General features: G+C 50.5%; 2 protein-coding genes across 2 annotated transcripts; both read right to left on the bottom strand.

Annotated features, from left to right (window-relative positions):
- Nucleotides 1-429,159: 429,159 nt before the first annotated feature.
- On the bottom strand, nucleotides 429,160-429,618 carry LOC143350696 (uncharacterized). The gene has a single exon (XM_076782723.1). It carries the CDS (start codon nucleotides 429,616-429,618, stop codon nucleotides 429,160-429,162), a length of 459 nt encoding a protein of 152 aa, XP_076638838.1.
- Nucleotides 429,619-512,260: 82,642 nt separating this feature from the next.
- LOC143350695 (uncharacterized) lies at nucleotides 512,261-512,719 on the bottom strand. The gene has a single exon (XM_076782722.1). It carries the CDS (start codon nucleotides 512,717-512,719, stop codon nucleotides 512,261-512,263), a length of 459 nt encoding a protein of 152 aa, XP_076638837.1.
- Between the last annotated feature and the right edge of the window lie 640,714 nt (nucleotides 512,720-1,153,433).

Below are 1,153,433 nucleotides of genomic sequence, written 5' to 3'. Positions count from 1 at the left end.
GAAGATAACACCGGTTAGGTCGGGGTTAGGTCTGGTATTTGCCATCATCTGGCTCATTCTATCGGATTTTTCGCATACTTGTTGGCCAGATCCTGGGCTTTTTCTGGTTTGTATCACGTAGTAATGTGGGACCACAAAGAAACAGGCAATTATACCTGGTTCCGATTAATACTTTAGAGGATAACCCCGGTTAAGTCTGAGTTAGGTCTGGGATTTACCCTCATATCGCACATACTTTCGTTTCTATCGCATACTTGTTGGCCAGGTGCTGGGCTTTTTCTGGGTTGGATCACGTAGTAGTGTGGTACCACACTGAGACAGTGAGTTAAACCTTGATTCAATCTATATATTATAGGACAACCCCGGTTAAGTCTGAGTTAGGTCTGGGATTTTCCCACATATCGCACATACTTTCCCTTTTTTCGCCTACCTGTTGGCCAGATCCTGGGCGTTTTCTGGTTGGGATCCCGTAGTAATGTGGTACCACACTGAAACAGTGAGTTAAACCTGGATTCAATCTATATTTTAGAGGATAACACCGGTTAGGTCAGGGTTAGGCCTGGTATTTGCCATCATCTGCCTCATACTTTCGCATTTTTCGCATACTTGTGGGCAAGATTTTGGGCGTTTTCAGGTTTGGATCAAGTAGTAATGTTGTACCACACAGAACAGTGAGTTAAACCTGGATTCAATCTATGTTTTAGAGGATAACACCGGTTAGGTCTGGGTTAGGTCTAGTATTTGCCATCATCTGGCTCATACTTTCGCATTTATCGCATACTAGTTGGCCTGATCCTGGGCGCTTTCTGGTTTGGAGCACGTAGTAATATTGTACCACACTGCAACAGTGAGTAAAACCTGGATTCAATATATATTTTAGAGGATAACACCGGTTAGGTCAGGGTTAGGTCTGGGATTTGCCATCATCTGGCTCATACTTTCGCGTTCTTCGCATACTTGTTTGACAGATTCTGGGCTTTTTCTGGTTTGTATCACGTAGTAATGTGGGACCACAAAGAAACAGGCAATTATACCTGGTTCCGATTAATACTTTAGAGGATAACCCCGGTTAAGTCTGAGTTAGGTCTGGGATTTACCCTCATATCGCACATACTTTCGTTTCTTTCGCATACTTGTTGGCCAGATGCTGGGCTCTTTCTGGGTTGGATCACGTAGTAGTGTGGTACCACACTGAAACAGTGAGTTCAACCTGGATTCAATCTATATATTAGAGGATAACCCCGGTTAAGTCTGAGTTAGGTCTGGGATTTTCCCACATATCGCACATACTTTTCCTTTTTCCGCCTACTTGTTGGCCAGATCCTGGGCGTTTTCTGGTTTGGATCACGTAGTAATGTGGTACCACACTGCGACAGTGATTTAAACCTAGATTCAGTTTATATTTTAGAGGATAACACCGGTTAGGTCAGGGTTGGGTCTGGTATTTGCCATCATCTGGCTCATACTTTCGCATTTTTCGCATACTTGTTGGCCAGATCCTGGGAGTTTTCTGGTTTGGATCACGTAGTATTGTGGTAGCACACTGAAACAGTGAGTTAAACATGGATTCAATCTATATTTTAGAGGATAACACCGGTTAGGTCAGGGATAGGTCAGGTATTTGCCATCATCTGGCTGACACTTTCGCATTTTTCGCATACTTGTTGGCCAGATTCTGGGCTTTTTCTGGTTTGCATCACGTAGTAATGTTGAACCACACTGCAACAGTGAGTTAAACCTGGATTCAATCTATATTTTAGAGGATAACACCTGTTAGGTCAGGGTTAACTCTGGTATTTGCCATCATCTGGCTCATACTTTCGCGTTTTTCGCATACTTGTTTGCCAGATTCTGGGCTTTTTCTGGTTTGGATCACGTAGTAATGTGGTACCACACCGAAACAGGCAATTAAACCTGGTTCCGATTAATACTTTAGAGGATAACCCCGGTTAAGTCTGAGTTAGGTCTGGGATTTTCCCTCATATCGCACATACCTTCGTTTCTTTCGCATACTTGTTTGGCAGATGCTGGGCTTTTTCTGGGTTGGATCACGTAGTAGTGTGTTACCACATAGAAACAGTGAGTTTAACCTGGATTCAATCTATATATTAGAGGATAACCCCGGTTAAGTCCGAGTTAGGTCTGGGATTTTCCCCCATATCGCACATACTTTCGCTATTTTCGCCTACTTGTTGGCCAGATCCTGGGCGTTTTCTGGTTTGGATCACGTAGTGATATGGTACCACATTGAAACGGTTAGTTAAGCCTGGTTTCAATCTATATTTTAGAGGATAACACCGGTTAGGTCAGGGTTAGGTCTGGTATTTGCCATCATCTGGCTCATCCTTTCGCATTTTTCGCCTACTTGTTGGCCAGATCCTGGGCGTTTTCTGGTTTGTATCACGTAGTAATGTTGTACCACACGCAACAGTGAGTTAAACCTGAATTCAATCTACATTTTAGAGGATAACACCGGTTAGGTCTGGGTTAGGTCTGGTATTTGCCATCATCTGACTCATACTTTCGCATTTTTCGCCTACTTGTTGGCCATAACCTGGGCGTTTTCTGGTTTGGATCACGAAGTAATATTGTACCACACTGCAGCAGTGAGTTAAACCTAGATTCAATCTATATTTTCGAGGATAACACCGGTTAAATCAGGGTTAGGTCTGGTATTTGCCATCATCTGCCTCATACTTTCGCATTTTTCGCATACTTGTTGGCCACATCCTGGGAGTTTTCTGGTTTGGATCACGTACTATTGTGGTACCACACTGAAACAGTGAGTTAAACATGGATTCAATCTATATTTTACAGGATAACACCGGTTAGGTCAGGGATAGGTCAGGTATTTGCCATCATATGGTTCATACTTTCGCATTTTTCGCATACTTCTGGGCCTGATACTGGGCGTTTTCTGGTTTGGATCACGTAGTAATGTGGTACCACACTGAAATAGTGAGTTAACCCTGGATTCAATCTATATTTTAGAGGATGGCACCGGTTAGGTGAGGGTTAGGTCTGCTATTCGCCATCATCTGGTTCATACTTTCACATTTTTCACCTACTTGTTGGCCAGATCCTGGGCGTTTTCTAGGTTGGATCACGTAGTAATGTTGTACCACACTGAAACAGTGAGTTAAGCCTGGGTACGATAAATATTTTAGACGATAACACCGATTAGGTCTGGGATAGTTCTCGTATTTGCCATCATCTGGCTCATACTTTCACATTTTTCGCATACTGGATTGCAAGGTCCTGAGCTTTGTCTGTTTTGGATCACGTAGTAATGTGGTACCACACTGAAACAGTGAGTTAAACCCGGCACCTATCAATATTTTAGAGGATAACACCGGTTAGGTCAGGGTTAGGTCTCGTATTTGCCATCTTCTGGCTCATATTTTCGCTTTTTTCACCTACTTGTTGGCCAGATCCCGTGTTTTTTCTGGGTTGGATCACGTAGTAGTGTGGTACCACACTGCGCCAGTGAGTTAAACCTAGATTCAGTCTATATTTTAGAGGATAACACCGGTTAGGTCAGGGTTGGGTCTGGTATCATCTGGCTCATACTTTTTTTTTTTTTTTTTTTTTTTTTTTTTTTTTTTTTTTTTTTTTTTTGTCGTGGGGAAAATCTTCGAAAGACTCCCTCCCACCTCCTTGGGGAGAGGTGGGAGGGGTGTGTGGGATTCCCCGCGCCCGTACAACGACAGGCGCGGGACCTACCCACTAAAAACCCCACGGTGACCCTTCGGCACGCTTTGGGAGGATACCGGGAATCGCTCGAAGCATTCTTCCGGTATCCTCCCCGTGCCCGCGCTTTCGCGCCCATCCCCCGGGGGGACAATCGGTCCCCCCAGTAGACACACTGCCTCATAGCGGCGGGACGGGGCCACTCCATCCCGCCGCTATCCGTCCCGGGGCCGCGTTTAGTGGCGGCTGCGAGCCCCAACTCGCAACCGCCCGCGACCCCGTTTCCACCCCTCGGCGGCCGGGCGTTCATGGCCGCACCAGACCGCCGAGGGTGCCTCCCCTTGCGTCGGACCGGTAGGGGGAGGCACTCCTACCCCCAACCGGTCCGACCCGGCGCCGCCTGGCGGGAGGAGGGTCCCCTCAGGACCCCCCTCCCAGCCTAGGTCATCCGCCACGCCGAGGCGGCCGCCCGCGACGCCTCGCGACCGGGCGACGACCTCGGGCCACCGCACGAGCGCGAGCTTCAGCCCGCCGCTGAAGCTCGCGCTCCCTCCCCGCGGCCTCCTTCTGCAACATTACGTTCTCGCAGAAGGAGGCCACGGCCCTCCACTTCTCCTCGCTGCCGAGCATGGCGCGCACCACGCCCGGCAGCGAGACATCCCGCCCGACGACGCCGACCAGGACACGGCGCTCCCCCTCCCACGCGGGGCATACCTCCAGGGTATGATCCGCCGTGTCCTGCTCAGCGTCGCAGTGGCAGCAACGCGCCGTCGGCTCCTTCCCTATCCGGCACAGGTATCTTCCGAAGCTGCCATGCCCGGAAAATACCTGTGCCATCCGGTAGGTGAGGCTGCCATGGCCTCTGTCCAGCCACTCCTTCAGGAGTGGCCGAACCGCCCCGACAGTCCGGTGCCCCGCGGTTGGCAGAGCCAACCGCTCCTGCCACGCGAGCAACACGGACTGCCGGGCCTGGCGCTTCAAATCGCCCCAAGCAGGTTCCTGCCCGCCCGGGACCGCCCCCACCCCCGCGCGACGGTCGACGCGGTGCCGGTACATCACCGCGTGCGACCGCGCGAGCAGGTCCATGGGCGGCATCCCCGCTAGAACCGTCGCCGCCTCATGTGACATGGTCCGATACCCGCGGACGACCCTGAGCGCCATGCGCCTCTGCACCCGACGCAGCATAGTCATGCCGCGCCGGGAGGCAGCCAGGTCGTCCGCCCAGACGGGGGCCCCGTATAGGGCCACCGACTGGACCATTGCCACATAGAGGCGACGAACTCGGCCCGCCGGGCCCCCCAGGTTGGGCAGGATCCGGCCCAGAGCCGCAACCATCCTTTCCAACCGGGGGACCAGGCAGCGGAAATGCTCCTCGAAACGCCAGTGGCTATCGAGGATCAGCCCTAGATACCTGATCTGGGGCTTCACCTCGATGTCAGCCCCACCCACCCGGATCAGAGGGGGTGGCGGATCCTGCCGAGGTGAATGAAACGCAATCACCTCGGTCTTATGGACCGCCACCGTCATCCCCATCCCCCTGATCCGGTCGACGACGCGTTGCGACCCCTCCTCCGCGCGACGCATGGCCCTCCCCCAGTGCGCCCCGACGGCCAGCACCAGTGTGTCATCCGCATAACACACCGTGCTGACGCCGTCGGGGAGGCCGGCCCGCAACACCGAGTCGTACGCGATGTTCCACAGGAGTGGCCCGAGGACCGACCCCTGCGGAACACCGCAGTACACCTCCCTCCGCATATCACCATCCCGGCCCGGATACTCGATCCACCTGCCGCGGAGATAATCCCCGACGACCGCCCTGAGACAAGGGGGGACCCGATGATATTCGAGTCCCCTCCTTATCTCTTCCCAGGGGAGGGTGTTAAAGGCATTGGCAATATCCAAGGATATTGCCAATGCCACCCCTCCCCGGGAGACGGCCGCCCCCGAGAGGGCCCTCACACGACCTATCGCGTCGATAGTCGATCGGCCCCCCCGGAAACCGAACTGGCAGTCGGCCAGACCGGGATCACCCCGCGACAGGTGCTCGACGAGGCGGGCAGCAATCACACGCTCGAAGAGCTTGCCCACCTCGTCGAGGAGACAAATGGGCCGGTATGCGGAGGGAGACTCCGCGGGCCGACCCTCCTTCCGGAGGAGGACCATCCTCGCCACCTTCCAACTGGGGGGGAATCGCCCGTCCCTCAGGCAGCGGTCGAACAACCGCCTGAGGTCGGCCCCAAGGACGCCCTGGGTCAAGACCCAAACCCGGCCGGGCACACCATCCGGACCCGGGGCCGTGTTACGAACCCCGAGCCGTCTGATGGCCGCTGCCAGCTCCTCCTGCGTGACCCCCAGTTCGGCCGTCCACTCCACTGGGACAGCCGCCGCCGCCGGAGGACGCGGTCCCCTCTCCCCAATTGGGAAGAGTGTATTGACCACGTCCTCCAGCAGCCGGGGGTCAAGACCCTCGGTGACGGGGGGCGCCCACGGGCGGAGCTTATTCAGCACCACCTTATATGGGCGCCCCCATGGATCGTCATCAAGGGTCTGGAGGAGCTCCTTCCATGCCCGGGTCTTGGCCCGTTTGATGGCGACCTGCAGAGCAACCCGCGCCACGCGGTATGCTCCATACAGGTCATCAGCTGCCCTCGCTCGCGCCACGCCGTCGCCTGTACGTTGACGACGGCGCGCGCGGGTGTACTGGCGTCGGGCGCGGACAGTCGCGACTCGCAACTCCGCGATCGCGTCCGACCACCAGTACACCGCCCGGCGAGGAGAAGCCCGCCCGACCCGAGGCATCGCCGCGTCGCAAATACCCGCGACCAATGCTCCGAGCCGGGCGACCTCCTCCTCTATGCTCGGCAACTCGGCCGCTCCCTGCGGCCAAGTTGCAGCGAGGGCAGCTGCCATCAGGGCGTCCTTGTCGAGGCGCCGAAGCGCCCAGCGGCGTGGTGGGGTGCCACGCAGGCGGCCGTGTCGGGATGCACTCGCGGCGGCAGAGACCTCCATCCGGATGTACCGGTGATCGGAGAGTGTCTCTGCCCCCGCGACCACGTGCCAACCCGACACCATGCGCACGGCGTTGGGGGTCGCGAATCCAACATCCACGATGGACCCCCCATATCGCCGCACGCATGTGTGCTCCGACCCCCGGTTCAATACCCGGAGGTCGAGCCCCGCCGCCCAATCGCCCAGGATCCCGCCGCGAACGGAGGTCCTGGGGGATCCCCAAGCCACCGACTTGGCATTAAAATCCCCCAGGACCAGCACCGGCCGGGCCGCGCAGCGCTGCACGCATGCCGCGACCTCGGCCAAGTACAGCTCGAACGCAGCGTGACCGCTACGGGGCGAAATGTAGCACCCCACCACAGCGACTCCCCCCCAGTCCACGGCGACGAATCCCCGACCGCGCTCCAACAAGGAGAACGGTGGGGACCCGTCGCCCCCTCCCCATACCGTCGCCACCAAGCCGTCCGCGTCGCCCACCCAATGAGGGTGATCAGGGACGCGGTACGGCTCGGCGGCGACCGCCAGGCCAACCCCCCACTCCGCGAGGACTTGGGACATCAAGTCCTGTGCCGCGCGGCAGTGGTTGAGGTTGGCCTGGAGGAGGAGGCGGGGCGGCATTAATTAATGGCCGCGCCAGCCTCCTCCCGGCCGTCCGTCCCCGTAGCACCGTCCACCTCCATCGAGGACGATGCCACCGCCCTCGGCACCGGAGCCGGTGCAGCCCGCCTCTTCCTCTCCTTCCGGGAGGGGGGGGAGCACTTCTTGCTCCCCACCCTGTGATCGGCTGGCCTCCCCATGTCCGCACACAACGGGCAGTGGGGGGCCGCCGAGCACTGGCTCGCACGGTGCTCTTTGGCACCGCAGCGGTAACACTGACCGCTGCGGTCCACCGGCGAGGTGCACCACTGCCTCACGTGCCCCAATTCGAGGCAGCGGTGACACTGGAGCGGGCGCGGCGCGAGGATTTCCACTCGCGCCGAAACCCACCCCACCAACACCCTCCCGGATTCCGCCACCTTACGGGCGGCGGAGAGGGGGCACCGGGCCCACACCGACCCGAGGCCGGAGGGCGACCTGCGGATCTCTCCGACCCGCAGATCCTCCACAGGACAGTCCCCCGCCCTCGCAAGGGCACGGGACACATCCTGTGCGCTGACCGAGTCGTCCAGCCCACAAACGCGCATCTCCGTGCGCTTCGTGGGCCGGGCGACCCGGACACCTCGCTCGCCCAGCTGCTCCCGGAGCCTCTGGGCGAGACGATCCGCCTTCGCGCCGCCTTCTGCACCGGGGATCTCCAGCAAGAGACCCCCGGTCACGGCCCTCTTCGCCCTCACGGAGGCGATGCCCAGCTCTTCCAGGGAGATATTCTCCCTGGCGAGCCGCATCGCCTCCGCGAGGGTCAGGTCGCCCCCCTGCGCAACGGTCAGCGTCACCGCTGCCGTTTTTGGGGGACGACCTGGTCGTGCCTTCCCGACCTTCGCGGCCTTTACCTTGGCCGCCGGCGGCGGAGGCGGAGGCTGCGGTTGCGAGGCCTTCCTCGCCGCCCGCTTCGCCTTCCGCCCCACCACCTCACTCCACGCCACCCCCCCTTGGGAGGGTGCTGTGGAGGACGCGACCACCGCGACCACGGGTACACCACCCCCCTTGGGGGTCGCGACCCGGGGCCCTGGTGCCGCAACGCTGGGCGGAGCCTTCACTCCGCCCTTCTTTGCCTTCCCCGACTGTACTGGAACAGGTCGGGGAGGCACCGCCTTCCTGCTGACCGCTCTTCCGGCGAGGAGCTCCTCCCGGAAGGCGGCCAGCTTGCCATCAATCATGTCCCCAATCCTCCTCAGAAGATCGTCTTCTGAGGAGGACGGGGACTTCTTCACGGGCGGAGTGCGGGTGGAGGGGCCCGCGGTGCCCCGCACCACTGCCGCCGCACTCCGCTTATTTACCTCCGCCGAGGGACGCGGCGGTGGAGGAGGAGGGAGGATGGGAGGAAGGGCCGCGCTGTTCCACAGCGCCTCTGCCCTCCTCCTCCCCTGTCGCTCCTCCTCCAACAGGAGCTGCAGACGGGCGTTCCGACCTCTGAGCTCCCGCGCCGCCTCCCTCATTTCCTCCGCCGCGGCCTTCAGGGCCTCCGCGCCACCGCTTTTCTGCCCCTTAAAGGCGCAGGCAGCGGCGACTTTCTCCACCCGCCTCAGGGACGAGGAGATCCTCTCCGATATCTCCTCGGTCACCTCGTCCCTGAGGCAACTCAGCCTCACCGACGGGCTCATCGCCCCGCCCACCTCGACGACGGCCTGCCCCGTCCTCTTCCTCTTAGAGCCTATGTGGCTCGTGCTGGAGGAGAAGGACGAGACCGACGCCGTCTCGTCGTCCTCCTCCACCCTCCACGAAGCCGGACCTGGCGCTGAGTGGGGCGCGAGCGCCGCCACCCTAACCCCAACCCCGTCTCCGTCCTCCCCAACCGACAAAACCCGCCCCATCCCCATTTTATTTTCTGAGTCCATAAAAAATCCCACGAGATGGTCGGAAATAAAGGTCCACCCGGGCAGAGCCGCCTTACCCGGGTAAGCCTAATACTCCGGGGGTTCGGCAGGTTCCCCGGAGGTGGTCGCTTGGGATTGGGCCTCCTCCCCCAACCATGCATCCCATCGCCGCGCACCATAGCTTAGGATTGGAGGGCGATTTTATAGAGTCGCCATACTCGTGGCCCAGGCGGTTAAGCCAAGACCCCCGTTCCTCCTGCCGTCACGTACCATTCACAAAACCAATAGGGAATTGTGAATGGGTCGTTGTGACGACCAACAGGAGGCTTACGGTGTGTGTATGACTCGGGTACCCCGGGTTCGTTAAGCCCGTACTGCAGCTGAAAGGCTGGCAGCCCCTGAGGGAATCTGGCTCATACTTTCGCATTTTTCGCCTACTTGTTGGCCATATCCTGGGAGTTTTCTGGTTTGGATCACGAAGTAATATTGTACCACACTGCAGCAGTGAGTTGAACCTAGATTCAATCTATATTTTAGAGGATAACACCGGTTAAATCAGGGTTAGGTCTGGTATTTGCCATCATCTGGCTCATACTTTCGCGTTTTTCGCATACTTGTTGGCCATATCCTTGGCGTTTTCTGGTTTGGATCACGTAGTGATATGGTACCACACTGAAACAGTGAGTTAATCCTGGATTCGATCTATATTTTAGAGGATAACACCGGTTAGGTTTGGGTTAGGTCTGGTATTTCCCATCATCTGGCTCATACTTTCGCATTTTTCGCATACTTGTTGGCCAGATGCTGGGCTTCTTCTGGGTTGGATCACGTAGTGATATGGTACCACACGCAACAGTGAGTTAAACCTGAATTCAATCTACATTTTAGAGGATAACACCGGTTAGGTCTGGGTTAGGTCTGGTATTTGCCATCATCTGACTCATACTTTCGCATTTTTCGCCTACTTGTTGGCCATATCCTGGGCGTTTTCTGGTTTGGATCAGGAAGTAATATTGTACCACACTGCAGCAGTGAGTTAAACCTAGATTCAATCTATATTTTAGAGGATAACACCGGTTAAATCAGGGTTAGGTCTGGTATTTGCCATCATCTGCCTCATACTTTCGCATTTTTCGCCTACTTGTTGGCCATATCCTGGGCTTCTTCTGGGTTGGATCACGTAGTGATATGGTACCACACTGCAGCAGTGAGCTAAACCTAGATTCAATCTATATTTTAGAGGATAACACCGGTTAAATCAGGGTTAGGTCTGGTATTTGCCATCATCTGACTCATACTTTCGCATTTTTCGCCTACTTGTTGGCAATATCCTGGGCGTTTTCTGGTTTGGATCACGTAGTGATATGGTACCACACTGAAACAGTGAGTTAATCCTGGATTCGATCTATATTTTAGAGGATAACACCGGTTAGGTTTGGGTTAGGTCTGGTATTTCCCATCACCTGGCTCATACTTTCGCATCTTTCTCCTACCTGTTGGCCAGATCCTGGGCGTTTGCTGGGTTGGATCACGTAGTAATGTGGTACCACACTGCAGCAGTGAGTTAAACCTTGATTCAATCTATATTTTAGAGGATAACACCGGTTAAATCAAGGTTAGGTCTGGTATTTGCCATCATCTGCCTCATACTTTCGCATTTTTCGCATACTTGTTGGCCTGATCCCGGGCATTTCTGGTTTGGATCACGAAGTCATATTGTACCACACTGCAGCAGTGAGTTAAACCTAGATTCAATCTATATTTTAGAGGATAACACCGGTTAAATCAGGGTTAGGTCTGGTATTTGCCACCATCTGCCTCATACTTTCGCATTTTTCGCATACTTGTTGGCCTGATCCCGGGCATTTCTGTTTTGGTTCACGTGGTAATGTGGGACCACAAAGAAACAGGCAATCATACCTGGTTCCGATTAATACTTTAGAGGATAACCCCAGTTAAGTCTGAGTTAGGTCTGGGATTTTCCCTCATATCGCACATACCTTCGTTTCTTTCGCATACTTGTTGGCCAGATGCTGGGCTTTTTCTGGGTTGGATCACGTAGTAGTGTGGTACCACACTGAGACAGTGAGTTAAACCTTGATTCAATCTATATATTATAGGACAACCCCGGTTAAGTCTGAGTTAGGTCTGGGATTTTCCCACATATCGCACATACTTTCCCTTTTTTCGCCTACCTGTTGGCCAGATCCTGGGCGTTTTCTGGTTGGGATCCCGTAGTAATGTGGTACCACACTGAAACAGTGAGTTAAACCTGGATTCAATCTATATTTTAGAGGATAACACCGGTTAGGTCAGGGTTAGGCCTGGTATTTGCCATCATCTGCCTCATACTTTCGCATTTTTCGCATACTTGTGCGCAAGATTTTGGGCGTTTTCAGGTTTGGATCAAGTAGTAATGTTGTACCACACAGAACAGTGAGTTAAACCTGGATTCAATCTATGTTTTAGAGGATAACACCGGTTAGGTCTGGGTTAGGTCTAGTATTTGCCATCATCTGGCTCATACTTTCGCATTTATCGCATACTAGTTGGCCTGATCCTGGGCGCTTTCTGGTTTGGAGCACGTAGTAATATTGTACCACACTGCAACAGTGAGTAAAACCTGGATTCAATATATATTTTAGAGGATAACACCGGTTAGGTCAGGGTTAGGTCTGGGATTTGCCATCATCTGGCTCATACTTTCGCGTTCTTCGCATACTTGTTTGACAGATTCTGGGCTTTTTCTGGTTTGTATCACGTAGTAATGTGGGACCACAAAGAAACAGGCAATTATACCTGGTTCCGATTAATACTTTAGAGGATAACCCCGGTTAAGTCTGAGTTAGGTCTGGGATTTACCCTCATATCGCACATACTTTCGTTTCTTTCGCATACTTGTTGGCCAGATGCTGGGCTCTTTCTGGGTTGGATCACGTAGTAGTGTGGTACCACACTGAAACAGTGAGTTCAACCTGGATTCAATCTATATATTAGAGGATAACCCCGGTTAAGTCTGAGTTAGGTCTGGGATTTTCCCACATATCGCACATACTTTTCCTTTTTCCGCCTACTTGTTGGCCAGATCCTGGGCGTTTTCTGGTTTGGATCACGTAGTAATGTGGTACCACACTGCGACAGTGATTTAAACCTAGATTCAGTTTATATTTTAGAGGATAACACCGGTTAGGTCAGGGTTGGGTCTGGTATTTGCCATCATCTGGCTCATACTTTCGCATTTTTCGCATACTTGTTGGCCAGATCCTGGGAGTTTTCTGGTTTGGATCACGTAGTATTGTGGTAGCACACTGAAACAGTGAGTTAAACATGGATTCAATCTATATTTTAGAGGATAACACCGGTTAGGTCAGGGATAGGTCAGGTATTTGCCATCATCTGGCTGACACTTTCGCATTTTTCGCATACTTGTTGGCCAGATTCTGGGCTTTTTCTGGTTTGCATCACGTAGTAATGTTGAACCACACTGCAACAGTGAGTTAAACCTGGATTCAATCTATATTTTAGAGGATAACACCTGTTAGGTCAGGGTTAAGTCTGGTATTTGCCATCATCTGGCTCATACTTTCGCGTTTTTCGCATACTTGATTGCCAGATGCTGGGCTTTTTCTGGGTTGGATCACGTAGTAGTGTGTTACCACATAGAAACAGTGAGTTTAACCTGGATTCAATCTATATATTAGAGGATAACCCCGGTTAAGTCCGAGTTAGGTGTGGGATTTTCCCCCATATCGCACATACTTTCGCTATTTTCGCCTACTTGTTGGCCAGATCCTGGGCGTTTTCTGGTTTGGATCACGTAGTGATATGGTACCACATTGAAACGGTTAGTTAAGCCTGGTTTCAATCTATATTTTAGAGGATAACACCGGTTAGGTCAGGGTTAGGTCTGGTATTTGCCATCATCTGGCTCATCCTTTCGCATTTTTCGCCTACTTGTTGGCCAGATCCTGGGCGTTTTCTGGTTTGTATCACGTAGTAATGTTGTACCACACGCAACAGTGAGTTAAACCTGAATTCAATCTACATTTTAGAGGATAACACCGGTTAGGTCTGGGTTAGGTCTGGTATTTGCCATCATCTGACTCATACTTTCGCATTTTTCGCCTACTTGTTGGCCATAACTTGGGCGTTTTCTGGTTTGGATCACGAAGTAATATTGTACCACACTGCAGCAGTGAGTTAAACCTAGATTCAATCTATATTTTCGAGGATAACACCGGTTAAATCAGGGTTAGGTCTGGTATTTGCCATCATCTGCCTCATACTTTCGCATTTTTCGCATACTTGTTGGCCACATCCTGGGAGTTTTCTGGTTTGGATCACGTACTATTGTGGTACCACACTGAAACAGTGAGTTAAACATGGATTCAATCTATATTTTACAGGATAACACCGGTTAGGTCAGGGATAGGTCAGGTATTTGCCATCATATGGTTCATACTTTCGCATTTTTCGCATACTTCTGGGCCTGATACTGGGCGTTTTCTGGTTTGGATCACGTAGTAATGTGGTACCACACTGAAATAGTGAGTTAACCCTGGATTCAATCTATATTTTAGAGGATGGCACCGGTTAGGTGAGGGTTAGGTCTGCTATTCGCCATCATCTGGTTCATACTTTCACATTTTTCACCTACTTGTTGGCCAGATCCTGGGCGTTTTCTAGGTTGGATCACGTAGTAATGTTGTACCACACTGAAACAGTGAGTTAAGCCTGGGTACGATAAATATTTTAGACGATAACACCGATTAGGTCTGGGATAGTTCTCGTATTTGCCATCATCTGGCTCATACTTTCACATTTTTCGCATACTGGATTGCAAGGTCCTGAGCTTTGTCTGTTTTGGATCACGTAGTAATGTGGTACCACACTGAAACAGTGAGTTAAACCCGGCACCTATCAATATTTTAGAGGATAACACCGGTTAGGTCAGGGTTAGGTCTCGTATTTGCCATCTTCTGGCTCATATTTTCGCTTTTTTCACCTACTTGTTGGCCAGATCCCGTGTTTTTTCTGGGTTGGATCACGTAGTAGTGTGGTACCACACTCAAACAGTGAGTTATACCTGGATTCAATCTATATTTTAGAGGATAACACCGGTTAGGTCTGGGTTAGGTCTGGTATTTGCCATCATCGGGCTCATATTTTCGCATTTTTCGCCTACTTGTTGGCCAGATCCTGGGCGTTTTCTTGGTTGGATCACGTAGTAATGTGATACCACACTGAAACAGTCAGTTAAACCTGGATTCAATCTATATTTTAGAGGATAACACCAGTAAGGTCAAGGTTAGGTCTGGTGTTTGATATTATCTGGCTCTTACTTTCGCATTTTTCACCTACTTGTTGGCCAGATCCTGGGCGTTTTCTGGTTTGGATCACGTAGTAATGTGGTACCACACTGAAATAGTGAGTTAAAGCTGGATTCAATCTATATTTTAGAGGATAGCACCGGTTAGGTCAGGGTTAGGTCCGGTATTTGATATTATCTGGCTCATACTTTCGCATATTTCGTATACATGTTGGCCAGATCCTGGGCTTTTGCTGGTATGGGTCACGTAGTATTGTGGTGCCACACTGAAACAGCGGGTTAAACCGGGATCCGATCAATATTGTAGAGGGTAACACCGGTTAAGTCAGGGTTAGATCTCGTATTTGCCATCTTCTGGATCATATTTTCGCATTTTTCGCCTACTTGTTGGCCAGATCCTGGGCGTTTTCTAGGTTGGATCACGTAGTAATGTGGTGCCACACTGAAACAGTGAGTTAAACCTGGATTCAATCTATATTTTAGAGGATAACATCGGTTAGGTCAGGGTTAGGTCTGGTATTTGCCATCATCTGGCTCATACTTTCGCGTTTTTCGCATACTTGTTTGCCAGATTCTGGGCTTTTTCTGGTTTGGATCACGTAGTAATGTGGTACCACACCGAAACAGGCAATTAAACCTGGTTCCGATTAATACTTTAGAGGATAACCCCGGTTAAGTCTGAGTTAGGTCTGGGATTTTCCCTCATATCGCACATATCTTCGTTTCTTTCGCATACTTGTTGGCCAGATGCTGGGCTTTTTCTGGGTTGGATCACGTAGTAGTGTGTTTCCACATAGAAACAGTGAGTTTAACCTGGATTCAATCTATATATTAGAGGATAACCCCGGTTAAGTCCGAGTTAGGTCTGGGATTTTCCCCCATATCGCACATACTTTCGCTATTTTCGCCTACTGGTTGGCCAGATCCTGGGCGTTTTCTAGTTTGGATCACGTATTATTGTGGTACCACACTGAAACAGTGAGTTAAACATGGATTCAATCTATATTTTAGAGGATAACACCGGTTAGGTCAGGGATAGGTCAGGTATTTGCCATCATCTGGCTCATACTTTCGCATTTATCGCATACTTGTTGGCCAGATTCTGGGCTTTTTCTGGTTTGCATCACGTAGTAATGTTGAACCACACTGCAACAGTGAGTCAAACCTGGATTCAATCTATATTTTAGAGGATAACACCGGTTAGGTCAGGGTTAGGTCTGGTATTTGCCATCATCTGGCTCATACTTTCGCATTTTTCGCATACTTGTTGGTCAGATCCTGGGCGTTTTCTGGTTTGGATCACGTAGTAATGTGGTACCGCACTGCAACAGTGAGTTAAACCTGGTTCCGATTAATACTTTAGAGGATAACCCCGGTTAAGTCTGAGTTAGGTCTGGGATTTTCCCTCATATCGCACATACTTTCGTTTCTTTCGCATACTTGTTGGCCAGATGCTGGGCTTTTTCTGGGTTGGATCACGTAGTAGTGTGGTACCACACTGAAACAGTGAGTTTAACCTGGATTCAATCTATATTTTAGAGGATAACACCGGTTAGGTCAGGGTTGGGTCTGGTATTTGCCATCATCTGGCTCATACTTTCGCATTTTTCGCATACTTGTTGGCCAGATTCTGGGCTTTTTCTGGTTTCGATCACGTAGTAATGTGGTACCGCACTGCAACAGTGAGTTAAACTTGGTTCCGATTAATACTTTAGAGGATAACCCCGGTTAAGTCTGAGTTAGGTCTGGGATTTTCCCTCATATCGCACATACTTTCGTTTCTTTCGCATACGTGTTGGCCAGATCCTGGGTGTTTTCTGGTTTGGATCACGTAGTAATGTGGTACCACACTGCGACAGTGATTTAAACCTAGATTCAGTCTATATTCTAGAGGATAACACCGGTTAGGTCAGGGTTGGGTCTGGTATTTGCCATTATCTGGCTCATACTTTCGCATTTTTCGCATACTTGTTGGCCAGATGCTGGGCTTCTTCTGGGTTGGATCACGTAGTGATATGGTACCACACTGAAACAGTGAGTTAATCCTGGATTCGATCTAAATTTTAGAAGATAACACAGGTTTGGTATGGGTTAGGTCTGGTATTTCCCATCATCTGGCTCATACTTTCGCATTTTTCGCATACTTGCTGGCCAGATGCTGGGCTTCTTCTGGGTTGGATCACGTAGTAGTGTGGTACCACACTGAAACAGTGTGTTAATCCTGGATTCGATCTATATTTTAGAAGATAACACCGGTTAGGTTTGGGTTAGGTCTGGTATTTCCCATCATCTGGCTCATACTTTCGCATTTTTCGCCTACTTGTTGGCCTTATCCTGGGCGTTTTCTGGTTTGGATCACGAAGTAATATTGTACCACACTGCAGCAGTGAGTTAAACCTAGACTCAATCTATATTTTAGAGGATAACACCGGTTAAATCAGGGTTAGGTCTGGTATTTGCCATCATCCTGCTCATACTTTCGCGTTTTTCGCATACTTGTTGGCCAGGTGCTGGGCTTCTTCTGGGTTGGATCACGTAGTGATATGGTACCACACTGAAACAGTGAGTTAATCCTGGATTCGATCTAAATTTTAGAAGATAACACCGGTTAGGTCAGGGTTAGGTCTTGTATTTGCCATCATCTGGCTCATACTTTCGCATTTTTCGCATACTTGTTGTCCAGATCCTGCGAGTTTTCTGGTTTGGATCACGTAGTAATGTTGTACCACACGCAACAGTGAGTTAAACCTGAATTCAATCTATATTTTAGAGGATAACACCGGTTAGGTCTGGGTTAGGTCTGGTATTTGCCATCATCTGACACATACTTTCGCATTTTTCGCCTACTTGTTGGCCTTATCCTGGGCGTTTTCTGGTTTGGATCACGTAGTAATGTTGTACCACACGCAACAGTGAGTTAAACCTGTATTCAATCTATATTTTAGAGGATAACACCGGTTAGGTCTGGGTTAGGTCTGGTATTTGCCATCATCTGACTCAGACTTTCGCATTTTTCGCCTACTTGTTGGCCATATCCTGGGCGTTTTCTGGTTTGGATCACGAAGTAATATTGTACCACACTGCAGCAGTGAGTTAAACCTAGACTCAGTCTATATTTTAGAGGATAACACCGGTTAGGTCTGGGTTAGGTCTGGTATTTGCCATCATCTGGCTCATACTTTCGCATTTTTGGCCTACTTGTTGGCCATATCCAGGGCGTTTTCTGGTTTGGATCACGTAGTAATGTGGTACCACACTGAAACAGTGAGTCAAACCCGGCTGCGATAAATATTCTAGAGGATAACACCGGTTAGGTCAGGGTTAGGACTCGTATTTGCCATCTTCTGGACCATACTTTCGCATTTTTCGCATACTTGTTGGCCAGATCCTGGGCGTTTTTAGGTTTGGATCACGTAGTAATGTGGTACCACACTGAAACAGTGAGTTAAACCCAGCTGCGATCAATACTCTAGGGGATAACACCGGTTGGGTCAGGGTTAGGTCTCGTATTTGCCATCTTCTGGATCATACTTTCGCATTTTTCGCATACTATTTGGCCAGATCCTAGGCATTTTTTGGTTTGGATCACGTAGTATTGTGGTACCACACTGAAACAGTGAGTTAAACCTGGATTCAATCTATATTTTAGAGGATAACACCGGTTAGATCAGGGTTAGGCCAGGTATTTGCCATCATCTGGCTCATCCTTTTGCATTTATCGCATACTTGCTGGCCAGATCCTGGGCGTTTTCTGGTTTGGATCACGTACTAATGTGGTACCACACTGCAACAGTGTGTTAAACCTGGTTCCGATTAATACTTTAGAGGATAACCCAGGTTAAGTCTGAGTTAGGTCTGGGATTTTCCCTCATATCGCACATACTTTCGTATCTTTCGCATACTTGTTGGCCAGAGGCTGGGCTTTCTCTGGGTTGGATCACGTAGTAGTGTGGTACGACACTGAAACAGTGAGTTTAACCTGGATTCAATCTATATATTGGAGGATAACCCCGGTTAAGTCTGAGTTAGGTCTGGGATTTTCCCACATATCGCACATACTTTCCCTTTTTTCGCCTACTTGTTGGCCAGATGCTGGGCTGCTTCTAGGTTGGATCACGTAGTGATATGGTACCACACTGCGACAGTGAGTTAAACCTAGATTCAGTCTATATTTTAGAGGATAACACCGTTTAGGTCAGGGTTGCGTCTGGTATTTGCGATCATCTGGCTCATACTTTCGCATTTTTCGCCTACTTGTTGGACAGATCCTGGGAGTTTTCTGGTTTGGATCACGTAGTAATGTTGTACCACACGCAACAGTGAGTTAAACCTGAATTCAATCTATATTTTAGAGGATAACACCGGCTAGCTCTGGGTTAGGTCTGGGATTTGCCATCATCTGACTCATACTTTCGCATTTTTCGCCTACTTGTTGGCCATATCCTGGGCGTTTTCTGGTTTGGATCACGAAGTAATATTGTACCACACTGCAGCAGTGAGTTAAACCTAGATTCAATCTATATTTTAGAGGATAACATCGGTTAGGTCAGGGTTAGGTCTGGTATTTGCCATCATCTGCCTCATACTTTCGCATTTTTCGCATACTTGTTGGCCTGATCCCGGGCATTTCTGGTTTGGATCACGAAGTAATATTGTACCACACTGCAGCAGTGAGTTAAACCTAGATTCAATCTATATTTTAGAGGATAACACCGGTTAAATCAGGGTTAGGTCTGGTATTTGCCATCATTTGCCTCATACTTTCGCATTTTTCGCATACTTGTTGGCCTGATCCCGGGCATTTCTGGTTTGGTTCACGTGGTAATGTGGGACCACAAAGAAACAGGCAATTATACCTGGTTCCGATTAATACTTTAGAGGATAACCCCGGTTAAGTCTGAGTTAGGTCTGGGATTTACCCTCATATCGCACATACTTTCGTTTCTATCGCATACTTGTTGGCCAGGTGCTGGGCTTTTTCTGGGTTGGAACACGTAGTAATGTTGTACCACACGCAACAGTGAGTTAATCCTGAATTCAATCTATATTTTAGAGGATATCACCGGTTAGGTCAGGGTTAGGTCTGGTATTTCCCATCATGTGGCTCATACTTTCGCATTTTTCGCATACTTGTTGGCCAGATCCTGGGCGTTTTCTAGGTTGGATCACGAAGTAATATTGTACCACACTGCAGCAGTGAGTTAAAGCTAGATTCAATCTATATTTTAGAGGATAACACCGGTTAAATCAGGGTTAGGTCTGGTATTTGCCATCATCTGGCTCATACTTTCGCATTTTTCGCCTACTTGTTGGCCAGATCCTGGGCGTTTTCTAGGTTGGATCACGTAGTAATGTTGTACCACACGCAACAGTGAGATAAACCTGAATTCAATCTATATATTAGAGGATAACACCGGTTAAATCAGGGTTAGGTCTGGTATTTCCCATCATCTGGCTCATACTTTCGCATTTTTCGCCTACTTGTTGGCCTTATCGTGGGCGTTTTCTGGTTTGGATCACGAAGTAATATTGTACCACACTGCAGCAGTGAGTTAAACCTAGACTCAATCTATATTTTAGAGGATAACACCGGTTAAATCAGGGTTAGGTCTGGTATTTGCCATAATCCTGCTCATACTTTCGCATTTATCGCATACTTGTTGGCCAGATTCTGGGCTTTTTCTGGTTTGCATCACGTAGTAATGTTGAACCACACTGCAACAGTGAGTCAAACCTGGATTCAATCTATATTTTAGAGGATAACCCCGGTTAAGTCCGAGTTAGGTCTGGGATTTTCCCCCATATCGCACATACTTTCGCTATTTTCGCCTACTGGTTGGCCAGATCCTGGGCGTTTTCTAGTTTGGATCACGTATTATTGTGGTACCACACTGAAACAGTGAGTTAAACATGGATTCAATCTATATTTTAGAGGATAACACCGGTTAGGTCAGGGATAGGTCAGGTATTTGCCATCATCTGGCTCATACTTTCGCATTTATCGCATACTTGTTGGCCAGATTCTGGGCTTTTTCTGGTTTGCATCACGTAGTAATGTTGAACCACACTGCAACAGTGAGTCAAACCTGGATTCAATCTATATTTTAGAGGATAACACCGGTTAGGTCAGGGTTAGGTCTGGTATTTGCCATCATCTGGCTCATACTTTCGCATTTTTCGCATACTTGTTGGTCAGATCCTGGGCGTTTTCTGGTTTGGATCACGTAGTAATGTGGTACCGCACTGCAACAGTGAGTTAAACCTGGTTCCGATTAATACTTTAGAGGATAACCCCGGTTAAGTCTGAGTTAGGTCTGGGATTTTCCCTCATATCGCACATACTTTCGTTTCTTTCGCATACTTGTTGGCCAGATGCTGGGCTTTTTCTGGGTTGGATCACGTAGTAGTGTGGTACCACACTGAAACAGTGAGTTTAACCTGGATTCAATCTATATTTTAGAGGATAACACCGGTTAGGTCAGGGTTGGGTCTGGTATTTGCCATCATCTGGCTCATACTTTCGCATTTTTCGCATACTTGTTGGCCAGATTCTGGGCTTTTTCTGGTTTCGATCACGTAGTAATGTGGTACCGCACTGCAACAGTGAGTTAAACTTGGTTCCGATTAATACTTTAGAGGATAACCCCGGTTAAGTCTGAGTTAGGTCTGGGATTTTCCCTCATATCGCACATACTTTCGTTTCTTTCGCATACGTGTTGGCCAGATCCTGGGTGTTTTCTGGTTTGGATCACGTAGTAATGTGGTACCACACTGCGACAGTGATTTAAACCTAGATTCAGTCTATATTCTAGAGGATAACACCGGTTAGGTCAGGGTTGGGTCTGGTATTTGCCATTATCTGGCTCATACTTTCGCATTTTTCGCATACTTGTTGGCCAGATGCTGGGCTTCTTCTGGGTTGGATCACGTAGTGATATGGTACCACACTGAAACAGTGAGTTAATCCTGGATTCGATCTAAATTTTAGAAGATAACACAGGTTTGGTATGGGTTAGGTCTGGTATTTCCCATCATCTGGCTCATACTTTCGCATTTTTCGCATACTTGCTGGCCAGATGCTGGGCTTCTTCTGGGTTGGATCACGTAGTAGTGTGGTACCACACTGAAACAGTGTGTTAATCCTGGATTCGATCTATATTTTAGAAGATAACACCGGTTAGGTTTGGGTTAGGTCTGGTATTTCCCATCATCTGGCTCATACTTTCGCATTTTTCGCCTACTTGTTGGCCTTATCCTGGGCGTTTTCTGGTTTGGATCACGAAGTAATATTGTACCACACTGCAGCAGTGAGTTAAACCTAGACTCAATCTATATTTTAGAGGATAACACCGGTTAAATCAGGGTTAGGTCTGGTATTTGCCATCATCCTGCTCATACTTTCGCGTTTTTCGCATACTTGTTGGCCAGGTGCTGGGCTTCTTCTGGGTTGGATCACGTAGTGATATGGTACCACACTGAAACAGTGAGTTAATCCTGGATTCGATCTAAATTTTAGAAGATAACACCGGTTAGGTCAGGGTTAGGTCTTGTATTTGCCATCATCTGGCTCATACTTTCGCATTTTTCGCATACTTGTTGTCCAGATCCTGCGAGTTTTCTGGTTTGGATCACGTAGTAATGTTGTACCACACGCAACAGTGAGTTAAACCTGAATTCAATCTATATTTTAGAGGATAACACCGGTTAGGTCTGGGTTAGGTCTGGTATTTGCCATCATCTGACACATACTTTCGCATTTTTCGCCTACTTGTTGGCCTTATCCTGGGCGTTTTCTGGTTTGGATCACGTAGTAATGTTGTACCACACGCAACAGTGAGTTAAACCTGTATTCAATCTATATTTTAGAGGATAACACCGGTTAGGTCTGGGTTAGGTCTGGTATTTGCCATCATCTGACTCAGACTTTCGCATTTTTCGCCTACTTGTTGGCCATATCCTGGGCGTTTTCTGGTTTGGATCACGAAGTAATATTGTACCACACTGCAGCAGTGAGTTAAACCTAGACTCAGTCTATATTTTAGAGGATAACACCGGTTAGGTCTGGGTTAGGTCTGGTATTTGCCATCATCTGGCTCATACTTTCGCATTTTTGGCCTACTTGTTGGCCATATCCAGGGCGTTTTCTGGTTTGGATCACGTAGTAATGTGGTACCACACTGAAACAGTGAGTCAAACCCGGCTGCGATAAATATTCTAGAGGATAACACCGGTTAGGTCAGGGTTAGGACTCGTATTTGCCATCTTCTGGACCATACTTTCGCATTTTTCGCATACTTGTTGGCCAGATCCTGGGCGTTTTTAGGTTTGGATCACGTAGTAATGTGGTACCACACTGAAACAGTGAGTTAAACCCAGCTGCGATCAATACTCTAGGGGATAACACCGGTTGGGTCAGGGTTAGGTCTCGTATTTGCCATCTTCTGGATCATACTTTCGCATTTTTCGCATACTATTTGGCCAGATCCTAGGCATTTTTTGGTTTGGATCACGTAGTATTGTGGTACCACACTGAAACAGTGAGTTAAACCTGGATTCAATCTATATTTTAGAGGATAACACCGGTTAGATCAGGGTTAGGCCAGGTATTTGCCATCATCTGGCTCATCCTTTTGCATTTATCGCATACTTGCTGGCCAGATCCTGGGCGTTTTCTGGTTTGGATCACGTACTAATGTGGTACCACACTGCAACAGTGTGTTAAACCTGGTTCCGATTAATACTTTAGAGGATAACCCAGGTTAAGTCTGAGTTAGGTCTGGGATTTTCCCTCATATCGCACATACTTTCGTATCTTTCGCATACTTGTTGGCCAGAGGCTGGGCTTTCTCTGGGTTGGATCACGTAGTAGTGTGGTACGACACTGAAACAGTGAGTTTAACCTGGATTCAATCTATATATTGGAGGATAACCCCGGTTAAGTCTGAGTTAGGTCTGGGATTTTCCCACATATCGCACATACTTTCCCTTTTTTCGCCTACTTGTTGGCCAGATGCTGGGCTGCTTCTAGGTTGGATCACGTAGTGATATGGTACCACACTGCGACAGTGAGTTAAACCTAGATTCAGTCTATATTTTAGAGGATAACACCGTTTAGGTCAGGGTTGCGTCTGGTATTTGCGATCATCTGGCTCATACTTTCGCATTTTTCGCCTACTTGTTGGACAGATCCTGGGAGTTTTCTGGTTTGGATCACGTAGTAATGTTGTACCACACGCAACAGTGAGTTAAACCTGAATTCAATCTATATTTTAGAGGATAACACCGGCTAGCTCTGGGTTAGGTCTGGGATTTGCCATCATCTGACTCATACTTTCGCATTTTTCGCCTACTTGTTGGCCATATCCTGGGCGTTTTCTGGTTTGGATCACGAAGTAATATTGTACCACACTGCAGCAGTGAGTTAAACCTAGATTCAATCTATATTTTAGAGGATAACATCGGTTAGGTCAGGGTTAGGTCTGGTATTTGCCATCATCTGCCTCATACTTTCGCATTTTTCGCATACTTGTTGGCCTGATCCCGGGCATTTCTGGTTTGGATCACGAAGTAATATTGTACCACACTGCAGCAGTGAGTTAAACCTAGATTCAATCTATATTTTAGAGGATAACACCGGTTAAATCAGGGTTAGGTCTGGTATTTGCCATCATTTGCCTCATACTTTCGCATTTTTCGCATACTTGTTGGCCTGATCCCGGGCATTTCTGGTTTGGTTCACGTGGTAATGTGGGACCACAAAGAAACAGGCAATTATACCTGGTTCCGATTAATACTTTAGAGGATAACCCCGGTTAAGTCTGAGTTAGGTCTGGGATTTACCCTCATATCGCACATACTTTCGTTTCTATCGCATACTTGTTGGCCAGGTGCTGGGCTTTTTCTGGGTTGGAACACGTAGTAATGTTGTACCACACGCAACAGTGAGTTAATCCTGAATTCAATCTATATTTTAGAGGATATCACCGGTTAGGTCAGGGTTAGGTCTGGTATTTCCCATCATGTGGCTCATACTTTCGCATTTTTCGCATACTTGTTGGCCAGATCCTGGGCGTTTTCTAGGTTGGATCACGAAGTAATATTGTACCACACTGCAGCAGTGAGTTAAAGCTAGATTCAATCTATATTTTAGAGGATAACACCGGTTAAATCAGGGTTAGGTCTGGTATTTGCCATCATCTGGCTCATACTTTCGCATTTTTCGCCTACTTGTTGGCCAGATCCTGGGCGTTTTCTAGGTTGGATCACGTAGTAATGTTGTACCACACGCAACAGTGAGATAAACCTGAATTCAATCTATATATTAGAGGATAACACCGGTTAAATCAGGGTTAGGTCTGGTATTTCCCATCATCTGGCTCATACTTTCGCATTTTTCGCCTACTTGTTGGCCTTATCGTGGGCGTTTTCTGGTTTGGATCACGAAGTAATATTGTACCACACTGCAGCAGTGAGTTAAACCTAGACTCAATCTATATTTTAGAGGATAACACCGGTTAAATCAGGGTTAGGTCTGGTATTTGCCATAATCCTGCTCATACTTTCGCATTTATCGCATACTTGTTGGCCAGATTCTGGGCTTTTTCTGGTTTGCATCACGTAGTAATGTTGAACCACACTGCAACAGTGAGTCAAACCTGGATTCAATCTATATTTTAGAGGATAACACCGGTTAGGTCAGGGTTAGGTCTGGTATTTGCCATCATCTGGCTCATACTTTCGCATTTTTCGCCTACTTGTTGGCCATATCCTGGGCGTTTTCTGGTTTGGATCACGAAGTAATATTGTACCACACTGCAGCAGTGAGTTAAACCTAGATTCAATCTATATTTTCGAGGATAACACCGGTTAAATCAGGGTTAGGTCTGGTATTTGCCATCATCTGCCTCATACTTTCGCGTTTTTCACATACTTGTTGGCCAGATCCTGGGCGCTTTCTGGTTTGGATCACGTAGTGATATGGTACCACATTGAAACAGTGAGTTAATCCTGGATTCGATCTATATTTTAGAGGATAACACCGGTTAGGTTTGGGTTAGGTCTGGTATTTCCCATCATCTGGCTCATACTTTCGCATTTTTCTCCTACCTGTTGGCCAGATCCTGGCCGTTTTCTGGTTGGGATCACGTAGTAATGTGGTACCACACGGAAGCAGTGATTTAAACCTAGATTCAGTTTATATTTTAGAGGATAACACCGGTTAGGTCAGGGTTGGGTCTGGTATTTGCCATCATCTGGCTCATACTTTCGCATTTTTCGCATACTTGTTGGCCACATCCTGGGAGTTTTCTGGTTTGGATCACGTACTATTGTGGTACCACACTGAAACAGTGAGTTAAACATGGATTCAATCTATATTTTACAGGATAACACCGGTTAGGTCAGGGATAGGTCAGGTATTTGCCATCATATGGTTCATACTTTCGCATTTTTCGCATACTTCTGGGCCTGATACTGGGCGTTTTCTGGTTTGGATCACGTAGTAATGTGGTACCACACTGAAATAGTGAGTTAACCCTGGATTCAATCTATATTTTAGAGGATGGCACCGGTTAGGTGAGGGTTAGGTCTGCTATTCGCCATCATCTGGTTCATACTTTCACATTTTTCACCTACTTGTTGGCCAGATCCTGGGCGTTTTCTAGGTTGGATCACGTAGTAATGTTGTACCACACTGAAACAGTGAGTTAAGCCTGGGTACGATAAATATTTTAGACGATAACACCGATTAGGTCTGGGATAGTTCTCGTATTTGCCATCATCTGGCTCATACTTTCACATTTTTCGCATACTGGATTGCAAGGTCCTGAGCTTTGTCTGTTTTGGATCACGTAGTAATGTGGTACCACACTGAAACAGTGAGTTAAACCCGGCACCTATCAATATTTTAGAGGATAACACCGGTTAGGTCAGGGTTAGGTCTCGTATTTGCCATCTTCTGGCTCATATTTTCGCTTTTTTCACCTACTTGTTGGCCAGATCCCGTGTTTTTTCTGGGTTGGATCACGTAGTAGTGTGGTACCACACTCAAACAGTGAGTTATACCTGGATTCAATCTATATTTTAGAGGATAACACCGGTTAGGTCTGGGTTAGGTCTGGTATTTGCCATCATCGGGCTCATATTTTCGCATTTTTCGCCTACTTGTTGGCCAGATCCTGGGCGTTTTCTTGGTTGAATCACGTAGTAATGTGGTACCACACTGAAACAGTCAGTTAAACCTGGATTCAATCTATATTTTAGAGGATAACACCAGTAAGGTCAAGGTTAGGTCTGGTGTTTGATATTATCTGGCTCTTACTTTCGCATTTTTCACCTACTTGTTGGCCAGATCCTGGGCGTTTTCTGGTTTGGATCACGTAGTAATGTGGTACCACACTGAAATAGTGAGTTAAAGCTGGATTCAATCTATATTTTAGAGGATAGCACCGGTTAGGTCAGGGTTAGGTCCGGTATTTGATATTATCTGGCTCATACTTTCGCTTATTTCGTATACATGTTGGCCAGATCCTGGGCTTTTGCTGGTATGGGTCACGTAGTATTGTGGTGCCACACTGAAACAGCGGGTTAAACCGGGATCCGATCAATATTGTAGAGGGTAACACCGGTTAAGTCAGGGTTAGATCTCGTATTTGCCATCTTCTGGATCATATTTTCGCATTTTTCGCCTACTTGTTGGCCAGATCCTGGGCGTTTTCTAGGTTGGATCACGTAGTAATGTGGTGCCACACTGAAACAGTGAGTTAAACCTGGATTCAATCTATATTTTAGAGGATAACATCGGTTAGGTCAGGGTTAGGTCTGGTATTTGCCATCATCTGGCTCATACTTTCGCGTTTTTCGCATACTTGTTTGCCAGATTCTGGGCTTTTTCTGGTTTGGATCACGTAGTAATGTGGTACCACACCGAAACAGGCAATTAAACCTGGTTCCGATTAATACTTTAGAGGATAACCCCGGTTAAGTCTGAGTTAGGTCTGGGATTTTCCCTCATATCGCACATATCTTCGTTTCTTTCGCATACTTGTTGGCCAGATGCTGGGCTTTTTCTGGGTTGGATCACGTAGTAGTGTGTTTCCACATAGAAACAGTGAGTTTAACCTGGATTCAATCTATATATTAGAGGATAACCCCGGTTAAGTCCGAGTTAGGTCTGGGATTTTCCCCCATATCGCACATACTTTCGCTATTTTCGCCTACTGGTTGGCCAGATCCTGGGCGTTTTCTAGTTTGGATCACGTATTATTGTGGTACCACACTGAAACAGTGAGTTAAACATGGATTCAATCTATATTTTAGAGGATAACACCGGTTAGGTCAGGGTTAGGTCTGGTATTTGCCATCATCTGGCTCATACTTTCGCATTTTTCGCATACTTGTTGGTCAGATCCTGGGCGTTTTCTGGTTTGGATCACGTAGTAATGTGGTACCGCACTGCAACAGTGAGTTAAACCTGGTTCCGATTAATACTTTAGAGGATAACCCCGGTTAAGTCTGAGTTAGGTCTGGGATTTTCCCTCATATCGCACATACTTTCGTTTCTTTCGCATACTTGTTGGCCAGATGCTGGGCTTTTTCTGGGTTGGATCACGTAGTAGTGTGGTACCACACTGCGACAGTGATTTAAACCTAGATTCAGTCTATATTCTAGAGGATAACACCGGTTAGGTCAGGGTTGGGTCTGGTATTTGCCATTATCTGGCTCATACTTTCGCATTTTTCGCATACTTGTTGGCCAGATGCTGGGCTTCTTCTGGGTTGGATCACGTAGTGATATGGTACCACACTGAAACAGTGAGTTAATCCTGGATTCGATCTAAATTTTAGAAGATAACACAGGTTTGGTATGGGTTAGGTCTGGTATTTCCCATCATCTGGCTCATACTTTCGCATTTTTCGCATACTTGCTGGCCAGATGCTGGGCTTCTTCTGGGTTGGATCACGTAGTAGTGTGGTACCACACTGAAACAGTGTGTTAATCCTGGATTCGATCTATATTTTGGAAGATAACACCGGTTAGGTTTGGGTTAGGTCTGGTATTTCCCATCATCTGGCTCATACTTTCGCATTTTTCGCCTACTTGTTGGCCTTATCGTGGGCGTTTTCTGGTTTGGATCACGAAGTAATATTGTACCACACTGCAGCAGTGAGTTAAACCTAGACTCAATCTATATTTTAGAGGATAACACCGGTTAAATCAGGGTTAGGTCTGGTATTTGCCATAATCCTGCTCATACTTTCGCGTTTTTCGCATACTTGTTGGCCAGATGCTGGGCTTCTTCTGGGTTGGATCACGTAGTAGTGTGGTACCACACTGAAACAGTGTGTTAATCCTGGATTCGATCTATATTTTAGAAGATAACACCGGTTAGGTTTGGGTTAGGTCTGGTATTTCCCATCATCTGGCTCATTCTTTCGCATTTTTCACCTACTTGTTGGCCTTATCCTGGGCGTTTTCTGGTTTGGATCACGTAGTAATGTTGTACCACACGCAACAGTGAGTTAAACCTGAATTCAATCTATATTTTAGAGGATAACACCGGTTAGGTCTGGGTTAGGTCTGGTATTTGCCATCATCTGACTCATACTTTCGCATTTTTCGCCTACTTGTTGGCCTTATCCTGGGCGTTTTCTGGTTTGGATCACGAAGTAATATTGTACCACACTGCGACAGTGATTTAAACCTAGATTCAGTCTATATTTTAGAGGATAACACCGGTTAGGTCAGGGTTGCGTCTGGTATTTGCCATTATCTGGCTCATACTTTCGCATTTTTCGCATACTTGTTGGCCAGATGCTGGGCTTCTTCTGGGTTGGATCACGTAGTGATATGGTACCACACTGAAACAGTGAGTTAATCCTGGATTCGATCTAAATTTTAGAAGATAACACAGGTTTGGTATGGGTTAGGTCTGGTATTTCCCATCATCTGGCTCATACTTTCGCATTTTTCGCATACTTGCTGGCCAGATGCTGGGCTTCTTCTGGGTTGGATCACGTAGTAGTGTGGTACCACACTGAAACAGTGTGTTAATCCTGGATTCGATCTATATTTTAGAAGATAACACCGGTTAGGTTTGGGTTAGGTCTGGTATTTCCCATCATCTGGCTCATACTTTCGCATTTTTCGCCTACTTGTTGGCCTTATCCTGGGCGTTTTCTGGTTTGGATCACGAAGTAATATTGTACCACACTGCAGCTGTGAGTTAAACCTAGACTCAATCTATATTTTAGAGGATAACACCGGTTAAATCAGGGTTAGGTCTGGTATTTGCCATCATCCTGCTCATACTTTCGCGTTTTTCGCATACTTGTTGGCCAGGTGCTGGGCTTCTTCTGGGTTGGATCACGTAGTGATATGGTACCACACTGAAACAGTGAGTTAATCCTGGATTCGATCTAAATTTTAGAAGATAACACCGGTTAGGTCAGGGTTAGGTCTTGTATTTGCCATCATCTGGCTCATACTTTCGCATTTTTCGCATACTTGTTGTCCAGATCCTGCGAGTTTTCTGGTTTGGATCACGTAGTAATGTTGTACCACACGCAACAGTGAGTTAAACCTGAATTCAATCTATATTTTAGAGGATAACACCGGTTAGGTCTGGGTTAGGTCTGGTATTTGCCATCATCTGACTCATACTTTCGCATTTTTCGCCTACTTGTTGGCCTTATCCTGGGCGTTTTCTGGTTTGGATCACGTAGTAATGTTGTACCACACGCAACAGTGAGTTAAACCTGTATTCAATCTATATTTTAGAGGATAACACCGGTTAGGTCTGGGTTAGGTCTGGTATTTGCCATCATCTGACTCAGACTTTCGCATTTTTCGCCTACTTGTTGGCCATATCCTGGGCGTTTTCTGGTTTGGATCACGAAGTAATATTGTACCACACTGCAGCAGTGAGTTAAACCTAGACTCAGTCTATATTTTAGAGGATAACACCGGTTAGGTCTGGGTTAGGTCTGGTATTTGCCATCATCTGGCTCATACTTTCGCATTTTTGGCCTACTTGTTGGCCATATCCAGGGCGTTTTCTGGTTTGGATCACGTAGTAATGTGGTACCACACTGAAACAGTGAGTCAAACCCGGCTGCGATAAATATTCTAGAGGATAACACCGGTTAGGTCAGGGTTAGGACTCGTATTTGCCATCTTCTGGACCATACTTTCGCATTTTTCGCATACTTGTTGGCCAGATCCTGGGCGTTTTTAGGTTTGGATCACGTAGTAATGTGGTACCACACTGAAACAGTGAGTTAAACCCAGCTGCGATCAATACTCTAGGGGATAACACCGGTTGGGTCAGGGTTAGGTCTCGTATTTGCCATCTTCTGGATCATACTTTCGCATTTTTCGCATACTATTTGGCCAGATCCTAGGCATTTTCTGGTTTGGATCACGTAGTATTGTGGTACCACACTGAAACAGTGAGTTAAACCTGGATTCAATCTATATTTTAGAGGATAACACCGGTTAGATCAGGGTTAGGCCAGGTATTTGCCATCATCTGGCTCATCCTTTTGCATTTATCGCATACTTGCTGGCCAGATCCTGGGCGTTTTCTGGTTTGGATCACGTACTAATGTGGTACCACACTGCAACAGTGTGTTAAACCTGGTTCCGATTAATACTTTAGAGGATAACCCAGGTTAAGTCTGAGTTAGGTCTGGGATTTTCCCTCATATCGCACATACTTTCGTATCTTTCGCATACTTGTTGGCCAGAGGCTGGGCTTTCTCTGGGTTGGATCACGTAGTAGTGTGGTACGACACTGAAACAGTGAGTTTAACCTGGATTCAATCTATATATTGGAGGATAACCCCGGTTAAGTCTGAGTTAGGTCTGGGATTTTCCCACATATCGCACATACTTTCCCTTTTTTCGCCTACTTGTTGGCCAGATGCTGGGCTTCTTCTAGGTTGGATCACGTAGTGATATGGTACCACACTGCGACAGTGAGTTAAACCTAGATTCAGTCTATATTTTAGAGGATAACACCGTTTAGGTCAGGGTTGCGTCTGGTATTTGCGATCATCTGGCTCATACTTTCGCATTTTTCGCCTACTTGTTGGACAGATCCTGGGAGTTTTCTGGTTTGGATCACGTAGTAATGTTGTACCACACGCAACAGTGAGTTAAACCTGAATTCAATCTATATTTTAGAGGATAACACCGGCTAGCTCTGGGTTACGTCTGGGATTTGCCATCATCTGACTCATACTTTTGCATTTTTCGCCTACTTGTTGGCCATATCCTGGGCGTTTTCTGGTTTGGATCACGAAGTAATATTGTACCACACTGCAGCAGTGAGTTAAACCTAGATTCAATCTATATTTTAGAGGATAACACCGGTTAAATCAGGGTTAGGTCTGGTATTTGCCATCATCTGCCTCATACTTTCGCATTTTTCGCATACTTGTTGGCCTGATCCCGGGCATTTCTGGTTTGGATCACGAAGTAATATTGTACCACACTGCAGCAGTGAGTTAAACCTAGATTCAATCTATATTTTAGATGATAACACCGGTTAAATCAGGGTTAGGTCTGGTATTTGCCATCATTTGCCTCATACTTTCGCATTTTTCGCATACTTGTTGGCCTGATCCCGGGCATTTCTGGTTTGGTTCACGTGGTAATGTGGGACCACAAAGAAACAGGCAATTATACCTGGTTCCGATTAATACTTTAGAGGATAACCCCGGTTAAGTCTGAGTTAGGTCTGGGATTTACCCTCATATCGCACATACTTTCGTTTCTATCGCATACTTGTTGGCCAGGTGCTGGGCTTTTTCTGGGTTGGAACACGTAGTAATGTTGTACCACACGCAACAGTGAGTTAATCCTGAATTCAATCTATATTTTAGAGGATATCACCGGTTAGGTCAGGGTTAGGTCTGGTATTTCCCATCATGTGGCTCATACTTTCGCATTTTTCGCATACTTGTTGGCCAGATCCTGGGCGTTTTCTAGGTTGGATCACGAAGTAATATTGTACCACACTGCAGCAGTGAGTTAAAGCTAGATTCAATCTATATTTTAGAGGATAACACCGGTTAAATCAGGGTTAGGTCTGGTATTTGCCATCATCTGGCTCATACTTTCGCATTTTTCGCCTACTTGTTGGCCAGATCCTGGGCGTTTTCTAGGTTGGATCACGTAGTAATGTTGTACCACACGCAACAGTGAGATAAACCTGAATTCAATCTATATATTAGAGGATAACACCGGTTAAATCAGGGTTAGGTCTGGTATTTGCCATCATCTGGCTCATACTTTCGGATTTTTCGCATACTTGTTGGCCAGATCCTGGGCTTTTTCTGGTTTGTATCACGTAGTAATGTGGGACCACAAAGAAACAGGCAATTATACCTGGTTCCGATTAATACTTTAGAGGATAACCCCGGTTAAGTCTGGGATTTACCCTCATATCGCACATACTTTCGTTTCTATCGCATACTTGTTGGCCAGGTGCTGGGCTTTTTCTGGGTTGGATCACGTAGTAGTGTGGTACCACACTGAGACAGTGAGTTAAACCTTGATTCAATCTATATATTATAGGACAACCCCGGTTAAGTCTGAGTCAGGTCTGGGATTTTCCCACATATCGCACATACTTTCCCTTTTTTCGCCTACTTGTTGCCCAGATCCTGGGCGTTTTCTGGTTTGGATCACGTAGTAATGTGGTACCACACTGCGCCAGTGAGTTAAACCTAGATTCAGTCTATATTTTAGAGGATAACACCGGTTAGGTCAGGGTTGGGTCTGGTATCATCTGGCTCATACTTTCGCATTTTTCGCCTACTTGTTGGCCATATCCTGGGAGTTTTCTGGTTTGGATCACGAAGTAATATTGTACCACACTGCAGCAGTGAGTTGAACCTAGATTCAATCTATATTTTAGAGGATAACACCGGTTAAATCAGGGTTAGGTCTGGTATTTGCCATCATCTGGCTCATACTTTCGCGTTTTTCGCATACTTGTTGGCCATATCCTTGGCGTTTTCTGGTTTGGATCACGTAGTGATATGGTACCACACGCAACAGTGAGTTAAACCTGAATTCAATCTATATTTTAGAGGATAACACCGGCTAGCTCTGGGTTAGGTCTGGGATTTGCCATCATCTGACTCATACTTTCGCATTTTTCGCCTACTTGTTGGCCATATCCTGGGCGTTTTCTGGTTTGGATCACGAAGTAATATTGTACCACACTGCAGCAGTGAGTTAAACCTAGATTCAATCTATATTTTAGAGGATAACACCGGTTAAATCAGGGTTAGGTCTGGTATTTGCCATCATCTGCCTCATACTTTCGCATTTTTCGCATACTTGTTGGCCTGATCCCGGGCATTTCTGGTTTGGATCACGAAGTAATATTGTACCACACTGCAGCAGTGAGTTAAACCTAGATTCAATCTATATTTTAGAGGATAACACCGGTTAAATCAGGGTTAGGTCTGGTATTTGCCATCATTTGCCTCATACTTTCGCATTTTTCGCATACTTGTTGGCCTGATCCCGGGCATTTCTGGTTTGGTTCACGTGGTAATGTGGGACCACAAAGAAACAGGCAATTATACCTGGTTCCGATTAATACTTTAGAGGATAACCCCGGTTAAGTCTGAGTTAGGTCTGGGATTTACCCTCATATCGCACATACTTTCGTTTCTATCGCATACTTGTTGGCCAGGTGCTGGGCTTTTTCTGGGTTGGAACACGTAGTAATGTTGTACCACACGCAACAGTGAGTTAATCCTGAATTCAATCTATATTTTAGAGGATATCACCGGTTAGGTCAGGGTTAGGTCTGGTATTTGCCATCATGTGGCTCATACTTTCGCATTTTTCGCATACTTGTTGGCCAGATCCTGGGCGTTTTCTAGGTTGGATCACGTAGTAATGTTGTACCACACGCAACAGTGAGATAAACCTGAATTCAATCTATATATTAGAGGATAACACCGGTTAAATCAGGGTTAGGTCTGGTATTTGCCATCATCTGGCTCATACTTTCGGATTTTTCGCATACTTGTTGGCCAGATCCTGGGCTTTTTCTGGTTTGTATCACGTAGTAATGTGGGACCACAAAGAAACAGGCAATTATACCTGGTTCCGATTAATACTTTAGAGGATAACCCCGGTTAAGTCTGGGATTTTCCCACATATCGCACATACTTTCCCTTTTTTCGCCTACTTGTTGCCCAGATCCTGGGCGTTTTCTGGTTTGGATCACGTAGTAATGTGGTACCACACTGCGCCAGTGAGTTAAACCTAGATTCAGTCTATATTTTAGAGGATAACACCGGTTAGGTCAGGGTTGGGTCTGGTATCATCTGGCTCATACTTTCGCATTTTTCGCCTACTTGTTGGCCATATCCTGGGAGTTTTCTGGTTTGGATCACGAAGTAATATTGTACCACACTGCAGCAGTGAGTTGAACCTAGATTCAATCTATATTTTAGAGGATAACACCGGTTAAATCAGGGTTAGGTCTGGTATTTGCCATCATCTGGCTCATACTTTCGCGTTTTTCGCATACTTGTTGGCCATATCCTTGGCGTTTTCTGGTTTGGATCACGTAGTGATATGGTACCACACTGAAACAGTGAGTTAATCCTGGATTCGATCTATATTTTAGAGGATAACACCGGTTAGGTTTGGGTTAGGTCTGGTATCATCTGGCTCATACTTTCGCATTTTTCGCCTACTTGTTGGCCATATCCTGGGAGTTTTCTGGTTTGGATCACGAAGTAATATTGTACCACACTGCAGCAGTGAGTTGAACCTAGATTCAATCTATATTTTAGAGGATAACACCGGTTAAATCAGGGTTAGGTCTGGTATTTGCCATCATCTGCCTCATACTTTCCCTTTTTTCGCCTACTTGTTGCCCAGATCCTGGGCGTTTTCTGGTTTGGATCACGTAGTAATGTGGTACCACACTGCGCCAGTGAGTTAAACCTAGATTCAGTCTATATTTTAGAGGATAACACCGGTTAGGTCAGGGTTGGGTCTGGTATCATCTGGCTCATACTTTCGCATTTTTCGCCTACTTGTTGGCCATATCCTGGGAGTTTTCTGGTTTGGATCACGAAGTAATATTGTACCACACTGCAGCAGTGAGTTGAACCTAGATTCAATCTACATTTTAGAGGATAACACCGGTTAGGTCTGGGTTAGGTCTGGTATTTGCCATCATCTGACTCATACTTTCGCATTTTTCGCCTACTTGTTGGCCATATCCTGGGCGTTTTCTGGTTTGGATCACGAAGTAATATTGTACCACACTGCAGCAGTGAGTTAAACCTAGATTCAATCTATATTTTAGAGGATAACACCGGTTAAATCAGGGTTAGGTCTGGTATTTGCCATCATCTGCCTCATACTTTCGCATTTTTCGCATACTTGTTGGCCTGATCCCGGGCATTTCTGGTTTGGATCACGAAGTAATATTGTACCACACTGCAGCAGTGAGTTAAACCTAGATTCAATCTATATTTTAGAGGATAACACCGGTTAAATCAGGGTTAGGTCTGGTATTTGCCATCATTTGCCTCATACTTTCGCATTTTTCGCATACTTGTTGGCCTGATCCCGGGCATTTCTGGTTTGGTTCACGTGGTAATGTGGGACCACAAAGAAACAGGCAATTATACCTGGTTCCGATTAATACTTTAGAGGATAACCCCGGTTAAGTCTGAGTTAGGTCTGGGATTTACCCTCATATCGCACATACTTTCGTTTCTATCGCATACTTGTTGGCCAGGTGCTGGGCTTTTTCTGGGTTGGAACACGTAGTAATGTTGTACCACACGCAACAGTGAGTTAATCCTGAATTCAATCTATATTTTAGAGGATATCACCGGTTAGGTCAGGGTTAGGTCTGGTATTTCCCATCATGTGGCTCATACTTTCGCATTTTTCGCATACTTGTTGGCCAGATCCTGGGCGTTTTCTAGGTTGGATCACGAAGTAATATTGTACCACACTGCAGCAGTGAGTTAAAGCTAGATTCAATCTATATTTTGGAGGATAACACCGGTTAAATCAGGGTTAGGTCTGGTATTTGCCATCATCTGGCTCATACTTTCGCATTTTTCGCCTACTTGTTGGCCAGATCCTGGGCGTTTTCTAGGTTGGATCACGTAGTAATGTTGTACCACACGCAACAGTGAGATAAACCTGAATTCAATCTATATATTAGAGGATAACACCGGTTAAATCAGGGTTAGGTCTGGTATTTGCCATCATCTGGCTCATACTTTCGGATTTTTCGCATACTTGTTGGCCAGATCCTGGGCATTTCTGTTTTGGTTCACGTGGTAATGTGGGACCACAAAGAAACAGGCAATCATACCTGGTTCCGATTAATACTTTAGAGGATAACCCTAGTTAAGTCTGAGTTAGGTCTGGGATTTTCCCTCATATCGCACATACCTTCGTTTCTTTCGCATACTTGTTGGCCAGATGCTGGGCTTTTTCTGGGTTGGAACACGTAGTAGTGTTTTACCACATAGAGACAGTGAGTTTAACCTGGATTCAATCTATATATTACAGGATAACCCCGGTTAAGTCTGAGTTAGGTCTGGGATTTTCCCACATATCGCACATACTTTTCCTTTTTCCGCCTACTTGTTGGCCAGATCCTGGGCGTTTTCTGGTTTGGATCACGTAGTAATGTGGTACCACACTGCGACAGTGATTTAAACCTAGATTCAGTTTATATTTTAGAGGATAACACCGGTTAGGTCAGGGTTGGGTCTGGTATTTGCCATCATCTGGCTCATACTTTCGCATTTTTCGCATACTTGTTGGCCAGATCCTGGGAGTTTTCTGGTTTGGATCTCGTAGTATTGTGGTACCACACTGAAACAGTGAGTTAAACATGGATTCAATCTATATTTTAGAGGATAACACCGGTTAGGTCAGGGATAGGTCAGGTATTTGCCATCATCTGGCTGATACTTTCGCATTTTTCGCATACTTGTTGGCCAGATTCTGGGCTTTTTCTGGTTTGCATCACGTAGTAATGTTGAACCACACTGCAACAGTGAGTTAAACCTGGATTCAATCTATATTTTAGAGGATAACACCGGTTAGGTCTGGGTTAGGTCTGGTATTTGCCATCATCTGGCTCATACTTTCGCATTTTTCGCCTACTTGTTGGCCATATCCAGGGCGTTTTCTGGTTTGGATCACGTAGTAATGTGGTACCACACTGAAATAGTGAGTTAACCCTGGATTCAATCTATATTTTAGAGGATGGCACCGGTTAGGTGAGGGTTAGGTCTGCTATTCGCCATCATCTGGTTCATACTTTCACATTTTTCACCTACTTGTTGGCCAGATCCTGGGCGTTTTCTAGGTTGGATCACGTAGTAATGTTGTACCACACTGAAACAGTGAGTTAAGCCTGGGTACGATAAATATTTTAGACGATAACACCGATTAGGTCTGGGATAGTTCTCGTATTTGCCATCATCTGGCTCATACTTTCACATTTTTCGCATACTGGATTGCAAGGTCCTGAGCTTTGTCTGTTTTGGATCACGTAGTAATGTGGTACCACACTGAAACAGTGAGTTAAACCCGGCACCTATCAATATTTTAGAGGATAACACCGGTTAGGTCAGGGTTAGGTCTCGTATTTGCCATCTTCTGGCTCATATTTTCGCTTTTTTCACCTACTTGTTGGCCAGATCCCGTGTTTTTTCTGGGTTGGATCACGTAGTAGTGTGGTACCACACTCAAACAGTGAGTTATACCTGGATTCAATCTATATTTTAGAGAATAACACCGGTTAGGTCTGGGTTAGGTCTGGTATTTGCCATCATCGGGCTCAAATTTTCGCATTTTTCGCCTACTTGTTGGCCAGATCCTGGGCGTTTTCTTGGTTGGATCACGTAGTAATGTGGTACCACACTGAAACAGTCAGTTAAACCTGGATTCAATCTATATTTTAGAGGAAAACACCAGTAAGGTCAAGGTTAGGTCTGGTGTTTGATATTATCTGGCTCTTACTTTCGCATTTTTCACCTACTTGTTGGCCAGATCCTGGGCGTTTTCTGGTTTGGATCACGTAGTAATGTGGTACCACACTGAAATAGTGAGTTAAAGCTGGATTCAATCTATATTTTAGAGGATAGCACCGGTTAGGTCAGGGTTAGGTCCGGTATTTGATATTATCTGGCTCATACTTTCGCATATTTCGTATACATGTTGGCCAGATCCTGGGCTTTTGCTGGTATGGGTCACGTAGTATTGTGGTGCCACACTGAAACAGCGGGTTAAACCGGGATCCGATCAATATTGTAGAGGGTAACACCGGTTAAGTCAGGGTTAGATCTCGTATTTGCCATCTTCTGGATCATATTTTCGCATTTTTCGCCTACTTGTTGGCCAGATCCTGGGCGTTTTCTAGGTTGGATCACGTAGTAATGTGGTGCCACACTGAAACAGTGAGTTAAACCTGGATTCAATCTATATTTTAGAGGATAACATCGGTTAGGTCAGGGTTAGGTCTGGTATTTGCCATCATCTGGCTCATACTTTCGCGTTTTTCGCATACTTGTTTGCCAGATTCTGGGCTTTTTCTGGTTTGGATCACGTAGTAATGTGGTACCACACCGAAACAGGCAATTAAACCTGGTTCCGATTAATACTTTAGAGGATAACCCCGGTTAAGTCTGAGTTAGGTCTGGGATTTTCCCTCATATCGCACATATCTTCGTTTCTTTCGCATACTTGTTGGCCAGATGCTGGGCTTTTTCTGGGTTGGATCACGTAGTAGTGTGTTTCCACATAGAAACAGTGAGTTTAACCTGGATTCAATCTATATATTAGAGGATAACCCCGGTTAAGTCCGAGTTAGGTCTGGGATTTTCCCCCATATCGCACATACTTTCGCTATTTTCGCCTACTGGTTGGCCAGATCCTGGGCGTTTTCTAGTTTGGATCACGTATTATTGTGGTACCACACTGAAACAGTGAGTTAAACATGGATTCAATCTATATTTTAGAGGATAACACCGGTTAGGTCTGGGATAGGTCAGGTATTTGCCATCATCTGGCTCATACTTTCGCATTTATCGCATACTTGTTGGCCAGATTCTGGGCTTTTTCTGGTTTGCATCACGTAGTAATGTTGAACCACACTGCAACAGTGAGTCAAACCTGGATTCAATCTATATTTTAGAGGATAACACCGGTTAGGTCAGGGTTAGGTCTGGTATTTGCCATCATCTGGCTCATACTTTCGCATTTTTCGCATACTTGTTGGTCAGATCCTGGGCGTTTTCTGGTTTGGATCACGTAGTAATGTGGTACCGCACTGCAACAGTGAGTTAAACCTGGTTCCGATTAATACTTTAGAGGATAACCCCGGTTAAGTCTGAGTTAGGTCTGGGATTTTCCCTCATATCGCACATACTTTCGTTTCTTTCGCATACTTGTTGGCCAGATGCTGGGCTTTTTCTGGGTTGGATCACGTAGTAGTGTGGTACCACACTGAAACAGTGAGTTTAACCTGGATTCAATCTATATTTTAGAGGATAACACCGGTTAGGTCAGGGTTGGGTCTGGTATTTGCCATCATCTGGCTCATACTTTCGCATTTTTCGCATACTTGTTGGCCAGATTCTGGGCTTTTTCTGGTTTGGATCACGTAGTAATGTGGTACCGCACTGCAACAGTGAGTTAAACTTGGTTCCGATTAATACTTTAGAGGATAACCCCGGTTAAGTCTGAGTTAGGTCTGGGATTTTCCCTCATATCGCACATACTTTCGTTTCTTTCGCATACGTGTTGGCCAGATCCTGGGTGTTTTCTGGTTTGGATCACGTAGTAATGTGGTACCACACTGCGACAGTGATTTAAACCTAGATTCAGTCTATATTCTAGAGGATAACACCGGTTAGGTCAGGGTTGGGTCTGGTATTTGCCATTATCTGGCTCATACTTTCGCATTTTTCGCATACTTGTTGGCCAGATGCTGGGCTTCTTCTGGGTTGGATCACGTAGTGATATGGTACCACACTGAAACAGTGAGTTAATCCTGGATTCGATCTAAATTTTAGAAGATAACACAGGTTTGGTATGGGTTAGGTCTGGTATTTCCCATCATCTGGCTCATACTTTCGCATTTTTCGCCTACTTGTTGGCCTTATCCTGGGCGTTTTCTGGTTTGGATCACGAAGTAATATTGTACCACACTGCAGCAGTGAGTTAAACCTAGACTCAATCTATATTTTAGAGGATAACACCGGTTAAATCAGGGTTAGGTCTGGTATTTGCCATCATCCTGCTCATACTTTCGCGTTTTTCGCATACTTGTTGGCCAGATGCTGGGCTTCTTCTGGGTTGGATCACGTAGTGATATGGTACCACACTGAAACAGTGAGTTAATCCTGGATTCGATCTAAATTTTAGAAGATAACACCGGTTAGGTCAGGGTTAGGTCTTGTATTTGCCATCATCTGGCTCATACTTTCGCATTTTTCGCATACTTGTTGTCCAGATCCTGCGAGTTTTCTGGTTTGGATCACGTAGTAATGTTGTACCACACGCAACAGTGAGTTAAACCTGAATTCAATCTATATTTTAGAGGATAACACCGGTTAGGTCTGGGTTAGGTCTGGTATTTGCCATCATCTGACTCATACTTTCGCATTTTTCGCCTACTTGTTGGCCTTATCCTGGGCGTTTTCTGGTTTGGATCACGTAGTAATGTTGTACCACACGCAACAGTGAGTTAAACCTGTATTCAATCTATATTTTAGAGGATAACACCGGTTAGGTCTGGGTTAGGTCTGGTATTTGCCATCATCTGACTCAGACTTTCGCATTTTTCGCCTACTTGTTGGCCATATCCTGGGCGTTTTCTGGTTTGGATCACGAAGTAATATTGTACCACACTGCAGCAGTGAGTTAAACCTAGACTCAGTCTATATTTTAGAGGATAACACCGGTTAGGTCAGGGTTGGGTCTGGTATTTCCCATCATCTGGCTCATACTTTCGCATTTTTCGCATACTTGCTGGCCAGATGCTGGGCTTCTTCTGGGTTGGATCACGTAGTAGTGTGGTACCACACTGAAACAGTGTGTTAATCCTGGATTCGATCTATATTTTAGAAGATAACACCGGTTAGGTTTGGGTTAGGTCTGGTATTTCCCATCATCTGGCTCATACTTTCGCATTTTTCGCCTACTTGTTGGCCTTATCCTGGGCGTTTTCTGGTTTGGATCACGAAGTAATATTGTACCACACTGCAGCAGTGAGTTAAACCTAGACTCAATCTATATTTTAGAGGATAACACCGGTTAAATCAGGGTTAGGTCTGGTATTTGCCATCATCCTGCTCATACTTTCGCGTTTTTCGCATACTTGTTGGCGAGATGCTGGGCTTCTTCTGGGTTGGATCACGTAGTGATATGGTACCACACTGAAACAGTGAGTTAATCCTGGATTCGATCTAAATTTTAGAAGATAACACCGGTTAGGTCAGGGTTAGGTCTTGTATTTGCCATCATCTGGCTCATACTTTCGCATTTTTCGCATACTTGTTGTCCAGATCCTGCGAGTTTTCTGGTTTGGATCACGTAGTAATGTTGTACCACACGCAACAGTGAGTTAAACCTGAATTCAATCTATATTTTAGAGGATAACACCGGTTAGGTCTGGGTTAGGTCTGGTATTTGCCATCATCTGACTCATACTTTCGCATTTTTCGCCTACTTGTTGGCCTTATCCTGGGCGTTTTCTGGTTTGGATCACGTAGTAATGTTGTGCCACACGCAACAGTGAGTTAAACCTGTATTCAATCTATATTTTAGAGGATAACACCGGTTAGGTCTGGGTTAGGTCTGGTATTTGCCATCATCTGACTCAGACTTTCGCATTTTTCGCCTACTTGTTGGCCATATCCTGGGCGTTTTCTGGTTTGGATCACGAAGTAATATTGTACCACACTGGAGCAGTGAGTTAAACCTAGACTCAGTCTATATTTTAGAGGATAACACCGGTTAGGTCAGGGTTGGGTCTGGTATTTGCCATTATCTGGCTCATACTTTCGCATTTTTCGCATACTTGTTGACAAGATGCTGGGCTTCTTCTGTGTTGGATCACGTAGTGATATGGTACCACACTGAAACAGTGAGTTAATCCTGGATTCGATCTAAATTTTAGAAGATAACACAGGTTAGGTATGGGTTAGGTCTGGTATTTCCCATCATCTGGCTCATACTTTCGCATTTTTCGCATACTTGCTGGCCAGATGCTGGGCTTCTTCTGGGTTGGATCACGTAGTAGTGTGGTACCACACTGAAACAGTGTGTTAATCCTGGATTCGATCTATATTTTAGAAGATAACACCGGTTAGGTTTGGGTTAGGTCTGGTATTTCCCATCATCTGGCTCATTCTTTCGCATTTTACGCATGCTTGTTGGCCAGATCCTGGGCGTTTTCTGGTTTGGATCACGTAGTAGTGTGGTACCACACTGAAACAGTGAGTTAAACCTGGATTCAATCTATATTTTAGAGGATAACACCGGTTAGGTCAGGGTTAGGTCTGGTATTTGCCATCATCTGGCTCAAACATTCGCATTTTTCGCCTACTTGTTGGCCAGATCCTGTGCGTTTTCTGGTTTGGATCACGTAGTAATGTGGTACCACACTGCAAAAGCGAGTTAAACCTGGATTCAATCTATATTTTAGAAGATAACACCGGTTAGGACTGGGTTAGGTCTGGTATTTGTCATCATCTGGCTCAGACTTTCGCATTTATCGCATACTAGTTGGCCTGATCGTGGGCGCTTTCTGGTTTGGAGCACGAAGTAATATTGTACCACACTGCAACAGTGAGTAAAACCTGGATTCAATCTATATATTAGAGGATAACCCCGGTTAAGTCTGAGTTAGGTCTGGGATTTACCCTCATATCGCAAATACTTTCGTTTCTATCGCATACTTGTTGGCCAGGTGCTGGGCTTTTTCTGGGTTGGATCACGTAGTAGTGTGGTACCACACTGAAACAATGAGTTAAACCTTGATTCAATCTATATATTATAGGATAGCCCCGATTAAGTCTGAGTTAGGTCTGGGATTTTCCCACATATCGCACATACTTTCCCTTTTTTCGCCTACTTTTTGGCCAGATCCTGGGCGTTTTCTGGTTGGGATCACGTAGTAATGTGGTAGCACACTGAAACAGTGAGTTAAACCTGGATTCAATCTATATTTTAGAGGATAACACCGGTTAGGTCAGGGTTAGGTCTGGAATTTACCATCATCTGGCTCATACTTTCGCATTTTTCGCATACTTGTTGGCCAGATCCTGGGAGTTTTCTGGTTTGGAGCACGTAGTAATGTTGTACCACACGCAACGGTGAGTTAAACCTGAATTCAATCTATATTTCAGTGGATAACACCGGTTAGGTCTGGGTTAGGTCTGGTATTTGCCATCATCTGACTCATACTTTCGCATTTTTCACCTACTTGTTGGCCATATCCTGGGCGTTTTCTGGTTTGGATCACGAAGTAATATTGTACCACACTGCAGCAGTGAGTTAAACCTAGATTCAATCTATATTTTAGAGGATAACACCGGTTAAATCAGTGTTTGGTCTGGTATTTGCCATCATCTGGCTCATACTTTCGCGTTTTTCGCATACTTGTTGGCCAGATCCTGGGCGTTTTCTGGTTTGGATCACGTAGTGATATGCTACCACACTGAAACAGTGAGTTAATCCTGGATTCGATCTATATTTTAGAAGATAACACCGGTTAGGTTTGGGTTAGGTCTGGTATTTGCCATCATCCTGCTCATACTTTCGCGTTTTTCGCATACTTGTTGGCCAGATGCTGCGCTTCTTCTGGGTTGGATCACGTAGTGATATGGTACCACACTGAAACAGTGAGTTAATCCTGGATTCGATCTAAATTTTAGAAGATAACACCGGTTAGGTTTGGGTTAGGTCTGGTATTTCCCATCATCTGGCTCGTACTTTCGCATTTTTCGCATACTTGTTGGCCAGATGCTGGGCTTCTTCTGGGTTAGATCACGTAGTAGTGTGGTACCACACTGAAACAATGTGTCAATCCTGGATTCGATCTATATTTTAGAAGATAACACCGGTTAGGTTTGGGTTAGGTCTGGTATTTCCCATCATCTGGCTCATTCTTTCGCATTTTTCGCATATTTGTTGGCAATGATCCTGGGCGTTTTTAGGTTTGGATCACGTAGTAATGTGGTACCACACTGAAACAGTGAGTTAAATCTGGATTCAATCTATATTTTAGAGGATAACATCGGCTAGGTCAAGGTTAGGTCTGGAGTTTCATATTACCTGGCTCATACTGTCGCATTTTTCGAATTCTTGTTGGCCAGATCCTGGGCGTATTCTGGTTGGGATCACGTAGTAATGTGGTACCACACTGAAACAGTGAGTTAAACCTGGATTCAATCTATATTTTAGAGGATAACACAGGTTAGGTCAGAGTTAGGCCTGGTATTTGCCATCATCTGCCTCATACTTTCGCATTTTTCGCATACTTGTGGGCAAGATCCTGGGCGTTTTCTGGTTTGGATCAAGTTGTAATGTTGTACCACACGGAACAGTGAGTGAAACTTGGATTCAATCTATATTTTAGAGGATAACACCGGTTAGGTCTGGGTTAGGTCTGGTATTTGCCATCATATCGCACATACCTTCGTTTCCTTCGCATACTAGTTGGCCAGATCCTGGGAGTTTTCTGGTTTGGATCACGTAGTAATGTTGTACCACACGCAACAGTGAGTTAAACCTGAATTCAATCTATATTTTAGAGGATAACACCGGTTAAAGCAGGGTTTGGTCTGGTATTTCCCGTCATCTGGCTCATACTTTCGCATTTTACGCATGCTTGTTGGCCAGATCCTGGGCGTTTTCTGGTTTGGATCACGTAGTAGTGTGGTACCACACTGAAACAGTGAGTTAAACCTGGATTCAATCTATATTTTAGAGGATAACACCGGTTAGGTCAGGATTAGGTCTGGTATTTGCCATCATCTGGCTCATACTTTCGCATTTTTCGCATACTTGTTTGCCAGATTCTGGGCTTTTTCTGGTTTGGATCAAGTAGTAATGTTGTACCACACGCAACAGTGAGTTAAACCTGAATTCAATCTATATTTTAGAGGATAACACCGGTTAAATCAGGGTTTAGTCTGGTATTTGCCATCATCTGGCTCATACATTCGCGTTTTTCGCATACTTGTTGGCCAGATCCTGGGCGTTTTCTGGTTTGGATCACGTAGTAGTGTGGTACCACACTGAAACAGTGAGTTAAACCTGGATTCAATCTATAGTTTAGAGGATAACACCGGTTAGGTTTGGGTTTGTCTGGTATTTCCCATCATCTGGCTCATACTTTCGCGTTTTTCGCCTACTTGTTGGCCAGATCCTGGGCGTTTTCTGGTTGGGATCACGTAGTAATGTGGTACCACGCTGAAACAGTGAGTTAAACCTGGATTCAATCTATATTTTAGAGGATAACACCGGTTAGGTCAGGGTTGGGTCTGGTATTTGCCTTCATCTGGCTCATACATTCGCATTTTTCGCATACTTGTTGGCCAGATCCTGGGAGTTTTCTGGTTTGGATCACGTAGCAATGTTGTACCACACGCAACAGTGAGTTAACCCTGAATTCAATCTATATTTTACAGGATAACACCGGTTAGGTCAGGGTTAGGTCTGGTATTTGCCATCATCCGGCTCATACATTCGCATTTTTTGCATACTTGTTGGCCAGATCCTGGGCGTTTTCTGGTTTGGATCACGTAGTAGTGTGGTACCACACTGAAACAGTGAGTTAAACCTGGATTCAATCTATATTTTAGAGGATAACACAGGTTAGGTCAGAGTTAGGCCTGGTATTTGCCATCATATCGCACATACCTTCGTTTCCTTCGCATACTAGTTGGCCAGATCCTGGGAGTTTTCTGGTTTGGATCACGTAGTAATGTTGTACCACACGCAACAGTGAGTTAAACCTGAATTCAATCTATATTTTAGAGGATAACACCGGTTAGGTCAGGGTTTGGTCTGGTATTTGCCATCATCTGGCTCATACTTTCGCGTTTTTCGCATACTTGTTGGCCAGATCCTGGGCGTTTTCTGGTTTGGATCACGTAGCAATGTTGTACCACACGCAACAGTGAGTTAACCCTGAATTCAATCTATATTTTACAGGATAACACCGGTTAGGTTTGGGTTTGTCTGGTATTTTCCATCATCTGGCTCATACTTTCGCGTTTTTCGCCTACTTGTTGGCCAGATCCTGGGCGTTTTCTGGTTGGGATCACGTAGTAATGTGGTACCACGCTGAAACAGTGAGTTAAACCTGGATTCAATCTATATTTTAGAGGATAACACCGGTTAGGTCAGGGTTGGGTCTGGTATTTGCCTTCATCTGGCTCATACATTCGCATTTTTCGCATACTTGTTGGCCAGATCCTGGGAGTTTTCTGGTTTGGATCACGCAGCAATGTTGTACCACACGCAACAGTGAGTTAACCCTGAATTCAATCTATATTTTACAGGATAACACCGGTTAGGTCAGGGTTAGGTCTGGTATTTGCCATCATCCGGCTCATACATTCGCATTTTTTGCATACTTGTTGGCCAGATCCTGGGCGTTTTCTGGTTTGGATCACGTAGTAGTGTGGTACCACACTGAAACAGTGAGTTAAACCTGGATTCAATCTATATTTTAGAGGATAACACAGGTTAGGTCAGAGTTAGGCCTGGTATTTGCCATCATATCGCACATACCTTCGTTTCCTTCGCATACTAGTTGGCCAGATCCTGGGAGTTTTCTGGTTTGGATCACGTAGTAATGTTGTACCACACGCAACAGTGAGTTAAACCTGAATTCAATCTATATTTTAGAGGATAACACCGGTTAGGTCAGGGTTTGGTCTGGTATTTGCCATCATCTGGCTCATACTTTCGCGTTTTTCGCATACTTGTTGGCCAGATCCTGGGCGTTTTCTGGTTTGGATCACGTAGTAATGTGGTACCACACGCAACAGTGAGTTAAACCTGAATTCATTCGATATTTTAGAGGATAACACCGGTTAGGTCTGGGTTAGGTCTGGTATTTGCTATCATCTGACTCATACTTTCGCATTTTTCACCTACTTGTTGGCCATATCCTGGGCGTTTTCTGGTTTGGATCACGTAGTAATGTGGTACCCCACTGAAGCAGTGAGTTAGACCTTGGTCCGATCTATATTTTAGAGGATAACACCGGTTAAATCATGGTTTGGTCTGGTATTTGCCATCATCTGGCTCATACTTTCGCGTTTTTCGCATACTTGTTGGCCAGATTCTGGGCGTTTTCTGGTTTGGATCACGTAGTGATATGGTACCACACTGAAACAGTGAGTAAATCCTGGATTCGATCTATATTTTAGAAGATAACACCGGTTAGGTTTGGGTTAGGTCTGGTATATCCCATCATCTGGCTCATACTTTCGTATTTTTCGCATACTTGTTGGCCAGATGCTGGGCTTCTTCTGTGTTGGTACACGTAGTATTGTGGTACCACACTGAAACAGTGAGTTAAACATGGATTCTATCTATATTTTAGAGGATAACACCGGTTAGGTCAGGGATAGGTCAGGTATTTGCCATCATCTGGCTCATACTTTCGCATTTTTCGCATACTTGTTGGCCAGATTCTGGGCTTTTTCTGGTTTGCATCACGTAGTAATGTTGAACCACACTGCAACAGTGAGTTAAACCTGGATTCAATCTATATTTTAGAGGATAACACCGGTTAGGTCAGGGTTAGGACAGGTATTTGCCATCATCTGGCTCATACTTTCGCGTTTTTCGCATACTTGTTTGCCAGATTCTGGGCTTTTTCTGGTTTGGATCACGTAGTAATGTGGTACCACACTGAAACAGTGAGTTAAACCTGGATTCAATCTATATTTTAGAGGATAACACCGGTTTGGTCAGGGTTGGGTCTGGTATTTGCCATCATCTGGCTCATACTTTCGCATTTTTCGCATACTTGTTGGCCAGATCCTGGGAGTTTTCTGGTTTGGATCACGTAGTAATGTTGTACCACACGCAACAGTGAGTTAAACCTGAATTCAATCTATATTTTAGAGGATAACACCGGTTAGTTCTGGGTTAGGTCTGGTATTTGCCATCATCTGACTCATACTTTCGCATTTTTCGCCTACTTGTTGGCCATATCCTGGGCGTTTTCTGGTTTGGATCACGAAGGAATATTGTACCACACTGCAGCAGTGAGTTAAACCTAGACTCAGTCTCTATTTTAGAGGATAACACCGGTTAAATCAGGGTTAGGTCTGGTATTTGCCATCATCCTGCTCATACTTTCGCGTTTTTCGCATACTTGTTGGCCAGATGCTGGGCTTCTTCTGGGTTGGATCACGTAGTGATATGGTACCACACTGAAACAGTGAGTTAATCCTGGATTCGATCTAAATTTTAGAAGATAACACCGGTTAGGTTTGGGTTAGGTCTGGTATTTCCCATCATCTGGCTCATACTTTCGCATTTTTCGCATACTTGTCGGCCAGATGCTGGGCTTCTTCTGGGTTGGATCACGTAGTAGTGTGGTACCACACTGAAACAGTGAGTCAATCCTGGATTCGATCTATATTTTAGAAGATAACACCGGTTAGGTTTGGGTTAGGTCTGGTAGTTCCCATCATCTGGCTCATACTTTCGCATTTTACGCATGCTTGTTGGCCAGATCCTGGGCGTTTTCTGGTTTGGATCACGTAGTAGTGTGGTACCACACTGAAACAGTGAGTTAAAGCTGGATTCAATCTATATTTTAGAGGATAACACCGGTTAGGTCAGGGTTAGGTCTGGTATTTGCTATCATCTGACTCATACTTTCGCATTTTTCACCTACTTGTTGGCCATATCCTGGGCGTTTTCTGGTTTGGATCACGAAGTAATATTGTACCACACTGCAGCAGTGAGTTAAACCTAGATTCAATCTATATTTTAGAGGATAACACCGGTTAAATCAGGGTTAGGTCTGGTATTTGCCATCATCTGGCTCATACTTTCGCGTTTTTCGAATTCTTGTTGGCCAGATCCTGGGCGTTTTCTGGTTGGGATCACGTAGTAATGTGGTACCACACTGAAACAGTGAGTTAAACCTGGATTCAATCTATATTTTAGAGGATAACACAGGTTAGGTCAGGGTTAGGCCTGGTATTTGCCATCATCTGCCTCATACTTTCGCATTTTTCGCATACTTGTGGGCAAGATCCTGAGCGTTTTCTGGTTTGGATCACGTAGTAATGTGGTACCACACCGAAACAGGCAATTAAACCTGGTTCCGATTAATACTTTATAGGATAACCCCGGTTAAGTCTGAGTTAGGTCTGGGATTTTCCCTCATATCGCATATACCTTCGTTTCTTTCGCATACTTGTTGGCCAGATGCTCGGCTTTTTCTGGGTTGGATCACGTAGTAGTGTGTTACCAGATAGAAACAGTGAGTTAAACCTGGATCCGATCAATATTTTAGAGAACACCGGTTAGGTCAGGGTTAGGCCTGGTATTTGCCATCATCTGCCTCATACTTTCGCATTTTTCGCATACTTGTTGGCCTGATCCCGGGCATTTCTGGTTTGGTTCACGTGGTAATGTTGCACGACACTGCAGCAGTGAGTTAAACCTGGATTCAATCTATATTTTAGAAGATAACACCGGTTAGGTCAGGGTTGGGTCTGGTATTTCCCATCATCTGGCTCATACCTTCGCATTTTTCGCATACTTGTTTGCCAGATTCTGGGCTTTTTCTGGTTTGGATCACGTAGTAATGTGGTACCACACCGAAACAGGCAATTAAACCTGGTTCCGATTAATACTTTAGAGGATAACCCCGGTTAAGTCTGAGTTAGGTCTGGGATTTTCCCTCATATCGCATATACCTTCGTTTCTTTCGCATACTTGTTGGCCAGATGCTGGGCTTTTTCTGGGTTGGATCACGTACTAGTGTGTTACCACATAGAAACAGTGAGTTCAACCTGGATCCGATCAATATTTTAGTGGACAACACCGGTTAGATCAGGTTTAGGCCTGGTATTTGCCATCATCTGCCTCATACTTTCGCATTTTTCGCCTACTTGTTGGCCAGATCCTGGGCGTTTTCTAGGTTGGATCACGTAGTATTGTGGTGCCACACTGAAACAGTGAGTTAAACCTGGATTCAATCTTGATTTTAGAGGATAACACAGGTTAGGCCTGGTATTTGCCATCATCTGCCTCATACTTTCGCATTTTTCGCATACTTGTGGGCAAGATCCTGTGCGTTTTCTGGTTTGGATCACGTAGTAATGTGGTACCACACCGAAACAGGCAATTAAACCTGGTTCCGATTAATACATTAGAGGATAACCACGGTTAAGTCTGAGTTAGGTCTGGGATTTGCCCTCATCTCGCACATACTTTCGCTTCTTTCGCATACTTGTTGGCCAGATCCTGGGCGTTTTCTGATTGGGATCACGTAGTAATGTTCCACCACACTGGAACAGTGAGTTAGACCAGGATTCAATCTATATTTTAGAGGATAAGACCGGTTAGGTCTGGGTTAGGTCTGGTATTTGCCATCATCTGGCTCATACTTTCGCATTTTTCGCATACTTGTTGGCATGACCCTGGGCGTTTTCTGGTTTGGATCACGAAGTAATATTGTACCACACTGCAGCAGTGAGTTAAACCTAGATTCAATCTATATTTTAGAGCATAACACCGGTTAAATCAGAATTAGGTCTGGGATTTGCCCTCATCTCGCACATACTTTCGCTTCTTTCGCATACTTGTTGGCCAGATCCTGGGCGTTTTCTGATTGGGATCACGTAGTAATGTTCCACCACACAGGAACAGTGAGTTAGACCAGGATTCAATCTATATTTTAGAGGATAAGACCGGTTAGGTCTGGGTTAGGTCTGGTATTTGCCATCATCTGGCTCATACTTTCGCATTTTTCGCATACTTGTTGGCATGACCCTGGGCGTTTTCTGGTTTGGATCACGAAGTAATATTGTACCACACTGCAGCAGTGAGTTAAACCTAGATTCAATCTATATTTTAGAGGATAACACCGGTTAAATCAGGGTTAGGTCTGGTATTTGCCATCATCTGGCTCATACTTTCGCGTTTTTCGAATTCTTGTTGGCCAGATCCTGGGAGCTTTCTGGTTTGGATCATGTAGTAATGTGGTACCACACTGAAACAGTGAGTTAAACCTGCATTCAATCTATATATTAGAGGATATCCCCGGTTAAGTCTGAGTTAGGTCTGTGAATTTCCCACATATCGCACATACTTTCGCTTTTTTCGTCTACCTGTTGGCCAGATCCTGTGCGTTTTCTGGTTTGGATCACGTAGTAATGTGGTACCACACCGAAACAGGCAATTAAACCTGGTTCCGATTAATACATTAGAGGATAACCCCGGTTAAGTCTGAGTTAGGTCTGGGATTTGCCCTCATCTCGCACATACTTTCGCTTCTTTCGCATACTTGTTGGCCAGATCCTGGGCGTTTTCTGGTTGGGATCACGTACTAATGTTCCACCACACTGGAACAGCGAGTTAGACCAGGATTCAATCTATATTTTAGAGGATAAGACCGGTTAGGTCTGGGTTAGGTCTGGTATTTGCCATCATCTGGCTCATACTTTCGCATTTTTCGCATACTTGTTGGCGTGACGCTGGGCGTTTTCTGGTTTGGATCGCGAAGTAATGTGGTCCCACTCTGCAACAGTGAGTTAAACCTGGTTCCGATTAATACTTTAGAGGATAACCCCGGTTAAGTCCGAGTTAGGTCTGGGATTTTCCCTCATATCGCACATACTTTCGTATCTCCGCGTACTTGTTGGCCAGATCCTGGGTTTTTTCTGGGTTGGATCACGTAGTAATGTGGTACCACACTCAAACAGTGAGCTAAACCTGGATTCAATCTATATTTTAGAGGATAACACCGGTTAGTTCATGGTTAGGTCCGGTATTTGCCATCATCTGGCTCATACTTTCGCGTATTTCGAATTCTTGTTGGCCAGCTCCTGGGCGTTTTCTGGTTGGGATCACGTAGTAATGTGGTACCACACTGAAACAGTGAGTTAAACCTGGATTCAATCTATATTTTGGAGGATAACACAGGTTAGGTCAGGGTTAGGCCTGGTATTTGCCATCATCTGCCTCATACTTTCGCATTTTTCGCATACTTGTGGGCAAGATCCTGGGCGTTTTCTGGTTTGGATCAAGTAGTAATGTTGTACCACACGGAACAGTGAGTTAAACCTGGATTCAATCTATATTTTAGAGGATAACACCGGTTAGGTCAGGGTTAGGTCTGGTATTTGCCATCATCTGGCTCATACTTTCGCATTTTTCGCATACTTGTTTGCCAGATTCTGGGCTTTTTCTGGGTTGGATCACGTAGTAATTTGGTACCACACTGAAACAGTGAGTTAAACCTGTACTCAATCTATATTTTATAGGATAACACCGGTTAGGTCTGAGTTAGGTCTGGTATTTGGCTTCATCTGGCTCATGCTTTCGCATTATTCGCCTACTTGTTGGCCAGATCCTGGGCGTTTTCTAGGTTGGATCACGTAGTAATGTGGTACCACACTGAAACAGTGAGTTAAACCTGGATTCAATCTATATTTTAGAGGATAACACCTGTTAAATCAGGGTTAGGTCTGGTATTTGCCATCATCTGGCTCATACTTTCGCGTTTTTCGAATTCTTGTTGGCCAGATCCTGGGCGTTTTCTAGGTTGGATCACGTAGTAATGTGGGAGCACACTGAAACAGTGAGTTAAACCTGTACTCAAGCTATATTTTAGAGGATAACCCCGGCTAAGTCTCAGTTAGGTCTGGGATTTTCCCTCATATCGCATATACCTTCGTTTCTTTCGCATACTTGTTGGCCAGATGCTGGGCTTTTTCTGAGTTGGATCACGCAGTAGTGTGTTACCACATAGAAACAGTGAGTTAAACCTGGATCCGATCAATATTTTAGAGGACAACACCGGTTACGTCAGGGTTAGGCCTGGTATTTGCCATCATCTGGCTCATACTTTCGCATGTTTCGCATTCTTGTTGGCATGATCCTGGGCGTTCTCTGGTTTGGATCACGAAGTAATATTGTACCACACTGCAACAGTGAGTTAAACCTGAATTCAATCTATATTTTAGAGGATAACACCGGTTAGGTCTGGGTTAGGTCTGGTATTTGCCATCATCTGGCTCATACTTTCGCATGTTTCGCATTCTTGTTGGCATGATCCTGGGCGTTCTCTGGTTTGGATCACGAAGTAATATTGTACCACACTCCAACAGTGAGTTAAACCTGGATTCAATCTATATTTTAGAGGATAACACCGGTTGGGTCAGGGTTAGGTCTGGTATTTGCCACCATCTGGCTCATATTTTCGCATTTTTCACCTACTTGTTGGCCAGATTCTGGGCTTTTTCTGGGTTGGATCAAGTAGTAATGTGGTACCACACTGAAACAGTGGGTTAAACCTGTCCTCAATCTATATTTTATAAGATAACACCGGTTAGGTCTGAGTTAGGTCTGGTATTTGGCATCATCTGGCTCATACTTTCGCATTTTTCGCCTACTTGTTGGCCAGATCCTGGGCGTTTTCTAGGTTGGATCACGTAGTAATGTGGTACCACTCTGAAACAGTGAGGTAAGCCAGGGTACGATCAATATTTTAGACGATAACATCGGTTAGGTCAGGGCTAGGTCTGGTATATGCCATCATCTGGCTCATACTTTCGCATTTTTCGCATACTTGTTTGCCAGATTCTGGGCTTTTTCTGGGTTGGATCACGTAGTAATTTGGTACCACACTGCAACAGTGAGATAAACCTGGATTCAATCTATATTTTAGAGGATAACACCGGTTAGGTCTGGCTTAGGTCTGGTATTTGCCATCATCTGGTTCATACTTTCGCGTTTTTCGCATACTTGTTTGCCAGATCCTGGGCGTTTTCTGGTTGGGATCATGTAGTAATGTGGTACCACACTGCAACAGTGAGATAAACCTGGATTCAATCTATATTTTAGAGGATAACACCGGTTAGGTCTGGGTTAGGTCTGGTATTTGCCATCATCTGGCTCATACTTTCGCGTTTTTCGCATACTTGTTGGCCAGATCCTGGGCGTTTTCTGGTTTGGATCACGTAGTGATATGGTACCACACTGAAACAGTGAGTTAATCCTGGATTCGATCTATATTTTAGAGGATAACACCGGTTAGGTCAGGGTTAGGTCTGGTATTTGCCACCATCTGGCTCATACTTTTGCATTTTTCGCCTACTTATTGGACAGATGCTGGGCTTTTTCTGGGTTGGATCACGTAGTAGTGTGTTACCACATAGAAACAGTGAGTTAAACCTGGACCCGATAAATATTTTAGAGGACAACACCGATTAGGTCAGGGTTAGGCCTGGTATTTGCCATCATCTGCCTCATACTTTCGCATTTTTCGCCTACTTGTTGGCCAGATCCTGGGCGTTTTCTAGGCTGGATCACGCAGTATTGTGGTGCCACACTGAAACAGTGAGTTAAACCTGGATTCAATCTATATTTTAGGGGACAACACCGGTTAGGTCAGGGTTAGGTCTGGTGTTTGATATTATCTGGCTCATACTTCGCATTTTTCGCCTACGTGTTGGCCAGATCCTGGGCGTTTTCTAGGATGGATCACGTAGTAATGTGGTACCACACTGCAACAGTGAGATAAACCTGGATTCAATCTATATTTTAGAGGATAACACAGGTTAGGTCTGGGTTAGGTCTGGTATTTGCCATCATCTGGCTCATACTTTCGCGTTTTTCGCATACTTGTTGGCCAGATCCTGGGCGTTTTCTGGTTTGGATCACGTAGTGATATGGTACCACGCTGGAACAGTGAGTTACTCCTGGATTCGATCTATATTTTAGAGGATAACACCGGTTAGGTCAGGGTTAGGTCTGGTATTTGCCATCATCTGGCTCATACTTTCGCGTTTTTCGCATACTTTTTGGCCAGATCCTGGGCGTTTTCTGGTTTGGATCACGTAGTGATATGGTACCACACTGAAACAGTGAGTTAATCCTGGATTCGATCTATATTTTAGAGGATAACACCGGTTAGGTCAGGGTTAGGTCTGGTATTTGCCATCATCTGGTTCATACTCTCGCATTTTTCGTATACTTGTTGGCCAGATCCTGGGCGTTTTCTGGTTGGGATCACGTAGTAATGTTGCACCACACTGGAACAGTGAGTTAAACCTAGATTTAGTCTATATTTTAGAGGATAACTCCGGTTAGGTCAGGGTTGGGTCTGGTATTTGCCATCATCTGGCTCATACTTTTGCCTTTTTCGCATACTTGTTGGCCAGATCCTGGGTGTTTTCTGGTTTGGATCATGTAGTAATGTGGTACCACACTGCAACAGTGAGATAAACCTGGATTCAATCTATATTTTAGCGGATAACACCGGTTAGGTCTGGCTTAGGTCTGGTATTTGCCATCATCTGGCTCATACTTTCGCGTTTTTCGCATACTTGTTTGCCAGATCCTGAGAGTTTTCTGGTTTGGATCACGTAGTAATGTGGTACCACACTGAAACAGTGAGTTAAACCTGGATTCAATCTATATTTTAGGGGATAACAACGGTTAGGTCATGGATAGGTCAGGTATTTTCCACATCTGGCTCATACTTTCGTATTTTTCGCATACTTGTTGGCCAGATCCTGGGCGTTTTCTGGTTTGGATCACGTAGTAATGTGGTACTACACTGCAACAGTGAGTTAAACCTGGACTCAATCTATATTTTAGAGGATAACACCGGTTAGGTCAGGGTCAGGTCCGGTATTTGCCATCATCTGGCTCATACTTTCGCATGTTTCGCATTCTTGTTGGCATGATCCTGGGCGTTCTCTGGTTTGGATCACGAAGTAATATTGTACCACACTGCAACAGTGAGTTAAACCTGAATTCAATCTATATTTTAGAGGATAACCCAGGTTAAGTCTGAGTTAGGTCTGGGATTTTCCCACATATCGCACATACTTTCGCTTTTTTCGTCTACCTGTTGGCCAGATCCTGGGCGTTTTCTGGTTTGGATCACGTAGTAATGTGGTACCACACCGAAACAGGCAATTAAACCTTGTTCCGATTAATACATTAGAGGATAACCCCGGTTAAGTCTGAGTTAGGACTGGGATTTGCCCTCATCTCGCACATACTTTCGCTTCTTTCGCGTACTTGTTGGCCAGATCCTGGGCGTTTTCTGGTTGGGATCACGTAGTAATGTTCCACCACACTGGAACAGTGAGTTAGACCAGGATTCATTCTATATTTTAGAGGATAAGACCGGTTATGTCAGGGATAGGTCAGGTATTTGCCATCATCTGGCTCATACTTTCGCATTTTTCGCATACTTATTTGCCAGATCCTGGGAGTTTTCTGATTTGGATCATGTAGTAATGTGGTACCACACTGCAACAGTGAGTTAAACCTGGATTCAATCTATATTTTAGGGGATAACACCGGTTAGGTCATGGATAGGTCAGGTATTTTCCATCATCTGGCTCATACTTTCGCATTTTTCGCATACTTGTTGGACAGATCCTGGGCGTTTTCTGGTTTGGATCACGTAGTGATATGGTACCACTCTGAAACAGTGAGTTAATCCTGGATTCGATCTATATTTTAGAGGATAACACCGGTTAGGTCAGGGTTAGGTCTGGTATTTGCCATCATCTGGCTCATACTTTCGCATTTTTCGCATACTTGTTGGCATGATCCTGGGCGTTTTCTGGTTTGGATCACGAAGTAATATTGTACCACACTGCAGCAGTGAGTTAAACCTAGATTCAATCTATATTTTAGAGGATAACACCGGTTAAATCTGGGTTAGGTCTGGTATTTGCCATCATCTGGCTCATACTTTCGCATTTTTCGCATACTTGTTGGCCAGATCCTGGAAGTTTTCTGGTTTGGATCATGTTGTAATGCGGTACCACACTGAAACAGTGAGTTAAACCTGGATTCAATCTATATTTTAGAGGAGAACCCCGGTTAAGTCTGAGTTTGGCCTGGGATTTTCCCTCATATCGCACATACCTTCGTCTCTTTCGCATACTTCTTGGCCAGATGCTGGGCTTTTTCTGGGTTGGATCACGTAGTAGTGTGGTACCACACTACATCAGTGAGTTAAACCTGGATTCAATCTATATTTTAGTGGATAACACCTGTAAGGTCTGGGATAGGTCAGGTATTTTCCATCATCTGGCTCATACTTTCGCATGTTTCGCGTACTTGTTGGCCAGAGCCTGGGCTTTTCCTGGATTGGATCACATAGTAATGTGGTACCACACCGGAACAGGCAATTAAACCTGGTTACGATTACTACTTTGGAGGATAACCCCGGTTAAGTCTGAGTTAGGTCTGGGATTTTCCCATATATCGCACATACTTTCCATTTTTCGCCTACTTGTTGGCCAGATCCTGGGCATCTTCTGGTTGGGATCACGTAGTAATGTGGTACCGCACTGCAACGGTGAGTTGAACCTGGTTCCGATTAATACTTTAGAGGATAAACCCGGTAAAGTCTGAGTTAGGTCTGGGATTTTCCCTCATATCGCACATACTTTCGTTTCTTTCGCATACTTGTTGGCGAGATGCTGGGCTTTTTCTGGGTTGGATCACATAGTAGTGTGGTACCACACTGAAACAGTGAGTTAAACCTGGATTCAATCTATATTTAAGAGGATAACACCGGTTAGGTCAAGGTTAGGTCTGGTATTTGCCATCATCTGGCTCATACTTTCGCATTCTTCGCATACTTGTTGGCCAGATCCTGGGCTTTTTTTGGTTTGGATCACATACTAATGTTGTACCACACTGCAACAGTGAATTAAACCTGGATTCAATCTATATTTTAGAGGATAACACCGGTTACGTCAGCGTTATGTCTGGTATTTTCCATCATCTGCCTCATACTTTCGCATTTTTCGCATACTTGTGGGCAAGATCCTGGGCGTTTTCTGGCTTGGATCAAGTAGTAATGTTGTACCACACGGAACAGTGAGTTAAACCTGGATTCAATCTATATTTTAGAGGATAACACCGGTTAGGTCAGGGTTAGGTCTGGTATTTGCCATCATCTGGCTCATACTTTCGCATTTTTCGCATACTTGATGGTCAGATCCTGGGCGTTTTCTGGTTTGGATCACGTAGTAATGTAGTACCACACTGAAACAGTGAGTTAAACCTGGATTCAATCTATATTTTAGAGGATAACACCGGTTTGGTCAGGGTTGGGTCTGGTATTTGCCATCATCTGGCTCATACTTTCGCATTCTTCGCATACTTGTTGGCCAGATCCTGGGCTTTTTTTGGTTTGGATCACATACTAATGTTGTACCACACTGCAACAGTGAGTTAAACCTGTACTGAATCTATATTTTATAGGATAACACCGGTTAGGTCTGAGCTAGGTCTGGTATTTGGCATCATCTGGCTCATACTTTCGCATTTTTCGCCTACTTGTTGGCCAGATCCTGGGCGTTTTCTAGGTTGGATCACGTAGTAATGTGGTACCACACTGAAACAGTGAGTTAAACCTGGATTCAATCTATGTTTTAGAGGATAACACCGGTTAGGTCAGGGTTAGGTCTGGTATTTGCCACCATCTGGCTCATATTTTCGCATTTTTCACCTACTTGTTGGCCAGATCCTGGGCGTTTTCTAGGTTGGATCACGTAGTAATGTGGTACCACACTGAAACAGTGAGTTAAGCCAGGGTACGATCAATATTTTAGACGATAACACCGGTTAGGTCAGGGTTAGGTCTGGTATTTGCCACCATCTGGCTCATACTTTTGCATTTTTCGCCTACTTATTGGACAGATGCTGGGCTTTTTCTGGGTTGGATCACGTAGTAGTGTGTTACCACATAGAAACAGTGAGTTAAACCTGGACCCGATCAATATTTTAGAGGACAACACCGACTAGGTCAGGGTTAGGCCTGGTATTTGCCATCATCTGCCTCATACTTTCGCATTTTTCGCCTACTTGTTGGCCAGATCCTGGGCGTTTTCTAGGTTGGATCACGCAGTATTGTGGTGCCACACTGAAACAGTGAGTTAAACCTGGATTCAATCTATATTTTAGGGGACAACACCGGTTAGGTCAGGGTTAGGTCTGGTGTTTGATATTATCTGGCTCATACTTCGCATTTTTCGCCTACGTGTTGGCCAGATCCTGGGCGTTTTCTAGGTTGGATCACGTAGTATTGTGGTACAACACTGAAACAGTGAGTTAAACCTGCATTCAATCTATATATTAGAGGATAACCCCGGTTAAGTCTGAATTAGGTCTGGGATTTTCCCACATATCGCACATACTTTCGCATTTTTCGCATACTTGGTGGCCAGATCCTGGGAGTTTTCTGGTTTGGATCATGTAGTAATGTGGTACCACACTGCAACAGTGAGATAAACCTGGATTCAATCTATATTTTAGAGGATAACACCGGTTAGGTCTGGGTTAGGTCTGGTATTTGCCATCATCTGGCTCATACTTTCGCGTTTTTCGCATACTTGTTGGCCAGATCCTGGGCGTTTTCTGGTTTGGATCACGTAGTGATACGGTACCACGCTGGAACAGTGAGTTACTCCTGGATTCGATCTATATTTTAGAGGATAACACCGGTTAGGTCAGGGTTAGGTCTGGTATTTGCCATCATCTGGCTCATACTTTCGCGTTTTTCGCATACTTTTTGGCCAGATCCTGGGCGTTTTCTGGTTTGGATCACGTAGTAATATGGTACCACACTGAAACAGTGAGTTAATCCTGGATTCGGTCTATATTTTAGAGGATAACACCGGTTAGGTCAGGGTTAGGTCTGGTATTTGCCATCATCTGGTTCATACTTTCGCATTTTTCGTATACTTGTTGGCCAGATCCTGGGCGTTTTCTGGTTGGGATCACGTAGTAATGTTGCACCACACTGGAACAGTGAGTTAAACCTAGATTCAGTCTATATTTTAGAGGATAACACCGGTTAGGTCAGGGTTGGGCCTGGTATTTGCCATCATCTGGCTCATACTTTTGCATTTTTCGCATACTTGTTGGCCAGATCCTGGGAGTTTTCTGGTTTGGATCATGTAGTAATGTGGTACCACACTGCAACAGTGAGATAAACCTGGATTCAATCTATATTTTAGAGGATAGCACCGGTTAGGTCTGGGTTAGGTCCGGTATTTGCCACCATCTGGCTCATACTTTCGCGTTTTTCGCATACTTGTTTGCCAGATCCTGAGAGTTTTCTGGTTTGGATCATGTAGTAATGTGGTACCACACTGAAACAGTGAGTTAAACCTGGATTCAATCTATATTTTAGGGGATAACAACGGTCAGGTCATGGATAGGTCAGGTATTTTCCATCATCTGGCTCATACTTTCGTATTTTTCGCATACTTGTTGGCCAGATCCTGGGCGTCTTCTGGTTTGGATCACGTAGTAATGTGGTACTACACTGCAACAGTGAGTTAAACCTGGACTCCATCTATATTCTAGAGGATAACACCGATTAGGTCAGGGTTAGGCCTGGTATTTGCCATCATCTGCCTCATACTTTCGCGTTTTTCGCATACTTGTTGGCCAGATCCTGGGCGTTTTCTGGTTTGGATCACGTAGTGATAGGGTACCACGCTGGAACAGTGAGTTACTCCTGGATTCGATCTATATTTTAGAGGATAACACCGGTTAGGTCAGGGTTAGGTCTGGTATTTGCCATGATCTGGCTCATACTTTCGCGTTTTTCGCATACTTGTTGGCCAGATCCTGGGCGTTTTCTGGTTTGGATCACGTAGTGATATGGTACCACACTGAAACAGAGAGTTAATCCTGGATTCGATCTATATTTTAGAGGATAACACCGGTTAGGTCAGGGTTAGGTCTGGTATTTGCCATCATCTGGCTCATACTTTCGCATTTTTCGTATACTTGTTGGCCAGATCCTGGGCGTTTTCTGGTTGGGATCACGTAGTAATGTTGCACCACACTGGAACAGTGAGTTAAACCTAGATTCAGTCTATATTTTAGAGGATAACACCGGTTAGGTCAGGGTTGGGTCTGGTATTTGCCATCATCTGGCTCATACTTTTGCATTTTTCGCATACTTGTTGGCCAGTTCCTGGGAGTTCTCTGGTTTGGATCATGTAGTAATGTGGTACCACACTGCAACATTGAGATAAACCTGGATTGAATCTATATTTTGGAGGATAACACCGGTTAGGTCTGGGTTAGGTCTGGTATTTGCCATCATCTGGCTCATACTTTCGCGTTTTTCGCATACTTCTTTGCCAGATCCTGAGAGTTTTCTGGTTCGGATCATGTAGTAATGTGGTACCGCACTGAAACAGTGAGTTAAACCTGGATTCAATCTATATTTTAGGGGATAACAACGGTTAGGTCATGGATAGGTCAGGTATTTTCCATCATCTGGCTCATACTTTCGTATTTTTTGCATACTTGTTGGCCAGATCCTGGGCGTTTTCTGGGTTGGATCATGTAGTAATGTGGTACCACACTGAAACAGTGAGTTAAACCTGGATTCAATCTATACTTTAGGGGATAACAACGGTCAGGTCATGGATAGGTCAGGTATTTTCCATCATCTGGCTCATACTTTCGCATGTTTCGCATTCTTGTTGGCATGATCCTGGGCGTTCTCTCGTTAGGATCACGAAGTAATATTGTACCACACTGCAACAGTGAGTTAAACCTGAATTCAATCTATATTTTAGAGGATAACACCGGTTAGGTCTGGGTTAGGTCTTGTATTTGCCATCATCTGGGTCATACTTTCGTATTTTTCGCATACTTGTTGGCCAGATCCTGGGCGTTTTCTGGTTTGGATCACGTAGTAATGTGGTACCACGCTGGAACAGTGAGTTACTCCTGGACTCAATTTATATTTTAGAGGATAACACCGGTTAGGTCAGGGTCAGGTCCAGTATTTGCCATGATCTGGCTCATACTTTCGCATGTTTCGCATTCTTGTTGGCATGATCCTGGGCGTTCTCTGGTTTGGATCACGAAGTAATATTGTACCACACTGCAACAGTGAGTTAAACCTGAATTCAATCTATATTTTAGAGGATAACACCGGTTAGGTCTGGGTTAGGTCTGGTATTTGCCATCATCTGGCTCATACTTTCGCATTTTTCGCATACTTGTTGGCGTGACCCTGGGCGTTTTCTGGTTTGGATCACGTAGTGATATGGTACCACGCTGGAACAGTGAGTTACTCCTGGATTCGATCTATATTTTAGAGGATAACACCGGTTAGGTCAGGGTTAGGTCTGGTATTTGCCATCATCTGGCTCATACTTTCGCGTTTTTCGCATACTTGTTGGCCTGATCCTGGGCGTTTTCTGGTTTGGATCGCGTAGTGATATGGTACCACACTGAAACAGTGAGTTAATCCTGGATTCGATCTATATTTTAGAGGATAACACCGGTTAGGTCAGGGTTAGGTTTGGTATTTGCCATCATCTGGCTCATACTTTCGCGTTTTTCGCATACTTGTTTGCCAGATCCTGAGAGTTTTCTGGTTTGGATCATGTAGTAATGTGGTACCACACTGAAACAGTGAGTTAAACCTGGATTCAATCTATACTTTAGGGGATAACAACGGTCAGGTCATGGATAGGTCAGGTATTTTCCATCATCTGGCTCATACTTTCGCATGTTTCGCATTCTTGTTGGCATGATCCTGGGCGTTCTCTCGTTAGGATCACGAAGTAATATTGTACCACACTGCAACAGTGAGTTAAACCTGAATTCAATCTATATTTTAGAGGATAACACCGGTTAGGTCTGGGTTAGGTCTTGTATTTGCCATCATCTGGCTCATACTTTCGCGTTTTTCGCATACTTGTTGGCCAGATCCTGGGCGTTTTCTGGTTTGGATCACGTAGTGATATGGTACCACGCTGGAACAGTGAGTTACTCCTGGATTCGATCTATATTTTAGAGGATAACACCGGTTAGGTCAGGGTTAGGTCTGGTATTTGCCATCATCTGGCTCATACTTTCGCATTTTTCGTATACTTGTTGGCCAGATCCTGGGCGTTTTCTGGTTGGGATCACGTAGTAATGTTGCACCACACTGGAACAGTGAGTTAAACCTAGATTCTGTCTATATTTTAGAGGATAACACCGGTTAGGTCAGGGTTGGGTCTGGCATTTGCCATCATCTGGCTCATACTTTTGCATTTTTCGCATACTTGTTGGCCAGTTCCTGGGAGTTCTCTGGTTTGGATCATGTAGTAATGTGGTACCACACTGCAACAGTGAGATAAACCTGGATTGAATCTATATTTTGGAGGATAACACCGGTTAGGTCTGGGTTAGGTCTGGTATTTGCCATCATCTGGCTCATACTTTCGCGTTTTTCGCATACTTCTTTGCCAGATCCTGAGAATTTTCTGGTTCGGATCATGTAGTAATGTGGTACCGCACTGAAACAGTGAGTTAAACCTGGATTCAATCTATATTTTAGGGGATAACAACGGTTAGGTCATGGATAGGTCAGGTATTTTCCATCATCTGGCTCATACTTTCGTATTTTTTGCATACTTGTTGGCCAGATCCTGGGCGTTTTCTGGTTTGGATCACGTAGTAATGTGGTACTACACTGCAACAGTGAGTTAAACCTGGACTCAATCTATATTTTAGAAGATAACACCGGTTAGGGCAGGGTTAGGTCTGGTATTTGCCATCATCTGGCTCATACTTTCGCATTTTTCGTATACTTGTTGGCCAGATCCTGGGCGTTTTCTGGTTGGGATCACGTAGTAATGTTGCACCACACTGGAACAGTGAGTTAAACCTAGATTCAGTCTATATTTTAGAGGATAACACCGGTTAGGTCAGGGTTGGGTCTGGTATTTGCCATCATCTGGCTCATACTTTTGCATTTTTCGCATACTTGTTGGCCAGATCCTGGGCGTTTTCTGGTTGGGATCACGTAGTAATGTTGCACCACACTGAAACAGTGAGTTAAACCTGGATTCAATGTATATTCTAGGGGATAACAACGGTTAGGTCATGGATAGGTCAGGTATTTTCCATCATCTGGCTCATACTTTCGTATTTTTCGCATACTTGTTGGCCAGATCCTGGGCGTTTTCTGGTTTGGATCACGTAGTAATATTGTACCACACTGCAACAGTGAGTTAAACCTGAATTCAATCTATATTTTAGAGGATAACACCGGTTAGGTCTGGGTTAGGTCTGGTATTTGCCATCATCTGGCTCATACTTTCGCATTTTTCGCATACTTGTTGGCGTGACCCTGGGCGTTTTCTGGTTTGGATCACGTAGTGATATGGTACCACGCTGGAACAGTGAGTTACTCCTGGATTCGATCTATATTTTAGAGGATAACACCGGTTAGGTCAGGGTCAGGTCCAGTATTTGCCATGATCTGGCTCATACTTTCGCATGTTTCGCATTCTTGTTGGCATGATCCTGGGCGTTCTCTGGTTTGGATCACGAAGTAATATTGTACCACACTGCAACAGTGAGTTAAACCTGAATTCAATCTATATTTTAGAGGATAACACCGGTTAGGTCTGGGTTAGGTCTGGTATTTGCCATCATCTGGCTCATACTTTCGCATTTTTCGCATACTTGTTGGCGTGACCCTGGGCGTTTTCTGGTTTGGATCACGTAGTGATATGGTACCACGCTGGAACAGTGAGTTACTCCTGGATTCGATCTATATTTTAGAGGATAACACCGGTTAGGTCAGGGTTAGGTCTGGTATTTGCCATCATCTGGCTCATACTTTCGCGTTTTTCGCATACTTGTTGGCCTGATCCTGGGCGTTTTCTGGTTTGGATCGCGTAGTGATATGGTACCACACTGAAACAGTGAGTTAATCCTGGATTCGATCTATATTTTAGAGGATAACACCGGTTAGGTCAGGGTTAGGTTTGGTATTTGCCATCATCTGGCTCATACTTTCGCGTTTTTCGCATACTTGTTTGCCAGATCCTGAGAGTTTTCTGGTTTGGATCATGTAGTAATGTGGTACCACACTGAAACAGTGAGTTAAACCTGGATTCAATCTATACTTTAGGGGATAACAACGGTCAGGTCATGGATAGGTCAGGTATTTTCCATCATCTGGCTCATACTTTCGCATGTTTCGCATTCTTGTTGGCATGATCCTGGGCGTTCTCTCGTTAGGATCACGAAGTAATATTGTACCACACTGCAACAGTGAGTTAAACCTGAATTCAATCTATATTTTAGAGGATAACACCGGTTAGGTCTGGGTTAGGTCTTGTATTTGCCATCATCTGGCTCATACTTTCGCGTTTTTCGCATACTTGTTTGCCAGATCCTGAGAGTTTTCTGGTTTGGATCATGTAGTAATGTGGTACCACACTGAAACAGTGAGTTAAACCTGGATTCAATCTATACTTTAGGGGATAACAACGGTCAGGTCATGGATAGGTCAGGTATTTTCCATCATCTGGCTCATACTTTCGCATGTTTCGCATTCTTGTTGGCATGATCCTGGGCGTTCTCTCGTTAGGATCACGTAGTGATATGGTACCACGCTGGAACAGTGAGTTACTCCTGGATTCGATCTATATTTTAGAGGATAACACCGGTTAGGTCAGGGTTAGGTCTGGTATTTGCCATCATCTGGCTCATACTTTCGCGTTTTTCGTATACTTGTTGGCCAGATCCTGGGCGTTTTCTGGTTGGGATCACGTAGTAATGTTGCACCACACTGAAACAGTGAGTTAAACCTGGATTCAATGTATATTTTAGGGGATAACAACGGTTAGGTCATGGATAGGTCAGGTATTTTCCATCATCTGGCTCATACTTTCGTATTTTTCGCATACTTGTTGGCCAGATCCTGGGCGTTTTCTGGTTTGGATCACGTAGTAATGTGGTACTACACTGCAACAGTGAGTTAAACCTGGACTCAATCTATATTTTAGAGGATAACACCGGTTAGGTCAGGGTCAGGTCCGGTATTTGCCATGATCTGGCTCATACTTTCGCATGTTTCGCATTCTTGTTGGCATGATCCTGGGCGTTCTCTGGTTTGGATCACGAAGTAATATTGTACCACACTGCAACAGTGAGTTAAACCTGAATTCAATCTATATTTTAGAGGATAACGCCGGTTAGGTCAGGGTTAGGTCTGGTATTTGCCATCATCTGGCTCATACTTTCGCATTTTTCGCATACTTGTTGGCGTGACCCTGGGCGTTTCCTGGTTTGGATCACGAAGTAATATTGTACCACACTGCAGCAGTTAGTTAAACCTAGATTCAATCTATATTTTAGAGGATAACACCGGTGAAATCAGGGTTAGGTCTGGTATTTGCAATCATCTGGCTCATACTTTCGCGTTTTTCGAATTCTTGTTGGCCAGATCCTGGGAGCTTTCTGGTTTGGATCATGTAGTAATGTGGTACCACACTGAAACAGTGAGATAAACCTAGATTCAGTCTATATTTTAGAGGATAACACCGGTTAGGTCAGGGTTGGGTCTGGTATTTGCCATCATCTGGCTCATACTTTTGCATTTTTCGCATACTTGTTGGCCAGATCCTGGGAGTTTTCTGGTTTGGATCATGTAGTAATGTGGTACCACACTGAAACAGTGAGGTAAACCTGGATTCAATCTATATTTTAGGGGATAACAACGGTTAGGTCATGGATAGGTCAGGTATTTTCCATCATCTGGCTCATACTTTCGTATTTTTCGCATACTTGTTGGCCAGATCCTGGGCGTTTTCTGGTTTGGATCACGTAGTAATGTGGTACTACACTGCAACAGTGAGTTAAACCTGGACTCAATCTATATTTTAGAGGATAACACCGGTTAGGTCAGGGTCAGGTCTGGTATTTGCCACCATCTGGCTCATATTTTCGCATTTTTCACCTACTTCTTGGCCAGATCCTGGGCGTTTTCTAGGTTGGATCACGTAGTAATGTGGTACCACACTGAAACAGTGAGTTAAGCCAGGGTACGATCAATATTTTAGACGATAACACCGGTTAGGTCAGGGTTAGGTCTGGTATTTGCCACCATCTGGCTCATACTTTTGCATTTTTCGCCTACTTATTGGACAGATGCTGGGCTTTTTCTGGGTTGGATCACGTAGTAGTGTGTTACCACATAGAAACAGTGAGTTAAACCTGGACCCGATCAATATTTTAGAGGACAACACCGATTAGGTCAGGGTTAGGCCTGGTATTTGCCATCATCTGGCTCATACTTTCGCGTTTTTCGCATACTTGTTGGCCAGATCCTGGGCGTTTTCTGGTTTGGATCACGTAGTGATATGGTACTACACTGAAACAGTGAGTTAATCCTGGATTCGATCTATATTTTAGAGGATAACACCGGTTAGGTCAGTGTTAGGTCTGGTATTTGCCATCATCTGGCTCATACTTTCGCATTTTTCGTATACTTGTTGGCCAGATCCTGGGCGTTTTCAGGTTGGGATCACGTAGTAATGTTGCACCACACTGGAACAGTGAGTTAAACCTGGATTCAATCTATATTTTAGGGGACAACACCGGTTAGGTCAGGGTTAGGTCTGGTGTTTGATATTATCTGGCTCATACTTCGCATTTTTCGCCTACGTGTTGGCCAGATCCTGGGCGTTTTCTAGGTTGGATCACGTAGTATTGTGGTACAACAATGAAACAGTGTGTTAAACCTGCATTCAATCTATATATTAGAGGATAACCCCGGTTAAGTCTGAATTAGGTCTGGGATTTTCCCACATATCGCACATACTTTCGCATTTTTCGCATACTTGGTGGCCAGATCCTGGGAGTTTTCTGGTTTGGATCATGTAGTAATGTGGTACCACACTGCAACAGTGAGATAAACCTGGAGTCAATCTATATTTTAGAGGATAACACCGGTTAGGTCTGGGTTAGGTCTGGTATTTGCCATCATCTGGCTCATACTTTCGCGTTTTTCGCATACTTGTTGGCCAGATCCTGGGCGTTTTCTGGTTTGGATCACGTAGTGATATGGTACCACGCTGGAACAGTGAGTTACTCCTGGATTCGATCTATATTTTAGAGGATAACACCGGTTAGGTCAGGGTTAGGTCTGGTATTTGCCATCATCTGGCTCATACTTTCGCGTTTTTCGCATACTTGTTGGCCAGATCCTGGGCGCTTTCTGGTTTGGATCACGTAGTGATATGGTACCACACTGAAACAGTGAGTTAATCCTGGATTCGATCTATATTTTAGAGGATAACACCGGTTAGGTCAGTGTTAGGTCTGGTATTTGCCATCATCTGGCTCATACTTTCGCATTTTTCGTATACTTGTTGGCCAGATCCTGGGCGTTTTCTGGTTGGGATCACGTAGTAATGTTGCACCACACTGGAACAGTGAGTTAAACCTAGATTCAGTCTATATTTTAGAGGATAACACCGGTTAGGTCAGGGTTGGGTCTGGTATTTGCCATCATCTGGCTCATACTTTTGCATTTTTCGCATACTTGTTGGCCAGATCCTGGGAGTTTTCTGGTTTGGATCATGTAGTAATGTGGTACCACACTGCCACAGTGAGATAAACCTGGATTGAATCTATATTTTAGAGGATAACACCGGTTAGGTCTGGGTTAGGTCTGGTATTTGCCATCATCTGGCTCATACTTTCGTATTTTTCGCATACCTGTTGGCCAGATCCTGGGCGTTTTCTGGTTTGGATCACGTAGTAATGTGGTACTACACTGCAACAGTGAGTTAAACCTGGACTCAATCTATATTTTAGAGGATAACACCGGTTAGGTCAGGGTCAGGTCCGGTATTTGCCATGATCTGGCTCATACTTTCGCATGTTTCGCATTCTTGTTGGCATGATCCTGGGCGTTCTCTGGTTTGGATCACGAAGTAATATTGTACCACACTGCAACAGTGAGTTAAACCTGAATTCAATCTATATTTTAGAGGATAACACCGCTTAGGTCTGGGTTCGGTCTGGTATTTGCCATCATCTGGCTCATACTTTCGCATTTTTCGCATACTTGTTGGCGTGACCCTGGGCGTTTTCTGGTTTGGATCACGAAGTAATATTGTACCACACTGCAGCAGTGAGTTAAACCTAGATTCAATCTATATTTTAGAGGATAACACCGGTTAAATCAGGGTTAGGTCTGGTATTTGCAATCATCTGGCTCATACTTTCGCATTTTTCGCATACTTGTTGGCGTGACCCTGGGCGTTTCCTGGTTTGGATCACGAAGTAATATTGTACCACACTGCAGCAGTTAGTTAAACCTAGATTCAATCTATATTTTAGAGGATAACACCGGTGAAATCAGGGTTAGGTCTGGGATTTTCCCACATATCGCACATACTTTCGCTTTTTTCGTCTACCTGTTGGCCAGATCCTGGGCGTTTTCTGGTTTGGATCACGTAGTAATGTGGTACCACACCGAAACAGGCAATTAAACCTGGTTCCGATTAATACATTAGAGGATAACCCCGGTTAAGTCTGAGTTAGGTCTGGGATTTGCCCTCATCTCGCACATACTTTCGCTTCTTTCGCGTACTTGTTGGCCAGATCCTGGGCGTTTTCTGGTTGGGATCACGTAGTAATGTTCCACCACACTGGAACAGTGAGTTAGACCAGGATTCATTCTATATTTTAGAGGATAAGACCGGTTATGTCAGGGATAGGTCAGGTATTTGCCATCATCTGGCTCATACTTTCGCATTTTTCGCATTCTTATTTGCCAGATCCTGGGAGTTTTCTGGTTTGGATCATGTAGTAATGTGGTACCACACTGCAACAGTGAGTTAAACCTGGATTCAATCTATATTTTAGGGGATAACACCGGTTAGGTCATGGATAGGTCTGGTATTTGCCATCATCTGGCTCATACTTTCGCATTTTTCGCATACTTGTTGGCATGATCCTGGGCGTTTTCTGGTTTGGATCACGAAGTAATATTGTACCACACTGCAGCAGTGAGTTAAACCTAGATTCAATCTATATTTTAGAGGATAACACCGGTTAAATCTGGGTTAGGTCTGGTATTTGCCATCATCTGGCTCATACTTTCGCATTTTTCGCATATTTGTTGGCCAGATCCTGGAAGTTTTCTGGTTTGGATCATGTAGTAATGCGGTACCACACTGAAACAGTGAGTTAAACCTGGATTCATTCTATATTTTAGAGGAGAACCCCGGTTAAGTCTGAGTTTGGTCTGGGATTTTCCCTCATATCGCACATACCTTCGTCTCCTTCGCATACTTCTTGGCCAGATGCTGGGCTTTTTCTGGGTTGGATCACGTAGTAGTGTGGTACCACACTACATCAGTGAGTTAAACCTGGATTCAATCTATATTTTAGTGGATAACACCTGTAAGGTCTGGGATAGGTCAGGTATTTTCCATCATCTGGCTCATACTTTCGCATTTTTCGCATTCTTGTTGGCCAGATCCTGGGCGTCTTCTGGTTTGGATCACGTAGTAATGTGGTACCGCACTGCAACGGTGAGTTGAACCTGGTTCCGATTAATACTTTAGAGGATAAACCCGGTAAAGTCTGAGTTACGTCTGGGATTTTCCCTCATATCGCACATACTTCCGTTTCCTTCGCATACTTGTTGGCGAGATGCAGGGCTTTTTCTGGGTTGGATCACATAGTAGTGTGGTACCACACTGAAACAGTGAGTTAAACCTGGATTCAATCTATATTTAAGAGGATAACACCGGTTAGGTCAAGGTTAGGTCTGGTATTTGCCATCATCTGGCTCATACTTTCGTTTCTTTCGCATACTTGTTGGCCAGATCCTGGGCGCCTTCTGGTTCGGATCACGTAGTAATGTGGTACCGCACTGCAACAGTGAGTTAAACCTGGATTCAATCTATATTTTAGAGGATAACACCGGTTAGGTCAGGGTTAGGTCTGGTATTTTCCATCATCTGGCTCATACTTTCGCATTTTTCGCATACTTGTTTGCCAGATTCTGGGCTTTTTCTGGGTTGCATCACGTAGTAATGTGGTACCACACTGAAACAGTGAGTTAAACCTGTACTCAATCTATATTTTATAGGATAACACCGGTTAGGTCTGAGTTAGGTCTGGTATTTGGCATCATCTGGCTCATACTTTCGCATTTTTCGCCTACTTGTTGGCCAGATCCTGGGCGTTTTCTAGGTTGGATCACGTAGTAATGTGGTACCACACTGAAACAGGGAGTTAAACCTGGATTCAATCTATATTTTAGAGGATAACACCGGTTAGGTCAGGGTTAGGTCTGGTATTTGCCACCATCTGGCTCATACTTTTGCATTTTTCGCCTACTTGTTGGACAGATGCTGGGCTTTTTCTGGGTTGGATCACGTAGTAGTGTGTTACCACATAGAAACAGTGAGTTAAACCTGGATCCGATCAATATTTTAGAGGACAACACCGATTAGGTCAGGGTTAGGCCTGCTATTTGCCATCATCTGCTTCATACTTTCGCATTTTTCGCCTACTTGTTGGCCAGATCCTGGGCGTTTTCTGGTTTGGATCACGTAGTGATATGGTACCACGCTGGAACAGTGGGTTACTCCTGGATTCGATCTATATTTTAGAGGATAACACCGGTTAGGTCAGGGTTAGGTCTGGTATTTGCCATCATCTGGCTCATACTTTCGCATTTTTCGTATACTTGTTGGCCAGATCCTGGGCGTTTTCTGGTTTGGATCACGTAGTAATGTGGTACTACACTGCAACAGTGAGTTAAACCTGGACTCAATCTATATTTTAGAGGATAACACCGGTTAGGTCAGGGTCAGGTCCGGTATTTGCCATCATCTGGCTCATACTTTCGCATGTTTCGCATTCTTGTTGGCATGATCCTGGGCGTTCTCTGGTTTGGATCACGAAGTAATATTGTACCACACTGCAACAGTGAGTTAAACCTGAATTCAATCTATATTTTAGAGGATAACACCGGTTAGGTCTGGGTTAGGTCTGGTATTTGCCATCATCTGGCTCATACTTTCGCATTTTTCGCATACTTGTTGGCGTGACCCTGGGCGTTTTCTGGTTTGGATCACGAAGTAATATTGTACCACACTGCAGCAGTGAGTTAAACCTAGATTCAATCTATATTTTAGAGGATAACACCGGTTAAATCAGGGTTAGGTCTGGTATTTGCAATCATCTGGCTCATACTTTCGCGTTTTTCGAATTCTTGTTGGCCAGATCCTGGGAGCTTTCTGGTTTGGATCATGTAGTAATGTGGTACCTCACTGAAACAGTGAGTTAAACCTGCATTCAATCTATATATTAGAGGATAACCCCGGTTAAGTCTGAGTTAGGTCTGGGATTTTCCCACATATCGCACATACTTTCGCTTTTTTCGTCTACCTGTTGGCCAGATCCTGGGCGTTTTCTGGTTTGGATCACGTAGTAATGTGGTACCACACCGAAACAGGCAATTAAACCTGGTTCCGATTAATACATTAGAGGATAACTCCGGTTAAGTCTGAGTTAGGTCTGGGATTTGCCCTCATCTCGCACATACTTTCGCTTCTTTCGCGTACTTGTTGGCCAGATCCTGGGCGTTTTCTGGTTGGGATCACGTAGTAATATTCCACCACACTGGAACAGTGAGTTAGACCAGGATTCATTCTATATTTTAGAGGATAAGACCGGTTATGTCAGGGATAGGTCAGGTATTTGCCATCATCTGGCTCATACTTTCGCATTTTTCGCATCCTTATTTGCCAGATCCTGGGAGTTTTCTGGTTTGGATCATGTAGTAATGTGGTACCACACTGCAACAGTGAGTTAAACCTGGATTCAATCTATATTTTAGGGGATAACACCGGTTAGGTCAGGGTTAGGTCTGGTATTTGCCATCATCTGGCTCATACTTTCGCATTTTTCGCATACTTGTTGGCCAGATCCTGGAAGTTTTCTGGTTTGGATCATGTAGTAATGCGGTACCACACTGAAACAGTGAGTTAAACCTGGATTCATTCTATATTTTAGAGGAGAACCCCGGTTAAGTCTGAGTTTGGTCTGGGATTTTCCCTCATATCGCACATACCTTCGTCTCCTTCGCATACTTCTTGGCCAGATGCTGGGCTTTTTCTGGGTTGGATCACGTAGTAGTGTGGTACCACACTACATCAGTGAGTTAAACCTGGATTCAATCTATATTTTAGTGGATAACACCTTTAAGGTCTGGGATAGGTCAGGTATTTTCCATCATCTGGCTCATACTTTCGCATTTTTCGCATACTTGTTGGCCAGATCCTGGGCGTCTTCTGGTTTGGATCACGTAGTAATGTGGTACCGCACTGCAACGGTGAGTTGAACCTGGTTCCGATTAATACTTTAGAGGATAAACCCGGTAAAGTCTGAGTTAGGTCTGGGATTTTCCCTCATATCGCACATACTTCCGTTTCCTTCGCATACTTGTTGGCGAGATGCAGGGCTTTTTCTGGGTTGGATCACATAGTAGTGTGGTACCACACTGAAACAGTGAGTTAAACCTGGATTCAATCTATATTTAAGAGGATAACACCGGTTAGGTCAAGGTTAGGTCCGGTATTTGCCATCATCTGGCTCATACTTTCGTTTCTTTCGCATACTTGTTGGCCAGATCCTGGGCGCCTTCTGGTTCGGATCACGTAGTAATGTGGTACCGCACTGCAACAGTGAGTTAAACCTGGATTCAATCTATATTTTAGAGGATAACACCGGTTAGGTCTGGGTTAGGTCTGGTATTTTCCATCATCTGGCTCATATTTTCGCATTTTTCACCTACTTGTTGGCCAGATCCTGGGCTTTTTCTGGGTTGGATCACGTAGTAATGTGGTACCACACTGAAACAGTGAGTTAAACCTGTACTCAATCTATATTTTATAGGATAACACCGGTTAGGTCTGAGTTAGGTCTGGTATTTGGCATCATCTGGCTCATACTTTCGTATTTTTCGCCTACTTGTTGGCCAGATCCTGGGCGTTTTCTGGTTTGGATCACGTAGTAATGTGGTACCACACTGAAACAGTGAGTTAAACCTGGATTCAATCTATATTTTAGAGGATAACACCGGTTAGGTCAGGGTTAGGTCTGGTATTTGCCACCATCTGGCTCATATTTTCGCATTTTTCACCTACTTGTTGGCCAGATCCTGGGCGTTTTCTAGGTTGGATCACGTAGTAATGTGGTACCACACTGAAACAGTCAGTTAAGCCAGGGTACGATCAATATTTTAGAGGATAACACCGGTTAGGTCAGGGTTAGGTCTGGTATTTGCCACCATCTGGCTCATACTTTTGCATTTTTCGCCTCCTTGTTGGACAGATGCTGGGCTTTTTCTGGGTTGGATCACGTAGTGGTGTGTTACCACATAGAAACAGTGAGTTAAACCTGGATCCGATCAATATTTTAGAGGACAACACCGATTAGGTCAGGGTTAGGCCTGCTATTTGCCATCATCTGCCTCATACTTTCGCATTATTCGCCTACTTGTTGGCCAGATCCTGGGCGTTTTCTGGTTTGGATCACGTAGTGATATGGTACCACGCTGGAACAGTGGGTTACTCCTGGATTCGATCTATATTTTAGAGTATAACACCGGTTAGGTCAGGGTTAGGTCTGGTATTTGCCATCATCTGGCTGATACTTTTGCATTTTTCGCATACTTATTGGCCAGATCCTGGGAGTTTTCTGGTTTGGATCATGTAGTAATGTGGTACCACACTGAAACAGTGAGTTAAACCTGGATTCAATCTATATTTTAGGGGATAACAACGGTTAGGTCATGGATAGGTCAGGTATTTTCCATCATCTGGCTCATACTTTCGTATTTTTCGCATACTTGTTGGCCAGATCCTGGGCGTTTTCTGGTTTGGATCACGTAGTAATGTGGTACTACACTGCAACAGTGAGTTAAACCTGGACTCAATCTATATTTTAGAGGATAACACCGGTTAGGTCAGGGTCAGGTCCGGTATTTGCCATGATCTGGCTCATACTTTCGCATGTTTCGCATTCTTGTTGGCATGATCCTAGGCGTTCTCTGGTTTGGATCACGAAGTAATATTGTACCACACTGCAACAGTGAGTTAAACCTGAATTCAATCTATATTTTAGAGGATAACACCGGTTAGGTCTGGGTTAGGTCTGGTATTTGCCATCATCTGGCTCATACTTTCGCATTTTTCGCATACTTGCTGGCGTGACCCTGGGCGTTTTCTGGTTTGGATCACGAAGTAATATTGTACCACACTGCAGCAGTGAGTTAAACCTAGATTCAATCTATATTTTAGAGGATAACACCGGTTAAATCAGGGTTAGGTCTGGTATTTGCAATCATCTGGCTCATACTTTCGCGTTTTTCGAATTCTTATTTGCCAGATCCTGGGAGTTTTCTGGTTTGGATCATGTAGTAATGTGGTACCACACTGCAACAGTGAGTTAAACCTGGATTCAATCTATATTTTAGGGGATAACACCGGTTAGGTAATGGATAGGTCAGGTATTTTCCATCATCTGGCTCATACTCTCGCATTTTTCGCATACTTGTTGGCCAGATCCTGGGCGTTTTCTGGTTTGGATCACGTAGTGATACGGTACCACACAGAAACAGTGAGTTAATCCTGGATTCGATCTATATTTTAGAGGATAACACCGGTTAGGTCAGGGTTAGGTCTGGTATTTGCCATCATCTGGCTCATACTTTCGCATTTTTCGCATACTTGTTGGCATGATCCTGGGCGTTTTCTGGTTTGGATCACGAAGTAATATTGTACCACACTGCAGCAGTGAGTTAAACCTAGATTCAATCTATATTTTAGAGGATAACACCGGTTAAATCTGGGTTAGGTCTGGTATTTGCCATCATCTGTCTCATACTTTCGCATTTTTCGCATACTTGTTGGCCAGATCCTGGAAGTTTTCTGGTTTGGATCATGTAGTAATGCGGTACCACACTGAAACAGTGAGTTAAACCTAGATTGAGTCTATATTTTAGCGGATAACACCGGTTAGGTCAGGGTTGGGTCTGGTATTTGCCATCATCTGGCTCATACTTTTGCATTTTTCGCATACTTGTTGGCCAGATCCTGGGAGTTTTCTGGTTTGGATCATGTAGTAATGTGCTACCACACTGCAACAGTGAGATAAACCTGGATTCAATCTATATTTTAGAGGATAACACCGGTTAGGTCTGGGTTAGGTTTGGTATTTGCCATCATCTGGCTCATACTTTCGCGTTTTTCGCATACTTGTTTGCCAGATCCTGAGAGTTTTCTGGTTTGGATCATGTAGTAATGTGGTACCACACTGAAACAGTGAGTTAAACCTGTATTCAATCTATATTTTAGGGGATAACAACGGTCAGGTCATGGATAGGTCAGGTATTTTCCATCATCTGGCTCATACTTTCGTATTTTTCGCATACTTGTTGGCCAGATCCTGGGCGTTTTCTGGTTTGGATCATGTAGTAATGTGGTACCACACTGAAACAGTGAGTTAAACCTGGATTCAATCTATATTTTAGGGGATAACAACGGTTAGGTCATGGATAGGTCGGGTATTTTCCATCATCTGGCTCATACTTTCGTATTTTTCGCATACTTGTTGGCCAGATCCTGGGCGTTTTCTGGTTTGGATCACGTAGTAATGTGGTACTACACTGCAACAGTGAGTTAAACCTGGACTCAATCTATATTTTAGAGGATAACACCGGTTAGGTCAGGGTCAGGTCCGGTATTTGCCATCATCTGGCTCATACTTTCGCATGTTTCGCATTCTTGTTGGCATGATCCTGGGCGTTCTCTGGTTTGGATCACGAAGTAATATTGTACCACACTGCAACAGTGAGTTAAACCTGAATTCAATCTATATTTTAGAGGATAACACCGGTTAGGTCTGGGTTAGGTCTGGTATTTGCCATCATCTGGCTCATACTTTCGCATTTTTCGCATACTTGTTGGCGTGACCCTGGGCGTTTTCTGGTTTGGATCACGAAGTAATATTGTACCACACTGCAGCAGTGAGTTAAACCTAGATTCAATCTATATTTTAGAGGATAACACCGGTTAAATCAGGGTTAGGTCTGGTATTTGCAATCATCTGGCTCATACTTTCGCGTTTTTCGAATTCTTGTTGGCCAGATCCTGGGAGCTTTCTGGTTTGGATCATGTAGTAATGTGGTACCTCACTGAAACAGTGAGTTAAACCTGCATTCAATCTATATATTAGAGGATAACCCCGGTTAAGTCTGAGTTAGGTCTGGGATTTTCCCACATATCGCACATACTTTCGCTTTTTTCGTCTACCTGTTGGCCAGATCCTGGGCGTTTTCTGGTTTGGATCACGTAGTAATGTGGTACCACACCGAAACAGGCAATTAAACCTGGTTCCGATTAATACATTAGAGGATAACCCCGGTTAAGTCTGAGTTAGGTCTGGGATTTGCCCTCATCTCGCACATACTTTCGCTTCTTTCGCGTACTTGTTGGCCAGATCCTGGGCGTTTTCTGGTTGGGATCACGTAGTAATATTCCACCACACTGGAACAGTGAGTTAGAACAGGATTCATTCTATATTTAAGAGGATAAGACCGGTTATGTCAGGGATAGGTCAGGTATTTGCCATCATCTGGCTCATACTTTCGCATTTTTCGCATTCTTATTTGCCAGTTCCTGGGAGTTTTCTGGTTTGGATCATGTAGTAATGTGGTACCACACTGCAACAGTGAGTTAAACCTGGATTCAATCTATATTTTAGGGGATAACACCGGTTAGGTTATGGATAGGTCAGGTATTTTCCATCATCTGGCTCATACTTTCGCATTTTTCGCATACTTGTTGGCCAGATTCTGGGCGTTTTCTGGTTTGGATCACGTAGTGATATGGTACCACACTGAAACAGTGAGTTAATCCTGGATTCGATCTATATTTTAGAGGATAACACCGGTTAGGTCAGGGTTAGGTCTGGTATTTGCCATCATCTGGCCCATACTTTCGCATTTTTCGCATACTTCTTGGCCAGATCCTGGGCTTTTGCTGGTTTGGATCACGTAGTAATATGGTACCACACCGAAACAGGCAATTAAACCTGGTTCCGATTAATACTTTAGATGATAACCCCGGTTAAGTCTGAGTTAGGTCTGGGATTTTCCCTTATATCGCACATACTTTCGTTTCTTTCGTATACTTGTTGGCCAGATGCTGGGCTTTCTCTGGTTGGGATCACGTAGTAATGTTGTTCCAGACTGCAACAGTGAGTTAGACCTGGATTCAATCTATACTTTATAGGATAACACCGGTTAGGTCATTGATAGGTCTGGTAAATGCCATCATCTGGCTCATACTTTCGCATTTTTCGCATACTTGCTGGCCAGATCCTGGGCGTTTTCTGGTTTGGATCATGTAGTAATGTGGTACCACACTGCAGCAGTGAGGTAAACCTGGATTCAATATATATTTTAGAAGATAACACCGGTTAGGTCAGTGTTAGGTCAGGTATTTGCCACCATCTGGCTCATACTTTCGCATTTTTCGCATACTTGTTGGCCAGATCCTGGGCTTTTTCTGGTTTAGATCACGTAGTAATGTGGTACCACACAGAAACAGGCAATTAAACCTGGTTCCGATCAATGTTTTAGAGGATGACACCGGTTAGGTCAGGGTTAGGTCTGTTATTTTCCATCATATGGCTCATACTTTCGCATTCTTCGCCTTCTTGTTGGCCACATCCTGGGCGTTTTCTAGGTTGGATCACGTAGTATTGTGGTACCACACTGAAACAGGCAATTAAACCTGGTTCCGATCAATGTTTTAGAGGATGACACCGGTTAGGTCAGGGTTACGTCTGTTATTTTCCATCATATGGCTCATACTTTCGCATTCTTCGCCTTCTTGTTGGCCACATCCTGGGCGTTTTCTAGGTTGGATCACGTAGTATTGTGGTACCACACTGAAACAGTGAGTTAAACCTGGATTCAATCTATATTTTAGAGGATAACACCGGTTAGGTCAGGGTTAGGTCTGGTATTTGCCATCATTTGGCACATTCTTTCGCATTTTTCGCCTACTTCTTGCCCAGATCCTGGGCGTTTTCTAGGTTGGAACACGTAGTAATGTGGTACCAAACTGAAACAGTGAGTTAAACCTGGATTCAATCCATATTTAAGAGGATAACACCGGTTAGGTCAGGGATAGGTCTCGTATTTGCCATGATCTGGCCCATATTTTCGCAATTTTCGCCTACTTGTTGGCCAGATCCTGGGCGTTTTCTAGGTTGGATCACGTAGTATGGTGGTACCACACTGAAACAGTGAGTTAAACCTGGATTCAATCTATATTTTAGAGGATAACACCGGTTAGGTCAGTGTTAGGTCAGGTATTTGCCATCATCTGGCTCATACTTTCGCATTTTTCGCATACTTCTTGGCCAGATCCTGGGCTTTTGCTGGTTTGGATCATGTAGTAATATGGTACCACACCGAAACAGGCAATTAAACCTGGTTCCGATTAATATTTTAGATGATAACCCCGGTTAAGTCTGAGTTAGGTCCGGGATTTTCCCTTATATCGCACATACTTTCGTTTCTTTCGCATACTTGTTGGCTAGATGCTGGGCTTTTTCTGGTTGGGATCACGTAGTAATGGTGTTCCAGACTGCAACAGTGAGTTAGACCTGGATTCAATCTATACTTTATAGGATAACACCGGTTAGGTCAGTGATAGGTCTGGTATATGCCATCATCTGGCTCATACTTTCGCATTTTTCGCATACTGGTTGGCCAGATCCTGGGCTTCTTCTGGTTCTTAACACGTAGTAATGTGGTACCACACTGATACAGTCAATTGAACCTGGTTTCGATCAATGTTTAAGAGGATGACACCGGTTAGGTCAGGGTTAGGTCTGGTATTTGCCATCATTTGGCTCATACTTTCGCATTTTTCGCCTACTTCTTGCCCAGATCCTGGGCGTTTTCTAGGTTGGAACACGTAGTAATGTGGTACCAAACTGAAACAGTGAGTTAAACCTGGATCCAATCTATGTTTAAGAGGATAACACCGGTTAGGTCAGGGTTAGGTCTGGTATTTGCCATCATCTGGCTCATACTTTCGCATTTTTCGCACACTTGTTGGCCAGATCCTGGGCTTTTGCTGGTTTGGATCACGTAGTAATATGGTACCACACCGAAACAGGCAATTAAACCTGGTTCCGATTAATACTTTAGATGATAACACCGGTTATGTCTGAGTTAGGTCTGGGATTTACCCTTATATCGCACATACTTTCGTTTCTTTCGTATACTTGTTGGCCAGATGCTGGGATTTTTCTGGTTGGGATCACGTAGTAATGTGGTACCAAACTGAAACAGTGAGTTAAACCTGGATCCAATCTATGTTTAAGAGGATAACACCGGTTAGGTCAGGATTAGGTCTGGTGTTTGACATCATCTGGCTCATACTTCCGCATTTTTCGCATACTTGTTGGCCAGATCCTGGGCGTTTTCTGGGTTGGATCACGTAGTATTGTGGTACCACACTGCAGCAGTGAGGTAAACCTGGATTCAATATATATTTTAGAAGATAACACCGGTTAGGTCAGTGTTAGGTCAGGTATTTGCCACCATCTGGCTCATACTTTCGCATTTATCGCATACTTGTTGGCCAGATCCTGGGCTTTTTCTGGTTTGGATCACGTAGTAATGTGGTACCACACCGAAACAGGCAATTAAACCTGGTTCCGATCAATGTTTTAGAGGATGACACCGGTTAGGTCAGGGTTAGGTCTGTTATTTTCCATCATATGGCTCATACTTTCGCATTCTTCGCCTTCTTGTTGGCCAGATCCTGGGCGTTTTCTAGGTTGGATCACGTAGTATTGTGGTACCACACTGAAACAGTGAGTTAAACCTGGATTCAATGTATATTTTAGAGGATAACACCGGTTAGGTCAGTGTTAGGTCAGATATTTGCCATCATCTGGCTCATACTTTCGCATTTTTCGCATACTTGTTGGCCAGATCCTGGGCTTTTGCTGGTTTGGATCACGTAGTAATATGGTACCACACCGAAACAGGCAATTAAACATGGTTCCGATTAATACTTTAGATGATAACCCCGGTTAAGTCTGAGTTAGGTCTGGGATTTTCCCTTACATCGCACATACTTTCGTTTCTTTCGTATTCTTGTTGGCCAGATGCTGGGCTTTTTCTGGTTGGGATCACGTAGTAATGTTGTTCCAGACTGCAACAGTGAGTTAGACCTGGATTCAATCAATACTTTATAGGATAACAACGGTTAGGTCAGTGATAGGTCTGGTATATGCCATCATCTGGCTCATACTTACGCATTTTTCGCATACTTGTTGGCCAGATCCTGGGCGTTTTCTGGGTTGGATCACGTAGCAATGTGGTACCACACTGAAACAGTGAGTTACACCTGGGTTCAATCTATGTTTTAGAGGATAACACCGGTTAGGTCAGTGTTAGGTCTGGTATTTGCCATCATCTGGCTCATACTTTCGCATTTTTCGCATGCTTGTTGGCCAGATCCTGGGCGTTTTCTGGTTGGGAACACGTAGCAAAGTGGTACCACACTGAAACAGTGAGTTAAACCTGGGTTCAATCTATATTTTAGAGGATAACACCGGTTAGGTCAGTGTTAGGTCAGGTATTTGCCATCACCTGGCTCATACTTTCGCATTTTTCGCATACTTGTTGGCCAGATCCTGGGCTTTTGCTGGTTTGGATCACGTAGTAATATGGTACCACACCGAAACAGGCAATTAAACCTGGTTCCGATTAATACTTTAGATGATAACCCCGGTTAAGTCGGAGTTAGGTCTGGGATTTTCCCTTACATCGCACATACTTTCGTCTATTTCGTATACTTGTTGGCCAGATGCTGGGCTTTTTCTGGTTGGGATCGCGTAGTAATGTTGTTCCAGACTGCAACAGTGAGTTAGACCTGGATTCAATCCATATTTAAGAGGATAACACCGGTTAGATCAGGGATAGGTCTCGTATTTGCCATTATCTGGCCCATATTTTCGCAATTTTCGCCTACTTGTTGGCCAGATCCTGGGCGTTTTCTAGGTTGGATCACGTCGTATTGTGGTACCACACTGAAACAGTGAGTTAAACCTGGATTCAATCTATATTTTAGAGGATAACACCGGTTAGGTCAGTGTTAGGTCAGGTATTTGCCATCACCTGGCTCATACTTTCGCATTTTTCGCATACTTGTTGGCCAGATCCTGGGCTTTTGCTGGTTTGGATCACGTAGTAATATGGTACCACACCGAAACAGGCAATTAAACCTGGTTCCGATTAATACTTTAGATGATAACCCCGGTTAAGTCTGAGTTAGGCCTGGGATTTTCCCTTATATCGCACATACTTTCGTTTCTTTCGTATCCGTGTTTGCCAGATGCTGGGCTTTTTCTGGTTGGGATCACGTAGTAATGTTGTTCCAGACTGCAACAGTGAGTTAGACCTGGATTCAATCTATACTTTATAGGATAACACCGGTTAAGTCTGAGTTACGTCTGGGATTTTCCCACATATCGCACATACTTTCGCTTTTTTCGCATACTTGTTGGCCAGATCCTGGGCGTTTTCTGGTTTGAATCACGCAGTAATGTGGTACCACACTGCAGCAGTGAGTTAAACCTGGATTCAATCTATATTTTAGAAGATAACACCGGTTAGGTCAATGTTAGGTCAGGTATTTGCCACCATCTGGCTCATACTTTCGCATTTTTCGCATACTTGTTGGCCAGATCCTGGGCGTTTTCTGGTTTGCAACACGTAGTAATGTGGTACCACACCGAAACAGTGAGTTAAGCCTGGATTCAATCTATATTTTTGAGGATAACACCGGTTAGGTCAGGGTTAGGTCTGGTATTTGCCATCATCTGGCTCATACTTTCGCATTTTTCGCATACTTGTTAGCCAGATACTGGGCTATTTCTGGTTTGGATCACGTAGTAATGTAGGACCACACCGAAACAGGCAATTAAACCTGGTTCCGATTAATACTTTAGATGATAACCCCGGTTAAGTCTGAGTTAGGTCTGGGATTTTCCCTTATATCGCGCATACTTTCGTTTCTTTCGTATACTTGATGGCCAGATGCTGGGCTTTTTCAGGGTTGGATCACGTAGTAGTGTGGTACCACACTGAATCAGTGAGTGAAACCTGGATTGAATCTATATATTAGAGGATAACCCCGGTTAAGTCTGAGTTAGGTCTGGGATTTGCCCTCATCTCGCACATACTTTCGCTTCTTTCGCATACTTGTTGGCCAGATCCTGGGCGTTTTCTGGTTTGAATCACGCAGTAATGTGGTACCACACTGCAACAGTGAGTTTAACCTGGATTCAATCTATATTTTTGAGGATAACACCGGTTAGGTCAGGGATAGGTCTCGTATTTGCCATGATCTGGCCCATATTTTCGCAATTTTCGCCTACTTGTTGGCCAGATATTGGGCGTTTTCTAGGTTGGATCACGTAGTATTGTGGTACCACACTGAAACAGTGAGTTAAACCTGGATTCAATCTATATTTTTGAGGATAACACCGGTTAGGTCAGGGTTAGGTCTGGTATTTGCCATCATCTGGCTCATACCTTCGCATTTTTCGCCTACTTCTTGGCCAGATCCTGGGCGTTTTCTAGGTTGGAACACGTAGTAATGTGGTACCAAACTGAAACAGTGAGTTAAACCTGGATTCAATCTATGTTTTAGAGGATAACACCGGTTAGGTCAGGGTTAGGTCTGGTATTTGCCATCATCTGGCTCATACTTACGCATTTTTCGCCTACTTCTTGGCCAGATCCTGGGCGTTTTCTAGGTTGGAAAACGTAGTAATGTGGTACCAAACTGAAGCAGTGAGTTAAACCTGGATTCAATCTATATTTTAGAGGATAACACCGGTTAGGTCAGTCTTAGGTCAGGTATTTGGCATCATCTGGCTCATACTTTCGCATTTTTCGCATACTTGTTGGCCAGATCCTGGGCGTTTTCTGGTTTGCAACACGTAGTAATGTGGTACCACACCGAAACAGTGAGTTAAGCCTGGATTCAATCTATATTTTAGAGGATAACACCGGTTAGGTCAGTCTTAGGTCAGGTATTTGCCATCATCTGGCTTATACTTTCGCATTTTTCGCATACTTGTTGGCATGATACTGGGCGTTTTCTGGTTTGGATCACGTAGTAATGTTGTTCCACACTGCAACAGTGAGTTAGACCTGGATTCAATCTATACTTTATAGGATAACACCGGTTAGGTCAGTGATAGGTCAGGTATTTTCCATCATCTGGCTCTTACTTTCGCATTTTTCGCATACTTGCTGGCCAGATCCTGGGCGTTTTCTGGTTTGGATCATGTAGTAATGTGGTACCACACTGCAGCAGTGAGTTAAACCTGGATTCAATCTATATTTTAGAAGATAACACCGGTTAGGTCAATGTTAGGTCAGGTATTTGCCACCATCTGGCTCATACTTTCGCATTTTTCGCATACTTGTTGGCCAGATCCTGGGCGTTTTCTGGTTTGCAACACGTAGTAATGTGGTACCACACCGAAACAGTGAGTTAAGCCTGGATTCAATCTATATTTTAGAGGATAACACCGGTTAGGTCAGTCTTAGGTCAGGTATTTGGCATCATCTGGCTCATACTTTCGCATTTTTCGCATACTTGTTGGCCAGATACTAGCCTATTTCTGGTTTGGATCGCGTAGTAATGAGATACCTCACCGAAACAGGCAATTAAACCTGGTTCCGGTTAATACTTTAGAGGATAACACCGGTTAGGTCAGTGTTAGGTCAGGTATTTGCCATCATCTGGCTCATACTTTCGCATTTTTCGCATACTTGTTGGCCAGATCCTGGGCTTTTGCTAGTTTGGACCACGTAGTAATATGGTACCACACCGAAACAGGCAATTAAACCTGGTTCCGATTAATACTTTAGATGATAACCCCGGTTAAATCTGAGTTAGGTCTGGGATTTTCCCTTATATCGCACATACTTTCGCTTCTTTCGTATACTTGTTGGCCAGATGCTGGCCTTTTTCTGGTTGGGATCACGTAGTAATGTTGTTCCAGACTGTAACAGTGAGTTAGACCTGGATTGAATCTATATTTTTGAGGATAACACCGGTTAGGTCTGGGTAAGGTCTGGTATTTGCCATCATCTGCTCCATACTTCCGCATATTTCGCATACTTGTTGGCCAGATCCTGGGCGTTTTCTGGTTTGAATCACGCAGTAATGTGGTACCACACTGCAACAGTGAGTTTAACCTGTATTCAATCTATATTTTTGAGGATAACACCGGTTAGGTCAGGGTTAGGTCTGGTATTTGCCATCATCTGGCTCATACCTTCGCATTTTTCGCCTACTTCTTGGCCAGATCCTGGGCGTTTTCTAGGTTGGAACACGTAGTAATGTGGTACCAAACTGAAACAGTGAGTTAAACCTGGATTCAATCTATGTTTTAGAGGATAACACCGGTTAGGTCAGGGTTAGGTCTGGTATTTGCCATCATCTGGCTCATACTTTCGTTTCTTTCGCATACTTGTTGACCAGATGCTGGGCTTTTTCTGGGTTGGATCACGTAGTAGTGTGGTACCACAATGAAACTGTGAGTTAAACCTGGATTCAATTTATATATTAGACGATAACCCCGGTTAAGTCTGAGTTAGGTCACGGACTTTCCCTTATATGGCACATACTTTCGTTTCTTTCGTATACTTGTTGGCCAGATGCTGGGCTTTTTCTGGTTGGGATCACGTAGTAATGTTGTTCCACACTGCAACAGTGAGTTAGACCTGGATTCAATCTATACTTTATAGGATAACACCGGTTAGGTCAGTGATAGGTCAGGTATTTTCCATCATCTGGCTCTTACTTTCGCATTTTTCGCATACTTGCTGGCCAGATCCTGGGCGTTTTCTGGTTTGGATCATGTAGTAATGTGGTACCACACTGCAGCAGTGAGTTAAACCTGGATTCAATCTATATTTTAGAAGATAACACCGGTTAGGTCAATGTTAGGTCAGGTATTTGCCACCATCTGGCTCATACTTTCGCATTTTTCGCATACTTGTTGGCCAGATCCTGGGCGTTTTCTGGTTTGCAACACGTAGTAATGTGGTACCACACCGAAACAGTGAGTTAAGCCTGGATTCAATCTATATTTTAGAGGATAACACCGGTTAGGTCAGTCTTAGGTCAGGTATTTGCCATCATCTGGCTTATACTTTCGCATTTTTCGCATACTTGTTGGCATGATACTGGGCGTTTTCTGGTTTGGATCACGAAGTAATATTGTACCACACTGCAGCAGTGAGTTAAACCTAGATTCAATCTATATTTTAGAGGATAACACCGGTTAGGTCAGGATTAGGTCTGGTATTTGCCATCATCTGGCTCATACTTTCGCATTTTTCGCATACTTGTTGGCCAGATCCTGGGCGTTTTCTGGTTTGGATCACGTAGCAATGTGGTACCACACTGAAACAGTGAGTTAAACCTGGATTCAATCTATGTTTTAGAGGATAACACCGGTTAGGTCAGGGTTAGGTCTGGTATTTGCCATCATCTGGCTCATACTTACGCATTTTTCGCCTACTTCTTGGCCAGATCCTGGGCGTTTTCTAGGTTGGAAAACGTAGTAATGTGGTACCAAACTGAAGCAGTGAGTTAAACCTGGATTCAATCTATATTTTAGAGGATAACACCGGTTAGGTCAGTCTTAGGTCAGGTATTTGGCATCATCTGGCTCATACTTTCGCATTTTTCGCATACTTGTTAGCCAGATACTGGGCTATTTCTGGTTTGGATCACGTAGTAATGTAGGACCACACCGAAACAGGCAATTAAACCTGGTTCCGATTAATACTTTAGATGATAACCCCGGTTAAGTCTGAGTTAGGTCTGGGATTTTCCCTTATATCGCGCATACTTTCGTTTCTTTCGTATACTTGATGGCCAGATGCTGGGCTTTTTCAGGGTTGGATCACGTAGTAGTGTGGTACCACACTGAATCAGTGAGTGAAACCTGGATTGAATCTATATATTAGAGGATAACCCCGGTTAAGTCTGAGTTAGGTCTGGGATTTGCCCTCATCTCGCACATACTTTCGCTTCTTTCGCATACTTGTTGGCCAGATGCTGGGCTTTTTCTGGGTTGGATCACTTAGTAATGTGGTACCACACTGAAACAGTGAGTTAAACCTGGATTCAAACTATATATTAGAAGATAGCCCCGGTTAAGTCTGAGTTAGGTCTGGGATTTTCCCACATATCGCACATACTTTCGCTTTTTTCGCCTACTTGTTGGCCAGATCCTGGGCGTTTTCTGGATGGGATCACGTAGTAATGTGGTACCACACCGAAACAGTGAGCTAAACCTGGATGCAATCTATATTTTAGAGGATACCACCGGTTAGGTCAGGGTTGGGCCTGGTATTTGCCATCATCTGCTTCATACTTCCGCATATTTCGCATACTTGTTGGCCAGATCCTGGGCGTTTTCTGGTTTGAATCACGCAGTAATGTGGTACCACACTGCAACAGTGAGTTTAACCTGGATTCAATCTATATTTTTGAGGATAACACCGGTTAGGTCAGGGATAGGTCTCGTATTTGCCATGATCTGGCCCATATTTTCGCAATTTTCGCCTACTTGTTGGCCAGATATTGGGCGTTTTCTAGGTTGGATCACGTAGTATTGTGGTACCACACTGAAACAGTGAGTTAAACCTGGATTCAATCTATATTTTTGAGGATAACACCGGTTAGGTCAGGGTTAGGTCTGGTATTTGCCATCATCTGGCTCATACCTTCGCATTTTTCGCCTACTTCTTGGCCAGATCCTGGGCGTTTTCTAGGTTGGAACACGTAGTAATGTGGTACCAAACTGAAACAGTGAGTTAAACCTGGATTCAATCTATGTTTTAGAGGATAACACCGGTTAGGTCAGGGTTAGGTCTGGTATTTGCCATCATCTGGCTCATACTTTCGTTTCTTTCGCATACTTGTTGACCAGATGCTGGGCTTTTTCTGGGTTGGATCACGTAGTAGTGTGGTACCACAATGAAACTGTGAGTTAAACCTGGATTCAATTTATATATTAGACGATAACCCCGGTTAAGTCTGAGTTAGGTCACGGACTTTCCCTTATATGGCACATACTTTCGTTTCTTTCGTATACTTGTTGGCCAGATGCTGGGCTTTTTCTGGTTGGGATCACGTAGTAATGTTGTTCCACACTGCAACAGTGAGTTAGACCTGGATTCAATCTATACTTTATAGGATAACACCGGTTAGGTCAGTGATAGGTCAGGTATTTTCCATCATCTGGCTCTTACTTTCGCATTTTTCGCATACTTGCTGGCCAGATCCTGGGCGTTTTCTGGTTTGGATCATGTAGTAATGTGGTACCACACTGCAGCAGTGAGTTAAACCTGGATTCAATCTATATTTTAGAAGATAACACCGGTTAGGTCAATGTTAGGTCAGGTATTTGCCATCATCTGGCTCATACTTTCGCATTTTTCGCATACTTGTTGGCCAGATCCTGGGCGTTTTCTGGTTTGCAACACGTAGTAATGTGGTACCACACCGAAACAGTGAGTTAAGCCTGGATTCAATCTATATTTTAGAGGATAACACCGGTTAGGTCAGTCTTAGGTCAGGTATTTGCCATCATCTGGCTTATACTTTCGCATTTTTCGCATACTTGTTGGCATGATACTGGGCGTTTTCTGGTTTGGATCACGAAGTAATATTGTACCACACTGCAGCAGTGAGTTAAACCTAGATTCAATCTATATTTTAGAGGATAACACCGGTTAGGTCAGGATTAGGTCTGGTATTTGCCATCATCTGGCTCATACTTTCGCATTTTTCGCATACTTGTTGGCCAGATCCTGGGCGTTTTCTGGTTTGGATCACGTAGCAATGTGGTACCACACTGAAACAGTGAGTTAAACCTGGATTCAATCTATATTTTAGAGGATAACACCGGTTAGGTCAGTCTTAGGTCAGGTATTTGGCATCATCTGGCTCATACTTTCGCATTTTTCGCATACTTGTTAGCCAGATACTGGGCTATTTCTGGTTTGGATCACGTAGTAATGTAGGACCACACCGAAACAGGCAATTAAACCTGGTTCCGATTAATACTTTAGATGATAACCCCGGTTAAGTCTGAGTTAGGTCTGGGATTTTCCCTTATATCGCGCATACTTTCGTTTCTTTCGTATACTTGATGGCCAGATGCTGGGCTTTTTCAGGGTTGGATCACGTAGTAGTGTGGTACCACACTGAATCAGTGAGTGAAACCTGGATTGAATCTATATATTAGAGGATAACCCCGGTTAAGTCTGAGTTAGGTCTGGGATTTGCCCTCATCTCGCACATACTTTCGCTTCTTTCGCATACTTGTTGGCCAGATGCTGGGCTTTTTCTGGGTTGGATCACTTAGTAATGTGGTACCACACTGAAACAGTGAGTTAAACCTGGATTCAAACTATATATTAGAAGATAGCCCCGGTTAAGTCTGAGTTAGGTCTGGGATTTTCCCACATATCGCACATACTTTCGCTTTTTTCGCCTACTTGTTGGCCAGATCCTGGGCGTTTTCTGGATGGGATCACGTAGTAATGTGGTACCACACCGAAACAGTGAGCTAAACCTGGATGCAATCTATATTTTAGAGGATACCACCGGTTAGGTCAGGGTTGGGCCTGGTATTTGCCATCATCTGCTTCATACTTCCGCATATTTCGCATACTTGTTGGCCAGATCCTGGGCGTTTTCTGGTTTGAATCACGCAGTAATGTGGTACCACACTGCAACAGTGAGTTTAACCTGGATTCAATCTATATTTTTGAGGATAACACCGGTTAGGTCAGGGATAGGTCTCGTATTTGCCATCATCTGGCCCATATTTTCGCAATTTTCGCCTACTTGTTGGCCAGATCTTGGGCGTTTTCTAGGTTGGATCACGTAGTATTGTGGTACCACACTGAAACAGTGAGTTAAACCTGGATTCAATCTATATTTTAGAGGATAACACCGGTTAGGTCAGTGTTAGGTCAGGTATTTGCCATCATCTGGCTCATACTTTCGCATTTTTCGCATACTTGTTGGCATGATACTGGGCGTTTTCTGGTTTGGATCACGAAGTAATATTGTACCACACTGAAACAGTGAGTTATACCTGGATTCAAACTATATATTAGAAGATAGCCCCGGTTAAGTCTGAGTTAGGTCTGGGATTTTCCCACATATCGCACATACTTTCGCTTTTTTGGCCTACTTGTTGGCCAGATCCTGGGCGTTTTCTGGATGGGATCACGTAGTAATGTGGTACCACACCGAAACAGTGAGTTTAACCTGGATTCAATCTATATTTTTGAGGATAACACCGGTTAGGTCAGGATTAGGTCTGGTATTTGCCATCATCTGGCTCATACTTTCGCATTTTTCGCATACTTGTTGGCCAGATACTAGCCTATTTCTGGTTTGGATCGCGTAGTAATGAGATACCACACCGAAACAGGCAATTAAACCTGGTTCCGGTTAATACTTTAGAGGATAACACCGGTTAGGTCAGTGTTAGGTCAGGTATTTGCCATCATCTGGCTCATACTTTCGCATTTTTCGCATACTTGTTGGCCAGATCCTGGGCTTTTGCTAGTTTGGATCACGTAGTAATATGGTACCACACCGAAACAGGCAATTAAACCTGGTTCCGATTAATACTTTAGATGATAACCCCGGTTAAATCTGAGTTAGGTCTGGGATTTTCCCTTATATCGCACATACTTTCGCTGCTTTCGTATACTTGTTGGCCAGATGCTGGGCTTTTTCTGGTAAGGATCACGTAGTAATGTTGTTCCAGACTGTAACAGTGAGTTAGACCTGGATTGAATCTATATTTTTGAGGATAACACCGGTTAGGTCTGGGTAAGGTCTGGTATTTGCCATCATCTGCTCCATACTTCCGCATATTTCGCATACTTGTTGGCCAGATCCTGGGCGTTTTCTGGTTTGAATCACGCAGTAATGTGGTACCACACTGCAACAGTGAGTTTAACCTGGATTCAATCTATATTTTTGAGGATAACACCGGTTAGGTCAGGGTTAGGTCTGGTATTTGCCATCATCTGGCTCATACTTTCGCATTTTTCGCCTACTTCTTGGCCAGATCCTGGGCGTTTTCTAGGTTGGAACACGTAGTAATGTGGTACCAAACTGAAACAGTGAGTTAAACCTGGATTCAATCTATGTTTTAGAGGATAACACCGGTTAGGTCAGGGTTAGGTCTGGTATTTGCCATCATCTGGCTCATACTTTCGTTTCTTTCGCATACTTGTTGACCAGATGCTGGGCTTTTTCTGGGTTGGATCACGTAGTAGTGTGGTACCACAATGAAACTGTGAGTTAAACCTGGATTCAATTTATATATTAGACGATAACCCCGGTTAAGTCTGAGTTAGGTCACGGACTTTCCCTTATATGGCACATACTTTCGTTTCTTTCGTATACTTGTTGGCCAGATGCTGGGCTTTTTCTGGTTGGGATCACGTAGTAATGTTGTTCCACACTGCAACAGTGAGTTAGACCTGGATTCAATCTATACTTTATAGGATAACACCGGTTAGGTCAGTGATAGGTCAGGTATTTTCCATCATCTGGCTCATACTTTCGCATTTTTCACATACTTGCTGGCCAGATCCTGGGCGTTTTCTGGTTTGGATCATGTAGTAATGTGGTACCACACTGCAGCAGTGAGTTAAACCTGGATTCAATCTATATTTTAGAAGATAACACCGGTTAGGTCAATGTTAGGTCAGGTATTTGCCACCATCTGGCTCATACTTTCGCATTTTTCGCATACTTGTTGGCCAGATCCTGGGCGTTTTCTGGTTTGCAACACGTAGTAATGTGGTACCACACCGAAACAGTGAGTTAAGCCTGGATTCAATCTATATTTTAGAGGATAACACCGGTTAGGTCAGTCTTAGGTCAGGTATTTGCCATCATCTGGCTTATACTTTCGCATTTTTCGCATACTTGTTGGCATGATACTGGGCGTTTTCTGGTTTGGATCACGAAGTAATATTGTACCACACTGCAGCAGTGAGTTAAACCTAGATTCAATCTATATTTTAGAGGATAACACCGGTTAGGTCAGGAATAGGTCTGGTATTTGCCATCATCTGGCTCATACTTTCGCATTTTTCGCATACTTGTTGGCCAGATCCTGGGCGTTTTCTGGTTTGGATCACGTAGCAATGTGGTACCACACTGAAACAGTGACTTAAACCTGGATTCAATCTATGTTTTAGAGGATAACACCGGTTAGGTCAGGGTTAGGTCTGGTATTTGCCATCATCTGGCTCATACTTACGCATTTTTCGCCTACTTCTTGGCCAGATCCTGGGCGTTTTCTAGGTTGGAAAACGTAGTAATGTGGTACCAAACTGAAGCAGTGAGTTAAACCTGGATTCAATCTATATTTTAGAGGATAACACCGGTTAGGTCAGTCTTAGGTCAGGTATTTGGCATCATCTGGCTCATACTTTCGCATTTTTCGCATACTTGTTAGCCAGATACTGGGCTATTTCTGGTTTGGATCACGTAGTAATGTAGGACCACACCGAAACAGGCAATTAAACCTGGTTCCGATTAATACTTTAGATGATAACCCCGGTTAAGTTTGAGTTAGGTCTGGGATTTTCCCTTATATCGCGCATACTTTCGTTTCTTTCGTATACTTGATGGCCAGATGCTGGGCTTTTTCAGGGTTGGATCACGTAGTAGTGTGGTACCACACTGAATCAGTGAGTGAAACCTGGATTGAATCTATATATTAGAGGATAACCCCGGTTAAGTCTGAGTTAGGTCTGGGATTTGCCCTCATCTCGCACATACTTTCGCTTCTTTCGCATACTTGTTGGCCAGATGCTGGGCTTTTTCTGGGTTGGATCACTTAGTAATGTGGTACCACACTGAAACAGTGAGTTAAACCTGGATTCAAACTATATATTAGAAGATAGCCCCGGTTAAGTCTGAGTTAGGTCTGGGATTTTCCCACATATCGCACATACTTTCGCTTTTTTCGCCTACTTGTTGGCCAGATCCTGGGCGTTTTCTGGATGGGATCACGTAGTAATGTGGTACCACACCGAAACAGTGAGCTAAACCTGGATGCAATCTATATTTTAGAGGATAACACCGGTTAGGTCAGGGTTGGGCCTGGTGTTTGCCATCATCTGCTTCATACTTCCGCATATTTCGCATACTTGTTGGCCAGATCCTGGGCGTTTTCTGGTTTGAATCACGCAGTAATGTGGTACCACACTGCAACAGTGAGTTTAACCTGGATTCAATCTATATTTTTGAGGATAACACCGGTTAGGTCAGGGATAGGTCTCGTATTTGCCATGATCTGGCCCATATTTTCGCAATTTTCGCCTACTTGTTGGCCAGATCTTGGGCGTTTTCTAGGTTGGATCACGTAGTATTGTGGTACCACACTGAAACAGTGAGTTAAACCTGGATTCAATCTATATTTTAGAGGATAACACCGGTTAGGTCAGTGTTAGGTCAGGTATTTGCCATCATCTGGCTCATACTTTCGCATTTTTCGCATACTTGTTGGCATGATACTGGGCGTTTTCTGGTTTGGATCACGAAGTAATATTGTACCACACTGCAGCAGTGAGTTAAACCTAGATTCAATCTATATTTTAGAGGATAACACCGGTTAGGTCAGGATTAGGTCTGGTATTTGCCATCATCTGGCTCATACTTTCGCATTTTTCGCATACTTGTTGGCCAGATCCTGGGCGTTTTCTAGGTTGGAACACGTAGTAATGTTGTACCACACTGATACAGTCAATTGAACCTGGTTTCGATCAATGTTTTAGAGGATGACACCGGTTAGGGCAGGGTTAGCTCTGTTATTTTCCCTCATCTGGCTCATACTTTCACATTCTTCGCATACATGTTGGCCAGATCCTGGGCTTTTTCTGGTTTGGATCACGTAGTAATGTAGGACCACACCGAAACAGGCAATTAAACGTGGTTCCGATTAATACATTACAGGATAACCCCGGTTAAGTCTGAGTTAGGTCTGGGATTTGCCCTCATCTCGCACATACTTTCGCTTCCTTCGCATACTTGTTGGCCAGATGCTGGGCTTTTTCTGGGTGGGATCACTTAGTAGTGTGGTACCACACTGAAACAGTGAGTTATACCTGGATTCAAACTATATATTAGAAGATAGCCCCGGTTAAGTCTGAGTTAGGTCTGGGATTTTCCCACATATCGCACATACTTTCGCTTTTTTGGCCTACTTGTTGGCCAGATCCTGGGCGTTTTCTGGATGGGATCACGTAGTAATGTGGTACCACACCGAAACAGTGAGTTAAACCTGGATGCAATCTATATTTTAGAGGATAACACCGGTTAGGTCAGGGTTGGGCCTGGTATTTGCCATCATCTGCTCCATACTTCCGCATATTTCGCATACTTGTTGGCCAGATCCTGGGCGTTTTCTGGTTTGAATCACGCAGTAATGTGGTACCACACTGCAACAGTGAGTTTAACCTGGATTCAATCTATATTTTTGAGGATAACACCGGTTAGGTCAGGATTAGGTCTGGTATTTGCCATCATCTGGCTCATACTTTCGCATTTTTCGCATACTTGTTGGCCAGATCCTGGGCGTTTTCTGGTTTGGATCACGTAGCAATGTGGTACCACACTGAAACAGTGAGTTAAACCTGGATTCAGTCAATGTTTTAGAGGATAACACCGGTTAGGTCAGGGTTAGGTCTGGTATTTGCCATCATCTGGCTGATACTTTCGCATTTTTCGCCTACTTCTTGGCCAGATCCTGGGCGTTTCCTGGTTTGAATCACGCAGTAATGTGGTACCACACTGCAACAGTGAGTTTAACCTGGATTCAATCTATATTTTTGAGGATAACACCGGTTAGGTCAGGGTTAGGTCTGGTATTTGCCATCATCTGGCTGATACTTTCGCATTTTTCGCCTACTTCTTGGCCAGATCCTGGGCGTTTCCTGGTTTGAATCACGCAGTAATGTGGTACCACACTGCAACAGTGAGTTTAACCTGGATTCAATCTATATTTTTGAGGATAACACCGGTTAGGTCAGGGTTAGGTCTGGTATTTGCCATCATCTGGCTCATACTTTCGCATTTTTCGCCTACTTCTTGGCCAGATCCTGGGCGTTTTCTAGGTTGGAACACGTAGTAATGTGGTACCAAACTGAAACAGTGAGTTAAACCTGGATTCAATCTATGTTTTAGAGGATAACACCGGTTAGGTCAGGGTTAGGTCTGGTATTTGCCATCATCTGGCTCATACTTTCGTTTCTTTCGCATACTTGTTGACCAGATGCTGGGCTTTTTCTGGGTTGGATCACGTAGTAGTGTGGTACCACAATGAAACTGTGAGTTAAACCTGGATTCAATTTATATATTAGACGATAACCCCGGTTAAGTCTGAGTTAGGTCACGGACTTTCCCTTATATGGCACATACTTTCGTTTCTTTCGTATACTTGTTGGCCAGATGCTGGGCTTTTTCTGGTTGGGATCACGTAGTAATGTTGTTCCACACTGCAACAGTGAGTTAGACCTGGATTCAATCTATACTTTATAGGATAACACCGGTTAGGTCAGTGATAGGTCAGGTATTTTCCATCATCTGGCTCATACTTTCGCATTTTTCGCATACTTGCTGGCCAGATCCTGGGCGTTTTCTGGTTTGGATCATGTAGTAATGTGGTACCACACTGCAGCAGTGAGTTAAACCTGGATTCAATCTATATTTTAGAAGATAACACCGGTTAGGTCAATGTTAGGTCAGGTATTTGCCACCATCTGGCTCATACTTTCGCATTTTTCGCATACTTGTTGGCCAGATCCTGGGCGTTTTCTGGTTTGCAACACGTAGTAATGTGGTACCACACCGAAACAGTGAGTTAAGCCTGGATTCAATCTATATTTTAGAGGATAACACCGGTTAGGTCAGTCTTAGGTCAGGTATTTGCCATCATCTGGCTTATACTTTCGCATTTTTCGCATACTTGTTGGCATGATACTGGGCGTTTTCTGGTTTGGATCACGAAGTAATATTGTACCACACTGCAGCAGTGAGTTAAACCTAGATTCAATCTATATTTTAGAGGATAACACCGGTTAGGTCAAGAATAGGTCTGGTATTTGCCATCATCTGGCTCATACTTTCGCATTTTTCGCATACTTGTTGGCCAGATCCTGGGCGTTTTCTGGTTTGGATCACGTAGCAATGTGGTACCAAACTGAAGCAGTGAGTTAAACCTGGATTTAATCTATATTTTAGAGGATAACACCGGTTAGGTCAGTCTTAGGTCAGGTATTTGGCATCATCTGGCTCATACTTTCGCATTTTTCGCATACTTGTTAGCCAGATACTGGGCTATTTCTGGTTTGGATCACGTAGTAATGTAGGACCACACCGAAACAGGCAATTAAACCTGGTTCCGATTAATACTTTAGATGATAACCCCGGTTAAGCTTGAGTTAGGTCTGGGATTTTCCCTTATATCGCGCATACTTTCGTTTCTTTCGTATACTTGATGGCCAGATGCTGGGCTTTTTCAGGGTTGGATCACGTAGTAGTGTGGTACCACACTGAATCAGTGAGTGAAACCTGGATTGAATCTATATATTAGAGGATAACCCCGGTTAAGTCTGAGTTAGGTCTGGGATTTGCCCTCATCTCGCACATACTTTCGCTTCTTTCGCATACTTGTTGGCCAGATCCTGGGCGTTTTCTAGGTTGGAAAACGTAGTAATGTGGTACCAAACTGAAGCAGTGAGTTAAACCTGGATTTAATCTATATTTTAGAGGATAACACCGGTTAGGTCAGTGTTAGGTCAGGTATTTGGCATCATCTGGCTCATACTTTCGCATTTTTCGCATACTTGTTGGCCAGATCCTGAGCTTTTGCTAGTTTGGATCACGTAGTAATATGGTACCACACCGAAACATTCAATTAAACCTGGTTCCGATTAATACTTTAGATGATAACCCCGGTTAAGTCTGAGTTAGGTCTGGGATTTTCCCACATATCGCACATACTTTCGCTTTTTTCGCCTACTTGTTGGCCAGATCCTGGGCGTTTTCTGGATGGGATCACGTAGTAATGTGGTACCACACCGAAACAGTGAGCTAAACCTGGATGCAATCTATATTTTAGAGGATAACACCGGTTAGGTCAGGGTTGGGCCTGGTGTTTGCCATCATCTGCTTCATACTTCCGCATATTTCGCATACTTGTTGGCCAGATCCTGGGCGTTTTCTGGTTTGAATCACGCAGTAATGTGGTACCACACTGCAACAGTGAGTTTAACCTGGATTCAATCTATATTTTTGAGGATAACACCGGTTAGGTCAGGGATAGGTCTCGTATTTGCCATGATCTGGCCCATATTTTCGCAATTTTCGCCTACTTGTTGGCCAGATCTTGGGCGTTTTCTAGGTTGGATCACGTAGTATTGTGGTACCACACTGAAACAGTGAGTTAAACCTGGATTCAATCTATATTTTAGAGGATAACACCGGTTAGGTCAGTGTTAGGTCAGGTATTTGCCATCATCTGGCTCATACTTTCGCATTTTTCGCATACTTGTTGGCATGATACTGGGCGTTTTCTGGTTTGGATCACGAAGTAATATTGTACCACACTGCAGCAGTGAGTTAAACCTAGATTCAATCTATATTTTAGAGGATAACACCGGTTAGGTCAGGATTAGGTCTGGCATTTGCCATCATCTGGCTCATACTTTCGCATTTTTCGCATACTTGTTGGCCAGATCCTGGGCGTTTTCTAGGTTGGAACACGTAGTAATGTGGTACCACACTGATACAGTCAATTGAACCTGGTTTCGATCAATGTTTTAGAGGATGACACCGGTTAGGGCAGGGTTAGCTCTGTTATTTTCCCTCATCTGGCTCATACTTTCACATTCTTCGCATACATGTTGGCCAGATCCTGGGCTTTTTCTGGTTTGGATCACGTAGTAATGTAGGACCACACCGAAACAGGCAATTAAACGTGGTTCCGATTAATACATTACAGGATAACCCCGGTTAAGTCTGAGTTAGGTCTGGGATTTGCCCTCATCTCGCACATACTTTCGCTTCCTTCGCATACTTGTTGGCCAGATGCTGGGCTTTTTCTGGGTTGGATCACTTAGTAGTGTGGTACCACACTGAAACAGTGAGTTATACCTGGATTCAAACTATATATTAGAAGATAGCCCCGGTTAAGTCTGAGTTAGGTCTGGGATTTTCCCACATATCGCACATACTTTCGCTTTTTTGGCCTACTTGTTGGCCAGATCCTGGGCGTTTTCTGGATGGGATCACGTAGTAATGTGGTACCACACCGAAACAGTGAGTTAAACCTGGATGCAATCTATATTTTAGAGGATAACACCGGTTAGGTCAGGGTTGGGCCTGGTATTTGCCATCATCTGCTCCATACTTCCGCATATTTCGCATACTTGTTGGCCAGATCCTGGGCGTTTTCTGGTTTGAATCACGCAGTAATGTGGTACCACACTGCAACAGTGAGTTTAACCTGGATTCAATCTATATTTTTGGGGATAACACCGGTTAGGTCAGGATTAGGTCTGGTATTTGCCATCATCTGGCTCATACTTTCGCATTTTTCGCATACTTGTTGGCCAGATCCTGGGCGTTTTCTGGTTTGGATCACGTAGCAATGTGGTACCACACTGAAACAGTGAGTTAAACCTGGATTCAGTCAATGTTTTAGAGGATAACACCGGTTAGGTCAGGGTTAGGTCTGGTATTTGCCATCATCTGGCTGATACTTTCGCATTTTTCGCCTACTTCTTGGCCAGATCCTGGGCGTTTCCTGGTTTGAATCACGCAGTAATGTGGTACCACACTGCAACAGTGAGTTTAACCTGGATTCAATCTATATTTTTGAGGATAACACCGGTTAGGTCAGGGTTAGGTCTGGTATTTGGCATCATCTGGCTCATACTTTCGTTTCTTTCGCATACTTGTTGGCCAGATGCTGGGCTTTTTCTGGGTTGGATCACGTAGTAGTGTGGTACCACAATGAAGCTGCGAGTTAAACCTGGATTCAATTTATATATTAGACGATAACCCCGGTTAAGTCTGAGTTAGGTCACGGACTTTCCCTTATATGGCACATACTTTCGTTTCTTTCGTATACTTGTTGGCCAGATGCTGGGCTTTTTCTGGTTGGGATCACGTAGTAATGTTGTTCCACACTGCAACAGTGAGTTAGACCTGGATTCAATCTATACTTTATAGGATAACACCGGTTAGGTCAGTGATAGGTCAGGTATTTTCCATCATCTGGCTCTTACTTTCGCATTTTTCGCATACTTCCTGGCCAGATCCTGGGCGTTTTCTGTTTTGGATCATGTAGTAATGTGGTACCACACTGCAGCAGTGAGTTAAACCTGGATTCAATCTATATTTTAGAAGATAACACCGGTTAGGTCAATGTTAGGTCAGGTATTTGCCACCATCTGGCTCATACTTTCGCATTTTTCGCATACTTGTTGGCCAGATCCTGGGCGTTTTCTGGTTTGCAACACGTAGTAATGTGGTACCACACCGAAACAGTGAGTTGAGCCTGGATTCAATCTATGTTTTAGAGGATAACATCGGTTAGGTCAGGGTTAGGTCTGGTATTTGCCATCATCTGGCTCATACTTACGCATTTTTCGCCTACTTCTTGGCCAGATCCTGGGCGTTTTCTAGGTTGGAAAACGTAGTAATGTGGTACCAAACTGAAGCAGTGAGTTAAACCTGGATTCAATCTATATTTTAGAGGATAACACCGGTTAGGTCAGTCTTAGGTCAGGTATTTGGCATCATCTGGCTCATACTTTCGCATTTTTCGCATACTTGTTAGCCAGATACTGGGCTATTTCTGGTTTGGATCACGTAGTAATGTAGGACCACACCGAAACAGGCAATTAAACCTGGTTCCGATTAATACTTTAGATGATAACCCCGGTTAAGTCTGAGTTAGGTCTGGGATTTTCCCTTATATCGCGCATACTTTCGTTTCTTTCGTATACTTGATGGCCAGATGCTGGGCTTTTTCAGGGTTGGATCACGTAGTAGTGTGGTACCACACTGAATCAGTGAGTGAAACCTGGATTGAATCTATATATTAGAGGATAACCCCGGTTAAGTCTGAGTTAGGTCTGGGATTTGCCCTCATCTCGCACATACTTTCGCTTCTTTCGCATACTTGTTGGCCAGATGCTGGGCTTTTTCTGGGTTGGATCACTTAGTAATGTGGTACCACACTGAAACAGTGAGTTAAACCTGTATTCAAACTATATATTAGAAGATAGCCCCGGTTAAGTCTGAGTTAGGTCTGGGATTTTCCCACATATCGCACATACTTTCGCTTTTTTCGCCTACTTGTTGGCCAGATCCTGGGCGTTTTCTGGATGGGATCACGTAGTAATGTGGTACCACACCGAAACAGTGAGCTAAACCTGGATGCAATCTATATTTTAGAGGATAACACCGGTTAGGTCAGGGTTGGGCCTGGTATTTGCCATCATCTGCTCCATACTTCCGCATATTTCGCATACTTGTTGGCCAGATCCTGGGCGTTTTCTGGTTTGAATCACGCAGTAATGTGGTACCACACTGCAACAGTGAGTTTAACCTGGATTCAATCTATATTTTTGAGGATAACACCGGTTAGGTCAGGATTAGGTCTGGTATTTGCCATCATCTGGCTCATACTTTCGCATTTTTCGCATACTTGTTGGCCAGATCCTGGGCGTTTTCTGGTTTGGATCACGTAGCAATGTGATACCACACTGAAACAGTGAGTTAAACCTGGATTCAATCAATGTTTTAGAGGATAACACCGGTTAGGTCAGGGTTAGGTCAGGTATTTGCCATCATCTGGCTCATACTTTCGCATTTTTCGCATACTTGTTGGCATGATACTGGGCGTTTTCTGGTTTGGATCACGAAGTAATATTGTACCACACTGCAGCAGTGAGTTAAACCTAGATTCAATCTATATTTTAGAGGATAACACCGGTTAGGTCAGGATTAGGTCTGGTATTTGCCATCATCTGGCTCATACTTTCGCATTTTTCGCATACTTGTTGGCCAGATCCTGGGCGTTTTCTAGGTTGGAACACGTAGTAATGTGGTACCACACTGATACAGTCAATTGAACCTGGTTTCGATCAATGTTTTAGAGGATGACACCGGTTAGGGCAGGGTTAGCTCTGTTATTTTCCCTCATCTGGCTCATACTTTCACATTCTTCGCATACATGTTGGCCAGATCCTGGGCTTTTTCTGGTTTGGATCACGTAGTAATGTAGGACCACACCGAAACAGGCAATTAAACCTGGTTCCGATTAATACATTAGAGGATAACCCCGGTTAAGTCTGAGTTAGGTCTGGGATTTGCCCTCATCTCGCACATACTTTCGCTTCCTTCGCATACTTGTTGGCCAGATGCTGGGCTTTTTCTGGGTTGGATCACTTAGTAGTGTGGTACCACACTGAAACAGTGAGTTATACCTGGATTCAAACTATATATTAGAAGATAGCCCCGGTTAAGTCTGAGTTAGGTCTGGGATTTTCCCACATATCGCACATACTTTCGCTTTTTTGGCCTACTTGTTGGCCAGATCCTGGGCGTTTTCTGGATGGGATCACGTACTAATGTGGTACCACACCGAAACAGTGAGTTAAACCTGGATGCAATCTATATTTTAGAGGATAACACCGGTTAGGTCAGGGTTGGGCCTGGTATTTGCCATCATCTGCTCCATACTTCCGCATATTTCGCATACTTGTTGGCCAGATCCTGGGCGTTTTCTGGTTTGAATCACGCAGTAATGTGGTACCACACTGCAACAGTGAGTTTAACCTGGATTCAATCTATATTTTTGAGGATAACACCGGTTAGGTCAGGATTAGGTCTGGTATTTGCCATCATCTGGCTCATACTTTCGCATTTTTCGCATACTTGTTGGCCAGATCCTGGGCGTTTTCTGGTTTGGATCACGTAGCAATGTGATACCACACTGAAACAGTGAGTTAAACCTGGATTCAATCAATGTTTTAGAGGATAACACCGGTTAGGTCAGGGTTAGGTCTGGTATTTGCCATCATCTGGCTGATACTTTCGCATTTTTCGCCTACTTCTTGGCCAGATCCTGGGCGTTTTCTAGGTTGGAACACGTAGTAATGTGGTACCAAACTGAAACAGTGAGTTAAACCTGGATTCGATCTATATTTAAGAGGATAACACCGGTTAGGTCAGGGATAGGTCTCGTATTTGCCATGATCTGGCCCATATTTTCGCAATTTTCGCCTACTTGTTGGCCAGATCCTGGGCGTTTTCTAGGTTGGATCACGTAGTATTGTGGTACCACACTGAAACAGTGAGTTAAACCTGGATTCAATCTATATATTAGAGGATAACCCCGGTTAAGTCTGAGTTAGGTCTGGGATTTTCCCACATATCGCACATACTTTCGCTTTTTTCTCCTACTTGTTGGCCAGATCCTGGGCGTTTTCTGGTTGGGATCACGTAGTAATGTTGTTCCACACTGCAACAGTGAGTTAGACCTGGATACAATCTATACTTTAGAGGATAACACCGGTTAGGTCAGTGTTAGGTCAGGTATTTGCCATCAACTGGCTCATACTTTCGCATTTTTCGCATACTTGTTGGCCAGATCCTGGGCTTTTGCTAGTTTGGATCACGTAGTAATATGGTACCACACCGAAACAGGCAATTAAACCTGGTTCCGATTAATACTTTAGATGATAACCCCGGTTAAATCTGAGTTAGGTCTGGGATTTTCCCTTATATCGCACATACTTTCGCTTCTTTCGTATACTTGTTGGCCAGATGCTGGGCTTTTTCTGGTTGGGATCACGTAGTAATGTTGTTCCAGACTGCAACAGTGAGTTAGACCTGGATTGAATCTATATTTTTGAGGATAACACCGGTTAGGTCTGGGTAAGGTCTGGTATTTGCCATCATCTGCTCCATACTTCCGCATATTTCGCATACTTGTTGGCCAGATCCTGGGCGTTTTCTGGTTTGAATCACGCAGTAATGTGGTACCACACTGCAACAGTGAGTTTAACCTGGATTCAATCTATATTTTTGAGGATAACACCGGTTAGGTCAGGGTTAGGTCTGGTATTTGCCATCATCTGGCTCATACTTTCGCATTTTTCGCCTACTTCTTGGCCAGATCCTGGGCGTTTTCTAGGTTGGAACACGTAGTAATGTGGTACCAAACTGAAACAGTGAGTTAAACCTGGATTCAATCTATGTTTTAGAGGATAACACCGGTTAGGTCAGGGTTAGGTCTGGTATTTGCCATCATCTGGCTCATACTTTCGTTTCTTTCGCATACTTGTTGGCCAGATGCTGGACTTTTTCTGGGTTGGATCACGTAGTAGTGTGGTACCACAATGAAACTGCGAGTTAAACCTGGATTCAATTTATATATTAGACGATAACCCCGGTTAAGTCTGAGTTAGGTCACGGACTTTCCCTTATATGGCACATACTTTCGTTTCTTTCGTATACTTGTTGGCCAGATGCTGGGCTTTTTCTGGTTGGGATCACGTAGTAATGTTGTTCCACACTGCAACAGTGAGTTAGACCTGGATTGAATCTATATTTTTGAGGATAACACCGGTTAGGTCTGGGTAAGGTCTGGTATTTGCCATCATCTGCTCCATACTTCCGCATATTTCGCATACTTGTTGGCCAGATCCTGGGCGTTTTCTGGTTTGAATCACGCAGTAATGTGGTTCCACACTGCAACAGTGAGTTAAACCTGGATTCAATCTATACTTTATAGGATAACACCGGTTAGGTCAGTGATAGGTCTGGTATTTTCCATCATCTGGCTCTTACTTTCGCATTTTTCGCATACTTGCTGGCCAGATCCTGGGCGTTTTCTGGTTTGGATCATGTAGTAATGTGGTACCACACTGCAGCAGTGAGTTAAACCTGGATTCAATCTATATTTTAGAAGATAACACCGGTTAGGTCAATGTTAGGTCAGGTATTTGCCACCATCTGGCTCATACTTTCGCATTTTTCGCATACTTGTTGGCCAGATCCTGGGCGTTTTCTGGTTTGCAACACGTAGTAATGTGGTACCACACCGAAACAGTCAATTGAACCTGGTTTCGATCAATGTTTTAGAGGATGACACCGGTTAGGTCAGGTTTAGGTCTGTTATTTTCCATCATCTGGCTCATACTTTCGCATTCTTCGCTTTCTTGTTGGCCAGATCCTGGGCGTTTTCTAGGTTGGATTACGTAGTATTGTGGTACCAGACTGAAACAGTGAGTTAAACCTGGATTCAATCTATATTTTAGAGGACAACACCGGTTAGGTCAGGATTAGGTCTGGTATTTGATATTATCTGGCTCATACTTTCGCATTTTTCGCATACTTGTTGGCCAGATCCTGGGCGTTTTCAGGTTTGGATCACGTAGTAATGTTGTACCACACAGCATCAGTGAGTTAAACCTGGATTCAATCTATATATTAGAGGATAACACTGGTTAGGTCAGGGTTAGGTCTGGTATTTGCCATCATCTGGCTCATACTTTCGCATTTTTCGCATACTTGTTGGCCAGATCCTGGGCGTTTTCTGGTTTGGATCACGTAGCAATGTGGTACCATACTGAAACAGTGAGTTAAACCTGGATTCAATCGATATTTTAGAGGATAACACCGGTTAGGTCAGGGTTAGGTCTGGTATTTGCCATCATCTGGCTCATACTTTCGCATTTTTCGCCTACTTCTTGGCCAGATCCTGGGCGTTTTCTAGGTTGGAACACGTAGTAATGTGATACCAAACTGAAACTGTGAGTTAAACCTGGATTCAATCTATATTTAAGAGGATAACACCTGTTAGGTCAGGGATAGGTCTCGTATTTGCCATGATCTGGCCCATATTTTCGCAATTTTCGCCTACTTGTTGGCCAGATCCTGGGCGTTTTCTAGGTTGGATCACGTAGTATTGTGGTACCACACTGAAACAGTGAGTTAAACCGGGATTCAATCTATATTTTAGAGGATAACACCGGTTAGGTCAGTCTTAGGTCAGGTATTTGGCATCATCTGGCTCATACTTTCGCATTTTTCGCATACTTGTTGGCCTGATACTGGGCTATTTCCGGTTTGGATCACGTAGTAGTGTAGGACCACACCGAAACAGGCAATTAAACCTGGTTCCGATTAATACTTTAGATGATAATCCCGGTTAAGTCTGAGTTAGGTCTGGGATTTTCCCTTATATTGCACATACTTTCGCATTTTTCGCATACTTGTTGGCCAGATGCTGGGCTTTTTCTGGGTTGGATCACGTAGTAGTGTGGTACCACAGTGAAACAGAGAGTTCAACCTGGATTCAATCTATATTTTAGAGGATAACACCGTTTAGGTCAGGGTTAGGTCTGGTATTTGCCGTCATCTGGCTCATACTTTCGCATTTTTCGCCTAGTTGTTGGCCAGATCCTGGGCGTTTTCTAGGTTGGATCACGTAGTAATGTGGTACCAAACTGAAACAGTGAGTTAAACCTGGATTCAATCTATATTAAAGCGGATAACACCGGTTAGGTCAGGGTTAGGTCTGGTATTTGATATTATCTGGCTCATAATATCGCATTTTTCTCATACTTGTTGGCCAGATCCTAGGTGTTTTCTAGGTTGGATCACGTAGTTATGTGGTACCACACTGTAACAGTGAGGTAAGCCTGGGAACGATCAATATTTTAGACGATAACACCGGTTAGGTCAGGGTTAGGTCTGGTATTTGCCATCATCTTGCTCATACTTTCGCATTTTTCGCATACTTGTTGGCCAGATCCTGGGCGCTTTCTAGGTTGGATCACGTAGTAATGTGGTACCAAACTGAAACAGTGAGTTAAACCTGGATTCAATCTATATTAAAGAGGATAACACCGGTTAGGTCAAGGTTAGGTCTGGTATTTGCCATCATCTGGCTCATACTTTCGCATTTTTCGCCTAGTTGTTGGCCAGATCCTGGGCGTTTTCTAGGTTGGATCACGTAGTAATGTTGTACCACACTGCAACAGTGAGTTAAACTTGGATTCAATCTATATTTTAGAGGATAACACCGGTTAGGTCAGGGTTAGGTCTGGTATTTGATATTATCTGGCTCATACTATCGCATTTTTCTCATACTTGTTGGCCAGATCCTGGGCGTCTTCTGGTTTGGATCACGTAGTAATGTTTTACCACACTGCATCAGTGAGTTCAACCTGGATTCAATCTATATTTTAGAGGATAACACCGGTTAGGTGAGGGTTGGGCCTGGTATTTGCCATCATCTGCTCCATACTTCCGCATATTTCGCATACTTGTTGGCCAGATCCTGGGCGTTTTCTGGTTTGAATCACGCAGTAATGTGGTACCACACTGCAACAGTGAGTTTAACCTGGATTCAATCTATATTTTTGAGGATAACACCGGTTAGGTCAGGATTAGGTCTGGTATTTGCCATCATCTGGCTCATACTTTCGCTTTTTTCGCATACTTGTTGGCCAGATCCTGGGCGTTTTCTGGTTGGGATCACGTAGTAATGTTGTTCCACACTGCAACAGTGAGTTAGACCTGGATACAATCTATACTTTAGAGGATAACACCGGTTAGGTCAGTGTTAGGTCTGGTATTTGCCATCATCTGGCTCATACATTCGCATTTTTCGCATACTTGTTGGCCAGATCCTGGGCTTTTGCTAGTTTGGATCACGTAGTAATATGGTACCAAACTGAAACAGTGAGTTAAATCTGGATTCAATCCATATTTAAGAGGATAACACCGGTTAGGTCAGGGATAGGTCTCGTATTTGCCATGATCTGGCCCATATTTTCGCAATTTTCGCCTACTTGTTGGCGAGATCCTGGGCGTTTTCTAGGTTGGATCACGTAGTATTGTGGTACCACACTGAAACAGTGAGTTAAACCTGGATTCAATCTATACTTTAGAGGATAACACCGGTTAGGTCAGTGTTAGGTCAGGTATTTGGCATCATCTGGCTCATACTTTCGCATTTTTCGCATACTTGTTGGCCAGATCCTGAGCTTTTGCTAGTTTGGATCACGTAGTAATATGGTACCACACCGAAACATTCAATTAAACCTGGTTCCGATTAATACTTTAGATGATAACCCCGGTTAAATCTGAGTTAGGTCTGGGATTTTCCCTTATATCGCACATACTTACGCTTCTTTCGTATACTTGTTGGCCAGATGCTGGGCTTTTTCTGGTTGGGATCACGTAGTAATGTTGTTCCAGACTGCAACAGTGAGTTAGACCTGGATTGAATCTATATTTTTGAGGATAACACCGGTTAGGTCTGGGTAAGGTCTGGTATTTGCCATCATCTGCTCCATACTTCCGCATATTTCGCATACTTGTTGGCCAGATCCTGGGCGTTTTCTGGTTTGAATCACGCAGTAATGTGGTACCACACTGCAACAGTGAGTTTAACCTGGATTCAATCTATATTTTTGAGGATAACACCGGTTAGGTCAGGGTTAGGTCTGGTATTTGCCATCATCTGGCTCATACTTTCGCATTTTTCGCCTACTTCTTGGCCAGATCCTGGGCGTTTTCTAGGTTGGAACACGTAGTAATGTGGTATCAAACTGAAACAGTGAGTTAAACCTGGATTCAATCTATGTTTTAGAGGATAACACCGGTTAGGTCAGGGTTAGGTCTGGTATTTGCCATCATCTGGCTCATACTTTCGCATTTTTCGCCTACTTCCTGGCCAGATCCTGGGCGTTTTCTAGGTTGGAACACGTAGTAATGTGGTACCAAACTGAAACAGTGAGTTAAACCTGGATTCAATCTATGTTTTAGAGGATAACACCGGTTAGGTCAGGGTTAGGTCAGGTATTTTCCATCATCTGGCTCTTACTTTCGCATTTTTCGCATACTTGCTGGCCAGATCCTGGGCGTTTTCTGGTTTGGATCATGTAGTAATGTGGTACCACACTGAAACAGTGAGTTAAACCTGGACTCAATCTATATATTGGAGGATAACACCGGTTAGGTCAAGGTTAGGTCTGATATTTGCCATCATCTGGCTTATACTTTCGCATTTTTCGCATACTTGTTGGCCAGATCCTGGGCTTCTTCTGGTTCGGATCACGTAGTAATGTGGTACCACACTGATACAGTCAATTGAACCTGGTTTCGATCAATGTTTTAGAGGATGACACCGGTTAGGTCAGGGTTAGGTCTGTTATTTTCCATCATCTGGCTCATACTTTCGCATTCTTCGCTTTCTTGTTGGCCAGATCCTGGGCGTTTTCTAGGTTGGATCACGTAGTATTGTGGTAACACACTGAAACAGTGAGTTAAACCTGGATTCAATCTATATTTTAGAGGATAACACCGGTTAGGTCAGGATTAGGTCTGGTATTTGATATTATCTGGCTCATACTTTCGCATTTTTCGCATACTTGTTGGCCAGATCCTGGGCGTTTTCTGGTTTGGATCACGTAGTAATGTTGTACCACACTGCATCAGTGAGTTAAACCTGGATTCAATCTATATATTAGAGGATAACACCGGTTAGGTCAGGGTTAGGTCTGGTATTTGCCATCATCTGGCTCATACTTTCGCATTTTTCGCATACTTGTTGGCCTGATCCTGGGTGTTTTCTAGGTTGGATCACGTAGCAATGTGGTACCACACTGTAACAGTGAGGTAACCCTGGGGACGATCAATATTTTAGACGATAACACCGGTTAGGTCAGGGTTAGGTCTGGTATTTGCCATCATCTGGCTCATACTTTCGCATTTTTCGCATACTTTTTGGCCAGATCCTGGGCGTTTTCTGGTTTGGATCACGTAGCAATGTGGTACCACACTGAAACAGTGAGTTAAACCTGGATTCAATCGATATTTTAGAGGATAACACCGGTTAGGTCAGGGATAGGTCTGGTATTTGCCATCATCTGGCTCATACATTCGCATTTTTCGCCTACTTCTTGGCCAGATCCTGGGCGTTTTCTAGGTTGGAACACGTAGTAATGTGATACCAAACTGAAACTGTGAGTTAAACCTGGATTCAATCTATATTTAAGAGGATAACACCTGTTAGGTCAGGGTTAGGTCTGGTATTTGCCATGATCTGGCCCATATTTTCGCAATTTTCGCCTACTTGTTGGCCAGATCCTGGGCGTTTTCTAGGTTGGATCACGTAGTATTGTGGTACCACACTGAAACAGTGAGTTAAACCTGGACTCAATCTATATTTCAGAGGATAACACCGGTTAGGTCAGGGTTAGGTCTGGTATTTGCCATCATCTGGCTCATACATTCGCATTTTTCGCCTACTTCTTGGCCAGATCCTGGGCGTTTTCTAGGTTGGAACACGTAGTAATGTGATACCAAACTGAAACTGTGAGTTAAACCTGGATTCAATCTATATTTAAGAGGATAACACCTGTTAGGTCAGGGTTAGGTCTGGTATTTGCCATGATCTGGCCCATATTTTCGCAATTTTCGCCTACTTGTTGGCCAGATCCTGGGCGTTTTCTAGGTTGGATCACGTAGTAATGTTGTACCACACTGCATCAGTGAGTTAAACCTGGATTCAATCTATATATTAGAGGATAACACCGGTTAGGTCAGGGTTAGGTCTGGTATTTGCCATCATCTGGCTCATACTTTCGCATTTTTCGCATACTTGTTGGCCTGATCCTGGGTGTTTTCTAGGTTGGATCACGTAGCAATGTGGTACCACACTGTAACAGTGAGGTAACCCTGGGGACGATCAATATTTTAGACGATAACACCGGTTAGGTCAGGGTTAGGTCTGGTATTTGCCATCATCTGGCTCATACTTTCGCATTTTTCGCATACTTGTTGGCCAGATCCTGGGCGTTTTCTGGTTTGGATCACGTAGCAATGTGGTACCACACTGAAACAGTGAGTTAAACCTGGATTCAATCGATATTTTAGAGGATAACACCGGTTAGGTCAGGGTTAGGTCTGGTATTTGCCATCATCTGGCTCATACTTTCGCATTTTTCGCCTACTTCTTGGCCAGATCCTGGGAGTTTTCTAGGTTGGAACACGTAGTAATGTGATACCAAACTGAAACTGTGAGTTAAACCTGGATTCAATCTATATTTAAGAGGATAACACCTGTTAGGTCAGGGTTAGGTCTGGTATTTGCCATGATCTGGCCCATATTTTCGCAATTTTCGCCTACTTGTTGGCCAGATCCTGGGCGTTTTCTAGGTTGGATCACGTAGTATTGTGGTACCACACTGAAACAGTGAGTTAAACCGGGATTCAATCTATATTTTAGAGGATAACACCGGTTAGGTCAGTCTTAGGTCAGGTATATGGCATCATCTGGCTCTTACTTTCGCATTTTTCGCATACTTGTTGGCCTGATACTGGGCTATTTCCGGTTTGGATCACGTAGTAATGTAGGACCACACCAAAACAGGCAATTAAACCTGGTTCCGATCTATATTTTAGAGGATAACACCGGTTGGGTCAGGGTTAGGTCTGGTGTTTGCCATCATCTGGCTCATACTTTCGCTTTTTCCGCCTACATGTTGGCCATATCCCGGGCTTTTGCTGGTATGGATCTCGTAGTATTGTGGTACCACACTGAAACAGCGGGTTCAACCGGGATCCGATCAATACTTTAGAGGATAACACCGGTTAGGTCTGGGATTTGCCCTCATCTCGCTCATGCCTTCGCTTTTTTAGCATAATTGTTAGCCAAATCCTGGGCTCTTTCTGGGTTGGATCACGTAGTAATGTGGTACCACATTGAAACAGAGAGTTAAACCTGGACACAATCTATATTTCAGAGGATAACACCGGTTAGGTCAGGGTTAGGTCTCGTATATGCCATGATCTGGCCCATATTTTCGCAATTTTCGCCTACTTGTTGGCCAGATCCTGGGCGTTTTCTAGGTTGGATCACGTCGTATTGTGGTACCACACTGAAACAGTGAGTTAAACCTGGATTCAATCTATATTTTAGAGGATAACACCGGTTATGTCAGTGTTAGGTCAGGTATTTGCCATCATCTGGGTCATACTTTCGCATTTTTCGCATACTTGTTGGCCAGATCCTGGGCTTTTGCTGGTTTGGATCACGTAGTAATATGGTACCACACCGAAACAGGCAATTATACCTGGTTCCGATTAATACTTTAGATGATAACCCCGGTTAAGTCTGAGTTAGGCCTGGGATTTTCCCTTATATCGCACATACTTTCGATCCTTTCGTATCCGTGTTTGCCAGATGCTGGGCTTTTTCTGGTTGGGATCACGTAGTAATGTTGTTCCAGACTGCAACAGTGAGTTAGACCTGGATTCAATCTATACTTTACAGGATAACACCGGTTAAGTCTGAGTTACGTCTGGGATTTTCCCACATATCGCACATACTTTCGCTTTTTTCGCATACTTGTTGGCCAGATCCTGGGCGTTTTCTGGTTTGAATCACGCAGTAATGTGGTACCACACTGCAACAGTGAGTTAAACCTGGATTCAATCTATAGTTTAGAGGATAACACCGGTTAGGTCAGGGTTAGGTCTGGTATTTGCCATCATCTGGCTCATACTTTCGCATTTTTCGCATACTTGTTGGCCAGATCCTAGGTGTTTTCTAGGTTGGATCACGTAGTAATGTTGTACCACAATGCAACAGTGAGTTAAACTTGGATTCAATCTATATTTTAGAGGATAATACCGGTTAGGTCAGGGTTAGGTCTGGTATTTGATATTATCTGGCTCATACTTTCGCATTTTTCGCATACTTGTTGGCCAGATCCTGGGCGTTTTCTGGTTTGGATCACGTAGTAATGTTGTACCACACTGCTTCAGTGAGTTAAACCTGCATTCAGTCTATATATTAGAGGATAACACCGGTTAGGTCAGGGTTAGGTCTGGTGTTTGCCATCATCTGGCTCATACTTTCGCATTTTTCGCCTACTTGTTGGCCAGATCCTAGGTGTTTTCTAGGTTGGATCACGTAGTAATGTTGTACCACAATGCAACAGTGAGTTAAACTTGGATTCAATCTATATTTTAGAGGATAATACCGGTTAGGTCAGGGTTAGGTCTGGTATTTGATATTATCTGGCTCATACTTTCGCATTTTTCGCATACTTGTTGGCCAGATCCTGGGCGTTTTCTGGTTTGGATCACGTAGTAATGTTGTACCACACTGCTTCAGTGAGTTAAACCTGCATTCAGTCTATATATTAGAGGATAACACCGGTTAGGTCAGGGTTAGGTCTGGTATTTGCCATCATCTGGCTCATTCTTTCGCATTTTTCGCATACTTGTTGGCCAGATCCTGGGCGTTTTCTGGTTTGGATCACGTAGCAATGTGGTACCACATTGAAGCAGTGAGTTAAATCTGGATTCAATCTATATTTTAGAGGATAACACCGATTAGGTCTGGGATTTGCCCTCATCTCGCTCATGCTTTTGCTATTTTAGCATAATTGTTAGCCAGATCCTAGGTGTTTTCTAGGTTGGATCACGTAGTAACGTTCTACCACACTGCAACAGTGAGTTAAACTTGGATTCAATCTATATTTTAGAGGATAACACCGGTTAGGTCAGGGTTAGGTGTGGTATTTGCCATCATCAGGCTCATACTTTCGCATTTTTCGCCTACTTGTTGGCCAGATCCTGGGCATTTTTTGGTTTGGATCACGTAGTAACGTTGTACCACACTACAACAGTGAGTTAAACCTGGAATCAATCTATAGTTTAGAGGATAACACCGGTTAGGTCAGGGTTAGGTCTGGTATTTGATATTATCTGGCTCATACTTTTTTTTTTTTTTTTTTTTTGTCGTGGGGAAAATCTTCGAAAGACTCCCTCCCACCTCCTTGGGGAGAGGTGGGAGGCGTGTGTGGGATTCCCCGCGCCCGTACAACGACAGGCGCGGGACCTACCCACTAAAAACCCCACGGTGACCCTTCGGCACGCTTTGGGAGGATACCGGGAATCGCTCGAAGCATTCTTCCAGTATCCTCCCCGTGCCCGCGCTTTCGCGCCCATCCCCCGGGGGGACAATCGGTCCCCCCAGTAGACACACTGCCTCATAGCGGCGGGACGGGGCCACTCCATCCCGCCGCTATCCGTCCCGGGGCCGCGTTTAGTGGCGGCTGCGAGCCCCAACTCGCAACCGCCCGCGACCCCGTTTCCATCCCTCGGCGGCCGGGCGTTCATGGCCGCACCAGACCGCCGAGGGTGCCTCCCCTTGCGTCGGACCGGTAGGGGAAGGCACTCCTACCCCCAACCGGTCCGACCCGGCGCCGCCTGGCGGGAGGAGGGTCCCCTCAGGACCCCCCTCCCAGCCTAGGTCATCCGCCACGCCGAGGCGGCCGCCCGCGACGCCTCGCGACCGGGCGACGACCTCGGGCCACCGCACGAGCGCGCGCTTCAGCGCGCCGCTGAAGCTCGCGCTCCCTCCCCGCGGCCTCCTTCTGCAACATTACGTTCTCGCAGAAGGAGGCCACGGCCCTCCACTTCTCCTCGCTGCCGAGCATGGCGCGCACCACGCCCGGCAGCGAGACATCCCGCCCGACGACGCCGACCAGGACACGGCGCTCCCCCTCCCACGCGGGGCATACCTCCAGGGTATGATCCGCCGTGTCCTGCTCAGCGTCGCAGTGGCAGCAACGCGCCGTCGGCTCCTTCCCTATCCGGCACAGGTATCTTCCGAAGCTGCCATGCCCGGAAAATACCTGTGCCAGCCGGTAGGTGAGGCTGCCATGGCCTCTGTCCAGCCACTCCTTCAGGAGTGGCCGAACAGCCCCGACAGTCCGGTGCCCCGCGGTTGGCAGAGCCAGCCGCTCCTGCCACGCGAGCAACACGGACTGCCGGGCCTGGCGCTTCAAATCGCCCCAAGCAGGTTCCTGCCCGCCCGGGACCGCCCCAACCCCCGCGCGACGGTCGACGCGGTGCCGGTACATCACCGCGTGCGACCGCGCGAGCAGGTCCATGGGCGGCATCCCCGCTAGAACCGTCGCCGCCTCATGTGACATGGTCCGATACCCGCGGACGACCCTGAGCGCCATGCGCCTCTGCACCCGACGCAGCATAGTCATGCTGCGCCGGGAGGCAGCCAGGTCGTCCGCCCAGACGGGGGCCCCGTATAGGGCCACCGACTGGACCATTGCCACATAGAGGCGACGAACTCGGCCCGCCGGGCCCCCCAGGTTGGGCAGGATCCGGCCCAGAGCCGCAACCATCCTTTCCAACCGGGGGACCAGGCAGCGGAAATGCTTCTCGAAACGCCAGTGGCTATCGAGGATCAGCCCTAGATACCTGATCTGGGGCTTCACCTCGATGTCAGCCCCACCCACCCGAATCAGAGGGGGTGGCGGATCCTGCCGAGGTGAATGAAACGCAATCACCTCGGTCTTATGGACCGCCACCGTCATCCCCATCCCCCTGATCCGGTCGACGACGCGTTGCGACCCCTCCTCCGCGCGACGCATGGCCCTCCCCCAGTGCGCCCCGACGGCCAGCACCAGTGTGTCATCCGCATAACACACCGTGCTGACGCCGTCGGGGAGGCCGGCCCGCAACACCGAGTCGTACGCGATGTTCCACAGGAGTGGCCCGAGGACCGACCCCTGCGGAACACCGCAGTACACCTCCCTCCGCATATCACCATCCCGGCCCGGATACTCGATCCACCTGCCGCGGAGATAATCCCCGACGACCGCCCTGAGACAAGGCTCCTTATCTCTTCCCAGGGGAGGGTGTTAAAGGCATTGGCAATATCCAAGGATATTGCCAATGCCACCCCTCCCCGGGAGACGGCCGCCTCCGAGAGGGCCCTCACACGACCTATCGCGTCGATAGTCGATCGGCCCCCCCCGGAAACCGAACTGGCAGTCGGCCAGACCGGGATCACCCCGCGACAGGTGCTCGACGAGGCGGGCAGCAATCACACGCTCGAAGAGCTTGCCCACCTCGTCGAGGAGACAAATGGGCCGGTATGCGGAGGGAGACTCCGCGGGCCGACCCTCCTTCCGGAGGAGGACCATCCTCGCCACCTTCCAACTGGGGGGGAATCGCCCGTCCCTCAGGCAGCGGTCGAACAACCGCCTGAGGTCGGCCCCAAGGACGCCCTGGGTCAAGACCCAAACCCGGCCGGGCACACCATCCGGACCCGGGGCCGTGTTACGAACCCCGAGCCGTCTGATGGCCGCTGCCAGCTCCTCCTGCGTGACCCCCAGCTCGGCCGTCCACTCCACTGGGACAGCCGCCGCCGCCGGAGGACGCGGTCCCCTCTCCCCAATTGGGAAGAGTGTATTGACCACGTCCTCCAGCAGCCGGGGGTCAAGACCCTCGGTGACGGGTGGCGCCCACGGGCGGAGCTTATTCAGCACCACCTTATATGGGCGCCCCCATGGATCGTCATCAAGGGTCTGGAGGAGCTCCTTCCATGCCTGGGTCTTGGCCCGTTTGATGGCGACCTGCAGAGCAACCCGCGCCACGCGGTATGCTCCATACAGGTCATCAGCTGCCCTCGCTCGCGCCACGCCGTCGCCTGTACGTTGACGACGGCGCGCGCGGGTGTACTGGCGTCGGGCGCGGACAGTCGCGACTCGCAACTCCGCGATCGCGTCCGACCACCAGTACACCGCCCGGCGAGGAGAAGCCCGCCCGACCCGAGGCATCGCCGCGTCGCAAATACCCGCGACCAATGCTCCGAGCCGGGCGACCTCCTCCTCTATGCTCGGCAACTCGGCCGCTCCCTGCGGCCAAGTTGCAGCGAGGGCAGCTGCCATCAGGGCGTCCTTGTCCAGGCGCCGAAGCGCCCAGCGGCGTGGTGGGGTGCCACGCAGGCGGCCGTGTCGGGATGCACTCGCGGCGGCAGAGACCTCCATCCGGATGTACCGGTGATCGGAGAGTGTCTCTGCCCCCGCGACCACGTGCCAACCCGACACCATGCGCACGGCGTTGGGGGTCGCGAATCCAACATCCACGATGGACCCCCCATATCGCCGCACGCATGTGTGCTCCGACCCCCGGTTCAATACCCGGAGGTCGAGCCCCGCCGCCCAATCGCCCAGGATCCCGCCGCGAACGGAGGTCCTGGGGGATCCCCAAGCCACCGACTTGGCATTAAAATCCCCCAGGACCAGCACCGGCCGGGCCGCGTAGCGCTGCACGCATGCCGCGACCTCGGCCAGGTACAGCTCGATCGCAGCGTGACCGCTACGGGGCGAAATGTAGCACCCCACCACAGCGACTCCCCCCCAGTCCACGGCGACGAATCCCCGACCGCGCTCCAACAAGGAGAACGGTGGGGACCCGTCGCCCCCTCCCCATACCGTCGCCACCAAGCCGTCCGCGTCGCCCACCCAATGAGGGTGATCAGGGACGCGGTACGGCTCGGCGGCGACCGCCAGGCCAACCCCCCACTCCGCGAGGACTTGGGACATCAAGTCCTGTGCCGCGCGGCAGTGGTTGAGGTTGGCCTGGAGGAGGAGGCGGGGCGGCATTAATTAATGGCCGCGCCAGCCTCCTCCCGGCCGTCCGTCCCCGTAGCACCGTCCACCTCCATGGAGGACGATGCCACCGCCCTCGGCACCGGAGCCGGTGCAGCCCACCTCTTCCTCTCCTTCCGGGAGGGGGGGGAGCACTTCTTGCTCCCCACCCTGTGATCGGCTGGCCTCCCCATGTCCGCACACAGCGGGCAGTGGGGGGCCGCCGAGCACTGGCTCGCACGGTGCTCTTTGGCACCGCAGCGGTAACACTGACCGCTGCGGTCCACCGGCGAGGTGCACCACTGCCTCACGTGCCCCAATTCGAGGCAGCGGTGACACTGGAGCGGGCGCGGCGCGAGGATTTCCACTCGCGCCGAAACCCACCCCACCAACACCCTCCCGGATTCCGCCACCTTACGGGCGGCGGAGAGGGGGCACCGGGCCCACACCGACCCGAGGCCGGAGGGCGACCTGCGGATCTCTCCGATCCGCAGGTCCTCCACAGGACAGTCCCCCGCCCTCGCAAGGGCACGGGACACATCCTGTGCGCTGACCGAGTCGTCCAGCCCACAAACGCGCATCTCCGTGCGCTTCGTGGGCCGGGCTACCCGGACACCTCGCTCGCCCAGCTGCTCCCGGAGCCTCTGGGCGAGACGGTCCGCCTTCGCGCCGCCTTCTGCACCGGGGATCTCCAGCAAGAGACCCCCGGTCACGGCCCTCTTCGCCCTCACGGAGGCGACGCCCAGCTCTTCCAGGGAGATATTCTCCCTGGCGAGCCGCATCGCCTCCGCGAGGGTCAGGTCGCCCCCCTGCGCAACGGTCAGCGTCACCGCTGCCGTTTTTGGGGGACGACCTGGTCGTGCCTTCCCGACCTTCGCGGCCTTTACCTTGGCCGCCGGCGGCGGAGGCGGAGGCTGCGGTTGCGAGGCCTTCCTCGCCGCCCGCTTCGCCTTCCGCCCCACCACCTCACTCCACGCCACCCCCCCTTGGGAGGGTGCTGTGGAGGACGCGACCACCGCGACCACGGGTACACCACCCCCCTTGGGGGTCGCGACCCGGGGCCCTGGTGCCGCAACGCTGGGCGGAGCCTTCACTCCGCCCTTCTTTGCCTTCCCCGACTGTACCGGAACAGGTCGGGGAGGCACCGCCTTCCTGCTGACCGCTCTTCCGGCGAGGAGCTCCTCCCGGAAGGCGGCCAGCTTGCCATCAATCATGTCCCCAATCCTCCTCAGAAGATCGTCTTCTGAGGAGGACGGGGACTTCTTCACGGGCGGAGTGCGGGTGGAGGGGCCCGCGGTGCCCCGCACCACTGCCGCCGCACTCCGCTTATTTACCTCCGCCGAGGGACGCGGCGGTGGAGGAGGAGGGAGGATGGGAGGGAGGGCCGCGCTGTTCCACAGCGCCTCTGCCCTCCTCCTCCCCTGTCGCTCCTCCTCCAACAGGAGCTGCAGACGGGCGTTCCGCCCTCTGAGCTCCCGCGCCGCCTCCCTCATTTCCTCCGCCGCGGCCTTCAGGGCCTCCGCGCCACCGCTTTTCTGCCCCTTAAAGGCGCAGGCAGCGGCGACTTTCTCCACCCGCCTCAGGGACGAGGAGATCCTCTCCGATATCTCCTCGGTCACCTCGTCCCTGAGGCAACTCAGCCTCACCGACGGGCTCATCGCCCCGCCCACCTCGACGACGGCCTGCCCCGTCCTCTTCCTCTTAGAGCCTATGTGGCTCGTGCTGGAGGAGAAGGACGAGACCGACGCCGTCTCGTCGACCTCCTCCACCCTCCACGAAGCCGGACCTGGCGCTGAGTGGGGCGCGAGCGCCGCCACCCTAACCCCAACCCCGTCTCCGTCCTTCCCAACCGACAAAACCCGCCCCATCCCCATTTTATTTTCTGTGTCCATAAAAATCCCACGAGATGGTCGGAAATAAAGGTCCACCCGGGCAGAGCCGCCTTACCCGGGTAAGCCTAATACTCCGGGGGTTCGGCAGGTTCCCCGGAGGTGGTCGCTTGGGATTGGGCCTTCTCCCCCAACCATGCATCCCATCGCCGCGCACCATAGCTTAGGATTGGAGGGCGATTTTATAGAGTCGCCATACTCGTGGCCCAGGCGGTTAAGCCAAGACCCCCGTTCCTCCTGCCGTCACGTACCATTCACAAAACCAATAGGGAATTGTGAATGGGTCGTTGTGACGACCAACAGGAGGCTTACGGTGTGTGTATGACTCGGGTACCCCGGGTTCGTTAAGCCCGTACTGCAGCTGAAAGGCTGGCAGCCCCTGAGGGAATCTGGCTCATACTTTCGCATTTTTCGCCTAGTGGTTGGCCAGATCCTGGGCGTTTTCTAGGTTGGATCACGTAGCAATGTGGTACCACACTGAAACAGTGAGTTAAACCTGGATTCAATCTATAGTTTAGAGGATAACACCGGTTAGGTCAGGGTTGGGTCTGGTATTTTCCATCATCTGTCTTATACTTTCGCATTTTTCGTGTACATGTTGGCCATATCCCGGGCTTTTGCTGGTATGGATCACGTAGGATTGTGGTACCACACTGAAACAGCGGGTTCAACCGGGATCCAATCAATACTTTAGAGGATAACAACGGTTAGGTCTGGGATTTGCCCTCATCTCGCTCATGCTTTTGCTTTTTCCGCCTACATGTTGGCCAGATCCTGGGCGTTTTCTGGTAAGGATCACGTAGTAATGTGGAACCACGCCGAAACAGGCAATTAAACCTGGTTCCGATTAATACTTTAGATGATAACCCCGGTTAAGTCTGAGTTAGGTCTGGGATTTTCCCTTACATCGCACATACTTTCGTTTCTTTCGTATACTTGTTGGCCAGATGCTGGGCTTTTTCTGGGTTGGATCACGTAGTAGTGTGGTACCACACTGAAACAGTGAGTTAAACCTGGATTGAATCTATATATTAGAGGATAACCCCGGTTAAGTCTGAGTTAGGTCTGGGATTTTCCCACAGATCGCACATACTTTCGCTTTTTTCGCCTACTTGTTGGCCAGATCCTGGGCGTTTTCTGGTTCGGCACACGTAGTAATGTGGAACCACACCGAAACAGGCAATTAAACCTCGTTCCGATTAATACTTTAGAGGATAAACCCGGTTATGTCTGAGTTAGGTCTGGGATTTGCTCTCATCTCGCACATACTTTCGCTTCTTTCGCATACTTGTTGGCCAGATGCTGGGCTTTTTCTGGGTTGGATCACTTAGTAGTGTGGTACCACACTGAAACAGCGAGTTAAACCTGGATTCAATCTATATATTAGAAGATAACCCCGGTTAAGTCTGAGTTACGTCTGGGATTTTCCCACATATCGCACATACTTTCGCTTTTTTCGCCTACTTGTTGGCGAGATCCTGGCCGTTTTCTGGATGGGATCACGTAGTAATGTGGTACCACACCGAAACAGTGAGTTAAACCTGGATGCAATCTATATTTTAGAGGATAACACCGGTTAGGTCAGGGTTAGGCCTGGTATTTGCCATCATCTGCTTCATACTTCCGCATTTTTCGCATACTTGTTGGCCAGATCCTGGGCGTTTTCTGGTTTGAATCACGTAGTATTGTGGTACCACACTGAAACAGTGAGTTAAACCTGGATTCAATCTATATTTTAGAGGATAACACCGGTCAGGTCAGTGTTAGGTCTGTTATTTTCCATCATCTGGCTCATACTTTCGCATTTTTCGCATACTTGTTGGCCAGATCCTGGGCGTTTTCTAGGTTGGATCACGTAGTATTGTGGTACCACACTGAAACAGTGAGTTAAACCTGGATTCAATCTATATTTTAGAGGATAACACCGGTTAGGTCAGTCTTAGGTCAGGTATTTGGCATCATCTGGTTCATACTTTCGCATTTTTCGCATACTTGTTGGCCAGATACTGGGCGTTTTCTAGGTTGGAACACGTAGTAATGTGGTACCAAACTGAAACAGTGAGTTAAACCTGGATTCAATCTATATTTAAGAGGATAACACCGGTTAGGTCAGGGATAGGTCTCGTATTTGCCATGATGTGGCCCATATTTTCGCAATTTTCGCCTACTTGTTGGCCAGATCCTGGGCGTTTTCTAGGTTGGATCACGTAGTATTGTGGTACCACACTGAAACAGTGAGTTAAACCTGGATTCAATCTATATTTTAGAGGATAACACCGGTTAGGTCAGTCTTAGGTCAGGTATTTGGCATCATCTGGTTCATACTTTCGCATTTTTCGCATACTTGTTGGCCAGATGCTGGGCTTTTTGTGGGTTGGATCACGTACTAATGTGGTACCTCACTCAAACAGTGAGTTAAACCTGGATTCATTCTACATTTTAGAGGTTAACACCTGTTAGGAAAGGATTAGGTCTGGTGTTTGATATTATCTGGCTCATACTTTCGCATTTTTCGCATACTTGTTGGCATGATCCTGGGCGTTTTCTGGTTTGGATCACGAAGTAATATTGTACCACACTGCAGCAGTGAGTTAAACCTAGATTCAATCTATATTTAAGAGGATAACACCGGCTAGGTCAGGGATAGGTCTCGTATTTGCCATGATCTGGCCCATATTTTCGCAATTTTCGCCTACTTGTTGGCCAGATCTTGGGCGTGTTCTAGGTTCGATCACGTAGTATTGTGGTACCACACTGAAACAGTGAGTTAAACCTGGATTCAATCTATATTTTAGAGGATAACACCGGTTAGGTCAGTGTTAGGTCTGTTATTTTCCATCATCTGGCTCATACTTTCGCATTTTTCGCATACTTGTTGGCCAGATCCTGGGCTTTTTCCGGTTCGGAACACGTAGTAATGTGGTACCACACTGATACAGTCAATTGAACCTGGTTTCGATCAATGTTTTAGAGGATGACACCGGTTAGGTCAGGGTTAGGTCTGTTATTTTCCATCATCTGGCTCATACTTTCGCATTCTTCGCATACTTGTTGGCCAGATCCAGGGCTTTTTCTGGTTTGGATCACGTAGTAATGTAGGACCACACCGAAACAGGCAATTAAACCTGGTTCCGATTAATACATTAGAGGATAACCCCGGTTCAGTCTGAGTTAGGTCTGGGATTTGCCTTCATCTCGCACATACTTTCGCTTCTTTCGCATACTTGTTGGCCAGATCCTGGGCGTTTTCTGGTTTGAATCACGCTGTAATGTGGTACCACACTGCAACAGTGAGTTAAACCTGGATTCAATCTATATTTTACAGGATAACACCGGTTAGGTCAGGGATAGGTCTCGTATTTGCCATGATGTGGCCCATATTTTCGCAATTTTCGCCTACTTGTTGGCCAGATCCTGGGCGTTTTCTAGGTTGGATCACGTAGTATTGTGGTACCACACTGAAACAGTGAGTTAAACCTGGATTCAATCTATATTTTAGAGGATAACACCGGTTAGGTCAGTCTTAGGTCAGGTATTTGGCATCATCTGGTTCATACTTTCGCATTTTTCGCATACTTGTTGGCCAGATGCTGGGCTTTTTGTGGGTTGGGTCACGTACTAATGTGGTACCACACTCAAACAGTGAGTTAAACCTGGATTCATTCTACATTTTAGAGGTTAACACCTGTTAGGAAAGGATTAGGTCTGGTGTTTGATATTATCTGGCTCATACTTTCGCATTTTTCGCATACTTGTTGGCATGATCCTGGGCGTTTTCTGGTTTGGATCACGAAGTAATATTGTACCACACTGCAGCAGTGAGTTAAACCTAGATTCAATCTATATTTAAGAGGATAACACCGGCTAGGTCAGGGATAGGTCTCGTATTTGCCATGATCTGGCCCATATTTTCGCAATTTTCGCCTACTTGTTGGCCAGATCTTGGGCGTTTTCTAGGTTCGATCACGTAGTATTGTGGTACCACACTGAAACAGTGAGTTAAATCTGGATTCAATCTATATTTTAGAGGATAACACCGGTTAGGTCAGTGTTAAGTCAGGTATTTGCCATCATCTGGCTCATACTTTCGCATTTTTCGCATACTTGTTTGCCAGATCCTGGGCTTTTTCTAGGTTGGAACACGTAGTAATGTTGTACCACACTGATAGAGTCAATTGAACCTGGTTTCAATCAATGTTTTAGAGGATGACACCGGTTAGGTCAGGGTTAGGTCTGTTATTTTCCATCATCTGGCTCATACTTTCGCATTTTTCGCCTACTTCTTGGCCAGATCCTGGGCGTTTTCTAGGTTGGAACACGTAGTAATGTGGTACCAAACTGAAACAGTGAGTTAAACCTGGATTCAATCTATATTTTAGAGGATAACACCGGTTAGGTCAGGGATAGGTCTCGTATTTGCCATGATCTGGCCCATATTTTCGCAATTTTCGCCTACTTGTTGGCCAGATCCTGGGCGTTTTCTAGGTTGGATCACGTAGTAATGTAGTACCACACCGAAACAGGCAATTAAACCTGGTTCCGATTAATACATTAGAGGATAACCCCGGTTCAGTCTGAGTTAGGTCTGGGATTTGCCTTCATCTCGCACATACTTTCGCTTCTTTCGCATACTTGTTGGCCAGATCCTGGGCGTTTTCTGGTTTGAATCACGCAGTAATGTGGTACCACACTGCAACAGTGTGTTAAACCTGGATTCAATCTATATTTTACAGGATAACACCGGTTAGGTCAGGGATAGGTCTCGTATTTGCCATGATCTGGCCCATATTTTCGCAATTTTCGCCTACTTGTTGGCCAGATCCTGGGCGTTTTCTAGGTTGGATCACGTAGCATTGTGGTACCACACTGAAACAGTGAGTTAAACCTGGATTCAATCTATATTTTAGAGGATAACACCGGTCAGGTCAGTGTTAGGTCAGGTATTTGCCATCATCTGGCTCATACTTTCGCATTTTTCGCATACTTGTTGGCCAGATCCTGGGCGTTTTCTAGGTTGGAACACGTAGTAATGTGGTACCAAACTGAAACAGTGAGTTAAACCTGGATTCAATCTATATTTAAGAGGATAACACCGGTTAGGTCAGGGATAGGTCTCGTATTTGCCATGATCTGGGCCATATTTTCGCAATTTTCGCCTACTTGTTGGCCAGATCCTGGGCGTTTTCTGGTTTGAATCACGCAGTAATGTGGTACCGCACTGCAACAGTGAGTTAAACCTGGATTCAATCTATATTTTAGAGGATAACACCGGTTAGGTCAGGGATAGGTCTCGTATTTGCCATGATCTGGCCCATATTTTCGCAATTTTCGCCTACTTGTTGGCCAGATCCTGGGCGTTTTCTAGGTTGGATCACGTAGTATTGTGGTACCACACTGAAACAGTGAGTTAAACCTGGATTCAATCTATATTTTAGAGGATAACACAGGTCAGGTCAGTGTTAGGTCAGGTATTTGCCATCATCTGGCTCATTCTTTCGCATTTTTCGCCTACTTCTTGGCCAGATCCTGGGCGTTTTCTAGGTTTGAACACGTAGTAATGTGGTACCAAACTGAAACAGTGAGTTAAACCTGGATTCAATCTATATTTAAGAGGATAACACCGGTTAGGTCAGGGATAGGTCTCGTATTTACCATGATCTGGCCCATATTTTCGCAATTTTCGCCTACTTGTTGGCCAGATCCTGGGCGTTTTCAAGGTTGGATCACGTAGTATTGTGGTACCACACTGAAACAGTGACTTAGACCTGGATTCAATCTATATTTTAGAGGATAACACCGGTTAGGTCTGGGTAAGGTCTGGTATTTTCCATCATCTGGCTCATACTTTCGTTTCTTTCGCATACTTGTTGGCCAGATGCTGGGCTTTTTCTGGGTTGGATCACGTAGTAATGTGGTACCACACAGAAACAGGCAATTAAACCTGGTTCCGATTAATACATTAGAGGATAACCCCGGTTAAGTCTGAGTTAGGTCTGGGATTTGCCCTCATCTCGCACATACTCTCGCTTTTTTCGCCTACTTGTTGGCCAGATCCTGGGCGTTTTCTGGTTTGGATCACGTAGTAATGTGGTACTACACCGAAACAGGCAATTAAACCTGGTTCCGATTAATACATTAGAGGATAACCCCGGTTAAGTCTGAGTTAGGTCTGGGATTTGCCCTCATCTCGCACATACTCTCGCTTTTTTCGCCTACTTGTTGGCCAGATCCTGGGCTTTTTCTGGTTCGGAACACGTAGTAATGTGGTACCACACTGATACAGTCAATTGAACCTGGTTTCGATCAATGTATTAGAGGATGACACCGGTTAGGTCAGGGATAGACCTCGTATTTGCCATGATCTGGCTCATACTTTCGCATTCTTCGCCTTCTTGTTGGCCAGATCCTGGGCGTTTTCTCGGTTGGATCACGTAGTATTGTGGTACCACACTGAAACAGTGAGTTAAACCTGGATTCAATCTATATTTTAGAGGATAACACCGGTTAGGTCAGGATTAGGTCTGGTATTTGCCATCATCTGGCTCATACCTTCACATTTTTCGCATACTTGTTGGCCAGATCCTGGGCGTTTTCTGGGTTGGATCACGTAGTAATGTGGTACCACACTCAAACAGTGAGTTAAACCTGGATTCAATCTACATTTTAGAGGATAACACCTGTTAGGACAGGATTAGGTCTGGTGATTGATATTATCAGGCTCATACTTTCGCATTTTTCGCATACTTGTTGGCATGATCCTGGGCGTTTTCTGGTTTGGATCACGAAGTAATATTGTACCACACTGCAGCAGTGAGTTACACCTAGATACAATCTATATTTTAGAGGATAACACCGTTTAGGTCAGGATTAGGTCTGGTATTTGCCATCATCTGGCTCATACTTTCACATTTTTCGCATACTTGTTGGCCAGATCCTGGGCGTTTTCTGGTTTGGATCACGTAGCAATGTGGTACCACACTGAAACAGTGAGTTAAACCTGGATTCAATGTGTGTTTTGGAGGATAACACCGGTTAGGTCAGGGTTAGGTCTGGTATTTGCCATCATCTGGCTCATACTTTCGCATTTTTCGGCTACTTCTTGCCCAGATCCTGGGCGTTTTCTAGGTTGGAACACGTAGTAATGTGGTACCAAACTGAAACAGTGAGTTAAACCTGGATTCAATCCATATTTAAGAGGATAACACAGGTTAGGTCGGGGATAGGTCTCGTATTTGCCATGATCTGGCCCATATTTTCGCAATTTTCGCCTACTTGTTGGCCAGATCCTGGGCGTTTTCTAGGTTGGATCACGTAGTATTGTGGTACCACACTGAAACAGTGAGTTAAACCTGGATTCAATCTATATTTTAGAGGATAACACCGGTTAGGTCAGTGATAGGTCTGGTATATGCCATCATCTGGCTCATATTTTCGCATTTTTCGCATACTTGCTGGCCAGATCCTGGGCTTTTGCTGGTTTGGATCACGTAGTAATGTGGTACCACACCGAAACAGGCAATCAAACCTGATTCCGATTAATAATTTAGAGGATAACCCCGGGTAAGTCTGAGTTAGGTCTGGTATTTTCCCTTATATCGCATATACTTTCGTTTCTTTCGTATACTTGTTGGCCAGATCCTGGGCGTTTTCTGGTTTGGATCACGTAGTAATGTGGTACTACACCGAAACAGGCAATTAAACCTGGTTCCGATTAATACATTAGAGGATAACCCCGGTTAAGTCTGAGTTAGGTCTGGGATTTGCCCTCATCTCGCACATACTCTCGCTTTTTTCGCCTACTTGTTGGCCAGATCCTGGGCTTTTTCTGGTTCGGAACACGTAGTAATGTGGTACCACACTGATACAGTCAATTGAACCTGGTTTCGATCAATGTATTAGAGGATGACACCGGTTAGGTCAGGGATAGACCTCGTATTTGCCATGATCTGGCTCATACTTTCGCATTCTTCGCCTTCTTGTTGGCCAGATCCTGGGCGTTTTCTCGGTTGGATCACGTAGTATTGTGGTACCACACTGAAACAGTGAGTTAAACCTGGATTCAATCTATATTTTAGAGGATAACACCGGTTAGGTCAGGATTAGGTCTGGTATTTGCCATCATCTGGCTCATACCTTCACATTTTTCGCATACTTGTTGGCCAGATCCTGGGCGTTTTCTGGGTTGGATCACGTAGTAATGTGGTACCACACTCAAACAGTGAGTTAAACCTGGATTCAATCTACATTTTAGAGGATAACACCTGTTAGGACAGGATTAGGTCTGGTGATTGATATTATCAGGCTCATACTTTCGCATTTTTCGCATACTTGTTGGCATGATCCTGGGCGTTTTCTGGTTTGGATCACGAAGTAATATTGTACCACACTGCAGCAGTGAGTTACACCTAGATACAATCTATATTTTAGAGGATAACACCGTTTAGGTCAGGATTAGGTCTGGTATTTGCCATCATCTGGCTCATACTTTCACATTTTTCGCATACTTGTTGGCCAGATCCTGGGCGTTTTCTGGTTTGGATCACGTAGCAATGTGGTACCACACTGAAACAGTGAGTTAAACCTGGATTCAATGTGTGTTTTGGAGGATAACACCGGTTAGGTCGGGGTTAGGTCTGGTATTTGCCATCATCTGGCTCATACTTTCGCATTTTTCGGCTACTTCTTGCCCAGATCCTGGGCGTTTTCTAGGTTGGAACACGTAGTAATGTGGTACCAAACTGAAACAGTGAGTTAAACCTGGATTCAATCCATATTTAAGAGGATAACACAGGTTAGGTCGGGGATAGGTCTCGTATTTGCCATGATCTGGCCCATATTTTCGCAATTTTCGCCTACTTGTTGGCCAGATCCTGGGCGTTTTCAAGGTTGGATCACGTAGTATTGTGGTACCACACTGAAACAGTGACTTAGACCTGGATTCAATCTATATTTTAGAGGATAACACCGGTTAGGTCTGGGTAAGGTCTGGTATTTTCCATCATCTGGCTCATACTTTCGTTTCTTTCGCATACTTGTTGGCCAGATGCTGGGCTTTTTCTGGGTTGGATCACGTAGTAATGTGGTACCACACAGAAACAGGCAATTAAACCTGGTTCCGATTAATACATTAGAGGATAACCCCGGTTAAGTCTGAGTTAGGTCTGGGATTTGCCCTCATCTCGCACATACTCTCGCTTTTTTCGCCTACTTGTTGGCCAGATCCTGGGCGTTTTCTGGTTTGGATCACGTAGTAATGTGGTACTACACCGAAACAGGCAATTAAACCTGGTTCCGATTAATACATTAGAGGATAACCCCGGTTAAGTCTGAGTTAGGTCTGGGATTTGCCCTCATCTCGCACATACTCTCGCTTTTTTCGCCTACTTGTTGGCCAGATCCTGGGCTTTTTCTGGTTCGGAACACGTAGTAATGTGGTACCACACTGATACAGTCAATTGAACCTGGTTTCGATCAATGTATTAGAGGATGACACCGGTTAGGTCAGGGATAGACCTCGTATTTGCCATGATCTGGCTCATACTTTCGCATTCTTCGCCTTCTTGTTGGCCAGATCCTGGGCGTTTTCTCGGTTGGATCACGTAGTATTGTGGTACCACACTGAAACAGTGAGTTAAACCTGGATTCAATCTATATTTTAGAGGATAACACCGGTTAGGTCAGGATTAGGTCTGGTATTTGCCATCATCTGGCTCATACCTTCACATTTTTCGCATACTTGTTGGCCAGATCCTGGGCGTTTTCTGGGTTGGATCACGTAGTAATGTGGTACCACACTCAAACAGTGAGTTAAACCTGGATTCAATCTACATTTTAGAGGATAACACCTGTTAGGACAGGATTAGGTCTGGTGATTGATATTATCAGGCTCATACTTTCGCATTTTTCGCATACTTGTTGGCATGATCCTGGGCGTTTTCTGGTTTGGATCACGAAGTAATATTGTACCACACTGCAGCAGTGAGTTACACCTAGATACAATCTATATTTTAGAGGATAACACCGTTTAGGTCAGGATTAGGTCTGGTATTTGCCATCATCTGGCTCATACTTTCACATTTTTCGCATACTTGTTGGCCAGATCCTGGGCGTTTTCTGGTTTGGATCACGTAGCAATGTGGTACCACACTGAAACAGTGAGTTAAACCTGGATTCAATGTGTGTTTTGGAGGATAACACCGGTTAGGTCAGGGTTAGGTCTGGTATTTGCCATCATCTGGCTCATACTTTCGCATTTTTCGGCTACTTCTTGCCCAGATCCTGGGCGTTTTCTAGGTTGGAACACGTAGTAATGTGGTACCAAACTGAAACAGTGAGTTAAACCTGGATTCAATCCATATTTAAGAGGATAACACAGGTTAGGTCAGGGATAGGTCTCGTATTTGCCATGATCTGGCCCATATTTTCGCAATTTTCGCCTACTTGTTGGCCAGATCCTGGGCGTTTTCTAGGTTGGATCACGTAGTATTGTGGTACCACACTGAAACAGTGAGTTAAACCTGGATTCAATCTATATTTTAGAGGATAACACCGGTTAGGTCAGTGATAGGTCTGGTATATGCCATCATCTGGCTCATATTTTCGCATTTTTCGCATACTTGCTGGCCAGATCCTGGGCTTTTGCTGGTTTGGATCACGTAGTAATGTGGTACCACACCGAAACAGGCAATCAAACCTGATTCCGATTAATAATTTAGAGGATAACCCCGGGTAAGTCTGAGTTAGGTCTGGGATTTTCCCTTATATCGCATATACTTTCGTTTCTTTCGTATACTTGTTGGCCAGATGCTGGGCTTTTTCCGGGCTGGGTCACGTAGTAGTGAGGTACCACACTGAAACAGTGAGTTAAACCTGGACTCAATTTATATATTAGAGGATAACCCCGGTTAAGTCTGAGTTAGGTCAGGGATTTTCCCACATATCGCACATATATTCGCTTTTTTCGCCTACTTGTTGCCAGATCCTGGGCGTTTTCTGGTTGGGATCACGTAGTAATGTTGTTCCACACTGCAACAGAGAGTTAGACCTGGATTCAATCTATACTTTAGAGGATAACACCGGTTAGGTCAGGGATAGGTCAGGTATTATCCATCATCTGGCTCATAGTTTCGCATTTTTCGCATACTTGTTGGCCAGATGCTTGGCTTTTTCTGGTTTGGATCATGTAGTAATGTGGTACCACACTGCAGCAGTGAGTTAAACCTGGATTCAATCTATATTTTAGATGATAACACCGGTTAGGTCAGTGTTAGGTCAGGTATTTGCCACCATCTGGCTCATACTTTCGCATTTTTCGCATACTTGTTGGCCAGATCCTGGGCTTTTTCTGGTTTGGATCACGTAGTAATGTGGTACCACACCAAAACAGGCAATTAAACCTGGTTCCGATTAATAATTTAGAGGATAACCCCGGTTAAGTCTGAGTTAGGTCTGGGATTTTCCCTTATATCGCATATACTTTCGTTTCTTTCGCCTACTTGTTGGTCAGATCCTGGGCGTTTTCTGGTTGGGATAACGTAGTAATGTTGTTCCACACTGCAACAGTGAGTTAGACCTGGATTCAATCTATACTTTAGAGGATAACACCGGTTAGGTCAGTGTTAGGTCAGGTATTTGCCACCATCTGGCTCATACCTTCGCATTTTTCGCATACTTGTTTGCCAGATCCTGGGCTTTTTCTGGTTTGGATCACGTAGTAATGTGGTACCACACCGAAACAGGCAATTAAACCTGGTTCCGATTAATAATTTAGAGGATAACCCCGGTTAAGTCTGAGTTAGGTCTGGGATTTTCCCTTATATCGCATATACTTTCGCTTTTTCCGCCTACTTGTTGGCCAGATCCTGGGCGTTTTCTGGTTGGGATCACGTAGTAATGTTGTTCCACACTGCTACAGTGAGTTAGACCTGGATTCAATCTATACTTTAGAGGATAACACCGGTTAGGTCTGGGATAGGACAGGTATTATCCATCATCTGGCTCATAGTTTCGCAATTTTCGCCTACTTGTTAGCCAGATCCTGGGCGTTTTCTAGGTTGGATCACGTAGTATTGTGGTACCACACTGAAACAGTGAGTTAAACCTGGATTCAATCTATACTTTAGAGGATAACACCGGTTAGGTCAGGGATAGGTCAGGTATTATCCATCATCTGGCTCATAGTTTCGCAATTTTCGCCCACTTGTTGGCCAGATCCTGGGCGTTTTCTAGGTTGGATCACGTAGTATTGTGGTACCACACTGAAACAGTGAGTTAAACCTGGATTCAATCTATATTTTAGAGGATAACACCTGTTACGTCAGGATTAGGTCAGGTATTTGCCATCATCTGGCTCATACTTTCGCATTCTTCGCATACTTGTTGGCATGATCCTGGGCGTTTTCTGGTTTGGATCACGAAGTAGTATTGTACTACACTGCAGCAGTGAGTTAAACCTAGATTCAATCTATATTTTAGAGGATAACACCGGTTAGGTCAGGATTAGGTCTGATATTTGCCATCATCTGGCTCATACTTTCGCATTTTTCGTATACTTGTTGGCCAGATCCTGGACGTTTTCTGGTTTGGATCACGTTGCAATGTGATACCACACTGAAACAGTGAGTTAAACCTGGATTCAATCTATGTTTCAGAGGATAACACCGGTTAGGTCAGGGTTAGGTCTGGTATATGCCATCATCTGGCTCATACTTTCGCATTTTTCGCCTACTTCTTGGCCAGATCCTGGGCGTTTTCTAGGTTGGAACACGTAGCAATGTGGTACCAAACTGAAACAGTGAGTTAAACCTGGATTCAATCTATATATTAGAGGATAACCCCGGTTAAATCTGAGTTAGGTCTGGGATTTTCCCTTATATCGCACATACTTTCGTTTCTTTCGTATACTTGTTGGCCAGATGCTGGGCTTTTTCTGGTTGGGATCACGTAGTAATGTGGTACCAAACTGAAACAGTGAGTTAAACCTGGATTCAATCTATATTTAAGAGGATAACACCGGTTAGGTCAGGGATAGGTCTCGTATTTGCCATGATGTGGCCCATATTTTCGCAATTTTCGCCTACTTGTTGGCCAGATCCTGGGCGTTTTCTAGGTTGGATCACGTAGTATTGTGGTACCACACTGAAACAGTGAGTTAAACCTGGATTCAATCTATATTTTAGAGGATAACACCGGTTAGGTCAGTCTTAGGTCAGGTATTTGGCATCATCTGGTTCATACTTTCGCATTTTTCGCATACTTGTTGGCCAGATGCTGGGCTTTTTGTGGGTTGGATCACGTACTAATGTGGTACCTCACTCAAACAGTGAGTTAAACCTGGATTCATTCTACATTTTAGAGGTTAACACCTGTTAGGAAAGGATTAGGTCTGGTGTTTGATATTATCTGGCTCATACTTTCGCATTTTTCGCATACTTGTTGGCATGATCCTGGGCGTTTTCTGGTTTGGATCACGAAGTAATATTGTACCACACTGCAGCAGTGAGTTAAACCTAGATTCAATCTATATTTAAGAGGATAACACCGGCTAGGTCAGGGATAGGTCTCGTATTTGCCATGATCTGGCCCATATTTTCGCAATTTTCGCCTACTTGTTGGCCAGATCTTGGGCGTGTTCTAGGTTCGATCACGTAGTATTGTGGTACCACACTGAAACAGTGAGTTAAACCTGGATTCAATCTATATTTTAGAGGATAACACCGGTTAGGTCAGTGTTAGGTCTGTTATTTTCCATCATCTGGCTCATACTTTCGCATTTTTCGCATACTTGTTGGCCAGATCCTGGGCTTTTTCCGGTTCGGAACACGTAGTAATGTGGTACCACACTGATACAGTCAATTGAACCTGGTTTCGATCAATGTTTTAGAGGATGACACCGGTTAGGTCAGGGTTAGGTCTGTTATTTTCCATCATCTGGCTCATACTTTCGCATTCTTCGCATACTTGTTGGCCAGATCCAGGGCTTTTTCTGGTTTGGATCACGTAGTAATGTAGGACCACACCGAAACAGGCAATTAAACCTGGTTCCGATTAATACATTAGAGGATAACCCCGGTTCAGTCTGAGTTAGGTCTGGGATTTGCCTTCATCTCGCACATACTTTCGCTTCTTTCGCATACTTGTTGGCCAGATCCTGGGCGTTTTCTGGTTTGAATCACGCTGTAATGTGGTACCACACTGCAACAGTGAGTTAAACCTGGATTCAATCTATATTTTACAGGATAACACCGGTTAGGTCAGGGATAGGTCTCGTATTTGCCATGATGTGGCCCATATTTTCGCAATTTTCGCCTACTTGTTGGCCAGATCCTGGGCGTTTTCTAGGTTGGATCACGTAGTATTGTGGTACCACACTGAAACAGTGAGTTAAACCTGGATTCAATCTATATTTTAGAGGATAACACCGGTTAGGTCAGTCTTAGGTCAGGTATTTGGCATCATCTGGTTCATACTTTCGCATTTTTCGCATACTTGTTGGCCAGATGCTGGGCTTTTTGTGGGTTGGATCACGTACTAATGTGGTACCACACTCAAACAGTGAGTTAAACCTGGATTCATTCTACATTTTAGAGGTTAACACCTGTTAGGAAAGGATTAGGTCTGGTGTTTGATATTATCTGGCTCATACTTTCGCATTTTTCGCATACTTGTTGGCATGATCCTGGGCGTTTTCTGGTTTGGATCACGAAGTAATATTGTACCACACTGCAGCAGTGAGTTAAACCTAGATTCAATCTATATTTAAGAGGATAACACCGGCTAGGTCAGGGATAGGTCTCGTATTTGCCATGATCTGGCCCATATTTTCGCAATTTTCGCCTACTTGTTGGCCAGATCTTGGGCGTTTTCTAGGTTCGATCACGTAGTATTGTGGTACCACACTGAAACAGTGAGTTAAATCTGGATTCAATCTATATTTTAGAGGATAACACCGGTTAGGTCAGTGTTAAGTCAGGTATTTGCCATCATCTGGCTCATACTTTCGCATTTTTCGCATACTTGTTGGCCAGATCCTGGGCTTTTTCTAGGTTGGAACACGTAGTAATGTTGTACCACACTGATAGAGTCAATTGAACCTGGTTTCAATCAATGTTTTAGAGGATGACACCGGTTAGGTCAGGGTTAGGTCTGTTATTTTCCATCATCTGGCTCATACTTTCGCATTTTTCGCCTACTTCTTGGCCAGATCCTGGGCGTTTTCTAGGTTGGAACACGTAGTAATGTGGTACCAAACTGAAACAGTGAGTTAAACCTGGATTCAATCTATATTTTAGAGGATAACACCGGTTAGGTCAGGGATAGGTCTCGTATTTGCCATGATCTGGCCCATATTTTCGCAATTTTCGCCTACTTGTTGGCCAGATCCTGGGCGTTTTCTAGGTTGGATCACGTAGTAATGTAGTACCACACCGAAACAGGCAATTAAACCTGGTTCCGATTAATACATTAGAGGATAACCCCGGTTCAGTCTGAGTTAGGTCTGGGATTTGCCTTCATCTCGCACATACTTTCGCTTCTTTCGCATACTTGTTGGCCAGATCCTGGGCGTTTTCTGGTTTGAATCACGCAGTAATGTGGTACCACACTGCAACAGTGTGTTAAACCTGGATTCAATCTATATTTTACAGGATAACGCCGGTTAGGTCAGGGATAGGTCTCGTATTTGCCATGATCTGGCCCATATTTTCGCAATTTTCGCCTACTTGTTCGCCAGATCCTGGGCGTTTTCTAGGTTGGATCACGTAGTATTGTGGTACCTCACTGAAACAGTGAGTTAAACCTGGATTCAATCTATATTTCAGAGGATAACACAGGTCAGGTCAGTGTTAGGTCAGGTATTTGCCATCATCTGGCTCATTCTTTCGCATTTTTCGCCTACTTCTTGGCCAGATCCTGGGCGTTTTCTGGTTTGGATCACGTAGCAATGTGGTACCACACTGAAACAGTGAGTTAAACCTGGATCCAATCTATGTTTTAGAGGATAACACCGGTTAGGTCAGGGTTAGGTCTGGTATTTGCCATCATCTGGCTCATACTTTCGCATTTTTCGCCTACTTCTTGGCCAGATCCTGGGCGTTTTCTAGGTTGGAACACGTAGTAATGTGGTACCAAACTGAAACAGTGAGTTAAACCTGGATTCAATCTATATTTAAGAGGATAACACCGGTTAGGTCAGGGATAGGTCTCGTATTTGCCATGATCTGGGCCATATTTTCGCAATTTTCGCCTACTTGTTGGCCAGATCCTGGGCGTTTTCTGTTTTGAATCACGCAGTAATGTGGTACCGCACTGCAACAGTGAGTTAAACCTGGATTCAATCTATATTTTAGAGGATAACACCGGTTAGGTCAGGGATAGGTCTCGTATTTGCCATGATCTGGCCCATATTTTCGCAATTTTCGCCTACTTGTTCGCCAGATCCTGGGCGTTTTCTAGGTTGGATCACGTAGTATTGTGGTACCTCACTGAAACAGTGAGTTAAACCTGGATTCAATCTATATTTCAGAGGATAACACAGGTCAGGTCAGTGTTAGGTCAGGTATTTGCCATCATCTGGCTCATTCTTTCGCATTTTTCGCCTACTTCTTGGCCAGATCCTGGGCGTTTTCTAGGTTTGAACACGTAGTATTGTGGTACCAAACTGAAACAGTGAGTTAAACCTGGATTCAATCTATATTTAAGAGGATAACACCGGTTAGGTCAGGGATAGGTCTCGTATTTACCATGATCTGGCCCATATTTTCGCAATTTTCGCCTACTTGTTGGCCAGATCCTGGGCGTTTTCAAGGTTGGATCACGTAGTATTGTGGTACCACACTGAAACAGTGACTTAGACCTGGATTCAATCTATATTTTAGAGGATAACACCGGTTAGGTCTGGGTAAGGTCTGGTATTTTCCATCATCTGGCTCATACTTTCGTTTCTTTCGCATACTTGTTGGCCAGATGCTGGGCTTTTTCTGGGTTGGATCACGTAGTAGTGTGGTACCACACTGAAACAGTGAGTTAAACCTGGATTCAATCTATATTTTAGAGGATAACACCGGTCTGGTCAGTGTTAGGTCTGGTATTTGCCATCATCTGGCTCATACTTTCGCAATTTTCGCCTACTTGTTGGCCAGAACCTGGGCGTTTTCTAGGTTGGATCACGTAGTAATGTGGTACCACACAGAAACAGGCAATTAAACCTGGTTCCGATTAATACATTAGAGGATAACCCCGGTTAAGTCTGAGTTAGGTCTGGGATTTGCCCTCATCTCGCACATACTCTCGCTTTTTTCGCCTACTTGTTGGCCAGATCCTGGGCGTTTTCTGGTTTGGATCACGTAGTAATGTGGTACTACACCGAAACAGGCAATTAAACCTGGTTCCGATTAATACATTAGAGGATAACCCCGGTTAAGTCTGAGTTAGGTCTGGGATTTGCCCTCATCTCGCACATACTCTCGCTTTTTTCGCCTACTTGTTGGCCAGATCCTGGGCTTTTTCTGGTTCGGAACACGTAGTAATGTGGTACCACACTGATACAGTCAATTGAACCTGGTTTCGATCAATGTATTAGAGGATGACACCGGTTAGGTCAGGGATAGACCTCGTATTTGCCATGATCTGGCTCATACTTTCGCATTCTTCGCCTTCTTGTTGGCCAGATCCTGGGCGTTTTCTCGGTTGGATCACGTAGTATTGTGGTACCACACTGAAACAGTGAGTTAAACCTGGATTCAATCTATATTTTAGAGGATAACACCGGTTAGGTCAGGATTAGGTCTGGTATTTGCCATCATCTGGCTCATACCTTCACATTTTTCGCATACTTGTTGGCCAGATCCTGGGCGTTTTCTGGGTTGGATCACGTAGTAATGTGGTACCACACTCAAACAGTGAGTTAAACCTGGATTCAATCTACATTTTAGAGGATAACACCGGTTAGGTCAGGGATAGGTCTCGTATTTACCATGATCTGGCCCATATTTTCGCAATTTTCGCCTACTTGTTGGCCAGATCCTGGGCGTTTTCAAGGTTGGATCACGTAGTATTGTGGTACCACACTGAAACAGTGACTTAGACCTGGATTCAATCTATATTTTAGAGGATAACACCGGTTAGGTCTGGGTAAGGTCTGGTATTTTCCATCATCTGGCTCATACTTTCGTTTCTTTCGCATACTTGTTGGCCAGATGCTGGGCTTTTTCTGGGTTGGATCACGTAGTAGTGTGGTACCACACTGAAACAGTGAGTTAAACCTGGATTCAATCTATATTTTAGAGGATAACACCGGTCTGGTCAGTGTTAGGTCTGGTATTTGCCATCATCTGGCTCATACTTTCGCAATTTTCGCCTACTTGTTGGCCAGATCCTGGGCGTTTTCTAGGTTGGAACACGTAGTAATGTGGTACCAAACTGAAACAGTGAGTTAAACCTGGATTCAATCCATATTTAAGAGGATAACACAGGTTAGGTCGGGGATAGGTCTCGTATTTGCCATGATCTGGCCCATATTTTCGCAATTTTCGCCTACTTGTTGGCCAGATCCTGGGCGTTTTCTAGGTTGGATCACGTAGTATTGTGGTACCACACTGAAACAGTGAGTTAAACCTGGATTCAATCTATATTTTAGAGGATAACACCGGTTAGGTCAGTGATAGGTCTGGTATATGCCATCATCTGGCTCATATTTTCGCATTTTTCGCATACTTGCTGGCCAGATCCTGGGCTTTTGCTGGTTTGGATCACGTAGTAATGTGGTACCACACCGAAACAGGCAATCAAACCTGATTCCGATTAATAATTTAGAGGATAACCCCGGGTAAGTCTGAGTTAGGTCTGGGATTTTCCCTTATATCGCATATACTTTCGTTTCTTTCGTATACTTGTTGGCCAGATGCTGGGCTTTTTCCGGGCTGGGTCACGTAGTAGTGAGGTACCACACTGAAACAGTGAGTTAAACCTGGACTCAATTTATATATTAGACGATAACCCCGGTTAAGTCTGAGTTAGGTCAGGGATTTTCCCACATATCGCACATATATTCGCTTTTTTCGCCTACTTGTTGCCAGATCCTGGGCGTTTTCTGGTTGGGATCACGTAGTAATGTTGTTCCACACTGCAACAGAGAGTTAGACCTGGATTCAATCTATACTTTAGAGGATAACACCGGTTAGGTCAGGGATAGGTCAGGTATTATCCATCATCTGGCTCATAGTTTCGCATTTTTCGCATACTTGTTGGCCAGATGCTTGGCTTTTTCTGGTTTGGATCATGTAGTAATGTGGTACCACACTGCAGCAGTGAGTTAAACCTGGATTCAATCTATATTTTAGAAGATAACACCGGTTAGGTCAGTGTTAGGTCAGGTATTTGCCACCATCTGGCTCATACTTTCGCATTTTTCGCATACTTGTTGGCCAGATCCTGGGCTTTTTCTGGTTTGGATCACGTAGTAATGTGGTACCACACCAAAACAGGCAATTAAACCTGGTTCCGATTAATAATTTAGAGGATAACCCCGGTTAAGTCTGAGTTAGGTCTGGGATTTTCCCTTATATCGCATATACTTTCGTTTCTTTCGCCTACTTGTTGGTCAGATCCTGGGCGTTTTCTGGTTGGGATCACGTAGTAATGTTGTTCCACACTGCAACAGTGAGTTAGACCTGGATTCAATCTATACTTTAGAGGATAACACCGGTTAGGTCAGTGTTAGGTCAGGTATTTGCCACCATCTGGCTCATACCTTCGCATTTTTCGCATACTTGTTTGCCAGATCCTGGGCTTTTTCTGGTTTGGATCACGTAGTAATGTGGTACCACACCGAAACAGGCAATTAAACCTGGTTCCGATTAATAATTTAGAGGATAACCCCGGTTAAGTCTGAGTTAGGTCTGGGATTTTCCCACATATCGCACATATTTTCGCTTTTTTCGCCTACTTGTTGGCCAGATCCTGGGCGTTTTCTGGTTGGGATCACGTAGTAATGTTGTTCCACACTGCTACAGTGAGTTAGACCTGGATTCAATCTATACTTTAGAGGATAACACCGGTTAGGTCAGGGATAGGTCAGGTATTATCCATCATCTGGCTCATAGTTTCGCAATTTTCGCCTACTTGTTGGCCAGATCCTGGGCGTTTTCTAGGTTGGATCACGTAGTATTGTGGTACCACACTGAAACAGTGAGTTAAACCTGGATTCAATCTATACTTTAGAGGATAACACCGGTTAGGTCAGGGATAGGTCAGGTATTATCCATCATCTGGCTCATAGTTTCGCAATTTTCGCCCACTTGTTGGCCAGATCCTGGGCGTTTTCTAGGTTGGATCACGTAGTATTGTGGTACCACACTGAAACAGTGAGTTAAACCTGGATTCAATCTATATTTTAGAGGATAGCACCTGTTACGTCAGGATTAGGTCAGGTATTTGCCATCATCTGGCTCATACTTTCGCATTTTTCGCATACTTGTTGGCATGATCCTGGGCGTTTTCTGGTTTGGATCACGAAGTAATATTGTACTACACTGCAGCAGTGAGTTAAACCTAGATTCAATCTATATTTTAGAGGATAACACCGGTTAGGTCAGGATTAGGTCTGATATTTGCCATCATCTGGCTCATACTTTCGCATTTTTCGTATACTTGTTGGCCAGATCCTGGACGTTTTCTGGTTTGGATCACGTTGCAATGTGATACCACACTGAAACAGTGAGTTAAACCTGGATTCAATCTATGTTTCAGAGGATAACACCGGTTAGGTCAGGGTTAGGTCTGGTATATGCCATCATCTGGCTCATACTTTCGCATTTTTCGCCTACTTCTTGGCCAGATCCTGGGCATTTTCTAGGTTGGAACACGTAGCAATGTGGTACCAAACTGAAACAGTGAGTTAAACCTGGATTCAATCTATATATTAGAGGATAACCCCGGTTAAATCTGAGTTAGGTCTGGGATTTTCCCTTATATCGCACATACTTTCGTTTCTTTCGTATACTTGTTGGCCAGATGCTGGGCTTTTTCTGGTTGGGATCACGTAGTAATGTTGTTCCACACTGCAACAGTGAGTTAGACCTGGATTCAATCTATACTTTAGAGGATAACACCGGTTAGGTCAGGGATAGGTCAGGTATTATCCATCATCTGGCTCATAGTTTCGCAATTTTCGCCCACTTGTTGGCCAGATCCTGGGCGTTTTCTAGGTTGGATCACGTAGTAATATAGGACCACACCGAAACAGGCAATTAAACCTGGTTCCGATTAATACATTAGAGGATAACCCCGGTTAGGTCTGGGTAAGGTCTGGTATATGCCATCATCTGGCTCATACTTTCGCATTTTTCGCCTACTTCTTGGCCAGATCCTGGGCGTTTTCTAGGTTGGAACACGTAGCAATGTGGTACCAAACTGAAACAGTGAGTTAAACCTGGATTCAATCTATATATTAGAGGATAACCCCGGTTAAATCTGAGTTAGGTCTGGGATTTTCCCTTATATCGCACATACTTTCGTTTCTTTCGTATACTTGTTGGCCAGATGCTGGGCTTTTTCTGGTTGGGATCACGTAGTAATGTTGTTCCACACTGCAACAGTGAGTTAGACCTGGATTCAATCTATACTTTAGAGGATAACACCGGTTAGGTCAGGGATAGGTCAGGTATTATCCATCATCTGGCTCATAGTTTCGCAATTTTCGCCCACTTGTTGGCCAGATCCTGGGCGTTTTCTAGGTTGGATCACGTAGTAATATAGGACCACACCGAAACAGGCAATTAAACCTGGTTCCAATTAATACATTAGAGGATAACCCCGGTTAGGTCTGGGTAAGGTCAGGTATTTTCCATCATCTGGCTCATACTTTCGTTTCTTTCGCATACTTGTTGGCCAGATGCTGTGCTTTTTCTGGGTTGGATCACGTAGTAGTGTGGTACCACACTGAAACAGTGAGTTAAACCTGGATTCAATCTATATATTAGAGGATAACCCCGGTTAAGTCTGAGTTAGGTCTGGGATTTTCCCTTATATCGCACATACTTTCGTTTCTTTCGTATACTTGTTGGCCAGATGCTGGGCTTTTTCTGGTTGGGATCACGTAGTAATGTTGTTCCACACTGCAACAGTGAGTTAGACCTGGATTCAATCTATACTTTATAGGATAACACCGGTCAGGTCAGTGATAGGTCAGGTATTTGCCACCACTTGGCTCATACTTCCGCATTTTCGCATACATGTTGGCCAGATCCTGGGCGTTTTCTGGCTTGGATCACGTAGTAATGTGGTACCACACCGAAACAGGCAATTAAGCCTGGTTCCGATTAATACATTAGGGGATAACCCCGGTTAAGTCTGAGTTAGGTCTGGGATTTTCCCTTCTGTCGCATATACTTTCGTTTCTCTCGTATACTTGTTGGCCAGATGCTGGCCTTTTTCCGGGTTGGGTCACGTAGTAGTGTGGTACCACACTGAAACAGTGAGTTAAACCTGGATTCAATCTATATATTGGAGGATACCACCGGTTAGGTCAGGGATAGGTCAGGTATTATCCATCATCTGGCTCATAGTTTCGCAATTTTCGCCCACTTGTTGGCCAGATCCTGGGCGTTTTCTAGGTTGGATCACGTAGTAATATAGGACCACACCGAAACAGGCAATTAAACCTGGTTCCGATTAATACATTAGAGGATAACCCCGGTTAGGTCTGGGTAAGGTCAGGTATTTTCCATCATCTGGCTCATACTTTCGTTTCTTTCGCATACTTGTTGGCCAGATGCTGTGCTTTTTCTGGGTTGGATCACGTAGTAGTGTGGTACCACACTGAAACAGTGAGTTAAACCTGGATTCAATCTATATATTAGAGGATAACCCCGGTTAAGTCTGAGTTAGGTCTGGGATTTTCCCTTATATCGCACATACTTTCGTTTCTTTCGTATACTTGTTGGCCAGATGCTGGGCGTTTTCTGGTTTGGATCACGAAGTAATATTGTACCACACTGCAGCAGTGAGTTAAACCTAGACTCAATCTATATTTTAGAGGATAACACCGGTTCGGTCAGGGTTAGGTCTGGTATTTGCCATCATCTGGCTCATACTTTCGCATTTTTCGCCTACATCGTGGCTTGATCCTGGGCGTTTTCTAGGTTGGATCACGTAGTAATGTGGTACCACACCGAAACAGGCAATTAAGCCTGGTTCCGATTAATACATTAGGGGATAACCCCGGTTTAGTCTGAGTTAGGTCTGGGTTTTGCCCTCATCTCGCACATACTTTCGCTTCTTGCGCATACTTGTTGGCCAGATGCTGGGCTTTTTCTGGTTTGGATCATTTAGTAGTGTAGTACCACACTGAAACAGTGAATTAAACATGGATTCAATCTACATTTTAGAGGATAACACCTGTTAGGTCAGGATTAGGTCTGGTGTTTGATATTATCTGGCTCATACTTTCGCATTTTTCGCATACTTGTTGGCATGATCCTGGGCGTTTTCTGGTTTGGGTCACGAAGTAATGTTGTACCACACTGCAGCAGTGAGTAAAACCTAGATTCAATCTATATTTTAGAGGATAACACCGGTTAGGTCAGGATTAGGTCTGGTATTTGCCATCATCTGGCTCATACTTTCGCATTTTTCACATACTTGTTGGCCAGATCCTGGGCGTTTGCTGGTTTGGATCACGTAGCAATGTGGTACCACACTGAAACAATGAGTTAAACCTGGATTCAATCTATGTTTTAGAGAATAACACCGGTTAGGTCAGGCTTAGGTCTGGTATTTGCCATCATCTGGCTCATACCTTTGCATTTTTCGCCTACTTCTTGGCCAGATCCTGGGCGTTTTCTGGTTTGGATCACGTAGTAATGTGGTAACACACCGAAACAGGCAATTAAATCTGGTTCCGATTAATACATTAGAGGCTAACCCCGGTTAAGTCTGAGTTATGTCTGGGATTTGCCCTCATGTCGCACATACTCTCGCTTTTTTCGCCTACTTGTTGGCCAGATCATGGGCGTTTTCTGGTTTGGATCATGTAGTAATATGGTACCACACCGAAACAGGCAATTAATCCTGGTTCCGATTAATACTTTAGAGGATAACCCCGGTTAAGTCTGAGTTAGGTCTGGGATTTTCCCTCATATCGCACATACTCTCGCTTCTATCGCATACTTGTTGGTGTGATGCTGGGCTTTTTCTGGGTTGTATCACGTAGTAGTGTGGTACCACACTGAAACAGTGAGTTAAACCTGGATTCAATCTATATATTGGAGGATAACACCGGTTAGGTCAGGGATAGGTCAGGTATTTTCCATCATCTGGCTCATAGTTTCGCATTTTTCGCATACTTGTTAGCCAGATGCTGGGCTTTTTCTAGGTTGGATCACGTAGTAATGTGGTACCACACTCAAACAGTGACTTAAACCTGGATTCAATCTACATTTTAGAGGATAACACCTGTTAGGTCAGGATTAGGTCTGGTATTTGCCATCATCTGGCTCATACTTTCGCATTTTTCGCATACTTGTTGGCCAGATCCTGGGCGTTTGCTGGTTTGGATCACGTAGCAATGTGGTACCACACTGAAACAATGAGTTAAACCTGGATTCAATCTATGTTTTAGAGGATAACACCGGTTAGGTCAGGCTTAGGTCTGGTATTTGCCATCATCTGGCTCATACCTTTGCATTTTTCGCCTACTTCTTGGCCAGATCCTGGGCGTTTTCTAGGTTGGATCACGTAGTAATGTGGTACCAAACTGAAACAGTGAGTTAAACCTGGATTCAATCTATATTTAAGAGGATAACACAGGTTAGGTCAAGGTTAGGTATGGTATTTTCCATCATCTGGCACATACTTTCGCTGTTTTCGCCTACTTGTTGGCCAGATCCTGGGCGTTTTCTGGTTTGGATCACGTAGTAATGTGGTAACACACCGAAACAGGCAATTAAATCTGGTTCCGATTAATACATTAGAGGCTAACCCCGGTTAAGTCTGAGTTAGGTCTGGGATTTGCCCTCATGTCGCACATACTCTCGCTTTTTTCGCCTACTTGTTGGCCAGATCATGGGCGTTTTCTGGTTTGGATCATGTAGTAATATGGTACCACACCGAAACAGGCAATTAATCCTGGTTCCGATTAATACTTTAGAGGATAACCCCGGTTAAGTCTGAGTTAGGTCTGGGATTTTCCCTCATATCGCACATACTCTCGCTTCTATCGCATACTTGTTGGTGTGATGCTGGGCTTTTTCTGGGTTGTATCACGTAGTAGTGTGGTACCACACTGAAACAGTGAGTTAAACCTGGATTCAATCTATATATTGGAGGATAACACCGGTTAGGTCAGGGATAGGTCAGGTATTTTCCATCATCTGGCTCATAGTTTCGCATTTTTCGCATACTTGTTAGCCAGATGCTGGGCTTTTTCTAGGTTGGATCACGTAGTAATGTGGTACCACACTCAAACAGTGACTTAAACCTGGATTCAATCTACATTTTAGAGGATAACACCTGTTAGGTCAGGATTAGGTCTGGTGTTTGATATTATCTGGCTCATACTTTCGCATTTTTCGCATACTTGTTGGCATGATCCTGGGCGTTTTCTGGTTTGGATCACGAAGCAATATTGTACCACACTGCAGCAGTGAGTTAAACCTAGATTCAATCTATATTTTAGAGGATAACACCGGTTAGGTCATGATTAGGTCTGGTATTTGCCATCATCTGGCTCATACTTTCGCATTTTTCGCATACTTGTTGGCCAGATCCTGGGCGCTTTCTGGTTTGGATCACGTAGCAATGTGGTACCACACTGAAACAGTGAGTTAAACCTAGATTAGATCTATGTTTTAGAGGATAACACCGGTTAGGTCAGGGTTAGGTCAGGTATTTTCCATCATCTGGCACATACTCTCGCTTTTTCGCCTACTTGTTGGCCAGATCATGGGCGTTTTCTGGTTTGGATCACGTAGTAATGTGGTACCACACCGTAACAGGCAATTAAACCTGGTTCCGATTAATACTTTAGAGGATAACCCCGGTTAAGTCTGAGTTAGATCTGGGATTTTCCCTCATATCGCACATACTTTCGCTTCTTTCGCATACTTGTTGGTGAGAGGCTGGGCTTTTTCTGGGTTGTATCACGTAGTAGTGTGGTACCACACTGAAACAGTGAGTTAAACCTGGATTCAATCTATATATTGGAGGATAACACCGGTTAGGTCAGGGATAGGTCAGGTATTTTCCATCATCTGGCTCATAGTTTCGCATTTTTCGCATACTTGTTAGCCAGATGCTGGGCTTTTTCTAGGTTGGATCACGTAGTAATGTGGTACCACACTCAAACAGTGACTTAAACCTGGATTCAATCTACATTTTAGAGGATAACACCTGTTAGGTCAGGATTAGGTCTGGTGTTTGATATTATCTGGCTCATACTTTCGCATTTTTCGCATACTTGTTGGCATGATCCTGGGCGTTTTCTGGTTTGGATCACGAAGCAATATTGTACCACACTGCAGCAGTGAGTTAAACCTAGATTCAATCTATATTTTAGAGGATAACACCGGTTAGGTCATGATTAGGTCTGGTATTTGCCATCATCTGGCTCATACTTTCGCATTTTTCGCATACTTGTTGGCCAGATCCTGGGCGCTTTCTGGTTTGGATCACGTAGCAATGTGGTACCACACTGAAACAGTGAGTTAAACCTAGATTAGATCTATGTTTTAGAGGATAACACCGGTTAGGTCAGGGTTAGGTCAGGTATTTTCCATCATCTGGCACATACTCTCGCTTTTTCGCCTACTTGTTGGCCAGATCATGGGCGTTTTCTGGTTTGGATCACGTAGTAATGTGGTACCACACCGTAACAGGCAATTAAACCTGGTTCCGATTAATACTTTAGAGGATAACCCCGGTTAAGTCTGAGTTAGATCTGGGATTTTCCCTCATATCGCACATACTTTCGCTTCTTTCGCATACTTGTTGGTGAGAGGCTGGGCTTTTTCTGGGTTGTATCACGTAGTAGTGTGGTACCACACTGAAACAGTGAGTTAAACCTGGATTCAATCTATATATTGGAGGATAACACCGGTTAGGTCAGGGTTAGGTCTGATATTTGCCATAATCTGGCTCACACTTTCGCATTTTTCGCATACTTGTTGGCCAGATCCTGGGCTTTTTCTGGTTCGGAACACGTAGTAATGTGGTACCACACTGATACAGTCAATTGAACCTGGTTTCGATCAATGTTTTAGAGGATGACACTGGTTAGGTCAGGGTTAGGTCTGTTATTTTCCATCATCTGGATCATACTTTCGCATTCTTCACCTTCTTGTTGGCCAGATCCTGGGCGTTTTCTGGTTTCGATCACGTAGCACTGTGGTGCCACACTGAAGCAGTGAGTTAAACCTAGATTCAATCTATATTTTAGAGGATACCACCGGTTAGGTCATGATTAGGTCTGGTATTTGCCATCATCTGGCTCATACTTTCGCATTTTTCGCATACTTGTTGGCCAGATCCTGGGCGTTTTCTGGTTTCGATCACGTAGCACTGTGGTGCCACACTGAAACAGTGAGTTAAACCTGGATTCAATCTATAGTTTAGAGGATAACACCGGTTAGGTCAGGGTTAGGTCTGGTATTTGCCATCATCTGGCTCATACTTTCGCATTTTTCGCCTTCTTGTTGGCCAGATCCTGGGCGTTTTCGAGGTTGGATCACGTAGTATTGTGGGACCACACTGAAACAGTGAGTTAAACCTGGATGCAATCTATATTTTAGAGGATAACACCGGTTAGGTCATGGTTAGGTCTGGTATTTTCCATCATCTGTCACATACTTTCGCATTTTTCGTATACATGTTGGCCATATCCCGGGCATTTGCTGGTATGGATCACGTATTATTGTGCTACCACACCGAAACAGGCAATTAAACCTGGTTCCGATTAATTCATTAGAGGATAACCCCGGTTCAGTCTGAGTTAGGTCTGGGATTTGCCCTCATCTCGCACATACTTTCGCTTCTTTCGCATACTTGTTGGTCATATCCTGGGCTTTTTTTGGTTTGGTTCTCGTAGTAATGTTATACCACACTGCAACAGTGTGTTAAACTTGGATTCAATCTATATTTTAGAGGATAACAACAGTTAGGTCAGGGTTAGGTCTGGTATTTGCCATCATCTGGCTCATGCTTTCGCATTTTTCGCATACTTGTTGGCCAGATCCTGGGCGTTTTCTGGTTTGGAACACGAAGCAATATTGTACCACACTGCAGCAGTGAGTTAAACCTAGATTCAATCTATATTTTAGAGGATAACACCGGTTAGGTCATGATTAGGTCTGGTATTTGCCATCATCTGGCTCATACTTTCGCATTTTTCGCATACTTGTTGGCCAGATCATGGGCGTTTTCTGGTTTGGATCACGTAGCAATGTGGTACCACACTGAAACAGTGAGTTAAACCTGGATTCAATCTATGTTTTAGAGGATAACACCGGTTAGGTCAGGGTTAGGTCTGGTATTTGTCATCATCTGGCTCATACTTTCGCAGTTTTCGCCTACTTCTTGGCCAGATCCTGGGCGTTTTCTAGGTTGGATTACGTAGTAATGTGGTACCAAACTGAAACAGTGAGTTAAACCTGGATTCAATCTATATTTAAGAGGATAACACCGGTTAGGTCAAGGTTAGGTCTGGTATTTTCCATCATCTGACACATACTTTCGCATTTTTCGCCTACTTGTTGGCCAGATCCTGGGCGTTTTCTGGTTTCGATCACGTAGTAATGTGGTACCACACCGAAACAGGCAATTAAACCTGGTTCCGATTAATACATTAGAGGATAACCCCGGTTAAGTCTGAGTTAGGTCTGGGATTTGCCCTCATCTCGCACATACTCTCGCATTTTTCGCCTACTTGTTGGCCAGATCCTGGGCGTTTTCTGGTTTGGATCACGTAGTAATGTGGTACCACACTGATACAGTCAATTGAACCTGGTTGCGATGAATGTCTTAGAGGATGACACCGGTTAGGTCTGGGTTAGGTCTGTTATTTTCCATGATCTGGCTCATACTTTCGCATTTTTCGCATACTTGTTGGCCAGATCCTGGGCGTTTTCTGGTTTCGATCACGTAGTAATGTGGTACCACACCGAAACAGGCAATTAAACCTGGTTCCGATTAATACTTTAGAGGATAACCCCGGTTAAGTCTGAGTTAGGTCTGGGATTTTCCCTCATATCGCACATACTCTCGCTTCTATCGCATACTTGTTGGTGTGATGCTGGGCTTTTTCTGGGTTGTATCACGTAGTAGTGTGGTACCACACTGAAACAGTGAGTTAAACCTGGATTCAGTCTATAGTTTAGAGGATAACACCGGTTAGGTCAGGATTAGGTCAGGTATTTTCCATCATCTGGCTCATAGTTTCGCATTTTTCGCATACTTGTTAGCCAGATGCTGGGCTTTTTCTGGATTGGATCACGTAGTAATGTGGTACCACACTGCAACAGTGAGTTAAACCTGGACTCAATCTACATTTTAGAGGATAACACCGGTTAGGTCAGGGATAGGTCTCGTATTTGCCATGATCTGGCCCATATTTTCGCAATTTTCGCCTACTTGTTTGCCAGATCCTGGGCGTTTTCTAGGTTGGATCTTTAGTATTGTGGTACCACCCTGAAACAGTGAGTTAAACCTGGATTCAATCTATAGTTTAGAGTATAACACCGGTTAGGTCAGGGTTAGGTCTGGTATTTGCCATCATCTGGCTCATACTTTCGCATTTTTCGCCTACTTGTTGGCCAGATCCTGGGCGTTTTCGAGGTTGGATCACGTAGTATTGTGGGACCACAATGAAACAGTGAGTTAAACCTGGATGCAATCTATATTTTAGAGGATAACACCGGTTAGGTCATGGTTAGGTCTGGTGTTTGATATTATCTGGCTCATACTTTCGCATTTTTCGCCTACTTGTTGGCCAGATCCAGGGCGTTTTCGAGGTTGGATCACGTAGCAATGTGGTACCACACTGAAACAGTGAGTTAAACTTGCATTCAATCTATACTTTAGAGGATAACACCGGTTAGGTCAGGATTAGGTCTGGTATTTGCCATCATCTGGCTCATACTTTCACATTTTTCGCATACTTGTTGGCCAGATCCTGGGCGTTTTCTGGGTTGGATCACGTAGTAATGTGGTACCACACTCAAACAGTGAGTTAAACATGGATTCAATCCACATTTTAGAGGATAACACCTGTTAGGTCAGGATTAGGTCTGGTGTTTGATATTATCTGGCTCATACTTTCGCATTTTTCGCATACTTGTTGGCATGATCCTGGGCGTTTTCTGGTTTGGATCACGAAGTAATATTGTACCACACTGCAGCAGTGAGTAAAACCTAGATTCAATCTATATTTTAGAGGATAACACCGGTTAGGTCAGGATTAGGTCTGGTATTTGCCATCATCTGGCTCATACTTTCGCATTTTTCGCATACTTGTTGGCCAGATCCTGGGCGTTTTCTAGGTTGGATCACGTAGTAATGTGGTACCACACTGAAACAGTGAGTTAAACCTGGAGTCAATCTACACTTTAGAGGATAACACCGGTTAGGTCAGGATTAGGTCTGGTATTTGCCATCATCTGGCTCATACCTTCGCGTTTTTCGCCTACTTCTTGGCCAGATCCTGGGCGTTTTCTGGTTTGGATCACGTAGTAATGTGGTAACAAACCGAAACAGGCAATTAAATCTGGTTCCGATTAATACATTAGAGGATAACCCCGGTTAAGTCTGAGTTAGGTCTGGGATTTGCCCTCATCTCGCACATACTCTCGCATTTTTCGCCTACTTGTTGGCCAGATCATGGGCGTTTTCTGGTTTGTATCACGTAGTAATGTGGTACCACACTGATACAGTCAATTGAACCTGGTTTCGATGAATGTCTTAGAGGATGACACCGGTTAGGTCTGGGTTAGGTCTGTTACTTTCCATCATCTGGCTCATACTTTCGCATTTTTCGCATACTTGTTGGCCAGATCCTGGGCGTTTTCTGGTTTCGATCACGTAGTAATGTGGTACCACACCGAAACAGGCAATTAAACCTGGTTCCGATTGATACTCTAGAGGATAACCCCGGTTCAGTCTGAGTTAGGTCTGGTATTTTCCCTCATATCGCACATACTCTCGCTTCTATCGCATACTTGTTGGTGTGATGCTGGGCTTTTTCTGGGTTGTATCACGTAGTAGTGTGGTACCACACTGAGACAGTGAGTTAAACCTGGATTCAGTCTATAGTTTAGAGGATAACACCTGTTAGGTCAGGATTAGGTCTGGTGTTTGATATTATCTGGCTCATACTTTCGCATTTTTCGCATACTTGTTGGCATGATCCTGGGCGTTTTCTGGTTTGGATCACGAAGCAATATTGTACCACACTGCAGCAGTGAGTTAAACGTAGATTCAATCTATATTTTAGAGGATAACACCGGTTAGGTCATGATTAGGTCTGGTATTTGCCATCATCTGGCTCATACTTTCGCATTTTTCGCATACTTGTTGGCCAGATCCTGGGCGTTTTCTGGGTTGGATCACGTAGTAATGTGGTACCACACTCAAACAGTGAGTTAAACATGGATTCAATCTACATTTTAGAGGATAACACCTGTTAGGTCAGGTTTGGGTCTGTTATTTTCCATCATCTGGCTCATACTTTCGCATTCTTCACCTTCTTGTTGGCCAGATCCTGGGCGTTTTCTGGTTTGGATCACGTAGTAATGTGGTACCACACCAAAACAGGCAATTAAACCTGGTTCCGATTAATAATTTAGAGGATAACCCCGGTTAAGTCTGAGTTAGGTCTGGGATTTTCCCTTATATCGCATATACTTTCGTTTCTTTCGCCTACTTGTTGGTCAGATCCTGGGCGTTTTCTGGTTGGGATCACGTAGTAATGTTGTTCCACACTGCAACAGTGAGTTAGACCTGGATTCAATCTATATATTAGAGGATAACCCCGGTTAAGTCTGAGTTAGGTCTGGGATTTTCCCACATATCGCACATATTTTCGCTTTTTTCGCCTACTTGTTGGCCAGATCCTGGGCGTTTTCTGGTTGGGATCACGTAGTAATGTTGTTCCACACTGCTACAGTGAGTTAGACCTGGATTCAATCTATACTTTAGAGGATAACACCGGTTAGGTCAGGGATAGGTCAGGTATTATCCATCTTCTGGCTCATAGTTTCGCAATTTTCGCCTACTTGTTGGCCAGATCCTGGGCGTTTTCTAGGTTGGATCACGTAGTATTGTGGTACCACACTGAAACAGTGAGTTAAACCTGGATTCAATCTATACTTTAGAGGATAACACCGGTTAGGTCAGGGATAGGTCAGGTATTATCCATCATCTGGCTCATAGTTTCGCAATTTTCGCCCACTTGTTGGCCAGATCCTGGGCGTTTTCTAGGTTGGATCACGTAGTATTGTGGTACCACACTGAAACAGTGAGTTAAACCTGGATTCAATCTTTATTTTAGAGGATAACACCTGTTACGTCAGGATTAGGTCAGGTATTTGCCATCATCTGGCTCATACTTTCGCATTTTTCGCATGCTTGTTGGCATGATCCTGGGCGTTTTCTGGTTTGGATCACGAAGTAATATTGTACTACACTGCAGCAGTGAGTTAAACCTAGATTCAATCTATATTTTAGAGGATAACACCGGTTAGGTCAGGATTAGGTCTGATATTTGCCATCATCTGGCTCATACTTTCGCATTTTTCGTATACTTGTTGGCCAGATCCTGGACGTTTTCTGGTTTGGATCACGTTGCAATGTGATACCACACTGAAACAGTGAGTTAAACCTGGATTCAATCTATGTTTCAGAGGATAACACCGGTTAGGTCAGGGTTAGGTCTGGTATATGCCATCATCTGGCTCATACTTTCGCATTTTTCGCCTACTTCTTGGCCAGATCCTGGGCATTTTCTAGGTTGGAACACGTAGCAATGTGGTACCAAACTGAAACAGTGAGTTAAACCTGGATTCAATCTATATATTAGAGGATAACCCCGGTTAAATCTGAGTTAGGTCTGGGATTTTCCCTTATATCGCACATACTTTCGTTTCTTTCGTATACTTGTTGGCCAGATGCTGGGCTTTTTCTGGTTGGGATCACGCAGTAATGTTGTTCCACACTGCAACAGTGAGTTAGACCTGGATTCAATCTATACTTTAGAGGATAACACCGGTTAGGTCAGGGATAGGTCAGGTATTATCCATCATCTGGCTCATAGTTTCGCAATTTTCGCCCACTTGTTGGCCAGATCCTGGGCGTTTTCTAGGTTGGATCACGTAGTAATATAGGACCACACCGAAACAGGCAATTAAACCTGGTTCCGATTAATACATTAGAGGATAACCCCGGTTAGGTCTGGGTAAGGTCTGGTATATGCCATCATCTGGCTCATACTTTCGCATTTTTCGCCTACTTCTTGGCCAGATCCTGGGCGTTTTCTAGGTTGGAACACGTAGCAATGTGGTACCAAACTGAAACAGTGAGTTAAACCTGGATTCAATCTATATATTAGAGGATAACCCCGGTTAAATCTGAGTTAGGTCTGGGATTTTCCCTTATATCGCACATACTTTCGTTTCTTTCGTATACTTGTTGGCCAGATGCTGGGCTTTTTCTGGTTGGGATCACGTAGTAATGTTGTTCCACACTGCAACAGTGAGTTAGACCTGGATTCAATCTATACTTTAGAGGATAACACCGGTTAGGTCAGGGATAGGTCAGGTATTATCCATCATCTGGCTCATAGTTTCGCAATTTTCGCCCACTTGTTGGCCAGATCCTGGGCGTTTTCTAGGTTGGATCACGTAGTAATATAGGACCACACCGAAACAGGCAATTAAACCTGGTTCCGATTAATACATTAGAGGATAACCCCGGTTAGGTCTGGGTAAGGTCAGGTATTTTCCATCATCTGGCTCATACTTTCGTTTCTTTTGCATACTTGTTGGCCAGATGCTGTGCTTTTTCTGGGTTGGATCACGTAGTAGTGTGGTACCACACTGAAACAGTGAGTTAAACCTGGATTCAATCTATATATTAGAGGATAACCCCGGTTAAGTCTGAGTTAGGTCTGGGATTTTCCCTTATATCGCACATACCTTCGTTTCTTTCGTATACTTGTTGGCCAGATGCTGGGCTTTTTCTGGTTGGGATCACGTAGTAATGTTGTTCCACACTGCAACAGTGAGTTAGACCTGGATTCAATCTATACTTTATAGGATAACACCGGTCAGGTCAGTGATAGGTCAGGTATTTGCCACCACTTGGCTCATACTTCCGCATTTTCGCATACATGTTGGCCAGATCCTGGGCGTTTTCTGGCTTGGATCACGTAGTAATGTGGTACCACACCGAAACAGGCAATTAAGCCTGGTTCCGATTAATACATTAGGGGATAACCCCGGTTAAGTCTGAGTTTGGTCTGGGATTTTCCCTTCTGTCGCATATACTTTCGTTTCTCTCGTATACTTGTTGGCCAGATGCTGGCCTTTTTCCGGGTTGGGTCACGTAGTAGTGTGGTACCACACTGAAACAGTGAGTTAAACCTGGATTCAATCTATATATTGGAGGATACCACCGGTTAGGTCAGGGATAGGTCAGGTATTATCCATCATCTGGCTCATAGTTTCGCAATTTTCGCCCACTTGTTGGCCAGATCCTGGGCGTTTTCTAGGTTGGATCACGTAGTAATATAGGACCACACCGAAACAGGCAATTAAACCTGGTTCCGATTAATACATTAGAGGATAACCCCGGTTAGGTCTGGGTAAGGTCAGGTATTTTCCATCATCTGGCTCATACTTTCGTTTCTTTCGCATACTTGTTGGCCAGATGCTGTGCTTTTTCTGGGTTGGATCACGTAGTAGTGTGGTACCACACTGAAACAGTGAGTTAAACCTGGATTCAATCTATATATTAGAGGATAACCCCGGTTAAGTCTGAGTTAGGTCTGGGATTTTCCCTTATATCGCACATACTTTCGTTTCTTTCGTATACTTGTTGGCCAGATGCTGGGCGTTTTCTGGTTTGGATCACGAAGTAATATTGTACCACACTGCAGCAGTGAGTTAAACCTAGACTCAATCTATATTTTAGAGGATAACACCGGTTCGGTCAGGGTTAGGTCTGGTATTTGCCATCATCTGGCTCATACTTTCGCATTTTTCGCCTACATCGTGGCTTGATCCTGGGCGTTTTCTAGGTTGGATCACGTAGTAATGTGGTACCACACCGAAACAGGCAATTAAGCCTGGTTCCGATTAATACATTAGGGGATAACCCCGGTTTAGTCTGAGTTAGGTCTGGGTTTTGCCCTCATCTCGCACATACTTTCGCTTCTTGCGCATACTTGTTGGCCAGATGCTGGGCTTTTTCTGGTTTGGATCATTTAGTAGTGTAGTACCACACTGAAACAGTGAATTAAACATGGATTCAATCTACATTTTAGAGGATAACACCTGTTAGGTCAGGATTAGGTCTGGTGTTTGATATTATCTGGCTCATACTTTCGCATTTTTCGCATACTTGTTGGCATGATCCTGGGCGTTTTCTGGTTTGGGTCACGAAGTAATGTTGTACCACACTGCAGCAGTGAGTAAAACCTAGATTCAATCTATATTTTAGAGGATAACACCGGTTAGGTCAGGATTAGGTCTGGTATTTGCCATCATCTGGCTCATACTTTCGCATTTTTCACATACTTGTTGGCCAGATCCTGGGAGTTTGCTGGTTTGGATCACGTAGCAATGTGGTACCACACTGAAACAATGAGTTAAACCTGGATTCAATCTATGTTTTAGAGAATAACACCGGTTAGGTCAGGCTTAGGTCTGGTATTTGCCATCATCTGGCTCATACCTTTGCATTTTTCGCCTACTTCTTGGCCAGATCCTGGGCGTTTTCTGGTTTGGATCACGTAGTAATGTGGTAACACACCGATACAGGCAATTAAATCTGGTTCCGATTAATACATTAGAGGCTAACCCCGGTTAAGTCTGAGTTAGGTCTGGGATTTGCCCTCATGTCGCACATACTCTCGCTTTTTTCGCCTACTTGTTGGCCAGATCATGGGCGTTTTCTGGTTTGGATCATGTAGTAATATGGTACCACACCGAAACAGGCAATTAATCCTGGTTCCGATTAATACTTTAGAGGATAACCCCGGTTAAGTCTGAGTTAGGTCTGGGATTTTCCCTCATATCGCACATACTCTCGCTTCTATCGCATACTTGTTGGTGTGATGCTGGGCCTTTTCTGGGTTGTATCACGTAGTAGTGTGGTACCACACTGAAACAGTGAGTTAAACCTGGATTCAATCTATATATTGGAGGATAACACCGGTTAGGTCAGGGATAGGTCAGGTATTTTCCATCATCTGGCTCATAGTTTCGCATTTTTCGCATACTTGTTAGCCAGATGCTGGGCTTTTTCTAGGTTGGATCACGTAGTAATGTGGTACCACACTCAAACAGTGACTTAAACCTGGATTCAATCTACATTTTAAAGGATAACACCTGTTAGGTCAGGATTAGGTCTGGTATTTGCCATCATCTGGCTCATACTTTCGCATTTTTCGCATACTTGTTGGCCAGATCCTGGGCGTTTGCTGGTTTGGATCACGTAGCAATGTGGTACCACACTGAAACAATGAGTTAAACCTGGATTCAATCTATGTTTTAGAGGATAACACCGGTTAGGTCAGGCTTAGGTCTGGTATTTGCCATCATCTGGCTCATACCTTTGCATTTTTCGCCTACTTCTTGGCCAGATCCTGGGCGTTTTCTAGGTTAGATCACGTAGTAATGTGGTACCAAACTGAAACAGTGAGTTAAACCTGGATTCAATCTATATTTAAGAGGATAACACAGGTTAGGTCAAGGTTAGGTATGGTATTTTCCATCATCTGGCACATACTTTCGCTGTTTTCGCCTACTTGTTGGCCAGATCCTGGGCGTTTTCTGGTTTGGATCACGTAGTAATGTGGTAACACACCGAAACAGGCAATTAAATCTGGTTCCGATTAATACATTAGAGGCTAACCCCGGTTAAGTCTGAGTTAGGTCTGGGATTTGCCCTCATGTCGCACATACTCTCGCTTTTTTCGCCTACTTGTTGGCCAGATCATGGGCGTTTTCTGGTTTGGATCATGTAGTAATATGGTACCACACCGAAACAGGCAATTAATCCTGGTTCCGATTAATACTTTAGAGGATAACCCCGGTTAAGTCTGAGTTAGGTCTGGGATTTTCCCTCATATCGCACATACTCTCGCTTCTATCGCATACTTGTTGGTGTGATGCTGGGCTTTTTCTGGGTTGTATCACGTAGTAGTGTGGTACCACACTGAAACAGTGAGTTAAACCTGGATTCAATCTATATATTGGAGGATAACACCGGTTAGGTCAGGGATAGGTCAGGTATTTTCCATCATCTGGCTCATAGTTTCGCATTTTTCGCATACTTGTTAGCCAGATGCTGGGCTTTTTCTACGTTGGATCACGTAGTAATGTGGTACCACACTCAAACAGTGACTTAAACCTGGATTCAATCTACATTTTAGAGGATAACACCTGTTAGGTCAGGATTAGGTCTGGTGTTTGATATTATCTGGCTCATACTTTCGCATTTTTCGCATACTTGTTGGCATGATCCTGGGCGTTTTCTGGTTTGGATCACGAAGCAATATTGTACCACACTGCAGCAGTGAGTTAAACCTAGATTCAATCTATATTTTAGAGGATAACACCGGTTAGGTCATGATTAGGTCTGGTATTTGCCATCATCTGGCTCATACTTTCGCATTTTTCGCATACTTGTTGGCCAGATCCTGGGCGCTTTCTGGTTTGGATCACGTAGCAATGTGGTACCACACTGAAACAGTGAGTTAAACCTAGATTAAATCTATGTTTTAGAGGATAACACCGGTTAGGTCAGGGTTAGGTCAGGTATTTTCCATCATCTGGCACATACTCTCGCTTTTTCGCCTACTTGTTGGCCAGATCATGGGCGTTTTCTGGTTTGGATCACGTAGTAATGTGGTACCACACCGTAACAGGCAATTAAACCTGGTTCCGATTAATACTTTAGAGGATAACCCCGGTTAAGTCTGAGTTAGGTCTGGGATTTTCCCTCATATCGCACATACTCTCGCTTCTATCGCATACTTGTTGGTGTGATGCTGGGCTTTTTCTGGGTTGTATCACGTAGTAGTGTGGTACCACACTGAAACAGTGAGTTAAACCTGGATTCAATCTATATATTGGAGGATAACACCGGTTAGGTCAGGGTTAGGTCTGATATTTGCCATAATCTGGCTCACACTTTCGCATTTTTCGCATACTTGTTGGCCAGATCCTGGGCTTTTTCTGGTTCGGAACACGTAGTAATGTGGTACCACACTGATACAGTCAATTGAACCTGGTTTCGATCAATGTTTTAGAGGATGACACAGGTTAGGTCAGGGTTAGGTCTGTTATTTTCCATCATCTGGATCATACTTTCGCATTCTTCACCTTCTTGTTGGCCAGATCCTGGGCGTTTTCTGGTTTCGATCACGTAGCACTGTGGTGCCACACTGAAGCAGTGAGTTAAACCTAGATTCAATCTATATTTTAGAGGATACCACCGGTTAGGTCATGATTAGGTCTGGTATTTGCCATCATCTGGCTCATACTTTCGCATTTTTCGCATACTTGTTGGCCAGATCCTGGGCGTTTTCTGGTTTCGATCACGTAGCACTGTGGTGCCACACTGAAGCAGTGAGTTAAACCTGGATTCAATCTATATTTTAGAAGATAACACCGGTTGGGTACGGGTTAGGTCTGGTATTTGCCATCATCTGCCTCATGCTTTCGCATTTTTCGCATACTTGTTGGGCTGCTCCTGGGCGTTTTCCAGGTTGGATCACGTAGTAATGTGGTACCACACTGAAACAGTGAGTTAAACCTAGATTCAATCTATAGTTTAGAGGATAACACCGGTTAGGTCAGGGTTAGGTCTGGTATATGCCCTCATCTCGCACATACTTTCGCTTCTTTCGCATACTTGTTGGCCAGATGCTGGGCTTTTTCTGGGTTGTATCACTTAGTAGTGTAGTACCACACTGAAACAGTGAGTGAAACCTGGATTCAATCTATATATTAGAGGATAACCCCGGTTAAGTCTGAGTTAGGTCTGGGATTTTCCCACATATCGCACATACTTTCGCTTTTTTCGCCTACTTGTTGGCCAGATCCTGGGCGTTTTCTGGTTTGGATCACGTAGTAATGTGGTACCACACTGCAACAGTGAGTTAGACCTGGATACAGTCTATATTATAGAGAATAACACCGGTTAGGTCAGGGATAGGTCAGGTATTTTCCATCATCTGGCTCATACTTTCGCATTTTTCGCCTACATCGTGGCTTGATCCTGGGCGTTTTCTAGGTTGGATCACGTAGTAATGTGGTACCACACCGAAACAGGCAATTAAGCCTGGTTCCGATTAATACATTAGAGGATAACCCCGGTTAGGTCTGGGTAAGGTCAGGTATTTTCCATCATCTGGCTCATACTTTCGTTTCTTTCGCATACTTGTTGGCCAGATGCTGTGCTTTTTCTGGGTTGGATCACGTAGTAGTGTGGTACCACACTGAAACAGTGAGTTAAACCTGGATTCAATCTATATATTAGAGGATAACCCCGGTTAAGTCTGAGTTAGGTCTGGGATTTTCCCTTATATCGCACATACTTTCGTTTCTTTCGTATACTTGTTGGCCAGATGCTGGGCGTTTTCTGGTTTGGATCACGAAGTAATATTGTACCACACTGCAGCAGTGAGTTAAACCTAGACTCAATCTATATTTTAGAGGATAACACCGGTTCGGTCAGGGTTAGGTCTGGTATTTGCCATCATCTGGCTCATACTTTCGCATTTTTCGCCTACATCGTGGCTTGATCCTGGGCGTTTTCTAGGTTGGATCACGTAGTAATGTGGTACCACACCGAAACAGGCAATTAAGCCTGGTTCCGATTAATACATTAGGGGATAACCCCGGTTTAGTCTGAGTTAGGTCTGGGTTTTGCCCTCATCTCGCACATACTTTCGCTTCTTGCGCATACTTGTTGGCCAGATGCTGGGCTTTTTCTGGTTTGGATCATTTAGTAGTGTAGTACCACACTGAAACAGTGAATTAAACATGGATTCAATCTACATTTTAGAGGATAACACCTGTTAGGTCAGGATTAGGTCTGGTGTTTGATATTATCTGGCTCATACTTTCGCATTTTTCGCATACTTGTTGGCATGATCCTGGGCGTTTTCTGGTTTGGGTCACGAAGTAATGTTGTACCACACTGCAGCAGTGAGTAAAACCTAGATTCAATCTATATTTTAGAGGATAACACCGGTTAGGTCAGGATTAGGTCTGGTATTTGCCATCATCTGGCTCATACTTTCGCATTTTTCACATACTTGTTGGCCAGATCCTGGGCGTTTGCTGGTTTGGATCACGTAGCAATGTGGTACCACACTGAAACAATGAGTTAAACCTGGATTCAATCTATGTTTTAGAGAATAACACCGGTTAGGTCAGGCTTAGGTCTGGTATTTGCCATCATCTGGCTCATACCTTTGCATTTTTCGCCTACTTCTTGGCCAGATCCTGGGCGTTTTCTGGTTTGGATCACGTAGTAATGTGGTAACACACCGAAACAGGCAATTAAATCTGGTTCCGATTAATACATTAGAGGCTAACCCCGGTTAAGTCTGAGTTAGGTCTGGGATTTGCCCTCATGTCGCACATACTCTCGCTTTTTTCGCCTACTTGTTGGCCAGATCATGGGCGTTTTCTGGTTTGGATCATGTAGTAATATGGTACCACACCGAAACAGGCAATTAATCCTGGTTCCGATTAATACTTTAGAGGATAACCCCGGTTAAGTCTGAGTTAGGTCTGGGATTTTCCCTCATATCGCACATACTCTCGCTTCTATCGCATACTTGTTGGTGTGATGCTGGGCTTTTTCTGGGTTGTATCACGTAGTAGTGTGGTACCACACTGAAACAGTGAGTTAAACCTGGATTCAATCTATATATTGGAGGATAACACCGGTTAGGTCAGGGATAGGTCAGGTATTTTCCATCATCTGGCTCATAGTTTCGCATTTTTCGCATACTTGTTAGCCAGATGCTGGGCTTTTTCTAGGTTGGATCACGTAGTAATGTGGTACCACACTCAAACAGTGACTTAAACCTGGATTCAATCTACATTTTAGAGGATAACACCTGTTAGGTCAGGATTAGGTCTGGTGTTTGATATTATCTGGCTCATACTTTCGCATTTTTCGCATACTTGTTGGCATGATCCTGGGCGTTTTCTGGTTTGGATCACGAAGCAATATTGTACCACACTGCAGCAGTGAGTTAAACCTAGATTCAATCTATATTTTAGAGGATAACACCGGTTAGGTCATGATTAGGTCTGGTATTTGCCATCATCTGGCTCATACTTTCGCATTTTTCGCATACTTGTTGGCCAGATCCTGGGCGCTTTCTGGTTTGGATCACGTAGCAATGTGGTACCACACTGAAACAGTGAGTTAAACCTAGATTAAATCTATGTTTTAGAGGATAACACCGGTTAGGTCAGGGTTAGGTCAGGTATTTTCCATCATCTGGCACATACTCTCGCTTTTTCGCCTACTTGTTGGCCAGATCATGGGCGTTTTCTGGTTTGGATCACGTAGTAATGTGGTACCACACCGTAACAGGCAATTAAACCTGGTTCCGATTAATACTTTAGAGGATAACCCCGGTTAAGTCTGAGTTAGATCTGGGATTTTCCCTCATATCGCACATACTTTCGCTTCTTTCGCATACTTGTTGGTGAGAGGCTGGGCTTTTTCTGGGTTGTATCACGTAGTAGTGTGGTACCACACTGAAACAGTGAGTTAAACCTGGATTCAATCTATATATTGGAGGATAACACCGGTTAGGTCAGGGTTAGGTCTGATATTTGCCATAATCTGGCTCACACTTTCGCATTTTTCGCATACTTGTTGGCCAGATCCTGGGCTTTTTCTGGTTCGGAACACGTAGTAATGTGGTACCACACTGATACAGTCAATTGAACCTGGTTTCGATCAATGTTTTAGAGGATGACACAGGTTAGGTCAGGGTTAGGTCTGTTATTTTCCATCATCTGGATCATACTTTCGCATTCTTCACCTTCTTGTTGGCCAGATCCTGGGCGTTTTCTGGTTTCGATCACGTAGCACTGTGGTGCCACACTGAAGCAGTGAGTTAAACCTAGATTCAATCTATATTTTAGAGGATACCACCGGTTAGGTCATGATTAGGTCTGGTATTTGCCATCATCTGGCTCATACTTTCGCATTTTTCGCATACTTGTTGGCCAGATCCTGGGCGTTTTCTGGTTTCGATCACGTAGCACTGTGGTGCCACACTGAAGCAGTGAGTTAAACCTGGATTCAATCTATATTTTAGAAGATAACACCGGTTGGGTACGGGTTAGGTCTGGTATTTGCCATCATCTGCCTCATGCTTTCGCATTTTTCGCATACTTGTTGGGCTGCTCCTGGGCGTTTTCCAGGTTGGATCACGTAGTAATGTGGTACCACACTGAAACAGTGAGTTAAACCTAGATTCAATCTATAGTTTAGAGGATAACACCGGTTAGGTCAGGGTTAGGTCTGGTATATGCCCTCATCTCGCACATACTTTCGCTTCTTTCGCATACTTGTTGGCCAGATGCTGGGCTTTTTCTGGGTTGTATCACTTAGTAGTGTAGTACCACACTGAAACAGTGAGTGAAACCTGGATTCAATCTATATATTAGAGGATAACCCCGGTTAAGTCTGAGTTAGGTCTGGGATTTTCCCACATATCGCACATACTTTCGCTTTTTTCGCCTACTTGTTGGCCAGATCCTGGGCGTTTTCTGGTTTGGATCACGTAGTAATGTGGTACCACACTGCAACAGTGAGTTAGACCTGGATACAGTCTATATTATAGAGAATAACACCGGTTAGGTCAGGGATAGGTCAGGTATTTTCCATCATCTGACTCATACTTTCGCATTTATCGCATACTTGTTGGCCAGATCCTGGTCGTTTTCTGGTTACAATCACGCAGTAATGTGGTACCACACTGAAACAGTGAGTTAAACCTGGATTCAATCTATAGTTTAGAGGATAACACCGGTTAGGTCAGGGTTAGGTCTGGTATTTGCCATCATCTGGCTCATACTTTCGCATTTTTCGCCTTCTTGTTGGCCAGATCCTGGGCGTTTTCGAGGTTGGATCACGTAGTATTGTGGGACCACACTGAAACAGTGAGTTAAACCTGGATGCAATCTATATTTTAGAGGATAACACCGGTTAGGTCATGGTTAGGTCTGGTATTTTCCATCATCTGTCACATACTTTCGCATTTTTCGTATACATGTTGGCCATATCCCGGGCATTTGCTGGTATGGATCACGTATTATTGTGCTACCACACCGAAACAGGCAATTAAACCTGGTTCCGATTAATTCATTAGAGGATAACCCCGGTTCAGTCTGAGTTAGGTCTGGGATTTGCCCTCATCTCGCACATACTTTCGCTTCTTTCGCATACTTGTTGGTCATATCCTGGGCTTTTTTTGGTTTGGTTCTCGTAGTAATGTTATACCACACTGCAACAGTGTGTTAAACTTGGATTCAATCTATATTTTAGAGGATAACAACAGTTAGGTCAGGGTTAGGTCTGGTATTTGCCATCATCTGGCTCATGCTTTCGCATTTTTCGCATACTTGTTGGCCAGATCCTGGGCGTTTTCTGGTTTGGAACACGAAGCAATATTGTACCACACTGCAGCAGTGAGTTAAACCTAGATTCAATCTATATTTTAGAGGATAACACCGGTTAGGTCATGATTAGGTCTGGTATTTGCCATCATCTGGCTCATACTTTCGCATTTTTCGCATACTTGTTGGCCAGATCCTGGGCGCTTTCTGGTTTGGATCACGTAGCAATGTGGTACCACACTGAAACAGTGAGTTAAACCTGGATTCAATCTATGTTTTAGAGGATAACACCGGTTAGGTCAGGGTTAGGTCTGGTATTTGTCATCATCTGGCTCATACTTTCGCAGTTTTCGCCTACTTCTTGGCCAGATCCTGGGCGTTTTCTAGGTTGGATTACGTAGTAATGTGGTACCAAACTGAAACAGTGAGTTAAACCTGGATTCAATCTATATTTAAGAGGATAACACCGGTTAGGTCAAGGTTAGGTCTGGTATTTTCCATCATCTGACACATACTTTCGCATTTTTCGCCTACTTGTTGGCCAGATCCTGGGCGTTTTCTGGTTTCGATCACGTAGTAATGTGGTACCACACCGAAACAGGCAATTAAACCTGGTTCCGATTAATACATTAGAGGATAACCCCGGTTAAGTCTGAGTTAGGTCTGGGATTTGCCCTCATCTCGCACATACTCTCGCATTTTTCGCCTACTTGTTGGCCAGATCCTGGGCGTTTTCTGGTTTGGATCACGTAGTAATGTGGTACCACACTGATACAGTCAATTGAACCTGGTTGCGATGAATGTCTTAGAGGATGACACCGGTTAGGTCTGGGTTAGGTCTGTTATTTTCCATGATCTGGCTCATACTTTCGCATTTTTCGCATACTTGTTGGCCAGATCCTGGGCGTTTTCTGGTTTCGATCACGTAGTAATGTGGTACCACACCGAAACAGGCAATTAAACCTGGTTCCGATTAATACTTTAGAGGATAACCCCGGTTAAGTCTGAGTTAGGTCTGGGATTTTCCCTCATATCGCACATACTCTCGCTTCTATCGCATACTTGTTGGTGTGATGCTGGGCTTTTTCTGGGTTGTATCACGTAGTAGTGTGGTACCACACTGAAACAGTGAGTTAAACCTGGATTCAGTCTATAGTTTAGAGGATAACACCGGTTAGGTCAGGATTAGGTCAGGTATTTTCCATCATCTGGCTCATAGTTTCGCATTTTTCGCATACTTGTTCGCCAGATGCTGGGCTTTTTCTGGATTGGATCACGTAGTAATGTGGTACCACACTGCAACAGTGAGTTAAACCTGGACTCAATCTACATTTTAGAGGATAACACCGGTTAGGTCAGGGATAGGTCTCGTATTTGCCATGATCTGGCCCATATTTTCGCAATTTTCGCCTACTTGTTTGCCAGATCCTGGGCGTTTTCTAGGTTGGATCTTTAGTATTGTGGTACCACCCTGAAACAGTGAGTTAAACCTGGATTCAATCTATAGTTTAGAGTATAACACCGGTTAGGTCAGGGTTAGGTCTGGTATTTGCCATCATCTGGCTCATACTTTCGCATTTTTCGCCTACTTGTTGGCCAGATCCTGGGCGTTTTCGAGGTTGGATCACGTAGTATTGTGGGACCACAATGAAACAGTGAGTTAAACCTGGATGCAATCTATATTTTAGAGGATAACACCGGTTAGGTCATGGTTAGGTCTGGTGTTTGATATTATCTGGCTCATACTTTCGCATTTTTCGCCTACTTGTTGGCCAGATCCAGGGCGTTTTCGAGGTTGGATCACGTAGCAATGTGGTACCACACTGAAACAGTGAGTTAAACTTGCATTCAATCTATACTTTAGAGGATAACACCGGTTAGGTCAGGATTAGGTCTGGTATTTGCCATCATCTGGCTCATACTTTCACATTTTTCGCATACTTGTTGGCCAGATCCTGGGCGTTTTCTGGGTTGGATCACGTAGTAATGTGGTACCACACTCAAACAGTGAGTTAAACATGGATTCAATCCACATTTTAGAGGATAACACCTGTTAGGTCAGGATTAGGTCTGGTGTTTGATATTATCTGGCTCATACTTTCGCATTTTTCGCATACTTGTTGGCATGATCCTGGGCGTTTTCTGGTTTGGATCACGAAGTAATATTGTACCACACTGCAGCAGTGAGTAAAACCTAGATTCAATCTATATTTTAGAGGATAACACCGGTTAGGTCAGGATTAGGTCTGGTATTTGCCATCATCTGGCTCATACTTTCGCATTTTTCGCATACTTGTTGGCCAGATCCTGGGCGTTTTCTAGGTTGGATCACGTAGTAATGTGGTACCACACTGAAACAGTGAGTTAAACCTGGAGTCAATCTACACTTTAGAGGAAAACACCGGTTAGGTCAGGATTAGGTCTGGTATTTGCCATCATCTGGCTCATACCTTCGCATTTTTCGCCTACTTCTTGGCCAGATCCTGGGCGTTTTCTGGTTTGGATCACGTAGTAATGTGGTAACAAACCGAAACAGGCAATTAAATCTGGTTCCGATTAATACATTAGAGGATAACCCCGGTTAAGTCTGAGTTAGGTCTGGGATTTGCCCTCATCTCGCACATACTCTCGCATTTTTCGCCTACTTGTTGGCCAGATCATGGGCGTTTTCTGGTTTGGATCACGTAGTAATGTGGTACCACACTGATACAGTCAATTGAACCTGGTTTCGATGAATGTCTTAGAGGATGACACCGGTTAGGTCTGGGTTAGGTCTGTTATTTTCCATCATCTGGCTCATACTTTCGCATTTTTCGCATACTTGTTGGCCAGATCCTGGGCGTTTTCTGGTTTCGATCACGTAGTAATGTGGTACCACACCGAAACAGGCAATTAAACCTGGTTCCGATTGATACTTTAGAGGATAACCCCGGTTCAGTCTGAGTTAGGTCTGGTATTTTCCCTCATATCGCACATACTCTCGCTTCTATCGCATACTTGTTGGTGTGATGCTGGGCTTTTTCTGGGTTGTATCACGTAGTAGTGTGGTACCACACTGAGACAGTGAGTTAAACCTGGATTCAGTCTATAGTTTAGAGGATAACACCTGTTAGGTCAGGATTAGGTCTGGTGTTTGATATTATCTGGCTCATACTTTCGCATTTTTCGCATACTTGTTGGCATGATCCTGGGCGTTTTCTGGTTTGGATCACGAAGCAATATTGTACCACACTGCAGCAGTGAGTTAAACGTAGATTCAATCTATATTTTAGAGGATAACACCGGTTAGGTCATGATTAGGTCTGGTATTTGCCATCATCTGGCTCATACTTTCGCATTTTTCGCATACTTGTTGGCCAGATCCTGGGCGTTTTCTGGGTTGGATCACGTAGTAATGTGGTACCACACTCAAACAGTGAGTTAAACATGGATTCAATCTACATTTTAGAGGATAACACCTGTTAGGTCAGGTTTGGGTCTGTTATTTTCCATCATCTGGCTCATACTTTCGCATTCTTCACCTTCTTGTTGGCCAGATCCTGGGCGTTTTCTAGGTTGGATCACGCAGTATTGTGGTACCACACTGAAACAGTGAGTTAAACCTGGATTCAATCTACATTTTAGAGGATAACACCTGTTAGGTCAGGATTAGGTCTGGTTTTTGATATTATCTGGCTCATACTTTCGCATTTTTCGCATACTTGTTGGCCACTGGGCGCTTCGGCGCCTGGACGAAGACGCCCTGATGGCAGCTGCCCTCGCTGCAACTTGGCCGCAGGGAGCGGCCGAGTTGCCGAGCATAGAGGAGGAGGTCGCCCGGCTCGGAGCATTGGTCGCGGGTATTTGCGACGCGGCGATGCCTCGGGTCGGGCGGGCTTCTCCTCGCTGGGCGGTGTACTGGTGGTCGGACGCGATCGCGGAGTTGCGAGTCGCGACTGTCCGCGCCCGACGCCAGTGCACCCGCGCGCGCCGTCGTCAACGTACAGGCGACGGCTTGGCGCGAGCGAGGGCAGCTGATGACCTGTATGGAGCATACCGCGTGGCGCGGGTTGCTCTGCAGGTCGCCATCAAACGGGCCAAGACCCAGGCATGGAAGGAGCTCCTCCAGACCCTTGATGACGATCCATGGGGGCGCCCATATAAGGTGGTGCTGAATAAGCTCCGCCCGTGGGCGCCCCCCGTCACCGAGGGTCTTGACCCCCGGCTGCTGGAGGACGTGGTCAATACACTCTTCCCAATTGGGGAGAGGGGACCGCGTCCTCCGGCGGCGGCGGCTATCCCAGTGGAGTGGACGGCCGAGCTGGGGGTCACGCAGGAGGAGCTGGCAGCGGCCATCAGACGGCTCGGGGTTCGTAACACGGCCCCGGGTCCGGATGGTGTGCCCGGCCGGGTTTGGGTCTTGACCCAGGGCGTCCTTGGGGCCGACCTCAGGCGGTTGTTCGACCGCTGCCTGAGGGACGGGCGATTCCCCCCCAGTTGGAAGGTGGCGAGGATGGTCCTCCTCCGGAAGGAGGGTCGGCCCGCGGAGTCTCCCTCCGCATACCGGCCCATTTGTCTCCTCGACGAGGTGGGCAAGCTCTTCGAGCGTGTGATTGCTGCCCGCCTCGTCGAGCACCTGTCGCGGGGTGATCCCGGTCTGGCCGACTGCCAGTTCGGTTTCCGGGGGGGCCGATCGACTATCGACGCGATAGGTCGTGTGAGGGCCCTCTCGGAGGCGGCCGTCTCCCGGGGAGGGGTGGCATTGGCAATATCCTTGGATATTGCCAATGCCTTTAACACCCTCCCCTGGGAAGAGATAAGGAGGGGACTCGAATATCATCGAGTCCCCCCTTGTCTCAGGGCGGTCGTCGGGGATTATCTCCGCGGCAGGTGGATCGAGTATCCGGGCCGGGATGGTGATATGCGGAGGGAGGTGTACTGCGGTGTTCCGCAGGGGTCGGTCCTCGGGCCACTCCTGTGGAACATCGCGTACGACTCGGTGTTGCGGGCCGGCCTCCCCGACGGCGTCAGCACGGTGTGTTATGCGGATGACACACTGGTGCTGGCCGTCGGGGCGCACTGGGGGAGGGCCATGCGTCGCGCGGAGGCGGGGTCGCAACGCGTCGTCGACCAGATCAGGGGGATGGGGATGACGGTGGCGGTCCATAAGACCGAGGTGATTGCGTTTCATTCACCTCGGCAGGATCCGCCACCCCCTCTGATTCGGGTGGGTGGGGCTGACATCGAGGTGAAGCCCCAGATCAGGTATCTGGGGCTGATCCTCGATAGCCACTGGCGTTTCGAGAAGCATTTCCGCTGCCTGGTCCCCCGGTTGGAAAGGATGGTTGCGGCTCTGGGCCGGATCCTGCCCAACTTGGGGGGCCCGGCGGGCCGAGTTCGTCGCCTCTATGTGGCAATGGTCCAGTCGGTGGCCCTATACGGGGCCCCCGTCTGGGCGGACGACCTGGCTGCCTCCCGGCGCAGCATGACTATGCTGCGTCGGGTGCAGAGGCGCATGGCGCTCAGGGTCGTCCGCGGGTATCGGACCATGTCACATGAGGCGGCGACGGTTCTAGCGGGGATGCCGCCCATGGACCTGCTCGCGCGGTCGCACGCGGTGATGTACCGGCACCGCGTCGACCGTCGCGCGGGGGTGGGGGCGGTCCCGGGCGGACAGGAACCTGCTTGGGGCGATTTGAAGCGCCAGGCCCGGCAGTCCGTGTTGCTCGCGTGGCAGGAGCGGCTGGCTCTGCCAACCGCGGGGCACCGGACTGTCGGGGCTGTTCGGCCACTCATGAAGGAATGGCTGGACAGAGGCCATGGCAGCCTCACCTACCGGCTGGCACAGATATTTTCCGGGCATGGCAGCTTCGGAAGATACCTGTGCCGGATAGGGAAGGAGCCGACGGCGCGTTGCTGCCACTGCGACGCTAAGCAGGACACGGCGGATCATACCCTGGAGGTATGCCCCGCGTGGGAGGGGGAGCGCCGTGTCCTGGTCGGCGTCGTCGGGCGGGATGTCTCGCTGCCGGGCGTGGTGCGCGCCATGCTCGGCAGCGAGGAGAAGTGGAGGGCCGTGGCCTCCTTCTGCGAGAACGTAATGTTGCAGAAGGAGGCCGCGGGGAGGGAGCGCGAGCTTCAGCGGCGCGCTGAAGCGCGCGCTCGTGCGGTGGCCCGAGGTCGTCGCCCGGTCACGAGGCGTCGCGGATGACCTAGGCTGGGAGGAGGGTCCTGAGGGGACCCTCCTCCCGCCAGGCGGCGCCGGGTCGGACCGGTTGGGGGTAGGAGTGCCTCCCCCTACCGGGCCGACGCAAGGGGAGGCACCCTCGGCGGTCTGGTGCGGCCATGAACGCCCGGCCGCCGAGGGGTGGAAACGGGGTCGCGGGCGGTTGCGAGTTGGGGCTCGCAGCCGCCACTAAACGCGGCCCCGGGACGGATAGCGGCGGGATGGAGTGGCCCCGTCCCGCCGCTATGAGGCAGTGTGTCTACTGGGGGGACCGATTGTCCCTCCGGGGGATGGGCGCGAAAGCGCGGGCACGGGGAGGATACCGGAAGAATGCTTCGAGCGATTCCCGGTATCCTCCCAAAGCGTGCCGAAGGGTCACCGTGGGGTTTTTAGTGGGTAGGTCCCGCGCCTGTCGTTGTACGGGCGCGGGGAATCCCACACACCCCTCCCACCTCTCCCCAAGGAGGTGGGAGGGAGTCTTTCGAAGATTTTCCCCACGACAAAAAAAAAAAAAAAAAAAAAAAAAATACTTGTTGGCCAGATCCTGGGCGTTTTCTAGGTTGGATCACGCAGTATTGTGGTACCACACTGAAACAGTGAGTTAAACCTGGATTCAATCTACATTTTAGAGGATAACACCTGTTAGGTCAGGATTAGGTCTGGTTTTTGATATTATCTGGCTCATACTTTCGCATTTTTCGCATACTTGTTGGCATGATCCTGGGCGTTTTCTGGTTTGGATCACGAAGTAATATTGTACCACACTGCAGCAGTGAGTAAAACCTAGATTCAATCTATATTTTAGAGGATAACACCGGTTAGGTCAGGATTAGGTCTGGTATTTGCCATCATCTGGCTCATACTTTCGTATTTTTCCCATTCTTGTTGGCCAGATCCTGGGCGTTTTCTGGTTTGGATCACGTAGCAATGTTGTACCACACTGAAACAGTGAGTTAAACCTGGATTCAATCTATGTTTTAGAGGATAACACCGGTTAGGTCAGGCTTATGTCTGGTATTTGCCATCATCTGGCTCATACCCGCGCATTTTTCGCCTACTTCCTGGCCAGATCCTGGGCGTTTTCTAGGTTGGATCACGTAGTATTGTGGTACCAAACTGAAACAGTGAGTTGAACCTGGATTCAATCTATATTTAAGAGGATAACACCGGTTAGGTCAAGGTTAGGTCTGGTATTTTCCATCATCTGGCACATACTTTCGCTTTTTTCGCCTACTTGTTGGCCAGATCCTGGGCGTTTTCTGGTTTGGATCACGTAGTAATGTGGTAACACACCGAAACAGGCAACTAAATCTGGTTCCGATTAATACATTAGAGGATCACCCCGGTTAAGTCTGAGTTAGGTCTGGGATTTTCCCTCATATCGCACATACTTTCGCTTCTTTCGCATACTTGTTGGTGAGATGCTGGGCTTTTTCTGGGATGTATCACGTAGTAGTGTGGTACCACACTGAAACAGTGAGTTAAACCTGGATTCAATCTATATATTGGAGGATAACACCGGTTAGGTCAGGGTTATGTCTGATATTTGCCATCGTCTGGCTCATACTTTCGCATTCTTCGGCTTTTTGTTGGCCAGATCCTGGGCGTTTTCTAGGTTGGATCACGTAGTATTGTGGTACCACACTGAAACAGTGAGTTAAACCTGGATTCAATCTATGTTTTAGAGGATAACACCGGTTAGGTCAGGCTTAGGTCTGTTATTTTCCACCATCTGGCTCATACTTTCGCATTCTTCGGCTTTTTGTTGGCCAGATCCTGGGCGTTTTCTAGGTTGGATCACGTAGTATTGTGGTACCACACTGAAACAGTGAGTTAAACCTGGATTCAATCTATGTTTTAGAGGATAACACCGGTTAGGTCAGGCTTAGGTCTGGTATTTGCCATCATCTGGCTCATACCTTCGCATTTTTCGCCTACTTTTTGGCCAGATCCTGGGCGTTTTCTAGGTTGGATCACGTAGTAATGTGGTACCACACCGAAACAGGCAATTAAGCCTGGTTCCGATTAATACATTACGGGATAACCCCGGTCAAGTCTGAGTTAGGTCTGGGATTTGCCCTCATCTCGCACATACTCTCGCTTTTTTCGCCTACTTGTTGGCCAGATCCTGGGCGTTTTCTGGTTTGGATCACGTAGTAATGTGGTACCACACCGAAACAGGGGGTTAAACCTGGTTCCGATTAATACATTAGAGGATAACCCCGGTTAAGTCTGAGTTAGGTCTGGGATCAGCCCTCATCTCGCACATACTCTTGCTTTTACCGCCTACTTGTTGGCCAGATCATGGGCGTTTTCTGGTTTGGATCACGTAGTAATGTGGTACCACACCGAAACAGGCAATTAAACCTGGTTCCGATTAATACTCTAGAGGATAACCCCGGTTAAGTCTGAGTTAGGTCTGCGATTTTCCCTCATATCGCACATACTCTCGCTTCTATCGCATACTTGTTGGTGTGATGCTGGGCTTTTTCTGGGATGTATCACGTAGTAGTGTGGTACCACACTGAAACAGTTGGTTAAACCTGGATTCAATCTATAGTTTAGAGGATAACACTGGTTAGGTCAGGATTAGGTCAGGTATTTTCCATCATCTGGCTCATAGTTTCGCATTTTTCGCATACTTGTTAGCCAGATGCTGGGCTTTTTCTGGGTTGGATCACGTAGTAATGTGGAACCACACTCAAACAGTGAGTTAAACATGGATTCAATCTACATTTTAGAGGATAACACCGGTTAGGTCAGGGTTAGGTCTGGTATTTGTCATCATCTGGCTCATACTTTCGCAGTTTTCGCCTACTTCTTGGCCAGATCCTGGGCGTTTTCTAGGTTGGATTACGTAGTAATGTGGTACCAAACTGAAACAGTGAGTTAAACCTGGATTCAATCTATATTTAAGAGGATAACACCGGTTAGGTCAAGGTTAGGTCTGGTATTTTCCATCATCTGGCACATACTTTCGCTTTTTTCGCCTACTTGTTGGCCAGATCCTGGGCGTTTTCTGGTTCGGATCACGTAGTAATGTGGTACCACACCTAAACAGGTAATTAATACTGGTTCCGATTAATACATTAGAGGATATCCCCGGTTAAGTCCGAGTTAGGTCTGGGATTTGCCCTCATCTCGCACATACTCTCGCTTTTTCGCCTACTTGTTGGCCAGATCATGGGCGTTTTCTGGTTTGGATCAGGTAGTAATGTGGTACCACACCGAAACAGGCAATTAAACCTGGTTCCGATTAATACTTTAGAGGATAACCCCGGTTAAGTCTGAGTTAGGTCTGGGATTTTCCCTCATATCACACATACTTTCGCTTCTTTCGCATACTTGTTGGTCATATTCTGGGCTTTTTATGGTTTGGTTCTCGTAGTAATGTTGTACCACACTGCGACAGTGTGTTAAACTTGGATTCAATCTATATTTTAGAGGATAACAACGGTTAGGTCAGGGTTAGGTCTGGTATTTGCCATCATCTGGCTCATGCTTTCGCATTTTTCGCATACTTGTTGGGCTGATCCTGGTCGTTTTCCAGGTTGGATCACGTAGTAATTTGGTACCACACTGAAACAGTGAGGTAAACCTGGATTCAATCTATAGTTTAGAGGATAACACTGGTTAGGTCAGGATTAGGTCAGGTATTTTCCATCATCTGGCTCATAGTTTCGCATTTTTCGCATACTTGTTAGCCAGATGCTGGGCTTTTTCTGGTTCGGAACACGTAGTAATGTGGTACCACACTGATACAGTCAATTAAACCTGGTTCCGATTAATACTTTAGAGGATAATCCCGGTTAAGTCTGAGTTAGGTCTGGGATTTTCCCTCATATCGCACATACTTTCGCTTCTTTCGCATACTTGTTGGTGAGATGCTGGGCTTTTTCTGGGTTGTATCACGTAGTAGTGTGGTACCACACTGAAACAGTGAGATAAACTTGGATTCAATCTATATATTGGAGGATAACACCGGTTAGGTCAGGGTTAGGTCTGTTATTTTCCATCATCTGGCTCATACTTTCGCATTCTTCACCTTCTTGTTGGCCAGATCCTGGGCGTTTTCTAGGTTGGATCACGCAGTATTGTGGAACCACACTGAAACAGTGAGTTAAATCTGGATTCAATCTATATTTTAGAGGATAACAACGGTTAGGTCAGGGTTAGGTCTGGTATTTGCCATCATCTGGCTCATGCTTTCGCATTTTTCGCATACTTGTTGGGCTGATCCTGGTCGTTTTCCAGGTTGGATCACGTAGTAATTTGGTACCACACTGAAACAGTGAGTTAAACCTAGATTCAATCTATATTTTAGAGGATAACACCGGTTAGGTCAGGATTAGGTCTGGTATTTGCCATCATCTGGCTCATACTTTCGTATTTTTCCCATTCTTGTTGGCCAGATCCTGGGCGTTTTCTGGTTTGGATCACGTAGCAATGTTGTACCACACTGAAACAGTGAGTTAAACCTGGATTCAATCTATGTTTTAGAGGATAACACCGGTTAGGTCAGGCTTATGTCTGGTATTTGCCATCATCTGGCTCATACCTTCGCATTTTTCGCCTACTTCCTGGCCAGATCCTGGGCGTTTTCTAGGTTGGATCATGTAGTAATGTGGTACCAAACTGAAACAGAGAGTTGAACCTGGATTCAATCTATATTTAAGAGGATAACACCGGTTAGGTCAAGGTTAGGTCTGGTATTTTCCATCATCTGGCACATACTTTCGCTTTTTTCGCATACTTGTTGGCCAGATCCTGGGCGTTTTCTGGTTTGGATCACGTAGTAATGTGGTACCACACTGAAACAGTGAGTTAAACCTGGTTTCGATCAATGTTTTAGAGGATGACACCGGTTAGGTCAGGGTTAGGTCTGTTATTTTCCACCATCTGGCTCATACTTTCGCATTCTTCGGCTTTTTGTTGGCCAGATCCTGGGCGTTTTCTAGGTTGGATTACGTAGTAATGTGGTACCAAACTGAAACAGTGAGTTAAACCTGGATTCAATCTATATATTGGAGGATAACACCGGTTAGGTCAGGGTTATGTCTGGGATTTTCCCTCATATCGCACATACTTTCGCTTCTTTCGCATACTTGTTGGCCAGATCCTGGGCTTTTTCTGGGATGTATCACGTAGTAGTGTGGTACCACACTGAAACAGTGAGTTAAACCTGGATTCAATCTATATATTGGAGGATAACACCTGTTAGGTCAGGATTAGGTCTGGTATTTGCCATCATCTGGCTCATACTTTCGTATTTTTCCCATTCTTGTTGGCCAGATCCTGGGCGTTTTCTAGTTTGGATCACGTAGCAATGTTGTACCACACTGAAACAGTGAGTTAAACCTGGTTTCGATCAATGTTTTAGAGGATGACACCGGTTAGGTCAGGGTTAGGTCTGTTATTTTCCACCATCTGGCTCATACTTTCGCATTCTTCGGCTTTTTGTTGGCCAGATCCTGGGCGTTTTCTAGGTTGGATTACGTAGTAATGTGGTACCAAACTGAAACAGTGAGTTAAACCTGGATTCAATCTATATATTGGAGGATAACACCGGTTAGGTCAGGGTTATGTCTGGGATTTTCCCTCATATCGCACATACTTTCGCTTCTTTCGCATACTTGTTGGTGTGATGCTGGGCTTTTTCTGGGATGTATCACGTAGTAGTGTGGTACCACACTGAAACAGTTGGTTAAACCTGGATTCAATCTATAGTTTAGAGGATAACACTGGTTAGGTCAGGATTAGGTCAGGTATTTTCCATCGTCTGGCTCATAGTTTCGCATTTTTCGCATACTTGTTAGCCAGATGCTGGGCTTTTTCTGGGTTGGATCACGTAGTAATGTGGTACCACACTCAAACAGTGAGTTAAACATGGATTCAATCTACATTTTAGAGGATAACACCGGTAAGGTCAGGGTTAGGTCTGGTATTTGTCATCATCTGGCTTATACTTTCGCAGTTTTCGCCTACTTCTTGGCCAGATCCTGGGCGTTTTCTAGGTTGGATTACGTAGTAATGTGGTACCAAACTGAAACAGTGAGTTAAACCTGGATTCAATCTATATATTGGAGGATAACACCGGTTAGGTCAGGGTTATGTCTGATATTTGCCATCGTCTGGCTCATACTTTCGCATTTTTCGCATACTTGTTGGCCAGATCCTGGGCGCTTTCTGGTTTGGATCACGTAGCAATGTGGTACCACACTGAAACAGTGAGTTAAACCTAGATTAAATCTATGTTTTAGAGGATAACACCGGTTAGGTCAGGGTTAGGTCAGGTATTTTCCATCATCTGGCACATACTCTCGCTTTTTCGCCTACTTGTTGGCCAGATCATGGGCGTTTTCTGGTTTGGATCACGTAGTAATGTGGTACCACACCGTAACAGGCAATTAAACCTGGTTCCGATTAATACTTTAGAGGATAACCCCGGTTAAGTCTGAGTTAGGTCTGGGATTTTCCCTCATATCGCACATACTCTCGCTTCTATCGCATACTTGTTGGTGTGATGCTGGGCTTTTTCTGGGTTGTATCACGTAGTAGTGTGGTACCACACTGAAACAGTGAGTTAAACCTGGATTCAATCTATATATTGGAGGATAACACCGGTTAGGTCAGGCTTAGGTCTGGTATTTGCCATCATCTGGCTCATACCTTCGCATTTTTCGCCTACTTCTTGGCCAGATCCTGGGCGTTTTCTAGGTTGGATCACGTAGTAATGTGGTACCACACCGAAACAGGCAATTAAGCCTGGTTCCGATTAATACATTACGGGATAACCCCGGTCAAGTCTGAGTTAGGTCTGGGATTTGCCCTCATCTCGCACATACTCTCGTTTTTTTCGCCTACTTGTTGGCCAGATCCTGGGCGTTTTCTGGTTTCGATCACGTAGTAATGTGGTACCACACCGAAACAGGGGGTTAAACCTGGTTCCGATTAATACATTAGAGGATAACCCCGGTTAAGTCTGAGTTAGGTCTGGGATCTGCCCTCATCTCGCACATACTCTCGCTTTTACCGCCTACTTGTTGGCCAGATCATGGGCGTTTTCTGGTTTGGATCACGTAGTAATGTGGTACCACACCGAAACAGGCAATTAAACCTGGTTCCGATTAATACTTTAGAGGATAACCCCGGTTAAGTCTGAGTTAGGTCTGCGATTTTCCCTCATATCGCACATACTCTCGCTTCTATCGCATACTTGTTGGTGTGATGCTGGGCTTTTTCTGGGATGTATCACGTAGTAGTGTGGTACCACACTGAAACAGTTGGTTAAACCTGGATTCAATCTATAGTTTAGAGGATAACACTGGTTAGGTCAGGATTAGGTCAGGTATTTTCCATCATCTCGCTCATAGTTTCGCATTTTTCGCATACTTGTTAGCCAGATGCTGGGCTTTTTCTGGGTTGGATCACGTAGTAATGTGGTACCACACTCAAACAGTGAGTAAAACATGGATTCAATCTACATTTTAGAGGATAACACCGGTTAGGTCAGGGTTAGGTCTGGTATTTGTCATCATCTGGCTCATACTTTCGCAGTTTTCGCCTACTTCTTGGCCAGATCCTGGGCGTTTTCTAGGTTGGATTACGTAGTAATGTGGTACCAAACTGAAACAGTGAGTTAAACCTGGATTCAATCTATATTTAAGAGGATAACACCGGTTAGGTCAAGGTTAGGTCTGGTATTTTCCATCATCTGGCACATACTTTCGCTTTTTTCGCCTACTTGTTGGCCAGATCCTGGGCGTTTTCTGGTTTGGATCACGTAGTAATGTGGTACCACACCGAAACAGGCAATTAAAACTGGTTCCGATTAATACATTAGAGGATATCCCCGATTAAGTCTGAGTTAGGTCTGGGATTTGCCCTCATCTCGCACATACTCTCGCTTTTTCGCCTACTTGTTGGCCAGATCATGGGCGTTTTCTGGTTTGGATCAGGTAGTAATGTGTTACCACACCGAAACAGGCAATTAAACCTGGTTCCGATTAATACTTTAGAGGATAACCCCGGTTAAGTCTGAGTTAGGTCTGGGATTTTCCCTCATATCACACATACTTTCGCTTCTTTCGCATACTTGTTGGTCATATTCTGGGCTTTTTATGGTTTGGTTCTCGTAGTAATGTTGTACCACACTGCGACAGTGTGTTAAACTTGGATTCAATCTATATTTTAGAGGATAACAACGGTTAGGTCAGGGTTAGGTCTGGTATTTGCCATCATCTGGCTCATGCTTTCGCATTTTTCGCATACTTGTTGGGCTGATCCTGGTCGTTTTCCAGGTTGGATCACGTAGTAATTTGGTACCACACTGAAACAGTGAGTTAAACCTGGATTCTATCTATAGTTTAGAGGATAACACTGGTTAGGTCAGGATTAGGTCAGGTATTTTCCATCATCTGGCTCATAGTTTCGCATTTTTCGCATACTTGTTAGCCAGATGCTGGGCTTTTTCTGGTTCGGAACACGTAGTAATGTGGTACCACACTGATACAGTCAATTAAACCTGGTTCCGATTAATACTTTAGAGGATAATCCCGGTTAAGTCTGAGTTAGGTCTGGGATTTTCCCTCATATCGCACATGCTTTCGCTTCTTTCGCATACTTGTTGGTGTGATGCTGGGCTTTTTCTGGGTTGTATCACGTAGTAGTGTGGTACCACACTGAAACAGTGAGTTAAATCTGGATTCAATCTATAGTTTAGAGGATAACACCGGTTAGGTCAGGGTTAGGTCTGGTATTTGCCATCATCTGGCTCATACTTTCGCATTTTTCGCCTACTTGTTGGCCAGATCCTGGGCGTTTTCGAGGTTGGATCACGTAGTATTGTGGGACCACACTGAAACAGTGAGTTAAACCTGGATGCAATCCATGTTTTAGAGGATAACACCGGTTAGGTCAGGCTTAGGTCTGGTGTTTGCCATCATCTGGCTCATACCTTCGCATTTTTCGCCTACTTCCTGGCCAGATCCTGGGCGTTTTCAAGGTTGGATCACGTAGTAATGTGGTACCAAACTGAAACAGTGAGTTAAACCTGGATTCAATCTATATTTAAGAGGATAACACCGGTTAGGTCAAGGTTAGGTCTGGTATTTTCCATCATCTGGCACATACTTTCGCTTTTTTCGCCTACTTGTTGGCCAGATCCTGGGCGTTTTCTGGTTTGGATTACGCAGTATTGTGGTACCACACTGAAACAGTGAGTTAAATCTGGATTCAATCTATATTTTAGAGAATAACACCGGTTAGGTCAGGGTTATGTCTGGTATTTGCCATCATCTGGCTCATACTTTCGTATTTTTCCCATTCTTGTTGGGCTGATCCTGGTCGTTTTCCAGGTTGGATCACGTAGTAATTTGGTACCACACTGAAACAGTGAGTTAAACCTGGATTCAATCTATATATTGGAGGATAACACCGGTTAGGTCAGGGTTATGTCTGGTATTTGCCATCATCTGGCTCATACTTTCGTATTTTTCCCATTCTTGTTGGCCAGATCCTGGGCGTTTTCTGGTTTGGATCACGTAGCAATGTTGTACCACACTGAAACAGTGAGTTAAACCTGGTTTCGATCAATGTTTTAGAGGATGACACCGGTTAGGTCAGGGTTAGGTCTGTTATTTTCCACCATCTGGCTCATACTTTCGCATTCTTCGGCTTTTTGTTGGCCAGATCCTGGGCGTTTTCTAGGTTGGATCACGTAGTATTGTGGTACCACACTGAAACAGTGAGTTAAACCTGGATTCAATCTATGTTTTAGAGGATAACACCGGTTAGGTCAGGCTTAGGTCTGGTATTTGCCATCATCTGGCTCATACCTTCGCATTTTTCGCCTACTTCTTGGCCAGATCCTGGGCGTTTTCTAGGTTGGATCACGTAGTAATGTGGTACCACACCGAAACAGGCAATTAAGCCTGGTTCCGATTAATACATTACGGGATAACCCCGGTCAAGTCTGAGTTAGGTCTGGGATTTGCCCTCATCTCGCACATACTCTCGCTTTTTTCGCCTACTTGTTGGCCAGATCCTGGGCGTTTTCTGGTTTGGATCACGTAGTAATGTGGTACCACACCGAAACAGGGGGTTAAACCTGGTTCCGATTAATACATTAGAGGATAACCCCGGTTAAGTCTGAGTAAGGTCTGGGATCTGCCCTCATCTCGCACATACTCTCGCTTTTACCGCCTACTTGTTGGCCAGATCATGGGCGTTTTCTGGTTTGTATCACGTAGTAATGTGGTACCACACCGAAACAGGCAATTAAACCTGGTTCCGATTAATACTTTAGAGGATAACCCCGGTTAAGTCTGAGTTAGGTCTGCGATTTTCCCTCATATCGCACATACTCTCGCTTCTATCGCATACTTGTTGGTGTGATGCTGGGCTTTTTCTGGGATGTATCACGTAGTAGTGTGGTACCACACTGAAACAGTTGGTTAAACCTGGATTCAATCTATAGTTTAGAGGATAACACTGGTTAGGTCAGGATTAGGTCAGGTATTTTCCATCATCTGGCTCATAGTTTCGCATTTTTCGCATACTTGTTAGCCAGATGCTGGGCTTTTTCTGGGTTGGATCACGTAGTAATGTGGAACCACACTCAAACAGTGAGTTAAACATGGATTCAATCTACATTTTAGAGGATAACACCGGTTAGGTCAGGGTTAGGTCTGGTATTTGTCATCATCTGGCTCATACTTTCGCAGTTTTCGCCTACTTCTTGGCCAGATCCTGGGCGTTTTCTAGGTTGGATTACGTAGTAATGTGGTACCAAACTGAAACAGTGAGTTAAACCTGGATTCAATCTATATTTAAGAGGATAACACCGGTTAGGTCAAGGTTAGGTCTGGTATTTTCCATCATCTGGCACATACTTTCGCTTTTTTCGCCTACTTGTTGGCCAGATCCTGGGCGTTTTCTGGTTTGGATCACGTAGTAATGTGGTACCACACCTAAACAGGTAATTAATACTGGTTCCGATTAATACATTAGAGGATATCCCCGGTTAAGTCCGAGTTAGGTCTGGGATTTGCCCTCATCTCGCACATACTCTCGCTTTTTCGCCTACTTGTTGGCCAGATCATGGGCGTTTTCTGGTTTGGATCAGGTAGTAATGTGGTACCACACCGAAACAGGCAATTAAACCTGGTTCCGATTAATACTTTAGAGGATAACCCCGGTTAAGTCTGAGTTGGGTCTGGGATTTTCCCTCATATCACACATACTTTCGCTTCTTTCGCATACTTGTTGGTCATATTCTGGGCTTTTTATGGTTTGGTTCTCGTAGTAATGTTGTACCACACTGCGACAGTGTGTTAAACTTGGATTCAATCTATATTTTAGAGGATAACAACGGTTAGGTCAGGGTTAGGTCTGGTATTTGCCATCATCTGGCTCATGCTTTCGCATTTTTCGCATACTTGTTGGGCTGATCCTGGTCGTTTTCCAGGTTGGATCACGTAGTAATTTGGTACCACACTGAAACAGTGAGGTAAACCTGGATTCAATCTATAGTTTAGAGGATAACACTGGTTAGGTCAGGATTAGGTCAGGTATTTTCCATCATCTGGCTCATAGTTTCGCATTTTTCGCATACTTGTTAGCCAGATGCTGGGCTTTTTCTGGTTCGGAACACGTAGTAATGTGGTACCACACTGATACAGTCAATTAAACCTGGTTCCGATTAATACTTTAGAGGATAATCCCGGTTAAGTCTGAGTTAGGTCTGGGATTTTCCCTCATATCGCACATACTTTCGCTTCTTTCGCATACTTGTTGGTGAGATGCTGGGCTTTTTCTGGGTTGTATCACGTAGTAGTGTGGTACCACACTGAAACAGTGAGATAAACTTGGATTCAATCTATATATTGGAGGATAACACCGGTTAGGTCAGGGTTAGGTCTGTTATTTTCCATCATCTGGCTCATACTTTCGCATTCTTCACCTTCTTGTTGGCCAGATCCTGGGCGTTTTCTAGGTTGGATCACGCAGTATTGTGGAACCACACTGAAACAGTGAGTTAAATCTGGATTCAATCTATATTTTAGAGAATAACACCGGTTAGCTCAGGATTAGGTCTGGTATTTGCCATCATCTGGCTCATACTTTCGCATTTTTCGCATACTTTTTGGCCAGATCCTGGGCGTTTTCTGGTTTCGATCACGTAGCAATGTGGTGCCACACTGAAGCTGTGAGTTAAACCTGGATTCAATCTATATTTTAGAGGATAACACCGGTTGGGTACGGGTTAGGTCTGGTATTTGCCATCATCTGGCTAATGCTTTCGCATTTTTCGCATACTTGTTGGGCTGATCCTGGGCGTTTTCGAGGTTGGATCACGTAGTATTGTGGGACCACACCGAAACAGTGAGTTAAACCTGGATGCAATCTATATTTTAGTAGATAACACCGGTTAGGTCATGGTTAGGTCTGGTATTTTCCATCATCTGTCTCATACTTTCGCATTTTTCGTATACATGTTGGTGATATCCCGGGCTTTTGCTGGTATGGATCACGTATTATTGTGGTACCACCCCGAAACAGGCAATTAAACCTGGTTCCGATTAATTCATTAGAGGATAACCCCGGTTCAGTCTGAGTTAGGTCTGGGATTTGCCCTCATCTCGCACATACTTTCGCTTCTTTCGCATACTTGTTGGTCATATTCTGGGCTTTTTTTGGTTTGGTTCTCGTAGTAATGTTGTACCACACTGCGACAGTGTGTTAAACTTGGATTCAATCTATATTTTAGAGGATAACAACGGTTAGGTCAGGGTTAGGTCTGGTATTTGCCATCATCTGGCTCATGCTTTCGCATTTTTCGCATACTTGTTGGGCTGATCCTGGTCGTTTTCCAGGTTGGATCACGTAGTAATTTGGTACCACACTGAAACAGTGAGTTAAACCTAGATTCAATCTATATTTTAGAGGATAACACCGGTTAGGTCAGGATTAGGTCTGGTATTTGCCATCATCTGGCTCATACTTTCGTATTTTTCCCATTCTTGTTGGCCAGATCCTGGGCGTTTTCTGGTTTGGATCACGTAGCAATGTTGTACCACACTGAAACAGTGAGTTAAACCTGGATTCAATCTATGTTTTAGAGGATAACACCGGTTAGGTCAGGCTTATGTCTGGTATTTGCCATCATCTGGCTCATACCTTCGCATTTTTCGCCTACTTCCTGGCCAGATCCTGGGCGTTTTCTAGGTTGGATCATGTAGTAATGTGGTACCAAACTGAAACAGAGAGTTGAACCTGGATTCAATCTATATTTAAGAGGATAACACCGGTTAGGTCAAGGTTAGGTCTGGTATTTTCCATCATCTGGCACATACTTTCGCTTTTTTCGCATACTTGTTGGCCAGATCCTGGGCGTTTTCTGGTTTGGATCACGTAGTAATGTGGTACCACACCGAAACAGGGGGTTAAACCTGGTTCCAATTAATACATTAGAGGATAACCCCGGTTAAGTCTGAGTTAGGTCTGGGATCTGCCCTCTTCTCGCACATACTCTTGCTTTTACCGCCTACTTGTTGGCCAGATCATGGGCGTTTTCTGGTTTGGATCACGTAGTAATGTGGTACCACACCGAAACAGGCAATTAAACCTGGTTCCGATTAATACTCTAGAGGATAACCCCGGTTAAGTCTGAGTTAGGTCTGCGATTTTCCCTCATATCGCACATACTCTCGCTTCTATCGCATACTTGTTGGTGTGATGCTGGGCTTTTTCTGGGATGTATCACGTAGTAGTGTGGTACCACACTGAAACAGTTGGTTAAACCTGGATTCAATCTATAGTTTAGAGGATAACACTGGTTAGGTCAGGATTAGGTCAGGTATTTTCCATCATCTGGCTCATAGTTTCGCATTTTTCGCATACTTGTTAGCCAGATGCTGGGCTTTTTCTGGGTTGGATCACGTAGTAATGTGGAACCACACTCAAACAGTGAGTTAAACATGGATTCAATCTACATTTTAGAGGATAACACCGGTTAGGTCAGGGTTAGGTCTGGTATTTGTCATCATCTGGCTCATACTTTCGCAGTTTTCGCCTACTTCTTGGCCAGATCCTGGGCGTTTTCTAGGTTGGATTACGTAGTAATGTGGTACCAAACTGAAACAGTGAGTTCAACCTGGATTCAATCTATATTTAAGAGGATAACACCGGTTAGGTCAAGGTTAGGTCTGGTATTTTCCATCATCTGGCACATACTTTCGCTTTTTTCGCCTACTTGTTGGCCAGATCCTGGGCGTTTTCTGGTTCGGATCACGTAGTAATGTGGTACCACACCTAAACAGGTAATTAATACTGGTTCCGATTAATACATTAGAGGATATCCCCGGTTAAGTCCGAGTTAGGTCTGGGATTTGCCCTCATCTCGCACATACTCTCGCTTTTTCGCCTACTTGTTGGCCAGATCATGGGCGTTTTCTGGTTTGGATCAGGTAGTAATGTGGTACCACACCGAAACAGGCAATTAAACCTGGTTCCGATTAATACTTTAGAGGATAACCCCGGTTAAGTCTGAGTTAGGTCTGGGATTTTCCCTCATATCACACATACTTTCGCTTCTTTCGCATACTTGTTGGTCATATTCTGGGCTTTTTATGGTTTGGTTCTCGTAGTAATGTTGTACCACACTGCGACAGTGTGTTAAACTTGGATTCAATCTATATTTTAGAGGATAACAACGGTTAGGTCAGGGTTAGGTCTGGTATTTGCCATCATCTGGCTCATGCTTTCGCATTTTTCGCATACTTGTTGGGCTGATCCTGGTCGTTTTCCAGGTTGGATCACGTAGTAATTTGGTACCACACTGAAACAGTGAGGTAAACCTGGATTCAATCTATAGTTTAGAGGATAACACTGGTTAGGTCAGGATTAGGTCAGGTATTTTCCATCATCTGGCTCATAGTTTCGCATTTTTCGCATACTTGTTAGCCAGATGCTGGGCTTTTTCTGGTTCGGAACACGTAGTAATGTGGTACCACACTGATACAGTCAATTAAACCTGGTTCCGATTAATACTTTAGAGGATAATCCCGGTTAAGTCTGAGTTAGGTCTGGGATTTTCCCTCATATCGCACATACTTTCGCTTCTTTCGCATACTTGTTGGTGAGATGCTGGGCTTTTTCTGGGTTGTATCACGTAGTAGTGTGGTACCACACTGAAACAGTGAGATAAACTTGGATTCAATCTATATATTGGAGGATAACACCGGTTAGGTCAGGGTTAGGTCTGTTATTTTCCATCATCTGGCTCATACTTTCGCATTCTTCACCTTCTTGTTGGCCAGATCCTGGGCGTTTTCTAGGTTGGATCACGCAGTATTGTGGAACCACACTGAAACAGTGAGTTAAATCTGGATTCAATCTATATTTTAGAGGATAACAACGGTTAGGTCAGGGTTAGGTCTGGTATTTGCCATCATCTGGCTCATGCTTTCGCATTTTTCGCATACTTGTTGGGCTGATCCTGGTCGTTTTCCAGGTTGGATCACGTAGTAATTTGGTACCACACTGAAACAGTGAGTTAAACCTAGATTCAATCTATATTTTAGAGGATAACACCGGTTAGGTCAGGATTAGGTCTGGTATTTGCCATCATCTGGCTCATACTTTCGTATTTTTCCCATTCTTGTTGGCCAGATCCTGGGCGTTTTCTGGTTTGGATCACGTAGCAATGTTGTACCACACTGAAACAGTGAGTTAAACCTGGATTCAATCTATGTTTTAGAGGATAACACCGGTTAGGTCAGGCTTATGTCTGGTATTTGCCATCATCTGGCTCATACCTTCGCATTTTTCGCCTACTTCCTGGCCAGATCCTGGGCGTTTTCTAGGTTGGATCATGTAGTAATGTGGTACCAAACTGAAACAGAGAGTTGAACCTGGATTCAATCTATATTTAAGAGGATAACACCGGTTAGGTCAAGGTTAGGTCTGGTATTTTCCATCATCTGGCACATACTTTCGCTTTTTTCGCATACTTGTTGGCCAGATCCTGGGCGTTTTCTGGTTTGGATCACGTAGTAATGTGGTAACACACCGAAACAGGCAACTAAATCTGGTTCCGATTAATACATTAGAGGATAACCCCGGTTAAGTCTGAGTTAGGTCTGGGATTTTCCCTCATATCGCACATACTTTCGCTTCTTTCGCATACTTGTTGGTGAGATGCTGGGCTTTTTCTGGGATGTATCACGTAGTAGTGTGGTACCACACTGAAACAGTGAGTTAAACCTGGATTCAATCTATATATTGGAGGATAACACCTGTTAGGTCAGGATTAGGTCTGGTATTTGCCATCATCTGGCTCATACTTTCGTATTTTTCCCATTCTTGTTGGCCAGATCCTGGGCGTTTTCTAGTTTGGATCACGTAGCAATGTTGTACCACACTGAAACAGTGAGTTAAACCTGGTTTCGATCAATGTTTTAGAGGATGACACCGGTTAGGTCAGGGTTAGGTCTGTTATTTTCCACCATCTGGCTCATACTTTCGCATTCTTCGGCTTTTTGTTGGCCAGATCCTGGGCGTTTTCTAGGTTGGATTACGTAGTAATGTGGTACCAAACTGAAACAGTGAGTTAAACCTGGATTCAATCTATATATTGGAGGATAACACCGGTTAGGTCAGGGTTATGTCTGGGATTTTCCCTCATACCGCACATACTTTCGCTTCTTTCGCATACTTGTTGGTGTGATGCTGGGCTTTTTCTGGGATGTATCACGTAGTAGTGTGGTACCACACTGAAACAGTTGGTTAAACCTGGATTCAATCTATAGTTTAGAGGATAACACTGGTTAGGTCAGGATTAGGTCAGGTATTTTCCATTGTCTGGCTCATAGTTTCGCATTTTTCGCATACTTGTTAGCCAGATGCTGGGCTTTTTCTGGGTTGGATCACGTAGTAATGTGGTACCACACTCAAACAGTGAGTTAAACATGGATTCAATCTACATTTTAGAGGATAACACCGGTAAGGTCAGGGTTAGGTCTGGTATTTGTCATCATCTGGCTTATACTTTCGCAGTTTTCGCCTACTTCTTGGCCAGATCCTGGGCGTTTTCTAGGTTGGATTACGTAGTAATGTGGTACCAAACTGAAACAGTGAGTTAAACCTGGATTCAATCTATATATTGGAGGATAACACCGGTTAGGTCAGGGTTATGTCTGATATTTGCCATCGTCTGGCTCATACTTTCGCATTTTTCGCATACTTGTTGGCCAGATCCTGGGCTTTTTCTGGTTCGGAACACATAGTAATGTGGTACCACACTCAAACAGTGAGTTAAACCTGGATTCAATCTACATTTTAGAGGATAACACCTGTTAGGACAGGATTAGGTCTGGTATTTGCCATCATCTGGCTCATACTTTCGTATTTTTCCCATTCTTGTTGGCCAGATCCTGGGCGTTTTCTGGTTTGGATCACGTAGCAATGTTGTACCACACTGAAACAGTGAGTTAAACCTGGTTTCGATCAATGTTTTAGAGGATGACACCGGTTAGGTCAGGGTTAGGTCTGTTATTTTCCACCATCTGGCTCATACTTTCGCATTCTTCGGCTTTTTGTTGGCCAGATCCTGGGCGTTTTCTAGGTTGGATCACGTAGTATTGTGGTACCACACTGAAACAGTGAGTTAAACCTGGATTCAATCTATGTTTTAGAGGATAACACCGGTTAGGTCAGGCTTAGGTCTGGTATTTGCCATCATCTGGCTCATACCTTCGCATTTTTCGCCTACTTCTTGGCCAGATCCTGGGCGTTTTCTAGGTTGGATCACGTAGTAATGTGGTACCACACCGAAACAGGCAATTAAGCCTGGTTCCGATTAATACATTACGGGATAACCCCGGTCAAGTCTGAGTTAGGTCTGGGATTTGCCCTCATCTCGCACATACTCTCGTTTTTTTCGCCTACTTGTTGGCCAGATCCTGGGCGTTTTCTGGTTTCGATCACGTAGTAATGTGGTACCACACCGAAACAGGGGGTTAAACCTGGTTCCGATTAATACATTAGAGGATAACCCCGGTTAAGTCTGAGTTAGGTCTGGGATCTGCCCTCATCTCGCACATACTCTCGCTTTTACCGCCTACTTGTTGGCCAGATCATGGGCGTTTTCTGGTTTGGATCACGTAGTAATGTGGTACCACACCGAAACAGGCAATTAAACCTGGTTCCGATTAATACTTTAGAGGATAACCCCGGTTAAGTCTGAGTTAGGTCTGCGATTTTCCCTCATATCGCACATACTCTCGCTTCTATCGCATACTTGTTGGTGTGATGCTGGGCTTTTTCTGGGATGTATCACGTAGTAGTGTGGTACCACACTGAAACAGTTGGTTAAACCTGGATTCAATCTATAGTTTAGAGGATAACACTGGTTAGGTCAGGATTAGGTCAGGTATTTTCCATCATCTCGCTCATAGTTTCGCATTTTTCGCATACTTGTTAGCCAGATGCTGGGCTTTTTCTGGGTTGGATCACGTAGTAATGTGGTACCACACTCAAACAGTGAGTTAAACATGGATTCAATCTACATTTTAGAGGATAACACCGGTTAGGTCAGGGTTAGGTCTGGTATTTGTCATCATCTGGCTCATACTTTCGCAGTTTTCGCCTACTTCTTGGCCAGATCCTGGGCGTTTTCTAGGTTGGATTACGTAGTAATGTGGTACCAAACTGAAACAGTGAGTTAAACCTGGATTCAATCTATATTTAAGAGGATAACACCGGTTAGGTCAAGGTTAGGTCTGGTATTTTCCATCATCTGGCACATACTTTCGCTTTTTTCGCCTACTTGTTGGCCAGATCCTGGGCGTTTTCTGGTTTGGATCACGTAGTAATGTGGTACCACACCGAAACAGGCAATTAAAACTGGTTCCGATTAATACATTAGAGGATATCCCCGATTAAGTCTGAGTTAGGTCTGGGATTTGCCCTCATCTCGCACATACTCTCGCTTTTTCGCCTACTTGTTGGCCAGATCATGGGCGTTTTCTGGTTTGGATCAGGTAGTAATGTGTTACCACACCGAAACAGGCAATTAAACCTGGTTCCGATTAATACTTTAGAGGATAACCCCGGTTAAGTCTGAGTTAGGTCTGGGATTTTCCCTCATATCACACATACTTTCGCTTCTTTCGCATACTTGTTGGTCATATTCTGGGCTTTTTATGGTTTGGTTCTCGTAGTAATGTTGTACCACACTGCGACAGTGTGTTAAACTTGGATTCAATCTATATTTTAGAGGATAACAACGGTTAGGTCAGGGTTAGGTCTGGTATTTGCCATCATCTGGCTCATGCTTTCGCATTTTTCGCATACTTGTTGGGCTGATCCTGGTCGTTTTCCAGGATGGATCACGTAGTAATTTGGTACCACACTGAAACAGTGAGTTAAACCTGGATTCTATCTATAGTTTAGAGGATAACACTGGTTAGGTCAGGATTAGGTCAGGTATTTTCCATCATCTGGCTCATAGTTTCGCATTTTTCGCATACTTGTTAGCCAGATGCTGGGCTTTTTCTGGTTCGGAACACGTAGTAATGTGGTACCACACTGATACAGTCAATTAAACCTGGTTCCGATTAATACTTTAGAGGATAATCCCGGTTAAGTCTGAGTTAGGTCTGGGATTTTCCCTCATATCGCACATACTTTCGCTTCTTTCGCATACTTGTTGGTGTGATGCTGGGCTTTTTCTGGGTTGTATCACGTAGTAGTGTGGTACCACACTGAAACAGTGAGTTAAATCTGGATTCAATCTATAGTTTAGAGGATAACACCGGTTAGGTCAGGGTTAGGTCTGGTATTTGCCATCATCTGGCTCATACTTTCGCATTTTTCGCCTACTTGTTGGCCAGATCCTGGGCGTTTTCGAGGTTGGATCACGTAGTATTGTGGGACCACACTGAAACAGTGAGTTAAACCTGGATGCAATCCATGTTTTAGAGGATAACACCGGTTAGGTCAGGCTTAGGTCTGGTGTTTGCCATCATCTGGCTCATACCTTCGCATTTTTCGCCTACTTCCTGGCCAGATCCTGGGCGTTTTCAAGGTTGGATCACGTAGTAATGTGGTACCAAACTGAAACAGTGAGTTAAACCTGGATTCAATCTATATTTAAGAGGATAACACCGGTTAGGTCAAGGTTAGGTCTGGTATTTTCCATCATCTGGCACATACTTTCGCTTTTTTCGCCTACTTGTTGGCCAGATCCTGGGCGTTTTCTGGTTTGGATTACGCAGTATTGTGGTACCACACTGAAACAGTGAGTTAAATCTGGATTCAATCTATATTTTAGAGAATAACACCGGTTAGCTCAGGATTAGGTCTGGTATTTGCCATCATTTGGTTCATACTTTCGCTTCTTTCGCATACTTGTTGGTCATATTCTGGGCTTTTTTTGGTTTGGTTCTCGTAGTAATGTTGTACCACACTGCGACAGTGTGTTAAACTTGGATTCAATCTATATTTTAGAGGATAGCAACGGTTAGGTCAGGGTTAGGTCTGGTATTTGCCATCATCTGGCTCATGCTTTCGCATTTTTCGCATACTTGTTGGGCTGATCCTGGTCGTTTTCCAGGTTGGATCACGTAGTAATTTGGTACCACACTGAAACAGTGAGTTAAACCTGGATTCAATCTATATATTGGAGGATAACACCGGTTAGGTCAGGGTTATGTCTGGTATTTGCCATCATCTGGCTCATACTTTCGTATTTTTCCCATTCTTCTTGGCCAGATCCTGGGCGTTTTCTGGTTTGGATCACGTAGCAATGTTGTACCACACTGAAACAGTGAGTTAAACCTGGTTTCGATCAATGTTTTAGAGGATGACACCGGTTAGGTCAGGGTTAGGTCTGTTATTTTCCACCATCTGGCTCATACTTTCGCATTCTTCGGCTTTTTGTTGGCCAGATCCTGGGCGTTTTCTAGGTTGGATCACGTAGTATTGTGGTACCACACTGAAACAGTGAGTTAAACCTGGATTCAATCTATGTTTTAGAGGATAACACCGGTTAGGTCAGGCTTAGGTCTGGTATTTGCCATCATCTGGCTCATACCTTCGCATTTTTCGCCTACTTCTTGGCCAGATCCTGGGCGTTTTCTAGGTTGGATCACGTAGTAATGTGGTACCACACCGAAACAGGCAATTAAGCCTGGTTCCGATTAATACATTACGGGATAACCCCGGTCAAGTCTGAGTTAGGTCTGGGATTTGCCCTCATCTCGCACATACTCTCGCTTTTTTCGCCTACTTGTTGGCCAGATCCTGGGCGTTTTCTGGTTTGGATCACGTAGTAATGTGGTACCACACCGAAACAGGGGGTTAAACCTGGTTCCGATTAATACATTAGAGGATAACCCCGGTTAAGTCTGAGTAAGGTCTGGGATCTGCCCTCATCTCGCACATACTCTCGCTTTTACCGCCTACTTGTTGGCCAGATCATGGGCGTTTTCTGGTTTGGATCACGTAGTAATGTGGTACCACACCGAAACAGGCAATTAAACCTGGTTCCGATTAATACTTTAGAGGATAACCCCGGTTAAGTCTGAGTTAGGTCTGCGATTTTCCCTCATATCGCACATACTCTCGCTTCTATCGCATACTTGTTGGTGTGATGCTGGGCTTTTTCTGGGATGTATCACGTAGTAGTGTGGTACCACACTGAAACAGTTGGTTAAACCTGGATTCAATCTACATTTTAGAGGATAACACCGGTTAGGTCAGGGTTAGGTCTGGTATTTGTCATCATCTGGCTCATACTTTCGCAGTTTTCGCCTACTTGTTGGCCAGATCCTGGGCGTTTTCTGGTTTGGATCACGTAGTAATGTGGTACCACACCGAAACAGGCAATTAAAACTGGTTCCGATTAATACATTAGAGGATATCCCCGGTTAAGTCTGAGTTAGGTCTGGGATTTGCCCTCATCTCGCACATACTCTCGCTTTTTCGCCTACTTGTTGGCCAGATCATGGGCGTTTTCTGGTTTGGATCAGGTAGTAATGTGGTACCACACCGAAACAGGCAATTAAACCTGGTTCCGATTAATACTTTAGAGGATAACCCCGGTTAAGTCTGAGTTAGGTCTGGGATTTTCCCTCATATCACACATACTTTCGCTTCTTTCGCATACTTGTTGGTCATATTCTGGGCTTTTTATGGTTTGGTTCTCGTAGTAATGATGTACCACACTGCGACAGTGTGTTAAACTTGGATTCAATCTATATTTTAGAGGATAACAACGGTTAGGTCAGGGTTAGGTCTGGTATCTGCCATCATCTGGCTCATGCTTTCGCATTTTTCGCATACTTGTTGGGCTGATCCTGGTCGCTTTCCAGGTTGGATCACGCAGTAATTTGGTACCACACTGAAACAGTGAGTTAAACCTGGATTCTATCTATAGTTTAGAGGATAACACTGGTTAGGTCAGGATTAGGTCAGGTATTTTCCATCATCTGGCTCATAGTTTCGCATTTTTCGCATACTTGTTAGCCAGATGCTGGGCTTTTTCTGGTTCGGAACACGTAGTAATGTGGTACCACACTGATACAGTCAATTAAACCTGGTTCCGATTAATACTTTAGAGGATAATCCCGGTTAAGTCTGAGTTAGGTCTGGGATTTTCCCTCATATCGCACATACTTTCGCTTCTTTCGCATACTTGTTGGTGTGATGCTGGGCTTTTTCTGGGTTGTATCACGTAGTAGTGTGGTACCACACTGAAACAGTGAGATAAACTTGGATTCAATCTATATATTGGAGGATAACACCGGTTAGGTCAGGGTTAGGTCTGTTATTTTCCATCATCTGACTCATACTTTCGCATTCTTCACCTTCTTGTTGGCCAGATCCTGGGCGTTTTCTAGGTTGGATCACGCAGTATTGTGGTACCACACTGAAACAGTGAGTTAAATCTGGATTCAATCTATATTTTAGAGAATAACACCGGTTAGCTCAGGATTAGGTCTGGTATTTGCCATCATCTGGCTCATACTTTCGCATTTTTCGCATACTTTTTGGCCAGATCCTGGGCGTTTTCTGGTTTCGATCACGTAGCAATGTGGTGCCACACTGAAGCAGTGAGTTAAACCTGGATTCAATCTATATTTTAGAGGATAACACCGGTTGGGTACGGGTTAGGTCTGGTATTTGCCATCATCTGGCTCATGCTTTCGCATTTTTCGCATACTTGTTGGGCTGATCCTGGGCGTTTTCGAGGTTGGATCACATAGTATTGTGGGACCACACCGAAACAGTGAGTTAAACCTGGATGCAATCTATATTTTAGTAGATAACACCGGTTAGGTCATGGTTAGGTCTGGTATTTTCCATCATCTGTCTCATACTTTCGCATTTTTCGTATACATGTTGGCGATATCCCGGGCTTTTGCTGGTATGGATCACGTATTATTGTGGTACCACCCCGAAACAGGCAATTAAACCTGGTTCCGATTAATTCATTAGAGGATAACCCCGGTTCAGTCTGAGTTAGGTCTGGGATTTGCCCTCATCTCGCACATACTTTCGCTTCTTTCGCATACTTGTTGGTCATATTCTGGGCTTTTTTTGGTTTGGTTCTCGTAGTAATGTTGTACCACACTGCAACAGTGTGTTAAACTTGAATTCAATCTATATTTTAGAGGATAACAACGGTTAGGTCAGGGTTAGGTCTGGTATTTGTCATCATCTGGCTCATACTTTCGCAGTTTTCGCCTACTTCTTGGCCAGATCCTGGGCGTTTTCTAGGTTGGATTACGTAGTAATGTGGTACCAAACTGAAACAGTGAGTTAAACCTGGATTCAATCTATATTTAAGAGGATAACACCGGTTAGGTCAAGGTTAGGTCTGGTATTTTCCATCATCTGGCACATACTTTCGCTTTTTTCGCCTACTTGTTGGCCAGATCCTGGGCGTTTTCTGGTTTGGATCACGTAGTAATGTGGTACCACACCGAAACAGGCAATTAAAACTGGTTCCGATTAATACATTAGAGTATATCCCCGGTTAAGTCTGAGTTAGGTCTGGGATTTGCCCTCATCTCGCACATACTCTCGCTTTTTCGCCTACTTGTTGGCCAGATCATGGGCGTTTTCTGGTTTGGATCAGGTAGTAATGTGGTACCACACCGAAACAGGCAATTAAACCTGGTTCCGATTAATACTTTAGAGGATAACCCCGGTTAAGTCTGAGTTAGGTCTGGGATTTTCCCTCATATCACACATACTTTCGCTTCTTTCGCATACTTGTTGGTCATATTCTGGGCTTTTTATGGTTTGGTTCTCGTAGTAATGTTGTACCACACTGCGACAGTGTGTTAAACTTGGATTCAATCTATATTTTAGAGGATAACAACGGTTAGGTCAGGGTTAGGTCTGGTATTTGCCATCATCTGGCTCATGCTTTCGCATTTTTCGCATACTTGTTGGGCTGATCCTGGTCGTTTTCCAGGTTGGATCACGTAGTAATTTGGTACCACACTGAAACAGTGAGTTAAACCTGGATTCAATCTATAGTTTAGAGGATAACACTGGTTAGGTCAGGATTAGGTCAGGTATTTTCCATCATCTGGCTCATAGTTTCGCATTTTTCGCATACTTGTTAGCCAGATGCTGGGCTTTTTCTGGTTCGGAACACGTAGTAATGTGGTACCACACTGATACAGTCAATTAAACCTGGTTCCGATTAATACTTTAGAGGATAATCCCGGTTAAGTCTGAGTTAGGTCTGGGATTTTCCCTCATATCGCACATACTTTCGCTTCTTTCGCATACTTGTTGGTGAGATGCTGGGCTTTTTCTGGGTTGTATCACGTAGTAGTGTGGTACCACACTGAAACAGTGAGATAAACTTGGATTCAATCTATATATTGGTGGATAACACCGGTTAGGTCAGGGTTAGGTCTGTTATTTTCCATCATCTGGCTCATACTTTCGCATTCTTCACCTTCTTGTTGGCCAGATCCTGGGCGTTTTCTAGGTTGGATCACGCAGTATTGTGGTACCACACTGAAACAGTGAGTTAAATCTGGATTCAATCTATATTTTAGAGAATAACACCGGTTAGCTCAGGATTAGGTCTGGTATTTGCCATCATCTGGCTCATACTTTCGCATTTTTCGCATACTTTTTGGCCAGATCCTGGGCGTTTTCTGGTTTCGATCACGTAGCAATGTGGTGCCACACTGAAGCAGTGAGTTAAACCTGGATTCAATCTATATTTTAGAGGATAACACTGGTTGGGTACGGGTTAGGTCTGGTATTTGCCATCATCTGGCTCATGCTTTCGCATTTTTCGCATACTTGTTGGGCTGATCCTGGGCGTTTTCGAGGTTGGATCACGTAGTATTGTGGGACCACACCGAAACAGTGAGTTAAACCTGGATGCAATCTATATTTTAGTAGATAACACCGGTTAGGTCATGGTTAGGTCTGGTATTTTCCATCATCTGTCTCATACTTTCGCATTTTTCGTATACATGTTGGCGATATCCCGGGCTTTTGCTGGTATGGATCACGTATTATTGTGGTACCACCCCGAAACAGGCAATTAATCCTGGTTCCGATTAATTCATTAGAGGATAACCCCGGTTCAGTCTGAGTTAGGTCTGGGATTTGCCCTCATCTCGCACATACTTTCGCTTCTTTCGCATACTTGTTGGTCATATTCTGGGCTTTTTTTGGTTTGGTTCTCGTAGTAATGTTGTACCACACTGCGACAGCGTGTTAAACTTGGATTCAATCTATATTTTAGAGGATAACAACGGTTAGGTCAGGGTTAGGTCTGGTATTTGCCATCATCTGGCTCATGCTTTCGCATTTTTCGCATACTTGTTGGGCTGATCCTGGTCGTTTTCCAGGTTGGATCACGTAGTAATTTGGTACCACACTGAAACAGTGAGTTAAACCTGGATTCAATCTATAGTTTAGAGGATAACACCGGTTAGGTCAGGGTTAGGTCTGGTATTTGCCATCATCTGGCTCATACTTTCGCATTTTTCGCCTACTTGTTGGCCAGATCCTGGGCGTTTTCGAGGTTGGATCACGTAGTATTGTGGGACCACACTGAAACAGTGAGTTAAACCTGGATGCAATCCATGTTTTAGAGGATAACACCGGTTAGGTCAGGCTTAGGTCTGGTGTTTGCCATCATCTGGCTCATACCTTCGCATTTTTCGCCTACTTCCTGGCCAGATCCTGGGCGTTTTCAAGGTTGGATCACGTAGTAATGTGGTACCAAACTGAAACAGTGAGTTAAACCTGGATTCAATCAATATTTAAGAGGATAACACCGGTTAGGTCAAGGTTAGGTCTGGTATTTTCCATCATCTGGCACATACTTTCGCTTTTTTCGCCTACTTGTTGGCCAGATCCTGGGCGTTTTCTGGTTTGGATCACGTAGTAATGTGGTAACACACCGAAACAGTGAGTTAAACCTGGATGCAATCTATATTTTAGTAGATAACACCGGTTAGGTCATGGTTAGGTCTGGTATTTTCCATCATCTGTCTCATACTTTCGCATTTTTCGTATACATGTTGGCGATATCCCGGGCTTTTGCTGGTATGGATCACGTATTATTGTGGTACCACCCCGAAACAGGCAATTAAACCTGGTTCCGATTAATTCATTAGAGGATAACCCCGGTTCAGTCTGAGTTAGGTCTGGGATTTGCCCTCTTCTCGCACATACTTTCGCTTCTTTCGCATACTTGTTGGTCATATTCTGGGCTTTTTTTGGTTTGGTTCTCGTAGTAATGTTGTACCACACTGCGACAGTGTGTTAAACTTGGATTCAATCTATATTTTAGAGGATAACAACGGTTAGGTCAGGGTTAGGTCTGGTATTTGCCACCATCTGGCTCATGCTTTCGCATTTTTCGCATACTTGTTGGGCTGATCCTGGTCGTTTTCCAGGTTGGATCACGTAGTAATTTGGTACCACACTGAAACAGTTGGTTAAACCTGGATTCAATCTATAGTTTAGAGGATAACACTGGTTAGGTCAGGATTAGGTCAGGTATTTTCCATCATCTGGCTCATAGTTTCGCATTTTTCGCATACTTGTTAGCCAGATGCTGGGCTTTTTCTGGGTTGGATCACGTAGTAATGTGGAACCACACTCAAACAGTGAGTTAAACATGGATTCAATCTACATTTTAGAGGATAACACCGGTTAGGTCAGGGTTAGGTCTGGTATTTGTCATCATCTGGCTCATACTTTCGCAGTTTTCGCCTACTTCTTGGCCAGATCCTGGGCGTTTTCTAGGTTGGATTACGTAGTAATGTGGTACCAAACTGAAACAGTGAGTTCAACCTGGATTCAATCTATATTTAAGAGGATAACACCGGTTAGGTCAAGGTTAGGTCCGGTATTTTCCATCATCTGGCACATACTTTCGCTTTTTTCGCCTACTTGTTGGCCAGATCCTGGGCGTTTTCTGGTTTGGATCACGTAGTAATGTGGTACCACACCTAAACAGGTAATTAATACTGGTTCCGATTAATACATTAGAGGATATCCCCGGTTAAGTCCGAGTTAGGTCTGGGATTTGCCCTCATCTCGCACATACTCTCGCTTTTTCGCCTACTTGTTGGCCAGATCATGGGCGTTTTCTGGTTTGGATCAGGTAGTAATGTGGTACCACACCGAAACAGGCAATTAAACCTGGTTCCGATTAATACTTTAGAGGATAACCCCGGTTAAGTCTGAGTTAGGTCTGGGATTTTCCCTCATATCACACATACTTTCGCTTCTTTCGCATACTTGTTGGTCATATTCTGGGCTTTTTATGGTTTGGTTCTCGTAGTAATGTTGTACCACACTGCGACAGTGTGTTAAACTTGGATTCAATCTATATTTTAGAGGATAACAACGGTTAGGTCAGGGTTAGGTCTGGTATTTGCCATCATCTGGCTCATGCTTTCGCATTTTTCGCATACTTGTTGGGCTAATCCTGGTCGTTTTCCAGGTTGGATCACGTAGTAATTTGGTACCACACTGAAACAGTGAGGTAAACCTGGATTCAATCTATAGTTTAGAGGATAACACTGGTTAGGTCAGGATTAGGTCAGGTATTTTCCATCATCTGGCTCATAGTTTCGCATTTTTCGCATACTTGTTAGCCAGATGCTGGGCTTTTTCTGGTTCGGAACACGTAGTAATGTGGTACCACACTGATACAGTCAATTAAACCTGGTTCCGATTAATACTTTAGAGGATAATCCCGGTTAAGTCTGAGTTAGGTCTGGGATTTTCCCTCATATCGCACATACTTTCGCTTCTTTCGCATACTTGTTGGTGAGATGCTGGGCTTTTTCTGGGTTGTATCACGTAGTAGTGTGGTACCACACTGAAACAGTGAGATAAACTTGGATTCAATCTATATATTGGAGGATAACACCGGTTAGGTCAGGGTTAGGTCTGTTATTTTCCATCATCTGGCTCATACTTTCGCATTCTTCACCTTCTTGTTGGCCAGATCCTGGGCGTTTTCTAGGTTGGATCACGCAGTATTGTGGAACCACACTGAAACAGTGAGTTAAATCTGGATTCAATCTATATTTTAGAGGATAACAACGGTTAGGTCAGGGTTAGGTCTGGTATTTGCCATCATCTGGCTCATGCTTTCGCATTTTTCGCATACTTGTTGGGCTGATCCTGGTCGTTTTCCAGGTTGGATCACGTAGTAATTTGGTACCACACTGAAACAGTGAGTTAAACCTAGATTCAATCTATATTTTAGAGGATAACACCGGTTAGGTCAGGATTAGGTCTGGTATTTGCCATCATCTGGCTCATACTTTCGTATTTTTCCCATTCTTGTTGGCCAGATCCTGGGCGTTTTCTGGTTTGGATCACGTAGCAATGTTGTACCACACTGAAACAGTGAGTTAAACCTGGATTCAATCTATGTTTTAGAGGATAACACCGGTTAGGTCAGGCTTATGTCTGGTATTTGCCATCATCTGGCTCATACCTTCGCATTTTTCGCCTACTTCCTGGCCAGATCCTGGGCGTTTTCTAGGTTGGATCATGTAGTAATGTGGTACCAAACTGAAACAGAGAGTTGAACCTGGATTCAATCTATATTTAAGAGGATAACACCGGTTAGGTCAAGGTTAGGTCTGGTATTTTCCATCATCTGGCACATACTTTCGCTTTTTTCGCATACTTGTTGGCCAGATCTTGGGCGTTTTCTGGTTTGGATCACGTAGTAATGTGGTAACACACCGAAACAGGCAACTAAATCTGGTTCCGATTAATACATTAGAGGATAACCCCGGTTAAGTCTGAGTTAGGTCTGGGATTTTCCCTCATATCGCACATACTTTCGCTTCTTTCGCATACTTGTTGGTGAGATGCTGGGCTTTTTCTGGGATGTATCACGTAGTAGTGTGGTACCACACTGAAACAGTGAGTTAAACCTGGATTCAATCTATATTTTAGAGGATAACAACGGTTAGGTCAGGATTAGGTCTGGTATTTGCCATCATCTGGCTCATACTTTCGTATTTTTCCCATTCTTGTTGGCCAGATCCTGGGCGTTTTCTGGTTTGGATCACGTAGCAATGTTGTACCACACTGAAACAGTGAGTTAAACCTGGATTCAATCTATGTTTTAGAGGATAACACCGGTTAGGTCAGGGTTATGTCTGATATTTGCCATCGTCTGGCTCATACTTTCGCATTTTTCGCATACTTGTTGGCCAGATCCTGGGCTTTTTCTGGTTCGGAACACATAGTAATGTGGTACCACACTCAAACAGTGAGTTAAACCTGGATTCAATCTACATTTTAGAGGATAACACCTGTTAGGACAGGATTAGGTCTGGTATTTGCCATCATCTGGCTCATACTTTCGTATTTTTCCCATTCTTGTTGGCCAGATCCTGGGCGTTTTCTGGTTTGGATCACGTAGCAATGTTGTACCACACTGAAACAGTGAGTTAAACCTGGTTTCGATCAATGTTTTAGAGGATGACACCGGTTAGGTCAGGGTTAGGTCTGTTATTTTCCACCATCTGGCTCATACTTTCGCATTCTTCGGCTTTTTGTTGGCCAGATCCTGGGCGTTTTCTGGTTTGGATCACGTAGCAATGTTGTACCACACTGAAACAGTGAGTTAAACCTGGATTCAATCTATGTTTTAGAGGATAACACCGGTTAGGTCAGGGTTATGTCTGATATTTGCCATCGTCTGGCTCTTACTTTCGCATTTTTCGCATACTTGTTGGCCAGATCCTGGGCTTTTTCTGGTTCGGAACACATAGTAATGTGGTACCACACTCAAACAGTGAGTTAAACCTGGATTCAATCTACATTTTAGAGGATAACACCTGTTAGGACAGGATTAGGTCTGGTATTTGCCATCATCTGGCTCATACTTTCGTATTTTTCCCATTCTTGTTGGCCAGATCATGGGCGTTTTCTGGTTTGGATCAGGTAGTAATGTGGTACCACACCGAAACAGGCAATTAAACCTGGTTCCGATTAATACTTTAGAGGATAACCCCGGTTAAGTCTGAGTTAGGTCTGGGATTTTCCCTCATATCACACATACTTTCGCTTCTTGTTGGTGTGATGCTGGGCTTTTTCTGGGTTGTATCACGTAGTAGTGTGGTACCACACTGAAACAGTGAGATAAACTTGGATTCAATCTATATATTGGAGGATAACACCGGTTAGGTCAGGGTTAGGTCTGTTATTTTCCATCATCTGACTCATACTTTCGCATTCTTCACCTTCTTGTTGGCCAGATCCTGGGCGTTTTCTAGGTTGGATCACGCAGTATTGTGGTACCACACTGAAACAGTGAGTTAAATCTGGATTCAATCTATATTTTAGAGAATAACACCGGTTAGCTCAGGATTAGGTCTGGTATTTGCCATCATCTGGCTCATACTTTCGCATTTTTCGCATACTTTTTGGCCAGATCCTGGGCGTTTTCTGGTTTCGATCACGTAGCAATGTGGTGCCACACTGAAGCAGTGAGTTAAACCTGGATTCAATCTATATTTTAGAGGATAACACCGGTTGGGTACGGGTTAGGTCTGGTATTTGCCATCATCTGGCTCATGCTTTCGCATTTTTCGCATACTTGTTGGGCTGATCCTGGGCGTTTTCGAGGTTGGATCACATAGTATTGTGGGACCACACCGAAACAGTGAGTTAAACCTGGATGCAATCTATATTTTAGTAGATAACACCGGTTAGGTCATGGTTAGGTCTGGTATTTTCCATCATCTGTCTCATACTTTCGCATTTTTCGTATACATGTTGGCGATATCCCGGGCTTTTGCTGGTATGGATCACGTATTATTGTGGTACCACCCCGAAACAGGCAATTAAACCTGGTTCCGATTAATTCATTAGAGGATAACCCCGGTTCAGTCTGAGTTAGGTCTGGGATTTGCCCTCATCTCGCACATACTTTCGCTTCTTTCGCATACTTGTTGGTCATATTCTGGGCTTTTTTTGGTTTGGTTCTCGTAGTAATGTTGTACCACACTGCAACAGTGTGTTAAACTTGAATTCAATCTATATTTTAGAGGATAACAACGGTTAGGTCAGGGTTAGGTCTGGTATTTGTCATCATCTGGCTCATACTTTCGCAGTTTTCGCCTACTTCTTGGCCAGATCCTGGGCGTTTTCTAGGTTGGATTACGTAGTAATGTGGTACCAAACTGAAACAGTGAGTTAAACCTGGATTCAATCTATATTTAAGAGGATAACACCGGTTAGGTCAAGGTTAGGTCTGGTATTTTCCATCATCTGGCACATACTTTCGCTTTTTTCGCCTACTTGTTGGCCAGATCCTGGGCGTTTTCTGGTTTGGATCACGTAGTAATGTGGTACCACACCGAAACAGGCAATTAAAACTGGTTCCGATTAATACATTAGAGTATATCCCCGGTTAAGTCTGAGTTAGGTCTGGGATTTGCCCTCATCTCGCACATACTCTCGCTTTTTCGCCTACTTGTTGGCCAGATCATGGGCGTTTTCTGGTTTGGATCAGGTAGTAATGTGGTACCACACCGAAACAGGCAATTAAACCTGGTTCCGATTAATACTTTAGAGGATAACCCCGGTTAAGTCTGAGTTAGGTCTGGGATTTTCCCTCATATCACACATACTTTCGCTTCTTTCGCATACTTGTTGGTCATATTCTGGGCTTTTTATGGTTTGGTTCTCGTAGTAATGTTGTACCACACTGCGACAGTGTGTTAAACTTGGATTCAATCTATATTTTAGAGGATAACAACGGTTAGGTCAGGGTTAGGTCTGGTATTTGCCATCATCTGGCTCATGCTTTCGCATTTTTCGCATACTTGTTGGGCTGATCCTGGTCGTTTTCCAGGTTGGATCACGTAGTAATTTGGTACCACACTGAAACAGTGAGTTAAACCTGGATTCAATCTATAGTTTAGAGGATAACACTGGTTAGGTCAGGATTAGGTCAGGTATTTTCCATCATCTGGCTCATAGTTTCGCATTTTTCGCATACTTGTTAGCCAGATGCTGGGCTTTTTCTGGTTCGGAACACGTAGTAATGTGGTACCACACTGATACAGTCAATTAAACCTGGTTCCGATTAATACTTTAGAGGATAATCCCGGTTAAGTCTGAGTTAGGTCTGGGATTTTCCCTCATATCGCACATACTTTCGCTTCTTTCGCATACTTGTTGGTGAGATGCTGGGCTTTTTCTGGGTTGTATCACGTAGTAGTGTGGTACCACACTGAAACAGTGAGATAAACTTGGATTCAATCTATATATTGGTGGATAACACCGGTTAGGTCAGGGTTAGGTCTGTTATTTTCCATCATCTGGCTCATACTTTCGCATTCTTCACCTTCTTGTTGGCCAGATCCTGGGCGTTTTCTAGGTTGGATCACGCAGTATTGTGGTACCACACTGAAACAGTGAGTTAAATCTGGATTCAATCTATATTTTAGAGAATAACACCGGTTAGCTCAGGATTAGGTCTGGTATTTGCCATCATCTGGCTCATACTTTCGCATTTTTCGCATACTTTTTGGCCAGATCCTGGGCGTTTTCTGGTTTCGATCACGTAGCAATGTGGTGCCACACTGAAGCAGTGAGTTAAACCTGGATTCAATCTATATTTTAGAGGATAACACTGGTTGGGTACGGGTTAGGTCTGGTATTTGCCATCATCTGGCTCATGCTTTCGCATTTTTCGCATACTTGTTGGGCTGATCCTGGGCGTTTTCGAGGTTGGATCACGTAGTATTGTGGGACCACACCGAAACAGTGAGTTAAACCTGGATGCAATCTATATTTTAGTAGATAACACCGGTTAGGTCATGGTTAGGTCTGGTATTTTCCATCATCTGTCTCATACTTTCGCATTTTTCGTATACATGTTGGCGATATCCCGGGCTTTTGCTGGTATGGATCACGTATTATTGTGGTACCACCCCGAAACAGGCAATTAATCCTGGTTCCGATTAATTCATTAGAGGATAACCCCGGTTCAGTCTGAGTTAGGTCTGGGATTTGCCCTCATCTCGCACATACTTTCGCTTCTTTCGCATACTTGTTGGTCATATTCTGGGCTTTTTTTGGTTTGGTTCTCGTAGTAATGTTGTACCACACTGCGACAGCGTGTTAAACTTGGATTCAATCTATATTTTAGAGGATAACAACGGTTAGGTCAGGGTTAGGTCTGGTATTTGCCATCATCTGGCTCATGCTTTCGCATTTTTCGCATACTTGTTGGGCTGATCCTGGTCGTTTTCCAGGTTGGATCACGTAGTAATTTGGTACCACACTGAAACAGTGAGTTAAACCTGGATTCAATCTATAGTTTAGAGGATAACACCGGTTAGGTCAGGGTTAGGTCTGGTATTTGCCATCATCTGGCTCATACTTTCGCATTTTTCGCCTACTTGTTGGCCAGATCCTGGGCGTTTTCGTGGTTGGATCACGTAGTATTGTGGGACCACACTGAAACAGTGAGTTAAACCTGGATGCAATCCATGTTTTAGAGGATAACACCGGTTAGGTCAGGCTTAGGTCTGGTGTTTGCCATCATCTGGCTCATACCTTCGCATTTTTCGCCTACTTCCTGGCCAGATCCTGGGCGTTTTCAAGGTTGGATCACGTAGTAATGTGGTACCAAACTGAAACAGTGAGTTAAACCTGGATTCAATCAATATTTAAGAGGATAACACCGGTTAGGTCAAGGTTAGGTCTGGGATTTGCCCTCTTCTCGCACATACTTTCGCTTCTTTCGCATACTTGTTGGTCATATTCTGGGCTTTTTTTGGTTTGGTTCTCGTAGTAATGTTGTACCACACTGCGACAGTGTGTTAAACTTGGATTCAATCTATATTTTAGAGGATAACAACGGTTAGGTCAGGGTTAGGTCTGGTATTTGCCACCATCTGGCTCATGCTTTCGCATTTTTCGCATACTTGTTGGGCTGATCCTGGTCGTTTTCCAGGTTGGATCACGTAGTAATTTGGTACCACACTGAAACAGTTGGTTAAACCTGGATTCAATCTATAGTTTAGAGGATAACACTGGTTAGGTCAGGATTAGGTCAGGTATTTTCCATCATCTGGCTCATAGTTTCGCATTTTTCGCATACTTGTTAGCCAGATGCTGGGCTTTTTCTGGGTTGGATCACGTAGTAATGTGGAACCACACTCAAACAGTGAGTTAAACATGGATTCAATCTACATTTTAGAGGATAACACCGGTTAGGTCAGGGTTAGGTCTGGTATTTGTCATCATCTGGCTCATACTTTCGCAGTTTTCGCCTACTTCTTGGCCAGATCCTGGGCGTTTTCTAGGTTGGATTACGTAGTAATGTGGTACCAAACTGAAACAGTGAGTTCAACCTGGATTCAATCTATATTTAAGAGGATAACACCGGTTAGGTCAAGGTTAGGTCCGGTATTTTCCATCATCTGGCACATACTTTCGCTTTTTTCGCCTACTTGTTGGCCAGATCCTGGGCGTTTTCTGGTTTGGATCACGTAGTAATGTGGTACCACACCTAAACAGGTAATTAATACTGGTTCCGATTAATACATTAGAGGATATCCCCGGTTAAGTCCGAGTTAGGTCTGGGATTTGCCCTCATCTCGCACATACTCTCGCTTTTTCGCCTACTTGTTGGCCAGATCATGGGCGTTTTCTGGTTTGGATCAGGTAGTAATGTGGTACCACACCGAAACAGGCAATTAAACCTGGTTCCGATTAATACTTTAGAGGATAACCCCGGTTAAGTCTGAGTTAGGTCTGGGATTTTCCCTCATATCACACATACTTTCGCTTCTTTCGCATACTTGTTGGTCATATTCTGGGCTTTTTATGGTTTGGTTCTCGTAGTAATGTTGTACCACACTGCGACAGTGTGTTAAACTTGGATTCAATCTATATTTTAGAGGATAACAACGGTTAGGTCAGGGTTAGGTCTGGTATTTGCCATCATCTGGCTCATGCTTTCGCATTTTTCGCATACTTGTTGGGCTAATCCTGGTCGTTTTCCAGGTTGGATCACGTAGTAATTTGGTACCACACTGAAACAGTGAGGTAAACCTGGATTCAATCTATAGTTTAGAGGATAACACTGGTTAGGTCAGGATTAGGTCAGGTATTTTCCATCATCTGGCTCATAGTTTCGCATTTTTCGCATACTTGTTAGCCAGATGCTGGGCTTTTTCTGGTTCGGAACACGTAGTAATGTGGTACCACACTGATACAGTCAATTAAACCTGGTTCCGATTAATACTTTAGAGGATAATCCCGGTTAAGTCTGAGTTAGGTCTGGGATTTTCCCTCATATCGCACATACTTTCGCTTCTTTCGCATACTTGTTGGTGAGATGCTGGGCTTTTTCTGGGTTGTATCACGTAGTAGTGTGGTACCACACTGAAACAGTGAGATAAACTTGGATTCAATCTATATATTGGAGGATAACACCGGTTAGGTCAGGGTTAGGTCTGTTATTTTCCATCATCTGGCTCATACTTTCGCATTCTTCACCTTCTTGTTGGCCAGATCCTGGGCGTTTTCTAGGTTGGATCACGCAGTATTGTGGAACCACACTGAAACAGTGAGTTAAATCTGGATTCAATCTATATTTTAGAGGATAACAACGGTTAGGTCAGGGTTAGGTCTGGTATTTGCCATCATCTGGCTCATGCTTTCGCATTTTTCGCATACTTGTTGGGCTGATCCTGGTCGTTTTCCAGGTTGGATCACGTAGTAATTTGGTACCACACTGAAACAGTGAGTTAAACCTAGATTCAATCTATATTTTAGAGGATAACACCGGTTAGGTCAGGATTAGGTCTGGTATTTGCCATCATCTGGCTCATACTTTCGTATTTTTCCCATTCTTGTTGGCCAGATCCTGGGCGTTTTCTGGTTTGGATCACGTAGCAATGTTGTACCACACTGAAACAGTGAGTTAAACCTGGATTCAATCTATGTTTTAGAGGATAACACCGGTTAGGTCAGGCTTATGTCTGGTATTTGCCATCATCTGGCTCATACCTTCGCATTTTTCGCCTACTTCCTGGCCAGATCCTGGGCGTTTTCTAGGTTGGATCATGTAGTAATGTGGTACCAAACTGAAACAGAGAGTTGAACCTGGATTCAATCTATATTTAAGAGGATAACACCGGTTAGGTCAAGGTTAGGTCTGGTATTTTCCATCATCTGGCACATACTTTCGCTTTTTTCGCATACTTGTTGGCCAGATCTTGGGCGTTTTCTGGTTTGGATCACGTAGTAATGTGGTAACACACCGAAACAGGCAACTAAATCTGGTTCCGATTAATACATTAGAGGATAACCCCGGTTAAGTCTGAGTTAGGTCTGGGATTTTCCCTCATATCGCACATACTTTCGCTTCTTTCGCATACTTGTTGGTGAGATGCTGGGCTTTTTCTGGGATGTATCACGTAGTAGTGTGGTACCACACTGAAACAGTGAGTTAAACCTGGATTCAATCTATATTTTAGAGGATAACAACGGTTAGGTCAGGGTTATGTCTGATATTTGCCATCGTCTGGCTCATACTTTCGCATTTTTCGCATACTTGTTGGCCAGATCCTGGGCTTTTTCTGGTTCGGAACACATAGTAATGTGGTACCACACTCAAACAGTGAGTTAAACCTGGATTCAATCTACATTTTAGAGGATAACACCTGTTAGGACAGGATTAGGTCTGGTATTTGCCATCATCTGGCTCATACTTTCGTATTTTTCCCATTCTTGTTGGCCAGATCCTGGGCGTTTTCTGGTTTGGATCACGTAGCAATGTTGTACCACACTGAAACAGTGAGTTAAACCTGGTTTCGATCAATGTTTTAGAGGATGACACCGGTTAGGTCAGGGTTAGGTCTGTTATTTTCCACCATCTGGCTCATACTTTCGCATTCTTCGGCTTTTTGTTGGCCAGATCCTGGGCGTTTTCTGGTTTGGATCACGTAGCAATGTTGTACCACACTGAAACAGTGAGTTAAACCTGGATTCAATCTATGTTTTAGAGGATAACACCGGTTAGGTCAGGGTTATGTCTGATATTTGCCATCGTCTGGCTCTTACTTTCGCATTTTTCGCATACTTGTTGGCCAGATCCTGGGCTTTTTCTGGTTCGGAACACATAGTAATGTGGTACCACACTCAAACAGTGAGTTAAACCTGGATTCAATCTACATTTTAGAGGATAACACCTGTTAGGACAGGATTAGGTCTGGTATTTGCCATCATCTGGCTCATACTTTCGTATTTTTCCCATTCTTGTTGGCCAGATCATGGGCGTTTTCTGGTTTGGATCAGGTAGTAATGTGGTACCACACCGAAACAGGCAATTAAACCTGGTTCCGATTAATACTTTAGAGGATAACCCCGGTTAAGTCTGAGTTAGGTCTGGGATTTTCCCTCATATCACACATACTTTCGCTTCTTGTTGGTGTGATGCTGGGCTTTTTCTGGGTTGTATCACGTAGTAGTGTGGTACCACACTGAAACAGTGAGATAAACTTGGATTCAATCTATATATTGGAGGATAACACCGGTTAGGTCAGGGTTAGGTCTGTTATTTTCCATCATCTGACTCATACTTTCGCATTCTTCACCTTCTTGTTGGCCAGATCCTGGGCGTTTTCTAGGTTGGATCACGCAGTATTGTGGTACCACACTGAAACAGTGAGTTAAATCTGGATTCAATCTATATTTTAGAGAATAACACCGGTTAGCTCAGGATTAGGTCTGGTATTTGCCATCATCTGGCTCATACTTTCGCATTTTTCGCATACTTTTTGGCCAGATCCTGGGCGTTTTCTGGTTTCGATCACGTAGCAATGTGGTGCCACACTGAAGCAGTGAGTTAAACCTGGATTCAATCTATATTTTAGAGGATAACACCGGTTGGGTACGGGTTAGGTCTGGTATTTGCCATCATCTGGCTCATGCTTTCGCATTTTTCGCATACTTGTTGGGCTGATCCTGGGCGTTTTCGAGGTTGGATCACATAGTATTGTGGGACCACACCGAAACAGTGAGTTAAACCTGGATGCAATCTATATTTTAGTAGATAACACCGGTTAGGTCATGGTTAGGTCTGGTATTTTCCATCATCTGTCTCATACTTTCGCATTTTTCGTATACATGTTGGCGATATCCCGGGCTTTTGCTGGTATGGATCACGTATTATTGTGGTACCACCCCGAAACAGGCAATTAAACCTGGTTCCGATTAATTCATTAGAGGATAACCCCGGTTCAGTCTGAGTTAGGTCTGGGATTTGCCCTCATCTCGCACATACTTTCGCTTCTTTCGCATACTTGTTGGTCATATTCTGGGCTTTTTTTGGTTTGGTTCTCGTAGTAATGTTGTACCACACTGCAACAGTGTGTTAAACTTGAATTCAATCTATATTTTAGAGGATAACAACGGTTAGGTCAGGGTTAGGTCTGGTATTTGTCATCATCTGGCTCATACTTTCGCAGTTTTCGCCTACTTCTTGGCCAGATCCTGGGCGTTTTCTAGGTTGGATTACGTAGTAATGTGGTACCAAACTGAAACAGTGAGTTAAACCTGGATTCAATCTATATTTAAGAGGATAACACCGGTTAGGTCAAGGTTAGGTCTGGTATTTTCCATCATCTGGCACATACTTTCGCTTTTTTCGCCTACTTGTTGGCCAGATCCTGGGCGTTTTCTGGTTTGGATCACGTAGTAATGTGGTACCACACCGAAACAGGCAATTAAAACTGGTTCCGATTAATACATTAGAGGATATCCCCGGTTAAGTCTGAGTTAGGTCTGGGATTTGCCCTCATCTCGCACATACTCTCGCTTTTTCGCCTACTTGTTGGCCAGATCATGGGCGTTTTCTGGTTTGGATCAGGTAGTAATGTGGTACCACACCGAAACAGGCAATTAAACCTGGTTCCGATTAATACTTTAGAGGATAACCCCGGTTAAGTCTGAGTTAGGTCTGGGATTTTCCCTCATATCACACATACTTTCGCTTCTTTCGCATACTTGTTGGTCATATTCTGGGCTTTTTATGGTTTGGTTCTCGTAGTAATGTTGTACCACACTGCGACAGTGTGTTAAAATTGGATTCAATCTATATTTTAGAGGATAACAACGGTTAGGTCAGGGTTAGGTCTGGTATTTGCCATCATCTGGCTCATGCTTTCGCATTTTTCGCATACTTGTTGGGCTGATCCTGGTCGTTTTCCAGGTTGGATCACGTAGTAATTTGGTACCACACTGAAACAGTGAGTTAAACCTGGATTCAATCTATAGTTTAGAGGATAACACTGGTTAGGTCAGGATTAGGTCAGGTATTTTCCATCATCTGGCTCATAGTTTCGCATTTTTCGCATACTTGTTAGCCAGATGCTGGGCTTTTTCTGGTTCGGAACACGTAGTAATGTGGTACCACACTGATACAGTCAATTAAACCTGGTTCCGATTAATACTTTAGAGGATAATCCCGGTTAAGTCTGAGTTAGGTCTGGGATTTTCCCTCATATCGCACATACTTTCGCTTCTTTCGCATACTTGTTGGTGAGATGCTGGGCTTTTTCTGGGTTGTATCACGTAGTAGTGTGGTACCACACTGAAACAGTGAGATAAACTTGGATTCAATCTATATATTGGTGGATAACACCGGTTAGGTCAGGGTTAGGTCTGTTATTTTCCATCATCTGGCTCATACTTTCGCATTCTTCACCTTCTTGTTGGCCAGATCCTGGGCGTTTTCTAGGTTGGATCACGCAGTATTGTGGTACCACACTGAAACAGTGAGTTAAATCTGGATTCAATCTATATTTTAGAGAATAACACCGGTTAGCTCAGGATTAGGTCTGGTATTTGCCATCATCTGGCTCATACTTTCGCATTTTTCGCATACTTTTTGGCCAGATCCTGGGCGTTTTCTGGTTTCGATCACGTAGCAATGTGGTGCCACACTGAAGCAGTGAGTTAAACCTGGATTCAATCTATATTTTAGAGGATAACACTGGTTGGGTACGGGTTAGGTCTGGTATTTGCCATCATCTGGCTCATGCTTTCGCATTTTTCGCATACTTGTTGGGCTGATCCTGGGCGTTTTCGAGGTTGGATCACGTAGTATTGTGGGACCACACCGAAACAGTGAGTTAAACCTGGATGCAATCTATATTTTAGTAGATAACACCGGTTAGGTCATGGTTAGGTCTGGTATTTTCCATCATCTGTCTCATACTTTCGCATTTTTCGTATACATGTTGGCGATATCCCGGGCTTTTGCTGGTATGGATCACGTATTATTGTGGTACCACCCCGAAACAGGCAATTAATCCTGGTTCCGATTAATTCATTAGAGGATAACCCCGGTTCAGTCTGAGTTAGGTCTGGGATTTGCCCTCATCTCGCACATACTTTCGCTTCTTTCGCATACTTGTTGGTCATATTCTGGGCTTTTTTTGGTTTGGTTCTCGTAGTAATGTTGTACCACACTGCGACAGTGTGTTAAACTTGGATTCAATCTATATTTTAGAGGATAACAACGGTTAGGTCAGGGTTAGGTCTGGTATTTGCCATCATCTGGCTCATGCTTTCGCATTTTTCGCATACTTGTTGGGCTGATCCTGGTCGTTTTCCAGGTTGGATCACGTAGTAATTTGGTACCACACTGAAACAGTGAGTTAAACCTGGATTCAATCTATAGTTTAGAGGATAACACCGGTTAGGTCAGGGTTAGGTCTGGTATTTGCCATCATCTGGCTCATACTTTCGCATTTTTCGCCTACTTGTTGGCCAGATCCTGGGCGTTTTCGAGGTTGGATCACGTAGTATTGTGGGACCACACTGAAACAGTGAGTTAAACCTGGATGCAATCCATGTTTTAGAGGATAACACCGGTTAGGTCAGGCTTAGGTCTGGTGTTTGCCATCATCTGGCTCATACCTTCGCATTTTTCGCCTACTTCCTGGCCAGATCCTGGGCGTTTTCAAGGTTGGATCACGTAGTAATGTGGTACCAAACTGAAACAGTGAGTTAAACCTGGATTCAATCAATATTTAAGAGGATAACACCGGTTAGGTCAAGGTTAGGTCTGGTATTTTCCATCATCTGGCACATACTTTCGCTTTTTTCGCCTACTTGTTGGCCAGATCCTGGGCGTTTTCTGGTTTGGATCACGTAGTAATGTGGTAACACACCGAAACAGTGAGTTAAACCTGGATGCAATCTATATTTTAGTAGATAACACCGGTTAGGTCATGGTTAGGTCTGGTATTTTCCATCATCTGTCTCATACTTTCGCATTTTTCGTATACATGTTGGCGATATCCCGGGCTTTTGCTGGTATGGATCACGTATTATTGTGGTACCACCCCGAAACAGGCAATTAAACCTGGTTCCGATTAATTCATTAGAGGATAACCCCGGTTCAGTCTGAGTTAGGTCTGGGATTTGCCCTCTTCTCGCACATACTTTCGCTTCTTTCGCATACTTGTTGGTCATATTCTGGGCTTTTTTTGGTTTGGTTCTCGTAGTAATGTTGTACCACACTGCGACAGTGTGTTAAACTTGGATTCAATCTATATTTTAGAGGATAACAACGGTTAGGTCAGGGTTAGGTCTGGTATTTGCCACCATCTGGCTCATGCTTTCGCATTTTTCGCATACTTGTTGGGCTGATCCTGGTCGTTTTCCAGGTTGGATCACGTAGTAATTTGGTACCACACTGAAACAGTTGGTTAAACCTGGATTCAATCTATAGTTTAGAGGATAACACTGGTTAGGTCAGGATTAGGTCAGGTATTTTCCATCATCTGGCTCATAGTTTCGCATTTTTCGCATACTTGTTAGCCAGATGCTGGGCTTTTTCTGGGTTGGATCACGTAGTAATGTGGAACCACACTCAAACAGTGAGTTAAACATGGATTCAATCTACATTTTAGAGGATAACACCGGTTAGGTCAGGGTTAGGTCTGGTATTTGTCATCATCTGGCTCATACTTTCGCAGTTTTCGCCTACTTCTTGGCCAGATCCTGGGCGTTTTCTAGGTTGGATTACGTAGTAATGTGGTACCAAACTGAAACAGTGAGTTCAACCTGGATTCAATCTATAGTTTAGAGGATAACACTGGTTAGGTCAGGATTAGGTCAGGTATTTTCCATCATCTGGCTCATAGTTTCGCATTTTTCGCATACTTGTTAGCCAGATGCTGGGCTTTTTCTGGGTTGGATCACGTAGCAATGTTGTACCACACTGAAACAGTGAGTTAAACCTGGATTCAATCTATGTTTTAGAGGATAACACCGGTTAGGTCAGGCTTATGTCTGGTATTTGCCATCATCTGGCTCATACCTTCGCATTTTTCGCCTACTTCCTGGCCAGATCCTGGGCGTTTTCTAGGTTGGATCATGTAGTAATGTGGTACCAAACTGAAACAGAGAGTTGAACCTGGATTCAATCTATATTTAAGAGGATAACACCGGTTAGGTCAAGGTTAGGTCTGGTATTTTCCATCATCTGGCACATACTTTCGCTTTTTTCGCATACTTGTTGGCCAGATCCTGGGCGTTTTCTGGTTTGGATCACGTAGTAATGTGGTAACACACCGAAACAGGCAACTAAATCTGGTTCCGATTAATACATTAGAGGATAACCCCGGTTAAGTCTGAGTTAGGTCTGGGATTTTCCCTCATATCGCACATACTTTCGCTTCTTTCGCATACTTGTTGGTGAGATGCTGGGCTTTTTCTGGGATGTATCACGTAGTAGTGTGGTACCACACTGAAACAGTGAGTTAAACCTGGATTCAATCTATATATTGGAGGATAACACCTGTTAGGTCAGGATTAGGTCTGGTATTTGCCATCATCTGGCTCATACTTTCGTATTTTTCCCATTCTTGTTGGCCAGATCCTGGGCGTTTTCTGGTTTGGATCACGTAGCAATGTTGTACCACACTGAAACAGTGAGTTAAACCTGGATTCAATCTATGTCTTAGAGGATAACACCGGTTAGGTCAGGGTTATGTCTGATATTTGCCATCGTCTGGCTCATACTTTCGCATTTTTCGCATACTTGTTGGCCAGATCCTGGGCTTTTTCTGGTTCGGAACACATAGTAATGTGGTACCACACTCAAACAGTGAGTTAAACCTGGATTCAATCTACATTTTAGAGGATAACACCTGTTAGGACAGGATTAGGTCTGGTATTTGCCATCATCTGGCTCATACTTTCGTATTTTTCCCATTCTTGTTGGCCAGATCCTGGGCGTTTTCTGGTTTGGATCACGTAGCAATGTTGTACCACACTGAAACAGTGAGTTAAACCTGGTTTCGATCAATGTTTTAGAGGATGACACCGGTTAGGTCAGGGTGAGGTCTGTTATTTTCCACCATCTGGCTCATACTTTCGCATTCTTCGGCTTTTTGTTGGCCAGATCCTGGGCGTTTTCTGGTTTGGATCACGTAGCAATGTTGTACCACACTGAAACAGTGAGTTAAACCTGGATTCAATCTATGTTTTAGAGGATAACACCGGTTAGGTCAGGGTTATGTCTGATATTTGCCATCGTCTGGCTCTTACTTTCGCATTTTTCGCATACTTGTTGGCCAGATCCTGGGCTTTTTCTGGTTCGGAACACATAGTAATGTGGTACCACACTCAAACAGTGAGTTAAACCTGGATTCAATCTACATTTTAGAGGATAACACCTGTTAGGACAGGATTAGGTCTGGTATTTGCCATCATCTGGCTCATACTTTCGTATTTTTCGCATACTTGTTAGCCAGATGCTGGGCTTTTTCTGGTTCGGAACACGTAGTAATGTGGTACCACACTGATACAGTCAATTAAACCTGGTTCCGATTAATACTTTAGAGGATAATCCCGGTTAAGTCTGAGTTAGGTCTGGGATTTTCCCTCATATCGCACATACTTTCGCTTCTTTCGCATACTTGTTGGTGTGATGCTGGGCTTTTTCTGGGTTGTATCACGTAGTAGTGTGGTACCACACTGAAACAGTGAGATAAACTTGGATTCAATCTATATATTGGAGGATAACACCGGTTAGGTCAGGGTTAGGTCTGTTATTTTCCATCATCTGACTCATACTTTCGCATTCTTCACCTTCTTGTTGGCCAGATCCTGGGCGTTTTCTAGGTTGGATCACGCAGTATTGTGGTACCACACTGAAACAGTGAGTTAAATCTGGATTCAATCTATATTTTAGAGAATAACACCGGTTAGCTCAGGATTAGGTCTGGTATTTGCCATCATCTGGCTCATACTTTCGCATTTTTCGCATACTTTTTGGCCAGATCCTGGGCGTTTTCTGGTTTCGATCACGTAGCAATGTGGTGCCACACTGAAGCAGTGAGTTAAACCTGGATTCAATCTATATTTTAGAGGATAACACCGGTTGGGTACGGGTTAGGTCTGGTATTTGCCATCATCTGGCTCATGCTTTCGCATTTTTCGCATACTTGTTGGGCTGATCCTGGGCGTTTTCGAGGTTGGATCACATAGTATTGTGGGACCACACCGAAACAGTGAGTTAAACCTGGATGCAATCTATATTTTAGTAGATAACACCGGTTAGGTCATGGTTAGGTCTGGTATTTTCCATCATCTGTCTCATACTTTCGCATTTTTCGTATACATGTTGGCGATATCCCGGGCTTTTGCTGGTATGGATCACGTATTATTGTGGTACCACCCCGAAACAGGCAATTAAACCTGGTTCCGATTAATTCATTAGAGGATAACCCCGGTTCAGTCTGAGTTAGGTCTGGGATTTGCCCTCATCTCGCACATACTTTCGCTTCTTTCGCATACTTGTTGGTCATATTCTGGGCTTTTTATGGTTTGGTTCTCGTAGTAATGTTGTACCACACTGCGACAGTGTGTTAAACTTGGATTCAATCTATATTTTAGAGGATAACAACGGTTAGGTCAGGGTTAGGTCTGGTATTTTCCATCATCTGTCTCATACTTTCGCATTTTTCGTATACATGTTGGCGATATCCCGGGCTTTTGCTGGTATGGATCACGTATTATTGTGGTACCACCCCGAAACAGGCAATTAAACCTGGTTCCGATTAATTCATTAGAGGATAACCCCGGTTCAGTCTGAGTTAGGTCTGGGATTTGCCCTCATCTCGCACATACTTTCGCTTCTTTCGCATACTTGTTGGTCATATTCTGGGCTTTTTTTGGTTTGGTTCTCGTAGTAATGTTGTACCACACTGCGACAGTGTGTTAAACTTGGATTCAATCTATATTTTAGAGGATAACACCGGTTAGGTCAGGGTTAGGTCTGGTATTTGCCATCATCTGGCTCATACTTTCGCATTTTTCGCCTACTTGTTGGCCAGATCCTGGGCGTTTTCGAGGTTGGATCACGTAGTATTGTGGGACCACACTGAAACAGTGAGTTAAACCTGGATGCAATCCATGTTTTAGAGGATAACACCGGTTAGGTCAGGCTTAGGTCTGGTGTTTGCCATCATCTGGCTCATACCTTCGCATTTTTCGCCTACTTCCTGGCCAGATCCTGGGCGTTTTCAAGGTTGGATCACGTAGTAATGTGGTACCAAACTGAAACAGTGAGTTAAACCTGGATTCAATCAATATTTAAGAGGATAACACCGGTTAGGTCAAGGTTAGGTCTGGTATTTTCCATCATCTGGCACATACTTTCGCTTTTTTCGCCTACTTGTTGGCCAGATCCTGGGCGTTTTCTGGTTTGGATCACGTAGTAATGTGGTAACACACCGAAACAGTGAGTTAAACCTGGATGCAATCTATATTTTAGTGGATAACACCGGTTAGGTCATGGTTAGGTCTGGTATTTTCCATCATCTGTCTCATACTTTCGCATTTTTCGTATACATGTTGGCGATATCCCGGGCTTTTGCTGGTATGGATCACGTATTATTGTGGTACCACCCCGAAACAGGCAATTAAACCTGGTTCCGATTAATTCATTAGAGGATAACCCCGGTTCAGTCTGAGTTAGGTCTGGGATTTGCCCTCATCTCGCACATACTTTCGCTTCTTTCGCATACTTGTTGGTCATATTCTGGGCTTTTTTTGGTTTGGTTCTCGTAGTAATGTTGTACCACACTGCGACAGTGTGTTAAACTTGGATTCAATCTATATTTTAGAGGATAACAACGGTTAGGTCAGGGTTAGGTCTGGTATTTGCCACCATCTGGCTCATGCGTTCGCATTTTTCGCATACTTGTTGGGCTGATCCTGGTCGTTTTCCAGGTTGGATCACGTAGTAATTTGGTACCACACTGAAACAGTGAGTTAAACCTGGATTCAATCTATAGTTTAGAGGATAACACCGGTTAGGTCAGGGTTAGGTCTGGTATTTGCCATCATCTGGCTCATACTTTCGCATTTTTCGCCTACTTGTTGGCCAGATCCTGGGCGTTTTCGAGGTTGGATCACGTAGTATTGTGGGACCACACTGAAACAGTGAGTTAAACCTGGATGCAATCCATGTTTTAGAGGATAACACCGGCTAGGTCAGGCTTAGGTCTGGTGTTTGCCATCATCTGGCTCATACCTTCGCATTTTTCGCCTACTTCCTGGCCAGATCCTGGGCGTTTTCAAGGTTGGATCACGTAGTAATGTGGTACCAAACTGAAACAGTGAGTTAAACCTGGATTCAATCTATATTTAAGAGGATAACACCGGTTAGGTCAGGGTTAGGTCTGGTATTTGCCATAATCTGGCTCATACTTTCGCATTTTTCGCCTACTTGTTGGCCAGATCCTGGGCGTTTTCGAGGTTGGATCACGTGGCAATGTGGTACCACACTGAAACTGTGAGTTAAACCTGCATTCAATCTATATTTTAGAGGATAACAACGGTTAGGTCAGGGTTAGGTCTGGTATTTGTCATCATCTGGCTCATACTTTCGCAGTTTTAGCCTACTTCTTGGCTAGATCCTGGGCGTTTTCTAGGTTGGATTACGTAGTAATGTGGTACCAAACTGAAACAGTGAGTTAAACCTGGATTCAATCTATATTTAAGAGGATAACACCGGTTAGGTCAAGGTTAGGTCTGGTATTTTCCATCATCTGGCACATACTTTCGCTTTTTTCGCCTACTTGTTGGCCAGATCCTGGGCGTTTTCTGGTTTGGATCACGTAGTAATGTGGTACCACACCGAAACAGGCAATTAAAACTGGTTCCGATTAATACATTAGAGGATATCCCCGGTTAAGTCTGAGTTAGGTCTGGGATTTGCCCTCATCTCGCACATACTCTCGCTTTTTCGCCTACTTGTTGGCCAGATCATGGGCGTTTTCTGGTTTGGATCAGGTAGTAATGTGGTACCACACCGAAACAGGCAATTAAACCTGGTTCCGATTAATACTTTAGAGGATAACCCCGGTTAAGTCTGAGTTAGGTCTGGGATTTTCCCTCATATCACACATACTTCCGCTTCTTTCGCATACTTGTTGGTCATATTCTGGGCTTTTTATGGTTTGGTTCTCGTAGTAATGTTGTACCACACTGCGACAGTGTGTTAAACTTGGATTCAATCTATATTTTAGAGGATAACAACGGTTAGGTCAGGGTTAGGTCTGGTATTTGCCATCATCTGGCTCATGCTTTCGCATTTTTCGCATACTTGTTGGGCTGATCCTGGTCGTTTTCCAGGTTGGATCACGTAGTAATTTGGTACCACACTGAAACAGTGAGTTAAACCTGGATTCAATCTATAGTTTAGAGGATAACACTGGTTAGGTCAGGATTAGGTCAGGTATTTTCCATCATCTGGCTCATAGTTTCGCATTTTTCGCATACTTGTTAGCCAGATGCTGGGCTTTTTCTGGTTCGGAACACGTAGTAATGTGGTACCACACTGATACAGTCAATTAAACCTGGTTCCGATTAATACTTTAGAGGATAATCCCGGTTAAGTCTGAGTTAGGTCTGGGATTTTCCCTCATATCGCACATACTTTCGCTTCTTTCGCATACTTGTTGGTGAGATGCTGGGCTTTTTCTGGGTTGTATCACGTAGTGGTGTGGTACCACACTGAAACAGTGAGATAAACTTGGATTCAATCTATATATTGGAGGATAACACCGGTTAGGTCAGGGTTAGGTCTGTTATTTTCCATCATCTGGCTCATACTTTCGCATTCTTCACCTTCTTGTTGGCCAGATCCTGGGCGTTTTCTAGGTTGGATCACGCAGTATTGTGGTACCACACTGAAACAGTGAGTTAAATCTGGATTCAATCTATATTTTAGAGAATAACACCGGTTAGCTCAGGATTAGGTCTGGTATTTGCCATCATCTGGCTCATACTTTCGCATTTTTCGCATACTTTTTGGCCAGATCCTGGGCGTTTTCGAGGTTGGATCACGTAGTATTGTGGGACCACACCGAAACAGTGAGTTAAACCTGGATGCAATCTATATTTTAGTAGATAACACCGGTTAGGTCATGGTTAGGTCTGGTATTTTCCATCATCTGTCTCATACTTTCGCATTTTTCGTATACATGTTGGCGATATCCCGGGCTTTTGCTGGTATGGATCACGTATTATTGTGGTACCACCCCGAAACAGGCAATTAAACCTGGTTCCGATTAATTCATTAGAGGATAACCCCGGTTCAGTCTGAGTTAGGTCTGGGATTTGCCCTCATCTCGCACATACTTTCGCTTCTTTCGCATACTTGTTGGTCATATTCTGGGCTTTTTTTGGTTTGGTTCTCGTAGTAATGTTGTACCACACTGCGACAGTGTGTTAAACTTGGATTCAATCTATATTTTAGAGGATAACACCGGTTAGGTCAGGGTTAGGTCTGGTATTTGCCATCATCTGGCTCATACTTTCGCATTTTTCGCCTACTTGTTGGCCAGATCCTGGGCGTTTTCGAGGTTGGATCACGTAGTATTGTGGGACCACACTGAAACAGTGAGTTAAACCTGGATGCAATCCATGTTTTAGAGGATAACACCGGTTAGGTCAGGCTTAGGTCTGGTGTTTGCCATCATCTGGCTCATACCTTCGCATTTTTCGCCTACTTCCTGGCCAGATCCTGGGCGTTTTCAAGGTTGGATCACGTAGTAATGTGGTACCAAACTGAAACAGTGAGTTAAACCTGGATTCAATCAATATTTAAGAGGATAACACCGGTTAGGTCAAGGTTAGGTCTGGTATTTTCCATCATCTGGCACATACTTTCGCTTTTTTCGCCTACTTGTTGGCCAGATCCTGGGCGTTTTCTGGTTTGGATCACGTAGTAATGTGGTAACACACCGAAACAGTGAGTTAAACCTGGATGCAATCTATATTTTAGTAGATAACACCGGTTAGGTCATGGTTAGGTCTGGTATTTTCCATCATCTGTCTCATACTTTCGCATTTTTCGTATACATGTTGGCGATATCCCGGGCTTTTGCTGGTATGGATCACGTATTATTGTGGTACCACCCCGAAACAGGCAATTAAACCTGGTTCCGATTAATTCATTAGAGGATAACCCCGGTTCAGTCTGAGTTAGGTCTGGGATTTGCCCTCATCTCGTACATACTTTCGCTTCTTTCGCATACTTGTTGGTCATATTCTGGGCTTTTTTTGGTTTGGTTCTCGTAGTAATGTTGTACCACACTGCGACAGTGTGTTAAACTTGGATTCAATCTATATTTTAGAGGATAACAACGGTTAGGTCAGGGTTAGGTCTGGTATTTGCCACCATCTGGCTCATGCTTTCGCATTTTTGCATACTTGTTGGGCTGATCCTGGTCGTTTTCCAGGTTGGATCACGTAGTAATTTGGTACCACACTGAAACAGTGAGTTAAACCTGGATTCAATCTATAGTTTAGAGGATAACACCGGTTAGGTCAGGGTTAGGTCTGGTATTTGCCATCATCTGGCTCATACTTTCGCATTTTTCGCCTACTTGTTGGCCAGATCCTGGGCGTTTTCGAGGTTGGATCACGTAGTATTGTGGGACCACACTGAAACAGTGAGTTAAACCTGGATGCAATCCATGTTTTAGAGGATAACACCGGCTAGGTCAGGCTTAGGTCTGGTGTTTGCCATCATCTGGCTCATACCTTCGCATTTTTCGCCTACTTCCTGGCCAGATCCTGGGCGTTTTCAAGGTTGGATCACGTAGTAATGTGGTACCAAACTGAAACAGTGAGTTAAACCTGGATTCAATCTATATTTAAGAGGATAACACCGGTTAGGTCAGGGTTAGGTCTGGTATTTGCCATAATCTGGCTCATACTTTCGCATTTTTCGCCTACTTGTTGGCCAGATCCTGGGCGTTTTCGAGGTTGGATCACGTGGCAATGTGGTACCACACTGAAACTGTGAGTTAAACCTGCATTCAATCTATACTTTAGAGGATAACACCGGTTAGGTCAGGATTAGGTCTGGTATTTGCCATCATCTGGCTCATACTTTCGCATTTTTCGCATACTTGTTGGCCAGATCCTGGGCGTTTTCTGGGTTGGATCACGTAGTAATGTGGTACCACACTCAAACAGTGAGTTAAACATGGATTCAATCTTCATTTTAGAGGATAACACCTGTTAGGTCAGGATTAGGTCTGGTGTTTGATATTATCTGGCTCATACTTTCGCATTTTTCGCATACTTGTTGGCATGATCCTGGGCGTTTTCTGGTTTGGATCACGAAGTAATATTGTACCACACTGCAGCAGTGAGTAAAACCTAGATTCAATCTATATTTTAGAGGATAACACCGGTTAGGTCAGGATTAGGTCTGGTATTTGCCATCATCTGGCTCATACCTTCGCATTTTTCGCCTACTTCTTGGCCAGATCCTGGGCGTTTTCTAGGTTGGATCACGTAGTAATGTGGTACCAAACTGAAACAGTGAATTAAACCTGGATTCAATCTATATTTAAGAGGATAACACCGGTTAGGTCATGGTTAGGTCTGGTATTTTCCATCATCTGGCACATACTTTCGCTTTTTTCGCCTACTTGTTGGCCAGATCCTGGGCGTTTTCTGGTTTGGATCACGTAGTAACGTGGTAACAAACCGAAACAGGCAATTAAATCTGGTTCCGATTAATACATTAGAGGATAACCCCGGTTAAGTCTGAGTTAGGTCTGGGATTTGCCCTCATCTCGCACATACTCTCGCATTTTTCGCCTACTTGTTGGCCAGATCCTGGGCGTTTTCTGGTTTGGATCAGGTAGTAATGTGGTACCACACCGAAACAGGCAATTAAACCTGGTTCCGATTAATACTTTAGAGGATAACCCCGGTTAAGTCTGAGTTAGGTCTGGGATTTTCCCTCATATCACACATACTTTCGCTTCTTTCGCATACTTGTTGGCCAGATCATGGGCGTTTTCTGGTTTGGATCACGTCGCAATGTGGTACCACACTGAAACAGTGAGTTAAACCTGGATTCAATCTATGTTTTAGAGGATAACACCGGTTAGGTCAGGGTTAGGTCTGGTATTTGTCATCATCTGGCTCATACTTTCGCATTTTTCGCATACTTGTTGGCCAGATCCTGGGCGCTTTCTGGTTGGGATCACGTCGCAATGTGGTACCACACTGAAACAGTGAGTTAAACCTGCATTCAATCTATACTTTAGAGGATAACACCGGTTAGGTCAGGATTAGGTCTGGTATTTGCCATCATCTGGCTCATACTTTCGTATTTTTCCCATTCTTGTTGGCCAGATCCTGGGCGTTTTCTGGTTTGGATCACGTAGCAATGTTGTACCACACTGAAACAGTGAGTTAAACCTGGATTCAATCTATGTTTTAGAGGATAACACCGGTTAGGTCAGGCTTATGTCTGGTATTTGCCATCATCTGGCTCATACCTTCGCATTTTTCGCCTACTTCCTGGCCTGATCCTGGGCGTTTTCTAGGTTGGATCACGTAGTAATGTGGTACCAAACTGAAACAGTGAGTTAAACCTGGATTCAATCTATATTTAAGAGGATAACACCGGTTAGGTCAAGGTTAGGTCTGGTATTTTCCATTATCTGGCACATACTTTCGCTTTTTTCGCCTACTTGTTGGCCAGATCCTGGGCGTTTTCTGGTTTGGATCACGTAGTAATGTGGTACCACACCGAAACAGGCAATTAAAACTGGTTCCGATTAATACACTAGAGGATATCCCCGGTTAAGTCTGAGTTAGGTCTGGGATTTGCCCTCATCTCGCACATACTCTCGCTTTTTCGCCTACTTGTTGGCCAGATCATGGGCGTTTTCTGGTTTGGATCACGTAGTAATGTGGTACCACACCGAAACAGGCAACTAAACCTGGTTCCGATTAATACTTTAGAGGATATCCCCGGTTAAGTCTGAGTTAGGTCTGGGATTTTCCCTCATATCGCACATACTTTCGCTTCTTTCGCATACCTGTTGGTGAGATGCTGGGCTTTTTCTGGTTCGGAACACGTAGTAATGTGGTACCACACTGATACAGTCAATTGAATCTGGTTTCGATCAATGTTTTAGAGGATGACACCGGTTAGGTCAGGTTTAGGTCTGTTATTTTCCATCATCTGGCTCATACTTTCGCATTCTTCACCTTCTTGTTGGCCAGATCCTGGGCGTTTTCTAGGTTGGATCACGTAGCAATGTGGTACCACACTGAAACAGTGAGTTAAACCTGCATTCAATCTATACTTTAGAGGATAACACCGGTTAGGTCAGGATTAGGTCTGGTATTTGCCATCATCTGGCTCATACTTTCGCATTTTTCGCATACTTGTTGGCCAGATCCTGGGCGTTTTCTGGGTTGGAACACGTAGTAATGTGGTACCACACTCAAACAGTGAGTTAAACATGGATTCAATCTACATTTTAGAGGATAACACCTGTTAGGTCAGGATTGGGTCTGTTATTTTCCATCATCTGGCTCATACTTTCGCATTCTTCACCTTCTTGTTGGCCAGATCCTGGGCGTTTTCTAGGTTGGATCACGCAGTATTGTGGTACCACACTGAAACAGTGAGTTAAACCTGGATTCAATCTACATTTTAGAGGATAACACCTGTTAGGTCAGGATTAGGTCTGGTTTTTGATATTATCTGGCTCATACTTTCGCATTTTTCGCATACTTGTTGGCATGATCCTGGGCGTTTTCTGGTTTGGATCACGAAGTAATATTGTACCACACTGCAGCAGTGAGTAAAACCTAGATTCAATCTATATTTTAGAGGATAACACCGGTTAGGTCAGGATTAGGTCTGGTATTTGCCATCATCTGGCTCATACCTTCGCATTTTTCGCCTACTTCCTGGCCAGATCCTGGGCGTTTTCTAGGTTGGATCACGTAGTAATGTGGTACCAAACTGAAACAGTGAGTTAAACCTGGATTCAATCTATATTTAAGAGGATAACACCGGTTAGGTCAAGGTTAGGTCTGGTATTTTCCATCATCTGGCACATACTTTCGCTTTTTTCGCCTACTTGTTGGCCAGATCCTGGGCGTTTTCTGGTTTGGATCACGTAGTAATGTGGTAACACACCGAAACAGGCAACTAAATCTGGTTCCGATTAATACATTAGAGGATAACCCCGGTTAAGTCTGAGTTAGGTCTGGGATTTTCCCTCATATCGCACATACTTTCGCTTCTTTCGCATACTTGTTGGTGAGATGCTGGGCTTTTTCTGGGATGTATCACGTAGTAGTGTGGTACCACACTGAAACAGTGAGTTAAACCTGGATTCAATCTATATATTGGAGGATAACACCGGTTAGGTCAGGGTTAGGTCTGGTGTTTGCCATCATCCGGCTCATAGTTTCGCATTTTTCGCGTACTGGTTGGCCAGATGCTGGGCTTTTTCTGGGTTGGATCACGTAGTAATGTGGTACCACACTCAAACAGTGAGTTAGACCTAGATTCAATCTACATTTTAGAGGATAACACCTGTTAGGTCAGGATTAGGTCTGGTGTTTGATATTATCTGGCTCATACTTTCGCATTTTTCGCATACTTGTTGGCCAAATCCTGGGCTTTTTTTGGTTTGGTTCACGTAGTAATGTTGTACCACACTGCAACAGTGAGTTAAACCTGGATTCAATCTATATTTTAGAGAATAACACCGGTTAGGTCAGGGATAGGTCACGTATTTGCCATGATCTGGCCCATATTTTCGCAAATTTTCGCCTACTTGTTGGCCAGATCCAGGGCGTTTTCTGGGTTGGATCACGTAGTAATGTTGTACCACACTGCAACAGTGTGTTAAACTTGGATTCAATCTATATTTTAGAGGATAACACCGGTTAGGACAGGGATAGGTCTGGTATTTGCCATCATCCGGCTCATAGTTTCGCATTTTTCGCGCACTTGTTGGCCAGATGCTGGGCTTTTTCTGGGTTGGATCACGTAGTAATGTGGTACCACACTCAAACAGTGAGTTAGACCTAGATTCAATCTACATTTTAGAGGATAACACCTGTTAGGTCAGGATTAGGTCTGGTATTTGATATTATCTGGCTCATACTTCCGCATTTTTCGCATACTCGTTGGCCAGATCCTGGGCGTTTTCTGGTTTGGATCACGTAGTAGTGTGGTACCACACTGAAACAGTGAATTAATCCTGGAGTCGATCTATATTTTAGAGGATAACACCGGTTAGGTCAGGGTTAGGTCTGGTATTTGCCATCATCCGGCTCATAGTTTCGCATTTTTCGCATACTTGTTGGCCAGATGCTGGGCTTTTTCTGGGTTGGATCACGTAGTAATGTTGTACCACACTGAAACAGTGAATTAATCCTGGAGTCGATCTATATTTTAGAGGACAACACCGGTTAGGTCAGGGTTAGGTCTGGTGTTTGCCATCATCCGGCTCATAGTTTCGCATTTTTCGCGTACTTGTTGGCCAGATGCTGGGCTTTTTCTGGGTTGGATCACGTAGTAATGTGGTACCACACTCAAACAGTGAGTTAGACCTGGATTCAATCTACATTTTAGAGGATAACACCGGTTAGGTCAGGGTTAGGTCTGGTATTTGCCATCATCCGGCTCATAGTTTCGCATTTTTCGCATAGTTGTTGGCCAGGTGCTGGGCTTTTTCTGGGTTGGATCACGTAGTAATGTTGTACCACACTGAAACAGTGAGTTAAGCCTGGATGCAATCTATATTTTAGAGGATAACACCGGTTAGGACAGGGATAGGTCAGGTATTTTCCATCATCCGGCTCATAGTTTCGCATTTTTCGCATACTTGTTGGCCAGATGCTGGGCTTTTCTGGGTTGGATCACGTCGTATTGAGGTACCACACTGACACAGTGAGTTAAACCTGGATTCAACATATATTTTAGAAAATAACACCGGTTAGGTCAGGATTAGGTCCGGTGTTTGATATTATCTGGCTCATACTTTCGCATTTTTCGCATACTTGTTTGCCAGATCCTGGGCGTTTTCTGGTTTGGATCACGTAGCAATGTGGTACCACACTGAAACAGTGAGTTAAACCTGGATTCAATCTATGTTTTAGAGGATAACACCGGTTAGGTCAGGGTTAGGTCTGGTATTTGCCATCATCTGGCTCATACTTTCGCATTTTTCGCCTACTTCTTGGCCAGATCCTGAGCGTTTTCTAGGTTGGATCACGTAGTAATGTGGTACCAAACTGAAACAGTGAGTTAAACCTGGATTCAATCTATATTTAAGAGGATAACACCGGTTAGGTCAAGGTTAGGTCTGGTATTTTCCATCATCTGGCACATACTTTCGCTTTTTTCGCCTACTTGATGGCTAGATCCTGGGCGTATTCTGGTTTGGATCACGTAGTAATGTGGTACCACACCGAAACAGGCAATGAAACCTGGTTCCGATTAATACATTAGAGGATTACCCCGGTTAAGTCTGAGTTAGGTTTGGGATTTGCCCTCATCTCGCACATACTCTCGCTTCTTTCGCCTACTTGTTGGACAGATCCTAGGCGTTTTCTAGGTTGGATCTCGTAGTATTGTGGTACCACACTGAAACAGTGAGTTAAACCTGGATTCAATCTATAGTTTAGAGGATAACACCGGTTAGGTCAGGGTTAGGTCTGGTATTTGCCATCATCTGGCTCATACTTTCACATTTTTCGCCTACTTGTTGGACAGATCCTGGGAGTTTTCGAGGTTGGATCACGTAGTATTGTGGGACCACACTGAAACAGTGAGTTAAACCTGGATTCAATCTATATTTTAGAGGATAACACCGGTTAGGTCAGGGATAGGTCTCGTATTTGCCATGATCTGGCCCATATTTTAGCAATTTTCGCCTACTTCTTGGCCAGATCCTGGGCGTTTTCTAGGTTGGATCACGTAGTATTGTGGTACCACACTGACACAGTGAGTTAAACCTGGATTCAATCTATATTTTAGAGGATAACACCGGTTAGGTCAGGGTTAGGTCTGGTATTTGCCATCATCTGTCTCATACTTTCGCATTTTTCGTATACATGTTGGCCATATGCCGGGCTTTTGCTTGTATGGACACGTAGTATTGTGGTACCACACTGATACAGTCAATTGAACCTGGTTTCGATCAATGTTTTAGAGGATACCACCGGTTAGGTCAGGGTTAGGTCTGGTATTTGCCATCATCCGGCTCATACTTTCGCATTCTTCGCATACTTGTTGGCCAGATCCAGGGCTTTATCTGATTTGGATCTCGTAGTAATATAGGACCACACCGAAACAGGCAATTAAACCTGGCTCCGATTAATACATTAGAGGATAACCCCGGTTAAGTCTGAGTTAGGTCTGGGATTTGCCCTGATCTCCCACATACTTTCGCTTCTTTCGCATACTTGTTGGTCAGATGCTGGGCTTTTTCTGGGTTGTATCACTTAGTAGTGTGGTACCACACTGAAACAGTGAATTAATCCTGGAGTCGATCTACATTTTAGAGGATAACACCGGTTAGGTCAGGGTTAGGTCTGGTATTTGCCATCATCCGGCTCATACTTTCGAATTCTTCGCATACTTGTTGGTCATATCCTGGGCTTTTTGTGGTTTGGATCATGTAGTAATGTGGTACCACACTCAAACAGTGAGTTAGACCTGGATTCAATCTACATTTTAGAGGACAACACCTGTTAGGTCAGGATTAGGTCTGGTGTTTGATATTATCTGGCTCATACTTTCGCATTTGACGCATACTTGTTGGCATGATCCTGGGCGTTTTCTGGTTTGGATCACGAAGTAATATTGTACCACACTGCAACAGTGAGTTAAACCTGGATTCAATCTATATTTTAGAGGATAACACTGGTTAGGTCTGGGATAGGTCTGGGATTTGCCCTCATCTCGCACATACTCTCGCTTCTTTCGCCTACTTGTTGGCCAGATCCTGGGCGTTTTCTGGTTGCGATCACGTAGTAATGTTGTACCACACTGCAACAGTGAGTTAAACCTGGATTCAATCTATATTTTAGAGGATAACACTGGTTAGGTCAGGGTTAGGTCTGGTATTTGCCATCATCTGGCTCATGCTTTCGCATTTTTCGCATACTTGTTGGCCTGATCCTGGGCGTTTTGTAGGTTGGATCATGTAGTAATGTGGTACCACACTCAAACAGTGAGTTAGACCTGGATTCAATCTACATTTTAGAGGACAATACCTGTTAGGTCAGGATTAGGTCTGGTGTTTGATATTATCTGGCTCATACTTTCGCATTTGACGCATACTTGTTGGCATGATCCTGGGCGTTTTCTGGTTTGGATCACGAAGTAATATTGTACCACACTGCAACAGTGAGTTAAACCTGGATTCAATCTATATTTTAGAGGATAACACTGGTTAGGTCTGGGATAGGTCTGGGATTTGCCCTCATCTCGCACATACTCTCGCTTCTTTCGCCTACTTGTTGGCCAGATCCTGGGCGTTTTCTGGTTGCGATCACGTAGTAATGTTGTTCCACACTGCAACAGTGAGTTAGACCTGGATTCAATCTATACTTTAGAGGATAACACCGGTTAGATCAGGGATAGGTCAGGTATTTTCCATCATGTGGATCATGCTTTCGCATTTTTCGCATACTTGTTGGCCTGATCCTGGGCGTTTTCTAGGTTGGATCACGTAGTAATGTGGTACCACACTGAAACAGTGAGGTAAGCCTGGGTACGATCAATATTTTAGACGATAACACCGGTTAGGTCACGGTTAGTTCTGGTATTTGCTAGCATCTGGCTCATACTTTCGCATTCTTCGCATAGTTGTTGGTCAAATCCTGGGCTTTTTTTGGTTTGGTTCACGTAGTAATGTTGTACCACACTGCAACAGTGAGTTAAACTTGGATTCAATCTATATTTTAGAGGATAACACCCGTTAGGTCAGGGTTAGGTCTGGTATTTGATATTATCTGGCTCATACTTTCGCATTTTTCGCATAGTTGTTGGCCAGATGCTGGGCTTTTTCTGGGTTGGATCACGTAGTAGTGTGGTACCACACTGAAACAGTGAATTAATCCTGGATTGGATCTATATTTTAGAGGATAACACCTGTTAGGTCAGGGTTAGGTCTGGTATTTGATATTATCTGGCTCATGCTTTCGCATTTTTCGCATAGTTGTTGGTCAAATCCTGGGCTTTTTTTGGTTTGGTTCACGCAGTAATGTTGTACCACACTGCAACAGTGAGTTAAACTTGGATTCAATCTATATTTTAGAGGATAAGACCGGTTAGGTCAGGGTTAGGTCTGGTATTTGATATTATCTGGCTCATACTTTCGCATTTTTCGCCTACTTGTTGGACAGATCCTGGGAGTTTTCGAGGTTGGATCACGTAGTATTGTGGGACCACACTGAAACAGTGAGTTAAACCTGGATTCAATCTATATTTTAGAGGATAACACCGGTTAGGTCATGGTTAGGTCTGGTATTTTCCATCATCTGTCTCATACTTACGCATTTTTCGTATACATGTTGGCCGTATCCCGGGCTTTTTCTGGGTTGGATCACGTAGTAGTGTGGTACCACAATGAAACAGTGAATTAATCCTGGATTGGATCTATATTTTAGAGGATAACACCCGTTAGGTCAGGGTTAGGTCTGGTATTTGATATTATCTGGCTCATACTTTCGCATTTTTCGCATACTTTTTGGCCAGATCCTGGGCGTTTTCTGGGTTGGATCACGTAGTAGTGTGGTACCACACTGAAACAGTGAATTAATCCTGGATTGGATCTATATTTTAGAGGATAACACCGGTTAGGTCAGGGTTAGGTCTGGTATTTGCCATCATCCGGCTCATACTTTCGCATTCTTCGCATACTTGATGGTCATATCCTGGGCTTTTTTTGGTTTGGTTCACGTAGTAATGTTGTACCACACTGCAACAGTGAGTTAATCTTGGATTCAATCTATATTTTAGAGGATAACACCGGTTAGGTCAGGGTTAGGTCTGGTATTTGCTATCATCTGGCTCATACTTTCGCATTCTTCGCATACTTGTTGGTCAAATCCTGGGCTTTTTTTGGTTTGGTTCACGTAGTAATGTTGTACCACACTGCAACAGTGAGTTAATCTTGGATTCAATCTATATTTTAGAGGATAACACCGGTTAGGTCAGGGTTAGGTCTGGTATTTGTTATTATCTGGCTCATACTTTCGCATTTTTCGCATACTTGTTGGCCAGATCCTGGGCGTTTTCTGGTTTGGATCACGTAGTAATGTTGTACCACACTGCAACAGTGAGTTAAACCTGGATTCAATCTATATTTTCGAGGATAACACCGGTTAGGTCAGCGTTAGGTTTGGTATTTGCCATCATCTGTCTCAAACTTTCGCATTTTTCGCATACTTGTTGGTCTGATCCTGGGCGTTTTCTAGGTTGGATAATGTAGTAATGCAGTTCCACACTGAAACGGTAAGTTAAACCTGGATACAATCTACATTTTAGAGGATAACACCGGTTAGGTCAGGGTTATGTCTGGGATTTGTCCTCATCTCGCACATACTTTCGCTTCTTTCGTATACTTGTTGGTCATATGCTCGGCTTTTTCTGGGTTGTATCACGTAGTAGTGTGGTACCACACTGAAACAGTGAGTTAAACCTGGATTCAATCTATATATTGGAGGATAACACCGGTTAGGTCAGGGTTATGTCTGATATTTGCCATCGTCTGGCTCATACTTTCGCATTCTTCGGCTTTTTGTTGGCCAGATCCTGGGCGTTTTCTAGGTTGGATCACGTAGTAATGTGGTACCAAACTGAAACAGTGAGTTAAACCTGGATTCAATCTATATTTAAGAGGATAACACCGGTTAGGTCAAGGTTAGGTCTGGTATTTTCCATCATCTGGCTCATGCTTTCGCATTTTTCGCATACTTGTTGGCCAGATCCTGGACGTTTGCTGGTTAGAATCACGCAGTCATGTGGTACCACACCGAAACAGGCAACTAAATCTGGTTCCGATTAATACATTAGAGGATAACCCCGGTTAAGTCTGAGTTAGGTCTGGGATTTTCCCTCATATCGCACATACTTTCGCTTCTTTCGCATACTTGTTGGTGAGATGCTGGGCTTTTTCTGGGATGTATCACGTAGTAGTGTGGTACCACACTGAAACAGTGAGTTAAACCTGGATTCAATCTATATATTGGAGGATAACACCGGTTAGGTCAGGGTTATGTCTGATATTTGCCATCGTCTGGCTCATACTTTCGCATTCTTCGGCTTTTTGTTGGCCAGATCCTGGGCGTTTTCTAGGTTGGATCACGTAGTATTGTGGTACCACACTGAAACAGTGAGTTAAACCTGGATTCAATCTATGTTTTAGAGGATAACACCGGTTAGGTCAGGCTTAGGTCTGGTATTTGCCATCATCTGGCTCATGCTTTCGCATTTTTCGCATACTTGTTGGCCAGATCCTGGACGTTTGCTGGTTAGAATCACGCAGTCATGTGGTACCACACTGCAACAGTGAGTTAAACCTGGATTCAATCTACATTTTAGAGGATAACACCGGTTAGGTCAGGGATAGGTCTCGTATTTGCCATGATCTGGCCCATATTTTCGCAATTTTCGCCTACTTGTTTGCCAGATCCTGGGCGTTTTCTAGGTTGGATCACGTAGTATTGTGGTACCACCCTGAAACAGTGAGTTAAACCTGGATTCAATCTATAGTTTAGAGTATAACACCGGTTAGGTCAGGGTTAGGTCTGGCATTTGCCATCATCTGGCTCATACTTTCGCATTTTTCGCCTACTTGTTGGCCAGATCCTGGTCGTTTTCGAGGTTGGATCACGTAGTATTGTGGGACCACAATGAAACAGTGAGTTAAACCTGGATGCAATCTATATTTTAGAGGATAACACCGGTTAGGTCATGGTTAGGTCTGGTATTTTCCATCATCTGTCTCATACTTTCGTTTTTTTCGTATACATGCTGGCCATATCCCGGGCTTTTGCTGGTATGGATCACGTATTATTGTGGTACCACACTGATGCAGTCAATTGAACCTGGTTTCGATCAATGTTTTAGAGGATGACACCGGTTAGGTCAGTGTTAGGTCTGGTATTTGCCATCATCCGGCTCATACTTTCGCATTCTACGCATACTTGTTGGCCAGATCCAGGGCTTTATCTGGTTTGGATCACGTAGTAATATAGGACCACACCGAAACAGGCAATTAAACCTGGTTCCGATTAATACATTAGAGGATAACCCCGGTTAAGTCTGAGTCAGGTCTGGGATTTGCCCTGATCTCGCACATACTTTCGCTCCTTTCACATACTTGTTGGTCAGATGCTGGGCTTTTTCTGGGTTGTATCACGTAGTAGTGTGGTACCACACTGAAACAGTGAATTAATCCTGGAGTCGATCTATATTTTCGAGGATAACACCGGTTAGGTCAGGGTTGGGTCTGGTGTTTGCCATCATCCGGCTCATAGTTTCGCATTTTTCGGATACTTGTTGGCCAGATGCTGGGCTTTTTCTGGGTTGGATCACGTAGTAATGTGGTACCACACTCAAACAGTGAGTTAAACATGGATTCAATCTACATTTTAGAGGATAACACCTGTTAGGTCAGGATTAGGTCTGGTGTTTGATATTATCTGGCTCATACTTTCGCATTTTTCGCATACTTGTTGGCATGATCGTGTGCGTTTTCTGGTTTGGATCACGAAGTAATATTGTGCCACACTGCAGCAGTGAGTAAAACCTAGATTCAATCTATATTTTAGAGGATAACACCGGTTTGGTCAGGATTAGGTCTGGTATTTGCCATCATCTGGCTCATACTTTCGCATTTTTCGCATACTTGTTGGCCAGATCCTGGGCGTTTTCTGGTTTGGATCACGTAGCAATGTGGTACCACACTGAAACAGTGAGTTAAACCTGGATTCAATCTATGTTTTAGAGGATAACACCGGTTAGGTCAGGCTTAGGTCTGGTATTTGCCATCATCTGGCTCATACCTTCGCATTTTTCGCCTACTTCTTGGCCAGATCCTGGGCGTTTTCTAGGTTGGATCACGTAGTAATGTGGTACCACACTGAAACAGTGAGTTAAACCTGGATTCAATCTATGTTTTAGAGGATAACACCGGTTAGGTCAGGCTTAGGTCTGGTATTTGCCATCATCTGGCTCATACTTTCGCATTTTTCGCATACTTGTTGGCCAGATCCTGGGCGTTTTCTGGTTAGAATCACGCAGTAATGTGGTACCACACTGCATCAGTGAGTTAAACCTGGATTCAATCTATAGTTTAGAGGATAACTCCGGTAAGGTCAGGGTTAGGTCTGGTATTTGCCATCATCTGGCTCATACTTTCGCATTTTTCGCCTTCTTGTTGGCCAGATCCTGGGCGTTTTCGAGGTTGGATCACGTAGTATTGTGGGACCACACTGAAACAGTGAGTTAAACCTGGATGCAATCTATATTTTAGAGGATAACACCGGTTAGGTCATGGTTAGGTCTGGTATTTTCCATCATCTGTCACATACTTTCGCATTTTTCGTATACATGTTGGCCATATCCCGGGCTTTTGCTGGTATGGATCACGTATTATTGTGCTACCACACCGAAACAGACAATTAAACCTGGTTCCGATTAATTCATTAGAGGATAACCCCAGTTCAGTCTGAGTTAGGTCTGGGATTTGCCCTCATCTCGCACATACTTTCGCTTCTTTCGCATACTTGTTGGTCATATCCTGGGCTTTTTTTGGTTTGGTTCTCGTAGTAATGTTATACCACACTGCAACAGTGTGTTAAACTTGGATTCAATCTATATTTTAGAGGATAACAACGGTTAGGTCAGGGTTAGGTCTGGTATTTGCCATCATCTGGCTCATGCTTTCGCATTTTTCGCATACTTGTTGGGCTGATCCTGGTCATTTTCCAGGTTGGATCACGTAGTAATGTGGTACCACACTGAAACAGTGAGTTAAACCTGGATTCATTCTATAGTTTAGAGGATAACACCGGTTAGGTCAGGATTAGGTCTGGTATTTGCCATCATCTGGCTCATACTTTCGCATTTTTCGCTTACTTGTTGGCCAGATCCTGGGCGTTTTCTAGGTTGGATCACGTAGTGTTGTGGTACCACACTGAAACAGTGAGTTAAACCTGGATTCAATCCATAGTTTAGAGGATAACACCGGTTAGGTCAGGGTTAGGTCTGGTATTTGCCATAATCTGGCTCATACTTTCGCATTTTTCGCCTACTTGTTGGCCAGATCCTGGGCGTTTTCGAGGTTGGATCACGTGGCAATGTGGTACCACACTGAAACTGTGAGTTAAACCTGCATTAAATCTATACTTTAGAGGATAACACCGGTTAGGTCAGGATTAGGTCTGGTATTTGCCATCATCTGGCTCATACTTTCGCATTTTTCGCATACTTGTTGGCCAGATCCTGGGCGTTTTCTGGGTTGGATCACGTAGTAATGTGGTACCACACTCAAACAGTGAGTTAAACATGGATTCAATCTACATTTTAGAGGATAACACCTGTTAGGTCAGGATTAGGTCTGGTGTTTGATATTATCTGGCTCATACTTTCGCATTTTTCGCATACTTGTTGGCATGATCCTGGGCTTTTTCTGGGTTGGATCACGTAGTAGTGTGGTACCACACTGAAACAGTGAATTAATCCTGGATTGGATCTATATTTTAGAGGATAACACCGGTTAGGTCAGGGTTAGGTCTGGTATTTGCCATCATCCGGCTCATACTTTCGCATTCTTCGCATACTTGATGGTCATATCCTGGGCTTTTTTTGGTTTGGTTCACGTAGTAATGTTGTACCACACTGCAACAGTGAGTTAATCTTGGATTCAATCTATATTTTAGAGGATAACACCGGTTAGGTCAGGGTTAGGTCTGGTATTTGCTATCATCTGGCTCATACTTTCGCATTCTTCGCATACTTGTTGGTCAAATCCTGGGCTTTTTTTGGTTTGGTTCACGTAGTAATGTTGTACCACACTGCAACAGTGAGTTAATCTTGGATTCAATCTATATTTTAGAGGATAACACCGGTTAGGTCAGGGTTAGGTCTGGTATTTGTTATTATCTGGCTCATACTTTCGCATTTTTCGCATACTTGTTGGCCAGATCCTGGGCGTTTTCTGGTTTGGATCACGTAGTAATGTTGTACCACCCTGAAACAGTGAGTTAAACCTGGATTCAATCTATAGTTTAGAGGATAACTCCGGTAAGGTCAGGGTTAGGTCTGGTATTTGCCACCATCTGGCTCATACTTTCGCATTTTTCGCCTTCTTGTTGGCCAGATCCTGGGCGTTTTCGAGGTTGGATCACGTAGTATTGTGGGACCACACTGAAACAGTGAGTTAAACCTGGATGCAATCTATATTTTAGAGGATAACACCGGTTAGGTCATGGTTAGGTCTGGTATTTTCCATCATCTGTCACATACTTTCGCATTTTTCGTATACATGTTGGCCATATCCCGGGCTTTTGCTGGTATGGATCACGTATTATTGTGCTACCACACCGAAACAGACAATTAAACCTGGTTCCGATTAATTCATTAGAGGATAACCCCAGTTCAGTCTGAGTTAGGTCTGGGATTTGCCCTCATCTCGCACATACTTTCGCTTCTTTCGCATACTTGTTGGTCATATTCTGGGCTTTTTTTGGTTTGGTTCTCGTAGTAATGTTATACCACACTGCAACAGTGTGTTAAACTTGGATTCAATCTATATTTTAGAGGATAACAACGGTTAGGTCAGGGTTAGGTCTGGTATTTGCCATCATCTGGCTCATGCTTTCGCATTTTTCGCATACTTGTTGGGCTGATCCTGGTCATTTTCCAGGTTGGATCACGTAGTAATGTGGTACCACACTGAAACAGTGAGATAAACCTGGATTCATTCTATAGTTTAGAGGATAACACCGGTTAGGTCAGGATTAGGTCTGGTATTTGCCATCATCTGGCTCATACTTTCGCATTTTTCGCTTACTTGTTGGCCAGATCCTGGGCGTTTTCTAGGTTGGATCACGTAGTGTTGTGGTACCACACTGAAACAGTGAGTTAAACCTGGATTCAATCCATAGTTTAGAGGATAACACCGGTTAGGTCAGGGTTAGGTCTGGTATTTGCCATAATCTGGCTCATACTTTCGCATTTTTCGCCTACTTGTTGGCCAGATCCTGGGCGTTTTCGAGGTTGGATCACGTGGCAATGTGGTACCACACTGAAACTGTGAGTTAAACCTGCATTAAATCTATACTTTAGAGGATAACACCGGTTAGGTCAGGATTAGGTCTGGTATTTGCCATCATCTGGCTCATACTTTCGCATTTTTCGCATACTTGTTGGCCAGATCCTGGGCGTTTTCTGGGTTGGATCACGTAGTAATGTGGTACCACACTCAAACAGTGAGTTAAACATGGATTCAATCTACATTTTAGAGGATAACACCTGTTAGGTCAGGATTAGGTCTGGTGTTTGATATTATCTGGCTCATACTTTCGCATTTTTCGCATACTTGTTGGCATGATCCTGGGCTTTTTCTGGGTTGGATCACGTAGTAGTGTGGTACCACACTGAAACAGTGAATTAATCCTGGATTGGATCTATATTTTAGAGGATAACACCGGTTAGGTCAGGGTTAGGTCTGGTATTTGCCATCATCCGGCTCATACTTTCGCATTCTTCGCATACTTGATGGTCATATCCTGGGCTTTTTTTGGTTTGGTTCGCGTAGTAATGTTGTACCACACTGCAACAGTGAGTTAATCTTGGATTCAATCTATATTTTAGAGGATAACACCGGTTAGGTCAGGGTTAGGTCTGGTATTTGCTATCATCTGGCTCATACTTTCGCATTCTTCGCATACTTGTTGGTCAAATCCTGGGCTTTTTTTGGTTTGGTTCACGTAGTAATGTTGTACCACACTGCAACAGTGAGTTAATCTTGGATTCAATCTATATTTTAGAGGATAACACCGGTTAGGTCAGGGTTAGGTCTGGTATTTGTTATTATCTGGCTCATACTTTCGCATTTTTCGCATACTTGTTGGCCAGATCCTGGGCGTTTTCTGGTTTGGATCACGTAGTAATGTTGTACCACACTGCAACAGTGAGTTAAACCTGGATTCAATCTATATTTTCGAGGATAACACCGGTTAGGTCAGCGTTAGGTTTGGTATTTGCCATCATCTGTCTCAAACTTTCGCATTTTTCGCATACTTGTTGGCCTGATCCTGGGCGTTTTCTAGGTTGGATAATGTAGTAATGCAGTTCCACACTGAAACGGTAAGTTAAACCTGGATACAATCTACATTTTAGAGGATAACACCGGTTAGGTCAGGGTTATGTCTGGGATATGTCCTCATCTCGCACATACTTTCGCTTCTTTCGTATACTTGTTGGTCATATGCTCGGCTTTTTCTGGGTTGTATCACGTAGTAGTGTGGTACCACACTGAAACAGTGAGTTAAACCTGGATTCAATCTATGTTTTAGAGGATAACACCGGTTAGGTCAGGCTTAGGTCTGGTATTTGCCATCATCTGGCTCATGCTTTCGCATTTTTCGCATACTTGTTGGCCAGATCCTGGACGTTTGCTGGTTAGAATCACGCAGTCATGTGGTACCACACTGCAACAGTGAGTTAAACCTGGATTCAATCTACATTTTAGAGGATAACACCGGTTAGGTCAGGGATAGGTCTCGTATTTGCCATGATCTGGCCCATATTTTCGCAATTTTCGCCTACTTGTTTGCCAGATCCTGGGCGTTTTCTAGGTTGGATCACGTAGTATTGTGGTACCACCCTGAAACAGTGAGTTAAACCTGGATTCAATCTATAGTTTAGAGTATAACACCGGTTAGGTCAGGGTTAGGTCTGGCATTTGCCATCATCTGGCTCATACTTTCGCATTTTTCGCCTACTTGTTGGCCAGATCCTGGTCGTTTTCGAGGTTGGATCACGTAGTATTGTGGGACCACAATGAAACAGTGAGTTAAACCTGGATGCAATCTATATTTTAGAGGATAACACCGGTTAGGTCATGGTTAGGTCTGGTATTTTCCATCATCTGTCTCATACTTTCGCATTTTTCGTATACATGCTGGCCATATCCCGGGCTTTTGCTGGTATGGATCACGTATTATTGTGGTACCACACTGATGCAGTCAATTGAACCTGGTTTCGATCAATGTTTTAGAGGATGACACCGGTTAGGTCAGTGTTAGGTCTGGTATTTGCCATCATCCGGCTCATACTTTCGCATTCTACGCATACTTGTTGGCCAGATCCAGGGCTTTATCTGGTTTGGATCACGTAGTAATATAGGACCACACCGAAACAGGCAATTAAACCTGGTTCCGATTAATACATTAGAGGATAACCCCGGTTAAGTCTGAGTCAGGTCTGGGATTTGCCCTGATCTCGCACATACTTTCGCTCCTTTCACATACTTGTTGGTCAGATGCTGGGCTTTTTCTGGGTTGTATCACGTAGTAGTGTGGTACCACACTGAAACAGTGAATTAATCCTGGAGTCGATCTATATTTTCGAGGATAACACCGGTTATGTCAGGGTTAGGTCTGGTGTTTGCCATCATCCGGCTCATAGTTTCGCATTTTTCGGATACTTGTTGGCCAGATGCTGGGCTTTTTCTGGGTTGGATCACGTAGTAATGTGGTACCACACTCAAACAGTGAGTTAAACATGGATTCAATCTACATTTTAGAGGATAACACCTGTTAGGTCAGGATTAGGTCTGGTGTTTGATATTATCTGGCTCATACTTTCGCATTTTTCGCATACTTGTTGGCATGATCGTGTGCGTTTTCTGGTTTGGATCACGAAGTAATATTGTGCCACACTGCAGCAGTGAGTAAAACCTAGATTCAATCTATATTTTAGAGGATAACACCGGTTAGGTCAGGATTAGGTCTGGTATTTGCCATCATCTGGCTCATACTTTCGCATTTTTCGCATACTTGTTGGCCAGATCCTGGGCGTTTTCTGGTTTGGATCACGTAGCAATGTGGTACCACACTGAAACAGTGAGTTAAACCAGGATTCAATCTATGTTTTAGAGGATAACACCGGTTAGGTCAGGCTTAGGTCTGGTATTTGCCATCATCTGGCTCATACCTTCGCATTTTTCGCCTACTTCTTGGCCAGATCCTGGGCGTTTTCTAGGTTGGATCACGTAGTAATGTGGTACCACACTGAAACAGTGAGTTAAACCTGGATTCAATCTATGTTTTAGAGGATAACACCGGTTAGGTCAGGCTTAGGTCTGGTATTTGCCATCATCTGGCTCATACTTTCGCATTTTTCGCATACTTGTTGGCCAGATCCTGGGCGTTTTCTGGTTAGAATCACGCAGTAATGTGGTACGACACTGCAACAGTGAGTTAAACCTGGATTCAATCTATAGTTTAGAGGATAACTCCGGTAAGGTCAGGGTTAGGTCTGGTATTTGCCATCATCTGGCTCATACTTTCGCATTTTTCGCCTTCTTGTTGGCCAGATCCTGGGCGTTTTCGAGGTTGGCACACGTAGTATTGTGGGACCACACTGAAACAGTGAGTTAAACCTGGATGCAATCTATATTTTAGAGGATAACACCGGTTAGGTCATGGTTAGGTCTGGTATTTTCCATCATCTGTCACATACTTTCGCATTTTTCGTATACATGTTGGCCATATCCCGGGCTTTTGCTGGTATGGATCACGTATTATTGTGCTACCACACCGAAACAGGCAATTAAACCTGGTTCCGATTAATTCATTAGAGGATAACCCCGGTTCAGTCTGAGTTAGGTCTGGGATTTGCCCTCATCTCGCACATACTTTCGCTTCTTTCGCATACTTGTTGGTCATATCCTGGGCTTTTTTTGGTTTGGTTCTCGTAGTAATGTTATACCACACTGCAACAGTGTGTTAAACTTGGATTCAATCTATATTTTAGAGGATAACAACGGTTAGGTCAGGGTTAGGTCTGGTATTTGCCATCATCTGGCTCATGCTTTCGCATTTTTCGCATACTTGTTGGGCTGATCCTGGTCGTTTTCCAGGTTGGATCACGTAGTAATGTGGTACCACACTGAAACAGTGAGTTAAACCTGGATTCATTCTATAGTTTAGAGGATAACACCGGTTAGGTCAGGATTAGGTCTGGTATTTGCCATCATCTGGCTCATACTTTCGCATTTTTCGCTTACTTGTTGGCCAGATCCTGGGCGTTTTCTAGGTTGGATCACGTAGTGTTGTGGTACCACACTGAAACAGTGAGTTAAACCTGGATTCAATCCATAGTTTAGAGGATAACACCGGTTAGGTCAGGGTTAGGTCTGGTATTTGCCATAAGCTGGCTCATACTTTCGCATTTTTCGCCTACTTGTTGGCCAGATCCTGGGCGTTTTCGAGGTTGGATCACGTGGCAATGTGGTACCACACTGAAACTGTGAGTTAAACCTGCATTCAATCTATACTTTAGAGGATAACACCGGTTAGGTCAGGATTAGGTCTGGTATTTGCCATCATCTGGCTCATACTTTCGCATTTTTCGCATACTTGTTGGCCAGATCCTGGGCGTTTTCTGGGTTGGATCACGTAGTAATGTGGTACCACACTCAAACAGTGAGTTAAACATGGATTCAATCTACATTTTAGAGGATAACACCTGTTAGGTCAGGATTAGGTCTGGTGTTTGATATTATCTGGCTCATACTTTCGCATTTTTCGCATACTTGTTGGCATGATCCTGGGCGTTTTCTGGTTTGGATCATGAAGTAATATTGTACCACACTGCAGCACTGAGTAAAACCTAGATTCAATCTATATTTTAGAGGATAACACCGGTTAGGTCAGGATTAGGTCTGGTATTTGCCATCATCTGGCTCATACTTTCGCATTTTTCGCATACTAGTTGGCCAGATCCTGGGCGTTTTCTAGGTTGGATCACGTAGTAATGTGGTACCACACTGAAACAGTGAGTTAAACCTGGATTCAATCTATGTTTTAGAGGATAACACCGGTTAGGTCAGGCTTAGGTCTGGTATTTGCCATCATCTGGCTCATACTTTCGCATTTTTCGCATACTTGTTGGCCAGATCCTGGGCGTTTTCTGGTTAGAATCACGCAGTAATGTGGTACGACACTGCAACAGTGAGTTAAACCTGGATTCAATCTATAGTTTAGAGGATAACTCCGGTAAGGTCAGGGTTAGGTCTGGTATTTGCCATCATCTGGCTCATACTTTCGCATTTTTCGCCTTCTTGTTGGCCAGATCCTGGGCGTTTTCGAGGTTGGCACACGTAGTATTGTGGGACCACACTGAAACAGTGAGTTAAACCTGGATGCAATCTATATTTTAGAGGATAACACCGGTTAGGTCATGGTTAGGTCTGGTATTTTCCATCATCTGTCACATACTTTCGCATTTTTCGTATACATGTTGGCCATATCCCGGGCTTTTGCTGGTATGGATCACGTATTATTGTGCTACCACACCGAAACAGGCAATTAAACCTGGTTCCGATTAATTCATTAGAGGATAACCCCGGTTCAGTCTGAGTTAGGTCTGGGATTTGCCCTCATCTCGCACATACTTTCGCTTCTTTCGCATACTTGTTGGTCATATCCTGGGCTTTTTTTGGTTTGGTTCTCGTAGTAATGTTATACCACACTGCAACAGTGTGTTAAACTTGGATTCAATCTATATTTTAGAGGATAACAACGGTTAGGTCAGGGTTAGGTCTGGTATTTGCCATCATCTGGCTCATGCTTTCGCATTTTTCGCATACTTGTTGGGCTGATCCTGGTCGTTTTCCAGGTTGGATCACGTAGTAATGTGGTACCACACTGAAACAGTGAGTTAAACCTGGATTCATTCTATAGTTTAGAGGATAACACCGGTTAGGTCAGGATTAGGTCTGGTATTTGCCATCATCTGGCTCATACTTTCGCATTTTTCGCTTACTTGTTGGCCAGATCCTGGGCGTTTTCTAGGTTGGATCACGTAGTGTTGTGGTACCACACTGAAACAGTGAGTTAAACCTGGATTCAATCCATAGTTTAGAGGATAACACCGGTTAGGTCAGGGTTAGGTCTGGTATTTGCCATAAGCTGGCTCATACTTTCGCATTTTTCGCCTACTTGTTGGCCAGATCCTGGGCGTTTTCGAGGTTGGATCACGTGGCAATGTGGTACCACACTGAAACTGTGAGTTAAACCTGCATTCAATCTATACTTTAGAGGATAACACCGGTTAGGTCAGGATTAGGTCTGGTATTTGCCATCATCTGGCTCATACTTTCGCATTTTTCGCATACTTGTTGGCCAGATCCTGGGCGTTTTCTGGGTTGGATCACGTAGTAATGTGGTACCACACTCAAACAGTGAGTTAAACATGGATTCAATCTACATTTTAGAGGATAACACCTGTTAGGTCAGGATTAGGTCTGGTGTTTGATATTATCTGGCTCATACTTTCGCATTTTTCGCATACTTGTTGGCATGATCCTGGGCGTTTTCTGGTTTGGATCATGAAGTAATATTGTACCACACTGCAGCACTGAGTAAAACCTAGATTCAATCTATATTTTAGAGGATAACACCGGTTAGGTCAGGATTAGGTCTGGTATTTGCCATCATCTGGCTCATACTTTCGCATTTTTCGCATACTAGTTGGCCAGATCCTGGGCGTTTTCTAGGTTGGATCACGTAGTAATGTGGTACCACACTGAAACAGTGAGTTAAACCTGGATTCAATCTACACTTTGGAGGATAACACCGGTTAGGTCAGGATTAGGTCTGGTATTTGCCATCATCTGGCTCATACCTTCGCATTTTTCGCCTACTTCTTGGCCAGATCCTGGGCGTTTTCTAGGTTGGATCACGTAGTAATGTGGTACCAAACTGAAACAGTGAGTTAAACCTGGATTCAATCTATATTTAAGAGGATAACACCGGTTAGGTCATGGTTAGGTCTGGTATTTTCCATCATCTGGCACATACTTTCGCTTTTTTCGCCTACTTGTTGGCCAGATCCTGGGCGTTTTCTGGTTTGGATCACGTAGTAACGTGGTAACAAACCGAAACAGGCAATTAAATCTGGTTCCGATTAATACATTAGAGGATAACCCCGGTTAAGTCTGAGTTAGGTCTGGGATTTGCCCTCATCTCGCACATACTCTCGCATTTTTCGCCTACTTGTTGGCCAGATCCTGGGCGTTTTCTGGTTTGGATCAGGTAGTAATGTGGTACCACACCGAAACAGGCAATTAAACCTGGTTCCGATTAATACTTTAGAGGATAACCCCGGTTAAGTCTGAGTTAGGTCTGGGATTTTCCCTCATATCACACATACTTTCGCTTCTTTCGCATACTTGTTGGCCAGATCATGGGCGTTTTCTGGTTTGGATCACGTCGCAATGTGGTACCACACTGAAACAGTGAGTTAAACCTGGATTCAATCTATGTTTTAGAGGATAACACCGGTTAGGTCAGGGTTAGGTCTGGTATTTGTCATCATCTGGCTCATACTTTCGCATTCTTCGCATACTTGTTGGCCAGATCCTGGGCGCTTTCTGGTTGGGATCACGTCGCAATGTGGTACCACACTGAAACAGTGAGTTAAACCTGCATTCAATCTATACTTTAGAGGATAACACCGGTTAGGTCAGGATTAGGTCTGGTATTTGCCATCATCTGGCTCATACTTTCGCATTTTTCGCATACTTGTTGGCCAGATCCTGGGCGTTTTCTGGGTTGGATCACGTAGTAATGTGGTACCACACTCAAACAGTGAGTTAAACATGGATTCAATCTACATTTTAGAGGATAACACCTGTTAGGTCAGGATTGGGTCTGTTATTTTCCATCATCTGGCTCATACTTTCGCATTCTTCACCTTCTTGTTGGCCAGATCCTGGGCGTTTTCTAGGTTGGATCACGCAGTATTGTGGTACCACACTGAAACAGTGAGTTAAACCTGGATTCAATCTACATTTTAGAGGATAACACCTGTTAGGTCAGGATTAGGTCTGGTTTTTGATAATATCTGGCTCATACTTTCGCATTTTTCGCATACTTGTTGGCCAGATCCTGGGCGTTTTCTAGGTTGGATCACGCAGTATTGTGGTACCACACTGAAACAGTGAGTTAAACCTGGATTCAATCTACATTTTAGAGGATAACACCGGTTAGGTCAGGATTAGGTCTGGTATTTGACATCATCTGGCTCATACTTTCGTATTTTTCCCATTCTTGTTGGCCAGATCCTGGGCGTTTTCTGGTTTGGATCACGTAGCAATGTTGTACCACACTGAAACAGTGAGTTAAACCTGGATTCAATCTATGTTTTAGAGGATAACACCTGTTAGGTCAGGATTAGGTCTGGTTTTTGATATTATCTGGCACATACTTTCGCTTTTTTCGCCTACTTGTTGGCCAGATCCTGGGCGTTTTCTGGTTTGGATCACGTAGTAATGTGGTACCACACCGAAACAGGCAATTAAACCTGGTTCCGATTAATACTTTAGAGGATATCCCCGGTTAAGTCTGAGTTAGGTCTGGGATTTTCCCTCATCTCGCACATACTTTCGCTTCTTTCGCATACTTGTTGGTCATATCCTGGGCTTTTTTTGGTGTGGTTCTCGTAGTAATGTTATACCACACTGCAACAGTGTGTTAAACTTGGATTCAATCTATATTTTAGAGGATAACAACGGTTAGGTCAGGGTTAGGTCTGGTATTTGCCATCATCTGGCTCATGCTTTCGCATTTTTCGCATACTTGTTGGGCTGATCCTGGTCGTTTTCCAGGTTGGATCACGTAGTAATGTGGTACCACACTGAAACAGTGAGTTAAACCTGGATTCATTCTATAGTTTAGAGGATAACACCGGTTAGGTCAGGATTAGGTCTGGTATTTGCCATCATCTGGCTCATACTTTCGCATTTTTCGCTTACTTGTTGGCCAGATCCTGGGCGTTTTCTAGGTTGGATCACGTAGTGTTGTGGTACCACACTGAAACAGTGAGTTAAACCTGGATTCAATCCATAGTTTAGAGGATAACACCGGTTAGGTCAGGGTTAGGTCTGGTATTTGCCATAAGCTGGCTCATACTTTCGCATTTTTCGCCTACTTGTTGGCCAGATCCTGGGCGTTTTCGAGGTTGGATCACGTGGCAATGTGGTACCACACTGAAACTGTGAGTTAAACCTGCATTCAATCTATACTTTAGAGGATAACACCGGTTAGGTCAGGATTAGGTCTGGTATTTGCCATCATCTGGCTCATACTTTCGCATTTTTCGCATACTTGTTGGCCAGATCCTGGGCGTTTTCTGGGTTGGATCACGTAGTAATGTGGTACCACACTCAAACAGTGAGTTAAACATGGATTCAATCTACATTTTAGAGGATAACACCTGTTAGGTCAGGATTAGGTCTGGTGTTTGATATTATCTGGCTCATACTTTCGCATTTTTCGCATACTTGTTGGCATGATCCTGGGCGTTTTCTGGTTTGGATCATGAAGTAATATTGTACCACACTGCAGCAGTGAGTAAAACCTAGATTCAATCTATATTTTAGAGGATAACACCGGTTAGGTCAGGATTAGGTCTGGTATTTGCCATCATCTGGCTCATACTTTCGCATTTTTCGCATACTAGTTGGCCAGATCCTGGGCGTTTTCTAGGTTGGATCACGTAGTAATGTGGTACCACACTGAAACAGTGAGTTAAACCTGGATTCAATCTACACTTTGGAGGATAACACCGGTTAGGTCAGGATTAGGTCTGGTATTTGCCATCATCTGGCTCATACCTTCGCATTTTTCGCCTACTTCTTGGCCAGATCCTGGGCGTTTTCTAGGTTGGATCACGTAGTAATGTGGTACCAAACTGAAACAGTGAGTTAAACCTGGATTCAATCTATATTTAAGAGGATAACACCGGTTAGGTCATGGTTAGGTCTGGTATTTTCCATCATCTGGCACATACTTTCGCTTTTTTCGCCTACTTGTTGGCCAGATCCTGGGCGTTTTCTGGTTTGGATCACGTAGTAACGTGGTAACAAACCGAAACAGGCAATTAAATCTGGTTCCGATTAATACATTAGAGGATAACCCCGGTTAAGTCTGAGTTAGGTCTGGGATTTGCCCTCATCTCGCACATACTCTCGCATTTTTCGCCTACTTGTTGGCCAGATCCTGGGCGTTTTCTGGTTTGGATCAGGTAGTAATGTGGTACCACACCGAAACAGGCAATTAAACCTGGTTCCGATTAATACTTTAGAGGATAACCCCGGTTAAGTCTGAGTTAGGTCTGGGATTTTCCCTCATATCACACATACTTTCGCTTCTTTCGCATACTTGTTGGCCAGATCATGGGCGTTTTCTGGTTTGGATCACGTCGCAATGTGGTACCACACTGAAACAGTGAGTTAAACCTGGATTCAATCTATGTTTTAGAGGATAACACCGGTTAGGTCAGGGTTAGGTCTGGTATTTGTCATCATCTGGCTCATACTTTCGCATTCTTCGCATACTTGTTGGCCAGATCCTGGGCGCTTTCTGGTTGGGATCACGTCGCAATGTGGTACCACACTGAAACAGTGAGTTAAACCTGCATTCAATCTATACTTTAGAGGATAACACCGGTTAGGTCAGGATTAGGTCTGGTATTTGCCATCATCTGGCTCATACTTTCGCATTTTTCGCATACTTGTTGGCCAGATCCTGGGCGTTTTCTGGGTTGGATCACGTAGTAATGTGGTACCACACTCAAACAGTGAGTTAAACATGGATTCAATCTACATTTTAGAGGATAACACCTGTTAGGTCAGGATTGGGTCTGTTATTTTCCATCATCTGGCTCATACTTTCGCATTCTTCACCTTCTTGTTGGCCAGATCCTGGGCGTTTTCTAGGTTGGATCACGCAGTATTGTGGTACCACACTGAAACAGTGAGTTAAACCTGGATTCAATCTACATTTTAGAGGATAACACCTGTTAGGTCAGGATTAGGTCTGGTTTTTGATAATATCTGGCTCATACTTTCGCATTTTTCGCATACTTGTTGGCCAGATCCTGGGCGTTTTCTAGGTTGGATCACGCAGTATTGTGGTACCACACTGAAACAGTGAGTTAAACCTGGATTCAATCTACATTTTAGAGGATAACACCGGTTAGGTCAGGATTAGGTCTGGTATTTGACATCATCTGGCTCATACTTTCGTATTTTTCCCATTCTTGTTGGCCAGATCCTGGGCGTTTTCTGGTTTGGATCACGTAGCAATGTTGTACCACACTGAAACAGTGAGTTAAACCTGGATTCAATCTATGTTTTAGAGGATAACACCTGTTAGGTCAGGATTAGGTCTGGTTTTTGATATTATCTGGCACATACTTTCGCTTTTTTCGCCTACTTGTTGGCCAGATCCTGGGCGTTTTCTGGTTTGGATCACGTAGTAATGTGGTACCACACCGAAACAGGCAATTAAACCTGGTTCCGATTAATACTTTAGAGGATATCCCCGGTTAAGTCTGAGTTAGGTCTGGGATTTTCCCTCATATCGCACATACTTTCGCTTCTTTCGCATACCTGTTGGTGAGATGCTGGGCTTTTTCTGGTTCGGAACACGTAGTAATGTGGTACCACACTGATACAGTCAATTGAATCTGGTTTCGATCAATGTTTTAGAGGATGACACCGGTTAGGTCAGGTTTAGATCTGTTATTTTCCATCATCTGGCTCATACTTTCGCATTCTTCACCTTCTTGTTGGCCAGATCCTGGGCGTTTTCTAGGTTGGATCACGTAGCAATGTGGTACCACACTGAAACAGTGAGTTAAACCTGCATTCAATCTATACTTTAGAGGATAACACCGGTTAAGTCAGGATTAGGTCTGGTATTTGCCATCATCTGGCTCATACTTTCGCATTTTTCGCATACTTGTTGGCCAGATCCTGGGCGTTTTCTGGGTTGGAACACGTAGTAATGTGGTACCACACTCAAACAGTGAGTTAAACATGGATTCAATCTACATTTTAGAGGATAACACCTGTTAGGTCAGGATTGGGTCTGTTATTTTCCATCATCTGGCTCATACTTTCGCATTCTTCACCTTCTTGTTGGCCAGATCCTGGGCGTTTTCTAGGTTGGATCACGCAGTATTGTGGTACCACACTGAAACAGTGAGTTAAACCTGGATTCAATCTACATTTTAGAGGATAACACCTGTTAGGTCAGGATTAGGTCTGGTTTTTGATATTATCTGGCTCATACTTTCGCATTTTTCGCATACTTGTTGGCATGATCCTGGGCGTTTTCTAGGTTGGATCACGCAGTATTGTGGTACCACACTGAAACAGTGAGTTAAACCTGGATTCAATCTACATTTTAGAGGATAACACCTGTTAGGTCAGGATTAGGTCTGGTTTTTGATATTATCTGGCTCATACTGTCGCATTTTTCGCATACTTGTTGGCATGATCCTGGGCGTTTTCTGGTTTGGATCACGAAGTAATATTGTACCACACTGCAGCAGTGAGTAAAACCTAGATTCAATCTATATTTTAGAGGATAACACCGGTTAGGTCAGGATTAGGTCTGGTATTTGCCATCATCTGGCTCATACCTTCGCATTTTTCGCCTACTTCCTGGCCAGATCCTGGGCGTTTTCTAGGTTGGATCACGTAGTAATGTGGTACCAAACTGAAACAGTGAGTTAAACCTGGATTCAATCTATATTTAAGAGGATAACACCGGTTAGGTCAAGGTTAGGTCTGGTATTTTCCATCATCTGGCACATACTTTCGCTTTTTTCGCCTACTTGTTGGCCAGATCCTGGGCGTTTTCTGGTTTGGATCACGTAGTAATGTGGTAACACACCGAAACAGGCAACTAAATCTGGTTCCGATTAATACATTAGAGGATAACCCCGGTTAAGTCTGAGTTAGGTCTGGGATTTTCCCTCATATCGCACATACTTTCGCTTCTTTCGCATACTTGTTGGTGAGATGCTGGGCTTTTTCTGGGATGTATCACGTAGTAGTGTGGTACCACACTGAAACAGTGAGTTAAACCTGGATTCAATCTATATATTGGAGGATAACACCGGTTAGGTCAGGGTTAGGTCTGGTGTTTGCCATCATCCGGCTCATAGTTTCGCACTTTTCGCGTACTGGTTGGCCAGATGCTGGGCTTTTTCTGGGTTGGATCACGTAGTAATGTGGTACCACACTCAAACAGTGAGCTAGACCTAGATTCAATCTACATTTTAGAGGATAACACCTGTTAGGTCAGGATTAGGTCTGGTGTTTGATATTATCTGGCTCATACTTTCGCATTTTTCGCATACTTGTTGGCCAAATCCTGGGCTTTTTTTGGTTTGGTTCACGTAGTAATGTTGTACCACACTGCAACAGTGAGTTAAACCTGGATTCAATCTATATTTTAGAGAATAACACCGGTTAGGTCAGGGATAGGTCACGTATTTGCCATGATCTGGCCCATATTTTCGCAAATTTTCGCCTACTTGTTGGCCAGATCCAGGGCGTTTTCTGGGTTGGATCACGTAGTAATGTTGTACCACACTGCAACAGTGTGTTAAACTTGGATTCAATCTATATTTTAGAGGATAACACCGGTTAGGACAGGGATAGGTCTGGTATTTGCCATCATCCGGCTCATAGTTTCGCATTTTTCGCGTACTTGTTGGCCAGATGCTGGGCTTTTTCTGGGTTGGATCACGTAGTAATGTGGTACCACACTCAAACAGTGAGTTAGACCTAGATTCAATCTACATTTTCGAGGATAACACCTGTTAGGTCAGGATTAGGTCTGGTATTTGATATTATCTGGCTCATACTTCCGCATTTTTCGCATACTCGTTGGCCAGATCCTGGGCGTTTTCTGGTTTGGATCACGTAGTAGTGTGGTACCACACTGAAACAGTGAATTAATCCTGGAGTCGATCTATATTTTAGAGGATAACACCGGTTAGGTCAGGGTTAGGTCTGGTATTTGCCATCATCCGGCTCATAGTTTCGCATTTTTCGCATACTTGTTGGCCAGATGCTGGGCTTTTTCTGGGTTGGATCACGTAGTAATGTTGTACCACACTGAAACAGTGAATTAATCCTGGAGTCGATCTATATTTTAGAGGACAACACCGGTTAGGTCAGGGTTAGGTCTGGTGTTTGCCATCATCCGGCTCATAGTTTCGCATTTTTCGCGTACTTGTTGGCCAGATGCTGGGCTTTTTCTGGGTTGGATCACGTAGTAATGTGGTACCACACTCAAACAGTGAGTTAGACCTGGATTCAATCTACATTTTAGAGGATAACACCGGTTAGGTCAGGGTTAGGTCTGGTATTTGCCATCATCCGGCTCATAGTTTCGCATTTTTCGCATAGTTGTTGGCCAGATGCTGGGCTTTTTCTGGGTTGGATCACGTAGTAATGTAGTACCACACTGAAACAGTGAGTTAAGCCTGGATGCAATCTATATTTTAGAGGATAACACCGGTTAGGACAGGGATAGGTCAGGTATTTTCCATCATCCGGCTCATAGTTTCGCATTTTTCGCATACTTGTTGGCCAGATGCTGGGCTTTTCTGGGTTGGATCACGTCGTATTGAGGTACCACACTGACACAGTGAGTTAAACCTGGATTCAACATATATTTTAGAAAATAACACCGGTTAGGTCAGGATTAGGTCTGGTGTTTGATATTATCTGGCTCATACTTTCGCATTTTTCGCATACTTGTTTGCCAGATCCTGGGCGTTTTCTGGTTTGGATCACGTAGCCATGTGGTACCACACTGAAACAGTGAGTTAAACCTGGATTCAATCTATGTTTTAGAGGATAACACCGGTTAGGTCAGGGTTAGGTCTGGTATTTGCCATCATCTGGCTCATACTTTCGCATTTTTCGCCTACTTCTTGGCCAGATCCTGGGCGTTTTCTGGTTGCGATCACGTAGTAATGTTGTTCCACACTGCAACAGTGAGTTAGACCTGGATTCAATCTATACTTTAGAGGATATCACCGGTTAGATCAGGGATAGGTCAGGTATTTTCCATCATGTGGATCATGCTTTCGCATTTTTCGCATACTTGTTGGCCTGATCCTGGGCGTTTTCTAGGTTGGATCACGTAGTAATGTGGTACCACACTGAAACTGTAAGGTAAGCCTGGGTACGATCAATATTTTAGACGATAACACCGGTTAGGTTAGGGTTAGTTCTGGTATTTGCTAGCATCTGGCTCATACTTTCGCATTCTTCGCATAGTTGTTGGTCAAATCCTGGGCTTTTTTTGGTTTGGTTCACGTAGTAATGTTGTACCACACTGCAACAGTGAGTTAAACTTGGATTCAATCTATATTTTAGAGGATAACACCCGTTAGGTCAGGGTTAGGTCTGGTATTTGATATTATCTGGCTCATACTTTCGCATTTTTCGCATAGTTGTTGGCCAGATGCTGGGCTTTTTCTGGGTTGGATCACGTAGTAGTGTGGTACCACACTGAAACAGTGAATTAATCCTGGATTGGATCTATATTTTAGAGGATAACACCGGTTAGGTCAGGGTTAGGTCTGGTATTTGATATTATCTGGCTCATGCTTTCGCATTTTTCGCATAGTTGTTGGTCAAATCCTGGGCTTTTTTTGGTTTGGTTCACGCAGTAATGTTGTACCACACTGCAACAGTGAGTTAAACTTGGATTCAATCTATATTTTAGAGGATAACACCGGTTAGGTCAGGGTTAGGTCTGGTATTTGATATTATCTGGCTCATACTTTCGCATTTTTCGCCTACTTGTTGGACAGATCCTGGGAGTTTTCGAGGTTGGATCACGTAGTATTGTGGGACCACACTGAAACAGTGAGTTAAACCTGGATTCAATCTATATTTTAGAGGATAACACCGGTTAGGTCATGGTTAGGTCTGGTATTTTCCATCATCTGTCTCATACTTTCGCATTTTTCGTATACATGTTGGCCGTATCCCGGGCTTTTTCTGGGTTGGATCACGTAGTAGTGTGGTACCACACTGAAACAGTGAATTAATCCTGGATTGGATCTATATTTTAGAGGATAACACCCGTTAGGTCAGGGTTAGGTCTGGTATTTGCTATCATCTGGCTCATACTTTCGCATTCTTCGCATACTTGTTGGTCAAATCCTGGGCTTTTTTTGGTTTGGTTCACGTAGTAATGTTGTACCACACTGCAACAGTGAGTTAATCTTGGATTTAATCTATATTTTAGAGGATAACACCGGTTAGGTCAGGGTTAGGTCTGGTATTTGTTATTATCTGGCTCATACTTTCGCATTTTTCGCATACTTGTTGGCCAGATCCTGGGCGTTTTCTGGTTTGGATCACGTAGTAATGTTGTACCACACTGCAACAGTGAGTTAAACCTGGATTCAATCTATATTTTCGAGGATAACACCGGTTAGGTCAGCGTTAGGTTTGGTATTTGCCATCATCTGTCTCAAACTTTCGCATTTTTCGCATACTTGTTGGCCTGATCCTGGGCGTTTTCTAGGTTGGATAATGTAGTAATGCAGTTCCACACTGAAACGGTAAGTTAAACCTGGATACAATCTACATTTTAGAGGATAACACCGGTTAGGTCAGGGTTATGTCTGGGATTTGTCCTCATCTCGCACATACTTTCGCTTCTTTCGTATACTTGTTGGTCATATGCTCGGCTTTTTCTGGGTTGTATCACGTAGTAGTGTGGTACCACACTGAAACAGTGAGTTAAACTTGGATTCAATCTATATTTTAGACGATAACACCGGTTAGGTCAGGATTAGGTCTGGTATTTGATATTATCTGGCTCATACTTTCGCATTTTTCGCATACTTGTTGGCCAGATCCTGGGCATTTTCTGGTTTGGGTCACGTAGTAATGTTTTACCACACTGCAACAGTGAGTTAAACCTGGATCCAATCTATATTTTAGAGGATATCACCGGTTAGGTCAGAGTTAGGTCTGGTATTTGCCATCATCTGGCTCATACTTTCGCATTTTTCCCATACTTTTTGGCCTGATCCTGGACGTTTTCTGGTTTGGATCACGTAGTAATATTGTACCACACTGCAACAGTGAGCTACACCTGGATACAATCTATATTTTAGAGGATAGCACCGGTTAGGTCAGAGTTAGGTCTGGTATTTGCCATCATCTGGCTCATACTTTCGCATTTTTCGCATACTTTTTGGCCTGATCCTGGACGTTTTCTGGTTTGGATCACGTAGTAATATTGTACCACACTGCAGCAGGGAGCTACACCTGGATTCAATCTATATTTTAGAGGATAACACCGGTTAGGTCAGGGTTAGGTCTGGTATTAGCCATCATCTGGCTCATACTTTCGCATTTTTCGCCTACTTGTTGGCCAGATCCTGGGCATTTTCTAGGTTGGATCACGTAGTAATGTTGTACCACACTGCAACAGTGAGTGAAACCTGGATTCAATCTATATTTTAGAGGATAACACCGGTTTGTTCAGGGTTAGGTCTGATATTTGCCATCATCTGTCTCATACTTTCGCATTTTTCACATACTTGTTGGCCTGATCCTGGGCGTTTTCTAGGTTGGATTACGTAGTAATGTGGTCCCACACTGAAACAGTTAGGTAAGCCTGGGTTCGATCAATATTTTAGACGATAACACCGGTTACGACAGGGTTAGTTCTGGTACATGCCATCGTCTGGCTCATACTTTCACATTTTTCGCATGTTTGATTGCAAAATCCTGGGCTTTGTCTGGTTTGGATCACGTAGTAATGTAGGACCACACCGAAACAGGCAATTGAACCTGGTTCCGATTAATACATTAGAGGATAACCCTGGTTAAGTCTGCGTTAGGTCTGGGATTTGCCCTCATCTCGCACATACTTTCGCATTTTTCGCCTACTTGTTGGCCAGATGCTGGGCGTTTTCTGGTTTGGATCACGTAGTAATGTGGTACCACACCGAAACAGGCAATTTAACCTGGTTCCGATTAATACTTTAGAGGATAACCCCGGTTAAGTCTGAGTTAGGTCTGGGATTTGACCTCATCTCGCACATACTTTCGCTTTTTTCGCATACTTGTTGGTCAGATGGTGGGCGTTTTCTAGGTTGGATCACGTAGTAATGTGGTACCACACTGAAACAGTGAGATAAGCCTGGGTACGATCAATATTTTAGACGATAGCACCGGTTAGGTCAGGGTTAGTTCTGGTATTTGCTATCATCTGGCTCATACTTTCGCATTTTTCGCATACTTGTTGGCCAGATGCTGGGCATTTTATGGTTTGGATAACGTAGTAATGTTGTACCACACTGCAGCAGTGAGTTAAGCTTGGATTCAATCTATTTTTAGAGGATAACACCGGTTAGGTCAGGGTTAGGTCTGGTATTTGCCATCATCTGGCTGATACTTTCGCATTTTTCGCCTACTTGTTGGCGAGATCCTGGGCGTTTTCTAGGTTGGATCACGTAGTATTGTGGTACCACACTGAAACAGTGAGTTAAACCTGGATTCAATCTATATTTTAGAGGATAACACCGGTTAGGTCAGGGTTAGGTCTGGTATTTTCCATCATCTGCCTCATACTTTCGCATTTTTCGCCTACTTGTTGGCGAGATCCTGGGCGTTTTCTAGGTTGGGTCAGGTAGTATTGTGGTACCACACTGAAACAGTGAGTTAAACTTGGATTCAATGTATTTATTAGAGGATAACACCGGTCAGGTCAGGGTTAGGTCTGGTATTTGATATTATCTGGCTCATACTCTCGCATTTTTCGCCTACTTGTTGGCCAGATGCTGGGCGTTTTCTGGTTTGGATCACGTAGTAATGTGGTACCACACCGAAACAGGCAATTTAACCTGGTTCCGATTAATACTTTAGAGGATAACCCGGTTAAGTCTGAGTTAGGTCTGGGATTTGACCTCATCTCGCACATACTTTCGCTTTTTTCGCATACTTGTTGGTCAGATGGTGGGCGTTTTCTAGGTTGGATCACGTAGTAATGTGGTACCACACTGAAACAGTGAGATAAGCCTGGGTACGATCAATATTTTAGACGATAGCACCGGTTAGGTCAGGGTTAGGTCTGGTATTTGCCATCATCTGGCTGATACTTTCGCATTTTTCGCCTACTTGTTGGCGAGATCCTGGGCGTTTTCTAGGTTGGATCACGTAGTATTGTGGTACCACACTGAAACAGTGAGTTAAACCTGGATTCAATCTATAGTTTAGAGGATAACAACGGTTAGGTCAGGATTACGTCTGGTATTTGCCATCATCTGGCTGATACTTTCGCATTTTTCGCCTACTTGTTGGCGAGATCCTGGGCTTTTTCTAGGTTGGATCACGTAGTATTGTGGTACCACACTGAAACAGTGAGTTAAACCTGGATTCAATCTATATTTTAGAGGATAACACCGGTTTGGTCAGGGTTAGGTCTGGTATTTGCCATCATCTGGCTCATACTTTCGCATTATTCGCATACTTGCTGGCCTGATCCTGGGCGTTTTCTAGGTTGGATCACGTAGTATTGTGGTACCACACTGAAACAGTGAGTTGAACCTGGATTCAATCTATATTTTAGAGGATAACACCGGTTAGGTCAGGGTTAGGTCTGGTATTTGCCATCATCTGGCTCATACTTCCACATTTTTCGCATACTTGATTGCAAGATCATGGGCTTTCTCTGGTTTGGATTTCGTAGTAATGTAGGACCACACCGAAACAGGCAATTAAACGTGGTTCCGATTAATCATTAGAGGATAACCCCGGTTAAGTCTGAGTTAGGTCTGGGATTTGCCATCATCTGGCTCATACTTTCGCATTTTTCGCATACTTGTTGGCCTGAACCTGGGCGTTTTCTGGTTTGGATCACGTAGTAATGTGGTACCACACTGAAACAGTGAGGTAAGCCTGGGTACGATCAATATTTTAGACGATAACACCGGTTAGGTCAGGGTTAGGTCTGGGGTTTGCCCTCATCTCGCATATACTTTCGCTTCTTTCGCATACTTGTTGGCCAGATGATGGGCTTTTTCGGGGTTGGATCACTTAGTAGTGTGGTACCACACTGAAACAGTGAGTTAAACATGGATTCAATCTATATATTAGAGGATAACACCGGTTAGGTCAGGGTTAGGTCTGATATTTGCCATCATCTGGCTCATACTTACGCATTCTTCGCATACTTGTTGGTCAGATCCTGGGCATTTTCTGGTTTGGATAACGTAATAATGTGGTACCACACTGAAACTGTGAGGTAAGCCTGGATCCATCAATATTTTAGACGACAACACCGGTTAGGTCAGGGTTAGTTCTGGTATTTGCTCTCATCTGTCTCATACTTTCGCATTTTTCGCATACTTGTTGGCCAGATGCTGGGCTTTTTCTGGGTTGGATCACGTAGTAGTGTGGTACCACACTGCAGCAGTGAGTTAAACTTGGATTCAATCTATTTTCTAGAGGATAACACCGGTTAGGTCAGGGTTAGATCTGGTATTTGCTATCATCTGGCTCATACTTTCGCATTTTTCGCATACTTGTTGGCCAGATGCTGGGCTTTTTCTGGGTTGGATCACGTAGTAGTGTGGTACCACACTGCAGCAGTGAGTTAAACTTGGATTCAATCTATTTTCTAGAGGATAACACCGGTTAGGTCAGGGTTAGGTCTGGTATTTGATATTATCTGGCTCATACTTTCGCATTTTTCGCATACTTGTTGGCCAGATCCTGGGCATCTTCTGGTTTAGGTCACGTAGTAATGTTGTACCACACTGCAACAGTGACTTAAACCTGGATTCAATCTATATATTAGAGGATAAGACCGGTTTGGTCAGGGTTAGGTCTGGTATTTGCTATCATCTGGCTCATACTTTCGCATTTTTCGCATACTTGTTGGCCAGATGCTGGGCTTTTTCTGGGTTGGATCACGTAGTAGTGTGGTACCACACTGCAGCAGTGAGTTAAACTTGGATTCAATCTATTTTTTAGAGGATAACACCAGTTAGGTCAGGGTTAGGTCTGGTATTCGATATTATCTGGCTCATACTTTCGCATTTTTCGCATACTTGTTGGCCAGATCCTGGCCATTTTCTGGTTTGGGTCACGTAGTAATGTTGTACCACACTGCAACAGTGACTTAAACCTGGATTCAATCTATATATTAGAGGATAAGACCGGTTTGGTCAGGGTTAGGTCTGGTATTTGCTATCATCTGGCTCATACTTTCGCATTTTTCGCATACTTGTTGGCCAGATGCTGGGCTTTTTCTGGGTTGGATCACGTAGTAGTGTGGTACCACACTGCAGCAGTGAGTTAAACTTGGATTCAATCTATTTTTTAGAGGATAACACCAGTTAGGTCAGGGTTAGGTCTGGTATTCGATATTATCTGGCTCATACTTTCGCATTTTTCGCATACTTGTTGGCCAGATCCTGGCCATTTTCTGGTTTGGGTCACGTAGTAATGTTGTACCACACTGCAACAGTGAGTTAAACCTGGACTCAATCTATATATTAGAGGATAACACCGGTTTGGTCAGGTTTAGGTCTGGTATTTGCCATCATCTGGCTCATACTTTCGCATTTTTCTCATACTTGTTGGCCTGATCCTGGGCGTTTTCTAGGTTGGATCACGTAGTAATGTGGTACCACACTGAAACAGTGAGGAAAGCCTGGGTACGGTCAATATTTTAGACGATAACACCGGTTAGGACAGGGTTAGTTCTGGTACATGCCATCATCTGGCTCATACTTACACATTTTTCGCATGCTTGATTGCAAGATCCTGGGCTTTGTCTGGTTTGGATCACGTAGTAATGTAGGGCCACACCGAAACAGGCAGTTGAACCTGGTTCCGATTAATACATTAGAGGATAACCCCGGTTATGTCTGCATTAGGTCTGGGATTTGCCCTCATCTCGCACATACTTTCGCATTTTTCGCCTACTTGTTGGTCAGATGCTGGGCGTTTTTTAGGTTGGATCACGTAGTAATGTGGTACCCCACTGAAACAGTGAGATAAGCCTGGGTACGATCAATATTTTAGACGATAACACCGGTTAGGTCAGGGTTAGTTCTGGTGTTTGCTATCATCTGGTCCATACTTTCGCATTTTTCGCATACTTGTTGGCCAGATGCTGGGCTTTTTCTGGGTTGTATCACGTAGTATTATAGTACCACACTGAAACAGTGAGTGAAACCTGGATTCAATCTATATTTTAGAGGATAACACCGGTTAGGACATGGTTAGGTCTGGTATTTTCCATCATCTGTCTCATACTTTCGCATTTCTCGTATACATGTTGGCCATATCCCGGGCTTTTGCTGGTATGGATCACGTAGTATTGTGGTACCACACTGAAACAGCGGGATCAACCGGGATCCGATCAATACTTTAGAGGATAACACCAGGTGGGTCTGGGATTTCCCCTCATCTCGCTCATGCTTTTGCTTTTTTAGCATAATTTTTGGCCAAATGCTGGGCTTTTTCTGGGTTGGATCACGTAGTAATGTGGTACCACACTGAAACAGTGAGTTCAACCTGGACTCAATCTATATTTTAGGGGATAACACCGGTTAGGTCAGGGTTAGGTCTGGTATTTGCCATCATCTTGCTCATACTTCCGCACTTATCGCATACTTGTTGGACAGATCCTGGGCTTTTTCTGGTTCGGAACACGTAGTAATGTGGTACCACACTGATACAGTCAACTGAACCTGGTTTCAATCAATGTTTTAGAGGATGACACCGGTTAGGTCAGGGTTAGATCTAGTATTTGCTATCATCTGGCTCATACTTTCGCATTTGTCGCATACTTGTTGGCCAGATGCTGGGCTTTTTCTGGGTTGGATCACGTAGTAGTGTGGTACCACACTGCAGCAGTGAGTTAAACTTGGATTCAATCTATTTTTTAGAGGATAACACCAGTTAGATCAGGGTTAGGTCTGGTATTCGATATTATCTGGCTCATACTTTCGCATTTTTCGCATACATGTGGGCCAGATCCTGGGCATCTTCTGGTTTGGGTCACGTAGTAATGTTGTACCACACTGCAACAGTGAGTTAAACCTGGATTCAATCTATATATTAGAGGATAACACCGGTTTGGTCAGGGTTAGGTCTGGTATTTGCTATCATCTGGCTCATACTTTCGCATTTTTCGCATACTTGTTGGCCAGATGCTGGGCTTTTTCTGGGTTGGATCACGTAGTAGTATGGTACCACACTGCAGCAGTGAGTTAAACTTGGATTCAATCTATTTTTTAGAGGATAACACCAGTTAGGTCAGGGTTAGGTCTGGTATTCGATATTATCTGGCTCATACTTTCGCATTTTTCGCATACTTGTTGGCCAGATCCTGGGCTTTGTCTGGTTTGGATCACGTAGTAATGTAGGGCCACTCCGAAACAGGCAATTAAACCTGGTTCCGATTAATACTTTAGAGGATAACCCCGGTTAAGTCTGAGTTAGGTCTGGGATTTGACCTCATCTCGCACATACTATCGCTTCTTTCGCATACTTGTTGGTCAGATGCTGGGCTTTTTCTCGGTTGTATCATGTAGTAGTGAGGTACCACACTGAAACAGTGAGTGAAACCTGGGTACGATCAATATTTTAGACGATAACACCGGTTAGGTCAGGGTTAGGTCTGGTATTTGCCATCATCTGGCTCATACTTTCGCATTTTTCGCATACTTGTTCGCCTGATCCTGGGCGTTTTCTAAGTTGGATCACGTAGTAATGTGGTACCACAATGTAACAGTGAGGTAAGCCTGGGTACGATCAATATTTTAGACGATAACACCGGTTAGGTCAGGGTTAGTTCTGGTATTTGCTATCATCTGGCTCATACTTTCGCATTTTTCGGATACTTGTTGGACAGATGCTGGGCTTTTTCTGGGTTGGAACACGTAGTAGTGTTGTACCACACTGAAACAGTGAATTAATCCTGGATTCGATCTATATTTTAGAGAATAACACCGGTTAGGTCAGGGTTAGGTCTGGGATTTGCCCTCATCTCGCACATACTTTCGCATTCTTCGCATACTTGTTGGTCAGATCCTGGGCTTTTTTTGGTTTGGATCACGGAGTAATGTTCTACCACACTGCAACAGTGAGTTAAACTTGGATTCAATCTATATTTTAGAGGATAACACCAGTTAGGTCAGGGTTAGGTCTGGTATTCGATATTATCTGGCTCATACTTTCGCATTTTTCGCATACTTGTTGGCCAGATCCTGGGCTTTGTCTGGTTTGGATCACGTAGTAATGTAAGACCACACCGAAACAGGCAATTAAACGTGGTTCCGATTAATACATTGGAGGATAACCCCGGTTAAGTCTGAGTTAGGTCTGGGATTTGCCCTCATCTCGCACATACTTTCGCGTCTTTCGCATACTTTTTGGCCAGATCCTGGGCTTTTTCTGGTTCGGAACACGTAGTAATGTGGTACCACACTGAAACAGTGTGGTAAGCCTGGGTACAATCAATATTTTAGACGATAACACCGGTTAGGTCAGGGTTAGTTCTGGTACATGCCATCATCTGGCTCATACTTTCGCACTTCTCGCAATAGTTGTTGGCTTGATCCTGGGCATTTTCTGCTTTGGAGCACGTTGTTATGTGGTACCACACTGAAACTGCGAATTAAACCTGGATACGATCTATATTTTAGAGGATATCTCCGGCTGGGTCAGGGTTAGGTTTGGTATTTGCCATCATCTGGCTCATACCTTCGCATTTTTCGCATACTTGTTGGCCAGATCCTGGGCGTTTTCTGGTTTGGATCACGTAGTAATGCCGTACCACACTGAGGCAGTGAGTTAAACCTGGATTCAATCTATATTTTAGAGGATAACACCGGTTAGGTCAGGGTTAGGTCTGGTATTTGCCATCATCTGGCTCATACTTTCGCATTTTTCGCATACTTGTTGGCCTGATCCTGGGCGTTTTCTAAGTTGGATCACGTAGTAATGTGGTACCACACTGTAATAGTGAGGTAAGCCTGGGTACGATCAGTACTTTAGACGATAACACCGGTTAGGTCTGGGTTAGGTCTGGTATATGCCATCATTTGGCTCATACATTCGCATTCTTCGCATACTTCTTAGCCAGATCCTGTGCGTTTTATGGGTTGGATCACGTTGTAGTGTGGAACCACACTGAAGCAGTGAATTAATACTGGATTCGATCAATATTTTATAGGAAAACGCCGGTTGGTTAGGTCTGGGTTAGGTCTCGTATTTGCCATCATCTGGCTCATACTTTCGCATTCTTCGCATACTTGTTGGCCAGGCCCTGGGATTTATCTGGTTTGGATCAGGTACTAATGTGGTACCACACAGAAGCAGACAATTAAACCTGGATTCGACCTATATTATAGAGGATACCACCGGTTAGGTCTTGGTTCCGTCAGGTAACGGCCATTATCTAGCTCATACTTTCGCATTTTTCGAATACTTGGCCAGATCCCGGACGTTTTCAGGTTTGGATCACGTTGTAATGTGGTACCACACAGGAACAGTGAATTAAACCTCGATCCGATCGATATTTTATAGGATAACTCCGGTTAGGTCAGGGTTAGGTCTGGTATTTGCCATCATCTGGCACATACCTTCGCATTTTTCGAATACTTGGCCAGATCCCGGACGTTTTCAGGTTTGGATTACGTTGTAATGTGGTACCACACAGGAACAGTGAATTAAACCTCGATCCGATCGATATTTTACAGGATAACACCGGTTAGGTCAGGGCTAGGTCTGGTATTTGCCATCATCTGGCTCATACTTTCGCATTCTTCGCATACTTGTTGGTCAGATCCTGGGCTTTGGATCACGTAGTAATGGTGTACCACACTGCAACAGTGATGTAAACTTGGATTCAATCTATATTTTAGAGGATAACACCGTTTGGGTCAGGGTTAGGTCTGGTATTTGATATTATCTGGCTCATACTTTCGCTTTTTTCGCATACTTGTTGGCCAGATCCTGGGCGTTTTCTAGGTTGGATCACGTAGTAATGTGGTACCACACTGAAACAGTGAGTTAAACCTGGATTCAATCTATATTTTAGAGGATAACACCGGTTAGGTCAGGGTTAATTCTGGTATTTGCTATCATCTGGCTCATACTTTCGCACTTCTCGCAATAGTTGTTGGCTTGATCCTGGGCATTTTCTAGGTTGTATCACGTAGTATTGTGGTACCACACTGAAACAGTGAGTGAAACCTGGATTCAATCTATATTTTAGAGGATAACACCGGTTAGGTCATGGTTAGGTCTGGTATTTTCCATCATCTGTCTCATACTTTCGCATTTCTCGTATACATGTTGGCCATATCCCGGGCTTTTGCTGGTATGGATCACGTAGTATTGTGGTACCACACAGAAACAGCGGGTTCAACCGGGATCCGATCAATACTTTAGAGGATAACACCAGGTGGGTCTGGGATTTGCCCTCATCTCGCTCATGCTTTTGCTTTTTTAGCATAATTTTTGGCCAAATGCTGGGCTTTTTCTGGGTTGGATCTCGTAGTAATGTGGTACCACACTGAAACAGTGAGTTCAACCCGGACTCAATCTATATTTTAGGGGATAACACCGGTTAGGTCAGGGTTAGGTCTGGTATTTGCCATCATCTTGCTCATACTTCCGCATTTATCGCATACTTGTTGGCCAGATCCTGGGCTTTTTCTGGTTCGGAACACGTAGTAATGTGGTACCACACTGATACAGTCAATTGAACCTGGTTTCAATCAATGTTTTAGAGGATGACACCGGTTAGGTCAGGGATAGGTCTCAATATTTGCCATCGTCTGGCTCATACTTTCGCATTCTTCGCATACTTGTTGGTCAGATCCTGGGCTTTTTCTAGTTTGGATCACGTAGAAATGTAGGACCACACCGAAACAGGCAATTAAACCTGGTTCCGATTAATACATTGGAGGATAACCCCGGTTAAGTCTGAGTTAGGTCTGGGATTTGCCCTCATCTCGCACATACTTTCGCTTCTTTCGCATACATGTTGGCCAGATCCTGGGCTTTTTCTGGTTCGGAACACGTAGTAATGTGGTACCACACTGATACAGTCAATAGAACCTGGTTTCAATCAATGTTTTAGAGGATGACACCGGTTAGGTCAGGGTTAGGTCTGATATTTGCCATCATCTGGCTCATACTTTCGCATTCTTTGCATACTTGTTGGTCAGATCCTGGGCTTTTTTTGGTTTGGATCACGTAGTAATGCCGTACCACACTGCAGCAGTGAGTTAAACCTGGATTCAAACTATATTTTGGAGGATAACACCGGTTAGGTCAGGGTTAGGTCTGGTATTTGCCATCATCTCGCACATACTTTCGCTTCTTTCGCATACTTGTTGGCCAGATCCTGGCCTTTTTCTGGGTTGGATCACGTAGTAGTGTGGTACCACACTGAAACAGTGAATTAATCCTGGATTCGAGCTATATTTTAGAAGATAACACCGGTTAGGTCAGGGTTATGTCTGGTATTTGCCATCATCTGGCTCATACTTTCGCATTTTTCGCATACTTGTTGGCCTGATCCTGGGCGTTTTCTGGTTTGGATCACGTAGTAATGTTGTACCACACTGCCACGGTGAGTTAAACCTGGATTCAGTCTATATTTTAGGGGATAACACCGGTTAGGTCAGGGTTAGGTCTGGTATTTGCCATCATCTGGCTCATACTTTCGCATTTTTCGCCTACTTGTTGGCCAGATCCTGGGCGTTTTCTAGGTTGGATCACGTAGTAATGTTGTACCACACTGCAACAGTGAGTTAAACTTGGATTCAATCGATATTTTAGAGGATAACACCGGTTAGGTCTGGGTTAGGTCTGGTATTTGATATTATCTGGCTCATACATTCGCATATTTCGCATACTTGTTAGCCATATCCTGGGCGTTTTCTGGTTTGTATCACGTAGTAATGTGGTACCACACTGAATTAGTGAGTTAAACCTGGATTCAATCTATATTATCGAGGATAACACCAGTTAGGTCAGGGTTAGGTCTGGTATTTTCCATCATCTGCCTCATACTTTCGCATTTTTCGCCTACTTGTTGGCCAGATCCTGGGCGTTTTCTAGGTTGTATCACGTAGTATTGTGGTACCACACTGAAACAGTGAGTTAAACCTGGATTCAATCTATATTTTAGAGGATAACACCGGTTAGGTCATGGTTAGGTCTGGTATTTTCCATCATCTGTCTCATACTTTCGCATTTCTCGTATACATGTTGGCCATATCCCGGGCTTTTGCTGGTATGGATCACGTAGTATTGTGGTACCACACTGAAACAGCGGGTTCAACCGGGATCCGATCAATACTTTAGAGCATAACACCGGGTGGGTCTGGGATTTGCCCTCATCTCGCTCATGCTTTTGCTTTTTTAGCATAATTGTTGGCCACATGCTGGGCTTTTTCTGGGTTGGATCACGTAGTAATGTGGTACCACACTGAAACAGTGAGTTCAACCTGAATTCAATCTATGTTTTAGAGGATAACACCGGTTAGGTCAGGGTTAGGTCTGGTATTTGCCATCATCTGGCTCATACTTTCGCATTCTTCGCATACATGTTGGCCAGATCCTGGGCTTTTTATGGTTTGGATCACGTAGAAAAGGAGGTCCACACCGAAACAGGCAATTAAACCTGGTTCCGATTAATACATTGGAGGATAACCCCGGTTAAGTCTGAGTTAGGTCTGGGATTTGCCCTCATCTCGCACATACTTTCGCTTCTTTCGCGTACTTGTTGGCCAGATCCTGGGCTTTTTCTGGTTCGGAACACGTCGTAATGTGGTACCACACTGATACAGTCAATTGAACCTGGTTTCAATCAATGTTTTAGAGGATGACACCGGTTAGGTCAGGGTGAGGTCTGATATTTGCCATCATCTGGCTCATACTTTCGCATTCTTTGCATACTTGTTGGCCAGATCCTGGGCTTTTTCTGGTTCGGAACACGTAGTAATGTGGTACCACACTGATACAGTCAATTGAACCTGGATTCAATCTATATATTAGAGGATAACACCAGTTAGGTCAGGGATAGGTCTGATATTTGCCATCATCTGGCTCATACTTTCGCATTCTTCGCATACTTCTTGGTCAGATACTGGGCTTTTTCTGGGTTGGATCACGTAGTAGTGTGGTACCACACTGAAACAGTGAATTAATCCTGGATTCGAGCTATATTTTAGAGGATAACACCGGTTAGGTCAGGGTTAGGTCTGGTATTTGCCATCATCTGGCTCATACTTTCGCATTCTTTGCATACTTGTTGGCCAGATCCTGGGCTTTTTCTGGTTCGGAACACGTAGTAATGTGGTACCACACTGATACAGTCAATTGAACCGGGTTTCAATCAATGTTTTAGAGGATGACACCGGTTAGGTCAGGGTGAGGTCTGGTATTTGCCATCATCTGACTCATACTTTCGCATTTTTCGCATACTTGTTGGCCTGATCCTGGGCGTTTTCTGGTTTGAATCACGTAGTAATGTTGTACCACACTGCCACAGTGAGTTAAACCTGGATTCAGTCTATATTTTAGGGGATAACACCGGTTAGGTCAGGGTTAGGTCTGGTATTTGCCATCATCTGGCTCATACTTTCGCATTCTTCGCAGACTTGTTGGTCAGATCCTGGGCTTTTTTTGGTTTGGATCACGGAGTAATGTTGTACCACACTGCAACAGTGAGTTAAACTTGGATTCAATCTATATTTTAGAGGATAACACCGGTTTGGTCAAGGTTAGGTCTGGTATTTGATATTATCTGGCTCATACATTCGCATATTTCGCATACTTGATAGCCATATCCTGGGCGTTTTCTGGTTTGGATCACGTAGTAATGTTGTACCACACTGCAACAGTGAGTTAAACCTGGATTCAATCTATATTTTAGAGGATAACACCGGTTAGGTCAGAGTTAGGTCTGGTATTTGCCATCATCTGGCTCATACTTTCGCATTCTTTGCATACTTGTTGGCCAGATCCTGGGCTTTTTCTGGTTCGGAACACGTAGTAATGTGGTACCACACTGATACAGTCAATTGAACCGGGTTTCAATCAATGTTTTAGAGGATGACACCGGTTAGGTCAGGGTTAGGTCTGGTATTTGCCATCATCTGGCTCATACTTTCGCATTTTTCGCCTACTTGTTGGCGAGATCCTGGGCGTTTTCTAGGTTGGATCACGTAGTATTGTGGTACCACACTGAAACAGTGAGTTAAACCTGGATACAATCTATATTTTAGAGGATAACACCGGTTAGGTCAGGGTTAGGTCTGGTATTTTCCATCATCTGCCTCATACTTTCGCATTTTTCGCCTACTTGTTGGCGAGATCCTGGGCGTTTTCTAGGTTGGGTCACGTAGTACTGTGCTACCACACTGAAACAGTGAGTTAAACTTGGATTCAATGTATTTATTAGAGGATAACACCGGTTAGGTCAGGGTTAAGTGTGGTATTTGCCATCATCTGGCTCATACTTTCGCATTTTTCGCATACTTTTTAGCCTGATCCTGGACGTTTTCTGGTTTGGATCACGTAGTAATATTGTACCACACTGCAACAGTGAGCTACACCTGGATTCAATCTATATTTTAGGGGATACCACCGGTTAGGTCAGAGTAAGGTCTGGTATTTGCCATCATCTGGCTCATACTTTCGCATTTTTCGCATACTTGTTGGCCTGAACCTGGGCGTTTTCTGGTTTGGATCACGTAGTAATGTGGCACCACACTGAAACAGTGGGGTAAGCCTGGGTACGATCAATATTTTAGACGATAACACCGGTTAGGTCAGGGTTAGGTCTGGGGTTTGCCCTCATCTCGCACATACTTTCGCTTCTTTCGCATACTTGTTGGCCAGATGCTGGGCTTTTTCTGGGTTGGATCACTTAGTAGTGTGGTACCACACTGAAACAGTGAGTTAAACCTGGATTCAATCTATATATTAGAGGATAACGCCGGTTAGGTCAGGGTAGGTCTGATATTTGCCATCATCTGGCTCATACTTACGCATTCTTCGCATACTTGTTGGTCAGATCCTGGGCATTTTATGGTTTGGATAACGTAGTAATGTTGTACCACACTGCAGCAGTGAGTTAAGCTTGGATTCAATCTATTTTTAGAGGATAACACCGGTCAGGTCAGGGTTAGGTCTGGTATTTGATATTATCTGGCTCATACTTTCGCATTGTTCGCATACTTGTTGGCCTGTTCCTGGGCGTTTTCTAGGTTGGATCACGTAGTAATGTGGTACCACACTGAAACTGTGAGGTAAGCCTGGGTTCGATCAATATTTTAGACGATAACACCGGTTAGGTCAGGGTTAGATCTGGTATTTGCTATCATCTGGCTCATACTTTCGCATTTTTCGCATACTTGTTGGCCAGATGCTGGGCTTTTTCTGGGTTGGATCACGTAGTAGTGTGGTACCACACTGCAGCAGTGAGTTAAACTTGGATTCAATCTATTTTCTAGAGGATAACACCGGTTAGGTCAGGGTTAGGTCTGGTATTTGATATTATCTGGCTCATACTTTCGCATTTTTCGCATACTTGTTGGCCAGATCCTGGGCATCTTCTGGTTTAGGTCACGTAGTAATGTTGTACCACACTGCAACAGTGACTTAAACCTGGATTCAATCTATATATTAGAGGATAAGACCGGTTTGGTCAGGGTTAGGTCTGGTATTTGCTATCATCTGGCTCATACTTTCGCATTTTTCGCATACTTGTTGGCCAGATGCTGGGCTTTTTCTGGGTTGGATCACGTAGTAGTGTGGTACCACACTGCAGCAGTGAGTTAAACTTGGATTCAATCTATTTTTTAGAGGATAACACCAGTTAGGTCAGGGTTAGGTCTGGTATTCGATATTATCTGGCTCATACTTTCGCATTTTTCGCATACTTGTTGCCCAGATCCTGGCCATTTTCTGGTTTGGGTCACGTAGTAATGTTGTACCACACTGCAACAGTGAGTTAAACCTGGACTCAATCTATATATTAGAGGATAACACCGGTTTGGTCAGGTTTAGGTCTGGTATTTGCCATCATCTGGCTCATACTTTCGCATTTTTCACATACTTGTTGGCCTGATCCTGGGCGTTTTCTAGGTTGGATCACGTAGTAATGTGGTACCACACTGAAACAGTGAGGTAAGCCTGGGTACAATCAATATTTTAGACGATAACACCGGTTAGGTCAGGGTTAGTTCTGGTATTTGCTATCATCTGGCTCATACTTTCGCACTTCTCGCAATAGTTGTTGGCTTGATCCTGGGCGTTTTCTGCTTTGGAGCTCGTTGTAATGTGGTACCACACTGAAACTGCGAATTAAACCTGGATACGATCTATATTTTAGAGGATATCTCCGGCTGGGACAGGGTTAAGTTTGGTATTTGCCATCATCTGGCCCATACCTTCGCATTTTTCGCACACTTGTTGGCCAGATCCTGGGCGTTTTCTGGTTTGGATCACGTAGTAATGCCGTACCACACTGAAGCAGTGAGTTAAACCTGGATTCAATCTATATTTTAGAGGATAACACCGGTTAGGTCAGGTTTAGGTCTGGTATTTGCCATCATCTGGCTCATACTTTCGCATTTTTCACATACTTGTTGGCCTGATCCTGGGCGTTTTCTAGGTTGGATCGCGTAGTAATGTGGTACCACACTGTAACAGTGAGGTAAGCCTGGGTACGATCAATATTTTAGACGATAACACCGGTTAGGTCTGGGTTAGGTCTGGTATATGCCATCATTTGGCTCATACATTCGCATTCTTCGCATACTTCTTAGCCAGATCCTGGGCGTTTTATGGGTTGGATCACGTTGTAGTGTGGTACCACACTGAAACAGTGAGTTAAACCTGGATTCAATCTATATTTTAGAGGATAACACCGGTTAGGTCAGGGTTAGGTCTGGTATTTGATATTATCTGGCTCATACTTTCGCATTGTTCGCATACTTGTTGGCCTGATCCTGGGCGTTTTCTAGGTTGGACCACGTAGTAATGTGGTACCACACTGAAACTGTGAGGTAAGCCTGGGTTCGATCAATATTTTAGACGATAACACCGGTTAGGTCAGGGTTAGATCTGGTATTTGCTATCATCTGGCTCATACTTTCGCATTTGTCGCATACTTGTTGGCCAGATGCTGGGCTTTTTCTGGGTTGGATCACGTAGTAGTGTGGTACCACACTGCAGCAGTGAGTTAAACTTGGATTCAATCTATTTTCTAGAGGATAACACCGGTTAGGTCAGGGTTAGGTCTGGTATTTGATATTATCTGGCTCATACTTTCGCATTTTTCGCATACTTGTGGGCCAGATCCTGGGCATCTTCTGGTTTGGGTCACGTAGTAATGTTGTACCACACTGCAACAGTGAGTTAAACCTGGATTCGATCTATATTTTAGAGAATAACACCGGTTAGGTCAGGGTTAGGTCTGGGATTTGCCCTCATCTCGCACATACTTTCGCATTCTTCGCATACTTGTTGGTCAGATCCTGGGCTTTTTTTGGTTTGGATCACGGAGTAATGTTGTACCACACTGCAACAGTGAGTTAAACTTGGATTCAATCTATATTTTAGAGGATAACACCAGTTAGGTCAGGGTTAGGTCTGGTATTCGATATTATCTGGCTCATACTTTCGCATTTTTCGCATACTTGTTGGCCAGATCCTGGGCTTTGTCTGGTTTGGATCACGTAGTAATGTAAGACCACACCGAAACAGGCAATTAAACCTGGTTCCGATTAATACATTGGAGGATAACCCCGGTTAAGTCTGAGTTAGGTCTGGGATTTGCCCTCATCTCGCACATACTTTCGCGTCTTTCGCATACTTTTTGGCCAGATCCTGGGCTTTTTCTGGTTCGGAACACGTAGTAATGTGGTACCACACTGAAACAGTGTGGTAAGCCTGGGTACAATCAATATTTTAGACGATAACACCGGTTAGGTCAGGGTTAGTTCTGGTATTTGCTATCATCTGGCTCATACTTTCGCACTTCTCGCAATAGTTGTTGGCTTGATCCTGGGCATTTTCTGCTTTGGAGCACATTGTTATGTGGTACCACACTGAAACTGCGAATTAAACATGGATACGATCTATATTTTAGAGGATATCTCCGGCTGGGTCAGGGTTAGGTTTGGTATTTGCCATCATCTGGCTCATACCTTCGCATTTTTCGCATACTTGTTGGCCAGATCCTGGGCGTTTTCTGGTTTGGATCACGTAGTAATGCCGTACCACACTGAAGCAGTGAGTTAAACCTGGATTCAATCTATATTTTAGAGGATAACACCGGTTAGGTCAGGGTTAGGTCTGGTATTTGCCATCATCTGGCTCATACTTTCGCATTTTTCGCATACTTGTTGGCCTGATCCTGGGCGTTTTCTAAGTTGGATCATGTAGTAATGTGGTACCACACTGTAATAGTGAGGTAAGCCTGGGTACGATCAATATTTTATAGGAAAACGCCGGTTGGTTAGGTCTGGGTTAGGTCTCGTATTTGCCATCATCTGGCTCATACTTTCGCATTCTTCGCATACTTGTTGGCCAGGCCCTGGGATTTATCTGGTTTGGATCAGGTACTAATGTGGTACCACACAGAAGCAGACAATTAAACCTGGATTCGATCTATATTATAGAGGATACCACCGGTTAGGTCTTGGTTCCGTCAGGTAACGGCCATCATCTAGCTCATACTTTCGCATTTTTCGAATACTTGGCCAGATCCCGGACGTTTTCAGGTTTGGATCACGTTGTAATGTGGTACCACACAGGAACAGTGAATTAAACCTCGATCCGATCGATATTTTATAGGATAACTCCGGTTAGGTCAGGGTTAGGTCTGGTATTTGCCATCATCTGGCACATACCTTCGCATTTTTCGAATACTTGGCCAGATCCCGGACGTTTTCAGGTTTGGATTACGTTGTAATGTGGTACCACACAGGAACAGTGAATTAAACCTCGATCCGATCGATATTTTACAGGATAACACCGGTTAGGTCAGGGCTAGGTCTGGTATTTGCCATCATCTGGCTCATACTTTCGCATTCTTCGCATACTTGTTGGTCAGATCCTGGGCTTTGGTTCACGTAGTAATAGTGTACCACACTGCAACAGTGATGTAAACTTGGATTCAATCTATATTTTAGAGGATAACACCGTTTGGGTCAGGGTTAGGTCTGGTATTTGATATTATCTGGCTCATACTTTCGCATTTTTCGCATACTTGTTGGCCAGATCCTGGGCGTTTTCTAGGTTGGATCACGTAGTAATGTGGTACCACACTGAAACAGTGAGTTAAACCTGGATTCAATCTATATTTTAGAGGATAACACCGGTTAGGTCAGGGTTAATTCTGGTATTTGCTATCATCTGGCTCATACTTTCGCACTTCTCGCAATAGTTGTTGGCTTGATCCTGGGCATTTTCTAGGTTGTATCACGTAGTATTGTGGTACCACACTGAAACAGTGAGTGAAACCTGGATTCAATCTATATTTTAGAGGATAACACCGGTTAGGTCATGGTTAGGTCTGGTATTTTCCATCATCTGTCTCATACTTTCGCATTTCTCGTATACATGTTGGCCATATCCCGGGCTTTTGCTGGTATGGATCACGTAGTATTGTGGTACCACACAGAAACAGCGGGTTCAACCGGGATCCGATCAATACTTTAGAGGATAACACCAGGTGGGTCTGGGATTTGCCCTCATCTCGCTCATGCTTTTGCTTTTTTAGCATAATTTTTGGCCAAATGCTGGGCTTTTTCTGGGTTGGATCACTTAGTAGTGTGGTACCACACTGAAACAGTGAGTTAAACCTGGATTCAATCTATATATTAGAGGATAACGCCGGTTAGGTCAGGGTAGGTCTGATATTTGCCATCATCTGGCTCATACTTACGCATTCTTCGCATACTTGTTGGTCAGATGCTGGGCATTTTATGGTTTGGATAACGTAGTAATGTTGTACCACACTGCAGCAGTGAGTTAAGCTTGGATTCAATCTATTTTTAGAGGATAACACCGGTCAGGTCAGGGTTAGGTCTGGTATTTGATATTATCTGGCTCATACTTTCGCATTGTTCGCATACTTGTTGGCCTGTTCCTGGGCGTTTTCTAGGTTGGATCACGTAGTAATGTGGTACCACACTGAAACTGTGAGGTAAGCCTGGGTTCGATCAATATTTTAGACGATAACACCGGTTAGGTCAGGGTTAGATCTGGTATTTGCTATCATCTGGCTCATACTTTCGCATTTTTCGCATACTTGTTGGCCAGATGCTGGGCTTTTTCTGGGTTGGATCACGTAGTAGTGTGGTACCACACTGCAGCAGTGAGTTAAACTTGGATTCAATCTATTTTCTAGAGGATAACACCGGTTAGGTCAGGGTTAGGTCTGGTATTTGATATTATCTGGCTCATACTTTCGCATTTTTCGCATACTTGTTGGCCAGATCCTGGGCATCTTCTGGTTTAGGTCACGTAGTAATGTTGTACCACACTGCAACAGTGACTTAAACCTGGATTCAATCTATATATTAGAGGATAAGACCGGTTTGGTCAGGGTTAGGTCTGGTATTTGCTATCATCTGGCTCATACTTTCGCATTTTTCGCATACTTGTTGGCCAGATGCTGGGCTTTTTCTGGGTTGGATCACGTAGTAGTGTGGTACCACACTGCAGCAGTGAGTTAAACTTGGATTCAATCTATTTTTTAGAGGATAACACCAGTTAGGTCAGGGTTAGGTCTGGTATTCGATATTATCTGGCTCATACTTTCGCATTTTTCGCATACTTGTTGGCCAGATCCTGGCCATTTTCTGGTTTGGGTCACGTAGTAATGTTGTACCACACTGCAACAGTGAGTTAAACCTGGACTCAATCTATATATTAGAGGATAACACCGGTTTGGTCAGGTTTAGGTCTGGTATTTGCCATCATCTGGCTCATACTTTCGCATTTTTCACATACTTGTTGGCCTGATCCTGGGCGTTTTCTAGGTTGGATCACGTAGTAATGTGGTACCACACTGAAACAGTGAGGTAAGCCTGGGTACAATCAATATTTTAGACGATAACACCGGTTAGGTCAGGGTTAGTTCTGGTATTTGCTATCATCTGGCTCATACTTTCGCACTTCTCGCAATAGTTGTTGGCTTGATCCTGGGCGTTTTCTGCTTTGGAGCTCGTTGTAATGTGGTACCACACTGAAACTGCGAATTAAACCTGGATACGATCTATATTTTAGAGGATATCTCCGGCTGGGACAGGGTTAAGTTTGGTATTTGCCATCATCTGGCCCATACCTTCGCATTTTTCGCACACTTGTTGGCCAGATCCTGGGCGTTTTCTGGTTTGGATCACGTAGTAATGCCGTACCACACTGAAGCAGTGAGTTAAACCTGGATTCAATCTATATTTTAGAGGATAACACCGGTTAGGTCAGGGTTAGGTCTGGTATTTGCCATCATCTGGCTCATACTTTCGCATTTTTCGCATACTTTTTGGCCTGATCCTGGGCGTTTTCTAAGTTGGATCGCGTAGTAATGTGGTACCACACTGTAACAGTGAGGTAAGCCTGGGTACGATCAATATTTTAGACGATAACACCGGTTAGGTCTGGGTTAGGTCTGGTATATGCCATCATTTGGCTCATACATTCGCATTCTTCGCATACTTCTTAGCCAGATCCTGGGCGTTTTATGGGTTGGATCACGTTGTAGTGTGGTATCACACTGAAACAGTGAGTTAAACCTGGATTCAATCTATATTTTAGAGGATAACACCGGTTAGGTCAGGGTTAGGTCTGGTATTTGATATTATCTGGCTCATACTTTCGCATTGTTCGCATACTTGTTGGCCTGATCCTGGGCGTTTTCTAGGTTGGACCACGTAGTAATGTGGTACCACACTGAAACTGTGAGGTAAGCCTGGGTTCGATCAATATTTTAGACGATAACACCGGTTAGGTCAGGGTTAGATCTGGTATTTGCTATCATCTGGCTCATACTTTCGCATTTGTCGCATACTTGTTGGCCAGATGCTGGGCTTTTTCTGGGTTGGATCACGTAGTAGTGTGGTACCACACTGCAGCAGTGAGTTAAACTTGGATTCAATCTATTTTCTAGAGGATAACACCGGTTAGGTCAGGGTTAGGTCTGGTATTTGATATTATCTGGCTCATACTTTCGCATTTTTCGCATACTTGTGGGCCAGATCCTGGGCATCTTCTGGTTTGGGTCACGTAGTAATGTTGTACCACACTGCAACAGTGAGTTAAACCTGGATTCGATCTATATTTTAGAGAATAACACCGGTTAGGTCAGGGTTAGGTCTGGGATTTGCCCTCATCTCGCACATACTTTCGCATTCTTCGCATACTTGTTGGTCAGATCCTGGGCTTTTTTTGGTTTGGATCACGGAGTAATGTTGTACCACACTGCAACAGTGAGTTAAACTTGGATTCAATCTATATTTTAGAGGATAACACCAGTTAGGTCAGGGTTAGGTCTGGTATTCGATATTATCTGGCTCATACTTTCGCATTTTTCGCATACTTGTTGGCCAGATCCTGGGCTTTGTCTGGTTTGGATCACGTAGTAATGTAAGACCACACCGAAACAGGCAATTAAACCTGGTTCCGATTAATACATTGGAGGATAACCCCGGTTAAGTCTGAGTTAGGTCTGGGATTTGCCCTCATCTCGCACATACTTTCGCGTCTTTCGCATACTTTTTGGCCAGATCCTGGGCTTTTTCTGGTTCGGAACACGTAGTAATGTGGTACCACACTGAAACAGTGTGGTAAGCCTGGGTACAATCAATATTTTAGACGATAACACCGGTTAGGTCAGGGTTAGTTCTGGTATTTGCTATCATCTGGCTCATACTTTCGCACTTCTCGCAATAGTTGTTGGCTTGATCCTGGGCATTTTCTGCTTTGGAGCACATTGTTATGTGGTACCACACTGAAACTGCGAATTAAAAATGGATACGATCTATATTTTAGAGGATATCTCCGGCTGGGTCAGGGTTAGGTTTGGTATTTGCCATCATCTGGCTCATACCTTCGCATTTTTCGCATACTTGTTGGCCAGATCCTGGGCGTTTTCTGGTTTGGATCACGTAGTAATGCCGTACCACACTGAAGCAGTGAGTTAAACCTGGATTCAATCTATATTTTAGAGGATAACACCGGTTAGGTCAGGGTTAGGTCTGGTATTTGCCATCATCTGGCTCATACTTTCGCATTTTTCGCATACTTGTTGGCCTGATCCTGGGCGTTTTCTAAGTTGGATCACGTAGTAATGTGGTACCACACTGTAATAATGAGGTAAGCCTGGGTACGATCAATATTTTATAGGAAAACGCCGGTTGGTTAGGTCTGGGTTAGGTCTCGTATTTGCCATCATCTGGCTCATACTTTCGCATTCTTCGCATACTTGTTGGCCAGGCCCTGGGATTTATCTGGTTTGGATCAGGTACTAATGTGGTACCACACAGAAGCAGACAATTAAACCTGGATTCGATCTATATTATAGAGGATACCACCGGTTAGGTCTTGGTTCCGTCAGGTAACGGCCATCATCTAGCTCATACTTTCGCATTTTTCGAATACTTGGCCAGATCCCGGACGTTTTCAGGTTTGGATCACGTTGTAATGTGGTACCACACAGGAACAGTGAATTAAACCTCGATCCGACCGATATTTTATAGGATAACTCCGGTTAGGTCAGGGTTAGGTCTGGTATTTGCCATCATCTGGCACATACCTTCGCATTTTTCGAATACTTGGCCAGATCCCGGACGTTTTCAGGTTTGGATTACGTTGTAATGTGGTACCACACAGGAACAGTGAATTAAACCTCGATCCGATCGATATTTTACAGGATAACACCGGTTAGGCCAGGGCTAGGTCTGGTATTTGCCATCATCTGGCTCATACTTTCGCATTCTTCGCATACTTGTTGGTCAGATCCTGGGCTTTGGATCACGTAGTAATAGTGTACCACACTGCAACAGTGATGTAAACTTGGATTCAATCTATATTTTAGAGGATAACACCGTTTGGGTCAGGGTTAGGTCTGGTATTTGATATTATCTGGCTCATACTTTCGCATTTTTCGCATACTTGTTGGCCAGATCCTGGGCGTTTTCTAGGTTGGATCACGTAGTAATGTGGTACCACACTGAAACAGTGAGTTAAACCTGGATTCAATCTATATTTTAGAGGATAACACCGGTTAGGTCAGGGTTAATTCTGGTATTTGCTATCATCTGGCTCATACTTTCGCACTTCTCGCAATAGTTGTTGGCTTGATCCTGGGCATTTTCTAGGTTGTATCACGTAGTATTGTGGTACCACACTGAAACAGTGAGTGAAACCTGGATTCAATCTATATTTTAGAGGATAACACCGGTTAGGTCATGGTTAGGTCTGGTATTTTCCATCATCTGTCTCATACTTTCGCATTTCTCGTATACATGTTGGCCATATCCCGGGCTTTTGCTGGTATGGATCACGTAGTATTGTGGTACCACACAGAAACAGCGGGTTCAACCGGGATCCGATCAATACTTTAGAGGATAACACCAGGTGGGTCTGGGATTTGCCCTCATCTCGCTCATGCTTTTGCTTTTTTAGCATAATTTTTGGCCAAATGCTGGGCTTTTTCTGGGTTGGATCTCGTAGTAATGTGGTACCACACTGAAACAGTGAGTTCAACCCGGACTCAATCTATATTTTAGGGGATAACACCGGTTAGGTCAGGGTTAGGTCTGGTATTTGCCATCATCTTGCTCATACTTCCGCATTTATCGCATACTTGTTGGCCAGATCCTGGGCTTTTTCTGGTTCGGAACACGTAGTAATGTGGTACCACACTGATACAGTCAATTGAACCTGGTTTCAATCAATGTTTTAGAGGATGACACCGGTTAGGTCAGGGATAGGTCTCAATATTTGCCATCGTCTGGCTCATACTTTCGCATTCTTCGCATACTTGTTGGTCAGATCCTGGGCTTTTTCTAGTTTGGATCACGTAGAAATGTAGGACCACACCGAAACAGGCAATTAAACCTGGTTCCGATTAATACATTGGAGGATAACCCCGGTTAAGTCTGAGTTAGGTCTGGGATTTGCCCTCATCTCGCACATACTTTCGCTTCTTTCGCATACATGTTGGCCAGATCCTGGGCTTTTTCTGGTTCGGAACACGTAGTAATGTGGTACCACACTGATACAGTCAATAGAACCTGGTTTCAATCAATGTTTTAGAGGATGACACCGGTTAGGTCAGGGTTAGGTCTGATATTTGCCATCATCTGGCTCATACTTTCGCATTCTTTGCATACTTGTTGGTCAGATCCTGGGCTTTTTTTGGTTTGGATCACGTAGTAATGCCGTACCACACTGCAGCAGTGAGTTAAACCTGGATTCAAACTATATTTTGGAGGATAACACCGGTTAGGTCAGGGTTAGGTCTGGTATTTGCCATCATCTCGCACATACTTTCGCTTCTTTCGCATACTTGTTGGCCAGATCCTGGGCTTTTTCTGGGTTGGATTACGTAGTAGTGTGGTACCACACTGAAACAGTGAATTAATCCTGGATTCGAGCTATATTTTAGAAGATAACACCGGTTAGGTCAGGGTTATGTCTGGTATTTGCCATCATCTGGCTCATACTTTCGCATTTTTCGCATACTTGTTGGCCTGATCCTGGGCGTTTTCTGGTTTGGATCACGTAGTAATGTTGTACCACACTGCCACAGTGAGTTAAACCTGGATTCAGTCTATATTTTAGGGGATAACACCGGTTAGGTCAGGGTTAGGTCTGGTATTTGCCATCATCTGGCTCATACTTTCGCATTTTTCGCCTACTTGTTGGCCAGATCCTGTGCGTTTTCTAGGTTGGATCACGTAGAAATGTAGGACCACACCGAAACAGGCAATTAAACCTGGTTCCGATTAATACATTGGAGGATAACCCCGGTTAAGTCTGAGTTAGGTCTGGGATTTGCCCTCATCTCGCACATACTTTCGTTTCTTTCGCATACATGTTGGCCAGATCCTGGGCTTTTTCTGGTTCGGAACACGTAGTAATGTGGTACCACACTGATACAGTCAATAGAACCTTGTTTCAATCAATGTTTTAGAGGATGACACCGGTTAGGTCATGGTTAGGTCTGATATTTGCCATCATCTGGCTCATACTTTCGCATTCTTTGCATACTTGTTGGTCAGATCCTGGGCTTTTTCTGGGTTGGATCACGTAGTAGTGTGGTACCACACTGAAACAGTGAATTAATCCTGGATTCGAGCTATATTTTAGAAGATAACACCGGTTAGGTCAGGGTTATGTCTGGTATTAGCCATCATCTGGCTCATACTTACGCATTTTTCGCATACTTGTTGGCCTGATCCTGGGCGTTTTCTGGTTTGGATCACGTAGTAATGTTGTACCACACTGCCACAGTGAGTTAAACCTGGATTCAGTCTATATTTTAGGGGATAACACCGGTTAGGTCAGGGTTAGGTCTGGTATTTGCCATTATCTGGCTCATACTTTCGCATTTTTCGCCTACTTGTTGGCCAGATCCTGTGCGTTTTCTAGGTTGGATCACGTAGTAATGTTGTACCACACTGCAACATTGAGTTAAACTTGGATTCAATCGATATTTTAGAGGATAACACCGGTTAGGTCTGGGTTAGGTCTGGTATTTGATATTATCTGGCTCATACATTCGCATATTTCGCATACTTGTTAGCCATATCCTGGGCGTTTTCTGGTTTGGATCACGTAGTAATGTGGTACGACACTGAAATAGTGAGTTAAACCTGGATTCAATCTATATTATCGAGGATAACACCAGTTAGGTCAGGATTAGGTCTGGTATTTTCCATCATCTGCCTCATACTTTCGCATTTTTCGCCTACTTGTTGGCCAGATCCTGGGCGTTTTCTAGGTTGTATCACGTAGTATTGTGGTACCACACTGAAATAGTAAGTTAAACCTGGATTCAATCTATATTTTAGAGGATAACACCGGTTAGGTCATGGTTAGGTCTGGTATTTTCCATCATCTGTCTCATACTTTCGCATTTCTCGTATACATCTTGGCCATATCCCGGGCTTTTGCTGGTATGGATCACGTAGTATTGTGGTACCACACTGAAACAGCGGGTTCAACCGGGATCCGATCAATACTTTAGAGCATAACACCGCGTGGGTCTGGGATTTGCCCTCATCTCGCTCATGCTTTTGCTTTTTTAGCATAATTGTTGGCCACATGCTGGGCTTTTTCTGGGTTGGATCACGTAGTAATGTGGTACCACACTGAAACAGTGAGTTCAACCTGAATTCAATCTATGTTTTAGAGGATAACACCGGTTAGGTCAGGGTTAGGTCTGGTATTTGCCATCATCTGGCTCATACTTTCGCATTCTTCGCATACATGTTGGCCAGATCCTGGGCTTTTTATGGTTTGGATCACGTATAAAAGTAGGTCCACACCGAAACAGGCAATTAAACCTGGTTCCGATTAATACATTGGAGGATAACCCCGGTTAAGTCTGAGTTAGGTCTGGGATTTGCCCTCATCTCGCACATACTTTCGCTTCTTTCGCATACTTGTTGGCCAGATCCTGGGCTTTTTCTGGTTCGGAACACGTCGTAATGTGGTACCACACTGATACAGTCAATTGAACCTGGTTTCAATCAATGTTTTAGAGGATGACACCGGTTAGGTCAGGGTGAGGTCTGATATTTGCCATCATCTGGCTCATACTTTCGCATTCTTTGCATACTTGTTGGCCAGATCCTGGGCTTTTTCTGGTTCGGAACACGTAGTAATGTGGTACCACACTGATACAGTCAATTGAACCTGGATTCAATCTATATATTAGAGGATAACACCGGTTAGGCCAGGGATAGGTCTGATATTTGCCATCATCTGGCTCATACTTTCGCATCTTCGCATACTTCTTGGTCAGATACTGGGCTTTTTCTGGGTTGGATCACGTAGTAGTGTGGTACCATACTGAAACAGTGAATTAATCCTGGATTCGAGCTATATTTTAGAGGATAACACCGGTTAGGTCAGGGTTAGGTCTGGTATTTGCCATCATCTGGCTCATACTTTCGCATTTTTCGCATACTTGTTGGCCAGATGCTGGGCTTTTTCTGGGTTGGAACACGTAGTAGTGTTGTACCACTCTGAAACAGTGGGTTAAACCTGGATTCAATCTATATTTTAGAGGATAACACCGGTTAGGTCAGGGTTAATTCTGGTATTTGCTATCATCTGGCTCATACTTTCGCACTTCTCGCAATAGTTGTTGGCTTGATCCTGGGCATTTTCTAGGTTGTATCACGTAGTATTGTGGTACCACACTGAAACAGTGAGTGAAACCTGGATTCAATCTATATTTTAGAGGATAACACCGGTTAGGTTTGGGTTAAGTCTGGTATTTGCCATCACCTGGCTCATACTGTCGCATTTCTCGCATACTTGTTGGCCAGATCCTGGGCGTTTTCTGGTTTGGATCACGTTGTAATGTGGTACGACACAGGAACAGTGAATTAAACCTCGATCCGATCGATATTTTACAGGATAACACCGGTTAGGTCAGGGTTAGGTCTGGTATTAGCCATCATCTGGCTCATACTTTCGCATTCTTCGCATACTTGTTGGTCAGATCCTGGGCTTTTTTTGGTTTGGATCACGTAGTAATGGTGTACCACACGGCAACAGTGATGTAAACTTGGATTCAATCTATATTTTAGAGGATAACGCCGTTTAGGTCAGGGTTAGGTCTGGTATTTGATATTATCTGGCTCATACTTTCGCATTTTTCGCATACTTGTTGGCCAGATCCTGGGCGTTTTCTGGTTCGGGTCACGTAGTGATGTTGTACCACACTGCACACACCTGGATTCAATTTATATTTTAGAGGATAACACCGGTTAGATCAGGGTTAGGTCTGGTATTTGCCATCATCTGGCTCATACATTCGCATTTTTCGCATACTTGTTGGCCAGATCCTGGGCGTTTTCTAGGTTGGATCACGTAGTAATGTGGTACCACACTGAAACAGTGAGGTAAGCCTGGGTACAATCAATATTTTAGACGATAACACCGGTTAGGTCAGGGTTAGTTCTGGTATTTGCTATCATCTGGCTCATACTTTCGCACTTCTCGCAATAGTTGTTGGCTTAATCCTGGGCATTTTCTGCCTTGGAGCACGTTGTAATGTGGTACCACACTGAAACTGCGAATTAAACCTGGATACGATCTATATTTTAGAGAATATCTCCGGCTGGGTCAGGGTCAAGTTTGGTATTTGCCATCATCTGGCTCATACCTTCGCGTTTTTCGCATACTTGTTGGCCAGATCCTGGGCGTTTTCTGGTTTGCATCACGTAGTAATGTGGTACCACACTGAAACAGTTTGTTAAACCTGGATTCAATCTATATTTTTGAGGATAACACCCGGTGGGTCTGGGATTTGCCCTCATCTCGCACATACTTTCGCGTCTTTCGCATACTTGTTGGCCAGATCCTGGGCTTTTTCTGGTTCGGAACACGTAGTAATGTGGTACCACACTGATACAGTCAATAGAGCCTGGTTTCAATCAATGTTTTAGAGGATGACACCGGTTAGGTCAGGGTTAGGTCTGGTATTTGCTATCATCTGGCTCATACTTTCGCACTTCTCGCAATAGTTGTTGGCTTGATCCTGGGCATTTTCTGCTTTGGAGCACGTTGTAATGTGGTACCACACTGAAACTGCGAATTAAACCTGGATACGATCTATATTTTAGAGGATCTCTCCGGCTGGGTCAGGGTTAGGTTTGGTATTTGCCATCATCTGGCTCATACCTTCGCATTTTTCGCATACTTGTTGGCCAGATCCTGGGCGTTTTCTGGTTTGCATCACGTAGTAATGTGGTACCACACTGAAACAGTTTGTTAAACCTGGATTCAATCTATATTTTAGAGGATAACACCGGTTAGGTCAGGGTTGGGTCTGGTATTTGCCATCATCTGGCTCATACTTTCACATTTTTCGCATACTTGTTGGTCAGATCCTGGGCTTTTTCTGGTTTGGATCACGTAGTAATGTTGTACCACACTGCAACAGTGAGTTAAACCTGGATTCAATCTATATTTTAGAGGATAACACCGGTTAGGTCAGAGTTAGTTCTGGTATTTGCTATGATCTGGCTCATACTTTCGCATTTTTCGCATACTTGTTGGCCTGATCCTGGGCGTTTTCTAAGTTGGATCACGTAGTAATGTGGTACCACAATGTAACAGTGAGGTAAGCCTGGGTACGATCAATATTTTAGACGATAACACCGGTTAGGTCAGGGTTAGTTCTGGTATTTGCTATCATCTGGCTCATACTTTCGCATTTCTCGCCTACTTGTTGGTCAGATGCTGGGCGTTTTTTAGGTTGGATCACGTAGTAATGTGGTACCACACTGAAACAGTGAGATAAGCCTGGGTACGATCAATATTTTAGACGATAACACCGGTTAGGTCAGGGTTAGGTCTGGTATTTGCCATCATCTGGCTCATACTTTCGCATTCTTCGCATACTTGTTGGTCAGATCCTGGGCTTTTTTTGGTTTGGATCACGTAGTAATGGTGTACCACACTGCAACAGTGATGTAAACTTGGATTCAAGCTATATTTTAGAGGATAACACCGTTTAGGTCAGGGTTAGGTCTGGTATTTGATATTATCTGGCTCATACTTTCGCATTTTTCGCATACTTGTTGGCCAGATCCTGGGCTTTTTCTGGGTTGGATCGCGTAGTAGTGTGGTACCACACTGAAACAGTGAATTAATCCTGGATTCGAGCTATATTTTAGAAGATAACACCGGTTAGGTCAGGGTTATGTCTGGTATTTGCCATCATCTGGCTCATACTTTCGCATTTTTCGCATACTTGTTGGCCTGATCCTGGGCGTTTTCTGGTTTGGATCACGTAGTAATGTTGTACCACACTGCCACAGTGAGTTAAACCTGGATTCAGTCTATATTTTAGGGGATAACACCGGTTAGGTCACGGTTAGGTCTGGTATTTGCCATCATCTGGCTCATATTTTCGCATTTTTCGCCTACTTGTTGGCCAGATCCTGGGCGTTTTCTAGGTTGGATCACGTAGTAATGTTGTACCACACTGCAACAGTGAGCTAAACTTGGATTCAATCGATATTTTAGAGGATAACACCGGTTAGGTCTGGGTTAGGTCTGGTATTTGATATTATCTGGCTCATACATTCGCATATTTCGCATACTTGTTAGCCATATCCTGGGCGTTTTCTGGTTTGGATCACGTAGTAATGTGGTGCCACACTGAATTAGTGAGTTAAACCTGGATTCAATCTATATTATCGAGGATAACACCAGTTAGGTCAGGGTTAGGTCTGGTATTTTCCATCATCTGCCTCATACTTTCGCATTTTTCGCCTACTTGTTGGCCAGATCCTGGGCGTTTTCTAGGTTGTATCACGTAGTATTGTGGTACCACACTGAAACAGTGAGTTAAACCTGGATTCAATCTATATTTTAGAGGATAACACCGGTTAGGTCATGGTTAGGTCTGGTATTTTCCATCATCTGTCTCATACTTTCGCATTTCTCGTATACATGTTGGCCATATCCCGGGCTTTTGCTGGCATGGATCACGTAGTATTGTGGTACCACACTGAAACAGCGGGTTCAACCGGGATCCGATCAATACTTTAGAGCATAACACCGGGTGGGTCTGGGATTTGCCCTCATCTCGCTCATGCTTTTGCTTTTTTAGCATAATTGTTGGCCACATGCTGGGCTTTTTCTGGGTTGGATCACGTAGTAATGTGGTACCACACTGAAACAGTGAGTTCAACCTGAATTCAATCTATGTTTTAGAGGATAACACCGGTTAGGTCAGGGTTAGGTCTGGTATTTGCCATCATCTGGCTCATACTTTCGCATTCTTCGCATACATGTTGGCCAGATCCTGGGCTTTTTATGGTTTGGATCACGTAGAAAAGTAGGTCCACACCGAAACAGGCAATTAAACCTGGTTCCGATTAATACATTGGAGGATAACCCCGGTTAAGTCTGAGTTAGGTCTGGGATTTGCCCTCATCTCGCACATACTTTCGCTTCTTTCGCGTACTTGTTGGCCAGATCCTGGGCTTTTTCTGGTTCGGAACACGTCGTAATGTGGTACCACACTGATACAGTCAATTGAACCTGGTTTCAATCAATGTTTTAGAGGATGACACCGGTTAGGTCAGGGTGAGGTCTGATATTTGCCATCATCTGGCTCATACTTTCGCATTCTTTGCATACTTGTTGGCCAGATCCTGGGCTTTTTCTGGTTCGGAACACGTAGTAATGTGGTACCACACTGATACAGTCAATTGAACCTGGATTCAATCTATATATTAGAGGATAACACCGGTTAGGTCAGGGATAGGTCTGATATTTGCCATCATCTGGCTCATACTTTCGCATTCTTCGCATACTTCTTGGTCAGATACTGGGCTTTTTCTGGGTTGGATCACGTAGTAGTGTGGTACCACTCTGAAACAGTGAATTAATCCTGGATTCGAGCTATATTTTAGAGGATAACACCGGTTAGGTCAGGGTTAGGTCTGGTATTTGCCATCATCTGGCTCATACTTTCGCATTCTTTGCATACTTGTTGGCCAGATCCTGGGCTTTTTCTGGTTCGGAACACGTAGTAATGTGGTACCACACTGATACAGTCAATTGAACCGGGTTTCAATCAATGTTTTAGAGGATGACACCGGTTAGGTCAGGGTGAGGTCTGGTATTTGCCATCATCTGGCTCATACTTTCGCATTTTTCGCATACTTGTTGGCCTGATCCTGGGCGTTTTCTGGTTTGGATCACGTAGTAATGTTGTACCACACTGCCACAGTGAGTTAAACCTGGATTCAGTCTATATTTTAGGGGATAACACCGGTTAGGTCAGGGTTAGGTCTGGTATTTGCCATCATCTGGCTCATACTTTCGCATTCTTCGCATACTTGTTGGTCAGATCCTGGGCTTTTTTTGGTTTGGATCACGGAGTAATGTTGTACCACACTGCAACAGTGAGTTAAACTTGGATTCAATCTATATTTTAGAGGATAACACCGGTTTGGTCAAGGTTAGGTCTGGTATTTGATATTATCTGGCTCATACATTCGCATATTTCGCATACTTGATAGCCATATCCTGGGCGTTTTCTGGTTTGGATCACGTAGTAATGTTGTACCACACTGCAACAGTGAGTTAAACCTGGATTCAATCTATATTTTAGAGGATAACACCGGTTTGGTCAGAGTTAGTTCTGGTATTTGCTATCATCTGGCTCATACTTTCGCACTTCTCGCAATAGTTGTTGGCTTGATCCTGGGCATTTTCTGCTTTGGAGCACGTTGTAATGTGGTACCACACTGAAACTGCGAATTAAACCTGGATACGATCTATATTTTAGAGGATAACACCGGTTAGGTCTGGGTTAGGTCTGGTATATGCCATCATTCGGCTCATACTTTCGCATTCTTCGCATACTTCTTGGCCAGATCCTGGGCCTTTTATGGGTTGGATCACGTTGTAGTGTGGTACCACACTGAAGCAGTGAATTAATACTGGATTCGATCAATATTTTATAGGAAAACGCCGGTTGGTTAGGTCTGGGTTAGGTCTCGTATTTGCCATCATCTGGCTCATACTTTCGCATTCTTCGCATACTTGTTGGCCAGGCCCTGGGATTTATCTGGTTTGGATCAGGTACTAATGTGGTACCACACAGAAGCAGACAATTAAACCTGGATTCGATCTATATTATAGAGGATACCACCAGTTAGGTCTTGGTTCCGTCAGGTAATGGCCATCATCTAGCTCATACTTTCGCATTTTTCGAATACTTGGCCAGATCCCGGACGTTTTCAGGTTTGGATCACGTTGTAATGTGGTACCACACAGGAACAGTGAATTAAACCTCGATCCGATCGATATTTTACAGGATAACACCGGTTAGGTCAGGGTTAGGTCTGGTATTTGCCATCATCTGGCACATACCTTCGCATTTTTCGAATACTTGGCCAGATCCCGGACGTTTTCAGGTTTGGATCACGTTGTAATGTGGTACCACACAGGAACAGTGAATTAAACCTCGACCCGATCGATATTTTACAGGATAACACCGGTTAGGTCAGGGTTAGGTCTGGTATTAGCCATCATCTGGCTCATACTTTCGCATTCTTCGCATACTTGTTGGTCAGATCCTGGGCTTTTTTTGGTTTGGATCACGTAGTAATGGTGCACCACACTGCAACAGTGATGTAAACTTGGATTCAATCTATATTTTAGAGGATAACGCCGTTTAGGTCAGGGTTAGGTCTGGTATTTGATATTATCTGGCTCATACTTTCGCATTTTTCGCAAACTTGTTGGCCAGATCCTGGGCGTTTTCTGGTTCGGGTCACGTAGTGATGTTGTACCACACTGCAACAGTAAGTTAAACCTGGATTCAATTTATATTTTAGAGGATCACACCGGTTAGATCAGGGTTAGGTCTGGTATTTGCCATCATCTGGCTCATACATTCGCATTTTTCGCATACTTGTTGGCCAGATCCTGGGCGTTTTCTAGGTTGGATCACGTAGTAATGTGGTACCACACTGAAACAGTGAGGTAAGCCTGGGTACAATCAATATTTTAGACGATAACACCGGTTAGGTCAGGGTTAGTTCTGGTATTTGCTATCATCTGGCTCATACTTTCGCACTTCTCGCAATAGTTGTTGGCTTAATCCTGGGCATTTTCTGCCTTGGAGCACGTTGTAATGTGGTACCACACTGAAACTGCGAATTAAACCTGGATACGATCTATATTTTAGAGAATATCTCCGGCTGGGTCAGGGTCAAGTTTGGTATTTGCCATCATCTGGCTCATACCTTCGCGTTTTTCGCATACTTGTTGGCCAGATCCTGGGCGTTTTCTGGATTGCATCACGTAGTAATGTGGTACCACACTGAAACAGTTTGTTAAACCTGGATTCAATCTATATTTTAGAGGATAACACCGGGTGGGTCTGGGATTTGCCGTCATCTCGCTCATGCTTTTGCTTTTTTAGCATAATTGTTGGCCAAATGCTGGGCTTTTTCTGGGTTGGATCACGTAGTAATGTGGTACCACACTGCAACAGGGAATTAGACCTGGATTCAATCTATATTTTAGAGGATAACACCGGTTAGGTCTGGGTAAGGTCTGGTATTTTCCATCATCTGGCTCATACTTTCTCATTTTTCGCATACTTGTTGGCCAGATCCTGGGCGTTTTCTGGTTTGGATCACGTAGCAATGTGGCACCACACTGAAATAGTGAGTTAAACCTGGATTCAATCTATATTTTAGAGGATAACACCGGTTAGGTCAGAGTTAGGTCTGGTATTTGCCATCATCTGGCTGATACTTTCGCATTTTTCGGCTAGTTGTTGGCCAGATCCTGGGCGTTTTCTAGGTTGGATCACGTTGTAATGTGGTACCACACAGGAACAGTGAAATAATCCTGGATTCGATCAATATTTTAGAGGATAACACCGGTTAGGTTTGGGTTAAGTCTGGTATTTGCCATCATCTGGCTCATACTGTCGCATTTCTCGCATACTTGTTGGCCAGATCCTGGGCGTTTTCTGGTTTGGGTCACGTAGTAATGTGGTACCACACAGAAACAGGCAATTCAACCTGGTTCCGATTAATACTTTAGAGGATGGCGCCGGTTATGTCTGGGTGAGGTCTGGGATTTGCCCTCATCTCGCAACATACTTTCGCTTCTTTCGCATACTTATTGGCCAGATCCTGGGCGTTTTCTGGGTTGGATCACGTAGTAATGTGGTAGCACTCTGAATCAGTGAGCTAATCCTGGGTCCGATCTATATTTTAGAGGATAACGCCGGTTAGGTCTGGGTTAGGTCTGGTATTACCCATCATCTTGCTCATACTTTCGCATCTTTCGCATACCTGTTGGCCGGATCCAGGGCTCTTTCTGGTTCGGGTCACGTAGTAATGTGGTGCCACCCGGAAATGGTGAGTTAAACCTGGATTCGATCAATATTTTAGAGGACAACACCGGTTAGGCCAGGGTTAGGTCTGGTATTTGCCATCATCTGGCTCATACTTTCGCATTTGTCATATACTTGTTTGACAGATCCTGGGCTTTTTCTGGTTTCGATCACGTAGTATTGTGGTACGACACAGAAACAGTGAATTAATCCTGGATTCTATCAATATATTGGAGGATAACACCGGTTAGGTCTGGTATTTGCCATCATCTGGCTCATACTTTCGCATTTGTCATATACTTGTTTGACAGATCCTGGGCGTTTTCTGGGTTGCATCAAGTAGTAATGTGGTACTACACTGAAACAGTGTGTTAAACCTGGATTCAATCTATATTTTAGAGGATAACACCGGTTAGGTCAGGGTTAGGTCTGGTATTTGCCATCATCGGGCTCATACTTTCGCATTTTTCGCATACTTGTTGGCCAGATGCTTGCCGTTTTCTGGTTTGGATCATGTAATATTGTGGTACCACACAGAAACAGTGAATTAAACCTGGATTCGATCTATATTTTAGAGGATATCACCGGTTACGTCAGGGTTAGGTCTGGTATATGCCATCATCTGGCTCATACCTTCGATTCTTTCGCATACTTGTTGGCCAGATCCTGGGCGTTTTCTGGGTTGGATCACGTAGTAATGTGGTTCTACACTGAAACAGACAAATAAACCTGGTTTCGATCAATATCTTACAGGATAACTCCGGTTAGGTCAAGGTGAGGTCTGGTATTTGCCATGATTTGGCTCATACTTTCGCAATTGTCATATACTTGTTTGACAGATCCTGGGCTCTTTCTGGTTTGGATCACGTAGTATTGTGGTACCACACAGAAACAGTGAGTTAAACCTGGATTCGATCAATATTTTGGAGTATAACACCAGTTAGGTCAGGGTTAGGTCTGGTGTTTGGCATCATCTGGCTCATGCTTTCGCATTTTTCGCATACTTGTTGGACAGATCCAGGGCTCTTTCTGTTTCGGATCACGTATTAATGTGGTGCCACCCGGAAATGGTGAGTTAAACCTGGTTTCGATCAATATTTTAGAGGATAACACCGGTTAGGTCAAGGTGAGGTCTGGTATTTGCCATCATCTGGCTCATTCTTTCGCAAATGTCATATACTTGTTGGTCAGATCCTGGGCTTTTTTTGGTTTGGATCACGGAGTAATGTTGTACCACACTGCAACAGTGAGTTAAACTTGGATTCAATCTATATTTTAGAGGATAACACCGGTTTGGTCAAGGTTAGGTCTGGTATTTGATATTATCTGGCTCATACATTCGCATATTTCGCATACTTGATAGCCATATCCTGGGCGTTTTCTGGTTTGGATCACGTAGTAATGTTGTACCACACTGCAACAGTGAGTTAAACCTGGATTCAATCTATATTTTAGAGGATAACACCGGTTTGGTCAGAGTTAGTTCTGGTATTTGCTATCATCTGGCTCATACTTTCGCACTTCTCGCAATAGTTGTTGGCTTGATCCTGGGCATTTTCTGCTTTGGAGCACGTTGTAATGTGGTACCACACTGAAACTGCGAATTAAACCTGGATACGATCTATATTTTAGAGGATATCTCCGGCTGGGTCAGGGTTAGGTTTGGTATTTGCCATCATCTGGCTCATACCTTCGCATTTTTCGCATACTTGTTGGCCAGATCCTGGGCGTTTTCTGGTTTGCATCACGTAGTAATGTGGTACCACACTGAAACAGTTTGTTAAACCTGGATTCAATCTATATTTTAGAGGATAACACCGGTTAGGTCAGGGTTAGGTCTGGTATTTGCCATCATCTGGCTCATACTTTCACATTTTTCGCCTACTTGTTGGCCAGATGCTGGGCGTTTCCTAGGTTGGATCACGCAGTAATGTGGTACCAAACTGAAACAGTGAGTTAAACATGGATTCAATGTATATTTTAGGGGATAACACCGCTTAGGTCAAGGTTAGGTCTGGTATTTGCCATCATCTGGCTCATACTTTCGCATTTTTCGCATACTTGTTGGCCAGATCCTGGGCGTTTTCTGGTTTGCATCACGTAGTAATGTGGTACCACACTGAAACAGTTTGTTAAACCTGGATTCAATCTATATTTTAGAGGATAACACCGGTTAGGTCAGGGTTAGGTCTGGTATTTGCCATCATCTGGCTCATACTTTCACATTTTTCGCCTACTTGTTGGCCAGATCCTGGGCGTTTTCTAGGTTGGATCACGTAGTAATGCGGTGCCACACTGAAACAGTGAGGTAAGCCTGAGTACGATCAATATTTTAGACGATAACACCGGTTAGGTCTGGGTTAGGTCTGGTATATGCCATCATTCGGCTCATACTTTCGCATTCTTCGCATACTTCTTGGCCAGATCCTGGGCCTTTTATGGGTTGGATTACGTTGTAGTGTGGTACCACACTGAAGCAGTGAATTAATACTGGATTCCATCAATATTTTATAGGAAAACGCCGGTTGGTTAGGTCTGGGTTAGGTCTCGTATTTGCCATCATCTGGCTCATACTTTCGCATTCTTCGCATACTTGTTGGCCAGGCCCTGGGATTTATCTGGTTTGGATCAGGTACTAATGTGGTACCACACAGAAGCAGACAATTAAACCTGGATTCGATCTATATTATAGAGGATACCACCAGTTAGGTCTTGGTTCCGTCAGGTAATGGCCATCATCTAGCTCATACTTTCGCATTTTTCGAATACTTGGCCAGATCCCGGACGTTTTCAGGTTTGGATCACGTTGTAATGTGGTACCACACAGGAACAGTGAATTAAACCTCGATCCGATCGATATTTTACAGGATAACACCGGTTAGGTCAGGGTTAGGTCTGGTATTTGCCATCATCTGGCACATACCTTCGCATTTTTCGAATACTTGGCCAGATCCCGGACGTTTTCAGGTTTGGATCACGTTGTAATGTGGTACCACACAGGAACAGTGAATTAAACCTCGACCCGATCGATATTTTACAGGATAACACCGGTTAGGTCAGGGTTAGGTCTGGTATTAGCCATCATCTGGCTCATACTTTCGCATTCTTCGCATACTTGTTGGTCAGATCCTGGGCTTTTTTTGGTTTGGATCACGTAGTAATGGTGCACCACACTGCAACAGTGATGTAAACTTGGATTCAATCTATATTTTAGAGGATAACGCCGTTTAGGTCAGGGTTAGGTCTGGTATTTGATATTATCTGGCTCATACTTTCGCATTTTTCGCAAACTTGTTGGCCAGATCCTGGGCGTTTTCTGGTTCGGGTCACGTAGTGATGTTGTACCACACTGCAACAGTAAGTTAAACCTGGATTCAATTTATATTTTAGAGGATCACACCGGTTAGATCAGGGTTAGGTCTGGTATTTGCCATCATCTGGCTCATACATTCGCATTTTTCGCATACTTGTTGGCCAGATCCTGGGCGTTTTCTAGGTTGGATCACGTAGTAATGTGGTACCACACTGAAACAGTGAGGTAAGCCTGGGTACAATCAATATTTTAGACGATAACACCGGTTAGGTCAGGGTTAGTTCTGGTATTTGCTATCATCTGGCTCATACTTTCGCACTTCTCGCAATAGTTGTTGGCTTAATCCTGGGCATTTTCTGCCTTGGAGCACGTTGTAATGTGGTACCACACTGAAACTGCGAATTAAACCTGGATACGATCTATATTTTAGAGAATATCTCCGGCTGGGTCAGGGTCAAGTTTGGTATTTGCCATCATCTGGCTCATACCTTCGCGTTTTTCGCATACTTGTTGGCCAGATCCTGGGCGTTTTCTGGATTGCATCACGTAGTAATGTGGTACCACACTGAAACAGTTTGTTAAACCTGGATTCAATCTATATTTTAGAGGATAACACCGGGTGGGTCTGGGATTTGCCGTCATCTCGCTCATGCTTTTGCTTTTTTAGCATAATTGTTGGCCAAATGCTGGGCTTTTTCTGGGTTGGATCACGTAGTAATGTGGTACCACACTGCAACAGGGAATTAGACCTGGATTCAATCTATATTTTAGAGGATAACACCGGTTAGGTCTGGGTAAGGTCTGGTATTTTCCATCATCTGGCTCATACTTTCTCATTTTTCGCATACTTGTTGGCCAGATCCTGGGCGTTTTCTGGTTTGGATCACGTAGCAATGTGGCACCACACTGAAATAGTGAGTTAAACCTGGATTCAATCTATATTTTAGAGGATAACACCGGTTAGGTCAGGGTTAGGTCTGGTATTTGCCATCATCTGGCTGATACTTTCGCATTTTTCGGCTAGTTGTTGGCCAGATCCTGGGCGTTTTCTAGGTTGGATCACGTTGTAATGTGGTACCACACAGGAACAGTGAAATAATCCTGGATTCGATCAATATTTTAGAGGATAACACCGGTTAGGTTTGGGTTAAGTCTGGTATTTGCCATCATCTGGCTCATACTGTCGCATTTCTCGCATACTTGTTGGCCAGATCCTGGGCGTTTTCTGGTTTGGGTCACGTAGTAATGTGGTACCACACAGAAACAGGCAATTCAACCTGGTTCCGATTAATACTTTAGAGGATGGCGCCGGTTATGTCTGGGTGAGGTCTGGGATTTGCCCTCATCTCGCAACATACTTTCGCTTCTTTCGCATACTTATTGGCCAGATCCTGGGCGTTTTCTGGGTTGGATCACGTAGTAATGTGGTAGCACTCTGAATCAGTGAGCTAATCCTGGGTCCGATCTATATTTTAGAGGATAACGCCGGTTAGGTCTGGGTTAGGTCTGGTATTACCCATCATCTTGCTCATACTTTCGCATCTTTCGCATACCTGTTGGCCGGATCCAGGGCTCTTTCTGGTTCGGGTCACGTAGTAATGTGGTGCCACCCGGAAATGGTGAGTTAAACCTGGATTCGATCAATATTTTAGAGGACAACACCGGTTAGGCCAGGGTTAGGTCTGGTATTTGCCATCATCTGGCTCATACTTTCGCATTTGTCATATACTTGTTTGACAGATCCTGGGCGTTTTCTGGGTTGCATCAAGTAGTAATGTGGTACTACACTGAAACAGTGTGTTAAACCTGGATTCAATCTATATTTTAGAGGATAACACCGGTTAGGTCAGGGTTAGGTCTGGTATTTGCCATCATCGGGCTCATACTTTCGCATTTTTCGCATACTTGTTGGCCAGATGCTTGCCGTTTTCTGGTTTGGATCATGTAATATTGTGGTACCACACAGAAACAGTGAATTAAACCTGGATTCGATCTATATTTTAGAGGATATCACCGGTTACGTCAGGGTTAGGTCTGGTATATGCCATCATCTGGCTCATACCTTCGATTCTTTCGCATACTTGTTGGCCAGATCCTGGGCGTTTTCTGGGTTGGATCACGTAGTAATGTGGTTCTACACTGAAACAGACAAATAAACCTGGTTTCGATCAATATCTTACAGGATAACTCCGGTTAGGTCAAGGTGAGGTCTGGTATTTGCCATGATTTGGCTCATACTTTCGCAATTGTCATATACTTGTTTGACAGATCCTGGGCTCTTTCTGGTTTGGATCGCGTAGTATTGTGGTACCACACAGAAACAGTGAGTTAAACCTGGATTCGATCAATATTTTGGAGTATAACACCAGTTAGGTCAGGGTTAGGTCTGGTATTTGGCATCATCTGGCTCATGCTTTCGCATTTTTCGCATACTTGTTGGACAGATCCAGGGCTCTTTCTGTTTCGGATCACGTATTAATGTGGTGCCACCCGGAAATGGTGAGTTAAACCTGGTTTCGATCAATATTTTAGAGGATAACACCGGTTAGGTCAAGGTGAGGTCTGGTATTTGCCATCATCTGGCTCATTCTTTCGCAAATGTCATATACTTGTTTGACAGATCCTGGGCTTTTTCTGGTTTGGATCACGTAGTATTGTGGTACCACACAGAAACAGTGGGTTAAACCTGGATCCGATCGATATTTTAGAGGATAACACCGGTTAGGTCTGGGTTAGGTCTGGCATTTGCCATCATCTGGCTCATACTTTCGCATTCTTCGCATACTTTTTGGTCAGATCCTGTACTTTCTCTGGTTTGGATCACGTAGTAATGTGGTTCCACACAGAAACAGTCAAATAAACCTGGTTCCGATGAATATTTTAGAGGATAACACCGGTTAGGTCAGGGTTAGGTCTGGTATTTGCCATCATCTGGCTCATACTTTCGCATTTTTCGCCTACTTGTTGGCCAGATCCTGGGCGTTTTCTAGGTTGGATCACGTAGTAATGTTGTACCATTCTGCAACAGTGAGTTAAACCTGGATTCAATCTATATTATCGAGGATAACACCAGTTAGGTCAGGGTTAGGTCTGGTATTTTCCATCATCTGCCTCATACTTTCGCATTTTTCGCCTACTTGTTGGCCAGATCCTGGGCGTTTTCTAGGTTGTATCACGTTGTAATGTGGTACCACACTGAAGCAGTGAATTAAACCTCGATCCGATCGATATTTTGGAGGATAACACCGGTTAGGTCTGGGTTAGGTCTGGCATTTGCCATCATCTGGCTCATACTTTCGCATTCTTCGCATACTTTTTGGTCAGATCCTGTACTTTTTCTGGTTTGGATCACGTAGTAATGTGGTTCCACACAGAAACAGTCAAATAAACCTGGTTTCGATGAATATTTTAGAGGATATCACCGGTTAGGTCTGGGTTAGGTCTCGTATTTGCCATCATCTGGCTCATACTTTCGCATTCTTCGCCTACTTGTTGGCCAGATCCTGGGCGTTTTCTAGGTTGGATCACGTAGTAATGTTGTACCACACTTTTTTTTTTTTTTTTTTTTTTTTTGTCGTGGGGAAAATCTTCGAAAGACTCCCTCCCACCTCCTTGGGGAGAGGTGGGAGGGGTGTGTGGGATTCCCCGCGCCCGTACAACGACAGGCGCGGGACCTACCCACTAAAAACCCCATGGTGACCCTTCGGCACGCTTTGGGAGGATACCGGGAATCGCTCGAAGCATTCTTCCGGTATCCTCCCCGTGCCCGCGCTTTCGCGCCCATCCCCCGGGGGGACAATCGGTCCCCCCAGTAGACACACTGCCTCATAGCGGCGGGACGGGGCCACTCCATCCCGCCGCTATCCGTCCCGGGGCCGCGTTTAGTGGCGGCTGCGAGCCCCAACTCGCAACCGCCCGCGACCCCGTTTCCACCCCTCGGCGGCCGGGCGTTCATGGCCGCACCAGACCGCCGAGGGTGCCTCCCCTTGCGTCGGACCGGTAGGGGGAGGCACTCCTAACCCCAACCGGTCCGACCCGGCGCCGCCTGGCGGGAGGAGGGTCCCCTCAGGACCCCCCTCCCAGCCTAGGTCATCCGCCACGCCGAGGCGGCCGCCCGTGACGCCTCGCGACCGGGCGACGACCTCGGGCCACCGCACGAGCGCGAGCTTCAGCGCGCCGCTGAAGCTCGCGCTCCCTCCCCGCGGCCTCCTTCTGCAACATTACGTTCTCGCAGAAGGAGGCCACGGCCCTCCACTTCTCCTCGCTGCCGAGCATGGCGCGCACCACGCCCGGCAGCGAGACATCCCGCCCGACGACGCCGACCAGGACACGGCGCTCCCCCTCCCACGCGGGGCATACCTCCAGGGTATGATCCGCCGTGTCCTGCTCAGCGTCGCAGTGGCAGCAACGCGCCGTCGGCTCCTTCCCTATCCGGCACAGGTATCTTCCGAAGCTGCCATGCCCGGAAAATACCTGTGCCATCCGGTAGGTGAGGCTGCCATGGCCTCTGTCCAGCCACTCCTTCAGGAGTGGCCGAACCGCCCCGACAGTCCGGTGCCCCGCGGTTGGCAGAGCCAGCCGCTCCTGCCACGCGAGCAACACGGACTGCCGGGCCTGGCGCTTCAAATCGCCCCAAGCAGGTTCCTGCCCGCCCGGGACCGCCCCCACCCCCGCGCGACGGTCGACGCAGTGCCGGTACATCACCGCGTGCGACCGCGCGAGCAGGTCCATGGGCGGCATCCCCGCTAGAACCGTCGCCGCCTCATGTGACATGGTCCGATACCCGCGGACGACCCTGAGCGCCATGCGCCTCTGCACCCGACGCAGCATAGTCATGCTGCGCCGGGAGGCAGCCAGGTCGTCCGCCCAGACGGGGGCCCCGTATAGGGCCACCGACTGGACCATTGCCACATAGAGCCGACGAACTCGGCCCGTCGGGCCCCCCAGGTTGGGCAGGATCCGGCCCAGAGCCGCAACCATCCTTTCCAACCGGGGGACCAGGCAGCGGAAATGCTTCTCGAAACGCCAGTGGCTATCGAGGATCAGCCCCAGATACCTGATCTGGGGCTTCACCTCGATGTCAGCCCCACCCACCCGAATCAGAGGGGGTGGCGGATCCTGCCGAGGTGAATGAAACGCAATCACCTCGGTCTTATGGACCGCCACCGTCATCCCCATCCCCCTGATCCGGTCGACGACGCGTTGCGACCCCTCCTCCGCGCGACGCATGGCCCTCCCCCAGTGCGCCCCGACGGCCAGCACCAGTGTGTCATCCGCATAACACACCGTGCTGACGCCGTCGGGGAGGCCGGCCCGCAACACCGAGTCGTACGCGATGTTCCACAGGAGTGGCCCGAGGACCGACCCCTGCGGAACACCGCAGTACACCTCCCTCAGCATATCACCATCCCGGCCCGGATACTCGATCCACCTGCCGCGGAGATAATCCCCGACGACCGCCCTGAGACAAGGGGGGACTCGATGATATTCGAGTCCCCTCCTTATCTCTTCCCAGGGGAGGGTGTTAAAGGCATTGGCAATATCCAAGGATATTGCCAATGCCACCCCTCCCCGGGAGACGGCCGCCTCCGAGAGGGCCCTCACACGACCTATCGCGTCGATAGTCGATCGGCCCCCCCGGAAACCGAACTGGCAGTCGGCCAGACCGGGATCACCCCGCGACAGGTGCTCGACGAGGCGGGCAGCAATCACACGCTCGAAGAGCTTGCCCACCTCGTCGAGGAGACAAATGGGCCGGTATGCGGAGGGAGACTCCGCGGGCCGACCCTCCTTCCGGAGGAGGACCATCCTCGCCACCTTCCAACTGGGGGGAATCGCCCGTCCCTCAGGCAACGGTCGAGCAACCGCCTGAGGTCGGCCCCAAGGACGCCCTGGGTCAAGACCCAAACCCGGCCGGGCACACCATCCGGACCCGGGGCCGTGTTACGAACCCCGAGCCGTCTGATGGCCGCTGCCAGCTCCTCCTGCGTGACCCCCAGCTCGGCCGTCCACTCCACTGGGACAGCCGCCGCCGCCGGAGGACGCGGTCCCCTCTCCCCAATTGGGAAGAGTGTATTGACCACGTCCTCCAGCAGCCGGGGGTCAAGACCCTCGGTGACGGGGGGCGCCCACGGGTGGAGCTTATTCAGCACCACCTTATATGGGCGCCCCCATGGATCGTCATCAAGGGTCTGGAGGAGCTCCTTCCATGCCTGGGTCTTGGCCCGTTTGATGGCGACCTGCAGAGCAACCCGCGCCACGCGGTATGCTCCATACAGGTCATCAGCTGCCCTCGCTCGCGCCACGCCGTCGCCTGTACGTTGACGACGGCGCGCGCGGGTGTACTGGCGTCGGGCGCGGACAGTCGCGACTCGCAACTCCGCGATCGCGTCCGACCACCAGTACACCGCCCGGCGAGGAGAAGCCCGCCCGACCCGAGGCATCGCCGCGTCGCAAATACCCGCGACCAATGCTCCGAGCCGGGCGACCTCCTCCTCTATGCTCGGCAACTCGGCCTCTCCCTGCGGCCAAGTTGCAGCGAGGGCAGCTGCCATCAGGGCGTCCTTGTCCAGGCGCCGAAGCGCCCAGCGGCGTGGTGGGGTGCCACGCAGGCGGCCGTGTCGGGATGCACTCGCGGCGGCAGAGACCTCCATCCGGATGTACCGGTGATCGGAGAGTCTCTCTGCCCCCGCGACCACGTGCCAACCCGACACCATGCGCACGGCGTTGGGGGTCGCGAATCCAACATCCACGATGGACCCCCCATATCGCCGCACGCATGTGTGCTCCGACCCCCGGTTCAATACCCGGAGGTCGAGCCCCGCCGCCCAATCGCCCAGGAACCCGCCGCGAACGGAGGTCCTGGGGGATCCCCAAGCCACCGACTTGGCATTAAAATCCCCCAGGACCAGCACCGGCCGGGCCGCGTAGCGCTGCACGCATGCCGCGACCTCGGCCAAGTACAGCTCGAACGCAGCGTGACCGCTACGGGGCGAAATGTAGCACCCCACCACAGCGACTCCCCCCCAGTCCACGGCGACGAATCCCCGACCGCGCTCCAACAAGGAGAACGGTGGGGACCCGTCGCCCCCTCCCCATACCGTCGCCACCAAGCCGTCCGCGTCGCCCACCCAATGAGGGTGATCAGGGACGCGGTACGGCTCGGCGGCGACCGCCAGGCCAACCCCCCACTCCGCGAGGACTTGGGACATCAAGTCCTGTGCCGCGCGGCAGTGGTTGAGGTTGGCCTGGAGGAGGAGGCGGGGCGGCATTAATTAATGGCCGCGCCAGCCTCCTCCCGGCCGTCCGTCCCCGTAGCACCGTCCACCTCCATGGAGGACGATGCCACCGCCCTCGGCACCGGAGCCGGTGCAGCCCGCCTCTTCCTCTCCTTCCGGGAGGGGGGGGAGCACTTCTTGCTCCCCACCCTGTGATCGGCTGGCTTCCCCATGTCCGCACACAGCGGGCAGTGGGGGGCCGCCGAGCACTGGCTCGCACGGTGCTCTTTGGCACCGCAGCGGTAACACTGACCGCTGCGGTCCACCGGCGAGGTGCACCACTGCCTCACGTGCCCCAATTCGAGGCAGCGGTGACACTGGAGCGGGCGCGGCGCGAGGATTTCCACTCGCGCCGAAACCCACCCCACCAACACCCTCCCGGATTCCGCCACCTTACGGGCGGCGGAGAGGGGGCACCGGGCCCACACCGACCCGAGGCCGGAGGGCGACCTGCGGATCTCTCCGATCCGCAGGTCCTCCACAGGACAGTCCCCCGCCCTCGCAAGGGCACGGGACACATCCTGTGCGCTGACCGAGTCGTCCAGCCCACGAACGCGCATCTCCGTGCGCTTCGTGGGCCGGGCGACCCGGACACCTCGCTCACCCAGCTGCTCCCGGAGCCTCTGGGCGAGACGATCCGCCTTCGCGCCGCCTTCTGCACCGGGGATCTCCAGCAAGAGACTTGCTGCCCAGCTCTTCCAGGGAGATATTCTCCCTGGCGAGCCGCATCGCCTCCGCGAGGGTCAGGTCGCCCCCCTGCGCAACGGTCAGCGTCACCGCTGCCGTTTTTGGGGGACGACCTGGTCGTGCCTTCCCGACCTTCGCGGCCTTTACCTTGGCCGCCGGCGGCGGAGGCGGAGGCTGCGGTTGCGAGGCCTTCCTCGCCGCCCGCTTCGCCTTCCGCCCCACCACCTCACTCCACGCCACCCCCCCTTGGGAGGGTGCTGTGGAGGACGCGACCACCGCGACCACGGGTACACCACCCCCCTTGGGGGTCGCGACCCGGGGCCCTGGTGCCGCAACGCTGGGCGGAGCCTTCACTCCGCCCTTCTTTGCCTTCCCCGACTGTACCGGAACAGGTCGGGGAGGCACCGCCTTCCTGCTGACCGTTCTTCCGGCGAGGAGCTCCTCCCGGAAGGCGGCCAGCTTGCCATCAATCATGTCCCCAATCCTCCTCAGAAGATCGTCTTCTGAGGAGGACGGGGACTTCTTCACGGGCGGAGTGCGGGTGGAGGGGCCCGCGGTGCCCCGCACCACTGCCGCCGCACCCCGTTTATTTACCTCCGCCGAGGGACGCGGCGGTGGAGGAGGAGGGAGGATGGGAGGGAGGGCCGCGCTGTTCCACAGCGCCTCTGCCCTCCTCCACCCCTGTCGCTCCTCCTCCAACAGGAGCTGCAGACGGGCGTTCCGCCCTCTGAGCTCCCGCGCCGCCTCCCTCATTTCCTCCGCCGCGGCCTTCAGGGCCTCCGCGCCACCGCTTTTCTGCCCCTTAAAGGTGCAGGCAGCGGCGACTTTCTCCACCCGCCTCAGGGACGAGGAGATCCTCTCCGATATCTCCTCGGTCACCTCGTCCCTGAGGCAACTCAGCCTCACCGACGGGCTCATCGCCCCGCCCACCTCGACGACGGCCTGCCCCGTCCTCTTCCTCTTAGAGCCTATGTGGCTCGTGCTGGAGGAGAAGGACGAGACCGACGCCGTCTCGTCGTCCTCCTCCACCCTCCACGAAGCCGGACCTGGCGCTGAGTGGGGCGCGAGCGCCGCCACCCTAACCCCAACCCCGTCTCCGTCCTCCCCAACCGACAAAACCCGCCCCATCCCCATTTTATTTTCTGTGTCCATAATAATCCCACGAGATGGTCGGAAATAAAGGTCCACCCGGGCAGAGCCGCCTTACCCGGGTAAGCCTAATACTCCGGGGGTTCGGCAGGTTCCCCGGAGGTGGTCGCTTGGGATTGGGCCTTCTCCCCCAACCATGCATCCCATCGCCGCGCACCATAGCTTAGGATTGGAGGGCGATTTTATAGAGTCGCCATACTCGTGGCCCAGGCGGTTAAGCCAAGACCCCCGTTCCTCCTGCCGTCACGTACCATTCACAAAACCAATAGGGAATTGTGAATGGGTCGTTGTGACGACCAACAGGAGGCTTACGGTGTGTGTATGACTCGGGTACCCCGGGTTCGTTAAGCCCGTACTGCAGCTGAAAGGCTGGCAGCCCCTGAGGGAATCTTGCTCATACTTCCGCAATTTTCGCATAATTGTTGGCCAGATCTTGGGCTCTTTCTGGTTGGGACCACGTAGTAATGTGGTACCACACTGATACAGTCAATTAAACCTGGTCTCGATCAATGTTTTAGAGGATGACAACGGTTAGGTCAGGGTTAGGTCTGGTATTTGCCATCATCTGGCTCATACTTTCGCATTCTTCGCATACATGTTGGCCAGATCCTGGGCTTTTTCTGGCTTGGATCACGTAGAAATGTAGGACCACACCGGAACAGGCAATTAAACCTGGTTCCGATTAATACATTGGAGGATAACCCCGGTTAAGTCTGAGTTAGGCCTGGGATTTGCCCTCATCTCGCACATACTTTCGCTTCTTTCGCATACTTGTTGGCCAGATCCTGGGCTTTTTCTGGTTCGGAACACGTAGTAATGTGGTACCACACTGAAACAGTCAATTGAACTTGGATTCGATCAATGTTTTGGAGGATGACACCGGTTAGGTCAGGGTTAGGTCTGATATTTGCCATCATCTGGCTCATACTTTCGCATTCTTTGCATACTGGTTGGTCAGATCCTGGGCTTTTTTTGGTTTGGATCACGTAGTAATGCCGTACCACACCGTAACAGGCAATTAAACCTGGTTCAGATTAATACTTTAGAGGGTAGCGTCGATTAAGTCTGGGTGAGGTCTGGGATTTGCCATCATCTGGTTCATACTTTCGCATTTTTCGCACACTTGTCGGCAATATCCTGGGCTTTTTCTTGTTTGGATCCCGTAGTACTGTGGTACCACGCAGAAACAGTGGGTTAAACCTGGATTCGATCAATATTTTAGAGGATAACACCGGTTAGGTCTGGGTTAGGTCTGGTATTTGCCATCTTCTGGCTTATACTTACGCATTTTTCGCATACCTGTTGGGCCGATCCTGGGCGTTTTCAGGGTTGCATCACGTAGTAGTGTGGTACCACACAGAAACAGTGAACTAATCCTGGATTCCATCAATATTCTCGAGTATAACACCGGCTAAGTCTGAGTTAGGTCTGGGATTTACCCTCATCTCGTACATACTTTCGCATTTTTTGCATACTTGTTGGCCCGATCCTGGGCGTTTTCTGGGTTGGATCAGGTAGTAATGTGGTACCACACTGAAACAGTGAGTTAAACCTCGATACAATCTATATTTTAGAGGATAACACCGGTTAGGTCAGAGTTAGGTCTGGTATTTGCCATCATCTAGCTCATACTATCCCATATTTCGCATACCTCTTGGCCAGATCCTGGGCGTTTTCTGGTTTGGATCACGTAGTAATGTGGTACCGCACTGAAACAGTGACTTAAACCTGGATTCAATCTATATTTTAGAGGATAACACCGGTTAGGTCAGGGTTAGGTCTGGCATTTGCCATCATCTGGCTCATACTTTCGCATTCTTCGCATACTTGTTCACCAGATCCTGGGCTTTTTCTGGTTTGGATCAGGAACTAATGTGGTACCACACAGAAGCAGGCAATTAAGCCTGGATTCGATCTATATTATAGAGGATACCACCAGTTAGGTCTGGGTTCGGTCAGGTATGTGTCATCATCTAGCTCATACTTTCGCATTTTTCGCATACTTGCTGGCTTGGTCCTGGACTTTTTCTGGTTTGGATCACGTTGTAATGTGGTACCACACAGAAACAGTGAGTTAAACCTCGATACAATCTATATTTTAGAGGATAACACCGGTTAGGTCAGAGTTAGGTCTGGTATTTGCCATCATCTAGCTCATACTATCCCATATTTCGCATACCTCTTGGCCAGATCCTGGGCGTTTTCTGGTTTGGATCACGTAGTAATGTGGTACCGCACTGAAACAGTGACTTAAACCTGGATTCCATCTACATTTTAGAGGTTAACACTGTTAGGTTTGGGTTAGGTCTGGTATTTGCCATCATCTGGCTCATACTTTCGCATTTTTCGCATACTTCTTGGCCAGCTCCTGGGCGTTTTCTGGTTTGGATCACGTAGTAATGTGGTACCACACTGAAACAGTGAGTTCAACCTGGATTCAATCTATATTCTCGAGGATAACACCGGTTAGGTCAGGGTTAGGTGTGATATTTGCCATCTTCTGGCTTATACTTTCGCATTTTTCGCATACTTCTTGGCCCGATCCTGGGCGTTTTCTGGGTTGGATCACGTAGTAATTTGGTACCACACTGAAACAGTGCGTTAAACCTGGATTCAATCTATATTTTCGAGTATACCACCGGCTAGGTCAGGGTTAGGTCTGGTATTTGCCATCTTCTGGCTTATACTTTCGCATTTTTCGCATAGTTGTTGGTCCGATCCTGGGCATTTTCTGGGTTGCATCACATAGTAATGTGGTACCACACTGGAACAGTGAGTTAAACCTGGATTCAATCTATATTCTAGAGGATAACACCGGTTAGGTTTGGGTTAGGTCTGGTATTTGCCATCATTCGACTCATACTTTCCAATTTTTCGCATACTTCTTGGCAGGGTCCTGAGCGTATTCTGGGTTGGATCACGTAGTAATGTGGTACCACACTGAAACAGACAAATAAACCTGGTTTCGATCAATATTTTCGAGTATAACACCGGTTAGGTCAGGGTTAGGTCTGGTATTTGCCATCTTCTGGCTTATTCTTTCGCATTTTACGCATAGTTGTTGGTCCGATGCTGGGCATCTTCTGGGTTGCATCACATAGTAATGTGGTACCGCACTGAAACAGTGAGTTAAACCTGGGTTCACTCTATATTTTAGAGGATAACACCAGTTAGGTCAGGGTTAGGTCTCTTATTTGCCATCATCTGGCTCATACTTTCGCATTCTTCGCATACTTGTGAGCCAGGTCCTGGGATTTTTCTGGTTTGGATCAGGAACTAATGTGGTACCACACAGAAGCAGGCAATTAATCCTGGATTCCATCAATATTCTCGAGTATAACACCGGTTAAGTCTGAGTTAGGTCTGGGATTTGCCTTCATCTCGTACATACTTTCGCATTTTTTGGATACTTGTTGGCCCGATCCTGGGCGTTTTCTGGGTTGGATCAGGTAGTAATGTGGTACCACACTGAAACAGTGAGTTAAACCTCGATACAATCTATATTTTAGAGGATAACACCGGTTAGGTCAGAGTTAGGTCTGGTATTTGCCAACATCTAGCTCATACTATCCCATATTTCGCATACTTCTTGGCCAGATCCTGGGCGTTTTCTGGTTTGGATCACGTAGTAATGTGGTACCACACTGAAACAGTGAGTTAAACCTAGATCCGATCTATATTTTAGAGGATAACACCGGTTAGGTCTCGGTTAGGTCTCGTATTTGCCATCATCTGCCTCATACTTTCGCATTTTTCGCATATTCGTCGGCCAGATCCTGGGCGGTTTCTGGGTTGGATCACGTAGTAATGTGATACCGCACTGAAGCTGTGAATTAAACCTGGGTGCAATTTATATTTTCGAGTATAACACCGGTTAGGTTAGGGTTAGGTCTGGTATTTGCCATCTTCTGGCTTATACTTATGCATTTTTCGCATACTTGTTGGACAGATCAGGTGCCTTTTCTGGTTTGGATCACGTACTAATGTGGTACCACACTAAAACAGTGAATTGAACCTGGATTCGATATATATTTTAGAGGATAACACCGGTTAGATCAGGGTTAGTCCTGGTAATTGCCATAATCTGGCACATACTTGCGCATTCTTCGCATACTCTTTGGCCAGATCCTGGGCTTTTTCTGGTTTGGATCACGTACAAATCAGGTACCACACAGAGACAGGCCATTAAACCTGGATCCGATATATATTATAGAGGATAACACCGGTTAGGTCTGGGTTCGGTCAGGTATTTGCCATCATCTAGCTCATATTTTCGCATTTTTCGCATACTCGTCGGCCAGATCCTGGGCGGTTTCTGAGTTGGATCACGTAGTAATGTGGTGCCACACTGAAGCAGTGAGTTAAACCTGGGTGCAATCTATATTTTAATGGATAACACCGGTTAGATCAGGGTTAGGTCTGGTATTTGCCATCTTCTGGCTTATACTTACGCATTTTTCGCATACTTGTTGGCCAGATCCTGGGCGTTTACTGGTTTGGATCACGTAGGAGTGTGGTGCCACGCTGAAGCTGTGAGTTAAACCTGGATTCATTCTATATTTTAGAGGATAACACCGGTTAGGTCAGGGTTAGGTCTCGTATTTGCCATCACCTGGCTCATACTTGTGCATTTTTCGCATACTTGTTGGCCAGATCCAGGGCTCTTTCTGGTTTTGATCGCGTAGCAATGTGGTACCACACTGAAACAGTGAGTTAAACCTAGGTCCAATCTATATTTTAGAGGAGATCACCGGTTAGGTCTGGGTTAGGTCACGTATTTGCCATCATCTGCCTCATACTTTCGCATTTTTCGCATACTCGTCGGCCTGATCCTGGGCGTTTACTGGTTTGGATCATGTAATATTGTGGTACCACACTGAAACAGAGAAATAAACCTGGATTCGATCTATATTTTAGATGTTAACACCGGTTACATCAGGCTTAGGTCTGGTATTTGCCATTAGCTGGCTCATACCTTCGCTTGTTTCGCATACTTGGTGACCAGATACTGGGCGTTTTCTGGGTTGGATCACGTAGTAATGTGGTACCACACTGAAGCAGTGAGTTAAAACTGGATTCAATCTATAGTTTAGAGGATAACACCGGTTAGGTCTGTGTTAGGTCACGCATTTGCCATAATCTGCCTCATACATTCGCATTTTTCGCATACTCGTCGGCCATATCCTGGGCGTTTACTGGTTTGTATCATGTAATATTGTGGTACCACACTGAAACAGTGAGTTAAACCTGGATTCGATCTAAATTTTAGAGGATAACACCGGTTAGGTCTGGGTTAGGACTCGTATTTGCCATAATCTGGCTCATACTTTCCCATTCTTCGCATACTTCTTGGCCAGATCCTGGGCTTTTTCTGGGTTGCATCACGTAGTAGTGTGGTACCACACAGAGACAGTGAATTAATCCTGGATTCGATCTGTATTTTAGAGGATAACACCGGTTAGATCAGGGTGAGGTCTGGTATTTGCCATCATCTGGCTCATACTTTCTCATTTTTCGCATACTTCTTGGCCAGATCCAGGGCGTTCTCTGGGTTGGATCACGTAGTAATGTAGTACCACACTGAAACAGTGAATTAATCCTGGATTCGATAAATATTCTAGAGGATAACACCGGTTAGGTCTGGGTTAGGTCACGTATTTGCCATAATCAGGTTCATACTTTCCCATTTTTCGCATACTTGTTGGCCAGATCCTGGGCGTTTTCTGGCTTGGATCACGTAGTAATGTGGTACCACACTAAACCAGTGAATTAAACCTGGGTTCAATCTATATTTTAGAGGATAACACCGGTTAGGTCAGGGTTAGGTCTGGTACTTGCTATTATCTGACTCATACCTTCGATTCTTTCGCATACTTGTTGGCCAGTTCGTCGGCGTTTTCTGGGTTGGATCACGTAGCAATTTGGTACCACACTGAAGCAGTGAGTTAAACTTGGATTCGACCTATACTTTAGAGGATAACACCGGTTAGGATTGTTTAGGTCTGGTATTTGCCATCATCTGGCTCATACTTTCGCATTTTTCGCATACTTGTTGGCCAGATCCTGGGCGTTTTCTGGCTTGGATCACGTAGTAATGTGGTACCACACTAAAACAGTGAATTAAACCTGGGTTCAATCTATATTTTCGAGGATAACACCGGTTAGGTCAGTGTTAGTTGTGGTATTTGCCATCCTCTGGCTTATACTTTCTCATTTTTCGCGTACTTGTTGGCTTGATCCTGGGTTTCTTCTGGTTTAGATCACGTAGTAATGTGGACACACAGAAACAGTGAGTTAAACCTGGTTCCGATTAATACTTTAGAGGATAGCGCCGGTTACGTCTGGGTGAGGTCTGGAATTTGCCCTCATCTCGCACATACATTCTCTTGTTTCACATACTTGTTGGCCAGATGCTGGGCTTTTTCTGGGTTGGATCACGTAGTAGTGTGGTACCGCACCGAAACGAGCGAATTAATCCTGGATTCGATCTATATTTTAGAGGAAAGCGCCGGTTACGTCTGGGTGCGGTCTGGGATTTGCCCTTATCTCGCACATACTTTCGCTTCTTTCGCAAACTTGTTGGCCATATGATGCGCTTTTTCTGGGTTGGATCACGTAGTAGTGTGGTACCACACTGAAATAGTGAATTAATCCTGCGTTCAATCTATATTTTAGAGGATAACAACGGTTAGGTCGGGGGTAGGTCTGGTATTTGTCATCATCTGGCTCATACTGTCGCATTTCTCGCAATAGTTGTTGGCTTGATCCTGGGCATTTTCTGCTTTGGAGCACGTTGTAATGTGGTACCACACTGAAACTGCGAATTAATCCTGGATACGATCTATATTTTAGAGGATATCTCCGGCGATGTCAGGGTTAGGTTTGGTATTTGCCATCATCTGGCTCATAGATTCGCATTTTTCGGATACTTGTTGGCCAGATCCTGGGCCTTTTCTGGTTGCGATCACCTAGTAATGTGGTACCACACTGAAACAGTGAGTTAAACCTGGATTTGATCTATATTACAGACGATAACAACGGTTAGGTCAAGGTTAGGTCTGGTATTTGCCATCATCTGGCTCATACTGTCACATTTCTCGCAATAGTTGTTGGCTTGATCCTGGGCATTTTCTGCTTTGGAGCACGTTGTAATGTGGTACCACACTCAAACTGCGAATTAAACCTGGATACGATCTATATTTTAGAGGATATCTCCGGCGATGTCAGGGTTAGGTTTGGTATTTGCCATTATCTGGCTCATACTTTCCAATTCTTCGCATACTTCTTGGCCAGATCCTGGGCGGTTTCTGGGTTGGATCACGTAGTAATGTGGTATCACACTAAAACAGTCAATTAAACCTGGATTCGATCTATAATTTAGAGGATAACACCGGTTAGGTCTGGGTTAGGTCTGGTATTTGCCATCGTCTGGCTCATACTTTCGCAATTTTCACATACATGTTAGCAAGATCCTGTGCTTCTTCTGGCTTGGGTCACGTTGTACTGTGTTACCACACTGAAACAGTCAATTAATCCGGGATTCGATGTATATTTTAGAGGATAACACGGGTTAGGTCTGGGTTGGGTCTATTATTTGCCATCACCTGGCTCATACTTTCGCATTTTTCGCATACCTGTTGGCCAGATCCTGGGCGTTTTCTGGTTTGGATCACGTTGTAATGTGTTACCACACTGAAACAGTTAACTAATCCGGGATTCGATGTATATTTTAGAGGATAACACGGGTTAGGTCTGGGTTAGGTCTATTATTTGCCATCACCTGGCTCATACTTTCGCCTCCTTCGCATAATTGTTGGCCAGATCCTTGGCGTTTTCTAGGTTGGATCACGTAGTAATGTGGTACCACACTGAAACAGTGAGTTAAGCCTGGGTCCGATCAATGTTTTAGAGGATAAAACAGGTTAGGTCAGGGTTAGCTCTGGTATTTGCCATCATCTGGCTCATACTTTCACATTTTTCGCATACATGTTGCTCAGATCCTGGTCGTTTTCTGGTTTGCATCACGTAGTATTGTGGTACCACACTGAAACAGTGAGTTAATCCTGGGTGCGATGAGTATTTTAGAGGATAACACTGGTTATGTCAGGATTAGGTCTGGTGTTCGATATTATCTGGCTCAGACTTTCGCATTTTTTGCATACTTGTTGGACAGATCCTGGTCGTTTTCTGGTTTGGATCACGTAGTAATGTGGTACCACACTGCACCAGAGAGTTCAACCTGGATTCAATCTATATTTTAGAGGATAACACCGGTTAGGTCAGGGTTAGGTCTGGTATTGGCCATCATCTAGCTCATACTTTCGCATTTTTCGCATAGTTTTTGGCTTGACTCTGGGCTTCTTCTGCTTTTGATCACGTTGTAATGTGGTACTACACTGAAACAGTGAACTAAACCTCGATCCGACCGATATTTTAGAGGATAACACCAGTTAGGTCAGGGTTAGGTCTGGTATTTGCCATCATCTAGCTCATACTTTGGCATTTTTCGCATACTTGTTGGCTTGATCCTGGGCGTTTTCTGGTTTGGATCACGTAGTAATATTGTACCACACTGCAACAGTCAGTCAAACCTGGATTCAATCTATATTTTAGAGGTTAACACCGGTTAGGTCAGGGTTGGGTCTGGTATTTCCCATCATCTGGCTCATACTTCCGCAATTTTCACATACATGTTAGCAAGATCCTTGGCTTTTTCGGGCTTGGGTCACGTTGTAATGTGTTACCACACTGAAACAGTGAATTAATCCTGGATTCGATGTTTATTTTAGAGGATAACACGGGTTAGGTCTGGGTTAGGTCTGGTATTTTCCATCATCTGGCACATACTCTCGCATTTTTCGCATACTTGTTAGCCTGATCCTGTGCTTTTTCTGGCTTGGGTCACGTTGTAATGTGGTACCACACTGAAACAGTGAGTTAAACCTGGATTCAATCTATATTTTAGAGGATAACACCCGTTAGGTCAGGGTTAGGTGTTGTATTTTCCATCATCTGGCTCATTCTTTCGCATTTTTCGCATACTTGTTGGCCAGATCCTGGGCGTTTTCTGGTTTGGATCACGTAGTGATGTTGTACCACACTGCAACAGTAAGTTAAACCTGGATTCAATCGATATTTTAGAGGAAAATGGCGGTTAGGTCAGGGTTAGGTCTGGTATTTTCCATCATCTGGCTCATACTTTCGCTTTTTTCGCATACTTTTTGGCCAGATTATGGGCGTTTTCCGGTTTGGATCACGTAGTAATGTGGTGCCACACTGCAACAGTGTGTTAAACCTGGGTTCTATCTATATATTAGAGGATAACACCGGTTAGGTCAGGGTTAGGTCTGGTATTTGCCATCATCTGGCTCATACTTTCGCATTCTTCGCATACTTGTTGGCCAGATCCAGGGCTTCATCTGGTTTGGATCACGTAGTAATGTGGTACCACACTGCAACAGTGAGTTAAACCTGGGTTCAATCTATATTTTAGAGGATAACACGGGTTAGGTCAGGGTTAGGTCTGGTATTTTCCATCATCTGGCTCGTACTTTCGCATTTTTCGCCTACTTGTTGGCCAGATCCTGCGCGTTTTCTAGGTTGGATCACGTAGTAATGTGGTACCACACTGCAACAGTGTGCTAAACATGGATTCAATCTATATATTAGAGGATAACACCGGTTAGGTCACGGTTAGATCTGGTATTTGCCTTCATCTGGCTCATACTTTCGCATTTCTCGCATACTTTTTGGCCAGATTATGGGCGTTTTCCGGTTTGGTTACGTAGTAATATGGTGCCTCACTGCAACCGTGAGTTAAACCTGGATTCAATCGATATTTTAGAGGAAAGCACCGGTTAGGTCAGGGTTAGGTCTGGAATATGATATTATCTGGCTCATACTTTCGCATATTTCGTATACATGTTGGCCAGATCCTGGGCGTTTTCTGGGTTGGATCAGGTAGTAATGTGGTACCACACTGAAACAGCGGGTTAAGCCGGGGTCCGATCAATATTTTAGGGAACAACACCGGTTAGGTCAGGGTTAGGTGTTGTATTTTCCATCATCTGGCTCATACTTTTGCATTTTTCGCATACTTTTTGGACAGATTATGGGCGTTTTCCGGTTTGGATCACGTAGTAATGTGGTACCACACTGCAACACTGTGTTAAACCTGGATTCAATCTATATTTTAGAGGAAAACACCGGTTAGGTCAGGGTTATGTCTGGTGTTTCATATTATCTGGCTCATACTTTCGCATATTTCGTAGACATGTTGGCCAGATCCTGGGCTTTTGCTGGTATGGATCACGTAGTAATGTGGTACCACACTGAAACAGTGAGTTATGCCTGGATCCGATCAATATTTTAGAGGACAGCACCGGTTAGGTCAGGTTTAGGTGTTGTATTTTCCATCATCTGGCTCATACTTTCGCATCTTTCGCATACTTTTTGATCAGAATATGGGCGTTTTCCGGTTTGGATCACGTAGTAATGTGGTGCCACACTGCAACCGTGAGTTAAACCTGGATTCAATCTATATTTTAGAGGGTAACACCGGTTAGGTCAGGGTTAGGTCTGGTATTTTCCATCATCTGGCTCATACTTTCGCATTCTTCGCATACTTGTTGGCCAGATCCAGGGCTTCATCTGGTTTGGATCACGTAGTAATGTGGTACCACACTGCAACAGTGAGTTAAACCTGGGTTCAATCTATATTTTAGAGGATAACACGGGTTAGGTCAGGGTTAGGTCTGGTATTTTCCATCATCTGGCTCGTACTTTCGCATTTTTCGCCTACTTGTTGGCCAGATCCTGCGCGTTTTCTAGGTTGGATCACGTAGTAATGTGGTACCACACTGCAACAGTGTGCTAAACATGGATTCAATCTATATATTAGAGGATAACACCGGTTAGGTCACGGTTAGATCTGGTATTTGCCTTCATCTGGCTCATACTTTCGCATTTCTCGCATACTTTTTGGCCAGATTATGGGCGTTTTCCGGTTTGGTTACGTAGTAATATGGTGCCTCACTGCAACCGTGAGTTAAACCTGGATTCAATCGATATTTTAGAGGAAAGCACCGGTTAGGTCAGGGTTAGGTCTGGAATATGATATTATCTGGCTCATACTTTCGCATATTTCGTATACATGTTGGCCAGATCCTGGGCGTTTTCTGGGTTGGATCAGGTAGTAATGTGGTACCACACTGAAACAGCGGGTTAAGCCGGGGTCCGATCAATATTTTAGGGAACAACACCGGTTAGGTCAGGGTTAGGTGTTGTATTTTCCATCATCTGGCTCATACTTTTGCATTTTTCGCATACTTTTTGGACAGATTATGGGCGTTTTCCGGTTTGGATCACGTAGTAATGTGGTACCACACTGCAACACTGTGTTAAACCTGGATTCAATCTATATTTTAGAGGAAAACACCGGTTAGGTCAGGGTTATGTCTGGTGTTTCATATTATCTGGCTCATACTTTCGCATATTTCGTAGACATGTTGGCCAGATCCTGGGCTTTTGCTGGTATGGATCACGTAGTAATGTGGTACCACACTGAAACAGTGAGTTATGCCTGGATCCGATCAATATTTTAGAGGACAGCACCGGTTAGGTCAGGTTTAGGTGTTGTATTTTCCATCATCTGGCTCATACTTTCGCATCTTTCGCATACTTTTTGATCAGAATATGGGCGTTTTCCGGTTTGGATCACGTAGTAATGTGGTGCCACACTGCAACCGTGAGTTAAACCTGGATTCAATCTATATTTTAGAGGGTAACACCGGTTAGGTCAGGGTTAGGTCTGGTATTTTCCATCATCTGGCTCATACTTTCGCATTTTTCGCATACTTTTTGGCCAGATTATGGGCGTTTTCCGGTTTGGATCACGTAGTAATGTGGTACCACACTGCAACAGTGAGTTAAACCTGGGTTCAATCTATATTTTAGAGGATAACACGGGTTAGGTCAGGGTTAGGTCTGGTATTTTCCATCATCTGGCTCGTACTTTCGCATTTTTCGCCTACTTGTTGGCCAGATCCTGCGCGTTTTCTAGGTTGGATCACGTAGTAATGTGGTACCACACTAAAACAGCGGGTTAAACCGTGGTCCGATCTTATATTTTAGAGGATAACACCGGTTAGGTCAGGCTTAGGTCTGGTATTTTCCATCATCCCGCACATACTTTCGCATTTTTAGCATGCTTGTTGGCCAGATCCTGGGCGTTTTCTGGTTTGGATCACGTAGTAATGTGGTACCACACTGCAACAGTGTGCTAAACATGGATTCAATCTATATATTAGAGGATAACACCGGTTAGGTCACGGTTAGATCTGGTATTTGCCTTCATCTGGCTCATACTTTCGCATTTCTCGCATACTTTTTGGCCAGATTATGGGCGTTTTCCGGTTTGGTTACGTAGTAATATGGTGCCTCACTGCAACCGTGAGTTAAACCTGGATTCAATCGATATTTTAGAGGAAAGCACCGGTTAGGTCAGGGTTAGGTCTGGAATATGATATTATCTGGCTCATACTTTCGCATATTTCGTATACATGTTGGCCAGGTCCTGGGCTTCATCTGGTTTGGATCACGTAGTAATGTGGTACCACACTGCAACAGTGAGTTAAACCTGGGTTCAATCTATATTTTACCCGGTCCGACCCATCGCCGCCTGGCGGGAGGACGCTCCCCTCAGGGCCCCCCTCCCAGCCAGGGTCATCCGCCGCGCAAAGGCCGCCGCCCGCGACGCCTGGCGCCCGGGCGTCGCCCTCGCGCCACCATACGAGCGCGAGCCTCAGCGCGCCGCTGAAGCTCGCGCTCCCTTCCCGCGGCCTCCTTTTGCAGCATTACGGTCTCGCAGAAGGAGGCCACGATACCAGCATACTGCTTCCTTACTAGCTTCCTCCTCGCTTACTAGCTCACTGCGTGCTTACTAGCCTACATCTAGCATATTCGCTTACTGCTTGCTTACTAGCTTTTTGCTTGCGACCTAGCTTCCTGCTTCCTTACTAGCAGACTGCTTCTTTACTAGCTTCCTCCGTGCTAACATGCTCACTGCTTGCTCACTAGATTACTGCTTGCTTACTAGCATACTGCTTCCTTACTAGCTTGCTGCTCGCATACTAGCTCACTGCGTGCTTACTAGCTTACAGCTTGCCTGCTAGCTTCCTGCTCTCTTACTAGCCGAATGCATCCTTACTAGCATCCTGCTTGCTTACTTGCTTACTGGTTTGTTAGTAACTAACTGCTTTATTACTAGCTTACTGATTGCATACTGGCTTACTGCTTGCTTACTAGCTTATTGCATGCTTACTGGCTTGTTGCTTGCTTTCTAGCTTACTGTTTCCTTACTAGCATATTGCTTTCCTACTAGCTAACTGCATTCTGACTAGCCCGATGCTTGTTTACTAGCTTACTGCTTGCTTACCAGCTTACTGCTTCCTTACTAGCTTCCTCCTAGAATGTTAGCTCACTGCTTGCTTACTAGCTCACTGGATGCTTACTTGCTTACTGCTTGCTTACTAGCATACAGCTTTTTTACTAGTTAACTGTTTCTGAATAGCCAGCTGCTTCCTCACAAGCTGACTGCTTGCTTACTAGCTTACTGGTTACTTACTTGCTTACTGATTACTTAGTGCCTAACAGCTTCCTTACTACATTCCAGCTTTCTTCGTAAGTTGGTGCTTTCCTACTACCTTACTGCTCTTTTACTATCCGAATACTACCCTACTCGTTTCCTGCTTGCTTACTATCTAACTGCTTTGTTAGTAACTTACTGCCTTGTTACTAGCTTACTGCTTGCTTTCTAGCTCACTGCTTGCTTACTAGCTTACTACTTCCTTACTTGCTTCTTCCGCGCTTACTAACTCACTGCTTGCTTACTAGCTTACTGCATGCTTACTAGCATACTGCTTCCATACTAGCTTCCCCCTCGCTTACTAGCTCACTGCTTGTTTACTAGCTTACTGCATGTTTTCTAGCTCACTGCGTGCTTAATAGCTAACTGCTTTCTTACTAGCCTGCTGCTTGCTTTCTAGCTTATTGCTCGCTTACTAGCTTGCTGCTTGCTTTCTATCTTACTGGTTGCGTACTAGCTGTTGAGAATAGATATATTTTGTATTTCCGAATCTTCGCAATTTTTCTCTGTTCCACGTCGGCTCAGGTCATGTCATAAAACCAATAGGTCTGCTGACCATTCGACGACGCATATATAGCCGGGATTTTAACCAATGTGAAGGAAGTCGTGCGACAACCCAGACCGCGGAGAAAAGTCTTCCACATATTTTGTCGACTCCGTGTCTTACACATTATACCGTTTCAACAAGTTATTCCTTCTTCTTTCTGCGGTAAGCGATTGGGGAAATCTATCACAAAGATCCTCAATACTAGCATACTACATTCTTACTAGCTAAGTGCATTCTTACTAACCTGTTGCTTCCTTACAAGCTTGCTGGTTGCTTACTAGCTTACTGCTAGCTTACTAGCATACTGCTCCCCTACTAGCTACCCCCACGCTTACTAGCTCTCTGCATGCGTACTAACTTAATGGATGTTTCCTAGCTTACAGCAAGCTTACTCGCTAACTGCTTGCTTACTAGCTTCCTCCTCGCTAATTAGCTCACCGTTTGCATATTACCCTACAGCTTCCTTACTAGCTAATTGATTCCTACCAGCTCCCTGCTCGCTTACTAGCTCACTGCTTGCTTACTAGACTACTGCTTGCTTACAATATTACTGCTTGCTTACAATATTACTGCTTGCTTACTAGCTTACAGCTTGCTTACTAGCTTACTGCTTGCTTACTAGCTAATTGCTTCCATACTAACATGCTGCTTGCTGAGAAGCCTACTTGTCCTTACTAGCATACAGCTTTCTTACAAGTTAACTGCTTTCTGACTAGCCTGCTGCTTGCTTACTAGCTTCCTCCTCGCTTACTAGCCTACTGTTTGCTTACTAGCATACTGCTTCCTTACTAGCATCCTGCTCGCTTGCTAGTTTACTGCTTGCTCAATAGCTAACTGCATTCTTACTAGCCAGCTGCTCGCTTTCTAGCTTAGTGCTTCCTTACTAGCATGCAGCTTGGTTACTAGATAACTGCTTTCTTACAATCCTGCTCCTTGCTTTCTAGCTCACTGCATGCTTACTAGCTTACTGCATGCTTACTAGTTTGCTGCTTGCACAATTGCCTACTGCTTTCATACTACCTAACTGCTTCCTTAATAGCCTACTGCTTGCTTACTTGCATACTGCTACCATACTAGCTACCTGCTCGCTTACTAGCTTTCTGGTTGCTTACCACCTTATTGCTTCCTTACTAGCATGCAGCTTGGTTACTAGATAACTGCTTTCTTACAATCCTGCTCCTTGCTTTCTAGCTCACTGCATGCTTACTAGCTTACTGCATGCTTACTAGTTTGCTGCTTGCACAATTGCCTACTGCTTTCATACTAGCTAACTGCTTGCTGACTTGCATACTGCTACCATACTAGCTTCCTGCTCGCTTACTAGCTTTCTGGTTGCTTACCACCTTATTGCTTCCTTACTAGCCAGCTGCTTGCTTACTTGCTTACTTGTTGCTTACGAGCTTACTGATTGCTTACTAGCTTACTGCTAGCTTGCTCTCTTACTGCATGCTCACGAGCCTGCTGCTTGCTTTCTAGCCTTCAGCTTGCATACTAGCCTGCTGCTTGCTTCCTAGCTTACAGCTTGCTTACTAGCATACGGCTTTCTTAGTAGCTAGCAGCTTTCTTACTAGCCTGCTGCTTGCTTACTAGCTTACTGCTTGCTGACTAATCAACTGCAATATTAATACACTGCTGCATTCTCCATAACTTACTGCTTTTTTACTAGCTTACAGAGTGCTTACTACCATACTGCTTCCTTAGTAGCTTCCTGCTCGCTTACTAGCTTACTGCTTGCTTACTAGCCCGCTGCTTGCTTTCTAGCATACTGCTTCCTTACTAGCATCCTGCTCGCTTGCTAGTTTACTGCTTGCTCAATAGCTAACTGCATTCTTACTAGCCAGCTGCTCGCTTTCTAGCTTAGTGCTTCCTTACTAGCATGCAGCTTGGTTACTAGATAACTGCTTTCTTACAATCCTGCTCCTTGCTTTCTAGCTCACTGCATGCTTACTAGCTTACTGCATGCTTACTAGTTTGCTGCTTGCACAATTGCCTACTGCTTTCATACTACCTAACTGCTTCCTTAATAGCCTACTGCTTGCTTACTTGCATACTGCTACCATACTAGCTACCTGCTCGCTTACTAGCTTTCTGGTTGCTTACCACCTTATTGCTTCCTTACTAGCATGCAGCTTGGTTACTAGATAACTGCTTTCTTACAATCCTGCTCCTTGCTTTCTAGCTCACTGCATGCTTACTAGCTTACTGCATGCTTACTAGTTTGCTGCTTGCACAATTGCCTACTGCTTTCATACTAGCTAACTGCTTGCTGACTTGCATACTGCTACCATACTAGCTTCCTGCTCGCTTACTAGCTTTCTGGTTGCTTACCACCTTATTGCTTCCTTACTAGCCAGCTGCTTGCTTACTTGCTTACTTGTTGCTTACGAGCTTACTGATTGCTTACTAGCTTACTGCTAGCTTGCTCTCTTACTGCATGCTCACGAGCCTGCTGCTTGCTTTCTAGCCTTCAGCTTGCATACTAGCCTGCTGCTTGCTTCCTAGCTTACAGCTTGCTTACTAGCATACGGCTTTCTTACTAGCTAGCAGCTTTCTTACTAGCCTGCTGCTTGCTTACTAGCTTACTGCTTGCTGACTAATCAACTGCAATATTAATACACTGCTGCATTCTCCATAACTTACTGCTTTTTTACTAGCTTACAGAGTGCTTACTACCATACTGCTTCCTTAGTAGCTTCCTGCTCGCTTACTAGCTTACTGCTTGCTTACTAGCCCGCTGCTTGCTTTCTAGCATACTGCTTCCTTACTAGCTTCCTGCTTGCTTACTAGCTCACTGCTTGCTTAATAGCTTGCTGGTCGCTTACTAGATAACTGCTTTCCTACTAGCCTGCTCTTTGCTTTTTAGCTTACTGCTTGATTACAAGCTTGCTGCTTGATTACTAACTTACTGCTGGCTTACTAGCGTACTGGTTGCTTACTAGAATATTGCTTCCTCACTACCTTCCTGCACGCTTACTATCTCACTGCATGTATACTAGCTTACTACTTGCCTGTTACCTTACTGCTTGCTTACCTCATTACTGCGTGCTTTCTAGATTGCTGCTTTGTTACTTACTATATGCATTCTCTCTAGCTGGTTCCTTACTAACTTACTGCTTGCTTACTAGCATACTGCTTCCTTACTAGCATCCTGCTCTCGTACTGGCTTACTGCTAGCTTACTCGTTTACTGCTTGCTTACTAGCTTACTGCTTGCTTACTCGCTTACTGCTTGCTTACTCGCTTGCTGCTTTCCTACCAGCTTAATGCTTGCTTACAAGTTTACTGGCTGCTTACCAGTTTACTGCTTGCTCACTAGCTAACTGCTTCCTTACTAGCTTCCTCCTCGCATACTGGCTCATTGCTTGCCCACTAGCTCACTGCATGCTTACTAGCTAACTGCGTTCCTACAAGCTTGCTGCTTGCTTACTGGCTTATTAGTTGGTTACTAGCATTCATGTTGCTTACTATCAACCTGCTTCCTTACCAGCTTCCTCCTCGCTTACTAGCTCACTGCATGCTTACTAGCTTACTGCTTGCTTACTAGCCTGCTGCTCGCTTACAGTCTAATTGCATCCTTACTAGCCTGGTGCTTGCTCACTAGCTTACTTGTTGCTTACTAGGTTACCGCTTGCTTATTAGCACACCGCTTGCTTACTTGCTTCCTGCTCGCTTACTAGCTAGTTGCTCTCATACTAGCATGCTGCTTGCTTACTAGCATACTTGTTTAAATATGTTAAAAACTATTTAGTATCGCGTTCGTCCGAAATATAAATTTCTGGGCCGCGATCCCCGTATCCGTTTGTGTATGTGACACTGCGGAAGGTTAAGCGTTCGTCAAGTTCGTTGAACTTGCGGACAATTTAAAACCGCGGCCGTTTACGTGTGTTTGTACGCAGCCCTCACGCGAAGGTTCGCTTCGCACCGGTTTAAGCGGTGTCGTGACGTCAGTGTCGAGAGAGAGAACCGTATGATATATTGAAAAGAGATCGACAACTGAATTCGGCAGCGCCGCGTCGCAACAACAAGGCGCGACCGAGTCGTCGTCTGTTGATCCGCGACGATTTTCGTAATTATCCACGTGCCGACTGCGAACGGGAGCGGATCCCTGAAGATCTCGCTCCTCAAGTACGGACTCGCACAATTACCATTGGACTTGCTTTTAAAGAATTCTCACCGTTGCTGCGGTTAGAGTTTTCCTATAACAATCTACCTGCCACAAAAGGGAGGTCGTAATACACGCTGCGCGTGGCACGACCGCCTTCGCTAGGAAGGATTGTACGTTGCAGTCGTTGCCGCGACCGCGACGTAAGGGACTCAGGGTGCACCCAACCAGAATCCTTTTAAAGCTATACGGCTTCGGAGCCTCCCAAAGGACATACCGTTGAATCGGTACCGCCTCGTAGAGTGCTCTTCGCGCAAAGATCGCTGAAAAACCCTCTCCAGAAACCCGTCGGTGTACGAGTCGACCCGCGAGGGATTTTTTGCAAAGGACACTTTACTGTCACGGTCCCCGGTAGAAACGGTCGCCGTGCAGTAATTTTACAGTGTCGCAAGAAATCACCTCGCACGACGTTTCTACGTCACCCGCACGGAGAGCGTGCTCACGGGATCCACCCATTTGGAGCTTTACGACCTCCATTTGGTGACCCGTCCGTGGCAAAGTCGCCCCCGACAGATACGAGTGAATTCTCTTCTGTTCAGGGTGAAAGTCTCGCTGATAATTTCAATAAACAATTATCAACGAGCAAGTACAAATTTACAGTCCACTGATCCACGTTAAACGACAGCTGATCTCCCCCTCCCAGCGCACCGATTGGTGCAAGGAGATCGAGGCGAACAGCTGATGCGTGTGTTTACGATACGTGTACGCACGCATTTACTTTGAACGAACCATTGCTACAGCAACCAAGGCCCATCCCACCAGGGGCCACAACGATGCAGCCACAACGGCCATACAAAAAAATATAATTATTCCTTTTTTTTCTAATTTTATATTTTCTTACGTTTTTTATTTTTTGTTAAATTCATTTCATAATAAAAGGCTTGTCGCAGAGCGACAAGCGAAAAATACAAATAATAAAAACTTATCATTCACTTACCCTAGTATTTCCCTAGTCCGGACCCCGGTTAGAACCCTTAGCTTCTAACAATACTGCTTCCTTACTAGCTTCCTGCTCGCTTACCAGCTAACTGCTAGGTTACTAGCTCACTGCTTGCTTACTAGCTTACTGCTAACTCACACGCTTACTGCATGCATACTAGCCTGCTGCTTGCTTTCTATCTAGCTGCCTCCTTAACAGCTTGCAGCTAGCTTTCTAGCTTACTGTTTGCTTTCTAGCTTACTGCTTGCTTGCTAGCTTACTGCATGCTTACTAGCTTGTTCCTTGCATACTAGCTTCTTGCTTGCTTACTAGCTTACTGCTTGCTTATTAGCTTTCTTCCTGCTTACTAGCTTACTGCTAGATTAATCACTTACTGCTTGCTTCTTAGCTCACTAGCTCACTGCTAGGTAACCAGCTTACTGCTCGCGTACTAGCTCAATGCTTGCCTACTAGGTTACTGCTTGTATACAAGATTCCTGCTTCCTTACTAGTCTGCTGCTTCCTTTCTAACCTACTGGTCGCTTACTAGCTAACTGCTTCCATTTCTTTCCAGTAAGCTTGCAGATTGCGTCCTAGCTTACTGCTTGCTTACTAGCATTTTGCTTTGTTACTAGCTGATTGCTTTCTTAGAAGCCTGCTGCTTGGTTACTAGCTTAGCTGTTGCTTACTAGCATACTGCTTCCCTTCTAGCCCACTGCTTGCTTACTAGCTCACTGCTTGCTTACTAGATTACTGCTTGCTTATTAGCTTGCAGATTGCGTCCTATCTTACTTCTCGCATACTAGCGTTTTGCATTCTTACAAGTTGATTGCTTCCTTAGAAGCCTGCTGCTTGGTTACAAGCTTAGCTGCTGCTTACTAGCATACTGCTTCCCTTCTGGACCGCTGCTTGCTTACTAGCTCACTGCTGCCTTACTAGATTACTGGATTGCTTACTAGCTTACTGCTAGCTTACTCGCTTAATGCTTACCTACTATCATGCTGCTTGCGTCCAAGCTTACTGCTTCCTTACTAGCTTCCAACCTGTTTACTAGCTCCTTGCTTGCTTACTGGCATACTGCTTGCTTACAAGCATACTGCATCTTTACTAGGTTCCAGCTCGCACACTAGCACACTGCTTGCTCACAAGCTTACTGCTAGCTTCCACGCTTACCACTTGCATGCTAGCTTGCAGCTTACTTTCTAGCTTACTACTTACCTACAAGCTTCCTGCTTCCTTACTAGCTCACTGCTTGCTTACAAGCGTACTCCTAGCTTACTCACTTCCTGATTGCCAGCTAGCTTGATGCTTGCGTTCTAGCTTACTGCTTGCAAACTAGCATACTACTTTCTTACTAGCTAACTGCTTTGTTGCTAGCTTACTGCTTGCTTACAAGCTTACAGCTTCCTTGCTAGTATCCTGCTCGCTTGCAAGCTCAATGCTTGCTTACAACCTTGCTGCTAGCTTATTTGCTTACTGCTAACCTGCACGCTTAACGCTTGCATGCTACCTTGATGCTTGCGTCCTAGCTTACTGCTTCCTCACTAGCTTCCTGGTTGCTTACTACCTTACTGCTTGTTTACTAGCTCATCGCTTGCTTAATAGCTAATTACTTTCATACTTGCCTGCTGCTTACTTACTAGCTTGCTGCTCGCTTACTGGCTCACTGCAAGCTTACTAGCTTACAGCTTTCTTACCAGCTTACTGCTTGCTTACAAGCTTACTGGTTGCTTACTGGCTTACTGCTTGCTTACTACCTTAATGCTTGCTTACTAGCTACCTGCTTTCTTGCTATCCTGCTGCTTGCTGACTAGCTTACGGCTCCCTTACTAGCACCTTGAACGCTTACTATCTCACTGCTTCCTTACTGGCTTACTGTTTGCTTACTACCATACCGCTTCCCGACCAGCTTCCTGCTCGCCAACGATCTCACAGCTTGCATACTAATTTTATGCTTGCTTACTAGCATACTGCTTCCTTACTAGCTAATTGCTTTCTTACCAGTTTACTGGTTCCTTACTAGCTTACTGCTTGCTTACTAGCTAACTGCTTTCTTTGCAGCATATAACTTGCTTACTAGCATACGGCTTCCTTACTAGCTAACTGCTTTCTTACCAGCTTGCTGGTTGCTTTCTAGCTTACGACTTCCTTGCTATCTTAGAGGTTGCTTAATAGCTAACTTGTTTTTTACTAGGATGACGCTTGCCTTCTAGCGTAGTGCTTACTTACTAGCTTGCTGCTTGCTTTCTAGCTCACTCCTTGCTTACTAGCTCACTGGATGCTTACTAGCTTGCTGCTGGCTTACTCGCTTACTGCTTGCTTTCTAGCATACTGCTTCCATACTAGCTTCCTGCTCACTTAGAGGCTCACTACATGCTTACTGCATGCTTACCAGCTTGCTGCTTTGTTACTATCTTAATGCTTCTTTAATAGCTCACTGCTTGCTCACTTGCCTACTGCATGCTTACAAGCTCTGTGCTTGCTTACTAGTCTACTCGTTGCTTACTAGCTTACAGCTTCCTACCTAACTGCTTTCTTTCAACATTTCTGCTTTCTTACTATCTTACTGCTAGCTTGCTCGCTTACTGCATGCTTACTAGCACGCTGCTTCCTTACTAGCTTACTGCTTGCTTACTAGCTTGTTGCTTCGTTACTACCTTCCTGCTCGCTTACTGGCTCACTGCAAGCTTACTATCATACTGATTGCTTACTATCTTGCTGCTTGCTTACTAGCTAACTGCTTACTTATTAGTCTGGTCCTTGCTTTCCATCTTACTGCTTGCTTACTAGCTTGCTGCTTGCTTACAAGCTTACTGCTTCCTTACTAGCTTCCTCCTCGGTTACAAGCTAACTGCGTGCTTACAAGCTAATTGCTATCTATCTAACTCACTGCTTGCTTACAAGCTTACTACTTGCTCACTTGTTAACTGCTTTCGTACCAGCTTAAAGCTTGTTTACTAACATACTGCTTCCTTAATAGCTTCCTGGTCGCTTACTAGCTCACTCATTGCTTACAAGCTTACTGCTGGCATACACACTTGCTGCTTGCTTACTAGCCCGTTGCTAGCTTTCTAGCTCACTATATGCTTGCTAGATTACTGCTTGCTTACTAGGTTACTGGAAGCTTACTCGCTTACTGCTTGCTTACTAGTTTACTGCTTGCTTACTAGTTTACTGCTTGCTTACTACCAATAATGCTTGCTAAGTGGGTAACTGCTTTCTTACTTCCCAGCTGCTTGGATTCCACATTACCGCTTGTTTACAATCTGGCTGGTTGCTTCTAGCTCACTGCTTGATAAACTAGCTAACAGCACTCTTACCAGCTCACTGCTTGCTTTCTAGCTTATTGCGTGCGTACTTTCATACTTATTGATTGCTTCCCTACAAGCCTGCTGCTTGCTTACTAGCTTCCTGCTTTTTTACTAGTATACCGCCCTACTATATAACTTATACTAGCTAACTTGTTGCTTACTAGCTTACTGATAGCCTACTCGCTAACTGCTTGCTTACTAACCTGCTGCTAGCTTACTCTCTTACTGGTTGCTTACTAGCTTACTTCTTGCTTACTAGTATACTGCTTTCTTACATGCGAACCGATCCGGTCGACGCATGGCCCTCCCCCACTGAGCCCCGACGGCCAGCACCAGTGTGTCATCCGCATAACACACCGTGCTGACGCCGTCGGGGAGGCGGGCCCGCAACACCGAGTCGTACGCGATGTTCCACAGGAGTGGCCCGAGGACCGACCCCTGCGGAACACCGCAGTACACCTCCTTCCACATATCACCATCCCGGCCCGGATACTCGATCCACCTGCCGCGGAGATAATCCCCGACGACCGCCCTGAGACAAGGGGGGACTCGATGATATTCGAGTCCCCTCCTTATCTCTTCCCAGGGGAGGGTGTTAAAGGCATTGGCAATATCCAAGGATATTGCCAATGCCACCCCTCCCCGGGAGACGGCCGCCTCCGAGAGGGCCCTCACACGACCTATCGCGTCGATAGTCGATCGGCCCCCCCGGAAACCGAACTGGCAGTCGGCCAGACCGGGATCACCCCGCGACAGGTGCTCGACGAGGCGGGCAGCAATCACTCGCTCGAAGAGCTTGCCCACCTCGTCGAGGAGACAGATGGGCCGGTATGCGGATGGAGACTCCGCGGGCCGACCCTCCTTCCGGAGGAGGACCATCCTCGCCACCTTCCAACTGGGGGGGAATCGCCCGTCCCTCAGGCATCGGTTAAACAACCGCCTGAGGTCGGCCCCAAGGACGCCGTGGGTCAAGACCCAAACCCGGCCAGGCACACCATCCGGACCCGGGGCCGTGTTACGCGCCCCGAGCCGTCTGATTGCTGCGGCCAGCTCCCCCTGCGTAATCCCCGGCTCGGCCACCCACTCCAACGGGGCCGTCGCCTCTGCCCGAGGACGTGGTCCCATCTCCCCAATTGGGAAGAGAGTATTGACCACGCCCTCCGGCAGCCGGGGGTCAAGACCCTCGGTGACGGGGGGCGCCCACGGGCGGAGCTTGTTCAGCACCACCTTATAAGGGCGCCCCCAGGGGTCGTCATTAAGGGTCTCGAAGAGCTCCTTCCATGCCCCGGTCTTGGCCCGTTTGATGGCGACCTGCAGAGCCATCCGCGACATGCGGTATGCCTCATACAGGTCATCTGCCCTCGCTCGCGCCACGCTATCGTCTCTCCGTAGACGACGGCGCGCGCGGGTGTACTGGCGTCGGGCGCGGACACTCGCGTCTCGCATTTCCGCAATCGCGGCCGACCACCAGTACACCGCCCGGCGAGGTGAAGCCCGCCCGACCCGTGGCATCGCCGCGTCACATATGTTCGCGACCATCCCCCCGAGCCGGGCGACCTCCTCCTCTATACTCGGCAACTCGGCCGCCCTCTGCGGCCAAGTTGCAGCGAGGGTAGCTGCCATCAGGACATCCTTGTCCAGGCGCCGAAGCGCCCAGCGGCGCGGCGGGTTACCACCCGGACGATGGTGTCGGGATGCATCCCCCGCGGCGGCAGAGACCTCCATCCGGATATACCGGTGATCCGAGAGTGTCTCTGCCCCCGCGACCACGTGCCATCCCGACACCATGCGCATGGCGTTGGGGGTCGCGAATCCAACATCCATGATAGACCCCCCATATCGCCGCACACACGTGTGCTCCGACCCCCGGTTCAGTAACCGAAGGTCGAGCCCAGCCGCCCGGTCGCTCAGGATCCCGCCGCGAACGGAAGTCCTGGGGGACCCCCACGCCACCGACTTGGCGTTGAAGTCTCCCAGGACCAGCACCGACCGGGCCGCGCAGCGCTGCACGCATGCCGCGACCTCGGCTAGGTACTTTTTTTTTTTTTTTTTTTTTGTCGTGGGGAAAATCTTCGAAAGACTCCCTCCCACCTCCTTGGGGAGAGGTGGGAGGGGTGTGTGGGATTCCCCGCGCCCGTACAACGACAGGCGCGGGACCTACCCACTAAAAACCCCACGGTGACCCTTCGGCACGCTTTGGGAGGATACCGGGAATCGCTCGAAGCATTCTTCCGGTATCCTCCCCGTGCCCGCGCTTTCGCGCCCATCCCCCGGGGGGACCGGTCCCCCCAGTAGACACACTGCCTCATAGCGGCGGGACGGGGCCACTCCATCCCGCCGCTATCCGTCCCGGGGTCGCGTTTAGTGGCGGCTGCGAGCCCCAACTCGCAACCGCCCGCGACCCCGTTTCCACCCCTCGGCGGCCGGGCGTTCATGGCCGCACCAGACCGCCGAGGGTGCCTCCCCTTGCGTCGGACCGGTAGGGGGAGGCACTCCTACCCCCAACCGGTCCGACCCGGCGCCGCCTGGCGGGAGGAGGGTCCCCTCAGGACCCCCCTCCCAGCCTAGGTCATCCGCCACGCCGAGGCGGCCGCCCGCGACGCCTCGCGACCGGGCGACGACCTCGGGCCACCGCACGAGCGCGCGCTTCAGCACGCCGCTGAAGCTCGCGCTCCCTCCCCGCGGCCTCCTTCTGCAACATTACGTTCTCGCAGAAGGAGGCCACGGCCCTCCACTTCTCCTCGCTGCCGAGCATGGCGCGCACCACGCCCGGCAGCGAGACATCCCGCCCGACGACGCCGACCAGGACACGGCGCTCCCCCTCCCACGCGGGGCATACCTCCAGGGTATGATCCGCCGTGTCCTGCTCAGCGTCGCAGTGGCAGCAACGCGCCGTCGGCTCCTTCCCTATCCGGCACAGGTATCTTCCGAAGCTGCCATGCCCGGAAAATACCTGTGCCAGCCGGTAGGTGAGGCTGCCATGGCCTCTGTCCAGCCACTCCTTCAGGAGTGGCCGAACAGCCCCGACAGTCCGGTGCCCCGCGGTTGGCAGAGCCAGCCGCTCCTGCCACGCGAGCAACACGGACTGCCGGGCCTGGCGCTTCAAATCGCCCCAAGCAGGTTCCTGCCCGCCCGGGACCGCCCCCACCCCCGCGCGACGGTCGACGCGGTGCCGGTACATCACCGCGTGCGACCGCGCGAGCAGGTCCATGGGCGGCATCCCCGCTAGAACCGTCGCCGCCTCATGTGACATGGTCCGATACCCGCGGACGACCCTGAGCGCCATGCGCCTCTGCACCCGACGCAGCATAGTCATGCTGCGCCGGGAGGCAGCCAGGTCGTCCGCCCAGACGGGGGCCCCGTATAGGGCCACCGACTGGACCATTGCCACATAGAGGCGACGAACTCGGCCCGCCGGGCCCCCCAGGTTGGGCAGGATCCGGCCCAGAGCCGCAACCATCCTTTCCAACCGGGGGACCAGGCAGCGGAAATGCTTCTCGAAACGCCAGTGGCTATCGAGGATCAGCCCCAGATACCTGATCTGGGGCTTCACCTCGATGTCAGCCCCACCCACCCGAATCAGAGGGGGAGGCGGATCCTGCCGAGGTGAATGAAACGCAATCACCTCGGTCTTATGGACCGCCACCGTCATCCCCATCCCCCTGATCCGGTCGACGACGCGTTGCGACCCCTCCTCCGCGCGACGCATGGCCCTCCCCCAGTGCGCCCCGACGGCCAGCACCAGTGTGTCATCCGCATAACACACCGTGCTGACGCCGTCGGGGAGGCCGGCCCGCAACACCGAGTCGTACGCGATGTTCCACAGGAGTGGCCCGAGGACCGACCCCTGCGGAACACCGCAGTACACCTCCCTCCGCATATCACCATCCCGGCCCGGATACTCGATCCACCTGCCGCGGAGATAATCCCCGACGACCGCCCTGAGACAAGGGGGGACTCGATGATATTCGAGTCCCCTCCTTATCTCTTCCCAGGGGAGGGTGTTAAAAGCATTGGCAATATCCAAGGATATTGCCAATGCCACCCCTCCCCGGGAGACGGCCGCCCCCGAGAGGGCCCTCACACGACCTATCGCGTCGATAGTCGATCGACCCTCCCGGAAACCGTACTTGTAGTCGGCCAGGCCGGGAGCACCCCGCGTCAGGTGCTCGACGAGGCGGGCAGCAATCACGCGCTCGAAGAGCTTGCCCATCTTGTCGAAGAGATAGATGGGCCGGTATGCGGAGGGAGACTCTGCGGGCCAACCCGCCTTCCGGAGGAGGAACATCCTCGCCACTTACCAACTAGGGGGGAATCGCCCGTCCCTTAGGCATCGGTCAAACAACCGCCAGAGGTCGGCCCCAAGGACGCACAGGGTCAAAAGCCAAACCCGGCCGGGCACACCATCCGGCCCCGGGGCCGTCTTACGCGCCCCGTGCCGTTTGATGGCCGTGGCCAGCTCCCACTGCGTGACCCCCAGCTCGGCTACCCACTCAATTTGGACGCCGACGCCGCGGGAGGACGTGATCCTCCCTCCCCAATTGGAAAGAGAATATTGACCACGTCCTCCAGCAGCCGGGGATCAAGACCCTCGGTGACGGGCGGCACCCACGGGCGGAGCTTATTTAGCACCACCTTATACGGGCGCCCCCACGGATCGTCATCGAGGACCTGGAGGGGCTCCTTCCATGCCCGACGTGCAGAGCAACACGACCCGTACGGTATGACTCATACAGGTCATCTGCCCTCGCTCGCGCCACGCTATCGTCTCTTCGTAGACGACGGCGTGCGCGTGTGTACTGGCGTCGGGCGCGCACACACGCGAAGCGCAATTCTGCGATCGCGGCCGACCACCAGTACACCGCCCGGCGAGGAGAAGCCCGCACGGTGGCCTCCTTCTGCGAGAACGTAATGTTGCAGAAGGAGGCCGCGGGGAGGGAGCGCGAGCTTCAGCGGCGCGCTGAAGCTCGCGCTCGTGCGGTGGCCCATGGTCGTCGCCCGGTCGCGGGGCGTCGCGGGCGGCCGCCTCGGCGTGGCGGATGACCTAGGCTGGGAGGGGGGTCCTGAGGGGACCCTCCTCCCGCCAGGCGGCGCCGGGTTGGACCGGTTGAGGGTAGGAGTGCCTCCCCCTACCGGTCCGACGCAAGGGGAGGCACCCTCGGCGGTCTGGTGCGGCCATGAACGCCCGGCCGCCGAGGGGTGGAAACGGGGTCGCGGGCGGTTGCGAGTTGGGGCTCGCAGCCGCCACTAAACGCGGCCCCGGGACGGATAGCGGCGGGATGGAGTGGCCCCGTCCCGCCGCTATGAGGCAGTGTGTCTACTGGGGGGACCGATTGTCCCCCCGGGGGATGGGCGCGAAAGCGCGGGCACGGGGAGGATACCGGAAGAATGCTTCGAGCGATTCCCGGTATCCTACCCAAAGCGTGCCGAAGGGTCACCGTGGGGTTTTTAGTGGGTAGGTCCCGCGCCTGTCGTTGTACGGGCGCGGGGAATCCCTCACACCCCTCCCACCTCTCCCCAAGGAGGTGGGAGGGAGTCTTTCGAAGATTTTCCCCACGACAAAAAAAAAAAAAAAAAAAAAAAAGAAAGCCCGCACGGCTCGGAGCATCGTTGCGTCGCAAATATTTGCGACTAGTCCCCCTGCGGCCAAGTTGCAGCAAGAGCAGCTGCCATCATAGCGTCCTTGCTCAGACGCCGAAGCGCCCAGCGGCGCGGTGGGGCGCCAACCAGCCGGTGGTGTCGGGATGTACATCCGGGGGCAGAGACATCCATCCGAATATACCGGTGGTCCGAGAGTGTCTCTACCCCCCCCCCCCCCCCCAACCACCTGTCATCCCGGCACCATGAGCATGGCGTTGGGGGTCCCGAATCCAACAACCACGATGGACCCCACATATCGGCGCACGCACGTGTGCTCCGACTCCCGGTTCAGTAACCGAAGGTCGAGCCCGGCCGCCCAGTCGCCCAGGATCCCGCCGCGATCAGAGGCTCTGGGGAATCCCCACGCCACCAACTTGGCGTTAAAATCCCCCAGGACCATCACCGGCCGGGCCGCGCAGCGCTGTGCGTATGCCGCGACCTCGGCCAGGTACTACTCGAACGCGGCGTGACCGCTGCGGGGCGAGATGTAGCACCCCACCACGGCGACTCTCCCTCAGTCCACGGCGACGAATCCCCGACCGTGCTCCAGGATGGAGTGTGGCGGGGTCCCGTCGCCTCCTACCCATACCGCTGCCACCAAGCCATCCGCGTCCCCCACCCAATGAGGGTGCTCAAAGACGCGGTGCAGCTCGGCGGCGACCGCCAGGCCAACTCCCCACTTCGCGAGGACTTGGGACATCATGTCCTATGCCGCGCGGCAGTGGTTGAGGTTGGCCTGGAGGAGGAGACGGGGCAACATTACTTAGCGGCCGCCACAGCCTCCTCCGGGCTGTCCGTCCTCGTGGCAACGTCCACCTCCATTGAGGACGATGCCACCGACCGCGGTGCCTGAACCGGAGAGGGCCGATTCCCCCTCTTCTTCCGGGAGGGGGGAGAGCACTTTTTTCTCCCCACCCTGTGATCGTCCGGCCTCCCCAAGTCCGCACATAGCGGGCATTGGGGGGCCGCCGAGCACTGGCTGGTCCGGTGGTCTTTCGCCCCGCAGCGGGTAACATTGACACCTGCGGCCCACTGGCGAGATGCACCACTACCTCATGTGCCCCAGCTCGAGGCAGCGGTGACACTGGAGTGGGCGCGGCCAAAGTATCTCCACTCGCGCCGAAACCCAGCCCACCAACACCCTCCCGGATTCCGCCACCTAGCGGGCAGCGAAGAGAGGGCGCCGGGCCCACATAGACCCCAGGTTGGAAGGAGACCTGTGGATCTGCACGCCCCGCATGTCTCCTTCGGGGCAGTCCCCCGCCCTCGCTAGGGCACGAGACACATCCTGCGATGTGACCGAATCGTCCAGCCCACAAACGCGCATCTCCGTGCGCTTTGTGGGCCTGGCGACCCGGACAACCCGCTCGCACAGCTGCTTTCGGAGGCTGAGGGCGAGTCGGTCCGCCTTCTCCCCGCCCTCCGGCCCGGACATCTCCAGCAGGAGGAACCCGGTCGCGGCCCTCTTCTTCCTTACTGGCCTGCTGCTTGCTTTCTAGCCCACTGCTAGCTAACTCGTTTCCTGCTTTCTTACTAGCTCACTACTTGCCTACTAGCTTACTGCTTGCTTACTAGCTCCCTGCTCGCATACTAGCTCACTGCTTGCTTACCAGCTTACTGCTTGCTTACTAGCTTCCTCCTCACTTACTAGCTCACTGCTAGCATCCTAGATTACTGCTTGCTTGCAAGCTAATTGCTTTCTTGCCAGCTTACTGCTTGCTTGCTAGCATACTGCTCTCTTACAAGCCCACTGCTTGCTTACTAGCTTACTGCTTGCCTACTAGCAGTATGCTTTCTTACTAGCACACTGCTTGCTTACTATGTTACTGCATGGTTACTGGCATACTGCTTGCTTACTAGCATGCTGCTTGCATTCCAGCTTACTGCATGCTTACTAGCATACTGCTTTCTTGCTAGATCACTGCTTGCCTACAAGCTTACTGCTAGCTTACTAGCTTAGTACTTTTTTTTTTTTTTTTTTTTTTTTTTTTTTTTTTGTCGTGGGGAAAATCTTCGAAAGACTCCCTCCCACCTCCTTGGGGAGAGGTGGGAGGGGTGTGTGGGATTCCCCGCGCCCGTACAACGACAGGCGCGGGACCTACCCACTAAAAACCCCACGGTGACCCTTCGGCACGCTTTGGGGGGATACCGGGAATCGCACGAAGCATTCTTCCGGTATCCTCCCCGTGCCCGCGCTTTCGCGCCCATCCCCCGGGGGGACAATCGGTCCCCCCAGTAGACACACTGCCTCATAGCGGCGGGACGGGGCCACTCCATCCCGCCGCTATCCGTCCCGGGGCCGCGTTTAGTGGCGGCTGCGAGCCCCAACTCGCAACCGTCCGCGACCCCGTTTCCACCCCTCGGCGGCCGGGCGTTCATGGCCGCACCAGACCGCCGAGGGTGCCTCCCCTTGCGTCGGACCGGTAGGGGGAGGCACTCCTACCCCCAACCGGTCCGACCCGGCGCCGCCTGGCGGGAGGAGGGTCCCCTCAGGACCCCCCTCCCAGCCTAGGTCATCCGCCACGCCGAGGCGGCCGCCCGCGACGCCTCGCGACCGGGCGACGACCTCGGGCCACCGCACGAGCGCGAGCTTCAGCGCGCCGCTGAAGCTCGCGCTCCCTCCCCGCGACCTCCTTCTGCAACATTACGTTCTCACAGAAGGAGGCCACGGCCCTCCACTTCTCCTCGCTGCCGAGCATGGCGCGCACCACGCCCGGCAGCGAGACATCCCGCCCGACGACGCCGACCAGGACACGGCGCTCCCCCTCCCACGCGGGGCATACCTCCAGGGTATGATCCGCCGTGTCCTGCTCAGCGTCGCAGTGGCAGCAACGCGCCGTCGGCTCCTTCCCTATCCGGCACAGGTATCTTCCGAAGCTGCCATGCCCGGAAAACACCTGTGCCATCCGGTAGGTGAGGCTGCCATGGCCTCTGTCCAGCCACTCCTTCAGGAGTGGCCGAACCGCCCCGACAGTCCGGTGCCCCGCGGTTGGCAGAGCCAGCCGCTCCTGCCACGCGAGCAACACGGACTGCCGGGCCTGGCGCTTCAAATCGCCCCAAGCAGGTTCCTGCCCGCCCGGGACCGCTTCCACCCCCGCGCGACGGTCGACGCGGTGCCGGTACATCACCGCGTGCGACCGCGCGAGCAGGTCCATGGGCGGCATCCCCGCTAGAACCGTCGCCGCCTCATGTGACATGGTCCGATACCCGCGGACGACCCTGGGCGCCATGCGCCTCTGCACCCGACGCAGCATAGTCATGCTGCGCCGGGAGGCAGCCAGGTCGTCCGCCCAGACGGGGGCCCCGTATAGGGCCACCGACTGGACCATTGCCACATAGAGGCGACGAACTCGGCCCGCCGGGCCCCCCAGGTTGGGCAGGATCCGGCCCAGAGCCGCAACCATCCTTTCCAACCGGTGGACCAGGCAGCGGAAATGCTCCTCGAAACGCCAGTGGCTATCGAGGATCAGCCCTAGATACCTGATCCGGGGCTTCACCTCGATGTCAGCCCCACCCACCCGGATCAGAGGGGGTGGCGGATCCTGCCGAGGTGAATGAAACGCAATCACCTCGGTCTTATGGACCGCCACCGTCATCCCCATCCCCCTGATCCGGTCGACGACGCGTTGCGACCCCTCCTCCGCGCAACGCATGGCCCTCCCCCAGTGCGCCCCGACGGCCAGCACCAGTGTGTCATCCGCATATCATACCGTGCTGACGCCGTCGGGGAGGCCGGCCCGCAACACCGAGTCGTACGCGATGTTCCACAGGAGTGGCCCGAGGACCGACCCCTGCGGAACACCGCAGTACACCTCCCTCCGCATATCACCATCCCGGCCCGGATACTCGATCCACCTGCCGCGGAGATAATCCCCGACGACCGCCCTGAGACAAGGGGGGACCCGATGATATTCGAGTCCCCTCCTTATCTCTTCCCAGGGGAGGGTGTTAAAGGCATTGGCAATATCCTTGGATATTGCCAATGCCACCCCTCCCCGGGAGACGGCCGCCCCCGAGAGGGCCCTCACACGACCTATCGCGTCGATAGTCGATCGGCCCCCCCGGAAACCGAACTGGCAGTCGGCCAGACCGGGATCACCCCGCGACAGGTGCTCGACGAGGCGGGCAGCAATCACCCGCTCGAAGAGCTTGCCCACCTCGTCGAGGAGACAAATGGGCCGGTATGCGGAGGGAGACTCCGCGGGCCGACCCTCCTTCCGGAGGAGGACCATCCTCGCCACCTTCCAACTGGGGGGGAATCGCCCGTCCCTCAGGCAGCGGTCGAACAACCGCCTGAGGTCGGCCCCAAGGACGCCCTGGGTCAAGACCCAAACCCGGCCGGGCACACCATCCAGACCCGGGGCCGTGTTACGAACCCCGAGCCGTCTGATGGCCGCTGCCAGCTCCTCCTGCGTAACCCCCAGCTCGGCCGTCCACTCCACTGGGACAGCCGCCGCCGCCGGAGGACGCGGTCCCCTCTCCCCAATTGGGAAGAGTGTATTGACCACGTCCTCCAGCAGCCGGGGGTCAAGACCCTCGGTGACGGGGGGCGCCCACGGGCGGAGCTTATTCAGCACCACCTTATATGGGCGCCCCCATGGATCGTCATCAAGGGTCTGGAGGAGCTCCTTCCATGCCCGGGTCTTGGCCCGTTTGATGGCGACCTGCAGAGCAACCCGCGCCACGCGGTATGCTCCATACAGGTCATCAGCTGCCCTCGCTCGCGCCACGCCGTCGCCTGTACGTTGACGACGGCGCGCGCGGGTGTACTGGCGTCGGGCGCGGGCAGTCGCGACTCGCAACTCCGCGATCGCGTCCGACCACCAGTACACCGCCCGGCGAGGAGAAGCCCGCCCGACCCGAGGCATCGCCGCGTCGCAAATACCCGCGACCAATGCTCCGAGCCGGGCGACCTCCTCCTCTATGCTCGGCAACTCGGCCGCTCCCTGCGGCCAAGTTGCAGCGAGGGCAGCTGCCATCAGGGCGTCCTTGTCCAGGCGCCGAAGCGCCCAGCGGCGTGGTGGGGTGCCACGCAGGCGGCCGTGTCGGGATGCACTCGCGGCGGCAGAGACCTCCATCCGGATGTACCGGTGATCGGAGAGTGTCTCTGCCCCCGCGACCACGTGCCAACCCGACACCATGCGCACGGCGTTGGGGGTCGCGAATCCAACATCCACGATGGACCCCCCATATCGCCGCACGCATGTGTGCTCCGACCCCCGGTTCAATACCCGGAGGTCGAGCCCCGCCGCCCAATCGCCCAGGATCCCGCCGCGAACGGAGGTCCTGGGGGATCCCCAAGCCACCGACTTGGCATTAAAATCCCCCAGGACCAGCACCGGCCGGGCCGCGTAGCGCTGCACGCATGCCGCGACCTCGGCCAAGTACAGCTCGAACGCAGCGTGACCGCTACGGGGCGAAATGTAGCACCCCACCACAGCGACTCCCCCCCAGTCCACGGCGACGAATCCCCGACCGCGCTCCAACAAGGAGAACGGTGGGGACCCGTCGCCCCCTCCCCATACCGTCGCCACCAAGCCGTCCGCGTCGCCCACCCAATGAGGGTGATCAGGGACGCGGTACGGCTCGGCGGCGACCGCCAGGCCAACCCCCCACTCCGCGAGGACTTGGGACATCAAGTCCTGTGCCGCGCGGCAGTGGTTGAGGTTGGCCTGGAGGAGGAGGCGGGGCGGCATTAATTAATGGCCGCGCCAGCCTCCTCCCGGCCGTCCGTCCCCGTAGCACCGTCCACCTCCATGGAGGACGATGCCACCGCCCTCGGCACCGGAGCCGGTGCAGCCCGCCTCTTCCTCTCCTTCCGGGAGGGGGGGGAGCACTTCTTGCTCCCCACCCTGTGATCGGCTTGCTTCCCCATGTCCGCACACAGCGGGCAGTGGGGGGCCGCCGAGCACTGGCTCGCACGGTGCTCTTTGGCACCGCAGCGGTAACACTGACCGCTGCGGTCCACCGGCGAGGTGCACCACTGCCTCACGTGCCCCAATTCGAGGCAGCGGTGACACTGGAGCGGGCGCGGCGCGAGGATTTCCACTCGCGCCGAAACCCACCCCACCAACACCCTCCCGGATTCCGCCACCTTACGGGCGGCGGAGAGGGGGCACCGGGCCCACACCGACCCGAGGCCGGAGGGCGACCTGCGGATCTCTCCGATCCGCAGGTCCTCCACAGGACAGTCCCCCGCCCTCGCAAGGGCACGGGACACATCCTGTGCGCTGACCGAGTCGTCCAGCCCACGAACGCGCATCTCCGTGCGCTTCGTGGGCCGGGCGACCCGGACACCTCGCTCACCCAGCTGCTCCCGGAGCCTCTGGGCGAGACGATCCGCCTTCGCGCCGCCTTCTGCACCGGGGATCTCCAGCAAGAGATCCCCGGTCACGGCCCTCTTTGCCCTCACGGAGGCGATGGCCAGCTCTTCCAGGGAGATATTCTCCCTGGCGAGCCGCATCGCCTCCGCGAGGGTCAGGTCGCCCCCCTGCGCAACGTTCAGCGTCACCGCTGCCGTTTTTGGGGGACGACCTGGTCGTGCCTTCCCGACCTTCGCGGCCTTTACCTTGGGCGCCGGCGGCGGAGGCGGAGGCTGCGGTTGCGAGGCCTTCCTCGCCGCCCGCTTCGCCTTCCGCCCCACCACCTCACTCCACGCCACCCCCCCTTGGGAGGGTGCTGTGGAGGACGCGACCACCGCGACCACGGGTACACCACCCCCCTTGGGGGTCGCGACCCGGGGCCCTGGTGCCGCAACGCTGGGCGGAGCCTTCACTCCGCCCTTCTTTGCCTTCCCCGACTGTACCGGAACAGGTCGGGGAGGCACCGCCTTCCTGCTGACCGCTCTTCCGGCGAGGAGCTCCTCCCGGAAGGCGGCCAGCTTGCCATCAATCATGTCCCCAATCCTCCTCAGGAGATCGTCTTCTGAGGAGGACGGGGACTTCTTCACGGGCGGAGTGCGGCTGGAGGGGCCCGCGGTGCCCCGCACCACTGCCGCCGCACTCCGCTTATTTACCTCCGCCGAGGGACGCGGCGGTGGAGGAGGAGGGAGGATGGGAGGGAGGGCCGCGCTGTTCCACAGCGCCTCTGCCCTCCTCCTCCCCTGTCGCTCCTCCTCCAACAGGAGCTGCAGACGGGCGTTCCGCCCTCTGAGCTCCCGCGCCGCCTCCCTCATTTCCTCCGCCGCGGCCTTCAGGGCCTCCGCGCCACCGCTTTTCTGCCCCTTAAAGGCGCAGGCAGCGGCGACTTTCTCCACCCGCCTCAGGGACGAGGAGATCCTCTCCGATATCTCCTCGGTCACCTCGTCCCTGAGGCAACTCAGCCTCACCGACGGGCTCATCGCCCCGCCCACCTCGACGACGGCCTGCCCCGTCCTCTTCCTCTTAGAGCCTATGTGGCTCGTGCTGGAGGAGAAGGACGAGACCGACGCCGTCTCGTCGTCCTCCTCCTCCCTCCACGAAGCCGGACCTGGCGCTGAGTGGGGCGCGAGCGCCGCCACCCTAACCCCAACCCCGTCTCCGTCCTCCCCAACCGACAAAACCCGCCCCATCCCCATTGTTTAAATATCGCGTTAATTCGACGTATTTTCGAGTAAAATATAATTCGTCACCCGGTATTGTTTTTCGGCGTACGTAAGACCAGAGGTACCTCGGTCGTCGTGTCCGCTACGCGAAAACAGTACGGGATAGAAAAACAGCCGCTCTCGGGTTTTTTTCGAGACCTCACGCGATCGATCACGTAACGCTCAATTTCGAAACGAAAGTTTCGACGCGCGTGTCTAGAGAAGGTACGACAATTTTGTATTAGACAAAGACGGACTCAAAAAACGTTCACAGCGCCGCTCTACGGAGGTTTCACCCTTCGAGCGAACATTTTGACTGTCCGTGCTCGTCCGTCACTCTTAATCTGGAACCGGCAGGGAGCACATGGGCATACGACCCCGCTCCTCGGGAATTCCATAGTTCTCGAATAGTTACGAGTCACTCGAACTTTTCGAATAAATTCTGAACGTGGAAAAGGAAGGACTCCATACGAGAACGGATTGTAAAAACAATCCTTTACCGTGACTCCTTCCGTAACCCGTTCACAATTTAAATTAAAAAATCGTAAACGAGGAAAGGAATCGAATACGAGGACGGATTGTGAATCAATCTCTTCCCGTGATTCCTTTCGCAACTCGTTGTAATTCGATAAAGATCAGGTCGGGTTTCGACCAGATCAAAGCGACTGTAGAATTTCGTGAATTATAATCCGAAATTCCCATTCAGCGGTGGCTATAGTCCACATCAGTCTGACATCAGACACGTATCGCTGCAATCAGAGGTCGTGTCCGAGGTTTCGAATTTGAATCTCGAACCTCTCGACTGTCGAACGGTGCAAACCCACCCTTAGGGGCCTTCGTGGCGTGCATACCCTGGGTGGTATTACCGTCCTCCAGTCGGTGTTCGGGACAATACTTGAGTTCCGGCATCCGGCGACCAGCTAGAGCGCTGTTCAATCATCGCCAGTGTGTACGGACCCTGTGCGTAGAACCGCTCAGTATAGCGCCGTGGTGTACGCACTATAATTATAAGTCGCTGCATGCGCTGTAAAGGTGCTGCACCACACAGTGCCCGTACGCATTACGAGGACGATAAACGGCCGAGGAGCAGGTAAATAGTTGGAGCCTTACAACCTCCCTCTGTTAACCTCTCCGGCGACAGTCGAAATTAGCAGTCGGGAAAAATCGAGATCGATTCTCGTCTCCCAAATCTGCAATCAAACGTTTCCTGGTTTAAAGGGAACGTTCACACATACAGTCCACTAGCTTAGCTGCGTAACGCGGCGGCCGAGTTCCCCGCTCGCAAGTGCGACAAGCACAACCAAGAGCGCGTGAACCTTAGAACGAGACGGACAACGTGACTCACGTTACTCGATATTTACGCATAGTCTCGTCTCTTTTGTTTCAGGATAGAGCAACGCGAACCGCCGGAAAGGAGACGGCCCATCGGCGGGGTTTTTTCTGGCCAGACGCCGGCCAGACGTCTAGGCGGTTAGATTTAAGAGTTTGTGTTTGTGTTCGTCCTGAAAAGAAAACCTGTAAAATAAATAAACGGCTTCGTCGAATTTTCGACGAAGCGAAAATAAAACTAACGTGCAATTAATACTGTTCCAACGTCCTTTCCCTCGTGATCCGGACCTCCGTTAGACGAGGCGTTCAATTAAAATATTTGAAACCTCCCTATTCTAACATAAGGTCCTTCGAGCCGGATCTAAACGAGGTTTATTGGACCAGGAAAAGGTGCACGATTGTACACGTGTGGAATTACCCACGTAAGAGGTTATTTCGAGCGGTTTTATCCTCGAAAATCCAACTATGGCGGTAGCTAAACAAGCCACGTGGTCGGAGCTCGATGATCACATCGATGCCTTGACCGAGGGTGCATACCGACTCAATAAGTTGGGCATTAACCTCAAGAAGAAGGGAAAAGCGAGCTACTCGGTACGAGGCCTTGAGGAAAAGCTCGAGTTTGCCAAAAACTTATGGAGGGAACTCACAGATCGGTACTCGGCTGTACGGAAATTAGTACAGCCAGCGCAAAGGCAGGAATACGAATTCTTTAAACAGAACGGTATGGCCACTGCCGAAAACGACTATCACGATTTCGTGGAATTCGTAAGCGCTGAGATAGAACGACTCGCCGGGGATCCAAAACCGGCGGCGTCGGAAGCTCAATGCAGTATACCGATCGAGCTCCCAAAACAAAGATTACCAAAATTCGGAGGGGATCCTCGAGAGTGGGAACACTTCGAGGATCTGTTCACCTCCGGGGTGATCAATAATGCATGGTTGTCCGATGTACAAAAACTGCATCATTTAAACGCATGCTTAGAAGGACCGGCTCTGGCGACGATTTCGTCTATAGAAATCGTCGGTCGCAATTTCCCGGAAGCGTGGAAAAAGCTCAAGAGCAAATTCGGTCTCCCACGTCTAGTAACGGGAAAACTACTAGACAAACTTCTGTACATGAACCCCATCGATCTAAATGATCTAGCTAGTATGCAGCAGATCACGGTGGATTGCACAGAAGCCCTCGCTGCCCTCCGGAAAAAGGGAACCCCAGAACAGCTGGTAGAATGGCTACTAGCGCACTGGGCGAAGCAACATTTCACCCCTGAAATGGAGTTGAAATGGCAGAGGACACTAGGCAGCTCGCCCGACTATCCTACGTTCGAGGACGTAAGGAGGTTCGTGGAACGAGAATCGTGCGCTCTGCTTTCCATGACCGAGGAGCGGCGGAATGCAGCCTTAGGGCTTTCAACCAAAAATGCACGAAATACGAAGGCCACTCGGGTTTCCGGTGACGCCTCCAAACACGTGCGCAGCCATAATGCTGTCCTAGACCACATCCGGGCGGAAAAACCCCGGGAAACGAGTCACGACAACAGGCAGGTTGGAACTACGTCAACAAAGTCGTGTGGATTCTGTACAGGGCCGCACAAGTTGACGAATTGCGACAACTTCATGCGATTGACTGCAAAAATGCGCAGTCAATACGTAAAACGTAGTCGGTGGTGCATACAATGCTTGGGCACCACCCATACGGTAATGAAGTGCAAAAGCCCCACGGCGTGCACGAGGTGCAGCGGAAAACACCATACCCTGCTGCACTTCGAAATATCACGGGAGCCTCAGAATAATCAGCCGGTATCGGAAACCGAGTACGGCGATAAAGAGGAAAGGCGGTCAGAAGCCCCACCCCGGCGGCCTGGAAAATTCAGGCCAAAAGGAAAAACCTCGCCGAGCGCCAACACACCGAAAGCCACGACGTCGCACTGTACGACATTCGGTACACATGTACCGAGGCCCGTGTTGTTGGCTACGGCTCGAGTGCGAGTGTATGGAAAACACGGTGCGTCGCGAATCGCGCGCGCACTGCTCGATCAAGGTTCGGAAACTTCCTTCATTTCCGCGAGTTTGGTGAATGACCTCAAACTCGCACGAAGGAAAACTCCAGCCACGGTAACGGGCTTGGGAGGAAAACGAACAGACGCGATCAAATATAGCGTCGGAATGAACCTCAGCGCGAAGGAAGATAGGAAACCGACATGTACGGTCGACGCGTACGTCGTGCCTCGAATCACGACCTACGCAACGTCGTCCAAAAAAACGCTCGGCTACGAAGCGTTTCGGGACCTACCTCTCGCCGATTCCGACGTCACAGCTGATCAAAACATTGAGATTTTGATCGGCGCCGACTTATACGCGCAGATTCTGCGTCCGGGATTCCGCCGCGTAACAGCGGAAGGTCCGATAGCCCAAGAGACTGCGTTCGGCTGGGTAATCTCCGGGCCGATAAGTGCAGCGGGCGCAACCCCGAATACAGTACGGACGTTGCATTGCACCGTACTCGAATCGCTGGATCAAGCGATTCGGAAATTCTGGGAATCGGAAGAAATTCCCGCGACGCCACTGCGTACAAAGGCAGAGGAAGAGTGCGAAGCATTCTTCCGAAAAACCGTCGTCCGTAACGAGACTGGGAGGTTTCTAGTACGACTCCCCTTCAATTGCCCGAGACCGGAAGAAGCGTTGGGAAATTCATTCCATATCGCGCTCTCCGCTCTCGCAAGGCTGCGAAGGAAACTAGAAACAAATCCGACCCTGGGTCAAGAATACTCGGAGTTTTTAACCGAGTACGAGTCCCTTGGTCATATGGCTCGTATCGAGCCCATCGACCGAACTAGACTCTACATACCCCATAGAGCGGTCGTCCGTACGGACAGTACGACCACGAAACTACGGGTCGTATTCAATGCGACCAGTAGGACGACTGGAGGTCGCTCCCTAAACGACATCCTACACGTAGGTCCGAAATTACAAAACGATATCACCTCGGTATTAACGAGGTGGCGTGTGTACGAATACGTGTTAGTGGCCGACATTGAGAAAATGTTTCGACAGATTCTCGTCGCCTCACAGGATCGTCGATTCCAATGCATCGTGTGGTGTGCACCCGAAACCGAACAGCTGCAAGCGTTCGAACTAAATACCGTCACATACGGAACGGCGTGCGCCCCATACTTATCGATGCGTACCCTTCTCGAATTAAAGGAGCAGGATGGGAGAAAATTTCCCTTAGCCGCCCCGATTCTCGAGAAGGACATTTACGTCGATGATGTATTCATGGGAGCACCGGACAAACCCTTGCTGGAGGAAATCCGCACGCAAGTGTGTGACCTTCTGCAAGGAGGTGGGTTTCAGCTGAGAAAGTGGGCTGGAAATTCGCCACAGTTACTGCGAAACATCCCCCACAGCGCTCACTCCCACGCCGTGGACCTCACCCTGTTCGAGGATTCCGAACTAAAAGTGCTCGGTCTACGATGGATTCCGTCTGGAGATTATTTCTATTTCAATCTCCAACGGTTTCAACCGTCGGCATCACCGATGACAAAGAGAAATTTGTTTTCGGAAATTGCCAAACTCTTCGATCCGCTCGGCTGGTTATCACCCGTCGTAATTCGCGCAAAGATTTTAATGCAGTCCCAGTGGCTGGAGAAAATCCAGTGGGACGACCAAATCTCCGCGAATACGCAGAAAACGTGGAATACGTTCTGCACGGATTGGAGTAGTTTAAAGGAACTAAAAATTCCAAGATGGATACGTTATGGAGCAGATACCGCGACCGTGGAGTTGCACGGATTCTGCGATGCCTCCCTCGCAGCCTACTCTGCCGTCACGTATTTACGCGTGACGACAACGAGCAATGAAGTCTTTTCGACATTGATAATGGCAAAAACGCGAGTGGCTCCAATTAAAACGCAGTCCATCCCCGTCCTGGAATTAAACGGGGCTGTACTCCTCTCCGAGCTTGTGATGCACGTAAAGCGGTCCCTTCCGATGAAGCTGGACCGCATAATCTGCTGGACAGATTCTACGATTGCACTCGCTTGGTTGAGAAAGCATGCATCGACATGGAAGGTTTTAATCGCCAACCGTGTCTCCAAAATCCAAACTATGCTCCCAAACGCTGAATGGTATCACGTTCCCACACGCTCAAATCCCGCAGATTTAAATTCGCGTGGAGTAGAAGCTGCGGAACTTATTCAGTCGGAGCTATGGATTTCAGGGCCGACGTGGCTTCGACTGGCGGAAGAAAGTTGGCCGAAAATGCCCGCTTCAATCGAGACCGAGGAGGGTAAACGCGTATCGCATACCCTCGTAGCAACTCCGGAAAAGGAATGGGATTTTGTATTCCGATTTTCTGAATGGAGTAAACTACTACGCGTCACCGCCTACTGCCTTCGGTTCCGAAGGGAGTGGGACGGGGAACGCCGGTCATTCGACGCCAAAATTATCGAAGCCTCGGAAATACGGCGTGCAACGGAAAGGATTGCACGCTACTTGCAACGCACGCACTTTGCAGACGAATACCAATGCTTAAAAAAGCAACGGGAAATCCCTGCAAAATCTCCATTAAAAAGCCTAAACCCCTTCCTCGACGACCGAGATGTCTTAAGAGTGGGTGGAAGGTTGGAGAATGCGGCACTCGCATGGGAGACCAAACACCCAATAATTCTGCCGAAACATCATGTTTCAAACATGATAATCAGGCAATGTCACGTGAATACGTTGCACGGGGGTCTGCAATTAACCATGTACACGGTGAGACAGAAATTCTGGATCATCGGCGCTCGTAATGCGGCGCGGACGGTTATCCACAAATGCATGCGATGCGTGAGATGGAAAGCAACCACCTCCACGCAAATAATGCAGGATTTAATACCAGAACGCAGCCGCCCTGCACGACCTTTCTCGAACTGCGGAGTAGATTACGCTGGACCGTACAAGGTCCGCGATTCCGCCGGTCGAGGGAAAACGGCTCACAAAGCTTACATAGCAGTTTTTATCTGTTTCGCTACAAGAGCCGTGCATATCGAACTCGTTCACGATTATTCAACGAGTGCGTTCTTGGCCGCCTTAGAACGATTCATCGCCCGTCGAGGAGTTCCGTCCTGCATATGCAGTGACAACGGGACAAATTTCGTCGGAGCGGATCGAGAATTGAGAGAGCATTTCAACCTCGTGTATAATACACAGGAAATGCGAAATACGTGCGGCCAGAAAGGCATTCGGTGGAAATTTAATCCACCTAGTGCACCACACTTCGGCGGTATGCAAGAAGCCGGTGTGAAATCGGTGAAACATCACCTGAAACGCATACTCGGTAATTTCGCGCCAACAAGCGAAGAAATGCAGACATTGCTCTGCAAGATCGAAGCGAGCCTAAATTCTCGACCGATCGCCGCTTTAAGCGATAACCCGGAGGATTATGCACCTCTCACACCGGGCCACTTTTTAATCGGAAGTCCGGTAAACGCACTTCCGGTCGAGACCGTGGAAAATGAAAACCTCTCGCGGCTGACGCGATGGAGGGTGATTCAAAAATTCCACGAGCAACTCTGGAGGCATTGGACGCGTGATTATCTCACGCACCTCCAGAACCGCTTTAAGTGGCGTACCGCCCAATTGCAGCTACAACCAAACGATTTGGTATTAGTGCAAAACCCCCTCTTACCCCCCAATCAATGGGAAATGGGAAGAATAGAGGAAACATTCCCGGGTAAGGATAGGCACGTACGGGTTGTAAAAGTACGCACAGCTACTTCCACCTACACACGACCAATCACACGTCTGTGTAAATTGCCCGTGGAACAGTCGACGCCGTCAATAAACGAAGACGACGCTACCGGGACATAAGAAATCCCGAATTCCGCGGTACAAAGAAACAAGAATGTGGTAACCGCTGGTGGTAATAACAACGGTGTTGATTACCACGTGTCCTGCGTATGTGGTGACAAAACGAGGATAGGGGAATCTATTCCCTACCATCCCGTTAACAATTAAGGAAGGGAGCAATTCGCGAGAGTCCCAGGCTTTAAAAGCAGGACCCGTAGGCCGAATTCGCTCAGTTCCAAGTCATACGCGGAAGAAAAATCAAAAAACAATGGCGTCAAGCAGCTCCTCGGACGAAAGTGCCAAAACCGTCGTGGGGCCTCAACGAGACCCGGAAATCGACAAACAGTTCGACCAGCTGCTGAAACTGGTCGACACCTCCCGTCCGCTAACGGACGCACCAGAAACAATGGAGGCAGCGCCGACCACGACACCCACGCCAACGGAGACACCAGGTCCGTCCCAAGACTTCCTGCTAAATTTGGGGCAGGACGTCCTCCGGGTACCGGCGCACGTACCGTGGACGTCCCGGCGCCTTAAATGCAAGGTGCCCGGAGGGCACTTTCGCCTAAAATGGGCCAGGGGAGGACGTTTGATCGCCTGCAACTACCGAGCTGCAGTCGACCCGACCACAGCGCGGCCGGTCTCCACTCCGGCACTACCACCCGGAGGTCAACCATCGTTGCCCGTATCGAGCTCGAGGGGACAAAACCCGACAAGCCCCGCACGAGGACGAGCCAGGGAGGGTGGGGTCAGCCGCCCCCGAGACCGCCAGCACCGGCGACACAGGCCCACAGCCAGGGAAGGCTTGGATAGGAGCATGCTCCAGGAGGCGGTGCTTACCACCCTTCAAATTTTGGAGGGCAGACGGGCCTTAGCTCGGCGTTAAGTAAGTACTTTGATTTATATAATTATGTGTACAACGACCTTCTCTACGGTAGATTGCATGTGACCGCGAATTACCGCTCCTCCGGATTATTGCACGGACCGTGCAAGGGGGGCGGTATGTTTAAATATCGCGTTAATTCGACGTATTTTCGAGTAAAATATAATTCGTCACCCGGTATTGTTTTTCGGCGTACGTAAGACCAGAGGTACCTCGGTCGTCGTGTCCGCTACGCGAAAACAGTACGGGATAGAAAAACAGCCGCTCTCGGGTTTTTTTCGAGACCTCACGCGATCGATCACGTAACGCTCAATTTCGAAACGAAAGTTTCGACGCGCGTGTCTAGAGAAGGTACGACAATTTTGTATTAGACAAAGACGGACTCAAAAAACGTTCACAGCGCCGCTCTACGGAGGTTTCACCCTTCGAGCGAACATTTTGACTGTCCGTGCTCGTCCGTCACTCTTAATCTGGAACCGGCAGGGAGCACATGGGCATACGACCCCGCTCCTCGGGAATTCCATAGTTCTCGAATAGTTACGAGTCACTCGAACTTTTCGAATAAATTCTGAACGTGGAAAAGGAAGGACTCCATACGAGAACGGATTGTAAAAACAATCCTTTACCGTGACTCCTTCCGTAACCCGTTCACAATTTAAATTAAAAAATCGTAAACGAGGAAAGGAATCGAATACGAGGACGGATTGTGAATCAATCTCTTCCCGTGATTCCTTTCGCAACTCGTTGTAATTCGATAAAGATCAGGTCGGGTTTCGACCAGATCAAAGCGACTGTAGAATTTCGTGAATTATAATCCGAAATTCCCATTCAGCGGTGGCTATAGTCCACATCAGTCTGACATCAGACACGTATCGCTGCAATCAGAGGTCGTGTCCGAGGTTTCGAATTTGAATCTCGAACCTCTCGACTGTCGAACGGTGCAAACCCACCCTTAGGGGCCTTCGTGGCGTGCATACCCTGGGTGGTATTACCGTCCTCCAGTCGGTGTTCGGGACAATACTTGAGTTCCGGCATCCGGCGACCAGCTAGAGCGCTGTTCAATCATCGCCAGTGTGTACGGACCCTGTGCGTAGAACCGCTCAGTATAGCGCCGTGGTGTACGCACTATAATTATAAGTCGCTGCATGCGCTGTAAAGGTGCTGCACCACACAGTGCCCGTACGCATTACGAGGACGATAAACGGCCGAGGAGCAGGTAAATAGTTGGAGCCTTACAACCTCCCTCTGTTAACCTCTCCGGCGACAGTCGAAATTAGCAGTCGGGAAAAATCGAGATCGATTCTCGTCTCCCAAATCTGCAATCAAACGTTTCCTGGTTTAAAGGGAACGTTCACACATACAGTCCACTAGCTTAGCTGCGTAACGCGGCGGCCGAGTTCCCCGCTCGCAAGTGCGACAAGCACAACCAAGAGCGCGTGAACCTTAGAACGAGACGGACAACGTGACTCACGTTACTCGATATTTACGCATAGTCTCGTCTCTTTTGTTTCAGGATAGAGCAACGCGAACCGCCGGAAAGGAGACGGCCCATCGGCGGGGTTTTTTCTGGCCAGACGCCGGCCAGACGTCTAGGCGGTTAGATTTAAGAGTTTGTGTTTGTGTTCGTCCTGAAAAGAAAACCTGTAAAATAAATAAACGGCTTCGTCGAATTTTCGACGAAGCGAAAATAAAACTAACGTGCAATTAATACTGTTCCAACGTCCTTTCCCTCGTGATCCGGACCTCCGTTAGACGAGGCGTTCAATTAAAATATTTGAAACCTCCCTATTCTAACATAAGGTCCTTCGAGCCGGATCTAAACGAGGTTTATTGGACCAGGAAAAGGTGCACGATTGTACACGTGTGGAATTACCCACGTAAGAGGTTATTTCGAGCGGTTTTATCCTCGAAAATCCAACTATGGCGGTAGCTAAACAAGCCACGTGGTCGGAGCTCGATGATCACATCGATGCCTTGACCGAGGGTGCATACCGACTCAATAAGTTGGGCATTAACCTCAAGAAGAAGGGAAAAGCGAGCTACTCGGTACGAGGCCTTGAGGAAAAGCTCGAGTTTGCCAAAAACTTATGGAGGGAACTCACAGATCGGTACTCGGCTGTACGGAAATTAGTACAGCCAGCGCAAAGGCAGGAATACGAATTCTTTAAACAGAACGGTATGGCCACTGCCGAAAACGACTATCACGATTTCGTGGAATTCGTAAGCGCTGAGATAGAACGACTCGCCGGGGATCCAAAACCGGCGGCGTCGGAAGCTCAATGCAGTATACCGATCGAGCTCCCAAAACAAAGATTACCAAAATTCGGAGGGGATCCTCGAGAGTGGGAACACTTCGAGGATCTGTTCACCTCCGGGGTGATCAATAATGCATGGTTGTCCGATGTACAAAAACTGCATCATTTAAACGCATGCTTAGAAGGACCGGCTCTGGCGACGATTTCGTCTATAGAAATCGTCGGTCGCAATTTCCCGGAAGCGTGGAAAAAGCTCAAGAGCAAATTCGGTCTCCCACGTCTAGTAACGGGAAAACTACTAGACAAACTTCTGTACATGAACCCCATCGATCTAAATGATCTAGCTAGTATGCAGCAGATCACGGTGGATTGCACAGAAGCCCTCGCTGCCCTCCGGAAAAAGGGAACCCCAGAACAGCTGGTAGAATGGCTACTAGCGCACTGGGCGAAGCAACATTTCACCCCTGAAATGGAGTTGAAATGGCAGAGGACACTAGGCAGCTCGCCCGACTATCCTACGTTCGAGGACGTAAGGAGGTTCGTGGAACGAGAATCGTGCGCTCTGCTTTCCATGACCGAGGAGCGGCGGAATGCAGCCTTAGGGCTTTCAACCAAAAATGCACGAAATACGAAGGCCACTCGGGTTTCCGGTGACGCCTCCAAACACGTGCGCAGCCATAATGCTGTCCTAGACCACATCCGGGCGGAAAAACCCCGGGAAACGAGTCACGACAACAGGCAGGTTGGAACTACGTCAACAAAGTCGTGTGGATTCTGTACAGGGCCGCACAAGTTGACGAATTGCGACAACTTCATGCGATTGACTGCAAAAATGCGCAGTCAATACGTAAAACGTAGTCGGTGGTGCATACAATGCTTGGGCACCACCCATACGGTAATGAAGTGCAAAAGCCCCACGGCGTGCACGAGGTGCAGCGGAAAACACCATACCCTGCTGCACTTCGAAATATCACGGGAGCCTCAGAATAATCAGCCGGTATCGGAAACCGAGTACGGCGATAAAGAGGAAAGGCGGTCAGAAGCCCCACCCCGGCGGCCTGGAAAATTCAGGCCAAAAGGAAAAACCTCGCCGAGCGCCAACACACCGAAAGCCACGACGTCGCACTGTACGACATTCGGTACACATGTACCGAGGCCCGTGTTGTTGGCTACGGCTCGAGTGCGAGTGTATGGAAAACACGGTGCGTCGCGAATCGCGCGCGCACTGCTCGATCAAGGTTCGGAAACTTCCTTCATTTCCGCGAGTTTGGTGAATGACCTCAAACTCGCACGAAGGAAAACTCCAGCCACGGTAACGGGCTTGGGAGGAAAACGAACAGACGCGATCAAATATAGCGTCGGAATGAACCTCAGCGCGAAGGAAGATAGGAAACCGACATGTACGGTCGACGCGTACGTCGTGCCTCGAATCACGACCTACGCAACGTCGTCCAAAAAAACGCTCGGCTACGAAGCGTTTCGGGACCTACCTCTCGCCGATTCCGACGTCACAGCTGATCAAAACATTGAGATTTTGATCGGCGCCGACTTATACGCGCAGATTCTGCGTCCGGGATTCCGCCGCGTAACAGCGGAAGGTCCGATAGCCCAAGAGACTGCGTTCGGCTGGGTAATCTCCGGGCCGATAAGTGCAGCGGGCGCAACCCCGAATACAGTACGGACGTTGCATTGCACCGTACTCGAATCGCTGGATCAAGCGATTCGGAAATTCTGGGAATCGGAAGAAATTCCCGCGACGCCACTGCGTACAAAGGCAGAGGAAGAGTGCGAAGCATTCTTCCGAAAAACCGTCGTCCGTAACGAGACTGGGAGGTTTCTAGTACGACTCCCCTTCAATTGCCCGAGACCGGAAGAAGCGTTGGGAAATTCATTCCATATCGCGCTCTCCGCTCTCGCAAGGCTGCGAAGGAAACTAGAAACAAATCCGACCCTGGGTCAAGAATACTCGGAGTTTTTAACCGAGTACGAGTCCCTTGGTCATATGGCTCGTATCGAGCCCATCGACCGAACTAGACTCTACATACCCCATAGAGCGGTCGTCCGTACGGACAGTACGACCACGAAACTACGGGTCGTATTCAATGCGACCAGTAGGACGACTGGAGGTCGCTCCCTAAACGACATCCTACACGTAGGTCCGAAATTACAAAACGATATCACCTCGGTATTAACGAGGTGGCGTGTGTACGAATACGTGTTAGTGGCCGACATTGAGAAAATGTTTCGACAGATTCTCGTCGCCTCACAGGATCGTCGATTCCAATGCATCGTGTGGTGTGCACCCGAAACCGAACAGCTGCAAGCGTTCGAACTAAATACCGTCACATACGGAACGGCGTGCGCCCCATACTTATCGATGCGTACCCTTCTCGAATTAAAGGAGCAGGATGGGAGAAAATTTCCCTTAGCCGCCCCGATTCTCGAGAAGGACATTTACGTCGATGATGTATTCATGGGAGCACCGGACAAACCCTTGCTGGAGGAAATCCGCACGCAAGTGTGTGACCTTCTGCAAGGAGGTGGGTTTCAGCTGAGAAAGTGGGCTGGAAATTCGCCACAGTTACTGCGAAACATCCCCCACAGCGCTCACTCCCACGCCGTGGACCTCACCCTGTTCGAGGATTCCGAACTAAAAGTGCTCGGTCTACGATGGATTCCGTCTGGAGATTATTTCTATTTCAATCTCCAACGGTTTCAACCGTCGGCATCACCGATGACAAAGAGAAATTTGTTTTCGGAAATTGCCAAACTCTTCGATCCGCTCGGCTGGTTATCACCCGTCGTAATTCGCGCAAAGATTTTAATGCAGTCCCAGTGGCTGGAGAAAATCCAGTGGGACGACCAAATCTCCGCGAATACGCAGAAAACGTGGAATACGTTCTGCACGGATTGGAGTAGTTTAAAGGAACTAAAAATTCCAAGATGGATACGTTATGGAGCAGATACCGCGACCGTGGAGTTGCACGGATTCTGCGATGCCTCCCTCGCAGCCTACTCTGCCGTCACGTATTTACGCGTGACGACAACGAGCAATGAAGTCTTTTCGACATTGATAATGGCAAAAACGCGAGTGGCTCCAATTAAAACGCAGTCCATCCCCGTCCTGGAATTAAACGGGGCTGTACTCCTCTCCGAGCTTGTGATGCACGTAAAGCGGTCCCTTCCGATGAAGCTGGACCGCATAATCTGCTGGACAGATTCTACGATTGCACTCGCTTGGTTGAGAAAGCATGCATCGACATGGAAGGTTTTAATCGCCAACCGTGTCTCCAAAATCCAAACTATGCTCCCAAACGCTGAATGGTATCACGTTCCCACACGCTCAAATCCCGCAGATTTAAATTCGCGTGGAGTAGAAGCTGCGGAACTTATTCAGTCGGAGCTATGGATTTCAGGGCCGACGTGGCTTCGACTGGCGGAAGAAAGTTGGCCGAAAATGCCCGCTTCAATCGAGACCGAGGAGGGTAAACGCGTATCGCATACCCTCGTAGCAACTCCGGAAAAGGAATGGGATTTTGTATTCCGATTTTCTGAATGGAGTAAACTACTACGCGTCACCGCCTACTGCCTTCGGTTCCGAAGGGAGTGGGACGGGGAACGCCGGTCATTCGACGCCAAAATTATCGAAGCCTCGGAAATACGGCGTGCAACGGAAAGGATTGCACGCTACTTGCAACGCACGCACTTTGCAGACGAATACCAATGCTTAAAAAAGCAACGGGAAATCCCTGCAAAATCTCCATTAAAAAGCCTAAACCCCTTCCTCGACGACCGAGATGTCTTAAGAGTGGGTGGAAGGTTGGAGAATGCGGCACTCGCATGGGAGACCAAACACCCAATAATTCTGCCGAAACATCATGTTTCAAACATGATAATCAGGCAATGTCACGTGAATACGTTGCACGGGGGTCTGCAATTAACCATGTACACGGTGAGACAGAAATTCTGGATCATCGGCGCTCGTAATGCGGCGCGGACGGTTATCCACAAATGCATGCGATGCGTGAGATGGAAAGCAACCACCTCCACGCAAATAATGCAGGATTTAATACCAGAACGCAGCCGCCCTGCACGACCTTTCTCGAACTGCGGAGTAGATTACGCTGGACCGTACAAGGTCCGCGATTCCGCCGGTCGAGGGAAAACGGCTCACAAAGCTTACATAGCAGTTTTTATCTGTTTCGCTACAAGAGCCGTGCATATCGAACTCGTTCACGATTATTCAACGAGCGCGTTCTTGGCCGCCTTAGAACGATTCATCGCCCGTCGAGGAGTTCCGTCCTGCATATGCAGTGACAACGGGACAAATTTCGTCGGAGCGGATCGAGAATTGAGAGAGCATTTCAACCTCGTGTATAATACACAGGAAATGCGAAATACGTGCGGCCAGAAAGGCATTCGGTGGAAATTTAATCCACCTAGTGCACCACACTTCGGCGGTATGCAAGAAGCCGGTGTGAAATCGGTGAAACATCACCTGAAACGCATACTCGGTAATTTCGCGCCAACAAGCGAAGAAATGCAGACATTGCTCTGCAAGATCGAAGCGAGCCTAAATTCTCGACCGATCGCCGCTTTAAGCGATAACCCGGAGGATTATGCACCTCTCACACCGGGCCACTTTTTAATCGGAAGTCCGGTAAACGCACTTCCGGTCGAGACCGTGGAAAATGAAAACCTCTCGCGGCTGACGCGATGGAGGGTGATTCAAAAATTCCACGAGCAACTCTGGAGGCATTGGACGCGTGATTATCTCACGCACCTCCAGAACCGCTTTAAGTGGCGTACCGCCCAATTGCAGCTACAACCAAACGATTTGGTATTAGTGCAAAACCCCCTCTTACCCCCCAATCAATGGGAAATGGGAAGAATAGAGGAAACATTCCCGGGTAAGGATAGGCACGTACGGGTTGTAAAAGTACGCACAGCTACTTCCACCTACACACGACCAATCACACGTCTGTGTAAATTGCCCGTGGAACAGTCGACGCCGTCAATAAACGAAGACGACGCTACCGGGACATAAGAAATCCCGAATTCCGCGGTACAAAGAAACAAGAATGTGGTAACCGCTGGTGGTAATAACAACGGTGTTGATTACCACGTGTCCTGCGTATGTGGTGACAAAACGAGGATAGGGGAATCTATTCCCTACCATCCCGTTAACAATTAAGGAAGGGAGCAATTCGCGAGAGTCCCAGGCTTTAAAAGCAGGACCCGTAGGCCGAATTCGCTCAGTTCCAAGTCATACGCGGAAGAAAAATCAAAAAACAATGGCGTCAAGCAGCTCCTCGGACGAAAGTGCCAAAACCGTCGTGGGGCCTCAACGAGACCCGGAAATCGACAAACAGTTCGACCAGCTGCTGAAACTGGTCGACACCTCCCGTCCGCTAACGGACGCACCAGAAACAATGGAGGCAGCGCCGACCACGACACCCACGCCAACGGAGACACCAGGTCCGTCCCAAGACTTCCTGCTAAATTTGGGGCAGGACGTCCTCCGGGTACCGGCGCACGTACCGTGGACGTCCCGGCGCCTTAAATGCAAGGTGCCCGGAGGGCACTTTCGCCTAAAATGGGCCAGGGGAGGACGTTTGATCGCCTGCAACTACCGAGCTGCAGTCGACCCGACCACAGCGCGGCCGGTCTCCACTCCGGCACTACCACCCGGAGGTCAACCATCGTTGCCCGTATCGAGCTCGAGGGGACAAAACCCGACAAGCCCCGCACGAGGACGAGCCAGGGAGGGTGGGGTCAGCCGCCCCCGAGACCGCCAGCACCGGCGACACAGGCCCACAGCCAGGGAAGGCTTGGATAGGAGCATGCTCCAGGAGGCGGTGCTTACCACCCTTCAAATTTTGGAGGGCAGACGGGCCTTAGCTCGGCGTTAAGTAAGTACTTTGATTTATATAATTATGTGTACAACGACCTTCTCTACGGTAGATTGCATGTGACCGCGAATTACCGCTCCTCCGGATTATTGCACGGACCGTGCAAGGGGGGCGGTATGTTTAAATATCGCGTTAATTCGACGTATTTTCGAGTAAAATATAATTCGTCACCCGGTATTGTTTTTCGGCGTACGTAAGACCAGAGGTACCTCGGTCGTCGTGTCCGCTACGCGAAAACAGTACGGGATAGAAAAACAGCCGCTCTCGGGTTTTTTTCGAGACCTCACGCGATCGATCACGTAACGCTCAATTTCGAAACGAAAGTTTCGACGCGCGTGTCTAGAGAAGGTACGACAATTTTGTATTAGACAAAGACGGACTCAAAAAACGTTCACAGCGCCGCTCTACGGAGGTTTCACCCTTCGAGCGAACATTTTGACTGTCCGTGCTCGTCCGTCACTCTTAATCTGGAACCGGCAGGGAGCACATGGGCATACGACCCCGCTCCTCGGGAATTCCATAGTTCTCGAATAGTTACGAGTCACTCGAACTTTTCGAATAAATTCTGAACGTGGAAAAGGAAGGACTCCATACGAGAACGGATTGTAAAAACAATCCTTTACCGTGACTCCTTCCGTAACCCGTTCACAATTTAAATTAAAAAATCGTAAACGAGGAAAGGAATCGAATACGAGGACGGATTGTGAATCAATCTCTTCCCGTGATTCCTTTCGCAACTCGTTGTAATTCGATAAAGATCAGGTCGGGTTTCGACCAGATCAAAGCGACTGTAGAATTTCGTGAATTATAATCCGAAATTCCCATTCAGCGGTGGCTATAGTCCACATCAGTCTGACATCAGACACGTATCGCTGCAATCAGAGGTCGTGTCCGAGGTTTCGAATTTGAATCTCGAACCTCTCGACTGTCGAACGGTGCAAACCCACCCTTAGGGGCCTTCGTGGCGTGCATACCCTGGGTGGTATTACCGTCCTCCAGTCGGTGTTCGGGACAATACTTGAGTTCCGGCATCCGGCGACCAGCTAGAGCGCTGTTCAATCATCGCCAGTGTGTACGGACCCTGTGCGTAGAACCGCTCAGTATAGCGCCGTGGTGTACGCACTATAATTATAAGTCGCTGCATGCGCTGTAAAGGTGCTGCACCACACAGTGCCCGTACGCATTACGAGGACGATAAACGGCCGAGGAGCAGGTAAATAGTTGGAGCCTTACAACCTCCCTCTGTTAACCTCTCCGGCGACAGTCGAAATTAGCAGTCGGGAAAAATCGAGATCGATTCTCGTCTCCCAAATCTGCAATCAAACGTTTCCTGGTTTAAAGGGAACGTTCACACATACAGTCCACTAGCTTAGCTGCGTAACGCGGCGGCCGAGTTCCCCGCTCGCAAGTGCGACAAGCACAACCAAGAGCGCGTGAACCTTAGAACGAGACGGACAACGTGACTCACGTTACTCGATATTTACGCATAGTCTCGTCTCTTTTGTTTCAGGATAGAGCAACGCGAACCGCCGGAAAGGAGACGGCCCATCGGCGGGGTTTTTTCTGGCCAGACGCCGGCCAGACGTCTAGGCGGTTAGATTTAAGAGTTTGTGTTTGTGTTCGTCCTGAAAAGAAAACCTGTAAAATAAATAAACGGCTTCGTCGAATTTTCGACGAAGCGAAAATAAAACTAACGTGCAATTAATACTGTTCCAACGTCCTTTCCCTCGTGATCCGGACCTCCGTTAGACGAGGCGTTCAATTAAAATATTTGAAACCTCCCTATTCTAACACCCATTTTATTATCTGTGTCCATAATAATCCCACGAGATGGTCGGAAATAAAGGTCCACCCGTGCAGAGCCGCCTTACCCGGGTAAGCCTAATACTCCGGGGGTTCGGCAGGTTCCCCGGAGGTGGTCGCTTGGGATTGGGCCTTCTCCCCCAACCATGCATCCCATCGCCGCGCACCATAGCTTAGGATTGGAGGGCGATTTTATAGAGTCGCCATACTCGTGGCCCAGGCGGTTAAGCCAAGACCCCCGTTCCTCCTGCCGTCACGTACCATTCACAAAACCAATAGGGAATTGTGAATGGGTCGTTGTGACGACCAACAGGAGGCTTACGGTGTGTGTATGACTCGGGTACCCCGGGTTCGTTAAGCCCGTACTGCAGCTGAAAGGCTGGCAGCCCCTGAGGGGATGAATTTTTTGTACTTGAAAACTTCAAGGTACTTACTCAGCGGCGAGATAGGGCCCGTCTGCCCTCCAGAAACTGGAGGGTGGTGAGGACCGTTTCCGCTATAGCCGCCCTGTCCGGTGCGTAGTGGTGTCCGTGGCGTCTATGGCGGGGGCGCTGGATGACCGCGTTCACGGGTTCCCGTGTGCGGCTACCAGTGGTCTCCCTGGCTGGCCCGCGGTTCCGTCGCCTTCTAGGGTTGTTCCGCCTGGGCGGTGCGGGGGTGGCGGCTGGTTGAGGGGGTCCTCCGGCCGGTTGTCTTTCTGCAGCGGCGGGCGGCACGGTCGTGACCGCCTGTGCCGGCTGCGTCCTCGGGGTGGCGGCAGCGGGCCGGAACATCAGCTCGATCAGCCGCCCCCCCCCCCCTAGCCCACTTCAATTTGAAATGGCCTCCTTGCATCTCAGCAAAGTAAAAGGTGTCCAAAGTTTCTTGGGATTATCTGGTTATTTTCGAAAATTTATTATGAATTATTCACTAATAGCAAGGCCATTAAGTGATTTGTTACGAAAAGACAGGACATTTCAATTTACTGATAATGAAAGAAAGGCTGTTAAAATAGGTGCGAGTCGGTCTATGGGGGGTTTTCTCCCCTGACCTGATCTCTCACCCTTTAACGGGGAGTCCGAATTTCGAGGGATTGGAATTGTGTGGGAAAGTGAATTGTACATTTAAAAATTTCCTTGGCTGGTCCATCGGACACAGGCCGTTTATTTAAACAAAAATAAAATTTAAAATAAACAAAAAGGAAGGAAATTAAAAAAAACGAGAAATTAAAATGATAAATTTTGTATTAAAATGCAGGAAAAACCCGAGCTGAAGGCTCGGAAAAAAACCTGCGCCGCCATCGGCCCCTACGGCTCTCGTCTCGGTCTTCTGTAATCAAAAAGAAATACCGAAATCCGGCTGTTAATACCTGACAACGCTCGGTGCGTTGTCTGACTCGCTCTAATCCATACGCTCCTTCTTCCGTTTACGGTAAACAGGAGCGGGATTCTTACACAGCGTTCCACAACTGTGTTAGCGGACTGTATTATTACTTCAACGTTTCAGATTTTGGAAACGTTGAATTGCAGATGGGGAAGACGAGATTCTAATCTCGATCTTCCCACTGCTGCAGGCTTGGTTTTTGCAGGAGAGGACAACAAGTGGTGGTTGTAAGGCTCCAAGGGTTGTCAACTCCGCGGTCCCTCGCCGTTCCCTGGTCCGTACGGGACCGGTGTGATGCAGAGCCTTAACTGCGCAGAAGCGACTGATTATTAAGGTTCTAACACCACGGTGCCCTTTGAACGTAGTTCTACGTCGAGTGTCCGTACCCACTGACGATCTGGAACCCATGCTCGAGCTGGTCGAAACCAGCCGAGATATTTACCCAGCGAATGCTAATAAGGCCCCTATCGGGTGTTATCCCAAACTTTTGTTTCGGCCCTGGAAAACGACGAACCCAACCCAGGGAGTATGCAACAAAGTTGCCCTATAGGTTGGGATTTTGAACCGTGCAATAGCCAAACAGTGAATTAAGAAATTCTCTCGGTTCTCGAACACGACCACTGATTACAGCAATCCGTGTTCTTCGTCGCAACGGTAGCGATAATCAAGCACTATTTAAGTGTAAATTTGATTATGTTCAGCCACCGATGGCGGGTTAAATCTTTGAAAAGATAATCACGCTGATTTTTATTCATTTCCACTTCTACACGTCCACTGATTACAGCAATACGTGTTTATTCAGCACCGATGGCGGTAACCAATCACTATAAGAGTGTAAATTTGGTACTTTAGAAAGAAAATCAGTTGGATTTTGTTTCTTTCCAATATGGTTCGTTCGTCGCGGTGACCGATTTCTGCATGTGAACGTATGGCCGGAATATTTCGACTCAAGGGCAGGATTATTTAAATCCGCTGCAGTCTCAATTCCGAGCAATTTTGTTCACATGATTCTACGACAAGTTAGACAAAACTAACTTGTCGAGAATCGGTCTCCGACTTCAGACGAGGTCGACGATGAGGTCCGTTCTCGTCGAGAACCAAAAGGCGAGTCTACCTGAGACATACCTTTTTTTTTTTTTTTTTTTTTTTGTCAAGTAGAAAGATTAAATAGAACAATTATTTCGATTTTGACAAAGCTTTCAATTAATAATCCTACGAAATGGTATAAGCATATAGATAAATTACAACGCGTGCTAAATTCAAGTTTTCAGAGAAGTATCAATATGACACCGTTTGAATTATTACTTGGGGTAAAAATGTATGATGAAACTGATATTAAACTAAAAGACCTTGTCGAACAGGAATTTTTATCCCAATTTAATGAAAACAGAAACAAGTTACGTGAAAGAGCTAAAGAACAACTTTTTAAAGTGCAGGAAGAAAATCGTCAAACATATAATCGAAAGAGGAAAAAAGCCGTTAGGTATGAAGTAGATAACCTTGTAGCTATCAAGCGTACACAATTAGGTCCAGGACGAAAATTACGAGCAAAGTATCTAGGTCCATATCGCATTACAAAAGTTAAATGTAACGACACGTATGATGTAGAAAAAGTAGGTTTCCATGAAGGTCCATCGGCAACATCAACATGTGGAGAATACATGAAACCATGGCTTATTTTGTAAACCTAATCCGGGTCGGATGAATGTCAAATGGCCGGGAAGGATTAAATCCTAAATATAAGATATATTCATCCGAGGCGGATGAAGGTCAGTATGCCCGAATGTAGGAGATTTGTATTGAATATTTGTGCCACGCTGTAGTTTTGTTAAATGTTAATTTATGTGCAAGAGGTTTGGGAGTGTTTTGTTCCAGAAAGAATGAGTAACTAGGGACAGTGAGAAAATGAGGAGTTGGAAACAAGTGATCGTGAAAGAGCGACGTGATTATAAGTTATGTTGCCAATTGATGTGATTTGAATTTGTGTTGTTAATTGTTAATTGCTAATTAGTGTGTTCCTAATTCGTTTATTAAAATTATATTCTTTGTATATTTGTTCCTCAAATATATTCTCTTCGTTAAATCCTACACTAACTTACTGCTTGCTTACAAGCTAATTGCTTTCATACCAGATTACTGCTTGCTTACTAGCTTACTGCTTGCTTACTAGCTAACTGGTTTCTTACTAACCTGCTCCTTGCTTTCTAGCTTACTGTGTGCTTACTAGTTTGCTGCTTGCTTTCTAGCTTACTGCTTGCTTACTAGCTTACTGCAAGCTTACTCGCTCACTGCTAGCTTACTAGCTTCCTCCTCGCTTACTAGCTCACTGCTTTCTTACCACATTCCTGCTTTCTTCCTAACTTACTGGTTTCTTAGAAGCTAACAGTTTTCTAACTAACCTGCTGCATGCTTACTACCTTACTTGTTGCTTACAAGCTCAATGCATGCTTTCTAGCCTAGTGTTTGCTTACTAGCTTACAGCTAGCTTGTTCGCATGCTGCTTCCTTACTTGCTTCCTCCTCGCTTACTAGTTCACTGCTTGCTTTCTAGTTAAGTGCTTTATTTCCAGCTTACTGCTTGCATACTATCATACTGCTTTGTTACTACGTTACTCCTTTCTTACTGGCTCACAGCATGTTTACTAGCATACTGCTTTCTTACCAGCTCACTGCTTGCTTACTAGATCACTGCCTGCTTACTAGATCACTGCCTGCTTAGTAGCTTAAGACTTGCTTACTAGCTAACTGCTCTCTTACCAGCATACTGCTACCTTAGTCGCTTACTTCTTGCTTACTAGCCCGCTGCTTGCTTACTAGCATACTGCTACCTTACTACCTTTCTGCTTGCTTACTATCATACTGGTTGCTTGCTAGCCTGCTGCCTGCTTACTAGCATTGCGCACCCTTACTAGCTCCGTGCTCGCTTACTAGCTTACTGCTTGCTTACCAACATACTGCTTGCTTACTAGCCCGCAGCTTGCTTTCCAGCATACTGTTCCCTTACTAGCTTCCTGCTTGCTTACTAGCTTACTGCTTGCTTACTAGCTTGCTGCTTGCTTTCTAGCTTACTGCTTGCCTACTAGCTTACTGAGACACGACGACAGCGCCGCGTTGCGAAGGATGCCCCCTCTAACGCGTAACTTTTGGCAGCTCGTGCTCGTCCGTCACTCTTAATCAGGATCCTGCCGGGAGCACATTGGTATACGATCACGCTCCGCAGAATTCCCAAAATCTCCGAATCGCTTCGAGTTATTCGAGCCTTCGTTGACGAAACATCTTGTGACATATCGGCTGATTCTATCGCAGATTCGAATAGTTCCAGTTATTCGAACTTTCGTTAAGCGGACAAGCGATGTATAGCCGTAGCTTTACTGGTTAGATTGCGTAAGCAAATTCATACCAGTAACCTACGTGTAATTCCATTTGTCGAATCAGCTAGTTAATCGATTCGGTCGTGAGTACGACCCGGTTAAAAGACTGCGGAATCTCGTTGGTATCACCGAGATTTCCCGTCAACAGTGAACTTCGGTTCATGCCAGCCTGACATTTTCCTCGTATTGCAGCAAACAGCGGTCGTGTGAGAGGCATCGAGATTAGGACTCGATCCTCCCTTGATTTTCGAACGGTCTTTCTCCCACCTATAGTGGACTTCGTGGCGTGTATACCCTGGGTGGACTTGTCGTCTTCCAGTCGGTGTGTGGGACGAATTATTTCAAGCCCAGCTTCCGGCGGCCTGCTATAGCACTGTTCACTGTCCGCCAGTCCTGTACGGCTACTGTGCGTAGAATGCGACTCATAAAGCGCCGTAGTGTGATAGTCCCAACGTAAGTCGTCAAATACGCCGTTAAAGGACTGCACCACACTGTGTTACGTACGCACATACGAAGACGGTAAGGAACCGCGGACCGGGTGCCGGTTGGAGCCTTACAACCACTCTCTATTCACTCTCGCCTGCGTCAATCAAGAGTTGCAGTCGTGAAAGAAACGAGATTAAATCTCACTAGAACAACGGGACGATTTTAAGTCTGGCCGCCTCTCAATTACACGAAACCGGAGAAAACTCTCCGCTCTCTTAAGACAGCGTAGGAAGCTGGTTACGAACCCCGATCACACAATAATAACAGAGCGATTCCCGATTTAAAAGGAACGCACACATATACAGTCCACTAGCTTAGCTGCGTATCGCGGCGGCTGAGATTTCCGCACCTGGATTGTGCTTGTCGCACTCGATTCCCGCTCCTGAGTGCGACAAGCACAGACCAGGAGCGAGCGGAAAAGAGCAAGACACACAACGTGACTAACGTTCTCAGGTATTTAACGCCTAAACTCGTCTTTCTCTTTCTATCCCATAACAGCGCGACGCAAGCCATCAGCCCGATCGACGCGAGGGTTTTTCTAGACGTTAGCCAGACGTCTGAGTTTTTTCCCCAATTTCCTCTATCGCTTGTATTTAAGAGCCAGATATAACGAAATAAACGGCTCAGTAGCATAAGGCGATAAAGCGAAAATAAAATTATAATTGTACCGCTTATTTCCCCTCAGTTCCTACCCTCGAGATCCGGCCCCCGTTATGCGAGGAATTTTCAAACCCCCTCCCCCTAACAGCTTGCTTACTAGCTAATTGCCGCATACTAGCTAACTGCTTGCTTACTAGCTTACTGCCAATCTACTCGCTTACTGCTTGCTTACCAGCCCGCTAATTGCTTTCTAGCATACTGCTTCCTTACTAGCTTCCTGCTCGCTTACTAGCTTACGGCTTGCTTACTAGCTTACTGCTAACCTACTCGCTTACTTCTTGCTTACCAGCCCGCTGCTTCCTTTCTAACATACTGCTTCCTTACTAGCTCCCTGCTTGCTTACTAGCATACTGGTTGCTTGCTAGCCTACGGCTTGCTTACTAGCATTCTGCCCCCCTTACTATATCCCTGTTCGCTTACTAGCTTACTGCTTGCTTACTAGCTTGCTGCTTGCTTTCTAGCTTACTGCTCGCTTACTACCACACTTCTTCCATTCTAGCTTACTGCGTTCTTACTAGATAACTACTATCTTACTAGCATGATGCTTGCTTACTATTTTACTGCTTTCTTACTAGCATACTGCTTTCTTACTAGCTAGCAGCTTCCTGACTAGCTTGCTTACAATGTTACTGTCTGCTTAGTCTGTTACAGCTTGCCTACTAGCTTACTTCTTGGTTACTAGCTTATAGCTAGCTGCAAGCTTACTGCTTGCTTACTAGCTTACTGCTTGCTCACTAGCATACTGCTTTCCTACTAGCTTACTCCATGCTTACTAGCTCCCTGCTTGCTTACTAGCATACTGGTTGCTTACAAGCCTACTGCATGCTTACTAGCATACTACTTCCTTACTAGCTGCCTGCTCGCTTACCAACTCACTGCTTGCTGGCATGCTTACTGCTTGCATACTAGTTTACTGCTTGCTGACTAGCTTACTGCTTCCATACTAGCATACTGCATAGTTACTAACTTCCTGCACGCATACTGGCCCACTGCTTGTTAACTAGCTTACTGCTTGCTTACTAGCATTCCGCTTTCCTATTAGCTAACTGCTTCCTGACTAGCCTGATGCATGCTTGCTAGCTTACTGGCTGCTTATTAGCTTACTGCTTACTTTCTAGCTTACAGTTTGCTTTCTACCTTAATGCATGTTTACTAGCTTGCTGCATGCTTTCCAGCTGACAGATTGCTTTCTAGCTTAATGCTTGTTTACTAGCTTACTGCCTGCTTTCTAGCTTACTGCTAGCTTACCTCGCTTTCTGCTTGCTTACTGGCTCACCACATGTTTACCAGATTACTGCCTGCATACTAGCTTACTGCTAGCTTACTCAATTACCGCTTGCATTCTAACTAGCTCCTACCTAAGTACCTCCCTGCTCGCTTACTAGATTACTGCCAGCTTACTAGCATGCTGCTTGTCTTCTAGCTTGCTGCATAGCGTACTATCTTACTGCTTGCTTACTATCATACTGCTTCCTTAGTTGCTTCATGCTTGATTACTAGCTTGCTGCTTGCGTACTAGCTTACTGGTTGCCTACTGGCGTACTGCTTCCTTTCTAGCTTCCTGCTTGTTTACTAGCACACTGCTTGCTCACTAGATCACTGCTTGCTACTACCTTACTGCTAGCTTACTCGCTTACTGCTTGCATTGTAGCTTGCTGCTTGCATCCTAAGTTACAGCTTGCTTTCTAGCATACGGCTTCCTTACTATCTCCCACCTCGCTCATTAGCTCACTGCTTGCTTACTAGCTTACTGGTTGCTTGCTAGCTAACTGCATTCTTACTAGCATGCTGATTGCTTATAAGCTTAGTCGTTGCTTACTTGCTTGCTGCTTGCGTTCTAGCTTACTGCATGCTTACTAGCTCACAGCTTGTTTGCTACCTTACTGCTTACTTCCTAGCTTACTACTTGCTTACTAGCGAACTGCTTTCTTGCTAGATAATTGCTTTCTTACTAGCATGATGCTTGCTTAGTAGCTTACTGGTTGCTTATTAGCATACTGCTTGCTTACTAGCATACTGCATCCTTACTATCTTCCTGCTTCCTTCCTAACGCACTGCTTGCATCCTAGCTTACTGCTTGCTTACTAGCTTACTGCTATCTAACTGCTTTCTTACTAGCTAATCTTACCAAACTACTCCTTGCTTTCTAGCACACTGCTTGCTTACTAGATTACTTCTAGCGTAACCGCTTACTGGCTGCTTGTTAGCTTAATGCTTGCTTTCTAGCTTACTTCTAGCTTACTAGCATACTGCTTTCTTACTAGCTACTTGCTTTCTTTCTAGCGTGCTGCTTGCTTCCTGGCTCACTTGTTGCCTACTTGCTTACTGCTTGCTTACTTGCTAACCGCTTCCTTACCGGCTTACTGCTTTCTTACTAGCTTACTGCTTGCTTACTAGCTAACTGCATGCGAACTAGCTTACTGCTTGCCTGCTAGCTAACTGCTTGCTTTCTAGCGTACTGCTTCCATACTAGCTTCCTGCTCGCTTGCTGTGTCACTGCTTGGTTACTAGCTCACTGCACGCTTACTAGCTTAGTGCTTGCTTACTAACTAACTGCTTTCTTACCAATTTACTGCTTGCTTACTAGCTTACTAGTTGCTTACTAGCCTACTGCTTGCTTACTAGCATAATGCTGCCTTACTGGCTCCCTGTTAGCTTACTAGCTCACTGCTTGTTTACTAGCTTACTGCCTGCTTACTAGCTTACTGGTTGCTCAATAGCAAACTGCTTTCTTAATCGACTGCTGCTTGTTTTCTAGCCTTCTGCTTGCTAACTATCATACTGCTTGCTGTCTAGCTTACTGCTTGCTTACTAGCTTACTGCTCGCTTGCTAGCTTACTGCTGGCTTACTAGCTGTTAAAGTATTAAGGGACTTTAACGTGGAGAAGATCGTTCAGTGAACTACCGCTCATAGTTCGGCGGGTTGCATTGAAAACGACTCCCAAACGAATCGTTGCACTTTCATCTCGTATGACCGCTCGATGCGGAATGTAGAGCCTGGTTGTGTCAATGGTCTCGATTCGAGTCATATGACCCAGGTCTTCATATTCCGCGAGAAACTCACTGTATTCTCGCACGAGATTCTTGTCAACCTCCAATTTTTTTCTCAGCCTCGTGAGAGCGGAGAGAGCTATACGGAAGGAATCTCCCAGTACTGCATCCGGTCTCGGGTGGGCGAGAGGTAATCGGACAACGAATCGTCCTGTCGCATCTCGTTCGACGGTGTTTCGGAAGTACGCTTCGCACTCCTCTTCTGCCTGGGTGCGTACCGAGGCCGAAGAGATTTCTTCGACTTCCTAAAACCTTCGACTCGCAGTATCCAGCGATTCGAGAATGCTGCGGTGCAACGTCCTTACGGTTTTGCCCATTTTGCCCGCTGTATTTATCGGACCGGACACGATCCAGCCGAATGCGGTTTCCTAGTCAATTGGACCCATACGGCTTACTCGACGAAAACCTGGTCGAATAACTTGAGCGTACAAGTCTGCTCCGATCAGCACCTCAATCGCTTGACCGATAGCAGGGTCGGGGTCTGCGAGCGGCAGGTGACCCAGCGCGTCGTATTCGTGCGCGCTTGTCAACGGCGAGGCGTAATTCGTGATCATATGCACGACATACACTCTCGTCTGCATCGTCGGTTCGTCACCTCGCACCGCTCCCAGACGCAATTCGACACTATGTTTTATCTTTTGGGTAGTGCCGTCCCCCAAGCCAGTTACAGTGGCTGGAGTTTTTCTCCGCTTGAATTTGAGATCATTCGTCAAATTGGCGGAGACAAAAGATGACTCTGACCCTTGGTCCAACAGTGCGCGTACGATACGCGACGCACCGTTGACCCCATACACACGCACTTTCGCCGTTGCGAGCAGCACAGACCACGGCGTGTCGGTACCGGTCGCGGTACAGTGCGACGTACCGGCCTGAGGTGTTGGAGCGGGTGGCGGCGCGTTGCTTTTCGTACGCTCGGCTTGGTTTGGCCGGCGCGTTGGGCCTGCAGGCCGCTTTTGATCACGTCTTTCTCTCGAAATCGCTGTCGTCGGTTTTCGACTTTCGATTTCGCGTCCCGACGTCTCCAAATGCAACAGGGTATGGTGTTTACCCTTGCATTTATAGCATACCTGCCCGGACGGACAACGCCCAGCCTCATGGCCGGACGAGATGCAATTCACGCACCACCTGTTATCTTTTACCTATTGCAAGCGGTGGTAAGGCGCCAAGCGCTGGAAAGCACGACAGTGTGCTATTCCGTGCTTGTGCTCGCAAAACTTGCAATTCTTGCCTGAATCTTGATGACTTTCCATCACGACGTTGTGATTCCGCACCTTGGATTTTGGTGGGATATTTGTCGCAGATTTACTCTGTTCTTCGTTCACCATGGTGATGGCCCGAGCATGCACCTCCTGAAATTCCACTAACTCGTTAAACGAAGGGAATTTTGTGGTGAGCTTCTGGGACATTTCCCACACTAATTTGAGAGACCCTTCAAGCTTGCTTTTGATCGCATGGGCCAGCAGCCAATCTCGCTGCTCTCGGTAAGTGCCCTGTCTTTCAAAAGCAGCGAAAGCCTGTTTGAAGACAATGGTGACCTGTTGTAAGCTCGTCAGGTCATCCTTCTTAATCGTCTTCATCTTGGTCAACTGATCAATTAGTTTGGCGATCACAATACGTGGCTGCCCGAATTGCTCTTTCAGGGTTCGCCACGCTACCTCGAAATTACCCTCGGTAATTTCCAGGTGTGCGATCGCCGCCAGTGCCTGATCTTCCACACAGGCGTTCAGATACTGCAGTCGATGCACATCTGAAAGCCTCGGGTTTTCTATTACACTAGCGGTGAACAGATCGTCAAAATGGTTCCATTTACGAGGATCCCCACCAAATTCATGGTGACGTTGCTTTGGGAGTTCAATGGCAACATCGTGCGGGCTGACGGACGACGCTGAGGTTTTCTGATCCTCGGCGAGTTTGGTCAGCTCCGCGGCAACGTACGCCTGGAACTCCATGAACATCGTCTCCCATGCTTCGAGTCCACCCTTTATCACGAAGTTGCTTAATTCACACTTCGCACTCTGTTCGGATACAGAGTCGAGCTTCGACTTGAGAAGTATCTCATCGTACTGAGCTCGACCGCGTTTCTTTGAATTAGCAATCGACCGGGACATCGCTTCAAATCGGGAGGTCAGGTCATGGAAATCGATTTCGATCTCGCTACGACCAGCTTCTCTGGACAATGCCATGGTGATTTTGTTGTTCGAGGATTGAAAATCGACTCGAAATTCGTCCCGTAAGTTACAACTTACGTGAACGTACTTGTAACTCTCTACTGTCTTTTCTACCTCGAATCCGGCTTGAAGGACCAAATGTTAAAGTACTAAGGGACTTTAACGCGGGTCCGGATGAGGGAACAGACAGGTAGAGAAACAGTTACAACTTTTACAAAAATTAAATTTGTTATTAGAAAATATGATGAATTACAAAAGTTGAATAAGGTAAAAATAAACAAAACGGAAAACAAAAATTGCGGAAAGCGCGGCTCGCTTTTCCGGCCGGTCTCCCCTTTTCTTTCTCCTATTGCTTTACCTTGGTGGAGGCCTTCTGTAACACAATTGTACAGCAAAGTATGAATAGTTTGCGGACAGCTTACCCGTTAACGCGCGCGTCAGCAGCTTATCTCGCGCTCCAGCAACAGTCTGGTGTGTTTGGAGGGGAGAGCTGGCTGGCTATTTAGCGCTCTAACCAGAGGACTGTAATTTCTTTCTGGTCGATGAGATTCGTTTCCTACGATCTCACCGACGTGCACAACCGGGTAGATGAAGTTTTCCTCTGATCTACCGGGTTCGCTCTCGCAATGCCACGGACGGGAAACCAAATGGAGGTTGCAAGTCTCCAAGAGGCTATATCCCGCGAGCACGCTCACCGTGCGAATGGCGTCTGGACACCACCAACGCAAGAGGACTTCCTGTCCTGGTTCGACTTCCTCGTCGGCCGCTCCTAAGGAACGACCTGCGGCCTGCCTACGCAGCTGCCTAGCCAGCGATTCCTTTCAACCAGAAATGCCCGACAGCCAGCCGTAGCGACCTCGACGGCGGCTCCTATAGTCCGAGGAACTGGCCTGCGGCATGCCCGATTAGGACGAATTCCCCTGCTAACCTAACCACCCTACTTTTACAGCCCAGTGTGGTCGACTCACAGCTGGTAGTAGGTGTAGAGGTGGGAGGAAGGCTCTTCGAACCCTTTGCTCCACCGTACGCTTAGGCTCTACTTATTGTCCCATCACGACGGTATATTGGAACGGGTTCTCAGGAGCCCGATGCACGGAGAGCACCACGAGGTGATATCCTTCCTGAATATCTACCTTCCGGTTGCTCCTACGCCGTATAGCTCCAGACTGGTCGTTGGAACTTTCCACCCCACCGGTCGGTGTACTCTCTCCGGTATACAGGACGGGTGGTTCCAGTGGGTTTCGTACGACTTCTACAAACGTTGAACTACCACCAGGCGATACTAGTATGTCAGTATCAGCCTTCCAGTAGCTCTAACCGGATAATTGGAAGAAGACACAAGGCGATCCACACCGAGTCTCCAACGTCGCAGTCGCATCCACGACCGGCAACGTTCAATCTCAATCCTGCGTCTACGATCGCTTCACACCCGGCGTGCCGTGCGATCGCTACAACGTCAGGCAGATTGTCTTATCTCTGGGAAAATCTCAAGTCACGATGACGAGATTTTCCAATAAATTGTTATCGCTGTACACTTGCTTTGTATACTAAGAGCGAGCTTAGCTCACACTCTTCTGAGCTTTGATTGAAAAAAGGAGCGAGATCGTGAATAGGTATGCTCTGGATCACCGACGGCTCAGTACTGAACCGAGATGATCTGCAAGCAGCCACGGCCCCGGCTGGCTCCGTCGCGCAGCGCAGAACTGGTTAGCGACGCATCGCGCCGCTGGGCTCCGGGCAGCTCCTCGCTGCGTGACCACGGCGAGGCGCTGCCGCGTTTCGTCTATCGATCTTTTTTCACAATTCCTAGAATTTCTCTCAAAACTCGAGAATTCCCGTGAAGCTAACTTGAAAAAACACGTAAATGGCCGCGGTATACGAATCTGAACGATGGAAAATTTCCACGTCAGCACAACCATCCAGAATTACGCGAATCCAATATAGATACGGGCATCGCGGCCGAGTATCTACGTCTCGGACTCACGCGATATTTAAACACTAGCATAATGCTTGCTTGCTAGCTTCCTGCTCGCATACTAGCTCACTGCTTGCCTACTAGCTTACTGCTTCCTTACTATCTGGCTGCTCGCTTACTGGCTCACTGCATGCTTACTAGCTTGCTGCTTACACACCAGCTTCGTGCTTGCTCACTAGCCTACTGCTTTCTTACTAGCTACCTGCTTTCTTACAAGCCTGCTGCTTTCTTTCTAGCTTACTGCTTTCTTACTAGCTTGCTGCTTGCTTTCTAGCATACTGCTTCGTTACTAGCATACTGCTTTCTTACTAGATTACTGCTTCCTGACAAGCTTCTTGCCAGCTTATAGGCTAACTGCTTGCTCACAATATTACCGCTTGCTTACTAGTTCACTGCTTCCTTACTAGCTTGCTGCCAGCTTACAGGCTAACTGCTTGCTCACTATATTACCGCTTGCTTACTAGTTTACTGCTTCCAAACTAGCTTTCTGCTTGCTTTCCAGCATACTGCTTTCTTACTAGCATACTGCTTTCGTACTAGTTAAATACTTCCTGACTAACCTGCTGCCTGCTTGCAGGCTTACTACTTGCTTACTATTTTACCGCTTGCTGTCTAGCTCACTGGTAGCTTACTAGCTTACTGCTTGCTTACTAGCTTACTACTTGCTTACTTGCTAACTGCTGTCCTACCAGCTTACTGCTTGCTAACGTTATGTTTACTGGTTCCTTACTTGTTTACTGCTAGCTCACTAGCTAACCTCTCTCTTGGTAGCCTGCTGCTTGCTTACCAGATTACTGCTAGCTTACACGCTTAGTGCTTGCTTACTACCTTGTTGACTGCTTACCAGCGTGCTGCATGCACACCAGTCACCTGCTCCCCAACCAGCTAACTGCTTTCATACTAGCCTGCTGCTTCCTTACCTGCTAGTTGCTTCCTTACTAGCATGCTGCATGATTTCTATCTTACTGCATGCTCACTAGCTTGCTTCTTGCTTACTTGCTTACTGCTAGCTCACTCTCTTACTGCTTGCTTACTAGCTTGCTGCTTGCTTACCAACTTACTGCTTGCTTACAAGCTTACTGCTAGCTTACTAGCTTAATGCTCGCTTACTAGCTTACTGCATACTTTCCAGCTTCCTGCTAGCTTACTAACTTACAGCTTGCTTGCTACCGTGCTGCTTGCTTTCGGGCTTACTGCTTGCCTAGTAGCCAGCAGCTTGCTTTCTTGCGTACTGCTTGCTTACTAGCATACTGATTTCTAACTTACTAACTGCTTTGTCACTAGCTTACTGCTTCGTTGCTAGCTTACTGCTTGCTTACTAGCCTGCAGCTTGCTTTCTATATTACAGCTTGCTTACTAGCTTGCTTCATGCTTACTAGCCTGCTGCTCGCTTACTCGCTTATTGCATGCATACTATCTTGCTGCTTGCTTACCAACTTGCTGCTTGCTCACTAGCCTAGTACTTCCTTACTTGCTAACTGCTTTCTTACTTGCTCACTGGTTGCTTACTAGCTTACTCGTTGCTTACTAGCATGCTGCTTCCTTACTATCTTCAAGCTCGCTTGCCAGCTGACTGCATGCTTACTAGCTTACTACTTCCTTACTAGATAACTGCTTTCCTACTATCTTACTGATTGCTTACTGGCTCACTGCTTGCCTACTAGCTCACTGCTTGCTTACTGGCTCACTGCTTGCTTACTATGTTACTGCTTGCTTCCGAGCTTACTGCTTGCTTACGAGCATGCAGCTTCCTTGCTAGTATCTTGCTCGCTTGCAAGCTCAATGCTTGCTTACAACCTTACTGCTAGCTTACTTGCTTACTGCTTGCATATTAGCATACTGCTTCCCTATCAGCTTCCTCCTCGCTCACTGGCTCACTGCATGCTTACCAGCTTACTGCTAGATTGCTCGCTTCCTGCTTGCATTCTAGTTTGCTGCATGCTTACTAGCTTCCTGCTTGCTCACTAGCTCGCCGCTTGCTTACTAGATTACTGCTTGCTTACTAGCTACCTACTTTCTTGCTATCCTGCTGCTTCCTGACTAGCTTACGGCTTCCTTACTAGTACCTTGAACGATTACCAGCTCACTGCTTCCTTACTAGCTTACTGTTTGCTTACTATCATACCGCTTCCCGACCAGCTTCCTGCTCGCTTACTATCTCACAGCTTGCATACTAATTTTATGTTTCCTTACTAGCTCCCCGCTCGCTTATTACCTCACAGCTTGCTTACTAGCTTACTTGTTGCCTACCAGCTTACTGCTTGTTTACTATCTCATCGCTTGCTTAATAGCTAACTGCTTGCATACTAGGTTACTGCTTGCTTACTAGCTGATTGCTTTCTTACTAGTTTACTGCTTGTTTACTAACATACTGCTTCCCTTCTAGTTTCATACTTGCTTACTAGCTCACTGCTTGCTTAGTAGTTTACTGCTAGCATACTTGTCTACTGCTTGCTTCCTAGCTAACTGTTTTCTTATCAGCATACTGCTTGCATGCTAGATTACTGTTTTCTTGCTAGCTGCCTGCTCGCTTACCAGCTCACTGCTTGCTTGCTTGCTTACTGCTAGCTTACTCGCTTACTGCTTGCGTACTAGCATACTGCTTCCATACTAGCTTCCTGATCTCTTACTAGCTCACTGCTTCCTAACTAGCTTCCTGCTCCCTTACTAGCTTCCTGCTCCCTTACTAGCTCACATCTTGGTTATTAGCTTGCTGCTTGCTTACTAGCTTACTGCTAGCTTACTCGCTTCCTGCTTGCTTACTAGCTCACAGCCAGCTATCCAGCTTATTGCTTGCTTACTAGATCCCTGCTCGCGTTTTAGCTCATTGCTTGCTTGCTAGCTTAGTGTTTGGTTACTAGCTCACTACTTGCCTACTAGTTAACAGCTTTCTTCACAGATTACTGCTAGCTTACAAGCATACGGGTTACCTACTACCTTTCTGCTTTCTTACTAGCATACTGCTTCCTTACTAGATTCCTGCTCGCTTACTCGCGCACTGCGTGGTTACTACCTTAGTACCTGCTTACCAGCTTACTACTTGCTTACTAGCTTACTGGTTGCTAACAAGCTTACTGCATGCTTACTAGCATACTGCTTCCTCTCTTGCTCCCTGCTAGCTTACTACCACACTGCTTGCTTACTAGCATACTACCTCCTTACTAGCAACCTGCTTTCTTACTACCTTACGGCTTGCTTACTTGCTTACTTGTTGCTTTCTAGCTTACTGGTTGCTTACTAACATGCTGCTAGCATACTCGCTTACAGCATGCATACTAGCTCCCTGCTCGCTACTAGCGCAATGTTTGCCTTCTGTCATGCTGCTTCCTTACTAACTTACTGCACGCTTACTGGCTCACTGCTTGCTTTCTAGCTTACTGCTTGCTTACTAGATAACTGCTATCTTACCAGCTTACTGCTTGGTTTGTAGCATACTGAATCCTTACTAGCTGCCTATTCGCTTACTAATTTACTGCTTCCTTCATAGCTTACTGCTTGCTTGCTAGCTTACTGCTTGCTCGCTAGCTTACTGCTAGCTTACTAGCTTACTCCTTGCTTACTAGCTTAGTGCTTTGTTACTAACTTACTGCTTTCATACTAGCTCGATGCATGCTTACTACCTTACTGCTTGCATACAAGCTTGCTACTTGCTTTCTAGCTTACTGCTTGCTTACTAGCTTACTGCTTTGTTACTATCTTACAGCTTGCATACTAGCACATTGCTTGCTTACTAGCTTACTGCTTGCTTAAAACCTTACTGCCTGCTTACAAGCATGCACCTTGCATACTAGCTTTCTGCTTGCTTACTAGCTTGTTGCTTGCTTTCTAGCTTACTGCTTGCTCACTAGCTTACTCCTTGTTTACTAGTTTCCTACTCGCTTACTACTAGCTCACTAGCATGCTGCTTGCTGACTAGCTTGCTGCTTGGCTCCTTGCCTACGACTTCCTTACTAGCAAACAGCTTCCTTATGAGCCTCCTGCTCGCTTACTATCTCACTGCATGGTTACAAGCGTACTACTTGCTTACTAGCTAACTTCTCTCTTGCCAGCATACTGCATGCATACTAGCTTACAGCTTGCTTTCTAGCTGACTGGTTGCATACAAGCTTACAGCTTGCTTACTATCAATCTGCTTCCTTACTATCTTCCACCTCGCTTACTAGCACACTGCATGCTAACCAGCTAACTGCTTGCCTGCTAGCTATCTGCTTGCTTTCTAGCATACTGCTTCCTTACTAGCTTCCTGCTTGCTTTCTAGCTCACTGCTTGCTTACTGGGTTACTGCTTGCTTACTAGCTTACTGCTAGCGTAACCGCTTACTGTCTGCTTGCTAGCTTACTTCTTGTTTTGTAGCTTACTACTTGCTTACGAGCATACTGCTTTCTTACCAGCTGCTCGCTTTCTTTCTAGCGTGCTGCTTGCTTCATAGCTTACTTGTTGCCTACTTTTTTTTTTTTTTTTTTTTTTTTTTTTTTTGTCGTGAGGAAAATCTTCGAAAGACTCCCTCCCACCTCCTTGGGGAGAGGTGGGAGGGGTGTGTGGGATTCCCCGCGCCCGTACAACGACAGGCGCGGGACCTACCCACTAAAAACCCCACGGTGACCCTTCGGCACGCTTTGGGGGGATACCGGGAATCGCTCGAAGCATTCTTCCGGTATCCTCCCCGTGCCCGCGCTTTCGCGCCCATCCCCCGGGGGGACAATCGGTCCCCCCAGTAGACACACTGCCTCATAGCGGCGGGACGGGCCACTCCATCCCGCCGCTATCCGTCCCGGGGCCGCGTTTAGTGGCGGCTGCGAGCCCCAACTCGCAACCGCCCGCGACCCCGTTTCCACCACTCGGCGGCCGGATATTGCACGCGGTGATGTGATCCAAGGATATTGCCAATGCCACCCCTCCCCGGGAGACGGCCGCCTCCGAGAGGGCCCTCACACGACCTATCGCGTCGATAGTCGATCGGCCCCCCCGGAAACCGAACTGGCAGTCGGCCAGACCGGGATCACCCCGCGACAGGTGCTCGACGAGGCGGGCAGCAATCACACGCTCGAAGAGCTTGCCCACCTCGTCGAGGAGACAAATGGGCCGGTATGCGGAGGGAGACTCCGCGGGCCGACCCTCCTTCCGGAGGAGGACCATCCTCGCCACCTTCCAACTGGGGGGGAATCGCCCGTCCCTCAGGCAGCGGTCGAACAACCGCCTGAGGTCGGCCCCAAGGACGCCCTGGGTCAAGACCCAAACCCGGCCGGGCACACCATCCGGACCCGGGGCCGTGTTACGAACCCCGAGCCGTCTGATGGCCGCTGCCAGCTCTGCCTGCGTGACCCCCAGCTCGGCCGTCCACTCCACTGGGACAGCCGCCGCCGCCGGAGGACGCGGTCCCCTCTCCCCAATTGGGAAGAGTGTATTGACCACGTCCTCCAGCAGCCGGGGGTCAAGACCCTCGGTGACGGGGGGCGCCCACGGGCGGAGCTTATTCAGCACCACCTTATATGGGCGCCCCCATGGATCGTCATCAAGGGTCTGAAGGAGCTCCTTCCATGCCTGGGTCTTGGCCCGTTTGATGGCGACCTGCAGAGCAACCCGCGCCACGCGGTATGCTCCATACAGGTCATCAGCTGCCCTCGCTCGCGCCACGCCGTCGCCTGTACGTTGACGACGGCGCGCGCGGGTGTACTGGCGTCGGGCGCGGACAGTCGCGACTCGCAACTCCGCGATCGCTTCCGACCACCAGTACACCGCCCGGCGAGGAGAAGCCCGCCCGACCCGAGGCATCGCCGCGTCGCAAATACCCGCGACCAATGCTCCGAGCCGGGCGACCTCCTCCTCTATGCTCGGCAACTCGGCCGCTCCCTGCGGCCAAGTTGCAGCGAGGGCAGCTGCCATCAGGGCGTCCTTGTCCAGGCGCCGAAGCGCCCAGCGGCGTGGTGGGGTGCCACGCAGGCGGCCGTGTCGGGATGCACTCGCGGCGGCAGAGACCTCCATCCGGATGTACCGGTGATCGGAGAGTGTCTCTGCCCCCGCGACCACGTGCCAACCCGACACCATGCGCACGGCGTTGGGGGTCGCGAATCCAACATCCACGATGGATCCCCCATATCGTCGCACGCATGTGTGCTCCGACCCCCGGTTCAATACCCGGAGGTCGAGCCCCGCCGCCCAATCGCTCAGGATCCCGCCGCGAACGGAGGTCCTGGGGGATCCCCACGCCACCGACATGGCATTAAAATCCCCCAGGACCAGCACCGGCGGGGCCGCGTAGCGCTGCACGCATGCCGCGACCTCGGCCAAGTACAGCTCGAACGCAGCGTGACCGCTACGGGGCGAAATATAGCACCCCACCACAGCGACTCCCCCCCAGTCCACGGCGACGAATCCCCGACCGCGCTCCAACAAGGAGAACGGTGGGGACCCGTCGCCCCCTCCCCATACCGTCGCCACCAAGCCGTCCGCGTCGCCCACCCAATGAGGGTGATCAGGGACGCGGTACGGCTCGGCGGCGACCGCCAGGCCAACCCCCCACTCCGCGAGGTCTTGGGACATCAAGTCCTGTGCCGCGCGGCAGTGGTTGAGGTTGGCCTGGAGGACGAGGCGGGGCGGCATTAATTAATGGCCGCGCCAGCCTCCTCCCGGCCGTCCGTCCCCGTAGCACCGTCCACCTCCATGGAGGACGATGCCACCGCCCTCGGCACCGGAGCCGGTGCAGCCCGCCTCTTCCTCTCCTTCCGGGAGGGGGGGGGGGGAGCACTTCTTGCTCCCCACCCTGTGATCGGCTGGCCTGCCCATGTCCGCACACAGCGGGCAGTGGGGGGCCGCCGAGCACTGGCTTGCACGGTGCTCTTTGGCACCGCAGCGGTAACACTGACCGCTGCGGTCCACCGGCGAGGTGCACCACTGCCTCACGTGCCCCAATTCGAGGCAGCGGTGACACTGGAGCGGGCGCGGCGCGAGGATTTCCACTCGCGCCGAAACCCACCCCACCAACACCCTCCCGGATTCCGCCACCTTACGGGCGGCGGAGAGGGGGCACCGGGCCCACACCGATCCGAGGCTGGAGGGCGACCTGCGGATCTCTCCGATCCGCAGGTCCTCCACAGGACAGTCCCCCGCCCTCGCAAGGGCACGGGACACATCGTGTGCGCTGACCGAGTCGTCCAGCCCACGAACGCGCATCTCCGTGCGCTGTTCCCGGAGCCTCTGGGCGAGACGATCCGCCTTCGCGCCGCCTTCTGCACCGGGGATCTCCAGCAAGAGATCCCCGGTCACGGCCCTCTTCGCCCTCACGGAGGCGATGCCCAGCTCTTCCAGGGAGATATTCTCCCTGGCGATCCGCATCGCCTCCGCGAGGGTCAGGTCGCCCCCCTGCGCAACGGTCAGCGTCACCGCTGCCGTTTTTGGGGGACGACCTGGTCGTGCCTTCCCGACCTTCGCGGCCTTTACCTTGGCCGCCGGCGGCGGAGGCGGAGGCTGCGGTTGCGAGGCCTTCCTCGCCGCCCGCTTCGCCTTCCGCCCCACCACCTCACTCCACGCCACCCCCCCTTGGGAGGGTGCTGTGGAGGACGCGACCACCGCGACCACGGGTACACCACCCCCCTTGGGGGTCGCGACCCGGGGCCCTGGTGCCGCAACGCTGGGCGGAGCCTTCACTCCGCCCTTCTTTGCCTTCCCCGACTGTACCGGAACAGGTCGGGGAGGCACCGCCTTCCTGCTGACCGCTCTTCCGGCGAGGAGCTCCTCCCGGAAGGCGGCCAGCTTGCCATCAATCATGTCCCCAATCCTCCTCAGGAGATCGTCTTCTGAGGAGGACGGGGACTTCTTCACGGGCGGAGTGCGGGTGTAGGGGCCAGCGGTGCCCCGCGCCACTGCCGCCGCACTCCGCTTATTTACCTCCGCCGAGGGACGCGGCGGTGGAGGAGGAGGGAGGATGGGAGGGAGGGCCGCGCTGTTCCACAGCGCCTCTGCCCTCCTCCTCCCCTGTCGCTCCTCCTCCAACAGGAGCTGCAGACGGGCGTTCCGCCCTCTGAGCTCCCGCTCCGCCTCCCTCATTTCCTCCGCCGCGGCCTTCAGGGCCTCCGCGCCACCGCTTTTCTGCCCCTTAAAGGCGCAGGCAGCGGCGACTTTCTCCACCCGCCTCAGGGACGAGGTGATCCTCTCCGATATCTCCTCGGTCACGTCGTCCCTGAGGCAACTCAGCCTCACCGACGGGCTCATCGCCCCGCCCACCTCGACGACGGCCTGCCCCGTCCTCTTCCTCTTAGAGCCTATGTGGCTCGTGCTGGAGGAGAAGGACGAGACCGACGCCGTCTCGTCGTCCTCCTCCACCCTCCACGAAGCCGGACCTGGCGCTGAGTGGGGCGCGAGCGCCGCCACCCTAACCCCAACCCCGTCTCCGTCCTCCCCAACCGACAAAACCCGCCCCATCCCCATTTTATTTTCTGTGTCCATAAAAAATCCCACGAGATGGTCGGAAATAAAGGTCCACCCGGGCAGAGCCGCCTTACCCGGGTAAGCCTAATACTCCGAGGGTTCGGCAGGTTCCCCGGAGGTGGTCGCTTGGGATTGGGCCTTCTCCCCCAACCATGCATCCCATCGCCGCGCACCATAGCTTAGGATTGGAGGGCGATTTTATAGAGTCGCCATACTCGTGGCCCAGGCGGTTAAGCCAAGACCCCCGTTCCTCCTGCCGTCACGTACCATTCACAAAACCAATAGGGAATTGTGAATGGGTCGTTGTGACGACCAACAGGAGGCTTACGGTGTGTGTATGACTCGGGTACCCCGGGTTCGTTAAGCCCGTACTGCAGCTGAAAGGCTGGCAGCCCCTGAGGGAACGCCCTGATGGCAGCTGCCCTCGCTGCAACTTGGCCGCAGGGAGCGGCCGAGTTGCCGAGCATAGAGGAGGAGGTCGCCCGGCTCGGAGCGTTGGTCGCGGGTATTTGCGACGCGGCGATGCCTCGGGTCGGGCGGGCTTCTCCTCGCCGGGCGGTGTACTGGTGGTCGGACGCGATCGCGGAGTTACGAGTCGCGACTGTCCGCGCCCGACGCCAGTACACCCGCGCGCGCCGTCGTCAACGTACAGGCGACGGCGTGGCGCGAGCGAGGGCAGCTGATGACCTGTATGGAGCATACCGCGTGGCGCGGGTTGCTCTGCAGGTCGCCATCAAACGGGCCAAGACCCGGGCATGGAAGGAGCTCCTCCAGACCCTTGATGACGATCCATGGGGGCGCCCATATAAGGTGGTGCTGAATAAGCTCCGCCCGTGGGCGCCCCCCGTCACCGAGGGTCTTGACCCCCGGCTGCTGGAGGACGTGGTCAATACACTCTTCCCAATTGGGGAGAGGGGACCGCGTCCTCCGGCGGCGGCGGCTGTCCCAGTGGAGTGGACGGCCGAGCTGGGGGTCACGCAGGAGGAGCTGGCAGCGGCCATCAGACGGCTCGGGGTTCGTAACACGGCCCCGGGTCCGGATGGTGTGCCCGGCCGGGTTTGGGTCTTGACCCAGGGCGTCCTAGGGGCCGACCTCAGGCGGTTGTTCGACCGCTGCCTGAGGGACGGGCGATTCCCCCCCAGTTGGAAGGTGGCGAGGATGGTCCTCCTCCGGAAGGAGGGTCGGCCCGCGGAGTCTCCCTCCGCATACCGGCCCATTTGTCTCCTCGACGAGGTGGGCAAGCTCTTCGAGCGTGTGATTGCTGCCCGCCTCGTCGAGCACCTGTCGCGGGGTGATCCCGGTCTGGCCGACTGCCAGTTTGGTTTCCGGGGGGGCCGATCGACTATCGACGCGATAGGTCGTATGAGGGCCCTCTCGGAGGCGGTCGTCTCCCGGGGAGGGGTGGCATTGGCAATATCCTTGGATATTGCCAATGCCTTTAACACCCTCCCCTGGGAAGAGATAAGGAGGGGACTCGAATATCATCGAGTCCCCCCTTGTCTCAGGGCGGTCGTCGGGGATTATCTCCGCGGCAGGTGGATCGAGTATCCGGGCCGGGATGGTGATATGCGGAGGGAGGTGTACTGCGGTGTTCCGCAGGGGTCGGTCCTCGGGCCACTCCTGTGGAACATCGCGTACGACTCGGTGTTGCGGGCCGGCCTCCCCGACGGCGTCAGCACGGTGTGTTATGCGGATGACACACTGGTGCTGGCCGTCGGGGCGCACTGGGGGAGGGCCATGCGTCGCGCGGAGGAGGGGTCGCAACGCGTCGTCGACCGGATCAGGGGGATGGGGATGACGGTGGCGGTCCATAAGACCGAGGTGATTGCGTTTCATTCACCTCGGCAGGATCCGCCACCCCCTGTGATCCGGGTGGGTGGGGCTGACATCGAGGTGAAGCCCCAGATCAGGTATCTAGGGCTGATCCTCGATAGCCACTGGCGTTTCGAGGAGCATTTCCGCTGCCTGGTCCCCCGGTTGGAAAGGATGGTTGCGGCTCTGGGCAGGATCCTGCCCAACCTGGGGGGCTCGGCGGGCCGAGTTCGTCGCCTATATGTGGCAATGGTCCAGTCGGTGGCCCTATACGGGGCCCCCGTCTGGGCGGACGACCTGGCTGCCTCCCGGCGCAGCATGACTATGCTGCGTCGGGTGCAGAGGCGCATGGCGCGCAGGGTCGTCCGCGGGTATCGGACCATGTCACATGAGGCGGCGACGGTTCTAGCGGGGATGCCGCCCATGGACCTGCTCGCGCGGTCGCACGCGGTGATGTACCGGCACCGCGTCGACCGTCGCGCGGGGGTGGGGGCGGTCCCGGGCGGGCAGGAACCTGCTTGGGGCGATTTGAAGCGCCAGGCCCCGCAGTCCGTGTTGCTCGCGTGGCAGGAGCGGCTGGCTCTGCCAACCGCGGGGCACCGGACTGTCGGGGCTGTTCGGCCACTCCTGAAGGAGTGGCTGGACAGAGGCCATGGCAGCCTCACCTACCGGCTGGCACAGGTATTTTCCGGGCATGGCAGCTTCGGAAGATACCTGTGCCGGATAGGGAAGGAGCCGACGGCGCGTTGCTGCCACTGCGACGCTGAGCAGGACACGGCGGATCATACCCTGGAGGTATGCCCCGCGTGGGAGGCGGAGCGCCGTGTCCTGGTCGGCGTCGTCGGGCGGGATGTCTCGCTGCCCGGCGTGGTGCGCGCCATGCTCGGCAGCGAGGAGAAGTGGAGGGCCGTGGCCTCCTTCTGCGAGAACGTAATGTTGCAGAAGGAGGCCGCGGGGAGGGAGCGCGAGCTTCAGCGGCGCGCTGAAGCTCGCGCTCGTGCAGTGGCCCGAGGTCGTCGCCCGGTCGCGAGGCGTCGCGGGCGGCCGCCTCGGCGTTGCGGATGACCTAGGCTGGGAGGGGGGTCCTGAGGGGACCCTTCTCCCGCCAGGCGGCGCCGGGTCGGAACGGTTGGGGGTAGGAGTGCCTCCCGCTACCGGTCCGACGCAAGGGGAGGCACCCTCGCGCGGTCTGGTGCGGCCATGAACACCCGGCCGCCGAGGGGTGGAAACGGGGTCGCGGGCGGTTGCGAGTTGGGGCTCGCAGCCGCCACTAAACGCGGCCCCGGGACGGATAGCGGCGGGATGGAGTGGCCCCGTCCCGCCGCTATGAGGCAGTGTGTCTACTGGGAGGACCGATTGTCCCCCCGGTGGATGGGCGCGAAAGCGCGGGCACGGGGAGGATACCGGAAGAATGCTTCGAGCGATTCCCGGTATCCTCCCAAAGCGTGCCGGAGGGTCACCGTGGGGTTTTTAGTGGGTAGGTCCCGCGCCTGTCGTTGTACGGGCGCGGGGAATCCCACACACCCCTCCCACCTCTCCCCAAGGAGGTGGGAGGGAGTCTTTCGAAGATTTTCCCCACGACAAAAAAAAAAAAAAAAAAAAAAAAAAGTACGTGTACATTACAATCTAACTTAAATCTATATAGCCTTACATCTAAAGTACAGAACCATGACGCTTAATTTAGAGTCGTTTCGTTCGTCTTGTCCGCGTGAATCGAAACGGGAAGAAAGCACACTTTCGCGAGTGGTCGTTTATACGTGGATTGTGCGGTTTTAATAGAGACGGCGCGGACGAGACCGTCGCTTCCCGGATGGCAGTCGACGATGCGACCGAGTTCCCATTTACACGGCGGGAGGTTCGAATTGCGGAGCAGGACAACTTGGCCCTTTTTGGCGAGGTTTTGGACTGTGCGCGATTTCGGGCGCTGGGAAAGCGTGAGTAAGTAGTCCTGCTGCCACGATTTCCACAATTTTTCCGTGAGTCTCTGTAGAAGTTGCCAGCGTGATAGTCGGTTTTCTTGTTGTTAAGGACGCTGGGCTCAGGTGGAGCCACGAGAGGGGACCCGATCAGGAAATGGCCCGGTGTTAAGACCGAGTACTCCTCGAGGCTGTCCGACGTGCTTCCAAGAGGCCTGGAGTTATGACACGCTTCGACCCGACAGAGCAGCGTTGCTTGTTCCTCGAAGGTTAGAGTGTGGGACCCGATAGTACGTTTCAGGTGATATTTGAGGCTTTTCACAGCAGCTTCCCAGGGTCCTCCAAAGTGCGGTGCGTTGGGAGGTAAGAAATGCCATGAAATTCCTTTTGACGCTAGGAAATTGTTAAAATTTGTTTCTCTCGTGACGGATTGGTGGGATAAAGCTAATTCGCGATTAGCGCCATGAAATGTAATGCCGTTATCGGAGTACATAGCGGTTGGGAGGCCGCGTCGAGATACAAACCGATGGAAAGCTGCTATGAAGGCCTGTGAACTATAATCACTTACGAGCTCAATATAGACCGCCTTAATTGTCAAGCAAACAAAGATCGCAATGTATGCTTTGGCAGACTTATGACCCCGGCCTGGTGTTGTCCGGGCTTGAATCGGCCCTGCATAGTCGACCCCGGTGTGAGTGAATCGCCGTTCTACTTGTTCGACCCGCGGAGCCGCAAGGACCCCATGAGCTCCTGCGGAATGGCAGCCCTTTCACGAGTGCATGCTACACACCGATAAAGGACAGCTCGGATGGTCGTTCGCGCTCGGATGATCCACTAATGGTTCCGAAGGTAGGCGAGAGTGAGTTGGAGGCCGGCGTGAAGGAGTTGACGATGAGTGCTTGTAATTAGGAGTGTTAAGAGTGGATGAGCTTTTAAAATAATCGGCGTCTTGGCTTTTACAAATAATCGTGCGTTTGACAGGCGGCCTCTTGCGCGAATCAAGCCGTCCGAATCGAGGAAGGGGTTCAAGGATTTGAGAGGTTTCGATTTCGACACCAGGTGAGTTTTGCGGAGAGCATTCATTTCTACCGGGAATACCTTCGATTGGATGCGCCGCACCCAAAACATTTCGGCCCAGTGAATCTCATTGGGACTTAAAATTGAGAGAGACGCCTTGGGTGACGGAATGGATTGGGTGAGTGGATCCCTTTGTCTCGCTTGCGTTCGGAGATTGTCGATGAAACGCTTAACATATACGATGACTCGGTAATGTTTTGGCCACGAGGAGTATCGTTGTTCTAATTCCCAGGGAGCTGCGGTAGCGGTCAGGATTTTGATGGTTTGGCCCCTTTCCTCCTCGGAAGCATCCGGAGCAGTGACGTAACGTCAATGGGGCCACTCCTTTCGAAGCCACTGTGGTCCTGACCACCATAATCGGTGAGATTTTAACTCGTGTAACGCGCATATCCGACACGGGACCGCGAACCGAGCACCGTCGCGGCCGAGTCCCCGCGACCGGTTGTTTCCCGCGCGGCCGCTAGGCGTCCGCGACTTCTCGCCGCTAATTACGCGCCGCGCGAGTATTAACCTCTTAGGCACTATGCGCCACTATAGTGGCTTTCGCGGATGTCATCTTTCTGTACGACGCGCCACTATAGTGGCTTTCGCGGATGCCATCTCTCTGAACGACGCGCTACCATAATGGCGCACTACTGGCACGCTCGCTCACCGTTTGAATAAAGTAATCGTTTTCACATATTGTTTCACATTTGTTTTGCATTCATATCGATTGTTAATTGTTTTCACAATATACAGCCAGAATATACAGCCTGTTCTTTATCTACCCGTGTCAGGTATGAATTGTTGCTTTTTATTTAAATGAATATACCATTTTTTTTTTTTTATATTTATTTGATTTTATTGTGATGTTGGTCTTTGTGTTGTATCGTCTTTTAAGACGTACCATACCGAATTGTATTATTAATTATTAGAATAAATTATTTAAGTTAAAATGCGTGTATCATATCTTTAAGAAAAATTATAATTTAATCATCAAACACTTCATTCCAATGTACTCGTGTAAAGAACAGCATTATCCGTCACACATTGCAATGCCGTATCATTTACACGTAATTCGCGTTGAACTCTGCCGTACAGAGAAACAGCCCCGCACAAAATTCAGCCGTGCCTAAGAGGTTAATACCGGGCCACCGGCCGGATTCGGCGGACTCGTGTCTTGCTCGTCGAAGCCTGCTCAAGTGGCGAGAGATACGTACGAACCATACGGGTCTACACGAGCTCCGACTTTTTGCAAACACGAGAGTGCGAGGGGCACTCTCGCGACCAATCCGCCGAACCTCCCGTAACCCTGGATACTGGGTCGAACCGCTCCTTCTTTCCTACCCTGGCCCTACCGACATCGCGGCCTCGTAGCAGCGTAGGTAGGGTACTGTATGCCCTCTCCCCTCCGCTGAGCGCCTGAACGCTCTTTGCGCCGCTCTCTTCGAGCGACCGACCACTCACCGCGCCGTCCTCCGTAGCCCTAAGTGTACATAGACTGTGTTGTAAGATTAAGGTAGAAATAAATACGCCTGAAACAGTAACGAGGCCTTCGTCACTCACCGCAGCGAACCCTCGACCGCCGACTGAGACAGCACCGCCAACCTTCCTCCGCGTCCCCCTCGAATCGGACCGTCCAAGGGGGAACGGTCACAAGTAGATTAAGGTAGAAATAAATAAGCCTGAAACAGCAACCCGGCCTTCGTCACTTACCGCAGCGAACCCTCGACCGCCGACTGAGTCGGCACTGCCCACCTTCCTCCGCGTCCCCCTCGAATCGGACCGTCCACGGGGGAACGGTCACACACGGATAATGAGATTCCACGGGAAGCACAGTCCGCTGGATTGTCATATATCGGGACGTGATGCCAGCTTGATTGGAGCACAAGTGTTTGAATCTTGGCAACGCGGTTCGCCACAAACGTTTTCCACCGCGAAGGTGATTGATCCACCCACGTTAACGTGATTTGAGAATCCGTCCAACAGTGACAATCCATTGGCCTGTTCATCAGGGACGTCTGAATGAACTTGATCGATCGAGCAAGGAGTAGGGCAGCGCATAGCTCCAATCGAGGGACGCTGACCGTTTTTACTGGAGCAACGCGAGTTTTCGCCATTAGAAGGGCCGAACTGACTGTCCCATCCTCGAGAACACTTCGGAGATAGACCACCGCAGCATATGCCTTTGTTGAAGCGTCCGAAAAGCCGTGAAGGCTTTGAGTGGTGAAGACTCTTGGCGCGGTTTTCCGAGGAGTGGTGAGTGAATGGAACTCGGCAAATTCCGAACAAAATAAGCGTCATTCTTGAAGATAGTCTGGCGGAACTGTATCATCCCAGTCGCACTTCAAGGACCGGAGTTGTTGGAGGAGAATTTTGGCTAGTACGACAAATGGAGCGACCCAGCCCATAGGATAAAATAATTTGGCGATTGAAGAAAGCATTTCGCGCTTGGTGGTAATTTGATTGCGTGAAGTCAGTGCATGGAACTAAAACTGATCTGTGACAGAGTTCCACCTTAGGCCCAGCACTGAAATATTTTCGTCGACTTGAAGGAATGCACTGACGGCTAAACCGTGATTGGCCTCGTCGATGTCGGACAACAGCCGGCTGTCGTTGCTCGCCCATTTGCGTAACGAAAAGCCTCCCTTTTGAACCAATAGGATCGTCTGGTTGCGGATCAGGCGCAGTGACGTGAGGTCGTCACTTCCGAAGAGGAAGTCGTCAACGTACGCTTGGTAGCTTAAAACTTGCACTGCGTCCGGGTAGGAGGAACCTTCGTCCTCGATTAATTGTCTCAACACTCTGAGAGCGAGATATGGCGCTGGAGTTGTGCCATATGTTACCGTGAGCAGCTGGTATTCGTCAATCGGAGCAGAAGGAGACTCGCGCCAAAGGATGCGCTGAAAATCGACGTCGTGAGGGTGAACGAGGATCTGCCGATACATTTTTTCGATGTCGGCCGCGTAGACATATTGGAATTGACGACAGCGAATCAGGATTGCGATCAGGTTCTGTTGGAGTTTTGGCCCACTGTGCAAATGTTGATTAAGGGATTTGCCATTTGAAGTGCGACTGGAAGCGTTGAAAACAATGCGAAGACGCGTCGTTTGACTAGTTTGGCGAATAACAGGATGGTGCGGAATGTAATAAGCATTTGGAGGTGCTATGGGCGACGGTGGATCCACCTTTCGTATATGCCCAAGAAACTGGTATCCCGAAAGAAATTCCTGATATTCGCGTTGGGAATTGGGGTCTCGTTTTAGGCGATTCTCTTGAGATCGCAAACTGCTAAGCGCTCTCGATCTGGAATCTCCGAGGTGAATCGGTTGGTCGTTTCGAAACGGCAATCGGACAATGTAAGGGCCCTCTGAGGTTCGCGAATGTGTTTCAGCGAAATGACGTTCGCAATTTTGTTCGTCAGGTGTCAAAATCGCGGGAGTTGGGAGCTCCTCGACTTCCCAGAAGCAGCGCAGATTGTGGTCAAGGTGTTCGAGGACGGACAAATGGTGGATGTGGACGTCATCGGGGCCGGGAGTTTGGATGGGACCGGACAGGATCCAGCCCAAGGCCGTGCTTTGCGTGGTCGGGACAAACCCTGAGCCTCGAATGACGCCTTGGAGTAATAGCTGCCCGTATAAATCCGCCCCAATAATAATGTCAATAGGGTCGGAGCTCATAGGATCCTTGTCCGCCAGATTTAGCCCTGCAAGGTAAGGCCATGTAACGTTTTGTTTCTGGCGAGATGGGACATACTTTTTTTTTTTTTTTTTTTTTTTTTTTTTTTTTGTCGTGGGGAAAATCTTCGAAAGACTCCCTCCCACCTCCTTGGGGAGAGGTGGGAGGGGTGTGTGGGATTCCCCGCGCCCGTACAACGACAGGCGCGGGACCTACCCACTAAAAACCCCACGGTGACCCTTCGGCACGCTTTGGGAGGATACCGGGAATCGCTCGAAGCATTCTTCCGGTATCCTCCCCGTGCCCGCGCTTTCGCGCCCATCCCCCGGGGGGACAATCGGTCCCCCCAGTAGACACACTGCCTCATAGCGGCGGGACGGGGCCACTCCATCCCGCCGCTATCCGTCCCGGGGCCGCGTTTAGTGGCGGCTGCGAGCCCCAACTCGCAACCGCCCGCGACCCCGTTTCCACCCCTCGGCGGCCGGGCGTTCATGGCCGCACCAGACCGCCGAGGGTGCCTCCCCTTGCGTCGGACTGGTAGGGGGAGGCACTCCTACCCCCAACCGGTCCGACCCGGCGCCGCCTGGCGGGAGGAGGGTCCCCTCAGGACCCCCCTCCCAGCCTAGGTCATCCGCCACGCCGAGGCGGCCGCCCGCGACGCCTCGCGACCGGGCGACGACCTCGGGCCACCGCACGAGCGCGAGCTTCAGCGCGCCGCTGAAGCTCGCGCTCCCTCCCCGCGGCCTCCTTCTGCAACATTACGTTCTCGCAGAAGGAGGCCAAGATGGGACATACTTGGTCAATGTTTGCATTATAATCGTGGTCGTCGAATATGCAGGCTCGTTCTGGTCCGCAGGTGTAATTGATATAGACGCTACTTGATGTGCGAAAGAGTGTTTCTCGCCAATTCCACTAATTCGCGTGTATTGCGATGTTCGTTTTAAGCGGAGCAGTTGCGCTAAATTTTCGGTAATGAGGGTCGCTGCTGACCCTTGGTCGTGAAGGGCTCTTGCAGTAACGCACCTGCCTTGAGGAGAATGCACCTGAACCCGTGCTGTTGAAAGGAGAACAGTTATCTTCAACGGTAAATTCGACGCTAAATTTGAACTAATTTCGATTTGGTCGTTAGATATCGAAGAACCAGCCCTTGACGCTGTGACCGAGGAATTTTTGTTTACCGGGAAATGCAACAACGTGTGATGCCTTTGATGGTACTCCTTACAACAGTACGGATTCTTACACAGTGCAGTGGAATGGCCGACGGAAAAGCAATTGACGCACCGGTTTTGCTGCTTGATTAATTGATAGCGCTCGAAAGGGGATTTTCCCAAAAACTCGGAACATTGATAAATGGGATGATTTTGTTTACACAATGCGCACGAAATTCTGCTAGTAGCGGTTGAATGCGCGTGTAAGGTTTTCGGCAAAATCGATTTTGGTTTCTCTGGTTCGCTCGGTTTGTCGCGTTTAGTGACCGGCGTCGCTTCTAATACGCGAATTCTTTTCTCTAAAAACGCGTCGAATTCGCGGTACGTGCGAAACACGGTCCTGTCACCCAGATTAAACTCCCACGCCTTCCGCGTCGCGCGATCTAGCTTTTGTGTACCGAGAAAAACGAAAATGTCGCTCCAATGGTCGACTGGCCTGTCAAGGTTTCGTAGCATTTCGATCGACATATTAAGTTTGTCACGCAACGCCCGCAGTTCAAATTGAGTCTCGAACACAACGGTCGGTAATGTAAACAACACATTCAAATGGGTGGATATAAGTCGGTGTTTGTTTTCGTAACGAGACGTTATTATTTTCCACGCGACATCAAAATTATGGTCTGCGACCGGTAGGTGACTCACCGCGAGGCTCGCTTCGCCCTTCAACGACGCGTGCAAGAAATGGAGGCGTTCCACGTTGGACAAGGACTGGTTGTCGATGATCATGGAGGTGAAGCGGTCACGAAAACTTTCCCAATGTTCAAATGCGCCCTCGAACGTGGGATAGTTAATCCTGGGTAGATGGGCCGTCGGATGTTGCGGAGCGACGTTCAAATTCTGACCGCTGGCCGCTGCTGGATCCGGTGGAAGAGACACCCCCATGAGGACTTCCGCCGTGAAGTCCAATGCCTCCTGATATTTCTCTTCGCATGTGGCCAATGGGTCTTCCACGAAGTAGGTGTAGGTGGCCTTTATTTTATGGTCGGCCATGGCTGAGATTTTTACGTTCAAATCCTGGCATTGTGCGAAGGTTTCCTTGGTCATCGCCGTGCGGTTTTGCGTAACGGCGACCGTCATTTTTGCCTGCCCCAGTTTTTTTAAATTGGTAAGAGCGCGTTCGATCGAACGCATCCCTTGCGATTGCTTGTGCAGCAATTCTTCAATTGAGTTCATTTTCGTTTTAGATCGGCTTCTTCCTCGACTCCAATCCGGCTCGAAGGACCAAAATGTTCTGTTTGGAATGAGAGCTGATTCGCCCCTTTTTCTTAAGGACTGGACGGCAAGGTTTGGAGAATGAAGAATGAACTCTTAACAAATTGTGACTTTATAAAGCACAAAACATCACCAGATTAACAGAAACAATAAATTGAGGCGTAAATGGTTATAGTTGATAAATCCCGTAACAAAGAACTGTGAGAGTTCGGTAAAACAAGCGGTTTGAAATTAATTTGGAAGGTCACACCGCTCGCACTTAATTGTTTGGTATTGGTATTGAATCTGAACGGCGATCGCGTACCGCGATCCGGCTCGGTCAAGCCTGACCCGAAAATTTCCAAATTTTGCCGAATCGCGAGCACGATCGCCCGTGAACTCGCGCGCATGCTCGCTACCGTCAATGGAACTTTCAGACCGACGAAACGGAACAATACTGCTTCCTTACTAGCGTCCTCCTCGTTTACTAGCTCACTGCTTGCACACTAGCTTAATGCTTTCTTACTACATAATTGCTTTCTTACCAGCTCAATGCTTGCTTAGTAGCTTACTGGTTACTTACTAGCTTTCTGCTTGCTTACTAGCATACTGCTTCCTTACTAGCAAACTGCTTCCTTACTAGCTCCCTGCTGGCTTATTAGCTCACTGCTTGCTAACTAGCTTATTGATTGCTTAGAAGTTTACTACTTGCTTACTAGTTTAGAGATTGCATACTAGCTTACTGCTTGCTTACTAGATAACTGCACTCTTACTAGCGCCCTCCTCGCTTACTAGCTTACTGCTTGCTTGCTTTCTTGCTAGCTTACTGCTTGCTTGCTCTCTTGCTAGCATACTCCATCCTTGCTAGCTTTCTCCTCGCTCAATAGCATGCTGCTTGTTTACTAGCTTACTGCTTGCATACCTGCTTACTGCTTGCTTACTAGCTTGCCGCTTTGTTACGACCTTTTGGCTTCCTTACTAGCTTCCTACACGCTTACTAGCTCACTGCTTGCTTACCAGCTTGCTGCTTGCATAACAGCCCGTTGCATGTTTTCCAGCCTACCGCTTGCTTACTAGCATCCTGATTTCATACTAGCTCACTACTTGCCTAGTAGCTTACTGGTTGCTTACACGGTTACTTCATGCTTACTAGCGCGATGGTCGCTTTCTAACATACGTTTTTTTTTTTTTTTTTTTTTTTTTTTTTTGTCGTGGGGAAAATCTTCGAAAGACTCCCTCCCACCTCCTTGGGGAGAGGTGGGAGGGGTGTGTGGGATTCCCCGCGCCCGTACAACGACAGGCGCGGGACCTACCCACTAAAAACCCCACGGTGACCCTTCGGCACGCTTTGGGAGGATACCGGGAATCGCTCGAAGCATTCTTCCGGTATCCTCCCCGTGCCCGCGCTTTCGCGCCCATCCCCCCAGTAGACACACTGCCTCATAGCGGCGGGACGGGGCCACTCCATCCCGCCGCTATCCGTCCCGGGGCCGCGTTTAGTGGCGGCTGCGAGCCCCAACTCGCAACCGCCCGCGAACCTGTTTCCACCCCTCGGCGGCCGGGCGTTCATGGCCGCACCAGACCGCCGAGGGTGCCTCCCCTTGCGTCGGACCGGTAGGGGGAGGCACTCCTACCCCCAACCGGTCCGACCCAGCGCCGCCTGGCGGGAGGAGGGTCCCCTCAGGACCCCCCTCCCAGCCTAGGTCATCCGCCACGCCGAGGCGGCCGCCCGCGACGCCTCGCGACCGGGCGACGACCTCGGGCCACCGCACGAGCGCGAGCTTCAGCGCGCCGCTGAAGCTCGCGCTCCCTCCCCGCGGCCTCCTACTGCAACATTACGTTCTCGCAGAAGGAGGCCACGGCCCTCCACTTCTCCTCGCTGCCGAGCATGGCGCGCACCACGCCCGGCAGCGAGACATCCCGCCCGACGACGCCGACCAGGACACGGCGCTCCCCCTCCCACGCGGGGCATACCTCCAGGGTATGATCCGCCGTGTCCTGCTCAGCGTCGCAGTGGCAGCAACGCGCCGTCGGCTCCTTCCCTATCCGGCACAGGTATCTTCCGAAGCTGCCATGCCCGGAAAATACCTGTGCCAGCCGGTAGGTGAGGCTGCCATGGCCTCTGTCCAGCCACTCCTTCAGGAGTGGCCGAACAGCCCCGACAGTCCGGTGCCCCGCGGTTGGCAGAGCCAGCCGCTCCTGCCACGCGAACAACACGGACTGCCGGGCCTGGCGCTTCAAATCGCCCCAAGCAGGTTCCTGCCCGCCCGGGACCGCCCCCACCCCCGCGCGACGGTCGACGCGGTGCCGGTACATCACCGCGTGCGACCGCGCGAGCAGGTCCATGGGCGGCATCCCCGCTAGAACCGTCGCCGCCTCATGTGACATGGTCCGATACCCGCGGACGACCCTGAGCGCCATGCGCCTCTGCACCCGACGCAGCATAGTCATGCTGCGCCGGGAGGCAGCCAGGTCGTCCGCCCAGACGGGGGCCCCGTATAGGGCCACCGACTGGACCATTGCCACATAGAGGCGACGAACTCGGCCCGCCGGGCCCCCCAGGTTGGGCAGGATCCGGCCCAGAGCCGCAACCATCCTTTCCAACCGGGGGACCAGGCAGCGGAAATGCTCCTCGAAACGCCAGTGGCTATCGAGGATCAGCCCTAGATACCTGATCTGGGGCTTCACCTCGATGTCAGCCCCACCCACCCGAATCAGAGGGGGTGGCGGATCCTGCCGAGGTGAATGAAACGCAATCACCTCGGTCTTATGGACCGCCACCGTCATCCCCATCCCCCTGATCCGGTCGACGACGCGTTGCGACCCCTCCTCCGCGCGACGCATGGCCCTCCCCCAGTGCGCCCCGACGGCCAGCACCAGTGTGTCATCCGCATAACACACCGTGCTGACGCCGTCGGGGAGGCCGGCCCGCAACACCGAGTCGTACGCGATGTTCCACAGGAGTGGCCCGAGGACCGACCCCTGCGGAACACCGCAGTACACCTCCCTCCGCATATCACCATCCCGGCCCGGATACTCGATCCACCTGCCGCGGAGATAATCCCCGACGACCGCCCTGAGACAAGGGGGGACTCGATGATATTCGAGTCCCCTCCTTATCTCTTCCCAGGGGAGGGTGTTAAAGGCATTGGCAATATCCAAGGATATTGCCAATGCCACCCCTCCCCGGGAGACGGCCGCCTCCGAGAGGGCCCTCACACGACCTATCGCGTCGATAGTCGATCGGCCCCCCCGGAAACCGAACTGGCAGTCGGCCAGACCGGGATCACCCCGCGACAGGTGCTCGACGAGGCGGGCAGCAATCACACGCTCGAAGAGCTTGCCCACCTCGTCGAGGAGACAAATGGGCCGGTATGCGGAGGGAGACTCCGCGGGCCGACCCTCCTTCCGGAGGAGGACCATCCTCGCCACCTTCCAACTGGGGGGGAATCGCCCGTCCCTCAGGCAGCGGTCGAACAACCGCCTGAGGTCGGCCCCAAGGACGCCCTGGGTCAAGACCCAAACCCGGCCGGGCACACCATCCGGACCCGGGGCCGTGTTACGAACCCCGAGCCGTCTGATGGCCGCTGCCAGCTCCTCCTGCGTGACCCCCAGCTCGGCCGTCCACTCCACTGGGACAGCCGCCGCCGCCGGAGGACGCGGTCCCCTCTCCCCAATTGGGAAGAGTGTATTGACCACGTCCTCCAGCAGCCGGGGGTCAAGACCCTCGGTGACGGGGGGCGCCCACGGGCGGAGCTTATTCAGCACCACCTTATATGGGCGCCCCCATGGATCGTCATCAAGGGTCTGGAGGAGCTCCTTCCATGCCTGGGTCTTGGCCCGTTTGATGGCGACCTGCAGAGCAACCCGCGCCACGCGGTATGCTCCATACAGGTCATCAGCTGCCCTCGCTCGCGCCACGCCGTCGCCTGTACGTTGACGACGGCGCGCGCGGGTGTACTGGCGTCGGGCGCGGACAGTCGCGACTCGCAACTCCGCGATCGCGTCCGACCACCAGTACACCGCCCGGCGAGGAGAAGCCCGCCCGACCCGAGGCATCGCCGCGTCGCAAATACCCGCGACCAATGCTCCGAGCCGGGCGACCTCCCCCTCTATGCTCGGCAACTCGGCCGCTCCCTGCGGCCAAGTCGTGCCTTCCCGACCTTCGCGGCCTTTACCTTGGCCGCCGGCGGCGGAGGCGGAGGCTGCGGTTGCGAGGCCTTCCTCGCCGCCCGCTTCGCCTTCCGCCCCACCACCTCACTCCACGCCACCCCCCCTTGGGAGGGTGCTGTGGAGGACGCGACCACCGCGACCACGGGTACACCACCCCCCTTGGGGGTCGCGACCCGGGGCCCTGGTGCCGCAACGCTGGGCGGAGCCTTCACTCCGCCCTTCTTTGCCTTCCCCGACTGTACCGGAACAGGTCGGGGAGGCACCGCCTTCCTGCTGACCGTTCTTCCGGCGAGGAGCTCCTCCCGGAAGGCGGCCAGCTTGCCATCAATCATGTCCCCAATCCTCCTCAGAAGATCGTCTTCTGAGGAGGACGGGGACTTCTTCACGGGCGGAGTGCGGGTGGAGGGGCCCGCGGTGCCCCGCACCACTGCCGCCGCACCCCGTTTATTTACCTCCGCCGAGGGACGCGGCGGTGGAGGAGGAGGGAGGATGGGAGGGAGGGCCGCGCTGTTCCACAGCGCCTCTGCCCTCCTCCTCCCCTGTCGCTCCTCCTCCAACAGGAGCTGCAGACGGGCGTTCCGCCCTCTGAGCTCCCGCGCCGCCTCCCTCATTTCCTCCGCCGCGGCCTTCAGGGCCTCCGCGCCACCGCTTTTCTGCCCCTTAAAGGCGCAGGCAGCGGCGACTTTCTCCACCCGCCTCAGGGACGAGGAGATCCTCTCCGATATCTCCTCGGTCACCTCGTCCCTGAGGCAACTCAGCCTCACCGACGGGCTCATCGCCCCGCCCACCTCGACGACGGCCTGCCCCGTCCTCTTCCTCTTAGAGCCTATGTGGCTCGTGCTGGAGGAGAAGGACGAGACCGACGCCGTCTCGTCGTCCTCCTCCACCCTCCACGAAGCCGGACCTGGCGCTGAGTGGGGCGCGAGCGCCGCCACCCTAACCCCAACCCCGTCTCCGTCCTCCCCAACCGACAAAACCCGCCCCATCCCCATTTTATTTTCTGTGTCCATAATAGTCCCACGAGATGGTCGGAAATAAAGGTCCACCCGGGCAGAGCCGCCTTACCCGGGTAAGCCTAATACTCCGGGGGTTCGGCAGGTTCCCCGGAGGTGGTCGCTTGGGATTGGGCCTTCTCCCCCAACCATGCATCCCATCGCCGCGCACCATAGCTTAGGATTGGAGGGCGATTTTATAGAGTCGCCATACTCGTGGCCCAGGCGGTTAAGCCAAGACCCCCCTTCCTCCTGCCGTCACGTACCATTCACAAAACCAATAGGGAATTGTGAATGGGTCGTTGTGACGACCAACAGGAGGCTTACGGTGTGTGTATGACTCGGGTACCCCGGGTTCGTTAAGCCCGTACTGCAGCTGAAAGGCTGGCAGCCCCTGAGGGGTCGCGGCCTTTACCTTGGCCGCCGGCGGCGGAGGCGGAGGCTGCGGTTGCGAGGCCTTCCTCGCCGCCCGCTTCGCCCCCCGCCCCACCACCTCACTCCACGCCACCCCCCCTTGGGAGGGTGCTGTGGAGGACGCGACCACCGCGACCACGGGTACACCACCCCCCTTGGGGGTCGCGACCCGGGGCCCTGGTGCCGCAACGCTGGGCGGAGCCTTCACTCCGCCCTTCTTTGCCTTCCCCGACTGTACCGGAACAGGTCGGGGAGGCACCGCCTTCCTGCTGACCGCTCTTCCGGCGAGGAGCTCCTCCCGGAAGGCGGCCAGCTTGCCATCAATCATGTCCCCAATCCTCCTCAGGAGATCGTCTTCTGAGGAGGACGGGGACTTCTTCACGGGCGGAGTGCGGGTGGAGGGGCCCGCGGTGCCCCGCACCACTGCCGCCGCACTCCGCTTATTTACCTCCGCCGAGGGACGCGGCGGTGGAGGAGGAGGGAGGATGGGAGGGAGGGCCGCGCTGTTCCACGGCGCCTCTGCCCTCCTCCTCCCCTGTCGCTCCTCCTCCAACAGGAGCTGCAGACGGGCGTTCCGCCCTCTGAGCTCCCGCGCCGCCTCCCTCATTTCCTCCGCCGCGGCCTTCAGGGCCTCCGCGCCACCGCTTTTCTGCCCCTTAAAGGCGCAGGCAGCGGCGACTTTCTCCACCCGCCTCAGGGACGAGGAGATCCTCTCCGATATCTCCTCGGTCACCTCGTCCCTGAGGCAACTCAGCCTCACCGACGGGCTCATCGCCCCGCCCACCTCGACGACGGCCTGCCCCGTCCTCTTCCTCTTAGAGCCTATGTGGCTCGTGCTGGAGGAGAAGGACGAGACCGACGCCGTCTCGTCGTCCTCCTCCACCCTCCACGAGGCCGGACCTGGCGCTGAGTCTGGCGCGAGCGCCGCCACCCTAACCCCAACCCCGTCTCCGTGCTTTCTTACTAGCTTACTGCTTCCTTACTTGCTTCCCCCGCGCTTACTAGCTCACTGGTTGATTACTAGCATACTGGTAGCCTACTAGCTTACTGCTTGCTTTCTAGCATACTGCGTCCCTTACTAGCAAACTGCCCCCTTACTAGGTCATTGCTTTGATACTAGCCTGCTGCTTGCTTACTAGGATACATGTTGCTTACTAGCTTACTGCTTGCTTACTAGCATACTCGTTTCCTACTAGCATACTTGTTAGATTAGGGAGGTTTCAAATATTTTAATTGAACGCCTCGTCTAACGGAGGTCCGGATCACGAGGGAAAGGACGTTGGAACAGTATTAATTGCACGTTAGTTTTATTTTTCGCTTCGTCGAAAATTCGACGAAGCCGTTTATTTATTGCACAGTTTTTCTTTTCAGGACGAACACAAACACAAACTCTTAATTCTAACTTGAACCGCCTGGACGTCTGGCCGGCGTCTGGCCAGAAAAAAACCCCGCCGATGGGCCGTCTCCGTTCGGCGGTTCGCGTTGCTCTATCCTGAAACAAAGGGACGAGACTATGCGTAAATATCGAGTAACGTGAGTCACGTTGTCCGTCTCGTTCTAAGGTTCACGCGCTCTTGGTTGTGCTTGTCGCACTTGCGAGCGGGGAACTCGGCCGCCGCGTTACGCAGCTAAGCTAGTGGACTGTATGTGTGAACGTTCCCTTTAAACCAGGAAACGTTTGATTGCAGATTTGGGAGACGAGAATCGATCACGATTTTTCCCGACTGCTAATTTCGACTGTCGCCGGAGAGGTTAACAGAGGGAGGTTGTAAGGCTCCAACTATATACCTGCTCCTCGGCCGTTTATCGTCCTCGTAATGCGTACGGGCACTGTGTGGTGCAGCACCTTTACAGCGCATGCAGCGACTTATAATTATAGTGCGTACACCACGGCGCTATACTGAGCGGTTCTACGCACAGGGTCCGTACACACTGGCGATGATTGAACAGCGCTCTAGCTGGTCGCCGGATGCCGGAACTCAAGTATTGTCCCGAACACCGACTGGAGGACGGTAATACCACCCAGGGTTGGTGCGCCACGAAGGCCCCTAAGGGTGGGTTTGCACCGTTCGACAGTCGAGAGGTTCGAGATTCCAATTCGAAACCTCGGACACGACCTCTGATTGCAGCGATACATGTCTGATGTCAGACTGATGTGGACTATAGCCACCGCTGAATGGGAATTTCGGATTATAATTCACGAAATTCTACAGTCGCTTTGATCTGGTCGAAACCCGACCTGATCTTTATCGAATTACAACGAGTTGCGAAAGGAATCACGGGAAGAGATTGATTCACAATCCGTCCTCGTATTCCCCGACGGCGTCAGCACGGTGTGTTATGCGGATGACACACTGGTGCTGGCCGTCGGGGCGCACTGGGGGAGGGTCATGCGTCGCGCGGAGGAGGGGTCGCAACGCGTCGTCGACCGGATCAGGGGGATGGGGATGACGGTGGCGGTCCATAAGACCGAGGTGATTGCGTTTCATTCACCTCGGCAGGATCCGCCACCCCCTCTGATCCGGGTGGGTGGGGCTGACATCGAGGTGAAGCCCCAGATCAGGTATCTAGGGCTGATCCTCGATAGCCACTGGCGTTTCGAGGAGCATTTCCGCTGCCTGGTCCCCCGGTTGGAAAGGATGGTTGCGGCTCTGGGCCGGATCCTGCCCAACCTGGGGGGCCCGGCGGGCCGAGTTCGTCGCCTCTATGTGGCAATGGTCCAGTCGGTGGCCCTATACGGGGCCCCCGTCTGGGCGGACGACCTGGCTGCCTCCCGGCGCAGTATGACTATGCTGCGTCGGGTGCAGAGGCGCATGGCGCTCAGGGTCGTCCGCGGGTATCGGACCATGTCACATGAGGCGGCGACGGTTCTAGCGGGGATGCCGCCCATGGACCTGCTCGCGCGGTCGCACGCGGTGATGTACCGGCACCGCGTCGACCGACGCGCGGGGGTCGGGGCGGTCCCGGGCGGGCAGGCACCTGCTTGGGGCGATTTGAAGCGCCAGGCCCGGCAGTCCGTGTTCCTCGTGTGGCAGGAGCGGCTGGCTCTGCCAACCGCGGGGCACCGGACTGTCGGGGCGGTTCGGCCACTCCTGAAGGAGTGGCTGGACAGAGGCCATGGCAGCCTCACCTACCGGATGGCACAGGTATTTTCCGGGCATGGCAGCTTCGGAAGATACCTGTGCCGGATAGGGAAGGAGCCGACGGCGCGTTGCTGCCACTGCGACGCTGAGCAGGACACGGCGGATCATACCCTGGAGGTATGCCCCGCGTGGGAGGGGGAGCGCCGTGTCCTGGTCGGCGTCGTCGGGCGGGATGTCTCGCTGCCGGGCGTGGTGCGCGCCATGCTCGGCAGCGAGGAGAAGTGGAGGGCCGTGGCCTCCTTCTGCGAGAACGTAATGTTGCAGAAGGAGGCCGCGGGGAGGGAGCGCGAGCTTCAGCGGCGCGCTGAAGCTCGCGCTCGTGCGGTGGCCCGAGGTCGTCGCCCGGTCGCGAGGCGTCGCGGGCGGCCGCCTCGGCGTGGCGGATGACCTAGGCTGGGAGGGGTGTCCTGAGGGGACCCTCCTCCCGCCAGGCGGCGCCGGGTCGGACCGGTTGGGGGTAGAAGTGCCTCCCCCTACCGGTCCGACGCAAGGGGAGGCACCCTCGGCGGTCTGGTGCGGCCATGAACGCCCGGCCGCCGAGGGGTGGAAACGGGGTCGCGGGCGGTTGCGAGTTGGGGCTCGCAGCCGCCACTAAACGCGGCCCCGGGACGGATAGCGGCGGGATGGAGTGGCCCCGTCCCGCCGCTATGAGGCAGTGTGTCTACTGGGGGGACCGATTGTCCCCCCGGGGGATGGGCGCGAAAGCGCGGGCACGGGGAGGATACCGGAAGAATGCTTCGAGCGATTCCCGGTATCCTCCCAAAGCGTGCCGAATGGTCACCGTGGGGTTTTTAGTGGGTAGGTCCCGCGCCTGTCGTTGTACGGGCGCGGGGAATCCCACACACCCCTCTCACCTCTCCCCAAGGAGGTGGGAGGGAGTCTTTCGAAGATTTTCCCCACGACAAAAAAAAAAAAAAAAAAAAAAAAAAAAAAAAAAAAAAAAAAATCCGTCCTCGTATTCGATTCCTTTCCTCGTTTACGATTTTTTAATTTAAATGGTGAACGGGTTACGGAAGGAGTCACGGTAAAGGATTGTTTTTACAATCCGTTCTCGTATGGAGTCCTTCCTTTTCCACGTTCAGAATTTATTCGAAAAGTTCGAGTGACTCGTAACTATTCGAGAACTATGGAATTCCCGAGGAGCGGGGTCGTATGCCCATGTGCTCCCTGCCGGTTCCAGATTAAGAGTGACGGACGAGCACGGACAGTCAAAATGTTCGCTCGAAGGGTGAAACCTCCGTAGAGCGGCGCTGTGAACGTTTTTTGAGTCCGTCTTTGTCTAATACAAAATTGTCGTACCTTCTCTAGACACGCGCGTCGAAACTTTCGTTTCGAAATTGAGCGTTACGTGATCGATCGCGTGTGGTCTCGAAAAAAACCCGAGAGCGACTGTTTTTCTATCCCGTACTGTTTTCGCGTAGCGGACACGACGACCGAGGTACCTCTGGTCTTACGTACACCGAAAAACAATACCGGGTGACGAATTATATTTTACTCGAAAATACGTCGAATTAACGCGATATTTAAACATACCGCCCCCCTTGCACGGTCCGTGCAATAATCCGGAGGAGCGGTAATTCGCGGTCACATGCAATCTACCGTAGAGAAGGTCGTTGTACACATAATTATATAAATCAAAGTACTTACTTAACGCCGAGCTAAGGCCCGTCTGCCCTCCAAAATTTGGAGGGTGGTGAGGACAGCCTCTTCTAGCGCGGCCTGATCAAGGCTGCCCCGGTTGGAGGGCCGTTGGCGTCCCGGCCGGCGGGTGGTCGGCTGCCGGTCCCTGGGGCGACCTCTCCCAGCCACCCTGGCCTGTCCTCGGTCCCCTCTGGTCCGGTCCTCCCTCGGAGGTGGTACCGGCGGGGTGCTGCTGCCTCCCGGTAGGAGGTTCGACTGGGTCGCGTCCGGTCGCTGTGATGTGGGGGCGACGGTCGCTCTAAAATTGCACCCCACCAGGCGCCCCCCTCTCGCCCACTTCAACCTGAAGTGGCCTCCAGGCGCTTTACATTTCAGCCGCCTGGTCGTCCAGGGCACGTGCGCCGGTATCCGGAGGACGTCCTGGCCCAGGTTTAGGAGGAACTCCTGAGCCGGTCCGGGCGTCTCCGTCGGAGCCGGTGTCTCCTCCGCTTGTGCCTCTTGCGGGGGAGTGGTCGGCAGCGGTCGTGAGGTATCGACCAGTTTTAGCAGCCGGTCAAACTGTTGATCTATTTCGGGGTCTCGTACCGCCCCGACGACCGTCTCAACACTCTCCTCGGAACTGCTTGACGCCATGTTGGTTTTTTTTTCAATTTTTCTTCCGCGTATGACTTGGAACTGAGCGAATTCGGCCTACGGGTCCTGCTTTTAAAGCCTGGGACTCTCGCGAATTGCTCCCTTCCTTAATTGTTAACGGGATGGTAGGGAATAGATTCCCCTATCCTCGTTTTGTCACCACATACGCAGGACACGTGGTAATCAACACCGTTGTTATTACCACCAGCGGTTACCACATTCTTGTTTCTTTGTACCGCGGAATTCGGGATTTCTTATGTCCCGGTAGCGTCGTCTTCGTTTATTGACGGCGTCGACTGTTCCACGGGCAATTTACACAGACGTGTGATTGGTCGTGTGTAGGTGGAAGTAGCTGTACGTACTTTTACAACCCGTACGTGCCTATCCTTACCCGGGAATGTTTCCTCTATTCTTCCCATTTCCCATTGATTGGGGGGTAAGAGGGGGTTTTGCACTAATACCAAATCGTTTGGTTGTAGCTGCAATTGGTCGGTACGCCACTTAAAGCGGTTCTGGAGGTGCGTGAGATAATCACGCGTCCAATGCCTCCAGAGTTGCTCGTGGAATTTTTGAATCGCCCTCCATCGCGTCAGCCGCGAGAGGTTTTCATTTTCCACGGTCTCGACCGGAAGTGCGTTTACCGGACTTCCGATTAAAAAGTGGCCCGGTGTGAGAGGTGCATAATCCTCCGGGTTATCGCTTAAAGCGGCGATCGGTCGAGAATTTAGGCTCGCTTCGATCTTGCAGAGCAGTGTCTGCATTTCTTCGCTTGTTGGCGCGAAATTACCGAGTATGCGTTTCAGGTGATGTTTCACCGATTTCACACCGGCTTCTTGCATACCGCCGAAGTGTGGTGCACTAGGTGGATTAAATTTCCACCGAATGCCTTTCTGGCCGCACGTATTTCGCATTTCCTGTGTATTATACACGAGGTTGAAATGCTCTCTCAATTCTCGATCCGCTCCGACGAAATTGGTCCCGTTGTCACTGCATATGCAGGACGGAACTCCTCGACGGGCGATGAATCGTTCTAAGGCGGCCAAGAACGCACTCGTTGAATAATCGTGAACGAGTTCGATATGCACGGCTCTTGTAGCGAAACAGATAAAAACTGCTATGTAAGCTTTGTGAGCCGTTTTCCCTCGACCGGCGGAATCGCGGACCTTGTACGGTCCAGCGTAATCTACTCCGCAGTTCGAGAAAGGTCGTGCAGGGCGGCTGCGTTCTGGTATTAAATCCTGCATTATTTGCGTGGAGGTGGTTGCTTTCCATCTCACGCATCGCATGCATTTGTGGATAACCGTCCGCGCCGCATTACGAGCGCCGATGATCCAGAATTTCTGTCTCACCGTGTACATGGTTAATTGCAGACCCCCGTGCAACGTATTCACGTGACATTGCCTGATTATCATGTTTGAAACATGATGTTTCGGCAGAATTATTGGGTGTTTGGTCTCCCATGCGAGTGCCGCATTCTCCAACCTTCCACCCACTCTTAAGACATCTCGGTCGTCGAGGAAGGGGTTTAGGCTTTTTAATGGAGATTTTGCAGGGATTTCCCGTTGCTTTTTTAAGCATTGGTATTCGTCTGCAAAGTGCGTGCATTGCAAGTAGCGTGCAATCCTTTCCGTTGCACGCCGTATTTCCGAGGCTTCGATAATTTTGGCGTCGAATGACCGGCGTTCCCCGTCCCACTCCCTTCGGAACCGAAGGCAATAGGCGGTGACGCGTAGTAGTTTACTCCATTCAGAAAATCGGAATACAAAATCCCATTCCTTTTCCGGAGTTGCTACGAGGGTATGCGATACGCGTTTTCCCTCCTCGGTCTCGATTGAAGCGGGCATTTTCGGCCAACTTTCTTCCGCCAGTCGAAGCCACGTCGGCCCTGAAATCCATAGCTCCGACTGAATAAGTTCCGCAGCTTCTACTCCACGCGAATTTAAATCTGCGGGATTTGAGCGTGTGGGAACGTGATACCATTCAGCGTTTGGGAGCATAGTTTGGATTTTGGAGACACGGTTGGCGATTAAAACCTTCCATGTCGATGCATGCTTTCTCAGCCAAGCGAGTGCAATCGTAGAATCTGTCCAGCAGATTATGCGGTCCAGCTTCATCGGAAGGGACCGCTTTACGTGCATCACAAGCTCGGAGAGGAGTACAGCCCCGTTTAATTCCAGGACGGGGATGGACTGCGTTTTAATTGGAGCCACTCGCGTTTTTGCCATTATCAATGTCGAAAAGACTTCATTGCTCGTTGTCGTCACGCGTAAATACGTGACGGCAGAGTAGGCTGCGAGGGAGGCATCGCAGAATCCGTGCAACTCCACGGTCGCGGTATCTGCTCCATAACGTATCCATCTTGGAATTTTTAGTTCCTTTAAACTACTCCAATCCGTGCAGAACGTATTCCACGTTTTCTGCGTATTCGCGGAGATTTGGTCGTCCCACTGGATTTTCTCCAGCCACTGGGACTGCATTAAAATCTTTGCGCGTATTACGACGGGTGATAACCAGCCGAGCGGATCGAAGAGTTTGGCAATTTCCGAAAACAAATTTCTCTTTGTCATCGGTGATGCCGACGGTTGAAACCGTTGGAGATTGAAATAGAAATAATCTCCAGACGGAATCCATCGTAGACCGAGCACTTTTAGTTCGGAATCCTCGAACAGGGTGAGGTCCACGGCGTGGGAGTGAGCGCTGTGGGGGATGTTTCGCAGCAACTGTGGCGAATTTCCAGCCCACTTTCTCAGCTGAAACCCACCTCCTTGCAGAAGGTCACACACTTGCGTGCGGATTTCCTCCAGCAAGGGTTTGTCCGGTGCTCCCATGAATACATCATCGACGTAAATGTCCTTCTCGAGAATCGGGGCGGCTAAGGGAAATTTTCTCCCATCCTGCTCCTTTAATTCGAGAAGGGTACGCATCGATAAGTATGGGGCGCACGCCGTTCCGTATGTGACGGTATTTAGTTCGAACGCTTGCAGCTGTTCGGTTTCGGGTGCACACCACACGATGCATTGGAATCGACGATCCTGTGGGGCGACGAGAATCTGTCGAAACATTTTCTCAATGTCGGCCACTAACACGTATTCGTACACACGCCACCTCGTTAATACCGAGGTGATATCGTTTTGTAATTTCGGACCTACGTGTAGGATGTCGTTTAGGGAGCGACCTCCAGTCGTCCTACTGGTCGCATTGAATACGACCCGTAGTTTCGTGGTCGTACTGTCCGTACGGACGACCGCTCTATGGGGTATGTAGAGTCTAGTTCGGTCGATGGGCTCGATACGAGCCATATGACCAAGGGACTCGTACTCGGTTAAAAACTCCGAGTATTCTTGACCCAGGGTCGGATTTGTTTCTAGTTTCCTTCGCAGCCTTGCGAGAGCGGAGAGCGCGATATGGAATGAATTTCCCAACGCTTCTTCCGGTCTCGGGCAATTGAAGGGGAGTCGTACTAGAAACCTCCCAGTCTCGTTACGGACGACGGTTTTTCGGAAGAATGCTTCGCACTCTTCCTCTGCCTTTGTACGCAGTGGCGTCGCGGGAATTTCTTCCGATTCCCAGAATTTCCGAATCGCTTGATCCAGCGATTCGAGTACGGTGCAATGCAACGTCCGTACTGTATTCGGGGTTGCGCCCGCTGCACTTATCGGCCCGGAGATTACCCAGCCGAACGCAGTCTCTTGGGCTATCGGACCTTCCGCTGTTACGCGGCGGAATCCCGGACGCAGAATCTGCGCGTATAAGTCGGCGCCGATCAAAATCTCAATGTTTTGATCAGCTGTGACGTCGGAATCGGCGAGAGGTAGGTCCCGAAACGCTTCGTAGCCGAGCGTTTTTTTGGACGACGTTGCGTAGGTCGTGATTCGAGGCACGACGTACGCGTCGACCGTACATGTCGGTTTCCTATCTTCCTTCGCGCTGAGGTTCATTCCGACGCTATATTTGATCGCGTCTGTTCGTTTTCCTCCCAAGCCCGTTACCGTGGCTGGAGTTTTCCTTCGTGCGAGTTTGAGGTCATTCACCAAACTCGCGGAAATGAAGGAAGTTTCCGAACCTTGATCGAGCAGTGCGCGCGCGATTCGCGACGCACCGTGTTTTCCATACACTCGCACTCGAGCCGTAGCCAACAACACGGGCCTCGGTACATGTGTACCGAATGTCGTACAGTGCGACGTCGTGGCTTTCGGTGTGTTGGCGCTCGGCGAGGTTTTTCCTTTTGGCCTGGATTTTCCAGGCCGCCGGGGTGGGGCTTCTGACCGCCTTTCCTCTTTATCGCCGTACTCGGTTTCCGATACCGGCTGATTATTCTGAGGCTCCCGTGATATTTCGAAGTGCAGCAGGGTATGGTGTTTTCCGCTGCACCTCGTGCACGCCGTGGGGCTTTTGCACTTCATTACCGTATGGGTGGTGCCCAAGCATTGTATGCACCACCGACTACGTTTTACGTATTGACTGCGCATTTTTGCAGTCAATCGCATGAAGTTGTCGCAATTCGTCAACTTGTGCGGCCCTGTACAGAATCCACACGACTTTGTTGACGTAGTTCCAACCTGCCTGTTGTCGTGACTCGTTTCCCGGGGTTTTTCCGCCCGGATGTGGTCTAGGACAGCATTATGGCTGCGCACGTGTTTGGAGGCGTCACCGGAAACCCGAGTGGCCTTCGTATTTCGTGCATTTTTGGTTGAAAGCCCTAAGGCTGCATTCCGCCGCTCCTCGGTCATGGAAAGCAGAGCGCACGATTCTCGTTCCACGAACCTCCTTACGTCCTCGAACGTAGGATAGTCGGGCGAGCTGCCTAGTGTCCTCTGCCATTTCAACTCCATTTCAGGGGTGAAATGTTGCTTCGCCCAGTGCGCTAGTAGCCATTCTACCAGCTGTTCTGGGGTTCCCTTTTTCCGGAGGGCAGCGAGGGCTTCTGTGCAATCCACCGTGATCTGCTGCATACTAGCTAGATCATTTAGATCGATGGGGTTCATGTACAGAAGTTTGTCTAGTAGTTTTCCCGTTACTAGACGTGGGAGACCGAATTTGCTCTTGAGCTTTTTCCACGCTTCCGGGAAATTGCGACCGACGATTTCTATAGACGAAATCGTCGCCAGAGCCGGTCCTTCTAAGCATGCGTTTAAATGATGCAGTTTTTGTACATCGGACAACCATGCATTATTGATCACCCCGGAGGTGAACAGATCCTCGAAGTGTTCCCACTCTCGAGGATCCCCTCCGAATTTTGGTAATCTTTGTTTTGGGAGCTCGATCGGTATACTGCATTGAGCTTCCGACGCCGCCGGTTTTGGATCCCCGGCGAGTCGTTCTATCTCAGCGCTTACGAATTCCACGAAATCGTGATAGTCGTTTTCGGCAGTGGCCATACCGTTCTGTTTAAAGAATTCGTATTCCTGCCTTTGCGCTGGCTGTACTAATTTCCGTACAGCCGAGTACCGATCTGTGAGTTCCCTCCATAAGTTTTTGGCAAACTCGAGCTTTTCCTCAAGGCCTCGTACCGAGTAGCTCGCTTTTCCCTTCTTCTTGAGGTTAATGCCCAACTTATTGAGTCGGTATGCACCCTCGGTCAAGGCATCGATGTGATCATCGAGCTCCGACCACGTGGCTTGTTTAGCTACCGCCATAGTTGGATTTTCGAGGATAAAACCGCTCGAAATAACCTCTTACGTGGGTAATTCCACACGTGTACAATCGTGCACCTTTTCCTGGTCCAATAAACCTCGTTTAGATCCGGCTCGAAGGACCTTATGTTAGATTAGGGAGGTTTCAAATATTTTAATTGAACGCCTCGTCTAACGGAGGTCCGGATCACGAGGGAAAGGACGTTGGAACAGTATTAATTGCACGTTAGTTTTATTTTTCGCTTCGTCGAAAATTCGACGAAGCCGTTTATTTATTGCACAGTTTTTCTTTTCAGGACGAACACAAACACAAACTCTTAATTCTAACTTGAACCGCCTGGACGTCTGGCCGGCGTCTGGCCAGAAAAAAACCCCGCCGATGGGCCGTCTCCGTTCGGCGGTTCGCGTTGCTCTATCCTGAAACAAAGGGACGAGACTATGCGTAAATATCGAGTAACGTGAGTCACGTTGTCCGTCTCGTTCTAAGGTTCACGCGCTCTTGGTTGTGCTTGTCGCACTTGCGAGCGGGGAACTCGGCCGCCGCGTTACGCAGCTAAGCTAGTGGACTGTATGTGTGAACGTTCCCTTTAAACCAGGAAACGTTTGATTGCAGATTTGGGAGACGAGAATCGATCACGATTTTTCCCGACTGCTAATTTCGACTGTCGCCGGAGAGGTTAACAGAGGGAGGTTGTAAGGCTCCAACTATTTACCTGCTCCTCGGCCGTTTATCGTCCTCGTAATGCGTACGGGCACTGTGTGGTGCAGCACCTTTACAGCGCATGCAGCGACTTATAATTATAGTGCGTACACCACGGCGCTATACTGAGCGGTTCTACGCACAGGGTCCGTACACACTGGCGATGATTGAACAGCGCTCTAGCTGGTCGCCGGATGCCGGAACTCAAGTATTGTCCCGAACACCGACTGGAGGACGGTAATACCACCCAGGGTTGGTGCGCCACGAAGGCCCCTAAGGGTGGGTTTGCACCGTTCGACAGTCGAGAGGTTCGAGATTCAAATTCGAAACCTCGGACACGACCTCTGATTGCAGCGATACGTGTCCGATGTCAGACTGATGTGGACTATAGCCACCGCTGAATGGGAATTTCGGATTATAATTCACGAAATTGAATTAACCTGGTCCCCCGGTTGGAAAGGATGGTTGCGGCTCTGGGCCGGATCCTGCCCAACCTGGGGGGCCCGGCGGGCCGAGTTCGTCGCCTCTATGTGGCAATGGTCCAGTCGGTGGCCCTATACGGGGCCCCCGTCTGGGCGGACGACCTGGCTGCCTCCCGGCGCAGTATGACTATGCTGCGTCGGGTGCAGAGGCGCATGGCGCTCAGGGTCGTCCGCGGGTATCGGACCATGTCACATGAGGCGGCGACGGTTCTAGCGGGGATGCCGCCCATGGACCTGCTCGCGCGGTCGCACGCGGTGATGTACCGGCACCGCGTCGACCGTCGCGCGGGGGTCGGGGCGGTCCCGGGCGGGCAGGCACCTGCTTGGGGCGATTTGAAGCGCCAGGCCCGGCAGTCCGTGTTCCTCGCGTGGCAGGAGCGGCTGGCTCTGCCAACCGCGGGGCACCGGACTGTCGGGGCGGTTCGGCCACTCCTGAAGGAGTGGCTGGACAGAGGCCATGGCAGCCTCACCTACCGGATGGCACAGGTATTTTCCGGGCATGGCAGCTTCGGAAGATACCTGTGCCGGATAGGGAAGGAGCCGACGGCGCGTTGCTGCCACTGCGACGCTGAGCAGGACACGGCGGATCATACCCTGGAGGTATGCCCCGCGTGGGAGGGGGAGCGCCGTGTCCTGGTCGGCGTCGTCGGGCGGGATGTCTCGCTGCCGGGCGTGGTGCGCGCCATGCTCGGCAGCGAGGAGAAGTGGAGGGCCGTGGCCTCCTTCTGCGAGAACGTAATGTTGCAGAAGGAGGCCGCGGGGAGGGAGCGCGAGCTTCAGCGGCGCGCTGAAGCTCGCGCTCGTGCGGTGGCCCGAGGTCGTCGCCCGGTCGCGAGGCGTCGCGGGCGGCCGCCTCGGCGTGGCGGATGACCTAGGCTGGGAGGGGTGTCCTGAGGGGACCCTCCTCCCGCCAGGCGGCGCCGGGTCGGACCGGTTGGGGGTAGAAGTGCCTCCCCCTACCGGTCCGACGCAAGGGGAGGCACCCTCGGCGGTCTGGTGCGGCCATGAACGCCCGGCCGCCGAGGGGTGGAAACGGGGTCGCGGGCGGTTGCGAGTTGGGGCTCGCAGCCGCCACTAAACGCGGCCCCGGGACGGATAGCGGCGGGATGGAGTGGCCCCGTCCCGCCGCTATGAGGCAGTGTGTCTACTGGGGGGACCGATTGTCCCCCCGGGGGATGGGCGCGAAAGCGCGGGCACGGGGAGGATACCGGAAGAATGCTTCGAGCGATTCCCGGTATCCTCCCAAAGCGTGCCGAATGGTCACCGTGGGGTTTTTAGTGGGTAGGTCCCGCGCCTGTCGTTGTACGGGCGCGGGGAATCCCACACACCCCTCTCACCTCTCCCCAAGGAGGTGGGAGGGAGTCTTTCGAAGATTTTCCCCACGACAAAAAAAAAAAAAAAAAAAAAAAAAAAAAAAAAAAAAAAAAAATCCGTCCTCGTATTCGATTCCTTTCCTCGTTTACGATTTTTTAATTTAAATGGTGAACGGGTTACGGAAGGAGTCACGGTAAAGGATTGTTTTTACAATCCGTTCTCGTATGGAGTCCTTCCTTTTCCACGTTCAGAATTTATTCGAAAAGTTCGAGTGACTCGTAACTATTCGAGAACTATGGAATTCCCGAGGAGCGGGGTCGTATGCCCATGTGCTCCCTGCCGGTTCCAGATTAAGAGTGACGGACGAGCACGGACAGTCAAAATGTTCGCTCGAAGGGTGAAACCTCCGTAGAGCGGCGCTGTGAACGTTTTTTGAGTCCGTCTTTGTCTAATACAAAATTGTCGTACCTTCTCTAGACACGCGCGTCGAAACTTTCGTTTCGAAATTGAGCGTTACGTGATCGATCGCGTGTGGTCTCGAAAAAAACCCGAGAGCGACTGTTTTTCTATCCCGTACTGTTTTCGCGTAGCGGACACGACGACCGAGGTACCTCTGGTCTTACGTACACCGAAAAACAATACCGGGTGACGAATTATATTTTACTCGAAAATACGTCGAATTAACGCGATATTTAAACAATACTGCTTGCTTACTAACTGACAGCAAGCTTACTCGCTCACTGATTGCTTACTGGCATACAGCTTTCTTACTAGTTAATTGCATCCGTACTAGCCTGCTGCTTGCTTACTACCTTACTGTTTGCTCACTAGCTTACTGCTAGCTTACTATCATACTGCTTCCTTACTAGCTTCGTCCTCGCATTCTAGCTCACTGCTTGCTTACTAGCGCACTGCCTGCTTACTAGCTTACTGCTTGCATACTGGCTCACTGCTTGCTCATTAGATTACTGCTTGCTTACTAGCTAACTGCTAACTAACTAGCCTGCCCCTTGCTTTCTAGCTTACTGCTTGCTTACTAGCCTACTGCTTTCCTACTAACTATCCGCTTTTTTCCTAGCACGCTGCTTGCATACTAGCTAAATCCTTGCTTACTACCTTACGGCTTGCTTACTAGTTTACTACTTCCTTACTAGCTTCCTTCTCGCTAACTAGCTCTCTGCTAGCTTACTAACTTACCGCTTGCTTACTAACTCACTGCCTGCTTCCACGCTTACTGCTTGCATACTGGCTCACTGCTTGCTTATTAGATTACTGCTTGCTTACTAGCTAACTGCTTTCTTACTTGCCTGCTACTTGCTTTCTAGCTTACTGCTTGCTTACTAGCTTGATGCTTGCTTAATAGCAGACAGCTTTCTTACTTGCCTGCTGCTTCCTTTCTAGCTGACAGCTTTCATACTAGCTTGCTGCATGCTTTCAAGCATACTGCTTGCTTACTATCATACAGCTTTCTTACTACCCTGCTGCTTGCTTTCCATTCTAGTGCTTGTTTACTAGCTTACTGCTGGCTTACTGGCTTACTGGTTGCTTACAAGCTTATTGCTTGCTTACTCGCCTGCTGCTTGCTTACTAGCCAGCTGCTTGCTTTCTAGCTTAGTGCTTCCTTACTAGCTTCATGCTTGCTTACTAGCTTGCTGCTAGCTTACGAGATAACTGCTTTCCTACTAGCCTGCTCCTTGTATTCTAGTTTACTGCTTGATTACTAGCCTGCTGCTAGCTTACTAGCTTACTGCTAGTTTACTACCTTACAGCTTATTTACAAGCTACCTGCTTTCGTGCTACCCTGCTTGCTTTGTAGCCCGCTGCTTGCTTTATAGCTTAGTGCTTCCTTACTAGCTTCCTGCTTGCTTACTAGGTCACTGCTTGCTTAATAGCTTGCTGGTCGCTTACTAGATAACTGCTTTCCTACTAGCCTGCTCCTTGCTTTTTAGCTTACTGCTTGATTACAAGCTTGCTGCTTGATTACTATCTTACTGCTGGCTTACTAGCGTACTGGTTGCTTACTAGAATATTGCTTCCTCACTACCTTCCTGCACGCTTACTATCTCACTGCATGTATACTAGCTTACTACTTGCTTGTTACCTTACTGCTTGCTTACCTCATTACTGCGTGCTTTCTAGATTGCTGCTTTGTTACTTACTATATGCATTCTCTCTAGCTGGTTCCTTACTAGCTTACTGCTTGCTTACTAGCATACTGCTTCCTTACTAGCTTCCTGCTCGCTTACTGGCTTACTGCTAGCTTACTCGCTTACTGCTTGCTTACTAGCTTACTGCTAGCTTACTCGCTTACTGCTTGCCTACTATCATAATGTTTTCTTACAAGATAGTTGCCTTCTTATTAGCCTGCTGCTTTCTTACCAGCTTGCTGCTTGCTTACTAGCTTACTGCTTGCTTACATCATTACTGCGTGCTTTCTAGATTGCTGCTTTGTTACTTACTATATGCATTCTCTCTAGCTGGTTCCTTACTAGCTCACTGCTTGCTTACTAGCATACTGTTTCCTTACTAGCTTCCTGCTCGCTTACTGGCTTACCGCTAGCTTACTCGTTTACTGCTTGCTTACTAGCTTACTGCTTGCTTACTCGCTTGCTGCTTTCCTACCAGTTTAATGCTTGCTTACAAGTTTACTGGCTCCTTACCAGTTTACTGCTTCCTTACTAGCTTCCTCCTCGCATACTGGCTCATTGCTTGCCCACTAGCTCACTGCATGCTTACTAGCTAACTGCGTTCTTACCAGCTTGCTGCTTGCTTACTGGCTTATTAGTTGGTTACTAGCATTCATCTTGCTTACTATCAACCTGCTTCCTTACCAGCTTCCTCCTCGCTTACTAGCTCACTGCATGCTTACTAGCTTACTGCTTGCTTACTAGCCTGCTGCTTGCCTACTAGCTTACTTGTTGCTTAATAGCTTACAGCTTGATTACTAGCATGCTGCTTCCTTACTTGCTTCCTGCTCGCCTACTAGCACGCTGCTTCCTTACTAGCTTGCTGCTCGCTTACTATCTAATTGCATCCTTACTAGCCTGCTGCTTGCTCACTAGCTTACTTGTTGCTTACTAGGTTACCGCTTGCTTATTAGCACACCGCTTCCTTACTTGCTTCCTGCTCGCTTACTAGCTAGTTGCTCTCATACTAGCATGCTGCTTGCTTACTAGCATACTTGTTTAAATATGTTAAAAACTATTTAGTATCGCGTTCGTCCGAAATATTAATTTCTGGGCCGCGATTCCCGTATCCGTTTGTGTATGTGACACTGCGGAAGGTTAAGCGTTCGTCAAGTTCGTTGAACTTGCGGTCAATTTAAAATCGCGGCCGTTTACGTGTTTTTGTACGCAGCCCTCACGCGAAGGTACGCTTCGCACCGGTTTAAGCGGTATCGTGACGTCAGTGTCGAGAGAGAGAACCGTATGATATATTGAAAAGAGATCGACAGCTGAATTCGGCAGCGCCGCTTCGCAACAACAAGGCGCGACCGAGTCGTCGTCTGTTGATCCGCGACGATTTTCGTAATTATCCACGTGCCGACTGCGAACGGGAGAGGATCCCTGAAGATCTCGCTCCTCAAGTACGGACTCGCACAATTACCATTGGACTTGCTTTTAAGGAATTCTCACCGTTGCTGCGGTTAGAGTTTTCCTATAACAATCTACCTGCCACAAAAGGGAGGTCGTAATACACGCTGCGCGTGGCACGACCGCCTTCGCTAGGAAGGATTGTACGTTGCAGTCGTTGCCGCGACCGCGACGTAAGGGACTCAGGGTGCACCCAACCAGAATCCTTTTAAAGCTATACGGCTTCGGAGCCTCCCAAAGGACATACCGTTGAATCGGTACCGCCTCGTAGAGTGCTCTTCGCGCAAAGATCGCTGAAAAACCCTCTCCAGAAACCCGTCGGTGTACGAGTCGACCCGCGAGGGATTTTTTGCAAAGGACACTTTACTGTCACGGTCCCCGGTAGAAACGGTCGCCGTGCAGTAATTTTACAGTGTCGCAAGAAATCACCTCGCACGACGTTTCTACGTCACCCGCACGGAGAGCGTGCTCACGGGATCCACCCATTTGGAGCTTTACGACCTCCATTTGGTGACCCGTCCGTGGCAAAGTCGCCCCCGACAGATACGAGTGAATTCTCTTCTGTTCAGGGTGAAAGTCTCGCTGATAATTTCAATAAACAATTATCAACGAGCAAGTACAAATTTACAGTCCACTGATCCACGTTAAACGACAGCTGATCTCCCCCTCCCAGCGCACCGATAGTCGCAAGGAGATCGAGGCGAACAGCTGACGAGCGTGTGTTTACGATACGTGTACGCACGTATTTAATTTGAACGAACCATTGCTACAGCAACCAAGGTCCATCCCACCAGGGGCCACAACGGTGCAGCCACAACGGCCATACAAAAAAATATAATTATTCCTTTTTTTTCTAATTTTATATTTTCTTACGTTTTTATTTTTTGTTAAATTCATTTCATAATAAAAGGCTTGTCGCGGAACGACAAGCGAAAAATACAAATAATAAAAACTTATCATTCACTTACCCTAGTATTTCCCTAGTCCGGACCCCGGTTAGAACCCTTAGCTTCTAACAATACTGCTTCCTTACTAGCTTCCGGCTCGCTTACCAGCTAACTGCTAGGTTACTAGCTCACTGCTTGCTTACTAGCTTACTGCTTGCTTGCTATCATACTGCTAACTCACACGCTTACTGCATGCTTTCTAGCCTGCTGCTTGCTTTCTATCTAGCTGCCTCCTTAACAGCTTGCTGCTTGCTTTCTAGCTTACTGCTTGCTTTCTAGCTTACTGCTTGCTTGCTAGCTTACTGCATGCTTACTAGCTTGTTCCTTGCTTACTAGCTTCTTGCTTGCTTACTAGCTTACTGCTTGCTTAATAGCTTTCTTCCTGCTTACTAGCTTACTGCTAGATTAATCACATACTGCTTGCTTCTTAGCTCACTAGCTCACTGCTAGGTTACCAGCTTACTGCTCGCGTACTAGCTCAATGCTTGCCTACTAGGTTACTGCTAGCTTACTCTTTTACTGTTTGCTTTCTAGCCAGCAGCTTGCTTTCTAGCACATTGCTTCCATACTAGGTTCCTGCTGGCTTACTAGCTACTGGTTCCTTAATAGCTTACAGCTGGCATACAAGTATTCTGCTCCGCTTATAGGTCCCTGCACGCTCACTAGGTTACTGCTTGCTTACAAGCATAATGCTTCCTTACTAGGTCCCTGCTCGCATACTAGCTTACTGCTTGCATACTAGCCCGCTGCTTGCTTTCTAGCATACTGCTTTCTTACTAGCTTCCTACTCCCTTACTAGCTTACTGGTTGCTAACTAGGTTACTGCATGCTTACTAGCATTCTGCTCCCTTAAGGGGTCCCTGCTCGCTTGCTAGCATACTGCTAGCTTACTCGCTTGCTACTTGCATTCTAGCTTACTGCTTGCTTACTAGCATACTGCTATCTTACTAGCTAACCGCTTTCTTACTAGCCTGCTGCTTGCTTACTAGATTACTGCTTGCTTACTAGTTTACTGATAGCCTACTCGCTTACTGCTTGCTTACTAGCTTGCTGCTTGCTTTCTGGCTTTCTGCTTCCTTACTAGCTTCCTGCTTACTAACTTAGAGCTAACTTACTCGCTTCCTGCTTGCTTACTAGCTTACTGGTATCACACTTGTTTAAATATCGCGTGAGTCCGAGACGGAGAAACTCGGCCGCGATGCCCGTATCTATATTGTATTCGCGTAATTCTTGATGGTTGTGCTGACGTGGAAATTTTCCATCGTTCATATTCATATACCGCGGCTATTTACGTGTTTCTCCAAAGTTTCAACGACTAGACTGGACCTATACGGCGTAGGAGCAATCGGAAATTAGATATTCAGGAAGGATATCACCTCGTGGTGCTCTCCGTGCATCGGGCTTCTGAGAACCCGTTCCAATATACCGTCGTGAGGGGATAATAAGTAGAGCCTAAGCGTACGGTGGAACAAAGGGTTCGTAGAACCTTGCTCCCACCTCTACACCTACTACCAGCTGTGAGTCGACCACACTGGGCTGTAAAAGTAGGGTGGATAGGTTAGCAGGGGAATTCGTCCTAATCCGGCGAGCCGCAGGCCAGTTCCTCGGACTATAGAAGCCGCCGTCGAGGTCGTTACGGCTGGCTGTCGGACATTCCTAATTGAAAGGAATCGCTGGCTAGGCAGCTGCGTAGGCAGGCCGCATGTCGCTCCTGAGGAGCAGCTGACGAGGGAGCCGAACCAGGACAGGAAGTCCTCTTGCGTTGGTGGTGTCCAGACGCCACTCGCACGGTGAGCGTGCTCGCGGGATATAGCCTCTTGGAGCCTTACAACCTCCATTTGGTTTCCCGTCCGTGGCATTGCGAGAGCGAACCCGGTAGATCGGAGGAGATCTTCATCTACCCGGTTGTGCACGTTGGTGAGATCGTAGGAAACGAATCTTATCGACCAGAAAGAATATACAGTCCACTGGTCAGAGCGCTAAATTGCCAGCCAGGTTTCCCCTCCAAACACACTAGACTGTCGCTGGAGCGCGAGATAAGCAGCTGACGTGCGCGTTAACGTGTAAGCTGTCCGCAAAATATTCATACTTTGCTGTACAATTGTGTTACAGAAGGCCTCCACCAAGGTAAAGCAACTGGGAGAGAAAAGAGGAAACCGGTCGAAAAAGCCGAGGCGGGCATTCCATAATTTTCCTCTTCCATTATATTTATGTTCCACATTTTTAATTTTTAAACAGATTATATTTTGTAAAAATAAATTTAATATTTTCTAAAAGTTCTAACTGTTCTTCTACCTGTCTGTTCCCTCATCCGGACCCACGTTAAAGTCCCTTAGTACTTTAACAATACTCGCTTACTGCTTCCTTACTAGCATGCTGCTTGCTTTCTAGCTTACAGCGTGCTCACTAGCATACTACTTTCTTACTAGCTAACTGCTTTCTTGCTTGCTTGCTTACTGCTTGCTTACAAGCATACATTGTCCTTACTAGGTTCCTGCACGCTTACAAGCTCACTGCTTGCTTTCTAGCTCACCGCTTGCTTACTAGCATACTGCCAGCTTATTCGTTTAATGCTTGTTTAGTAGCCTGCAGCTTGCTTTCTAGCATACTGCTTCCTTACTAGCTTCCGGCTTGCTTACTAGCATACTGGTTCCCTAATAGCTTCCTCCTCGCTTAATAGCTCACTGCCTGCATCCTAGCTTACTGCTTGCATACAAGCTAATCGCTTTCTTGCCAGCTCACTGCTCTCTTGCAAGCCTGGTGCTTCCTTACTAGCATACTGCTATCTTGCTAGCTCTCTTCTTGCCTAATAGCTTACTGCTTGCTTACTAGCTTTCTCATCGCTTACTCGCTCACTGCTTGATTACCGGCTTACTGCTTGCCTACTAGCTTCCTGCTCGCTTAATCGCTCACTGCTTGCTTACTAACTTTCTGCTTGCATACTGACTTACTACTTCCTTCCAATGTCCCTGCTCGCATACTAGCTTACTGCTTGCTTACTAGCTTGCTGCTTCCTTACTAGCTACCTCCTCGCTTACTAGCTCACAGCTTTGTTACTAACTGAGAGCAAGCTTACTCGCTTCCTGTTTGCTTACTAGCCTGCTGCATGCTTTCTAACTTACTGAATGCTTACTAGCATATACCTTTCTTACTAGTTAATTGCATCCTTACTAGCCTGTTGCCTACTTACTAGCTTACTTGCTTCCTACTAGCATACTGCTTGCTTACTAGCATACTGCTTGCAGAATAGCTCGCTGCTTTCTTGCCGGCTTGCTGCTTGCTTACCAGCCTGCTGCTTGATTTCTAGCTTTGTTATTCCATACTAGCTACCTGCTCGCTAACACGCTTACTGCTTGCTCACGAGCACCCACCTTTCTTTCTAGCTTGCTGCTTCCTTACTAGCTTCCTGCTGGCTTACTAGCTTACTGGTTGCTTTCAAGCTTACTGCTTGCTCACTAGCCCCCTGCTAGATTTCCATCTTACAGCTTGCTTATTAGCATACTGCTTGCTTACTAGCTAATTTCTTTCTTACAAGGTCAATGCTTGTTTACTAGCTTACTGCTAGCTTACTGGATAACTGCTTTCTTACTAGCCTGCTACATGCATTCTGGTTTACTGCTTGATTACTAGCTTGCTGCTTGCTTACAAGCTTACTGCTTGTTTACTATCTTACAGCGTGTTTACAAGCTACCTGCTTTCGTGCTACCCTGCTGCTTGCTTTCTATCATAGTGCTTCCTTACTAGCTTCCTGCTTGCTTGCTAGCTCACTGCTTGCTTAATAGCTTACTGCTAGCTTACTAGCTTCCTGCTTTCATGATACCCTGCTGCTTGATTTCCACCTTACTGCTTGTTTACTAGCTTACTGCTTGCTTACTATCTCGCTGCTTGTTTACTAGCTTTGCTGCATGCTTTTAATCTTACTGTCTGCTTACTAGCTTACTACTTGTTTGCAAGATTACTGTATGCTTAGTAGCTTACTGCTTGCTTACTAGCTTGCTGCTTCCTTACTAGCTTCCTGCTTGCTTAATAGCTTACTGCTAGCTTACTAGCTTCCTGCTTTCATGATACCCTGCTGCTTGATTTCCACCTTACTGCTTGCTTTCTAGCTTACTGCATGCTTACTAGCACACTGCTCTCTAGCTAGCTAACTGCTTGCTTACTAGCAGACTGCTTTCTTACTTGCTAAATGCTTTCTTGCCAGCTTACTGCATGCTTACTAGCTTACAGCCTGCTTACTAGCTTGCAGCTTGCTTAATAGCTTACTGCTTCGTTACTAACTTATTGCTTTGTTACTGGCTTACTGCTAGCTAAGTAGCTTACCGCTTGCTTACTAGCTAACTGCTTTCTTACTCGCTTACTGCATGCTTACTAGCATACTGCTTTCTAGCTAGCTCACTGCTCGCTTACTAGCATACTGCTTTCTTACTTGCTAACTGCTTTCTTGCCAGCTTACTGCTTGCTTACGAACTTACTGCTAGCTTACTCGCATACTGCATGCTTACTAGCCTGCTGCTTGCTTTCTAGCATAATGCTTCCTTACTAGCATCTTGCTTGCTTACTAGCTTACTGGTTGCATACAAGCTTACTGCTTGCTTACTAGCACACAGCTGCCTTACTAGTTCCCTGCTCGCTTTCTAGCTAACTGTCTGCTTGCTAGCATTCAGCTGCCTTACTTGTTCCCTGCTCGGTTTCTAGCTTACTGCTTACTTACTAGCTTACTGCTCGCTTACTAGCTTGTTGCTTGCTTACTAGCTTGCTGCTCGCTTCCCAGCTTACAGCCTGCTTACTAGCTTGCAGCTTGCTTAATATCTTACTGCTTCGTTACTAACTTATTGCTTTGTTACTGGCTTACTGCTAGCTAAGTAGCTTACCGCTTGCTTACTAGCTAATTACTTTCTTACTCGCTTACTGCTTGCTTACTAGCTTAATGCTAGCTTACTCGCTTACTGCTAGCATACTAGCCAGCTGCTTGCTTTCTAGCTTACTGCTACCTTACTACCTTGCTGCTTGCATATTAGGTAACTGCTTTCTTACTTGTCTGCTCCTTGCTTTCTAGCTTAATGCACGCCTACTTCTTATGCTGCTTGTTTTCAAGCTTACTACTTGCTTACTAGCTTACTACTGACTTACTAGCCACCTGGTTTCTTACCAGCATACTGCGTGCTTACCAGCTTACTGCTAGTTTACGCGTCTACTGCATGCTTACTAGCCTCCTGCTTGCATTCTAGCTAAGTGCTCCCTTTCTAGCTTCCTGCTTGCTCACGTGCATACTGCTTTGCTACAGCTTCCTTACTAACTAACTGCATTTCTACTAGCCAGCTGCTTGCTTACTAGCATACAGCTTTGTTACTAATTTACTGCTTGCTTACTAGCTTACTGCTTGCTTACTAGCTCCCTGCTCGATTACTAGGTCACTGCTTGTTTCCTAGCATACTACTTCCTTACTAGATTCCTGCTTGCTTACTAGCTCACTGCGTGCTTACTAGTTTACTGCTTGCCTAATAGCTAACTGCTTTCTTTCTAGTCTGTTATTGCATTGTAGCTTACAGCTTGTTAATTAGCTTGTTGCTTGCTTTCCTGCTTACTGCTTGCTTACTAGCATACTGCTTCCTTTCCAGGTCCCTGCTCGATTACTAGCTCAGTGCTTGCTTACTAGCATACTACTTCCTTACCAGCTTACTGCTTGCTTACAACCATACTACTACCTTACTGGCTAACTGCTTTGTTACCATCGTACAGTTTGCTTACTAGCATTCTGCTCCCTTACTAGCACCAAGCTTGCTTACCAGCATACTGCTTGCTTACTACCTAACTGCATTGTAACTATATTTCTGCTTTCTTCCTAGCTTACTGCTTTCTTACTAGCCAGCTGCTGGCTTACTAGCTTACTGCTCCCATACTGGCACCCTGCTCGCTTACTAGCATACTGCTTGCTTAGTAGCTTGATGCTTGCTTTCTAGCTCACCGGTTGCTTACTAGCATACTGCTTTCTTACTAGCTAACAGCTTTCTTAATAGATTACCGCTTTCATACTAGCATTCTGCTCCCTTACGAGCTCCGTACTCGCTTACTATCTTACTGGCTGCTTTCTAGCTTACTGCTTGCCTACTTGCACACTGATTTCTTGCTAGCTAACTGCTATCCGACAAGCCTTCTGTTTGCTTACAAGCTTACTACTTGCCTAGTAGCATCCCGCTTGCTTAGTAGCTTACTGCTTGCATACTAGCATACAGCTTGCTTACTAGCATACTGATTCCATACTAGCTTTCTCCTCGCTTACTAGCTCACTGCTTGCATACTAGCCTACTGCTTGCTTACAAGCTAATTTCTTCCATGCCAGCCTACTGCTTGCTTACTAGGTTACTGGTTGCTTCCTACCTTACTGCTAGTTTACTAGCTTGCTGCTTGCTTACTAGCCTGCTGCATACTTTCAAGCTTAGTGCTAGCTTACTCGCTTACTGCTTGGTTACTAGCCTGCTGCTTGCCTTCTAGCTTGGTGCTTCCTTACTTGCTTTCTGTTTCCTTACTAGCTCACTGCTTGCTTACTACCTTACTGCTTGCTTACTAGCTTACTGCAAGCTTACTCGCTTACTGCTTGCTTACTAGTTTGCCGATTCCTTAATAGATCCCTGCTCGCTTTCTAGCTCACTGCGTGCATGCTAGCTTACAACTTGCTTATTAGCTAATAGCTTTCTTACCTGCATATCGCTTGCTTACTAGCTCACTGGCTGCTAACAAGCTTACTGCTTGCTAACTTGCTTCCTGCTTTCTTAAAACCTTAATGCTTGCTTACGAGCTACCTGCTTTCTTTGCATCTTACTGCTCGCTTACAAACTTGCTGCTTGCTTCTGGCTTACGGCTTGCTTACTAGCATACTGCTTGCTCACTAGTTTACAGCTAGCTGACTCGCCTACAGCCTCCTTACCAACCTGCTGCTCGTTTTCTAGCTTACAGCTTGCTTGCTAGCATACTGCATTCTTGCTATCAAAATGTTTCCTTACTGGCTTCCTCCTCGCTTGCTAGCTCTCTGCATCCTTACTAGCTCACTGCATGCTTACTGTCTTACTGGCATCTTACTGGGTTACTGCTTGCTTACCAGCACACTGCTTCCTTACTAGCTTCCGGCTCGCTTACTAGCTTACTGCACGCTTACAAGCTCACTGCTTCGTTACTAGCTTACTGCTAGCTTACGCGCCTATGGCTTGCTTACTAGATTCTTCCTCGCTTACTAGCTCACTGCTTGCTTACTAGCTTACTGCTACCATACTCTCTCACTGCATGCTTACAAGCCTGCTGCTTGCGTTCAAGCTTACTGCTTACTTACTAGCTTCCTGCTTGCTTACTAGCACACTGGTTCCATTCTAGATAATTGCTTCCTTACTAGCCTGCTGCTTGCATACTAGTTTACTTGTTGTGTACTAGCTTACTTGTTGCTTACTACCATACTGCATCCTTACTTGCATTCTGCTCGCTTACTGGCCCAATGCGTGCTTACTAGTATACTGCCTGGTTACTAGCTTACTGCTTCCGTAGTAGCATACTGGCCTGCTTACAAACATACTGCTTTTTTACTACTTAACCGCTTCCTAACTAGGCAGTTGATCGCTTACTGGCTCACTGCATGCTTACTAGCATACAGCTTGTTTACTATCTTACAGGTAGCATACTAGCTTTATGCCAGCTTACTAGCATACTGCTTCCTTACTAGCACACTGGCCTCTTACTAGCTCACTGCTTGCTTACTAACTTACTGCTTGCTTACTAGCATACTGCCTCCTTACAATTTAACAGTTTTCTGTGTAGGCAGTTTCTTGTTTACAAGCTGACTGCTTGCTAACCAGCACATTCCTTCCTTACTAGCATACTCCTTCCTTACTGGGCACACTGCTCTCTTACTAGCTAGATGCTTTCTTACCAGCCAGCTGCTTGCTAACTAGCTTGCATGTTGCATATTAGCTTCATGCTCGCTAACTAACTCTCTACGTGCTTACCAGCTTACTGCTTGCTTACTTGCTTACAGCTTGCCTTCTAGCTAACTGCTTTCTTACCAACTTACAGCAAGCTTAGTAGCTTACTGCTTGCATACTAGCAGACTGCTTCCTTCCTCACTGCATGCTTACTATCTTACTGCTTGCTTACTGGCTTACTGCTTGCTCAATAGCTAACTACTTTCTTGCTAGCCTGTTGCTTGCTTTCCAGCTTACTGCTAGATTAATAGCTTGCTGCTTGCTTACTAGCTCACCGGTTTGTTAGTAACTTACTCCTTCTTTACTAGCTTACTGCTTTGTTACAAACTTATTGCTTTGCTACTAACATACAGCTTTGTTACGAGCATACTACTTGCTTTCTAGCATACTGCTTGCTTACTAGCATACTGCTCGCTCACTAGCTTACTCCTTGCTTACTACCGAACTGCTTTCTTACTACATTCCTGCTTCCTTCCTAACTTACTGCCCTCTTACTAGCCGAACGCTTCCTTAGTAGCTTCCTGTTTGCTTACTAGCTCACTGCTATGTTAGTAACTTACTCTTTGTTACTAGCTTACTGCTTGCTTAGTAGCACACTTTCTGCACATTAGCTAGCTACTTTCCTGTCAGCTTGCTGTTTGCTTTCTAGCATACTGCACGCTTACTAGCTCACTGCTTGCTTAGTAGCTTACCGCTTGCTTACTAGCTTACTGCGTGCTTACTAGCATACTGCTTTGTTACTAGCTTACTGCTTGCTCACAAGCTAATAGCTTTCATTCCAGTTTACTTCTTGCATACTAGCTTACTGCTTTGTTACTAACATACTGCTTCCTTGCTAGCTTCGTGTTAGCTTACTAGCTCACTGCTTGTGTACTAGCTTACTGCTGGCTTACAAGCTAATTTCTTTCATGCCAGCTCACTGCTTGCTTATTAGCATACAGCTTCCTTACTAGCATCCTCCTCGCTTACTAGCTCACTGCATGCTTACTAACTTACTGCATGCTTACCAGCTTGCTACTTGCCTACTAGCTAACTGCTTTCCTACCAGCTTACTCCTTGCTTACTAGCTTCCTGCTTGCTTACTAGCTAACTGGTTGCTCACTAGCTAACTGCATGCTTACTAGCATACTGCTTCCTTACTAGCTTCCTGCTCGCTTACTAGCTTACTGGATGCTTACTAGCTTACTGCTTGCTTGCTAGCTTGATGCTTGGTTTCTGGCATACTGCTTCCTTACTAGCTCCCAGCTCGCTTACTAGCTCACTGCAATGCTTACTAGCTTACTACTTGCTTTCTAGCTTAATTCTTGCTTACTAGTTCACTGCTCGCTTACTAGCACACAGCCTGCTATCTAGCTTACAGCTTGCTTGCTAACATACTGATTGCATAATAGCTAACTGCTTTCTTACTAGCCTGCTGCTTGCTTTCTAGCATAGTGCTTGCTTTCTAGCTTGTTACTTGCTTACATGCTAATTGCTTTCATTCCAGCTTACTGCTTGCTTACTAGCTAACTGTTTCCTTCTTAACTTACTGGTTTCTTACTAGCTAACAGTTTTCTTACTAGCGTGCTGCTTGCATACTATCTTACTTGTTGCTTACTAGCTTACTGCTTGCTTTCCAGCATAATGCTTCCTTGGTAGCTCCCAGCTCCCTTATTAGCTTCCTCCTCGCTTACTTGCTCTCTGCTAGCATACTAGCTTACTTCTTGCTTATAAGCTAATTGCTTTCATGCCTGCTTGCTCCCTGCTTACTAGCATACTGGTTGCTTACTGGCTTACTGCATGCTTACTAACTTACTGCTTCCTTACTAGCTTCCTCCTCGCTGACTAGCTCAACGCTTGCTTACTATCTTACTGCTTCCTTACTAGCTTACTACTTGCTTAGTAACTAACTGCTTTCTTACCAACTTACTGCTTGCTTACTGGCTTACTGGTTGCTTGCTATCTTATTGCTTACTTTCTAGCATAATGCTTCCTTGGTAGCTCCCAGCTCCCTTATTAACTCTCTGCTTGCTTACTAGCTTACTATTTCCTTACTAGCTACGTGCTTTCTTACCAGCTTTCTGCATTATTACTAGCTAATTGCTTTTTTACTAGCCTGCTCCTTGCTTACTAGCTTGCTTTTATCTTACTAGCATACTGCTTCTTTACTAGCCTTTTTTTTCGTAGGAAAAATGTTCGTAAGGCTCCCTCCCATCTCTTTGGGGGGCGGCAGGTGTGTGTGTGGGATTCGCCCCGTCCGTGGAATGACGGGCGCGTGACCTACCCACTAAAAACCCCACGGAGAGCCTTCCGCACGATTTGGGAGGATACCGGGAATCGCTCGATGCATACTTCCGGTATCCTCCCCGTACCTGTGCTGTGCACCCATCCACGGTGAGACAAATGGTTCCCCCCGGCAGTCACACTATCGCATGGCGGCAGGACGAGACCACTCCGTCCCGCCGCCATCCATCTCGGGGCCGCGGCCAGTGGCGGCGGCGAGCCCCAACTCGGAACCGCACGCAACTCCATTTGTACCTCTCGGCGGCTTGTGGCTCGTGGCCGCACCATGCCACCGAGGGTGCCTCCTGATGAGATGGTCTGGAATTGGGGTAACACTTCCACCCCCATCCGGTCCGGCTCTGCGCCTCGTGCCTGGAGGAGGCTCCCTTCTGGAACCGCCTCCCAGCCAGGTTTATCCGCCACGCGGCGGGGGCCGCCCACGATTCCCGGCGCCTGGACGACGCCCTCTCGGCGCCACACGTGCGCGAGCCTCACCACGCCGCTGAAGCTCGCGTTCCCTGCTGGCGGCCTCCTTCTGCAACATTACGCTCTCGCAGAAGGAGGCCACGGCCCTCCACTTCCCCTCGCTGCCGAGCGTGGCGCGCACCATGCCCGGCAGCGAGACATCCCGCCCGATGACGCTGACCAGGACACGGCGCTCCCCCTCCCACGCAGGGCACACCTCGAGGTTATTGTTATGTTCAGCCGTGTCCTGCTCAGCGTCACAATGGCAGCAGCGCGCCGTCGGCTCCTGCCACGCGAGCAGCACGAACTGCCGGGCCTGGCGCTTCAAATCGTCCCAAGCAGATTCCTGCACTCCCGGGACTGCCCCCACCCCCGCGCGACGGTCGACGCGGTGACGATACAGCACCGCGTGCGACCGCACGAGGAGGTCCATGGCCGGCAGCCCCGCAAGAACCGTCGCCGCCTCATGCGACACGGTGCGGTACCCACGGACGTCCCCCAGCGCCATCCGTCTCTGCACCCGACGCAGCATCGTCATGCTGCGCCATGAGGCCGCCAGGTCGTCCGCCCAGACGGGGGCCCCGTAAAGGTCTACCGACTGCACCACTGCCACATAGAGCCGGCGAACTCGGCCCGCCGGGCCCCCCAGATTGGGTAGGATTTGGCCTAAAGCCGCGACCATCCTCTCCAACCGGGGGGCCAGGCAGCGAAAATGCTCCTCGAAGCGCTAGTGGCTATCGAGGATTAACCACAGATACCTCATGTGGGACTTCACCTCGATATCAGCCACACCCACCTGCATAAGGGGGTGGGGGTGGCAGATCCTGCCGAGGTAAACGGAACGCTGTCACCTCGGTCTTATGGACCGCCACCTTCATCCCCATCTCCCTGATCCGGCCGACGACGCGCTGCGCCCTCAGCTCCGCGAGGCGCTTGGCCCTCCCTCAGTGCGCCCCGACGGCCAGCACCAGTGTGTCATCTGCATAACACACGGCGCTGACGCCTTCAGGGAGTTCGGCCCGCAACACCTTATCGTACGCGACGTGCCACAGGAGTGGCCCGAGGACCGACCCCTGGGGAACACCGCAGTACACCTCCCTCCGCATATCTCCATCCCGGCCCGGATACTCGATTCACCTCCAGCGGAGATAATCCCCGACGACTGCCCTGAGATAAGGTGGGACCCGATGATATTCGAGACCCCTCCTTATCTCTTCCCAGGGAAGGGTGTTAAAGGCGTTGGCAATATCCAAGGATACTGCCAAAGCCACCCCTCCCCGGGAGACGGCCGACTCCGAGAGGGCCCTGACGCGACCTATCGCGTCGATCGTCGATCGACCCTCCCGGAAATCGTACTGGCAGTCGGCCAGGCCGGGGGCACCCCGCGACTGGTGCTCGACGAGGCGGGCAGCAATCAGGCGCTCGAAGAGCTTGCCCATCTCGTCGAAGAGATAGATGGGCCGGTATGCGGAGGGAGACTCTGTGGGCCAACCCGCCTTCCGGAGGAGGAACATCCTCGCCACTTTCCAACTAGAGGGGAATCGCCCGTCCCTCAGGCATCGGTCAATCAACCGCCAGAGGTCGGCCCCAAGTACGCACAGGGTCAAAACCCAAACCCGGCCGGGCACACCATCCGGCCCCGGGGCCGTCTTACGCGCCCCGAGCCGTTTGATGGCCGTGGCCAGCTCCCACTGCGTGACCCCCAGCTCGGCTACCCACTCAATTTGGACGCCGACGCCGCGGGAGGACGTGATCCTCCCTCCCCAATTGGAAAGAGAGTATTGACCACGTCCTCCAGCAGCCGGGGTTCAATACCCTCTGTGACGGGGGGCGCCATCGGGCGGAGCTTATTTAGCACCACCTTATACGGGCGCCCCTAAGGATCGTCATCGAGGGTCTGGAGGAGCTCCTTCGATGCCCGGGTTTTGGCCCGTTTGGTGGCGACCTGCAGAGAAACCCGAGCCGTACAGTATGACTCATACAGGTCATCTGCCCTCGCTCGCACCACGCCATCGTCTCTTCGTAGACGACGCGGCCGACCACCAGTACACCGCCCGGCGAGGAGAAGCCCGCCCGACCTGGGGCATCGCCGGGTCGCAAATATTTGCGACTAATCTCCCGAGACGGGCGACCTCCTCCTCTATACTCGGCAACTCGGCCGCCCCCTGCGAGATCACCTGCCATCATAGCGTCCTTGCCCAGGCGCCGGAGAGCCCAGCGGCGCGGTGGGGCGCCATCCGGGCGGTGGTGTCGGGATGTACATTCGGGGGCGGACCTCCATCCGAATATACCGGTGGTCCGAGAGTGTCTCTGCTCCCCCCCCCCCCAACCACCTGCCTTCCCGACACCATGCGCACGGCGTTGGGGGTCGCGAATCCAACATCCACGATGGACCCCCCATATCGCCGCACGCACGTGTGCTCCGATACCCGGTTCAGTAGCCGTAGGTCGAGCCTGGCCGCCCAGTCGCCCAGGATCCAACCGCGAACGGAGGTCCTGGGGGATCCCCATGCCACCGACTTGGCGTTAAAGTCCCCCAAGACCAGCACCGGCCTGGCCGCGCAACGATGCACGCATGCCGCGACCTCGGTCAGGTACTGCTCGAACGCGGCGTGGCCGCTGCGGGGCGAGATGTAGCACCCCACCACGAAGACTCCCCCTCAGTCCACGGCGACGACATCCCGACCGTGCTCCAGGATGGAGAAAGGCGCGGACCCGTCGCCTCCTACCCATTCCGCCGCCACCAAGCTGTCCGCGTCCGCCACCCAATGAGGGTGATCAAGGACAGGTACGGCTCGGCGGCGACCGTCAGGCCAACTCCCCATTCCGCGAAGACTTGGGACATCATGTCCTGTGCCGCGCGGCAGTGGTTGAGGTTGCCCTGGAGGAGGAGACGGGGCGGCATTACTTAGTGGCCGCCCCAGCCTCCTCCCGGCAGTCCGTCCCCGGGGCACCGTCCATCTCCATTGTGGACGATGCCACCAACCGAGGAGCCTGAACCGGAGAGGGCCGATTCCCCTTTTTCTTCCGGGAGGGGGGAGAGCACTTTTTGCTCCCCACCCTGTGATCTGCCGGCCTCCCCATGTCCGCACATAGCGGGCAGCGGGGGGGCCGCCGAGCACTGGCTCGCGCGGTGGTCTTTCGCTCCGCAGCGGAAACACTGACCGCTGCTGTCCACCGGCGAGGTGCACCACTGCTTCACGTGCTCCAACTCGAGGCAGCGGTGACACTGGAGTGGGCGCGACGCGAGTATCTCCACTCGCGCCGAAACCCATCCTACTAAAAACCCTCCCGGATTCCGCCACTATGCAGACAGCGGTGAGGGGCACCGGGCCCACACCGACCCCAGGCAGGATCTCTCCGACCCGCACGTCTCCTTCGGGACTGTCCCCCGCCCTCGCTAGTGCATGAGACACCTCCTGCGCTGTGACCGAGTCTTCCAGCCCACAAACGCGCATCTCCGTGCGCTTCGTGGAACTGGCGAACCGGACACCTCGCTCGCCCAGCTGCTCCCGGAGCCTCTGTGCGAGTCTGTCCGCCATTTCCCCGCCCTCCGGTCCGGGGATCTCCAGCAGGTGACCCCCGGTCACCGCCCTCTTCGCCCTCACGGAAGCGATGCCAAGCTCCTCCAGGAAGATGTTCTCCCTGGCGAGCTGCATCGCCGCCGCGAGGGTCAGGTCGCCACTCTGCGCGACGGTCAGCGCCACCGCTGCCGTTTTGGGGGGGGGCGCCCAGGTCGCGTCTTCGCGGCCTTTACTTTGGCCGCGTGCGGCGATGGCGGAGGTTGAGGCTGCGAGGCCTTCCTCGCCGCTCTCCTCGCCTTCCGCCCAACCACCTCGCTCCAGGACACCCCCCCCCCCTTGGGACGGTGCCATGGATGGCGTCTGATCCAGGACCGCGGGAAGTCTGGCCCCCTTGGAGACCGCGACCCAAGGCCCCGGAACGACCACGGTGGGCGAAGCATTCGCTCCCCCCACCTGCGCCCTCCCCGATTGTACCGGTATTGGTCGGGGGGCACCGCCTTCCTGCTGATCGCTCTACCGGGGAGGAACACATCCCGGAAGGCGACCAGCTCCGGTCAATCATTTCCCCAATCTTCCTCTGAAGTTCGTCCTCTGAGGAGAACGGGGAACTCTGCGCGGACGGAGTGCGGGCGGAAGAGCCTCTAGAGCCTCGCACCACCGCCGCCGTAGCCCGCTTATTTGCCATCACCGGGGCACGCGGCGGATGAGGCGGGAGGATTGGAGGGAGGGCCGCGCCTTCCCAGCACGCCTCTGCTGTCCTCCTCCCCCGTCTCTCCTCCTTCAACAGGAGCTGCTGACGGGCGTTCCGTCCGCTCAGCTCCTGCGCCGCCTCTCTCATCTTTTGGACAGCCTCTCTCAGGGCCTCTGCGCCGCCCCTCTTCTGCCCCTTAAAGGAACAGGATGCGGCCACCTTCTCCACGCGCCTCAGAGACGAGGATATCCTCTCGAAAATCTCCTCGGTTACCTCGTCCCTGAGGCAACTCACCATTACCACCGGGCTCATTGCCCTACCCACTCCGAAAACGGCCTGCCCCGTCCGCTCCCTCTTGGAGCCTATGTGGCTCCTGGCGGAGGAGAAGGATGAGACTGACGCAGTCTCGTTGTCCTCCTCCGCCCTGCACGAAGCCGGGCTAGGCGCTCAGTGAGGCGCGAGCGCCGTCACCCTAGCCCCAACGCCGTCTTCGACCTCCCTCCACGCAATCACCCGCCCCAACGCCGATTTGTTATGATAATCCATTTACTTCTCACGCGTAGGTCGGAAAAAAGGTCCACTCGGGCAGAGCCGTCTTACCCGGGGAAGCCTAATACTCCGGGGGTTCGGCAGGTGCCCCCGGAGGTGGTCGGTTGTGAATGGGACTTCTCCCCCAACCATGCATCCCATCGCCGCGCACCATAGCTTAGGATTCGAGGGCGATTTTATAGAGTCGCCATACTCGCGGCCCGGGCGACTAAGCCAAGGCCCTTGCTTAAGAGCAGGCTGCTTCCTTACTAGATTCCTGCTAGCTTACTAGCTCGCTGCTTGCTTACTAACTTACTGCTTGTTCACTAGCTTACTGCTTGCTACTAGCTTCTGCTCACTTACTAGCCTCCTCCTTGCATTCTAACTTATTGTATGCTTACTAGATTGCTGCTTGCTTTCTATCATACTTGTTCTGTTTGGAATGAGAGCTGATTCGCCCATTTTTGTTAAGGACTGGACGGCGAGGTTTGGAGTATGAAGAATAAACTCATAAAAAGTTGTAACTTTATAAAGCACGGAACTTCACCGGATTAACAGAAACAATATATTGAGGCGTAAATGGTTTTAGTTGATAAATCCCGCCACAAAGAACTGTGAGAGTTCGGTAAAACAAGCGATTTGAAATTAATTTTGAAGTTCACACCGTTCGCACTTAATTGGTTGCTATTGGTTTTGTATCTGAACGGCGATCGCGCACCGCGATCCGGCTCGGTCGAGCGTGACCCGAAAATTTCCGACTTTTGCCGAATCGCGAGCACGATCGCCCATGAGCTCGCGTGCATGCTCGCTACCGTCAGTGGAACTTTCCGTTCGTTGAAACGGAGCACACCGCCCCCCTGTTGAATGAACTAATTTAACAATCGTAGTGTGCAGTAAGATCGTTGTGAGTGACAACATGTACTGGTGTGGACATGAGTGTGCACATGACGACGCAGTAAGTACGTGTACATTACAATCTAACTTAAATCTATATAGCCTTACATCTAAAGTACAGAACCATTACGCTTAATTTAGAGCCGTTTCGTTCGTCTTGTCCGCGTGAATCGGAACGGGAAGAAAGCACACTTTCGCGAGTGGTCGTTTATACGTGGATTGTGCGGTTTTAATAGAGACGACGCGGACGAGACCGTCGCTTCCCGGATGGCAGTCGACGATGCGACCGAGTTCCCATTTACACGGCGGGAGGTTCGAATTGCGGAGCCGGACAAGCTGGCCCTTTTTGGCGAGGTTTTGGACTGTGCGCGATTTCGGGCGCTGGGAATGCGTGAGTAAGTAGTCCTGCTGCCACGATTTCCACAACTTTTCCGTGAGTCTCTGTAGAAGTTGCCAGCGAGATAATCGGTTTTCTTGTATGTTAAGGACGCTGGGCTCAGGTGGAGCCACGAGAGGGGACCCGATCAGGAAATGGCCCGGTATTAAGACCGAGTACTCCTCGAGGCTGTCCGACGTGCTTCCAAGAGGCTTGGAGTTATGACGCGCTTCGACCCGACAGAGCAGCGTTGCTAGTTCCTCGAAGGTTAAAGTGTCGGACCCGATAGTACGTTTCAGGTGATATTTGAGGCTTTTCACAGCAGCTTCCCAGGGTCCTCCAAAGTGCGGTGCATTGGGAGGTAAGAAATGCCATGAAATTCCTTTTGACGCTAGGAAATTGTTAAAATTTGGTTCTCTCGTGACGGATTGGTGGGATAAAGCTAATTCGCTGTTCGCGCCATGAAATGTAGTGCCGTTATCGGAGTACATAGCGGTTGGGAGGCCGCGTCGAGATGCAAACCGATGGAAAGCTGCTATGAAGGCCTGTGAACTATAATCACTTACGAGCTCAATATAGACCGCCTTAATTGTCAAGCAAACAAAGATCGCAATGTATGCTTTGGCAGACTTATGACCCCGGCCTGGTGTTGTCCGGGCTTGAATCGGCCCTGCATAGTCGACCCCGGTGTGAGTGAATGGCCGTTCTACTTGTTCGACCCGCGGAGCCGGCAAGGACCCCATGAGCTCCTGCGGAATGGCAGCCCTTTCACGAGTGCATGCTACACACCGATAAAGGACAGCTCGGATGGTCGTTCGCGCTCGGATGATCCAGTAATGGTTCCGGAGGTAGGCGAGAGTGAGTTGGAGGCCGGCGTGAAGGAGTTGACGATGAGTGCCTGTAATTAGGAGTGTTAAGAGTGGATGAGCTTTTAAAATAATCGGTGTCTTGGCTTTTACAAATAATCGTGCCTTTGACAGGCGGCCTCTTGCGCGAATCAAGCCGTCCGAATCGAGGAAGGGGTTCAAGGATTTGAGTGGGCTCGATTTCGACACCAGGTGAGTTTTGCGGAGAGCATTCATTTCTACCGGAAATACCTTCGATTGGATGTGCCGCACCCAAAACATTTCGGCCCAGTGAATCTCATTGGGACTCAAAATTGAGAGAGACGCCTTGGGTGACGGAATGGGTTGGGTGAGTGGATCCCTTTGTCTCGCTTGCGTTAGGAGATTGTCGATGAAACGCTTAACATATGCGATGACTCGGTGAAGTTTTGGCCGCGAGGAATATCGTTGTTCTAATTCCCAGGGAGCTGCGGTAGCGGTCAGGATTTTGATGGTTTGGCCCCTTTCCTCCTCGGAAGCATCCGGAGCAGTGACGTAACCTGAATGGAGCCGCTCCTGGGGATTCTTTCGAAGCCACTGTGGTCCTGACCACCATAATCGGTGAGATTTTAACTTGTGTAACGCGCATATCCGACACGGGACCGCGAACCAAGCACCGTCGCGGCCGAGTTCCCGCGCTCGGTGGTTTCCCACGCGGCCGCTAGGCGTCCGCGACTTCTCGCCGCTAATTACGCGCCGCGCGAGTATTAATACCGGGCCACCGGCCGGATTCGGCGGACTCGTGTCTTGCTCGTCGATGCCTGTTCAAGTGACGAGAGAATACGTACGCACCATACGGGTCTACACGAGCTCCGACTTTTTGCAAACACGAGAGTGCGAGGAGCTCTCTCGCGACCAATCCGCCGAACCAACCGTAACCCTGGATACTGGGTCGAACCGCTCCTTCTTTCCTACCCTGGCCCTACAGATATCGCGGCCTCGTAGCAGCGTAGGTAGGGTACTGTATGCCCTCTCCCCTCCGCCGAGCGCCTGAACGCTCTTTGCGGCGCTCTCTTCGAGCGACCGACCGTTCACCGCGCCGTCCTCCGTAGCCCTAAGTGTACATAGACTAAGTGTTGTAAGATTAAGGTAGAAATAAATACGCCTGAAACAGTAACCCGGCCTTCGTCACTCACCGCAGCGAACCCTCGACCACCGACTGAGTCGGCACCGTCAGCCTTTCTCCGCGTCCCCCTCGAATCGGGCCGTCCACGGGGGAACGGTCACACTCGGATAATGAGATTCCACGGGAAGCACAGTCCGCTGGATTGCCATCTGTCGGGACGTGATGCCAGCTTGATTGGGGCACAAGTGTTTGAATCTTGGCAACGCGGTTCGCCAGAAACGTTTTCCACCGCGAAGGTGATTGATTCACCCACGTTAACGTGATTTGAGAATCCGTCCAACAGTGACAATCCATTGGTCTGTTCATCAGGGACGTCTGAATGAACTTGATCAATCGAGCAAGGAGTAGGGCAGCGCATAACTCCAATCGAGGGACGCTGACCATTTTTACCGGAGCAACGCGAGTTTTCGCCATTAGAAGGGCCGAACTGACTGTCCCATCCTCGAGAACACTTCGGAGATAGACCACCGCAGCATATGCCTTTGTTGAAGCGTCCGAAAAGCCGTGAAGGCTTTGAGTGGTGAAGACTCTTGGCGCGGTTTTCCGAGGAGTGGTGAGTGAATGGAACTCGGCAAATTCCGAACAAAATAAGCGTCATTCTTGAAGATAGTCTGGCGGAACTGTATCATCCCAGTCGCACTTCAAGGACCAGAGTTGTTGGAGGAGAATTTTGGCTAGTACGACAAATGGAGCGACCCAGCCCATAGAATCAAATAATTTGGCAATTGAAGAAAGCATTTCGCGCTTGGTGGTAATTTGATTGCGTGAAGTCAATGCATGGAACTAAAACTGGTCTGTGACAGAGTTCCACGTTAGGCCCAGCACTGAAATATTTTCGTCGACTTGGAGGAATGTACTGACGGCTAAACCGTGATTAGCCTCGTCGATGTCGAACAACAGCCGGCTGTCGTTGCTCGCCCATTTGCGTAACGAAAAGCCTCCCTTTTGAACCAATAGGATCGTCTGGTTGCGGATCAGGCGCAGTGACGTGAGGTCGTCACTTCCGAAGAGGAAGTCGTCAACGTACGCTTGGTAGCTTAAAACTTGCACTGCGTCCGGGTAGGAGGTACCTTCGTCCTCGATTAATTGTCTCAACACTCTGAGAGCGAGATATGGCGCTGGAGTTGTGCCATATGTTACCGTGAGCAGCTGGTATTCGTCAAGCGGAGCAGAAGGAGACTCGCGCCAAAGGATGCGCTGAAAATCGACCTCATGAGGGTGAACGAGGATCTGCCGATACATTTTTTCGATGTCGGCCGCGTAGACATATTGGAATTGACGACAGCGAATCAGGATTGCGATCAGGTCCTGTTGGAGTTTTGGACCACTGTGCAAATGTTGATTAAGGGATTAGCCATTTGAAGTGCGACTGGAAGCGTTGAAAACAACGCGAAGACGCGTCGTTTGACTAGTTTAGCGAATAACAGGATGGTGTGGAATGTAATAAGCATTTGGAGGTGCTATGGGCGACGGTGGATCCACCTTTCGCATAAGCCCAAGAAACTGGTATTCGAAAGAAATTCCTGATATTCGCGTTGGGAATTGGGGTCTCGTTTTAGGCGATTCTCTTGAGATCGCAAACTGTTAAGCTCTCTCGATCTGGAATCTCCGAGGTGAATCGGTTGGTCGTCTCGAAACGGCAATCGGACAATGTAAGGGCCTTCTGAGGTTTGCGAATGTGTTTCAGCGAAATGACGTTCGCAATTTTGTTCGTCAGGTGTCAAAATCGCGGGAGTTGGGAGCTCCTCGACTTCCCAGAAGCGGCGCAGATTGTGGTCAAGGTGTTCGAGGACGGACAAGTGCTGGATGTGGACGTCATCGGGGCCGGGAGTTTGGATGGGACCGGATAGGATCCAGCCCAAGGCCGTGCTTTGCGCGGTCGGGACACACCCTGAGCCTCGAATGACGCCTTGGAGTAATAGCTGCCCGTATAAATCCGCTCCAATAATAATGTCAATAGGGTCGGAGCTCATAGGATCCCTGTCCGCCAGATTTAGCGCTGCAAGGTAAGGCCATGTAACGTTTTGTTTCTGGCGAGATGGGACATACCTGGTCAATGTTTGCATTATAATCGCGGTCGTCGAATATGCAGGCTCGTTCTGGTCCGCAGGTGTAATTGATATAGACGCTACTTGATGTACGAAAGAGTGTTTCTCGCCAATTCCACTAATTCGCGTGTAGTGCGATGTTCGTTTTAAGCGGAGCAGTTGCGCTAAATTTTCGGTAATGAGGGTCGCTGCTGACCCTTGGTCGAGAAGGGCTCTTGCAGTAACGCACCTGCCTTGAGGAGAATGCACCTGAACCCGCACTGTTGAAAGGAGAACAGTTATCTTCAACGGTAAATTCGACGCTAAATATGAACTAATTTCGATTTGGTCGTTAGATATCGAAGAACCAGCCCTTGACGCTGTGACCGAGGAATTTTTGTTTACCGGGAAATGCAACAACGTGTGATGCCTTTGATGGTACTCCTTACGACAGTATGGATTCTTACACAGTGCAGTGGAATGGTCGACGGAAAAGCAATTGACGCACCGGTTTTGCTGCTTGATTAATTGATAGCGCTTGGAAGGGGATTTTCCCAAAAACTCGGAACATTGATAAATGGGATGATTTTGTTTACACAATGCGCACGAAAGTTTGCTAGTAGCTGTTGAATGCGCGTGGAAGGTTTTCGGCAAAATCGATTTTGGTTTCTCTGGTTCGTTCGGTTTGTCGCGTTTAGTGACCGGCATCGCTTCTAATGCGCGAATTCTTTTTTCTAAAAACGCGTCGAATTCGCGGTACGTGCGAAACACGGTCGTGTCACCCAGATTAAACTCCCACGCCTTCCGCGTCGCGCGATCTAGCTTTTGTGTACCGAGAAAAACGAAAATGTCGCTCCAATGGTCGACTGGCCTGTCAAGGTATCGTAGCATTTCGATCGACATATTAAGTTTGTCACGCAACGCCCGCAATTCAAATTGAGTCTCGGACACAACGGTCGGTAATGTAAACAACACATTCAAATGAGTGGATATAAGTCGGTGCTTGTTTTTGTAACGAGACGTTATTATTTTCTACGTGACTTCAAAATTATGGACTGTGACCGGTAGGTGACTCACCGCGAGGCTCGCTTCGCCCTTCAACGACGCGTGCAAGAAATGGAGGCGTTCCACGTTGGACAAGGACTGGCTGTCGATGACCATGGAGGTGAAGCTGTCACGAAAAATTTCCCAATGTTCAAATGCGCCCTCGAACGTGGGATGGTTAATCCTGGGTAGATGGGCCGTCGGATGTTGCGGAGCGACGTTCAAATTCTGACCGTTGGCCGCTGCTGGATCCGGTAGAGGAGACACCCCCATGAGGACTTCCGCCATGAAGTCTAATGCCTCGTGATATTTCTCTTCGCATGTGGCCAATGGGGCTTCCACGAAGTAGGTGTAGGTGGCCTCTATTTTATGGTCGGCCATGGCTGAGATTTTCGCGTCCAAATCCTGGCATTGTGCGAAGGTTTCCTTGGTCATCGCCATGCGGTTTTGCGTAACGGCGACCGTCATTTTTGCCTGCCCCAGTATTTTTAAATTGGTAAGAGCGCGTTCGATCGAACGCATCCCTTGCGATTGCTTGTGCAGCAATTCTTCAATTGAGTTTATTTTCGTTTTAGATCGGCTTCTTCCTCGACTCCAATCCGGCTCGAAGGACCAAAATGTTCTGTTTGGAATGAGAGCTGATTCGCCCCTTTTTCTTAAGGACTGGACGGCGAGGTTTGGAGAATGAAGAATGAACTCTTAACAAGTTGTAACGTTATAAAGCACAAAACATCACCGGATTAACAGAAACAATAAATTGAGGCGTAAATGGTATTAGTTGATAAATCCCGTAACAAAGAACTGTGAGAGTTCGGTAAAACAAGCGATTTGAAATTAATTTGGAAGGTCACACCGCTCGCACTTAATTGTTTGGGATTGGTATTGAATCTGAACGGCGATCGCGTACCGCGATCCGGCTCGGTCAAGCCTGACCCGAAAATTTCCGAATTTTGCCGAATCGCGAGCACGATCGCCCGTGAACTCGCGCTAATGCTCGCTACCGTCAATGGAACTTTCCGACCGTCGAAACGGAACAATACTGCTTCCTTACTAGCTTCCTCCTCGCTTACTAGCTCACTGCTTGCACACTAGCATACTGCTTTCTTACTACCTAATTGCTTGCTTACCAGCTCACTGGTTGCTTACCAGCTCTCTGATTGCTTGCCAGTCTACTGCTTGCTTACTCGCTTAATACTTGCTTACTAGCCTACTGCTATTTTACCGGCTAAATGCTTCCTTACTAGCCTGCTACATGCTTACTAGCTTACCTGTTGCTTACTAGCATACTGCTTCGTTACTAGCTCCCGGCTCGCTTGCTAGCTCACTGCTTTCTTACTACCTTCCTGCTAGCTTACTAGCTCCCTGCTCGCTTACTATCTCACTGCTTGCTTACTAGATTACCGCTTCCTTACTAGCTTACAGATTGCGTAACTTCTAACTGCGTGTTTACTTGCCTGCAGCTTGCTTTGTATCTTACTGCTAGCTTACTGGCTAACAGCATTCTTACAAGCAGACTGCTTCCTCACTAGCATCCTGCTTCCTTACTAGCTTCCTCTACCCTTACTTGCTCACAGCTTGCTTACTAACTTACTGCTTGCTCACTAGCTTACTCCTTGTTTACTAGTTTCCTACTCGCTTACTGCCAGCTCACTAGCTTTTTTTTTTTTTTTTTTTTTTTTTTTGTCGTGGGGAAAATCTTCGAAAGACTCCCTCCCACCTCTTTGGGGAGAGGCGGGAGGGTTGTGTGGGATTCCCCGCGCCCATAGAATGACGGGCGCGGGACCTACCCACTAAAAACCCCACGGTGACCCTTCTGCACGATTTGGGAGGATACCGGGAATCGCTCGAAGCATTCTTCCGGTATCCTCCCCGCGCCCGCGCTTTGCGCCCATCCCTGGGGGGGACAAACGGTCCCCCCGGTAGACACACTGTCTCATAGCGGCAGGACGGGGCCACTCCATCCCGCCGCCATCCGTCCCGGAGCCGCATTTAGTGGCGGGCTGCGAGCCCCAACTCGCAACCGCCTGCGACCCCGTTTCTACCCCTCGGCGGCCGGGAGCTGATGGCCGCTCCAGGCCACCGAGGGTGCCTCACCATGGGCCGGACCCACCGGGTTCGACCCATCGCCGCGTGGCGGGAGGAGGGTCCCCTCAGGGCCCCCCTCCCAGCCAGGTTCATCCGCCGCGCAAAGGCCGCCGCCCGCGACGCCCTCGCGCCACCATACGAGCGCGAGCCTCAGCGCGCCGCTGAAGCTCGCGCTCCCTTCCCGCGGCCTCCTTTTGCAGCATTACGGTCTCGCAGAAGGAGGCCACGGCCCTCCACTTCCTCTCGCTGCCGAGCATGGCACGCACCACACCCGGCAGCGAGACATCCCGCACTATGACGCCGAGCAGGACACGTCGCTCCCCCTCCCAAGCTGGGCATACCTGGAGGGTATGATCAGCCGTGTCCTGCTCGGCGTCACAATGGCAGCAACGCGCCGTCGGCTCCTTCCCCATCCGGCACAGGTATCTTCCGAAGCTACCATGCCCGGAAAATACCTGTGCCATCCGGTAAGAAAGGCTTCCATGGCCTCTGTCCAGCCACCCACACAGGAGTGGCCGAACAGCCCCGACTGTCCGGTGCCCCGCACTTGGCAGGGCCAACCGCTCCTGCCACGCGAGCACCACGAACTGCCGGGCCTGGCGCTTCAATTCGCCCCAAGCAGGTTCCTGCTCTCCCGGGACCGCCCCCACTCCCGCGCGACACGATGACGATACATCATCGCGTGCGATCGCGCGAGGAGATCCATGGGCGGCATCCCCGCAAGAACCGTCGCCGCCTCATGCGACACGGTCCGGTAGCCGCGGACGACCCTCAGCGCCATCCGCCTCTGCACCCGACGCAGCATCGTCATGCTGCGCCGGGAGGCCGTAGCTCACTAGCTTGCTGCTTGCCGACGAGCTTGCTGCTTGGCTCCTAGCCTACTGCTTGCTTACTAGCATACAGCTTCCTTACTAGCTTGCTCCACGGTTACTAGCTCACAGCATGCATACCAGCTTAGTGCTTGCTTACCAGCTTGCTGCTTGCTTAGTAGCATTCTGCTTTCATACTAGCTCGCTGCTCGCCTCCAGGGTCACTGCGTGTTTTCTCGCTTACTGCTTGCTTACTAGCTTGCTGCTTGCTTTCTAGCTTACTGGTTGCTTATTAGATTGCTGCTTGCTTACTAGCTTACTGCCTGCTTACTAGCTGACTGGTTGCATACAAGCTTACAGCTTGCTTACTATCAAACTGCTTCCTTACTATCTTCCACCTCGCTTACTAGCTGACTGCATGCTAACTAGCTTACTGCTTGCCTGCTAGCTATCTGCTTGCTTTCGATGCGGAATGTAGAGCCTGGTTGTTTCAATGGTCTCGATTCGAGTCATATGACCCAGGTCTTCATATTCCGCGAGAAACTCACTGTATTCTCACACGAGGTTCTGGTCAACATCTAATTTTTTTGTCAGCCTCGTGAGAGCGGAGAGAGCTATACGGAAGGAATCTCCCAGTATTGCATCCGGTCTCGGGTGGGCGATAGGTAATCGGACAACGAATCGTCCTGTTGCATCTCGTGCCGAGGCCGAAGAGATTTCTTCGACTTCCCAAAACCTTCGAATCGCTGTATCCAGCGATTCGAGGATGCTGCGGTGCAACGTCCTTACGGTTTTGCCCATTTTGCCCGCTGTATTTATCGGACCGGACACGATCCAGCCGAATGCGGTTTCCTAGTCAATTGAACCCGTACGGCTTACTCGACGAAAACCTGGTCGAATAACTTGAGCGTACAAGTCTGCTCCGATCAGCGCCTCAATCGCTTGACCGATAGAAGGTTCGGGGTCTGCGAGCGGCAGGTGACCCAGCGCGTCGTATTCGTGCGCGCTTGTCAACGGCGAGGCGTAATTCGTGATCATATGCACGACATACACTCTCGTCTGCATCGTCGGTTCGTCACCTCGCACCGCTCCCAGACGCAATTCGACACTATGTTTTATCTTTTGGGTAGTGCCGCCCCCCAAGCCAGTTACAGAGGCTGGAGTTTTTCTCCGCTTGAATTTGAGATCATTCGTCAAATTGGCGGAGACAAAAGATGACTCTGACCCTTGGTCCAACAGTGCGCGTACGATACGCGACGCACCGTTGACCCCATACACACGCACTTTCGCCGTTGCGAGCAGCACAGACTTCGGCGTGTCGGTACCGGTCGCGGTACAGTGCGACGTACCGGCCTGAGGTGTTGCAGCGGGTGGCGGCGCGTTGTTTTTCGTACGCTCGGCTTGGTGTGGCCGGCGCGCTGGGCCTGCAGGCCGCTTTTGATCACGTCTTTCTCTCGAAATCGCTGTCGTCGGTTTTCGACTTTCGATTTCGCGTCCCGACGTCTCCAAATGCAACAGGGTATGTTGTCTACCCGTGCATTTATAGCATACCTGCTCGGACGGACAACGCCCAGCCTCATGGCCGGACGAGATGCAATTCACGCACTACCTGTTATCTTTTACATATTGCAAGCGGTGGTAAGGCGCCTAGCGCTGGAAAGCACGACAGTGTGCTATTCCGTGCTTGAGCTCGCGAAACTTGCAATTCTCGCCTGAATCTTGATGGCTTTCCATCACGGCGTTGTGACTCCGCACCTTGGATTTTCGTGGGATATTTGTCGCAGATTTGCTCTGTCCTTCGTTCACCATGGTGATGGCTCGAGCATGCACCTCCAGAAATTCCACTAACTCGTTAAACAAAGGGAATTTTGTGGAGAGCTTCTGGGACATTTCCCACTCTAATTTGAGAGATCCTTCAAGCTTGCTTTTGATCGCATGGGCCAGCAGCCAATCTCGCTGCTCTCGGTAAGTGCCCTGTCTTTCAAAAGCAGCGAAAGCCTGTTTGAAGGCTATGGTGACCTGATGTAAGCTAGTCAGGTCATCCTTCTTAATCGTCTTCATTTTGGTCAACTGTTCAATTAGTTTGGCGATCACAATACGTGGCAGCCCGAATTGCTCTTTCAGGGTTCGCCACGCTACCTCGAAATTACCCTCGGTAATTTCCAGGAGTGCGATCGCCGCCAGTGCCTGATCTTCCACACAGGCGTTCAGATACTGCACGCGATGCACATCTGAAAGCCTCGGGTTTTCTATTACACTAGCGGTGGACAGATCCTCAAAATGGTTCCATTTACGAGGATCCCCGCCAAATTTATGGTGACGTTGCTTTGGGAGTTCAATGGCAACATCGTGCGGGCTGACGGACGACGCCGAGGTTTTCTGATCCTTGGCGAGTTTGGTCAGATCCGCGGCAACGTACGCCTGGAACTCCATGAACATCGTCTCCCATGCTTCGAGTCCACCCTTTATCACGGAGTTGCTTAATTCGCAATTCGCAGGTGGATGTTTCCTCCGAACAGCCAAATACTGATCAACAGCTTCCTTGTACTGTTCGGATACAGAGTCGAGCTTCGACTTGAGAAGTATCTCATCGTACTGAGCTCGAACGGGATTCTTTAAAATAGCAATCGACCGTGACATCGCTTCAAATCGGGAGGTCAGGTCATCGAAATCGATTTCGATCTCGCTACGACCAGCCTCTCTGGACAATGCTATGGTGATTTTGTTGTTCGAGGATTGAAAATCGACTCGAAATTCGTCCCGTAAGTAAAAACTTAGGTGAACGTACTTGTAACTCTCTACTGTCTTTTCTACCTCGAATCCGGCTCAAAGGACCAAATGTTACAGTACTAAGGGACTTTAACGTGGGTCCGGATGAGGGAACAGACAGGTAGAGAAACAGTTACAACTTTTACAAAAATTAAATTTGTTATTAGAAAATATGATGAATTACAAAAGTTGAATAAGGTAAAAATAAACAAAACGGAAAACAAAAATTGCGGAAAGCGCGGCTCGCTTTTCCGGCCGGTCCCCCCTTTTCTTTCTCCTATTGCTTTACCTTGGTGGAGGCCTTCTGTAACACAATTGTACAGCAAAGTATGAATATTTTGCGGACAGCTTACACGTTAACGCGCGCGTCAGCTGCTTATCTCGCGCTCCAGCAACAGTCTGGTGTGTTTGGAGGGGAGAGCTGGCTGGCTATTTAGCGCTCTAACCAGTGGACTGTAATTTCTTTCTGGTCGATGAGATTCGTTTCCTACGATCTCACCGACGCGCACAACCGAGTATATGAAGTTTTCCTCCGATCTACCGGATTCACTCTCGCAATGCCACGGACGGGAAACCAAACGGAGGTTGTAAGTCTCCAAGAAGTTATATCCCGCGAGCACGCTTACCGTGCGATTGGCATCTGGACTCCACCAACGCAAGAGGACTTCCTGTCCTGGTTCGACTTCCTCGTCGGCTGCTCCTCAGGAGCGACCTGCGGCCTGCCTACGCAGCTGCCTAGCCAGCGATTCCTTTCAATTAGGAATGTCCGACAGCCAGCCGTAGCGACCTCGACGGCGGCTTCTATAGTCCGCGGAACTGGCCTGCGGCTCGCCGGATTAGGACGAATTCGCCTGCTAACCTAACCACCCTACTTTTAGAGCACAGTGTGGTCGACTCACATCTGATAGTAGGTGTAGAGGTGGGAGGAAGGCTCTTCGAACCCTTTGCTCCACCGTACGCTTAGGCTCTACTTATTGTCCCATCACGACGGTATATTGGAACGGGTTCTCAGGAGCCCGATGCACGGAGAGCACCACGAGGTGATATCCTTCCTGAATATCTACCTTCCGGTTGCTCCTACGCCGTACAGCTCCAGACTGGTCGTTGAAACTTTTCACCCCACCGATCGGTGTACTCTCTACGGTACACAGGACGGGTGGTTCCAGTGGGTTTCGTACGACTTCTACAAACGTTGAACTACCATCAGGCGATACTAGTATGTCAGTATCAGCCTTCCAGTAGCTCTTACCGGATAATTGGAAGAAGACTCAAGGCGATCCACACCGAGTCTCCAACGTCCCAGTCGCATCCACGACCGGCAACGTTCAATCACAATCCTGCGTCTACGATCGCTTCACACCCGGCGTGGCGTGCGATCGCTACAACGTCAGGCAGATTGTCCTATCTCTGGGAAAATCTCAAGTCACGATGACGAAATTTTCCAATAAATTGTTATCGCTGTACACTTGCTTTGTATACTAAGAGCGAGCTTAGCTCACACTCTCCTGAGCTTTGATTGAAAACCGGAGCGAGATCGTGAATAGGTATGCTCTGGATCACCGACGGCTCAGTACTGAACCGTGACGATCTGCAAGCAGCCACGGCCCCGGCTGGCTCCGTCGCGCAGGCGCAGAACTGATAAGCGACGCATCGCGCCGCTGGGCCCCGGGCAGCTCCTCGCTGCGTGACCACGGCGCGGTGCTGCCGCGTTTCGTCTATCGATCTTTTTCCGATAGATCTCGTTTCTCTCTCTTTCTCGTCGATAGCAACACAATTCCTAGAAATTCTCTCAAAACTCGAGAATTCCCGTGAAGCTAACTTGAAAAAACACGTAAATAGCCGCGGTATACGAATCTGAACGATGGAAAATTTCCACGTCAGCACAACCATCCAGAATTACGCGAATTCAATATAGATACGGGCATCGCTGCCGAGTATCTACGTCTCGGACTCACGCGATATTTAAACACTAGCATAATGCTTCCTTGCTAGCTCCCTGCTCGCATACTAGCTCACTGCTTGCCTACTAGCTTACTGCTTCCTTACTATCTGGCTGCTCGCTTACTGGCTCACTGCATGCTTACTAGCTTACTGCATGCTTACTAGCTTACTCCTTGCTCAACAGCTACCTGCTTCCTCAATAGCCTGCTGTTTGTTTTCAAGCTTACTGCTTGCTTACTAGCTTGCTTCTTGGTTACTAGCTTACTGCTAGATTACTCGCTTACTGCCTGCTTACTAGCCTGCTGCTTGCTCACTAGCTTACTTGTTGCTTACTGGGTTACTGCTAGCTTACTAGCGTACTGCTTCCTTACTAGCTTCCTCCTCGCTGACTAGCTCACCGCTTGCTTATTAGCTTACTGCTTGCTTACTAGCTTACTACTTGCTTAGTAACTAACTGCTTTCTTACCAGCCTACTGCTTGCTTACTGGCTTACTGGTTGCTTACTATCTTACTCCTTACTTTCTAGCATAATGCTTCCTTGGTAGCTCCCAGCTCCCTTATTAGCTCTCTGCTTGCTTACTAGCTTACTGCTTGCCTACTGGCTTACTTCTTGCTCAATTGCTAACTGCTTCCTTAATAGCCTGCTGCTTGCTTACTACCCTACTGCCTGCTCAATAGCTAACTGCTTTCTTTGTAGCCTGCTGGTTGCTTTCTAGCTTACTGCTTCCTTACTTGCTTACTGCTTGCTTACTAGCATACTGCTTTGTTACTAGCTCACTGCTTGCTTACTAGCATACTGCTTTCTTACTAGCCCACTGCTTGCTTACTAGCTTCATACTCGCTTACTAGCTCACTGCTTGCTTGCCAGCTTACTGCTTGCTTGCTAGCATACTGCTTCCATAGTAGCTGATTGCTTGCTTAGTAGCTTGCTGCTTGCTTACTATCTTATTTGTCTCTTGGTAGCTTACTGTTTGCTTTCTATCATACTGCTTCCTTACTAGCTTCCTGCTCGCTTACTAGCTCACTGCTTGCTTACTAACTTACTGCTTGCTTACTAGCTTACTACTTCCTTACTAGCTACGTGCTTTCTTACCAGCTTTCTGCATTGTTACGAGCTAATTGCTTTTGTACTAGCCTGCTCCTTGCTTAATAGCTTGCTTGTATCTTACTAGCATAGTGCTTCTTTACTAGCCTTTTTTTTCGTAGGGAAAATCTTTGTAAGACTCCCTCCCACCTCTTTGGGGGGCGGCTGGTGTGTGTGTGGGATTCCCCGCGCCCGTGGAATGACGGGCGCGTTACCTACCCACTAAAAATCCCACGGTGAGCCTTCCGCACAATTTGGGAGGACACCGGGAATCGCTCGATGCATACTTCCGGTATCCTCCCCGTACCTGTGCTGTGCACACATCCACGGTGAGACAAATGGTTCCCCCCGGCAGTCACACTATCGCATGGCGGCAGGACGAGACCACTCCGTCCCGCCGCCATCCATCTGGGGGCCGCGGTCAGTGGCGGCAGCGAGCCCCAACTCGGAACCGCACGCAACTCCATTTGTACCCCTCGGCGGCTTGAGGCTCGTGGCCGCACCATGCCACCGAGGGTGCCTCCTGATGAGGTGGTCCGGAATTGGGGTGACACTTCCACCCCCATTCGGTCCGGCTCTGCGCCTCGTGCCTGGAGGAGGCTCCCTTCTGGAACCGCCTCCCAGCCAGGTTTATCCGCCACGCGGCGGGGGCCGCCCACGATTCCCGGCGCCTGGACGACGCCCTCCCGGCACCACACGTGCGCGAGCCTCAGCACGCCGCTGAAGCTCGCGTTCCCTGCTGGCGGCCTCTTTCTGCAACATTACGCTCTCGCAGAAGGAGGCCACGGCCCTCCACTTCCCCTCGCTGCCGAGCATGGCGCGCACCATGCCCGGCAGCGAGACATCCCGCCCTATGACCCCGAGCAGGACACGTCGCTCCCCCTCCCAAGCTGGGCATACCTGGAGGGTATGATCAGCCGTGTCCTGCTCGGCGTCACAATGGCAGCAACGCGCCGTCGGCTCCTTCCCTATACGACACAGGTATCTCCTGAAGCTGCCATGTCCGGAGAACACCTGTGCCATCCGTTAAGTGAGGCTTCCATAGCCTCTGTCCAGCCATTCACTCAGGAGTGGCCGAACTGCCCTGTCTATCCGGTGCCCCACGGTTGGCAGAGCCAACCGCTCCTGCCACGCGAGCATCACGAACTGCCGGGCCTGGCGCTTCAAATCGCCCCAAGCAGATTCCTGCACTCCCGGGACCGCCCCCACCCCCGCACGACGGTTGACGCGGTGACGATACAGCACCGCAAGCAACCGCACGGGGAGGTCCATGGGCGGCATCCCCGCAAGAACCGTCGCCGCCTCATGCGACACGGTGCGGTACCCACGGACGTCCCCCAGCGCCATCCGCCTCTGCACCAGACGCAGCATCGTCATGCTGCGCCATGAGGCCGCCAGGTCGTCTGCCCAGACGGGGGACCCGTAAAGGTCTACCGACTGCACCATTGCCACATAGAGCCGGCGAACTCGGCCCGCCGGGCCCCCCAGATTGGGTAGGATTTGGCCTAAAGTCGCGACCGTCCTCTCCAACCGGGGGGCCAGGCAGCGAAAATGCTCCTCGAAGCGCTAGTGGCTATCGAGGATCAACCACAGATACCTCATGTGGGGCTTCACCTCGATATCAGCCTCACCCACCTGCATAAGGAGGGGGGGGGGGTAGAACCTTCCGAGGTAAATGGAACGCTATCACCTCGGTCTTATGGACCGCCACCTTCATCCCCATCTCCCTGATCCGGCCGACGACGCGCTGCGCCCTCACCTTCGCGAGGCGCTTGGCCCTCCCTCAGTGCGCCCCGACGGCCAGCACCAGTGTGTCATCTGCATAACACACGGCGCTGACGCCGTCAGGGAGTTCGGCCCGCAACACCTTATCGTACGCGACGTACCAGTGGAGTGGCCCGAGGACCGACCCCTGCGGAACACCGCAGTACACATCCCTCCGCATACCTCCATCCCGGCCCGGATACTCGATCCTCCTGCCGCAGAGATAATCCGGCGGGAAGGGTGTTAAAGGCGTTGGCAATATCCAAGGATACTGCCAAAGCCACCCCTCCCCGGGAGACGGCCGACTCCGAGAGGGCCCTGACGCGACCTATCGCGTCGATCGTCGATCGACCCTCCCGGAAACCGTACTGGTAGTCGGCCAGGCCGGGGGCACCCCGCGACAGGTGCTCAACGAGGCGGGCAGCAATCACGCGCTCGTAGAGCTTGCCCATCTCGTCGAGGAGACAAATGGGCCGGTATGCGGAGGGAGACTCCGCGGGCCGACCCTCCTTCCGGAGGAGGACCATCCTCGCCACCTTCCAACTGGGGGGGAATCGCCCGTCCCTCAGGCAGCGGTCGAACAACCGCCTGAGGTCGGCCCCAAGGACGCCCTGGGTCAAGACCCAAACCCGGCCGGGCACACCATCCGGACCCGGGGCCGTGTTACGAACCCCGAGCCGTCTGATGGCCGCTGCCAGCTCCTCCTGCGTGACCCCCAGCTCGGCCGTCCACTCCACTGGGACAGCCGCCGCCGCCGGAGGACGCGGTCCCCTCTCCCCAATTGGGAAGAGTGTATTGACCACGTCCTCCAGCAGCCGGGGGTCAAGACCCTCGGTGACGGGGGGCGCCCACGGGCGGAGCTTATTCAGCACCACCTTATATGGGCGCCCCCATGGATCGTCATCAAGGGTCTGGAGGAGCTCCTTCCATGCCTGGGTCTTGGCCCGTTTGATGGCGACCTGCAGAGCAACCCGCGCCACGCGGTATGCTCCATACAGGTCATCAGCTGCCCTCGCTCGCGCCATGCCGTCGCCTGTACGTTGACGACGGCCCGCGCGGGTGTACTGGCGTCGGGCGCGGACAGTCGCGACTCGCAACTCCGCGATCGCGTCCGACCACCAGTACACCGCCCGGCGAGGAGAAACCCGCCCGACCCGAGGCATCCCCGCGTCGCAAATACCCGCGACCAATGCTCCGAGCCGGGCGACCTCCTCCTCTATGCTGGGCAACTCGGCCGCTCCCTGCGGCCAAGTTGCAGCGAGGGCAGCTGCCATCAGGGCGTCCTTGTCCAGGCGCCGAAGCGCCCAGCGGCGTGGTGGGGTGCCACGCAGGCGGCCGTGTCGGGATGCACTCGCGGCGGCAGAGACCTCCATCCGGATGTACCGGTGATCGGAGAGTGTCTCTGCCCCCGCGACCACGTGCCAACCCGACACTATGCGCACGGCGTTGGGGGTCGCGAATCCAACATCCACGATGGACCCCCCATATCGCCGCACACATGTGTGCTCCGACCCCCGGTTCAATACCCGGAGGTCGAGCCCCGCCGCCCAATCGCCCAGGATCCCGCCGCGAACGGAGGTCCTGGGGGATCCCCAAGCCACCGACTTGGCATTACAATCCCCCAGGACCAGCACCGGCCGGGCCGCGTAGCGCTGCACGCATGCCGCGACCTCGGCCAAGTACAGCTCGAACGCAGCGTGACCGCTACGGGGCGAAATGTAGCACCCCACCACAGCGACTCCCCCCCAGTCCACGGCGACGAATCCCCGACCGCGCTCCAACAAGGAGAACGGTGGGGACCCGTCGCCCCCTCCCCATACCGTCGCCACCAAGCCGTCCGCGTCGCCCACCCAATGAGGGTGATCAGGGACGCGGTACGGCTCGGCGGCGACCGCCAGGCCAACCCCCCACTCCGCGAGGACTTGGGCCATCAAGTCCTGTGCCGCGCGGCAGTGGTTGAGGTTGGCCTGGAGGAGGAGGCGGGGCGGCATTAATTAATGGCCGCGCCAGCCTCCTCCCGGCCGTCCGTCCCCGTCGCACCGTCCACCTCCATGGAGGACGATGCCACCGCCCTCGGCACCGGAGCCGGTGCAGCCCGCCTCTTCCTCTCCTTCCGGGAGGGGGGGGAGCACTTCTTGCTCCCCACCCTGTGATCGGCTGGCCTCCCCATGTCCGCACACAGCGGGCAGTGGGGGGCCGCCGAGCACTGGCTCGCACGGTGCTCTTTGGCACCGCAGCGGTAACACTGACCGCTGCGGTCCACCGGCGAGGTGCACCACTGCCTCACGTGCCCCAATTCGAGGCAGCGGTGACACTGGAGCGGGCGCGGCGCAAGGATTTCCACTCGCGCCGAAACCCACCCCACCAACACCCTCCCGGATTCCGCCACCCTACGGGCGGCGGAGAGGGGGCACCGGGCCCACACCGACCCGAGGCCGGAGGGCGACCTGCGGATCTCTCCGATCCGCAGGTCCTCCACAGGACAGTCCCCCGCCCTCGCAAGGGCACGGGACACATCCTGTGCGCTGACCGAGTCGTCCAGCCCACAAACGCGCATCTCCGTGCGCTTCGTGGGCCGGGCGACCCGGACACCTCGCTCGCCCAGCTGCTCCCGGAGCCTCTGGGCGAGACGATCCGCCTTCGCGCCGCCTTCTGCACCGGGGATCTCCAGCAAGAGACCCCCGGTCACGGCCCTCTTCGCCCTCACGGAGGCGATGCCCAGCTCTTCCAGGCAGATATTCTCCCTGGCGAGCCGCATCGCCTCCGCGAGGGTCAGGTCGCCCCCCTGCGCAACGGTCAGCGTCACCGCTGCCGTTTTTGGGGGACGACCTGGTCGTGCCTTCCCGACATTCGCGGCCTTTACCTTGGCCGCCGGCGGCGGAGGCGGAGGCTGCGGTTGCGAGGCCTTCCTCGCCGCCCGCTTCGCCTTCCGCCCCACCACCTCACTCCACGCCACCCCCCCTTGGGAGGGTGCTGTGGAGGACGCGACCACCGCGACCACGGGTACACCACCCCCCTTGGGGGTCGCGACCCGGGGCCCTGGTGCCGCAACGCTGGGCGGAGCCTTCACTCCGCCCTTCTTTGCCTTCCCCGACTGTACCGGAACAGGTCGGGGAGGCACCGCCTTCCTGCTGACCGCTCTTCCGGCGAGGAGCTCCTCCCGGAAAGCGGCCAGCTTGCCATCAATCATGTCCCCAATCCTCCTCAGAAGATCGTCTTCTGAGGAGGACGAGGACTTCTTCACGGGCGGAGTGCGGGTGTAGGGGCCCGCGGTGCCCCGCACCACTGCCGCCGCACTCCGCTTATTTACGTCCGCCGAGGGACGCGGCGGTGGAGGAGGAGGGAGGATGGGAGGGAGGGCCGCGCTGTTCCACAGCGCCTCTGCCCTCCTCCTCCCCTGTCGCTCCTCCTCCAACAGGAGCTGCAGACGGGCGTTCCGCCCTCTGAGCTCCCGCGCCGCCTCCCTCATTTCCTCCGCCGCGGCCTTCAGGGCCTCCGCGCCACCGCTTTTCTGCCCCTTAAAGGCGCAGGCAGCGGCGACTTTCTCCACCCGCCTCAGGGACGAGGAGATCCTCTCCGATATCTCCTCGGTCACCTCGTCCCTGAGGCAACTCAGCCTCACCGACGGGCTCATCGCCCCGCCCACCTCGACGACGGCCTGCCCCGTCCTCTTCCTCTTAGAGCCTATGTGGCTCGTGCTGGAGGAGAAGGACGAGACCGACGCCGTCTCGTCGTCCTCCTCCACCCTCCACGAAGCCGGACCTGGCGCTGAGTGGGGCGCGAGCGCCGCCACCCTAACCCCAACCCCGTCTCCGTCCTCCCCAACCGACAAAACCCGCCCCATCCCCATTTTATTTTCTGTGTCCATAATAATCCCACGAGATGGTCGGAAATAAAGGTCCACCCGGGCAGAGCCGCCTTACCCGGGTAAGCCTAATACTCCGGGGGTTCGGCAGGTTCCCCGGAGGTGGTCGCTTGGGATTGGGCCTTCTCCCCCAACCATGCATCCCATCGCCGCGCACCATAGCTTAGGATTGGAGGGCGATTTTATAGAGTCGCCATACTCGTGGCCCAGGCGGTTAAGCCAAGACCCCCGTTCCTCCTGCCGTCACGTACCATTCACAAAACCAATAGGGAATTGTGAATGGGTCGTTGTGACGACCAACAGGAGGCTTACGGTGTGTGTATGACTCGGGTACCCCGGGTTCGTTGAGCCCGTACTGCAGCTGAAAGGCTGGCAGCCCCTGAGGGATTGCTTACTAGCTTACTGCTTGCTCACTAACATACAACTTGCTTACTAACAAACTGCTTCCTTACCATCATACTGCATGCTTACTAGCTTACTTGTTGCTTACTAGCTTACTACTTGCTTACTATCATGCAGCTTCCTTACTAGCTTCCTTCTCGCTTACTAGCTCACTGCTTTCTTACTAGCTAACTGCTTGCTTACTAGCTTACTGCTAGCAGATTCGCCTCCTGCTTGCTTTCTAGCTTCATGCTCCCATACTAGCTTCCTGCTTGCTTTCAAGCTCACAGCTAGCATACTAGATTATTGCTTGCTCACTAGATTACTGCTAGCTTACTGGCTCACTGCATGCTTACTAGCTTACTGCTTGCTTATTGGCATACTGCTTTCTTACTAGCTAACTGCTTTCTTACTAGCTTGCAGCTTGCCTTCTAGCTTACTGCTTGCTTACTAGCTTATTGCATGCTTACTGGCTTGTTGCTTGCTTTCTAGCTTACTGTTTCCTTACTAGCATATTGCTTTCCTACTAGCTAACTGCATTCTGACTAGCCCGATGCTTGTTTACTAGCTCACTGCGTGCTTACTAGCTTACAGCTTGCCTGCTAGCTTCCTGCTCTCTTACTAGCCGAATGCATCCTTACTAGCATCCTGCTTGCTTACTTGCTTACTGGTTTGTTAGTAACTAACTGCTTTATTACTAGCTTACTGATTGCATACTGGCTTACTGCTTGCTTACTAGCTTATTGCATGCTTACTGGCTTGTTGCTTGCTTTTTAGCTTACTGTTTCCTTACTAGCATATTGCTTTCCTACTAGCTAACTGCATTCTGACTAGCCCGATGCTTGTTTACTAGCTTACTGCTTGCTTACCAGCTTACTGCTTCCTTACTAGCTTCCCCCTAGAATGTCAGCTCACTGCTTGCTTACTAGCTCACTGGATGCTTACGAGCTTACTGCTTGCTTACTAGCTAACTCCTATCTAACTAGCTCATTGCTTTCTTACTGGCTTGCTGCTTGCTTAGTAGCCTACTTGTTACTTCGTAGCTTGCTGCTTGCTTTCTAGATCCCTGCACGCTTTCTTGCGTACTGCCTTCTTACAAGCTAATTGCTTTCTTCCTGGCCAGCTGCTTGCTTACATGCTTTCTGCTTGCTTTCTAGCATAGTGCCTCCTTACTAGCACCCTGCACGCTCACTAACTCACTCCATGCGTACTAGCTTACTGCTTGGTAACTAGCTTACTGCTTGCTCAATAACTATCAGCTTTCTTGCTAGCCTGCTGCTTGCACTCCAGCTTTCTGCCTGCTTACTGACTTACTGGTTGCTTACAAGCTAACTGCATGCTTACGAGCATACTACACACTCACCAGCTTCCTGCATGCGTACTAGCATACTGCATGCTTAATAGATCACTTCTTGCTTACTAACATACTGCCTCCTTAATAGCCCACTTCATGCCTACTAGCTTACTGCTTGTTTACTAGCTTACTGCTAGCTTCCGCGCCTTCTGCTTGCTTACCAACCTGCAGCTTGCTTTCTACCTTTGTGCTTCCTTATTAGCATCCTGTTTCCATACTAGCCCACTACTTGCTTACTATCATACTGCATGCTTACTAGCTTAGTGCTAGCTCACTCTCTTACTGCTTGCTTACTAGATTACCGATTCCTTACTAGCTCCCTGCTCACATACTAGCTCATTGCTTGCTCACTAGCTTGCTGCTTGCTGACTAGCATACGGGTTCAAAACTAGCTCCTTGCTCGCTTACTAGCTCACTGCTTGCTTACTAACTAACTGCTTCCTTACCAGATTACTGCTTGCTAACTAGCTTACTGGTTACATACAAGCTTTCTGCTTGCTATCTAGCTGCTGCTCCCTAGCTTACTGCTTGCCTCCTAACTTAACGCTTGCTTACTAGCATACTGCTTCCTTACTAGCTTCCTGCATGCTATCTTCCTCACTGCTTGCTTACTAGCCTACATCTTTCGTACTAACAAAATGCTTTCTTACTACCCTGCTGCTTCCCTTCCAGCTTACTTCTTGCTTACTATCTTACAGCTTGATTGGAAGCATGCTGCTTCCTTACTGGCTTACTGGTTGCTTACTAGCAGGCTGCTTCCTTACTAGCTCCCTGCTTGCTTTCTAGCTCACTGCTTGCTTACTAACTTACTACTTCCTTACTTCCTTCTTCCGCGCTTACTAACTCACTGCTTGCTTACTAGCTTACTGCATGCTTACTAGCATACTGCTTCCATACTAGCTTCCCCCTCGCTTACTAGCTCACTGCTTGTTTACTAGCTTACTGCATGTTTTCTAGCTCACTGCGTGCTGAATAGCTAACTGCTTTCTTACTAGCCTGCTGCTTGCTTTCTAGCTTATTGCTCGCTTACTAGCTTGCTGCTTGCTTTCTATCTTACTGGTTGCGTACTAGCTGTTGAGAATAGATATATTTTGTATTTCCGAATCTTCGCGATTTTTCTCTGTTCCACGTCGGCTCAGGTCATGTCATAAAACCAATAGGTCTGCCGACCATTCGACGACGCATATATAGCCGGGATATTAACCAATGTGAAGGAAGTCGTGCGAAAACCCAGACCGCGGAGAAAAGTCTTCCACATATTTTGTCGACTCCGTGTCTTACACATTATACCGTTTCAACAAATTATTCCTTCTTCTTTCTGCGGCAAGCGATTGGGGAAATCTATCACAAAGATCCTCAGTACTAGCATACTACTTTCTTACTAGCTAAGTGCTTTCTTACTAACCTGTTGCTTCCTTACAAGTTTGCTGGTTGCTTACTAGCTTACTGCTAGCTTACTAGCATACTGCTTCCCTACTAGCTACCCCCACGCTTACTAGCTCTCTGCATGCGTACTAACTTAATGCATGTTTCCTAGCTTACAGCAAGCTTACTCGCTAACTGCTGGCTTACTAGCTTCCTCCTCGCTAATTAGCTCACCGTTTGCATGTTACCCTACAGCTTCCTTACTAGCTAATTGATTCCAACCAGCTCCCTGCTCGCTTACTAGCTCACTGCTTGCTTACTAGACTACTGCTTGCTTACAATATTACTGCTTGCTTACAATATTACTGCTTGCTTACTAGCTTACAGCTTGCTTACTAGCTTACTGCTCGCTTACTAGCGAATTGCTTCCATACTAACATGCTGCTTGCTGAGAACCCTACTTGTCCTTACTAGCTTACAGCTTTCTTACAAGTTAACTGCTTTCTGACTAGCCTGCTGCTTGCTTACTAGCTTCCTCCTCGCTTACAAGCCTACTGTTTGCTTACTAGCATACTGCTTCCTTACTAGCTTCCTGCTCGCTTGCTAGTTTACTGCTTGCTCAATAGCTAACTGCATTCTTACTAGCCAGCTGCTTGCTTTCTAGCTTAGTGCTTCCTTACTAGCATGCAGCTTGGTTACTAGATAACTGCTTTCTTACAATCCTGCTCCTTGCTTTCTAGCTCACTGCATGCTTACTAGCTTACTGCATGCTTACTAGCTTACTGCTAGCTTGCTCTCTTACTGCATGCTCACGAGCCTGCTGCTTGCTTTCTAGCCTTCAGCTTGCATACTAGCTTGCTGCTTGCTTCCTAGCTTACAGCTTGCTTACTAGCATACGGCTTTCTTACTAGCTAGCAGCTTTCTTACTAGCCTGCTGCTTGCTTACTAGCTTACTGCTTGCTGACTAATCAACTGCAATATTAATACACTGCTGCATTCTCCATAACTTACTGCTTTTTTACTAGCTTACAGAGTGCTTACTACCATACTGCTTCCTTAGTAGCTTCCTGCTCGCTTACTAGCTTACTGCTTGCTTACTAGCCCGCTGCTTGTTTTCTAGCATACTGCTTCCTTATTAGCTTCCTGCTTGCTTGCTAGCTTACTGGTTGCTTGCTAGCCTACTGCTTCCTTGCTAGCATTCTGCCCCATTACTAGATCTCTGCTCGCTTACTAGCTTACTGCTGGCTTACTGGAATACTGCTTTCTTACTAGCTCACTGCTAGCATACCTGATTACTGCATGCTTACTAGCCTGCTGCATCCTTTCTAGCTTAGTGCTTCCTTACTAGCATTCAGCTTGCTTACTAGTTTACTGGTTACTTACTAGCTCACGGCAAGCTTACTATCTTACTGATTGCTCGCTATCATGCTGCTTTCTTACTAGCTTCCTCCTCGCATACTAGATCACTGCTTGCTTACTTGTTTACTGCTACTATGCTGGCTCACTGCATGCTAACTATCCTGCTGCTTGCTTTCTAGCTTACTGCTTGCTCACTAGCTTGCTGCTTGCTTACTAGCTAACTACTTTCTTACCAGTATACCGCTTGCTTACTAGATTACTGCTTCGTTACTAGCCCGCTGCTTGCTCAGCAGCGTACTTGTTTCTTACTAGATTACTGCTTGCTTAGTAGCTTACTGCTTCCTTACTAGCCCGTTGCTTGGTTACGAGCTTGCTGCTTGCTAACTAGATTTCTGCTTGCATACTAGCATACTGCTTGCTTACTATCTTGCTGCTTGCTCACTAGCTTCCTGCTTGCTTACTAGATGACTGCTTGCTTACTAGCATACCGCTTCCTTACTGGCTAACTCCCCGCTTGCTAGCTAACAGCTTGCACACTAAGTTACTGGTTGCTTACTAGCTGATTGCTTTCTTACTTGCTCACTGCTCGTTTACTATCTAATTGCTATCTCACTAGCTCACTGCTTGTTTGTTTGCTTACTGCTCACTTACTAGGTTGCTTACTAGCCCGCTGCATGCTTTTTAGCATAGTGCTTCCTTACAAAGCTTACTGCTTGCATACTAGATAACTGCTTTCTTACAGGCCTGCTCCTTGTATTCTAGCTTACTGCATGCTTACTAGCTAACTGCATACTTTCCAGTGACCTCCTTGCTTTCTCGCTTACTGCTTACTTTCTAGCTTAGTGCTCGCTTAATAACTTACTGGCTGTTTTCTAGCTTACAGCTTGCCCACTATCACACAGACTTCTTACTAGCTAACTGCTATCTGACTAGCCAGCTGCTTGCTTACAAGCTTGCTGCATGCATACTAGGTTATTGCTTGCATTCTAGCTTAGTACTTGCTTACTAGCTTACTGGTTGTTTACTTGCTTACTGCTAGCTTACTCGCTTACTCCCTGTTTACTAGCTCACTGTTTGCTTACTAGATTACTGGTTGCCTACTAGCTTACTGCTGGCTTACTTGCTTCCCGCATGCTTGCTAGCTTGCTGCTTGCTTTCGAGCTTACCGCTGGCTTACTATCATACTGCTTTCATACTAGCTAAAAGCTTTGTTACTATCCAGCTGCTTCCTTAGTAGCTTACTGCTAGGTTACTCGCTTCCTGCTAGCTCACTAGCCTGCTGCTTGCTTTCTAGCATAGTGCTTCCTTACTTGCTTTCCGCTTGCTTACTAGTAAACTGCTTTCTTACTAGCCTGCTCCTTGCTTTCTAGCTTACTGCTTGCTTAGAAGCTAATAGCTCTCTTACCAGCTTACTGCTTGCTTGCGAGCTTACTGCTAGATTACTCGCATACTGCTTGCTTACTAGATTACTTCTTCTTACTAGCTCCCTGCCTGCTTACTAGCTCACTGCTTGTTTACTAGCTTGCTGCTAGCATACTCGCTTACTGCTTTCTTACTAGCTAACCGCTTTCTTACTAGCCTGCTGCTTGCTTACACTCTTACTGGTTGCTTACTACCGTACTGCATGCTTGCTAGCATACTGCTTCCTTACTAGCATCCTGCTTGCTTAGTGTCATACTACTTCCTTACTAGCTTCCTCCTTGCGTACTAGCTCGAAGCTTTCTTACCAGCTAACTGCTTTCTTACTAGCCAGCTGCTAGCTTACACTCATACTGGTTGCTTACTACCTTACTGCTACCTTACTCGCTTACTGCTAACTGACTAGCCTGCAGCTTCCTTTCTAGCTTACTTGTAGCTTACTAGCCCACTGCTTGCATCCTAGCTTACTGCTTGCGTACAAGCTAATTGCTTTCTTGCCAGCTTACTGCTTGCTTACTAGCTTACTTGTTCCTTACTAGATTATTGCATGCTTACTGGCATACTGCTCTCATACTAGGACCATGCTTGCATACTAGCTTGGTGCTTGCTTACTAGCAGAATGATTCCTTACTAGCTCCCTGCTCGCTTACTTGCGCATTGCTTGCTTACTAGCTTACAGCTTGCTTTCTAGCTTACTGCTTGCTTACCAGCATACTGCTCTCTTACTAGCCTCCTGCTTACTTTCTAGCATACTGCTTCCTTACTAGCTCCCTGCTTGCTTACTAGCATACTGGATCATTAATAGCTTACTGCTAGCTTACTAGCATTCTGCTCTCATACTAGGACCATGCTCGCATACTAGCTTGCTGCTTGCTTTCTAGCTTACTGCATGCTTACTAGCATACTGCTTTCTTACTAGCTCACTGCTTGCCTACTAGCTTGCGGCTTGCTTACTAGCATGCTGCTTGCTTTCTACCTTACTGCTTGCTTACAAGCCTGCTGCTTGCTTTCTAGCACACTGCTTGCTTACTAGATTACTGCTTGCTTACTAGCTTCCTGCTCGCTCACTAGGTCACTGCTTGCGTACTAGCTTACTGCTTGCTTACAAGCAAATTCCTTTCAAGCCAGTTTACTGCTTGCTTACAAGCGTACATGTTACTTACCAGCTTACAGCTAGCTTACTCGCCTCCGGCTTGCTTATCAGCTTACTGCTGGCTTATTAGCTTACTACTTGCTTACTGGCATACTACTTGCTCACTAGCTTGCAGCTCGTTTTCTACCTCACTGCTTGCCTGCTAGCTTACTGCTTGCTTCCCAGCTTACTGCTAGCTTACTCGCTTACTACTTGCTTACTAGCATACTGCCTGCTTGCGAGCTTGCTACTTTCTCACTAGCCTACTGCTTGCTTACTAGCTTACGGGTTGCTTACTAGCTTACTGCTTGCTTACTAGCATACTGCTTCCTTACTAGCTCCAAGCACGCTTACTAGCCCATTGCTTGTTTACAAGATAACTGCTTGCTTGCTAGTTTGCTGCTTGCAAATTAGCTATCTCTTCCTTACTAGTCTGCTGATGGCTTACTTGCTTACTGCATGCTTTCTAGCTTCCCCCTTGCTTACTAGCTCCCTTCTCGCTTACTATCTCATTGCCTGCTTACTAGCTTACTGCTTGCTTAATAGCTTACTGCTTGTTTACTAGCATACTGCTTCGTTACTAGCTCCCTGCTCGCTTACTAGCTCACTTCATGCTTACTAGCTTTCTGCTAGCTTACTCGCTTAATCTGGGCTTACTAGCCTGCTGCATGTTTACTAGCATACTGCTTTCTTACTAGCTAACTGTATTCGTTATAGCTTAATGCTTGCGTACTAGCATAATGCTCCCCTAGTAGGGTCCTGTTCGCGTACTAGCTCGCTGCTTGTCTTGTAGCTTACTGCTTGCTCTCTAGCATACTTGTTTAACTATCGCGTTTGTCCGAGGGGAAAAAACTCGGTCGCGATTCCTAATGCTAGTTCTGCGTACGCATTGTCTAGAAGGTCGGGCTGACGCCGAATTCCTTCGGTCTACAGACAATCAAAATCGCGGCTGTTTACGGGTTTTTGCTAGCTATCTTCGTTCACACATTACATTCGAACACCTGTTTCCAAAGGTATTGTGTCATTAGCACCGAGAGAGAGAGAAACGACCTATTAATTGAAGAGAGAGATCTATATCCGAAATCGTAACCGCACCGCGCCTGCGCGGCGCGGCCCGGTCTTCGCCTGTCGATCCTCGCTGATTTTCACACGGCTTTAGGGAGCTGACTGCGATCGAGAGCAGATCCTTTATCGATCCTCTCCGTCACAAGTACGCGCTCCAAAGAACTTGTATTACGCACGTTCTATGAAAGATTTTAGGACAATTTGAAATTAGGAAATCTTGTCTCACGACAACAGATATTTCCGAGAAAATCTGCCTGACGTTGTAGCATTTCGTTTGATTTAACGTTGCAGACGTTGCCGCGACCGCTACGTTAGGGACTCAGTTCTGAGTACATTGAGACCCTTAAAGCTAATGGTTGAAGTCACTGGGGAGTAGATACCGATATACCGGTATCGCCTAGTGGTGAGCTCACCGAGCTAAACGGGATCAGAGAACCCACTCCGAAACCCGTCGGTTGTACCAGTGTAGTGTGCACCGATCGGTGGAGTTAAGGTTTCGACGACCCACCCTTTGCTATAGGCGACGGAGCAACCGGAAGGTAGATTCCGATATACTGGTATCGCCTCGTGGTGCTCGCCGTGCAACGGACTCCAGGGAACCCCCTCCAGGGACCCGACGCTTGTGCCAGTGTAGAGTACAGTGTACGGTGGAGTAAAGGGTTCGAAGGGCCTACCTTCCACCTCTCCACCCACTACCCGTAACTGTGTAGTGTCCGAAGGGTGGTTGGAGTTGCTTGAAGCGCCCCCCCCCCACCCTATTCTGGCAGGCCGCAGGCTGCTCCTGTGGAGCCGCCGTCGAGGTAGCCGCACTAGGCAGGGTGTTTTCTTGCGTCGGCGTCCCACGCCACCCGCACGGTGAGCGTGCTCACGGGAAATAGTCCTCTTGGAGCCTTACAACCTCCATTTGGGGCCTGTCCGTTGCAACGCTTAGCTAACTCGACAGAAACGAGGAAAACTTCGTCTGTCCGGTTGCACACGTCGGTGATATCATTTAATTCAAATATCACCGACCAAAAAACAAATTAATACAGTCCATTAATTACTACGCGAATCAGCAGTTAGCTTCTCCATCCAAGCACAACATATTGTCGCTTGGAACGCGAGGTAAGCAGCTGATAAGCGTCTAAACGTGACAACGTGTCCGAATTTAAGATATTTACACTTTCCGTAAACTTTTGTTACAGAAAGCGACAACAGTAACGCCAAAGGGGACGTGACACGGCTGAAACGAGTCGACGTCAAAACTGCGTTTAATTTCCTTATTTTGTTTTCCATAAAATTATATTTTTTAGTTTTGATACGTTTCAGTTTGTAATAAAAATAAGAAAACCTAATTGATACCTGTAACTATATCTCTACCAGTCTATTCCTTCGTCCGGACCCACGTTAGAACACTTAGTATTCTAACAATACTACTTTCTTAATAGCTATCTGAATTCCTACTAGCTTACTGCTTGCTTACTAGCATACTGCTTCGTTACTAGCTAATTGCTCACTTACTAGCCACCTGCATGCTTACTAGCCAACTGCTTGCTTACTAGCTTACTTCTTGCTTACTAGTTTAGTCCACGTTTCCTAGCTCTCTGATTGCTTACTAACTTACAGCTTGCTTACTAGCTTGCTGCTTGCTTACTAGCTTACTTGTTGCTTACTAGCTTACTTCTTGCTTACTACCACACTGCTTCCTTACTAGCTTGCTCCTCGCTTACTGGCTCACTGTCTGCTTACTAGCTTCCTGCCCGCTTACTAGCTCACTGCATGCATACTAGCTAACTGCTTCCTTACCAGCTTACTGCTTGCTTACTAGGTTACTGCTTGCGTAACAATTTATTTCATGCTCAATGGCAAGCAACTTTGTTACTATCCTGCATCTTACTTTCTAACTTACAGCTTGATTACAGGCTTGCTGCCTGCTTCTGGCTTACTGCTTGCATACTAAAATACAGCTTCCTTACTAGTTTCCTACTCGCTTTCTCGCTCACTGCCTGCTTACTAACTTACAGCATGCTTACTCGCTTACTACATACTTACTAGCCTGCTGGTTGCTTGCTAGCTTACTGCTTCCTTAATATCTAACTGCTTTCATTCAAGCCTGCTGCTTGGTTTCTATCATATTGCTTCCTTACTAGCTTCGTGCTCGCTTACTAACTCACTGCTTTCTTACTAGCCTGCTGCTTGCTTTCTAGTTTGCAGCTTGCATACTAGCAAACCGTTTTCTTACTAGCTAAATGCTTGCTTACTAGCATACTGCTTCCTAACTAGACTCCTGCTCGCTTACTAGCTCGCAGCTCGCGAACTAGCTTACGGCTAGCTTACACGCTTACAGCTTGCATACTAGCCTACTGCTTCCTTGCTAGCTTCCCGCTTGCTTACTAGCTTACCGCTAGCTTACTAGCTTGTTGCTTGCAATCTAGCTTACTGCTTGCTTGCCTGCTTTCTGCTTGCTTACCTGTTTACTGCTTGCTTACTAGCTTGTTGCTTTGGCATTACCTTAATGCTTTCGAGCCAGCTCACTGCCTGCCTACTACCTCACAGCTTCCTTACAATCTCACTGCTTGCTCCCTAGCTTACTGCTTGCTTATTAGTATACTGCTATCTTTCTAGCTCACTGCTTGCTTACTAGCTCACTGATTGCTTACTAGCTTACTGCTTGCTTTCTAGCATACTGCTTCCTTACTAGCCTCTTGCTTGCTTACTAGCTTGCTGGTTCCATAATAGCTTACTGCAAGTTTACTACCATTCTGCTCTCTTACTAGGTCCATGCTCGCTTACTAGCTTACTACTTGCCTACTAACTTGCTGCTTGCTTTCTAGCTTACTGCTTGCTTACAAGCATACTGCTTCCTTACTAGCTCCCAGCTCGCTTATTTGCTCAATGCTTGCTTACTAGCTTACTGCTTGATTACAAGCTTGTTGCCTGCTTACTAGCTTACTACTTGCTTACAAGCTTACTGGTTGCATACTAGTTTATTGCTTGCTTACTAGCTTACTCGTTCCTTAATAGCTTACTTCTTGCTTACTAGCTAACTGCTTTCCTACAAGCCTACAGCTTGCTTACTAGCTTACAGCTTCCTTACCAGCATACTTCGAGCTTAAAAGCTTCCTGGTTGTTTTCTAGCTCACTGCTTGCATACTAGCTCACTGATTGCTTACTAGCTCCCAGCTCGCTTATTTGCTCAATGCTTGCTTACTGGCTTACTGCTTGATTACATGCTTGTTGCCTGCTTTCTAGCTCACTACTTGCTTACAAGCTTACTGGTTGCATACTAGTTTATTGCTTGCTTACTAGCTTACTCGTTCCTTAATAGCTTACTTCTTGCTTACTAGCTAACTGCTTTCCTACAAGACTACAGCTTGCTTACTAGCTTACAGCTGGCATACAAGCTTCCTTCTTGCTTACTAGCTACCTGCTTTCTTGCTACCCTGCTGGTTGCTTACAAGCATACCGGCTGCTTACCAGCTTCCTGCGTGCTGACTAGCTTACAGTTTCCTTACTTGCTCCCAGAACGCTTATTAGCTCACTGCGTCCGTACTAGCTTACTGCTTGCTTACTACCTTGCTGCTAGCTTACTCGCTTACTGCTTGCTTACTAGCAATCTGCTTGCTCACTAGCTAACTGGTTTCATAGTAGCCTGCTCCTTGCTTTCTACCTTACTGCTTGCATACTTGTTTACTGCATGCTCAATAGCTACCTGCTTTCTTACCAGCTTCCTGCTTGCTTACAAGGGCACTGCTTGCATACTAGCTTACTGCTTGCTTACTATCTTACTGCTAGCTTGCTCGCGTAATGCTTGCTTTGTAGCTTACTGCTTGCTGACTAGCTTACTGTTTCCTTACTAGCTCCCAGAACGCTTACTTGCTCACTGCTTCCATACTAACTTAGTGCTTGCTTTCTAACTCTCTACTTCCTTCCTAGCCTACAGCTTTCTTACTAGCTAGCAGCTTTCTGACTAGCCTGCTGCTTGCTTACAAGCTTACTGCTTGCTTATCATCATGCTGCTTCCTTACAAGATTCTTCCTCTCTTACTAGCTCACTGCTTGCTCCCTAGCTTACTGCTAGCACACTCGCTTACTGCATGCTTACAAGCCTGCTGCTTGCTTACCAGCTTACTGCTTTGCTACAAACTTACTGCTTCCCTACTAGATAACTGCATCCATACTAGCCTGCTGCTTGCTTACCAGCACACTGCTTGCTTACTATCTTACTGCTAGCTTACTCGCTTACTGCTTGCTTACTGGCTAGCTGCCTACCTACCAGGTTACTGCTTGCCAGCTAGCTTGTAGCTTGCTTAGAATCATGCTGCTTCCATACTTGATTCTTCTTCGCTTACTAGCTCACTGCTTGTTTACTAGCTTACTACTATCATTCTCGCTTACTGCAAGTTTACAAGCCTGCTGCATGCGTTCTAGCTTACTGCTTGCTTGCTAGCTTACTACTTGCTTACTAACTTACTGCATGCATACTCGCTTACTGCATGCTTACTAGCCTGCTGCTTGCTTTCTAGCTTACTGCTTGCTTGCTAGCTTGCTGCTTGCCTTCTAGCTTACCGCTTGGTAATTAGCCTGCTGCTTCCTTACTAGATTACTGCATGCTTACAACCTTATTGCTAGCTTACTCGCTAACTGTATGCTTACCATCCCACTGCTTGCTTACTAGCTAACTGCTTCCTTACCAGCTTACTGCTTGCTTACTAGCTTACTTTTTGCTCACTAGCCTATTACATGCTTGCTATCATAATGCTTCCTTTCTAGCTACGTCCTCGCTCACTGGCTCTCTGCTTGTTTACTAGCTTACTGTTTGCTTACTAGCAAAGTGCTTCCTTACTAGCTTCCTGCGAGCTTACTGGCTCACAGCATACTTACTAGCTTACTGGTAGCTTACTAGCTTACTGCTTGCTTACTAGCATGCTGCTTCCTTACTAGCTTCCCCTTAGCTTATTTGCTCACTGCATGCTTACTAGCTTACTGGTAGCTTACTAGCTTACTGCTTGCTTACTAGCATACTGCTTCCTTACTAGCTTCGTGCTGTCTTACTGGCACACTTCATGCTTACTAGCTTACTGCTCGCTTACTAGCTTGCTGCTTGCTTTCTAGCACGCTGCCTTCTTACTAGGTAATTGCTGTCTTACTGTCCTGCTGCTTGTTTACTAGCTCTCTGCTTGCTTACCAGCTTACTGCTTCCTTACTAGCTTCCTGCTCGCTTAATAGCTCACTGATTTATTACCAGCTTACTGCTTGCAAACTAGCTTACTGCATGCTCAATAGCGAAATGCTTTCTTGCTTGCCTGCTGCTTGCATTCCAGCTTCCTGCCAGCTTTCTAGCTTACCGCTTGCTTACTAGCATACTGCTGCCTTGCTAGCTTCCTGCACGCTTGCTAGCTCACAGCTTGCTTACTAGCCTACTGCTTCTTACTAGCTAATTCCTTCCTTACTAGCCTGCTTCTTGCCTTCCACCTTACTTATTGCTTACTATCTTACTGCTTGATTGCATGCATACTGCTTCCTTACTAGCTAACTGCTTGCTTACTAGCTCCTTCTCGCGTACTATCTCACAGCTTGCTTACTAGCTATCTACTTGCCTACTATCTTGCTGCTTGATTTCTACTTCCCTGCTTGCTTCCTAAATTGATGCTTCCTTACTAGCCGAATGATTCCTCACTAGCTTCCTGCTTGGTTACTAGCTTACAGCTTGCTAACTGGCTAATTGCTTTCTTTCTAGCCGGGTGCTTGCTTACTTGCTTGCTGGTTGCTTACTAGCTTCCTGCTTGCTTACTAGCTAACTGCTTGCGTACTGGCATACCGTATTGTTTCTAGCTTACCGTTTGCATACTAGCTTACTGCATGCTTGCTTGCTTACTACTAGCTTGCTAACTAACTTCTTTCTCACCAGCATACTGCATGCTTACTAGCTTACTGGGTGCTTACTAGCTTACTGGTTGCTTACTACTGTTGCGACGGTATGAGGATGCCGCGCAATACCGCGAAATTGCATCGTCGCAATGGTGTGAAGAGGCTTCGCTATGTGGTGAAGCTGCCACACAAAACGAGTGGATGCGAGATCCCGTGCCTTCCGGTTGCTGAGAAAGCGAATACGATTTGAAGAAGAGAACTACGATAGATCTCGTGACGAACGGACGTATTAGAAGCATCCTTGTCAATAAAGTTCTTAGTTTGCGTTACAGTTGTGTTATGTTGTGCTATTTTTGTTGTGTTAATTTTTCCGTATTATAATATGCGGCGTTCGACGAGTAATACTCCCCGGCGCAGCAGTGGTGTCAAGAGTGGGATGTCGACCCGATCTGCCGCCGGGGAGGGAGAGGCCGTTCCTTCCTTGGATCTGTTGTTCGAGGACTTGCAGAGGAGCCTCGCGGCGCAGTTCCGGGAACAGCAGAGAACTTTAGAGTCCAGGTGGGAAGAGGATCGGAAGCGTACCGAAGAGAGGCAGGTCGCGAAGGAGGCTGCCGCTTCGGCGAAGGAGGCTGCTGTGGAAGGCAGGATAAGGGCCATTGAAGACCGTTATCAGGTGCTGTCGGAGAATTGTATGAGTGTGATCGATAACCTGTCGGCTGCGGCGTTCCGTAGCGAGGATCGCGAGTCCAGCCGTGTTAATAATGTTGTTAGGGATAATCCTGTTGTTGCTGGACTCGCGATGCCTTCCACTTCGCAGTCGGCTCCTCCGTTGGAAGCGACTGGTGGATTTCTGGGGTACGTCCTGAAACCACCAGCGTTTGATGGGAGAGCTTGTTGGGAGGTGTACCCGGTGCAATTCGAGGTGATTGCGAAGGCGAATGGATGGGATGCACCAAGGAAGGCTTTGGCCTTGGTCGCATGTCTGGAGGGGCCCGCTCGGGGTGTTTGACTACCCTTTCCGAGGAGTTGCGTTGTGATTTTGGTGTCTTAGTTTCCGCTTTGGAGTTCCGTTTCGGAACCAAGAACTTTGCTAATCTAAATTACGTGAAGTTCCAAAATTGTACTCAACGGAAGGGGGAGTCGATTTCTGATTTGGCTTCGGAGATTGAGAGGTTGGCGCAGGCTTCCTTTTGTGATTGCCCGATGGAAGTCAGGGATAAACTGGCCGCCTCTCAGTTCGTCTCCGCCCTGGCCAATGAGGAAATGAGGAGGACGCTGAGGCTGGGCGGTTTCACTACTCTTAGGGCGGCTGTGATCAGAGCTCTGGAGATTGAGGCCGTCGAGTCTGTGGCCCCTGGTCCTTGCCTTGTTAAGGACTGTATTCAGGGTGTCACTTGTTTTCCCGAGGGAAAGTTGAAGAAGAGGACTGCTGAGAAGCCGGTCTTGGAGTGCTGGAACTGCGGGCAGAAGGGACATTTGCAGCGGAACTGCCCCAAAAAAAACCAGAAGAAGGCGGCATAGAAGGAGAACTGTTCAGCGTTGAAGGAATCGCCAAGATGATCTGGAAAATGAATCGTCGTCATGGTTGGCTGTCTGCGATGGAAGGACATTTTAAGAAGGGAAGAGGAGCACCCTTTGGAGGGATAGGGCTCGCCAGAGCACCTTCTGGAGGGATAGCGCTCGTCGGGGCATCTTTCGGAAGGATAGGGCTTATGGGAGCACCTTCTGAAGGGAAAGCGCTATATGTTATGGGTTCCCTGCCAAGGTCTGTGCTGAAGGTGACGACAAGAAGGCGATGTGAAGAATCGGCTGGATGAGTTGGGTTTCCGTATAGTCCGCCTCCAGAAGTCCAAACCAAGGGTTGTGCATGTGAATCGACTGGCTCGGTACGATTCACGAGAGGCCGCCTGCGAAGATATTGCGAGGTGAGGATCGGGGAAGATGGCCGACATCTTCGCCAAAGAAGAGGACGTTTCAACGCAGAAGGCGAGGATCGAGTTTTCTTACCGGCCGCGAAGGACTCTCCATTTCCACAGGTCAGAACGGCCGGGGAAGTGCGATTCTCCCCGCGGAGGGTCGCCACCCTGTCATGCTCGACTCTAATAGCGGAGTGTGGCACAGACGGTTGTACGGCGGAATTGTGGTATGTTCCACAACCGATCTTCGAGGAAATTCTCCTTGGAGATTGGGGAACATCCCATGGGAAGTTCTCTCGTGAGGCTGGGGGGAATCCGCATCCGGGAAGCCCTCAAGAAAGAAGCGCGCACGCCGCAAAAGTCAAGGGGAAGGGCGAGGAGCAGTCGGGATTTCCTCATCCTCGAAGAAGTCTGAGTTCAGACGAAGTATTCCGAAGGTTACACCGGCGCCTTGCTCCAGGTTTTTGAGTGGTTTTCCTTGGGACGAAGGACGAATGTCAAGGCGCTGACTGTCTGATAAAGGCCACTCAGGTAAATGTTCGACCTATAAGTTTATCTATTTTACAGACAGAGGTGTACAGGTTCGACGCGGCTTCGCGACAACACGGAAGTTAGGAGACTACGGGTGAAGTTGGCTGTTCGAACGAAATTTGCAGCGGTCGGAACGACCGCTCTGAAGGAAGAGGGAGCAGTGTTGCGACGGTATGAAGATGCCGCGCAATACCGCGAAATTACACTGTCGCAATGGTGTGAAGAGGCTTCGCGATGAGGTGAAGCTGCCACACAAAACGAGCGGATGCGAGATCCCGTGCCTTCTGATTGCCGAGAAACCAGAAACGATTTGAAGAAGAGAACTACGATACATCTCCTGACGAACGGACGTATTAAAAGCATCCTCGAAAATAAAGTTCTTAGTTTGCGTTACAGTTGTGTTACGTTGTGCTATTTCTGTTGTGTTAATTTTCACGTATTATAATATGCGGCGTTCGACAAGTAATACTCCCCGGCGTAACACTACCTTACTGCTTTCTTACTACTCTGCTGCTTGCTTACTAGTTTAAAGCTGTCTTACTCGCTTATTGCTTGCTTACTAAGTTGCTGCTTGTGTTCTAGCTTACTGCTTGCATACTAGTTGACTAGCTCCATACAAGCTTACAGCTTGCTTACAATCAAACAGCTTCCTTACTACCTTCCATCTCGCTTACTAGCTCACTGCATACTTACTAGCTAACAGGTATCTTACCAGCTTACTGCTTGCTTACTACCATACTGCTTTCTTACTAGCCCGCTGCCTGCTCACTATCTTACTGCTTAGTTACTAGCACACGGCATACTTACTGGCTAATTTCTTTCTCACTAGCCTGCTGCTTGCTTTCTAGCTTACTTGTTGCTTACTAGCATACTGGCTGCTTACAAGCATACCGCTTCCTTACTACCTTCTTTCTCGCTCCCTAGCTCACGGCCTGCTTACTCGAATACTGTTTACTTACAAGCCTACTGCTAGCTTACTCGCTTACTGCACGCTTACTAGCTTACTGCATGCTTACTAGCTTGCTGCATGCTTACTAGCTAGCTGCGTGCGCACTAGCCTACAATATCTTTCTAGCTAACTGCTCTCCTACTAGCCTGCTGCATGCTTACAAGCTTACTGGGTGCTTACTAGCTTACTGGTTGCTTACTACCTTACTGCTTTCTTACTACTCTGCTGCTTGCTTACTAGCTTACTGCTTGCGTACTAGTTTACAGCTGTCTTACTCGCTTACTGCTTGCTTACTACCATACAGCTTTAGCTTGCTGCATACTTTCTAGCTTACTGCTTGCTTACTTCCACAATGCTTCCTTACTAGCTAATTGCCTACTTACTGGCCTGCTGCTTGCTTCCTGGCTTACTTGATGCTTACTGGCATACTGCTTGCTTACTAACATACTGCTTCCTTACTTGCTTCCTGCTCGCTTACTAGTTCACTGCCTACTTACTGGCTTACTGCTTGCTTACAATCTTACTGCCTGCTTACTAGCTTACTGCTTGCTTACTAGCTTCCTGCTCGCTTACTAGCTTGCTGCTTGCCTTCTAGCTTACTGCTTGGTTACTAGCATACTTCCTTCTTGCAAGCGAACTTCTTCCTTACTAGCATGCTGCTTCCTCTCTAGCTTACAGCTTCCTTACTATCAAACTGCCTCCTTACTACCTTCCACCTCGCTTACTAACTCACTGCATACTTACGAGCTCACTGCTTCCTTGCTAGTTAACTGCTTGCCTCCTAGCATACTGCTTCCTTACTAGCTTCCTGCTCGCTTACTTGCTTACTGCTTGCTTACTAGCTAACAGCTGTCTTACCAGATTACTGCTTGCAAACTAGCTTTCTGGTTGCTTACTAGCATACTGCTACCTTACTAGCCTGCAGCTTGCTCCCTCTCTTACTGCTAAGTCACGAGCATACTACTTGCTTACTAGCTAACTGCTTCCTTACTAGCCTATTCCTAGCTTTCTAGCTTACTGCTTGCATACTAGCTTACTGCTTGCATACTAGCTCACTGCTTGCATAAAATCTAATTGCCTTCATTCCAGCTCTCTGCTTGCTTACTAGCTCACTGTTTGCTTTCCAACTTACTGCATGCTTACAAGCTTACAACTTGCTTACTAGCTTTCTGCTTGCTTACTATCTTACTGCCTGCTTACTGGCACACTGCTTCCTCACTAGCCAGCTGCTTGCTTACTGGCGTACTGCTTGCTTTCTAACTTACAGCTAGCTTACTCGCTTACAGTTTGCTTACGAGCATCCTCCTCGCTTACGAGCTCACTGATTGCTTACGATCTTACTGCTTCCTTACTACCACACTGGTGGCTTACTAGCTTCCTGCTCGCTTACTAGCTCTCTGCTTTCTGACTAACTCTCTGCTTTCTAACTAGCTTACAGCACTCTTACAAGCTCACTGCTTGATTACAAGCTTACTGCTTGCTTTCTAGCTTACAGTTTGCATACTAGCTCATTGCTTGATTACCAGCTAACTGCTTTCTTACTAGCCTGCTGCTTTCTTTCTAGCCTACAGTTTGGTTACTAGCCTCCTGCATGCTCTCCAGCTTAAGGCTGGCTCGCAATATTGCAACTTGCTTTCTTGCTTACAGCTTGCTTACTAGCTCACTACTTGCTTACCAGCTCACTGCTTGCTTTCTAGCTTACTGCTTGCCTTCAGCTTACTGCATGCTTACTAGCATAACTCTTTCTTACAATCGAACTGCTTCCTTACTAGCTTGCTGCTTGCTTTCTAGCTTACTGCATGCTTGCTACCATACTGCTTTCTTACTAGGTACATGCTTACTTTCTAGCGTGCTGCTTGCCTCCTAGCCTACTTGTTGCTTACTTGCTTACTGCTTGCTTCCTAGCATACTGCTGCCTTGCTGGCTACCTGCTCGCTTACTAGCTCACTGCTTGCTTAGTAGCACACTGCTTCCTTTCTAGCTAATTGCATTCTTACTAGCCAGCTGCTTACTCACTAGTTTACTTTTTGCTTACTCGCTTACTGCTTGGTTGCTAGCATGCTACTTGCGTTCTAGCTTACTGCATGCTTGCAAGCAAACAGCTTCCTTACTAGGTTCCTGCTCGCTGCTAGCTTACTAGATTACTTCTTGCTTACTTGCTTTCTGCTAGCCTACTCGCTTACCGCTTAATGCTGGCTTGCTGCTTGCTTTCTAGTATACAGCTTCCATACTAGCATCCTGCTTGCTTACTAACTCACTGATTGCATGCTAGATTACTGCTTGCTTAGTAGCTTAATGCATGCGTTCTGTCTTACTGCTTGCATACTAACACACTGATTTCTTTCTAGCTAACCGCTTTCATACTAGCCAGCTGCTTGCTTACTAGCTTGCTGCTTGCTCTCTAGCTCCCTGCACGCTTTCTAATACACTGCCTTCTTTCTAGCTAGTTGACTTCTTACTGGCCTGCCGCTTGCTTACTAGCTTTCTTGTTGCTAACTAGCTTACAGCTAGCTTACTACCTAACTGCTTTCTTACCAGCTTACTGCTTGCTTACTTGCCCACTGCTTGCTTACTAGCTAACTGCTTTCTTCCTAGCCTGCTGCATGCTTTCTAGCTTACTGCTTGCATATTAGCTTGTTGCTTGTTTTCCAGCTTTCTGGTCGCTTTCGAGCACTCTGCGTGCTTACTAGATTACTCCTTGCATACAAGCTTTCTGCTTGCGTACTAGATAACCGCCCTCTTAAAATCTCACAGCTTGCTTACTAGCATACTGCTTTGTTAGTACCTAGCTGCTTTGTTACTAACTCACTGCTTGCTAACTAGCTTACTGCTTGCTTACTTGCTTACAGCTTGCCCTCTAGCTAACTGCTGCCTTACCAACATACAGCCAGGTTACTAGCTTACTGCTAGCTTACAAGCAGACTGCTTCCTTACTAGCGCCCTGCTCGCTTGCTACATCACTGCTTGCTTACTAGCTTACTGCTTGCTTACTAGCTAACTGCTTGCCCAGTATCTTACTGCTTGCTTACTAGCCTGCTGCATGCTTTCTAGCTTAGTGCTTGCTTACTTGCTTGCTGCTTGCTTTCTAGCTAACTGATTGCTTACTAGCTTACTGGTTCCTTAGTAGCTTACTGCTAAATTTCTAGCGTTCTGCTCTCTTACTACGTCCATGCTCGTTTACTAGCTTACTGCTTGCTTACAAGCATAATGCTACCATACTAGCACCTTGCTCGCATAGCAGCTCACGGCTTGCTTAGCAGCTTACTGCTTGCTTAGTAGCTTACTGCTTGCTTTCTAGTTTAGCGCTTGCTTCTTAGATTGCTGCTTGCTTTCTAGCTTACTGCTTTCTTACTAGCCTGCTCCCTGCTTACTAGCTCTCTGCTTGCTTACTAGCGAATTGCTTTCCTACTAGCTTACTACTTTCCTACTAGCATACTGCATACTTACTAGCTTCCTGCTCGCTTACTAGCATACTGCTCGCTTACTAGCTCTATGCGTGCATACTAGCTCACTGCTTGCTTACCAGATTGCTGCTTGCTTACGGGCATACTGCATTCTTACTAGCCAGCTGCTTGCTTACTGGCTTATTGCTTGCTTACAACCTAACTGCTTTCTTACCACCTTACAGCTTACTTGCTAGCTTACTGCTTGCTTACTAGCATACTGCTTCCTTACTAGCGCCTTGCTCGCTTACTAGCTCACTGCTTGCTTACTAGCTTACTGCTAGCTTACTAACTTACTGCTTGCTTACTTGCATGCTGCCTGCAGTCTAACATACAGCTTGCTTACTAGCATACTGCTTTCTTTCTAGTTAACTGCTCTGTGACAAGGCTGCTGCTTGCTTACTAGCTCACGGCTTGCTTTCCAGCTTACTACTTGCTAACTGGCGTACTGCATCCTCTTACTGCTCTCTTACTAGCTAATTGCGTTCACACTAGCCTGATGCTTGCTAACTAGCTTACTGGTTGCCTACTAGCGTACTGCTTGCACACTAGCATATTGCTTCCTTGCTAGCTACCTGCTCGCTTACTAGCATGCTGCTTGCTTTCTATCTTTCTCGTTGCTTACTAGCTGTTGAGAACAGATATATTTTGTATTTCCGTATCTTCGCGATTTTTCTGTGTTCCACGTCGGCCCAGATCATGTCATATAACCAATAGGTCTGCCGACCATTTGGCGACGCATATATAGCCGGGATTTTTCTTTGTTTGAAGTTAGTTGTGCAATAACCCTGACCGTGGGGAAAAGTCTTCCATGTATTTTGTCGCCTCCGCGTCTTACACCTTATACCGTTTTAACAAAATATTTTTCTTCTTTCTGCTGTAAGCGATTGGGGAAGTCTATTTCAAAGATAGATCCTTACTAGTTTATGGGCCCAGCACGCTTCCACTGCGCCTGCTAGAAAGAATTTGTTTGTTGATAAGCCACGCTGGCTTGGTGAATAAATGTGTTTTTTACTGGGTACCAATTGTGTAAGTGATTTCGTCGCAATGTGTGACATAGAATTTGGAATGGAAATCGTGAAACTGGACGGCACTAACTACTCCATGTGGAAATCTGGAGTAGTGATTGCACTAGAAGCTAAAGGTTTGCTTGGTTTCGTAGATGGTACAATAGTAAAACCTGCTGAAGACAAGGCAACAGAGCTCAAAGTGCACGGTCAAAAATCAGCGCAGGTAAAAATGATTATACTGAGAACAATCGCCCCAAATCTTCGCCGCAATTTGTACAACTGCTCTACTGCAAAAGAAATTTGGAACCAGCTGAGGGACCTATACGGAGATGCAAGTGAAGACGCTGCACAAACTGCCTGGGAGCAGTTTTATAATTTTCGCGTTAAGGAAGAGGAGCCCATTGCAGATCATTTGGAGATCCTGGAGAGCATCTGCAGACGCCTGCAGGATGCGGGTGAGGAACCGTCGGACAAAGCTGTCATGGCAAAACTGCTGCGCAGTTTACCCGCGAAGTTCTCCATTTTTCGTCACACATGGGAATGCACTCCTGCTACGGAAAAAACGAAAACGAACTTGATCAGCAGACTGATCAAGGAAGACAGGCGTTTTGCTGAGGATGAAGTGTCGACGCTCGCACTTCGTGTTCAAAAGACGTCCCTGAACGACGCAAAGAAAAAGAAACGCTCCAAGAAGGATATCGAGGAGCTGAAAAAACGAACGAGGTGTGGAGTCTGCAATGAAAAAGGCCACTGGGCACGTGAATGTCCAGAAAATCAAGCTGGAAAATCATCGGACAGTTCAGCGAGAAATGCGCTAGCGTTGGTGTGTAACATTGTTGCAACATATAAATGCACCAGTGAAAGTGACAGTGACGTGTGGATTGCGGATTCGGGTGCCGGAATGCATATGACTTTCCGCAAAGACTATTCTTCGGCATTGCAGCCGAATTCAAATGGTCATGCGGTTAAAGTAGCGGATGATTGCATCATCTTAGCGGCTGGCATCGGAACAATTAAAATCCAAGAAGTGCTTGAGGGTGTGCTATACAAACGCGAATTACAAGATGTGCTCTATGTACCTGAACTAAAGTGTAGTTTGTTTTCTATAGGCTCAGTGAACAAAAAACGGTACTCTTTTCATTCGTTTGAAAACAAATGTGAAGTTCGCGATAGTAAAGGAAAACTCGCCGCACGTGGAATACCGCACGGAAAACTGTTTAAAATGTGTTTCAAAGAGAAAGTGCCCATTGACTGTAAAGCGCTGAAATTAGCAGATGGCCAGGAAAAATTAACACTTTTGCATGAGCGAATGGGACACGTAAATGAACGCACAAAAAAACACACGTGTGAACAACTCGGCATCCATGGAATTGAAAAGGACAATTTGACAAAGTTTTTTTGTGAAGGATGCATTATGGGCAAGCAGTCCCGAAGGCCGCATCCAAGCACCGGGATTGAAGACAATTACGAGCCAGGGGGAGAAAATTCATATCGATATCTGTGGCCCTGTAAACATAAACTCACCGAGCAACACGCGGTTCTTTTTACTGTTCAAGGACGAGAGTACCAGCTATAGGAAGGTATACTTCATGAGCCATAAATCAAAAGTATTCAGCAAATTTAAGGAGTTCGAGGCATTCGTATCGACGCAGACAGGAACGAAAATCAAAGTCCTGCGCTCGGACAATGGGACAGAGTACACCTGCAGCCAGCTCCAGACCTTTTTGGAGGAAAAAGGTATAATCCACGGATGCTCGTCACCACGCATTCATGAGCAGAATGGTGGCGCTGAACGCGAAATTCGTATGCTCATTGAAAGTGCACGTTCTATGATTCACGCAAAGAACATGGCTCAAAAATTATGGGCAGAAGCAGTAAACACCGCGTGCTACCTTTTTTTTTTTTTTTTTTTGTCGTGGGGAAAATCTTCGAAAGACTTCCTCCCACCTCCGTGGGGAGAGCTGGGAGGGGTGTGTGGGATTCCCCGCGCCCGTACAACGACAGGCGCGGGACCTACCCACTAAAAACCCCACGGTGACCCTTCGGCACGCTTTGGGAGGATACCGGGAATCGCTCGAAGCATTCTTCAGGTATCCTCCCCGTGCCCGCGCTTTCGCGCCCATCCCCCGGGAGGACAATCGGTCCCCCCAGTAGACACACTGCCTCATAGCGGCGGGACGGGGCCACTCCATCCCGCCGCTATCCGTCCCGGGGCCGCGTTTAGTGGCGGCTGCGAGCCCCAACTCGCAACCGCCCGCGACCCCGTTTCCACCCCTCGGCGGCCGGGCGTTCATGGCCGCACCAGACCGCCGAGGGTGCCTCCCCTTGCGTCGGACCGGGTAGGGGGAGGCACTCCTACCCCCAACCGGTCCGACCCGGCGCCGCCTGGCGGGAGGAGGGTACCCTCAGGACCCCCCTCCCAGCCTAGGTCATCCGCCACGCCGAGGCGGCCGCCCGCGACGCCTCGCGACCGGGCGACGACCTCGGGCCACCGCACGAACGCGAGCTTCAACGCGCCGCTGAAGCTCGCGCTCCCTCCCCGCGGCCTCCTTCTGCAACATTACGTTCTCGCAGAAGGAGGCCACGGCCCTCCACTTCTCCTCGCTGCCGAGCATGGCGCGCACCACGCCCGGCAGCGAGACATCCCGCCCGACGACGCCGACCAGGACACGGCGCTCCCCCTCCCACGCGGGGCATACCTCCAGGGTATGATCCGCCGTGTCCTGCTCAGCGTCGCAGTGGCAGCAACGCGCCGTCGGCTCCTTCCCTATCCGGCACAGGTATCTTCCGAAGCTGCCATGCCCGGAAAATACCTGTGCCAGCCGGTAGGTGAGGCTGCCATGGCCTCTGTCCAGCCACTCCTTCAGGAGTGGCCGAACAGCCCCGACAGTCCGGTGCCCCGCGGTTGGCAGAGCCAGCCGCTCCTGCCACGCGAGCAACACGGACTGCCGGGCCTGGCGCTTCAAATCGCCCCAAGCAGGTTCCTGCCCGCCCGGGACCGCCCCCACCCCCGCGCGACGGTCGACGCGGTGCCGGTACATCACCGCGTGCGACCGCGCGAGCAGGTCCATGGGCGGCATCCCCGCTAGAACCGTCGTCGCCTCATGTGACATGGTCCGATACCCGCGGACGACCCTGAGCGCCATGCGCCTCTGCACCCGACGCAGCATAGTCATGCTGCGCCGGGAGGCAGCCAGGTCGTCCGCCCAGACGGGGGCCCCGTATAGGGCCACCGACTGGACCATTGCCACATAGAGGCGACGAACTCGGCCCGCCGGGCCCCCCAGGTTGGGCAGGATCCGGCCCAGAGCCGCAACCATCCTTTCCAACCGGGGGACCAGGCAGCGGAAATGCTTCTCGAAACGCCAGTGGCTATCGAGGATCAGCCCCAGATACCTGATCTGGGGCTTCACCTCGATGTCAGCCCCACCCACCCGAATCAGAGGGGGTGGCGGATCCTGCCGAGGTGAATGAAACGCAATCACCTCGGTCTTATGGACCGCCACCGTCATCCCCATCCCCCTGATCCGGTCGACGACGCGTTGCGACCCCTCCTCCGCGCGACGCATGGCCCTCCCCCAGTGCGCCCCGACGGCCAGCACCAGTGTGTCATCCGCATAACACACCGTGCTGACGCCGTCGGGGAGGCCGGCCCGCAACACCGAGTCGTACGCGATGTTCCACAGGAGTGGCCCGAGGACCGACCCCTGCGGAACACCGCAGTACACCTCCCTCCGCATATCACCATCCCGGCCCGGATACTCGATCCACCTGCCGCGGAGATAATCCCCGACGACCGCCCTGAGGCAAGGGGGGACTCGATGATATTCGAGCCCCCTCCTTATCTCTTCCCAGGGGAGGGTGTTAAAGGCATTGGCAATATCCAAGGATATTGCCAATGCCACCCCTCCCCGTGAGACCGCCGCCTCCGAGAGGGCCCTCACACGACCTATCGCGTCGATAGTCGATCGGCCCCCCCGGAAACCGAACTGGCAGTCGGCCAGACCGGGATCACCCCGCGACAGGTGCTCGACGAGGCGGGCAGCAATCACACGCTCGAAGAGCTTGCCCACCTCGTCGAGGAGACAAATGGGCCGGTATGCGGAGGGAGACTCCGCGGGCCGACCCTCCTTCCGGAGGAGGACCATCCTCGCCACCTTCCAACTGGGGGGGAATCGCCCGTCCCTCAGGCAGCGGTCGAACAACCGCCTGAGGTCGGCCCCAAGGACGCCCTGGGTCAAGACCCAAACCCGGCCGGGCACACCATCCGGACCCGGAGCCGCGTTACGAACCCCGAGCCGTCTGATGGCCGCTGCCAGCTCCTCCTGCGTGACCCCCAGCTCGGCCGTCCACTCCACTGGGACAGCCGCCGCCGCCGGAGGACGCGGTCCCCTCTCCCCAATTGGGAAGAGTGTATTGACCACGTCCTCCAGCAGCCGGGGTTCAAGACCCTCGGTGACGGGGGGCGCCCACGGGCGGAGCTTATTCAGCACCACCTTATATGGGCGCTCCCATGGATCGTCATCAAGGGTCTGGAGGAGCTCTTTCCATGCCTGGGTCTTGGCCCGTTTGATGGCGACCTGCAGAGCAACCCGCGCCACGCGGTATGCTCCATACAGGTCATCAGCTGCCCTCGCTCGCGCCACGCCGTCGCCTGTACGTTGACGACGGCGCGCGCGGGTGTACTGGCGTCGGGCGCGGACAGTCGCGACTCGCAACTCCGCGATCGCGTCCGACCACCAGTACACCGCCCGGTGAGGAGAAGCCCGCCCGACCCGAGGCATCGCCGCGTCGCAAATACCCGCGACCAATGCTCCGAGCCGGGCGACCTCCTCCTCTATGCTCGGCAACTCGGCCGCTCCCTGCGGCCAAGTTGCAGCGAGGGCAGCTGCCATCAGGGCGTCCTTGTCCAGGCGCCGAAGCGCCCAGCGGCGTGGTGGGGCGCCACGCAGGCGGCCGTGTCGGGATGCACTCGCGGCGGCAGAGACCTCCATCCGGATGTACCGGTGATCGGAGAGTGTCTCTGCCCCCGCGACCACGTGCCAACCCGACACCATGCGCACGGCGTTGGGGGTCGCGAATCCAACATCCACGATGGACCCCCCATATCGCCGCACGCATGTGTGTTCCGACCCCCGGTTCAATACCCGGAGGTCGAGCCCCGCCGCCTAATCGCCCAGGATCCCGCCGCGAACGGAGGTCCTGGGGGATCCCCAAGCCACCGACTTGGCATTAAAATCCCCCAGGATCAGCACCGGCCGGGCCGCGTAGCGCTGCACGCATGCCGCGACCTCGGCCAAGTACAGCTCGAACGCAGCGTGACCGCTACGGGGCGAAATGTAGCACCCCACCACAGCGACTCCCCCCCAGTCCACGGCGACGAATCCCCGACCGCGCTCCAACAAGGAGAACGGTGGGGACCCGTCGCCCCCTCCCCATACCGTCGCCACCAAGCCGTCCGCGTCGCCCACACAATGAGGGTGATCAGGGACGCGGTACGGCTCGGCGGCGACCGCCAGGCCAACCCCCCACTCCGCGAGGACTTGGGACATCAAGTCCTGTGCCGCGCGGCAGTGGTTGAGGTTGGCCTGGAGGAGGAGGCGGGGCGGCATTAATTAATGGCCGCGCCAGCCTCCTCCCGGCCGTCCGTCCCCGTAGCACCGTCCACCTCCATGGAGGACGATGCCACCGCCCTCGGCACCGGAGCCGGTGCAGCCCGCCTCTTCCTCTCCTTCCGGGAGGGGGGGGAGCACTTCTTGCTCCCCACCCTGTGATCGGCTGGCCTCCCCATGTCCGCACACAGCGGGCAGTGGGGGGCCGCCGAGCACTGGCTCGCACGGTGCTCTTTGGCACCGCAGCGGTAACACTGACCGCTGCGGTCCACCGGCGAGGTGCACCACTGCCTCACGTGCCCCAATTCGAGGCAGCGGTGACACTGGAGCGGGCGCGGCGCGAGGATTTCCACTCGCGCCGAAACCCACCCCACCAACACCCTCCCGGATTCCGCCACCTTACGGGCGGCGGAGAGGGGGCACCGGGCCCACACCGACCCGAGGCCGGAGGGCGACCTGCGGATCTCTCCGATCCGCAGGTCCTCCACAGGACAGTCCCCCGCCCTCGCAAGGGCACGGGACACATCCTGTGCGCTGACCGAGTCGTCCAGCCCACAAACGCGCATCTCCGTGCGCTTCGTGGGCCGGGCGACCCGGACACCTCGCTCGCCCAGCTGCTCCCGGAGCCTCTGGGCGAGACGATCCGCCTTCGCGCCGCCTTCTGCACCGGGGATCTCCAGCAAGAGACCCCCGGTCACGGCCCTCTTCGCCCTCACGGAGGCGATGCCCAGCTCTTCCAGGGAGATATTCTCCCTGGCGAGCCGCATCGCCTCCGCGAGGGTCATGTCGCCCCCCTGCGCAACGGTCAGCGTCACGGCTGCCGTTTTTGGGGGACGACCTGGTCGTGCCTTCCCGACCTTCGCGGCCTTTACCTTGGCCGCCGGTGGCGGAGGCGGAGGCTGCGGTTGCGAGGCCTTCCTCGCCGCCCGCTTCGCCTTCCGCCCCACCACCTCACTCCACGCCACCCCCCCTTGGGAGGGTGATGTGGAGGACGCGACCACCGCGACCGCGGGTACACCACCCCCCTTGGGGGTCGCGACCCGGGGCCCTGGTGCCGCAACGCTGGGCGGAGCCTTCACTCCGCCCTTCTTTGCCTTCCCCGACTGTACCGGAACAGGTCGGGGAGGCACCGCCTTCCTGCTGACCGCTCTTCCGGCGAGGAGCTCCTCCCGGAAGGCGGCCAGCTTGCCATCAATCATGTCCCCAATCCTCCTCAGAAGATCGTCTTCTGAGGAGGACGGGGACTTCTTCACGGGCGGAGTGCGGGTGGAGGGGCCCGCGGTGCCCCGCACCACTGCCGCCGCACTCCGCTTATTTACCTCCGCCGAGGGACGCGGCGGTGGAGGAGGAGGGAGAATGGGAGGGAGGGCCGCGCTGTTCCACAGCGCCTCTGCCCTCCTCCTCCCCTGTCGCTCCTCCTCCAACAGGAGCTGCAGACGGGCGTTCCGCCCCCTGAAGCTCCCGCGCCGCCTCCCTCATTTCCTCCGCCGCGGCCTTCAGGGCCTCCGCGCCACCGCTTTTCTGCCCCTTAAAGGCGCAGGCAGCGGCGACTTTCTCCACCCGCCTCAGGGACGAGGAGATCCTCTCCGATATCTCCTCGGTCACCTCGTCCCTGAGGCAACTCAGCCTCACCGACGGGCTCATCGCCCCGCCCACCTCGACGACGGCCTGCCCCGTCCTCTTCCTCTTAGAGCCTATGTGGCTCGTGCTGGAGGAGAAGGACGAGACCGACGCCGTCTCGTCGTCCTCCTCCACCCTCCACGAAGCCGGACCTGGCGCTGAGTGGGGCGCGAGCGCCGCCACCCTAACCCCAACCCCGTCTCCGTCCTCCCCAACCGACAAAACCCGCCCCATCCCCATTTTATTTTCTGTGTCCATAAGAATCCCACGAGATGGTCGGAAATAAAGGTCCACCCGGGCAGAGCCGCCTTACCCGGGTAAGCCTAATACTCCGGGGGTTCGGCAGGTTCCCCGGAGGTGGTCGCTTGGGATTGGGCCTTCTCCCCCAACCATGCATCCCATCGCCGCGCACCATAGCTTAGGATTGGAGGGCGATTTTATAGAGTCGCCATACTCGTGGCCCAGGCGGTTAAGCCAAGACCCCCGTTCCTCCTGCCGTCACGTACCATTCACAAAACCAATAGGGAATTGCGAATGGGTCGTTGTGACGACCAACAGGAGGCTTACGGTGTGTGTATGACTCGGGTACCCCGGGTTCGTTAAGCCCGTACTGCAGCTGAAAGGCTGGCAGCCCCTGAGGGATTCTATAATACTGCTTCCTTACTAGCTTCCTCCTCGCTTACTAGCTCACTGCTTGCTTACTAACTTACTGCTTGCTTACTAGCTTACTACTTCCTTACTAGCTACGTGCTTTCTTACCAGCTTTCTGCATTGTTACAAGCTAATTGCTTTTTTACTAGCCTGCTCCTTGCTTACTAGCTTGCTTGTATCTTACTAGCATAGTGCTTCTTTACTAGCCGTTTTTTTCGTAGGGAAAATCTTCGTAAGACTCCCTCCCACCTCTTTGGGGGGCGGATGGAGTGTGTGTGGGATTCCCCGCGCCCGTGGAATGACGGGCGCGTGACCTACCCACTAAAAACCCCACGGTGAGCCTTCCGCACAATTTGGGAGGATACCGGGAATCGCTCGATGCATACTTCCGGTACCCTCCCCGTACCTGTGCTGTGCACCCATCCACGGTGAGACAAATGGTTCCCCCCGGCAGTCACACCATCGCATGGCGGCAGGACGAGATCACTCCGTCCCGCCGTGATCCATCTCGGGGCCGCGGTCACTGGCGGCGGCGAGCCCCAACTCGAAACCGCACGCAACTCCATTTGTACCCCTCGGCGGCTTGTAGCTCGTGGCCGCACCATGCCACCGTGGGTGCCTCCTGATGAGGTGGTCCGGAATTGGGGTGACACATCGACCCCCATCCGGTCTGGCTCTGCGTCTCGTGCCTGGTGGAGGCTCCCTTCTGGAACCGCCTCCCAGCCAGGTTTATCCGCCACGCGGCGGGGGCCGCCCACGATTCCCGGCGCCTGGACGACGCCCTCCCGGCACCACACGTGCGCGAGCCTCAGCACGCCGCTGAAGCTCGCGTTCCCTGCTGGCGGCCTCCTTCTGCAACATTACGCTCTCGCAGAAGGAGGCCACGGCCCTCCACTTCCCCTCGCTGCCGAGCGTGGCGCGCACCATGCCCGGCAGCGAGACATCCCGCCCGACGACGCCGACCAGGACACGGCGCTCCCACTCCCACGCGGGGCATACCTGGAGGGTATGATCAGCCGTGTCCTGCTCGGCGTCACAATGGCAGCAACGCGCCGTCGGCTCCTTCCCTATCCGGCACAGGTACCTTCCGAAGCTACCATGCCCGGAAAATACCTGTGCCAGCCGGTAGGTGAGGCTGCCATGGCCTCTGTCCAGCCACTCCTTCAGGAGTGGCCGAACAGCCCCGACAGTCCGGTGCCCCGCGGTTGGCAGAGCCAGCCGCTCCTGCCACGCGAGCAACACGGACTGCCGGGCCTGGCGCTTCAAATCGCCCCAAGCAGGTTCCTGCCCGCCCGGGACCGCCCCCACCCCCGCGCGACGGTCGACGCGGTGCCGGTACATCACCGCGTGCGACCGCGCGAGCAGGTCCATGGGCGGCATCCCCGCTAGAACCGTCGCCGCCTCATGTGACATTGTCCGATACCCGCGGACAACCCTGAGCGCCATGCGCCTCTGCACCCGACGCAGCATAGTCATGCTGCGCCGGGAGGCAGCCAGGTCGTCCGCCCAGACGGGGGCCCCGTATAGGGCCACCGACTGGACCATTGCCACATAGAGGCGACGAACTCGGCCCGCCGGGCCCCCCAGGTTGGGCAGGATCCGGCCCAGAGCCGCAACCATCCTTTCCAACCGGGGGACCAGGCAGCGGAAATGCTCCTCGAAACGCCAGTGGCTGTCGAGGATCAGCCCCAGATACCTGATCTGGGGCTTCACCTCGATGTCAGCCCCACCCACCCGGATCAGAGGGGGTGGCGGATCCTGCCGAGGTGAATGAAACGCAATCACCTCGGTCTTATGGACCGCCACCGTCATCCCCATCCCCCTGATCCGGTCGACGACGCGTTGCGACCCCTCCTCCGCGCGACGCATGGCCCTCCCCCAGTGCGCCCCGACGGCCAGCACCAGTGTGTCATCCGCATAACACACCGTGCTGACGCCGTCGGGGAGGCCGGCCCGCAACACCGAGTCGTACGCGATGTTCCACAGGAGTGGCCCGAGGACCGACCCCTGCGGAACACCGCAGTACACCTCCCTCCGCATATCACCATCCCGGCCCGGATACTCGATCCACCTGCCGCGGAGATAATCCCCGACGACCGCCCTGAGACAAGGGGGGACTCGATGATCTTCGAGCCCCCTCCTTATCTCTTCCCAGGGAAGGGTGTTAAAGGCGTTGGCAATATCCAAGGATATTGCCAATGCCACCCCTCCCCGGGAGACGGCCGATTCCGAGAGGGCCCTGACGCGACCTATCCTCCCATCCTCCCTCCTCCTCCACCGCCGCGTCCCTCGGCGGAGGTAAATAAGCGGAGTGCGGCGGCAGTGGTGCGGGGCACCGCGGGCCCCTCCACCCGCACTCCGCCCGTGAAGAAGTCCCCGTCCTCCTCAGAAGACGATCTTCTGAGGAGGATTGGGGACATGATTGATGGCAAGCTGGCCGCCTTCCGGGAGGAGCTCCTCGCCGGAAGAGCGGTCAGCAGGAAGGCGGTGCCTCCCCGACCTGTTCCGGTACAGTCGGGGAAGGCAAAGAAGGGCCGGGAGGAGGCTGGCGCGGCCATTAATTAATGCCGCCCCGCCTCCTCCTCCAGGCCAACCTCAACCACTGCCGCGCGGCACAGGACTTGATGTCCCAAGTCCTCGCGGAGTGGGGGGTTGGCCTGGCGGTCGCCGCCGAGCCGTACCGCGTCCCTGATCACCCTCATTGTGTGGGCGACGCGGACGGCTTGGTGGCGACGGTATGGGGAGGGGGCGACGGGTCCCCACCGTTCTCCTTGTTGGAGCGCGGTCGGGGATTCGTCGCCGTGGACTGGGGGGGAGTCGCTGTGGTGGGGTGCTACATTTCGCCCCGTAGCGGTCACGCTGCGTTCGAGCTGTACTTGGCCGAGGTCGCGGCATGCGTGCAGCGCTACGCGGCCCGGCCGGTGCTGGTCCTGGGGGATTTTAATGCCAAGTCGGTGGCTTGGGGATCCCCCAGGACCTCCGTTCGCGGCGGGATCCTGGGCGATTGGGCGGCGGGGCTCGACCTCCGGGTATTGAACCGGGGGTCGGAGCACACATGCGTGCGGCGATATGGGGGGTCCATCGTGGATGTTGGATTCGCGACCCCCAACGCCGTGCGCATGGTGTCGGGTTGGCACGTGGTCGCGGGGGCAGAGACACTCTCCGATCACCGGTACATCCGGATGGAGGTCTCTGCCGCCGCGAGTGCATCCCGACACGGCCGCCTGCGTGGCACCCCACCACGCCGCTGGGCGCTTCGGCGCCTGGACAAGGACGCCCTGATGGCAGCTGCCCTCGCTGCAACTTGGCCGCAGGGAGCGGCCGAGTTGCCGAGCATAGAGGAGGAGGTCGCCCGGCTCGGAGCATTGGTCGCGGGTATTTGCGACGCGGCGATGCCTCGGGTCGGGCGGGCTTCTCCTCGCCGGGCGGTATACTGGTGGTCGGACGCGATCGCGGAGTTGCGAGTCGCGACTGTCCGCGCCCGACGCCAGTACACCCGCGCGCGCCGTCGTCAACGTACAGGCGACGGCGTGGCGCGAGCGAGGGCAGCTGATGACCTGTATGGAGCATACCGCGTGGCGCGGGTTGCTCTGCAGGTTGCCATCAAACGGGCCAAGACCCAGGCATGGAAGGAGCTCCTCCAGACCCTTGATGACGATCCATGGGGGCGCCCATATAAGGTGGTGCTGAATAAGCTCCGCCCGTGGGCGCCCCCCGTCACCGAGGGTCTTGACCCCCGGCTGCTGGAGGACGTGGTCAATACACTCTTCCCAATTGGGGAGAGGGGACCGCGTCCTCCGGCGGCGGCGGCTGTCCCAGTGGAGTGGACGGCCGAGCTGGGGGTCACGCAGGAGGAGCTGGCAGCGGCCATCAGACGGCTCGGGGTTCGTAACACGGCCCCGGGTCCGGATGGGGTGCCCGGCCGGATTTGGGTCTTGACCCAGGGCGTCCTTGGGGCCGACCTCAGGCGGTTGTTCGACCGCTGCCTGAGGGACGGGCGATTCCCCCCCAGTTGGAAGGTGGCGAGGATGGTCCTCCTCCGGAAGGAGGGTCGGCCCGCGGAGTCTCCCTCCGCATACCGGCCCATTTGTCTCCTCGACGAGGTGGGCAAGCTCTTCGAGCGTGTGATTGCTGCCCGCCTCGTCGAGCACCTGTCGCGGGGTGATCCCGGTCTGGCCGACTGCCAGTTCGGTTTCCGGGGGGGCCGATCGACTATCGACGCGATAGGTCGTGTGAGGGCCTCTCGGAGGCGGCCGTCTCCCGGGGAGGGGTGGCATTGGCAATATCCTTGGATATTGCCAATGCCTTTAACACCCTCCCCTGGGAAGAGATAAGGAGGGGACTCGAATATCATCGAGTCCCCCCTTGTCTCAGGGCGGTCGTCGGGGATTATCTCCGCGGCAGGTGGATCGAGTATCCGGGCCGGGATGGTGATATGCGGAGGGAGGTGTACTGCGGTGTTCCGCAGGGGTCGGTCCTCGGGCCACTCCTGTGGAACATCGCGTACGACTCGGTGTTGCGGGCCGGCCTCCCCGACGGCGTCAGCACGGTGTGTTATGCGGATGACACACTGGTGCTGGCCGTCGGGGCGCACTGGGGGAGGGCCATGCGTCGCGCGGAGGAGGGGTCGCAACGCGTCGTCGACCGGATCAGGGGAATGGGGATGACGGTGGCGGTCCATAAGACCGAGGTGATTGCGTTTCATTCACCTCGGCAGGATCCGCCACCCCCTCTGATCCGGGTGGGTGGGGCTGACATCGAGGTGAAGCCCCAGGTCAGGTATCTGGGGCTGATCCTCGATAGCCACTGGCGTTTCGTGGAGCATTTCCGCTGCCTGGTCCCCCGGTTGGAAAGGATGGTTGCGGCTCTGGGCCGGATCCTGCCCAACCTGGGGGGCCCGGCGGGCCGAGTTCGTCGCCTCTATGTGGCAATGGTCCAGTCGGTGGCCCTATACGGGGCCCCCGTCTGGGCGGACGACCTGGCTGCCTCCCGGCGCAGCATGACTATGCTGCGTCGGGTGCAGAGGCGCATGGCGCTCAGGGTCGTCCGCGGGTATCGGACCATGTCACATGAGGCGGCGACGGTTCTAGCGGGGATGCCGCCCATGGACCTGCTCGCGCGGTCGCACGCGGTGATGTACCGGCACCGCGTCGACCGTCGCGCGGGGGTGGGGGCGGTCCCGGGCGGGCAGGAACCTGCTTGGGGCGATTTGAAGCGCCAGGCCCGGCAGTCCGTGTTGCTCGCGTGGCAGGAGCGGCTGGCTCTGCCAACCGCGGGGCACCGGACTGTCGGGGCGGTTCGGCCACTCCTGAAGGAGTGGCTGGACAGAGGCCATGGCGGCCTCACCTACCGGATGGCACAGGTATTTTCCGGCCATGGCAGCTTCGGAAGATACCTGTGCCGGATAGGGAAGGAGCCGACGGCGCGTTGCTGCCACTGCGACGCTGAGCAGGACACGGCGGATCATACCCTGGAGGTATGCCCCGCGTGGGAGGGGGAGCGCCGTGTCCTGGTCGGCGTCGTCGGGCGGGATGTCTCGCTGCCGGGCGTGGTGCGCGCCATGCTCGGCAGCGAGGAGAAGTGGAGGGCCGTGGCCTCCTTCTGCGAGAACGTAATGCTGCAGAAGGAGGCCGCGGGGAGGGAACGCGAGCTTCAGCGGCGCGCTGAAGCTCGCGCTCGTGCGGTGGCCCGAGGTCGTCGCCCGGTCGCGAGGCGTCGCGGGCGGCCGCCACGGCGTGGCGGATGACCTAGGCTGGGAGGGGGGTCCTGAGGGGACCCTCCTCCCGCCAGGCGGCGCCGGGTCGGACCGGTTGGGGGTAGGAGTGCCTCCCCCTACCGGTCCGACGCAAGGAGAGGCACCTTCGGCGGTCTGGTGCGGCCGTGAACGCCCGGCCGCCGAGGGGTGGAAACGGGGTCGCGGGCGGTTGCGAGTTGGGGCTCGCAGCCGCCACTAAACGCGGCCCCGGGACGGATAGCGGCGGGATGGAGTGGCCCCGTCCCGCCGCTATGAGGCAGTGTGTCTACTGGGGGGACCGATTGTCCCCCCGGGGGATGGGCGCGAAAGCGCGGGCACGGGGAGGATACCGGAAGAATGCTTCGAGCGATTCCCGGTATCCTCCCAAAGCGTGCCGAAGGGTCACCGTGGGGTTTTTAGTGGGTAGGTCCCGCGCCTGTCGTTGTACGGGCGCGGGGAATCCCACACACCCCTCCCACCTCTCCCCAAGGAGGTGGGAGGGAGTCTTTCGAAGATTTTCCCCACGACAAAAAAAAAAAAAAAAAAAAAAAAAAAAAAGGCAAAGAAGGGCGGAGTGAAGGCTCCGCCCAGCGTTGCGGCACCAGGGCCCCGGGGCGCGACCCCCAAGGGGGGTGGTGTACCCGTGGTCGCGGTGGTCGCGTCATCCACAGCACCCTCCCAAGGGGGGGTGGCGTGGAGTGAGGTGGTGGGGCGGAAGGCGAAGCGGGCGGCGAGGAAGGCCTCGCAACCGCAGCCTCCGCCTCCGCCGCCGGCGGCCAAGGTAAAGGCCGCGAAGGTCGGGAAGGCACGACCAGGTCGTCCCCCAAAAACGGCAGCGGTGACGCTGACCGTTGCGCAGGGGGGCGACCTGACCCTCGCGGAGGCGATGCGGCTCGCCAGGGAGAATATCTCCCTGGAAGAGCTGGGCATCGCCTCCGTGAGGGCGAAGAGGGCCGTGACCGGGGGTCTCTTGCTGGAGATCCCCGGTGCAGAAGGCGGCGCGAAGGCGGATCGTCTCGCCCAGAGGCTCCGGGAGCAGCTGGGCGAGCGAGGTGTCCGGGTCGCCCGGCCCACGAAGCGCACGGAGATGCGCGTTTGTGGGCTGGACGACTCGGTCAGCACACAGGATGTGTCCCGTGCCCTTGCGAGGGCGGGGGACTGTCCTGTGGAGGACCTGCGGATCGGAGAGATCCGCAGGTCGCCCTCCGGCCTCGGGTCGGTGTGGGCCCGGTGCCCCCTCTCCGCCGCCCGTAAGGTGGCGGAATCTGGAATGGTGTTGGTGGGGTGGGTTTCGGCGCGAGTGGAAATCCTCGCGCCGCGCCCGCTCCAGTGTCACCGCTGCCTCGAATTGGGGCACGTGAGGCGGTCTGGTTACGTCGTATGTTAAAAGAATTGGATGTTGTGTACAATATCGTCCCTGCTTTTGTTGATAACCAAGCGGCCATAAAAATTGCTAATAATTCCGACCATAAGTGCTCGAAACACATCGGTATAAAGTACTATTTTACTCGTGATGTCGTTAATCGCTGAGAAGTAGAAATTAGATATGTTCAATCGAAAGAACAATTGGCTGATATCTCTGCTAAGACTTTGCAAAAGCAGCGGTTTTGCTATCCGAGAGAAAAATTAAATATTAGCGGACATTCAAAACAAGTGGGACTGGTGAGAATAGATATGTCGGAATACCTGAAAAAGTTTTTGTTTTATTGTTCTTAAATTGTATATTACTTCACGTTGTGCAAATAAAGTTATATTGGCTCTAATCGATATTTAAATGTAATCGATGCAAAGAATGTCACCGGAAACGCAAACGTGCGTCTGGTTGGCGTCGATGTTTGGATGTGGCCTTTGAAGGTAGTCGAGTTGGTTGTCTACTTACCGAAACGTTTGAAAGAAGAAGGATTCGAAAAAGAAACGAACAGATTTGAAAAGGTTTCCAGACTGTAAAGACGTGCGGGAAAAGAAAAATTAGTTAAAGAATCCCTGCAAAGGACTCATCAGTTATCGTTGCACATTCTTTCGTATTGTTTAAGTGTTTGTGTTTGTGTTATAGTTATCAATTACAAAAATTTATTTAGCTAAAAAAGAGTTTTTAAAAAAAATAAGATATGCATAGAGCGACGAGACAAAGGCTTGGTCGCCCGAGAGGACCTAATGCTAGTCGCACTAGGGAGATTGTGAACGATAATGTTTCTCCGACAGATATATTTTGTATTTCCGAATCTTTGCGATTTTTCTCTGTTCCACGTCGGCTCAGGTCATGTCATAAAACCAATAGGTCTGCCGACCATTCGACGACGCATATATAGCCGGGATTTTAACCAATTTGAAGGAAGTCATGCGACAACCCAGATCGCGGAGAAAAGTCTTCCATAAATTTTGTCGCCTCCGTGTCTAACACATTATACCGTCTCAACAAATTATTCCTTCTCCTTTCTGCGGTAAGCGATTGGGGAAATCTATCACAAAGATCCTCAATACTAGCTTACTACTTTCTTAGTAGCTAAGAGCTTTCTTACTAACCTGTTGCTTCCTTACAAGCTTACTGGTTACTTACTGTCTTACTGCTAGCGTACTCGCTTACAGCTTGCTTACTGGCCAGCAGCTTGCTTTCTAGCTTAGTGCTTCCTTACTAGCATGCAGCTTGGTTACTAGATAACTGCTTCCTTACAATACTGCTCCTTGCCTTCTAGCTCACTGCATGCTTACTAGCTTACTGCATGCTTACTAGTTTGCTGCTTGCACAATTGCCTACTGCTTTCTTACTAGCTAACTGCTTCCCTAATAGCCTACTGCTTGCTTACTTGCATACTGCTACCATACTAGCTTCCTGCTCGCTTACTAGCCAGCTGCTTGCTTACTTGCTTACTTGTTGCTTACGAGCTTACCGCTTGCTTACTGGCTCACTGCATATTTACTAGCTTACTGCTTGCTTACAAGCTGATTGCATGCTTACTAGCTTACTGGTAGCTTACAAGCTTACTGATTGCTTACTAGCTTACTGCTTGCTTACTAGCCCGCTACTTGCTTTCTAGCATACTGCTTCCTTACTAGCATCCTGCTTGCTTACTAGCTTACTGGTTGCTTGCTAGCCTACTGCTTGCTTGCTAGCATTCTGCCCCCTTACTAGATCTCTGCTCGCTTACTAGCTTACTGCTGGCTTACTAGCTTGCTGCTTGCATTCGAGCTTACTGCTTGCTTACTGGAATACTGCTTTCTTACTAGCTCACTGCTAGCATACCCGCTTACTGCATGCTTACTAGCCTGCTGCTTGCTTTCTAGCACACTGCTTGCTTACTAGCTTACAGCTTGCTTACTAGCCCACTGCTTGCTTTTTAGCATAGTGCTTCCTTACAAAGCTTACTGCTGGCATACCAGATAACTGCTTTCTTACAGGCCCGCTCCTTGCATTCTAGCTTACTGCATGTTTACTAGCTAACTGCATACTTTCCAGTGACCTCCTTGCTTTCTCGCTTACTGCTTGCTTTCTAGCTTAGTGCTCGCTTAATAACTTACTGGCTGTTTTCTAGCTTACTGCTTGCCCACTATCACACAGATTTCTTACTAGCTAACTGCTATCTGACTAGCCAGCTGCTTGCTTACAAGCTTGCTGCATGCATACTAGCTTATTGCTTGCATTCTAGCTTAGTGCTAGCTTACTGGCGTACTGGGTTGTTTACCTGCTTACTGCTAGCTTACTCGTTTACTCCCTGCTTACTAGCTCACTGTTTGCTTACTAAATTACTGGTTGCCTACTATCTTACTGCTGGCTTACTTGCTTCCCGCATGCTTGCTAGCTTGCAGCTTGCTTTCGAGCTTACCGCTGGCATACTATCATACTGCTTTCATACTAGCTAATAGCTTTGTTACTATCCAGCTGCTTCCTTAGTAGCTTACTGCTAGGTTACTCGCTTTCTGCTAGCTTACTAGCCTGCTGCTTGCTTTCTAGCTTAGTGCTTGCCTACCAGCTAATAGCTCTCTTACCAGCTTACTGCTTGCTTGCGAGCTTACTGCTAGATTACTCGCATACTGCTTGCTTACTAGATTACTTCTTCTTACAAGCTCCCTGCCTGCTTACTAGCTCACTGCTTGTTTACTAGCATGCTGCTAGCATACTCGCTTACTGCTTTCTTACTAGCTAACCGCTTTCTTACTAGCCTGCTGCTTGCTTACTCTCTTACTGGTTGCTTACTACCTTACTGCTACCTTACTCGCTTACTGCTACCTGACTAGCCTGCAGCTTGCTTTCTAGCTTACTTGTAGCTTACTAGCTCACTGCATGCATCCAAGCTTACTGCTTGCGTACAAGCTAATTGCTTTCTTGCCAGCGTACTGCTTGCTTACTAGCTTACTTGTTGCTTACTAGATTATTGCTTGCTTACTGGCATACTGCTCTCATACTAGGACCATGCTTGCATACTAGCTTGCTGCATGCTTACTAGCAAAATGCTTCCTTACTAGCTCCCTGCTTGTTTACTAGCTTACTGGATCATTAATAGCTTACTGCTAGCTTACTAGCATTCTGCTCTCACACTATTACCATGTTCGCTTACTAGCTTGCTTCTTGCTTAGCTTCATAATGCTTCCTTACTAGCTCCCTGCTCGCTTACTTGCTCATTGCTTGCCTACTAGCTTACAGCTTGCTTACGAGCTTGCTGCTTGCTTTCTACCTTACTTCTTGCTCACTAGCTTGCAGCTCGTTTTCTACCTTACTGCTTGCTTACGAGCTTACGTCTAGCTTTCTCCTTGCCTGCTCCTTTCTTTCTAGCTTAAAGCTAGCTTTCTCGCTCCCTGCTTGCTTCCTAGCTTGCAACTTGCTTCCGAGCTTACTACTGTTATACTGGCTTACTGCTTGCTTACTAGGATACTGCTTTCTTGCTACCTCACTGCTTGCCTACTAGCTTACTGCTTGCTTACAAGCCTACAGCTAGCTTACTCGTTTACTGCTTCCTTACGAGCTTCCTCCTCGCTTACTAGGACACTGGTTGCTTTCTACCTTACTGCCTGCTTACTGGCCCGCTGGTTGCTTCCTTGCTTACTGCTTGCTTACTAGCATACTGCTTTCTTACTACCTAAATTCTTTCTTTCTAGCTTGCTGCTTGCTTACTAGATTACTTGTTCCTTACTAGATTACTACTTGCTTGCTAGCAGACTGCTTCCTTACTACGTTCCCGCTCGCTTACTAGCTCACTGCTTTCCTACTAGCTAATTTCTTTCTTACTAGACTGCTGCTTGCTTACTAGCTCGTTTGTTGCTTACTAGCTTGCTGCTTGCATTCTAGCTTACTACGTGCTTGCTAGCATTCAGCCCCCTTACTAGGTTCCTGCTCGCTTACTTGCTCACTGCTTTCTTGCTAGCTTGCTGCTTGCCTTCCAGCTTACTTGTTGCTTACTATCATACTACTTCGTTACTTTCATAACGCTTTCTTACTAGCTAGTATGTTTCTTACCAGCTTACAGCTAGTTCACACTAGCTTACTGCTTACTTACTACCGAACTGCTTTCTAACTACGCTCCCGCATTCTTCCTATCTAACTGCTTTCTAAGTAACTTACTGCTCCCTTACGAGGCGAATGCTTCTTTACTAGATACCTGCTTGCTTACTGGCTTACTGCGTTGTTAGTATCTTACTCCTTTGTTACTAGCTTACCGCTTGCTTACTAGCTGACTGCTAGATTACTTGCTTACAGCTTGCTTACTAGCTTGCTGCATGCAGCCTAGCTTTACGCGTGCTTACAAGCATACTGCTTCCTTTCTAGCTTCGTGCCTGCTTACTAGCTGACACATAGCTTACTAGGTTACAGCTTTCTTACAAGCATGCTCCTAGCATTCTAGCTTGCACGTTGCTTACTAGCTTGCTGCTTCTTTTCTAGCTTACTGCTTGCTTTTTAGCTTAATACTTCCTTACTAGCTAACTGCTTCCTTGCTAGCCTCCTGCTTGCATACTAGCTCGCTTCTTGCTTACTAGCTTCTTGCTTGCATACTAGCTTACAGCTAGCTAACTGGCTTCCTCCTCGCTTACTAGCTAACTGCTTGCACTCTAGGTTGCTGCTTGCTTATTAGCATACTGCTTTCCTGCAAGCCCACTGCTTGCCTACTAGCTTACTGCTTGCTTACTAGCCTGCTGCTTGCTTTCTAGCTTAGTGCTTGCTTACTAGCTTGCTGCTTGCTTTCTAGCTCCATGCTTGCTTACTAGCACCCTGGTTGCTTACTAGCTCACTGCTTGCCTACTAGCTTACTGCTTGCTCACTAGCATGCTGCTTGCTTTCTACCTTACTGCTTGGTTACTAGCATCCTGCTTTCTTTCTAGCTTACTGTGTGCATACTAGCATACAGCGTCCGTCCTACCTTCCTCCTCGCTCACCTCTTGCTTACTAGGATACTGCTTCCTTCCTAGCTCCCTTCTGACTTACTAGCTCGACGCTTGCTTACTAACTTATTGATTGCTTACTAGCTCACTGCTTGCTTACTAGCTTACTGCTTGCACACTAGCTAACTGGTTCCATACTAGCCTGCTCCCTGCTTTCTAGCATACAGCTTCATTACTAGCTCGCTGCTTGCTTTGTTGCTTACTGCATGCATACTAGCATACTGCGTCCTTACTAGCTTCTTCCTCACTTACCAGTTCACCACTTGCTTACCAGCATACTGCTTCCAAACTAGCTCCCAGCTGACTTACTATCTCACTGCTTGCTTACTTGCTTATTGATAGCTTCCTAGCTTACTGCGTGCTTTCTAGCTTACTGTTTGGTAACTTGCTAATTACTTACTTACCATCATACTGGATGCATACTAGCTTACTAGTTGCTAACTTGCTAACTGCTTTCTCACCAGCACACTGGTTGCATACTAGCATAGCGGTTGCTAACTATCTTACCGCTTGCTTACCAGCATACTGCTTCCCTACTAGCTCCCTGCTTACTTACTAGATTACTGCTTGCTTACTAGCTAACTGCTTTCTGACTCGCCTCACAGCTTGCTGTCTAGCTTACTGGTTGCTTACCAAGTTATTGGCTGCTTACTATCTTACTGCTTCCTTACTAGCTTACAGCTCCCTTACTAGCTTACTGCTATCCCACTAGGTATCTGCTCGCGTACTACATTACTGTTGCCTTACTAGCTTACTGCTATCTTAATGGCAAACTGCAAGCTTACTTGCGTGCAGCATTGAAACTACCTTATTGTGTGCTCGCTAGCTTAATGCTTGCGTCCTATATTACTGCTTGTTTTCTATATATACTGCTTTGTTAATATCATACTGCTATCTTACAAGCTTACAGCACTCTTACTACCAGACTGCGCTTTTACTAGCTTACTCCTTCCTCCCTAGCTTACTGCTTTCTTTCTTGCTCAGTGATTGCTTGCAACCTTACTGCTCTCTTACTAGCTGACTGCGTACTGCTAGCTTATTGCTCGCTTACTAACATGCAGCTTGCATACTATCTAACTGCTTTCTTACTATCTGACTGCATCCTTAAAAGCTTACTGCTTGTTTACGAGCCTAAGGCCTGCATACTAGCTTCCTGCTTGCTGACTGCCTTATTGCTTCCTTCCTAGCTTGCTGCTTTTTTTACCATCTTACTGCTTGATTACTAGCCTAGTGCTTGCTTTCTAGGTGGGTGGTTGCTTACTGGCTAACTTCTGTCTTACTAGCTAACCCCTTTCTTACAGGCTTACTGCTTGCTTACTAGCCTAGTGCTTGCATACTAGCCTACTGGTTGGTTACTAACCTACTGTTTCCTTCCTAGCCTACTGCTTCCATACCAGCTTTCTGCTTGCTTACTAGTTAACTGCTTCCTTACCATATTACGTCTTGCTTACTAGCTAAGTGCATGGTTTCTAGCTTACTGCTTGCTTAAGATCTAACTTCTTTCCCACTGGCTAACTGCTTTTTTACTGGTATACAGCTTGCCTACGAGCATACAGCTTACTTGCTAACTTAGTGCTTTCTTACTAGCTAAAGGCTTTTGTTCTAGCTCACTACATCCTCACTAGCTTATTGTTTGCTTATCAGTTTGCTGATTGCTTAGTAGCTTATTGCTTCCTTACCGGCTAATTGCTTTCAAACTAGCCTTCTGCTTGCTTAATACATTACTGCTCCCTTGCTAGCTTCGAAACCCCATACCAGTATTCAACTTTCTTACTAGCTTGCTGCTTGCTTACTAGCATCTCGGTTTGTTAATAGCTACCTGCTTTCCTACTAGCTTACTGCCTCTTAACTAGCTTACTGTTTCCATGCAAGCATGCTTCTTCCTAATTAGCTTACCGCTTGCCTGCTAGCTTACAGCTTGCCTACTAGATTACGTCTTTCGCACTAGCTAACAGCTTCCTTACTAGCTTCCGGCTTGCATACTAGCATACTGCTTAGATACTAGCCTAATTCGTTCTTACGTGCTCACCGTTTGCTTGCTAGCATACTGCTTGCTGACTACCTTTCCACTTGCCTGCCAGCATAATGCTTGCTTTCTAGCCTACCGCTTTGTTACTAGCTAACTGCCTTCTTACTAGCTTTCTGCTTTCATACTAGCTCACAGCGATCTTACTATCTTACTGCTTGCTTATTATCTAACTGCTCTCTAACTTGCTTAATACTTTCTTATTAGCACACTGCTTTCTTACTGGCTAACTGGTTTCTTACAAGATTAATACTTCCTTGCTACCTTCCTGCTATTCTAGCTAGATGGAGATATGCGGAGAGAGGTGTACTGCGGCGTTCCGCAGGTGTCGGTCCTCGGGGCACTCCTGTGGAATGTCGCATACAATAAGGTTTTGCGGGCCGACCTCCCTGACGGCGTCAGCGCCGTGTGCTATGCGGATGACACACTGGTGATGGCCGTTGGGGCGCACTGGGGGAGGGCCAAGCGCCTCACGGAGGTGGGGGCGCAGCGCGTCGTCGGCATTACCTTAGTGCTTTCTTACTAGCTTACTACCTACAACCCTTACTACTTTACTGCATTCTTACTGGCTAGCTGCTTTCTTACTAGCTTATTGCGTTGTTACTAACTGACTGCTTGCTTACTAACATACTGCTCCCTTACTAGATTACTGCCTGCTTGCTAGATTATTGCTTTCTTACCAGCTTACTGCTTGCATACTAGCCTCCTGCTCTATTAGTAACATACTGCTTCCTTACTAGCTTAGTGCTTTCTTACTAGCTTAATGCTCCCTTACTTGATTACTGCTTGCTTACAAACTTACTGCTTTCTTATCAGCTCACTGCTCCCTTTCTAGCTCAATGCTTTCATACTAGCTTACTGCTTGCATACTAGCTTGCAGAATGCTTCCTAGCTAATTGCTTTCATACAGGCTAACTGCTTGCTTACTACATTACTTCACACTTACAGGCTTACTGCTATGTTACTAGCTTACTGCCTGCTTAATAGCATACTGCTTCCCTACTAACGTCCTCCTCGCCTACTAGCTAACTGATTACACACTAGGTTACAGCATGCATAATAGCTACTTCCTTCCTTACAGATCCCTACCCGCTTACTAGCTCACTGCTTGCTTACTACCTTACTGCTTGCTCTCTAGCTTACTGCTTCCTACTAGCTTCTGCTTCCGTACTACCCTTCTGTTTGCATTCTAGCTTACTGCTTGCTTTATCTCTTACTGCTTGCTTACTAGATTCCTGCTCGCTTACTACCTCACTGCTTGCTTACTAGCATACTACCTCCTTACCAGCAACCTGCTTTCTTACTAGCTTACGGCTTGCTTACTAGCTTACTGCTTGCTTACTAGCTTACAGCCTGCTTAATAGCATACTTCTTCCTTACTAGCTTCCTCCTCCCTTACTAGCTCACTGCCTGCATTCTAGCGTACTGCATGCTTACAATCAAATTTCTTTCATACAAGCTTACTACTAGCTTACTAGCTTACTGCTTGCTTACTCGCTTACTAGCTCACTGCTTGCTCACTAGCTTACTACCTCCTTACTAGCAACCTGCTTCCATAGCAGCTTACTACTAGCTTACTAGCTTACTGCTTGGTTACTAGCTTACTGATTTCTTACTAGCTAATTGTTTTCTTACTAGCCTGATGCTTGCTTACTAGCATACTGCTTTCATACCAGCTTACTGCTTGCTTACTAGCTTACTAGTTGCTTACTAGCTTACTGCATGCTTACAATCTACTTGCCTTCATACCAGCTTACTGCTCGCATACTATCCTACTGCTTGCTTACTAGCTTGATTCTTGCCTTCTAGCTTACTGCTTCCTCACTAGCTTCCTGCTTGCTTACTAGCTGGCACTTTCATTCTAGCTTGCTGCTTGCATTCTAGCTTACTGCTTGCTTACCAGCATACTGCTATCTTACTAGCTACCTGCTTTCATACTAGCTTGCCACTTGCTTACTAGCTTACATGATGCTTACTACCTTACCGCTTGCTTACCATCATGCTGCTTCCTTACCAGCTTCCTCCTCGCTTGCTAGCTCACTGCTTGCATGCTAGCTTACTGCTTGCTTACTACATAACTGCTTTCATACTGGCCTGCTCCTCGCTTACTAGCTCACTGCTTGCTTACCAGCCTACTGCTTGCATACAAGCTACTGCTTGCTTAAAAGCTACCTGCACGCTAACTAGCTAACTGCTTTCTGACTAGCCTGCTGCTTGCTTACTAGCTTACTCCTTGCTTACTAAATTACTGTTTCGTTACTAGCTCCCTGCTCGCATACTAGCTCACAGCATGCTTACTAGCTTGCTAATTGCTTACTAGCTTACTACTTGCTCACTTGCTCACTGCTTGATTACCTGCTTACTGCTTGCTTACTAACATACAGCGTTCTTACTAGCTAACTGCTTTCTGACTAGCCTGCTGCTTGGTTAGCACTGGCTTACTGCTTGCTTACCCGCAGACCGCTTCCTTACTAGCTCCCTGCGTGCTTACTAGCTTACTGCACGCTGACTAGCTCACAGCTTGTATACTAGCTTACTGCTTGCTTATTATATTCCTGCTTTCTTCCTAACTTACTGCACCCTTACCAGCCGATTGATTCCTTACAACCTTCCACCTTGCTTACGGGCTTACGCCTTTGCTACAAACTTTCTGTTTTGTTACTAGCTTTCTGCTTGCTTACTAGTTCACTGCTTACTTACTAGCTTACTGCTTGCTTACAAGCTCACTTCTTGCTTACTAGCTAATTGCTATCTTACCACCTCACTGCTTGGGTACTAGCATACTGCATCCTTACTAGCAGCCTGCTCGCTTACTAACTTACTGCTTCCTTCCTAGCTTACTGCTTGCTTACTAGCTTACTCCTTGCTTACCAGCTAAGTGCTTTGTTACTAACTTACTGCTTTCTTACTAGCTCAATGCGTGCCTACTAGCTTACTGCTTGCTTACCAGCTTACAGGTAGCTTACTAGCTTCTTGCTCGCATACTAGCTTACTGCTAGCTTTATAACTTACTGCCTGCTAGCTAGCTTGGTGCTTGCATTCTAGATTACAGTTTGCTTACTAGCATTCTGCTCCCTTACTTGGTCCCTGCTCGCTTACTAGCTTACTGCTTGCTTAGTAGTTTGCTGCTTGCTTTTGTAGCTTGCTGCTTGCTTTGTAGCTTACTGATTGCTTGCTAGCTCACTTCTTTCTTCTTAGCTTACTGGTTACATGCTAGCTTACTGCTTTCCTACTGGCTAACTGCTTTTTTACTAGTTTACTGCTTGCTTACTAGCATACTGCTTCCTTATTAGCTAATTGCTTTCTTACTAGCCAGCTGCTTGCTTACCAGCTTTCTTGTTGATTACTAGCTTACTTTATGCTTACTAACGGGCTGCTTCCTTACTAGCTCCCTGCTCCCTTACTAGCTGACTGCGTGCTTACTAGCATGCTGCTTGCTTTCGAGCTTACTGCTTGCTTACTAGCATACTGCTTTCTTACTAGGTAATTGCTTGCTTACTAGCCTGCTGCTTGCTCAGTAGCTTACCTGTTTCTTACGAGCTTAAGGCTTGCTTAAGAGCAGGCTGCTTTCTTACTAGATTCCTGCTAGCTTACTAGCTCGCTGCTTGCTTACTAACTTACTGCTTGTTCACTAGCTTACTGCTTGCTACTAGCTTCTGCTCACTTACTAGCCTTCTCCTTGCATTCTAGCTTATTGTATGCTTACTAGATTGCTGCTTGCTTTCTAGTATACTTGTTCTGTTTGGAATGGGACCTGATTCGCCCTTTTTTGTTAAGGACTGGATGGCGAGGTTTGGAGAATGAAGAATGAACTCATAACAAGTTGTAACTTTATAAAGCATGGAACTTCACCGGATTAACAGAAACAATATATTGAGGCGTAAATGGTTTTAGTTGATAAATCCCGCCACAAAGAACTGTGAGAGTACCGTAAAACAAGCGATTTGAAATTAATTTTGAAGTTCACACCGTTCGCACTTAATTGTTTGCTATTGGTATCTCAACGGCGATCGCGCACCGCGATCCGGCTCGGTCGAGCGTGACCCGAAAATTTCCGACTTTTGCCGAATCGCGAGCACGATCGCCCGTGAGCTCGCGCGTATGCTCGCTACCGTCAGTGGATCTTTCCGTTGAAACGGAACACACCGCCCCCCTGTTGAATGAACTAATTTAACAATCGTAGGGTGCAGTAAGATCGTAGTGAGTGACAACATGTACTGGTGTGAACATGAGTGTGCACATGACGACGCAATAAGTACGTGTACATTACAATCTAACTTAAATCTATATAGCCTTACATCTAAAGTACAGAACCATTACGCTTAATTTAGAGTCGTTTCGTTCGTCTTGTCCGCGTGAATCGAAACGGGAAGAAAGCACACTTTCGCGAGTGGTCGTTTATACGTGGATTGTGCGGTTTTAATAGAGACGGCGCGGACGAGACCGTCGCTTCCCGGATGGCAGTCGACGATGCGACCGAGTTCCCATTTACACGGCGGGAGGTTCGAATTGCGGAGCAGGACAAGCTGGCCCTTTTTGGCGAGGTTTTGGACTGTGCGCGATTTCGGGCGCTGGGAAAGCGTGAGTAAGTAGTCCTGCTGCCACGATTTCCACAATTTTTCCGTGAGTCTCTGTAGAAGTTGCCAGCGAGATAGTCGGTTTTCTTGTATGTTAAGGACGCTGGGCTCAGGTGGAGCCACGAGAGGGGACCCGATCAGGAAATGGCCCGGTGTTAAGACCGAGTACTCCTCGAGGCTGTCCGACGTGCTTCCAAGAGGCCTGGAGTTATGACACGCTTCGACCCGACAGAGCAGCGTTGCTAGTTCCTCGAAGGTTAGAGTGTGGGACCCGATAGTACGTTTCAGGTGATATTTGAGGCTTTTCACAGCAGCTTCCCAGGGTCCTCCAAAGTGCGGTGCATTGGGAGGTAAGAAATGCCATGAAATTCCTTTTGACGCTAGGAAATTGTTAAAATTTGGTTCTCTCGTGACGGATTGGTGGGCTAAAGCTAATTCGCGGTTCGCGCTATGAAATGTAGTGCCGTTATCGGAGTACATAGCGGTTGGGAGGCCGCGTCGAGATACAAACCGATGGAAAGCTGCTATGAAGGCCTGTGAACTATAATTACTTACGAGCTCAATATAGACCGCCTTAATTGTCAAGCAAACAAAGATCGCAATGTATGCTTTGGCAGACTTATGACCCCGGCCTGGTGTTGTCCGGGCTTGAATCGGCCCTGCATAGTCGACACCGGTGTGAGTGAATGGCCGTTCTACTTGTTCGACCCGCGGAGCCGCAAGGACCCCATGAGCTCCTGCGGAATGGCAGCCCTTTCACGAGTGCATGCTACACACCGATAAAGGACAGCTCGGATGGTCGTTCGCGCTCGGATGATCCACTAATGGTTCCGAAGGTAAGCGAGAGTGAGTTGGAGGCCGGCGTGAAGGAGTTGACGATGAGTGCTTGTAATTAGGAGTGTTAAGAGTGGATGAGCTTTTAAAATAAACGGTGTCTTGGCTTTTACAAATAATCGTGCGTTTGACAGGCGGCCTCTTGCGCGAATCAAGCCGTCCGAATCGAGGAAGGGGTTCAAGGATTTGAGAGGTTTCGATTTCGACACCAGGTAAGTTTTGCGGAGAGCATTCATTTCTACCGGGAATACCTTCGATTGGATGCGCCGCACCCAAAACATTTCGGCCCAGTGAATCTCATTGGGACTCAAAATTGAGAGAGACGCCTTGGGTGACGGAATGGGTTGGGTGAGTGGATCCCTTTGTCTCGCTTGCGTTCGGAGATTGTCGATGAAACGCTTAACATATGCGATGACTCGGTAAAGTTTTGGCCACGAGGAATATCGTTGTTCTAATTCCCAGGGAGCTGCGGTAGCGGTCAGGATTTTGATGGTTTGGCCCCTTTCCTCCTCGGAAGCATCCGGAGCAGTGACGTAACGTGAATGGGGCCACTCCTGGGGATTCTTTCGAAGCCACTGTGGTCCTGACCACCATAATCGGTGAGATTTTAACTCGTGTAACGCGCATATCCGACACGGGACCGCGAACCGAGCACCGTCGCGGCCGAGTCCCCGCGACCGGTGGTTTCCCGCGCGGCCGCTAGGCGTTCGCGACTTCTCGCCGCTAATTACGCGCCGCGCGAGTATTAATACCGGGCCACCGGCCGGATTCGGCGGACTCGTTTCTTGCTCGTCGAAGCCTGTTCAAGTGGCGAGAGATACGTACGAACCATAGGGGTCTACACGAGCTCCGACTTTTTGCAAACACGAGAGTGCGAGGGGCACTCTCGCGACCAATCCGCCGAACCTCCCGTAACCCTGGATACTGGGTCGAACCGCTCCTTCTTTCCTACCCTGGCCCTACCGACATCGCGGCCTCGTAGCAGCGTAGATAGGGTACTGTATGCCCTCTCCCCTCCGCTGAGCGCCTGAACGCTCTTTGCGCCGCTCTCTTCGAGCGACCGACCACTCACCGCGCCGTCCTCCGTAGCCCTAAGTGTACATAGACTAAGTGTTGTAAGATTAAGGTAGAAATAAATACGCCTGAAACAGTAACCAGGCCTTCGTCACTCACCGCAGCGAATCCTCGACCGCCGACTGAGTCAGCACCGCCAACCTTCCTCCGCGTCCCCCTCGAATCGGACCGTCCAAGGGGGAACGGTCACAAGTAGATTAAGGTAGAAATAAATAAGCCTGAAACAGCAACCCGGCCTTCGTCACTTACCGCAGCGAACCCTCGACCGCCGACTGAGTCGGCACCGCCCACCTTCCTCCGCGTCCCCCTCGAATCGGACCGTCCACGGGGGAACGGTCACACACGGTTAATGAGATTCCACGGGAAGCACAGTCCGCTGGATTGTCATCTATCGGGACGTGATGCCAGCTTGATTGGGGCACAAGTGTTTGAATCTTGGCAACGCGGTTCGCCACAAACGTTTTCCACCGCGAAGGTGATTGTTTCACCCACGTTAACGTGATTTGAGAATCCGTCCAACAGTGACAATCCATTGGCCTGTTCATCAGGGACGTCTGAATGAACTTGATCAATCGAGTAAGGAGTAGGGCAGCGCATAGCTCCAATCGAGGGACGCTGACCGTTTTTACTGGAGCAACGCGAGTTTTCGCCATTAGAAGGGCCGAACTGACTGTCCCATCCTCGAGAACACTTCGGAGATAGACCACCGCAGCATATGCCTTTGTTGAAGCATCCGAAAAGCCGTGAAGGCTTTGAATGGTGAAGACTCTTGGCGAGGTTTTCCGAGGAATCGTGAGTAAATGGAACTCGGCAAATTCGGAACAAAATAAGCGCCATTCTTGAAGATAGTCAGGCGGAACTGTATCATCCCAGTCGCACTTCAAGGACCGGAGTTGTTGGAGGAGAATTTTGGCTAGTACGACAAATGGAGCGACCCAGCCCATAGGATAAAATAATTTGGCGATTGAAGAAAGCATTTCGCGCTTGGTGGTAATTTGATTGCGTGAAGTCAATGCATGGAATTAAAACTGATCTGTGACAGAGTTCCACCTTAGGCCCAGCACTGAAATATTTTCGTCGACTTGAAGGAATGCACTGACGGCTAAACCGTGATTGGCCTCGTCGATATCGGACAACAGCCGGCTGTCGTTGCTCGCCCATTTGCGTAACGAAAAGCCTCCCTTTTGAACCAATAGGGTCGTCTGGTTGCGGATCAGGCGCAGTGACGTGAGGTCGTCACTTCCGAAGAGGAAGTCGTCAACGTACGCTTGGTAGTTTAAAACTTGCACTACGTCCGGGTAGGAGGAACCTTCGTCCTCGATTAATTGTCTCAACACTCTGAGAGCGAGATATGGCGCTGGAGTTGTGCCATATGTTACCGTGAGCAGCTGGTATTCGTCAATCGGAGCAGAAGGAGACTCGCGCCAAAGGATGCGCTGAAAATCGACATCATGAGGGTGAACGAGGATCTGCCGATACATTTTTTCGATGTCGGCCGCGTAGACATATTGGAATTGACGACAGCGAATCAGGATTGCGATCAGGTTCTGTTGGAGTTTTGGCCCACTGTGCAAATGTTGATTAAGGGATTTGCCATTTGAAGTGCGACTGGAAGCGTTGAAAACAATGCGAAGACGCGTCGTTTGACTAGTTTGGCGAATAACAGGATGGTGCGGAATGTAATAAGCATTTGGAGGTGCTATGGGCGACGGTGGATCCACCTTTTGCATATGCCCAAGAAACTGGTATCCCGAAAGAAATTCCTGATATTCGCGTTGGGAATTGGGGTCTCGTTTTAGGCGATTCTCTTGAGATCGCAAACTGCTAAGCGCTCTCGATCTGGAATCTCCGAGGTGAATCGGTAGGTCTACCGTGAATAGGTACGCCTACTTCTTATGCTGCTTGTTTTCAAGCTTACTACTTGCTTACTAGCTTACTACTGACTTACTAGCCACCTGGTTTCTTACCAGCATACTGCGTGCTTACCAGCTTACTGCTAGTTTACGCGTCTACTGCATGCTTACTAGCCTCCTGCTTGCATTCTAGCTAAGTGCTTCCTTTCTAGCTTCCTGCTTGCTCACGTGCATACTGCTTTGCTACAGCTTCCTTACTAACTAACTGCATTTCTACTAGCCAGCTGCTTGCTTACTAGCATACAGCTTTGTTACTAATTTACTGCTTGCTTACTAGCTTACTTCTTGCTTACTAGCTCCCTGCTCGATTACTAGGTCACTGCTTGTTTCCTAGCATACTACTTCCTTACTAGATTCCTGCTTGCTTACTAGCTCACTGCGTGCTTACTAGTTTACTGCTTGCCTAATAGCTAACTGCTTTCTTTCTAGTCTGTTATTGCATTGTAGCTTACAGCTTGTTAATTAGCTTGTTGCTTGCTTTCCTGCTTACTGCTTGCTTACTAGCATACTGCTTCCTTTCCAGGTCCCTGCTCGATTACTAGCTCAGTGCTTGCTTACTAGCATTCTGCTCCCTTACTAGCACCAAGCTTGCTTACCAGCATACTGCTTGCTTACTACCTAACTGCATTGTAACTATATTTCTGCTTTCTTCCTAGCTTACTGCTTTCTTACTAGCCAGCTGCTGGCTTACTAGCTTACTGCTCCCATACTGGCACCCTGCTCGCTTACTAGCATACTGCTTGCTTAGTAGCTTGATGCTTGCTTTCTAGCTCACCGGTTGCTTACTAGCATACTGCTTTCTTACTAGCTAACAGCTTTCTTAATAGATTACCGCTTTCATACTAGCATTCTGCTCCCTTACGAGCTCCGTACTCGCTTACTATCTTACTGGCTGCTTTCTAGCTTACTGCTTGCCTACTTGCACACTGATTTCTTGCTAGCTAACTGCTATCCGACAAGCCTTCTGCTTGCTTACAAGCTTACTACTTGCCTAGTAGCATCCCGCTTGCTTAGTAGCTTACTGCTTGCATACTAGCATACAGCTTGCTTACTAGCATACTGATTCCATACTAGCTTTCTCCTCGCTTACTAGCTCACTGCTTGCATACTAGCCTACTGCTTGCTTACAAGCTAATTTCTTCCATGCCAGCCTACTGCTTGCTTACTAGGTTACTGGTTGCTTCCTACCTTACTGCTAGTTTACTAGCTTGCTGCTTGCTTACTAGCCTGCTGCATACTTTCAAGCTTAGTGCTAGCTTACTCGCTTACTGCTTGGTTACTAGCCTGCTGCTTGCCTTCTAGCTTGGTGCTTCCTTACTTGCTTTCTGTTTCCTTACTAGCTCACTGCTTGCTTACTACCTTACTGCTTGCTTACTAGCTTACTGCAAGCTTACTCGCTTACTGCTTGCTTACTAGTTTGCCGATTCCTTAATAGATCCCTGCTCGCTTTCTAGCTCACTGCGTGCATGCTAGCTTACAACTTGCTTATTAGCTAATAGCTTTCTTACCTGCATATCGCTTGCTTACTAGCTCACTGGCTGCTAACAAGCTTACTGCTTGCTAACTTGCTTCCTGCTTTCTTAAAACCTTAATGCTTGCTTACGAGCTACCTGCTTTCTTTGCATCTTACTGCTCGCTTACAAACTTGCTGCTTGCTTCTGGCTTACGGCTTGCTTACTAGCATACTGCTTGCTCACTAGTTTACAGCTAGCTGACTCGCCTACAGCCTCCTTACCAACCTGCTGCTCGTTTTCTAGCTTACAGCTTGCTTGCTAGCATACTGCATTCTTGCTATCAAAATGTTTCCTTACTGGCTTCCTCCTCGCTTGCTAGCTCTCTGCATCCTTACTAGCTCACTGCATGCTTACTGTCTTACTGGCATTTTACTGGGTTACTGCTTGCTTACCAGCACACTGCTTCCTTACTAGCTTCCGGCTCGCTTACTAGCTTACTGCACGCTTACAAGCTCACTGCTTCGTTACTAGCTTACTGCTAGCTTACGCGCCTATGGCTTGCTTACTAGATTCTTCCTCGCTTACTAGCTCACTGCTTGCTTACTAGCTTACTGCTACCATACTCTCTTACTGCATGCTTACAAGCCTGCTGCTTGCGTTCAAGCTTACTGCTTACTTACTAGCTTCCTGCTTGCTTACTAGCACACTGGTTCCATTCTAGATAATTGCTTCCTTACTAGCCTGCTGCTTGCATACTAGTTTACTTGTTGTGTACTAGCTTACTTGTTGCTTACTACCATACTGCATCCTTACTTGCATTCTGCTCGCTTACTGGCCCAATGCGTGCTTACTAGTATACTGCCTGGTTACTAGCTTACTGCTTCCGTAGTAGCATACTGGCCTGCTTACAAACATACTGCTTTTTTACTACTTAACCGCTTCCTAACTAGGCAGTTGATCGCTTACTGGCTCACTGCATGCTTACTAGCATACAGCTTGTTTACTATCTTACAGGTAGCATACTAGCTTTATGCCAGCTTACTAGCATACTGCTTCCTTACTAGCACACTGGCCTCTTACTAGCTCACTGCTTGCTTACTAACTTACTGCTTGCTTACTAGCATACTGCCTCCTTACAATTTAACAGTTTTCTGTGTAGGCAGTTTCTTGTTTACAAGCTGACTGCTTGCTAACCAGCACATTCCTTCCTTACTAGCATACTCCTTCCTTACTGGGCACACTGCTCTCTTACTAGCTAGATGCTTTCTTACCAGCCAGCTGCTTGCTAACTAGCTTGCATGTTGCATATTAGCTTCATGCTCGCTAACTAACTCTCTACGTGCTTACCAGCTTACTGCTTGCTTACTTGCTTACAGCTTGCCTTCTAGCTAACTGCTTTCTTACCAACTTACAGCAAGCTTAGTAGCTTACTGCTTGCATACTAGCAGACTGCTTCCTTCCTCACTGCATGCTTACTATCTTACTGCTTGCTTACTGGCTTACTGCTTGCTCAATAGCTAACTACTTTCTTGCTAGCCTGTTGCTTGCTTTCCAGCTTACTGCTAGATTAATAGCTTGCTGCTTGCTTACTAGCTCACCGGTTTGTTAGTAACTTACTCCTTCTTTACTAGCTTACTGCTTTGTTACAAACTTATTGCTTTGCTATTAACATACAGCTTTGTTACGAGCATACTACTTGCTTTCTAGCATACTGCTTGCTTACTAGCATACTGCTCGCTCACTAGCTTACTCCTTGCTTACTACCGAACTGCTTTCTTACTACATTCCTGCTTCCTTCCTAACTTACTGCCCTCTTACTAGCCGAACGCTTCCTTAGTAGCTTCCTGTTTGCTTACTAGCTCACTGCTATGTTAGTAACTTACTCTTTGTTACTAGCTTACTGCTTGCTTAGTAGCACACTTTCTGCACATTAGCTAGCTACTTTCCTGTCAGCTTGCTGTTTGCTTTCTAGCATACTGCACGCTTACTAGCTCACTGCTTGCTTAGTAGCTTACCGCTTGCTTACTAGCTTACTGCGTGCTTACTAGCATACTGCTTTGTTACTAGCTTACTGCTTGCTCACAAGCTAATAGCTTTCATTCCAGTTTACTTCTTGCATACTAGCTTACTGCTTTGTTACTAACATACTGCTTCCTTGCTAGCTTCGTGTTAGCTTACTAGCTCACTGCTTGTGTACTAGCTTACTGCTGGCTTACAAGCTAATTTCTTTCATGCCAGCTCACTGCTTGCTTATTAGCATACAGCTTCCTTACTAGCATCCTCCTCGCTTACTAGCTCACTGCATGCTTACTAACTTACTGCATGCTTACCAGCTTGCTACTTGCCTACTAGCTAACTGCTTTCCTACCAGCTTACTCCTTGCTTACTAGCTTCCTGCTTGCTTACTAGCTAACTGGTTGCTCACTAGCTAACTGCATGCTCACTAGCATACTGCTTCCTTACTAGCTTCCTGCTCGCTTACTAGCTTACTGGATGCTTACTAGCTTACTGCTTGCTTGCTAGCTTGATGCTTGGTTTCTGGCATACTGCTTCCTTACTAGCTCCCAGCTCGCTTACTAGCTCACTGCAATGCTTACTAGCTTACTACTTGCTTTCTAGCTTAATTCTTGCTTACTAGTTCACTGCTCGCTTACTAACACACAGCCTGCTATCTAGCTTACAGCTTGCTTGCTAACATACTGATTGCATAATAGCTAACTGCTTTCTTACTAGCCTGCTGCTTGCTTTCTAGCATAGTGCTTGCTTTCTAGCTTGTTACTTGCTTACATGCTAATTGCTTTCATTCCAGCTTACTGCTTGCTTACTAGCTAACTGTTTCCTTCTTAACTTACTGGTTTCTTACTAGCTAACAGTTTTCTTACTAGCGTGCTGCTTGCATACTATCTTACTTGTTGCTTACTAGCTTACTGCTTGCTTTCCAGCATAATGCTTCCTTGGTAGCTCCCAGCTCCCTTATTAGCTTCCTCCTCGCTTACTTGCTCTCTGCTAGCATACTAGCTTACTTCTTGCTTATAAGCTAATTGCTTTCATGCCTGCTTGCTCCCTGCTTACTAGCATACTGGTTGCTTACTGGCTTACTGCATGCTTACTAACTTACTGCTTCCTTACTAGCTTCCTCCTCGCTGACTAGCTCAACGCTTGCTTACTATCTTACTGCTTCCTTACTAGCTTACTACTTGCTTAGTAACTAACTGCTTTCTTACCAACTTACTGCTTGCTTACTGGCTTACTGGTTGCTTGCTATCTTATTGCTTACTTTCTAGCATAATGCTTCCTTGGTAGCTCCCAGCTCCCTTATTAACTCTCTGCTTGCTTACTAGCTTACTATTTCCTTACTAGCTACGTGCTTTCTTACCAGCTTTCTGCATTATTACTAGCTAATTGCTTTTTTACTAGCCTGCTCCTTGCTTACTAGCTTGCTTTTATCTTACTAGCATACTGCTTCTTTACTAGCCTTTTTTTTCGTAGGAAAAATGTTCGTAAGGCTCCCTCCCATCTCTTTGGGGGGCGGCAGGTGTGTGTGTGGGATTCGCCCCGTCCGTGGAATGACGGGCGCGTGACCTACCCACTAAAAACCCCACGGAGAGCCTTCCGCACGATTTGGGAGGATACCGGGAATCGCTCGATGCATACTTCCGGTATCCTCCCCGTACCTGTGCTGTGCACCCATCCACGGTGAGACAAATGGTTCCCCCCGGCAGTCACACTATCGCATGGCGGCAGGACGAGACCACTCCGTCCCGCCGCCATCCATCTCGGGGCCGCGGTCAGTGGCGGCGGCGAGCCCCAACTCGGAACCGCACGCAACTCCATTTGTACCTCTCGGCGGCTTGTGGCTCGTGGCCGCACCATGCCACCGAGGGTGCCTCCTGATGAGATGGTCCGGAATTGGGGTAACACTTCCACCCCCATCCGGTCCGGCTCTGCGCCTCGTGCCTGGCGGAGGCTCCCTTCTGGAACCGCCTCCCAGCCAGGTTTATCCGCCACGCGGCGGGGGCCGCCCACGATTCCCGGCGCCTGGACGACGCCCTCTCGGCGCCACACGTGCGCGAGCCTCACCACGCCGCTGAAGCTCGCGTTCCCTGCTGGCGGCCTCCTTCTGCAACATTACGCTCTCGCAGAAGGAGGCCACGGCCCTTCACTTCCCCTCGCTGCCGAGCGTGGCGCGCACCATGCCCGGCAGCGAGACATCCCGCCCGATGACGCTGACCAGGACACGGCGCTCCCCCTCCCACGCAGGGCACACCTCGAGGTTATTGTTATGTTCAGCCGTGTCCTGCTCAGCGTCACAATGGCAGCAGCGCGCCGTCGGCTCCTGCCACGCGAGCAGCACGAACTGCCGGGCCTGGCGCTTCAAATCGTCCCAAGCAGATTCCTGCACTCCCGGGACTGCCCCCACCCCCGCGCGACGGTCGACGCGGTGACGATACAGCACCGCGTGCGACCGCACGAGGAGGTCCATGGCCGGCAGCCCCGCAAGAACCGTCGCCGCCTCATGCGACACGGTGCGGTACCCACGGACGTCCCCCAGCGCCATCCGTCTCTGCACCCGACGCAGCATCGTCATGCTGCGCCATGAGGCCGCCAGGTCGTCCGCCCAGACGGGGGCCCCGTAAAGGTCTACCGACTGCACCACTGCCACATAGAGCCGGCGAACTCGGCCCGCCGGGCCCCCCAGATTGGGTAGGATTTGGCCTAAAGCCGCGACCATCCTCTCCAACCGGGGGGCCAGGCAGCGAAAATGCTCCTCGAAGCGCTAGTGGCTATCGAGGAGTAACCACAGATACCTCATGTGGGACTTCACCTCGATATCAGCCACACCCACCTGCATAAGGGGGTGGGGGTGGCAGATCCTGCCGAGGTAAACGGAACGCTGTCACCTCGGTCTTATGGACCGCCACCTTCATCCCCATCTCCCTGATCCGGCCGACGACGCGCTGCGCCCTCAGCTCCGCGAGGCGCTTGGCCCTCCCTCAGTGCGCCCCGACGGCCAGCACCAGTGTGTCATCTGCATAACACACGGCGCTGACGCCTTCAGGGAGTTCGGCCCGCAACACCTTATCGTACGCGACGTGCCACAGGAGTGGCCCGAGGACCGACCCCTGGGGAACACCGCAGTACACCTCCCTCCGCATATCTCCATCCCGGCCCGGATACTCGATTCACCTCCAGCGGAGATAATCCCCGACGACTGCCCTGAGATAAGGTGGGACCCGATGATATTCGAGACCCCTCCTTATCTCTTCCCAGGGAAGGGTGTTAAAGGCGTTGGCAATATCCAAGGATACTGCCAAAGCCACCCCTCCCCGGGAGACGGCCGACTCCGAGAGGGCCCTGACGCGACCTATCGCGTCGATCGTCGATCGACCCTCCCGGAAATCGTACTGGCAGTCGGCCAGGCCGGGGGCACCCCGCGACTGGTGCTCGACGAGGCGGGCAGCAATCAGGCGCTCGAAGTGCTTGCCCATCTCGTCGAAGAGATAGATGGGCCGGTATGCGGAGGGAGACTCTGTGGGCCAACCCGCCTTCCGGAGGAGGAACATCCTCGCCACTTTCCAACTAGAGGGGAATCGCCCGTCCCTCAGGCATCGGTCAATCAACCGCCAGAGGTCGGCCCCAAGTACGCACAGGGTCAAAACCCAAACCCGGCCGGGCACACCATCCGGCCCCGGGGCCGTCTTACGCGCCCCGTGCCGTTTGATGGCCGTGGCCAGCTCCCACTGCGTGACCCCCAGCTCGGCTACCCACTCAATTTGGACGCCGACGCCGCGGGAGGACGTGATCCTCCCTCCCCAATTGGAAAGAGAGTATTGACCACGTCCTCCAGCAGCCGGGGTTCAATACCCTCTGTGACGGGGGGCGCCATCGGGCGGAGCTTATTTAGCACCACCTTATACGGGCGCCCCTAAGGATCGTCATCGAGGGTCTGGAGGAGCTCCTTCGATGCCCGGGTTTTGGCCCGTTTGGTGGCGACCTGCAGAGAAACCCGAGCCGTACAGTATGACTCATACAGGTCATCTGCCCTCGCTCGCACCACGCCATCGTCTCTTCGTAGACGACGCGGCCGACCACCAGTACACCGCCCGGCGAGGAGAAGCCCGCCCGACCTGGGGCATCGCCGGGTCGCAAATATTTGCGACTAATCTCCCGAGACGGGCGACCTCCTCCTCTATACTCGGCAACTCGGCCGCCCCCTGCGAGATCACCTGCCATCATAGCGTCCTTGCCCAGGCGCCGGAGAGCCCAGCGGCGCGGTGGGGCGCCATCCGGGCGGTGGTGTCGGGATGTACATTCGGGGGCGGACCTCCATCCGAATATACCGGTGGTCCGAGAGTGTCTCTGCTCCCCCCCCCCCCCCAACCACCTGCCTTCCCGACACCATGCGCACGGCGTTGGGGGTCGCGAATCCAACATCCACGATGGACCCCCCATATCGCCGCACGCACGTGTGCTCCGATACCCGGTTCAGTAGCCGTAGGTCGAGCCTGGCCGCCCAGTCGCCCAGGATCCAACCGCGAACGGAGGTCCTGGGGGATCCCCATGCCACCGACTTGGCGTTAAAGTCCCCCAAGACCAGCACCGGCCTGGCCGCGCAACGATGCACGCATGCCGCGACCTCGGTCAGGTACTGCTCGAACGCGGCGTGGCCGCTGCGGGGCGAGATGTAGCACCCCACCACGAAGACTCCCCCTCAGTCCACGGCGACGACATCCCGACCGTGCTCCAGGATGGAGAAAGGCGCGGAGCCGTCGCCTCCTACCCATTCCGCCGCCACCAAGCTGTCCGCGTCCGCCACCCAATGAGGGTGATCAAGGACAGGTACGGCTCGGCGGCGACCGTCAGGCCAACTCCCCATTCCGCGAAGACTTGGGACATCATGTCCTGTGCCGCGCGGCAGTGGTTGAGGTTGCCCTGGAGGAGGAGACGGGGCGGCATTACTTAGTGGCCGCCCCAGCCTCCTCCCGGCAGTCCGTCCCCGGGGCACCGTCCATCTCCATTGTGGACGATGCCACCAACCGAGGAGCCTGAACCGGAGAGGGCCGATTCCCCTTTTTCTTCCGGGAGGGGGGAGAGCACTTTTTGCTCCCCACCCTGTGATCTGCCGGCCTCCCCATGTCCGCACATAGCGGGCAGCGGGGGGGCCGCCGAGCACTGGCTCGCGCGGTGGTCTTTCGCTCCGCAGCGGAAACACTGACCGCTGCTGTCCACCGGCGAGGTGCACCACTGCTTCACGTGCTCCAACTCGAGGCAGCGGTGACACTGGAGTGGGCGCGACGCGAGTATCTCCACTCGCGCCGAAACCCATCCTACTAAAAACCCTCCCGGATTCCGCCACTATGCAGACAGCGGTGAGGGGCACCGGGCCCACACCGACCCCAGGCAGGATCTCTCCGACCCGCACGTCTCCTTCGGGACTGTCCCCCGCCCTCGCTAGTGCATGAGACACCTCCTGCGCTGTGACCGAGTCTTCCAGCCCACAAACGCGCATCTCCGTGCGCTTCGTGGAACTGGCGAACCGGACACCTCGCTCGCCCAGCTGCTCCCGGAGCCTCTGTGCGAGTCTGTCCGCCATCTCCCCGCCCTCCGGTCCGGGGATCTCCAGCAGGTGACCCCCGGTCACCGCCCTCTTCGCCCTCACGGAAGCGATGCCAAGCTCCTCCAGGAAGATGTTCTCCCTGGCGAGCTGCATCGCCGCCGCGAGGGTCAGGTCGCCACTCTGCGCGACGGTCAGCGCCACCGCTGCCGTTTTGGGGGGGGGGCGCCCAGGTCGCGTCTTCGCGGCCTTTACTTTGGCCGCGTGCGGCGATGGCGGAGGTTGAGGCTGCGAGGCCTTCCTCGCCGCTCTCCTCGCCTTCCGCCCAACCACCTCGCTCCAGGACACCCCCCCCCCCTTGGGACGGTGCCATGGATGGCGTCTGATCCAGGACCGCGGGAAGTCTGGCCCCCTTGGAGACCGCGACCCAAGGCCCCGGAACGACCACGGTGGGCGAAGCATTCGCTCCCCCCACCTGCGCCCTCCCCGATTGTACCGGTATTGGTCGGGGGGCACCGCCTTCCTGCTGATCGCTCTACCGGGGAGGAACACATCCCGGAAGGCGACCAGCTCCGGTCAATCATTTCCCCAATCTTCCTCTGAAGTTCGTCCTCTGAGGAGAACGGGGAACTCTGCGCGGACGGAGTGCGGGCGGAAGAGCCTCTAGAGCCTCGCACCACCGCCGCCGTAGCCCGCTTATTTGCCATCACCGGGGCACGCGGCGGAGGAGGCGGGAGGATTGGAGGGAGGGCCGCGCCTTCCCAGCACGCCTCTGCTGTCCTTCTCCCCCGTCTCTCCTCCTCCAACAGGAGCTGCTGACGGGCGTTCCGTCCGCTCAGCTCCTGCGCCGCCTCTCTCATCTTTTGGACAGCCTCTCTCAGGGCCTCTGCGCCGCCCCTCTTCTGCCCCTTAAAGGAACAGGATGCGGCCACCTTCTCCACGCGCCTCAGAGACGAGGATATCCTCTCGAAAATCTCCTCGGTTACCTCGTCCCTGAGGCAACTCACCATTACCACCGGGCTCATTGCCCTACCCACTCCGAAAACGGCCTGCCCCGTCCGCTCCCTCTTGGAGCCTATGTGGCTCCTGGCGGAGGAGAAGGATGAGACTGACGCAGTCTCGTTGTCCTCCTCCGCCCTGCACGAAGCCGGGCTAGGCGCTCAGTGAGGCGCGAGCGCCGTCACCCTAGCCCCAACGCCGTCTTCGACCTCCCTCCACGCAATCACCCGCCCCAACGCCGATTTGTTATGATAATCCATTTACTTCTCACGCGTAGGTCGGAAAAAAGGTCCACTCGGGCAGAGCCGTCTTACCCGGGGAAGCCTAATACTCCGGGGGTTCGGCAGGTGCCCCCGGAGGTGGTCGGTTGTGAATGGGACTTCTCCCCCAACCATGCATCCCATCGCCGCGCACCATAGCTTAGGATTCGAGGGCGATTTTATAGAGTCGCCATACTCGCGGCCCGGGCGACTAAGCCAAGGCCCTTGCTTAATAGCAGGCTGCTTCCTTACTAGATTCCTGCTAGCTTACTAGCTCGCTGCTTGCTTACTAACTTACTGCTTGTTCACTAGCTTACTGCTTGCTACTAGCTTCTGCTCACTTACTAGCCTCCTCCTTGCATTCTAACTTATTGTATGCTTACTAGATTGCTGCTTGCTTTCTATCATACTTGTTCTGTTTGGAATGAGAGCTGATTCGCCCATTTTTGTTAAGGACTGGACGGCGAGGTTTGGAGTATGAAGAATAAACTCATAAAAAGTTGTAACTTTATAAAGCACGGAACTTCACCGGATTAACAGAAACAATATATTGAGGCGTAAATGGTTTTAGTTGATAAATCCCGCCACAAAGAACTGTGAGAGTTCGGTAAAACAAGCGATTTGAAATTAATTTTGAAGTTCACACCGTTCGCACTTAATTGGTTGCTATTGGTTTTGTATCTGAACGGCGATCGCGCACCGCGATCCGGCTCGGTCGAGCGTGACCCGAAAATTCCCGACTTTTGCCGAATCGCGAGCACGATCGCCCATGAGCTCGCGTGCATGCTCGCTACCGTCAGTGGAACTTTCCGTTCGTTGAAACGGAGCACACCGCCCCCCTGTTGAATGAACTAATTTAACAATCGTAGTGTGCAGTAAGATCGTTGTGAGTGACAACATGTACTGGTGTGGACATGAGTGTGCACATGACGACGCAGTAAGTACGTGTACATTACAATCTAACTTAAATCTATATAGCCTTACATCTAAAGTACAGAACCATTACGCTTAATTTAGAGCCGTTTCGTTCGTCTTGTCCGCGTGAATCGGAACGGGAAGAAAGCACACTTTCGCGAGTGGTCGTTTATACGTGGATTGTGCGGTTTTAATAGAGACGACGCGGACGAGACCGTCGCTTCCCGGATGGCAGTCGACGATGCGACCGAGTTCCCATTTACACGGCGGGAGGTTCGAATTGCGGAGCCGGACAAGCTGGCCCTTTTTGGCGAGGTTTTGGACTGTGCGCGATTTCGGGCGCTGGGAATGCGTGAGTAAGTAGTCCTGCTGCCACGATTTCCACAACTTTTCCGTGAGTCTCTGTAGAAGTTGCCAGCGAGATAATCGGTTTTCTTGTATGTTAAGGACGCTGGGCTCAGGTGGAGCCACGAGAGGGGACCCGATCAGGAAATGGCCCGGTATTAAGACCGAGTACTCCTCGAGGCTGTCCGACGTGCTTCCAAGAGGCTTGGAGTTATGACGCGCTTCGACCCGACAGAGCAGCGTTGCTAGTTCCTCGAAGGTTAAAGTGTCGGACCCGATAGTACGTTTCAGGTGATATTTGAGGCTTTTCACAGCAGCTTCCCAGGGTCCTCCAAAGTGCGGTGCATTGGGAGGTAAGAAATGCCATGAAATTCCTTTTGACGCTAGGAAATTGTTAAAATTTGGTTCTCTCGTGACGGATTGGTGGGATAAAGCTAATTCGCTGTTCGCGCCATGAAATGTAGTGCCGTTATCGGAGTACATAGCGGTTGGGAGGCCGCGTCGAGATGCAAACCGATGGAAAGCTGCTATGAAGGCCTGTGAACTATAATCACTTACGAGCTCAATATAGACCGCCTTAATTGTCAAGCAAACAAAGATCGCAATGTATGCTTTGGCAGACTTATGACCCCGGCCTGGTGTTGTCCGGGCTTGAATCGGCCCTGCATAGTCGACCCCGGTGTGAGTGAATGGCCGTTCTACTTGTTCGACCCGCGGAGCCGGCAAGGACCCCATGAGCTCCTGCGGAATGGCAGCCCTTTCACGAGTGCATGCTACACACCGATAAAGGACAGCTCGGATGGTCGTTCGCGCTCGGATGATCCAGTAATGGTTCCGGAGGTAGGCGAGAGTGAGTTGGAGGCCGGCGTGAAGGAGTTGACGATGAGTGCCTGTAATTAGGAGTGTTAAGAGTGGATGAGCTTTTAAAATAATCGGTGTCTTGGCTTTTACAAATAATCGTGCCTTTGACAGGCGGCCTCTTGCGCGAATCAAGCCGTCCGAATCGAGGAAGGGGTTCAAGGATTTGAGTGGGCTCGATTTCGACACCAGGTGAGTTTTGCGGAGAGCATTCATTTCTACCGGAAATACCTTCGATTGGATGTGCCGCACCCAAAACATTTCGGCCCAGTGAATCTCATTGGGACTCAAAATTGAGAGAGACGCCTTGGGTGACGGAATGGGTTGGGTGAGTGGATCCCTTTGTCTCGCTTGCGTTAGGAGATTGTCGATGAAACGCTTAACATATGCGATGACTCGGTGAAGTTTTGGCCGCGAGGAATATCGTTGTTCTAATTCCCAGGGAGCTGCGGTAGCGGTCAGGATTTTGATGGTTTGGCCCCTTTCCTCCTCGGAAGCATCCGGAGCAGTGACGTAACCTGAATGGAGCCGCTCCTGGGGATTCTTTCGAAGCCACTGTGGTCCTGACCACCATAATCGGTGAGATTTTAACTTGTGTAACGCGCATATCCGACACGGGACCGCGAACCAAGCACCGTCGCGGCCGAGTTCCCGCGCTCGGTGGTTTCCCACGCGGCCGCTAGGCGTCCGCGACTTCTCGCCGCTAATTACGCGCCGCGCGAGTATTAATACCGGGCCACCGGCCGGATTCGGCGGACTCGTGTCTTGCTCGTCGATGCCTGTTCAAGTGACGAGAGAATACGTACGCACCATACGGGTCTACACGAGCTCCGACTTTTTGCAAACACGAGAGTGCGAGGAGCTCTCTCGCGACCAATCCGCCGAACCAACCGTAACCCTGGATACTGGGTCGAACCGCTCCTTCTTTCCTACCCTGGCCCTACAGATATCGCGGCCTCGTAGCAGCGTAGGTAGGGTACTGTATGCCCTCTTCCCTCCGCCGAGCGCCTGAACGCTCTTTGCGGCGCTCTCTTCGAGCGACCGACCGTTCACCGCGCCGTCCTCCGTAGCCCTAAGTGTACATAGACTAAGTGTTGTAAGATTAAGGTAGAAATAAATACGCCTGAAACAGTAACCCGGCCTTCGTCACTCACCGCAGCGAACCCTCGACCACCGACTGAGTCGGCACCGTCAGCCTTTCTCCGCGTCCCCCTCGAATCGGGCCGTCCACGGGGGAACGGTCACACTCGGATAATGAGATTCCACGGGAAGCACAGTCCGCTGGATTGCCATCTGTCGGGACGTGATGCCAGCTTGATTGGGGCACAAGTGTTTGAATCTTGGCAACGCGGTTCGCCAGAAACGTTTTCCACCGCGAAGGTGATTGATTCACCCACGTTAACGTGATTTGAGAATCCGTCCAACAGTGACAATCCATTGGTCTGTTCATCAGGGACGTCTGAATGAACTTGATCAATCGAGCAAGGAGTAGGGCAGCGCATAACTCCAATCGAGGGACGCTGACCATTTTTACCGGAGCAACGCGAGTTTTCGCCATTAGAAGGGCCGAACTGACTGTCCCATCCTCGAGAACACTTCGGAGATAGACCACCGCAGCATATGCCTTTGTTGAAGCGTCCGAAAAGCCGTGAAGGCTTTGAGTGGTGAAGACTCTTGGCGCGGTTTTCCGAGGAGTGGTGAGTGAATGGAACTCGGCAAATTCCGAACAAAATAAGCGTCATTCTTGAAGATAGTCTGGCGGAACTGTATCATCCCAGTCGCACTTCAAGGACCAGAGTTGTTGGAGGAGAATTTTGGCTAGTACGACAAATGGAGCGACCCAGCCCATAGAATCAAATAATTTGGCAATTGAAGAAAGCATTTCGCGCTTGGTGGTAATTTGATTGCGTGAAGTCAATGCATGGAACTAAAACTGGTCTGTGACAGAGTTCCACGTTAGGCCCAGCACTGAAATATTTTCGTCGACTTGGAGGAATGTACTGACGGCTAAACCGTGATTAGCCTCGTCGATGTCGAACAACAGCCGGCTGTCGTTGCTCGCCCATTTGCGTAACGAAAAGCCTCCCTTTTGAACCAATAGGATCGTCTGGTTGCGGATCAGGCGCAGTGACGTGAGGTCGTCACTTCCGAAGAGGAAGTCGTCAACGTACGCTTGGTAGCTTAAAACTTGCACTGCGTCCGGGTAGGAGGTACCTTCGTCCTCGATTAATTGTCTCAACACTCTGAGAGCGAGATATGGCGCTGGAGTTGTGCCATATGTTACCGTGAGCAGCTGGTATTCGTCAAGCGGAGCAGAAGGAGACTCGCGCCAAAGGATGCGCTGAAAATCGACCTCATGAGGGTGAACGAGGATCTGCCGATACATTTTTTCGATGTCGGCCGCGTAGACATATTGGAATTGACGACAGCGAATCAGGATTGCGATCAGGTCCTGTTGGAGTTTTGGACCACTGTGCAAATGTTGATTAAGGGATTAGCCATTTGAAGTGCGACTGGAAGCGTTGAAAACAACGCGAAGACGCGTCGTTTGACTAGTTTAGCGAATAACAGGATGGTGTGGAATGTAATAAGCATTTGGAGGTGCTATGGGCGACGGTGGATCCACCTTTCGCATAAGCCCAAGAAACTGGTATTCGAAAGAAATTCCTGATATTCGCGTTGGGAATTGGGGTCTCGTTTTAGGCGATTCTCTTGAGATCGCAAACTGTTAAGCTCTCTCGATCTGGAATCTCCGAGGTGAATCGGTTGGTCGTCTCGAAACGGCAATCGGACAATGTAAGGGCCTTCTGAGGTTTGCGAATGTGTTTCAGCGAAATGACGTTCGCAATTTTGTTCGTCAGGAGTCAAAATCGCGGGAGTTGGGAGCTCCTCGACTTCCCAGAAGCGGCGCAGATTGTGGTCAAGGTGTTCGAGGACGGACAAGTGCTGGATGTGGACGTCATCGGGGCCGGGAGTTTGGATGGGACCGGACAGGATCCAGCCCAAGGCCGTGCTTTGCGCGGTCGGGACACACCCTGAGCCTCGAATGACGCCTTGGAGTAATAGCTGCCCGTATAAATCCGCTCCAATAATAATGTCAATAGGGTCGGAGCTCATAGGATCCCTGTCCGCCAGATTTAGCGCTGCAAGGTAAGGCCATGTAACGTTTTGTTTCTGGCGAGATGGGACATACCTGGTCAATGTTTGCATTATAATCGCGGTCGTCGAATATGCAGGCTCGTTCTGGTCCGCAGGTGTAATTGATATAGACGCTACTTGATGTACGAAAGAGTGTTTCTCGCCAATTCCACTAATTCGCGTGTAGTGCGATGTTCGTTTTAAGCGGAGCAGTTGCGCTAAATTTTCGGTAATGAGGGTCGCTGCTGACCCTTGGTCGAGAAGGGCTCTTGCAGTAACGCACCTGCCTTGAGGAGAATGCACCTGAACCCGCACTGTTGAAAGGAGAACAGTTATCTTCAACGGTAAATTCGACGCTAAATATGAACTAATTTCGATTTGGTCGTTAGATATCGAAGAACCAGCCCTTGACGCTGTGACCGAGGAATTTTTGTTTACCGGGAAATGCAACAACGTGTGATGCCTTTGATGGTACTCCTTACGACAGTATGGATTCTTACACAGTGCAGTGGAATGGTCGACGGAAAAGCAATTGACGCACCGGTTTTGCTGCTTGATTAATTGATAGCGCTTGGAAGGGGATTTTCCCAAAAACTCGGAACATTGATAAATGGGATGATTTTGTTTACACAATGCGCACGAAAGTTTGCTAGTAGCTGTTCAATGCGCGTGGAAGGTTTTCGGCAAAATCGATTTTGGTTTCTCTGGTTCGTTCGGTTTGTCGCGTTTAGTGACCGGCATCGCTTCTAATGCGCGAATTCTTTTTTCTAAAAACGCGTCGAATTCGCGGTACGTGCGAAACACGGTCGTGTCACCCAGATTAAACTCCCACGCCTTCCGCGTCGCGCGATCTAGCTTTTGTGTACCAAGAAAAACGAAAATGTCGCTCCAATGGTCGACTGGCCTGTCAAGGTATCGTAGCATTTCGATCGACATATTAAGTTTGTCACGCAACGCCCGCAATTCAAATTGAGTCTCGGACACAACGGTCGGTAATGTAAACAACACATTCAAATGAGTGGATATAAGTCGGTGCTTGTTTTTGTAACGAGACGTTATTATTTTCTACGTGACTTCAAAATTATGAACTGTGACCGGTAGGTGACTCACCGCGAGGCTCGCTTCGCCCTTCAACGACGCGTGCAAGAAATGGAGGCGTTCCACGTTGGACAAGGACTGGCTGTCGATGACCATGGAGGTGAAGCTGTCACGAAAAATTTCCCAATGTTCAAATGCGCCCTCGAACGTGGGATGGTTAAACCTGGGTAGATGGGCCGTCGGATGTTGCGGAGCGACGTTCAAATTCTGACCGTTGGCCGCTGCTGGATCCGGTAGAGGAGACACCCCCATGAGGACTTCCGCCATGAAGTCTAATGCCTCGTGATATTTCTCTTCGCATGTGGCCAATGGGGCTTCCACGAAGTAGGTGTAGGTGGCCTCTATTTTATGGTCGGCCATGGCTGAGATTTTCGCGTCCAAATCCTGGCATTGTGCGAAGGTTTCCTTGGTCATCGCCATGCGGTTTTGCGTAACGGCGACCGTCATTTTTGCCTGCCCCAGTATTTTTAAATTGGTAAGAGCGCGTTCGATCGAACGCATCCCTTGCGATTGCTTGTGCAGCAATTCTTCAATTGAGTTCATTTTCGTTTTAGATCGGCTTCTTCCTCGACTCCAATCCGGCTCGAAGGACCAAAATGTTCTGTTTGGAATGAGAGCTGATTCGCCCCTTTTTCTTAAGGACTGGACGGCGAGGTTTGGAGAATGAAGAATGAACTCTTAACAAGTTGTAACGTTATAAAGCACAAAACATCACCGGATTAACAGAAACAATAAATTGAGGCGTAAATGGTATTAGTTGATAAATCCCGTAACAAAGAACTGTGAGAGTTCGGTAAAACAAGCGATTTGAAATTAATTTGGAAGGTCACACCGCTCGCACTTAATTGTTTGGGATTGGTATTGAATCTGAACGGCGATCGCGTACCGCGATCCGGCTCGGTCAAGCCTGACCCGAAAATTTCCGAATTTTGCCGAATCGCGAGCACGATCGCCCGTGAACTCGCGCTAATGCTCGCTACCGTCAATGGAACTTTCCGACCGTCGAAACGGAACAATACTGCTTCCTTACTAGCTTCCTCCTCGCTTACTAGCTCACTGCTTGCACACTAGCATACTGCTTTCTTACTACCTAATTGCTTGCTTACCAGCTCACTGGTTGCTTACCAGCTCTCTGATTGCTTGCCAGTCTACTGCTTGCTTACTCGCTTAATACTTGCTTACTAGCCTACTGCTATTTTACCGGCTAAATGCTTCCTTACTAGCCTGCTACATGCTTACTAGCTTACCTGTTGCTTACTAGCATACTGCTTCGTTACTAGCTCCCGGCTCGCTTGCTAGCTCACTGCTTTCTTACTACCTTCCTGCTAGCTTACTAGCTCCCTGCTCGCTTACTATCTCACTGCTTGCTTACTAGATTACCGCTTCCTTACTAGCTTACAGATTGCGTAACTTCTAACTGCGTGTTTACTTGCCTGCAGCTTGCTTTGTATCTTACTGCTAGCTTACTGGCTAACAGCATTCTTACAAGCAGACTGCTTCCTCACTAGCATCCTGCTTCCTTACTAGCTTCCTCTACCCTTACTTGCTCACAGCTTGCTTACTAACTTACTGCTTGCTCACTAGCTTACTCCTTGTTTACTAGTTTCCTACTCGCTTACTGCCAGCTCACTAGCTTTTTTTTTTTTTTTTTTTTTTTTTTTTGTCGTGGGGAAAATCTTCGAAAGACTCCCTCCCACCTCTTTGGGGAGAGGCGGGAGGGTTGTGTGGGATTCCCCGCGCCCATAGAATGACGGGCGCGGGACCTACCCACTAAAAACCCCACGGTGACCCTTCTGCACGATTTGGGAGGATACCGGGAATCGCTCGAAGCATTCTTCCGGTATCCTCCCCGCGCCCGCGCTTTGCGCCCATCCCTGGGGGGGACAAACGGTCCCCCCGGTAGACACACTGTCTCATAGCGGCAGGACGGGGCCACTCCATCCCGCCGCCATCCGTCCCGGAGCCGCATTTAGTGGCGGGCTGCGAGCCCCAACTCGCAACCGCCTGCGACCCCGTTTCTACCCCTCGGCGGCCGGGAGCTGATGGCCGCTCCAGGCCACCGAGGGTGCCTCACCATGGGCCGGACCCACCGGGTTCGACCCATCGCCGCGTGGCGGGAGGAGGGTCCCCTCAGGGCCCCCCTCCCAGCCAGGTTCATCCGCCGCGCAAAGGCCGCCGCCCGCGACGCCCTCGCGCCACCATACGAGCGCGAGCCTCAGCGCGCCGCTGAAGCTCGCGCTCCCTTCCCGCGGCCTCCTTTTGCAGCATTACGGTCTCGCAGAAGGAGGCCACGGCCCTCCACTTCCTCTCGCTGCCGAGCATGGCACGCACCACACCCGGCAGCGAGACATCCCGCACTATGACGCCGAGCAGGACACGTCGCTCCCCCTCCCAAGCTGGGCATACCTGGAGGGTATGATCAGCCGTGTCCTGCTCGGCGTCACAATGGCAGCAACGCGCCGTCGGCTCCTTCCCCATCCGGCACAGGTATCTTCCGAAGCTACCATGCCCGGAAAATACCTGTGCCATCCGGTAAGAAAGGCTTCCATGGCCTCTGTCCAGCCACCCACACAGGAGTGGCCGAACAGCCCCGACTGTCCGGTGCCCCGCACTTGGCAGGGCCAACCGCTCCTGCCACGCGAGCACCACGAACTGCCGGGCCTGGCGCTTCAATTCGCCCCAAGCAGGTTCCTGCTCTCCCGGGACCGCCCCCACTCCCGCGCGACACGATGACGATACATCATCGCGTGCGATCGCGCGAGGAGATCCATGGGCGGCATCCCCGCAAGAACCGTCGCCGCCTCATGCGACACGGTCCAGTAGCCGCGGACGACCCTCAGCGCCATCCGCCTCTGCACCCGACGCAGCATCGTCATGCTGCGCCGGGAGGCCGTAGCTCACTAGCTTGCTGCTTGCCGACGAGCTTGCTGCTTGGCTCCTAGCCTACTGCTTGCTTACTAGCATACAGCTTCCTTACTAGCTTGCTCCACGGTTACTAGCTCACAGCATGCATACCAGCTTAGTGCTTGCTTACCAGCTTGCTGCTTGCTTAGTAGCATTCTGCTTTCATACTAGCTCGCTGCTCGCCTCCAGGGTCACTGCGTGTTTTCTCGCTTACTGCTTGCTTACTAGCTTGCTGCTTGCTTTCTAGCTTACTGGTTGCTTATTAGATTGCTGCTTGCTTACTAGCTTACTGCCTGCTTACTAGCTGACTGGTTGCATACAAGCTTACAGCTTGCTTACTATCAAACTGCTTCCTTACTATCTTCCACCTCGCTTACTAGCTGACTGCATGCTAACTAGCTTACTGCTTGCCTGCTAGCTATCTGCTTGCTTTCGATGCGGAATGTAGAGCCTGGTTGTTTCAATGGTCTCGATTCGAGTCATATGACCCAGGTCTTCATATTCCGCGAGAAACTCACTGTATTCTCACACGAGGTTCTGGTCAACATCTAATTTTTTTGTCAGCCTCGTGAGAGCGGAGAGAGCTATACGGAAGGAATCTCCCAGTATTGCATCCGGTCTCGGGTGGGCGATAGGTAATCGGACAACGAATCGTCCTGTCGCATCTCGTGCCGAGGCCGAAGAGATTTCTTCGACTTCCCAAAACCTTCGAATCGCTGTATCCAGCGATTCGAGGATGCTGCGGTGCAACGTCCTTACGGTTTTGCCCATTTTGCCCGCTGTATTTATCGGACCGGACACGATCCAGCCGAATGCGGTTTCCTAGTCAATTGAACCCGTACGGCTTACTCGACGAAAACCTGGTCGAATAACTTGAGCGTACAAGTCTGCTCCGATCAGCGCCTCAATCGCTTGACCGATAGAAGGTTCGGGGTCTGCGAGCGGCAGGTGACCCAGCGCGTCGTATTCGTGCGCGCTTGTCAACGGCGAGGCGTAATTCGTGATCATATGCACGACATACACTCTCGTCTGCATCGTCGGTTCGTCACCTCGCACCGCTCCCAGACGCAATTCGACACTATGTTTTATCTTTTGGGTAGTGCCGCCCCCCAAGCCAGTTACAGAGGCTGGAGTTTTTCTCCGCTTGAATTTGAGATCATTCGTCAAATTGGCGGAGACAAAAGATGACTCTGACCCTTGGTCCAACAGTGCGCGTACGATACGCGACGCACCGTTGACCCCATACACACGCACTTTCGCCGTTGCGAGCAGCACAGACTTCGGCGTGTCGGTACCGGTCGCGGTACAGTGCGACGTACCGGCCTGAGGTGTTGCAGCGGGTGGCGGCGCGTTGTTTTTCGTACGCTCGGCTTGGTGTGGCCGGCGCGCTGGGCCTGCAGGCCGCTTTTGATCACGTCTTTCTCTCGAAATCGCTGTCGTCGGTTTTCGACTTTCGATTTCGCGTCCCGACGTCTCCAAATGCAACAGGGTATGTTGTCTACCCGTGCATTTATAGCATACCTGCTCGGACGGACAACGCCCAGCCTCATGGCCGGACGAGATGCAATTCACGCACTACCTGTTATCTTTTACATATTGCAAGCGGTGGTAAGGCGCCTAGCGCTGGAAAGCACGACAGTGTGCTATTCCGTGCTTGAGCTCGCGAAACTTGCAATTCTCGCCTGAATCTTGATGGCTTTCCATCACGGCGTTGTGACTCCGCACCTTGGATTTTCGTGGGATATTTGTCGCAGATTTGCTCTGTCCTTCGTTCACCATGGTGATGGCTCGAGCATGCACCTCCAGAAATTCCACTAACTCGTTAAACAAAGGGAATTTTGTGGAGAGCTTCTGGGACATTTCCCACTCTAATTTGAGAGATCCTTCAAGCTTGCTTTTGATCGCATGGGCCAGCAGCCAATCTCGCTGCTCTCGGTAAGTGCCCTGTCTTTCAAAAGCAGCGAAAGCCTGTTTGAAGGCTATGGTGACCTGATGTAAGCTAGTCAGGTCATCCTTCTTAATCGTCTTCATTTTGGTCAACTGTTCAATTAGTTTGGCGATCACAATACGTGGCAGCCCGAATTGCTCTTTCAGGGTTCGCCACGCTACCTCGAAATTACCCTCGGTAATTTCCAGGAGTGCGATCGTCGCCAGTGCCTGATCTTCCACACAGGCGTTCAGATACTGCACGCGATGCACATCTGAAAGCCTCGGGTTTTCTATTACACTAGCGGTGGACAGATCCTCAAAATGGTTCCATTTACGAGGATCCCCGCCAAATTTATGGTGACGTTGCTTTGGGAGTTCAATGGCAACATCGTGCGGGCTGACGGACGACGCCGAGGTTTTCTGATCCTTGGCGAGTTTGGTCAGATCCGCGGCAACGTACGCCTGGAACTCCATGAACATCGTCTCCCATGCTTCGAGTCCACCCTTTATCACGGAGTTGCTTAATTCGCAATTCGCAGGTGGATGTTTCCTCCGAACAGCCAAATACTGATCAACAGCTTCCTTGTACTGTTCGGATACAGAGTCGAGCTTCGACTTGAGAAGTATCTCATCGTACTGAGCTCGACCGGGATTCTTTAAAATAGCAATCGACCGTGACATCGCTTCAAATCGGGAGGTCAGGTCATCGAAATCGATTTCGATCTCGCTACGACCAGCCTCTCTGGACAATGCTATGGTGATTTTGTTGTTCGAGGATTGAAAATCGACTCGAAATTCGTCCCGTAAGTAAAAACTTAGGTGAACGTACTTGTAACTCTCTACTGTCTTTTCTACCTCGAATCCGGCTCAAAGGACCAAATGTTACAGTACTAAGGGACTTTAACGTGGGTCCGGATGAGGGAACAGACAGGTAGAGAAACAGTTACAACTTTTACAAAAATTAAATTTGTTATTAGAAAATATGATGAATTACAAAAGTTGAATAAGGTAAAAATAAACAAAACGGAAAACAAAAATTGCGGAAAGCGCGGCTCGCTTTTCCGGCCGGTCCCCCCTTTTCTTTCTCCTATTGCTTTACCTTGGTGGAGGCCTTCTGTAACACAATTGTACAGCAAAGTATGAATATTTTGCGGACAGCTTACACGTTAACGCGCGCGTCAGCTGCTTATCTCGCGCTCCAGCAACAGTCTGGTGTGTTTGGAGGGGAGAGCTGGCTGGCTATTTAGCGCTCTAACCAGTGGACTGTAATTTCTTTCTGGTCGATGAGATTCGTTTCCTACGATCTCACCGACGCGCACAACCGAGTAAATGAAGTTTTCCTCCGATCTACCGGATTCACTCTCGCAATGCCACGGACGGGAAACCAAACGGAGGTTGTAAGTCTCCAAGAAGTTATATCCCGCGAGCACGCTTACCGTGCGATTGGCATCTGGACTCCACCAACGCAAGAGGACTTCCTGTCCTGGTTCGACTTCCTCGTCGGCTGCTCCTCAGGAGCGACCTGCGGCCTGCCTACGCAGCTGCCTAGCCAGCGATTCCTTTCAATTAGGAATGTCCGACAGCCAGCCGTAGCGACCTCGACGGCGGCTTCTATAGTCCGCGGAACTGGCCTGCGGCTCGCCGGATTAGGACGAATTCGCCTGCTAACCTAACCACCCTACTTTTAGAGCACAGTGTGGTCGACTCACATCTGATAGTAGGTGTAGAGGTGGGAGGAAGGCTCTTCGAACCCTTTGCTCCACCGTACGCTTAGGCTCTACTTATTGTCCCATCACGACGGTATATTGGAACGGGTTCTCAGGAGCCCGATGCACGGAGAGCACCACGAGGTGATATCCTTCCTGAATATCTACCTTCCGGTTGCTCCTACGCCGAACAGCTCCAGACTGGTCGTTGAAACTTTTCACCCCACCGATCGGTGTACTCTCTACGGTACACAGGACGGGTGGTTCCAGTGGGTTTCGTACGACTTCTACAAACGTTGAACTACCATCAGGCGACACTAGTATGTCAGTATCAGCCTTCCAGTAGCTCTTACCGGATAATTGGAAGAAGACTCAAGGCGATCCACACCGAGTCTCCAACGTCCCAGTCGCATCCACGACCGGCAACGTTCAATCACAATCCTGCGTCTACGATCGCTTCACACCCGGCGTGGCGTGCGATCGCTACAACGTCAGGCAGATTGTCCTATCTCTGGGAAAATCTCAAGTCACGATGACGAAATTTTCCAATAAATTGTTATCGCTGTACACTTGCTTTGTATACTAAGAGCGAGCTTAGCTCACACTCTCCTGAGCTTTGATTGAAAACCGGAGCGAGATCGTGAATAGGTATGCTCTGGATCACCGACGGCTCAGTACTGAACCGTGACGATCTGCAAGCAGCCACGGCCCCGGCTGGCTCCGTCGCGCAGGCGCAGAACTGATAAGCGACGCATCGCGCCGCTGGGCCCCGGGCAGCTCCTCGCTGCGTGACCACGGCGCGGTGCTGCCGCGTTTCGTCTATCGATCTTTTTTCGATAGATCTCGTTTCTCTCTCTTTCTCGTCGATAGCAACACAATTCCTAGAAATTCTCTCAAAACTCGAGAATTCCCGTGAAGCTAACTTGAAAAAACACGTAAATAGCCGCGGTATACGAATCTGAACGATGGAAAATTTCCACGTCAGCACAACCATCCAGAATTACGCGAATTCAATATAGATACGGGCATCGCTGCCGAGTATCTACGTCTCGGACTCACGCGATATTTAAACACTAGCATAATGCTTCCTTGCTAGCTCCCTGCTCGCATACTAGCTCACTGCTTGCCTACTAGCTTACTGCTTCCTTACTATCTGGCTGCTCGCTTACTGGCTCACTGCATGCTTACTAGCTTACTGCATGCTTACTAGCTTACTCCTTGCTCAACAGCTACCTGCTTCCTCAATAGCCTGCTGTTTGTTTTCAAGCTTACTGCTTGCTTACTAGCTTGCTTCTTGGTTACTAGCTTACTGCTAGATTACTCGCTTACTGCCTGCTTACTAGCCTGCTGCTTGCTCACTAGCTTACTTGTTGCTTACTGGGTTACTGCTAGCTTACTAGCGTACTGCTTCCTTACTAGCTTCCTCCTCGCTGACTAGCTCACCGCTTGCTTATTAGCTTACTGCTTGCTTACTAGCTTACTACTTGCTTAGTAACTAACTGCTTTCTTACCAGCCTACTGCTTGCTTACTGGCTTACTGGTTGCTTACTATCTTACTCCTTACTTTCTAGCATAATGCTTCCTTGGTAGCTCCCAGCTCCCTTATTAGCTCTCTGCTTGCTTACTAGCTTACTGCTTGCCTACTGGCTTACTTCTTGCTCAATTGCTAACTGCTTCCTTAATAGCCTGCTGCTTGCTTACTACCCTACTGCCTGCTCAATAGCTAACTGCTTTCTTTGTAGCCTGCTGGTTGCTTTCTAGCTTACTGCTTCCTTACTTGCTTACTGCTTGCTTACTAGCATACTGCTTTGTTACTAGCTCACTGCTTGCTTACTAGCATACTGCTTTCTTACTAGCCCACTGCTTGCTTACTAGCTTCATACTCGCTTACTAGCTCACTGCTTGCTTGCCAGCTTACTGCTTGCTTGCTAGCATACTGCTTCCATAGTAGCTGATTGCTTGCTTAGTAGCTTGCTGCTTGCTTACTATCTTATTTGTCTCTTGGTAGCTTACTTTTTGCTTTCTATCATACTGCTTCCTTACTAGCTTCCTGCTCGCTTACTAGCTCACTGCTTGCTTACTAACTTACTGCTTGCTTACTAGCTTACTACTTCCTTACTAGCTACGTGCTTTCTTACCAGCTTTCTGCATTGTTACGAGCTAATTGCTTTTGTACTAGCCTGCTCCTTGCTTAATAGCTTGCTTGTATCTTACTAGCATAGTGCTTCTTTACTAGCCTTTTTTTTCGTAGGGAAAATCTTTGTAAGACTCCCTCCCACCTCTTTGGGGGGCGGCTGGTGTGTGTGTGTGGGATTCCCCGCGCCCGTGGAATGACGGGCGCGTTACCTACCCACTAAAAATCCCACGGTGAGCCTTCCGCACAATTTGGGAGGACACCGGGAATCGCTCGATGCATACTTCCGGTATCCTCCCCGTACCTGTGCTGTGCACCCATCCACGGTGAGACAAATGGTTCCCCCCGGCAGTCACACTATCGCATGGCGGCAGGACGAGACCACTCCGTCCCGCCGCCATCCATCTGGGGGCCGCGGTCAGTGGCGGCAGCGAGCCCCAACTCGGAACCGCACGCAACTCCATTTGTACCCCTCGGCGGCTTGAGGCTCGTGGCCGCACCATGCCACCGAGGGTGCCTCCTGATGAGGTGGTCCGGAATTGGGGTGACACTTCCACCCCCATTCGGTCCGGCTCTGCGCCTCGTGCCTGGAGGAGGCTCCCTTCTGGAACCGCCTCCCAGCCAGGTTTATCCGCCACGCGGCGGGGGCCGCCCACGATTCCCGGCGCCTGGACGACGCCCTCCCGGCACCACACGTGCGCGAGCCTCAGCACGCCGCTGAAGCTCGCGTTCCCTGCTGGCGGCCTCTTTCTGCAACATTACGCTCTCGCAGAAGGAGGCCACGGCCCTCCACTTCCCCTCGCTGCCGAGCATGGCGCGCACCATGCCCGGCAGCGAGACATCCCGCCCTATGACCCCGAGCAGGACACGTCGCTCCCCCTCCCAAGCTGGGCATACCTGGAGGGTATGATCAGCCGTGTCCTGCTCGGCGTCACAATGGCAGCAACGCGCCGTCGGCTCCTTCCCTATACGACACAGGTATCTCCTGAAGCTGCCATGTCCGGAGAACACCTGTGCCATCCGTTAAGTGAGGCTTCCATAGCCTCTGTCCAGCCATTCACTCAGGAGTGGCCGAACTGCCCTGTCTATCCGGTGCCCCACGGTTGGCAGAGCCAACCGCTCCTGCCACGCGAGCATCACGAACTGCCGGGCCTGGCGCTTCAAATCGCCCCAAGCAGATTCCTGCACTCCCGGGACCGCCCCCACCCCCGCACGACGGTCGACGCGGTGACGATACAGCACCGCGTGCAACCGCACGGGGAGGTCCATGGGCGGCATCCCCGCAAGAACCGTCGCCGCCTCATGCGACACGGTGCGGTACCCACGGACGTCCCCCAGCGCCATCCGCCTCTGCACCCGACGCAGCATCGTCATGCTGCGCCATGAGGCCGCCAGGTCGTCTGCCCAGACGGGGGACCCGTAAAGGTCTACCGACTGCACCATTGCCACATAGAGCCGGCGAACTCGGCCCGCCGGGCCCCCCAGATTGGGTAGGATTTGGCCTAAAGTCGCGACCGTCCTCTCCAACCGGGGGGCCAGGCAGCGAAAATGCTCCTCGAAGCGCTAGTGGCTATCGAGGATCAACCACAGATACCTCATGTGGGGCTTCACCTCGATATCAGCCTCACCCACCTGCATAAGGAGGGGGGGGGGGGGTAGAACCTTCCGAGGTAAATGGAACGCTATCACCTCGGTCTTATGGACCGCCACCTTCATCCCCATCTCCCTGATCCGGTCGACGACGCGCTGCGCCCTCACCTTCGCGAGGCGCTTGGCCCTCCCTCAGTGCGCCCCGACGGCCAGCACCAGTGTGTCATCTGCATAACACACGGCGCTGACGCCGTCAGGGAGTTCGGCCCGCAACACCTTATCGTACGCGACGTACCAGTGGAGTGGCCCGAGGACCGACCCCTGCGGAACACCGCAGTACACATCCCTCCGCATACCTCCATCCCGGCCCGGATACTCGATCCTCCTGCCGCAGAGATAATCCGGCGGGAAGGGTGTTAAAGGCGTTGGCAATATCCAAGGATACTGCCAAAGCCACCCCTCCCCGGGAGACGGCCGACTCCGAGAGGGCCCTGACGCGACCTATCGCGTCGATCGTCGATCGACCCTCCCGGAAACCGTACTGGCAGTCGGCCAGGCCGGGGGCACCCCGCGACAGGTGCTCAACGAGGCGGGCAGCAATCACGCGCTCGTAGAGCTTGCCCATCTCGTCGAAGAGACAGATTTTCTGCGATCGCGGACGACCACCAGTACACCGCCCGGCGAGGAGAAGCCCGCCCGACTCGGAGCATCGTTGCGTCGCAAATATTTGCGACTAATCCCCCTGCGGCCAAGTTGCAGCAAGAGCAGCTGCCATCATAGCGTCCTTGTTCAGGCGCCGAAGCGCCCAGCGGCGCGGTGGGGCGCCAACCAGCCGGTGGTGTCGGGATGTACATCCGGGGGCAGAGACATCCATCCGAATATACCGGTGGTCCGAGAGTGTCTCTACCTAGCCCCCCCCCCCAACCACCTGTCATCCCGACACCATGAGCACGGCGTTGGGGGTCCCGAATCCAACAACCACGATGGACCCGCCATATCGCCGCACGCACGTGTGCTCCGACCCCCGGTTCAGTAACCGAAGGTCGAGCCCGGCCGCCCAGTCGCCCAGGATCCCGCCGCGATCAGAGGTTCTGGGGAATCCCCACGCCACCGACATGGCGTTAAAATTCCCCAGGACCATCACGGTCCGGGCCGCGCTGCGCTGTACTCATGCCGCGACCTCGGCCAGGTACTGCTCGAACGCGGCGTGACAGCTGCGGGGCGAGATGTAGCACCCCACCACGGCGACTCCCCCTCAGTCCACGGCGACGAATCCCCGACCGTGCTCCAGGATGGAGAAAGGCGGGGTCCCGTCGCCTCCTACCCATACCGCCGCCACCAAGCCGTCCGCGTCCCCCGCCCAATGAGGGTGTTCAAAGACGCGGTGCAGCTCGGCGGCGACCGCCAGGCCATCTCCCCAATCCGCGAGGACTTGGGACATCATGTCCTGTGCCGCGCGGCAGTGGTTGAGGTTGGTCTGGAGGAGGAGACGGGGCAACATTACTTAGCGGCCGCCACAGCCACCTCCGGGCTGTCCGTTCCCGAGGCAACGTCCACCTCCATTGTGGACGATGCCACCGACCGCGGTGCCTGAACCGGAAAGGGCCGATTCCCCCTCTTCTGCCGGGAGGGGGGAGAGCACTTTTTTCTCCCCACCCTGTGATCGGCCGGCCTCCCCAAGTCCGCACATAGCGGGCATTGGGGGGCCGCCGAGCACTGGCTGGTCCGGTGGTCTTTCGCCCCGCAGCGGGTAACATTGACAGCTGCGGCCCACTGGCGAGATGCACCACTACCTCACGTGCCCCAGTTCGAGGCAGCGGTGACACTGGAGTGGGCGCGACCCGAGTATCTCCACTCGCGCCGAAACCCACCCCACCAACACCCTCCCGGATTCTGCCACCTAGCGGGCAGCGAAGAGAGGGCGCCGAGCCCACACAGATCCCAGGTTGGAAGGAGACCTGCGGATCTGCACGACCCGCATGTCTCCTTCGGGGCAGTCTCCCGCCCTCGCTAGGGCACGAGACACATCCTGCGCTGTGACCGAATCGTCCAGCCCACAAACGCGCATCTCCGTGCGCTTCGTGGGCCCGGCGACCCGGACAACCCGCTCGCACAGCTGCTCTCGGAGGCTGTGGGCGAGTCGGTCCGCCTCCTTCGCGCCCTCCGGCCCGGGAATCTCCAGCAGGAGGACCCCGGACGCGGCCCTCTTCTTCCTTACTAGCATGCTGCTTGCTTACTAGCTTTTTTTTTTTTTTTTTTTTTTTGTCGTGGGGAAAATCTTCGAAAGACTCCCTCCCACCTCCTTGGGGAGAGGTGGGAGGGGTGTGTGGGATTCCCCGCGCCCGTACAACGACAGGCGCGGGACCTACCCACTAAAAACCCCACGGTGACCCTTCGGCACGCTTTGGGAGGATACCGGGAATCGCTCGAAGCATTCTTCCGGTATCCTCCCCGTGCCCGCGCTTTCGCGCCCATCCCCCGGGGGGACAATCGGTGCCCCCAATAGACACACTGCCTCATAGCGGCGGGACGGGGCCACTCCATCCCGCCGCTATCCGTCCCGGGGCCGCGTTTAGTGGCGGCTGCGAGCCCCAACTCGCAACCGCCCGCGACCCCGTTTCCACCCCTCGGCGGCCGGGCGTCCATGGCCGCACCAGACCGCCGAGGTTGCCTCCCCTTGCGTCGGACCGGTAGGGGGAGACACTCCTACCCCCAACCGGTCCGTCCCGGCGCCGGCTGGCGGGAGGAGGGTCCCCTCAGGACCCCCCTCCCAGCCTAGGTCATCCGCCACGCCGAGGCGGCCGCCCGCGACGCCTCGCGACTGGGCGACGACTTCGGGCCACCGCACGAGCGCGAGCTTCAGCGCGCCGCTGAAGCTCGCGCTCCCTCCCCGCGACCTCCTTCTGCAACATTACGTTCTCGCAGAAGGAGGCCACGGCCCTCCACTTCTCCTCGCTGCCGAGCATGGCGCGCACCACGCCCGGCAGCGAGACATCCCGCCCGACGACGCCGACCAGGACACGGCGCTCCCCCTCCCACGCGGGGCATACCTCCAGGGTATGATCCGCCGTGTCCTGCTCAGCGTCGCAGTGGCAGCAACCCGCCGTCGGCTCCTTCCCTATCCGGCACAGGTATCTTCCGAAGCTGCCATGCCCGGAAAATACCTGTGCCAGCCGGTAGGTGAGGCTGCCATGGCCTCTGTCCAGCCACTCCTTCAGGAGTGGCCGAACAGCCCCGACAGTCCGGTGCCCCGCGGTTGGCAGAGCCAGCCACTCCTGGCACGCGAGCAACACGGACTGCCGGGCCTGGCGCTTCAAATCGCCCCAAGCAGGTTCCTGCCCGCCCGGGACCGACCCCACCTCCGCGCGACGGTCGACGCGGTGCCGGTACATCACCGCGTGCGACCGCGCGAGCAGGTCCATGGGCGGCATCCCCGCTAGAACCGTCGCCGCCTCATGTGACACGGTCCGATACCCGCGGACGACCCTGGCGCCATGCGCCTCTGCACCCGACGCAGCATAGTCATGCTGCGCCGGGAGGCAGCCAGGTCGTCCGCACAGACGGGGGCCCCGTATAGGGCCACCGACTGGACCATTGCCACATAGAGGCGACGAACTCGGCCCGCCGGGCCCCCCAGGTTGGGCAGGATCCGGCCCAGAGCCGCAACCATCCTTTCCAACCGGGGGACCAGGCAGCGGAAATGCTCCTCGAAACGCCAGTGGCTATCGAGGATCAGCCCTAGATACCTGATCTGGGGCTTCACCTCGATGTCAGCCCCACCCACCCGGATCAGAGGGGGTGGCGGATCCTGCCGAGGTGAATGAAACGCAATCACCTCGGTCTTATGGACCGCCACCGTCATCTCCATCCCCCTGATCCGGTCGACGACGCGTTGCGACCCCTCCTCCGCGCGACGCATGGCCCTCCCCCAGTGCGCCCCGACGGCCAGCACCAGTGTGTCATCCGCATAACACACCGTGCTGACGCCGTCGGGGAGGCCGGCCCGCAACACCGAGTCGTACGCGATGTTCCACAGGAGTGGCCCGAGGACCGACCCCTGCGGAACACCGCAGTACACCTCCCTCCGCATATCACCATCCCGGCCCGGATACTCGATCCACCTGCCGCGGAGATAATCCCCGACGACCGCCCTGAGACAAGGGGGGACTCGATGATATTTGAGTCCCCTCCTTATCTCTTCCCAGGGGAGGGTGTTAAAGGCATTGGCAATATCCAAGGATATTGCCAATGCCACCCCTCCCCGGGAGACGGCCGCCTCCGAGAGGGCCCTCACACGACCTATCGCGTCGATAGTCGATCGGCCCCCCCGGAAACCGAACTGGCAGTCGGCCAGACCGGGATCACCCCGCGACAGGTGCTCGACGAGGCGGGCAGCAATCACCCGCTCGAAGAGCTTGCCCACCTCGTCGAGGAGACAAATGGGCCGGTATGCGGAGGGAGACTCCGCGGGCCGACCCTCCTTCCGGAGGAGGACCATCCTCGCCACCTTCCAACTGGGGGGGAATCGCCCGTCCCTCAGGCAGCGGTCGAACAACCGCCTGAGGTCGGCCCCAAGGACGCCCTGGGTCAAGACCCAAACCCGGCCGGGCACACCATCCGGACCCGGGGCCGTGTTACGAACCCCGAGCCGTCTGATGGCCGCTGCCAGCTCCTCCTGCGTGACCCCCAGCTCGGCCGTCCACTCCACTGGGACAGCCGCCGCCGCCGGAGGACGCGGTCCCCTCTCCCCAATTGGGAAGAGTGTATTGACCACGTCCTCCAGCAGCCGGGGGTCAAGACCCTCGGTGACGGGGGGCGCCCACGGGCGGAGCTTATTCAGCACCACCTTATATGGGCGCCCCCATGGATCGTCATCAAGGGTCTGGAGGAGCTCCTTCCATGCCTGGGTCTTGGCCCGTTTGATGGCGACCTGCAGAGCAACCCGCGCCACGCGGTATGCTCCATACAGGTCATCAGCTGCCCTCGCTCGCGCCATGCCGTCGCCTGTACGTTGACGACGGCGCGCGCGGGTGTACTGGCGTCGGGCGCGGACAGTCGCGACTCGCAACTCCGCGATCGTGTCCGACCACCAGTACACCGCCCGGCGAGGAGAAGCCCGCCCGACCCGAGGCATCCCCGCGTCGCAAATACCCGCGACCAATGCTCCGAGCCGGGCGACCTCCTCCTCTATGCTGGGCAACTCGGCCGCTCCCTGCGGCCAAGTTGCAGCGAGGGCAGCTGCCATCAGGGCGTCCTTGTCCAGGCGCCGAAGCGCCCAGCGGCGTGGTGGGGTGCCACGCAGGCGGCCGTGTCGGGATGCACTCGCGGCGGCAGAGACCTCCATCCGGATGTACCGGTGATCGGAGAGTGTCTCTGCCCCCGCGACCACGTGCCAACCCGACACTATGCGCACGGCGTTGGGGGTCGCGAATCCAACATCCACGATGGACCCCCCATATCGCCGCACACATGTGTGCTCCGACCCCCGGTTCAATACCCGGAGGTCGAGCCCCGCCGCCCAATCGCCCAGGATCCCGCCGCGAACGGAGGTCCTGGGGGATCCCCAAGCCACCGACTTGGCATTACAATCCCCCAGGACCAGCACCGGCCGGGCCGCGTAGCGCTGCACGCATGCCGCGACCTCGGCCAAGTACAGCTCGAACGCAGCGTGACCGCTACGGGGCGAAATGTAGCACCCCACCACAGCGACTCCCCCCCAGTCCACGGCGACGAATCCCCGACCGCGCTCCAACAAGGAGAACGGTGGGGACCCGTCGCCCCCTCCCCATACCGTCGCCACCAAGCCGTCCGCGTCGCCCACCCAATGAGGGTGATCAGGGACGCGGTACGGCTCGGCGGCGACCGCCAGGCCAACCCCCCACTCCGCGAGGACTTGGGACATCAAGTCCTGTGCCGCGCGGCAGTGGTTGAGGTTGGCCTGGAGGAGGAGGCGGGGCGGCATTAATTAATGGCCGCGGCAGCCTCCTCCCGGCCGTCCGTCCCCGTCGCACCGTCCACCTCCATGGAGGACGATGCCACCGCCCTCGGCACCGGAGCCGGTGCAGCCCGCCTCTTCCTCTCCTTCCGGGAGGGGGGGGAGCACTTCTTGCTCCCCACCCTGTGATCGGCTGGCCTCCCCATGTCCGCACACAGCGGGCAGTGGGGGGCCGCCGAGCACTGGCTCGCACGGTGCTCTTTGGCACCGCAGCGGTAACACTGACCGCTGCGGTCCACCGGCGAGGTGCACCACTGCCTCACGTGCCCCAATTCGAGGCAGCGGTGACACTGGAGCGGGCGCGGCGCAAGGATTTCCACTCGCGCCGAAACCCACCCCACCAACACCCACCCGGATTCCGCCACCCTACGGGCGGCGGAGAGGGGGCACCGGGCCCACACCGACCCGAGGCCGGAGGGCGACCTGCGGATCTCTCCGATCCGCAGGTCCTCCACAGGACAGTCCCCCGCCCTCGCAAGGGCACGGGACACATCCTGTGCGCTGACCGAGTCGTCCAGCCCACAAACGCGCATCTCCGTGCGCTTCGTGGGCCGGGCAACCCGGACACCTCGCTCGCCCAGCTGCTCCCGGAGCCTCTGGGCGAGACGATCCGCCTTCGCGCCGCCTTCTGCACCGGGGATCTCCAGCAAGAGACCCCCGGTCACGGCCCTCTTCGCCCTCACGGAGGCGATGCCCAGCTCTTCCAGGCAGATATTCTCCCTGGCGATCCGCATCGCCTCCGCGAGGGTCAGGTCGCCCCCCTGCGCAACGGTCAGCGTCACCGCTGCCGTTTTTGGGGGACGACCTGGTCGTGCCTTCCCGACATTCGCGGCCTTTACCTTGGCCGCCGGCGGCGGAGGCGGAGGCTGCGGTTGCGAGGCCTTCCTCGCCGCCCGCTTCGCCTTCCGCCCCACCACCTCACTCCACGCCACCCCCCCTTGGGAGGGTGCTGTGGAGGACGCGACCACCGCGACCACGGGTACACCACCCCCCTTGGGGGTCGCGACCCGGGGCCCTGGTGCCGCAACGCTGGGCGGAGCCTTCACTCCGCCCTTCTTTGCCTTCCCCGACTGTACCGGAACAGGTCGGGGAGGCACCGCCTTCCTGCTGACCGCTCTTCCAACGAGGAGCTCCTCCCGGAAAGCGGCCAGCTTGCCATCAATCATGTCCCCAATCCTCCTCAGAAGATCGTCTTCTGAGGAGGACGAGGACTTCTTCACGGGCGGAGTGCGGGTGTAGGGGCCCGCGGTGCCCCGCACCACTGCCGCCGCACTCCGCTTATTTACCTCCGCCGAGGGACGCGGCGGTGGAGGAGGAGGGAGGATGGGAGGGAGGGCCGCGCTGTTCCACAGCGCCTCTGCCCTCCTCCTCCCCTGTCGCTCCTCCTCCAACAGGAGCTGCAGACGGGCGTTCCGCCCTCTGAGCTCCCGCGCCGCCTCCCTCATTTCCTCCGCCGCGGCCTTCAGGGCCTCCGCGCCACCGCTTTTCTGCCCCTTAAAGGCGCAGGCAGCGGCGACTTTCTCCACCCGCCTCAGGGACGAGGAGATCCTCTCCGATATCTCCTCGGTCACCTCGTCCCTGAGGCAACTCAGCCTCACCGACGGGCTCATCGCCCCGCCCACCTCGACGACGGCCTGCCCCGTCCTCTTCCTCTTAGAGCCTATGTGGCTCGTGCTGGAGGAGAAGGACGAGACCGACGCCGTCTCGTCGTCCTCCTCCACCCTCCACGAAGCCGGACCTGGCGCTGAGTGGGGCGCGAGCGCCGCCACCCTAACCCCAACCCCGTCTCCGTCCTCCCCAACCGACAAAACCCGCCCCATCCCCATTTTATTTTCTGTGTCCATAATAATCCCACGAGATGGTCGGAAATAAAGGTCCACCCGGGCAGAGCCGCCTTACCCGGGTAAGCCTAATACTCCGGGGGTTCGGCAGGTTCCCCGGAGGTGGTCGCTTGGGATTGGGCCTTCTCCCCCAACCATGCATCCCATCGCCGCGCACCATAGCTTAGGATTGGAGGGCGATTTTATAGAGTCGCCATACTCGTGGCCCAGGCGGTTAAGCCAAGACCCCCGTTCCTCCTGCCGTCACGTACCATTCACAAAACCAATAGGGAATTGTGAATGGGTCGTTGTGACGACCAACAGGAGGCTTACGGTGTGTGTATGACTCGGGTACCCCGGGTTCGTTAAGCCCGTACTGCAGCTGAAAGGCTGGCAGCCCCTGAGGGATTGCTTACTAGCTTACTGCTGGCTCACTAACATGCAACTTGCTTACTAACAAACTGCTTCCTTACCATCATACTGCATGCTTACTAGCTTACTTGTTGCTTACTAGCTTACTACTTGCTTACTATCATGCAGCTTCCTTACTAGCTTCCTTCTCGCTTACTAGCTCACTGCTTTCTTACTAGCTAACTGCTTGCTTACTAGCTTACTGCTGGAAGATTCGCCTCCTGCTTGCTTTCTAGCTTCATGCTCCCATACTAGCTTCCTGCTTGCTTTCAAGCTCACAGCTAGCATACTAGATTATTGCTTGCTCACTAGATTACTGCTAGCTTACTGGCTCACTGCATGCTTCCTAGCTTACTGCTTGCTTATTGGCATACTGCTTTCTTACTAGCTAACTGCTTTCTTACTAGCTTGCAGCTTGCCTTCTAGCTTACTGCTTGCTTACTAGCTTATTGCATGCTTACTGGCTTGTTGCTTGCTTTCTAGCTTACTGTTTCCTTACTAGCATATTGCTTTCCTACTAGCTAACTGCATTCTGACTAGCCCGATGCTTGTTTACTAGCTCACTGCGTGCTTACTAGCTTACAGCTTGCCTGCTAGCTTCCTGCTCTCTTACTAGCCGAATGCATCCTTACTAGCATCCTGCTTGCTTACTTGCTTACTGGTTTGTTAGTAACTAACTGCTTTATTACTAGCTTACTGATTGCATACTGGCTTACTGCTTGCTTACTAGCTTATTGCATGCTTACTGGCTTGTTGCTTGCTTTTTAGCTTACTGTTTCCTTACTAGCATATTGCTTTCCTACTAGCTAACTGCATTCTGACTAGCCCGATGCTTGTTTACTAGCTTACTGCTTGCTTACCAGCTTACTGCTTCCTTACTAGCTTCCTCCTAGAATGTCAGCTCACTGCTTGCTTACTAGCTCACTGGATGCTTACGAGCTTACTGCTTGCTTACTAGCTAACTCCTATCTAACTAGCTCATTGCTTTCTTACTGGCTTGCTGCTTGCTTAGTAGCCTACTTGTTACTTCGTAGCTTGCTGCTTGCTTTCTAGATCCCTGCACGCTTTCTTGCGTACTGCCTTCTTACAAGCTAATTGCTTTCTTCCTGGCCAGCTGCTTGCTTACATGCTTTCTGCTTGCTTTCTAGCATAGTGCCTCCTTACTAGCACCCTGCACGCTCACTAGCTCACTCCATGCGTACTAGCTTACTGCTTGGTAACTAGCTTACTGCTTGCTCAATAACTATCAGCTTTCTTGCTAGCCTGCTGCTTGCACTCCAGCTTTCTGCCTGCTTACTGACTTACTGGTTGCTTACAAGCTAACTGCATGCTTACGAGCATACTACACACTCACCAGCTTCCTGCATGCGTACTAGCATACTGCATGCTTAATAGATCACTTCTTGCTTACTAACATACTGCCTCCTTAATAGCCCACTTCATGCCTACTAGCTTACTGCTTGTTTACTAGCTTACTGCTAGCTTCCGCGCCTTCTGCTTGCTTACCAGCCTGCAGCTTGCTTTCTACCTTTGTGCTTCCTTATTAGCATCCTGTTTCCATACTAGCCCACTACTTGCTTACTATCATACTGCATGCTTACTAGCTTAGTGCTAGCTCACTCTCTTACTGCTTGCTTACTAGATTACCGATTCCTTACTAGCTCCCTGCTCACATACTAGCTCATTGCTTGCTCACTAGCTTGCTGCTTGCTGACTAGCATACTGGTTCAAAACTAGCTCCTTGCTCGCTTACTAGCTCACTGCTTGCTTACTAACTAACTGCTTCCTTACCAGATTACTGCTTGCTAACTAGCTTACTGGTTACATACAAGCTTTCTGCTTGCTATCTAGCTGCTGCTCCCTAGCTTACTGCTTGCCTCCTAACTTAACGCTTGCTTACTAGCATACTGCTTCCTTACTAGCTTCCTGCATGCTAGCTTCCTCACTGCTTGCTTACTAGCCTACATCTTTCGTACTAACAAAATGCTTTCTTACTACCCTGCTGCTTCCCTTCCAGCTTACTTCTTGCTTACTATCTTACAGCTTGATTGGAAGCATGCTGCTTCCTTACTGGCTTACTGGTTGCTTACTAGCAGGCTGCTTCCTTACTAGCTCCCTGCTTGCTTTCTAGCTCACTGCTTGCTTACTAACTTACTACTTCCTTACTTCCTTCTTCCGCGCTTACTAACTCACTGCTTGCTTACTAGCTTACTGCATGCTTACTAGCATACTGCTTCCATACTAGCTTCCCCCTCGCTTACTAGCTCACTGCTTGTTTACTAGCTTACTGCATGTTTTCTAGCTCACTGCGTGCTGAATAGCTAACTGCTTTCTTACTAGCCTGCTGCTTGCTTTCTAGCTTATTGCTCGCTTACTAGCTTGCTGCTTGCTTTCTATCTTACTGGTTGCGTACTAGCTGTTGAGAATAGATATATTTTGTATTTCCGAATCTTCGCGATTTTTCTCTGTTCCACGTCGGCTCAGGTCATGTCATAAAACCAATAGGTCTGCCGACCATTCGACGACGCATATATAGCCGGGATATTAACCAATGTGAAGGAAGTCGTGCGAAAACCCAGACCGCGGAGAAAAGTCTTCCACATATTTTGTCGACTCCGTGTCTTACACATTATACCGTTTCAACAAATTATTCCTTCTTCTTTCTGCGGCAAGCGATTGGGGAAATCTATCACAAAGATCCTCAGTACTAGCATACTACTTTCTTACTAGCTAAGTGCTTTCTTACTAACCTGTTGCTTCCTTACAAGTTTGCTGGTTGCTTACTAGCTTACTGCTAGCTTACTAGCATACTGCTTCCCTACTAGCTACCCCCACGCTTACTAGCTCTCTGCATGCGTACTAACTTAATGCATGTTTCCTAGCTTACAGCAAGCTTACTCGCTAACTGCTGGCTTACTAGCTTCCTCCTCGCTAATTAGCTCACCGTTTGCATGTTACCCTACAGCTTCCTTACTAGCTAATTGATTCCAACCAGCTCCCTGCTCGCTTACTAGCTCACTGCTTGCTTACTAGACTACTGCTTGCTTACAATATTACTGCTTGCTTACAATATTACTGCTTGCTTACTAGCTTACAGCTTGCTTACTAGCTTACTGCTCGCTTACTAGCGAATTGCTTCCATACTAACATGCTGCTTGCTGAGAACCCTACTTGTCCTTACTAGCTTACAGCTTTCTTACAAGTTAACTGCTTTCTGACTAGCCTGCTGCTTGCTTACTAGCTTCCTCCTCGCTTACTAGCCTACTGTTTGCTTACTAGCATACTGCTTCCTTACTAGCTTCCTGCTCGCTTGCTAGTTTACTGCTTGCTCAATAGCTAACTGCATTCTTACTAGCCAGCTGCTTGCTTTCTAGCTTAGTGCTTCCTTACTAGCATGCAGCTTGGTTACTAGATAACTGCTTTCTTACAATCCTGCTCCTTGCTTTCTAGCTCACTGCATGCTTACTAGCTTACTGCATGCTTACTAGCTTACTGCTAGCTTGCTCTCTTACTGCATGCTCACGAGCCTGCTGCTTGCTTTCTAGCCTTCAGCTTGCATACTAGCTTGCTGCTTGCTTCCTAGCTTACAGCTTGCTTACTAGCATACGGCTTTCTTACTAGCTAGCAGCTTTCTTACTAGCCTGCTGCTTGCTTACTAGCTTACTGCTTGCTGACTAATCAACTGCAATATTAATACACTGCTGCATTCTCCATAACTTACTGCTTTTTTACTAGCTTACAGAGTGCTTACTACCATACTGCTTCCTTAGTAGCTTCCTGCTCGCTTACTAGCTTACTGCTTGCTTACTAGCCCGCTGCTTGTTTTCTAGCATACTGCTTCCTTATTAGCTTCCTGCTTGCTTGCTAGCTTACTGGTTGCTTGCTAGCCTACTGCTTCCTTGCTAGCATTCTGCCCCATTACTAGATCTCTGCTCGCTTACTAGCTTACTGCTGGCTTACTAGCTTGCTGCTTGCATTCTAGCTTACTGCTTGCTTACTGGAATACTGCTTTCTTACTTGCTCACTGCTCGTTTACTATCTAATTGCTATCTCACTAGCTCACTGCTTGTTTGTTTGCTTACTGCTCACTTACTAGGTTGCTTACTAGCCCGCTGCATGCTTTTTAGCATAGTGCTTCCTTACAAAGCTTACTGCTTGCATACTAGATAACTGCTTTCTTACAGGCCTGCTCCTTGTATTCTAGCTTACTGCATGCTTACTAGCTAACTGCATACTTTCCAGTGACCTCCTTGCTTTCTCGCTTACTGCTTACTTTCTAGCTTAGTGCTCGCTTAATAACTTACTGGCTGTTTTCTAGCTTACAGCTTGCCCACTATCACACAGACTTCTTACTAGCTAACTGCTATCTGACTAGCCAGCTGCTTGCTTACAAGCTTGCTGCATGCATACTAGGTTATTGCTTGCATTCTAGCTTAGTACTTGCTTACTAGCTTACTGGTTGTTTACTTGCTTACTGCTAGCTTACTCGCTTACTCCCTGTTTACTAGCTCACTGTTTGCTTACTAGATTACTGGTTGCCTACTAGCTTACTGCTGGCTTACTTGCTTCCCGCATGCTTGCTAGCTTGCTGCTTGCTTTCGAGCTTACCGCTGGCTTACTATCATACTGCTTTCATACTAGCTAAAAGCTTTGTTACTATCCAGCTGCTTCCTTAGTAGCTTACTGCTAGGTTACTCGCTTCCTGCTAGCTCACTAGCCTGCTGCTTGCTTTCTAGCATAGTGCTTCCTTACTTGCTTTCCGCTTGCTTACTAGTAAACTGCTTTCTTACTAGCCTGCTCCTTGCTTTCTAGCTTACTGCTTGCTTAGAAGCTAATAGCTCTCTTACCAGCTTACTGCTTGCTTGCGAGCTTACTGCTAGATTACTCGCATACTGCTTGCTTACTAGATTACTTCTTCTTACTAGCTCCCTGCCTGCTTACTAGCTCACTGCTTGTTTACTAGCTTGCTGCTAGCATACTCGCTTACTGCTTTCTTACTAGCTAACCGCTTTCTTACTAGCCTGCTGCTTGCTTACACTCTTACTGGTTGCTTACTACCGTACTGCATGCTTGCTAGCATACTGCTTCCTTACTAGCATCCTGCTTGCTTAGTGTCATACTACTTCCTTACTAGCTTCCTCCTTGCGTACTAGCTCGAAGCTTTCTTACCAGCTAACTGCTTTCTTACTAGCCAGCTGCTAGCTTACACTCATACTGGTTGCTTACTACCTTACTGCTACCTTACTCGCTTACTGCTACCTGACTAGCCTGCAGCTTCCTTTCTAGCTTACTTGTAGCTTACTAGCCCACTGCTTGCATCCTAGCTTACTGCTTGCGTACAAGCTAATTGCTTTCTTGCCAGCTTACTGCTTGCTTACTAGCTTACTTGTTCCTTACTAGATTATTGCATGCTTACTGGCATACTGCTCTCATACTAGGACCATGCTTGCATACTAGCTTGGTGCTTGCTTACTAGCAGAATGATTCCTTACTAGCTCCCTGCTCGCTTACTTGCGCATTGCTTGCTTACTAGCTTACAGCTTGCTTTCTAGCTTACTGCTTGCTTACCAGCATACTACTCTCTTACTAGCCTCCTGCTTACTTTCTAGCATACTGCTTCCTTACTAGCTCCCTGCTTGCTTACTAGCATACTGGATCATTAATAGCTTACTGCTAGCTTACTAGCATTCTGCTCTCATACTAGGACCATGCTCGCATACTAGCTTGCTGCTTGCTTTCTAGCTTACTGCATGCTTACTAGCATACTGCTTTCTTACTAGCTCACTGCTTGCCTACTAGCTTGCGGCTTGCTTACTAGCATGCTGCTTGCTTTCTACCTTACTGCTTGCTTACAAGCCTGCTGCTTGTTTTCTAGCACACTGCTTGCTTACTAGATTACTGCTTGCTTACTAGCTTCCTGCTCGCTTACTAGGTCACTGCTTGCGTACTAGCTTACTGCTTGCTTACAAGCAAATTCCTTTCAAGCCAGTTTACTGCTTGCTTACAAGCGTACATGTTACTTACCAGCTTACAGCTAGCTTACTCGCCTCCGGCTTGCTTATCAGCTTACTGCTGGCTTATTAGCTTACTACTTGCTTACTGGCATACTACTTGCTCACTAGCTTGCAGCTCGTTTTCTACCTCACTGCTTGCCTGCTAGCTTACTGCTTGCTTCCCAGCTTACTGCTAGCTTACTCGCTTACTACTTGCTTACTAGCATACTGCCTGCTTGCAAGCTTGCTACTTTCTCACTAGCCTACTGCTTGCTTACTAGCTTACGGGTTGCTTACTAGCTTACTGCTTGCTTACTAGCATACTGCTTCTTTACTAGCTCCAAGCACGCTTACTAGCCCATTGCTTGTTTACAAGATAACTGCTTGCTTGCTAGTTTGCTGCTTGCAAATTAGCTATCTCTTCCTTACTAGTCTGCTGATGGCTTACTTGCTTACTGCATGCTTTCTAGCTTCCCCCTTGCTTACTAGCTCCCTTCTCGCTTACTATCTCATTGCCTGCTTACTAGCTTACTGCTTGCTTAATAGCTTACTGCTTGTTTACTAGCATACTGCTTCGTTACTAGCTCCCTGCTCGCTTACTAGCTCACTTCATGCTTACTAGCTTTCTGCTAGCTTACTCGCTTAATCTGGGCTTACTAGCCTGCTGCATGTTTACTAGCATACTGCTTTCTTACTAGCTAACTGTATTCGTTATAGCTTAATGCTTGCGTACTAGCATAATGCTCCCCTAGTAGGGTCCTGTTCGCGTACTAGCTCGCTGCTTGTCTTGTAGCTTACTGCTTGCTCTCTAGCATACTTGTTTAACTATCGCGTTTGTCCGAGGGGAAAAAACTCGGTCGCGATTCCTAATGCTAGTTCTGCGTACGCATTGTCTAGAAGGTCGGGCTGACGCCGAATTCCTTCGGTCTACAGACAATCAAAATCGCGGCTGTTTACGGGTTTTTGCTAGCTATCTTCGTTCACACATTACATTCGAACACCTGTTTCCAAAGGTATTGTGTCATTAGCACCGAGAGAGAGAGAAACGACCTATTAATTGAAGAGAGAGATCTATATCCGAAATCGTAACCGCACCGCGCCTGCGCGGCGCGGCCCGGTCTTCGCCTGTCGATCCTCGCTGATTTTCACACGGCTTTAGGGAGCTGACTGCGATCGAGAGCAGATCCTTTATCGATCCTCTCCGTCACAAGTACGCGCTCCAAAGAACTTGTATTACGCACGTTCTATGAAAGATTTTAGGACAATTTGAAATTAGGAAATCTTGTCTCACGACAACAGATATTTCCGAGAAAATCTGCCTGACGTTGTAGCATTTCGTTTGATTTAACGTTGCAGACGTTGCCGCGACCGCTACGTTAGGGACTCAGTTCTGAGTACATTGAGACCCTTAAAGCTAATGGTTGAAGTCACTGGGGAGTAGATACCGATATACCGGTATCGCCTAGTGGTGAGCTCACCGAGCTAAACGGGATCAGAGAACCCACTCCGAAACCCGTCGGTTGTACCAGTGTAGTGTGCACCGATCGGTGGAGTTAAGGTTTCGACGACCCACCCTTTGCTATAGGCGACGGAGCAACCGGAAGGTAGATTCCGATATACTGGTATCGCCTCGTGGTGCTCGCCGTGCAACGGACTCCAGGGAACCCCCTCCAGGGACCCGACGCTTGTGCCAGTGTAGAGTACAGTGTACGGTGGAGTAAAGGGTTCGAAGGGCCTACCTTCCACCTCTCCACCCACTACCCGTAACTGTGTAGTGTCCGAAGGGTGGTTGGAGTTGCTTGAAGCGCCCCCCCCCCCCCCCCACCCAATTCTGGCAGGCCGCAGGCTGCTCCTGTGGAGCCGCCGTCGAGGTAGCCGCACTAGGCAGGGTGTTTTCTTGCGTCGGCGTCCCACGCCACCCGCACGGTGAGCGTGCTCACGGGAAATAGTCCTCTTGGAGCCTTACAACCTCCATTTGGGGCCTGTCCGTTGCAACGCTTAGCTAACTCGACAGAAACGAGGAAAACTTCGTCTGTCCGGTTGCACACGTCGGTGATATCATTTAATTCAAATATCACCGACCAAAAAACAAATTAATACAGTCCATTAATTACTACGCGAATCAGCAGTTAGCTTCTCCATCCAAGCACAACATATTGTCGCTTGGAACGCGAGGTAAGCAGCTGATAAGCGTCTAAACGTGACAACGTGTCCGAATTTAAGATATTTACACTTTCCGTAAACTTTTGTTACAGAAAGCGACAACAGTAACGCCAAAGGGGACGTGACACGGCTGAAACGAGTCGACGTCAAAACTGCGTTTAATTTCCTTATTTTGTTTTCCATAAAATTGTATTTTTTAGTTTTGATACGTTTCAGTTTGTAATAAAAATAAGAAAACCTAATTGATACCTGTAACTATATCTCTACCAGTCTATTCCTTCGTCCGGACCCACGTTAGAACACTTAGTATTCTAACAATACTACTTTCTTAATAGCTATCTGAATTCCTACTAGCTTACTGCTTGCTTACTAGCATACTGCTTCGTTACTAGCTAATTGCTCACTTACTAGCCACCTGCATGCTTACTAGCCAACTGCTTGCTTACTAGCTTACTTCTTGCTTACTAGTTTAGTCCACGTTTCCTAGCTCTCTGATTGCTTACTAACTTACAGCTTGCTTACTAGCTTGCTGCTTGCTTACTAGCTTACTTCTTGCTTACTACCACACTGCTTCCTTACTAGCTTGCTCCTCGCTTACTGGCTCACTGTCTGCTTACTAGCTTCCTGCCCGCTTACTAGCTCACTGCATGCATACTAGCTAACTGCTTCCTTACCAGCTTACTGCTTGCTTACTAGGTTACTGCTTGGGTAACAATTTATTTCATGCTCAATGGCAAGCAACTTTGTTACTATCCTGCATCTTACTTTCTAACTTACAGCTTGATTACAGGCTTGCTGCCTGCTTCTGGCTTACTGCTTGCATACTAAAATACAGCTTCCTTACTAGTTTCCTACTCGCTTTCTCGCTCACTGCCTGCTTACTAACTTACAGCATGCTTACTCGCTTACTACATACTTACTAGCCTGCTGGTTGCTTGCTAGCTTACTGCTTCCTTAATATCTAACTGCTTTCATTCAAGCCTGCTGCTTGGTTTCTATCATATTGTTTCCTTACTAGCTTCGTGCTCGCTTACTAACTCACTGCTTTCTTACTAGCCTGCTGCTTGCTTTCTAGTTTGCAGCTTGCATACTAGCAAACCGTTTTCTTACTAGCTAAATGCTTGCTTACTAGCATACTGCTTCCTAACTAGACTCCTGCTCGCTTACTAGCTCGCAGCTCGCGAACTAGCTTACGGCTAGCTTACACGCTTACAGCTTGCATACTAGCCTACTGCTTCCTTGCTAGCTTCCCGCTTGCTTACTAGCTTACCGCTAGCTTACTAGCTTGTTGCTTGCAATCTAGCTTACTGCTTGCTTGCCTGCTTTCTGCTTGCTTACCTGTTTACTGCTTGCTTACTAGCTTGTTGCTTTGGCATTACCTTAATGCTTTCGAGCCAGCTCACTGCCTGCCTACTACCTCACAGCTTCCTTACAAGCTCACTGCTTGCTCCCTAGCTTACTGCTTGCTTATTAGTATACTGCTATCTTTCTAGCTCACTGCTTGCTTACTAGCTCACTGATTGCTTACTAGCTTACTGCTTGCTTTCTAGCATACTGCTTCCTTACTAGCCTCTTGCTTGCTTACTAGCTTGCTGGTTCCATAATAGCTTACTGCAAGTTTACTACCATTCTGCTCTCTTACTAGGTCCATGCTCGCTTACTAGCTTACTACTTGCCTACTAACTTGCTGCTTGCTTTCTAGCTTACTGCTTGCTTACAAGCATACTGCTTCCTTACTAGCTCCCAGCTCGCTTATTTGCTCAATGCTTGCTTACTAGCTTACTGCTTGATTACAAGCTTGTTGCCTGCTTACTAGCTTACTACTTGCTTACAAGCTTACTGGTTGCATACTAGTTTATTGCTTGCTTACTAGCTTACTCGTTCCTTAATAGCTTACTTCTTGCTTACTAGCCTGCTGCTTGCTTTCTAGCTTACTGCTTGCTTGCTAGCTTGCTGCTTGCCTTCTAGCTTACCGCTTGGTAATTAGCCTGCTGCTTCCTTACTAGATTACTGCATGCTTACAACCTTATTGCTAGCTTACTCGCTAACTGTATGCTTACCATCCCACTGCTTGCTTACTAGCTAACTGCTTCCTTACCAGCTTACTGCTTGCTTACTAGCTTACTTTTTGCTCACTAGCCTATTACATGCTTGCTATCATAATGCTTCCTTTCTAGCTACGTCCTCGCTCACTGGCTCTCTGCTTGTTTACTAGCTTACTGTTTGCTTACTAGCAAACTGCTTCCTTACTAGCTTCCTGCGAGCTTACTGGCTCACAGCATACTTACTAGCTTACTGGTAGCTTACTAGCTTACTGCTTGCTTACTAGCATGCTGCTTCCTTACTAGCTTCCCCCTAGCTTATTTGCTCACTGCATGCTTACTAGCTTACTGGTAGCTTACTAGCTTACTGCTTGCTTACTAGCATACTGCTTCCTTACTAGCTTCGTGCTGTCTTACTGGCACACTTCATGCTTACTAGCTTACTGCTCGCTTACTAGCTTGCTGCTTGCTTTCTAGCACGCTGCCTTCTTACTAGGTAATTGCTGTCTTACTGTCCTGCTGCTTGTTTACTAGCTCTCTGCTTGCTTACCAGCTTACTGCTTCCTTACTAGCTTCCTGCTCGCTTAATAGCTCACTGATTTATTACCAGCTTACTGCTTGCAAACTAGCTTACTGCATGCTCAATAGCGAAATGCTTTCTTGCTTGCCTGCTGCTTGCATTCCAGCTTCCTGCCAGCTTTCTAGCTTACCGCTTGCTTACTAGCATACTGCTGCCTTGCTAGCTTCCTGCACGCTTGCTAGCTCACAGCTTGCTTACTAGCCTACTGCTTCTTACTAGCTAATTCCTTCCTTACTAGCCTGCTTCTTGCCTTCCACCTTACTTATTGCTTACTATCTTACTGCTTGATTGCATGCATACTGCTTCCTTACTAGCTAACTGCTTGCTTACTAGCTCCTTCTCGCGTACTATCTCACAGCTTGCTTACTAGCTATCTACTTGCCTACTATCTTGCTGCTTGATTTCTACTTCCCTGCTTGCTTCCTAAATTGATGCTTCCTTACTAGCCGAATGATTCCTCACTAGCTTCCTGCTTGGTTACTAGCTTACAGCTTGCTAACTGGCTAATTGCTTTCTTTCTAGCCTGGTGCTTGCTTACTTGCTTGCTGGTTGCTTACTAGCTTCCTGCTTGCTTACTAGCTAACTGCTTGCGTACTGGCATACCGTATTGTTTCTAGCTTACCGTTTGCATACTAGCTTACTGCATGCTTGCTTGCTTACTACTAGCTTGCTAACTAACTTCTTTCTCACCAGCATACTGCATGCTTACTAGCTTACTGGGTGCTTACTAGCTTACTGGTTGCTTACTACTGTTGCGACGGTATGAGGATGCCGCGCAATACCGCGAAATTGCATCGTCGCAATGGTGTGAAGAGGCTTCGCTATGTGGTGAAGCTGCCACACAAAACGAGTGGATGCGAGATCCCGTGCCTTCCGGTTGCTGAGAAAGCGAATACGATTTGAAGAAGAGAACTACGATAGATCTCGTGACGAACGGACGTATTAGAAGCATCCTTGTCAATAAAGTTCTTAGTTTGCGTTACAGTTGTGTTATGTTGTGCTATTTTTGTTGTGTTAATTTTTCCGTATTATAATATGCGGCGTTCGACGAGTAATACTCCCCGGCGCAGCAGTGGTGTCAAGAGTGGGATGTCGACCCGATCTGCCGCCGGGGAGGGAGAGGCCGTTCCTTCCTTGGATCTGTTGTTCGAGGACTTGCAGAGGAGCCTCGCGGCGCAGTTCCGGGAACAGCAGAGAACTTTAGAGTCCAGGTGGGAAGAGGATCGGAAGCGTACCGAAGAGAGGCAGGTCGCGAAGGAGGCTGCCGCTTCGGCGAAGGAGGCTGCTGTGGAAGGCAGGATAAGGGCCATTGAAGACCGTTATCAGGTGCTGTCGGAGAATTGTATGAGTGTGATCGATAACCTGTCGGCTGCGGCGTTCCGTAGCGAGGATCGCGAGTCCAGCCGTGTTAATAATGTTGTTAGGGATAATCCTGTTGTTGCTGGACTCGCGATGCCTTCCACTTCGCAGTCGGCTCCTCCGTTGGAAGCGACTGGTGGATTTCTGGGGTACGTCCTGAAACCACTAGCGTTTGATGGGAGAGCTTGTTGGGAGGTGTACCGGGTGCAATTCGAGGTGATTGCGAAGGCGAATGGATGGGATGCACCAAGGAAGGCTTTGGCCTTGGTCGCATGTCTGGAGGGGCCCGCTCGGGGTGTTTGACTACCCTTTCCGAGGAGTTGCGTTGTGATTTTGGTGTCTTAGTTTCCGCTTTGGAGTTCCGTTTCGGAACCAAGAACTTTGCTAATCTAAATTACGTGAAGTTCCAAAATTGTACTCAACGGAAGGGGGAGTCGATTTCTGATTTGGCTTCGGAGATTGAGAGGTTGGCGCAGGCTTCCTTTTGTGATTGCCCGATGGAAGTCAGGGATAAACTGGCCGCCTCTCAGTTCGTCTCCGCCCTGGCCAATGAGGAAATGAGGAGGACGCTGAGGCTGGGCGGTTTCACTACTCTTAGGGCGGCTGTGATCAGAGCTCTGGAGATTGAGGCCGTCGAGTCTGTGGCCCCTGGTCCTTGCCTTGTTAAGGACTGTATTCAGGGTGTCACTTGTTTTCCCGAGGGAAAGTTGAAGAAGAGGACTGCTGAGAAGCCGGTCTTGGAGTGCTGGAACTGCGGGCAGAAGGGACATTTGCAGCGGAACTGCCCCAAAAAAAACCAGAAGAAGGCGGCATAGAAGGAGAACTGTTCAGCGTTGAAGGAATCGCCAAGATGATCTGGAAAATGAATCGTCGTCATGGTTGGCTGTCTGCGATGGAAGGACATTTTAAGAAGGGAAGAGGAGCACCCTTTGGAGGGATAGGGCTCGCCAGAGCACCTTCTGGAGGGATAGCGCTCGTCGGGGCATCTTTCGGAAGGATAGGGCTTATGGGAGCACCTTCTGAAGGGAAAGCGCTATATGTTATGGGTTCCCTGCCAAGGTCTGTGCTGAAGGTGACGACAAGAAGGCGATGTGAAGAATCGGCTGGATGAGTTGGGTTTCCGTATAGTCCGCCTCCAGAAGTCCAAACCAAGGGTTGTGCATGTGAATCGACTGGCTCGGTACGATTCACGAGAGGCCGCCTGCGAAGATATTGCGAGGTGAGGATCGGGGAAGATGGCCGACATCTTCGCCAAAGAAGAGGACGTTTCAACGCAGAAGGCGAGGATCGAGTTTTCTTACCGGCCGCGAAGGACTCTCCATTTCCACAGGTCAGAACGGCCGGGGAAGTGCGATTCTCCCCGCGGAGGGTCGCCACCCTGTCATGCTCGACTCTAATAGCGGAGTGTGGCACAGACGGTTGTACGGCGGAATTGTGGTATGTTCCACAACCGATCTTCGAGGAAATTCTCCTTGGAGATTGGGGAACATCCCATGGGAAGTTCTCTCGTGAGGCTGGGGGGAATCCGCATCCGGGAAGCCCTCAAGAAAGAAGCGCGCACGCCGCAAAAGTCAAGGGGAAGGGCGAGGAGCAGTCGGGATTTCCTCATCCTCGAAGAAGTCTGAGTTCAGACGAAGTATTCCGAAGGTTACACCGGCGCCTTGCTCCAGGTTTTTGAGTGGTTTTCCTTGGGACGAAGGACGAATGTCAAGGCGCTGACTGTCTGATAAAGGCCACTCAGGTAAATGTTCGACCTATAAGTTTATCTATTTTACAGACAGAGGTGTACAGGTTCGACGCGGCTTCGCGACAACACGGAAGTTAGGAGACTACGGGTGAAGTTGGCTGTTCGAACGAAATTTGCAGCGGTCGGAACGACCGCTCTGAAGGAAGAGGGAGCAGTGTTGCGACGGTATGAAGATGCCGCGCAATACCGCGAAATTACACTGTCGCAATGGTGTGAAGAGGCTTCGCGATGAGGTGAAGCTGCCACACAAAACGAGCGGATGCGAGATCCCGTGCCTTCTGATTGCCGAGAAACCAGAAACGATTTGAAGAAGAGAACTACGATACATCTCCTGACGAACGGACGTATTAAAAGCATCCTCGTAAATAAAGTTCTTAGTTTGCGTTACAGTTGTGTTACGTTGTGCTATTTCTGTTGTGTTAATTTTCACATATTATAATATGCGGCGTTCGACAAGTAATACTCCCCGGCGTAACACTACCTTACTGCTTTCTTACTACTCTGCTGCTTGCTTACTAGTTTAAAGCTGTCTTACTCGCTTATTGCTTGCTTACTAAGTTGCTGCTTGTGTTCTAGCTTACTGCTTGCATACTAGTTGACTAGCTCCATACAAGCTTACAGCTTGCTTACAATCAAACAGCTTCCTTACTACCTTCCATCTCGCTTACTAGCTCACTGCATACTTACTAGCTAACAGGTATCTTACCAGCTTACTGCTTGCTTACTACCATACTGCTTTCTTACTAGCCCGCTGCCTGCTCACTATCTTACTGCTTAGTTACTAGCACACGGCATACTTACTGGCTAATTTCTTTCTCACTAGCCTGCTGCTTGCTTTCTAGCTTACTTGTTGCTTACTAGCATACTGGCTGCTTACAAGCATACCGCTTCCTTACTACCTTCTTTCTCGCTCCCTAGCTCACGGCCTGCTTACTCGAATACTGTTTACTTACAAGCCTACTGCTAGCTTACTCGCTTACTGCACGCTTACTAGCTTACTGCATGCTTACTAGCTTGCTGCATGCTTACTAGCTAGCTGCGTGCGCACTAGCCTACAATATCTTTCTAGCTAACTGCTCTCCTACTAGCCTGCTGCATGCTTACAAGCTTACTGGGTGCTTACTAGCTTACTGGTTGCTTACTACCTTACTGCTTTCTTACTACTCTGCTGCTTGCTTACTAGCTTACTGCTTGCGTACTAGTTTACAGCTGTCTTACTCGCTTACTGCTTGCTTACTACCATACAGCTTTAGCTTGCTGCATACTTTCTAGCTTACTGCTTGCTTACTTCCACAATGCTTCCTTACTAGCTAATTGCCTACTTACTGGCCTGCTGCTTGCTTCCTGGCTTACTTGATGCTTACTGGCATACTGCTTGCTTACTAACATACTGCTTCCTTACTTGCTTCCTGCTCGCTTACTAGTTCACTGCCTACTTACTGGCTTACTGCTTGCTTACAATCTTACTGCCTGCTTACTAGCTTACTGCTTGCTTACTAGCTTCCTGCTCGCTTACTAGCTTGCTGCTTGCCTTCTAGCTTACTGCTTGGTTACTAGCATACTTCCTTCTTGCAAGCGAACTTCTTCCTTACTAGCATGCTGCTTCCTCTCTAGCTTACAGCTTCCTTACTATCAAACTGCCTCCTTACTACCTTCCACCTCGCTTACTAACTCACTGCATACTTACGAGCTCACTGCTTCCTTGCTAGTTAACTGCTTGCCTCCTAGCATACTGCTTCCTTACTAGCTTCCTGCTCGCTTACTTGCTTACTGCTTGCTTACTAGCTAACAGCTGTCTTACCAGATTACTGCTTGCAAACTAGCTTTCTGGTTGCTTACTAGCATACTGCTACCTTACTAGCCTGCAGCTTGCTCCCTCTCTTACTGCTAAGTCACGAGCATACTACTTGCTTACTAGCTAACTGCTTCCTTACTAGCCTATTCCTAGCTTTCTAGCTTACTGCTTGCTTACTAGCTTACTGCTTGCATACTAGCTCACTGCTTGCATAAAATCTAATTGCCTTCATTCCAGCTCTCTGCTTGCTTACTAGCTCACTGTTTGCTTTCCAACTTACTGCATGCTTACAAGCTTACAACTTGCTTACTAGCTTTCTGCTTGCTTACTATCTTACTGCCTGCTTACTGGCACACTGCTTCCTCACTAGCCAGCTGCTTGCTTACTGGCGTACTGCTTGCTTTCTAACTTACAGCTAGCTTACTCGCTTACAGTTTGCTTACGAGCATCCTCCTCGCTTACGAGCTCACTGATTGCTTACGATCTTACTGCTTCCTTACTACCACACTGGTGGCTTACTAGCTTCCTGCTCGCTTACTAGCTCTCTGCTTTCTGACTAACTCTCTGCTTTCTAACTAGCTTACAGCACTCTTACAAGCTCACTGCTTGATTACAAGCTTACTGCTTGCTTTCTAGCTTACAGTTTGCATACTAGCTCATTGCTTGATTACCAGCTAACTGCTTTCTTACTAGCCTGCTGCTTTCTTTCTAGCCTACAGTTTGGTTACTAGCCTCCTGCATGCTCTCCAGCTTAAGGCTGGCTCGCAATATTGCAACTTGCTTTCTTGCTTACAGCTTGCTTACTAGCTCACTACTTGCTTACCAGCTCACTGCTTGCTTTCTAGCTTACTGCTTGCCTTCAGCTTACTGCATGCTTACTAGCATAACTCTTTCTTACAATCGAACTGCTTCCTTACTAGCTTGCTGCTTGCTTTCTAGCTTACTGCATGCTTGCTACCATACTGCTTTCTTACTAGGTACATGCTTACTTTCTAGCGTGCTGCTTGCCTCCTAGCCTACTTGTTGCTTACTTGCTTACTGCTTGCTTCCTAGCATACTGCTGCCTTGCTGGCTACCTGCTTGCTTACTAGCTCACTGCTTGCTTAGTAGCACACTGCTTCCTTTCTAGCTAATTGCATTCTTACTAGCCAGCTGCTTACTCACTAGTTTACTTTTTGCTTACTCGCTTACTGCTTGGTTGCTAGCATGCTACTTGCGTTCTAGCTTACTGCATGCTTGCAAGCAAACAGCTTCCTTACTAGGTTCCTGCTCGCTGCTAGCTTACTAGATTACTTCTTGCTTACTTGCTTTCTGCTAGCCTACTCGCTTACCGCTTAATGCTGGCTTGCTGCTTGCTTTCTAGTATACAGCTTCCATACTAGCATCCTGCTTGCTTACTAACTCACTGATTGCATGCTAGATTACTGCTTGCTTAGTAGCTTAATGCATGCGTTCTGTCTTACTGCTTGCATACTAACACACTGATTTCTTTCTAGCTAACCGCTTTCATACTAGCCAGCTGCTTGCTTACTAGCTTGCTGCTTGCTCTCTAGCTCCCTGCACGCTTTCTAATACACTGCCTTCTTTCTAGCTAGTTGACTTCTTACTGGCCTGCCGCTTGCTTACTAGCTTTCTTGTTGCTAACTAGCTTACAGCTAGCTTACTACCTAACTGCTTTCTTACCAGCTTACTGCTTGCTTACTTGCCCACTGCTTGCTTACTAGCTAACTGCTTTCTTCCTAGCCTGCTGCATGCTTTCTAGCTTACTGCTTGCATATTAGCTTGTTGCTTGTTTTCCAGCTTTCTGGTCGCTTTCGAGCACTCTGCGTGCTTACTAGATTACTCCTTGCATACAAGCTTTCTGCTTGCGTACTAGATAACCGCCCTCTTAAAATCTCACAGCTTGCTTACTAGCATACTGCTTTGTTAGTACCTAGCTGCTTTGTTACTAACTCACTGCTTGCTAACTAGCTTACTGCTTGCTTACTTGCTTACAGCTTGCCCTCTAGCTAACTGCTGCCTTACCAACATACAGCCAGGTTACTAGCTTACTGCTAGCTTACAAGCAGACTGCTTCCTTACTAGCGCCCTGCTCGCTTGCTACATCACTGCTTGCTTACTAGCTTACTGCTTGCTTACTAGCTAACTGCTTGCCCAGTATCTTACTGCTTGCTTACTAGCCTGCTGCATGCTTTCTAGCTTAGTGCTTGCTTACTTGCTTGCTGCTTGCTTTCTAGCTAACTGATTGCTTACTAGCTTACTGGTTCCTTAGTAGCTTACTGCTAAATTTCTAGCGTTCTGCTCTCTTACTACGTCCATGCTCGTTTACTAGCTTACTGCTTGCTTACAAGCATAATGCTACCATACTAGCACCTTGCTCGCATAGCAGCTCACGGCTTGCTTAGCAGCTTACTGCTTGCTTAGTAGCTTACTGCTTGCTTTCTAGTTTAGCGCTTGCTTCTTAGATTGCTGCTTGCTTTCTAGCTTACTGCTTTCTTACTAGCCTGCTCCCTGCTTACTAGCTCTCTGCTTGCTTACTAGCTCTCTGCTTGCTTACTAGCGAATTGCTTTCCTACTAGCTTACTACTTTCCTACTAGCATACTGCATACTTACTAGCTTCCTGCTCGCTTACTAGCATACTGCTCGCTTACTAGCTCTATGCGTGCATACTAGCTCACTGCTTGCTTACCAGATTGCTGCTTGCTTACGGGCATACTGCATTCTTACTAGCCAGCTGCTTGCTTACTGGCTTATTGCTTGCTTACAACCTAACTGCTTTCTTACCACCTTACAGCTTACTTGCTAGCTTACTGCTTGCTTACTAGCATACTGCTTCCTTACTAGCGCCTTGCTCGCTTACTAGCTCACTGCTTGCTTACTAGCTTACTGCTAGCTTACTAACTTACTGCTTGCTTACTTGCATGCTGCCTGCAGTCTAACATACAGCTTGCTTACTAGCATACTGCTTTCTTTCTAGTTAACTGCTCTGTGACAAGGCTGCTGCTTGCTTACTAGCTCACGGCTTGCTTTCCAGCTTACTACTTGCTAACTGGCGTACTGCATCCTCGTACTGCTCTCTTACTAGCTAATTGCGTTCACACTAGCCTGATGCTTGCTAACTAGCTTACTGGTTGCCTACTAGCGTACTGCTTGCACACTAGCATATTGCTTCCTTGCTAGCTACCTGCTCGCTTACTAGCATGCTGCTTGCTTTCTATCTTTCTCGTTGCTTACTAGCTGTTGAGAACAGATATATTTTGTATTTCCGTATCTTCGCGATTTTTCTGTGTTCCACGTCGGCCCAGATCATGTCATATAACCAATAGGTCTGCCGACCATTTGGCGACGCATATATAGCCGGGATTTTTCTTTGTTTGAAGTTAGTTGTGCAATAACCCTGACCGTGGGGAAAAGTCTTCCATGTATTTTGTCGCCTCCGCGTCTTACACCTTATACCGTTTTAACAAAATATTTTTCTTCTTTCTGCTGTAAGCGATTGGGGAAGTCTATTTCAAAGATAGATCCTTACTAGTTTATGGGCCCAGCACGCTTCCACTGCGCCTGCTAGAAAGAATTTATTTGTTGATAAGCCACGCTGGCTTGGTGAATAAATGTGTTTTTTACTGGGTACCAATTGTGTAAGTGATTTCGTCGCAATGTGTGACATAGAATTTGGAATGGAAATCGTGAAACTGGACGGCACTAACTACTCCATGTGGAAATCTGGAGTAGTGATTGCACTAGAAGCTAAAGGTTTGCTTGGTTTCGTAGATGGTACAATAGTAAAACCTGCTGAAGACAAGGCAACAGAGCTCAAAGTGCACGGTCAAAAATCAGCGCAGGTAAAAATGATTATACTGAGAACAATCGCCCCAAATCTTCGCCGCAATTTGTACAACTGCTCTACTGCAAAAGAAATTTGGAACCAGCTGAGGGACCTATACGGAGATGCAAGTGAAGACGCTGCACAAACTGCCTGGGAGCAGTTTTATAATTTTCGCGTTAAGGAAGAGGAGCCCATTGCAGATCATTTGGAGATCCTGGAGAGCATCTGCAGACGCCTGCAGGATGCGGGTGAGGAACCGTCGGACAAAGCTGTCATGGCAAAACTGCTGCGCAGTTTACCCGCGAAGTTCTCCATTTTTCGTCACACATGGGAATGCACTCCTGCTACGGAAAAAACGAAAACGAACTTGATCAGCAGACTGATCAAGGAAGACAGGCGTTTTGCTGAGGATGAAGTGTCGACGCTCGCACTTCGTGTTCAAAAGACGTCCCTGAACGACGCAAAGAAAAAGAAACGCTCCAAGAAGGATATCGAGGAGCTGAAAAAACGAACGAGGTGTGGAGTCTGCAAAGAAAAAGGCCACTGGGCACGTGAATGTCCAGAAAATCAAGCTGGAAAATCATCGGACAGTTCAGCGAGAAATGCGCTAGCGTTGGTGTGTAACATTGTTGCAACATATAAATGCACCAGTGAAAGTGACAGTGACGTGTGGATTGCGGATTCGGGTGCCGGAATGCATATGACTTTCCGCAAAGACTATTCTTCGGCATTGCAGCCGAATTCAAATGGTCATGCGGTTAAAGTAGCGGATGATTGCATCATCTTAGCGGCTGGCATCGGAACAATTAAAATCCAAGAAGTGCTTGAGGGTGTGCTATACAAACGCGAATTACAAGATGTGCTCTATGTACCTGAACTAAAGTGTAGTTTGTTTTCTATAGGCTCAGTGAACAAAAAACGGTACTCTTTTCATTCGTTTGAAAACAAATGTGAAGTTCGCGATAGTAAAGGAAAACTCGCCGCACGTGGAATACCGCACGGAAAACTGTTTAAAATGTGTTTCAAAGAGAAAGTGCCCATTGACTGTAAAGCGCTGAAATTAGCAGATGGCCAGGAAAAATTAACACTTTTGCATGAGCGAATGGGACACGTAAATGAACGCACAAAAAAACACACGTGTGAACAACTCGGCATCCATGGAATTGAAAAGGACAATTTGACAAAGTTTTTTTGTGAAGGATGCATTATGGGCAAGCAGTCCCGAAGGCCGCATCCAAGCATCGGGATTGAAGACAATTACGAGCCAGGGGGAGAAAATTCATATCGATATCTGTGGCCCTGTAAACATAAACTCACCGAGCAACACGCGGTTCTTTTTACTGTTTAAGGACGAGAGTACCAGCTATAGGAAGGTATACTTCATGAGCCATAAATCAAAAGTATTCAGCAAATTTAAGGAGTTCGAGGCATTCGTATCGACGCAGACAGGAACGAAAATCAAAGTCCTGCGCTCGGACAATGGGACAGAGTACACCTGCAGCCAGCTCCAGACCTTTTTGGAGGAAAAAGGTATAATCCACGGATGCTCGTCACCACGCATTCATGAGCAGAATGGTGGCGCTGAACGCGAAATTCGTATGCTCATTGAAAGTGCACGTTCTATGATTCACGCAAAGAACATGGCTCAAAAATTATGGGCAGAAGCAGTAAACACCGCGTGCTACCTTTTTTTTTTTTTTTTTTTGTCGTGGGGAAAATCTTCGAAAGACTTCCTCCCACCTCCGTGGGGAGAGCTGGGAGGGGTGTGTGGGATTCCCCGCGCCCGTACAACGACAGGCGCGGGACCTACCCACTAAAAACCCCACGGTGACCCTTCGGCACGCTTTGGGAGGATACCGGGAATCGCTCGAAGCATTCTTCCGGTATCCTCCCCGTGCCCGCGCTTTCGCGCCCATCCCCCGGGGGGACAATCGGTCCCCCCAGTAGACACACTGCCTCATAGCGGCGGGACGGGGCCACTCCATCCCGCCGCTATCCGTCCCGGGGCCGCGTTTAGTGGCGGCTGCGAGCCCCAACTCGCAACCGCCCGCGACCCCGTTTCCACCCCTCGGCGGCCGGGCGTTCATGGCCGCACCAGACCGCCGAGGGTGCCTCCCCTTGCGTCGGACCGGTAGGGGGAGGCACTCCTACCCCCAACCGGTCCGACCCGGCGCCGCCTGGCGGGAGGAGGGTACCCTCAGGACCCCCCTCCCAGCCTAGGTCATCCGCCACGCCGAGGCGGCCGCCCGCGACGCCTCGCGACCGGGCGACGACCTCGGGCCACCGCACGAACGCGAGCTTCAACGCGCCGCTGAAGCTCGCGCTCCCTCCCCGCGGCCTCCTTCTGCAACATTACGTTCTCGCAGAAGGAGGCCACGGCCCTCCACTTCTCCTCGCTGCCGAGCATGGCGCGCACCACGCCCGGCAGCGAGACATCCCGCCCGACGACGCCGACCAGGACACGGCGCTCCCCCTCCCACGCGGGGCATACCTCCAGGGTATGATCCGCCGTGTCCTGCTCAGCGTCGCAGTGGCAGCAACGCGCCGTCGGCTCCTTCCCTATCCGGCACAGGTATCTTCCGAAGCTGCCATGCCCGGAAAATACCTGTGCCAGCCGGTAGGTGAGGCTGCCATGGCCTCTGTCCAGCCACTCCTTCAGGAGTGGCCGAACAGCCCCGACAGTCCGGTGCCCCGCGGTTGGCAGAGCCAGCCGCTCCTGCCACGCGAGCAACACGGACTGCCGGGCCTGGCGCTTCAAATCGCCCCAAGCAGGTTCCTGCCCGCCCGGGACCGCCCCCACCCCCGCGCGACGGTCGACGCGGTGCCGGTACATCACCGCGTGCGACCGCGCGAGCAGGTCCATGGGCGGCATCCCCGCTAGAACCGTCGCCGCCTCATGTGACATGGTCCGATACCCGCGGACGGCCCTGAGCGCCATGCGCCTCTGCACCCGACGCAGCATAGTCATGCTGCGCCGGGAGGCAGCCAGGTCGTCCGCCCAGACGGGGGCCCCGTATAGGGCCACCGACTGGACCATTGCCACATAGAGGCGACGAACTCGGCCCGCCGGGCCCCCCAGGTTGGGCAGGATCCGGCCCAGAGCCGCAACCATCCTTTCCAACCGGGGGACCAGGCAGCGGAAATGCTCCTCGAAACGCCAGTGGCTATCGAGGATCAGCCCTAGATACCTGATCTGGGGCTTCACCTCGATGTCAGCCCCACCCACCCGGATCAGAGGGGGTGGCGGATCCTGCCGAGGTGAATGAAACGCAATCACCTCGGTCTTATGGACCGCCACCGTCATCCCCATCCCCCTGATCCGGTCGACGACGCGTTGCGACCCCTCCTCCGCGCGACGCATGGCCCTCCCCCAGTGCGCCCCGACGGCCAGCACCAGTGTGTCATCCGCATAACACACCGTGCTGACGCCGTCGGGGAGGCCGGCCCGCAACACCGAGTCGTACGCGATGTTCCACAGGAGTGGCCCGAGGACCGACCCCTGCGGAACACCGCAGTACACCCCCCTCCGCATATCACCATCCCGGCCTGGATACTCGATCCACCTGCCGCGGAGATAATCCCCGACGACCGCCCTGAGACAAGGGGGGACTCGATGATATTCGAGTCCCCTCCTTATCTCTTCCCAGGGGAGGGTGTTAAAGGCATTGGCAATATCCAAGGATATTGCCAATGCCACCCCTCCCCGGGAGACGGCCGCCCCCGAGAGGGCCCTCACACGACCTATCGCGTCGATAGTCGATCGGCCCCCCCGGAAACCGAACTGGCAGTCGGCCAGACCGGGATCACCCCGCGACAGGTGCTCGACGAGGCGGGCAGCAATCACCCGCTCGAAGAGCTTGCCCACCTCGTCGAGGAGACAAATGGGCCGGTATGCGGAGGGAGACTCCGCGGGCCGACCCTCCTTCCGGAGGAGGACCATCCTCGCCACCTTCCAACTGGGGGGGAATCGCCCGTCCCTCAGGCAGCGGTCGAACAACCGCCTGAGGTCGGCCCCAAGGACGCCCTGGGTCAAGACCCAAACCCGGCCGGGCACACCATCCGGACCCGGGGCCGTGTTACGAACCCCGAGCCGTCTGATGGCCGCTGCCAGCTCCTCCTGCGTGACCCCCAGCTCGGCCGTCCACTCCACTGGGACAGCCGCCGCCGCCGGAGGACGCGGTCCCCTCTCCCCAATTGGGAAGAGTGTATTCACCACGTCCTCCAGCAGCCGGGGGTCAAGACCCTCGGTGACGGGGGGCGCCCACGGGCGGAGCTTATTCAGCACCACCTTATATGGGCGCCCCCATGGATCGTCATCAAGGGTCTGGAGGAGCTCCTTCCATGCCCGGGTCTTGGCCCGTTTGATGGCGACCTGCAGAGCAACCCGCGCCACGCGGTATGCTCCATACAGGTCATCAGCTGCCCTCGCTCGCGCCACGCCGTCGCCTGTACGTTGACGACGGCGCGCGCGGGTGTACTGGCGTCGGGCGCGGACAGTCGCGACTCGCAACTCCGCGATCGCGTCCGACCACCAGTACACCGCCCGGCGAGGAGAAGCCCGCCCGACCCGAGGCATCGCCGCGTCGCAAATACCCGCGACCAATGCTCCGAGCCGGGCGACCTCCTCCTCTATGCTCGGCAACTCGGCCGCTCCCTGCGGCCAAGTTGCAGCGAGGGCAGCTGCCATCAGGGCGTCCTTGTCCAGGCGCCGAAGCGCCCAGCGGCGTGGTGGGGTGCCACGCAGGCGGCCGTGTCGGGATGCACTCGCGGCGGCAGAGACCTCCATCCGGATGTACCGGTGATCGGAGAGTGTCTCTGCCCCCGCGACCACGTGCCAACCCGACACCATGCGCACGGCGTTGGGGGTCGCGAATCCAACATCCACGATGGACCCCCCATATCGCCGCACGCATGTGTGCTCCGACCCCCGGTTCAATACCCGGAGGTCGAGCCCCGCCGCCCAATCGCCCAGGATCCCGCCGCGAACGGAGGTCCTGGGGGATCCCCAAGCTACCGACTTGGCATTAAAATCCCCCAGGACCAGCACCGGCCGGGCCGCGTAGCGCTGCACGCATGCCGCGACCTCGGCCAACTACAGCTCGAACACAGCGTGACCGCTACGGGGCGAAATGTAGCACCCCACCACAGCGACTCCCCCCCAGTCCACGGCGACGAATCCCCGACCGCGCTCCAACAAGGAGAACGGTGGGGACCCGTCGCCCCCTCCCCATACCGTCGCCACCAAGCCGTCCGCGTCGCCCACCCAATGAGGGTGATCAGGGACGCGGTAGGGCTCGGCGGCGACCGCCAGGCCAACCCCCCACTCCGCGAGGACTTGGGACATCAAGTCCTGTGCCGCGCGGCAGTGGTTGAGGTTGGCCTGGAGGAGGAGGCGGGGCGGCATTAATTAATGGCCGCGCCAGCCTCCTCCCGGCCGTCCGTCCCCGTAGCACCGTCCACATCCATGGAGGACGATGCCACCGCCCTCGGCACCGGAGCCGGTGCAGCCCGCCTCTTCCTCTCCTTCCGGGAGGGGGGGAGCACTTCTTGCTCCCCACCCTGTGATCGGCTGGCCTCCCCATGTCCGCACACAGCGGGCAGTGGGGGGCCGCCGAGCACTGGCTCGCACGGTGCTCTTTGGCACCGCAGCGGTAACACTGACCCCTGCGGTCCACCGGCGAGGTGCACCACTGCCTCACGTGCCCCAATTCGAGGCAGCGGTGACACTGGAGCGGGCGCGGCGCGAGGATTTCCACTCGCGCCGAAACCCACCCCACCAACACCTTCCCGGATTCCGCCACCTTACGGGCGGCGGAGAGGGGGCACCGGGCCCACACCGACCCGAGGCCGGAGGGCGACCTGCGGATCTCTCCGATCCGCAGGTCCTCCACAGGACAGTCCCCCGCCCTCGCAAGGGCACGGGACACATCCTGTGCGCTGACCGAGTCGTCCAGCCCACAAACGCGCATCTCCGTGCGCTTCGTGGGCCGGGCGACCCGGACACCTCGCTCGCCCAGCTGCTCCCGGAGCCTCTGGGCGAGACGATCCGCCTTCGCGCCGCCTTCTGCACCGGGGATCTCCAGCAAGAGACCCCCGGTCACGGCCCTCTTCGCCCTCACGGAGGCGATGCCCAGCTCTTCCAGGGAGATATTCTCCCTGGCGAGCCGCATCGCCTCCGCGAGGGTCAGGTCGCCCCCCTGCGCAACGGTCAGCGTCACCGCTGCCGTTTTTGGGGGACGACCTGGTCGTGCCTTCCCGACCTTCGCGGCCTTTACCTTGGCCGCCGGCGGCGGAGGCGGAGGCTGCGGTTGCGAGGCCTTCCTCGCCGCCCGCTTCGCCTTCCGCCCCACCACCTCACTCCACGCCACCCCCCCTTGGGAGGGTGCTGTGGAGGACGCGACCACCGCGACCACGGGTACACCACCCCCCTTGGGGGTCTCGACCCGGGGCCCTGGTGCCGCAACGCTGGGCGGAGCCTTCACTCCGCCCTTCTTTGCCTTCCCCGACTGCACCGGAACAGGTCGGGGAGGCACCGCCTTCCTGCTGACCGCTCTTCCGGCGAGGAGCTCCTCCCGGAAGGCGGCCAGCTTGCCATCAATCATGTCCCCAATCCTCCTCAGAAGATCGTCTTCTGAGGAGGACGGGGACTTCTTCACGGGCGGAGTGCGGGTGGAGGGGCCCGCGGTGCCCCGCACCACTGCCGCCGCACTCCGCTTATTTACCTCCGCCGAGGGACGCGGCGGTGGAGGAGGAGGAAGGATGGGAGGGAGGGCCGCGCTGTTCCACAGCGCCTCTGCCCTCCTCCCCCCCTGTCGCTCCTCCTCCAACAGGAGCTGCAGACGGGCGTTCCGCCCTCTGAGCTCCCGCGCCGCCTCCCTCATTTCCTCCGCCGCGGCCTTCAGGGCCTCCGCGCCACCGCTTTTCTGTCCCTTAAAGGCGCAGGCAGCGGCGACTTTCTCCACCCGCCTCAGGGACGAGGAGATCCTCTCCGATATCTCCTCGGTCACCTCGTCCCTGAGGCAACTCAGCCTCACCGACGGGCTCATCGCCCCGCCCACCTCGACGACGGCCTGCCCCGTCCTCTTCCTCTTAGAGCCTATGAGGCTCCTGGTGGAGGAGAAGGACGAGACTGACGCAGTCTCGTCGTCCTCCTCCACCTTCCACGAAGCCGGGCCAGGCGCTGGAGGCGGCGCGAGCGCCGTCACTCCAGTCCCAACACCGCCTTCGTCCTCCCCCTCTGACTTACCTCGTCCCATCCCCGTTTTAATATTGAACTCCATAATATTCCCACGAGCAGGTCGGAAGAAAAGGTCCGCCCGGGCAGAGCCGCCTTACCCGGGTAAGCCTATATACTCCGGGGGTTCGGCAGGTTCCCCGGAGGTGGTCGCTTGGGATTGGGCCTTCTCCCCCAACCATGCATCCCATCGCCGCGCACCATAGCTTAGGATTGGAGGGCGATTTTATAGAGTCGCCATACTCGTGGCCCAGGCGGTTAAGACAAGACCCCCGTTCCTCCTGCCGTCACGTACCATTCACAAAACCAATAGGGAATTGTGAATGGGTCGTTGTGACGACCAACAGGAGGCTTACGGTGTGTGTATGACTCGGGTACCCCGGGTTCGTTAAGCCCGTACTGCAGCTGAAAGGCTGGCAGCCCCTGAGGGAACCGCGTGCTACCTGCTGAATCGGACCATCCTAGAGCCAGGGGAGACGATTACTCCGTTCGAGAAGTGGTTTAAACGGAAACTTGATATAAAACATTTAAAGGTGTTTGGATCCGTAGCTTACCTGAACGTGCCGAAGGAAAGACGGCAAAAATTCGACCAAAAAAGCAGACAGGTCATATTCGTCGGTTACGATGGGGAGTCTACTAATTATAGACTCTGGGATAATAAATTGAAGAAAATTTCAATAAGCAGAGACGTAACCTTCAACGAAAATGCCCTGCCGAGTGCCGAAACGTGTGCCGAAACCGATACAATAATCAAGTTCGTAATTGAAGACGAAAGAGAGACGATTCCTACTCCTGAAGGTGCAGCGGAACACCAAGTTCCTGTTGTGGAAGATGTCGCCGAAACACGAGAACTGGAAAACAATGGAAATGAAGAAAACGCAGCTTTGCCAGAGATAGAGCAGGTAGCCGCCAATGAAAATGCTCGGGAAGGAAGACAACTGCGCAATAGAAGAACATTACAAGCACCTGACCGATACGGCGTACCTATTGCTTTTTTGGCTGATACGGTGCCTATGACCTACACTGAGGCAATATCCAGTGACGACACCAGAAAATGGAAGAAAGCCATGGACGAAGAGATGCTGGCGCTTGAAAAAAATCGCACATGGACCATATGTGCACTGCCGCAAGGAAAACGTGCAATCGGTTGCAAATGGGTTTTCTCAATCAAAAATAATGCAGCTGGAAATCTGAAAAGATACAAGGCGAGACTCGTAGCGAAAGGATTCCGACAACCAGAAGGAATCGATTATTTTGACACATTCGCACCTGTCGTTCACTACGGGTCCATTAGAACTCTTCTTGCAATAGCTGCGAAAGGTGATTATGAAATAATGAAGTTCGACGTGAAAACCGCTTTTCTATATGGCGATCTTCAAGAAGAAATTTATTTGGAGCAGCCTCCAGAATACACAATTTAGAGCCAACCGGATGCAGTCTTCCCGCTACATCGCAGCCTGTATGGATTGAAGCAGTCACCCAAATGCTGGAACGAGAAGTTCACGAGGTTTCTGAACGGATTTAATCTCGTGAACATCGCAAGTGATAAGTGCGTGCTTGTCGGTGTAGTGGAAAGTTCAAAAGTGTATTTAGCCCTGTATGTGGATGATGGTTTGATTATGAGCAAAAGCGAGAATGCAATTAAGAGTGTCTTAGATTATTTAGAAGGTAATTTTAAAATCTCGGTAGATCGGGCCGATGAATTTCTCGGTTTCGAGATTAAACGCGATCGCGAACGACGACTCTTAAAAATTTCTCAACCGGGCTATATTAAGGAAATATTAAAGACCTTCAATATGCTTGAAGCAAATCCGTCAAGTGTACCTGCGGAGCCAGGTATGCCCATGCAAAAACAAACACCTGCGACTGACAGTAAAATGCCGTTTCGTGAGGCAATAGGCTCTTTATTATTCGCTGCACGAGTTTGTCGCCCGGATATCGAATTTGCGGTCAATTACGCAAGTCAATTTTTGAGTTCTTACGACGACACTCATTGGCAATCGGTAAAGAAAATAATGCGTTATTTAAATGGAACACGTGATCACGGAATAGTTTACGGAAATAGTGGGAGTTCGCTTGATATTTCGGGATTCACGGATGCTCATTATGCCGGATGCTCAGAGACTCGAAGATCTAGGAGTGGATTTGTCAATATTTTGAATAGCGGACCAATTTCGTGGTCCAGTCAATTGCAAAAGGTCGTTGCCCTTTCGACCGCTGAGTCGGAATATATCGCGTTAGCCCACGGCGTGAAAGAAGCGGTTTGGTTACGTCGTATGTTGAAAGAATTGGATGTTGTGTGCAATATCGTCCCTGCTTTTGTTGATAACCAAGCGGCCATAAAAATTGCTAATAGTTCCGACCATAAGCGCTCCAAACACATCGGTATAAAGTACCATTTTACTCGTGATGTCGCTAATCGCGGAGAAGTAGAAATTAGATATGTTCAATCGAAAGAACAATTGGCTGATATCTCTGCTAAGCCTTTGCAAAAGCAGCCGTTTTGCTATCCGAGAGAAAAATTAAATATTTGCGGATATTCAAAACAAGTGGGACTGTTGAGAATAGATATACTTTGTATTTCCGAATCTTCGCGATTTTTCTCTGTTCCACGTCGGCTCAGGTCATGTCATAAAACCAATAGGTCTGCCGACTATTCGACGACGCATATATAGCCGGGATTTTAACCAATTTGAAGGAAGTCGTGCGACAACCCAGACCGCGGAGAAAAGTCTTCCACATATTTTGTCGCCTCCGTGTCTTACACATTATACCGTTTCAACAAATTATTCCTTCTTCTTTCTGCGGTAAGCGATTGGGGAAATCAATCACAAAGATCCTCAATACTAGCATACTGCTTTCTTACTAGCTAAGTGCTTTCTTACTAACCTGTTGCTTCCTTACAAGCTTGCTGGTTGCTTACTAGCTTACTGCTAGCTTACTAGCATACTGCTTCCCTACTAGCTACCCCCACGCTTACTAGCTCTCTGCATGCGTACTAACTTAATGCATGTTTCCTAGCTTACAGTTAGCTTACTCGCTAACTGCTTGCTTACTAGCTTCCTCCTCGCTAATTAGCTCACCGTTTGCATATTACCCTACAGCTTCCTTACTAGCTAATTGATTCCTACCAGCTCCCTGCTTGTTTACTAGCTCACTGCTTGCTTACTAGACTACTGCTTGCTTGCAATATTACTGCTTGCTTACTAGCTTACAGCTTGGTTACTAGCTTACTGCTTGCTTACTAGCTAATTGCTTCCATACTAACATGCTGCTTGCTGAGAAGCCTACTTGTCCTTACTAGCTTACAGCTTTCTTACAAGTTAACTGCTTTCTGACTAGCCTGCTGCTTGCTTACTAGCTTCCTCCTCGCTTACTAGCCTGCTGCTTGCTTACTAGCTTCCTCCTCGCTTACTAGCCTACTGTTTGCTTACTAGCATACTGCTTCCTTACCAGCTTCCTGCTCGCTTGCTAGTTTACTGCTTGCTCAATAGCTAACTGCATTCTTACTAGCCTGCTGCTTGCTTTATAGCTCACTGCACGCTTACTAGTTTGCTGCTTGTTTTCAAGCTTACTGCTTGCGTACTAGCATACTGCTTCCTTAATGGCTTCCACCTCGCTTACTAGCTCACTCCTTGCCTACTAGCTTACTGCTTGCTTACTAGCATACTGCATCCTTACTTGTTTAAAGATCGAGTTAATTCGATTTATTTAAACCCATAATTAGCCGTTAATCCGCTTTATTTTCAATATACGCGACAGACCAGAATATTCTAGGTCGACGCATCCGCGATTCGAAACAGAAGGCAGCAGAAAAACTCTCGCTCCTTGAGTTTTTCTGGAAGTCACGCGAGCATTACAGTAACGTTCGATTTCGAATTTTTCAGTTAAACGCTCGACCATAGAGAAGGTGCGACAATTACATATTAGATAAAGACGGACGAGAGCCACGGCGACAGCGCCGCGCGTCGGAGGATTCCCCCTCTCTCACACGTACTTTTCTGCAGCTCGTGCTCGTCCGTCACTTGAAAACGAGAGCCTGCCAAGCGCGGATCGATAAACCGAATTTATGATATATTCCGAATTGCTTCGAGTTATTCGAGCATTCGTTGAGAATCAAAAGGCCCTCGCATTATTCGAATTGCTTCGAGTTATTCGAGCATTCGGAAAGTTTAAGAAAAGTAAAAAAAAAGAAAAATTCTCGGGTTGTAGCGGTTGATTCCCACGCAACGTAGAAAGTTCGCGTTATTCGAACTTTCACAACGCGGGCACCCGACGTATAGCCGCAGCTTTACGGGATTAGCTTGCGTAAGCAAACTGCCCCCAGTAAACTACGTGTACCTCCGGTTGTCGAATCAAACCAGTTAATCGATTCGGTCGTGAGTACGACCCGGTTAAAAGACTGCGGGTAACTCTTTGGTATCATCGAGTTCCCGAATTTTCCGCGTATTGCTACAAACAGCGGTCGTGTGAGAGGTATCGAGGTTAAGACTCGATCCTCCCTTGATTTAATCGAACGGCCTTACACCCACCTAAAGGGGACTCATTGGCACGTATACCCTGGGTGGACTTGCCGCCTTCTAGTCGGAGCGTGGGACGAGCTACTCTAAGCCCAGCTTCCGGCGAATGCCAGAGCGTTGTTCTTTGATCGCGAGTCTTGTACGGTCACTGCGCGTAGAACGCGACTCACAAGGCGTCGGGGTGCCAGTCTCAATAGTAAGACGACCTGTACGCCATTGAAAGACTGCACCACATCGTGTTCCGTACACACGCATACGAAGACGGTAAGGGGCCGAGGACCGGGTGACGATTGGAGCCTTATAACCTCCCTCTAGGCACCCCCTCCTGCGACAATCAAGTGTTGCAGTCTAACAGAAAAAACCGAGACGAATTTCCATAATTGGAAGAAAGTGAGCGATTCCCGGTTTAAAGGCAACGCTCACACACACATACAGTCCACTAGCTTAGCTGCGTATCGCGGCGGCAGAGATTCCCGCTCCTAGGTGCGACAAGCACACACCAGGAGCGTACGGAAATGAGAAAGACAAGCGACGTGACTTACGTCGATAGGTATTTAACGCCTAGTCGTGTCTCTTTCTGTTTCAGGGTAACAAAGCAGGCCGCACAACAACATCGTCTGGCAGACGTCGGCCGGCTATTACCCAAAGCCTGTAAAAGCTATAAGAAAAGAAACCAAATAAAAGGCTTATCCGTGCATTCGGATAAGCGAAAATAAAAATTATAATTGTACTGCTTATTTTCCGTCTGTTCCTTCCCTCGAGATCCGGGCCACCGTTAGGCGAAGCATTTCCAAACCTCCTCCCCCTAACATTACTAGCTTCCTGCTTTTTTTTTTTTTTTTTTTTTTTTTTTTGTCGTGGGGAAAATCTTCGAAAGACTCCCTCCCACCTCCTTGGGGAGAGGTGGGAGGGGTGTGTGGGATTCCCCGCGCCCGTACAACGACAGGCGCGGGACCTACCCACTAAAAACCCCACGGTGACCCTTCGGCACGCTTTGGGAGGATACCGGGAATCGCTCGAAGCATTCTTCCGGTATCCTCCCCGTGCCCGCGCTTTCGCGCCCATCCCCCGGGGGGACAATCGGTCCCCCCAGTAGACACACTGCCTCATAGCGGCGGAACGGGGCCACTCCATCCCGCCGCTATCCGTCCCGGGGCCGCGTTTAGTGGCGGCTGCGAGCCCCAACTCGCAACCGCCCGCGACTCCGTTTCCACCCCTCGGCGGCCGGGCGTTCATGGCCGCACCAGACCGCCGAGGGTGCCTCCCCTTGCGACGGACCGGTAGGGGGAGGCACTCCTACCCCCAACCGGTCCGACCCGGCGCCGCCTGGCGGGAGGAGGGTCCCCTCAGGACCCCCCTCCCAGCCTAGGTCATCCGCCACGCCGAGGCGGCCGCCCGCGACGCCTCGCGACCGGGCGACGACCTCGGGCCACCGCACGAGCGCGAGCTTCAGCGCGCCGCTGAAGCTCGCGCTCCCTCCCCGCGGCCTCCTTCTGCAACATTACGTTCTCGCAGAAGGAGGCCACGGCCCTCCACTTCTCCTCGCTGCCGAGCATGGCGCGCACCACGCCCGGCAGCGAGACATCCCGCCCGACGACGCCGACCAGGACACGGCGCTCCCCCTCCCACGCGGGGCATACCTCCAGGGTATGATCCGCCGTGTCCTGCTCAGCGTCGCAGTGGCAGCAACGCGCCGTCGGCTCCTTCCCTATCCGGCACAGGTATCTTCCGAAGCTGCCATGCCCGGAAAATACCTGTGCCAGCCGGTAGGTGAGGCTGCCATGGCCTCTGTCCAGCCACTCCTTCAGGAGTGGCCGAACAGCCCCGACAGTCCGGTGCCCCGCGGTTGGCAGAGCCAGCCGCTCCTGCCACGCGAGCAACACGGACTGCCGGGCCCGGCGCTTCAAATCGCCCCAAGCAGGTTCCTGCCCGCCCGGGACCGCCCCCACCCCCGCGCGACGGTCGACGCGGTGCCGGTACATCACCGCGTGCGACCGCGCGAGCAGGTCCATGGGCGGCATCCCCGCTAGAACCGTCGCCGCCTCATGTGACATGGTCCGATACCCGCGGACGGCCCTGAGCGCCATGCGCCTCTGCACCCGACGCAGCATAGTCATGCTGCGCCGGGAGGCAGCCAGGTCGTCCGCCCAGACGGGGGCCCCGTATAGGGCCACCGACTGGACCATTGCCACATAGAGGCGACGAACTCGGCCCGCCGGGTCCCCCAGGTTGGGCAGGATCCGGCCCAGAGCCGCAACCATCCTTTCCAACCGGGGGGCCAGGCAGCGGAAATGCTCCGCGAAACGCCAGTGGCTATCGAGGATCAGCCCTAGATACCTGATCTGGGGCTTCACCTCGATGTCAGCCCCACCCACCCGGATCAGAGGGGGTGGCGGATCCTGCCGAGGTGAAAGAAACGCAATCACCTCGGTCTTATGGACCGCCACAGTCATCCCCATCCCCCTGATCCGGTCGACGACGCGTTGCGACCCCTCCTCCGCGCGACGCATGGCCCTCCCCCAGTGCGCCCCGACGGCCAGCACCAGTGTGTCATCCGCATAACACACCGTGCTGACGCCGTCGGGGATTTCTAGAATACTGCTCGCTGACTGGCTTTCCGCTTTCTTACTAGCTAACTGGTTTCTTACTAGCTTACCGCTTGCTTACTAGAATACTGCTTCCTTACAAGATTCCAGCTTTCTTACTAACTTACTACCTCCTTACTAGCTACATACTTTCTTACCACCTCACTTCTTGCTTAAAAGCTTACTGCTTGCTAACTAGCTTACTGCTTACTTACTAGCTAACTGAATGCTTAGTAGCTGACTGCTTTCTTACTGGCCTGCTCCTTGCTTCCTAGCTTACTGCTTGCTTACTAGCTTGGGGTAAAAATGTATGATGAAACTGATATTAAACTAACAGACCTTGTCGAACAGGAATTTTTATCCCAATTTAATGAAAACAGAAACAAGTTACGTGAAAGAGCTAAAGAACAACTTTTTAAAGTGCAGGAAGAAAATCGTCAAACATATAATCGAAAGAGGAAAAAAGCCGTTAGGTATGAAGTAGATAACCTTGTAGCTATCAAGCGTACACAATTAGGTCCAGGACGAAAATTACGAGCAAAGTATCTAGGTCCATATCGCATTACAAAAGTTAAATGTAACGACACGTATAATGTAGAAAAAGTAGGTTTCCATGAAGGTCCATCGGCAACATCAACATGTGGAGAATACATGAAACCATGGCTTATTTTCTAAACCTAATCCGGGTCGGATGAATGCCAAATGGCCGGGACGGATTAAATCCTAAATATAAGATATATTCATCCGAGGCGGATGAAGGTCAGTATGCCCGAATGTAGGAGATTTGTATTGAATATTTGTGCCACGCTGTAGTTTTGTTAAATGTTAATTTATGTGCAAAAGGTTGGGGAGTGTTTTGTTCGAGAAAGAATGAGTAACTAGGGACAGTGACAAAATGAGGAGTTGGAAACAAGTGATCGTGAAAGAGAGACGTGATTATCAGTCATGTTGCCAATTGATGTGATTTGAATTTGTGTTGTTAATTGTTAATTGCTAATTAGTGTGTTCCTAATTCCTTTATTAAAATTATATTCTTTGTATATTTGTTCCTCAAATATATTCTCTCCGTTAAATCCTACACTAACTTACTGCTTGCTTACAAGCTAATTGCTTTCATACCAGATTACTGCTTGCTTACTAGCTTACTGCTTGCTTACTAGCATAATGCTTCCTTACTAGCTCCCTTCTCGCTTCCAAGCCCACTGCTTGCTTACCAGCTTACTGTTTGCTCACAAGCTTACTGCATGCTTTCTAGCTTACTGGTTGCTTACTACCTTACAGCTTGCTTACTAGCTAACTGGCTTCTTACTAACCTGCTCCTTGCTTTCTAGCTTACTGTGTGCTTACTAGTTTGCTGCTTGCTTTCTAGCTTACTGCTTGCTTACTAGCTTACTTCAGGCTTACTCGCACACTGCTAGCTTACTAGCTTCCTCCTCGCTTACTAGCTCACTGCTTGCTTACTACATTATTGATTGCTTACAAGCTCACTGCTTGCTTTCTAGTTAAGTGCTTTATTTCCAGCTTACTGCTTGCATACTATCATACTGCTTTGTTACTACGTTACTCCTTTCTTATTGACTCACAGCATGCTTACTAGCATACTGCTTTCTTACCAGCTCACTGCTTGCTTACTAGATCACTGCCTGCTTAGTAGCTTACGACTTGCTTACTAGCTAACTGCTCTCTTACCAGCATACTGCTACCTTAGTCGCTTACTTCTTGCTTACTAGCCCGCTGCTTGCATTCTAGCATACTGCTACCTTACTAGCTTTCTGCTTGCTTACTATCATACTGGTTGCTTGCTAGCCTGCTGCCTGCTTACTAGCATTGTGCACCCTTACTAGCTCCGTGCTTGCTTACTAGCTTACTGCTTGCTTGCCAACTTACTGCTTGCTTACTAGCCCGCAGCTTGCTTTCCAGCATACTGTTCTCTTACTAGCTTCCTGCTTGCTTACTAGCTTACTGCTTGCTTACTAGCTTGCTGCTTGCTTTCTAGCTTACTGCTTGCCTACTATCTTACTACTTCCTTACTAGGTCTCTGCTCGCTTACTAGCTTACTGGTTGCTTACTAGCTTGCTGCTTACATACCAGCTTCGTGCTTGCTCACTAGCCTACTGTTTTCTTACTAGCTACCTGCTTTCTTACAAGCCTGCTGCTTTCTTTCTAGCTTACTGCTTTCTTACTAGCTTGCTGCTTGCTTTCTAACATACTGCTTCCTTACTAGCATACTGCTTCCTTACTAGCATACTGCTTCCTTACTAGATTACTGCTTCCTGACTAGCTTCTTGCCAGCTTACAGGCTAACTGCTTGCTCACAATATTACCGCTTGCTTACTAGTTCACTGCCTCCTTACTAGCTTGCTGCTTGCTTTCTAGCATACTGCTTGCTTACTAGCATACTGCTTTCTTACTAGTTAAATACGTCCGGACTAACCTGCCGCCTGCACACAGGCTTACTACTTGCTTACTATTTTACCGCTTGCTTACTAGCTCACTGCCTGCTTACTAGCTTACTGCTTGCATACTGGCTCACTGCTTGCTTATTAGCTTACTGCTGGCTTACTAGCTAACTGCATTGTCACTAGCCTGCTCCTTGCATGCTAGCTTACTGCATGCGTACTAGGTAATTTGTTGTACTGGTTGTTTATTAGCATACTGCTTTCGTACTAGCTAACTGCTTTCCTATCTGCTTACTGCCTGCTTATTAGCTTCCTGCTTGATTACTAGCTAACTGGTTGCTTACTAGCTAACTGCATGGTCACTAGGATCCTGCTCCCTTTTTAGGTCCCTGCTCGCGAACTAGCTCACTGCTTGTCTACCAGTTTTCTGCTTGCTTACTTGCTTACCGATCGATTACTAGCCTACTGCTTGCTTATAAACTTACTGTTTGCTTACTGGCATACTGCATTCTTACTAGCCATCTGCTTGCTTTCCAGTTTTCTGCTTGCTTACCAGCATACTGCTTTCTTACTAGATCACTGATTGCCTACTAGCTAACTGCTTGCTTTCTAGCTGGCTGCTTGCTTTCTAGCTTAATGCTTGCTTACCAGCTTGCTGCCTGCGTACTAGATTACTACTTGCTCGCAAGCTTACAGATTGCTTACTAGCTAACAGCATGCTTACTAGCATTCTGCTCCCATACTATGTCCCTGCTCGCTCACTAGCTTACTGCTTGCTTACTGGCTTGCTGCTTGCTTTCTAGCTTAGTGGTTGCTTACTAGCATGCTGCTTTCTTACCATCTCACTACTTGCCTACTGGCTTACTGCTTGCTTTCCAGCTTACTGCTTGCTTGCTAGCATACTGCTTTCTTACTAGCTCACTGCTTGCCTACTAGCTTACTGCTTGCTTACTAGCTAACTGCATGCTTACTAGCATTCTGCTCTCTTACTAGGTCCATGCTCGTTTATTTGCTCAATGCTTGCTTACTAGCTTACTGCTTGCTTATAAGCTAACTGCTTGTTTACTGGCATGCTGCTTGCTTACTAGCTTTTTTTTTTTTTTTTTGTCGTGGGGAAAATCTTCGAAAGACACCCTCCCACCTCTTTGGGAAGAGGCGGGAGGGGTGTGTGGGACTCCCCGCGCCCGTAGAATGACGGGCACGGGACCTACCCGCTAAAAACCCCACTGTGACCCTTACGCACGATTTGGGAGGATACCGGGAATCGCACGAAGCATTCTTCCGGTATCCTCCGCGTGCCCGCGCTTTGCGCCCATCCCCGGGGGGGGGGGGGACAAACGGTCCCCCCGGTAGACTCTCGGTCTCATAGCGGCAGAACGGGGCCACACTATCCCGCCGCCATACGTCCCGGGGCCGCATTTAGTGCCGGGCTGCGAGCCCCAACTCGCAACCGCCTGCGACCCCGTTTCTACCCCTCGGTGGCCGGGAGCTCATCGCCGCTCCAGGCAACCGAGGGTGCCTCTCCGAGAGCCGGACCCACCCGGTCCGACCCATCGCCGCCTGGCGGGAGGAGGCTCCCCTCAGGGCCCCCCTCCCAGCCAGGGTCATCCGCCGCGCAAAGGCTGCCGCCCGCGACGCCCTCGCGCCACCTTACGAGCGCGAGCCTCGGCGCGCCGCTTAAGCTCGCGCTCCCTTCCCGCGGCCTCCTTCTGCAGCATTACGGTCTCGCAGAAGGAGGCCACGGCCATCCACTTCCTCTCGCTGCCGAGCATGGCGCGCACCACACCCGGCAGCGAGACTTCCCGTCCTATGACGCCGACCAGGACACGGCGCTCCCCCTCCCACGCTGGGCATACCTGGAGGGTATGATCAGCCGTGTCCTGCTCGGCGTCACAATGGCAGCAACACGCCGTCGGCTCCTTCCCTATCCGGCACAGGTATCTTCCGAAGCTACCATGCAGCCACTCACTCAGGAGTGGCCGAACAGCCCCGACTGTCCGGTGCCCCGCGGTTGGCAGGGCCAATCGCTCCTGCCACGCGAGCACCACGAACTGCCGGGCCTGGCCATTCAAATCGCCCCAAGCAGGATCCTGCTCTCCCGGAACCGCCCCCACTCCCGCGCGACGGTCGACACGATGACGATACATCATCGCGTGCGACCGCGCGAGGAGATCCATGGGCGGCATCCCCGCAAGAACCGTCGCCGCCTCATGCGACACGGTCCGGTAGCCGCGGACGACCCTCAGCGCCATCCCCCGCTGCACCCGACGCAGCATCGTCATACTGCGCCGGGAGGCCGCCAGGTCGTCCGCCCAGACGGGGGCCCTGTATAGGGCCATCGACTGAACCATTGCCACATAGAGGCGGCTAACTCGTCCTGCCGGGCCCCCCAGGTTGGGGAGGATTCGGCCTAATGCCGAGACCATCCTCTCCAACCGGGGAACCAGGCAGCGGAAATGCTCCTCGAAGCGCCAGTGGCTATCGAGGATCAGCCCCAGATACCTCATCCGGGGCATCACCTCGATATCAGCCCCACCCACCCGGATCAAAGGGGGTGGCGGATCACCTCGGTCTTATGGACCGCCACCTTCATCCCCATCCCCCTGATCCGGTCGATGACGCGTTACGCCCCCTCCTCTGCTCTCTTACTAGCACACTGCTTGCCTACAAGGTGACTGCTTGCTTACTAGCTTGCTGACTGCTTTCTAGCTTACTGCTTTCTTACCAGCTTACTGCATGCTTACATGCTTACAGCTTGGTTACTGGCTTACTGCTTTCTGACTGGCCCGAAGCTCGCTTACTAGCTTACTGCCTGCTTACTAGCTTGCTGCTTGCTTACTAGCTTACTGCATGCTTACTCGCTTACTGCTTGCGTACTAGCTTGCTGCTTGCTTACCAAGTTACTGCTTGCTTACAAGCTTACTGCTTGCTTACTAGCTAACTACTTTCGTACTAGCCTGCTCCTTGCTTTCTGGCTTACGGCTTGCTTACTAGCTTGCGACCCACATTCTAGCTTACTGCTTGCATTCTAGCATACTGCTTTCTTACTAGGAAACTGCTTTCTTACTAGCTTGCTGCTTGCTTTCTAGCTTATTGCGAGTTTACTGGCTCATTGCTTGCCACTAGCTTACTGCATGCTTACTAGCTCACTGCTCGCTTAATATCTAACAGATTTCTTACTAGGCTGCTGCTTGCTATCTAGCTGACTACTTGCATACTAACTCATTGCTTGCTTACTCCTTCCATACTAGCATACTGCCTTCATACTAGCTAATAGCTTTCTTACTAGCCTGCTGTTTGCCTACTAGTTTACTGCTTGCTTACTGGCATACTGCTTTCATACAAGCTACTTGCTTTCTTACTAGCCAGCAGCTTGCTTACTAGCTCACTTGTTGCTTATTAGCTTACTGCTTCCTTACTAGATTCCGCCTCGCTTACTACCTTACTGCTTGCTTACTAGCTTACTGCTAGCGTACTCGCTTGCAGCTTTCTTACTAGCCTGCAGCATGCTTTCTAGCTTACTGCGTGGTTACTAGCTTGCTGCTTTCTTTCTAGTTTACTGTTTGCATACTAGCATACACCGTCTGTCCTAGCTTCCGCCTCGCTCACCTCTTGCTTACTAGGATACTGCTTTCTTGCTAGCTCCCTTCTGACTTACTAGCTCAGTGCCAGCTAACTAGCTTATTGATTGCTTACTATCTCGCTGCTTGATTTCTAGCTTACTGCTTGGTCTCTAGCTTACTGCATACGTTCTAGCCTACTGCTTGTATATTAGCATACTGCGTCCTTACTAGCTTCCTCCTCGCTTACCAGCTCACGACTTGCTTACCAGCATACTGCTTCCAAACTAGCTCCCTGCTGACTTACTATCTCACTGCTTGCTTACTTGCTTATTGATAGCTTCCTAGGTTACTGCGTGCCTTCTAGCTTACTGCTTGCATACTAGCTTACTGCTTTCTTACTCTCTTACTGCAATGTTACTAACTTACTGCTTTCTAACTAGCGCAGTGCTTGCTTACTAGCTTAAGGCTTGCTTGCTAGCTTACTGCTTGCATACAAGCTTACTGCTTGCTTGCTAGCTTACTGTTGGCTTGCTAGCATCCTGCTTGTTTACTAGCTTACCGCTAGGTTACTAGCTTCCTGCAAGCTTACAATCTTGCTGCTCCCTTACTAGCTGAATGCTTTCTTACTAGCTTACAGCTCCCTTGCTAGCTTACTGTTTTCATACTAGCTTACTGGCTGCTTAGTAGCTTACTGCTTTGTTACAAACTTACTGCATTCTTACTAGCTAACTGCTTTAGGCCAACCTCACCCACTGCCGCGCGGAACAGAACATGATGTCCCATGTCCTCGTGGAGTGGGGGGTTGGCTGGCGGACGCCGCCGAGCTGTACCGCGTTCTTGGTCACCGTCATTGTGTGGGGCACGCGTACGGCTTGGTGGCGGCGATATGGGTAGGAGGCGATGGGTCCCCGCCTTTCTCCATTCTGGAGCTCAGTCGTGGATGCGTCGCCGTGGTGGTGTGCTACATCTCGCTCCGCAGCGGTCACGCCGCGTTCGAGCAGTACCTGGCCGAGGTTGCGGCACGCGTCCAGCGCTGGGCGGCCCGGCCGGTGCTGGTTCTGGAGGACTTTAACGCCATGTTGGTGGCGTGGGTATCCCCCAGGACCTCCGTTCGCGGCGGGATCCTGGCCGACTGGGTGGCTGGGCTCGACCTTCGGTTACTGAACCGGGGGTCGGAGCACACGTGCGTGCGGCGATGTGGGGGGTTCATCGTGGATGTTGGATTCGCAACCACCAACGCCGTACACATGATGTCGGGATAGCAGGTGGTTCGGGAGACAGAGATACTCTCAGACCACAGGTATATCCGAATGCAGGTCTCTGCCTCCGGATATACATCCCGACACCACCGCCCGGGAGACGCCCCACCGCGCCGCTGGGCGCTTTGGCGCCTGGACAAGGACGCTATGATGGCAGCTGCTTTCGCTGCAACTTGGCCGCAGGGGGCGGCTGCGATCGTAGAATTGCGTGTGGCGAGTGCGCGCCCGACGACAGTACAGCCGCGCGCGCCGTCGTCTACGAAGAGGCGATGGTGTGGCGCGGGCGAGGGCAGATGACCTGAATGAGTCATACCGTACGGCCCGGGTTGCTCTGCAGGTCGCCATCAAACGGGCCAAAACCCGGGCATGGAAGGAGCTCCTCCAGGAGGGTCTTGAACCCCGGCTGCTGGAGGACGTGGTCAATACTCTCTTCTCAATTGGGGAGGGAGGGCCATGCCCTCCGGCGTCGTCGGCTGTCCCAATTGAGTTGGTTGCCGAGCTGGGGGTCACGCAGTGGGAGGTGGCCACGGCCATCAAACGGCTCAGGGAGCGTAACACGGGCACGGGGGCCGGATGGTGTGCCTGGCCGGGTTTGGGTTTTGAACCAGGGCGTCCTTGGGGCCGACCTCAGGCGGTTGTTTGACCGGTGCCTGAGGGACGGGCGATTCCCCCCTAGTTGGTAAGTGGCGAGGATGGTCCTCCTCCGGAAGGCGGGTCGGCCCGCAGAGTCTCCCTCCGCATACTGGCCAATCTGTCTCCTCGACGAGATGGGCATGCTCTTCGAGCGCGTGATTGCTGCCCGTCTCGACGAGCACCTGTCGCGTTGTGCCCCCGGCCTGGCCGACTGCCAGTACGGTTTCCGGCAGGGTCGATCGACGATCGACGCGATAGGTCGCGTCAGGACCCTCTCGGAGTCGGCCGTCTCCCGGGGAGGAGTGGCTTTGGCAGTATCCTTGGATATTGCCAACGCCTTTAACACCCTTCCCTGGGAAGAGATAAGGAGGGGGCTCGAAGATCATCGGGTCCCCCCTTATCTCAGGGCACTCGTCTGGGATTATCTCCGCGGGAGGTGGATCGAGTATCCGGGCCGCGATGGAGATATGCGGAGAGAGGTTTACTGCGGCGTTCCGCAGGTGTCGGTCCTCGGGGCACTCCTGTGGAATGTCGCGTACAATAAGGTGTTGCGGGCCGACCTCCCTGACGGCGTCAGCGCCGTGTGCTATGCAGATGACACACTGCTGCTGGCCGTTGCGGCGCACTGGGGGAGGGCCAAGCGACTCACGGAGGTGGGGGCGCAGCGCGTCGTCGGCATTACCATAGTGCTTTCATACTAGCTTACTAACTAGCAACCCTTACTACTTTACTGCATTCTTACTGGCTAGCTGCTTTCTTACTAGCTTATTGCGTTGTTACTAACTGACTGCTTGCTTGCTAGCATACTGCTCCATTACTAGATTACTGCTTGCTTGCCAGATTATTGCTTTCTTACCAGCTTACTGCTTGCATACTAGCCTCCTGCTCTATTAGTAACATACTGCTTCCTTACTAGCTTAGTGCTTTCTTACTAGCTTAATGCTCCCTTACTCGATTACTGTTTGCTTACTAACTTACTGCTTTCTTATCAGCTTACTGCTCCCTTTCTAGATCAGTGCTTTCATACTAGCTTACTGCTTGCATACTAGCTTGCAGAGTGCTTCCTAGCTAACTGCTTTCATATTGGCTAACTGCTTTCTTACTAGCTCTCTGCTTGCTTACTACATTACTGCACACTTACAAGCTTACTGCTATGTTACTAGCTTACTGCAAGCTTACTAGCTAGCTGCCTTGATACTACCCTACCGCTTGTTTGCTAGCTGAATGCCTGCTTCCTATCTTACTGCTTGCTTTCATGTATACTGCATTGTTTATATCTAACTGCTTTCTTACTAGCATATTGCTTTGTTACTAGTACACTGCATGCTTACTAGCATCCTGTTTCCTTATTACCTTCCTGCCTCCTTTTTAGCTAACTGCATGCATACCAGCATACCGCTTCGTTACAAGCTTACTTCTGTCGTACTTGCTAACTGTAACATAATAGTTTCCTGCTTGCTTGTGAGCTTGCAGCTTTCCTACTAGCTTACTTCTTTCTTACTAGCTTACTTTTTTTTTTTTTTTTTTTTTTTTTTTTGTCGTGGGGAAAATCTTCGAAAGACTCCCTCCCACTTCCTTGGGGAGAGGTGGGAGGGGTGTGTGGGATTCCCCGCGCCCGTACAACGACAGGCGCGGGACCTACCCACTAAAAACCCCACGGTGGCCCTTCGGCACGCTTTGGAAGGATACCGGGAATCGCTCGAAGCATTCTTCCGGTATCCTCCCCGTGCCCACGCTTTCGCGCCCATCCCCCGGGGGGACAATCGGTCCCCCCAGTAGACACACTGCCTCATAGACACACTGCCTCATTTACTAGCTTACTGCTCCACCCTTGCTTACTGCTCTCCTACATACCTACTGCTTGGTTGCAACATTACTGCTCCCTAACTAGCCTACTGCTTCCTTACTAGCTTCGTGTTAGCTTACTAGCTCACTGCTTGTGTACTAGCCTACTGCTTGCTTACAAGCTAATTTCTTTCATGCCAGCTCACTGCTTGCTTACTAACATACAGCTTCCTTACTAGCATCCTTCTCGCATACGAGCTCACTGCGTACTTACTAGCTTACTGCATGCTTACCAGCTTGCTACTTGCCTACTAGCTAACTGCTTTGCTACCAGCTTACTGCTTGCTTACTAGCTTCCTGCTTGCTTACTAGCTAACTGGTTACTCACTAGCTAACTGCATGCTTACTAGCATACTGCTTCCTTACTAGCTTCCTGCTCGCTTACTAGCATACTGCATGCTTACTAGCTTACTGCTAGCTTGCTAGCTTGATGCCTGGTTTCTGGCATACTGCTTCCTTACTAGCTCCGACCTCGCTTACTAGCTCACGGCAATGCTTACTAGCTTACTACTTGCTTTCTAGCTTAATTCTTGCTTACTAGCTCACTGCTCGCTTACTAGCACACAGCTTGCTATCTAGCTTACACCTTGCTTGCTAGCATACTGATTACATAATAGCTAACTGCTTTCGTACTAGCCTGCTGCTTGCTTTCTAGCTTAGTGCTTGCTTGCTAGCTTGCTACTTGCTTACATGCTAATTGCTTTCATTCCAGCTTACTGCTTGCTTGCTTGCTAACTGTTTCCTTCTTAACTTACTGGTTTCTTACTAGCTAACAGTTTTCTTACTAGCCTGCTGCTTGCATAATATCTTACTTGTTGCTTACTAGCTTACTGCTTGCTTTCTAGCATAATGCTTCCTTGGTAGCTCCAAGCTCCCTTATGAGCTTCCTCCTCGCTTACTTGCTCTCTCCTAGCATACTAGCTTACTTCTAGCTTACAAGCTAATTACTTTCATGCCTGCTTGCTCCCTGCTTACTGGCATGGTGGTTGGTTACTGGCTTACTGCATGCTTACTAGCATACTGCTTCCTTACTAGCTTCCTCCTCGCTGACTAGCTCACCGCTTGCTTATTAGCTTACTGCTTGCTTACTAGCTTACTACTTGTTTAGTAGCTAACTGCTTTCTTACCAGCTTACTGCTTGCTTACTGGCTTACGGGTTGCTTACTATCTTACTGCTTACTTTCTAGCATAATGCTTCCTTGGTAGCTCCCAGCTCCCTTATTAGCTCTCTGCTTGCTTACTAGCTTACTGCTTGCCTACTGGCTTACTTCTTGCTCAATTGCTAACTGCTTCCTTAATAGCCTGCTGCTTGCTTACTACCCTACTGCCTGCTCAATAGCTAACTGCTTTCTTTGTAGCCTGCTGGTTGCTTTCTAGCTTACTGCTTGCTTTCTAGCATACTGCTTTGTTACTAGCTTACTGCTTGCTTACTTGCTTCATACACGCTTACTAGCTCACTGCTTGCTTGCCAGCTTACTGCTTCCTTAGTAGCTGATTGCTTGCTTAGTAGCTTGCTGCTTGCTTACTATCTTATTTGTCTCTTAGTAGCGTACTTTTTGCTTTCTATAATACTGCTTCCTTACTAGCTTCCTCCTCGCTTACTAGCTCACTGCTTGCTTACTAACTTACTGCTTGCTTACTAGCTTACTACTTCCTTACTAGCTACGTGCTTTCTTACCAGCTTTCTGCATTGTTACAAGCTAATTGCTTTTTTACTAGCCTGCTCCTTGCTTACTAGCTTGCTTGTATCTTACTAGCATAGTGCTTCTTTACTAGCCGTTTTTTTCGTAGGGAAAATCTTCGTAAGACTCCCTCCCACCTCTTTGGGGGGCGGATGGTGTGTGTGTGGGATTCCCCGCGCCCGTGGAATGACGGGCGCGTGACCTACCCACTAAAAACCCCACGGTGAGCCTTCCGCACAATTTGGGAGGATACCGGGAATCGCTCGATGCATACTTCCGGTACCCTCCCCGTACCTGTGCTGTGCACCCATCCACGGTGAGACAAATGGTTCCCCCCGGCAGTCACACCATCGCATGGCGGCAGGACGAGATCACTCCGTCCCGCCGTCATCCATCTCGGGGCCGCGGTCACTGGCGGCGGCGAGCCCCAACTCGAAACCGCACGCAACTCCATTTGTACCCCTCGGCGGCTTGTAGCTCGTGGCCGCACCATGCCACCGAGGGTGCCTCCTGATGAGGTGGTCCGGAATTGGGGTGACACATCGACCCCCATCCGGTCTGGCTCTGCGTCTCGTGCCTGGTGGAGGCTCCCTTCTGGAACCGCCTCCCAGCCAGGTTTATCCGCCACGCGGCGGGGGCCGCCCACGATTCCCGGCGCCTGGACGACGCCCTCCCGGCACCACACGTGCGCGAGCCTCAGCACGCCGCTGAAGCTCGCGTGCCCTGCTGGCGGCCTCCTTCTGCAACATTACGCTCTCGCAGAAGGAGGCCACGGCCCTCCACTTCCCCTCGCTGCCGAGCGTGGCGCGCACCATGCCCGGCAGCGAGACATCCCGCCCGACGACGCCGACCAGGACACGGCGCTCCCCCTCCCACGCGGGGCATACCTGGAGGGTATGATCAGCCGTGTCCTGCTCGGCGTCACAATGGCAGCAACGCGCCGTCGGCTCCTTCCCTATCCGGCACAGGTACCTTCCGAAGCTACCATGCCCGGAAAATACCTGTGCCAGCCGGTAGGTGAGGCTGCCATGGCCTCTGTCCAGCCACTCCTTCAGGAGTGGCCGAACAGCCCCGACAGTCCGGTGCCCCGCGGTTGGCAGAGCCAGCCGCTCCTGCCACGCGAGCAACACGGACTGCCGGGCCTGGCGCTTCAAATCGCCCCAAGCAGGTTCCTGCCCGCCCGGGACCGCCCCCACCCCCGCGCGACGGTCGACGCGGTGCCGGTACATCACCTCGTGCGACCGCGCGAGCAGGTCCATGGGCGGCATCCCCGCTAGAACCGTCGCCGCCTCATGTGACATTGTCCGATACCCGCGGACAACCCTGAGCGCCATGCGCCTCTGCACCCGACGCAGCATAGTCATGCTGCGCCGGGAGGCAGCCAGGTCGTCCGCCCAGACGGGGGCCCCGTATAGGGCCACCGACTGGACCATTGCCACATAGAGGCGACGAACTCGGCCCGCTGGGTCCCCCAGGTTGGGCAGGATCCGGCCCAGAGCCGCAACCATCCTTTCCAACCGGGGGACCAGGCAGCGGAAATGCTCCTCGAAACGCCAGTGGCTGTCGAGGATCAGCCCCAGATACCTGATCTGGGGCTTCACCTCGATGTCAGCCCCACCCACCCGGATCAGAGGGGGTGGCGGATCCTGCCGAGGTGAATGAAACGCAATCACCTCGGTCTTATGGACCGCCACCGTCATCCCCATCCCCCTGATCCGGTCGACGACGCGTTGCGACCCCTCCTCCGCGCGACGCATGGCCCTCCCCCAGTGCGCCCCGACGGCCAGCACCAGTGTGTCATCCGCATAACACACCGTGCTGACGCCGTCGGGGAGGCCGGCCCGCAACACCGAGTCGTACGCGATGTTCCACAGGAGTGGCCCGAGGACCGACCCCTGCGGAACACCGCAGTACACCTCCCTCCGCATATCACCATCCCGGCCCGGATACTCGATCCACCTGCCGCGGAGATAATCCCCGACGACCGCCCTGAGACAAGGGGGGACTCGATGATCTTCGAGCCCCCTCCTTATCTCTTCCCAGGGAAGGGTGTTAAAGGCGTTGGCAATATCCAAGGATATTGCCAATGCCACCCCTCCCCGGGAGACGGCCGATTCCGAGAGGGCCCTGACGCGACCTATCCTCCCATCCTCCCTCCTCCTCCACCGCCGCGTCCCTCGGCGGAGGTAAATAAGCGGAGTGCGGCGGCAGTGGTGCGGGGCACCGCGGGCCCCTCCACCCGCACTCCGCCCGTGAAGAAGTCCCCGTCCTCCTCAGAAGACGATCTTCTGAGGAGGATTGGGGACATGATTGATGGCAAGCTGGCCGCCTTCCGGGAGGAGCTCCTCGCCGGAAGAGCGGTCAGCAGGAAGGCGGTGCCTCCCCGACCTGTTCCGGTACAGTCGGGGAAGGCAAAGAAGGGCGGAGTGAAGGCTCCGCCCAGCGTTGCGGCACCAGGGCCCCGGGGCGCGACCCCCAAGGGGGGTGGTGTACCCGTGGTCGCGGTGGTCGCGTCATCCACAGCACCCTCCCAAGGGGGGGTGGCGTGGAGTGAGGTGGTGGGGCGGAAGGCGAAGCAGGCGGCGAGGAAGGCCTCGCAACCGCAGCCTCCGCCTCCGCCGCCGGCGGCCAAGGTAAAGGCCGCGAAGGTCGGGAAGGCACGACCAGGTCGTCCCCCAAAAACGGCAGCGGTGACGCTGACCGTTGCGCAGGGGGGCGACCTGACCCTCGCGGAGGCGATGCGGCGCGCCAGGGAGAATATCTCCCTGGAAGAGCTGGGCATCGCCTCCGTGAGGGCGAAGAGGGCCGTGACCGGGGGTCTCTTGCTGGAGATCCCCGGTGCAGAAGGCGGCGCGAAGGCGGATCGTCTCGCCCAGAGGCTCCGGGAGCAGCTGGGCGAGCGAGGTGTCCGGGTCGCCCGGCCCACGAAGCGCACGGAGATGCGCGTTTGTGGGCTGGACGACTCGGTCAGCGCACAGGATGTGTCCCGTGCCCTTGCGAGGGCGGGGGACTGTCCTGTGGAGGACCTGCGGATCGGAGAGATCCGCAGGTCGCCCTCCGGCCTCGGGTCGGTGTGGGCCCGGTGCCCCCTCTCCGCCGCCCGTAAGGTGGCGGAATCCGGGAAGGTGTTGGTGGGGTGGGTTTCGGCGCGAGTGGAAATCCTCGCGCCGCGCCCGCTCCAGTGTCACCGCTGCCTCGAATTGGGGCACGTGAGGCGGTCTGGTTACGTCGTATGTTAAAAGAATTGGATGTTGTGTACAATATCGTCCCTGCTTTTGTTGATAACCAAGCGGCCATAAAAATTGCTAATAATTCCGACCATAAGTGCTCGAAACACATCGGTATAAAGTACCATTTTACTCGTGATGTCGTTAATCGCTGAGAAGTAGAAATTAGATATGTTCAATCGAAAGAACAATTGGCTGATATCTCTGCTAAGACTTTGCAAAAGCAGCGGTTTTGCTATCCGAGAGAAAAATTAAATATTAGCGGACATTCAAAACAAGTGGGACTGGTGAGAATAGATATGTCGGAATACCTGAAAAAGTTTTTGTTTTATTGTTCTTAAATTGTATATTACTTCACGTTGTGCAAATAAAGTTATATTGGCTCTAATCGATATTTAAATGTAATCGATGCAAAGAATGTCACCGGAAACGCAAACGTGCGTCTGGTTGGCGTCGATGTTTGGATGTGGCCTTTGAAGGTAGTCGAGTTGGTTGTCTACTTACCGAAACGTTTGAAAGAAGAAGGATTCGAAAAAGAAACGAACAGATTTGAAAAGGTTTCCAGACTGTAAAGACGTGCGGGAAAAGAAAAATTAGTTAAAGAATCCCTGCAAAGGACTCATCAGTTATCGTTGCACATTCTTTCGTATTGTTTAAGTGTTTGTGTTTGTGTTATAGTTATCAATTACAAAAATTTATTTAGCTAAAAAAGAGTTTTTAAAAAAAATAAGATATGCATAGAGCGACGAGACAAAGGCTTGGTCGCCCGAGAGGACCTAATGCTAGTCGCACTAGGGAGATTGTGAACGATAATGTTTCTCCGACAGATATATTTTGTATTTCCGAATCTTTGCGATTTTTCTCTGTTCCACGTCGGCTCAGGTCATGTCATAAAACCAATAGGTCTGCCGACCATTCGACGACGCATATATAGCCGGGATTTTAACCAATTTGAAGGAAGTCATGCGACAACCCAGATCGCGGAGAAAAGTCTTCCATAAATTTTGTCGCCTCCGTGTCTAACACATTATACCGTTTCAACAAATTATTCCTTCTCCTTTCTGCGGTAAGCGATTGGGGAAATCTATCACAAAGATCCTCAATACTAGCTTACTACTTTCTTAGTAGCTAAGAGCTTTCTTACTAACCTGTTGCTTCCTTACAAGCTTACTGGTTACTTACTGTCTTACTGCTAGCGTACTCGCTTACAGCTTGCTTACTGGCCAGCAGCTTGCTTTCTAGCTTAGTGCTTCCTTACTAGCATGCAGCTTGGTTACTAGATAACTGCTTCCTTACAATACTGCTCCTTGCCTTCTAGCTCACTGCATGCTTACTAGCTTACTGCATGCTTACTAGTTTGCTGCTTGCACAATTGCCTACTGCTTTCTTACTAGCTAACTGCTTCCATAATAGCCTACTGCTTGCTTACTTGCATACTGCTACCATACTAGCTTCCTGCTCGCTTACTAGCCAGCTGCTTGCTTACTTGCTTACTTGTTGCTTACGAGCTTACCGCTTGCTTACTGGCTCACTGCATATTTACTAGCTTACTGCTTGCTTACAAGCTGATTGCATGCTTACTAGCTTACTGGTAGCTTACAAGCTTACTGATTGCTTACTAGCTTACTGCTTGCTTACTAGCCCGCTACTTGCTTTCTAGCATACTGCTTCCTTACTAGCATCCTGCTTGCTTACTAGCTTACTGGTTGCTTGCTAGCCTACTGCTTGCTTGCTAGCATTCTGCCCCCTTACTAGATCTCTGCTCGCTTACTAGCTTACTGCTGGCTTACTAGCTTGCTGCTTGCATTCGAGCTTACTGCTTGCTTACTGGAATACTGCTTTCTTACTAGCTCACTGCTAGCATACCCGCTTACTGCATGCTTACTAGCCTGCTGCTTGCTTTCTAGCACACTGCTTGCTTACTAGCTTACAGCTTGCTTACTAGCCCACTGCTTGCTTTTTAGCATAGTGCTTCCTTACAAAGCTTACTGCTTGCATACCAGATAACTGCTTTCTTACAGGCCCGCTCCTTGCATTCTAGCTTACTGCATGTTTACTAGCTAACTGCATACTTTCCAGTGACCTCCTTGCTTTCTCGCTTACTGCTTGCTTTCTAGCTTAGTGCTCGCTTAATAACTTACTGGCTGTTTTCTAGCTTACTGCTTGCCCACTATCACACAGATTTCTTACTAGCTAACTGCTATCTGACTAGCCAGCTGCTTGCTTACAAGCTTGCTGCATGCATACTAGCTTATTGCTTGCATTCTAGCTTAGTGCTAGCTTACTGGCGTACTGGGTTGTTTACCTGCTTACTGCTAGCTTACTCGCTTACTCCCTGCTTACTAGCTCACTGTTTGCTTACTAAATTACTGGTTGCCTACTATCTTACTGCTGGCTTACTTGCTTCCCGCATGCTTGCTAGCTTGCAGCTTGCTTTCGAGCTTACCGCTGGCATACTATCATACTGCTTTCATACTAGCTAATAGCTTTGTTACTATCCAGCTGCTTCCTTAGTAGCTTACTGCTAGGTTACTCGCTTTCTGCTAGCTTACTAGCCTGCTGCTTGCTTTCTAGCTTAGTGCTTGCCTACCAGCTAATAGCTCTCTTACCAGCTTACTGCTTGCTTGCGAGCTTACTGCTAGATTACTCGCATACTGCTTGCTTACTAGATTACTTCTTCTTACAAGCTCCCTGCCTGCTTACTAGCTCACTGCTTGTTTACTAGCATGCTGCTAGCATACTCGCTTACTGCTTTCTTACTAGCTAACCGCTTTCTTACTAGCCTGCTGCTTGCTTACTCTCTTACTGGTTGCTTACTACCTTACTGCTACCTTACTCGCTTACTGCTACCTGACTAGCCTGCAGCTTGCTTTCTAGCTTACTTGTAGCTTACTAGCTCACTGCATGCATCCAAGCTTACTGCTTGCGTACAAGCTAATTGCTTTCTTGCCAGCGTACTGCATGCTTACTAGCTTACTTGTTGCTTACTAGATTATTGCTTGCTTACTGGCATACTGCTCTCATACTAGGACCATGCTTGCATACTAGCTTGCTGCATGCTTACTAGCAAAATGCTTCCTTACTAGCTCCCTGCTTGTTTACTAGCTTACTGGATCATTAATAGCTTACTGCTAGCTTACTAGCATTCTGCTCTCACACTATTACCATGTTCGCTTACTAGCTTGCTTCTTGCTTAGCTTCATAATGCTTCCTTACTAGCTCCCTGCTCGCTTACTTGCTCATTGCTTGCCTACTAGCTTACAGCTTGCTTACGAGCTTGCTGCTTGCTTTCTACCTTACTTCTTGCTCACTAGCTTGCAGCTCGTTTTCTACCTTACTGCTTGCTTACGAGCTTACGTCTAGCTTTCTCCTTGCCTGCTCCTTTCTTTCTAGCTTAAAGCTAGCTTTCTCGCTCCCTGCTTGCTTCCTAGCTTGCAACTTGCTTCCGAGCTTACTACTGTTATACTGGCTTACTGCTTGCTTACTAGGATACTGCTTTCTTGCTACCTCACTGCTTGCCTACTAGCTTACTGCTTGCTTACAAGCCTACAGCTAGCTTACTCGTTTACTGCTTCCTTACGAGCTTCCTCCTCGCTTACTAGGACACTGGTTGCTTTCTACCTTACTGCCTGCTTACTGGCCCGCTGGTTGCTTCCTTGCTTACTGCTTGCTTACTAGCATACTGCTTTCTTACTACCTAAATTCTTTCTTTCTAGCTTGCTGCTTGCTTACTAGATTACTTGTTCCTTACTAGATTACTACTTGCTTGCTAGCAGACTGCTTCCTTACTACGTTCCCGCTCGCTTACTAGCTCACTGCTTTCCTACTAGCTAATTTCTTTCTTACTAGACTGCTGCTTGCTTACTAGCTCGTTTGTTGCTTACTAGCTTGCTGCTTGCATTCTAGCTTACTACGTGCTTGCTAGCATTCAGCCCCCTTACTAGGTTCCTGCTCGCTTACTTGCTCACTGCTTTCTTGCTAGCTTGCTGCTTGCCTTCCAGCTTACTTGTTGCTTACTATCATACTACTTCGTTACTTTCATAACGCTTTCTTACTAGCTAGTATGTTTCTTACCAGCTTACAGCTAGTTCACACTAGCTTACTGCTTACTTACTACCGAACTGCTTTCTAACTACGCTCCCGCATTCTTCCTATCTAACTGCTTTCTAAGTAACTTACTGCTCCCTTACGAGGCGAATGCTTCTTTACTAGATACCTGCTTGCTTACTGGCTTACTGCGTTGTTAGTATCTTACTCCTTTGTTACTAGCTTACCGCTTGCTTACTAGCTGACTGCTAGATTACTTGCTTACAGCTTGCTTACTAGCTTGCTGCATGCAGCCTAGCTTTACGCGTGCTTACAAGCATACTGCTTCCTTTCTAGCTTCGTGCCTGCTTACTAGCTGACACATAGCTTACTAGGTTACAGCTTTCTTACAAGCATGCTCCTAGCATTCTAGCTTGCACGTTGCTTACTAGCTTGCTGCTTCTTTTCTAGCTTACTGCTTGCTTTTTAGCTTAATACTTCCTTACTAGCTAACTGCTTCCTTGCTAGCCTCCTGCTTGCATACTAGCTCGCTTCTTGCTTACTAGCTTCTTGCTTGCATACTAGCTTACAGCTAGCTAACTGGCTTCCTCCTCGCTTACTAGCTAACTGCTTGCACTCTAGGTTGCTGCTTGCTTATTAGCATACTGCTTTCCTGCAAGCCCACTGCTTGCCTACTAGCTTACTGCTTGCTTACTAGCCTGCTGCTTGCTTTCTAGCTTAGTGCTTGCTTACTAGCTTGCTGCTTGCTTTCTAGCTCCATGCTTGCTTACTAGCACCCTGGTTGCTTACTAGCTCACTGCTTGCCTACTAGCTTACTGCTTGCTCACTAGCATGCTGCTTGCTTTCTACCTTACTGCTTGGTTACTAGCATCCTGCTTTCTTTCTAGCTTACTGTGTGCATACTAGCATACAGCGTCCGTCCTACCTTCCTCCTCGCTCACCTCTTGCTTACTAGGATACTGCTTCCTTCCTAGCTCCCTTCTGACTTACTAGCTCGACGCTTGCTTACTAACTTATTGATTGCTTACTAGCTCACTGCTTGCTTACTAGCTTACTGCTTGCACACTAGCTAACTGGTTCCATACTAGCCTGCTCCCTGCTTTCTAGCATACAGCTTCATTACTAGCTCGCTGCTTGCTTTGTTGCTTACTGCATGCATACTAGCATACTGCGTCCTTACTAGCTTCTTCCTCACTTACCAGTTCACCACTTGCTTACCAGCATACTGCTTCCAAACTAGCTCCCAGCTGACTTACTATCTCACTGCTTGCTTACTTGCTTATTGATAGCTTCCTAGCTTACTGCGTGCTTTCTAGCTTACTGTTTGGTAACTTGCTAATTACTTACTTACCATCATACTGGATGCATACTAGCTTACTAGTTGCTAACTTGCTAACTGCTTTCTCACCAGCACACTGGTTGCATACTAGCATAGCGGTTGCTAACTATCTTACCGCTTGCTTACCAGCATACTGCTTCCCTACTAGCTCCCTGCTTACTTACTAGATTACTGCTTGCTTACTAGCTAACTGCTTTCTGACTCGCCTCACAGCTTGCTGTCTAGCTTACTGGTTGCTTACCAAGTTATTGGCTGCTTACTATCTTACTGCTTCCTTACTAGCTTACAGCTCCCTTACTAGCTTACTGCTATCCCACTAGGTATCTGCTCGCGTACTACATTACTGTTGCCTTACTAGCTTACTGCTATCTTAATGGCAAACTGCAAGCTTACTTGCGTGCAGCATTGAAACTACCTTATTGTGTGCTCGCTAGCTTAATGCTTGCGTCCTATATTACTGCTTGTTTTCTATATATACTGCTTTGTTAATATCATACTGCTATCTTACAAGCTTACAGCACTCTTACTACCAGACTGCGCTTTTACTAGCTTACTCCTTCCTCCCTAGCTTACTGCTTTCTTTCTTGCTCAGTGATTGCTTGCAACCTTACTGCTCTCTTACTAGCTGACTGCGTACTGCTAGCTTATTGCTCGCTTACTAACATGCAGCTTGCATACTATCTAACTGCTTTCTTACTATCTGACTGCATCCTTAAAAGCTTACTGCTTGTTTACGAGCCTAAGGCCTGCATACTAGCTTCCTGCTTGCTGACTGCCTTATTGCTTCCTTCCTAGCTTGCTGCTTTTTTTACCATCTTACTGCTTGATTACTAGCCTAGTGCTTGCTTTCTAGGTGGGTGGTTGCTTACTGGCTAACTTCTGTCTTACTAGCTAACCCCTTTCTTACAGGCTTACTGCTTGCTTACTAGCCTAGTGCTTGCATACTAGCCTACTGGTTGGTTACTAACCTACTGTTTCCTTCCTAGCCTACTGCTTCCATACCAGCTTTCTGCTTGCTTACTAGTTAACTGCTTCCTTACCATATTACGTCTTGCTTACTAGCTAAGTGCATGGTTTCTAGCTTACTGCTTGCTTAAGATCTAACTTCTTTCCCACTGGCTAACTGCTTTTTTACTGGTATACAGCTTGCCTACGAGCATACAGCTTACCTGCTAACTTAGTGCTTTCTTACTAGCTAAAGGCTTTTGTTCTAGCTCACTACATCCTCACTAGCTTATTGTTTGCTTATCAGTTTGCTGATTGCTTAGTAGCTTATTGCTTCCTTACCGGCTAATTGCTTTCAAACTAGCCTTCTGCTTGCTTAATACATTACTGCTCCCTTGCTAGCTTCGAAACCCCATACCAGTATTCAACTTTCTTACTAGCTTGCTGCTTGCTTACTAGCATCTCGGTTTGTTAATAGCTACCTGCTTTCCTACTAGCTTACTGCCTCTTAACTAGCTTACTGTTTCCATGCAAGCATGCTTCTTCCTAATTAGCTTACCGCTTGCCTGCTAGCTTACAGCTTGCCTACTAGATTACGTCTTTCGCACTAGCTAACAGCTTCCTTACTAGCTTCCGGCTTGCATACTAGCATACTGCTTAGATACTAGCCTAATTCGTTCTTACGTGCTCACCGTTTGCTTGCTAGCATACTGCTTGCTGACTACCTTTCCACTTGCCTGCCAGCATAATGCTTGCTTTCTAGCCTACCGCTTTGTTACTAGCTAACTGCCTTCTTACTAGCTTTCTGCTTTCATACTAGCTCACAGCGATCTTACTATCTTACTGCTTGCTTATTATCTAACTGCTCTCTAACTTGCTTAATACTTTCTTATTAGCACACTGCTTTCTTACTGGCTAACTGGTTTCTTACAAGATTAATACTTCCTTGCTACCTTCCTGCTATTCTAGCTAGATGGAGATATGCGGAGAGAGGTGTACTGCGGCGTTCCGCAGGTGTCGGTCCTCGGGGCACTCCTGTGGAATGTCGCATACAATAAGGTTTTGCGGGCCGACCTCCCTGACGGCGTCAGCGCCGTGTGCTATGCGGATGACACACTGGTGATGGCCGTTGGGGCGCACTGGGGGAGGGCCAAGCGCCTCACGGAGGTGGGGGCGCAGCGCGTCGTCGGCATTACCTTAGTGCTTTCTTACTAGCTTACTACCTACAACCCTTACTACTTTACTGCATTCTTACTGGCTAGCTGCTTTCTTACTAGCTTATTGCGTTGTTACTAACTGACTGCTTGCTTACTAACATACTGCTCCCTTACTAGATTACTGCCTGCTTGCTAGATTATTGCTTTCTTACCAGCTTACTGCTTGCATACTAGCCTCCTGCTCTATTAGTAACATACTGCTTCCTTACTAGCTTAGTGCTTTCTTACTAGCTTAATGCTCCCTTACTTGATTACTGCTTGCTTACAAACTTACTGCTTTCTTATCAGCTCACTGCTCCCTTTCTAGCTCAATGCTTTCATACTAGCTTACTGCTTGCATACTAGCTTGCAGAATGCTTCCTAGCTAATTGCTTTCATACAGGCTAACTGCTTGCTTACTACATTACTTCACACTTACAGGCTTACTGCTATGTTACTAGCTTACTGCCTGCTTAATAGCATACTGCTTCCCTACTAACGTCCTCCTCGCCTACTAGCTAACTGATTACACACTAGGTTACAGCATGCATAATAGCTACTTCCTTCCTTACAGATCCCTACCCGCTTACTAGCTCACTGCTTGCTTACTACCTTACTGCTTGCTCTCTAGCTTACTGCTTCCTACTAGCTTCTGCTTCCGTACTACCCTTCTGTTTGCATTCTAGCTTACTGCTTGCTTTATCTCTTACTGCTTGCTTACTAGATTCCTGCTCGCTTACTACCTCACTGCTTGCTTACTAGCATACTACCTCCTTACCAGCAACCTGCTTTCTTACTAGCTTACGGCTTGCTTACTAGCTTACTGCTTGCTTACTAGCTTACAGCCTGCTTAATAGCATACTTCTTCCTTACTAGCTTCCTCCTCCCTTACTAGCTCACTGCCTGCATTCTAGCGTACTGCATGCTTACAATCAAATTTCTTTCATACAAGCTTACTACTAGCTTACTAGCTTACTGCTTGCTTACTCGCTTACTAGCTCACTGCTTGCTCACTAGCTTACTACCTCCTTACTAGCAACCTGCTTCCATAGCAGCTTACTACTAGCTTACTAGCTTACTGCTTGGTTACTAGCTTACTGATTTCTTACTAGCTAATTGTTTTCTTACTAGCCTGATGCTTGCTTACTAGCATACTGCTTTCATACCAGCTTACTGCTTGCTTACTAGCTTACTAGTTGCTTACTAGCTTACTGCATGCTTACAATCTACTTGCCTTCATACCAGCTTACTGCTCGCATACTATCCTACTGCTTGCTTACTAGCTTGATTCTTGCCTTCTAGCTTACTGCTTCCTCACTAGCTTCCTGCTTGCTTACTAGCTGGCAATTTCATTCTAGCTTGCTGCTTGCATTCTAGCTTACTGCTTGCTTACCAGCATACTGCTATCTTACTAGCTACCTGCTTTCATACTAGCTTGCCACTTGCTTACTAGCTTACATGATGCTTACTACCTTACCGCTTGCTTACCATCATGCTGCTTCCTTACCAGCTTCCTCCTCGCTTGCTAGCTCACTGCTTGCATGCTAGCTTACTGCTTGCTTACTACATAACTGCTTTCATACTGGCCTGCTCCTCGCTTACTAGCTCACTGCTTGCTTACCAGCCTACTGCTTGCATACAAGCTACTGCTTGCTTAAAAGCTACCTGCACGCTAACTAGCTAACTGCTTTCTGACTAGCCTGCTGCTTGCTTACTAGCTTACTCCTTGCTTACTAAATTACTGTTTCGTTACTAGCTCCCTGCTCGCATACTAGCTCACAGCATGCTTACTAGCTTGCTAATTGCTTACTAGCTTACTACTTGCTCACTTGCTCACTGCTTGATTACCTGCTTACTGCTTGCTTACTAACATACAGCGTTCTTACTAGCTAACTGCTTTCTGACTAGCCTGCTGCTTGGTTAGCACTGGCTTACTGCTTGCTTACCCGCAGACCGCTTCCTTACTAGCTCCCTGCGTGCTTACTAGCTTACTGCACGCTGACTAGCTCACAGCTTGTATACTAGCTTACTGCTTGCTTATTATATTCCTGCTTTCTTCCTAACTTACTGCACCCTTACCAGCCGATTGATTCCTTACAACCTTCCACCTTGCTTACGGGCTTACGCCTTTGCTACAAACTTTCTGTTTTGTTACTAGCTTTCTGCTTGCTTACTAGTTCACTGCTTACTTACTAGCTTACTGCTTGCTTACAAGCTCACTTCTTGCTTACTAGCTAATTGCTATCTTACCACCTCACTGCTTGGGTACTAGCATACTGCATCCTTACTAGCAGCCTGCTCGCTTACTAACTTACTGCTTCCTTCCTAGCTTACTGCTTGCTTACTAGCTTACTCCTTGCTTACCAGCTAAGTGCTTTGTTACTAACTTACTGCTTTCTTACTAGCTCAATGCGTGCCTACTAGCTTACTGCTTGCTTACCAGCTTACAGGTAGCTTACTAGCTTCCTGCTCGCATACTAGCTTACTGCTAGCTTTATAACTTACTGCCTGCTAGCTAGCTTGGTGCTTGCATTCTAGATTACAGTTTGCTTACTAGCATTCTGCTCCCTTACTTGGTCCCTGCTCGCTTACTAGCTTACTGCTTGCTTAGTAGTTTGCTGCTTGCTTTTGTAGCTTGCTGCTTGCTTTGTAGCTTACTGATTGCTTGCTAGCTCACTTCTTTCTTCTTAGCTTACTGGTTACATGCTAGCTTACTGCTTTCCTACTGGCTAACTGCTTTTTTACTAGTTTACTGCTTGCTTACTAGCATACTGCTTCCTTATTAGCTAATTGCTTGCTTACTAGCCTGCTGCTTGCTCAGTAGCTTACCTGTTTCTTACGAGCTTAAGGCTTGCTTAAGAGCAGGCTGCTTTCTTACTAGATTCCTGCTAGCTTACTAGCTCGCTGCTTGCTTACTAACTTACTGCTTGTTCACTAGCTTACTGCTTGCTACTAGCTTCTGCTCACTTACTAGCCTTCTCCTTGCATTCTAGCTTATTGTATGCTTACTAGATTGCTGCTTGCTTTCTAGTATACTTGTTCTGTTTGGAATGGGACCTGATTCGCCCTTTTTTGTTAAGGACTGGATGGCGAGGTTTGGAGAATGAAGAATGAACTCATAACAAGTTGTAACTTTATAAAGCATGGAACTTCACCGGTTTAACAGAAACAATATATTGAGGCGTAAATGGTTTTAGTTGATAAATCCCGCCACAAAGAACTGTGAGGGTACCGTAAAACAAGCGATTTGAAATTAATTTTGAAGTTCACACCGTTCGCACTTAATTGTTTGCTATTGGTATCTCAACGGCGATCGCGCACCGCGATCCGGCTCGGTCGAGCGTGACCCGAAAATTTCCGACTTTTGCCGAATCGCGAGCACGATCGCCCGTGAGCTCGCGCGTATGCTCGCTACCGTCAGTGGATCTTTCCGTTGAAACGGAACACACCGCCCCCCTGTTGAATGAATTAATTTAACAATCGTAGGGTGCAGTAAGATCGTAGTGAGTGACAACATGTACTGGTGTGAACATGAGTGTGCACATGACGACGCAATAAGTACGTGTACATTACAATCTAACTTAAATCTATATAGCCTTACATCTAAAGTACAGAACCATTACGCTTAATTTAGAGTCGTTTCGTTCGTCTTGTCCGCGTGAATCGAAACGGGAAGAAAGCACACTTTCGCGAGTGGTCGTTTATACGTGGATTGTGCGGTTTTAATAGAGACGGCGCGGACGAGACCGTCGCTTCCCGGATGGCAGTCGACGATGCGACCGAGTTCCCATTTACACGGCGGGAGGTTCGAATTGCGGAGCAGGACAAGCTGGCCCTTTTTGGCGAGGTTTTGGACTGTGCGCGATTTCGGGCGCTGGGAAAGCGTGAGTAAGTAGTCCTGCTGCCACGATTTCCACAATTTTTCCGTGAGTCTCTGTAGAAGTTGCCAGCGAGATAGTCGGTTTTCTTGTATGTTAAGGACGCTGGGCTCAGGTGGAGCCACGAGAGGGGACCCGATCAGGAAATGGCCCGGTGTTAAGACCGAGTACTCCTCGAGGCTGTCCGACGTGCTTCCAAGAGGCCTGGAGTTATGACACGCTTCGACCCGACAGAGCAGCGTTGCTAGTTCCTCGAAGGTTAGAGTGTGGGACCCGATAGTACGTTTCAGGTGATATTTGAGGCTTTTCACAGCAGCTTCCCAGGGTCCTCCAAAGTGCGGTGCATTGGGAGGTAAGAAATGCCATGAAATTCCTTTTGACGCTAGGAAATTGTTAAAATTTGGTTCTCTCGTGACGGATTGGTGGGCTAAAGCTAATTCGCGGTTCGCGCTATGAAATGTAGTGCCGTTATCGGAGTACATAGCGGTTGGGAGGCCGCGTCGAGATACAAACCGATGGAAAGCTGCTATGAAGGCCTGTGAACTATAATTACTTACGAGCTCAATATAGACCGCCTTAATTGTCAAGCAAACAAAGATCGCAATGTATGCTTTGGCAGACTTATGACCCCGGCCTGGTGTTGTCCGGGCTTGAATCGGCCCTGCATAGTCGACACCGGTGTGAGTGAATGGCCGTTCTACTTGTTCGACCCGCGGAGCCGCAAGGACCCCATGAGCTCCTGCGGAATGGCAGCCCTTTCACGAGTGCATGCTACACACCGATAAAGGACAGCTCGGATGGTCGTTCGCGCTCGGATGATCCACTAATGGTTCCGAAGGTAGGCGAGAGTGAGTTGGAGGCCGGCGTGAAGGAGTTGACGATGAGTGCTTGTAATTAGGAGTGTTAAGAGTGGATGAGCTTTTAAAATAAACGGTGTCTTGGCTTTTACAAATAATCGTGCGTTTGACAGGCGGCCTCTTGCGCGAATCAAGCCGTCCGAATCGAGGAAGGGGTTCAAGGATTTGAGAGGTTTCGATTTCGACACCAGGTAAGTTTTGCGGAGAGCATTCATTTCTACCGGGAATACCTTCGATTGGATGCGCCGCACCCAAAACATTTCGGCCCAGTGAATCTCATTGGGACTCAAAATTGAGAGAGACGCCTTGGGTGACGGAATGGGTTGGGTGAGTGGATCCCTTTGTCTCGCTTGCGTTCGGAGATTGTCGATGAAACGCTTAACATATGCGATGACTCGGTAAAGTTTTGGCCACGAGGAATATCGTTGTTCTAATTCCCAGGGAGCTGCGGTAGCGGTCAGGATTTTGATGGTTTGGCCCCTTTCCTCCTCGGAAGCATCCGGAGCAGTGACGTAACGTGAATGGGGCCACTCCTGGGGATTCTTTCGAAGCCACTGTGGTCCTGACCACCATAATCGGTGAGATTTTAACTCGTGTAACGCGCATATCCGACACGGGACCGCGAACCGAGCACCGTCGCGGCCGAGTCCCCGCGACCGGTGGTTTCCCGCGCGGCCGCTAGGCGTTCGCGACTTCTCGCCGCTAATTACGCGCCGCGCGAGTATTAATACCGGGCCACCGGCCGGATTCGGCGGACTCGTTTCTTGCTCGTCGAAGCCTGTTCAAGTGGCTAGAGATACGTACGAACCATACGGGTCTACACGAGCTCCGACTTTTTGCAAACACGAGAATGCGAGGGGCACTCTCGCGACCAATCCGCCGAACCTCCCGTAACCCTGGATACTGGGTCGAACCGCTCCTTCTTTCCTACCCTGGCCCTACCGACATCGCGGCCTCGTAGCAGCGTAGATAGGGTACTGTATGCCCTCTCCCCTCCGCTGAGCGCCTGAACGCTCTTTGCGCCGCTCTCTTCGAGCGACCGACCACTCACCGCGCCGTCCTCCGTAGCCCTAAGTGTACATAGACTAAGTGTTGTAAGATTAAGGTAGAAATAAATACGCCTGAAACAGTAACCAGGCCTTCGTCACTCACCGCAGCGAATCCTCGACCGCCGACTGAGTCAGCACCGCCAACCTTCCTCCGCGTCCCCCTCGAATCGGACCGTCCAAGGGGGAACGGTCACAAGTAGATTAAGGTAGAAATAAATAAGCCTGAAACAGCAACCCGGCCTTCGTCACTTACCGCAGCGAACCCTCGACCGCCGACTGAGTCGGCACCGCCCACCTTCCTCCGCGTCCCCCTCGAATCGGACCGTCCACGGGGGAACGGTCACACACGGTTAATGAGATTCCACGGGAAGCACAGTCCGCTGGATTGTCATCTATCGGGACGTGATGCCAGCTTGATTGGAGCACAAGTGTTTGAATCTTGGCAACGCGGTTCGCCACAAACGTTTTCCACCGCGAAGGTGATTGTTTCACCCACGTTAACGTGATTTGAGAATCCGTCCAACAGTGACAATCCATTGGCCTGTTCATCAGGGACGTCTGAATGAACTTGATCAATCGAGTAAGGAGTAGGGCAGCGCATAGCTCCAATCGAGGGACGCTGACCGTTTTTACTGGAGCAACGCGAGTTTTCGCCATTAGAAGGGCCGAACTGACTGTCCCATCCTCGAGAACACTTCGGAGATAGACCACCGCAGCATATGCCTTTGTTGAAGCATCCGAAAAGCCGTGAAGGCTTTGAATGGTGAAGACTCTTGGCGAGGTTTTCCGAGGAATCGTGAGTAAATGGAACTCGGCAAATTCGGAACAAAATAAGCGCCATTCTTGAAGATAGTCAGGCGGAACTGTATCATCCCAGTCGCACTTCAAGGACCGGAGTTGTTGGAGGAGAATTTTGGCTAGTACGACAAATGGAGCGACCCAGCCCATAGGATAAAATAATTTGGCGATTGAAGAAAGCATTTCGCGCTTGGTGGTAATTTGATTGCGTGAAGTCAATGCATGGAATTAAAACTGATCTGTGACAGAGTTCCACCTTAGGCCCAGCACTGAAATATTTTCGTCGACTTGAAGGAATGCACTGACGGCTAAACCGTGATTGGCCTCGTCGATATCGGACAACAGCCGGCTGTCGTTGCTCGCCCATTTGCGTAACGAAAAGCCTCCCTTTTGAACCAATAGGGTCGTCTGGTTGCGGATCAGGCGCAGTGACGTGAGGTCGTCACTTCCGAAGAGGAAGTCGTCAACGTACGCTTGGTAGTTTAAAACTTGCACTGCGTCCGGGTAGGAGGAACCTTCGTCCTCGATTAATTGTCTCAACACTCTGAGAGCGAGATATGGCGCTGGAGTTGTGCCATATGTTACCGTGAGCAGCTGGTATTCGTCAATCGGAGCAGAAGGAGACTCGCGCCAAAGGATGCGCTGAAAATCGACATCATGAGGGTGAACGAGGATCTGCCGATACATTTTTTCGATGTCGGCCGCGTAGACATATTGGAATTGACGACAGCGAATCAGGATTGCGATCAGGTTCTGTTGGAGTTTTGGCCCACTGTGCAAATGTTGATTAAGGGATTTGCCATTTGAAGTGCGACTGGAAGCGTTGAAAACAATGCGAAGACGCGTCGTTTGACTAGTTTGGCGAATAACAGGATGGTGCGGAATGTAATAAGCATTTGGAGGTGCTATGGGCGACGGTGGATCCACCTTTTGCATATGCCCAAGAAACTGGTATCCCGAAAGAAATTCCTGATATTCGCGTTGGGAATTGGGGTCTCGTTTTAGGCGATTCTCTTGAGATCGCAAACTGCTAAGCGCTCTCGATCTGGAATCTCCGAGGTGAATCGGTAGGTAGTCTCGAAACGGCAATCGGACAATGTAAGGGCCTTCTGAGGTTCGCGAATGTGTTTCAGCGAAATGACGTTCGCAATTTTGTTCGTCAGGTGTCAAAATCGCGGGAGTTGGGAGCTCCTCGACTTCCCAGAAGCGGCGCAGATTGTGGTCAAGGTGTTCGAGGACGGACAAATGGTGGATGTGGACGTCATCGGGGCCGGGAGTTTGGATGGGACCGGACAGGATCCAGCACAAGGCCGTGCTTTGCGCGGTCGGGACACACCCTGAGCCTCGAATGACGCCTTGGAGTAATAGCTGCCCGTATAAATCCGCCCCAATAATAATGTCAATAGGGTCGGAGCTCATAGGATCCTTGTCCGCCAGATTTAGCCTTGCAAGGTAAGGCCATGTAACGTTTTGTTTCTGGCGAGATGGGACATACCTGGTCAATGTTTGCATTATAATCGCGGTCGTCGAATATGCAGGCTCGTTCTGGTCCGCAGGTGTAATTGATATAGACGCTACTTGATGTGCGAAAGAGTGTTTCTCGCCAATTCCACTAATTCGCGTGTATTGCGATATTCGTTTTAAGCGGAGCAGTTGCGCTAAATTTTCGGTAATGAGGGTCGCTGCTGACCCTTGGTCGAGAAGGGCTCTTGCAGTAACGCACCTGCCTTGAGGAGAATGCACCTGAACCCGTGCTGTTGAAAGGAGAACAGTTATCTTCAACGGTAAATTCGACGCTAAATTTGAACTAATTTCGATTTGGTCGTTAGATATCGAAGAACCAGCCCTTGACGCTGTGACCGAGGAATTTTTGTTTACCGGGAAATGCAACAACGTGTGATGCCTTTGATGGTACTCCTTACAACAGTACGGATTCTTACACAGTGCAGTGGAATGGCCGACGGAAAAGCAATTGACGCACCGGTTTTGCTGCTTGATTAATTGATAGCGCTTGGAAGGGGATTTTCCCAAAAACTCGGAACATTGATAAATGGGATGATTTTGTTTACACAATGTGCACGAAATTTTGCTAGTAGCGGTTGAATGCGCGTGGAAGGTTTTCGGCAAAATCGATTTTGGTTTCTCTGGTTCGCTCGGTTTGTCGCGTTAAGTGACCGGCATCGCTTCTAATACGCGAATTCTTTTTTCTAAAAACGCGTCGAATTCGCGGTACGTGCGAAACACGGTCCTGTCACCCAGATTGAACTCCCACGCCTTCCGCGTCGCGCGATCTAGCTTTTGTGTACCGAGAAAAACGAAAATGTCCTGTCAAGGTTTCGTAGCATTTCGATCGACATATTAAGTTTGTCACGCAACGCCCGCAGTTCAAATTGAGTCTCGGACACAACGGTCGGTAATGTAAACAACACATTCAAATGGGTGGATATAAGTCGGTGCTTGTTTTCGTAACGAGACGTTATTATTTTCCACGCGACTTCAAAATTATGGACTGTGACCGGTAGGTGACTCACCGCGAGGCTCGCTTCGCCCTTCAACGACGCGTGCAAGAAATGGAGGCGTTCCACGTTGGACAAGGACTGGTTGTCGATGACCATGGAGGTGAAGCGGTCACGAAAACTTTCCCAATGTTCAAATGCGCCCTCGAACGTGGGATAGTTAATCCTGGGTAGATGGGCCGTCGGATGTTGCGGAGCGACGTTCAAATTCTGACCGTTGGCCGCTGCTGGATCCGGTGGAGGAGACACCCCCATGAGGACTTCCGCCGTGAAGTCCAATGCCTCCTGATATTTCTCTTCGCATGTGGCCAATGGGTCTTCCACGAAGTAGGTGTAGGTGGCCTTTATTTTATGGTCGGCCATGGCTGAGATTTTTGCGTTCAAATCCTGGCATTGTGCGAAGGTTTCCTTGGTCATCGCCATGCGGTTTTGCGTAACGGCGACCGTCATTTTTGTCTGCCCCAGTTTTTTTAAATTGGTAAGAGCGCGTTCGATCGAACGCATCCCTTGCGATTGCTTGTGCAGCAATTCTTCAATTGAGTTCATTTTCGTTTTAGATCGGCTTCTTCCTCGACTCCAATCCGGCTCGAAGGACCAAAATGTTCTGTTTGAAATGAGAGCTAATTCGCCCCTTTTTCTTAAGGACTGGACGGCGAGGTTTGGAGAATGAAGAATGAACTCTTAACAAGTTGTAACTTTATAAAGCACAAAACATCACTGGATTAACAGAAACAATAAATTCAGGCGTAAATGGATATAGTTGATAAATCCCGTCACAAAGAACTGTGAGAGTTCGGTAAAACAAGCGGTTTGAAATTAATTTGGAAGGTCACACCGCTCGCACTTAATTGTTTGGTATTGGTATTGAATCTGAACGGCGATCGCGTACCGCGATCCGGCTCGGTCAAGCCTGACCCGAAAATTTCCAAATTTTGCCGAATCGCGAGCACGATCGCCCGTGAACTCGCGCGCATGCTCGCTACCGTCAATGGAACTTTCAGACCGACGAAACGGAACAATACTGCTTCCTTACTAGCGTCCTCCTCGTTTACTAGCTCACTGCTTGCACACTAGCTTAATGCTTTCTTACTACATAATTGCTTTCTTACCAGCTCAATGCTTGCTTAGTAGCTTACTGGTTACTTACTAGCTTTCTGCTTGCTTACTAGCATACTGCTTCCTTACTAGCAAACTGCTTCCTTACTAGCTCCCTGCTGGCTTATTAGCTCACTGCTTGCTAACTAGCTTATTGATTGCTTAGAAGTTTACTACTTGCTTACTAGTTTAGAGATTGCATACTAGCTTACTGCTTGCTTACTAGATAACTGCTCTCTTACTAGCGTCCTCCTCGCTTACTAGCTTACTGCTTGCTTGCTTTCTTGCTAGCTTACTGCTTGCTTGCTTTCTTGCTAGCATACTCCATCCTTGCTAGCTTTCTCCTCGCTCAATAGCATGCTGCTTGTTTACTAGCTTACTGCTTGCATACCTGCTTACTGCTTGCTTACTAGCTTGCCGCTTTGTTACCACCTTTTGGCTTCCTTACTAGCTTCCTACACGCTTACTAGCTCACTGCTTGCTTACCAGCTTGCTGCTTGCATAACAGCCCGTTGCATGTTTTCCAGCCTACCGCTTGCTTACTAGCATCCTGATTTCTTACTAGCTCACTACTTGCCTAGTAGCTTATTGGTTGCTTACACGGTTACTTCATGCTTACTAGCGCGACGGTCACTTTCTAACAAACTGCTTCCTTACTAGCTTCCTGCTTGCTTGCTAGATTACTACTTGCTTACTAGCTCACTGCTTGCATACTAGCTTACTGCTTGTTCACCAGCTTACTGCTTGTTACGAGCTTCAGATATCTTACTAGACTTCTACTTGCATTGTAGCTTACTGCTTGCTTACTAGATTGCTGCTTGCTCTCTAGCTTACTGCTTGCTTTCTAGCTTAGTGCTTGCTTATTAGATTGCTGCTTGCTCTCTAGCTTACTGCTTCCTTACTAGCTCCCTGCTCGCTTATTTGTTCACTGCGTGCTTACTAGCTTACAGCATGCTTACAAGCTTGCTGCCTGCTTACTAGCTTACTACTTGCTTACATGCTTACTGGTTGCGTACTAGCCTGCTGCTTGCTTTCTAGCTTACTGCTTGCATACTAGCATAATGCTTCCTTACCAGCTTTCTCCTCGCTTACTATCTTACTGCTAGCTCACACGCTTCCCGCTTGCTTACTAGCCAGCTGCTTGCTAGCTAGCTTACTGCTTTGTTAGTAGCATACTTCTTTGTTACTAGCTTACTGCAAGCTTAGTAGCTAACTGCTTTGTTACTAGCCTGCTGCTTGCTTTCTAGCATACCCCTTGCTTACTAGATTGCTTCTTGCTTTTCGCTTGCTGCTTCCTCACAAGCTTACAGCTTGCTTAATAGCTATCTGATTTGTTACATGCCTGCACCTTGCTTTCTAGCTGATTGCTTGCTTACTTGGTCACTGCTTGCTGCCTGCCAGCATACTCCTTCCTTACTAGCATACTGCTTTCTTTCTAGTTAACTGCTTTCTTACTAGCTTACTGCTTCCTTGCTAGCATACTGCTTTCTCTCTAGTTAACTGCTTTCTTACTAGCTTACTGCTTCCTTACTTGCTTCCCCCGCGCTTACTAGCTCACTGGTTGATTACTAGCATACTGGTAGCCTACTAGTTTACTGCTTGCTTTCTAGCATACTGCTTCCTTACTAGCAAACTGCTCTCTTACTAGGTCATTGCTTTGATACTAGCCTGCTGCTTGCTTACTAGGATACATGTTGGTTACTAGCTTATAGCTTGCTTACTAGCATAATGCTTCCTCCCCAGCTACCTGCGCGCTTCCTAGCTCACTGCTTACTTGCTAGGACTTTGCTTGCTGAATAGCTAACTGTTTTCTTACTAGCCTGATGCTTCCTTTCTAGCTGACTGCTTGCTTACTCTCTTGCTGCTTTCTTACCAGCTTACTGCTTGCTTATTAGCATACAGCTGTCTTAATAGTTAATTGCGTCCTTACTAGCCTGCTGCCTGCTTACTAGCATACTTGTGTCCTACTAGCATACTGCTTGCTTACTAACTGACAGCAAGCTTACTCGCTCACTGATTGCTTACTGGCATACAGCTTTCTTACTAGTTAATTGCATCCGTACTAGCCTGCTGCTTGCTTACTACCTTACTGTTTGCTCACTAGCTTACTGCTAGCTTACTGTCATACTGCTTCCTTACTAGCTTCGTTCTCGCATTCTAGCTCACTGCTTCCTTACTAGCTTCCTGCTTGCTTACTAGCTCACTGCTTGCTTAATAGCTTGCTGGTCGCTTACTAGATAACTGCTTTCCTACTAGCCTGCTCCTTGCTTTTTAGCTTACTGCTTTATTACAAGCTTGCTGCTTGATTACTAACTTACTGCTGGCTTACTAGCGTACTGGTTGCTTACTAGAATATTGCTTCCTCACTACCTTCCTGCACGCTTCCTATCTCACTGCATGTATACTAGCTTACTACTTGCTTGTTACCTTACTGCTTGCTTACCTCATTATTGCGTGCTTTCTAGATTGCTGCTTTGTTACTTACTATATGCATTCTCTCTAGCTGGTTCCTTACTAGATTCCTGCTCGCTTACTGGCTTACTGCTAGCTTACTGGTTTACTGCTTGCTTACTAGCTTACTGCTTGCTTACTCGCTTACTGCTTGCTTACTCGCTTGCTGCTTTCCTACCAGCTTAATGCTTGCTTACAAGTTTACTGGCTCCTTACCAGTTTACTGCTTGCTCACTAGCTAACTGCTTCCTTACTAGCTTCCTCCTCGCATACTGGTTCATTGCTTGCCCACTAGCTCACTGCATGCTTACTAGCTAACTGCGTTCTTACCAGCTTGCTGCTTGCTTACTGGCTTATTAGTTGGTTACTAGCATTCATCTTGCTTACTATCAACCTGCTTCCTTACCAGCTTCCTCCTCGCTTACTAGCTCACTGCATGCTTACTAGCTTACTCCTTGCTTACTAGCCCGCTGCTTGCCTACAAGCTTACTTGTTGCTTAATAGCTTACAGCTTGATTACTAGCATGCTGCTTCCTTACTTGCTTCCTGCTCGCTTACTAGCACGCTGCTTCCTTACTAGCTTGCTGCTCGCTGACTGTCTAATTGCATCCTTACTAGCCTGCTGCTTGCTCACTAGCTTACTTGTTGCTTACTGGGTTACTGCTTGCTTATTAGCACACCGCTTGCTTACTTGCTTCCTGCACACTTACTAGCTAGTTGCTCTCATACTAGCATGCTGCTTACTTACTAGCATACTTGTTTAAATATGTTAAAAACTATTTAGTATCGCGTTCGTCCGAAATATAAATTTCTGGGCCGCGATCCCCGTATCCGTTTGTGTATGTGACACTGCGGAAGGTTAAGCGTTTGTCAAGTTCGTTGAACTTGCGGACAATTTAAAACCGCGGCCGTTTACGTGTTTTTGTACGCAGCCCTCACGCGAAGGTTCGCACCGGTTTAAGCGGTATCGTGACGTCAGTGTCGAGAGAGAGAACCGTATGATATATTGAAAAGAGATCGACAGCTGAATTCGGCAGCGCCGCGTCGCAACAACAAGGCGCGACCGAGTCGTCGTCTGTTGATCCGCGACGATTTTCGTAATTATCCACGTGCCGACTGCGAACGGGAGCGGATCCGTGAAGATCTCGCTCCTCAAGTACGGACTCGCACAATTATCATTGGACTTGCTTTTAAAGAATTCTCACCGTTGCTGCGGTTAGAGTTTTCCTATAACAATCTACCTGCCACAAAAGGGAGGTCGTAACACACGCTGCGCGTGGCACGACCGCCTTCGCTAGGAAGGATTGTACGTTGCAGTCGTTGCCGCGACCGCGACGTAAGGGACTCAGAGTGCACACAACCAGAATCCCTTTAAAGCTATACGGCTTCGGAGCCTCCCAAAGGACATACCGTTGAATCGGTACCGCCTCGTAGAGTGCTCTTCGTGCAAAGATCGCTGAAAAACCCTCTCCAGAATCCCGTCGGTGTACGAGTCGACCCGCGAGGGATTTTTTGCAAAGGACACGTTACTGTCACGGTCCCCGGTAGAAACGGTCGCCGTGCAGTAATTTTACAGTGTCGCAGGAAATCACCTTGCACGACGTTCCTACGTCACCCGCACGGAGAGCGTGCTCACGGGATCCACCCATTTGGAGCTTTACGACCTCCATTTGGTGACCCGTCCGTGGCTAAGTCGCCCCCGACAGATACGAGTGAATTCTCTTCTGTTCAGGGTGAAAGCCTCGCTGATAATTTCAATAAACAATTATCAACGAACAAGTACAAATTTACAGTCCACTGATCCACGTTAAACGACAGCTGATCTCCCCCTCCCAGCGCACCGATAGTCGCAAGGAGATCGAGGCGAACAGCTGACGAGCGTGTATTTACGATACGTGTACGCACGTATTTAATTTGAACGAACCAATGCTACAGCGACCAAGGTCCATCCCACCAGGGGCCACAACGATGCAGCCACAACGGCCATACAAAAAAATATAATTATTCTTTTTTTTTCTAATTTTATATATTCTTAGGTTTTTTATTTTTTGTTAAATTCATTTCATAATAAAAGGCTTGTCGCAGAACGACAAGCGAAAAATACAAATAATAAAAACTTATCATTCACTTACCCTAGTATTTCCCTAGTCCGGACCCCGGTTAGAACCCTTAGCTTCTAACAATACTGCTTCCTTACTAGCATCCTGCTCGCTTACCAGCTAACTGCTAGGTTACTAGCTCACTGCTTGCTTACTAGCTTACTGGTTGCTTACTCGTTTACTGCTTACTTACTAGCCCGCTGCTTGCTTTCCAGCATACTGCTTCCTTACTAGCATTCTGCTTGCTTACTAGCTTACTGGTTGCTTACTAGTTAACTCCATCCATACTAGCATTCTGCTCCCTTACTAGGTCCCTGCTCGCTTTCTAACATACTGCTTGCTTACTAGCTTGCTGCTTGCTTTCTAGCTTACTGCATGCTTACTAGCTTACAGCTTTCTTACCAGCTTACTGCTTGCTTCCAAGCTTACTGGATGCTTACTACCTTAATGCTTGCTTACTAGCTACCTGCTTTCATGCTACCCTGCTGCTTGCTGACAAGCTTACGGCTTCCTTACTAGCACCTTGAACGCTTACTATCTCACTGCTTCCTTACAGGATTACTGTTTGCTTACTACCATACCGCTTCCCGACCAGCTTCCTGCTCGCCTACGATCTCACAGCTTGCATACTAATTTTATGCTTGCTTACTAGCATACTGCTTCCTTACTAGCTAATTGCTTTCTTACCAGTTTACTGGTTCCTTACTAGCTTACTGCTTGCTTACTAGCTAACTGCTTTCTTTGCAGCATATAACTTTCTTACTAGCATACGTCTTCCTTACTAGCTAACTGCTTTCTTACCAGCTTACTGGTTGCTTTCTAGCTTACGGCTTCCTTGCTATCTTAGGGGTTGCTTAATAGCTAACTTGTTTTTTACTAGCATGACGCTTGCCTTCTAGTGTAGTGCTTACTTACTAGCTTGCTGCTTGCTTTCTAGCTCACTCCTTGCTTACTAGCTCACTGGATGCTTACTAGCTTGCTGCTGGCTTACTCGCTTACTGCTTGCTTTCTAGCATACTGCTTCCATACTAGCTTCCTGCTCACTTAGAGGCTCACTACATGCTTACTGCATGCTTACTAGCTTGCTGCTTTGTTACTATCTTAATGCTTCTTTAATAGCTCACAGCTTGCTCACTTGCCTACTGCATGCTTACAAGCTCTGTGCTTGCTTACTAGTCTACTTGTTGCTTACTAGCTTACAGCTTCCTACCTAACTGCTTTCTTACAACATTTCTGCTTTCTTACTATCTTACTGCTAGCTTGCTCGCTTACTGCATGCTTACTCGCACGCTGCTTCCTTACTAGCTTACTGCTTGCTTACTAGCTTGCTGCTTCCTTATTACCTTCCGGCTCGCTTACTGGCTCACTGCAAGCTTACTATCATACTGATTGCTTACTATCTTGCTGCTTGCTTACTAGCTAACTGCTTACTTATTAGTCTGGTCCTTGCTTTCCATCTTACTGCTTGCTTACTAGCTTGCTGCTTGCTTACAAGCTTACTGCTTCCTTACTAGCTTCCTCCTCGCTTACAAGCTAACTGCTTGCTTACAAGCTAATTGCTATCTATCTAGCTCACTGCTTGCTTACAAGCTTACTACTTGCTCACTTGCTAACTGCTTTCGTACCAGCTTAAAGCTTGTTTACTAGCATACTGCTTCCTTAATAGCTTCCTGGTCGCTTACTAGCTCACTCATTGCTTACAAGCTTACTGCTGGCATACACACTTGCTGCTTGCTTACTAGCCCGTTGCTAGCTTTCTAGCTCACTGTATACTTACTAGATTACTGCTTGCTTACTAGGTTACTGGAAGCTTACTCGCTTACTGCTTGCTTACTAGTTTACTGCTTGCTTACTACCAATAATGCTTGCTAAGTGGGTAACTGCTTTCTTACTTCCCAGCTGCTTGGATTCCACATTACCGCTTGTTTACAATCTGGCTGCTTGCTTCTAGCTCACTGCTTGATAAACTAGCTAACAGCACTCTAACCAGCTCACTGCTTGCTTTCTAGCTTATTGCGTGCGTACTTTCATACTTATTGATTGCTTCCTTACAAGCCTGCTGCTTGCTTACTAGCTTCCTGCTTTCTTACTAGTATACCGCCCTACTATATAACTTATACTAGCTAACTTGTTGCTTACTAGCTTACTGATAGCCTACTCGCTAACTGCTTCCTTACTAACCTGCTGCTAGCTTACTCTCTTACTGGTTGCTTACTAGCTTACTTCTTGCTTACTAGTATACTGCTTTCTTACACGCGAACCGCTTCCATACTAGTCTGCTGCTTGCTTACAAGCCAATTGCATTCTTGCCCGATTACTGCATGCTTGCCAGATTACTGCTTACATACTAGCTTAGAGCTTGCTTACTAGAATACTGCTTCCTTACAAGCTCCCTGCTCGCCTACTAGCCCATTGCTGGCTTTCAAGATTACTGCTTGCTTACTAGTCAGCTGCTCGCTTACTAGCTTACTGGTTGCTTACTAACTTACTGCTTGCTTACTAGCTCACTACTGCCTCACTAGCTAACTGCTTGATTACTAGCATACTGCTTGCTCACTTGCTTACAGCTGGCTTACTAGCATACTGCATCCTCACCAGGTTACTGCTTGCATACTAGCTTACAGGTTGCTTACGACCATACTGCTTCCTTACTTGCTTTTTCCTCGCCTACTAGCTTGCTGCTTGCGTTCTAGCTTACTGCTTGCTTGCTATCATACAACTTTATTGCTAACTTACTGCTTCCCTCCTAGCTAACTGCATACTTTCATATTGCTTTCTTACCAGCTTACTGCATGTTAACAAGCTTAGAGCTTGATTACTTGCTTACCGACTTCTTACTTTTTTTTTTTTTTTTTTTTTTTTGTCGTGAGGAAAATCTTCGAAAGACTCCCTCCCACCTCTTTGGGGAGAGGCGAGAGGGTTGTGTGGGATTCCCCGCGCCCGTAGAACGACGGGCGCGGGACCTACCCACTAAAAACCCCACGGTGACCCTTCCGCACGATTTGGGAGGATACCGGGAATCGTTCGAAGCATTCTTCCGGTATTCTCCCCGTGCCCGCGCTTTGCGCCCATCCCCGGGGGGGACAAACGGTCCCCCCGGTAGACACTCTGACCCATAGCGGCAGGACGGGGCCACTCCATCCCGCCGCGATCCGTCCCGGGGCCGCATTTAGTGGCGGGGTGCGAGCCCCAACTCGCAACCGCCTGCGACCCCGTTTCTACCCCTCGGCGAGCGGGAGCTCATGGCCGCTCCAGGCCACCGAGGGTGCCTCCCCGTGGGCCGAACCCACCCGGTCCGACCCATCGCCGCCTGGCGGGAGGAGGCTCCCCTCAGGGCCCCCCTCCCAGCCAGGGTCATCCGACGCGCAAAGGCCGCCGCCCGCGACGCCCTCGTGCCACCATACGAGCGCGAGCCTCAGCGCGCCGCTGAAGCTCGCGCTCCCTTCCCGCGGCCTCCTTCTGCAGCATTACGGTCTCGCAGAAGGAGGCCACGGCCCTCCACTCCCTCTCGCTGCCGAGCATGGCGCGCACCACACCCGGCAGCGAGACATCCCGCCCTATGACGCCGACCAGGACACGGCGCTCCCCCTCCCACGCTGGGCATACCTGGAGGGTATGATCAGCCGTGTCCTGCTCGGCGTCACAATGGTAGCAACGCGCCGTCGGCTCCTTCCCTATCCGGCACAGGTATCTTCCGAAGCTACCATGCCCGGAAAATACCTGTGCCATCCGGTAAGTAAGGCTTCCATGGCCTCTGTCCAGCCACTCACACAGCAGTGGCCGAACAGCCCCGACTGTCCGGTGCCCCGCAGTTGGCAGGGCCAACCGCTCCTGCCACGCGAGCACCACGAACTGCCGGACATGGCGCTTCAAATCGCCCCAAGCAGGTTCCTGCTCTCCCGGGACCGCCCCCACTCCCGCGCGACGGTCGGCACGATGACGATACATCATCGCGTGCGACCGCGCGAGGAGATCCATGGGCGGCATCCCCGCAAGGACCGTCGCCGCCTCATGCGACACGGTCCGGTAGCCGCGGACGACCCTCAGCGCCATCCGCCTCTGCACCCGACGCAGCATCGTCATGCTGCGCCGGGAGGCCGCCAGGTCGTCCGCCCAGACGGGGGCCCTGTATAGGGCCACCGACTGAACCATTGCCACATAGAGGCGGCGAACTCGTCCCGCCGGGCCCCCCAGGTTGGGGAGGATCCGGCCTAAAGCCGAGACCATCCTCTCCAACCGGGGAACCAGGCAGCGGAAATGCTCCTCGAAGCGCCAGTGGCTATCGAGGATCAGCCCCAGATACCTCATCCGAGGCTTCACCTCGATATCAGCCCCACCCACCCGGATCAGAGGGGGCGGCGGATCCTGCCGAGGTGAATGGAACGCTATCACCTCGGTCTTATGGACCGCCACCGTCATCCCCATCCCCCTGATCCGGTTGACGACGCGTTGCGCCCCCTCCTCGGCGAGGCGCTTGGCCCTCCCCCACTGAGCCCCGACGGCCAGCATTAGTGTGTCATCTGCGTAACACACGGCACTGACGCCGTCGGGGAGATCGGCCCGCAACATCGCGTCGTACGCGATGTTCCACAGGAGTGGCCCAAGGACCGACCCCTGCGGAACCCCGCAGTAGACCTCCCTCCGCATATCACCATCCTGGCCCGAATACTCGATCCACCTGCCGCGGAGATAATCCCCGACGACTGCCCTGAGACACGGGGGTACCCGATGATATTCGAGCCCCCTCCGTATCTCCTCCCAGGGAAGGGTGTTAAACGCGTTGGCTATATCCAGCGATACCGCCAACGCCACCCTCCCCGGGAGACGGCCGACTCCGAGAGGACCTTGACCCGACTGATCGCCTCGACCGTCGACCGGCCCCCCCGGAAACCGTACTGGCAGTCGGCCAGGCCCGGAGCACTCCGCGACAGGTGCTCGACGAGGCGGGCAGCAATCACTCGCTCGAAGATCTTGCCCACCTCGTCGAGGAGACAGATGGGCCGGTATGCGGATGGAGACTCCGCGGGCCGACCCTCCTTCCGGAGGAGGACCATCCTCGCCACCTTCCAACTGGGGGGGAATCGCCCGTCCCTCAGGCATCGGTTAAACAACCGCCTGAGGTCGGCCCCAAGGACGCCGTGGTTCAAGACCCAAATCCGGCCAGGCACACCATCCGGACCCGGGGCCGTGTTACGCGCCACGAGCCGTCTGATGGCCGCGGCCAGCTCCCCCTGCGTGACCCCCGGCTCGGCCACCCACTCCAACGGGGCCGTCGCCTCTGCCGGAGGACGTGTGCCCATCTCCCAAATTCGGAAGAGAGTAGTGGCCACGCCCTCCAGCAGCCGGGGGTCAAGACCCTCGGTGACGAGGGTCGCCCACGGGCGGAGTTTGTTCAGCACCACCTTATAAGGGCGCCCCCAAGGGTCGTCATCAAGGGTCTCGAGGAGCTCCATCCATGCCCGGGTCTTGGCCCGTTTGATGGCGACCTGCAGAGCCATCCGCGACATGCGGTATGCCTCATACAGCTCATCTGCCCTCGCGCGCGCCACGCTATCGTCTCTCCGTAGACGACGGCGCGCGCGGGTGTACTGGCGTCGGGCGCGGACACTCGCGTCTCGCATTTCCGCGATCGCGGCCGACCACCAGTACACCGCCCGGCGAGGAGAAGCCCGCCCGACCCAGGGCATCGCCGCGTCACATATGTTCGCGATCATCCCCCCGAGCCGGGCGACCCCTTCCTCTATACTCGGCAACTCGGCCGCCCCCTGCGGCCAAGTTGCAGCAAGGGCAGCAGCCATCAGGGCGTCCTTGTCCAGGCGCCGAAGCGCCCAGCGGCGCGATGGGTTACCACCCGGACGCTGGTGTCGGGATGCATCCGCCGCGGCGGCAGAGACCTCCATCCGGATATACCGGTGGTCCGAGAGTGTTTCTGCCCCCGCGACCACGTGCCACCCCGACACCATGCGCACGGCGTTGGGGGTCGCGAATCCAACATCCACGATAGACCCCCCATATCGCCGCACACACGTGTGCTCCGACCCCCGGTTCAGTAACCGAAGGTGGAGACCCGCCGCCCAGTCGCCCAGGATCCCGCCGCGAACGGAAGTCCTGGGGGACCCCCACGCCACCGACTTGGCGTTGAAGTCCCCCAGGACCAGCACCGGCCGGGCCGCGCAGCGCTGCACGCATGCCGCGACCTCGGCCAGGTACTGCTCGAACGCGACGTGACCGCTGCGAGGCGATATGTAACACCCCACCACGGCGACTCCCCCCCAGTCCACGGCGACGAATCCCCGACCGCGCTCCAGCATGGAGAACGGCGGGGACTCGTCGCCACCTCCCCATACCGTCGCCACCAAGCCGTCCGCGTCCCCCACCCAATGAGGGTGATCAAGGACGCGGTACGGCTCGGCGGCGACAGCCAGGCCAACCCCCCACTCCGCGAGGACTTGGGACATCATATCCTGTGCCGCGCGGCAGTGGTTGAGGTTGGCCTGGAGGAGGAGGCGGGGCGCCATTAATTACCGACCGCCCCAGCCTCCTCCCGGCTGTCCGTCCCCGTGTCACCGTCCACCTCCATTGTGGACGATGCCACCGCCCGCGGCGCCGGAGTCGGAACGGCCCGCCTCTTCCTCTCCTTTCGGGAGGGGGGAGAGCACTTCCTGCTCCCCACCCTGTGGTCGGCTGGCATCCCCCTGTCCGCACATAGCGGGCAGTGGAGGGCCGCCGAGCACTGGCTCGCGCGGTGGTCCTTCGCCCCGCAGCGGTAACATTGACCGCTGCGGTCCACCGGCGAGGTGCACCACTGCCTCACATGCCCCAGCTCGAGGCAGCGGTGACACTGGAGCGGGCGCGGCGCGAGTAGAGATACTCGCGCCGAAACTCACCCCACCAAAACCCTCCCGGATTCCGCCAATTTATGGGCGGCGGAGAGGGGGCAGCGGGCCCACACGGACCCCAGGCCGGAAGGAGATCTGCGGATCTCCCCGACCCGCAAATCCCCCTCAGAGCAATCCCCCGCCCTTGCTAGGGCACGCGCCACGTCCTCCGCGGTGGCCGAGTCGTCCAGCCCTCACATGCGCATCTCCGTGCGCTTCGTGGGCCGGGCGACCCGGACACCCCGCACGCCCAGCTGCTCCCGGAGCCTCTGGGCGAGTCGGTCGGCCTTCACGCCGCCGTCTGGACCGGGGATCTCCAGCAGGAGACCCCCAGTCACGGGCCGCTTCGCCCTGACGGAAGCGATGCCAAGCTCTTCCAAGGACACATTGTCCCTGGCGAGCCGCACCGCCTCCGCGAGGGTCAGGTCGCCCCCCTGCGCAACGGTCAGCGCTACCGCTGCCGTTTTAGAGGGGCGGCCAAGTTGCGGTTTCGCGGCCTTTCCTTTGGTCGCGGGCGGCGGGGGCGGAGGCTGCGCCTGCGAGGCCTTCCTCGCCGCCCTCCTCGCCCTCCGCCCCATCACCTCGCTCCACGACACCCCCCCTTGGGGCGGTGCCGCGGAGGACGCGGGAACCGGGACCACGATTACACTTCCCCCCTTGGGGGTTACGACCCGAGGTCCCAGAGTCGCCACGGTGGGCGGAGCCTTGGCTCCCTCCACCTTCGCCTTCCCCGGCCGTGCAGGCACTGGTCGGGGTGGCACCACCCTCCCACTGACCGCTCTTCCGGGGCGGAGCTCCTCCCGGAAGGCGGCCAGCCTCTTATCCATCATGTCTCCTATCCTCCTCAGGAGATCGTCCTCTGAGGAAGACGGGGACTTCTGCGCGGGCGGAGTGCGGGTGGAAGGGCCCGTGGGGGCCGCACCACCTCTGACGCACTCCGCTTCATAACGACAGCAGTAGGGCGCGGCGTAGGAGGAGGGAGGACAGGAGGGAAGGCCGCGCTGTTCCAGCGCGCCACTGCCATCATCCTCCCCCGTCGGTCCTCCTCCAACAGGAGCTGCAGACGGGCGTTCCGCCCGCTCAGCTCCCGCGCCGCGTCCCTCATCGTTCGGGCAGCCTCCCTCAGAGCCTCTGCTCCGCCGCTCTTCTGCCCCTTAAACGAGCAGGCAGCGGCCACTTTCTCCACTCGTCTCAGGGACGAGGAGATCCTCTCCGATATCTCCTCGGTCACCTCGTCCCTGAGGCAACGCATCCGGACAACCGGGCTCATCGCCCTGTCCACTCCATTGACGGCCTGCCCCGTCATCTTTCTCTTGGAGCCTATGAGGCTCCTGGTGGAGGAGAAGGACGAGACTGACGCAGTCTCATCGTCCTCCTCCACCCTCCACGAAGCCGGGCCAGGTGCTGGGAGCGGCGCGAGCGCCGTCACTCCAGTCCCAACACCGCCTTCCTCCTCCCTCTCTGACAGACTCCGTCCCATCCCCGTTTTAATTTTAAACTCCATAGTATTCCCACGAGCAGGTCGGAAGAAAAGGTCCGCCCGGGCAGAGCCGCCTTACCCGGGTAAGGCTATATACTCCGGGGGTTCGGCAGGTGCCCCGGAGGTGGTCGCTTGGGATTGGGCCTCCTCCCCCAACCATGCATCCCATCGCCGCGCACCATAACTTAGAATTGGAGGGCGATTTTATAGAGTCGCCATACTCGTGGCCCAGGCGGTTAAGCCAAGACCCCCGTTCCTCCTGCCGGCACGTACCATTCACAAAACCAATAGGGAATTGTGAATGGGTCGTTGTGACGACCAACAGGAGGTTTACGGTGTGATAAGCATCAGGTACCTCGACGTCGCTACGCCCCGTACTGCGGCCGACGATAGCCGGACACAGCCCCTGAGGGGACCGCCTACTTACTTGCTTAATGCTTGCTTACCAGCATACTGCTTCCTGACTAGATTCCCCCTCGCTTACTGTGTCACAGCATGCTTACTCACTTACTGGCAGCTTTCTAGCTTACAGCTCGCTTACTTGCATACCGCTTCCTTAATAGCATATTGCTATCCTACCAGCTAACTGCTTCCTGACTAGCCTGATGCTTGCATACTAGCTTACTGGCTGCCTACTAGCTTACTACTTGCTTAGTAGCATACTGCTTCCTTACCAGATCCCTGCTCGCTTACTAGCTAACTGCTTTCTTACAATCCTGCTGCTCGCTTACTAGCTCACTGCTTGCTTACTAGCTTACTGCTTGCTTACAACATTCGTGCTTTCTTCCTAACTTACCGCTCTCTTACCAGACGAATGGTTTCTTACTAGCTTCCAGCCTGCTTACCAGCTTACTGCTTTGCTACAAACTTACTGTTTTGATACTAGCTTAATGCTTGCTTAATAGCTTACTGCCTGCATACAAGCTTACTGCTTGCTTACTAGCTTACTGCTATCATACTAGCTAATTGCTTTCTTAGTAGCTTGCTGCTTGCTTACTAGCCTGCTGCTTGCTTACTACCTTACTGCTTGCGCACTAGCTTACTGCTTGCTTGCTAACTTACTGCTGGCTTACTAGCTCACTGCTTCCTTGCCAGCTTCCTGCAAGCTTACTGGCTTAGTGGTCGATTATTAGCTTACAACTTGCTAACTATCATACAGCTCCCTTACTAGCTTCCTCCTCACTTACTAGCTCAGTGCTTGCTTGCCAGCTTACTCCAAGCTTACTCGCTTACTGCTTGCTTACTAGCTTGCTGCTTGTTTACTATCTCACTGCTTGCTTACTAGTATACTGCTTTGTTACTAACATGCTGCTTTGTTACAAGCTTACTGCTTGCTTACTAGCTTACTGCTTGCTAACTAGCTTACCACTTGCGTACTAGCATATATCATTCCAACTAGCTAACTGCAATCTGACTAGCTTGCTGCTTGCTTACTAGCTTTCTGCTTGCTTAGAAGCATACTGCCTCCTTACTAGCTCGCTGCTCGCTTACTAGAATACTGCTTCTATTAGCATACTGCTTACTTACTAGCCTCCTGCTTACTAACTTAGAGCTAACTTACTCGCTTCCTGCTTGCTTACTTTCTTACTGGTATCATAGTTGTTTAAATATCGCGTGAGTCCGAGACGAAACTCGGCAGCGATGCCCGTATCTATATTGAATTCGCGTAATTCTTTATGGTTGTGCTGACGTGGTAATTTTCCATCGTTCAGATTCATATACCGCGGCTATTTACGTGTTTTTCCAAAGTTTCAACGACTAGACTGGACGTATACGGCGTAGGAGCAACCGGAAGTTAGATATTCAGGAAGGATATCACCTCGTGATGCTCTCCGTGCAGCGGGCTTCTGAGAACGCGTTCCAATATACCGTCGTGAGGGGACAATAAGGAGAGCCTAAGCATACGGTGGAACAAAGGGTTCGAGGAACCTTGCTCCCACCTCTACACCTACTACCAGCTGTGAGTCGACCACACTGGGCTGTAAAAGTAGGGTGGATAGGTTAGCAGGGGAATTCGTCCTAATCCGGCGAGCCGCAGGCCAGTTCCTCGGACTATAGAAGCCGCCGTCGAGGTCGCTACGGCTGGCTGTCGGACATTCCTAATTGAAAGGAATCGCTGGCTAGGCAGCTGCGTAGGCTGGCCGCATGTCGCTCCTGAGGAGCAGCTGACGAGGGAGCCGAACCAGGACAGGAAGTCCTCTTGCGTTGGTGGTGTCCAGACGCCACTCGCACGGTGAGCGTGCTCGCGGGATATAGCCTCTTGGAGCCTTACAACCTCCATTTGGTTTCCCGTCCGTGGCATTGCGAGAGCGAACCCGGTAGATCGGAGGAGATCTTCATCTACCCGGTTGTGCACGTCGGTGTGATCGTAAAAAACGAATCTCATCGACCAGAAACAGAAGGATATACAGTCCACTAGCTAGGGCGCTAAATTGCCAGCCAGGTTTCCCCTCCAAACACACTAGACTGTCGCTGGAGCGCGAGATAAGCAGCTGACGCGCGCGTTAACGTGTAAGCTGTCCGCAAAATATTCATACTTTGCTGTACAATTGTGTTACAGAAGGCCTCCACCAAGGTAAAGCTATTGGGAGAGAAAAGAGGAAACCGGTCGAAAAAGCCGAGGCGGACATTCCATAATTTTCCTCTTCCATTATATTTATGTTCCACATTTTTAATTTTGTAACAGATTATATTTTGTAAAAATAAATTTAATATTTTGTAAAAGTTCTAACTGTTCTTCTACCTGTCTGTTCCCCCATCCGGACACACGTTAAAGTCCCTTAGTACTTTAACAATACTCGCTTACTGCTTCCTTACTAGCATGCTGCTTGCTTTCTAGCTTACAGCGTGCTCACTAGCATACTACTTTCTTACTAGCTAACTGCTTTCTTGCTTGCTTACTGCTTGCTTACAAGCATACATTGTCCTTACTAGGTTCCTGCACGCTTACAAGCTCACTGCTTGCTTTCTAGCCTACCGCTTGCTTACTAGCATACTGCCAGCTTATTCGTTTAGTGCTTGTTTAGTAGCCTGCAGCTTGCTTTCTAGCATACTGCTTCCTTACTAGCTTCCGGCTTGCTTACTAGCATACTGGTTCCCTAATAGCTTCCTCCTCGCTTAATAGCTCACTGCTTGCATCCTAGCTTACTGCTTGCATACAAGCTAATCGCTTTCTTGCCAGCTCACTGCTTTCTTACAAGCCTGGTGCTTCCTTACTAGCATACTGCTTTCCTGCTAGCTCACTTCTTGCCTCATAGCTTACTCCTTGCTTACTAGTCAGCTGCATGCTTACTGCTTGCTTACTAGGTTATTGCTTGTTTAATAGTATACTGCTTTCTTATTAGCTAACTGCTTTCTTACTATCTTACTGCTTGGTTTCTTGCTTACTACTTGCTTACTAGCATACTGCTATCTTGCTAGCTCTCTTCTTGCCTAATAGCTTACTGCTTGCTTACTAGCTTCCTCATCGCTTACTCGCTCACTGCTTGATTACCGGCTTACTGCTTGCCTACTAGCTTCCTGCTCGCTTAATCGCTCACTGCTTGCTTACTACCTTTCTGCTTGCATACTGCTTTACTACTTCCTTCCAATGTCCCTGCTCGCATACTAGCTTACTGCTTGCTTACTAGCTTGCTGCTTCCTTACTAGCTACCTCCTCGCTTACTAGCTCACAGCTTGCTTACTAACTGACAGCAAGCTTACTCGCTTCCTGTTTGCTTACTAGCCTGCTGCATGCTTTCTAACTTACTGAATGCTTACTGGCATACACCTTTCTTACTAGTTAATTGCATCCTTACTAGCCTGTTGCCTACTTACTAGCTTACTTGCTTCCTACTAGCATACTGCTTGCTTACCAGCATACTGCTTGCAGAATAGCACGCTGCTTTCTTGCCGGCTTGCTGCCTGCTTACCAGCCTGCTGCTTGCTTTCTGGCTTTGTTATCCCATACTAGCTACCTGCTCTCTAACACGCTTACTGCTTGCTCACGAGCACCCGGCTTTCTTTCTAGCTTGCTGCTTCCTTACTAGCTTCCTGCTGGCTTACTAGCTTACTGGTTGCTTTCAAGCTTACTGCTTGCTCACTAGCCCCCTTTTTTTTTTTTTTTTTTTTTTTTTTTTTTTTTTTTTTTTTGTCGTGGGGAAAATCTTCGAAAGACTCCCTCCCACCTCCTTGGGGAGAGGTGGGAGGGGTGTGTGGGATTCCCCGCGCCCGTACAACGACAGGCGCGGGACCTACCCACTAAAAACCCCACTGTGACCCTTCGGCACGCTTTGGGAGGATACCGGGAATCGCTCGAAGCATTCTTCCGGTATCCTCCCCGTGCCCGCGCTTTCGCGCCCATCCCCCGGGGGGACAATCGGTCCCCCCAGTAGACACACTTTTTTTTTTTTTTTTTTTTTTTTTTGTCGTGGGGAAAATCTTCGAAAGACTCCCTCCCACCTCCTTGGGGAGAGGTGGGAGGGGTGTGTGGGATTCCCCGCGCCCGTACAACGACAGGCGCGGGACCTACCCACTAAAAACCCCACGGTGACCCTTTGGCACGCTTTGGGAGGATACCGGGAATCGCTCGAAGCATTCTTCCGGTATCCTCCCCGTGCCCGCGCTTTCGCGCCCATCCCCCGGGGGGACAATCGGTCCCCCCAGTAGACACACTGCCTCATAGCGGCGGGACGGGGCCACTCCATCCCGCCGCTATCCGTCCCGGGGCCGCGTTTAGTGGCGGCTGCGAGCCCCAACTCGCAACCGCCCGCGACCCCGTTTCCACCCCTCGGCGGCCGGGCGTTCATGGCCGCACCAGACCGCCGAGGGTGCCTCCCCTTGCGTCGGACCGGTAGGGGGAGACACTCCTACCCCCAACCGGTCCGACCCGGCGCCGCCTGGCGGGAGGAGGGTCCCCTCAGGACCCCCCTCCCAGCCTAGGTCATCCGCCACGCCGAGGCGGCCGCCCGCGACGCCTCGTGACCGGGCGACGACCTCGGGCCACCGCACGAGCGCGAGCTTCAGCGCGCCGCTGAAGCTCGCGCTCCCTCCCCGCGGCCTCCTTCTGCAACATTACGTTCTCGCAGCAGGAGGCCACGGCCCTCCACTTCTCCTCGCTGCCGAGCATGGCGCGCACCACGCCCGGCAGCGAGACATCCCGCCCGACGACGCCGACCAGGACACGGCGCTCCCCCACCCCCGAAACGAAGAGAGGATTCAAAATTAATAAGAGACAGACAGCGCCACGAGATGAAAATTTCCCCTCCCTCGTGGCCACGGTTAAGCAGGTATGTCTCAGGTGCACTCGCTATTTGGTTCTCGACGAGAGCGGACCTCATCGTCGACCTCGTCTGAAGTCGGAGACCGATTCTCGACAAGTTAGTTTTGTCTAACCTGTCGTAGAATCATGTGAACAAAGTTGCTCGGAATTGAGACTGCAGCGGATTTAAATAATCCTGCCCTTGAGTTAAAATATTCCGACCATACGTTCACATGCAGAAATCGGTCACCGCGACGAACGAACCATTTTGGAAAGAAACAAAATCCAACTGGTTTTCTTTTCACTTCGCTCAAAAAGCAACCGATGGCTGAAAAGAACCAAATTTACACTTTTATAGTGATTGGTTACCGCCATCGGTACCGAATAAACACGTATTGCTGTAATCAGTGGTCGTGTAGAAGTGGAAATGAATAAAATCAGCGTGATTATCTTTCCAAAGATTTAACCCGCAATCGGTGGCTGAGCGTAATCAAATTTACACTTAAATAGTGCTTGATTATCGCCACCGTTGCGACGAAGAACACGGATTGCTGTAATCAGTGGTCGTGTTCGAGAACCGAGAGAATTTCTTGATTCTCTGCTTGGCTGTTGCACGGTTCAAAAACCCAATCTATAGGGCAACTTTGTTGCATTCTCCCTGGGTTGGGTTCGTCGTTTTCCAGGGTCGAAACAAAAGTTTGGGATAACACCCGATAGGGGCCTTATTTGGCATTCTCCCTGGGTAAATATCTCGGCTGGTTTCGACCTGCTCGAGCGTGGGTTCCAGATCGTCAGTGGGTACGGACACTCGACGTAGAACTACATTCAAAGGGCACCGTGGTGTTAGAACCTTAATAATCAGTCGCTTCTGCGCAGTTAAGGCTCTGCATCACACCGGTCCCGTACGGACCAGGGAACGGCGAGGGACCGCGGAGTTGACAACCTTTGGAGCCTAGCTTACATGTTGCTTACTAGCTTACTGCATGCTTACTGGCATTCAGCTGCCTTACTAGCTCCCTGCTCGCTTACTAGCTTACTGCATGCTTACCAGCTTACAGCCTGCTTACTAGCTTGCAGCTTGCTTAATAGCTTACTGCTTCGTTACTAACTTATGGCTTTGTTACTGGCTTACTGCTAGCTAAGTAGCTTACCGCTTGCTTACTAGCTAACTGCTTTCTTACTCGCTTACTGATTGCATACTAGCTTAATGCTAGCTTACTCGCTTACAGCTAGCCTACTAGCCAGCTGCTTGCTTTCTAGCTGACTGCTACCTTACTACCTTGCTGCTTGCTTACTAGGTAACTGCTTTCTTACTTGTCTGCTCCTTGCTCTCTAGCTTAATGCACGCCTACTTGCTATGCTGCTTGTTTTCAAGCTTACTACTTGCTTACTAGCTTACTACTTCCTTACTAGCCACCTGGTTCCTTACTCGCTTACTGCTTGCTTACTAGCTTAATGCTAGCTTACTCGCTTACTGCTAGCCTACTAGCCACCTGCTTGCTTTCTAGCTGACTGCTACCTTACTACCTTGCTGCTTGCTTACTAGGTAACTGCTTTCTTACTTGTCTGCTCCTTGCTTTCTAGCTTAATGCACGCCTACTTGCTATGCTGCTTGTTTTCAAGCTTACTACTTGCTTACTAGCTTACTACTTCCTTACTAGCCACCTGGTTTCTTACCAGCATACTGCGTGCTTACCAGCTTACTGCTAGTTTACGCGCTTACTGCATGCTTACTAGCCTCCTGCTTGCATTCTAGCTAAGTGCTTCCTTTCTAGCTTCCTGCTTGCTTACGTGCTTACTGCTTTGCTACCTTACAGCTTCCTTACTAACTAACTGCATTTCTACTAGCCAGCTGCTTGCTTACTAGCATACTGCTTTGTTACTAATTTACTGCTTGCTTACTAGCATACTGCTTGCTTACTAGCTCCCTGCTCGATTACTAGGTCACTGCTTGTTTCCTGGCATACTACTTCCTTACTAGATTCCTGCTCGCTTGCTAGCTCACTGCGTGCTTACTAGTTTACTGCTTGCCTAATAGCTAACTGCTTTCTTTCTAGTCTGTCCTTGCATTGTAGCTTACAGCTTGCTAATTAGCTTGTTGCTTGCTTTCCAGCTTACTGCTTGCTTACTAGCATACTGCTTCCTTTCCAGGTCCCTGCTCGATTACTAGCTCAGTGCTTGCTTACTAGCATACTACTTCCTTAACAGCTTACTGCTTGCTTACAACCATACTACTACCTTGCTGGCTAACTGCTTTGTTACCATCGTACAGTTTGCTTACTAGCATTCTGCTCCCTTACTAGCACCAAGCTTGCTTACCAGCATACTGCTTGCTTACTACCTAACTGCATTGTAACTACATTTCTGCTTTCTTCCTAGCTTATTGCTTTCTTACTAGCCAGCTGCTGGCTTACTAGCTTACTGCTCCCTCACTAGCACCCTGCTCGCTTACTAGCATACTGCTTGCTTAGTAGCTTGATGCTTGCTTTCTAGCTCACCGGTTGCTTACTAGCATACTGCTTTCTTACTAGCTAACAGCTTTCTTAATAGATTACCGTTTCCATACTGGCATTCTGCTCCCTTACGAGCTCCGTGCTCGCTTACTATCTTACTGGCTGCTTTCTAGCTTACTGCATGCCTACTTGCACACAGATTTCTTGCTAGCTAACTGCTATCCGACAAGCCTTCTGCTTGCTTACAAGCTTACTGCTTGCCTAGTAGCATCCCGCTTGGTTAGCAGCTTACTGCTTGCATACTAGCTTACAGCTTGCTTACTAGCATACTGATTCCATACTAGCTTTCTCCTCGCTTACTAGCTCACTGCTTGCATACTAGCCTACTGTTTGCTTACAAGCTAATTTCTTCCATGCCAGCCTACTGCTTGCTTACTAGGTTACTGGTTGCTTCCTGCCTACTGCTAGCTTACTAGCTTGCTGCTTGCTTACTAGCCTGCTGCATACTTTCAAGCTTAGTGCTAGCTTACTCGCTTACTGCTTGGTTACTAGCCTGCTGCTTGCCTTCTAGCTTGGTGCTTCCTTACTTGCTTTCTGTTTCCTTACTAGCTCACTGCTTGCTTACTAGCTTACTGCTACCATACTCTCTTACTGCATGCTTACAAGCCTGCTGCTTGCGTTCATGCTTACTGCTTACTTACTAGCTTCCTGCTTGCTTACTAGCACACTGGTTCCATACTAGATAATTGCTTCCTTACTAGCCTGCTGCTTGCATACTAGTTTACTTGTTGTGTACTAGCTTACTTATTGCTTACTACCATACTGCTTCCTTACTAGCATTCTGCTCGCTTACTGGCTCAATGCGTGCTTACTAGTTTACTGCCTGGTTACTAGCTTACTGCTTCCTTAGTAGCATACTGGCCTGCTAACAAGCATACTGCTTTTTTACTACTTAACCGCTTCCTATCTAGGTAGTTGATCGCTTACTGGCTCACTGCCTGCTTACTAGCATACAGCTTGTTTACTATCTTACAGGTAGTATACTAGCTTCATGCCAGCTTACTAGCATACTGCTTCCTTACTAGCACACTGGCCTCTTACTAGCTCACTGCTTGCTTACTAACTTACTGCTTGCTTACTAGCATACTGCCTTCTTACAATTTAACTGTTTTCTGTGTAGGCAGTTTTTTGTTTACAAGCTGACTGCTTGCTAACCAGCTCATTCCTTCCTTACTAGCATACTCCTTCCTTACTGGGCACACTGCTCTCTTACTAGCTAGTTGCTTTCTTACCAGCCAGCTGCTTCCTAACTAGCTTGCTTGTTGCATATTAGCTTCATGCTCGCTAACTAACTCTCTACGTACTTACCAGTTTACTGCTTGCTTACTTGCTTACAGCTTGCCTTCTAGCTAACTGCTTTCTTACCAACTTACAGCTAGCTTAGTAGCTTACTGCTTGCATACTAGCAGACTGCTTCCTTCCTCACTGCATGCTTACTATTTTACTGCTTGCTTACTGGCTTAACGCTTGCTCAATAGCTAACTACTTTCTTGCTAGCCTGTTGCTTGCTTTCCAGCTTACTGCTAGATTAATAGCTTGTTGCTTGCTTACTACCTCACCGGTTTGTTAGTAACTTACTCCTTCTTTACTAGCTTACTGCTTTGTTACAAACTTATTGCTTTGCTACTAACATACAGCTTTGTTACGAGCATAGTACTTGTGTTTAAATATGTTAAAAAACTATTTAAAATCGCGTTAGTCTGAAAACATTAAATTCTCGGCTGCGATTCCCGTATCCGTTTGTGTACGTGACACTGCGGAAGGTTAAGCGTTCGTCAGGTTCGTTGAACGTTCGGACGATTTAAAACCGCGGCCGTTTACGTGTTTTTGTACGCCGACCTCACGCGAAGATTCGCTTCGCACCGGTTTAAACGGTATCGTGACGTCAGCGTCGAGAGAGAGAACCGTATAATATATTGGAAAGAGATCGACAGCTGAATTCGGCAGCGCCGCGTCGCGACGACAAGGCGCGACCGAATCTTCGTCTGTCGATCCGCGACGATATTCGTAATTATTCACGAGCCGACTGCCAACGGGAGCGGATCCCAGAAAATCTCGCTCCTCAAGTACGGACTCGCACATAATATTCGGACTTGTATAAAAAAGAATTCTCTCCGTTGCTGCGGTTAGAGTTTCCCAGAACAATCTACCTGCGACAAAAGGGAGGTCGTAATACACGCAGCGCGTGGCGCGACCGCCTTCGCTAGGAAGGATTGTACGTTGCAGTCGTTGCCGCGACCGCGACGTAAGGGACTCAGGGTGCACCCACCCAGAATCCCTTTAAAGCTATACGGCTTTGGAGCCTCCCAAAGGTCATACCGTTGAATCGGTACCGCCTCGTGGAGTGCTCTTCGTGCAAAGGTCGCCAAAAAACCCTCTCCAAAAACCCATCGGTGTACGAGTCGACCGTACACCCTACGGAGGTGTTCGGGTTCAAGGTCGCCTCACCTTCCGTCACGCCGCCTACCAAATACGGTCCCCGTGCAACACGGTCGCCGGGTAGGCTTTATAGTGCGGTTGGACCCGCGAGGGATTTTTTGCAAAGGACACTTTACTGTCACGGTCCCCGGTAGAAACGGTCGCCGTGCAGTAATTTTACAGTGTCGCAGGAAATCACCTCGCACGACGTTCCTACGTCACCCGCACGGAGAGCGTGCTCACGGGATCCACCCATTTGGAGCTTTACGACCTCCATTTGGTGACCCGTCCGTGGCTAAGTCGCCCCCGACAGATACGAGTGAATTCTCTTCTGTTCAGGGCAAAAGTATCGCTGATAATTTCAATAAATAATTATCAGCGTACAAGTACAAATTTACAGTCCACTGATTCACGTTAAACGACAGCTGATTCCCCCCTCCCAGCGCACCGCTGGTCGCTAGGAGAGCGAGGCGAACAGCTGACGAGCGTGTTTACGATACGTGTACGCACGTATTTAATCTGAACAAACCTTTGTTACAGCAACCAAGGTCCATCCCAACCGGGGCAACGCCGGTGAATCTCCACCCCCGGCTGGATTATAAAATAATTCTCGTTTTTTTTGTAATTTATATTTTTTTATTTTTTCCATTTTTTTGTTAAAATTAAATAAAAGGCTTGTCGCAAAGCGACAAGCGAAAATTACAAAATAAAAAACTTATCAATCACTCTCCCTAGTATTTCCCTCGTCCGGACCCCGGTTAGAACCCTTAGTTTCTAACAACTTGCTTTCTAGCATACTGCATGCTTACTAGCATACTGCTTGCTCACTAGCTTACTGCTTGCTTACTACCGAACTACTTTCTTACTACATTCCTGCTTCCTTCCTAACTTACTGCCCTCTTACTAGCCGAATGCTTCCTTAGTAGCTTCCTGTTTGCTTACTAGCTCACTGCTATGTTAGTAACTTAGTGCTTTGTTACTAGCTTACTGCTTGCTTAGTAGCACACTGCCTGCACATTAGCTAGCTGCTTTCTTGCCAGCTTGCTGTTTGCTTTCTAGCATACTGCTCGCTTACTAGCTCACTGCTTGCTTAGTAGCTTACCGCTTGCTTACTAGCTTACTGCGTGCTTACTAGCATACTGCTTTGTTACTAGCTTACTGCTTGCTCACAAGCTAATTTCTTTCATGCCAGCTCACTGCTTGCTTACTAGCATATAGCTTCCTTACTAGCATCCTCCTCGCTTACCAGCTCACTGCATGCTTACTAACTTACTGCATGCTTACCAGCTTGCTACTTGCCTACTAGCTAACTGCTTTCCTACCAGCTTACTGCTTGCTTACTAGCTTCCTGCTTGCTTACTAGCTAACTGGTTGCTCACTAGCTAACTGCATACTTACTAGCATACTGCTTCCTTACTAGCTTCCAGCTCGCTTACTAGCTTACTGGATGCTTACTAGCTTACTGCTTGCTTGCTAGCTTGATGCTTGGTTTCTGGCATACTGCTTCCTTACTAGCTCCCAGCTCGCTTACTAGCTCACTGCAATGCTTACTAGCTTACTACTTGCTTTCTAGCTTAATTCTTGCTTACTAGCTCACTGCTCGCTTACTAGCACACAGCTTGCTATCTAGCTTACAGCTTGCTTGCTAACATACTGATTGCATAATAGCTAACTGCTTCCTTACTAGCCTGCTGCTTGCTTTCTAGCATAGTGCTTGCTTGCTAGCTTGTTACTTGCTTACATGCTAATTGCTTTCATTCCAGCTTACTGCTTGCTTTCTAGCTAACTGTTTCCTTCTTAACTTTCTGGTTTCTTACTAGCTAACAGTTTTCTTACTAGCGTGCTGCTTGCATACTATCTTACTGGTTGCTTACTATCTTATTGCTTACTTTCTAGCATAATGCTTCCTTGGTAGCTCCCAGCTCCCTTATTAACTCTCTGCTTGCTTACTAGCTTACTGCTTGCCTACTGGCTTACTTCTTGCTCAATTGCTAACTGCTTCCTTAATAGCCTGCTGCTTGCTTACTACCTTACTGCCTGCTCAATAGCTAACTGCTTTCTTTGTAGCCTGCTTGTTGCTTTCTAGCTTACTGCTTGCTTACTTGCTTACTGCTCGCGCCCCGACGGCCAGCACCAGTATGTCATCTGCATAACACACGGCCCTGACGCCTTCTGGGAGTTCGGCCCGCAACAACTTATCGTACGCGACGTGCCACAGGAGTGGCCCGAGGACCGACCCCTGGGGAACACCGCAGTACACCTCCCTCCGCATATCTCCATCCCGGCCCGGATACTCGATTCACCTCCAGCGGAGATAATCCCCGACGACTGCCCTGAGATAAGGTGGGGCCCGATGATCTTCGAGACCCATCCTTATCTCTTCCCAGGGAAGGGTGTTAAAGGCGTTGGCAATATCCAAGGATACTGCCAAAGCCACCCCTCCCCGGGAGACGGCCGACTCCGAGAGGGCCCTGACGCGACCTATCGCGTCGATCGTCGATCGACCCTCCCGGAAACCGTACTGGCAGTCGGCCAGGCCGGGGGCACCCCGCGACAAGTGCTCGACGAGGCGGGCAGCAATCACGCGCTCGAAGAGCTTGCCCATCTCGTCGAAGAGATAGATGGGCCGGTTTGCGGAGGGAGACTCTGCAGGCCAACCCGCCTTCCGGAGGAGGAACATCCTCGCCACTTTCCAACTAGGGGGGAATCGCCCGTCCCTCAGGCATCGGTCAAACAACCGCCAGAGGTCGGCCCCAAGGACGCACAGGGTCAAAACCCAAACCCGGCCGGGCACACCATCCGGCCCCGGGGCCGTCTTACGCGCCCCGTGCCGTTTGATGGCCGTGGCCAGCTCCCACTGCGTGACCCCCAGCTCGGCTACCCACTCAATTTGGACGCCGACGCCGCGGGAGGACGTGATCCTCCCTCCCCAATTGGAAAGAGAATATTGACCACGTCCTCCAGCAGCCGGGGATCAAGACCCTCGGTGACGGGCGGAGCTTATTTAGCACCACCTTATACGGGCGCCCCCAAGGATCGTCATCGAGTATCTGGAGGGGCTCCTTCCATGCCCGACGTGCAGAGCAACACGACCCGTACGGTATGACTCATACAGGTCATCTGCCCTCGCTCGCGCCACGCCATCGTCTCTTCGTAGACGACGGCGCGCGCGTGTGTACTGGCGTCGGGCGCGCACACACGCGACGCGCAATTCTGCGATCGCGGCCGACCACCAGTACACCGCCCGGCGAGGAGAAGCCCGCCCGGCTCGGAGCATCGTTGCGTCGCAAATATTTGCGACTAATTCCCCTGCGGCCAAGATGCAGCAAGAGCAGCTGCCATCATAGCGTCCTTGCTCAGACGCCGAAGCGCCCAGCGGCGCGGTGGGGCGCCAACCAGCCGGTGGTGTCGGGATGTACATCCGGGGGCAGAGACATCCATCCGAATATACCGGTGGTCCGAGAGTGTCTCTACCCCCCCCCCCCCAGCCACCTGTCATCCCGACACCATGAGCATCGCGTTGAAGGCCCCGAATCCAACAACCACGATGGACCCCACATATCGCCGCACGCACGTGTGCTCCGACTCCCGGTTCAGTAACCGAAGGTCGAGCCCGGCCGCCCAGTCGCCCAGGATCCCGCCGCGATCAGAGGCTCTGGGGAATCCCCACGCCACCGACTTGGCGTTAAAATCCCCCAGGACCATCACCGGCCGGTCCGCGCAGCGCTGTGCGTATGCCGCGACCTCGGCCAGGTACTGCTCGAACGCGGTGTGACCGCTGCGGGGCGAGATGTAGCACCCCACCACGGCGACTCCCCCTCAGTCCACGGCGACGAATCCCCGACCGTGCTCCAGGATGGAGTAAGGCGGGGTCCCGTCGCCTCGTACCCATACCGCTGCCACCAAGCCATCCGCGTCTCCCACCCAACGAGGGTGCTCAAAGACGCGGTGCAGCTCGGCGGCGACCGCCAGGCCAACTCCCCACTCCGCGAGGGCTTGGGACATCATGTCCTGTGCCGCGCGGCAGTGGTTGAGGTTGGCCTGGTGGAGGAGACGGGGCAACATTACTTAGCGGCCGCTATAGCCACCTCCGGGCTGTCCGTCCTCGTGGCAACGTCCACCTCCATTGTGGGCGATGCCACCGACCGCGGTGCCTGAACCGGAGAGGGCCGATTCCCCCTCTTCTTCCGGAAGGGGGCAGAGCACTTTTTTCTCCCCACCCTGTGATCGGCCGGCCTCCCCAAGTCCGTACATAGCAGGCATTGGGGGGCCGCCGAGCACTGGCTGGTCCGGTGGTCTTTCGCCCTGCAGCGGGTAACATTGACAGCTGCGGCCCACTGGCGAGATGCACCACTACCTCATGTGCCCCAGCTCGAGGCAGCGGTGACACTGGAGTGGGCGCGGCCCGAGTATCTCCACTCGCGCCGAAACCCAGCCCACCAACACCCTCCCGGATTCCGCCACCTAGCGGGCAGCGAAGAGAGGGCGCCGGGCCCACACAGACCCCAGGTTCGAAGGAGACCTGCGGATCTGCACGACCCGCATGTCTCCTTCGGGGCAGTCCCCCGCCCTCGCTAGGGCACGAGACACATCCTGCGCTGTGACCGAATCGTCCAGCCCACAAATGCGCATCTCCGTGCGCTTCGTGGGCCTGGCGACCCGGACAACCCGCTCGCACAGCTGCTCTCGGAGGCTGAGGGCGAGTCGGTCCGCCTTCTCCCCGCCATCCGGCCCGGGCATCTCCAGCAGGAGGACCCCGGTCGCGGCCCTCTTCTTCCTTACTGGCCTGCTGCTTGCTTTCTAGCCCACTGCTAGCTAACTCGTTTCCTGCTTTCTTACTAGCTCACTACTTGCCTACTAGCTTACTGCTTGCTTACTAGCTCCCTGCTCGCATACTAGCTCACTGCTTGCTTACCAGCTTACTGCTTGCTTACCAGCTTCCTCCTCACTTACTAGCTCACTGCTAGCATCCTAGATTACTCCTTGCTTGCAAGCTAATTGCTTTCTTGTCAGCTTACTGCTTGCTTGCTAGCATACTGCTCTCTTACAAGCCCACTGCTTGCTTACTATGTTACTGCATGGTTACTGGCATACTGCTTGCTTACTAGCATGCTGCTTGCATTCCAGCTTACTGCTTGTTTAATAGCATACTGCTTTCTTGCTAGATCACTGCTTGCCTACTAGCTTACTGCTAGCTTACTAGCTTAGTGCTTGCTTACTTGTCTGCTCCATGCTTTCTAGCCAACTGCGTGCTTTCTAGCATATTGCTTCCATACTAGCTTCCTGCTTGCTTACTAGCTTACTGGTTCCTTAGTTGCTTACTGCTAGCTTACTAGCATTCTGCTCCCTTACTATGACCATGCACGCTTACTAGCCTGCGGCTTGCTTACTGACATAATGCTTCCTTTCATCCTCGCTGCTCGCTCACCAGCTCACTGCTTGATCACCAGCTTACTGCTTGCATGCATGCTTGTTGCCCGCTTACCAGCTTTCAACTTGCTTACAAGCTTACTCGTTGTTTGCTAGCTTACTGCTTGCATACTAGGACACTGCTTCCTTACTAGCTTCCTCCACGTTTACTAGCACACTGCTTTCATACTAGTTAATTGCTTTCTTGTTAGCTGGCAGCTTGCTTACTGGCTTACTGGTTACCTAATAGCTTACTACTTGCTTACTAGCTAACTGCTTTCCTACCAACTTACTGCATGCTTACTAGTTTCCTGCTTGTTTACTATCTAACTGGGTGCTTACTAGCTAACTGCATGCTCACTAGGATCCTGCTCCCTTTTCAGGTCCCTGCTCGCGTACTAGCTCACTGCTTGCCTACCAGCTTACTGCTTGCTCACATTCTTACTGCTTGATTACTAGCCTACTGCTTGCTTATAAGCTTTCTGCTTGCTTACTGGCATACTGCATTCTTACTAGCTAACTGCTTTGATACTGGCTTCCTGCTTTCTTACTGGCTTCCTTCTTTCATACTGGTACCCTGCTTGCTTACTAGCTAACTGCTTCCTTCCTAGGCTAGCTAGCTCACTCGCCTACTACATGCTTACTAGCATGCTGCTAGCTTTCTATCTTACTGCTTGTTGGTTTTTACTAGCTTACTACTACCTTGAAAGCATACTGCTTCCTCACTAGCTTTCCTGCTCGCTTTCTAGCTCAGTGCATCATTACTAACTTCCTGCTTGCTTACTAGCACACTGCTTTCTTACCCGCTAATTGCATTCTTACTTGGCTGACGCATGCTTCCTAGCTCACTTTTTGCTTACTAGCATACTGCTTGCCTACTAGCATACAGCTTGCTTACTAGCTCCCTGCTCGCGTAGTAGCTCACTGCTTCCTTACCAGCTCCATCCTCGCTTACTGGCTCATTGCATGCTTACTAGCTTACTGCTTGCTTCTTGGCATACTGCTTTCTTTCTAGCTAACTGCTTTCTTACTAGCTTGCTGCTTGCTTTCTAGCATACTGCGAGCTTACTAGGACACTGCTCTCTTACAAGCTAGTTGCTTTAGTACTAGCCTGCTGCTTGCTTACCAGCTTACTGCTATCTTAATAGCTTGCTGCTTGTTCCTAGTTTGCTGGTTGCTTACTAGCTTACTGCTTCCTTACTAGCTTACTGCTCGCGTAGTAGCTCACTGCTTGCTTAATAGCTAATTGCTCTCATACTAGCCTGATGCTTGTTTACTAGCTTACTGGTAGCTTACTAGGTTACTGGTTGCTTACTAGCATACTGCTTCCTTACTCGCACACTGCTCTCTTACTAGCCAATTGCTTTCATACTAGCCTGCTGCCTGCTTACTAGCTTACTGCTCGCTTACCAGCTTACTGCTTCCTTACTAGCTTCCTCCTAGTATATCAGCTCACTGCTTGCTTACTAGCTCACTGGATGCTTACTAGCTTACTGCTTGTTTACTAGCTTACTACTTGCTTACTACCTAACACCTATCTTACTAGCTCATTGCTTTCTTACTGGTCTGCTGCTTGTTTACATGCTTTCTGGGTGCTTACTAGTTTTCTGCTTGCTTTCTTGCATACTGGTTCCTTACTAGCACCCAGCTCGCTCACTAGCTCACTGCATGCTTAGTAGCTTACTGCTTGCTAACTAGCTTACTGCTTGCTCAATAACTACCAGCTTCCTTGCTAGCCTGCAGCTCGCACTCCAGCTTCCTGCCTGCTTACTGACTTACTGGTTGCTTACAAGCTAATTGCAAGCTTACTAACATACTACATCCTCACCAGCTTCCTGCATGCGTACTACCATACTGCATGCTTACTAGATTCTTCCTCGCTTACTAGCTCACTGCTTGCTTACTAGCCTGCTGCATGCTATCTAGCTTACTGCTTGCTTAATAGCTTACTGCTTGCTTAATGGCATACTGCTTCCTCACTAGCTCGCTGCTCGCTTACCAGCTCACTGCATGCTTACTAGCTTACTGCGTGCTTACTAGCTTACGACTTCCTTACTAGCTGCCTGCTTTCTTACTAGCTTATCGCTTTCTTACTAGCCAGCTGCTGGCTCACTTCCCGGCTGGTGGCTTACTATCTTCCTGCTTGCTTACCAGCCTGCAGCTTGCTTTCTACTTTAGTGCTTCCTTACTAGCATCCTGCTTCCATACTAGCTCACAGCTTGGTTACTATCATACTGCATGCTTACTAGCCTAGTGCCAGCTCACTCTCTTACTGCTTGCCCCAGCCTGCTGCTTGCTTCCTAGCTTAGTGCTTCTTTACTACCTTACTGGTTGCTTACAAGCTTACAGCTTGCTTACTATCTTGCTGATTGCTTACTAGCATACTGCTGCCCTACTATCTCCCTGCTCACTTACCAGCTCATTGCTTGCTAATCAGCTTGCTGCTTGCATACAAGCTTACTGTTTGCCTAATAGCATCCTGTTTGCTTACTAGCTCACTGCTTGCTCACTAGCTTGCTGCTTGCTTACTAGCTTACTGGTTCAAAACTAGCTCCTTGCTCGCTTACTAGCATACTGCTTGCTTACTAGCTCATTGCTTCCTTACTAGCCTGCTGCTCGCTTAGCAGCTTACTGCTTGCTAACTAGCTTACTGCTTGCTTACTGGTACACTGCTATCCTCCTAGCTTTCTGCCGGCTTACCAGCTCACTGGTTGCTTACTAGCTCACTGGTTGCTTACTAGCTGACTGCGTGCTTACTAGCTTACTCCTTGCTTACTAGCTTTATGCTTGCGCACTAGATGGCTGGACTCTTAAAACCTTACAGCTTGCTTACTAGCATACTGTTTCCTTACTAGTTTCTTCCTCGCTTACTAGCTCACTGCTTGCTTACAAGCCTGATGCTTTCCTTCTAGCATAGTGCTACACTACTTGTTTACTGCATGCTCAATAGCTAACTGCTTTCTTGCTGGCCTGCTCCTTGCTGTCTTGCTTACGTCTTGCTTACTAGCTTGCTGCTTCCTTACTAGCTTGCTGCTTGCCGTCCAGCTCACTGCTTGCTTACTAGCATCTGCTTTCTTACAAGCTTACTTCTTGCCTACTAGCTTACTGCTTGCTTACAAGCTTGTTGCTTGCTTTTTAGCTTACTGCATGCGTACTTGCTTGCTGCTAGCTTACTCGCTTACTGCTTGCTTACTAGCCTCCTGCATGCATTCTAGCTTAGTGCTAGCTTACTCGCTTTCTGCTTGGTTACCATCCTGCTGCTTGCTTTCTGGGTTAGTGCTTCCTTACTAGCATACAGCATGCTAACTAGATAACTGCTTTCTTACTAGCGTGCTACTTGCTTTCTGGCTTATTGCTTGCTTACTAGCATGCAGCTTGCTTACTAGCCTGCTGCTTGCTCTTTAGCTTTCCGCACGCTTACTAGCATACTGCTTCCTTCCTCGCTTCCTCCTTGCTTACAAGCTTGCTTCTAGCTTACACGATTACTGCTTGGTTACTTGCCTGCTGCTTGCATTCTAGGTTAGTGCTTGCTTACAAGCTAATTGCATTGATGCCAGCTAACTGCTTGCTTACTAGTTTACAGGTTGCTTAGTAGCTTACAGCATGCTTACCAGCACACTGCATCCTTACTATCTCCCAGCTCGCTTACTAGCTCACTACATGCTTACTGCTAGCTTACTCGCTTACTGCTTGCATAACAGCCCGTTGCTTGCTTTCTAGCCTACCGCTTGCATACTTGCATCCTGATTTCTTACTAGCTCCCTGCTCGCTTATTAGCTCACTGCTTGCTTACTAGCTTACTGCATGCTTACTAGCATACTGCTTCCATACTGGCTTCCCCCTCGCTTACTAGCTCACTGCTTGTTTACTAGCTTACTGCATGTTTTCTAGCTCACTGCTTCCTTACTAGCTACCTGCTCGCTTACTAGCCTGCTGCTTGCTGTCTAGCTTACAGCTTGCTTACTAGCTTGCTGCTTGCTTTCTATCTTTCTCGTTGCTTACTAGCTGTTGAGAATAGATATATTTTGTATTTCCGTATCTTCGCGATTTTTCTCTGTTCCACGTCGGCCCAGGTCATGACATAAAACCAATAGGTCTGCCGACCATTTGGCGACGCATATATAGCCGGGATTTTTCTTTGTTTGAAGTTAGTTGTGCAATAACCCTGACCGTGGGGAAAAGTCTTCCATGTATTTTGTCGCCTCCGCGTCTTACACCTTATACCGTTTTAACAAAATATTTTTCTTCTTTCTGCTGTAAGTGATTGGGGAAATCTATTTCAAAGATAGATCCTTACTAGTTTATGGGCCCAGCACGCTTCCACTGCGCTTGCTAGAAAGAATTTGTTTGTTGATAAGCCACGCTGGCTAGGTGAATAAAGGTTTTTTTTACTGGGTACCAATTGTGTAAGTAATTTCGTCGCAATGTGTGACATAGAAGTTGGAATGGAAATCGTGAAACTGGACGGCACTAACTACTCCATGTGGAAATCTAGAGTAGTGATTGCGCTAGAAGCTAAAGGTTTGCTTGGTTTCGTAGATGGTACAATAGTAAAACCTGCTGAAGACAAGGCAACGGAGCTCAAAGTGCACGGTCAAAAATCCGCGCAGGTAAATATGATTATACTGAGTACAATCGCCCCAAATCGTCGCCGCAATTTGTACAACTGCTCCACTGCAAAAGAGATTTGGAACAAGCTGTGGGACCTGTACGGAGATGCAAGTGAAGACGCTGCACAAACTGCCTGGGAGCAGTTTTATAATTTTCGCGTTAACGAAGAGGAGCCCATTGCAGATCATTTGGAGATCCTGGAGAGCATCTGCAGACGCCTGCAGGATGCGGGTGAGGAACCGTCGGACAAAGCTGTCATGGCAAAACTGCTGCGCAGTTTACCCGCGAAGTTCTCCATTTTTCGTCACACATGGGAATGCACTCCTGCTACGGAAAAAACGAAAACGAACTTGATCAGCAGACTGATCAAGGAAGACAGGCGTTTTGCTGAGGATGAAGTGTCGACGCTCGCACTTCGTGTTCAAAAGACGTCCCTGAACGACGCAAAGAAAAAGAAACGCTCCAAGAAGGATATCGAGGAGCTGAAAAAACGAACGAGGTGTGGAGTCTGCAAAGAAAAAGGCCACTGGGCACGTGAATGTCCAGAAAATCAAGCTGGAAAATCATCGGACAGTTCAGCGAGAAATGCGCTAGCGTTGGTGTGTAACATTGTTGCAACATATAAATGCACCAGTGAAAGTGACAGTGACGTGTGGATTGCGGATTCGGGTGCCGGAATGCATATGACTTTCCGCAAAGACTATTCTTCGGCATTGCAGCCGAATTCAAATGGTCATGCGGTTAAAGTAGCGGATGATTGCATCATCTTAGCGGCTGGCATCGGAACAATTAAAATCCAAGAAGTGCTTGAGGGTGTGCTATACAAACGCGAATTACAAGATGTGCTCTATGTACCTGAACTAAAGTGTAGTTTGTTTTCTATAGGCTCAGTGAACAAAAAACGGTACTCTTTTCATTCGTTTGAAAACAAATGTGAAGTTCGCGATAGTAAAGGAAAAGTCGCCGCACGTGGAATACCGCACGGAAAACTGTTTAAAATGTGTTTCAAAGAGAAAGTGCCCATTGACTGTAAAGCGCTGAAATTAGCAGATGGCCAGGAAAAATTAAAACTTTTGCATGAGCGAATGGGACACGTAAATGAGCCCATAAAAAACACACGTGTGAACAACTCGGCATCCATGGAATTGAAAAGGACAATTTGACAAAGTTTTTTTGTGAAGGATGCATTATGGGCAAGCAGTCCCGAAGGCCGCATCCAAGCATCGGGATTGAAGACAATTACGGGCCAGGGGAGAAAATTCATATCGATGTCTGTGGCCCTGTAAACATAAACTCACCGAGCAACACACGGTTCTTTTTACTGTTTAAGGACGAGAGTACCAGCTATAGGAAGGTATACTTCATGAGCCATAAATCAAAAGTATTCAGCAAATTTAAGGAGTTCGAGACATTCCTATCGACGCAGACAGGAACGAAAATCAAAGTCCTGCGCTCGGACAATGGGACAGAGTACACCTGCAGCCAGCTCCAGACCTTTTTAGAGGAAAAAAGTATAATCCACGAATGCTCGTCACCATACATTTATGAGCAGAATGGTCGCGCTGAACGCGAAATTCGTATGTTCATTGAAAGTGCACGTTCTATGATTCACGCAAAGAACATGGATCAAAAATTATGGGCAAAAGCAGTAAACACCGCGTGCTACCTGCTGAATTGGACCATCCTAGAGCCAGGGGAGACGATTACTCCGTTCGAGAAGTGGTTTAAACGCAAACGTGATTTAAAACATTTAAAGGTGTTTGGATCCGTAGCTTACCTGAACGTGCCGAAGGAAAGACGGCAAAAATTCGACCCAAAAAGCAGACAGGTCATATTCGTCGGTTACGATGGGGAGTCTACTAATTATAGACTCTGGGATAATAAATTGAAGAAAATTTCAATAAGCAGAGACGTAACCTTCAACGAAAATGCCCTGCCGAGTGCCGAAACGCGTGCCGAAACCGATACAATAATCAAGTTCGGAATTGAAGACGAAAGAGAGACGATTCCTACTCCTGGAGGTGCAGCGGAACACCAAGTTCCAGTTGTGGAAGATGTCGCCGAAACACGAGAACTGGAAAACAATGGAAATGAAGATAACGCAGCTTTGCCAGAGATAGAGCAGGTAGCCGCCAATGAAAATGCTCGGGAAGGAAGACAACTGCGCAATAGAAGAACATTACAAGCACCTGACCGATACGGCGAACCTATTGCTTTTTTGGCTGATACGGTGCCTATGACCTACACTGAGGCAATATCCAGTGACGACTCCAGAAAATGGAAGAAAGCCATGGACGAAGAGATGCTGGCGCTTGAAAAAAATCGCACATGGACCATATGTGCACTGCCGCAAGGAAAACGTGCAGTCGGTTGCAAATGGGTTTTCTCAATCAAAAATGATGCAGCTGGAAATCAGAAGAGATACAAGGCGAGACTCGTAGCGAAAGGATTCCGACAACCAGAAGGAATCGATTATTTTGACACATTCGCACCTGTCGTTCGCTACGAGTCCATTGGAACTCTTCTTGCAATAGCTGCGAAAGAAGATTGTGAAATAATGAAGTTCGACGTTAAAACCGCTTTTCTATATGGCGATCTTCAAGAAGAAATTTATTTGGAGCAGCCTCCAGAATACACAATTTAGAGCCAACCGGATGCAGTCTTCCCGCTACATCTTAGCCTGTATGGATTGAAGCAGTCACCCAAATGCTGGAACGAGAAGTTTACGAGGTTTCTGAAAGAATTTAATCTCGTAAACATCGCAAGTGATAAGTGCGTGCTTGTCGGTGTAATGGAAAGTTCAAAAGAGTATTTAGCCCTGTATGTGGATGATGATTTGATTATGAGCAAAAGCGAGAATGCAATTAAGAGTGTTTTAGATTATTTAGATGGTAATCTTAAAATCTCGGTAGATCGGGCCGATGAATTTCTCGGTTTCGAGCTTAAACGCGATCGCGAACGACGACTTTTAAAAATTTCTCAACCGGGCTATATTAAGAAAATATTAAAGACCTTTAATATGCTTGAAGCAAATCCGTCAAGTGTACCTGCGGAGCTAGGTATGCCCATGCAAAAACAAACACCTGCGACTGACAGTAAAATACCGTTTCGTGAGGCAATAGGGTCTTTATTATTCTTTATAGGCTCTTAATTATTATAGTTTACGGAAATAGTGAAGAGACTCGAAGATCTGGGAGTGGATTTGTCAATATTTTAAATAGCGGACCAATTTCGTGGTCCAGTCAATTGCAAAAGGTCGTTGCCCTTTCGACCGCTGAGTCGGAATATATCGCGTTAGCCCACGGCGTGAATGATGCGGTTTGGTTACGTCGTATGTTGAATGAATTGGATGTTGTGTGCAATATCGTCCCTGCTTTTGTTGATAACCAAGCGGGCATAAAAATTGCTAGTAGTTCCGAAAACCATAAGCGCTCGTAACACATCGGTATAAAGTACCATTTTACTCGTGATGTCGTTAATCGCGGAGAAGTAGAAATTAGATATGTTCAATCGAAAGAACAATTGGCTGATATCTCTGCTAAGCCTTTGCAAAAGCAGCCGTTTTGCTATCGGAGAGAAAAATTAAATATTAGCGGACATTCAAAATAAGTGGGAGTGTTGAGAGTAGATATATTTTGTATTTCCGAATCTTCGCGATTTTTCTCTGTTCCACGTCGGCCCAGATCATGTCATAAAACCAATAGGTCTACCGACCATTCGACGACGCATATATAGCCGGAATTTTAACCAATCTGAAGTAAGTCGTGCGACAACCCACACCGCGGAGAAAAGTCTTCCAAATATTTTGTCGCCTCCGTGTCTTACACATTATACCGTTTCAACAAATTATTCCTTCTTCTTTCTGCGGTAAGCGACTGGGGAAATCTATCACAAAGATCCTTAATACTAGCATACTGCTTTCTTACTAGCTAAGTGCTTTCTTACTAACCTGTTGCTTCCTTACAAGCTTGCTGGTTGCTTACTAGCTTACTGCTAGCTTACTAGCATACTGCTTCCCTACTAGCTACCCCCACGCTTACTAGCTCTCTGCATGCGTACTAACTTAATGCATGTTTCCTAGCTTACAGCTAGCTTACTCGCTAACTGCTTGCTTACTAGCTTCCTCCTCGCTAATTAGCTCACCGTTTGCATATTACCCTACAGCTTCCTTACTAGCTAATTGATACCTACCAGCTCCCTGCTCGCTTACTAGCTCACTGTTTGCTTACTAGACTACTACTTGCTTACAATATTACTGCTTGCTTACTAGCTTACAGCTTGCTTACTATCTAATTGCTTCCATACTAACATGCTGCTTGCTGAGAAGCCTACTTGTCCTTACTAGCTTACAGCTTTCTTACAAGTTAACTGCTTTCTGACTAGCCTGCTGCTTGCTTACTAGCTTCCTCCTCGCTTACTAGCCTACTGTTTGCTTACTAGCATACTGCTTCCTTACTAGCTTCCTGCTCGCTTGCTAGTTTACTGCTTGCTCAATAGCTAACTGCATTCTTACTAGCCTGCTGCTTGCTTTATAGCTCACTGCACGCTTACTAGTTTGCTGCTTGTTTTCAAGCTTACTGCTTGCGTACTAGCATATTGCTTCCTTAATGGCTTCCACCTCGGTTACTAGCTCACTCCATGCCTACTAGCTTACTGCTTGCTTACTAGCATACTGCATCCTTACTTGTTTAAAGATCGAGTTAATTCGATTTATTTAAACCCGTAATTAGCCGTTAATCCGCTTTATTTTCAATATACGCGACAGACCAGAATATTCTAGGTCGACGCGTCCGCGATTCGAAACAGAAGGCAGCAGAAAAACTCTCGCTCCTTGAGTTTTTCTGTAAGTCACGCGAGCATTACAGTAACGTTCGATTTCGAATTTTTCGGTTAAACGCTCGACCATAGAGAAGGTGCGACAATTACATATTAGATAAAGACGGACGAGAGCCACGGCGACAGCGCCGCGCGTCGGAGGATTCCCCCTCTCTCACACGTACTTTTCGGCAGCTGGTGCTCGTCCGTCACTTGAAAACGAGAGCCTGCCAAGCGCGGATCGATAAACCGAATTTATGATATATTCCGAATTGCTTCGAGTTATTCGATCATTCGTTGAGAATCAAAAGACCCTCGCACTATTCGAATTGCTTCGAGTTATTCGAGCATTCGGAAAGTTTAAGAAAAGTAAAAAAAAAGAAAAATTCTCGGGTTCTAGCGGTTGATTCCCACGCAACGTAGAAAGTTCACGTTATTCGAACTTTCACAACGCGGGCAACCGACGTATAGCCGCAGCTTTACGGGATACGATTGCGTAAGCAAACTCTTCCCGGTAACCTGCGTGTAATTCCGGTTGTCGAGTCAATTAGTTAATCGATTCGGTCGTGAGTACGACCCGGTTAAAGACTGCGGGAAACTCGTTGGTATCATCGAGTTCCCGAATTTTCCACGTATTGCTGCAAACAGCGGTCGTGCGAGAGGCATCGAGATTAAGACTCGATCCTCCCTTGATTTATCGAACGGCCTTACACCCACCTATAGGGGCCTTATTGGCGTGTATACCCTGGGTGGACTTGCTGCCTTCTAGTCGGAGCGTGGGACGAGTTACTCTAAGCCCAGCTTCCGGCGAATGCCAGAGCGTTGTTCTTTGATCGCCAGTCTTGTACGGTCACTGCGCGTAGAACGCGACTCACAAGGCGTCGGGGTGCCAGTCTCAATAGTAAGACGTCCTATACGCCATTGAAAGACTGCACCACATCGTGTTCCGTACACACGCATACGAAGACGGTAAGGGGCCGAGGACCGGGTGACGATTGGAGCCTTACAACCTCCCTCTAGGCACCCTCTCCTGCGACAATCAAGTGTTACAGTCTAACAGAAAAAACCGAGACGAATTTCTATAATTGGCAGAAAGCGAGCGATTCCCGGTTTAAAGGCAACACTCACACACACATACAGTCCACTAGCTTAGCTGCGTATCGCGGCGGCAGAGATACCCGCTCCTAGGTGCGACAAGCACAGACCAGGAGCGTACGGAAATGAGAAAGACAAGCGACGTGACTCACGTCGATAGGTATTTAACGCCTAGTCGTGTCTCTTTCGGTTTCAGGGTAACAAAGCGGGCCGCACAACAACATCGTCTGGCAGACGTCGGCCGGCTATTACACAAAGCCTGTAAAAGCTATAAGAAAAGAAACAAAATAAAAGGCTTATCCGTGCATTCGGATAAGCGAAAATAAAAATTATAATTGTACTGCTTATTTTCCGTCTGTTCCTTCCCTCGAGATCCGGACCACCGTTAGGCGAGGCATTTCCAAACCTCCTCCCCCTAACATTACTAGCTTCCTGCTTGCTTACCAGTTTACTGCATGCTTACTAGCATACTCCTTCCTGCTCGCTTACTAGCTCCCTGCATTCATACTGGCCTTCTGCATGCTCTCTAGCTTATGGCATGCTCGGAAGCTTGCTGCTTGCTTTCTAGCATACTGCTTGCTTACTATCATACTGATTGCTTACTAGCTAACTGCTTTCTTACCACATTCCTGCTTTATTCCTAACTTACTGGTTTCTTACAAGCTAACAGTTTTCTAACTAACCTGCTGCATGCTTACTACCTTACTTGTTGCTTACAAGCACAATGCATGCTTTCTAGCTTAGTGTTTGCTTACTAGCTTACAGCTAGCTTGTTCGCATGCTGCTTCCTTACTTGCTTCCTCCTCGCTTACTAGTTCACTGCTTGCTTTCTAGTTAAGTGCTTTATTTCCAGCTTACTGCTTGCATACTATCATACTGCTTTGTTACTACGTTACTCCTTTCTTACTGGCTCACAGCATGCTTACTAGCATACTGCTTTCTTACCAGCTCACTGCTTGCTTACTAGATCACTGCCTACTTAGTAGCTTAAGACTTGCTTACTAGCTTGCTGCTTGCTTACTAGCTTACTGGTTGCTTGCTAGCCTTCTGCTTGCTTACTTGCATTCTGCTCCCATACTAGCTCCCTGCTCGCTTACTAGCTTACTGCTTGTGTTTAAATATCGCATTAATTCGAGGTGTTTGAACATAGCATAAAGTTCGTTATGCAGTGTTGTTTTCGATGTACGTAACCGACCAGAGGACTCTCGGTCGCGGCGTTCGGTAGGCGACGCAATGTAGACTAGAGAAACCATAATATTCGGGTTTTTTCAGAAAGTCACGCGATCGACCAAGTAACGTACGAGTTCGAACAATGAGTTCAACGTACGGGTGCAGAGAAAAGTTGCGTTTATACGTTAGAAAATGTCGGACGAAAGACACGACGACAGCGCCGCGTTGCGAAGGATGCCCCCTCTAACGCGTAACTTTTGGCAGCTCGTGCTCGTCCGTCACTCTTAATCAGGATCCTGCCGGGAGCACATTGGTATACGATCATGCTCCGCAGAATTCCCAAAATCTCCGAATCGCTTCGAGTTATTCGAGCCTTCGTTGAGAAAACATCTTGTGACATATCGGCTGATTCTATCGCAGATTCGAATAGTTCCAGTTATTCGAACTTTTTTTTTTTTTTTTTTTTTTTTTTTTTTTTTTTTTTGTCGTGGGGAAAATCTTCGAAAGACTCCCTCCCACCTCCTTGGGGAGAGGTGGGAGGCGTGTGTGGGATTCCCCGCGCCCGTACAACGACAGGCGCGGGACCTACCCACTAAAAACCCCACGGTGACCCTTCGGCACGCTTTGGGAGGATACCGGGAATCGCTCGAAGCATTCTTCCGGTATCCTCCCCGTGCCCGCGCTTTCGCGCCCATCCCCCGGGGGGACAATCGGTCCCCCTAGTAGACACACTGCCTCATAGCGGCGGGACGGGGCCACTCCATCCCGCCGCTATCCGTCCCGGGGCCGCGTTTAGTGGCGGCTGCGAGCCCCAACTCGCAACCGCCCGCGACCCCGTTTCCATCCCTCGGCGGCCGGGCGTTCATGGCCGCACCAGACCGCCGAGGGTGCCTCCCCTTGCGTCGGACCGGTAGGGGAAGGCACTCCTACCTCCAACCGGTCCGACCCGGCGCCGCCTGGCGGGAGGAGGGTCCCCTCAGGACCCCCCTCCCAGCCTAGGTCATCCGCCACGCCGAGGCGGCCGCCCGCGACGCCTCGCGACCGGGCGACGACCTCGGGCCGCCGCACGAGCGCGAGCTTCAGCGCGCCGCTGAAGCTCGCGCTCCCTCCCCGCGGCCTCCTTCTGCAACATTACGTTCTCGCAGAAGGAGGCCACGGCCCTCCACTTCTCCTCGCTGTCGAGCATGGCGCGCACCACGCCCGGCAGCGAGACATCCCGCCCGACGATGCCGACCAGGACACGGCGCTCCCCCTCCCACGCGGGGCATACCTCCAGGGTATGATCCGCCGTGTCCTGCTCAGCGTCGCAGTGGCAGCAACGCGCCGTCGGCTCCTTCCCTATCCGGCACAGGTATCTTCCGAAGCTGCCATGCCCGGAAAATACCTGTGCCAGCCGGTAGGTGAGGCTGCCATGGCCTCTGTCCAGCCACTCCTTCAGGAGTGGCCGAACAGCCCCGACAGTCCGGTGCCCCGCGGTTGGCAGAGCCAGCCGCTCCTGCCACGCGAGCAACACGGACTGCCGGGCCTGGCGCTTCAAATCGCCCCAAGCAGGTTCCTGCCCGCCCGGGACCGCCCCCACCCCCGCGCGACGGTCGACGCGGTGCCGGTACATCACCGCGTGCGACCGCGCGAGCAGGTCCATGGGCGGCATCCCCGCTAGAACCGTCGCCGCCTCATGTGACATGGTCCGATACCCGCGGACGACCCTGAGCGCCATGCGCCTCTGCACCCGACGCAGCATAGTCATGCTGCGCCGGGAGGCAGCCAGGTCGTCCGCCCAGACGGGGGCCCCGTATAGGGCCACCGACTGGACCATTGCCACATAGAGGCGACGAACTCGGCCCGCCGGGCCCCCCAGGTTGGGCAGGATCCGGCCCAGAGCCGCAACCATCCTTTCCAACCGGGGGACCAGGCAGCGGAAATGCTTCTCGAAACGCCAGTGGCTATCGAGGATCAGCCCTAGATACCTGATCTGGGGCTTCACCTCGATGTCAGCCCCACCCACCCGAATCAGAGGGGGCGGCGGATCCTGCCGAGGTGAATGAAACGCAATCACCTCGGTCTTATGGACCGCCACCGTCATCCCCATCCCCCTGATCCGGTCGACGACGCGTTGCGACCCCTCCTCCGCGCGACGCATGGCCCTCCCCCAGTGCGCCCCGACGGCCAGCACCAGTGTGTCATCCGCATAACACACCGTGCTGACGCCGTCGGGGAGGCCGGCCCGCAACACCGAGTCGTACGCGATGTTCCACAGGAGTGGCCCGAGGACCGACCCCTGCGGAACACCGCAGTACACCTCCCTCCGCATATCACCATCCCGGCCCGGATACTCGATCCACCTGCCGCGGAGATAATCCCCGACGACCGCCCTGAGACAAGGGGGGACTCGATGATATTCGAGTCCCCTCCTTATCTCTTCCCAGGGGAGGGTGTTAAAGGCATTGGCAATATCCTTGGATATTGCCAATGCCACCCCTCCCCGGGAGACGGCCGCCTCCGAGAGGGCCCTCACACGACCTATCGCGTCGATAGTCGATCGGCCCCCCCGGAAACCGAACTGGCAGTCGGCCAGACCGGGATCACCCCGCGACAGGTGCTCGACGAGGCGGGCAGCAATCACACGCTCGAAGAGCTTGCCCACCTCGTCGAGGAGACAAATGGGCCGGTATGCGGAGGGAGACTCCGCGGGCCGACCCTCCTTCCGGAGGAGGACCATCCTCGCCACCTTCCAACTGGGGGGGAATCGCCCGTCCCTCAGGCAGCGGTCGAACAACCGCCTGAGGTCGGCCCCAAGGACGCCCTGGGTCAAGACCCAAACCCGGCCGGGCACACCATCCGGACCCGGGGCCGTGTTACGAACCCCGAGCCGTCTGATGGCCGCTGCCAGCTCCTCCTGCGTGACCCCCAGCTCGGCCGTCCACTCCACTGGGACAGCCGCCGCCGCCGGAGGACGCGGTCCCCTCTCCCCAATTGGGAAAAGTGTATTGACCACGTCCTCCAGCAGCCGGGGGTCAAGACCCTCGGTGACGGGGGGCGCCCACGGGCGGAGCTTATTCAGCACCACCTTATATGGGCGCCCCCATGGATCGTCATCAAGGGTCTGGAGGAGCTCCTTCCATGCCTGGGTCTTGGCCCGTTTGATGGCGACCTGCAGAGCAACCCGCGCCACGCGGTATGCTCCATACAGGTCATCAGCTGCCCTCGCTCGCGCCACGCCGTCGCCTGTACGTTGACGACGGCGCGCGCGGGTGTACTGGCGTCGGGCGCGGACAGTCGCGACTCGCAACTCCGCGATCGCGTCCGACCACCAGTACACCGCCCGGCGAGGAGAAGCCCGCCCGACCCGAGGCATCGCCGCGTCGCAAATACCCGCGACCAATGCTCCGAGCCGGGCGACCTCCTCCTCTATGCTCGGCAACTCGGCCGCTCCCTGCGGCCAAGTTGCAGCGAGGGCAGCTGCCATCAGGGCGTCCTTGTCCAGGCGCCGAAGCGCCCAGCGGCGTGGTGGGGTGCCACGCAGGCGGCCGTGTCGGGATGCACTCGCGGCGGCAGAGACCTCCATCCGGATGTACCGGTGATCGGAGAGTGTCTCTGCCCCCGCGACCACGTGCCAACCCGACACCATGCGCACGGCGTTGGGGGTCGCGAATCCAACATCCACGATGGACCCCCCATATCGCCGCACGCATGTGTTCTCCGACCCCCGGTTCAATACCCGGAGGTCGAGCCCCGCCGCCCAATCGCCCAGGATCCCGCCGCGAACGGAGGTCCTGGGGGATCCCCAAGCCACCGACTTGGCATTAAAATCCCCCAGGACCAGCACCGGCCGGGCCGCGTAGCGCTGCACGCATGCCGCGACCTCGGCCAAGTACAGCTCGAACGCAGCGTGACCGCTACGGGGCGAAATGTAGCACCCCACCACAGCGACTCCCCCCCAGTCCACGGCGACGAATCCCCGACCGCGCTCCAACAAGGAGAACGGTGGGGACCCGTCGCCCCCTCCCCATACCGTCGCCACCAAGCCGTCCGCGTCGCCCACCCAATGAGGGTGATCAGGGACGCGGTACGGCTCGGCGGCGACCGCCAGGCCAACCCCCCACTCCGCGAGGACTTGGGACATCAAGTCCTGTGCCGCGCGGCAGTGGTTGAGGTTGGCCTGGAGGAGGAGGCGGGGCGGCATTAATTAATGGCCGCGCCAGCCTCCTCCCGGCCGTCCGTCCCCGTAGCACCGTCCACCTCCATGGAGGACGATGCCACCGCCCTCGGCACCGGAGCCGGTGCAGCCCGCCTCCAGTTATTCGAACTTTCGTTAAGCGGACAAGCGACGTATAGCCGTAGCTTTACTGGTTAGATTGCGTAAGCAAATTCATACCAGTAACCTACGTGTAATTCCGTTTGCCGAATCAGCTAGTTAATCGATTCGGTCGTGAGTACGACCCGGTTAAAAGACTGCGGAATCTCGTTGGTATCACCGAGATTTCCCGTCAACAGTGAACTTCGGTTCATGTCACCCTGACATTTTCCTCGTATTGCAGCAAACAGCGGTCGTGTGAGAAGCATCGAGATTAGGACTCGATCCTCCCTTGATTTTCGAACGGTCTTTCTCCCGCCTATAGTGGCCTTCGTGGCGTGTATACCCTGGGAGGACTTGTCGTCTTCCAGTCGGTGCGTGGGACGAATTATTCCAAGCCCAGCTTCCGGCGGCCTGCTATAGCACTGTTCACTGTCCGCTAGTCCTGTACGGCTACTGTGCGTAGAATGCGACTCATAAAGCGCCGTAGTGTGATAGTCCCAAAGTAAGTCGTCAAATACGCCGTTAAAAGACTGCACCACACTGTGTTACGTACGCACATACGAAGACGGTAAGGAACCGCGGACCGGGTGCCGGTTGGAGCCTTACAACCACTCTCTATTCACTCTCTCCTGCGTCAATCAAGAGTTGCAGTCGTGAAAGAAACGAGATTAAATCTCACTAGAACAACGGGACGATTTTAAGTCCGGCCGCCTCTGAATTACACGAAACCGGAGAAAACTCTCCGCTCTCTTAAGACAGCGTAGGAAGCTGGTTACGAACCCCGATCACACAATAATAACAGAGCGATTCCCGATTTAAAAGGAACGCACACATATACAGTCCACTAGCTTAGCTGCGTATCGCGGCGGCTGAGATTTCCGCACCTGGATTGTGCTTGTCGCACTCGATTCCCGCTCCTGAGTGCGACAAGCACAGACCAGGAGCGTGCGGAAAAGAGCAAGACACACAACGTGACTAACGTTCTCAGGTATTTAACGCCTAAACTCGTCTTTCTCTTTCTATCCCATAACAGCGCGACGCAAGCCATCAGCCCGATCGACGCGAGGGTTTTTCTAGACGTCAGCCAGACGTCTGAGTTTTTTCCCCAATTTCCTCTATCGCTTGTATTTAAGAGCCAGATATAACGAAATAAACGGCACAGTAGCATAAGGCGATAAAGCGAAAATAAAATTATAATTGTACCGCTTATTTCCCCTCAGTTCCTACCCTCGAGATCCGGACCCCCGTTATGCGAGGAATTTTCAAACCCCCTCCCCCTAACAGCTTGCTTACTAGCTAATTGCTGCATACTAGCTAACTGCTTGCTTACTAGCTTACTGCTAATCTACTCGCTTACTGCTTGCTTACCAGCCCGCTAATTGCTTTCTAGCATACTGCTTCCTTACTAGCTTCCTGCTCGCTTACTAGCTTACGGCTTGCTTACTAGCTTACTGCTACCCTACTCGCTTACTTCTTGCTTACCAGCCCGCTGCTTCCTTTCTAGCATACTGCTTCCTTACTAGCTCCCTGCTTGCTTACTAGCATACTGGTTGCTTGCTAGCCTACGGCTTGCTTACTAGCATTCTGCCCCCCTTACTATATCCCTGTTCGCTTACTAGCTTACTGCTTGCTTACTAGCTTGCTGCTTGCTTTCTAGCTTACTGCTCACTTACTACCTCACTTCTTCCATTCTAGCTTACTGCGTTCTTACTAGATAACTACTATCTTACTAGCATGCTGATTGCTTATAAGCTCAGTCGTTGCTTGCTAGCTTACTGCTTGCTTTCTAGCTAACTACTTGCTTACCAGCTTCCTCCACGCTTACTACCTCAATGCTTGCATACTAACTTAGCGCTTGCTTACTTGCTTACTTCTTGCTTACTAGCATACTTGGTGCTTACTAGCTTACTGATTGCTCATATATAACTGCATCCTTACTAACATCCTCCTCGCTTGCTAGCTCAATGCTTGCTTACTAGATTACTGCTTAGTCTGTTACAGCTTGCCTACTAGCTTACTTCTTGGTTACTAGCTTATAGCTAGCTTGCAAGCTTACTGCTTGCTTACTAGCTTACTGCTTGCTCACTAGCATACTGCTTTCCTACTAGCTTACTGCATGCTTACCAGCTTACTGCATGCTTACTAGCTTACTACTTTTTTTTTTTTTTTTTTTTTTGTCGTGGGGAAAATCTTCGAAAGACTCCCTCCAACCTCCTTGGGGAGAGGTGGGAGGGGTGTGTGGGATTCCCCGCGCCCGTACAACGACAGGCGCGGGACCTACCCACTAAAAACCCCACGGTGACCCCTCGGCACGCTTTGGGAGGATACCGGGAATCGCTCGAAGCATTCTTCCGGTATCCTCCCTGTGCCCGCGCTTTCGCGCCCATCCCCCGGGGGGACAATCGGTCCCCACAGTAGACACACTGCCTCATAGCGGCGGGACGGGGCCACTCCATCCCGCCGCTATCCGTCCCGGGGCCGCGTTTAGTGGCGGCTGCGAGCCCCAACTCGCAACCGCCCGCGACCCCGTTTCCACCCCTCGGCGGCCGGGCGTTCATGGCCGCACCAGACCGCCGAGGGTGCCTCCCCTTGCGTCGGACCGGTAGGGGGAGGCACTCCTACCCCCAACCGGTCCGACCCGGCGCCGCCTGGCGGGAGGAGGGTCCCCTCAGGACCCCCCTCCCAGCCTAGGTCATCCGCCACGCCGAGGCGGCCGCCCGCGACGCCTCGCGACCGGGCGGCGACCTCGGGCCACCGCACGAGCGCGAGCTTCAGCGCGCCGCTGAAGCTCGCGCTCCCTCCCCGCGGCCTCCTTCTGCAACATTACGTTCTCGCAGAAGGAGGCCACGGTCCTCCACTTCTCCTCGCTGCCGAGCATGGCGCGCACCACGCCCGGCAGCGAGACATCCCGCCCGACGACGCCGACCAGGACACGGCGCTCCCCCTCCCACGCGGGGCATACCTCCAGGGTATGATCCGCCGTGTCCTGCTCAGCGTCGCAGTGGCAGCAACGCGCCGTCGGCTCCTTCCCTATCCGGCACAGGTATCTTCCGAAGCTGCCATGCCCGGAAAATACCTGTGCCAGCCGGTAGGTGAGGCTGCCATGGCCTCTGTCCAGCCACTCCTTCAGGAGTGGCCGAACAGCCCCGACAGTCCGGTGCCCCGCGGTTGGCAGAGCCAGCCGCTCCTGCCACGCGAGCAACACGGACTGCCGGGCCTGGCGCTTCAAATCGCCCCAAGCAGGTTCTTGCCCGCCCGGGACCGCCCCCACCCCCGCGCGACGGTCGACGCGGTGCCGGTACATCACCGCGTGCGACCGCGCGAGCAGGTCCATGGGCGGCATCCCCGCTAGAACCGTCGCCGCCTCATGTGACATGGTCCGATACCCGCGGACGACCCTGAGCGCCATGCGCCTCTGCACCCGACGCAGCATAGTCATGCTGCGCCGGGAGGCAGCCAGGTCGTCCGCCCAGACGGGGGCCCCGTATAGGGCCACCGACTGGACCATTGCCACATAGAGGCGACGAACTCGGCCCGCCGGGCCCCCCAGGTTGGGCAGGATCCGGTCCAGAGCCGCAACCATCCTTTCCAACTGGGGGACCAGGCAGCGGAAATGCTTCTCGAAACGCCAGTGGCTATCGAGGATCAGCCCCAGATACCTGATCTGGGGCTTCACCTCGATGTTAGCCCCACCCACCCGAATATGAGGGGGCGGCGGATCCTGCCGAGGTGAATGAAACGCAATCACCTCGGTCTTATGGACCGCCACCGTCATCCCCATCCCCCTGATCCGGTCGACGACGCGTTGCGACCCCTCCTCCGCGCGACGCATGGCCCTCCCCCAGTGCGCCCCGACGGCCAGCACCAGTGTGTCATCCGCATAACACACCGTGCTGACGCCGTCGGGGAGGCCGGCCCGCAACACCGAGTCGTACGCGATGTTCCACAGCAGTGGCCCGAGGACCGACCCCTGCGGAACACCGCAGTACACCTCCCTCCGCATATCACCATCCCGGCCCGGATACTCGATCCACCTGCCGCGGAGATAATCCCCGACGACCGCCCTGAGACAAGGGGGGACTCGATGATATTCGAGCCCCCTCCTTATCTCTTCCCAGGGGAGGGTGTTAAAGGCATTGGCAATATCCAAGGATATTGCCAATGCCACCCCTCCCCGGGAGACGGCCGCCTCCGAGAGGGCCCTCACACGACCTATCGCGTCGATAGTCGATCGGCCCCCCCGGAAACCGAACTGGCAGTCGGCCAGACCGGGATCACCCCGCGACAGGTGCTCGACGAGGCGGGCAGCAATCACACGCTCGAAGAGCTTGCCCACCTCGTCGAGGAGACAAATGGGCCGGTATGCGGAGGGAGACTCCGCGGGCCGACCCTCCTTCCGGAGGAGGACCATCCTCGCCACCTTCCAACTGGGGGGGAATCGCCCGTCCCTCAGGCAGCGGTCGAACAACCGCCTGAGGTCGGCCCCAAGGACGCCGTGGGTCAAGACCCAAACCCGGCCGGGCACACCATCCGGACCCGGGGCCGTGTTACGAACCCCGAGCCGTCTGATGGCCGCTGCCAGCTCCTCCTGCGTGACCCCCAGCTCGGCCGTCCACTCCACTGGGACAGCCGCCGCCGCCGGAGGACGCGGTCCCCTCTCCCCAATTGGGAAGAGTGTATTGACCACGTCCTCCAGCAGCCGGGGGTCAAGACCCTCGGTGACGGGGGGCGCCCACGGGCGGAGCTTATTCAGCACCACCTTATATGGGCGCCCCCATGGATCGTCATCAAGGGTCTGGAGGAGCTCCTTCCATGCCTGGGTCTTGGCCCGTTTGATGGCGACCTGCAGAGCAACCCGCGCCACGCGGTATGCTCCATACAGGTCATCAGCTGCCCTCGCTCGCGCCACGCCGTCGCCTGTACGTTGACGTCGGCGCGCGCGGGTGTACTGGCGTCGGGCGCGGACAGTCGCGACTCGCAACTCCGCGATCGCGTCCGACCACCAGTACACCGCCCGGCGAGGAGAAGCCCGCCCGACCCGAGGCATCGCCGCGTCGCAAATACCCGCGACCAATGCTCCGAGCCGGGCGACCTCCTCCTCTATGCTCGGCAACTCGGCCGCTCCCTGCGGCCAAGTTGCAGCGAGGGCAGCTGTCATCAGGGCGTCCTTGTCCAGGCGCCGAAGCGCCCAGCGGCGTGGTGGGGCGCCACGCAGGCGGCCGTGTCGGGATGCACTCGCGGCGGCAGAGACCTCCATCCGGATGTACCGGTGATCGGAGAGTGTCTCTGCCCCCGCGACCACGTGCCAACCCGACACCATGCGCACGGCGTTGGGGGTCGCGAATCCAACATCCACGATGGACCCCCCATATCGCCGCACGCATGTGTGCTCCGACACCCGGTTCAATACCCGGAGGTCGGGCCCCGCCGCCCAATCGCCCAGGATCCCGCCGCGAACGGAGGTCCTGGGGGATCCCCAAGCCACCGACTTGGCATTAAAATCCCCCAGGACCAGCACCGGCCGGGCCGCGTAGCGCTGCACGCATGCCGCGACCTCGGCCAAGTACAGCTCGAACGCAGCGTGACCGCTACGGGGCGAAATGTAGCACCCCACCACAGCGACTCCCCCCCAGTCCACGGCGACGAATCCCCGACCGCGCTCCAACAAGGAGAACGGTGGGGACCCGTCGCCCCCTCCCCATACCGTCGCCACCAAGCCGTCCGCGTCGCCCACCCAATGAGGGTGATCAGGGACGCGGTACGGCTCGGCGGCGACCGCCAGGCCAACCCCCCACTCCGCGAGGACTTGGGACATCAAGTCCTGTGCCGCGCGGCAGTGGTTGAGGTTGGCCTGGAGGAGGAGGCGGGGCGGCATTAATTAATGGCCGCGCCAGCCTCCTCCCGGCCGTCCGTCCCCGTAGCACCGTCCACCTCCATGGAGGACGATGCCACCGCCCTCGGCACCGGAGCCGGTGCAGCCCGCCTCCAGTTATTCGAACTTTCGTTAAGCGGACAAGCGACGTATAGCCGTAGCTTTACTGGTTAGATTGCGTAAGCAAATTCATACCAGTAACCTACGTGTAATTCCGTTTGCCGAATCAGCTAGTTAATCGATTCGGTCGTGAGTACGACCCGGTTAAAAGACTGCGGAATCTCGTTGGTATCACCGAGATTTCCCGTCAACAGTGAACTTCGGTTCATGTCAGCCTGACATTTTCCTCGTATTGCAGCAAACAGCGGTCGTGTGAGAAGCATCGAGATTAGGACTCGATCCTCCCTTGATTTTCGAACGGTCTTTCTCCCGCCTATAGTGGCCTTCGTGGCGTGTATACCCTGGGAGGACTTGTCGTCTTCCAGTCGGTGCGTGGGACGAATTATTCCAAGCCCAGCTTCCGGCGGCCTGCTATAGCACTGTTCACTGTCCGCTAGTCCTGTACGGCTACTGTGCGTAGAATGCGACTCATAAAGCGCCGTAGTGTGATAGTCCCAAAGTAAGTCGTCAAATACGCCGTTAAAAGACTGCACCACACTGTGTTACGTACGCACATACGAAGACGGTAAGGAACCGCGGACCGGGTGCCGGTTGGAGCCTTACAACCACTCTCTATTCACTCTCTCCTGCGTCAATCAAGAGTTGCAGTCGTGAAAGAAACGAGATTAAATCTCACTAGAACAACGGGACGATTTTAAGTCCGGCCGCCTCTGAATTACACGAAACCGGAGAAAACTCTCCGCTCTCTTAAGACAGCGTAGGAAGCTGGTTACGAACCCCGATCACACAATAATAACAGAGCGATTCCCGATTTAAAAGGAACGCACACATATACAGTCCACTAGCTTAGCTGCGTATCGCGGCGGCTGAGATTTCCGCACCTGGATTGTGCTTGTCGCACTCGATTCCCGCTCCTGAGTGCGACAAGCACAGACCAGGAGCGTGCGGAAAAGAGCAAGACACACAACGTGACTAACGTTCTCAGGTATTTAACGCCTAAACTCGTCTTTCTCTTTCTATCCCATAACAGCGCGACGCAAGCCATCAGCCCGATCGACGCGAGGGTTTTTCTAGACGTCAGCCAGACGTCTGAGTTTTTTCCCCAATTTCCTCTATCGCTTGTATTTAAGAGCCAGATATAACGAAATAAACGGCACAGTAGCATAAGGCGATAAAGCGAAAATAAAATTATAATTGTACCGCTTATTTCCCCTCAGTTCCTACCCTCGAGATCCGGACCCCCGTTATGCGAGGAATTTTCAAACCCCCTCCCCCTAACAGCTTGCTTACTAGCTAATTGCTGCATACTAGCTAACTGCTTGCTTACTAGCTTACTGCTAATCTACTCGCTTACTGCTTGCTTACCAGCCCGCTAATTGCTTTCTAGCATACTGCTTCCTTACTAGCTTCCTGCTCGCTTACTAGCTTACGGCTTGCTTACTAGCTTACTGCTACCCTACTCGCTTACTTCTTGCTTACCAGCCCGCTGCTTCCTTTCTAGCATACTGCTTCCTTACTAGCTCCCTGCTTGCTTACTAGCATACTGGTTGCTTGCTAGCCTACGGCTTGCTTACTAGCATTCTGCCCCCCTTACTATATCCCTGTTCGCTTACTAGCTTACTGCTTGCTTACTAGCTTGCTGCTTGCTTTCTAGCTTACTGCTCACTTACTACCTCACTTCTTCCATTCTAGCTTACTGCGTTCTTACTAGATAACTACTATCTTACTAGCATGCTGATTGCTTATAAGCTCAGTCGTTGCTTGCTAGCTTACTGCTTGCTTTCTAGCTAACTACTTGCTTACCAGCTTCCTCCACGCTTACTACCTCAATGCTTGCATACTAACTTAGCGCTTGCTTACTTGCTTACTTCTTGCTTACTAGCATACTTGGTGCTTACTAGCTTACTGATTGCTCATATATAACTGCATCCTTACTAACATCCTCCTCGCTTGCTAGCTCAATGCTTGCTTACTAGATTACTGCTTAGTCTGTTACAGCTTGCCTACTAGCTTACTTCTTGGTTACTAGCTTATAGCTAGCTTGCAAGCTTACTGCTTGCTTACTAGCTTACTGCTTGCTCACTAGCATACTGCTTTCCTACTAGCTTACTGCATGCTTACCAGCTTACTGCATGCTTACTAGCTTACTACTTTTTTTTTTTTTTTTTTTTTTGTCGTGGGGAAAATCTTCGAAAGACTCCCTCCAACCTCCTTGGGGAGAGGTGGGAGGGGTGTGTGGGATTCCCCGCGCCCGTACAACGACAGGCGCGGGACCTACCCACTAAAAACCCCACGGTGACCCCTCGGCACGCTTTGGGAGGATACCGGGAATCGCTCGAAGCATTCTTCCGGTATCCTCCCTGTGCCCGCGCTTTCGCGCCCATCCCCCGGGGGGACAATCGGTCCCCACAGTAGACACACTGCCTCATAGCGGCGGGACGGGGCCACTCCATCCCGCCGCTATCCGTCCCGGGGCCGCGTTTAGTGGCGGCTGCGAGCCCCAACTCGCAACCGCCCGCGACCCCGTTTCCACCCCTCGGCGGCCGGGCGTTCATGGCCGCACCAGACCGCCGAGGGTGCCTCCCCTTGCGTCGGACCGGTAGGGGGAGGCACTCCTACCCCCAACCGGTCCGACCCGGCGCCGCCTGGCGGGAGGAGGGTCCCCTCAGGACCCCCCTCCCAGCCTAGGTCATCCGCCACGCCGAGGCGGCCGCCCGCGACGCCTCGCGACCGGGCGGCGACCTCGGGCCACCGCACGAGCGCGAGCTTCAGCGCGCCGCTGAAGCTCGCGCTCCCTCCCCGCGGCCTCCTTCTGCAACATTACGTTCTCGCAGAAGGAGGCCACGGTCCTCCACTTCTCCTCGCTGCCGAGCATGGCGCGCACCACGCCCGGCAGCGAGACATCCCGCCCGACGACGCCGACCAGGACACGGCGCTCCCCCTCCCACGCGGGGCATACCTCCAGGGTATGATCCGCCGTGTCCTGCTCAGCGTCGCAGTGGCAGCAACGCGCCGTCGGCTCCTTCCCTATCCGGCACAGGTATCTTCCGAAGCTGCCATGCCCGGAAAATACCTGTGCCAGCCGGTAGGTGAGGCTGCCATGGCCTCTGTCCAGCCACTCCTTCAGGAGTGGCCGAACAGCCCCGACAGTCCGGTGCCCCGCGGTTGGCAGAGCCAGCCGCTCCTGCCACGCGAGCAACACGGACTGCCGGGCCTGGCGCTTCAAATCGCCCCAAGCAGGTTCTTGCCCGCCCGGGACCGCCCCCACCCCCGCGCGACGGTCGACGCGGTGCCGGTACATCACCGCGTGCGACCGCGCGAGCAGGTCCATGGGCGGCATCCCCGCTAGAACCGTCGCCGCCTCATGTGACATGGTCCGATACCCGCGGACGACCCTGAGCGCCATGCGCCTCTGCACCCGACGCAGCATAGTCATGCTGCGCCGGGAGGCAGCCAGGTCGTCCGCCCAGACGGGGGCCCCGTATAGGGCCACCGACTGGACCATTGCCACATAGAGGCGACGAACTCGGCCCGCCGGGCCCCCCAGGTTGGGCAGGATCCGGTCCAGAGCCGCAACCATCCTTTCCAACTGGGGGACCAGGCAGCGGAAATGCTTCTCGAAACGCCAGTGGCTATCGAGGATCAGCCCCAGATACCTGATCTGGGGCTTCACCTCGATGTTAGCCCCACCCACCCGAATATGAGGGGGCGGCGGATCCTGCCGAGGTGAATGAAACGCAATCACCTCGGTCTTATGGACCGCCACCGTCATCCCCATCCCCCTGATCCGGTCGACGACGCGTTGCGACCCCTCCTCCGCGCGACGCATGGCCCTCCCCCAGTGCGCCCCGACGGCCAGCACCAGTGTGTCATCCGCATAACACACCGTGCTGACGCCGTCGGGGAGGCCGGCCCGCAACACCGAGTCGTACGCGATGTTCCACAGCAGTGGCCCGAGGACCGACCCCTGCGGAACACCGCAGTACACCTCCCTCCGCATATCACCATCCCGGCCCGGATACTCGATCCACCTGCCGCGGAGATAATCCCCGACGACCGCCCTGAGACAAGGGGGGACTCGATGATATTCGAGCCCCCTCCTTATCTCTTCCCAGGGGAGGGTGTTAAAGGCATTGGCAATATCCAAGGATATTGCCAATGCCACCCCTCCCCGGGAGACGGCCGCCTCCGAGAGGGCCCTCACACGACCTATCGCGTCGATAGTCGATCGGCCCCCCCGGAAACCGAACTGGCAGTCGGCCAGACCGGGATCACCCCGCGACAGGTGCTCGACGAGGCGGGCAGCAATCACCCGCTCGAAGAGCTTGCCCACCTCGTCGAGGAGACAAATGGGCCGGTATGCGGAGGGAGACTCCGCGGGCCGACCCTCCTTCCGGAGGAGGACCATCCTCGCCACCTTCCAACTGGGGGGGAATCGCCCGTCCCTCAGGCAGCGGTCGAACAACCGCCTGAGGTCGGCCCCAAGGACGCCGTGGGTCAAGACCCAAACCCGGCCGGGCACACCATCCGGACCCGGGGCCGTGTTACGAACCCCGAGCCGTCTGATGGCCGCTGCCAGCTCCTCCTGCGTGACCCCCAGCTCGGCCGTCCACTCCACTGGGACAGCCGCCGCCGCCGGAGGACGCGGTCCCCTCTCCCCAATTGGGAAGAGTGTATTGACCACGTCCTCCAGCAGCCGGGGGTCAAGACCCTCGGTGACGGGGGGCGCCCACGGGCGGAGCTTATTCAGCACCACCTTATATGGGCGCCCCCATGGATCGTCATCAAGGGTCTGGAGGAGCTCCTTCCATGCCTGGGTCTTGGCCCGTTTGATGGCGACCTGCAGAGCAACCCGCGCCACGCGGTATGCTCCATACAGGTCATCAGCTGCCCTCGCTCGCGCCACGCCGTCGCCTGTACGTTGACGTCGGCGCGCGCGGGTGTACTGGCGTCGGGCGCGGACAGTCGCGACTCGCAACTCCGCGATCGCGTCCGACCACCAGTACACCGCCCGGCGAGGAGAAGCCCGCCCGACCCGAGGCATCGCCGCGTCGCAAATACCCGCGACCAATGCTCCGAGCCGGGCGACCTCCTCCTCTATGCTCGGCAACTCGGCCGCTCCCTGCGGCCAAGTTGCAGCGAGGGCAGCTGTCATCAGGGCGTCCTTGTCCAGGCGCCGAAGCGCCCAGCGGCGTGGTGGGGCGCCACGCAGGCGGCCGTGTCGGGATGCACTCGCGGCGGCAGAGACCTCCATCCGGATGTACCGGTGATCGGAGAGTGTCTCTGCCCCCGCGACCACGTGCCAACCCGACACCATGCGCACGGCGTTGGGGGTCGCGAATCCAACATCCACGATGGACCCCCCATATCGCCGCACGCATGTGTGCTCCGACACCCGGTTCAATACCCGGAGGTCGGGCCCCGCCGCCCAATCGCCCAGGATCCCGCCGCGAACGGAGGTCCTGGGGGATCCCCAAGCCACCGACTTGGCATTAAAATCCCCCAGGACCAGCACCGGCCGGGCCGCGTAGCGCTGCACGCATGCCGCGACCTCGGCCAAGTACAGCTCGAACGCAGCGTGACCGCTACGGGGCGAAATGTAGCACCCCACCACAGCGACTCCCCCCCAGTCCACGGCGACGAATCCCCGACCGCGCTCCAACAAGGAGAACGGTGGGGACCCGTCGCCCCCTCCCCATACCGTCGCCACCAAGCCGTCCGCGTCGCCCACCCAATGAGGGTGATCAGGGACGCGGTACGGCTCGGCGGCGACCGCCAGGCCAACCCCCCACTCCGCGAGGACTTGGGACATCAAGTCCTGTGCCGCGCGGCAGTGGTTGAGGTTGGCCTGGAGGAGGAGGCGGGGCGGCATTAATTAATGGCCGCGCCAGCCTCCTCCCGGCCGTCCGTCCCCGTCGCACCGTCCACCTCCATGGAGGACGATGCCACCGCCCTCGGCACCGGAGCCGGTGCAGCCCGCCTCTTCCTCTCCTTCCGGGAGGGGGGGGAGCACTTCTTGCTCCCCACCCTGTGATCGGCTGGCCTCCCCATGTCCGCACACAGCGGGCAGTGGGGGGCCGCCGAGCACTGGCTCGCACGGTGCTCTTTGGCACCGCAGCGGTAACACTGACCGCTGCGGTCCACCGGCGAGGTGCACCACTGCCTCACGTGCCCCAATTCGAGGCAGCGGTGACACTGGAGCGGGCGCGGCGCGAGGATTTCCACTCGCGCCGAAACCCACCCCACCAACACCCTCCCGGATTCCGCCACCTTACGGGCGGCGGAGAGGGGGCACCGGGCCCACACCGACCCGAGGCCGGAGGGCGACCTGCGGATCTCTCCGATCCGCAGGTCCTCCACAGGACAGTCCCCCGCCCTCGCAAGGGCACGGGACACATCCTGTGCGCTGACCGAGTCGTCCAGCCCACAAACGCGCATCTCCGTGCGCTTCGTGGGCCGGGCGACCCGGACACCTCGCTCGCCCAGCTGCTCCCGGAGCCTCTGGGCGAGACGATCCGCCTTCGCGCCGCCTTCTGCACCGGGGATCTCCAGCAAGAGACCCCCGGTCACGGCCCTCTTCGCCCTCACGGAGGCGATGCCCAGCTCTTCCAGGGAGATATTCTCCCTGGCGAGCCGCATCGCCTCCGCGAGGGTCAGGTCGCCCCCCTGCGCAACGGTCAGCGTCACGGCTGCCGTTTTTGGGGGACGACCTGGTCGTGCCTTCCCGACCTTCGCGGCCTTTACCTTGGCCGCCGGCGGCGGAGGCGGAGGCCGCGGTTGCGAGGCCTTCCTCGCCGCCCGCTTCGCCTTCCGCCCCACCACCTCACTCCACGCCACCCCCCCTTGGGAGGGTGCTGTGGAGGACGCGACCACCGCGACCACGGGTACACCACCCCCCTTGGGGGTCGCGACCCGGGGCCCTGGTGCCGCAACGCTGGGCGGAGCCTTCACTCCGCCCTTCTTTGCCTTCCCCGACTGTACCGGAACAGGTCGGGGAGGCACCGCCTTCCTGCTGACCGCTCTTCCGGCGAGGAGCTCCTCCCGGAAGGCGGCCAGCTTGCCATCAATCATGTCCCCAATCCTCCTCAGAAGATCGTCTTCTGAGGAGGACGGGGACTTCTTCACGGGCGGAGTGCGGGTGGAGGGGCCCGCGGTGCCCCGCACCACTGCCGCCGCACTCCGCTTATTTACCTCCGCCGAGGGACGCGGCGGTGGAGGAGGAGGGAGGATGGGAGGGAGGGCCGCGCTGTTCCACAGCGCCTCTGCCCTCCTCCTCCCCTATCGCTCCTCCTCCAACAGGAGCTGCAGACGGGCGTTCCGCCCTCTGAGCTCCCGCGCCGCCTCCCTCATTTCCTCCGCCGCGGCCTTCAGGGCCTCCGCGCCACCGCTTTTCTGCCCCTTAAAGGCGCAGGCAGCGGCGACTTTCTCCACCCGCCTCAGGGACGAGGAGATCCTCTCCGATATCTCCTCGGTCACCTCGTCCCTGAGGCAACTCAGCCTCACCGACGGGCTCATCGCCCCGCCCACCTCGACGACGGCCTGCCCCGTCCTCTTCCTCTTAGAGCCTATGTGGCTCGTGCTGGAGGAGAAGGACGAGACCGACGCCGTCTCGTCGTCCTCCTCCACCCTCCACGAAGCCGGACCTGGCGCTGAGTGGGGCGCGAGCGCCGCCACCCTAACCCCAGCCCCGTCTCCGTCCTCCCCAACCGACAAAACCCGCCCCATCCCCATTTTATTTTCTGTGTCCATAAAAATCCCACGAGATGGTCGGAAATAAAGGTCCACCCGGGCAGAGCCGCCTTACCCGGGTAAGCCTAATACTCCGGGGGTTCGGCAGGTTCCCCGGAGGTGGTCGCTTGGGATTGGGCCTTCTCCCCCAACCATGCATCCCATCGCCGCGCACCATAGCTTAGGATTGGAGGGCGATTTTATAGAGTGGCCATACTCGTGGCCCAGGCGGTTAAGCCAAGACCCCCGTTCCTCCTGCCGTCACGTACCATTCACAAAACCAATAGGGAATTGTGAATGGGTCGTTGTGACGACCAACAGGAGGCTTACGGTGTGTGTATGACTCGGGTACCCCGGGTTCGTTAAGCCCGTACTGCAGCTGAAAGGCTGGCAGCCCCTGAGGGATACTAGCTTACTACTTGCTTACTAACTAACTGCTTTCTTACCAGATTACTGCTCGCTTACTAGCTTCCTGCTTGCTTACCAGCTTACTGCTAGCTTACTAGATAACTGCTATCTTACTAGCCTGCCCCTTGCATTCTGGTTTACTGCTTGATTACTAGCTTGCTGCTTGCTTACTAGCTAATTCCTTTCTTGTTATCTCACTGCATGTTTACTAGCTTACTGCTTGCTTTCAATCTTACTGTCTGCTTACTAGCTTACTACTTGCTGTCTAGATTGAAGCTTGCTTACTACCTAAATGCTTTCTTACAACATTCCTGCTTTCTTCCTAACTTACTGCATTCTAACTAACTTACTGCTTTGTAACTAACATGATGCTTGTTTACTAGCTTACTGCTTGCCTACTAGCTTACTGCCTGTTTTCCAGCTGTCAGTTTGCTTTCTAGCTTAATGCTTGTTTACTAGCTTACTGCCTGCTTTCTAGCTTACTGCTAGCTTACCTCGCTTCCTGCTTGCTTACTGGCTCACCGCATGTTTACTAGATTACTGCCTGCATACTCGCTTACTGCTAGCTTACTCAATTACCGCTTGCATTCTAACTAGCTCCTACCTAAGTACCTCCCTGCTCGCTTACTAGATTACTGCCAGCTTACTAGCATGCTGCTTGTCTTCTAGCTTGCTGCATAGCGTACTATCTTACTGCTTGCTTACTATCATACTGCTTCCTTAGTTGCTTCATGCTTGATTACTAGCTTGCTGCTTGCGTACTAGCTTACTGGTTGCCTACTGGCATATTGCTTCCTTTTTAGCTTCCTGCTTGTTTACTAGCACACTGCTTGCTCACTAGATCACTGCTTGCTACTACCTTACTGCTAGCTTACTCGCTTACTGCTTGCATTGTAGCTTGCTGCTTGCATCCTAAGTTACAGCTTGCTTTCTAGCATGCGGCTTCCTTACTATCTCCCACCTCGCTCATTAGCTCACTGCTTGCTTACTAGCTTACTGGTTGCTTGCTAGCTAACTGCATTCTTACTAGCATGCTGATTGCTTATAAGCTTAGTCGTTGCTTACTAGCTTGCTGCTTGCGTTCTAGCTTACTGCATGCTTACTAGCTCACAGCTTGTTTGCTACCTTACTGCTTACTTCCTAGCTTACTAGTTGCTTACTAGCGAACTGCTTTCTTGCTAGATAATTGCTTTCTTACTAGCATGATGCTTGCTTAGTAGCTTACTGGTTGCTTATTTGCATACTGCTTGCTTACTAGCATACTGCATCCTTACTATCTTCCTGCTTCCTTACTAACGCACTGCTTGCATCCTAGCTTACTGCTTGCTTACTAACTTCCTGGTTGCTTACTAGCTTAGCGCTTGCTTACTAGCTTACTGGGTACTTACTAGCTTACTGCTTCCTTACTAGCTTCCTGCTTGCTTACTAGCTCACTGCTTGCTTACTAGATTTCTGCTTGCTTACTAGCTTACTGCTTGCTTCCTAGCTTACTGCTTACTTACTAGGACACTGCTTTCTTACTTTTTAATCGCTTTCTTTCAAGCCTGCTGCTTGCTTACTAGCTTAATGCTTGCTTAATAGCTGACTGGTTGCATACAAGCTTACAGCTTGCTTACTATCGTACTGCTTCCTTACTATGTTCCACCTCGCTTACTAGCTCACAGCATGCTAACTAGCTTACTGCTTGCCTGCTAGCTAATTGCTTGCTTTCTGGCATACTGCTTTCTTACTAGCTACTTGCTTTCTTTCTAGCGTGCTGCTTGCTTCCTGGGTTACTTGTTGCCTACTTGCTTACTGCTTGCTTACTTGCTAACCGCTTCGTTACCGGCTTACTGCTTTCTTACTAGCTTACTGCTTGCTTACTAGCTAACTGCATGCGAACTAGCTTACTGCTTGCCTGCTAGCTAACTGCTTGCTTTCTAGCGTACTGCTTCCATACTAGATTACTGCTCGCTTGCTGTGTCACTGCTTGGTTACTAGCTCACTGCACGCTTACTAGCTTAGTACTTGCTTACTAACTAACTGCTTTCTTACCAATTTACTGCTTGCTTACTAGCTTACTAGTTGCTTACTAGCCTACTGCTTGCTTACTATCATAATGCTGCCTTACTGGCTCCCTGTTAGCTTACTAGCTCACTGCTTGTTTACTAGCTTACTGCTTGCTTACTAGCTTACTGGTTGCTCAATAGCAAACTGCTTTCTTAATCGACTGCTGCTTGTTTTCTAGCCTTCTGCTTGCTAACTATCATACTGCTTGCTGTCTAGCTTACTGCTTGCTTACTAGCTTACTGCTCGCTTGCTAGCTTACTGCTGGCTTACTAGCTGTTAAAGTATTAAGGGACTTTAACGCGGAGAAGATCGTTCAGTGAACTACCGCTCATAGTTCGGCGGGTTGCATTGAAAACGACTCCCAAACGAATCATTGCACTTTCATCTCGTATGACCGCTCGATGCGGAATGTAGAGCCTGGTTGTGTCAATGGTCTCGATTCGAGTCATATGACCCAGGTCTTCATATTCCGCGAGAAACTCACTGTATTCTCGCACGAGATTCTGGTCAACCTCCAATTTTTTTCTCAGCCTCGTGAGAGCGGAGAGAGCTATACGGAAGGAATCTCCCAGTACTGCATCCGGTCTCGGGTGGGCGAGAGGTAATCGGACAACGAATCGTCCTGTCGCATCTCGTGCGACGGTGTTTCGGAAGTACGCTTCGCACTCCTCTTCTGCCTGGGTGCGTATCGAGGCCGAAGAGATTTCTTCGACTTCCCAAAACCTTCGAATCGCAGTATCCAGCGATTCGAGGATGCTGCGGTGCAACGTCCTTACGGTTTTGCCCATTTTGCCCGCTGTATTTATCAGACCGGACACGATCCAGCCGAATGCGGTTTCCTAGTCAATTGGACCCGTACGGCTTACTCGACGAAAACCTGGTCGAATAACTTGAGCGTACAAGTCTGCTCCGATCAGCATCTCAATCGGTTGACCGATAGCAGGTCCGGGGTCTGCGAGCGGCAGGTGACTCAGCGCGTCGTATTCGTGCGCGCTTGTCAACGGCGAGGCGTAATTCATGATCTTATGCACGACATACCCTCTCGTCTGCATCGTCGGTTCGTCACCTCGCACCGCTCCCAGACGCAATTCGACACTATGTTTTATCTTTTGGGTAGTGCCGCCCCCCAAGCCAGTTACAGTGGCTGGAGTTTTTCTCCGCTTGAATTTGAGATCATTCGTCAAATTCGCGGAGACAAAAGATGACTCTGACCCTTGGTCCAACAGTGGGCGCACTTTCGCCGTTGCGAGCAGCACAGACCTCGGCGTGTCGGTACCGGTCGCGGTACAGTGCGACGTACCGGCCTGAGGTGTTGGAGCGGGTGGCGGCGCGTTGCTTTTCGTACGCTCGGCTTGGTTTGGCCGGCGCGTTGGGCCTGCAGGCCGCTTTTGATCACGTCTTTCTCTCGAAATCGCTGTCGTCGGTTTTCGACTTTCGATTTCGCGTCCCGACGTCTCCAAATGCAACAGGGTATGGTGTTTACCCTTGCATTTATAGCATACCTGCCCGGACGGACAACGCCCAGCCTCATGGCCGGACGAGATGCAATTCACGCACCACCTGTTATCTTTTACCTATTGCAAGCGGTGGTAAGGCGCCAAGCGCTGGAAAGCACGACAGTGTGCTATTCCGTGCTTGTGCTCGCAAAACTTGCAATTCTTGCCTGAATCTTGATGACTTTCCATCACGGCGTTGTGATTCCGCACCTTGGATTTTGGTGGGATATTTGTCGCAGATTTGCTCTGTCCTTCGTTCACCATGGTGATGGCCCGAGCATGCACCTCCAGAAATTCCACTAACTCGTTAAACGAAGGGAATTTTGTGGAGAGCTTCTGGGACATTTCCCACTCTAATTTGAGAGACCCTTCAAGCTTGCTTTTGATCGCATGGGCCAGCAGCCAATCTCGCTGCTCTCGGTAAGTGCCCTGTCTTTCAAAAGCAGCGAAAGCCTGTTTGAAGACAATGGTGACCTGTTGTAAGCTAGTCAGGTCATCCTTCTTAATCGTCTTCATTTTGGTCAACTGATCAATTAGTTTGGCGATCACAATACGTGGCTGCCCGAATTGCTCTTTCAGGGTCCGCCACGCTACCTCGAAATTACCCTCGGTAATTTCCAGGAGTGCGATCGCCGCCAGTGCCTGATCTTCCACACAGGCGTTCAGATACTGCAGTCGATGCACATCTGAAAGCCTCGGGTTTTCTATTACACTAGCGGTGAACAGATCGTCAAAATGGTTCCATTTACGAGGATCCCCGACAAAATTCATGGTGACGTTGCTTTGGGAGTTCAATGGCAACATCGTGCGGGCTGACGGGCGACGCTGAGGTTTTCTGATCCTCGGCGAGTTTGGTCAGCTCCGCGGCAACGTACGCCTGGAACTCCACGAACATCGTCTCCCATGCTTCGAGTCCACCCTTTATCACGAAGTTGCTTAATTCACACTTCGCAGGTGGATGTTTCCTCCGAACAGCCAAATACTGATCAACATCTTCCTTGTACTGTTCGGATACAGAGTCGAGCTTCGACTTGAGAAGTATCTCATCGTACTGAGCTCGACCGCGTTTCTTTAAAATAGCAATCGACCGTGACATCGCTTCAAATCGGGAGGTCAGGTCATCGAAATCGATTTCGATCTCGCTACGACCAGCCTCTCTCGACAATGCTATGGTGATTTTGTTGTTCGACGATTGAAAATCGTCTCGAAATTCGTTCCGTAAGTAACAACTTACGTGAACGTACTTGTAACTCTCTACTGTCTTTTCTACCTCGAATCCGGCTCGAAGGACCAAATGTTAAAGTACTAAGGGACTTTAACGTGGGTCCGGATGAGGGAACAGACAGGTAGAGAAACAGTTACAACTTTTACAAAAATTAAATTTGTTATTAGAAAATATGATGAATTACAAAAGTTGAATAAGGTAAAAATAAACAAAACGGAAAACAAAAATTGCGGAAAGCGCGGCTCGCTTTTCCGGCCGGTTTCCTCTTTTCTTTCTCCTATTGCTTTACCTTGGTGGAGGCCTTCTGTAACACAATTGTACAGCAAAGTATGAATATTTTGCGGACAGCTTACACGTTAACGCGCGCGTCAGCTGCTTATCTCGCGCTCCAGCAACAGTCTGGTGTGTTTGGAGGGGAGAGCTGGCTGGCTATTTAGCGCTCTAACCAGTGGACTGTAATTTCCTTCTGGTCGATGAGATTCGTTTCCTACGATCTCACCGACGTGCACAACCGGGTAGATGAAGTTTTCCTCTGATCTACAGGGTTCGCTCTCGCAATGCCACGGACGGGAAACCAAATGGAGGTTGCAAGTCTCCAAGAGGCTATATCCCGCGAGCACGCTCACCGTGCGAATGGCGTCTGGACACCACCAACGCAAGAGGACTTCCTGTCCTGGTTCGACTTCATCGTCGGCTGCTCCTAAGGAACGACCTGCGGCATGCCTACGCAGCTGCCTAGCCAGCGATTCCTTTCAACCAGAAATGCCCGACAGCCAGCCGTAGCGACCTCGACGGCGGCTCCTATAGTCCGAGGAACTGGCCTGCGGCACGCCCGATTAGGACGAATTCCCCTGCTAACCTAACCACCCTACTTTTACAGCCCAGTGTGGTCGACTCACAGCTGGTAGTAGGTGTAGAGGTGGGAGGAAGGCTCTTCGAACCCTTTGCTCCACCGTACGCTTAGGCTCTACTTATTGTCCCATCACGACGGTATATTGGAACGGGTTCTCAGGAGCCCGATGCACGGAGAGCACCACGAGGTAATATCCTTCCTGAATATCTACCTTCCGGTTGCTCCTACGCCGTATAGCTCCAGACTGGTCGTTGGAACTTTCCACCCCACCGGTCGGTGTACTCTCTCCGGTATACAGGACGGGTGGTTCCAGTGGGTTTCGTACGACTTCTACAAACGTTGAACTACCACCAGGAGATACTAGTATGTCAGTATCAGTCTTCCAGTAGCTCTAACCGGATAATTGGAAGAAGACTCAAGGCGATCCACACCGAGTCTCCAACGTCGCAGTCGCATCCACGACCGGCAACGTTCAATCGCAATCCTGCGTCTACGACCGCTTCACACCCGGCGTGCCGTGCGATCGCTACAACGTCAGGCAGATTGTCTTATCTCTGGGAAAATCCCAAGTCACGATGACGAGATTTTCCAATAAATTGTTATCGCTGTACACTTGCTTTGTATACTAAGAGCGAGCTTAGCTCACACTCTTCCGAGCTTTGATTGAAAAAAGGAGCGAGATCGTAAATAGGTATCCTCTGGATCACCGACGGCTCAGTACTGAACCGAGATGATCTGCAAGCAGCCACGGCCCCGGCTGGCTCCGTCGCGCAGGCGCAGAACTGGTTAGCGACGCATCGCGCCGTTGGGCTCCGGGCAGCTCCTCGCTGCGTGACCACGGCGAGGCGCTGCCGCGTTTCGTCTATCGATCTTTTTTCGATAGATCTCGTTTCTCTCTCTTTCTCGTCGATAGCAACACAATTCCTATAATTTCTCTCAAAACTCGAGAATTCCCGAGAAGCTAACTTGAAAAAACACGTAAATGGCCGCGGTATACAAATCTGAACGATGGAAAATTTCCACGTCAGCACAACCATCCAGAATTACGCGAATCCAATATAGATACGGGCATCGCGGCCGAGTATCTACGTCTCGGACTCACGCGATATTTAAACACTAGCATAATGCTTGCTTGCTAGCTCCCTGCTCGCATACTAGCTCACTGCTTGCCTACTAGCTTACTGCTTCCTTACTATCTGGCTGCTCGCTTACTGGCTCACTGCATGCTTACTAGCTTGCTGCTTACATACCAGCTTCGTGCTTGCTCACTAGCCTACTGCTTTCTTACTAGCTACCTGCTTTCTTACAAGCCTGCTGCTTTCTTTCTAGCTTACTGCTTTCTTACTAGCTTGCTGCTTGCTTTCTAGTATACTGCTTCCTTACTAGCATACTGCTTTCTTACTGGATTACTGCTTCCTGACTAGCTTCTTGCCAGCTTACAGGCTAACTGCTTGCTCACTATATTACCGGTTGCTTACTAGTTTACTGCTTCCAAACTAGCTTGCTGCTTGCATTCCAGCATACTGCTTTCTTACTAGCATACTGCTTTCGTACTAGTTAAATACTTCCTGACTAACCTGCTGCCTGCTTACAGGCTTACTGGTTGCTTACAAGCTTACTGCTTGCTTCCCAGCACACAGCTTCCTTACTAGTTCCCTGCTCGCTTATTAGCTCACTGCTCGCATACTAGCTTACTTCTTGCTTACTAGCATACTACTTCCTTACTAGCTTCCTGCTCGCTTACTAGCTCACTGCTTTCGTACTAGCTTACTGCTTACTTACAGGTTTAATTCTTGCTTTCTAGCCAACTGCTTTCTGACTAACCGGCTGCATGCTTGCAAGATTACCACATGCTTACTATCTTGCTGCTTGCTTGCTACCTAACTGCTTCCTTCCTACATTCCTGCTTCCTTCCTAGCACACTGCTTTCTTACTAACTTCATGCTCCCTTTCTAGCCGATAGCTTCCTTACTACCTTACAGGTTGCTTACTAGATTCCTGCCTGCCTACCAGCTCACTGCTTCCTTACTAGATTACTGCTTGCTTACTAGCTTTCTCCTCGCTTACTAGCTCACTGCTTGCTTACTAGCTTGCTGCTTGCTTTCTAGCTTAATGCTGGCTTACCAGCTTGCTTACTAGGCCGATGCTTGCTTTCAAACATACTGCTTGCCTACTAGCTTACCAGCTTGTTGTCTGCTTACTAGCATAGTACTTGCTTACAAGCTTAGTGGTTGCTTACTAGTTTATTGCTTGCTTACTAGCATACTGCTTTCTTAATAGCTCAATGCTTGCCTGCTAGCTTACTGCTTGCTTAATAGCATCCTGCTTTCTTACTAGCCAGCTGCTTGCTCTCCAGCTTACTGTTTTCTTAGCAGCTTACTGCTTGCTTCCATGCTTACTGCTTGCTAACTAGCTTACTGGTTGCTTACCTGCTTACTTCATGCTTACTAGCATTCTGCTCCCTTACTGGGTCCCTGCTCGCTTACTAGCTCACTGCATTATTACTAGCTCACTACTTGCCTACTAGCTTACCGGTTGCTTACTAGTTTATTGCTTGCTCACATGCTTACGGGTTCCTTAATGGCTTACTGCTAGCTCACTACCATTCTGCTCTCTTTGTAGGTCCATGCTCGTTTACTAGCTTGCTGCTTGCTTACTAGCATAATGCTTCCTTACTAACTCCCTGCTCGTTTACTAGCACACTGCTTACTGCTTGCTTACTATCTTACAGATTGCTTACAAGCATTCTGCTTCCTTGCTAGCCATCTGCTCGCTTATTTGCTCACTGCTTGCTTACTAGCTTACTGCTAGCTTATTAGCTTACCGCTTGCTTACTAGCCTGCAGCTTGTTTCCTAGATTACTGCTTGCTTACTAGAATACTGATTTCTTACTAACTAACTTCTTTGTCACTAGCTTACTGCTAGCTTACCCGCCTCCTGCTTACTTGCTAGCCTGCTGCTTGCTTTCGGGCTTACTGCCAGCTTACTAGGCTGCAGCTTGTTTTGTAGGTTACTGCTCGCTTACTAGCATACTGATTTCTTGCTTGCCTGCTCCTTGCTTAGTAACTTACTGGTTGCTTACTAGTATGCTGCTTCCTTACTAGCTTCCTGCGCGCTTGCTAGCTTACTGCTTGCTTAGTAACTTACTGGTTGCTTACTAGCATGCCGCTTCCTTACTAGCTTCCTGCGCGCTTGCTAGCTTACTGCTTGCTTACTAGCTTACTACTTGCTTACTAGCTAACTGCTGTCCTACCAGCTTACTGCTTGCTAACGTTAAGTTTACTGGTTCCTTACTTGTTTACTGCTAGCTCAGTAGCTAACCTCTTTCTTGGTAGCCTGCTCCTTGCTTACTAGATCACTGGTTGCTTATTAGCTCTCTGCTTGCTTACTAACTTACTGCTAGCTTACTCGCTTGCTGCTTTCTTACTAGCTTGCTTCTTGCTTACCAGATTACTGCTAGCTTACACGCTTAGTGCTTGCTTACTACCTTGTCGACTGCTTACCAGCGTGCTGCATGCACACCAGCCACCTGCTCCCCAACCAGCTAACTTCTTTCATACTAGCCTGCTGCTTCCTTACCTGCTAGTTGCTTCCTTACTAGCATGCTGCATGATTTCTATCTTACTGCATGCTCACTAGCTTGCTTCTTCCTTACTTGCTTACTGCTAGCTCACTCTCTCACTGCTTGCTTACTAGCTTGCTGCTTGCTTACCAACTTGCTGCTTGCTCACTAGCCTAGTGCTTCCTTACTTGCTAACTGCTTTCTTACTTGCTCACTGGTTGCTTACTAGCTTACTCGTTGCTTACTAGCATGCTGCTTCCTTACTATCTTCATGCTCGCTTGCCAGCTGACTGCATGCTTACTAGCTTACTACTTCCTTACTAGATAACTGCTTTCCTACTATCTTACTGATTGCTTACTAGCTTACTGCTCGCTTAGTAGCTCACTGCTCGCTTACATGTTCACTGGTTGCTTATTAGCTCTCTGCTTGCTTACTAACTTACTGCTAGCTTACTCGCTTGCTGCTTTCTTACTAGCTTGCTTCTTGCTTACCAGATTACTGCTAGCTTACACGCTTAGTGCTTGCTTACTACCTTGTTGACTGCTTACCAGCGTGCTGCATGCACACCAGCCACCTGCTCCCCAACCAGGTACCTGCTTTCATACTAGCCTGCTGCTTTCTTACCTGCTAGTTGCTTCCTTACTAGCATGCTGCATGATTTCTATCTTACTGCTTGGTTTCTAGCTAACTGCTTGCTAACGAGCTTGTTGTTTGCTTACTCGCTTACTGCTAGCCTGCTCGCTTAACGCTTGCATGCTACCTTGATGCTTGCGTCCAAGCTTACTGCTCCCTTACTAGCTTCCTGCTTGCTTACTAGCCCTCTTTTTACTTACTAGCTTACTGCTTGCGAACAAGCATACTGCATCCTTACTAGCTAACTGCATTCTTACTAGCTTGATAATTGCTTTCTAGCTTACTGCTTTCTTACTAGCATACTGCTTTCTTACTTGTTAATTGCTTTCATACTAGCCTTCTGTGTGCTTACTATCTTACTTGTTGCCTACTATCTCACTGCATGCCTACTAGCTTACTGGTGTCTTTGTAGCATTCCGCTTCCTTACTAGCTTCCTGCTTGCTTACTAGCTTGCTGCTTGCGTTTTAGCTTACTGCTTGCGTTCTAGCTTACTGCTTGCTTACTAGCTTACTGCTTGCTTATTGTCCTACTGCTTTCTTACTAGCTTACTGCTTGCTTACTAGCTTACTGCTTGCTAACTAGCTCCCTCCTCGCTTACTAGCTCACTGCTTGCCTACTTGCTCACTGCTTGCTTACTTGCTTACTGCTTGCATACTAGCTTACTGGTTGCTTACTAACTTACTGCTTGCTTACAAGCTTACTGCCTGCTTACTATCTTACTGCTTGCTGACTACTTCACTGCTATCTTACTCCATTGCTGCTTCCATCCTAAGTTACAGCTTTCGTTCTAGCTTACTGCTAGTTTACTAGCATATCGATACCTTCCTTGCTTTCTCCTCGCTTACTACCTCACTGCTTGCATACTAGCTTACTGATTGCTTACTTCCTTTTTGCTTTCTTACTAGCCTGCTGCTTCCTTACTAGCTTTCTCCTCGCTTACTACCTCACTGCTTGCTTACTAGCTTACTGCTTTATTTACCAGCTCACAGCTAGCTGACTCGCATACTGCCTGCCTACTAGCTTCCTCCTCGCTCACTAGCTCACGGCTTGCTTACTGGCTTACGGCTTGCTTACAAGCTTGCTGGTGGCTTACTGCCTTACTGCTTGCGTACAAGATTGTTGCTTGCTTTCTAGCTTACTCCTCTCTTCCTAACTTACTGGTTTCTTACTAGCCAACTGTTACCTTCCTAACCTGCTACATGCTTACTAGCTTACTGCTTGCTGGCCAGCTCCCTGCACGCTTACTAGCTCACTGCATTTTTACTAGCCTGCTGCTTGCTTACTAGCTTACTGCTAGCTTACTCGCTTACTGCATGTTTACCTCCTTACTGCTTGCTTACTAGCTTACTGCTTCCATACTAGCCTGTTGCTTGCTTTCTAGCCTAGTGCTTGCTTACTAGCTTCATCCTCGCTTCTTAGCTCACTGCTTGGTTATTAGCTTACTTCTAGCTGATTAGCATATTGCTTTCTGTCTAGCTCACTGCTTGCTTAATGGCTTACTGGTTGCTTACTGGCTTACTGGTTGCTTACCATCTTACTGCTTGTTCACTAGCTTACTGCTAGCTTATTAGCATACTGCGTTCGTACTAGCTAACTGCTTTCCTATCTGCTTACAGCCTGCTTATTAGCTTCCTGCTTGCTTACTAGCTAACTGGTTGCTTACAAGCTAACTGCATGGTCACTAGGATCCTGCTCCCTTTTTAGGTCCCTGCTCGCGTACTAGCTCACTGCTTGTCTACCAGTTTTCTGCTTGCTTACTTGCTTACTGCTCGATTACTAGCCTACTGCGTGCTTATAAACTTACTGGTTGCTTACTGGCATACTGCATTCTTACTAGCCATCGGCTTGCTTTCCAGTTTTCTGCTTGCTTACCAGCATACTGCATTCTTACTAGCTCACTTATTGCCTACTAGCTAACTGCTTGCTTTCTAGATTGCTGCTTGCTTTCTAGCTTAGTGGTTGCTTACTAGCATGCTGCTTGCTTATCATCTCACTACTTGCCTACTGGCTTACTGCTTGCTTTCCAGCTTACTGCTTGCTTACTAGCATACTGCTTTCTTACTAGCTCACTGCTTGCCTACTAGCTTACTGCTTGCTTACTAGCTAACTGCATGCTTACTAGCTTACTGCTTATTTACTAGCTTACAGCTAGCTTACCCGCTTACTGCTTGCTTATTAGCCCGATACTTGTTTTATAACATTCTGCTTCCTTACTAGTTTCCTGCTTGCTTACTAGCTCACTGCTTCCATCCCAGCTTCCTGCTCGCCTACTAGCACACTGCTAGCTTACTCGCTTAATGCTTGCTTACTAGCACATTGCTTGCATACTATCTTACTGCTAGCTTACTATCTCCCTGCTTGCATACAAGCTTACCGCTTGCCTACTAGAATACTGCTTCCTTGCTAGCTTCCTGCTTGTTTACTAGCATACTGCTAGCATATTCGCTTTCTGCATGCTTACAAGCCTGCTGCTTGCGTTATAGCTTCCTGTTTGCTTACTGGCTTGCTGCTTGCTTACTATCATACAGTTTCCTTATTAGATTCCTGCACGCTTACTACGCTCACTGCTCGCTTGCCAGCTTACTGCTTGCGTACAAACTTACTGCTTGCTTACCGGCTTACTGCTTGTTTTGTAGCTTACTGGTAGCTTACTGCCATACTAATTTCTCAATAGATACTAGCTTTCTTTCTAGCCTGCTGCTTGCTTACTAGCCTACTTGTTCCTTACTAGCTTGCAGCTTGCTTACTATCAGACTGCTTGCTTTCTAGCTTCCCTCTCGCTTGCCAGTTTACCGCTTCGTTAATAGCTTCCTGGTTACTTACTAGCTTACAGCTTGCTTACTATCAAACTGCTTACTTTCTAGCTTCCACCTCGCTTCCTAGCTCACTGCTTGCATTCTAGCTTACTGCTTGCTTACTAGCAAACAGCTATCTTGCCAGCTTACTGCTTGCTTACTGGCTAATAGCATGCTTACTATGTTACTGGTTGCTTACTAGGTTAGTGCTTGCTTCTTAGCTTACTACTTGCTTACAAGACAACTGGTCGCTTAGTAGCTTGCTCCTCGCATGCTATCATACTGCTTCCTTTCTAGGTTCCTCCTCCCTTAGTAGCTCACTGCTTGCTCACTAGCTTGCTGCTTGCTTACTAGCATACTGCTCCGCTACGAGCTCCCTGCTCGCTCGCTTGCTCACTGCTTGCTTACTAGCTTGCACCTAGCTTACTCGCTTCCTGCTTCCTTGCTAGCTTGCTGCTTGCTTTCTAGCTTACTGCTCGCTCACTAGCTCACTGCTTGCTTACTAGCTCACTTGATGCTTGCTAGCTTAAATCTTGCTTACTACCTAACTGCTCGCATACTAGCTCGCTGCTTGCTTTCTAGCATACTGCTTGCTTACTAGCACACTGCTTGCACAATAGCTAGCTGCTTTCTTGCCAGCTTGCTGCTTAATTTCTAGCACACTGCTTTCCTACTAGCTAATTGCTTTCTTACTAGACTGGTGCTTGTTTCCTAGCTAACGTGTTGCATACCAGCCTAGTGCTTGCTAACTAGCTTTCTTTTCGCTTAATAGTTTACTGCTTCCTCACTATCATGCTGGTTTCTTACTTGCTTCCTCCTCGCTTACTAGCTTCCGGCTTGCTTACTAGCATAATGCCTCCTTACTATCTCCCGACTCGCGTACTAGCTCACTCCTTGCTTTCCAGCTTACAGCTTGCTTACATGCTTTCCGCTTTCATACTAGCTAACTGCTTTCATACTAGCTTACTGCATGCTTACTAGCATACGGCTTCCATGCAAGCTTCCAGCTCGCTTACTAGCTTACCGCATGCTCTCTAGCTGGCTGCTTGATTTCCAGCTTACTGCTAGCCTTCTAGCTTGCAGCTTGCTTACCAGCATTCTGCTTTCTTACTAGCTAATTGCTTTTTTACTAGACAGGTTCTGGCTTACTAGCTTACCTGTTGCTAACGTGCTTACTACTTGCTTAATAGCAGGCTGCATCCTTACTAACTTCCTGCTCGCTACTAGCGCAATGCTTGCTTACCTGCTAGCTCCTCGCTTACTAGATTGCTGCTTTCCCACTAGCCTACTGCTTGCTTACTAGCTTGCAGGTTGCTTAGTAGCTTACTGCATGCTTAATAGCTCACTGCATGCTTATTAGCTTACTGCTTGCTTACTAGCTAATTGCTTTCTTACTAGCCAACTGCACGCATACTTGCTTACCTGTTGCTTTCTAGCTTGTTGCTTCATTACTAGATCCTTGCTCGCTTACTAGCTCACTGCCTGCTTACTAGCTTACTGCATGCTTACTATTCTACCGCCTGCTTGCTAGCTTGCTGCTTTCTCACTAGCCTACTTCTTGCTTACTAGCTTACAGGTTGCTTACTAGCTTACAGCTTGCTTACTAGCATACTGCTTCCTTACTAGCTCCCAGCTCGCTTACTAGCCCACTGCCTGCTTAGAACCTTAATGCTTGCTTACCTGCTTACTGCTAGCTTACAAGCTTGCTGGTTGCTTACTGCCTTCCTGCTTGCGTACTAGCTTGTTGCTTGGTTTCTAGCTTAATGCTCTCTTCCTAACTTACTGGTTCCTTACTAGCCACCTGTTTCCTTCCTAACCTGCTACTTGCTTACTAGCTTACTGCGTGCTTGCCAGCTCCCTACACGCTTACTAGCTCACGGCTTCCTTACTAGCTTACTGCTTGCTTACTAGTTTACTGTTTGCTGAATGTCCAATTCCTTCCTTAATAGCCTGATGCTTGCTTTCTAGCATACTTATGTCTTACTAGCTTACTGCTTGCTTAATGGCTATATCCTTCTTACTAGCTTGTTGCATGCTCTCTAGCTTATTGCTTGATTACTAGCTTACTGCTCCCTTTCTAGCTTCCTCTTCGCTTACTAGCTCACTGCTTGCTTACTAACTTTCTACTAGCTTATTCGGTTACCGTTTGCTTACTTGCCTGCTGCTTGCTTTCTAGCATACTGCTTCCATGCTAGATTCCTGCTTGCTTACTAGCTCTCTGTGTGCTTACCAGCTTACCGATTGCTTTCTAGCTAACTGCTTACTTAACAACTTACAGCTTGGTTGCTAGCTTCCCCCTCGCTTACAAGCTAACTGCTTGCTAACTTGCCTACTGGTAGCTTAGTAGCTTACTGATTGCTTACTGGCTTACTGCTTGCTTACTTGCATACTGCTTCCTTACCAGCTCCCTGCTCGCTTACTGGCTCACTGCTTACTTACATGCTTCCTGCTCACTTACTAGCTCATTCCGTGCTTACTGGCTCACTGCATGCTTACTAGCTTACTGCTTGCTTACTATCATACTGAACCCTTACTAGCACTCTGCATGCATGCTAGCAAACTGTTTGCTTACTATATTATGGCTTGCTTACTAGCTTACTGTTAGCTTACTCACTTACTGATTGCTTTCTAGTCTACTGCTTGCTTAGTAGCATACTGCTTCCTTACTAGCTTCCTGCACGCTTACTATCTCACTGCTTCCTTACTAGCTCACTGCTTGCCTACGAGCTTTCTGCTTGCTTACAAGTTTACTGCTTGCTTACTAGCTTGCTGCTTGCATTCTATGCTTCCGCTTGCTTACTATCGTGCTGCGTTCTTACTAAATAACTGCTTTCTGACCAGGCTGCTGCTTGCTTGCTAGCATACTGGTTGCTTACTAGCTTACTGCATGCACACTAGCATACAGCTTTCTCACTAGCTTCCTCCTCTCTTACAAGCCTACTGCTTGCTTACTAGCTTACAGCAAGCTTACTCGCTTACAGCATGCCTACTAGCCTGCTGCTTGCTCTCTAGTTTACTGCTTGCTTACTAATTTGCTGCTTGCTTTCTAGCTCTCTGCTCGCTTTCTAGCACACTGCTTTCTACTAGCTAATTGCTTTCTTTCTAGCCTGCTGCTTGCCTACTGGCTTTCTTTGTGCTTACTCGCTTACTGCTTCCTTACTAGCTTCCCCCTCGCTTACTAGCTTACTGGTTGATTACTAGCATACTGGTAGCCTACTAGCTTACTGCTTGCTTTCTAGCATACTGCTTCCTTTCTAGCACACTGCTCTCTTACTAGGTCATTGCTTTGATACTAGCTTGCTGCTTGATTACTAGCATACATGTTGCTTATTAGCTTACTGCTTGCTTACTAGCATACTGCTTCCTTACTAGCGCCCTGCTCGCTTACTAGCTCACTGCATGCTTACTAGCTTTCTGCTTGCTTACTAGCTTACTGCTTGCTTACTAGCTCACTGCTTGCTTTCCAGCTTACTGCTTGCTAACTAGCGTACTGCTTCCTTATTAGCTTCCCCCTCGCTTACTAGCTTACTGCTTGCTTACTAGCATACTTGTTTAAATATCGCGTGAGTCCGAGACGTAGAAACTCGGCCGCGATGCCCGTATCTATATTGAATTCGCGTAATTCTAGATGGTTGTGCTGACGTGGAAATTTTCCATCGTTCAGATTAGTATGCCGCGGCTATTCACGTGTTTTTTCAAGCTAGCTTCACTGAAATTCTCGAGTTTTGGAACAAATTCTAGGAATTGTGTCGTTAGCGCTGAGAAAGAGAGAGAAATGAGATCTATCGGAGAAAGATCGATAGACGAAACGCGGCGCGTAGCAGCCTGTGCTCAGCATCGCGAGGGGGAGCTCCCGGTTCTGCGCTTGAGCGAAGGAGCCGGCCGTGGCAGTCGCTGCTTGCAGATCATCACGGTTCATTCTTGAGCCGTCGGCGATCAAGAGCAGACCCTGTGACGGTCGCGTTCCCATTTACCTACGAGCTCCGAGGAGAATGAGTCGATCTCGCTGCTCGTAATAGAATCAGTTTGCAGACAAACAATTTATTGGAAAATCTCATCATAGCGACTTGTGATTTTCCCCAGGAAAAGGACAATCTGCCTGACGTTGCAACGATCGCAAGGCACGCCGAGTGTGAAGCGATCGTAGACGCAGGATTGTGATTGAACGTTGCAGTTCGTGGACGCGACTGCGACGTTCGAGATTCGGTGTGGATCGCCTTGAGTCTTCTTCCAATTATCCGGTTGGAGCTACTGGAAGGCTGATATCGACATACTGGTATCACCTAGTGGTAGTTCACCGTTCATAGAGGTCGTACGAAACCCACTGGAACCACCCGTCCTGTGTGCCACTGAGAGTACACCGACCGGTGGGGTGGAAAGTTTTAACGACCAGATTAGACCTATACGGCGTAGGAGCAACCGGAAGATAGATATTCAGGGAGGATATCACTTCGTGGTGCTCTCCGTGCATCGGGCGTCGGAGAACCCGCTCCAATATACCGTTGTGAGGGGACAATAAGTAGAGCCTAAGCGTTCGGTGGAGCAAAGAGTTCGAAGAGCCTTCCTTCCATCGCTACACCCACTACCAGCTGTGAGTCGACCACACTGGTCTGTGAACGTAGGGTGTATGGAATTGCAGGGGATTGAGTCCTCAACCGGTGAGCCGCAGGCCAGTGCCTCGGTACATAGGAGCCTCCGTCGAGGTAGCCATGGCTGGCTGCCGGGCGTTCCTTTGATGAAGGAATCGCCGGATTCGCAACCACGAGAGCATACCGCAGGTTGCTCCTGAGGAGCAGCCGTCGAGGAAGCCGAACCAGGACAAGACGTCCTCTTGCGTGGGTGGTGTAGAAACGCCACCCGCACGGGGAGCGTGCTCGCGGGATATAGCCTCTTGGAGCCTTACAACCTCCATTTGGTTTCCCGTCCGTGGCATTGCGAAGAGAACCCGGCAGAACGGAGAAAAGCTCGTCTACTCGGTTGTGCGCGTCGGTGAGATCGTTGGAAACGAATCTCATCGACCAGAAAGAGAAGAATATACAGTCCACTAGCTAGAGGGCTAGATAGCCAGCCAGCTCTCCCCTCCAAGCAAACCAGACTGTCGCTGGAGCGTGAGAAACAGCTGACGAGCGCGCGATTGTTGACTTGTCCGCAAAAGTATATATTAGGCGGATTCTTTTATATCAGAAAGCCTCCGCAGTGAAAACTAGAAAAAAGGAGACAAAAAAGAGGAGACGGGGCCAGAGAGCGAGCCACCCTCCAATCGCGCTCTTCTTAGTTTCTAGTTTTTCTGTTATAATTTTATAAAGAATTCATTTATATATTTGTAATAAAAAAATTTATTGAAAAACTTGTAACAATTTCTCTCCCTGACTGTTTCCTCATCCGGACCCATGTTAAAGTCCCTTAGTACTTTAACAATACTGGTAGCCTACTAGCTTACTGCTTGCTTTCTAGCATACTGCTTCCTCACTAGCACACTGCTCTCTTACTAGCTAATTGCTTTGATACTAGCCTGCTGCTTGCTCACTAGCATACATGTTGCATACTAGCTTACTGCTTGCTTACTAGATTACTGCTTGCTTACTAGCTTACTGCTAGCTTACTAGCTTACTGCTTGCTTACTAGCATGCTGCCTGCAGTCTAGCATACAGCTTGCTTACTAGCATACTGCTTTCTTACTAGTTAACTGCTCTGTGACAAGGCTGCTGCTTGCTTGCAATCTTACTGCTTGCTTACTAGCTCACGGCTAGCTTTCCAGCTTACTCCTTGCTAACTGGCGTACTGCTTCCTTACTAGCACAATGCTCTCTTACTAACTAATTGCGTTCACACTAGCCTGATGCTTGCTAACTAGCTTACTGGTTGCCTACTAGCGTACTGCTTGCACACTAGCATATTGCTTCCTTACTAGCTTACTGCTTGCTTCCGAGACTGCTGTTTGCTTTCTAGCATGCCGCTTGCTTACTAGCGTACTGCTTGCTTACTAGCTTACTGCCGGCTTATTACCTAACTGCTTTCTTACTACATTACTGCTTTCTTCTTAGCGTACTGCTTCTTTACTAGCCAGCTGCTCGATTACTAGATCACTACTTGCTTACTAGCTCACTGCTTTCTGACATACCTGCTGCTTGCTTACATGCTTACTGCTTGCGTAATAGCTTACTGCTTCCATACTAGCTTAATGCTTGCTTACTAGCTAACAACTTTCGTACTATCTTCCTGCTTCCTTACTAACTTCCTCCTCGCTTACTAGCATGCAGCTTGCTTACTAGCTTACTTGTTTGTTACAAGCTTACTGCTTGCTTACTATATAGCTGCATCCTTACTAGCATCCTCCTCGCTTACTAACTCACTGCTTTCCTACTAGGTTACTGCTTGCTCATAAAATATCTTACTAGGCTGCTACTTGATTTCTAGCTTACTGCTTGCTTACTAGCTTGCTGCTTCCTTCTATCTTACTGCTCGCTTACTACATTCATGCTTGCTTACTATCTCTCTGCTTGCTTACTACATTACTGCTTGCTTACTAGCCAACTGCTTGCTTACTACCATACTGGTTGCTTACAAGCTTTGCGCTTGCATACTAGCATACTGCTTCCTTACTAGCTTCCTCCTCGCTTACAAGGTCGCTGCTTGCTCTCTAGTATAATGCTTGCTTACTAGCATACTGCGTTCTTACTAGTTAACTGATTTCCGTCTAGCCTGCTGCTTGCTTACCAGCTTACTGCTTGCTTACAAGTTTACTGCATGCTTACTAGCATACTGCTTCCATACTAGCTTTCTCCTCGCTTACTAGCTCACCGCTTGCTTGCTTGCTCACTGGCTGCTTAATAGCTTACTGCTTGCTATCACGCTAATAGCATTCATGCCAGTTTACTGCTTGCTTACTATCTTACTGTTTGCATACTAGCTTACTGCTTGCTTACTAACACACTGCTATCCTACTAGCTTCTTGCTCGCTTACTAGCTCACTGTTTGCATACTAGCTTCCTGCTTGCTTACTAGCACACTGCCTGCTTACTAGCATACTGCTACCATACACGATTACTGCATGCTCACTTACCTGCTGCTTGCTTTCTAGCTTAGTGCTATCTTACTATCTTACTCCTTGCTTACTAGCTTACAGCTACCTTACTCGACTACTGCGTGCTTACTAGCCCGCACCTTGCTTTCTAGCTCACTGCTTTCTTGCAAGCCTGCTCCTTGTTTTCTAGCATAGTGCTTCCTTACTAGTTTCCTGCTTGCTTACTAGATCATTGCTTGCTTACTGGCATACAGCTTCCTTACTGGCTTACACCTAGCTTGCTCGCTAACTGCTTGCACACTAGGTTACTGCTTGTTTACTATCTAATTGCTTTCTTACAAGCTCACTGCTTCTTTGCTTGCTTACTGCTCACTTACTAGCTTACTGCTAGCTTACTCGCCTACAGCTTGCGTACTAGCCCGCTGCTTGCTTTTTAGCATAGTGCTTCCTTACACAGCTTACTGCTTGCATACTAGATAACTGCTTTCTTGCAAGCCTGCTATTTGCATTCTAGCTTACTGCATGCTTACTAGCTAAGTGCTTTCTTACCAGTGTCCTCCTTGCTCTCTCGCTTACAGCTACCTTACTAGCTTACTGGTTGCTTACTAGCAGAATGCATGCTTACTAGCTCACTGGTTGCTTGCTAGCTTCATGCTTGCTTAATAGCAGACAGCTTTCTAACTTGCCTGCTTCTTCCTTTCTAGCTGACAGCCTTCATACTAGCATGCTGGACGCTTTCAAGCATACTGCTTGCTTACTATCATACAGCTTCCTTACTACCCTGCTGCTTGCTTTCCATTCTAGTGCTTGTTTACTAGCTTACTGGTAGCTTACTAGCTTACTGCTTTTTTACTACCTTACAGCTTATTTACAAGCTACCTGCTTTCGTGCTACCCTGCTGCTTGCTTTGTAGCCCGCTGCTTGCTTTATAGCTTAGTGCTTCCTTACTAGCTTCCTGCTTGCTTACTAGCCCACTGCTTGATTAATAGCTTGCTGGTCGCTTACTAGATAACTGCATTCCTACTAGCCTGCTCCTTGCTTTCTAGCTTACTGCTTGATTACAAGCTTGCTGCTTGATTACTAGTTTACTGCTGGCTTACTAGCTTTCTGGTTGCTTACTAGCATAAACGCTCTCTTACTAGCTAACTGCTCTTTTGCTATCTTACAGCTTGCTTATTAGTATTGTTACGAGCCAGGGCCGTGCAGCGCGCGTGGCCTGCGAGTGCGAGAGAGAGTATGGAATATGGTATCAATTTGTTAGTTAGGTACACGGACGAACCCGATGCGAAATCGGGGAGCCGCTAGGATAGTTGATAACGAGGACGAACCTGATGCGAAATCAGGGAGCCTCTGGGATGGAGTCACGTACGGACGAACCTGGTGCGAAACCAGGGAGCCGTAGGAGGGTGAAACGTCGTGAACGAACCCGATGCGAAATCGGGGAGTCACTAGGATTGTTGATAACGACGCAGACGAACCCAATGCGAAATTGGGGAGCTGCTAGGAGGTTGGAAGAAACGCAGACGAACTCAATGCGAAATCGAGGAGCTGCTGGGAGGTTGGATAAATCACAGATGAACCTGATGCGAAATCAGGGAGCTGTAGGATGCGGACGAACCTGATGCGAAATCAGGGATCCGCTAGGATGGTAATAGATTGCGTGGACGAACTCGATGCGTAATCGAGGAGCCACTAGGTTGTAAGAGGTTGTATTTGGATTTGGGGATGTGTTAATTGAACTCGTAACTGTGAATTATTAAATATAATATAACCCGAGCGGTAAGGTTATATTATTATGGGAACGTTTAACTAATAATAATCGCTTTATATAATTGTGGGTTAAAGAAATTGGGTAACTCTGATTTGATAATAAAAGTAGATATATTCTTAAATCAACAAATAAAATACAATTGTTTCGTGTATCTTATGTCGCGATCAAAGAATGAGTATATTTACCTAAAATGACCTTGCACGGTGTTGACGCACTGGCGATGCGGGGGTATGTCAGTTGGAAATAAAGGCCGCAATAGAATTTATGCCGGTTCACGGATTCTATATGGTTTGATACTAAAGGGTACGGTAGCCCGATCTCGCAAGATACAACTGACTATCAAATCGTATACGCGTGACAAGAGACGTGACGTTGACTCTAACGTGACGGTACGATTATGATCCCCCGAGTAATGAAATCACAGGGTTTATATACCAAAAAATCTGTGTGGGGCGGATTCAAAAGTACGTTAGAAATCACCGTGTGCACTATTCTCCGAATTGTATTAATTAACGGGCTGCTCTATTCTCCGAATTGTATTAATTAACGGGCTGCTGCATCGCGACGGAAGTGACCCCCATTTCAAAGGTTAGATAAGTAGCAGGGCGATTTCATAATGCACGCAAGTGACAAGAAAAATTTGAGGAACGAAACGTTCGACATACGTAACATCTCCCCCCCCCAAGATGAAACATCGCGTTATGCGTGATGCTTTCATATTAGACGGAAAGCGCCCTGTTACTTATTTACAAAAGAAAATAATAAAAGTCGCGAAAAGTAGAATAATTGAAAGCTAAATGTGTCGGGGTGTGTAGTATCATGTTGTGGTGTGTACTTATCGATACTGGTGCGTTGTGTTCTGGATTTAAACCTTGGGCACGACGTAGCCCACCTCCAACCAGTGCTCGGCTACGTTCACAGGTGGCTGCCCCTGTAGTCGGTCCAGGTGGAGATCGGCAACGACTCCGTCTTCCGCGTTACCGATCCGGGATATTCGGCCTCTTCGATTGCTCAATGCGAGGACTGCAATCCTCGTCCTTGCGTTGAGCGGGGTTATGTTTCTGGGTTGGACCCCCCTCAGCTGGATCCTCACCGCCATCCATAGAGTTTTCCGGTAATGGGGCGGCAGGGATCTGATTTCTGTTGCCGGTACATCTACAGTTTGTCCGTAATCCCCAAGGAAGACTTCGCACCCATGCAAAGTGGTTTGTTTTAGTTGGCCCCTTCGCCACATGCCCTTGTGACGTACGGCCACCAGCCGCTCTGGCGTCAGGGCGTCTAGCGGCATTGCGTACATTTCTCCTTGGCATTGCATGCGGTGGTGAAGTTCATACCCCATGGTCCGGAGGTTCGGCAGGTCCCTTTCTAACACCACCCATACCGTCGTCATGCCTTCCACGTGGGTAGTCACGATTCTGGCCTCGGTTCCCAGGGTTCCGGTTGAGATGGTTTCCATTGTGTAGCGTTCTTCTTAATTGGTTCCCGGTGTAAAGAGGCGAATGTTCTTGTCCGTTATGATTTTAAGACCGGTCCAGTCTTTTGAAGGTTGCGGTGGTTGACGCCTTTTCCTGGTTTGAGTAGCGCGGCCTTTACACACTGGTCCGGCCGAACAGAGTTGGTATTTCCTGGCAGATAGGGGTGTTCCTTGTTCCGGGTAAGACGTTGTTTGTGTTCCAATGGTTTTCGATTGCATCTGTGACTGATACTGATTTCGATACGGTCCAGCATCTTGCTTTTAAAGGCCCCAAACCCCACTCCAACTTCCCTGCGTGTAGGTGGAGGGGAGCCGCTAAGAGTGCAGGCGTCTCTAGAAAATTGTTGCGCTCGGCCTTTCGATTTTTTTATCTGTTTCCAGGGTATTAGGTATATTTATTGTAATTTTATTCGGTTCCTCTGGAGGATTTGTATTTTTGGATAGTTTGTTGACCCAGATTTTTCCAATTATTATTATGCCTGCCACAGTTAATGTTATGAATACGGTTCCGATGAACGTGAAATTAATGATATTCTGGTTGCGAAAACTGGTTCGATGATTTGATAGTTCTCTTGCTCGTTGTTCTATTTCGGTAAGTGACACTGCTGCAGGTAGCTTATCCCAGGTAGAAGTAGTATGGTTTGCGTCAAAGGTGTCTCTCTCCAAAACTTCTAGGTGATGCGTTGCGGGTTCTGGTAATATTATTGACAAATTATACACGTTTGAAGGGTAGTAAATGATGTTCTCAGTTGTTTTCATTGTTTCTACGGCTTCGAATTGTATGGAATTAATCGTTGCACGGCATCCAGGTTTGAGTTCAAAAATTCCTGTGTTTGACATATTTTTGATTACTCCTTTGTCTCCCTGGCAGTAGATCCGCGCCTTTTGTTGTTCGGGCATGAAGTACAACCATGTAGACGGTCTGTTTAGAGTTTGCCAATATGGTTTTATAGAAGAGGTTATTCTTATGTCGCAGGTCGACCATTTTATTGCAGAAGGGTTCAGTAACGCCGTAGATTCGCAGATAGCGTGGCGGTCCGTTTGGTATATTGGTAGTGTTGATGGTCCCACAAATTGTCCGCGATGGAAATGACAGTGGTTCAGGTAGTCCTCAGTTGGAATAATATATTGTTGTTCGTCTGATGATACAGCAAGGAATTGAATTTTTGATTTGATGTATGAAACTACAGATTTTTTCCCAATTTTATGTATGGATGGGCAAGGATATATCTTATATAAACTGTAGGCTCTTGTTTCAAGTAAGGGTATCGAGAGTTCAAAAAGTATTCTTCCCCTTTTAAAAATGACGTTTAACTTCGTAATTCTTTCAATTTGCTCCGTAAGTAGTTCTTCCGGCGTCAGAGGAAATTCATGCTTCGATGTTTGTTTGATTCTCTGGGCAGATCGTAATAACTGCTGCAGTGAAAAAATTGCCGGATGCAGAATTCCCTGTTTTGCCAAAAGTATGGAATCTATTAATAATAACAGATTGGCATTGTAGTCATCCAGTCCTTTTTCAATCTCAAATACCGCGTCCCTTGCTGCTGCTTCGAAACGTAATTTACTTATGTTGGATTCTGTTTCACGGAACATTAATGAGTGTTCAGCCATAGTTTTCATTAATTGAGTAGTGAATTTTGTTAGGTTAACAATTCTGTCATGAGTGGAAGAAAATTCGGCTCTAATTATATGGGTTTGTTTTTCTATGATCTCTGTTATTTCATGTTGGTCATTATAAATTTTATTTAACTCTTGATTATAATATTCCGCATCTTCTTGTGTCAAGGTTCCAAATAATGTTTTGCTTAGGCTGCCGATGAATCTAAAAGGTACACTGCGACGCGATGATTTAGTAATTGGAATATCACCCATTGCAGTGTTTATTAACTTGATGTACTGGAACGTGTTTTCTTCTTTCTTGATTAATCGGGGTCCCCATTCTTTGCTGATGCAATGAAGAGAATCGTGACGGTCACAGAGTTGATTGATAGCTTTGATAAATTCCTTTACAGGTGGAGCATGATTGAGGTATCGGTTAACGTCTAATGATGTGACTAAGCGCCATTGTGTGCGGAAAATCCTAATTTCTGGCAGTCTCTCGTAGAACAATCCGGCATCGTTCACCAGCGGCGTTATTGTTGAACCGTTCTTAGTTATTTCCTGGCCAGTGGTCAGTGGTATCAGAAGCATCCAGATGAACATCATGATCCACTGAGTGATTTGATTCCACTGAAGATGGGAAATAAGCAGGTTTTAATTTGTCTTGGTGCTTTGTAATTATTTTACTGTCGGTTTGAATGACAACGTTGTTTCGGTCTGTTACGTCTAGAATTTTGTATGGTCCAATGTAGTGTGGGTCGAATTTATTTATACGAGGTTCGAGGAGTACGTAAACAAAATCGCCTACGTTGAAATTTACTGGGTTTGACCGTCTATCGTAATAATCTTTTGAACGAATTTTCGCTTTATTTAAATTCTCTGAAGTAATGTTACAGATTTTAGTTATGTGTGAAATCAAGTCCTGTAAATAATCTCCATATGATTTTAATTTCTCTTTATCTGGGAAGGAACTGGGTTCTCGAGCTACTTTTCCAAAAATTAACTCGTATGGTGTGAAATTTGTTGCTTCGTGAACGGATGTGTTATATGAGAACATTGCAAAAGGAATTAATAAATCCCAATCTTCGTAATTATCCATGTAATGTTTGAGGTATTCAGTGAGCACGATGTGACTTCTTTCCAATGATCCATTAGTTTGTGGTCTGTATCCGGAAGTTGTTATTTGTTTGATTTTAAATATTTCTGCCAAATTCGTCATTAAATTTCCAATGAAACTAGTTCCTTTATCTGTTAATATTGCGCGAGGTGTACCGTAGATTGCGATAAAGTGTCGTGCGAAGGCATCTGCAATGGTCGCGGCTCGGATATTAGGTATTGCAACTGCCACGCAGTATTTCGTCAGATTGTCCTGTATGGTAAGAATATGTCTATTTCCATTAGGCGTGATTGGAAGAGGTCCCACGGTGTCCAGGGATATTTTGTCAAACGCGTCCAGAGGTGTGTCGGTAATTAACATGGGTTGGCGAGTCTTTGCTCGAACTAATTTTTGTTCTTGGTAACTTTGGCATGTCCTGATGTATTCTTGAATTTCGTTGCGCATTTTTGGCCAATGGAATTTTGATCGAATGCGTTTGTATGTTTTTGTTACCCCTTTATGCCCTCCAATTAAACTATCATGGGCTTCGCGAATTATGTCCAATCTATCCGATTCAGACGGTGTGGTGACAGCACAGCTGCATAGAGTAATTTGTTGATCTGTTTCGGTAAAAACTTCTTCTAATATTTTGTAAAATTTGTTAGCTGGTAATTTGTGTAAATCTCCTGTTACAGATATTCGAAAGGAATTTATTTGATTTTGGTCCAGGGTATGTCTGAGAGTCTTTAACCCATGGGATACATCTTTTGCCGTAATATTGTTGTAAAAATTGTCAGAAGTTACTATACTGAAGGTTTTAAACAATCCATTGTCTGAAGTTAATACGTGCCCCTTTTTCGGTTGCGCTGCCAAAAGATCCGGTTTATTAATTATTTCGGTGTCCAATAATACTTTTCCTACGGTGGATATTAGGTTGCAATCTGCTGATATGAAGTGCGCGTAATGTCCGTTTTCCGCAGCGAGAGTGTTCGAAGAAACAGTTATTTTATAAGATTGTTTTGACGCAGTGTATCGGTGCTCGTTTTCGTCGGTTAAAACATCTGTGTCGGACGCGTATGGTAGGTAAGGGTCAGGCGTGCGGTCAAAGGCGTCAGGTAGCCGTTCCGCACTTGTTTCGGTTGCAACCCTTGCAGATGGATGAATTATGGCTGGTTGTAAAATTTCGTCTGTAACATGCGGTGTTACCTGTGGAGTACTGAATACATTTTTACGAGGATTTTCCATAATTGTATTTTCATCATTGGTAATTTCAAGTGGTTCTTCAAAGGACATTAGGTCATCGGTTAAATTGTCATCTTCCTCCGGTAGTGTGTTCCTTGTAGAGTTTGCTGCTGGCAGTAAGTTGTTTATGATTTCCTGAGATTCGTCTGGCAATGTTACTTCGTGCGATAAGCTGGGTAGAGTTCGGTGTCTAGCTATTATCGGCGAGTGTTGAATTTTTCCATAAGAGGGGCCTTGTTCTTCGTCCGAGCTACTACTAGCCTCCCGGTATTTGGGTTGGTTTTCCCTATCTCGACGTAACTGTTGTATACGGTGACCTATGAATTGCTTATCGGTAGTCGGTGGTACTTGAGCCCGGAAGTCGGGATCGTCCTTTGACTCCCGTGGAATGAGCGGTAGACAGACTGATGGAGGGTTGCGCGATAACGCGTCCGCGTTCATGTTCGTTTTTCCACACTTGTGGATAACCTGATACTCGTATTCTGAAAGTCGTAATTTCCATTTTATTAGCCTGGAGGTCGGGTCCTTAACTGAATGTAGCCAGACTAAGGGACGGTGATCTGTGACAAGGGTGAATTTTGTTCCATAAATATAGGGTCGGAAATACTTTACTGCGTAAACCATTGCGAGACATTCCTTCTCTGTTGCCGAATAATTCTTTTCAGGTTTATTAAGGCTTCGAGATGCATATGCTATTGGTAAATTCTTTCCTATTTCCCCCTGGCTAAGTACAGCTCCTATGGCGTATTCGGATGCGTCTGTAGTCACGATGAAGGGTTTGGTGAAATCCGGATACTGCAATATAGGTTGTTGACAAAGTTCTTTACGTAATTGATTAAAACTTTGATCTTGTTCTTCTGTCCATTTAAATTTAATGCCCTTTCCTAGTAAATTGATCAACGGTTTTGACTTCACGGTGAAATCTGGTATAAATCTTCTGTAATATCCTGCTAAGCCCAAAAATTGTTGAATATTCTTCTGCGTTTTCGGTGTGGGAAAGTCTTGCACAGCTTTTAATTTTCTTGGATCCGGTCTTACCCCCTTTTCGGAAATTATGTGTCCTAAATATGCCACTTCTTTGCGTAGAAATTCGCATTTGTCAGTTTGAAGGGTTAAGCCCTGTTCCCGAAGGCGGTTCAATAATTTCTTAACTTTGATATTATGTTCTTGCAATGATGAAGCGTAAACGACAATGTCGTCCAGGTAAACGAAGAGGTCTGTTCCTTGTAATCCGGTGAGAACTTGATCCATGAGGCGTTGAAATGTAGGTGGAGCGTTCTTTAAGCCAAAAGGCATTCTTGAAAATTCGTAATGTCCATGCGGTGTGGTGAATGCTGTTTTTTGCTTGTCCCTTGGATTCATTTCTATCTGGTGAAATCCACTGGCGAGATCAAAAACGGAAAAATATTTTGCTCCTCCTAATCGGTCCAAAATTTCTGTGATTTGTGGTAATGGATATTTGTCGGAGATTGTTTTTTCATTTAATGCGCGAAAGTCTATTACCATGCGCCAACGTTTGTTTCCCTGTGAGTCAGCTTTCTTCGGTACGATTCATAAAGGTGAGTTGTAGGGTGATTTTGACGGAGTAATTATGCCTTGTGATAATAATGCGCTAACCTGTTTTTGTATTTCGTCCTGATGCACAGGCGGATATCGATATTGTCTTGTGTTTATTGGTATTTCATCTATGGTGTGAATCGAATGATTAAAATCGGCTGCTTTTCCTAATTTGTCTCCAAGCAGGAAAAATCGGTCTGGAGATTCTTTTATTAAATCAATGACGGATACTCGTTCTTCCCTGTTTAAATGATTGGTATTTAGTGTATTTACGAGTTTTTCTATCCTATCTTCGGTGGTCCTGAATTTTGTTGGCTGTTCTGCATATGAGCAAAGGTCTTCGTCCGATGTGCTTAGAAAATCGTACGGTTCTATTATCTGTGGTTCTATCTCTACGTCGAGGTCTTCGCTGCTGGTGTTCGTTGCTAAGACGTGACATTTTCCGCTATTATTTGTTACAGCCGCTTCTCCTATGTACAGTTGATTGTGAGTTTTAATACGTGGTAAATATCCTTCCTTTACTGTCGGGTTTGCTATTTTTACCGCGATTTGTTGTATCGTACGAGCTTCGAGCCGGTGTTTAGTCGGAGTTTGCGAGTTTAAAGATGAAAACAAATCTTTGTGGTTTGAAAAACGTAATGGTCTAATAGGTTTGTCCCTTAATACCATGGCCCCATGATAATAAGAAATTTCGGCACCCTCTTGCATTAAAAATGGGCTTCCGATGAGTCCATCAGCGTCTATTGCAAGAGTTCTTACTATATAGAAAAATGCGGGTGTATCGTGAATATGGAGAATTGTGGTTCCTAACGTGTAAATTGGAGTTGTGGTTAATCCTGTTATTTCTATTTTTTCGCGAGAATTTATTATTGCTTTTGTTCCTAAAACATCGAGACGTACTAAGTTGATGGCTGCACCGCAATCGATTAAAAAGGTTCCCTTTCCTAATTTCAGTTCTGGAACTTTGATTTCGAGACGTGGAGTAGGTGTTTCTTTGATAAGGAGTCGTTTTCGAAGTGTACTGTTCTTTGACGACGGTTTTCGATTCCGCTCATCGTGTCGCCGGTACAGTGAGCGCGATTGAAGTTTAAAGACCCGTTCGATTCGGCTGACGAGTCCCGCGAGTCGCGTCGGTTTTTTGGATTACGCGGATTTTTCCTACAGGATTTCCCGTCGTGTCCCGTAGTTTCACAATACCAACAATATAATTTCGGTTCGCGATATCTTTCGGAATTTTTTAATATGGAATAATGATTTCCTTCATCCTTAGGAAAATCGTAAGAACGCCTCGAAGGGGAAATCGAGGGGCTCCTTTGTCGCACGGGCCATGCCGACGCATGTGGTTGTTCCTCTCGATCCTCTTGACCTTCGTATGTTCTAGCATGCCGCCCTCGGTCATAACGACTCGGCGAGCCAGGGTACGACACTTGATTGTCGCGGTGGCGATAATCTTCGGTTCCACGATCCTTTCGTGACCACCGTGCAGGTGATTCGTTCCGGGGCATTTGTCTTCGATTCCTTAGTTTCCTGTCTATATGCAGCACGGCGTCGTAAGCATCTTCAAGAGTCCGTATGTCTCTAAATTGTGCCGACACCTTCCAAGAAATACGATCCGGTAAGCCTTCGATGAAATTTTCCAAAACATCTCGTTCCATCTCCTTGATGAAATCTTCGGCGTTGTCCCGGTATCTTTCTCGAATGGCTCCGCGCGCGCAATAAACCAGGTGACTAGTCCTGTCGACGTACTGTCGCAAACTTTCACCCTCGCGAATACGTAAACTCGCGATGTCTACTTGGAAATACGACAAACTTTTTCCCGGCGCGAATCTCTTTTTTAAATGTTTAATCAATTCGCTAACACTCACGAATTTATGCTCTAAGGTGCACCTTCGTGCGGGACCTATGAGTTTAGTCAGAACAATCGCCAGATAATCGGCTTCCGAACCCTCAGGTATCAATGTTAACCCATCCTCCACACTTTGTGCAAAACGCGATAAAGATGGAGTTTCTCCGTCGAAAGTCGGTATCGTCGATGTAACGTTTTGTATGCATGTCTTTTGTGTCAAAAGTGACATTGAATTTGCAAGCGATAATGTCAAGTTCATAATATCGTTCGACGAAATATTTGCTTGTGAACTTGTCATTTTTAATAATTTATTTTAATTCAACTAGAGAAAACTAGTATATTTAAATCCAATTAACAATGTGTATTAACTAGCGAAAACTAGTATATTCTTAACAAGAGTTAACTGGTTGACTTAACTAGCGAAAACTAGTATATCGTCTAAATTCAAGAAGAGAAATTTCAACTTCTCAAGAAACCCAAAAATTACGTAGCGATTCTAAAATAGTTAAATCCCACCGCTGTCACCATTTTCTGTTACGAGCCAGGGCCGTGCAGCGCGCGTGGCCTGCGAGTGCGAGAAAGAATATGGAATATGGTATCAATTTGTTAGTTAGGTACACGGACGAACCCGATGCGAAATCGGGGAGCCGCTAGGATAGTTGATAACGAGGACGAACCTGATGCGAAATCAGGGAGCCTCTGGGATGGAGTCACGTACGGACGAACCTGGTGCGAAACCAGGGAGCCGTAGGAGGGTGAAACGTCGTGAACGAACCCGATGCGAAATCGGGGAGTCACTAGGATTGTTGATAACGACGCAGACGAACCCAATGCGAAATTGGGGAGCTGCTAGGAGGTTGGAAGAAACGCAGACGAACTCAATGCGAAATCGAGGAGCTGCTGGGAGGTTGGATAAATCACAGACGAACCTGATGCGAAATCAGGGAGCTGTAGGATGCGGACGAACCTGATGCGAAATCAGGGAGCCGCTAGGATGGTAATAGATTGCGTGGACGAACTCGATGCGTAATCGAGGAGCCACTAGGTTGTAAGAGGTTGTATTTGGATTTGGGGATGTGTTAATTGAACTCGTAACTGTGAATTATTAAATATAATATAACCCGAGCGGTAAGGTTATATTATTATGGGAACGTTTAACTAATAATAATCGCTTTATATAATTGTGGGTTAAAGAAATTGGGTAACTCTGATTTGATAATAAAAGTAGATATATTCTTAAATCAACAAATAAAATACAATTGTTTCGTGTATCTTATGTCGCGATCAAAGAATGAGTATATTTACCTAAAATGACCTTGCACGGTGTTGACGCACTGGCGATGCGGGGGTATGTCAGTTGGAAATAAAGGCCGCAATAGAATTTATGCCGGTTCACGGATTCTATATGGTTTGATACTAAAGGGTACGGTAGCCCGATCTCGCAAGATACAACTGACTATCAAATCGTATACGCGTGACAAGAGACGTGACGTTGACTCTAACGTGACGGTACGATTATGATCCCCCGAGTAATGAAATCACAGGGTTTATATATCAAAAAATCTGTGTGGGGCGGATTCAAAAGTACGTTAGAAATCACCGTGTGCACTATTCTCCGAATTGTATTAATTAACGGGCTGCTCTATTCTCCGAATTGTATTAATTAACGGGCTGCTGCATCGCGACGGAAGTGACCCCCATTTCAAAGGTTAGATAAGTAGCAGGGCGATTTCATAATGCACGCAAGTGACAAGAAAAATTTGAGCAACGAAACGTTCGACATACGTAACAGTATACTACTTGCTTACTAGCTAATTGCTTTCTTACTATCTCACTGCTTGTTAACTATGTTACTGCTTGCTTGCAAGCTTACAGCCTGCTTACTTGCTCACTACTTGCTTACAAGCGTACTAGATGCTTACTAGAATATTGCTTCCTCACTACCTTCCTGCACGCTTACTATCTCACTGCAGGTATACTAGCTTACTACTTCCTTGCTACCTTACTGCTTGGCTTACTTGCATACTGCTTCCTTACTAGCTAACAGCTTTCTTACTAGCATGCTGCTTGCTCACTAGCTAAATCCTTGCTTACTATCTTACCGCTTGCTTACTACCATACTGCTTCCTTGCTAACTAAACGCTCGCTAACTGGCTCACTGCTAGCTTACTATCTTACTGCTTCCTTCCCAGCATACTGCTTTCTTACTAGCTTGCTGCTTGCTTTCCAGTTTACTGCTTGCTTACTGGCTTACTGCTTTCTTACTAGCTTACTGGTTGCTTACTAGCTTACTGCTTTCTTACTGGCTACCTGCTTCCTTACCAGCTTACTGCTTGCTTACTAGCTTACTGGTTTCTTAGTAGCTTACTGCTTGCTTACTTGTTTACTGCATGCTGAATAGCTAACTGCTTTCTTACTAGCTTGATGCTTGCATCCTAGCATACTATACGCTTGCTATGTTGATGCATGTTTTGAAGGTTACTGCATGCTTACTAGCATACAGCTTCCTTACTAGCTTCCTCCTCGCTTACTAGCTCACGGCTTGCCTACTAGCTTATTGCTTGCTTACTAGGTTACTACTACCTTCCTAGCTAACTGCTTACCTACCTGCTCACTGCTTGCTTGCTGTCTTACCTGTTGCTTACCTGCTTAGTTCTAGCTTGCTCGCTTACTGCATGCTTACTAGCCCGCTGCTTGCTTTTTAGCAAACTGCTTCCGGACTAGGTTCCTGCTTGCTTACTAGTATACTGCTTCCTTACTAGACCCTGCTCGCTTGCTATCTCATTGCTTCCTTGCAAGCGTCCTGCTTGCTTACTAGATTACCGCTTGCTTCCTAGCTTACTGCTTGCTTTCTAGCTTACTGGTTGCTTACTGGCATACTGCTTTCTTACAAGTTAACTGCTTCCTTACTAGCTCCCTTCTCGCTTACTAGCTTGCTTCTTGCTTACTAGATTACTGCTAGTTTTCTCGCTTACTGCTTGCTTACTAGCTTGCTGCTTACTTATCGGCATAGAGCTTGCTCACTAGCCTACTGCTTTCTTACTAGCGATCTTGTTTCTTACAATCCTGCTGCTTCCTTTCTAGATTACTGTTTTCTTACTAACTTGCTGCTTGCTTTCTAGCATACTGCTTGCTTACTAGCATACTGCTTTCTTACTAGCACACTGCTTTCTTAGTGGATAATTGCTTTCTTACTAGCCTGCTGCTTGCTTACTAGCATACTGCTAGCTTAATTGCATACTGCTTCTATACTAGCTTTCTGCTCGCTTACTAGCTAACTGCCTGCTTACTAGCCTGCTGCTTGCTTTCTAGCTTACCGCTTGCTTATTAGCCTACTGCTTCCTCACTTGCTTTCTCCTATCCTACTAGCTCACTGCTTGATTAATAGCTTACAGCTAGCTTACCCGCCTGCAGCTTGCTTGCTAGCTTGCTGCTTGCTATCGGGCTTACTGCTTGTTTACTAGCTTGCAGCTTGCTTACTAGCTTACTGCTTGCTTACTAGCTTACTGCTAGTTTCCTCCCTTACTGCTTGCTTACTAGCTTCCACATCGCTTACAAGCACACTGCTTGCATACTGGATTACAGCTTGCTGACAAGCTAATTACTTTCATACCATCTTACTGCTTGCTTACTAGCCCACTGGTTGCTTATCGGCTTAGTACTTCTTTACTAGCTACCTGCTTTGTTACTAGCTTACTGCTTGCATCCTAGGTTACAGCATTGTTACTCGCCTACTGCTTGCCTACTAGCATGCTGCTTCCTTACTAGCTTCGTTCTGGCTTACTGGCTCACTTCATGCTCACCAGGTAACTGCTAGCTTGCGAGCATACTGCTTTCTTACTAGGTAACTGCTTGCTTACTAGCTAACTGCATCCTTACCAGCTAACTGCTTGCATACTAGCTTACTTGTTGCTTACTATCATAACGCTTCCCTTCTAGCAACCTCCTCGCTTACGAGCACTCTGCTTGTTTACTAGCTTACCGCTTGCTTACTAGCAAGCTGCTTCCTTACTAGCTTCCTGCGCGCTTACTGGCTCATAGCATGCTTACTGGCTTACTGGTAGCTTACTAGCTTGCTGCTTGCTTACTAGCATACTGCTTCCTTACTAGCTTCCTCCTCGCTTACTGGCTCATTGCTTGCCCACTAGCTCACTGCATGCTTACTAGCTTACTAATTGCTTACTAGCTTACAGCTTGCTTACTAGCTGACTGGTTGCATACAAGCTTACAGCTTGCTTACTATCAAACTGCTTCCTTACTATCTTCCTCCTCGCTTACTACCCCGCTGCTTGCTTACTAGCTTACTGGCTGCTTAATACCTTACTGCTAGCTTAGTCGCTTAATTCTTGCTTACTAGCTTGCTGCTTGCTTATTAGGTTACTGCTAGCTTAAGCGCTTAATGCTTGCTTACTAGCCTCGTGCTTGCTTACTCGCTTACTGCTCGCGTACTAGCCTATCGTTTGCTTACTAGCTCTCTGCTTGCTTACTAGCTTACTGTGTGCTTACTCGCTTACTGCTTTCTTACTAGCCCGCTGCCTGCATCCTAGCTTGCTGCTTCCATACTAGCTTCCTAATTGCTTACAAGCTTCCTGCTTGCTTACAACAATACTGCATCTTTACTAGGTTCCAGCACGCATACTAGCTCACTGCTTGCTTACAAGCGTACTGCTAGCTTAGTAGCTCACTGCTCGCTTACAAGCTTACTCCTAGCTTACTCGCTTCCTGCTTGCCAGCTAACTTGATGCTTGCATTCTAGCTTACTGCTTGCAAACTAGAATACTACTTTCTTACTAGCTAACTGCTTTGTTGCTAGCTTATTGCTTGCATACTAGCCCGCTGCGTGCTTTCCAGCATACTGCTTCCTCACTAGCACTCTGCTTGCTTACTAGCTTACTCGTTGCTTACTAGCTAACTCCATGCATACAAGCATTCTGCTCCCTTACTAGGTTCCTGCTCGCTTTCTAGCTTACTGCTTGCTTACTAGCTTACTGCCTTCTTACCAGCTTACTGTTTGTTTTCAAGCTTACTGCTTGCTTACTAGCTTACTGGTTGCCTACTAGCTTCCTGCTCGCTCACTGACTCGATACTCGCTCACTAGCTTACTGCTTGCTTACTAGCTACCTGCTTTCTTGCTATCCTGCTGGTTGCTGACTAGCTTACGGCTTCCTTACTAGCACCTTGAACGCTTACTATCTCACTGCTTCCTTACTAGCTTACTGTTTGCTTACTATCATACCCCTTCCCGACCAGTTTCCTGCATGCTTACGATCTCACGGCCTGCATACTAATTTTATGCTTGCTTACTAGCATACTGCTTCCTTACTAGCTAATTGCTTTCTTACCAGCTTACTGCTTGCTTACTAGCATACTGCTTCCATACTAGCTTCCTGCTCACTTAGAGGCTCACTACATGCTTACTGCATGCTCACCAGCTTGCTGCTTTGTTACTACCTTAATGCTTTTTTAATAGCTCACTGCTTGCTCACTTGCCTACTGCATGCTTACAAGCTCTGTGCTTGCTTACCAGTTTACTTGTTGCTTACTAGCTCACAGCTTCCTACCTAACTGCTTTCTTACTAACTTACTGCTAGCAAGCTCGCTTACTGCATGCTTACTAGCCTGCTGCTTGCTCACTAGCTTACTGCTTGCTTACTAACGTACAGCTTGCTTTCTAGCTTTCGACATCCTTAGTAGCTAACTGCTTTCTTACTTGCTTACCACTTGCGTACTAACATACAGCATTCCAACTAGCTAACTGCAATCTGACTAGCCTGCTGCTTGCTTACTAGCTTTCTGCTTGCTTAGAAGCATACTGCCTCCTTACTAACTTCCTCCTCGCTTACTAGCTCACTGCTTGCTTAGTTGCTTAGTAGTTGCTTACTAGGTTACTGCGTGCTTACTAGCATACTGCTTTCTTACTAGCTCGCTGATCGCTTACTAGATTACTGCTTCCTTACTAGCATACTGCTTACTTACTAGGCTCCTGCTTGCATACTAGCTCGCTGCTTGCTTACTAGCTCATTGCCTGGTCACTAGCTTACTGCTAGCTTACTCGATTACTGCTTGCTTACTAACTTGCTGCTTACTGACTAGCATACTACTTTCTTGCCAGATAACTGCTTTCTAACTAGTCAGCTGCTTGCTTACTAGCCTCCTGCTTGCATACTAGCTCGCTGCTCGCTTACTAGATTACTGCTTCCTTACTAGCATACTGCTTACTTACTAGCCTCCTGCTTGCCTGGTCACTAGCTTACTGCTAGCTTATTTGATTACTGCTTGCTAACTAGCTTACTACTTGCTTACTAGCTGACTGCTAACTAGCCAGCTTACTGCTCGCGTTAATAGATTACAGCTTTGTTACTGGCTCCGTGCTCGCTTACCAGCTCACTGCTTGCTTTCAGCTTACTGCTAGCATACGCGCTTACTGCTTGCTTACTAGCTTTCTCCTCGCTTACTAGCTCACAGCTTGTTTACTAGAACACTGCTCCCTTACTCGCTACCTGCTTGCTTGCTAGCTTGCTGTTCGCTTACTAGCCAACTTGTCGCTTACTATCTGATTGCTTGCATTGTAGCTTACTGCCTGCTTACTTGGCACACTGCTTTCTTACCAGCTAACCGCTTTCTTACTAGCCTGCTGCTTGCTTACTAGATTACTGCTTGCTTACTAGTTTACTGATAGCCTACTCGCTTACTGCTTGCTTACTAGTCTGCTGCTTGCTTTCTGGCTTTCTGCTTCCTTACTAGCTTCCTGCTTACTAACCTAGAGCTAACTTACTCGCTTCCTGCTTGCTTACTAGCTTACTGCTATCATACTTGTTTAAATATCGCGTGAGTCCGAGACGGAGAAACTCGGTCGCGATGCCCATATCTATATTGAATTTACGTAATTCTAGATGGTTGTGCTGACGTGGAAATTTTCCATCGTTTAGATTCGTAAAGCGCGGCTATTTACGTGTTTTCCCAAAGTTTCAACGACTAGTCTGGAGCTATACGGCGTAGGAGCAACCGGAAGTTAGATATTCAGGAAGGATATTACCTCGTGGTGCTCTCCGTGCATCGGGCTCCTGAGAACCCGTTCCAATATACCGTCGTGATGGGACAATAAGTAGAGCCTAAGCGTACGGTGGAGCAAAGGGTTCGAAGAGCCTTCCTCCCACCTCTACACCTACTACCAGCTGTGAGTCGACCACACTGGGCTGTAAAAGTAGGGTGGTTAGGTTAGCAGGGGAATTCGTCCTAATCGGGCGTGCCGCAGGCCAGTTCCTCGGACTATAGGAGCCGCCGTCGAGGTCGCTACGGCTGGCTGTCGGGCATTTCTGGTTGAAAGGAATTTTAATTTTGTAACAGATTATATTTTGTAAAAATAAATTTAATTTTTTGTAAAAGTTCTAACTGTTCTTCTACCTGTCTGTTCCCTCATCCGGACCCACGTTAAGGTCCCTTAGTACTTTAACAATACTCGCTTACTGCTTCCTTACTAGCATGCTGCTTGCTTTCTAGCTTACAGCGTGCTCACTAGCATACTACTTTCTTACTAGCTAACTGCTTTCTTGCTAGCTTACTGCTTGCTTACAAGCATACATTGTCCTTACTAGGTTCCTGCTCGCTTACAAGATCACTGCTTGCTTACTCGCTTCCTGCTTGCTTACTAGCCTCCTGCTTGCATACTAGCTCGCTGCTCGCTTACAAGATCACTGCTTGCTTACTAGCTTACTGCTAGCATACTCGCTTACCGCTTCCTTACTAGCCTGCTGCTTGCTTTCTAGCTTACTGCTTCACTTCTAGCATCCTGCTTGCTTACTATCTCCGTGCTTGCCTACTAGCTAACTGCTTCCTTACTAGCCTACTGCTTGCTTTCTAGCTTACTGTTTGCTTACTAGCTTGCTGCTTGCTTTCTAGCTTACCGCTTGCTTACTAGCATACTGCTAGCTTATTCGTTTAATGCTTGTCTAGTAGCCTGCAGCTTGCTTTCTAGCATACTGCTTCCTTACTAGCTTCCGGCTTGCTTACTAGCATACTGGTTCCTTAATAGCTTCCTCCTCGCTTAGTAGCTCACTGCTTGCATCCTAGCTTACTGCTTGCATACAAGCTAATCACTTTCTTGCCAGCTTACTGCTTGCTTACTAGCTTACTGGGTGCTTACTAGATTATTGCTTGCTTACTAGCATAATGCTCCCTTCCTAGCTCCCTGCTCGCTTACTAGTTTAATGTTTGCATACCAGAATACTGCTTCCTTACTAGCTTCCCTACTAGCTCACTGCTAGCTTACTGTCTTACTGCATGCTTACTAGCTTCCTCCTCGCTCACTAGCTGACAGTTTGCTTACTGGCTTACTGCTTGGTTACTAGCTTGAAGCATGCCTACTACCTTGCTGCTTGCATTCTAGCTTACTGCTTACTGCTTACTTCTAGTTTACTAGCATACTGCTTTCATACTAGCTAACTGCTTCCTGACTACACTGCTGCTTACTTATAAGCTGACATGTTGCTTACTAGCTTACAGCTTGCTCACTAACATATTGCTTCATTACCAGCTTCCTGCTCGCTTACCAGCGCACGGCTTGCTTACTTTTTTTTTTCTTTTTTTTTTTTTTTGTCGTGGGGAAAATCTTCGAAAGACTCCCTCCCACCTCTTTGGGGAGAGGCGGGAGGGTTGTGTGGGATTCCCCGCGCCCGTAGAATGACGGGCGCGGGACCTACCCACTAAAAACCCCACGGTGACCCTTCCGCACGATTTGGGAGGATACCGGGAATCGCTCGATGCATTCTTCCGGTATCCTCCCCGTGCCCGCGCTTTGCGCCCATCCCCGGGGGGGACAAACGGTCCCCCCGGTAGACACACTGTCTCATAGCGGCAGGACGGGGCCACTCCATCCAGCCGCCATCCGTCCCGGGGCCGCATTTAGTGGCGGGCTGCGAGCCCCAACTCGCTCCCGCCTGCGACCCCGTTTCTACCCCTCGGCGGCCGGGAGCTCATGGCCGCTCCAGGCCACCGAGGGTGCCTCCCCGTGGGCGGACCCACCCGATCCGACCCATCGCCGCCTGGCGGGAGGAGGTTCCCCTCAGGGCCCCCCTCCCTGCCAGGGTCATCCGCCGCGCAAAGGCCGCCGCCCGCGACACCCTCGCGCCACCATACGAGCGCGAGCCTCTCCGCGCCGCTGAAGTTCGCGCACCCTTCCCGCGGCCTCCTTCTGCAGCATTACGGTCTCGCAGAAGGAGGCCACGGCCCTCCACTTCCTCTCGCTGCCGAGCATGGCGGGCACCACACCCGGCAGCGAGACATCCCGCCCTATGACGCCGGCCAGGGCACGGTGCTCCCCCTCCCACGCTGGGCACACCTGGATGGTATGATCAGCCGTGTCCTGCTCGGCGTCACAATGGCAGCAACGCGCCGTCGGCTCCTTCCCTATCCGGCACAGGTATCTTCCGAAGCTACCATGCCCGGAAAATACCTGTGCCATCCGGTAAGTAAGGCTTCCATGGCCTCTGTCCAGCCACTCACACAGGAGTGGCCGAACAGCCCCGACTGTCCGGTGCCCCGCAGTTGGCAGGGCCAACCGCTCCTGCCACGCGAGCACCACGAGCTGCCGGGCCTGGCGCTTCAAATCGCCCCAAGCAGGTTCCTGCTCTCCCGGGACCGCCCTCACTCCCGCGCGACGGTCGACACGATGACGATACATCATCGCGTGCGACCGCGCGAAGAGATCCATGGGCGGCATCCCCGCAAGAACCGTCGCCGCCTCATGCGACACGGTCCGGTAGCCGCGGACGACCCTCAGCGCCATCCGCCTCTGCACCCGACGCAGCATCGTCATGCTGCGCCGGGAGGCCGCCAGGTCGTCCGCCCAGACGGGGGCCCCGTATAGGGCCACAGACTGAACCATTGCCACATAGAGGCGGCGAACTCGTCCCGCCGGGCCCCCCAGGTTGGGGAGGATCCGGCCTAAAGCCGAGACCATCCTCTCCAACCGGGGAACCAGGCAGCGGAAATGCTCCTCGAAGCGCCAGTGGCTATCGAGGATCAGCCCCAGATACCTCATCCGGGGCTTCACCTCGATATCAGCTCTATCCACTCGGATCAGAGGGGGTGGCGGATCCTGCCGAGGTGAATGGAACGCTATCACCTCAGTCTTATGGACCGCCACCGTCATCCCCATCCACCTGATCCGGTCGACGACGCGTTGCGCCCCCTCCTCGTCGAAGCACTTGGCCCTTCCCCACTGAGCCCCGACGGCCAGCACCAGTGTGTCATCTGCGTAACACACGGCACTGACGCCGTCGGGGAGGTCGGCCCGCAACACCGCGTCGTACGCGATGTTCCACAGGAGTGGCCCGAGGACCGACCCCTGCGGAACCCCGCAGTAGACCTCCCTCCGCATATCACCATCCCGGCCCGGATACTTGATACACCTGCCGCGGAGATAATCCCCGACGACTGCCCTGAGACATGTAGTGTGTAGTCGTTATTCTGTCCAAGCGCGATTGCCACTTGGGGACTATGCTGTACCTCAGACCGAAGGTCTATACCAGCAACTACATTTTGCCTGTTGTTCGGGCATCTACTTTTCACGCGTCGTTATGCGTTTTGGAGGCTAACGACGTCGAAACCTGCTGCCACCTCGAGTCCAACCCATCCGGGGCTTGTATCCCGGCCCGAGGATGTCATTGCCGAAGCACATGACCTAGCATCCGTTCGAGTACATTTTCAAGCATGGTTCTTAAAGAGAATCCGCAGACTCCTCTCGGTCTGTTACGTAGCGTAGTGCGTTCAATGGCGATTTTGGTTTCGCCCTGCTTTCGTAAGTAGTACCGAGCGCGTATATGTCCGGAACTCCCTGTATAGGTCTTGTGTTACAAGATCGGCTTCGGTCACCGGCCACGGATGGCCAGTTTCTTCAGCCGCTTGTCTCAGGAGTTCTCGCGCGTCTCGGTACCTCCGGCACTCGAATAGGACGTGGTTTGGTGTTTCCACTTGGCCACAGTCGCAATTCTCGTGCGGTACTAAAGCAAATTCCTTGAGCTTGGCTCGGAAATCTCCGTGCCCGCTTAGGAATTGTACCACGTAGTGATCCGAGATCACCCAGCTTGCTTTGAGACGGTCAGATACATCAGAGAAGTAGCGGTAGGTGACCCTACCTTCCTCTGATGACGACCATCTCGTTTGCCACATATTGAGAAGTTCCGCTCGCACCAAGGCTTTCGCCTGAGCAGCGGTTACTTCTCCAGCCGCCAAATCGGCTCGACTTATTCGACAATTTCCGACTTCGATATTGATTTGTCTTCTTATCCGGTATGCACAGGCGCGCTCCACTAACACCAAGTCTATCGGCATCGTCCCGGCGATCACAGTGATTCCGTCGATAGATACCGTGCGATAGGCCTTGGTGACGGCGAGCAAAACATGTCTCTGCGCCCTGGCAAGTTTAGTTCTTGTCACAGAGGTGAGCATGTCTACCCATCCGGCGGCGGCGTATGTCGTGATCGGGACGAAGAGACCTTTGTACAAAGTACGCATGGTTCTGTGTCCCAATCCCCAGTTTGATCGAGCAAGTCTTGCTAGCGTATAAAACGTTCGCATGACTTTGGCATTCAAGTATTCGACTTGGGATCTTACTCCCATTCGCGCATCGATGTGAACACCCAAGTACCTTATGGTTTGCTTGAGTGCCACACTTCTTCCGTTTATCTTTATCGCAGGAGGTCGTTCTCTATCCAGATTTCCTTTCAAGAGAATCATCTCGGTCTTGGTCGCAGATAGTGTAAGTTTCTGCGTGGCGCACCACTCAGAAATTGTATCCGCGACTCTTTGCCCTCTTTGCCGCAACTGATTCCTCGAGTTTCCGTAGAATACCACGAGTAAGTCGTCAGCGTAGGCTATTGGCTCGCAAGCCAGGTGTTCGTTTGATAGGAGCTGTAGAACTTCGTCAAAGACTAGGTTCCAACAGCTCGGACCGAGTATCGACCCCTGTGGGCAGCCCTTGGTGACTTGCTTACGCACATTACCGTGTTTGGAAACTATTGTAACCATACGGTCAGCGAAGTAGTCGACCATGAGTCGATAAAGATTTCGGGGACATCCCCGGCGTTTCAGCTTCTGAAGTATGCTTGGCCACCAAACATTATCAAAAGCTCCGGCGATGTCGAAGGAGAGACCCATCACATATCGTTCCTCTCGCTGGGATATCAATTCCATGAGCTTCACCACGGCGTCTTCCGTGGATCGTCCAGGCCTGAATCCATATTGCCGATCGGAACTATGTTCTGGGTTTAGGAATATGTTACTCATTCGATTGAGCATTAGTCTTTCTAATACTTTGCCTAGGATGGAAAGTAGGCATATCGGTCTATACGACTTGACGTCCGTTGGTGGTTTATCGGGCCCTTTCAAGATTGCTCTGATCGAGCCGATTTTCCACCTAACGGGGAAGACCCCGTGCGCTAGACACCCGTTGTAGAGTCGAAGTAGAGCACTATGGATGGATCCATAAGCACATTTAACTACCTCGGCCTCTACACGGTCCAGCCCAGGGCATTTGCCTCGCTTTAAGCGCGATACTGCAGCTCCGAGCTCATTCCTCGTGAAGACTGGACAGTCTTCAGTCGGCGGATCGGTTGCAGCATCAGCTCTGGTGTTTGCTTGCCCCGGCGTTTCATCCGTGGACGAGTCGTCCGGGATTAGCGCCTGTAGGAGCTGCGAGGCAGTCGATTCCCAGTCAGTTGTATATCCTTCTGGCGTTCGAATGTTTGAGACCGCAGTCTCAACACAGAGTTTCTTTTGGGCGATCTTGTAGACAAGTCCCCATGGCTCTTTATTCCCCTGCTCCGTCACAAAGTTCTGCCAGCTTTGTGCTTTCGCAGCGCGCACTGCGGCTGTGTAGGCGAGTCTAGATGTTCGATACTCAGCCTGCTTTGCCGCTCTCTCCTCCGAGTTCCTCTCGCGCTGAAAGGCTCGTCTAAGTCGATAGACTCGCGCTTTCATTCTCGTCAAATTTTCCGTCCACCATGGGACGGACTTTGAATGCCACTTCTTGGGGCGCATTGAGGCATTGCACGCATCGATGATCGATTTCTCGACCTCTTGTGCTAGGTGTTCGACTTCCCTGCGGCAACCAGTGCCGAGGGGTAATTGCCTCGCGCCCTCAAGTAGAACTTGATCAAATCGCTCCCAGTTCGCATGCAACGTGCGGAATCGAGGCTGTGGGCTTCGATTCTCATTCACGCCCGTGAACTGTAAGACAAAATCAATGAGTCGGTGGTCACTGGAGGTCCAATCCTCGTGAACCGTCCAGTTTCGCACAATTGTCGCCATGTCTGGAGTCGATAATGTGACATCGATCCATGACTCACCGGCAGGGCTGGAGTATGTAGGAATACTCCCAGCCTCGTTCAAAATCGTCAAGTCGAGAATGCGATAAACTCTTCGAGTTTCTCGCCTCGCGTGTCCGGTCGAACGCTTTCTCCCCCCCAAAGGTGGGATTTGGCATTGACGTCCGCGGCTATCACGACTCGACGGTGTTGGAGAGCATCGAGTGTCCTCTCCAAGCGTGCCAGACTTGGTTCAATGTCTTCCGAGCATTGAAAGTACTGGCTAACGAGGTAGAAACTACCGAAGGGTCCGCTAATGCAAACGCAGGAGGTGTGAGTATCACACAGCTGTGTGATTTTTACCACCGAGATGTCCGGGTTTCTGACCACTATTGCGGCCATAGCCCGATCATTCTCGGCGATCACCTTCGCCGTGAGCCCAAAGCCTGGAATCTGTCCCTGAAATTGGTAAGGTTCCTGCATGAGCAACACGTCGATCTCCTTTGTGTGCATTAGCTCGCTCACCTCACCATGAACAATTAGCGCACGCCGCATATTATGCTGCGCGATGCGCAATTGCCTTAGAGGATTCTCCGGGTCCTGTCTATCCATAATTCGTACGAGATACTGCAAGGTCTAAAGCTGCTTTATAGGCAGGGCAGTTTTTGTCTCGCGACTTATGGTTGTGCTGATTGCCTCTTGATTTACAGTTTGAGCAAGTTGGGGACTTACTCTTCGCCGTACAAGAGGCAATGGTATGCCCTTCTTCGGAGCAGTGACCGCAAACCTCGTTTTTTGCTTTACAATGTTTGGCCATGTGGCCAAACATTTGACACTTAAAGCAGCGTGTCACCGAAACGTAGTCCTGCACTCTGCATGACGACCACCCCAGGTACACTCTGCCCGAGCTCTTCAGTCGCTGGCGAACCTGCGGACTGATTTCCACGACCCAGTTGGCAGTGTCCTTTTCCTTCGGGCCGGTTGCAAACCGGACCTTCAGGCTGGACGACACATCCCCCTGGGTCATATCGCTGAGGTTTGCTTCCAGATACTGGAAGAAACCTCCTCTTTCCTCATCGACTTGGGAACGTCGTACACTATAAGTGTAGGGTTCCTCAAAGTCGGTAGAGTAGCTGAAAGTCCTACTTCTTTCAGCTTCGCGCAGTTGACGAAGGCCTTTAGATCCTCCTTGCGTTCAGTCTCGACGGCTATGCCACCGGAGTGGATGCGTCGGACGGACCTCACGCGGATCTTGGCTTTCGCCGGCTTGACCAGGGACTGAACAGTCTGTTTAGTAACGTCGCTGTTCTGTCCTTTCCCTTTCGGCGGGAAAATGCGCACCACATGTCGTGGTGGTTTTACCGCTTCTGGGGAAACTCGATTCGCGTCGACCTTAACCGCACGAACTGGTACAGGTTTCACAGTCGGACGGGATCCCGTCGTCTGCGAAACCGTAGGGGCAACCCTCTATGCGATCCTCTGGGAGGCTCTCACCTCTTGCCGGATCGCCGCGAGCTGTCCTTTTAGGAAAGAGTTCTGCACGAGAACCTCCTGGACTAGCTCGTAGAGAGTTGCCGCATTGCCTACGATCAAGGCTCCGGTCTCCTTGCTGAGCCTGGATTCTTTTCCAAGACAGCTGGTCCGGATACCCTTGAACAGTTTCAAGGCCTCCCCACCGATTTTGTCGAGAGGCCTGTTCGAAGGACCAGGTGTCGCCTCCGCCGACACCTTTCCTGGCAATTTCTCGCCGCTTTTCCGGGCTTTTTCTGCCCTCTGCGGCTGCTCCTTTTTCACGACGGTTACCCAACCATCGTCGTCGACTTTATGGCCCTTTCCTCCGTCCGGAGACGTGGAGTTGCCAGCTGAAGTTGCCTTCGGCTTTTTAGCTTCCGGCTTCTTCTGTGGAGTTGTACGGGGTGGTGTCCCCGATCCGTCCTTCTTGATAACCGTGGTCGGCGCAGGGGATATCGTTCCTGCAGGTTTAGATGATGTAGCCTTGCTTCGTAGCGTCGGGGGTCTGGTGCTGGGGGGCGTTTTAGCGCCCTTCCCAACTTCAACCGCCTTCGCTTGTTTCTGGGGTGGTGGTGAGACCACTCCAGCCTTTTTGCTCGCTGCCGTCGTCCTGCCGGGGGCAACGACGGTAACCTCCTTAACTCCCTTTTCCCCCTTGCGAGGTACCGAGGCGTCTATAGGGGTGAGTTTTATTTTCGGATCCATATTTGCTTGGATTTCATTTCGTCCCGGCGTGTGTCCCGGCCTCCATGGACCCTCAATTGGAACCCGGCTCCGCCTGGGTTAGGACTTGCACCCGGGATATAGTCCGCGAACAAAGGCCGACCGGGCTTTCCCCGGACTCCTAGGTTCACTTCCTCGCCCAATAGAACCCACGAATGGTGTTCCGAGCCGATTGACTAGGCACAGGGCTGTTTTTCTCGCCTAGCCGCCTGTCTAGACGAAGCAGAGGCCAAAGGTACGTGTTGGGCAGCTACACTCCCGCAGGAGAGAGGGCCCTCAGATCCCAGGATCCTCCTTTCCGCCGACACAGGTCGCCACGCACGGCAAACACATGGGGAACAAACCTCAAGCAGATGTTCCCTCTGCTTCGCTACGCCCGGTTTCTGTTCACTGTTTTGCAGGGAACCCGCTGCGTAACTAGGACATGACCTCGGGCATTATGTCCCTGTAGCACTAGGTCCAACGCGTGGGACTCGTCCTTAGCACGACTAGTAGAACTCACTTTGCCATCATCAACTATGCTCTTGACGCTTCAGCGTCCTTTTGCCATCGCCAACGACGGGAGATGCTGTCAGCCAGCAGCGCGACGACGGTCTTACATGTATAAATACATGTTGTCTTTCGTCGTTGGCGTACCTTTCAGAGCTTCGTCATACGCTGCATATCCTTCCTATATGCAGCGTCCGTATGGTAAGGACTCCGAGTCTGACAGAGCCGTACACCACCGGTTTACTGCTCGGAGTTGAGCTGGTCTAGGCGGAGTCTTCTAATGGCCAGGGGAGCGATCCACGTTTCGAGGCCCGTCTCCCTACCTAGGATACTAGCGTGGTTTCCCAGCCGACACCTTCAGGCTGCCCTGAGACACGGGGGTACCCGATGATATTCGAGCCCCCTCCGTATCTCCGCCCAGGGAAGGGTGTTAAACGCGTTGGCAATATCCAGCGATACCGCCAACGCCACCCCTCACCGGGAGAAGGGCCGACTCCGAGAGGACCCTGACCCGACTGATCGCGTCGACCGTCGACCGGCCCCCCCGGAAACCGTACTGGCAGTCGGCCAGGCCCGGAGCACCCCGCGACAGGTGCTCGACGAGGCGGGCAGCAATCACTCGCTCGAAGAGCTTGCCCACCTCGTCGAGGAGACAGATGGGCCGGTATGCGGATGGAGACTCCGCGGGCCGACCCTCCTTCCGGAGGAGGACCATCCTCGCCACCTTCCAACTGGCGGGGAATCGCCCGTCCCTCGGGCATCGGTTAAACAACCGCCTGAGGTCGGCCCCAAGGACGCCGCGGCCAGCTCCCCCTGCGTGACCCCCGGCTCGGCCACCCACTCCAACGGGGCCGTCGACTCTGCCGGAGGACGTGATCCCATCTCCCCAATTGGGAAGAGAGTATTGACCACGCCCTCCAGCAGCCGGGGGTCAAGACCCTCGGAGTCGGGGGGCGCCCACGGGCGGAGCTTGTCCAGCACCACCTTATAAGGGCGCCCCCAAGGGTCGTCATCAAGGGTCTCGAGGAGCTCCTTCCATGCCCGGGTCTTGGCCCGTTTGATGGCGACCTGCAGAGCCATCCGCGATATGCGGTATGCCTCATACAGGTCATCTGCCATCGCTCGCGCCACGCTATCGTCTCTCCGTAGACGACGGCGCGCGCGGGTGTACTGGCGTCGGGCGCGGACACTCGCGTCTCGCATTTCCGCGATCGCGGCCGACCACCAGTACACCGCCCGGCGAGGAGAAGCCCGCCCGACCCGGGGCATCGCCGCGTCACATATGTTAGCGACCATCCCCCCGAGCCGGGCGACCTCCTCCTCTATACTCGGCAACTCGGCCGCCCCCTGCGGCCAAGTTGCAGCGAGGGCAGCTGCCATCAGGTCGTCCTTGTCCAGGCGCGGTGGGTTACCACCCGGACGGTGGTGTCGGGATGCATCCCCCGCGGCGGCAGAGACCTCCATCCGGATATACCGGTGGTCCGAGAGTGTCTCTGCCCCCGCGACCACGTGCCACCCCGACACCATGCGCACGGCGTTCGGGGTCGCGAATCCAACATCCACGATAGACCCCCCATATCGCCGCACACACGTGTGCTCCGACCCCCGGTTCAGTAACCGAAGGTCGAGCCCCGCCGCCCAGTCGCCCAGGTTCCCGCCGCGAACGGAAGTCCTGGGGGACCCCCACGCCACCGACTTGGCGTTGAAGTCTCCCAGGACGAGCACCGGCCGGGCCGCGCAGCGCTGCACGCATGCCGCGACCTCGGCCAGATGCTGCTTGAATGCGACGTGACCGCTGCGAGGCGATATGTAGCACCCCATAACGGCAACTCCCCCCCAGTCCACGGCGACGAATCCCCGACCGCGCTCCAGCATGGAGAACGGCGGGGACCTGTCGCCACCTCCCCATACCGTTGCCACCAAGCCGTCCGCGTCGCCCACCCAATGAGGGTGATCAGGGACGCGGTACGGCTCGGCGGCGACAGCCAGGCCAACCCCCCACCCCGCGAGGACTCGGGACATAATATCCTGTGCCGCGCGGCAGTGGTTGAGGTTGGCCTGGAGGAGGTCGCGGGGCGCCATTAATTACCGACCGCCCCAGCCTCCTCCCGGCTGTCCGTCACCGTGGCACCGTCCACCTCCATGGTGGACGATGCCACCGCCCTCGGCGCCGGAGTCGGAACGGCCCGCCTTTTCCTTTCCTTCCGGGAGGGGGGAGAGCACTTCCTGTTCCCCACCCTGTGGTCGGCTGGCATCCCCCTGTCCGCACATAGCGGGCAGTGGAGGGCCGCCGAGCACTGGCTCGCGCGGTGGTCGTTCGCCCCGCAGCGGTCAATATTACCGCTGCGGTCCACCGGCGAGGTGCACCACTGCCTCACATGCCCCAATTCGAGGCAGCGGTGACACTGGAGCGGGCGCGGCGCGAGTATCTCTACGCTGCTCCCGGAGCCTCTGGGCGAGTCGTTCGGCCTTCACGCCGCCGTCTGGACCGGGGATCTCCAGCAGGAGACCCCCAGTCACGGCCCGCTTCGCCCTCACGGAAGCGATGCCAAGCTCTTCCAGGGACACATTGTTCCTGACGAGCCGCATCGCCTCCGCGAGGGTCAGGTCGCCCCCCTGCGCAACGGTCAGCGCTACCGCTGCCGTTTTAGGGGGGCGGCCAAGTCGCGCCTTCGCGGCCTTTCCTTTGGCCGCGGGCGGCGGGGGCGGAGGCTGCGCCTGCGAGGCCTTCCTCGCCGCCCTCCGCCCCACAACCTCGCTCCACGACACCCCCCCTTGGGGCGGTGCCGTGGAGGACGCGGGAACCGGGACCACGAGTACGCTTCCCCCCTTGGGGGTCACGACCCGAGGCCCCGGAGTCGCCACGGTGGGCGGAGCGTTCCGCCCGCTTAGCTCCCGCGCCGCGTCCTTCATCATTTGGGCAGCCTCCCTCAGAGCCTCTGCCCCGCCGCTCTTCTGCCCCTTAAAAGAGCAGGCAGCGGCCACTTTCTCCACTCGTCTCAGGGACGAGGAGATCCTCTCCGATATCTCCTCAGTCACCTCGTCCCTGAGACAACTTATCCGGACAACCGGGCTCATCGCCCTGCCCACTTCATTGACGGCCTGCCCCGTCCTCTTTCTCTTGGAGCCTATGAGGCTCCTGGTGGAGGAAAAGGACGAGACTGACGCAGTCTCGTCGTCATCCTCCACCCTCCACGAAGCCGGGCCAGGCCTGGAGGCGGCGCGAGCGCCGTCACTCCAGTCCCAACACCGCCTTCGTCCTCCCCCTCTGACTTACCCCGTCCCATCCCCGTTTTAATTTTGAACTCCATAGTATTCCCACGAGCAGGTCGGAAGAAAAGGTCCGCCCCGGCAGAGCCGCCTTACCCGGGTAAGCCTATATACTCCGGGGGTTCGGCAGGTGTCCCGGAGGTGGTCGCTTGGGATTGGGCCTCCTCCCCCAACCATGCATCCCATCGCCGCGCACCATAACTTAGGATTGGAGGGCGATTTTATAGAGTCGCCACACTCGCGGTCCCGGGCGGTTAAGCCAAGGCCCCCGTTCCTCCTGCCGCCACGTACCATTCACAAAACCAAAAAAGGAATTGTGAATGGGTCTTTGTGACGACCAACAGGAAGCTTACGGTGTGATAAGCATCAGGTACCTCGGGGTCGCTACGCCCCGTACTGCGGCCGACGATTGCCGGACACAGCCCCTGAGGGGACGGCTTGCTTACTTGCTTACTGCTTGCATACTAGATTACTGGTTGCTTACTAGCTTACTGCTTGATAACAAGCATACTGCCTGCTTTCTGGTTTACTGCTTGCTGACTACTTCACTGCTATCTTACTACATAGCTGCTTCCTTCCTAACTTACTACTTTCGTACTAGCTTCCTGCTAGTTTACTAGCATATCGATACCTTACCTGCTTTCTCCTCGCTTACCACCTCACTGCTTGCATACTAGCTAACTGATTGCTTACTTCCTTTTTACTTTCTTACTAGCCTGCTGCTTCCTTACTGGTTACCTCCTTGCTTACTGCCTCACTGCTTGCTTACTAGCTTACTGCTTTATATACCAGCTTACAGCTAGCTTACTCGCATACTGCCTGCTTACTAGCTTCCTCCTCGCTCACTAGCTCACGGCTTGCATACTGTATTACTGCTCGCTTACTAGCTAATTGCTTCCTTACTAGCCAGCTTCTTGCCTTCCAGCTTACTTATTACTTACTATGTTACTGCTTGATTGGATGCATGCTGCCCGCTTACGAGCTCACTGCTTGCTTACAATGTCGCAGCTTGATTGCTAGGTAACCGCTTGCTTACTAGCATACTGCTTGCTTACAAGCATACTGCATCCTTACTATCTATTTGCATTCTAACCAGCCTGCTGCTTGCTTACTAGCTTACTTATTGCTCACTAGCATACTGTTAGCTTTCTAGCAGACTCCTACCTTATTAGATAACTGCTTCCTTACTTGCCTGCTGCTCGGTTACTACCGTACTGCTTCCTTACTAGCTAACTGCTTGCTTACTGGCTAACAGTTTTCTTATCAGCTTCCTGCTTTCTTGCTAACTTACTGGTTTCTTACTAGCTAACTGTTTTCTTACTAGCCTGCGGCTTGTTTACTAGCTTCCTGGTTGCTTACTGGCATACTGCTTCTATATTAGCTAATTGCTTCCTTACTTGCCTGCTGCTCGGTTACAACCATACTGCTTCCTTACTAGCTAACTGCTTTCATACCAGCTTACTGCTTGCTTGCTCGCTTACTGCTTGATTGCTAGCTTGCTGCTTGCCTTCTAGATTACTGCTTGCGAACAAGCATACTAAATCCTTACTAGCTCACTGCTTTCCACATATCTTACAGCCTGCTTACTAGCGTACTGCTTCCTTACCAGCTTCCTCCTCGTTTAGTAGATCAGTGCTTGCTTATTAGCATCCTGCTCCCTTACTCGCTTACTGCTTACTTGCCAGCTTGCTGCTTGCCTTTTAGCTTACAGCTTGCTAAGTAGCATTCTGCTTTCTTGCTAGCTAACTGCTTGCTTACAAGCTTCCAGCTCGGTTACTAGCTCAATTCATGCTTACTAGCTTATCGCTTTCTTACTAGCTCACTGCTTCCAAACTAACTTACTGCCATCTTGCTACCTGACTGCTTGCTTTTGTGCTCACAGCTTGCTTACTAGCTCACTGCTTGCTTACAAGCTTTCTGCTAGCTTATTAGCATACTGCTTGTTTCCTAGCTAACTGCTTTCTTACCAGCTTACAGCTTGCTTTCTAGCTTACTGCTTCCTTACTAACCTGCTGCTTCTTTACTAGCTCAATGGTTGCTTACTAGCATACTGCTTGCTTACTAGCTAACTGCTTGCTTACCTAGCTACAGCTGACTTACTAGCTTACTGCTTGCTAACTAGCTAATTGCTTTCTTTCTAGCCTGGTGCTTGCATACTAGCTTACTGGCTGCATGCCTCCCTACTGCTAGCTTACTAGCTTGCTGCTTTGTACTAACTTACTGCTGTGTTACTGACTTATTGCTTGCTTACAAGCTTACTGCTTGCTTACTAGAATACTGCTTTCTTGCTAGCCTGCTGCTTGCCTTCCAGCTTACTTGTTGCTTTCTTGCATACTACATCCTTACCTTCATACCGCTTTCTTACTAGCTAGTTTGTTTCTTACCAGCTTACAGCTTGTTCATGCTAGCTTACTGCTAACGTACTACCGAACTGCTTTCTTACTACGTTCCCGCTTTCTTCCTATCTAACTGCATTCTTAGTAACTTACTGCTCCCTTACCAGGCGAATGCTTCCTTACTAGCTTCCTGCTTGCTTACTGGCTTACTGCTTTGTTAGTAACTTACCCCGTTATTACTAACTTACCACTTGCTTACTAGCTGACTGCTAGATTACTCGTTTACAGCTTGCTTACTAGCTTGCTACTTGCATCCTAGCTTAACGCGTGCTTACAAGCATACTGCTTCCTTGCTAGCTTCCTGCTTGCTCATTAGCTTACACATAGCTTACTAGTTTACAGCTTTCTTACAAACCTGCACCTAGCATTCTAGCTTGAAGGTTGCTTACTAGCTTGCTGCTTCTTTTCTAGCTTACTGCTTGCTTTTTAGCTTACTACATCCTTACTCGCTAACTGCTTTCTTACTAGACTGATGCTTGCTTTCTAGATCACTGCTTGGTTACTAGCTTACTGGCTGCTTCCCTTCTTACTGCTACCTTACTAGCTTGCTGCTTTGTACCAACTTACTGCTGTGTTACTGCCTTACTGCTGGGTTACTAGCTTACTGCTTGCTTACTACCTTACTGCAAGCTTACAAGCTAATTGCTTTCCTACCAGCTTCCTGCTTGCTTACTAGTTCACTGCTTGCTTACACTCTTGCAGGTTGCTTACCATGTTAACGCTCCCTTACTAGCTTACTGCTTGCTTGCTAGATAATTGTTTCCTTGCTAGCCTGCTGCTTGCTTAGTAGCTACATTGTTTCTTACTATCTTACTGCTTTCTTACAAGTTAACAGCTTTTTGACTATCCCGCTGCTTGCTTACTAGCTCACTGCTAGCATACTATCTCAGAGCTTGCTTCCTTGCTATCTACTTGCTTACTAGCTTGCTGCTTTGTTAATAACTTACTGCTTCCTTACTAGCTTCCTGCTTACTTACTAGCTAACTGCTTCCTTATCAGCTTACTGCTTCCTTACCAGCTTACTGGTTACTTACAAACTAGCTGCTTGCTTTCAAGCTTACTTCTTGCTTACTAGTATACTACTTTCTTACTTGTTAACCGCTTTCATACTAGCCTGCTGCTTGCTTACTAACTCACTGCTTGCTTACTAGATTACTGTTCGCTTTTTAGCTTACTGCTGGATTACTCGCTTCCTGCTGGCATAGTATCTTGCTGCTTGCATCCTGGCTTACTGCTCCCTTAGTAGCATACTGCTTCCTTGCTAGCCTCCTGCTTGCATACTAGCTCTCTTCTTGCTTACTAGATTACTGCTTGCTTACTAGCTTACCACTTGCATGCTAGCTTGCTGCTTACTTTCTAGCTTACTGGTTCCATACTAGCTTGCTGCTTGCTTACTAGCATAATGCTTCCTTACTAACTCCCTGCTCGCTTACTAGCACACTGCTTGCTTACCAGCTTACTGCTTGCTTACATGCTTACTGCTTGCTTACTATCTTACTGCTTGCTTACAAGCATTCTGCTACCTTGCTAGCCCTCTGCTCGCTTGTTTGCCCACTGCTTGTTTACTAGCTTACTGCTCGCTTATTTGCTCACTGCTTGCTTACTAGCTTACTGCTTGCTTATTAGCTTACTGCTTGCTTACTAGCCTGCAGCTTGTTTTCTAGATTACTGCTTGCTTACTAGAATACTGATTTCTTACTAACTGTTTTGTCACTAGCTTACTGCTAGCTTACCCGCCTCCTGCTTACTTACTAGCCTGCTGCTTGCTTTCGGGCTTACTGCCAGCTTACTAGGCTGCAGCTTGTTTTGTAGGTTACTGCTCGCTTACTAGTGTTGCCGAACACGTGGTCGGTGGGTTAGGGAAATAAGGTCGTGGGACGGTGCCCGTGGAGCGCTGAACCGCTCTGCTCGGCGAGGCGCGCGGAAATCAAACAACTCAATACGCTAAAAATACTTTAACAACTTTATTCAGTACTGTTCTTTAGATATCTTTAAGTAGCGATTGAAAAACGTTCTCTCACGCAACACGTTAGCTCGTATAGACTGAGAGAGACCCGGCCACGCGGGTTCGGTCTTATATATCCAGTCGTCCCGATCGGCGTTTGTTTCTTCCTTTCCCCGGTTGCCAAGTTTTCAGCGCGTGCCATGGAATATTCCCGATCCTCCGAGCGAGAACCGGCGACATGGCCAACCGAGCGATTCTCACACACACACATATCCGCGCCACAAGCATACAGCCTACCTCTAACGGTCAAAACTACATTGTATGCACAAAGTATCGCCAACGGTCTACAAATGCTCGGTTTGCGCCTGGAATTCCTCGCGTTGAATTTCCTACAATAATACTATGCATTACAATACGCGATTTCGTTTGAATCTCCCTCGCTCAAATCGCAGCTTCGATGGTGAGAAAACCAGTTCCAGCAATTTCCCGTCGCGCCGCTGTATGTACATAAACCCTACGTCATGCAAATGCGTAACACTAGCATACTGATTTCTTAATAACTTACTGCTATGTCTCTAGCTTACTGCTTGCTTACAAGTTCACTGGTTGCTTACTAGCTTACTACTTGCTTACTAGCTACCTGCTGTCCTACCTGCTTACTGCTTGCTAACGTTAAGTTTACTGGTTCCTTACTTATTTACTGCTAGCTCACTAGCTAACCTCTTTCTTGCTTGCCTGCTCCTTGCTTACTAGATCACTGGCTGCTTACTAGCTCACTGCTTGCTTACTAGCTTACTGCTAGCTTACTCCCTTGATGCTTTCTTACTAGCTTGCTTCTTGCTTACCAGATTACTGCTAGCTTACACGCTTAGTGCTTGCTTACTACCTTGTTGACTGCTTACCAGCGTGCTGCATGCACACCAGCCACTTGCTCTCCAACCAGCTAACTGCTTTCATACTAGCCTGTGCTTCCTTACCCGCTAGTTGCTTCCTTACAAGCATGCTGCATGATTTCTATCTTACTGCATGCTCACTAGCTTGCTTCTTGCTTACTAGCTTACTGCTTGCTTATTAGCTTACTGCTTGCTTACTAGTCTGCAGCTTGCTTTCTTGCGTACTGCTTGCTTACTAGCCTGCAGCTTGCTTTCTATATTACAGCTTGGTTACTAGCTTGCTTCTTCCTTACTAGCATACTGGTTGCTTACTAGCTTACTGGTTCCTTACTGGCTTACTGCTAGCATACTCGCTTACTGCTTGCTTAGTAGCCGATTGATTGCTTACTAGCATGCTACTTCCTTACAAACTTCCTGCCTGCTTACTAGCATACTACTTCCTTGCCAGCATACTGCTACCATACTAGCTTCCCGCTTGCTTACTAGCTTACTGCTTCCTTACTAGCCTGCTGCTTGCTTTCTAGCTTTCAGCGTGCTCACTAGCTTGCTGCTAGCCTTCTAGCTTACTGCTCCCTTACTAGCTTCCTGCTTGCTTACTAGCCCTCTTTTTGCTTACTAGCTTACTGCTTGCGAACAAGCATACTGCATCCTTACTAGCTAACTGCATTCTTACTAGCTTGATAATTGCTTTCTAGCTTACTGCTTTCTTACTAGCATACTGCTTCCTTACTTGTTAATTGCTTTCTTACTAGCCTGCTGTTTGCTTACCAGCATACTGGTTGCTTACTGGCTTACTGCATGCTTACTAGCATACTGCTTCCTTACCAGCTTCCTCCTCGCTTACTAGCTCACCGCTTGCTTACTAGCCAACTGCTTGCTTACTAGCTTACTACTTGCTTAGTAACTAACTGCTTTCTTACCAGCTTACTGCTTGCTTACTAGCTCCCTCCTCGCTTACTGGCTCACTGCTTGGCTACTAGCTTACTGCTTGCTTACTGTGTTACTGCTTGCTTCCGAGCTTACTGCTTGCTTACGAGCTTACAGCTTCCTTGCTAGTATCTTGCTCGCTTGCAAGCTCAATGCTTGCTTACAACCTTACTGCTAGCTTACTTGCTTACTGCTAGCCTGCTCGCTTAACGCTTGCATGGTACCTTGATGCTTGCGTCCTAGCTTACTGCTTCCTTACTAGCTTGCTTATTGCTTACTAGCTCTCTTTTTTCTTACTAGCTTACTGCTTGCTTACTAGCTACCTACTTTCTCGCTATCCTGCTGCTTCCTGACTAGCTTACGGCTTCCTTACTAGTACCTTGTCCGATTACCAGCTCACTGCTTCCTTACTAGCTCCCCGCTCGCTTATTACCTCACAGCTTGCTTACTAGCTTACTTGTTGCCTACCAGCTTGCTGCTTGCGTTCTAGCTTACTGCTTGCTCACTAGCATAATGCTTCCTTACTAGCTAACTGCTTTCTTACTAGCTTGCTAATTGCTTTCCAGCTTACTGCTTTTTTACTGGTATACTGCATTCTTACTTGATAATTGCTTTCTTACCAGCCTGCTGTTTGCTTACTATCTTACTTGTTGCTTACTAACTTACTGCTTGCTTACTAGCACACAGCTTGCTTGCCAGCTCCCTCCTCGCTTACTAGCTCACTGCTTGCCTACTAGCTCACAGCTTGCTTACTAGCTAACTACTTGCCTACTATCTTCCTGCTTGCTTTCTACCTCCCTGCTTGCTTCCTAAATTGCAGCTTCCTTACAAGCCGAATGATTCCTCACTAGGTTCCTGCTTGGTTACTAGCTTACAGCTTGCTACCTAGCTAATTGCTTTCTTTCTAGCCTGGTGCTTGCTTACTAGCTTACTTGTTGCTTGCTAGCATACTGCCTGCTTACAAGCATACTGCTTCGATACTAGCCTCCTGCAGTCTTGCAAGCTCACTACTTGCATACTAGCTTCCTGGCTGCTTACTTCCTTACTGCTAGCTTACTAGCTTGCTACTTTGTACTAACTTACTGCTGTGTTACTGACATATTGCTTGCTTACTAGCTTACTGCTTACTTACTACCGAACTGCTTTCTAACTACGCTCCCGCATTCTTCCTATCTAACTGCTTTCTAAGTAACTTACTGCTCTCTTACGAGGCGAATGCTTCCTTACTAGATACCTGCTTGCTTACTGGCTTGCTGCTTTGTTAGTATCTTACTCCTTTGTTACTAGCTTACCGCTTGCTTACTAGCTTACTGCATTGTTACGAACTTACTGCTTTTTTACTAGCTTGCTGCTCACTTACTATCTTACTGCATTCTTGCTAGCTTACTGCTTGCTTACCAGCTTCTTGCTTTCCCACTAGGTATCTGCTCGCGTACTACATTACTGCTTCCTTACTAGCTTACTGCTATCTTAATGGCAAACTGCAAGCTTACTTGCTTGCAGCATTGAAACTACCTTATTGCTTGCTCGCTAGCTTCATGCTTGCTTTAAAACCCCACGGTGACCCTTCGGCACGCTTTGGGAGGATACCGGGAATCGCTCGAAGCATTCTTCCGGTATCCTCCCCGTGCCCGCGCTTTCGCGCCCATCCCCCGGGGGGACAATCGGTCCCCCCAGTAGACACACTGCCTCATAGCGGCGGGACGGGGCCACTCCATCCCGCCGCTATCCGTCCCGGGGCCGCGTTTAGTGGCGGCTGCGAGCCCCAACTCGCAACCGCCCGCGACCCCGTTTCCACCCCTCGGCGGCCGGGCGTTCATGGCCGCACCAGACCGCCGAGGGTGCCTCCCCTTGCGTCGGACCGGTAGGGGGAGGCACTCCTACCCCCAACCGGTCCGACCCGGCGCCGCCTGGCGGGAGGAGGGTCCCCTCAGGACCCCCCTCCCAGCCTAGGTCATCCGTCACGCCGAGGCGGCCGCCCGCGACGCCTCGCGACCGGGCGACGACCTCGGGCCACCGCACGAGCGCGAGCTTCAGCGCGCCGCTGAAGCTCGCGCTCCCTCCCCGCGGCCTCCTTCTGCAACATTACGTTCTCGCAGAAGGAGGCCACGGTCCTCCACTTCTCCTCGCTGCCGAGCATGGCGCGCACCACGCCCGGCAGCGAGACATCCCGCCCGACGACGCCGACCAGGACACGGCGCTCCCCCTCCCACGCGGGGCATACCTCCAGGGTATGATCCGCCGTGTCCTGCTCAGCGTCGCAGTGGCAGCAACGCGCCGTCGGCTCCTTCCCTATCCGGCACAGGTATCTTCCGAAGCTGCCATGCCCGGAAAATACCTGTGCCATCCGGTAGGTGAGGCTGCCATGGCCTCTGTCCAGCCACTCCTTCAGGAGTGGCTGAACCGCCCCGACAGTCCGGTGCCCCGCGGTTGGCAGAGCCAGCCGCTCCTGCCACGCGAGCAACACGGACTGCCGGGCCTGGCGCTTCAAATCGCCCCAAGCAGGTTCCTGCCCTCCCGGGACCGCCCCCACCCCCGCGCGACGGTCGACGCGGTGCCGGTACATCACCGCGTGCGACCGCGCGAGCAGGTCCATGGGCGGCATCCCCGCTAGAACCGTCGCCGCCTCATGTGACATGGTCCGGTACCCGCGGACGATCCTGAGCGCCATGCGCCTCTGCACCCGACGCAGCATAGTCATGCTGCGCCGGGAGGCAGCCAGGTCGTCCGCCCAGACGGGGGCCCCGTATAGGGCCACCGACTGGACCATTGCCACATAGAGGCGACGAACTCGGCCCGCCGGGCCCCCCAGGTTGGGCAGGATTCGGCCCAGAGCCGCAACCATCCTTTCCAACCGGGGGACCAGGCAGCGGAAATGCTCCTCGAAACGCCAGTGGCTATCGAGGATCAGCCCCAGATACCTGATCTGGGGCTTCACCTCGATGTCAGCCCCACCCACCCGGATCAGAGGGGGTGGCGGATCCTGCCGAGGTGAATGAAACGCAATCACCTCGGTCTTATGGACCGCCACCGTCATCCCCATCCCCCTGATCCGGTCGACGACGCGTTGCGACCCCTCCTCCGCGCGACGCATGGCCCTCCCCCAGTGCGCCCCGACGGCCAGCACCAATGTGTCATCCGCATAACACACCGTGCTGACGCCGTCGGGGAGGCCGGCCCGCAACACCGAGTCGTACGCGATGTTCCACAGCAGTGGCCCGAGGACCGACCCCTGCGGAACACCGCAGTACACCTCCCTCCGCATATCACCATCCCGGCCCGGATACTCGATCCACCTGCCGCGGAGATAATCCCCGACGACCGCCCTGAGACAAGGGCGGACTCGATGATATTCGAGTCCCCTCCTTATCTCTTCCCAGGGGAGGGTGTTAAAGGCATTGGCAATATCCAAGGATATTGCCAATGCCACCCCTCCCCGGGAGACGGCCGCCTCCGAGAGGGCCCTCACACGACCTATCGCGTCGATAGTCGATCGGCCCCCCCGGAAACCGAACTGGCAGTCGGCCAGACCGGGATCACCCCGCGACAGGTGCTCGACGAGGCGGGCAGCAATCACACGCTCGAAGAGCTTGCCCACCTCGTCGAGGAGACAAATGGGCCGGTATGCGGAGGGAGACTCCGCGGGCCGACCCTCCTTCCGGAGGAGGACCATCCTCGCCACCTTCCAACTGGGGGGGAATCGCCCGTCCCTCAGGCAGCGGTCGAACAACCGCCTGAGGTCGGCCCCAAGGACGCCCTGGGTCAAGACCCAAACCCGGCCGGGCACACCATCCGGACCCGGGGCCGTGTTACGAACCCCGAGCCGTCTGATGGCCGCTGCCAGCTCCTCCTGCGTGACCCCCAGCTCGGCCGTCCACTCCACTGGGACAGCCGCCGCCGCCGGAGGACGCGGTCCCCTCTCCCCAATTGGGAAGAGTGTATTGACCACGTCCTCCAGCAGCCGGGGGTCAAGACCCTCGGTGACGGGGGGCGCCCACGGGCGGAGCTTATTCAGCACCACCTTATATGGGCGCCCCCATGGATCGTCATCAAGGGTCTGGAGGAGCTCCTTCCATGCCCGGGTCTTGGCCCGTTTGATGGCGACCTGCAGAGCAACCCGCGCCACGCGGTATGCTTCATACAGGTCATCAGCTGCCCTCGCTCGCGCCACGCCGTCGCCTGTACGTTGACGACGGCGCGCGCGGGTGTACTGGCGTCGGGCGCGGACAGTCGCGACTCGCAACTCCGCAATCGCGTCCGACCACCAGTACACCGCCCGGCGAGGAGAAGCCCGCCCGACCCGAGGCATCGCCGCGTCGCAAATACCCGCGACCAATGCTCCGAGCCGGGCGACCTCCTCCTCTATGCTCGGCAACTCGGCCGCTCCCTGCGGCCAAGTTGCAGCGAGGGCAGCTGCCATCAGGGCGTCCTTGTCCAGGCGCCGAAGCGCCCAGCGGCGTGGTGGGGTGCCACGCAGGCGGCCGTGTCGGGATGCACCCGCGGCGGCAGAGACCTCCATCCGGATGTACCGGTGATCGGAGAGTGTCTCTGCCCCCGCGACCACGTGCCAACCCGACACCATGCGCACGGCGTTGGGGGTCGCGAATCCAACATCCACGATGGACCCCCCATATCGCCGCACGCATGTGTGCCCCGACCCCCGGTTCAATACCCGGAGGTCGAGCCCCGCCGCCCAATCGCCCAGGATCCCGCCGCGAACGGAGGTCCTGGGGGATCCCCAAGCCACCGACTTGGCATTAAAATCCCCCAGGACCAGCACCGGCCGGGCCGCGTAGCGCTGCACGCATGCCGCGACCTCGGCCAAGTACAGCTCGAACGCAGCGTGACCGCTACGGGGCGAAATGTAGCACCCCACCACAGCGACTCCACCCCAGTCCACGGCGACGAATCCCCGACCGCGCTCCAACAAGGAGAACGGTGGGGACCCGTCGCCCCCTCCCCATACCGTCGCCACCAAGCCGTCCGCGTCGCCCACCCAATGAGGGTGATCAGGGACGCGGTACGGCTCGGCGGCGACCGCCAGGCCAACCCCCCACTCCGCGAGGACTTGGGACATCAAGTCCTGTGCCGCGCGGCAGTGGTTGAGGTTGGCCTGGAGGAGGAGGCGGGGCGGCATTAATTAATGGCCGCGCCAGCCTCCTCCCGGCCGTCCGTCCCCGTAGCACCGTCCACCTCCATGGAGGACGATGCCACCGCCCTCGGCACCGGAGCCGGAACGGCCCGCCTGTTCCTCTCCTTCCGGGAGGGGGGGGGAGCACTTCTTGCTCCCCACCCTGTGATCGGCTGGCCTCCCCACGTCCGCACACAGCGGGCAGTGGGGGGCCGCCGAGCACTGGCTCGCACGGTGCTCTTTGGCACCGCAGCGGTAACACTGACCGCTGCGGTCCACCGGCGAGGTGCACCACTGCCTCACGTGCCCCAATTCGAGGCAGCGGTGACACTGGAGCGGGCGCGGCGCGAGGATTTCCACTCGCGCCGAAACCCACCCCACCAACACCCTCCCGGATTCCGCCACCTTACGGGCGGCGGAGAGGGGGCACCGGGCCCACACCGACCCGAGGCCGGAGGGCGACCTGCGGATCTCTCCGATCCACAGGTCCTCCACAAGACAGTCCCCCGCCCTCGCAAGGGCACGGGACACATCCTGTGCGCTGACCGAGTCGTCCAGCCCACAAACGCGCATCTCCGTGCGCTTCGTGGGCCGAGCGACCCGGATACCTCGCTCGCCCAGCTGCTCCCGGAGCCTCTGGGCGAGACGATCCGCCTTCGCGCCGCCTTCTGCACCGGGGATCTCCAGCAAGAGACCCCCGGTCACGGCCCTCTTCGCCCTCACGGAGGCGATGCCCAGCTCTTCCAGGGAGATATTCTCCCTGCCGAGACGCATCGCCTCCGCGAGGGTCATGTCGCCCCCCTGCGCAACGGTCAGCGTCACCGCTGCCGTTTTTGGGGGACGACCTGGTCGTGCCTTCCCGACCTTCGCGGCCTTTACCTTGGCCGCCGGCGGCGGAGGCGGAGGCTGCGGTTGCGAGGCCTTCCTCGCCGCCCGCTTCGCCTTCCGCCCCACCACCCCACTCCACGCCACCCCCCCTTGGGAGGGTGCTGTGGAGGACGCGACCACCGCGACCACGGGTACACCACCCCCCTTGGGGGTCGCGACCCGGGGCCCTGGTGCCGCAACGCTGGGCGGAGCCTTCACTCCGCCCTTCTTTGCCTTCCCCGACTGTACCGGAACAGGTCGGGGAGGCACCGCCTTCCTGCTGACCGCTCTTCCGGCGAGGAGCTCCTCCCGGAAGGCGGCCAGCTTGCCATCAATCATGTCCCCAATCCTCCTCAGAAGATCGTCTTCTGAGGAGGACGGGGACTTCTTCACGGGCGGAGTGCGGGTGGAGGGGCCCGCGGTGCCCCGCACCACTGCCGCCGCACTCCGCTTATTTACCTCCGGCGAGGGACGCGGCGGTGGAGGAGGAGGGAGGATGGGAGGGAGGTCCGCGCTGTTCCACAGCGCCTCTGCCCTCCTCCTCCCCTGTCGCTCCTCCTCCAACAGGAGCTGCAGACGGGCGTTCCGCCCTCTGATCTCCCGCGCCGCGTCCCTCATTTCCTCCGCCGCGGCCTTCAGGGCCTCCGCGCCACCGCTTTTCTGCCCCTTAAAGGCGCAGGCAGCGGCGACTTTCTCCACCCGCCTCAGGGACGAGGAGATCCTCTCCGATATCTCCTCGGTCACCTCGTCCCTGAGGCAACTCAGCCTCACCGACGGGCTCATCGCCCCGCCCACCTCGACGACGGCCTGCCCCGCCCTCTTCCTCTTAGAGCCTATGAGGCTCCTGGTGGAGGAGAAGGACGAGACTGACGCAGTCTCGTCGTCCTCCTCCACCTTCCACGAAGCCGGGCCAGGCGCTGGAGGCGGCGCGAGCGCCGTCACTCCAGTTCCAACACCGCCTTCGCCCTCCCCCTCTGACTTACCCCGTCCCATCCCCGTTTTAATATTGAACTCCATAATATTCCCACGAGCAGGTCGGAAGAAAAGGTCCGCCCGGGCAGAGCCGCCTTACCCGGGTAAGCCTATATACTCCGGGGGTTCGGCAGGTTCCCCGGAGGTGGTCGCTTGGGATTGGGCCTTCTCCCCCAACCATGCATCCCATCGCCGCGCACCATAGCTTAGGATTGGAGGGCGATTTTATAGAGTCGCCATACTCGTGGCCCAGGCGGTTAAGCCAAGACCCCCGTTCCTCCTGCCGTCACGTACCATTCACAAAACCAATAGGGAATTGTGAATGGGTCGTTGTGACGACCAACAGGAGGCTTACGGTGTGTGTATGACTCGGGTACCCCGGGTTCGTTAAGCCCGTACTGCAGCTGAAAGGCTGGCAGCCCCTGAGGGAACATGCTTACTGCTTGCGTAATAGCTTACTGCTTTCTTTCTTGCTCAGTGATTGCTTGCAACCTTACTGCTCCCTTACTAGCTGACTGCGTACTGCTAGCTTATTGCTCGCTTACTAACATGCAGCTTGCATACTATCTAACTGCTTTCTTACTGGCTGACTGCATCCTTAAGGCTTACTGCTTGTTTACTAGTCTAAGGCCTGCATACTAGCTTCCTGCTTGCTCACTACCTTATTGCTTCCTTCCTAGCTTGCTGCTTTTTTACCATCTTACTGCTTGCTTACTAGCCTAGTGCTTGCTTTCTAGGTGGGTGCTAGCTTACTGGCTAACTTCTTTCTTACTAGCTAATCCCTTTCTTACAGGCTTACTGCTTGCTTACTAGTCTAGTGCTTGCATACTAGCCTACTGCTTGGTTACTAACCTACTGTTTCCTTCCTAGCCTACTGCTTCCATACCAGCTTTCTGCTTGCTTACTAGTTAACTGCTTCTTTACCATATTACGTCTTGCTTACTAGCTAAGTGCATGGTTTCTAGCTTACTGCTTGCTTAAGGTCTAACTTCTTCCCCTCTGGCTAACTGCTTTCTTGCTGGATTACAGCTTGCCTACGAGCATACAGCTTACCTACTAACTTAGTGTTTTCTTACTATCTAATTGCTTGTTTACAAGCTTTCTGCTTGCATACTAGCATCCCGGTTTGTTAATAGCTACCTGCTTTCCTACTATCTTTCTGCCTCTTAACTAGCTTACTGTTTGCATGCAAGCATGCTGCCTCCTAATTAGCTTACCGCTTGCCTGCTAGCTTACAGCTTGCCTACTAGCTTACGTCTTTCGCACTAGCTAACAGCTTCCTTACTAGCTTCCGGCTTCCATACTAGCATACTACTTACATAGTAGCCTACTTCGTTCTTACGTGCTTACCGTTTGCTTGCTAGCATACTGCTTGCTGACTACCTCACCACTTGCCTGCCAGCATAATGTTTGCTTTCTAGCCTACCGCTTTGTTACTAGCTAACTGCCTTCTTACTAGCTTACTGCTTTCATACTAGCTCACAGCATGCTTACTATCTTACTGCTTTCGTACTAGCTTACAGGTTCATTACTACCTGCGGGCTTGCTTACTAGCTTACTGCTTGCTTGCAAGCGTAGTGCTTGCTTTCTAGCTTATGGTTTGCTTGCTATCCAACTGCTTTTCTGCTAGCTTACAGCTGTCTTGCTAGCATACTGCTTGCTTACCAGCGTACTGCTTTCTTACTCTCTTACTGCAATGTTACTAACTTACTGCTTTCTAACTAGCGCAGTGCTTGCTTACTAGCTTAAGGCTTGCTTGCTAGCTTACTGCTTGCATACAAGCTTACTGCTTGCTTGCTAGCTTACTGTTGACTTGCTAGCATCCTGCTTGTTTACTAGCTTACCGCTAGGTTACTAGCTTCCTGCAGGCTTACAATCTTACTGCTCCCTTACTAGCTTAATGCTTTCTTACTAGCTTACAGCTCCCTTGCTAGCTTACTGTTTTCATACTAGCTTACTGGCTGCTTAGTAGCTTTCTTCTTTGTTACAAACTTACTGCATTCTTACTAGCTAACTGCTTTAGGCCAACCTCACCCACTGCCGCGCGGCACAGGACATGATGTCCCATGTCCTCGTGGAGTGGGGGGTTGGCCCGGCGGACGCCGCCGAGCTGTACCGCGTTCTTGGTCACCGTCATTGTGTGGGGGACGCGTACGGCTTGGTGGCGGCGATATGGGTAGGAGGCGACGGGTCCCCGCCTTTCTCCATTCTGGAGCGCAGTCGTGGAGTCGTCGCCGTGGTGGTGTGCTACATCTCGCCCCGCAGCGGTCACGCCGCGTTCGAGCAGTACCTGGCCGAGGTCGCGGCACGCGTCCAGCGCTGGGCGGCCCGGCCGGTGCTGGTTCTGGAGGACTTTAATGCCATGTTGGTGGCGTGGGTATCCCCAAGGACCTCCGTTCGCGGCGGGATCCTGGGCGACTGGGTGGCTGGGCTCGACCTTCGGTTACTGAACCGGGGGTCGGAGCACACGTGCGTGCGGCGATGTGGGGGGTCCATCGTGGATGTTGGATTCGCAACCACCAACGCCGTGCACATGGTGTCGGGATAGCAGGTGGTTCGGGAGATAGAGATACTCTCAGACCACAGGTATATCCGAATGCAGGTCACTGCCTCCGGATATACATCCCGACACCACCGCCCGGGAGACGCCCCACCGCGCCGCTGGGCGCTTCGGCGCCTGGACAAGGACGCTATGATGGCAGCTGCTTTCGCTGCAACTTGGCCACAGGGGGCGGCCGAGTTGCCGAGCATAGAGGGGGAGGTCGCCCGGTTCGGCGGAGTAGTCGCAAATATTTGCGACGCGGCGATGCCGCGGGTCGGGCGGGCCTCTCCTCGCCGGACGGTGTACTGGTGGTCGGCTGCGATCGTAGAATTGCGTGTGGCGAGTGCGCGCCCGACGCCAGTACAGCCGCGCGCGCCGTCGTCTACGAAGAGGCGATGGTGTGGCGCGAACGAGGGCAGATGACCTGTATGAGTCATACCGTACGGCCCGGGTTGCTCTGCAGATCGCCATCAAACGGGCCGAAACCCGGGCATGGAAGGAGCTCCTCCAGATCCTCGATGACGATCCTTGGGGGCGCCCGTATAAGGTAGTGCTAAATAAGCTCCGCCCGCGGGCGCCCCCTGTCACCGAGGGTCTTGAACCCCGGCTGCTGGAGGACGTGGTCAATACTCACTTCTCAATTGGGGAGGGAGGGCCATGTCCTCCGGCATCGTCGGCTGTCCCAATTGAGTGGGCTGCCGAGCTGGGGGTCACGCAGTAGGAGATGGCCACGGCCATCAAACGGCTCAGGGTGCGTAACACGGGCCCGGGGGCCGGATGGTGTGCCTGGCCGGGTTTGGGTTTTGGACCAGGGCGTCCTTGGGGCCGACATCAGGCGGTTGTTTGACCGGTGCCTGAGGGACGGGCGATTCCCCCCTAGTTGGTAAGTGGCGAGGATGGTCCTCCTCCGGAAGGCGGGTCGGCCCGCAGAGTCTCCCTCCGCATACTGGCCAATCTGTCTCCTCGACGAGATGAGCATGCTCTTCGAGCGCGTGATTGCTGCCCGCTTTGACGAGCACCTGTCGCGGACTGCCAGTACGGTTTCCGGCAGGGTCGATCGACGATCGACGTGATAGGTCGCGTCAGGACCCTCTCGGAGTCGGCCGTCTCCCGGGGAGGAGTGACTTTGGCAGTATCCTTGGATATTGCCAACGCCTTTAACACCCTTCCCTGGGAAGAGATAAGGAGGGGGCTCGAAGATCATCGGGTCCCCCCTTATCTCAGGGCACTCGTCTGGGATTATCTCCGCGGGAGGTGGATCGAGTATCCCGGCCGCGATGGAGATATGCGGAGAGAGGTGTACTGCGGCGTTCCGCAGGTGTCGGTCCTCGGGGCACTCCTGTGGAATGTCGCGTACAATAAGGTGTTGCGGGCCGACCTCCCTGACGGCGTCACCGCCGTGTGCTACGCAGATGTCACACTGGTGCTGGCCGTTGCGGCGCACTGGGGGAGGGCCAAGCGACTCACGGTGGTGGGGGCGCAGCGCGTCGTCGGCATTACCATAGTGCTTTCTTACTAGCTTACTAACTAGCAACCCTTACTACTTTACTGCATTCTTACTGGCTAGCTGCTTTCTTACTAGCTTATTGCGTTGTTACTAACTGACTGCTTGCTTACTAGCATACTGCTCCCTTACTAGATTACTGCTTGCTTGCTAGATTATTTCTTTCTTACCAGCGTACTGCTTGCATTCTAGCCTCCTGCTCTATTAGTAACATACTGCTGCCTTACTAGCTTAGTGCTTTCTTACTAGCTTAATGCTCCCTTACTCGATTACTGCTTGCATACTAGCTTGCTGCTTTGTTACTAGCTTGCTGCTTTCTTTCTAGCTCACTGCTTGCTTACCTGCTCACTGCTTGCTTACTAGATTACAACTTGCTTACTAGTTTACTGCTTGCATACAAGCTAATTGCTTTCATGCCACATCGCTGCTTGCTTACTTTCTTACTGCTTGCTTACGAGCTTACTACATACTTACCAGCTAAGTGCTTACTTACTAGCCAGCTCACTGTTTGCCTGCTTACTGTTTGCTTACTAGCCTGCTGCTTGCTTACTACCATACTGCTTTCTTACTAGATAACTACTTTCTTACTAGCTTGCTGCTTCCTTACTAGCTTCCTCTTCGCTTGCTAGCTTACTGCTTCCTATCTAGCCTACTGCCTGCTTAAAATCATACTGCTTTCTTACTAGCTTCCTGCTTGCTTACTAGCTTACTGGTTGCTTAAATGCTTATTGCTCGCTTGCAAGCTAACTGCTTGCTTACTAGCATTCTGCTTTCTTATTAGCCTGCTCCTTGCATTCCAGCTCACTGCTTGATTACTAGCTTACTGGATGCTTACTAGCTCATAGCTTCCTTACTAACTTACTGCTTGCTTGCTAGCTTACTACCACCTTACTAGCTACCTGCATTCTTACCAGCATATTACTTGCTTACTAGCAACCTGCTTTCTTATTTGCTTACTGCTTTGCTACAAACTTACAGCTTCCTTACTAACTAACTACATTTTTACTAGCAAGCTGCTTGCTTACTAGATTACTGCTTCGTTACTAGCTCCCTACTCGGTTACCAGCTCACTGCTAACTTACTGCTATCTTACTAGCCGAATGCTTCCTTACTACCTTCCTGCTTGCTTACCAGTTTACTGCTTGCTTCATAGCATACAGCTTCCTTACAAGCATACTGCTTCCATACCAGCTTCCTGCTCTCTTACTAGCTCACTGCTTCCTAACTAGCTTCCTGCTCCCTTACTAGCTCACATCTTGGTTATTAGCTTGCTGCTTCCTTACTAGCTTACTGCTAGCTTACCCGCTTCCTGCTTGCTTACTAGCTCACACCCTGATATCCAGCTTACTGCTTGCTTACTAGCATACTGCATCCTTACTTGCTTCCTGCTTGCTTACCAGCTTACTGATTGCTTCATAGCATACTGCTTCCTTACAAGTATACTGCTTCCATACTAGCTTCCTGCTCTCTTACTAGCTCACTGCTTCCTCACTAGCTTCCTGCTCCCTTACTAGCTCACTTCTTGGTTATTAGCTTGCAGCTTGCTTACTGGCTTACTGCATGCTTTCTAGTTTACTGCTTGCTCAAGAGCTAACTGCTTTCTTATTATCCTGCTGCTTGCAGTCTAGCTCACAGCACGCTTGCTAGCTTACTGGTTGCTAACAAGCTTACTGCATGCTTACTAGCATACTGCTTCCTTTCTTGCTGCCTGCTAGCTTACTACCACACTGATTGCTTACTAGCATACTACCTCCTTACTAGCAACCTGCTTTCGTACAAGTTTACGGCTTGCTTACTTGCTTACTTGTTGCTTTCTAGCTTACTGGTTGCTTACTAACACGCTGCTAGCATACTCGCTTACAGCATGCATACTAGCTTCCTGCTCGCTACTAGCGCAATGTTTGCCTTCTGGTTTACTGTTTCTTTACTAGCTTCCTGCTTGCTTACAAGCTTACTGCTTGCTTACTAGCATAATGCTTCCATACTAGCTTCCTGCTCGCTTTCTAGCTCACTGCTAGCATACAAGCATACTGCATGCTTACAATCTAATTTCTTTCATACAAGCTTACTACTAGCTTACTAGCTTGCTGCTTGCTTTCTAGTTTACTGCTTGCATACCAGCTTCCTGGTATCTTACTAGCCTGCTCCTTGCTTTCTAGCTTACTGCTTGATTACTAGCTTCACACTTGCTTACTGTCTTGCTGCTTCCATACTCGCTTCCTCCTCGATTACTACCTCACTGCTTGCCTACAAGCTTTCTAATTGCTTGCTAGCGTAGTACTTTTTTTTTTTTTTTTTTGTCGTGGGGAAAATCTTCGAAAGACTCTCTCCCACCACTTTGGGGTGAGGCGGGAGGGGTGAGTGGGATTCCCCGCGCCCGTAGAATGACGGGCGCGGGACCTACCCACTAAAAACCCCACGGTGACCCTTCCGCACGATTTGGGAGGATACTGGGAATCGCTCGAAGCATTCTTCCGGTATCCTCCCCGTGCCCACGATTTGTGCCCATCCCCGGGGGGGACAAACGGTCCCCCCGGTAGACACTCTGTCTCATAGCGGCAGGACGGGGCCACTCCATCCCGCCGCCATCCGTCCCGGGGCCGCATTTAGTGGCGGGCTGCGAGCCCCAACTCGCACCCGCCTGCGACCCCGTTTCTACCCCTCGGCGGCCGGGAGCTCATGGCCGCTCCAGGCCACCGAGGGTGCCTCCCCGTGGGCCGGACCCACCCGTTCCGACCCATCGCCGCCTGGCGGGAGGAGGCTCCCCGAGGGGCCCCCCTCCCAGCCAGGGTCATCCGCCGCGCAAAAGCTGCCGCCCGCGACGCCTGGCGCCTGGGCGACGCCCTCGCGCCACCATACGAGCGCGAGCCACGGCGCGCCGCTGAAGCTCGCGCTCCCTTCCCGTGGCCTCCTTCTGCGGCATTACGGTCTCGCAGAAGGAGGCCACGGCCCTCCACTTCTTCTCGCTGCCGAGCATGGCGCGCACCATACCCGGCAGCGAGACTTCCCGCCCTATCTCGCCGACCAGGACACGGCGCTCCCCCTACCACGCTGGACATACCTGGCGGGTATGATCAGCCGTGTCCTGCTCGGCGTCACAATGGCAGCAACGCGCCGTCGGCTCTATCCCTATCCGGCACAGGTATCTTCCGAAGCTACCATGCCCGGAAAATACCTGTGCCATCCGGTAAGTGGGGCTTCCATAGCCTCTGTCCAGCCACTCACTCAGGAGTGGCCGAACAGCCCCGTCTATCCGGTTCCCCACGGTTGGCAGAGCCAACCGCTCCTGCCACGCGAGCACCACGAACTGCCGGGCCTGGCGCTTCAAATCGCCCCAGGCAGGTTCCTGCCCTCCCGGGACCGCCCCCACTCCCGCGCGACGGTCGACACGATGTCGATACATCATCGCGAGCGACCGCGCGAGGAGATCCATGGGCGGCATCCCCGCAAGAACCGTCACCGCCTCATGTGACACGGTCCGGTAGCCGCGGACGACCCTCAGCGCCATCCGCCTCTGCACCCGACGCAGCATCGTCATGCTGCGCCGGGAGGCCGCCAGGCCGTCCGCCCAGACGGGGGCCCCGTATAGGGCCACAGACTGAACCATTGCCACATAGAGGCGGCGAACTCGTCCCGCCGGGCCCCCCAGGTTGGGGAGGATCCGGCCTAAAGCTGAGACCATCCTCTCCAACCGGGGAACCAGGCAGCGGAAATGCTCCTCGAAGCGCCAGTGGCTATCGAGGATCAGCCCCAGATACCTCATCCGGGGCTTCACCTCGATATCAGCCCCACCCACCCGGATCAGAGGTGTTGGCGGATCCTGCCGAGGTGAAAGGAACGCTATCCCCTCGGTCTTATGGACCGCCACCGTCATCCCCATCCCCCTGATCCGGTCGACGACGCGTTACGCCCCCTCCTCGGCGTGGCGCTTGGCCCTCCCCCACTGAGCCCCGACGGCCACCACCAGTGTGTCATCTGCGTAACACACGGCACTGACGCCGTCGGGGAGGTCGGCCCGCAACACCGCGTCGTACGCGATGATCCACAGGAGTGGCCCGACGACCGACCCCTGCGGAACACCGCAGTAGACCTCCCTCCGCATATCACCATCCCGGCCCGGAAACTCGATCCACCTGCCACGGAGATAATCCCCGAAGACTGCCCTGAGACACGGGGGGACCCGATGATATTCGAGCCCCCTCCATATCTCCCCCCCAGGGAAGGGTGTTAAACGCGTTGGCAATATCCAGCGATACCGCCAACGCCACCCCTCCCCGGGAGACGGCCGCCCCCGAGAGGGCCCTCACACGACCTATCGCGTCGATAGTCGATCGGCCCCCCCGGAAACCGAACTGGCAGTCGGCCAGACCGGGATCACCCCGCGACAGGTGCTCGACGAGGCGGGCAGCAATCACCCGCTCGAAGTACTCGCCCACCTCGTCGAGGAGACAAATGGGCCGGTATGCGGAGGGAGACTCCGCGGGCCGACCCTCCTTCCGGAGGAGGACCATCCTCGCCACCTTCCAACTGGGGGGGATTCGCCAGTCCCTCTGGCATCGGTTAAACAACCGCCTGAGGTCGGCCCCAAGGACGCCTTGGGTTAAGACCCAAACCCGGCCGAGCACACCATCCGGACCCGGGGCCGTGTTACGCGCCCCGAGCCGTCTGATGGCCGCGGCCAGCTCCCCCTGCGTGACCCCCGGCTCGGCCACCCACTCCAACGGGGCCGTCGCCTCTGCCGGAGGACGTGATCCCATCTCCCCAATTGGGAAGAGAGTATTGACCACGCCCTCCAGCAGCCGGGGGTCAAGACCCTCGGTGACGGGGGGCGCCCACGGGCGGAGCTTGTCCAGCACCACCTTATAAGGGCGCCCCCAAGGGTCGTCATCAAGGGTCTCGAGGAGCTCCTTCCATGCCCGGGTCTTGGCCCGTTTGATGGCGACCTGCAGAGCCATCCGCGACATGCGGTATGCCTCATACAGGTCATCTGCCATCGCTCGCGCCACGCTATCGTCTCTCCGTAGACGACGGCGCGCGCGGGTGTACTGGCGTCGGGCGCGGACACTCGCGTCTCGCATTTCCGCGATCGCGGCCGACCACCAGTACACCGCCCGGCGAGGAGAAGCCCGCCCGACCCGGGGCATCGCCGCGTCACATATGTTAGCGACCATCCCCCCGAGCCGGGCGACCTCCTCCTCTATACTCGGCAACTCGGCCGCCCCCTGCGGCCAAGTTGCAGCGAGGGCAGCTGCCATCAGGTCGTCCTTGTCCAGGCGCCGAAGCGCCCAACGGCGCGGTGGGTTACCACCCGGACGGTGGTGTCGGGATGCATCCCCCGCGGCGGCAGAGACCTCCATCCGGATATACCGGTGGTCCGAGAGTGTCTCTGCCCCCGCGACCACGTGCCACCCCGACACCATGCGCACGGCGCTCGGGGTCGCGAATCCAACATCCACGATAGACCCCCCATATCGCCGCACATACGTGTGCTCCGACCCCCGGTTCAGTAACCGAAGGTCGAGCCCCGCCGCACAGTCGCCCAGGATCCCGCCGCGAACGGAAGTCCTGGGGGACCCCCACGCCACCGACTTGGCGTTGAAGTCCCCCAGGACGAGCACCGGCCGGGCCGCGCAGCGCTGCACGCATTCCGCGACCTCGGCCAGGTACTGCTCGAACGCGACGTGACCGCTGCGAGGCGATATGTAGCAACCCACCACGGCGACTCCCCCGCAATCCTCGGCGACGAAGCCCCGACCGCACTCCAGGATGGAGAAAGACGGGGACCTGTCGCCTCCTACCCATGCCGCCGCCACCAGCTCTCTGCTTGCTTACTAGCATACCGGGCCAAGACTAGCTCCCTGCTTCCTTACTAGCTTCCTCTACCCTTACTTGCTCACAGCTTGCTTACTAACTTACTGCTTGCTTACTAGCTTACTGCTTGGTTAGTAGCATACTGCATTCTTACTAGCAGGCTACTCGCATAATACCTCACAGCTTGCTTACGAGCTCACTGCTTGCTTACTAGCTTACTGCTGTATTACCACCTCACTGCTTGCTTACTAGCTTACTGCTTGCTCACTAGCTTACTCCTTGTTTACTAGTTTGCTACTCGCTTACTGCTAGCTTACTAGCTTGCTGCTTGCTTAGTAGCATTCTGCTTTCTTAATAGCTCGCTGCTCGCCTCCTGGCTCACTGCATGCTTACTAGCTTACTGCTTGCTTACTAGCTTACTGCTTGCTTATTAGATTGCTGCTTGCTTACTAGCTTACTGCTTGCTTACTGGCTGACTGGCTGCATACAAGCTTACAGCTTACTTACCATCAATCTGCTTCCTTACTATCTTCCATCTCGCTTACTAGCTCACTGCATGCTATCTAGCTTACTGCTTGCCTGCTAGCTATCTGCTTGCTTTCTAGCATACTACTTCCTTACTAGCTTCCTGCTTGCTTTCTAGCTCACTGCTTGCTTACTGGATTACTGCTTGCTTACTAGCTTACCGCTAGCGAAACCGCTTACTGTATGCTTGCTAGCTTACTTCTTGTTTTGTAGCTTACTACTTTTTTTTTTTTTTTTTTTTTTTTTTTTTTGTCGTGGGGAAAATCTTCGAAAGACTCCCTCCCACCTCCTTGGGGAGAGGTGGGAGGGGTGTGTGGGATTCCCCGCGCCCGTACAACGACAGGCGCGGGACCTACCCACTAAAAACCCCACGGTGACCCTTCGGCACGCTTTGGGAGGATACCGGGAATCGCTCGAAGCATTCTTCCGGTATCCTCCCCGTGCCCGCGCTTTCGCGCCCATCCCCCGGGGGGACAATCGGTCCCCCCAGTAGACACACTGCCTCATAGCGGCGGGACGGGGCCACTCCATCCCGCCGCTATCCGTCCCGGGGCCGCGTTTAGTGGCGGCTGCGAGCCCCAACTCGCAACCGCCCGCGACCCCGTTTCCACCCCTCGGCGGCCGGGCGTTCATGGCCGCACCAGACCGCCGAGGGTGCCTCCCCTTGCGTCGGACCGGTAGGGGGAGGCACTCCTACCCCCAACCGGTCCGACCCGGCGCCGCCTGGCGGGAGGAGGGTCCCCTCAGGACCCCCCTCCCAGCCTAGGTCATCCGCCACGCCGAGGCGGCCGCCCGCGACGCCTCGCGACCGGGCGACGACCTCGGGCCACCGCACGAGCGCGAGCTTCAGCGCGCGGCGGCAGAGACCTCCATCCGGATGTACCGGTGATCGGAGAGTGTCTCTGCCCCCGCGACCACGTGCCAACCCGACACCATGCGCACAGCGTTGGGGGTCGCGAATCCAACATCCACGATGGACCCCCCATATCGCCGCACGCATGTGTGCTCCGACCCCCGGTTCAATACCCGGAGGTCGAGCCCCGCCGCCCAATCGCCCAGGATCCCGCCGCGAACGGAGGTCCTGGGGGATCCCCAAGCCACCGACTTGGCATTAAAATCCCCCAGGACCAGCACTGGCCGGGCCGCGTAGCGCTGCACGCATGCCGCGACCTCGGCCAAGTACAGCTCGAACGCAGCGTGACCGCTACGGGGCGAAATGTAGCACCCCACCACAGCGACTCCCCCCCAGTCCACGGCGACGAATCCACGACCGCGCTCCAACAAGGAGAACGGTGGGGACCCGTCGCCCCCTCCCCATACCGTAGCCACCAAGCCGTCCGCGTCGCCCACCCAATGAGGGTGATCAGGGACGCGGTACGGCTCGGCGGCGACCGCCAGGCCAACCCCCCACTCCGCGAGGACTTGGGACATCAAGTCCTGTGCAGCGCGGCAGTGGTTGAGGTTGGCCTGGAGGAGGAGGCGGGGCGGCATTAATTAATGGCCGCGCCAGCCTCCTCCCGGCCGTCCGTCCCCGTAGCACCGTCCACCTCCATGGAGGACGATGCCACCGCCCTCGGCACCGGAGCCGGTGCAGCCCGCCTCTTCTTCTCCTTCCGGGAGGGGGGGAGCACTTCTTGCTCCCCACCCTGTGATCGGCTGGCCTCCCCATGTCCGCACACAGCGGGCAGTGGGGGGCCGCCGAGCACTGGCTCGCACGGTGCTCTTTGGCACCGCAGCGGTAACACTGACCGCTGCGGTCCACCGGCGAGGTGCACCACTGCCTCACGTGGCCCAATTCGAGGCAGCGGTGACACTGGAGCGGGCGCGGCGCGAGGATTTCCACTCGCGCCGAAACCCACCCCACCAACACCCTCCCGGATTCCGCCACCTTACGGGCGGCGGAGAGGGGGCACCGGGCCCACACCGACCCGAGGCCGGAGGGCGACCTGCGGATCTCTCCGATCCGCAGGTCCTCCACAGGACAGTCCCCCGCCCTCGCAAGGGCACGTGACACATCCTGTGCGCTGACCGAGTCGTCCAGCCCACAAACGCGCATCTCCGTGCGCTTCGTGGGCCGGACGACCCGGACACCTCGCTCGCCCAGCTGCTCCCGGAGCCTCTGGGCGAGACGATCCGCCTTCGCGCCGCCTTCTGCACCGGGGATCTCCAGCAAGAGACCCCCGGTCACGGCCCTCTTCGCCCTCACGGAGGTGATGCCCAGCTCTTCCAGGGAGATATTCTCTCTGGCGAGCCGCATCGCCTCCGCGAGGGTCAGGTCGCCCCCCTGCGCAACGGTCAGCGTCACCGCTGCCGTTTTTGGGGGACGACCTGGTCGCGCCTTCCCGACCTTCGCGGCCGTTACCTTGGCCGCCGGCGGCGGAGGCGGAGGCTGCGGTTGCGAGGCCTTCCTCGCCGCCCGCTTCGCCTTCCGCCCCACCACCTCACTCCACGCCACCCCCCCTTGGGAGGGTGCTGTGGAGGACGCGACCACCGCGACCACGGGTACACCACCCCCCTTGGGGGTCGCGACCCGGGGCCCTGGTGCCGCAACGCTGGGCGGAGCCTTCACTCCGCCCTTCTTTGCCTTCCCCGACTGTACCGGAACAGGTCGGGGAGGCACCGCTTTCCTGCTGACCGCTCTTCCGGCGAGGAGCTCCTCCCGGAAGGCGGCCATCTTGCCATCAATCATGTCCCTAATCCTCCTCAGAAGATCGTCTTCTGAGGAGGACGGGGACTTCCCCTCAGGGGCTGCCAGCCTTTCAGCTGCAGTACGGGCTTAACGAACCCGGGGTACCCGAGTCATACACACACCGTAAGCCTCCTGTTGGTCGTCACAACGACCCATTCACAATTCCCTATTGGTTTTGTGAATGGTACGTGACGGCAGGAGGAACGGGGGTCTTGGCTTAACCGCCTGGGCCACGAGTATGGCGACTCTATAAAATCGCCCTCCAATCCTAAGCTATGGTGCGCGGCGATAGGATGCATGGTTGGGGGAGAAGGCCCAATCCCAAGCGACCACCTCCGGGGAACCTGCCGAACCCCCGGAGTATTAGGCTTACCCGGGTAAGGCGGCTCTTCCCGGGTGGACCTTTATTTCCGACCATCTCGTGGGACTATTATGGACACAGAAAATAAAATGGGGATGGGGCGGGTTTTGTCGGTTGGGGAGGACGGAGACGGGGTTGGGGTTAGGGTGGCGGCGCTCGCGCCCCACTCAGCGCCAGGTCCGGCTTCGTGGAGGGTGGAGGAGGACGACGAGACGGCGTCGGTCTCATCCTTCTCCTCCAGCACGAGCCACATAGGCTCTAAGAGGAAGAGGACGGGGCAGGCCGTCGTCGAGGTGGGCGGGGCGATGAGCCCGTCGGTGAGGCTGAGTTGCCTCAGGGACGAGGTGACCGAGGAGATATCGGAGAGGATCTCCTCGTCCCTGAGGCGGGTGGAGAAAGTCGCCGCTGCCTGCGCCTTTAAGGGGCAGAAAAGCGGTGGCGCGGAGGCCCTGAAGGCCGCGGCGGAGGAAATGAGGGAGGCGGCGCGGGAGCTCAGAGGGCGGAACGCCCGTCTGCAGCTCCTGTTGGAGGAGGAGCGACAGGGGAGGAGGAGGGCAGAGGCGCTGTGGAACAGCGCGGCCCTCCCTCCCATCCTCCCTCCTCCTCCACCGCCGCGTCCCTCGGCGGAGGTAAATAAGCGGAGTGCGGCGGCAGTGGTGCGGGGCACCGCGGGCCCCTCCACCCGCACTCCGCCCGTGAAGAAGTCCCCGTCCTCCTCAGAAGACGATCTTCTGAGGAGGATTGGGGACATGATTGATGGCAAGCTGGCCGCCTTCCGGGAGGAGCTCCTCGCCGGAAGAGCGGTCAGCAGGAAGGCGGTGCCTCCCCGACCTGTTCCGGTACAGTCGGGGAAGGCAAAGAAGGGCGGAGTGAAGGCTCCGCCCAGCATTGCGGCACCAGGGCCCCGGTCGCGACCCCCAAGGGGGGTGGTGTACCCGTGGCCGCGGTGGTCGCGTCCTCCACAGCACCTTCCCAAGGGGGGGTGGCATGGAGTGAGGTGGTGGGGCGGAAGGCGAAGCGGGCGGCGAGGAAGGCCTCGCAACCGCAGCCTCCGCCTCCGCCGCCGGCGGCCAAGGTAAAGGCCGCGAAGGTCGGGATGGCACGACCAGGTCGTCCCCCAAAAACGGCAGCGGTGACACTGACCGTTGCGCAGGGGGGCGACCTGACCCTCGCGGAGGCGATGCGGCTCGCCAGGGAGAATATCTCCCTGGAAGAGCTGGGCATCGCCTCCGTGAGGGCGAAGAGGGCCGTGACCGGGGGTCTCTTGCTGGAGATCCCCGGTGCAGAAGGCGGCGCGAAGGCGGATCGTCTCGCCCAGAGGCTCCGGGAGCAGCTGGGCGAGCGAGGTGTCCGGGTCGCCCGGCCCACGAAGCGCACGGAGATGCGCGTTTGTGGGCTGGACGACTCGGTCAGCGCACAGGATGTGTCCCGTGCCCTTGCGAGGGCGGGGGACTGTCCTGTGGAGGACCTGCGGATCGGAGAGATCCGCAGGTCGCCCTCCGGCCTCGGGTCGGTGTGGGCCCGGTGCCCCCTCTCCGCCGCCCGTAAGGTGGCGGAATCCGGGAGGGTGTTGGTGGGGTGGGTTTCGGCGCGAGTGGAAATCCTCGCGCCGCGCCCGCTCCAGTGTCACCGCTGCCTCGAATTGGGGCACGTGAGGCAGTGGTGCACCTCGCCGGTGGACCGCAGCGGTCAGTGTTACCGCTGCGGTGCCAAAGAGCACCGTGCGAGCCAGTGCTCGGCGGCCCCCCACTGCCCGCTGTGTGCGGACATGGGGAGGCCAGCCGATCACAGGGCGGGGAGCAAGAAGTGCTCCCCCCCCTCCCGGAAGGAGAGGAAGAGGCGGGCTGCACCGGCTCCGGTGCCGAGGGCGGTGGCATCGTCCTCCATGGAGGTGGACGGTGCTACGGGGACGGACGGCCGGGAGGAGGCTGGCGCGGCCATTAATTAATGCCGCCCCGCCTCCTCCTCCAGGCCAACCTCAACCACTGCCGCGCGGCACAGGACTTGATGTCCCAAGTCCTCGCGGAGTGGGGGGTTGGCCTGGCGGTCGCCGCCGAGCCGTACCGCGTCCCTGATCACCCTCATTGGGTGGGCGACGCGGACGGCTTGGTGGCGACGGTATGGGGAGGGGGCGACGGGTCCCCACCGTTCTCCTTGTTGGAGCGCGGTCGGGGATTCGTCGCCGTGGACTGGGGTGGAGTCGCTGTGGTGGGTTGCTACATTTCGCCCCGTAGCGGTCACGCTGCGTTCGAGCTGTACTTGGCCGAGGTCGCGGCATGCGTGCAGCGCTATGCGGCCCGGCCGGTGCTGGTCCTGGGGGATTTTAATGCCAAGTCGGTGGCTTGGGGATCCCCCAGGACCTCCGTTCGCGGCGGGATCCTGGGCGATTGGGCGGCGGGGCTCGACCTCCGGGTATTGAACCGGGGGTCGGAGCACACATGCGTGCGGCGATATGGGGGGTCCATCGTGGATGTTGGATTCGCGACCCCCAACGCCGTGCGCATGGTGCCGGGTTGGCACGTGGTCGCGCGGGCAGAGACACTCTCCGATCACCGGTACATCCGGATGGAGGTCTCTGCCGCCGCGGGTGCATCCCGACACGGCCGCCTGCGTGGCACCCCACCACGCCGCTGGGCGCTTCGGCGCCTGGACAAGGACGCCCTGATGGCAGCTGCCCTCGCTGCAACTTGGCCGCAGGGAGCGGCCGAGTTGCCGAGCATAGAGGAGGAGGTCGCCCGGCTCGGAGCATTGGTCGCGGGTATTTGCGACGCGGCGATGCCTCGGGTCGGGCGGGCTTCTCCTCGCCGGGCGGTGTACTGGTGGTCGGACGCGATCGCGGAGTTGCGAGTCGCGACTATCCGCGCCCGACGCCAGTACACCCGCGCGCGCCGTCGTCAACGTACAGGCGACGGCGTGGCGCGAGCGAGGGCAGCTGATGACCTGTATGGAGCATACCGCGTGGCGCGGGTTGCTCTGCAGGTCGCCATCAAACGGGCCAAGACCCAGGCATGGAAGGAGCTCCTCCAGACCCTTGATGACGATCCATGGGGGCGCCCATATAAGGTGGTGCTGAATAAGCTCCGCCCGTGGGCGCCCCCCGTCACCGAGGGTCTTGACCCCCGGCTGCTGGAGGACGTGGTCAATACACTCTTCCCAATTGGGGAGAGGGGACCGCGTCCTCCGGCGGCGGCGGCTGTCCCAGTGGAGTGGACGGCCGAGCTGGGGGTCACGCAGGAGGAGCTGGCAGCGGCCATCAGACGGCTCGGGGTTCGTAACACGGCCCCGGGTCCGGATGGTGTGCCCGGCCGGGTTTGGGTCTTGACCCAGGGCGTCCTTGGGGCCGACCTCAGGCGGTTGTTCGACCGCTGCCTGAGGGACGGGCGATTCCCCCCCAGTTGGAAGGTGGCGAGGATGGTCCTCCTCCGGAAGGAGGGTCGGCCCGCGGAGTCTCCCTCCGCATACCGGCCCATTTGTCTCCTCGACGAGGTGGGCAAGCTCTTCGAGCGTGTGATTGCTGCCCGCCTCGTCGAGCACCTGTCGCGGGGTGATCCCGGTCTGGCCGACTGCCAGTTCGGTTTCCGGGGGGGCCGATCGACTATCGACGCGATAGGTCGTGTGAGGGCCCTCTCGGAGGCGGCCGTCTCCCGTGGAGGGGTGGCATTGGCAATATCCTTGGATATTGCCAATGCCTTTAACACCCTCCCCTGGGAAGAGATAAGGAGGGGACTCGAATATCATCGAGTCCCCCCTTGTCTCAGGGCGGTCGTCGGGGATTATCTCCGCGGCAGGTGGATCGAGTATCCGGGCCGGGATGGTGATATGCGGAGGGAGGTGTACTGCGGTGTTCCGCAGGGGTCGGTCCTCGGGCCAATCCTGTGGAACATCGCGTACGACTCGGTGTTGCGGGCCGGCCTCCCCGACGGCGTCAGCACGGTGTGTTATGCGGATGACACACTGGTGCTGGCCGTCGGGGCGCACTGGGGGAGGGCCATGCGTCGCGCGGAGGAGGGGTCGCAACGCGTCGTCGACCGGATCAGGGAGATGGGGATGACGGTGGCGGTCCATAAGACCGAGGTGATTGCGTTTCATTCACCTCGGCAGGATCCGCCACCCCCTCTGATTCGGGTGGGTGGGGCTGACATCGAGGTGAAGCCCCAGATCAGGTATCTGGGGCTGATCCTCGATAGCCACTGGCGTTTCGAGAAGCATTTCCGCTGCCTGGTCCCCCGGTTGGAAAGGATGGTTGCGGTTCTGGGCCGGATCCTGCCCAACCTGGGGGGCCCGGCGGGCCGAGTTCGTCGCCTCTATGTGGCAATGGTCCAGTCGGTGGCCCTATACGGGGCCCCCGTCTGGGCGGACGACCTGGCTGCCTCCCGGCGCAGCATGACTATGCTGCGTCGGGTGCAGAGGCGCATGGCGCTCAGGGTCGTCCGCGGGTATCGGACCATGTCACATGAGGCGGCGACGGTTCTAGCGGGGATGCCGCCCATGGACCTGCTCGCGCGGTCGCACGCGGTGATGTACCGGCGCCGCGTCGACCGTCGCGCGGGGGTGGGGGCGGTCCCGGGCGGGCAGGAACCTGCTTGGGGCGATTTGAAGCGCCAGACCCGGCAGTCCGTGTTGCTCGCGTGGCAGGAGCGGCTGGCTCTGCCAACCGCGGGGCACCGGACTGTCGGGGCGGTTCGGCCACTCCTGAAGGAGTGGCTGGACAGAGGCCATGGCAGCCTCACCTACCGGATGGCACAGGTATTTTCCGGGCATGGCAGCTTCGGAAGATACCTGTGCCGGATAGGGAAGGAGCCGACGGCGCGTTGCTGCCACTGCGACGCTGAGCAGGACACGGCGGATCATACCCTGGAGGTATGCCCCGCGTGGGAAGGGGAGCGCCGTGTCCTGGTCGGCGCCGTCGGGCGGGATGTCTCGCTGCCGGGCGTGGTTCGCGCCATGCTCGGCAGCGAGGAGAAGTGGAGGGCCGTGGCCTCCTTCTGCGAGAACGTAATGTTGCAGAAGGAGGCCGCGGGGAGGGAGCGCGAGCTTCAGCGGCGCGCTGAAGCTCGCGCTCGTGCGGTGGCCCGAGGTCGTCGCCCGGTCGCGAGGCGTCGCGGGCGGCCGCCTCGGCGTGGCGGATGACCTAGGCTGGGAGGGGGGTCCTGAGGGGACCCTCCTCCCGCCAGGCGGCGCCGCGTCGGACCGGTTGGGGGTAGGAGTGCCTCCCCCTACCGGTCCGACGCAAGGGGAGGCACCCTCGGCGGTCTGGTGCGGCCATGAACGCCCGGCCGCCGAGGGGTGGAAACGGGGTCGCGGGCGGTTGCGAGTTGGGGCTCGCAGCCGCCACTAAACGCGGCCCCGGGACGGATAGCGGCGGGATGGAGTGGCCCCGTCCCGCCGCTATGAGGCAGTGTGTCTACTGGGGGGACCGATTGTCCCCCCGGGGGATGGGCGCGAAAGCGCGGGCACGGGGAGGATACCGGAAGAATGCTTCGAGCGATTCCCGGTATCCTCCCAAAGCGTGCCGAAGGGTCACCGTGGGGTTTTTAGTGGGTAGGTCCCGCGCCTGTCGTTGTACGGGCGCGGGGAATCCCACACACCCCTCCCACCTCTCCCCAAGGAGGTGGGAGCGAGTCTTTCGAAGATTTTCCCAACCACAAAAAAAAAAAAAAAAAAAAAAGGACGGGGACTTCTTCACGGGCGGAGTGCGGGTGGAGGGGCCCGCGGTGCCCCGCACCACTGCCGCCGCACTCCGCTTATTTACCTCCGCCGAGGGACGCGGCGGTGGAGGAGGAGGGAGGATGGGAGGGAGGGCCGCGCTGTTCCACAGCGCCTCTGCCCTCCTCCTCCCCTGTCGCTCCTCCTCCAACAGGAGCTGCAGACGGGCGTTCCGCCCTCTGAGCTCCCGCGCCGCCTCCCTCATTTCCTCCGCCGCGGCCTTCAGGGCCTCCGCGCCACCGCTTTTCTGCCCCTTAAAGGCGCAGGCAGCGGCGACTTTCTCCACCCGCCTCAGGGACGAGGAGATCCTCTCCGATATCTCCTCGGTCACCTCGTCCCTGAGGCAACTCAGCCTCACCGACGGGCTCATCGCCCCGCCCACCTCGACGACGGCCTGCCCCGTCCTCTTCCTCTTAGAGCCTATGTGGCTCGTGCTGGAGGAGAAGGACGAGACCGACGCCGTCTCGTCGTCCTCCTCCACCTTCCACGAAGCCGGACCTGGCGCTGAGTGGGGCGCGAGCGCCGCCACCCTAACCCCAACCCCGTCTCCGTCCTCCCCAACCGACAAAACCCGCCCCATCCCCATTTTATTTTCTGTGTCCATAATAATCCCACGAGATGGTCGGAAATAAAGGTCCACCCGGGCAGAGCCGCCTTACCCGGGTAAGCCTAATACTCCGGGGGTTCGGCAGGTTCCCCGGAGGTGGTCGCTTGGGATTGGGCCTTCTCCCCCAACCATGCATCCCATCGCCGCGCACCATAGCTTAGAATTGGAGGGCGATTTTATAGAGTCGCCATACTCGTGGCCCAGGCGGTTAAGCCAAGACCCCCGTTCCTCCTGCCGGCACGTACCATTCACAAAACCAATAGGGAATTGTGAATGGGTCGTTGTGACGACCAACAGGAGGCTTACGGTGTGTGTATGACTCGGGTACCCCGGGTTCGTTAAGCCCGTACTGCAGCTGAAAGGCTGGCGGCCCCTGAGGGGGTAGCTTACTACTTGCTTACTAGCATACTGCTTTCTTACTAGCTACTCGCTTTCTTTCTAGCGTGCTGCTTGCATCCTAGCTTACGTGTTGCCTACTTGCTTACTGCTTGCTTACTAGCATACTGCTTCCATACTAGCTTCCTGCTCGCTTACTATCCCGCTGCTTGCTTACTATCTCACTACATGCTTACTAGCTTACTACATGCTTACTAACTAACTGCTTTCCTACCAGCTTACTGCTTCCTTTCTAGCTTACTGGTTGCTTACTAGCTTATTGCTTGCTTACTAGCGTAATGCTTCCTTACTGGCTCCGTGTTAGCTTACTAGCTCACTGCTTGCTTGCTAGCTTACTGCTTGCTTACTAGGTTACTGGTTGCTCAATAGCAAACTGATTTCTTAATAGACTGCTGCTTGTTTTCTAGCCTACTGCTTGCTAACTAGAATACTGTTTGCTTTCTAGCTTACTGCTTGCTTACTAGCTGACTGCTCGCTTGCTAGCTTACTGCTTGCTTACTAGCTGTTAAAGTACTAAGGGACTTTAACGTGGGTCTGGATGAGGGAACAGACAGGTAGAGAAACAGTTACAACTTTTACAAAAATAAATTTGTTATTAGAAAATATGATGAATTACAAAAGTTGAATAAGGTAAAAATAAACAAAACGGAAAACAAAAATTGAGGAAAGCACGGCTCGCTTTTCCGGCCGGTCTCCTCTTTTCTTTCCCCTAGTGCTTTACCTTGGTGGAGGCCTTCTGTAACACAATTGTACAGCAAAGTATGAATATTTTGCGGACAGCTTACACGTTAACGCGCGCGTCAGCTGCTTATCTCGCGCTCCAGCGACAGTCTAGTGTGTTTGGAGGGGTGAGCTGGCTGGCTATTTAGCGCTCTAACCAGTGGACTGTAATTTCATTCTGGTCGATGAGATTCATTTCCTACGATCTCACCGACGCGCGCAACCGGGTAGATGAAGTTTTCCTCCGATCTACCGGGTTCGCTCTCGCAATGCCACAGACGGGAAACCAAATGGAGGTTGCAAGTCTCCAAGAGGTTATATCCCGCGAGCACGCTCACCTGGCGAATGGCGTCTGGACACCACCAACGCAAGAGCACTTCCTGTCCTGGTTCGACTTCCTCGTCGGCTGCTCCTAAGGAGCGACCTGCGGCCTGCCTACACAGCTGCCTAGCCAGCGATTCCTTTCAATTAGGAATGCCCGACAGCCAGCCGTAGCGACTTCGACGGCGGCTCCTATAGTCCGAGGAACTGGCCTGCGGCTCGCCCGATTAGGACGAATTCCCCTGCTAACCTAACCACCCTACTTTTACAGCCCAGTGTGGTCGACTCACAGCTGGTAGTAGGTGTAGAGGTGGGAGGAAGGCTCTTCGAACCCTTTGCTCCACCGTACGCTTAGGCTCTACTTATTGTCCCATCACGACGGTATATTGGAACGGGTTCTCAGGAGCCCGATGCACGGAGAGCACCACGAGGTGATATCCTTCCTGAATATCTACTTTCCGGTTGCTCCTACGCCGTATAGCTCCAGACTGGTCGTTGGAACTTTCCACCCCACCGGTCGGTGTACTCTCTACGGTACACAGGACGGGTGGTTCCAGTGGGTTTCGTACGACTTCTACAAACGGTGAACTACCACCAGGTGATACCAGTATGTCAGTATCAGCCTTCCAATAGCTCTAATTGGATAATCTATAAGGATAATTGGAAGAAGACTCAAGGCGATCCACACCGAGTCTCCAACGTCGCAGTCGCATCCACGACCGGCAATGTTCAATCACAATCCTGCGTCTATGATCGCTTCACACCTGGCGTGCCGTGCGATCGCTACAACGCCAGGCAGATTGCCCTATCTCTGGGAAAATCTCAAGTCACGATGACGAGATTTTCCAATAAATTTTTATCGCTGTCCACTTGCTTTGTATACTACGAGCGAGCTTAGCTCACACTCTTCCGAGCCTTCATTGAAAACCGGAGCGAGATCGTCAATAGATCTGCTCTGGATCACCGACGGCTCAGTACTGAACCGTGACGATCTGCAAGCAGCCACGTCCCCGGCTGGCTCCGTCGCGCAGGCGCAGAAATGGTTAGCGACGCATCGCGCTGCTGGGCCCCGGGCAGCTCCTCGCTGCGTGGCCACGGCGCGGCGCTGCCGCGTTTCGTCTATCGATCTTTCTTCGATAGATCACGTTCTCTTTCATTCTCGTCGCTGGCAACACAATTCCTAGAATTTCTCTCACAACTCGAGAATTCCCGAGAAGCTAACTTGAAAAAACACGTAAATAGCCGCGGTATACGAATCTGAACGATGGAAAATTTCCACGTCAGAACAACCATCTAGAATTACACGAACTCAATATAGATACGGGCATCGCGGCCGAGTTTCTACGTCTCGGACACACGCGATATTTAAACACTAGCATAATGCTTCCTTGCTAGCTCCCTGCTCGCTTACTAGCCCACTGCTTGCCTACTAGCTTACTGCTTCCTTACTAGCTCCCTGCCCGCTCACTAGCTCACTGCTTGCTTACTAGCTTGCTGCTTGCTTACAAGCTTACAGCTTCCTTACGAGCATACTGCTTTCTTACTAGCTAATTGCTTTCTTACTAGGCTGCTGCTTGCTTAAAAGCTTACTCTATTCTGACTAGCTTACTGCTTGTTTACAAGCATACTGCTACCCTTACTAGCTTCCAGCTCGCTTACTATCTCCCTGCATGCTGATTAACTTACTGCTTGCTTACAAGCTTTCTTCTAGGTTACTGCCTTACAGCTTGCTTACTTGCTTCCACCTCGCATACTATCACACTGCTTGCATGCTAGCTTTCTGATTGCTTATTAGGTAATTCGTTTCTAAACCAGCTTACTGCTTGCTTACTAGCTCATTGGTTGCTTACAAGCTTATTGCTAGCTTACTGGCAAACTGATTCCTTACTAGCTTCCTCCGCGCTTAATAGCTCACTGTTTACTTAGTAATTTACTGGTTGCATACTAGCGTACTGCTTGCTAACTAGGTTTCTGCTTCCTTAATACCTAACTGCTTTCCTACTAGCTCACTGGTTGCTGACTAACTTACTGCTTGCTTACTAGCTTACTGGTTGCTTACTAGCTTCCTGCCTGCTTACTAGCTTACTGCTAGCTTACTCGATTACTGCATGCCTACTAGCTTGGTGCTAGCGTTCTAGCTTACTGCTTGCTTACTGGCGCACTGTTTTCTTACTAGCATACTGCTTCCTTACTAGCTTCCTACTCGCTTACTAGCGTACTGTTTGCTTACTAGCTTTCTGCTTTCTTACTACATCCCTGCTTTCTTCATGACTCACTGCTATCTTACTAACTTACTAGCTTGCTGATTGCTCGCTAACCTATTGCTTTCTTACTATATAACTGCTTTCTTACTAGCCTGCTGCTTGCCTACTAGCTTACCAGCTTACTGCTTTGCTACAGACTTACTGCCTCCTTACTAACTGCAAATATTTACTAGCCTGCTGCTTGCTTACAAGCATACTGCTTTGTTACTAACTTACTGCTAGCTTACTCGCTTACTGCTTGCATACCAGCCCCCTGCTTGCTTTCTAGCAAACTGCATCCTTACTAGCTTCCTGCTTGCTTACTAGCATACTGTTTTGTTAGTAACTCACTGCTTGTATACTAGCATACTGCTTCCGTACTAGCATCCTGCATGCATTCCAGCTTGCTGCTTTGCTACAAATTTGCAGCTTCCTTACTAACTATCTGAATTCTTACAAGCCTGTTGCATGCTTGCTAGCATACTGCTTCGTTACTAGCTTCTCGCTTGCTTACTAGCTCATTGCTTGTGGTCAAGATTACTGCTTGTTTGCTTTCTAGCTTAATGCTTGCTTATTAGCATATTGCATTGTTACTAACTCACTGCTTGCATACTAACTTACAGCTTGCTGACAAGCTAATTGCTTTCATTCCATCTTACTGCTTGGTTACTAGCGTACTCGTTGCTTACTAGTTTACCGCTTGCTTACCATCTAACTGCTGTCTTACTAGCCAGCTGCTTGCATACCAGCTTACTGCTTGCTTGCTGGCTTGCTGCTTGCTTACTAGCCTACCTCTTCCGTACTAACTAACTGCTTTCATACTAACTTGCTGCTCCCTTATTAGCTTTCTTCTCGCTTACTAGCTCACTGCTTGCATACTAGCATACCGCTAGCATGCTCGCTTACTCCATGATTACTACCCTGGAGCTTGCTTTCTAGCATACTGCTTGCTGGTTGGCAAACCGCTTTCCTACAAGCTAACTGCTTTCTTACTAGCTTACTGCTTCCCAACTAGCTTACTGCTTGCTTACCAACTTACAGGTAGCTTACTAACTTACAGCTAGCTTGCTAGCTTACTGCTTGCTTACTAGCTCACTGCTTGTTTACTAGCTTACTGATTTCTTACTACATTGCCTGCTTTCTTCCTAACATACCTTTTTCCTACCAGCCAGCTGCTGGCTTGCTAACTTACTGTTTTCTTACTAGCATACTGCTTGCTTATTAGCTTACTTCTTGCTTACTAGCTTACTGCTAGCTTACTCGCTTACTGCTTGCCTGCTAGCCCGCTGCCTGCGTTCTAGCTTGCTGCTTCCTTACTAGCTTCCAGCTTGCTTACTAGCTCACTGCTTGCTTACTAGCTTCTTGCTTGCTTACTAGCTACTACCTGCTTACTAGCCTTCTCCTTGCATTCTAGCTTATTGTATGCTTACTAGATTGCTGCTAGCTTTCTAGCATACTTGTTCTGTTTGGAATGAGAGCTGATTCGCCCATTTTTGTTAAGGACTGGACGGCGAGGTTTGGCGAATGGAGAATGAACTCATAACAAGTTGTAACTTTATAAAGCACGGAACTTCACCGGATTAACATAAACAATAAATTGAGGCGTAAATGGTTCTAGTTGATAAATCCCGTAACAAAGAACTGTGAGAGTTCGGTAAAACGAGCGGTTTGAAATTAATTTGGAAGGTCACACCGCTCGCACTTAATTGTTTGGTATTGGTATTGAATCTGAACGGCGATCGCATACCGCGATCCGGCTCGGTCAAGCCTGACCCGAAAATTTCCGAATTTTGCCGAATCGCGAGCACGATCGCCCGTGAACTCGCGCGCATACTCGCTACCGTCAATGGAACATTCCGACCGTCGAAACGGAACAATACTGCTCCCTTACTAGCTACCTCCACGCTCACTAGCTCACTGCTTGCACACTAGCTTACTGCTTTCTTACTACCTCATTGCTTTCTTACCAGCTTAATGCTTGCTTCGTAGCTTACTGGTTACTTACTAGCTTTCTGCTTGCTTACTAGCATACTGCTTCCTTACTGGCAAACTGCTTCCTTACTAGCTCCCTGCTGGCTTACTCGCTTAATGCTTGCTTACTAGGTCACTGCTTGCTTACTAGAAAACTGCTCTCTTAACAGCCTGGACCTCGCTCTCTAGCATACTGCATGCTTACTGGCTCACTGCTTGCTTACTAGCTTACTACTCGCTCACTAGATTACTGCTTGCTTACCAGCATACTACTTGCTTGCTAGCTAACTGCTTTCTTACCAGTATACTGCTTGCTTACCAGATTACAGTTTTGTTACTAGCTCCCTGCTCGCATACCAGCTCACTGCTTGCTTACTAACATACTACTAGCTTACCCGTTCACTGCTTGGTTACTAGCATGCTGCTTGCTTTCTAGCTTACTGCTTGCATACTATCATACTGCTTCCATCCCAGTTTAATGCTCGCCTACTAGCTCACTGCTAGCTTACTCGCTTAATGCTTGCTTACTAGGTCACTGCTTGCTTACTAGATTACTGCTTGCTTACTAGCTTACAGCTTGCTTACTAGCTAACTGATTTCTTACCAACCTGGACCTTGCTTTCTATCTTACTGCAAGATTACTAGTTTGATGCTGGCTTTCTAGCTTACTGCATCCTTACTAGCTTACTGCTAGCTTATTCGCTTACTGCTTACTTCTTAGCTTCCTCCTCTATTACTAGCTCACTGCTTGCATGCTAGCTTACCGCTTGCTTACTATCTTACTGCTTGCTCAATATGTTACTGCTAGCTTACTCGCTTACTGTTTGCATTCTAGCTAACTTGATGCTTACTAGCTTACAGTTTGCTTACTATCATGCACCTCCGTTACTAGATTCTTCCACGCTTATTAGCTCACTTCTTGCTTACTAGCTTACTCCATGCTTACTAGCTTACTGCTAGCTTACAAGCATACTGCTTTCTTACTAGCTTACTACCTCATTACTAGCTACCTGCTTTCTTACCAGCTTACTGCTTGCTTACAAGCTTACTGGTTGCTTACTATCTTACTGCTTGCTTACAAGCATACTGCTTTCTGACTACCTTACTACCTCCTTACGAGCTATCTGCTTCCTTACCAGCTTACTGCTTGCTTACAAGCTGACTGCTTGCTAACTAGCTTGCCGCATGCTTTCTAGCTTACCGCTTGCTTACTAGCTTACTGCCTGCTCACTATGTTACTGCTAGCTTACTCGCTTACTCTTTGCATTCTAGCTTACTTGTTGCTTACTAGCTAATAGCATGCTTACTATGTTACTGGTTGCTTACTAGGTTAGTGCTTGTTTGTTAGCTTACTACTTGCTTACAAGACAACTGGTCGCTTAGTAGCTTGCTCCTTGCATGCTAGCATACTGCTTCCTTTCTAGGTTCCTCCTCGCTTAGTAGCTTACTGCTTGCTCACTAGCTTGCTGCTTGCTTACTAACATACTGCTCCGTTACGAGCTCCCTGCTCGCTTACTAGCTCACTGCTTGCTCACTAGATTACTGCTTGCTAACTAGCTTTCTGCTTCCTTAATACCTAACTGCTTTCCAACTAGCTCACTGTTTCCTTACAAGCTTACTGCTTGCTTACTAGCATACCGCTTTCCTACTAGCTTCCTGCTCGCTTACTAGCTCACTACTAGCTTACTACCTTCCTGCATTCTTCCTAACTTACAGCTTTCTTACTAGCTACCAACTTCCTTACCAGCCTGACGTTTTCTACCAGCCTGCTGTTTGCTTACTACCGTACTGCATGCTTACTAGCACACTGCCTTCTTACTAGCTAATTGCATTCTTACTAGCCCGCTGCTTGCTTCCTAGCTTACTTGTTACCAACAAGCATACTGCTTGTATACTAGCATACTGCTATCCTTACTAGCTTCCAGCTCGCTTACTATCTCACTGCTTGCTGACTAACTTACTGCTTTTTTTTTTTTTTGTCGTGGGGAAAATCTTCGAAAGACTCCCTCCCACCTCTTTCGGGAGAGGCGGGAGGGGTGTGTGGGATTCCCCACTCCCGTAGAATGACGGGCGCGGGACCTACCCACTAAAAACCCCACGGTGAGCCTTCCGCACGATTTGGAGGTTACCGGGAATCGCTCGAAGCATTCTTCCGGTATCCTCCCCGTGCCCACGCTTTGTGCCCATCCCTGGGGGGGACAAACGGTCCCTCCGGTAGACACTCTGTCTCATAGCGGCAGGACGGGGCCACTCCATCCCGCCGCCATACGTCCCGGGGCCGCATTTAGTGGCGGGCTGCGAGCCCCAACTCGCAATCGCCTGCGACCCCGTTTCTACCCCGCGGCGGCCGGGAGCTCAGGGCCCCTCCAGGCCACCGAGGGTGCCTCCCCGTGGGCCGGACCCACCCGATCCGACCCATCCGCCATCCGCCGCGCAAAGGCCGCCGCCCGCGACGCCTGGCGCCTGAGCGACGCCCTCGAACGGAGGTCCCGGGGGATCCCCACGCCACCGACTTGGCGTTAAAGTCCCCCAGGACCAGCACCGTCCGGGCCGCGCAGCGCGGCACGCATGCCGCGACCTCAGCCAGGTACTGCTCGAACGCGGCGTGACCGCTGCGGGGCGAGATGTAGCACCCCATCACGGCGACTCCCCCCCAGTCCACGACGACGAATTCCCGACCGCGCTCCAGGATAGACAAAGGCGGGGACACGTCCCCTCCTACCCATATCGCCACCACCAAGCCGTCCGCGTCCCCCATCCACTGAATGTGATCAAGGACGCGGTACGGCTCGGCGGCGACCGCCAGGCCAACCGGCCACACCGCGAGGACTTGGGACATCATGTCCTGCACCGCGCGGCAGTGGTTGGGGTTGACCTGGAGGAGGAGACGGGGCGGCATTACTTAGCGGCCGCCCCAGCCTCCTCCCGGTTGTCCGTCCCCGTGGCACCGTCCACCTCCATTGTGGACGATACCACCGACCGCGGTGCCTGAAGCGGAGAGGGCCGATCCCCCTCTTCTTCCAGGAGAGGGGAGAGCACTTTTTGCTCCCAACCGTGTGATCGGCCGCCCTCCCTATGTCCGCACATAGCGCGCAGTGAGGGGCCGCTGAGCACAGGCTCGCGCGGTGGTCTTTCGCTCCGCAGCGGTAACACTGACCGCTGCGATCCACCGGCGAGGTGCACCACTGCCTCACGTGCCCCAACTCGAGGCAGCGGTGACACTGGAGCGGGCGCGGCGCGAGTATCTCCACTCGCGCCGAAACCCACCCCACCAAATGCCTCCCGGATTCCGCCAATTTATGGTTGGCGGGGGCGGAGGCTGCGCCTGTGAGGCCTTCCTCGCCGCCTTCCTCGCCCTCCGCCCCACCACCTCGCTCCACGACACCCCCCCTTGGGGCGGTGCCGCGGAGGACGCGGGAACCGGGACCACAGGTACGCTTCCCCCCTTGGGGGTCATGACCCTAGGCCCCGGAGTCGCCACGGTGGGCGGAGCCTTCGCTCCCCCCTCCTTCGCCTTCCCCGGCCGTGCCGGCACTGGTCGGGGTGGCACCACCCTCCCGCTGACAGCTCTTCTGAGGAGGAGCTCCTCCCGGAAGGCGGCCAGCCTCTTATCAATCATGTCCCGTATCCTCCTCAGGAGATCGTCCTCTGAGGAGGACGGGGACCTCTGCGCGGGCGGAGTGCGGCTGGAAGGGCCCGTGGGGGCCCGCACCACCTCCGCCGCACTCCGCTTGATAACGACCGCAGGAGGGTGCGGCGTAGTAGGAGGGAGGACAGGAGGGATAGCCGCGCTGTTCCAGCGCGCCTCTGCCGTCATCCTCCCCCGTCGCTCCTCCTCTAACAGGATCTGCAGACGGGCGTTCCGCCCGCTTAGCTCCCGCGCCGCGTCCCTCATCATTCGGGCAGCCTCCCTCAGAGCTTCTGGCCCGCCGCTCTTCTGCCCCTTAAACGAGCAGGCAGCGGCCACTTTCTCCACTCGTCTCAGGGACGAGGACATCCTCTCCGATATCTCCTCGGTCACCTCGTCTCTGAGGCAACGCATCCGGACAACCGGGCTGATCGCCCTGTCCACTCCATTGACGGCCTGCCCCGTCATCTTTCTCTTGGAGCCTATGAGGCTCCTGGTGGAGGAGAAGGACGAGACTGACGCAGTCTCATCGTCATCCTCCACCCTCCACGAAGCCGTGCCAGGCGCTGGGAGCGGCGCGAGCGCCGTCACTCCAGTCCCAACACCGCCTTCGTCCTGCCCCTCTGACTTACCCCGTCCCATCCCCGTCTTAATTTTATACTCCATACTATTCCCACGAGCAGGTCGGAAGAAAAGGTCTGCCCGGGCAGAGCCGCCTTACCCGGGTAAGCCTATATACTCCGGGGGTTCGGCAGGTGCCCCGGAGGTGGCCGCTTGGGATTGAGCCTCCTCCGCCAACCATGCATCCCATCGCCGCGCACCATAACTTAGGATTGGACGGCGATTTTATAGAGTCGCCATACTCGCGGTCCCGGGCGGTTAAGCCAAGGCCCCCGTTGCTCCTGCCGTCACGTACCATTCACAAAACCAAAGAAGGAATTGAGGATGAGTCGTTGTGACGACCAACAGGAGGCTTACGGTGTGATAAGCATCAGGTACCTCGGGGTCGCTACGCCCCGTACTGCGGCCGACGATTGCCGGACACAGCCCCTGAGGGGCTAACTTACTGCTTGCTTACAATCTTACTACTAGGTTACTGGCTTACTGCTTGCTTACTAGCTTACTGGTTGCTTACTAGCTTGATGCTTTCTTATTAGCTAACTGCTTTCTTACAAGACTGCTGCTTTCTTTCTAGCTTACTGCTTTCCTACTAGTTTACTGCTTCCTGACTAACCTGCTGCCTTTTTTTTTTTACGTGGGGAAATCCTCATGGACCCCGAGGCCCTTAATGGGGGGGGGGGGTGCTCGGGGTAGTACCGAACTCCTACCGGCTAGAACCCCACGGTGACCGTCCTCGGGCGCTGCGGCGGGGGACCGGGGAACTCTAGTGAGACATCACAGAGTCCCTCGCCGCGCCATGCCTGTTGAGGCTCATCCCGGGGGGAACGACTCCGTGTTTGTCCCCCCCTGATTTCTCCGCCGCAGACGCCAGGTCACCCGAAGCCCGCGACCCCGAGGCTGCCTTCGGTGCTCGGCCCCCTAGCGCCGAGCATCTGCAGCCCCAACGGGCGGCCCGTCCATCCCCGGACCACCGACGTGGTGGCCGGAGGTGAAAGCTGACGGGCCTCCTACATCTTCAGGAGCTATTGAAGGGGGCCAGGAGGCGAAGGTCGCCTCGCCCTCGCCCCTCTCCGAGGCCTTCCTCTCCGAGCGGGGTGCGCGGCCTGCTCGCGCGTCCGCTCGGCGGCCTCATTCTGTAACATAACTACCTCACAGAAGGAGGCCACCACTTGCCATGTCCTCTCGCTGGCCGCCATCCCGCCAACTACTGTGACCAGCGAGATGTTCCTCCCCACTTCCTGTTCCAGGACACGGCGCTCATCTGCCCACGCTCGGCGGGCTGCCAGCGTGTGCTGCGCTGTGTCGCGAGGGTCTCCACAGTGGTGGCACACCGCCGTCGCCTCCTTCCCGATTCGACACAGGTACTCACCAAAGCAACCATGCCCGGTGAGCACCTGTGTCATCCTGTAGGACAGCCTACCCGGTTTGTCCTGCCACTCTTGCCAATGTGGCAGGACTGCACCAACGGACCGTTGTGTGCCTCCACCAGCCTGAATTAGTTGGTGGAACCATATAATCAAACCGTCCGTTGGGCATGGCACCTCGTCGCTTCGACCGCTTGCCTCCTGTCCTCTGGCGGCCTGCCAGCCTCCTGAAGCTCCCTGGAATGCCGGAAAACCAATTGGTTTCGCCAGCCTAGGAGCTCAAGGGGCGGGAGACACGCCAGGGTAGTCGCTGCCTCGTTGGAGATGGTGCGATACCCTCTTACCACCAGGATTGCCAGCCGGCGGTTGACGCGGCGCAGGACGGAGATGCTGCGCCGGCTGGCATCCAGTTGCGGGGCCCAGAATGGGGCCCCGTAGAGGGCAATTGAACGCACCACCTCCACATAAATGCGGCGGACTCCAACATCAAGCCCCCCGATATTCGGAAGAAGGCGGCCTAACGTGGCAGCCGCCTTCTCCACACGGGGGGCCAAGCGGTCGAAATGCTCGACGATGCGCCACCGGCTGTCGAGGATCACGCCCTGGTATTTCATATGGGCCTTCACCTCGACGTAGGCTGTCCCAACTCAGATCCGCAGGCCGGCCGGTGGCACCCCTCGGGGGCCAAGTCTCTGAAAGAACATGGCCTCCGTTTTCTGGGGCGCCACCTCTAGACCCAGCCTGCGAATTTCGGCGACGACGGTGGCCACCGCCATCTCCGCGGCGCACGCAGTCCCCCTCCAGTCTGACCCGCTGACGAGCACCAGCGTGTCATCGGCATAACATGCCAGTGCTACGTCAGTGGGCAGAGGAGCCCGCAGTACCGAGTCGTACCCAATATTCCACAGCAGGGGCCCCATAACTGACCCCTGCGGAACACCGCGTACGACCCCCCTCCGCCTCGTAACTCCGTCCCGGCCGGTGCAACTGATCCACCTGTCGCTCAGGTAGGACCCAACCATCCTCTTCAGGTATGGGGGCACACGATGGAAATCTAGCGCATCCCCCATAATAGCCTCCCAGGGTAGGGTGTTAAAGGCATTGGCGATATCTAGCGATATCGCCAGAACCACCCTACCCTGGGATGTGACCCCCTGAGAGAGGGAACGGACCAACTCTATGGCATCGAGCGTGGACTGTCCTTCTCTAAAGCCGAATTGCCTGGGGGACAAGTCGGGTCCTACTGTGGACAGGTGGTTGGTGAGGCGGGCAGCCACTATGCGTTCAAAGAGCTTGCCCGCTTCATCCAACAAACACACCGGTTGGTACGCGTAGGGCGTACCTGCGGGCCTTCCTGCCTTCTCGAGAAGGACCAGCCGCGCCGCCATCCAAGGCGAGGGGAATACTCCTCGGCGGAGGCAACCGCTGAGCAGCCTCCCGAACCACGGGCTCAAGACGCCAGGAGCACAGGTCAACACCTGGCCACGCACGCCGTCGGGACCCGGAGCAACCCTCCGAGCACTCATCCGACGAACGGCCCGGCCCATCTCCTCGGGGGTGACCTCCAGTACCAGGGACCAGATGGTAGGGTCCCAGGGTTCTCGAGGAGGTGGTACCCCGACCCGGTTAGACCCCGGGAACAAGGTTGATACCACCTCCTCTAAAAACTGGAGGTCTAAACTTTTCATCAGCGGGGGCGCCCGTGGACGAAGCTTGCCCAAAACAAGCTTATAAGGGCGCTCCCACGGATCTCTGTTCAGCTCCCCGAGTAGGTCCTTCCATGACCGTGTCTTGGCGTCTCTGATGGCGCGCTGGAGGGTCCGCCGCTCCATGGCGAACTCCTCGTATATGCGCGCCATCTGCTCCGCGGTCGGGTGTCGACGACGTGACGTCGGGCGCGCGTGTATCTACGGCGGGCGCGCGCACACCGAGCTTACTGCTTCCTTACTAGCTTCCTGCCAGCTAACTAGCTCACTGCTACCTGACTAGCTTACTGCTTGCTTACTAGCTAACTGCTTTCTAACTAGCCTGCTCCTTGCTCTCTAGCTTACTGGTTCCCTACTAGTTTACTGCTTGCTTACTAGCACACTGCTTCCTCACTAGCTTCCTGCTCGCTAACTAGCTCACTGCTAGCTCTCTAGCTTTCAGCTTGCTTAATAGCTAACTGCTTGCTTACTAGCATACTGCTTTCTTACTAGTTCACTGCTTCCTGACTAACCTGCTACCTGCTTACAGGCTAATTGCATGCTTACAATCTTACCGTTTGCTTACTAGTTCACTGCGTCCTTACTAGCTTGCTGCTTGCTTGCTAGCTTACTGCTTGCTTACTAGCACCCTACTTTAAGACTGGCTAATTCCTATTACGCTAGCCTGCAGCTTGCTTACTAGCTTACTTGTTGCTTACTAACTTCCTGCTCGCTTACTAGCTCACTGCTTGCTTTCTAGCTTTCAGCTCGCTTGCTAGCTCACTTCTTTCTTCTTAGCTTACTGGTTACTTGCTAGCTTACTGCTTTCCTACTGGCTAACTGCTTTCTTACTAGTTTACTGCTTGCTTACTAGCATACTGCTTCCTAATTAGCTAATTGCTTTCTTACTAGCCAGCTGCTTGCTTACCAGCTTTCTTGTTGATTACTAGCTTACTGCATGCTTACTAACAGGCTGCTTGCTTACTAGCTCCCTGCTCCCTTACTAGCTGACTGCGTGCTTACTAGCATGCTGCTTGCTTTCGAGCTTACTGCTTGCTTACTAGCATACTGCTTTCTTACTAGGTAATTGCTTGCTTACTAGCCAGCTGCTTGGTCACTAGCTTACCTGTTTCTTACGAGCTTAAGGCTTGCTTAAGAGCAGGCTGCTTCCTTACTAGCTCGCTGCTTGCTTACTAACTTACTGCTTGTTCACTAGCTTACTGCTTGCTACTAGCTTCTGTTCACTTACTAGCCTTCTCCTTGCATTCTAGCTTATTGTATGCTTACTAGATTGCTGCTTACTTTCTATCATACTTGTTCTGTTTGGAATGAGAGCTGATACGCCCTTTTTTGTTAAGGACTGGACGGCGAGGTTTGGAGAATGAAGAATGAACTCATAACAAGTTGTAACTTTATAAAGCACGGAACTTCACCGGATTAACAGAAACAATATATTGAGGCATAAATGGTTTTAGTTGATAAATCCCGCCACAAAGAACTGTGAGAGTTCGGTAAAACAAGCGATTTGAAATTAATTTTGAAGTTCACACCGTTCGCACTTAATTGGTTGCTATTCGTTTTGTATCTGAACGGCGATCGCGCACCGCGATCCGGCTCGCTCGAGCGTGACCCGAAAATTTCCGACTTTTGCCGAATCGCGAGCACGATCGCCCATGAGCTCGCGTGCATGCTCGCTACCGTCAGTGGAACTTTCCGTTCGTTGAAACGGAGCACACCGCCCCCCTGTTGAATGAACTAATTTAACAATCGTAGTGTGCAGTAAGATCGTTGTGAGTGACAACATGTACTGGTGTGGACATGAGTGTGCACATGACGACGCAGTAAGTACGTGTACATTACAATCTAACTTAAATCTATATAGCCTTACATCTAAAGTACAGAACCATTACGCTTAATTTAGAGCCGTTTCGTTCGTCTTGTCCGCGTGAATCGAAACGGGAAGAAAGCACACTTTCGCGAGTGGTCGTTTATCCGTGGATTGTGCGGTTTTAATAGAGACGACGCGGACGAGACCGTCGCTTCCCGGATGGCAGTCGACGATGCGACCGAGTTCCCATTTACACGGCGGGAGGTTCGAATTGCGGAGCAGGACAAGCTGGCCCTTTTTGGCGAGGTTTTGGACTGCGCGATTTCGGGCGCTGGGAATGCGTGAGTAAGTAGTCCTGCTGCCACGATTTCCACAATTTTTCCGTGAGTCTCTGTAGAAGTTGCCAGCGAGATAATCGGTTTTCTTGTATGTTAAGGACGTTGGGCTCAGGTGGAGCCACGAGAGGGGACCCGATCAGGAAATGGCCCGGTGTTAAGACCGAGTACTCCTCGAGCATGTCCGACGTGCTTCCAAGAGGCCTGGAGTTATGACACGCTTCGACCCGACCGAGCAGCGTTGCTAGTTCCTCGAAGGTTAGAGTGTGGGACCCGATAGTACGTTTCAGGTGATATTTGAGGCTTTTCTCAGCAGCTTCCCAGGGTCCTCCAAAGTGCAGTGCATTGGGAGGTAAGAAATGCCATGAAATTCCTTTTGACGCTAGGAAATTGTTAAAATTTGGTTCTCTCGTGACGGATTGGTGGGATAAAGCTAATTCGCGGTTCGCGCCATGAAATGTTGTGCCGTTATCGGAGTACATAGCGGTTGGGAGGCCGCGTCGAGATACAAACCGATGGAAAGCTGCTATGAAGGCCTGTGAACTATAATCACTTACGAGCTCAATATAGACTGCCTTAATTGTCAAGCAAACAAAGATCGCAATGTATGCTTTGGCAGACTTATGACCCCGGCCTGGTGTTGTCCGGGCTTGAATCGGCCCTGCATAGTCGACCCCGGTGTGAGTGAATGGCCGTTCTACTTGTTTGACCCGCGGAGCCGGCAAGGACCCCATAAGCTCCTGCGGAATGGCAGCCCTTTCACGAGTGCATGCTACACACCGATAAAGGACAGCTCGGATGATCCAGTAATGGTTCCGAAGGTAGGCGAGAGTGAGTTGGAGGCCGGCGTGAAGGAGTTGACGATGAGTGCTTGTAATTACGAGTGTTAGGAGTGGATGAGCTTTTAAAATAATCGGTGTCTTGGCTTTTACAGGTAATCGTGCGTTTGACAGGCCGCCTCTTGCGCGAATCAAGCCGTCCGAATCGAGGAAGGGGGCTTACTAGCATGCTGCCTCCCTGAGTAACCTGCTGCTAGCTTACTAGCTTATTTGTTGCTTACTAGCTAACAGCTTTCTCACTGGCATACTCCTTCCGTACTAGCATCCTGCCCGCTTATTATCTCACTGCGTGCTTACTAGCTTACTGCTTGCGTACTAGTTTGCTGCTTGCTTGACAGCATCCTGCTTTCTTACTAGCACACAGATTTCTAAATAGCTAATTGCTCTTTTACTGGCCTGCTGCTTGCTTACTACCTTACTTGAAACTTATTAGCATACAGCTTGCTTGCTAGAACGCTGTTTCCTTACTAGCACACTGCACGCTTACTGGCTCATTGCATGCTTACTAGCTTACTACTTGCTTGCTATCTCACTGCTTGCTTACCAGCTTGCTGCTTGCTTTCTAGATTACTGCTTGCTTGCTAGCATAATGCTCTTTTACTAACTAATTGATTTCTTACTAGCCTACTGCTTGCTTACTTGTTTAATACTTGCTGAATGGCTAACAGCTTCCTTACTAGCTTGATGCATGCTTTCTATTTCACTTGTTGCTTACTAGTTTAATGCTTGCTTACTATCAAACTGCTTCCTTACTAGCTTCCTCCTCGCATACAAGCTAACTGCTTGCACACTAGGTTGCTGCTTGCTTACTAGCTAATTGCTTTCTCACTGGCACACTGCTTGCTTACTAACTTACTGTTAGCTTTCTATCTTACCATTACTTACTAGCTAAATGCATTCTTACCAGCTTACAGCTTGCATACTAGCCTACTGCTTGTTTACTACCTTACTGCTTGCTTACTTGCTACTTGCATTCATGCTTTCCTGCGGCTTGCTTTCCATCTTACTGCTTGCTTACAAGCTTGCTGCTTGCTTCTAGCTCACATCTTGCTTACTTGCACACTGCTTCCTTACTAGCTTCCTCCTCGCTTATTAGCTAACTGCTCGCACTCTAGGTTACTGCTTGCTTTCTAGACAATTGCTTTCTCAGTAGCTCACTGCTTGTTTACTAGCTTACTGCTTGCCTACTAGCTTACTGCATGGTTACTAGCATACTGCTTCCTTACTAGCATCCTGCTTGCCTAGTTTCATACTACTTCCTTACTAGCTTCCTGCTTGCGTACTAGCACGCTGCTCTCCTACCAGCTAACCGCTTCCTTACTAGCCTGCTGCTAGCTTACTCTCATACTGGTTGCTTACTACCTTACTGCTACCTTACTCGCTTACTGCTTCCTTACTGGCCTGCTGCTTGCTTTCTAGCTTACTTGTTGCTTACCAGCTCACTGCTTGCTTGCTAGATTACTGCTTTCTTGCTATCTAACTGCTTCCGTACTACGTCCCTGCTCGCTTACTAGCACACTGCTTCCTTGCAAGCTTACTGCCCGCTTACTAACTTACTACAACATTACAAGCCTACTGGTTGCTTACTAGATTACTGCATGCTTACTAGCTTACTGCTGGCTTACTTGCTTACTGCTGGCTTACTCGCATACTGCTCGATTACCAGATTACTTCTTCTTACTAGCTCCCTGGTCGCTTACCAGCACACTGCTTGCTTGCAAGATTACTGCTAGCTTACACGCTTACTGCTTGCTTACTAGATTCCACCTCACTTACTAGCTCACTGCTTGCATACTAACATACTGATTTCTTACTAGCTAACCGCTTTCATACTAGCCAGCTTCTTGCTTACTAGATTACTGCTTGCTTACTACCTTACTGATAGCCCAGTCGTTTACTGCTTGCTTACTAGCCTGCTGCTTGCTTTCTGGCTTACTGCTTCCTTTCTAGCATTCTGCTTTCTTCCTAGATTGCAGCTTGCTTGCTAGCCTGCTGCTTGCTTTCGGGCTTACTGCTAGCATACCAGCCTGTAGCTTGCTTTCTAGCTTACGGCTTGCTTACTAACATACTGATTCCTTACTAACTTACTGCTTTGTCCCCAGCTTACTGCTTGCTTACAAGCTTACTGGTTGCACACTAGCTTCCTCCTGGCTTACTAGCTGACTGCTTGCTTACTAGCTTGTTGCATGCTTACTAGCTTGCTGCTCGCTCACACGCCTACTGCTTTCTTACTAGCTAAATTCTTTCTTACTTGCCTGCTGCTTGCTTACTAGCTTAGTGGTTGCTTACTAGATTACTGCTTGCTTACTATCATACTTATTCCTTACTAGCTTCCTCCTCGCCTACTAGCTTACTTCTTGGTTACTAGCTTACTGCTAGCTTATTCGCTTGCTGCTTGCTTGCTAGCCTGATGCTTGCTTTCGGGCTTACTGCTAGCTTACCAGACTGCGGCTTGCTTTCTAGCTTACAGCTTGCTTACTAGCTTGCTGCTAGCTTACACGCTTACTCCTTGCTTACTAACCTGCTGCTTGGCTACTAGCTCACAGGTTGCTTACTACATTGCTGCTTGCTTACTAGCCTGCTGCTTGCTTTCTAGATTAGTCCTTCCTTTCTAGCTTCCTATTTCCTTACTAGCTCACTGCTTGCTTACTATCATACTCCATGCTTACCAGCTTAGTGGTAGCTTATTCGCTTACTGCTTGCTTACTAGCTCACCGATTCCTTACTAGCCTGATCCTTGCTTTCCAGCTTTCAGCTTACTTACCATCTTGCAGCATGCCTTCTGGTATACTGCTTCCTTACTAGCTTCCTGCAAGCTTACTAGCTCACTGCTTGCTTACTAGATTACTGCTTGCTTACCAGCTTACTGCTAGCTTACTCTCCTACTGCATGCTTACTAGCCTGCTCGTTTTTTCTTCCTTTTTTTTTTCGTTGGGTAAATCGTCGTAAGACTCCCTCCCACCTCTTTCGGGAGAGGCGGGATGGGTGTGTGGGATTCCTCGCGCCCATGAAATGACGGGCGCGGGACCTACCTATTAAAAACCCCTGGGTGACCCTTCCGCACGATTTGGCACCCTCCCACGCGGGGCACATCCCGATGGTGTGTTCAGCCGTGTTCTGCTCAGCGTCACAATGACAGCAACGCGCCGTCGGCTCCTTCTCAATCCCGCAGAGGTATCTCTCGAAGCTGCCAAGCTCGGAGAATACCTGTGCCATCCGGTAAGTGAGGCTCCCATGGCTTCTGTCCAGCCACTCACTCAGGAGTGGCCGAACAGCCCCGACTGTCCGGTGCCCCGCGGTTGGCAGAGCCAACAGCTCGTGCCACGCGAGCATCACGAACTGCCGGGCCTGGCGCTTCATATCGCCCCAAGCAGGTTCCGGCACTCCCGGGACCGCTCCCACCCCCGCGCGACGGTCGACGCGATGACGATACAGCACCGCGTGTGACCGCGCGAGGAGGTCCATGAGTGGCATCCCCGCAAGAACCGTCGCCGCCTCATGCGACACGGTCCGGTACCCGCGGACGACCCTCAACGCCATCCGCCTCTGCACCCGACGCAGCATCGTCATGCTGCACCGGGAGGTCGCCAGGTCGTCCGCCCAGACGGGGGCCCCGTAATGTGCCACCGACTCTAGCATTGCCACATAGAGGCGGCGCACTCTGCCAGCCGGGCCCCCCAGGTTGGGTAGAATTCGGCCTAAAGCCGCGACCATCCCCTCCAACCGGTGTACCAGGCAACGGAAATGCTCCTCGAAGCGCCAGTGGCTATCGAGGATCAGCCCCAGATACCTCATCCGGGGCTTCACCTCGATATCAGCCCCACCCACCCGGATCGGAGGGGGTGGCGGATCCTGCCGAGGTGAATGGGACGCTATCACCTCGGTCTTATGGACCGCCACCGTCATCCCCATCCCCCTGATCCGGTCGACGACGCGTTGTGCCCCCTCCTCAGCGAGCCGCTTGGCCCTCGCCCACTGAGCCCCGACGGCCAGCACCAGTGTGTCATCTGCGTAACACACGGCACTGACGCCGTCAGGGAGGTCGGCCCGCAACACCGCGTCGTACGCGACGTTCCACAGGAGTGGCCCGAGGTCCGACCCCTGCGGAACGCCGCAGTAAACCTCTCTCCACATATCTCCATCCCGGTCCGGATACTCGATCCACCTGCCACGGAGATAATCCCCGACAACTGCCCTGAGATAAGGGGGGTTCGAATGACTTTCGAGCCCCATCCTTATCTCTTTCCAGGGAAGGGTGTTAAAGGCGTTGGCAATATCCAAGGATACTGCCAAAGCAACCCCTCCCCGGGAGACAGCCGACTCCGAGAGGGCCCTCACGCGACCTATCGCGTCGATCGTTGATCGACCCTCCCGGAAGCCGTACTGGCAGTCGGCCAGGCCGGGGACACCCCGCGACAGGTGCTCGACGAGGCGGGCAGCAATCACTCGCTCGAAGAGCTTGCCCACCTCGTCGAGGAGACAGATGGGCCGGTATGCGGAGGGAGACTCTGCGGGCCGACCCGCCTTCCGGAGGAGGACCATCCTCGACACTTTCCAACTAGGGGGGAATCGCCCGTCCCTCAGGCATCGGTCAAACAACCGCCAGAGTTCGGCCCCAAGGACGCCCTGAGTCAAAACCCAAACCCGGCCGGGAACACCATCCGGCCGCGGGGCCGTGTTACGCGCCCCGAGCCGTTTGATGGCCGTGGCCAGCACCCCTGCGTGACCCCCAGCACGGCCGCCCACTCAATTGGGACAGCCGACGCCGCCGGTAGACGTGATCCTCCCACCCCTATTGGAAAGAGAGTATTGACCACATCCTCCAGCAGCCGGGGGTCAAGACCCTCGGTGACAGTGGGCGCCCACGGGCAGAGCTTATGTAGCACCACCTTATATGGGCGTCCCCAAGAATCGTCATCGAGGGTCTGGAGAAGCTGTTTCCATACCCGGGATGTGGCCCGTCTGATGGCGACCTGCAGAGCAACCCGAGCCGTACGGTATGACTCATACAGGTCATCTGCCCTCGCTCGCACCACGCCATCGTCTCTTCGTAGACGACGGCGCGCGCGGGTGTACTGACGTGGGGCGCGCACTCTCGCGACGCGCAGTTTTGCGATCGCGGCCGACCACCAATACACCGCCCGGCAAGGAGAAGCCCGCCCAAACCGGGGCATCGCCGCGTCGCAAATATTTGCGACTAATCGCCCGAGCCGGGCGACCTCCTCCTCTATGCTCGGCAACTCGGCCGCCCCCTGCGGTCAAATTGCAGCGAGAGCAGCTGCCATCATAGCGTCCTTGTTCAGGCGCCGATGCGCCCAGCGGTGCGGTGGGGCACCACGCGGGCGGTGGTGTCGGGATGTACATCCGGGGGCAGAGACCTCCATCCGGATATACCGGTGGTCCGAGAGTGTCTCTGCTCCCCCAACCACCTGCCATCCCGACACCATCCGCACGACGTTGGGGGTCGCGAATCCAACATCCACGGTGGACCACCCATATCGACCCACGCAAGTGTGCTCCGACCCCCGGTTCAGTAGCCGAAGGTCGAGCCCGGCCGCCCAGTCGCCCAGGATCCCACCGCGAACGGAGGTCCCGGGGGATCCCCACGTCACCGACTTGGCGTTAAAATCCCCCAGGACCAGCACCGGCCGGGCCGCGCAGCGCTGCACGCATGCCGCGACCTCAGCCAGGTACTGCTCGAACGCGGCGTGACCGCTGCGGGGCGAGATGTAGCACCCCATCACGGCGACTCCCCCCCAGTCCGCGACGACGAATTCCCGACCGCGCTCCAGGATGGACAAAGGCGGGGACACGTTCCTTCCTACCCATATCGCCGCCACCAAGCCGTCCGCGTCCCCCATCCAATGAATGTGATCAAGGACGCGGTACGGCTCGGCGGCGACCGCCAGGCCAACCGGCCACACCATGAGGACTTGGGACATCATGTCCTGTGCCGCGTGGCAGTGGTTGGGGTTGGCCTGGAGGAGGAGACGGGGCGGCATTCCTTAGCGGCCGCCCCAGCCTCCTCCCGGTTGTCCGTCCCCGTGGCACCGTCCACCTCCATTGTGGACGATGCCACCGGCCGCGGTGACTGAACCGGAGAGGGCCGATCCCCCTCTTCTTCCAGGAGAGGGGAGAGCACTTTTTGCTCCCAACCCTGTGATCGGCCGCCCTCCCCATGTCCGCACATAGCGCGCAGTGAGGGGCCGCTGAGCACAGGCTCGCGCGGTGGTCTTTCGCTCCGCAGCGGTAACACTGATCGCTGCGATCCTCCGGCGAGGTGCACCACTGCCTCACGTGCCCCAACTCGAGGCAGCCGTGACATTGGAGTGGGCGCGGCGCGAGTATCTCCACTAGCGCCGAAACCCATCCTACTAAAAACCCTCCCGGATTCCACCACTATGCAGACAGCGGAGAGGGGGCACCGGGCCCACACCGATCCCAGGCCGGAAGGAGACCTGCGGATCTCTCCGACCCGCACGTGTACTTCGGGGCATTCCCCCGCCCTCGCTAGGGCACGAGACACCTCCTGCACTGTGACAGTATCGTCCAGCCCGCTGGCCCAGCTGCTCCCGCACCTTCTGGGCGAGCCGGTCCGCCTTCTCCCCGCCCTACGGACCGGGGATCTGCAGCAGGAGATCGCCGGTCACGGCCCTCTTCGCCCTCACGGCGGCGATGCCAAGCTCGTCGAGGAAGATGTTCTACCTGGCGAGCTGCATCGCTGCCGCGAGGGTCAGGTAGCCCTCCTGCGCAACGGACAGCGCCACCGCTGCCGTTTTGGGGAGGCGCGCCCCGGTCGCACCTTCGCGGCATTTAATTTGGCCGCAGGCGGCAAGGGCGGAGGTTGCGGCTGCTTTCTTAGTAACATACTGCTCTCTTACCAGACGAATGCTTCCTTACTAGTTTCCAGCAGGCTTACCATCTTACTGCTTTGCTTCAAACTTACTGCTTTGTTACTAGCTTACTGCTTGCTTACTAGCATACTGCTTGCCTTCTAACTTACTGCTTTCTTACTAGCATACAGCATCATTACTAGCTTACTTGTTGCTTACTAGCTTACTGCTTGCTTACTAGCATCCTGCTTGCTTACTAGCATACTGCTTCCTTACCAGCTAATTGCATTCTTACTAGCCTGCTGCTTGCTTTCTAGCTTACTGCATACTACCATTGCTACCATACCGCATCCTTACTAGCTCCGTGCTTTCCAGCTTACTGCTTGCTTACTATATTGCAGCTTCCTTACAAGTCCGCTGCTGGCCTTCTAGTATACTGCTTCCTTACTAGCTTCCTGCTTGCTTACCAGCCTACTGGTTGCTAACTAGCTTACTGCTTTCATACTAGCATTCTGCACCCTTACTAGCTCCGTGCTCGCTTACACGCTTACTGCGTGCTTACTAGCATACTCCATCCTTACTAGCGCCCTGCTCGCTTACTTGATCACTGCTTGCTTAATAGCTTACTTCTTGCTTACCACCTTACTGCTTGGTTACTAGCCTGCTGCTTGCTTTCTAGGTTAGCGCTTCCTTACTAGCTTGCTGCTTGCTTTCTAGCTACCGCTTGCTTAATAGCATACTGCTCTCTTAATAGGTAACTGTCTTCTTACTAGATTGCTGCTTGCTTACTACCTTACTTGTTGATTTCTAGCTTACCGCTTGCTTACTAACTTACTGCTAGTTTATTCGCTTACTGCTTGTTTAGTAGCCCGCAGCTTGCTTTCTAACATACTGCTTCCGTACTAGCTTCCGGCGTGCTTACTAGCATACTGGTTCCGTAATAGCTTACTGCTAGCTTACTAGCATTCTGCTCCCTTACAAGGTCCCTGCACGCTTACTAGCTCACTGCGTGCTTACCAGCTTGCTGCTTGCTTACTAGCCTACTACTTACTTACTAGCTAACTGCTTCCTTACCAACTAACGGCTTGGTTACTAGCTTGCTAGTTGCCTACTAGCTTACATCATGCTTACTAGCTTACTGCTAGGCAACTCGCTTGCTACTTGGTTAGTGGCGCACTGGATGCTTACTAGCTTACTGCTTGCTCACTAGCATACCGCTTTCCTACTAGCTTCCTGCTCGCTTACTAGCTCACTACTTGCTTACTACCTTCCTGCATTCTTCCTAACTTACAGCTTTCTTACTAGCTACCAACTTCGTTACCAGTCTGACGTTTTCTACCAGCCTGCTGTTTGCTTACTACCGTACTGCATCCTTACTAGCATACTTCTTCCTTACTAGCTCCCTGCTCGCTCACTAGCTTACTAGCTAACTGCATCCTTACCAGCTTATTGTTTGCTTACTAGCTCACTGCTTGCTTACTAGCTTACTACTGGCTTACTAGCTTACTCCTCGCTTACTGGCTCCCTACCCGCTTATTGCTTGCTTACTAGCTTCCTACTTGCTTACTGCTTGTTTACTAGCTTGCTGCTATATTTCAAGCCTATAGGTTGCTTACTAGAATACTGCTCCCTTACAAACTTACTGCTTGCTTACTAGCACACTTCCTTCTTACTAGCTAATTGCATTCTTACTAGCCCGCTGCTTGCTTTCTAGCTTACTTGTTGTCATCAAGCATACTGCTATCCTTACTAGCTTCCAGCTCGCTTACTATCTCACTGCTTGCTGACTAACTTACTGCTTTTTTTTTTGTCGTGGGGGAAATCTTCGAGAGACTCCCTCCCACTTCTTTGGGGAGAGGCGGGAGGGGTGTGTGGGATTCCCCGCGCTCGTAGAATGACGGCAACTATAATGACGGACACTGCTTGCTTACTACCATACTTCTTCCTTACTAGCTTCTTGCTCGCTTACTACCTCACTGCTTGCTTACTATCTTACAGCTTTCCTACCAGCATACTGCTTGCTTACTAGATTACTGCTTTGTTACTTGCTCCCATCTCGCATACTAGCTCACTGCTTGCTTGCTAACTCCCTGGTCGCTTACCAGCTCACTGCTTGCTTACTTGCTTTCTGTTTTCTTACTAGTTCGCTGCTTTCTGGCTAGGCTGCTGCTTGCTTTCAAGCTTACTGCTTGCTTACTTGCTTAGTGCTTGCTTACTAGCTTGCTGCTTGCTTCTAGCGTACTGCATGCTTACTAGCATACTGCTTCCTTACTATCTTCCTCCTCGCTTACTAGTTCACTGCTTGCTTACTAACTTACTGTGTTACGATCTAATGCTGTGCTGCGCGCGTGGCTGGCAAATTCGAGAGAGAGTATGGAATATGTTATCAATTTGTTAGTTAGGTACACGGACGAACCCGATGCGAAATCGGGGAGCCGCTATGATAGTTGGTAACGGGGACGAACCTGATGCGAACTCAGGCAGCCTCTGGGATGGGGTCATGTTCGGACGAACCTGGTGCGAAACCTGGGAGCCGTAGGAGGGTGAAACGTCGTGAACGGGCCCGAAGCGGTATCGGGGAATCACTAGGATTGTTGATAACGACGCAGACGAACTCAATGCGAGACCGGGGAGCTGCTAGGAGGTAGGGACAAAAGCAGACGAACTCGACGCGTAATCGAGGAGCTGCTGGGAGGTTGGATAAATCAAAGACGAACCTGATGCGAAATCAGGGAGCTGTAGGATGCGGACAACCTGATGCGTAATCTGGGGGCCGCTAGGATGATAATAGATTGCGTGAACGAACTCGATGCGCAATCGAGGAGCCACTAGGTTGTAAGTGGTTGTATTTGGATTTGGGATGTGTTAATTGAACTCGTAACTATGAATTATTAAATATAATATAACCCGAGCGGTAAGGTTATATTATTATGGGAACGTTTAACTAGTAATAATCGCTTTATATAATTATGGGTTAAAGAAGTTGGATAACTATGATTTAATAATAAAAGTATATATATTCTTAAATCAACAAGAAAAATACAAGTGTTTCGTGTAGCTTATGTCCTGATCCAAGAATGATAATATTTACCTAAAAGGACCTTGCGCGGTGTTGACGCAATGGCGATGCGGGTGTAAGTTGGTTGAAAATAATGGCCGTAAGAGAATTTATACCGGCTCACGGATTCTATATGGTTTAATATTGATACGAAGGGGTACGGTAGCCAGATCTCACAAAATACAACTGGCTATCAAATCGTATACGCGTGACGAGAGACGTGACGGCACGATTATGATCCCCCGAGTAAGAAAATCAAGGGGTTTATATACCCAAAAATCCGTGGAGGAGGATTCAAATCCACATTAGACATTACCATATTTGATAATCTACCAAATGCATTAGTCACCCAGCAGCTGCATCTCGTGAGAACTGACTTTACATTCCAAAGAGTAGATAAGTAGCAGGGCGATATCCTAATGCACGCAAATGGTACAGAAAAATTGGGGACCGAAACGTTCGGCATATGTAACATCTGCTTTCTTACTAGCTTACTGCTTGCTTACTAGCTTACTGCTTGCTTAATAGCTTAGTGCTTGCTTACTAGCTTGTTGCTTGCTTTCTAGCTTACTGCATCCTTACTAGCATACTGCTTTCCTATTATCTAACTGCTTTCTGACTAGCCCGATGCGTGCTTACTAGCTTAATGGTTGCTTAATAGCTCACTGCTTGCTTACTAGCATACTGCTTGCATTCTTGCTCACTGTTTGCTTACCAGCTAGCTGCGGGCTTTTTAGCATACTGCTTCCTTACTAGCATACTGCATCTTTATTAGCTTCCAGCTCGCTTACTAGCTTACTGCTGCTTACTAGCTTATTGCTTGCATGCTAGCTTGCTGCTTGCTTTATAGCTTACTGCTTGCTTACTAGCATACTGCTTTCTTACTGACTAACTGCTTTGTTACTAGCTTACTGCTTGCCTACTAGCCCACTGCTTTCTCACGAGATTTCTCCGCGCTTACTAGATCACTGCTAGCTTACTAGCTCACAGCTTTTTTAATAGCTTGCTGCTTGCTGACTAGTTTACTGGTTGCTTACTAGGTTACTGGCGGCTTACTATCATAACGCTCCCTTACTAGCTTCCTGCCTGCTTTCTAGCTCACTGCTGGCTTACTAGATTACTGCTTGCTTACTAGCTTACTGCATCCTTATTTGCATCCTGCTCGCTTACTAGCTTACTTCGTTGTTACTAGATTACTGCTTGCTTACCAGCTAACTACTTTGTTAACAGCTTACCGCTTGCCTACTAGACTATTGCTTCCTCACGAGATTTCTCCGCGCTTACTAGATCACTGCTAACTTACTAGCTCACTGTCTGCTTACTAGCTTGCTGCTTGCTGACTAGCCAACGCTTTCTTACTCGCTAACTGCTTTGATACTAGCTTACTGCATGCTTACTATTTTACGGCTAGCTCACAAGCATACTGCTTGCTTACAAGCTTATTGGTTACCTACTAGCTTACAGCTTGCATACTAGCATACAGCTTCCTTTCTAGCTAACTGCAAGCTTACTAGGGCACTGCTTGCTTACAAACTTACTGCTTGCTTACTAGATTACTGCTTGTTTACTAGCCTGCTGCTTACTTTCTAGATTACTGCTTGTGTTAGAAACTAAGGGTTCCAACCGGGGTCCGGTCGAGGGAAATACTAGGGAAAGTGAATGATAAGTTTTATTTTGTATTTTCGCTTGTCGCTCTGCAACAAGCCTTTTATTTTATATTTAACAAAAAATGAAAAAAAATAAAAAATATAAAATTAGAAAAAAAAATTATTATTATTTATAATCTGGCCGAGGGTGGCTTCATCGGCGTGGCCCCGGTGGGGATGGACCTTGGCTGCCGTAACAAAGGTTCGTTCGGATTAAATACGTGCGTACACGTATCGTAAACACACGCTCGTCAGCTGTTCGCCTCGCTCTCCTAGCGACAATCGGTGCGCTGGGAGGGGGGGATCAGCTGTCGTTTAACGTGGATCAGTGGACTGTAAATTTGTAGTTGTTCGCTGATAATTATTTATTGAAATTATCAGCGAGACTTTTACCCTGAACAGAAGAGAATTCATTCGTATCCGTCGGGGGCGACATTGCCACGGACGGGTCACCAAATGGAGGTCGTAAAGCTCCAAATGGGTTGATCCCGTGAGCACGCTCTCCGTGCGGGTGACGTAGAAACGTCATGCGAGGTGATTTCTTGCGACACTGTAAAATTACTGCACGGCGACCGTTTCTACCGGGGACCGTGATAGTAAAGTGTTCTTTGCAAAAAATCCTTCGCGGGTCCAACCGCACTATAAAGCCTACCTGGCGACTGTGTTGCACGGGGACCGTATTTGGTAGGCGGCGTGACGGAAGGTGAGGCAACCTTGAACCCGAACTCCTCCGTAGGGTGTACAGTCGACTCGTACACCGACGGGTTTCTGGAGAGTGTTTTTCAGCGACCTTTGCTCGAAGAGCACTCCACGAGGCAGTACCGATTCAACGGTATGACCTTTGAGATGCTCCAAAGCCGTATAGCTTTAAAGGGATTCTGGGTGGGTGCACCCTGAGTCCCTTACGTCGCGGTCGCGGCAAGGACTGCAACGTACAATCCTTCCTAGCGAGGGCGGTCGTGCCACGCGCAGCGTGTATTACGACCTCCCTATTGTAGCAGGTAGATTGTTATAGGAAAACTCTAACCGCAGCAACGGTGAGAATTCTTTAACAACAAGTCCATTGGTAATTGTGCGAGTCCGTATTTGATGAGCGAGATCTTCAGGGATCCACTCCCGTTCGCAGTCGGCGCGTGGATATTTACGTAAATCGTCGCGGATCGACAGACGGAGACTCGGTCGCGCCTTGTTGTCGCGACGCGACGCTGCCGAATTCAGCTGTCGGTCTCTTTTCAATATATCATACGGTTCTCTCTCTCGACACTGACGTGAGGTCTGCGTACAAAAACACGTAAACGGCCGCGGTTTTAAGTCGTCCGAACGTTCAACGAACCCGACGAACGCTTAACCTTCCGCAGTGTCACATACACAAACGGATACGGGAATCGCAGTCGAGAATTTCATATTTCAGACCAACGCGATTTTAAATAGTTTTTAACATATTTAAACAGCTTGCGTACTAGCTTGCTGCTTTTTTTTTTTTTGTCGTGGGGGAAATCTTCGAACAACTCCCTCCCACCTCTTTGGGGAAAGGCGGGAGGGGTGTGTGGGATTCCCCGCGCCCGTAGAATGACTGACGCTGGACCTACCCACTGAAAACCCCACGGTGACCCTTCCGCACGATTTGGGAGGATACCGGGAATCGCTCGAAGCATTCTTCCGGTATCCTCCCCGTGCCCGCGCCTTGCGCCCATCCCCGGGGTGGACAAACGGTCCCCCCGGTAGACACTTTGTCTCATAGCGGCAGGACGGGGCCACTCCACCCCGCCGCCATCCGTCCCGGTGCCGCATTTAGTGGCGGGCTGCGAGCCCCAACTCGCACCCGCCTGCGACCCCGTTTCTACCCCTCGGCAGCCGGGAGCTCACGGCCGCTCCAAGCCACCGAGGGTGCCTCCCCGTGGGCCGGACCCACCCGGTCCGACCCATCGCCGCCTGGCGGGAGGAGGCTCCCCTCAGGGCCCCCCTCCCAGCCAGGGTCATCCGCCGCGCAAAGGCCGCCGCCCGCGACGCCCTCGCGCCACCATACGAGCGCGAGCCTCAGCTCGCCGCTGAAGCTCGCGCTCCCTTCCCGCGGCCTCCTTCTGCAGCATTATGGTCTCGCAGAAGGAGGCCACGGCCCTCCACTTCCTCTCGCTGCCGAGCATGGTGCGCACCACACCCGGCAGCGAGACATCCCGCCCTATGACGCCGACCAGGACACGGCGCTCCCCCTCCCACGCTGGGCATACCTGGAGGGTATGATCAGCCGTGTCCTGCTCGGCGTCACGATGGCAGCAACTCGCGGTCGGCTCCTTCCCCATCCGGCACAGGTATCTTCCGAAGCTGCCATGCGCGGAAAAATACCTGTGCCATCCGGTAAGTAAGGCTTCCATGGCCTCTGTCCAGCCACTCACACAGGAGTGGCCGAACAGCCCCGACTGTCCGGTGCCCCGCAGTTGGCAGGGCCAACCGCTCCTGCCACGCGAGCACCACGAACTGCCGGGCCTGGCGCTTCAAATCGCCCCAAGCTGATTCCTGCTCTCCCGGGACCGCCCTCACTCCCGCGCGACGGTCGACACGATGACGATACATCCCCGCAAGAACCGTCGCCGCCTCATGCGACACGGTCCGGTAGCCGCGGACGACCCTCAGCACCATCCGCCTCTGCACCCGACGCAGCATCGTCGTGCTGCGCCGGGAGGCCGCCAGGTCGTCCGCCCAGACGGGGGCCCCGTATAGGGCCACCGACTGAACCATTGCCACATAGGGGCGGCGAACTCGTCCTGCCGGGCCCCCCAGGTTGGGGAGAATCCGGCCTAAAGCCGAGACCATCCTCTCCAACCGGGGAACCAGGCAGCGGAAATGCTCCTCGAAGCGCCAGTGGCTATCGAGGATCAGCCCCAGGTACCTCATCCGGGGCTTCACCTCGATATCAGCCCCACCCACTCGGATCAGAGGGGGTGGCTGATCCTGCCGAGGTGAGTGGAACGCTATCACCTCGGTCTTATGGACCACCACCGTCATCCCCATCCCCCTGATCCGGTCGACGACGCGTTGCGCCCCCTCCTCGGCGAGGCGCTTGGCCCTCCCCCACTGAGCCCCGACGGCCAGCACCAGTGTGTCATCTGCGTAACACACGGCACTGACGCCGTCGGGGAGGTCGGCCCGCAACACCGCGTCGTACGCGATGTTCCACAGGAGTGGCCCGAGGACCGACCCCTGCGGAACCCCGCAGTAGACCTCCCTCCGCATATCACCATCCCGGCCCAGATACTCGATCCACCTGCCGCGGAGATAATCCCCGACGACTGCCCTGAGACATGTAGTGTGTAGCCGTTATTCTGTCCAAGCGCGTTGCCACTTGGGGACTTTGCTGTACCTCAGACCGAAGGTCTATACCAGCAACTACATTTTGCCTGATGTTCGGGCATCTACTTTTCACGCGTCGTTATGCGTTTGGAGGCTAACGACGTCGAAACCTGCTGCCACCTCGAGTCCAACCCAATCCAGGAACGCTTGCCGAAGCAAGCGGGGCTTGTATCCCGGCCCGAGGAGGTCATTGCCGAAGCACATGACCTAGCATCCGTTCGAGTACATTTTCAAGCATGGTTATTAGAGAGAATCCGCAGACTTCTCTCGTTCTGTTACGTAGCGTATTGCGTTCAATGGCGGTTTTGGTTTCGCCCTGCTTTCGTAAGTAGTACCGAGCGCGTATATGTCCGGAACTCCCTGTATAGGTCTTGTGTTACAAGATCGGCTTCGGTCACCGGCCACGGATGGCCAGTTTCTTCAGCCGCTTGTCTCAGGACTTCTCGCGCGTCTCGGTACCTCCGGCACTCAAATAGGACGTGGTTTGGTGTTTCCACTTGGCCACAGTCGCAATTCTCGTGCGGTACTAAAGCAAATTCCTTGAACTTGGCTCGGAAATCTCCGTGCCCGCTTAGGAATTGTACCACGTAGTGATCCAAGATCACCCAGCTTGCATTGAGACGGTCAGATACATCAGAGAAGTAGCGGTAGGTGACCCTACCTTTCTCCAATGACGACCATCTCGTTTGCCACATATTGAGAAGTTCCGCTCGCACCAAGGCTTTCGCATGAGCAGCGGTTACTTCTCCAGCCGCCAAATCGGCTCGACTTATTCGACAATTTCCGACTTCGATATTGATTTGTCTTCTAATCTGGTATGCACACGCGCGCTCCACTAACACCAAGCCTATCGGCATCGTCCCGGCGATCACAGTGATCGCGTCGGTAGATACCGTGCGATAGGCCTTGGTGACGGCGAGCAAAACATGTCTCTGCGCCCTGGCAAGTTTGGTTCTTGTCACAGAGGTGAGCATGTCTACCCATCCGGCGGCGGCGTATGTCGTGATCGGGACGAAGGGACCTTTGTACAAAGTACGCATGGTTCTGTGTCCCAATATCCAGTTTGATCGAGCAAGTCATGCTAGCGTATAAAACGTTCGCATGACTTTGGCATTCAAGTATTCGACGTGGGATCTTACTCCCATTCGCGCATCGATGTGAACACCCAAGTACCTTATGGTTTGCTTGAGTGCCACACTTCTCCCGTTTATCTTTATCACAGGAGGTCGTTCTCTATCCAGATTTCCTTTCAAGAGAATCATCTCGGTCTTAGTCGCGGATAGTGTAAGTTTCTGCGTGGCGCACCACTCAGAAATTGTATCCGCGACTCTTTGCCCTCTTTGCTGCAACTGATTCCTCGAGTTTCCGTAGAATACCACGAGTAAGTCGTCAGCGTAGGCTATTGGCTCGCAAGCCAGGTGTTCGTTTGATAGGAGCTGCAGAACTTCGTCAAAGACTATGTTCCAGCAGCTCGGACCGAGTATCGACCCCTGTGGGCAGCCCTTGGTGACTTGCTTACGCACATTACCGTGTTTGGAAACTATTGTAACCGTACGGTCAGCGAAGTAGTCGACCATGAGTCGATAAAGATTTCGGGGACATCCCCGGCGTTTCAGCTTCTGAAGTATGCTTGGCCACCAAACATTATCAAAAGCTCCGGCGATGTCGAAGGAGAGACCCATCACATATCGTTCCTCTCGCTGGGATATCAATTCCCTGAGCTTCACCACGGCATCTTCCGTGGATCGTCCAGGCCTGAATCTATGGATTGGATCCACTATGGATGGATCCATAAGCACATTTAACTACCTCGGCCTCTATACGGTCCAGCCCAGGGCATTTGCCTCGCTTTAAGCGCGATACTGCAGCTCCGAGCTCATTCCTCGTGAAGACTGGACAGTCTTCAGTCGGCGGATCGGTTGCAGCATCAGCTCTGGTGTTTGCTTGCTCCGGCGTTTCATCCGTGGACGAGTCGTCCGGGATTAGCGCCTGTAGGAGCTGCGAGGCAGTCGTTTCCCAGTCAGTCGTATATCCTTCTGGCGTTCGAATATTTGAGACCGCAGTCTCAACACAGAGTTTCTTTTGGGCGATCTTGTAAACAAGTCCCCATGGCTCTTTATTCCCCTGCTCCGTCACAAAGTTCTGCCAGCTTTGTGCTTTCGCAGCGCGCACTGCGGCTGTGTAGGCGAGTCTAGATGTTCGATACTCAGCCTGCTTTGCCGCTCTCTCCTCCGAGTTCCTCTCGCGCTGAAAGGCTCGTCCAAGTCGATAGACTCGTGCTTTCATTCTCGTCAAATTTTCCGTCCACCATGGGACGGACTTCGAATGCCACTTCTTGGGGCGCATTGAGGCATTGCACGCATTGATGATCGATTTCTCGTCCTCTTGTGCTAGATGTTCGACTTCCCTGCGGCAACCAGTGCCGAGGGGTAATTGCCTCGCGCCTTCAAGAAGAACTTGATCAAATCGCTCCCAGTTCGCATGCAACGTGCGGAATCGAGGCTGTGGGCTTCGATTCTCATTCACGTCCGTGAACTGTAAGACAAAATCAATGAGTCGGTGGTCACTGGAGGTCCAATCCTCGTGTACCGTCCAGTTTCGCACAATTGTCGCCATGTCTGGAGTCGATAATGTGACATCGATCCATGACTCACCGGCAGGGCTGGAGTATGTAGGAATACTCCCAGCCTCGTTCAAAATCGTCAAGTCGTGTAATGCGATAAACTCTTCGAGCTTTTCGCCTCGCGTGTCCGGTCGAACGCTTTCTCCCCCCAAAGGTGGGATTTGGCATTGACGTCCGCGGCTATCACGACTCGACGGTGTTGGAGAGCATCGAGTGTCCTCTCCAAGCGTGCCAGACTTGGTTCAATGTCTTCCGAGCATTGAAAGTTCTGGCTAACGAGGTAGAAACTACCGAAGGGTCCGCTAATGCAAACGCAGGAGGTGTGAGTATCACACAGCTGTGTGACTTTTACCACCGAGATGTCCGGGTTTCTGACCACTATTGCGGCCATAGCCCGTTCATTCTCGGCGATCACCTTCGCCGTGAGCCCAAAGCCTGGAATCTGTCCCTGAAATTGGTAAGGTTCCTGCATGAGCAACACGTCGATCTCCTTTGCGTGCATTAGCTCGCTCACCTCACCATGAACAATTAGCGCACGCCGCATATTATGCTGCGCGATGCGCAATTGCCTTAGAGGATTCTCCGGGTCGTTTCTATCCATAATTCGTACGAGATACTGCTAGGTCTAAAGCTGCCTTATAGGCAGGGCAGTTTTTGTCTCGCGACTTATGGTTGTGCTGCTTGCCTCTTGATTTACAGTTCGAGCAAGTCGGGGACTTACTCTTCGCCGTACAGGAGGCAATTGTATGCCCTTCTTCGGAGCAGTGACCGCAAACCTCGTTTTTTGCTTTACAATGTTTGGCCATGTGGCCAGACATTTGACACTTAAAGCAGCGTGTCACCGAAACGTAGTCCTGCACTCTGCATGACGACCACCCCAGGTACACTCTGCCCGAGCTCTTCAGCCGCTGGCGAACCTGCGGACTGACTTCCATGACCCAGTTGGTAGTGTCCTTTTCCTTCGGGCCGGTTGCAAACCGGACCTTCAGGCTGGACGACACATCCCCCTGGGTCATATCGCTGAGGTTTTGCTTCCAGATACTGGAAGAAACCTCCTCTTTCCTCATCGCCTTAGGAACGTCGTACACTATAAGTGTAGGGTTCCTCAAGGTCGGTAGAGTAGCTGAAAGTCCTACTTCTTTCAGCTTCGCGCAGTTGACGAAGGCCTTTAGATCCTCCTTGCGTTCAGTCTCGACGGCTATGCCACCGGAGTGGATGCGTCGGACGGACCTCACGCGGATCTTGGCTTTCGCTGGCTTGACCAGTGACAGAACAGTCTGTTTTGTGACATCACTGTTCTGTCCTTTCCCTTTCGGAGGGAAAATACGCACCACGTGTCGTGGTGGTTTAACCGCTTCCGGGGAAACTCGACTGGCGTCAACCTTTACCGCTTGCGCGTAGGTTGTTGCCGCACGAACTGGTACAGGTTTCACAGTCGGACGGGATCCCGTCGTCTGCGAAGCCGTAGGGGCAACCCTCTCTGCGATCCTCTGGGAGGCTCTCACCTCTTGCCGGATCGCCGCGAGCTGTCCTTTTAGGAAAGAGTTCTGCACGAGAACCTCCTGGACTAGCTCGTAGAGAGCTGCCGCGTTGCCTACGTTCAAGGCTCCGGTCTCCTTGCTGAGCCTGGATTCTTTTCCAAGACAGCTGGTCCGGATACCCTTGAACAATTTCGAGGCCTCTCCACTGATTTTGTCGAGAGGCCTGTTCGATGGACCAGGTGTCGCCTCCGCCGACACCTTTCCTGGCAACTCCTCGCCGCTTTTTCGAGCTTTTTCCGCCCTTTGCGGCTTCTCCTTCTTCACGACGGTTACCCAACTGTCGCTGTCGACTTGGCCCAATCCTCCGTCCGTGGACGTGGCGTTGCCTTCGGCTTTTTGGCCTCCGGCTTCTTCGGTGGATTTGTGCGGGGTGGTGTCCCCGGTCCGTCCTTCTTGATATCCTTGATCGGCACAGGGGATATCGTTCCTGCCGGCTTAGGTGGTGAAGCCGTCTTCCGCGTCGAGGGTCTGGTGCAGGGGGGCGTTTTAGCGCCCTTACCCACTTCAACCGCCTTCGCTTTCTCTTTCTTCTGGGGTGGTGAGACCACCCCAGCTTTCTTACTCACCGTTGTTGTCCTACCGGGAGCAACAACAACGGTCTCCTTTCCTCTCTTTTCCCCCTTGCGGGGTACTAAGGCGTCTATTTTGGTTATTTTTACTTTGGGATCCATACTTGTTTGGATACTGTTTCGTCCCGGCGTGTGTCCCGGCCTCCATGGACCCTCAAATGGAACCCGGCTCCGCCTGGGTTAGGACTTGCACCCGGGATATAGTCCGCGAACAAAGGCCGACCGGGCTTTCCCCGGACTCCTAGGTTCACTTCCTCGCCCAATAGAACCCACGAATGGTGTTCCGAGCCGATTGACTAGGCACAGGGCTACTTTTCTCGCCTAGCCGCCTGTCTAGACGAAGCAGAGGCCAAAGGTACGTGTTGGGCAGCTACACTCCCGCAGGAGAGAGGGCCCTCAGATCCCAGGATCCTCCTTTCCGCCGACACAGGTCGCCACGCACGGCAAACACGTGGGGAACAAACCTCAAGCAGATGTTCCCTCTGCTTCGCTACGCCCGGTTTCTGTTCACTGTTTTGCAGGGAACCCGCTGCGTAACTAGGACATGACCTCGGGCATCATGTCCCTGTAGCACTAGCTCCAACGCGTGGGACTCGTCCTTAGCACGACTAGTAGAACTCACTTTGCCATCATCAACTATGCTCTTGACGCTTCAGCGTCCTTTTGCCATCGCCAACGACGGGAGATGCTGTCAGCCAGCAGCGCGACGACGGTCTTACATGTATAAATACATGTTGTCTTTCGTCGTTGGCGTACCTTTCAGTGTTTCGTCATACGCTGCATATCCTTCCTATATGCAGCGTCCGTATGGCAAGGACTCCGAGTCTGACAGAGCCGTACACCACCGGTTTACAGCTCGGAGTTGAGCTGGTCTAGGCGGAGTCTTCTAATAGCCAGGGGAGCGATCCACGTCTCGAGGCCTGTCTCCCTACCTAGGATACTAGCATGGTTTCCCAGCCGACACCTTCAGGCAGTAAGGAGCAGCTCAGCTACTTCTACAGTGGCCTCCTTTCGTCATTCGTCTGGCATTACGACGTCTGCCACCAGATGTTTTGGTGTGCTGGGTTCTGCCAAGCCCAGCGGCGTATTGCTTTTCCCAGCGGCGTATTGCTTTTGGGGACGCATACAGACGTCGTTTCGTGTCTCATCCTGATCTTGGTTTTTGCTTAACGTGAAAAGGGGGCATATAGCCCCCTTTTTGATTTCTGGTGTCAGGATCGCCTCCTCGGAAAAGCATTAAAGCAAAAAGGGGGCTTATAGCCCCGTGGTATTAGTTAGGTCTTTCTTGGAGAAGCCCCAGATGTTCGAGTAGGAACTTCGAAAAGTTCCTTAAAGTGAAAAAGGGGCATGTAGCCCCTTTTTGTACAATATACCTTCTCCAATAAGCCTTAACGTGAAATGGGGGCCGAAGCCCCCAGGTGTTCAATATACGCTAGTCATAATGCTTCCCCATCTCTCTTTGCTTTCCTGACACCACTCTTTTCTGACATCTCTGTGTTTGCACAGTACGAATGACGGATCACGTCTTGCTCGGGTAGGTGGGGTCGCTACTCCCATACGGTGTGCCCCTGGACCGCCCCTGCCTAAACCAGAGCCCGTTAATAAATGCCGTTTCCAGCGTCCACCGCGAGGAGGAGGGGTTGGCACATGCGATCCTGGTGCCGTATAGCAAGCTATACGCCCGGACGGCTTCTAGACGCCACTGCCCTGAGACACGGGGGTACCCGATGATATTCGAGCCCCCTCCGTATCTCCCCCCAGGGAAGGGTGTTAAACGCGTTGGCAATATCCAGCGATATCGCCAACGCCACCCCTCCCCGGTAGACGGCCGACTCCGAGAGGACCCTGACCCGACTGATCGCGTCGACCGTCGATCGGCCCCCCCCCCCCCGCCCTGAAACCGTACTGGCAGTTGGCCAGGCCCGGAGCACCCCGCGACAGGTGCGTGACGAGGCGGGCAGCAATCACTCGCTCGAAGAGCTTGCCGACCTCGTCGAGGAGACAGATGGGCCGGTATGCGGATGGAGACTCCGCGGGTCGACCCTCCTTCCGGAGGAGGACCATCCTCGCCACCTTGCAACTGGGGGGGAATCGCCCGTCCCTCAGGCATCGGTTAAACAACCGCCTGAGGTCGGCCCCAAGGACGCCGTGGGTTAAGACCCAAACCCGGCCAGGCACACCATCCGGACCCGGGGCCGTGTAACGCGCCTCGAGCCGTCTGATGGCTACGGTCAGCTCCCCCTGCGTGACCCCCAGCTCGGCCACCCACTCCAACGGGGCCGTCGCATCTGCCGGAGGACGTGGTCCCATCGCCCCAATTGGGAACTACATGCCTACTTACTATCTGCTTTCATACCAGCTTACTGCTTGCTGACTGGCTTAATGCATCCTTAATATCTCCCTGAATGCTTACTAGCTCACTTCTTCCTTACTACATTACTGCATGCTTACAAGCGTACTGCCTGCTTACTAGCTTTCTACTTGCTTGCAAGCTTAATGGTGTTTGCTAGCTTACTGATTGCATACTAGCACACTGCTTCCTTTCGTAGGCTTTGCTTTCTAGCCTACATCATCCTTACAAACACACTGCATTCATACTATCTAATTGCTTTCTTGTTAGCTGGCAGCTTGCTTACTGGCTTACTGGTTACCTAATAGCTTACTTCTTCCTTACTAGCTAACTCCTTTCCTACAAGCCTACAGCTTCCTTACTAGCTTACAGCTGGCCTACAAGCTTCCTTCTTGCTTACTAGCTAACTGCTTTTTTGCTACCCTGCAGGTTGCTTACAAGTATACCGGCTGCTTACCAGCTTACTGCGTGCTGACTAGATTACTGTTTCCTTACTTGCTCCCAGAACGCTTATTAGCTCACTGCGTCCGTACTAGCTTACTGCTCGCTTACTAGCTCGCAGCTTGCTTGCAAGCTTACTGCTTGCTTACTACCTTGCTGCTAGCTTACTCGCTTACTGCTTGCTTACTAGCTATCTGCTTGCTCACTAGCTAACTGGTTTCCCAGTAGCCTGCTCCTTGCTTTCTAGCTTACTACTTCCATACTTGTTTACTGCATGCTCAATAGCTACCTGCTTCCTTTCCAGCTTACTGCTTGCTTACTAGCGCACTGCTTGCTAACTAGCGTACTGCATTCTTACTAACTAACTGGTTGCTTACTGGCTTACTGCATGCTTACTAGCATACTGCTTCCTTACGAGCTCCCTGCTCGCTTAATAGCTCACTGCTTGTTTACTAGTCTACTGGTTGCTTACTAGCTTACTGCTTGCTTAATGGCTTACTGCTTTGTTACTAGCTTAATACATGCTTAGTAGCTGACTGTTTCCATACCAGCATACTGCTTGCTTACTAGTTTACTGGTTACTTACTAGCTCACTGCTTACTTACTAGCTTACTGCTTGCTTACTAGCATACTTCTTCCTTACTAGCTCACTGCTTGCTTACTAGCATACTGCCTTCTCTCCAGCATCCTGCACGCATCATTAGCTTACGGCTTCCTTACTAGCTTTCATCGTGTATACTAGCCCACTGCTTGCTTACTAGCTTACTGCTAGCTTACTCGGTTACTGCTTGCTTACTAGCCTGCTGCTTGCTTTATAGCTTACTGCTTGCTTACTAGGTTACTGCTTGCATTCTAGCTTACTGCTTGCTTATTAGGTTACTGCTTGCTTTCTAGCTTACTGCTTGCTTACTAGCACACTAGTTCCTCACTGGCTAATTGCTTCAATACTAACATGCTGCTTGCATACTAGCTTACTGTTTCCTTAATAGCTTACTGATAGCTTACTAGCATTCTGCGCTCTTACTAGGTCCATGCTCGCATTGGTCCGGGTGGGTGGGGATTACATCGAGGTGGAGCCCCAGATCAGGTATCTAGGGCTGATCCTCGATAGCCACTGGCGTTTCGAGGAGCATTTCCGCTGCCTGGTCCCCCGGTTGGAAAGGATGGTTGCGGCTCTGGGCCGGATCCTGCCCAACCTGGGGGGCCCGGCGGGCCGAGTTCGTCGCCTCTATGTGGCAATGGTCCAGTCGGTGGCCCTATACGGGGCCCCCGTCTGGCCGGACGACCTGGCTGCCTCCCGGCGCAGCATGACTATGCTGCGTCGGGTGCAGAGGCGCATGGCGCTCAGGGTCGTCCGCGGGTATCGGACCATGTCACATGAGGCGGCGACGGTTCTAGCGGGGATGCCGCCCATGGACCTGCTCGCGCGGTCGCACGCGGTGATGTACCGGCACCGCGTCGACCGTCGCGCGGGGGTGGGGGCGGTCCCGGGCGAGCAGGAATCTGCTTGGGGCGATTTGAAGCGCCAGGCCCGGCAGTCCGTGTTGCTCGCGTGGCAGGAGCGGCTGGCTCTGCCAACCGCGGGGCACCGGACTGTCGGAGCTGTTCGGCCACTCCTGAAGGAGTGGCTGGACAGAGGCCATGGCAGCCTCACCTACCGGCTGGCACAGGTATTTTCCGGGCATGGCAGCTTCGGAAGATACCTGTGCCGGATAGGGAAGGAGCCGACGGCGCGTTGCTGCCACTGCGACGCTGAGCAGGACACGGCGGATCATACCCTGGAGGTATGCCCCGCGAGGGAGTGGGTGCGCCGTGTCCTGGTCGGCGTCGTCGGGCGGGATGTCTCGCTGCCGGGCGTGGTGCGCGCCATGCTCGGCAGCGAGGAGAAGTGGAGGGCCGTGGCCTCCTTCTGCGAGAACGTAATGTTGCAGAAGGAGGCCGCGGGGAGGGAGCGCGAGCTTCAGCGGCGCGCTGAAGCTCGCGCTCGTGCGGTGGCCCGAGGTCGTCGCCCGGTCGCGAGGCGTCGCAGGCGGCCGTCTCGGCGTGGCGGATGACCTAGGCTGGGAGGGGGGTCCTGAGGGGACCCTCCTCCCGCCAGGCGGCGCCGGGTCGGACCGGTTGGGGGTAGGAGTGCCTCCCCCTACCGGTCCGACGCAAGGGGAGGCACCCTCGGCGGTCTGGTGCGGCCATGAACGCCCGGCCGCCGAGGGGTGGAAACGGGGTCGCGGGCGGTTGCGAGTTGGGGCTCGCAGCCGCCACTAAACGCGGCCCCGGAACGGATAGTGGCGGGATGTAGTGGCCCCGTCCCGCCGCTATGAGGCAGTGTGTCTACTGGGGGACCGATTGTCCCCCCGGGGGATGGGCGCGAAGGCGCGGGCACGGGGAGGATACCGGAAGAATGCTTCGAGCGATTCCCGGTATCCTCCCAAAGCGTGCCGAAGGGTCACCGTGGGGTTTTTAGTGGGTAGGTCCCGCGCCTGTCGTTGTACGGGCGCGGGGAATCCCACACACCCCTCCCACCTCTCCCCAAGGAGGTGGGAGGGAGTCTTTCGAAGATTTTCCCCACGACAAAAAAAAAAAAAAAAAAAAAAGCTCACTACTTGCATACTAGCTTACTGGCTGCTTACCTCCTTACTGCTAGCTTACTAGCTTGCTGCTTTGTACTAACTTACTGCTGTGTTACTGACATATCGCTTGCTTGCTAGCTTACTGCTTGCTTACTAGCATACTGCTTTCTTGCTAGCTTGCTGCTTGTCTTCCAGCTTACTTGTTGCTTACTATCATACTACTTCGTTACTTTCATAACGCTTTCTTACTAGCTAGTCTGTTTCTTACCAGCTAACAGCTTGTTCACACTCGCTTACTGCTTACTTACAACCGAATTGCTTTCTTAGTACGCTCCCGCATTCTTCCTACCTAACTGCTTTCTTAGTAACTTATGCTCCCTTACGAGGCGAATGCTTCCTCACTAGCTTCCTGCTTGCTTACTGGCTTACTGCTTTGTTAGTAACTTACACCTTTGCTACTAGCTTACCGCTTGCTTACTAGCTTGCTGCTTGCTTTCTAGCTCCATGCTTGCTTACTAGCACCCTGGTTGCTTACAAGCTTACTGCTTCCATACTAGCCTGCTGCTTGCTTTCTAGCCTAGTGCTTGCTTACTAGCTTCATCCTCGCTCCCTAGGTCACTGCTTGTTTACTAGCTTACTGCTTGTTTATTAGCATACTGCTTTATGTCTGGCTCACTGCATGCTTACTGGCTTACTGGTTACTTACCATCTCACTGCTTGTGCACTAGCTTACTGCTAGCTTATTAGCATACTGCGTTCTTACTAGCTCACTGCTTGCCTACTAGCTTACTGCTTGCTTACAAGCTTACAGCTAGCTAACTGGCGTCCTCCTCGCTTACTAGCCAACTGCTGCACTCTAGGTTGCTGCTTGCTTATTAGCATACTGCTTTCGTACTAGCTAACTGCTTTCCTATCTGCTTACTGCCTGCTTACTAGCTACCTGCTTGCTTACTAGCTAACTGCATGGTCACTAGGATCCCGCTCCCATTTTAGGTCCCTGCTCGCGTACTAGCTCACTGCTCGCCTACTAGCTTTCCTCTTGCTTACTGGCTTACTGCTTTGTTACTAACCTACTGCTTTGTTACTAACTTACTGCTTTGTTACTAGCCTGCTGCTTGCGTAGTAGCTTACTGGTTACTCACTTCCTTACTGCTTGCTTAGTAGCATACTGCTTCCTCACTAGCTCCCTGCTCGCTTACTAGCACACTGGTAGCTTGCTAGCGTACTGCTGTGCTACTAGCACCTGCATCCTGACTAGCCTGATGCTTGCTTATTACCTTACCGGTTGCTTACTAGCTTACTGCTTGCTCACTAGCATATTGCCTCCTTACTAGCTCACTGCTCGCTTACTAGCTCAATGCTTGCTTACTAGGTTCCTGCTTGCTTACTAGTATACTGCTTGCTCAATAGCTGGCCGCATTCTTGCTACCTTGCTGCTTGCTTACTAGTTTACTGCTTGCATACTAGCATTCTGCTTTCTTACTGGCTAATTGCTTTCATACTAGCTTACATCTTGATTACTGGCATACTGCTTTCTTGCTAGCTTATTGCTTTCATATTGGCTTACAGTTTGTTTACTAACATACTGCTTCCTTACCAACTTCCTGCTCGCTTACTAGCTCACTGCTAGCATACAAGCTTACTGCTGGCTCACTCACTTGCTGCTTGCATACTAGCCCGCTGCTAGCTTTCTAGCTCACTGTTTGCTTACTAGCTTACGGCTTGCATACTATAACACTGCTAGCTTACTAGCTTCCTGCTTGCTAACTACCTAACTGCTTTCTTAGTGCATTCCTGCTTTCATCCTAACTTACTGCTTCTTTGTTTCCTTACTGCTTTCCTATTAACCGAATGCTTCCTTACTGGCTTCCTGCTTGCTTACCAGATTACTGTTTTGTTACTACATTGCTGCTTTGTTAGTAACTGCTTTGTTACTAGCCTACTGCTTGCTTCCTTGCTCTCTGCCTGGTCACTAGCCTACTGCTTCTTTACTAGCTACCTGCTCTCTTTCCAGCCTGCTGCTTGCTTACTAGGTTACAGCAAACTTAATCGCTCACTGCTTGCTTACTTGCTTACTGCTTGCTTATTAGCTTACTGCTTGCTTACTGGCAACCAACTTTCTTACTAGCCAGCTGCTTGCTTACCAGCTTACTGCTTCCTTACCAGCTTACAGCTTGCTTTCCAGCTTACTGCTTGCTTTCTAGCATCTTGCTTTCCTACTATCTAACTACCTCCTTACTTGGTCCCTGCTCGCTTACTCCCTTGCTGCATGCATTCTAGCTTACTGCTTGCTTACTAGCTTACTGGTTCTTTACTCGCTTACTGCTTGCTTACTATACCGCTGCTAGCTATCTAGCATACTGCTTCCTTACTAGCTTCCTGCTTGCATACTAGCTTACCACTTGCATTCTGACTTACTACTTGCCTACAAGCTCAACTGGTTGCTTTCTTGTTTAGTAGTTGCTTACCAGAATCCTGATCTCTTACCAACTCAGTACTTGCCAACTGGGTTACTGCATGCTTTCCAACTTACTGCTTGATTAGTAGCATACTGCTTTCTTACTAGCTCACTGCTTGCCTACTAGCTTACTGTTTGCTTACTAGCATGCTGCTTGCTTTCTAGCTTACCGCTTGCTTACTAGCATTCTGCTTCCTTACTAGCTTCCTACTTGCTTACTAGCTTACTGGTTGTTTACTAGCTAACTGCATGCTTACTAGCATTCTGCTCTCTCACTAGGTCCATGCTCGCTTACTAGCTTACTGCTTGCTTACTAGCTTACTGCTTGTTTACTAGCTTACAGCTAGCTTACCCGCTTACTGCTTGCTTATTAGCCCGGTGCTTGTTTTCTAACATTCTGCTTCCTTACTAGTTTCCTGCTTGCTTACTAGCTCACGGCTTTCTTACTAGCCAGCTGCTTGCTTATTAGCTTACTTGTTGCTTATTAGCTTACTGCTTCCTTACTAGCTTCCGCCTCGCTTCCTACCTTACTGCTAGCGTACTCGCTTACTGCTTTCTTACTAGCCTGCAGCTTGCTTTCTGCCATACTGCTTGGTTACTAGCTTGCTGCTTTCTTTCAAGCTTACTATTAACATACTAGCATACAGCGTCCGTCCCAGCTTCCTCCTCGCTCACCTCTTGCTTACAAGGATACTGCTTCCTTGCTAGCTCCCTTCTGACTTACTAGCTCAGTGCCCGCTAACTAGCTTATTGATTGCTTACTAGCTTACTGCTTGATTTCTAGCGTACTGCTTGGTCTCTACCTTACTGCGTACGTTCTAGCTCACTGCTTGTATACTAGCATACTGCGTCCTTACTAGCTTCCTCCTCGCTTACCAGCTTACCACTTGCTTACTAGCATACTGCTTCCATACTAGCTCCCACCTGACGTACTAGCTCGACGCTTGCTTACTAACTTATTGATTGCTTACTAGCTCACTGCTTGCTTACTAGCTTACTGCTTGCACACTAGCTAACTGGTTCCATACTAGCCTGCTCCCTGCTTTCTAGCATACTGCTTCATTACTAGCTCGCTGCTTGCTTTGAAGCTTACTGCATGCATACTAGCATACTGCGTCCTTACTAGCTTCCTCCTCACTTACCAGCTCACCACTTGCTTACCAGCATACTGCTTCCAAACTTGCTCCCTGCTTACTTACTATCTCACTGCTTGCTTACTTGCTTATTGATAGCTTCCTAGCTTACTGCGTGCCTTCTAGCTTACCGCTTCCCTGCTAGCTTACAGCTTGCCTACTAGCTTACGTCTTTCGCACTAGCTAACAGCTTCCTTACTAGCTTCCGGCTTGCATACTAGCATACTGCTTAGATACTAGCCTAATTCGTTCTTACGTGCTTACCGTTTGCTTGCTAGCATACTGCTTGCTGACTACCTTACCACTTGCCTGCCAGCATAATGCTTGGTTTCTAGCCTACCGCTTTGTTACTAGCTAACTGCCTTCTTACTAGCTTACTGCTTTCATACTAGCTCACAGCATGCTTACTATCTTACTGCTTGCTTACTATCTAACTGCTCTCTAACTTGCTTAATACTTTCTTATTAGCACACTGCTTTCTTACTGGCTTCTTACAAGATTAATACTTGCTTACTACATTCCTGCTTTCTAGCTAGATGGAGATATGCGGAGAGAGGTGAACTGCGGCGTTCCGCAGGTGTCGGTCCTCGGGGCACTCCTGTGGAATGTCGCGTACAATAAGGTTTTGCGGGCCGACCTCCCTGACGGCGTCAGCGCCGTGTGCTATGCAGATGACACACTGATACTGGCCGTTGGGGCGTACTGGGGGAGGGCCAAGCGCCTCACGGAGGTGGGGGCGCAGCGCGTCGCCGGCATTAACTTAGTGCTTTCTTACTAGCTTACTAACTAGCAACCCTTACTACTTTACTGTATTCTTACTGGCTAGCTGCTTTCTTACTAGCTTATTGCGTTGTTACTAACTGACTGCTTGCTTACTAGCATAATGCTCCCTTACTAGATTACTGCTTGCTTGCTAGATTATTGCTTTCTTACCAGCTTACTGCTCGCATACTAGCCTCCTGCTCTATTAGTAACATACTGCTTTCTTACTAGCTCTCTGCTTGCTTACTACATTACTGCACACTTACAGGCTTACTGCTATGTTACTAGCTTACTGCAAGCTTACTAGCTAGCTGCCTTGATACTGCCCTACCGCATGTTTGCTAGCTGAATGCGTGCTTCCTATCTTCCTGCTTGCTTTCCAGTATACTACATTGTTAATATCTAACTGCTTTCTTATTAGCATACTGCTTTGTTACCAGCACACTGCATGCTTACTATCATCCTGTTTCCTTATTACCTTCCTGCCTCCTTTTTAGCTAACTGCATGCATACCAGCATACCGCTTCGTTACTAGCTTATTTCTGTCGTACTTGCTAACTGTAACATAATAGTTTCCTGCTTGCTTGTGAGCTTGCAGCTTTCCCACTAGGTTACTTCTTTCTTACTAGCTTACTGCTCCTCCCTTGCTTACTGCTTTCCTACATGCCTACTGCTTGGTTGCAACATTACTGCTCCCTAACTAGCCTACTGCTTCCTTACTAGCTTAGTGCGTGCTTACTAGCTTACAGCTTCCTTACTAGCAAACTGCTTGCATACTAGTCTAGTGCTTGCATGCCAGCTTCCTGCTTGCTTAGTACCTTACTGCTTCATTCCCATCTTACTGCTTTCTTTTTATCTTACTGCTTTCTTACTAGCTAATTGCTCTCATACTAGCATGCTGCTTGCTTACTAGCATACTGCATGCTTACTAGCTTACTGCTAGCTTGCTAGCTTGATGCTTGGTTTCTGGCATACTGCTTCCTTACTAGCTTCCTCCTCGCTGACTAGCTCACCGCTTGCTTATCAGCTTACTGCTTGCTTACTAGCTTACTACTTGCTTAGTAACTAACTGCTTTCCTACTAGCTTACTGCTTGCTTACTGGCTTACTGGTTGCTTACTATCTTACTGCTTACTTTCTAGCATAATGCTTCCTTGGTAGCTCCCAGCTCCCTTATTAGCTCTCTGCTTGCTTACTAGCTTACTGCTAGCCTTCTGGCTTACTTCTTGCTCAATTGCTAACTGCTTCTTTAATAGTCTGCAGCTTGCTTACAACCCTACTGCCTGCTGAATAGCTAACTGCTTTCTTTGTAGCCTGCTGGTTGCTTTCTAGCGTACTGCTTGCTTACTTGCTTACTGCTTGCTTACTAGCATACTGCTTTGTTACTAGCTCACTGCTTGCTTACTAGCATACTGCTTTCTTACTAGCCCACTGCTTGCTTACTATCTTCATACTCGCTTACTAGCTCACTGCTTGCTTGCCAGCTTACTGCTTGCTTACTAGCTTACTACTTCCTTACTAGCTACGTGCTTTCTTACCAGCTTTCTGCATTGTTACGAGCTAATTGCTTTTGTACTAGCCTGCTCCTTGCTTAATAGCTTGCTTGTATCTTACTAGCACAGTGCTTCTTTACTAGCCTTTTTTTTCGTAGGGAAAATCTTCGTAAGACTCCCTCCCACCTCTTTGGGGGGCGGCAGGTGTGTGTGTGGGATTCCCCGCGCCCGTGGAATGACGGGCGCGTTACCTACCCACTAAAAACCCCACGGTGAGCCTTCCGCACAATTTGGGAGGATACCGGGAATCGCTCGATGCATACTTCCGGTATCCTCCCCGTACCTGTGCTGTGCACCCATCCACCGTGAGACAAATGGTTCCCCCCGGCAGTCACACTATCGCATGGCGGCAGGACGAGACCACTCCGTCCCGCCGCCATCCATCTCGGGGCCGCGGTCAGTGGCGGCAGCGAGCCCCAACTCGGAACCGCACGCAACTCCATTTGTACCCCTCGGCGGCTTGTAGCTCGTGGCCGCACCATGCCACCGAGGGCGCCTCCTGATGAGGTGGTCCGGAATTGGGGTGACACATCCACCCCCATCCGGTCTGGCTCTGCGCCTCGTGCCTGGAGGAGGCTCCCTTCTGCAACCGCCTCCCAGCCAGGTTTATCCGCCACGCGGCGGGGGCCGCCCACGATTCCCGGCGCCTGGACGACGCCCTCCCGGCACCACACGTGCGCGAGCCTCAGCACGCCGCTGAAGCTCGCGTTCCCTGCTGGCGGCCTCCTTCTGCAACATTACGCTCTCGCAGAAGGAGGCCACGGCCTTCCACTTCCCCTCGCTGCCGAGGATGGCGCGCACCATGCCCGGCAGTGAGACATCCCGCCCGATGACGCTGACCAGGACACGGCGCTCCCCCTCCCACGCAGGGCACACCTCGAGGGTATGTTCAGCCGTGTCCTGCGCAGCGTCACAATGGCAGCAGCGCGCCGTCGGCTCCTTCCCTATACGACACAGGTATCTCCTGAAGCTGCCATGTCCGGAGAACACCTGTGCCATCCGTTAAGTGAGGCTTCCATAGCCTCTGTCCAGCCATTCACTCAGGAGTGGCCGAACAGCCCCGTCTATCCGGTGCCCCACGGTTGGCAGAGCCAACCGCTCCTGCCACGCGAGCATCACGAGCTGCCGGGCCTGGCGCTTCAAATCGCCCCAAGCAGATTCCTGCACTCCCGGGACCGCCCCAACCCCCGCACGACGGTCGACGCGGTGACGATACAGCACCGCGTGCAACCGCAAGGGAAGGTCCATGGGCGGCATCCCCGCAAGAACCGTCGCCGCCTCATGCGACACGGTGCGGTACCCACGGACGTCCCCCAGCGCCATCCGCCTCTGCACCCGACGCAGCATCGTCATGCTGCGCCATGAGGCCGCAAGGTCGTCCGCCGAGACGGGGGACCCGGAAAGGTCTACCGGCTGCACCATTGCCACATAGAGCCGGCGAACTCGGCCCGCCGGGCCCCCCAGATTGGGTAGGATTTGGCCTAAAGTCGCGACCATCCTCTCCAACCGGGGGGCCAGGCAGCGAAAATGCTCCTCGAAGCGCTAGTGGCTATCGAGGATCAACCACAGATACCTCATGTGGGGCTTCACCTCGATATCAGTCTCACCCACCTGCATAAGGAGGGGGGGGGGGGGGGTTAGAACCTGCCGAGGTAAATGGAACGCTTTCACCTCGGTCTTATGGACCGCCACCTTCATCCCCATCTCCCTGATCCGGCCGACGACGCGCTGCGCCCTCACCTCCGCGAGGCGCTTGGCCCAACCTCAGTGCGCCCCGACGGCCAGCACCAGTGTGTCATCTGCATAACACACGGCGCTGACGCCGTCTGGGAGTTCGGCCCGCAACACCTTATCGTACGCGACGTACCAGTGGAGTGGCCCGAGGACCGACCCCTGCGGAACACCGCAGTACACATCCCTCCGCATACCTCCATCCCGGCCCGGATACTCGATCCACCTGCCGCAGAGATAATCCGGCGGGAAGGGTGTTAAAGGCGTTGGCAATATGCAAGGATACTGCCAAAGCCACCCCTCCCCGGGAGACGGCCGACTCCGAGAGGGCCCTGACGCGACCTATCGCGTCGATCGTCGATCGACCCTCCCGGAAACCGTACTGGCAGTCGGCCAGGCCGGGGGCACCCCGCGACAAGTGCTCAACGAGGCGGGCAGCAATCACGCGCTCGTAGAGCTTGCCCATCTCGTCGAAGAGATAGATTTTCTGCGATCGCGGCCGACCACCAGTACACCGCCCGGCGAGGAGAAGCCCGCCCGACTCGGAGCATCGTTGCGTCGCAAATATTTGCGACTAATCCCCCTGCGGCCAAGTTGCAGCAAAGGCAGCTGCCATCATAGCGTTCTTGTTCAGGCGCCGAAGCGCCCAGCGGCGCGGTGGGGCGCCAACCAGCCGGTGGTGTCGGGATGTACATCCGGGGGCAGAGACATCCATCCGAATATACCGGTGGTCCGAGAGTGTCTCTACCTAGCCCCCCCCCCCCCAACCACCTGTCATCCCGACACCATGAGCACGGCGTTGGGGGTCCCGAATCCAACAACCACGATGGACCCCCCATATCGCCGCACGCACGTGTGCTCCGACTCCCGGTTCAGTAACCGAAGGTCGAGCCCGGCCGCCCAGTCGCCCAGGATCCCGCCGCGATCAGAGGTTCTGAGGAATCCCCACGCCACCGACTTGGCGTTGAAATTCCCCAGGACCATCACCGTCCGAGCCGCGCAGCGCTGTACGCATGCCGCGACCTCGGCCAGGTACTGCTCGAACGCGGCGTGACAGCTGCGGGGCGAGATGTAGCACCCCACCACGGCGACTCCCCCTCAGTCCACGGCGACGAATCCCCGACCGTGCTCCAGGATAGAGAAAGGCGGGGTCCCGTCGCCTCCTGCCCATACCGCCGCCACCAAGCCGTCCACGTCCCCGCCCAGTGAGGGTGCTCAAAGTCGCGGTGCAGCTCGGCGGCGACCGCCAGGCCAACTCCCCACTCCGCGAGGGCTTGGGACATCATGTCCTGTGCCGCGCGGCAGTGGTTGAGGTTGGCCTGGAGGAGGAGACGGGGCAACATTACTTAGCGGCCGCCACAGCCACCTCCGGGCTGTCCGTCCCCGTGGCAACGTCCACCTCCATTGTGGACGATGCCACCGACCGCGGTGCCTGAACCGGAAAGGGCCGATTCCCCCTCTTCTGCCGGGAGGGGGGTGAGCACTTTTTTCTCCCCACCCTGTGATCGGCCGGCCTCCCCAAGTCCGCACATAGCGGGCATTGGGGGGCCGCCGAGCACTGGCTGTTCCGGTGGTCTTTCGCCCCGCAGCGGGTAACATTGACAGCTGCGGCCCACTGGCGAGATGCACCACTACCTCACGTGCCCCAGCTCGAGGCAACCGTGACACTGGAGCGGGCGCGGCGCGAGTATCTCCACTCGCGACGAAACCCACCCCACCAAAACCCTCCCGGATTCCGCCAATTTATGGGCGGCGGAGAGGGGGCAGCGGGCCCACACGGACCCCAGGCCGGAAGGAGATCTGCGGATCTCCCCGACCCGCAAATCCCCCTCAGAGCAATCCCCCGCCCTTGCTAGGGCACGCGCCACGTCCTCCGCGGTGGCCGAGTCGTCCAGCCCACACACGCGCATCTCCGTGCGCTTCGTGGGCCGGGCGACCCGGACACCCCGCTCGCCCAGCTGCTCCCGGAGCCTCTGGGCGAGTCGGTCGGCCTTCACGCCGCCGTCTGGACCGGGGATCTCCAGCAGGAGACCCCCAGTCACGGCCCGCTTCGCCCTGACGGAAGCGATGCCAAGCTCTTCCAGGGACACATTGTCCCTGGCGAGCCGCACCGCCACCGCGAGGGTCAGGTCGCCCCCCTGTGCAACGGTCAGCGCTACCGCTGACGTTTTAGGGGGGCGGCCAAGTTGCGGTTTCGCGGCCTTTCCTTTGGTCGCGGGCGGCGGGGCGGAGGCTGCGCCTGCGAGGCCTTCCTCGCCGCCCTCCTCGCCCACCGCCCCATCACCTCGCTCCACGACACCCCCCCTTGGGGCGGTGCCGCGGAGGACGCGGGAACCGGGACCACGAGTACACTTCCCCCCTTGGGGGTTACGACCCGAGGTCCCGGAGTCGCCACGGTGGGCGGAGCCTTGGCTCCCCCCACCTACGCCTTCCCCGGCCGTGCTGGCACTGGTCGGGGTGGCACCACCCTCCCACCGACCGCTCTTCCGGAGAGGAGCTCCACCCGGAAGGCGGCCAGCCTCTTATCCATCATGTCCCATATCCTCCTCAGGAGATCGTCCTCTGAGGAGGACGGGGACTTCTGCGCGGGCGGAGTGCGTGTGGAAGAGCCCGTGGGGGCCCGCACCACCTCCGCCGCACTCCGCTTCATAACGACCGCAGTAGGGCGCGGCGTAGGAGGAGGGAGGATAGGAGGGAGGGCCGCGCTGTTCCAGCGCGCCTCTGCCCTCATCCTCCCCCGTCGCTCCTCCTCCAACAGGAGCTGCAGACGGGCGTTCCGCCCGCTCAGCTCCCGCGCCGCGTCCCTCATCGTTCGGGCAGCCTCCCTCAGAGCCTCTGCCCCGCCGCTCTTCTGCCCCTTAAACGAGCAGGCAGCGGCCACTTTCTCCACTCGTCTCAGGGACGAGGAGATCCTCTCCGATATCTCCTCGGTCACCTCGTCCCTGAGGCAACGCATCCGGAGAACCGGGCTCATCGCCCTGTCCACTCCATTGACGGCCTGCCCCGTCATCTTTCTCTTGGAGCCTATGAGGCTCCTGGTGGAGGAGAAGGACGAGACTGACGCAGTCTCATCGTCCTCCTCCACCCTCCACGAAGCCGGGCCAGGTGCTGGGAGCGGCGCGAGCGCCGTCACTCCAGTCCCAACACCGCCTTCCTCCTCCCTCTCTGACATACCCCGTCCCATCACCGTTTTAATTTTAAACTCCATAGTATTCCCACGAGCAGGTCGGAAGAAAAGGTCCGCCCGGGCAGAGCCGCTTTACCCGGGTAAGCCTATATACTCCGGGGGTTCGGCAGGTGCCCCGGAGGTGGTCGCTTGGGATTGGGCCTCCTCCCCCAACCATGCATCCCATCGCCGCGCACCATAACTTAGGATTGGAGGGCGATTTTATAGAGTCGCCATACTCGCGGTCCCGGGCGGTTAAGCCAAGGCCCCCGTTCCTCCTGCCGTCACGTACCATTTACAAAACCAAAGAAGGAATTGAGGATGGGTCGTTGTGACGACCATCAGGAGGTTTACGGTGTGATAAGCATCAGGTACCTCGGGGTCGCTACGCCCCGTACTGCGGCCGACGATAGCCGGACACAGCCCCTGAGGGGACCGCCTACTTACTTGCTTAATGCTTGCTTACCAGCATACTGCTTCCTGACTAGATTCCCCCTCGCTTACTGTCTCACAGCATGCTTACTCGCTTACAGGCAGCTTTCTGGCTTACAGCTCGCTTACTTGCATACCGCTTCCTTAATAGCATACTGCTATCCTACCAGCTAACTGCTTCCTGACTAGCTTGCTGCTTGCTTACTAGCCTGCTGCTTGCTTACTACCTTACTGCTTGCGCACTAGCTTACTGCTTGCTTGCTAACTTACTGCTGGCTTACTAGCTCACTGCTTCCTTGCCAGCTTCCTGCAAGCTTACTGGTTTAGTGGTCGATTATTAGCTTACATCTTGCTAACTATCATACAGCTCCCTTACTAGCTTCCTCCTCACTTACTAGCTCAGTGCTTGCTTGCCAGCTTACTCCAAGCTTACTCGCTTACTGCTTGCTTACTAGCTTGCTGCTTGTTTACTATCTCACTGCTTGCTTACTAGTATACTGCTTTGTTACTAACATGCTGCTTTGTTACAAGCTTACTGCTTGCTTACTAGTTTACTATTTGCTTTCTAACTAACTGCTTTCCTACCAATTTACTGCTTGCTTACTAGCTTACTCGTTGCTTACTAGCTTACTGCTTGCTTACTAGCATAATGCTGCCTTACTGGCTCTCTGTTACCTTACTAGCTCACTGCTTGTTTACTAGCTTACTGCTTGCTTACTAGCTTACTGGTTGCTCAGTAGCAAACTCTTTCTTAATCGACTGCTGTTTGTTTTCTAGCCTACTGCTTGCTAACTATCATATTGCTTGCTGTCTAGCTTACTGCTTGCTTACTAGCTTACTGCTCGCTTGCTAGCTTACTGCTTGCTTATTAGCTGTTAAAGTACTAAGGGACTTTAACGTGGAGAAAATCGTTCAGTGAACTACCGCTCATAGTTCGGCTGGTTGCATTGAAAACGACTCTCAAACGAATCGTTGCACTTTCATCTCGTATGACCGCTCGATGCGGAATGTAGTGCCTGGTTGTGTCAATGGTCTCGATTCGAGTCATATGACCCAGATCTTCATATTCCGCGAGAAACTCACTGTACTCTCACACGAGATTCTGGTCAACATCCAATTTCTTTGTCAGCCTCGTGAGAGCGGAGAGAGCTATACGGAAGGAATCTCCCAGTACTGCATCCGGTCTCGGGTGGGCGATAGGTAATCGGACAACGAATCGTCCTGTCGCATCTCGTGCGACGGTGTTTCGGAAGTACGCTTCGCACTCCTCTTCTGCCTGAGTGCGTACCGAGGCCGAAAGCATTTCTTCGACTTCCCAAAACGTTCGAATCGCAGTATCCAGCGATTCGAGGATGCTGCGGTGCAACGTCCTTACGGTTTTGCCCATTTTGCCCGCTGTATTTATCGGACCGGACACGATCCAGCCGAATGCGGTTTCCTAGTCAATTGGACCCGTACGGCTTACTCGACGATAACCTGGTCAAATAACTTGAGCGTACAAGTCTGCTCCGATCAGCACCTCAATCGCTTGACCGATAGAAGGTTCGGGGTCTGCGAGCGGCAGGTGACCCAGCGCGTCGTATTCGTACGCGCTTGTCAACGGCGAGGCGTAATTCGTGATCCATTGCACGACATACGCTCCCGTCTGCATCGTCGGTTCGTCACCTCGCACCGCTCCCAGACGCAATTCGACACTATGTTTTATCTTTTGGGTAGTGCCGCCCCCCCGAGCCACAGTGGCTGGAGTTTTTCTCCGCTTGAATTTGAGATCATTCGTCAAATTGGCGGAGACAAAAGATGACTCTGACCTTTGGTCCAACAGTGCGCGTACGATACGCGACACACCGTTGACCCCATACACACGCACTTTCGCCGTTGCGAGCAGCACAGACCTCGGCGTGTCGGTACCGGTCGCGGTACAGTGCGACATACCGGCCTGAGGTCTTGCAGCGGGTGGCGGCGCGTTGTTTCTCGTACGCTCGGCTTGGTGTGGCCGGCACGCTGGGCCTGCAGGCCGCTTTTGATCACGTCTTTCTCTCGAAATCGCTGTCGTCGGTTTTCGACTTTCGATTTCACGTCCCGACGTCTCCAAATGCAACAGGGTATGGTGTCTACCCGTGCATTTATAGCATACCTGCCCGGACGGACAACGCCCAGCCTCATGGCCGGACGAGATGCAATTCACGCACCACCTGTTATCTTTTACATATTGCAAGCGGTGGTAAGGCGCCAAGCGCTGGAAAGCACGACAGTGTGCTATTCCGTGCTTGTGCTCGCAAAACATGCAATTCTTGCCTGAATCTTGATGACTTTCCATCACAGCGTTGTGACTCCGCACCTTGGATTTTGGTGGGATATTTGTCGCAGATTTGCTCTGTCCTTCGTTCACCATGGTGATGGCTCGAGCATGCACCTCCTGAAATTCCACTAACTCGTTAAACGAAGGGAATTTTGTGGAGAGCTTCTGGGACATTTCCCACTCTAATTTGAGAGACCCTTCAAACTTGCTTTTGATCGCATGGGCCAGCAGCCAATCTCGCTGCTCTCGGTAAGTGCCCTGTCTTTCAAAAGCAGCGAAAGCCTGTTTGAAGGCTATGGTGACCTGATGTAAGCTAGTCAGGTCATCCTTCTTAATCGTCTTCATTTTGGTCAACTGTTCAATTAGTTTGGCGATCACAATACGTGGCAGCCCGAATTGCTCTTTCAGGGTTCGCCACGCTACCTCGAAATTACCCTCGGTAATTTCCAGGAGTGCGATCGCCGCCAGTGCCTGATCTTCCACACAGGCGTTCAGATACTGCACGCGATGCACATCTGAAAGCCTCGGGTTTTCTATTACACTAGCGGTGAACAGATCCTCAAAATGGTTCCATTTACGAGGATCCCCGCCAAATTTATGGTGACGTTGCTTTGGGAGTTCAATGGCAACATCGTGCGGGCTGACGGACGACGCTGAGGTTTTCTGATCCTCGGCGAGTTTGGTCAGCTCCGCGGCAACGTACGCCTGGAACTCCATGAACATCGTCTCCCATGCTTCGAGTCCACCCTTTATCACGAAGTTGCTTAATTCCCACTTCGCAGGTGGATGTTTCCTCCGAACAGTCAAATACTGATCAACAGCTTCCTTGTACTGTTCGGATACAGAGTCGAGCTTCGACTTGAGAAGTATCTCACCGTACTGAGCTCGACCGGGTTTCTTTAAAATAGCAATCGACCGTGACATCGCTTCAAATCGGGAGGTCAGGTCATCGAAATCGATTTCGATCTCGCTACGACCAGCCTCTCTGGACAATGCTATGGTGATTTTGTTGTTCGAGGATTGGAAATCGTCTCGAAATTCGTTCCGTAAGTAGCAACTTACGTGAACGTACTTGTAACTCTCTACTGTCTTTTCTACCTCGAATCCGGCTCAAAGGACCAAATGTTAAAGTACTAAGGGACTTTAGCGTGGGTCCGTATGAGGGAACAGACAGGTAGAGAAACAGTTACAACTTTTACAAAAATTAAATTTGTTGTTAGAAAATATGATGAATTACAAAAGTTGAATAAGGTAAAAATAAACAAAACTGGAAACAAAAATTGCGGAAAGCGCGGCTCGCTTTTCCGGCCGGTCTCCTCTTTTCTTTCTCCTATTGCTTTACCTTGGTGGAGGCCTTCTGTAACACAATTGTACAGCAAAGTATGAATATTTTGCGGACAGCATACACGTTAACGCGCGCGTCAGCCGCTTATCTCGCGCTCCAGCAACAGTCTGGTGTGTTTGGAGGGGAGAACTGGCTGGCTATTTAGCGCTCTAGCCAGTGGACTGTAATTTCTTTCTGGTCGATGAGATTCGTTTCCTATGTTCTCACCGACGCGCACAACCGGGTAGATGAAGTTTTCCTCCGATCTACCGGACGAATGCTTCGCAATGCCACGGACGGGAAACCAAACGGGGGTTGTAAGTCTCCAAGAAGCTATATCCCGCAAGCACGCTCACCGTGCGAATGGCGTCTGGACTCCACCAACGCAAGAGGACTTCCTGTCCTGGTTCGACTTCCTCGTCGGCTGCTCCTCAGGAGCGACCTGCGGCCTGCCTACGCAGCTGCCTAGCCAGCGATTCCTTTCAATTAGGAATGTCCGACAGCCAGCCGTAGCGACCTCGACGGCGGCTTCTATAGTCCGAGGAACTGGCCTGCGGCTCGCCGGATTAGGACGAATTCCCCTGCTAACCTAACCACCCTACTTTTACAGCCCAGTGTGGTCGACTCACAGCTGGTAGTAGGTGTAGAGGTGGGAGGAAGGCTCTTCGAACCCTTTGCTCCACCGTACGCTTAGGCTCTACTTATTGTCCCATCACGACGGTATATTGGAACGGGTTCTCAGGAGCCCGATGCACGGAGAGCACCACGAGGTGATATCCTTCCTGAATATCTACCTTCCGGTTGCTCCTACGCCGTATAGCTCCAGACTGGTCGTTGAAACTTTCCACCCTACCGGTCGGTGTACTCTCTCCGGTATACAGGACGGGTGGTTCCAGTGGGTTTCGTACGACTTCTACAAACGTTGAACTACCACCAGGCGATACTAGTATGTCAGTATCAGCCTTCCAGTAGCTCTAACCGGATAATTGGAAGAAGACTCAAGGCGATTCACACCGAGCCTCCATCGTCGCAGTCGCATCCACGACCGGCAACGTTCAATCACAATCCTGCGTCTACGATCGCTTCACACCCGGCGTGCCGTGCGATCGCTACAACGTCAGGCAGATTGTCCTATCTCTGGGAACATCTCAAGTCACGATGACGAGATTTTCCAATAAATTGTTATCGCTGAACACTTTTTTTTTTTTTTTTTTTTTTTTTTTTTTGTCGTGGGGAAAATCTTCGAAAGACTCCCTCCCACCTCCTTGGGGAGAGGTGGGAGGGGTGTGTGGGATTCCCCGCGCCCGTACAACGACAGGCGCGGGACCTACCCACTAAAAACCCCACGGTGACACTTCGGCACGCTTTGGGAGGATACCGGGAATCGCCCGAAGCATTCTTCCGGTATCCTCCCCGTGCCCGCGCTTTCGCGCCCATCCCCCGGGGGGACAATCGGTCCCCCCAGTAGACACACTGCCTCATAGCGGCGGGACGGGGCCACTCCATCCCGCCGCTATCCGTCCCGGGGCCGCGTTTAGTGGCGGCTGCGAGCCCCAACTCGCAACCGCCCGCGACCCCGTTTCCACCCCTCGGCGGCCGGGCGTTCATGGCCGCACCAGACCGCCGAGGGTGCCTCCCCTTGCGTCGGACCGGTAGGGGGAGGCACTCCTACTCCCAACCGGTCCGACCCGGCGCCGCCTGGCGGGAGGAGGGTCCCCTCAGGACCCCCCTCCCAGCCTAGGTCATCCGCCACGCCGAGGCGGCCGCCCGCGACGCCTCGCGACCGGGCGACGACCTCGGGCCACCGCACGAGCGCGAGCTTCAGCGCGCCGCTGAAGCTCGCGCTCCCTCCCCGCGGCCTCCTTCTGCAACATTACGTTCTCGCAGAAGGAGGCCACGGCCCTCCACTTCTCCTCGCTGCGGAGCATGGCGCGCACCACGCCCGGCAGCGAGACATCCCGCCCGACGACGCCGACCAGGACACGGCGCTCCCCCTCCCACGCGGGGCATACCTCCAGGGTATGATCCGCCGTGTCCTGCTCAGCGTCGCAGTGGCAGCAACGCGCCGTCGGCTCCTTCCCTATCCGGCACAGGTATCTTCCGAAGCTGCCATGCCCGGAAAATACCTGTGCCATCCGGTAGGTGAGGCTGCCATGGCCTCTGTCCAGCCACTCCTTCAGGAGTGGCCGAACCGCCCCGACAGTCCGGTGCCCCGCGGTTGGCAGAGCCAGCCGCTCCTGCCACGCGAGCAACACGGACTGCCGGGCCTGGCGCTTCAAATCGCCCCAAGCAGGTTCCTGCCCGCCCGGGACCGCCCCCACCCCCGCGCGACGGTCGACGCGGTGCCGGTACATCACCGCGTGCGACCGCGCGAGCAGGTCCATGGGCGGCATCCCCGCTAGAACCGTCGCCGCCTCATGTGACATGGTCCGATACCCGCGGACGACCCTGAGCGCCATGCGCCTCTGCACCCGACGCAGCATAGTCATGCTGCGCCGGGAGGCAGCCAGGTCGTCCGCCCAGACGGGGGCCCCGTATAGGGCCACCGACTGGACCATTGCCACATAGAGGCGACGAACTCGGCCCGCCGGGCCCCCCAGGTTGGGCAGGATCCGGCCCAGAGCCGCAACCATCCTTTCCAACCGGGGGACCAGGCAGCGGAAATGCTCCTCGAAACGCCAGTGGCTATCGAGGATCAGCCCTAGATACCTGATCTGGGGCTTCACCTCGATGTCAGCCCCACCCACCCGGATCAGAGGGGGTGGCGGATCCTGCCGAGCTGAATGAAACGCAATCACCTCGGTCTTATGGACCGCCACCGTCATCCCCATCCCCCTGATCCGGTCGACGACGCGTTGCGACCCCTCCTCCGCGCGACGCATGGCCCTCCCCCAGTGCGCTCCGACGGCCAGCACCAGTGTGTCATCCGCATAACACACCGTGCTGACGCCGTCGGGGAGGCCGGCCCGCAACACCGAGTCGTACGCGATGTTCCACAGGAGTGGCCCGAGGACCGACCCCTGCGGAACACCGCAGTACACCTCCCTCCGCATATCACCATCCCGGCCCGGATACTCGATCCACCTGCCGCGGAGATAATCCCCGACGACCGCACTGAGACAAGGGGGGACCCGATGATATTCGAGTCCCCTCCTTATCTCTTCCCAGGGGAGGGTGTTAAAGGCATTGGCAATATCCTTGGATACCGCCCCTCCCCGGGAGACGGCCGCCCCCGAGAGGGCCCTCACACGACCTATCGCGTCGATAGTCGATCGGCCCCCCCGGAAACCGAACTGGCAGTCGGCCAGACCGGGATCACCCCGCGACAGGTGCTCGACGAGGCGGGCAGCAATCACCCGCTCGAAGAGCTTGCCCACCTCGTCGAGGAGACAAATGGGCCGGTATGCGGAGGGAGACTCCGCGGGCCGACCCTCCTTCCGGAGGAGGACCATCCTCGCCACCTTCCAACTGGGGGGGAATCGCCCGTCCCTCAGGCAGCGGTCGAACAACCGCCTGAGGTCGGCCCCAAGGACGCCCTGGGTCAAGACCCAAACCCGGCCGGGCACACCATCCGGACTCGGGGCCGTGTTACGAACCCCGAGCCGTCTGATGGCCGCTGCCAGCTCCTCCTGCGTGACCCCCAGCTCGGCCGTCCACTCCACTGGGACAGCCGCCGCCGCCGGAGGACGCGGTCCCCTCTCCCCAATTGGGAAGAGTGTATTGACCACGTCCTCCAGCAGCCGGGGGTCAAGACCCTCGGTGACGGGGGGCGCCCACGGGCGGAGCTTATTCAGCACCACCTTATATGGGCGCCCCCATGGATCGTCATCAAGGGTCTGGAGGAGCTCCTTCCATGCCCGGGTCTTGGCCCGTTTGATGGCGACCTGCAGAGCAACCCGCGCCACGCGGTATGCTCCATACAGGTCATCAGCTGCCCTCGCTCGCACCACGCCGTCGCCTGTACGTTGACGACGGCGCGCGCGGGTGTACTGGCGTCGGGCGCGGACAGTCGCGACTCGCAACTCCGCGATCGCGTCCGACCACCAGTACACCGCCCGGCGAGGAGAAGCCCGCCCGACCCGAGGCATCGCCGCGTCGCAAATACCCGCGACCAATGCTCCGAGCCGGGCGACCTCCCCCTCTATGCTCGGCAACTCGGCCGCTCCCTGCGGCCAAGTTGCAGCGAGGGCAGCTGCCATCAGGGCGTCCTTGTCCAGGCGCCGAAGCGCCCAGCGGCGTGGTGGGGTGCCGCGCAGGCGGCCGTCTCGGGATGCACTCGCGGCGGCAGAGACCTCCATCCGGATGTACCGGTGATCGGAGAGTGTCTCTGCCCCCGCGACCACGTGCCAACCCGACACCATGCGCACGGCGTTGGGGGTCGCGAATCCAACATCCACGATGGACCCCCCATATCGCCGCACGCATGTGTGCTCCGACCCCCGGTTCAATACCCGGAGGTCGAGCCCCGCCGCCCAATCGCCCAGGATCCCGCCGCGAACGGAGGTCCTGGGGGATCCCCAAGCCACCGACTAGGCATTAAAATCCCCCAGGACCAGCACCGGCCGGGCCGCGTAGCGCTGCACGCATGCCGCGACCTCGGCCAAGTACAGCTCGAACGCAGCGTGACCGCTACGGGGCGAAATGTAGCACCCCACCACAGCGACTCCCCCCCAGTCCACGGCGACGAATCCCCGACCGCGCTCCAACAAGGAGAACGGTGGGGACCCGTCGCCCCCTCCCCATACCGTCGCCACCAAGCCGTCCGCGTCGCCCACCCAATGAGGGTGGTCAGGGACGCGGTACGGCTCGGCGGCGACCGCCAGGCCAACCCCCCACTCCGCGAGGACTTGGGACATCAAGTCCTGTGCCGCGCGGCAGTGGTTGAGGTTGGCCTGGAGGAGGAGGCGGGGCGGCATTAATTAATGGCCGCGCCAGCCTCCTCCCGGCCGTCCGTCCCCGTAGCACCGTCCACCTCCATGGAGGACGATGCCACCGCCCTCGGCACCGGAGCCGGTGCAGCCCGCCTCTTCCTCTCCTTCCGGGAGGGGGGGGAGCACTTCTTGCTCCCCACCCTGTGATCGGCTGGCCTCCCCATGTCCGCACACAGCGGGCAGTGGGGGGCCGCCGAGCACTGGCTCGCACGGTGCTCTTTGGCACCGCAGCGGTAACACTGACCGCTGCGGTCCACCGGCGAGGTGCACCACTGCCTCACGTGCCCCAATTCGAGGCAGCGGTGACACTGGAGCGGGCGCGGCGCGAGGATTTCCACTCGCGCCGAAACCCACCCCACCAACACCCTCCCGGATTCCGCCACCTTACGGGCGGCGGAGAGGGGGCACCGGGCCCACACCGACCCGAGGCCGGAGGGCGACCTGCGGATCTCTCCGATCCGCAGGTCCTCCACAGGACAGTCCCCCGCCCTCGCAAGGGCACGGGACATTGCTCTGCAGGTCGCCATCAAACAGGCCAAGACCCAGGCATGGAAGGAGCTCCTCCAGACCCTTGATGACGATCCATGGGGGCGCCCATATAAGGTGGTGCTGAATAAGCTCCGCCCGTGGGCGCCCCCCGTCACCGAGGGTCTTGACCCCCGGCTGCTGGAGGACGTGGTCAATACACTCTTCCCAATTGGGGAGAGGGGACCGCGTCCTCCGGCGGCGGCGGCTGTCCCAGTGGAGTGGACGGCCGAGCTGGGGGTCACGCAAGAGGAGCTGGCAGCGGCCATCAGACGGCTCGGGTTTCGCAACACGGCCCCGGGTCCGGATGGTGTGCCCGGCCGGGTTTGGGTCTTGACCCAGGGCGTCCTTGGGGCCGACCTCAGGCGGTTGTTCGACCGCTGCCTGAGGGACGGGCGATTCCCCCCCAGTTGGAAGGTGGCGAGGATGGTCCTCCTCCGGAAGGAGGGTCGGCCCGCGGAGTCTCCCTCCGTATACCGGCCCATTTGTCTCCTCGACGAGGTGGGCAAGCTCTTCGAGCGTGTGATTGCTGCCCGCCTCGTCGAGCACCTGTCGCGGGGTGATCCCGGTCTGGCCGACTGCCAGTTCGGTTTCCGGGGGGGCCGATCGACTATCGACGCGATAGGTCGTGTGAGGGCCCCCTCGGAGGCGGCCGTCTCCCGGGGAGGGGTGGCATTGGCAATATCCTTGGATATTGCCAATGCCTTTAACACCCTCCCCTGGGAAGAGATAAGGAGGGGACTCGAATATCATCGAGTCCCCCCTTGTCTCAGGGCGGTCGTCGGGGATTATCTCCGCGGCAGGTGGATCGAGTATCCGGGCCGGGATGGTGATATGCGGAGGGAGGTGTACTGCGGTGTTCCGCAGGGGTCGGTCCTCGGGCCACTCCTGTGGAACATCGCGTACGACTCGGTGTTGCGGGCCGGCCTCCCCGACGGCGTCAGCACGGTGTGTTATGCGGATGACACACTGGTGCTGGCCGTCGGGGCGCACTGGGGGAGGGCCATGCGTCGCGCGGAGGAGGGGTCGCAACGCGTCGTCGACCGGATCAGGGGGATGGGAATGACGGTGGCGGTCCATAAGACCGAGGTGATTGCGTTTCATTCACCTCGGCAGGATCCGCCACCCCCTCTGATTCGGGTGGGTGGGGCTGACATCGAGGTGAAGCCCCAGATCAGGTATCTGGGGCTGATCCTCGATAGCCACTGGCGTTTCGAGAAGCATTTCCGCTGCCTGGTCCCCCGGTTGGAAAGGATGGTTGCGGCTCTGGGCCGGATCCTGCCCAACCTGGGGGGCCCGGCGGGCCGAGTTCGTCGCCTCTATGTGGCAATGGTCCAGTCGGTGGCCCTATACGGGGCCCCCGTCTGGGCGGACGACCTGGCTGCCTCCCGGCGCAGCATGACTATGCTGCGTCGGGTGCAGAGGCGCATGGCGCTCAGGGTCGTCCGCGGGTATCGGACCATGTCACATGAGGCGGCGACGGTTCTAGCGGGGATGCCGCCCATGGACCTGCTCGCGCGGTCGCACGCGGTGATGTACCGGCACCGCGTCGACCGTCGCGCGGGGGTGGGGGCGGTCCCGGGCGGGCAGGAACCTGCTTGGGGCGATTTGAAGCGCCAGGCCCGGCAGTCCGTGTTGCTCGCGTGGCAGGAGCGGCTGGCTCTGCCAACCGCGGGCCACCGGACTGTCGGGGCTGTTCGGCCACTCCTGAAGGAGTGGCTGGACAGAGGCCATGGCAGCCTCACCTACCGGCTGGCACAGGTATTTTCCGGGCATGGCAGCTTCGGAAGATACCAGTGCCGGATAGGGAAGGAGCCGACGGCGCGTTGCTGCCACTGCGACGCTGAGCAGGACACGGCGGATCATACCCTGGAGGTATGCCCCGCGTGGGAGGGGGAGCGCCGTGTCCTGGTCGGCGTCGTCGGGCGGGATGTCTCGCTGCCGGGCGTGGTGCGCGCCATGCTCGGTAGCGAGGAGAAGTGGAGGGCCGTGGCCTCCTTCTGCGAGAACGTAATGTTGCAGAAGGAGGCCGCGGGGAGGGAGCGCGAGCTGAAGCTCGCGCTCGTGCGGTGGCCCGAGGTCGTCGCCCGGTCGCGAGGCGTCGCGGGCGGCCGCCTCGGCGTGGCGGATGACCTAGGCTGGGAGGGGGGTCCTGAGGAGACCCTCCTCCCGCCAGGCGGCGCCGGGTCGGACCGGTTGGGGGTAGGAGTGCCTCCCCCTACCGGTCCGACGCAAGGGGAGGCACCCTCGGCGGTCTGGTGCGGTCATGAACGCCCGGCCGCCGAGGGGTGGAAACGGGGTCGCGGGCGGTTGCGAGTTGGGGCTCGCAGCCGCCACTAAACGCGGCCCCGGGACGGATAGCGGCGGGATGGAGTGGCCCCGTCCCGCCGCAATGAGGCAGTGTGTCTACTGGGGGGACCGATTGTCCCCCCGGGGGATGGGCGCGAAGGCGCGGGCACGGGGAGGATACCGGAAGAATGCTTCGAGCGATTCCCGGTATCCTCCCAAAGCGTGCCGAAGGGTCACCGTGGGGTTTTTAGTGGGTAGGTCCCGCGCCTGTCGTTGTACGGGCGCGGGGAATCCCACACACCCCTCCCACCTCTCCCCAAGGAGGTGGGAGGGAGTCTTTCGAAGATTTTCCCCACGACAAAAAAAAAAAAAAAAAAAAAAAAAAAAAAAAAAAAAAAAAGGGCACGGGACACATCCTGTGCGCTGACCGAGTCGTCCAGCCCACAAACGCGCATCTCCGTGCGCTTCGTGGGCCGGGCGACCCGGACACCTCGCTCGCCCAGCTGCTCCCGGAGCCTCTGGGCGAGACGATCCGCCTTCGCGCCGCCTTCTGCACCGGGGATCTCCAGCAAGAGACCCCCGGTCACGGCCCTCTTCGCCCTCACGGAGGCGATGCCCAGCTCTTCCAGGGAGATATTCTCCCTGGCGAGCCGCATCGCCTCCGCGAGGGTCAGGTCGCCCCCCTGCGCAACGGTCAGCGTCACCGCTGCCGTTTTTGGGGGACGACCTGGTCGTGCCTTCCCGACCTTCGCGGCCTTTACCTTGGCCGCCGGCGGCGGAGGCGGAGGCTGCGGTTGCGAGGCCTTCCTCGCCGCCCGCTTCGCCTTCCGCCCCACCACCTCACTCCACGCCACCCCCCCTTGGGAGGGTGCTGTGGAGGACGCGACCACCGCGACCACGGGTACACCACCCCCCTTGGGGGTCGCGACCCGGGGCCCTGGTGCCGCAACGCTGGGCGGAGCCTTCACTCCGCCCTTCTTTGCCTTCCCCGACTGTACCGGAACAGGTCGGGGAGGCACCGCCTTCCTGCTGACCGCTCTTCCGGCGAGGAGCTCCTCCCGGAAGGCGGCCAGCTTGCCATCAATCATGTCCCCAATCCTCCTCAGAAGATCGTCTTCTGAGGAGGACGGGGACTTCTTCACGGGCGGAGTGCGGGTGGAGGGGCCCGCGGTGCCCCGCACCACTGCCGCCGCACTCCGCTTATTTACCGCCGCCGAGGGACGCGGCGGTGGAGGAGGAGGGAGGATGGGAGGGAGGGCCGCGCTGTTCCACAGCGCCTCTGCCCTCCTCCACCCCTGTCGCTCCTCCTCCAACAGGAGCTGCAGACGGGCGTTCCGCCCTCTGAGCTCCCGCGCCGCCTCCCTCATTTCCTCCGCCGCGGCCTTCAGGGCCTCCGCGCCACCGCTTTTCTGCCCCTTAAAGGCGCAGGCAGCGGCGACTTTCTCCACCCGCCTTAGGGACGAGGAGATCCTCTCCGATATCTCCTCGGTCACCTCGTCCCTGAGGCAACTCAGCCTCACCGACGGGCTCATCGCCCCGCCCACCTCGACGACGGCCTGCCCCGCCCTCTTCCTCTTAGAGCCTATGAGGCTCCTGGTGGAGGAGAAGGACGAGACTGACGCAGTCTCGTCGTCCTCCTCCACCTTCCACGAAGCCGGGCCAGGCGCTGGAGGCGGCGCGAGCGCCGTCACTCCAGTCCCAACACCGCCTTCGTCCTCCCCCTCTGACTTACCCCGTCCCATCCCCGTTTTAATATTGAATCGCTGTACACTTGCTTTGTATACTAAGAGCGAGCTTAGCTCACACTCTTCTGAGCTCTGATTGAAAACCGGAGCGAGATCGTGAATAGGTATGCTCTGGATCACCGACGGCTCAGTACTGAACCGTGACAATCTGCAAGCAGCCACGGCCCCGGCTGGCTCCGTCGCGCAGGCGCAGAACTGGTTAGCGACGCATCGCGCCGCTGGGCCCTGGGCAGCTCCTCGCTGCGTGACCACGGCGCTGCGCTGCCGCGTTTCGTCTATCGATCTTTTTTCGATACATCTCGTTTCTCTCTCTTTCTCGTCGATAGTAACACAATTCCTAGAATTTCTCTCAAAACTCGAGAATTCCCGTGAAGCTAACTTGAAAAACACGTAAATAGCCGCGGTATACGAATCTGAACGATGGAAAATTTCCACGTCAGCACAACCATCCAGAATTACGCGAATTCAATATAGATACGGGCATCGCGGCCGAGTATCTACGTCTCGGACTCACGCGATATTTAAACACTAGCATAATGCTTCCTTGCTAGCTCACTGCTTGCCCGCTAGCTTACTGCTTCCTTACTATCTGGCTGCTCGCTTACTGGCTCACTGCATGCTTACTAGCTTACTCCTTGCTCAACAGCTACCTGCTTCCTCAATAGCCTGCTGCTTGTTTTCAAGCTTACTGCTTGCTTACTAGCTTGCTGCTTGCTTTCTAGCCTACTGCTTGCTTACAAGATTACTACTAGGTTACTGGCTTACAGTTTGCTTACTTGCTCCCACCTCGCGTACTAGCACACTGCTTGCATGCGATCTTACTGCTTGCTTACTAGGTAATTGGTTTCTGACCAGCTTACTGCATGCTTACTAGCTCACTGGTTGCTTACAAGCCTACTGCTTGCTTACCGGCATACTGCTTCTTTACTAGCTCCCTGCTCGCTTACTAGCTTGCTTCTTGCTTACTAGCTTACTGCTAGATTACTCGCTCACTGCCTGCTTACTAGCTTGCTGCTTACATACAAGCTTCGTGCTTGCTCACTAGCCTACTGCTTTCTCACTAGCTACCTGCTTTCTTACAAGCCTGCTGCTTTCTTTCTAGCTTACTGCTTTCTTACTAGCTTGCTGCGTGCTTTCTAGCATACTGCTTCCTTACTAGCATACTGCTTTCTTACTAGATTACTGCTTCCTGACTAGCTTCTTGTCAGCTTACAGGCTAACGGCTTGCTCACAATATTACCGCTTGCTTACTAGTTCACTGCTTCCTTACTAGCTTGCTGCTTGCTTTCTAGCATACTGCTTGCTTACTAGTATACTGCTTTCTTACTAGTTAAATACTTCCTGACTAACCTGCTGCGTGTTTACAGGCTTAGTACTTGCTTACTATTTTACCGCTTGCTTACTAGATCACTGCCTGCTTACTAGCCTGCTGCTTGCTCAATACCTTACTTGTAGCTTACTGGGTTACTGCTAGCTTACTAGCGTACTGCTTCCTTACTAGCTTCCTGCTTGCTTGCCAACTCACTGCTCGCTTACTAGTTCACTGCTTGCTTTCTAGCTTACTGATTGCTTACTAGCTTGCTGGTTGCTTTCTAGCTTAGTGCTTACTCACTCGTATTCAGCTTCCTTACTAGCTCCTCCAGGCTTACTAGCTCACTGCTTGCTTACTAGTTTACTTCGTGCTTACTAGCTCCCTATATGCTTACTAGCTAACAGCGTTCTTACCAGCTTGCTGCTTGCTTACTGGCTTACTAGTTGGTTACTAACATTCAGCTTGCTTACTATTAACCTGCTTCCTTACCAGCTTCCTCCTCGCTTACTAGCTCACTGCATGCTTACTAGCTTGCTGCTTGCTTACTAGCCTGCTGCTTGCCTACTAGCTTACTTGTTGCTTACCAGCTTACAGCTTGATTACTAGCATCCTGCTTCCTTACTTGCTTCCTGCTCGCTTACTATCACGCTGCTTCCTTACTAGCTTGCTGCTCGCTTACTATCTAATTGCTTCCTTACTAGCCTGCTGCTTGCTCACTAGCTTACTTGTTGCTTACTAGGTTACCGCTTGCTTATTAGCACACCGCTTCCTTACTTGCTTCCTGCTCGCTTACTAGCTAATTGCTCTCATACTAGCGTGCTGCTTGCTTACTAGCATATCTGTTTAAATATGTTAGAAACTATTTTGAATCGCGTTCGTCCGAAATATTAAATTCTCGGCCGCGATTCCCGTATCAATTTGTGTATGTGACACTGCGGAGGATTAAGCGTTCGTCAAGTTCGTTGAACGTACGGACAATTTAAAACCGCGGCCGTTACGTGTTTTTGTACGCAGCCCTCACGCGAAGGTTCGCTTCGCACCGGTGTAAGCGGTATCGTGACGTCAGTGTCGAGAGAGAGAACCGTATGATATATTGAAAAGAGACCGACAGCTGAATTCGGCAGCGCCGCGTCGCGACAACAAGGCGCGACCGAGTCTCCGTCTGTCGATCCGCGACGATTTACGTAATTATCCACGTGCCGACTGCGAACGGGAGTGAATCCCTGAAGATCTCGCTCATCAAATACGGACTCGCACAATTACCAATGGACTTGTTTTTAAAGAATTCTCACCGTTGCTGCGGTTAGAGTTTTCCTATAACAATCTACCTGCGACAATAGGGAGGTCGTAATACACGCTGTGCGTGGCACGACCGCCCTCGCTAGGAAGGATTGTACGTTGCAGTCTTTGCCGTGACCGCGACGTAAGGGACTCAGGGTGCACCCAACCAGAATCTCTTTAAAGCTATACGGCTTCGGAGCCTCCCGAAGGTTATACCGTTGAATCGGTACCGCCTCGTGGAGTGCTCTTCGTGCAAAGGTCGCTGAAAAACCTTCTCCAGAGACCTGTCGGTGTATGAGTCGACCCGCGAGGGATTTTTTGAAAAGGACACGTTACTGTCACGGTCCCCGGTAGAAACGGTCGCCGTGCAGTAATTTTACAGTGTCGCAAGAAATCACCTCGCACGACGTTTCTACGTCACCCGCACGGAGAGCGTGCTCACGGGATCCACCCATTTGGAGATTTACGACCTCCATTTGGTGACTCGTCCGTGGCAAAGTCGCCCCCGACAGATACGAGTGAATTCTCTTCTGTTCAGGGTGAAAGTCTCGCTGATAATTTCAGTAAACAATTATCAGCGAACAAGTACAAATATACAGTACACTGATCCACGTTAAACGACAGCTGATCTCCGCCTCCCAGCGCACCGATAGTCGCAAGGAGATCGAGGCGAACAGCTGACGAGCGTGTGTTTACGATACGTGTACGCACGTATTTAATTTGAACGAACCTTTGTCACAGCAACCAAGGTCCATCCCACCAGGGGCCACAACGGTGCAGCCACAAAGGCCATACAAAAAAATAAAATTATTCCTTTTCTTTCTAATTTTATATTTTCTTACTGTTTAAATATCGCGTTAATTCGACAATCGAAAAACGTCGGTTAAACCATCGCGTGATCGAGAGAAAAACGGACCATTTCTTGTACGGTGTTGTTCCTTGTTTACGCGACATTCCAGAGGCTTCTCTGAGGCGTAATATGTTACGGGAACAATACCGCATAGAAAAACTCCGTATTTACATTCGATAACAGTTCCGCGATCGGCCCAGTAACGGTTCCAAGAGAACAGGTGTTACTACGCCGAAACAAAGAGAGGATTCAAAATTAATAAGAGACAGACAGCTTAGACCAGACAGCGCCACGAGATGAAAATTTCCCCTCCCTCGTGGCCACGGTTAAGCAGGTATGTCTCAGGTAGACTCGCTATTTGGTTCTCGACGAGAACGGACCTCATCGTCGACCTCGTCTGAAGTCGGAGACCGATTCTCGACAAGTTAGTTTTGTCTAACTTGTCGTAGAATCATGTGAACAAAATTGCTCGGAATTGAGACTGCAGCGGATTTAAATAATCCTGCCCTTGAGTCGAAATATTCCGGCCATACGTTCACATGCAGAAATCGGTCACCGCGACGAACGAACCATATTGGAAAGAAACAAAATCCAACTGATTTTCTTTCTAAAGTACCAAATTTACACTCTTATAGTGATTGGTTACCGCCATCGGTGCTGAATAAACACGTATTGCTGTAATCAGTGGACGTGTAGAAGTGGAAATGAATAAAAATCAGCGTGATTATCTTTTCAAAGATTTAACCCGCCATCGGTGGCTGAACATAATCAAATTTACACTTAAATAGTGCTTGATTATCGCTACCGTTGCGACGAAGAACACGGATTGCTGTAATCAGTGGTCGTGTTCGAGAACCGAGAGAATTTCTTAATTTTCTGTTTGGCTATTGCACGGTTCAAAATCCCAACCTATAGGGCAACTTTGTTGCATACTCCCTGGGTTGGGTTCGTCGTTTTCCAGGACCGAAACAAAAGTTTGGGATAACACCCGATAGGGGCCTTATTGGCATTCGCTGGGTAAATATCTCGGCTGGTTTCGACCTGCTCGAACATGGGTTCCAGATCGTCAGTGGGTACGGACACTCGACGTAGAACTACGTTCAAAGGGCACCGTGGTGTTAGAACCTTAATAATCAGTCGCTTCTGCGCAGTTAAGGCTCTGCATCACACCGGTCCCGTACGGACCAGGGAACGGCGAGGGACCGCGGAGTTGACAACCTTTGGAGCCTAGCTTACATGTTGCTTACTAGCTTACTGCATGCTTACTGGCATTCAGCTGCCTTACTAGCTCCCTGCTCGCTTACTAGCTTACTGCATGCTTACCAGCTTACAGCCTGCTTACTAGCTTGCAGCTTGCTTAATAGCTTACTGCTTCGTTACTAACTTATTGCTTTGTTACTGGCTTACTGCTAGCTAAGTAGCTAACCGCTTGCTTACTAGCTAACTGCTTTCTTACTCGCTTACTGCTTGCTTACTAGCTTAATGCTAGCTTACTCGCTTACTGCTAGCCTACTAGCCAGCTGCTTGCTTTCTAGCTGACTGCTACCTTACTACCTTGTTGCTTGCTTACTAGGTAACTGCTTTCTTACTTGTCTGCTCCTTGCTTTCTAGCTTAATGCACGCCTACTTGCTATGCTGCTTGTTTTCAAGCTTACTACTTGCTTACTAGCTTACTACTTCCTTACTCGCCACCTGGTTTCATACTCGCTTACTGCTTGCTTACTAGCTTAATGCTAGCTTACTCGCTTACTGCTAGCCTACTAGCCAGCTGCTTGCTTTCTAGCTGACTGCTACCTTACTACCTTGATGCTTGCTTACTAGGTAACTGCTTTCTTACTTGTCTGCTCCTTGCTTTCTAGCTTAATGCACGCCTACTTGCTATGCTGCTAGTTTTCAAGCTTACTACTTGCCTACTAGCTTACTACTTCCTTACTAGCCACCTGGTTTCTTACCAGCATACTGCGTGCTTACCAGCTTACTGCTAGTTTACGCGCTTACTGCATGCTTACTAGCCTCCTGCTTGCATTCTAGCTAAGTGCTTCCTTTCTAGCTTCCTGCTTGCTCACGTGCTTACTGCTTTGCCACAACCTTACAGCTTCCTTACTAACTAACTGCATTTCTACTAGCCAGCTGCTTGCTTACTAGCATACTGCTTTGTTACTAATTTACTGCTTGCTTACTAGCTTACTGCTTGCATACTAGCTCCCTGCTCGATTACTAGGTCACTGCTTGTTTCCTGGCATACTACTTCCTTACTAGATTCCTGCTCGCTTGCTAGCTCACTGCGTGCTCACAAGTTTACTGCTTGCCTAATAGCTAACTGCTTTCTTTCTAGTCTGCTCTTGCATTGTACCTTACAGCTTGCTAATTAGCTTGTTGCTTGCTTTCCAGCTTACTGCTTGCTTACTAGCATACTGCTTCCTTTACAGGTCCCTGCTCGATTACTAGCTCAGTGCTCGCTTACTAGCATACTACTTCCTTACCAGCTTCCTGCTTGTTTACAACTATACTACTACCTTACTGGCTAACTGTTTTGTTACCATCGTACAGTTTGCTTACTAGCATTCTGCTCCCTTACTAGCACCAAGCTTGCTTACCAGCATACTGCCTGCTTACTAACTAACTGCATTGTAACTACATTTCTGCTTTCTTCCTAGCTTACTGCTTTCTTACTAGCCAGCTGCTGGCTTACTAGCTTACTGCTCCCTTACTAGCACCCTGCTCGCTTACTAGCATACTGCTTGCTTAGTAGCTTGATGCTTGCTTTCTAGCTCACCGGTTGCTTACTAGCATACTGCTTTCTTACTAGCTAACAGCTTTCTTAATAGATTACCGCTTCCATACTAGCATTCTGCTCCCTTACGAGCTCCGTGCTCGCGTACTATCTTACTGGCTGCTTTCTAGCTTACTGCTTGCCTACTTGCACACAGATTTCTTGCTAGCTAACTGCTATCCGACAAGCCTTCTGCTTGCTTACAAGCTTACTGCTTGCCTAGTAGCATCCCGCTTGCTTAGTAGCTTACTGCTTGCATACTAGCTTACAGCTTGCTTACTAGCATACTGATTCCATACTAGCTTTCTCCTCGCTCACTAGCTCACTGCTTGCATACTAGCCTACTACTTGCTTACAAGCTAATTTCTTCCATGCCAGCCTACTGCTTGCTTACTAGGTTACTGGTTGCTTCCTACCTTACTGCTAGCTTACTAGCTTGCTGCTGGCTTACTAGCTCACTGCTTGCTTACTAGCTTACTGCTAGCTTACTCGCTTACTGCTTGCTTACTAGCTTGCCGATTCCTTAATAGATCCCTGCTCGCTTTCTAGCTCACTGCGTGCATGCTAGCTTACAGCTTGCTTATTAGCTAATAGCTTTCTTACCTGCATATCGCTTGCTTACTAGCTCACTGGTTGCTAACAAGCTTACTGCTTGCTAACTTGCTTACTGCTTCCTTACAACCTTACTGCTTGCTTACAAGCTACCTGCTTTCTTTGCATCTTACTGCTCGCTTACCAACCTGCTGCTCGCTTTCTAGCTTACAGCTTGCTTGCTAGCATACTGCATTCTTACTACCAAAATGTTTCCTTACTGGCTTCCTCCTCGCTTGCTAGCTCTCTGCATGCTTACTAGCTCACTGCATGCTTACTGTCTTACTGGCATCTTACTGGGTTACTGCTTGCTTACCAGCACACTGCTTCCTTACTAGCTTCCGGCTCGCTTACTAGCTTACTGCTCGCTTACAAGCTCACTGCTTCGTTACTAGCTTACTGCTAGCTTACGCGCCTATGGCTTGCTTACTAGATTCTTCCTCGCTTACTCGCTTACTGCTTGCTTACTATGTTAGTGCTTGCTTACTATATTACTGCATGCTTTTTATCTTAATTGTTGCTTACTAGCTTACTGCTTGCTTACTATCATGCTGCTTCCTTACTAGATTCTTCCTCGCTTACTAGCTCACTGCTTGCTTACTAGCTTACTGCTACCATACTCTCTTACTGCATGCTTACAAGCCTGCTGCTTGCGTTCAAGCTTACTGCTTACTTACTAGCTTCCTGCTTGCTTACTAGCACACTGGTTCCATACTAGATAATTGCTTCCTTACTAGCCTGCTGCTTGCATACTAATTTACTTGTTGTGTACTAGCTTACTTGTTGCTTACTACCATACTGCTTCCTTACTAGCATTCTGCTCGCATACTGGCTCAATGCGTGTTTACTAGTTTACTGCCTGGTTACTAGCTTACTGCTTCCTTAGTAGCATACTGGCCTGCTAACAAGCATACTGCTTTTTTACTACTTAACCGCTTCCAATCTAGGTAGTTGATCGCTTACTGGCTCACTGCATGCTTACTAGCATACAGCTTGTTTACTATCTTACAGGTAGCATACTAGCTTTATGCCAGCTTACTAGCATACTGCTTCGTTACTAGCACACTGGTCTCTTACTAGCTCACTGCTTGCTTACTAACTTACTGCTTGCTTACTAGCATACTGCCTTCTTACAATTTAACTGTTTTCTGTGTAGGCAGTTTCTTGTTTACAAGCTGACTGCTTGCCAACCAGCTCATTCCTGCCTTACTAGCATACTCCTTCCTTACTGGGCACACTGCTCTCTTACTAGCTAGTTGCTTTCTTACCAGCCAGCTGCTTGCTAACTAGCTTGCTTGTTGCATATTAGCTTCGTGCTCGCTAACTAACTCTCTACGTACTTACCAGCTTACTGCTTGCTTACTTGCTTACAGCTTGCCTTCTAGCTAACTGCTTTCTTACCAACTTACAGCTAGCTTAGTAGCTTACTGCTTGCATACTAGCAGACTGCTTCCTTCCTCACTGCATGCTTACTATCTTACTGCTTGCTTACTGGCTTACTGCTTGCTGAATAGCTAACTACTTTCTTGCTAGCCTGTTGCTTGCTTTCCAGCTTACTGCTAGAATAATAGCTTGCTGCTTGCTTACTAGCTCACCGGTTTGTTAGTAACTTACTCCTTCTTTACTAGCTTACTGCTTTGTTACAAACTTATTGCTTTGCTACTAACATACAGCTTTGTTACGAGCATAGTACTTTTTTTTTCTTTTTTTTTTTTTTTTGTCGTGGGGAAAATCTTCGAAAGACTCCCTCCCACCTCTTTGGGGAGAGGCAGGAGGGTTGTGTGGGATTCCCCACGCCCGTAGAATGACGGGCGCGGGTCCTACCCACTAAAAACCCCACGGTGACCCTTCCGCACGATTTGGGAGGATACCGGGAATCGCTCGAAGCATTCTTCCGGTATCCTCCCCGTGCCCGCGCTTTGCGCCCATACCCCGGGGGGGACAAACTGCTCCCCCGGTAGACACACTGTCTCATAGCGGCAGGACGGGGCCACTCCATCCCGCCGCGATCCGTCCCGGGGCCGCATTTAGTGGCGGGCTGGGAGCCCCAACCCGCAACCGCCTGCGACCCCGTTTCTACCCTTCGGCGGCCGGAAGCTCATGGCCGCTCCAGGCCACCGAGGGTGCCTCCCCGTGGGCCGAACCCATCCGGTCCGACCCATCGCCGCCTGGCGGGAGGAGGCTGCCCTCAGGGCCCCCCTCCCAGCCAGGGTCATCCGCCGCGCAAAGGCCGCCGCCCGCAACGCCTGGTGCCCGGGCGACGCCCTCGCGCCACCATACAAGCGCGAGCCTCAGCGCGCCGCTGAAGCTCGCGCTCCCTTCCCGCGGCCTTCTTCTGCAGCATTACGGTCTCGCAGAAGGAGGCCACGGCCCTCCACTTCCTCTCGCTGCCGAGCATGGCGCGCACCACACCCGGCAGCGAGACATCCCGCCCTATGACGCCGACCAGGACACGTCGCCCCCCCCTCCCAAGCTGGGCATACCTGGAGGGTACGATCAGCCGTGTCCTGCTCGGCGTCACAATGGCAGCAACGCGCCGTCGGCTCCTTCCCTATCCGGCACAGGTATCTTCCGAAGCTACCATGCCCGGAAAATACCTGTGCCGACTCCGGCCGACTCCCAGAGGACCCTGACCCGACTGATCGCGTCGACCGTCGACTGGCCCCCCCGGAAACCGTACTGGCAGTCGGCCAGGCCCGGTGCACCCCGCGACATGTGCTCGACGAGGCGGGCAGCAATCACTCGCTCGAAGATCTTGCCCACCTCGTCGAGGAGACAGATGGGCCGGTATGCGGATGGAGACTCCGCGGGCCGACCCTCCTTCCGGAGGAGGACCATCCTCGCCACCTTCCAACTGGGGGGGAATCGCCCGTCCCTCAGGCATCGGTTAAACAACCGCCTGAGGTCGGCCCCAAGGACGCCGTGGGTCAAGACCCAAACCCGGCCAGGCACACCATTCGGACCCGGGGCCGTGTTACGCGCCCCGAGCCGTCTGATTGCTGCGGCCAGCTCCCCCTGCGTGATCCCCGGCTCGGCCACCCACTCCAACGGGGCCGTCGCCTCTGCCGGAGGACGTGGTCCCATCTCCCCAATTGGGAAGAGAGTATTGACCACGCCCTCCGGCAGCCGGGGGTCAAGACCCTCGGTGAGGGGGGGCGCCCACGGGCGGAGCTTGTTCAGCACCACCTTATAAGGGCGCCCCAAGGGTCGTCATTAAGGGTCTCGAGGAGCTCCTTCCATGCCCGGGTCTTGGCCCGTTTGATGGCGACCTGCAGAGCCATCCGCAACATACGGTATGCCTCATACAGGTCATCTGCCCTCGCTCGCGCCACGCTATCGTCTCTCCGTAGACGACGGCGCGCGCGGGTGTACTGGCGTCGGGCGCGGACACTCGCGTCTCGCATTTCCGCGATCGCGGCCGACCACCAGTACACCGCCCGGCGAGGTGAAGCTCGCCCGACCCGTGGCATCGCCGCGTCACATATGTTCGCGACCATCCCCCCGAGCCGGGCGACCTCCTCCTCTATACTCGGCAACTCAGCCGCCCTCTGCGGCCAAGTTGCAGCGAGGGCAGCCGCCATCAGGACATCCTTGTCCAGGCGCCGAAGCGCCCAGCGGCGCGGTGGGTTACCACCCGGACGATGGTGTCAGGATGCATCCCCCGCGGCGGCAGAGACCTCCATCCGGATATACCGGTGATCCGAGAGTGTCTCTGCCCCGGCGACCACGTGCCATCCCGACACCATGCGCATGGCGTTGGGGGTCGCGAATCCAACATCCACGATAGACCCCCCATATCGCCGCACACACGTGTGCTCCGATCCCCGGTTCAGTAACCGAAGGTCGAGCCCAGCCGCCCGGTCGCCCAGGATCCCGCCGCGAACGGAAGTCCTGGGGGACCCCCACGCCACCGACTTTTTTTTTTTTTTTTTTTTCGTGGGGAAAATCTTCGAAAGACTCGCTCCCACCTCCTTGGGGAGAGGTGGGAGGGGTGTGTGGGATTCCCCGCGCCCGTACAACGACAGGCGCGGGACCTACCCACTAAAAACCCCACGGTGACCCTTCGGCACGCTTTGGGAGGATACCGGGAATCGCTCGAAGCATTCTTCCGGTATCCTCCCCGTGCCCGCGCTTTCGCGCCCATCCCCCGGGGGGACAATCGGTCCCCCCAGTAGACACACTGCCTCATAGCGGCGGGACGGGGCCACTCCATCCCGCCGCTATCCGTCCCGGGGCCGCGTTTAGTGGCGGCTGCGAGCCCCAACTCGCAACCGCCCGCGACCCCGTTTCCACCCCTCGGCGGCCGGGCGTTCATGGCCGCACCAGACCGCCGAGGGTGCCTCCCCTTGCGTCGGACCGGTAGGGGGAGGCACTCCTACCCCCAACCGGTCCGACCCGGCGCCGCCTGGCGGGAGGAGGGTCCCCTCAGGACCCCCCTCCCAGCCTAGGTCATCCGCCACGCCGAGGCGGCCGCCCGCGACGCCTCGCGACCGGGCGACGACCTCGGGCCACCGCACGAGCGCGAGCTTCAGCGCGCCGCTGAAGCTCGCGCACCCTCCCCGCAGCCTCCTTCTGCAACATTACGTTCTCGCAGAAGGAGGCCACGGCCCTCCACTTCTCCTCGCTGCCGAGCATGGCGCGCACCACGCCCGGCAGCGAGACATCCCGCCCGACGACGCCGACCAGGACACGGCGCTCCCCCTCCCACGCGGGGCATACCTCCAGGGTATGATCCGCCGTGTCCTGCTCAGCGTCGCAGTGGCAGCAACGCGCCGTCGGCTCCTTCCCTATCCGGCACAGGTATCTTCCGAAGCTGCCATGCCCGGAAAATACCTGTGCCAGCCGGTAGGTGAGGCTTCCATGGCCTCTGTCCAGCCACTCACACAGGAGTGGCCGAACAGCCCCGACAGTCCGGTGCCCCGCGGTTGGCAGAGCCAGCCGCTCCTGCCACGCGAGCAACACGGACTGCCGGGCCTGGCGCTTCAAATCGCCCCAAGCAGGTTCCTGCCCGCCCGGGACCGCCCCCACCCCCGCGCGACGGTCGACGCGGTGCCGGTACATCACCGCGTGCGACCGCGCGAGCAGGTCCATGGGCGGCATCCCCGCTAGAACCGTCGCCGCCTCATGTGACATGGTCCGATACCCGCGGACGACCCTGAGCGCCATGCGCCTCTGCACCCGACGCAGCATAGTCATGCTGCGCCGGGAGGCAGCCAGGTCGTCCGCCCAGACGGGGGCCCCGTATAGGGCCACCGACTGGACCATTGCCACATAGAGGCGACGAACTCGGCCCGCCGGGCCCCCCAGGTTGGGCAGGATCCGGCCCAGAGCCGCAACCATCCTTTCCAACCGGGGGACCAGGCAGCGGAAATGCTCCTCGAAACGCCAGTGGCTATCGAGGATCAGCCCTAGATACCTGATCTGGGGCTTCACCTCGATGTCAGCCCCACCCACCCGGATCAGAGGGGGTGGCGGATCCTGCCGAGGTGAATGAAACGCAATCACCTCGGTCTTATGGACCGCCACCGTCATCCCCATCCCCCTGATCCGGTCGACGACGCGTTGCGACACCTCCTCCGCGCGACGCATGGCCCTCCCCCAGTGCGCCCCGACGGCCAGAACCAGTGTGTCATCCGCATAACACACCGTGCTGACGCCGTCGGGGAGGCCGGCCCGCAACACCGAGTCGTACGCGATGTTCCACAGGAGTGGCCCGAGGACCGACCCCTGCGGAACACCGCAGTACACCTCCCTCCGCATATCACCATCCCGGCCCGGATACTCGATCCACCTGCCGCGGAGATAATCCCCGACGACCGCCCTGAGACAAGGGGGGACTCGATGATATTCGAGTCCCCTCCTTATCTCTTCCCAGAGGAGGGTGTTAAACGGGAGGGTGTTAATTCCCCTCCCCGGGAGACGGCCGCCCCCGAGAGGGCCCTCACACGACCTACCGCGTCGATAGTCGATCGGCCCCCCCGGAAACCGAACTGGCAGTCGGCCAGACCGGGATCACCCCGCGACAGGTGCTCGACGAGGCGGGCAGCAATCACCCGCTCGAAGAGCTTGCCCACCTCGTCGAGGAGACAAATGGGCCGGTATGCGGAGGGAGACTCCGCGGGCCGACCCTCCTTCCGGAGGAGGACCATCCTCGCCAACTTCCAACTGGGGGGGAATCGCCCGTCCCTCAGGCAGCGGTCGAACAACCGCCTGAGGTCGGCCCCAAGGACGCTCTGGGTCAAGACCCAAACCCGGCCGGGCACACCATCCGGACCCGGGGCCGTGTTACGAACCCCGAGCCGTCTGATGGCCGCTGCCAGCTCCTCCTGCGTGACCCCCAGCTCGGCCGTCCACTCCACTGGGACAGCCGCCGCCGCCGGAGGACGCGGTCCCCTCTCCCCAATTGGGAAGAGTGTATTGACCACGTCCTCCAGCAGCCGGGGGTCACGACCCTCGGTGACGGGGGGCGCCCACGGGCGGAGCTTATTCAGCACCACCTTATATGGGCGCCCCCATGGATCGTCATCAAGGGTCTGGAGGAGCTCCTTCCATGCCCGGGTCTTGGCCCGTTTGATGGCGACCTGCAGAGCAACCCGCGCCACGCGGTATGCTTCATACAGGTCATCAGCTGCCCTCGCTCGCGCCACGCCGTCGCCTGTACGTTGACGACGGCGCGCGCGGGTGTACTGGCGTCGGGCGCGGACAGTCGCGACTCGCAACTCCGCGATCGCGTCCGACCACCAGTACACCGCCCGGCGAGGAGAAGCCCGCCCGACCCGAGGCATCGCCGCGTCGCAAATACCCGCGACCAATGCTCCGAGCCGGGCGACCTCCTCCTCTATGCTCGGCAACTCGGCCGCTCCCTGCGGCCAAGTTGCAGCGAGGGCAGCTGCCATCAGGGCGTCCTTGTCCAGGCGCCGAAGCGCCCAGCGGCGTGGTGGGGTGCCACGCAGGCGGCCGTGTCGGGATGCACTCGCGGCGGCAGACCTCCATCCGGATGTACCGGTGATCGGAGAGTGTCTCTGCCCCCGCGACCACGTGCCAACCCGATACCATGCGCACGGCGTTGGGGGTCGCGAATCCAACATCCACGATGGACCCCCCATATCGCCGCACGCATGTGTGCTCCGACCCCCGTTTCTAGCTAACTGCTTTCTTACTAGCTTGCTGCTTGCTTTCTAGCATACTGCGAGCTTACTAGGACACTGCTCTCTTACAAGCTAGTTGCTTTAGTACTAGCCTGCTGCTTGCTTACCAGCTTACTGCTATCTTAATAGCTTGCTGCTTGCTCCTGGTTTGCTGGTTGCTTACTTGCTTACTGCTTCCTTACTAGCTTACTGCTCGCGTAGTAGCTCACTGCTTGCTTAATAGCTAATTGCTCTCATACTAGCCCGATGCTTGTTTACTAGCTAACTGGTAGCTTACCAGGTTACTGGTTGCTTACTAGAATACTGCTTCCTTACTCGCACACTGCTCCCTTACTAGCCAATTGCTTTCATACTAGCCTGCTGCCTGCTTACTAGCTTACTGCATGCTTACCAGCTTACTGCTTCCTTACTAGCTTACTACTTGCTTACTACCTAACACCTATCTTACTAGCTCATTGCTTTCTTACTGGTCTGCTGCTTGCTTACATGCTTTCTGGGTGCTTACTAGCTTACGACTTCCTTACTAGCTGCCTGCTTTCTTACTAGCTAATCGCTTTCTTACTAGCCAGCTGCTGGCTCACTTCCCGGCTGGTGGCTTACTATCTTCCTGCTTGCTTACCAGCCTGCAGCTTGCTTTCTACTTTAGTGCTTCCTTACTAGCATCCTGTTTCCATACTAGCTCACAGCTTGGTTACTATCATACTACACCCTCACCAGCTTCCTGCATGCGTACTACCATACTGCATGCTTACTAGATTCTTCCTCGCTTACTAGCTCACTGCTTGCTTACTAGCCTGCTGCATGCTATCTAGCTTACTGCTTGCTTAATAGCTTACTGCTTGCTTAATGGCATACTGCTTCCTCACTAGCTCGCTGCTCGCTTACCAGCTCACTGCATGCTTACTAGCTTACTGCTTGCTTAATATCTAACTGCTTTCTTACTAGATTCCCCCTCGCATACTAGCTCACTGCTTCCTTACAAGCTTCCTGCTCACTTACTAGCTCACTCCGTGCTTACTGGCTCACTGCATGCTTACTGACTTACTGCGTGCTTACTAGCTTACGACTTCCTTACTAGCTGCCTGCTTTCTTACTAGCTAATCGCTTTCTTACTAGCCAGCTGCTGGCTCACTTCCCGGTTGGTGGCTTACTATCTTCCTGCTTGCTTACCAGCCTGCAACTTGCTTTCTACTTTAGTGCTTCCTTACTAGCATCCTGTTTCCATACTAGCTCACAGCTTGGTTACTATCATACTGCATGCTTACTAGCCTAGTGCCAGCTCACTCTCTTACTGCTTGCCCTAGCCTGCTGCTTGCTTTCTAGCTTAGTGCTTCTTTACTACCTTACTGCTTGCTTACAAGCTTACTGCTTGCTTACTATCTTGCTGATTGCTTACTAGCATACTGCTGCGCTACTATCTCCCTGCTCACTTACTAGCTCATTGCTTGCTAATCAGCTTGCTGCTTGCATACAAGCATACTGGTTCAAAACTAGCTCCTTGCTCGCTTACTAGTATACTGCTTGCTTACTAGCTCATTGCTTCCTTACTAGCCTGCTGCTCGCTTAGCAGCTTACTTGTTTCTTGCTAGCTCGCTGCTTTCATACAAGTGAACTGCTTTCTGGCTAATCCGCTGCTTGGTTACCAGCACACTGCATGCTTACTAGCTTACCACATGCTTACTAGCTAACAACTTTCTTAACACCATACTGCTTGCTTACTATCTCACTGCTCGCTTACAAGCTTACTGCTTGCTTACCAGCTTACTGCTTGCTTACTAGCTTACTGCTTGCTTACTGGTACACTGCTATCCTCCTAGCTTTCTGCCGGCTTACCAGCTCACTGGTTGCTTACTAGCTCACTGGTTGCTTACTAGCTCACTGGTTGCTTACTAGTTCACAGCTCGCATACTAGCTTACTGCTTGCTTACAAGCTTACTACTTCCTTACTAGCTTCCACCTCACTTACTAGCTCACTGCCCGCATACTAGCTTACTGCTTGCTTATGGGCTTACCACTTCCTTACTAGCTTCCTCCTAGCCTACCAGCTCACTGCTTGCTTACTAGCTTACTAATTGCATACTAGCTATCAGCCTTGTTACCAGCTTACTGCCTGCTTACTCGCTTACTTGTCGCATACCTAGCTTGCCGCTTGCTTACTACCATACTGCTTCTTTACTAGCTCCCATCTCGCTTTCTCGCTCACTGCTTGCTTACAAGATTACTGCACGCTTATTCGCTTACTGCATGTTTACTAGCCTGCTGCTTGCTTTCTAGCTTACTGCTTGCTTACTAGCTTCCTGCTTGCTTTCTAGCTTACTGCTTGCATACTAGCATACTACTCTCTTACTAGTTAACTGCTTTCTTACTAGCCTGCTGCTTGCTTACTAGCTCTCTGCTCGCTTTCTAGCACTCTGCTTTCTACTACCTAATTGCTTTCTTTCTAGCCTGCTGCTAGCCTACTGGCTTTCTTTATGCTTACTAGCTTACTGCATGCTTACTAGCATACTTCTCCTTGCTAGCGCCCTGCTCGATTACTAGCCCACTGCGTGCTTAATAGCTAACTGCTTTCTTACCGGCTTACAGCTTTCATACAAGTTTACTGCTTTTTCAATAGCACACTGCTCTCTTACTAGCTGATTGCTTTCATACCAGTCTGCTGCTTGCTTACTAGCTTACTTGTTGCCTACTAGCTCTCAGCGTGCTTACTTGCTTACTGCATGCTTACTAGCTCACTGCTTCCTTACCAGTTTACAGCTTGCTTTCCAGCTTACTGCTTGCTAACTAGCGTACTGCTTCCTTACTAGCTTCGCCCTCGCTTACTAGCTCACTGCTTGCTTACTAGCTTACTGGTAGCTTACTTGCTTACTGCTTGCTTACTAGCATACAGCTTTTTTACTAGTTAACTGTTTCTGGATAGCCAGCTGCTTCCTCACAAGCCGACTGCTTGCTTACTAGCTTACTGCTTACTTACTTGCTTACTGATTACTTAGTGCCTAACAGCTTCCTTACTACATTCTTGCTTTCTTCGTAAGTTACTGCTTTCCTACTGCCTTACTGCTCTTTTACTATCCGAATTCTACCCTACTCGTTTCCTGCTTGCTTACTATGTAACTGCTTTGTTAGTAACTTACTGCTTTGTTACTAGCTTACTGCTTGCTTTCTAGCTCACCGCTTGCTTACTAGCTTACTACTTCCTTACTTGCTTCTTCCGCGCTTACTAACTCACTGCTTTCTTACTAGCTTACTGCATGCTTACTAGCATACTGCTTCCATACTAGCTTCCCCCTCGCTTACTAGCTCACTGCTTGTTTACCTGCTTACTGCATGTTTTCTAGCTCACTGCTTGCTTAATAGCTAACTGCTTTCTTACTAGCCTGCTGCTTGCTTTCTAGCTTATTGCTCGCTTACTAGCTTGCTGCATGCTTTCTATCTTACTGGTTGCTTTCTAGCTGTTGAGAATAGATATATTTTGTATTTCCGAATCTTTGCGATTTTGCTCTGTTCCACGTCGGCCCAAGTCATGTCATAAAACCAATAGGTCTGCCGATCATTTGGCGACGCATATATAGCCGGGATTTTTGTTTGTTTGAAGTTAGTTGTGCGATAACCCTGACCGTTGGGAAAAGTCTTCCATGTATTTTTTTGCCTCCACGTCTTACACCTTGTACCGTTTCAACAAAATATTTTTTCTTCTTTCTGCTATGTGCGATTGGGGAAATCTATTTCAAAGATAGATCCTTACTAATTTATGGGCCCAGCACGCTTCCACTGCGCCTGCTAGAAAGAATTTGTTTGTTGATAAGCCACGCTGGCTGGGTGAATAAAGGTTTTTTTTACTGGGTACCAATTGTGTAAGTGATTTCGTCGCAATGTCTGACATAGAATTTGGAATGGATATCGTGAAACTGGATGGCACTAACTACTCCATGTGGAAATCTGGAGTAGTGATTGCGCTAGAAGCTAAAGGTTTGCTTGGTTTCGTAAATGGTACAATAGTAAAACCTGCTGAAAACAAGGCAACGGTGCTCAAAGTGCACGGTCAAAAATCAGCGCAGGTAAAAATGATTATACTGAGAACAATCGCTCCAAATCTTCGCCGCAATTTGTACACCTGCTCTACTGCAAAAGAAATATGGAACCAGCTGAGGGACCTGTACGGAGATGCAAGTGAAGACGCTGCACAAACTGCCTGGGATCAGTTTTATAATTTTCGCGTTAATGAAGAGGAGCCCATTGCAGATCATTTGGAGATCCTGGAGAGCATCTGCAGACGCCTGCAGGATGCGGGTGAGGAACCGTCGGACAAAGCTTTCATGGCAAAACTGCTGCGCAGTTTACCTGCAAAGTTTTCCATTTTTCGTCACACGTGGGAATGCACTCCTGCTACGGAAAAAACGAAAACGATCTTGATCAGCAGACTGATCATGAAAGACAGGCGTTTTGCAGAGGATGAAGTGTCGACGCTCGCACTTCGTGTTCAGAAGACGTCCCTGAACTACGCAAAGAAAAAGAAACGCTCCAAGAAGGATATCGAGGAGCTGAAAAAACGAACGTGGTGTGGAGTCTGCAAAGAAAAAGGCCCCTGGGCACGTGAATGTCCAAAAAATCAAGCTGGAAAATCAGTGACAGTACCGTGTGGATTGCGGATTCGGGTGCCGGAATGCATATGACTTTCCGCAAAGACTATTCTTCGGCATTGCAGCCGAATTCAAATTGGTCATGCGGTTAAAGTAGCGGATGATCGCATCATCTTAGCGGCTGGCATCGGAACAATTAAAATCCAAGAAGTGCTTGAGGGTGTGCTATACAAACGCGAATTACAAGATGTGCTCTATGTACCTGAACTAAAGTGTAGTTTGTTTTCTATAGGCTCAGTGAACAAAAAACGGTACTCTTTTCATTCGTTTGAAAACAAATGTGAAGTTCGCGATAGTAAAGGAAAAGTCGCCGCACGTGGAATACCGCACGGAAAACTGTTTAAAATGTGTTTCAAAGAGAAAGTGCCCATTGACTGTAAAGCGCTGAAATTAGCGGATGGCCAGGAAAAATTAAAACTTTTGCATGAACGAATGGGACACGTAAATGAGCGCACAAAAAAACACACGTGTGAACAACTCGGCATCCATGGAATTGAAAAGGACAATTTGACAAAGTTTTTTTGTGAAGGATGCATTATGGGCAAGCAGTCCCGAAGGCCGCATCCAAGCATCGGGGTTGAAGACAATTACGGGCCAGGGGAGAAAATTCATATCGATGTCTGTGGCCCTGTAAACATAAACTCACCGAGCAACACGCGGTTTTTTTTACTGTTTAAGGACGAGAGTACCAGCTATAGGAAGGTATACTTCATGTGCCATAAATCAAAAGTATTCAGCAAATTTAAGGAGTTCGCGGCATTCGCATCGACGCAGACAGGAACGAAAATCAAAGTCCTACGCTCGGACAATGGGACAGAGTATACCCGCAGCCATCTCCAGACCTTTTTGGAGGAAAAATATTAAAATAAAATATAATCCACGAATGCTCGTCACCATACATTCATGAGCAGAATGGTCGCTCTGAACGCGAAATTCGTATGCTCATTGAAAGTGCACGTTTTATGATTCACGCAAAGAACATGGATCAAAAATTATGGGCAGAAGCAGTAAACACCGCGTGCTACCTGCTGAATCGGACCATCCTAGAGCCAGGGGAGACGATTTCTCCGTTCGAGAAGTGGTTTAAACGCAAACGTGATTTAAAACATTTAAAGGTGTTTGGATCCGTAGCTTACCTGAACGTGCCGAAGGAAAGACGGCAAAAATTCGACCCAAAAAGCAGACAGGTCATATTCGTCGGTTACGATGGGGAGTCTACTAATTATAGACTCTGGGATAATAAATTGAAGAAAATTTCAATAAGCAGAGACGTAACCTTCAACGAAAATGTCCTGCCGAGTGCCGAAACGCGTGCCGAAACCGATACAATAATCAAGTTCGGAATTGAAGACGAAAGAGAGACGATTCCTACTCCAGAAGGTGCAACCGAACACCAAGCTCCAGTTGTGGAAGATGTCGCCGAAACACGAGAACTGGAAAACAATGGAAATGAAGAAAACGCAGCTTTGCCAGAGATAGAGCAGGTAGCCGCCAATGAAAATGCTCGGGAAGGAAGACAACTGCGCAATAGAAGAACCTTACAAGCACCTGACCGATACGGCGTACCTATTGCTTTTTTGGCTGATACGGTGCCTATGACCTACACTGAGGCAATATCCAGTGACGACACCAGAAAATGGAAGAAAGCCATGGACGAAGAGATGCTGGCGCTTGAAAAAAATCGCACATGGACCATATGTGCACTGCCGCAAGGAAAACGTGCAATCGGTTGCAAATGGGTTTTCTCAATCAAAAATGATGCAGCTGGAAATCAGAAGAGATACAAGGCGTGACTCGTAACGAAAGGATTCCGACAACCAGAAGGAATCGATTATTTTGACACATTCGCACCTGTCGTTCGCTACGAGTCCATTGGAACTCTTCTTGCAATAGCTGCGAAAGAAGATTGTGAAATAATGAAGTTCGACGTTAAAACCGCTTTTCTATATGGCGATCTTCAAGAAGAAATTTATTTGGAGCAGCCTCCAGAATACACAATTTAGAGCCAACCGGATGCAGTCTTCCCGCTACATCGCAGCCTGTATGGATTGAAGCAGTCACCCAAATGCTGGAACGAGAAGTGCACGAGGTTTCTGAACGGATTTAATCTCGTGAACATCGCAAGTGATAAGTGCGTGCTTGTCGGTGTAGTGGAAATTTCAAAAGTGTATTTAGCCCTGTATGTGGATAATGGTTTGATTATGAGCAACAGCGAGAATGCAATTAAGAGTGTCTTAGATTATTTAGAGGGTAATTTTAAAATCTCGGTAGATCGGGCCGATAATTTCTCGGTTTCGAGATTAAACGCGATCGCGAACGACGACTCTTAAAAATTTCTCAACCGGGCTATATTAAGAAAATATTAAAGACCTTCAATATGCTTGAAGCAAATCTGTCAAGTGTACCTGTGGAGCCAGGTATGCCCATGCAAAAACAAACACCTGCGACTGACAGTAAAATGCCGTTTCGTGAGGCAATAGGCTCTTTATTATTCGCTGCACGAGTTTGTCGCCCGGATATCGAATATGCGGTCAATTACGCAAGTCAATTTTTGAGTTCTTACGACGACACTCATTGGCAATCGCTAAAGAAAATAATGCGTTATTTAAATGGAACACGTAATCACGGAATAGTTTACGGAAATAGTGGGAGTTCGCTTGATATTTCGGGATTCACGGATGCTCATTATGCCGGATGCTCAGAGACTCGAAGATCTAGGAGTGGATTTGTCAATATTTTGAATAGCGGACCAATTTCGTGGTCCAGTCAATTGCAAAAGGTCGTTGCCCTTTCGACCGCTGAGTCGGAATATATCGCGTTAGCCCACGGCGTGAAAGAAGCGGTTTGGTTACGTCGTATGTTGAATGAATTGGATGTTGTGTGCAATATCGTCCCTGCTTTTGTTGATAACCAAGCGGCCATAAAAATTGCTAATAGTTCCGAAAACCATAAGCGCTCGTAACACATCAGTATAAAGTACCATTTTACACGTGATGTCGTTAATCGCGGAGAAGTAGAAATTAGATATGTTCAATCGAAAGAACAATTAGCTGATATCTCTGCTAAGCCTTTGCAAAAGCAGCCGTTTTGCTATCCGAGAGAAAAATTAAATATTTGCGGACATTCAAAATAAGTGGGAGTGTTGAGAATAGATATATTTTGTATTTCCCAATCTTCGCGATTTTTCTCTGTTCCACGTCGGCCCAGGTCATCTCATAAAACCAATAGGTCTACCGACCATTCGACGACGCATATATAGCCGGAATTTTAACCAATTTGAAGTAAGTCGTGCGACAACCCAGACCGCGGAGAAAAGTCTTCCACATATTTTGTCGCCTCCGTGTCTTACACATTATACCGCTTCAACAAATTACTCCTTCTTCTTTCTGCGGTAAGCGATTGGGGAAATCTATCACAAAGATCCTCAATACTAGCATACTGCTTTCTTAGTAGCTAAGAGCTTTCTTACTAACCTGTTGCTTCCTTACAAGCTTACTGGTTGCTTACTGTCTTACTGCTAGCGTACTCGCTTACAGCTTGCTTACTGACCAGCAGCTTGCTTTCTAGCTTAGTGCTTCCTTACTAGCATGCAGCTTGGTTACTAGATAACTGCTTTCTTACAATCCTGCTCCTTGCTTTCTAGCTCACTGCATGCTTACTAGCTTACTGCATGCTTACTAGTTTGCTGCTTGCACAATTGCCTACTGCTTTCATACTAGATAACTGCTTCCTTAATAGCCTACTGCTTGCTTACTTGCATACTGCTACCATACTAGCTTCCTGCTCGCTTACTAGCTTTCTGGTTGCTTACCACCTTATTGCTTCCTTACTAGCCAGCTGCTTGCTTACTTGCTTACTTGTTGCTTACGAGCTTACCGCTTGCTTACTGGCTCACTGCATGCTTACTAGCTTACTGCTTGCTTACAAGCTGATTGCATGCTTACTAGCTTACTGGTAGCTTACAAGCTTACTGATTTCTTACTAGCTTACTGCTAGCTTGCTCGCTTACTGCATGCTCACAAGCCTGCTGCTTGCTTTCTAGCCTTCAACTTGCATACTAGCTTGCTGCTTGCTTCCTAGCTTACAGCTTGCTTACTAGCATACGGCTTTCTTACTAGATAGTAGCTTTCTTACTAGCCTGCTGCTTGCTTACTAGCTTACTGCTTGCTGACTAATTAACTGCAATATTAATACACTGCTGCATTCTCCATAACTTACTGCTTTTTTACTAGCTTACAGAGTGCTTACTACCATACTGCTTCCTTAGTAGCTTCCTGCTCGCTTACTAGCTTACTGCTTGCTTACTAGCCCGCTGCTTGCTTTCTAGCATACTGCTTCCTTATTAGCTTCCTGCTTGCTTGCTAGCTTACTGGTTGCTTGCTAGCCTACTGCTTGCTTGCTATCATTCTGCCCCATTACTAGATCTCTGCTCGCTTACTAGCTTACTGCTTTCTTACTAGCTCACTGCTAGCATACCCGCTTACTGCATGCTTACTAGCCTGCTGCATCCTTTCTAGCTTAGTGCCTCCTTACTAGCATTCAGCTTGCTTACTAGTTTACTGGTTACTTACTAGCTCACGGCAAGCTTACTATCTTACTGCTTGCTCACTGTCATGCTGCTTTCTTACTAGCATCCTCCTCGCTTACCAGCTCACTGCTTACTTACTAGCTTACTGCTAGCATGCCCGCTCACTGCATGCTTGCTATCCCGACGCTTGCCTTCTAGCTTACTGCTTGCTTACTATCTTGCTGCTTGCTTTCTAGCTTACTGCTTGCTTACTAGAATACTGCTTTCTTTCTAGTTCACTGCTAGCATACTCGCTTACTGCAAGCTTACTTGCCTGCTGCATCCTTTCTACCTTTGTGCTTCCTTACTAGCATACCGCTTGCTTACTAGTTTACAGGTTGCTTACTAGCTTACGGCATGTTTACTATCTTACTGCTTGCTCACAATCATGCTGCTTTCTTACTAGCTTCCTCCTCGCAAACTAGATCACTGCTTGCTTACTTGTTTACTGCTAGTATGCTGGCTCACTGCATGCTAACTATCCTGCTGCTTGCTTTCTAACTTACTGCTTGCTCACTAGCTTGCTGCTTGCTTACTAGCTAACTACTTTCTTACCAGTATACCGCTTGCTTACTAGATTACTGCTTCGATACTAGCCTGCTGCTTGCTCAGCAGCGTACTTGTTTCTTACTAGATTACTGCTTGCTTAGTAGCTTACTGCTTCCTTACTAGCCCGTTGCTTGGTTACGAGCTTGCTTCTTGCTAACTAGATTTCTGCTTGCATACTAGCACAATGCTTGCTTACTAGCTTGCTGCTCGCTTACTCGCTTACTGCTTGTTACTAGCCACCTGCTTGCTTTCTAGCTTAGTGCTTCCTTACTAGCTTACTGCTTGCTCACTAGCTTCCTGCTGGCTTACTAGGTCACTGCCTGCTTACTAGCTCTCTGCTTGCTTACTAGCTTGCGGCATTCATGCTAGCTTGCTGCATGCTTACTAGAATATTTGTTGCTTCCAGGCTTACTGCTTGCATACTAGCATACTGCTTGCTTGCTTGCTTACTGCTAGCTCACTCGCGTACTGCTTGCTAACTATCTTCCTGCTTGCCTCCAAGCTTACTGCTTCCTTACTCGCTTACTGCTTCCATACTAGCTTCCTGCTTTCTTCCTAACTTATTGCTTTCTTGCAAACCTACTGCTCTCTTACTAGACGAATGCTTACCTACTAGCTTCCTGCTTGCTTACTAGCATACTGCTTTGTCATTAACTTGCTGCTTTGTTACTAACTCACTGCTTGCTAAACTAGCTTACTGCTTGCTTACTAGCTTGCTGCCTGCTTTCTAGCTCCCTGCACGCTTTCTAATACACTGCCTTCTTTCTAGCTAGTTGACTTCTTACTGGCCTGCCGCTTGCTTACTAGCTTTCTTGTTGCTAACTAGCTTACAGCTAGCTTACTACCTAACTGCTTTTTTACCAGCTTTCTGCTTGCTTACTTGCCCACTGCTTGCTTACTAGCTAACTGCTTTCTTCCTAGCCTACTGCATGCTTTCTAGCTCACTGCTTGCATATTAGCTTGTTGCTTGTTTTCCAGCTTTCTGGTCGCTTACGAGCACTCTGCGTGCTTACTAGATTACTCCTTGCTTACAAGCTTTCTGCTTGCGTACTAGATAACCGCCCTCTTAAAATCTCACAGTTTGCTTACTAGCATACTGATTTGTTAGTACCTTGCTGCTTTGTTACTAACTCACTGCTTGCTAACTAGCTTACTGCTTGCTTTCTAGCTTACAGCTTGCCCTCTAGCTAACTGCTTCCTTACCAACATACAGCTAGCTTACTAGCTTACTGCTAGCTTACAAGCAGACTGCTTCCTTACTAGCGCCCTGCTCGCTTGCTTACTAGCTTACTGCTTGCTTACTAGCTAACTGCTTGCCCACTATCTTACTGCTTGCTTACTAGCCTGCTGCTTGCTTTCTAGCTTGGTGTTTGCTTACTTGCTTGCTGCTTGCTTTCTAGCTAACTGATTGCTTACTAGCTTACTGGTTCCTCAGTAGCTTACTGCTAGCTTTCTAGCATTTTGCTCTCTTACTACGTCCATGCTCGTTTACTAGCTTACTGCTGGGTTACAAGCATAATGCTACCATACCAGCACCTTGCTCGCATAGCAGCTCACGGCTTGCTTAGCAGCTTACTGCTTGCTTAGTAGCTTACTACTTGCTTTCTAGTTTAGCGCATGCTTACTACCTTGCTGCTTTCTTACCAGCTTACTGCTTCCTATCTAGCATACTGCTTCCTTACTACGTTCCTGCTCGCTTGCTAGCTCACAGCTACGCTTGCTAGCTTACTGCTAGCTTACACGCTTACTGCTTGCTTACTAGCTTACTGCTTGCTTATTAGCTTTCTGCTTGCTTACGGGCATACTGCATTCTTACTAGCCAGCTGCTTGCTTACTGGCTTTGCTGCTTGCGTCCTAGCTTTCTGCTTTCTTACTAGCATAGAGCTTGCTTACTAGCTTGCCTCTTGCGTCCTAGCTTGCTGCATTCTTACTAGCATACTGCTTCCTTACCAGCTTCCTGCTTGCCTAGTAGCTCACTGATTGCTTACTAGATTACTGCTTGCTTACTACCTTACTGCTAGCTTACTAGCACACTGCTTCCTTACTAACTTCCTGCTCGCCTACTAGCTTCCTGCTCGCTTACTGGCACACTGCTTGCTTACTAGCTTGCGGCTTGCTTTCTAGCTTACTGGTTGCTTACTAGCCAGCTGCTTGCTTACTAGCTTACTGCTTTCTTACCAGATTACTGTTTGCCGACAAGCTTACTGGTTGCTTTCTAGCTTACTGCTACATTACTAGCATTCACCATCCTTTCTAGCTTCCTCCTCGCCTACTAGATCACTGCTTGCTTAGTAGCTTACTTGTTGCTAACTGGCTTATTCTTTGCTTACTAGCACACTGCGTTCTTACTAGCTAACTGCTCTCTGACTAGCCTGCTGTTTGCTTACTAGCTTACTGGTTGCATACTATCATACTGCTAGCCTTCTAGCTTACTGCTTCCTTACTAGCATACCGCTTCCTTAGAAGCTTCCTGCTCGCTTACTAGCTCACTGCGTGCTTACTAGATTGCAGCTAGCTTACTAGCCTACTACTTGCTTACTAGCTCACTGCTTGCTTACTTGCTTACTACTGGCTTACTAGCTTACTCCTCGCTTACTGGCTCCCTACCCGCTTATTGCTTGCTTACTAGCTTCCTACTCGCTTACTGCTTGATTACTAGCTTACCGCTTGCTTACTAGCTAACTGCTTTCTTACTAGCCAGCACCTTGCTTTCTTGCCTACTGCTTGTTTACTAGATTGCTGCATGCTTTCTATCGTATTGCTTGCTGATTGGCATACCGCTTTCTTACTAGCTAACTGCTTTCTTACAAGCTTGATGCTTCCTAGCTAGCATACAGCTTCCTTGCTAGCTTCCAGCTCGCTTTCTAGCTCACTGCTTGCTTCCTAGCTTACTGCAAGGAAAAGACCTTTAATATGCTTGAAGCAAATCCGTCAAGTGTACCTGCGGAGCTAGGTATGCCCATGTAAAAACAAACACCTGCGACTGACAGTAAAATACCGTTTCGTGAGGCAATAGGCTCTTTATTATTCTTTATAGGCTCTTTATTATTATAGTTTACGGAAATAGTGAAGAGACTCGAAGATCTAGGAGTGGATTTGTCAATATTTTAAATAGCGGACCAATTTCGTGGTCCAGTCAATTGCAAAAGGTCGTTGCCCTTTCGACCGCTGAGTCGGAATATATCGCGTTAGCCCACGGCGTGAATGATGCGGTTTGGTTACGTCGTATGTTGAATGAATTGGATGTTGTGTGCAATATCGTCCCTGCTTTTGTTGATAACCAAGCGGGCATAAAAATTGCTAGTAGTTCCGAAAACCATAAGCGCTCGTAACACATCGGTATAAAGTACCATTTTACTCGTGATGTCGTTAATCGCGGAGAAGTAGAAATTAGATATGTTCAATCGAAAGTACAATTGGCTGATATCTCTGCTAAGCCTTTGCAAAAGCAGCCGTTTTGCTATCGGAGAGAAAAATTAAATATTAGCGGACATTCAAAATAAGTGGGAGTGTTGAGAGTAGATATATTTTGTATTTCCGAATCTTCGCGATTTTTCTCTGTTCCACGTCGGCCCAGGTCATGTCATAAAACCAATAGGTCTACCGACCATTCGACGACGCATATATAGCCGGAATTTTAACCAATTTGAAGTAAGTCGTGCGACAACCCAGACCGCGGAGAAAAGTATTCCACATATTTTGTCGCCTCCGTGTCTTACACATTATACCGTTTCAACAAATTATTCCTTCTTCTTTCTGCGGTAAGCGATTGAGGAAATCTATCACAAAGATCCTCAATACTAGCATACTGCTTTCTTACTAGCTAAGTGCTTTCTTACTAACCTGTTGCTTCCTTACAAGCTTGCTGGTTGCTTACTAACTTAATGCTAGCTTACTAGCATACTGCTTCCCTACTAGCTACCCCCACGCTTACTAGCTCTGTGCATGCGTACTAACTTAATGCATGTTTCCTAGCTTACAGCTAGCTTACTCGCTAACTGCTTCTTTACTAGCTTCCTGCTCGCTTGCTAGTTTACTGCTTGCTCAATAGCTAACTGCATTCTTACTAGCCTGCTGCTTGCTTTATAGCTCACTGCACGCTTACTAGTTTGCTGCTTGTTTTCAAGCTTACTGCTTGCGTACTAGCATATTGCTTCCTTAATGGCTTCCACCTCGGTTACTAGCTCACTCCATGCCTACTAGCTTACTGCTTGCTTACTAGCATACTGCATCCTTACTTGTTTAGAGATCGAGTTAATTCGATTTATTTAAACCCGTAATTAGCCGTTAATCCGCTTTATTTTCAATATACGCGACAGACCAGAATATTCTAGGTCGACGCGTCCGCGATTCGAAACAGAAGGCAGCAGAAAAACTCTCGCTCCTTGAGTTTTTCTGTAAGTCACGCGAGCATTACAGTAACGTTCGATTTCGAATTTTTCGGTTAAACGCTCGACCGTAGAGAAGGTGCGACAATTACATATTAGATAAAGACGGACGAGAGCCACGGCGACAGCGCCGCGCGTCGGAGGATTCCCCCTCTCTCACACGTACTTTTCGGCAGCTGGTGCTCGTCCGTCACTTGAAAACGAGAGCCTGCCAAGCGCGGATCGATAAACCGAATTTATGATATATTCCGAATTGCTTCGAGTTATTCGATCATTCGTTGAGAATCAAAAGGCCCTCGCATTATTCGAATTGCTTCGAGTTATTCGAGCATTCGGAAAGTTTAAGAAAAGTAAAAAAAAAGAAAAATTCTCGGGTTCTAGCGGTTGATTCCCACGCAACGTAGAAAGTTCGCGTTATTCGAACTTTCACAACGCGGGCAACCGACGTATAGCCGCAGCTTTACGGGATCCGATTACGTAAGCAAACTCTTCCCGGTAACCTGCGTGTAATTCCGGTTGTCGAGTCAATTAGTTAATCGATTCGGTCGTGAGTACGACCCGGTTAAAGACTGCGGGAAACTCGTTGGTATCATCGAGTTCCCGAATTTTCCACGTATTGCTGCAAACAGCGGTCGTGCGAGAGGCATCGAGATTAAGACTCGATCCTCCCTTGATTTATCGAACGGTCTTACACCCACCTATAGGAGCCTTATTGGCGTGTATACCCTGGGTGGACTTGCTGCCTTCTAGTCGGAGCGTGGGACGAGTTACTCTAAGCCCAGCTTCCGGCGAATGCCAGAGCGTTGTTCTTTGATCGCCAGTCTTGTACGGTCACTGCGCGTAGAACGCGACTCACAAGGCGTCGGGGTGCCAGTGTCAATAGTAAGACGTCCTATACGCCATTGAAAGACTGCACCACATCGTGTTCCGTACACACGCATACGAAGACGGTAAGGGGCCGAGGACCGGGTGACGATTGGAGCCTTACAACCTCCCTCTAGGCACCCTCTCCTGCGACAATCAAGTGTTGCAGTCTAACAGAAAAAACCGAGACGAATTTCTATAATTGGCAGAAAGCGAGCGATTCCCGGTTTAAAGGCAACACTCACACACACATACAGTCCACTAGCTTAGCTGCGTATCGCGGCGGCAGAGATTCCCGCTCCTAGGTGCGATAAGCACAGACCAGGAGCGTACGGAAATGAGAAAGACAAGCAACGTGACTCACGTCGATAGGTATTTAACGCCTAGTCGTGTCTCTTTCGGTTTCAGAGTAACAAAGCGGGCCGCACAACAACATCGTCTGGCAGACGTCGGCCGGCAATTACACAAAGCCTGTAAAAGCTATAAGAAAAGAAACAAAATAAAAGGCTTATCCGTGCATTCGGATAAGCGAAAATAAAAATTATAATTGTACTGCTTATTTTCCGTCTGTTCCTTCCCTCGAGATCCGGACCACCGTTAGGCGAGGCATTTCCAAACCTCCTCCCCCTAACATTACTAGCTTCCTGCTTGCTTACCAGTTTACTGCATGCTCAATACCTAACTGCATTCTTACTAGCCTGCTGCTTGCTTTCTAGCTTACAGCACGCTTACAACTTGAAGCTCGTTTTCAAGCTCACTGCTTGCCTACAAGCTTACTGCTTGCTTACTAGTTTATTACTTGCGTACTAACTAACTGCTTTCATACCAGCTTACTGCTTCCATACTAGCTTACCGCTTGCTTACTAGCGTACTGCTTCCTAACTAGCTTCCTGCTCCCTTACGACCTTACTGCGTGCTTACTAGCTTCCTGCTTGCTTTCGAGCTTACTGCTGGGCTACTACCATACCGCTTCCTTACTAGCTAACTGCTTGCCTACTAGCTTACTGCGTGTTCACTATCTTACTGCTTCCTACTAGCTTCTGCTCACTTACTAGACTTCCCCATGCATTCTAAATTATTGCATGCTTACTAGATTCCTACTAGCTTTCTAGCTTACTGCTTGCGTACTAGGATACTGCTTCCTTACAAGCTCCCTGCTCGCGTACTAGCTCACCGCATGCTTACTAGCTTACTGCTAGCATACTGGATTACTGCTCGCTTACTTGCCTTGCCGCTTGCTTTGTAGCTTACTGCTTGCTTACAAGCATACCGCTTGCTTACTAGCCTGCTGATCGCTTTCTAGCTTACTGCTTGGTTACTAGCCTGCTGCTTGCTTACTAGCTTATTTGATGCTTACTAGCTTACAGCTTGCTTACTAGCATACTGCTTCCTTACCAGCTTACTGCTTGCATACTAGCTTACTGGTTGCTTACTATCATACTGCTTCCGTACTAGCTTCCCCCCCCCCCCGGGTACTAGCTCACTGCATGCTTACTAGCGTACTCCATTTTTACTAGCTTACATCTTTCTTACTAGCCCGATGCTCGCTTACTAGCTTACCGGTTGCTTACTAGCTTGGTGCTCGTTTACTAGCTCACTGCTTGCTTAATTGCTAACTCCATTCTTACGAGCATGCTGCTTGCTTTCTAGCTTACTGATTGCTTACAAGCTCACTACTCGCTTAGAAGCTAACTGCTTGCATACTAGCTTGCTGCTTGCTTTCTAGCTTACTGCTCTCTTACCTGACGAGTGCTTCCTTACTAGCTTCCAGCTTGCTTACCAGCTTACTGCTTTGCTACAAACTTTCTGCTTTGTCACTAACTTACTGCTTTGTCACTAACTTACTGCTTTGTTACTAGGTTACTGCTTGCTTACTAGCTTACAGCTTGCCTACAAGCTTACTGCTTGCTTACTAGCTTACTGCTTGCTTACTAGCCTACAGCTTGCTACAAGCTTACTGCTTGCTTACTAGCTTACTGCTTGCTTACAAGCTCACTACTCGCTTAGTAGCTCACTGCTTGTATACCAGCTTACTGCTAGCTTTCTCGCTTACTGCGTGCTTACTAGCCTGCTGCTTGCTTTCTAGTTTACTGCCAGCATACTAGCATGCTGCTTGCTTTCTAGCTTCCAGCTGGCTTACTAGCATACTGCTTTCTTACTTGCTAGCAGCTTTCTGACGAGCCTGCTGCTTGCTTACATGCTTACTGTTTGCCTAGTAGCTTACTGCTTGCTTAATATCTTACTGCTTGCTTACTAGCTTATTACTTGCTTCCGAGCTTACTGCTCGCTTACTAGCTCCCTGCTTGCATACTAGCTTGCTGCTTGCTTTCTAGAATACTGCTCGCTGACTGGCATTCCGCTTTCTTACTAGCTAATTGAATGCTTAGTAGCTGACTGCTTTCTTACTAGCCTGCTCCTTGCTTCCTAGCTTACTGCTTGCTTACTAGCTTACTGCTTGCTTACTATCTTACTATCTTACTATCTTATGTAAGAGATTTGTATTGAAGATTTGTGCCACGCTGTAGTTTTGTTAAATGTTAATTTATGTGCGAAAGGTTTGGGAGTGTTTTGTTCGAGAAGGAATGTTTAACCAGAGACAGCGAGAAAACGAGGAGTTTGGAAACGGGTGTTTGTGAAAGAGAGATGTGAGTATAAGTTATGTTGCCAATTAATGTGATTTGAATTTGTGTTGTTAATTGTTAATTGCTAATTTGTGTGTTCCTAATTCGTTTATTAAGATTATATTCTTTGTATATTTGTTTCTCAAATATATTCTCTCCGTTAAATCCTGCAAATTGTGGGGCTCGTCCGAGTCAATCAAGAAGAAGAATTTGTGAAGGAACATTTTACATATACATATTTCTTTAAGAATTCTGAAAAGTTAAGTACTTTTAGTATGGAAACTTTAGCTAAAATCGGGAAAATTCAGCACAAAATTAATAACGCATCTGTGTTGAGCATAAAAGCTTTGCACAAATTTATTTTCGAAACTGAAGGTGACCGATGAAATCGAAAACGCATACGTGATTTTGAAGGCTTTCAATTTCATACAGATTCAGTAGAGCATAAAGCTAAATTAACATATGCTACTGGTTTATGTTATGGCGATTTGGTATCTTATTGTAACATCCTAGAGCTGGATTATAGAGGATCTCGAGAAGATTTGGTTCAGAAAATTTGTTCTGGTTTAATGGATTTACGTTCTCTGTGTTCCATTGCAAAAGATGATCCTGAAGACGATGAAATCATTGAAGATGTTCAGGGTGAGGATGTTGAAACATCTATTGTACTTGATGATATAAATGATAACAATTCTACACATTTCTCTTCATTAAATAAACGAGATCACTTTAAATTTCCTATGAGCTATCGTGATGTAGAAGATTGTGTTCGCCAGTTTGATGGTTCTGGTGTATATTCTGTAGAAGGATGGATTTCTGATTTTGAAGATGTTGCAATATTGTTTCAATGGTCTGAGTTAGAGAAAGTAATTTTTGCAAAAAAGTCTTTGACAGGTATAGCAAAATTATTTATTCAGAGCGAAGGTGTTGTCACGACGTGGAGAAAACTTAAATCTCTACTACGTGATGAGTTTTCACATAAAATTAATAGTGCTGAACTACATGAAATGTTAGTTAAACGAAAAATGAGGAGAGACGAAACTGTTGAAGAATATTTTCTCAAAATGAAAGAATTTGCTTCTCAGGGCAATGTGGAAGATGATGCTCTTATTAAGTACGTTATATACGGAATACACGATGATATTTATAATAAACTTGTTTTATTTGGAGCCAAGAAGCTGCAGGATTTTAAGAATTGTCTTAAACTTTACGAAACGATTCGGAACGCAAAAAGATTACAGCAAACAAACGGATATGGACGGCGAAAGAAGAAAACAAAACAAGAATGGAATCTTCGAAGGTGTATACGTCAAAGAATATTGAAGGAGAAGAGCAGAAGATGGAACTTCGGTGTTACAACTGCGGGGGGAAAGGCCATGTATTCAATGATTGTTGTTACAAAGAATGGGGAGAAAATGTTTTAAATGTCAAAAATTTGGGCATGTAGCAAACGATTGTACCGTTGTACGAGAGGGTAACTCATCTGTGCAGTTACGATCAAATGTTAATTGCATTTTACCGCCCTTTAAAAGTAATATATTTAAAGATGTTTATATAAATGATATACGTGTAAAAGCTTTAATAGATACTGGAAGTCAAGTAACACTAATACGTGGAAATATTTATAACAAATTAAAATCTATTCCTTTATACGATACGCATATACACTTAACTGGTTTTGCAAAATATGAGACTATACCCTTAGGATATTTACAAACAGTTCTTACGATAGACAACAATGATTTTCCAACTACTGTTTATATTGTCCCAAATACTGTATTGAATATGGATGCAGTAATTGGAACTGATATTTTAAATTTGGCTGAAGTCAAAATAGATAATCAGGGTATAACGATAAGGAAAATTCCTTCGATAACGTTTTTAACGCAAATGTGTTCTACTAAAGAGCAGTTATTAGATGTTAGTCATGTTACTGATGAAAAATTACGCGAAGAATTAAAAAATGTTGTTTTATCATATGAACCAAAAAAATGTAAGACAACTAACGTACAAATGTGTATAAGATTAAAAGATGACCAACCACTTAGTCAGAAACCACGTAGATTACCTAAACTAGAGGGTGAAACTGTTCATAAGCAAGTAGAGGAGTGGATTAAGGATGGAATAGTAGAGCCTGGCACGTCTGAGTATGCAAGTCCTGTAGCTGTTGTGAAAAAGAAAGATGGAAGTCCACGTCTTTGTATTGATTATCGGCGATTGAATAGAATTACGGAAAAAGATAAATTTCCTCTTCCATTAATCGAAGAATTATTAGATAAATTGCAGAACGCTCGAGTGTTTAGTTCTCTCGATTTAAAAAATGGATTTTTCCACGTGTCAGTAGAGAAAGAGAGTAGGAAATACACTGCATTTGTTACACAAAATGGACAATATGAATGTTCGGGGGAGGAGGTTTGAAAATACCTCCCCTAACGGGGGTCCGAACTCGAGGGAAGGAACAGACGGAAAATAAGCGGTACAAGAAAATATAATTTTCGCTTAGCCGAAAGGATCGGCTAAGCCTTTTATTTTATCCCTTTTTTTTCTTTTATATATTGTGAATGCAGGTCGTACGTTTGCGGCTGCCAGACGTTGTTTTGGTCCGGCTGATGTTGATGCCCTGTAACAGAAAGAGACACGAATAGGCGTTAAATACCTATTGACGTGAGTCACGTTGTGTGTCTTACTCTGTTCCGCACGCTCCTGGTTTGTGCTTGTCGCACTCAGGAGCGGGAATCTCTGCCGCCGCGATGCGCAGCTAAGCTAGTGGACTGTATGTGTGAGCGTTCCCTTTAAATCGGGAGTCGCTTGGTTATTTTTTTCAATTAGTGAATTCAGTCTCGTTATCTTTCGACTGCAACACTTGATTGCCGCAGGAGAGGGTGCCTAGAGGGAGGTTGTAAAGCTCCAACCGTCACCCGGTCCTCGGCCCCTTACCGTCTTCGTATATGTGTGTACGGAACACTGTGTGGTCCAGTCTTTCAACGGCGTATAGGACGACTTACAATTGGGACTGTCACCACGGCGCCTTTTGAGTCGCGTTCAACACATAGTAACCGTACAATACTGGTGGTCAGTGAACAACGCTCTGGCATTCGCCGGAAGCTGTGCTTGGAATAACTCGTCCCACGCTCCGACTAGAAGGCAGCAAGTCCACCAGGGTATACACGCCAATAAGGCCCCTATAGGTGGGTGTAAGACCGTTCGATAAATCAAGGGAGGATCGAGTCTTAATCTCGACGAGTTTCCCGCAGTCTTTAACCGGGTCGTACTCACGACCGAATCGATTAACTAATTAACTCGACAACCGGAATTACACGCAGGTTACCGGGAAGAGTTTGCTTACGCAATCGGATCCCGTAAAGCTGCGGCTATACGTCGGTTGCCCGCGTTATGAAAGTTCGAAGAACTCGAACTTTCAAGTCTGCGAATGAATCAACCGATAGATTTGAGATTTTCTTTTAATTTTCCTGAAGACTCGAATGACTCGAAGCAATTCGTATATTAAGAGGTCCTTTTGATTTTTCAACGAATGCTCGAATAACTCGAAGCAATTCGGAATTCTGTAAATTGTGTGAAGCGTGACCGGCTATCGATCCGCGCTTGGCAGGCTCTCGTTTTCAAGTGACGGACGAGCACCAGCTGCCGAAAAGTACGCGTGAGAGAGGGGGAATCCTCCGACGCGCGGCGCTGTCGCCGTGGCTCTCGTCCGTCTTTATCTAATTTGTAATTGTCGTACCTTCTCTATGGTCGAGCGTTTAACCGAAAGTTCGAAATCGAACGTTACTATGATGCTCGCGTGACTTACAGAAAAACTCAACGAGCGAGAGTTTTTCTGCTGCCTTATGTTTCGAATCGCGGACGCGTCGACATAGAATATTCTGGTCGGTCACGTGTATTGAAAACAAAGCGGATTAACGGCTAATTACGGGTTTAAATAAATCGAATTAACTTGATCTTTAAACATACCGCCCCCCTTGCACGGTCCGTGCAATTAACATGGGGAGCCCTATTCGCAGTCACTTCGCGATCGAAACACATACAGAAGGTTGTAATGATGAATTTTTTGTACTTGAAAACTTCAAGGTACTTACTCAGCGGCGAGATAGGGCCCGTCTGCCCTCCAGAAACTGGAGGGTGGTGAGGACCGTTTCCGCTATAGCCGCCCTGTCCGGTGCGTAGTGGTGTCCGTGGCGTCTATGGCGGGGGCGCTGGATGACCGCGTTCACGGGTTCCCGTGTGCGGCTACCAGTGGTCTCCCTGGCTGGCCCGCGGTTCCGTCGCCTTCTAGGGTTGTTCCGCCTGGGCGGTGCGGGGGTGGCGGCTGGTTGAGGGGGTCCTCCGGCCGGTTGTCTTTCTGCAGCGGCGGGCGGCACGGTCGTGACCGCCTGTGCCGGCTGCGTCCTCGGGGTGGCGGCAGCGGGCCGGAACATCAGCTCGATCAGCCGCCCCCCCCCCTAGCCCACTTCAATTTGAAATGGCCTCCTGGGGCCTTGCATCTCAGCAAAGTAAAAGGTGTCCAAAGTTTCTTGGGATTATCTGGTTATTTTCGAAAATTTATTATGAATTATTCACTAATAGCAAGGCCATTAAGTGATTTGTTACGAAAAGACAGGACATTTCAATTTACTGATAATGAAAGAAAGGCTGTTAAAATAGGTGCGAGTCGGTCTATGGGGGGTTTTCTCCCCTGACCTGATCTCTCACCCTTTAACGGGGAGTCCGAATTTCGAGGGATTGGAATTGTGTGGGAAAGTGAATTGTACATTTAAAAATTTCCTTGGCTGGTCCATCGGACACAGGCCGTTTATTTAAACAAAAATAAAATTTAAAATAAACAAAAAGGAAGGAAATTAAAAAAAACGAGAAGTTAAAATGATAAATTTTGTATTAAAATGCAGGAAAAACCCGAGCTGAAGGCTCGGAAAAAAACCTGCGCCGCCGTCGGCCCCTACGGCTCTCGTCTCGGTCTTCTGTAATCAAAAAGAAATACCGAAATCCGGCTGTTAATACCTGACAACGCTCGGTGCGTTGTCTGACTCGCTCTAATCCATACGCTCCTTCTTCCGTTTACGGTAAACAGGAGCGGGATTCTTACACAGCGTTCCACAACTGTGTTAGCGGACTGTATTATTACTTCAACGTTTCAGATTTTGGAAACGTTGAATTGCAGATGGGGAAGACGAGATTCTAATCTCGATCTTCCCACTGCTGCAGGCTTGGTTTTTGCAGGAGAGGACAACAAGTGGAGGTTGTAAGGCTCCAAGGGTTATCAACTCCGCGGTCCCTCGCCGTTCCCTGGTCCGTACGGGACCGGTGTGATGCAGAGCCTTAACTGCGCAGAAGCGACTGATTATTAAGGTTCTAACACCACGGTGCCCTTTGAACGTAGTTCTACGTCGAGTGTCCGTACCCACTGACGATCTGGAACCCATGTTCGAGAAGGTCGAAACCAGCCGAGATATTTACCCAGCGAATGCCAATAAGGCCCCTATCGGGTGTTATCCCAAACTTTTGTTTCGGCCCTGGAAAACGACGAACCCAACCCAGGGAGTATGCAACAAAGTTGCCCTATAGGTTGGGATTTTGAACCGTGCAATAGCCAAACAGAGAATTAAGAAATTCTCTCGGTTCTCGTATACGACCACTGATTACAGCAATCCGTGTTCTTCGTCGCAACGGTAGCGATAATCAAGCACTATTTAAGTGTAAATTTGATTATGTTCAGCCACCGATGGCGGGTTAAATCTTTGAAAAGATAATCACGCTGATTTTTATTCATTTCCACTTCTACACGTCCACTGATTACAGCAATACGTGTTTATTCAGCACCGATGGCGGTAACCAATCACTATAAGAGTGTAAATTTGGTACTTTAGAAAGAAAATCAGTTGGATTTTGTTTCTTTCCAATATGGTTCGTTCGTCGCGGTGACCGATTTCTGCATGTGAACGTATGGCCGGAATTTTTCGACTCAAGGGCAGGATTATTTAAATCCGCTGCAGTCTCAATTCCGAGCAATTTTGTTCACATGATTCTACGACAAGTTAGACAAAACTAACTTGTCGAGAATCGGTCTCCGACTTCAGACGAGGTCGACGATGAGGTCCGTTCTCGTCGAGAACCAAATAGCGAGTCTACCTGAGACATACCTGCTTAACCGTGGCCACGAGGGAGGGGAAATTTTCATCTCGTGGCGCTGTCTGGTCTAAGCTGTCTGTCTCTTATTAATTTTGAATCCTCTCTTTGTTTCGGCGTAGTAACACCTGTTCTCTTGGAACCGTTACTGGGCCGATCGCGGAACTGTTATCGAATGTAAATACGGAGTTTTTCTATGCGGTATTGTTCCCGTAACGTATTACGCCTCAGAGAAGACTCTGGAATGTCGCGTAAACTAGGAACAACACTGTACAAGAAATGGCCCGTTTTTCTATCGATCACGCGATGGTTTAACCGACGTTTTTCGATTGTCGAATTAACGCGATATTTAAACAAAGGCATTTTTGGAATTAAAACAGATTTTGACACAATGTCCTGTGTTGCATATATATAATTTGAATTTTGAAACAGAATTGCATACTGATGCGTGTAAAGATGGACATGGTCCTGTATTAATGCAAAAATCGCCTGACGACGGACAATTTCATCCTGTATATTATATGAGTAGAAAGACTAAATGTGAGGAACGGAATTATTGTAGTTATGAACTTGAAACTCTTGCTATCGTTAGGGCACTCGAAAAATTTCGTGTATATTTATTAGGAATTTCTTTTACCATAGTTATTGACTGTGCTGCTTTTAAATTAACGATAAATAAGAAAGAATTAGTTCCGCGTATTGCTCGATGGGTTCTTTTTCTAGAAGATTATCACTATAAGATTATACATAGATCAGGCACACGTATGAAACACGTAGATGCTTTAAGTAGATAGCCAGTTTTTCAAATTACTAAAGATCCTCTATATGTTAAAACACAAAAGTTTCAGGAAAATGATGGAGAGATTAAAGCTATTATGGAAATTTTAAAAGATCATCCTTATGATAATTACTGTATACACAACAATTTGTTATATAAATTTGTGGATGACCGAGAATTATTGGTCGTACCAAAATTGTTAGAAGGCGAAATAATTCAATTAGCACAACAACGAGGACATTTTGCGTTGAAACGTACAGAGGAATTTATAAAACAAGATTATTATATACCTAATCTTGAAAAAAAGATTCAGCAATATACTTCTAGTCGTGTTCCGTTCATTATGGCAAATTACAAACAGGGCAAACAGGAAGGTTTCTTACATCCACTTACAAAAATTGATATTCCATTGCATACATATCATATCGATCATTTAGGACCATTAGATACTACAAGCAAACGTTAGAATCATATTTTTGTTATTATTGATAGTTTTACTAAGTTTATTTGGTTGTATCCGACAAAGTCGATGACGACGAGAGAAGTCTTATGTAAATTAGATGTATAAAAAAAAAATTTTGGAAGTCCACAACAGATTATATCAGATCGAGGTACAGCATTTACTTCGAAAGAATTTAAAGATTATTGTGTGAATGAAAATATTAAATGCTTACAAATAACAGCGGGCTTACCGCGAGCTAATGGTCAAGTAGAAAGATTAAATAGAACAATTATTTCGATTTTGACAAAGCTTTCAATTAATAATCCTACGAAATGGTATAAGCATATAGATAAATTACAACGCGTGCTAAATTCAAGTTTTCAGAGAAGTATCAATATGACACCGTTTGAATTATTACTTGGGGTAAAAATGTATGATGAAACTGATATTAAACTAAAAGACCTTGTCGAACAGGAATTTTTATCCCAATTTAATGAAAACAGAAACAAGTTACGTGAAACAGCTAAAGAACAACTTTTTAAAGTGCAGGAAGAAAATCGTCAAACATATAATCGAAAGAGGAAAAAAGCCGTTAGGTATGAAGTAGATAACCTTGTAGCTATCAAGCGTACTCAATTAGGTCCAGGACGAAAATTACGAGCAAAGTATCTACGTCCATATCGCATTACAAAAATTAAATGTAACGACACGTATGATGTAGAAAAAGTAGGTTTCCATGAAGGTCCATCGGCAACATCAACATGTGGAGAATACATGAAACCATCCCTCAGGGGCTGCCAGCCTTTCAGCTGCAGTACGGGCTTAACGAACACGGGGTACCCGAGTCATACACACACCGTAAGCCTCCTGTTGGTCGTCACAACGACCCATTCACAATTCCCTATTGGTTTTGCGAATGGTACGTGACGGCAGGAGGAACGGGGGTCTTGGCTTAACCGCCTGGGCCACGAGTATGGCGACTCTATAAAATCGCCCTCCAATCCTAAGCTATGGTGCGCGGCGATGGGATGCATGGTTGGGGGAGAAGGCCCAATCCCAAGCGACCACCTCCGGGGAACCTGCCGAACCCCCGGAGTATATAGGCTTACCCGGGTAAGGCGGCTCTGCCCGGGCGGACCTTTTCTTCCGACCTGCTCGTGGGAATGTTATGTAGTTCAATATTAAAACGGGGATGGGACGGGGTAAGTCAGAGGGGGAGGACGAAGGCGGTGTTGGGACTGGAGTGACGGCGCTCGCGCCGCCTCCAGCGCCTGGCCCGGCTTCGTGGAAGGTGGAGGAGGACGACGAGACTGCGTCAGTCTCGTCCTTCTCCTCCACCAGGAGCCTCATAGGCTCTAAGAGGAAGAGGACGGGGAAGGCCGTCGTCGAGGTGGGCGGGGCGATGAGCCCGTCGGTGAGGTTGAGTTGCCTCAGGGACGAGGTGACCGAGGAGATATCGGACAGGATCTCCTCGTCCCTGAGGCGGGTGGAGAAAGTCGCCGCTGCCTGCGCCTTTAAGGGGCAGAAAAGCGGTGGCGCGGAGGCCCTGAAGGCCGCGGCGGAGGAAATGAGGGAGGCGGCGCGGGAGCTCAGAGGGCGGAACGCCCGTCTGCAGCTCCTGCTGGAGGAGGAGCGACAGGGGAGGAGGAGGGCAGAGGCGCTGTGGAACAGCGCGGCCCTCCCTCCCATCCTCCCTCCTCCTCCACCGCCGCGTCCCTCGGCGGAGGTAAATAAACGGGGTGCGGCGGCAGTGGTGCGGGGCACCGCGGGCCCCTCCACCCGCACTCCGCCCGTGAAGAAGTCCCCGTCCTCCTCAGAAGACGATCTTCTGAAAAGGATTGGGGACATGATTGATGGCAAGCTGGCCGCCTTCCGGGAGGAGCTCCTCGCCGGAAGAGCGGTCAGCAGGAAGGCGGTGCCTCCCCGACCTGTTCCGGTACAGTCGGGGAAGGCAAAGAAGGGCGGAGTGAAGGCTCCGCCCAGCGTTGCGGCACCAGGGCCCCGGGTCGCGACCCCCAAGGGGGGTGGTGTACCCGTGGTCGCGTCCTCCACAGCACCCTCCCAAGGGGGGGTGGCGTGGAGTGAGGTGGTGGGGCGGAAGGCGAAGCGGGCGGCGAGGAAGGCCTCGCAACCGCAGCCTCCGCCTCCGCCGCCGGCGGCCAAGGTAAAGGCCGCGAAGGTCGGGAAGGCACGACCAGGTCGTCCCCCAAAAACGGCAGCGGTGACGCTGACTGTTGCGCAGGGGGGCGACCTGACCCTCGCGGAGGCGATGCGGCTCGCCAGGGAGAATATCTCCCTGGAAGAGCTGGGCATCGCCTCCGTGAGGGCGAAGAGGGCCGTGACCGGGGGTCTCTTGCTGGAGATCCCCGGTGCAGAAGGCGGCGCGAAGGCGGATCGTCTCGCCCAGAGGCTCCGGGAGCAGCTGGGCGAGCGAGGTGTCCGGGTCGCCCGGCCCACGAAGCGCACGGAGATGCGCATTTGTGGGCTGGACGACTCGGTCAGCGCACAGGATGTGTCCCGTGCCCTTGCGAGGGCGGGGGACTGTCCTGTGGAGGACCTGCGGATCGGAGAGATCCGCAGGTCGCCCTCCGGCCTCGGGTCGGTGTGGGCCCGGTGCCCCCTCTCCGCCGCCCGTAAGGTGGCGGAATCCGGGAGGGTGTTGGTGGGGTGGGTTTCGGCGCGAGTGGAAATCCTCGCGCCGCGCCCGCTCCAGTGTCACCGCTGCCTCGAATTGGGGCACGTGAGGCAGTGGTGCACCTCGCCGGTGGACCGCAGCGGTCAGTGTTACCGCTGCGGTGCCAAAGAGCACCGTGCGAGCCAGTGCTCGGCGGCCCCCCACTGCCCGCTGTGTGCGGACATGGGGAGGCCAGCCGATCACAGGGTGGGGAGCAAGAAGTGCTCCCCCCCCCCCCTCCCGGAAGGAGAGGAAGAGGCGGGCTGCACCGGCTCCGGTGCCGAGGGCGGTGGCATCGTCCTCCATGGAGGTGGACGGTGCTACGGGGACGGACGGCCGGGAGGAGGCTGGCGCGGCCATTAATTAATGCCGCCCCGCCTCCTCCTCCAGGCCAACCTCAACCACTGCCGCGCGGCACAGGACTTGATGTCCCAAGTCCTCGCGGAGTGGGGGGTTGGCCTGGCGGTCGCCGCCGAGCCGTACCGCGTCCCTGATCACCCTCATTGGGTGGGCGACGCGGACGGCTTGGTGGCGACGGTATGGGGAGGGGGCGACGGGTCCCCACCGTTCTCCTTGTTGGAGCGCGGTCGGGGATTCGTCGCCGTGGACTGGGGGGGAGTCGCTGTGGTGGGGTGCTACATTTCGCCCCGTAGCGGTCACGCTGCGTTCGAGCTGTACTTGGCCGAGGTCGCGGCATGCGTGCAGCGCTACGCGGCCCGGCCGGTGCTGGTCCTGGGGGATTTTAATGCCAAGTCGGTGGCTTGGGGATCCCCCAGGACCTCCGTTCGCGGCGGGATCCTGGGCGATTGGGCGGCGGGGCTCGACTTCCGGGTATTGAACCGGGGGTCGGAGAACACATGCGTGCGGCGATATGGGGGGTCCATCGTGGATGTTGGATTCGCGACCCCCAACGCCGTGCGCATGGTGTCGGGTTGGCACGTGGTCGCGGGGGCAGAGACACTCTCCGATCACCGGTACATCCGGATGGAGGTCTCTGCCGCCGCGAGTACATCCCGACACGGCCGCCTGCGTGGCACCCCACCACGCCGCTGGGCGCTTCGGCGCCTGGACAAGGACGCCCTGATGGCAGCTGCCCTCGCTGCAACTTGGCCGCAGGGAGCGGCCGAGTTGCCGAGCATAGAGGAGGAGGTCGCCCGGCTCGGAGCATTGGTCGCGGGTATTTGCGACGCGGCGATGCCTCGGGTCGGGCGGGCTTCTCCTCGCCGGGCGGTGTACTGGTGGTCGGACGCGATCGCGGAGTTGCGAGTCGCGACTGTCCGCGCCCGACGCCAGTACACCCGCGCGCGCCGTCGTCAACGTACAGGCGACGGCGTGGCGCGAGCGAGGGCAGCTGATGACCTGTATGGAGCATACCGCGTGGCGCGGGTTGCTCTGCAGGTCGCCATCAAACGGGCCAAGACCCAGGCATGGAAGGAGCTCCTCCAGACCCTTGATGACGATCCATGGGGGCGCCCATATAAGGTGGTGCTGAATAAGCTCCGCCCGTGGGCGCCCCCCGTCACCGAGGGTCTTGACCCCCGGCTGCTGGAGCACGTGGTCAATACACTCTTCCCAATTGGGGAGAGGGGACCGCGTCCTCCGGCGGCGGCGGCTGTCCCAGTGGAGTGGACGGCCGAGCTGGGGGTCACGCAGGAGGAGCTGGCAGCGGCCATCAGACGGCTCGGGGTTCGTAACACGGCCCCGGGTCCGGATGGTGTGCCCGGCCGGGTTTGGGTCTTGACCCAGGGCGTCCTTGGGGCCGACCCCAGGCGGTTGTTCGACCGCTGCCTGAGGGACGGGCGATTCCCCCCCAGTTGGAAGGTGGCGACGATGGTCCTCCTCCGGAAGGAGGGTCGGCCCGCGGAGTCTCCCTCCGCATACCGGCCCATTTGTCTCCTCGACGAGGTGGGCAAGCTCTTCGAGCGTGTGATTGCTGCCCGCCTCGTCGAGCACCTGTCGCGGGGTGATCCCGGTCTGGCCGACTGCCAGTTCGGTTTCCGGGGGGGCCGATCGACTATCGACGCGATAGGTCGTGTGAGGGCCCTCTCGGAGGCGGCCGTCTCCCGGGGAGGGGTGGCATTGGCAATATCCTTGGATATTGCCAATGCCTTTAACACCCTCCCCTGGGAAGAGATAAGGAGGGGACTCGAATATCATCGAGTCCCCCCTTGTCTCAGGGCGGTCGTTGGGGATTATCTCCGCGGCAGGTGGATCGAGTATCCGGGCCGGGATGGTGATATGCGGAGGGAGGTGTACTGCGGTGTTCCGCAGGGGTCGGTCCTCGGGCCACTCCTGTGGAACATCGCGTACGACTCGGTGTTGCGGGCCGGCCTCCCCGACGGCGTCAGCGCGGTGTGTTATGCGGATGACACACTGGTGCTGGCCGTGGGGGTGCACAGGAGGAGGGCCAAGCGTCTCGGTTAGGAGGGGGCGCAGCGCGTCGTCGGTCGGATCAGGGGGATGGGGATGACGGTGGCGGTCCGTAAGACCGAGGTGATAGCTTTCCATTCACCTCGGCAGGATCCGCCACCCCCTCTGATCCGTGTAAGAGAGGCTGATATCGATGTGAAACCCCAGATGAGGTATCTGTGGCTGATCCCCGATAGCCACTGCTGCTTCGAGGAGCATTTCCGCTGCCTGGTCCCCCGGTTGGAAAGGATGGTTGCGGCTCTGGGCCGGATCCTGCCCAACCTGGGGGGCCCGGCGGGCCGAGTTCGTCGCCTCTATGTGGCAATGGTCCAGTCGGTGGCCCTATACGGGGCCCCCGTCTGGGCGGACGACCTGGCTGCCTCCCGGCGCAGCATGACTATGCTGCGTCGGGTGCAGAGGCGCATGGCGCTCAGGGTCGTCCGCGGGTATCGGACCATGTCACATGAGGCGGCGACGGTTCTAGCGGGGATGCCGCCCATGGACCTGCTCGCGCGGTCGCACGCGGTGATGTACCGGCACCGCGTCGACCGTCGTGCGGGGGTGGGGGCGGTCCCGGGCGGGCAGGAACCTGCTTGGGGCGATTTGAAGCGCCAGGCCCGGCAGTCCGTGTTGCTCGCGTGGCAGGAGCGGCTGGCTCTGCCAACCGCGGGGCACCGGACTGTCGGGGCGGTTCGGCCACTCCTGAAGGAGTGGCTGGACAGAGGCCATGGCAGCCTCACCTACCGGATGGCACAGGTGTTTTCCGGGCATGGCAGCTTCGGAAGATACCTGTGCCGGATAGGGAAGGAGCCGACGGCGCGTTGCTGCCACTGCGACGCTGAGCAGGACACGGCGGATCATACCCTGGAGGTATGCCCCGCGTGGGAGGGGGAGCGCCGTGTCCTGGTCGGCGTCGTCGGGCGGGATGTCTCGCTGCCGGGCGTGGTGCGCGCCATGCTCGGCAGCGAGGAGAAGTGGAGGGCCGTGGCCTCCTTCTGCGAGAACGTAATGTTGCAGAAGGAGGCCGCGGGGAGGGAGCGCGAGCTTCAGTGGCGTGCTGAAGCGCGCGCTCGTGCGGTGGCCCGAGGTCGTCGCCCGGTCGCGAGGCGTCGCGGGCGGCCGCCTCGGCGTGGCGGATGACCTAGGCTGGGAGGGGGGTCCTGAGGGGACCCTCCTCCCGCCAGGCGGCGCCGGGTCGGACCGGTTGGGGGTAGGAGTGCCTTCCCCTACCGGTCCGACGCAAGGGGAGGCACCCTCGGCGGTCTGGTGCGGCCATGAACGCCCGGCCGCCGAGGGATGGAAACGGGGTCGCGGGCGGTTGCGAGTTGGGGTTCGCAGCCGCCACTAAACGCGGCCCCGGGACGGATAGCGGCGGGATGGAGTGGCCCCGTCCCGCCGCTATGAGGCAGTGTGTCTACTGGGGGGACCGATTGTCCCCCCGGGGGATGGGCGCGAAAGCGCGGGCACGGGGAGGATACCGGAAGAATGCTTCGAGCGATTCCCGGTATCCTCCCAAAGCGTGCCGAAGGGTCACCGTGGGGTTTTTAGTGGGTAGGTCCCGCGCCTGTCGTTGTACGGGCGCGGGGAATCCCACACACGCCTCCCACCTCTCCCCAAGGAGGTGGGAGGGAGTCTTTCGAAGATTTTCCCCACGACAAAAAAAAAAAAAAAAAAAAAAAAAAAAAGGCCCAATCCCAAGCGACCACCTCCGGGGCACCTGCCGAACTCCCAGAGTATATAGGCTTACCCGGGTAAGGCGGCTCTGCCCGGGCGGACCTTTTCTTCCGACCTGCTCGTGGGAATACTATGGAGTTTAAAATTAAAACGGGGATGGGACGGGGTATGTCAGAGAGGGAGGACGAAGGCGGTGTTGGGACTGGAGTGACGGCGCTCGCGCCGCTCCCAGCACCTGGCCCGGCTTCGTGGAGGGTGGAGGAGGACGATGAGACTGCGTCAGTCTCGTCCTTCTCCTCCACCAGGAGCCTCATAGGCTCCAAGAGAAAGAGGACGGGGCAGGCCGTCAATGGAGTGGGCAGGGCGATGAGCCCGGTTGTCCGGATAAGTTGTCTCAGGGACGAGGTGACTGAGGAGATATCGGAGAGGATCTCCTCGTCCCTGAGACGAGTGGAGAAAGTGGCCGCTGCCTGCTCTTTTAAGGGGCAGAAGAGCGGCGGGGCAGGGGCTCTGAGGGAGGCTGCCCAAATGATGAGGGACGCGGCGCGGGAGCTAAGCGGGCGGAACGCCCGTCTGCAGCTCCTGTTGGTGGAGGAGCGACGGGGGAGGATGAGGACAGAGGCGCGTTGGAACAGCGCGGCCCACCCTCCTGTCCTCCCTCCTCCTACGGCGCGCCCTCCTGCAGTCGTTAGGAAGCGGAGTGCGGCGGAGGTGGTGCGGGCCCGCACGGGCTCTTCCACACGCATTCCGCCCGCGCAGAGGTCCTCATCCTCGTCAGAGGACGATCTCCTGAGGAGGATAGGGGACATGATTGATAAGAGGCTGGCCGCCTTCCGGGAGGAGCTCTTCCCCGGAAGAGCGGTCGGTGGGAGGGTGGTGCAACCCCGACCAGTGCCAGCAAGGCCGGGGAAGGCGAAGGTGGGGGGAGCGAAGGCTCCGCCCACCGTGGCGACTCCGGGGCCTCGGGTCGTGACCCTCAAGCGGGGAAGCGTACTCGTGGTCCCGGTTCCCGCGTCCTCCACGGCACCGCCCCAAGGGGGGGTGTCGTGGAGCGAGGTTGTGGGGCGGAGGGCAAGGAGGGCGGCGAGGATGGCCTCGCAGGCGCAGCCTCCGCCCCCGCCGCCCGCGGCCAAAGGAAAGACCGCGAATGCGCGACTTGGCCGCCCCCCTAAAACGGCAGCGGCAGCGCTGACCGTTGCGCAGGGGGGCGACCTGGCCCTCGCGAAGGCGATGCGTCTCGTCAGAAACAATGTGTCCCTGGAAGAGCTTGGCATCGCTTCCGTGAGGGCGAAGCGGGTCGTGACTGGGGGTCTCCTGCTGGAGATCCCCGGTCCAGACGGCGGCGTGAAGGCCGAACGACTCGCCCAGAAGCTCCGGGAGCAGCGTGGAGATACTCGCGCCGCGCCCGCTCCAGTGTCACCGCTGCCTCGAATTGGGGCATGTGAGGCAGTGGTGCACCTCACCGGTGGACCGCAGCGGTCAATGTTACCGCTGCGGGGCGAACGACCACCGCGCGAGCCAGTGCTCGGCGGCCCTCCACTGCCTGCTGTGTGCGGACAGGGGGATGCCAGCCGACCACAGGGTGGGGAGCATGAAGTGCTCTCCCCCCAGCCGGAAGGAGAGGAAAAGGCGGGCCGTTCCGACTCCGGCGCCGCGGGCGGTGGCATCGTCCACCATGGAGGTGGACGGTGCCACGGTGACGGACAGCCGGGAGGAGGCTGGGGCGGTCGGTAATTAATGGCGCCCCGCCTCCTCCTCCAGGCCAACCTCAACCACTGCCGCGCGGCACAGGATATGATGTCCCGAGTCCTCGCGGAGTGGGGGGTTGGCCTGCCTGTCGCCGCCGAGCCGTACCGCGTCCCTGATCACCCTCATTGGGTGGGCGACGCGGACGGCTTGGTGGCGACGGTATGGGGAGGTGGCGACGGGTCCCCGCCGTTCTCCATGCTGGAGCGCGGTCGGGGATTCGTCGCCGTGGACTGGGGGGGAGTCGCCGTGGTGGGGTGCTACATATCGCCTCGCAGCGGTCACGTCGCGTGCGAGCAGTACCTGGCCGAGGACGCGGCATGCGTGCAGCGCTGCGCGGCCCGGCCGGTGCTCGTCCTGGGGGACTTCAACGCCAAGTCGGTGGCGTGGGGGTCCCCCAGGACTTCCGTTCGCGGCGGGATCCTGGGCGACTGGGCGGCGGGGCTCGACCTTCGGTTACTGAACCGGGGGTCGGAGCACACGTGTGTGCGGAGATATGGGGGGTCTATCGTGGATGTTGGATTCGCGACCCCGAACGCCGTGCGCATGGTGTCGGGGTGGCACGTGGTCGCGGGGGCAGAGACACTCTCGGACCACCGGTATATCCGGATGGAGGTCTCTGCCGCCGCGGGGGATGCATCCCGACACCACCGTCCGGGTGGTAACCCACCGCGCCGCTGGGCGCTTCGGCGCCTGGATAAGGCCGCCCTGATGGCAACTGCCCTCGCTGCAACTTGGCCGCAGGGGGCGGCCGAGTTGCCGAGTATAGAGGAGGATGTCGCCCGGCTCGGGGGGATGGTCGCGAACATATGTGACGCGGCGATGCCCCGGGTCGGGCGGGCTTCTCCTCGCCGGGCGGTGTACTGGTGGTCGGCCGCGATCGCGGAAATGCGAGACGCGAGTGTCCGCGCCCGACGCCAGTACACCCGCGCGCGCCGCCGTCTACGGAGAGACGATAGCGTGGCGCGAGCGATGGCAGATGACCTGTATGAGGCATACCGCATGTCGTGGATGGCTCTGCAGGTCGCCATCAAACGGGCCAAGACCCGGGCATGGAAGGAGCTCCTCGAGACCCTTGGGGGCGCCCTTATAAGATGGTGCTGAACAAGCTCCGCCCGTGGGCGCCCCCCGTCACCGAGGGTCTTGACCCCCGGCTGCTGGAGGGCGTGGTCAATACTATCTTCCCAATTGGGGAGATGGGATCACGTCCTCCGGCAGAGGCGACGGCCCCGTTGGAGTGGGTGGCCGAGCCGGGGGTCACGCAGGGGGAGCTGGCCGCGGCGTCCTTGGGGCCGACCTCAGGGGGTTGTTTAACCGATGCCTGGGGGACGGGCGATTCCCCCCCAGTTGGAAGGTGGCGAGGATGGTCCTCCTCCGGAAGGAGGGTCGGCCCGCGTAGTCTCCATCCGCATACCGGCCCATCTGTCTCCTCGACGAGGTGGGCAAGCTCTTCGAGCGAGTGATTGCTGCCCGCCTCGTCGAGCACCTGTCTCGGGGTGCTCCGGGCCTGGCCGACTGCCAGTACGGTTTTCGGGGGGGCCGGTCGACGGTCGACGCGATCAGTCGGGTCAGGGTCCTCTCGGAGTCGGCCGTCTCCCGGGGAGGGGTGGCGTTGGCGGTATCGCTGGATATTGCCAACGCGTTTAACACCCTTCCCTGGGCGGAGATACGGAGGGGGCTCGAATATCATCGGGTACCCCCGTGTCTCAGGGCAGCCTGAAGGTGTCGGCTGGGAAACCACGTTAGTATCCTAGGTAGGGAGACGGGCCTCGAAACGTGGATCGCTTCCCTGGCCATTAGAAAACTCCGCCTAGATCAGCTCAACTCCGAGTTGTAAACCGGTGGTGTACGGCTCTGTCAGACTCGGAGTCCTTGCCATACGGACGCTGCATATAGGAAGGATATGCAGCGTATGACGAAACACTAAAAGGTACGCCAACGACGAAAGACAACATGTATTTATACATGTAAGACCGTCGTCGCGCTGCTGGCTGACAGCAGCTCCCGTCGTTGGCGATGGCAAAAGGACGCTGAAGCGTCAAGAGCATAGTTGATGATGGCAAAGTGAGTTCTACTAGTCGTGCTAAGGACGAGTCCCACGCTTTGGAGCTAATGCTACAGGGACATGATGCCCGAGGTCATGTCCTAGTTACGCAGCGGGTTCCCTGCAAAACAGGGAACAGAACCCGGGCGTAGCGAAGCAGAGGGAACATCTGCTTGAGGTTTGTTCCCCACGTGTTTGCCGTGCGTGGCGACCTGTGTCGGCGGAAAGGAGGATCCTGGGATCTGAGGGCCCTCTCTCCTGCGGGAGTGTAGCTGCCCAACACGTACCTTTGGCCTCTGCTTCGTCTAGACAGGCGGCTAGGCGAGAAAAACAGCCCTGTGCCTAGTCAATCGGCTCAGAACACCATTCGTGGGTTCTATTGGGCGAGGAAGTGAACCTAGGAGTCCGGGGAAAGCCCGGTCGGCCTTTGTTCGCGGACTATATCCCGGGTGCAAGTCCTAACCCAGGCGGAGCCGGGTTCCAATTGAGGGTCCATGGAGAGGTGGGAGGGGTGTGTGGGATTCCCCGCGCCCGTACAACGACAGGCGCGGGACCTACCCACTAAAAACCCCACGGTGACCCTTCGGCACGCTTTGGGAGGGTACCGGGAATCGCTCGAAGCATTCTTCCGGTATCCTCCCCGTGCCCGCGCTTTCGCGCCCATCCCCCGGGGGGACAATCGGTCCCCCCAGTAGACACACTGCCTCATAGCGGCGGGACGGGGCCACTCCATCCCGCCGCTATCCGTCCCGGGGCCGCGTTTAGTGGCGGCTGCGAGCCCCAACTCGCAACCGCCCGCGACCCCGTTTCCACCCCTCGGCGGCCGGGCGTTCATGGCCGCACCAGACCGCCGAGGGTGCCTCCCCTTGCGTCGGACCGGTAGGGGGAGGCACTCCTACCCCCAACCGGTCCGACCCGGCGCCGCCTGGCGGGAGGAGGGTCCCCTCACGACCCCCCTCCCAGCCTAGGTCATCCGCCACGCCGAGGCGGCCGCCCGCGACGCCTCGCGACCGGGCGACGACCTCGGGCCACCGCCCGAGCGCGAGCTTCAGCGCGCCGCTGAAGCTCGCGCTCCCTCCCCGCGGCCTCCTTCTGCAACATTACGTTCTCGCAGAAGGAGGCCACGGCCCTCCACTTCTCCTCGCTGCCGAGCATGGCGCGCACCACGCCCGGCAGCGAGACATCCCGCCCGACGACGCCGACCAGGACACGGCGCTCCCCCTCCCACGCGGGGCATACCTCCAGGGTATGATCCGCCGTGTCCTGCTCAGCGTCGCAGTGGCAGCAACGCGCCGTCGGCTCCTTCCCTATCCGGCACAGGTATCTTCCGAAGCTGCCATGCCCGGAAAATACCTGTGCCATCCGGTAGGTGAGGCTGCCATGGCCTCTGTCCAGCCACTCCTTCAGGAGTGGCCGAACCGCCCCGACAGTCCGGTGCCCCGCGGTTGGCAGAGCCAGCCGCCCCTGCCACGCGAGCAACACGGACTGCCGGGCCTGGCGCTTCAAATCGCCCCAAGCAGGTTCCTGCCCGCCCGGGACCGCCCCCACCCCCGCGCGACGGTCGACGCGGTGCCGGTACATCACCGCGTGCGACCGCGCGAGCAGGTCCATGGGCGGCATCCCCGCTAGAACCGTCGCCGCCTCATGTGACATGGTCCGATACCCGCGGACGACCCTGAGCGCCATGCGCCTCTGCACCCGACGCAGCATAGTCATGCTGCGCCGGGAGGCAGCCAGGTCGTCCGCCCAGACGGGGGCCCCGTATAGGGCCACCGACTGGACCATTGCCACATAGAGGCGACGAACTCGGCCCGCCGGGCCCCCCAGGTTGGGCAGGATCCGGCCCAGAGCCGCAACCATCCTTTCCAACCGGGGGACCAGGCAGCGGAAATGCTCCTCGAAGCAGCAGTGGCTATCGGGGATCAGCCACAGATACCTCATCTGGGGTTTCACATCGATATCAGCCTCTCTTACACGGATCAGAGGGGGTGGCGGATCCTGCCGAGGTGAATGGAAAGCTATCACCTCGGTCTTACGGACCGCCACCGTCATCCCCATCCCCCTGATCCGACCGACGACGCGCTGCGCCCCCTCCTAACCGAGACGCTTGGCCCTCCTCCTGTGCACCCCCACGGCCAGCACCAGTGTGTCATCTACATAACACACGGCGCTGACGCCGTCGGGGAGGTCGGCCCGCAACACCTTATCGTATGCGACGTTCCACAGGAGTGGCCCGTGGGGCGATCCCTGCGGAACGCCGCAATACACCACCCTCCGCATATCACCATCCCGGCCCGGATACTCGATCCACGAGCCAGCGGAGATAATCCCCGACGACTGCCCTGAGATAAGAAGGGACCCGATGATCTTCGAGCCCCCTCCTTATCTCTTCCCAGGGACGGGTGTTAAAGGCGTTGGCAATATCCAAGGATACTGCCAAAGCCACCCCACCCCGGGAGACGGCCGACTCCGAGAGGGCCATCACGCGACCTATCGCGTCGATCGTCGATCGACCCTCCCGGAAGCCGTACTAGCAGTCGGCCAGGCCAGGGGCACACCGCGACAGGTACTCAACGATGCGGGCGTCAATCACGCGCTCGAAGAGCTTGCCCACCGCGTCGAGGAGACAGATGGGCCGGTATGCCGGAGGGAGACTCTGCGGGCCGACCCGCCTTCCGGAGGATGACCATTGTCGCCACTTTCCAACTAGGGGGGAATTGCCCATCCCTCAGGCATCGGTCAAATAACCGCCTGAGGTCGGCCCCAAGGACGTCCTGGGTCAAAACCCAAACCCGGCCAGGCACACCATCCGGCCCCGGGGCCGTGTTACGCGCCTCGAGCCGTTTGATGGCCGTGGCCAGCTCCCCCTGCGTGACCCTCAGCTCGGCCGCCCACTCAATTGGGACAGGCGACGCCGCCGGAGGACGTGATCCTCCCGCCCCAATTGGAAAGAGAGTATTGACCACGTCCTCCAGCAGCCGGGGTTCAAGACTCTCTGTGACGGGGGGCGCCCACGGGCGGAGCATATTTAGCACCACCTTATACGGGCGCCCCTAAGGATCGTCATCGAGGGTCTGGAGGAGCGCCTTCGATGCCCGGGTTTTGGCCCGTTTGATGGCGACCTGCAGAGTAACCCGAGCCGTACAGTATGACTCATACAGGTCATCTGCCCTCGCTCGCACCACGCCATCGTCTCTTCGTAGACGACGCGGCCGACCACCAGTACACCGCCCGGCGAGGAGAAGCCCGCCCGTCCCGGGGCATCGCCGCGTCGCAAATATTTGCGACTAATCCACCGAGACGGGCGACCTCCTCCTCTATGCTCGGCAACTCGGCCGCCCCCTGCGGCCGTGTTGCAGCGAGATCAGCTGCCATCATAGCGTCCTTGCCCAGGCGCCGGAGAGCCCAGCGGCGCGGTGGGGCGCCATCCGGGCGGTGGTGTCGGGATGTACATCCGGTGGCAGACCTCCATCCGAATATACCGGTGGTCCGAGAGTGTCTCTGCCCCCCCCCCAACCACCTGCCAACATCCACGATGGACCCCCCATATCGCTACACGCACGTGTGCTCCGATCCCCGGTTCAGTAGCCGTAGGTCGAGCCTGGCCGCCCAGTCGCCCAGGATCCAACCGCGAACGAGGGTCCTGGGGGATCCCCACGCCACCGACTTGGCGTTAAAGTCCCCCAAGACCAGCACCGGCCTGGCCGCGCAACGATGCACGCATTCCGCGACCTCGGCCAGGTACTGCTCGAACGCGGCGTAGCCGCTGCGGGGCGAGATGTAGCATCCCACCACGACGACTCCCCCCCAGTCCACGGCGACGACGTCCCGACCGCGCTCCAGGATGGAGAAAGGCGGGGACCCGTCGCCTCCTACCCATACCGCCGCCACCAAGCTGTCCGCGTCCCCCACCCAATGAGGGTGATCAAGGACAGGTACGGCTCGGCGGCGACCGTCAGGCCAACCTCCCATTTCGCGAGGACTTGGGACATCATGTCCTGTGCCGCGCAGCAGTGGTTGAGGTTGGCGTGGAGGAGGAGACGGGGCGGCATTACTTAGCGGCCGTCCCAGCCTCCTCCCGGCAGTCCGTCCCCGGGGCACCGTCCACCTCCATTGTGGACGATGTCACCAACCGCGGAACCTGAACCGGAGAGGGCCGATTCCCCCTTTTCTTCCGGGAGGGGGGAGAGCACTTTTTGCTCCCCACCCTGTGATCTGCCGGCCTCCCCATGTCCGCACATAGCGGGCAGTGGGGGGGGGGCCGCCGAGCACTGGCTCGCGCGGTGGTCTTTCGCTCCGTAGCGGAAACACTGACCGCTGCGGTTCACCGGCGAGGTGCCCCACTGCCTTACGTGCTCCAACTCGAGGCAGCGGTGACACTGGAGTGGGCGCGGCGCGAGTGGAGATACTCGCGCCGAAATCCATTCCACTAAAAACCCTCCCGGATTCCGCCACTATGCAGCCAGCGGAGAGGGGGCACCGGGCCGACACCGACCCCAGGCCGGAAGGAGACCTGCGGATCTCTCCGACCCGCACGTCTCCTTCGGGACAGTCCCCCGCCCTCGCTAGAGCATGAGACACCTCCTGCGCTATGACCGAGTCATCCAGCCCACAAACGCGCATCTCCATGCGCTTCGTGGAACTGGCGACCCGGACACCCCGCTCGCCCAGCTGCTCCCGGAGCCTCTGTGCGAGTCGGTCCGCCATCTCCCCGCCCTCCGGTGCGGGAATCTCCAGCAGGTGACCCCCGGTCACCGCCCTCTTCGCCCTCACGGAAGTGATGCCAAGCTCCTCCAGGAAGATGTTCTCCCTGGCGAGCTGCATCGCCGCCGCGAGGGTCAGGTCGCCACTCTGCGCGACGGTCAGCGCCACCGCTGCCGTTTTGGGGGGTGCGCCCAGGTCGCGTCTTCGCGGCCTTTACTTTGGCCGCGTGCGGCGATGGCGGAGGTTGCGGCTGCGAGGCCTTCCTCGCCGCTCTCCTCGCCTTCCGCCCAACCACCTCGCTCCAGGACCCCCCCCCCCCTTAGGACGGTGCCATGGATGGTGTCTGATCCAGAACCGCGGGAAGTCTGGCCCCCTTGGAGACCGCGACCCGAGGTCCCGGAGCGACCACGGTGGGCGAAGCATTCGCTCCCCCCACCTGCGCCCTCCCCGATTGTACCGGTATTGGTCGGGGGGCACCGCCTTCCTGCTGATCGCTCTACCGGGGAGGAGCACATCCCGGAAAGCGACCAGCTTCCGGTTGATCATTTCCCCAATCTTCCTCAGAGGTTCGTCCTCTGAGGAGAACGGGGAACTCTGCGCGGACGGAGTGCGGGCGGAAGAGCCTCTAGAGCCTCGCACCACCGCCGCCGCAGCCCGCTTATTTGCCATCACCGGGGCACGCGGCGGAGGAGGCGGGAGGATTGGATGGAGGGCCGCGCCTTCCCAGCACGCCTCTGCTCTCCTCCACCCCTGTCTCTCCTCCTCCAACAGGAGCTGCAGACGGGCGTTCCGTCCGCTCAGCTCCTGCGCCGCCTCTCTCATCTTTTGGGCAGCCTCTCTCAGGGCCTCTGCGCCGCCCCTCTTCTGCCCCTTAAAGGAGCAGGATGCGGCCACCTTCTCCACGCGCCTCAGAGACGAGGATATCCTCTCGAAAATCTCCTCGGTTACCTCGTCCCTGAGGCAACTCACCATTACCACCGGGCTCATTACCCTACCCACTCCGAAGACGGCCTGCCCCGTCCGCTCCCTCTTGGAGCCTATGTGGCTCCTGGCGGAGGAGAAGGATGAGACTGACGCAGTCTCGTTGTCCTCCTCCGCCCTCCACGAAGCCGGGCCAGGCGCTGAGTGAGGCGCGAGCGCCGTCACCCTAGCCCCAACGCCGTCTTCGACCTCCCTCCACGTAATCACCCGCCCAACCCCGATTTGTTATGAAAATCCATTTCCTTCTCACGCGTAGGTCGGAAAAAAGGTCCACTCGGGCAGAGCCGCCTTACCCGGGAAACCTAATACTCTGGGGGTTCGGCAGGTGCCCCCGGAGGTGGTCGGTTGGGAATGGGCCTTCTCCCCCAACCATGCATCCCATCGCCGCGCACCATAGCTTAGGATTCGAGGGCGATTTTATAGAGTCGCCATACTCGCGGCCCGGGCGGCTAAGCGAAGGCCCCCGTTCCTCCTGCCGCCACGTACCATTCACAAAACCAAAGAAGGAATTGTGGATGGGTCATTGTAACGACCAACAGGACGCATACGGTGTGATAAGCATCAGATACCTCGGGGTCGCTACGCCCCGTACTGCGGCCAACGATTGCCGGACACAGCCCCAGAGGGTTGCATACTAGCTTGCTGGTTCCTAACTAGCTTACTGGTTGCCTACTGGCTTACTGCTTGTTTACAAGCTTACTGCCTGCTTACTAGCTTTCAACTTGCTTACAAACTTACTGGTTGCTTACTAGCTTACTGCCTGCTTACTAGCTTACTGCTTGCTTAGTAGTATACTGCTTTCTTACTAGCCAGCTGCTTTCTTACTAGCTAGCTACTTTCTGACTAGCCTGCTGCTTGTTTAGTGGTGTTTGCTTATTGTCTTACTGCTTGCTTACCTGCATTCCGCTTCCTTACTAGCTTCCTCCACACTTACTAGCTCACAGCATGCATACTAGCTTACTGCTTGCTTACTAGCTTGCTGCTTGCTTAGTAGCATTCTGCTTTCTTACGAGCTCGCTGCTCGCCTCCTGGCTCACTGCATACTTACTAGCTTACTGCTTGCTTACTAGCTTACTGCTTGCTCAATAGCTAACTGCTTTCTCAATAGCCTACTGCGTGTTTTCTCGCTTACTGCTTGCTTACTAGCTTGCTGCTTCCTTTCTAGCTTACTGCTTGCTTATTAGATTGCTGCTTGCTTACTAGCTTACTTCTTGCTTACTAGCTTACAGCTTGCTTACTATCAAACTGCTTCCTTACTATCTTCCACCTCGCTTACTAACTCACTGCATGATAACTAGCTTACTGCTTGCCTGCTAGCTATCTGCTTGCTTTCTAGCATACTGCTTCCTTACTAGCTTCCTGCTTGCTTTCTAGCTCACTGCTTGCTTACTAGATTACTGCTTGCTTACTAGCTTACTGCTACCGTAACCGCATACTGCCTGCTTGCTAGCTTACTGCTTGTTTTGTAGCTTACTGCTTGCTTACTAGCATACTGCTTCCTTACTAGCTACTCGCTTTCTTTCTAGCGTGCTGCTTGCTTCCTAGCTTACTTGTTGCCTGCTTGCTTACTGCTTGCTTACTAGCATACTGCTTCCATACTAGCTTCCTGCTCGCTTACTATCTCGCTGCTTGCTTACTAGCTCACTGAATGCTTACTAGCTTACTACATGCTTACTAACTAACTGCTTTCCTACCAGCTTACTGCCTCCTTTCTAGCTTACTGGTTGCTTACTAGCTTATTGCATGCTTACTAGCGTAATGCTTCCTTACTGGCTCCGTGTTAGCTTACTAGCTCACTGCTTGCTTACTAGCTTACTGCTTGCTTACTAGCTTACTGGTTGCTGAATAGCAAACTGATTTCTTAATAGACTGCTGCTTGTTTTCTAGCCTACTGCTTGCTAACTAGCATACAGCTTGCTTTCTAGCTTACTGCTTGCTTACTAGCTGACTGCTCGCTTGCTAGCTTACTGCTTGCTTACTAGCTGTTAAAGTACTAAGATTCTTTAACGTGGAGAACATCGTTCAGTGAACTACCGCCCATAGTTCGTCTGATTGCATTGAAAACGACTCTCAAACGAGTCGTTGCACTTTCATCTCGTATGACCGCTGGATGCGGAGTGTAGAGCCTGGTTGTGTCCATGGTCTCGAGTCGAGTCATATGACCCAGGTCTTCATATTCCGCGTGAAACTTACTGTATTCTCGCACGAGTTTCTGGTCAACATTCAATTTTTTTCTCAGCCTCGTGAGAGCGGAGAGAGCAATACGGAAGGAATCTCCCAGTAATGCATCCGGTCTTGCGTGGGCGAGAGGTAATCGGACAGCGAATCATCCTGTCGCATCTCGTGCGACGGTGTTTCGGAAGTACGCTTCGCACTCCTCTTCTGTCTGGGTGCGTACCGAGGTCGAAGGGATTTCTTCGACTTCCCAAAACCTTCGAATCGCAGTATCCAGCGTTTCGAGGATGCTGCAGTGTAACGTCCTTACGGTTTTGCCCATTTTGCCCGCTGTATTTATCGGACCGGATACGATCCAGCCGAATGCGGTTTCCTGGGCAATTGGACCCGTACGGCTTACTCGATGAAAACCAGGTCGGATAACTTGAGCGTACAAGTCTGCTCCGATCAGCACCTCAATCGCTTGACCGATAGCAGGGTCTGCGTCTGCGAGCGGCAGGTGACTCAGCGTGTCGTATTCGTGCGCGCTTGTCAACGGCGAGGCATAATTCGTGATCTTATGCACGACATACTCTCTCGTCTGCATCGTCGGTTCGTCACCTCACACCGCTTCCAGATGCAATTCGACACTATGTTTTTTCTTTTGGGTAGTGCCGCCCCCCAAGCCAGTTACAGTGGCTGGAGTTTTTCTCCGCTTGAATTTGAGATCATTCGTTAAATTCGCGGAGACAAAAGATGACTCTGACCCTTGGTTCAACAGTGCGCGTACGATACGCGACGCACCGTTGTCCCCATACACACGCACTTTCGCCGTTGCGAGCAGCACAGACCTCGGCGTGTCGGTACCGGTCGCGGTACAGTGCGACGTACCGGCCTGAGGTGTTGGAGTGGGTGGCGGCGCGTTGCTTTTCGTACGCTCGGCTTGGTGTGGCCGGCGCGCTGGGCCTGCAGGCCGCTTTTGATCACGTCTTTCTCTCGAAATCGCTGTCGTCGGTTTTCGACTTTCGATTTCGCGTCCCGACGTCTCCACATGCGACAGGGTATGGTGTCTACCCGTGCATTTATAGCATACCTGCCCGGACGGACAACGCCCAGCCTCATGGCCAGACGAGATGCAATTCACGCACCACCTGTTATCTTTTACATATTGCAAGCGGTGGTAAGGCCCCCTCAGGGGCTGCCAGCCTTTCAGCTGCAGTACGGGCTTAACGAACTCGGGGTACCCGAGTCATACACACACCGTAAGCCTCCTGTTGGTCGTCACAACGACCCATTCACAATTCCCTATTGGTTTTGTGAATGGTACGTGACGGCAGGAGGAACGGGGGTCTTGGCTTAACCGCCTGGGCCACGAGTATGGCGACTCTATAAAATCGCCCTCCAATCCTAAGCTATGGTGCGCGGCGATGGGATGCATGGTTGGGGGAGAAGGCCCAATCCCAAGCGACCACCTCCGGGGAACCTGCCGAACCCCCGGAGTATATAGGCTTACCCGGGTAAGGCGGCTCTGCCCGGGCGGACCTTTTCTTCCGACCTGCTCGTGGGAATATTATGGAGTTCAATATTAAAACGGGGATGGGACGGGGTAAGTCAGAGGGGGAGGACGAAGGCGGTGTTGGGACTGGAGTGACGGCGCTCGCGCCGCCTCCAGCGCCTGGCCCGGCTTCGTGGAAGGTGGAGGAGGACGACGAGACTGCGTCAGTCTCGTGCTTCTCCTCCACCAGGAGCCTCATAGGCTCTAAGAGGAAGAGGGCGGGGCAGGCCGTCGTCGAGGTGGACGGGGCGATGAGCCCGTCGGTGAGGCTGAGTTGCCTCAGGGACGAGGTGACCGAGGAGATATCGGAGAGGATCTCCTCGTGCCTGAGGCGGGTGGAGAAAGTCGCCACTGCCTGCGCCTTTAAGGGGCAGAAAAGCGGTGGCGCGGAGGCCCTGAAGGCCGCGGCGGAGGAAATGAGGGAGGCGGCGCGGGAGCTCAGAGGGCGGAACGCCCGTCTGCAGCTCCTGTTGGAGGAGGAGCGACAGGGGAGGAGGAGGGCAGAGGCGCTGTGGAACAGCGCGGCCCTCCCTCCCATCCTCCCTCCTCCTCCACCGCCGCGTCCCTCGGCGGAGGTAAATAAGCGGAGTGCGGCGGCAGTGGTGCGGGGCACCACGGGCCCCTCCACCCGCACTCCGCCCGTGAAGAAGTCCCCGTCCTCCTCAGAAGACGATCTTCTGAGGAGGATTGGGGACATGATTGATGGCAAGCTGGCCGCCTTCCGGGAGGAGCTCCTTGCCGGAAGAGCGGTCAGCAGGAAGGCGGTGCCTCCCCGACCTGTTCCGGTACAGTCGGGGAAGGCAAAGAGGGGCGGAGTGAAGGCTCCGCCCAGCGTTGCGGCACCAGGGCCCCGGGTCGCGACCCCCAAGGGGGGTGGTGTACCCGTGGTCGCGGTGGTCGCGTCCTCCACAGCACCTTCCCAAGGGGGGGTGGCGTGGAGTGAGGTGGTGGGGCGGAAGGCGAAGCGGGCGGCGAGGAAGGCCTCGCAACCGCAGCCTCCGCCTCCGCCGCCGGCGGCCAAGGTAAAGGCCGCGAAGGTCGGGAAGGCACGACCAGGTCGTCCCCCAAAAACGGCAGCGGTGACGCTGACCGTTGCGCAGGGGGGCGACCTGACCCTCGCGGAGGCGATGCGGCTCGCCAGGGAGAATATCTCCATGGAAGAGCTGGGCATCGCCTCCGTGAGGGCGAAGAGGGCCGTGACCGGGGGTCTCTTGCTGGAGATCCCCGGTGCAGAAGGCGGCGCGAAGGCGGATCGTCTCGCCCAGAGGCTCCGGGAGCAGCTGGGCGAGCGAGGTGTCCGGGTCGCCCGGCCCACGAAGCGCACGGAGATGCGCGTTTGTGGGCTGGACGACTCGGTCAGCGCACAGGATGTGTCCCGTGCCCTGCGAGGGCGGGGGACTGTCCTGTGGAGGACCTGCGGATCGGAGAGATCCGCAGGTCGCCCTCCGGCCTCGGGTCGGTGTGGGCCCGGAGCCCCCTCTCCGCCGCCCGTAAGGTGGCGGAATCCGGGAGGGTGTTGGTGGGGTGGGTTTCGGCGCGAGTGGAAATCCTCGCGCCGCGCCCGCTCCAGTGTCACCGCTGCCTCGAATTGGGGCACGTGAGGCAGTGGTGCACCTCGCCGGTGGACCGCAGCAGTCAGTGTTACCGCTGCGGTGCCAAAGAGCACCGTGCGAGCCAGTGCTCGGCGGCCCCCCACTGCCCGCTGTGTGCGGACATGGGGAGGCCAGCCGATCACAGGGTGGGGAGCAAGAAGTGCTCCCCCCCCTCCCGGAAGGAGAGGAAGAGGCGGGCTGCACCGGCTCCGGTGCCGAGGGCGGTGGCATCGTCCTCCATGGAGGTGGACGGTGCTACGGGGACGGACGGACGGGAGGAGGCTGGCGCGGCCATTAATTAATGCCGCCCCGCCTCCTCCTCCAGGCCAACCTCAACCACTGCCGCGCGGCACAGGACTTGATGTCCCAAGTCCTCGCGGAGTGGGGGGTTGGCCTGGCGGTCGCCACCGAGCCGTACCGCGTCCCTGATCACCCTCATTGGGTGGGCGACGCGGACGGCTTGGTGGCGACGGTATGGGGAGGGGGCGACGGGTCACCACCGTTCTCCTTGTTGGAGCGCGGTCGGGGATTCGTCGCCGTGGACTGGGGGGGAGTCGCTGTGGTGGGGTGCGACATTTCGCCCCGTAGCGGTCACGCTGCGTTCGAGCTGTACTTGGCCGAGGTCGCGGCATGCGTGCAGCGCTACGCGGCCCGGCCGGTGCTGGTCCTGGGGGATTTTAATGCCAAGTCGGTGGCTTGGGGATCCCCCAGGACCTCCGTTCGCGGCGGGATCCTGGGCGATTGGGCGGCGGGGCTCGACCTCCGGGTATTGAACCGGGGGTCGGAGCACACATGCGTGCGGCGATATGGGGGGTCCATCGTGGATGTTGGATTCGCGACCCCCAACGCCGTGCGCATGGTGTCGGGTTGGCACGTGGTCGCGGGGGCAGAGAGACTCTCCGATCACCGGTACATCCGGATGGAGGTCTCTGCCGCCGCGAGTGCATCCCGACACGGCCGCCTGCGTGGCGCCCCACCACGCCGCTGGGCGCTTCGGCGCCTGGACAAGGACGCCCTGATGGCAGCTGCCCTCGCTGCAACTTGGCCGCAGGGAGCGGCCGAGTTGCCGAGCATAGAGGAGGAGGTCGCCCGGCTCGGAGCATTGGTCGCGGGTTTTTTTTTTTTTTTTTTTTTTTTTTTTTTTTTTTTTTTTTTTTTTTGTCGTGGGGAAAATCTTCGAAAGACTCCCTCCCACCTCCTTGGGGAGAGGTGGGAGGGGTGTGTGGGATTCCCCGCGCCCGTACAACGACAGGCGCGGGACCTACCCACTAAAAACCCCACGGTGACCCTTCGGCACGCTTTGGGAGGATACCGGGAATCGCTCGAAGCATTCTTCCGGTATCCTCCCCGTGCCCGCGCTTTCGCGCCCATCCCCCGGGGGGACAATCGGTCCCCCCAGTAGACACACTGCCTCATAGCGGCGGGACGGGGCCACTCCATCCCGCCGCTATCCGTCCCGGGGCCGCGTTTAGTGGCGGCTGCGAGCCCCAACTCGCAACCGCCCGCGACCCCGTTTCCACCCCTCGGCGGCCGGGCGTTCATGGCCGCACCAGATCGCCGAGGGTGCCTCCCCTTGCGTCGGACCGGTAGGGGGGGCACTCCTACCCCCAACCGGTCCGACCCGGCGCCGCCTGGCGGGAGGAGGGTCCCCTCAGGACCCCCCTCCCAGCCTAGGTCATCCGCCACGCCGAGGCGGCCGCCCGCGACGCCTCGCGACCGGGCGACGACCTCGGGCCACCGCACGAGCGCGAGCTTCAGCGCGCCGCTGAAGCTCGCGCTCCCTCCCCGCGGCCTCCTTCTGCAACATTACGTTCTCGCAGAAGGAGGCCACGGCCCTCCACTTCTCCTCGCTGCCGAGCATGGCGCGCACCACGCCCGGCAGCGAGACATCCCGCCCGACGACGCCGACCAGGACACGGCGCTCCCCCTCCCACGCGGGGCATACCTCCAGGGTATGATCCGCCGTGTCCTGCTCAGCGTCGCAGTGGCAGCAACGCGCCGTCGGGTCCTTCCCTATCCGGCACAGGTATCTTCCGAAGCTGCCATGCCCGGAAAATACCTGTGCCAGCCGGTAGGTGAGGCTGCCATGGCCTCTGTCCAGCCACTCCTTCAGGAGTGGCCGAACAGCCCCGACAGTCCGGTGCCCCGCGGTTGGCAAAGCCAGCCGCTCCTGCCACGCGAGCAACACGGACTGCCGGGCCTGGCGCCTCAAATCGCCCCAAGCAGGTTCCTGCCCGCCCGGGACCGCCCCCACCCCCGCGCGACGGTCGACGGGTCGCGGGTATTTGCGACGCGGCGATGCCTCGGGTCGGGCGGGCTTCTCCTCGCCGGGCGGTGTACTGGTGGTCGGACGCGATCGCGGAGTTGCGAGTCGCGACTGTCCGCGCCCGACGCCAGTGCACCCGCGCGCGCCGTCGTCAACGTACAGGCGACGGCGTGGCGCGAGCGAGGGCAGCTGATGACCTGTATTTAGCATACCGCGTGGCGCGGGTTGCTCTGCAGGTCGCCATCAAACGGGCCAAGACCCAGGCATGGAAGGAGCTCCTCCAGACCCTTGATGACGATCCATGGGGGCGCCCATATAAGGTGGTGCTGAATAAGCTCCGCCCGTGGGCGCCCCCCGTCACCGAGGGTCTTGACCCCCGGCTGCTGGAGGACGTGGTCAATACACTCTTCCCAATTGGGGAGAGGGGACCGCGTCCTCCGGCGGCGGCGGCTGTCCCAGTGGAGTGGACGGCCGAGCTGGGGGTCACGCAGGAGGAGCTGGCAGCGGCCATCAGACGGCTCGGGGTTCGTAACACGGCCCCGGGTCCGGATGGTGTGCCCGGCCGGGTTTGGGTCTTGACCCAGGGCGTCCTTGGGGCCGACCTCAGGCGGTTGTTCGACCGCTGCCTGAGGGACGGGCGATTCCCCCCCAGTTGGAAGGTGGCGAGGATGGTCCTCCTCCGGAAGGAGGGTCGGCCCGCGGAGTCTCCCTCCGCATACCGGCCCATTTGTCTCCTCGACGAGGTGGGCAAGCTCTTCGAGCGGGTGATTGCTGCCCGCCTCGTCGAGCACCTGTCGCGGGGTGATCCCGGTCTGGCCGACTGCCAGTTCGGTTTCCGGGGGGGCCGATCGACTATCGACGCGATAGGTCGTGTGAGGGCCCTCTCGGAGGCGGCCGTCTCCCGGGGAGGGGTGGCATTGGCAATATCCTTGGATATTGCCAATGCCTTTAACACCCTCCCCTGGGAAGAGATAAGGAGGGGACTCGAATATCATCGGGTCCCCCCTTGTCTCAGGGCGGTCGTCGGGGATTATCTCCGCGGCAGGTGGATCGAGTATCCGGGCCGGGATGGTGATATGCGGAGGGAGGTGTACTGCGGTGTTCCGCAGGGGTCGGTCCTCGGGCCACTCCTGTGGAACATCGCGTACGACTCGGTGTTGCGGGCCGGCCTCCCCGACGGCGTCAGCACGGTGTGTTATGCGGATGACACACTGGTGCTGGCCGTCGGGGCGCACTGGGGGAGGGCCATGCGTCGCGCGGAGGAGGGGTCGCAACGCGTCGTCGACCGGATCAGGGGGATGGGGATGACGGTGGCGGTCCATAAGACCGAGGTGATTGCGTTTCATTCACCTCGGCAGGATCCGCCACCCCCTCTGATCCGGGTGGGTGGGGCTGACATCGAGGTGAAGCCCCAGATCAGGTATCTGGGGCTGATCCTCGATAGCCACTGGCGTTTCGAGGAGCATTTCCGCTGCCTGGTCCCCCGGTTGGAAAGGATGGTTGCGGCTCTGGGCCGGATCCTGCCCAACCTGGGGGGCCCGGCGGGCCGAGTTCGTCGCCTCTATGTGGCAATGGTCCAGTCGGTGGCCCTATACGGGGCCCCCGTCTGGGCGGACGACCTGGCTGCCTCCCGGCGCAGCATGACTATGCTGCGTCGGGTGCAGAGGCGCATGGCGCTCAGGGTCGTCCGCGGGTATCGGACCATGTCACATGAGGCGGCGACGGTTCTAGCGGGGATGCCGCCCATGGACCTGCTCGCGCGGTCGCACGCGGTGATGTACCGGCACCGCGTCGACCGTCGCGCGGGGGTGGGGGCGGTCCCTGGCGGGCAGGAACCTGCTTGGGGCGATTTGAAGCGCCAGGCCCGGCAGTCCGTGTTGCTCGCGTGGCAGGAGCGGCTGGCTCTGCCAACCGCGGGGCACCGGACTGTCGGGGCGGTTCGGCCACTCCTGAAGGAGTGGCTGGACAGAGCCCATGGCAGCCTCACCTACCGGATGGCACAGGTATTTTCCGGGCATGGCAGCTTCGGAAGATACCTGTGCCGGATAGGGAAGGAGCCGACGGCGCGTTGCTGCCACTGCGACGCTGAGCAGGACACGGCGGATCATACCCTGGAGGTATGCCCCGCGTGGGAGGGGGAGCGCCGTGTCCTGGTCGGCGTCGTCGGGCGGGATGTCTCGCTGCCGGGGGTGGTGCGCGCCATGCTCGGCAGCGAGAAGAAGTGGAGGGCCGTGGCCTCCTTCTGCGAGAACGTAATGTTGCAGAAGGAGGCCGCGGGGAGGGAGCGCGAGCTTCAGCGCGCCGCTGAAGCTCGCGCTCGTGCGGTGGCCCGAGGTCGTCGCCCGGTCGCGAGGCGTCGCGGGCGGCCGCCTCGGCGTGGCGGATGACCTAGGCTGGGAGGGGGGTCCTGAGGGGACCCTCCTCCCGCCAGGCGGCGCCGGGTCGGACCGGTTCGGGGTAGAAGTGCCTCCCCCTACCGGTCCGACGCAAGGGGAGGCACCCTCGGCGGTCTGGTGCGGCCATGAACGCCCGGCCGCCGAGGGGTGGAAACGGGGTCGCGGGCGGTTGCGAGTTGGGGCTCGCAGCCGCCACTAAACGCGGCCCCGGGACGGATAGCGGCGGGATGGAGTGGCCCCGTCCCGCCGCTATGAGGCAGGGTGTCTACTGGGGGGACCGATTGTCCCCCCGGGGGATGGGCGCGAAAGCGCGGGCACGGGGAGGATACCGGAAGAATGCTTCGAGCGATTCCCGGTATCCTCCCAAAGCGTGCCGAAGGGTCACCGTAGGGTTTGTAGTGGGTAGGTCCCGCGCCTGTCGTTGTACGGGCGCGGGGAATCCCACACACCCCTCCTACCTCTCCCCAAGGAGGTGGGAGGGTGTCTTTCGAAGATTTTCCCCACGACAAAAAAAAAAAAAAAAAAAAAAAAAAGCGGTGGTAAGGCGCCAAGCGCTGGAAAGCACGACAGTGTGCTATTCCGTGCTTGAGCTCGCGAAACTTGCAATTCTCGCCTGAATCATGATGGCATTCCATCACGGCGTTGTGACTCCGCACCTTGGATTTTGGTGGGATATTTGTCGCAGATTTGCTCTGTCCTTCGTTCACCATGGTGATGGCTCGAGCATGCACCTCCAGAAATTCCACTAACTCGTTAAACGAAGGGAATTTTGTGGAGAGCTTCTGGGACATTTCCCACTCTAATTTGAGCGACCCTTCAAGCTTGCTTTTGATCGCATGAGCCAGAAGCCAATCTCGCTGCTCTCGGTAAGTGCCCTGTTTTTCAAAAGCAGCGAAAGCCTGTTTGAAGGCAATGGTGACCTGATGTAAGCTAGTCAGGTCATCCCTCTTAATCGTCTTCATTTTGGTCAACTGATCAATTAGTTTGGCGATCACAATACGTGGCAGCCCGAATTGCTCTTTCAGGGTTCGCCACGCTACCTCGAAATTATCCTCGGTAATTTCCAGGAGTGCGATCGCCGCCAGTGCCTGATCTTCCACACAGGCGTTCAGATACTGCAGTCGATGCACATCTGAAAGCCTCGGGTTTTCTATTACACTAGCAGTGAACAGATCGTCAAAATGGTTCCATATACGAGGATCCCCGCCAAATATATGGAGACGTTGCTTTGGGAGTTCAATGGCAACATCGTGCTGGCTGACGGACGACACCGAGGTTTTCTGATCCTGGGCGAGTTTGGTCAACTCCGCGGCAACGTACGCCTGGAACTCCATGAACATCGTCTCCCATGCTTCGAGTCCACCCTTTATCACGGAGTTGCTTAATTCGCAATTCGCAGGTGGATGTTTCCTCCGAACAGCCAAATACTGATCAACAGCTTCCTTGTACTGTTCGGATACAGAGTCGAGCTTCGACTTGAGAAGTATCTCATCGTACTGAGCTCGACCGCGTTTCTTTGAATTAGCAATCGACCGGGACATCGCTTCAAATCGGGAGGTCAGGTCATGGAAATCGATTTCGATCTCGCTACGACCAGCTTCTCTGGACAATGCCATGGTGATTTTGTTGTTCGAGGATTGAAAATCGACTCGAAATTCGTCCCGTAAGTTACAACTTACGTGAACGTACTTGTAACTCTCTACTGTCTTTTCTACCTCGGATCCGGCTCGAAGGACCAAATGTTAAAGTACTAAGGGACTTTAACGTGGGTTCGGATGAGGGAACAGACAGGTAGAGAAACAGTTACAACTTTTACAAAACTTAAATTTGTTATTAGAAAATATGATGAATTACAAAAGTTGAATAAGGTAAAAATAAACAAAACGGAAAACAAAAATTGCGGAAAGCACGGCTCGCTTTTCCGGCCGGTCTCCTCTTTTCTTTCTCCTATTGCTTTACCTTGGTGGAGGCCTTCTGTAACACAATTGTACAGCAAAGTATGAATATTTTGCGGACAGCTTACACGTTAACGCGCGCGTCAGCTGCTTATCTCGCGCTCCAGCGACAGTCTAGTGTGTTTGGAGGGGAGAGCTGGCTGGCTATTTAGCGCTCTAACCAGTGGACTGTAATTTCTTTCTGGTCCATGAGATTCGTTTCCTACGATCTCACCGACGCGCACAACCGGGTAGATGAAGTTTTCCTCCGATCTACCGGGTTCGCTCTCGCAATGCCACGGACGGGAAACCAAATGGAGGTTGCAAGTCTCCAAGAGGCTATATCCCGCGAGCACGCTCACCTGGCGAATGGCGTCTGGACACCACCAACGCAAGAGGACTTCCTGTCCTGGTTCGACTTCCTCGTCGGCTGCTCCTAAGGAGCGACCTGCGGCCTGCCTACACAGCTGCCTAGCCAGCGATTCCTTTCAATTAGGAATGCCCGACAGCCAGCCGTAGCGACCTCGACGGTGGCTCCTATAGTCCGAGGAACTGGCCTGCGGCTCGCCCGATTAGGACGAATTCCCCTGCTAACCTAACCACCCTATTTTTACAGCCCAGTGTGGTCGACTCACAGCTGGTAGTAGGTGTAGAGGTGGGAGGAAGGCTCTTCGAACCCTTTGCTCCACCGTACGCTTAGGCTCTACTTATTGTCCCATCACGACGGTATATTGGAACGGGTTCTCAGAGGCCCGATGCACGGAGAGCACCACGAGGTGATATCCTTCCTGAATATCTACCTTGCGGTTGCTCCTACGCCGTATAGCTCCAGACTGGTCGTTGGAACTTTCCACCCCACCGGTCGGTGTACTCTCTACGGTACACAGGACGGGTGGTTCCAGTGGGTTTCGTACGACCTCTATGAACGGTGAACTACCACCAGGTGATACCAGTATGCCAGTATCAGCCTTCCAGTAGCTCTAATTGGATAATCTATAAGGATAATTGGAAGAAGACTCAAGGCGATCCACACCGAATCTTCAACGTCGCAGTCGCATCCACGACCGGCAACGTTCAATCACAATCCTGCGTCTATGATCGCTTCACACCTGGCGTGCCGTGCGATCGCTACAACGCCAGGCAGATTGTCCTATCTCTGGGAAAATCTGAAGTCACGATGACGAGATTTTTCAATAAATTGTTATCGCTGCGCACTTGCTTTGTATACTAAGAGGGTGCTTAGCTCACATTCTTCTGAGCCTTGATTGAAAACCGGAGCGAGATCGTCAATAGATCTGCTCTGGATCACCGACGGCTCATTACTGAACCGTGACGACCTGCAAGCAGCCACGTCCCTGGCTGGCTCCGTCGCGCAGTCGCAGAACTGGTTAGCGACGCATCGCGCTGCTGGGCCCTGGGCAGCTCCTCGCAGCGTGGCCACGGCGCGGCGCTGCCGCGTTTCGTCTATCGATCTTTCTTCGATAGTTCACGTTCTCTCTCATTCTCGTCGCTAGCAACACAATTCCTAGAATTTCTCTCAAAACTCGAGAATTCCCGAGAAGCTAACTTGAAAGAACACGTAAATAGCCGCGGTATACGAATCTGAACGATGGAAAATTTCCACGTCAGCACAACCATCCAGAATTACGCGAATTCAATATAGATACGGGCATCGCGGCCGAGTTTCTACGTCTCGGACACACGCGATATTTAAACACTAGCATAATGCTTCCTTGCTAGCTCCCTGCTCGCATACTATCACACTGCTTGCATACTAGCTTTCTGCTTGCTTACTAGGTAATTCGTTTCTAAACCAGCTTACTGCTTGCTTACTAGCTTACTGGTTGCTTACAAGCTTATTGCTAGCTTACTGGCAAACTGATTCCTTACTAGCTTCCTCCGCGCTTATTAGCTTACTGCTTGCTTAGTAATTTACTGGTTGCATACTAGCGTACTGCTTGCTAACTAGGTTTCTGCTTCCTTAATACCTAACTGCTTTCCTACTAGCTCACTGGTTGCTGACTAACATACTGCTTGCTTACTAGCTTACTGGTTGCTTACTAGCTTCCTGCCTGCTTACTAGCTTACTGCTAGCTTACTCGCTTACTGCATGCCTACTAGCTTGGTGCTAGCGTTCTAGCTTACTGCTTGCTTACTGGCACACTGTTTTCTTACTAGCTTTCTGCTTTCTTACTACATCCCTGCTTTCTTCATGACTCGCTGCTATCTTACTAACTTACTACTCTCATACTAACCGAATGCATCCTGCTCGCATACGAGCTTAACGTTTTCTTACAAACTTACTGCTTTGTTAATAGCTTACAGCTTTCTTGCTAACCTGTTGCTTGCTTTCCAGCTTCCTGCATGCTTTCTAGCTTCCTGCTTGCTTACTAACTTACGGCTTTGTTACTAGCTTACTGCTTCCTTACAAGCTTCTTACACGCTTACTAGCTCACTGCATCCTTACTAGCTTACTGCTTGCTTGCTACATTGCTGCTTGCTCACTTTCCTATTGCTTCCTTACTATACAACTGCTTTCTTACTAGCCTGCTGCTTGCCTACTAGCATACTGCTGTGTTACTAATTTACTGCTTGCTTACTAGCTTGCTGCTTCCGTAATAGTTCCTGCACGCTTACCAGCTTACTGCTTTGCTACAGACTTACTGCTTCCTTACTAACTGCAAATATTTACTAGCCTGTTGCTTGCTTACAAGCATACTGCTTTGATACTAACTTACCGCTACCTTACTCGCTTACTGCTTGCATACCAGCCCCCTGCTTGCTTTCTAGCAAACTGCATCCTTACCAGCTTCCTGCTTGCTTACTAGCAAATTGCTTTCTTACTAGCATGCTGCTTGCTTACTAGCATCCTTGCTTCTTACTAGCCGACTGCTTGCTTACTAGCATACTGCTTCCTCACAATCTTCCTCCTCGCTTACTAGACCGCTGCTTGCTTACTAGCTTACTGGCTGCGTGTTAGCTTACTGCTAGCTTAGTGTCTTAATGCTTGCTCATTAGTTTGCTGCTTGCTTAATAGCTTACTGCTAGCTTAATCGCTTAATGCTTGCTTACTAGCCTGCTGCTTGCTTACTAGCTTACTGCTTGCTTACTAGCTCACTGCATCCCTACTAGCAAACTGATTTCTGACTAGCCTGCTTTTTTTTTTTTTTTTTTTTTTTTTTTTTGTCGTGGGGAAAATCTTCGAAAGACTCCCTCCCACCTCCTTGGGGAGAGGTGGGAGGGGTGTGTGGGATTCCCCGCGCCCGTACAACGACAGGCGCGGGACCTACCCACTAAAAACCCCACGGTGACCCTTCGGCACGCCTTGGGAGGATACCGGGAATCGCTCGAAGCATTCTTCCGGTATCCTCCCCGTGCCTGCGCTTTCGCGCCCATCCCCCGGGGGGACAATCGGTCCCCCCAGTAGACACACTGCCCCATAGCGGCGGGACGGGGCCACTCCATCCCGCCGCTATCCGTCCCGGGGCCGCGTTTAGTGGCGGCTGCGAGCCCCAACTCGCAACCGCCCGCGACCCCGTTTCCACCCCTCGGCGGCCGGGCGTCCATGGCCGCACCAGACCGCCGAGGGTGCCTCCCCTTGCGTCGGACCGGTAGGGGGAGGCACTCCTACCCCCAACAGGTCCGACCCGGCGCCGCCTGGCGGGATGAGGATCCCCTCAGGACCCCCCTCCCAGCCTAGGTCATCCGCCACGCCGAGGCGGCCGCCCGCGACGCCTCGCGACCGGGCGACGACCTCGGGTCACCGCACGAGCGCGAGCTTCAGCGTCGCGCTGAAGCTCGCGCTCCCTCCCCGCGGCCTCCTTCTGCAACATTACGTTCTCGCAGAAGGAGGCCACGGCCCTCCACTTCTCCTCGCTGCCGAGCATGGCGCGCACCACGCCCGGCAGCAAGACATCCCGCCCGACGACGCCGACCAGGACACGGTGTCCCCCTCCCACGCGGGGCATACCTCCAGGGTATGATCCGCCGTGTCCTGCTCAGCGTCGCAGTGGCAGCAACGCGCCGTCGGCTCCTTCCCTATCCGGCACAGGTATCTTCCGAAGCTGCCATGCCCGGAAAATACCTGTGCCAGCCGGTAGGTGAGGCTGCCATGGCCTCTGTCCAGCCACTCCTTCAGGAGTGGCCGAACAGCCCCGACAGTCCGGTGCCCCGCGGTTGGCAGAGCCAGCCGCTCCTGCCACGCGAGCAACACGGACTGCCGGGCCTGGCGCTTCAAATCGCCCCAAGCAGGTTCCTGCCCGCCCGGGACCGCCCCCACACCCGCGCGACGGTCGACGCGGTGCCGGTACATCACCGCGTGCGACCGCGCGAGCAGGTCCATGGGCGGCATCCCCGCTAGAACCGTCGCCGCCTCATGTGACATGGTCCGATACCCGCGGACGACCCTGAGCGCCATGCGCCTCTGCACCCGACGCAGCATAGTCATGCTGCGCCGGGAGGCAGCCAGGTCGTCCGCCCAGACGGGGGCCCCGTATAGGGCCACCGACTGGACCATTGCCACATAGAGGCGACGAACTCGGCCCGCCGGGCCCCCCAGGTTGGGCAGGATCCGGCCCAGAGCCGCAACCATCCTTTCCAACCGGGGGACCAGGCAGCGGAAATGCTCCTCGAAACGCCAGTGGCTATCGAGGATCAGCCCTAGATACCTGATCTCGGGCTTCACCTCGATGTCAGCCCCACCCACCCGGATCAGAGGGGGTGGCGGATCCTGCCGAGGTGAATGAAACGCAATCACCTCGGTCTTATGGACCGCCACCGTCATCCCCATCCCCCTGATCTGGTCGACGACGCGTTGCGACCCCTCCGCGCGACGCATGGCCCACCCCCAGTGCGCCCCGACGGCCAGCACCAGTGTGTCATCCGCATAACACACCGTGCTGACGCCGTCGGGGAGATACTAGCATACTGCTTAGATACTAGCCTACTTCGTTCTTACGTGCTTACCGTTTGCTTGCTAGCATACTGCTTGCTGACTACCTCACCACTTGCCTGCCAGCATAATGCTTGCTTTCTAGCCTCCTGCTTTGTTACTAACTTAGTGCTTTCTTACAAGCTTACAGCTCCCGTACTAACTTACTGCTTTCGTACTAGCTTACAGGTTCATTACTACCTGCGGGCTTGCTTACTAGCTTACTGCTAGCTTGCAAGCTTACTGCTTGCTTTCTAGCTTACTGTTTGTTTGCTATCCAATTGCTTTTCTGCTAGCTTACAGCTGCCTTGCTAGCATACTGCTTGCTTACCAGCTTACTGCTTCCTTACTCTCTTACCGCAATGTTACTAACTTACTGCTTTCTAACTAGCGCAGTGCTTGCTTACTAGCTTAAGGCTTGCTTGCTAGCTTACTGCTTGCATACAAGCTTACTGCTTGCTAGCTTACTGTTGGCTTGCTAGCATCCTGCTTGTTTACTAGCTTACCGCTAGGTTACTAGCTCCCTGCAGGCTTACAATCTTACTGCTCCCTTACTAGCTTGCTGCTTCCTTACTAGCTTCCTCTTCGCTTGCTAGCTTACTGCTTGCTATCTAGCCTACTGCCTGTTTTCTACCTAACTGCTTTCCTACCGCATTCCTGCTTTCTTCAAAACTTACTGCCTTTGTACTAACTTGCAGCTCTCTTATTAGCTGACTCCTCGCTTACTAGCACAGTGCTTGCATACCAGCTTACTGCTTGCTTAGTAGCTTACTGCAAGCTTACTCGCTTACAGCTTGCTTACTAGCCAGCAGCTTGCCTTCCAGCATATTGCCTCCTTACTAGCTTCTTGCTTGCTTCCGAGCATACTGCTTGCATGCTAGCTTCCTGCTTGCTTACTAGGTTACAGGTTGCTCGCTAGCCTGCTCCTTACTGGCTAACTGCCTGCACACTAGGTTACTGCTTGCTTACTAGAATACTTCTTCCTTACTGGCTTCCTCTTCGCTTACTAGCTAACTGCTTGCACATTGGGTAACTGCTTGTTTACTAGCTAATTGCTTTCTTACTAGCCTACCGCTTGCTTACTAACCTACTGCGTGCTTACTGGCATACTGCTTTGTTACTAGCTTACTGCTTGCTCACAAGCTAATAGCTTTCATTCCGGCTTACTTCTTGCATACTACCTTACTGCTCTGTTACTAACATACTGCTTCCTTACTAGCTTCGTGTTAGCTTACTAGCTCACTGCTTGTGTACTAGCTTACTGCTTGCTTACAAGCTAATTTCTTTCATGCCAGCTCACTGCTTGCTTACTAACATACAGCTTCCTTACTAGCATCCTCCTCGCTTACGAGCTCACTGCATGCTTACTAGCTTACTGCATACTTACCAGCTTGCTACTTGCCTACTAGCTAACTGCTTTCCTACCAGTTTACTGCTTGCTTACTAGCTTCCTGCTTGCTTACTAGCTAACTGGTTGCTCACTAGCTAACTGCATGCTTACTAGCATACTGCTTCCTTACTAGCTTCCTGCTCGCTTACTAGCATACTGCATGCCTACTAGCTCACTGCTAGCATGCTAGCTTGATGCTTGGTTTCTGGCACATTGCTTCCTTACTAGCTTCCTCCTCGCTGACTAGCTCACCGCTTGCTTATTACCTTACTGCTTGCTTTCTAGCTTAATTCTTGCTTTCTAGCTTACTGCTTGCTTACTTGCTTACTGCTTGCTTACTAGCATACTGCTTTGTTACTAGCTTACTGCTTGCTTACTAGCTTCATACACGCTTACTAGCTCACTGCTTGCTTGCCAGCTTACTGCTTGCTTACTAGCATACTGCTTCCTTAGTAGCTGATTGCTTGCTTAGTAGCTTGCTGCTTGCTTACTATCTTATTTGTCTCTTAGTAGCTTACTTTTTGCTTTCTATAATACTGCTTCCTTACTAGCTTCCTGCTCGCTTACTAGCTCACTGCTTGCTTACTAACTTACTGCTTGCTTGCTAGCTTACTACTTCCTTACTAGCTACGTGCTTTCTTACCAGCTTTCTGCATTGTTACAAGCTAATTGCTTTTTTACTAGCCTGCTCGTTACTTACTAGCTTGCTTGTATCTTACTAGCATAATGCTTCTTTACTAGTCGTTTTTTTCGTAGGGGAAATCTTCGTAAGACTCCCTCCCACCTCTTTGGGGGGCGGATGGTGTGTGTGTGGGATTCCCCGCGCCCGTGGAACGACGGGCGCGTGACCTACCCACTAAAAACCCCACGGTGAGCCTTCCGCACAATTTGGGAGGATACCGGGAGTCGCTCGATGCATACTTCCGGTATCCGCCCCGTACATGTGCTGTGCACCCATCCACGGTGGGACAAATGGTTCCCCCCGGCAGTCACACTATCGCATGGCGGCAGGACGAGACCACTCCGTCCCGCCGTCATCCATCTCGGGGCCGCGGTCAGTGGCGGCGGCGAGCCCCAACTCGGAACCGCACGCAACTCCATTTGTACCCCTCGGCGGCTTGTAGCTCGTGGCCGCACTATGCCACCGAGGGCGCCTCCTGATGAGGTGGTCCGAAATTGGGGTGACACATCCACCCCCATCCGGTCTGGCTCTGCGCCTCGTGCCTGGAGGAGGCTCCCTTCTGCGACCGCCTCCCAGCCAGGTTTATCCGCCACGCGGCGGGGGCCGCTCACGATTCCCGGCGCCAGGACGACGCCCTCCCGGCACCACACGTGCGCGAGCCTCAGCACGCCGCTGAAGCTCGCGTTCCCTGCTGGCGGCCTCCTTCTGCAACATTACGCTCTCGCAGAAGGAGGCCACGGCCCTCCACTTCCCCTCGCTGCCGAGCATGGCGCGCACCATGCCCGGCAGCGAGACATCCCGCCCGATGACGCTGACCAGGACACGGCGCCCCCCCTCCCACGCAGGGCACACCTCGAGGGTATGTTCAGCCGTGTCCTGCTCAGCGTCACAATGGCAGCAGCGCGCCGTCGGCTCCTTCCCTATCCGGCACAGGTATCTTCCGAAGCTGCCATACCCGGAAAATACCTGTGCCAGCCGGTAAATGAGGCTTCCATGGCCTGTGTCCAGCCACTCACTCAGGAGTGGCCGAACAGCTCCGACTGTCCCGTGCCCCGCGGTTGGCAGGGGCAACCGCTCCCGCCACGCGAGCACCACGATCTGCCGGGCCTGGCGCTTCAAATCGCCCCAAGCAGGTTCCTGCGCTCCCGGGACCGCTCCCACCCCCGCGCGACGGTCGACGCGGTGAAAATACAGCACCGCGTGCGACCGCACGAGGAGGTCCATGGGCGGCATCCCCGCAAGAACCGTCGCCGCCTCATGCGACACGGTGCGCTATCCACGGACGTCCCCCAGCGCCATCCGCCTCTGCACCCGACGCAGCATCGTCATGCTGCGCCATGAGGCTGCCAGGTCGTCCGCCCAGACGGGGGCCCCGTAAAGATCTACCGACTGCACCATTGCCACATAGAGCCGGCGATCTTGGCCCGCCGGGCCCCCCAGATTGGGTCGGATTTGGCCAAAAGCCGCGACCATCCTCTCCAACCGGGGGGCCAGGCAGCGAAAATGCACCTCGAAGCGCTAGTGGCTATCGAGGATTAACCACAGATACCTCATGTGGGGCTTCACCTCGATATCAGCCTCACCCACCTGCATAAGGGGGCGGGGGGTGGCAGATCCTGCCGAAGTAAATGGAACGCTATCACCTCGGTCTTATGGACCGCCACCTTCATCCCCATCTCCCTGATCCGGCCGACGACGCGCTGCGCCCTCACCTCCGCGAGGCGCTTGGCCCTCCCTCAATGCGCCCCAACGGCCAGCACCAGTGTGTCATCTGCATAACACACGGCGCTGACGCCGTCAGGGATTTCGGCCCGTAACACATTATCGTACGCGACGTACCAGAGGAGTGGCCCGAGGACCGACCCCTGCGGAACACCGCAGTACACCTCCCTCCGCATATCTCCATCCCGGCCCGGATACTCGATTCACCTCCCGCGGAGATAATCCCCGACGACTGCCCTGAGATAAGGTGGGACCCGATGATATTCGAGACCCCTCCTTATCTCTTCCCAGGGAAGGGTGTTAAAGGCGTTGGCAATATCCAAGGATACTTCCAAAGCCACCCCTCCCCGGGAGACGGCCGACTCCGAGAGGGCCATGACGCGACCTATCGCGTCGATCGTCGAGGGGCACCCCGCGACAGGTGCTCGACGAGGCGGGCAGCAATCACGCGCTCGAAGAGCTTGCCCATCTCGTCGAAGAGACAGATGGGCCGGTATGCGGAGGGAGACTCTGCGGGCCAACCCGCCTTCCGGAGGAGGAACATCCTCGCCACTTTCCAACTAGGGGGGAATCGCCCGTCCCTCAGGCATCGGTCAAACAACCGCCAGAGGTCGGCCCCAAGGACGCACAGGATCAAAACCCAAACCCGGCCGGGCACACCATCCAGCCCCGGGGCCGTCTTACGCGCCCCGAGCCGTTTGATGGCCGCGGCCAGCTCCCACTGCGTGACCCCCAACTCGGCTACCCACTCAATTGGGACGCCGAAGCCGCGGGAGGACGTGATCCTCCCTCCCCAATTGGAAAGAAAATATTGACCACGTCCTCCAGAAGCCGGGGATCAAGACGCTGGGTGACGGGCGGCACCCACGGGCGGAGCTAATTTAGCACCACCTTATACGGGCGCCCCCAAGGATCGTCATCGAGGATCTGGAGGGGCTCCTTCCATGCCCGGGTTTTGGCCCGTTTGATGGCGACGTGCAGAGCAACACGACCCGTAAGCTATGACTCATACAGGTCATCTGCCCTTGCTCGCGCCACGCCATCGTCTCTTCGCAGACGACGGCGCGCGCGTGTGTACTGGCGTCGGGCGCGCACACATGCGACGCGCAATTCTGCGATCGCGGCCAACCACCAGTATACCGCCCGGCGAGGAGAAGCCCGCCCGACTCGGAGCATCGTTGCGTCGCAAATATTTGCGACTAATCCCCCTGCGGCCAAGTTGCAGCTAGAGCAGCTGCCATCATAGCGTCCTTGTTCAGGCGCCGGAGCGCCCAGCGGCGCGGTGGGGCGCCAACCAGCCGGTGGTGTCGGGATGTACATCCGGGGGCAGAGACATCCATCCGAATATACCGGTGGTCTGAGAGTGTCTCTACCTAGCCCCCCCCCCAACCATCTGTCATCCCGACACCATGAGCACGGCGTTGGGGGTCCCGAATCCAACAACCACGATGGACCCCCCATATCGCCGCACGCACGTGTGCTCCGACCCCCTGTTCAGTAACCGAAGGTCGGGCCCGGCCGCCCAGTCGCCCAGGATCCCGCCGCGATCAGAGGTTCTGGGGAATCCCCACGCCACCGACATGGCGTTAAAATCCCCCAGGACCATCACCGGCCGGGCCGTGACAGCTGCGGGGCGAGATTTAGCACCCCACCATGGCGACTCCCCCTCAGTCCACGGCGACGAATCCCCGACCGTGCTCCAGGATGGAGAAAGGCGGGGTCCCGTCGCCTCCTACCCATACCGCCGCCACCAAGCCGTCCGCGTCCCCCACCCAATGAGGGTGCTCAAAGGCGCGGTGCAGCTCGGCGGCGACCGCCAGGCCAACTCCCCACTCCGCAAGGACTTGGGACATCATGTCCTGTGCCGCGCGGCAGTGGTTGAGGTTGGCCTGAAGGAGGAGACCGGGCAACATTACTTAGCGGCCGCCATAGCCACCTCCGGGCTGTCCGTCCCCGTGGCAACGTCCACCTCCATTGTGGACGATGCCACTGACCGCCGTGCCTGAACCGGAGAGGGCCGATTCCCCCTCTTCTTCCGGGAGGGGGGAGAGCACTTTTCTCTCCCCACCCTGTGATCGGCCGGCCTCCCCAAGTCCGCACATAGCGGGCATTGGGGGGCCGCCGAGCACTGGCTGGTCCGGTGGTCTTTCGCCACGCAGCGGGTAACATTGACAGCTGCGGCCCACTGGCGAGATGCACCACTACCTCACGTGCCCCAGCTCGAGGCAGCGGTGACACTGGAGTGGGCGCGGCCCGAGTATCTCCACTCGTGCCGAAACCCACCCCACCAACACCCTCCCGGATTCCGCCACCTAGCGGGCAGCGAAGAGAGGGCGCCGGGACGACACAGACCCCAGGTTGGAAGGAGACCTGCGGATCTGCACGACCCGCATGTCTCCTTCGGGGCAGTCGCCCGCCCTCGCTGGGGCACGAGACACATCCTGCGCTGTGACCGAATCGTCCAGCCCACAAACGCGCATCTCCGTGCGCTTCGTGGGCCTGGCGACCCGGACAACCCGCTCGCACAGCAGCTCTCAGAGGCTGTGGGCGAGTCGGTCCGCCTCCTCACCGCCCTCCGGCCCGGGGATCTCCAGCAGGAGGACCCCGGTCGCAGCCCTCTTCTTCCTTACTAGCATGCTGCTTGCTTACTAGCTTACTGCTTGCTAACTAACATACAACTTGCTTACTAGCAAACTGCTTCCATACCATCATACTGCATGCTTACTAGCTTACTTGTTGCTTACTAGCTTACTACTTGCTTACTATCATGCTGCATCCATACTAGCTTCCTTCTCGCTTACTAGCTCACTGCTTTCTTACTAGCCAACTGCTTGCTTACTAGCTTACTGCTAGCAGATTCGCCTCCTGCTTGCTTTCAAGCTCACAGCTAGCATACTAGATTATTGCTTGCTCACTAGCTTACTGCTAGCTTACTGGCTCACTGCATGCTTACTAGCCTGCTGCTTGCTTACTAGCTTACTTTTTGCATGCAATCTTACTGCTCGCTTACTAGCGCACTGCTTCCTTACTAGCTTGCTGCTCGCATACTAGGTCACTGCGTGCTTACTAGCTTACAGCTTGCCTGCTAGCTTCCTGCTCTCTTACTAGCCGAATGCTTCCTTACTAGCATCCTGCTTGCTTACTTGCTCACAGGTTTGTTAGTAACTAACTGCTTTATTACTAGCTTACTGATTGCATACTGGCTTACTGCTTGTTAACTTGCTTACTGCTTGCTCAATAACTATCAGCTTTCTTGCTAGCCTGCTGCTTGCACTCCAGCTTCCTGCCTGCTTACTGACTTACTGGTTGCTTACAAGCTAACTGCATGTTTACTAGCATACTACACCCTCACCAGCTTCCTGCATGCGTACTAGCATACTGCATGCTTACTAGATTCTTCCTCGCTTACTAGATTCTTCCTCGCTTACTAGCTCACTGCGTGCTTACTAGCTTACAGCTAGCATATTCGCTTACTGCTTGCTTACTAGCTTACAGCTAGCATATTCGCTTACTGCTTGCTTACTAGCTTACAGCTAGCATATTCGCTTACTGCTTGCTTACTAGCTTGCTGCTTGCGACCTAGCTTTCACCTCACTTACCAGCTCACTGCTTGCTTACTAGCAAACTGCTTCCTTACTAGCATATAGCTTTCCTACTAGCTAACTACTTCCTGACTAGCCTGATGCTTGCTTACTGGCTTACTGGTTGCTTACTGGCTTGTTTCTTGCTTTCCAGCTTACTGCTTGCTTACTAGCATACTGGTAGCCTACTAGCTTACTGCTTGCTGTCTAGCATACTGCTTCCTTACTAGCACACTGCTCTCTTACTAGCTAATTGTTTTGATACTAGCCTGCTGCTTGCTTACTAGCATACATGTTGCTTACTAGCTTAGTGCTTGCTTACTAGCATACTGCTTCCTTACTAGCGCTCTGCTCGCTTACTAGCTCACTGCTTGCTTATTAGCTTTCTGCTTCCTTACTAGCTTACTGCTTCCTTACTAGCTCACTGCTTGCTTTCCAGCTTACTGCTTGCTAACAAGCTTACTGCTTCCTTACTAGCTTCCCCCTCGGTTAGTAGCCCAATGCTTGCTTACTAGCATACTTGTTTAAATATCGCGTGAGTCCGAGACGTAGAAACTCGGCCGCGATGCCCGTATCTATATTGAATTCGCGTAATTCTATATGGTTGTGCTGTCGAGGAGATTTTCCACCGTTCAGGTTTGTATACCGCGGCTATTTACGTGTTTTTTCAAGCTAGCTTCACTGAAATTGTCGAGTTTTGGAACAAATTCTTGGAATTGCGTTGTTAGCGCTGAGAAAGAGAGAGAAAAGGGATCTATCGGAGAAAGATCGATAGACGAAACGCGGCGCGTAGCAGCACGGGCCCAGCATCCCTCAGGGGCTGCCAGCCTTTCAGCTGCAGTACGGGCTTAACGAACCCGGGGTACCCGAGTCATACACACACCGTAAGCCTCCTGTTGGTCGTCACAACGACCCATTCACAATTCCCTATTGGTTTTGTGAATGGTACGTGACGGCAGGAGGAACGGGGGTCTTGGCTTAACCGCCTGGGCCACGAGTATGGCGACTCTATAAAATCGCCCTCCAATCCTAAGCTATGGTGCGCGGCGATGGGATGCATGGTTGGGGGAGAAGGCCCAATCCCAAGCGACCACCTCCGGGGAATCTGCCGAACCCCCGGAGTATATAGGCTTACCCGGGTAAGGCGGCTCTGCCCGGGCGGACCTTTTCTTCCGACCTGCTCGTGGGAATATTATGGAGTTCAATATTAAAACGGGGATGCGACGGGGTAAGTCAGAGGGGGAGGACGAAGGCGGTGTTGGGACTGGAGTGACGGCGCACGCGCCGCCTCCAGCGCCTGGCCCGGCTTCGTGGAAGGTGGAGGAGGACGACGAGACTGCGTCAGTCTCGTCCTTCTCCTCCACCAGGAGCCTCATAGGCTCTAAGAGGAAGAGGGCGGGGCAGGCCGTCGTCGAGGTGGGCGGGGCGATGAGCCCGTCGGTGAGGCTGAGTTGCCTCAGGGACGAGGTGACCGAGGAGATATCGGAGAGGATCTCCTCGTCCCTGAGGCGGGTGGAGAAAGTCGCCGCTGCCTGCGCCTTTAAGGGGCAGAAAAGCGGTGGCGCGGAGGCCCTGAAGGCCGCGGCGGAGGAAATGAGGGAGGCGGCGCGGGAGCTCAGAGGGCGGAACGCCCGTCTGCAGCTCCTGTTGGAGGAGGAGCGACAGGGGAGGAGGAGGGCAGAGGCGCTGTGGAACAGCGCGGCCCTCCCTCCCATCCTCCCTCCTCCTCCACCGCCGCGTCCCTCGGCGGAGGTAAATAAGCGGAGTGCGGCGGCAGTGGTGCGGGGCACCGCGGGCCCCTCCACCCGCACTCCGCCCGTGAAGAAGTCCCCGTCCTCCTCAAAAGACGATCTTCTGAGGAGGATTGGGGACATGATTGATGGCAAGCTGGCCGCCTTCCGGGAGGAGCTCCTCGCCGGAAGAGCGGTCAGCAGGAAGGCGGTGCCTCCCCGACCAGTTCCGGTACAGTCGGGGAAGGCAAAGAAGGGCGGAGTGAAGGCTCCGCCCAGCGTTGCGGCACCAGGGCCCCGGGTCGCGACCCCCAAGGGGGGTGATGTACCCGTGGTCGCGGTGGTCGCGTCCTCCACAGCACCCTCCCAAGGGGGGGTGGCGTGGAGTGAGGTGGTGGGGCGGAAGGCGAAGCGGGCGGCGAGGAAGGCCTCGCAACCGCAGCCTCCGCCTCCGCCGCCGGCGGCCAAGGTAAAGGCCGCGAAGGTCGGGAAAGCACGACCAGGTCGTCCCCCAAAAACGGCAGCGGTGACGCTGACCGTTGCGCAGGGGGGCGACCTGACCCTCGCGGAGGCGATGCGGCTCGCCAGGGAGAATATCTCCCTGGAAGAGCTGGGCATCGCCTCCGTGAGGGCGAAGAGGGCCGTGACCGGGGGTCTCTTGCTGGAGATCTCCGGTGCAGAAGGCGGCGCGAAGGCGGATCGTCTCGCCCAGAGGCTCCGGGAGCAGCTGGGCGAGCGAGGTGTCCGGGTCGCCCGGCCCACGAAGCGCACGGAGATGCGCGTTTGTGGGCTGGACGACTCGGTCAGCGCACAGGATGTGTCCCGTGCCCTTGCGAGGGCGGGGGACTGTCCTGTGGAGGACCTGCAGATCGGAGAGGTCCGCAGGTCGCCTCCGGCCTCGGATCGGTGTGGGCCCGGTGCCCCCTCTCCGCCGCCCGTAAGGTGGCGGAATCCGGGAGAGTGTTGGTGGGGTGGGTTTCGGCGCGAGTGGAAATCCTCGCGCCGCGCCCGCTCCAGTGTCACCGCTGCCTCGAATTGGGGCACGTGAGGCAGTGATGCACCTCGCCGGTGGACCGCAGCGGTCAGTGTTACCGCTGCGGTGCCAAAGAGCACCGTGCGAGCCAGTGCTCGGCGGCCCCCCACTGCCCGCTGTGTGCGGACCTGGGGAGGCCAGCCGATCACAGGGTGGGGAGCAAGAAGTGCTCCCCCCCCTCCCGGAAGGAGAGGAAGAGGCGGGCTGCACCGGCTCCGGTGCCGAGGGCGGTGGCATCGTCCTCCATGGAGGTGGACGGTGCTACGGGGACGGACGGCCGGGAGGAGGCTGGCGCGGCCATTAATTAATGCCGCCCCGCCTCCTCCTCCAGGCCAACCTCAACCACTGCCGCGCGGCACAGGACTTGATGTCCCAAGTCCTCGCGGAGTGGGGGGTTGGCCTGGCGGTCGCCGCCGAGCCGTACCGCGTCCCTGATCACCCTCATTGGGTGGGCGACGCGGACGGCTTGGTGGCGACGGTATGGGGAGGGGGCGACGGGTCCCCACCGTTCTCCTTGTTGGAGCGCGGTCGGGGATTCGTCGCCGTGGACTGGGGGGGAGTCGCTGTGGTGGGGTGCTACATTTCGCCCCGTAGCGGTCACGCTGCGTTTGAGCTGTACTTGGCCGAGGTCGCGGCATGCGTGCAGCGCTGCGCGGCCCGGCCGGTGCTGGTCCTGGGGGATTTTAATGCCAAGTCGGTGGCTTGGGGATCCCCCAGGACCTCCGTTCGCGGCGGGATGCTGGGCGATTGGGCGGCGGGGCTCGACCTCCGGGTATTGAACCGGGGGTCGGAGCACACATGCGTGCGGCGATATGGGGGGTCCATCGTGGATGTTGGATTCGCGACCCCCAACGCCGTGCGCATGGTGTCGGGTTGGCACGTGGTCGCGGGGGCAGAGACACTCTCCGATCACCGGTACATCCGGATGGAGGTCTCTGCCGCCGCGAGTGCATCCCGACACGGCCGCCTGCGTGGCACCCCACCACGCCGCTGGGCGCTTCGGCGCCTGGACAAGGACGCCCTGATGGCAGCTGCCCTCGCTGCAACTTGGCCGCAGGGAGCGGCCGAGTTGCCGAGCATAGAGGAGGAGGTCGCCCGGCTCGGAGCATTGGTCGCGGCTATTTGCGACGCGGCGATGCCTCGGGTCGGGCGGGCTTCTCCTCGCCGGGCGGTGTACTGGTGGTCGGACGCGATCGCGGAGTTGCGAGTCGCGACTGTCCGCGCCCGACGCCAGTACACACGCGCGCGCCGTCGTCAACGTACAGGCGACGGCGTGGCGCGAGCGAGGGCAGCTGATGACCTGTATGGAGCATACCGCGTGGCGCGGGTTGCTCTGCAGGTCGCCATCAAATGGGCCAAGACCCAGGCATGGAAGGAGCTCCTCCAGACCCTTGATGACGATCCATGGGGGCGCCCATATAAGGTGGTGCTGAATAAGCTCCGCCTGTGGGCGCCCCCCGTCACCGAGGGTCTTGACCCCCGGCTGCTGGAGGACGTGGTCAATACACTCTTCCCAATTGGGGAGAGGGGACCGCGTCCTCCGGCGGCGGCGGCTGTCCCAGTGGAGTGGACGGCCGAGCTGGGGGTCACGCAGGAGGAGCTGGCAGCGGCCATCAGACGGCTCGGGGTTCGTAACACGGCCCCGGGTCGGGATGGTGTGCCCGGCCGGGTTTGGGTCTTGACCCAGGGCGTCCTTGGGGCCGACCTCAGGCGGTTATTCGACCGCTGCCTGAGGGACGGGCGATTCCCCCCCAGTTGGAAGGTGGCGAGGATGGTCCTCCTCCGGAAGGAGGGTCGGCCCGCGGAGTCTCCCTCCGCATACCGGCCCATTTGTCTCCTCGACGAGGTGGGCAAGCTCTTCGAGCGTGTGATTGCTGCCCGCCTCGTCGAGCACCTGTCGCGGGGTGATCCCGGTCTGGCCGACTGCCAGTTCGGTTTCCGGGGTGGCCGATCGACTATCGACGCGATAGGTCGTGTGAGGGCCCTCTCGGGGGCGGCCGTCTCCCGGGGAGGGGTGGCATTGGCAATATCCTTGGATATTGCCAATGCCTTTAACACCCTCCCCTGGGAAGAGATAAGGAGGGGACTCGAATATCATCGAGTCCCCCCTTGTCTCAGGGCGGTCGTCGGGGATTATCTCCGCGGCAGGTGGATCGAGTATCTGGGCCGGGATGGTGATATGCGGAGGGAGGTGTACTGCGGTGTTCCGCAGGGGTCGGTCCTCGGGCCACTCCTGTGGAACATCGCGTACGACTCGGTGTTGCGGGCCGGCCTCCCCGACGGCGTCAGCACGGTGTGTTATGCGGATGACACACTGGTGCTGGCCGTCGGGGCGCACTGGGGGAGGGCCATGCGTCGCGCGGAGGAGGGGTCGCAACGCGTCGTCGACCGGATCAGGGGGATGGGGATGACGGTGGCGGTCCATAAGACCGAGGTGATTGCGTTTCATTCACCTCGGCAGGATCCGCCACCCCCTCTGATCCGGGTGGGTGGGGCTGACATCGAGGTGAAGCCCCAGATCAGGTATCTAGGGCTGATCCACGATAGCCACTGGCGTTTCGAGGAGCATTTCCGCTGCCTGGTCCCCCGGTTGGAAAGGATGGTTGCGGCTCTGGGCCGGATCCTGCCCAACCTGGGGGGCCCGGCGGGCCGAGTTCGTCGCCTCTATGTGGCAATGGTCCAGTCGGTGGCCCTATACGGGGCCCCCGTCTGGGCGGACGACCTGGCTGCCTCCCGGCGCAGCATGACTATGCTGCGTCGGGTGCAGAGGCGCATGGCGCTCAGGGTCGTCCGCGGGTATCGGACCATGTCACATGAGGCGGCGACGGTTCTAGCGGGGATGCCGCCCATGGACCTGCTCGCGCGGTCGCACGCGGTGATGTACCGGCACCGCGTCGACCGTCGCGCGGGTGTGGGGGCGGTCCCGGGCGGGCAGGAACCTGCTTGGGGCGATTTGAAGCGCCAGGCCCGGCAGTCCGTGTTGCTCGCGTGGCAGGAGCGGCTGGCTCTGCCAACCGCGGGGCACCGGACTGTCGGGGCGGTTCGGCCACTCCTGAAGGAGTGGCTGGACAGAGGCCATGGCAGCCTCACCTACCGGCTAACACAGGTATTTTCCGGGCATGGCAGCTTCGGAAGATACCTGTGCCGGATAGGGAAGGAGCCGACGGCGCGTTGCTGCCACTGCGACGCTGAGCAGGACACGGCGGATCATACCCTGGAGGTATGCCCCGCGTGGGAGGGGGAGCGCCGTGTCCTGGTCGGCGTCGTCGGGCGGGATGTCTCGCTGCCGGGCGTGGTGCGCGCCATGCTCGGCAGCGAGGAGAAGTGGAGGGCCGTGGCCTCCTTCTGCGAGAACGTAATGTTGCAGAAGGAGGCCGCGGGGAGGGAGCGCGAGCTTCAGCGGCGCAGTGCGGTGGCCCGAGGTCGTCGCCCGGTCGCGAGGCGTCGTGGGCGGCCGCCTCGGCGTGGCGGATGACCTAGGCTGGGAGGGGGGTCCTGAGGGGACCCTCTTCCCGCCAGGCGGCGCTGGGTCGGACCGGTTGGGGGTAGGAGTGCCTCCCCCTACCGGTCCGACGCAAGGGGAGGCACCCTCGGCGGTCTGGTGCGGCCATGAACGCCCGGCCGCCGAGGGGTGGAAACGGGGTCGCGGGCGGTTGCGAGTTGGAGCTCGCAGCCGCCACTAAACGCGGCCCCGGGACGGATAGCGGCGGGATGGAGTGGCCCTGTCCCGCCGCTATGAGGCAGTGTGTCTACTGGGGGGACCGATTGTCCCCCCGGGGGATGGGCGCGAAAGCGCGGGCACGGGGAGGATACCGGAAGAATGCTTCGAGCGATTCCCGGTATCCTCCCAAAGCGTGCCGAAGGGTCACCGTGGGGTTTTTAGTGGGTAGGTCCCGCGCCTGTCGTTGTACGGGCGCGGGGAATCCCACACACCCCTTCCACCTCTCCCCAAGGATGTGGGAGGGAGTCTTTCGAATATTTTCCCCACGACAAAAAAAAAAAAAAAAAAAAAAAAAGATGGCCAGGAAAAATTTAATCTTTTGCATGAGCGAATGGGACACGTAAATGAGCACACAAAAAAACACACGTGTGAACAACTCGGCATCCATGGAATTGAAACGGACAATTTGACAAAGTTTTTTTGTGAAGGATGCATTATGGGCAAGCAGCCCCGAAGGCCGCATCCAAGCATCGGGATTGAAGATAATTACGGGCCAGGGGAGAAAATTCATATCGATGTCTGTGGCCCTGTAAACATAGACTCACCGAGCAACACGCGGTTCATTTTACTGTTTAAGGACGAGAGTACCAGCTATAGGAAGGTATACTTCATGAGCCATAAATCAAAAGTATTCAGCAAATTTAAGGAGTTCGAGGCATTCCTATCGACGCAGACAGGAACGAAAATCAAAGTCCTGCGCTCGGGCAATGGGACAGAGTACACCTGCAGCCAGCTCCAGACCTTTTTGGAGGAAAAAGGTATAATCCACGAATGCTCGTCACCATACATTCATGAGCAGAATGGTCGCGCTGAACGCGAAATTCGTATGCTCATTGAAAGTGCACGTTCTATGATTCACGCAAAGAACATGAATCAAAAATTATGGGCAGAAGCAGTAAACACCGCGTGCTACCTGCTGAATCGGACCATCCTAGAGCCAGGGGAGACGATTACTCCGTTTGAGAAGTGGTTTAAACGCAAACTTGATATAAAACATTTAAAGGTGTTTGGATCCGTAGCTTATCTGAACGTGCCGAAGGAAAGACGGCAAAAATTCGACCCAAAAAGCAGACAGGTCATATTCGTCGGTTACGATGGGGAGTCTACTAATTATAGACTCTGGGATAATAAATTGAAGAAAATTTCAATAAGCAGAGACGTAACCTTCAACGAAAATGCCCTGCCGAGTGCCGAAACGCGTGCCGAAACCGATACAATAATCAAGTTCGGAATTGAAGACGAAAGAGAGACGATTCCTACTCCAGAAGGTGCAACCGAACACCAAGCTCCAGTTGTGGAAGATGTCGCCGAAACACGAGAACTGGAAAACAATGGAAATGAAGAAAACGCAGCTTTGCCAGAGATAGAGCAGGTAGCCGCCAATGAAAATGCTCGGGAAGGAAGACAACTGCGCAATAGAAGAACCTTACAAGCATCTGACCGATACGGCGTACCTATTGCTTTTTTGGCTGATACGGTGCCTATGACCTACACTGAGGCAATATCCAGTGACGACACCAGAAAATGGAAGAAAGCCATGGACGAAGAGATGCTGGCGCTTGAAAAAAATCGCACATGGACCATATGTGCAGTGCCGCAAGGAAAACGTGCAATCGTTTGCAAATGGGTTTTCTCAATCAAAAATGATGCAGCTGGAAATCTGAAGAGATACAAGGCGAGACTCGTAGCGAAAGGATTCCGACAACCAGAAGGAATCGATTATTTTGACACATTCGCACCTGTCGTTCGCTACGGGTCCATTAGAACTCTTCTTGCAATAGCTGCGAAAGGTGATTATGAAATAATGAAGTTCGACGTGAAAACCGCTTTTCTATATGGCGATCTTCAAGAAGAAATTTATTTGGAGCAGCCTCCAGAATACACAATTTAGAGCCAACCGGATGCAGTCTTCCCGCTACATCGCAGCCTGTATGGATTGAAGCAGTCACCCAAATGCTGGAACGAGAAGTTCACGAGGTTTCTGAACGGATTTAATCTCGTGAACATCGCAAGTGATAAGTGCGTGCTTGTCGGTGTAGTGGAAAGTTCAAAAGTGTATTTAGCCCTGTATGTGGATGATGGTTTGATTATGAGCAAAAGCGAGAATGCAATTAAGAGTGTCTTAGATTATTTAGAAGGTAATTTTAAAATCTCGGTAGATCGGGCCGATGAATTTCTCGGTTTCGAGATTAAACGCGATCGCGAACGACGACTCTTAAAAATTTCTCAACCGGGCTATATTAAGAAAATATTAAAGACCTTCAATATGCTTGAAGCAAATCCGTCAAGTGTACCTGCGGAGCCAGGTATGCCCATGCAAAAACAAACACCTGCGACTGACAGTAAAATGCCGTTTCGTGAGGCAATAGGCTCTTTATTATTCGCTGCACGAGTTTGTCGCCCGGATATCGAATTTGCGGTCAATTACGCAAGTCAATTTTTGAGTTCTTACGACGACACTTATTGGCAATCGGTAAAGAAAATAATGCGTTATTTAAATGGAACACGTGATCACAGAATAGTTTACGGAAATAGTGGGAGTTCGCTTGATATTTCGGGATTCACGGATGCTCATTATGCCGGATGCTCAGAGACTCGAAGATCTAGGAGTGGATTTGTCAATATTTTGAATAGCGGACCAATTTCGTGGTCCAGTCAATTGCAAAAGGTCGTTGCCCTTTCGACCGCTGAGTCGGAATATATTGCGTTAGCCCACGGCGTGAAAGAAGCGGTTTGGTTACGTCGTATGTTGAAAGAATTGGATGTTGTGTGCAATATCGTCCCTGCTTTTGTTGATAACCAAGCGGCCATAAAAATTGCTAATAGTTCCGACCATAAGCGTTCGTAACACATCGGTATAAAGTACCATTTTACTCGTGATGTCGTTAATCGCGGAGAAGTAGAAATTAGATATGTTCAATCGAAAGAACAATTGGCTGATATCTCTGCTAAGCCTTTGCAAAAGCAGCCGTTTTGCTATCCGAGAGAAAAATTAAATATTAGCGGACATTCAAAACAAGTCGGACTATTGAGAATAGATATGTCGGAATACATTAAAAAGTTTTTGTTTTATTGTTCTTAAATTGTATATTACTTCACGTTGTGCAAATAAAGTTATATTGGCTCTAATCGGTATTTAAATGTAATCGATGCAAAGAATGTCACCGGAAACGCAAACGTGCGTCTGGTTGGCATCGACGTTTGGATGTGGCCTTTGAAGGTAGTCGAGTTGGTTGTCTGGTTACCGAAACGTTTGAAAGAAGAAGGATTCGAAAAAGAAACGAACAGATTTGAAAAGGTTTCCAGACTGTAAAGACGTGCGGGAAAAGAAAAATTAGTTAAAGAATCCCTGCAAAGGACTCATCAGTTATCGTTGCACATTCTTTCGTATTGTTTAAGTGTTTGTGTTTGTGTTATAGTTATCAATTATAAAAATTTATTTAGCTAAAAAAGAGTTTTTAAAAAAAATAAGATATGCATAGAGCGACGAGACAAAGGCTTGGTCGCCCGAGAGGACCTAATGCTAGTCGCACTAGGGAGATTGTGAACGATAATGCTTCTCCGACATCAGAAGTGGGATATCCTCGGGTACAAAGCGAGTTGGATGCGAATTACGAACATCAGTCGCATGAAGTTATGCCAATACAAGACAGCGCGAATACGATGCCGCAGTCGGGTGAGGATCTGCTCCGCACACTGCTGGAAGCCCAAAACCAGAATTTGAGGAGTCTTATCGAAGGAATTAAATCCTCTCCAAGTATGGGACATGTTTCGTTGCCTATTTTCGACCCTGACAAGCCTGATGCCGATCCGCGGGCGTGTTGTTCTACCGTGGAACTGTGTTTGACGGATCAAGACTTGCAAGGCGGAGCCCTGGTCATGGCAATTAGTCGTGCTATGAAGGGAAGTGCTTCTACATGGTTGTCCCAAGTTTCGTTTGCTGGGATAACGTGGCCACAATTTAAAGAACAGTTTTTGGTTCATTACGATTGTGTTGAAACTCCTGCAGCCACTTTTATCAACCTGCTCAACGATCGCCCAAAGGAAGGAGAGTGTCTAGCTGCATATGCAGCACGGCTGATGACCATGCTTACTTTACGTTGGCAGAGTTTGTCTACAGAGCAGATCGCTGTAGTAATGGTACTAGCGCACACGGCTCAATTTGATGGACGACTCCAGAGATTAGCTTTCACCACAGAAATCAATTCAAGGGACAAGCTACATCGTGAGCTACAGGCATTTTCATTTTTGAAAAGGAAGGCGGCAGTAGCTTTGCCGTCATTAACTAAGGAGGGTCCGACGGACAATAAGTGTTTCAAACCGTTTCCACCTTTGAAAAACACGTGCCACTTTTGCGGAAAACCGGGACACCGGATTAAGGACTGTCGTTTCAAGAGGGATGCGAAGAGGACCTCAAACATCATTTCTTCAACAGCGACTTCGGGGGAATTGCGATCTTCTCCGAACGTAATATGTTTCCGCTGCGGTACAACCGGTCACTATGCATCTAAGTGTCATCAAGGTGCTGGCAAGGGTAGCGGTGCTGCAAGCAACTGTAGAGTCTCAAACAGTGCAGCTTCGTCAAATACGGTTCAGCGACGGGTTGATATTTGTCAGATAGGTAACCCTAGTGGAAAGCTGATCTGCAATGGTGAGTCGTTTCTTTTCCATTATGACTCTGGTGCCGAATGCTCTCTCATTAAAGAAAACGTTGCTTCGAAATTTTCTGGTAAGCGATTTTATGATAATGTCATGCTTACGGGTATAGGACAGACGTCAATTTTTAGCACTGTTCAAATTTTGTCAAAGGTCCAAATTGATTATTTACATTTAGAAATACTTTTCCATCTAGTCCCCGATAATTTCTTGAAAAATGACATTTTGATTGGTCATGAAATTTTAAATCAAGGTTTTAGTGTAAGCATGACGTCAGATAAAGTAGTTCTTTCACGATGTAAAGAAATGAAAGAAATCAACGTATGCGAGGTAAAAGATTCGGACAATAATGAAACTAAATTTAATAGTATTGACACTGACATTCCTGATGGGTTCAAGTCTCGGTTAAATGAAATGTTGAAACAGTATTCCGATTCTTTCGCCAAAGGAATAACTAAATCTCGTGTTAACTCGGGACAGTTAGAGATCCGACTCGTTGATCCTTGCAGAATTGTTCAACGCCGACCATATAGGTTGAGTCCTGAGGAGAAGGAAGTAGTTCGAGAAAAGGTTCACGAGCTGTTAGATGCTGGTGTAATCAGGCCAAGCTGTTCACCTTTTTCTAGTCCAATTCTGTTAGTAAAGAAAAAAGATGGATCTGATCGAATGTGTGTGGATTATAGAGAACTCAATAGTAATACGATTGCTGACCGGTACCCTCTTCCATTAATATCAGATCAGATAGCTAGATTAGGAGGTGCTAGGTGGTACTGCAGTCTTGATATGTTGAGCGGTTATCACCAGATCCCGGTAGAAGCCAATTCCATTGAGAAAACGGCCTTCGTTACACCTGAAGGTCAATGGGAATATTTGACCATGCCATTTGGGCTAAAGAATGCTAGTTCAGTTTACCAGCGAGCTATTATAAAAACCCTTGGAGATATGGCGTTTAGCTTCGTGGTATGTTACATCGATGACGTCTTAGTGTTGTCCGCTACTTTAGAAGAAGGACTGGAGCGTCTCGGTATGGTTTTGAATGTGTTGACAGAGGCAGGTTTTTCTTTAAATCTCGCTAAATGTTCTTTCCTTAAGAAACGAATTGAATTTTTAGGTTATGTGGTTGAGAATGGGGAAATGTATCCAAATCCTCGCAAAATAGAAGCTTTAACAAAATTACCTCCTCCTAAGACTGTCTCTCAACTTAGGCAGTTTATAGGTTTGGCATCATATTTCAGGCAATTCGTTCCACAATTCTCTCTAACCATGGCCCCGCTGTTTAGGCTCACTAGTTGCAAAAATAATACACTCGTTTGGCAGCCGATATTTGAGGAAATACGACAAAAAATAATTACACGTTTAACAAGCGAACCGGTGTTAGAAATTTTTAACCCAGACCTTCCAATAGAATTGCATACTGATGCGAGCTCGGATGGGTACGGTGCAATGCTGATTCAAAAGGTGGATGGTAAACAACGGGTGGTCGAGTACTTTAGTCGTCGTACTTCCTCTGCTGAATCAAAATATCATTCGTATGAATTGGAAACGTTGGCCGTGGTCAATGCAGTGAAGCATTTTCGACATTATCTTTATGGTCGAAAGTTTGTTGTGGTCACTGATTGTACCTCGGTCAAGGCTTCCAAAAATAAAAGAGATTTGTCTCCGCGTGTGCACCGTTGGTGGGCTTACTTGCAGTCCTTTGATTTCGATATTATTTATCGAGAGGGAAGTCGCATGAGTCATGTAGATTTTCTGTCAAGAAACCCTCTTCCCTTTGAATCCCAAAATTTTAATTTTCGGGTCGAACAGAAACGTATTGACCTGGCTAAATTATCAAAGGAGTGGTTACAGATAGAGCAGGAAAAGGACGATGAAATATCTAAGATTGTGTCAGATATACGAAATGAAATATTACCAGATGAAATTCGAAAAACCTATGAGTTTCGTTCTAATATCCTTTGCCGTAAAATTCAACGGAATAGTCGTACTCGTTGCCTTCCTATTGTTCCACGAGCGTTTAAATGGTCGGTTATCAATAATGTTCATGAATCTATAATGCATTTGGGGTGGAAGAAAACATTAGAAAAGGTATACGATCATTATTGGTTTCAAGGAATGGCAAAATACGTACGCAAATTTGTCGACAATTGTATCACTTGCAAAATCTCTAAACCAAGTTCCGGGCGAGTTCAAGCAGAATTACATCCAATCCCTAAGGTCCCTGTTCCCTGGCATACTGTTCATTTAGATGTTTCTAGCAAGCTAAGTGGTAAAAATAATGTTAAAGAGTACGTATTTGTCCTTATTGATGCTTTTACTAAATTTGTAATGTTGCATCATACAACCAGTATTGATAGCAATAGTAGTATAAGAGCTTTAAAATCGGGTGTTGCTGTATTTGGTGCCCCTAATAGATTAATTACTGATCAAGGACGTTGCTTTGCTAGTAAAGAGTTTTCGAGTTTTTGCGTTAGACATAATATCCAATTACATCTTATTGCCACCGGTGGTAGTCGGGCTAATGGACAAGTAGAAAGGGTTATGAGCTCTCTCAAAAGTATGTTGACAGCTGTGGAAGTTAGCAAAGATCATTCCTGGCAAGATGCTCTTGGTGATATTCAACTTGCTTTGAATGCAACGGTCAATCAGGTGACCAAAGCAAGTCCTTTAGAATTAATGTTGGGAAAGGTCGCCAGACCATTAGACTTAATGGCAGTAGATGTTGATGATCCAGTAATGAACATTATCGAGGTGAGAGAACAGGCGACACAGAGTATAAACGAAAATGCTAACTATGACAAAGAAAGATTCGATAGAACCAAAGCTCAGTTACAGAAATTTTCTATTGGAGATTATGTTTTATTAGAAAATGAAGAAAGAAATCAAACAAAATTAGCTGCTAAATTTAAAGGTTCTTTTAAAATCATTAATGTGTTGAATGGAGACAGATATTTATTAAAAGCTTTGAATTCAAATCGAACTTATAAGTACCCTTATGACCGTGTGAGAAAAATGCCAAATCATCAAGTTCCTGTAGAATTAGTAAGAGACTTTACTGAGGCAAATGATATCGTTGTTGATTCTGATAGATCTCAGTAGACTGGATTTAAACACAAACTCACTGCTAGCTGACTGCACCACAGCGTTGTAGTGTTGTGGCGGGAGTCATTTACAACCGAAGGACTGTGTTGTAGAACATGTGGACGTGATAACTAAAAAAAAAACTAGTTTCACAATACTGCCGAAGGACTGGCAGGGCAGCTGAAGGACTAGCTGCGGCAAAGTAACCGAAGGACTGGTTCACTTTGCGCACATGTAGACCGAAGGACTGGTCTGAGCTTCAGTGAGGAGTGTGGCGTTGTCTAAAAGATTGAGCTTGGTTTAAGGTTGGAATTATTTTTTACGGAAACTTGCTGATCTATGGTAGATTTTTAAGTTAGAAATAAATTGTAGGTATGAATTTGAAGCAAAATTCTTACTTGCACAGTTGGTATTTTCGACTCTAGTGCGACACAACAGCTTCACTTAATCATTATTCGGAATATTCATTTACTTCAGATGATCACAGAAGTGATTACCCGAGGACGGGTAACTGTCAAGATGGCCGTGTCGGAATCCATTAAAAAGTTTTTGTTTTATTGTTCTTAAATTGTATATTACTTCACGTTGTGCAAATAAAGTTATATTGGCTCTAATCGATATTTAAATGTAATCGATGCAAAGAATGTCACCGGAAACGCAAACGTGCGTCTGGTTGGCGTCGACGTTTGGATGTGGCCTTTGAAGGTAGTCGAGTTGGTTGTCTGGTTACCGAAACGTTTGAAAGAAGAAGGATTCGAAAAAGAAACGAACAGATTTGAAAAGGTTTCCAGACTGTAAAGACGTGCGGGGAAAAAAAAATTAGTTAAAGAATCCCTGCAAAGGACTCATCAGTTATCGTTGCACATTCTTTCGTATTGTTTAAGTATTTGTGTTTGTGTTATAGTTATCAATTATAAAAATTTATTTAGCTAAAAAAGAGTTTTTAAAAAAAATAAGATATGCATAGAACGACGAGACAAAGGCTTGGTCGCCCGAGAGGACCTAATGCTAGTCGCACTAGGGAGATTGTGAACGATAATGTTTCTCCGACAGATATATTTTGTATTTCCGAATCTTCGCGATTTTTCTCTGTTCCACGTCGGCTCAGGTCATGTCATAAAACCAATAGGTCTGCCGACCATTCGACGACGCATATATAGCCGGGATTTTAACCAATTTGAAGGAAGTCGTGCGACAACCCAGATCGCGGAGAAAAGTCTTCCATAAATTTTGTCGCCTCCGTGTCTAACACATTATACCGTTTCAACAAATTATTCCTTCTTCTTTCTGCGGTAAGCGATTGGGGAAATCTATCACAAAGATCCTCAATACTAGCTTACTGCTTTCTTAGTAGCTAAGAGCTTTCTTACTAACCTGTTGCTTCCTTACAAGCTTACTGGTTACTTACTGTCTTACAGCTAGCGTACTCGCTTACAGCTTGCTTACTGGCCAGCAGCTTGCTTTCTAGCTTAGTGCTTCCTTACTAGCATGCAGCTTGGTTACTTGATAACTGCTTCCTTACAATACTGCTCCTTGCTTTCTAGCTCACTGTATGCTTACTAGCTTACTGCATGCTTACTAGTTTGCTGCTTGCACAATTGCCTACTGCTTTCTTACTAGCTAACTGCTTCCCTAATAGCCTACAGCTTGCTTACTTGCATACTGCTACCATACTAGCTTCCTGCTCGCTTACTAGCTTTCTGGTTGCTTACCACCTTATTGCTTCCTTACTAGCCAGCTGCTTGCTTACTTGCTTACTTGTTGCTTACGAGCTTACCGCTTGCTTACTGGCTCACTGCATACTTACTAGCTTACTGCTTGCTTACAAGCTGATTGCATGCTTACTAGCTTACTGGTAGCTTACAAGCTTACTGATTGCTAACTAGCTTACTGCTTGCTTACTAGCCCGCTGCTTGCTTTCTAGCATACTGCTTCCTTACTAGCATCCTGCTTGCTTACTAGCTTACTGGTTGCTTGCTAGCCTACTGCTTGCTTGCTAGCATTCTGCCCTCTTACTAGATCTCTGCTCGCTTACTAGCTTACTGCTGGCTTACTAGCTTGCTGCTTGCATTCTAGCTTACTGCTTGCTTACTGGAATACTGCTTTCTTACTAGCTCACTGCTAGCATACCCGCTTACTGCATGCTTACTAGCCTGCTGCTTGCTTTCTAGCACACTGCTTGCTTACTAGCTTACAGCTTGCTTACTAGCCCACTGCTTGCTTTTTAGCATAGTGCTTCCTCACAAAGCTTACTGCTTGCATACCAGATAACTGCTTTCTTACAGGCCCGCTCCTTGCATTCTAGCTTACTGCATGCTTACTAGCTAACTGCATACTTTCCAGTGACCTCCTTGATTTCTCGCTTACTGCTTGCTCTCTAGCTTAGTGCTCGCTTAATAACTTACTGGCTGTTTTCTAGCTTACTGCTTGCCCACTATCACACAGATTTCTTACTAGCTAACTGCTATCTGACTAGCCAGCTGCTTGCTTACAAGCTTGCTGCATGCATACTAGCTTATTGCTTGCATTCTAGCTTAGTGCTAGCTTACTAGCGCACTGGGTTGTTTACCTGCTTACTGCTAGCTTACTCGCTTACTCCCTGGTTACTAGCTCACTGTTTGCTTACTAAATTACTGGTTGCCTACTAGCTTACTGCTGGCTTACTTGCTTCCCGCATGCTTGCTAGCTTGCAGCTTGCTTTCGAGCTTACCGCTGGCATACTATCATACTGCTTTCATACTAGCTAATAGCATTGTTACTATCCAGTTGCTTCCTTAGTAGCTTACTGCAAGGTTACTCGCTTTCTGCTAGCTTACTAGCCTGCTGCTTGCTTTCTAGCTTAGTGCTTGCTTACAAGCTAATAGCTCTCTTACCAGCTTACTGCTTGCTTGCGAGCTTACTGCTAGATTACTCGCATACTGCTTGCTTACTAGATTACTTCTTCTTACTAGCTCCCTGCCTGCTTACTAGCTCACTGCTTGTTTACTAGCTTGCTGCTAGCATACTCGCTTACTGCTTTCTTACTAGCTAACCGCTTTCTTACTAGCCTGCTGCTTGCTTACTCTCTTACTAGTTGCTTACTACCTTACTGCAACCTTACTCGCTTACTGCTACCTGACTAGCCTGCAGCTGGCTTTCTAGCTTACTTGTAGCTTACTAGCTCACTGCATGCATCCAAGCTTACTGCTGGCGTACAAGCTAATTGCTTTCTTGCCAGCGTACTGCTTGCTTACTAGCTTACTTGTTGCTTACTAGTTTATTGCTTGCTTACTGGCATACTGCTCTCATACTAGGACCATGCTTGCATACTAGCTTGCTGCATGCTTACTAGCAAAATGCTTCCTTACTAGCTCCCTGCTTGCTTACTAGCTTACTGGATCCTTAATAGCTTACTGCTAGCTTACTAGCATTCTGCTCTCACACTATTGCCATGTACGCTTACTAGCTTGCTCCTTGCTTAGCTTCATAATGCTTCCTTACTAGCTCCCTGCTCGCTTACTTGCTCATTGCTTGCCTACTAGCTTACAGCTTGCTTACGAGCTTGCTGCTTGCTTTCTAGCTTACTGCTTGCTTACTAGCATAACGCTTTCTTACTAGCTCACTGCTTGCCTACTAGCTTGCTGCTTGCTTTCTACCTTACTTCTTGCTCACTAGCTTGCAGCTCGTTTTCTACCTTACTGCTTGCTTACGAGCTTACGACTTGCTTTCTCCTAGCCTGCTCCTTCCTTTCTAGCATAAAGCTAGCTTTCTCGCTCCCTGCTTGCTTGCTAGCTTGCAGTTTGCTTTCGAGCTTATTACTGTTATACTGGCTTCCTGCTTGCTTACTAGGATACTGCTTTCTTGCTACCTCACTGCTTGCCTACTAGCTTACTGCTTGCTTACAAGCCTACAGCTAGCTTACTCGTTTACTGCTTCCTTACGAGCTTCCTCCTCGCTTACTAGGACACTGGTTGCTTTCTACCTTACTGCCTGCTTACTGGCCCGCTGGTTGCTTCCTTGCTTACTGCATGCTTACTAGCATACTGCTTTCTTACTACCTAAATTCTTTCTTTCTAGCTTGCTGCTTGCTTACTAGCTTACTTGTTCCTTACTAGCTTACTGCACGCTTACTAGCGTACTGCTGCCTTACCAGCTTCCTCCTCCCTTACTAGCTTGCTGCTAGCTTACTCGCTTACTCGTTGCTTACTAACCTTGCCCCTTGCTTGCCAGCTTGCTGCTTGCTTTTGAGCTAACTGCTGGTATACTGGCATACCGCTTTCTTACTAGATAATTGCTTTCTTACTAGTCAGCTCCTTGGTTTCTAGCTTATTGCTTGCTTACTATATTGCTGCTTGCTTACTAGCCCGCTGCTGGCATTCTAGCATACTGCTTCCTTACGAGCTTCCTGCTTGCTTACTAGCCTACTGGTTGCTTACTCGCTTAATGCTTGCTTACTAGCCTACTGCTTCCTTGCTAGATTCCTGCTTGCTTACTAGCTCACTGCATACTTTCTAGCTTACTGCCTACTTACTGGCTTACTGCTTGCGTACCTGACTTCTGCTGCCGTACTAGCTTACTGCTTCCTTACTAGCTTACTGCTTCCTTACTAGCATGCTGGTTGCTTACTAGCTTACTGCTTGCTTACCAGCATACTGCTACCATACTAGCTTCCTACTCACTTACTAGCTCACTACTTGCTCACTGGCTTACTGCACGCTTACTAGCTTCCTGCATGCTTACTAGCTTACTGCTTGCTTAATAGCATACTGCTTCCTTACTTGCTATCTCCTCGCCTACCAGCTAACTGCTTGCTTACTAGCTTAGTGGTTGCTTAATAGCTTACTACAAGCTTTATCGCTTAATGCCCGCTTAATAGCTTACTGCTTGCTGTGAACTTTACTGCTTGGTTTCTACCTAACTGCTCTCTTACTTCATTCCTGTTTTCTTACCAACTTACTGCCTTCTGACTAGCCAGCTGCATGCTTACTAGATTACTGCTACCTTACTAGAATACTCCATTCCCACTACCTCACCGCTTGCATACTAGCTTACTGCTTGTTTACAAGCTAATTGCTTTCATACCAGCTCACTGCATCCTTACTAGGTCCCTGATCGCTTACTAGCTCACTGCTTGCTTACAAGCTCTCTGCTTGCTTACAAGCTTACAGCTTGCTTACAAGCTTACAGCTTGCTTACTGGCTTACTGCTTACTTACTACCTATCTGCTTTCCACCTACATTCCTGCTTCCTTCTTAACTTACTGCTTTCTTACTAGCCTGCAGCTTGCTTACTAGCTCACAGCATGCTTACCAGCTTACTGCTAGCTTACTAGCTCACTGCATGCTTACTAGCTTACTCATTGCTTACTAGCTTACTCATTGCTTATTAGCTTCCTGCTCTCTTACTAGCTCACATCTGACTTACTTGCTTACTGCTAGCACACTTCCTTACTGCTTTCTTACCAGCTTGGTACTTGCCTACTAGCTTACTGGTTGCTTACTAGCTTACTGCTCGCTTACTAGCTTACAGCTTGCTAACTAGCTAATTGCTTTCTTCCTAGCCTGGTGCTTGCTTACTAGCTTACTTGTTGCTTGCTAGCACACTGTCTGCTTACAAGCATACTGCTTCGATACTAGCCTCCTGCAGTCTTGCAAGCTCACTACTTGCATACTAGCTTACTGGCTGCTTACCTCCTTACTGCTAGCTTACTAGCTTGCTGCTTTGTACTAACTTACTGCTGTGTTACTGACATATTGCTTGATTACTAGCTTACTGCTTACTTACTAGCATACTGCTTTTTTGCTAGCTTGCTGCTTGCCTTCCAGCTTACTTGTTGCTTACTATCATACTACTTCGTTACTTTCATAACGCTTTCTTACTAGCTAGTATGTTTCTTACCAGCTTTCAGCTTGTTCAAACTAGCTTACTGCTTACTAACTACCGAACTGCTTTCTAACTACGCTCCCGCATTCTTCCTATCTAACTGCTTTCTAAGTAACTTACTGCTCCCTTACGAGGCGAATGCTTCCTTACTAGATACCTGCTTGCTTACTGGTTTACTGCTTTGTTAGTATCTTACTCCTTTGTTACTAGCTTACCGCTTGCTTACTAGCTGACTGCTAAATTACTTGCTTACGACTTGCTTACTAGCTTGCTGCATGCAGCCTAGCTTAACGCCTGCTTACCAGGTTACTGCTTCCTTGCTAGCCTCCTGCTTGCATACTAGCTCGCTTCTTGCTTACTAGCTTCCTGCTTGCATACTAGCTTACAGCTAGCTAACTGGCTTCCTCCTCGCTTACTAGCTAACTGCTTGCACTCTAGGTTGCTGCTTGCTTATTAGCATACTGCTTTCGTGCAAGCCCACTGCTTGCCTACTAGCTTACTGCTTGCATACTAGCTAACTGCATGCTTACTAGCATTCTGCTCTCATACTAGGACCATGCTCGCATACTAGCTTGCTGCTTGCTTTCTAGCTTATTGCTCGCTTACTAGCATAATGCTTCCTTGCTAGCACCCTGCTTGCCTACCAGCTTACAGGATCCTTAATAGCTTACTGCTAGCTTACTAGCATTCTGCTCTCACACTATTACCATGCTCGCTTACTAGCTTACTGCTTGCTTACCTTCATAATGCTTCCTTACTAGCTCTCTGCTCGCTTACTTTTTTTTTTTTTTTTTTTTTTTTTTTTTGTCGTGGGGAAAATCTTCGAAAGACTCCCTCCCCCCTCCTTGGGGAGAGGTGGGAGGGGTGTGTGGGATTCCCCGCGCCCGTACAACGACAGGCGCGGGACCTACCCACTAAAAACCCCACGGTGACCCTTCGGCACGCTTTGGGAGGATACCGGGAATCGCTCGAAGCATTCTTCCGGTATCCTCCCCGTGCCCGCGCTTTCGCGCCCATCCCCCGGGGGGACAATCGGTCCCCCCAGTAGACACACTGCCTCATAGCGGCGGGACGGGGCCGCGTTTAGTGGCGGCTGCGAACCCCAACTCGCAACCGCCCGCGACCCCGTTTCCACCCCTCGGCGGCCGGGCGTTCATGGCCGCACCAGACCGCCGAGGGTGCCTCCCCTTGCGTCGGACCGGTAGGGGGAGGCACTCCTACCCCCAACCGGTCCGACCCGGTGCCGCCTGGCGGGAGGAGGGTCCCCTCAGGACCCCCCTCCCAGCCTAGGTCATCCGCCACGCCGAGGCGACCGCCCGCGACGCCTCGCGACCGGGCGACGACCTCGGGCCACCGCACGCCTCTCTCCCTCCCCGCGGCCTCCTTCTGCAACATTACGTTCTCGCAGAAGGAGGCCACGGCCCTCCACTTCTCCTCGCTGCCGAGCATGGCGCGCACCACGCCCGGCAGCGAGACATCCCGCCCGACGACGCCGACCAGGACACGGCGCTCCCCCTCCCACGCGGGGCATACCTCCAGGGTATGATCCGCCGTGTCCTGCTCAGCGTCGCAGTGGCAGCAACGCGCCGTCGGCTCCTTCCCTATCCGGCACAGGTATCTTCCGAAGCTGCCATGCCCGGAAAATACCTGTGCCAGCCGGTAGGTGAGGCTGCCATGGCCTCTGTCCAGCCACTCCTTCAGGAGTGGCCGAACAGCCCCGACAGTCCGGTGCCCCGCGGTTGGCAGAGCCAGCCGCTCCTGCCACGCGAGCAACACGGACTGCCGGGCCTGGCGCTTCAAATCGCCCCAAGCAGGTTCCTGCCCGCCCGGGACCGCCCCCATCCCCGCGCGACGGTCGACGCGGTGCCGGTACATCACCGCGTGCGACCGCGCGAGGAGGTCCATGGGCGGCATCCCCGCTAGAACAGTCACCGCCTCATGTGACACGGTCCGATACCCGCGGACGACCCTGAGCGCCATGCGCCTCTGCACCCGACGCAGCATAGTCATGCTGCGCCGGGAGGCAGCCAGGTCGTCCGCCCAGACGGGGGCCCCGTATAGGGCCACCGACTGGCTGCTCGCTTACTTGCTCATTGCTTGCCTACTAGCTTACAGCTTGCTTACTAGCTTGCTGCGTGCTTTCTGCCTTACTGCTTGCTTACTAGCCTGCTGCTTGCTTTCTAGCACACTGCTTGCTTACTAGATTACCGCTTGCTTACTAGCTTCCTGCTCGCTTACTAGGTCACTGCTTGCGTACTAGCTTACTGCTTGCTTACAAGCTAATTCCTTTCAAGCCACTGTACTGCTTGCATACAAGCTTACATGTTACTTACCAGCTTACAGCTAGCTTACTCTCCTCCGGCTTGCTTATCAGCTTACTGCTGGCTTATTAGCTTACTACTTGCTTACTGGCATAATACTTGCTCACTAGCTTGCAGCTCGATTTCTACCTCACTGCTTGTCCTGCTAGCTTACTGCTTGCTTACAAGCTTACAGTTAGCTTAGTCGTTACTGCTTCCTTACGAGCTTCCTCCTCGCTTACTAGGACACTGGTTGCATACTAGCTTACTGCTTGCTTGCAAGCTAATTGCTTTTATGCCATCTTACTGCTTGCTCACTAGCACACTGCTTGCTTACAAGCTATTTGCTTTCATGCCAGCTTCCTGTTTGCTTACTAGCCTACTGGTTGCTTACTACCATACAGCTTTCTTGCTAGCTCACTGCTTTCCTACTAGCTTCCTGCCTGCTTCCCAGCTTACTGCTAGCTTACTCGCTTACTACTTGCTTACTAGCATACGGCCTGCTTGCAAGCTTGCTGCTTTCTCACTGGCCTACTGCTTGCTTACTAGCTTACAGGTTGCTTACTAGCTTACTGCTTGCTTACAAGCATACTGCTTTCTTACTAGCTCCAAGCACGCTTACTAGCCCATTGCTTGCTTACAAGATAACTGCTTGCTTGCTAGTTTGCTGCTTGCAAATTAGCTATCTACTTCCTTACTAGTCTGCTGATGGCTTACTTGCTTACTGCATGCTTTCTAGCTTCCCCCTAGCTTACTAGCTCCCTTCTCGCTTACTATCTCATTGTCTGCTTACTAGCTTACTGCTTGCTTAATAGCTAACTCCTTCTTATTAGCTTGTTACTTGCTCTCAAGCTTACTGCTTGATTGCCAGCTTCCACTTCGCTTACTAGCTCACTCCTTGCTTACTAGCTTACTGGTTGCTTACTAGCTTACTGCTTGTTTACTAGCATACTGCTTCGTTACTAGCTCCCTGCTCGCTTACTAGCTCACTTCATGCTTACTAGCTTTCTGCTAGCTTACTCGCTTAGTTTGGGCTTACTAGCCTGCTGCATGTTTACTAGCATACTGCTTTCTTACTAGCTAACTGTATTCGTTATAGCTTAATGCTTGCGTACTAGCATAGTGCTCCCCTAGTAGGGTCCTGTTCGCGTACTAGCTCACTGCTTGTCTTGTAGCTTACTGCTTGCTTACTAGCATACTTGTTTAACTATCGCGTTTGTCCGAGGGGAAAAAACTCGGTCGCGATTCCTAATGCTAGTTCTGCGTACGCATTGTCTAGAAGGTCGGGCTGACGCCGAATTCCTTCGGTCTACAGACAATCAAAATCGCGGCTGTTTACGGGTTTTTGCTAGCTATCTTCGTTCACACAGTACATTCGAACACCTGTCTCCAAAGGTATTGTGTCGTTAGCACCGAGAGAGAGAGAAACGACCTATTAATTGAAGAGAGAGATCAATATCCGAAATCGTAACCGCACCGCGCCTGCGCGGCGCGGCGCGGTCTTCGCCTGTCGATCCTCGCTGATTTTCCTCACGGCTCACGGCTTTAGGGAGCTGACTGCGATCGAGAGCAGATCCTTTATCGATCCTCTCCGTCACAAGTACGCGCTCCAAAGAACTTGTATTACGCACGTTCTATGAAAGATTTTAGGACAATTTGAAATTAGGAAATCTTGTCTCACGACAACAGATATTTCCGAGAAAATCTGCCTGACGTTGTAGCAGTTCGTGTGATTTAACGTTGCAGACGTTGCCGCGACCGCTACGTTAGGGACTCAGTACTGAGTACATTGAGTCCCTTAAAGCTAAAGGTTGAAGTCACTGAGGAGTAGATACCGATATACCGGTATCGCCTAGTGGTGAACTCACCGAGCTAAACGGGATCAGAGAACCCCCTCCAGAGACCCGACGCTTGTGCCAGTGTAGAGTACAGTGTACGGTGGAGTAAAGGGTTCGAAGGGCCTTCCTTCCACCTCTCCACCCACTACCCGTAACTGTGTAGTGTCCGAAGGGTGGTTGGAGTTGCTTGAAGCGCCCCCCCCCCTATTCCGGCAGGCCGCAGGCTGCTCCTGTGGAGCCGCCGTCGAGGTAGCCGCACTAGGCAGGGAGTTTTCTTGCGTCGGCGTCCCACGCCACCCGCACGGTGAGCGTGCTCACGGAAAATAGTCCTCTTGGAGCCTTACAACCTCCATTTGGGGCCCGTCCGTTCCAACGCTTGGCTAACTCGACAGAAACGAGGAAAACTTCGTCTGTCCGGTTGCACGCGTCGGTGATATCATTTAATTCAAATATCACCGACCAAAAAACAAATTAGTACAGTCCATTAATTACTACGCGAATCAGCAGTTAGCTTCTCCATCCAAGCACAACATATTGTCGCTTGGAACGCGGGGTAAGCAGCTGATAAGCGTCTAAACGTGGCAACGTGTCCGAATTTAAGATATTTACACATTCAGTAAACTTTTGTTACAGAATGCCACAACAGTAACGCCAAAGGGGACGTGACACGGCTGAAACGAGCCGACGTCAAAACTGAGTTTAATTTCCTTATTTCGTTTTCCACAAAATAGTATTTTTTAGTTTTGATACGTTTTTGTTTGTAATAAAAATAAGAAAACCTAATTGATACTTGTAACTATTTCTTTACCAGTCTATTCCTTCGTACGGACCCACGTTAGAACCCTTAGTATTCTAACAATACTGCTTTCTTAATACCAAACTGAATTCCTACTAGCTTACTGCTTGCTTACTAGCACACTGCTTCGTTACTAGCTAATTGCTCACTTACTAGCCAACTGCATGCTTACTAGCTTACTGCTTGCTTACAAGCTTCCTGCCTGCATGCTAGCTTACTACTTGCTTACAAGCATACTGGTTGCTTACTAGTATATTGCTTACTTACTAGCTTACACGTTCCTTAATAGCTTACTGCTAGCTTACTAGCATTCTGCTCCCTTACTAGGACCATGCTCGCATACAAGCCTGCGGCTTGCTTACTAGCACAAAGCTTCCATTCTAGCTCCCTGCTCGCTTACTAGCTCACTGCTTGATTACCAGCTTACTGCTTGCATACATGCTTACTACATGCCTACTTGCTATCTGCTTTCATATCAGCTTACTGCTTGCTGACTGGCTTAATGCATCCTTAATAGCTCCCTGAATGCTTACTAGCTCACTGCTTCCTTACTACCTTACTGCATGCTTACAAGCGTACTGCCTGCTTAATAGCTTTCTACTTGCATAGAAGCTTACTGGTTCCTTACAAGCTTACCGCTTGCATACTAGCATACTCCTTCCCTAGTTCGCTCCTCGCTCACTACCACACTACTTACTCACTAGTTTAAAGCTAGATTACTCTCTTACTGCATTCTGACTAGCCTGCTACTTGCTCACATGCTTACTGCATGCTTACTAGCTTGCTGCTTGCTTTCTAGCCTACTGCATGCTTACAAACACACTGCATTCATACTATCTAATTGCTATCTTGTTAGCTGGCAGCTTGCTTACTGGCTTACTGGCTACCTAATAGCTTCCTTCTTGCTTACTAGCTACCTGCTTTCTTGCTACCCTGCTGATTGCTTACAAGCATACCGGCTGCTTACCAGCTTACTGCGTGCTGACTAGATTACTGTTTCCTTACTTGCTCCCAGAACGCTTATTAGCTCACTGCGTCCGTACTAGCTTACTGCTCGCTTACTAGCTCGCAGCTTGCTTGCAAGCTTAATGCTTGCTTACTACCTTGCTGCTAGCTCACTCGCTTACTGCTTGCTTACTAGCTATCTGTTTGCTCACTAGCTAACTGGTTTCTCAGTAGCCCGCTCCTTGCTTTGTAACTTACTACTTGCATACTTGTTTACTGCATGCTCAATAGTTACCTGCTTCCTTTCCAGCTTACAGCTTGCTTACTAGCGCACTGCTTGCATACTAGCTTACTGCTTGCTTACTAACTTACTGCTAGCTTGCTCGCGTAATGCTAGCCTTGTAGCTTACTGCTTGCTGACTAGCTTACTGTTTCCTTACTAGCTCCCAGAACGCTTACTTGCTCACTGCTTCGATACTAACATAGTCCTTGCTTTCAAGCTCTCTACTTCCTTCCTAGCCTACAGCTTTCTTACTAGCTAGCAGCTTCCTGACTAGCCTGCTGCTTGCTTACAAGCTTACTGTTTGCTTAGTATCTTACTGTTTGCTTTCTGGCTTAGTGCTTGCTTACTAGCTAACTGCTTTCTTACTAGCCCGCTCCTTGCTTTCTAGCTTACTGCTTGCTTATCATCATGCTGCTTCCTTACAAGATACTTCCTCTCTTACTAGCTCACTGCTTGCTTCCTAGCTTACTGCTAGCATACTCGCTTACTGCATGCTTACAAACCTGCTGCTTGCTTACCAGCTTACTGCTTTGCTACAAACTTACTGCTTCCCTACTAGCTAACTGCATCCATACTAGCCTGCTGCTTGCTTATCAGCTCACTGCATGCTTACTATCTTACTGCTAGGTTACTCGCTTACTGCATGCTTACTGGCTAGCTGCTTTCCTACCAGCTTACTGCTTGCCAACTAGCTTACAGCTTGCTTAGAATTATGCTGCTTCCATACTTGATTCTCCTTCGCTTACTAGCTCACTGCTTGCTTACTAGCTTACTACTATCATGCTCGCTTACTGCATGTTTACAAGACTGATGCTTGCGTTCTAGCTTACTGCTTGCTTACTAGCTTGCTGCTTGCATTCTAGCTTACTGCTTGATTACTAGCTTGCTGCTTGTGTTCTACCCTACTGCTCGCTTACTAGCATACCGCTTTCTTACTAGCTGATTGCGTTCTTATTAGCCTGCTACTTGCTTACTAGCGATCCTGTTGCATACAGCCATACTGCTTCCTTACTAGCTTCGTCTTTGCTTACTAGCTCACTGGTTGCTAATTAGCTTATTACATGCTTAAGAGCTAACTGCTATCTTAACACCATACTGCTTACTTACTAGCATACTGCTTCCTTACAAGCTTCTTCCTTGCTTACTAGCTCACTGCTTGTTTTCTAGCTTGCTGCTTCCTTACTAGCTCCCTGGTCGCTTACTAGCTCACTGCTTGCTTACCTGCTTACTGCTTGCTTAGTAGCTTACTTCTTGCATAACAGCCCGCTGCTTGCTTTCTACCTTACTGCTAGATTACGCGCATCATGGTTGCTTACTAGCTCACTGCTTGCTTACTAGATTACTGCTTGGTTAGTAGCTTACCGCAAGCTTATTCGCTTACAGCTTATTTCCAAGCTTACTGCTTCCTAAATAGCATACTGCATCCTTACTAGCTTCCTGCTCGCATACTAGCACACAGCTTGGTTACTAGCTTACTGCTAGCATACTCGCTTACTGCATGCTTACTAGCCTCCATCTTGCTGACTAGCATCCTGCTTCCTACTAGGTTCCTGCTTGTTTACTAGCCTACTGGTTCCATAGTAGCTTACAGCTAGCTTACTAGCATTCTGCTCCCTTACTAGGTCCCGGCTCGCTTACTAGCTTACAGCTTGCTAACAAGCATAATGCTTCCTGTCAAGCTCCCTGCTCGCTTACTAGCTCACAGTTTGCTTACCAGCTAACTGTTTGCTTACTAGCTTACTGGTTGCTTACTAGCTCACTGCTTTCATACTAGCTTACTGCAAGCTTACTCGCTTACTGCTTGCATAACAGCCAGCAGCTCGCTTTCTAGCTTACAGCTTGCTTACTAGCATACTGCTTTCTTACTAGCTAATTGCTTTCCTACTAGCTTACTACTTGCTTAATAGCTCGATGCTTGCATACTATCTTACTGTTTGTCCACCAGCTTACTGCTTGTTACTAGCTTCTGCGTTCTTACTAGCCTTCTACTTGCATTGTAGTTTACTGCTTGCTTACTGGATTGCTGCTTGCTTTCTAGCTTACTGCTTCCTTACCAGCTCCCTGCATGCCTACTAACTCACTGCATGCTTACCAGCTTTTTGCTTGGTTAGTAGCTTACTGCTTGCTTTCTAACTTAGTGCTTGCTTATTAGATTACTGTTTGCTTACTATCTTACAGCTAGCACACTCGCTTACTGCTTGCGTTCTTGCTTGTTGCCTGCTTTCTAGCTTACTGCTTGCTTACTAGCATAATGCTTCCTTATCAGCTTTCTCCTCGCTTACTATCTTACTGCCAGCTCACACGCTTCCCGCTTGCTTACTAGCCTGCTGTTTGCTTTCTAGCTTACTGCTTGCTTAGTATCTTACTTCTGGCTTAATAGCATACTGCTAGCTTAATCACTTACTGCTTGCTTGCTAGCTCACTAGCCCACTGCTAAGTTACTAGCCTTCTGCTTGCTCACTAGCTCACAGCTTGCTTACTAGATTACTGCTTACTTTCTAGTTTACTGGTAGCATGCTAGCACACAGCCTACTTTACTAGCTAACTGCTATCTGACTAGCCACCAGCTTGCTTACAAGCTTACGGCTTTGTTACTAGCTAACTGCTTTTTTACTAGCTTCCGGCATGCTTGCTAGTTTACTGCATGCTCAATGGCTCACTCGTTGCTTGCTAGATTACAGCTTGCTTACTAGCTTACTGCTAGCTTACTCGCTTACTGCTTGCTTAATTGCCTGCTGTTTGCTTTCTGGTTTACTGCTTCCTTACTAGCTTCCTGTTTGCATACAAGCTCACTGCTTGCTTACTGCCTTAATGGTTGGTTACTAGATTACTGCTTTGTTACTAATTCCCTACTCGCTTACTAACGAACAGCTTTCTCACCAGCTTACTGCTTGCTTACTAGCTTACTACTTGCTTACTAGCTAATTGCTTGCTTACTATCTTACTGGTTGCCTACAAGCTTACTGGTTGCTTACTAGCGTACAGCTTGCTTATTAGGTTTATGCTTGCTTACCAGCTTACTGCTTGCTCCATAGCTCATAACTTGCTTACTAGCATACGGCTTTCTTACTAGGTAGCATCTTTCTGACTGGCCTGCTGCTTGCTGACAAGACTACTGGTTGCTTACTAGTGTACAGCTTGCTTATTATCATACTGCCTCCTTTCTAGCTTCCTCCTCGCTGACTAGCTCACTGCTTGCTTACCAGCTTACGGTTAGCTCACTCGCTTACAGCTTGCTTACTAGCTTCCTCCTCGCTTACTAGCTCACTACTTGCTTTCTAGCATACTACTTTCTAGCCTACTGCTTGCTTACTCGCATACAGCTTTCTGACCTGCTCCCCGCTCGCTCATTATCTCACTGCATGCTTACTAGCTGTCTTGTAGCCAACAAGCTTACTGCTTCCTTACTAGCCTCCAACTCGCTTATTAGCCCACTGCTTGCTTACAAGCTTGCTGCCTGCATAATAGCTTACTGCTTGCTTACAAGCATACAGCTTTCTTACTATCTAAGTGCTTTCCTATTAGCCTGATGCTTCCTTACTAGCTTACTGGTTGCTTACTAGCTTATTGCTTGCTTACTAGTATACTGCCTCCTCTCCAGCATCCTGCACGCATGACTAGCTCACGGCTTCCTTACTAGCTTTCTTCGTGCATATTAGCTCACTGCTTGCTTACTAGATTACTGCTAGCTTACTCGGTTACTGCTTGCTTACTATCCTGCTGCTTGCTTTGTAGCTTACTGCTTGCTCACTAGGTTACTGCATGCATTCTAGCTTACTGCTTGCTTATTAGGTTACTGCTTGCTTTCGAGCTTACTGCTTGCTTACTAGCAGACTGGTTCCTCACTGGCTTATTGCTTCAATACTAACGTGCTGCTTGCATACTAGCTTCCTGATTCCTTAATAGGTTACTGCTAGCTTACTAGCATTCTGCGCTCTCACTAGGCCCATGCCTGCATAGTAGCTTACTGCTTGCATACTACCTTAATGCTTGCTTCCTAGCTAACAGCTATCTTACTCGCCTGCTGCTTGCTTAATAGCATACTGTTTTCTTACCAGCTCACTACTTGCCTACTAGCTTACTACTTGCATACTAGCTTACAGCTAGCACTCGTGTTTACTGCTTCCTTACTAGCTCCCTACACGCTTACTAGCCCACAGCTTACTTACAAGATTACTGCTTGCTTACTCGTTGCTGCTTGCTATTAGTTTGCTGCTTGCTCAATAGCTAACTGCTTTCTACTAGCCTGCTGCTAGTTTACTTGCTTAGAGCTTGCCTACTAGCTTCCTCCTCACTTAGAAGATTGCTGGTAGCTTACTCGCTTACTGCTTGCTTACTAGCCTGCTGCTTGCTTGCTAGCACACAGCTTCCTTACTAGATTACTGCTTGCTTACTAGCTTACTGCTTGCTTTCTAGATAACTGCTTTCTTACTTGCCGGCTCCTTGCCTTCAAGCCTAAAGGTAGCCTACTCGCTTACTGCTTGCTTACTAGCTTCTTGGTTACTTACTAGCTTACAGCTTGCCTACTAGCATACTGCACACTTACTAGCTCCCTGCTCGCTTACTAGCCCACTGCATATTTACAAGGATACTGCATCCTCACCATCTTACTACTTGCTTACTAGCCAACTGCTTCCTAACCAGTATACCGCTTGCTAACTAGATTACTACTTTGTTACTGGCTCCCTCCACGCCTACTAGCTCGCTGCTCGCTTTCTAGTCCACTGCTTACACACAAGATTACTGCTTGCTTACTCGCTTGCTGCTTGCTACTAGTTTGCTGCTTGCTCAATAGCTAACTGCTTTCTTACTAGCCTGCTGCTAATTTACTTGCTTACTGCTCGCTTACTAGCTTACTGCTTGCTTACTACAATACTGCTTCTTTACTAGCTAACTGCTTCCTTACTAGCTTGCTGCTTGCTATCTAGCTTACAGCGAGCTTACTAGCACACTGCTTGAATACTAGCTCACTGTTTGCATACTAGATTACTGCATGCTTACTAGCTTACAGCTAGCTCACTCGCATCCTGCTTGCTTATTAACATACTGCTTCCATACTAGCAAATTGCATTCTTACAAGCCTGCTGCTAGCTTACAATCTTACTGTTTGCTTACTAGCTTACTGCTTTCCTACTAGCTCGGCGCTTGCTTACTAGATTACTGCCTGCTTACTAGCTTACTGCTAACTTACTCGCTTATTGCTAGCTTACTTACTTGCTGTTTGCTAACTACCTTGCTGCTTGGTTTCAACCCTACTGCTTGCTCACTAGCATACTGCTTCCTTACTAGCATCCTGCTCTCTTACTATCTCACTGCTTGTTTACTAGCTTACTGGCTCCTTAATAGCTTACTGCAAGTTTACTAGGATTCTGCTCTCTTACTAGATCCATGCTCGCTTACTAGCTTACTGTTGGCTTACTAGCATCCTGCTTGTTTACTAGCTTACAGCTCTGTTACTAGCTTCCTGCAGGCACACAATCTTACTGCTCCCTTACTAGCTTAATGCTTTCTTACTACCTTACAGCTCCCTTGCTAGCTTACTGTTTTCATACTACCTTACTGGCTGCTTAGTAGCTTACTGCTTTGTTACAAACTTACTGCTTTCTTACCAGCTAACTGCATGCTCACAAGACTCCTGCTTTGTTACTAACTTACTGCTTTCTTGCCAGCTTACACCTCCCTTACTAGCGTACTGCTTTCTTACTAACCTAATGCTTTCTTACTAGCTTACAGCTTGCTTGCTAGGTTACTACTTGCTTACTAGATTACTGCTTGCTTTCAAACTTACTGCTTGCTTACTAGCTCACTGGTTCCTTACTAACCTGCTCCCTGCATTCTAGCTTACTGCTTGCTTACTATCTGGCTGGTTGCTTACAAGCATACTGCTTGCTTACTAGCTTACTGCTTGTATGCTACCTTACTGCATGCACACTAGCTTACTGCTTCCTCACTATCTTCCAGATTTGTGAATAGCTCACTGCTTACTTACTAGGTTACTGCCTGCTTACTGGCTTGTTGCTTGTCTTCTAGCTTACTGCTTGCTTACTAGCACACTGGTTCCTTACTAGGTAATTGCTAACTTAGTAGCCTGCAGCCTGCTTACTAGCATACTAGTTGCTTAGTCTTACTGCTTTGTCCCTAGCATACTGCTTCCTTACTACATTCCTGCTCGCTTACTAGCTCACTGCGTGCATACTAGCTTACTACTCGCTTACTAGCTAACTGCTTCCTTACCAGCTTACTTGTTGCTTTGTAGCTTTCTGCTTATTTACTAGCATAGTGTTTCCTTACTAGCTGTGTGCTTGCTTACTAGCTCACTGCTTGCTTAGTAGATTACTGCTTGCTTACTAGCTTACTGCTAGCTTACTGGTTGCTTGCTAGCTTCCTGCCTGCTTACTAGCTTACTGCTAGCTTACTCGCTTACTGCATGCCTACTAGCTTGGTGCTAGCGTTCTAGCTTACTGCTTGCTTACTGGCACACTGTTTTCTTACTAGCATACTGCTTCCTTACTAGCTTCCTACTCGCTAACTAGCGTACTGTTTGCTTACTAGCTTTCTGCTTTCTTACTACATCCCTGCTTTCTTCATGACTCACTGCTATCTTACTAACTTACTGCTCTCATACTAACCGAATGCTTCCTGCTCGCATACGAGCTTAACGTTTTCTTACAAACTTACTGCTTTGTTAATAGCTTACAGCTTTCTTGCTAACCTGTTGCTTGCTTTCCAGCTTCCTGCATGCTTTCTAGCTTCCTGCTTGCTTACTAACTTACGGCTTTGTTACTAGCTTACTGCTTCCTTACTAGCTTCCTACACGCTTACTAGCTCACTGCTTCCTTACGAGCTTACTGCTTGCTTGCTACATTGCTGCTTGCTCACTAACCCATTGATTCCTTACTATATAACTGCTTTCTTACTAGCCTGCAGCTTGCCTACTAGCATACTGATTTGTTAGTAACTCACTGCTTGTATACTAGCATACTGCTTCCTTACTAGCATCCTGCATGCATTCCAGCTTACTGCTTTGCTACTAGATTACAGCTTTCTTACTAACTATCTGAATTCTTACAAGCCTGTTAATTGCTTGCTAGCATACTGCTTCCTTACTAGCTTCCTGGTTGCTTACTAGCTTGCTGCTTGCTTTCTAGCTTAATGCTTGCTCACTAGCTTACTGCTTACTTACTAGCCCGCCGCTTGCTTTCTAGCATACTGCTTCCTTACTAGCTTCTCGCTTGCTTACTAGCTCATTGCTTGCGGTCAAGATTACTGCTTGCTTGCTAGCCTATTCCTTGCTTATCTAGCTTGCTGCTTGCTTTCTAGCTTAATGCTTGCTTATTAGCATATTGCATTGTTACTAGCTCACTGCTTACATACTAACTTACAGCTTGCTGACAAGCTAATTGCATTCATTCCATCTTACTGCTTGCTTACTAGCGTACTCGTTGCTTACTAGTTTACCGCTTGCTTACTATCTAACTGCTGTCTTACTGGCCAGCTGCTGTCTTACTAGCCAGCTGCTTGCTTACTAGCCTAGCCTAACCTAACCCAGACCTAACTGCTTTCTTACTACATTCCCGTTATCATCTTAACTTACTTCTGAAATACTAGCCAGCTGCTTGAACCAATAGGATCGTCTGGTTGCGGATCAGGCGCAGTGACGTGAGGTCGTCACTTCCGAAGAGGAAGTCGTCAACGTACGCTTGGTAGCTTAAAACTTGCACTGCGTCCGGGTAGGAGGAACCTTCGTCCTCGATTAATTGTCTCAACACTCTGAGAGCGAGATATGGCGCTGGAGTTGTACCATATGTTACCGTGAGCAGCTGGTATTCGTCAATCGGAGCAGAAGGAAACTCGCGCCAAAGGATGCGCTGAAAGTCGATCTCGTGAGGGTGAACGAGGATCTGCCGATACATTTTTTCGATGTCGGCCGCGTAGACATATTGGAATTGACGACAGCGAATCAGGATTGCGATCAGGTCCTGTTGGAGTTTTGGCCCACTGTGCAAATGTTGATTAAGGGATTTGCCATTTGAAGTGCGACTGGAAGCGTTGAAAACAACGCAAAGACGCGTCGTTTGACTAGTTTGGCGAATAACAGGATGGTGCGGAATGTAATAAGCATTTGGAGGTGCTATGGGCGACGGTGGATCCACCTTTCGCATATGCCCAAGAAACTGGTATTCCAAAAGAAATTCCTGATATTCGCGTTGGGAATTGGGGTCTCGTTTTAGGAGATTCTCTTGAGATCGCAAACTGCTAAGCGCTCTCGACCTGAAATCTCCGAGGTGAATCGGTTGGTCGTCTCAAAACGGTAATCGGACAATGTAAGGGCCTTCTGAGGTTCGCGAATTTGTTTCAGCGAAATGACGTTCGCAATTTTGTTCGTCAGGTGTCAAAATCGCGGGAGTTGGGAGCTCCTCGACTTCCCAGAAGCGGCGCAGATTGTGGTCAAGGTGTTCGAGGACGGACAAATGGTGGATGTGGACGTCATCGGAACCAGGAGTTTGGATGGGACCGGACAGGATCCAGCCCAAGGCCGTGCTTTGCGCGGTCGGGACACACCCCGAGCCTCGAATGACGCCTTGGAGTAATAGCTGCCCGTATAAATCCGCTCCAATAATAATGTCAATAGGGTCGGAGCTCATAGGATCCTTGTCCGCCAGATTTAGCCCTGCAAGGTAAGGCCATGTAACGTTTTGTTTCTGGCGAGATTGGACATACCTGGTCAATGTTTGCATTATAATCGCGGTCGTCGAATATGCAGGCTCGTTCTGGTCCACAGGTGTAATTGATATAGACGCTACTTGATGTGCGAAAGAGTGTTTCTCGCCAATTCCACTAATTCGTGTGTAGTGCGATGTTCGTTTTAAGCGCAGCAGTTGCGCTAAATTTTCGGTATTGAGGGTCGCTGCTGACCCTTGGTCGAGAAGGGCTCTTGCAGTAACGCACCTGCCTTGAGGAGAATGCACCTGAACCCGCGCTGTTGAAAGGAGAACAGTTATCTTCAACGGTAAATTCGACGCTAAATTTGAACTAATTTCGATTTGGTCGTTAGATATCGAAGAACCAGCCCTTGACGCTGTGACCGAGGAATTTTTGTTTACCGGGAAATGCAACAACGTGTGATGCCTTTGATGGTACTCCTTACAACAGTGCGGATTCTTACACAATGCAGTGGAATGGCCGACGGAAATGCAATTGACGCACCGGTTTTGCTGCTTGATTAATTGATAGCGCTTGGAAGGGGATTTTCCCAAAAACTCGGAACATTGATAAATGGGATGATTTTGTTTACACAATGCGCACGAAATTTTGCTAGTAGCGGTTGAATGCGCGTGGAAGGTTTTCGGCAAAATCGATTTTGGTTTCTCTGGTTCGCTCGGTTTGTCGCGTTTAGTGACCGGCATCGCTTCTAATACGCGAATTCTTTTTTCTAAAAACGCGTCGAATTCGCGGTACGTGCGAAACACGGTCCTGTCACCCAGATTAAACTCCCACGCCTTCCGCGTCGCGCGATCTAGCTTTTGTGTACCGAGAAAAACGAAAATGTCGCTGCAATGGTCGACTGGCCTGTCAAAGTTTCGTAGCATTTCGATCGACATATTAAGTTTGTCACGCAACGCCCGCAGTTCAAATTGAGTCTCGGACACAACGGTCGGTAATGTAAACAACACATTCAAATGGGTGGATATAAGTCGGTGTTTGTTTTCGTAACGAGACGTTATTCTTTTCCACGCGACTTCAAAATTATGGTTTGCGACCGGTAGGTGACTCACCGCGAGGCTCGCTTCGCCCTTCAACGACGCGTGCAAGAAATGGAGGCGTTCCACGTTGGACAAGGACTGGTTGTCGATGACCATGTCGGTGAAGCGGTCACGAAAACTTTCCCAATGTTCAAATGCGCCCTCGAACGTGGGAAGGTTAATCCTGGGTAGATGGGCCGTCGGATGTTGCGGAGCAACGATCAAATTCTAACCGTTGGCTGCTGCTGGATCCGGTGGAGGAGACACCCCCATGAGGACTTCCGCCAAGAAGTCCAATGCCTCCTGATATTTCTCTTCGCATGTGGCCAATGGGTCTTCCACGAAGTAGGTGTAGGTGGCCTTTATTTTATGGTCGGCCGTGGCTGAGATTTTTGCGTCCAAATCCTGGCATTGTGCGAAGGTTTGCTCGGTCATCGCCATGCGGTTTTGCGTAACGGCGACCGTCATTTTTGCCTGACCCAGTTTTTTTAAATTGGTAAGAGCGCGTTCGATCGAACTCATCCCTTGTGACAGCTTATGTAGCAATTTTTCAATTGAGGTCATTTTCGTTTTAGATCGGCTTCTTCCTTGACTCTTATCCGGCTCGAAGGACCAAAATGTTCTGTTTGGAATGAGAGCTGATTCGCCCGTTTTTCTTAAGGACTGGACGGCGAGGTTTGGAGAATGAAGAATGAACTCTTAACAAGTTGTAACTTTATAAAGCACAAAACTTCACCGGATTAACAGAAACAATAAATTGAGGCGTAAATGGATATAGTTGATAAATCCCGTCACAAAGAACTGTGAGAGTTCGGTAAAACAAGCGATTTGAAATTAATTTGGAAGGTCACTCCGCTCGCACTTAATTGTTTGGTATTGGCATTAAATCTGAACGGCGATCGCGTACCGCGATCCGGCTCGGTCAAGCCTGACCCTAAAATTACCGAATTTTGCCGAATCGCGAGCACGATCGCCCGTGAGCTCGCGCGCATGCCCGCTACCGTCAGTGGAACTTTCCGTTCGTCGAAACGGAACAATACTGCTCCATTACTAGCTTCCTCCTCCATTACTAGCTCACTGCTTGCACAAAAGCTTACTGCTTTCTTACTACCTAATTGCTTTCTTACCAGCTTAATGCTTGCTTACTAGCTTACTGGTTACTTGGTAGCTTTCTTCTTGCTTACTAGCATACTGATTCCTTACTAACATTCTGCTTCCTTACTAGCTCCCTGCTGGCTTACTTTTTTTTTTTTTTTTTTTTTTTTGTCGTGGGGAAAATCTTCGAAAGACTCCCTCCCACCTCCTTGGGGAGAGGTGGGAGGGGTGTGTGGGATTCCCCGCACCCGTACAACGACAGGCGCGGGACCTACCCACTAAAAACCCCACGGTGACCCTTCGGCACGCTTTGGGAGGATACCGGGAATCGCTCGAAGCATTCTTCCGGTATCCTCCCCGTGCCCGCGCTTTCGCGCCCATCCCCCGGGGGGACAATCGGTCCCCCCAGTAGACACACTGCCTCATAGCGGCGGGACGGGGCCACTCCATCCCGCCGCTATCCGTCCCGGGGCCGCGTTTAGTGGCGGCTGCGAGCCCCAACTCGCAACCGCCCGCGACCCCGTTTCCACCCCTCGGCGGCCGGGCGTTCATGGCCGCACCAGACCGCCGAGGGTGCCTCCCCTTGCGTCGGACCGGTAGGGGGAGGCACTCCTACCCCCAACCGGTCCGACCCGGCGCCGCCTGGCGGGAGGAGGGTCCCCTCAGGACCCCCCTCCCAGCCTAGGTCATCCGCCACGCCGAGGCGGCCGCCCGCGACGCCTCGCGACCGGGCGACGACCTCGGGCCACCGCACGAGCGCGAGCTTCAGCGCGCCGCTGAAGCTCGCGCTCCCTCCCCGCGGCCTCCTTCTGCAACATTACGTTCTCGCAGAAGGAGGCCACGGCCCTCCACTTCTCCTCGCTGCCGAGCATGGCGCGCACCACGCCCGGCAGCGAGACATCCCGCCCGACGACGCCGACCAGGACACGGCGCTCCCCCTCCCACGCGGGGCATACCTCCAGGGTATGATCCGCCGTGTCCTGCTCAGCGTCGCAGTGGCAGCAACGCGCCGTCGGCTCCTTCCCTATCCGGCACAGGTATCTTCCCAAGCTGCCATGCCCGGAAAACACCTGTGCCAGCCGGTAGGTGAGGCTGCCATGGCCTCTGTCCAGCCACTCCTTCAGGAGTGGCCGAACAGCCCCGACAGTCCGGTGCCCCGCGGTTGGCAGAGCCAGCCGCTCCTGCCACGCGAGCAACACGGACTGCCGGGCCTGGCGCTTCAAATCGCCCCAAGCAGGTTCCTGCCCGCCCGGGACCGCCCCCACCCCCGCGCGACGGTCGACGCGGTGCCGGTACATCACCGCGTGCGACCGCGCGAGCAGGTCCATGGGCGGCATCCCCGCTAGAACCGTCGCCGCCTCATGTGACATGGTCCGATACCCGCGGACGACCCTGAGCGCCATGCGCCTCTGCACCCGACGCAGCATAGTCATGCTGCGCCGGGAGGCAGCCAGGTCGTCCGCCCAGACGGGGGCCCCGTATAGGGCCACCGACTGGACCATTGCCACATAGAGGCGACGAACTCGGCCCGCCGGGCCCCCCAGGTTGGGCAGGATCCGGCCCAGAGCCGCAACCATCCTTTCCAACCGGGGGACCAGGCAGCGGAAATGCTTCTCGAAGCGCCAGTGGCTATCGAGGATCAGCCCCAGATACCTGATCTGGGGCTTCACCTCGATGTCAGCCCCACCCACCCGAATCAGAGGGGGTGGCGGATCCTGCCGAGGTGAATGAAACGCAATCACCTCGGTCTTATGGACCGCCACCGTCATCCCCATCCCCCTGATCCGGTCGACGACGCGTTGCGACCCCTCCTCCGCGCGACGCATGGCCCTCCCCCAGTGCGCCCCGACGGCCAGCACCAGTGTGTCATCCGCATAACACACCGTGCTGACGCCGTCGGGGAGGCCGGCCCGCAACACCGAGTCGTACGCGATGTTCCACAGGAGTGGCCCGAGGACCGACCCCTGCGGAACACCGCAGTACACCTCCCTCCGCATATCACCATCCCGGCCCGGATACTCGATCCACCTGCCGCGGAGATAATCCCCGACGACCGCCCTGAGACAAGGGGGGACTCGATGATATTCGAGCCCCCTCCTTATCTCTTCCCAGGGGAGGGTGTTAAAGGCATTGGCAATATCCAAGGATATTGCCAATGCCACCCCTCCCCGGGAGACGGCCGCCTCCGAGAGGGCCCTCACACGACCTATCGCGTCGATAGTCGATCGGCCCCCCCGGAAACCGAACTGGCAGTCGGCCAGACCGGGATCACCCCGCGACAGGTGCTCGACGAGGCGGGCAGCAATCACACGCTCGAAGAGCTTGCCCACCTCGTCGAGGAGACAAATGGGCCGGTATGCGGAGGGAGACTCCGCGGGCCGACCCTCCTTCCGGAGGAGGACCATCCTCGCCACCTTCCAACTGGGGGGGGAATCGCCCGTCCCTCAGGCAGCGGTCGAACAACCGCCTGAGGTCGGCCCCAAGGACGCCCTGGGTCAAGACCCAAACCCGGCCGGGCACACCAACCGGACCCGGGGCCGTGTTACGAACCCCGAGCCGTCTGATGGCCGCTGCCAGCTCCTCCTGCGTGACCCCCAGCTCGGCCGTCCACTCCACTGGGACAGCCGCCGCCGCCGGAGGACGCGGTCCCCTCTCCCCAATTGGGAAGAGTGTATTGACTACGTCCTCCAGCAGCCGGGGGTCAAGACCCTCGGTGACGGGGGGCGCCCACGGGCGGAGCTTATTCAGCACCACCTTATATGGGCGCCCCCATGGATCGTCATCAAGGGTCTGGAGGAGCTCCTTCCATGCCTGGGTCTTGGCCCGTTTGATGGCGACCTGCAGAGCAACCCGCGCCACGCGGTATGCTCCATACAGGTCATCAGCTGCCCCCGCTCGCGCCACGCCGTCGCCTGTACGTTGACGACGGCGCGCGCGGGTGTACTGGCGTCGGGCGCGGACAGTCGCGACTCGCAACTCCGCGATCGCGTCCGACCACCAGTACACCGCCCGGCGAGGAGAAGCCCGCCCGACCCGAGGCATCGCCGCGTCGCAAATACCCGCGACCAATGCTCCGAGCCGGGCGACCTCCTCCTCTATGCTCGGCAACTCGGCCGCTCCCTGCGGCCAAGTTGCAGCGAGGGCAGCTGCCATCAGGGCGTCCTTGTCCAGGCGCCGAAGCGCCCAGCGGCGTGGTGGGGTGCCACGCAGGCGGCCGTGTCGGGATGCACTCGCGGCGGCAGAGACCTCCATCCGGATGTACCGGTGATCGGAGAGTGTCTCTGCCCCCGCGACCACGTGCCAACCCGACACCATGCGCACGGCGTTGGGGGTCGCGAATCCAACATCCACGATGGACCCCCCATATCGCCGCACGCATGTGTGCTCCGACCCCCGGTTCAATACCCGGAGGTCGTGCCCCGCCGCCCAATCGCCCAGGATCCCGCCGCGAACGGAGGTCCTGGGGGATCCCCAAGCCACCGACTTGGCATTAAAATCCCCCAGGACCAGCACCGGCCGGGCCGCGTAGCGCTGCACGCATGCCGCGACCTCGGCCAAGTACAGCTCGAACGCAGCGTGACCGCTACGGGGCGAAATGTAGCACCCCACCACAGCGACTCCCCCCCAGTCCACGGCGACGAATCCCCGACCGCGCTCCAACAAGGAGAACGGTGGGGAACCGTCGCCCCCTCCCCATACCGTCGCCACCAAGCCGTCCGCGTCGCCCACCCAATGAGGGTGATCAGGGACGCGGTACGGCTCGGCGGCGACCGCCAGGCCAACCCCCCACTCCGCGAGGACTTGGGACATCAAGTCCTGTGCCGCGCGGCAGTGGTTGAGGTTGGCCTGGAGGAGGAGGCGGGGCGGCATTAATTAATGGCCGCGCCAGCCTCCTCCCGGCCGTCCGTCCCCGTAGCACCGTCCACCTCCATGGAGGACGATGCCACCGCCCTCGGCACCGGAGCCGGTGCAGCCCGCCTCTTCCTCTCCTTCCGGGAGGGGGGGGGGGAGCACTTCTTGCTCCCCACCCTGTGATCGGCTGGCCTCCCCATGTCCGCACACAGCGGGCAGTGGGGGGCCGCCGAGCACTGGCTCGCACGGTGCTCTTTGGCACCGCAGCGGTAACACTGACCGCTGCGGTCCACCGGCGAGGTGCACCACTGCCTCACGTGCCCCAATTCGAGGCAGCGGTGACACTGGAGCGGGCGCGGCGCGAGGATTTCCACTCGCGCCGAAACCCACACCACCAACACCCTCCCGGATTCCGCCACCTTACGGGCGGCGGAGAGGGGGCACCGGGCCCACACCGACCCGAGGCCGGAGGGCGACCTGCGGATCTCTCCGATCCGCAGGTCCTCCACAGGACAGTCCCCCGCCCTCGCAAGGGCACGGGACACATCCTGTGCGCTGACCGAGTCGTCCAGCCCACAAACGCGCATCTCCGTGCGCTTCGTGGGCCGGGCGACCCGGACACCTCGCTCGCCCAGCTGCTCCCGGAGCCTCTGGGCGAGACGATCCGCCTTCGCGCCGCCTTCTGCACCGGCGATCTCCAGCAAGAGACCCCCGGTCACTGCCCTCTTCGCCCCTTCGGAGGCGATGCCCAGCTCTTCCAGGGAGATATTCTCCCTGGCGAGCCGCATCGCCTCCGCGAGGGTCAGGTCGCCCCCCTGCGCAACGGTCAGCGTCACCGCTGCCGTTTTTGGGGGACGACCTGGTCGTGCCTTCCCGACCTTCGCGGCCTTTACCTTGGCCGCCGGCGGCGGAGGCGGAGGCTGCGGTTGCGAGGCCTTCCTCGCCGCCCGCTTCGCCTTCCGCCCCACCACCTCACTCCACGCCACCCCCCCTTGGGAGGGTGCTGTGGAGGACGCGACCACCGCGACCACGGGTACACCACCCCCCTTGGGGGTCGCGACCCGGGGCCCTGGTGCCGCAACGCTGGGCGGAGCCTTCACTCCGCCCTTCTTTGCCTTCCCCGACTGTACCGGAACAGGTCGGGGAGGCACCGCCTTCCTGCTGACCGCTCTTCCGGCGAGGAGCTCCTCCCGGAAGGCGGCCAGCTTGCCATCAATCATGTCCCCAATCCTCCTCAGAAGATCGTCTTCTGAGGAGGACGGGGACTTCTTCACCGGCGGAGTGCGGGTGGAGGGGCCCGCGGTGCCCCGCACCACTGCCGCCGCACTCCGCTTATTTACCTCCGCCGAGGGACGCGGCGGTGGAGGAGGAGGGAGGATGGGAGGGAGGGCCGCGCTGTTCCACAGAGCCTCTGCCCTCCTCCTCCCCTGTCGCTCCTCCTCCAACAGGAGCTGCAGACGGGCGTTCCGCCCTCTGAGCTCCCGCGCCGCCTCCCTCATTTCCTCCGCCGCGGCCTTCAGGGCCTCCGCGCCACCGCTTTTCTGCCCCTTAAAGGCGCAGGCAGCGGCGACTTTCTCCACCCGCCTCAGGGACGAGGAGATCCTCTCCGATATCTCCTCGGTCACCTCGTCCCTGAGGCAACTCAGCCTCACCGACGGGCTCATCGCCCCGCCCACCTCGACGACGGCCTGCCCCGTCCTCTTCCTCTTAGAACCTATGTGGCTCGTGCTGGAGGAGAAGGACGAGACCGACGCCGTCTCGTCGTCCTCCTCCACCCTCCACGAAGCCGGACCTGGCGCTGAGTGGGGCGCGTGCGCCGCCATCCTAACCCCAACCCCGTCTCCGTCCTCCCCAACCGACAAAACCCGCCCCATCCCCATTTTATTTTCTGTGTCCATAAGAATCCCACGAGATGGTCGGAAATAAAGGTCCACCCGGGCAGAGCCGCCTTACCCGGGTAAGCCTAATACTCCGGGGGTTCGGCAGGTTCCCCGGAGGTGGTCGCTTGGGATTGGGCCTTCTCCCCCGACCATGCATCCCATCGCCGCGCACCATAGCTTAGGATTGGAGGGCGATTTTATAGAGTCGCCATACTCGTGGCCCAGGCGGTTAAGCCAAGACCCCCGTTCCTCCTGCCGTCACGTACCATTCACAAAACCAATAGGGAATTGTGAATGGGTCGTTGTGACGACCAACAGGAGGCCTACGGTGTGTGTATGACTCGGGTACCCCGGGTTCGTTAAGCCCGTACTGCAGCTGAAAGGCTGGCAGCCCCTGAGGGACTGCTGGCTTACTTGCTCACTGCGTGCTAACTAGCTTATTGATTGCTTACAAGCTTACTACTTGCTTACTAGCTTAGAGATTGCATACTAGCTTACAGCTTGCTCACTAGAAAACTGCTTTCCTACTAGCCTGCTCCTTGCTTTCTAGCTTACTGCTTGCTTGCTAGCTTGCTGCTTGCTTACAATCTGACTGCTTGCATGATAGCTTACTGCTTGCTTACTAGGTAATTGCTTTCTGACCAGCTTACGGCTTGCTTAGTAGCTCACTGGTTGCTCACTAACTTAGTGCGTGCTCACTGGCATACCGCTTCCTTAAGATCTCCCTGCTCGCTTACTAGCTAACTGCTTTCTTACTAGCCCGCTCCTTGCTTTCTAGCATACTGCTTGCCTAGTTACATAGAGCTAGCGTTCTAGCTAACTACCTGCTTACTAGCTTACTGCTTGTTAGTAGTTTACTGCTTGCTTACTGGGTTACTGCTTGCTTACTAGCTCGCAGCTCGTTTACTAGCATACCGCTACTCTACTAGGTAACTGCTTTCTGGCTAGCCTATTGCTTGCTTACCACCTTTCTGTATGCTTACTAGCATACTGCTTTGTTACTAACCTAGAACTCTCTTACCAGCTCACAGCTTACGTCCTAGCATACTGCTTGCTTACTAGCATACTGCTTCCTAACTAGCTTCCTGCTTGCTTACTAGCTCACAGCTTGCTCACTAGCTTACTGCTTGCTTACTATCTAATTGCTTCCATACTAACATGCTGCTTGCTGAGAAGCCTACTTGTCCTTACTAGCTTACAGCTTTCTTACAAGTTAACTGCTTTCTGACTAGCCTGCTGCTTGCTTACTAGCTTCCTCCTCGCTTACTAGCCTTCTGTTTGCTTACTAGCATACTGCTTCCTTACTAGCTTCCTGCTCGCTTGCGAGTTTACTGCTTGCTCAATAGCTAACTGCATTCTTACTAGCCTGCTGCTTGCTTTATAGCTCACTGCACGCTCACTAGTTTGCTGCTTGTTTTCAAGCTTACTGCTTGCGTACTAGCATATTGCTTCCTTAATGGCTTCCACCTCGGTTACTAGCTCACTCCATGCCTACTAGCTTACTGCTTGCTTACTAGCATACTTCATCCTTACTTGTTTAAAGATCGAGTTAATTCGATTTATTTAAACCCGTAATTAGCCGTTAATCCGCTTTATTTTCAATATACGCGACAGACCAGAATATTCTAGGTCGACGCGTCCGCGATTCGAAACAGAAGGCAGCAGAAAAACTCTCGCTCCTTGAGTTTTTCTGTAAGTCACGCGAGCATTACAGTAACGTTCGATTTCGAATTTTTCGGTTAAACGCTCGACCATAGAGAAGGTGCGACAATTACATATTAGATAAAGACGGACGAGAGCCACGGCGACAGCGCCGCGCGTCGGAGGATTCCCCCTCTCTCACACGTACTTTTCGGCAGCTGGTGCTCGTCCGTCACTTGAAAACGAGAGCCTGCCAAGCGCGGATCGATAAACCGAATTTATGATATATTCCGAATTGCTTCGAGTTATTCGATCATTCGTTGAGAATCAAAAGGCCCTCGCATTATTCGAATTGCTTCGAGTTATTCGAGCATTCGGAAAGTTTAAGAAAAGTAAAAAAAAAGAAAAATTCTCGGGTTCTAGCGGTTGATTCCCACGCAACGTAGAAAGTTCGCGTTATTCGAACTTTCACAACGCGGGCAACCGACGTATAGCCGCAGCTTTACGGGATCCGATTGCGTAAGCAAACTCTTCCCGGTAACCTGCGTGTAATTCCGGTTGTCGAGTCAATTAGTTAATCGATTCGGTCGTGAGTACGACCCGGTTAAAGACTGCGGGAAACTCGTTGGTATCATCGAGTTCCCGAATTTTCCACGTACTGCTGCAAACAGCGGTCGTGCGAGAGGCATCGAGATTAAGACTCGATCCTCCCTTGATTTATCGAACGGTCTTACACCCACCTATAGGAGCCTTATTGGCGTGTATACCCTGGGTGGACTTGCTGCCTTCTAGTCGGAGCGTGGGACGAGTTACTCTAAGCCCAGCTTCCGGCGAATGCCAGAGCGTTGTTCTTTGATCGCCAGTCTTGTACGGTCACTGCGCGTAGAACGCGACTCACAAGGCGTCGGGGTGCCAGTGTCAATAGTAAGACGTCCTATACGCCATTGAAAGACTGCACCACATCGTGTTCCGTACACACGCATACGAAGACGGTAAGGGGCCGAGGACCGGGTGACGATTGGAGCCTTACAACCTCCCTCTAGGCACCCTCTCCTGCGACAATCAAGTGTTGCAGTCTAACAGAAAAAACCGAGACGAATTTCTATAATTGGCAGAAAGCGAGCGATTCCCGGTTTAAAGGCAACACTCACACACACATACAGTCCACTAGCTTAGCTGCGTATCGCGGCGGCAGAGATTCCCGCTCCTAGGTGCGATAAGCACAGACCAGGAGCGTACGGAAATGAGAAAGACAAGCAACGTGACTCACGTCGATAGGTATTTAACACCTAGTCGTGTCTCTTTCGGTTTCAGGGTAACAAAGCGGGCCGCACAACAACATCGTCTGGCAGACGTCGGCCGGCTATTACACAAAGCCTGTAAAAGCTATAAGAAAAGAAACAAAATAAAAGGCTTATCCGCGCATTCGGATAAGCGAATATAAAAATTATAATTGTACTGCTTATTTTCCGTCTGTTCCTTCCCTCGAGATCCGGACCACCGTTAGGCGAGGCATTTCCAAACCTCCTCCCCCTAACATTACTAGCTTCCTGCTTGCTTACCAGTTTACTGCATGCTCAATACCTAACTGCATTCTTACTAGCCTGCTGCTTGCTTTCTAGCTTACAGCACGCTTACAACTTGAAGCTCGTTTTCAAGCTCACTGCTTGCTTACAAGCTTACTGCTTGCTTACTAGTTTATTACTTGCGTACTAAATAACTGCTTTCATACCAGCTTACTGCTTCCATACTAGCTTACCGCTTGCTTACTAGCGTACTGCTTCCTAACTAGCTTCCTGCTCCCTTACTACCTTACTGCGTGCTTACTAGCTTCCTGCTTGCTTTCGAGCTTACTGCGGGGCTACTACCATACCGCTTCCTTACTAGCTAACTGCTTGCCTACTAGCTTACTGCGTGTTCACTATCTTACTGCTTCCTACTAGCTTCTGCTCACTTACTAGACTTCCCCATGCATTCTAAATTATTGCATGCTTACTAGATTCCTACTAGCTTTCTAGCTTACTGCTTGCGTACTAGGACACTGCTTCCTTACAAGCTCCCTGCTCGCGTACTAGCTCACCGCATGCTTACTAGCTTACTGCTAGCATACTGGATTACTGCTCGCTTACTTGCCTTGCCGCTTGCTTTGTAGCTTACTGCTTGCTTACAAGCATACCGCTTGCTTACTAGCCTGCTGCTCGCTTTCTAGCTTACTGCTTGGTTACTAGCCTGCTGCTTGCTTACTAGCTTATTTGATGCTTACTAGCTTACAGCTTGCTTACTAGCATACTGCTTCCTTACCAGCTTACTGCTTGCATACTAGCTTACTGGTTGCTTACTATCATACTGCTTCCGTACTAGCTTCCCCCCCCCCCCCCGGGTACTAGCTCACTGCATGCTTACTAGCGTACTCCGTGTTTACTAGCTTACATCTTTCTTACTAGCCCGATGCTCGCTTACTAGCTTACCGGTTGCTTACTAGCTTGGTGCTTGTTTACTAGTTCACTGCTTGCTTAATTGCTAACTCCATTCTTACGAGCATGCTGCTTGCTTTCTAGCTTACTGATTGCTTACAAGCTCACTACTCGCTTAGAAGCTAACTGCTTGCATACTAGCTTGCTGCTTGCTTTCTAGCTTACTGCTCTCTTACCTGACGAGTGCTTCCTTACTAGCTTCCAGCTTGCTTACCAGCTTACTGCTTTGCTACAAACTTTCTGCTTTGTCACTAACTTACTGCTTTGTCACTAACTTACTGCTTTGTTACTAGGTTACTGCTTGCTTACTAGCTTACAGCTTGCCTACAAGCTTACTGCTTGCTTACTAGCTTACTGCTTGCTTACTAGCTTACAGCTTGCTACAAGCTTACTGCTTGCTTACTAGCTTACTGCTTGCTTACAAGCTCACTACTCGCTTAGTAGCTCACTGCTTGTATACCAGCTTACTGCTAGCTTTCTCGCTTACTGCGTGCTTACTAGCCTGCTGCTTGCTTTCTAGTTTACTGCCAGCATACTAGCATGCTGCTTGCTTTCTAGCTTCCAGCTGGCTTACTAGCATACTGCTTTCTTACTTGCTAGCAGCTTTCTGACGAGCCTGCTGCTTGCTTACATGCTTACTGTTTGCCTAGTAGCTTACTGCTTGCTTAATATCTTACTGCTTGCTTACTAGCTTATTACTTGCTTCCGAGCTTACTGCTCGCTTACTAGCTCCCTGCTTGCATACTAGCTTGCTGCTTGCTTTCTAGAATACTGCTCGCTGACTGGCATTCCGCTTTCTTACTAGCTAATTGAATGCTTAGTTGCTGACTGCTTTCTTACTAGCCTGCTCCTTGCTTCCTAGCTTACTGCTTGCTTACTAGCTTACTGCTTGCTTACTATCTTACTATCTTACTATCTTATGTAAGAGATTTGTATTGAAGATTTGTGCCACGCTGTAGTTTTGTTAAATGTTAATTTATGTGCGAAAGGTTTGGGAGTGTTTTGTTCGAGAAGGAATGTTTAACCAGAGACAGCGAGAAAACGAGGAGTTTGGAAACGGGTGTTTGTGAAAGAGAGATGTGAGTATAAGTTATGTTGCCAATTAATGTGATTTGAATTTGTGTTGTTAATTGTTAATTGCTAATTTGTGTGTTCCTAATTCGTTTATTGAGATTATATTCTTTGTATATTTGTTCCTCAAATATATTCTCTTCGTTAAATCCTACACTAACTTACTGCTTGCTTACAAGCTAATTGCTTTCATACCAGATTACTGCTTGCTTACTAGCTTACTGCTTGCTTACTAGCTAACTGGTTTCTTACTAACCTGCTCCTTGCTTTCTAGCTTACTGTGTGCTTACTACCTTATTGATTGCTTACAAGCTCACTGCTTGCTTTCTAGCTTAGTGTTTGCTTACTAGCTTACTGCTAGCTTTTTCGCATACTGCTTCCTTACTTGCTCCCTCCTCGCTTACTAGCTCACTGCTTGCATGCTAGCCTACTACTTGCTTACTAGCTAACAGCTCACTCACCAGCATACTCGTTGCATACTAGCATAGCGGTAGGTAACTACCTTATCGCTTGCTTACCAGCATACTGCTTCCCTACTAGCTCACTGCTAACTTACTAGATTACTGCTTGCTTACTAGCTTACTGCTAGATTACTCGCTTGCAGCTTTCTTACTAGCACACTGCTTTCTTACTAGCTAACTGCTTTCTGACTCGTCTGCCGCTTGCCTACTAGCTTACTGGTAGCTTACCAGATTACTGTTTGCTTACTAGCATACTCCTTCCTGCTCGCTTACTAGCTCCCTGCATTCATACTGGCCTCCTGCATGCTCTCTAGCTTATGGCATGCTCGGAAGCTTGCTGCTTGCTTTCTAGCATACTGCTTGCTTACTATCATACTGATTGCTTACTAGCTAACTGCTTTCTTACCACATTCCTGCTTTCTTCCTAACTTACTGGTTTCTTACAAGCTAACAGTTTTCTAACTAACCTGCTGCATGCTTACTACCTTACTTGTTGCTTACAAGCTCAATGCATGCTTTCTAGCTTAGTGTTTGCTTACTAGCTTACAGCTAGCTTGTTCGCATGCTGCTTCCTTACTTGCTTCCTCCTCGCTTACTAGTTCACTGCTTGCTTTCTAGTTAAGTGCTTTATTTCCAGCTTACTGCTTGCATACTATCATACTGCTTTGTTACTGCGTTACTCCTTTCTTACTGGCTCACAGCATGCTTACTAGCATACTGCTTTCTTACCAGCTCACTGCTTGCTTACTAGATCACTGCCTGCTTAGTAGCTTAAGACTTGCTTACTAGCTAACTGCTCTCTTACCAGCATACTGCTACCTTAGTCGCTTACTTCTTGCTTACTAGCCCGCTGCTTGCTTACTAGCATACTGCTACCTTACTAGCTTTCTGCTTGCTTACTATCATACTGGTTGCTTGCTAGCCTGCTGCCTGCTTACTAGCATTGCGCACCCTTACTAGCTCCGTGCTCGCTTACTAGCTTCCTGCTTGCTTACTAGCTTACTGCTTGCTTACTAGCTTGCTGCTTGCTTTCTAGCTTACTGCTTGCCTACTAGCTTACTGAGACACGACGACAGCGCCGCGTTGCGAAGGATGCCCCCTCTAACGCGTAACTTTTGGCAGCTCGTGCTCGTCCGTCACTCTTAATCAGGATCCTGCCGGGAGCACATTGGTATACGATCACGCTCCGCAAAATTCCCAAAATCTCCGAATCGCTTCGAGTTATTCGAGCCTTCGTTGAGGAAACATCTTGTGACATATCGGCCGATTCTATCGCAGATTCGAATAGTTCCAGTTATTCGAACTTTCGTTAAGCGGACAAGCGACGTATAGCCGTAGCTTTACTGGTTAGATTGCGTAAGCAAATTCATACCAGTAACCTACGTGTAATTCCGTTTGTCGAATCAGCTAGTTAATCGATTCGGTCGTGAGTACGACCCGGTTAAAAGACTGCGGAATCTCGTTGGTATCACCGAGATTTCCCATCAACAGTGAACTTCGGTTCATGTCAGCCTTACATTTTCCTCGTATTGCAGCAAACAGCGGTCGTGTGAGGGGCATCGAGATTAGGACTCGATCCTCCCTTGATTTTCGAACGGTCTTTCTCCCACCTATAGTGGACTTCGTGGCGTGTATACCCTGGGTGGACTTGTCGTCTTCCAGTCGGTGCGTGGGACGAATTATTCCAAGCCCAGCTTCCGGCGGCCTGCTGTAGCACTGTTCACTGTCCGCCAGTCCTGTACGGCTACTGTGCGTAGAATGCGACTCATAAAGCGCCGTAGTGTGATAGTCCCAACGTAAGTCGTCAAATACGCCGTTAAAGGACTGCACCACACGCACATACGAAGACGGTAAGGAACCGCGGACCGGGTGCCGGTTGGAGCCTTACAACCACTCTCTATTCACTCTCGCCTGCGTCAATCAAGAGTTGCAGTCGTGAAAGAAACGAGATTAAATCTCACTAGAACAACGGGACGATTTTAAGTCTGGCCGCCTCTCAATTACACGAAACCGGAGAAAACTCTCCGCTCTCTTAAGACAGCGTAGGAAGCTGGTTACGAACCCCGATCACACAATAATAACAGAGCGATTCCCGATTCAAAAAGGAACGCACACATATACAGCCCACTAGCTTAGCTGCGTATCGCGGCGGCTGAGATTTCCGCACCTGGATTGTGCTTGTCGCACTCGATTCCCGCTCCTGAGTGCGACAAGCACAGACCAGGAGCGTGCGGAAAAGATCAAGACACACAACGTGACTAACGTTCTCAGGTATTTAACGCCTAAACTCGTCTTTCTCTTTCTATCCCATAACAGCGCGACGCAAGCCATCAGCCCGATCGACGCGAGGGTTTTTCTAGACGTCAGCCAGACGTCTGAGTTTTTTCCCCAATTTCCTCTATCGCTTGTATTTAAGAGCCAGATATAACGAAATAAACGGCTCAGTAGCATAAGGCGATAAAGCGAAAATAAAATTATAATTGTACCGCTTATTTCCCCTCAGTTCCTACCCTCGAGATCCGGCCCCCGTTATGCGAGGAATTTTCAAACCCCCTCCCCCTAACAGCTTGCTTACTAGCTAATTGCTGCATACTAGCTAACTGCTTGCTTACTAGCTTACTGCCAATCTACTCGCTTACTGCTTGCTTACCAGCCCGCTAATTGCTTTCTAGCATACTGCTTCCTTACTAGCTTCCTGCTCGCTTACTAGCTTACGGCTTGCTTACTAGCTTACTGCTAACCTACTCGCTTACTTCTTGCTTACCAGCCCGCTGCTTCCTCTCTAGCGTACTGCTTCCTTACTAGCATACTGGTTGCTTGCTAGCCTACGGCTTGCTTACTAGCATTCTGCCCCCCTTACTATATCCCTGTTCGCTTACTAGCTTACTGCTTGCTTACTAGCTTACTGGCTGCTTACTAGCTTACTGCTTGCTTTCTAGCTAACTACTTGCTTACCAGCTTCCTCCACGCTTACTACCTCAATGCTTGCATACTACCTTAGCGCTTGCTTACTTGCTTACTTCTTGCTTACTAGCATACTTGGTGCTTACTAGCTTACTGATTGCTCATATATAACTGCATCCTTACTAACATCCTCCTCGCTTACTAGCTCAATGCTTGCTTACTAGATTATTGCTTACTTCATAGCTTAAGACTTAATTACCTGCGAACTGCTTTCTTGCCAGCTAATTGCTTTCTTACTAGCATGATGCTTGCTTACTATTTTACTGCTTTCTTACTAGCATACTGCTTTCTTACTAGCTAGCAGCTTCCTGACTAGCTTGCTTACAATGTTACTGTCTGCTTAGTCTGTTACAGCTTGCCTACTAGCTTTTTTTTTTTTTTTTTTTTTTTTTTTTTGTCGTGGGGAAAATCTTCGAAAGACTCCCTCCCACCTCCTTCGGGAGAGGTGGGAGGGGTGTGTGGGATTCCCCGCGCCCGTACAACGACAGGCGCGGGACCTACCCACTAAAAACCCCACGGTGACCCTTCGGCACGCTTTGGGAGGATACCGGGAATCGCTCGAAGCATTCTTCCGGTATCCTCCCCGTGCCCGCGCTTTCGCGCCCATCCCCCGGGGGGACAATCGGTCCCCCCAGTAGACACACTGCCTCATAGCGGCGGGACGGGGCCACTCCATCCCGCCGCTATCCGTCCCGGGGCCGCGTTTAGTAGCGGCTGCGAGCCCCAACTCGCAACCGCCCGCGACCCCGTTTCCACCCCTCGGCGGCCGGGCGTTCATGGCCGCACCAGACCGCCGAGGGTGCCTCCCCTTGCGTCGGACCGGTAGGGGGAGGCACTCCTACCCCCAACCGGTCCGACCCAGCGCCGCCTGGCGGGAGGAGGGTCCCCTCAGGACCCCCCTCCCAGCCTAGGTCATCCGCCACGCCGAGGCGGCCGCCCGCGACGCCTCGCGACCGGGCGACGACCTCGGGCCACCGCACGCCTCTCTCCCTCCCCGCGGCCTCCTTCTGCAACATTACGTTCTCGCAGAAGGAGGCCACGGCCCTCCACTTCTCCTCGCTGCCGAGCATGGCGCGCACCACGCCCGGCAGCGAGACATCCCGCCCGACGACGCCGACCAGGACACGGCGCTCCCCCTCCCACGCGGGGCATACCTCCAGGGTATGGTCCGCCGTGCCCTGCTCAGCGTCGCAGTGGCAGCAACGCGCCGTCGGCTCCTTCCCTATCCGGCACAGATATCTTCCGAAGCTGCCATGCCCGGAAAATACCTGTGCCAGCCGGTAGGTGAGGCTGCCATGGCCTCTGTCCAGCCACTCCTTCAGGAGTGGCCGAACAGCCCCGACAGTCCGGTGCCCCGCGGTTGGCAGAGCCAGCCGCTCCTGCCACGCGAGCAACACGGACTGCCGGGCCTGGCGCTTCAAATCGCCCCAAGCAGGTTCCTGCCCGCCCGGGACCGCCCCCACCCCCGCGCGACGGTCGACGCGGTGCCGGTACACCACCGCGTGCGACCGCGCGAGCAGGTCCATGGGCGGCATCCCCGCTAGAACCGTCGCCGCCTCATGTGACATGGTCCGATACCCGCGGACGACCCTGAGCGCCATGCGCCTCTGCACCCGACGCAGCATAGTCATGCTGCGCCGGGAGGCAGCCAGGTCGTCCGCCCAGACGGGGGCCCCGTATAGGGCCACCGACTGGACCATTGCCGCATAGAGGCGACGAACTCGGCCCGCCGGGCCCCCCAGGTTGGGCAGGATCCGGCCCAGAGCCGCAACCATCCTTTCCAACCGGGGGACCAGGCAGCGGAAATGCTCCTCGAAACGCCAGCGGCTATCGAGGATCAGCCCCAGATACCTGATCTGGGGCTTCACCTCGATGTCAGCCCCACCCACCCGGATCAGAGGGGGTGGCGGATCCTGCCGAGGTGAATGAAACGCAATCACCTCGGTCTTATGGACCGCCACCGTCATCCCCATCCCCCTGATCCGGTCGACGACGCGTTGCGACCCCTCCTCCGCGCGACGCATGGCCCTCCCCCAGTGCGCCCCGACGGCCAGCACCAGTGTGTCATCCGCATAACACACCGTGCTGACGCCGTCGGGGAGGCCGGCCCGCAACACCGAGTCGTACGCGATGTTCCACAGGAGTGGCCCGAGGACCGACCCCTGCGGAACACCGCAGTACACCTCCCTCCGCATATCACCATCCCGGCCCGGATACTCGATCCACCTGCCGCGGAGATAATCCCCGACGACCGCCCTGAGACAAGGGGGGACTCGATGATATTCGAGTCCCCTCCTTATCTCTTCCCAGGGGAGGGTGTTAAAGGCATTGGCAATATCCAAGGATATTGCCAATGCCACCCCTCCCCGGGAGACGGCCGCCTCCGAGAGGGCCCTCACACGATCTATCGCGTCGATAGTCGATCGGCCCCCCCGGAAACCGAACTGGCATTCGGCCAGACCGGGATCTCCCCGCGACAGGTGCTCGACGAGGCGGGCAGCAATCACACGCTCGAAGAGCTTGCCCACCTCGTCGAGGAGACAAATGGGCCGGTATGCGGAGGGAGACTCCGCGGGCCGACCCTCCTTTCGGAGGAGGACCATCCTCGCCACCTTCCAACTGGGGGGGAATCGCCCGTCCCTCAAGCAGCGGTCGAACAACCGCCTGAGGTCGGCCCCAAGGACGCCCTGGGTCAAGACCCAAACCCGGCCGGGCACACCATCCGGACCCGGGGCCGTGTTACGAACCCCGAGCCGTCTGATGGCCGCTGCCAGCACCTCCTGCGTGACCCCCAGCTCGGCCGTCCACTCCACTGGGACAGCCGCCGCCGCCGGAGGACGCGGTCCCCTCTCCCCAATTGGGAAGAGTGTATTGACCACGTCCTCCAGCAGCCGGGGGTCAAGACCCTCGGTGACGGGGGGCGCCCACGGGCGGAGCTTATTCAGCACCACCTTATATGGGCGCCCCCATGGATCGTCATCAAGGGTCTGGAGGAGCTCCTTCCATGCCCGGGTCTTGGCCCGTTTGATGGCGACCTGCAGAGCAACCCGCGCCACGCGGTATGCTCCATACAGGTCATCAGCTGCCCTCGCTCGCGCCACGCCGTCGCCTGTACGTTGACGACGGCGCGCGCGGGTGTACTGGCGTCGGGCGCGGACAGTCGCGACTCGCAACTCCGCGATCGCGTCCGACCACCAGTACACCGCCCGGCGAGGAGAAGCCCGCCCGACCCGAGGCATCGCCGCGTCGCAAATACCCGCGACCAATGCTCCGAGCCGGGCGACCTCCTCCTCTATGCTCGGCAACTCGGCCGCGCCCTGCGGCCAAGTTGCAGCGAGGGCAGCTGCCATCAGGGCGTCCTTGTCCAGGCGCCGAAGCGCCCAGCGGCGTGGTGGGGTGCCACGCAGGCGGCCGTGTCGGGATGCACTCGCGGCGGCAGAGACCTCCATCCGGATGTACCGGTGATCGGAGAGTGTCTTTGCCCCCGCGACCACGTGCCAACCCGACACCATGGGCACGGCGTTGGGGGTCGCGAATCCAACATCCACGATGGACCCCCCATATCGCCGCACGCATGTGTGCTCCGACCCCCGGTTCAATACCCGGAGGTCGAGCCCCGCCGCCCAATCGCCCAGGATCCCGCCGCGAACGGAGGTCCTGGGGGATCCCCAAGCCACCGACTTGGCATTAAAATCCCCTAGGACCAGCACCGGCCGGGCCGCGTAGCGCTGCACGCATGCCGCGACCTCGGCCAAGTACAGCTCGAACGCAGCGTGACCGCTACGGGGCGAAATGTAGCACCCCACCACAGCGACTCCCCCCCAGTCCACGGCGACGAATCCCCGACCGCGCTCCAACAAGGAGAACGGTGGGGACCCGTCGCCCCCTCCCCATACCGTCGCCACCAAGCCGTCCGCGTCGCCCACCCAATGAGGGTGATCAGGGACGCGGTACGGCTCGGCGGCGACCGCAGGGCCAACCCCCCACTCCGCGAGGACTTGGGACATCAAGTCCTGTGCCGCGCGGCAGTGGTTGAGGTTGGCCTGGAGGAGGAGGCGGGGCGGCATTAATTAATGGCCGCGCCAGCCTCCTCCCGGCCGTCCGTCCCCGTAGCACCGTCCACCTCCATGGAGGACGATGCCACCGCCCTCGGCACCGGAGCCGGTGCAGCCCGCCTCTTCCTCTCCTTCCGGGAGGGGGGGGGAGCACTTCTTGCTCCCCACCCTGTGATCGGCTGGCCTCCCCATGTCCGCACACAGCGGGCAGTGGGGGGCCGCCGAGCACTGGCTCGCACGGTGCTCTTTGGCACCGCAGCGGTAACACTGACCGCTGCGGTCCACCGGCGAGGTGCACCACTGCCTCACGTGCCCCAATTCGAGGCAGCGGTGACACTGGAGCGGGCGCGGCGCGAGGATTTCCACTCGCGCCGAAACCCACCCCACCAACACCCTCCCGGATTCCGCCACCTTACGGGCGGCGGAGAGGGGGCACCGGGCCCACACCGACCCAAGGCCGGAGGGCGACCTGCGGATCTCTCCGATCCGCAGGTCCTCCACAGGACAGTCCCCCGCCCTCGCAAGGGCACGGGACACATCCTGTGGGCTGACCGAGTCGTCCAGCCCACAAACGCGCATCTCCGTGCGCTTCGTGGGCCGGACGACCCGGACACCTCGCTCGCCCAGCTGCTCCCGGAGCCTCTGGGCGAGACGATCCGCCTTCGCGCCGCCTTCTGCACCGGGGATCTCCAGCAAGAGACCCCCGGTCACGGCCCTCTTCGCCCTCACGGAGGCGATGCCCAGCTCTTCCAGGGAGATATTCTCCCTGGCGAGCCGCATCGCCTCCGCGAGGGTCAGGTCGCCCCCCTGCGCAACGGTCAGCGTCACCGCTGCCGTTTTTGGGGGACGACCTGGTCGTGCCTTCCCGACCTTCGCGGCCTTTACCTTGGCCGCCGGCGGCGGAGGCGGAGGCTGCGGTTGCGAGGCCTTCCTCGCCGCCCGCTTCGCCTTCCGCCCCACCACCTCACTCCACGCCACCCCCCCTTGGGAGGGTGCTGTGGAGGACGCGACCACCGCGACCACGGGTACACCACCCCCCTTGGGGGTCGCGACCCGGGGCCCTGGTGCCGCAACGCTGGGCGGAGCCTTCACTCCGCCCTTCTTTGCCTTCCCCGACTGTACCGGAACAGGTCGGGGAGGCACCGCCTTCCTGCTGACCGCTCTTCCGGCGAGGAGCTCCTCCCGGAAGGCGGCCAGCTTGCCATCAATCATGTCCCCAATCCTCCTCAGAAGATCGTCCTCTGAGGAGGACGGGGACTTCTTCACGGGCGGAGTGCGGGTGCAGGGGCCCGCGGTGCCCCGCACCACTGCCGCCGCACTCCGCTTATTTACCTCCGCCGAGGGACGCGGCGGTGGAGGAGGAGGGAGGATGGGAGGGAGGGCCGCGCTGTTCCACAGCGCCTCTGCCCTCCTCCTCCCCTGTCGCTCCTCCTCCAACAGGAGCTGCAGACGGGCGTTCCGCCCTCTGAGCTCCCGCGCCGCCTCCCTCATTTCCTCCGCCGCGGTCTTCAGGGCCTCCGCGCCACCGCTTTTCTGCCCCTTAAAGGCGCAGGCAGCGGCGACTTTCTCCACCCGCCTCAGGGACGAGGAGATCCTCTCCGATATCTCCTCGGTCACCTCGTCCCTGAGGCAACTCAGCCTCACCGACGGGCTCATCGCCCCGCCCACCTCGACGACGGCCTGCCCCGTCCTCTTCCTCTTAGAGCCTATGTGGCTCGTGCTGGAGGAGAAGGACGAGACCGACGCCGTCTCGTCGTCCTCCTCCACCCTCCACGAAGCCGGACCTGGCGCTGAGTGGGGCGCGAGCGCCGCCACCCTAACCCCAATCCCGTCTCCGTCCTCCCCAACCGACAAAACCCGCCCCATCCCCATTTTATTTTCTGTGTCCATAAAAATCCCACGAGATGGTCGGAAATAAAGGTCCACCCGGGCAGAGCCGCCTTACCCGGGTAAGCCTAATACTCCGGGGGTTCGGCAGGTTCCCCGGAGGTGGTCGCTTGGGATTGGGCCTTCTCCCCAAACCATGCATCCCATCGCCGCGCACCATAGCTTAGGATTGGAGGGCGATTTTATAGAGTCGCCATACTCGTGGCCCAGGCGGTTAAGCCAAGACCCCCGTTCCTCCTGCCGTCACGTACCATTCACAAAACCAATAGGGAATTGTGAATGGGTCGTTGTGACGACCAACAGGAGGCTTACGGTGTGTGTATGACTCGGGTACCCCGGGTTCGTTAAGCCCGTACTGCAGCTGAAAGGCTGGCAGCCCCTGAGGGGACCCTTTCTAACATACTGCTTCATTACTAGCTTGCTGCTTCCTTACTAGCTTACTGGTTGCTAACTTGGTTACTGCTTGCTTTCTAGCTTTCAGCTCGCTTGCTAGCTCACTTCTTTCTTCTTAGCTTACTGGTTACTTGCTAGCTTACTGCTTTCCTACTGGCTAACTACTTTCTTACTAGTTTACTGCTTGTTTACTAGCATACTGCTTCCTTATTAGCTAATTGCTTTCTTACTAGCCAGCGGCTTGCTTACCAGCTTTCTTGTTGATAACTAGCTTACTGCATGCTTACTAACAGGCTGCTTCCTTACTAGCTCCCTGCTCCCTTACTAGTTGACTGCGTGCTTACTAGCACGCTGCTTGCTTCCGAGCTTACTGCTTGCTTACTAGCATACTGCTTTCTTACTAGGTAATTGCTTGCTTCCTAGCCAGCTGCTTGCTCACTAGCTTACCTGTTTCTTACGAGCTTAAGGCTTGCTTAAGAGCAGGCTGCTTCCTTTCTAGATTCCTGCTAGCTTACTAGCACGCTGCTTGCTTTCTAGCTTACTGTTTGTTCACTAGCTTACTGCTTGCTACTAGCTTCTGCTCACTTACTAGCCTCCTCCTTGCATTCTAGCTTTTTGTATGCTTACAAGATTGCTGCTAGCTTTCTAGCATACTTGTTCTGTTTGGAATGAGAGCTGATTCGCCCTTTTTTGTTAAGGACTGGACGGCGAGGTTTGGAGAATGAAGAATGAACTCATAACAAGTTGTAACTTTATAAAGCACGGAACTTCACCGGATTAACAGAAACAATATATTGAGGCGTAAATGGTTTTAGTTGATAAATCCCGTCACGAAGAACTGTAAGAGTTCCGTAGAACAAGCGATTTGAAATTAATTTTGAAATTCACACCGTTCGCACTTAATTGTTTGCTATTGGTTTTGTATCTGAACGGCGATCGCGCACCGCGATTCGGCTCGGTCGAGCGTGACCCGAAAATTTCCGACTTTTGCCGTATCGCGAGCACGATCGCCCGTGAGCTCGCGCGCATGCTCGCTACCGTCAGTGGAACTTTCCGTTCGTTGAAACGGAACACACCGCGCCCCTGTTGAATGAACTAATTTAACAATCGTAGTGTGCAGTAAGATCGTAGTGAGTGACAACGTGTACTGGTATGGACATGAGTGTGCACATGACGACGCAGTAAGTACGTGTACATTACAATCTAACTTAAATCTATATAGACTTACATCTAAAGTACAGAACCATTACGCTTAATTTAGAGCCGTTTCGTTCGTCTTGTCCGCGTGTATCGAAACGGGAAGAAAGCACACTTTCGTGAGTGGTCGTTTATACGTGGATTGTGCGGTTTTAATAGAGACGACGCGGACGAGACCGTCGCTTCCCGGATGGCAGTCGACGATGCGACCGAGTTCCCATTTACACGGCGGGAGGTTCGAATTGCGGAGTAGGACAAGCTGGCTCTTTTTGGCGAGGTTTTGGACTGTGCGCGATTTCGGGCGCTGGGAAAGCGTGAGTAAGTAGTCCTGCTGCCACGATTTCCACAATTTTTCCGTGAGTCTCTGTAGAAGTTGCCAGCGAGATAATCGGTTTTCTTGTATGTTAAAGACGCTGGGCTCAGGTGGAGCCACGAGAGGGGACCCGATCAGGAAATGGCCCGGTGTTAAGACCGAGTACTCCTCAAGGCTGTCCCACGTGCTTCCAAGAGGCCTGGAGTTATGACACGCTTCGACCCGACAGAGCAGCGTTGCTAGTTCCTCGAAGGTTAGAGTGTGGGACCTGATAGTACGTTTCAGGTGATATTTGAGACTTTTCTCAGCAGCTTCCCAGGGTCCTCCAAAGTGCGGTGCATTGGGAGGTAAGAAATGCCATGAAATTCCTTTTGACGCTAGGAAATTGTTAAAATTTGGTTCTCTCGTGACGGATTGGTGGGCTAAAGCTAATTCGCGGTTCGCGCCATGAAATGTAGTGCCGTTATCGGAGTACATAGCGGTTGGGAGGCCGCGTCGAGATACAAACCGATGGAAAGCTGCTATGAAGGCCTGTGAACTATAATCACTTACGAGCTCAATATAGACCGCCTTAATTGTCAAGCAAACAAAGATCGCAATGTATGCTTTAGCAGACTTATGACCCCGGCCTGGTGTTGTCCGGGCTTGAATCGGCCCTGCATAGTCGACCCCGGTGTAAGTGAATGGCCGTTCTACTTGTTCGACCCGCGGAGCCGGCAAGGACCCCATGAGCTCCTGCGGAATGGCAGCCCTTTCACGAGTGCATGCTACACACCGATAAAGGACAGCTGGGATGGTCGTTCGCGCTCGGATGATCCAGTAATGGTTCCGAAGGTAGGCGAGAGTGAGTTGGAGGCCAGCGTGAAGGAGTTGACGATGAGTGCTTGTAATTACGAGTGTTAGGAGTGGATGAGCTTTTAAAATAATCGGTGTCTTGGCTTTTACAGGTAATCGTGCGTTTGACAGGCGGCCTCTTGCGCGAATCAAGCCGTCCGAATCGAGGAAGGGGTTCAAGGATTTGAGAGGGCTCGATTTCGACACCGGATGAGTTTTGCGGAGAGCATTCATTTCTACCGGGAATACCTCCGATTGGATGCGCCGCACCCAAAACATTTCGGCCCAGTGAATCTAATTGGAACTCAAAATTGGGAGAGACGCCTTGGGTGACGGAATGGGTTGGGTGAGTGGATCCCTTTGTCTCGCTTGCGTTCGGAGATTGTCGATGAAACGCTTAACATATGCGGTGACTCGGAGAAGTTTTGCCCACGAGGAATATCGTTGTTCTAATTCCCAGGGAGCTGCGGTAGCGGTTAGGATTTTGATGGTTTGGCCCCTTTCCTCCTCGGAAGCATCCGGAGCAGTGACGTAACCTGAATGGGGCCACTCCTGGGGATTCTTTCGAAGCCACTGTGGTCCTGACCACCATAATCGGTGAGATTTTAACTCGTGTAACGCGCATATCCGACACGGGACCGCGAACCGAGCACCGTCGCGGCCGAGTCCCCGCGACCGGTGGTTTGCCGCGCGGCCGCTAGCCGTCCGCGACTTCTCGCCGCTAACTACGCGCCGCGCGAGTATTAATACCGGGCCACCGGCCGGATTCGGCGGACTCGTGTCTTGCTCGTCGAAGCCTGTTCAAGTGACGACAGATTACGTACGAACCATACGGGTCTACACGAGCTCCGACTTTTTGCAAACACGAGAGTGCGAGGGGCACTCTCGCGACCAATCCGCCGAACCTCCCTAACCCTGGATACTGGGTCGAACCGCTCCTTCTTTCCTACCCTGGCCTTACCGACATCGCGGCCTCGTAGCAGCGTAGGTAGGGTATTGCCTCTCCCCGACGGCGTCAGCACGGTGTGTTATGCGGATGACACACTGGTGCTGGCCGTCGGGGCGCACTGGGGGAGGGCCATGCGTCGCGCGGAGGAGGGGTCGCAACGCGTCGTCGACCGGATCATGGGGGTTGGGGATGACGGTGGCGGTCCATAAGACCGAGGTGATTGCGTTTCATTCACCTCGGCAGGATCCGCCACCCCCTCTGATCCGGGTGGGTGGGGCTGACATCGAGGTGAAGCCCCGGATCAGGTATCTAGGGCTGATCCTCGATAGCCACTGGCGTTTCGAGGAGCATTTCCGCTGCCTGGTCCCCCGGTTGGAAAGGATGGTTGCGGCTCTGGGCCGGATCCTGCCCAACCTGGGGGGCCCGGCGGGCCGAGTTCGTCGCCTCTATGTGGCAATGGTCCAGTCGGTGGCTCTATACGGGGCCCCCGTCTGGGCGGACGACCTGGCTGCCTCCCGGCGCAGCATGACTATGCTGCGTCGGGTGCAGAGGCGCATGGCGCTCAGGGTCGTCCGCGGGTATCGGACCATGTCACATGAGGCGGCGACGGTTCTAGCGGGGATGCCGCCCATGGACCTGCTCGCGCGGTCGCACGCGGTGATGTACCGGCACCGCGTCGACCGTCGCGCGGGGGTGGGGGCGGTCCCGGGCGGGCAGGAACCTGCTTGGGGCGATTTGAAGCGCCAGGCCCGGCAGTCCGTGTTGCTCGCGTGGCAGGAGCGGCTGGCTCTGCCAACCGCGGGGCACCGGACTGTCGGGGCTGTTCGGCCACTCCTGAAGGAGTGGCTGGACAGAGGCCATGGCAGCCTCACCTACCGGCTGGCACAGGTATTTTCCGGGCATGGCAGCTTCGGAAGATACCTGTGCCGGATAGGGAAGGAGCCGACGGCGCGTTGCTGCCACTGCGACGCTGAGCAGGACACGGCGGATCATACCCTGGAGGTATGCCCCGCGTGGGAGGGGGAGCGCCGTGTCCTGGTCGGCGTCGTCGGGCGGGATGTCTCGCTGCCGGGCGTGGTGCGCGCCATGCTCGGCAGCGAGGAGAAGTGGAGGGCCGTGGCCTCCTTCTGCGAGAACGTAATGTTGCAGAAGGAGGCCGCGGGGAGGGAGCGCGAGCTTCAGCGGCGCGCTGAAGCTCGCGCTCGTGCGGTGGCCCGAGGTCGTCGCCCGGTCGCGAGGCGTCGCGGGCGGCCGCCTCGGCGTGGCGGATGACCTAGGCTGGGAGGGGGGTCCTGAGGGGACCCTCCTCCCGCCAGGCGGCGCTGGGTCGGGCCGGTTGGGGGTAGGAGTGCCTCCCCCTACCGGTCCGACGCAAGGGGAGGCACCCTCGGCGGTCTGGTGCGGCCATGAACGCCCGGCCGCCGAGGGGTGGAAACGGGGTCGCGGGCGGTTGCGAGTTGGGGCTCGCAGCCGCCACTAAACGCGGCCCCGGGACGGATAGCGGCGGGATGGAGTGGCCCCGTCCCGCCGCTATGAGGCAGTGTGTCTACTGGGGGGACCGATTGTCCCCCCGGGGGATGGGCGCGAAAGCGCGGGCACGGGGAGGATACCGGAAGAATGCTTCGAGCGATTCCCGGTATCCTCCCAAAGCGTGCCGAAGGGTCACCGTGGGGTTTTTAGTGGGTAGGTCCCGCGCCTGTCGTTGTACGGGCGCGGGGAATCCCACACACCCCTCCCACCTCTCCCCAAGGAGGTGGGAGGGAGTCTTTCGAAGATTTTCCCCACGACAAAAAAAAAAAAAAAAAGGTAGGGTATTGCCTGACTCCGCACCCACTGTGGCCTCCGACCGACACCCTACCTCCAATAACCCTGGATACTGGGTCGAACCTCTTCCTTATTTCCTACCCTGGCTCTACCGACATCGCGGCCTCGTAGCAGGGTAGGTAGGGTACTGTATGCCCTCTCCCCTCCGCTGGGCGCCTGAACGCTCATTGCGCCGCTCTCTTCGAGCGACCGACCGCTCGCCGCGCTCCCCCCCCCCCCCCCCCCGCTGAGCGCCTGAACGCTCATTGCGCCGCTCTCTTCGAGCGATCGATCGCTCGCTGCTCTCGTCGAGCGACCGACCGCTAACCGCGCCGTCCTCCGTAGCCCTAAGTGTACATAGACTAAGTGTTGTAAGATTAAGGTAGAAATAAGTACGCCTGAAACAGTAACCCGGCCTTCGTCACTCACCGCAGCGAACCCTCGACCGCCGACTGAGTCGGCACCGCCCACCTTCCTCCGCGTCCCCCTCGAATCGGACCGTCCAAGGGGGAACGATCACACTCGGATAATGAGATTCCACGGGAAGCACAGTCCGCTGGATTGTCATCTGTCGGGACGTGATGCCAGCTTGATTGGGGCATAAGTGTTTGAATCTTAGCAACGCGGTTCGCCACAAACGTTTTCCACCGCGAAGGTGATTGATTCACCCACGTTAACGTGATTTGAGAATCCGTCCAACAGTGACAATCCATTGGCCTGTTCATCAGGGACGTCTGAATGAACTTGATCAATCGAGTAAGGAGTAGTGCAGCGCATAGCTCCAATCGAGGGACGCTGACCGTTTTTACTGGAGCAACGCGAGTTTTCGCCATTAGAAGGGCCGAACTGACTGTCCCATCCTCGAGAACACTTCGGAGATAGACCACCGCAGCATATGCCTTTGTTGAAGCATCCGAAAAGCCGTGAAGGCTTTGAGTGGTGAAGACTCTTGGCGAGGTTTTCCGAGGAATCGTGAGTAAATGGAACTCGGCAAATTCGGAACAAAATAAGCGCCATTCTTGAAGATAGTCTGGCGGAACTGTATCATCCCAGTCGCACTTCAAGGACCGGAGTTGTTGGAGGAGAATTTTGGCTAGTACGACAAATGGAGCGACCCAGCCCATAGGATAAAATAATTTGGCGATTGAAGAAAGCATTTCGCGCTTGGTGGTAATTTGATTGCGTGAAGTCAATGCATGGAACTAAAACTGGTCTGTGACAGAGTTTCCTCGTTAGGCCCAGCACTGAAATATTTTCGTCGACTTGAAGGAATGTACTGACGGCTAAACCGTGATTGGCCTCGTCGATGTCGGACAACAGCCGGCTGTCGTTGCTCGCCCATTTGCGTAACGAAAAGCCTCCCTTTTGAACCAATAGGATCGTCTGGTTGCGGATCAGGCGCAGTGACGTGAGGTCGTCACTTCCGAAGAGGAAGTCGTCAACGTACGCTTGGTAGCTTAAAACTTGCACTGCGTCCGGGTAGGAGATACCTTCGTCCTCGATTAATTGTCTCAACACTCTGAGAGCGAGATATAGCGCTGGAGTTGTGCCATATGTTACCGTGAGCAGCTGGTATTCGTCAAGCGGAGCAGAAGGAGACTCGCGCCTAAGGATGCGCTGAAAATCGACCTCATGAGGGTGAACGAGGATCTGCCGATACATTTTTTCGATGTCGGCCGCGTAGACATATTGGAATTGACGACAGCGAATCAGGATTGCGATCAGGTCCTGTTGGAGTTTTGGACCACTGTGCAAATGTTGATTAAGGGATTTGCCATTTGAAGTGCGACTGGAAGCGTTGAAAACAACGCGAAGACGCGACGTTTGACTAGTTTGGTGAATAACAGGATGGTGTGGAATGTAATAAGCATTTGGAGGTGCTATGGGCGACGGTGGATCCACCTTTCGCATAAGCCCAAGAAACTGGTATTCGAAAGAAATTCCTGATATTCGCGTTGGGAATTGGGGTCTCGTTTTAGGCGATTCTCTTGAGATCGCAAACTGCTAAGCGCTCTCGATCTGGAATCTCCGAGGTGAATCGGTTGGTCGTCTCGAAACGGCAATCGGACAATGTAAGGGCCTTCTGAGGTTCGCGAATTTGTATCAGCGAAATGACGTTCGCAATTTTGTTCGTCAGGTGTCAAAATCACGGGAGTTGGGAGCTCCTCGACTTCCCAGAAGCGGCGCGGATTGTGGTCAAGGTGTTCGAGGACGGACAAATGGTGGATGTGGACGTCATCGGAACCAGGAGTTTGGATGGGACCGGACAGGATCCAGCCCAAGGCCGTGCTTTGCGCGGTCGGGCCACACCCTGAGCCTCGAATGACGCCTTGGAGTAATAGCTGCCCGTATAAATCCGCCCCAATAATAATGTCAATAGGGTCGGAGCTCATAGGATCCTTGTCCACCAGATTTAGCCCTGCAAGGTAAGGCCATGTAACGTTTTGTTTCTGGCGAGATGGGACATACCTGGTCAATGTTTGCATTATAATCGCGGTCGTCGAATATGCAGGCTCGTTCTGGTCCGCAGGTGTAATTGATATAGACGCTACTTGATGTGCGAAAGAGTGTTTCTCGCCACTTCCACTAATTCGCGTGTAGTGCGATGTTCGTTTTAAGCGGAGCAGTTGCGCTAAATTTTCGGTAATGAGGGTCGCTGCTGACCCTTGGTCGAGAAGGGCTCTTGCAGTAACGCACCTGCCTTGAGGAGAATGCACCCGAACCCGCGCTGTTGAAAGGAGAACAGTTATCTTCAACGGTAAATTCAACGCTAAATTTGAACTAATTTCGATTTGGTCGTTAGATATCGAAGAACCAGCCCTTGACGCTGTGACCGAGGAATTTTTGTTTACCGGGAAATGCAACAAAGTGTGATGCCTTTGATGGTACTCCTTACAACAGTGCGGATTCTTACACAGTGCAGTGGAATGGCCGACGGAAATGCAATTGACGCACCGGTTTTGCTGCTTGATTAATTGATAACGCTTGGAAGGGGATTTTCCCAAAAACTCGGAACATTGATAAATGGGATGATTTTGTTTACACAATGCGCACGAAATTTTGCTAGTAGCGGTTGAATGCGCGTGGAAGGTTTTCGGCAAAATCGATTTTGGTTTCTCTGGTTCGCTCGGTTTGTCGCGTTTAGTGACCGGCATCGCTTCTAATGCGCGAATTCTTTTTTCTAAAAACGCGTCGAATTCGCGGTACGTGCGAAACACGGTCGTGTCACCCAGATTAAACTCCCACGCCTTCCGCGTCGCGCGATCTAGCTTTTGTGTACCGAGAAAAACGAAAATGTCGCTCCAATGGTCGACTGGCCTGTCAAGGTTACGTAGCATTTCGATCGACATATTAAGTTTGTCACGCAACGCCCGCAGTTCAAATTGAGTCTCGGACACAACGGTCGGTAATGTAAACAACACATTCAAATGGGTGGATATAAGTCGGTGTTTGTTTTCGTAACGAGACGTTATTATTTTCCACGCGACATCAAAATTATGGTCTGCGACCGGTAGGTGACTCACCGCGAGGCTCGCTTCGCCCTTCAACGACGCGTGCAAGAAATGGAGGCGTTCCACGTTGGACAAGGACTGGTTGTCGATGACCATGTCGGTGAAGCGGTCACGAAAACTTTCCCAATGTTCAAATGCGCCCTCGAACGTGGGAAGGTTAATCCTGGGTAGATGGGCCGTCGGATGTTGCGGAGCAACATTCAAATTCTGACCGTTGGCTGCTGCTGGATCCGGTGGAGGAGACACCCCCATGAGGACTTCCGCCAAGAAGTCCAATGCGTCCTGATATTTCTCTTCGCATGTGGCCAATGGGTCTTCCACGAAGTAGGTGTAGGTGGCCTTTATTTTATGGTCGGCCGTGGCTGAGATTTTTGCGTCCAAATCCTGGCATTGTGCGAAGGTTTCCTTGGTCATCGCCATGCGACAGCTTGTGCAGCAATTCTTCAATTGAGGTCATTTTCGTTTTAGATCGGCTTCTTCCTCGACTCTTATCCGGCTCGAAGGACCAAAATGTTCTGTTTGGAATGAGAGCTGATTCGCCCCTTTTTCTTAAGGACTGGACGGCGAGGTTTGGAGAATGAAGAATGAACTCATAACAAGTTGTAACTTTATAATGCACAAAACTTCACCGGATTAACAGAAACAATAAATTGAGGCGTAAATGGATATAGTTGATAAATCCCGTCACAAAGAACTGTGAGAGTTCGGTAAAACAAGCGATTTGAAATTAATTTGGTAGGTCACTCCGCTCGCACTTAATTGTTTGGTATTGGTATTAAATCTGAACGGCGATTGCGTACCGCGATCCGGCTCGGTCAAGCCTGACCCTAAAATTTCCGAATTTTGCCGAATCGCGAGCACGGTCGCCCGTGAGCTCACGCGCATGCCCGCTACCGTCAGTGGAACTTTCCGTTCGTCGAAACGGAACAATACTGCTCCCTTACTAGCTTCCTCCTCGATTACTAGCTCACTGCTTGCACACTAGCTTACTGCTTCCTTACTACCTCATTGCTTTCTTACCAGCTTAGTGCTTGCTTACTAGCTTACTGGTTACTTGCTAGCTTTCTTCTTGCTTACTAGCATACTGCTTCCTTACTAGCATTCTGCTTCCTTACTAGCTCCCTGCTGGCTTACTTGCTCACTGCTTGCTAACTAGCTTATTTATGGCTTACAAGCTTACTACTTGCTTACTAGTTTAGAGATTGCATACTAGCTTACTGCTTGCTTACTAGATAACTGCTTTCTTACTAGCCTGCACCTTGCTTTCTAGCTTAGTGCTTGCTTACTAGCTTGCTGCTTACTTTCTAGCTTGCTGCTTGCATACTAGCGCACTGACGTCCTAACTAGCTTCCTCCTCGCTTACTAGCTCACTGCTTGCACACTAGCTTACTGGTTTCTTACTAGCTCATTGATTTCTTACCTGCATAATGCTAGCTTACTAGCATACTGGATGCTTACTACCTTACTTCTTGCTTACTAGCATACTGCTCCCTTACTAGCTCCCTGCTGGCTTACTAGCTTATAGATTGCTTACAAGCTTATTGATTGCTTACAAGCTTTCTGCTTGCTTACTAGCTTAGTGCTTGCTTACTAGCTTACTGGTTGCTTACTAGCTCACTGCATCCTAACTAGCTTATTTATTGCTTAGAAGCTTACAGCTAACTAACTATTATACTGCTTCCTTACTAGCTTCCTGCTCGCTTACTAGCTTACTGCTTGCTTTCTAGCTAACAGCTATCTTACCAGCTTACTGCTTGCTTACTAGCTTACAGGTTGCTTACTAGCTTACAGCTTCCTTACTATCATACAGCTTCCTTACGGGATCCCGACTCGCTTACTAGCTCACTTCTTGAGTACTAGCTCACTGCTCGCTTACTACCTTGCTGCTTGCTTTCTAGCTCACAGCATGCTTACTGGCACACTGCTTGTTTACTAGCTAATTGCTTTCCTACTAGCTTACTGCTTTCATACTAGCCCGCAGCTAGCATAATAGCTCACTGCTAGCTAACTCGATTACTGCTTGCATACTAGCCCGCTGCATGCTTACTAGCATACTGGTTCCTTAATAGCTTACTGCTAGCATACTAGCATTCTGCTCCCTTACAAGGTCCCGGCTCGCTTACTAGCTCACTGCATGCCTACTAGCTTACTGCTTGCTTTCTAGCATACAGCTTCTGTACAAGCCTCCTGCTTGCTTACTAGCTTACTGATTCCTTAATAGCTTACTGCTAGCTTACTACCATTCTGCTCTCTTACTAGGTCCATGCTCGCTTACTAGCTAACTGCTTGCTTACTATCTTGATGCCTGCTTTCTAGCTTACTGCTTGCTTACTAGCTTACTGGATGCTTACTCGCTTACTTCTTGCTTACTTCCCGACTGCTTGCTTCCTTGCATATTGCTTCCTTAATAGCTCCCTGCTCGCTTACTAGCTTACTGCTTGCTTTCTAGCTTACTGCTTGCTTAGTAGTTTCCTGCTCACTTACTAGCTCACAGCTCGCTTACCAGCTCACTGCTCGCTTACTAGCCCACTGCTAGCTTACTCGCACACTGCATGCTTACTAGCATGCTTTTTCCTTTCTAGCTTACAACTTGCTTACTAGAATTCTGCTTCCTTTCTAGCTTACTTCTCGCTTACTAGCTCACTGCTTGCTAATTAGCTTGCTGCTGGCTTTCCAGTTTGCTGCTAGCTTACTCGCTTACTGCTTCGTTACTAGCTTACTCCTCACTTACTTGCTCACAGATTGCTTACTCGCGTACTGAATTCTTACTAGTTAACCGCTTTCAAACTTGCCCGCAGCATGCTTTCTAGCATACTGGTTGCTTTCTACCTCCCTCCACGCTTACTAGCATACTCTTTCCTTACTAGCTTCCTGCTCGCTTACTAACTCACTGCTTGCTTAATAGACTACTGCTAGCTTACTAGCTTACTGCTTGCTTACTAGCTTGCTTACTAGCTTGCTGCTTGCTTACGAGGTTACCTGTTGTTTACTAGCATACTGATACCTCACTAGAGTGCTGCTTGCTTAATAGCACACTGCTTGCTTACTGGCTTACTGCTTGCTTAATAGCTTACTCCTTGCTTACTAGCTAACTGCTTTCTTAGCAGCTTCCTGCTTGTTTACTAGCTTACAGCTTTGTTACTAGCTTACTGCTTTCTTACTAGCTCACTTCTTGCTTACTAGCTTCCTGCATGCTCTCTAGCTTAAGGCTTGTTCGCAAGATTGCTGCTTGCCTTCTAGCTTACAGCTCGCTTACTAGCTCAGTGCATGTTTGCTAGCTTACTGCTTGCTTACTTGCTTACTGCTTCCTTACTAGATTCCGGCTTGCTTACTACCTTCCTGCTCGCTTACTAGCTTGCTGCATGCTTACTAGCTTGCTGCGTGCGCACTAGCCTACAATCTCTTGCTAGCTAACTGCTCTCCTACTAGCCTGCTGCATGCTTACTAGCTTACTGGGTGCTTACTAGCTTACTGGTTGCTTACTACCTTACTGCTTCCTTACTACTCTGCTGCTTGCTTACTAGCTTACTGCTTGCTTACAATCTTACTGCCTGCTTACTAGCTTGCTGCTTGCCTTCTAGCTTACTGCTTGGTTACTAGCATACTTCCTTCTTGCAAGCGAACTTCTTCCTTACTAGCATGCTGCTTCCTCCCTAGCTTACAGCTTCCTTACTATCAAACTGCCTCCTTACTACCTTCCACCTCGCTTACTAACTCACTGCATACTTACGAGCTCACTGCTTCCTTGCTAGCTAACTGCTTGCCTCCTAGCATACTGCTTCCTTACCAGCTTCCTGCTCGCTTACTTGCTTACTGCTTGTTTACTAGTTTACAGCTGTCTTACCAGATTACTGCTTGCATACTAGCTTTCTGGTTGCTTACTAGCAAAGTGCTACCTTACTAGCCTGCTGCTTGCTCCCTATCTTACTGCTAAGTCACGAGCATACTACTTGCTTACTAGCTAACTGCTTCCTTACTAGCCTATTCCTAGCTTTCTAGCTTACAGTATGCTTACTAGCTCATTGCTTGATTACCAGCGAACTAGCCTGCTGCTTTCTTTCTAGCCTACAGTTTGGTTACTAGCCTCCTGCATGCTCTCCAGCTTAAGGCTGGCTCGCAATATTGCAACTTGCTTTCTTGCTTACAGCTTGCTTACTAGCTCACTACTTGCTTACCAGCTCACTGCTTGCTTTCTAGCTTACTGCTTGCCTTCAGCTTACTGCATGCTTACTTGCATACTGCTGCCTTGCTGGCTACCTGCTCGCTTACTAGCTCACTGCTTGCTTAGTAGCACACTGCTTCCTTACTAGCTAATTGCATTCTTACTAGCCAGCTGCTTACTCACTAGCTTACTTCTTGATTACTCGCTTACTGCTTGGTTGCTAGCATGCTGCTTGCGTTCTAGCTTACTGCATGCTTGCAAGCATACAGCTTCCTTACTAGGTTCCTGCTCGCTGTTTGCTTAATAGCTTTCTTTTTGCTTACTAGCTTACTGCTAGCTTACTCGCTTGCTGCTTGCATACTAGCATACTGCTTCCCTACCAGCTTCCTCCTCGCTCACTAGCTCACTTCATGCTTGCTAACTTACAGCTTGCTTACTGTTTCACTGCTTGCATACTAGCCTTCTGCCAGCTTACTCGCTTACTGCTTGCTGACTAGCTTCCTGCTTGCTTACTAGCTTCCTGCTTGCCTACTAGATCACTGCCTGCTTACTAGCTTATTGCTAGCTTACTCGTTTACTGCTTGCTGACTAGCTTCCTGCTTGCATTCTTACTTACTGCTAGCTTACTCGCTTACTGCTTGCTGACCAGCTTCCTGCTTGCTTACTAGCTTCCTGCTTGCTTACTAGATCACTGCCCTCTTACTGGCTTACTGCTGGCATACTCGGGTACTGCTTGCTGACTAGCTTCCTGCTTGCTTACTAGCTTCCTGCTGGCTTACTAGGCCACTGCCTGCTTACTAGCACTCTGCTTGCTTACTAGCTTGCGGCATTCATGCTAGCTTGCTGCATGCTTACTAGAATATTTGTTGCTTACAGGCTTACTGCTTGCATACTAGCATACTGCTTGCTTGCTTGCTTACTGCTAGCTCACTCGCTTACTGCTTGCTAACTATCTTCCTGCTTGCCTCCAAGCTTACTGCTTCCTTACTCGCTTACTGCTTCCATACTAGCTTCCTGCTTTCTTCCTAACTTATTGCTTTCTTGCAAACCTACTGCTCTCTTACTAGACGAATGCTTACCTATTAGCTTCCTGCTTGCTTACTAGCATACTGCTTTGTCAGTAACTTGCTGCTTTGTTACTAACTCACTGCTTGCTAACTAGCTTACTGCTTGCTTACTAGCTTGCTGCCTGCCTTCTAGCTCCCTGCACGCTTTCTAATACACTGCCTTCTTTCTAGCTAGTTGACTTCTTACTGGCCTGCCGCTTGCTTACTAGCTCTCTGCTTGCTTACTAGCGAATTGCTTTCCTACTAGCTTAGTACTTTCCTACTAGCATACTGCATACTTACTAGCTTCCTTCTCGCTTACTAGCATACTGCTCGCTTACTAGCTCTATGCTTGCATACTAGCTCACTGCTTCCTTACCAGATTGCTGCTTGCTTACGGGCATACTGCATTCTTACTAGCCAGCTGCTTGCTTACCTGGTTTATTGCTTGCTTACAACCTAACTGCTTTCTTACCACCTTACAGCTTACTTGCTAGCTTACTGCTTGCTTACTAGCATACTGCTTCCTTACTAGCGCCCTGCTCGCTTGCTACATCACTGCTTGCTTACTAGCTTACTGCTTGCTTACTAGCTAACTGCTTGCCCAGTATCTTACTGCTTGCTTACTAGCCTGCTGCTTGCTTTCTAGCTTAGTGCTTGCTTACTTGCTTGCTGCTTGCTTTCTAGCTAACTGATTGCTTACTAGCTTACTGGTTCCTTAGTAGCTTACTGCTAGCTTTCTGGCGTTCTGCTCTCTTACTACGTCCATGCTCGTTTACTAGCTTACTGCTTGCTTACAAGCATAATGCTACCATACTAGCACCTTGCTCGCATAGCAGCTCACGGCTTGCTTAGCAGCTTACTGTTTGCTTAGTAGCTTACTGCTTGCTTTCTAGTTTAGCGCTTGCTTCTTAGATTGCTGCTTGCTTTCTAGCTTACTGCTTGCTTTCTAGCATACTGCTTCCTTATTGGCTTTCTCCTCGCTTAGTAGCTCACAGCTTGCTTACCAGCTTACTGGCTGCTTAATAGCTTACTGCTAGCTTAATCCCTTAATGCTTGCTTACTACCTTACTGCTTCCTTACTAGCATCCTGTTTGCTTTCTAGATTACTGCTCTCTTACTATCTTCCTGCTCGCTTACTAGCGCACTGCATGCATACTAGCTTACTGTTTGCATACTACCTTAATGCCTCCTTCCTAGCAAAAAGCTATCTTACTAGCCTGCTCCCTGCTTACTAGCTCTCTGCTTGCTTACTAGCGAATTGCTTTCCTACTAGCTTAGTACTTTCCTACTAGCATACTGCATACTTACTAGCTTCCTGCTCGCTTACTAGCATACTGCTCGCTTACTAGCTCTATGCTTGCATACTAGCTCACTGCTTCCTTACCAGATTGCTGCTTGCTTACGGGCATACTGCATTCTTACTAGCCAGCTGCTTGCTTACCTGGCTTATTGCTTGCTTACAACCTAACTGCTTTCTTACCACCTTACAGCTTACTTGCTAGCTTACTGCTTGCTTACTAGCATACTGCTTCCTTACTAGCGCCTTGCTCGCTTACTAACTCACTGCTTGCTTTCTAGCTGACTACTTGCATACTAACTCATTGCTTGCTTACTAGCATACTCCTTCCTTACTAGCATACTGCCTTCATACTAGCTAATAGCTTTCTTACTAGCCTGCTGTTTGCTTACTAGTTTACTGTTTGCTTACAAGCATACTGCTTTCTTACTAGCTCATTGCTTTCTTACAAGCCTGGTGCTTCCTTACTAGCATGCTGTTTTCTTGCTAGCTCACTTCTTGCCTCATAGCTTACTTCTTGCTTACTAGTCAGCTGCTTGGTTGCAGCTTGCTTACTAGCTTATTGCTTGTTTAATAGTATACTTCTTCCTTACTAGCTAATTGCTTTCTTACTAGCATACCGCATGCTTACTGACTCATTGCTTGCTTACTAGCTTACTGCTAGCGTACTCGCTTACTGCTTTCTTACTAGCCTGCAGCTTGCTTTCTACCTTACTGCTTGGTTACTAGCTTGCTGCTTTCTTTCTAGCTTACTGTTTGCATACTAGCATACAGCGTCCATCCTAGCTTCCGCCTCGCTCACCTCTTGCTTACTAGGATACTGCTTCCTTGCTAGCTCCCTTTTGACTTACTAGCTCAGTGCCAGCTAACTAGTTTATTGATTGCTTACTAGCTTACTGCTTGATTTCTAGCTTACTGCTTGGTCTCTAGCTTACTGCATACGTTCTAGCTCACTGCTTGTATACTAGCATACTGCGTCCTTACTAGCTTCCTCCTCGCTTACCAGCTCACCACTTGCTTACCAGCATACTGCTTCCAAACTAGCTCCCTGCTGACTTACTATCTCACTGGTTGCTTACTTGCTTATTGATAGCTTCCTAGCTTACTGCGTGCCTTCTATCTTACTGCTTGCATACTAGCTTACTGTTTGCTGGATAGCTCACAGTTTGCTTACTATCTTGCTGCTTGCTTTCTAGCCTGCTCCTTGCTTTCTAGCTTACTGTTTGGTAACTTGCTGAATACTTACTTACAATCTTACTGGTTGCATACTAGCTTACAAGTTGCTAACTTGCTAATTGCTTACTCACCAGCATACTGGCTGCATACTAGCATAGCGGTTGCTAACTACCTTACCGCTTGCTTACCAGCTTCCTGCTTTCCCACTAGGTATCTGCTCGCGTACTACATTACTGCTCCCTTACTAGCTTACTGCTATCTTAATGGCAAACTGCAAGCTTACTTGCTTGCAGCATTGAAACTAGCTTATTGCTTGCTCGCTAGCTTAATGCTTGCTTCCTATATTACTGCCTGTTTTCTAGTATACTGCCTTGTTAATATCATACTGCTATCTTACAAGCTTATAGCACTCTTACCAGCAGACTGCGCTTTTACTAGCTTACCGCTTTCTTTCTTGCTCAGTGATTGCTTGCAACCTTACTGCTCCCTTACTAGCTGACCGCGTACTGCTAGCTTATTGCTCGCTTACTAACATGCAGCTTGCATACTATCTAACTACTTTCTTACTGGCTGACTGCATCCTTAAAAGCTTACTGCTTGTTTACTAGCCTAAGGACTGCATACTAGCTTCCTGCTTGCTCACTGCCTTATTGCTTCCTTCCTGGCTTGCTGCTTTTCTACCATCTTACTGCTTGATTACTAGCCTAGTGCTTGCTTTCTAGGTGGGTGGTTGCTTACTGGCTAACTTCTTTCTTACTAGCTAACCCCTTTCTTACAGGCTTACTGCTTGCTTACTAGCCTAGTGCTTGCATACTAACCTACCGCTTGGTTACTAACCTACTGTTTCCTTCCTAGCCTACTGCTTCCATTCCAGCTTTCTGCTTGCTTACTAGTTAAATGCTTCCTTACCATATTACGTCATGCTTACTAGCTAAGTGCATGGTTTCTAGCTTACTGCTTGCTTAAGGTCTAACTTCTTTCCCACTGGCTAACTGCTTTCTTGCTGGATTACAGCTTGCCTACGAGCATACAGCTTTCCTACAAACTTAGTGTTTTCTTACTATCTAATTGCTTGTTTACAAGCTTTCTGCTTGCCTACTAGCATCCCGGTTTGTTAATAGCTACCTGCTTTCCTACTAGCTTACTGCCTCTTAACTAGCTTACTGTTTGCATGCAAGCATGCTGCTTCCTAATTAGCTTACCGCTTGCCTGCTAGCTTACAGCTTGCCTACTAGCTTACGTCTTTCGCACTAGCTAACAGCTTCCTTACTAGTTTCCGGCTTGCATACTAGCATACTTTTTTTTTTTTTTTTTTTTTTTTTTTGTCGTGGGGAAAATCTTCGAAAGACTCCCTCCCACCTCCTTGGGGAGAGGTGGGAGGGGTGTGTGGGATTCCCCGCGCCCGTACAACGACAGGCGCGGGACCTACCCACTAAAAACCCCACGGTGACCCTTCGGCACGCTTTGGGAGGATACCGAGAATCGCTCGAAGCATTCTTCCGGTATCCTCCCCGTGCCCGCGCTTCCGCGCCCATCCCCCGGGGGGACAATCGATCCCCCCAGTAGACACACTGCCTCATAGCGGCGGGACGGGGCCACTCCATCCCGCCGCTATCCGTCCCGGGGCCGCGTTTAGTGGCGGCTGCGAGCTCCAACTCGCAACCGCCCGCGACCCCGTTTCCACCCCTCGGCGGCCGGGCGTTCATGGCCGCACCAGACCGCCGAGGGTGCCTCCCCTTGCGTCGGACCGGTAGGGGGAGGCACTCCTACCCCCAACCGGTCCGACCCAGCGCCGCCTGGCGGGAAGAGGGTCCCCTCAGGACCCCCCTCCCAGCCTAGGTCATCCGCCACGCCGAGGCGGCCGCCCGCGACGCCTCGCGACCGGGCGACGACCTCGGGCCACCGCACTGCGCCGCTGAAGCTCGCGCTCCCTCCCCGCGGCCTCCTTCTGCAACATTACGTTCTCGCAGAAGGAGGCCACGGCCCTCCACTTCTCCTCGCTGCCGAGCATGGCGCGCACCACGCCCGGCAGCGAGACATCCCGCCCGACGACGCCGACCAGGACACGGCGCTCCCCATCCCACGCGGGGCATACCTCCAGGGTATGATCCGCCGTGTCCTGCTCAGCGTCGCAGTGGCAGCAACGCGCCGTCGGCTCCTTCCCTATCCGGCACAGGTATCTTCCGAAGCTGCCATGCCCGGAAAATACCTGTGTTAGCCGGTAGGTGAGGCTGCCATGGCCTCTGTCCAGCCACACCTTCAGGAGTGGCCGAACAGCCCCGACAGTCCGGTGCCCCGCGGTTGGCAGAGCCAGCCGCTCCTGCCACGCGAGCAACACGGACTGCCGGGCCTGGCGCTTCAAATCGCCCCAAGCAGGTTCCTGCCCGCCCGGGACCGCCCCCACACCCGCGCGACGGTCGACGCGGTGCCGGTACATCACCGCGTGCGACCGCGCGAGCAGGTCCATGGGCGGCATCCCCGCTAGAACCGTCGCCGCCTCATGTGACATGGTCCGATACCCGCGGACGACCCTGAGCGCCATGCGCCTCTGCACCCGACGCAGCATAGTCATGCTGCGCCGGGAGGCAGCCAGGTCGTCCGCCCAGACGGGGGCCCCGTATAGGGCCATCAACTGGACCATTGCCACATAGAGGCGACGAACTCGGCCCGCCGGGCCCCCCAGGTTGGGCAGGATCCGGCCCAGAGCCGCAACCATCCTTTCCAACCGGGGGACCAGGCAGCGGAAATGCTCCTCGAAACGCCAGTGGCTATCGAGGATCAGCCCTAGATACCTGATCTCGGGCTTCACCTCGATGTCAGCCCCACCCACCCGGATCAGAGGGGGTGGCGGATCCTGCCGAGGTGAATGAAACGCAATCACCTCGGTCTTATGGACCGCCACCGTCATCCCCATCCCCCTGATCCGGTCGACGACGCGTTGCGACCCCTCCTCCGCGCGACGCATGGCCCACCCCCAGTGCGCCCCGACGGCCAGCACCAGTGTGTCATCCGCATAACACACCGTGCTGACGCCGTCGGGGAGATACTAGCATACTGCTTAGATACTAGCCTACTTCGTTCTTACGTGCTTACCGTTTGCTTGCTAGCATACTGCTTGCTGACTACCTCACCACTTGCCTGCCAGCATAATGCTTGCTTTCTAGCCTCCTGCTTTGTTACTAACTTAGTGCTTTCTTACAAGCTTACAGCTCCCGTACTAACTTACTGCTTTCGTACTAGCTTACAGGTTCATTACTACCTGCGGGCTTGCTTACTAGCTTACTGCTAGCTTGCAAGCTTACTGCTTGCTTTCTAGCTTACTGTTTGTTTGCTATCCAATTGCTTTTCTGCTAGCTTACAGCTGCCTTGCTAGCATACTGCTTGCTTACCAGCTTACTGCTTCCTTACTCTCTTACCGCAATGTTACTAACTTACTGCTTTCTAACTAGCGCAGTGCTTGCTTACTAGCTTAAGGCTTGCTTGCTAGCTTACTGCTTGCATACAAGCTTACTGCTTGCTAGCTTACTGTTGGCTTGCTAGCATCCTGCTTGTTTACTAGCTTACCGCTAGGTTACTAGCTCCCTGCAGGCTTACAATCTTACTGCTCCCTTACTAGCTTGCTGCTTCCTTACTAGCTTCCTCTTCGCTTGCTAGCTTACTGCTTGCTATCTAGCCTACTGCCTGTTTTCTACCTAACTGCTTTCCTACCGCATTCCTGCTTTCTTCAAAACTTACTGCCTTTGTACTAACTTGCAGCTCTCTTATTAGCTGACTCCTCGCTTACTAGCACACTGCTTGCATACCAGCTTACTGCTTGCTTAGTAGCTTACTGCAAGCTTACTCGCTTACAGCTTGCTTACTAGCCAGCAGCTTGCCTTCCAGCATATTGCCTCCTTACTAGCTTCTTGCTTGCTTCCGAGCATACTGCTTGCATGCTAGCTTCCTGCTTGCTTACTAGGTTACAGGTTGCTCGCTAGCCTGCTCCTTACTGGCTAACTGCCTGCACACTAGGTTACTGCTTGCTTACTAGAATACTTCTTCCTTACTGGCTTCCTCTTCGCTTACTAGCTAACTGCTTGCACATTGGGTAACTGCTTGTTTACTAGCTAATTGCTTTCTTACTAGCCTACCGCTTGCTTACTAACTTACTGCGTGCTTACTGGCATACTGCTTTGTTACTAGCTTACTGCTTGCTCACAAGCTAATAGCTTTCATTCCGGCTTACTTCTTGCATACTACCTTACTGCTCTGTTACTAACATACTGCTTCCTTACTAGCTTCGTGTTAGCTTACTAGCTCACTGCTTGTGTACTAGCTTACTGCTTGCTTACAAGCTAATTTCTTTCATGCCAGCTCACTGCTTGCTTACTAACATACAGCTTCCTTACTAGCATCCTCCTCGCTTACGAGCTCACTGCATGCTTACTAGCTTACTGCATACTTACCAGCTTGCTACTTGCCTACTAGCTAACTGCTTTCCTACCAGTTTACTGCTTGCTTACTAGCTTCCTGCTTGCTTACTAGCTAACTGGTTGCTCACTAGCTAACTGCATGCTTACTAGCATACTGCTTCCTTACTAGCTTCCTGCTCGCTTACTAGCATACTGCATGCCTACTAGCTCACTGCTAGCATGCTAGCTTGATGCTTGGTTTCTGGCACATTGCTTCCTTACTAGCTTCCTCCTCGCTGACTAGCTCACCGCTTGCTTATTACCTTACTGCTTGCTTTCTAGCTTAATTCTTGCTTTCTAGCTTACTGCTTGCTTACTTGCTTACTGCTTGCTTACTAGCATACTGCTTTGTTACTAGCTTACTGCTTGCTTACTAGCTTCATACACGCTTACTAGCTCACTGCTTGCTTGCCAGCTTACTGCTTGCTTACTAGCATACTGCTTCCTTAGTAGCTGATTGCTTGCTTAGTAGCTTGCTGCTTGCTTACTATCTTATTTGTCTCTTAGTAGCTTACTTTTTGCTTTCTATAATACTGCTTCCTTACTAGCTTCCTGCTCGCTTACTAGCTCACTGCTTGCTTACTAACTTACTGCTTGCTTGCTAGCTTACTACTTCCTTACTAGCTACGTGCTTTCTTACCAGCTTTCTGCATTGTTACAAGCTAATTGCTTTTTTACTAGCCTGCTCGTTGCTTACTAGCTTGCTTGTATCTTACTAGCATAATGCTTCTTTACTAGTCGTTTTTTTCGTAGGGAAAATCTTCGTAAGACTCCCTCCCACCTCTTTGGGGGGCGGATGGTGTGTGTGTGGGATTCCCCGCGCCCGTGGAACGACGGGCGCGTGACCTACCCACTAAAAACCCCACGGTGAGCCTTCCGCACAATTTGGGAGGATACCGGGAGTCGCTCGATGCATACTTCCGGTATCCGCCCCGTACATGTGCTGTGCACCCATCCACGGTGGGACAAATGGTTCCCCCCGGCAGTCACACTATCGCATGGCGGCAGGACGAGACCACTCCGTCCCGCCGTCATCCATCTCGGGGCCGCGGTCAGTGGCGGCGGCGAGCCCCAACTCGGAACCGCACGCAACTCCATTTGTACCCCTCGGCGGCTTGTAGCTCGTGGCCGCACTATGCCACCGAGGGCGCCTCCTGATGAGGTGGTCCGGAATTGGGGTGACACATCCACCCCCATCCGGTCTGGCTCTGCGCCTCGTGCCTGGAGGAGGCTCCCTTCTGCGACCGCCTCCCAGCCAGGTTTATCCGCCACGCGGCGGGGGCCGCTCACGATTCCCGGCGCCAGGACGACGCCCTCCCGGCACCACACGTGCGCGAGCCTCAGCACGCCGCTGAAGCTCGCGTTCCCTGCTGGCGGCCTCCTTCTGCAACATTACGCTCTCGCAGAAGGAGGCCACGGCCCTCCACTTCCCCTCGCTGCCGAGCATGGCGCGCACCATGCCCGGCAGCGAGACATCCCGCCCGATGACGCTGACCAGAACACGGCGCCCCCCCTCCCACGCAGGGCACACCTCGAGGGTATGTTCAGCCGTGTCCTGCTCAGCGTCACAATGGCAGCAGCGCGCCGTCGGCTCCTTCCCTATCCGGCACAGGTATCTTCCGAAGCTGCCATACCCGGAAAATACCTGTGCCAGCCGGTAAATGAGGCTTCCATGGCCTGTGTCCAGCCACTCACTCAGGAGTGGCCGAACAGCTCCGACTGTCCCGTGCCCCGCGGTTGGCAGGGGCAACCGCTCCCGCCACGCGAGCACCACGATCTGCCGGGCCTGGCGCTTCAAATCGCCCCAAGCAGGTTCCTGCGCTCCCGGGACCGCTCCCACCCCCGCGCGACGGTCGACGCGGTGAAAATACAGCACCGCGTGCGACCGCACGAGGAGGTCCATGGGCGGCATCCCCGCAAGAACCGTCGCCGCCTCATGCGACACGGTGCGCTATCCACGGACGTCCCCCAGCGCCATCCGCCTCTGCACCCGACGCAGCATCGTCATGCTGCGCCATGAGGCTGCCAGGTCATCCGCCCAGACGGGGGCCCCGTAAAGATCTACCGACTGCACCATTGCCACATAGAGCCGGCGATCTTGGCCCGCCGGGCCCCCCAGATTGGGTCGGATTTGGCCAAAAGCCGCGACCATCCTCTCCAACCGGGGGGCCAGGCAGCGAAAATGCACCTCGAAGCGCTAGTGGCTATCGAGGATTAACCACAGATACCTCATGTGGGGCTTCACCTCGATATCAGCCTCACCCACCTGCATAAGGGGGCGGGGGGTGGCAGATCCTGCCGAAGTAAATGGAACGCTATCACCTCGGTCTTATGGACCGCCACCTTCATCCCCATCTCCCTGATCCGGCCGACGACGCGCTGCGCCCTCACCTCCGCGAGGCGCTTGGCCCTCCCTCAATGCGCCCCAACGGCCAGCACCAGTGTGTCATCTGCATAACACACGGCGCTGACGCCGTCAGGGATTTCGGCCCGTAACACATTATCGTACGCGACGTACCAGAGGAGTGGCCCGAGGACCGACCCCTGCGGAACACCGCAGTACACCTCCCTCCGCATATCTCCATCCCGGCCCGGATACTCGATTCACCTCCCGCGGAGATAATCCCCGACGACTGCCCTGAGATAAGGTGGGACCCGATGATATTCGAGACCCCTCCTTATCTCTTCCCAGGGAAGGGTGTTAAAGGCGTTGGCAATATCCAAGGATACTTCCAAAGCCACCCCTCCCCGGGAGACGGCCGACTCCGAGAGGGCCATGACGCGACCTATCGCGTCGATCGTCGAGGGGCACCCCGCGACAGGTGCTCGACGAGGCGGGCAGCAATCACGCGCTCGAAGAGCTTGCCCATCTCGTCGAAGAGACAGATGGGCCGGTATGCGGAGGGAGACTCTGCGGGCCAACCCGCCTTCCGGAGGAGGAACATCCTCGCCACTTTCCAACTAGGGGGGAATCGCCCGTCCCTCAGGCATCGGTCAAACAACCGCCAGAGGTCGGCCCCAAGGACGCACAGGATCAAAACCCAAACCCGGCCGGGCACACCATCCAGCCCCGGGGCCGTCTTACGCGCCCCGAGCCGTTTGATGGCCGCGGCCAGCTCCCACTGCGTGACCCCCAACTCGGCTACCCACTCAATTGGGACGCCGACGCCGCGGGAGGACGTGATCCTCCCTCCCCAATTGGAAAGAAAATATTGACCACGTCCTCCAGCAGCCGGGGATCAAGACGCTGGGTGACGGGCGGCACCCACGGGCGGAGCTAATTTAGCACCACCTTATACGGGCGCCCCCAAGGATCGTCATCGAGGATCTGGAGGGGCTCCTTCCATGCCCGGGTTTTGGCCCGTTTGATGGCGACGTGCAGAGCAACACGACCCGTAAGCTATGACTCATACAGGTCATCTGCCCTTGCTCGCGCCACGCCATCGTCTCTTCGCAGACGACGGCGCGCGCGTGTGTACTGGCGTCGGGCGCGCACACATGCGACGCGCAATTCTGCGATCGCGGCCAACCACCAGTATACCGCCCGGCGAGGAGAAGCCCGCCCGACTCGGAGCATCGTTGCGTCGCAAATATTTGCGACTAATCCCCCTGCGGCCAAGTTGCAGCTAGAGCAGCTGCCATCATAGCGTCCTTGTTCAGGCGCCGGAGCGCCCAGCGGCGCGGTGGGGCGCCAACCAGCCGGTGGTGTCGGGATGTACATCCGGGGGCAGAGAAATCCATCCGAATATACCGGTGGTCTGAGAGTGTCTCTACCTAGCCCCCCCCCCATCCATCTGTCATCCCGACACCATGAGCACGGCGTTGGGGGTCCCGAATCCAACAACCACGATGGACCCCCCATATCGCCGCACGCACGTGTGCTCCGACCCCCGGTTCAGTAACCGAAGGTCGGGCCCGGCCGCCCAGTCGCCCAGGATCCCGCCGCGATCAGAGGTTCTGGGGAATCCCCACGCCACCGACATGGCGTTAAAATCCCCCAGGACCATCACCGGCCGGGCCGCGCAGCGCTGTACGCATGCCGCGACCTCGGCCATGTACTGCTCGAACGCGCCGTGACAGCTGCGGGGCGAGATTTAGCACCCCACCATGGCGACTCCCCCTCAGTCCACGGCGACGAATCCCCGACCGTGCTCCAGGATGGAGAAAGGCGGGGTCCCGTCGCCTCCTACCCATACCGCCGCCACCAAGCCGTCCGCGTCCCCCACCCAATGAGGGTGCTCAAAGGCGCGGTGCAGCTCGGCGGCGACCGCCAGGCCAACTCCCCACTCCGCAAGGACTTGGGACATCATGTCCTGTGCCGCGCGGCAGTGGTTGAGGTTGGCCTGAAGGAGGAGACCGGGCAACATTACTTAGCGGCCGCCATAGCCACCTCCGGGCTGTCCGTCCCCGTGGCAACGTCCACCTCCATTGTGGACGATGCCACTGACCGCCGTGCCTGAACCGGAGAGGGCCGATTCCCCCTCTTCTTCCGGGAGGGGGGAGAGCACTTTTCTCTCCCCACCCTGTGATCGGCCGGCCTCCCCAAGTCCGCACATAGCGGGCATTGGGGGGCCGCCGAGCACTGGCTGGTCCGGTGGTCTTTCGCCACGCAGCGGGTAACATTGACAGCTGCGGCCCACTGGCGAGATGCACCACTACCTCACGTGCCCCAGCTCGAGGCAGCGGTGACACTGGAGTGGGCGCGGCCCGAGTATCTCCACTCGTGCCGAAACCCACCCCACCAACACCCTCCCGGATTCCGCCACCTAGCGGGCAGCGAAGAGAGGGCGCCGGGACGACACAGACCCCAGGTTGGAAGGAGACCTGCGGATCTGCACGACCCGCATGTCTCCTTCGGGGCAGTCGCCCGCCCTCGCTGGGGCACGAGACACATCCTGCGCTGTGACCGAATCGTCCAGCCCACAAACGCGCATCTCCGTGCGCTTCGTGGGCCTGGCGACCCGGACAACCCGCTCGCACAGCAGCTCTCAGAGGCTGTGGGCGAGTCGGTCCGCCTCCTCCCCGCCCTCCGGCCCGGGGATCTCCAGCAGGAGGACCCCGGTCGCAGCCCTCTTCTTCCTTACTAGCATGCTGCTTGCTTACTAGCTTACTGCTTGCTAACTAACATACAACTTGCTTACTAGCAAACTGCTTCCATACCATCATACTGCATGCTTACTAGCTTACTTGTTGCTTACTAGCTTACTACTTGCTTACTATCATGCTGCATCCATACTAGCTTCCTTCTCGCTTACTAGCTCACTGCTTTCTTACTAGCCAACTGCTTGCTTACTAGCTTACTGCTAGCAGATTCGCCTCCTGCTTGCTTTCAAGCTCACAGCTAGCATACTAGATTATTGCTTGCTCACTAGCTTACTGCTAGCTTACTGGCTCACTGCATGCTTACTAGCCTGCTGCTTGCTTACTAGCTTACTTTTTGCATGCAATCTTACTGCTCGCTTACTAGCGCACTGCTTCCTTACTAGCTTGCTGCTCGCATACTAGGTCACTGCGTGCTTACTAGCTTACAGCTTGCCTGCTAGCTTCCTGCTCTCTTACTAGCCGAATGCTTCCTTACTAGCATCCTGCTTGCTTACTTGCTCACAGGTTTGTTAGTAACTAACTGCTTTATTACTAGCTTACTGATTGCATACTGGCTTACTGCTTGTTAACTAGCTTACTGCTTGCTCCATAACTATCAGCTTTCTTGCTAGCCTGCTGCTTGCACTCCAGCTTCCTGCCTGCTTACTGACTTACTGGTTGCTTACAAGCTAACTGCATGTTTACTAGCATACTACACCCTCACCAGCTTCCTGCATGCGTACTAGCATACTGCATGCTTACTAGATTCTTCCTCGCTTACTAGATTCTTCCTCGCTTACTAGCTCACTGCGTGCTTACTAGCTTACAGCTAGCATATTCGCTTACTGCTTGCTTACTAGCTTACAGCTAGCATATTCGCTTACTGCTTGCTTACTAGCTTACAGCTAGCATATTCGCTTACTGCTTGCTTACTAGCTTGCTGCTTGCGACCTAGCTTTCACCTCACTTACCAGCTCACTGCTTGCTTACTAGCAAACTGCTTCCTTACTAGCATATAGCTTTCCTACTAGCTAACTACTTCCTGACTAGCCTGATGCTTGCTTACTGGCTTACTGGTTGCTTACTGGCTTGTTTCTTGCTTTCCAGCTTACTGCTTGCTTACTAGCATACTGGTAGCCTACTAGCTTACTGCTTGCTGTCTAGCATACTGCTTCCTTACTAGCACACTGCTCTCTTACTAGCTAATTGTTTTGATACTAGCCTGCTGCTTGCTTACTAGCATACATGTTGCTTACTAGCTTAGTGCTTGCTTACTAGCATACTGCTTCCTTACTAGCGCTCTGCTCGCTTACTAGCTCACTGCTTGCTTATTAGCTTTCTGCTTCCTTACTAGCTTACTGCTTCCTTACTAGCTCACTGCTTGCTTTCCAGCTTACTGCTTGCTAACAAGCTTACTGCTTCCTTACTAGCTTCCCCCTCGGTTAGTAGCCCAATGCTTGCTTACTAGCATACTTGTTTAAATATCGCGTGAGTCCGAGACGTAGAAACTCGGCCGCGATGCCCGTATCTATATTGAATTCGCGTAATTCTATATGGTTGTGCTGTCGAGGAGATTTTCCACCGTTCAGGTTTGTATACCGCGGCTATTTACGTGTTTTTTCAAGCTAGCTTCACTGAAATTGTCGAGTTTTGGAACAAATTCTTGGAATTGCGTTGTTAGCGCTGAGAAAGAGAGAGAAAAGGGATCTATCGGAGAAAGATCGATAGACGAAACGCGGCGCGTAGCAGCACGGGCCCAGCATCCCTCAGGGGCTGCCAGCCTTTCAGCTGCAGTACGGGCTTAACGAACCCGGGGTACCCGAGTCATACACACACCGTAAGCCTCCTGTTGGTCGTCACAACGACCCATTCACAATTCCCTATTGGTTTTGTGAATGGTACGTGACGGCAGGAGGAACGGGGGTCTTGGCTTAACCGCCTGGGCCACGAGTATGGCGACTCTATAAAATCGCCCTCCAATCCTAAGCTATGGTGCGCGGCGATGGGATGCATGGTTGGGGGAGAAGGCCCAATCCCAAGCGACCACCTCCGGGGAACCTGCCGAACCCCCGGAGTATATAGGCTTACCCGGGTAAGGCGGCTCTGCCCGGGCGGACCTTTTCTTCCGACCTGCTCGTGGGAATATTATGGAGTTCAATATTAAAACGGGGATGCGACGGGGTAAGTCAGAGGGGGAGGACGAAGGCGGTGTTGGGACTGGAGTGACGGCGCTCGCGCCGCCACCAGCGCCTGGCCCGGCTTCGTGGAAGGTGGAGGAGGACGACGAGACTGCGTCAGTCTCGTCCTTCTCCTCCACCAGGAGCCTCATAGGCTCTAAGAGGAAGAGGGCGGTGCAGGCCGTCGTCGAGGTGGGCGGGGCGATGAGCCCGTCGGTGAGGCTGAGTTGCCTCAGGGACGAGGTGACCGAGGAGATATCGGAGAGGATCTCCTCGTCCCTGAGGCGGGTGGAGAAAGTCGCCGCTGCCTGCGCCTTTAAGGGGCAGAAAAGCGGTGGCGCGGAGGCCCTGAAGGCCGCGGCGGAGGAAATGAGGGAGGCGGCGCGGGAGCTCAGAGGGCGGAACGCCCGTCTGCAGCTCCTGTTGGAGGAGGAGCGACAGGGGAGGAGGAGGGCAGAGGCGCTGTGGAACAGCGCGGCCCTCCCTCCCATCCTCCCTCCTCCTCCACCGCCGCGTCCCTCGGCGGAGGTAAATAAGCGGAGTGCGGCGGCAGTGGTGCGGGGCACCGCGGGCCCCTCCACCCGCACTCCGCCCGTGAAGAAGTCCCCGTCCTCCTCAGAAGACGATCTTCTGAGGAGGATTGGGGACATGATTGATGGCAAGCTGGCCGCCTTCCGGGAGGAGCTCTTCGCCGGAAGAGCGGTCAGCAGGAAGGCGGTGCCTCCCCGACCAGTTCCGGTACAGTCGGGGAAGGCAAAGAAGGGCGGAGTGAAGGCTCCGCCCAGCGTTGCGGCACCAGGCCCCGGGTCGCGACCCCCAAGGGGGGTGGTGTACCCGTGGTCGCGGTGGTCGCGTCCTCCACAGCACCCTCCCAAGGGGGGGTGGCGTGGAGTGAGGTGGTGGGGCGGAAGGCGAAGCGGGCGGCGAGGAAGGCCTCGCAACCGCAGCCTCCGCCTCCGCCGCCGGCGGCCAAGGTAAAGGCCGCGAAGGTCGGGAAAGCACGACCAGGTCGTCCCCCAAAAACGGCAGCGGTGACGCTGACCGTTGCGCAGGGGGGCGACCTGACCCTCGCGGAGGCGATGCGGCTCGCCAGGGAGAATATCTCCCTGGAAGAGCTGGGCATCGCCTCCGTGAGGGCGAAGAGGGCCGTGACCGGGGGTCTCTTGCTGGAGATCCCCGGTGCAGAAGGCGGCGCGAAGGCGGATCGTCTCGCCCAGAGGCTCCGAGAGCAGCTGGGCGAGCGAGGTGTCCGGGTCGCCCGGCCCACGAAGCGCACGGAGATGCGCGTTTGTGGGCTGGACGACTCGGTCAGCGCACAGGATGTGTCCCGTGCCCTTGCGAGGGCGGGGGACTGTCCTGTGGAGGACCTGCAGATCGGAGAGGTCCGCAGGTCGCCCTCCGGCCTCGGATCGGTGTGGGCCCGGTGCCCCCTCTCCGCCACCCGTAAGGTGGCGGAATCCGGGAGAGTGTTGGTGGGGTGGGTTTCGGCGCGAGTGGAAATCCTCGCGCCGCGCCCGCTCCAGTGTCACCGCTGCCTCGAATTGGGGCACGTGAGGCAGTGGTGCACCTCGCCGGTGGACCGCAGCGGTCAGTGTTACCGCTGCGGTGCCAAAGAGCACCGTGCGAGCCAGTGCTCGGCGGCCCCCCACTGCCCGCTGTGTGCGGACATGGGGAGGCCAGCCGATCACAGGGTGGGGAGCAAGAAGTGCTCCCCCCCCTCCCGGAAGGAGAGGAAGAGGCGGGCTGCACCGGCTCCGGTGCCGAGGGCGGTGGCATCGTCCTCCATGGAGGTGGACGGTGCTACGGGGACGGACGGCCGGGAGGAGGCTGGCGCGGCCATTAATTAATGCCGCCCCGCCTCCTCCTCCAGGCCAACCTCAACCACTGCCGCGCGGCACAGGACTTGATGTCCCAAGTCCTCGCGGAGTGGGGGGTTGGCCTGGCGGTCGCCGCCGAGCCGTACCGCGTCCCTGATCACCCTCATTGGGTGGGCGACGCGGACGGCTTGGTGGCGACGGTATGGGGAGGGGGCGACGGGTCCCCACCGTTCTCCTTGTTGGAGCGCGGTCGGGGATTCGTCGCCGTGGACTGGGGGGGAGTCGCTGTGGTGGGGTGCTACATTTCGCCCCGTAGCGGTCACGCTGCGTTTGAGCTGTACTTGGCCGAGGTCGCGGCATGCGTGCAGCGCTGCGCGGCCCGGCCGGTGCTGGTCCTGGGGGATTTTAATGCCAAGTCGGTGGCTTGGGGATCCCCCAGGACCTCCGTTCGCGGCGGGATGCTGGGCGATTGGGCGGCGGGGCTCGACCTCCGGGTATTGAACCGGGGGTCGGAGCACACATGCGTGCGGCGATATGGGGGGTCCATCGTGGATGTTGGATTCGCGACCCCCAACGCCGTGCGCATGGTGTCGGGTTGGCACGTGGTCGCGGGGGCAGAGACACTCTCCGATCACCGGTACATCCGGATGGAGGTCTCTGCCGCCGCGTGTGCATCCCGACACGGCCGCCTGCGTGGCACCCCACCACGCCGCTGGGCGCTTCGGCACCTGGACAAGGACGCCCTGATGGCAGCTGCCCTCGCTGCAACTTGGCCGCAGGGAGCGGCCGAGTTGCCGAGCATAGAGGAGGAGGTCGCCCGGCTCGGAGCATTGGTCGCGGCTATTTGCGACGCGGCGATGCCTCGGGTCGGGCGGGCTTCTCCTCGCCGGGCGGTGTACTGGTGGTCGGACGCGATCGCGGAGTTGCGAGTCGCGACTGTCCGCGCCCGACGCCAGTACACACGCGCGCGCCGTCGTCAACGTACAGGCGACGGCGTGGCGCGAGCGAGGGCAGCTGATGACCTGTATGGAGCATACCGCGTGGCGCGGGTTGCTCTGCAGGTCGCCATCAAACGGGCCAAGACCCAGGCATGGAAGGAGCTCCTCCAGACCCTTGATGACGATCCATGGGGGCGCCCATATAAGGTGGTGCTGAATAAGCTCCGCCTGTGGGCGCCCCCCGTCACCGAGGGTCTTGACCCCCGGCTGCTGGAGGACGTGGTCAATACACTCTTCCCAATTGGGGAGAGGGGACCGCGTCCTCCGGCGGCGGCGGCTGTCCCAGTGGAGTGGACGGCCGAGCTGGGGGTCACGCAGGAGGAGCTGGCAGCGGCCATCAGACGGCTCGGGGTTCGTAACACGGCCCCGGGTCGGGATGGTGTGCCCGGCCGGGTTTGGGTCTTGACCCAGGGCGTCCTTGGGGCCGACCTCAGGCGGTTATTCGACCGCTGCCTGAGGGACGGGCGATTCCCCCCCAGTTGGAAGGTGGCGAGGATGGTCCTCCTCCGGAAGGAGGGTCGGCCCGCGGAGTCTCCCTCCGCATACCGGCCCATTTGTCTCCTCGACGAGGTGGGCAAGCTCTTCGAGCGTGTGATTGCTGCCCGCCTCGTCGAGCACCTGTCGCGGGGTGATCCCGGTCTGGCCGACTGCCAGTTCGGTTTCCGGGGAGGCCGATCGACTATCGACGCGATAGGTCGTGTGAGGGCCCTCTCGGGGGCGGCCGTCTCCCGGGGAGGGGTGGCATTGGCAATATCCTTGGATATTGCCAATGCCTTTAACACCCTCCCCTGGGAAGAGATAAGGAGGGGACTCGAATATCATCGAGTCCCCCCTTGTCTCAGGGCGGTCGTCGGGGATTATCTCCGCGGCAGGTGGATCGAGTATCCGGGCCGGGATGGTGATATGCGGAGGGACGTGTACTGCGGTGTTCCGCAGGGGTCGGTCCTCGGGCCGCTCCTGTGGAACATCGCGTACGACTCGGTGTTGCGGGCCGGCCTCCCCGACGGCGTCAGCACGGTGTGTTATGCGGATGACACACTGGTGCTGGCCGTCGGGGCGCACTGGGGGAGGGCCATGCGTCGCGCGGAGGAGGGGTCGCAACGCGTCGTCGACCGGATCAGGGGGATGGGGATGACGGTGGCGGTCCATAAGACCGAGGTGATTGCGTTTCATTCACCTCGGCAGGATCCGCCACCCCCTCTGATCCGGGTGGGTGGGGCTGACATCGAGGTGAAGCCCCAGATCAGGTATCTAGGGCTGATCCTCGATAGCCACTGGCGTTTCGAGGAGCATTTCCGCTGCCTGGTCCCCCGGTTGGAAAGGATGGTTGCGGCTCTGGGCCGGATCCTGCCCAACCTGGGGGGCCCGGCGGGCCGAGTTCGTCGCCTCTATGTTGCAATGGTCCAGTCGGTGGCCCTATACGGGGCCCCCGTCTGGGCGGACGACCTGGCTGCCTCCCGGCGCAGCATGACTATGCTGCGTCGGGTGCAGAGGCGCATGGCGCTCAGGGTCGTCCGCGGGTATCGGACCATGTCACATGAGGCGGCGACGGTTCTAGCGGGGATGCCGCCCATGGACCTGCTCGCGCGGTCGCACGCGGTGATGCACCGGCACCGCGTCGACCGTCGCGCGGGTGTGGGGGCGGTCCCGGGCGGGCAGGAACCTGCTTGGGGCGATTTGAAGCGCCAGGCCCGGCAGTCCGTGTTGCTCGCGTGGCAGGAGCGGCTGGCTCTGCCAACCGCGGGGCACCGGACTGTCGGGGCTGTTCGGCCACTCCTGAAGGAGTGGCTGGACAGAGGCCATGGCAGCCTCACCTACCGGCTAACACAGGTATTTTCCGGGCATGGCAGCTTCGGAAGATACCTGTGCCGGATAGGGAAGGAGCCGACGGCGCGTTGCTGCCACTGCGACGCTGAGCAGGACACGGCGGATCATACCCTGGAGGTATGCCCCGCGTGGGAGGGGGAGCGCCGTGTCCTGGTCGGCGTCGTCGGGCGGGATGTCTCGCTGCCGGGCGTGGTGCGCGCCATGCTCGGCAGCGAGGAGAAGTGGAGGGCCGTGGCCTCCTTCTGCGAGAACGTAATGTTGCAGAAGGAGGCCGCGGGGAGGGAGAGAGGCGTGCGGTGGCCCGAGGTCGTCGCCCGGTCGCGAGGCGTCGCGGGCGGTCGCCTCGGCGTGGCGGATGACCTAGGCTGGGAGGGGGGTCCTGAGGGGACCCTCCTCCCGCCAGGCGGCACCGGGTCGGACCGGTTGGGGGTAGGAGTGCCTCCCCCTACCGGTCCGACGCAAGGGGAGGCACCCTCGGCGGTCTGGTGCGGCCATGAACGCCCGGCCGCCGAGGGGTGGAAACGGGGTCGCGGGCGGTTGCGAGTTGGGGCTCGCAGCCGCCACTAAACGCGGCCCCGGGACGGATAGCGGCGGGATGGAGTGGCCCCGTCCCGCCGCTATGAGGCAGTGTGTCTACTGGGGGGACCGATTGTCCCCCCGGGGGATGGGCGCGAAAGCGCGGGCACGGGGAGGATACCGGAAGAATGCTTCGAGCGATTCCCGGTATCCTCCCAAAGCGTGCCGAAGGGTCACCGTGGGGTTTTTAGTGGGTAGGTCCCGCGCCTGTCGTTGTACGGGCGCGGGGAATCCCACACACCCCTCCCACCTCTCCCCAAGGATGTGGGAGGGAGTCTTTCGAAGATTTTCCCCACGACAAAAAAAAAAAAAAAAAAAAAAAAAAGATGGCCAGGAAAAATTTAATCTTTTGCATGAGCGAATGGGACACGTAAATGAGCACACAAAAAAACACACGTGTGAACAACTCGGCATCCATGGAATTGAAACGGACAATTTGACAAAGTTTTTTTGTGAAGGATGCATTATGGGCAAGCAGCCCCGAAGGCCGCATCCAAGCATCGGGATTGAAGATAATTACGGGCCAGGGGAGAAAATTCATATCGATGTCTGTGGCCCTGTAAACATAGACTCACCGAGCAACACGCGGTTCATTTTACTGTTTAAGGACGAGAGTACCAGCTATAGGAAGGTATACTTCATGAGCCATAAATCAAAAGTATTCAGCAAATTTAAGGAGTTCGAGGCATTCCTATCGACGCAGACAGGAACGAAAATCAAAGTCCTGCGCTCGGGCAATGGGACAGAGTACACCTGCAGCCAGCTCCAGACCTTTTTGGAGGAAAAAGGTATAATCCACGAATGCTCGTCACCATACATTCATGAGCAGAATGGTCGCGCTGAACGCGAAATTCGTATGCTCATTGAAAGTGCACGTTCTATGATTCACGCAAAGAACATGAATCAAAAATTATGGGCAGAAGCAGTAAACACCGCGTGCTACCTGCTGAATCGGACCATCCTAGAGCCAGGGGAGACGATTACTCCGTTTGAGAAGTGGTTTAAACGCAAACTTGATATAAAACATTTAAAGGTGTTTGGATCCGTAGCTTACCTGAACGTGCCGAAGGAAAGACGGCAAAAATTCGACCCAAAAAGCAGACAGGTCATATTCGTCGGTTACGATGGGGAGTCTACTAATTATAGACTCTGGGATAATAAATTGAAGAAAATTTCAATAAGCAGAGACGTAACCTTCAACGAAAATGCCCTGCCGAGTGCCGAAACGCGTGCCGAAACCGATACAATAATCAAGTTCGGAATTGAAGACGAAAGAGAGACGATTCCTACTCCAGAAGGTGCAACCGAACACCAAGCTCCAGTTGTGGAAGATGTCGCCGAAACACGAGAACTGGAAAACAATGGAAATGAAGAAAACGCAGCTTTGCCAGAGATAGAGCAGGTAGCCGCCAATGAAAATGCTCGGGAAGGAAGACAACTGCGCAATAGAAGAACCTTACAAGCATCTGACCGATACGGCGTACCTATTGCTTTTTTGGCTGATACGGTGCCTATGACCTACACTGAGGCAATATCCAGTGATGACACCAGAAAATGGAAGAAAGCCATGGACGAAGAGATGCTGGCGCTTGAAAAAAATCGCACATGGACCATATGTGCAGTGCCGCAAGGAAAACGTGCAATCGTTTGCAAATGGGTTTTCTCAATCAAAAATGATGCAGCTGGAAATCTGAAGAGATACAAGGCGAGACTCGTAGCGAAAGGATTCCGACAACCAGAAGGAATCGATTATTTTGACACATTCGCACCTGTCGTTCGCTACGGGTCCATTAGAACTCTTCTTGCAATAGCTGCGAAAGGTGATTATGAAATAATGAAGTTCGACGTGAAAACCGCTTTTCTATATGGCGATCTTCAAGAAGAAATTTATTTGGAGCAGCCTCCAGAATACACAATTTAGAGCCAACCGGATGCAGTCTTCCCGCTACATCGCAGCCTGTATGGATTGAAGCAGTCACCCAAATGCTGGAACGAGAAGTTCACGAGGTTTCTGAACGGATTTAATCTCGTGAACATCGCAAGTGATAAGTGCGTGCTTGTCGGTGTAGTGGAAAGTTCAAAAGTGTATTTAGCCCTGTATGTGGATGATGGTTTGATTATGAGCAAAAGCGAGAATGCAATTAAGAGTGTCTTAGATTATTTAGAAGGTAATTTTAAAATCTCGGTAGATCGGGCCGATGAATTTCTCGGTTTCGAGATTAAACGCGATCGCGAACGACGACTCTTAAAAATTTCTCAACCGGGCTATATTAAGAAAATATTAAAGACCTTCAATATGCTTGAAGCAAATCCGTCAAGTGTACCTGCGGAGCCAGGTATGCCCATGCAAAAACAAACACCTGCGACTGACAGTAAAATGCCGTTTCGTGAGGCAATAGGCTCTTTATTATTCGCTGCACGAGTTTGTCGCCCGGATATCGAATTTGCGGTCAATTACGCAAGTCAATTTTTGAGTTCTTACGACGACACTTATTGGCAATCGGTAAAGAAAATAATGCGTTATTTAAATGGAACACGTGATCACAGAATAGTTTACGGAAATAGTGGGAGTTCGCTTGATATTTCGGGATTCACGGATGCTCATTATGCCGGATGCTCAGAGACTCGAAGATCTAGGAGTGGATTTGTCAATATTTTGAATAGCGGACCAATTTCGTGGTCCAGTCAATTGCAAAAGGTCGTTGCCCTTTCGACCGCTGAGTCGGAATATATCGCGTTAGCCCACGGCGTGAAAGAAGCGGTTTGGTTACGTCGTATGTTGAAAGAATTGGATGTTGTGTGCAATATCGTCCCTGCTTTTGTTGATAACCAAGCGGCCATAAAAATTGCTAATAGTTCCGACCATAAGCGCTCGTAACACATCGGTATAAAGTACCATTTTACTCGTGATGTCGTTAATCGCGGAGAAGTAGAAATTAGATATGTTCAATCGAAAGAACAATTGGCTGATATCTCTGCTAAGCCTTTGCAAAAGCAGCCGTTTTGCTATCCGAGAGAAAAATTAAATATTAGCGGACATTCAAAACAAGTCGGACTGTTGAGAATAGATATGTCGGAATACATTAAAAAGTTTTTGTTTTATTGTTCTTAAATTGTATATTACTTCACGTTGTGCAAATAAAGTTATATTGGCTCTAATCGATATTTAAATGTAATCGATGCAAAGAATGTCACCGGAAACGCAAACGTGCGTCTGGTTGGCGTCGACGTTTGGATGTGGCCTTTGAAGGTAGTCGAGTTGGTTGTCTGGTTACCGAAACGTTTGAAAGAAGAAGGATTCGAAAAAGAAACGAACAGATTTGAAAAGGTTTCCAGACTGTAAAGACGTGCGGGGAAAAAAAAATTAGTTAAAGAATCCCTGCAAAGGACTCATCAGTTATCGTTGCACATTCTTTCGTATTGTTTAAGTATTTGTGTTTGTGTTATAGTTATCAATTATAAAAATTTATTTAGCTAAAAAAGAGTTTTTAAAAAAAATAAGATATGCATAGAACGACGAGACAAAGGCTTGGTCGCCCGAGAGGACCTAATGCTAGTCGCACTAGGGAGATTGTGAACGATAATGTTTCTCCGACAGATATATTTTGTATTTCCGAATCTTCGCGATTTTTCTCTGTTCCACGTCGGCTCAGGTCATGTCATAAAACCAATAGGTCTGCCGACCATTCGACGACGCATATATAGCCGGGATTTTAACCAATTTGAAGGAAGTCGTGCGACAACCCAGATCGCGGAGAAAAGTCTTCCATAAATTTTGTCGCCTCCGTGCCTAACACATTATACCGTTTCAACAAATTATTCCTTCTTCTTTCTGCGGTAAGCGATTGGGGAAATCTATCACAAAGATCCTCAATACTAGCTTACTGCTTTCTTAGTAGCTAAGAGCTTTCTTACTAACCTGTTGCTTCCTTACAAGCTTACTGGTTACTTACTGTCTTACAGCTAGCGTACTCGCTTACAGCTTGCTTACTGGCCAGCAGCTTGCTTTCTAGCTTAGTGCTTCCTTACTAGCATGCAGCTTGGTTACTAGATAACTGCTTCCTTACAATACTGCTCCTTGCTTTCTAGCTCACTGTATGCTTACTAGCTTACTGCATGCTTACTAGTTTGCTGCTTGCACAATTGCCTACTGCTTTCTTACTAGCTAACTGCTTCCCTAATAGCCTACAGCTTGCTTACTTGCATACTGCTACCATACTAGCTTCCTGCTCGCTTACTAGCTTTCTGGTTGCTTACCACCTTATTGCTTCCTTACTAGCCAGCTGCTTGCTTACTTGCTTACTTGTTGCTTACGAGCCTACCGCTTGCTTACTGGCTCACTGCATACTTACTAGCTTACTGCTTGCTTACAAGCTGATTGCATGCTTACTAGCTTACTGGTAGCTTACAAGCTTACAGATTGCTAACTAGCTTACTGCTTGCTTACTAGCCCGCTGCTTGCTTTCTAGCATACTGCTTCCTTACTAGCATCCTGCTTGCTTACTAGCTTACTGGTTGCTTGCTAGCCTACTGCTTGCTTGCTAGCATTCTGCCCTCTTACTAGATCTCTGCTCGCTTACTAGCTTACTGCTGGCTTACTAGCTTGCTGCTTGCATTCTAGCTTACTGCTTGCTTACTGGAATACTGCTTTCTTACTAGCTCACTGCTAGCATACCCGCTTACTGCATGCTTACTAGCCTGCTGCTTGCTTTCTAGTACACTGCTTGCTTACTAGCCCACTGCTTGCTTTTTAGCATAGTGCTTCCTCACAAAGCTTACTGCTTGCATACCAGATAACTGCTTTCTTACAGGCCCGCTCCTTGCATTCTAGCTTACTGCATGCTTACTAGCTAACTGCATACTTTCCAGTGACCTCCTTGATTTCTCGCTTACTGCTTGCTCTCTAGCTTAGTGCTCGCTTAATAACTTACTGGCTGTTTTCTAGCTTACTGCTTGCCCACTATCACACAGATTTCTTACTAGCTAACTGCTATCTGACTAGCCAGCTGCTTGCTTACAAGCTTGCTGCATGCATACTAGCTTATTGCTTGCATTCTAGCTTAGTGCTAGCTTACTAGCGCACTGGGTTGTTTACCTGCTTACTGCTAGCTTACTCGCTTACTCCCTGGTTACTAGCTCACTGTTTGCTTACTAAATTACTGGTTGCCTACTAGCTTACTGCTGGCTTACTTGCTTCCCGCATGCTTGCTAGCTTGCAGCTTGCTTTCGAGCTTACCGCTGGCATACTATCATACTGCTTTCATACTAGCTAATAGCATTGTTACTATCCAGTTGCTTCCTTAGTAGCTTACTGCAAGGTTACTCGCTTTCTGCTAGCTTACTAGCCTGCTGCTTGCTTTCTAGCTTAGTGCTTGCTTACAAGCTAATAGCTCTCTTACCAGCTTACTGCTTGCTTGCGAGCTTACTGCTAGATTACTCGCATACTGCTTGCTTACTAGATTACTTCTTCTTACTAGCTCCCTGCCTGCTTACTAGCTCACTGCTTGTTTACTAGCTTGCTGCTAGCATACTCGCTTACTGCTTTCTTACTAGCTAACCGCTTTCTTACTAGCCTGCTGCTTGCTTACTCTCTTACTAGTTGCTTACTACCTTACTGCAACCTTACTCGCTTACTGCTACCTGACTAGCCTGCAGCTGGCTTTCTAGCTTACTTGTAGCTTACTAGCTCACTGCATGCATCCAAGCTTACTGCTGGCGTACAAGCTAATTGCTTTCTTGCCAGCGTACTGCTTGCTTACTAGCTTACTTGTTGCTTACTAGTTTATTGCTTGCTTACTGGCATACTGCTCTCATACTAGGACCATGCTTGCATACTAGCTTGCTGCATGCTTACTAGCAAAATGCTTCCTTACTAGCTCCCTGCTTGCTTACTAGCTTACTGGATCCTTAATAGCTTACTGCTAGCTTACTAGCATTCTGCTCTCACACTATTGCCATGTACGCTTACTAGCTTGCTCCTTGCTTAGCTTCATAATGCTTCCTTATTAGCTCCCTGCTCGCTTACTTGCTCATTGCTTGCCTACTAGCTTACAGCTTGCTTACGAGCTTGCTGCTTGCTTTCTAGCTTACTGCTTGCTTACTAGCATAACGCTTTCTTACTAGCTCACTGCTTGCCTACTAGCTTGCTGCTTGCTTTCTACCTTACTTCTTGCTCACTAGCTTGCAGCTCGTTTTCTACCTTACTGCTTGCTTACGAGCTTACGACTTGCTTTCTCCTAGCCTGCTCCTTCCTTTCTAGCATAAAGCTAGCTTTCTCGCTCCCTGCTTGCTTGCTAGCTTGCAGTTTGCTTTCGAGCTTATTACTGTTATACTGGCTTCCTGCTTGCTTACTAGGATACTGCTTTCTTGCTACCTCACTGCTTGCCTACTAGCTTACTGCTTGCTTACAAGCCTACAGCTAGCTTACTCGTTTACTGCTTCCTTACGAGCTTCCTCCTCGCTTACTAGGACACTGGTTGCTTTCTACCTTACTGCCTGCTTACTGGCCTGCTGGTTGCTTCCTTGCTTACTGCATGCTTACTAGCATACTGCTTTCTTACTACCTAAATTCTTTCTTTCTAGCTTGCTGCTTGCTTACTAGCTTACTTGTTCCTTACTAGCTTACTGCACGCTTACTAGCGTACTGCTGCCTTACTAGCTTCCTCCTCCCTTACTAGCTTGCTGCTAGCTTACTCGCTTACTCGTTGCTTACTAACCTTGCTCCTTGCTTGCCAGCTTGCTGCTTGCTTTTGAGCTAACTGCTGGTATACTGGCATACCGCTTTCTTACTAGATAATTGCTTTCTTACTAGTCAGCTCCTTGGTTTCTAGCTTATTGCTTGCTTACTATATTGCTGCTTGTTTACTAGCCCGCTGCTGGCATTCTAGCATACTGCTTCCTTACGAGCTTCCTGCTTGCTTACTAGCCTACTGCTTCCTTGCTAGATTCCTGCTTGCTTACTAGCTCACTGCATACTTTCTAGCTTACTGCCTACTTACTGGCTTACTGCTTGCGTACCTGACTTCTGCTGCCGTACTAGCTTACTGCTTCCTTACTAGCTTACTGCTTCCTTACTAGCTTGCTGATTGCTTACTAGCTTACTGCTTGCTTACCAGCATACTGCTACCATAATAGCTTCCTACTCACTTACTAGCTCACTACTTGCTCACTGGCTTACTGCACGCTTACTAGCTTCCTGCATGCTTACTAGCTTACTGCTTGCTTAATAGCATACTGCTTCCTTACTTGCTATCTCCTCGCCTACCAGCTAACTGCTTGCTTACTAGCTTAGTGGTTGCTTAATAGCTTACTCCAAGCTTTATCGCTTAATGCCCGCTTAATAGCTTACTGCTTGCTGTGAACTTTACTGCTTGGTTTCTACCTAACTGCTCTCTTACTTCATTCCTGTTTTCTTACCAACTTACTGCCTTCTGACTAGCCAGCTGCATGCTTACTAGATTACTGCTACCTTACTAGAATACTCCATTCCCACTACCTCACCGCTTGCATACTAGCTTACTGCTTGTTTACAAGCTAATTGCTTTCATACCAGCTCACTGCATCCTTACTAGGTCCCTGATCGCTTACTAGCTCACTGCTTGCTTACAAGCTCTCTGCTTGCTTACAAGCTCACAGCTTGCTTACAAGCTTACAGCTTGCTTACTGGCTTACTGCTTACTTACTACCTATCTGCTTTCCACCTACATTCCTGCTTCCTTCTTAACTTACTGCTTTCTTACTAGCCTGCAGCTTGCTTACTAGCATAATGCTCGCTTACTAGCTCACAGCATGCTTACCAGCTTACTGCTAGCTTACTAGCTCACTGCATGCTTACTAGCTTACTCATTGCTTATTAGCTTCCTGCTCTCTTACTAGCTCACATCTGACTTACTTGCTTACTGCTAGCACACTTCCTTACTGCTTTCTTACCAGCTTGGTACTTGCCTACTAGCTTACTGGTTGCTTACTAGCTTACTGCTCGCTTACTAGCTTACAGCTTGCTAACTAGCTAATTGCTTTCTTCCTAGCCTGGTGCTTGCTTACTAGCTTACTTGTTGCTTGCTAGCACACTGTCTGCTTACAAGCATACTGCTTCGATACTAGCCTCCTGCAGTCTTGCAAGCTCACTACTTGCATACTAGCTTACTGGCTGCTTACCTCCTTACTGCTAGCTTACTAGCTTGCTGCTTTGTACTAACTTACTGCTGTGTTACTGACATATTGCTTGATTACTAGCTTACTGCTTACTTACTAGCATACTGCTTTTTTGCTAGCTTGCTGCTTGCCTTCCAGCTTACTTGTTGCTTACTATCATACTTCTTCGTTACTTTCATAACGCTTTCTTACTAGCTAGTATGTTTCTTACCAGCTTACAGCTTGTTCAAACTAGCTTACTGCTTACTAACTACCGAACTGCTTTCTAACTACGCTCCCGCATTCTTCCTATCTAACTGCTTTCTAAGTAACTTACTGCTCCCTTACGAGGCGAATGCTTCCTTACTAGATACCTGCTTGCTAACTGGTTTACTGCTTTGTTAGTATCTTACTCCTTTGTTACTAGCTTACCGCTTGCTTACTAGCTGACTGCTAAATTACTTGCTTACGACTTGCTTACTAGCTTGCTGCATGCAGCCTAGCTTAACGCCTGCTTACAAGCATACTGCTTCCTTTCTAGCTTCGTGCCTGCTTACTAGCTGACACATAGCTTACTAGGTTACAGCTTTCTTACAAGCATGCTCCTAGCATTCTAGCTTGCATGTTGCTTACTAGCTTGCTGCTTCTTTCTAGCTTACTGTTTGCTTTTTAGCTTAATACTTCCTTACTAGCTAACTGCTTTCTTACTAGACTGCTGCTTGCTTTCTAGCTCACTGCTTGCTTACCAGGTTACTGCTTCCTTGCTAGCCTCCTGCTTGCATACTAGCTCGCTTCTTGCTTACTAGCTTCCTGCTTGCATACTAGCTTACAGCTAGCTAACTGGCTTCCTCCTCGCTTACTAGCTAACTGCTTGCACTCTAGGTTGCTGCTTGCTTATTAGTATACTGCTTTCGTGCAAGCCCACTGCTTGCCTACTAGCTTACTGCTTGCTTACTAGCCTGCTGCTTGCTTTATACCTTACTGCTTGGTTACTAGCATGCTGCTTTCTTTCTAGCTTACTGTGTGCATACTAGCATACAGCGTCCGTCCTAGCTTCCACTTCGCTCACCTCTTGCTTACTAGGATACTTTTTTTTTTTTTTTTTTTTTTTTTTTTTTGTCGTGGGGAAAATCTTCGAAAGACTCCCTCCCACCTCCTTGGGGAGAGGTGGGAGGGGTGTGTGGGATTCCCCGCGCCCGTACAACGACAGGCGCGGGACCTACCCACTAAAAACCCCACGGTGACCCTTCGGCACGCTTTGGGAGGATACCGGGAATCGCTCGAAGCATTCTTCCGGTATCCTCCCCGTGCCCGCGCTTTCGCGCCCATCCCCCGGGGGGACAATCGGTCCCCCCAGTAGACACTCTGCCTCATAGCGGCGGGACGGGGCCACTCCATCCCGCCGCTATCCGTCCCGGGGCCGCGTTTAGTGGCGGCTGCGAGCCCCAACTCGCAACCGCCCGCGACCCCGTTTCCACCCCTCGGCGGCCGGGCGTTCATGGCCGCACCAGACCGCCGAGGGTGCCTCCCCTTGCGTCGGACCGGTAGGGGGAGACACTCCTACCCCCAACCGGTCCGACCCGGCGCCGCCTGGCGGGAGGAGGGTCCCCTCAGGACCCCCCTCCCAGCCTAGGTCATCCGCCACGCCGAGGCGGCCGCCCGCGACGCCTCGCGACCGGGCGACGACCTCGGGCCACCGCACGAGCGCGAGCTTCAGCGCGCCGCTGAAGCTCGCGCTCCCTCCCCGCGGCCTCCTTCTGCAACATTACGTTCTCGCAGAAGGAGGCCACGGCCCTCCACTTCTCCTCGCTGCCGAGCATGGCGCGCACCACGCCCGGCAGCGAGACATCCCGCCCGACGACGCCGACCAGGACACGGCGCTCCCCCTCCCACGCGGGGCATACCTCCAGGGTATGATCCGCCGTGTCCTGCTCAGCGTCGCAGTGGCAGCAACGCGCCGTCGGCTCCTTCCCTATCCGGCACAGGTATCTTCCGAAGCTGCCATGCCCGGAAAATACCTGTGCCATCCGGTAGGTGAGGCTGCCATGGGCTCTGTCCAGCCACTCCTTCAGGAGTGGCCGAACCGCCCCGACAGTCCGGTGCCCCGCGGTTGGCAGAGCCAGCCGCTCCTGCCACGCGAGCAACACGGACTGCCGGGCCTGGCGCTTCAAATCGCCCCAAGCAGGTTCCTGCCCGCCCGGGACCGCCCCCACCCCCGCGCGACGGTCGACGCGGTGCCGGTACATCACCGCGTGCGACCGCGCGAGCAGGTCCATGGGCGGCATCCCCGCTAGAACCGTCGCCGCCCCATGTGACATGGTCCGATACCCGCGGACGACCCTGAGCGCCATGCGCCTCTGCACCCGACGCAGCATAGTCATGCTGCGCCGGGAGGCAGCCAGGTCGTCCGCCCAGACGGGGGCCCCGTATAGGGCCACCGACTGGACCATTGCCACATAGAGGCGACGAACTCGGCCCGCCGGGCCCCCCAGGTTGGGCAGGATCCGGCCCAGAGCCGCAACCATCCTTTCCAACCGGGGGACCAGGCAGCGGAAATGCCCCTCGAAACGCCAGTGGCTATCGAGGATCAGCCCCAGATACCTGATCTGGGGCTTCACCTCGATGTCAGCCCCACCCACCCGGATCAGAGGGGGTGGCGGATCCTGCCGAGGTGAATGAAACGCAATCACCTCGGTCTTATGGACCGCCACCGTCATCCCCATCCCCCTGATCCGGTCGACGACGCGTTGCGACCCCTCCTCCGCGCGACGCATGGCCCTCCCCCAGTGCGCCCCGACGGCCAGCACCAGTGTGTCATCCGCATAACACACCGTGCTGACGCCGTCGGGGAGGCCGGCCCGCAACACCGAGTCGTACGCGATGTTCCACAGGAGTGGCCCGAGGACCGACCCCTGCGGAACACCGCAGTACACCTCCCTCCGCATATCACCATCCCGGCCCGGATACTCGATCCACCTGCCGCGGAGATAATCCCCGACGACCGCCCTGAGACAAGGGGGGACTCGATGATATTCGAGTCCCCTCCTTATCTCTTCCCAGGGGAGGGTGTTAAAGGCATTGGCAATATCCAAGGATATTGCCAATGCCACCCCTCCCCGGGAGACGGCCGCCTCCGAGAGGGCCCTCACACGACCTATCGCGTCGATAGTCGATCGGCCCCCCCGGAAACCGAACTGGCAGTCGGCCAGACCGGGATCACCCCGCGACAGGTGCTCGACGAGGCGGGCAGCAATCACACGCTCGAAGAGCTTGCCCACCTCGTCGAGGAGACAAATGGGCCGGTATGCGGAGGGAGACTCCGCGGGCCGACCCTCCTTCCGGAGGAGGACCATCCTCGCCACCTTCCAACTGGGGGGGAATCGCCCGTCCCTCAGGCAGCGGTCGAACAACCGCCTGAGGTCGGCCCCAAGGACGCCCTGGGTCAAGACCCAAACCCGGCCGGGCACACCATCCGGACCCGGGGCCGTGTTACGAACCCCGAGCCGTCTGATGGCCGCTGCGAGCTCCTCCTGCGTGACCCCCAGCTCGGCCGTCCACTCCACTGAGACAGCCGCCGCCGCCGGAGGACGCGGTCCCCTCTCCCCAATTGGGAAGAGTGTATTGACCACGCCCTCCAGCAGCCGGGGGTCAAGACCCTCGGTGACGGGGGGCGCCCACGGGCGGAGCTTATTCAGCACCACCTTATATGGGCGCCCCCATGGATCGTCATCAAGGGTCTGGAGGAGCTCCTTCCATGCCTGGGTCTTGGCCCGTTTGATGGCGACCTGCAGAGCAACCCGCGCCACGCGGTATGCTCCATACAGGTCATCAGCTGCCCTCGCTCGCGCCACTCCGTCGCCTGTACGTTGACGACGGCGCGCGCGGGTATACTGGCGTCGGGCGCGGACAGTCGCGACTCGCAACTCCGCGATCGCGTCCGACCACCAGTACACCGCCCGGCGAGGAGAAGCCCGCCCGACCCGAGGCATCGCCGCGTCGCAAATACCCGCGACCAATGCTCCGAGCCGGGCGACCTCCTCCTCTATGCTCGGCAACTCGGCCGCTCCCTGCGGCCAAGTTGCAGCGAGGGCAGCTGCCATCAGGGCGTCCTTGTCCAGGCGCCGAAGCGCCCAGCGGCGTGGTGGGGTGCCACGCAGGCGGCCGTGTCGGGATGCACCCGCGGCGGCAGAGACCTCCATCCGGATGTACCGGTGATCGGAGAGTGTCTCTGCCCCCGCGACCACGTGCCAACCCGACACCATGCGCACGGCGTTGGGGGTCGCGAATCCAACATCCACGATGGACCCCCCATATCGCCGCACGCATGTGTGCTCCGACCCCCGGTTCAATACCCGGAGGTCGAGCCCCGCCGCCCAATCGCCCAGGATCCCGCCGCGAACGGAGGTCCCGGGGGATCCCCAAGCCACCGACTTGGCATTAAAATCCCCCAGGACCAGCACCGGCCGGGCCGCGTAGCGCTGCACGCATGCCGCGACCTCGGCCAAGTACAGCTCGAACGCAGCGTGACCGCTACGGGGCGAAATGTAGCACCCCACCACAGCGACTCCCCCCCAGTCCACGGCGACGAATCCCCGACCGCGCTCCAACAAGGAGAACGGTGGGGACCCGTCGCCCCCTCCCCATACCGTCGCCACCAAGCCGTCCGCGTCGCCCACCCAATGAGGGTGATCAGGGACGCGGTACGGCTCGGCGGCGACCGCCAGGCCAACCCCCCACTCCGCGAGGACTTGGGACATCAAGTCCTGTGCCGCGCGGCAGTGGTTGATTACTAGGATACTGCTTCCTTGCTAGCTCCCTTCTGACTTACTATCTCGACGCTTGCTTAATAACTTATTGATTGCTTACTAGCTCACCGCTTGCTTACTAGCTTACTACTTCTTTACTTGCTTCTTCCGCGCTTACTAACTCACTGCTTTCTTACTAGCTTACTGCATGCTTACTAGCATACTGCTTCCATACTAGCTTCCCCCACGCTTACTAGCTCACTGCTTGTTTACTAGCTTACTGCATGTTTTCTAGCTCACTGCTTGCTTAATAGCTAACTGCTTTCTTACTAGCCTGCTGCTTGCTTTCTAGCTTATTGCTCGCTTACTAGCTTGCTGCTTGCTTTCTATCTTACTGGTTGTTTTCTAGCTGTTGAGAATAGATATATTTTGTATTTCCGAATCTTCGCGATTTTGCTCTGTTCCACGTCGGCCCAGGTCATGTCATAAAACCAATAGGCCTGCCGATCATTTGGCGACGCATATATAGCCGGGATTTTTCTTTGTTTGAAGTTAGTTGTGCGATAACCCTGACCGTGGGGAAAAGTCTTCCATGTATTTTGTTGCCTCCGCGTCTTACACCTTGTACCGTTTCAACAAAATATTTTTTCTTCTTTCTGCTGTAAGCGATTGGGGAAATCTATTTCAAAGATAGATCCTTACTAGTTTATGGGCCCAGCACGCTTCCACTGCGCCTGCTAGAAAGAATTTGTTTGTTGATAAGCCACGCTGGCTAGGTGAATAAAGGTTTTTTTTACTGGGTACCAACTGTGTAAGTGATTTCGTCGCAATGTCTGACATAGAATTTGGAATGGAAATTGTGAAACTGGACGGCACTAACTACTCCATGTGGAAATCTGGAGTAGTGATTGCGTTAGAAGCTAAAGGTTTGCTTGGTTTCGTAGATGGTACAATAGTAAAACCTGCTGAAAACAAGGCAACGGAGCTCAAAGTGCACGGTCAAAAATCAGCGCAGGTAAAAATGATTATACTGAGAACAATCGCCCCAAATCTTCGCCGCAATTTGTACAACTGCTCTACTGTAAAAGAAATTTGGAACCAGCTGAGGGACCTGTACGGAGATGCAAGTGAAGACGCTGCACAAACTGCCTGGGAGCAGTTTTATAATTTTCGCGTTAATGAAGAGGAGCCCATTGCAGATCATTTGGAGATCCTGGAGAGCATCTGCAGACGCCTGCAGGATGCGGGTGAGGAACCGTCGGACAAAGCTTTCATGGCAAAACTGCTGCGCAGTTTACCCGCAAAGTTCTCCATTTTTCGTCACACGTGGGAATGCACTCCTGCTACGGAAAAAACGAAAACGAACTTGATCAGCAGACTGATCATGAAAGACAGGCGTTTTGCAGAGGATGAAGTGTCGACGCTCGCACTTCGTGTTCAAAAGACGTCCCTGAACGACGCAAAGAAAAAGAAACGCTCCAAGAAGGATATCGAGGAGCTGAAAAAACGAACGCGGTGTGGAGTCTGCAAAGAAAAAGGCCCCTGGGCACGTGAATGTCCAAAAAATCAAGCTGGAAAATCATCGGACAGTTCAGCGAGAAATGCGCTAGCGTTGGTGTGTGACATTGTTGCAACATATAAATGCACCAGTGAAAGTGACAGTGCCGTGTGGATTGCGGATTCGGGTGCCGGAATGCATATGACTTTCCGCAAAGACTATTCTTCGGCATTGCAGCCGAATTCAAATGGTCATGCGGTTAAAGTAGCGGATGATCGCATCATCTTAGCGGCTGGCATCGGAACAATTAAAATCCAAGAAGTGCGTGAGGGTGTGCTATACAAACGCGAATTACAAGATGTGCTCTATGTACCTGAACTAAAGTGTAGTTTGTTTTCTATAGGCTCAGTGAACAAAAAACGGTACTCTTTTTATTCGTTTGAAAACAAATGTGAAGTTCGCGATAGTAAAGGAAAAGTCGCCGCACGTGGAATACCGCACGGAAAACTATTTAAAATGTGTTTCAAAGAGAAAGTGCCCATTGACTGTAAAGCGCTGAAATTAGCAGATGGCCAGGAAAAATTAAATCTTTTGCATGAGCGAATGGGACACGTAAATGAGCGCACAAAAAAACACACGTGTGAACAACTCGGCATCCATGGAATTGAAAAGGACAATTTGACAAAGTTTTTTTGTGAAGGATGCATTATGGGCAAGCAGTCCCGAAGGCCGCATCCAAGCATCGGGGTTGAAGACAATTACGGGCCAGGGGAGAAAATTCATATCGATGTCTGTGACCCTGTAAACATAAACTCACCGAGCAACATGCGGTCTTTTTTACTGATTAAGGACGAGAGTACCAGCTATAGGAAGGTATACTTCATGAGCCATAAATCAAAAGTATTCAGCAAATTTAAGGAGTTCGAGGCTTTCCTATCGACGCAGACAGGAACGAAAATCAAAGTCCTACGCTCGGACAATGGGACAGAGTATACCTGCAGCCAGCTCCAGACCTTTTTGGAGGAAAAAGGTATAATCCACGAATGCTCGTCACCATACATTCATGAGCAGAATGGTCGCTCTGAACGCGAAATTCGTATGCTCAATGAAAGTGCACGTTTTATGATTCACGCAAAGAACATGGATCAAAAATTATGGGCAGAAGCAGTAAACACCGCGTGCTACCTGCTGAATCGGACCATCCTAGAGCCAGGGGAGACGATTACTCCGTTCGAGAAGTGGTTTAAACGCAAACTTGATATAAAACATTTAAAGGTGTTTGGATCCGTAGCTTACCTGAACGTGCCGAAGGAAAGACGGCAAAAATTCGACCCAAAAAGCAGACAGGTCATATTCCTCGGTTACGATGAGGAGTCTACTAATTATAGACTCTGGGATAATAAATTGAAGAAAATTTCAATAAGCAGAGACGTAACCTTCAACGAAAATGCCCTGCCGAGTGCCGAAACGTGTGCCGAAACCGATACAATAATCAAGTTCGGAATTGAAGACGAAAGAGAGACGATTCCTACTCCTGAAGGTGCAGCGGAACACCAAGTTCCAGTTGTGGAAGATGTCGCCGAAACACGAGAACTGGAAAACAATGGAAATGAAGAAAACGCAGCTTTGCCAGAGATAGAGCAGGTAGCCGCCAATGAAAATGCTCGGGAAGGAAGACAACTGCGCAATAGAAGAACATTACAAGCACCTGACCGATACGGCGTACCTATTGCTTTTTTGGCTGATACGGTGCCTATGACCTACACTGAGGCAATATCCAGTGACGACACCAGAAAATGGAAGAAAGCCATGGACGAAGAGATGCTGGCGCTTGAAAAAAATCGCACATGGACCATATGTGCACTGCCGCAAGGAAAACGTGCAATCGGTTGCAAATGGGTTTTCGCAATCAAAAATAATGCAGCTGGAAATCTGAAGAGATACAAGGCGAGACTCGTAGCGAAAGGATTCCGACAACCAGAAGGAATCGATTATTTTGACACATTCGCACCTGTCGTTCGCTACGGGTCCATTAGAACTCTTCTTGCAATAGCTGCGAAAGGTGATTATGAAATAATGAAGTTCGACGTGAAAACCGCTTTTCTATATGGCGATCTTCAAGAAGAAATTTATTTGGAGCAGCCTCCAGAATACACAATTTAGAGCCAACCGGATGCAGTCTTCCCGCTACATCGCAGCCTGTATGGATTGAAGCAGTCACCCAAATGCTGGAACGAGAAGTTCACGAGGTTTCTGAACGGATTTAATCTCGTGAACATCGCAAGTGATAAGTGCGTGCTTGTCGGTGTAGTGGAAAGTTCAAAAGTGTATTTAGCCCTGTATGTGGATGATGGTTTGATTATGAGCAAAAGCGAGAATGCAATTAAGAGTGTCTTAGATTATTTAGAAGGTAATTTTAAAATCTCGGTAGATCGGGCCGATGAATTTCTCGGTTTCGAGATTAAACGCGATCGCGAACGACGACTCTTAAAAATTTCTCAACCGGGCTATATTAAGAAAATATTAAAGACCTTCAATATGCTTGAAGCAAATCCGTCAAGTGTACCTGCGGAGCCAGGTATGCCCATGCAAAAACAAACACCTGCGACTGACAGTAAAATGCCGTTTCGTGAGGCAATAGGCTCTTTATTATTCGCTGCACGAGTTTGTCGCCCGGATATCGAATTTGCGGTCAATTACGCAAGTCAATTTTTGAGTTCTTACGACGACACTTATTGGCAATCGGTAAAGAAAATAATGCGTTATTTAAATGGAACACGTGATCACAGAATAGTTTACGGAAATAGTGGGAGTTCGCTTGATATTTCGGGATTCACGGATGCTCATTATGCCGGATGCTCAGAGACTCGAAGATCTAGGAGTGGATTTGTCAATATTTTGAATAGCGGACCAATTTCGTGGTCCAGTCAATTGCAAAAGGTCGTTGCCCTTTCGACCGCTGAGTCGGAATATATCGCGTTAGCCCACGGCGTGAAAGAAGCGGTTTGGTTACGTCGTATGTTGAATGAATTGGATGTTGTGTGCAATATCGTCCCTGCTTTTGTTGATAACCAAGCGGCCATAAAAATTGCTAATAGTTCCGAAAACCATAAGCGCTCGTAACACATCGGTAAAAAGTACCATTTTACTCGTGATGTCGTTAATCGCGGAGAAGTAGAAATTAGATATGTTCCATCGAAAGAACAATTAGCTGATATCTCTGCTAAGCCTTTGCAAAAGCAGCCGTTTTGCTATCCGAGAGAAAAATTAAATATTAGCGGACATTCAAAATAAGTGGGAGTGTTGAGAATAGATATATTTTGTATTTCCGAATCTTCGCGATTTTTCTCTGTTCCACGTCGGCCCAGGTCATGACATAAAACCAATAGGTCTACCGACCATTCGACGACGCATATATAGCCGGAATGTTAACCAATTTGAAGTAAGTCGTGCGAGAACCCAGACCGCGGAGAAAAGTCTTCCACATATTTTGTCGCCTCCGTGTCTTACACATTATACCGTTTCAACAAATTATTCCTTCTTCTTTCTGCGGTAAGCGATTGGGGAAATCTATCACAAAGATCCTCAATACTAGCATACTGCTTTCTTAGTAGCTAAGAGCTTTCTTACTAACCTGTTGCTTCCTTACAAGCTTACTGGTTGCTTACTGTCTTACTGCTAGCGTACTCGCTTACAGCTTGCTTACTGACCAGCAGCTTGCTTTCTAGCTTAGTGCTTCCTTACTAGCATGCAGCTTGGTTACTAGATAACTGCTTTCGTACAATCCTGCTCCTTGCTTTCTAGCTCACTGCATGCTTACTAGCTTACTGCATGCATACTAGTTTGCTGCTTGCACAATTGCCTACTGCTTTCATACTAGCTAACTGCTTCCTTAATAGCCTACTGCTTGCTTACTTGCATACTGCTGCCATACTAGCTTCCTGCTCGCTTACTAGCTTTCTGGTTGCTTACCACCTTATTGCTTCCTTACTAGCCAGCTGCTTGCTTACTTGCTTACTTGTTGCTTACGAGCTTACCGCTTGCTTACTGGCTCACTCCATGCTTACTAGCTTACTGCTTGCTTACAAGCTGATTGCATGCTTACTAGCTTACTGGTAGCTTACAAGCTTCTTGATTGCTTACTAGCTTACTGCTAGCTTGCTCGCTTACTGCATGCTCACAAGCCTGCTGCTTGCTTTCTAGCCTTCAGCTTGCATACTAGCTTGCTGCTTGCTTCCTAGCTTACAGCTTGCTTACTAGCATACGGCTTTCTTACTAGCTAGCAGCTTTCTTACTAGCCTGCTGCTTGCTTACTAGCTTACTGCTTGCTGACTAATTAACTGCAATATTAATACACTGCTGCATTCTCCATAACTTACTGCTTTTTTACGAGCTTACAGAGTGCTTACTACCATACTTTTTTTTTTTTTTTTTTTTTTTTGTCGTGGGGAAAATCTTCGAAAGACTCCCTCCCACCTCCTTGGGGAGAGGCGGGAGGGTTGTGTGGGATTCCCCGCGCCCGTAGAATGACGGGCGCGGGACTTACGCACTAAAAACCCCACGGTGACCCTTCCGCACGCTTTGGGAGGATACCGGGAATCGCTCGAAGCATTCTTCCGGTATCCTCCCCGTGCCCGCGCTTTCGCGCCCATCCCCCGGGGGGACAATCGGTCCCCCCAGTAAACACACTGCCTCATAGCGGCGGGACGGGGCCACTCCTTCCCGCCGCTATCCGTCCCGGGGCCGCGTTTAGTGGCGGCTGCGAGCCCCAACTCGCAACCGCCCGCGACCCCGTTTCCACCCCTCGGCGGCCGGGCGTTCATGGCCGCACCAGACCGCCGAGGGTGCCTCCCCTTGCGTCGGACCGGTAGGGGGAGGCACTCCTACCCCCAACCGGTCCGACCCGGCGCCGCCTGGCGGGAGGAGGCTCCCCACAGGGCCCCCCTCCCAGCCAGGGTCATCCGCCGCGCAAAGGCTGCCGCCCGCGACGCCTGGCGCCCGGGCGACGCCCTCGCGCCACCATACGAGCGCGAGCCTCAGCGCGCCGCTGAAGCTCGCGCTCCCTTCCCGCAGCCTCCTTTTGCAGCATTACGGTCTCGCAGAAGGAGGCCACGGCCCTCCACTTCCTCTCGCAGCCGAGCATGGCGCGCACCACACCCGGCAGCGAGACATCCCGCCCTATGACGCCGATCAGGTCACGTCGCTCCCCCTCCCAAGCTGGGCATACCTGGAGGGTATGATCAGCCGTGTCCTGCTCGGCGTCACAATGGCAGCAACGCGCCGTCGGCTCCTTCCCTATCCGGCACAGGTATCTTCCGAAGCTACCATGCCCGGAAAATACCTGTGCCATCCGATAAGTGAGGCTTCCATGGCCTCTGTCCAGCCACTCACTCAGGAGTGGCCGAACAGCCCCGACTGTCCGGTGCCCCGCGGTTGGCAGGGCCAACCGCTCCTGCCACGCGAGCACCACGAACTGCCGGGGCTGGCGCTTCAAATCGCCTCAAGCAGGTTCCTGCTCTCCCGGGACCGCCCCCACTCCCGCGCGACGGTCGACACGATGACGATACATCATCGCGTGCGACCGCGCGAGGAGATCCATGGGCGGCATCCCCGCAAGAACCGTCGCCGCCTCATGCGACACGGTCCGGTAGCCGCGGACGACCCTCAGCGCCATCCGCCTCTGCACCCGACGCAGCATCGTCATGCTGCGCCGGGAGGCCGCCAGGTCGTCCGCCCCCCCCCATACGGGGCCCCCGACTGAACCATTGCCACATAGAGGCGGCGAACTCGTCCCGCCGGGCCCCCCAGGTTGGGGAGGATCCGGCCTAAAGCCGAGACCATCCTCTCCAACCGGGGAACCAGGCAGCGGAAATGCTCCTCGAAGCGCCAGTGGCTATCGAGGATCAGCCCCAGATACCTCATCCGGGGCTTCACCTCGATATCAGCCCCACCCACCCGGATCAGAGGGGGTGGCGGATCCTGCCGAGGTAAACGGAACGCTATCACCTCGGTCTTATGGACCGCCACCTTCATCCCCATCTCCCTGATCCGGCCAACGACGCGCTGCGCCCTCAGCTCCGCGAGGCGCTTGGCCCTCCCTCAGTACGCCCCGACGGCCAGCACCAGTGTGTCATCTGCATAACACACGGCGCTGACGCCTTCAGGGAGTTCGGCCCGCAACACCTTATCGTACGCGACGTGCCACAGGAGTGACCCGAGGACCGACCCCTGGGGAACACCGCAGTACACCTCCCTCCGCATATCTCCATCCCGGCCCGGATACTCGATTCACCTCCAGCGGAGATAATCCCCGACGACTGCCCTGAGATAAGGTGGGACCCGATGATATTCGAGACCCCTCCTTATCTCTTCCCAGGGAAGGGTGTTAAAGGCGTTGGCAATATCCAAGGATACTGCCAAAGCCACCCCTCCCCGGGAGACGGCCGACTCCGAGAGGGCCCTGACGCGACCTATCGCGTCGATCGTCGATCGACCCTCCCGGAAATCGTACTGGCAGTCGGCCAGGCCGGGGGCACCCCGCGACAGGTGCTCGACGAGGCGGGCAGCAATCACTCGCTCGAAGAGCTTGCCCACCTTGTCGAGGAGACAGATGGGCCGGTATGCGGATGGAGACTCCGCGGGCCGACCCTCCTTCCGGAGGAGGACCATCCTCGCCACCTTCCAACTGGGGGGGAATCGCCCGTCCCTCAGGCATCGGTTAAACAACCGCCTATGGTCGGCCCCAAGGACGCCGTGGGTTAAAACCCAAACCCGGCCAGGCACACCATCCGGACCCGGGGCCGTGTTACGCGCCCCGAGCCGTCTGATTGCTGTTGCCAGCTCCCCCTGCGTGACCCCCGGCTCGGCCACCCACTCCAACGGGGCCGTCGCCTCTGCCGGAGGACGTAGTCCCATCTCCCCAATTGGGAAGAGAATATTGACCATGCCCTCCAGCTGCCGCGGGTCAAGACCCTCGGTGACGGGGGGCCCCCACGGACGGAGCTTGTTCAGCACCACCTTATAAGGGCGCCCCCAAGGGTCGTCATCAAGGGTCTCGAGGAGCTCCTTCCATGCCCGGTGCTTACTACCATACTGCTTCCTTAGTAGCTTCCTGCTCGCTTACTAGCTTACTGCTTGCTTACTAGCCCGCTGCTTGCTTTCTAGCATACTGCTTCCTTATTAGCATCCTGCTTGCTTCCTAGCTTACTGGTTCCTTGCTAGCCTACTGCTTGCTTGCTAGCATTCTGCCCCATTACTAGATCTCTGCTCGCTTACTAGCTTACTGCTGGCTTACTAGCTTGCTGCTTGCATTCTAGCTTACTGCTTGCTTACTGGAATACTGCTTTCTTACTAGCTCACTGCTAGCATACCCGCTTACTGCAAGCTTACTTGCCTGCTGCATCCTTTCTACCTTTGTGCTTCCTTACTAGCATACCGCTTGCTTACTAGTTTACAGGTTGCTGACTAGCTTACGGCATGTTTACTATCTTACTGCTGGCTCACAATCATGCTGCTTTCTTACTAGCTTCCTCCTCGCAAACTAGATCACAGCTTGCTTACTTGTTTACTGCTAGTATGCTGGCTCACTGCATGCTAACTATCCTGCTGCTTGCTTTCTAACTTACTGCTTGCTCACTAGCTTGCTGCTTGCTTACTAGCTAACTACTTTCTTACCAGTATACCGCTTGCTTACTAGATTACTGCTTCGTTACTAGCCTGCTGCATGCTCAGCAGCGTACTTGTTTCTTACTAGATTACTGCTTGCTTAGTAGCTTACTGCTTCCTTACTAGCCCGTTGCTTGGTTACGAGCTTGCTGCTTGCTAACTAGATTTCTGCTTGCATACTAGCATACTGCTTGTTTACTTGCTTGCTGCTCGCTTACTCGCTTACTGCTTGTTACTAGCCACCTGCTTGCTTTCTAGCTTAGTGCTTCCTTACTAGGTTACTGCTTGCTCACTAGCTTCCTGCTTGCTTACTAGATCACTGCTTGCTTACTAGCATACCGCTTCCTTACTGGCTAACTCCCCGCTTGCTAGCTAACAGCTTGCACACTAAGTTACTGCTTGCTTACTAGCTGATTGCTTTCTTACTAGCTCACTGCTCGTTTACTATATAATTGCTATCTTACTAGCTCACTGCTTGTTTGCTTGCTTACTGCTCACTTACTAGGTTGCTGTTACATTACTCGCCTACAGCTTGCTTACTAGCCCGCTGCATGCTTTTTAGCATAGTGCTTCCTTACAAAGCTTACTGCTTGCATACTAGATAACTGCTTTCTTACAGGCCTGCTCCTTGTATTCTAGCTTACTGCATGCTTACTAGCTAATTGCATACTTTCCAGTGACCTCCTTGCTTTCTCGCTTACTGCTTGCTTTCTAGCTTAGTGCTCGCTTAATAACATACTGGCTGTTTTCTAGCTTACAGCTTGCCCACTATCACACAGATTTCTTACTAGCTAGCTGCTATCTGACTAGCCAGCTGCTTGCTTACAATCTTGCTGCATGCATACTAGCTTATTGCTTGCATTCTAGCTTAGTGCTTGCTTACTAGCTTACTGGTTCTTTACCTGCTTACTGCTAGCTTACTCGCTTACTCCCTGCTTACTAGCTCACTGTTTGCTTACTAGATTACTGGTTGCCTACTAGCTTACTGCTGGCTTACTTGCTTCCCGCATGCTTGCTAGCTTGCTGCTTGCTTTCGAGCTTACCGCTGGCTTACTGTCATACTGCTTTCATACTAGCTAATAGCTTTGTTACTATCCAGCTGCTTCCTTAGTAGCTTACTGCTAGGTTACTCGCTTCCTGCTAGCTCACTAGCCTGCTGCTTGCTTTCAAGCACAGTGCTTCCTTACTTGCTTTCCCCTTGCTTACTAGTAAACTGCTTTCTTACTAGCCTTCTCCTTGCTTTCTAGCTTTCTGCTTGCTTACAAGCTAATAGCTCTCTTACCAGCTTACTGCTTGCTTGCGAGCTTACTGCTAGATTACTCGCATACTGCTTGCTTACTAGATTACTTCTTCTAACTAGCTCTCTGCCTGCTTACTAGTTCACTGCTTGTTTACTAGCTTGCTGCTAGCATACTCGCTTACTGCTTTCTTACTAGCTAACCGCTTTCTTACTAGCCTGCTGCTTGCTTACAGTCTTACTGGTTGCTTACTACCTTACTGCTACCTTACACGCTTACCGCTACTTGACTAGCCTGCAGCTTGCTTTCTAGCTTACTTGTAGCTTACTAGCTCACTGCTTGCATCCTAGCTTACTGCTTGCGTACAAGCTAATTGCTTTCTTGTCAGCTTACTGCTTGCTTACTGGCTAGCTGCCTACCTACCAGGTTACTGCTTGCCAGCTAGCTTGTAGCTTGCTTAGAATCATGCTGCTTCCATACTTGATTCTTCTTCGCTTACTAGCTCACTGCTTGTTTACTAGCTTACTACTATCATTCTCGCTTACTGCAAGTTTACAAGCCTGCTGCATGCGTTCTAGCTTACTGCATGCTTGCTAGCATACTGCTTCCTTACTAGCATCCTGCTTGCTTAGTGTCATACTACTTCCTTACTAGCTTCCTCCTTGCGTACTAGCACGAAGCTTTCTTACCAGCTAACTGCTTTCTTACTAGCCAGCTGCTAGCGTACACTCTTACTGGTTGCTTACTACCTTACTGCTACCTTACACGCTTACCGCTACTTGACTAGCCTGCAGCTTGCTTTCTAGCTTACTTTTAGCTTACTAGCTCACTGCTTGCATCCTAGCTTACTGCTTGCGTACAAGCTAATTGCTTTCTTGTCAGCTTACTGCTTGCTTACTAGCTTACTGCTCGCTTACTAGCATAATGCTTCCTTGCTAGCATAATGCTTCCTTACTAGCTCCCTTCTTGCTTACTAGCATACTGGATCATTAATAGCTTACTGCTATCTTACTAGCATTCTGCTCTCATACTAGGACCATGCTCGCATACTAGCTTGCTGCTTGCTTTCTAGCTTGCTGCTTGCTTACGAGCATAATGCTTCCTTGCTAGCACCCTGCTTGCCTACCAGCTTACAGGATCCTTAATAGCTTACTGCTAGCTTACTAGCATTCTGCTCTCACACTATTACCATGCTCGCTTACTAGCTTCCTGCTTGCTTACCTTCATAATGCTTCCTTACTAGCTCTCTGCTCGCTTACTTTTTTTTTTTTTTTTTTTTTTTTTTTTTTGTCGTGGGGAAAATCTTCGAAAGACTCCCTCCCACCTCCTTGGGGAGAGGTGGGAGGGGTGTGTGGGATTCCCCGCGCCCGTACAACGACAGGCGCGGGACCTACCCACTAAAAACCCCACCGTGACCCTTCGGCACGCTTTGGGAGGATACCGGGAATCGCTCGAAGCATTCTTCCGGTATCCTCCCCGTGCCCGCGCTTTCGCGCCCATCCCCCGGGGGGACAATCGGTCCTCCCAGTAGACACACTGCCTCATAGCGGCGGGACGGGGCCACTCCATCCCGCCGCTATCCGTCCCGGGGCCGCGTTTAGTGGCGGCTGCGAGCCCCAACTCGCAACCGCCCGCGACCCCGTTTCCACCCCTCGGCGGCCGGGCGTTCATGGCCGCACCAGACCGCCGAGGGTGCCTCCCCTTGCGTCGGGCCGGTAGGGGGAGGCACTCCTACCCCCAACCGGTCCGACCCGGCGCCGCCTGGCGGGAGGAGGGTCCCCTCAGGACCCCCCTCCCAGCCTAGGTCATCCGCCACGCCGAGGCGGCCGCCCGCGACGCCTCGCGACCGGGCGACGACCTCGGGCCACCGCACGAGCGCGAGCTTCAGCGCGCCGCTGAAGCTCGCGCTCCCTCCCCGCGGCCTCCTTCTGCAACATTACGTTCTCGCAGAAGGAGGCCACGGCCCTCCACTTCTCCTCGCTGCCGAGCATGGCGCGCACCACGCCCGGCAGCGAGACATCCCGCCCGACGACGCCGACCAGGACACGGCGCTCCCCCTCCCACGCGGGGCATACCTCCAGGGTATGATCCGCCGTGTCCTGCTCAGCGTCGCAGTGGCAGCAACGCGCCGTCGGCTCCTTCCCTATCCGGCACAGGTATCTTCCGAAGCTGCCATGCCCGGAAAATACCTGTGCCAGCCGGTAGGTGAGGCTGCCATGGCCTCTGTCCAGCCACTCCTTCAGGAGTGGCCGAACAGCCCCGACAGTCCGGTGCCCCGCGGTTGGCAGAGCCAGCCGCTCCTGCCACGCGAGCAACACGGACTGCCGGGCCTGGCGCTTCAAATCGCCCCAAGCAGGTTCCTGCCCGCCCGGGACCGCCCCCACCCCCGCGCCACGGTCGACGCGGTGCCGGTACATCACCGCGTGCGACCGCGCGAGCAGGTCCATGGGCGGCATCCCCGCTAGAACCGTCGCCGCCTCATGTGACATGGTCCGATACCCGCGGACGACCCTGAGCGCCATGCGCCTCTGCACCCGACGCAGCATAGTCATGCTGCGCCGGGAGGCAGCCAGGTCGTCCGCCCAGACGGGGGCCCCGTATAGGGCCACCGACTGGACCATTGCCACATAGAGGCGACGAACTCGGCCCGCCGGGCCCCCCAGGTTGGGCAGGATCCGGCCCAGAGCCGCAACCATCCTTTCCAACCGGGGGACCAGGCAGCGGAAATGCTTCTCGAAACGCCAGTGGCTATCGAGCATCAGCCCCAGATACCTGATCTGGGGCTTCACCTCGATGTCAGCCCCACCCACCCGAATCAGAGGGGGCGGCGGATCCTGCCGAGGTGAATGAAACGCAATCACCTCGGTCTTATGGACCGCCACCGTCATCCCCATCCCCCTGATCCGGTCGACGACGCGCTGCGACCCCTGCTCCGCGCGACGCATGGCCCTCCCCCAGTGCGCCCCGACGGCCAGCACCAGTGTGTCATCCGCATAACACACCGTGCTGACGCCGTCGGGGAGGCCGGCCCGCAACACCGAGTCGTACGCGATGTTCCACAGGAGTGGCCCGAGGACCGACCCCTGCGGAACACCGCAGTACACCTCCCTCCGCATATCACCATCCCGGCCCGGATACTCGATCCACCTGCCGCGGAGATAATCCCCGACGATCGCCCTGAGACAAGGGGGGACTCGATGATATTCGAGCCCCCTCCTTATCTCTTCCCAGGGTAGGGTGTTAAAGGCATTGGCAATATCCAAGGATATTGCCAATGCCACCCCTCCCCGGGAGACGGCCGCCTCCGAGAGGGCCCTCACACGACCTATCGCGTCGATAGTCGATCGGCCCCCCCGGAAACCGAACTGGCAGTCGGCCAGACCGGGATCACCCCGCGACAGGTGCTCGACGAGGCGGGCAGCAATCACACGCTCGAAGAGCTTGCCCACCTCGTCGAGGAGACAAATGGGCCGGTATGCGGAGGGAGACTCCGCGGGCCGACCCTCCTTCCGGAGGAGGACCATCCTCGCCACCTTCCAACTGGGGGGGAATCGCCCGTCCCTCAGGCAGCGGTCGAACAACCGCCTGAGGTCGGCCCCAAGGACGCCCTGGGTCAAGACCCAAACCCGGCCGGGCACACCATCCGGACCCGGGGCCGTGTTACGAACCCCGAGCCGTCTGATGGCCGCTGCCAGCTCCTCCTGCGTGACCCCCAGCTCGGCCGTCCACTCCACTGGGACAGCCGCCGCCGCCGGAGGACGCGGTCCCCTCTCCCCAATTGGGAAGAGTGTATTGACCACGTCCTCCAGCAGCCGGGGGTCAAGACCCTCGGTGACGGGGGGCGCCCACGGGCGGAGCTTATTCAGCACCACCTTATATGGGCGCCCCCATGGATCGTCATCAAGGGTCTGGAGGAGCTCCTTCCATGCCTGGGTCTTGGCCCGTTTGATGGCGACCTGCAGAGCAACCCGCGTCACGCGGTATGCTCCATACAGGTCATCAGCTGCCCTCGCTCGCGCCACGCCGTCGCCTGTACGTTGACGACGGCGCGCGCGGGTGTACTGGCGTCGGGCGCGGACAGTCGCGACTCGCAACTCCGCGATCGCGTCCGACCACCAGTACACCGCCCGACGAGGAGAAGCCCGCCCGACCCGAGGCATCGCCGCGTCGCAAATACCCGCGACCAATGCTCCGAGCCGGGCGACCTCCTCCTGTATGCTCGGCAACTCGGCCGCTCCCTGCGGCCAAGTTGCAGCGAGGGCAGCTGCCATCAGGGCGTCCTTGTCCAGGCGCCGAAGCGCCCAGCGGCGTGGTGGGGTGCCACGCAGGCGGCCGTGTCGGGATGCACTCGCGGCGGCAGAGACCTCCATCCGGATGTACCGGTGATCGGAGAGTGTCTCTGCCCCCGCGACCACGTGCCAACCCGACACCATGCGCACGGCGTTGGGGGTCGCGAATCCAACATCCACGATGGACCCCCCATATCGCCGCACGCATGTGTGCTCCGACCCCCGGTTCAATACCCGGAGGTCGAGCCCCGCCGCCCAATCGCCCAGGATCCCGCCGCGAACGGATGTCCTGGGGGATCCCCAAGCCACCGACTTGGCATTAAAATCCCCCAGGACCAGCACCGGCCGGGCCGCGTAGCGCTGCACGCATGCCGCGAACTCGGCCAAGTACAGCTCGAACGCAGCGTGACCGCTACGGGGCGAAATGTAGCACCCCACCACAGCGACTCCCCCCCAGTCCACGGCGACGAATCCCCGACCGCGCTCCAACAAGGAGAACGGTGGGGACCCGTCGCCCCCTCCCCATACCGTCGCCACCAAGCCGTCCGCGTCGCCCACCCAATGAGGGTGATCAGGGACGCGGTACGGCTCGGCGGCGACCGCCAGGCCAACCCCCCACTCCGCGAGGACTTGGGACATCAAGTCCTGTGCCGCGCGGCAGTGGTTGAGGTTGGCCTGGAGGAGGAGGCGGGGCGGCATTAATTAATGGCCGCGCCAGCCTCCTCCCGGCCGTCCGTCCCCGTAGCACCGTCCACCTCCATGGAGGACGATGCCACCGCCCTCGGCACCGGAGCCGGTGCAGCCCGCCTCTTCCTCTCCTTCCGGGAGGGGGGGGGAGCACTTCTTGCTCCCCACCCTGTGATCGGCTGGCCTCCCCATGTCCGCACACAGCGGGCAGTGGGGGGCCGCCGAGCACTGGCTCGCACGGTGCTCTTTGGCACCGCAGCGGTAACACTGACCGCTGCGGTCCACCGGCGAGGTGCACCACTGCCTCACGTGCCCCAATTCGAGGCAGCGGTGACACTGGAGCGGGCGCGGCGCGAGGATTTCCACTCGCGCCGAAACCCACCCCACCAACACCCTCCCGGATTCCGCCACCTTACGGGCGGCGGAGAGGGGGCACCGGGCCCACACCGACCCGAGGCCGGAGGGCGACCTGCGGATCTCTCCGATCCGCAGGTCCTCCACAGGACAGTCCCCCGCCCTCGCAAGGGCACGGGACACATCCTGTGCGCTGACCGAGTCGTCTAGCCCACAAACGCGCATCTCCGTGCGCTTCGTGGGCCGGGCGACCCGGACACCTCGCTCGCCCAGCTGCTCCCGGAGCCTCTGGGCGAGACGATCCGCCTTCGCGCCGCTTTCTGCACCGGGGATCTCCAGCAAGAGACCCCCGGTCACGGCCCTCTTCGCCCTCACGGAGGCAATGCCCAGCTCTTCCAGGGAGATATTCTCCCTGGCGAGCCGCATCGCCTCCGCGAGGGTCAGGTCGCCCCCCTGCGCAACGGTCAGCGTCACCGCTGCCGTTTTTGGGGGACGACCTGGTCGTGCCTTCCCGACCTTCGCGGCCTTTACATTGGCCGCCGGCGGCGGAGGCGGAGGCTGCGGTTGCGAGGCCTTCCTCGCCGCCCGCTTCGCCTTCCGCCCCACCACCTCACTCCACGCCACCCCCCCTTGGGAGGGTGCTGTGGAGGACGCGACCACCGCGACCACGGGTACACCACCCCCCTTGGGGGTCGCGACCCGGGGCCCTGGTGCCGCAACGCTGGGCGGAGCCTTCACTCCGCCCTTCTTTGCCTTCCCCGACTGTACCGGAACAGGTCGGGTATTCTTTCAAACATTAAAAATGCCACAATATTATCTATGGTATTATTCTATTATTCGACCCTCGTGATTCTTCGACTAGTTTCCCAGCTGAATAGATCTACGTCCGATTATTACCATAATGATGGTCCTATACAGTAGCAACTAGGGTTATTGACTCTCGTAGTGACCCTCTCGGATTGTCAAGCATATCTACTTGAAATCCCACTCACTGATTAAGGAATCACCTTATTTCACGTTTGAAGTAAAAATAAAACACGGATAGATTTTAACAAATCACTGCTTGCTTACAAGCTATTTGCTTTCATGCCAGCTTCCTGTTTGCTTACTAGCCTACTGGTTGCTTACTACCATACAGCTTTCTTGCTAGCTCACTGCTTTCCTACTAGCTTCCTGCCTGCTTCCCAGCTTACTGCTAGCTTACTCGCTTACTACTTGCTTACTAGCATAACACTGAATAGCCACGCAGACGATAGTTTCGCACGATCGATAACGTTGATGCGAGCAATGAAAATAAATCGTTGCAGCCAATTTTAAAGAGCAAAATTGACACGTCATGGAAGTAATCAGGAGCAGTCAGTAACAGTCGCTGTATGGTGTCAGAAGTTGTCGGGAGTTCTGTACTTTTGTCGGCACTGGTCATCAGAGGTCATCTGAGGCAAATAGAAACCAAGAGTGGTTTGCAGAGTTCAGTAATGAACTCTGGGAAAGGCAAGTAAAAATACCTGGGCAGTCGAGATTCCGAATCGTATGCCGTTGACGGGAGGTCGGATTTCGGTTGTTAAGAGCGAGAGGGCAAATGTGAGCCTTTCTCTCTCGACACCCACGAGGCGGTCCGAAGTTGCTTCGGGTAGCTTCGGAATAATCGAGAAAGAGGGCATGTGTCAGTTTGCCTTTGTCGACTTTCCGAGGCTCCACGAGCTCACGTACGCGTGATCTGGTATGTGTGAGTAGGGCACCGGGTGCTGAATCTGGCATCTCTGGTCGGAAGAGCGAAAAGTACTTTCGAGGGATCCGCGTGCCAGGGAAATGGAAAATTGAAACATTCAACTTCGCCCTAAATGCTATGTCCGCGGAAGTGTTGACATTTACTACCCACCCCTCATTGTCAGCGATAACTGTTCTCACGTTTTTGGCAATTTTCCAGTCCTCGGTTCGACCCGGCCAACTCGCTCTTCGCAAATCACTCCGCGGCCAACGTGTTAAATAGTTATGCGAGACAAATTGCTTGGCATAATACGGACGGTTATCGTCCGGAATGATAAACGAGAGGGTAATTTATACGCAATACGCGATCTCTTCTCGCGGGAACGAACGGAAATATAGGCCAATTATAGATTTGTTTTCGCGAGTTATCTTTTTCGTCCAAGAGTGTCTTGTCTATCAGTTCAGAAAACGGAGATTCTACCCTATTTTTGAATCCAGTGACACTCCGGACAAGACTGATAGATTATCTTCGAGCCGTTCGAGTGTCGATCATTACGAATGGGAACGGAGAAGTGTTCGAAGTTGTAATATTTTTAACCGTTTAAGGAGCGACACCATGGCGTAACAGCTTTCAAAAAATTTACCTTCTCACGTTTTCTTAAAAATAGAAATTTATGAAACTTAATACCATTTGTGGCTTTAATATAAAAAAAGAGATTTTAACTAAATAATGGTTCTCTTTGAGAATTACATGTTACAACTAAGGGCGAATCAAGCGGATGGAATAAGTAGTTTCCGTCGTGGAATCGAACGCGGTCAAAGTTCTTATTGAAAAGCTGAGAATTATTTCCCTGGATCGGTGCTTAACGGGCTTGAATCCTGACTTCCAATAACCCTGATCCTCTTGATCCAGGTACCATCGATCATTCGCTCGGCGGCTACCGTCCGTTTTATGCTTGTCGATCACGAGAACGCATAAACTCACGCTAGCGGATTATTTACGACTGGATGGAACGAGCCATTCCTTTCGATCACTGCGCAAAGATCGACAACGCGAATTGTCTATAAATCTGTTCCTAACGGCAGCGTTGCGTTCGCGTACGCGCGGAATAAATTCTTCAGTCCATTTAAGAGATGTTCGCGAAAATAGAGACACTCTTCTTGCAGTAGTCGCGCGACATCGAGGGCGGCCGCGCGTAAAATCGAGTTCTCGTACTCGCGGAGAAACGCTGGATGAACAGGAAGTCGTAAAGAAGGTATCGTTAAGGTACTTCTACCGTTCCAGCTGCGAAAATCGCTAGCTGATCCACGTAAAACAGAACGATCGTTGTCGCGTCGCTCGCACGTGCACAGTCGCACATGTGGGCTGACCAATTCACCCACCCACAATTGTCACTGGGCGCTTACGACGCTCACACAGCCAAGGTCCTCGTTATCTTCTTCGTGAACGACTGTTAACCATCGAACGACGATGGATTTTGTTTCCTGGGAGTGGAAGTGACTTCTTTGAAGTGGTTCTTTGGAGAAAATGCTCGACGGGGAAAGTAGATTACACTTCCGAGTGGAATATGCGGGATAACGGTGCCGTTATTGGTTTCTCCTCGAAACTGAGTTCGTGGCTGAGTGGATTCACGGATAAGGTTATTGTTTTAATTGTAGTGTTTTAACTTTGTTAATTAACGGGATTAATTTGTTCGATCGATTGAGAGCGGAATCAGCCACTAGCAGCCATTATTCCGTAATGAAGAACGCGTAAAGCTGTCGAGGGTCTTTCTAACGATAAAGGGCAACTTTAAACTCACTTTTTAAAATTAATTAATAGTCTTGGTGCTAAAGAAAGATCTCCCATTCGATCGATTAGGGTTTGCAATTTATGCCCTCTTAACCCGTTTCGGCCAACTTCGGGAGTATAAACTTCATGAATATATATAGGCGCAGTACTTACGACTTTCACATTGGTTAATTAAATGGTTATAAAGTACTTCAAAAAATAAAATACTCTAATAAAAGCGTCTCGAGTAACTGTAACACTTTTCATTATGTTCGCAAACATTTGTTTTCATGAAACGAGAACATGGATGGTTCTACCTTTGTTCTATCAGAATGTACGAGGATTATTTTCACTTATTTTTGTAATAACGATGAATCATGCTTTTGCTCAAGTTTCTTGGCAATGATTCAAGAGAAGACAGTGCACGAAGGGCAGAAACGCGAAAGTAAATGATAACTATTCCATTTTCCATAGTTTGTGCAAAATCTGAAATTCAAATATTGCCGTCATTATAATTACAAAGTGGATCGCAGGAAACAATGGATCCTGGGGTTATATTGCGATCAGGGTTTGAAACGTAGCCGAAAAGTCAACGAGCTTACTGCTTCCTTACGAGCTTCCTCCTCGCTTACTAGGACACTGGTTGCATACTAGCTTACTGCTTGCTTGCAAGCTAATTGCTTTTATGCCATCTTACTGCTTGCTCACTAGCACACTGCTTGCTTACAAGCTATTTGCTTTCATGCCAGCTTCCTGTTTGCTTACTAGCCTACTGGTTGCTTACTACCATACAGCTTTCTTGCTAGCTCACTGCTTTCCTACTAGCTTCCTGCCTGCTTCCCAGCTTACTGCTAGCTTACTCGCTTACTACTTGCTTACTAGCATACGGCCTGCTTGCAAGCTTGCTGCTTTCTCACTGGCCTACTGCTTGCTTACTAGCTTACAGGTTGCTTACTAGCTTACTGCTTGCTTACAAGCATACTGCTTTCTTACTAGCTCCAAGCACGCTTACTAGCCCATTGCTTGCTTACAAGATAACTGCTTGCTTGCTAGTTTGCTGCTTGCAAATTAGCTATCTACTTCCTTACTAGTCTGCTGATGGCTTACTTGCTTACTGCATGCTTTCTAGCTTCCCCCTAGCTTACTAGCTCCCTTCTCGCTTACTATCTCATTGTCTGCTTACTAGCTTACTGCTTGCTTAATAGCTAACTCCTTCTTATTAGCTTGTTACTTGCTCTCAAGCTTACTGCTTGATTGCTAGCTTCCACTTCGCTTACTAGCTCACTCCTTGCTTACTAGCTTACTGGTTGCTTACTAGCTTACTGCTTGTTTACTAGCATACTGCTTCGTTACTAGCTCCCTGCTCGCTTACTAGCTCACTTCATGCTTACTAGCTTTCTGCTAGCTTACTCGCTTAGTTTGGGCTTACTAGCCTGCTGCATGTTTACTAGCATACTGCTTTCTTACTAGCTAACTGTATTCGTTATAGCTTAATGCTTGCGTACTAGCATAGTGCTCCCCTAGTAGGGTCCTGTTCGCGTACTAGCTCACTGCTTGTCTTGTAGCTTACTGCTTGCTTACTAGCATACTTGTTTAACTATCGCGTTTGTCCGAGGGGAAAAAACTCGGTCGCGATTCCTAATGCTAGTTCTGCGTACGCATTGTCTAGAAGGTCGGGCTGACGCCGAATTCCTTCGGTCTACAGACAATCAAAATCGCGGCTGTTTACGGGTTTTTGCTAGCTATCTTCGTTCACACAGTACATTCGAACACCTGTCTCCAAAGGTATTGTGTCGTTAGCACCGAGAGAGAGAGAAACGACCTATTAATTGAAGAGAGAGATCAATATCCGAAATCGTAACCGCACCGCGCCTGCGCGGCGCGGCGCGGTCTTCGCCTGTCGATCCTCGCTGATTTTCCTCACGGCTCACGGCTTTAGGGAGCTGACTGCGATCGAGAGCAGATCCTTTATCGATCCTCTCCGTCACAAGTACGCGCTCCAAAGAACTTGTATTACGCACGTTCTATGAAAGATTTTAGGACAATTTGAAATTAGGAAATCTTGTCTCACGACAACAGATATTTCCGAGAAAATCTGCCTGACGTTGTAGCAGTTCGTGTGATTTAACGTTGCAGACGTTGCCGCGACCGCTACGTTAGGGACTCAGTACTGAGTACATTGTGTCCCTTAAAGCTACAGGTTGAAGTCACTGGGGAGTAGATACCGATATACCGGTATCGCCTAGTGGTGAACTCAACGAGCTAAACGGGATCAGAGAACCCCCTCCAGAGACCCGACGCTTGTGCCAGTGTAGAGTACAGTGTACGGTGGAGTAAAGGGTTCGAAGGGCCTTCCTTCCACCTCTCCACCCACTACCCGTAACTGTGTAGTGTCCGAAGGGTGGTTGGAGTTGCTTGAAGCGCCCCCCCCTATTCCGGCAGGCCGCAGGCTGCTCCTGTGGAGCCGCCGTCGAGGTAGCCGCACTAGGCAGGAAGTTTTCTTGCGTCGGCGTCCCACGCCACCCGCACGGTGAGCGTGCTCACGGAAAATAGTCCTCTTGGAGCCTTACAACCTCCATTTGGGGCCCGTCCGTTCCAACGCTTGGCTAACTCGACAGAAACGAGGAAAACTTCGTCTGTCCGGTTGCACGCGTCGGTGATATCATTTAATTCAAATATCACCGACCAAAAAACAAATTAGTACAGTCCATTAATTACTACGCGAATCAGCAGTTAGCTTCTCCATCCAAGCACAACATATTGTCGCTTGGAACGCGGGGTAAGCAGCTGATAAGCGTCTAAACGTGGCAACGTGTCCGAATTTAAGATATTTACACATTCAGTAAACTTTTGTTACAGAATGCCACAACAGTAACGCCAAAGGGGACGTGACACGGCTGAAACGAGCCGACGTCAAAACTGAGTTTAATTTCCTTATTTCGTTTTCCACAAAATAGTATTTTTTAGTTTTGATACGTTTTTGTTTGTAATAAAAATAAGAAAACCTAATTGATACTTGTAACTATTTCTTTGCCAGTCTATTCCTTCGTACGGACCCACGTTAGAACCCTTAGTATTCTAACAATACTGCTTTCTTAATACCAAACTGAATTCCTACTAGCTTACTGCTTGCTTACTAGCACAATGCTTCGTTACTAGCTAATTGCTCACTTACTAGCCAACTGCATGCTTACTAGCTTACTGCTTGCTTACAAGCTTCCTGCCTGCATGCTAGCTTACTACTTGCTTACAAGCATACTGGTTGCTTACTAGTATATTGCTTACTTACTAGCTTACACGTTCCTTAATAGCTTACTGCTAGCTTACTAGCATTCTGCTCCCTTACTAGGACCATGCTCGCATACAAGCCTGCGGCTTGCTTACTAGCACAAAGCTTCCATTCTAGCTCCCTGCTCGCTTACTAGCTCACTGCTTGATTACCAGCTTACTGCTTGCATACATGCTTACTACATGCCTACTTGCTATCTGCTTTCATATTAGCTTAATGCTTGCTGACTGGCTTAATGCATCCTTAATAGCTCCCTGAATGCTTACTAGCTCACTGCTTCCTTACTACCTTACTGCATGCTTACAAGCGTACTGCCTGCTTAATAGCTTTCTACTTGCATAGAAGCTTACTGGTTCCTTACAAGCTTACCGCTTGCATACTAGCATACTCCTTCCCTAGTTCGCTCCTCGCTTACTACCACACTACTTACTCACTAGTTTAAAGCTAGATTACTCTCTTACTGCATTCTGACTAGCCTGCTGCTTGCTCACATGCTTACTGCATGCTTACTAGCTTGCTGCTTGCTTTCTAGCCTACTGCATGCTTACAAACACACTGCATTCATACTATCTAATTGCTATCTTGTTAGCTGGCAGCTTGCTTACTGGCTTACTGGCTACCTAATAGCTTCCTTCTTGCTTACTAGCTACCTGCTTTCTTGCTACCCTGCTGATTGCTTACAAGCATACCGGCTGCTTACCAGCTTACTGCGTGCTGACTAGATTACTGTTTCCTTACTTGCTCCCAGAACGCTTATTAGCTCACTGCGTCCGTACTAGCTTACTGCTCGCTTACTAGCTCGCAGCTTGCTTGCAAGCTTACTGCTTGCTTACTACCTTGCTGCTAGCTCACTCGCTTACTGCTTGCTTACTAGCTATCTGTTTGTTCACTAGCTAACTGGTTTCTCAGTAGCCCGCTCCTTGCTTTGTAACTTACTACTTGCATACTTGTTTACTGCATGCTCAATAGTTACCTGCTTCCTTTCCAGCTTACAGCTTGCTTACTAGCGCACTGCTTGCATACTAGCCTACTGCTTGCTTACTAACTTACTGCTAGCTTGCTCGCGCAATGCTAGCCTTGTAGCTTACTGCTTGCTGACTAGCTTACTGTTTCCTTACTAGCTCCCAGAACGCTTACTTGCTCACTGCTTCGATACTAACATAGTCCTTGCTTTCAAGCTCTCTACTTCCTTCCTAGCCTACAGCTTTCTTACTAGCTAGCAGCTTCCTGACTAGCCTGCTGCTTGCTTACAAGCTTACTGTTTGCTTAGTATCTTACTGTTTGCTTTCTGGCTTAGTGCTTGCTTACTAGCTAACTGCTTTCTTACTAGCCCGCTCCTTGCTTTCTAGCTTACTGCTTGCTTATCATCATGCTGCTTCCTTACAAGATACTTCCTCTCTTACTAGCTCACTGCTTGCTTCCTAGCTTACTGCTAGCATACTCGCTTACTGCATGCTTACAAACCTGCTGCTTGCTTACCAGCTTACTGCTTTGCTACAAACTTACTGCTTCCTACTAGCTAACTGCATCCATACTAGCCTGCTGCTTGCTTATCAGCTCACTGCATGCTTACTATCTTACTGCTAGGTTACTCGCTTACTGCATGCTTACTGGCTAGCTGCTTTCCTACCAGCTTACTGCTTGCCAACTAGCTTACAGCTTGCTTAGAATTATGCTGCTTCCATACTTGATTCTCCTTCGCTTACTAGCTCACTGCTTGCTTACTAGCTTACTACTATCATGCTCGCTTACTGCATGTTTACAAGCCTGATGCTTGCGTTCTAGCTTACTGCTTGCTTACTAGCTTGCTGCTTGCATTCTAGCTTACTGCTTGATTACTAGCTTGCTGCTTGTGTTCTACCCTACTGCTCGCTTACTAGCATACCGCTTTCTTACTAGCTGATTGCGTTCTTATTAGCCTGCTACTTGCTTACTAGCGTTCCTGTTGCATACAGCCATACTGCTTCCTTACTAGCTTCGTCTTTGCTTACTAGCTCACTGGTTGCTAATTAGCTTATTACATGCTTAAGAGCTAACTGCTATCTTAACACCATACTGCTTACTTACTAGCATACTGCTTCCTTACAAGCTTCTTCCTTGCTTACTAGCTCACTGCTTGTTTTCTAGCTTGCTGCTTCCTTACTAGCATACTGCATCCTTACTAGCTTCCTGCTCGCATACTAGCACACAGCTTGGTTACTAGCTTACTGCTAGCATACTCGCTTACTGCATGCTTACTAGCCTCCATCTTGCTGACTAGCATCCTGCTTCCTACTAGGTTCCTGCTTGTTTACTAGCTTACTGGTTCCATAGTAGCTTACAGCTAGCTTACTACCATTCTGCTCCCTTACTAGGTCCCGGCTCGCTTACTAGCTTACAGCTTGCTAACAAGCATAATGCTTCCTGTCAAGCTCCCTGCTCGCTTACTAGCTCACAGTTTGCTTACCAGCTAACTGTTTGCTTACTAGCTTACTGGTTGCTTACTAGCTCACTGCTTTCATACTAGCTTACTGCTAGCTTACTCGCTTACTGCTTGCATAACAGCCAGCAGCTCGCTTTCTAGCTTACAGCTTGCTTACTAGCATACTGCTTTCTTACTAGCTAATTGCTTTCCTACTAGCTTACTACTTGCTTAATAGCTCGATGCTTGCATACTATCTTACTGTTTGTCCACCAGCTTACTGCTTGTTACTAGCTTCTGCGTTCTTACTAGCCTTCTACTTGCATTGTAGTTTACTGCTTGCTTACTGGATTGCTGCTTGCTTTCTAGCTTACTGCTTCCTTACCAGCTCCCTGCATGCCTACTAACTCACTGCATGCTTACCAGCTTTTTGCTTGGTTAGTAGCTTACTGCTTGCTTTCTAACTTAGTGCTTGCTTATTAGATTACTGCTTGCTTACTATCTTACAGCTAGCACACTCGCTTACTGCTTGCGTTCTTGCTTGTTGCCTGCTTTCTAGCTTACTGCTTGCTTACTAGCATAATGCTTCCTTACCAGCTTTCTCCTCGCTTACTATCTTACTGCCAGCTCACACGCTTCCCGCTTGCTTACTAGCCTGCTGTTTGCTTTCTAGCTTACTGCTTGCTTAGTATCTTACTTCTGGCTTAATAGCATACTGCTAGCTTAATCACTTACTGCTTGCTTGCTAGCTCACTAGCCCACTGCTAAGTTACTAGCCTTCTGCTTGCTCACTAGCTCACAGCTTGCTTACTAGATTACTGCTTACTTTCTAGTTTACTGGTAGCATGCTAGCACACAGCCTACTTTACTAGCTAACTGCTATCTGACTAGCCACCAGCTTGCTTACAAGCTTACGGCTTTGTTACTAGCTAACTGCTTTTTTACTAGCTTCCGGCATGCTTGCTAGTTTACTGCATGCTCAATGGCTCACTCGTTGCTTGCTAGATTACAGCTTGCTTACTAGCTTACTGCTAGCTTACTCGCTTACTGCTTGCTTAATTGCCTGCTGTTTGCTTTCTGGTTTACTGCTTCCTTACTAGCTTCCTGTTTGCATACAAGCTCACTGCTTGCTTACTGCCTTAATGGTTGGTTACTAGATTACTGCTTTGTTACTAATTCCCTACTCGCTTACTAACGAACAGCTTTCTCACCAGCTTACTGCTTGCTTACTAGCTTACTACTTGCTTACTAGCTAATTGCTTGCTTACTATCTTACTGGTTGCCTACAAGCTTACTGGTTGCTTACTAGCGTACAGCTTGCTTACTATCATACTGCCTCCTTTCTAGCTTCCTCCTCGCCGACTAGCTCACTGCTTGCTTACCACCTTGCTGCTAGCTTACTCGCATACTGCTTGGTTACTAGCGTACTGCTTGCTTATTAGGTTTATGCTTGCTTACCAGCTTACTGCTTGCTCCATAGCTCATAACTTGCTTACTAGCATACGGCTTTCTTACTAGGTAGCATCTTTCTGACTGGCCTGCTGCTTGCTGACAAGACTACTGGTTGCTTACTAGCGTACAGCTTGCTTACTATCATACTGCCTCCTTTCTAGCTTCCTCCTCGCTGACTAGCTCACTGCTTGCTTACCAGCTTACGGTTAGCTCACTCGCTTACAGCTTGCTTACTAGCTTCCTCCTCGCTTACTAGCTCACTACTTGCTTTCTAGCATACTACTTTCTAGCCTACTGCTTGCTTACTCGCATACAGCTTTCTGACCTGCTCCCCGCTAGCATAATAGCTTACTGCTTGCTTACAAGCATACAGCTTTCTTACTATCTAAGTGCTTTCCTATTAGCCTGATGCTTCCTTACTAGCTTACTGGTTGCTTACTAGCTTATTGCTTGCTTACTAGTATACTGCCTCCTCTCCAGCATCCTGCACGCATGACTAGCTCACGGCTTCCTTACTAGCTTTCTTCGTGCATATTAGCTCACTGCTTGCTTACTAGATTACTGCTAGCTTACTCGGTTACTGCTTGCTTACTATCCTGCTGCTTGCTTTGTAGCTTACTGCTTGCTCACTAGGTTACTGCATGCATTCTAGCTTACTGCTTGTTTATTAGGTTACTGCTTGCTTTCGAGCTTACTGCTTGCTTACTAGCAGACTGGTTCCTCACTGGCTTATTGCTTCAATACTAACGTGCTGCTTGCATACTAGCTTCCTGATTCCTTAATAGGTTACTGCTAGCTTACTAGCATTCTGCGCTCTCACTAGGCCCATGCCTGCATAGTAGCTTACTGCTTGCATACTACCTTAATGCTTGCTTCCTAGCTAACAGCTATCTTACTCGCCTGCTGCTTGCTTAATAGCATACTGTTTTCTTACCAGCCCACTACTTGCCTACTAGCTTACTACTTGCATACTAGCTTACAGCTAGCACTCGTGTTTACTGCTTCCTTACTAGCTCCCTACACGCTTACTAGCCCACAGCTTACTTACAAGATTACTGCTTGCTTACTCGTTGCTGCTTGCTACTAGTTTGCTGCTTGCTCAATAGCTAACTGCTTTCTACTAGCCTGCTGCTAGTTTACTTGCTTAGAGCTTGCCTACTAGCTTCCTCCTCACTTAGAAGATTGCTGGTAGCTTACTCGCTTACTGCTTGCTTACTAGCCTGCTGCTTGCTTGCTAGCACACAGCTTCCTTACTAGATTACTGCTTGCTTACTAGCTTACTGCTTGCTTTCTAGATAACTGCTTTCTTACTTGCCGGCTCCTTGCCTTCAAGCCTAAAGGTAGCCTACTCGCTTACTGCTTGCTTACTAGCTTCTTGGTTACTTACTAGCTTACAGCTTGCCTACTAGCATACTGCACACTTACTAGCTCCCTGCTCGCTTACTAGCCCACTACATATTTACAAGGATACTGCATCCTCACCATCTTACTACTTGCTTACTAGCCAACTGCTTTCTAACCAGTATACCGCTTGCTAACTAGATTACTACTTTATTACTGGCTCCCTCCACGCCTACTAGCTCGCTGCTCGCTTTCTAGTCCACTGCTTACACACACGATTACTGCTTGCTTACTCGCTTGCTGCTTGCTACTAGTTTGCTGCTTCCTCAATAGCTAACTGCTTTCTTACTAGCCTGCTGCTAATTTACTTGCTTACTGCTCGCTTACTAGCTTACTGCTTGCTTACTACAATACTGCTTCCTTACTAGCTAACTGCTTCCTTACTAGCTTGCTGCTTGCTATCTAGCTTACAGCGAGCTTACTAGCACACTGCTTGAATACTAGCTCACTGTTTGCATACTAGATTACTGCATGCTTACTAGCTTACAGCTAGCTCACTCGCATCCTGCTTGCTTATTAACATACTGCTTCCATACTAGCAAATTGCATTCTTACAAGCCTGCTGCTAGCTTACAATCTTACTGTTTGCTTACTAGCTTACTGCTTTCCTACTAGCTCGGCGCTTGCTTACTAGATTACTGCCTGCTTACTAGCTTACTGCTAACTTACTCGCTTATTGCTAGCTTACTTACTTGCTGTTTGCTAACTACCTTGCTGCTTGGTTTCAACCCTACTGCTTGCTCACTAGCATACTGCTTCCTTACTAGCATCCTGCTCTCTTACTATCTCACTGCTTGTTTACTAGCTTACTGGCTCCTTAATAGCTTACTGCAAGTTTACTAGGATTCTGCTCTCTTACTAGATCCATCCTCGCTTACTAGCTTACTGTTGGCTTACTAGCATCCTGCTTGTTTACTAGCTTACAGCTCTGTTACTAGCTTCCTGCAGGCACACAATCTTACTGCTCCCTTACTAGCTTAATGCTTTCTTACTACCTTACAGCTCCCTTGCTAGCTTACTGTTTTCATACTACCTTACTGGCTGCTTAGTAGCTTACTGCTTTGTTACAAACTTACTGCTTTCTTACCAGCTAACTGCATGCTCACAAGACTCCTGCTTTGTTACTAACTTACTGCTTTCTTGCCAGCTTACACCTCCCTTACTAGCTTACTGCTTTCTTACTAACCTAATGCTTTCTTACTAGCTTACAGCTTGCTTGCTAGGTTACTACTTGCTTACTAGATTACTGCTTGCTTTCAAACTTACTGCTTGCTTACTAGCTCACTGGTTCCTTACTAACCTGCTCCCTGCATTCTAGCTTACTGCTTGCTTACTAGCTGGCTGGTTGCTTACAAGCATACTGCTTGCTTACTAGCTTACTGCTTGTATGCTACCTTACTGCATGCACACTAGCTTACTGCTTCCTCACTATCTTCCAGATTTGTGAATAGCTCACTGCTTACTTACTAGGTTACTGCCTGCTTACTGGCTTGTTGCTTGTCTTCTAGCTTACTGCTTGCTTACTAGCACACTGGTTCCTTACTAGGTAATTGCTAACTTAGTAGCCTGCAGCCTGCTTACTAGCATACTAGTTGCTTAGTCTTACTGCTTTGTCCCTAGCATACTGCTTCCTTACTACATTCCTGCTCGCTTACTAGCTCACTGCGTGCATACTAGCTTACTACTCGCTTACTAGCTAACTGCTTCCTTACCAGCTTACTTGTTGCTTTGTAGCTTTCTGCTTATTTACTAGCATAGTGTTTCCTTACTAGCTGTGTGCTTGCTTACTAGCTCACTGCTTGCTTAGTAGATTACTGCTTGCTTACTAGCTTACTGCTAGCTTACTGGTTGCTTGCTAGCTTCCTGCCTGCTTACTAGCTTACTGCTAGCTTACTCGCTTACTGCATGCCTACTAGCTTGGTGCTAGCGTTCTAGCTTACTGCTTGCTTACTGGCACACTGTTTTCTTACTAGCATACTGCTTCCTTACTAGCTTCCTACTCGCTAACTAGCGTACTGTTTGCTTACTAGCTTTCTGCTTTCTTACTACATCCCTGCTTTCTTCATGACTCAATGCTATCTTACTAACTTACTGCTCTCATACTAACCGAATGCTTCCTGCTCGCATACGAGCTTAACGTTTTCTTACAAACTTACTGCTTTGTTAATAGCTTACAGCTTTCTTGCTAACCTGTTGCTTGCTTTCCAGCTTCCTGCATGCTTTCTAGCTTCCTGCTTGCTTACTAACTTACGGCTTTGTTACTAGCTTACTGCTTCCTTACTAGCTTCCTACACGCTTACTAGCTCACTGCTTCCTTACGAGCTTACTGCTTGCTTGCTACATTGCTGCTTGCTCACTAACCCATTGATTCCTTACTATATAACTGCTTTCTTACTAGCCTGCAGCTTGCCTACTAGCATACTGATTTGTTAGTAACTCACTGCTTGTATACTAGCATACTGCTTCCTTACTAGCATCCTGCATGCATTCCAGCTTACTGCTTTGCTACTAGATTACAGCTTTCTTACTAACTATCTGAATTCTTACAAGCCTGTTAATTGCTTGCTAGCATACTGCTTCCTTACTAGCTTCCTGGTTGCTTACTAGCTTGCTGCTTGCTTTCTAGCTTAATGCTTGCTCACTAGCTTACTGCTTACTTACTAGCCCGCCGCTTGCTTTCTAGCATACTGCTTCCTTACTAGCTTCTCGCTTGCTTACTAGCTCATTGCTTGCGGTCAAGATTACTGCTTGCTTGCTAGCCTATTCCTTGCTTATCTAGCTTGCTGCTTGCTTTCTAGCTTAATGCTTGCTTATTAGCATATTGCATTGTTACTAGCTCACTGCTTGCATACTAACTTACAGCTTGCTGACAAGCTAATTGCATTCATTCCATCTTACTGCTTGCTTACTAGCGTACTCGTTGCTTACTAGTTTACCGCTTGCTTACTATCTAACTGCTGTCTTACTGGCCAGCTGCTGTCTTACTAGCCAGCTGCTTGCTTACTAGCCTAGCCTAACCTAACCCAGACCTAACTGCTTTCTTACTACATTCCCGTTATCATCTTAACTTACTTCTGAAATACTAGCCAGCTGCTTGAACCAATAGGATCGTCTGGTTGCGGATCAGGCGCAGTGACGTGAGGTCGTCACTTCCGAAGAGGAAGTCGTCAACGTACGCTTGGTAGCTTAAAACTTGCACTGCGTCCGGGTAGGAGGAACCTTCGTCCTCGATTAATTGTCTCAACACTCTGAGAGCGAGATATGGCGCTGGAGTTGTACCATATGTTACCGTGAGCAGCTGGTATTCGTCAATCGGAGCAGAAGGAAACTCGCGCCAAAGGATGCGCTGAAAGTCGATCTCGTGAGGGTGAACGAGGATCTGCCGATACATTTTTTCGATGTCGGCCGCGTAGACATATTGGAATTGACGACAGCGAATCAGGATTGCGATCAGGTCCTGTTGGAGTTTTGGCCCACTGTGCAAATGTTGATTAAGGGATTTGCCATTTGAAGTGCGACTGGAAGCGTTGAAAACAACGCAAAGACGCGTCGTTTGACTAGTTTGGCGAATAACAGGATGGTGCGGAATGTAATAAGCATTTGGAGGTGCTATGGGCGACGGTGGATCCACCTTTCGCATATGCCCAAGAAACTGGTATTCCAAAAGAAATTCCTGATATTCGCGTTGGGAATTGGGGTCTCGTTTTAGGAGATTCTCTTGAGATCGCAAACTGCTAAGCGCTCTCGACCTGAAATCTCCGAGGTGAATCGGTTGGTCGTCTCAAAACGGTAATTGGACAATGTAAGGGCCTTCTGAGGTTCGCGAATTTGTTTCAGCGAAATGACGTTCGCAATTTTGTTCGTCAGGTGTCAAAATCGCGGGAGTTGGGAGCTCCTCGACTTCCCAGAAGCGGCGCAGATTGTGGTCAAGGTATTCGAGGACGGACAAATGGTGGATGTGGACGTCATCGGAACCAGGAGTTTGGATGGGACCGGACAGGATCCAGCCCAAGGCCGTGCTTTGCGCGGTCGGGACACACCCTGAGCCTCGAATGACGCCTTGGAGTAATAGCTGCCCGTATAAATCCGCTCCAATAATAATGTCAATAGGGTCGGAGCTCATAGGATCCTTGTCCGCCAGATTTAGCCCTGCAAGGTAAGGCCATGTAACGTTTTGTTTCTGGCGAGATTGGACATACCTGGTCAATGTTTGCATTATAATCGCGGTCGTCGAATATGCAGGCTCGTTCTGGTCCGCAGGTGTAATTGATATAGACGCTACTTGATGTGCGAAAGAGTGTTTCTCGCCAATTCCACTAATTCGTGTGTAGTGCGATGTTCGTTTTAAGCGCAGCAGTTGCGCTAAATTTTCGGTATTGAGGGTCGCTGCTGACCCTTGGTCGAGAAGGGCTCTTGCAGTAACGCACCTGCCTTGAGGAGAATGCACCTGAACCCGCGCTGTTGAAAGGAGAACAGTTATCTTCAACGGTAAATTCGACGCTAAATTTGAACTAATTTCGATTTGGTCGTTAGATATCGAAGAACCAGCCCTTGACGCTGTGACCGAGGAATTTTTGTTTACCGGGAAATGCAACAACGTGTGATGCCTTTGATGGTACTCCTTACAACAGTGCGGATTCTTACACAATGCAGTGGAATGGCCGACGGAAATGCAATTGACGCACCGGTTTTGCTGCTTGATTAATTGATAGCGCTTGGAAGGGGATTTTCCCAAAAACTCGGAACATTGATAAATGGGATGATTTTGTTTACACAATGCGCACGAAATTTTGCTAGTAGCGGTTGAATGCGCGTGGAAGGTTTTCGGCAAAATCGATTTTGGTTTCTCTGGTTCGCTCGGTTTGTCGCGTTTAGTGACCGGCATCGCTTCTAATACGCGAATTCTTTTTTCTAAAAACGCGTCGAATTCGCGGTACGTGCGAAACACGGTCCTGTCACCCAGATTAAACTCCCACGCCTTCCGCGTCGCGCGATCTAGCTTTTGTGTACCGAGAAAAACGAAAATGTCGCTGCAATGGTCGACTGGCCTGTCAAAGTTTCGTAGCATTTCGATCGACATATTAAGTTTGTCACGCAACGCCCGCAGTTCAAATTGAGTCTCGGACACAACGGTCGGTAATGTAAACAACACATTCAAATGGGTGGATATAAGTCGGTGTTTGTTTTCGTAACGAGACGTTATTCTTTTCCACGCGACTTCAAAATTATGGTTTGCGACCGGTAGGTGACTCACCGCGAGGCTCGCTTCGCCCTTCAACGACGCGTGCAAGAAATGGAGGCGTTCCACGTTGGACAAGGACTGGTTGTCGATGACCATGTGGGTGAAGCGGTCACGAAAACTTTCCCAATGTTCAAATGCGCCCTCGAACGTGGGAAGGTTAATCCTGGGTAGATGGGCCGTCGGATGTTGCGGAGCAACGTTCAAATTCTAACCGTTGGCTGCTGCTGGATCCGGTGGAGGAGACACCCCCATGAGGACTTCTGCCAAGAAGTCCAATGCCTCCTGATATTTCTCTTCGCATGTGGCCAATGGGTCTTCCACGAAGTAGGTGTAGGTGGCCTTTATTTTATGGTCGGCCGTGGCTGAGATTTTTGCGTCCAAATCCTGGCATTGTGCGAAGGTTTGCTCGGTCATCGCCATGCGGTTTTGCGTAACGGCGACCGTCATTTTTGCCTGACCCAGTTTTTTTAAATTGGTAAGAGCGCGTTCGATCGAACTCATCCCTTGCGAAAGCTTATGTAGCAATTTTTCAATTGAGGTCATTTTCGTTTTAGATCGGCTTCTTCCTTGACTCTTATCCGGCTCGAAGGACCAAAATGTTCTGTTTGGAATGAGAGCTGATTCGCCCGTTTTTCTTAAGGACTGGACGGCGAGGTTTGGAGAATGAAGAATGAACTCTTAACAAGTTGTAACTTTATAAAGCACAAAACTTCACCGGATTAACAGAAACAATAAATTGAGGCGTAAATGGATATAGTTGATAAATCCCGTCACAAAGAACTGTGAGAGTTCGGTAAAACAAGCGATTTGAAATTAATTTGGAAGGTCACTCCGCTCGCACTTAATTGTTTGGTATTGGCATTAAATCTGAACGGCGATCGCGTACCGCGATCCGGCTCGGTCAAGCCTAACCCTAAAATTACCGAATTTTGCCGAATCGCGAGCACGATCGCCCGTGAGCTCGCGCGCATGCCTGCTACCGTCAGTGGAACTTTCCGTTCGTCGAAACGGAACAATACTGCTCCATTACTAGCTTCCTCCTCCATTACTAGCTCACTGCTTGCACAAAAGCTTACTGCTTTCTTACTACCTAATTGCTTTCTTACCAGCTTAATGCTTGCTTACTAGCTTACTGGTTACTTGCTAGCTTTCTTGTTGCTTACTAGCATACTGATTCCTTACTAGCATTCTGCTTCCTTACTAGGTCCCTGCTGGCTTACTTGCTCACTGCGTGCTAACTAGCTTATTGACTGCTTACAAGCTTACTACTTGCTTACCAGCTTAGAGATTGCATACTAGCTTACTGCTTGCTCACTAGAAAACTGCTTTCCTACTAGCCTGCTCCTTGCTTTCTAGCTTACTGCTTGCTTGCTAGCTTGCTGCTTGCTTACAATCAGACTGCTTGCATGATAGCTTACTGCTTGCTTACTAGGTAATTGCTTTCTGACCAGCTTACTGCTTGCTTAGTAGCTCACTGGTTGCTCACTAACTTAGTGCGTGCTCACTGGCATACCGCTTCCTTAAGATCTCCCTGCTCGCTTACTAGCTAACTGCTTTCTTACTAGCCCGCTCCTTGCTTTCTAGCATACTGCTTGCCTAGTTACATAGAGCTAGCGTTCTAGCTAACTACCTGCTTACTAGCTTACTGCTTGTTAGTAGTTTACTGCTTGCTTACTGGGTTACTGCTTGCTTACTAGCTCGCAGCTCGTTTACTAGCATACCGCTACTCTACTAGGTAACTGCTTTCTGGCTAGCCTATTGCTTGCTTACCACCTTTCTGTATGCTTACTAGCATACTGCTTTGTTACTAACCTAGAACTCTCTTACCAGCTCACAGCTTACGTCCTAGCATACTGCTTGCTTACTAGCATACTGCTTCCTAACTAGCTTCCTGCTTGCTTACTAGCTCACAGCTTGCTCACTAGCTTACTGGTTGCTTACTGGCTTACTTCTTGCTTACTAGATTACTGCTTGCTTACTAGCTTACTGCTTGCTTACTATATTACTGCTAGCTTACTAGCTTGCTGCTTGCTTGCTAGCTTACACCTTGCTTAATAGCTAACTGCTTCCTTACTAGCCTGCAGCTTGCTTTCTAGCTTAGTGCTTACTTACAAACTTGCTGCTTGCATTCTAGCTTACTACTTGCTCACTAGCTTGCTGCTTGCTTTCCAGCATACTGCTTGCTTAGTAACTTACTGCTTGCTTACTAGCATACTGCTCCCTTACGAGCTCGCTGCTCGCTTACAAGCTCACTGCTTGCTTACTAGTTTACTGCATGCTTACTAGCTAACTGCTTTCTTACTAGCCCGCTCCTTGCTTTCTAGCATACTGCTTGCCTAGTAACTTACAGCTTGCGTTCTAGCTAACTACCTGCTTACTAGCTTACTGCTTGTTAGTAGTTTACTGCTTGCTTACTGGGTTACTGCTTGCTTACTAGCTCCCAGCTCGTTTACTAGCATACCGCTACTCTACTAGCTAACTGCTTTCTGGCTAGCCTGTTGCTTGCTTACCACCTTTCTGTATGCTTACTAGCATACTGCTTTGTTACTAACCTTGTGCTCTCTTACCAGCTCACAGCTTACGTCCTAGAATACTGCTTACGTACTAGCATACTGCTTCCTAACTAGCTTCCTGCTTGCTCTCAAGCTTACTGCTTGCTTACTATCTTGCTGCTCTCTTACCAGTATATTGCTTTCTGACTAGCCTGCGACTTGCTTACTAGTTTCCTCCTCGTTTACTAGCACACTGCATGCTTACAATCTTACTGCTTTCTTAATAGTTTACTACATGCGTAGTAGCTAACTGCTTTCATACCAGCTTAGTGCTTGCATAATAGCTTACAGGTTGCTTACTAGTTTACTGCTTGCACAACAGCTAACTGCTCTCTTACCACCTTACTGCTTAGTTACTACCCAACTGCTTTCTTACTACATTCCTGCTTTCTACCTAACTTACTGCCTTCTTGCTATCTTACTGCTCTCTTACTAGCCGAATGCTTTCTTACTAGTTTCCTGCTTGCGTAGTAGCTTGCTGCATGCTTCCTAGCTTACTGCTCGCATACTCGCTTCCTGCTTGCTTTCTAGCTTGCTACTTGCATTCTAGCCTACTGCTTGCTTAGTATCAGACTGCTTCCATTCTAACGCCCTGCACGCTTACTAGCGCTCTGCGTGCTTACCTGCTTACTGCTTTCTTGCAAACCTACTGCTCTCTTACTTGTCGAATGCTTCCCTACTAGCCTCCTGCTTGCTTACTAGCATACTGCTTTGTTAGTAACTTGCTGCTTTGTTACTAACTCACAGCTTGCAAACTAGCATACTGCTTGCTTACTAGCATACTCCTTCCTTACGAGCTCCCTGCTCGCTTTCTAGCGCACTCCTTGCTTACTAGCTTACTGCTTCCTTACTACCATGCTGCCTCTTTACTAGCTTCCTCCTCGCTTACTGGCTCACTGCTTGCATACGAGCATACTGCATCCTTACTATGTTGCAACTCGCTTAGTAGCTCACAGCTTGCTTTCTCCTTGGTTACTAGCTTGCTGCATGGCTTCTAGCTAACTGCTTTCTTACCAACTTACAGCTAGCTTACTACCTTACTGCTCGCTTGCTAGCAGAATGCTTCCTTACTAGCGCCCTGCTCGCTTACTAGCTCACTGCTTGGTTACTAGCTCGCTGCATGCCTTCTGGCATACTGCTTGCTTACTAGCATACTGCTTTCTTACTATTTAACTGCTTTCTGACTAGGCAGCTGCTCGTTTACTAGCTTACAGCATGCGTACTATCTTGTTGCTTGCCTCCTAGCCTACTGCTTGCTTACTAGCATTCTGCTCCCTTACTAGTTAATTTTTCTCTCACTAGTTTACTGCTTCCTTGCTAGCATACAGCATCCTTACTAGCTCACTGCTTGCTTACTAGCATACTGCAATGTTACTGGCTGACTGCTTGCTTACTAGCTTGCTGCTTGCTTACCAGCTTACTGCTTGCTTACTAGCTTACTTGTTTTTTACTAGCTTACTACTAGCTTACTACCATACTGCTTCCTTACTAGCTTCCTGCTCGCTTACTAGCTCACTGCTTGCTTATTAGCTTACTGCTAGCTTACTCGCTTACTGCTTGCTTACTATCTCACTGCTTGGTTACTAGATTACTGCTTGCTTACTAGCTTACTGCTAGCTTACTCACTTTCTGCTTGCTTGCTAGCTTGCTGCTTGCTTACTAGCTTAGTGTTTGCTTACTAGTATACTGCTTCCTTTCCCTCAGGGGCTGTGTCCGGCAATCGTCGGCCGCAGTACGGGGCGGAGCGACCCCGAGGTACCTGATGCTTATCACACCGTAAGCCTCCTGTTGGTCGTCACAAAGACCCATTCACAATTCCTTTTTTGGTAAATGGTACGTGACGGCAGGAGGAACGGGGGCCTTGGCTTAACCGCCCGAGACCGCGAGTATGGCGACTCTATAAAATCGCCCTCCAATCCTAAGTTATGGTGCGCGGCGATGGGATGCATGGTTGGGGGAGGAGGCCCAATCCCAAGCGACCACCTCCGGGGCCCTGCCGAACCCCCGGAGTATATAGGCTTACCCGGGTAAGGCGGTTCTGCCCGGGCGGACCTTTTCCTCCGACCTGCTCGTGGGAATACTATGGAGTTCAAAATTAAAACGCTGATGGGACGGGGTAAGTCAGAGGGGGAGGACGAAGGCGGTGTTGGGACTGGAGTGAAGGCGCTCGCGCCGCCTCCAGCGCCTGGCCCGCCTTCGTGGAGAGAGGAGGAGGACGACGAGACTACGTCAGTCTCGTCCTTCTCCTCCACCAGGAGCCTCATAGGCTCCAAGAGAAAGATGACGGGGCAGGCCGTCAATGGAGTGGGCAGGGCGATGAGCCCGGTTGTCCGGATAAGTTGTCTCAGGGACGAGGTGACCGAGGAGATATCGGAGAGGATCTTCTCGTCCCTGAGACGAGTGGAGAAAGTGGCCGCTGCCTGCTCTTTTAAGGGGCAGAAGAGCGGCGGGGCAGAGGCTCTGAGGGAGGCTGCCCGAATGATGGGGGTCGCGGCGCGGGAGCTAAGCGAGTGGAACGCCCGTCTGCAGCTCCTGTTGGAGGAGGAGCGACGGGTGAGAATGAGGCCCGTGGCGCGCTGGAACAGCGCGGCCCTCCCTCCTGTCCTCCCTCCTCCTACGCCGAGCCCACCTGCGGTCGTTATGAAGCGGAGTGCGGCGGAGGTGGTGCGGGCCCCTACGGGCCCGTCCACCCGCACTCTGCCTGCGCAGAGGTCCCCGTCCTCCTCAGAGGACGATCTCCTGAGGAGGATAGGGGACATAATTGACAAGAGGCTGGCCGCCTTCCGGGAGGAGCTCCTCCCCGGGAGAGCGGTCGGCGGGAGGGTGGTGCCACCCCGACCAGTGCCGGCACGGCCGGGGAAGGCGAAGGTGGGGGGAGCGAAGGCTCCGCCCACCGTGGCGACTCGGGGCCGCGGGTCGTGACCCCCAAGGGGGGAAGCGTACCGTGGTCCCGGTTCCGGCGTCGTCCGCGGCACCGCCCCAAGGGGGGGTGTCGTGGAGTGAGGTGGTGGGGCGGAGGGCGAGGAGGGCGGCGTGGAAGGCCTCGCAGGCGCAGCCTCCGCCCCCGCCGCCCGCGGCCAAAGGAAAGACCGCGAATGCGCGACTTGGCCGCCCCCCTAAAACGGCAGCGGCAGCGCTGACCGTTGCGCAAGGGGGCGACCTGACCCTCGCGCAGGCGATGCGGCTCGCCAGGGATAATGTGTCCCTGGAAGAGCTTGGCATCGGTTCCGTCAGGGCGAAGCGGGCCGTGACTGGGGGTCTCCTGCTGGTGATCCCCGGTCCAGACGGCGGCGTGAAGGCCGACCGACTCGCCCAGAGGCTCCGGGAGCCTCTGGGCGAGCGGGGCGTCCGGGTCGACCGGCCCACGAAGCGCACGGAGATGCGCGGAGGACGTGGCGCGTGCCCTAGCAAGGGCGGGGGATTGCCCTGAGGGGGATTTGCGTGTCGGGGAGATCCGCAGATCGCCTTCCGGCCTGGGGTCCGTGTGGGCCCGCTGCCTCCTCTCCGCCGCCCATAAATTGGCGGAATCCGGGAGGGTTTTGGTGGGGTGAGTTTCGGCTCGAGTGAAGATACTCGCGCCGCGCCCGCTCCAGTATCACCGCTGCCACGAATTGGGGCACGTGAGGCAGTGGTGCACCTCGCCTGTGGGCCGCAGCTGTCAATGTTACCGCTGCGGGGCGAAGGACCACCATGCGAGCCAGTGCTCGGCGGCCCACCACTGCCCGCTATGTGCGGACGGGGGGATGCCAGCCGACCATAGGGTGGGGAGCAGGAAGAGCTCTCCCCCCTCCCGGAAGGAGAGGAAGAGGCGGGCCGTTCCGGCTCCGGCGCCGCGGGCGGTGGCATCGTCCACCATGGAGGTGGACGGTGCCACGGGGACGGACAGCCGGGAGGAGGCTGGGGCTGTCGGTAATTAATGGCGCCCCGCCTCCTCCTCCAGGCCAACCTCAACCACAGCCGCGCGGCGCAGGATATGATGTCCCAAGTTTTCGCGGAGTGGGGGGTTGGCCTGGCTGTCGCCGCCGAGCCGTACCGTGTCCTTGATCACCCTCATTGGGTGGGCGACGCGGACGGCTTGGTGGCTATGGTATGGGGAGGTTTTGACGGGTCCCCGCCGTTCTCCATGCTGGAGCGCGGTCGGAGATTCGTCGCCGTGGACTGGGGGGGAGTCGCCGTGGTGGGGTGCTACATCTGGCATGTGGCAATGGTCCAGTCGGTGGCCCTATACGGGGCCCCCGTCTGGGCGGACGACCTGGCTGCCTCCCGGCGCAGCATGACTATGCTGCGTCGGGTGCAGAGGCGCATGGCGCTCAGGGTAGTCCGCGGGTATCGGACCATGTCACATGAGGCGGCGACGGTTCTAGCGGGGATGCCGCCCATGGACCTGCTCGCGCGGTCGCACGCGGTGATGTACCGGCACCGCGTCGACCGTCGCGCGGGGGTGGGGGCGGTCCCGGGCGGGCAGGAACCTGCTTGGGGCGATTTGAAGCGCCAGGCCCGGCAGTCCGTGTTGCTCGCGTGGCAGGAGCGGCTGGCTCTGCCAACCGCGGGGCACCGGACTGTCGGGGCTGTTCGGCCACTCCTGAAGGAGTGGCTGGACAGAGGCCATGGCAGCCTCACCTACCGGCTGGCACAGGTATTTTCCGGGCATGGCAGCTTCGGAAGATACCTGTGCCGGATAGGGAAGGAGCCGACGGCGCGTTGCTGCCACTGCGACGCTGAGCAGGACACGGCGGATCATACCCTGGAGGTATGCCCCGCGTGGGAGGGGGAGCGCCGTGTCCTGGTCGGCGTCGTCGGGCGGGATGTCTCGCTGCCGGGCGTGGTGCGCGCCATGCTCGGCAGCGAGGAGAAGTGGAGGGCCGTGGCCTCCTTCTGCGAGAACGTAATGTTGCAGAAGGAGGCCGCGGGGAGGAAGCGCGAGCTTCAGCGCCGCGCTGAAGCTCGCGCTCGTGCGGTGGCCCGAGGTCGTCGCCCGGTCGCGAGGCGTCGCGGGCGGCCGCCTCGGCGTGGCGGATGACCTAGGCTGGGAGGGGGGTCCTGAGGGGACCCTCCTCCCGCCAGGCGGCGCCGGGTCGGACCGGTTGGGGGTAGGAGTGCCTCCCCCTAACGGTCCGACGCAAGGGGAGGCACCCTCGGCGGTCTGGTGCGGCCATGAACGCCCGGCCGCCGAGGGGTGGAAACGGGGTCGCGGGCGGTTGCGAGTTGGGGCTCGCAGCCGCCACTCAACGCGGCCCCGGGACGGATAGCGGCGGGATGGAGTGGCCCCGTCCCGCCGCTATGAGGCAGTGTGTCTACTGGGGGGACCGATTGTCCCCCCGGGGGATGGGCGCGAAAGCGCGGGCACGGGGAGGATACCGGAAGAATGCTTCGAGCGATTCCCGGTATCCTCCCAAAGCGTGCCGAAGGGTCACCGTGGGGTTTTTAGTGGGTAGGTCCCGCGCCTGTCGTTGTACGGGCGCGGGGAATCCCACACACCCCTCCCACCTCTCCCCAAGGAGGTGGGAGGGAGTCTTTCGAAGATTTTCCCCACGACAAAAAAAAAAAAAAAGTACCTGTCCGAGATAGCGGCATGCGTGCAGCGCTGCGCGGCCCGGCCGATCCTCGTCCTGGGGGACTTCAACGCCAAGTCGGTGGCGTGGGTGTCCCCCAGAACTTCCATTCGCGGCGGGATCCTGGGCGACTGGGCGGCGGGGCTCGACCTTCGGTTACTGAACCGGGGGTCGGAGCACACGTGTGTGCGGCTATATGGGGGGTCTATCGTGGATGTTGGATTCGCGACCCCCAACGCCGTGCGCATGGTGTCGGGGTGGCACGTGGTCGCGAGGGCAGAGACACTCTCGGACCACCGACATATCCGGATGGAGGTCTCTGCCGTCGCGGGAGATGCATCCCGACGCCACCGTCCGGGTGGTACCCCACCGCGCCGCTGGGCACTTCGGCGCCTGGACAAGGACGCCCTGGTGGCAGCTGCCCTCGCTGCAACTCGGCCGCAGGGGGCGGCCGAGTTGCCGAGTATAGAGGTGGAGGTCGCCCGACTCGGGGGGATGGTCGCGAACATATGTAACGTGGCGATGCCCCGGGTCGGGCGGGCTTCTCCTCGCCGACGCGAGTGTTCGCGCCCGACGCCAGTACACCCGCGCGCGCCGTCGTCTACGGAGAGATGATAGCGTGGCGCGAGCGAGTGCAGATGACCTGTATGAGGCATACCGCATGTCGCGGATGGCTCTGCAGGTCGCCATCAAACGGGCCAAGACCCGGGCATGGAAGGAGCTCCTCGAGACCCTTGATGACGATCATTGGGGGCGCCCTTATAAGGTGGTGCTGAACAAGCTCCGCCCGTGGGCGCCCGCCGTCACCGAGGGTCTTGACCCCCGGCTGCTGGAGGACGTGGTCAATACTCTCTTCCCAATTGGGGAGATGGGACCACGTCCTCCGGCAGATGCAACGGCCCCGTTGGAGTGGGTGGCCGAGCCGGGGGTCACGCAGAGGGAGCTGGCCGCGGCCATCAGACGGCTCGGTGCGCGTAACACGGCCCCAACTCCGGATGGTGTGCCCGACCGGGTTTGGGTCTTAACCCACGGCGTCTTTGGGGACGACCTTAGGCGGTTGTTTAACCGATGCCTGAGGGACGGGCGATTCCCCCCCAGTTGGAAGGTGGGGAGGATGGTCCTCCTCCGGAAGGAGGTTCGGCCCGCGGCGTCTCCATCCGCATACCGGCCCATCTGTCTCCTCGACGAGGTGGGCAAGCTCTTCGAGTGAGTGATTGCTGCCCGCCTCGTCGAGCACCTGTCGCGGGGTGATCCCGGTCTGGCCGAATGCCAGTTCGGTTTCCGGGGGGGCCGATCGACTATCGACGCGATAGGTCGTGTGAGGGCCCTCTCGGAGGCGGCCGTCTCCCGGGGAGGGGTGGCATTGGCAATATCCTTGGATATTGCCAATGCCTTTAACACCCTCCCCTGGGGGGAGATACGCAGGAGGCTCGAATATCATCGGGTCCCCCCGTATCTCAGGGCAGTCGTCGGGGATTATCTCCGCGGCAGGTGGATCGAGTATCCGGGCCGGCATGGTGATATGCGGAGGGAGGTGTACTGCGGTGTTCCGCAGGGGTCGGTCCTCGGGCCACTCCTGTGGAACATCGCGTACGACGCGGTGTTGCGGGCCGACCTCCCCGACGGCGTCAGTGCCGTGTGTTACGCAGATGACACACTGGTGCTTGCCGACGGGGCTCAGTGGGGGAGGGCCAAGAGCCTCGCCGAGGAGGGGGCGCAACGCGTCGTCCACCGGATCAGGAGGATGGGAATGACGGTGGCGGTCCATAAGACCGAGGTGATAGCGTTCCATTCACCTCGGCAGGATCCGCCACCCCGTTTGATCCGAGTGGGTGGGGCTGATATCGAGGTGAAGCCCCGGATGAGGTATCTGGGGCTGATCCACGATAGCCACTGGCGCTTCGAGGAGCATTTCCGCTGCCTGGTTCCCCGGTTGGAGAGGATGGTCTCGGCTTTAGGCCGGATTCTCCCCAACCTGGGGGGCCCGGCGGGACGAGTTCGCCGCCTCTATGTGGCAATGGTTCAGTCTGTGGCCCTATACGGGACCCCCGTCTGGGCGGACGACCTGGCGGCCTCCCGGCGCAGCATGACGATGCTGTGTCGGGTGCAGAGGCGGATGGCGCTGAGGGTCGTCCGCGGCTACCGGACCGTGTCGCATGAGGCGGCGACGGTTCTTGCGGGGATGCCGCCCATGGATCTTTTTTTTTTTTTTTTTTTTTTGTCGTGGGGAAAATCTTCGAAAGACTCCCTCCCACCTCTTTGGGGAGAGGCGGGAGGGTTGTGTGGGATTCCCCGCGCCCGTAGAATGACGGGCGCGGGACCTACCCACTAAAAACCCCACGGTGACCCTTCCGCACGATTTGGGAGGATACCGGGAATCGCTGGAAGCATTCTTCCGGTATCCTCCCCGTGCCCGCGCCTTGCGCCCATCCCCGGGGGGGACAAACGGTCCCCCCGGTAAACACTCTGTCTCATAGCGGCAGGACGGGGTCACTCCATCCCGCCGCCATCCGTCCCGGGGCCGCATTTAGTGGCGGGCTGCCAGCCCCAACTCGCACCCGCCTGCGACCTCGTTTCTACCCCTCGGCGGCCGGGAGCTCGTGGCCGCCCCAGGCCACCGAGGGTGCCTCCCCGTGGGCAGGACCCACCCGGTCCGACCCATCGCCGCCTGGCGGGAGGAGCCTCCCCTCTGGGCCCCCCTCCCAGCCAGGGTCATCCGCCGCGCAAAGGCCGCCGGCCGCGACGCCTGGCGCCCGGGCGACGCCCTCGCGCCACCATACGAGCGCGAGCCTCAGCGCGCGGCTGAAGCTCGCGCTCCCTTCCCGCGGCCTCCTTCTGCAGCATTACGGTCCCGCAGAAGGAGGCCACGGCCCTCCACTTCCTCTCGCTGCCGAGCATGGCGCGCACCACACCCGGCAGCGAGACATCCCGCCCTATGACGCCGACCAGGACACGGCGCTCCCCCTCCCACGCTGGGCATACCTGGAGGGTATGATCAGCCGTGTCCTGCTCGGCGTCGCAATGGCAGCAACGCGCCGTCGGCTCCTTCCCAGGTATCTTCCGAACCCCTCAGGGGCTGCCAGCCTTTCAGCTGCAGTACGGGCTTAACGAACCCGGGGTACCCGAGTCATACACACACCGTAAGCCTCCTGTTGGTCGTCACAACGACCCATTCACAATTCCCTATTGGTTTTGTGAATGGTACGTGACGGCAGGAGGAACGGGGGTCTTGGCTTAACCGCCTGGGCCACGAGTATGGCGACTCTATAAAATCGCCCTCCAATCCTAAGCTATGGTGCGCGGCGATGGGATGCATGGTTGGGGGAGAAGGCCCAATCCCAAGCGACCACCTCCGGGGAACCTGCCGAACCCCCGGAGTATTAGGCTTACCCGGGTAGGTGCGGCTCTGCCCGGGTGGACCTTTATTTCCGACCATCTCGTGGGATTATTATGGACACAGAAAATAAAATGGGGATGGGGCGGGTTTTGTCGGTTGGGGAGGACGGAGACGGGGTTGGGGTTAGGGTGGCGGCGCTCGCGCCCCACTCAGCGCCAGGTCCGGCTTCGTGGAGGGTGGAGGAGGACGACGAGACGGCGTCGGTCTCGTCCTTCTCCTCCAGCACGAGCCACATAGGCTCTAAGAGGAAGAGGACGGGGCAGGCCGTCGTCGAGGTGGGCGGGGCGATGAGCCCGTCGGTGAGGCTGAGTTGCCTCAGGGACGAGGTGACCGAGGAGATATCGGAGAGGATCTCCTCGTCCCTGAGGCGGGTGGAGAAAGTCGCCGCTGCCTGCGCCTTTAAGGGGCAGAAAAGCGGTGGCGCGGACGCCCTGAAGGCCGCGGCGGAGGAAATGAGGGAGGCGGCGCGGGAGCTCAGAGGGCGGAACGCCCGTCTGCAGCTCCTGTTGGAGGAGGAGCGACAGGGGAGGAGGAGGGCAGAGGCGCTGTGGAACAGCGCGGCCCTCCCTCCCATCCTCCCTCCTCCTCCACCGCCGCGTCCCTCCGCGGAGGTAAATAAGCGGAGTGCGGCGGCAGTGGTGCGGGGCACCGCGGGCCCCTCCACCCGCACTCCGCCCGTGAAGAAGTCCCCGTCCTCCTCAGAAGACGATCTTCTGAGGAGGATTGGGGACATGATTGATGGCAAGCTGGCCGCCTTCCAGGAGGAGCTCCTCGCCGGAAGAGCGGTCAGCAGGAAGGCGGTGCCTCCCCGACCTGTTCCGGTACAGTCGGGGAAGGCAAAGAAGGGCGGAGTGAAGGCTCCGCCCAGCGTTGCGGCACCAGGGCCCCGGGTCGCGACCCCCAAGGGGGGTGGTGTACCCGTGGTCGCGGTGGTCGCGTCCTCCACAGCACCCTCCCAAGGGGGGGTGGCGTGGAGTGAGGTGGTGGGGCGGAAGGCGAAGCGGGCGGCGAGGAAGGCCTCGCAACCGCAGCCTCCGCCTCCGCCGGCGGCGGCCAAGGTAAAGGCCACGAAGGTCGGGAAGGCACGACCAGGTCGTCCCCCAAAAACGGCAGCGGTGACGCTGACCGTTGCGCAGGGGGGCGACCTGACCCTCGCGGAGGCGATGCGGCTCGCCAGGGAGAATATCTCCCTGGAAGAGCTGGGCATCGCCTCCGTGAGGGCGAAGAGGGCCGTGACCGGGGGTCTCTTGCTGGAGATCCCCGGTGCAGAAGGCGGCGCGAAGGCGGATCGTCTCGCCCAGAGGCTCCGGGAGCAGCTGGGCGAGCGAGGTGTCCGGGTCGCCCGGCCCACGAAGCGCACGGAGATGCGCGTTTGTGGGCTGGACGACTCGGTCAGCGCACAGGATGTGTCCCGTGCCCTTGCGAGGGCGGGGGACTGTCCTGTGGAGGACCTGCGGATCGGAGAGATCCGCAGGTCGCCCTCCGGCCTCGGGTCGGTGTGGGCCCGGTGCCCCCTCTCCGCCGCCCGTAAGGTGGCGGAATCCGGGAGGGTGTCGGTGGGGTGGGTTTCGGCGCGAGTGGAAATCCTCGCGCCGCGCCCGCTCCAGTGTCACCGCTGCCTCGAATTGGGGCACGTGAGGCAGTGGTGCACCCCGCCGGTGGACCGCAGCGGTCAGTGTTACCGCTGCGGTGCCAAAGAGCACCGTGCGAGCCAGTGCTCGGCGGCCCCCCACTGCCCGCTGTGTGCGGACATGGGGAGGCCAGCCGATCACAGGGTGGGGAGCAAGAAGTGCTCCCCCCCCCCTCCCGGAAGGAGAGGAAGAGGCGGGCTGCACCGGCTCCGGTGCCGAGGGCGGTGGCATCGTCCTCCATGGAGGTGGACGGTGCTACGGGGACGGACGGCCGGGAGGAAGCTGGCGCGGCCATTAATTAATGCCGCCCCGCCTCCTCCTCCAGGCCAACCTCAACCACTGCCGCGCGGCACAGGACTTGATGTCCCAAGTCCTCGCGGAGTGGGGGGTTGGCCTGGCGGTCGCCGCCGAGCCGTACCGCGTCCCTGATCACCCTCATTGGGTGGGCGACGCGGACGGCTTGGTGGCGACGGTATTGGGAGGGGGCGACGGGTCCCCACCGTTCTCCTTGTTGGAGCGCGGTCGGGGATTCGTCGCCGTGGACTGGGGGGGAGTCGCAGTGGTGGGGTGCTACATTTCGCCCCGTAGCGGTCACGCTGCGTTCGAGCTGTACTTGGCCGAGGTCGCGGCATGCGTGCAGCGCTACGCGGCCCGGCCGGTGCTGGTCCTGGGGGATTTTAATGCCAAGTCGATGGCTTGGGGATCCCCCAGGACCTCCGTTCGCGGCGGGATCCTGGGCGATTGGGCGGCGGGGCTCGACCTCCGGGTATTGAACCGGGGGTCGGAGCACACATGCGTGCGGCGATATGGGGGGTCCATCGTGGATGTTGGATTCACGACCCCCAACGCCGTGCGCATGGTGTCGGGTTGGCACGTGGTCGCGGGGGCAGAGACACTCTCCGATCACCGGTACATCCGGATGGAGGTCTCTGCCGCCGCGAGTGCATCCCGACACGGCCGCCTGTGTGGCACCCCACCACGCCGCTGGGCGCTTCGGCGCCTGGACAAGGACGCCCTGATGGCAGCTGCCCTCGCTGCAACTTGGCCGCAGGGAGCGGCCGAGTTGCCGAGCATAGAGGAGGAGGTCGCCCGGCTCGGAGCATTGGTCGCGGGTATTTGCGACGCGGCGATGCCTCGGGTCGGGCGGGCTTCTCCTCGCCGGGCGGTGTACTGGTGGTCGGACGCGATCGCGGAGTTGCGAGTCGCGACTGTCCGCGCCCGACGCCAGTACACCCGCGCGCGCCGTCGTCAACGTACAGGCGACGGCGTGGCGCGAGCGAGGGCAGCTGATGACCTGTATGGAGCATACCGCGTGGCGCGGGTTGCTCTGCAGGTCGCCATCAAACGGGCCAGGACCCAGGCATGGAAGGAGCTCCTCCAGACCCTTGATGACGATCCATGGGGGCGCCCATATTAGGTGGTGCTGAATAAGCTCCGCCCGTGGGCGCCCCCCGTCACCGAGGGTCTTGACCCCCGGCTGCTGGAGGACGTGGTCAATACACTCTTCCCAATTGGGGAGAGGGGACCGCGTCCTCCGGCGGCGGCGGCTGTCCCAGTGGAGTGGACGGCCGAGCTGGGGGTCACGCAGGAGGAGCTGGCAGCGGCCATCAGACGGCTCGGGGTTCGTAACACGGCCCCGGGTCCGGATGGTGTGCCCGGCCGGGTTTGGGTCTTGACCCAGGGCGTCCTTGGGGCCGACCTCAGGCGGTTGTTCGACCGCTGCCTGAGGGACGGGCGATTCCCCCCCAGTTGAAAGGTGGCGAGGATGGTCCTCCTCCGGAAGGAGGGTCGGCCCGCGGAGTCTCCCTCCGCATACCGGCCCATTTGTCTCCTCAACGAGGTGGGCAAGCTCTTCGAGCGTGTGATTGCTGCCCGCCTCGTCGAGCACCTGTCGCGGGGTGATCCCGGTCTGGCCGACTGCCAGTTCGGTTTCCGGGGGGGCCGATCGACTATCGACGCGATAGGTCGTGTGAGGGCCCTCTCGGAGGCGGCCGTCTCCCGGGGAAGGGTGGCATTGGCAATATCCTTGGATATTGCCAATGCCTTTGACACCCTCCCCTGGGAAGAGATAAGGAGGGGACTCGAATATCATCGAGTCCCCCCTTGTCTCAGGGCGGTCGTCGGAGGTTATCTCCGCGGCAGGTGGATCGAGTATCCGGGTCGGGATGGTGGTATGCGGAGGGAGGTGTACTGCGGTGTTCCGCAGGGGTCGGTCCTCGGGCCACTCCTGTGGAACATCGCGTACGACTCGGTGTTGCGGGCCGGCCTCCCCGACGGCGTCAGCACGGTGTGTTATGCGGATGACACACTGGTGCTGGCCGTCGGGGCGCACTGGGGGAGGGCCATGCGTCGCGCGGAGGAGGGGTCGCAACGCGTCGTCGACCGGATCAGGGGGATGGGGATGACGGTGGCGGTCCATAAGACCGAGGTGATTGCGTTTCATTCACCTCGGCAGGATCCGCCACCCCCTCTGATCCGGGTGGGTGGGGCTGACATCGAGGTCAAGCCCCAGATCAGGTATCTGGGGCTGATCCTCGATAGCCACTGGCGTTTCGAGGAGCATTTCCGCTGCCTGGTCCCCCGGTTGGAAAGGATGGTTGCGGCTCTGGGCCGGATCCTGCCCAACCTGGGGGGCCCGGCGGGCCGAGTTCGTCGCCTCTATGTGGCAATGGTCCAGTCGGTGGCCCTATACGGGGCCCCCGTCTGGGCGGACGACCTGGCTGCCTCCCGGCGCAGCATGACTATGCTGCGTCGGGTGCAGAGGCGCATGGCGCTCAGGGTCGTCCGCGGGTATCGGACCATGTCACATGAGGCGGCGACGGTTCTAGCGGGGATGCCGCCCATGGACCTGCTCGCGCGGTCGCACGCGGTGATGTACCGGCACCGCGTCGACCGTCGCGCGGGGGTGGGGGCGGTCCCGGGCGGGCAGGAACCTGCTTGGGGCGATTTGAAGCGCCAGGCCCGGCAGTCCGTGTTGCTCGCGTGGCAGGAGCGGCTGGCTCTGCCAACCGCGGGGCACCGGACTGTCGGGGCTGTTCGGCCACTCCTGAAGGAGTGGCTGGACAGAGGCCATGGCAGCCTCACCTACCGGCTGGCACAGGTATTTTCCGGGCATGGCAGCTTCGGAAGATACCTGTGCCGGATAGGGAAGGAGCCGACGGCGCGTTGCTGCCACTGCGACGCTGAGCAGGACACGGCGGATCATACCCTGGAGGTATGCCCCGCGTGGGAGGGGGAGCGCCGTGTCCTGGTCGGCGTCGTCGGGCGGGATGTCTCGCTGCCGGGCGTGGTGCGCGCCATGCTCGGCAGCGAGGAGAAGTGGAGGGCCGTGGCCTCCTTCTGCGAGAGCGTAATGTTGCAGAAGGAGGCCGCGGGGAGGGAGCGCGAGCTTCAGCGGCGCGCTGAAGCTCGCGCTCGTGCGGTGGCCCGAGGTCGTCGCCCGGTCGCGAGGCGTCGCGGGCGGCCGCCTCGGCGTGGCGGATGACCTAGGCTGGGAGGGGGGTCCTGAGGGGACCCTCCTCCCGCCAGGCGGCGCCGGGTCGGACCGGTTGGGGGTAGGAGTGCCTCCCCCTACCGGTCCGACGCAAGGGGAGGCACCCTCGGCGGTCTGGTGCGGCCATGAACGCCCGGCCGCCGAGGGGTGGAAACGGGGTCGCGGGCGGTTGCGAGTTGGGGCTCGCAGCCGCCACTAAACGCGGCCCCGGGACGGATAGCGGCGGGATGGAGTGGCCCCGTCCCGCCGCTATGAGGCAGTGTGTCTACTGGGGGGACCGATTGTCCCCCCGGGGGATGGGCGCGAAAGCGCGGGCACGGGGAGGATACCGGAAGAATGCGTCGAGCGATTCCCGGTATCCTCCCAAAGCGTGCCGAAGGGTCACCGTGGGGTTTTTAGTGGGTAGGTCCCGCGCCTGTCGTTGTACGGGCGCGGGGAATCCCACACACCCCTCCCACCTCTCCCCAAGGAGGTGGGAGGGAGTCTTTCGAAGATTTTCCCCACGACAAAAAAAAAAAAACAAAAAAAAGCACAGTTGATCGCAGCGGCCTCTGTTACCGTTGCGGGGGGGCCTTCCATACAGCCAGGGAGTGTATGGCCGCTCCAAAATGCCCCCTTTGTGTGGGCTTGGGGCGGCCAGCGGATCACCGAATGGGTGGGACGGCGTGCCGTCCCCCCAAACGGAAGGGGAAAAAGGGAAAGGGTGCGGTTGTGTCCCCATCCACGGTGCCGGCTGGTGTTGAGCCGGCACCGCTGCCCGTCGCGATGGAGGTTCAGGGGGCGGCTTGTTCCCAGCCGTCCCCTGCTGTGGTGTCGGGGACTATTCCCGCCCCAGCAGCTATCGCGGCGGCGGTGAAAATGGTTGGGTGTAAACCTGCACCGCCCCCAGCGACGGAGATGATGGAGGTGGATGTGGCGCCTATCGACTCAGCGCCTTCTACCTCCACAAAATCAGAAGATGTGTTGTCTGGCGGGGGTGTTGCAATTCCCCCACAACAAGCGGCAACCCAGTCGCCGTGCGGGTCAGAGCCCCTTTGTAGGGGGGTGCTGGCCTCGTACGGCGGCAAAGATCCGGGGCGCGCAGAGGCGCCCCTAAACACTGGAAGGGGAGGCCTGGAGGAGGCCGCGGGTGAGACCCGATAATGTCTCAACGCCTCCTCCAGGTCAATTTGAACCACTGCCGGGGGGCTCAGGATCTCATGCTCCAAAGCCTCCGGCAGTGGAACGTCGGGATGGCCGTGATCGCCGAGCCCTATCGTGCCCCCAAACACCCCGCTTGGGTGGGGGACCTTAACGGGGTCTCGGCGATCACCTGGCAGTACGGGCGCGGCACGTTGCCGTGCTCCGTAGTGGGGAGGGGCCACAGGTTTGTGGCGATTAAGTGGGGGGACCTTGTGGTTGCCGGGTGTTATGCGTCGCCCGCTATGGGCCTCAGCGATTTTGAGGCGTACCTCGACGAGGTGGGGAGATGCATCTCCCCACATCTCGCCAGCGGGGTGCTCGTCCTGGGAGATTTTCATGCCCACGCTGCAGCGTGGGGCTGCCCCAGGACGACCGTCAAGGGCGACGCGACGCTCGTATGGGCGGCGGGTCACGGCCTCGTAGTTTTGAATGAGGGGGCCGTGAGCACGTGCGTGCACGCGCGGGGCGAGTCGATCGTCGACATATCGTTGGCGAGCCCCGCCATAGCGCGCCGTGTGTCCGACTGGAGGGTCGCGGAAGAGGTGGCCACGTTAAGCGACCACCTCTATATTACGTTCTCCGTAGCCGCGACCGCCGGCGTAAATGGACCCCGCCAACCGGGCAGGGAAGCACACCCGGCGCCACGCTGGTCCGCCAAAAGGCTGGACCCGGACGCCCTTGCGATGGCAGCCTCCGTTGTAGCATGGCAGGAGATGCCACGCTGGACCCTCGGCAATCCTTCTGCCGGGGCGCGTTGGTTCCGGGAGACTATGACGTCGTTCTGCGACGCAGTCATGCCCCGAGCCGCGGGGGGTCCGTGTACTGGTGGTCGGGCGAGATCGAGGACTTACGCACTCGGTGCGTTGTCGCCCGACGCCGGTACACCCGCGCCAGGAGACGGCGCGGGGCGACGGAGGCAGTGGTGGTGGGGTTGCGCGGGGAATTTTCCCTGGCGCGAAGAACCCTCCGCCGGGCCATCGCGACTGCGAAAGCCCAGGCATGGACGGAGCTCCTCGGCTCTCTGGATGCAAATCCATGGGGCCGTCCCTATCATATGGTCGCAGGCAAGATGCGATCATGGGCGCCCCCGATCACAGAGAGCCTCGACCCCCAGCTGCTCGGGGAAACTATGCGTGTCCTCTTCCCTGTTGGGGGAGAGGCGTTCCTGCATCCCCCCGAGCCACTGCCGGACCACCCACCTTGGTGGTCCGACGAACTGGGGGTCTCCGAGGAGGAGCTAGCTAGGGCCGTCCGGAGAATGGCTGCCAAGAAGACGGCGCCAGGACCGGACGGCATACCTGGCAGTGCCTGGGCAATAGCGGTGGGTGTTCTGGGGGCCGGATTGATACGCGTCTTTAACGCGTGCCTGCGGACCGGTCAGTTCCCCCCCATATGGAAGGTGGCGAGGTCGGTCCTCCTCCACAAGCCAGGGAAGCCCGCGGATTCTCCATCCGCGTTCCGACCAATTTGTCTACTGGACGAGGCTGGAAAGCTCCTCGAGCGGGTCATAGTATCCCGGCTTGAGGGGCACCTGTCCCGCGTCGGTCCTGATCTGACCGACCGACAGTTCGGCTTTCGCCGGGGCCGCTCCACAGTCGACGCCATAGCGACAGTGCGGACCCTGGCGGAATCGGCAATCTCCCGGGGGGGGGGGGGGTGGCGTTGACAGTCTCATTAGACATAGCCAACGCCTGTAACACCGTCTCCTGGGTGGCGATAGGTCGGGCACTCCTATACCACCGAGTGCCCACCTATCTATGCCGACTGATCGGGGATTATCTGCGGAGTAGGGTAGTCCAATATCCGGGTCGGAACGGGATGGACCAGAGAGTGGTGCACCGCGGGGTTCCACAGGGGTCAGTCCTCGGGCCGCTTCTGTGGAACTTGGCCTATGATGCGGTGCTGCGGGCTGATCTCCCCGTCGGCGTGTCGTTGGTATGTTACGCCGACGACACTCTGGTGATAGCCGGCGGGGATACGTGGAGGAGGGCCGTGGCCCTCGCGGAGGAAGGGACGGCACGAGTCGTCGCCGAGGTAGAGCGTCTGGGGTTGCGCGTGGCACCCCAGAAGACCGAGGCCATCTGGCTGTGTAATGTCAGTGGTCGTGGGGTGCCGCGCCAGGCGTCTCTAAGGGTGGGCGGAGCCCAAGTCGGGGTCGGGCGCCGGATGAAGTATCTGGGCCTCACCCTCGACAGCTACTGGCGATTCGGGCATCATTTGGAAGGGTTGGGTCCCCGTATTGAAAGAGCTGCGGCCGCGTTAGGCCGCATAATGCCCAATCTCGGGGGGCCCAACATGGCGGCTCGGCCGCCATTTAAAAAAAAAAAGGTATCGTATTTGCATTATCTGGCTCATACTTTCGCTTCTTTCGCATACTTGTTGACCAGATCCTGGGCTTTTTCTGGTTTGGATCACGTAGTAGTGTGGTTTCACACTGAAACAGTAAATTAGTCTTGGATTCGATCTACATTTTAGAGGATAACACCGGTTTGGTTTGGGTTAGGTCTTGTATTTGCCATCATCAGGCGCATACTTTCGCATTCTTCGCATAATTGTTGGCCAGGTCCTGGGCTTTTTCTGGTTTGGTTCACGTACTAACGTGGTACCACACAGAAACAGCCAATTAAACCTGGATTCGATCTACATTATAGAGGATAACACCGGTTAGGTCTGGTTTCGGTCAGGTATATGCCATCATCTAGCTCATACTTTCGCATTTTTCGCATACTTGTTGGCCAGATCCGGAGCTTTTTCTGGTTTGGAACACGAAGTAATGTGGCACCACACTGAAACAGGGAGTTAATCCTGGATTCGATCTATATTTTAGAGGATAACACCGGTTAGGTTTGGGTTAGGTTTGGTATTTGCCATCATCTGGCTCATACAATCGCATTTTTCGCATACTTGTTGGCCAGATCCAGGGCTCTTTCTGGTCAGGATCACGTAGTAATGTGGTACCACACTGAAACAGTGAATTAATCCTGGATTCGACCTATATTTTAGAAGATAACACCGGTTAGGTCTGGCTTAGGTATCGTATTTGCATTATCTGGCTCATACTTTCGCTTCTTTCGTATACTTTTTGGCCAGATCCTGGGCTTTTTCTGGTTCGGATCACGTAGTAGTGTGGTTCCACACTGAAACAGTGAATTAGTCTTGGATTCGATCTACATTTTAGCGGATAACACCGGTTTGGTTTGGGTTAGGTCTTGTGTTTGCCATCATCTGGCTCATACTTTCGCATTTTTCGCATACTTGTTGGCCAGATTCCGGGCTTTTTCTGGTTAGGATCGCGTAGTAATGCGTCACCGCAATGAAACAGTCAATTAAACCTGGTTTCGATCAATATATTTGAGGATAACACCGGTTAGCTCTTGGTTAGGTCTGGGATTTTTACATCATCTAGCTCATACTTTCGCATTTTTCGCATACTTTTTGGCCAGATCCTGGGCGTTTTTTTGTTTGCATCACGTAGTAATGTGGTACCACACTGAAACAGTGAGTTAAACCTGGTTTCAATATATATTTTAAGGGATAACACCGGTTAGGCCTGGGTTAGGTCTCGTATTTGCCATCATCTGGCTCATACTTGCGCATTCTTCGCATACTTGTTGACCAGATCCTGAGCTTTTTCTGGTTTGGATCACGTACTAATGTGGTATCACACAGAAACAGGCAATTAAACCTGGAATCGATCTATATTGTAGAGGATAACACCGGTTAGGTCTGGGTTCGGTCAGGTACTTGCCATATTCTGGCTTAAACTTTTGCATTTTTCGCATACTTGTTGGCCCGATCCTGGGCTTTTTCTGGGTTGGATCACGTAGTAATGTGGTACCACACTGAAACAGTGAGATAAACCTGGCTTCAAACTATATTTTAGAGGTTAACTCCGGCTAGGCCAGGGTTTGGTTTGGTATTTGGCATCACCTGGCTCACACATTCGCATTTTTCGCATACTTGTTGGCCCGATCCTGGGCTTTTTCTGGGTTGGATCACGTAGTAAGGTGGTACCACACTGAAACAGTGAGATAAACCTGGCTTCTAACTATATTTGAGAGGTTAACTCCGGCTAGGTCAGGGTTACGTCTGGTATTTGCCATCGTCTGGCTCATACTTTCGCATTTTTCGCATACTTGTTGGCTAGATCCTGGGCGTTTTCTGGTTTGGATCACGTAGTAATGTGGTACCACACTGAAACAGTGAGCTAAACCTGGATTCAATATATATGTTCGAGGACAACACCGGATAAGTCTGAGTTAGGACTGAGATTTGCCCTCATCTCGCAAATACTTTCGCTTCTTTCGCAAACTTGCTGGCCAGATGCTGGGTTTTTCCGGGTTGGATCACGTAGTAGTGTGGTTCCACACTGAAACAGTGAATTAAACCTGGATTCGATCTATATTTTAGAGGATAGCAACGGTTAGGTCAGGGTTAGGTCTGGGATTAGCCCTTATCTCGCACATACCTTCGCCTCTTTCGCATACTTGTTAGCCATTGCCTTGGCGGCTTCTGGGTTGGATCACGTAGTAATCTGGTACCACACTGAAACAGCGAGTTAAACCTGGATTCAATCTATATTTTAAAGGATAACGCCGGTTAGGTCAGGGTTAGGTCTGGTATTTGGCATCATCTGGCTCATACTTTCACATTTTTCGCATACTTGTTGGACATATCCCGGGCGTTTTCTGGATTGGATCTCGTAGTAATGTGGTAACACACTGAATCAGTGAGTTAAACCTGGGTCCGATCAATATTTTAGAGGATAACACCGGTTAGGTCAGGCTTAGCTCTGGTATTTGCCATCATCTGGCTCATACTTTCGCATTTTTCGCCTACTTTTTGGCCAGATCCTGGGCGTTTTCTAGGTTGGATCAAGCAGTAATGTGGTACCACACTGAAACAGTGAGTTAAGCCTGGATCCGATCAATATTTTAGAGGACAACACCGGTTAGGTCAGGGTTAGGCCTGGTATTTGCCATCATCTGCCTCATACTTTCACATTTTTCGCATACTTGTTGGCCAGATCCCGGTCGTTTTCTGGTTTGGATCACGTAGTAATGTGGTACCACACAGAAACAGTGACATAATCCTGGATTCGATCTATATTTTAGAAGATAACACCGGTTAGTTTTGGGCTAGGTCTGGCATTTGTCATCATCTGGCTCATAGTTTCGCATTTTTCGCATACTCCTTGGCCAGATCCTGGGCTTTTTCTGGTTTGGATCACGTAGTATTGTGGTACCACACAGAAACAGGCAATTAAACCTGGTTCCGATTAATACTTTAGAGGATAGCGCCGGTTAGGTCTGGGTGAGGTCTGGGATTTTGCATCATCTCGCACATACTTTCGCATCTTTCGCATACTTGTTGGCCAGATGCTGGGCTTTTCCCGGTTTAGATCACGTAGTAATGTGGTACCACACTGAAATAGTGAGTTAAGCCTGGGTCCGATTAATATTTCAGAGGATTTCACCGGTAAGGTCAGGGTTAGGTCTGGTATTTGCCACCATCTGGCTCATACCTTCACATTCTTCGCATACATCTTGGCCAGAACCTGGGCTTTTTCTGGTTTGGATCACGTACTAATGTGGTACCACACTGAAACAGTGAATTAATTCTGGATTCGATCTATATTTTAGAGGATAACACCGGTTAGGTCTGGGCTATGTCTAGTATTTGCCATCATCTGGCTCATACTTTCGCATTTTTCGCCTACTTTTTGGCCAGATCCTGGGCGTTTTCTAGGTTGGATCAAGCAGTAATGTGGTACCACACTGAAACAGTGAGTTAAGCCTGGATCCGATCAATATTTTAGAGGACAACACCGGTTAGGTCAGGGTTAGGCCTGGTATTTGCCATCATCTGCCTCATACTTTCACATTTTTCGCATACTTGTTGGCCAGATTCCGGGCGTTTTCTGGTTTGGATCACGTAGTAATGTGGTACCACACAGAAACAGTGAATTAATCCTGGATTCGATCTATATTTTAGAGGATAACACCGGTTAGTTTTGGGTTAGGTCTGGTATTTGCCATCATCTGGCTCATAGTTTCGCATTTTTCGCATACTCCTTGGCCAGATCCTGGGCTTTTTCTGGTTTGGATCACGTAGTATTGTGGTACCACACCGAAACAGGCAATTAAACCTGGTTCCGATTAATACTTTAGAGGATAGCGCCGGTTAGGTCTGGGTGAGGTCTGGGATTTGGCATCATCTCGCACATACTTTCGCATCTTTCGCATACTTGTTGGCCAGATCGTGGGCGTTTTCTAGTTTGGATCACGTAGTAATGTGGTAACACACTGAAACTGTGAATTAATCCTGGATTCGATCTATATTTTAGAGAATAGCACCGGTTAGGTCAGGGTTAGGTCTCGTATTTGCCATCATCTGGCTCAGACTTTCGCATTTTTCGCCTACTTGTTGGCCAGATCCTAGGCGTTTTCTAGGTTGGATCACGTAGTAATGTGGTACCACACTGAAACAGTGAGTTAATCCTTGATTCAATCTATATTTTAGAGGATATCACCGGTTAGGTCAGAGTTCGGTCTGGTATTTGCCAGCATCTGGCTCATACTTTCGCATCTTACGCATACTTGTTGGCCATATCCCGGGCGTTTTCTGGGTTGGATCATGTAGTAATGTGGTACCACACTGAAGCACTGAGCTAAACCTGGATTCGATCTATATTTTAGAGGATATCTCAGGTTAGGTCAGGGTTAGGTTTGGTATTTGCCATCATCTGGCTCATACATTCTCATTTTTCGCATACTTGTTGGCCAGATCCAGGGCTCTTTCTGGTACGGATCACGTACTAATGTGGTACCACACTGAAGCAGTGAGTTAAACATGGGTGCGAGCGATATTTTAGAGGATAACGGCGGTTAGGTCAGGGTTAGGTCTGGTATTTGCCATCCTCCGGCTCATACTGTCAAATTTCTCGCAATAGATGTTGGCTTGATCCTGGGCATTTTCTGCTTCGGAGCACGTTGTAATGTGGTACCACACTGAAACTGTGAATTAGACCTGGATACGATCTATATTTTAGAGGATATCTCCGGTTAGGTCAGGGTTAGGTTTGGTATTTGCCATCATCTGGATCATACCGTCAAATTTCTCGCAATAGTTGTTGGCTTGATCCTGGGCGTTTTCTGCTTTGGAGCACGTTGTAATGTGGTACCACACTGAAACAGTGAGTTAATCCTGGATTCAAACTATATTTTAGCGGATATCACCGGTTAGGTCAGAGTTAGCTTTGGCATTTGCCATCATCTGGCTCATACTTTCACATTTTTCGCATACTTGATTGCAAGATCCTGGGCTTTTTCTGCTTTGGGTGACGTAATGATGTGGTACCACACTGAAATAGTGAGTTAAGCCTGGGTCCGATCAATATTTTAGAGGATAACACCAGTTAGGCCAGGGTTAGGTCTGGTATTTGCCATCATCTGGCTCATGCTTTCAAATTTTCGCATACCTAATTACAAGATCACTGGTATGGATCACGTAGAATTGTGGTACCACACAGAAACAGTGGGTTACAACTGGATTCAATCTATATTTTAGAGGACACCGTTTGGGTGGGGGTCAGGTCTGGTATTTGCCATTATCTGGCTCATACTGTCGCATTTCTCGCCATAGTTGTTGGCCAGATCCTGGGCGTTTTCTGGTTTGGATCACATAGTAATGTGGTGCCACACAGAAATAGTGAGTTAAACCTGGATTCGATCAATATTTCAGAGGATAACACCGGTTAGGTCAGGGTTAGGTCTGGTATTTGCCATCATCTGGCTCATACTTTCGCATTTTTCGCCTACTTGTCGGCCAGATCGTGGACGTTTTCTAGGTTGGATCACGTAGTAATGTGGTACCACACTGAAATAGTGAGATAAACCTGGATTCAATCTATATATTAGAGGATAACACCGGTTAGGTATGGGTCAGGTCTGGTATTTGCCACCATCTGGCTCATTCTTTCGCATTTTTCGCCTACTTGGTGGCTAGATCCTGGGCGTTTTCTGGGTTGGATCACGTAGAATTATGGTACTACACAAAAACAGTGGGTTACAACTGGATTCAATCTATATTATAGAGGACACCGTTTGGGTCAGGGTCAAGTCTGGTGCTTGCCATCATCTGGCTCATAGTTTCGCAATTTTCACATACATGTTGGCCAGATCCAGGGCTCTTTCTGGTACGGATCACGTAGTAATGTGGTGCCACACGGAAATAGTGAGTTAAACCTGGATTCGATCAATATTTTAGAGGACAACACCGGTTAGGTATGGGTCAGGTCTGGTGCTTGCCATCATCTGGCTCATACTTTCGCAATTTTCCCATACATTTTGGCCAGATCCAGGGCTCTTTCTGGTACGGATCACGTAGTAATGTGGTACCACACTGAAACAGCGAGTTAAACCTGGATTCAATCTATATTTTAGAGGATAACACCGGTTAGGTCAAGGTTAGGTCTGGTGTTCGATATTATCGGGCTCATACTTTCGCATTTTTGGCATACTTGTTGGCCAGATCCCGGGCGTTTTCTGGTTTGGTTCACGTAGTAATGTGGTACCACACTGAAATAGTGAGATAAACCTGGATTCAATCTATATATTAGAGGATAACACCGGTTAGGTCAGGGTTAGGACTGGTATTTGCCATCATCTGGCTCATACTTTCACATTTTTGGCATATTTGATTGCAAGATCCTGGCCTTTTTCTGGTTTGGATCACGTAGTAATGTGGTACCACACTGAAACAGTGAGTTAAACCTGGATTCAATCTATATTTTAGAGGATATCACCGGTTAGGTGAGGGTTAGGTCTGGTATTTGCCATCATCTGGCTCATACTTTCACATACTTCGCATACTGCATTGCAAGATCCTGGCCTTTTTCTGGTTTGGATCACGTAGTAATGTGGTACCACACTCAAACAGAGAGTTAAACCTGGATTCAATCTATACTTTGCAGGATAACACCGGTTAGGTCAGGGCTAGGTCTCGTATTTGCCATCATCTGGATCACACTTTCGCAGTTTTCGCCTACCTGTTGGCCAGATCCTGGGCTTTTTCTGGTTTGGATCATGTAGAAATCTGGTACCACACTGAAACAGTCGGTTAAACCCGGATCCGATCAATATTTTAGGGGATAACACTGGTTAGGTCAGGGTTAGGCCTGGTATTTGCCATCTTCTGGTTCATACTTTCGCATTATTCGCATTCTTCCTGGCCAGATCCTAGGCGAATTCTGGTCTGGATCACGTAGTAATGTGGTACCACACTGAAATAGTGAGTTAAACCTGGTTTTAATCTATATTTTAGACGATAACACCGGTTAGGTCAGGGTTAGATCAGGCGTTTGATATTATCTGGCTCATACTTTCGCATTTTTCGCATACTTGTTGGCTAGATTCAGGGCGTTTTCTGGTTTGGATCACGTAGTAATGTGGTACCACACTGAAATAGTGAGTAAAACCTGGACTCAATCTATATTTTACAGGATAACACCGGTTAGGTCAGGGTTAGGCCTGGTATTTGCCATCATCCGGCTCATACTGTCGCATTTCTCGCTATAGTTGTTGGTATGATCCTGGGCATTTTCTGCGTTGGACCTCGTTGCAATGTGGTGCCACACTGAAACTGTGAATTAAACCACGATCCGACCGATATTTTAGAGGATAACAACGGTTAGGTCAGGGTTAGGTCTGGTATTTGCCATCATCTGGCTCATACCTTCACATTTTTGGCATACTTGATTGCAAGATCCTGGCCTTTTTCTGGTTTGGAGCACGTAGTAATGTGATACCACACTGAAACTGTGGGTTAAACCGGGGTCCGATCAATACTTTAGATGATAACACCGGTTAGGTCTGGGTTAGGTCTGGCATTTGGCATCCTCTGGCTCACACTTTCGCATTTTTCGCATTCTTGTTTGCCAGATACTGGGCTTTTTCTGGTTTGGATCACGTAGTAATGTGGTACCACACAGAAACAGGCAATTAAACCTGGATACGATCTATATTATAGAGGATAACACCGGGCAGGTCTGGGTTAGGTCTCGTATTTGCCATCTTCTGGCTCATACTTTTGCATTCTTCGCATACGTGTTGGCCAGATCCTGGGCTTTTTCTGGTTTGGATCACGTACTAATGTGGTACCACACAGAAACTGGCAATTAAACCTGGATTCGATCTATATTATACAGGATAACACCGGGTAGGTCTGGGTTCGGTCAGGTAATTGCCATCTAGCTCATACTTTCGCATTTCTCGCATACTCCACGGTCAGATCCTGGGCATTTTCTGGTTTGGTTCACGTAGTATTGTGGTACCACACCGAAACAGGGAATTAAACCTGGTTCTGAATGATAGTTTAGAGAATAGCGCCGGTTAGTTCTGGGTGAGGTCTGGGATTTGCCCTCATATCGCACATACCTTCGCTTCTTTCGCATACTTGATGACCAGAGCCTGGGCGTTTTCTGGGTTGCATCACGTAGTAATGCGGTACCACACTGAAACAGTGAGTTAAACCTGGATTCAAACTATATTTTAGAGGATAACACCGGTTAGGTGAGGGTTAGGTCTGGTATTTGCCATCATCTGGCTCATGCTTTTTTTTTTTTTTTTTTTTTTTTTGTCGTGGGGTAAATCTTCGAAAGACTCCCTCCCACCTCCTTGGGGAGAGGTGGGAGGGGTGTGTGGGATTCCCCGCGCCCGTACAACGACAGGCGCGGGACCTACCCACTAAAAACCCCACGGTGACCCTTCGGCACGCTTTGGGAGGATACCGGGAATCGCTCGAAGCATTCTTCCGGTATCCTCCCCGTGCCCGCGCTTTCGCGCCCATCCCCCGGGGGGACAATCGGTCCCCCCAGTAGACACACTGCCTCATAGCGGCGGGACAGGGCCACTCCATCCCGCCGCTATCCGCCCCGGGGCCGCGTTTAGTGGCGGCTGCGAGCCCCAACTCGCAACTGCCCGCGACCCCGTTTCCACCCCTCGGCGGCCGGGCGTTCATGGCCGCACCAGACCGCCGAGGGTGCCACCCCTTGCGTCGGACCGGTAGGGGGAGGCACTCCTACCCCCAACCGGTCCGACCCGGCGCCGCCTGGCGGGAGGAGGGTCCCCTCAGGACCGCCCTCCCAGCCTAGGTCATCCGCCACGCCGAGGCGGCCGCCCGCGACGCCTCGCGACCGGGCGACGACCTCGGGCCACCGCACGAGCGCGAGCTTCAGCGCGCCGCTGAAGCTCGCGCTCCCTCCCCGCGGCCTCCTTCTGCAACATTACGTTCTCGCAGAAGGAGGCCACGGCCCTCCATTTCTCCTCGCTGCCGAGCATGGCGCGCACCACGCCCGGCAGCGAGACATCCCGCCCGACGACGCCGACCAGGACACGGCGCTCCCCCTCCCACGCGGGGCATACCTCCAGGGTATGATCCGCCGTGTCCTGCTCAGCGTCGCAGTGGCAGCAACGCGCCGTCGGCTCCTTCCCTATCCGGCACAGGTATCTTCCGAAGCTGCCATGCCCGGAAAATACCTGTGCCAGCCGGTAGGTGAGGCTGCCATGGCCTCTGTCCAGCCACTCCTTCAGGAGTGGCCGAACAGCCCCGACAGTCCGGTGCCCCGCGGTTGGCAGAGCCAGCCGCTCCTGCCACGCGAGCAACACGGACTGCCGGGCCTGGCGCTTCAAATCGCCCCAAGCAGGTTCCTGCCCGCCCGGGACCGCCCCCACCCCCGCGCGACGGTCGACGCGGTGCCGGTACATCACCGCGTGCGACCGCGCGAGCAGGTCCATGGGCGGCATCCCCGCTAGAACCGTCGCCGCCTCATGTGACATGGTCCGATACCCGCGGACGACCCTGAGCGCCATGCGCCTCTGCACCCGACGCAGCATAGTCATGCTGCGGCGGGAGGCAGCCAGGTCGTCCGCCCAGACGGGGGCCCCGTATAGGGCCACCGACTGGACCATTGCCACATAGAGGCGACGAACTCGGCCCGCCAGGCCCCCCAGGTTGGGCAGGATCCGGCCCAGAGCCGCAACCATCCTTTCCAACCGGGGGACCAGGCAGCGGAAATGCTTCTCGAAACGCCAGTGGCTATCGAGGATCAGCCCCAGATACCTGATCTGGGGCTTCACCTCGATGTCAGCCCCACCCAATCTGGCTCATGCTTTCGCATTTTTCACCTACAAGTTGGCCAGATCCTGGGCGTTTTCTGGGTTGGATCACGTAGTAATGTGGTACCACACTGAAACAGTGAGTTAAGCCTGGATCCGATCAATATCTTAGAGAATAACACCGGTTAGGTCACGGTTAGGATTGGTATTTGCCATCATCTGGCTCATACTTTCGCATTTTTCACGTACAAGTTGGCCAAATCCTGGGTGATTTCTGGGTTGGATCACGTAGTAATGTGGTACCACACTAAAACAGTGAGTTATGCCTGGATCCGATGAATATTTCAGAGGGCAATACCGGTTAGGTCAGGGTTAGGCCTGGTATTTGCCATCATCTGGCTCATACTTTCGCATTTTTCGCATACTTGTTGGCCAGATCCTGGGCGTTTTCTAGGTTGGATCACGTAGTAATGTGGTACCACACTGAAATAGAGTGTTAAACCTGGATTCAATCAATATTTTAGAGGATAACACTGGTTAGGTGAGGGTTAGGTCTGGTATTTGCCATCATCTGGCTCATGCTTTCGCATTTTTCACCTACAAGTTGGCTAGATCCTGGGCGTTTTCTGGGTTGGATCACGTAGTAATGTGGTACCACACTGAAACAGTGAGTTAAGGTTGGATCCGATGAATATTTCAGAGGGCAATACCGGTTAGGTCAGGGTTAGGCCTGGTATTTGCCATCATCTGGCTCATACTTTCGCATTTTTCGCATACTTGTTGGCCAGATCCTGGGCGTTTTCTAGGTTGGATCACGTAGTAATGTGGTAGCACACTGAAATAGTGTGTTAAACCTGGATTCAATCAATATTTTAGAGGATAACACCGGTTAGGTCAGGGTTAGGCCTGGTATTTGCCATCATCTACCTCATACTTTCGCATTTTTCGCATACTTGTTGGCGAGATCCTGGGCGTTTTCTAGGTTGGATCACGTAGTAATGTGGTACCACACTGAAACAGTGAGTTAAGGCTGGATCCGATCGATATTTTAGAGGACAACACCGGTTAGGTCAGGGTTAGGCCTGGTATTTGTCATCATCTACCTCATACTTTCGCATTTTTCGCATAATTGTTGGCCAGATCCTGGGCGATTTCTGGATCGGATCACGTAGTAATGTGGTACCACGCTGAAATAGTGAGTTAAACCTGGATTCAATCTATCTTTTAGAGAATAACACCGGTTAGGTGAGGGTTAGGTCTGGTATTTGCCATCATCTGGCTCATACTTTCGCTTTTTTCACCTACAAGATGGCCAGATCCTGGGCGTTTTCTAGGTTGGATCACGTAGTATTGTGGTACCACACTGAAACGGTGAGTTAATCCTGTATTCAATCTACATTTTAGAGGAATAAACCGGTTAGGTCAGGGTTAGGACTGGTATTTGCCATCATCTTGCTCATCCTTTCGCATTTTTCACGTACAAGTTGGCCAAATCCTGGGCGATTTCTGGATCGGATCACGTAGTAATGTGGTACCACACTGAAACAGTGAGTTAAGCCTGGATCCGATCGATATTTTAGAGGACAACACCGGTTAGGTCAGGGTTAGGCCTGGTATTTGTCATCATCTACCTCATACTTTCGCATTTTTCGCATAATTGTTGGCCAGATCCTGGGCGATTTCTGTGTCGGATCACATAGTAATGTTGTACCACACTGCAACAGTGAGTTAAACCTGGATTCAATCTACATTTTAGAGGATAACACAGGTTAGGTCAGGGTTAGGTCTGGTATTTGGTATCATCTTGCTCATCCTTTCGCATTTTTCACGTACAAGTTGGCCAAATCCTGGGCGATTTCTGGGTCGGATCACGTAGTAATGTTGTACCACACTGCAACAGTGAGTTAAACCTGGATTCAATCAATATTTTAAAGGATAACACCGGTTAGGTGAGGGTTAACTCTGGTATTTGCCATCATCTGGCTCATGCTTTCGCATTTTTCACCTACAAGTTGGCCAGATCCTGGGCGTTTTCTGGGTTGGATCACGTAGTAATGTGGTACCACACTGAAACAGTGAGTTAAGCCTGGATGCGATCAATATTTTAGAGGACAACACCGGTTAGGTCAGGGTTAGGTCTGGTATTTGTTATTATCTGGTTCATACATTCGCATTTTTCGCATACTTGTTGGACAGATCCTGGGCATTTTCCAGATTGGATCACTTAGTAATGTGGTACCACACTGAAACAGTGAGATAAACCCGGCACCGATCAATATTTTAGAGGATAACACCGGTTAGGTCAGGGTTAGGCCTGGTATTTGCCATCATCTGGCTCATAGTTTCCCATTTTTCACGTACAAGTTGGCCAAATCCTGGGCGTTTTCTGGGTTGGATCACGTAGTAATGTGGTACCACACTGAACCAGCGAGTTAAGCCTGGATTGAATCTATATTTTAGAGGATAACACCGGCTAGGTGAGGGATCTGGTATTTGCCATCATCTGGCTCATCCTTTCGCATTTTTCACGTACAAGTTGGCCAAATCCTGGGTGATTTCTGGGTTGGATCACGTAGTAATGTGGTACCACACTAAAACAGTGAGTTAAGCCTGGATCCGATCAATATTTTAGAGGATAACACCGGTTAGGTCAGGGTTAGGACTGATATTTGCAATCATCTGGCTCATACTTTCGCATTCTTCGGATACTTGTTGGACCAAATCCTGGGTGATTTCTGGGTTGGATCACGTAGTAATGTGGTACCACACTGAAACAGTGAGTTAAGCCTGGATCCGATCAATATTTTAGAGGATAACACCGGTTAGGTCAGGGTTAGGACTGGTATTTGCAATCATCTGGCTCATACTTTCTCATTCTTCGGATAATTGATGGCCAGATCCTGGGCGTTCTCTGGTTTGTATCTCGTAGTAATGTGGTACCACACTGAAACAGTGAGTTAAGCCTGGATCTGATCAATATTTCAGAGGGCAGCACCGGTTAGGCCAGGGTTAGGCCTGGTATTTGCCATCCTCTGCCTCATACTTTCGCATTTTTCGCGTAATTGTTGGCCAGATCCTGGGCGTTTTCTAGGTTGGATCACGTAGTAATGTGGTACCACACTGAAATAGTTAGTTAAGCCTGGATCCGATCAATACTTTAGAGGAATACACCGGTTAGGTCAGGGTTAGGACTGGTATTTGCCATCATCTGGATCATACTTTCTCGTTATTCGCATACTTGTTGGCCAGATCCTGGGCGTATTCTGGTTTGGATCACGTAGTAATGTGGTACCACACTGAAATAGAGAGTTAAACCTGGATTCAATCTATATTTTAGAGGATAACACCGCTTAGGTCAGGGTTAGGTCTGGTATTTGCCATAATCTGTCTCATACTTTCGCATTTTTCACCTACTTGTTGGCCAGATCCTGGGCGTTTTCTGGGTTGGATCACGTAGTAATGTGGTGCCACACTGAAACAGTGAGTTAAACCTGGATTCAATCTATATTTTAGAGGATAACACCGGTTAGGTCAGGGTTAGGTCTGGTATTTGTTATTATCTGGCTCATACTTTCGCATTTTTCGCCTACTTGTTGGCTAGATCCTGGGCGTTTTCTAGGTTGGATCACTTAGTAATGTGGTACCACACTGAAACAGTGAGTTAAGCCTGGATCTGATCAATATTTCAGGGGGCAACACCGGTTAGGCCAGGGTTAGGCCTGGTATTTGCCATCCTCTGCCTCATACTTTCGCATTTTTCGCATAATTGTTGGCCATATCCTGGGCGTTCTCTGGTTTGGATCACGTAGTAATGTTGTACCACACTGCAAGAGTGAGGTAAACCTGGATTCAATCTATATTTTAGAGGACAACACCGGTTAGGTGAGGGTTAGGTCTGGTATTTGCCATCACCTGGCTCATACTTTCGCATTTTTCGCATACTTGTTGGCCAGATCCTGGGCGTTTTCTGGTTTGTATCACGTAGTAATGTGGTACCACGCTGAAATAGTGAGTTAAACCTAGATTCAATCTATATTTTAGAGGATAACACCGGTTAGGTGAGGGTTCTGGAATTTGCAATCATCTGGCTCATACTTTCGCATTTTTCACCTACAAGTTGGCCAGATCCTGGGTGTTTTCTGGGTTGGATCACGTAGTAATGTGGTACCACACAGCAACAGTGAGTTAAACCTGGATTGAATCTATATTTTAGAGGAGAACACCGGTTAGCTCAGGGTTAGGTCTGGTATTTGTCATTATCTGGCTTATACTTTCGCATTCTTCGCATACTTGTTGGCCAGATCTTAGGCGTGTTCTGGGTTGGATCACGTAGTAATGTGGTACCACACTGAAACAGTGAGTTAAGCCTGGATCCGATCAATATTTCAGAGGGCAATACCGGTTAGGTCAGGGTTAGGCCTGGTATTTGCCATCCTCTGCCTCATACTTTCGCATTTTTCTCATACTTGTTGTCCAGATCCTGGGCGTTCTCTCGTTTGGATCACGTAGTATTGTGGTACCACACTGAAACGGTGAGTTAATCCTGGATTCAATCTACATTTTAGAGGATAACACCGGTTAGGTCAGGGTTAGGTCTGGTATTTGTTATCATCTTGCTCATCCTTTCGCATTTTTCACCTACAAGTTGGCCAAATCCTGGGCGATTTCTGGGTCGGATCACGTACCAATGTGGTACCACACTGAAATAGAGAGTTAAACCTGGATTCAATCTATATTTTAGAGGATAACACCGGTTAGGTCAGGCTTAGGTCAGGCGTTTGATATTATCTGGCTCATACTTTCGCATTTTTCGCATACTTGTTGGCTAGATCCTGGGCGTTTTCTGGTTTGTGTCACGTAGTAATGTGGTACCACACTGCAGCAGTGAGTTAATCCTGGATTCAATCTATATTTTAGAGGATAACACCAGTTAGGTGAGGGTTATGTCTGGTACTTGGTATCATCTGGCTAAACCTTTCGCATTTTTCACCTACAAGTTGGCCAGATCCTAGGCGTTTTCTGGGTTGGATCACGTAGTAATGTGGTACCACACTGAAACAGTGAGTTAAGCCTGGATTCAATCTATATTTTAGAGGATAACACCGGTTAGGTGTGGGTTCTGGAATTAGTCATTATCTGGCTCATACTTTCGCATTTTTCGCATACTTGTTGGCCAGATCCTGGGCGTTTTCTGGTTTGTATCACGTAGTAATGTGGTACCACACTGAAATAGTTAGTTAAGCCTGGATCCGATCAATACTTTAGAGGAATACACCGGTTAGGTCAGGGTTAGGACTGGTATTTGCCATCATCTGGATCATACTTTCTCGTTATTCGCATACTTGTTGGCCAGATCCTGGGCGTATTCTGGTTTGGATCACGTAGTAATGTGGTACCACACTGAAATAGAGAGTTAAACCTGGATTCAATCTATATTTTAGAGGATAACACCGCTTAGGTCAGGGTTAGGTCTGGTATTTGCCATAATCTGTCTCATACTTTCGCATTTTTCACCTACTTGTTGGCCAGATCCTGGGCGTTTTCTGGGTTGGATCACGTAGTAATGTGGTGCCACACTGAAACAGTGAGTTAAACCTGGATTCAATCTATATTTTAGAGGATAACACCGGTTAGGTCAGGGTTAGGTCTGGTATTTGTTATTATCTGGCTCATACTTTCGCATTTTTCGCCTACTTGTTGGCTAGATCCTGGGCGTTTTCTAGGTTGGATCACTTAGTAATGTGGTACCACACTGAAACAGTGAGTTAAGCCTGGATCTGATCAATATTTCAGGGGGCAACACCGGTTAGGCCAGGGTTAGGCCTGGTACTTGCCATCCTCTGCCTCATACTTTCGCATTTTTCGCATAATTGTTGGCCATATCCTGGGCGTTCTCTGGTTTGGATCACGTAGTAATGTTGTACCACACTGCAAGAGTGAGGTAAACCTGGATTCAATCTATATTTTAGAGGACAACACCGGTTAGGTGAGGGTTAGGTCTGGTATTTGCCATCACCTGGCTCATACTTTCGCATTTTTCGCATACTTGTTGGCCAGATCCTGGGCGTTTTCTGGTTTGTATCACGTAGTAATGTGGTACCACGCTGAAATAGTGAGTTAAACCTGGATTCAATCTATATTTTAGAGGATAACACCGGTTAGGTGAGGGTTCTGGAATTTGCAATCATCTGGCTCATACTTTCGCATTTTTCACCTACAAGTTGGCCAGATCCTGGGTGTTTTCTGGGTTGGATCACGTAGTAATGTGGTACCACACAGCAACAGTGAGTTAAACCTGGATTGAATCTATATTTTAGAGGAGAACACCGGTTAGCTCAGGGTTAGGTCTGGTATTTGTCATTATCTGGCTTATACTTTCGCATTCTTCGCATACTTGTTGGCCAGATCTTAGGCGTGTTCTGGGTTGGATCACGTAGTAATGTGGTACCACACTGAAACAGTGAGTTAAGCCTGGATCCGATCAATATTTCAGAGGGCAATACCGGTTAGGTCAGGGTTAGGCCTGGTATTTGCCATCCTCTGCCTCATACTTTCGCATTTTTCTCATACTTGTTGTCCAGATCCTGGGCGTTCTCTCGTTTGGATCACGTAGTATTGTGGTACCACACTGAAACGGTGAGTTAATCCTGGATTCAATCTACATTTTAGAGGATAACACCGGTTAGGTCAGGGTTAGGTCTGGTATTTGTTATCATCTTGCTCATCCTTTCGCATTTTTCACCTACAAGTTGGCCAAATCCTGGGCGATTTCTGGGTCGGATCACGTACCAATGTGGTACCACACTGAAATAGAGAGTTAAACCTGGATTCAATCTATATTTTAGAGGATAACACCGGTTAGGTCAGGCTTAGGTCAGGCGTTTGATATTATCTGGCTCATACTTTCGCATTTTTCGCATACTTGTTGGCTAGATCCTGGGCGTTTTCTGGTTTGTGTCACGTAGTAATGTGGTACCACACTGCAGCAGTGAGTTAATCCTGGATTCAATCTATATTTTAGAGGATAACACCAGTTAGGTGAGGGTTATGTCTGGTACTTGGTATCATCTGGCTAAACCTTTCGCATTTTTCACCTACAAGTTGGCCAGATCCTAGGCGTTTTCTGGGTTGGATCACGTAGTAATGTGGTACCACACTGAAACAGTGAGTTAAGCCTGGATTCAATCTATATTTTAGAGGATAACACCGGTTAGGTGTGGGTTCTGGAATTAGTCATTATCTGGCTCATACTTTCGCATTTTTCGCATACTTGTTGGCCAGATCCTGGGCGTTTTCTGGTTTGTATCACGTAGTAATGTGGTACCACACTGAAATAGTGAGTTAAGCCTGGTTACGATCAATAATTTAGAGGATAACACCGGTTAGGTCAGGATTAGTTCTGCTATATGCCGTCGTCTGGCTCATACATTCGCATTTTTCGCATACTTGATTGCAAGATCCTGGGCTTTTTCTGGTTTGAATCACGTAGTAATGTGGTACCACACTGAAACAGTGAGTTAAGCCTGGATTCAATCTATATTTTAGAGGATAACACCGGTTAGGTCAGGATTAGTTCTGCTATATGCCGTCGTCTGGCTCATACATTCGCATTTTTCGCATACTTGATTGCAAGATCCTGGGCTTTTTCTGGTTTGAATCACGTAGTAATGTGGTACCACAATGAAACAGTGAGTTAAGCCTGGTTACGATCAATAATTTAGAGGATAACACCGGTTAGGTCAGGATTAGTTCTGCTATATGCCGTCGTCTGGCTCATACTTTCGCATTTTTCACCTACAAGTTGGCCAGATCCTGGGCGTTTTCTGGGTTCGATCACGTAGTAATGCGGTTCCACACTGAAACGGTGAGTTAATCCTGGATTCAATCTTCATTTTGGAGGATAACACAGGTTAGGTCAGGGTTAGGTCTGATATTTTCCATCATCTGGCTTATACTTTCGCATTTGCGCGTACTTGATGGCCAGATCCTGGGCGTTTTCTGGTTTGGATCACGGAGTAATGTGGTACCACTCTGCAACAGTGAGTTAAACCTGGATTCAATCTATATTTTACAGGATAACACCGGTTAGGTGAGGGTTAGGTCTGGTATTTGCCATCGTCTGGCTCATACTTTCGCATTTTTCACATACTTGATTGCAAGATCCTGGGCTTTTTCTGGTTTGGATCACGTAGTAATGTGGTAACACACTGAAACAGTGAGTTAAGCCTGGGTACGATCACTATTTTAGAGGATAACACCGGTTAGGTCAGGGTTAGGTCTGGTATTTGTTTTTATCTGGCTCATACTTTCGCATTTTTCGCCTACTTGTTGGCCAGATCGTGGGCGTTTTCTAGGTTGGATCACGTAGTAATGTGGTACCACACTGGAACAGTGGGTTAAACCTGGACTCAATCAATATTTTAGAGGATAACACCGGTTGGGTCACGGTTAGGGCTGGTATTTGCCATCACCTGGGTCATACATTCGCAATCTTCGCATACTTGTTAGCCAGATCCCGTGCTTTCTCTTGTTTGGATCACGTAGTAATGTGGTACCACACCGAAACAGGCAAGTAAACCTGCGTCCGATTAATACATTAGAGGATAACCCCCGTTAAGTCTGAGTTAGGTCTGGGATTCGCCCTCATCTGGAACATAATTTCGCTTCTTTCGCATACTTGTTGGCCAGATGCAGGGCTCTTTCTGGGTTGGATCACGTAGTAGTGTGGTACCACACTGAAACAGTGAGTTAAACCTAGATTCAATCTATATTTTGCAGGATAACACCGGTTAGGTCAGGGTTAGGTCTGGTATTTTCCATCATCTTGATTATACTTTCGCATTTTGCGCATACTTGTTGGCCAGATCCTGGGCTTTTTCTGGGTTGGATCACGTAGTAGAGTGGTACCACACTGAAACAGTGAGTTAAACCTGGATTCGATCTATATTTTAGAGGATAACACCGGTTAGGTCTGAGTTAGTTCTTGTATTTGCCATCATCTGGCTCATACTTTCACATTTTTCGCATACTTGATTGCAAGATCCTTGGCTTTTTCTGGTTTGGATCACGTAGTCATGTGGAACCACACTGGAACAGTGGGTTAAACCTGGATTCAATCAATATTTTAGAAGATAACACCGGTTAGGTCAGGGTTAGGCCTGGTATTTGCCATCATCTGGAACATAGTTTCGCTTCTATCGCATACTTGTTGGCCAGATGCTGGGCTTTTTCTGGGTTGGATCACGTAGTAGTGTGGTACCACACTGAAACAGTGAGTTAAACCTGGATTCAAAGAATACTTTAGGGGATAACACCGGTTAGGTCAGGGTTAGGCCTGGTATTTGCCATCCTCTGCCTCATACTTTCGCATTTTTCGCGTAATTGTTGGCCAGATCCTGGGCGTTTTCTAGGTTGGATCACGTAGTAATGTGGTACCACACTGAAACAGTTAGTTAAGCCTGGATCCGATCAATACTTTAGAGGAATACACCTGTTAGGTCAGGGTTAGGACTGGTATTTGCCATCATCTGGATCATACTTTCTCGTTATTCGCATACTTGTTGGCCAGATCCTGGGCGTATTCTGGTTTGGATCACGTAGTAATGTGGTACCACACTGAAATAGAGAGTTAAACCTGGATTCAATATATATTTTAGAGGATAACACCGCTTAGGTCAGGGTTAGGTCTGGTATTTGCCATAATCTGTCTCATACTTTCGCATTTTTCACCTACTTGTTGGCCAGATCCTGGGCGTTTTCTGGGTTGGATCACGTAGTAATGCGGTGCCACACTGAAACAGTGAGTTAAACCTGGATTCAATCTATATTTTAGAGGATAACACCGGTTAGGTCAGGGTTAGGTCTGGTATTTGTTATTATCTGGCTCATACTTTCGCATTTTTCGCCTACTTGTTGGCTAGATCCTGGGTGTTTTCTGGGTTGGATCACGTAGTAATGTGGTACCACACAGCAACAGTGAGTTAAACCTGGATTGAATCTATATTTTAGAGGAGAACACCGGTTAGCTCAGGGTTAGGTCTGGTATTTGTCATTATCTGGCTTATACTTTCGCATTCTTCGCATACTTGTTGGCCAGATCTTAGGCGTGTTCTGGGTTGGATCACGTAGTAATGTGGTACCACACTGAAACAGTGAGTTAAGCCTGGATCCGATCAATATTTCAGAGGGCAATACCGGTTAGGTCAGGGTTAGGCCTGGTATTTGCCATCCTCTGCCTCATACTTTCGCATTTTTCTCATACTTGTTGTCCAGATCCTGGGCGTTCTCTCGTTTGGATCACGTAGTATTGTGGTACCACACTGAAACGGTGAGTTAATCCTGGATTCAATCTACATTTTAGAGGATAACACCGGTTAGGTCAGGGTTAGGTCTGGTATTTGTTATCATCTTGCTCATCCTTTCGCATTTTTCACCTACAAGTTGGCCAAATCCTGGGCGATTTCTGGGTCGGATCACGTACCAATGTGGTACCACACTGAAATAGAGAGTTAAACCTGGATTCAATCTATATTTTAGAGGATAACACCGGTTAGGTCAGGCTTAGGTCAGGCGTTTGATATTATCTGGCTCATACTTTCGCATTTTTCGCATACTTGTTGGCTAGATCCTGGGCGTTTTCTGGTTTGTGTCACGTAGTAATGTGGTACCACACTGCAGCAGTGAGTTAATCCTGGATTCAATCTATATTTTAGAGGATAACACCAGTTAGGTGAGGGTTATGTCTGGTACTTGGTATCATCTGGCTAAACCTTTCGCATTTTTCACCTACAAGTTGGCCAGATCCTAGGCGTTTTCTGGGTTGGATCACGTAGTAATGTGGTACCACACTGAAACAGTGAGTTAAGCCTGGATTCAATCTATATTTTAGAGGATAACACCGGTTAGGTGTGGGTTCTGGAATTAGTCATTATCTGGCTCATACTTTCGCATTTTTCGCATACTTGTTGGCCAGATCCTGGGCGTTTTCTGGTTTGTATCACGTAGTAATGTGGTACCACACTGAAATAGTGAGTTAAGCCTGGTTACGATCAATAATTTAGAGGATAACACCGGTTAGGTCAGGATTAGTTCTGCTATATGCCGTCGTCTGGCTCATACATTCGCATTTTTCGCATACTTGATTGCAAGATCCTGGGCTTTTTCTGGTTTGAATCACGTAGTAATGTGGTACCACACTGAAACAGTGAGTTAAGCCTGGATTCAATCTATATTTTAGAGGATAACACCGGTTAGGTCAGGATTAGTTCTGCTATATGCCGTCGTCTGGCTCATACATTCGCATTTTTCGCATACTTGATTGCAAGATCCTGGGCTTTTTCTGGTTTGAATCACGTAGTAATGTGGTACCACAATGAAACAGTGAGTTAAGCCTGGTTACGATCAATAATTTAGAGGATAACACCGGTTAGGTCAGGATTAGTTCTGCTATATGCCGTCGTCTGGCTCATACTTTCGCATTTTTCACCTACAAGTTGGCCAGATCCTGGGCGTTTTCTGGGTTCGATCACGTAGTAATGCGGTTCCACACTGAAACGGTGAGTTAATCCTGGATTCAATCTTCATTTTGGAGGATAACACAGGTTAGGTCAGGGTTAGGTCTGATATTTTCCATCATCTGGCTTATACTTTCGCATTTGCGCGTACTTGATGGCCAGATCCTGGGCGTTTTCTGGTTTGGATCACGGAGTAATGTGGTACCACTCTGCAACAGTGAGTTAAACCTGGATTCAATCTATATTTTACAGGATAACACCGGTTAGGTGAGGGTTAGGTCTGGTATTTGCCATCGTCTGGCTCATACTTTCGCATTTTTCACATACTTGATTGCAAGATCCTGGGCTTTTTCTGGTTTGGATCACGTAGTAATGTGGTAACACACTGAAACAGTGAGTTAAGCCTGGGTACGATCACTATTTTAGAGGATAACACCGGTTAGGTCAGGGTTAGGTCTGGTATTTGTTTTTATCTGGCTCATACTTTCGCATTTTTCGCCTACTTGTTGGCCAGATCGTGGGCGTTTTCTAGGTTGGATCACGTAGTAATGTGGTACCACACTGGAACAGTGGGTTAAACCTGGACTCAATCAATATTTTAGAGGATAACACCGGTTAGGTCACGGTTAGGGCTGGTATTTGCCATCACCTGGGTCATACATTCGCAATCTTCGCATACTTGTTAGCCAGATCCCGTGCTTTCTCTTGTTTGGATCACGTAGTAATGTGGTACCACACCGAAACAGGCAAGTAAACCTGCGTCCGATTAATACATTAGAGGATAACCCCCGTTAAGTCTGAGTTAGGTCTGGGATTCGCCCTCATCTGGAACATAATTTCGCTTCTTTCGCATACTTGTTGGCCAGATGCAGGGCTCTTTCTGGGTTGGATCACGTAGTAGTGTGGTACCACACTGAAACAGTGAGTTAAACCTAGATTCAATCTATATTTTGCAGGATAACACCGGTTACGTCAGGGTTAGGTCTGGTATTTTCCATCATCTTGATTATACTTTCGCATTTTGCGCATACTTGTTGGCCAGATCCTGGGCTTTTTCTGGGTTGGATCACGTAGTAGAGTGGTACCACACTGAAACAGTGAGTTAAACCTGGATTCGATCTATATTTTAGAGGATAACACCGGTTAGGTCTGAGTTAGTTCTTGTATTTGCCATCATCTGGCTCATACTTTCACATTTTTCGCATACTTGATTGCAAGATCCTTGGCTTTTTCTGGTTTGGATCACGTAGTCATGTGGAACCACACTGGAACAGTGGGTTAAACCTGGATTCAATCAATATTTTAGAAGATAACACCGGTTAGGTCAGGGTTAGGCCTGGTATTTGCCATCATCTGGAACATAGTTTCGCTTCTATCGCATACTTGTTGGCCAGATGCTGGGCTTTTTCTGGGTTGGATCACGTAGTAGTGTGGTACCACACTGAAACAGTGAGTTAAACCTGGATTCAAAGAATACTTTAGGGGATAACACCGGTTAGGTCAGGGTTAGGTCTGGCGTTTGATATTATCTGGCTCATACTTTCGCATTTTTCGCATACTTGTTGGCCAGATCCTGGGCGTTTTCTGGGTTGGATCACGTAGTAGTGTGGTACCACACTGAAACAGTGAGTTAAGCCTGGATTCAATCTATATTTTAGAGGATAACACCGATTAGGTCAGGGTTAGGCGTGGCATTTGCCATGATCTGCTTCATACTTTCGCATTTTTCGCTTACTTCTTGGATAGATCCTGGGTGTTTTCTGGTTTGGATCACGTAGTAATGTGGTACCACACTGAAAAAGTGAGTTAAACCTGGATTCAATCTATATTTTAGAGGATAACGGCGGTTAGGTCTGGGTTAGGTCTGGTATTTGATATTACCTGGCTCATACTTTCACATTTTTCGCATACTTGATTGCAAGATCCGGGGCTTTTTCTGGGTTGGATCACGTAGTAATGTGGTACCACACTGAAACGGTGAGTTAATCCTGGATTCAATCTACATTTTAGAGGATAACACCGGTTAGGTGAGGGTTAGGTCTGGTATTTGCCATCATCTGGCTCATGCTTTCGCATTTTTCACCTACAAGTTGGCCAGATCCTGGGCGTTTTCTAGGTTGGATCACGTAGTAATGTGGTACCACACTGAAACGGTGAGTTAATCCTGGATTCAATCTACATTTTAGAGGATAACACAGGTTAGGTCTGGGTAAGGTCTGGTATTTTGTATCATCTTGCTCATCCTTTCGCATTTTTCACGTACAAGTTGGCCAAATCCTGGACGATTTCTGGGTTGGATCACGTAGTAATGTGGTACTACACTGAAACAGTGAGTTAAGCCTGCATCCGATCAATATTTCAGAGGGCAAGACCGGTTAGGTCAGGGTTAGGCCTGGTATTTGCCATCCTCTGCCTCATACTTTCGAATTTTTCGCATACTTGTTGGCCAGATCCAGGGCATTCTCTGGTTTGGATCACGTAGTAATGTTGTACCACACTGCAACAGTGAGTTAAACATGGATTCAATCTATATTTTAGAGGATAACACCGGTTAGGTCAGGGTTAGGACTGGTATTTTCCATCATCTGGATTATACTTTCGCATTTTGCGCATACTTGTTGGCCAGATCCTGGGCTTTTTCTGGGTTGGATCACGTAGTAGTATGGTACCACACTGAAACAGTTAAGCCTGGGTACGATCAATATTTTAGAGGATAACACCGGTTATGTCAGGATTAGTTCTGGTATTTGCCATCATCTGGCTCATACCTTCGCATTTTTCGCATACTTGTTGGCCAGAACCTGGGCGTTTTCTGGTTTGGATCACGTAGTAATGTGGTACCACACTGAAACAGTGAGCTAAGCCTGGATCCGATCAATATTTTAGAGTATAACACCGGTTAGGTCAGGGTTAGGTCTGGTATTTGCCATCATCTGGCTCATGCTTTAGCATTTTTCACCTACAAGTTGGCCAGAGACTGGGCGTTTTCTGGGTTGGATCACGTAGTTATGCGGTACCACACTGAAACGGTGAGTTAATCCTGGATTCAATCTACATTTTGGAGGATAAAGCAGGTTAGGTCAGGGTTAGGTATGGTATTTGGTATCATCTGGCTCATGCTTTAGCATTTTTCACGTACAAGTTGGCCAAATCCTGGACGTTTTCTGGGTTGGATCACGAAGTAATGTGTTACCACACTGAAACAGCGGACTAAACCGGCATACGATCAATACTTTAGAGGATAACACCGGTTAGGTCAGGGTTAGGACTGGTATTTGCCATCATCTGGCTCATACTTTCGCATTTTTCGCATACTTGTTGGCCAGATTCTGGGCGTTCTCTGGTATGGATCACGTAGTAATGTTGTACCACACCGCAACAGTGAGTTAAGCCTGGATTCAATCTATATTTTAGAGGATAACACCGGTTAGGTGAGGGTTCTGGTATTTTCCATCATCTGGCTCATACTTTTGCATTTTTCGCCTACTTGTTGGCGAGATCCTCGGCGTTTTCTAGGTTGGATCACGTAGTAATGTGGTACTACACTGTAATAGTGAGTTAAATATGGATTCAATCTATATTTTAGAGGATAACACCGGTTAGGTCTGGGTTAGGTCTGGGATTTGCCCTCATCTCGCTCATACTTTCGCATTTTTCGCATAATTGTTGGCCAAGTGCTGGGCTTTTTCTGGGTTGGATCACGTAGTAATGTGGTACCACAATGAAACAGTGAGCTAAGCCTGGATCCGATCAATATTTTACAGGACAACACCGGTTAGGTCAGGGTTAGGTCTGGTATTTTCCATCATCTGGCTCATACTTTTGCATTTTTCGCCTACTTGTTGGCGAGATCCTCGGCGTTTTCTAGGTTGGATCACGTAGTAATGTGGTACCACACTGAAATAGTGAGTTAAATCTGGATTCAATATAAAATTTTAGAGGATAACACAGGTTAGGTCAGGGTTAGGTCTGATATTTTCCATCATCTGGCTTATACTTTCGCATTTTGCGCATACGTGTTGGCCAGATCCTGGGCGTTTTGTGGTTTGGATCACGGAGTAATGTGGTACCACTCTGCAACGGTGAGTTAAACCTGGATTCAATCTATATTTTACAGGATAACACCGGTTAGGTGAGGGTTAGGTCTGGTATTAGCCATCGTCTGGCACATACTTTCGCATTTTTCACATACTTGATTGCAAGATCCTGGGCTCTTTCTGGTTTGGATCACGTAATAATGTGGTAACACACTGAAACAGTGAGATAAGCCTGGGTACGATCACTATTTTAGAGGATAACACCGGTTAGGTCAGGGTTAGGTCTGGTATTTGTTCTTATCTGGCTCATACTTTCGCATTTTTCGCCTACTTGTTGGCCAGATCGTGGGCGTTTCCTAGGTTGGATCACGTAGTAGTGTGGTACCACACTGAAACAGTGAGTTAAACCTGGATTCAATCCATATTTTAGAGGATAACACCGGTTAGGTCAGGGTTACGTCTGGTATTTTCCATCATCTGGATTATACTTTCGCATTTTTCGCATACTTGTTGGCCAGATCCTGGGCGTTTTCTGGTTTGGATCACGTAGTAATGTGGTACGACACTGAAACAGTGAGCTAAGCCTGGATCCGATCAATATTTTAAAGGATAACACCGGTTAGGTCGGGATTGGGTCTGGTATTCGCCATGATCTGGATTATACTTTCGCATTTTTCGCATACTTGATTGCAATGTCCTGGGCTTTTTCTGGTTTGGATCACGTAGTAATGTGGTACCACACTGAAACAGTGAGTTAAACCCGGCTCCGATCAATATTTTAGAGGATAACACCGGTTAGGTCTGGGTTAGGTCTGGAATTTGCCCTGATCTCGCTCATACTTTCGCATTTTTCGCATAATTGTTGGCCAAGTGCTGGGCTTTTTCTGGGTTGGATCACGTAGTAGTGTGGTACCACACCGAAAGAGGCAATTAAACCTGGGTCCGATTAATACATTAGAGGATAACCCCCGATAAGTCTGAGTTAGGTCTGGGATTTGCCTTCATCTGGAACATAATTTCGCTTCTTCCGCATACTTGTTGGCCAGATGCTGGGCTTTTTCTGGGTTGGATCACGTAGTAGTGTGGTACTACACTGAAACAGTGAGTTAAACCTGGGTTCAATCTATATATTAGAGGATAACACCGGTTAGGTAAGGGTTAGGTCTGGTATTTGCCATCATCTGCCTCATACTTTCGCATTTTTCGCTTACTTCTTCGATAGATCCTGGCCGTTTTCTGGTTTGGATCACGTAGTAATGTGGTACCACACTGAAACAGTGAGTTAAACCTGGATTCAATCTATATTTTAGAGGATAACACCGGTTAGGTCAGGGTTAGGTCTGGTATTTGTCATCATCTGGATCATAATTTCGCTTCTATCGCATACCTGTTGGCCAGATGCTGGGCTTTTTCTGGGTTGGATCACGTAGTAGTGTGGTACCACACTGAAACAGTGAGTTAAACCTGGATTCAATCTATATATTAGAGGATAACACCGGTTAGGTAAGGGTTAGGTCTGGTATTTGCCATCATCTGGCTCATACCTTCGCATTTTTCGCATACTTGTTGGCCAGATCCTGGGCGTTTTCTGGTTTGGATCACGTAGTAATGTGGTACCGCACTGAAACAGTGAGCTAAGCCTGGATCCGATCAATATTTTAGAGGATAACACCGGTTAGGTCAGGGTTAGGCGTGGTATTTGCCATCATCTGCCTCATACTTTCGCATTTTTCGCTTATTTCTTGGATAGATCCTGGGCGTTTTCTGGGTTGGATCACGTAGTAATGTGGTACCATACTGAAACAGTGGGTTAAACCGGGATTCAATCTATATTTTAGAGGATAACACCGGTTAGGTGAGGGTTAGGTCTGGGATTTGCCCTCATCTGGAACATAATTTCGCTTCTTTCACATACTTGTTGGCCAGATGCTGGGCTTTTTCTGGGTTGGATCACGTAGTAGTGTGGTACTACACTGAAGCAGTGAGTTAAACCTGGGTTCAATTTATATATTAGAGGATAACACCGGTTAGGTAAGGGTTAGGTCTGGTATTTGCCATCATCTGCCTCATACTTTCGCATTTTTCGCTTACTTCTTCGATAGATCCTGGGCGTTTTCTGGTTTGGATCACGTAGTAATGTGGTACCACACTGAAACAGTGAGTTAAACCTGGATTCAATCTATATTTTAGAGGATAACACCGGTTAGGTCAGGGTTAGGTCTGGTATTTGCACATCATCTGGATCATACTTTCGCATTTTTCGCATACTTGTTGGCCAGATCCTGGGCTTTTTCTGGATTGGATCACGTAGTAATGTGGTACCACACTGAAACAGTCGATTTAACCTGGATACGGTCAATATTTTAGATGATAACACAGGTTAGGCCTGGGTTATATCAGGGATTTGCCCTCATCTGGGTCATGCTTTTGCATTTTTTGTACACTTGTTGGGCAGATCCTGGGCTCTTTCTGGTTTGGATCACGTAGTATTGTGGTACCACACTGTCACAGTGAGTGAAACCTGGATACGATCAATATTTTAGAGGCTAACACAGGTTAGGCCTGGGTTAGATCTGGGATTTGCCCTCATCTGGCTCATGCTTTTGCATTTTTCGAATACTTTTTGGCCAGATCCTGGGCTCTTTCTGGTTTGGATCACGTAGTATTGTCGTACCACACTGTCACAGCGAGTGAAACCTGCACACGATCAATATGTTAGAGGATAACACAGGTTAGGCCTGGGTTAGATCTGGGATTTGCCCGCATCTGGCTCATACTTTTGCATTTTATTGCACACTTGTTGGCCAGATCCTTGCCTTTTTCTGGTTTCGATCACGTAGTAATGAGGTACCACACGGAAACAGTGCATGAAACGTGGTTCCGATCTATATTTTAGAAGGTAACTCTGGTTAGGTTTGTGGTAGGTCTGGTATTTGCCATCATCTAGGCCATACTTGTTGGGCAGATCGTGGGCGTTTTCTGGGTTGGATCACGTAGTACTGTGGTACCACACTCAAACAGTGAGTTAAACCTGGATTCAATCTATATTTTAGAGGATAACACCTGTTAGGTCAGGGTTAGGTTTGGTATTTGCCATCATCTGTCTCATACTCTCGCATTTTTCACCTACTTGTTGGCCAGATACTGGGCATTTTCTGGTTTGGATCACGTAGTAATGGGGTTTCACAATGCAACAGTGAGTTAAACCTGGATACAATCTATATTTTAGAGGATAACACCGGTTAGGTCAGGGTTAGGTCTGGTATTTGCCATCATCTGTCTCATACTTTCGCATTTTTCGCATACTTGTTGGCCAGATCCTGGGCGTTTTCTGGTTTGGATCACGTAGTAATATGGTACCACACTGAAACAGTGAGTTAATCCTGGATTGAATCTATATTTTAGAGGATAGCAGCGGTTAGGTCAGGGTTAGGTCTAGTATTTGCCATCATCTGTCTTATACTTTCGCATTTTTCACCTACTTGTTGGCCAGATACTGGGCGCTTTCTGGGTTGGATCACGTAGTAATGTGGCACCACACTCAAACAGTGAGTTAAACCTGGATTCAATCTATATTTTAGAGGATATCACCGGTTAGGTCAGGGTTAGGACTGGTATTTGCCATCGTCTGCCTCATACTTTCGCATTTTTCGCATACTTGTTGGCCAGATCCAGGGCGTTTTCTGGTTTGGATCACGTAGTAATGTGGTACCACACTGAAACATTGAGTTTATCTTGGATTCGATCTATATTTTAGAGGATGACACCTGTTAGGTCAGGGATAGGTTTGGTATTTGCCATCATCTGTCTCATACTCTCGCATTTTTCACCTACTTGTTGGCCAGATACTGGGCATTTTCTGGTTTGGATCACGTAGTAATGTGGTTTCACAATGCAACAGTGAGTTAAACCTGGATTCAATCTATATTTTAGAGGATAACACCTGTTAGGTCAGGGTTAGGTTTGGTATTTGCCATCATCTGTCTCATACTCTCGCATTTTTCACCTACTTGTTGGCCAGATACTGGGCATTTTCTGGTTTGGATCACGTAGTAATGTGGTTTCACAATGCAACAGTGAGTTAAACCTGGATACAATCTATATTTTAGAGGATAACACCGGTTAGGTCAGGGTTAGGTCTGGTATTTGCCATCATCTGTCTCATACTTTCGCATTTTTCGCATACTTGTTGGCGAGATCCTGGACGTTTTCTGGATTGGATCACGTAGTAATGAGGTTCCACACTGCAACAGTGAGTGAAACCTGGATACAATCTATATCTTAGGGGATAACACCAGTTAGGCCAGGGTTAGGTCTGGAGTTTGCCATCATCTGTCTCATACTTTCGCATTTTTCGCATACTTGTTTGCCAGATCCTGGGCGATTTCTGCTTTGGATCACGTAGTAATGTGGCACCACACTGAAACATTGAGTTTATCTTGGATTCGATCTATATTTTAGAGGATAACACCGGTTAGGTCAGGGTTAGGTCTGGTATTTGCTATCGCCTGCCTCATACTTTCGCATTTTTCCCATACTTGTTGGCCAGAGCCTGGGCGTTTTCTGGTTTGGATCACGTAGTAATGTGGTACCACACTGAAAGTGTGAGTTCATACTGGATTCGATCTATATATTAGAGGGTAACACCGGTTAGGTCAGGGTTAGGTCTGGTATTTGCCCTAATCTGGTTCATATTTTCGTATTTTTCGCATACTTGTTGGCCAGATCCTGGGCGTTTTCTGGGTTGGATCAAGTAGTAGTGTGGTGCCGCACTGAAACAGTGAAGTAATCCTGGATTCGATCTATATTTTAGAGGATAACACCGGTTAGGTCAGGGTTAGGTCTGGTATTTGCCATCATCTGGCTCATGCTTTCGAATTTTTCGCATACTTGTTGGCCAGATCCTGGGCGTTTTATGGATTGGATCACGTAGTAATGTGGTACCACACTGAAACTGTGAGTTCATACTGGATTCGATCTATATATTAGAGGGTAACACCGGTTAGGTCAGGGTTAGGTCTGGTATTTACCCTAATCTGGCTCATATTTTCGCATTTTTCGCATACTTATTGGCCAGATCCTGGGCGTTTTCTGGGTTGGATCAAGTAGTAGTGTGGTGCCGCACTGAAACAGTGAAGTAATCCTGGATTTGATCTATATTTTAGAGGATAACACCGGTTAGGTCAGGGTTAGGTTTGGTATTTGCCATCATCTGTCTCATACTTTCGCATTTTTCGCATACTTCTTGGCCAGATCCAGGGCGTTTTATGGTTTGGATCACGTAGTAATGTAGAACCACTCTGAAACAGTGAGTTAAACCTTGATTCAATCTATATTTTAGAGGACAACACCGGTTAGGTCAGGGTTGGGTCTGGTACTTGCCACCGTCTGCCTCATACTTTCGCATTTTTCGCATACTTGTTGGCCAGATCCTGGGCGTTTTCTGGTTTGGATCACGTAGTAATGTGGTACCACACTGCAACAGTGAGCTAATCCTGGATACGATCTATATATTAGAGGGTAACACCGGTTAGGTCAGGGTTAGGTCTGGTATTTGCCATAATCTGGCTCATATTTTCGCATTTTTCGCATACTTGTTGGCCAGATCCTGGACGTTTTCTGGGTTGGATCAAGTAGTAGTGTGGTACCGCACTGAAACAGTGAAGTAATCCTGGATTCGATTTATATATCAGAGCGTAACACCGGTTTGGTTTGGGTTAGGTCTGGTATTTGTCATCATCTGGCTCATACTTTCGCATTTTTCGCATACTTCTTGGCCAGATCCTGGGCGTTTTATGGTTTGGATCACGTAGTAATGTAGAACCACTCTGAAACAGTGAGTTAAACCTTGATTCAATCTATATTTTAGAGGATAACACCGGTTAGGTCAGGGTTAGGTCTGGTATTTGCCATCATCTGGCTCATGCTTTCGAATTTTTTACCTACTTGTTGACCAGATACTGGGCGCTTTCTGGGTTGGATCACGTAATAATGTGGCACCACACTCAAACAGTGAGTTAAACCTGGATTCGATCTATATATTAGAGGGTAACACCGGTTAGGTATGGGTTAGGTCTGGTATTTGATATTACCTGGCCCATACTTTTGCATATTTCGCATAAATGTTGGCCAGATCCTGGGCATTTTCTGGTATGGATCACGTAGTAATGTGGTTCCACACTGCAACAGTGAGTTAAACTTGGATAAAATCTATATTTTAGAGGATAACACCGGTTAGGTCTGGGTCAGGTCTGGGATTCGCCATCATCTCGCTCATACTTTCACCTTCTTCGCATAATTGTTTGCCAAATGCAGGCTTTTTCTGGTTTGGATCAGGTAGTAATATAGAACCACTCTGAAACCGTGAGTTACTCCTGGATCCAATCTATATTTTAGAGGATAACACCGGCTAGGTCAGGGTTAGGTCTGGTATTTGCCATCATCTGGCTCATAGTTTCGCATTTTTCGCATACTTATTGGCCAGATCCTGGGCGTTTTCTGGTTTGGATCACGTAGTAATGAGGTTCCACACTGCAACAGTGAGTTAAACCTGGATACAATCTATATATTAGAGGGTAACACCGGTTAGGTATGGGTTAGGTCTGGTATTTGATATTACCTGGCCCATACTTTTGCATATTTCGCATAAATGTTGGCCAGATCCTGGGCATTTTCTGGTATGGATCACGTCGTAATGTGGTTCCACACTGCAACAGTGAGTTAAACTTGGATAAAATCTATATTTTAGAGGATAACACCGGTTAGGTCTGGGTCAGGTCTAGGATTCGCCATCATCTCGCTCATACTTTCACCTTTTTCGCATAATTGTTTGCCAAATGCTGGTTTTCTGGTTTGGATCAGGTGGTAACATAGAACCACTCTGAAACCGTGAGTTACTCCTGGATCCAATCTATATTTTAGAGGATAACACCGGCTAGGTCAGGGTTAGGTCTGGTATTTGCCATCATCTGGCTCATAGTTTCGCATTTTTCGCATACTTATTGGCCAGATCCTGGGCGTTTTCTGGTTTGGATCACGTAGTAATGAGGTTCCACACTGCAACAGTGAGTTAAACCTGGATACAATCTATATTTTAGAGGATAACACCGATTAGGTCTGGGTCAGGTCTGGGATTTGCCATCATCTCGCTCATACTTTCACCTTTTTCGCATAATTGTTGGCCAAATGCTGGCTTTTTCTGGTTTGGATCACGTAGTAATGTGGTACCACACTGAAACAGTGAGTTTAACCTGGATTCAATCTATATTTTAGAGGATAACACCGGTTAAGTCAGGGTTAGGTCTGCTATCTGCCATCATCTGGCTCAAACTTTCGCATTTTTCGCATACTTGTTGGCCTGATCCGGGGCGTTTTCTGGGTCGGATCACGTAGTAATGTGGCACCACACTCAAACAGTGAGTTAAACCTGGATTCAATCTGTATTTTAGAGGATAACACCGGCTAGGTCAGGGTTAGGTCTGGTATTTGCCATCATCAGGCTCATCGATTCGCATTTTTCGCATACTTATTGGCCAGATCCTGGGCGTTTTCTGGTTTGGATCACGTAGTAATATGGTACCACACTGAAACAGTGAGTTAATCCAGGATTCAATCTATATTTTAGAGGATAACAGCGGTTAGGTCAGGGTTAGGTTTGGTATTTGCCAACATCTGTCTTATACTTTTGCATTTTTCACCTACTTGTTGGCCAGATCCTGGGCGCTTTCTGGGTTGGATCACGTAGTAATGTGGTACCACACTGAAACATTGAGTTTATCCTGGATTCGATCTATATTTTAGAGGATGACACCGGTTAGGTCAGGGTTAGGTCTGGTATTTGCCATCATCTGGCTCATATTTTCGCATTATTCGCATACTTGTTGGCTAGATCCTGGGCGTTTTCTGGTTTGGATCACGTAGTAATGTACAACCACTCTGAAACAGTGAGTTAAACCTGGATTCAATCTATATTTTAGAGGATAACACCGGTTAGGTCAGGGTTAGGACTGGTATTTGCCATCGTCTGCCTCATACTTTTGCATTTTTGGCATACTTGTTGGCCAGATCGAGGGCGTTTTCTGGTTTCGATCACGTAGTAATGTGGTAGCACACTGCCACATGAGTTAAACCTGGATTCAATCTATATTTTAGAGGATAACACCGGTTAAGTCAGGGTTAGGTCTGGTATCTGCCATCATCTGGCTCAAACTTTCGCATTTTTCGCATACTTGTTGGCCTGATCCGGGGCGTTTTCTGGGTCGGATCACGTAGTAATGTGGCACCACACTCAAACAGTGAGTTAAACCTGGATTCAATCTGTATTTTAGAGGATAACACCGGCTAGGTCAGGGTTAGGTCTGGTATTTGCCATAATCTGGCTCATATTTTCGCATTATTCGCATACTTGTTGGCCAGATCCTGGGCGTTTTCTGGTTTGGATCACGTAGTAATGTACAACCACTCTGAAACAGTGAGTTAAACCTGGATACGATCTATATATTAGAGGGTAACACCGGTTAGGTCAGGGTTAGGTCTGGTTTTTGCCGTAATCTGGCTCATACTTTCGCATTTTTCGCATACTTGTTGGCCAGATCCTGGGCGTTTTCTGGGTTGGATCAGGTAGTAGTGTGGAACCGCACTGAAACAGTAAAGTAATCCTGGATACGATCTATATATTAGAGGGTAACACCGGTTAGGTCAGGGTTAGGTCTGGTATTTGCCGTAATGTGGCTCATACTATCGCATTTTTCGCATACTTTTTGGCCAGATCCTGGGCGTTTTCTGGGTTGGATCACGTAGTAATGTGGCACCACACTCAAACAGTGAGTTAAACCTGGATTCAATCTATATTTTAGAGGATAACACCGGTTAGGTCAGGGTTAGGTCTGGTATTTGCCATCGTCTGCCTCATACTTTCGCATTTTTCGCATACTTGTTGGCCAGATCCTGGGCTTTTTCTTGTTTGGATCACGTAGTAATGTGGTACCACACCGAAACAGGCAATTAAACCTGGGTCCGATTAATACATTAGAGGATAACCCCCGATAAGTCTGAGTTAGGTCTGGTATTTGCCATAATCTGGCTCATATTTTCGCATTTTACGCATACTTGTTGGCCAGATCCAGGGCGTTTTCTGGGTTGGATCAAGTAGTAGTGTGGTACCGCACTGAAACAGTGAAGTAATCCTGGATTCGATCTATATATGAGAAGGAAACACCGGTTTGGTTTGGGTTAGGTCTGGTATTTGTCATCATCTGGCTCATACTTTCGCATTTTTGCATACTTCTTGGCCAGATCCTGTGCGTTTTATAGTTTGGATCACGTAGTAATGTAGAACCACTCTGAAACAGTGAGTTAAACCTGGATTCGATCTATATATTAGAGGGTAACACCGGTTAGGTTTGGGTTAGGTCTGGTATTTGCCATCTTCTGGCTCATACTTTCGCATTTTTCACTTACTTGTTGGCCAGATCCTGGGCGTTTCCTGGGTCGGATCACGTAGTAATGTGGCACCACACTCAAACACTGAGTTGAAACTGGATTCGATCTATATATTAGAGGGGAACACCGGTTACGTCAGGATTAGGTCTGGCATTTGCCATCATCCGGCGCATACTGTCGCATATTTCGCATACTTGTTGGCCAGGTCCTGGGCGTTTTCTGGTTTGGATCACGTAGTAATGTAGATCCACTCTGAAACAGTGAGTTAAACCTGGATTCGATCTATATATTAGAGGGTAACACCGGTTAGGTTTGGGTTAGGTCTGGTATTTGCCATAATCTGGCTCATATTTTCGCATTTTTTGCATATTTGTTGGCCAGATCCTGGGCGTTTTCTGGGTTGGATCAAGTAGTAGTGTGGTACCGCACTGAAACAGTGAAGTAATCCTGGATTCGATCTATATATGAGAGGGTAACACCGGTTTGGTTTGGGTTAGGTCTGGTATTTGTCATCATCTGGCTCATACTTTCGCATTTTTCGCATACTTCTTGGCCAGATCCTGGGCGTTTTATGGTTTGGATCACGTAGTAATTTAGAACGACTCTGAAACAGTGAGTTAAACCTTGATTCAATCTATATTTTAGAGGGTAACACCGGTTAGGTCAGGGTTAGGTCTGGTATTTGCCGTAATGTGGCTCATACTTTCGCATTTTTCGCATACTTTTTGGCCAGATCCTGGGCGTTTTCTGGGTTGGATCACGTAGTAATGTGGCACCACACTCAAACAGTGAGTTAAACCTGGATTCAATCTATATTATAGAGGATAACACCGGTTAGGTCAGGGTTAGGTCTGGTATTTGCCATCGTCTGCCTCATACTTTCGCATTTTTCGCATACTTGTTGGCCAGATCCTGGGCTTTTTCTTGTTTGGATCACGTAGTAATGTGGTGCCACACCGAAACAGGCAATTAAACCTGGGTCCGATTAATACATTAGAGGATAACCCCCGATAAGTCTGACTTAGGTCTGGTATTTGCCATAATCTGGCTCATATTTTCGCATTTTACGCATACTTGTTGGCCAGATCCAGGGCGTTTTCTGGGTTGGATCAAGTAGTAGTGTGGTACCGCACTGAAACAGTGAAGTAATCCTGGATTCGATCTATATATGAGAGGGAAACACCGGTTTGGTTTGGGTTAGGTCTGGTATTTGTCATCATCTGGCTCATACTTTCGCATTTTTGCATACTTCTTGGCCAGATCCCGTGCGTTTCCTGGGTCGGATCACGTAGTAATGTGGCACCACACTCAAACACTGAGTTAAAACTGGATTCGATCTATATATTAGAGGGGAACACCGGTTACGTCAGGATTAGGTCCGGTATTTGCCATCATCCGGCGCATACTGTCGCATTTTTCGCATACTTGTTGGCCAGATCCTGGGCTTTTTCTTGTTTGGATCACGTAGTAATGTGGTGCCACACCGAAACAGGCAATTAAACCTGGGTCCGATTAATACATTAGAGGATAACCCCCGATAAGTCTGAGTTGGGTCTGGTATTTGCCATAATCTGGCTCATATTTTCGCATTTTACGCATACTTGTTGGCCAGATCCAGGGCGTTTTCTGGGTTGGATCAAGTAGTAGTGTGGTACCGCACTGAAACAGTGAAGTAATCCTGGATTCGATCTATATATGAGAGGGAAACACCGGTTTGGTTTGGGTTAGGTCTGGTATTTGCCATAATCTGGCTCATATTTTCGCATTTTACGCATACTTGTTGGCCAGGTCCTGGGCGTTTTCTGGTTTGGATCACGTAGTAACGTAGATCCACTTTGAAACAGTGAAGTAATCCTGGATTCGATCTATATTTTAGAGGATAACACCGGTTAGGTCAGGGTTAGGTCTGGTATTTGCCATCATCTGGCTCATGCTTTCGAATTTTTCGCATACTTGTTGGCCAGATCCTGGGCGTTTTATGGTTTGGATCACGCAGTAATGTGGTACCATTCTGAAACAGTGAGTTAATCCTGGATACGATCTATATATTGGAGGGTAACACCGGTTAGGTCAGGGTTAGGTCTTGTATTTGCCATAATCTGGCTCATATTTTCGCATTTTTTGCATACTCGTTGGCCAGATCCTGGGCGTTTTCTGGGTTGGATCAAGTAGTAGTGTGGTACCGCACTGAAACACTGAGTTAAAACTGGATTCGATCTATATATTAGAGGGGAACACCGGTTACGTCAGGATTAGGACTGGTATTTGCCATCATCCGGCGCATACTGTCGCATATTTCGCATACTTGTTGGCCAGGTCCTGGGCGTTTTCTGGTTTGGATCACGTAGTAATGTAGATCCACTCTGAAACAGTGAGTTAAACCTGGATTCGATCTATATATTAGAGGGTAACACCGGTTAGGTTTGGGTTAGGTCTGGTATTTGCCATCTTCTGGCTCATACTTTCGAATTTTTCACCTACTTGTTGGCCAGATCCTGGGCGTTTCCTGGGTCGGATCACGTAGTAATGTGGCACCACACTCAAACACTGAGTTAAAACTGGATTCGATCTATATATTAGAGGGGAACACCGGTTACGTCAGGATTAGGTCTGGTATTTGCCATCATCCGGCGCATACTGTCGCATACTTCGCATACTTGCTGGCCAGGTCCTGGGCGTTTTCTGGTTTGGATCACGTAGTAATGTAGATCCACTCTGAAACAGTGAGTTAAACGTGGATTCGATCTATATATTAGAGGGTAACACCGGTTAGGTCAGGGTTAGGTCTGGTATTTGCCCTAATCTGGCTCATATTTTCGCATTTTTCGCATACTTGTTGGCCAGATCCTGGGCGTTTTCTGGGTTGGATCAAGTAGTAGTGTGGTACCGCACTGAAACAGTGAAGTAATCCTGGATTCGATCTATATTTTAGAGGATAACACCGGTTAGGTCAGGGTTAGGTCTGGTATTTGCCATCATTTGGCTCATGCTTTCGAATTTTTCGCATACTTGTTGGCCAGATCCTGGGCGTTTTATGGTTTGGATCACGTAGTAATGTGGTACCATTCTGAAACAGTGAGTTAATCCTGGATACGATCTATATATTGGAGGGTAACACCGGTTAGGTCAGGGTTAGGTCTTGTATTTGCCATAATCTGGCTCATATTTTCGCATTTTTTGCATACTTGTTGGCCAGATCCTGGGCGTTATCTGGGTTGGATCAAGTAGTAGTGTGGTACCGCACTGAAACAGTGAAGTAATCCTGGATTCGATCTATATATGAGAGGGTAACACCGGTTTGGTTTGGGTTAGGTCTGGTATTTGTCATTATCTGGCTCATACTTTCGCATTTTTCGCATACTTCTTGGCCAGATCCTGGGCGTTTTATGGTTTGGATCACGTAGTAATTTAGAACGACTCTGAAACAGTGAGTTAAACCTTGATTCAATCTATATTTTAGAGGATAACACCGGTAGGTCAGGGTTAGGTCTGGTATTTGCCATCATGTGGCTCATGCTTTCGAATTTTTCGCATACTTGTTGGGCAGATCCTGGGCGTTTTCTGGTTTGGATCACGTAGTAATGTGGTTCCACACTGCAACAGTGAGTTAATCCTGGATTCAATCTATATTTTAGAGGATAACAGCGGTCAGGTCAGGGTTAGTTCTGGTATTTGCCATCATCTGTCTCATACTTTCGCATTTTTCGCATACTTCTTGGCCAGATCCAGGGCGTTTTATGGTTTGGATCACGCAGTAATGTAGAACCACTCTGAAACAGTGAGTTAAACCTTGATTCAATCTATATTTCAGAGGACAACACCGGTTAGGTCAGGGTTGGGTCTGGTACTTGCAACCGTCTGCCTCATACTTTCGCATTTTTCGCATACTTGTTGGCCAGATCCTGGGCTTTTTCTTGTTTGGATCACGTAGTAATGTGGTACCACACCGAAACAGGCAATTAAACCTGGGTCCGATTAATACATTAGAGGATAACCCCCGATAAGTCTGAGTTAGGTCTGGTATTTGCCATAATCTGGCTAATATTTTCGCATTTTACGCATACTTGTTGGCCAGATCCAGGGCGTTTTCTGGGTTGGATCAAGTAGTAGTGTGGTACCGCACTGAAACAGTGAAGTAATCCTGGATTCGATCTATATATGAGAGGGAAACACCGGTTTGGTTTGGGTTAGGTCTGGTATTTGTCATCATCTGGCTCATACTTTCGCATTTTTGCATACTTCTTGGCCAGATCCTGGGCGTTTTATAGTTTGGATCACGTAGTAATGTAGAACCACTCTGAAACAGTGAGTTAAACCTGGATTCGATCTATATATTAGAGGGTAACACCGGTTAGGTTTGGGTTAGGTCTGGTATTTGCCATCTTCTGGCTCATACTTCCGCATTTTTCACCTACTTGTTGGCCAGATCGTGGGCGTTTCCTGGGTCGGATCACGCAGTAATGTGGCACCACACTCAAACACTGAGTTGAAACTGGATTCGATCTATATATTAGAGGGGAACACCGGTTACGTCAGGATTAGGTCTGGTATTTGCCATCATCCGGCGCATACTGTCGCATATTTCGCATACTTGTTGGCCAGGTCCTGGGCGTTTTCTGGTTTGGATCACGTAGTAATGTAGATCCACTCTGAAACAGTGAGTTAAACCTGGATTCGATCTATATATTAGAGGGTAACACCGGTTAGGTTTGGGTTAGGTCTGGTATTTGCCATCTTCTGGCTCATACTTTCGCATTTTTCACCTACTTGTTGGCCAGATCCTGGGCGTTTCCTGGGTCGGATCACGTAGTAATGTGGCACCACACTCAAACACTGAGTTAAAACTGGATTCGATCTATATATTAGAGGGGAACACCGGTTACGTCAGGATTAGGTCTGGTATTTGCCATCATCCGGCGCATACTGTCGCATATTTCGCATACTTGTTGGCCAGATCGTGGGCGTTTTCTGGGTCGGATCACGTAGTAATGTGGCAGCACACTCAAACAGTGAGTTAAGCCTGGATTCGATCTATATATTAGAGGATAACAGCGGTTAGGTCAGGGTTAGGTTTGGTATTTGCCATCATCTGTCTTATACTTTTGCATTTTTCACCTACTTGTTGGCCAGATCCTGGGCGTTTTCTGGTTTGGATCACGTAGTAATGTAGATCCACTCTGAAACAGTGAGTTAAACGTGGATTCGATCTATATATTAGAGGGTAACACCGGTTAGGTCAGGGTTAGGTCTGGTATTTGCCCTAATCTGGCTCATATTTTCGCATTTTTCGCATACTTCTTGGCCAGATCCAGGGCGTTTTATGGTTTGGATCACGTAGTAATGTAGAACCACTCTGAAACAGTGAGTTAAACCTTGATTCAATCTATATTTCAGAGGACAACACCGGTTAGGTCAGGGTTGGGTCTGGTACTTGCCACCGTCTGCCTCATACTTTCGCATTTTTCGCATACTTGTTGGCCAGATGCTGGGCTTTTTCTTGTTTGGATCACGTAGTAATGTGGTACCACACCGAAACAGGCAATTAAACCTGGGTCCGATTAATACATTAGAGGATAACCCCCGATAAGTCTGAGTTAGGTCTTGTATTTGCCATAATCTGGCTCATATTTTCGCATTTTTTGCATACTTGTTGGCCAGATCCTGGGCGTTTTCTGGGTTGGATCAAGTAGTAGTGTGGTACCGCACTGAAACAGTGAAGTAATCCTGGATTCGATCTATATATGAGAGGGTAACACCGGTTTGGTTTGGGTTAGGTCTGGTATTTGTCATCATCTGGCTCATACTTTCGCATTTTTCGCATACTTCTTGGCCAGATCCTGGGCGTTTTATGGTTTGGATCACGTAGTAATTTAGAGCGACTCTGAAACAGTGAGTTAAACCTTGATTCAATCTATATTTTAGAGGATAACACCGGTTAGGTCAGGATTAGGTCTGGTATTTGCCATCATGTGGCTCATGCTTTCGAATATTTCGCATACTTGTTGGGCAGATCCTGGGCGTTTTCTGGTTTGGATCACGTAGTAATGTGGTTCCACACTGCAACAGTGAGTTAATCCTGGATTCAATCTATATTTTAGAGGATAACAGCGGTCAGGTCAGGGTTAGTTCTGGTATTTGCCATCATCTGTCTCATACTTTCGCATTTTTCGCATACTTCTTGGCCAGATCCAGGGCGTTTTATGGTTTGGATCACGTAGTAATGTAGAACCACTCTGAAACAGTGAGTTAAACCTTGATTCAATCTATATTTCAGAGGACAACACCGGTTAGGTCAGGGTTGGGTCTGGTACTTGCCACCGTCTGCCTCATACTTTCGCATTTTTCGCATACTTGTTGGCCAGATCCTGGGCTTTTTCTTGTTTGGACCACGTAGTAATGTGGTACCACACCGAAACAGGCAATTAAACCTGGGTCCGATTAATACATTAGAGGATAACCCCCGATAAGTCTGAGTTAGGTCTTGTATTTGCCATAATCTGGCTCATACTTTCGCATTTTTTGCATACTTGTTGGCCAGATCCTGGGCGTTTTCTGGGTTGGATCAAGTAGTAGTGTGGTACCGCACTGAAACAGTGAAGAAATCCTGGATTCGATCTATATATGAGAGGGTAACACCGGTTTGGTTTGGGATAGGTCTGGTATTTGTCATCATCTGGCTCATACTTTCGCATTTTTCGCATACTTCTTGGCCAGATCCTGGGCGTTTTATGGTTTGGATCACGTAGTAATGTAGAACCACTCTGAAACAGTGAGTTAAACCTGGATTCAATCTATATGTTAGAGGATAACACCGGTTAGGTCAGGGTTAGGTCTGGTATTTGCCATCTTCTGGCTCATACTTTCGCATTTTTCGCATACTTGTTGGCCAGATCCTGGGCGTTTTCTGGGTCGGATCACGTAGTAATATTGTACCACACTGAAACAGTGAGCTAATCCTGGATTCAATCTATATTTTAGAGGATAACAGCGGTTAGGTCAGGGTTGGGTCTGGTATTTGCCACCGTCTGCCTCATACTTTCGCATTTTTCGCATACTTGTTGGCCAGATCCAGGGCGTTTTCTGGTTTGGATCACATAGTAATGTGGTACCACACTGAAACAGTGAGTTAATCGTGGATACGATCTATATATTAGAAGGTAACACCGGTTTTGTCAGGGTTAGGTCTGGTATTTCCCGTAATCTGGCTCATACTTTCGCATTTTTCACCTACTTGTTGGCCAGATACTGGGCGCTTTCTGGGTTGGATCACGTAGTAATGTGGCACCACACTCAAACAGTGAGTTAAACCTGGATTCGATCTATATATTAGAGGGTAACACCGGTGAGGTCAGGGTTGGGTCTGGTATTTGCCATCATCTGTCTCATACTTTCGCATTTTTCACCTACTTGTTGGCTAGATACTGGGCGCTTTCTGGGTTGGATCACGTACTAATGTGGCACCACAATCAAACACTGAGTTAAAACTGGATTCGATCTATATATTAGAAGGGAACACCGGTTACGTCAGGGTTAGGTATGGTATTTGCCATCATCCGGCGCATACTGCCGCATATTTCGCATACTTGTTGGCCAGGTCCTGGGCGTTTTCTGGTTTGGATCACGTAGTAATGTAGATCCACTCTGAAACAGTGAGTTAAACGTGGATTCAATCTATATGTTAGAGCATAACACCGGTTAGGTCAGGGTTAGGTCTGGTATTTGCCATCTTCTGGCTCATACTTTCGCATTTTTCGCATACTTGTTGGCCAGATCCTGGGCGTTTTCTGGGTCGGAGCACGTAGTAATATGGTACCACACTGAAACAGTGAGCTAATCCTGGATTCAATCTATATTTTAGAGGATAACAGCGGTTAGGTCAGGGTTAGGTCTGGTATTTGCCATCATCTGTCTCATACTTTCGCATTTTTCACCTACTTGTTGGCTAGATACTGGGCGCTTTCTGGGTTGGATCACGTAGTAATGTGGCACCACACTCAAACAGTGAGTTAAACCTGGATTCAATCTGTATTTTAGAGGATAACACCGGCTAGGTCAGGGTTAGGTCTGGTATTTGCCATCATCAGGCTCATAGTTTCGCATTTTTCGCATACTTATTGGCCAGATCCTGGGCGTTTTCTGGTCTGGATCACGTAGTAATATGGTACCACACTGAAACAGTGAGTTAAACCTTGATTCAATCTATATTTCAGAGGACAACACCGGTTAGGTCAGGGTTGGGTCTGGTACTTGCCACCGTCTGCCTCATACTTTCGCATTTTTCGCATACTTGTTGGCCAGATCCTGGGCTTTTTCTTGTTTGGATCACGTAGTAATGTGGTACCACACCGAAACAGGCAATTAAACCTGGGTCCGATTAATACATTAGAGGATAACCCCCGATAAGTCTGAGTTAGGTCTTGTATTTGCCATAATCTGGCTCATATTTTCGCATTTTTTGCATACTTGTTGGCCAGATCCTGGGCGTTTTCTGGGTTGGATCAAGTAGTAGTGTGGTACCGCACTGAAACAGTGAAGTAATCCTGGATTCGATCTATATATGAGAGGGTAACACCGGTTTGGTTTGGGTTAGGTCTGGTATTTGTCATCATCTGGCTCATACTTTCGCATTTTTCGCATACTTTTTGGCCAGATCCTGGGCGTTTTATGGTTTGGATCACGTAGTAATTTAGAGCGACTCTGAAACAGTGAGTTAAACCTTGATTCAATCTATATTTTAGAGGATAACACCGGTTAGGTCAGGGATAGGTCTGGTATTTGCCATCATGTGGCTCATGCTTTCGAATATTTCGCATACTTGTTGGGCAGATCCTGGGCGTTTTCTGGTTTGGATCACGTAGTAATGTGGTTCCACACTGCAACAGTGAGTTAATCCTGGATTCAATCTATATTTTAGAGGATAACAGCGGTCAGGTCAGGGTTAGTTCTGGTATTTGCCATCATCTGTCTCATACTTTCGCATTTTTCGCATACTTCTTGGCCAGATCCAGGGCGTTTTATGGTTTGGATCACGTAGTAATGTAGAACCACTCTGAAACAGTGAGTTAAACCTTGATTCAATCTATATTTCAGAGGACAACACCGGTTAGGTCAGGGTTGGGTCTGGTACTTGCCACCGTCTGCCTCATACTTTCGCATTTTTCGCATACTTGTTGGCCAGATCCTGGGCTTTTTCTTGTTTGGATCACGTAGTAATGTGGTACCACACCGAAACAGGCAATTAAACCTGGGTCCGATTAATACATTAGAGGATAACCCCCGATAAGTCTGAGTTAGGTCTTGTATTTGCCATAATCTGGCTCATATTTTCGCATTTTTTGCATACTTGTTGGCCAGATCCTGGGCGTTTTCTGGGTTGGATCAAGTATTAGTGTGGTACCGCACTGAAACAGTGAAGTAATCCTGGATTCGATCTATATATGAGAGGGTAACACCGGTTTGGTTTGGGTTAGGTCTGGTATTTGTCATCATCTGGCTCATACTTTCGCATTTTTCGCATACTTCTTGGCCAGATCCTGGGCGTTTTATGGTTTGGATCACGTAGTAATGTAGAACCACTCTGAAACAGTGAGTTAAACCTGGATTCAATCTATATGTTAGAGGATAACACCGGTTAGGTCAGGGTTAGGTCTGGTATTTGCCATCTTCTGGCTCATACTTTCGCATTTTTCGCATACTTGTTGGCCAGATCCTGGGCGTTTTCTGGGTCGGATCACGTAGTAATATTGTACCACACTGAAACAGTGAGCTAATCCTGGATTCAATCTATATTTTAGAGGATAACAGCGGTTAGGTCAGGGTTGGGTCTGGTATTTGCCACCGTCTGCCTCATACTTTCGCATTTTTCGCATACTTGTTGGCCAGATCCAGGGCGTTTTCTGGTTTGGATCACATAGTAATGTGGTACCACACTGAAACAGTGAGTTAATCGTGGATACGATCTATATATTAGAAGGTAACACCGGTTTTGTCAGGGTTAGGTCTGGTATTTCCGGTAATCTGGCTCATACTTTCGCATTTTTCACCTACTTGTTGGCCAGATACTGGGCGCTTTCTGGGTTGGATCACGTAGTAATGTGGCACCACACTCAAACAGTGAGTTAAACCTGGATTCGATCTATATATTAGAGGGTAACACCGGTTAGGTCAGGGTTGGGTCTGGTATTTGCCATCATCTGTCTCATACTTTCGCATTTTTCACCTACTTGTTGGCTAGATACTGGGCGCTTTCTGGGTTGGATCACGTACTAATGTGGCACCACAATCAAACACTGAGTTAAAACTGGATTCGATCTATATATTAGAAGGGAACACCGGTTACGTCAGGGTTAGGTATGGTATTTGCCATCATCCGGCGCATACTGTCGCATATTTCGCATACTTGTTGGCCAGGTCCTGGGCGTTTTCTGGTTTGGATCACGTAGTAATGTAGATCCACTCTGAAACAGTGAGTTAAACGTGGATTCAATCTATATGTTAGAGCATAACACCGGTTAGGTCAGGGTTAGGTCTGGTATTTGCCATCTTCTGGCTCATACTTTCGCATTTTTCGCATACTTGTTGGCCAGATCCTGGGCGTTTTCTGGGTCGGATCACGTAGTAATATGGTACCACACTGAAACAGTGAGCTAATCCTGGATTCAATCTATATTTTAGAGGATAACAGCGGTTAGGTCAGGGTTAGGTTTGGTATTTGCCATCATCTGTCTTATACTTTCGCATTTTTCACCTACCTGTTGGCCAGATACTGGGCGCTTTCTGGGTTGGATCACGTAGTAATGTGGCACCACACTCAAACAGTGAGTTAAACCTGGATTCAATCTATATTTTGGAGGATAACACCGGTTAGGTCAGGGTTAGTTCTGGTATTTGCCATCATCTGGCTCATGCTTTCGAATTTTTCGCATATTTGTTGGGCAGATCCTGGGCGCTTTCTGGGTTGGATCACGTAGTAATGTGGTCCCACACTGAAACATTGAGTTTATCCTGGATTCGATCTATATTTTAGAGGATGACACCGGTTAGGTCAGGGTTAGGTCTGGTATTTGCCATAATCTGGCTCATATTTTCGCATTATTCGCATACTTGTTGGCCAGATCCTGGGCGTTTTCTGGTTTGGATCACGTAGTAATGTACAACCACTCTGAAACAGTGAGTTAAACCTGGATTCAATCTATATTTTAGAGGATAACACCGGTTAGGTCAGGGTTAGGACTGGTATTTGCCATCGTCTGCCTCATACTTTCGCATTTTTGGCATACTTGTTGGCCAGATCCAGGGCGTTTTCTGGTTTGGATCACGTAGTAATGTGGTTCCACACTGCAGCAGTGAGTTAATCCTGGATTCATTCTATATTTTAGAGGATAACAGCGGTTAGGTCAGGGTTAGGTCTGGTATTTGCCATCATCTGGCTCATGCTTTCGAATTTTTCGCATATTTGTTGGGCAGATCCTGGGTGTTTTCTGGTTTGGATCACGTAGTAATGTGGTTCCACACTGCAGCAGTGAGTTAATCCTGGATTCAATGTATATTTTAGAGGATAACAGCTGTTAGGTCAGGGTTAATTCTGGTATTTGCCAGCATCTGTCTTATACTTTCGCATTTTTCACCTACTTTTTGGCCAGATACTGGGCGCTTTCTGGGTTGGATCACGTAGTAATGTGGCACCACACTCAAACAGTGAGTTAAACCTGGATTCAATCTATATTTTAGAGGATAACACCGGTTAGGTCAGGTTTGGGCCTGGTATTTGCCACCGTCTGCCTCATACTTTGGCATTTTTCGCATACTTGTTGGCCAGATCCTGGGCGTTTTCTGGGTTGGATCAGGTAGTAGTGTGGAACTGCACTGAAACAGTAAAGTAATCCTGGATTCTATCTATATATTAGAGGGTAACACCGGTTAGGTTTGGGTTAGGTCTGGTATTTGCCACCGTCTGCCTCATACTTTCGCATTTTTCGCATACTTGTTGGCCAGATCCAGGGCGTTTTCTGGGTCGGATCACGTAGTAATGTGGCACCACACTCAAACACTGAATTAAAACTGGATTCGATCTATATATTAGAGGGGAACACCGGTTACGTCAGGATTAGGTCTGGTATTTGCCATCATCCGGCGCATACTGTCGCATATTTCGCATACTTGTTGGCCAGATCGTGGGCGTTTTCTGGGTCGGATCACGTAGTAATGTGGCAGCACACTCAAACAGTGAGTTAAGCCTGGATTCGATCTATATATTAGAGGGTAACACCGGTTAGGTTTGGGTTAGGTCTGGTATTTGCCATCATCCGGCGCATACTGTCGCATATTTCGCATACTTGTTGGCCAGGTCCTGGGCGTTTTCTGGTTTGGATCACGTAGTAATGTAGATCCACTCTGAAACAGTGAGTTAAACGTGGATTCGATCTATATATTAGAGGGTAACACCGGTTAGGTCAGGGTTAGGTCTGGTATTTGCCCTAATCTGGCTCATATTTTCGCATTTTTCGCATACTTGTTGGCCAGATCCTGGGCGTTTTCTGGGTTGGATCAAGTAGTAGTGTGGTACCGCACTGAAACAGTGAAGTAATCCTGGATTCGATCTATATTTTAGAGGATAACACCGGTTAGGTCAGGGTTAGGTCTGGTATTTGCCATCATCTGGCTCATGCTTTCGAATTTTTCGCATACTTGTTGGCCAGATCCTGGGCGTTTTATGGTTTGGATCACGTAGTAATGTGGTACCATTCTGAAACAGTGAGTTAATCCTGGATACGATCTATATATTAGAGGGTAACACCGGTTTGTTTGGGTTAGGTCTGGTATTTGTCATCATCTGGCTCATACTTTCACATTTTTCGCATACTTCTTGGCCAGATCCAGGGCGTTTTATGGTTTGGATCACGTAGTAATGTAGAACCACTCTGAAACAGTGAGTTAAACCTTGATTCAATCTATATTTCAGAGGACAACACCGGTTAGGTTTGGGTTAGGTCTGGTATTTGCCATCTTCTGGCTCATACTTTCGCATTTTTCACCTACTTGTTGGCCAGATCCTGGGCGTTTCCTGGGTCGGATCACGTAGTAATGTGGCACCACACTCAAACACTGAGTTAAAACTGGATTCGATCTATATATTAGAGGGGAACACCGGTTACGTCAGGATTAGGTCTGGTATTTGCCATCATCCGGCGCATACTGTCGCATATTTCGCATACTTGTTGGCCAGGTCCTGGGCGTTTTCTGGTTTGGATCACATAGTAATGTGGTACCACACTGAAACAGTGAGTTAATCGTGGATACGATCTATATATTAGAAGGTAACACCGGTTTTGTCAGGGTTAGGTCTGGTATTTCCCGTAATCTGGCTCATACTTTCGCATTTTTCACCTACTTGTTGGCCAGATACTGGGCGCTTTCTGGGTTGGATCAGGTAGTAGAGTGGAACCGCACTTAAACAGTAAAGTAATCCTGGATTCGATCTATATATTAGAGGGTAACACCGGCTAGGTCAGGGTTAGGTCTGGTATTTGCCTTCATCTGGCTCATACTTTCGCATTTTTCGCATACTTATTGGCCAAATCCTGGGCGTTTTCTGGCTTGGATCACGTAGTAATGAGGTTCCACACTGCAACAGTGAGCTAAACCTGGATACAATCTATATTTTAGAGGATAACACCGGTTAGGTCTGGGTCAGGTCTGGGATTCGCCATCATCTCGCTCATACTTTCACCTTTTTCGCATAAATGTTGGCCAAATGCTGGCATTTTCTGGTTTGGATCACGTAGTAATGTGGTACCACACTGAAACAGTGAGTTAAACGTGGATTCGATCTATATATTAGAGGGTAACACCGGTTAGGTCAGGGTTAGGTCTGGTATTTGCCCTAATCTGGCTCATATTTTCGCATTTTTCGCATACTTGTTGGCCAGATCCTGGGCGTTTTCTGGGTTGGATCAAGTAGTAGTGTGGTACCGCACTGAAACAGTGAAGTAATCCTGGATTCGATCTATATTTTAGAGGATAACACCGGTTAGGTCAGGGTTAGGTCTGGTATTTGCCATCATCTGGCTCATGCTTTCGAATTTTTCGCATACTTGTTGGCCAGATCCTGGGCGTTTTATGGTTTGGATCACGTAGTAATGTGGTACCATTCTGAAACAGTGAGTTAATCCTGGATACGATCTATATATTAGAGGGTAACACCGGTTTGTTTGGGTTAGGTCTGGTATTTGTCATCATCTGGCTCATACTTTCACATTTTTCGCATACTTCTTGGCCAGATCCAGGGCGTTTTATGGTTTGGATCACGTAGTAATGTAGAACCACTCTGAAACAGTGAGTTAAACCTTGATTCAATCTATATTTCAGAGGACAACACCGGTTAGGTTTGGGTTAGGTCTGGTATTTGCCATCTTCTGGCTCATACTTTCGCATTTTTCACCTACTTGTTGGCCAGATCCTGGGCGTTTCCTGGGTCGGATCACGTAGTAATGTGGCACCACACTCAAACACTGAGTTAAAACTGGATTCGATCTATATATTAGAGGGGAACACCGGTTACGTCAGGATTAGGTCTGGTATTTGCCATCATCCGGCGCATACTGTCGCATATTTCGCATACTTGTTGGCCAGGTCCTGGGCGTTTTCTGGTTTGGATCACATAGTAATGTGGTACCACACTGAAACAGTGAGTTAATCGTGGATACGATCTATATATTAGAAGGTAACACCGGTTTTGTCAGGGTTAGGTCTGGTATTTCCCGTAATCTGGCTCATACTTTCGCATTTTTCACCTACTTGTTGGCCAGATACTGGGCGCTTTCTGGGTTGGATCAGGTAGTAGAGTGGAACCGCACTTAAACAGTAAAGTAATCCTGGATTCGATCTATATATTAGAGGGTAACACCGGCTAGGTCAGGGTTAGGTCTGGTATTTGCCTTCATCTGGCTCATACTTTCGCATTTTTCGCATACTTATTGGCCAAATCCTGGGCGTTTTCTGGCTTGGATCACGTAGTAATGAGGTTCCACACTGCAACAGTGAGCTAAACCTGGATACAATCTATATTTTAGAGGATAACACCGGTTAGGTCTGGGTCAGGTCTGGGATTCGCCATCATCTCGCTCATACTTTCACCTTTTTCGCATAAATGTTGGCCAAATGCTGGCATTTTCTGGTTTGGATCACGTAGTAATGTGGTACCACACTGAAACAGTGAGTTAATCCTGGATTGGATCTATGTATTAGAGGGTAACACCGGTTAGGTTTGGGTTAGGTCAGGTATTTGCCATCGTCTGCCTCATACTTTTTTTTTTTTTTTTTTTTTTTTTTGTCGTGGGGAAAATCTTCGAAAGACTCCCTCCCACCTCCTTGGGGAGAGGTGGGAGGGGTGTGTGGGATTCCCCTCGCCCGTACAACGACAGGCGCGGGACCTACCCACTAAAAACCCCACGGTGACCCTTCGGCACGCTTTGGGAGGATACCGGGAATCGCTCGAAGCATTCTTCCGGTATCCTCCCCGTGCCCGCGCTTTCGCGCCCATCCCCCGGGGGGACAATCGGTCCCCCCAGTAGACACACTGCCTCATAGCGGCGGGACGGGGCCACTCCATCCCGCCGCTATCCGTCCCGGGGCCGCGTTTAGTGGCGGCTGCGAGCCCCAACTCGCAACCGCCCGCGACCCCGTTTCCACCCCTCGGCGGCCGGGCGTTCATGGCCGCACCAGACCGCCGAGGGTGCCTCCCCTTGCGTCGGACCGGTAGGGGGAGGCACTCCTACCCCCAACCGGTCCGACCCGGCGCCGCCTGGCGGGAGGAGGGTCCCCTCAGGACCCCCCTCCCAGCCTAGGTCATCCGCCACGCCGAGGCGGCCGCCCGCGACGCCTCGCGACCGGGCGACGACCTCGGGCCACCGCACGAGCGCGAGCTTCAGCGCGCCGCTGAAGCTCGCGCTCCCTCCCCGCGGCCTCCTTCTGCAACATTACGTTCTCGCAGAAGGAGGCCACGGCCCTCCACTTCTCCTCGCTGCCGAGCATGGCGCGCACCACGCCCGGCAGCGAGACATCCCGCCCGACGACGCCGACCAGGACACGGCGCTCCCCCTCCCACGCGGGGCATACCTCCAGGGTATGATCCGCCGTGTCCTGCTCAGCGTCTCAGTGGCAGCAACGCGCCGTCGGCTCCTTCCCTATCCGGCACAGGTATCTTCCGAAGCTGCCATGCCCGGAAAATACCTGTGCCATCCGGTAGGTGAGGCTGCCATGGCCTATGTCCAGCCACTCCTTCAGGAGTGGCCGAACCGCCCCGACAGTCCGGTGCCCCGCGGTTGGCAGAGCCAGCCGCTCCTGCTACGCGAGCAACACGGACTGCCGGGCCTGGCGCTTCAAATCGCCCCAAGCAGGTTCCTGCCCGCCCGGGACCGCCCCCACCCCCGCGCGACGGTCGACGCGGTGCCGGTACATCACCGCGTGCGACCGCGCGAGCAGGTCCATGGGCGGCATCCCCGCTAGAACCGTCGCCGCCTCATGTGACATGCTCCGATACCCGCGTCATAGTCATAGTCATGCTGCGCCTGGAGGCAGCCAGGTCGTCCGCCCAGACGGGGGCCCCGTATAGGGCCACCGACTGGACCATTGCCACATAGAGGCGACGAACTCGGCCCGCCGGGCCCCCCAGGTTGGGCAGGATCCGGCCCAGAGCCGCAACCATCCTTTCCAACCGGGGGACCAGGCAGCGGAAATGCTCCTCGAAACGCCAGTGGCTATCGAGGATCAGCCCTAGATACCTGATCTGGGGCTTCACCTCGATGTCAGCCCCACCCACCCGGATCAGAGGGGGTGGCGGATCCTGCCGAGGTGAATGAAACGCAATCACCTCGGTCTTATGGATCGCCACCGTCATCCCCATCCCCCTGATCCGGTCGACGACGCGTTGCGACCCCTCCTCCGCGCGACGCATGGCCCTCCCCCAGTGCGCCCCGACGGCCAGCACCAGTGTGTCATCCGCATAACACACCGTGCTGACGCCGTCGGGGAGGCCGGCCCGCAACACCGAGTCGTACGCGATGTTCCACAGGAGTGGCCCGAGGACCGACCCCTGCGGAACACCGCAGTACACCTCCCTCCGCATATCACCATCCCGGCCCGGATACTCGATCCACCTGCCGCGGAGATAATCCCCGACGACCGCCCTGAGACAAGGGGGGACTCGATGATATTCGAGCCCCCTCCTTATCCCCTCCCAGGGGAGGGTGTTAAAGGCATTGGCAATATCCAAGGATATTGCCAATGCCACCCCTCCCCGGGAGACGGCCGCCCCCGAGAGGGCCCTCACACGACCTATCGCGTCGATAGTCGATCGGCCCCCTCGGAAACCGAACTGGCAGTCGGCCAGACCGGGATCACCCCGCGACAGGTGCTCGACGAGGCGGGCAGCAATCACACGCTCGAAGAGCTTGCCCACCTCGTCGAGGAGACAAATGGGCCGGTATGCGGAGGGAGACTCCGCGGGCCGACCCTCCTTCCGGAGGAGGACCATCCTCGCCACCTTCCAACTGGGGGGGAATCGCCCGTCCCTCAGGCAGCGGTCGAACAACCGCCTGAGGTCGGCCCCAAGGACGCCCTGGGTCAAGACCCAAACCCGGCCGGGCACACCATCCGGACCCGGGGCCGTGTTACGAACCCCGAGCCGTCTGATGGCCGCTGCCAGCTCCTCCTGCGTGACCCCCAGCTCGGCCGTCCACTCCACTGGGACAGCCGCCGCCGCCGGAGGACGCGGTCCCCTCTCCCCAATTGGGAAGAGTGTATTGACCACGTCCTCCAGCAGCCGGGGGTCAAGACCCTCGGTGACGGGGGGCGCCCACGGGCGGAGCTTATTCAGCACCACCTTATATGGGCGCCCCCATGGATCGTCATCAAGGGTCTGGAGGAGCTCCTTCCATGCCTGGGTCTTGGCCCGTTTGATGGCGACCTGCAGAGCAACCCGCGCCACGCGGTATGCTCCATACAGGTCATCAGCTGCCCTCGCTCGCGCCAAGCCGTCGCCTGTACGTTGACGACGGCGCGCGCGGGTGTACTGGCGTCGGGCGCGGACAGTCGCGACTCGCAACTCCGCGATCGCGTCCGACCACCAGTACACCGCCCGGCGAGGAGAAGCCCGCCCGACCCGAGGCATCGCCGCGTCGCAAATACCCGCGACCAATGCTCCGAGCCGGGCGACCTCCTCCTCTATGCTCGGCAACTCGGCCGCTCCCTGCGGCCAAGTTGCAGCGAGGGCAGCTGCCATCAGGGCGTCCTTGTCCAGGCGCCGAAGCGCCCAGCGGCGTGGTGGGGTGCCACGCAGGCGGCCGTGTCGGGATGCACTCGCGGCGGCAGAGACCTCCATCCGGATGTACCGGTGATCGGAGAGTGTCTCTGCCCCCGCGACCACGTGCCAACCCGACACCATGCGCACGGCGTTGGGGGTCGCGAATCCAACATCCACGATGGACCCCCCATATCGCCGCACGCATGTGTGCTCCGACCCCCGGTTCAATACCCAGAGGTCGAGCCCCGCCGCCCAATCGCCCAGGATCCCGCCGCGAACGGAGGTCCTGGGGGATCCCCAAGCCACCGACTTGGCATTAAAATCCCCCAGGACCAGCACCGGCCGGGCCGCGTAGCGCTGCACGCATGCCGCGACCTCGGCCAGGTACAGCTCGAACGCAGCGTGACCGCTACGGGGCGAAATGTAGCACCCCACCACAGCGACTCCCCCCCCAGTCCACGGCGACGAATCCCCGACCGCGCTCCAACAAGGAGAACGGTGGGGACCCGTCGCCCCCTCCCCATACCGTCGCCACCAAGCCGTCCGCGTCGCCCACCCAATGAGGGTGATCAGGGACGCGGTACGGCTCGGCGGCGATCGCCAGGCCAACCCCCCACTCCGCGAGGACTTGGGACATCAAGTCCTGTGCCGCGCGGCAGTGGTTGAGGTTGGCCTGGAGGAGGAGGCGGGGCGGCATTAATTAATGGCCGCGCCAGCCTCCTCCCGGCCGTCCGTCCCCGTAGCACCGTCCACCTCCATGGAGGACGATGCCACCGCCCTCGGCACCGGAGCCGGTGCAGCCCGCCTCTTCCTCTCCTTCCGGGAGGGGGGGGAGCACTTCTTGCTCCCCACCCTGTGATCGGCTGGCCTCCCCATGTCCGCACACAGCGGGCAGTGGGGGGCCGCCGAGCACTGGCTCGCACGGTGCTCTTTGGCACCGCAGCGGTAACACTGACCGCTGCGGTCCACCGGCGAGGTGCACCACTGCCTCACGTGCCCCAATTCGAGGCAGCGGTGACACTGGAGCGGGCGCGGCGCGAGGATTTCCACTCGCGCCGAAACCCACCCCACCAACACCCTCCCGGATTCCGCCACCTTACGGGCGGCGGAGAGGGGGCACCGGGCCCACACCGACCCGAGGCCGGAGGGCGACCTGCGGATCTCTCCGATCCGCAGGTCCTCCACAGGACAGTCCCCCGCCCTCGCAAGGGCACGGGACACATCCTGTGCGCTGACCGAGTCGTCCAGCCCATAAATGCGCATCTCCGTGCGCTTCGTGGGCCGGGCGACCCGGACACCTCGCTCGCCCAGCTGCTCCCGGAGCCTCTGGGCGAGACGATCCGCCTTCGCGCCGCCTTCTGCACCGGGGATCTCCAGCAAGAGACCCCCGGTCACGGCCCTCTTCGCCCTCACGGAGGCGATGCCCAGCTCTTCCAGGGAGATATTCTCCCTGGCGAGCCGCATCGCCTCCGCGAGGGTCAGGTCGCCCCCCTGCGCAACGGTCAGCGTCACCGCTGCCGTTTTTGGGGGACGACCTGGTCGTGCCTTCCCGACCTTCGCGGCCTTTACCTTGGCCGCCGGCGGCGGTGGCGGAGGCTGCGGTTGCGAGGCCTTCCTCGCCGCCCGCTTCGCCTTCCGCCCCACCACCTCACTCCACGCCACCCCCCCTTGGGAGGGTGCTGTGGAGGACGCGACCACCGCGACCACGGGTACACCACCCCCCTTGGGGGTCGCGACCCGGGGCCCTGGTGCCGCAACGCTGGGCGGAGCCTTCACTCCGCCCTTCTTTGCCTTCCCCGACTGTACCGGAACAGGTCGGGGAGGCACCGCCTTCCTGCTGACCGCTCTTCCGGCGAGGAGCTCCTCCCGGAAGGCGGCCAGCTTGCCATCAATCATGTCCCCAATCCTCCTCAGAAGATCGTCTTCTGAGGAGGACGGGGACTTCTTCACGGGCGGAGTGGGGGTGGAGGGGCCCGCGGTGCCCCGCACCACTGCCGCCGCACTCCGCTTATTTACCTCCGCCGAGGGACGCGGCGGTGGAGGAGGAGGGAGGATGGGAGGGAGGGCCGCGCTGTTCCACAGCGCCTCTGCCCTCCTCCTCCCCTGACGCTCCTCCTCCAACAGGAGCTGCAGACGGGCGTTCCGCCCTCTGAGCTCCCGCGCCGCCTCCCTCATTTCCTCCGCCGCGGCCTTCAGGGCCTCCGCGCCACCGCTTTTCTGCCCCTTAAAGGCGCAGGCAGCGGCGACTTTCTCCACCCGCCTCAGGGACGAGGAGATCCTCTCCGATATCTCCTCGGTCACCTCGTCCCTGAGGCAACTCAGCCTCACCGACGGGCTCATCGCCCCGCCCACCTCGACGACGGCCTGCCCCGTCCTCTTCCTCTTAGAGCCTATGTGGCTCGTGCTGGAGGAGAAGGACGAGACCGACGCCGTCTCGTCGTCCTCCTCCACCCTCCACGAAGCCGGACCTGGCGCTGAGTGGGGCGCGAGCGCCGCCACCCTAACCCCAACCCCGTCTCCGTCCTCCCCAACCGACAAAACCCGCCCCATCCCCATTTTATTTTCTGTGTCCATAAAAATCCCACGAGATGGTCGGAAATAAAGGTCCACCCGGGCAGAGCCGCCTTACCCGGGTAAGCCTAATACTCCGGGGGTTCGGCAGGTTCCCCGGAGGTGGTCGCTTGGGATTGGGCCTTCTCCCCCAACCATGCATCCCATCGCCGCGCACCATAGCTTAGGATTGGAGGGCGATTTTATAGAGTCGCCACACTCGTGGCCCAGGCGGTTAAGCCAAGACCCCCGTTCCTCCTGCCGTCACGTACCATTCACAAAACCAATAGGGAATTGTGAATGGGTCGTTGTGACGACCAACAGGAGGCTTACGGTGTGTGTATGACTCGGGTACCCCGGGTTCGTTAAGCCCGTACTGCAGCTGAAAGGCTGGCAGCCCCTGAGGGAGTCTGCCTCATACTTTCGCATTTGTCGCATACTTGTTGGCCAGGTCCAGGGCGTTTTCTGGTTTGGATCACGTAGTAATGTGGCACCACACTCAAACAGTGAGCTAAACTTGGACTCAATCTATATTTTAGTGGATAACACCGGTTAGGTCAGGGTTAGGTCTGGTATTTGCCATCATCTGGCTCATACTTTCGCATTTTTCGCATACTTGTTGGCCAGATCCTGGGCGTTTTCTGGTTTGGATCACGTAGTAATATGGTACCACACTGAAACAGTGAGTTAATCGTGGATTCAATCTATATTTTAGAGGATAACACCGGTAAGGTCAGGGTTAGGTCTGGTATTTGCCATCGTCTGCCTCATACTTTCGCATTTGTCGCATACTTGTTGGCCAGGTCCAGGGCGTTTTCTGGTTTGGATCACGTAGTAATGTGGTACCACGCTGAAACTGTGAGTTAATCCTGGATTCGATCTATACATTACAGGGTAACTCCGGTTAGGTCTGGGTTAGGTCTGGTATTTGCCATCATCCGGCGCATTCTTTCGCATATTTGGCATACTTGTTGGCCAGGTCCTGGGCGTTTTCTGGTTTGGATCACGTAGTAATGTGGTACCACACTCAAACAGTGAGTTAATCCTGGATTCAATCTATATTTTAGAGGATAACAGCGGTTAGGTCAGTGTTAGGTCTGGTATTTGCCATCATCTGTCTCATACTTTCGCATTTTTCACCTACTTGTTGGCCAGATCCAGGGCGTTTTCTAATTTGGATCACGTAGTAATGTGGCTCCGCACTGCAACAGTGAGTTAAACCTGGATACGATCTATATTTTAGAGGATAACACCGGTTAGGTCAGGGTTAGGTCTGGTATTTGCCATCATCTGCCTCATACGTTCGCATTTTTCGCATACTTGTTGGCCGGATCCAGGGCGTTTTCCGGTTTGGATCAGGTAGTAATGTGGTTCCGCACTGCAACAGTGAGTTAAACCTGGATACAATCTATATATTAGAGGGTAACACCGGCTAGGTCAGGGTTAGGTCTGGTATTAACCTTCATCTGGCTCATACTTTCGCATTTTTCGCATACTTGTTGGCCAGATCCTGGGCGTTTTCTGGGTTGGATCACGTAGTAATGTGGTTCCGCACTGCAAGAGTGAGTTAAACCTGGATACAATCTATATTTTAGAGGATATCACCGGTTAGGTCAGGGTTAGGTCTGGTATTTGCCATCATCTGGCTCATAGTTTCGCATTTTTCGCATACTTATTGGCCAGATCCTGGGCGTTCTCTGGTTTGGATCACGTAGTAATATGGTACCACACTGAAACAGTGAGTTAATCGTGGATTCAATCTATATTTTAGAGGATAACAGCGGTTAGGTCAGGGTTACGTCTGGTATTTACCATCATCTGTCTCTTACTTTCGCATTTTTCACCTACTTGTTGGCCAGATACTGGGCGCTTTCTGGGTTAGATCACGTAGTAATGTGGCACCACACTCAAACAGTGAGTTAAACTTGGATTCAATCTATATTTTAGAGGATAACACCGGTTAGGTCAGGGTTAGGTCTGGTATTTGCCATCATCTGGCTCATAGTTTCGCATTTTTCGCATACTTATTGGACAGATCCTGGGCGTTTTCTGGATTGGATCACGTAGTAATGTGGTTCCACTCTGCAACAGTGAGTTAAACCTGAATTCAATCTATATTTTAGAGGATAACACCGGTTAGGTCAGGGTTAGGTCTGGTATTTGCCATCATCTGGCTCATACATTCTCATTTTTCGCATACTTGTTGGCCAGATCCTGGGCGTTTTCTTGTTTGGATCACGTAGTAATGTAGAACCACTCTGAAACTGTGAGTTAATCCTGGATTCAATCTATATTTTAGAGGATAACACCGGCTAGGTCAGGGTTAGGTCTGGTATTTGCCATGATCTGGCTCATACTTTCGCATTTGTCGCATACTTGTTGGCCAGATCCTGGGCGTTTTCTTGTTTGGATCACGTAGTAATGTAGAACCACTCTGAAACTGTGAGTTAATCCTGGATTCAATCTATATTTTAGAGGATAACACCGGCTAGGTCAGGGTTAGGTCTGGTATTTGCCATGATCTGGCTCATACTTTCGCATTTGTCGCATACTTGTTGGCCAGATCCTGGGCGTTTTCTGGATTAGATCACGTAGTAATGAGGTTCCACACTGCAACAGTGAGTTAAACCTGGAGACAATGTATATTTTAGAGGATAACACCGGTTAGTTCAGGGTTAGGTCTGGTATTTGCCATCATCTGGCTCATAGTTTCGCTTTTTTCCATACTTGTTGGCCAGATCCTGGGCGTTTTCTGGATTAGATCACGTAGTAATGAGGTTCCACACTGCAACAGTGAGTTAAACCTGGATACAATGTATATTTTAGAGGATAACACCGGTTAGGTCAGGGTTAGATCTGGTATTTGCCATCATCTGGCTCATACTTTCGCATTTTTCGCATACTTGTTGGCCAGATCCAGGGCGTTTTCTGTTTTGGATCACGTAGTAATGTGGTACCACACTGCCACATGAGTTAAACATGAATTCAATCTATATTTTAGAGGATAACACCGGTTAGGTCAGGGTTAGGTCTGGTATTTGCCATCATCTAGCTCATACTTTCGCATTTTTCGCATACTTGTTGGCCAGATCCTGGGCGTTTTCTGGTTCGGATCACGTAGTAATGTGGTACCACAGTGAAACTGTGAGTTAATCCTGGATTCGATCTATATATTACAGGGTAACTCCGGTTAGGTCTTGGTTAGGTCTGGTATTTGCCATCATCCGGCGCATTCTTTCGCATATTTCGCATACTTGTTGGCCAGGTCCTGGGCGTTTTCTGGGTTGGATCACGTAGTAATCTGGCACCACACTCAAACAGTGAGTTAAACCTGGATTCAATCTATATTTTAGAGGATAACACCGGCTAAGTCAGGGTTAGGTCTGGTATTTGCCTTCATCTGTCTCATAGTTTCGCTTTTTTCCATACTTGTTGGCCAGATCCTGGGCGTTTTCTGGATTAGATCACGTAGTAATGAGGTTCCACACTGCAACAGTGAGTTAATCCTGGATTGGATCTATATATTAGAGGGTAACACCGGTTAGGTTTGGGTCAGGTCTGGGATTCGCCATCATCTCGCTCATACTTTCACCTTTTTCGCATAAATGTTGGCCAAATGCTGGCATTTTCTGGTTTGGATCACGTAGTAATGTGGTACCACACTGAAACAGTGAGTTAATCCTGGATTGGATCTATATATTAGAGGGTAACACCGGTTAGGTTTGGGTTAGGTCAGGTATTTGCCATCGTCTGCCTCATACTTTCGCATTTGTCGCATACTTGTTGGCCAGGTCCAGGGCGTTTTCTGCTTTGGATCACGTAGTAATGTGGCACCACACTCAAACAGTGAGCTAAACTTGGACTCAATCTATATTTTAGTGGATAACACCGGTTAGGTCAGGGTTAGGTCTGGTATTTGCCATCATCTGGCTCATACTTTCGCATTTCTCGCATACTTGTTGGCCAGATCCTGGGCGTTTTCTGGTTTGGATCACGTAGTAATATGGTACCACACTGAAACAGTGAGTTAATCGTGGATTCAATCTATATTTTAGAGGATAACACCGGTTAGGTCTGGGTCAGGTCTGGGATTCGCCATCATCTCGCTCATACTTTCACCTTTTTCGCATAAATGTTGGCCAAATGCTGGCATTTTCTGGTTTGGATCACGTAGTAATGTGGTACCACACTGAAACAGTGAGTTAATCCTGGTTTGGATCTATATATTAGAGGGTAACACCGGTTAGGTTTGGGTTAGGTCTGGTATTAACCTTCATCTGGCTCATACTTTCGCATTTTTCGCATACTTGTTGGCCAGATCCTGGGCGTTTTCTGGGTTGGATCACGTAGTAATGTGGTTCCGCACTGCAAGAGTGAGTTAAACCTGGATACAATCTATATTTTAGAGGATATCACCGGTTAGGTCAGGGTTAGGTCTGGTATTTGCCATCATCTGGCTCATAGTTTCGCATTTTTCGCATACTTATTGGCCAGATCCTGGGCGTTCTCTGGTTTGGATCACGTAGTAATATGGTACCACACTGAAACAGTGAGTTAATCGTGGATTCAATCTATATTTTAGAGGATAACAGCGGTTAGGTCAGGGTTACGTCTGGTATTTACCATCATCTGTCTCTTACTTTCGCATTTTTCACCTACTTGTTGGCCAGATACTGGGCGCTTTCTGGGTTAGATCACGTAGTAATGTGGCACCACACTCAAACAGTGAGTTAAACTTGGATTCAATCTATATTTTAGAGGATAACACCGGTTAGGTCAGGGTTAGGTCTGGTATTTGCCATCATCTGGCTCATAGTTTCGCATTTTTCGCATACTTATTGGACAGATCCTGGGCGTTTTCTGGATTGGATCACGTAGTAATGTGGTTCCACTCTGCAACAGTGAGTTAAACCTGGATACAATCTATATTTTAGAGGATAACACCGGTTAGGTCAGGGTTAGATCTGGCATTTGCCATTATCTGGCTCATACTTTCGCATTTTTCGCATACTTGTTGGCCAGATCCAGGGCGTTTTCTGTTTTGGATCACGTAGTAATGTGGTACCACACTGCAACATGAGTTAAACCTGAATTCAATCTATATTTTAGAGGATAACACCGGTTAGGTCAGGGTTAGGTCTGGTATTTGCCATCATCTGGCTCATACATTCTCATTTTTCGCATACTTGTTGGCCAGATCCTGAGCGTTTTCTTGTTTGGATCACGTAGTAATGTAGAACCACTCTGAAACTGTGAGTTAATCCTGGATTCAATCTATATTTTAGAGGATAACACCGGCTAGGTCAGGGTTAGGTCTGGTATTTGCCATGATCTGGCTCATACTTTCGCATTTGTCGCATACTTGTTGGCCAGATCCTGGGCGTTTTCTGCATTAGATCACGTAGTAATGAGGTTCCACACTGCAACAGTGAGTTAAACCTGGAGACAATGTATATTTTAGAGGATAACACCGGTTAGGTCAGGGTTAGGTCTGGTATTTGCCATCATCTGGCTCATAGTTTCGCTTTTTTCCATACTTGTTGGCCAGATCCTGGGCGTTTTCTGGATTAGATCACGTAGTAATGAGGTTCCAAACTGCAACAGTGAGTTAAACCTGGATACAATGTATATTTTAGAGGATAACACCGGTTAGGTCAGGGTTAGGTCTGGGTTAGGTCTGGTATTTGCCATCATCTGGCTCATACTTTCGCATTTTTCGCATACTTGTTGGCCAGATCCAGGGCGTTTTCTGTTTTGGATCACGTAGTAATGTGGTACCACACTGCCACATGAGTTAAACATGAATTCAATCTATATTTTAGAGGATAACACCGGTTAGGTCAGGGTTAGGTCTGGTATTTGCCATCATCTGGCTCATACTTTCGCATTTTTCGCATACTTGTTGGCCAGATCCTGGGCGTTTTCTGGTTCGGATCACGTAGTAATGTGGTACCACAGTGAAACTGTGAGTTAATCCTGGATTCGATCTATATATTACAGGGTAACTCCGGTTAGGTCTTGGTTAGGTCTGGTATTTGCCATCATCCGGCGCATTCTTTCGCATATTTCGCATACTTGTTGGCCAGGTCCTGGGCGTTTTCTGGGTTGGATCACGTAGTAATCTGGCACCACACTCAAACAGTGAGTTAAACCTGGATTCAATCTATATTTTAGAGGATAACACCGGCTAAGTCAGGGTTAGGTCTGGTATTTGCCTTCATCTGTCTCATAGTTTCGCTTTTTTCCATACTTGTTGGCCAGATCCTGGGCGTTTTCTGGATTAGATCACGTAGTAATGAGGTTCCACACTGCAACAGTGAGTTAAACCTGGATACAATGTATATTTTAGAGGATAACACGGGTTAGGTCAGGGTTAGGTCTGGTAATTGCCATCATCTGGCTCATAGTTTCGCATTTTTCGCATACTTATTGGACAGATCCTGGGCGTTTTCTGGTTTGGATCACGTAGTAATGAGGTTCCACACTGCAACAGTGAGTTAAACCTGGATACAATCTATATTTTAGAAGGTAACACCGGCTTGGTCAGGGTTAGGTCTGGTATTTGCCTTCATCTGGCTCATACTTTCGCATTTTTCGCATACTTATTGGCCAAATCCTGGGCGTTTTCTGGCTTGGATCACGTAGTTATGAGGTTCCACACTGCAACAGTGAGCTAAAACTGGATACAATCTATATTTTAGAGGATAACACCGGTTAGGTCTGGGTCAGGTCTGGGATTCGCCATCATCTCGCTCATACTTTCACCTTTTTCGCATAAATGTTGGCCAAATGCTGGCATTTTCTGGTTTGGATCACGTAGTAATGTGGTACCACACTGAAACAGTGAGTTAATCCTGGATTGGATCTATATATTAGAGGGTAACACCGGTTAGGTTTGGGTTAGGTCAGGTATTTGCTATCGTCTGCCTCATACTTTCGCATTTGTCGCATACTTGTTGGCCAGGTCCAGGGCGTTTTCTGGTTTGGATCACGTAGTAATGTGGCACCACACTCAAACAGTGAGCTAAACTTGGACTCAATCTATATTTTAGTGGATAACACCGGTTAGGTCAGGGTTAGGTCTGGTATTTGCCATCATCTGGCTCATACTTTCGCATTTTTCGCATACTTGTTGGCCAGATCCTGGGCGTTTTCTGGTTTGGATCACGTAGTAATATGGTACCACACTGAAACAGTGAGTTAATCGTGGATTCAATCTATATTTTAGAGGATAACACCGGTTAGGTCTGGGTCAGGTCTGGGATTCGCCATCATCTCGCTCATACTTTCACCTTTTTCGCATAAATGTTGGCCAAATGCTGGCATTTTCTGGTTTGGATCACGTAGTAATGTGGTACCACACTGAAACAGTGAGTTAATCCTGGATTGGATCTATATATTAGAGGGTAACACCGGTTAGGTTTGGGTTAGGTCTGGTATTAACCTTCATCTGGCTCATACTTTCGCATTTTTCGCATACTTGTTGGCCAGATCCTGGGCGTTTTCTGGGTTGGATCACGTAGTAATGTGGTTCCGCACTGCAAGAGTGAGTTAAACCTGGATACAATCTATATTTTAGAGGATATCACCGGTTAGGTCAGGGTTAGGTCTGGTATTTGCCATCATCTGGCTCATAGTTTCGCATTTTTCGCATACTTATTGGCCAGATCCTGGGCGTTCTCTGGTTTGGATCACGTAGTAATATGGTACCACACTGAAACAGTGAGTTAATCGTGGATTCAATCTATATTTTAGAGGATAACAGCGGTTAGGTCAGGGTTACGTCTGGTATTTACCATCATCTGTCTCTTACTTTCGCATTTTTCACCTACTTGTTGGCCAGATACTGGGCGCTTTCTGGGTTAGATCACGTAGTAATGTGGCACCACACTCAAACAGTGAGTTAAACTTGGATTCAATCTATATTTTATAGGATAACACCGGTTAGGTCAGGGTTAGGTCTGGTATTTGCCATCATCTGGCTCATAGTTTCGCATTTTTCGCATACTTGTTGGCCAGATCCTGGGCGTTTTCTGCATTAGATCACGTAGTAATGAGGTTCCACACTGCAACAGTGAGTTAAACCTGGAGACAATGTATATTTTAGAGGATAACACCGGTTAGGTCAGGGTTAGGTCTGGTATTTGCCATCATCTGGCTCATAGTTTCGCTTTTTTCCATACTTGTTGGCCAGATCCTGGGCGTTTTCTGGATTAGATCACGTAGTAATGAGGTTCCACACTGCAACAGTGAGTTAAACCTGGATACAATGTATATTTTAGAGGATAACACCGGTTAGGTCAGGGTTAGATCTGGTATTTGCCATCATCTGGCTCATACTTTCGCATTTTTCGCATACTTGTTGGCCAGATCCAGGGCGTTTTCTGTTTTGGATCACGTAGTAATGTGGTACCACACTGCCACATGAGTTAAACATGAATTCAATCTATATTTTAGAGGATAACACCGGTTAGGTCAGGGTTAGGTCTGGTATTTGCCATCATCTGGCTCATACTTTCGCATTTTTCGCATACTTGTTGGCCAGATCCTGGGCGTTTTCTGGTTCGGATCACGTAGTAATGTGGTACCACAGTGAAACTGTGAGTTAATCCTGGATTCGATCTATATATTACAGGGTAACTCCGGTTAGGTCTTGGTTAGGTCTGGTATTTGCCATCATCCGGCGCATTCTTTCGCATATTTCGCATACTTGTTGGCCAGGTCCTGGGCGTTTTCTGGGTTGGATCACGTAGTAATCTGGCACCACACTCAAACAGTGAGTTAAACCTGGATTCAATCTATATTTTAGAGGATAACACCGGCTAAGTCAGGGTTAGGTCTGGTATTTGCCTTCATCTGTCTCATAGTTTCGCTTTTTTCCATACTTGTTGGCCAGATCCTGGGCGTTTTCTGGATTAGATCACGTAGTAATGAGGTTCCACACTGCAACAGTGAGTTAAACCTGGATACAATGTATATTTTAGAGGATAACACGGGTTAGGTCAGGGTTAGGTCTGGTAATTGCCATCATCTGGCTCATAGTTTCGCATTTTTCGCATACTTATTGGACAGATCCTGGGCGTTTTCTGGTTTGGATCACGTAGTAATGAGGTTCCACACTGCAACAGTGAGTTAAACCTGGATACAATCTATATTTTAGAAGGTAACACCGGCTTGGTCAGGGTTAGGTCTGGTATTTGCCTTCATCTGGCTCATACTTTCGCATTTTTCGCATACTTATTGGCCAAATCCTGGGCGTTTTCTGGCTTGGATCACGTAGTAATGAGGTTCCACACTGCAACAGTGAGCTAAAACTGGATACAATCTATATTTTAGAGGATAACACCGGTTAGGTCTGGGTCAGGTCTGGGATTCGCCATCATCTCGCTCATACTTTCACCTTTTTCGCATAAATGTTGGCCAAATGCTGGCATTTTCTGGTTTGGATCACGTAGTAATGTGGTACCACACTGAAACAGTGAGTTAATCCTGGATTGGATCTATATATTAGAGGGTAACACCGGTTAGGTTTGGGTTAGGTCAGGTATTTGCCATCGTCTGCCTCATACTTTCGCATTTGTCGCATACTTGTTGGCCAGGTCCAGGGCGTTTTCTGGTTTGGATCACGTAGTAATGTGGCACCACACTCAAACAGTGAGCTAAACTTGGACTCAATCTATATTTTAGTGGATAACACCGGTTAGGTCAGGGTTAGGTCTGGTATTTGCCATCATCTGGCTCATACTTTCGCATTTTTCGCATACTTGTTGGCCAGATCCTGGGCGTTTTCTGGTTTGGATCACGTAGTAATATGGTACCACACTGAAACAGTGAGTTAATCGTGGATTCAATCTATATTTTAGAGGATAACACCGGTAAGGTCAGGGTTAGGTCTGGTATTTGCCATCGTCTGCCTCATACTTTCGCGTTTGTCGCATACTTGTTGGCCAGGTCCAGGGCGTTTTCTGGTTTGGATCACGTAGTAATGTGGTACCACGCTGAAACTGTGAGTTAATCCTGGATTCGATCTATACATTACAGGGTAACTCCGGTTAGGTCTGGGTTAGGTCTGGTATTTGCCATCATCCGGCGCATTCTTTCGCATATTTGGCATACTTGTTGGCCAGGTCCTGGGCGTTTTCTGGTTTGGATCACGTAGTAATGTGGTACCACACTCAAACAGTGAGTTAATCCTGGATTCAATCTATATTTTAGAGGATAACAGCGGTTAGGTCAGTGTTAGGTCTGGTATTTGCCATCATCTGTCTCATACTTTCGCATTTTTCACCTACTTGTTGGCCAGATCCAGGGCGTTTTCTAATTTGGATCACGTAGTAATGTGGCTCCGCACTGCAACAGTGAGTTAAACCTGGATACGATCTATATTTTAGAGGATAACACCGGTTAGGTCAGGGTTAGGTCTGGTATTTGCCATCATCTGCCTCATACGTTCGCATTTTTCGCATACTTGTTGGCCGGATCCAGGGCGTTTTCCGGTTTGGATCAGGTAGTAATGTGGTTCCGCACTGCAACAGTGAGTTAAACCTGGATACAATCTATATATTAGAGGGTAACACCGGCTAGGTCAGGGTTAGGTCTGGTATTAACCTTCATCTGGCTCATACTTTCGCATTTTTCGCATACTTGTTGGCCAGATCCTGGGCGTTTTCTGGGTTGGATCACGTAGTAATGTGGTTCCGCACTGCAAGAGTGAGTTAAACCTGGATACAATCTATATTTTATAGGATCACAGCGGTTAGGTCAGTGTTAGGTCTGGCATTTGCCATCATCTGTCTCATACTTTCGCATTTTTCACCTACTTGTTGGCCAGATACTGGGCGCTTTCTGGGTTGGATCACGTAGTAATGTGGCACCACACTCAAACAGTGAGCTAAACTTGGATTCAATCTATATTTTAGAGGATAACACCGGTTACGTCAGGGTTAGGTCTGGTATTTGCCATCGTCTGCCTCATACTTTCGCATTTGTCGCATACTTGTTGGCCAGATCCAGGGCGTTTTCTGGTTTGGATCACGTAGTAATGTGGTACCACGCTGAAACTGTGAGTTAATCCAGGATTCGATCTATATATTACAGGGTAACTCCGGTTAGGTCTGGGTTAGGCCTGGTAATTGCCATCATCCGGCGCATTCTTTCGCATATTTGGCATACTTGTTGGCCAGATCCTGGGCGTTTTCTGGTTTGGATCACGTAGTAATGTAGAACCACGTTGAAACAGTGAGTTAAACCTGGATTCAATCTATATTTTAGTGGATAACACCGGTTAGGTCAGGGTTAGGTCTGGTATTTGCCATCATCTGGCCCATACTTTCGCATTTTTCGCATACTTGTTGGCCAGATCCTGGGCGTTTTCTGGTTTGGATCACGTAGTAATGTAGAACCACTCTGAAACTGTGAATTAATCCTGGATTCAATCTATATTTTAGAGGATAACACTGGCTAGGTCAGGGTTAGGTCTGGTATTTGCCATCATCTGGCTCATAGTTTCGCATTTTTCGCATACTTATTGGCCAGATCCTGGGCGTTTTCTGGTTTGGATCACGTAGTAGTGTGGTACCGTAGTGCAACTGTGAGTTAAACCTGGATACAATCTATATTTTAGAGGATAACACCGGTTAGGTCTGTGTTAGTTCTGCTATTGGCCATCATCCGGCGCATTCTTTCGCATATTTCGCATACTTGTTGGCCAGGTCCTGGGCGTTTTCTGGTTTGGATCACGTAGTAATGTGGTTCCGCACTGCAACAGTGAGTTAAGCCTGGATACAATCTATATTTTAGAGGATAACAGCGGTTAGGTCAGTGTTAGGTCTGGTATTTGCCATCATCTGTCTCATACTTTCGCATTTTTCGCATACTTATTGGCCAGATCCTGGGCGTTCTCTGGTTTGGATCACGTAGTAATATGGTACCACACTGAAACAGTGAGTTAATCGTGGATTCAATCTATATTTTAGAGGATAACAGCGGTTAGGTCAGGGTTACGTCTGGTATTTACCATCATCTGTCTCTTACTTTCGCATTTTTCACCTACTAGTTGGCCAGATACTGGGCGCTTTCTGGGTTGGATCACGTAGTAATGTGGCACCACACTCAAACAGTGAGTTAAACTTGGATTCAATCTATATTTTAGAGGATAACACCGGTTAGGTCAGGGTTAGGTCCGGTATTTGCCATCATCTGGCTCATAGTTTCGCATTTTTCGCATACTTATTGGACAGATCCTGGGCGTTTTCTGGATTGGATCACGTAGTAATGTGGTTCCACTCTGCAACAGTGAGTTAAACCTGGATACAATCTATATTTTAGAGGATAACACCGGTTAGGTCAGGGTTAGATCTGGTATTTGCCATTATCTGGCTCATACTTTCGCATTTTTCGCATACTTGTTGGCCAGATCCAGGGCGTTTTCTGTTTTGGATAACGTAGTAATGTGGTACCACACTGCAACATGAGTTAAACCTGAATTCAATCTATATTTTAGAGGATAACACCGGTTAGGTCAGGGTTAGGTCTGGTATTTGCCATCATCTGGCTCATACATTCTCATTTTTCGCATACTTGTTGGCCAGATCCTGGGCGTTTTCTTGTTTGGATCACGTAGTAATGTAGAACCACTCTGAAACTGTGAGTTAATCCTGGATTCAATCTATATTTTAGAGGATAACACGGGTTAGGTCAGGGTTAGGTCTGGTAATTGCCATCATCTGGCTCATAGTTTCGCATTTTTCGCATACTTATTGGACAGATCCTGGGCGTTTTCTGGTTTGGATCACGTAGTAATGAGGTTCCACACTGCAACAGTGAGTTAAACCTGGATACAATCTATATTTTAGAAGGTAACACCGGCTTGGTCAGGGTTAGGTCTGGTATTTGCCTTCATCTGGCTCATACTTTCGCATTTTTCGCATACTTATTGGCCAAATCCTGGGCGTTTTCTGGCTTGGATCACGTAGTAATGAGGTTCCACACTGCAACAGTGAGCTAAAACTGGATACAATCTATATTTTAGAGGATAACACCGGTTAGGTCTGGGTCAGGTCTGGGATTCGCCATCATCTCGCTCATACTTTCACCTTTTTCGCATAAATGTTGGCCAAATGCTGGCATTTTCTGGTTTGGATCACGTAGTAATGTGGTACCACACTGAAACAGTGAGTTAATCCTGGATTGGATCTATATATTAGAGGGTAACACCGGTTAGGTTTGGGTTAGGTCAGGTATTTGCCATCGTCTGCCTCATACTTTCGCATTTGTCGCATACTTGTTGGCCAGGTCCAGGGCGTTTTCTGGTTTGGATCACGTAGTAATGTGGCACCACACTCAAACAGTGAGCTAAACTTGGACTCAATCTATATTTTAGTGGATAACACCGGTTAGGTCAGGGTTAGGTCTGGTATTTGCCATCATCTGGCTCATACTTTCGCATTTTTCGCATACTTGTTGGCCAGATCCTGGGCGTTTTCTGGTTTGGATCACGTAGTAATATGGTACCACACTGAAACAGTGAGTTAATCGTGGATTCAATCTATATTTTAGAGGATAACACCGGTAAGGTCAGGGTTAGGTCTGGTATTTGCCATCGTCTGCCTCATACTTTCGCGTTTGTCGCATACTTGTTGGCCAGGTCCAGGGCGTTTTCTGGTTTGGATCACGTAGTAATGTGGTACCACGCTGAAACTGTGAGTTAATCCTGGATTCGATCTATACATTACAGGGTAACTCCGGTTAGGTCTGGGTTAGGTCTGGTATTTGCCATCATCCGGCGCATTCTTTCGCATATTTGGCATACTTGTTGGCCAGGTCCTGGGCGTTTTCTGGTTTGGATCACGTAGTAATGTGGTACCACACTCAAACAGTGAGTTAATCCTGGATTCAATCTATATTTTAGAGGATAACAGCGGTTAGGTCAGTGTTAGGTCTGGTATTTGCCATCATCTGTCTCATACTTTCGCATTTTTCACCTACTTGTTGGCCAGATCCAGGGCGTTTTCTAATTTGGATCACGTAGTAATGTGGCTCCGCACTGCAACAGTGAGTTAAACCTGGATACGATCTATATTTTAGAGGATAACACCGGTTAGGTCAGGGTTAGGTCTGGTATTTGCCATCATCTGCCTCATACGTTCGCATTTTTCGCATACTTGTTGGCCGGATCCAGGGCGTTTTCCGGTTTGGATCAGGTAGTAATGTGGTTCCGCACTGCAACAGTGAGTTAAACCTGGATACAATCTATATATTAGAGGGTAACACCGGCTAGGTCAGGGTTAGGTCTGGTATTAACCTTCATCTGGCTCATACTTTCGCATTTTTCGCATACTTGTTGGCCAGATCCTGGGCGTTTTCTGGGTTGGATCACGTAGTAATGTGGTTCCGCACTGCAAGAGTGAGACAAACCTGGATACAATCTATATTTTATAGGATCACAGCGGTTAGGTCAGTGTTAGGTCTGGCATTTGCCATCATCTGTCTCATACTTTCGCATTTTTCACCTACTTGTTGGCCAGATACTGGGCGCTTTCTGGGTTGGATCACGTAGTAATGTGGCACCACACTCAAACAGTGAGCTAAACTTGGATTCAATCTATATTTTAGAGGATAACACCGGTTACGTCAGGGTTAGGTCTGGTATTTGCCATCGTCTGCCTCATACTTTCGCATTTGTCGCATACTTGTTGGCCAGATCCAGGGCGTTTTCTGGTTTGGATCACGTAGTAATGTGGTACCACGCTGAAACTGTGAGTTAATCCAGGATTCGATCTATATATTACAGGGTAACTCCGGTTAGGTCTGGGTTAGGTCTGGTAATTGCCATCATCCGGCGCATTCTTTCGCATATTTGGCATACTTGTTGGCCAGATCCTGGGCGTTTTCTGGTTTGGATCACGTAGTAATGTAGAACCACGTTGAAACAGTGAGTTAAACCTGGATTCAATCTATATTTTAGTGGATAACACCGGTTAGGTCAGGGTTAGGTCTGGTATTTGCCATCATCTGGCCCATACTTTCGCATTTTTCGCATACTTGTTGGCCAGATCCTGGGCGTTTTCTGGTTTGGATCACGTAGTAATGTAGAACCACTCTGAAACTGTGAATTAATCCTGGATTCAATCTATATTTTAGAGGATAACACTGGCTAGGTCAGGGTTAGGTCTGGTATTTGCCATCATCTGGCTCATAGTTTCGCATTTTTCGCATACTTATTGGCCAGATCCTGGGCGTTTTCTGGTTTGGATCACGTAGTAGTGTGGTACCGTAGTGCAACTGTGAGTTAAACCTGGATACAATCTATATTTTAGAGGATAACACCGGTTAGGTCTGTGTTAGTTCTGCTATTGGCCATCATCCGGCGCATTCTTTCGCATATTTCGCATACTTGTTGGCCAGGTCCTGGGCGTTTTCTGGTTTGGATCACGTAGTAATGTGGTTCCGCACTGCAACAGTGAGTTAAGCCTGGATACAATCTATATTTTAGAGGATAACAGCGGTTAGGTCAGTGTTAGGTCTGGTATTTGCCATCATCTGTCTCATACTTTCGCATTTTTCGCATACTTATTGGCCAGATCCTGGGCGTTCTCTGGTTTGGATCACGTAGTAATATGGTACCACACTGAAACAGTGAGTTAATCGTGGATTCAATCTATATTTTAGAGGATAACAGCGGTTAGGTCAGGGTTACGTCTGGTATTTACCATCATCTGTCTCTTACTTTCGCATTTTTCACCTACTAGTTGGCCAGATACTGGGCGCTTTCTGGGTTGGATCACGTAGTAATGTGGCACCACACTCAAACAGTGAGTTAAACTTGGATTCAATCTATATTTTAGAGGATAACACCGGTTAGGTCAGGGTTAGGTCCGGTATTTGCCATCATCTGGCTCATAGTTTCGCATTTTTCGCATACTTATTGGACAGATCCTGGGCGTTTTCTGGATTGGATCACGTAGTAATGTGGTTCCACTCTGCAACAGTGAGTTAAACCTGGATACAATCTATATTTTAGAGGATAACACCGGTTAGGTCAGGGTTAGATCTGGTATTTGCCATTATCTGGCTCATACTTTCGCATTTTTCGCATACTTGTTGGCCAGATCCAGGGCGTTTTCTGTTTTGGATAACGTAGTAATGTGGTACCACACTGCAACATGAGTTAAACCTGAATTCAATCTATATTTTAGAGGATAACACCGGTTAGGTCAGGGTTAGGTCTGGTATTTGCCATCATCTGGCTCATACATTCTCATTTTTCGCATACTTGTTGGCCAGATCCTGGGCGTTTTCTTGTTTGGATCACGTAGTAATGTAGAACCACTCTGAAACTGTGAGTTAATCCTGGATTCAATCTATATTTTACAGGATAACACCGGCTAGGTCAGGGTTAGGTCTGGTATTTGCCATGATCTGGCTCATACTTTCGCATTTGTCGCATACTTGTTGGCCAGATCTTGGGCGTTTTCTGGATTAGATCACGTAGTAATGAGGTTCCACACTGCAACAGTGAGTTAAACCTGGAGACAATGTATATTTTAGAGGATAACACCGGTTAGGTCAGGGTTAGGTCTGGTATTTGCCATCATCTGGCTCATAGTTTCGCTTTTTTCCATACTTGTTGGCCAGATCCTGGGCGTTTTCTGGATTAGATCACGTAGTAATGAGGTTCCACACTGCAACTGTGAGTTAAACCTGGATACAATGTATATTTTAGAGGATAACACCGGTTAGGTCAGGGTTAGATCTGGTATTTGCCATCATCTGGCTCATACTTTCGCATTTTTCGCATACTTGTTGGCCAGATCCAGGGCGTTTTCTGTTTTGGATCACGTAGTAATGTGGTACCACACTGCCACATGAGTTAAACATGAATTCAATCTATATTTTAGAGGATAACACCGGTTAGGTCAGGGTTAGGTCTGGTATTTGCCATCATCTGGCTCATACTTTCGCATTTTTCGCATACTTGTTGGCCAGATCCAGGGCGTTTTCTGTTTTGGATCACGTAGTAATGTGGTACCACACTGCCACATGAGTTAAACATGAATTCAATCTATATATTAGAGGGTAACACCGGCTAGGTCAGGGTTAGGTCTGGTATTTGCCTTCATCTGGCTCATACTTTCGCATTTTTCGCATACTTGTTGGCCAGATCCTGGGCGTTTTCTGTTTTGGATCACGTAGTAATGTGGTACCACACTGCCACATGAGTTAAACATGAATTCAATCTATATTTTAGAGGATAACACCGGTTAGGTCAGGGTTAGGTCTGGTATTTGCCATCATCTGGCTCATACTTTCGCATTTTTCGCATACTTGTTGGCCAGATCCTGGGCGTTTTCTGGATTAGATCAGGTAGTAATGAGGTTCCACACTGCAACAGTGAGTTAAACCTGGATACAATCTATATTTTAGAGGATAACACCGGTTAGGTCTGGGTCAGGTCCGGGATTCGCCATCATCTCGCTCATACTTTCACCTTTTTCGCATAAATGTTGGCCAAATGCTGGCATTTTCTGGTTTGGATCACGTAGTAATGTGGTACCACACTGAAACAGTGAGTTAATCCTGGATTGGATCTATACATTACAGGGTAACTCCGGTTAGGTCTGGGTTAGGTCTGGTATTTGCCATCATCCGGCGCATTCTTTCGCATATTTGGCATACTTGTTGGCCAGATCCAGGGCGTTTTCTGTTTTGGATCACGTAGTAATGTGGTACCACACTGCCACATGAGTTAATCCTGAATTCAATCTATATTTTAGAGGATAACACCGGTTAGGAAAGAGTTAGGTCTGGTATTTGCCATCATCTGGCTCATACTTTCGCATTTTTCGCATACTTGTTGGCCAGATCCTGGGCGTTTTCTGGTTCGGATCACGTAGTAATGTGGTACCACAGTGAAACTGTGAGTTAATCCTGGATTCGATCTATATATTACAGGGTAACTCCGGTTAGGTCTTGGTTAGGTCTGGTATTTGCCATCATCCGGCGCATTCTTTCGCATATTTCGCATACTTGTTGGCCAGGTCCTGGGCGTTTTCTGGGTTGGATCACGTAGTAATCTGGCACCACACTCAAACAGTGAGTTAAACCTGGATTCAATCTATATTTTAGAGGATAACACCGGCTAAGTCAGGGTTAGGTCTGGTATTTGCCTTCATCTGTCTCATAGTTTCGCTTTTTTCCATACTTGTTGGCCAGATCCTGGGCGTTTTCTGGATTAGATCACGTAGTAATGAGGTTCCACACTGCAACAGTGAGTTAAACCTGGATACAATGTATATTTTAGAGGATAACACCGGTTAGGTCAGGGTTAGGTCTGGTATTTGCCATCATCTGGCTCATACATTCTCATTTTTCGCATACTTGTTGGCCAGATCCTGGGCGTTTTCTTGTTTGGATCACGTAGTAATGTAGAACCACTCTGAAACTGTGAGTTAATCCTGGATTCAATCTATATTTTAGAGGATAACACCGGCTAGGTCAGGGTTAGGTCTGGTATTTGCCATGATCTGGCTCATACTTTCGCATTTGTCGCATACTTGTTGGCCAGATCCTGGGCGTTTTCTGGATTAGATCACGTAGTAATGAGGTTCCACACTGCAACAGTGAGTTAAACCTGGATACAATGTATATTTTAGAGGATAACACCGGTTAGGTCAGGGTTAGATCTGGTATTTGCCATCATCTGGCTCATACTTTCGCATTTTTCGCATTCTTGTTGGCCAGATCCAGGGCGTTTTCTGTTTTGGATCACGTAGTAATGTGGTACCACACTGCCACATGAGTTAAACCTGAATTCAATCTATATTTTAGAGGATAACACCGGTTAGGTCAGGGTTAGGTCTGGTATTTGCCATCATCTGGCTCATACTTTCGCATTTTTCGCATACTTGTTGGCCAGATCCTGGGCGTTTTCTGGTTCGGATCACGTAGTAATGTGGTACCACAGTGAAACTGTGAGTTAATCCTGGATTCAATCTATATTTTAGAGGATAACACCGGTTAGGTCAGGGTTAGATCTGGTATTTGCCATTATCTGGCTCATACTTTCGCATTTGTCGCATACTTGTTGGCCAGGTCCAGGGCGTTTTCTGGTTTGGATCACGTAGTAATGTGGTACCACGCTGAAACTGTGAGTTAATCCTGGATTCGATCTATACATTACAGGGTAACTCCGGTTAGGTCTGGGTTAGGTCTGGTATTTGCCATCATCCGGCGCATTCTTTCGCATATTTCGCATACTTGTTGGCCAGGTCCTGGGCGTTTTCTGGTTTGGATCACGTAGTAATGTGGTTCCGCACTGCAACAGTGAGTTAAGCCTGGATACAATCTATATTTTAGAGGATATCACCGGTTAGGTCAGGGTTAGGTCTGGTATTTGCCATCATCTGGCTCATACTTTCGCATTTTTCGCATACTTGTTGGCCAGATCCTGGGCGTTTTCTGGTTCGGATCACGTAGTAATGTGGTACCACAGTGAAACTGTGAGTTAATCCTGGATTCAATCTATATTTTAGAGGATAACACCGGTTAGGTCAGGGTTAGGTCTGGTATTTGCCATCATCTGGCTCATACTTTCGCATTTTTCGCATATTTGTTGGCCAGATCCTGGGCGTTTTCTGGTTCGGATCACGTAGTAATGTGGTACCACAGTGAAACTGTGAGTTAATCCTGGATTCGATCTATATATTACAGGGTAACTCCGGTTAGGTCTTGGTTAGGTCTGGTATTTGCCATCATCCGGCGCATTCTTTCGCATATTTCGCATACTTGTTGGCCAGGTCCTGGGCGTTTTCTGGGTTGGATCACGTAGTAATCTGGCACCACACTCAAACAGTGAGTTAAACCTGGATTCAATCTATATTTTAGAGGATAACACCGGCTAAGTCAGGGTTAGGTCTGGTATTTGCCTTCATCTGTCTCATAGTTTCGCTTTTTTCCATACTTGTTGGCCAGATCCTGGGCGTTTTCTGGATTAGATCACGTAGTAATGAGGTTCCACACTGCAACAGTGAGTTAAACCTGGATACAATGTATATTTTAGAGGATAACACCGGTTAGGTCAGGGTTAGGTCTGGTACTTGCCTTCATCTGGCTCATACTTTCGCATTTTTCGCATACTTGTTCGCCAGACCCTAGGCGTTTTCTGGTTTGGATCACGTAGTAATATGGTTCCACACTGCAACAGTGAGTTAATCCTGGATTCAATCTATATTTTAGAGGATAACACCGGTTAGGCCAGGGTTAGGTCTGGTATTTGCCATCGTCTGCCTCATACTTTCGCATTTTTCGCATACTTGTTGGCCAGATCCTGGGAGTATTCTGGTTTGGATCACGTAGTAATGTGGTACCAGACTCAAACAGTGAGTTAATCCTGGATTCAATCTATATTTTAGAGGATAACAGCGGTTAGGTCAGTGTTAGGTCTGGTATTTGCCATCATCTGTCTCATACTTTCGCATTTTTCACGTACTTGTTGGCCAGATACTGGGCGCTTTCTGGGTTGGATCACGTAGTAATGTGGCACCACACTCAAACAGTGAGCTAAACTTGGATTCAATCTATATTTTAGAGGATAACACCGGTTAGGTCAGGGTTAGGTCTGGTATTTGCCATCGTCTGCCTCATACTTTCGCATTTGTTGCATACTTGTTGGCCAGATCCAGGGCGTTTTCTGGATTGGATCACGTAGTAATGTGGTACCACGCTGAAACTGTGAGTTAATCCAGGATTCGATCTATATATTACAGGGTAACTCCGGTTAGGTCTGGGTTAGGACTGGTATTTGCCATCATCCGGCGCATTCTTTCGCATATTTCGCATACTTGTTGGCCAGGTCCTGGGCGTTTTCTGGTTTGGATCACGTAGTAATGTGGTTCCGCACTGCAACAGTGAGTTAAGCCTGGATACAATCTATACTTTAGAGGATATCACCGGTTAGGTCAGGGTTAGGTCTGGTATTTGCCATCATCTGGCTCATAGTTTCGCATTTTTCGCATACTTATTGGCCAGATCCTGGGCGTTCTCTGGTTTGGATCACGTAGTAATATGGTACCACACTGAAACAGTGAGTTAATCGTGGATTCAATCTATATTTTAGAGGATAACAGCCGTTAGGTCAGGGTTACGTCTGGTATTTACCATCATCTGTCTCTTACTTTCGCATTTTTCACCTACTTGTTGGCCAGATACTGGGCGCTTTCTGGGTTGGATCACGTAGTAATGTGGCACCACACTCAAACAGTGAGTTAAACTTGGATTCAATCTACATTTTAGAGGATAACACCGGTAAGGTCAGGGTTAGGTCTGGTATTTGCCATCATCTGGCTCATAGTTTCGCATTTTTCGCATACTTATTGGCCAGATCCTGGGCGTTTTCTGGATTGGATCACGTAGTAATGTGGTTCCACTCTGCAACAGTGAGTTAAACCTGGATACAATCTATATTTTAGAGGATAACACCGGTTAGGTCAGGGTTAGATCTGGTATTTGCCATTATCTGGCTCATACTTTCGCATTTTTCGCATACTTGTTGGCCAGATCCAGGGCGTTCTCTGTTTTGGATCACGTAGTAATGTGGTACCACACTGCCACATGAGTTAAACCTGAATTCAATCTATATTTTAGAGGATAACACCGGTTAGGTCAGGGTTAGGTCTGGTATTTGCCATCATCTGGCTCATACATTCTCATTTTTCGCATACTTGTTGGCCAGATCCTGGGCGTTTTCTTGTTTGGATCACGTAGTAATGTAGAACCACTCTGAAACTGTGAGTTAATCCTGGATTCAATCTATATTTTAGAGGATAACACCGGTTAGGTCAGGGTTAGATCTGGTATTTGCCATTATCTGGCTCATACTTTCGCATTTGTCGCATACTTGTTGGCCAGGTCCAGGGCGTTTTCTGGTTTGGATCACGTAGTAATGTGGTACCACGCTGAAACTGTGAGTTAATCCTGGATTCGATCTATACATTACAGGGTAACTCCGGTTAGGTCTGGGTTAGGTCTGGTATTTGCCATCATCCGGCGCATTCTTTCGCATATTTGGCATACTTGTTGGCCAGGTACTGGGCGTTTTCTGGTTTGGATCACGTAGTAATGTGGTACCACACTCAAACAGTGAGTTAATCCTGGATTCAATCTATATTTTAGAGGATAACAGCGGTTAGGTCAGTGTTAGGTCTGGTATTTGCCATCATCTGTCTCATACTTTCGCATTTTTCACCTACTTGTTGGCCAGATACTGGGCGCTTTCTGGGTTGGATCACGTAGTAATGTGGCACCACACTCAAACAGTGAGTTAAACTTGGATTCAATCTATATTTTAGAGGATAACACCGGTTAGGTCAGGGTTAGGTCTGGTATTTGCCATCGTCTGTCTCATACTTTCGCATTTGTCGCATACTTGTTGGCCAGATCCAGGGCGTTTTCTAGTTTGGATCACGTAGTAATGTGGCTCCGCACTGCAACAGTGAGTTAAACCTGGATACGATCTATATTTTAGAGGATAACACCGGTTAGGTCAGGGTTAGGTCTGGTATTTGCCATCATCTGCCTCATACGTTCGCATTTTTCGCATACTTGTTGGCCAGATCCAGGGCGTTTTCCGGTTTGGATCAGGTAGTAATGTGGTTCCGCACTGCAACAGTGAGTTAAACCTGGATACAATCTATATATTAGAGGGTAACACCGGCTAGGTCAGGGTTAGGTCTGGTATTTGCCATGATCTGGCTCATACTTTCGCATTTTTCGCATACTTGTTGGCCAGATCCTGGGAGTTTTCTGGTTTGGATCAGGTAGTAATGTGGTACCACACTCAAACAGTGAGTTAATCCTGGATTTAATCTATATGTTAGAGGATAACAGCAGTTAGGTCAGTGTTAGGTCTGGTATTTGCCATCATCTGTCTCATACTTTCGCATTTTTCACCTACTTGTTGGCCAGATACTGGGCGCTTTCTGGGTTGGATCACGTAGTAATGTGGCACCACACTCAAACAGTGAGCTAAACTTGGATTCAATCTATATTTTAGAGGATAACACCGGTTACGTCAGGGTTAGGTCTGGTATTTGCCATCGTCTGCCTCATACTTTCGCATTTGTCGCATACTTGTTGGCCAGATCCAGGGCGTTTTCTGGTTTGGATCACGTAGTAATGTGATACCACGCTGAAACTGTGAGTTAATCCAGGATTCGATCTATATATTACAGGGAAACTCCGGTTAGGTCTGGGTTAGGTCTGGTAATTGCCATCATCCGGCGCATTCTTTCGCATATTTGGCATACTTGTTGGCCAGATCCTGGGCGTTTTCTGGTTAGGATCACGTAGTAATGTAGAACCACGTTGAAACAGTGAGTTAAACCTGGATTCAATCTATATTTTAGTGGGTAACACCGGTTAGGTCAGGGTTAGGTCTGGTATTTGCCATCATCTGGCCCATACTTTCGCATTTTTCGCATACTTGTTGGCCAGATCCTGGGCGTTTTCTGGTTTGGATCACGTAGTAATGTAGAACCACTCTGAAACTGTGAATTAATCCTGGATTCAATCTATATTTTAGAGGATAACACCGGCTAGGTCAGGGTTAGGTCTGGTATTTGCCATCATCTGGCTCATAGTTTCGCATTTTTCGCATACTTATTGGCCAGATCCTGGACGTTTTCTGGTTTGGATCACGTAGTAGTGTGGTACCGTAGTGCAACTGTGAGTTAAACCTGGATACAATCTATATTTTAGAGGATAACACCGGTTAGGTCTGTGTTAGTTCTGGTATTGGCCATCATCCGGCGCATTCTTTCGCATATTTCGCATACTTGTTGGCCAGGTCCTGGGCGTTTTCTGGTTTGGATCACGTAGTAATGTGGTTCCGCACTGCAACAGTGAGTTAAGCCTGGATACAATCTATATTTTAGAGGATATCACCGGTTAGGTCAGGGTTAGGTCTGGTATTTGCCATCATCTGGCTCATAGTTTCGCATTTTTCGCATACTTATTGGCCAGATCCTGAGCGTTCTCTGGTTTGGATCACGTAGTAATATGGTACCACACTGAAACAGTGAGTTAATCGTGGATTCAATCTATATTTTAGAGGATAACAGCGGTTAGGTCAGGGTTACGTCTGGTATTTACCATCATCTGTCTCTTACTTTCGCATTTTTCACCTACTTGTTGGCCAGATACTGGGCGCTTTCTGGGTTGGATCACGTAGTAATGTGGCACCACACTCAAACAGTGAGTTAAACTTGGATTCAATCTATATTTTAGAGGATAACACCGGTTAGGTCAGGGTTAGGTCTGGTATTTGCCATCATCTGGCTCATAGTTTCGCATTTTTCGCATACTTATTGGCCAGATCCTGGGCGTTTTCTGGATTGGATCACGTAGTAATGTGGTTCCACTCTGCAACAGTGAGTTAAACCTGGATACAATCTATATTTTAGAGGATAACACCGGTTAGGTCAGGGTTAGATCTGGTATTTGCCATTATCTGGCTCATACTTTCGCATTTTTCGCATACTTGTTGGCCAGATCCAGGGCGTTTTCTGTTTTGGATCACGTAGTAATGTGGTACCACACTGCCACATGAGTTAAACCTGAATTCAATCTATATTTTAGAGGATAACACCGGTTAGGTCAGGGTTAGGTCTGGTATTTGCCATCATCTGGCTCATACATTCTCATTTTTCGCATACTTGTTGGCCAGATCCTGGGCGTTTTCTTGTTTGGATCACGTAGTAATGTAGAACCACTCTGAAACTGTGAGTTAATCCTGGATTCAATCTATATTTTAGAGGATAACACCGGCTAGGTCAGGGTTAGGTCTGGTATTTGCCATGATCTGGCTCATACTTTCGCATTTGTCGCATACTTGTTGGCCAGATCCTGGGCGTTTTCTGGATTAGATCACGTAGTAATGAGGTTCCACACTGCAACAGTGAGTTAAACCTGGAGACAATGTATATTTTAGAGGATAACACCGGTTAGGTCAGGGTTAGGTCTGGTATTTGCCATCATCTGGCTCATAGTTTCGCTTTTTTCCATACTTGTTGGCCAGATCCTGGGCGTTTTCTGGATTAGATCACGTAGTAATGAGGTTCCACACTGCAACAGTGAGTTAAACCTGGATACAATGTATATTTTAGAGGATAACACCGGTTAGGTCAGGGTTAGATCTGGTATTTGCCATCATCTGGCTCATACTTTCGCATTTTTCGCATACTTGTTGGCCAGATCCAGGGCGTTTTCTGTTTTGGATCACGTAGTAATGTGGTACCACACTGCCACATGAGTTAAACATGAATTCAATCTATATTTTAGAGGATAACACCGGTTAGGTCAGGGTTAGGTCTGGTATTTGCCATCATCTGGCTCATACTTTCGCATTTTTCGCATACTTGTTGGCCAGATCCTGGGCGTTTTCTTGTTTGGATCACGTAGTAATGTAGAACCACTCTGAAACTGTGAGTTAATCCTGGATTCGATCTATATATTACAGGGTAACTCCGGTTAGGTCTTGGTTAGGTCTGGTATTTGCCATCATCCGGCGCATTCTTTCGCATATTTCGCATACTTGTTGGCCAGGTCCTGGGCGTTTTCTGGGTTGGATCACGTAGTAATCTGGCACCACACTCAAACAGTGAGTTAAACCTGGATTCAATCTATATTTTAGAGGATAACACCGGCTAAGTCAGGGTTAGGTCTGGTATTTGCCTTCATGTGTCTCATAGTTTCGCTTATGTTAGAATAGGGAGGTTTCAAATATTTTACTTGAACGCCTCGTCTAACGGAGGTCCGGATCACGAGGGAAAGGACGTTGGAAATGTAGTAATTGCACGTTAGTTTTATTTTTCGCTTCGCCGAATTGTCGACGAAGCCGTTTATTTAGCACAGTTTTTTCAGGACGAACACAAAACACAAACTCTTAACTTTAACTTGAACCGCCTGGACGTCTGGCCGGCGTCTGGCCAGAAAAAACCCCGCCGATGGGCCGTCTCCGTTCGGCGGTTCGCGTTGCTCTATCCTGAAACAAAAGAGACGAGACTATGCGTAAATATCGAGTAACGTGAGTCACGTTGTCCGTCTCGTTCTAAGGTTCACGCGCTCTTGGTTGTGCTTGTCGCACTTGCGAGCGGGGAACTCGGCCGCCGCGTTACGCAGCTAAGCTAGTGGACTGTATGTGTGAACGTTCCCTTTAAACCAGGAAACGTTTGATTGCAGATTTGGGAGACGAGAATCGATCTCGATTGTTCCCGACTGCTAATTTCGACTGTCGCCGGAGAGGTTAACAGAGGGAGGTTGTAAGGCTCCAACTATTTACCTGCTCCTCGGCCGTTTATCGTCCTCGTAATGCGTACGGGCACTGTGTGGTGCAGCACCTTTACAGCGCATGCAGCGACTTATAATTATAGTGCGTACACCACGGCGCTATACTGAGCGGTTCTACGCACAGGGTCCGTACACACTGGCGATGATTGAACAGCGCTCTAGCTGGTCGCCGGATGCCGGAACTCAAGTATTGTCCCGAACACCGACTGGAGGACGGTAATACCACCCAGGGTATGCACGCCACGAAGGCCCCTAAGGGTGGGTTTGCACCGTTCGACAGTCGAGAGGTTCGAGATTCAAATTCGAAACCTCGGACACGACCTCTGATTGCAGCGATACGTGTCTGATGTCAGACTGATGTGGACTATAGCCACCGCTGAATGGGAATTTCGGATTATAATTCACGAAATTCTACAGTCGCTTTGATCTGGTCGAAACCCGACCTGATCTTTATCGAATTACACCGAGTTGCGAAAGGAATCACGGGAAGAGATTGATTCACAATCCGTCCTCGTATTCGATTCCTTTCCTCGTTTACGATTTTTTAATTTAAATTGTGAACGGGTTACGGAAGGAGTCACGGTAAAAGATTGTTTTTACAATCCGTTCTCGTATGGAGTCCTTCCTATTCCACGTTCAGAATTTATTCGAAAAGTTCGAGTGACTCGTAACTATTCGAGAACTATGGAATGCCCGAGGAGCGGGGTCGTATGCCCATGTGCTCCCTGCCGGTTCCAGATTAAGAGTGACGGACGAGCACGGACAGTCAAAATGTTCGCTCGAAGGGTGAAACCTCCGTAGAGCGGCGCTGTGAACGTTTTTTGAGTCCGTCTTTGTCTAATACAAAATTGTCGTACCTTCTCTAGACACGCGCGTCGAAACTTTCGTTTCGAAATTGAGCGTTACGTGATCGATCGCGTGAGGTCTCGAAAAAAAACCCGAGAGCGGCTGTTTTTCTATCCCGTACTGTTTTCGCGTAGCGGACACGACGACCGAGGTACCTCTGGTCTTACGTACGCCGAAAAAACAATACCGGGTGACGAATTATATTTTACTCGAAAATACGTCGAATTAACGCGATATTTAAACAGCTTTTTTCCATACTTGTTGGCCAGATCCTGGGCGTTTTCTGGATTAGATCACGTAGTAATGAGGTTCCACACTGCAACAGTGAGTTAAACCTGGATACAATGTATATTTTAGAGGATAACACGGGTTAGGTCAGGGTTAGGTCTGGTATTTGCCATCATCTGGCTCATACATTCTCATTTTTCGCATACTTGTTGGCCAGATCCTGGGCGTTTTCTTGTTTGGATCACGTAGTAATGTAGAACCACTCTGAAACTGTGAGTTAATCCTGGATTTAATCTATATTTTAGAGGATAACACCGGCTAGGTCAGGGTTAGGTCTGGTATTTGCCATGATCTGGCTCATACTTTCGCATTTGTCGCATACTTGTTGGCCAGATCCTGGGCGTTTTCTGGATTAGATCACGTAGTAATGAGGTTCCACACTGCAACAGTGAGTTAAACCTGGAGACAATGTATATTTTAGAGGATACACCGGTTAGGTCAGGGTTAGGTCTGGTATTTGCCATCATCCGGCGCATTCTTTCGCATATTTCGCATACTTGTTGGCCAGGTCCTGGGCGTTTTCTGGTTTGGATCACGTAGTAATGAGGTTCCACACTGCAACAGTGAGTTAAACCTGGATACAATCTATATTTTAGAGGATAACACCGGTTAGGTCTGGGTCAGGTCTGGGATTCGCCATCATCTCGCTCATACTTTCACCTTTTTCGCATAAATGTTGGCCAAATGCTGGCATTTTCTGGTTTGGATCACGTAGTAATGTGGTACCACACTGAAACAGTGAGTTAATCCTGGATTGGATCTATATATTAGAGGGTAACACCGGTTAGGTTTGGGTTAGGTCAGGTATTTGCCATCGTCTGGCTCATACTTTCGCATTTTTCGCATACTTGTTGGCCAGATCCTGGGCGTTTTCTGGTTTGGATCACGTAGTAATATGGTACCACACTGAAACAGTGAGCTAATCGTGGATTCAATCTATATTTTAGAGGATAACACCGGTTAGGTCAGGGTTAGGTCTGGTATTTGCCATCGTCTGACTCATATTTTCGCATTTTTCGCATACTTGTTGGCCAGATCCTGGGCGTTTTCTGCGTTGGATCACGTAGTAATGTGGTTCCGCACTGCGGCAGTGAGTTAAACCTGGATACAATCTATATTTTAGAGGATAACACCGGTTAGGTCAGGGTTAGGTCTGGTATTTGCCATCATCTGGCTCATACTTTCGCATTTTTCGCATACTTGTTGGCCAGATCCTGGGCGTTTTCTGGTTTGGATCACGTAGTAATATGGTACCACACTGAAACAGTGAGTTAATCGTGGATTCAATCTATATTTTAGAGGATAACACCGGTTAGGTCAGGGTTAGGTCTGGTATTTGCCATCGTCTGCCTCATACTTTTTTTTTTTTTTTTTTTTTTTTTTTTTTGTCGTGGGGAAAATCTTCGAAAGACTCCCTCCCACCTCCTTGGGGAGAGGTGGGAGGGGTGTGTGGGATTCCCCGCGCCCGTACAACGACAGGCGCGGGACCTACCCACTAAAAACCCCACGGTGACCCTTCGGCACGTTTTGGGAGGATACCGGGAATCGCTCGAAGCATTCTTCCGGTATCCTCCCCGTGCCCGCGCTTTCGCGCCCATCCCCCGGGGGGACAATCGGTCCCCCCAGTAGACACACTGCCTCATAGCGGCGGGACGGGGCCACTCCATCCCGCCGCTATCCGTCCCGGGGCCGCGCTTAGTGGCGGCTGCGAGCCCCAACTCGCAACCGCCCGCGACCCCGTTTCCACCCCTCGGCGGCCGGGCGTTCATGGCCGCTCCAGACCGCCGAGGGTGCCGCCCCTTGCGTCGGACCGGTAGGGGGAGGCACTCCTACCCTCAACCGGTCCGACCCGGCGCCGCCTGGCGGGAGGAGGGTCCCCTCAGGACCCCCCTCCCAGCCTAGGTCATCCGCCACGCCGAGGCGGCCGCCCGCGACGCCTCGCGACCGGGCGACGACCTCGGGCCACCGCACGAGCGCGAGCTTCTGCGCGCCGCTGAAGCTCGCGCTCCCTCCCCGCGGCCTCCTTCTGCAACATTACGTTCTCGCAGAAGGAGGCCACGGCCCTCCACTTCTCCTCGCTGCCGAGCATGGCGCGCACCACGCCCGGCAGCGAGACATCCTGCCCGACGACGCCGACCAGGACACGGCGCTCCCCCTCCCACGCGGGGCATACCTCCAGGGTATGATCCGCCGTGTCCTGCTCAGCGTCGCAGTGGCAGCAACGCGCCGTCGGCTCCTTCCCTATCCGGCACAGGTATCTTCCGAAGCTGCCATGCCCGGAAAATACCTGTGCCAGCCGGTAGGTGAGGCTGCCATGGCCTCTGTCCAGCCACTCCTTCAGGAGTGGCCGAACAGCCCCGACAGTCCGGTGCCCCGCGGTTGGCAGAGCCAGCCGCTCCTGCCACGCGAGCAACACGGACTGCCGGGCCTGGCGCTTCAAATCGCCCCAAGCAGGTTCCTGCCCGCCCGGGACCGCCCCCACCCCCGCGCGACGGTCGACGCGGTGCCGGTACATCACCGCGTGCGACCGCGCGAGCAGGTCCATGGGCGGCATCCCCGCTAGAACCGTCGCCGCCTCATGTGACATGGTCCGATACCCGCGGACGACCCTGAGCGCCATGCGCCTCTGCACCCGACGCAGCATAGTCATGCTGCGCCGGGAGGCAGCCAGGTCGTCCGCCCAGACGGGGGCCCCGTATAGGGCCACCGACTGGACCACTGCCACATAGAGGCGACGAACTCGGCCCGCCGGGCCCCCCAGGTTGGGCAGGATCCGGCCCAGAGCCGCAACCATCCTTTCCAACCGGGGGACCAGGCAGCGGAAATGCTTCTCGAAACGCCAGTGGCTATCGAGGATCAGCCCTAGATACCTGATCTGGGGCTTCACCTCGATGTCAGCCCCACCCACCCGAATCAGAGGGGGTGGCGGATCCTGCCGAGGTGAATGAAACGCAATCACCTCGGTCTTATGGACCGCCACCGTCATCCCCATCCCCCTGATCCGGTCGACGACGCGTTGCGACCCCTCCTCCGCGCGACGCATGGCCCTCCCCCAGTGCGCCCCGACGGCCAGCACCAGTGTGTCATCCGCATAACACACCGTGCTGACGCCGTCGGGGAGGCCGGCCCGCAACACCGAGTCGTACGCGATGTTCCACAGGAGTGGCCCGAGGACCGACTCCTGCGGAACACCGCAGTACACCTCCCTCCGCATATCACCATCCCGGCCCGGATACTCGATCCACCTGCCGCGGAGATAATCCCCGACGACCGCCCTGAGACAAGGGGGGACCCGATGATATTCGAGTCCCCTCCTTATCTCTTCCCAGGGGAGGGTGTTAAAGGCATTAGCAATATCCAAGGATATTGCCAATGCCACCCCTCCCCGGGAGACGGCCGCCTCCGAGAGGGCCCTCACACGACCTATCGCGTCGATAGTCGATCGGCCCCCCCGGAAACCGAACTGGCAGTCGGCCAGACCGGGATCACCCCGCGACAGGTGCTCGACGAGGCGGGCAGCAATCACACGCTCGAAGAGCTTGCCCACCTCGTCGAGGAGACAAATGGGCCGGTATGCGGAGGGAGACTCCGCGGGCCGACCCTCCTTCCGGAGGAGGACCATCCTCGCCACCTTCCAACTGGGGGGGAAGCGCCCGTCCCTCAGGCAGCGGTCGAACAACCGCCTGAGGTCGGCCCCAAGGACGCCCTGGGTCAAGACCCAAACCCGGCCGGGCACACCATCCGGACCCGGGGCCGTGTTACGAACCCCGAGCCGTCTGATGGCCGCTGCCAGCTCCTCCTGCGTGACCCCCAGCTCGGCCGTCCACTCCACTGGGACAGCCGCCGCCGCCGGAGGACGCGGTCCCCTCTCCCCAATTGGGAAGAGTGTATTGACCACGTCCTCCAGCAGCCGGGGGTCAAGACCCTCGGTGACGGGGGGCGCCCACGGGCGGAGCTTATTCAGCACCACCTTATATGGGCGCCCCCATGGATCGTCATCAAGGGTCTGGAGGAGCTCCTTCCATGCCTGGGTCTTGGCCCGTTTGATGGCGACCTGCAGAGCAACCCGCGCCACACGGTATGCTCCATACAGGTCATCAGCTGCCCTCGCTCGCGCCACGCCGTCGCCTGTACGTTGACGACGGCGCGCGCGGGTGTACTGGCGTCGGGCGCGGACAGTCGCGACTCGCAACTCCGCGATCGCGTCCGACCACCAGTACACCGCCCGGCGAGGAGAAGCCCGCCCGACCCGAGGCATCGCCGCGTCGCAAATACCCGCGACCAATGCTCCGAGCCGGGCGACCTCCTCCTCTATGCTCGGCAACTCGGCCGCTCCCTGCGGCCAAGTTGCAGCGAGGGCAGCTGCCATCAGGGCGTCCTTGTCCAGGCGCCGAAGCGCCCAGCGGCGTGGTGGGGTGCCACGCAGGCGGCCGTGTCGGGATGCACTCGCGGCGGCAGAGACCTCCATCCGGATGTACCGGTGATCGGAGAGTGTCTCTGCCCCCGCGACCACGTGCCAACCCGACACCATGCGCACGGCGTTGGGGGTCGCGAATCCAACATCCACGATGGACCCCCCATATCGCCGCACGCATGTGTGCTCCGACCCCCGGTTCAATACCCGGAGGTCGAGCCCCGCCGCCCAATCGCCCAGGATCCCGCCGCGAACGGAGGTCCTGGGGGATCCCCAAGCCACCGACTTGGCATTAAAATCCCCCAGGACCAGCACCGGCCGGGCCGCGTAGCGCTGCACGCATGCCGCGACCTCGGCCAAGTACAGCTCGAACGCAGCGTGACCGCTACGGGGCGAAATGTAGCACCCCACCACAGCGACTCCCCCCCAGTCCACGGCGACGAATCCCCGACCGCGCTCCAACAAGGAGAACGGTGGGGACCCGTCGCCCCCTCCCCATACCGTCGCCACCAAGCCGTCCGCGTCGCCCACCCAATGAGGGTAATCAGGGACGCGGTACGGCTCGGCGGCGACCGCCAGGCCAACCCCCCACTCCGCGAGGACTTGGGACATCAAGTCCTGTGCCGCGCGGCAGTGGTTGAGGTTGGCCTGGAGGAGGAGGCGGGGCGGCATTAATTAATGGCCGCGCCAGCCTCCTCCCGGCCGTCCGTCCCCGTAGCACCGTCCACCTCCATGGAGGACGATGCCACCGCCCTCGGCACCGGAGCCGGTGCAGCCCGCCTCCTCCTCTCCTTCCGGGAGGGGGGGGGAGCACTTCTTGCTCCCCATCCTGTGATCGGCTGGCCTCCCCATGTCCGCACACAGCGGGCAGTGGGGGGCCGCCGAGCACTGGCTCGCACGGTGCTCTTTGGCACCGCAGCGGTAACACTGACCGCTGCGGTCCACCGGCGAGGTGCACCACTGCCTCACGTGCCCCAATTCGAGGCAGCGGTGACACTGGAGCGGGCGCGGCGCGAGGATTTCCACTCGCGCCGAAACCCACCCCACCAACACCCTCCCGGATTCCGCCACCTTACGGGCGGCGGAGAGGGGGCACCGGGCCCACACCGACCCGAGGCCGGAGGGCGACCTGCGGATCTCTCCGATCCGCAGGTCCTCCACAGGACAGTCCCCCGCCCTCGCAAGGGCACGGGACACATCCTGTGAACTGACCGAGTCGTCCAGCCCACAAACGCGCATCTCCGTGCGCTTCGTGGGCCGGGCGACCCGGACACCTCGCTCGCCCAGCTGCTCCCGGAGCCTCTGGGCGAGACGATCCGCCTTCGCGCCGCCTTCTGCACCGGGGATCTCCAGCAAGAGACCCCCGGTCACGGCCCTCTTCGCCCTCACGGAGGCGATGCCCAGCTCTTCCAGGGAGATATTCTCCCTGGCGAGCCGCATCGCCTCCGCGAGGGTCAGGTCGCCCCCCTGCGCAACGGTCAGCGTCACCGCTGCCGTTTTTGGGGGACGACCTGGTCGTGCCTTCCCGACCTTCGCGGCCTTTACCTTGGCCGCCGGCGGCGGAGGCGGAGGCTGCGGTTGCGAGGCCTTCCTCGCCGCCCGCTTCGCCTTCCGCCCCACCACCTCACTCCACGCCACCCCCCCTTGGGAGGGTGCCGTGGAGGACGCGACCACGGGTACACCACCCCCCTTGGGGGTCGCGACCCGGGGCCCTGGTGCCGCAACGCTGGGCGGAGCCTTCACTCCGCCCTTCTTTGCCTTCCCCGACTGTACCGGAACAGGTCGGGGAGGCACCGCCTTCCTGCTGACCGCTCTTCCGGCGAGGAGCTCCTCCCGGAAGGCGGCCAGCTTGCCATCAATCATGTCCCCAATCCTCCTCAGAAGATCGTCTTCTGAGGAGGACGGGGACTTCTTCACGGGCGGAGTGCGGGTGGAGGGGCCCGTGGTGCCCCGCACCACTGCCGCCGCACTCCGCTTATTTACCTCCGCCGAGGGACGCGGCGGTGTAGGAGGAGGGAGGATGGGAGGGAGGGTCGCGCTGTTCCACAGCGCCTCTGCCCTCCTCCTCCCCTGTCGCTCCTCCTCCAACAGGAGCTGCAGACGGGCGTTCCGCCCTAAGAGCTCCCGCGCCGCCTCCCTCATTTCCTCCGCCGCGGCCTTCAGGGCCTCCGCGCCACCGCTTTTCTGCCCCTTAAAGGCGCAGGCAGCGGCGACTTTCTCCACCCGCCTCAAGGACGAGGAGATCCTCTCCGATATCTCCTCGGTCACCTCGTCCCTGAGGCAACTCAGCCTCACCGACGGGCTCATCGCCCCGCCCACCTCGACGACGGCCTGCCCCGTCCTCTTCCTCTTAGAGCCTATGTGGCTCGTGCTGGAGGAGAAGGACGAGACCGACGCCGTCTCGTCGTCCTCCTCCACCCTCCACGAAGCCGGACCTGGCGCTGAGTGGGGCGCGAGCGCCGCCACCCTGACCCCAACCCCGTCACCGTCCTCCCCAACCGACAAAACCCGCCCCATCCCCATTTTGTTTTCTGTGTCCATAATAATCCCACGAGATGGTCGGAAATAAAGGTCCACCCGGGCAGAGCCGCCTTACCCGGGTAAGCCTAATACTCTGGGGGTTCGGCAGGTTCCCCGGAGGTGGTCGCTTGGGATTGGGCCTAATCCCCCAACCATGCATCCCATCGCCGCGCACCATAGCTTAGGATTGGAGGGCGATTTTATAGAGTCGCCATACTCGTGGCCCAGGCGGTTAAGCCAAGACCCCCGTTCCTCCTGCCGTCACGTACCATTCACAAAACCAATAGGGAATTGTGAATGGGTCGTTGTGACGACCAACAGGAGGCTTACGGTGTGTGTATGACTCGGGTACCCCGGGTTCGTTAAGCCCGTACTGCAGCTGAAAGGCTGGCAGCCCCTGAGGGATTGGTCAGATACTTGGCGTTTTCAGGTTTGGATCATGTAGTAATGTGGTTCCACACTGCATCAGTGAGTTAAACCTGGATACAATCTATGTTTTAGAGGATAACACTGGTTAGGTCAGGGTTACGTCTGCTATTTGCCATCATCTGGCTCATACTTTCGCCTTTTTCACCTACTTGTTGGCCTGATCCTGGGTGTTTTCTGGTTTGGATCACGTAGTAGTGTGTTACCACACTGAAACAGTGAGTTAATCTTGGATTCAATCTATACTTTAGAGGATGACACCGGTTAGGTCAGGGTTAGGTCTGGTATTTACCATCCACTGGCATATAATTTCGACTTTTTCACCTACTTGTTGGCCAGATCCTGGGCGTTTTCTAGGTTGGATCAGGTAGTAGTGTGGTACCGCACTGAAACAGTGAAGTAATCCTGGATTCGATCTATATATTAGAGGGTGACACCGGTTAGGTTTGGGTTAGGCCTGGGAGTTGCCATCATCTGGCTCATAGTTTCGCATTTTTCGCATACTTATTGGTCAGATACTTGGCGTTTTCAGGTTTGGATCATGTAGTAATGTGGTTCCACACTGCATCAGTGAGTTAAACCTGGATACAATCTATGTTTTAGAGGATAACACTGGTTAGGTCAGGGTTACGTCTGCTATTTGCCATGATCTGGCTTATACTTTCGCCTTTTTCACCAACTTGTTGGCCAGATCCTAGCGTTTTCTGGGTTGGATCAGGTAGTAGTGTGGTACCGCACTGAAACAGTGAAGTAATCCTGGATTCGATCTATATATTAGAGGGTGACACCGGTTAGGTTAGGGTTAGGTCTGGTATTTGCCATCATCTGCCTCATACTTTCGCATTTTTCGCATACTTGCTGGCCATATCCTGGGCGCTTTCTGGTTTGGATCACGTAGTAATGTAGCACCACTCTGAAACAGTGAGTTAAACCTGGATTCAATCTATATTTTAGAGGATAACACCGGTTAGGTCAGGGTTAGGTCTGGTATTTGCCATCATCTGGCTCATACATTCGCATTTTTCGCATACTTGTTGGCCAGATCCTGGGCGCTTTCTGGTTTGGATCACGTAGAAATGTAGCACCACTCTGAAACAGTGAGTTAAACCTGGATTCAATCTATATTTAAGAGGATAACACCGGTTAGGTCAGGGTTAGGTCTGGTATTTGCCATTATCTGGCTCATACATTCGCATTTTTCGCATACTTGTTGGCCAGATCCTGGGCGTTTTCTGGTTTGGGTCACGTAGTAATGTGGCACCACACTGCACCAGTGAGTTAAACCTGGATTCAATCTATAGTTTAGAGGATAACACTGGTTAGGTCTGGGTTAGGTCTGGTATTTGCCATCATCTGGCTCTACATTCGCATTTTTCGCATACTTGTTGGCCAGATCCTGGGCGTTTTCTGGTTTGGATCACGTAGTAATGTGGCACCACACTGCACCAGTGAGTTAAACCTGGATTCAATCTATATTTTAGAGGATAACACTGGTTAGGTCAGGGTTTGGTCTGGTATTTGCCATCATCTGGCATATACTTTCGAATTTTTCACCCACTTCTTGGCCAGATCCTGGGCGTTTTCTGGGTTGGATCAGGTAGGAGTGTGGTACCGCACTGAAACAGTGAAGTAATCCTGGATTCGATCTATATATTAGAGGGTGACACCGGTTAGGTTTGGGTTAGGTCTGGCATTTGCCATCATCTGGCTCAAACATTCGCATTTTTCGCATACTTGTTGGCCACATCCTGCGCGTCTTCTGGTTTGGACCACGTAGTAATGTGGGACCACACTCAAGCAGTGAGTTAAACCTGGATCCAATGTATATTTTAGAAGAATAACAACAGTTAGGTCAGCGTTAGGTCTGGTATTTGCCATCAACTGGCTCATACTTTCGCATTTTTCAGCTACTTGTTGGCCAGATCCTGGGCGTTTTCTGGGTTGGATCACGTATTAATGTGCTACAACACTGAAACATTGAGTTAAACCTGGTTTCAATGTATATTTTACAGGATAACACCCGTTAGGGCAGGTTTAGGTCTGGTATTTGCCATCATCTGGCACATACATTCGCATTTTTCGCATACTTGTTGGCCAGATCCTGGCCGTTTTCTGGTTTCGATCACGTAGTAATGTAGCACCACTCTGAAACAGTGAGTTACACCTGGATTCAATCTATATTTTAGAGGATAACACCGGTTAGGTCAGGGTTAGGTCTGGTATTTGCCATCATCTGGCTCATACATTCGCATTTTTCGCATACTTGTTGGCCAGATCCTGGCCGTTTTCTGGTTTGGATCACGTAGTAATGTAGCACCACTCTGAAACAGTGAGTTACACCTGGATTCAATCTATATTTTAGAGGATAACACCGGTTAGGTCAGGTTTAGGTCTGGTATTTGCCATCATCTGGCACATACATTCGCATTTTTCGCATACTTGTTGGCCAGATCCTGGCCGTTTTCTGGTTTGGATCACGTAGTAATGTAGCACCACTCTGAAACAGTGAGTTACACCTGGATTCAATCTATATTTTAGAGGATAACACCGGTTAGGTCAGGGTTAGGTCTGGGATTTGCCATCATCTGGCTCATACATTCGCATTTTTCGCATACTTGTTGGCCAGATCCTGGGCGCTTTCTGGTTTGGATCACGTAGTAATGTAGCACCACTCTGAAACAGTGAGTTACACCTGGATTCAATCTATATTTTAGAGGATAACACCGGTTAGGTCAGGGTTAGGTCTGGTATTTGCCATCATCTGGCTCATACATTCGCATTTTTCGCATACTTGTTGGCCAGATCCTGGGCGCTTTCTGGTTTGGATCACGTAGTCATGTAGCACCACTCTGAAACAGTGAGTTAAACCTGGATTCAATCTATATTTTAGAGGATAACACCGGTTAGGTCAGGGTTAGGTCTGGTATTTGCCATCAACTGGCATATACTTTCGAATTTTTCACCTACTTGTTGGCCAGATCCTGAGCGTTTTCTGGGTTGGATCAGGTAGTAGTGTGGTACCGCACTGAAACAGTGAAGTAATCCTGGACTCGATCTATATATTAGAGGGTGACACCGGTTAGGTTTGGGTTAGGTCTGGTATTTGCCATCATCTGGCTCATACTTTCGCATTTTTCGCATACTTGTTGGCCACATCCTGCGCGTTTTCTGGTTTGGACCACGTAGTAATGTGGGACCACACTCAAGCAGTGAGTTAAACCTGGATCCAATGTATATTTTAGAAGAATAACAACAGTTAGGTCAGCGTTAGGTCTGGTATTTGCCATCAACTGGCTCATACTTTCGCATTTTTCAGCTACTTGTTGGCCAGATCCTGGGCGTTTTCTGGGTTGGATCACGTATTAATGTGCTACCACACTGAAACATTGAGTTAAACCTGGTTTCAATGTATATTTTACAGGATAACACCCGTTAGGGCAGGTTTAGGTCTGGTATTTGCCATCATCTGGCACATACATTCGCATTTTTCGCATACTTGTTGGCCAGATCCTGGCCGTTTTCTGGTTTCGATCACGTAGTAATGTAGCACCACTCTGAAACAGTGAGTTACACCTGGATTCAATCTATATTTTAGAGGATAACACCGGTTAGGTCAGGGTTAGGTCTGGTATTTGCCATCATCTGGCTCATACATTCGCATTTTTCGCATACTTGTTGGCCAGATCCTGGGCGTTTTCTGGTTTGGATCACGTAGTAATGTGGTTCCACACTGCAACATTGAGCTAAACCTGGATTCAATCTATATTTTATAGGATAACACCGGTTAGGATTGGGTAAGGCCTGGTATTTGCCATCATCTGGCTCATACTTTCGCATTTCTCGCATACTTGTTGGCCAGATCCTGGGCGTTTTCTGGTTTGGATCACGTAGTAATGTGGCACGACACTGCAACAGTGAGTTAAACCTGGTTTCAATCCATATTTTAGAGGGTAACACTGGTTAGGTCAGGGTTAGGTCTGCTATTTGCCATCATCTGGCTTATTCTTTCGCCTTTTTCATCTACTTGTTGGCCAGATCATGGGCGTTTTCAGGGTTGGATCAGGTAGTAGTGTGGCACCGCACTGAAACAGTGAGGTAATCCTGGATTCGATCTATATATTAGAGGGCGACACCGGTTAGGTCAGGGTTAGGACTGGTATTTGCCATCCACTGGCTCAAACATTCGCATTTTTCGCATACTCGTTGGCCAGATCCTGGGCACATTCTGGTTTGGATCACGTAGTAATGTAGCACCACTCTGAAACAGTGAGTTAAACCTGGATTCAATCTATATTTTACTGAATAACACCGGTTAGGTCAGGGTTAGGTCTGGTATTTGCCATCATCTGGCACATACATTCGCATTTTTCGCATACTTGTTGGCCAGATCCTGGCCGTTTTCTGGTTTCGATCACGTAGTAATGTAGCACCACTCTGAAACAGTGAGTTACACCTGGATTCAATCTATATTTTAGAGGGTAACACCCGTTAGGTCAGGGTTAGGTCTGGTATTTGCCATCATCTGGCTCATAGTTTCGCTTTTTTCACCTACTTGATGGCCTGATCCTGGGCGTTTTCTGGTTTGGATCACGTAGTAATGTGGTACCACACTGAAACAGTGAGTTAAACCTGTGTCCGATCTATATTTTAAAGGATAACACCGGTTAGGTCGGGCTGAGGCCTGGGAGTTGCCATCATCTAGCTCATAGTTTCGCATTTTTCGCATACTTATTGGTCAGATACTTGGCGTTGTCTGGCTTGGATCATGTAGTAATGTGGTTCCACACTGCATCAGTGAGTTAAACCTGGATACAATCTATGTTTTAGAGGATAACACTGGTTAGGTCTGGGTTAGGTCCGGTATTTGCCATCATCTGGCTCATACTTTCGCCTTTTTCACCTACTTGTTGGCCTGATCCTGGGCGTTTTCTGGTTTGGATCACGTAGTAGTGTGTTACCACACTGAAACAGTGAGTCAATCTTGGATTCAATCCATACTTTAGAGGATGACACCGGTTAGGTCAGGGTTAGGTCTGGTATTTACCATCCACTGGCATATAATTTCGACTTTTTCACCTACTTGTTGGCCAGATCCTGGGCGTTTTCTAGGTTGGATCAGGTAGTAGTGTGGTACCGCACTGAAACAGTGAAGCAATCCTGGATTCGATCTATATATTAGAGGGTAACACCGGTTAGGTTTGGGTTAGGTCTGGTATTTGCCATTATCTGGCTCATACTTTCGCATTTTTCGCATACTTGTTCGCCATATCCTGGGCGCTTTCTGGTTTGGATCACGTAGTAATGTAGCACCACTCTGAAACAGTGAGTTAAACCTGGATTCAATCTATATTTTAGGGGATAACACCGGTTAGGTCAGGGTTACGTCTGGTATTTGCCATCATCTGGCATATACTTTCGAATTTTTCACCTACTTGTTGGCCAGATCCTGGGCGTTTTCTGGGTTGGATCAGGTAGTAGTGTGGTACCGCACTGAAACAGTGAAGTAATCCTGGATTCGATCTATATATTAGAGGGTAACACCGGTTAGGTTTGGGTTAGGTCTGGTATTTGCCATTATCTGGCTCATACTTTCGCATTTTTCGCATACTTGTTCGCCATATCCTGGGCGCTTTCTGGTTTGGATCACGTAGTAATGTAGCACCACTCTGAAACAGTGAGTTAAACCTGGATTCAATCTATATTTTAGAGGATAACACCGGTTAGGTCAGGGTTAGGTCTGGTTTTTGCCATCATCTGGCTCATACATTCGCATTTTTCGCATACTTGTTGGCCAGATCCTGGGCGTTTTCTGGTTTGGGTCACGTAGTAATGTGGCACCACACTGCACCAGTGAGTTAAACCTGGATTCAATCTATAGTTTAGAGGATAACACTGGTTAGGTCTGGGTTAGGTCTGGTATTTGCCATCATCTGGCTCTACATTCGCATTTTTCGCGTACTTGTTGGCCAGATCCTGGGCGTTTTCTGGTTTGGATCACGTAGTAATGTGGCACCACACTGCACCAGTGAGTTAAACCTGGATTCAATCTATATTTTAGAGGAGAACACTGGTTAGGTCAGGGTTTGGTCTGGTATTTGCCATCATCTGGCATATACTTTCGAATTTTTCACCCACTTGTTGGCCAGATCCTGGGCGTTTTCTGGGTTGGATCAGGTAGGAGTGTGGTACCGCACTGAAACAGTGAAGTAATCCTGGATTCGATCTATATATTAGAGGGTGACACCGGTTAGGTTTGGGTTAGGTCTGGCATTTGCCATCATCTGGCTCAAACATTCGCATTTTTCGCATACTTGTTGGCCAGATCCTGCGCGTTTTCTGGTTTGGACCACGTAGTAATGTGGGACCACACTCAAACAGTGAGTTAAACCTGGATCCAATGTATATTTTAGAAGAATAACAACAGTTAGGTCATCGTTAGGTCTGGTATTTGCCATCAACTGGCTCATACTTTCGCATTTTTCACCTACTTGTTGGCCAGATCCTGGGCATTTTCTGGGTTGGATCACGCATTAATGTGCTACCACACTGAAACATTGAGTTAAACCTGGTTTCAATGTATATTTTAGAGGATAACACCCGTTAGGTCAGGGTTAGGTTTGGTATTTGCCATCATCTGGCTCATAGTTTCGCCTTTTTGACCTACTTGATGGACTGATCCTGGGCGTTTTCTGGTTTGGATCACGTAGTAATGTGGTACCACACTGAAACAGTGAGTTAAACCTGTGTCCGATCTATATTTTAAAGGATAACACCGGTTAGGTCGGGCTGAGGCCTGGGAGTTGCCATCATATAGCTCATAGTTTCGCATTTTTCGCATACTTATTGGTCAGATACTTGGCGTTTTCTGGTTTGGATCATGTAGTAATGTGGTTCCACACTGCATCAGTGAGTTAAACCTGGATACAATCTATGTTTTAGAGGATAACACTGGTTAGGTCTGGGTTAGGTCCGGTATTTGCCATCATCTGGCTCATACTTTCGCCTTTTTCACCTACTTGTTGGCCTGATCCTGGGCGTTTTCTGGTTTGGATCACGTAGTAGTGTGTTACCACACTGAAACAGTGAGTCAATCTTGGATTCAATCTATACTTTAGAGGATGACACCGGTTAGGTCAGGGTTAGGTCTGGTATTTACCATCCACTGGCATATAATTTCGACTTTTTCACCTACTTGTTGGCCAGATCCTGGGCGTTTTCTAGGTTGGATCAGGTAGTAGTGTGGTACCGCACTGAAACAGTGAAGTAATCCTGGATTCGATGTATATATTAGAGGGTAACACCGGTTAGGTTTGGGTTAGGTCTGGTATTTGCCATTATCTGGCTCATACTTTCGCATTTTTCGCATACTTGTTCGCCATATCCTGGGCGCTTTCTGGTTTGGATCACGTAGTAATGTAGCACCACTCTGAAACAGTGAGTTAAACCTGGATTCAATCTATATTTTAGGGGATAACACCGGTTAGGTCAGGGTTAGGTCTGGTATTTGCCATCATCTGGCTCATACATTCGCATTTTTCGCATACTTGTTGGCCAGATCCTGGACGCTTTCTGGTTTGGATCACGTAGTAATGTAGCACCACTCTGAAACAGTGAGTTAAACCTGGATACAATCTATAATTTAGAGGATAACACCGGTTAGGTCAGGGTTACGTCTGGTATTTGCCATCATCTGGCATATACTTTCGAATTTTTCACCTACTTGTTGGCCAGATCCTGGGCGTTTTCTGGGTTGGATCAGGTAGTAGTGTGGTACCGCACTGAAACAGTGAAGTAATCCTGGATTCGATCTATATATTAGAGGGTGACACCGGTTAAGTTTGGGTTAGGTCTGGTATTTGCCATCATCTGGCTCATACTTTCGCATTTTTCGCATACTTGTTGGCCATATCCTGGCCGCTTTCTGGTTTGGATCACGTAGTAATGTAGCACCACTCTGAAACAGTGAGTTAAACCTGGATTCAATCTATATTTTAGAGGATAACACCGGTTAGGTCAGGGTTAGGTCTGGTATTTGCCATCATCTGGCTCATAGTTTCGCCTTTTTCACCTACTTGATGGCCTGATCCTGTGCGTTTTCTGGTTTGGATCACGTAGTAATGTGGTACCACACTGAAACAGTGAGTTAAACCTGTGTCCGATCTATATTTTAAAGGATAACACCGGTTAGGTCGGGCTGAGACCCTGGGAGTTGCCATCATCTGGCTCATAGTTTCGCATTTTTCGCATACTTATTGGTCAGATACTTGGCGTTTTCAGGTTTGGATCATGTAGTAATGTGGTTCCACACTGCATCAGTGAGTTAAACCTGGATACAATCTATGTTTTAGAAGATAACACTGGTTAGGTCAGGGTTACGTCTGCTATTTGCCATGATCTGGCTTATACTTTCGCCTTTTTCACCAACTTGATGGCCAGATCCTGGCGTTTTCTGGGTTGGATCAGGTAATAGTGTGATACCGCACTGAAACAGTGAAGTAATCCTGGATTCGATCTATATATTAGAGGGTGACACCGGTTAGGCTTGGGTTAGGTCTTGTATTTGCCATCATCTGGCTCATACATTCGCATTTTTCGCATACTTGTTGGCCAGATCCTGGGCGCTTTCTGGTTTGGATCACGTAGAAATGTAGCACCCCTCTGAAACAGTGAGTTAAACCTGGATTCAATCTATATTTAAGAGGATAACACCGGTTAGGTCAGGGTTAGGTCTGGTATTTGCCATTATCTGGCTCATACATTCGCATTTTTCGCATACTTGTTGGCCAGATCCTGGGCGTTTTCTGGTTTGGATCACGTAGTAATGTGGCACCACACTGCACCAGTGAGTTAAACCTGGATTCAATCTATAGTTTAGAGGATAACACTGGTTAGGTCAGGGTTAGGTCTGGTATTTGCCATCATCTGGCATATACTTTCGAATTTTTTACCTGCTTGTTGCCCATATCCTGGGCGCTTTCTGGTTTGGATCACGTAGTAATGTAGCACCACTCTGAAACAGTGGGTTAAACCTGGATTCAATCTATATTTTTGAGGATAACACCGGTTAGGTCAGGGTTAGGTCTGGTATTTGCCATCATCTGGCTCATACATTCGCATTTTTCGCATACTTGTTGGCCAGATCCTGGGCGTTTTCTGGTTTGGATCACGTAGTAATGTGGCACCACACTGCACCAGTGAGTTAAACTTGGATTCAATCTATATTTTAGAGGATAACACTGGTTAGGTCAAGGTTAGGTCTGCTATTTGCCATCATCTGGCATATGCTTTCGAATTTTTCACCTACTTGTTGGCCAGATCCTGGGCGTTTTCTGGGTTGGATCAGGTAGTACTGTGGTACCGCACTGAAACAGTGAAGTAATCCTGGATTCGATCTATATATTAGAGGGTGACACCGGTTAGGTTTGGGTTAGGTCTGGCATTTGCCATCATCTGGCTCATACATTCGCACTTTTCGCATACTTGTTGGCCAGATCCTGCGCGTTTTCTGGTTTGGATCACGTAATAATGTGGGACCACACTCAAACAGTGAGTTAAACCGGGATCCAATCTATATTTTAGAAGAATAACAACAGTTAGGTCAGCGTTAGGTCTGGTATTTGCCATCAACTGGCTCATACTTTCGCATTTTGCACCTATTTGTTGGCCAGATCCTGGGCGTTTTCTGGGTTGGATCACGTAATAATGTGGGACCACACTCAAGCAGTGAGTTAAACCGGGATCCAATCTATATTTTAGAAGAATAACAACAGTTAGGTCAGCGTTAGGTCTGGTATTTGCCATAAACTGGCTCATACTTTCGCATTTTTCACCTACCTGTTGACCAGATCCTGGGCGTTTTCTGGGTTGGATCACGTAGTAATGTGGTACCACACTGAAACATTGAGTTAAGCCTGGTTTCAATGTATATTTTAGAGGATAACACCCGTTAGGTCAGGGTTAGGTCTGGTGTTTGCCATCATCTGGCTCATACTTTCGCATTTTTCGCATACTTGTTGGCCAGATCCTGGGCGTTTTCTGGTTTGGATCACGTAGTAATTCGGTACCACACTGCACCAGTGAGTTAAACCTGGATTCAATCTATATTTTAGAGGATAACACTGGTTAGGTCAAGGTTAGGTCTGGTATTTGCCATCATCTGGCATATACTTTCGAATTTTTCACCTACTTGTTGGCCAGATACTGGGCGTTTTCTGGGTTGGATCAGGTAGTAGTGTGGGACCACACTCAAACAGTGAGTTAAACCGGGATCCAATCTATATTTTAGAAGAATAACAACAGTTAGGTCAGCGTTAGGTCTGGTATTTGCCATAAACTGGCTCATACTTTCGCATTTTTCACCTACCTGTTGACCAGATCCTGGGCGTTTTCTGGGTTGGATCACGTAGTAATGTGGTACCACACTGAAACATTGAGTTAAGCCTGGTTTCAATGTATATTTTAGAGGATAACACCCGTTAGGTCAGGGTTAGGTCTGGTGTTTGCCATCATCTGGCTCATACTTTCGCATTTTTCGCATACTTGTTGGCCAGATCCTGGGCGTTTTCTGGTTTGGATCACGTAGTAATTCGGTACCACACTGCACCAGTGAGTTAAACCTGGATTCAATCTATATTTTAGAGGATAACACTGGTTAGGTCAGGGTTAGGACTGGTATTTGCCATCATCTGGCATATACTTTCGAATTTTTCACCTACTTGTTGGCCAGATACTGGGCGTTTTCTGGGTTGGATCAGGTAGTAGTGTAGGACCACACTCAAACAGTGAGTTAAACCGGGATCCAATCTATATTTTAGAAGAATAACTACAGTTAGGTCAGCGTTAGGTCTGGTATTTGCCATCATCTGGCTCATACTTTCGCATTTTTCGCATAGTTGTTGTCCAGATCCTGGGCGCTTTCTGGTTTGGATCACGTAGTAATTCGGTACCACACTGAAACAGTGAGTTTATCTTGGATACAATCTATACATTAGAGGATGACACCGGTTAGGTCAGGGTTAGTTCTGGTATTTACGATCCACAGGCATATACTTTCGACTTTTTCACCTACTTGTTGGCCAGATCCTGGGCGATTTCTAGGTTGGATCAGGTAGTAGTGTGGTACCGCACTGAAACAGTGAAGTAATCCTGGATTCGATCTATATATTAGAGGGTGACACCGGTTAAGTTTGGGTTAAGTCTGGTATTTGCCATCATCTGGCTCATACTTTCGCATTTTCCGCATACTTGTTGGCCATATACTGGGCGTTTTCTGGTTTGGATCACGTAGTAATGTGGCACCACACTGCACCAACGAGTTAAACCTGGATTCAATCTATATTTTAGAGGATAACACTGGTTAGGTCAGGGTTAGGTCTGGTATTTGCCATCATCTGGCTCATACTTTCGCATTTTTCGTATACTTGTTGGCCAGATCCTGGGCGTATTCTGGTTTGGATCACGTAGTAGTGTGGCACCACACTGCAACAGTGAGTTAAACCTGGATTCAATCTATATTTTAGAGGATAACACTGGTTAGGTCAGGGTTAGGTCTGGTATTTACGATCCACTGGCATATACTATCGACTTTTTCACCTACTTGTTGGCCAGATCCTGGGCGATTTCTAGGTTGGATCAGGTAGTAGTGTGGTACCGCACTGAAATAGTGAAGTAATCCTGGATTCGATCTATATATTAGAGGGTGACACCGGTTAAGTTTGGGTTAGGTCTGGTATTCGCCATCATCTGGCTCATACTTTCGCATTTTCCGCATACTTGTTGGCCATATACTGGGCGCTTTCTGGTTTGGATCGCGTAGTAATGTAGCACCACTCTGAAACAGTGAGTTAAACCTGGATTCAATCTATATTTTAGAGGATAACACCGGTTAGGTCAGGGTTAGGTCTGGTATTTGCCATCATCTGGCTCATACATTCGCACTTTTCGCATACTTGTTGGCCAGATCCTGCGCGTTTTCTGGTTTGGATCACGTAATAATGTGGGACCACACTCAAACAGTGAGTTAAACCGGGATCCAATCTATATTTTAGAAGAATAACTACAGTTAGGTCAGCGTTAGGTCTGGTATTTGCCATCATCTGGCATATACTTTCGCATTTTTTACCTACTTGTTCACCAGATCCTGGGCGTTTTCTGGGTTGGATCACGTAGTAATGTGGTACCACACTGAAACAGTGAGTTAAACCTGTGTCCGATCTATATTTTAAAGGATAACACCGGTTAGGTCGGGCTGAGGCCTGGGAGTTGCCATCATCTAGCTCATAGTTTCGCATTTTTCGCATACTTATTGGTCAGGTACTTGGCGTTTTCTGGTTTGGATCATGCAGTAATGTGGTTCCACACTGCATCAGTGAGTTAAACCTGGATACAATCTATGTTTTAGAGGAAAACACTGGTTAGGTCAGGGTTAGGTCCGGTATTTGCCATCATCTGGCTCATACTTTCGCATTTTTCGCATACTTGTTGGCCAGATCCTGGGCGTTTTGTGGGTTGGATCAGGTAGTAGTGTGTTACCGCACTGAAACAGTGACGTAATCCTGGATTCGATCTATATATTACAGGGTAACACCGGTTAGGTTTGGGTTAGGTCTGGTGTTTGCCATCATCTGGCTCATACTTTCGCATTTTTCACCTACTTGTTGACCAGATCCTGGGCGTTTTCTGGGTTGGATCACGTAGTAATGAGGCACCACACTGCACCAGTGAGTTAAACCTGGATTCAATCCATATTTTAGAGGATAACACTGGTTAGGTCAGGGTTAGGTCTGGTATTTGCCATCATCTGGCATATACTTTCGAATTTTTCACCTACTTGTTGGCCAGATCCTGGGCGTTTTCTGGGTTGGAACAGGTAGTAGTGTGGTACCGCACTGAACAGTGAAGTAAACCTGGATTCGATCTATATATTAGAGGGTGACACCGGTTAGGTTTGGGTTAGGTCTGGTATTTGCCATGATCTGGCTCAAACATTCGCATTTTTCGCATACTTGTTGGCCAGATCCTGCGCGTTTTCTGGTTTGGACCACGTAGTAATGCGGCACCACACTGCACCAGTGAGTTAAACCTGGATTCAATCTATATTTTAGAAGAATAACACCGGTTAGGTCAGGGTTAGGTCTGGTATTTGCCATCATCTGGCTCAAACATTCGCATTTTTCGCATACTTGTTGGCCAGATCCTGCGCGTTTTCTGGTTTGGACCACGTATTAATGTGGGACAACACTCAAACAGTGAGTTAAGCCTGGATCCAATCGATATTTTAGAAGAATAACAACAGTTAGGTCAGCGTTAGGTCTGGTATTTGCCATCAACTGGCTCATACTTTCGCATTTTTCACCTACTTGTTCACCAGATCCTGGGCGTTTTCTGGGTTGGATCACGTAGTAATGTGGTACCACACTGAAACAGTGAGTTAAACCTGTGTCCGATCTATATTTTAAAGGATAACACCGGTTAGGTCGGGCTGAGGCCTGGGAGTTGCCATCATCTAGCTCATAGTTTCGCATTTTCCGCATACTTATTGGTCAGGTACTTGGCGTTTTCTGGTTTGGATCATGTAGTAATGTGGTTCCACACTGCATCAGTGAGTTAAACCTGGATACAATCTATGTTTTAGAGGAAAACACTGGTTAGGTCAGGGTTAGGTCCGGTATTTGCCATCATCTGGCTCATACTTTCGCATTTTTCGCATACTTGTTGGCCAGATCCTGGGCGTTTTGTGGGTTGGATCAGGTAGTAGTGTGGTACCGCACTGAAACAGTGAAGTAATCCTGGATTCGATCTATATATTAGAGGGTGACACCGGTTAAGTTTGGGTTAGGTCTGGTATTTGCCATCATCTGGCTCATACATTCGCACTTTTCGCATACTTGTTGGCCAGATCCTGCGCGTTTTCTGGTTTGGATCACGTAATAATGTGGGACCACACTCAAACAGTGAGTTAAACCGGGATCCAATCTATATTTTAGAAGAATAACAACAGTTAGGTCAGCGTTAGGTCTGGTATTTGCCATCAACTGGCTCATACTTTCGCATTTTGCACCTATTTGTTGGCCAGATCCTGGGCGTTTTCTGGGTTGGATCACGTAATAATGTGGGACCACACTCAAACAGTGAGTTAAACCGGGATCCAACCTATATTTTAGAAGAATAACAACACTTAGGTCAGCGTTAGGTCTGGTATTTGCCATAAACTGGCTCATACTTTCGCATTTTTCACCTACTTGTTGACCAGATCCTGGGCGTTTTCTGGGTTGGATCACGTAGTAATGTGGTACCACACTGAAACATTGAGTTAAGCCTGGTTTCAATGTATATTTTAGAGGATAACACCCGTTAGGTCAGGGTTAGGTCTGGTATTTGCCATCATCTGGCTCATACATTCGCATTTTTCGCATACTTGTTGGCCAGATCCTGGACGCTTTCTGGTTTGGATCACGTAGTAATATAGCACCACTCTGAAACAGTGAGTTAAACCTGGATTCAATCTATATTTTAGAGGATAACACCGGTTAGGTCAGGGTTACGTCTGGTATTTGCCATCATCTGGCTCATACATTCGCATTTTTCGCATAATTGTTGGCCAGATCCTGGGCGCTTTCTGGTTTGGATCACGTAGTAATGTAGCACCACTCTGAAACAGTGAGTTAAACCTGGATTCAATCTATATTTTAGAGGATAACACCGGTTAGGTCAGGGTTAGGTCTGGTATTTGCCATCATCTGGCTCATACATTCGCACTTTTCGCATACTTGTTGGCCAGATCCAGGGCGTTTTCTGGTTTGGATCACGTAATAATGTGGGACCACACTCAAACAGTGAGTTAAACCGGGATCCAATCTATATTTTAGAAGAATAACAACAGTTAGGTCAGCGTTAGGTCTGGTATTTGCCATCAACTGGCTCATACTTTCGCATTTTGCACCTATTTGTTGGCCAGATCCTGGGCGTTTTCTGGGTTGGATCACGTAATAATGTGGGACCACACTCAAACAGTGAGTTAAACCGGGATCCAATCTATATTTTAGAAGAATAACAACAGTTAGGTCAGCGTTAGGTCTGGTATTTGCCATAAACTGGCTCATACTTTCGCAGTTTTCACCTACTTGTTGGCCAGATCCTGGGCGTTTTCTGGGTTGGATCAGGTAGTAGTGTGGGACCACACTCAAACAGTGAGTTAAACCGGGATCCAATCGATATTTTAGAAGAATAACTACAGTTAGGTCAGCGTTAGGTCTGGTATTTGCCATCATCTGGCTCATAAATTCGCATTTTTCGCATACTTGTTGGCCAGATCCTGGGCGTTTTCTGGTTTGGATCGTGTAGTAATGTGGCACCACACTGCACCAGTGAGTTAAACCTGGATTCAATCTATATTTTAGAGGATAACACTGGTTAGGTCAGGGTTTGGTCTGGTATTTGCCATCATCTGGCATATACTTTCGAATTTTTCACCTACTTGTTGGCCAGATCCTGGGCGTTTTCTGGGTTGGATCAGGTAGTAGTGTGGTACCGCACTGAAACAGTGAAGTGATCCTGGATTCGATCTATATATTCGAAGGTGACACCGGTTAGGTTTGGGTTAGGTCTGGTATTTGCCATCATCTGGCTCATACTTTCGCATTTTTCGCATACTTGTTGGCCATATCCTGGGCGCTTTCTGGTTTGGATCACGTAGTAATGTAGCACCACTCTGAAACAGTGAGTTAAACCTGGATTCAATCTATATTTTAGAGGATAACACCGGTTAGGTCAGGGTGAGGTCTGGTATTTGCCATCATCTGGCTCAAACATTCGCATTTTTCGCATACTTGTTGGCCAGATCCTGCGCGTTTTCTGGTTTGGACCACGTAGTACTGTGGGACCACACTCAAACAGTGAGTTAAACCTGGATCCAATCTATATTTTAGAAGAATAACAACAGTTAGGTCAGTGTTAGGTCTGGTATTTGCCATCAATTGGCTCATACTTTCGCATTTTTCACCTACTTCTTGGCCAGATCCTGGGCGTTTTCTGGGTTGGATCCCGTAGTATTGTGGTACCACACTGAAACATTGAGTTAAACCTGGTTTCAATGTATATTTTAGAGGATAACACCCGTTAGGTCAGGGTTAGGTCTTGTATTTGCCATCATCAGGCTCATAGTTTCGCCTTTTTCACCTACTTGATGGCCTGACCCTGGGCGTTTTCTGGTTTGGATCACGTAGTAATGTGGTACCACACTGAAACAGTGAGTTAAACCTGTGTCCGATCTATATTTTAAAGGATAACACCGGTTAGGTTTGGGTTAGGTCTGGTGTTTGCCATCATCTGGCTCATGCTTTCGCATTTTTCGCATACTTGTTGGCCAGATCCTGGGCGTTTTCTGGTTGGGATCACGCAGCAATGTGGCACCACGTTGAAACAGTGAGTAAATGCTGGATTCGATCTATATATTAGACGGTAACACCGGCTTGGTTTGTGTTAGGTTTGGTATTTGCCATCATCTGACTCATACTTCGCATTTTTCGCATAGTTGTTGTCCAGATCCTGGGCGTTTTCTGGTTTGGATCACGTAGTAGTGTGTGACCACACTGAAACTGTGAGTTAATCGTGGATTCAATCTATACATTAGAGGATGACACCGGTTAGATCAGGGTTAGGTCTGGTATTTACCTTCCACTGGCATATACTTTCGACTTTTTCACCTACTTGTTGGCCAGATCCTGGGCGTTTTCTAGGTTGGATCAGGTAGTAGTGTGGTACCGCACTGAAACAGTGAAGTAATCCTGGATTCGATCTATATATTAGAGGGTGACATCGGTTAAGTTTGGGTTAGGTCTGGTATTCGCCATCATCTGGCTCATACTTTCGCATTTTCCGCATACTTGTTGGCCATATACTGGGCGCTTTCTGGTTTGGATCACGTAGTAATGTAGCACCACTCTGAAACAGTGAGTTAAACCTGGATTCAATCTATATTTTAGAGGATAACACCGGTAAGGTCAGGGTTAGGTCTGGTATTTGCCATCATCTGGCTCATACATTCGCACTTTTCGCATACTTGTTGGCCAGATCCTGCGCGTTTTCTGGTTTGGATCACGTAATAATGTGGGACCACACTCAAACAGTGAGTTAAACCGGGATCCAATCTATATTTTAGAAGAATAACAACAGTTAGGTCAGCGTTAGGTCTGGTATTTGCCATCATCTGGCTCATACTTTCGCATTTTTCACCTACTTGTTGACCAGATCCTGGGCGTTTTCTGGGTTGGATCACGTAGTAATGTGGCACCACACTGCACCAGTGAGTTAAACCTGGATTCAATCCATATTTTAGAGGATAACACTGGTTAGGTCAGGGTTAGGTCTGGTATTTGCCATCATCTGGCATATACTTTCGAATTTTTCACCTACTTGTTGGCCAGATCCTGAGCGTTTCCTGGGTTGCAACAGGTAGTAGTGTGGTACCGCACTGAAACAGTGAAGTAAACCTGGATTCGATCTATATATTAGAGGGTGACACCGGTTAGGTTTGGGTTAGGTCTGGTATTTGCCATCATCTGGCTCAAACATTCGCATTATTCGCATACTTGTTGGCCAGATCCTGCGCGTTTTCTGGTTTGGACCACGTAGTAATGTGGCACCACACTGCACCAGTGAGTTAAACCTGGATTCAATCTATATTTTAGAAGAATAACACTGGTTAGGTCAGGGTTAGGTCCGGTATTTGCCATCATCTGGCTCATACTTTCGCATTTTTCGCATACTTGTTGGCCAGATCCTGGGCGTTTTGTGGGTTGGATCAGGTAGTAGTGTGGTACCGCACTGAAACAGTGAAGTAATCCTGGATTCGATCTATATATTAGAGGGTAACACCGGTTAGGTTTGGGTTAGGTCTGGTGTTTGCCATCATCTGGCTCATACATTCGCATTTTTCGCATAGTTGATGGCCAGATCCAGGGCGTTTTCTGGTTTGGATCACGTAATAATGTGGGACCACACTCAAACAGTGAGTTAAACCGGGATCCAATCTATATTTTAGAAGAATAACAACAGTTAGGTCAGCGTTAGGTCTGGTATTTGCCATCAACTGGCTCATACTTTCGCATTTTGCACCTATTTGTTGGCCAGATCCTGGGCGTTTTCTGGGTTGGATCACGTAATAATGTGGGACCACACTCAAACAGTGAGTTAAACCGGGATCCAATCTATATTTTAGAAGAATAACAACAGTTAGGTCAGCGTTAGGTCTGGTATTTGCCATAAACTGGCTCATACTTTCGCAGTTTTCACCTACTTGTTGGCCAGATCCTGGGCGTTTTCTGGGTTGGATCAGGTAGTAGTGTGGGACCACACTCAAACAGTGAGTTAAACCGGGATCCAATCGATATTTTAGAAGAATAACTACAGTTAGGTCAGCGTTAGGTCTGGTATTTGCCATCATCTGGCTCATAAATTCGCATTTTTCGCATACTTGTTGGCCAGATCCTGGGCGTTTTCTGGTTTGGATCACGTAGTAATGTGGCACCACACTGCACCAGTGAGTTAAACCTGGATTCAATCTATATTTTAGAGGATAACACTGGTTAGGTCAGGGTTTGGTCTGGTATTTGCCATCATCTGGCATATACTTTCGAATTTTTCACCTACTTGTTGGCCAGATCCTGGGCGTTTTCTGGGTTGGATCAGGTAGTAGTGTGGTACCGCACTGAAACAGTGAAGTGATCCTGGATTCGATCTATATATTCGAAGGTGACACCGGTTAGGTTTGGGTTAGGTCTGGTATTTGCCATCATCTGGCTCATACTTTCGCATTTTTCGCATACTTGTTGGCCATATCCTGGGCGCTTTCTGGTTTGGATCACGTAGTAATGTAGCACCACTCTGAAACAGTGAGTTAAACCTGGATTCAATCTATATTTTAGAGGATAACACCGGTTAGGTCAGGGTGAGGTCTGGTATTTGCCATCATCTGGCTCAAACATTCGCATTTTTCGCATACTTGTTGGCCAGATCCTGCGCGTTTTCTGGTTTGGACCACGTAGTACTGTGGGACCACACTCAAACAGTGAGTTAAACCTGGATCCAATCTATATTTTAGAAGAATAACAACAGTTAGGTCAGTGTTAGGTCTGGTATTTGCCATCAATTGGCTCATACTTTCGCATTTTTCACCTACTTCTTGGCCAGATCCTGGGCGTTTTCTGGGTTGGATCCCGTAGTATTGTGGTACCACACTGAAACATTGAGTTAAACCTGGTTTCAATGTATATTTTAGAGGATAACACCCGTTAGGTCAGGGTTAGGTCTTGTATTTGCCATCATCAGGCTCACAGTTTCGCCTTTTTCACCTACTTGATGGCCTGACCCTGGGCGTTTTCTGGTTTGGATCACGTAGTAATGTGGTACCACACTGAAACAGTGAGTTAAACCTGTGTCCGATCTATATTTTAAAGGATAACACCGGTTAGGTTTGGGTTAGGTCTGGTGTTTGCCATCATCTGGCTCATGCTTTCGCATTTTTCGCATACTTGTTGGCCAGATCCTGGGCGTTTTCTGGTTGGGATCACGCAGCAATGTGGCACCACGTTGAAACAGTGAGTAAATGCTGGATTCGATCTATATATTAGACGGTAACACCGGCTTGGTTTGTGTTAGGTTTGGTATTTGCCATCATCTGACTCATACTTCGCATTTTTCGCATAGTTGTTGTCCAGATCCTGGGCGTTTTCTGGTTTGGATCACGTAGTAGTGTGTGACCACACTGAAACTGTGAGTTAATCGTGGATTCAATCTATACATTAGAGGATGACACCGGTTAGATCAGGGTTAGGTCTGGTATTTACCTTCCACTGGCATATACTTTCGACTTTTTCACCTACTTGTTGGCCAGATCCTGGGCGTTTTCTAGGTTGGATCAGGTAGTAGTGTGGTACCGCACTGAAACAGTGAAGTAATCCTGGATTCGATCTATATATTAGAGGGTGACATCGGTTAAGTTTGGGTTAGGTCTGGTATTCGCCATCATCTGGCTCATACTTTCGCATTTTCCGCATACTTGTTGGCCATATACTGGGCGCTTTCTGGTTTGGATCACGTAGTAATGTAGCACCACTCTGAAACAGTGAGTTAAACCTGGATTCAATCTATATTTTAGAGGATAACACCGGTAAGGTCAGGGTTAGGTCTGGTATTTGCCATCATCTGGCTCATACATTCGCACTTTTCGCATACTTGTTGGCCAGATCCTGCGCGTTTTCTGGTTTGGATCACGTAATAATGTGGGACCACACTCAAACAGTGAGTTAAACCGGGATCCAATCTATATTTTAGAAGAATAACAACAGTTAGGTCAGCGTTAGGTCTGGTATTTGCCATCATCTGGCTCATACTTTCGCATTTTTCACCTACTTGTTGACCAGATCCTGGGCGTTTTCTGGGTTGGATCACGTAGTAATGTGGCACCACACTGCACCAGTGAGTTAAACCTGGATTCAATCCATATTTTAGAGGATAACACTGGTTAGGTCAGGGTTAGGTCTGGTATTTGCCATCATCTGGCATATACTTTCGAATTTTTCACCTACTTGTTGGCCAGATCCTGAGCGTTTCCTGGGTTGCAACAGGTAGTAGTGTGGTACCGCACTGAAACAGTGAAGTAAACCTGGATTCGATCTATATATTAGAGGGTGACACCGGTTAGGTTTGGGTTAGGTCTGGTATTTGCCATCATCTGGCTCAAACATTCGCATTATTCGCATACTTGTTGGCCAGATCCTGCGCGTTTTCTGGTTTGGACCACGTAGTAATGTGGCACCACACTGCACCAGTGAGTTAAACCTGGATTCAATCTATATTTTAGAAGAATAACACTGGTTAGGTCAGGGTTAGGTCCGGTATTTGCCATCATCTGGCTCATACTTTCGCATTTTTCGCATACTTGTTGGCCAGATCCTGGGCGTTTTGTGGGTTGGATCAGGTAGTAGTGTGGTACCGCACTGAAACAGTGAAGTAATCCTGGATTCGATCTATATATTAGAGGGTAACACCGGTTAGGTTTGGGTTAGGTCTGGTGTTTGCCATCATCTGGCTCATACTTTCGCAT

Source organism: Colletes latitarsis, unplaced genomic scaffold, assembly GCF_051014445.1.
Source record: "Colletes latitarsis isolate SP2378_abdomen unplaced genomic scaffold, iyColLati1 scaffold0021, whole genome shotgun sequence".
Lineage (NCBI taxonomy): Eukaryota > Metazoa > Arthropoda > Insecta > Hymenoptera > Colletidae > Colletes > Colletes latitarsis.
Note: the sequence above shows the minus strand (reverse complement) of the source record. Positions and strands in the feature narration are given on the sequence as shown.

Excerpts from the sequence above, each read along its gene's own strand:
- LOC143350695 (XM_076782722.1), bottom strand. The coding sequence starts at position 512,719 with ATGTATCGGCAGATCCTCGTTCACCCTCATGAGGTCGATTTTCAGCGC.
- LOC143350696 (XM_076782723.1), bottom strand. The coding sequence starts at position 429,618 with ATGTATCGGCAGATCCTCGTTCACCCTCATGAGGTCGATTTTCAGCGC.